Source organism: Pelodiscus sinensis, chromosome 11 (genome assembly GCF_049634645.1).
Source record: "Pelodiscus sinensis isolate JC-2024 chromosome 11, ASM4963464v1, whole genome shotgun sequence".
In the NCBI taxonomy this organism is placed as follows: Eukaryota; Metazoa; Chordata; order Testudines; family Trionychidae; genus Pelodiscus; species Pelodiscus sinensis.
Genome location: NC_134721.1, coordinates 29,177,979 through 30,331,411, shown reverse-complemented (window position 1 = coordinate 30,331,411; position 1,153,433 = coordinate 29,177,979). Strand labels below are relative to the sequence as shown.

General features: G+C 40.9%; 6 protein-coding genes and 4 long non-coding RNA genes across 21 annotated transcripts; 4 read left to right on the top strand and 6 right to left on the bottom strand.

Annotated features, from left to right (window-relative positions):
* Positions 1–10,097: 10,097 nt before the first annotated feature.
* Positions 10,098–46,962, bottom strand: CHDH (choline dehydrogenase). 4 transcript variants are annotated; one of them, XM_075938908.1, is made up of 9 exons: positions 46,792–46,962; positions 43,944–44,011; positions 30,565–31,394; positions 28,886–29,037; positions 24,659–24,788; positions 13,641–13,775; positions 12,213–12,355; positions 11,433–11,535; positions 10,295–10,739 (listed from the first exon to the last, which is right to left on the bottom strand). In XM_075938908.1, exons 3-9 carry the CDS (start codon positions 31,322–31,324, stop codon positions 10,321–10,323), a joined length of 1,842 nt encoding a protein of 613 aa, XP_075795023.1. In that variant the 5' UTR covers positions 31,325–31,394; positions 43,944–44,011; positions 46,792–46,962; the 3' UTR covers positions 10,295–10,320. The 4 variants fall into 4 exon arrangements, with proteins under 4 accessions (XP_075795024.1, XP_075795023.1, XP_075795022.1 ...); XM_075938907.1 differs by lacking the exons at positions 43,944–44,011; positions 46,792–46,962 and adding exons at positions 36,461–36,528; positions 36,883–36,960; XM_075938909.1 differs by lacking the exons at positions 10,295–10,739; positions 43,944–44,011; positions 46,792–46,962 and adding exons at positions 10,098–10,294; positions 36,883–37,022.
* IL17RB (interleukin 17 receptor B) lies at positions 37,078–70,550 on the top strand. Of its 4 annotated transcripts, XM_006129739.4 has the most exons (12): positions 44,682–44,884; positions 48,052–48,076; positions 49,052–49,192; positions 51,839–51,966; positions 53,450–53,576; positions 56,694–56,741; positions 59,783–59,934; positions 60,736–60,801; positions 62,485–62,563; positions 63,569–63,676; positions 65,398–65,621; positions 70,379–70,550. In XM_006129739.4, the coding sequence occupies exons 1-12, from the start codon at positions 44,813–44,815 to the stop codon at positions 70,382–70,384; spliced, it is 1,176 nt and encodes a 391-aa protein (XP_006129801.3). In that variant the 5' UTR covers positions 44,682–44,812; the 3' UTR covers positions 70,385–70,550. The 4 variants fall into 4 exon arrangements, with proteins under 4 accessions (XP_075795028.1, XP_006129801.3, XP_075795026.1 ...); XM_075938913.1 differs by lacking the exons at positions 44,682–44,884; positions 70,379–70,550 and adding an exon at positions 37,078–37,199 and having other exon boundaries at positions 65,398–66,093; XM_075938911.1 differs by lacking the exon at positions 70,379–70,550 and having other exon boundaries at positions 65,398–66,093.
* Positions 70,551–70,563: 13 nt separating this feature from the next.
* Positions 70,564–91,907, bottom strand: ACTR8 (actin related protein 8). The gene is made up of 13 exons (XM_014576842.2): positions 91,647–91,907; positions 90,149–90,319; positions 85,884–85,994; positions 85,543–85,647; positions 84,225–84,398; positions 83,122–83,215; positions 78,778–78,910; positions 77,401–77,554; positions 76,621–76,716; positions 75,635–75,775; positions 74,076–74,340; positions 73,595–73,758; positions 70,564–72,993 (listed from the first exon to the last, which is right to left on the bottom strand). Exons 1-13 carry the CDS (start codon positions 91,767–91,769, stop codon positions 72,850–72,852), a joined length of 1,875 nt encoding a protein of 624 aa, XP_014432328.2. The 5' UTR covers positions 91,770–91,907; the 3' UTR covers positions 70,564–72,849.
* Positions 91,908–96,062: 4,155 nt separating this feature from the next.
* On the bottom strand, positions 96,063–99,269 carry SELENOK (selenoprotein K). Of its 2 annotated transcripts, none has more exons than XM_006129740.4 (4): positions 98,914–99,269; positions 97,999–98,089; positions 96,952–97,032; positions 96,063–96,156 (listed from the first exon to the last, which is right to left on the bottom strand). In XM_006129740.4, the coding sequence occupies exons 1-4, from the start codon at positions 98,930–98,932 to the stop codon at positions 96,063–96,065; spliced, it is 285 nt and encodes a 94-aa protein (XP_006129802.2). In that variant the 5' UTR covers positions 98,933–99,269. The 2 variants fall into 2 exon arrangements, with proteins under 2 accessions (XP_006129802.2, XP_075795020.1); XM_075938905.1 differs by having other exon boundaries at positions 96,072–96,156.
* Positions 99,270–102,447: 3,178 nt separating this feature from the next.
* On the top strand, positions 102,448–145,483 carry LOC142831019 (uncharacterized). Its single transcript, XR_012906608.1, has 3 exons — positions 102,448–102,742; positions 143,275–143,402; positions 145,382–145,483. It is a non-coding gene; the product is annotated as an uncharacterized LOC142831019 (long non-coding RNA).
* On the top strand, positions 107,333–112,219 carry LOC142831018 (uncharacterized). Its single transcript, XR_012906607.1, has 3 exons — positions 107,333–107,540; positions 107,857–107,918; positions 112,024–112,219. It is a non-coding gene; the product is annotated as an uncharacterized LOC142831018 (long non-coding RNA).
* A 146,499-nt stretch (positions 145,484–291,982) lies between the features above and the next one.
* Positions 291,983–300,648, bottom strand: LOC102448425 (uncharacterized). The gene is made up of 3 exons (XR_332520.4): positions 300,512–300,648; positions 297,924–298,047; positions 291,983–293,763 (listed from the first exon to the last, which is right to left on the bottom strand). It is a non-coding gene; the product is annotated as an uncharacterized LOC102448425 (long non-coding RNA).
* An 889-nt stretch (positions 300,649–301,537) lies between these two features.
* CACNA2D3 (calcium voltage-gated channel auxiliary subunit alpha2delta 3) lies at positions 301,538–1,056,794 on the top strand. 3 transcript variants are annotated; one of them, XM_075938900.1, is made up of 38 exons: positions 301,538–301,781; positions 302,408–302,489; positions 466,707–466,823; positions 544,719–544,778; positions 599,243–599,405; positions 623,152–623,283; positions 625,686–625,746; positions 625,829–625,979; positions 639,264–639,338; positions 673,741–673,830; positions 684,477–684,590; positions 795,793–795,871; positions 803,801–803,934; positions 848,467–848,484; positions 866,113–866,184; positions 867,023–867,103; positions 873,025–873,099; positions 892,223–892,306; positions 903,913–903,984; positions 904,234–904,295; positions 905,591–905,658; positions 908,326–908,371; positions 908,517–908,614; positions 909,817–909,910; positions 913,140–913,235; positions 923,440–923,561; positions 923,921–924,001; positions 987,157–987,218; positions 988,465–988,509; positions 994,730–994,792; positions 999,018–999,088; positions 1,012,559–1,012,634; positions 1,017,493–1,017,545; positions 1,019,132–1,019,187; positions 1,023,944–1,024,055; positions 1,052,758–1,052,873; positions 1,055,461–1,055,540; positions 1,056,264–1,056,794. In XM_075938900.1, exons 1-38 carry the CDS (start codon positions 301,669–301,671, stop codon positions 1,056,354–1,056,356), a joined length of 3,267 nt encoding a protein of 1,088 aa, XP_075795015.1. In that variant the 5' UTR covers positions 301,538–301,668; the 3' UTR covers positions 1,056,357–1,056,794. The 3 variants fall into 3 exon arrangements, 2 of the variants coding, with proteins under 2 accessions (XP_075795015.1, XP_075795016.1); XR_001368709.3 differs by lacking the exons at positions 1,023,944–1,024,055; positions 1,052,758–1,052,873; positions 1,055,461–1,055,540; positions 1,056,264–1,056,794 and adding an exon at positions 1,011,001–1,011,046; XM_075938901.1 differs by lacking the exons at positions 1,012,559–1,012,634; positions 1,017,493–1,017,545; positions 1,019,132–1,019,187; ... (2 more) ...; positions 1,055,461–1,055,540; positions 1,056,264–1,056,794 and adding an exon at positions 1,011,001–1,012,550.
* LRTM1 (leucine rich repeat transmembrane protein 1) lies at positions 923,496–950,603 on the bottom strand. 3 transcript variants are annotated; one of them, XM_075938902.1, is made up of 4 exons: positions 950,120–950,603; positions 947,990–948,586; positions 942,318–942,550; positions 923,541–923,751 (listed from the first exon to the last, which is right to left on the bottom strand). In XM_075938902.1, exons 1-4 carry the CDS (start codon positions 950,124–950,126, stop codon positions 923,707–923,709), a joined length of 882 nt encoding a protein of 293 aa, XP_075795017.1. In that variant the 5' UTR covers positions 950,127–950,603; the 3' UTR covers positions 923,541–923,706. The 3 variants fall into 3 exon arrangements, with proteins under 3 accessions (XP_075795018.1, XP_075795017.1, XP_006129803.1); XM_075938903.1 differs by lacking the exon at positions 942,318–942,550 and having other exon boundaries at positions 923,496–923,751; XM_006129741.4 differs by lacking the exon at positions 923,541–923,751 and having other exon boundaries at positions 939,687–942,550.
* On the bottom strand, positions 979,024–1,027,026 carry LOC142830934 (uncharacterized). Its single transcript, XR_012906496.1, has 3 exons — positions 1,026,815–1,027,026; positions 1,024,251–1,024,351; positions 979,024–979,173 (listed from the first exon to the last, which is right to left on the bottom strand). It is a non-coding gene; the product is annotated as an uncharacterized LOC142830934 (long non-coding RNA).
* Positions 1,056,795–1,153,433: the final 96,639 nt, after the last annotated feature.

Sequence of the window (1,153,433 nt, the reverse complement as noted above, 5' to 3'; positions counted from 1 at the left end):
AGGATTTAAGTGTTTGTAAGTGAGAACAGGCAGAGCAAAGTAGATTATAAGTTAAAAATAACAAAAAATGCTTAGCTAATTGTGAAACTAAAACATCAGTACAAACTTATTAAACTCACCCTAAAATTGTTCTTATTCCAGCTAAGCCTCCAAACCAGAGAAGTCTCCATTTTCCTGGAGGATATAACAACGAGAATTCCTGTGGCACCTTAGGCTGCATCTAGACTGCACGCCTTTTTCGACAGAGGCTTTTTCGACAGTATCTTTCGAAAAAGCCTCTGTTGAAAAAGAGTCTAGATTAAATTATGCAGATCGAAAAAATTGATCCGCTTTTTCGAAAAAGAGCATCCAGACTGCTAGACGCTCTGTCAAAAAAATAAGGCACCTGGAAGTGCTTCTGGCAGGGTATGGGGGCAGACTATTTCCAGGTGCTGCTGCACGCCATTTACAGAGACATGTGCTTAAATGGATCCCCCTGGACAGCTGTAGCTCTGCTCCTGCTTCTGGCTTGCCTACCTCCTAGAGGGAAAGCAATGCTGCTACAGTTCTTGCTCTGGTTGCCCTGCTTCCTCGGACACCACAGCAATTTATTTGCAGGGTTTTTTCCTGCTTTTCACGGTGTTATTGGCCTGAGCTGCCCCATGGCAGGCGATGGCCCCACACTGCCATACTGCAGCTTCTGCTGCATCTGCATGACTGTCATGAATCTCCTGTCCCATATGAACCTGGACCACACTGAAGAGACCCTCCTCTGGAATGCAGGAGTTCTGTCCTTGCCCCCAAACTTTTTTGGGGACAGGCAGATTTGGAGGCACGAGACGAGTTCAGACTAGTGGGACGAGCTTGTCATGCAGCTCTGGGATGACAAACACTGGCTCCGCAACTTCTGGATGCAAAAGGACACATTCGTGAGCTATGTACCTGGCTCGCCCCTGCTCTGGAACACCAGGACACCCACCTGTGGCCCACCATCCCCCTGCAGAAGTGGGTCACAATCATCCTGTGGAAGCTGGCCACCCCTGACAGCTACCACTCCGTAGAACACCAGTTTGGTGTGGGGAGGTCTACCATTGGGTCCGTCTTGAGGGAGGTAAGTCACTTTCGGGGGACAGGCCCTGCTGAATGAGGGGGTGAGAAAGAGGGACTGTCAGGCAAGGGCAAGAGGAAGTGGGGGGTGGAGTGGCACTTGAAGGCCACTCCTCAGCCACCCCTGCACTGACAAGGGACGGGGCAGTTTGGGGAGGGGGGAGGGTTCTCCTCCCAAGCTCTTAGGTAACCTGACTCCTTGGTTTCTATTTGTCTTGTGCTGCAGGTGGTGAGGACCATCAATGCGGAGCTGCTGAAGTGGCTCATCTGTCTCGGGGACCTGGACATCATTGCCAGGTTTGCCACCCTTGGCTTCCTGAACTGCAGAAGAGCCCTCGATGGGACACACATCGCAATCTGCACACTGCCCCATCGAGCAGCCCAGTTTATAAACAGGAATGGCTACTATCCCGTGGTGCTGCCGGCCCTCGTCGACCACCGGAGACACTTTATAGACATTTGTGTCGGGTGGTCAGGACAGGCATATGATAACCACATATTTCGTAACTCCTACCTGTACCACAGGTTACAGGCAGGAACATTTTTTCCCCAGCAGCACCTTGCGCTTGGGGACATGCAGATGCCAGTGTGCATAGTGGCTGACGTGGCCTACCTCCGATGCCATGGCTCATGAAGTCCTACTCCAGCCACCTGGATGCGAACAAGGAGCTTTTCAACACACATCTTAGCCAGGCTCTCATCCAGGTGGAATGTGCCTTCGGCTGTCTGAAAGGGAGGTTCCGTTGCCTCCTCACACACCTGGGCTGTGTCTAGACTACATGGCTCTATCGACGGAGCCATGTAGATGAGGGTTGTAGGCAAAGGGAAATGAAGTGGCGATTTAAATAATCGCCGCTTCATTTAAATTTACATGGCTGCTGCGCGGAGCCGACAAACAGCTGATCAGCTGTTTGTCCACTCAGCGTGCTAGTCTGGACACGCCCTGCCGACATCAAAGCCCTTTGTTGGCAGCCCCGTTATTCCTCGGGGGATGAGATTTACCAGGGCTGCCGACAAAGGGCTTTGATGTCGGTAGGGGAGCATCCAGACTAGCACGCTGAGCTGACAAACAGCTGATCAGCTGTTTGTCAGCTTAGTGCGGCAGCCATGTAAATTTAAATGAAGCCGCGATTATTTTAATCGCAGCTTCATTTCCCTTTTTCGAATACACAGATCTACATGCCTCCATCGAGGGAGGCATGTAGTTTAGATGTACCCCTGGAGTTGGGCGAACACAACATCCCGGAGGTGGTGGCCGCATGTTGTGCCCTCCATAACTTGGTGGAGAGGAAAGGGGAGGCCTTCCTGCCGGGGTGGGGGACAGGTGCTGATGATGAGGAGAGACAATTTCAGCAATCCCGAATGGCTGCCATCTGCCAGGCTCACTAGGCTGGTGTCCAAATCCAAGAGGCTCTAAGGGAGAGATTCTCAGAAGGAGCCTACTGACTCTCCCAAGGGCCCCCCCATGGGAGGTTTGGCGTGGCCCACTCTACCTTTCCCCTCCACAACCCTCACTCTCTTCCTACTAAGATGACAGACCCAGTTTTCTTTGTAAACAGAATTTTTTTTCATTAGAAACACTAGGGCTGTTTGTGTTTGAAAGTAGGAATAAGGGATCTTCCGGAAAAGGGCTTATTTTCCGGAGAATCGTGTCTACACTGGCGCTCTTCTCCGGCAAAAACCCCGAGCCGGAAAAAAGCAGCAGCCATGTAAATGCAAATACCGTGGGGGATATTTAAATCCCCCGCGGATTTGCAATTCCGAAGTGTCTCATTAGCATCCCTTTTCCGGAAAGGGATGCCAATGTAGACACAGCCGAGCAGTACAGAGCAGGTGCGAACTATGTATAAAACACCTTTCTCTTCTTACTGTTCAACTGTTTATAAACAAAATAAATCTGTCAGTCAAAAATAAAGATTTTTGTTACATAACTGAAATGTTCTTTAACTGGGGTGGTAGAGGACTCAAAACCTAGAGGGGGACTCAAGTAGGCCACTGCTTCTCTGATTGCAGGGTCCTGCCACCTTCCTGAATCTTGGCATTGCCACAGCCTTGAGATCGGGTGGAGTGAGAGCCAGTCCTAGCCTGGGCAAGAGGGGGGGCAATCGTTGGGCTTAGGAGTAGGAGGGGCTAGAGGAGCAGGGGCCTGACATACAGAAGGAGTGGTACCCGTGACAGGGGCAGGCAAACAGAGGACCTCCCGCATTGTGGCACAGATTGAAGTGTGCTGCTGGACCAGCTCATCCAGCAACCTGGTGCACCACTTGGTCTCTGCCTTCGTCCTCTGCTGGAGGGTCCAGTTCAGGTCCTGCAGGGCCACTACGTGTTCCTCTAGCAGGTCCATGTAGACCTGCCAGTGCCTATGGGTGCCACGGGACCAGGATGGAGGTGGGGTAGGTGTGGTGCTCCCCTGTTGGGTGGAGAGTCTGGCTGTGGAGGAAAAGAGGAGGAGACAATCAATGTCTGTGTGCACCCCTGCTGTCACCGAGAGCATGCAGTGGCTGTCAGGGGCTCTCCTTTGTACAGGAGACTCAGGGGTGTTATACGTGACACTGCATGTGAGTTGGGCAGCGGCCTGAAAGCTTCACAGGGGCCCCACAGTGGCAATGGGACTAGATGGCCCCCCACACTGTCAACCCCACCCGTGTGTCGTGACCCCTCCACGCACTCACCTGATGTTCCCGCCCCGATGTCCATGGATGCCTGGGAGGCCTCTGGAGTCTGGAGGACCGGCTCCTGGGAGAGGGTCCCTGCTGCCTCCTCTTCCTCCTCCTGGTGCAGCTCTCCCGCCTCTCCTGCCTTGTCTTCCTCCCTCAAGGGTCGGTCCACGATATGGTGGGGTAACTCGGACTCCACCACATACAGTGGAGTTTGGGCTTCCCCACAGCCCAGGATCTGCTCCAACTCCTGGTAGCAAGGGCAGTTCTTTGGGGCTGCCCCAGAGCAAGAGCTGTGGTCCTGGGCCTTGGCATATCCCTGCTGCAGCTCCTTGACCCTCACTTGTGCCATTGTGCGGGGGTGATGTCCTTTGGTGGTCAGTCCCTGGGCCAGGCGCTCATAGATGTCGCATTCCTGCGGCGTGTCTGCAGGGCTTCTTCCTGAGACCAGAGTTCCAGCAGGTTTTTTATTTCTGGCCCTGACTAGGCTGGTGCCCGCCTTCTGGTGCCCCTGGGTGGGTCCTCCTCTGTGCCGAGAAGGGCCAGAGGGGCCTTGAGGCTGGGACGTGGTTAGCACAACAGGCACAGGTGTTCTGGCTAGCTGCCGGACAGCAAGGCCTGTCTGGGTGCCTGTGCCTTTAACAGGCTGCGGCCAGGAACCACAGAGGTGCTCTACATGTAAAGGCTAGACTGTCCACCAGGGCTTCTTCCTGGAGGCCTTTTTATCCCCGGACAGAACTGGCTCCCTGCACACCTTTTTTCGACAGATCTGTCAAAAAAGGCGTTCTTCCTTGTAAAATGAGGTTTACTGCTGTCGACAAAACCGCCACATTCTGTCTATTTACTGTCGACAGAACATGGTGAAAGTCTAGACGCAGGTATAGTTTTTTTTTTTTTTCAAAAAAAGGCCAGGTTTTTTTTTTTTTTTTTTTCGAAAAAACCCTGTAGTCTAGACACACCCTTATAGACTAATGGATTTTTTGAAGCATAAGCTTTCATGGGCAAAGACCCACTTCCTCAGATGCATGTAGTGAAAATTCCAGAGGCAGGTATAAATATACAGGCCTAAGAAGAGAGTACCAATCAAGAGTAAGGTTAGAGATGACAAGGTCAATTCAGTCAGGGAGGATGAGGCCCACTTCTAGCAGCTGCTGTGGAGGTGTGAACACCAAGAGAGGAGAAACTGCTTTTGTAGTTAGCTAGCCCTTCTCAGTCTTTGTTTAATCCTAAACTGATAGTATCAAATTTGCAGATGCATTATAGCTCTGCAGTTTCTCTTTGAAGTATGTTCTTGAAGTTTTTTTGTTGCAGGATGGCTACTTTTAAATCTGCTACTGTGTGTCCAGTGAGATTGAAGTGTTCTCCTACAGGTTTTTGTGTATTGCCATTCCTGATATCTGATTTGTGTCTATTTATTCTTTTACGTAGGGTCTGTCCAGTTTGGACAATGTATATGGTAGAGAGGCATTACTGGCACATGATTGCATATATTACATTGGTAGATGCGCAGGTGAATGAGCCCATAATGGTATGGCTGATGTGGTTAGGTCCTGTGATGGTGTCGTTGGTGTAGATGTGTGGGCAGAGTTCGCACCAAGGTATATGGTAGGGACTGGTTCCAGAGTTGGAGTTACTGTGGTGTGATGTATAGTTGCTGGTGAGAATTTGCTTCAGGTTGGTGGGTTGTCTGTGGGCGAGAACTGGCCTACCTCCCAAGCTTGTATTCCATCTACATGTGGGATGCTGATGTAGAGAGCCTCTACATCCATGCATCACTACATGCATCTGACTAAGTGGGTCTTTGCCCAGGAAAGCTTATGCTCCAATAAATCTGTTAAGTCTATAAGGTGCCACAGGACTTCTCATTGTTCTCGCAGATTCAGACTAACACGGCTACCCCTCTGATACTGGAGTATATAGTTGTCCTCCAGGGTGTGCCATGCCAGCGAAAGACAAAAAAAAAAGCTCCTAGCTTCCTATTGTGTTATAGATACCACCTTTCTCTGAGCAAGTACTTGGTCTGCCCCTACCAGTAGGGGTGGACATGTAATTTCCTAAGACCAAGCACTGCTAAGACTTAAAGGACAAAAGAGGGGCTGTGTCTACACTGGGCCACTTATTCCGGAAAATCAGCCGCTTTTCCGGAATAAGCTGCGAGCTGTCTACACTGGCCCTTGAATTTCCGGAAAAGCAACGATGCTCTACTGTACAAAATCAGCCGCTATTCCGGAAAAACTATTCTGCTCCCGCTCGGGCATAAGTCCTTATTCCAGAACACTGTTCCGGAAAAGGGCCAGTGTAGACAGCCCAGTAGTCTTTTCCGGAAAAAAGCCCCAATCGCGAAAATGGCGATCGGGGCTCTTTTCCGGAAAAGCGCGTCTACATTGGCCACAGACGCTTTTCCAGAAAAAGGGCTTTTCCGGAAAAGCAGCCTGCCAATGTAGACGCTCCTTTTCCGGAAAAACTGAAAACGGAATAGTATTCCGTTTTAAGCATTTCCGGAAATTCATGCCAGTGTAGACACAGCCAGGGTGTTTATAGTTGGTCATTTAGACATTGAAGGCAACACCCTTGATGGCTTCCATTTGCACATTTAAACCTATAAAGCAACTTTACACACAAGAACAATACCTACACCAAAATAAGATATACAGACCAGCGGATTAAGACATTAAGGCTGTGTCTACACTGGGCCACTTATTCTGGAAAATCAGCCGCTTTTCCGGAATAAGCTGTGAGCTGTCTACACTGGCCGCTTGCTCTTCCAGAAAAGCAATGATGATCTAATGTAAAATCGTCATTGTTTTTCTGGAAAAACTATGCTGCTCCCGTTCGGGCAAAAGTCCTTTTCCAGAAAAACTGTTCCAGAAAAGGGACAGTGTAGACAGCACAGTAGTCTTTTCCGCAAAAAATCCGATTGTCATTTTCGCAATCGGGGCTTTTTTGCGGAAAAGCGCGTCTACATTGGCCCGGACGCTTTTCCGGAAAAAGTGCTTTTCCAGAAAAGCATCCTGCCAATGTAGACACGCTTTTCCAGAAATACTTATAATGGAAAAACTGTTCCATTTTAAGCATTTCCGGAAAAAGGGTGCCAGTGTAGACGTAGCCTTCGGGTATGTCTACACAGCAGGGCAAAACTCGAATTAAGCCATGCAACTTCAGCTACGTCAATTGTATAGCTTAAGTCGAAATAGCTTAATTCACTTTTGGTGCTGTCTACACAGCAGGAAGTCAATGGAAGAACACTCTTCCTTCAATTTCCCTTATTCCTCATGAAATGAGGGTTACAGGAGTGGCAGTAAGAAATTCTCCAGCTCGCCATTATTTTGAAATAATGGCTTGCAGTGTAGACAAGCTCTTTGTTATTTTGGAATAATGTCAGTTATTCCGAAATAATGCTGCTGTGTAGACATGCCCTAAGATTGATAGGTTACATGAGGCAATTTGTCCCAAGCATCTTTGAGTTACGTATATTTGTGTCCATAAGTCCATTTAATAAAGCATGGGGATGGGTCTGTCACAACAAGTGTTTAAAGAGATGAAGAAAAAATACACTTGATGAAATGCCCATTCAAAAAAAATTTACCAAAATTAACTTCATAAAAATAACACTGTATTTTTGAAAAATATAATCATTTTCCTTTTATTTTCCAAAAAACAAAATTGAGTTAAAGAGCCAAACAATGTAAATCTGCTAGTTCTGAATATTTGTGCATAAATATAATCTACCAGGAAACTCGACCAATATCTGAGACATTTACTGCCAAGGAAATTATGATAATATCATTAGCAAGATTCAACTGATGGCTTAAATCAGACAACAAAAAGAATGAACAATGCCTAAATAGCATAAAGTAACAAATGCTGCCATGTTTAATGACAAAGTTCCTAGCTCAAGAAGTCTTTTTGTTGTAACTAATTGCTTTAGCACGTGGAAGGCTCTTAAAGCAGGATTCATCCACTTATTTTGGAGTGTCCACAAATTGCATAACACATTGTTTTAGTGATCTTGAAGACACACCCATCCCTCCTCGTAACACTGAAACAAATACGGTCATGCAAATTTAGGCCCCACCCATCCAACCTCTATTCTGCTATGTAATTTATAGGCAGTCCCTGTAAAGGAAAATTTGCAAGTAGAGGCGGCTGACAATGTTACTCAAATATCTACCATCAAAAAGAAGTCATTTATCATAAGAAAAGTCAGAGCCAGATTCTCTGTATCAGCTAAGCTGTGCACAGAGTAAACAAGAATAGTAAAGTGGCCTTAATGTATTTTTGTAGTCTCCCACTGTTGGCACGTCTAAGCATTAGCCAGACTCCAGTGCATGTGACACCAACAGCTCCCAGCAGCTAATAAAGAAGCCTAGGATCAACCTGAAGCTGTGGACTACCTAACCAGGAATACAACAGAAGCAGCGAGGTGGTGACACAGGAGCTGCTTACTATGACTCTGTACCGCCCTCACAGGCAAAATTCTCATTGGCTGACACACTGCCTTGAAGGCTGCTTTGTACCAAAGGAATGCCACAAAGCAGTCCTGCATTCTGGACACAAAAGCCTAAATCAATAAAACCACTAGAACAGCTTGAAAATGAAAATACTCAGAGGGATAGCTGTGTAAGTCTGTAACTTTAAAAACGAGTAGTCCTGTGACACCTTATATATATATATATATATATATATATATATATATAGTATCATGAGCTTTTGTGGGCAAAACCCACTTCTTCAGATGAGCTGGAGTGGGGGGGAGGAAGGGAAACAAAAATTTAGAACAGAAAAAGAAGGGAGGAAAAAAAAGCACCTGTCAATTGTAGTGCCGGTGGTAATGAGGCTAATTAAGTGGGCTGGAATGTCTCATACTTAGCTTGGGAGGTAAATGAGGTGTTATGTGTATGGAAGACTGCTATTATAATGGAACATCTAGTTAAGGTCTTTGTTCAAGCCCAGGGAAACCATGTCAAATTTGTATATGAAGGTCAATTCCACACTCTCTCACTGTAATTGTCTTGTGAAATTCCTTTGTAGAAGAATGGCTACTTTTAAATCCATGATTGTGTGCCCAGGCAAATTAAAATGTTCCCCTACAGATTTATGTGTGTTACCATTTCTGATATCTGATTTGTGTCCATTTATCCTTTGTTGTACAGAATGTCCAGTCTGGCTAATGTATATGGCAGAAGGGACTTGCTAGCACTTGATGGCATATATCATGTTAGAGGCTGTGCAGTTGAATGAGCTCCTGATGTTGTGGATTATGTGGTTAGGTTCTGTGTTGGTGTCACTTTAATAGATCTGCGGCCAGTGTTGGCAACATGGTTTATTGCAGGGGTAGGTTCCTGGGTGAATGTGTCTGAGGTGTGATGTGTGGCTGCTGGAAGGAAATACTGTAAGTATGAAAGACTGCTTTTGTGATGTGCTTGTGAGGTGAGAATGTGCTTTTGCGCAAGAAGTTTTTGTGGAAGATCTCTTCTGCAAAAAGCTTCCTGCACAAAAACTCTGCAGTGTAGACAAAGCCAAGATGTATTTATTCTTACAGTAAATGAGCCACAATATTCAAATTTAATTGACAAGTATCTATCTGATATGGCATAAGATTTCTTAAATCAGAGGGCAGGTAACTTTTTAGTAAGAATGTTTACGCTATAAAAATGATCCAGACCTTAAAGTTTGTTTCACCATTTAAAGCAATGGAGTCTCCTTTCACGACCCCCTTAAATATACAGTAGTGAAACAAGACGTTTCCATTTTGCATTACAGAACCAAAACAAATGACGTTAATAACTGACTTTTATTAAGTTAAATGCAAAGAACATGGAGAGTTTAAGTTAGCATTATATAAATTTTAAATAATCAGCTACTTCTGTTTTTATAGAGACTATTTAAGGCAATGTGTATATCAAATATAGATATCCTTTAAATTTGATTATACCACTACACAAATACTATTCATTTGCATTTAAGTTTAAAACTCAACTTCTGATTTAATGTGCATGTTCACAATATTGGGCCCTGATCCTCCAAAAACTTTCACAGTTGCTTAACTTTTTACACAATGCAGAATAGAAGATTCTGCTGAAGAACATCTTGCTTATTAACTGTTGTCAAGGACAACCGTGCACACAGTGAATACTAAGTGAAATTCAACATAAGACCCTTATTTCACTTGCCAGGATTGTGGTTCCATTGAGGCCTCTGACAACATCTCTATTAACCACTTGAGGGCCCAATCACAGAAGCAGTTTTATTGTCCCATGAAAAGTAGCAAACATCAACTTCTACCATTCCACATTCAGCCACAGAGGTCCTGAACTCTTTGCTGGCTCACATGATTGCTTCTTGTTTCTGTAAGGCAGAAATGATCCTCTTCAGCATACACTTCAAACTACATCACAAGTCACCCACAGTTACTGCAAACAACTTGATTTTTTTTAAAGGAGACTATTACAATCTTAATATCAAAGATAGTGAATTAATACCTACATGCAATTTTTGTAGCAATACATTTATTCTCTTGGCAAAGTCCCATGTAAGATTTCCATACTCACCTGGAAAATAAGCGTTGGCATTTTGTTCATTGCTGAGTTTCCAAGCTTTGAGGTTTATATACAGGAACATTTTTCTCACAAAGTGATGGGAGCCCCTTGATTATATCAGCAGCTTTTTCTGCTATCATGATAGTTGGAGCATTCAAATTCCCACTGACCACACTGGGCATTATTGAGGCATCTACAACTCTCAAATTTTCAACTCCAATTACTTTGGTCTGAGGATCAACCACAGCAGTGGTATCAGATGGCTGCCCCATTTTACAGGTACAAGAAGGATGATAAGCACTATCAGCCTTTTGTCTTATGAAAGCATCTATTTCTTTTTCAGACTGTACATGACTTCCTGGCTGAATTTCAGGACCACAGAATTTTTCAAAAGCTTTCTGAGCAAAAATCTCTCTGGATATTTTGACACATTGACGGAATTCCCACACATCTCTTTCTGTACAGAGAGGAAACAAAGACTGTAAATACACATACCGGCTAGAAATACTTTCTTGTGCATAATTCAAACAAACAGAATCATAATAGTGCTAGTTCAGGAGAGTGTGCTATACGAAGAAAAGGAAAGAGTAGTAAAATTAAAGGGGAAAGAAGTGTATATTTAATTTAAAAGATCTGAAATTGCTACCGAAAGAGAAAACAATGGAACATTTTTCAAAGTTATATTTATACTAGGAAAAATTATCACTTGTCCTATGCACCTGTACAGAAGAATGGCATAAATAAAAATGATACCTTCCTTATTCCTGGGTATGGGCTATGTGATCATCATATAAGTGGGGGGAGGCAAGCAAGGTGTATAGTAGCCTTTACTCCCTGTCCAGCACAGGTGAGTACGGGGTGAATTGGAAGGGGCAGGGAACAGACACTTGACCATCCCACTTAGATTGTAAGTTCTTTGCAGAAGGGACTTTTTGCTCAGTATTTGTACCTACCAAAATAGCATCCTGTCATTAACTAGGGCTCCTCTGAACTATCACAACATAAATAGAAAAAAATAATACTAGTACAATTAAGCCAGTGTGAATTGGGGGGTAATTTGCTACTGAGATGGGCAGGTAGCAAATCACTTCTCTATGGATCAAGGGGGAAGGAACTGAATGAAACCAGCTCAATAAAGATATAATCTTACCAGTTGACAAGTAATTTGGTTCAATGACCACATGATCCCTTGGATCTGTACTTTTCAGCTTTAACCAGCCCACACTTGTGCTCCTCATAGATCCAACATGAACCTGCAATGGCCCCAACACACTACATGACAAAATTCCATCTAGATACAGTCCATTGAAATTTTTTAAAAGATGGACTTTTATAAATTATCCACATACAAAATATAAAAAATGGATACTGAAAAGGAGAGCCAGAAAATGAACATTTTTTTCTTGTGTTTTTTGGTTATATACACTGCACAGGAAAAAAACTACTTAGCACAACAAGCAAATATTATTTCAGTTTAGCAGTAGCTGATAGATGATCAAATTACTATTATCATGAAGTAAAAACCAGCCAAATAAAACAGATGTACACAATGACAGTTTCACAGTATGAACTAGACTTTTGAATTAATATGTAATGGAGATCCAACAAAGAGATAAACCGTAAAGGAGTTATAATATTTTGTTTTCCTTTTAATGCAGAACTTGATCATATACTACTGATGACAGTGACATAGGATCAGGCCCATAACCCCTAAAAGCACATATTACATATTTTTCCAAAAAATATAAATTATTCTGGCACCAGAAACAAATACACTCTAAATATTTTTGCAATGTAGAGAGTTAAGTTTGTTCAGTATTATGCAAAAGATCTCTGTAACAATTAGTGTACTTGTATTAATATTTCCAATAAATTATAAATTTCCTTGTTAATTCAAGACATTGCTAATTTGTGTCCTTGAATCACTGACCTGGTAAGCTTCCAGTTTGGAAGCAACACGTCCATGATCAATCACCTGGGAAGGAAGAAAATGAAACTGAATATCTGGGTGAAGAACATCTGGCTGACTTCTAACAAACCCACCAGACTCTAAGTGGGCAGTAGCTCCATCCCCTAGAGATCAAGAAAGAAAGAAAGATTCTAAAATATTCAAAAGGGAAGAAAATGTGGTTTTAAAAAAAAAATCCTAGCGTCAACACCATTTTACCATGCCCAATATACCTTTCCACTTGTGCAATGCACATAATTAATCAAAAACAGCGAAACTGAAAGAGATACAAACTCACATGCAATTAATTTAACATGTGCAATGCACATTGTTTTCATCATGTATAATTTTTCAAGGTAAAAAAGCCCAAGATGTCTCTAGCTTCCTAAATATTCTCCATTTACTTTGGCTAAAATGGGATGTTAAGGTTTAATTACTATAAGGGGCAGTGCACTGTTAAAATGATTCTGAAGCAGCTTAGGAGGGAAACTGTCACTGAGAGTGCCTGATGGACGAGGGTGGGAATAAGCTATGGCAGCTTCATACCCACTGCAGTGCATACTCTCAGACGTACCAGGTCCTTAGAAGGGACAGAGCAAGATCTACCCACTCCTTTTGCCTTTACACACACCTGCATACTCCTACCCCTTTCACACTGCTGCATAACATGCCTTTAAATCTCTCTGCCACCACACTAGATAAGTTGCAATCCATTCTTCTGCAAATAATTACTTGCAGTGATGTGAAAAATATGTGCGCAATAGCATAGCACAGTGTATTGGGCCAAATGCTTTGCTGTGACATCATGCTAAGATGGTAAAAGTGTATGGAGGTAGTTGAGAAAACTCTTTAAAATTCATTCTTGAATATATAACTTAGGGACAGGGGTACTATAACACAGGAGAATGCATTATATCTGGACAATGCAAGTACAAGTAAGTTTGAATGCTTCTGGAAAATGCAGTGAGATAATTATCTTTTATGGAGTTACACCAAGGATGAATTTGGTTTGGTATATTTGTTTTACAAGTAGCTTTTCTCAGTGGCCAACAGATTTAAGTATGAAACATAACTCAGTATGATAGGCACAAATGCACACATTTAGTAGCATGCAAACATTTCCTGCCTGAACTTAAGGGCAGGGAAAGACATGCTGCAAAAATGCATCTCAACCTCGTTTGTTATAATAAACATTGCATTTATTAAAATAAATTGTAATTTGGAAAAAATCTAATTAAAGCCAAGAAAACTGCACAGTTTGTCCCATTTGAACCCCCTTTTAAAAAAATCTCTAATTTTGCAGAATTGATAAAAAGCTTCATCAGAAAGACACTGTGGGATTCTGATATATATATGTCAGTTAAAAGCTAATTTGGTAATCTAGTGGGAGAGTTTCCCTTTTTTTCATACCTGTAAACTTCCAAAGCCATTCTAAGCCAATCTTTGCCATGTTAATGGGATTTTGTGCTTTGTAGAGAGTAACAGGTTTGGTGCATTTCTGTTGTATGTACACTTCTAAATGATCTTGAAGATTCTGGCCTACCCCTGATACAAAAGAACACAGGAAATTAAATATAGGCAACCTGTAAATGTTATATTCAAGCAGGTACATTTTTCTGTATAAACTACCCTGAATGGAAACTGAAACAAGCTTTTACAAAGGCAGTGACATCAAACAACATGGATCCTGGGCCTAGTTCAGCCCATTTAGGCAACCAGCAGACATTATCAATTTGGTCATTACTGTACCCTACCTACACACACTCACATCATATATAATGTTGTTTATTTTAAGATGAGACATACTGTGGAGCTGTGAAGTAGTGCCATTAACATAGAAATGGGAATAAACAGTGACACCATTAACACATTAAAATGATCACTTTGAAATATGTGCATTTCTTTCTGTTAGTTTAACGGCTATGTATTATTTCAGGACATAAAATGTAATTTCTTTATGACCTCGGCGCATCACAAGAACAATCTAAAGGGTTCAACAAAAATCTAAAAATGTGTAGTTATCACTGAAATTTAGTAACTGGGGTAACATTTCTAATCAACAACATCTTGTTCATCATTATGATCTTTGTTGAGAGTGTGTGGGTTACCACAGTCCTCTTTGCCTGAGTACATACAGGCTACATCTACACTGGCATGATTTTCCGGAAATGCTTTTAACAGAAAAGTTTTCTGTTAAAGCATTTTCGGAAAAGCGTGTCTAGATTAGCAGGACGCTTTTCCGGAAAAGCACTTTTTCCGGAAAAGCGTCCATGCCAATCTAGACGCGCTTTTCCGCAAAAAAGCCCTGATTGTCATTTTCGCGATCGGGGCTTTTTTGCAGAAAACACTACTGTGCTGTCTACACTGGCCCTTTTCTGGAACAGTTTTCCGGAAAAAGACTTTTGCCCGAACAGGAGCAGCATAGTTTTTCCGGAAAAGCACTGGTGATTTTACATTAGATCGTCAGTGCTTTTCCGGAAATTCAAGCGGCCAGTGTAGACAGCTGGCAAGTTTTTCCGGAAAAGCGGCTGATTTTCCAGAATAACTTGCCAGTGTAGACACAGCCACACAGTTCTGTGCAGGGAAGATTGTTCTAACTATAGACACAGTTGATTCTGCTGTGATCCCTACAGATACAGGTTCAAATAAGGTCTTCTAGAAACTCAGATGTTACTGGCCTTCGAAGAATCCAGGAAGTATTTCATCATCTACATTTTTATATCCATGTTGCAATGGTGATCCGGTATCTAGTTACCTATCTAGAAAGATATAAGAATCTTTCTTTGACAAGTTGCTCTTTTGACATGATCTTCAAAACTATCCTTACATGGTGGGAGCTTGGTCAGTGAATTGTCCTTTTTGATGGCTAGATTAAATTACAAAAAATGCTAATCCTTAAATGGTTCCATTTCTCTCTCACTCTGGTCATACACCAGCGCTACCAACTTCCTTGCTGCAGAAATTTCAGCTTATCTATCACTCTCTCCTAATTTGGCAAAATCTGAGGGCATATCTATACTACAGCAAATGATCAAAGCTGCTGCTGTCGATCTTCCAGGTTTCAAATTAGTAGGTCTAGTTAAGACAGCCAATTCAAACTGAGAAGGTTGACGCCGGTAGCCCTGCTTCCAGGACAAGTAAGGGAAGTTGAAGTGAGAACTATCTCCCTTCGACTTCCTGCAGTATAGACAGCACCAAAAGTCGAGTTAAGGTACTTTGACTTCAGCTATACAATTCATGTACAGAAGGCCCCCAACTTGCGATGCAATTCATTCCAGAGGAAACTTTGCAAGTTGGGGGCATCGTAACTCGAACCCATATTTATGTTAGGCGCTGTGCACCATGGTAAATGAGGGCTGAGTACATAAGTCAGGGGTTTCTGGCCCCTTCCGCATTTACAAAAATGGTTGTAAATGCGGGGGGTCGGAACTCAGGCAGTCGCGTCTAGGGAGCCTTCTGTAGTTGAAGTTGCATATCTTAATTCAACCTTGTTTCATAGGCTGTGTCTACACTGCACCCCTTTTCCGGAAAAGGGATGCAGATGAGACAAGTCGGAATTGCAAATGAAGCGGGGGATTTAAATATCCCCCGCTTCATTTGTATAAACATGGCTGCCGCTTTTTTCCGGCTCGGGGCTTTGCCGGAAAAAAGGACCAGTCTAGACAGGGATCTTTCAGAAAATAAAGCCTTTTCCGAAAGGTCCCTTATTCCTGATTTTAAGAAGAATAAGGGACCTTTAGGAAAAGGCTTTATTTTCCGAAAGATCCCAGTCTAGACTGGCGCTTTTTTCCGGCAAAGCCCCGAACCAGAAAAAAGCAGCAGCCATGTTTATACAAATGAAGTGGGGGATATTTAAATCCCCGCTTCATTTGCAATTCCGACTTGTCTCATCTGCATCCCTTTTCCGGAAAAGGGGTGCAGTGTAGACACAGCCACAGTGTACATATACCCTGAAGCAGTAAGATCTTTTTTTGACATGAAACACATTTTTTCCTCGCTATCAAACAAGAATGACACTAAGTTACATCCTATTAATATGTATACAGCAGGAAATATGTTGCAGAAGTCAGGAGTGAGTCCACCATAAATTATGCACACATAGGTATGATGCACCATTTGTCACTTGTGTTGGTAATGTTGCCTGTTTCAATCTGTTTGTTATCAGTGTTCCACTTTTGGAAAGTAGTGAACAGCAAGTACCAAATTCTTTACATCAGTTAACCTATTCCTATAGTTTCTTTGAAACCAAGAGACCAAAAAGCTTTACTGGAACATACAATTTCCTGTTGAGTACTATACAAGTCTTAGGCAGTGTTCCCACTAAGCTGTGCTTCACAGGTGATTAAGAAACTCAGGGCTCAGTGCACGAAGCTGACTGACTGGTTGGGGCAGATTAATCACCTGTGCTGCAAACTTAGAGGAACATTGGTCTTGGGCTTCTTCAACATCTTTACTTCTTCCATTGATGATGGACTTTGCTACTTCAGCCTCAGCAAGGAGTATTTGTGTTGGGAGTGCTCCTACACATGCAGGTATAGTTTTAACCATATATACACAAAGGAATTTTACAAATGAATGCTTGTTGGATGCCATGTTTAGAAACTACTTCCACAGAAATACAGGACATCCACCAATCACCTGGTGTTTCCTGCATCCAACTTTAAATCCTGTCTGATGGTGTCTTTCTGCAGTTTTCACAAAATTACTGTTCTCATTATTTGTCAAAGACTTTGATTACAGAATTAGCTTTGTAAAATCCTTTTAGGATATGCCTCAAGTACTCAGAAGCCAATTCACTGAAAGTGTGAAATTCATTTCAGCCATCATTTGTATGAAAACTTCAGGGGGTAGCTGAGTTAGTCTGTACAGAAAAAAAAAAACAACAAATGGGCTCGTAGCACTTACATAAGAACATAAGAACGGCCATACTGGGTCAGACCAAAGGTCCATCTAGCCCAGTATCCTGTCTACCGACAGTGGCCAGCACCAGGTGCCCCAAAGAGGGTGGACCGAAGACAATGATCAAGCGATTTGTCTCCTGCCATCCCTCTCCAGCCTCTGACAAACAGAGGCCAAGAACACCATTTTATCCCCTGGCTAATAGCCTTTTATGGACCTAACCTCCATGAATTTATCCAGCTTCTCTTTAAACTCTATTATAGTCCTAGCCTTCACAGCCTCCTCTGACAAGGAGTTCCACAGGTTGACAACACGCTGTGTGAAGAAGAACTTCCTTTTATTAGTTTTAAACCTGCTACCCATTAATTTCATATGGTGTCCTCTAGTTCTTCTATTACGGGAACTAATAAATAACTTTTCTTTATCAGCCCTCTCCACACCACTCATGATTTTATAGACCTCTATCATATCCCCCCTCAGTCTCTTTTCTAAACTGAAAAGTCCCGGTCTCTTTAGCCTCTCCTCATATGGGACCCGTTCCAAACCCCTAATCATTTTAGTTGCCCTTTTCTGAACCCTTTCCAAGGCCAAAATATCTTTTTTGAGGTGAGGAGACCACATCTGTACACAGTATTCAAGATGTGGGCGTACCATAGTTTTATACAGGGGCAGTAAGATATTCTGGGTCTTATTTTCTATCCCTTTCCTAATAATTCCTAGCATCCTATTTGCCTTTTTGACCGCCGCTGCACTCTGTGTGGAAGTTTTCAGAGAACTGTCCACGATAACTCCAAGATCTCTTTCCTGATTTGTCGTAGCCAAATTAGCCCCCATCATACTGTTTGTATAGTTGGGGTTATTTTTCCCGATGTGCATTACTTTACATTTATCCACATTAAATTTCATTTGCCATTTTGTTGCCCAATCACTCAGTTTGGTGAGATCTTCTTGGAGTCCCTCACAGTCTGCTTCTGTCTTGACTATCCTAAACAGTTTGGTATCATCCGCAAACTTTACTACCTCACTGCTTACCCCTTTCTCCAGCTCATTTATGAATAAGTTGAAAAGGATTGGTCCCAGGACTGACCCTTGGGGTACACCACTAGTTACCCCTCTCCACTCTGAAAATTTACCATTTATTCCTACCCTTTGTTTCCTGTCTTTTAACCAGTTCTCAATCCAAGAAAGGACCTTCCCTCTTATCCCACGGCCATGTAATTTACACAAGAGCCTTTGGTGAGGGACCTTGTCAAAGGCTTTCTGAAAATCCAAGTATACTATATCTACTGGATCCCCCTTGTCCGCATGTTTGTTAACCCCTTCAAAGAACTCTAACAGATTAGTAAGACAGGATTTCCCTTTACAGAAACCATGTTGACTTTTGTCCAACAAATTATGTTCTTCTACATGCTTCACAATTTTATTCTTTACTATTGTTTCGACTAATTTGCCCGGTACTGAAGTTAGACTTACCGGTCTGTAATTGCCAGGATCGCCTCTAGAGCCCTTTTTAAATATTGGTGTCACGTTGGCTACCTTCCAGTCATTAGGTACGGAAGCCTATTTAAAGGATAGGTTACAAACCACAGATAATAGCTCAGCAATTTCCCATTTAAGTTCTTTTAGAACCCTTGGATGAATGACATCCGGTCCCGGAGATTTGTTAACATTAAGTTTTTCTATTTGTTCCAAAACCTCCTCTAATGACTCTTTAATCCGGGACAGTTCCTCAGATTCATCACCCACAAAGGACGGTGCAGATTCAGGAATCTCCCCAACGTCCTCAGCCATGAAGACTGAAGCAAAGAAATCATTTAGTTTCTCCGCAATGGCTTTATCGTCCTTGATTGCTCCTTTTATAGCTCGATCATCTAGGGGACCCACAGGCTTTTTAGCAGGCTTCCTGCTTCTAATGTACTTAAAAACATTTTGTTATTTCTTTGAGTTTTTGGCTAGCTGTTCCTCAAAATCTTTTTTTGCTTATCTTATTACATTTTTACACTTGATTTGACAGTGTTTATGTTCCTTTCTATTTATCTCACTAGGATTGGACTTCCACTTCTTAAAAGATACCTTTTTGTCCCTCTTTGCTTCTTTTACATGGTGGTTAAGCCATGATGACTCTTTTTTAGGTCTCTTGCTATGTTTTTTAATTTGGGGTATACATTTAAGTTGGGCCTCTATTATGGTGTCTTTAAAAAGTTTCCATGCAGCTTTCAGGGATTTGGCTCTAGTCACTGTGCCTTTTAATTTCTGTTTAACTAACCTCCTCATTTTTGCATAATTCCCCTTTTTGAAATTAAATGCCAGGGTGCTGGACTGCTGAGGTGTTCTTCCCACCACAGGAATGTTGAATGTTATTATATTATGGTCACTATTCCCAAGCGGTCCTGTAACGGTTTTATCCTGGACCTGATCCTGCACTCCACTCAGGACTAAATCGAGAATTGCCTCTCCCCTTGTGGGTTCCTGCACTAGCTGCTCCAAGAAGCAGTCATTTAAGCCATTGAGAAATTTTATCTCCGCTTCTCTTCCTGAGGTGACATGTATCCAGTCAATATGGGGGTAATTAAAATCCCCCATTATTATAGAGTTCTCTATTTTGGTAGCCTCTCTAATCTCCCTCAGCATTTCTATGTCAGTATCGCTGTCCTGGTCAGGTGGTTGGTAATATATCCCTACTGCTAATTTCTTATTATTGGAGCATGGAATTTCTATCCATAGCGATTCTATGGAACTTGTTGATTCACTTAATATTTTTATTTCATTTGATTCTACATTATCTTTCACATACAGTGCCACTCCGCCACCCACCCGGCCTGCTCTATCCTTACTTTATATTTTATATCCCGGTATGATTGTGTCCCACAGATTTTTCTCATTCCACCAGGTTTCAGTGATGCCTATTATGTCTATCTCCTCATTTAATACGAGGTACTCTAGTTCACCTATCTTATTAGTCAGACTCCTAGCATTTGTGTACAAGCACTTTAAAAATTTGCCACTGGTTATTTGTCTGCCCTTCCCTGATGCATTGGATTCCTTTGTATGCGGTTGTTTGTCAGCTCTGGCCAATGGTTTGCCCTCTCACCCTCCTTTCTTTCCGACTACAGCTTAGAGAATCTCTATCAACGGATTCTCCTCTAAGAGAAGTCTCTCTCCGATTTACGTGCATCTCCGCACCAATCGGCTTTCCCCATCTCTTAGTTTAAAAACTGCTCTACGGCCTTATTAATGTTTAGTGCCAGCAGTCTGGTTCCACCCTGATTTAGGTGGAGCCCATCCTTCCTGTATAGGCTCCCCCTCTCCCAAAAGTGTCCCCAGTTCCTAATAAATCTAAAACCCTCTTCCCTACACCATCGTCTCATCCATGCATTGAGACTCTGAAGCTCTGCCTGCCTACCTGGCCCTGCGCGTGGAACTGGAAGCATTTCCGAGAACGCCACCATAGAGGTCCTGGATTTCAGTCTCTTTCCTAGCAGCCTAAATTTGGCCTCCAGGACATCTCTCCTACCCTTCCTTACGTCATTGGTACCTACATGTACCACGACCACTGGCTCCTCCCCAGCACTACACATAAGTCTATCTAGATGCCTCGAGAGATCCGCAACCTTTGCACCAGGCAGGCAAGTGACCATACTGTTCTCCTGGTCGTCACAAACCCAACTATCTATGTTTCTAACGATCGAATCACCCACTACTAACACCTGCCTCTTCCTAGCTGGCATTCCCTCCCCATCAGAGGTATCCTCAGTGCAAGAGGATACCGCAACATCCTCTGGGAGGAGGGTCCCAACTATGGGATGGTTTCCCTCTGCTCCCATTAAATGCTCTGTTCCCTTGAGACTTTCATCCCCCTTAAGAACACTGGGGCTCTCAGACTGGAGGTGGGACAGTACTACAGTGTCCTGGAAAGTCTCATCAACATAGCTCTCTACCTCCCTTAGCTCCTCCAGTGCAGCCACCCTGTCCTCAAAAGCCCAAACTCGGTCTCTGAGGGTCAGGAGCTCCTTGCAACGGGTGCACACATACACCACCCGCCCACAAGGCAGGTAATCTTACATGTTACACTTGACGCAATAAACAGGATAGCCCCCACTCTGCTGCTGGGCTTCTGTCTCCATGTTTGTAATGAATAAGTTTAAGTACAAACTGGGATTCTTTTTAAACTTCTGGAGTATAGATTATTCTAAGAGTTGTGTCCTTCTTTAAAACCTAAGTCACTAGTGCCCTCTAAACTCCCCCTCTCCAAACTCTCCTGTTACCTGTTCCTGGTCGCGCTCTCCCTGGTCGCTGAGTCACAGGCTTATATAGCTCTGGTAGACCCTCCCACTGACTGAGGCTCAGCCAATTAACAGAGGCTTCTAGATTTCAAACCTTTTAGAAGCTCCTTCAAACAAACAAACAAACAAACAAACCAAACAAACAAACAAACAAACCAGACAAACACAAGCTCAGCACACTGCAAATAACTCCCCCACACACAAACACACACTCCAGACAGCCACTTACCACACACAAACACACACTCCAGACAGTCACTTACCACAAGGGTCCCGTTTTTATTCCTCTTACCTGGAGAACTCCCTCTCCAAACTCTCCTGTTACCTGTTCCTGGTAACAAAACATGTAGATGGTATCATGAGCTTTCGTGGGCACAGATGACTCTGGTTATCTGAAGAGTGGGCTGTGCCCACGAAAGCTCATGATACCATCTACGTTTTGTTAGTCTATAAAGTGCTACGAGCCCATTTGTTATCATTTGTATGAGCAGCCATGGCATCTCTGAAATATCCTGATTCTTTGTTGCATGCTTTTAGCTCATGGATCTTTTCAGATTGAACTTCCAGGTGATGCCCTAATGCAGCTTGGTCTGTTCTTTCGTTTAGTCCATCAGTATGGAAGACGAATATAGGCATATGTCCTACTGGATGACTAAGAACTGTTTCCTCTGAAACATATTTCCATCTTGATTAAGATAGAGCTCTTCAGAAAACAATTTGTGGACTGATAGCTGCTGTGATCATCGCTCCCTGGGTCCATCTAACAAGGGCTGGCTTCTTTTTTGCAATCCTACAGTCCCACTACTGACCTTTGACAGTTTTCCCTGTTCCCATCTCACTCCAAATTCCATTGAAAAGAACCAGAAGTCTTATAGCAAATTCTCTCCAGAGTCAAAAGCGGGATATACTATTTCAGGGAAATATATCTAAAACATAGATTGATATCTATCTGATATAGTCGGGTCTGTTTGCAATACAGAAGCATGGAAGCATGACATGCTCTGCCATGTTGATGTTTCCAATCATGCACTCACTCTCCATGGACATTTAAATTTAGTGTGAGTACCTCCTCCCTGCTCACACAATTTAACGAGTAAAGTTTCAGAGCACTCAGGACCTCTAATTCTAGAGCTAAGCCATGTAGAGTAAATCTGTACAACTAAGCGCCCACAGTTGGCCCACCTTCCCTGACTGGGCTTGAGCTAAAGGGCTGTTTATTTGTGGTGTTGTCATTTGGGGTTGGGCTGGAGTCTGAGCTTTGAGATCTGAGAAAAGGGAAGAGCCTCTGAGCTCAGCTCCAGCCCGAGCCCAAATGTCTACACCACCAGGCCTATACAAAGTAGGAATGTTAAATTTTGATTATTCAGCTAATCGAGTAGTTGATAGAATTTCCATCAACTACTGGATTAGTCAATAAGGGGGAGCCACGCCTCATCATTTAAATGTAGTAAGAGCCACCTGTGGCTCTTATTACATTTCAAAGGCAAAAGAGCAGCTGGGAACTGCAGCCCTTCAGCCTTTTAAATGTAGCAAGAGTCCCGCTATATTTCAAAAGCGGAAGCGCCACAGAGAACATGGGGCGAGTGGGGGACTCAACTGGGGGATCCCGCTCGCCCTGTGTTCCCACTGTGGCACTTCAGCCTTTGAAATGTACAAGAGCCCCACTGAAGTGGCTGCAGGGAGCACATTTCAAAAGCAGAAGTGCAGCAGCTGGAGCCGGCATGAGCATAGACTGTTTCAGTCCCTGCTCGTGCTGTTTCCCCATTGTGCCACCCACAGAAAGACAGTGCTAGGGGGGAATCTGGCTTTTAAGCTGGCTTCCCCTAGCACCAGCTTCTGCACCCCCCCTTGCTGCCTCTCTCTAATAGAGGCAGCAAGGGGAGAGGAGTGACTAGTAGAGTAACTACTTGACTATCCAATAAGTTTATGCTTATTGAATAGTCGACTAGTCACTTACATCTCTAGTAGGAATAAGAAAAAGTGAGACTCTGGCTCAGTTCATTGTTGAATAGCAAAGAGGCAGGAGCTAACTGTCTGCCTGACAGAGGAAGGGGTACTAGCTTGCCATCCTAGGCAGCCACCAGGGAGTAAGTACTGTCTCCCTGAATGAGAGCGTGTAGGAGACCTAGGAGTCTCTGGCAACTGAGGTGACTGAAGTATAAGAGACACTATGGGGTTTGTTCCCACCAAACATATAGCTGCCTAATCCAAAGGAGGCTGGAACCCTGGTAAGGTACCACTCAAGGTCCATGAAGGGGTGCTACTGGAAGAAAGACACTGCAGTGAATAGGACTACAGGGACCAAACTAAAGGGATAGTCAGGAAGAAGTAGTCCAGGGCAGTGAATTTAGGTCACCTCCTGAGATAGTCCCCTATTCAGGGGTTGTCATTTGGTAGATTTAATCAATAAATACAATTAACATATTTAACTTACACAGTACAAAATGTTGTCAGGGTCATGTTAGTTTTCCTGGGAATGTGCAAAAAGTGACATTGTGTTTCTCAATGTGGGTAACATTATTTCACCTCATCTGCGGGCTTCTGACACCAGTTGGCAGTTCTCCATCATATCTTATTTAAATGTACAAAAAGTAAAAGTACATATGATGTAGGTATTTGTAGGGTGGGTTCATTAAATTCCAAAAATATGGCCCTTTTGTGGATAATACAGAATGCAAGGAAAAAAACTCCACAGTGTGTTGACTCTTAAACCTACCCATTGAGTAACATTTTCAAGTAATTGAAATATACAATTGTGTGTTTACTTTGCATGAGCACGAATAGGAAAATGGCACATGCAAATAGCCATATAAATGAATGGCAGAAATTTTTAGCTCAAAGTTTAGTTACTGCCTAAGGTCCATGTTCTACCCACCAGCTTTTTATAAAACTCTCATTACTATTAGTAGCCAATCTACAGTGGATCAAAAAAATGAATAACTAATTTAAAATGATCAGTGAAACATATACCCTCTTCACTTTAAAATAAGTTATCTACTGGAATAGTTCAGCAAGGAATGGCTATCGGACACCATTACACGGAGAAGTGCACTATATAAAAGAGATTTGTCTAACTTCCATTAAAGTCAATGGGAGTCTTCCCATTGACTATGGGGGAATTTGATTCGAGTTCATAAAGCCAGATCTAAAGGTCACAGAAGTTGTTAGGAGTCATTTCAATTATTTCAAAAGGGCTTTGGATCAGACCATTAACGAGGTGAAATACAAAACCAATAAAAAGATTACCAGGAAGGTGACAAACAACAGGGATCCCTAATTTTTTGAGGTCATCTGCATTTCCAACCCCAGACAACATAAGCAGTTGTGGGGAATTTATGGCACCTCCACATAAAATCACTTCCTTACTGGCAAGAGCCTGAAAATTAAAAATAAATTTTAAAGATTATTACAGGCTTGATTTTAGAGTACAACCCATATTTCAAAGAGCTTTTTTAAGAGGTGCTATTTCTTTGGAATCATGCCAGCTGTTTCTGACCAACTTCTTGTCTCAAACACATGAGGCTCTCATTAAAGTCTATAAAAAGGGAAATAAGAACAATCCAGGAAACTACAGACCAGTCAATTTAACTTCTGTGCCAGGAAAGATAACAGAGCAAGTAATTAAGAAATTAATCTTCATATATCAGAAGATGTAAACAACAAATCATGTCGAACCAATCTGATGGCTTTCTTTGATAGGATAACAAGTCTTGTAGATAAGGGAGAAGCGGTGGACGTGGTATACTTAGACTTTAGTAAGGCATTTGATATAGTCTTTCACAATCTTCTTATCAAACTAGGGAAATACATCTTAAATGGGGCTACTATAAGGTAGGTGCATAACTGGCTGGATAACTGTTCTCAGAGAGTAGTTATTAATGGTTCACAATCATGCTGAAAGGGCATAACAAGTGGGATTCCGCAGGGGTGTTTTTGGATTGGTTCTGTTCAATATCTTCATCAACGATTTAGCTATTAGCATAGAGAGTATGCTTACTAAGTTTGCAGATGATACCAACCTGGGAGAGCTTGCAACTGCTTTGGAGTATAGGGACATAATTCAAAAGGATCTGGACAAACTAGAGCAATGGTCTGAGCTAAATAGGATGAAGTTTAATAAGGACAAATGCAAAGTACTCCACTTAGGAACAATCCGTTTCACACATACAGAATGGGAAGCAACTGTCTAGGAAGGAGTACTGCAGAAAGGGATCTAGGGTTCATAATGGACCACAAGCTAAATAGGAGTCATCAGTGTGACACCGTTGCAAAAAAAGCAAACTTGATTCTGGGGTGCATTAACAGGAGTGTTGTGAGCAAGACATGAGAAGTCATTCTTCTGCTCTACTCTGCACTGATTAGGCCTCAATTGGAGTATTGTGTCCAGTTCTGGGCACCACATTTCAAGAAAGAAGTGGAGAAATTGGAGAAGATCCAGAGAAGAGCAACAAGAATAACTAAAGATCAGGAACAAAATACAGGACTATGTAGCACTTGAAAGACTAACAAGATGGTTTATTAGATGATGAGCTTTCGTGGGCCAGACCCACTTCCTCAGATCAAATAGTGGAAGAAAATAGTCACAACCATATATACCAAAGGATACAATTAAAAAAAATGAACACCTATGAAAAGGACAAATCACATTTCAGAACAGAAGGGGGATGCGGGGGGGGGGGGGGGGGGGGAAGGAAGGAAGGAAGGTAAATGCCTGTGAGTTAATGATATTAGAGGTGGGGAAGGGTAGATGTCTGTGAGCTAATGGTATTAGAGGTAATAATTGGGGAAGCTATCTTTTCCCCCAATTATCACCTCTAATACCATTAACTCACAGACATCTACCCTTCCCCACCTCTAATATCATTAACTCACAGGCATTTACCTTCCTTCCTCCCCCCCCCCCCCCCCCCGCATCCCCCTTCTGTTCTGAAATGTGATTTGTCCTTTTCATAGGTGTTCATTTTTTTTTAATTGTATCCTTTGGTATATATGGTTGTGACTATTTTCTTCCACTATTTGATCTGAGGAAGTGGGTCTGGCCCACGAAAGCTCATCATCTAATAAACCATCTTGTTAGTCTTTAAAGTGCTACATAGTCCTGTATTTTGTTTCAGCTACACCAGACTAACACGGCTACATTTCTATCACTAAAGATCAGGAGAACATGAGCTGAGGGAACACTGAAACAGTTGGGCTGGTTTAGTTTGGAAAGGAGAAGTCTGAGGGGGGACATGATAGCAGTGTTCAAGTATCTAAAAGGGTTTCACAAGGAGAGAGAAAAAATTGTTCTCCTTGGCCTCTGATTATAGGACAAGAAGCAATGGGCTTAAACTGCAGCAAGAGAGGTTTAGGTTGGATATTAGGAAAAACTTCCTAACTGTCAGGGTGTTTAAAGACAGGAATAAATTGCCTAGGGAAATTGTGGAATTTCCATCTCTAGAGATATTTAAGAGTAGGTTGGATGGACATCTATCAGGGTGGTCTAGATGGTGCTTGGTCCTGCCGTGAGGGCAGGGGACAGGACTTGATGACCTCTCAAGGTCCCTTTCAGTTCTAGTATTCTATGAAAGTCAAAGACAATTAAGCAACTTTTGCCCTGCATTACTAATGGAAAGCATCACTTTAATTCCATTAGAAAAGAATAGACATGTATATCAAAAAACAATTTTTTAAAATGATCTTTTACATATAGCAGGTAGTCAGTCACCCAATACACTCTGCAAATACCACAAGTGGGTGTAATGAACTTCAGTGAACTCAAACTGTCAAGATTTGTGCTCTCCTCTCTGGTTTATTATTATTACATCATTTCTAATTTGTTATTAGAACTTTAAAATATTTTAATACATCTTAGGTAATTACATACAGGCAGTCCCCAGGTTACATGGATCCGACTTACATCGGATCCCTACTTACAAACGGGGTGAGGCAATCCCGCACTAGCTGCTTCCCCCCAGCAGACCAGGGAGACGCGAAGCTAGCGCCCCCCCCCCCCCGCAGCAAACCAAGGAGACGCGGAGCAGCTTTTCTCAGCAGACACCTCAGCTTGAGAATAAAGGACTGAGGGAAGTGAGGTGTGGGAGAATAAAACTGAGCTCTGGAGAAATGTTTGGCTAGAGTATCCCTTACAATATGTACCAGTTCTGACTTACATACAAATTCAACTTAAGAACAAACCTACAGTCCCTATCTTGTACGTAACCCGGGGACTGCCTGTAGTTACAAATGCAATAATATTCAGAAGGGAAGATTAAGGGTTTGTCTACTTGGTGTGAGGTAATGCGATCTCTAAAAGAGTGATTTCTAATTGCACTAATATGTTGTGTATTAACTGGTCTGTGTATAACTTGCTTGTGTGCATTAACACAATGCTATCTGAGACAATACTATATTAAAGCACACCAAAGAACCTTTAATATGCACTAGCAGGATTTATTCAGACCAAATAATGCACAATATATTAGTCCACTTTAGAAATCACAACCTCCTGGAGCACATTACCTCACTGGAAGTAGGTAAGTCTTCACTGAAAGTACTGCTTTTCTTTTGACAGGTATTGAACTGAGAGCCTTGGAAATTGAAGTTCTCTGTTTATCCACGGAAAAACTAAGAATTAATGGTAGTTACTCATTGCTTTGCTAATATTCCTCAAACCTGACCTAATGTCAAAGGTCAATGTCAAAGGCCCGAATACCATTCCATTCTTGGCCTATGTGCTGAAACTACCCATGCATGTCCCTCTGGTTGTGACGATTTCTGTGATATGGATACCACATCAGTGGAAGTTGGAGTGAAATCACAAACCCACTTGACACAGGTCACCATATAGCAATAAGACAATTAGGGTATGCCTATTTTGCAGTGGGGAATGTACAGTACATTCAGTAAAATACCCAGTATGCTGTAACTGTGCATAACTATAGGGTAGGTTCCAATTTCAAATCTCAAGCATAACCTTTCCCTTTCTACACTCATCCATTTCCTTTTTCAGCACAGAGAAAATACTGATGCCTGAAACGATACAAGGGAAATATTGTATTCCTTAACATAATTATCTAACAAATAATCATATTCTTGAAATGGAATAGTGTTTTTGAGCTATAGTATTATATTTGAAAAGTGTAATTTTTTGTACAAAGGATGTTTTAATCTTGGTAAAGCTTACAATGGTGCGACTGTGCTGCTGTAGCCACATCATTATAAGAAATCTCTGTGGAAAAATAAAGCCACTTCTAAAAGGTGGGGCAGGCAGTAGCTTCACTGCGAGTAGCATGTCTCCCAATGATGAAGCACTGTCCACATCAATGCTTTTCGTTGCAAAAACTTTTGTCATTCGACAGGTGTTTTTTCACATCCCTGAGCAACAAAAGTTTTAGGGATGAAGGTGCCTGTCTAGACATAGCCTTAGTTTTTATTTTAAATAAGGTTTATTTTTCTTTCCATTATTTCAGGAAGAGAAATAAAAATGCTTACCTTTTTCTTTTGTCCATTTTTTACATACTCAACACCTATGGCTTTTGTTCCTTGAAACAAAATTTTTGTTACAAGTGTTCTATCTTCTGCAGATAAATTTGGGCGTGTTATGGCAGGGTGAAGGTAAGCACTAGCTGTGCTCCATCTTTGACCTACAAAAATACAGGTTTTCATTTAACATCTGCAAGCATCAAATAGTTCATCCCCCTTCATCTTCAAGATATTTTCTTGTCTTTTTTTCTCATACAGGAATAAGAGAAAGGTGGCACATTTACAGTTCAGAAGAAACAAATTAAAGACTAAAGGAATGAATGCGAACAGATGATAGCAGCATTATGAAATCTCCTCTTCTTTCTAAAGACTTCTATTTTGAAGTCAATGAAAATACTGTCATTGAATTCAATGCAAAATGGATTTATGTATCACTCTTGTATGTAAAGTTAGAGATATGGAGTATAGAATGGTTTATCATTTTAAGCGTGCAAATGAAAGCCATCAAGGGTGTTTCTCTCAATGTTTGGGTGGTCACCTGTAAACAGCCTCATTTGTCCTTTAAGACTAAGCAATGGTTGGTCTTAGGAAGTCATGTGACACCCCCGTCCCAACTGGTAGGGTCTGATCAGGTAATTTTCCATGGAAGGGGAGAATGTGAAACAAAGAATTCCCACCTAAAAAAGGATGGCTATTTAAGATACAAAGTTTTTCAGTCCCTTAGTCATTGGCTAGCACAGTGGTCCCCAACCTTTAGAGGCTGCCAGGCGCAAGGGGGCGTGGCCGTTCGCCTGCTGGGTGCCAAAGGGCGGGGACACATGCATGCCCAGGGCCGGCGCCCCCCCCGCAAGCGCCCCGCCCCCTGCAAGCGCCCGGGGCGCGAGCGGCCAATTCGCGGCGCTCCTGGGGCCGGTGTCCGGCTCCGGCTCCATGCATGCACCACGTGCCCGGGGCCAGGCCAGCCCCGAACACTTGGCGGGCGCACACAAATGGCCCCGCGGGCACCATGTTGGGGATCACTGGGCTAGCATGTCACTCCCAAGAAAATGAACCAGAGACCCCAGGGTGAAAAGGATCTTCTCTGGTTTGGAGGCTTAGCTGAAATAAGAACAGTTTTAGAGTAAGTTTGTTCTGAGTTTTTAGTGTTAGAAGTAGCTATGCATTTTCTATTTTAAATTTGTAATCTACTTTGCTCTACCTGTTTTCACTTGCAACCACTTAAATCCTACTGCTTGTACTTAATAAAATCACTGTTATTTACTATAAAACCCAGTGTAAATAATTGTTACTGGAGGGAGCAATCAGTGAGTACATCCTCCTTTCATTACTAAAGGGGACTTACCTGAATAATATATTTGGGGTTCTGACCACTTTTGGGGAATGGTTTCCCTGGAAGTTGGTCCCAAAACTGCATTCTCCTTGGATCTGAAGAGAATCACTGTCTGTATTTCCCCTTGGGGGAGCAGTGATCTCAGCTCTGTGCCTTGGCTTGGGGAGACCAGGAGATTTAGCCCAGCAGAACAGGGCAAAGCCCCAAAGAGCGAGGTGAGTGCCAGTGGCTTTGTCAGCACACTGGGAAGCACCCACAAGGGGTTTTCTGCGACTGCACCCCATCACAGGATTGACCCTTAAATACCCATTATAAGTTAGATACCTATTCGCTCCTAAAGTAACTCCTTAAGATTTACCTTTGTGTATAGTCATATCCATCCAGCCAAATCCCTCTTGTTGGTAACCATTCATGTCATCTGTGAAAGGATAGCCAGCTTGCTGGGCTGCATCCAGGAATGCATGATGAAGAGGGTGGTTTGTCTTTCCCCTTGACACATGCAATGGTCCAGTCCCACCTCTGTATAGATTAGGGCCCAGCTCATGAGTCTGTGCCTTCTTAAAATAAGGGAGGCAAAAATCATAGTCCCATCCCAAGGCACCTTCTCTATGCCATCGATTGTAGTCTTCTGCATGCCCCCGAATGTATACCATAGCATTGAGAGATGAGGAGCCACCCCACACCCTACCTCTGGGCCAGTACATAATTCGATTATCCATATGCTTTTGTGGTGTTGTGTGGTAATGCCAATTATATTTGTCATCACAAAGATTATAGGTTAATGCAGCAGGCATATGAACCTTCCACATTAATCTTTTACTACCTAAAAGGGTGTCTTTTGGGCCTGCTTCCAAAAGTAAAATGGTACTAAGAGGGTCTTCACTCAATCGGCTACCTAATACACACCCTGCTGATCCAGCTCCAACAATGATATAACTATAAGATTCTGCATTTTCAGAGCTAAGTTTAGAAAAGGTATGTGAAGATTTTAACTGTTGTCCACTGTAGGACAATAAACTTTTGAATATGGGTGTTTTAAATGTAAATCCTGCTACTTTGTGAATTGAATTGACATAAGGACCATAATATTTTTTAACTCCTTTGATCAAATGAAACATCCTTTCTTATATACGCCTTCTCTTTTTCAGAGCTTCTTGTTCCATACAATGCAATATCAAATATCTTGTCCTAGAAAAGGAAAAAGATCTTAATTGTGTTGCATATAGTTCAACCATCATAAAGGACTCAACATGTGACCTAAAATTCTGGTGCATCATTTTAAAAGAAAGCTGACAATCCACATCAATTATATGGCAATCCATAAGGATAACTGCAGTGCACAGGTACAGAGAAGCAATTTGCTAAAGCTCACACAACTAGGAAATGGCTGAATCTAGAACAGAATGCAGGTGTCTTCATTTCCAGTCTCCTGCCCAGTCCATGTAAATATATATACACACACACACACTATCTATCTATACATATATACACACACACACACACACACACACACACACAGGCTACGTCTACATTGGAATGATTTTGCACAAATACTTTTTAACGCAAGAGTTCTTGCGTTTAGAGTATTTGCTCAAGAGAGCATCTACACTGGGCATGGATGCTGTTGCGCAAAAGCACATCTCTTGCGGAAAGGCACGTGCCAGTGTAGATGCTCTCTTGCACAAATACTCTAAACGCAAGAACTCTTGCGTTAAAAAGTATTTGCGCAAAATCATTCCAATGTAGACGTAGCCTGTGTGTGTGTGTATGTATATATATATATATATATATATATATATATATATATATATATATATATATGTATATTAGTATTTGGAGTTAGAGTATTTGCACAAGAGAGCGTCTGGACTGGCATGCGCCTTTGTGCAAGAGATGTGCTTTTGTGCAACAGCATCAATGCCCAGTGTAGATGCTCTCTTGCACAAGAAAGCTTCAATGGCCATTTTAACCATCGGGCTTTCTTGCACAAGAAATTCATGTTGCCTGTCTACACTGGCCTTGTGCGCAAGAACAGTTGCGCAAGAGGGCTTATTCCTGAGCAGGAGCGTCAGAGTTCTTGCACAAGAAGCACTGATTTCACACATTAGAACATCAGTGTTCTTGCGCAAGAACTTACGGCCAGTGTAGACGGGCAGCAAGTTTTTGCGCAAAAGCATCTGCTTTTGCACAAAATCATGCCAGTGTAGACATAGCCACATATAATGTATCCCTAGTATTTAATAGGAGTCCAAAGTCCACAGGAAGATAGACCTGCTCTTGCAGATGTTACAAGACAGGCTGGAATAGCTACAGAGAATAGGGAGGTTTGGCGAGAAACAGCAGGCCATAATCTCCTTTATTCACACCAGCTTTAGATCAATGTAATGCCATTATTTCCAGTATTGCAAATTCAAAAAGTTCGGAAGTCACGAGAATAATAAAATTGTGGGTGTTTTTTCTTTGCCTAATCATATTCTCCATCTCAGAATTTAAAAAAGTACTAAATATTGTGAGACTCATGATAAAGAGTGAGAGTTGGCAAAACTGTACATCAGATTTACACTAATATAATCAATTTACAGGTATAACAATGCAATCTGTTCAGCTGCCAAAGACACTAACAATCTATAGTTCCTTGAGACAGTTCTTCTAATAGAGTTGGATTGCAACTGTGTGCAATATATTTGAGGAGACATTGTGGCAGTCTCTTAAGACAGGGTGTTGTAACACCATGCTGACAATACAGACGTGACTTGTACATCTGTTACAGGAGTAAATACTTGGAGAATGGAAGATTCTGAGAGATGTTTTCTCCAAGCAGGATATAGGATGGAAATAGGTCAGCTGATCAAATATGTGACCGCCTGCTGGGCACTATTTAAAAGAATGTATGAGTGTGATTTTGAGAAAGATGAGGACTGAGGTAAGCTTGTTGAAGCAGATGGCCTGGAGTAGCAGGAAAAGGTATGTAGGAGGAAAGGGTATGGTTTGTCCTAGCCTAGCCTGTACGAAGTGGAACAAGCTTCTACTATCAATGCTTTGTATTACTATGACCTCTTTTGCATCTTCTGTTTATTAATAAAATTAAATTTGAGGAAAGATGTGAAACTGAAATTGAAAGTTTGGGCTTTATGTTGACTATTGTGGCTGGTGAATCTTCCCCCATCTTATGTATGTAATTAGGATAGTCTCTAACACAGATTTGTGAGGAATCTCTCTAGTCATGGGTGACCAAAGACTCCTCAGGGAAAATTTTAATCTCTATTCCAAGTTCCTGGGGAGGCTAAAACCCAATGCAATCTTCCAGAATCATTTAGTTGTAGATGATGATTTATGTTTTCTAGACAACAAGACAAAAGATGGAGCTTGAGGTCTAACCCTAACCAGAGAGAATCCTGTTCAACGCCTCAAAACTTGTGATTTCTGAGACTATCATGCCAACTTGAAATGGATACACAAATACCTCCTGAGAAACTAACTGCAGCTCATAACATACTATTTGGCTGCGTCTAGACTGGCATGATTTTGCAGAAATACTTTTAACGGAAAAACTTTTCCGTTAAAAGTATTTCTGCAAAAGCGCATCTAGATTGGCACAGATGCTTTTGCGCAAAAAGTGCTTTTGCACAAAAACATCCGTGGCCAGTCTATACGCGATTTTGCGCAAGAAAGCCCCGATTGCCATTTTAGCCATCAGGGCTTTTTTGCGCAAAATAGTTCTTCCTTGTCTACACTGGCCCTCTTGCGCAAGTATTCTTGCGCAAGAGGGCTTTTTCCCGAGCAGGAGCGGGAAAGTATTTGCGCAAGAAGCACTGATTTTTTACATTACAAAGTCAGTGCTCTTGTGCAAATTCAAGCGTCTAGTGTAGACAGCTGGCAAGTTTTTGCGCAAAAGCGGCCACTTTAGCGCAAAATCTTGCCAATCTAGATGCACCCTTTTTGTATAACCTGCTCTCAGATGGTAGTAAGGGGTCAAAATCATTTAAGTAAGTTTTATGCCTCATGTGATTGGGGGGGGGGGGAGTGTTTGTAGTGGGATTAAATCTGTTTTAATTAAGTGCTCAAGGAACCAACAAATATCTGTTACTTAGAGATGGAGCAGAACTGTTCTCCTTTTCTAAGGGGATGTTTTTGGGCAGAGATAATTAAAGATGATGTCTGAATACAAAAAGTGGTCTCTGGTACAGGTTTCACTAATAGTTTTAGAGAATTTAAATACTAACATTTCATGGGCTTGTTTGTTTCGCTTTCTGTATTGAAACTAGACCTGCTTTCTTTAAGATATTGCAACTGCAAATTTGCTAAATAAGGGATAGTCACTGTTGGAAATCCCTGCTGAGAGACAATGAGCCATGACACCAGAAAGTTCAAGTTAAAAGTGAGATAGCAACTTAAAGACTGAGTCCAAGGCATTCAAATGAATCTGAGTATTGGTGTACGCATTGGAAAAGTCACATTAACCTTAATCTAAATCCAGTGTATACCGTTCTCTTTGAGGGATTAACAGGATAAAAGCAAACAGAATGCCGAATTCCTAGTTCTGTTTGTGCATGTTTGGGAGGTGACCCAAAAATACCTGTATCAAACTATATAGTACAGACATACTGAGATCTTTATTATTATTGCTAAAAATAAATTCCTTCAATATTTGCCAGGGTCAGAAGAAGGTTGTTATTGGTAAGTATGTAAAGTTCACCTATTTTCAGTGAGGACCGGTAGAACACAGTTATTGTTTTCCTGTGACTTTTCTCTAAAATATCATAGTTTAGTTTACCTAGATGTTTATCTTCCATCTCGTAATGTTCCCATTAATAGTAATGATATTTAGTTGTTAATTCTCTGCAAGAGGTATGATTTCAAAGAAAAACATATGGACTTGCCTTTCTTTTTCAGTTCCAATGCTAAGGCTATGTCTACACTATAGGGCTACGTCTACACTGGCATGATTTTCCGAAAATGCTTTTAACGGAAAAGTTTTCCGTTAAAAGCATTTTCGGAAAAATCGCATCTAGATTGGCAGGATGCTTTTCCACAAAAGCACTTTTTGCGGAAAAGCGTCCGTGGCCAATCTAGACGCGATTTTCCGCAAAAAAGCCCCAATTGCCATTTTCGCGATCGGGGCTTTTTTGCGGAAAACAGTACTATGCTGTCTACACTGGCCCTTTTGTGCAAAAGTCTTTCGGAAAAAGACTTTTGCCCAAACGGGAGCAGCATAGTATTTCCGGAAAAGCACTGATGATTTTACATGAGATTGTCAGTGCTTTTCTGGAAATTCAAGCGGCCAGTGTAGACAGCTGGCAAGTTTTTCTTTGCGGAAAAACTTGCCAGTCTAGACACAGCCTAGAGTTTTTGTGGGAAAGTGGCCGTTTTGTGGAAAAATGACTGTTTTTCCACAAAAACTCAGTGTGCACACCTCAAGAGCATTTTTGCGCAAGTAAATCTAAAGATCAGAGAGGTTTATGTGCAATTGGTAATCCTCATTTTACGAGGAAGAACGCCTTTTTGCACAAGAGCTCTTGCGCAAAAAGGCGTGTGTGGACAGGGAAGAGAGATTTTTTGCATAAGCAGAGGGAAGAGGAAAAAGCACAGATGCCCTGGTGGCCATTCTGTCCATAGCAATCACTGCTTACTTGAGAGAGAGCATCCAGGAAGTCTGGACACTCTCTTTTGCAAAAGTGCATTGGTTTTTTGATGCACTTTTGCAATGTAGATGCTCTTTAGCGCAAGAAGTTTTTGTGGAAGATCTCTTCTGACAAAAACTTCTTGCGCAAAAAGCCTGCAGTCTACACTTAGCCTAAGGGTAAGACACTAAGCACAACTAAATTAATGTTTATGGAAGTGTCAGATAATTTTCTCTGCAATTTTGCTAGTAAATGAAGTTCACTTGTTTAAGGAAATATGCCAGGGTCCTTTCATGTAAAAGTGTCAGCAGTATTAAGAAGTTAGTGTTCAACCTTACCCACCCAGCCAGGGCCCACAAGCAAGTGACAAGAGCAGTAGAGAAACCTTTTAATATAACACGTGGGCCAGACTGCCAACTACACAGGAGGGAACTAAGAGTGCTGCAGCAACCCCGGGTTTAAAGTGTTTTCCATTATAATCGGGGTTTGTTGTTTTATTCAATGGCTTTAGCAGTCCCACTATACAAATCGTTTCTGCGCCTGGCCCATTTGCTTTCACAGGGAGCCTTTGCCTTCAGCCTCCATGAGCTACCGCTACCAGACGGTCCGTTAGTATAAACGCCTGTACGTTACCTGACGCTGCAGCCCCTCCGCAGGAGTTCCAGGGGGAGGTACAAAGCGAGGGGGCGGAGGGACAGCTCCTGTGGGGCCGGGAGGGAAGGAGCTAAAAGCGGGAAGGGTCTGGCCACGCCGCTGCCCCGCGGCAGGTGGAACTCAAAGAAGCGCCTCCGCCGGCGCGGCTCGACTGGGCTCGGCCAAAGGCTCCGGGCTGTTACGAGCCGCGCCAAAGGGCGGTTGGGGAATGAACCTGAGGGAATCCCTCCTCCCCCTCGGTCCCCAGCCGAGCCTTTCAGCACCTAGCTCGCGGCCGAGGTGGGGTTTGTGTGAGGCGAGGCGAGCCCAGCCCAGGGACTGCCGCGCCGCCTTGCCTGCCCCAAGCTACCTCCGCGGCACATGGCTCCCCCTCAGGCCCCCCACATCCCAAGCGCACTCACAGGGCTGCGAGCCCGGCTCCACAGCGCCACGGCCCCGCTCGACACCGCAGCTTTCTAGCCCCCCGCCGGAGAGCGAAAAGCAGCAGACTGGCCCTTGGACCATCCAAAGGGCAGCTAGAGACAAGGGGGCGGGCTCCCGAAGGGGCCCCGGCTGGGACAGGGTTGGCCCTGCTCGCGGGGGCATGTGCCGGGGCTGGACGTGCTCGTACAAGCCGCAGTCAGAGCAGCTGCACTTCGGGGGGCTTGAGTTTCAGCAGGGCGGGCTCTGCGGCTGAGCTTCAGGAGCGAAATACGGACTCGGGGCCTGGCACTTGCTGGTGAGCAAGGCTAGAACACATGTACACCCCCACCGCAGGTTAACCGTTTAGTCATTTACATCCCTAGAAGGGACATGAAATCCCTTTTAATTGGTTAACCAGTTAAATATTATGTTTAATCCTACCCACCTATCCCCGGTTAACCAATTAAATGGGATTTGATATCCCTAGACTGTAGACACCTATGTTCATTAAAAACACTCTTAAATAAAGACCTAACGTTATATTTGAGTATATTAAATGTATATGTACGTTAAGGTTAAATTCTGCTCCCCAATATTCATGTGAGACCTTAAATCTCTGTGACTGAGCCAATTTTGAGCCTTAGAAGTTTTTCTTAAATACTGGGGAGAACATCTGCATGTAAAAACAAGTATGCTTTAAGCAAACAGGAGAGTGGTGATCTTACAACTGTTTCTCTGCGATCTTTAGTTGCAGCCCTGGGAGAGAGTGGAATGAGGGGGGAGGGACGGCATCCGTGCTGAAGAAGGGGGCAGTATACTAGCTTGGCTGTCTATATTTCTTAGCAACTAGGTTGTATGCATGGCTCTATTGCTTTCCCTGACAAAGTATTAGTTTTCAGCTTAAATGTAATAGGGATGTAAAAATGCATTAAAAAAAAAGATAACTGTAACTACTAAAAATCTTAGCAGTTACATGGTTAAATGCGCTGCAAGGCTTAGCTTTATACTGCAGAGGCCAGCAGGGGTTCCAGCCCCATATTCAAGGAGGCTCCCCTGCAGGCTCTGCAGCGGGCTCCTGTGGAGCCACAGCACGTAGCCTGCAGTGAGGAGGGTGAGGAGTAGACAGCCGGAGTAGCCTTTGCCTGCAGTGGGCCCCACGGGGCTGGAGCAGCACCCCTGTCCAGGGTTAACCTTTTACATCCCTAATATGTAGAGCTCTACCAAATTCATAATCCATTTTGGTCAATTTCACAGTCATAGGATTTTTAAAGCCCTATGACTTCAGATATTTAAATCTGAAATTTTATGGTGGTGTAATTGTACAGGCCTGACCAATAAATAAACAGTGTGTGGGAGGAGGGAGGGAGAGAGTCACAAGGTTATAGTATGGAAGATTGCGGCACTGCTACCCTACGCAGCTGTTGGTAGTAGCATTGCCTTCAGAGTTTGGCAGCTGGAGAGCAGCGGCTGCTGGTCAGGAATCCAGCTCTGAAGACAGAACTAGAACCAGCAGCTGCGTAGAACTAACAGTGGCAAAGTATGTTACTAGTACCACCTTTACTTCTGCCTGCAGAGCAGGGCCTCGGGTCAGCAGCCATCACTCTGGCCACCCAGCTCTGAAAGTAGAGTACAGAAGTAAGCATATCACGAGGTATGGCATTATCACCCTTAGTTCTGTACTGTTGCTGGCAGGATGCTGCCTTGAACTGGGCACGTGGCCAACATTACAACCAGCACTCTTCAGTTGCCCAGCTCTCAAGGCAGCAATGCAGAAGTAAAGGTGGCAATACTGTGATCCTCCTAAAATAACCTTGTGAGCCCTTTGCAACTCATTCTTGGGTCAGGACCCCCAATTTGAGAAACACTAGTCTCCCCCATTAAATTTGTATAATATAGGGTATAAGCACATAAAAGGCAAGATTTCAAGGGAGAATACCATATTTCATGATATGTGATGCATTTTGCATTGCTGTCAATTTGGAAGGGCCCTAGTTTTATGGCTGAAATCTTGTGTTTATGAACATGGTACTCCAGAAGATAAAGTTCGAGGAGTTACCATTGTATTAGGCTGCAAAATCCACCTGAACATGGAGTTTAGGAAAGTGAAACTATAATTTGTCTTCCTTCTCTGTTCTCCCAAGCAGCATGACTTAGTAGTCATAAATGTTAGCAGGATTTTGTATCCTGGTGATCAGGTGATCTGCTGTTACATAAAAGATATGGATAATTGTGTATTTTTTAGCAGTTGAAGTGAGGACTGACTGATTTTTCTCATACATGAGTTTTATATTGTTATAACTAAGTTGACTTCAGTGGAGATACCACTTATTTTACAGCCACATGGAAAAAAAATCAGGATTTGAATGTATTATAGAAACTAATTCCTTACTTTGATCCCTGATGAAAATCCTTTAGGAAGGCTTACTTTTAAGCAATGTCAAAAATATTTAAAAATATGCTCTACAAATGTCAAGTGTATTACAAAAACAAATTCCTGGTCATTGTGAGATTAAAGTTTTCAATTCCACCATAGTTAAAAACAACAAGTAGTCCTGTAGCAACACTATATACAAGGATCATGAGCTTTCGTGGCAAAACCTACTTCCTCAGATGAGCATAGTAGAGCAAAAAGGAGGGAGACCCTCACAATTTATAACAGAAAAAGAAGGGGGGAGTACATGTCAGTTGTACTGCTAGTGCTAATGAATCTAATTGAGTGGACTGGAAGTGTCCCATACTAGCTTTGATGTCAATTGGGTGTTGAAAGTAAGGAAAACAGGTTTTATAATGGCCCATCCAGTTCAGGTCTTTCTTCAAGTCATGAGAGAGAGTGTCAAATTTGCATATGAAGGCTAGTTCCTTTCTCCCTCTCTCTGTAATTGGTTTTTGAAATTCCTTTGTAGCAGAATGGCTATTTTAAATCCATTAATGAGTGCCCAGGTTGGTTAAAATGTTCTACAAGTTTTTGTATATTACCATTTCTGATATGACTTCTGCCCATTTATCCTTTGGGATAGAGACTGTCCAGTTGTAACAGCTATGACTGGTGATGGTGAGCATGTAAAGCTGATCATTTAGAAAAGGGGTGGGGAATCTTTTTTGGGTCAGGGACCACTGACAGAAAAAAAAAAAGTCAGGCACAGAGCCACACACAAGTGAGAAGCAAAAACACCACCACCCAAACAAAAAACCCTCACTAGTAGTCCTGATCCTTGCACACCAGAGCCTGTGGGGGCCCATATGGTTCCCAGATGGTTTAACCAAAAACAACAAACACCCCTCCCCCCAAAAAAAAACAGGGAAAAAATTCTGCTGGGGGGGGGGAAGGAGGGGATACCAAAGTGGTGGTTGGGAAAAAAAAAAGACCCAAGAGTTAAGCAAGAATAAATAAATAAATACAATAAAACAGCATTAAAACAACATGGCCCCTTTAAGTGTGCACAGAGTCAGAATAGGGCTAGGAAGAGTAGAGGTTGAGCATTAAGACCCAGGAAGGCATTGCTTCCCCTTGCTCAGGTCTTTAGGCTTTTTGCCAGCAGCCATCTTGTTTTCTGGGTTGACCAAGAAGGGAGCTTCCCTGAGGAACCAGGTAAGCAGAGGGTCCAGGAGGAGTGGGGCTGGGCCTGGGCCTGGCCCTGGGGACTGGGCTCAGTTGCCAAGTGTCTGGTATTTTTGCCTCCTGGCAACATTTTAGTTGTCTGGTATTTTCAGAATTTTACCAGACAGGAGGCAAAAATACCGGACTGTCCAGGTCAATACTGGACACCTGGCAACCCTAGGGGCCCATCCCTGATTTAGATTAAAAGCAGGGAATAAGCTAAATGTAAGGGGACTTAGCCCCTTACTAAAACTCAGTGGGAGTTTTTGGTTGGCCAACTCCCAGTATCAAAAGGGTAAGGGTCCATGAGAAATCAGAGCCCTGAGACTGACAGATCCCAGGGACAATGAGAAGAAGCCAACACTGCAGGTCAGCCTGATTGACAGGCTGGACAGGAAAATAGGGGAATTAGAAGGCCAGGTCCCGCCCTGTGTGTGTGCTGGGATTTTCTGGGTCTGAGTCAAAGTGGGAGAGAGCTAAGACGACTAGCAAGGGATCCAGGCTGTACAGAGGAGTAGTCTGCAGTGACAGAGCCAGACACACAGCCCAAGGAGTAAAAGCTGCGCTGAGAGGCAGACCTACAGTGACCAGAGCCAAAGGGGTCAGAGGAGCAACCCTAGGAGCTGGAGGCTGGCAAAGCAACATAGTCTGCAGCTGGGTGTGGTGAGCAGCTGGGACCAGCAAAGGGGGGGGAAAGGCTTTGGGCAGAGAGACACCACCAGCCAAGAGGCCCTGCAGGCCAGACTTGGAGAGGGATTGTAACTCTGACTAGGAGAGGGGTCCTGCCACCTAGAGCCTGAAGTCATGTGTTCACTGCCAGAGCAAGTGTGTCCATCCTGCAGCCTCCCGGGCAGCACAGCCAAGGCCTGAGAGAGAGCCCTATAAGGAACAGACTGTGAACTATCCTTACACTCTGCAAACTGCTGTTTGTGATGTCCCCATGCTATAGAGCAGGGCTATGTGTTCTCTTTTAACCTTTCATTTTTTCCTTATTCTTTTTAATCAGTTGCTGTTTTAATAAATTGTATTTGCTTTGAACTGTATGTAATGACCACTGGGTCAAGAAAGCATCAAGTGTGAAGACAGCACCCCAGAGTGGGGATGCCCTAGCCCCTGCCCTAAGTGACTACAAGGTCTGGGATTAAGCCCCAGAAAACCTGGGCCCAGCCTTGTTAGGATTTCGAGGTCTCTGCTACTCAGGAGAGTGGAAGGGTTGTCCTCAGGGTCAGGGAGACCTTTGGGTAAAAGAGTGGGAGCGGGGACTCATATCCTTTCGCTGGTCCATTTCTCCTGGGTAGTATAGAAGCCAGGAAAGTTCCCCACAATTGCAGGACCATTTCCCCCTCCCCCCCCTTACATAAAGATGAGTCAGTCAGATGTTTGTGTTTGTTCTGTTGAAGCTAATGAGAAATTGAGGGAATATTTCTTGTTTGCTGCCTATAGCCCCTGGTTAATTTGCTTTCTGTTCAGTGGGATGTTATAGGTGATATAGGTTGTTGTGTGTTTTGTTGTTGTTGAACTTTAGTTTCTAATTGAGAAAAAACAAAGTATTTCATTTACAGACTTCTGCTGTGTATGTGTATTATTTTACATTAACATTTTGTAATAGTGCCAAAACTTGTGATTCCACTGACTTCAACAAAGTTATGTCAATTTATATCACCTGAGGATTTGCTTCTCAGAGTACATTTGATTCTAATTTTCCATCACTACAGAGGAATAATAGCTATTGATGTTAGTAGTAGTTTATTTTTAATCCCTGCAGAACAGACTACTCTCTCATGTTCCCACAGGACATCATAAGTTGATGTGTTGTTGAACAATAAGTAACTTATCGCTGACATATTCAGGATAAGTAGATTTAATTATTAATAGTGAATTACTGTAAGTATGGAACAGAATCAAGATGTACTGTAATGTCACAGTAGACTGATCAACTATAATCTGTTGAGCAGTTCTAAAACTGCGGCTATGTCTGGTGATCTTGTGCCAGAAGTATGCAAATGAGGCTAATCATGGAATATTGCTGAGCCTCATTTGCATATCTAATGAGCCGCCATTTTTTAGAAGAGGCGCTTGCGCCAGAAGGAGCTGTCTAGAGTGCCGCTTCTTGTGCAAGAAAAACCCTCTTGCACAAGACTGTTATTACTGAAAATAATCAGCGTAACGTCATTGTGCAAGAGGGTTTTTCTTACACAAGAAGGGGCACTGTAGACAGCTTCTTCTGGCGCAAGAGCCTCTTCTGCAAAAATGGCGGCTCATTATATATGCAAATGAGGCTTGGCGATATTCTACGCTTAGCCTCATTTGCATACTTCTGGTGCAAGATCGCACTAGTGTAGACATAGCCTGCATGTATTGTATGTCTGGAACAATCACATCGATAGGGCATATACTAAAAATTTACTATAAAGTGTGAGTTTGTTGGTTTTTTATTTAAAATGTCAAGTGTAACAAGAGAAGATATTATGGAGGCATTATACAATCAGAACAAAATGCCAGGTCCTTTCCTAAAGCTTTTTTTAATAACATTAGACATTTTTGACAGTGTGCTCTATTTTACTGGAGGCATGGACAGATAACCTGAAGACCATCAAGAGAATGACATGCAAAAGACAAGATTAAAATTTGAACAATTAAGGGGAAAAAAATGCCATTTAGACTGAATTATTTGTTGTTTTCATTAATATTTAACTTAAACTCCAGAAAAAGACTTAGATTCTAACACCTTTGCCCCTTTACATTTTTTTAATAGCTAGCTAAAAAAATCTAGTTAAGAAGTCAACTACAGGGAAAAATAGGACTTGATCTTTCTGATATTGCTAGTATAAAATAACACGAAAAGTTAACTTTGCAAAAACTTATACATTGTAAATGAGCAAATATAGTTTCAAACTTTTTTTTTTTTGCTGATCACCTTTAACAGTAATTAGTCTGAATAGCACAATCTAGCCTAGCAGACTCTCCTCAAGTTAGGTTCCCTAGTAGATTTATAGAAGTACCATGCATTCTTAGGGTACATCTACACAGCAGGGCCAAAATCAAATTAAGCTAAGTCAAAATAAGCTTAACTCGGCTTTTGGCTTTGTCTACACAGCAGGAAATTGGAGGAAGAACACTATTCCTTAGACTTCCCTTACACGTAAAATGAGGGTTACCATGAGTTGCAATCGTATTTTAGGACTACTTCTACAACTCTTAAAATGCTTGCGGAATATAACAAGAACACTTAACCAGGACTTCCTCCTTTTAGTTTTTAGTGGAATGTCTCCAGAAACCATGGGAACAAACTGTCTTTTTGGCAGGGTTTCAGTTTTACTCACACAGCCTCTCAGTTACTAGTAGAAAACATATTTTACAGTATCTGTCTGTAACACATTCTCTCCTTTCTCCTCTCCCACGGTCACACAGAACAGTCTTTTATAAACTTCCCATGCAAAAGAGGAGAACAGAACGCAGTACCTTCCCAAACTAGTATGGGGTCATTTTAGCAGAAGTGTCTCTTCAGTCTTTCACAGTCATAGGTGTAACTGTAAGTAAGCCAAACATGCAAATAAAACATTCTAGCACTGAACATAGTACTCAGAATTAAATACATCTCTATTTCTTCTAGTCCAAATTCTCTTGCATACTTACCTCAATTGACAGGAAGAAATTTGAGCATAAAATCTGCTGAGTTATTATATAGTTCACACTATACCCTTTTTCTGGAGGGCATTGCTCATTTCCAGCAAGTGCATCTTTAAGCTATGGGCAAGTACTGTATATGCCTCCTTAAAGGTAAGGGGCATGTTAGCCATCTTTCATTCATACTTAATGAAAGCATTATTAAATGGCCCTTTGACCATTCAACTCCACTGCTGTCCATGGTAAGTGGCTCTAAAATCCAGAAAATGAGGCATGCAAAGAGTTAAAGCTGAAAACAGTGAGATATTCTGTTTCATTGATTACATTGTCTTAGCCAATGTATAAGTCTTACCCAGAACGGGAGGGATCATGCTGCTTAGCTAGACACAGTGGAAAAATTCCAGGAGGTATACCTGTCCCTGTGCATTGAAAGCAACTTCTCTGTGTATGTCTGTCTGTATGTATTGGCTTTGAGCCAAAGCTCCTTAGGGTTTTTTTAACTGTGGTGTTTTCAGACTCGCTGACAAACCAAATCTGGGGAAGTGGGAGGGGAAAGCTTAGAGTTATATACTGGTTGTGAGGGAGGCGGATGGGACTCTACACCCTTAGCACCTAGTGCAAGCTTTCAGTGATTTGTAGTGAGCAGGCTCCCAAGAAGAGCAGAGGAGGATTTCAGCCAAGGTGCATTGTCCCTGCAAGTGGAGATGACTCTGGCAGCAAGTGTCCTGCTGAGCTTGGTGCTGAGTAGCTGTGGTTCCTGGGGACAAGACTGGCTGGTAATGTACTAGAAGGGAGGATAATCCACCCCTCTTCCACTTATTTCCCATCAAATGGAGTTGAAGAGCTTTTCACTTCAATCTGAGGATACAAAAGAGGGCTGATCACTGTTCACCAGAAAGAGAGGGGTGTCAGCGTGGGTGGTGACAGCTGTGTCACCTTCCTCAGACTGAGTGGGACACTACCTTGAGTCTGCTACCAGTTCCTATTAATCATTATATTTGGTTCCTTAAATTAATGGGGACGGGTGATGTCGTTTGCTTTCCCAAGAATGGTTGTTGGTATTCATGGAAAATAGAGGAGGAAGAATGATCAGAGAGGATATGATGTATGTATGATAGGCATGAGAGCAGGCTGTGCTCTTGCTCTGTAATTTCTGATTGCCAAGTCATTCCCAAAATAAATCAGTATCAATTTGTCATAATACCCAGCATTGTAAAGAAAGAAGGTGAATTTTTCTAAGGGCAAGTTAAGATCTGTTTCCCAAATCGTTATGAAGATCAGGTACTGCATTTTTCAGCCTAAGGGTTGTCCCATTATTGATCAAGTATTTAAGGCAGCACTTGTTTGCTTGTCATTTTGTCTCTTGGGCCTATGTATATAATATGATAGATGTTCTAAGTATAAATTAAATAAACCTAATGCCCTACTTTGCAAAGTCTTTTTGGATTACTGACTCTGGATCTTAGTAAAATCTGAATCTCCCTGCACCCCGTAAATTGTTTGTATTCAGGTCTCCAAATCGTCCTATCAAAAAAAAAAAAAAAGCTAATTAGTAGCTTATGCAGCTCACTTTCTTCAATCACTGCTTTTCACATTGGTCATAATCCTCTCATTTTCACCTGGTGCTCCTCCTTGTCTATTGACTCATGATCTCACTCCAATGTAAATTATCTATTCCTTATATGGTTTGTACCATGTCTGGTGTAATGAGACTACAGTGTTTAAGTGGGACTGCAATGCCAGTAAAAATTGAAGTGTAGGAATTGCCATATTGGATCAGACACATGGTTCATCTAGTCCAGTATTCTAATTCCAAAAATGGACAGTATGAGACGTTTCAATCAGTATCATAGCAGTAAGCATAATATACCCACTATGAAGGTGTTACACAGCTGGGGGGGGGGGACTTTGTCCAGGGTAGAGTGGGGGTGTCCATCTAACCCCTATCACACCTGCTGTTGCCCCTTTTCTCCCTTAGCCAATGCCTCTAATCTCTCACACCCAAGTCTGAGTACTCATGTCCTCTAGCCCCTGAGTGTCTATATGACACCCCTATTGACAAGGCAGCCCAATTCAGTATTCCCAATGTGACCCAATGGCTAAAGTCTATACCTCACCCTTATTAGCGGGTCAGCACAAGTCCATAGTCATAATACAACCCAACGGTCAAAGTCTGTAAATTGCCCCAGTTATCAGGGCAGCACAGTTCAATAGTCTCAACATGACCCAATGGCCAAGATATATAACTCACCCCTATGGGTATGTATGTCTACACCAGCTCGTTAATTTGAGCTAGGTAGGCAAATCAGGCAACCCGAGGTGCAAATGAAGCCCAGGATTTAAATATCCCAGGCTTTATTTGCATGTTTCCGTCCGGCCACCATTTTTAAATCCCCCTTAGTTCGAACAAACTGCCCATGGCTACACGCAGCAGTTTAAAGTTAATCCAAACTAAGGAGTACAAGTCCACAGTCCTAGTACAACCCAATTGTCAAAGTCTGTTTTAAGAGGTATAAAAAGGGGAAAGTTTTACATCCCTTGGCCGGGACAAGGGGAGTTGGTCCAGGCCATCCCACTCCACTGGGTCCCAGCCCAGGGCCCTATTAGTGGCTCGCTCTAGCTACTGAGTTAGCAGGAAAATTTCTGCCGCAACATGCTGACTCTACAATGGCGGCTCACTCACCCTGTGGCTGTCGCCATTTGAGTTGCTTCCTGCTTCCATTGTCTCTGTGCACTGATGGCTCTCCATCTCCCCTCCTTCTGGGATCTGGTTATTCCCACCTGCTTCTGAATCCTGCATGGTTTCTAGCTGTGTTGGGTCACCAACCTTCAAGGTAGCATCTTGGCATTTGAGCCATCACTGGGCCTTTCAAGGTGCTGGACAGTCACATCTTTTCCTTCCAGCTGCCAGCCCCAACTGAGCAGAGCTGCTCTCTTTTATAGTAATGCAGCTCAAGCATGCCCAGTAGGGCATGGGGGTGTGGCCTCCTCTGCTCTCAAGACAGGGTTAACCCCATCCTGTTAAGTGTGGGGAGAGTATGCCACATCACAGAAGTTCTCACCTAACCCTCAGCCTCATAGTTATAGAGACTGGATTAAACCCTAAAGCATGAGGATTTTTATCCCTTCCAATACTTATTTTAAAGTATTAACTACTACAATAGCTGCTCTTATTGCACCGAAACCCCCTAAACATCTAAGTACAACAGTACCTCAAAAACCTAGCTCCAGCTAATCATCATCCCCTGAATTCTACTAGATAGATAGGTGGCAGGTTCTTTGGTACTGGCTGGCTATATGGGTGTTGGTAGTGTTTTCATTCAGACTCTGCATTGGTCTATTCAACCCCCATGTTAAAAAGTGTCAATTTGAAGTGAAAACATTTTTGTTAGCAGATAGCATTTCCTATTTATTATTAGGATCTTCTCCTGTGGGACAGTGCTGGTAAACTGGAAGATAATCTGTCATGTCCAGGTGTCATTAATCATAGGATGTCATCATAGCACTACAATTGCTATTAGTAGGACATGTAAAATGTAGAATGAAAAAGAAAAAAAAAGCCAAAATGGCTCTCACTTTTTACAATAGCCCATCTCCATTTGGCAAACTAGCAAACATTGACCAGAGTATTTGTAGAATTAGAATATTGTAGAAATGATTGTAACAATGACTTAAAGGTGTACTGCTGTCACTTTCTGAGGGAAATACACACATTAAATAGTAATTAAATGGCGAATTGAAGCCAATGGAAGCCAGGAGGCTCCGTGGATACACATTCTTTAGGTAAAGAAAGTGGCATAGGCCTGCTAGCGGCTTTCCCAAAGCTGGCTGTGGAACAATTTGAGAAACACTGTGTTAAAATACAGGAAATTTCTATCTTTCGAGTAGATTTGTCTGCATTGAGTTCATTTTATTTTAATGCTGGTTTTCTTCTTTCTTACAGTCTATTACATGTGGTTTTGAAACTGGTATGTATGAATAAAATAGATCTCTTTACACTGTTAAAAGAGATATCTAACTAAAAATAGCTGTCTGTGACCCTCAGTAAAACTCTCAGTAACTGATATGTACTCTGTAGAATGTGTTGTATCACGTTGCCTGATGAGGTGAGCCTTGCGTCTGCCACTTTGGTATTAATGAGCCTTTTTTTTTTTTTAACCATTTTCTCTCTCTAACTCTCTCTGATACACTGTTTCCAGTAGGTTGGATTTTATCTGTCTCTCTACTCCCTTTCTCTGTCTAGTACTTGCCTTCCTTCCAAACTATCTCTCACTTGATTGTTGGTCCAATATGCTGACACGGTATGGGTGGTTTCAGTCACTACAACAGTAGAGAAGAAAGCTCTATATCTTTATTAATTCATTGCAGAACTTCTGATCTATTATAGGAGATATTGAGTATTGTTCTAGCTCAACATATTGTCTCAAGAGTAGTATTAGTTTAAAGCCTTAGGATATCTCATTTGTGTTGGTGGCATTGGGAGGATAACACCCCCTCCATTTTTTGGATCTTGCTCAATTTCTTGATAAAAAACCTGTTTTATGCTAAATATGGTTAAATGTCCATATTAATACAGGAAAGAGACTGCAAATGTCATCAGCATGCATAATTTCCAAACGTAAGCTCAAACCAGCTTTACTTGATCATAAGATATCCTATCTGATTTGAAATTTCACAGCATAAGAATGTGTCATTTAGTCACATGAGAACAATCAGAGTCTTTGAAATAAAGGGTTAGTACCAGAAACAGAATCTTCTGGGTACATGGGAAAGAAGTGGTTTTCCTTTTAATACATTCTTTTTTCTGAAGTACAAATTATGACTGTTTTCAAGAGTAGATGAAAAATACCGGTAAAATTCACAGACTGATTGACAGATATAGAATGAATTTAAATACTCAGTAGATGTTCTACTTATAACTTTTATCTACCCATCTTTGTAAGGTCCTGCCCGTGAATTGAGAAAGTGGCACAATCTAACACCAGCAGATCTTCATAATCTCAGTGCCCAGTTAGTCGAAACAGAAGTGGAGACATACTTCAGATCCTATCTTATAAATATCAGTTGGAGCCTCAGCATAGATGGTAGGTGTGTCACCCAAGTGCATAAGACTATACTCTGCAAAATTACCATGTGAATGTATTCCTCATGAGACATGTTGCATGAACAGCCCTGAACACTGATGTCTTCAAAGCACACAATGGAAACAGTGGCAGTGAAAACTTCTTTATGCTGCTCTGCCATCTTGCCTCCATATTGACCTAGCAGAACCTCTTTTAAGAGCAAGTCTGCCTACATGCCCAGTTTTAACACTTGGCTTCTCCATAGAAACTGCCAAAGCTGGTGAATTTTCTCATGTCAAATGAAAAAATGGGACACCTGTCAAATGGGAAGTGGTGTGAGATCATCAGCTTGTGGTAATTCCAGTTAATCTCTTGGGGTATGTCTACACTGTCACCCTAGTTCGAACTAGGGTGGTTAATGTGGGCAACCGAAGTTGCAAATGAAGCCCGGGATTTGAATTTCCTGGGCTTCATTTGCATCTTGCCGGGTGCCGCCATTTTTAAATGTCCGCTAGTTCGGACTCCATTCCACGAGGAGTAACAGTAGTTCGGAGTAGGAAGCCTAATCCGAACTACCTAGTCTGTGCTGCGTGTAGCCGCGGGCACGGAGTCCGAACTAGCGGACATTTAAAAATGGTGGCGCCCAGCAAGATGCAAATGAAGCCCAGGAAATTCAAATCCCGGGCTTCATTTGCAACTTCGGTTGCCTACATTAACCACCCTAGTTTGAACTAGGGTGGTAGTGTAAACATACCCTTGTAGACATGCTTTCTGACCAACAAACTACAATGTTAAAAGTCACTGTTGTTGGTTTCTTTTAAAATTCCTCTCCAGCCCCCACATATGATTTTTTTCTTAAACAATGGTACTTGAATTATGTGGTCAAAAAGATTGTGCACAGTGGTTCTCCAACTGTGAGTCAGGACCCCATTTTAATAAAGTCACTAGAGCCTGCATTAGACTTGCTAGTGCATCTGCCTGGGGCAGCGGGGTTCATGCTCTGCTCCAGCCTGACTCTGCCTGGGGTCATAAAGTAATTTTTGTTGTCAAAAGGGAGCTATGGTGCAATGAAGTTGAAAACCACTATCTAACATTTAATCATTGCTGTGATCTTTGTCCTGGCAATTCCTAGAACATACTAGTGCACACAAAATCAAAGGATAATCATGACTGTACAACTGTAATAGAAATACAGTTTTAGCAATCAGATATTGCTTTGTACTAAAAATAAACCTCAGTATTTTAAACATTTTTTTTCATTTATAAGCGTCAGTGTAGGAGCTGATGTGCCACTATCAGAGATTTTGCCTTTTTAAATCCAACTGGATCCAGACTTTGTTTTAAGCCTTTCCCTCTTATAACCATGTACAGAAAAAATTGCATAAACAGACTTCTGGGGTATGGGGTGTGGAATATTAACTGCTTTCACAGTTCTGAATGCATCATTGGGGTTAATGCAGCTAGTATATTCCTGCCACAAATTGTTTGTTAACTGAGTTTGTAACTTGTTAGTGATATAGTTAGCTCTAATATTCATTAGCTTTAATATACACAGAACTTAGTTAATAAAGTTAGTAATCACAGCAGCTAATCATGTGACATCTTAGGCATAATGGCTTATGATAGCTTATAGTTGTTTTTCTTTAACCAGTTCACAACATCCTTTTTTGTTGTCTATGGAGTAGGGATGTTAAGAACTAGTCGACTATCCAAGAAGCAAACGTTTATTGGATAGTCGACAGGATAGTCAACTAGTCACTCCCCCCACCACCTTCCTGCCTCTTTCAGAGAGAGGCAGCAAGCGTGGAGGAAGAGGTGGGTACTTCAAAGCGGCAGCCCGGGATCAGCTGTGTTGCACTGCCTCTTTGAAACACTGCCACAGCGTTTCAAAGTGGCAGCAACACGTGGAGCCCATTTTGAAATGCTGGGTGCAGCCCAGGATCAGCTGGGGAGTACCCAGCTGATCCTGGGCTCTGCACGGCACTTCCCACTTGTCCCAGGCTCCATGCAACATTCCAACTTTGAAATGCACAAGAGCCTCCACTGGGACTCTTGTACATTTCAAAGGTGGAATGCGGAAGTGCTTATCAACTAGTTGATGGAAATTCCTAGTATGGAGAACCCACCTAATCATACATATGTATGACCATTTCTCCTTCCTCACAGCTTTTAGATAAAAGGCTATCCCCGAGGATATTATCTCATATATTGCTACTGATGCTCTAACCTAGCCATGGCATTCTGGGATAGGTGCATAGATTTTCCCAGTGTGCATTGCTACAGATAAAGTTAGTATTGCAGCTATAAATGCATACATATGACTGAGCTGTGAAAAGCGATTTGCTATGGACTTAACTTAGTCATGTTGGTTTTAACTTGATCAGATAAGCCTGGGATGAATTAGTTATTCAGAAACATGATGATAGCTAGGAACAGGGTTTATACTGTAAATAGGGTCAAAGCCTTGGAGTATCATAAACTAATTAGAGCAATGATATTTATAAGGTTATTCCAGGAGCTATTGCATACCTGTAGTTTTTTTCTGTTTAATACTGCACAGGGTCTATTTTACTTGTTATGTATGAGCAGCAAAGATCTATGCAGATGCTTATATTAGTGAATATCAATTTATTTCTGTGAATACCAATTATGCTTCTTTACTTCCAGCCAGCATCAAAGTACTGACAGCCACAAAGATCTGTGTGATGAGTAAAGGAACTAGAGAGCATTTTGAGTGTATTCGGTGCAATTACACAGAGAAGTTTCAAAGTCAAACCACGTTTGGACATAGAAGAGTAAGAGTGGGGTTTTTTTAAGTGAATATTTTGTCATTTGTTGCTGTTAAGAGAGTAGGAAAGTATCATTTAAAATTTAAGGCCAGATCATTCGTCTGTTCCACAGTTAATAAATAGAGGTCTGGGGAAGAATGAACTGTAAATTAGACTCGTTCAGAAAAATTAATAAAACAGGGTTGTAGCAGTACAAACTTGCATTTTTTTTTCAGACACTGGAAGAGGGCAAAGTTGTGCAGAGGATCTGACTGCTTTAACTATGGCAGCATGTCTCCCTAAGAAGTTCTTGCTCCCACTCTGCCCCTATATGGTACAGAGGGTCAGCCAATGTGAAGGCATGTCTACACTACAGAGGGCTTTTTTCAGAAAAACAGCCATTTTTCCGAAATAACTTGAGTTACATCCACACTGCAATTGTGTTCTTCTGAAAGTAAATCGAAAGAACAGAGTGGTTTTTCCAGTGTTGGTAATCCTCATTCTACAAGGAAGAAACCTTTTTCCGAAAGAGCTCTTTCAGAAAAAGGCAGGTGTGGACAGGGAAGAGGGAGTTCTCCTTCGAGTGGTCCCCGTGGGTGCTCCACTCTGGGTGCTGGTGCGTCCTCGCGCCGGCGACCGGAGACTTTTTCTAGCTGTTTCTGCCGTGGCGCGCAGGCGCCGTGGCGCCCTCTAGTGTCATTGGGACTGAAGGGCGCCTGCGCGCGCGCGGCTCCTCAGTTCCTTCTCTACCGTCCTCGGCAGCAGACGGAGCCCTCTCTTTGCCACTTCTGTGGGAAGAGAACAGTTAAATTCGTCGTTTTACCCCCTAGTTACCTCATCATCCAAGTTTTCAAACCCCCCCCCCCAACTAGTTTAAAAAAAAATTCTTTTTTCTTGTTGCGGTTCGCCGCTTGTTCCCCATCCCTTCATGCCCGGCTCTCCGGGCTTCAAATGCTGCGAGACATGTCGGGATGCCATGCCGGCGTCCGACAGACATTCCGCTTGTTCTTCTATCAGGCATAAACTGATATTGGAAAAGACACTTAAATGATTTTTTATATCAGAATCTTAGGAATCAAACAAGTTTATAATTAATGGAGATTACTTATCTCCTAGAGCTGGAAGGGACCTTGAAAGGTCATCAAGTCCAGCCCCCTGCGCCTTTACAGCAGGACCAAATACCATCCCTGACAAATTTTTGCCCCAAATCTGTAAATGGCCTCCACAAGGATTGAACTCACAACCCTGGGTTTAGCAGGCCAATGCTCAAACCACTGAGCTATCCCTCTGCCCTGATGGTATCCCTCACAGCAGTGTTATCTCAAAGATTCTATGCACCTTAAATTTCCAGTTTTCATTGTTTCAATGTACATCTCTCTCAGTATTCAATTATTTGAGAGGAAAATTCTCTTTTCAATAATGCCAGCATAGCTCACAGAGTTCACTGAGATTACTAAGCATAAAGAAAAATTTGGGCCTCAAAACTGCTATTTTCATTGTTTTATTTTAGTGGCAGTTCCACTACATTGGATTCCCTGTAGAACCAGATATGTTTTATTTGATCAGTGCTTACAATCTCCCCCCCGCGAATATATATGAGGATTCTCCATCAAAATCAATCATGTTAACTTCACCAGGTAATTTACCAGTGTCTACTTAACCTGGTTCATATCTCATGTATGATTCTTTCCAGACTTTATTGCACAGGTTGTTTTGAAAATCAACAAAAACTTACTTTTATGTTCAGGCAAATTGCATAATAAAGATGTAGATGCAGGGATAATTAATTCAGCTTTGAAAATACATCCTCAGTTACTTTTCCCTTCAAATTCTTTCTTTTTTCCTTCTTTCCTTCTTTCCTTCCTTCCTTCTAGTAACAGATAATGTCAGGTTTTTAAAGCAGAAAACTGTTGGCTTTGTAGATTTTTTGTTTTTTTTATAATGTCATATCTGTACCTACCTTTATTCTTTTAGTTCTTAATAAATGAAAGTTATATTAAGCTTTTTCTGAAAATAGGCTAAGTGCTTCAGAAAGAGGGGCCAGATGGCTCCTGTGATCTGGGTGACCCTTCCCTGATTATCAACTTTGGGAAATGAGCAGAGGGGTAGTGGCAGAGGACCCAGCTGGCTTGGAGCAGCCTTCGCCTGTGGTATGACGGGCAGGGGGCTGCTCAAGCTGAGCCCACTGCACTCTTGGCTGGGGAAGAAGAACAGTCCAAGTCTACTGTGCCACAGACCAGGGAGCTGCTCTGGTCGGTTTGGGTTCAGCCAGAGCAACCCCCGACAGTTAACCGGAAAGCATTCCAGAAAGACCTCAAGTTTTTTTGGTTTGGGTTAATAAATTGTCACCACGATATTTTATCTTAAGAGAAACGTATGTCTGCAGCGTGGTTACCTGCATATAGGAGCAGAGCTGCCAATCTATTTTTTATCTGACACAGGGAAGATGGATTAGAACACTTCCAAAATGGGAACTAAATGAGATAAGAATGCTGTTCATGGAGGTGCCTAGGGGTATGTCTACATTACAAAGTTAATTCGAACTAACTTTAATAGGGGCTACATATACAAACCGCTAGTTCGAATTTAAATCGAACTAGCGGAGCGCTTAATTCAAACTAGGTAAACCTCATTCTACAAGGAGTAACGCCTAGTTCGAAGTAAGTAGTTCGAATTAAGGGCTGTGTAGCCACTTAATTCGAACTAGTTGGAGGATAGCCCTTCCCAGGTTGCCCTGGTGGCCACTGTGGGCCAAACCAGGGAAACTCTTCTGCCCCCCTCCTGGCCCCGGAGCCCTTAAAGGGCCACGGTCTGGCTACAGTGCTTGTGCCAGTTGCAAGCCTGCCAGCACCCAGCCAGCAGACCCAGCACCTGGCACGGCAAGAGCCAGCCATCCGCTTCCACCCAGCCCTCCACCTCTTCCCAGGACCAGGAGCCTGCCCGGGGCCGCAAGAGGCGGGCGCCCGCCTGGTCTACTGTGGAGATCGTAGACCTCATCGAGGTTTGGGGGGAGGCCTCCAACGTCCACGATCTCTACACTAGGCACAGGAATGCAGCCGTCTAGGGCAGGATAGCTGCCAGCCTGGCCACCAAAGGCCACATACAAATCCAGGAGTAGGTTTGCATGAAAATCAAGTTGGTCCAGTGAGACCCCCGACCCTGAGCCCTGAGCTTAGAACATAAGAACATAAGAATGGCCGTACTGGGTCAGATCAAAGGTTCATCTAGCCCAGTAGCCTGTCTGCCGTCAGCGGCCAACACCAGGTACCCCGGAGGGGATGGACCGAAGAAAATGACCAAGCAATTTGTCCCGTGCCATCCATCTCCAGCCTTCCACAAACAGAGGCCAGGGATATCATTCCTACCCCCTGGCTAATAGCACTCCATGAACCCAACCTCCATGAATTTATCTGACTTCTCTTTAAACTCTGTTATAGTTCTAGCCTTCACAGCCTCCTGTGGCAAGGAGTTCCACAAGTTGACTATGTGCTGTGTGAAGAAGACCTTTCACTTATTAGTTTTAAACCTGCTGCCCATTAATTTCATTTGGTGTCCTCTAGTCCTTATATTATGGGAACTAATGAAGAACTTTTCTTTATCCGCACTCTCCTCACCACTTGTGATTTTATAGACCTCTATCATATCCCCCCTCAGTCTCCTGTTTTCTAAGCTGAAAAGTCCCAGTCTCTTTAGCCTCTCTTCATATGGGACCTGTTCCAAACCCCTAATCATTTTAGTTGCCCTTTTCTGAATCCTTTCCAAGGTCAAAATATCTTTTTTGTGGTGAGGAGACCACATCTGTACACAGTACTGAAGATATGGCATACCATAGTTTTATACTTCCCCTCCTCCTTCTTCCCCTGGCTTCCCACTTCCAGCTCTCTCCTCCCAGGTTTCCCCCTCTCCTCTCCCACCCTCTCTCTTCCCCTCTCCCACCTCCTTTTCCCAGTCTCCCCAGAGGTTAATTCCCCCCCCCCCAGTTTTGTTAAATAAAGAGAGTTTCTTTATTTTTTACATCAGGAAGGGGGGCTAGAGAGGGGCAAGTGGAAGGAGGTGAGGGAGGAATGGGGCACGAGCCCCCGATGGGGAGGACTGGGGTGGCTCTGCGGGCTCCTCGGGGTGGAAGCTCTTCTGCAGGGCCTCCTAGATCCTGACAGCCCCCTGATTGACCCCCCCCCCAGATAGCAACCTGCAGCAAGTGCAGCCGCGCTGATGGCCGAGTGCTGTGATGTACTGAGTGTGGGCACTCAGGGCACGCCAAGACAGGACTGCCTTGCTGTCCCTCATTGAGTTAGACAAGCAAGTGGGGAACCCTGAGAACTGTCTGTCCGGGGTGGGGGTCGGATCCCTTTAAGCACAGCCCTCAGCTAGCCTGAGGCAGCAGCTCCACACTCTTAAGTCCTAACCTGATGCCCTGCCGGCACTGGTTCCGGCCAGCCTTAACTTTGGTTCAGGTCCACTCAATGTGGACATGCTATTTTGAATTAGCAAAACGCTAATTCGAATTAGTTTTTAGGTCTAGATGCACTAATTCGAATTAGCTTAGTTCGAATTAACTAATTCGAATTAAGTTAGTTTGAATTAGTGCTGTAGTGTAGACATACCCTCGGAAAGCAAGTTATTCCAGTTGCGATAGCTATAGTTTGTTGGTGAGAAACAACTTCATATGTGTATGTGATAGACTTCAGTGGAAATATATAAATGCAGAGATAATATACTTGCTAAAATATATACAAATACATTTAAATCTACAGGTTGTAAAGATAATGTAATGAAATACAGCAGAAATTGCATAGAAGTGGGTAAGTGCAATAGACGTACCCTGGATTTATTTTCACAAATGTTGCAACATGGACAACCTTGATTCTTATTTTCTAACTTTAAAAGTTTTTAAAATACTGAAAAGGGGGTTGGACACCTTGTGGCCAATTTCAGTCCAAGGATATGTATAGGTAGTTGCAAATGAGAAAGAAATAAACCTGCTCATAACTCTACAAGATTATATTTATCTATACCTTGAATAGGCCACAAAGGCCTCTGTCCTTTGAGACTAATTAAATGAATCTAATTAAATAAAAATAGTCCCATACAAATGTGCACATATTGACATCAAACTATCTTGTTTTCTGTAGTTTTGGCAAACAGCCACCTTTATGGACAATCTTTGCAATAGCAGTATGTTGATATCTGATCTCTTGTGTGTGATATCAAATCTGATTTATGTATCAACCTCAATCCCAGATGTGGAATGTGGATTGAAAGCAACAACTGTTAAATAGGATGCAGAGACCTAAATCTGAATCTTGCTTCTTATATCAAATTTGAATTCCCCTGAAATCAAAAGTTTGAGAACCCTGCAAAATTCCTAAGGTATCAGTAGTCTGTACAGAGAGGATATTTCCATACTTCCCAGTTTGAGGCTATGTCTAGACTACATCCTTCTTTCGAAAGAGGGATGTAAATTAGACAGATTGAAATTGCAAATGAAGCCAGGATTTGAATTTCCTGTCCTTCATTTGCATTATGGCAGCCGCACGTTCTTTTGAAAATGGGTATTTCAAAAGAAAAACTGCTGTCTAGACGTGGTTCTTTCGGGGGAAAAACTTTTTTTGAAAGATCCTGTACTCCTCAAAAAATGAGGTTTACAGGATCTTTCGAAAAAGGGGTTTTTTTTTTTTTTTTTTGGAAAGAACCGCATCTAGACAGCAATTTCACGTTCGAAATACAGGCAGTCCCCGAGTTACGCGGATCCGACTTACGTTGGATCTGCAGTTATGAACGGGGCCCTCTCCCTGGTCTCCAGCAGACCAGGGAGAGGAAGCAAAGCGGCGGAACACGCGAGCAGTGGACAGCCCAGACGCGTCTGGGCTGTCCACTGCCCGCGTGCTCCGTGGCTTTGCTCTGCTTTGCTCCCCGTCCCCCTGGACGCATCTGGGCTGTCCGCTGCCCACGTGCTCCGTGGCTTTGCTCTGCTTTGCTCCCCGTCCCCCTGGTCTGCAGACCAGGGGGACGGGGAGCAAAGCGGCGGAACACGCGGGCAGCGGGCAGCCCAGACGCGTCTGGGCTGTCCGCTGCCCGCGTGCTCCACGGCTTTGCTCTGCTTTGCTCCCCGTCCCCCTGGTCTGCAGACCAGTGGGACGGGGAGCAAAGCAGAGCAAAGCCGCGGAGCCCGAGGGCAGCAGGACAGCCACGGCGCGTCTGGGCTGTCCCGCTGCCCCCGTGCTCCGCGGCTTTGCTCTGGACGCCTATGGTACAGCAGCTGGGGCGCTGCCAGTTGGTCCCATAGCGCTGCTCTGGGCGCTACTGGACCAACCTGGCAGCACCCCAGCTGCTCTTCCCCAGCCCAGACGTGTCCTGATTCAGCCACTGCTGGTCAGTTTCAGCTGCGGCTGAATCAGGACGCCTGGGGCAGAGCAGCTTGGGTGCTGCTGGGTTGGTCCAGTGGTGGCGCTACTGGACCAACCCAGCAGCACCCCAGCTGCTCTGCCCCAGGCGTCCCCAAGTCAGCCGCTGCTGAAACTGACCAGTGGCTGACTACAGGAAGCCCCTGCCCCGGGCTTCCTGGAATCAGCCGCTGATCAGTTTCAGCAGCGGCTGAATCTGGACGCCAGTTCCGACTTACATACAGATTCAACTTAAGAACAAACCTACAGTCCCTATCTTGTACGTAACCCGGGGACTGCCTGTATCTATTTTTGAAAGAATGTGCAGCCACCATTATGCAAATGAAGCACAGGAAATTAAAATTGCGGCTTCATTTGCAATTTCGATCTGTCTAATTTACATCCCTCTATCAAAAGAGGGATGTAGTCTAGACATGCCCTAATATACAATGGGATTGAGTGATTATTTTGGCATGTTCTTATGAACTGGTAGAGTTAGTCCAGTTACCATTGGACAGGTGCCCAGATTGCTAAAAGCTCCTGTGAGAAGGCAAAGAAACTCCTTGCATAATCTGACTGGGAGGACTTAGAGGCTAAAAAGCTTTTCTGAATTTGTGCGAGTATTAGATGTGCAGAACATTCTTGACATTTTCATTGTAAAATACCAGTGCCTGAACTCAGCCAACAGCTGCAACATTGCTACTTTGACTAACAACTGTTTTGACCAGTCCCTCTGAGGCCCCTTCTTCCCCCTTCCTCCCCAACACTTCAGCAGAGAGGCCACAAGTAAAGTGTGTGGAGTTAAGCCTTTTTTTCCCCTCACTTGTACAGATTGTCTCTGCTAGGCAGGATTAGGACAGTTTGGGGCAATTGTTTTGCCATTGCCCATGCTGTCCAAACATGCAGCCAGTCTCCAGCTGTCAGTCTGGCCCCTTTCATGAGCAGTATATTCACAGGCTACATCTACACTACAGAGTTTTTGCACAAAAACTCGCAGAGCATCCATACCTCAGGCATGTTTTTGCACAAATAAAACAAAAGAACAGAGGGGTTTTTCCAGTGTAGTTATTCCTCCTTCTTCAAGGAATAACTCCTTTTTGTGCAAGAGTTCTTGCTCAAAAAGGTGTGTGTGGACGGGCAACAGGGTTTTTTTTGCGCAAAAACAGGAGAGAAGAAAAAACACAGGTGCCTTCGTGGCCATTCTGTGAATAGCTATCAGTGCTTTCTTTCGAGAGAGCATCCTTGCAGTGTGGATGCTCTCTTATGCAAAAGTGTATCGCTTTTTTGATGCACTTTTGCAGTGTGGACGCACTCTTGCACAATAAGTTTTTGCGGAAGATCTCTTCCGCAAAAAGCTTCTTGTGCAAGAAACCTGTAGTGTAGACATAGCCATGATGTAACTTCTTTCAGCCTGTAGCCAGTTATTAAGAATTTTGAAGTGTATTCTTTACAACCCACAGGAAGTCTGTGGAATCCAAATATAACTGTATGTAAAATAGTGGCAGAAGTAGAAGTGAATTTTACAACAAGTAGCCTTGGGACCAAATATGCCATACTTCTCCAGGAGTGTGAGGAATGTGATGTATCAGCTGAAATGGACTTGATGACAAAGGTATTTTTCTTGTACATGTAACAGTTTATATTAAAACATATACATGCTCTCATAGATAGCAAAAAATGGCAAATTTCTTTTATATTCTCCTCTCCTTTAAGACAATTTACACTATAACCCATTTTACCAAATTAGCAGGGAACATATTTTTTTCAGAAAAATTAGAGGAATGGGCCAGCAGGCCATGAAAAATCTATGTGCTGGGTTCTAGATAAATGACAGACTATTTTTAAGAAGAGTTGTAATCCAATAAGTATGGCTCTTTTTCCCAAGAAGGTAGAAATTTGTTCTTTGTGCTTCAGGCAATAAGAAAACTAGGTAAAATCCCAGAGCCTGAGTATTTGTGTTCTCCTAATTTGGACAGTTTAGCCAACAGTCTGCAGCACACACTGACCAAAAAATTTCTTCTCATGGTGCTATATCATAGTTTTACCCATATATTTTGAAGATTTAAAAAATACTTTGGTTTGTACTATTTTCAGATTGGGAGCATTCTAGGGGAAAAATGGAATGGTACACTGTAAAATGTTAATATGGTACTGTAGGTAGTTTAAATAAGCTTTAGTTACCTAAACTCAAAGCTACCTGAAACACAGTAGCTTGAAAAAATTTCTTACAGTAGACAAGGTCAGATTTTAAAATGATACAGTAATCACTTAAAACGACAGATGTATAGTATATTTAACAGTGTCAGATCATCAGTACTTTAAATGTATTTTCAGTTTTTACACAGTTTTAAAATTATTCCTTTGTGTAAAGCATTTACTTCAACTTTTTTCCTGCGGTTTCTATCTGCATTAGATCAATGAAACTAGAACTTCTGTTAGAATACCAGTGAGTGATCAAAGCAACAATCTTTCTGTACAGGTAAAATTCAATTTAGAGTGAATATGAAATAGAAAAAGCATTTCCTTTAAAATGAATGAAATGTATACAAATACTACATTGTTTCTGATTAATGTCCAGTAAATCTGTGTGTAATGCTATGTAGCTCTTGATTTCAAGTTAAGGACATTAAAGAAACAAAGATTAAGTTAAGTTAAGTTAAATAAACAAAGTTAAGGACATACATCATTGGACACAAGTTTTATTTCTACTAATTGTGATTAAATAAACAGACACTATAGTGCTTAAGACAAAGCACTACAATGCTTAAGACAAATGTGTGTAATATATTTACACTTGAGGTATTGGTGTAATTGGTTTTTTTTAAAGATCAACACTCATTGGTGGATCATTGCGACAGAACTGTTTTCAGATTCTCACCTATAGGGGATCCATGTGAAGACCTGAATGAGGGAATAACTATAGGTTGAACCTATCTAGTCTGGCACCCTCGGGACCTGACTGGTGCTGAACCAGAGCAGCTGCTGGACCCCAGGAGGTCAATATTGTCTAGCAGCATTATCAACACTTTCACTACTTACTGGGCTCTTAGAAGACATTTAGGGGTAAATTAGAGCTAAATAACAGCACAGAACACCGAGAGCCAGGACTGATGGCTGTAAAGAAACTTTATGGGACCGCAGGAAAGTAGGCCATGCCCTTGATAAGTGGACAGCCAGCTAATTAAAATCATGCCAGATCAGAGAATGCCAGACTAGAGTGGTTCAACTGTAAAACAAACATAAATCTATAATCCAATGTATTCTATTTCCTTAAAATTGCCTCACTGCACAGAAAAGATAAGCATATAAACTCGTAAATGTATTATTTGGAGTTCATATTTATTCCTAAAAACATCATCAAATTACTGGATTCTAAATTGGTTCACTTAAGATTGGAATTATATATTCTTGTTCTGTATGCACAGCGGTAGCTGTAGGATAAGAAGTTGTACCATAGAAACCAATGGAGGTTTTCCCATTAATTTCAGTATGGGCTCAAAATGTGGTGACAAACTATTGATACCCAAACTGAGGAGGATATATGACTTTATAGCAGCCAAATTTCAGTTAATAAAGCCTACACTGAACTCAACTCCAGTAAGTCTCAAATACATTTCCCAGTTATAGAAACACCACAGAATATAGAAAAGCCTTGAGTCTTACGAAGTATAGCTTCATAAAGAGGATATGTTAATATTGTATTTTGCCTTTTAGTCTGAGAAGACACAGGCTCTTTAGTCCTGTTATCACTGTGCATTATTTAAATGGACACGAGCAGTTTAAGCCCCAAATCTAATTTTATTGAAATTACTAATATGAAAAGAAGTTGGTCAATGAAACTCATTCTAAAACTTTTAATTTAAACAAATTTATTATTTAACATTCCCCATTAGTGTTTGCAACCGAGGCATTGCAGTAGCATGGTCATGCACGAGATAAACCAGCAGAATAAACAATGAAAACAAAATTTCTCTTTAAGTTTCAAATAACTTACTAATAAGGAACATAATTTTTAAGTTTATGTGTTTTCGCGTGATAAAATCTCTATAAGAAACTCAGTAGTTGGAATAGAAGGGCTAAGCAGGATGAAAGAAACATGAAGGAATAAAGCTGTGTTTGTCTGCATATTACACTTTTCCTTAAACTTTTCTTTCTTCTTCAGATAATTCCTTATTTTCCCAAATGTGGCACTGATTGTCCAAGGCGCAAGGGAACCCTAACAGAGTGTGTTCAAAACCAAGGTAATGATTAGTTAAGCATTTATCTTCAGATTTGTTTCAGTGTTCAAAAGAGATGAAATAAGTATGATAGCTTGTTCTGTTTCTCACTATGTTCACTGAGCTACCATTGTGTCTCTTACACTTTCAAGTCTAAAACAATTACTCTTTGGGGAAAAAAAAGATTTGAATTTCAGAGCCTTCTTTAACAGATCCTTCTCTAGGACTCCACCTTGACCTGATAGAAAAGCTTCTGTGTTCCAATGCCCCTTACGGCTGTGGTGGCAGCAGTTTTAATTCCTGGTAGGGCCTCCTAAACTGGACAGGTGAAAGTATAGAAGACAAGATGGATACCAAGCTACTGGTCTGCCAGGCTGGAGATTTAGCAATAGGCCAACAGTCTATCCTTGTGGGAGGAAAAAAGTTATTGAAACATAACAAGATTGCTGTTTGGCAGAATGTCATGATAGACCAGGATAGGAAAAACTTGTTCGTACCCTGAGTAACATCTGGCAGCATAAAAAGGATTAAAATTAAGGATAAATAGATGATGATCACTCTAGGACCATATACTGTACCTTTGATAGTTCCTCCTTTCATTATCCTTCCAGAATATTTGTTTTCGTGGTAAATACATTGATTATTTCAACTCTATCAATTAAAAGCCAGTTAACAACTATGAGTGGTAACAAAACAGGGAGGTGAGAATGGTCCATGGAATGTCAGTGTGCTGGGAGGAGGGAGTATTTTCCAGTGTCTGGCAGGGATGTGAAAGAAAACTTATGGGTTAAGGATGGGAACGGAGATAGCATCTGCTGCTGTATAAAGAACACTGTGTCTCAAGTTCCTCAGTGTTAACATTTCTGCATAACCTCTGTGGCAAAGTCATACTTCAGCACAATTTCTCTTCTATGTTTACAGCCTGGAAATGCTCAGTTCAGTTGTTAAGTAACCAGAAGCCTTTTTTTTCTTTCAAGTTGATTATTCAAAAGGCTTCTTATTTAAAATGGACAGTTCTCTCTCTTTTAGGAACCATCACAATTAATTCAGCTGGAAGATACGTATTTTACATCCTTGCTGCTTTATGTGTAATTCTGTGTGTGGTTACTGCTGTAGTATGTTTCAGAAGGATCAATGGTAAGACCTTTATTCATACTTTTGAAAAAGCTGAACTTGAATGTTCTCTGATCTTTGCCTCAACCTCCTTTTAGTGAACCAGATAATTTAAAAAGTGTTGCAATGCATTTATATATCATATTTTTTAATATCACAACATGCAAGCATTACTTTACCCTTATTTAGGAAACTCTTAGCCCTCTCTTCACTTATATGTCCATTTCAGGGTAAATGTTCAATCTATAAATATTTATATTTAAAAAAACTATAGTTGAAAAAAATCCATACATTTAGCCTTCGCGTATCGGTTAATGTTCAGTTACACACAGGCTTCTGGTACATGTGGGGAGCCAGTGCACCAGCTCGTGGGGAGCCAACTGCCGCCCTGCTTGTAACCATGTAACCACTGAAATTTTCAGAAGTTACATGGTTACTTAATTATCCATGCTTTGTAACATCCCTAATGCCTATAGAGGAGATAGAAGAATGGCAAGATGGAAAAAAAAGGCTCATGTTTTAGGTGCCAACCAGTAGAAAAGTCTCAGATGACATTATTTGTAAGAAACCCTGCCCCACGCAATGTCCATATAGAACTAAGAGAACCTTAGAGGACCACACTAGAGCACACCAGTGATTTCTCTAGTTCATCTAAAACAATGCCTAGTACTTGATGCTTGACCCCCAGGACCACAGAGTAGGGCAACCCTTTGAATACTTCCACCCACTTCCAGGCACAGTTTCCCTGGATCTGCAGGGGTTGTTCATGGGGGTTCTTCCCTCCTCTGGGTCTCTGATGGTCCCTCTGCTTATTGATTTGACCATGGCTTTTAATATGCCAGGCCGATGGCATTGCATCCAGACTCACATGCTATCTGGGAGGTCCTGCACAAATTGCTCAAGGATCACTTGGTCCATAATCTGCCCCAGCATTTGGGTATCAGGCCTCAACCACCATGGGGGAACATGTCTCCCATCCACTGAGCCACCCAAAACATTTGTATTTCTCAGATGAAAGCCCCAATTGATGCAAGATGGCTGCCTTCACATCATAGTTTCTAGCCTGAGCATCCCTCAGGGCCATATGTGCCACTTGTGCGTCCCTTGCAAGATATGGGGTTAGCTGCAGGGCCCAAGTAGTCCTGCCCCACCCAGTACCACATACTCAAAGGTGCCCAGAAAAGCATTGGGATCATTGCCAAGTGCCATTTTACAGAGGCAGATCACCAGAGTGCCATCACTCCCCCACCCTGCATACCCAGGCTCCCCACCCCCATCTCCTGCGGGACTCACCAGTTTCTGAAAGAGTTGCTGCTGCATCAGAGTCTAGTCTTTAATTAAGGCCCCTAAACGTCCATTGTTGCTCAGCTTGCCAAGCCAGTAGAGCCTGCCTTTCCTACTGGTGGGACTGCTGAAAGGCTTGCCACATCTGCTGCATCTCTCCTGGCTGTTAAGTCAGCCACTGCAGAGTGCTCTCCATTTCCTGCTCACCAACCTGTACCGCAGCCAGTCCTGGACAAATCCCCATGTGTAACAGAGCACATGGCCAAACCCCCTTCCTGAGGCCTACTTGTCTACCCACATAAGGCTCAGCCAGACTTCAGTGCCGTGCAACACCTGTGGCTTTATTGACCTAAGCGTGCCCCACAACTAGTATCAAACTACTGTTGACTTTGTTTGATGTTAAAAATGTTTAAATTCAATACAGTGTGTTTATATATATATATATATTTTTTTAACAACAGATACAAAGCAAATGTTCTTCCTTCGTACAGCGTTACAACAACCTGTTAAAGTACTAGTTGTATATCCAAAAGAAATATGTTTTCATCATACTGTCCTGGTTTTTGCTGATTTTCTTCACAAGTGTTGTCAAAGTGATGTTATTATTGATATGTGGCAGAAAAGGAGAATTGCTGAACAGGGCCCAGTACAATGGCTTGCTTTTCAGAAAGAAGTTGCAGACAAGGTAATTTTCCTCGTTTCAAGCTATACCAATTCTGAGTGTGATGCTGTTTGCCACAAAAGCATAGGAAACCACAAAGATAACTCAGAGTGTATGTTCACTCTTGCATTTAACCTCTTCTGCAGTGATATGAAAAATATGTCTTCGCTGCACAAATACATGCTGGTTTCTTTCAGTGAAATAAATTCAAAAGAAACTTTCCCAAGTGCTCTGAATAGCTGTGCAAAATACTGTCTTATGAAGGACATTGACATCTTTTGTAGAGATCTTTCTTGTTCACATAGGTAGGCAAATGGCACAAATAAAAAATTAGTTTATGACTGGAGACATAGCACCAGCTGTTATTAGGGATGTTATATAGCAATTAATTGAATAGTCATGTAACCGCACAAAATATTATCGATTACATGACTTTTGGATAGTCCCTGGAGGCAGGGCCAGCAGCAAGTGTGCTCCTGGCCCAATCCCAGGGAGTCCCCTGTCTCTGCACTGCTGCCTCGGCTGATACAGAGGCAGCAGCATGGGGTGGCAGGTGGGAGCCAATCCCTGTTTAAAAGCTTGCTCTGATACAGAGGAACCAAAGGGGGCAAGTGTGCATAGTTGAGAAGATTAACTGATAAGCCAAGGATTATTGGTTAATCATTTACTCAACTACACATTGATATCCCTAAAATGTACACAAACTGAGAAATACAATATAAGGAATACAAGGTCTCAGCAGCAGTGGAATACAATTCTGTAAGACATCCGAGGGTTTTACAATCAGTTTCTTCTCCACAATTAATTCTGGTTGACACAAGCTTTACTTTCAGCCTCTTCCCTGCTTTATTGCAGAATCAGGGAAAAAATCAGTTAAAAGAAACAGAAGTTAAAAGATAAGACAGGAGAGGTTTATTGTAAACTCCTTTATGTAATTAGGAAGAAATATTTAAAGTAAGGCTTTCAAGTAATTAAAAAAATTATTTGCATGATTCATCATGCTATTTAACAATAATAGAATGCCATTTATTTTAAATATTTTTGGCTGTTTTCTACATTTTCAAATACATTCATAAAATCATAGACTCCTAGAACTGGAAGGGATCTCAAGAGGTCATCAAGTCCAGTTCCCTGCCTAACGGCAGGACTAAGCACTGTGTAGATCAGTGGCTCCCAGCCTTTTTTATGCCACGGACCGGCAAACCTATTTACAAACTTTTGGCGGACTGGCAATAGTTTATTTATATAGTTGCATATTCATAATACAAATAACGAATATGCAGTTGTGCAAATAAAATGTTACCGTCCGTATACCCTGAACCCAGTCCCTTGCTCCCCAGTGCCTAACACCCTTTGATCCCCACCCCTACAGCCCATGCCAATAGGCCCTGGCCCTGTGACCCCCACCACACCCTAACCCAACATCCCCATCCCCGCACACTTCAGAGTGAGGCTGCCCCTTCTAGAGAGTGTGGTCCATGACTGCCATGTGAGGAGGGAGAGTGGCCCTCCTCCTTCACACTGCCTCCCTCCCCAAGCACGACTCCCCAAACGTGAAGGGGGAGGAAGGGGAGATGTGTTACCTGCTCTGCTTCAGCCATCATGGCTGCCGGAGCTGAGCTGCACAGACAGCTGGCTTGAGCTCTGACAGCCATGATGGTCTGGCAGCCAGTTGTTCACAGACCAGACTGGCAACTGGGAACTGCTGATCTAGATCAGTGTTTCTCAACCAGTGGTATGAGTACCCTTAGGGGTACTCGAGAGAAGTCTGGGGGGAGGGGGGGTACATCAACTCAACTGAAATTTGGAGAAAACTGATTTTTTTTTGAGTTTTACAGCGCTTTATTGTTTTTGTACTTTTTATACCCAAACATTTCATCACCCACCTGGCTCTGATTAAGTTGTTTAAACAAACGTGTTGCCATGGTAGAAAAAAAAAGTTGTGTCTGAAAACTGTAGGTACTGTGGGTACTTATACACTTTTTTTAAAGGGGTACTTTATTAAAAAAAAAAAAAAAGTTGAGAAATACTGGTCTAGATCATCCCTGATAGATGTCTATCGAACTTGATCTTAAATATCTCCAGTACTGGAGATTCCACAACATCCCTAGGCAATTTATTCTGGCATTTAACCACCCTGACAGTTAGGAAGTTTATCCTAATGTCCAACCTTAACCTCCCTTGCTGCAATTTAAGCCCATTGCTTCTTGCCCAATCATCAGAGGCCAAGGAAAACAATGTTTCTCCCTCCTCCCACTAACACCCCTTTAGATACTTGAAAACTGATATAATGTCCCCTCTTTTCCAAACTAAATAAGCTCGGTTCTTTCAGTCTTCCTTCATAGCTCATATTTTATAGAACTTTAATAATTTTGTTGCTCTTCTCTGGACCTTCTCTAGTTTTTCCACGTTTCTTGAAATGCGGTGCCCAAAACTGGACACAATACTAATCAGTGCAGAGTAGGAGCAGAAGAATGACTTCTCCTGTCTTGCTCACAACACTCTCGTTAATGCATCCCAGAACCGTGTTTGCTTTTTTCGCAACAGTTTCACACTGATGACTCATTTAACTTGTGGGCACTATGACCCCTATATACTTTTCTGCAGTACTCTTTCCTAGACAATCACTTCCCATTCTGTATGTGTGAAATTGATTGTTCCTTCCTAAGTAAGTGGAATACTCTGCATTTGTTCTCATTCAACTTCATCCTACTTACCTCAGACCATTTCTCTAGTTTGTCCAGATCATTTTGAATTATGACCCTAGCCTCCAAAGCACTTGCAACCCTTCCCAGGTTTCAATTTAAACTACAATATAGAATACAAAGTATACAGTGCTTGCTTTATTTTTATTTTGGTAACAAGTATTTGCTTTGTAAAAAAAATATTTTCAGTTCCTCATACAAGTGCAGTGGTGCAATCTCTTTATCATGAAAATTGAACTTACAAATGTAAAATGTAACAAAAACCCCTATATTCAAAAATAAAACCATGTAAAACTTTAAGTCTGCAAGTCCACTCGATCCTACTTTTTGTTCAGCCAATCACTGACAGACAAATTTGGTTACAATTTGCAGGAGATAATGCTACCTACTTCTTCTTTACAATGTCACCTGAAAGTGAGAACAGACATTTACATGGTGCTGCTGTAACCATGATAGATGCTATATGTTCCTTCATGCTTCAACCACCATTCCAGAAGACATGCTTCCATGCTGATGAGGTTCTGCTTGATAACCATCCAAACAGAGCAGACTGACACATGTTCATTTTCATCATCTTTATCAGATGCCATCAGCAGAAGGTTGATGTTCTTTTTTTGGTGGTTCAAGTTCTGTAGTTTCTGCATCAGCATGCTCCACGCCTTGTTTCTCTCAGATTTTGGAAGGCACTTTAAATTTTAAACCCTGGGTTGAGTGCTGTAATCATTTTTAGAAATCTCAAATTGGTACCTTTTTGTGTTTTGTCAAATCTGCTGTGAAGGCATTCTTAAAATGAGTATGTATTGGGGGATGCCTCCAAGACTGCTATTACATGAAATATATCACAGAACGTGGGTTAAACACAGTAGGAGACATACAGTTCTCTTTCAAGAAGCTTGGTCACAAATTTAATTAACACTTTTTTTTAAAACTAGCATCATCAGCATGGAAGCATGACCATGAATGGTGGCTGAAGCATGAAGGGGCATACGAATGTTTAGCACATCAGGCAGCAAACACTACAATGCTAGCTACAAAAGTGCCATATGCAGGGCTCGACAAACTGCGGCAAAATCCACCTGGCAGATCCGCACTGTGCATGCGCGCACCACCAGTGAATGGGGCGACCGGCTGAAATCTACCTGCCACGGGCGAGTAGATAAACAGATTTGTCAAGCCCTGGCCATACGAATGCCTGTTCTCACTTTCAGGTGATAAGTTAAATAAGAACCAGGCAGTACTATCTCCCATCAAAGTAAACAAACCCTGTTTGCCTTCGTGATTAGCAGAACAAGAAGTAGGACCGACTGGACTTGTAGGTTCTAAAATTTTACATTTTTTTGGTTTTGAGTGCAGTTATGTAACCAAAAAAAAAAACCTAACTACATTTGTAGTGTTACACTTTCATGATAAAGATATTGTACTACAGGACTTGTACGAGGTGAACTGAAAAGAAATAGTATTTCTTATTTTCACAGAGCACATATTAGTAATCAAAATAAATAAATGAGCACTGTATCCTTTTTCTTGTTGTAATTGAAATCAATATTGAAAATATAAAAAACTTCACAATATTTAATACATTTCAGTTGATATTCTATTGTTTAACAGTGTGATTAATCATGAATTTTTTTAAATTACAATATTTTTGAGTTACTCATGAGTTGACTGATTAGTTGACAGCACTAATTTAAAATTAAACATTTAATGTAAAGCTAATTTTTAGAATTGAGGAGAACGGTATAGAATTAAAGATGATTATCAGTTTGATATGGAATTGTTATCATAATATGTTTGGAAAACAAACAAAAGATTTAAAAAACGGTCCATACTTTGGGGCATGCTTTGATGATCTTATCTTTAAAATTTATTCTAAGAAAGGAAAAAAGTAGGTAAATTAAAACATGAGAGGAAAATATCTTGAATAACTTTCTGATGAGAAGAAACTTATTTTCTGTGTTTCACAAGATGGGGTAAATTTATTCTTTGCATATATGTAGCATATTATACTCCTATGGCAAATTTGTGTTCAAATAAGTTTGGTATTGTAACTAATGACTTAATACATTTATATAATAGTTATAGCAGTTCCTTCCTGGTGTTTGAATCAACTACTAAGTAACCTGAGTGTATTTAAGAATCAACACTTGTTTTCCACCCTGACTGAATTCAAGAAGGAAACCATGGGATAGGTCACTAACACCAAAGTTTGGATCATGAAATCATCTGCCCCATATGCAAGTCAGTTGACACGGATAACCATGTGGAATTAGGAAATGTTTATTGGACAAATTTGATTTGAAGACTACCAAATCTCTATAAATATGTATGTTTTCTGTAATACAGATCGGCTACCACATTTAAAAAAATAATTGTTTTATACAGTGAGTATATACATTTATTTATGTTACAGCAAAACTAGCAACAATATTTAATTTGGACAGACATAGATACCATATTGGGTATTCCTTGGTTGCTTACAGTATTCGGGAAGGCAAAAGGTTAGGGACAGACCATCGTCAGCTGCCTGCAACAGTAGTACAGGAATGGCACGCTGATATTGCTCACTGAGATTATACCGTTTAAACATAAATACATTTTTTTCAGAGAATTTTCAGTGACAGGAAAATTAGCTCCTAAAAAGAACTAATCTCTCTATATACATAATTTTTTTTCCGGTGGGGTGACTGAGTGATGTCATTACATCACAGCTTCCACAGGCTGGGAGGCACAGGCATGGGCAGGTAAAGCCCAGCCCTGCCCAGGCCCCATCCCTGGAGCCATGCCCCACCCACTGCAAGCCTGGCCTTCTCTGGCGGCCACGTGGAGAGCCAGGGCTGATGTGCTGCAGCCTCAGCCTTCTCTGGCTGCCCGCAGGCAGAACCAGGCCTGGCAAGCCGCAGCCTCAGTCTTCCCTGACTGCCAGGGGCAGAGCTGGGCCTGGAGCGCTGTGGCCTTGGCCTTCCCCAGCTACAGAGGGCAAAGCCGGGCCTGCAGCGGCCACAGCCAGGGGGGCAAGGAAAAACTGGGGCTAGTGCAGCTGCAGCCCCTCCCCAGAAAGAGTCAGCGTTGCCTACCCCCAAAGAGAAGAGGGTTGGCGAATGTAGCTAGCAGACGGCGCAGTCCCTTAATTTTCTTTTATTAATAAAGTAGATACTTCTTCAATAGTTACTAAAATGGTGGGAGGTATCCTACGTTATATATGTTTATAGTAGACTCTAGAGTAAACTGCAATCACAGGCAGAGTGGGATAAGCTACAATAGACTAAGCGTTAGCAATGTAGGAGTGGTCTGGTCATGTTCCCCCATAACGCTGAATATTTCCATCACATAACTGTGGGATGGGATTAACAGTAGCAGGGTAGTACCACTGGACATAAACTAGATTTCCAAATTGCCTCTTCAGACTACATTATATCACTTTCCACAGTTTGTGTATGCATAATTAAGCAAAAAAGCCAGTGGATAGCAATGAGAAGGCGTTCAGCTTCATGGTCTTCTCCATCCTTCTGTGTAAAGGCTGCCTGTCAAAAGTGAGCTCTTGCTGCCTATACTGTGATAACACTGAACATTCATGTACTGGCTCAGATGCAGCACTGGGAAGATTTTTAAAGGGAACGGGGAGAAGATTTGGATTTTGACAAGACTATCTAACTGAAAATATACAGGAAAAAAAGCCCTATAGAAAAAGTTCTCTCTTTAAAATTAGTATTCATTCTCAAAGAAAACACACCACAAGGAAGAGTGGCTGTACACTGCTACTCATTTTAGTGTTACTAAACATTTAACGGGATAATGAAAGTTGTATCTGTGTATTTAGTTCCTTTCTTTAATTTACATTTGTCCAATTAAAGCTTTTGTAACTACCAAACACGTGTGTATATGTATATGGACAAAAACTTTAATTACATGGATTCTTTTCTAAAGAACAAAGAAAATGTGAGAACTAGTATTGCATTAAATAAAATTCATGAAGATCATACAGAAGGAAAAAGTTGTGTTAAGGTACTTAATTTTGCTTTTTCACCAAGTTCTGGTCTTAAAGGTTTTCTATCTTTAAGAAGTCATATTTATTACATTTTAAATCAGTCCTATCACGAGGCATAGCAATTTTACTTTCAAAGCCTCCAGGTCCAGACTTTCTGCTTCTTGAGTTAAACCAAATCACTCTGTATGTTACTGATTTACAAATGCCACTTTAGTATTTTATACATAGTTATTCAATTACGTACAGCTTTAAGTTTAACTTATGACCTATAATTGTTTATAATGTATTTGGATAAAGCAGGAGCCACCTTTATGCACAAAAGTTGGTATGTAAAAAACCAAAAACTGGCATTCTTAATGATGCCCATGCATTTTAGGCACTTAATTCCATTATGACTCAGTAGGATTCTGTCATCTAAATCAGGCTCACCTTAAAAAAAATGTCAGCCAAAACCTAGCACATTTAAAGAGTCTGAAGCCACAAACAGGGGAAATGAGCCTGATTTGGACAGTTTTGAAAAATAATATTCAGTTAATTGAGATTCCACTGTAATCTCATTAGATTACCACACAAATGCAGCTCTCTCACGTAACATCCGGACACCAAAGCGTTGCCATTCTCGCTGATATATCCATAGTTCCTGGGTTGTATCCAAGCAGGCCAAAACTGCACCCCCTTTCCATGCAATCAAGCGTGGATCCATATCCTACAATTAAGAACAAGGATTTTATAAAAACTCCAGACTTGATTTTCAAAGATGCTCAACATGGCAGCACCCATTTAATTAAATGACAGTTCATTCAGCACCTTTGAAAATCAGCCCAACAATTTCCCCCAAAGTTTGTGTGTGATAAACCTAAGTATTTCCCTCACGTTTATTTTATTAAGGAACTTTGAAGTCACTAATTTCATCATGTGTCAACTTTTTACTCTTTCTAGTAAAAATTATTTAAAAAGGGAATAATTTTTGGCTTTTTTTAAGTTTGGCTTTAAAAGTTTAGACGATTAATGCCAAATATTATTTACACTCAGTACTATGCATCCTCTTATATTTCTCACCCTTCCTTCTTTGTAACGCTAACTCAAGTTATTGACAAGGAGAAAGGATGAGTTATCTTTTTACCACATTCCTTATGTCCACTATAAGTGTCTTTTCCTAAAAGTAACTTTACTAGATGTTAGTTAAGTAGTACTTCTATAAGGCATGTAATGGAACTATGACAGCACTGAAACAATAAATTTTTAAACCTTTAGATTCCAAACAGTTAAATACAGTAGTTCATAATTCAGCTTCATTAACATCATACCTTAGGTCTTGTAATGACTTCTACATTTTCAACAACTCTTCTGAAAGAAGGAGGCATTTTATTGAGAATTCGGTGCTGAAGAAATTCTTGAGCTTTATGAAACATCAGACCTCCTCCCACTACTAGGATAGAACTATACATCTTCTTTTTGGTATCATCAGATGCTGGAATGATATGATATATACAAAAACTGAGTACAACCTAAATTTGGATTATAAAGAAGTGTGTAAAAATCAAATTAATTAGGACTACTGAAAGTTATTATAAAAGCAACCACTTACAGCATGAAGATAGTTAATGAAAATGGGCTTTCACGAAATACTAGAGATGAGAGACAGTATAACAACTTTATTTTCTAAACAACAAAGCTAAAGGAAACAACTCTAGTTTCTGTAAGGTAATGAAAGATGTTGGAAATTGGTATGAATCTGGACTGATTGACTGGGATCTAATTACAGGATTATGCAAATATAGTTCTTACCACAGCAATCAATACTATGAAGAATGGCTTTGTCAAGGCCTAGTGCTTTGCCTTCAAACTGAGATATAGCGGTTTTCCTGGACATGTGTGCTGCTAGGGGTTCTTCAGACTCATTTCCAGCTATTAGACAATCACTCTGAGATGATCCCAGTTCCACTTCTTGAGGATACATCCTCTCTGAAATGTCTGAGGACTGGCCACGCAAGTCTCCCTCATATCCACCAGGCTTGGACATGGACTTCCTATCAGCTGTAGCTTTCGCAGACTTAAAAAACAAAAAAAAGAAGGTAAATTAACTTTATTAATTAAAAAAATTCATTTCAAATCCTTGCAGATTGCTTTTGGCACAGGACCAATGCTCCAAAGACTCACTTAATAAATAATATAGCACTAATTTTACTTTTGCTTAACAAAAAGAACTTTTGAATGTTGCATTTTCACTCCATACAAGTATTATTCCAAGCCACAACTTTAAAAAAAAAAATTTCAAGTTCAACAAACATCTGAATGAGTATCATAGCATAAAGTCATAATATAGTTTCCACAAATATAGAAGTTTTATCTATGGGCTCGTTTACTCATAGTTAAAGCAATACAGCAATACAACCCCTTACTGTGGGCATAGTTATACTTGTATAAGAGGTGCTTATATTAGTGTAGGTAAGCCACCTTCTTCAGAGGCAGCAGCTAGATCGACAGGAGAATTCATCCATTGACCAAACACTATCTATCTGGGGCCTAATTAAACTAACAGCAGAATCCCTTCTGTTAGAATAGATAGCTGCAGGACTACAGTATAGACATTATGCCACCATAATGTAGACAAGCTATTATTCTCATTACATTTTCTAAACTCATATAGTTTGAATAGTACAAAACCTGTGTAGAGTTGCCGTAAAACAATACAAAATCCTATATATCTGCCTGTTATAAATCTGTAAATTTTTTATCCCATATAAGTTTAACAATAGTTACAGGACTTGTGTACATTTTTATTACCATTATTAAGTAATATTTATGAAGCGCTCCAAGTACTGTATAATTTCAATTATTTGTAATTCACTGTAAACAGGTTTTTAGTAAGTCATTGTGAAAAATAAATAAATGGGAGATTTCATTTACTACAAAAAATATTTGTTGAATGTTTCTACTACTCAAATCAAGAGTGACATTTAGCACATAATTACAAAACTAACCTTTTTTTATTATTATTACAAAGCATGTTAAAAGTATTGCCCTTCAGATGAAATGTAAAGTTAGAGATCCTGACTAGGTGAAGTCGATAAAAAATACCACGGCAATTTTTGCAAGACTGCGAGCTTCCATGTTCTGGCTAAATTCTAAGACGGGCAATTAAATTTTGGTCCATTTTGCTGCCTCCATAGTTTTTAGTGGACAACTTATTCTTTCCTGCCTAAAACCTGTTTCTGTAATTCTTTGGACATAGAACAGAAGCCATCTCTCAACTGCTTTTCAATGGTAATGAAACACAACATGGAGCAATTATCTTAACTTTGGGGTAAATGGTAGTTTTCTATGAAAACTAACAATGAACACACCTGCTCTTGTTTACTCTGGGTAGCTAACAAATAATGTTCATCATGAGGATCCTCTGGGTCACCTTGTGATCTGTGTTGCAAAGATGTCATTTTCTGCCCTACAATTCCAAACGTTGCTGGATAAAACAGAGCCATTGGAGCCTATGTAGTAAAAGATGGAAAAGTGTTAATACAATGTTCTGTATAAACAAATACTTTTCAAGTTTGATGTTTGTTAAACAAATATTCTTTTTTTAAAAAAAAAGCCTAATTTTATTGGATTTACAATTAAGAAGTATCTCATGCCTTAGAATCAACAGAATACTACTTTTTACAAATAACCTTTTAATAGGGAGAAGTATCTGAGTTTTGTTTTAAACTGAGTTGTAAACCATTATAAAAACACACACATGAACATATTTTATATATTTTAAATGTGACATCAGACTGTTATCAAGTGTTCATTAGCATAAGTGTGTTAGAAAAAGTCACAGTAGTGAGAGATGAAAAAACCTGATAGATCAGCATTCAAGTGTAGAATGTAGGTACCTAGATAGGAGGAGATGTCAGACATTTAATTGCTATTATACTTCATCTTAGCCACAACCCAGAGAGGTAATGAGGTGGTCACCAATGATATGGATACACCTATCTACAGCAAATTGATTTTAACAGCATTTTATAGGGAACATCCACTATAGGGAACATCCACTAAGCTATGATACAGAAAGAGGCAGCTTAGTAAAGCATTCCATGGAGTGGTGGGCAATGGGGCATATGCTGTGGGAGGATAGTGATAGACATGCAGCCTCCATATGTTATTGCCAGATGCTGGGAATGGGAGACAAGGGATGGATCACTTGATTACCTGTTCCATTCATTCCCTCTGAAGCACCGGGTATTGGGCCGTGTCAGAAGACAGAATAGTGGGCTAGATGGACCACTGGTCTGACCCAATATGGTTGTTCTTAAGTATTTATTATTGCACACACACATTTTGAATGTACCTGTAGTTTTTCATCTCCTAATCGGAACTGGTATAATAAGGCTGGAGAGTCTGGATGGCGAATCTGGAACTCATGGTCTTGCAGTCCAGAAATATCCTATTTTAACAGAATATACCAACAAAGATGTTCAATTCTGTACAGTCTTTTAAAAGTTTTTATCTCAAAGCTTTTTACTTGAATGCATCAAGACAAAAAATAATGAAACAACAAAATATTGAAGTTAATCGAAGAAATTTCAAAAGGTTTCTGCAGTCATCTCTGAAGAACAAGTAAACATCAACATACATTCATGTTTTAAGTACAGGCCAAACTGTAAAAAAAGCAATGTAGTGTGTGTTATGAGTCATTCCTCTAAATTATAAAGTGGCTACACCAACCCCTCTTCTTTTCAAAGGAAAATCTCTGCTGGTGTTTTTCATCCCAGGAAAAAGATGTGCAGTTGAAAGTGTTTTAAATATTTGTTGACTATTTAAATGTTAAAACGGCAAACACCTTTTGAGCTGTATAAGTATAAATATTTTGTATTTATATGCAGGCATTCATGTAATAACTGCCTGATATGCAGGAATAGTAAAATGTTTTATGCACAAACATAGTAAGGTAATTTGATGCTACAATTGGATAATAATGTTAGAAGGCTTTTATCTATATATTAATGAGGAATGAATAATTCATTACTAATAATTTGCAAGCAAATCCTCTCCCAAAAAAGAAAGATAATAATCATTCCAAAAACTGTCATGTAGAATCAACAACTTAAGCATAAGAATTTTTCCCCACCTGGTCTAAATGACAAAATGTCTCTTTTAAGTGCTGAAGGAGTAAGCAGTCCATTTTATTAGTTAACTGACAATCCTTGTAAGGAAATCCAGCTCGCTGCATAAGCCAGTAAAAACATCTTGATACATCAGACCCTCCATACGCAAGACACAACCTAAAACAAAGAGAAAGAGACAGATGAACATTATTCATATTGCCCAGATAACATGTATCAGCCTAAAAAGGAACATGTACGATATTGTGCTCATGATGTTCATGTCGTTTGCCTGGCCCATAGAGATTGCTCCTGCTCTCTTTACAGCAGTAAAAACACTCTAATATAGATAATATGGCATATGCGCCTGTTGTGAAAATCATAAGTATTAAACCAAAAAACAATCAGTTACATTCATAAGATGTTGTTCTTATGTATAAAAACAAGTAGTGTATGATAAAATATTTCTAAATGGAAATTCTGTGTAAGCTGTGCAGCTATTTTCTGAGCCCCGCACAGTGTCTTAGCTGACTGGCGGGGGGAGGGGCACCTCACTAAGCAGCAGCTTCAAATGGAGCTGTGTGCACTTGAAATGAAGGAGCTCTCGGAACAGGTAAGGAGGTCTCTTTCACTTGTTCTTGTATTGCATGGATCCTAAACACTCCCCAGAGAAACTGTATAAGCCTTAGTGAATGCATTTTACTCTCCCTTCCTGTGTCAGTAAATATTATATTAGTCATGCTCTCCTTTCAAATACTATTTCTAGTTGACTCATAGATTTGTTTAGCATTTTAAAGCTGAGCTATGTGTGGATAATATGCATTTTGGTGTGTTTACTAGTTATAGTTGTTAGAAAGGATGATGATACATGCACTCCAGTGTAGTGTTAATTTTCTTTATGTAATTTCATATTAAATATCATAAGTATTACTCCTCGTTAACTATCCCTTGTGTTAATATTTTCTTTCACCCTTATGGACTGTAGTATATATATATATAGTGCTTTTTTTGTTTAAAAAAAAAAAAAAAAAAAGGTGCCAGTACTCTTTAAGACCCAGCTGTCAGCCATTTTCAGTACAGAGGTGCTGATACTCTCTGTTCTTTCCAGGTAAGTTCTGACTGGAGGTGCCTGCATACTGGGTAGTACCATCACAAAAAAAGGAGAGACAGAGAGAGACAGAGAGTGTGTGTGTGTGTGTGTGTATAAACACACACGGTTTTTGTTTGAATTGATGGTGCACATGCACACACTACCTTAACATTGGTGTTGCACATAAAAAATTTTAACCCATCCAAAAGAAAATTCAACTCACTCAAAGGACAGAAAATATTAGAAGGAACACTGATACCTACCCCACCAGCATTAGCGATTTTTGTAATAATTTTGCTCAAAGAAAAATTACCGGGTGTTACGATGTGAAACGCCATCCTCTACACAGCAAACACTTGTCTTCTGATCCCCTACATCTACTATACATGCACTACTTAAGCCACTTCCAAAAGTAGCACAGACAGACTCCTGATGGACCACTATACCTAAAAAAAAAAAAAAAAAAAAGAGGAAGATTAAGTCTGGTTTTAAACCAAGCTCCAGACATTTAAATAAATAGATATTTTTTAAAATTTACTATACAAAAACTAAATAACACTGAGGTCCTAATGCTTAATTAAAAGTTTAAATTGTGCAAAAATAGTCACATTGCCAGGAAAAGTTTTCACCTTCCCACTGGTAAAGAGATCTTTTAAGCCTTTATCTTAGAAGAAATAACTTAAGGGTGAAGTAGAAATCTATATTGAAAGTTTCCTTGCTTTTATGGGTTTAGGGAAGTATCAAGACCTAATTGTAATGGGTATTAACAGGCTTCAATTACTAGTAGCAGGCTATGATACTTTGGGGTTCAACAAAGACCAGTAGGGAGTCATGTCACTGAATGCCCTGCAATTCTGAGTGTCTTAAGTACTATGCTGCTGTGGTTCACAGCCCTGCACCAACCCAGTTACTTTTTGCAGGGTGAGCCCAACATTTCCTGTGCGCCAAATTTCCCCACCCAGTTGTGCCTATTTCTCCTGGAACGCTCATAGAAGTTAAGTTTTCTACTTTAAAAAAGAAAGTAAACAGCAGCTCATTTAATTATTTTTGAGAAACTTATTTTAATCAAAGCACTGCACTGATTTCTAGTAAAACATTTGCTAACAAATACCCATAAGTTTAAGTGATATCAAATAGAAGGAATAAGGATAGAAATGGTTACAAACAAATGTAAAAAAAAAATAAAAATCAGGAACTTAAAATCTTTGCCTAAGCTGTTTTCTCACCTATACTCAGATCCCAGAGACTTCAGCCCTCTTAGCTGAAAGATCCAAAATTCTATGATTTCATAAACTCTGGTCCCTATAGTTTCTCAAGTGATAGATGCTCTCTGTCCTTGCTTATATCTTCCAAAATTCAGTTACCTTGCTTCAGAGACAAGAAGCCATGCTGGAGTCCAGCTTGCTGTGTCCATGAGAAAGCAGTTAATTTTTCTCATTGTGATAAATTAAAAAGCTATCTAACCCACTTGCTAGTTTGATGGCTATGTTTATCTTATATGTAAATGTACCTTCATTGTCCCTTCCGGACAATCTGACTAGTAAGACACACAAATATGTATTTCTTTATTAAAGGCTGACTAGGTTTATGCAGTGCTTGCTAAAGACATTAGAATATAATTTTAACACATGTGTAACTCTTGTAACCAGCATATAACCAGCATGCATATGATCCTAAATATGACACCTTTTAAGACACTGATTACGACAGAAATGAATTGGGTACACTGAATATGTTAAGGCCTGACACAGGCTAATGGGTCTCTGTCACCAAGGGAAGGCATTTTTCTCACGTTTGATTTTAATACAGTCATTTCCGTTAAAGTTTTGAATAAGTTATTTAAATGGATAAGCAAGATTTGATACCATGCTTTGACATTTCCCCTACAACCCACTTTCAACGTTCACAAACACTTGCTTCATGTATATACCAAAGACATGCACTTTCCTTTAAAGAGTACCAAAGAAAGATTCTCTTCAAATCCTGTTCTTCTAAACACTAAAGGAAGACAATTGCTCATTTTAGGCAAATAGTTTGTAGAACAATAAATAAAGAATAACTGAAATGTAAATCTTTTAAATAGATGACACTGGACATTTAGAAGTTACATTCAGTAATTAGTTTAGCTTAGCACCGAGTTAATGTTTAGGAATAGCACCCTCCAATGGAGATGCTGATAATATTTTAAAAGTCCAATCTTTCATACTTGTGCACCTTCCCATACTCTGTTTAATCTGGCAGATTTAGCCAAACAAAAATTAAAAATGGAGGCTTTAATTTTTTATACATTGTCATCAAACAGGCTTAAAGGAACAGGAAGAGAGTTTGGAGGAATTGAAACAATGTCTTTTTCAGCCTCTTGCATTTTGATACTTTTTCCTTTATTCACAGCAATGTGGACATATGTCTTTATAGTCAAAGAAATAAATTTTTAAACTTTTAATTTAAATTTTTAATGAGTATTTTCCTCATCAGTGTAATCCTAAGAGTAAGACTATCCAACCAAAAGCTGCAGGTATGAGTTAAGACACCTGCAAAGTGATGAAGGGGCCTAATTGTCTAGCTCACCTTAAAAAGCAGTAGCAAATTTTATTAATATATGTAAATAAAAGATGCTCTCTCTTCTGCTGGTGACTCTTCCCACCTACTTAAATCTTTCCAACAGAACATCTCTTCCTTTTGTCATATGAATTTTCTTTTGTCAGATATAGAAAAGGCTAAGCAAGTTCACACTACTGGTGTCCAGCAAGGAAGAGGAAACTGTCGCTATGAGAATGCTCAGGAATAATAGACAATAAAGGATATTAAACATAAAAGGCATACAAGGATATATATGATCTAATGCAGGTGCAGGGTTAAAATTCTCTTGCATTTTGAGAGCCCAACAATAGGGACTCCATGCTGGCCACCCTTCGTCTCCCTCCTTTTCTCGTTTTGGTGGGAAATCCTACAGACACGCGATCAAAGTCTGCCTGGTAACAACAGGATACTTAAGGGCTGCCTCTGGCTTTGCCCTGGGCGCTGCCCATCTTTGTAGCAGAGTGCAGGGTCATTTAGATGGGTACGTCATGGTCCACGCTTGTTAGGTTTGGGGTTGAGAGGGGCACACTCGCATGCGAGGAGTGACATTCATGGTCACTCCTTCCTGATCAGGACTTACTTGCACCCACAACGACGCAGGGAGAAGGGGCTCATAAGGTATTAGGCCAAACGGATCCAGACAGAACAGGATTCTGCTGTTCAATCCTGCTGCAATTCCAGACGAGTTAGACCAAGTCTGAAATCCAGTGCCAGGCGCTGCTGTGAGGTCCTCAAGCTGCGGGAGATGGTAATGTCCGCGTGACCCTCCTCCGGTCATCTGGGTCCTTACTCTGTGCTTACCCGAGTCGAAGTCAAGCTTGTTTATTTTGTTCCTGTTGTGGGTCCTATACAATTCCTGTTTATACTTACCTTGTTTACTGTTAATAAATCCTTGTTAGTTTACCTTTTCCATTGTCCTAGTCCTCGGGGAAGGCCTAATACCTCCTAACGACAGACGTGGGTTTGGGGACGGACCTGACAGCCAGCTTAGTTTAAAATCATTATTTTCCTGGCTAACACGGGGGTTCTGAAATTGTGGTTTGGGATCTCAAAATAGGTTGCAACCCCATTTTAATGGGGTCGCTAAGGGTAGTATTGGCCCTGGGCTCCAGAAAATTTCAAGCTCAAGTCCCACTGGCCAGGGCTATGGTTACATGCCTTGGCCTTCAGCTTGGCCTCTCCCTGCCAGGGGCACCAGGGCACAAGTGGGTTGGTCTTCAGTTCCCCCTCTTGGGGTCAGGTAGTAAAATTTGTTGTCAGAAGGGGGTCATTGCACAATGACATTTGAGAACTGCTGCTCTAATAGCTTGCAGTTAACATATTAAATGATTAAATAGGGTTAATTATTGTATAACTTATTTATTTCCACTTTTTAAGCTTCTCTTTTAATTTTTCAAACCCATTTAAGAGCTTTACATGTCTAACACAAAAGTGGACTTTCTGGCTACATTTCCCTATTTTCTTTTAAAAGATGGAATTTTCAAACTAGAGAAAAAACATAGAAGAGCAAACAATTCAACAATTCAAAATGCAATGTACTCTGTAAGTATTTTTTTTTAAATCTCCTGCTTTGAGTCTAAATATTTAGGCCATCCAAATACTACTTTGCTATGCTGCATCAGTAAAAAGGAGAACAGCAGCACTTTGCATTTATATAGATCCTATATTTCAAACCTTGAAGGATCTCAACATTCTTTGCACTGACATTTCAACCATCACTAGTCTTCAGATATCAGCTTGTTACCATGCAAGAAATCCCATTTCAAGGTCTGCTTTATGATTTACTTTGTGTAGGTTGGAGGGAGCATGCCTCACCTGAACTGATCTTTTGGCAAGTAAACAAAGAGCATGGATAACTTGCCATAATCATAGTTTATAACTTGCCATAATCATGGTAGTTAGCTCTGCCAAGGAGACAAGAGTTGCAATAGTGACTGGCAAGAGGCTAGGGTAACCACTCTCAGAATAAAAAGTACCACTCTCAGAATAAAAGGTAGCACTGGCTTAGAAATCAGATGCTTCTAAAAATACTTACACTATACAAACTAATATTAAATGATCACTCATTCACTTTTACCTGAAAAGCCCATCTTCATTAGGATCATATGTACCAGTTCTTTCACGTGTTGTTTATTATAGATGTCTGGAATTAGTAAAATGCACCTGTAATACTGAAGACAAAAGCAAATTAAGTGTATCTTTCAAATCAAATTACAGTTCAAAGCAATTCCTTTGTGTGTGCTAGAATGCTAGATGCCCCATGGTATGCTACTGATAGAATAGGGATGTAAAGACACTAAGAAGCTGAACTGGAAAAAGAGTACTGTGTGGAGAAAAACCCAAATCCATTTACTTTCACCATTTAAAAATTAAGTTCAATGTGTTATCAAATGTCTGTATTTTACAGGAGCTTACAAAATGTTTAAAGACATTTCATGCTATAGATGTTGCAGACACAAGAAAAGCCCCTTGTTCAATAAGGAAAATAAACAAGTTTAGCATGAGTGTGTTGTTGGTGATCTGTGATGTGTAGGAGGTCAGAGGAGATAATCTGGTGACCCCTTCCGACCTCAGACTATCTCCACACTGCATCACCCCACTTAAAAAATGAGGAGTACAGGATCTGTCGAAAAAGCTCCCTGCTGTCGGCATAACCGCGGCTACACAGCACTTTCACTTTAGAAATGGCGTGTGATCGGCACAGCGCTGGAACGTGAGTATGCCAATGAAGCCCAGGATATTTAAATCCCGGGCTCATTTGCACTTTCAAAGTGCTTTATCTGCATCCCTCTGCCGAGAGAGGGATGCAGTCTGGAGGTAGCCTCAATGACTCTAGATCTCAGTCCCTTAAAAACTCTATCCAACCTATGAACACGGAACAATGAAGTTGAATTTTCAAAGATGATCTAACTTAAAGTTTCAGTACTGAATGCTGCCCTCAGATAAGAGCACAAAACTCCAAGTAAAGTCCATGGGAGCTATGCATGTTGGGGGACAGAATTTACTGGAAGACTGAGAGGGAACACAGTCAGCGGCAGGAGTAACATAACTTAGGTGGCTCTTCAGTTGACACTCACTGTAACCCTCTGGACAATGCAAGACAAACTTAAATAAGAGTCTTCAGATGTGGGTATAGTACAAACTTACTCAGCTGAGTAGAAAGTCACTAGTAGAGCTCACCTTTAAATCTTTCAGTGGTATTTCTAAGTATTTCTGTATTACATGCGACCAGATAATTTCAAGATCTGCTAGTACTGCAGTAAGGGAGCCACCAGGTCCTGAGTGAAGGTTTAATTGTCCTCTTCGAATAGGCCAATGAATATTATAACAGTCTAAAGGATTAACATACAACGCCTGAAGATAAATAAGAAAGAAAGGTTGAACATTAACAATTTTCTCTGTTCATTAGCAGATACAATAGTTTGCACACACACAATGCACAACGTGGCCCTGATCCAGGGTTAAGGATCCTACAAAACTACTGCAATACAAATAATATTTTTAAAAAAGTAACCTTTTTGCAAATGGAAATTAAAGACCATTCTAAATACAGCAAGGAGAGCATAAATGGACAATCTAATAAAGAATAGGGGAAAAATGGGTATGTAGTTCAAGATCTGAAACTAGAAACCACCTGAATAAGCATACCACTAGAAATATACCCATGGAGAGTTGGATAACCTAATTCAAGCATTAAACTATATTAGAGAGAAAAACATTGCACAAAAACATTGTGAAGCATTTAAGTAATCAATGTATCAATTATGTATTATAATTATGTGCTGATTTGGTCATTGACTTCTTGTCTCTTATGTAAACTATATACAGTTTGACAGAATCAACGAAAAAATGCTAATTTGCACACTAGCTGAGGATCTGACCTATAGTTTTTATTAATAACTAACTTAAAAATGGCTGGTATTAATCACGAAATGGGGGGAGGGGAGCGGAAAAAAGGTAGAAAAAGGATTTTTAAAAGAACAGTTTATTCTAACAACAAATAAGCACTTTTTCCAGGTGAGGGAATTTTCATGTTCTACTAAATGGTCATGTAGTCTCTTCAGGAGGATTTCCCCCTCCTAGCTAGAGATTTCGTTATCATCTACTGTTTAGTATAATGACAAGTATCAGAGGGGTAACCATGTTAAGTCTATACGGTGCCACAGGACTTCTCGTTGTTTATACAGATTCAGACTAACAGATTTATTGGAGCATAAGCTTTCATGGGCAAAGACCCATTTTGACAGATGCATGTAGTAATATATGCCATCATGCGCCAGCAATGCCCCTCTGCCATATATGTTGGCCAAACTGGATAGTTTGCCCACAAAAGCTTATGCACCAATAAATCTGTCAGTCTATAAGGAGCCACAGGACTTCTCATTGTTTGTTTAGTATAACTTACCTTTTGATACATATTATATCAAACTGTGAATTTAAATATTTGCATAAATGGACAATACTAGCACCTTGTTTCAAAGGGAAAGTGAATTCCTACCTCTTCTCCTACCAGATACTCAGGATGAAGGGATGTATTTGTCCATTTGTTACCAGAGCTGTGATCTAGAATAGCCGGTCGCATCTGTCTGTTATATGATCGAGCCTGTAATGTAAATTAAGTCATGCATTACTAGGAAATAGTTTGCCAAGCCTCTTTTATGCACAAGTAGAAAAATATACTGAAGTCCCATTCTCAGGCTGCACTTTCTCTTCTGTATGGCCAACACACACCTGTTGCTTACTGCTGCATGAACTACTTTCATTTTACCCTTCAGAAGATATAAAATTGAACTGCTATATATAACAGAACAATTTAACAAACTATTATGAATGAGTTACCTGATCAGGTGACACCGGTATACGCCTTGCACCATTTGACATCTTTTTGGACCATATTGCTTGGTCCACCATTTTAAGGCCATTTTGTCTTTGCTCAGTACTTTCAGGTTTCTAAACAAAACAAAACAAAAATACAAATACATAGAGCATTTTATGCTCTCTTCAAATACTGAAGCTTACAGTGAAATATGTGCAATTCCTACAGCAATTAAATGAGAAGAGATTATGACAATTCAAGTACAATGAATGTACACCTTAAGCAAACTTCTGTTTCACAAGCCTAAGCACATAACTGGAGTCAAATGGAGTCTTTCCATTAACTTTAACAGATACTGGACTCGGTGGCCTATTAAATTCCACCAATATAAAATGACAAAAGTAACATGCTGTTCAGAAAATAAAATTTAAAAATATTTAAGATGCAAGATGCTAATTTGGTGAATTGATTTACATTAAATTCTTGAATTATAAATATTGTGTACATTTGAATTATTTAAACTTAATTCACTTGTTTAATCATATTGTTAGAAGAGATCATATTGACTAATAGCTTATAAATATTTCTGAAAGTTTGTGTGTGTGCGTGCGTGCGTTTGTTTGTTCCGAAAAATCTCCGAAACAGTAAGAGCTAGAAACACCAAATTTTGCACGGATACTACTGATTTCCTAACTTAAATAACTGGATTGGTTATATCTCAAAATCGGTTCCCCCAGTTCCGCTAGAGCCCCAATTGGGCCCACTGATAATTCCGAAAGATCTCGAAACGGTAAGAGCTAGAAACACCAAATTTTGAATGGACAGTATTGATTTCCTAACTTCAATAACTGGATTGGTTAGATCTCGAAATTGGTTCCCCCAGAGCCCCAATTGGGCCCACTGATAATTAGCTTTTAGTAGCACCTGATCATAGGCATGTGCTGAACTCTTCTGTTAAGCATGTCACATAAACTGAAACTATGAGATCCTAGAGGATAAAGCATGTGGGCACCTGCAGCACCATCAAGGGAAAGCCTATGGGGGAGACGCTGCAGTGGGGCAGAGAATCAGCAATCTCCCCTATACTAGGACACCAGGACAGAACCAAATGTGGCCGATGCTGGCTGGGGTCTAGCCTTGCTAACTGTGGCTGGGAGAAGCCTCCAGCTATCACAGCCCCTCAACATCTTCACGCACTCAGTCTCCAACTGAACCCCTTCTGGAAATTAAAGTTGCTTCCCTCCCTCCACATCCAAACGAGCCATCCCACCACTTGCCCTCCTTTGGGCTGCGTGCGTTCTCCTGGCAGGGCTGTGCGTGTGTTATCAGCAAGTACCACAGGCATTATGCACTTTACAGGATCAGCTCACAGTACAAAGAGGAGGTGGGTAGGAAGACATGGTTTTGAGCATCGTGGAGCCTGAGGAGGACACGATACACTCAGAACAGCCTATTCTCATTAGAACAGGTACATTCAGGTGCTGCATGTTCTGATCATCTAGATATCACTAACTGCACCTGGTCTGAAGGTCTTTCACTTTGTCTGATCAATGCAATAGGTCCAGCTGCAGATAGGAAGTCCATTCAGGTTTCCCCATGGAGCGTGCACTGAAGGCACTCAGGGAGTGGCTACTTGGGGAGCAGTGATTTGCTGCTGCAGCAGAGCCCAGGAGACATCCCTTCAGGGCTTCTGGCAAGGAGGCTGCAGGCATTGGTTTGCATAGAGTCTTTAAGAGAAGATGGGCTTTCCCGATATGTGGAGATTGAGAAAAGAGGCTCTATGGGATTTGTCATTTTGTAAGCACATCACTAACTACGTTAATTTCTTAAAGTAATATATCAGAGAAAAGTATTTCAGATAAAATACGCTATGTTAATGTCATTGACGTAGTTCATTCATCATACCTTTTACTATATTTTCCCCGAGCAACACTAGGTATTTCTGCTAGTATTAAATAAATTACAAACGTCACTTGGAATCACAAAATCATAGGGACTGGAAAGGACTTTGAGGGGTAATCTAGTCCAGTCTCCTGCACACTCAGCAGGACGAAGTATTATCAGACCAAGGGTTTTCAAACTCTGGGTCACCACCAGCTGGCTGTGAGATGCTTTGTTTACCTGCGTCTCCGCAGATACGGACGATCACAGACCTCATTGGCTGTGTATCACCATTCCTGGCCAATAGGTGATGATGCGGGAAGCTATGTTGGGACCAGGACCTGGGTATGCGACTGAGAGCTGCCTGCCTCAATGCTGGAGTCTGGGTTGCCGCCGCCGAGGCAACAGTGCCATCCCTGGGGCCAAGGATGTCACTTAGGGCATGTCTACAGTAGGAAATTATTTTAAAATAACTTATTTTGAAATAATAACTCCCAAAATAACTACTTTGAAATAGTATCAGAGGGGTAGCTGTGTTAGTCTGATTCTGCAAAAGCGGCAAGGAGTCCTGTGGCACCTTATAGACTAACTGAAGTGTAGGAGCATAAGCTTTCGTGGGCAAAGACCCACTTCGTCAGATGCATGCATCTGACTAAGTGGGTCTTTGCCCACGAAAGCTTATGCTCCTACACTTCAGTTAGTCTATAAGGTGCCACAGGACTCCTCGCCTATTTTGAAATAGCGTGTCCACACTACAGGGAATCCTTAAAATTAGTTTGAGGCAGGCTCCCTTAATATGGATGCGCTACCTCGACTTAGAGCCCCAGGAAACACTGGGAAGTAATTACTTTGAACGACTCTGGGGAGTAGTTATTTTGAAACAGCAGCAGTGGAGCATCCATACTACCATTATTTCAAAATAACTATTTTGAAATAAGCATTATTCTTGTGGAAAGCAGGAGTTATTATTTAAAAAAACAAAAAAAACAAAAACCCCCACCACCAAAAAAGAAAACACAGACTTGCTAATGTGGATGCTCTGCTTGTTATTTTGAAATAAGAGAGTTATTTCAAAATAACTCCCTAGTGTAGACCAGGACTTAGTTGGTTAACCAGTTGAGCATTAGGTTAACCTAACATTTAACCAATTAACTGATTAGTCGGGGGGTTGCGTGCCTAATTCCATGCCTAATGGCCATTCCCAAAACATGAACCTAATGTGCAATGGGAGAAAATAGGAAGATCAGTTAAAGAGTTGCACTTAGGGTACGTCTAGACTACATGTCTCTGTCGCCAGAGGCATGTAGATTAGACTACCAGACATAGTAAAATGAAGCATCGATTTAAATAATCACCGCTTCATTTTAATTTACATGGCTGCCGCGCTGAGCCGACAAACAGCTGATCAGCTGTTTGTCGGCTCAGCGCGATAGTCTGGACGCACAGGTGTCGACATCAAAGGTATTTGTCGACCACCCAGGTAAACCTCATCCCAGGAGGCTGTTTGTCGGCTCAGCGCGGCAGCCATGTAAATTTAAATGAAGCGGCAATTATTTAAATCGCCGCTTCATTTCACTATGTCTGGTAGCCTAATCTACATGCCTCTGGCGACAGAGGCATGTAGTCTAGACGTACCCTTAGAGTCTTTCATTTAGGGTGCGTCTAGACTGGCAAGATTTTGCGCAAAAACGTGCCAGCTGTCTACACTGGCCACTTGAATTTGCGCAAGAGCACTGACTTTGTAATGTACAAAATCAGTGCTTCTTGTGCAAATACTTTCATGCTCCCTCTCGGGAAAAAGCCCTCTTGCACAAGAATACTTGTGCAAGAGGGCCAGTGTAGACAGGGAAGAACTGTTTTGCGCAAAAAAGGCCCGATGGCTAAAATGGCGATCGGGGCTTTCTTGCGCAAAATCATGTCTAGACCGGCCACGGATGCTTTTACGCAAAAGCAAATCTTTTGTGCAAAGGCACTTGCCAATCTAGATGCGCTTGTGCGGAAATACTTTTAATGGAAAAACTTTTCCGTTAAAAGTATTTCCGCAAAATCATGCCAGTCTAGACGCAGACTTAATGTGTTAAGTACAAGTAGAGGTCTGCAAATAACATAAACCATGCAATCCTGGTAAGCTCAGTAGAGTACAAACAGTAACCTTGATTACCATGACTACCAGTACTAACAAGTTCAATTAAATGCCTATTTCATGTTATGCTTTCTTTGTTGTTTAGTCACAATTTTTATGGATTTTTTCTTTCACTTTGCTGATTCAGTTTCAAACAATCATACTATGGTGTTTCTTCAGAAGGTGTGTTTGAGTTTAACATTAGGGAAAATGTCAAGCCTGTAATTCACAACCAAAAATAAATGAAAACAAAATTGGAAATAGTCAATTTTAGATGGCACTTACATTGAGTCCATCTCTTAAGAGCCAACTGTCTTTGTATACAGGCTGTCCTTGATATTTCTGTCTTCTTGCTATGATGTGAGGAGTACTAACAGGAAGTGTATCGGTGGCTCTCCCAATTCTAAGAGTTGTTGATCCAGGATGTATCACAACAATGAAGTTGCTTTGTATTTGCTGGAAATATACAGTAGCATATTATACACGTCAATAAAAGCAGTCAATTTCTGCTGATAATTGCCAAATATCTTCCTGAATTTAAAGTCACTTCTCCTTGAGATACCACCCTCTACAAAAAAAATGCTAATAAATGTACAAAATAAATAAGGTTCTAGTAAATTCACAGCCATGAAAAACATGTCAAGGACAGTGAAATCTGGTCTTTTGTGTACTTACCTTATATAATGCAGATTTCACAGGAGACACAAGCTTTTCTCAAACTTGGGGTCCCAACCCAAGACGGAATTGCAAGGTTACTGTAGGGGAGTTGTGGTATTTCCATCCTTACTTCCACACTGCCTTTAGAGCTGGGTGGCCAGACAGTGATGTTGCTGGCCTAGGCTCTGCAGGCAGTTGGAATGTGAATGGCTAACTGGTTCTTAGGAGCAGCCCCCTGCCCATAACCTGACACGGGTGGAGGATGGTTCTGGTCCTGCTGGGCCCCCAAGCAGGTTCCCCAGCACACCCCACATGGCTGGGGCCAGGACAGCCAGCCCCTATGGCTGGCAACTGGGGCCAGAAGTCGGCAGCAAGCCCCACGAAAGGCTAGAGGTGAGAGCCCTGTGGGCTGGGAACTCTCCTGAGCAACCACACAAGCACACAGCTTACAGGGAACACCCTGCGAGGCAGGTGGAATGAGCTATATGAAAGGAGAGGGGGCTGGAGAAGGAACTTGCCTCCGAAAGGGAGAGGAGGCTGATGAGTTAAGGAGAGCAGGCTAAGGGAAGTGGGGGGAACCTGCCTTCCCAAGTGAAAAGGAGCTGGGGTAAACAAAAGGAAAGTGAGCCACTTGCAGTGGTTCCTGTAAGCTGTACACTTGAGTGGCAGCTCAGGAGACATTGAAATGCCACCCAGCTGATCAGAAGAGCACCCACAGCCAGGTGGTTGTTTCTACTGGTGGTAAACATTCGCACCTGCCTTGGTGCACAGACAAAATTTACTCTGCACATGGATGGGGAAAAAAATCCAGCACAGATGGAAAACGGTAGGGGGAGCATCGGTGACTTGCACCCGACAGAGAGGGGGTGAGGAGTCCTGTCTCTGTGCCCGTAACTCAACTGTACTCCACACGTGGAGGGGGAAAGTCAGGCACGGACGGAAACGGCTGGCGGGACCATTGGTGACTTGCACCCCTGACGGGGCGGGGGCAGAGGAACTAACGAGGCGAGTGGGATAAGGGAGAGGGCAACTGCACCCCGGGCGGGGCGGGGGGAGGAGGGGCCCCGAGCGGGCTGCGGGGGAGCTGCGACGGGTCGGGCGGTGTCACCCTCCCGCCGGGCCTCACCTCCTGCAGGGACTCGGGCACGGCGGCGGGGACGATGGGCCGCTTGGCTCCGCGCTGCTCCCGCTCCTTGTCCCGCTCCCGGTCTTTGCCGTTCTCGGCGTCGCCTTTCTCCGCCTGGGTCATGGCCGCCGCCTCGGGACCCCGTCACGTGCCCGCCGGCCGCGCGACCCCAAACCCTGAGATGCGCGCGGGCCCTGCCAGTCCACCGGCCGACCGGCAGCGCGCCCGGCGTGCGCAGCCTCCAGCCCCTCCCCGCGTTCGTAGGATTGGGCAGGGCAGGCCTGTCGCTGTGCTCTAGCTGCAGCTTAGGCTGCGGCGCACATACAGCGCGGGCGGGGCTCAGTCTGCTCCTAGGAACCTGCTGCCCCCTTCTTTTCTAGAGCTGTCACAATTGCAGCACCGCTGGTTAAGCCTTCACCTCCCTCCCTCGGGCCCCCCCGCGTCATAATTTTGCCAGGTTTGACTGTTCTGAGAACATCGCCAGTGAAAAGGGAGATGCAGAAGTGGCCACTGCCACATCCCTATCCACCACCTGTCCGAGCCTGGCAGCATTGACCTCTAAGTGTCTATGAAGGGCTTACAGTCATAGTTCTGAACCCCAGGAAGGGCTGGTTTTGCCATACAACTATCGCTTCATAAACAATGAATTTATACTCTTCTAACGTTCTGTTCTTACAATAATTAAACTGCCTCAGGCTCTTAGAAAAAAGTTGAAATCAGCAAACAATGGCACAATATTACATAAAGCATTTGATCTGATTTGACGTGTACTTCAATGTGTCTTAACTGTAAGCACATTAGTCCCTTTGAAGTCAACAGAAACACTCACATGTTGAACCAGGGAAAATTAACAGGATGGTCGATATACTCAGAGAATAAAGGTGAAAGAGGTGAAATTGGAAGAACAAAATTTAAAAATAAAGTAGGAGTTCTTTTTCCTCAGTATCTTCTTGCCTGTTTTGACTGTCAAGAATAAACTTTTTCATGTTTGAACAGCACTAAATACAATGGAGCTCCCACCCGAGTAGCATTTTAAAATGGGAATGTCAAAATGCACTACTGTAGCAGGGTTCACCGGACCAGTTTGTGCCCTGTATATTCCCACCTGCCCACTGACTAGCCCTGTAGACAAGCCTTCAGTAAAACTCTAGGGCTGTGTCTAGACTGCATCCCTTTTCTGTAAAAGGGATGCAAATTAGACACATCACAATTGCAAATGAAGTGGGGATTTAAATCCCCCCCGCTTCATTTGCATAAACATGGCTGCCACTTTTTTCTGGCTCGGAGCTTTGCCGGAAAAAAGCGCCAGTCTAGACTCGGATATTTAGGAAAATAAAGCCTTTTCCGAAAGATCCCTTATTCCTCTTAAAAAAATGCTTTTGCGGAAAAGGAATGCAGTCTCGACACAGCCAAGATGTTGAGCCCATCATAGGCATTTGAACAGTGTTTCTTAAACTGTGTTCCGTGGCACACCAGTGTGCCATGAGGCAGTCAGAGGTGTGCCACGGAGAAAAACAGAATTCAAAATGACCACCCTTAAAGGGGCAGGCAAAATTTTCTCTCTCAATAACTTTCCCCCCAACCCTTTTTTCCCCCCTCAATAACTCCCCCCCCCTCCAACAAAAATCCTTGGTGTTCCTCATTAAAAAAAATATATTGTTTGGTGTTCCTTAGTCTGAAAGTTTAAGAAACACTGCATTAGAAGATGCTCTTAGAGGATGAATACTCTGGCCTGGCCAGTTACTAGGCATGAACAGGTGGCTTTTTTGACATGTGAAAAGGAAATTGTATAAAAAGTTGCATGATAAAAGGCCTCAAAAACAGTAAAAGGTTGGAAAAAAAAAAGGGTAACATTTTTAAAATTACATAATGAATTTTGCAGAACCATAAGAAATTGAAAAGAAAATGCTATCAACTTCTATTACGATAGAATATTATATAGGAAATATGACAAGAAATGCCCCTTCATAAAGTTTGCTCCTTGTGTGATCTTGTATACCAAATGTTAAAAAGTGTAGTCTGAAAAGATTTTTTCTTGGTCATGGAAGTACTTATATTATCAACAGAATTGTTTTAATGGTTCTTATTAACCAAAGATGAAACGAGTCAATGGTTTGCAAAGCCAAATATATTTACTTATTACTTTGTCACTACAATAAAATATTCACAAGCTATACAAAAAGGCTTTGAAACAGACAGTAAAACATGTGCATTTAATAACACTGCACTTCAGTTACACTGGATCCTGGAAGAAGGAATTCCCAGCACAACTTCATTATCTGCTTAATTGCAGAGCAGTTTCCATTAGACATACACATTCACAGTATTCAGACTCATTTGGTCCACCATCTAATGCTTATTCCCTTCAGTCATGCAAATGTGTAAGTCCAGTTGCCTGCCATAAGAAGCAGGCATTTACCTACAAATAAATGATAAAAATAAGTTTTTGCATTTATACTACATAAAACAGCCATTTTAAAGAAAGAAAATAGCAATTCATAGAAATACAGACTAAATTAGTGTTGCATAGATCCTTTTAAAATATAGCCACCATTTTTGAGTTATGCCAAAAATATTCAAGTTATCTACATCTTATACATTTAATATACTTCATTATGCTGCGATACAAAAGAACTGTTGTTCACTTCTCCTCTTGTTGAAGCAGAAAGAAATCCCAAAATAGTAACAAAATGAAATGAAAAAAAGTTTATTTAGTTTTGTCTATGTACTAAAGGGTCTAAAAAAAAAAGGAAAATGCAGTTTTAAGACAAACATTTACTGTTTTTAGAACCAATTAAAAGGATGTTCATGTTTTAAAATTGGTCATTCATAAATTCAACATAAATTAGCAAAAAGCCATTCAAAATTTTTATATATGATAAAAGGAAAAGAAAATTCTCATTCTTTAAATTTGATTACTGTTGAAAGTCTTCTATTTACTACGTGCAGATATATAGTAATCCTCAGATAAAAACAGCACTAAAAGTTCTTTACTCTTACAAATTCTACCATGATTTTTTAAATGTCTTTAAAAAAAAGTAATATTTTAATTCTGGAGAAGTTTCATTGTCCAATTATTTTAAAATACCATAATATAAATGTATAGATACAGGATTAGATTTGAAAAACAGCAGCAAGATTAATTTGATTCACAAATGTTTGTAAATGTCATACTGAATAAAGGTGCCATTTTTAGCTATAGGATCATACAACAGGTTTGGAATAAAATTATATTAAGCCTTTAAATTACTACTTCTAACTATTTTGTTAAGCTATATTATAACTATGTTGTACAAACTTATATGGCAATGTAATTGTAATAAAAACATTACAAGATACAGAGACAATGCAGGGTTTTTATTCACATTAAAGAAAAGAGTTTTAACTACCCAGTCAGAATTAGGGATGTAAAATTTCAATTATTTGGCTAATTGAATAGTTGATGCAGTTTGCATCAACTATTCGATTAGTTGATAAGGGTGCCTCTGCCTCTGAAGCGTAGCAGCAGCCCACTTCAAAGGCAAAGGCAAAAGCACTGCGGGGAGCACAGGGTGAGTCCCCTGCTGGCCCCATGCTCCCAGCAGCGTTTCAAAGCGGCAGCACTGCATGGAGCCTAGGATTGATGGGGGAAGCCCTGCTGCCCCCGGGCTGCATGTGGCATTTCAAAGCAGCAGCACCACATGGAGCCTGGGGTCTGGACCCAGGCTCTATGTGGCATGGCTGCTTTGAAGCAACCTCTACGCTTTTCCCCTACTTGCTGCTGCTTTCTGACAGAGGCAGCAAGGGGGGGGGAGCAACTAGCAAACTAGCGTGTCAACTATCCGATAAGCATTTGCTTATCAGACAGTTCTAATCATTCACATCCATAGCCAGAACATCTTTTAAGCAATGTGGCCACCCAAACTGTTAAAAACATTTTAGCTGGAAATTAAATTAAGTTTACATACTCCTTTCTAAAACCACTAAAAGCCAGAGGTTTGACAGAATAGGTATTGTACAGACAGCAGGAGTGGGAAACTTCCCTAAATGCCACACTAATGTGTTTCATCCCTGATATGGTCATACAACTTCAATTGGGCAACAGAGACTAAACTCTCCTCTCATCACTACATCTTCTATCCCTTTGCTGAGACAGCCTATAAAGTTTGCAATCCATGGTAAATGTTGTGGTCGTGACGTGAACTAGTCACTTGTCCAAATGGATACAGATGAAATGCGCATGATCTCCTTTTCATGCTATCATGTAATTTTCTGATTCCCTTAAGTTCTCTCGTTTATTTTTGATAATCCTTGCAAAAGCAGAGTAAAATTGCCCACTATTCTTCTATCATTATGAATTCTACCTGTAAGTTTAATTCTTAAAATACTTCCATTGCTTTTGAAGTAAGTTCTAAGTGTGATGTAACAAATTTTAAGTCACCTTCCTCATCCTCCTCCAGCCATGGGTGGTGGACTGGGACCACCACCGTGATTTATCCGACCCATTCTACGGCGAGGATTTCCTGGAGGCCTAGTTAGAGAGAGTGGGGGAAAACAGCAGTAAATATTGTCCATTACTATGCAACTCTGGCAATGGTCTTCATCTGGTTCAAATATGTTGTTCCTAAGCTCTCCATTATAATAGCTTGCCCCTTTTTTTTGTCCTGTAGATGTCTGGCTGATAAAAACAAAGCCAAATTGACCCCTTCCATGTGAAAAGCTGCAGGAGGAAATTTTTGACAAGAAAAAGCTCTACAAGAATGCCCTGGTGAAGACTGCTCCAAATTACTCCTTCCCCTCAGAAGTAAAGTTGCCCTCAAATTAACAGATACCAGGTGATGTATAATAGGCTAGGACCATGAAGAGATCCCAAGACACAGACTGCTTACAGATCCAGACTCTTCATAGTCTCCAAAAAATGGCATATATAGGAAGGTTTCTATCTTCATATTTGTGGGCACCCAGGTCCTCCATTCCACTTGGTAATGAGAGGTTATCTACGTGTAAGCTAAATGTCTGATACATGATATTATAAGCGAGATTTCAGCCAAATAAAATCAAGAAAAATGTAGTATACCTTCCATTACGTACACTTGGAAAATGCTTTTAAATATGAATTAGGATTTGTATTCTTTCATTTTAGGCTATGCAACAGATTAAGAGAGTGAGGGTCCTGTATTATAGAAACTTACATGTCTTAAATTTCTTGGTATGACTTCTCAATTTGTTTTTTAAAGTAAAACATTACAACTCTAATCAGTTTATGCTAAAACATTCTCCTCATATTTAAAAAATATAAACATATGAAGTTGAAGAAAAGCAATACCCTCTGCCATCATCATATCTTGAGTTTGAGGAAGATGTATAGCCTCTCCTTCTCAAATTTGGCTGAACAATGCTCTGGAAGCTAAAATAAAAGAAACAAGAGTGATAGGAGTTGAATGCTAGAAATTAACTGTTTTCCAGAAATGCTGAAATATATGTCAAAACACTGGATGCAAAAGCAACAGTTGTTCAATAATGGAAGCACTATACAGTTAGCACCAGAAAGGATACTTGGGATAATACTAACATGTATTTGGGTATAAGCTGCAGCCCAAGAAAGCCTGTGCCCAAATACATTTGTTAGCCTTTGAGGTGCCACTGGACTCCTCATTGTTTTTGCTGAAACAGACTAACATGAACACCCCTCTGAAACTTGGATAATACTATTTTTCAAGTTACTTGTTACTTCTGAATTTCCAATCTCCTCTTATTCTTCTATTTCTAACTACTTGCTAGAAGCTACTGACTGGGGCATTGCTGCCGCAGGCTTACTTGATATGGATATTTGACTGAGTACTTAGAAATAAAGTCCACCAAAATATACAACCCTTTTTTAGGGTGCATCTGATGAAGTGGGTCTTTGCCCACAAAAGCTCATGCTCCAATAAATCCATTAGTCCATAAGGTGCCACAGGACTTCTCGTTGTTTATGCAGATTCAGACTAACTCAGCTACCCCCTGATACTTGTCACCCCTTTTTTAGCTATCTTAAGAATTAGAAGGAAGTAAGCATGACTAGAATGATAACTATTTATTTGATATGTGCTACAATATATTAAAATTCAGCTATAACAACTTAGAACCAGTTTTCCCCCAGCTTTTTAGATTCAGACAGATTTTTTTTAAAAAGACAGCCAATCTTCTGCATGAAATGGAACAGAAGACCTAAAATGTGCCTGGGCTACTACCGTGGACATCAACAACGAAGGAGCAACACTACAATACTTCTTTGTAAAATATATACTTTTTGTGTTTGTTTCCTCACGGCAAACAAATTGTTGCTACATTTGGTAACTTGACAATATTTAAGCATTACATGAATACTTACAATAAAACCACAAAATCTGCTATTCCCCAGAAGAAATCTGTTATAAATGACAAACTCCAAGGAGCCCGACTTTGGGTATCCAACACTTGTCCTATAACATATAGGATATAGTAAATACATATTTTTCCATTTTGCATACAATACAATGGAACTTATTCATATTGCTGATTGGCATATTAATGTATCAGCTACCAATAATATTTAAAACTAGAAACAGCAAATATCACAAACAGCGACTTGGCAAATATCAGGGAGAAACTACATTTTACAAATATTGCCACTAACAAGTTTCTTTTCCTATAGTCACATTACACCTTTGTAGAAATAAAACAGCAAAAGCTGATTCACTTATACAAAGGTGAAACACCTTCCTCAAAACTGCACTGCACACAAGGTAAATTAACAATGAAGAACAGTTTTGTTTCTGTGTTTCATATATGAAATACTTTGACTTAGAAAACCACTATTTGCTATCAAAATACATTTACCTAAAATGCTACAGGTTGAACCTCCCTGGTCCTGGACCCCTCGGAACCAGTCACCAGGGGCACAGCACCAAATCTGCAGTTACTTGTGTTGCTTCTGGCTTCCAGTTATAGTTCCCCCCCCCCTTAGTTCACTGACAATTGACCTTTTGCTGGCCCCTTCCAGTGCGAGCCAGGGTTAGCCAGGCAGCAGTCCGGTCCGTACAGACCCTTCCCCCATGCTTCGACGTGACGGAAAGGGGCAGGGCTGCGGGCGGGTCCCGCTCCCCTAGAAGCGATCACCGCTGCTTTGGCCCAGGGTGAAGCCCGCTGCACACAGGATGAAGTTTCCCCCCGCCCCGCCCAACTCCTTGGACTCTCCCGGCTTCCCATCCCTTCACCCTCCCCTCCGAGTCTCTGTCTCTCTCTCCATCCCGCGCCGCCGCCTCACCATTCGAAATGTAAACCATCGCCGTCCCTCCGCGCACCGCTGTCGTGTCCCAACTCCTGACTTCCGGGCAGAACTTGTTCCTGTGTGGCTACTGCGCGTGCGCCAGAGAAGCTAGCATGCGCAGTCGCTCTCGCTGAAGGCACTGCCCTGACCAAAACAAACAGGGGTGGCGGTTAAAGGGGGCGGGGCAGACGAGGAGGATCCTCAAGGGGGAGGAGGGCACACGGGCTGGCGTAGGTAGGGGGTGCCCCAAGCTGTGTGCAGAGGAGGGAGCGTTGAAGGCTAGAGGATGAGAAGGGAGAAAAGCCCAGGTTAGGGCGGGGTAGAAGCCAGAGAGAAAGATTCCTGTATTGATGGGCGAAGTGGAGCGGGAGGGGGCAGAGTCTGGTGTTTGTGGCTAAGCCCACCTCCCACTGTGACGGAAACAGGTGCCCAATACTTAGCTAAGGCATCACCTGAATGATGCACTGAGCAGCCAGAGGAACTGTAATCGTTGTTCCCCATAATCTTTTCCATACATCTGCAGAATAATTATTGTGTGTGCCAAGGCATATGTAAATGTGTACTATTAATATAAACACAAATCTAGCTGTGGGTGTTCTACTAGTCAGCTGGGTGGCACAAGCACAGGGGAACATTGAGTGGGATTCAGTGAAATAATATACCTATGCACCTTTTTAAACATTTTCATAATTATTGTACTTCAGGTGTTGTAAAGAATTCCTTGTCCATAAGTGTTGGTGTCATTTGCCTGTGTACAGCATCATTGCAGCTCACAAACTAATTTTATCTGCTGTTGAATGATGCTTCATTACTTGTATTCCATACTACATGCAATTTTGCTCCTAAGTGGTATTTTTATTACTCTTACTGTCCTTAGCATGTGATTATTTACCTTGGTTAACAGCGCACATGGATGTCAGTGTGTTATATCATTTATGTCTTGAATTTGCTGTTAGCTAATCAATTACACCTCAAAATGTTTATAACTTTCTATCTTCTTATGATTTTGCAATTTACAGTTTTTATTTAAAAAATTATATTTTTTTTCTGTGGAATAAGTTTCTTTGTCATCACATGACTTGAGTTACATAATTTCCTAGGGTGTTACCATGACCTTTTTCATTCCCATTGCTCCAACAGTGATGACTGCTTTTATTCACTTTTATTTTTCTTCTCCCTCCAGCAGTGCAATACTTTTTTTTTCACATCACCACTTATGTTGACACCTTACTTCCCAAATATTCACTATGAAAGGCACAGTAACAAGAGTGGCTTGCCCCGTGGGCTGGAAAGCCTGAGGCTCAGCAAACCTGATTACAGAATGATTCCACCTGAGGGGACTCAGACATATAGTTTACAGAGGGAAGAAAGCTGATACAGTAATGGGAATACAAGTTAGGCTTAACTAGGGATAAAGCTCAGCTGGGGGAAAGAAATGTTGAGCGAGAGAAGCGAACAAAAAGTTCAGTTGGTAAAGAAGAGCTCTTTAGGTAGGGAAATCAGGGAAAGTTCCTGCCCAAATAGGGAAGAGATTAAGAAAAAACTGTTCAAGCAGCAAAGTCTGGAAGAGACCCTGAATAAGCAGAGATACATTTTCCTCTGTAAGAGCCTCTCTGGGAAGTAGGTCAGGGAAAACTGTAGCCCCAGTAAAAGACACACAGCTAGCTGTTTAGCATAGGGTCCTATGTTAGAACCCAGACTAGATGGTGGAACTTCTCCTGCACTCAGGGGCTATGTCTACACTCGTGGCTTCTTGTGCGAGAAATATGCAAATGAATCATGGAATATTGCTGTGCCTCATGTAAGGTAGAAATGTAATATGCAAATAATTAAATGTAAATGCAAAATGTTTGATGTAAACCCAATGTGTGTCACCCTGTACAGTATAGAACTGATGTTATTGATAGACATATATAGACCAATCCACTCATTTGTAAAGTTTGTAACCTTGAAAATATGTAAAGTTTTACAATGTCCCAAAATGGAGTCTGAAACTCCATTTTGAGTTTAGAACGTTCCTGGTAGCATCCATTTGAGTAGTGCATGCTGTCATGTCCACAGGTAGCAGTTAGAGTTTAAAACCAGCAACTCACCTGCCTGTCAGAATTAGAATAACTTATGAATATTCATTAGCATCTTCCATCAACCAATCAATTTGAACCATGCTATGATAGCATTTCTATCGACCAATCATTTTAAAAGTAGAACAGTCATGAATATTCATGAGCCCTGAGTATAAAAGCTTCTGCTACGCAGCAGTTACCTGTTGCGTCGGGGCGTCAGGCTTAGAGATGGGTCTTAGGTGAAGAGAGAGAGAGAGAGAGAGAGAGAGCAAGGTTCTAGATACTCTTGTCCTAGGTCTAGTATGAGTGAGGTCCTGTAAAGGTTATTTTTCGGAGAAGCTGACGAAAGGTTATGCTTCCTCCAATTCAGTAAATTTAAGTCTTAGAGTTAGGCTGACGGAAGGTCAGACCTCTACATTAGGTAGCTTAGGTAGTATAATATCTAGATAGGTTAGTTTTCGTCGAGCCTGTATGTCAGGTCGCGTTGGTCAACGCATGTCAGCCGTCATCGAGTTTGTACGTCGGGCACATCGGGTTTAGATAAGGTTTTTCCTTTTAGAGTAAGATTAGGATAGTTAAGGTATAGAGTCTAGCATCCATCGCCTGATCCAGCCGCACCGAAGTGCGGAGAAGGGATCGTGAGGACCAGAAGACTTAGTGGAAGACGAATCTACCGTCATCGCTCTCTACTCACACTTTGAGGGATCACCTTGGTTGTTCCTCCCTGACGGCTTTCAATTAGCCCAAAGGTTGTAGGTGGCCAAGCACCGGATCAGCCGACGAGGGACACCTGGCAGGTCCTCCACAAAGGCTTCCAATTAGCCCTAGGGTTGTAGGTCACCAGCGCCCATCAATCGTCTCCGTCACCGTAGACTCTGTAGTAGGTATAGGGGCCTGGAGGGACTGCCCCCTCATCTGTTCATTCGAGGTATTGTTTTGTTAAATTGTTCGTCTTTAATAATATAGTCTTGTGGTTGTCAGTTACAATACACGTCTCCAGTTTTTATTTACGCGTCCTATAAATCTAAGATTGGCACTCCCGGTGATCACATACGGATTTGAGGGTCACTACCTTATATACCATCCCTTGTGGATGAGCCGAGTTATTAGATAACTCTCGGGAAAGTTGTCCTTAAGACATCCTTCCTAATTCTGTCAAAGAGATACCGTAACACTCATTGGCATACTCAATGAGCTGCCATTTTTGCAGAAGAGGCTCTTGCGCCAGAAGGAGCTGGCTACACTGCCCCTTCTTGTGCAAGAAAAACCCTCTTGCGCAATGCCGCTATGCCAATTATTTTCAGGCATTGTGCAAGAGGGTTTTTCTTGCACAAGAAGGGGCAGTGTAGACAGCTCCTTCTGATGTAAGAGCCTCTTCTGTAAAAATGGCAGCTCATTAGGAATGTAAATGAGGCTCGGCAATATTCCACTCAGCCTCATTTGCATATTTCTCGCACAAGAAGCCGCGAGTGTAGACATAGCCAAGGAGAGGAGTATACAAGCCCACCCCAAGAGTTATTGCCCCCTAACAAGAGGTATAGGGACTGAGTTGAAGACTGGGTGAGGAATTCCAGAGAGAGGCAAAGGATTTTTGTTTGTATTTAAATATGCTTTTGGGGACTTTCAATCTGGACAGCTGTGAACCCAGAAGGAGTGGATTTAGGAGGGTGACTTGGTTGAAGGGCAAGGTCACTGGAAGTGGAAGAGCGACCACAAGCAGAGAGAGGTGCTATGCCAGCCTGAAGATGAGTGGGTGCCTAGTGGTGAGTTGACTTGGTTACAAAAACTACATTATCTTAGTTGAAATTTCTCCTGGTGATAAACTTTGGTTTATGTATATGTGTGTGTATGAAGTTAGGCACTTGTGGTTTTTTTTTTCTGGATAACTTATTTTATAAGTTGATTGTACAAAAGTGATACCTCTACCAAAGAATCCTTCTATCTTAAATGTTACGACAGGTTGGACCTCTCTTGCCCAGGCCCGAATAGGGATTTCAGGACCAGTGAAGGTTCCTCCCAACATGGCTCATGGTGTCCTTCTGCCTGCCCTGCCCTGGCTGCCTCCGGGGATAGAGCTCTGTAACTGGAGCTTTGTGGCTGGGGCTGGAGCTCTTCAGTGGCTGGAGCTCTTCCGCGGCTGCCACTGTTGTCCCCAAGCTCCACTGCTGGGGCTAGGGTTGCCAGGTGTCCAGTATTGAACTGGACAGTCTGATATTTTCATCTTCTGTCCGGTAAAAATATTCAGAAAATATTGGACACCTAAAATGTCTGGTATTTTCTGATTTTTTTTTCCCTAGTCAGGAGGAAAAATCCTGGGTGCTTACTGGGCTCCGCAGGGGAGCTGTCTGGCCCGGTACAAGGAGGCAAGATGGCAGACGGCAGCCTGTTAGGGCTGAAAAGCCTCAAAGGTGTTTCTTAAAGGGGCCATGCTGTTTTTTAATTTTTTTATTTGTTTAACAACTCTCAGGGTCCTTTTTTTTTTTTTTTTGGTATTTTTTCAGAAACCATCTGGCAACCCTAGCTGGGTCCAGAGTTCCACAGGTGCTGCTGCTGGGTCCTTGCTACCACTTGGCTGCAGGAGCCAGAGCTCCCTGCCGTGCTGCCCATCCCTCCATGTCCTGCCCCCTGGTTGAGTCTCCACACCCCCTTTGCCACTCCTGGCCCGAGGTCCAACCTCCCTATACCTGGGCTCTGTGGTCCAGGAACATTTGTGGTCCAGTAGCTGGACTAGAGAGTCCTGCTCAAGGGAGGTATAACCTGTACATACTTGTTACTACAAACACTATGTATTTGGTTTTCCAGTTATCACGTAAGTTTGTTTTCCCTTGATTTAAAAAAACCAAAACCAAACCTGTTTTAATGAATTACCTTTTACTGCAAACTCTTAAGCATGTGCTGCTTCACTTGAAAAATTATGATAGTAATAAACTATTTAATGATTACAGTCTGTAATGTTTAAAGGAACCCATACTATAACTTGAAACTGGATAATGAATAGCTATTACAATGAAAGTATATGTTAATTAGTTAAAATTATATATTTACACTTTATATCTCCCTTATGTACTAAGAAAACATAAAACATAAGATTCTTGAGAATTGGGAAGTTTTTTTTTTATACTTTGCGTATTGTTTCAGCATGAAGGCATTTTGGATAAATTTGATTTAACAAAACTGTTAAATAACAAGAATAAAATCAGCACATACCTGTACATAATACTGACCTCATAAGGACTACACACTGTTGAAGACTTGGGCGTGTGATTAAGCATTTGTTAAACATGGGCATGTAGAAGGGTATGAAGTTGTATGTAATACAGGGCATAACTAATCACATCACATATGCCTATGACATGCACTTCATATATGCTATAGTATGAATGACAATTTAAAGAGAGTGACGATGTGTGAGGCAATATGTTCTATTAGGTCAATTGTTGTTGGAAAAGATCAGCTTTGAGCTTATACAAAGCTCCTGTTCTGGACTGGAACGGTACTCAGTCCCACAGCTATATACTAGTGGAACAGATTGCTTAGCATAACATGTTCACCTTGAATCATCACTTTCAATATAATACTTGTTATGCGCAACAATCTGTTCAGTCTTGTATCTAGTTGTGACACTGGGGCATAGTCTACACTGCATAGATCAAGGAAAGGAAGTTTACATCAACTTAGCTGTGCATGTGTCTGTATTTAAATTTGTTTTTCCACTGCTGTAAGCACTCTATTACACTAGCATAATAACACCACTTTCCTGAGGACAGGCCTACAAGTATAGGGCAAGGTTGATTTGGCCTCCAGGTCCTGTTATTGCCCAACACAACAGCAGGTGGAGCTACAAACCCAATTTAACTACCTGCTGTACCTAAGCTACTCAAGGACATAGAGCCAGTTTCCCAAGTCCCCTGGACTTTAATAAAATAAATCAAGGTTTCAGTAATAAGGGAAAAATTGCAAAAGGTTAAGAGATCAATATATATGTCCATAGGTCAGTTTCATAGCATAGATGAGGGAGCTGATTTGTAAAGGTCTTTTTGGAATCAACTTAAAAGATTATAGTCCAATAGGCAGTTCATGTGCAGAGTTTAAGTTATTTCATTAGAATTCCAGGATAATCAATTCAGAGAAAAACTGGAGACCTTAGTCTTACATATTAGACCTTCTCTGTTAAAGTATAAGAAGACCTGATATGTCAGGATCAGGCCTGGAGCTTTCCTTTATAGTTCTCTGGTAAACCGATAAGTCTCTTATCAGCAGGACCTTGCCTGTTGAATAATAGGCTGGGCAGATTGTTGCTTTGCATCTAATTGTCTTTTTCCCATGCACTGCTGAATGCTACTAATTTACTTTTACATAAACTAGTCAGTCAAACCATCAAGGCAGTTCACAGTTGGTTTACTTTATGGAATTGCATTTTTTGATGATTAGGACATTACACCACAAATCTCACCTAAATAATAATACAGTGCTTCAAATCTGTCCACCATGGCTTGCAAAGTGCCTGAAATCAAAGACTGTTATGTCAAGAAGTGATTAATGGCCTACCCACATGCATGACAGTGACTCTTCTGGTGAATTTCCTGGCTCCTGATTTGATTCCCAACTGACTGGTAGGAGGGTGACCTTGCAGGTTTCCAAAGTGACATTTATCACAATCAGTGTAGCTCTCATTTTGGTATCCCTGTGGTGAAGGGCTGGCATGTTTACAGTGTACAATCCAGAAATGTGGCCTTGTGTATCAAAAAGTTCTGTAGCCACTTTTCATAATCCCAGAGCTGCATTACTGTGTGATTCCTACCAATCAATACCTGTTTCTCAGGGCCAGAAGTAAGGCTTCATCTGCAGCTGCTGTGAGAATGACACCAACAATCTTGAATTTGTCATGTCCCACAGCAATCTATCCCCAAGCAATCATCATGTTGCCTGTCCATTTGGTAGTTCTTGTAGCTCTGCAAATACTCCAGGACTGTGTCCCTTGTGTTTGCAAGGCTCATGAAAATAGTGAAGACCCATCAGAGATTGATGGATGGCAAGGAGGTTGTACAGATTTGTGGGATTTTGCAGCGGGGGGAGGGAGAGCAGGGGAGGAGAGGAGGGAGGTCTAAATGGTCAGATGGAGAGACAGCTACAAACTGAAAAATTGATCCCCATGCTCCCAGTCACTCTGCCAAACTCTTTTCAGCCCCACCGTGCATAGCCAAAACTTTCTTAAAGACAGTACACTGGCTTAGGGTGAGTTGCGTCAGTAGTGCATGTACTCACCAGTAATACTTCTGTTAATGCAGAGAACCATGGATAGGTCTCCCATTGTGCAAGGAACCAAATATGCATGTTCACAAGTGGAATATTAGCAGTGGTGGCTATGTGCTGAATATCTTGAGTCAACATAAATTTGTAGAATATATATGGTCTGAGTACCTTTCATTGTCCCAGATGAGAAATCGACCCCTGTGTAAAATTGTCTCTAACGTAAGTCAGTACAACCTCACCTGATTTAACTCTCTCATAGCCTGGGACTAACATGGTTACAACATTGCATACACTTTTATATATGAATTTGAGCCCATTGTAAAAGCATTTCAAAACGAAATAAAGCATTAGCAATCACCGAGAGCAAAAATGAGAGAAGCTTTTACACGCATTTATAAAGTGAAATATTTTACAATTCTTGTAAATGTGAGATCATCTTCCAAGAAACCAGAAAACACCACAGTAGGAATTAAAAAAAAATTGCAACAGAGGAAACAGGACGCTCACAACTGTAAGCAACTCATTTAAAAATATTCAATGACAAATTTTGACTATATATATATTTGATACATTTTTAAACAAATTAGTAGTCAATCTGTCAACTGCTGGGTGAGGAGTGGTGATGAAGCTTGGTGGGATAGACAATAAGAAGTTCTGATGGAAATGGTTTCTGGTACTTACAGCACTCTTTGTTTCTGCTCTCCCAGTATCTGTGTGTCTGCCTTGTGTGGCTGCTCCCGCCCTTCCTCACAAAGGAAAGCAGATACTGGGGAGATGCCATTGGCAGAGCACTCCAAGTATGTGTTGTCACCATGCTGATGTAATTCATGTCATCCAAACCCTATGGATTTTTCAGTCTGTTTCCTTAATGAGGAAAATGCAGAGATCCAAAGTTGGTCACTTGGTATAGTGACATGAGATAAGTGAGAAGCTATTTTGAAAATAGGAGTGTGAGGAATAATTTGGCTGGGCAGCTATCTTGGTGGAGGTAATAAAGACCTGAAGTGGCTCACCTGGCATTTTGAAATTCATCAGCTGTGCTGTGGCTACCTTAGCTTTGGGCTAATGGGAGATCTGTGATGCCAGTGATTGCTGTGCAGGCATTGAATTGGTTCTGTGGTAGCCTAGAGAGGGCTCTGGTGGCTGAGGCTTTTTCCTGATGGTTTTGTGATTTTTATTTTTATAGCTATGTAAAATAACTTGATGCTATTGAGACTTTTCCTTCTTTCTCTGCCATTCATTCTGTATAAGGGCTTGTATAATTCAGTTTCCTGTCAACAGATAAATTGAACATCAGTACATGACTGTGTAGGTGGAGAACTGATTTACTCTACCTTTACCTTCTTTGAAAGTAACTAAGCACAACTAGTTCTGGGATTTTTACATGTATCATGATTTAATAAGGACAGAAAATTATACCTGATAACGTAGCATTGTTATTGGGGGATGGGGGTGGGCTTGTAGAATGTCATACAAATTTGTATTTGATTGGAAACTACACAACTTTCCAATCAAATATTTCTGCAATGTGGCCTGCATTATAGCAGCTTTGCCACATCTTGAAGAGGAATTGAAAGCCTCTGTAACTTATTATTTAAACATCAGACATATCTCCTTTTCATAGAGCTGTGGATTTGTCCAATATAGAAGAGATGGTGTGATAGACTGAAATGACAACATACCAAGGTCAGTTTTTGTCTTGAACACACAGGAAAAATTGCTGAGACCTATATTTTGACACTTATTTTGTGTATATACATATTAATTTGTATGTAGCATTTGGAGAAGGCCTTGTAAATCCCTGTGAAAATAACAATAGCGGTTGGATGCTGCTGGAACCATCAATGTTACAAAATTCAGAAGGAGATGAGCTTCATTCTCCTCCCTGCTCCCTAATCATACCTTAGCTATACTGGCAAAGACAAAAAAGTTTGCTTCTGGAAAAGTCTCTTGTGTACGAAGGAAGTAAAACTCTATCCTGTACAACAGGAAACTCTAGCAGTGTAAGTTCTCTGTTGGTGCATGTCTACACAGCAGCGTTATTTTGGAATAACGTTAGTTATTCCAAAATAATGTAGTACGTGTCTACACAGCAAGCCTGATATTTCAAAATACATTTGAAATAATAGGTTTCTTACTCCAACTTCTGTGAACCTCATTGTATGAGGAGTAAGGAAAGTTGGGGAGGGATGGGGGGGAAGAGTGCTCTATTTTGAAATAAGTGCTGTGTAGATGTCCCCAAAGTTGAAATAAGCTATTTTGACTTAAGCTATGCAATTGCTTATTTCAAGTTTAGCCCTGCTGCGTAGACGTGTCCATGGACTTTAGGGTGGTGCAGTAGAATTTTTGGTAGCTGAGCTTATTAACTTTTTTTTTTAAAGTAAGTTTCAGTTTCTGGGTATTTGGTAAATCGTACAGGGATATTCTCATATGAATCGCATAGGCTAAGATATTGGGAAAGATTTCATTTTTTTGACCAAAAGAAAAGAAAACCTGTTCTGTTATAATGGTTCTGGTTATTGCCTAAAAGTAGGATGAAAGTGCTTTTTGCTTTACTTTACTTATTTTTTTTCCTGAGTGGCAGAGAGGTCCTGTGTCAGTGTCACTGATTCTTATGTATATTCAATATAACCTGAAGTTGGGAGCTGCAAAGGAACTGTATCTTGTACATACAGGGGATAGACTCCTATAGCTAACAAGTCTTAGTCAATTTCTAATTACTGTGCTCCTCTACTGACACAGTAGCTTGGAGCGTGGGGTTTGATGGTATAAAAAATGTCTAACATGAAATGAAGCATCACTTTGGGAAGAAAGGGCTTGATTCTCAAAACGACCTTGCGTGTTGTGATGCTGAGCATCACAATGCCTACTCTAAGTGTCACAGAAACAGCACCGTAATTCACAAAGCCTGATTTCGATGGCTGGGCCCCTGAGCATTGAATGGGGGATAGGTGCTTGTGACATTATTCAGGTTACAATCTGAACTGTTGAACAGCTACGTACCCTCAATTCTCCTATTTGGGGTGCCTTTTGCACTGCTTCACTGTGAAAGCAGCCAATCCTGGTCTGCTTCCACACAGTCGCCACCATGTAAATTACCCCCAGCTATACTGTATGAGAACTATAGCTAGTGACCCATCTACCCATGGATTATATTACAGACCAACACGAGCAAATTCCCAATCACAGAAAACTGTGTGACTTGAACTATCTTGTACCTTCCTGGAGTAGGCAAGCTCATTGTCCACTATTTTATCAATAGGAAACAATATGCACAAATCTTGTTATCCCAAATGAAGTTCCCAAATACACTAGATCAGGTAAAACAATAGAAAAAATTAACTACAGAAAGATTTTAAGCGATTACAAGAAATAAGACATAAAAGTCAGAATTGGTTATAAAGAAATAAAAGGTAAAATGTGAACTAATATCTAGCCTAATAAGCTAAGTGAACTTAGAGCAGTGTTTCTCAAAGTGGGCTGCGCGCCCTATCTGAAAAAGCTGCTAACGGGCCGCTCCAGTTTGTTTACTTACCAGCTCCACCATTTGCAGCCAAGGGGAGCTGCAGGAAGTGGACCGGAGTGGCCCATTAGCAGCTTTCTCAGAGTGGGCCTGTGGTCCACTTTGAGAAACACTGACTTAGAGCAAAATCTCTCTCTTGCCATATGATCTGCAATCTTACTGGTTGGATGCCTTTCAGCCAGGTCCTCCTCCTCCCCCCTCTGCAGTCCAATCCTCCTTCCTTGTACTGCAGGCATTGTGGATGTTGTGGGCAAAGAGAAAGGGAGGAGGATTGATTTGTGTCCTTCTTACAGTTATTTTCCTCTATGAAAATCATCTCCAGCTGAGGTTCAAGAGACAAAGTCTATTTACACAGGAATCTCAAGCTGTTTCATTGCCAAGATGTAAATTTCTTGCTTACACTCTTCCTGCCAAATAATGGCTGTTTAACCAAATGATAGTCCTGGCTGAGATGTTGGCTAGCCTTTTGTCTCTAGGAAACTAGTTGGAAGCGGTTTCCCCAGACTTGGAACATGCTTTTTATAGTAGAATTTTATAACTCAAAATACAACGTTGCCACACATTTTACCAGGACAATCAGCAAATTACGAGTTTTAAATTATACTTAATATTTTATATTTAATTCAGAATTTAATACAGTCTTTAAAAGTGGTGAACATAGGAATAGAGACTGTCATAGACCACTAAGGCCTTAGGGTGCCTTAGTGGTCTAGACGCAGTTCTTTCTAAAAGAAAAGCCTTTCTTGAAAGATCCTGTACTCAAAAAATGAGGTTTACAGGATCTTTCAAAAAAGGCTTTTCTTTTCGAAAAAACTGCGTCTAGACTGCGGCTTCACTTTCAAAATAGTGTTTTTTGAAAAAAACTCCATGATGCAATTATGCAAATGAAGCACGGGAAATTCAAATCCTGGCTTCATTTGCAATTTCGATATGTCTAATTTACATCCCTCTTTTGAAAGAGGGATGTAGTCTAGACGTAGCCTTAGACTACACTTCCCAAAAGCCAGCATGCAAGCTGGGGAGCCACCATCCTAGCCAATGAGAGGTGCCAATCCTTTCTTGGAAATAGGTCTCTAAGTCCAGGCTTAGTAGGGACTTCTAACAGTGATTCACAGCTGGGAGTCCCTCTCTTGAAGTCAGACAACTTCAGTGCCTACAGCATTTCTAGAATAAATTAAAGGTTCTGTCTCACACGACATAAAATGGACGGGGGAGGAAGCGCCACCTGATTAGCTTACTCATTGGAGCACTTATATGGGAGATCTGGATTCATTTCTCCCATCCCCTTTTCTGCCAGAGGGAGAGAAAAGATTTGAACACTATGTCTGAGTAATTTAACCTGCACAAAGAGATACTCTGATTTGGGATTTCCCCAGTGTCTCTTGTTTGGAGCTTTTCCATTATGTATAAATAGTCTTTAGTCATAGGAGCAGGTGGAGTGTGTCTTAGAGCTCTCACCTCCCAGGTGTGTGCCTAAACATCATAGCTACAGTCATTCGGTTTCTCTCCCTGGCCCACTAACTCTAAGGCTACGTCTACACTGGCCCCTTTTCCGCAAGGGGCATGGTAATTTTTGAGATCGTAATAGGGAAATCCGCGGGGGATTTAAATATCCCCCGCGGCATTTAAATAAAAATGTCCGCCGCTTTTTTCCGGCTTTTAGAAAAGCCGGAAAAGAGCGTCTACACTGGCCAGATCCTCCGGAAAAAAGCCCTTATTCAAAGTAGGAATAAGAGATCCTCCAGAAAAGGGCTTTTTTCCGGAGGATCTGGCCAGTGTAGATGCTCTTTTCCGGCTTTTCTAAAAGCCGGAAAAAGTGGCGGACATTTTTATTTAAATGCCGCGGGGGATATTTAAATCCCCCGCGGATTTCCCTATTACGATCTCAAAAATTACCATGCCCCTTCCGGAAAAGGGGCCAATGTAGACGAGCCCCAAGTGTTTATTCACAGTAATAAAGCTTTAAGAGGACAAATTGAGGGAGCCACACATTAATATTCCATAACTTAATAGTTAGAGCACTATTGAGAGAAGTGAGGATTTGAACAGGACCCTTTCTCCCTTGGAGGCACAAGGGGAATTGAAGCTGAGTCTCCCACATTCCTGATCGAGTGTTCTACTCTTAAGCTAAATGTTATAAGTTAAAGTGGCAGTACCACTTCTGGCCAGATTTTGGATGGGACCCAATCTGGTAGATAGCCTATGAGTTTGCTTACAAGGCCAGGGCTAGCACTCAAGATAGGCCTCCGCTTTTCTATTTTCCTCCAGCTTGTGAATCACCGTGGAACGTAGATGGCGGTAAGCATCCTGATGCCTAGAGTGAAGCAATAATGCGTATGCCCAAGAGAAGAAACTTTACCTATGGAACTTTTATTCTGAGAGAGTTATGACTCTTGCAAGCTTGGGTGGGAGCTTTGTGGATCACAGTGGAATCCAGAGTTAGGACTTAAATGCATCAACCCAGACTTCAGTATCTTTGTGACTCCATCCTAAATGAATGTGGGCGGGAGGAGGGGGGGGCTTCTTGTGTATTCTTAGAAGAATAATTGATTTCTACCTTTCATGGGGAGGGCAGCGAGGGGAGTTCCTGGTAAATTATGACTTCCAAATAATTTCAGTGTAAAACATTTTTTGTAAATCCTATGTGTAAATCCAGTGTAAAATTTCTTGTATTTAAACTGTTTCTCTGGATAAAGAGAAAACTGAACTAGAAATAGCATGATCTTTTATTGAGACAATATTTGAAGAAAATAGAGAAATGTCTATGCTTCAGTTGATTGTTTAAAATTGTACTTACGGTACTTTGAACAGCCACCAGATGGCAGCATAAGTATGAAAACAATACAGTATTGCTACAGTTTACATACCCTGCAAGTTTCTACCACAGGACAACTGTAGGTTTTTTTTTTAATAGTTCATGAAAATCCTTTGACTTTAGTGTATTGTTATTTTTACTTCCTATTATCTTTGTCTTATTGTTCAATTTAAAAAATGTTAAACCCCCAAAGCATGGTGAATATGAAATAAAAAATAGAATTAGGAAGCAGGGTAAGCCACAGTGTACTCATACTGATACATCTGGGTAACTGCTGTGTGTTGGAGAAGAAACTGTTGAATGACTGGCTTATTTTGTATATGAGCTAGGGGTTTAGTTGGAGGGAAAGGTTTATTGGCTCTAGAAATGCCTTTTCGGTTGACAGCTTTTATACTCTGGAATTTTTTAATTGCGGATATCCCAGCTGTTCTTCAAGTAGAGATATCTGCCAGTGTATGGAAAAACTTGTCGTTTAACTTCGTCATTGGTACAGCTGGTGATCCTGCAATACAGGAAAAAACTGGAGGGGGAAAGTCCAACCAGTATATAGACAGTCACAACTTAAATTGGGTACCAAAATAGGTTAGAGGGTCTGGACTGAAGGGACTTCCTGAAAGTCACACAGCATTGTGACCGCAAAAACTTAGAATGAAGGCCCTGCTGGTGCTAAGGTCTGTGCATAATCTTTGAGACAACACCGACTTGCATTGTGTAGATCAGGCCTGGGCAAAATACAACCTGAGGGCTGGATCCAGCCCGCTAAGCCACTGGATCTAGCCTGTGGAGGCAGTAGGGAATCCCAGACATGCCCCCCTGCTTGTCCCACATGCCATGGAGAAACATGGTTGCCAGGCTCCATTTCTGTTTCAAAACTGGAAGGGAGAGGGGAAGCTTCAGGAGCTGCCCAGAAACCAACTAATGGGAGCTGCTTGTTTGTATAACAGGCAGCCAAGAAGAACCATGCCACCCCCCCGCCATTATTCACTGAAGCACATGGGCAGGCAGGCTGGCTGCAAAATATTTTAAACTCCCCAAGCCTTAGCTCTGTAGGCCCCGGTCCCCTCTCCCAGGGACCTCAGTCCGACCTCCCGGGCCGTGGGGTGTGGCTGTCTCCCGTCTCCCTCACGCGCCTTCCACGCCCGTTGGGGTTGTAATATGGCGTGAGCCGGGAGGGTTAGGGGAACCTGGGCCCACCCTCTCCATTGGGTCCCAGCCTGGGACCCTAAGGGTTTGGGTACTGATCCCTCACCCTGCTGACGGGGTTCCAACCCACAGCGCGTCAGCCCATGGGCGCCAAAAGGGCCCTGTCCTGGGCTGCTTCCTAGCCGGCCCTGTGTCTGCGACCCCCGTGTCTGAGCCGCCGGTCCTCACCTCCTCGTCCACCGTACCGGGGTCTCTGGTCCTGCGTCCCTCCAGAGTTCCGTCCGTCTGGTTCTACCGGGGGGTGGGGAGGGATCGTCTCGTGGGCGTCCCTCCCCTGGCCTTGGCTGGCGGCCTCCTTTTAAACTTCCCGCTGGAGGTTACGTTGGCGCTCCTGCCCCTGGCGTCACTGACGTCTGCGTGTCGGGACGCAGGGGGAGGAGTTGCGTCCCAACGTCCTCTGCTGGGGCCATACACGCCCAGCTCGACCTGCTGCCCGTCCTGGCTCCCTGTAGCCGCAGAGCCCTGCTCCCGGCGGCGTTCGGTGGGCGGGCCCTTCTGGCGGCGCGCCGGTGAGGCAGGCCCCCTCGGGCGCTCTGCTGGGGCAGGGGCCGCTGCCCGCCCCATTCTAGTGCGGGCCGCCACCGGCCCGTCACAATAGGTCACGACCCAAACCCCTGCACTCCAGTTCCCTGCCCTAGGTCACAAATGCCTCCTTCACCCAAACTCCCTCCTAGACTCCAGTCTTCCTCCTACACCTCAGTTCCTTACTCCAAGCTCCCCTCTGCACCCAACCTCCATCCCAGACTCTGCATCTCCTCTATTAATATCATGGAAGAGTATGGCCCTCGACCACTTTCCAAAATCTTGGAGTTGTCCCCCGTCAAATTATTTCCCATCTCTGGTGTAGATGATTTGAAGTTTAAACCCATTCTTGAAAACTACAAATATGTATTTATATGATGGCAATGTCTTTGAGTATCTGCAATAGGGGATCCTGATTTATCATGTACCTGAAGAAAGTGGGGTGGGAAGCACTAAAGAAGAATTAATTTATACATTTTTTTCCTTCCCTGTCTTCAAAATCCACTTTTGGATAATTTTTGTTACTTTTAGTAAAACTGATGTCAAAATTGGTGGAAGATTGTGTTTATTGTTTTTGTGTAGTTATTTGCATTTAAAAAATCCTAATAATTTTAAAGCTAGCCCCTAGGTACCCATCAGCATTTCATGTGTTTTTATAGTATTTGATATTAAAAATTATGTAATTTCTTAAAGAAACTCCAATATTTATAGTAATTTAAAAAGGAATAGCAAGACGAACTGTGAATTGAAAGAACATTTGAAGGATGTGATGTTGATGTTGTGCTGCCAAGAAATTACTACTGTGTACTAGCTGCAGATGATAGTGTGAATGGAACATATTTAATGATTATTCCACTATAGGTCTAGTCCAATTTGCATCTGCTTAAGTTCTGGCTATTAAATATAATAATAATCAAGTAGATATCAGTACCTAAAGACTGTGAAAAGGCATACTTACCCAATGAGAGTAAGTGGCAAAACAAGCACAGAAGTGCTGTCACTAGTTGAAATACCATTTATAATAATTGGTATCTAAATAGATCTGCCTTTTTTTTTTACTAGCAAAGGCTCTCCCCCTTGGAATGAATGTGTTCACTATGGGCCTCATTAGGAAAACTGGATATACAACTATCTATTAGAGCCACATTTTGTTGTTTCTGTGTCCGACAGGTTTTCCTCTTTAGAAAAATAAGCTACTTGTTTTTATAGAGGGGAGGGAACCACCTACCACATACTGAGGAACTGTAGAAATGCTTGGTTGAGGGAACAGATTAGCTTCTATGAGTATGTCTACACAGCAGGGCAAAAGTAGAATTAATATATGCAATTGGCTACGTCGATTGCGTTGCTGAAGTTGAAATAACTTAATTTGGCTTCTGGCGCTGTCTATACAGCAGGAAGTTGAAGGAAGAACACTCTTCCTTCAATTTCCCTTGCTCCTCATGAAATGAGGGTTACAGGAATTGGAGTAAGAAGTCCTCCATCTCAACATTATTCCAGAATAATGGCTTGCTATGTAGATGGGCATTTTATTATTTCAAAATAACATCAGTTATTCCAAAATAACACTGCTGTGTAGACATACCCTATGAGTCCTAAAGGGAACAGGTCTATATGACCAAGTAAATCTGAATCTGGTGCATGAGAAGAACAGCTGGAAGTAGGGATTTTGTGACAGTGCATTACATTTTGTCATTTACCTTTGTTTTGCTGCCTGCATTGAATGCCTTGCGGAACCTAGTCAGTGAAAGGACTTTTGTTGATTTCAGTGGGCTTTAGAGCATACCCAATGCTTTCTGGGCTAGCTGGGATGGGTATATAAGGCTATAATAGGGCAGGAGGTTTGGTTTTAGGGAGACAGACTGGCATTCCAAGATCTAAGAGATGTATGGAAGAATAACATTTAAGGGTTGCTTTAAATTGGAATAATGTCTTCTACTTTCTAATTTTGGCTAAGCTTATTCTTATTTTTGTTGTTAAACCAGGCTGCAGTTCGATTGGTGTCCTGTATGCTTTCATAAATGGTTTAACATAGATGTTGTGAGCCTCACCCTGCCCCATGTGGAACTGTTTTCAGCCGTGATGCCCTGGAGCCTCATAGAGCCTCTGTGGGTTAGGTGAGATGTCATTCTGCTGTCAAATAGAAATATATATGTGCAATTTAAGTTTAGTCTTTCAGTATAACAAATACTTCACTAAGGAACAGTAGCAAATTCTTCTTAAAATCTGTCCCCAGTACTACATAACTAATTTGAAACACAGTTGTTTCTTCATTAAAATGTAATTGACTGGGATATAGATAGTGTTGCGTTTTCTCATCTATTTAAGGATAGCAATAACAAGATTAATGTAAACTTGAGGATTAGCCCCTGCTGCCATAGCAAAGGCTACAAGAGGGAAGCCATTAGTACTAGGACAATCTGTGACATCTGGGCTTCAGCTTCTTTTTGCTGAATTTCCTTTAGCTACTCCTAGCTTAGAAATCTAGTTCAAAAATAGCATACGGGATATCTGTTAAATCCAATGAAACCAGGTCAATTGCATTTCACTTTTGGTGAGATAAGTGGTGAAGAGACCACTGGAGCATTCTGATGTTTTTATTAAAAACTCATGACTTAGTTGGTACAGTTTACTGAGAAATCATTATTGTAATCAAATTTGTTATGTAAGAATTTGAAATCACAGTTGCTATTTGCATGATCTATATTCATAACTTTGCAGGGAAAAATGTAATTTGTGCAGCTGTAACCATGCATATACAGTCATCTACAGATTCAGCTAAGCATATCTGTTCATGCTGTGTACATTAACACTTTTGCACAAGAAACTGCATGAATGGATTCAATTTGCGGTGTGGGGAAATCTGGTTTTAGATGCTTGGCAGCTACCGGTTATAGCAGGGTTAGGCAATAAAAAAACAGCATCCTATCAGGATTACTCCCTGGTGGGTTGCCGCCACTCTGTTTACCTGTGCCTCTGCAGGTATTACAGTCACAGCTCTCATTGGCCACAAATTGAGGGTTGTGGCCAATGCAAGCAGCGGGAAGTGGTGCTGACCAGGATGCCACTTCTCGCTGCTTGCATTGGCCGCAAATGGTGATTTGTGGCCAACAGTAGCTGCGATCATCCAATACTAGTGGAGGCTCAGGTAAACATGAAGGCAGAGCCCACCAGTGATTAGCCCTGCAGACTCGATCTGGCCCGTGAGCTGAAATTTGCCCACTTCTAGGTTATAGGCACGTCACAAACAAGTAAATACAAAGAATGATTCCCTGGGAAGTCACTTAATTTTTCTTATTTGCAAATGCTTTTGCCCATCTGTGTTCTAGTTAAAATTCATGAGTGCTTTAGCATTGATTTTAGTGGGAAAAGGGTTATTCCAGCACCAGTTTTTGGTAATCCCACTTTCTGTTTTTCCAAGATTTTTGCATGGAGACTTGCCTTTCTTAGTTGGCTGTGTAACTACAAAGTATTGAAATCAACCAGTGACAGAAGTAGGAATGAGAACCAAGGGCTAGAGCCACCAAAGGATATAGGGGCATAAATCCAACATTAGTAAGAGCATCTGAGATCCATCTTGATAGCCTGGTGGGGTGGGTTTTCATCAAATCTCACTCTGGCCTAATGACTGCTCATTGAAGAAGCACTATAGAATAACACAGAGATGATGAGCAAATTGTCATTATGAATGATGGTGAGGTGCTATTATGACTGACACACTACGCTAGTGGTTAAGGTACTCACTTATGAATTTGAGTTTCCTGCCTCATGTCTCTGCTCCAATTACTATTTTAATTTACAAAAGGTGGCAAAGCTTCAACAAAGAAACTGAGAGAGGTCTTTACATCAAAATATCTCATAGCCCAGTAGTTTCAGCATGCTTCTGAGAAGTAGGAGACCTGTATTTAACTTCATTCCCTACTTCAGGAAGAATGGGGAACTGAACCTGGACCTCACATGTCTCACATAAGCACCCTAACCATGGATATAGAAATTAGAGTGAAGGCTACATCGCCCTCACCCTCTGGCCATTTTGGGAATCTAGGCCTTTTAAAGGGAATAAAAAAGTCCAGTTGGGGCCAAATGAAACACAATCTGTTTTGTTGGTTTTGAGTTTATGAACAAATCTCTTTGAATTGGGCATTTCTGTGGCAGGCAAAATTTAAAAAAATGTAAAAAATCTGTTGTCCAGCCTGCTCTAACTTAAAAAAGCAGAAGGTGAATAAAAGTAAATGCCACAGAGCTGTCAGTTTTCTCCTCCTAGTTCAGGTGGGGTAGAAGGGGCAGAATGCAACAGGCACAAAGGGAGTCTTATGTCTGCCTGCAATATCTTGGATGGGGTAGGTTTAGTACATGCTGCGTGTGCTGCTGTGTCAAGTATAGATCTGCCATCTCTAACACTATATCCCTGGAGCTCTGGAGTTACTGGGAGGGTGATTGCTTCAGTCTGCTACAGGTGCAGTCTCAAAACACTCTCAGGGAAGATTATCATCTCACGATCAAACTGCAATTTTGTATGTTTCAATGCAAATTGTTCATGTGCTTAAAAATCTGGGAGATGTAAAATCTTGGCAAAGGTGAAAGGTAAAATTTTTAAGAAAAAAATTCACTAGTTTTTCCCATCTGTTATTACATCTCCAGGGGCTCAGATGCCAAGGTGGTGAGCATGCAATAGAAATACCTGCATAAAGATAGATTAGTTGTGCAAACTCAAAATTTGTGAATTAAAAATACTGAGATAAATCTGCATAGTTCCACTAGTGTCTAAACCAGAACACTTAAACATCTACCATATTGCTTTGTACAGTATTTCCTTAAATACAATAACCAGCCTACAGATAGATACCTTTCAACATTCTAGCTTTTTGCAAACATTCTATCTTCATGCAGGGTTTGGGTGTCCGGCAGACTGTTTTTGAGAAGAAACTTTTACAAAAATTACATGTATAGAGTGATGCAGGTTCCAAGAAAGATTACTTTCCCTTACTCAGTAGAAGGAATGTTTTAACTTCTCATTGCTCTGAGAGCAATTACTTCTCTTCCATACTAATACCAACCCTTGCAACAAACCCCGGTGCCAGCTTTGTCCACATATTTACTCTGCTAACACCATTATTGGACCTAACCATGCCTATTACAAGATCAAGAACACATATTCCTGTTCATCCAGAAATATAGTTTGTCATCATGTGCCTAAAGTGTCCGTCTGCTATGTACTTTGGACAAACTTCTCAGACACTTCACCAAAGAATCAATGCACACAAAACAGACATCAGACTGTCTCATAGAGAGAAAGCTGTTGCTTGCCATTTCAGCCAGACTGACCATTCTCTCAATAACCTTAAAACATGCATATTGCTTCAGAGAGATTTTAACTCCAGACTTCAAAGAGAAGCTTCAGAATTGTCATTCATGCTTAAATTTGACACTTTATGTATGGGTCTCAACAAAGATGCTAATTATCTCACCCATTACAAAGATAGCTTCCCCAATTATCACCCCTAATATCATTACCTCACAGACACTAACCTTTCCCCCTCACCCGCACTCTGTTCAAAATTTGATTTGTCAATTTTATATGTGTTCACTTTTTTTTTATTGTATCACTTTGGTATATATGATTGTGCCAATTTTCTTCCACAAATTGATCTGAGGAAGTGGGTCTGGCCCACGAAAGCTCATCACCTAATAAACCATCTTGTTAGTCTTTAAAGTGCTGCATAGTTCTGTCTTTTGTTTCAGCTAGACCAGACTAACATGGCTGCATCTCTATCACACTTCTCTTCCACAGGCAGAAAGGGATAGACATCTTGCTAACTACTACATCTCAACTAACATACTAAAGTGAAATGCTCATAACAAGGCTTATACAGCACGTCGATCCTGCCTAGTTGTCAAAATAAAGTAGTCCACTGGCCCTAGCTCTCTGTATAGGGTTCAATTTAATCCCAAAAGACCACATAGGGACTTAGCTTTCAATCCCAGCTCTACTACAGTGTTTGTAAAATGGGCATAATTACTGAATAATGCTTACCTACTGGCTTCACAGAAGTTCTGGAGGAAAACATTAATTAGCTTTTTATAAATATTAACTATACTCCTCTTCTGAGGGTCTCTAATACTTACATAAAGTGAAGAAAGCAAACTCCAAATCCCACAGATCTCTGGTATCAGTCTGTAGCATCAAGTATCCTACAAGGATCCAAGGCTCACCATGTATTAATAAAAGCACATATAGGTCAGAGTTATCAACCTAGTGGGCCTTTCTGAAAATTTGTCTTGAGATCATTATCCACTTCTTACTACTGATACCTTCCGTTTTTGTGGCTATTTCCCCCCCTGTGTAGAATTCTTAGGTATTTTAATTCCCTTCTCTCAAATAATAGCTAATGCCAAACTCATTGAGTCCACTGATTTGTTTCAAAAGATTTTCACTTATCTTTTGCGAGAGATACATTCAGTTCTAAGCTCTCTAAGGGGATTAATTCCATTGTATTTCCCAGTGGGGGGACAGACCAGAATTGTTATAGATCCTTGGATTCCATTAACATAATACTTCACAAGGACCTCAAGTTCTCTCCTCTTGAAGATGTAGTAAAAGCTGAGGTAGATTGCAAAGGTCAAGATGGTACCAGAGCATCTGGTGATGCACTAGATGTTTTGTAAGGCTTGGGGGCCCAAAGAGTCAAAGGTTTTTACATGATCCAGTCCCTATGCTTCATTAAATTGTGTTTCAAGTAGGTTTGGTGTTTGGAATACAGAGACCTTAGCCTACTTAGTACCATGGCAAACACATTATTGAAACATTTTATTAAAGATAGAAAAAAAGAAGTTAAATCCTCTGGAATGGGAAGTATCAGGGCTTTCATTTCAACACCTGCAGAGAGTCTTTAGGAGGAAAAATCCTCTTTGATAGTCTTAGACAGCAAAACTGTCCTTGCTAGGGAAAAGAGAAAGTTACTTGAGCTGCTCTGTTGCTGCTGCTGTTAAAGTCCAATTCTGCTTCCTTGATGATAAAACAAAGTTAACACCCACAAAAGTGGAAGGAAAAAAAGACCCCAACATTGAAAAAGCAGCTTTTGTCTCCAGTATTGATTTTCATTTGCAATATGATAAAAAAATAAAATAAAAAAGCCACAGGACAAGCACATTCTTATCAGCCACTATGAGACCTGGTAAAATTACACTTGTAACAGCACTGGGCTTTTGAATACATTGGTTTTTTTTAGTTGTCTCCCTCATCGCATGGGAGAAGGGGGTGAAAAAGACCCAGAGGAGTAGTGCCTTGGATTTGGCTGACTTGGTTGAAGTAGTGATGACATATGTGTCCCTCTTTTTGGCTTGGTCCAGATCAGTAAACTTTTTCAGTATAAGATAGATAAAAGAGAGATGGGAATGAAGGAGATTGTAGGGTAGCAGCTACGATGATGATGATGTTTGCTCTGTTTGCCAGTTTTTCTCTCTCGAGCTCTTCTAATCAGGACCACAAAAGGGACGTTTGAGTGCAACAATTCTTCTTGTTTTGAAAACCACTGAGGCCTAATATGATCGATTTTGGTTCATTAACTTTTCTTTGGTCACACACTATTACAAGGATGATACTAACACAGTCCTTCAATTGTATCAGTAGGGCTCTCAGTTTGAAAAAATTAAGTCTTTGTCTCCCTTTTTATATCTTTTCTCATTGTTATACGGTACTGTGACATTCTGTGAATTTACATTCTCTTGTTACAATTGAACTTATGACTCAGTCAAATTTGTAGTCCCAGTTAGGAATGGCTATGTTAGAAAAGTAGTGTTTAGTGTGTGGATATTTCTTATTAGTCTAAATGTAATATGGAAAATATAGACTGTAAAATTGCCAAGGTCCTAAGGTTAAATATAGTCTTGGATAACTTTCCTTACTGCTTTGGAAAATTATCAGGAGAGGGCAGATGGTCCAAATTTGAAGGAAAGAAAGCAATAGAAATTGCCACGTTTCTCATAATACTATAGAACCTTTTCTCTTAACAGTCTCATTCCTGTATCAACATAAGACAGGTAACATTATTCAAAACTATATGGCCTCAGCACTGACCAGCTACATTCTGGTTTGCTGCTTTCACCTTGAGACACACCAAGGTTTGGAGAGCCAGGTCCAATCCCATTGAAATCAATGTATGTCTTTCCATTGACTTCAGGTGGTGTTGGATCAGGACCAAAGAGAGCAATTAAGCTACAGAACGTGAATATCTTAGGGAAATCCATCTTTGATTCAGAACATATGTTTCAATAATAAAACCCAGATCTATGTTTCTAAAGTTCGGTGCTATAATCCACGGGTTTTTAACATTGTAACAAGATTGTCTTACTGGGCGTATGGTCAGTGTTGTCTGCATTTAGTTTAAATAGGTAGGCTTATGCCACACTGTTCTTAAATGTGAAATGTGACAGTGCTACTCCTCTGTTTGAAGAGCAATGCTATCAGCTATGCTAGTAAAGGGACGGCTGTTGTGCTGACTATATGGCGATGCAGACTTCCAAAAAACATGTCACAATGGTAGTATTGCACTGGAAAGTCCTAATGTGATTTATGAGCTAATAGGTAAGTATTGTATTTGGTGTCAGCCTTATTATTTATTAGTTTCCAAATTGCCAAAGATGACAGAACCTAGGTCAGTTCTCTTCTGCAGTCAGTGAAGAATAATCAATCTAGTGGAGAGTTTCATCTAATTTTTAAAAGGGAAGAATGGAAAGGGCAAAGAGGTGCCCCACTTGGTGTTAGTTACTTAAAACTATAGAAGATTTAGAAATAGTTTGTATTCTAAAGTGTGAACATACATCAAGTTACTGTGATATGGAAAAGTTAACCAATATATTTGCAAAACTGAATTTAGGGACCAAATATCTGATGTATATAAGCAGTAGCTTTGCTTTTTATTATAACATTCATTTGGGCTATGTCTACACTACAGAGTTTTTCCGGGATACCAGAGTATGCCGGAAAAACTCTTCCGCATCCAGGGAATGCATCCACATTTTGGATCTGTTTCTGAAAAAGCAGGTGCGTTCTTTCAGCAGTCCTCTGTTCCTCATTTTATGAGGAATAAGGGCTCCTCCAGAAGATGAAGTTTTTCCCACATTTGGCCCTGGGTAGACAGACCAAACATCGAAAAAGCCTGTTCTGAGAAAAGAATTGGAAAAAGGTATGCAAATTGCGAACTGCAACTTGTGTACCTTTTTCCTGAAAAAGAACTGCAATGTAGACATAGCTTTGGAGATATAGTACATATAACCCACCCCAAAAAGTCATTGCAAAGCCTTCATTGACAAAGCAGCTCTATCCAGGTTAAAATACTGACTTTCATATGTTTCTGTAGTCTATTTTAAGATCAACCATGGCTGAATTTACTAGTGAATAGTTGGTGACTGTCAACTACAGACAGCTTTCTTACTCTAACAATAACTATGGTATTGATCATTGATAGAGTAGAACATACTGCTGTGACTAACAATGTGGTTAGCCAATGCTGGGCATCAGAACTACTCCATCATGTGTCCTCTGAAGAAATGTTCATTGTAAATGTGTGGATAGTTGATATGTTAGAAGAGTGTATTAGGAAGATTGGTTTCTCCTGAGCCTTTCACTTAATGCTTTATCTCTGCTTACCTTTCTCTAATATTCTTTTCTCTTGATGGCTTTGAACCACCTCTTGTCACAAAATTTCCACAGGCACAATAAGTTGATATTACAGAGATTATACAACATTTAAAGTAAATCCTTTAGATCTGCATTTCTTTGATCATAATTCCCCCTTCTCATTAATTGTCTAATTAAGCTAACATTGCACTCCTAATAATTACTATCAGCTGGATATTTTCATGCAACTGAAGCTACTTCTTTTAAAATATCTGCTTTGCATAGAAAGTTGTACTTTTTCCTCCAGTTGCACAGCCATACAATTTATTTTATGGGTAACCTGGGTAGACTAAACACTTTTGGCAAAAGCAGTTTCCTTAATAAGATTAATCAATTACATTTTTTTCTCTGCCACATAGTCAGAGATGTAGAGCATATCTTTCCACCTGGATTCTTCATTTCATGTGAAAAGCTAGAATAAAAAGGGACAAGATGGGATTACAAACCTCTGTTTCTTCCCATAAACTCTTCCTGTTTCTGCAGATGGTACCTTTGACAATGGAACTCTCTAAATAGGCTCAATTGTTAATCCACTGTCAGAAAAGAAACTTAACATTACAGTGTCGTTTTCTCTTAGACAGTAGTGACTTGGTAATAACGAGATTGTCACTTCCATAGTTACTGGCTCACTGATTCCATATCAAATGCGCTTCCATTTGCAAATGAAAAACAATGAGTCTTATTTGCCCTACTAACACTTCCTTGTACTTTTCAGTCAACTTGGGTTCATCCTGTGAAAATATAACATTAGTAGAGCTGGGCAAACTTTTTTTGTTTAAAATGTTTCAGTGAAACATGCAGATTCAGATACCAAAATATTTTGCAAACTATTCATGTCAGTATTGCCAAATTAGTTTAAAAAAACAAACGAACCCTAAACAAGTAAAATTGAAACATTTTGTTCTGACACTCTTTTGGAAAAAATGTTTAGTTTTCTGTGGGGGAAGGGAGGCAGAGGGTTCAAATTGTCCTCTTCTACTATGAAAACAAACATTTAAAAATGCTTGAAATCTAACCAAAATATTTTATTTTGGGGTCAAACGACTTTTTTTGTTTTAAATTTAAAACAATTATTTTAAAATAAATATTTTAATAGCTGAAGACTGTTTCACTGAAACAATTTTTTCTCTTGGACTAGCAAGATAACAGGAATCAATTTATCTGCACAACTATAATCATCATTTGGAAACAGATGTTCTGCAAATTATGACCTTAGCTATACCTCTGCAAACCCCATTGCCTTCAAAATTGTCAATGACCTCTGTGTAAAAAATAATACGCATTGTGAGAAATAAGGAATAGAGGGAGAAATAGTAGAGGGTAGAATAAGTGGAAAAGCAACAGGAAAAACAAGAAAAGATAGAAAAGGGGGAGAGATGAAATGGGGCTTTTCCTCAGCAAATGGTTATTTACATATAATAGGTGTAAACTACTTCTGTCCCGCTAATGCTGTGGTTGGCTGGGGGGGGGGGGGGCGGTCTCTTATTTATGCTAAATCATTTTATTCTGGGTCTCCAAAGGTCAGCTATTTTTTTTTTAAGATAAATGTCTGGGCACATAAACCCTCAGTTGGTGGAATTGTAAGTGTAAGCAACTGCAAACAAAGGTTATGTCTGCACTACAAAATTAAGTTATTTTTATTGAATTTGACTTTGACTTTCTGGTTTAACAAATGTGGTTTTTAAATGTCCCTATTAGGTGGCTGTGGTTGGTGGAGGGGATGCTGTAGCTAGCTATCTCACAGTTCCTGCAGCATATTGGAATTCTGGATTAGCATCCCAATGCTTCATGGGATGAAAACATTGTTGCAGTAGTTATAGGTGGTGTGGTTGTCTAAACTCCTTTATTTTCATGCAGCATTGTTGTGTATCCTTGGGATAGCCCTTATTCACCATGCCCTGTGAAGTTTTGGCATAGATATCAGCATTTCTTTTGCTGGTTTGGAGCTCTGTGTGCACTTACTCTTCCCCACACAGAGCAATCAAATCCACTGCCTCCTGACTAGAAACTTGAAAAGGATCCAGAGGTGAGTGAGAAACACTTCATGCTAAAGGCGTTTGTGATCCTGGATATACTCAGCTATGCTGGTGAGCTGTCCACACTGATCAAACAGGAACTGAACATTCAGAAGTTCTTGAGGTTTTTCCTGCTCACTTGGCTGGAGTATTGGAGTTCAAAGTGCTTGCCAGAGCCCTCATAACAGAGGACTGTGGATCATCCTATCATCCAGTACTTCCAAATTTCAATACACAGTGTTTACTCTGCCCTTAATTTGAGGCATGAATGTCGTCTTGGATTTTATTCCACTAATTCAGGTAGAATACGGGGGTTGATTTTAAAAGCCTTAAAGGTCACTGGGAGGGCCTGGGCATAGGGTTGCCAGATGATTGAAACAAAAATACCCCCCAAAAATGGGAAAAAAATTCTGTTGAAGAGGGGGAAAAAAGAAGGGGAGACCAAAGTTGTTGAGCAAAAAAAAGGGGGGGGGGACTCCAAGTAAGCGCAAAAAAAAATTTAAAATAAAACAGCATGTCCCCTTTAAGAGCTAATGCAGGGATAGCCGCATGTGGCTCGCGAGCTGCGAGTTAGCCACGGCTGCTTTGGAGGATAAAGCTAAAAATCAGAATGATGTTGATAAAGAGAAAAGTAGGGCTATAGACAACAAAATTAAATTCAATAAAAACAAATGTGAGGTGCTACAGTTAGGGAAGAAAAAAAAATGAACAAATACTGAAAGGGGAGCTCAATGGGTTGGGAGCAGCACAGCTGAGAGAGGATCTGGGAGCCGTGTGAGGTCCAACTTCAACATGAGTCAGCAATGGGATGCTTTTTCCAAAAAAAGCAAATGCATTTACAGGCGGAATTAACAGAATGGTAGCACACGTGATGGAAGGTGATAGTACTGATTTACTCAGCACTAATTAAGCTTCAACTGGAGTGTTATTTCCAATTTTGGTCACCGAATGTATAGAAAAGAGATAGAGAAAGTGGGAAGGATCCAGAGGTGAGTACCAAAGATAATCAACGGGATGGAATGCATACCATCTGAGCAAAGGCTGTAAAAATGAGGTATGTTAATTTGGAACAGAGGTGATTAAGGAGGAACATGATAGTGGTCTTCAAATACTTGGAAGGCTGCCATAAAAAAAGATGGAGAAAAGATTTTCTGTTTTGTCACAGAGGGCAGGGTGAGAAGCAATGAGTTCAAATTACAACATAGTAGATCTAGATTAACTCTCAAGGAAAAACCTCCTAACTGTAAGGACTTTGAAACTGACAGCCTCGAAGGTTGTGGAAGCTTCTCCACTGGGAGTTTACAAAAGCAGGCTGGATAGCCTTCTGTCTTGGAAGATTTAGCCACAACAAATCCTGCATTTTGGCAGAAGGGTTAAACTAGTCCAGTGTTTCTCAAAGTGGATTGCAGGCCCACTTTGAGAGAGCTGCTAATGGTCTGCTCCGGTTTGTTTACTTAATGGCTCCGCAGCCATGGAGCCTCACGGCTCCCATTGGTTCTGGTTCACAGTTTGCAGCCAAGGGGAGCTGTGGGAAGTGGCATAGTCTGGGCCGCTGCTTCTCATGGCTTCCCATGGCTGCAAACAGTGAACTAGAGCCATTGGGAACCGTGAGGCTCCATGTCTGCAGAGCTGTTAAGTAAACAAACTGGAGCAGCCCATTAGCAGTTCTCTGGGTGGGCCTGTGGCTCACTTGGAGAAACACTGGACTAGATGACCCTGGCAGTTCCTTCTAACCCTATTATTCTAAGGAGTGATCAATGTATGCCATTTTCTCTGGCAATGAGGAAGATCTAGTGAGAGAAAGTACCTGTTTGGACTAAGAATATAGCTAAGAGTATTGTATTTCAATGATACTCTTAGTCCAGACGGAGTGACTGAGGGCCCATGTGCACACAGACATTTATCCCTATAGCCTTTCTAAACTAAAAATCACACTGTCACTAAGGAAGCTGATAATGTAATTAAAGTTATAAACTAACTTCTGAGAATAAAGATGATCAAACCTTAATCAATTTAGGTGTCCTGAGAAGACAAACCTGTGAATCTTTTACTTTCATTGGCTGTTTACCAGCAGATGCAGCAGCATCTACTAATATGAAAAAGTAAAATTTTGTTCTCATACTACACAATGTATAATTACTTAAAACTTTTAAAATATAAATATAGATTGAGAGTGCAGTTTTCCTCTGCCCATGTAAAGATTCTTCCCTGCTGGCTATTTGGGGGTATGTTTACACTACAGTAGACAATAAGATTGCATCATGGCATATTTACGCTAGCTGTAATCTAGATAGCGTGGCTATATATAGCAAGAAAAATAAGATTACTCAGGCATCAGTGCAAACTGTAGAAGCACCTGCGGGTCCTAAGGAAATATCAATGTTACTAACCCAGGGATGGGCAAGATACCTCTTGCAGGCTAGATCTGGCCTGCCAAGCCACTGGATCCAGCCTGCGGATGCCCCTCCCGGGACCCTCAGGTGCGCAGCAGCTGCTGTTTTAAATGCAGGCTGTTCCATGGGACTCTCTACTCTGGAGGGAAAGCTTGGGTCATCTCCCCGCCCCGAGCCCAATTCTCAGCTCCTATTGGTCAGATACAACCGGAAGTGACCCCAGGAACTGAGAGATTGGCCTAGGGGATGGGGGCAGTGCAAGCCTCTTCTCCCTCCCCCTTCCCCCCCCCCTCCCTCCCAGAGCTGAGAGCTACATAGAGGGAGCAGGCTGTATTTTCAATGCTCTGGGGCTGCGGGAGGCAGGGAGCCCAGCCTGCCTTGGGGGTGCTGCAGGGCTGCTGGCCAGAAGATGCTTAAGTAAAGGCCTCCCAGCCAAAGCCTGCCTCTGGAACCCTACCCCTCCTACACCCCAACTCCCTCCCCCAAGTCACCTTCCAAACCATCCGTACACACTCCTGCCCCAGTCACAACTCCCTCCCAGATCCTGTATTCCCTCCTACAGTCGTCCCCCCCCCCAGGCCAGAATCCTCTTCTGCACCCCCACTCCCTCCCTAACCCTACACCCTAATCCTCTGACCCAGGTCACAATACCCTCCTGCACCCAAACCCCCTCTCAGACCCTACACCATCTCCTAAATCCCAGTCCCTTACCCTGTGCACCCTTCTGCACCCAACCTCCATCCTAGACCCTGCATCTCCTCCACAGAAAATTGCAACCCTGACCACTTTCCAAAATCTTGGAGTGGACCCCCACCAAAAATTATTGCCAACCCCTGTACTAACCCATCCGGAAGCCCATGTGTAAGCGGGGGAATGGTCCCACTATTGTGGGGAACTTTCCTGGCTTCTATACACCCCGGTGAAATGAACCAGCGAAAGGATCTGAGTCCCCGCTCCCACTTCCTTTACCCCACGGCTCCCTGATCCTGAGGGCTCCCCCTCCACTCTCCTGAGTAGCAGAGCCCTTGAAACCCCAACAAGGCTGGGCCCAGGTTTCCTGGGGCTTAATCCCTGACCTTGTAGTCACTAGGGGCAGGAGTTAGGGTGTCCCCACTCCGAGGTGCTCTCTTTACACTGCCGGCCTTCTTGGCCCAGTGACCACTTCATAAGGTTCAAAGCAAATACAATTTATTAAACAACAACGGATTAAAGAGAAAAGAATAAGAAAAAAATGAGAATGGTTAAATGAGAACACACAGCTCTGCTCTGTAGCACAGGGACATCAAAACAGCAGCCTGCAGAGTATAAGGACAGTCCACAGTCTCTTTCTTAGAGGCCCTGGATATGCTGCAGGGGGGGCTACAGGCTGGACACGCTAGCTCTGGTAGTGACCACACAGTCTCAAGCTCGAAGTGGCCAGACCCCTTTCCCAGTCCAGAGCCTTTCCCCACACTTTGCTGGTCCCAGGTGCTCACCACATCCAGCTGCAGGCTGTGCTGCTTGGCCAGTTCCAGCTCCTTGTGTTGCTTCTCTGTTCCTTTTGGCTCTGAGCACTGCCAGTCTGCTGCTCAACACAGGGTCTGCTCTCCTTGAGTTGTGTATGCCTGGCTCTGCAGCTGCAAAAACTGCCCCTCAGCACAGCTTGCACTCCTCTTAGCAGTGTCTCAGCTCTCTGTTCCTTTTGCAGGACTTCTTCATACAGCTTGCACTGCTCTTTTCAGCTCTCTGTCTTTTGCAGGACCTCTTCTGCACACAGCTTGTTCTGCTCTTTCAGCTCCCTGTTTGCTCAGAGAGAGCCAGAACAATCCCCACTTACAACCTGTCAGTCAGGCTGAGCTGGAGTGTTGACTGCTTTCCATTGTCTCTTGGGTCTGTCAGTCTCATGAACCCTTCCCCTTCTGAAGCTGGTAAACCAAAAAACTCCCACAGAGTTTTAGTAAGGGGTAACAGTCCCCTTACACATGCCACCATACATTCAATGCTATTTTAGCCATGCTACCTAGATTAATACAACAGCAGCCCCTGCTACAATCATACCTCCAATTGCAATGGAAGCAGACCTTGAGACACAGGAAGAAGCCTTTGTAGGGTGGGCTTCACTGAGCTGGATCTTAAGGCAGGGACTTGATTTTCTTTTTCTGCTTATGCAATTTCTTGAGGAAAAGAATTTGCTGTCAGTAACTGTTTTCTGCTGAGTCATTCCACCAGCTTAAAGACAACTCAAAATACAGAAATGGTTTATAGCAAACATACAAACATAAAATGGAGAATGGGAGAGGCCCTGAAAAATGATGATCTGCAAGCAGCGTAAGTTCTGCAGGGTCAGGGCATGCCAGGAGATTGGGGAACCCTGTAATATTTTGAAACTAGGCACTGATTATGAAGCACTTGAGTTCTGCAGACACCCTGACAAAAGACCACACATGGTGAATTTCATCTTGATTTTGCTTTTGAGAATTCATAAGTGGAAGAATTAAAACTGAGTTTATAATTAAATATATAGGTTATAACCTCCTTTCCGCTCTTTCTGCATAATTTTGAGCTTTAATGTTGTGCCGCAAACTGTTAAAGCACCCTAGGGAACTTTCAGTGCACACCATCAGGGTTCTCATGAACCAATTAACCCACAACATATTAGTGCACTCTAGATATCACACCCCAGCAGTGCATTACCTTGCCATGTTGACAAGCCCTCAAATGCAATTTCCAGGTGAATTTCATAGATTTTTTTTTTTTGTGTGGGGAGGGGGATTACAGTTTGAGTTATACTTGTGGCATTTATTTCTTATTGGTAGAGGAAATTTCAGCTTGTCATGACCTTCAGTTTTCTGTAGGACAAATTATAAAGATCTGTCCTTCCGCTATTTCTTTGACTCAGTGCCCATACATTTCAAGACACTGTTGTTGTACTAAGGTAAAATCTCAGTGTACAAGTGGTTCCTGTTCGAATGGCATTGCTTTTTGAGTTTAAAAATAAACTCCTAGGCATTTTATGTTAGCAGGATACAAAACTTGAAAATGTGATCTAAGATTTGAGACTAGGAATGTAATGGCTATGCCTTTCAATTTAGCTGAAGGCAAATCAATAGAAATGGCAATATGCAGGGATTAAAGTTCTTTCTTAATTGTGTGGTATACCTACTATTTCCTTGCAGAAATCGCATGCCACTTCTTACAAATATCTAGACAGTTTCCTAATCTCAAAACTTTCCAAAATGAATTTATGTGCCCCCGTTGGTAGGTGCTCAACTTGAAACACTATGGGCCTGACTTAGAAATGCTAAATATCCTTGGCTCATGCTGAAGTTAATGAGAATTGTATGCTCTTAGCATCTCTGACTTTGAGGTCCAAAGCATCTTAAGCGTGGGTATCCCAAGCCAGGTGACACTGAAAATTAGTTACTTTTTTGAAAACTCTTCTCATAGTGTGTAAATCTCCATAAGCTATCTTTTAAATGCAGGTAATCGTACAGCAGTTGGGTTTTCTCAGACGCATTTCTAAACAGGGTAAGGAAATCTGCTTTCATGCTCAGTGAAGGACTAAAGTACCCCACAGATCCTTTAATTCTGGGCAGGCTTTGCTGAATTTTTATGAGTGATGAAAATGATCCTGCTGTGCTGCTCACTCCTTTGAGTGAGGGGGGGAGAAGTGGGGAGACTCTATGTATGTCCACAGTTGTTCAGGAAGATCACTTCTCTTGTTATGCTCCTTCCTGTTCCACTGATGTACATCTTGTGTGCTCAATGAATCTTTGATCAGAGAGTAGAACTTAGAGGAAAGTTGAATAAACTTGAACAATTAACGTAATGCACCTATAACTTGAACAGATGTCTGCCCGCATATCCATATATAAAAATCTCGTTTTGGCTGGGACTGTCATCCAGATTTTCAAAATTAGCTCTAAGTGGTGACAGTCCTGGTCCATGTACTCGGTAGTATTCCCAGCTATTTTTTTAGTTAGTGGTAGTCAGTAATTCGGGGCAACAGTTTATTTCCTAGTTTTGCTGTCTTGTTTATTATTTCTGGGCTCTCCTGATAAGTGAGATTCTTCTTCGATTGATTGCTTATGTGCATTCCAGTAAGGTGTGTGCGCGCAGCATGCATGCGTCATCAGAAATTTTTCCCTCAGCAGTACCCTTAGGGCCAGCAGGGAGCCCCCTGGAGTGGCACTGGTATATCGGCCCATATATACCCCTGCTAGCCCCCCCAATCACTCAGTTCTTTCTTACCGCTGTGACTGTCATTGGAACAACCCTCAGCTCATCTAGCGATAGTTGTCTTCAGTATTGTTCTTTGTTTCTTCAGTTAGCTTAAGTACCTGCAGTTAAGTTAAAGACTCTTTTGTTGTTTATTGTTTTCATTGCTGTTCCCCGCCGCGGTGCGCCATGCGCCTGTGGCAGGGCATGCCCGGCCCGCAAGGCTTTAAGTCCTGCAAAAAGTGCCATAAGCCTATGCCCCTCATCCTATCAGACAACACGACAGAGGTGGCATATATAAACAAGCAAGGCAGGGCCCGTTCCCCTCGCCTGTGCTTGGAGGTGATCCACCTGTGGGAACTTTGTATTGTGCTGGATATCCACCTGATGGCCTCATACCTTCCGGGCTCCCAAAACAACATGGAGGACAAACTGAGTAGGTCTTTTGCAGGACATGAATGGTGTTTGAGGGGGGATGTAGCCCAATCCATCTTCCGGGCATGGGGGGTCTCCTCATCTGGACCTCTTCGCCACAGGGCAGAACAGGAAGTGCCACTGATTCTGTTCCCTTATGGGACAGGGACAGGGCTCACTGGGAGATGCTCTCCTTCTCCCCAGGCCGCAGGGCCTACTGTACGCTTTCTCACCATTCCCGCTAATCCACAAGGTCTGACTCAGGGTCCGGGAGTTCAGGGCATCCCTGATTTTAATCGCCCTGGGATGGCCCAGGCAGCACTGGTTCTCAACCCTCCTCAACTTGTCATGCGAGAGACCCATGGCCCTTCCGCTGCTCCCGGACCTGATTACTCAGGACTCGGACAGGCTCTGCCACCCGGACCTGCACTCGCTGCATTTGACAGTGTAGGAGCTCTGTGGGTAACGGCTGAGAAACTTCAGTGCTCGGAATGGGTCCAGGAAGTCCTCCTGGGTAGCAGGAAGCCCTCCACTAGGACCATATACTTGGCTAAGTGGAAACAGTTCTATATCTGGGCTGTCCAGAAGGGGGCACACCCAAGGCAAGCTGTGATCTCCTTGATCCTGGATTGCCTATTAGACCTCAGGCTCCAGGACCTCTCTTCCTCCGCCATCAAGGTTCACTTGGTGGCCATTTTGGCCTTCCACCCGGGGGAAGGAGGAAAAACTGTTTGCTAACCCAATGGTCAACAGGTTTCTGAAAGGGTTTGACAGTCTCTACCCACACATCTGCCAGCCTGTCCCCCAATGGGATTGAAACCTGGTCCTTTCCAAAATTATGGGACCCCAGTTTGAACCTTTAGCGACGTGTTCCCTTTTATACCTGTCTTATAAGGTATCTCTCCTGGTGGCACTCACATCTGCCAGGCGGGTATCCTAACTCAGGGCGCTCACCTTGGATCCCCCCTACACAGTGTTTTTCAGTGACAAGTTTAGGCTCTGCCCCCACCCAGCTTTTCTGCCCAAGGTGGTGTCTTCTTTCCACACCTCCCAGGATATTTTCCTGCTGGTCTTTTACCCCAAGCTGCACGCGTCTGGGAAAGAACAGGCTTTACACACTCTAGATGTGCGCAGGGCATTAGCTTTTTACTTAGACAGTACAAAACCATTCAGGAAGTCACCACAACTCTTTGTGGCCGTCGCAGAACGGGCGAGGAGTCAACCCCTGTCCTCCCAGCAGATGTCCTTCTGCATAACCGCTTGTATCAAGGAGTGCTATGCCCTAGTGGGGTTACCGGCTCCACCCCTGAGAGTGCACTCCATGAGAGCTGTGGCAGTCTTCACTGCTTTCATGGTGCAGGTTTCCATCCTGGACATCTGCAGAGCCGTGACATGGTCTTTTATCTATATCTTTGCCAATCACTATGCGCTAACGCATCAAGCCAGGGAAGACGTTGTCCTGGGCAGGGCAGTCCTCCACTCCTCTGTAGCTTCAACATCTGGCCCTTCTCCATAGGTTCTGTTTTGGAGTCACCTAATTGGAATGCATATGAACAATCACTCAAAGAAGAAAGAACAGTTACTTACCTCATAACTGTGATTCTTCGAGATGTGTTGCTCATGTCCATTCCAAATCCCCGCCTGCTGCCCTTTCTCTGGAGTATTCCGGTAAGAAGGAACTGAGTGGGTGAGGGGATCAGCAGGAGTATATATGGGCAGATATACCGGCACCACTTCAGGGGGCTCCCCGCTGGCCCTAAGGGTATTGCTGAGGGAAGAACTTCCGACGATGCGTGCACACTGCATGCACACCTAATTGGAATGGACATGAGCAAAACATCTCGAAGAATCACAGTTACGAGGTAAGTAACTGTTCTATCCAAAGTGGAAGACAACCAGGGAAATATATCAGAGTCCTTACCCGACAGACAGTATATCCTGCACTTCATTTACATCTTCTTCTTGGCACAGCAATATCAATAATTAGCGTCAATATTAGTAACCTCATAGTTGCCAAATCTTATTTAATTTGTGGCACAGTTCCTCATATTAAAAATTATTTTGCAGGGACAATCTCTGTCAAGACATATATTTTATACTAAATATGTGAATGTTACATAAGGATCAAGACACTCAGCCTTTCCCTCTTAATGCTGCACTGAGGCTGATGAGGGAGAATTAGGGTGACCCACTGATGCTAAGTCCTTGAGAACATAGAATCCCTGTTCTCTACTCCGGAGTGGGGAACCTAATGCCCGGGGGCCAAATGCGGTCCCCGGCTTCCCTGAATCCAGCCCCAAAGCTTGGGGCACCCCTCCAGCACTGGGGAGTAGGGATGTTAAACTGCAGTTATCTGACTAATCAGGTAGTCGATACAATTTGTTCTTCGTCGGTAGTGTCCCCATGGGTGCTCCACTTGAGGTGTCGGGCTTGTCCCAGTGCCACAAACCAGAGAATCTTCATTAGCAGTAGCCCTGCCGGACTGCTCATGTACCCCTGCTGCCTCGCGCCATTCGTGCCCTTCAGCTGAGTGTAGTCCAGCCCCGTCAGTTCCTTTCCAACCGTCTGTGACCGCAGACGGAGTTAGAACACGCTCCCTCTCTGCTCTGAGGAGAACGGAAGATTAGTTGTAGAATCATAATTTGTTAATTCTTAGTTCATTAGTTATTAATTGTTGTTATTACTCGTTATAGTTATATACTTGGTTTCAAAGGTTTGTCATAGCCGGGGGTAGTAGTGGGGTAAGCTCCGACTATCTATAAAATGCTCCCATAGTGTATGTCTCCAATAGCCTCTGACAACCAAAGTCCAGCTCCTGGCCTTCACGTGTGGCTTAGTTTTCTAAGTCTGGCGAAACTGTTTGCACTGACAGGAGAAGGGGCGAAGGCGGGTGACTGGCACCTGAAAACCAGTTGCTTCAGGCAGGTGGGGCTCGTTAGCCTGGGAAGGCTGCCCACCTAGGAGAAGGGAACTCTGAATTAAAACCTCTGCTGCCTTGTGGCGATACCTAGTTATGGGAAAGGCTTTGGGAGTAAACCCTGAGGATAAATCCGGAGATGGAGCTCCTAAGGCAGTTTGAGGTTGTACTCAACCTCACTCTGGCAGCTCCTGCGGCGACATTGGTGCCAAGCTATATTGGCTTTTGCCTTTCCCTTGGATTACATCAGTGGCGTGGAAAGGGGGATCTTGCTGCTGGGCATCAGCCGGTTCTCAACTTACTTGCCCAGGCCTGCGCCCTGGAGAGGACACTCCGGCATCGCTTTCTGAATGGTGACACAACATGGGAAGAAGCAGTTACCGGGATTAAGCCACTGCACTTGATTGGCGTAGAGTGAGGCGCCAGGGGTTGCTTCCGATGGTGGGATAGGTCTTCGGATCTCATTGGGCAGCTACTGCCCGCCTCAAGTTGGGCAGCCTCCAGCTAAATAGGTGCTGCCTCGCCACGGTCCACTTGCTCCACTGGGTGTGTGGGGCTTAGGGAATCTCCAACAGGTGGATTGTTAACCTTACACCAGGCAAAACAAACAAGCGACAAAGTAATCCAGCCTTCAGGCTGGGCACATGGAATGTAAGGACCATGATTCCAGGCCTTACAGAAGACCTACAGAACGTTAGTAACCCCCGGAAGACAGCAGTCATTAATAACAAGCTGAGAAGACTGCGGATGGACATTGTGGCCCTCCAGGAAACAAAGCTGTCATCCTCTGGATGTCTCCAGGAGAAGGATTTTTCCTTTTTCTGGCATGGGAAGCCTCTAGAAGAGACCAGGGAACATGGTGTTGGCTTCGCAATTAGAAACAACCTAGTTGGCTCAGTCATACCACCAAATGTGGGAACTGAGAGAATGCTGAAAATCCAGCTTCAAACTGTTGATTCTTGGTTCAGTAAAATGGTGGGAGTCCCAGAGGTTTAAGGCCAAATACCCAGTGAAAACACCGAATGATGGCAAGAAAACAAGTTTTAACAAAGAAGGAATGATTTATTAAACTGAACAACTTAAAATGAGCAATTACCCAATATTTGCTATCAAACAATTAAACCACAACAATTTTTAAAACTCTAAGTTACAGCTAGGTCAAATATATACACATTTCAAAAACTGTTTCTTTAAACACACTGACAATAACAAAGGTAAAAGTTATAACGGAATCTGTCTCTTTTAAACCACTTAACAAACAGTGAGGGTAAATTAAATACTTATGAACTCAGCAACAACAACACAAAGATATACAAGGAATCGGAGCATGCTTGAGATTCGTACACCCCTTTTTAGATTACCCCTTTTTAGATTCGGTGGGTAGGAGGCAGCCTTTGGGTGATCAGTCCTAAGCCAGACTCAGATTCTGTCTTCCAATATTCGGGAGTCCTCCCCGAGCTTAGGGCTGAGGGGTTTTTATGTTATTGCCTATTACCATATTTGGTATTGTTTGGTATTGCTCTGGGAGTGGCATGGGTGTGGTCAGGGTGCGGTGTGATGCCCATATATGGTATTGAGTGCTGGACTCTGGCAAGCTCCATTTTATTGGCAGATAAGCCTTGTTGCTATCCATGTGACGTGAGGTTGCTGAGGTAGATCTCGGCTATGTGCGAGAGGCCTGGCCGAGAGAACCTATACTTGACACAAATGTCAGTGGGCATGGCCAACATCTTCAGCATCTATGTGCCTACCATGAGGTCTATATCCCCAAGGTCCTCAAACCCTCAGGGTATTCACGTCACTATGGGGCAACAAGGGGCTATTCTCCAAGATGTTCACCAGATTCATACCATCACGGGTGATACTGTGACCGTTATTATCATGACCACCCATGCTCACTCAGTAGATGCTACGCGATCATGATCTCCGCGTTGCAGTCACTGGGCTTCTCCACATCACCCACCTCTAGGCCCCCTCCCTTCTGCAGCTCTGCCAACTCCTGCAGAGAACACAATCTCAGTCCCTAGTCACGAAGAGCAGGGTGACAACCACACTCCTCACCAGGAGCAACAGCGCTCAGATTCCCCTGCCGACCAATCATTATCGTTACCTGATGACGCAGTTTTCCTAGGGGAATCTTCTCTGACAGAGGACCATAAAAAATTTCAGGAGCTCTTTAGGAGAGTTGCCCAATCTCAGGACGTCCAAACTACAGATGTGCAGAAAAAACAACACCGTTTGCTGAAGAACTTGCAACCTTCCCAAAAATCATAGCTAGCACTCCCCTTTGACGAGCCATATTGGAGATTGCCAATGACATCTGGCAGACTCCAGCAGCCACTTTACCAACCAATAAACGATCAGATAAGAAGTATTTCATAAGCCAGAAGGGTATGGAATTCTTGTTTACTCACCCCCAACCCAATTCCCTTGTCATGGACGCTGCACAACAGAAGTCAAAGACAACACAAGGCAGAACCAAGGAGACTAAGTGACAAGGAGACCAAGTGTCTGGACATCTTAGGCAGAAAAATGTATTCTGCCACCTCAACCTTGAGAATGTCCAATTATGTGGCTTTCTTCGCGAATCATGATTTTGACAACTATTCAAAGTTAGTCCCTCTTTTGGACCATTTACCGGACTCCAAATGACAAATTCTGAAGGCGGTAATGCAGGAAGGCTACACGGCAGCCTGAACAGCATTGCAGATTGCACTTGACATGGCCGATGTGGTGGCACGAACCACAGCTACAGCCGTGGTTATGCGTCTTGGTTGCATCTGGCCACCGTCCCGAAAGACTTAGAAGCCGAGGTTGAAGACCTACCATTTGATCACCAGCTGCTCTTTGCTCAAACTACAGATCAGGTGTTTCATTCAGGCAAAGACTCCCGCACGACTTTGAGAACTCTGGGGATGTATACACCTCCGTACAGACGCAGGAGATATATGCCCTCAAACAAACAGAGGCCTTTCTCTTACCCTGCATGATCCAGGCCGTACGATCAACAGGCCAAGACAACGCCCGCAAAAACAGCAACAACAAACTAACAAAGCACTAGTCTTGGATACTCTGACTTGCCCCCCTCCCCCTTCTAACCTCTTGTGACGTGCGACCTATGAATGCTCACGATTAAGGTGGCGTTCCTGATTCAGCATGGCGAGTGAGTGAATTAGCGGCTCTCTCTGCCGATCCACCGTACACATTATTCACTGAGCATGGTGTAGTGCTTCATGTTCATCCTCCCTTTCTACCGAAGGTGAATTCCATTTTTCATATAAACGAACCCATAAACCTGCCGACATTCTACCCGAAACTGCATTCCACGGTGGAAGAATCACGGTTGCACACACTGGACACCAGACGAGCAGTAGCCTTTTACCTTGACAGACCATGTGGTTTCAGGAAGTCTCAGTGCCTTTTCCTATCTACAGCTAAGCGTTCAAAAGGCCAACAGCTCTCTGTACAATGCATTTTGAACTTGATCGTTTCTTGCATCACACGATGTTACGCCCTCCGTAATAGATCTCTACGAAAGCAAACTCATGGCCATTCCACTAGAGGCATGGCCACATCCACAGCTTACCTTATAGACGTGTTGTTGCAGGACATATGTCGTACAGCAACTTGGTCGTCTGCTCTTACCTTCACTAGACATTATGCCCTTGTGAAAATATTGAAGAGCGATTCTGCAGTGGCCCAAGCAGTTCTGCTCACAATGCAGAGACCATAAGTCCGAAGCACACATATAGCATTGGACCACTGCTACGTACTCACCTCGAGTGGAGCACCTACAGGGACACTACTCGACGAAAAAGAGAGAGTTACTCACCTTGTGCAATAATGTCTGTTCTTCGAGATGTGTGTCCCTGTGGGTTCTCCACATCCCACCTTCCTCCCTGCTTCAGAGCTTCTGTCTTTCTCTTTTCAGACACTTTCAGTTGGGAGGAACTGATGGGGCTGGACCGTGCTTAGCTGAAGGGCGTGAACGGTGCAATGCAGCAGGCACTCATGCGTGATCCGGCAGGGTTGCTGCTAATGAAAATTCTCCAGTTTGTGGCGCCGGAACGATCCCGACACATCGAGTGGAGCTCTCATGGAGACACACATCTCGAAGAACAGATGTTACTGCACAAGGGCGTAACTCTCTCTATTGACTACACAATTAGTTAATCAGGCCGGCTCTGCAGAGCCACAGTGGGGATAGCTCCAGGATCTGGCTTGAGCTGGGACTGAGCAATCCCAGCTCATGCTGGCCCCAGGAGCCACCTGTGCTGTGGCTCTGTACTTTAAATGTAGTAAGAGCTTCCAGGATCTTATTACATTTTAAATGCAGAGGCGCCATGTCCCAGACCAGTGCAAGCTGGGACTGTTTGATCCTGGCTTGTGGACGGGGGCTTCTGCGCCCCTGATAACGGTACTGCGAGGTGGCACTGGAGAGCCGGTGATAGGGGAACTAGCTTTTAAGCTGGCTCCTCCTAGCACCAGCTCTAGTTTCCTCCCCGCTGCTTCTCATAGAGGCAACAAGGTGGGGGGGGGGGGGGGGGGGAGAGGAGAAGTGAATAGTCAGTACTCCAGTTGAGTACCTGATAAGCTTATGCTAGTCAACTAGTCACTAACATCCCTATTGGGGAGCCTGTGCTGGTGCTCAAGGTCTCTCTCCCCTCCCCCCCATTCTTCCACAGGACTGGATCATACAAAAATCTCTTAGGCTGGGCTCCTCAAAGTTCTGGTGTGAGGGGGAATGTGGAAAATGTCTTTGTCCTTCTCAGTCAGGGGCTACTTCAGTGCTTCTCACTTGTGTGTGGTCCCTGACTGATTTTAACATGGGTCTGGGGCCCCCAACCCAAAAAGGTTCTGCACTTTTGCTGTACTCTGGGGGGGAAGGAAGAGTGAGAAAACTCAGACTTGAATGAAGGGAGACGAGACGGCCTGCTGTCTTTCCCTAAAGATGGTAAAGTGGCAGGGGAAGCCAGGCATACTGGATACCATCTGTTTTATGAAGGTATCAGGTTACTTTTGTCTTCATCCCAAAGAGGCAGTTGTAGACATAGTGGAAATCATTTGGGGTTGGTGGCACTGTGTGGAGGGAGAGGATCATGAGGCTTCGGTGCAGCGGGAGGGGTTGTCTCCATAGGTTTGACTAAGCGTTTTTGTTTACACATAGTTATCCAAACCCTAAGCCTTATAAAACTTAAGTAATCTCACTGGAAAAAAATAAAGCTCACCAGAGCAAAAACAGAATCTTTTTGTGGTAAGGAAACACTAGGTCCCAGACCCCAGCTCTTGTGGAAAACTGTGTCTTGGGGAAAAAATGACATTTTGGAAACTTGCAATGGACAGAAAACATGCTGGTAATGGAATATCTTTAGGTTCTAGTTTCCAAGAGAGTATAAAAAAATCAATAAGAAAAAAGACTTCTTTAACATCTAATCTAATTCCTTGACCTTGGCTTTTTGACTTGTTGCTCATGCGCTATTCAACACAGTGATAATTTATAATGCAGACTCTTGGGAATGTTTTGCAACATTGCACAGTGCTTCATGTCCTGTTACACATGAACACACGGAGTCTACTCTCGTCAGGAAACAAACTTTGGAAGCCAGAAATAGTGGCAAAGATAGTGAAACAAATCAAACATCAAGCCAAATATCACTAGTAGAGCAGTACTAAAGAAGTGTCAAAACTCAGACAGAACATCCAGTAAATGTACAACTTGCACCTAATGAATGACAAGACAGCAAGAACATAAATGCTGTACAGTCCCAATATTGTATCTGATAGTACAATGATAGCTGTACTGCTTTAAAGGTGGTTTAAGACTAAAGGAACCAAAGAACAATAATGCTCAAGGGAGAACCCAGATTAGTCACATTACAGAACTTCAGATACAGCAGAAACTGAGTTCAGTGGCTGCAGGGCCAGGCTTCTTATTTTTGGTTTTAACAAGTTAAGTCTTTTCCCAAAAATGGTTTTGAAATGTATTTATTTCAGAAGTCTAAAACTCAAGACACAAGAGTCCCTGTGGCACGGAGAGGGAGGGTGGAGGAAGGGACAGGGCATGTCATACTCATCTCCAAGCCCCATCCTTTGCTGCATGAACACTCACTTTGCTTCTCTGCAGCTCCCACCATTGCAGTGAGTGTGAGGGCCTCAACCCCTGGTAATCCACCTCACTTTATGCCCCCCCTGGTAATCCCTGATGTCATGTCTCTCAGGGAAGGAGGTTCAGTGGGGTGGGACTGTGGCAGGAAGGGTGGGGTTTGGGTGACCAATACATATATGTACAAATATATTAGAAGTAAGAAGATGACCAAGGACAGGGTAGGCCCACTGGTTTTTTTAATTTTTTAATTTTTTTTGTTTAAAAAATCTCAGGGTCCTTTTGTTGAACCAAAAAAAAAAAACCCTAACAACTTTGGTCTCCCCCTTTTTTTTTTCTCGACAGAATTTTTTCCCTGGTGGTTTTATTTTAGGGGGGGAGGTGTTCGGTATTATTGGTTAGACCATCTGGCAACCCTAAAAACCATGACCTATGAGAGAAAACTGAAAGAACTGAGTTTTAGTTTGGTAAAGAGAAGTCGGCGAGGGGATATCATAGCAACTTTCAAGTACCTAAAAGAATCTTACAAGGACGAGAGAGAGAAATTGTTCTCCTAGGCCTCTGATAGCACAAGAAGCAATGTGCTTAAATTGCAGCGAGGGAGATTTAGCCTGAGCATAAGGAAAATACTTCTTAACTATCAGGGTGGTTAAAAACTGGAATAAATTGTTTGGGGGGGGGGGGCGAGGGTTGTAGAATCTATCATTAGAGATATTTAAGAGCATGATAGATAGACATCTGTCAGGGATGATTTAGATAGCGCTTAGTCCTTCTGTGAGGGCAGGGGATTGGACTTGATGATCTCTCGAAATCCCTTCCATTTCTAGTAGTGTGTGATTCTATGGCTCCCCTTCCTGTGGGCTGCAAGGACTACAGGGCTGGATTGCAAAAATGCTTGGGCTGTAGATGGCCCAAAGGCTGTGAGTTTGAAATTGCTATTTATTTGAAGCTGAGACAAGCTACATTTCAGCCCATAGCATTTTTTTTTATCATTTGGTTTATGAATTCCTGTAAAAGGGGGTTTTATGTAAATGCTGACAGACCTTTAACTGTGGAAACACAAATATACCATTTAATAAACCTTGATTAAAGAGAGACTTGCTTACAAAGCCTCCTTTGGCACGGAACATAAGTATAGCACTAGAAATGAGTTTACTGTGGTCACAAATATACTACCAACAATTTTAAATTTTTCTTCTCATATTGAACCAAATATGTATATACATGTGTGTGAAAGCTTTTTTTGTTTTTTTCCCTATAGGTAAGAATACACTTCTGTAAGAATTCAAGTAAACATCAGTTCAAATTCCTTGCCAAGGAAATCAAAATAGTCCCAAATGCTGATCAAAATAAAGCCAGATGCATTCAAATTTTGTGAATGACTCACTGGTAAGGACACTGAATGAAGGCATTCATTTTAAACATGTGTTCTATCAAAGCAGTCCTATCCTATTCCCCCAGTAAATGTGTTCTAAAGGAAGCTGTAGTATACCTCAATTAATATTTCAACCTTTTCATCTTTTTCAATAGCAGATACTTTGTAAGTTAAAAATACTAAGTAGCATTGTTTAATGACAGTTCTGCATAGAATTGAGTAAGATTCTATTCTGTCCACAGCAGAATTCAAAAAGGCTTATTGAAGTCTAACATTCCTCTTAGAATTTAAAGGGTGAAAAAAGTGATGGGCCGGAAAAAAGCGGCGGACATTTTTATTTAAATGCCGTGGGGGATATTTAAATCCCCCGCGGATTTCCCTATTACGACCTGTAAAATTAGCATGCCCCTTTCGGAAAAGGGGCCAGTGTAGACGTAGCCAGTAAGTTTTGCTGGAAATGCCACCTAGTGAATGCAGGCTAAAATTTAGAAAGTTCTTTTAAACATGTATGTGGTGAAATGAATGGTCTGAACTGTTTTCTGATGACTGAATGACTGACTGTAGGTCCACCTTTAGTTTTCTACGGGCTTATTGGCCTGGAATGACTTTATCTATCTTGTTGTGTTCCCTCTCATAGGCTTTCACTTATATAGCATAAGAGCAATGGTTTAGATCAGTGTTTCTTAAACTGTGCTCTGTGGCACACTGGTGTGCCACGAGGCAGTCAGAGGTGTGTTGCAGAAAACAACAGAATTCAAAATGGCCACCCTTAAAGGGACAGGGAACCTTTTTTTTTTGCTCAATAACTCCCCCCACCGACTCTTCCCACCCAACTTTTTTTTTTGCTCAACAAAAAATCCTTGATGTTCCTCATAAAAAAAATTGTTTGATGTTGCTCAGTCTTAAAAAGTTTAAGAAACACTGATTTAGATCATGTAAGCAGAAAAGTTCTATTAATGTCTAAATATTGTTATGCAGATATATTCAAGAAGGTGCTTTTAGTAATAAGGGTAGTGTTAAAAATAATGACTTACATTTGAAAGCTTTTGAGGGCAGATGACTCAATCTCACTTCTACTTCAGTTTACTTGCCATCAGATCCAATGAGCTAATCTGGCCATGCCCTTCTTTGTCATACCTGCCCAATATGCCATGGAATAGAGTTGCTATAAACTGGTCCTTAACCTCTGTGTAAACATGAATATTCATTTTCTAAAAAAACAAATTTCCTGGTTTTGAACTGGAGAAAAATGTGTCTTCCAGTGTAAAGCAAATAAGATGAAAAATGGTCATTCCCTGTTTCCCCAAGGGTCTGCAGTAAAATAATGGCTGAAATTTAGCTGATACTTGGTATGGACAGAAGTCTACGGTCCGAGTTTAGTAAAGCACTTAAACATATAAATAATCTTATCCCTATTCAAAGTATTTGTCTTAATTCAGGAATGTATCTCTAGTCAGAGACACACTTAGGGCAGGTCTATACTTATTAGGCAATCAGAGCTGTCGATCGCTCTCTTGTCAACTCCACTACTCCACCAGAATGAGAAGTGAAAGGGAGGTCGATGGGAGAGTTTTTCTCTTTGACCCCCTACAATGGAGACCCAGTGGCAACTTGACCTAAGGTACATCGACTACAGCTACGCTTTTCACGTAGCTGGAGTTATGTACCTTAGGTCTGTAGTGAAGACCTGCCCTTAGACACATACCTAACCTGAATCATGCATTTAAGTCCATTAACTGAGCTGAATAGTGTTGATTAAGCTTACTTATCTGTCATGTTGTCAGAAGGGTTTGGTTGAGCCTGTGTATGGACAGGACTGAGCTAGAGTTAAAAGTTAAACACAAATGACTTATATCCTCGCTAGAGTAAAGAGTTTTTACTTTTTTTCAATGCTCATTGTAACATGTTATGGCTGCATGCAGATACATTAGACTAAACCCTCTTATGATTGAACAGAAATCACATTTAAACTTCTTACACAATTCTTTTATAGTGTACATAAGACCAAAAATAGCTGAAGAAATTTTGAAGAAAAACTCCAACCGACCAGCCCTCTGCCTCCCATCCAGTCTTTGTATAGAAACTGAGAACACAGTATTTCAGACTAAAGGTGAAAATTTGAGTAAAAACAGTGTGAAATAATTGGAAGTGTTTTGCAGCCTTACCTATAGTATGGTGCCATTCACCCATTTTTATTAAACTTAAATGTTCGAGATTTTGAGCAAGTCCTTAAAGCTGTGATAAAAAAGTATTGTGAAAAAATTAATCTTGGCCAAACTGCTGTCTAGAAAAATATAAAACAGTTAGAAATTTTATAGAAGTCAGTTTTGTGGCTTATGACATCAGGATTTCCATAACTCCCCCTTGAAAGGGTTAGCTTACATTTTTATGTCTACTAGAATGTGAAATAATGGCGGTTTTAAAAAATATTTTTCTCTACCCTCTGCAGTCCAAATTCCAGGCTATGAACATACATCTTTTTTTTCTTCTCTTGGTTTCTGTCTGCTGGCTAAAATGAATTCCATGATGTGACACTGTCAGCTAGATTTGCACTTTCATGTATTTGCTCAAAAGGCAGCGTACTTTTGATGTTGTTCTACTTATGTCTCATCAAAGGTTTTGTGGCAGCTGCATTTTATGGTTCTCTGCAAAACCACCTGCAAAACATCCGTCGTCTGAAAGTGATATTCTTAAGAGTGTCTCACAGACTCTGATTTGCAGGTTGGTGAATGCTGCTAAATTGAAAACGGCCTTATTTGAAAGGAAATGGATGCCGTCAATCCTTTAAGAATATCAAAAGCTACAGTACAAACAGCTCACAAAATATAATGGGTGTCTAGAGAACCAGCTGTAAAGCTGCAATGCTAGTGTAATCTGTTGAATTTTAGTCATGCACAATAAGCCTTTGCATATTTTCTGTAAAATGATTTTATTCTGAATGCCTATTTGAACATTTTACTGGATGTGTGATTACCTGCACTGACTGAAACAGAGAGGACCTGTATTTCATGGAATTGTGGTAAAATACTCCTCTTAAATCCTTTGTTCTGTCAGGCCACCAAAGAGAAAAATGGATACATTCGAATTTAAATCTGTCTGGCTTTTTCAGACTTGCACAAATTAAAATTTATATACCAGAAACATTTTGGTGCTTTTGAATAGAGCTCAGAAAAATCAGGAAGCCCTATACTTTTCTTATTTAGTGTTATCAGGGACTGATCCCTGCCTCTACAAGATGGGTGGAGTTGTGGAGAGAGCTCCACCTGTACTTGCCCCATGTCAGTGACTCCTGTCTTACAAGGCTTGGCCCAGTTCCCTGCTCCTGCAATCGTGATCTGGAACATGGGATGACAATGCTACTCGTGTTTGGCAAGGCCATCCCTCTGTGTCATGAAGGCAGGAGTGGAAGAGGGGCTGGCTGGGCCAAATTTGAATGGGTGTTTATGTATCCTCATGTGCCAGGTCATTGTGCTGCTTACTGATTCAGGGAGGTTAAGTGGAGTATGGGGTTTTCCATTGTATGTTTTAATCTTCGTGTGTTCTATTGTGCAGTTTTTTGAATTTGTGAAAAACATGAGGCTGTACTAAATGACTTTAGTGGACCAGTGCTGACTTATGCAGATCAGATTCTAGCACCAAACCTGCTCCTCATTGTCATGTGCTTGAGCTATTCATGGAGGTTTACTTGGGAAATGGTACAGTTGGTAGCATTAATTGGTGTATTGTATCCCCGTGTTTTGTGCTGAGTGCTAAATCTCAGTGCACCTCTTTAATCCCTTTGCACAAAGACAAATTTTACTCCATTTGAGGCATTACCTATGTCTAGAATGGGAAATAATGTTACACAGAATGCCCCGTGGTCAGTCAAGTTTATTTTATTTAGTTTAACAGCAACATTATTTTGAACGGTACCATGCCATTGCCAGAGGGTGGGATCACACTGAGTAATTGGCTACATAAGTCCTTTTGACAGTTTGCTGGAGATCATTTGAGGTGGAATTTGGTTCCTCTTCTCAAGGTAATACAGTTCTGATAAGCTCTTCCTAACTATTATTAAACTTCTAACTTGCTGCCAGATTCCAAATGTGCAATTGTGATCTTCCTCCTTCTACCAGTTACTTTCTTAATTCTTCACCAATGATTGTCCAGTCTTAAAATGCTGTCTGTCCCTTTAGATTTTTTTAGCAATTGTTTTGTTAGGTTTGAGGAAGTGTTTTGTTGTCAGATCTCAGTCCAGGATCTTAAAATGTCTTCTGGAAACAACCAGATCCCATCGTTCAGGGGCATTTCTGTTGACAATTTTATTATTTCAAAAAATGGATCATGAGGTACTTTCAATTTTGAAAATCTTCAAGGAAATTTAATTAACCTAACCTTTGAAAGATGACTCTCATGAGGCTATGGCTTCACTGCCATTTTTTTGCGGAAGAAGATATGCAAATCACGCTCACATTTGCATATCTTCTGATTCTTTTTGCAGAAGAGGTTTCACCGATTAAAAAGCCCCGTGTAGATGGGGCCATTTTTCAGAAAAAACCCCTCTTTTGCAAGTTCCCTTATTCTTCAAAAATTGAGGCTTACAGGATCTTGCAAAACAGAGGTTTTTTTCCGACAAATGGCCCCGTCTACACGATGCTTTTTATTGGCAAAACCTCTTCCGCGAAAAGAATTGGAAGAAGAGATGCAAATGCAAGTGTGATCTTCATATCCTCTTGTGCAAAAAAAAATGGTAGTGTAGCTGTAGCCTCAATCTTCACTGCATTAAATAGTGGTAAGGGTCATGTAAAGAACTATTTACAGTATTTTAGACCTACTTTTTGTGAGTCTCGTGACATTTCACATTTCGTTTTGAGTTGGGAAGCAAAAGAGAACTATGGAACTATATCAAAGTTAGGAGCACTTCTATTTCTGATTCTCTTTGGAGATTGAATTGAAATGATCAGGTCACTCAAATAAAGCATGATTAGCTGATTAGTCCTCTTGTTCTTCCCTTGCTATGGACAGCATTTTTTATTTTTAGGTCAACCATTTTAATTTAGTACTGTGTGGACTTAGAAAATAGGACAAGTTTTTGGTAGTTGTCGTCCCTTCAGTTGTTCAAGACAGTAGTTGTGTGAATGGATTTGTACAGATGATGATTCCAACCTTTTCTTCAAATATCTCTGCAAATTCTGGTGGTGACAATGAATTACATTTGTTTTTGGGACTTCCCTTTTGTCCTTCAGCACCCACGTATTTTGCAGAGTAGAAGGACATTTCACTTAAGTGTACAGAGATTATCCTCCTTAAATAACTAGTATTGAAATAGTGAAGTAAAATGAAGATCAACATATGAATTCGAAACTCCCTTATGTTCCATAAAAAGTTACTAGGTCAAGCAGGTCCTTAGCAGCCCAAGCTAGGTGTATGATAAAGAAAAAGTAAACTAATATGAGCCTATGTGTTGGTTAAGTAACAATTAGCAGAAGCCCAGAACCAGTAACTGCTTCTGCAGACTGGCTCTGTCTCTCTATAAAGGGTAGAATCTCCAAGAACTTTCATTGCTATGGCTGTATTTAGAGATTTGCTAATATTTTTGGGATATGCACAAGTATCTTTAAGAGTAAGAAAAAGCCCCTTGTTAATTAAAATGGGGATCAGGGGAAATGCAAATGGAAACGAGGAAGTTTAGAAACATACTAGAAAGACCATAACCCATTGTAAATGCTGTTGTCAAAAATGTTTTTTGGTCAAAAGTAACTTTTTGGCAGGAAATGTTCATTTCAGTAGAAATGTGTCATTTTCCACCAGAACTTGAAAACTGAGGGGAAAACCACTATTCCCCTCCTTTTTTTCCAAGTGGTTTGGGGAAAGTTAACCAGCCATTTTTTTGCCCCTATGAAACAAAATGGCGTTTTTCATGGGAAAAAAATAAAAATAATTTAGTAGTATTTTTCGTGAGAGACTTTTTCAGTCAGTTCACTTTAGTTTGTTGTACATTCCTATCAATCATTTCCAAAGGTGCACATGCATTAATTTTAGAGTGACAAAGTAGAAGTAGTAATATATTTTACTGCACCAACTTAATTTTGTGATGCAGACCATTCATTTATTCTATTCTTCTATATATTTGAGAGTTTGTCAGTGAGCATGCAAACAAGCCTGTCTATTCATATGTCTGTTTGTTCAAGAACTCCTAAAGAGTAAGAGCTAGGACTATCAAATTTGGTATGCAGCTTCCTCTTAGAACTTTAAATAGGGTAAGGGTTTGGTTATGTGTGTGTGAGGGGGAGGCTGAGGCTCCCTCCCACCCCCGATGTGTACAGGGATACATAATATCATACAGAATCTCCAGGCAGGTGAAAGAAGTTGTCTGGAGTTCACCATCTGGGACTTCCCCATTCCTAAGTCTCCCATCCTTCCAGGCATCCTTTAGGGAGGCTAACCCCTCTTTTGTACAGAAACATTGCTGGCTGTTCACCTTTGTCAGGGAGTGAGGGGAAAACACACCGTTTGCACCATTCTTCAATTTGGCTGTGGGGGGACCGATGGTCCTGCCCCAGCCAGGGGACATGCACTCTTCCTTCACTCTCCCAGCTGTGCTTATTGGAGCTGCAGTGGCCCTGGAGATGTACTTCTCACCTGACTCCAAGCTGCTGTGGTGAGAGAGGGCTAGGGTAGTCCTCTCTTCTCAGAAAAGCCTGCATACTGCCTCCTCTCTGGCCCAGAGTAATGATGTAAATTAAGAAAAAACAAATATTGAGTTAAGGACCCAAGCAATGCTGGGTAAATCTCTTAGCAATTAGATACATCACAGGTAGCCATTGCCTGCTACAGGTAGCCGTTGCCTACAGAGGCCCTGCCACTCCCAATTAGGGCCTAGGGGCATGGGGAGAGTGCAAAGTTTCCTCCACCCTGCCCCCAACCTGCATGGAGTGCATGGCACTTAGAAGCGCTGCACTCTCCTGCCAGGATAGGAGGAGGCTTTGCGTGCTCCCCTTCCCCCAGGCTCTGATTGGCCTGGGGGCAGGGGAGCACGGGAAGTCATCTCCCACCACCAGGGGCATGGGTGCTTAGTGGGAAGGGGGAGCAAAGGGGCTCCCCCACGCCCAAACCAGTCATGGTCTGCGGGTGGGAAAGCCCGGAAGCATCCTGGCCCCGCCCCTTCTGTTTGAGACCCCACCCCTTCTGGTGTGGCCCAGGCAAAAATTTATTGTCCACCCTGGTCTACTATCTCCTGGGTATATGTAATAGATTCTCACTTCTGAGCTGGTTCTTTTGCATTGCTCAAGTGGTGGAAAGGAGCCAGATTCTGGCTGAAACAGGCCATTTGAGAGTTCCCCTCAGAGAGGGGAGTTCTCAGCTGGCCTAAAGGAAGACAGAAGTGATTACTTCCCAGAACACTTCCATTGCCCTGACATGAGGGGTAAGGCAGAGCTCTGCTCCACTGATTCTCAGCTTATGTATGTTCCTGTTGGGTTTGTGTGTTGCCATGCCACAGCTGAGGTTGGTAGGGTCATAGTCCGCTCCCTCATGGTATAACTTCCCTGTGCTGAGCAGACCTCAGAAGCAGGAAGGCATACAGCACAGGAAAACTTGGCTTTCGCTCTCACCTCCTTGTTTTGTGAATAGCAGTTGTTGATTTACAAACAAACATTCTTAATTGTGAAAAGTCTCTGTGGAGGCATTAGAGTTTAAATAGATTCTTACTGTATTTTTTGTTTTTGTTTGTTCATCTGTACAAATATTTGCATTCAGTGTGTATTCATGGGACAGACTGAAATTGCTAACAACTGCCATGAAAGATGTTTGGAAATAAACTCTTATTTAAAACTTTTGAAATTTTAAAATAAAAATGCCCTCTTTTCTTACCTCTCTTTAAACCAGTCCTATTATTTTTGTACATAATAAAGGTTTTTCTCTGAAATGCCCCTGCTGCCAGTCCCTCAGGTTGTATAGCATGCACATTTTTCCAGTTAAATCACTTATCTCTACAGTATGGAAGATATTAAAGAAAAAGGAATAAAAGCAGAACAATATAATTCAAAATGCTGCCTTTGTCTCAAAATGTAGAACTGGTAAAAGCTGTGAAGATTTTTAAAAGTTTAAAGTAGAATCATATGTCAAGTTTAAATGCTCAATTGAAAATGGTCTTCTATCTATTTTTAGGGTAAACAAACATGTGAACTATAATGTGGCAAAGAAATTGCTTTGAGAGGTTTTTACTTACCAGCAGTTAGGTAGCATTGTATAAATTAGTTCCCAGCTTTTGTGCTACTTAATTTTTTTCCACTAGGTGTCTCCACAGTACATAGCACAAAAAAGAAGACAATTTTCTGAGAAAATGCCCATGGAAGCATATTGAGTGAAGAGGAAATGTGTGATTATTATGTACTATTTAATGCTATTCAGGACTAAATTATACATTATGCACTCACCTAATAAAACCTTACTTAAAGATCTTGGACCTTAGGAAACCTTAAAAAACAACAAATAGTCTAGTAGCACCTTAAAGACTAACAAAACGTGTAGATGGTATCATGAGCTTTTGTGGGTACAACCCACTTCTTTAGATTTAGCCACAGACAAAAGCAGTTTCTCAACTCTTGGTATTCACACCTCCACATCAGCTGCTAGAAGTGGGCTTCATACTCCCTGACTGAATTGACCTTGTTATCTCTAACCTTACTCTTCAGTGACACTCTTTTCTCATGCCTGTATATTTATACCTGCCTCTGGAATTTCCACTATGTGCATCTGACAACGTGGGTCTTTGCCTACAAAAGCTTATGCTTCAATATATCTGTTAAGTCTATAAGGTGCCACAGGACTTCTTGTTCTTCTTGCAGATTCAGACTAGCACGGCTAACCCTTTGATACTTATCTACATATTTTGTTAGTCTTTAAGGTGCTACTAGACTATTTGTTTACGTTTTTCCTGTTACAGACTAACTCGGTTACTCCTCTGAAGCTTAGGAAACCTGACAGTTATCTGTATCCATTTTCTGGTTGGGACATAGTGAGTTCAGAATTGCTTGCTGTTGCATCAAGCCCAAAATGATATATTTCAAGAATCATCGAGGAGTTCCTACTCCAGTGTTGTCAAAGTAAAAGTAGACACTCTATAAAAGTGAACAATTTGAAAAGTCCCACTCTCTTTTTGCCCTCTGTGTCTCAACTACAGAGCCCTGTTTCAGACCTCCTGTTTTGAATTAAAAAACAAGTTTTAAAAAACCCATTGATTGCCATCATTTCTTTTGCTCTTGGTTGGAGCTCTTGGTTTATTTCACTTCTATTTCACAGTGTCATTTAAGTGATAATAAATATAGTTAAAATGAATAACTACCACTTATCCCTGGAATCCATTCCTCTCAGCTATTGGTTTCAGCCATATTTCATTTAGGGAGGTTGTGTATTCCCTATCTCTTCATGGACGATTGAGATGCTAAAGGAGCACTTAAAGATAAGATCATTGCAAAGAGACTAAATGAATTCTTGCTTCTGTCTCCACAGCTGAGGATGCTAGGGAGATTTCAAAACCTGAGCCATTCTTTTTGAGTGACAAATCTGAGGAATTGTCCCAGATTGAGGTGCCATTAGAGGAGGTTTTGGAACAAATTGATAAACTTAACAGTAAAAAGTCACTGGGACCAGATGGCATTCACCCAAGAGTTCTGAGAGAATTCAAATGTGAAATTATGGAATTATTAACTGTGGTTTGTAACCTAGCCTTTAAATCAGCTTCTTTACCTAATGACTGGAAGATACCTAATGTGACCTCAGTATTTGAAAGGGGCTCTAGAAGTGATCCTGGCAATTATAGATCGGTAAGTCTAATGTCAGCACTGGACAAATTAGTTGAAACTATAGTTAATAATAGAATTGTCAGATACATAGATGAACATAATTTGTTGGGGGGAAAGTCAACATGGTTTCTACTAATCTGCAAGAGTTTTTTGAGGGGTGTCAACAAACATGTAGACAAGGGGGATTCAGTGGATATAGTGTACTTAGATTTGCAGAAAACCTTTGACAAGGTCTCTTGCCAAAGACTCTTAAGTAAAGTAAGTTGTCATGGGATAAGAGGGAACGTCCTCTCATGGATTGATAACTAGTTAAAAGACAGGACACAAAGGGCATAGGAATAAATGGTAAGTTTTCAGAATGGAGAGAGGTAATTAGTGGTGTCCCCCAAGGGTCCGTACTGGGACCAATCCTATTCAACCTATTTATAAATGATCTGGAGAATGGGATAAACAGTGAAGTGACAAAATGTGCAGATGATACCAAACTGCTCAAGATAGTTAACACCAAAGCAGACTGTGAAGAGCTTCAAAAAGATCTCACCAAACTAAATGATTGGGCAACAAAATGGCAAATGAAATATAATGTTGATAAATGTAAAGTAATGCACGTTGGAAAAAATAATCCCAACTATACAGACAATATGATGGGGACTAATTTAGCTACAACTACTCAAGAGAGACGTTGGAGTCGTGGATAGTTCTCTAAAAACATTCCCTCAATGTGCAGTGTCAGTCAAAAAAAGTAAACAATGTTAGGAATCATTAGAAAAGAATAGAGAATAAGATAAAGAATATCTTATTGCCTCTATATAAAATCATGGTACTCTCATATCTTGAATACTGCTTACAGATGTGGTAGTCTCATCTTAAAGATATATTGGCGTTGGAAAAGATTCAGAAAAGGGCAACAAAAATTATTAAGGATTTGTAATGGGTCCCATATAAAGAGAGTAAAATGATTGGGACTTTTCATCTTTGAAAAGAAGAGACTAAGGGGGGGGAAGAGGATATGATAGAGGTATATAAAATCATAACTGCTGTGGAAAAACTGAATAAGGAAAAGCATTTACTTCTTTCAATAACTTAAGAACTAGGAGCTTCAGGGGGTAGCCGAGTTAGTCTGTTATGGGGGGAGGGGGGAACCCACAGCAAGCAAATGGTCTGGTAGCACTTTATAGACTAACAAAACATGTGGCTGTATCGTGAGCTTTCATGGGCACAGCCCACTTCTTCAGATGACCGGAGTTATGATTAGAGGATAAGGAAACTTGAAATAAATAGAAGGGAAGTGGGGAGGGGGAAAGAAAGATGTTCTCTCACCCATCCCCCTACCTCTATGCATAAAGTATCAGGAGAAAGGGTGCTAAACTTGAGTAGATAAAGATCAAAATCAGTGGATGGATAAGGCAGGAAGGATACCATTCAGAAAGTAGTTAGCACCTTCATTGATAACAGTTCCACCACCCCATATCTTGATTAATTCCATAATTAATTGAATTGAATTTGCATATGTATTGTAATTCCAAGCTTTCCTTGTGGATTTGGTTTGAGGAACTGGCCTGTGACAAGACCGCCACCTTCAGATCTGTGAGGTTATGGTTAGGTAAACAGAAATGTTCTGCCACTGGCTTCTGAGTATTTTCTTTACATATATCCGATTTGTGTCCATTGATTCTTTCACGAAGGGTGTGTCTAGACTACATGCCTCCTTCGACGGAGGCATGTAGATTAGCCAGATCGGAAGAGGGAAATGAAGCCGCGATTAAAATAATCGCGGCTTCATTTAAATTTAAATGGCTGCCCCGATCTGCCGATCAGCTGTTTGTCGGCAGATCGGGGGAGTCTGGACGCGATGCCCCGACAAAGAAGCCTTTCTTCATCGACACAGGTAAGCCTGGTTTCACGAGGCTTACCTGTGTCGATGAAGAAAGGCTTCTTTGTCGGGGCATCGCGTCCAGACTCCCCCGATCTGCCGACAAACAGCTGATCGGCAGATCGGGGCAGCCATTTAAATTTAAATGAAGCCGCGATTATTTTAATCGCGGCTTCATTTCCCTCTTCCGATCTGGCTAATCTACATGCCTCCGTCGAAGGAGGCATGTAGTCTAGACACACCCGTAGAGAACGTCCAGTGTGACCAATATATATAGTAGAGGGGCACTGTTTGCATTTGATGGTGTAGATCAAATTACTAGATGAGCAGTCAAATGACCCATTGATTTTGTGGCTAGTGTTGTTTGCTCCAGTGATGAATTTGTCAGTGTAGATATGTGGGCAGTTGGCATCTTTTTTGGTTGCAGGGCTGGGTTCCTGGAGGCTTATGATGTGGTTGTGTGGCATGGTTATCAGAAAGAATACGTTTCAGGTTAGGGGGTTGTCTGTAAGCAAGAATAGGTTTTTCTCCAAAGGCCTCTGAGAGTGAGAGATCATTTTCCAGGATGTGTTGTAGATTGTGTATGATGCGTTGGAGGGGTCTGAGTTGTGGACTTTAATTAACAACAAGAGGAGTTCTGTTATTTTCTCTTTTGGGTCTGTCTTGAAGTAGTTCATGTCTGGGTACTTTTTTGGCTTTGTCAATTTGTTTTTTCCCTTCCCCAGGTGGGTATCTCAGATTTATGAATGCTCTGTAAAGATCGTGTAGGTGATTGTCTCTGTCTGTGGGGTCGGAGCAAATCCGGTTGTATCGTAGGGCTTGGCTATATACAATCGACTGGAAAATGTGTCTGGGATGGGAGCTGGAAGCATGAAGGTAAGTGTAGTGGTCTGTGGGTTTACGATATAGGGTGGTTGAAAGTTGTCCATTATTTAACTTTACTGTAGTGTCCAGGAAGTGGATTTCTCTTGTGGACTGGTCCAGGCTGAGGTTGATAGTGGGGTGGAAGTTGTTGAAATCCTTGTGGAATTCTTCAAGAGTCTCTTTACCATTTGTCCATATGACGAAGATGTCATCGATGTAGCGTCAGTAAAGAAGGGGTGTTTGGAGGCGAGAGCTGAGGAAACATTGTACAAGGTTAGCCATAAAAATGTTAGCATATTGTGGTGCCATGCGTGTGCCCATAGCTGTGCCGCTGATTTGGTGATAGAAATTGTTTCTGAATTGGAAGTAGTTGTGGGTGAGGACACAATCGCAGAGCTCTGTAATCAGGTGTGCAGTGTTGTTATCGGGGATGGTGTTCCTGATGGCCTGTAATCTGTATTTGTGTGGAATGTTGGTGTATAGGGCTTCTACATCCATGGTAGCCAGAATGGTATTTTCAGGGAGATTACTGATGTTTTGGAGTTTCCTCAGGAAGTCAGTGGTATTGCAGAGGTAGCTGGGACGTTGGTGGCTTAGGGTCTGAGGAGGGAGTCGATATAGCCAGAAAATCCTGCGGTGAGTGTGCCAATGCTGGAGATGATGGGTCATCCAGGATTACCAGGTTTGTGTATTTTGGGTAGTAGATAAAAGGTTCCTGGTCGGGGATTAGGAAGGGTGTTATTGTAGATTTAGTCCTGAGTTGCGTCAGGCAGTTTCATGAGCAGTTTTTTCATGTTTTTTTGGTATTCCTTAGTAGGGTCACAGGAGAGAGGCCTGTAGAATCTGGTATTGGTGAGTTGTCTGTTCGCTTCCTGTTTATAATCTGTCCTGTTCATGATGACTACAGCACCTAGGGGTCACCAGATGAAATGAATAGAAAGCAGGCTTAAGACAAAGAAAAACTTCCTTTTGTTTACACAGCACATGGTTGGCCCATGGAATTTCTTGCCAGAGGATGTTGTGAAGACCAGGACTTTAACAGGGTTAAAAAAGGAACTAGATAAATTCATGGAGGTTGGGTCCATTGATGGCTATTAGCCAGGATGGGTAGCAATAGTGTCCTAGCCTCTATTTGTTAGAGGCTGGAAATAGATGACAGGAGAGGGATCACTTGATGATTCCCTGTTCTGTTCACTTCCTCTGGGGCATCTGGTATTGTCCACTGTTTGGGGACAGGATACTGGGCTAGGTGGACCTTTGGTCTGAACCCATTATGACCATTTTTGTGTTCTTACATTCTTATGTTTTCAGATCAAGAGCGGATACCATTCTGGAAAATAATGCTTTAGTCAAACAGAACTTACATTGCTCAATACAAGGGAAACAGTGAATTTCTATGGCCTTCTGTATAAAGGATTTCAGACCAGAGGCATGCTGATCTTAATATCTACAAATCCATCTCCACTCCTACTTCCAACACAGATCCTAGCATCATCAATGCTTTCACATCCAATTAGGAGATTTAATAGAGGAAACCTAATCTTGAAAGATTTCCTGTTTTCTTCAAGGTAAGAGCTACTTTTGCTGTGACTTGATCCTCAAAAGGGAACTTGAGGGAAGTTCTTCATAGGGATTTCCTTTTCTTTCATTGACATACATGCTCACATAAAATCATACTTATGTTAATAGATGACCTGTTCAAAGCCACTGTAGCAATTAGTCTTTGTGCATTATGCTGAATCACCTAGGTAAATTCAAAATTCAATCTATAGGAATAAATAAAACAGAAATGTGGCTGTAGACAATAATGGATTAAGCTAACACTTTTAAAAACTGGCAATATATTCATAGAATCATAGAACAATATAACTGGAAGGGACCTTGAGAGTTGATCGAGTCCAGTCTCCTGCTCTCATGGTAGGACCCAGTACTGTTTAGACCATTCCAGATAGATGTTTATCTAAGCTGCTCTTAAATATCTCCAAAGATGGAGATTCCACAACATCTCTAGGCAACTTATTCGATATCGATCATTGCAACTTATTTTTCAACTGCCTCTCCAGTTTCACCTTTTTGTTTGACTCCATCATGAGCCTACTCCTTAAATGAATTGGGAATGAACCAGGTTACAGCTGGGTAATAATAGTGATGATATTCTCTTTGATCTTTAGAGGAAGTCTCCCTGAGTGCTGGTAAACTGAATGAATCTTGCTTTGGATATCCAAAACATGAACCTTGTTTTCCTGGAAAACCAGAGAGTCTTTTCAAATCAGCAGCATGTACATGATTAACTTCTTGGCTCCTGGCCTTACTTGAGAATGTTATCAATTGTTTTTGTCTACTTTGATATTCTCAGCCTTTGTAAGAGTATTCACCCGGGAAGATTATTGATTATGTGGCTGTCTCCCTCCTCTAAGGGTGGTGCATTATCTCTCTTCTGGACTTTCTCATCTTCTTTTCAGTGACAAGCACAACCTACCACCTTTAAATGCCCTCTGAGGTTCTGCCACCTTCCTTGCTCTCCTTTCCTGCATCCCTAACCTCTCCCCCAAAACTGATAAAACCAATGTGTAGATTATGTTGCTGTATTAGAAACACAATGGAATTGACTAGAATTGTTTTTGCATTTTTAATTTATGGATTTTAATTATTATTGTAAAGATGACAAGAGACAAAATTATTTGTCCAGCTGTCACTCAGCTATTGAGTATTTTGGTTGTCCTTCCTCTGTGTCACCAAGGCTAGCAAGTGATATGATTTCCTTTTAAGTTTTCATTACATGGATGGAAAAGACTCTTCACCCTTTGCTCCATCAGTATTCCTAGAAGAAAATGTAGCTTTCATCTTAGCACACTTATCATTCTTCCCACAGAGTACACAGTACGTTCTTTAAACATACACTCATAGTCACAAGAGACAGTAGTCAACGCACAATTGGTGGTGCCATTAGGACTGCGAGGGAAACCTTCAATGACTGGATCACAAAACATTATTTTCTCTACATGCCATGAATTGGCATGTGTGAGCATAATTGGTAGTTTTAGTATAATCTGCACCTGTGCCCTTTATATGAGACAAGCTGTGGTGTCTAATTGCTATATAGATATATCCATATTGAGCTCTGACCTGTTGGGCAAAACATTTAGTACTAGCATCATATTTGCTTCCTAGCTGTTTTGCTGTTGTGCCTTTCCACTTCAATTTTTAAAGGTGATGGACACCACAATTGTGCACATCTACCTGCAAATGACAAACCTCCCTATTTAATTCTTCATATTTTAAATTTTATGCCTGACATTTGGAATAGTTGAAATGGCACCATAATTAAAAATGTTTAAAGCAGACGGTACTTCACTCACTGTATAGTCTCCCTGCAAACTCTCTCGCTTCTCTTTATCATCACTCCAAATGTGTCTTTATATCCTTTTATGAATCTGTTACTCTTTTGGGTAGGACATGAGCAGGAACAAATGGACAGCTGACTGAATTAACAAAAAAACAAAACCCTGCCATTTATACACTCAACATTTCTGGCAATATTTATTTACATTTGCATTCACCAATAAATACTCTTCCTCCAACACCCAAATTCATCTGGGTTTCTTGTGAGGTAGAATTTGAAGAAACATAGCAGTGAATATATGGACAAGATAAAATGTAGCCATTTTGAAGTATTTTCCCATATTAGTTGCACTATCTTTAAAAGTCAGAGTATTTATATAACACCTCTTGCTCAAGAACTTCGTGAGACATTTTTGTAAGTCTTATACCTCACAGAATTGTTGCAAACTTCATTCCCATTTTAAAGATAGGTAAGTTAGTCACAAAGCAATTAAATTATTTCTCACAGTGAGTCAGAGGAGAAAAAAGAATAGATAACAGGAATCCAGACTAAATACTGATCCACACTAACACGCAGTTAAAGTTTTGACATTTAATATAATGAAATGGGAAAGAGAGAAGTTAAATTTATTCATTTCCAGAACTTATTCTGGTAAGTTTTTTAACATGAATAATATATGACCCTCTTGTAGTTTGAGGCCCTGTCCTTTTGCTTCCATGAAAATTAGACTAATTTACTGAATATGAATATCACTGTAAAGATTGAGTTATCTTAGCAAGCTCTGCAGGTTCATGGATATGCTATTAAATTATACATCTTCTACCAAACTTAAGTAAACATTTCATTAAAAAACCCACCAATTTTGCAAGGAGGTTGATTTATTGTTAAGAATTGATGGTGTTCTTGGCTTAGTGTAAAACACAGAATACTAGTCCCTGGCTTTAAGGAGTTTAGTCTAGGAGACTTATTTGGACAACCTTAGTCCAGCCTGTACTTTTCAGTACATTGGGCTACCTATGTTCTCCATGCTTGCTTATTAGCTGCCATGCCATGTGATCTATGTCTTCCCATTTCAAATTAAATTTTTCTATATAGTTGATAATTGTATGTTTGCAAGTCATCCTAGGTCTACCTCTCTTTCTTGTTGGATTTTCTGGTTTCCAACAGAGAGCCATAATTGGTAGTTGGTTACAGTCATTTGTAACCCGTGCTCTAGTCATTGATGTCTTCTCTTACAAATTATTTGTGATAGAAACCTCACGTTAGCCATTTTTTTACCTCAACATTCATTTTTCTTTCATCATAGCTTACTCGTAAGCACTTATGACGAAACACTACTATTTTCTGACCATCTGTTTTTTTAAGTTGCCAGGTTTCACTGTGATAAGTTGCTATGGCTATAGTGACTGCTAAGTAGACACTTAGTTTTGTATGTAAAGATACAATATTAAGTTTCCAAATGTTCCTAAGTTTAGCGAAGCCTGCATTTGCTCTGTGGATCTTTATTCTTATTTCCTCAGCACATGTGCCATCTTAGCTGATTGTGCTTCCAAGGTATATGAATTGATCTATCCTCTCTAGCTCTTCATCATCAATTTTGATGTTTACATCCATATCTCCAGTTAGCATGGTTTTACATTTCTTTACATTGAAGGAAATTTGCAATCAGAACACGTACCATGTTGTGATAAGAAAGGGCTTTATTTTTTTCCCTTCAGATGCTACTGAATACAGTTTCAGATGGTATATTGATATTGCATTTGGAAAGTACTATCTTGACTTTTGGGAAATAATGTCTGTGACCAGGGTTCCCAGGGGAACCAATTGAGGTTACTTAGTCAGGGTCAAACTGCAAAAAATGGGGCAGGTAACCCATTAAACTGGTGTTTATTTCAATAGTTAGATTTACCAAGTCAGCAGAAAACAGCTATTGTAGTACCTTCCCTCGAAGCCAAATACAAAGTTCTCTTAAAACAGGGGTGGAAGACCGCTTTTGGGTTGGGGGCACTGACTTGCAGAAAAATCAGTCAGGGGCTGCATAAATGAGAATCGGGGTGACTGGAGCACCAGTGCAGGCTCCCCGATGCTGGAGGGGTGGAGGGGCCCGAGCCCTAGGAGCTGGAATCAGGCAAGCTGGGGGCCGCATCTTGCCCGTAGGCCTTAGGTTCCCCACTCCTGCCTTAAAGCAGCCCAGCCTTAGGTCTCTACCCAGACATTCAAGTCAAATATGATGAAGATCACTAAAGGTCTTATTCCTCATATTAGAAAGTTCTACCGATCCCAAAGAATTGGACACATTATCATCTAGGTTAATGAATATTTCAGATCTTACCCCAGATACACGCTTATATCCAATTCTTACTAAATGAACTAAAATTTATTTTAAAAAGCGAGAGAACGTTGGTTAAAAGGGATCAGCTCATAGATATAAATACAGTTCTGAGATCAGATGCATAGGGTATGTCTACATTTGCTCCCTAGTTTGAGCTAGGGATGCAAATGTAGCTGACCGAAATTGCTAATGAAGCAAGAAGTACGCTCCGGGACATGTTACTCCTCATTTTTTGAGGAGTAATGTTAGTTCGAACCAAGAGGTTTGATTCGAACTAACGCATCCTGGAGCGCAATTCCTGGTTCGAATCAGCTGTTGAGCGGAATAACGCGTGGGTGAGATTATGCTATTGAACTGCGGGATATTTAAATCTCCACTTCATTAGCAATTTCAGTCAGCTACATTTGCATCCTTAGCTCGAACTAGGAAGCAAGTGTAGACGTACCCATACAGAGGTTTTGAGCTTTACAAAAATAGTCAATAGGTTATAGTCCAATCTCCATATTCAGGGTGAATCCAGATGAGACTGGCGATCTCAGTCTTATGACTTAAAGCTTTCCCTGATAAAGCATCAAGCAGATCTGAGAGAAAAAGGAGCAGGTCCCAAGGGTCTTTATGTAGTCCCAGGATTCTTTTGACAGTTCAGAGTTTTTAGTTTAGGCAAACAATAGGCAATCCTGGAAACTTATTTTCTAAGCATCACCGGTAACTAACTACACAGATTAACATAAAACAATTGCCTGTCATTCACAGATGATTTGCCATATACTTCAAAGAGAGATGAATACAGTATAGATAGGAACCATTTGATTACATTAACCTCTAACAATATACATGCACAAATACCAACATCTACCAAAATATTTTTTAGGGTTGAATGTGGCTCATTTATTTCTGCAAGCTGCTTATCCCTTTCTGGCCACATGTCACAATGTCCATCTAACTTTATAGCTTAACTGTCAGAGAAACCAATCCTGATTCACTGAGAGTATGTCTAGACGACATTTTTTTCTTGAAAAAACTGCCCTTTTTTCGAAAAAATTTCATCTGCGTCCACACTGCAATCATGTTCTTTTGAAATTAAATCAAAAGAATGCACAGGTTTTTTCAAAATTGATAGACCTCAAATTATGAGGAAGAACACCTTTTTCGAAAGAGCTCTTTCGAAAAAAAGTGTGTGAGGACACAGAATGGGGATATTTTTCGAAAGAAAAAGCAATTAAAAAAAAGCACAGGTGCCCTGGTGGCCATTCTGTGAATAGCAGTCAGGGCTTTCGAGAGAGCGTCCATGCAGTCTGGACACGCTCTTTCGAAAAAGCAGATCGCTTTTTTGATCCAGTTTTGAGCTGTGGATACTCTCTTTCGAAAGAAGCTTGCAGTCTAGATGTACTCTAAGCGAAATTTCCTTTTCTTTACTTGCCTGTAGCTTCATGTCCTTCTGAGTCCTATAGAAGAAGAGGAGATTTTTTTCACTGTAATGTCATCCACCCCTAATGCCATACATCTAAAAACTGGCTATCAAAAATGATTCCAAGACTGAAATGCATATACTTTGGGAGAGCTCTGGTTTTCACATCAGAAGACAAACTCTTAGGAAATGTTAGGTACTGTTGAAGTCCACTGCTCTTAGAGATATGCTTTGATTTATTATACTGGTTATTGAAAGTCAGATCTACACTACAGACTTATATCAGTATAACTACATCATTCGAGGTGTGAAAAATCCACAACCAAATGATATAGTTATACTGATGTAACCTCAAGTGTACACAGTACTATTTAAATGGGAGAGCTTCTCTTATTGACATAGGTAATGTTAGAGTTAAAAGAGGCTTGGGCAATCACTGCCATGATGATGGGGTACAGCATGGGCAGGCACTGTCCCTATTGATTTATAGATGTGTTTTCCTCCTTTCCTGCTTGCTTGGAATAGATAAGCACATAGCTGTACCAAGGATATAACTTAATGAATGCTCTCTGTGTTAACATTGCTATCTTCCTACTCCAGTTATGCATTCCTGTTCTCTTTGAAGTATACATTAAGGGTCACGTCTCCTTTGCCCCTTGTAAGTTGCTGATTTAAGGAGTTTTGTGATGTGAGAACTGCTTACATCAACTTAAAACGGTGGGTATGATTATATTCATCATATGGTTATCACATTATATGGGTGTTCGCGTTGCTAAATTAGGACTTAAAGAGTGATGTAATTGATAAGTGTATTTACATACTATCTAAAATAAAAAAGTGTACCTGTGGTTAATTTGTTGCTCACTCAGTTCCCAGGGTTTGGATGGGAGGTGTCTGAGGCAGAATGTGTATCTGCAATAAGGGAGCTGCCCCTGAACCTCATCTGCCTCAGGGTCACCTGTTCTTTTCTAATAGGTAACTCCTCTTACAGAGGAGGATCAACTACCTCAAAAGAAGATCTTCCATCAGAGTAGCAGCAGCTCCACTAAAGTGTTACAGCCCCAAACTTACTAACATCTTATTTTTAATGCCTGCATCATGATCACAATTAATTCAACCAACATAGTTCTAATCTTTGCCCTGCTTTCCATTTTAAGTGCAGGTGTTCTTTAGCAAATCATTTACTTACAGACATGCGTTACAGACAGATAACTCCAGAAATGGCCTTATCCAAAACCAAGGTTTTGGTTGGAGCTAGTGATACTTGCTTTCCAGACCAATCCCACGAGCCAAATACACAGAGAAGGGTTGGAACTTAACTTCATTTACAAGTTTAATCTTATGCAAATGGTATGAACAGGGATATCGGCTGGCTCTCACACTACCTTCCACATCCTAATGACTTCTTGTAACTATTTGAACTATCTACTCGCTGTCTCTCTCTTCCCCCCCCGCCTTTTTTCTCTTTTTTTTTTCTTTTCCCCCCTCTTTTTTTTCCTCTCCCTGCCTCCCTTTATTTATTTTTGGATCTGGACTTCTAAGACGCCAGTCATCTGAAGAAGGGGGTTGTACCCATGAAAGCTCATGATAGCATCTACTTGTTTTGTTAGTCTTTAAGGTACTGCTAGACTATTCATTATTTAAGTTTTTCTAGTTACAGACTAACTTGGCTACCCCTCTGAAGCTATTGAATGTATAGTTGACATTGACACAACTTCCTAAAATAACTGATCAGCTGATGTGAAGCCTAAACTTATTCCTAATGAGGCCATCTGTGTAAAAAAATCACAAAGTACTGTAAAATACAGGTACTGCAAAGAGCTAGTTCAAAACATTACCTTGCAAAAATGACTTCAGTTTTATTAAAAAAATTTGAGATGAAGATGTTCTAAGTGATACTGAGGTCCTGTTAGAAGTTATAGTTTTAAATCGTGTAACATTACTGCATTACTTTTTGAGTGGCTTCTCCCCTACATGTGTTTTAATGTATTTCTGAATTCTTTAAGTTCCCATAGTTGTCTTGTTGTAAGCAATTGGTGCATCAGATTGCTTTCAGAAATCAATGCATTTTTAAAAAGCTGAATAAATTTGGCTGTTAGTTTTTACTTGTCTCCATTTGCTTCTTCCTTATGTTTCAGCTTTATCAGCTTGCAGTATAAACTGTTGGGGAAGGTTGGATTGCAACTGCAGCAAGTTCTGGTACAGTTGCTGCAGGTTAGTCAGCATTTTTATTCATGGTTGTCATTGCACAGCAGTAAAAGTGCTGCACCATTCTATAATGTCCTACATATTAAATAATTATACAAAATTTACATGGAAGGTGTACACTGAAAAAGATTCTAAAATATAGGCTTTTTTACCTCCTTTACGTAGTGCTTAATACATCTATAGTCAATTCAAATGCCGATGGGTTCTACTCCTGCCTTTCAGATTGCAGTTGCTAGTATATGTAGCTGAGACTACTCTTCTAATAGCTCTCATTTTGTGGGAACATTATTTCTTAAGTGACTTTTGGTTGTTTTTTTCCTACTGGGCTCTAAAAGTGATCAGACAGGCAAATTCTGATTTTTCTTCAGTGGGGTAGTCCCTGGCACTGGGACCATCAATGAAAATGCCTTGGCTCTGACTCTCAGCTACACTGTAGTCTCTTTTCACCATGCCTGCAATGAAAAGTGACATTAAAGCCAAACTAATGGGCCAGAGGAGAATCAGTCCAACATTGGATGGTCCTCTGTAGATATGGACCTCCGAAGCCAGTATGGAAGCGTTACACATCTGCTATTCCTGCCTACATGTAGGACTGCTGATAGTCCTCATGGTCATCTGATTTATACTGGGAGACCAGCCGAGTGCACAGCCTACACTCACAGACCTGCCAAGTTTCACACATTAAGTATTGTGTACATATACAATATGTTAATTGGTGGTTCATGGTCTATGAAAACGTATTTTATATGCACTTATATAGTCGGAGGAGAAGAAGCTCCATAGACTTTGTGAGGGGGGTGGGAAAGCTGGCTTCAGGCTGAGAAGGGAGGTCCTGGCAGTTCCTGCTTGATTCTGGGCTGCTCTATTTCTACATGTGTGTAAAAATACACATGGGGCAGACACCCACAATATTCCATTGTGCCCTTTGAATGGCACTGGACCCCACTACTACTCTAGTTCTGCTATCCCTGAAACTTACATTACGCAGAGGATCTTCATCAATTCCAAGCCCAGAAGGGATTATTGTGACTATCTTGTCTAGGTTATATAACATAGGACTTCCCCAAATCCCTTTTTAATTAAAGCAGATCTCTTTTTTTAAACAAGGAATCCAATACTGATTTAAAAATTAACAGTAATAAAGAATCTATGCAACCTTTGGTAAATTTTTCCAATAGTTAGTTACCCTCATTGCTATAAGTTTGTGCCTTATATATTGTTTTCAGTCAATGTGTTGGGAACAAAATATATTTATTGGCATATTCTTGTCCCTTTACTTAATTTTGTATAGGTTTTCACCAAACAAATTAAACAGTTTTCACTGACATAAAAATTCCGTATTAACTTCATTCATCTGTTATTTTGAAGTAAAATACACCCCAGCGGGGAGTGCTCCTCATTCCACTATAAAGGATTGAGGGGACATAGAGAACAATGGATATAAAGATATTGGCATGAAATTGGTAGGGGAGTTATAAAATTTAATAGTTATAGGAAATGTTTTATAAATTATTTACTTTTAAATAACATCATAAACTTGAACATAACTGAGAGTTACTGAGCTTTAGAGCATATCATGGCTTTTACACTTACTGAGGAATAAATATCCTTTCAAAGTCTGAATGAATACAGCTTAACTGCTCCTGTGAGGGGAAGATAGATTCAACTACAGCCAAAAAAAAAAAAAAAAAAAGAGCAGCAGTCAGTGAGATAAATATTGTGTAGGAAAAGCAGGTTTTGTATACAGCCTTTTTAACTTAAAAGATTTCATTTTTCAAAAGTATTTTCACAGATGTAGGGCAGGAGTTATCAACCTCTTTCTTTGAGGCTCTTCAACATGCTATAAAATCTCCACAGCCCACTTGTGCCACAGCAATTGTTTTTCTGCATAACCAATAGATTAAAATCCAGGGATGGCACTGAAGAGTAGCAGCAGGACAATTGCTGGGGGCCCCACAAAGCTGAGTTGCTTGGGGTTTGGCTTCATCCCTAAGGGTATGTCTACACTACAGCGCTAATTCGAACTAACTTAGTTCGAATTAGTTAATTCGAACTAAGCTAATTCGAACTAGCGCATCTAGAACTAAAAACTAGTTGGAATTAGCGATTTGCTAATTCAAACTAGCGCGTCCACACTGATTGGACGCAGGGGGGCTTTTAAGGGCAGCTGAAACTGGTTCTGGCAGGGCATCAGGTCAGTAGTTGCTTTGTGTGGCTGCTGTCTGAGGCTATCTGAGGCTCGAGTTTAAAGGGACCCCCCTGGACAGCCGGTTCTCAGCTTTTCCTGCTTGCTTGCCAACCTCGCCGAGGGACAGCAAAGCGTTGGTCTCTGTGCCCGTCTGTGTCGGTGCTTCCCTTCGGGGGGGCCGCCGCAGGTGGCAACATGGAACCACAGCTCGCCCTGCACCTTCTGGTGCACTTTCTGGACTTGCTGCTGCAAGCCTGCCACCAATGGCTCGAGGCTGCCTGGCACCTCCTGGTGCATGTCAGCCCCCTGCCTCTCTGCCTGGCCGCCCTGGGGGCCGTGGAGGAGCCGCGGCGGCGCCCCGGCACCGGCGTGCCCTGCCGCGTCTGGACACCAGCACCGATTGGTGGGACCGCATCGTCCTGGAGCGCTGGGAGGACCGACAGTGGACCCAGAACTTCAGGATGAGGAGGGACACCTTCCTGGAGCTCTGCGAGTGGCTCGCCCCTGCCCTGCGCAGAAGGGACACTCGCATGAGACCCGCCATCCCCCTCCAGAAGCGGGTGGCCATCGCCCTCTGGAAGCTCTCCACGCCGGACAGCTACCGATCCGTCGGGAACCAGTTCGGCGTGGGGAGATCCACCGTCGGAGTGGTGCTCGTGCAGGTATGGCACTCGTCGGCCACCGAGCCGGGGGGAGGAGGGCTGCGAGGAGGGGATAGGCCGCCCCAGGGACAAAGGGGGGGGCGGGAGGAGGCGAAAGCACCCCGCACCGGAGGGGTCGGTCTGTCCCGGCCGTACTACACGCTGCCAGGGGGGTTGCTTCTGGGAGTGGGGCGCGGGGCACTGCCAGGGCACAAACGCTCCCAGCCACCCGGGCGCCCCACTGATTGGCGCTTTGCTGTGTCTCTCTCCGCAGGTAGTCAAGGCCATCAACCGGGTGCTGCTCCGCAGGGTGGTCCGCCTCACCGACCCGGACGCCGTCATCCGGGGGTTCGGCGCTCGTCTTCCCCAACTGCGGTGGGGCCATCGACGGGACGCACATCCCCATCCGTGCCCCGGAACACCAGGTGTCCCATTACGTGAACCGCAAGGGGTACTTCTCCGTGATCCTGCAGGCTGTGTGTGACCACCGGGGACAGTTCACGGACATTAATGCGGGCTGGTCCGGCAAAGCACACGACGCCCGGGTGTACTGCAACTCCTCCGTGTGCCAGCGGCTGCAGGCCGGGACCTTCTCCCCAACCGCCACATCAGGGTTGGGGATGTGGACATGCCTGTGTGCCTGGTGGGGGATGCCACTTACCCACTGCAGCCGTGGCTGATGAAGCCCTATACAGGGCAATTCAATCCCTCCCGCCAGGCCTCCAATGCCAGGCTGACCAGGGCCCGCATCGTGGTGGAGGGGGCCTTCGGGCGACTGAAAGCCCACTTTCGATGCCTCCTCACCCGTCTGGACCTGGCCGAGCACAACATCCCTCCCGTGGTGGCAGCATGTTGTGTGCTCCACAATTTGTGTGAGCGAAAGGGGGAGGCTTTCCTGCCAGCCTGGATGGCTGAGGCTGACCGCATGGCTGGATGCTACGGTCAGCCCCGCACCGCTGCCATCCGGGAAGCCCAGCGGGGGGCCGTCCGGATCTGGGAAGCCCTGCGGGAGAGCTTCCTGGTGGAGGAGGAGGACTGACCTCTCCCTTGCATGCCCCACTGGGGCCTTCTTCCACCCTACCCCCCTTCCCCTTTCCCCTCCCTACCTACTGTAAAATAAAGACACCTGTTTTTCAAACAAAAACGTATGTTTATTTCACATAACTGGGGTGGGGGAAGGGAGGAATGAGGGTGGGAGAGGGGAGGGGGAAACCTGGGACGAGGGAGCTGGAAGGGGAGGGGAGGGAAGGGAGGAAGGGAAAGGAAAGCTCAGGGGTGGGAGTCCGGCTGCCTCTCCCGTCTCACCACACTGCAGGTCCGGGGGCGTCGGTGGGAAATGGTTGTGGAGGGGGGGGGCAGAAGGGACGGGGGGTGTGGAGGAAGCAGGAGCGGGAGCAGGAGGGGGAGCAGGGGGTGCAGGAGGAGCAGGGGGAGCAGCAGGAGGAGCAGGGGGAGCAGGAGCAGGAGGAAATGGGAAGCGGTCGAGCAGGCTCTGGAGGTGGCCTCGCAGGGCACGGCCCTGCTCCTCCAGGGGCTCCAAACTCCTCCGGTGCAGCCTCAGGTCCTCCTGGACCCAGTGGTCCTGGGTGCGGAGCTGGTGATCCAGGAACCGGAGGTGCCACCTCTGGTAGTCCTCCTCATTCCTGGCTCCCCTGCTTGCCCGGGCACGGGCAGCTGCTGCAGGCGGTGTGGTGCGCCCTGCAGGCCCAGGTGCTGCAGCTGTGGTGCAACAAGACCAGCGGTCAATTACCCCGGGGCCCAGATGTGTGAAACCCAGCTCCCCTCTGCAAGGCCAGGGCCCCTGCAGGATCCCCAGCTGCTGCTCCGTGGTGGGCAAGGCCCAGGCGCACGGTCCCGGGGCTCTCTCTCGCCCCAGCCCCCCATACACATAAGGGGAGCACGATGGTACTCACAGGTGGACGCCTCCCTGGCCTCGGACGACACAGGCGAGTGGCTCTGTGGGGTGCCTCGGGGGTCCCGGGTCCTGGGCAGGCTGGCGGCAGGCTCCTGGCTCTCAGAGCCCTACTCCTCCTCCTCCGTCTCCTGAAGCAGGCCCTCTGCTCCGGGGTCTATCATGTCCCGGGGGGCAGGGACGGCATGAGCCCCCAGGAGGCGGTCCAGGGCGTGGAAGTGGGTGCAGGCCTCCAGGTCGGCCCCTGGCTGGCAGGCCTGGGAGTAGGACTGCCGCAGGTCTCTAATCTTGTAGCGTACCTGCTCCTGGCTGCGCTGGTGGCCCCTGACAGCCAGGCTGTCAGCCATGCGGCTGTAGACGGCCGCGTTCCTGTGGCTAGTGCAGAGATCGTGGACATTGGAGGCTTTCCCCCAAACCTCGATGAGGTCCACGATCTCCGCACTTGACCAAGCGCCCGCCTTTTGCACCCCCGGGCAGGCTCCTGGGAGCCGCCAGGCTGGTCCTGGGGAGCACTGGAGGGCTGGGTGTCCTCGGGTGGCTGGCTCATGGTGTGGCAGGTGCAGGGTGTGCTGGCACGGGTGCTGGCAGCCTTGCAACTGGCACAAACTGTGTAGCCAGCCCGTGGCCCTTTAAGGGCTCCGGGGCCGGGAGGGGGGCAATAGAGTTTCCCTGGTGTTGGCCAGAGTGGCCACCAGGGAAACCTGGGAAGCATTAGCCTCCCACTAGTTCGAATTAAGGGTCTACACAGCCCTTAATTCGAACTAGCTAGTTCGAACTAGGCTTAATCCTCGTAAAATGAGGTTTACCTAGTTCGAACTAAGCGCTCCGTTAAGTTCGAACTAACGGAGCGCTAGTGTAGCGCCTATGAAAGTTAGTTCGAACTAACTTTGTAGTGTAGACATACCCTAAGTGACAGAGCTTGGGGAGATGGGCTACAGCTTCAGCGATGGGTGGTGGGACTCAGGTTTCTACCTTGAGCCCCAGTGAGTCTAATGCCAGTCCTCCTGTCTGTTTTATTTTGGCAGAACCTGCTCATGTCCTCCCAAATGGGAAGTGGGCCCCTGGCTGAGAGCTAATGGTTTAGAGGAGTTTGTGTGTGTGTATGTATGTATGTACAGGGGCACCAGCAGCCTTCATGGGTCCGTGGACAAGGTGTGAGGGGGCAGCTCCGTGCTCCCAAAGGATATGGGGCCTCAGGTGGAAGGGACAGGTCCAGGGAAACCAACTCTCTGCATCATCCAGAGCATGGTGTGCACACCCCTCCTCGCCCTCAGAGCCACATGGATCATGCATCAAGAGTCTGGGTAGAGGCGGTAGCTGGGAAGACAGGGTCCCTTTGAATGGCCGGGCCCCAGGGCAACTGCCCCTTTTGCTTCTCCCCTTTCAGCAGGCCAGTGTAGGTATTAGAGACAACTAATATTTGTTTTTTATTGATAATTCAGTATCATTTGCCCCTCTTTATGAGAAGAAAAAATGTGCAATGCTAGTACAGAAGTAATACTATATAGATGTGTAAGAATTACTTTATTGATCTGGAAACAAACAAGTATTGGTTTGTACTAGAGTATCTCAGATATCACAATTTATGATATGAGTAAAAGATTTACCTGGCATTACTTGGGTCTTTAACTCAAATAAATTTCACTTTTCTTCATTTCAATCATTGTTTTGGGGTGGGGCTGAAACCGAGGGTTTCAGTGTGCCCTTTCTCACCACAGCAGCTTGGGGCAAGGTGAGCACAGCCAGGGCAAAGGTGCATGTCTCATGGCTTGGGGACGGACAGTCAAACAGACACACAAGGTGTGTCTAAACAGCACCCTTTGGTCGGAATAAGCTACGTTTTGTGCTACGCAAATTGCATAGCTTATTCCGAGCTTATTTTGAAATTTGGTGCTATGTATGATGCCAAATTTCAAAATAAGGCACTATTCTGACAAATCCCGTAACCCTTGTGGAACGAAGATTACAGGGATGCCGGAATAGTGCACCTGCTATTTTGGGAAATAGTGGACGTGTTTAAAGATGTGGCGTTGCTATTTTGGGAAACTTCTGGTATAGTTGTCCCTTTCTCCACCCTACCCCCTGTTAGCACAATGGTGTTATAGCTGTCCCAGTCTCCATCTGTGGCTCTTTGTCCCCTCTTTCCCCGCCATCATAATCATTTGACAGTATAATTCCCTCCTACCAGACTACTCCCTTTTCATTTTATGAGGACAAATCAAATTCCAGCTGCATCCCATTGTCCTGGCACAATTAACCCCTTACCTTGCTTTAAATTATGATAAGAGGAAGCTGCATACCAAATATGGTGGTCCTAGTTCTTACCGTTTAAAAGTTCTCAGACAGGCAAACACACATTACTAAAATACATAGTAAGAAGAGGATGTCATGTGCTGTCATTGAGTTGAAATGTGTAGAAAATCTGGGATCAAATCTGTCCATAAGAATTAGGTTATATCAGTGAACAGGAAACAAACCTGCTTTTTCAAACCATACCTTTGGTGAATGGACATGGGGAATGAGGACAAGTATCTCCAGGGAAAAGCATGTTGTTCTCTAACTATATCCCTTTGCCATTTTGTGTCAGTAGAAGAAGGTTGTACAGCAAAAAGTAGATAGACAACTTATTGTAATAGAATTTCAAATTGTATCAAAATATCTACAGGTTTATTGTCAAAACTTTATAAAGCCTTGAGAGCTGATTGTACAAAAGAAAGAAGGCTACATGAAAAAAAGATGTTGGGCGTGTGATAGGATTTGAACAATAGATGAGCTAGGAGAAAAGAATGGATTGCTAGCTCTGCTACTGTGTGTCAAAATAATAGAAAATGGAATAATTGGGATGGATATAGAGCTTGTTGCTACTTCTGCTATTCCAAGTCTAGCCCAAGGTAGACACCTGTTTGCCGGACTACCCTACAAGAAGTGAGATGGCAATTTCAGCTCAGTTTCTTAGAAGGCAGGTGTCCAAATTGCCTACCAATGTCCACTTCAAAATGTGCACACTTACAGGTCACCTTAGCAAAAACACGAAATACTAATTAGGCATGGAGACTGAATTACCCTACGATAGGCACATCCAGATGAGGACTAAGGCACACTGGCAAATTAATGTGGAAGCTTGTACTGAGGCATCCCTGTATTGCACTGGTTTTGTAATGGGAAAGAATTGTACTTTGCAGCACTGTCACTAAAACACTTTTAACAACATCTAAATCGCCTATTATAAAAATGTGCATTTTATGCTGATGATGAGATGTAGAATGTATACTCATAAAAATAAAAACTGCTTGTTTATTATACTTGGTGGGTTTGCTACTTTATGGTATTTTGAAGACTTTCTCTATTTTTATTACTGTTCACTTACATACATGTCCTTACTATGAACTGTAGCAGTGTTCCTTTTTAAAAATCAGTTGTAAATATCTATTAGCCAGAATGCAAAATAGTATAAAAAGCCAGAGTGCAAAGCAGTTGTAAATCTCTCAAAGTGGTGTCATCTGTATGTTGGCAAAATCTGTCTGACCTACATTCACTAAACCTACAGAAAAATCAACATTTATTTGACTTTGGAGATGATTATTGCAACAGACAGACAGATGAAAGGATAGTAAGGCTAGTGCTAAATGGGTTGATGGAGGAAGGTGAGATTTTGCTAAGAAAACTTTGGAAGGGTCACAAAGCAATATGGTGAAGTAATTTTCTTTGTCATTTTGAGATTAATCAGGAACGTTGTGGATTGTCACAGCTTTATGTCCTAGCTGTGCAGTGATTACAATTTTGTTCTGAGTGATACACTTTTTTGTGTGCCTGGAAGCAGTTATTGCATGTATGGTAGCACACCCCTGTGCAGAATACCTTTGCATTACTTTGTATTTGCCTTCACACTTATTGAAAACCAGGTTTCTATTTATTCTTGCATTTATGCTTTCATATGTATTTTTAAGTAGATGCATTTCAGTTCTTTTGTTGCTTGTGAACAGTGAGAGAATGGAAAAACTTGAAAAACAACGAATGGTCTAGCAGCACTTTAAAGACTAACAAAACATGTGGCTGGTATCATGAGCTTTTGTTGGTACACCCCACTTTTCAAAACATGTAGATGGTATCATGAGCTTTCGTTGGTACACCCCACTTCTTCAGATCTGAAGTGGGTTGTACCAACGAAAGCTCATGATACCATCCACATGTTTTGTTAGTCTTTAAGGTGCTGCTAGACTATTCATTGTTTTTCAAGTTTTTCCAGTTACAGACTATCTCGGCTACCCTTCCGAAGTAGTGAGAGAATGGTTTATCTTGCAAATATCAACTGCCCATCTTTTACAAAAGACTTGCTTCTGACCTTGTTAGATTGCAAATCATTTGTTCACTAATTAGTCCATCTGTCAACTGTTCATTTTCAAGTGACTTATCTTTACTATATTTTGTAAATAGCCTTCTTCTTTGAGCAGCATCCCGTGGGTGCTCCACTGTAGGTGTCGGGCTTGTCCTGGCGCCACAGATTGGAGATTTTTCAGCTGTAGTCCACCGGACCGCACATTGGCAATGCACGTCTCATGCCTTTTGTGCCATTTCTGTGTGTGTGGTCTGGCTCCTGCCAGTTCCTCCTGACCATCCTTGGCCACAGATGGAGTGAACGCTCTCTCCCTGTTTTCTGTCAGGAATTGAGAGAGAAAAATCATTAGTTCTTAGTTTGATAGTTATTAGTTGTTACAGTTGTAGTTAGTTTAGTAGGTAGTTCATCTAGCTTTAGCGTCTTTTACATTTTTTTAAAATAATAGTCGTATTTGTACTCTACTTAGCTCTCTGCCTTAGCAGAAAGCAGAAGACCCTCTGGCCGAGCCATGCCTGGCTCCCCTGGTTTTAAAAGGTGTGGTACATGCCACAAGCCTATGCCCACTTCTGACGGGCACTCACTATGAATATGGTGCCTCGGAGGGGGATATATCCCACAAAAATGTCTCCATTGTTCAAAACTTACTGCGAGAGCCAGAAGAGACAGGGAGATGAGGCTAAAAATGCTACTATTCGATAAAGCATTACAGCCCTCAGTTACTGATTCCTCCTGACCATCAGAGGCGACCGGAGCCGTACCTAAGATCACCCATACAAAGAAGAGGCCTTTTCCCTCGCGTCTGTTGCCCCCGATTCGCATCAGCACAGGGGATAAACCAGGCACATTGGGCATGGCTACCACGCGCCGACCCAACAGACAAAAGCACGTCAAAAATACCTCAGCAACACCATCCAAGGAATTGGCACCAAAAACTGCTGCTGTGACTCACCTGGCACTGACTCCTGAACCAGCTCCGATATCGGCACCAGTGCCGATGACCATGTCCGCACTGAGAGCGTCTCCCCCAGCAACAGTTACTCCAGCGCCGGCAGCACATCCAGCACCAGCAATACAACCAGCACCGGCAATACAACCAGCACTAGGGCGTCACCAAGCGTTGGTGCCGGACGCAACACGGTTGGCACTGCTCATTGCTGACATCTAGATCACACAAAACCATGCAACCATGAGCAACACCACCTCTGACGCCAACAACATTGCCGGAACAGTCACTGGCATCAGCGAAAGTGCGCCAAAAATCGCGCAAGCTACCAACACCTTCACCCAGTTCAGAACATATTGAGTTCTCTTCGGAGCCACCTTCTCCATTTTCAGCTCGATCTTGTCTGTCTGAGCATTCTGTCAGACACCACACCATGAGGAGGAGCTACTATTCACCGTCGTATGCTTCACCTCACTATCGTCGGCATCGAGATTTGCCACCTTCTTTGAGGCACTCCAGAGACAGGTTGCAATCACCCAGAACTCCTACAATTTCTACCTATTACAGGTGCCACGACTCTCATAGGGGTAGTTACTCCCCCAGATACTCTCCACCTCGCGCACATCATTATGACAGACACAGATATTACTAATATCTACCACAGACCTTGCTCGTACTCTCCACAGTGTGACACTATAAGATCTCCCTCCTCTCAACAACCTCCCGTTTCAGGCAATGGGGCAAATTTTCCAGTTCAGCTGGGAACAAGACCTCCCACTTCAACTGGAATTGCCCCTCCCCCATAGTTGGAACCAGAAGAGGGTCAACTGTTGGAACACAAGAAGCCACAAGGGTACTCACCTACAAATATCTTGTCTTCGTCACCAGATGATGCAATCTTTTCCAGTAACGCATCTCCCATTAACAATATTTGACTGTTCCAAGATTTGTTCAGGAGTGTTGCTGAGAGCCAACATGTGCAACTCTCCGAGGTCCAACAAAAGCAACATCGTTAGTTAAGGAATCTGCAACCATTCCAAAGATCAAAAGTCGCCCTCCCACTCGATGACGCAATCTTAGAAATAGTGGATGATATATGACAGACACTGGCTGTGACCTCCACTACAAATAAGAAAGAGGACAAAAAATACTTCATTCCCACTAAAGGCATGGAGTTCCTTTTTTCGCATCCACAACTGAATTCTCTGGTTGTGGATGCAGCGCAACAGAGGGCTAAAACTCCTCAGTACAAGGCAGGCAATGCTGACAGGGAAGGCGAACGCCTAGATCTCTTCTGATGGAAGGTCTATTCATCTGCCACATTAATATTAAGAATGGCTAATTATACCGTGCTTCTGGCCAATCAGAATTTTGATAATTATTCTAAATTGGTCCCACTTCCAGAACATCTGCCAGACAATAAGTGCAACGTAGTCAAGGCAATAGTGCAGGAAGGGTACATAGCTTTTTGAACAGCCCTCCACATAACCCTTGATACCACAGATACTGAGGACCGAACCACTGCCACATCAGTGATCATACGCAGAACATCATGGCTCCAACAAGCGGTAGTTCCGAAACACCTCCTGTCAAAAGTCAAGGACCTCCCCTTTGACAGGCAGAGTCTTTTCATGGGAAAGACCGACCAAGTCCTCCATTCTGTTGGCAATAACTTCAGCACGAAGGCTTGGCGAATTATCCACCCTCTCGGCAACGCCACCTTATACAGTGTTCACCCGCCACGCAGTAATACTTTGCCCCCAACCATCATTTCTACCAGAAGTCAATTCAGAGTTCCATGTAAACAAACCCATAGTTCTTCCCACATTCTCCTCTAAGCCACACTCCTCAGCACAACATGCATGACTCCACATCTTGGATGTCTGCTGAGCATTGGCTTTCTACATTGACAGGACACGGAGTTTTCAAAAATCTCAGACTCTCCTTGTATCCACCGCATAACGCTCCAAAGGCCACCCTTTGTTGGCTCAGTGTTTATCCAAACTCATGGTCACTTGTATCACACGGTGTTACTCACTGCAAGACAGGCCACTTCCACATGCTTTGAGAACCCACTCAACAAGAGCAATGGCAACATCAACCGCCTTTCTCAAGGGAGTTCCCCTACAAGATATTTGTCGTGCAGCGACTTGGTCTTCCAGCTTCACTTTTGCTAAACACTACGCTATTCCGAACATTCTGATGACTGATGCAGTAGTGGCCTTTGCCATTCTTTCCACGGCAGCAAGGCAATAATTCCGAATCCCGCCTCCTTTAAGTAGGCTACTGCTGTGAACTCACCTACAGTGGAGTACCCACGGGACATGCATCTCGAAGAACCATCGTTACTGCACAAGGTGAGTAATTTTCTGACCTGGCAACTAATTTTTAAAGAGCGAAGGAGCACAGTGTCAAGCTTTTCTCCACAATCTTGAGGACCAGAAATGGAGGCTATGATCACACTAGAGAGCTTATAGCCATTCAGCTGCAGCATTGTAAACTCTCATTAGTATAGCTCAGGGGTGGACAATAATTTTTGGTGGTGGGGGACACTCCAAAATTTTGGAAAGTGGTCAAGGACTGAACTTTTCTGTGGAGGAGATGCGGGGTCTAGGATAGAAGTTGTGCAGGAGAGCGCACGAGGTATGGAACTGGGCCGCAGGAGACAGTGTGAAGTCTGAGAGGGAGTTTCGATGAAGGAGAGGGTTGTGACCTTGGTCAGGGGATTAGCGTGTAGGGTCTGAGAGGAAGTGGGGTGCAGGAGAGGATTCTGGCATAGGAGAGAGATGTGGGAGGAGGTATAGGGTCTTTGTACATGTGAGTATTAGAAAAATAGCACTAATGATTTGAAGGAGAAGTTTGATGTATAGAATTTTTAACAGCGTTCATAGTATATTTATGTAGTTTTTTATTTTGCTGCAGGTTTATATGTGAAGATTTTGCTTTTGTGTTTAAAGCCAAATATATTTACATTTTGTGGTACAGGTAGTTGTAAAACTGCAATGTTTTTAATAAGGTGAAGTTTGCTCCCCCATTGCAATCAGGCTGCCCTCTGCAGTGTCCAGGGCCTATCCTCATCATTTGCTTTTGATTCATAGATGCTTCTGGGAGTGCAGCAAGGAAGTAGTCTCTGTAGAGAGGAGAGGATCGTTGCTCCTTTTCCCACCCCTCATCCCACACACATGTGTAAGGGACATGCTCTCTGACCATGTAAATTGTGCTGTTTGTGTATGGAAATGTGACATTTGTGGCTGGAGGTGTCGAAAACGAGGGTTAATTCAAAATAAGTTTTCTATCTGTGGAATATATGATATATTTCATCACTTTGCTTCTGCTTCCTCACACTGCCTATGCTCAGTGTTATGGATGTGACTCCAGCTATCTCTGGGTCACTTTGTATGTACTTAAGTTTACTGTGTGTCCAGTTCTGATGGTCCTATTCAGAGAACACATCATGCCAATTAATCTACTGGACAGAAAACAGAACACTGTAGCAAAGGTAAAGGAGCATTATACGAAGGTGGGGGGCAGCAACAATCAATCTCCATTTAAAACACAGCATCAAACAGATAGGCCAACATTTGTCCTCTAATTTCAAATGCTAATTATGACTTTTTAAATTGCAAAAGGACTATAATCCAGTAGTGCAATCTAACGTTACTTTGCATATCTCTGCATAGCATATGAAATGAAAGTCATTGCACACATTGGCATATAGTAAATTTTCATGAATTATCATGTCACCCAGACTGTAGCAAAGCAGAACCTACATGGCATACCACAACTGAAAGGCCAGTATATGAGAAGCCCTTACTTCACCAAGAAGCATGGCAGATGCCAGGAAATACTGCAGTCCCTTCTCGTATTTTGTATAAGCCATTTCCATGCAGTTGTGCTCTGTTAAATGTGATATTTTGAAACAATCAGACAAAATGATTATTATCCCTATTAAATTTATGATTCTTGGCAAAAAACCTCAACATTTGTGAGTCATTATAATCTAACCATTGCTTTTAGTACTGTATATTTTCCAAGGAATGTCAGAAATCCACATGATATCCTGAGTGCCAGATTTTGTATTTGGATCTCTGATATAGATGAATAATGGGCAAAAGTTCATGAGGTGTGAAACTGCATATAGATAGCTCCTCGCCAGTTATGCACATGAGGAGTGTAAATGATTCCTTCCAAGGTCAGTTCAATTTATGTTCTTCGACTATACTCTCATATGTCACTATATTTAGTGACTAAGCATTTTCTTAATCTTTATTTACTGCAAAACCATGCCACTTCTTAAAGAACCTGCATTAAAATGCAGTGGATGTAGAGATTCATGCTACTTGAAAGATAGTATAATATTAGATTAATTTAAAAATAACTGTTAGCTATCATCATCGTCTTAATTTCCTACACATTTTGGAAGTATATAGTAGGTATTTGGACTCTAAAACTACTTAAAATAATAGAGGTCTATGGCATATACCAATGCTGATTTTTCAGTTCTCATAAATTTACTAACCCAGGCATTAATTTGACTTATCTATCCATTAATATAATAACAAATATAATGAAAAATACATTTGATTCATCTGTCCAAAAAAATCACATGGATAAATTGCCTTAAATTTTACAAGGTTGCACTAAAGAAAGTGGAATAATTTCATTGTCAGTATGTAAAACTCTAGAATACTCTTTCCTGAGCAAGGGTTAGACACTGTGGACAGGCAGGGTAGGGAAGTTTTATGTTTATAACCTGTTTGGGTCTGTATTTCACTATATTTGAAAACTACCAGAATTCTAAAAACATAAAGTTAATGTTTTTCCTTTCTTTTTCCTTTGGCTGGTTATATGTTGAGAAAATGGGTGTGGGTTTTTCTGTTGATATTTAGGAATCTTTCAACTGAAGTTTTTAATGTTAAGGCTTCTGAGGAGGGATGGGCCTTAAATTGTGAGCTGGAGGTTGGGAGTCCATTGTGAAAATAACAGCTTGCAAATGAGTTCCATAATTGTGAGCCTGCTGCTGAAAATCCCCTGCGTATACATGTTTCACCTTTGACAATGTCAAGTCTGACATGCCCAAGCTTTGCACTATTGTCAAGTCACAGTCACAGAGAGGCAGGCTCATAAGTAATTGAAACTCATTCTGTTTAGGGCCTTGAAGATTAAGAATAAGACTTTATATTGGTCCAGCATTGCCCTAGTAACCATTGTAATGCATGGAACTGCCAAATGAGGTGTCTTGATGAGTGGCTGCATGTTGTGCCATCAGGAATTTCTTCAAGGCAGTCAGTTTCAATTCTAGGTAGAGCACATTACATTAAGTTGAGCATGACGGTGGTGAACATTGTCTGACCTTATGTTAGTCAGATATTCATCTGCTAGACTGCCATGTCTGAGTCTGTACAGTCCCCAGAATAAAGGGATGTTGATGCTCAATGCAACCTCTAGATACCATCTATATAGGATTTATAGGATAAATATAATAATAAAAATGTGCAGCTTCTATGCCATTGAGTGTCCAGGAGTGTATGGAGGTGGTCACTCCCCCCCCCCCCCAGACTGTACACCTTATTGATGATCAAAGAACAAATTCTTTCAACTGATAAGAGGTTTTTCACAGTATCCCCACCTCACCTTACATTCTTTGTCATTGCCTAGATTTACGAGTTTCGTGACTAAACAGAGGACTGGATTAACAAGTGTTACTGATCTGGCATATTCCATGAGTCCTAAATTCACTTAAATGAAAAGGTAAAGTTCCATATATACTAATCCTGAATTTTCAGAAGTGACTAAGTCCTATTTTGAAAAGCCTCTTACATTCTTAAATTCAATGGGACGTAGGCTCTTAAATCAATTAGCTGCTTTAGAAAATTTTGCCTGCAATTTTTTTCTCACTTCCCCTCTTTATAAATGGGGATGTAATACTATTTACCTACTCCACAAAATTGTTGTGAAGGCAAATTCATAATTGTGAACTGTGTTTATAGCCATTTGGTAAATAGACCACAATAAAATACTAGGGTGATGATGAACAGGAAAATTTCCAGATAGTGGCAAAAAACAAATTCCAAAACCTACTTGCAAAGAGGGGGAATCAGTTAGGACACAGTGAACTCACCAATAGAGAGATCTGAAAGCGGACAGCGAAATCAGCTCCACCTTGGCTCAATTGTGAGAAATCTCAGGTAGGCATGACATGCTTGAGAGGCATAGCTAATGAGGGTGAGTCCAAGTAGAAAGAGGAACAAACAGAAAGCAAGACAGCAGAAAAGCTTGGGACTTGAAAAAGAAACTTTCTGCCATTTCTCAAAGCCACTTAGAGCTTCCTGGAGTACAGGAAGGAAGATGTTTATTGATTCTGCTTTTTGTTGATTTTAATTAAACCACCGCTGTGCAGGTCAAGGACTGATCCAGGCCATTTGAGCTAGGATTTGGCCCAAGCTGGTAGATGTGGTCACTGACAGGAATATACCACATATTGAAAAAGAAAAGCATATGTTTCTAATTACCTTATTTGTAAAATTACTTTATATTGTGTACATCTCTCATATGAGATTCAGAATTATATCTTCTATCACCCTGGCTTTCTCAAAGACTGATATTTAAGTATTTTCTATTCAAAGTGATGGTACATAATGAGCATCTTACACACACAATTGTTAATGATAGATTCTTTTTATTTTGATTTTTGATTTTTTAAAACTGCCTGGCTGTCACTTGTACTACCAATCCATGATTTGATTAAAGAGCTAATAATAGAAACATTCACAAGAGTGGCATGCATGGAATACTCAATAAATATTCCAAATCCTAAAGAATCAGGATAACATTCATTATACGTACATGTGGCAGTTTGAAAGCAATTCTAGTTTTGTGGCTACTTGCAGGTTTACTTAAACTTGATTATAAATTACTCTAGTTGTGTTTAAAATATTAGCAGACAAAGCACTAATATACATATTAACAGCATCTAGTTTAAGCATTTATAAAGCACTGATCATTGAAGTATCGATGTTTGTGCTAGTTAAAACTGTGCCCTGAATTCTGCTCTCAGAGACTCTTGTTGATTCTATGGTTGTGTTATGTATGGACTTATAACTGAACTATACACTTTGTTTTGTATTGACTTTCTGGACATAAAAATATTATGTTTCTGATCATGTGTTTTAAAATGTAAATATATCTGTCCCAAACTAGATGTAAAGCCTTGGGTAACTTTATGGGGGGGATTCACTGAGACACAAGAGAAAGTCAAATGATTGGAGTATAACTAGCAATTCAGGGAGAGACTACTCCTGCATACAAGTAGGCATTTTAAAAAAGTCATCTTAATTTAAGATTTGTAAATCAACCTTGGGGTATGTCTAGACTACATGGCTCTGTCGCCAGAGCCATGTAGATTAGTTTACTAGACATACCCAAATGAAGCGGCGATTTAAATAATCACCGCTTCATTTAAATTAAAATGGCTGCCGCACTGAGCTGATCACCTGTTTGTCAGCTCAGCACGCGAGACTGGGCGCTCCGCGGTCAACATCAAAGGCATTTGTCGACCACCCCGTTATGCCTCGTGGGATGAGGTTTACCGGGGTGTTCGACAAATACCATTAATGTCGACCGCAGAGTGTCAGACTAGCGTGCTGAGCCGACAAACAGCGGATCGGCTCAGCACAGCAGCCATTTTAATTTAAATGAAGCGGCGATTATTTAAATCGCCGCTTCATTTGGGTATGTCTAGTAAACTAATCTAGGAAGTACTGGTTTCCAATAAAGGTGAAAACATGTAATACTAGAATTACCCATTAAAACTCTCTACTCACTAAGTACTGTTTTTAAAAAAACTAGTAAAAACAAGTAGTCCTGTGGCACCTGTGCATATATATATATATATATATATATATATATATATATATATATATATATATATATCTATATATATATATATCTATATATATCTATATATATATACACACACACTCTAGTATCATGGGATTTCGTGGGCAAAACCCACTTCTTTAGACAACTCAATGTCATCTCATCTGGGAGAAGATGCTCCAGGTGCCCAGTTTGTACTATGCAACAAAATATTATCTAACAGTTGTTTAGTATCTGCTAAATTGTGAAGACATTTTGAAACAAACCATTCAGCATACAAAGATGAAGACATTAGTTTTTTTAAGCAGAAGCTTGAATTGTTTGAAAAAAGTAAACTCTTCAAGTCAAAAATTGCCAAATCTGATAATGAAATGCAACAGAGGCGTCTTACAAAGTTAGCTATTGTATATCACTCACTGGAGAAGCACACGCTATTGGGAAATTACTCATAAAACCATGTGCAAAAGATATTGGAATGTTTATGTTGGATCAGGAGTCTTGTCAAAAAGTTGATGCTGAGCCACTATCAAACAATACTGTCACACATCGTAGTCACGATCTTGCTGCTATCATCAAGAAGGAGCTTATTTTTCTGCTGCATTTATGTGATGCATATTCATTACAATTAGATGAGTCCACCGATGTTGCAGGCCTTGCAGTTTTGCTTGTATTTGTCTGTTATGATTTTAATAGTTCTATTGAAGAAGACTTACTTTTATGTGAATTTTTGCAAACCAGTACAACTGGTGAGAATATATTCAGTTGTATTGATAACTTTGTGAAAACACAGGAAATAAGCTGGGGAAAAATGTGTTGATGAGTGCAGTGATGACACCAAACAAATGGTAGGAACAGTGGCTGGCACTGTAACACAAATAAAAAATGTAGTACCAAACTGCACCAGCAGTCATTTCATTCTTCACAGACATGCCCTGGTAGTTAAGAATATTTCTCCCTCTCTTAATAATGTGTTGAACGAAGCAGTACAGATTATTAATTATATAAAAACTCGACCATTAAAATCAAGACTATTCAAAATTATGTGTGAAGATATGGGTAGTCAGTGCACAGCCCTGCTTCTACATACAGAAGTCAAGTGGCTATCGCGAGGCAAAGTGCAGGTTAGATTATTTGAGTTGTATCATGAGCTCTCCGCATATTTGATGGATAACAAATTCCAACTGTCTGATTGTTTAACAAACTTTTTATGGTTATCGAGAGTTGCATATCTTGCAGACATCTTTACAAAACTAAATGAAGTAAATCTGTTGCTGCAAGGAAAGAATGTAAATATTTTTAATGCGAAAGATAACGTTTTGCCATTGTCACGGAAGCTACAGTAGGACAAAATAATTTTGATTGTTTACCAACCCTAAATGATTTCCTTGAAGAAAATGAATGCAAACTTGATGAAGATATTCACAGCGACATTGCAGATCATCTCTATGATTTATACACAAACATCATTATGTATTTTCCAACCATAAATGACAACAATAACTAGATTCGAAATCCATTAAGTTTAACAAAAAAGCCAGTTTTTCTACACAAGATTATGAAAACTTAATAGAAATCGCTTCAGATGGCCAATTAATACAAAAATTTAAAGAAGTTTCTCTGATTACATTTTGGGGTGACATGTCAAAATCAAGAATATTCATCTTTATCAAGACATGCAATCGTCAGTTGTTACCCTTTGCCAGCACATACTTGTGTGAAACTGGGTTCTCGAACTATGCAGCAACAAAAACGAAATACAGAAATTGACTGAATACTGTGCCAGATATGAGAATCCAACTTTCTAGTATTAAACCAAATATAAAAAAGAATTTTGCAAGAAAAGAAGAAAAACCATTCTTCACATTGAAAATTGCCAATATAATTAATATTATTTTTTAGTTTCATTTTTGTACTCATTTAATGTGATTTTTGTTTTAAAATATGTTGAAGTAAAATGAATGGTGATCTCATGACTGTATTTAGCATCTTATTACTACTGATTGTGGTGTACTGGAAGCCTATGTGTTTGGGTAGTTGTGTTTTTGTTTTTTTTTTTTTTGCTCGACAAACTTTTCCCCTGGCTATAGGGGTTCCTTGAAATCCTTCCAAGTTTCAAAGGGTTCTGTGGGCAAAGTTGGGAAACACTGATCTACACAAAATGACTTTGTACACAAAATGACTTTGCCTGGTTAACGACGGGCTTCACCTGCTTGTTTACTGTATTCAACTTCATTTTTTTCAGGAAGTAATTACTGATATAATAAGGTGTTCATGCTCTAGCATATGGTGCAATCATATACCATGTATTTTGTTGTAAGTTTATAAACTATTAGCATTTTCTTAAAAAGGGTCCACAGCTGACCAGCATCTTCTGACTATCTATTTGCCTTTTAAATGCATTTAAATTATATAAGCATAATAATGGCTAATATGTAGAACAGTTAAAAAAATTAGGGAAAAAAGCATTTTTTGTAGAACTAACATGAACTTCAAATATGTAAGTGCAGAGACTGCTGCTTAACCACAAATAAGTTCTGTCAGTTTCAGCTTTTATCTTGGATGTTCCTGAAGGAATCTGGATTTACATAATGCGAATGTTCATGAGCCATCTCATTACAATTTTAGAAATTTTAGGAGCTGAATAATAGACCCTGCTTTACTTTCAAGTTGCACTACTTACACATACTTTACTTAATGATATATTTTTGCTACATATAGAAGCTTTATTTGTATTAATTTTCCTGTGTGTCAGTTTGTGTTTTCAGTAGAATTTGAAAAGAGGAATAAGACAAAATCATTATGAAATTATGAGCATTGTAATATCATGCAAAGTATAAGCAACTGCAGCTTCTAAAGTCCTTTCTAATTGGGCACATATGAAGAGATGAACATTGCACAGCACTGAATTCTAAGTAATTGGAAATAATTCCAGATTAACCAACACTTGAAAATAAAATAAAATCTCATCTGGATTGCATAGTGGGATTAACTGGAGTTACAAATCACCTTTAAAACATGTTTGAAATTCAGAGGGCTTGTGGCATCGTGGCAGAAGTACACATATTTTTCTTTTCCAGCTATACAAGTCTTAAATAATGAAACATGAGCCAAATGAGTTGGATTAAATGATGACTTCTGAAATGTAAAATGTGTGTAATAAAACAATATAATTTGTAAGGGCTTTGTGTAAATAGCTTTTTTTCTTCCTCGTCCTTCCAAAAAAACAGTGTTAAAACAGATCAGCTCCATCAGGAGAGCAATGATTAATGCCTCTAAGGCAGTGGTTCCCAATCTTTTTTTATTTTGTGGACCAGCAAACTCATTCACAAACTTTTGGTGGACCAGCAACATTCTATTTGCATATTCATTATGCAAATAAGGAGTCCCCCATACCAGCTCCCAACCCTGGATGCCCCAGTGCCCCCCAGTATCAGCCCCCTGCCTTTTAGAACCCCCACCCTTTACAGCTCCTCAATATTAGCCCAGCTCCCAGAGCCCCCCAGTATTAGCTTTGCCCCCAGAACCTCCCAGTGCCAGTCCCCTGCCTCTTGGAGCCTTCCACCTCAAGAGTCCCTCAGCATTAGCCCCACTCCAGGAGCCCCCAGTGCCTGTCCTGTAACCCTCACCTAGCCCTCAGCTGCCTCCCACCCACCAGCTGAGTACTGCTTCCCTAGTTGCAGCTGCTCTAAGGCTGTTCTGCCAGGCTCCATGCAGCCCTCCTGCCACTCAGTGGACTGCTCTTCCACGTCCTGGAGGAGACCTCTATCTGGTGCTAATTGGCTGAGAGGTGGGACAGAACTCGCCTCTCCCAACAGCTGCGGCAGGAGGGGAGGCGCTGGGCAGTGTATTCCAGTCCTGACCCCCAGAGCTGCTGCGGCCTGGCACCGGACCACAGACTGGCAGTTGGGAACCGCTGCTCTAAGGTGGTTTTCCATTTCAATGAAATTCTCACAAAATAAAGACTATCTTTTACTCATGTCCCTCCCTTGCCTCACGAGCTTGCTTCTGATAGCCTCTTTCTTCTTTTTCTTTTTCTTTTACTTTTATGTCCTCTTCAAGGAGAGAGGCCTATGAACATAAGAACGGCCGAACTGGGTCAGACCAAAGGTCCATCTAGCCCAGTATCTAGTCTGCTGACAGTGGCCAGCACCAAGTGCCCCAGAGAGGGTGGACCGAAGACAATAATCAAGCGATTTGTCTCCTGCCATCCCTCTCCAGCCTCTGACAAACAGAGGCCAAGGACACCATTTTATCCCCTGGCTAATAGCCTCCATGAAATTATCTAGCTTCTCTTTAAACTCTATTATAGTCCTAGCCTTCACAGCCTCCTCTGGCAAGGAGTTCCACAGGTTGACTACACGCTGTGTGAAGAAGAACTTTCTTTTATTAGTTTTAAACCTGCTACCCATTAATTTCATTTGGTGTCCTCTCGTTCTTCTATTTAGGGAACTATGAAGACTTTTGTGCCACATCTCCGCTTGCCACTCTGTTGATGCTCTGGCAATTAATCTTCTGGGGTTTGATTTAGTGGGTCTAATAAAGACTCACTAAATCAAATAATGTGGGCACCCCCGTCAGTGTCGGTACTCCTCACTATCACTCCTGTCGACCTCCTACTATAGAGATGGAGCCAACCTTGACTTAAGGTACTTCGACTACAGCTTTAAATAGTTGCATACCTCAAGCTGACCTTCCTGGTGTAGTGAAGACCTGGCCTCAGGTAACTTTCTAATAAGTGGGAAGGAGGAATACTTATTTACAAGTCCCATCCTCTCCACCGCTACCACCATCACCACACCGATATTGGAAACCACTCTGTTAACATGATCTTATTTTGGAGAAGACCTCTCCCCTGCAGTTCAAGTTTCTCATCGATGTTATTAATCTTCATTCTTTTCTTGCCTAGATGTCTAAGAAATTTTAAAATCAGACTTTCTTCCTTTAAATGCCAGTAGAAAATTGACAGAAATCACACCAATAACTTATCTGTATTGATGAAAAAAAAAATTCCAGAAGTATTTTGAAAAGGAGGCTTTTTTCCATTTCTTGATTTGCATTATGTATTTCACACCAGAGAACATTTTTAATACAAAGTCACATATGCTAAAAATAGGGAGATTTATAGTGGAAGCATTGACATGAACCTTAATTGTTGCATTGCTAAGATGATGGCATAATTACAGTATTCCCAAGCTATTTACTTCTACAAATTTCTACATTCCCATGTGAAGAAGAGAGCCATTTTCTGACACACTGATGAATTATTTTTTTCAGACTTGTGTTTAAAAAAATCTAATACTTGGCCTACGCCTAAAACTTAGGTAAACCTAGCAATAATACTCAAGGCTATGGTAAAATTTCTTCTATTGAGCTACCTGTTGCCTCTTGGGATCGATTTGCTACCATGACAGGGAGAAAAAACCCTTCTGTCACTATAGTAAGTGTCCATGCTATGGTTGTATAGCTGAAGCTGTGCTCCTGTAGCACTTGGAGTATACATAGCATGTGAATCTGGAAAGAAGATGAGTGTGGGGTTTTTTTTCTTTTAATTAATCTGCTTCTTCATATATTAGGGGCCCCTTGAGAATGGAGTACTTTTAAAATATCATGAGTAAATTAAGCTGACAATTCAGGTACTATATAGCACACTTAACATAAGTCATAAAGGCTATGTCTAGACTGCAGGCTTCTTTCGAAAGATGCTCTTTCGAAAGCATCTTTCGAAAGATCGCGTCTAGACTGCAGGCGGATCTTTTGAAAGAAAAATCTGCTTTTTTGAAAGAGAGCACCCAGCGAGTCTGGATGCTCTCTTTCGAAGACAGCCTCTTTACATTGAAGAACGCCTTCCTTCGAAAGAGGAGCTTTCGAAGGAAGGCGTTCTTCCTCGTGAAACGAGGTTTACCGCCATCGAAAGAAAAGCCGCGTTCTTTCGAAATAATTTCGAAAGAACGCGGCTTGAGTCTGGACGCAGGGGAAGTTTTTTCGGGAAAAGGCTACTTTTCCCGAAAAAACCCCTGAGTCTGGACACGGCCTAAGAAATTAAATTTCTAAATTATACAGTTCTTTATCAAAACATTAAATGAATCTCCTAAACTCTGAGTCATTCCCATAATCCATTCAAGACCTTAGGTAGCAAAGTGAGAGTGCACTTCCTGAAGGTGGCATAAAAGACTAACTGGTGATGGGGGCATGGAAAAACCTGTTTTCTCCAGTTTCATTGTATTTTAAAAATACCACAGTTAAGTCTGTACCTGTTGAGGGGAAAACCTTGAACATATGGCCATGATTAATGTAACCATGCAGTGATGTCTTCTTGAGTCTGTCAAGAGCATGAAACAATAGCTCTGAGAGATGAACTGGTCCATTTATTCCAAGGGAGCTAACTAAAATGCTAGTGATTTGAACACAACAGTTAATATTCATAATTAAAATATGTAACTGATTGCAATATAACCCTTCCTGTCCTTTTTCTCTGATGAAAATCCTTGCAATCTATTCTGAATGACAACTCATTTTGTGCAGGCCTTTAACACCTTACTGTAGAGCTGAGGAGGGATTCAGTTGTCACATTCCCCCAATAGGAGGGCTCTGTTCCCAAAAGTTTTGGAAGCAATGTCTTCATGTGATGCACCACCTCATTTGCTAGTACTACTCAGTGCGTTCCTTGTGTTTAAAAAAAGACCACATTCTGTTTTCACAAGAACAGAGGAAAAATGGTGTTTGGTTTTATTTGGTTCTAGCAGGTGAGGCCCATCATTGACTGGGAAAAGTCCTTTTGTATAGATTACATCTACAGGAAAGTTCAAGAAATTAAATATATGTAATAGAATTTTTTATTAATGTGCTTGCAAAAGAAAAGTTGTAAATTTGTAGGATTTCAACTTCACGCATTATTCATTTTATGGAATAATTACTATACATTACGAATTTCTGATTCAAATTTACTAAGCTTCCATTACTCTTTCCATAACTAATTTGAATTATTTTGTGATTTGTAAGAGTAAACATTTTCTTTGCACTAAAATGATAGTTGAATAGGTGATTGATTTTAATTTTGTTAGCAAATATTTTTATGAACTCTAATCATAAGTTATGACTTTTTTCCAATGAAAAACAAAAATAACTATTTAAACCTTTCACCCATCATATTCCAGTGTAAAAGTAGTGCATTCACCTAATTTACATGGCAGGGTTGTTTATGTAAAATTTGGTGTCTGTAGGTAGTCATGAAGTATGATTTTTTTTGCACAAACAAATCCACAAATGAACACTCTTCAAAATATATAGAAGATGCACAAGTTATCTAATCTTGGTGTAATGTTAGTAATCATTTCCCCTGTAACTGGGAAATTTAGGAAGTCCAGTACAGCCAGGCATTGGAGTGGGAATATCAATTCTGCACATTTCAGACCGTAGTCTATTCTTCACTCTGTGTTCATTCACGTTTACTAAAATCCCAGTTAGTGTCATGTGCTTTCATATTTGGATGGAATTATTTTTTGGGTGTCTTGCAGTGCAGCCTGCATCTCTGACACATAAATGATTCATTACACTGCCTGATCTTTGTATCTGTAGTTTTTTACTTCGCTTTTTTCCCCAAAATATATACTAGCAGTATGCACTTTCCCAGAATATGGCCAATTTCAGCAGTATGGCTCTGTGGAGGTGTGCTCTAAAGGTACCTTCTGAGGCTGCCCTAGGAACAGAAAGGGATAATTTAAAGCAATAAATAGTTCAGTAATATGTATTGAGTGAATATTCTTGAAAATGTATCTAGACTTTGCAAATATGTCTTCAGTCTGGTTTAAATAAAAATTCTGTAGAATTTTATATAGCTTTCTAGTGGCATTAGTAATTATGTTAAAAAAGACGGGGTGGGATTCTTCTCTTTTATTCCAGTTTCATGAATTTACTCCGAATTACATGAAGAAAGGACAATCAAACTTAATATAATAAGAGATAAACATTAGTGGTATGATGGGCTCTGTCATGAGGTTAAATGTAATTGTTGTCATTTAAAAAGGAATTAGTTTTTTTCTGTAGTTTCCTGCAATGTTAAGAATTTATTTCAAGGTTTTTTAGTATTGACTTATGTCAAATTGTAAGTATTTATCAGGCCTGGCATTAGGGCAAGATGAGTAAAGCAGTTGCCTTGGACCCCGTGCCTTCAGAGCCCCATGCTTCCTGGCCTGCCCTCACAGCTGCTCGCTCACTGCCCTGGCTTGGAGCCACCCAGCCACATGGTGCAGCCAACCTCAGCATACCACCTTGGGCCCTGCAAACTCTTTGGCCGGGCCTGGTATTTATTAAAAATAAAACTTATTTCTTTGCAAATCTGAGTCTGTTACCATACGTTAGCTCTTAAGAACGGATTGTGTGCAGTACTTACACATAAGAAGGGCTTCCTCCTCTTGCAATTTCTGCAGGTTGCCCTTGTGGCGCTGCAGGAACAGCACCCCCAGCTCATTGTGGGGCACATTCTCTCCTCTCTCCACGTGCTGTTCATGCAGCACGACCCCTTCTGCCCTTTTCTGTACACCATGCACTGCACTTCTACTGACTGGACACCAGTTCTGACTGGTGGGACCGATTGTCATGGAGCAGTGGGACAACCATCAGTAGTTCTAGAGTTTCCACATGCAGAACAACACCTTCATGGAGATATGTGAGTGGCTCGCCCCTGCCCTCAGGCAACGGGACACGCACATGCGACCTGCCATCCCCCTCCAGAAGCGGGTCACTCTTGCTATCTGGAAGCTCACCACTCCGGACAGCTACCGCTCTATCGGGAACCAGTTTGGCATGGGGAGATCGACGGTCAGGGCCCTGGTCATAAAGGTATAGTGCTTTCATGCTTTTGTCCCCAGAGGGTGGTGAACTGCTGGAATGGGGTTCCCTAGGGAACGAGGAGGAAGTGGTGGAGGCTCCCTCTCTGGAAAGGTTTTCAGTTCTGCCATCATAAAGCCCTGATTGGGGGGTGGGGGTGACAGGGTAAGTAGCAGTTGCTTCTGGTATGTCCGGGGGGTGGGGTTGGCCTCAGGGACCTTCCAAGGGCCCTGGAAACCCTCTGATTCTCTGTTTGTCATCTTCTACAGGTGGTGAGGGCCATGAATACCATCTTGCTGTGCTGGCTCGTCGTCCTGAGCAACATGGACCCCATCATCACTAGCTTTGCTGCCGTGGGCTTCCCCAACTGTGGAGCAGCCATTGACGGCACTCACATCTTCATCCAGGCCCCCGACCACCTGGCCTCCGAATACATCAGCTGCAAGGGGTACTTTTCAGTCATGCTGCAGGCCCTCATTGACCATTGAGGCTACTTCATGGACAATGTTGGATGGTCAGTGAAGGTGCACGACACCTACATATTCTGCAACTCCAGCCTCTACGAGCAGATACACATCAGCAGTTTTTTCCCTGACTGAACCATGAGGGTCGGGTCCATGGACATGCTGATGTGCATCATGTGGCACTCAGCCTACCCTCTGCTCCCCTGGCTTATGAAGCCCTACACGGGACACCTGGAACAAAGCAAGAAACATTTCAATGCCAGGCTCAGCAGGGCCCACATGGTTGTGAAGGGTGCCTTTGGCCATCTGAAAGGGAGGTTCTGCCACCTCCTTGCTCGCCTCGACCTCGGCAAGCGGAACATCCCCCATCTGGTTGCGGCCTGTTGTGTCCCGAACAATATATATGAGAACAAGAGGAAGATATTCCTGCCAGGGTGGGGGGCAGAGGTTGAGCAGTTGGCCAGGGCCTTTGAACAGCCATTCATGGCTGCCATCTGGCAGGTTCATCAGGGGGCTGTGCACATCCGAGAGGCCCTGAGGGAGAGTTTCACACAAGGACCCCAGTGACACTGTCTCCTGGGTCTTCCCACAAGGGGTCTGTGCAGTGCCCCTCTATGCCTTTGCTCCCTCACCCCTCCTTTCTCCTGCCCTGTCTTCCCACTTCCCCTATTGATACAATAAAGCAGACCTTTTGTTTTTGAAACAAGGAGCTCTGTTTTTGGTTTCATTGGGGGTAAATGTAACTGGGGAAAGAACCTGGGAGGGGATGGAAGGGGAAGGAAGAGGGAGGAGGGGAAGGAGAGTCTCTGGGATTGGACTGGGAGTGGCGCCTGCCTTTGGTGGTCCCACCACCTCATGTGTGGGGCCCTCAGTGGCTGTGGGGGAGCAGGGAGAGAAGCCGGAGGGACAGGAGCTGGGGCAAGACCAGCCAGCAGGCAGTCAACTGCACCAGTATAAGCCGCACACATGATCCAGGCCTGCTGCAAGACTCCTGCCAGGAGGTGCGGCACAGCTCCATATCCGCCTCCACGGATTGCTGCAGGGCATGCAGGACGGTGATGTGCTCCCGCTCCAGGTCCTCATGGGCTCGTCTGCAGCAGTGGCTCCCATGAGGTCAGGAGGCTGGTGCAGGAGGTGTTGCAGGCACCTCACTCGCAGCTAGTCCAGCTGTAAAGAACAAAGAGAAGGATAGTCACCCCAGTAGACCGGGTGCATAAAATCTAGCCCTCATCTCAGAGGTGTCACCAAAAGGTCTCGGGTCAGATGAAGGTGATGTGTTGGAGCAAGGCCATTGGTGGCCTAGACAGTGGGCCCCTTTCTGCAGGGGCACAGATGTCCCTGGGGGAGCCTCGATACCCCCATGTCCCAGGGACACATAGGAATGAGAAAGTACTGACCAGGCTAGGAGACTGTGGGCAGGAGCGGGGGCAACGGGGAAGCTCAGCTTCCCTTTGTGTAATGCACACATTGGGACCGGCAGTAGTGGTGTTCTGTAGGGAGAGGACTTGTATCCCTGCCCTCTGGAGGAGTGAGGAGAGGGGAAGTGTGTGTGAGTGGCAGATGCTAGTTACTGGGGAGGGTGCTACTGGGGTCCCCTCCATTTCCTTCCCCTCCCAGCAGGCTCCCCTAGCAGAGACTCGGTGTCCTCTGCCTCTCTGTGCTTGCCCAGGAGCGGATGCTGCCCCGAGTGTGAAGCACTGTTGTGGTTGTGTGTGTGTTCAGGACCCCAGCCTTCTTAGTGGTGGCTTGTGGTGGGAAGGTGTCCCACCACAGGGTCGGGACTAAAGCAGGCCTGTGCAGGAATCCCGTGAGCAGGAGCACAAAGGTCCTCTATGGCAGCCACCTGGGGCAGAGTGCTCTGGATTGGTGCTCCATGTGCACAGGGTGTTGTGTGATGCCCAGGCTGATAAGGCTGAGTGAGGAGCATGCCACCTGCTGCCTCTCCCTGGGTGTGTCTAGGGACAGTTTTGGAGCTCACCTGATGGGCCTTCCCCTGCATCGTCTGATTCCTGGATGCCATCCGGGGAGTGTGGTACCAGCTCCAAGGGCAGGGTGAGAGCCTGGCTGGTGCACATCGTGGACCCCGTGGCCTGCTCCTCCTCCTCAGCTGCAGGCTTGTCCTCCGAGAAGGTGTCAGTGGGCGTCTCCCATCCAGAGTCCACAACTGGGAGGGAAGGGACTGACCCCCCCTCCCAGAATGCGGCGGAGCTGGTTGTAATGCTGGCAGGTTTGCGGTGCTGCCCCTGTGTGGGAGCTGTGCTCCCTGGCCCTAGTATAGGCCTGCCTGAGCTCTTTCACCTTCAACCACCTGGCCATAGATATTGGCGTTGCTGCGGCTGGTGCAGAAATCCTGGAGGTTTGCCTCCCCTCCCCAGATCTCAATGTGATCCAGGATTTCCACACCAAACCAGGATGGTGCTCGCCTCTTATGCCCTGGGCAGCTGTGCTGGCAGCTGTGGGGGGCTCATGTGCAGTGCTGGGGTCTGCCATGGCAGCATGGTTGGCAGATCTGGGTGCTGCTGTGGGGCACAGTATGAACTGTGCCTGCTGTGTGCTACACACTGTTTCCACTGAGGCTGCACTTTTAAAACCTGCAGGGGAAAGGGAACTATAGAGTCCTGATGGGTGCGCACAGAGTGGCCAGCAGGGCACCCGTAGGAAGCTCTGAAAGCCAGTTCTTTTGAAATCTCCACAACTGCACTGTCTACATGCATCCTATTTCAAAATAACTATTTGGGAATAGGTGTTATTTCTTATAAAATGAGGGTTACAGATTTTGGAATAAGTCACCTTAGTTTGAAATAATGGGCTTGCTCCGTAGATGCTCACTTTATTTTGAAATAACACTGCTGTGTAGATGTGCCCTAGGGAACTGTCTTTCTCTCTGCAGGTATTCATATACTGATGTCGCTACAATTTGGTTAACCCGCTGTTTAGAGCATAAGTATTTTACAGCATCAGCTCCTCAAAATATAATTTTCTTACACTGAAACAAAATGCGTAAGTGGCAAAAGAGCAGAATATTACCAGTACTATGGCACAAGTTCCATCAAGTCCTGATGTTTGTAGTAAAATGTTTGCACACATTAATATATACATACAATTTTATACCACATACCGTTAGACTATTATGTTGATAGTAATTTGTTTATGGTTTTTATTTTAGAATTGTATTAGTGTAATAGCATATCTTCCTCAGTGGACTCCATGCAAAAATATTTTGATCATGTCAAGTATACTATGCTGAGACATTTATATTTGAAGTGTGAGGGCTTACTTGCAAGCTATTTGGCCGATGAGGGCAGCAGCATATTAATCTTTGTTTCCTTGCTCCCATCTGCTGCCATAGTATATAGTGGTAGGGCATTTTTATCTGATTTCATAGCTACCTAAAGTTTCATACACTAAAGCAGCCAAGAAAGTGCTTAGAGCATGTATGTAGTTATATCAAAAGGAAAGCCACTGTTCTGCTATCTGTAGAACACATTGATCATGACTGCATGTGAGAATGTTATGTATTTGTAGAATATTTAAAATACATGCAGCATTGAGGTTTATATTTAGGCTAGGTTTTTTTTAAGAGCTAAAAATATCTGTTGGATTTCAGTAAATATCTGGGCCAAGACTTTCAAAGCTGGATGCATAAAGTCAAACTTCTAAGTCTAATGTTTAAGCACCTAAATATAAGTGGCCTGACTTTTAGAATTGCCAAATACCCATAAATCATACTGCAATATTGGGTCCTGCAGGTGTTCAGCACATTTGAAAACCAGGTTACTTATATTTAGGTGCTTAATAAGTATGTAGAAGTTTGACTCTAGGCACCCAAGATTGGAAAATCTTAGTCCTTGGTTTTAAGTCAATAGCACACATGTCAGTGGCTATTTGCCTCTTTGCTTAATATTTAGGGACACGTAGACTGAAACTGAGCTAAGTTGCATAAAGGATATGTCAACTTGAAGTAATATTGACCATTGCAGTTCATTTTCAACAGTATCCATTTATGTGATAGGGGCTTTAATTGTGGAAAAACACAGAGTAATTTTTTTTCAAAAGCGCTTAAATGACTTGAAAGCCTAAATCCCATTAACTTCAATTATTCTTATTACATCTATCTAAAGTGTTTATCCTTGTGGGCTCAGTGTTTAGTTCTAGAAATAAAATGTTAAGATCTGACTTTTTAGATCGTGTCAAGGATTTTGGAGTTGAAGAAGATGTTATATCAAGAAAATCCTTCCTAGGTTTCAGAGTTAGCCTAGTGAATGGTGAAATTGAAGTTTAAGGGTTTAGTGAATGTTCTATGAATGTGAATTTGTTAAAAGACAATAATTGTGGCCCTGGACTTTGAGGGATTTGTCATTCAAGAATTTTATCTAATTCTTATTTTTTAAATCAGTTATACTTGTGGCCTTCACAATATTCCGATCAACAAGTTGCATTCATGTGAAGTACTTCCTTATGTTGGTTTTAAACCTGCTGCCTATTAATTTCATCATGCTCTTGTGTATCAGAGCTTCATGTGATATTCAAAATTTTTGTGTCCCATGACATTATATTTTCTGTCTTATATTTTCTATCTTTTTTCTAACATTTTGCTAACTTTTTTGACTCCTGCTCTACATTGAGAAGGTATTTTCAGACAGTTATCCACAATGACTCCAAAAAGTTTGAGTTAAATTAAACTATATAATTTTGTGTGTATAGTTGAGGTTATGTTTTCCACTGCACCTTAATTTGCACTTAAGGACATTGAATTTCATCTGTCACTTTTGTTGCTCAGCCACCCAGTTCCGTGAGATTGCTTTGCAACTCTTCATGGTCCTCTTTGGAGTTGTATCATATGCAAATTTGCCACATCATTGCCATTTGTACCAGATCATTTATGAATTAATTGAACTACACAGGCCCTAGTACAAATCCTTGAGATGCCTCCTCTATTTATCTCTTTTTATTGTGAAAACTGACCATTTAGTTTTCTATCTTTTAACCAGCTATAGGGGAGGAACTTCCCTCTTATCCCATGACTGTTCATCCATAATTATTTCCATCACTAGTAAGATTCAGTACCACTATTTAAGGAGCCTCTTTTAACTGGGCACCCAGCATTGAAGGCTAGATTGTAAACTCCCTACTCTCACTGTTGAACAGTAATTTGCATAAGTTGTCCTGTTATCTTTAGTGTTTCTACTGTCAGTGCATACCAGTGCAGAAAGGGATTCACAGTCTGGTCCTCACAAGGCATTTTTTAATCAAAGTGTATGATTCTAGAGTGATACTCATTGCCTGAGCATATGCAGAAGGCTCCATTAGAAGCAGAAACAGAATGAACTCTTTCTGGAAAGAAACATCTCTTCTGTCACTTTCCTGAGGACCTGTGAAGATGAAGTTATACTTTGAAAGGTGTATTCAACAAAGGAATAGTTTATTACATTCATGTTTGAAATTCTTTAACGTTCTATTAATCCATCCACATGTTAGTGGATGGATACATATTTCTGTTTGTAATTATATTAAATACAACACAGGCAGTGAAATCTTGCCAAGTGGCAGAGAGAATTTTTTAGAAAATGGAGGTCCTTTGCATGAGTAATCTATGTAGATGAATGTGTAATGAAAATTAATTGTATGAGAGGCAGTTTCCTCTTGGGGAGTAGTTATTTCCTTCTATAAACCTACAGTATATGGACAAGTTTATTTTGTTTTTTCACTAGTTATTTTATTATTGTAATCATCTTTCCTGGATGTGTGTTTTTTAATTGGTGATTATTTATCTTAAAATGTTGCTCTGCCTTACGGGGATGTTAAATTTTGTTTAATCATCTAATCAAGTTGTTGATGGAATTTCCATCGACTACTCAAGTAGTCAATAATGGGGAAAACTAAGGAGCTAACCCTGCTGCAGCTGTGCCTTCTAATGTAGTAAGAGCTGCTTTGCTTTTATTATATTTAAGAGGCAATGTTATGCTTAAAAGAAGCACATAGGATCCTTTTCAGGGGGATAAGGCAACACACCATATTTATTGACAATATAACAAAGTAGCATATGCATTTACACCCACACACCCCCGTTGATGGAATAGAGTAGTTACTAATCTGTTGCTTGGCCCAACCTATTGGCCAGATAGCTCAGGTGCAAGGTAGGAGCCGGGTTCATGTCAGTCCGAACTGATGCTCCGAATCATACAAGACGCCCCATCCCTTATAGGATTTTCCTTCCATGCAAGTCTATGCATTTTGCCTCGTTAGGCCTTAGTCAGTCATTGAGCATCACAATCAATCTTCCTACGAGGTGCTTATTGGGAAGAAGTTGTTCTCACAGTCAGCTGATATCCGTATGCTGCCAACCCCTCGGGGGTGTTGTCTTTCCGGCAAAAGTTGTGATTGGTTCCCTATCCAGGGGTGCTTGCCTCTAGCTTCAGGGTTCATCTGTCTGCCTAGGTAGTCTGCATCTTCAGTGTGCTTTGATTATTATTTGGTGCTTCTGAGTCTCTGGCCCCTCCTCTGACCATTTGAGCATGCAGTGGCCTCCACACTAATCTCTCCTAAAACATTCTCTCTCTCGGTCACACAAACAATACATTTACACAATTGCAGCATAGAACAAAGGGTACTTCTAGTCAAAGTTACAAAGTCTTTCAACATTAAACTTCTTTCTATCTACTACGAGGCCTTACTAACATCACTATGTATTACAGTATTCCATCCCTTTACTTTAACATGCTAACATCAAGGGGTATGTCTACATTTCATTCCTCTCAAGAGAGAGGAATGCTAATGCAGACACCCAAAATTGCAAATGAAACGGGGATTTAAATATCCCGTGCTTCATTTGCATAATCGCATTGTGGCGCTATTTCGAAATAGCGCTATTTCAAGAGAAAAAATGGGGTTATTTCAAGATAAAACCCTTCCCTTGAAATAACCCTTACTCCTCAAAAAATGCCTGTCAGAGTTAGAGATGTGAAGGTTTAACCAGTTATCTGGTGAGCCTCACCCTTAACAGATGAGGTTTACTGATTAAGGTTAACCAATAGAGCTGGAGTAGCTCCACATCTGTAGTGGGCTCCAGTCCTGCAAGGGGATCACCATGGACGGGCTGCTCCAGCGCAGCCTCTGCCTGTGGGGTACCCTGGCTTACCACAGGAAGGGGCTGATCCAGCAGCCCTGCCGGAGCAACCTCTATCTGTGGCAGGCCCAGGTGCCCCACAGGCAGGGACTGCTCTAGAATCCTGTCCAGTGTGGCTCCTGTCTGCTGTGATTGCGGGGAGGGGGAGAGGGAAAGCTACTCTGGCCGGGCTGGAGCAACCTCTGCTTGCATTGGGGGGTGGGAGAAGGGTGTTCCTGCCCAGTAGTGGGTGGAGGGGCCGCTTCTTTAATTGGTTAAACAATGTGTTCAGCCGGCTAGCCAATTAAATGAGATTTTACATCCCTAATCAGAGATGGCCTAGATTTATTGCTTTTACTTCAGCACAGAGGGCTGCATTTAATAATGATCTCTCAAGGTCCATTTCAGCCCTAGGTTTCTATGATTCTATGATATTTTGTGCAATCACTTCCTGGAATCTGCAAATCATTCTTAGAAATGTTCATTCTGAAGTGTTAATCCTAACATCCTCTGTCACATTTTGCTCCTCCTGTCACTTAAATGTAGACAAGGAAATTAGAATGTCAAACGCATCCATCTGTTCCTCTAATCCAGGCGTGGGGAACCGAAGGCCCGGAGGCTAGATGCGGCCCTCGGCTTGCCTGTATCTGGCCCTTGAGGCTCAGGGTTCCCTCACAGTACTGAGGAGACAACACTGGCACTCCAGCCCCCTGCTGGCTCATCATGGGTCTGGAGCTTACAAAATCTACTAGCTTGGACCCCACTAGGTTCTGGTGTGCGAGGGAAATGTGGGGAGTGTCTTTTTCCTTCTCAGTTAAGGGTCACACAGTGAGAATGTTTTGGAGTTTTTTTTGCTTCTCACTTGTGTGTGGCCCCTGACTGATTTTTCTGTGGGTCAGCAGCCCCTGACCCAAAAAATATTCCCCACCCCTGCTCTAATCCCATCCTTTCTCACTTCATGACCTCACTCATTTTCATTCTCACCTGGAACTAATCGCAACTGTACAAATTCAGGAATTTTCACAATTACTTAAATATTTTTGTGATAGTGTTTAGATGCCTCAACAAGCTTGGACCCCATTGTGCTAGGCACAGTGCACATATAGAGCATGAAAGTCTGTGTCACAAAAAAATGCAGTCTAGAAGACAAGACAAAGCCGGTGCAGTAATTATAACTATGTACCTACCCACCCATTATCAGGCTATAATTTGCTGATGGCAATATGGAAGAAGTGAGATTTGAAAAAGGACTTGCATGAGGATAGGTTGATAGATTTATGGATTTTGAATAGGAATTCTTATAATTCAAAAGGGAGCATGGGAAAATGCTTACCTGTGAATCAGACAATCAGCCAGGCATCATTCATAGAATCATAGAATACTAGGACTGAAAGGGACCTCGAGAGATCATCGAGTCCAGTCCCCTGCCTTCATGGCAGGACCAAATACTGTCTATACCATCTGTGATAGACATTTATCTAACTTATTCTTAAATATCTCCAGAGATGGAGATTCCACTACCATCCTGGGCTATTTATTCCAGTGTTTAACCACCCCGACAGTTAGGAACTTTTTCCTAATGTCCAACCTAAACCTCTCTTGCTGCAGTTTAAGCCCATTGCTTCTTGTTCTATCCTCAGAAGCCAAGATGAACAAGTTTTCTCCCTCCTCCTTATGACACCCTTTTAGATACCTGAAAACTGCTATCCTGTCCTCCCTCAATCTTCTCTTTTCTAAACTAAACAAACCCAATTCTTTCAGCCTTCCTTCATAGGTCATGTTCTGTAGACCTTTAATCATTCTTGTTGCTCTTCTCTGGACCTTCTCCAATTTCTCCACATCTTTCTTGAAATGTGGTGCCCAGAACTGGACATAATACTCCAACTGAGGCCTAACCAGCGCAGAGTAGAGCAGAAGAATGACTGCTAGTGTCTTGCTCACAACACACCTGTTAATGCATCCCAGAATCATGTTTGCTTTTTTTGCAACAGCATCACACTGCTGAGTCATATTCAGCTTGTGGTCCACTAGATCCCTTTCTGATGTACTCCTTCCTAAACAGTCGCTTCCCATTCTGTATGTGTGATAGAGTGGGGGTAAAAGCCAACCATGTGTTAGCATTAGCGTGAATAGGTAGGATGGACTAGCTTTCAGAAGAATTTTGAAAGTAAGGGTAAAGAGCCGGTACAAGTCAGTAAAGTCAATGGAACTACTCCCATTTACACCTACCGAGGATGTGGTTCAAAAAGTTTGAGAAACTTACAGGCCAGAGAGGAAGGGATCACCGTAGTCAGAACAGAAAATGATCATAGATTGGACAAGAGTTTTGGCAGCATGGGCAGTGTTAGATGCTGAAGGTATTGTTGAGGAAGAAACAGCAACATTTAGATATGGCCTGGAAGTGATTCAAAAGAGGGCCAAGTTAAAAACCCAGCCAAGAGTATGGGCCTGAGCAATAAGGAAGATGGTAGCAGGTCTCCGATGCAGGTGGCGGGGGAGGGAGCAAAGAGGAAAACTGCTCTGAAGTGAGGCAATTCAAATGGATCTGGGGCTCTGGTCTCTGCCACTGCTATGTGGTGGTGGCAGAGCCTGGAAACCTGGGCCCTTTAAATTGCTGCTGGAGCACCACATGCTGTGCTCCAAAACTCTGGGTGGTGAATTCCAGATGGTGATGAAGACCGGGGGGGCTGCCCCCAGCCCTTCACCATCTGCCCATGGCCCACCCCTTCTAGGAGTGCAGATCTGGGCCTCCCTATTTTGCTCAGGGGCCTGGCAAGATGTAGCCAGACAGGAACCCCCCTGTAACATCCATCTTTGCTTGCCTGGAGCATGCAGGGCACACAGAGCAGTAAAAGCCTTGAACAGGAGGCCCAGGATATGCAGGCTGCTGTGACTGTGAATGGCTGTAAACAGAGATTTGCCAATTGCTGACCAAAAGGCTGCAGAGGAATGCTCTTGACTAAAATTCCATATTGATACGAACACACAGCCGTCCGCGGGGGGAGGAATTTCTCGCCCAGTAAAAAAATGTTTAGTACTCACAATTTAGTTATCTCTCTTGCAAGTGTAAATTAAGTTGAAACTTGCTTGTAAGAACTGGCACCACAAAACGGACCAGTACAATTTGGCATCTTATAAGAAAAAGGATACGGGCCCCCAGGGGTATAAAGATGGGTCCAGCAGCACATTTACTCTGAGCGTCAATCTACCATCTATCTGCTGGTCAGGTTTGGTGTTTGTCCTTCCGAGGTTCCACGGGGATGCCCACCTCGTATTCGTCTTTCCTAGGAATTGAGAAACTGGCCCTGGCTTGACCCGCTGGAGTCGAGAGGCACAGAAAGGGGTAAAAATTGTACCTGGATGTGGTCCTTTGTCTTAAGTGTACACATAAACTTAGAGCTCTTTAAAAATTAAGCTGTCACTTGGTACCATTATTTCTATTTTCTATCTTCATTTTCTTTGTAACCATTTTTAAAATCTATATTTGCTAGCAGTTAAGAAATAAAGCAATAGCCATTGTAACCATATAATTTATAAGCTTCTTTAATAAACCTGTAACTGTTTAAGCTTTAACCTGACTCCTTCAGTTGCTGTAACAAAACCAAGCACAATTTAAAAAAAACTTCAACTGGTCATAGAAAACAGGTATAGGAGAAGCTTGGGCGTTTGGATCGTGTCACTCCCAGGTGACAGATCCGTTGGGCATCTCTCAGTCTTCCCTAGACTGCCCGTTGCGAAGAAATCCTGTATCCTAGCAGCTAAAATCTAAGGTGTAATAAGCTCTTCCTATAAACAGGGGTGTCTGTCAGCCTGTTGGCTGCCCTCTGCGACCAGTCCTAGCAGTAAAGTCATGGACGTTAAACCCTTTTCTCGGTAACATACACACACACACTGCCCTAACTGTCGGCTAACACAAGGCTGTCAGCTCCACAGAATGGTAGTATCGTCTGCTGAGACAGATGAAGGATGGAGAGTGTGGGGCCTGTGAGAGAGACAGGAAGGATGGAGAGTGTGGGGCCTGAGAGAGAGGAATAGGAACTCTTATTTTGGCCATCCTAAGCTTCAGTGGTTGGCTAGACCTACATGAGGAGAGGTCGTAAAATGGCTTAACTTTCTTCCTTCTGTCCAAGCCAAAGGGTACATTTGTGAGTTGGCCAAAGATTAAGACTAGCTAGAAATAGGCTTGAGCTTGTGCCTCTATAGCCCAGACCAGTGCTTTAACTACAAGACTACTTAGCTGTCTACCTACCTTTCCTCAAATTTCAAATTGAAAGCATACATCTCCACACAATTCCATTTTTGAAAAAAAATCATACCTCAGGGAAGATATTTAGTGTGAGTAAACTGGCATATAGAAGGAAATACATGACATCTGAGGGTCTGGACAAGTTCAATATAAATATATGAAGCCTTTCATATATATATTGTTGCTTCAAATTAATTTATCAATCAAGATTTATAGTAGCTACTGTTTATTGTTTAGTATAAGAACAAAGAGAAGCAGGGAGCTGCTGGAAACTTTTCCCCCTGTCTCCCTGCTGCCAGAGTCTTTCACTGAAGCGGGGAAAGTGTCCGGTAGCAGGGAGACAGGAGAGGTGCTGCTTTGGCAAACAGAACACTGTGAGGGTATGTACTCATAGGGTTCAGGCATGTCTTACTCGCCTAAGTAGTGCCTCACATCTACACTCATTTATATCCATGCTAAGGGAATGTGTAGTTACATGCCGCCATAAGGAATGTGCAGTGTAAACATACCCTTTAGTGTATATGTACTGCAATAGCGGCAGTGTGTGCTGTTAGAAATGGTTGAATTTCTTCTGCATATCCCAAGCTGTTGTGCATGGGTCTTTTGGCATAGACTTGTGTTTTGCTGCCTAGCAACATCTTGGATAGTATGGATTACCATCCTCAACTCTTTTTTTTTTGCTTTCCTTTTTTGCAAAGATTCATCTGCTCACGCTCTGTCCATATACAGTGCAGCTGCTTGCATTTCAACCATTATTTTCACTTACTTCATTGGTGTGGATGGTAGAACTCTTTTTGCACAGCTCTATCATGTGGTTTCTTGACTGAAATTTTGTGGGTTGTGCTCCACTTTTTACCTGAAAGGTTGATTGGATGTCTGAACTTTTATACACTTATCTGTGCTGGCCTGAACTTCCAAAACCTTTTGAGGTTTACTTTTCGTTAAATAGAAATATTTTCTTTATATTTAGTCTAAGGTCATGTCTACACTAGGAAATTATTTTGAAATAACTAAAATCAACCTAACACCCAGTTTAACAAAATTGAAATAGCGTGTCTCCACTGTAGGGAAGCATTGAAATTAGTTGGAGTTATTCCAAAATAGCATGTCCACACTGATTGGAACCTGCCTTGGATTTAGAGCCCCTGGAAACACTTTGGGGGAGGGCACAAGAAGGGCAGATCCTTCCTGTGGCTGCTTGGTCAGGCAAGCTGTGGGGCATGCTTTCGGGCTCTTCTCTAAAGCCACTTCTCACACACCATCCTTCCACTGCCTCCTCCACTCACAGGACACTCACAGCATGGAGCCAGTGCTGCTGCAAAGCACTGCTATGTTCACAGGCCTCGTGCTGTGCTTCATGGTGCAGTACTACGGTGCTATCCAGCAGGACGAGGACCAGGACCTACAGAACCAACTCCAGCATGAATCGCAGGCCCTGCTCATCCATGTCCTAGCTGCTATGCATGCCCCTCAATCTCCTGGATATCGCAGAACACTGTTCCTGGTGGCAGGAGATGAGCTCGGACCAGTGAGACCACACGATCATGCCGGGATGGGACGACCAGCAATGGCTACAGAACTTCTGCATGCGGAAGGCCACCTTCCTCAAGTTCTGTGAGTGGCTCACCCCTGTCCTCAGGCAACAGGAAACCCACATGTGATCCTCCATCTCTGTGCAGAAGCACGTGGCCATCACTCTATTGAAGCTCGCCACACTGGACAGCTACCGCTCTGTTGGGAACCGGTTCGGCATGTGGAAATCCACAGTCGAGACCCTGCTCATACAAGTAGTGAAGGCCATCAGCCACATGCTGCTATGGAGGTCATCACTCTGGGGAACATAGACAGCATTGTGGATGGCTTTGCTGCCATGGGCTTCCTCAACTGCATGTGCATAGAAGGCATGCACATCCCCATCCTGACCACCCGACCTCAGATTTCATCAACAGAAAGGGGTACTTCTCCATGGTGCTGCAGGCCCTCATCTATCACAAGGGATGCTTCACTGACATCAACATTGGACGGTCAGTAAAGGTGCATGATGTCCGCATCTTCGGAACTCCTGCCTATTCTGAAAGATGGACGCAGACACTTTTTTCACACCAGCACTTCTTTTCCTTGCACCATCAGTGTTGGGGAGGTGGATATGCCCATCGTCATCTTGGGTGACAGCCTACCCCTTGCTCCCTTGGCTCATGAAGACCTACCTAGGCAGCCTGAACCCATGCAAGGAGCCACATGGTTGTTGAATGTGTGTTCAGCCATTTAAAGAAGAGGTTCAGGAGTCTCTTCACCCATCTGGACCTCAGCAAGTGCAACATCCCCTTCATGGTGGTGGCTTGCGGTGTGCACCCCAACCTATGTGAGAGCAAGGGAGAGTCTTTTCTGCCAGAGTGTGGGGGGGTACGTCTACACTACAGCGCTAGTTCGAACTAACTTAGTTCGAATTAGTTAATTCGAACTAAGCTAGTTCGAACTAACGCATCTAGAACTAAAAACTAGTTCGAATTAGCGTTTTGCTAGTTCGAACTAGTAAGTCCACATTGAGTGGACTCTGAACAGGGCTTAAGGATGGCCGGAAGCAGTGCCGGCAGGGCATAAAAGGAGGACTTAGAGCATGGAGATGCTGTCTCAGGCTAGCCGAGGGCTGCGCTTAAAGGGTCCCGACCCCCACCCCGGACACACAGTTCTCAGGGGTGCCCCGCTTGCAAAGAAGTTCTGGCTTGGAGTGCCCTGAGTGCCCACACTGGGCACATCACACCACTCGGCCATCAGCCCGGCTGCACTTGCCGCAGGCTGCCATCTGGGGAGAGGGAGTAATTGGGGGGCTGCAGGAGAGCTTCCACCCCCAGAAGCCCGCAGAGCCACCCCAGTCCTCCCCATCGGGGGCTCGTACCCCATTCCTCCCTCACCTCCTTCCACTTACCCTTCCCTAGCCCCCCTTCTTATTGATGTACAAAATAAAGATAACGTTTCTTCCAACATTGACTCTGTCTTTATTGAAAAAAACTGGGGGAGACTGGGAAAAGGAGGTGGGAGAGGGGAAGAGAAAGGCTGGGAGAGGGGAGGGCAACTAACATGATCAGGGGTTGGGAACAGGTCCCAGATGAAGAAAGGCTACAGAGACTGGGACTGTTCAGCTTAGAAAAGAGGAGACGGAGAGGGGACAGGATAGAGGTCTCTAAAAGCAGGGGTTGGGTGGAGAGGGTGCATTCAGAAAAGTTCTTCCTGAGTTCCCATAAAGAAGGACTAGAGGACACCAAAGGAAAGGAATGGGTAGCAGGCTTGAAACTAGTAAGAGAAAGTTGTTGTTCTTGACAAAGCAAATAGTTAACCTGTGGAACTCCTTGCTGCAGGAGGCTGTGAAGGCTACAACTAGAACAGAGTTTAAAGGGAAGTGAGATCAAGTCATGGAGGTTGGGTCCATGGAGTCCTATTAGCCAGAGGGTAGGAGTGGTGTCCCTGCCCAAAGTTTGTGGAAGGCTGGAGAGGGATGGCACGAGACAAATGGCTTGGTCACTGTCTTCGGTCCATCCCCTCCAGGGTCCCTAGGGTTGGCCGCTGTCGGCAGACAGGCTACTGGGCTAGATGGACCTTTGGTCTGACCCAGGACGGCCATTGTAAGCTCAGGGCTCAGTGTCAGGGGTCTCAGTGGACCCCCTTGATTTTCATGCACACCTGGTCCTGGGTGGCCAGGCTGGCAGCTCTCCTGCCCTAGCCGGCCACTTTCCTGTGCCTAGTGCGGAGATCGTGGACGAGGTCCACGATGTCCGCACTAGCCCAGGAAGGTGCCCGCCTCTTGCGGTCCAGGGCAAGCTCCCGGGAGCCGCCAGCCTGGTCCCGGCAAGAGGGGGTGGGCTGGGGGGCATCGGGTGGGTGGCTCTGTGCCGTGCCAGGTGCAGGGTCTGCTAGCTGGGTGCTGGCAGGCTTGCACCTGGCACGGGCACCGTAGCCAGCCCGTGCCCCTTTAAGGGGTCCGGGGCCGGGAGGGGGGCATAGAGTTTCCCTGGTGTTGGCCAGAGTGGCCACCAGGGAAACCTGGGGAGGGCTAGCCTCCCACTAGTTCGAACTAAAGGGCTACACAGCCCTTAGTTCGAACTAGCTAGTTCGAACTAGGCGTTAGTCCTCGTAAAATGAGGTTTACCTAGTTCGAACTAAGCGCTCCGCTAGTTCGATTCAAATTCGAACTAGCGGAGCGCTAGTGTAGCACCTATTAAAGTTAGTTCGAACTAACGTCCGTTAGTTCGAACTAACTTTGTAGTGTAGACATACCCGGGGGGGGGGGCGGTTCTGAGGCTGAATGGCTGGCCAGGGAATCTGAGCAGCCAGACATCAGTGCCATAAGGAGAACACATCAAGAGGCTGTGTTCACCAGGGAGGCCTTTAGGGAGAGTTTCTTCCAAGGCCAGTTGTGAAACTCTCCCCCATGCCTCTTCTCATGGGGCCCCTGCATTCCCTCTGTGTGCCTTTTCTTCTCCACCTCTCGCTTCCCCTGCCCTCCCTTCCCACCTCTCCCTTCAGCTGCTTCTGTTCAAAGGGCTTATGCCTGCCAGGCAGCTGCCAGACAGCAGGTTAGCAGTGGGGGTCAGGAGCTGCAAGCCCTGTTATATCAAATCTAAGCCTCTACCCCAGACAACTCTGGGAGGAGGCTAGCCCCCATCACCCTTCCCTCTGCTCTAGGTCTCTTCCAGTGGCTAGAAGTCAAGAGGCAGGGACCCCAGTCCAAGCAAAGCTTCTGGTAGGGTAGCTCTCAACCCCTCCCCTTCCCCCCAAGGCCCTGCACCTTCCCGGTCAGCCTGCAGCCATTTCTGAGCATGTAGCAACCTGTGCCTCTAGCACATTGGCAGAGACATGCAATCCCTTTCAGCTGTTTCTGTTTAAAGGGGTCTCGTGTTCCATGCAGCTGCTAGGCAATATGTTGCCTAACAGGCACAAGGAATGCTCCAGCCCTTTAAATAGAAACACTTAAAAGGGCTCACAGCTCCTCACGCCTGAGACACGAGCCTTTTCAACTGTTTCTATTTAAAGAGCTTGTGTCTTCCTTGCGGCTGCTAGGCAAGGTGGGGGGAAGACATGAGCCCTTTAAATAGAAGCAATTAGAAGGACTTGCACCCGTCTCCAAGGCATTGCACTGGGGGAAGGGCCTGGAACTACTTCGCAGGCCGGATCAAAGCCCTAGGCGGGCCGGATCCAGCCCAGTGAGAGGCTTTTCCCCACCCCAGTCTAAGAGGAGCTATCAAAGTGATGAGCAAGACACCAGCCAGAAGAGGGCACCCTGCTGAGAGTCAGAGCTAATATCTGGTGTGACCAGCTGGAGGTGCTGTGACAGTGAACTGACCCCACTCTAGGTGGCATGTGACCATCAGAGATCTGCAGTTGGGTGAGTTGAGCTCTGATGAACAGTAAAGGGGCATCTACGCAATTGGGTTACAGACTGTCATTCTGCCTTTAAATATAAAGAGCAAAGAATGTGTCTGTTCATAAACTTTGGTGCAGTATAAAGTGTCTGTGTTACTAAATGTAAATACTGAATGCATAGGATGAAATTTAACTCAATGTCTGAGAGAGGTAATGCAGATAGTGATACCAATAGATGAGTTGCCTGATAGCTACTTTCTTAATCGCTTGTAACTTGACCAAACTTAAAAGATTCAGGTATGAAATTTTCCATACTGATCATTTGCCACATGTTAATGTTTTGTTGGGTGAGTTGAACTCTGATGAACAGCAAAGTTCAACAATAGTTCAGTTGTTTCTGAGATTAAGGTAAGAAATGTTTTATCCATGTTAAGACATCCGCTGTTGTTGTTTTGGCAAAGCTTTAGTTCTGTCATGCTTTGGAGCAGGGGCTTCTTCTTTGAGTGATATCCTCAGGCGTGCTCTTTTCTAGGTGCTGGTGCATTCTTGTGCCAACGATTGGAGTTCTTTTCTAGCAGTGCCACACCGCACATCTGTAGTGGTGTCTCCTCATGCGTTAGTATCTATTAGTTGTGCATGTGGCGCGGCACCTCAGGTCCTTCTCTACTGTCCCTGACAGCAGATCGAACTCCTCCGCAGTCACCCTTCTCTGACCTAAAACATCAAAAAAATTAAAATTCCTCAGTTTTCATCATTCTCTAAGGTTTTGAATCCTTCTTCCTAGTTTTTTCATTTAATTTTTAAAAAGTACCCATCACCGCCATATCCAAGACAATGGCCTCCATGGGATGCATGGTCAGTGCACAGGAGTCGTCATATAGCACAGTGGTCCCCAACATGGTGCCCACAGGCACCATGGCACCCGCTGGGGCATTTATGTGCACCCGCCTAATGACCAGGGCCAGCCTGAGCCATTCTTGTGCCCCGGGCACCCAGCGTATGCGCGGCCCCCACCCCGGGCGCCCGGCGCATGCATGGTGCTGCCCCCATGTGTGCGGTGCATGCACAGCCCCCGCCCAGGGAGTGCAGCACATGCGCAGCCCCGCCCCCGCCTGGCCCGGCAGCCCTAAAAGGTTGGGGACCATTGATATAGCATCTTTGACTCCAGCAAAAAGATCTGCCAAGTACCCGCCACTCCAAGCTCACGACACTGCACCACATTTTCCAGAACAACAACACTCAGAGGAGGAAGACCCCTTGTCTGAGGAGGAGACAAGATCCCCTCCCCACAACTAGTACTCATCACCTGATGAGGCCATAATTCTTACCACTGCAACTCCTACAGAAGATATAAAGCAATTCCAGGAGTTGTTTAAATGAGTGGCCAATGTGCAGGAGCTAGACTTAAAAGAAGTGGAAGAAAAGCAACATATGCTTCTCTGTATCCTTCAGCCCTCTACATCATCAAAAAAAAGCCCTCCCTATGGATGAAGCCATTCTCGAGCCCACTACTACGATCTGGCAGACATCTGCTTCTATCATGCCTACTCATAAGAGGGCAGACAGAAAATACCTGTCAAGGGGATGGACTTTCTTTTTGCACATCCCCTCCAAAATCCCTAGCAGAGGACTCAGTCCATTACAGAGCCAAATATCCTCAATTCAGGTCAACCCCTCAGGACACGGACCCTAAACAGCTCAACATACTTGGCAGAAAGATCTGCTCCTCTGCCATCCTACAACTGCAGGTAGCCAACTATTCGTCACTCCTTGCTGACTATGATTATACTAACTATTCAGAGTTACAAGACCTCTCACATTACGTCCCAGAATAGAAGAGGCCTCAACTTCAGGGCATAATTCAAGAGGGCCACACCATCGCCCTCCAAAGGCACATTATATCAAGACACCCAGAACATGACCAACAAAACTATCTATCTTCTACTCAGCCTTGGATTTCATATCAACTACCAGAAATCCATGCTATGGCCCACATAGACTCTCGAGTGTATAGGTGCTTGACTAGATTCAGTAACAGCCAAGGCAACACTACACGAACACAGATTTGACTTCCTCTCTACTCTCATGCAGTCAGTACTAGCTTTGTCAGTCACAACAGTATGCAGCTATCTTCAAATCCTTGGTCACATGGCAGCCACAACATATGTGGTAAGACTAGCCAGATACCATCTGAGATGCCTCCAATCATGGCTGGCCACTGTTTGTGTCCCTCTAGGGACTCTCTACACAAGAACATGAGCATACCACACACGTCCTGACCTCACTACAATGGTGGATTCAACCTCACAATATGCTGGAGGGTATTCCCTTTCAACAGCTTTCCCCTATGGTCACCATAATGACAGATGCTTCCCTTATGGGATGGGGAGCACATCTGGACTCTCATACAGTACAGGGCAAGTGGTCCTATCACAAAAAATCACGTCATATCTATCTCCTGGAATTAAGAGCCGCATGGTATGCATGCCTCCATTTTTTTCCATACATCAAAAACAAAGCCATCTGCACCCCAACAGACACTTTATACATGGACTACATCAATCATCAGGGAGGAACATGAACCAAATCCCTCCACACAGAAGTGATGGAATTGGTGCTTATGGCACCAGATTAGTCCCACAGCAACATACCAACCAGAAGTTCTCAGTGTTACAGCGAACAACGTCAGCTGCCTGTTTTCAGATTAGCACAAGTGGGAAATAAACACAACAGCCTTTCAGGAAGTATTCACCAAATGGAGCCAATCCAACATAGACCTTTTTGAGACGCAATTGGAAGTGTCACCTGTTTTGCTCCAGGACAGCCCTGGGGATCTCTAGAGGACAGGTTTCTTCTGAAATGGGAAACTGCACTGCTGTGTGCGTTCCCACTATTCCCTTTGATCCATCGAGTAATCACGAAAATCAGACAAGACTGAACACGGGTTATATTAGTAACACCATCATGGTCCAGACAGACCTGGTTTCCTTACCTGCAATGATTGGCGCGCTCTCCTCTTCATGCATTCCTTCCATGTCACAATCATCTGTCTCAGCATCACGGCAGGACCCTCAGTTCAGGCCCAGTCATACTTCATCTCAAGTCCTGGCCCCTTCCTGGCTCCATGATGCCGAAACGTTCTGCTCTGACAGAATAAAGAAAATACTAATCAGTAGTCAACGGCATTCTACCAGAAAAACCTGCACCGATAAATGGAAAAGATTCTCTGAGTGGGTATGGGGAAAAACACAAAATCCCACCACCACACCTCTAACAATCATACTGGACTACCTCCTTGAACTACAGGAATCAGGACTCTCTTTTAGTTCAATAAAGGTTCACGCTGCTGTAATTGCCACACTTCACAAACCAATGGATGGGATCTCGCTCTTCTCACATCCCATGGGCAAACAATTCTTAATGGGACTCCAAAACATGTTTCCCACAGTGAAACCACCTATTCCCCTATTAGACCTCAGTTACGTCCTTAAGAGTCTCAAAAAGCCATCTTTTGAACCACTCCCCACCTGTTCATGGCTACATCTCTAGATGGTGTCCTTTCTCATAGTCATCACTTCCAGCAGATGAGTAGGAGAAATAGCAGTTTCGATGGCAGATCTCCCCTTACACAATCTTCAGTAAAGACACAAGGTAGCACTCAGACCTCACCCAAAATTCCACCTGAAAGTCCCTACACATTTCCATATTAATGAACTGATCCACTTACCTTCATTTTGTCCAAAGCCGTACAATGACATGATCCAAGCAGCTTTACATACCCTCAATGTACAATGAGCCTTTTATCTGAACAGGACCAAGTCCTGGAGGAAGTCCACAAGACTCTTTTGCCTAACACTTGAAAGGACAAAAGCTGTCTCCTCCCACAGGATACTAAAATGGGTCTCCTCTTCCATCCATGCTTGTTACACCATCCATAACAACCAACTGCCACCTGTTATTGCAGCTCACTCCACCAAAGCAGTGGCTTCCACCACAGCCTTCCTGAACAATGACCTACTAGAAGACATCTACAGAGCAGCAACCTGATCCTCCAAACACACATTTGCCAAACACTATACCCTGACTTCTGGCCTAATTCAGACAGCATCAGTGGGCCAGGCGGTTCTATCTACAGTCTCCAGGGCAAGACTCCAAAACTCACCTCCACAAGATGGACACTGATCTTCAGGCATCTAGAGTGGAGCACCCATGGGGACATCACTTGAAGAAGAGAATTATTCATCTTTTGCTGTACTGGGAGTTCTTCGAGATGTGTCCCCCCATGGTGCTCCACTACCCTCCTTCCTCCCCTACTTTGGCGCCTCTTTGGTTCATATCTAAGGTAGAGAAGGAATGGAGGCATGGTGCACACAACTAATGGACACTAATAGCACAAGAAGATGCCACTGTGCATGCACAGTGTGTCAGAGCACTTCTAAAAAAGATCTCAGATCGCAGGCATAAGAATACATCAGCACCTACAGGGATACACATCTTGAAGAACTCTCATTACTGCCGAAATCTGGCCACGTTAAAAGCCTTTGAAAAACTGCAGTTCACACACGCTCAGTAGAGATTTGTTAGTGTCTGACAGCTAAATTCTCAGAAGAATCTTTGTGCACTGAGCACACTCCAGCCTCTGTATGCTGCTCCCAGCTCTAGGTGGCTGCTGAGGCACCAGGTTTGGGAACTGAGAACAGGGATGCTGTCTTATGGTCTCAGTGCTGCTGCTGGCACCTAATCCATGGGGAAGGCTCCTTACTTGAATGCAAGAGGGAACAAGAAATTGACTTCAGGTAGTGACAGTAAAGGAAAGAGACTTGGATAAGATACCTGGATGTGAAGGAATGACTGAGGGTAATAGCTGACAGAAGAGGTAAGGGGGAAATACTGGGACGTGAGTGGTGGGGAAGAGACTACCTGGGTAAAGGAGCAGGTGTGAGGGGAGGAAAACAGAGTTAAGTGGGAAGGCAAGACAGAGCTAGGATAGGATCATCCTGGAGAGGGATGGTGCCATGTTTGGGGGGAACAGGATGGTATGGCTGCACCTGGATTGCCTAAATTGTGCCACTGATGTAACAACCCCCATCATGCTTTTCAAGCCTGCAGAACTGCTACAAATCAGCTACGATTTCTCTGTAAAGCTCTAAAGCACAGTTTTTTCATGTGACAAAACAACACTTCCCCCCCTACTCTCATTCTCAGAATTAGCTGAACCTTTATTTTGCTGAAATTGCAGGGGAGGAGGGTTATCGAAGTTGGAGCCAGGATGTGGCACGGGAAACTTCAGCCTGAGCTACTGAATTTTGACAAAACTATAAGCAACTGAAAACAGAGTCTGATCATTCAAATGTCAGGCAACCTTAACTATAGGGTTTGATATATTTTTCATTCCTAGGAAATTGCTTGCATTGTGCCAGTTGTTCCTCTTGCCTTCAGAGCTAATGCAGACTGTCTGACATCACAGCAAGGATACCCATTCACTCTTCTTTCTCAGCAATGCTAGTATAGCTCAGCTCTGCTCCCTGACTAATATTTCTCCTGTGAGAAGATGTACAGTATTTTAAAAATTGACTTATTACTTTTGGGGGGAGGGTCTTTCTCTTTCAAAGCCATCTTCCAGAATAGGAGAGGAAAGGACAAAAGGTGAGAGAAGACAAATGCTGGAATAATGTTTACTGTGCCTACGATCAGAACTGTACTAGCTCAGATTGGGAAAGAAGATAATGGCTGCAGGTGAGAGGGAGAGGTTTTTTGGGATAGGGTCATTTCAAGCTCTTCTGTTTGTAACCCCATTTACAGTAAGACCTTTTAGGGAGTACAGGCTGCTTAGAGACAAATTCCTATCAAACACAAATTATTTTACTTCAGCCCCATGAAGAGACCACAATGAGAAGAGCAAAAGTTAGGAAAATCTGATATTCTGATTTTTTTTCCCAATAACAGCTTTCTGCTCTCCCCATCCATTAAAGAAAAGCATTACAGGAAATAGCTATGGTGAATAATAACATGAGAAAGGTAGAAGGCTTATATAAGGAGTAATGCACTTCCTTCTTCCCCCATGCTGGTAATATTTATGTAGAGCAGAGAAGATGAAATTTAAAAAAATAATAAAAAGGAAAGTTCTGGATATCAGTGTGAAGCAACATGTGTGATTAAAAATACATTGATTGACAATGTGGAAAGACATTAATGGATGTTTTAAGCCTAATAGATACTGGAGGGATTCACATACTATAACTCAGAGATTTGGAGAAAATCTGACTGATTTAACTTTTATGACAGAATCATTTGAAACAAATGACATTTCAAATGTGAAAAAAGAGAAAAACAGATGTCAGTGTTAGCCACTGAGTGTATATGCAGTCTGCAAGGAATTAAAATACTTTCTCCAAAATGTATCTCAAGCATGGGCAGTGAAGAGTGTTGAATGTAGAATCAGAAATTGAGAATGTGAACCCAGAGTTTCATATTCTGTGTTTTTATAAAGACTTTTAATCACTCAACTGAGGTTGTGCTGTAGATCTTCATTGTTGAGCTAAATATTGCAAAGACTGTAATATAAGTGTTGATGTAAAGTTAATTACAAGCAGCACCACATCTGATTAAACATTACAATTAAATCATTTTTGACTAGAAACTGATTGTTAAATATCAGAACACAAGTATATTTAAAGACTAGATACACTTTCCCATCACTGTTTTAGAGGAGTCTGGGTACTGTTTGACTGGACTAGGAATAGACAGATAACTACAATAGCAAACCATATAAGAAAAATTATGGAGATTTTTGACAGCAATACTATTGGCTGATAGTTTTTCATAATTAACTGTAAACTCTGGTCAAAAACAGTGTACAGATGCAATCTTTGTATAATGTACCTTATGTGCTCCTAGTGTTTTTCAAAGGACTCTAAACAAGGAAAAGGAATGACTATCCCAGTAATCAATACAGCACTGGATGTGAAGGCGTCTGTTGTCTATGAATTGGTAGTGTTTCAATTTCCAAATGGTACATATTGAACAGATTTGATTGTGAGTTAACCAAAGAATTCAACATGAAACTCTGTATTCTAATCTGAAAATGTGATAATAAATGTCGTGTAATTAAATGTCTAAAATAAGAATGAGTTGTTTTAAAGCAATATTGCCATCTCAACATATCTGGTTTGAATATTTCACGTAAACAGATAATTAACTTCATTTGTCACATGGATAAATACATTTTAAGTGAGTATCTGTACAGTAGTACAACAAATTGCTAAAGTAATCAAATATTTTTTCCTGAATTATAAAATATATACGTTGTGTCCCTAGAAATATGGATCAAAGGTAAACATGAATCTGATGTTCACTTCCAAGCCCTCAGTTTGACACAATTAAAAATGAGCTGTAACCTGCACAGTAAGGAGCTCCATAATTAGGATAGCAGGAGTCCCTGTCTAGTATGGAGATACTTCAGCTAAGAAATGGGGACCGGGTCTGGAATTTTGGGGAATCTTACAGGTCAAGCTTGATATGCATTGGCAAAGCTACCTGGCAGAATTGGCATACTTTTTACTTATGCTAGGCCAGATTTATGCAGTAACACAGATATCTTATATCTGTATTCAGGTACTGCTAGAACCAGAGCAGCCTTGAGGTTTTCCTAAATTGTGCCACTTCTACATGGAGCACAGAATTGCTTGAAATTTCAGATTCATTTTCTTTTTAGTGTTCAATTTCATTGTCTCAAAGGAGCAACTCAGAAATAGCATGGTATAGATAGCATGGTATAGTTACCAGACTAGGACTAAATTAAGAGAATGTTAAAGTTGCATAGTTACTGAGGATTCAAAGATAGACAGTGATCAACCTAAGTGGTAGCATCTGTTTTCTTGATTGGAGTAGCAAGTCAGTTTCTGAGAACTCCTCATAAGAACAGAGCTAGTGATGACAAAACTGCTAAAAATAGAAGTAAACACATTAGATCTTTCCAGTAGGCTTCCTCTCATAATACTGATTTACACTCAGGACAGTGGGCCAAATCCAGCTTCCCTTATCAGATTACAAACATTGTGCTTTGCTATCTAAGAGATGATATTATCTCCACAAGAAATGCTCCATTGTAGTCAAGGAGAGCAAGATTTGAGTTGAAGTGTAAGTTAATATTAGTCAAAAAACATTTTACAATGCTGGTCCAAAATGCATTCCTGCAGCTGCATCTGAAATTTAAGTCAGTGGGACTCACATAAGTGTAATGATCTACAGTAATTTAGATATTTAGCTATCATTTGATGCTGAAGACTCGTAGTTATATATTAATATGTGTCAGTTACTTCATGAATGTGACTGATCAAATATAACATAATTCTGGGCTTTAATTGTCACTTTTGAAAATCCGATAAAGTAAATGGTCAAATCTCCTTTTGATTTCTTTGTTAAAAAACAAGTTACTCTTTTGAAGGCCTGGTGAATGCCATCATATGTAGGGTATATGAAACTGCTCGTCTGATGGACTTCAAATTGCTGAGGCTTTACTTTGTGCACAGTGCTAACCCATGAATGTTAAGGTCAATATGGTTTTCTTACTTCAGGGAAGTGATTAGTATAAATTTGATAACCGAAACTTTGCTCCAACTGTATCTATAGAGAGACTTCTGCCATTGCACAATGTGTAAGGCCATCAGGTTTGGTGAAATGTGTGTAGCTTTAATTATGACTTTAAAAGAGTTCCTAAATGCTAATTATATAATCTAATGTACAAAAAAATTTAAAGAGTGGGTTTCTTTTTTCAAATCTGACAAAATAAATATTTTTTAAGATAAACCTGTTTTGCCTAACCAAGCAGGGGAAAACAAGGTTGTTTTTTTAAATGGGATTCTTACTTAACTAAGGAATGTGGGCTTGAGTATAGTATTTAAAATTCATTTGCTGTTTTCTCTTGTCCTCTACCTGTTTTGCAAAGGGCTTGTTGACTTCACTGTTTTATTTTTTTATTATTTCCTTTTTAGACTGAAAAAAACTCAGCTATTTGCAGTGAAATAGAACAAGGTCAATTTAAATCAGGAAATCAGTCTTTTAGCAGTCAAACTGAAAAAGAGACTCTGGGTGTTGGCAGGACTTCAGTTACCTTTTGCAGGGAAGATTCAATAACTCCCTACACCTAAATTTAGAAGTATGTACTACTTTGAGAAATTAGCAGCAAGGAAACTAGGCATTCTTGCAGAGTGCTCTAACAAAATTACAGCACAGTGCTTTCTCAAGGTCAAATGTTTCCTTTTATTGCTGCCTAACTTGAAATATTTCTAAAATCCTGTTCATGGAAGCGGTGTGCAAGAGTGAAATCACTTCAGTCCTACTGGGACCATCTTGGAGTGAAGTTAGAAGGATAAATCAGTGAGCAAAAACCTCACAAAGAACATCTATAGATCTTTATAATGGCTTTTTAAATCTGGTTCAGCTACTAATTATCAGACTAGGTAAGACAAGAACTTGAACATTGCAAATATTTATTGACAAACTGGGTTTTTTAAGAGCCTCACTTGCTACCAGTTTTCTTATAACTTCAAAAGGCCTTATGCCCTGAGATGTGCTAATGCAGCACTCATTGACTTCAGTGGTTGTTGTTAAATACAGAATTTAGACAAATGGCTAGCATCCACATTCAGCCTTTGGATCAGGGGCCATGTCTTCCTTTGTGTTTGTACAACATCTAGGAAATTGGGAATTGGATTTTGTCTGGACCTCTGGATTCTACTGTAATATAAAATTAAATAGTAAAAGTGAAAATTTATTCTTGCATAGTTTTTTTTCTCCCAGGGACTTGAATATACTTTAACTATTAAACTAAATAATGCTCACAACAGTTCTAGAAGTCTATATGTAAATGTAGGCATGAAGATTTCAGGAGCCTGCATTTTCAGAAGCGATCACCTATACTCCACAATGATTTCATTTGAGGTTACAAGTGCTCAGCAAAAGATGTCTGACCATGCAAATAATTAAAAAATGGGATCTCCCCTGCATGTACTTTAGATTGCTGAATGCCTAGTTTTCCTTATTTGGTAATTGCTCTGGGACTCTGGTGGGAGATAGGCACCAGATGCCCAGAATGAGACTGCAGCATGCATACCAAAAAGGCAAAAACTTAGTAGTTGAATGGATTACGTTTTTGCGGGGTTAGGTGGCAGCCCAGTAAAAATTTTGTGCATTGTAGTATCACCTGAAAATGAGACTTCAGATCTTAAGTATCTTTGTGGATCACACCCTAACTAACTTGCCTATGGTTAAACAGCAGGATCCAAATCCCAGTCACTTTACTGTCTTAGGGTACGTCTAAACTACATGGCTCCGTCGACGGAGCCATGTAGATTTGTTGTTTTGGCAAAGTCAAATGAAGCCGCGATTTAAATGATCGCGGCTTCATTTAAATTTACATGGCTGCCGCGCTGAGCCGACAAACAGCTGATCAACTGTTTGTCTGCTCAGCGCGCTAGTCTGGACGCTCCCCTCCGACATCAAAGCCCTTTGTCGGCAGCCCCAGTAAACCTCATCCCACGAGGAATAATGGGGCTGCCGACAAAGGGCTTTGATGTCGGCAGGGGAGTGTCCAGACTAGCGCGCTGAGCGGACAAACAGTTGATCAGCTGTTTGTCGGCTCAGCACAGCAGCCATGTAAATTTAAATGAAGCCGTGATCATTTAAATCATGGCTTCATTTGACTTTGCCTATGTGTCTAATCTACATGCCTCTGACGACAGAGGCATGTAGTCTAGACACAGCCGTAGACATTAGGCAAGCAGGATTGATTCAGTCAGTGACACAGAATCTAGGAATCTTGGAAACAGAACCTAGGATTCGCAGTGTTCAAGACCTGGGTTGAAACACTAATCATCTATTCCTTCCAATACTTCTTAGGGTCAGAATTCTTTTTAAATGATTGGATTTAAATTGCAATTTCTGATAATGAAGTTGCCTGTATTTAAGAAGCAGACTGGACTGACTGCTGTTCAATCAGATGCAATATTTTCCTTTCCTAGCATAATAGGTTTCAGAAAGATGCTGTGCAGTCACTTCTTCTTGCCTATGGGAATTTTAGCAGAAATAGATGTACATACTCATATGCATGCTATTTACTGACTTTTTCCAATATATACTAGAGTGGCTGTGTCTACACTGGCACCCTTTTCTGTAAAAGGGATGCTAATGAGACACTTCGGAATTGCAAATTCCGCAGGGGATTTAAATATCCCCCGCGGCATTTGCATGAACATGGCTGCCGCTTTTTTCCAGCTCGGGGTTTTGCCGGACAAAAGCGCCAGTCTAGACGGGATCTTGCGGAAAATAAGCCCTTTTCCGGAAGATCCCTTATTCCTGCCTTTCAAGTAGGAATAAGGGATCTTGCAGAAAAGGGCTTATTTTCTGCAAGATCCCGTCTAGACTGCGCTTTTCTCCGGCAAAACCCCGGGCCGGAAAAAAGCGGCAGCCATGTTCATGCAAATGCCGCGGGGGATATTTAAATCCCCCGTGGAATTTGCAATTCCAAAGTGTCTCATTAGCATCCCTTTTACGGAAAAGGGTGCCAGTGTAAACACAGCCCCTATGTATATGATCTCTCTCTCTCTAAAAATAAAAACACATTCTTCCTCTTAAAATCTTGCCATTAGCTACAACCACATGGATAGAAATTTCTGAGCCTACCTGACACTCAATAATAAACAATGCTTTGCCCTTTTATAGCAACTTCCTTTTAAGGCTATCAAAATATTTCATAAACATGAATTAATGTAGCTTCATGGCACTGATGCAGACTCACATAGAAGTAAAAGATGGAAGACACTAATACAATATGAAAAGACTATGGAAAATACAAACACCCCATTCAGAAAAAGGCTAAAGCAGAGCAAAAAGAACACAAATTGACTACTCCTGAAAGCATCTAAATGGAAAAGGCATTATTAATAGATTTCTGGCCTCTTTCCCACACACACTAATTCATTTAAAGTAATGTGAGAGAGACAAGGTAGATATTTTTCATGAGACCAACTTCGATTCCTGGAAAGTATAAGCTATTGAGCTTTTGAAGGTAAAGTTTGAAAGCTTGTATCCTCCACCAACAGAAGTTGGTCCCATAAAAGAGGGTTGGTCCCTCATTCATTTTGTCTCTCTTATATCCAGGGACCGGCACAGCTATAACAGCACTGCAAATTTGACCTTTTGTCAAACATATTAGCAATTATTGCATTAGTCACATGAAAAGGAAAGAAAACCGAAAGTGTGCTGCACATTGTAGGGAAGAAAGTTCATGCTGTCTGTGATGGGGAAGCTGATCCCCGCACTCAACCCAGCCGGGCGGCTAGCGCTGATGGCTGGGGCAGGCTGAGCGCAGCCGTAGCGGGGACACGACAGCCCGACGAACGGGCGCAGGCGATCCGCGGCAATCCGCTGGGGCCCGCGGGCGGAGGGAACACCGCAGCTGCAGCGGGCAGCCCAGAACTACTGGCCGGCAAAGTGGCCAGCCGGCAGGATCCCAGGCGGGAGGGCAGCAGGACCCAGAAGGGGCCACCTGGCACGGCGAGCGTGGGAGGGTGGAGCACCACCCGGGAAGCCCAAAAGGGCGAGTTTGGGAGCCGGGAGGGGGGAGGAGAGCAGGAGCTGGCTGTGCGCTCCAACCCCGCAGGTGGAACCAAGGCAGACGGAGGACAGAAGGAGCCCCGAGCAGGGAGCGCCCGGGACGGCACCACTGACCCCGGCGGGAGGCTCGGCGCAGGCGGGCGGAGTACGGCGGCCACAAGCAACCCACCCGGACGGGCCCGGCGCCGGCTGGTAACGCGCCCAGCAGGCAGGCAAAGGCCGGGGGTGCGATCAAAGCCCTGATACGCCGAATGTGCGGCGGGACTTTAAGGGGATAGACTTGGAGAAGCGGGGTGCCATAGGAGGGGCACCATACGGACCTCGCCACACTGGTGGAGAATGTGGGTATAAGGGGGGGGGTTCCGCGATGAACCCGTTAAAAAAAAAAAGAGAAAAAAAAGGGTGTGTAGATAAGGGGAAGGTGAGGTTTAGCAGGGGCACAAGGGGGGCCAGAGGATGGAGATAGGGAAGCTGCTGGAATGGCTGGCGGAGAACCAGCAGCAACAGCAGCAGACCCAACTGCTGCAACAGTTGACCGAGCAACAGCAGCTGGTACGGGAGTTGGTGGAGCAACAGCAAAAGCGGGGGGGCGGGGCAGCAGGGGCGCCGGGGGAGGGCGCCGGGGGCTCAGCCCTGGCCTTGCCACTGAGGCTAGTAAAAATGACAGCGGGGGATGATCCAGAGGCTTTCTTAATTACTTTTGAAAGGGTCGCCACGGCCGCCCGGTGGCCCGAAGAGCACTGGGCAACCTTGCGGGTGCCCTACCTTACGGGGCCAGCACAATGGGCATACAGGGGGTTGTCCGCAAGGGACGCGTTGCATTACCGGAAGGTCAAGGAAGCCATTTTAGACCAGGCCGGTATCACCCCAGAGGCCCATAGACAACAGTTTAGAGTGCAGCGATACCAACCGGGCGAACGGCCGAGGGCCGTAGTACAGCGGCTTAGGGAGGCCGCCACCCAGTTGCTCGACCCGGAACGTAAGACCGCAGGGCAGGTGGTAGACATGATTGTTTTAGATCAATTTCTACAGATCCTGCCGCCTGACAGCCGGGTCTGGGTCCGGCGGCACCAACCCACAACGCTGGGGGAGGCCACTGCGATCCTCGAGAACTACATGGCCGCGGAAGGAGAAGAAAACAGCCCAAAAGGCGCCAAGGCACTGGGATGAGCTCCAGCGGCCACAGGTAGAGCGAGACCAACACGGGGACGGGGGACGTGGTCAGCTCCCCCCATCCCCTGGGGGCGATGGGGAGAAGGGGCCGGGCAGACGCCGTCACCAAGCCCGGAAGACGCCACCGGCGGCCCACCAACCGAGACACCTGCACGACCACCTGAGCCTGGGAAACGGGGGGCCTGCTTTGAATGCGGCCAGGAAGGACACTTCCGTAGAGACTGCCCATTCATGGACTGTTCTTATGGCCGCGTACGGGCCACCCCAAGACCACCGCCGCGCTCCAACCTGCCCCGGGTGACGGTCCAGGTAAGCGTGGATGGGCGATCGGCCTGGGCGTTAGTAGACAGTGGGTGCAACCAAATGCTGGTTAGACGGGGACTGGTGGCATCGGCGAGGGACCGGGGGCCTCCGGTGGCAGTGCAGTGTATCCACGGGGAGGTAAGACACTACCCCACCCAAGTGGTGACCATCCGAGAAGGGCCGCGGCAGGCTCGGTGCCGGGTGGCAGTGGCCCTGCAATTGGCATACCCCATGATTCTGGGGCGGGACTAGCTGGGGTTCTGGGACTTGATGGCCCGGTGGGGGGCGACACCACGGGCTGATGAGCGCCGAAGACACTCGGGCCCCGAGTGCCAGCCAGAGGCACACGGAGGCTCAGGCCGCCGAGACCTAGCCCACCCCGGAGGGCAGGAGTGAAGTGGGAGCAGAACCGGACTTCCTACGTGAACAGCGAGAGGACCCCTCACTGAAGCACGCGTGGGAACAGGCCAGCGAGGACCCCGATGCCGGCAGGACGAAACCAGCAGGCCCACGGTTCGAGGTAAGGGCCGACCATTTGTATTGGGTCGCCGCCCGGCCAAGGGAGCTGGGGGAGACGTGCCAGCTGTTGGTGCCAGCACGATTTCGGTGGCGGGTGTTGGACCTGGCTCATGCCAGCCCGTGGGCTGGCCATTTGGGGGCGGAGAAGACCCTGCAAAGGATCCTCCAGCGCTTTTATTGGCCCGGGATATATAAAGAGGCCAAAGACTTTTGTGAGTCCTGCCCGGACTGCCAGAAGGCGGGGGGGAGGAGGGGGGAGAGCGCCTAAAGCCCTTTGCCGGTAATAGACACTCCCTTTGAACGGGTCGCGCTGGACATAGTGGGGCCTTTAGAGCGGTCCATTAAGGGCAACCAGTATATCTTAGTCATCGTGGACTATGCTACCCGCTATCCGGAGGCCATCCCCCTATGTAGCACTAAGGCGCCGGTCCTAGCAGCCGAAATGGTGAAGGTCTTCGCGAGGGCGGGGATCCCCCGAGAGGTTCTGACAGACCAGGGGACAAACGTGTCCGGCCGGGTCATGACGGAGTTGTGCAAGCTATTGGGGGTGAAAAAGTTGTGAACCACAGTCTACCACCCCCAAACCGACGTGTTGGTAGAGCGGTTCAACCGCACCCTGAAATCAATGCTCCGAAAGTTCATGGGGTTGGACCCCAGGGACTGGGACCTGTTTCTGCCGGCCCTCTTATTCGCCGTACGGGAGGTTCCGCAAGCCTCTACAGGGTTCTTGCCCTTTGAGCTCTTATATGAGTGGCAACCCCGGGGCATCCTCGATTTGGTGAAGGAAGACTGGGAAGAGCAGGGCTCGCGGGTGCGGGGGACGATCCCGTATATACTCAACCTGCAGAGAAGGCTTAAGGTGGTGGGAGAGCTCACCAGAGAAAACCTAAAGCAGGCCCAGGAGAAGCAGGCCAGGTGCTACAATCGGGGAGCGAGGAGCCGCACCTTCACCCCCGGGGATCGGGTGCTACTCCTGTTACTGATGGCTGAGTCCAAGCTGATGGCCCGATGGCAGGGCCCTTATGAGGTCGTCCAGCAAGTGGGCCCCATGGACTACGAGATCCGACTGACCGACAAATGGAAGAGCACCCAGCTGTACCACGTGAACCTACTAAAGAAATAGACAGCACCTGAGAGCATGTTAGCAACCATCCAACCGATGGAGCCCGAGCTGGGACCCTGGGGAAGGGACCTGGCCCAGCCGGGGACTGGGGCCACCTTCGGCGAGACCCTGTCAAACACACAGAAGGGGGATATCCGGGCGCTCCTCCAAGAATTCAAAGAGGTCATGTCGGCACAGCCAGGGCGGACCCCGGCGGCATGCCACCACATCCAGACCATGCCAGGGGTCAAGATACGGGAGGCCCTCCGACCCCTACCAAGGAAATTGTGGGAGCCGGTGCGGGAGGAGGTGCAGAAGATGCTTCAGATGGGGGTAATACAGGAGTCGCGGAGTGGCTGGCACAGCCCCATCATACTGGTCCCCAAGCATGACGGGACGCTCCGCTTTTGTATCGACTTTAGGAAGATCAACACGGTATCCAAATTCGATGCATATCCTATGCCACGAGCCGAGGAGCTGGGACAAGGCTGGGACAAGCCCGGTACCTGTCTACAATCGACCTCACAAAAGGGTACTGGCAGATACCACTCATACCTGCCTCCCAAGAGAAGACAGCCTTTGCCACCCCCTTCGGCCTGTACCACTTCCTGACCATGCCCTTCGGCCTGAATGGGGCTGCGGCCACCTTCCAACGGCTGATGGATCGTCTCCTCCGTGAGCACCAGAGGTACGCAGCAGCCTACATCGACGACGTGGTCATTTATAGCACTTCCTGGCAAGAACATTTGCAACATGTAAGAGTGGTCCTAGGAGCGCTGCGAGAGGCCCAGCTAACAGCCAACCCTAGTAAATGCGTCTTCGGAAGGACGGAGGTCACCTACCTGGGGTATGTCGTGGGAGGGGGCAGACTAAAGCCCCAGGTCGATAAAGTCGAGGCAGTACGAGACTACCAGACCCCACGAACAAAGAAGCAAGTGCGCCAGTTCCTGGGGCTCACCGGCTACTACAAGCGGTTCATCCCCCACTTCTCCACGATAGCAGAGCCACTGACGGAGGTAAGGAAAAACGGATACCCCCAGAGAGTGCACTGGACAATGCAGTGCGAAGATGCCTTCCAGCAACTAAAACGACACCTCACGCAAGCACCGCTACTGACGCAACCCGACTTCTCAAAGACGTTCATACTACAGACAGACGCCTCGAATGTAGGAGTAGGAGCGGTGCTGGCCCAAGAATACGCAGATGGCGAGCACCCAATTTTGTACCTGAACCGCAAGCTGTTGCCCCACGAGAAGGCCTACTCCACGATAGAAAAGGAGGCACTAGCCGTCCGGTGGGCGGTGGAAGCCTTGTGGTACTATTTATTAGGGAGCCCGTTTCTGCTAGTGACGGACCATGCACCATTGAAATGGATGCACAATATGCAGGAGGCGAACCCCCGCATTATGAGGTGGTACTTGTTCTTACAGCAATACAAATTTAGCATAATACATAAGGCAGGGCGAGCACACACGAATGCAGACTTCCTATCACGGTGTGCAGAGCCAGAAGAGGGGGAGAAGTGTGACGCGGAGGCCACTCCTCGCTGGGATGGGGAAGCCGATCCCCGCACTCAACCCAGCCGGGCGGCTAGCGCTGACGGCTGGGGCAGGCTGAGCGCAGCCGTAGCGGGGACCCGACAGCCCGACGAACGGGCGCCAGTGATCCGCGGCGATCCGCTGGGGCCCGCAGGTGGAGGGAACACTGCAGCTGCAGCGGGCAGCCCAGAACTACTGGCCGGCGGAGCGGCCGGCCGGCGGGATCCCAGGCGGGAGGGCGGTAGGACCCAGGAGGGGCAACCCGACATGGCGAGCGTGGGAGGGTGGAGCACCACCCGGGAAGCCCAAAAGGGCGAGTTTGGGAGCCGGGAGGGGGGAGGAGAGCAGGAGCTGGCTGTGCACTCCAGCCCCGCAAGTGGAACCGAGGCAGACAGAGGACAGAAGGAGCCCCGAGCAGCAAGCGCCCGGGACGGCACCACTGACCCCGGTGGGAGGCTCGGCACAGGCGGGTGGAGTACGGCGGCCACAAGCAACCCACCCGGACAGGCCCGGCGCCGGCTGGTAACACGCCTGGGAGGCAGGCAGAGGCTGGGGGCGCAACCACAGCCCTGATACCCCGAACGTGCAGCGGGACTTTAAGGGGATAGACTTGGAGAAGCGGGGTGCCGTAGGGGGGGCACCATACGGACCTCGCCACACTGTCTTACTCCCATTCAAGTCAATGGTAAATCTCCTTTTAACCTGAATGGGAGTAAGGATAGATAATTAGGATTTGATCTCTCTGCACAGACTGCTAGGATGTTCTTCCATAAAGGAGAATATAGCGGACATTAGTTAGAGGGAATTAATATGTCCTTAGCACCAATTGAAGCCAATTAGAATTGAAGGCCCTATAAGACCAGCAAATGCTGAGACTCTTAATATTGATCTATTGTAGGATTTAGACTTGAGGATAAATGGCAGTCTTAGTTTTGAGAAAATCCAGAATATCCAACTGTCTTTATTTGAATTTTAGGCAAGATTACCCCTTTTGATTTTTATTTAGAGGAATTATATCAAGCACTCAGGTTCCTTTGTCCATGGCACCATCTTCTGCTACTGGAATGAATTGCCCAGTGACCACTCACACTTAGGCACAGGACAAGTCTTTTGAATAGCTAAATCAACAACGCAGGAATTTGCTAGTATCTCTTTAAGAGTGGAATCTAAGGGTACATCTAGACTACATGCCTCTGTCACCAGAGGGATGTAGATTAGGCTACCAGACATAGTAAAATGAAGCAGCGATTTAAATAATCGCTGCTTCATTTAAATTTACATGGCTGCCGTGCTGAGCCGACAAACAGCTGATTAGCTGTTTGTCGGCTCAGCGCGATAGTCTGGACGCGCGGGTGTCAACATCAAAGGCATTTGTCGACCACCTAGGTATACCTCATCCCAGGAGGCTTACCTGGGTGGTCGACAAATACCTTTGATGTCGACACCCGCGCGTCCAGACTATCGCGCTGAGCCGACAATCAGCTGATCAGCTGTTTGTCGGCTCAGCGCGGCAGCCATGTAAATTTAAATGAAGCCGCAATTATTTAAATCGCCGCTTCATTTTACTATGTCTGGTAGCCTAATCTACATGCCTCTGGTGACAGAGGCATGTAGTCTAGACGTACCCTCAGGATTGAGCCCAAGTCCAGTGATTTCAGTCAGCTTTGGATCAGGACTCTTAAGAATAACTTGTTTTTCAGGTGGAAAAATACTGAAAAAGCAAAGCCACCCCCAACCACCTTCTGTCTCTCAAAAATTAGATTAGGACAAGGGTCTTGAATTTTCTATTATAAAAATACGTTAAAAGTGTGCCACATTTCTTCTATGCATATATTTATATATATGGGAGCATATATTTATGCATACACAAGAAATGTGTATGCATAAAGACAGTGGGGCTGACAGACTTGCCAGGCCCCTGGGCAAGATGGGGGTGGGGTGGGTGGGCTGGCTCTGTGCTTCCATGAGGGGTAGGGCCTTAATGGAAGGGGCAGGGTTGCATAGCATCCAGCCCTTGTGCCACCTGGAGCATGCCACGGACCCTGAGCAGCTCTCAGAGCTTCCCAGAGCACACCGTCCAGTGCTCCAGCAGTGAAATAAAGAGCCCAGGGCTCCAGCCACTGCCACTACCACAGTAGCATTGGCCGTGGGTGACAGCGTTGGGCCCTTTTGAATTGCTGGGACTCTGGGGCAGTTGCCTCCTTTGCCTTCCCTATCAGTAGGCCTGCACAAAGGAATGTAATAAAAATGGCTACACTGGGCATGCAGCAAGATGGCAACTGGGAAAAACGATACAACATTCAAATGGACATTGTATTCTGTTTCCTCTCCACACAGCCACTGCCAGGTTGCTCAGTCAAAAGCACTCTTCAAAACATATCTTCCTTTTCAGATCGGTTGAGGTAAGAGGGTGTCTTTTTTAGATGCTCAGTTTTCTTTGCAAGCATTTGTGTACATAAAGCTTTTGACAGAAGAAGCTTATGCAAAGTCTACTGAAGTGTACTTCAATACTTTTTGAATCACATAGACTGACTCAAAACCTATTGAAGTTGACTTCAGTAGACTTTGAATCAAATCCTTATTGCAATGAAGTCAAACTTTATTAACCAACATTCCTTTGTAGTTACCTCTGTGTTTTGGATATAGTGCTTTTCTTGCTTACAACATTTTTTTTATTACAAAATTGTGTTTAGTTTAGTGCTGGTGAAACTGCTGCTCTGCCTATACAGCACAATCAATGACAATGCAAGTTTTCCACAACCTGCCTCATTATGGCTGTGCTTGAAGGGACCCCCTTGTTTTGTGGGTTCTTTGCTGGGAATGCCTATGTGACAGGGCGCCTGCCCTGCACTGGCCCTTTAAGACCAGGACTCAGACCCTGAGCCAGGGCGGGAATAGAGGGACCAGCTGAAGCTGTTGGGCTAATGTGAGCCCAGCTGTCAGCTACACAGAAAAGCCCGGTTGGCTTGGAAAAGCCCAGCTGAAGCCATTAGGGCGAGTGAGAGCCCAGCTGCCAGCTATAAATAGGGAAGCACAGTTTGCTTAGGGGAGAGCCAGTGAAGGACTAACTGCAGAGAAAGCAGGAGCTCCTAGGAGGGAGACAAGCTGGGGATAGCCAGCAAGGGCTGGGAGAGGACCAGCCAAGACTCCCTCTGGCTAGGGGCCGGAGGCGGAGCACAATGCAGATTAGGTAAGCAGGGCAGTTGAGACAACCCCAACATCAGTGATGAGCAACCCATACAGACTGTAACTTGCCCTGAGACGGGCTAGATGAGGACAGTCAGGGGGCACTGAGGCACAGTAGGGGGCTTGCACCCTGACAGATGGTGGTGAATGGGGGCATTGTAACCCCACCCTGAGAGGAAAAGGGGCTATTGTGAGCCAGTGGTGGTCGGTAGGCCACAGGACTAGAATGGGGAGTTGGGGGGGAAAAAATGAATAGGTATTGGAGGGTCTGGGAGGCTCTACAGGCTCAGCCCAGGAAAAGGGGGAGCCGGCCACTACAAAGGTGTGACCCTGGACTCCATAGTAAACCAGGTTCCAAGAGTGGGGAGCAAGGGCCAAGGCCGAAAACTTGTTGTGCCTGTGGGCACAGGGTACACTTGAAGAGGGAGTGCCCTTACGGGGTGGGAGCCAGGAGGCCCTACCCAGCTGAGAGGGACAAAGGGAGAGCATCCCCTGTGGAGGCAGCAGGGGAGGCATGGACTTGTTGGGCCTGTGGAGAGCCCGGCCACATAAGGAGGGGGTGCCCAAAGAGGACCTGGGGCGCCCCAGCTAACACAGGGGGATGGTTGAAGCGGCTAAGCGCATGGAAGAAGCCGTGGGACCACTGGCCCTTGATGTTAAGTGGAACCAGAGGGCGAACCGGAAGTGGTGTAGACCCGGGTGAAAACAAGGAGCAAGGGCGCTCAGATTGGAGTCCCCCCCCAGAGGGCTTACGGGCCGGAACCAGTACGCCTTCAAGCAGGCGACGCCCATACAGAGAGTGCGTAAGGTCCGCAGCCATCACCTGGCCAACGGGCGAGACCTCAGGATAGGACAAAGATCACCCTGCAGGTAAGGCTAATGGGAAGGCCAGTGACCGCCCTGGTGGTTCAGGGTGCAGCCAGACAAACGAACAGAGCTGGTCCCAGAGTGGGAGGTGGCCGGGGGAGACATCTCTATGCAGTGCATACATGGAGATGTCAGAGCCTACCACACCGGGTGGGTTCGTCTGTCAGATGGGGTAAACGAGGTGATCTGCCGGGTAGCGTTAGCCCCAAAACTGGTATACCCGGTACTACTGAGCCGGGAGTGGCCGGGGTTCAGACGCATCCTGCATTGACTGGGATGCGCAGGGGCAACCGCCACCAGCTGGGGTGGAGAACTCGAAAAGGGGCACATCCCGAGGGCCAGGGGAGGAGCCTGAACCGGAGAAAACCCTCACTTCAGAGGAAGTAGGAAGGGAAAAGGATTTCCAAAGAGACCAGCAAGAAGATCCCTCCTTAACCCATGCCTGGGAACAAGCGGCCGGAGAGACTGGGAACCCCGCGGAACCCCGACCAACCCCGCGATTCGAGGTAAGAGCCGACCGATTATATCGGATCGCGCAGACGGCTGAAGGGCAGACGGAGGTTAGCCAGTTGTTGGTCCCGGCAAGATACCGAAGGCGGGTATTAGACCTTGCGCATGCTAATCCCTTGGCAGGACATTTGGGGCGCGAAAAAACCCTGCAGCACATAACACAAAGATTCTTTTGGCCAGGGATTTATAAGGAGGTCCGAGACTTTTGTGAGCCCTGCCCTGAGTGCCAGAGGACTGGTCAGGGAGGGGTGCCAAAAGCCTCTTTAGTTCCCCTTCCCATGATAGAGGTACCATTCGACCGGGTGGCTTTAGATCTAGTAGGACCCCTGGAGAGGTCCCGAAGAGGACACCAATATATACTTGTTATAATTGACTGCGCCACCCGATACCCCGAGGCCGTCCCCCTCAAGAATACGACAGCGTCAACGCTGGCACAGGAATTGGTGCAAGTATTCTCCCGGGTGGGAATCCCAAGGGAGATATTAACGGACCAAGGGACCAATTCAGGGGGCCGGTTCAGGAAGAGCTGCAACGGATGTTGCAAATGGGGGTGATCAGGGAATCAAGAAGCGAGTGGCACAGCCCCATCGTTTTGGTGCCTAAGCCTGATGACACAACATGCTTTTGCATAGACTTCTGGAAAGTCAATGCAATTTAGCGATTTGATGCGTACTCTATGCCCAGAGTAAATGAACTACTGGAATGGTTGGGTAAAGCCCAGTACATCTCGACACTCGACCTCACTAAAGGGTATCGGCAGATTCCCTTGACGCCAGCCTCTGAGGAAAAGACCGCGTTCGCCACACCATTTGGCCTGTTCCAGTTCACCACAAGGCCTTTTGGATTGAACGGGGCGGCAGCGACATTCCAGAAGCTGATGGACAAGATATTACACAAACATCGTGAGTATCCTGCTGCATATATTGATGACATTGTCATTTATAGTGAAACCTGACGGCGGTCCTCGGAGCCCTGACCGATGCCAAGCTCACGGCTAACCCCAGTAAGTGCCACTTTGGACAAAGGGAAGTGTCCTATTTAGGTTATGTGGTGGGACGGGGAAGGATAAAACCTCAGGCGGACAAGGTAGAAGTCCTAAGAAAGTATAAGGCTCCCACCACAAAAAGGCAAGTCCGCCAGTTTCTGGGCCTAGCCAGTTACTACCGACGACTTATATCCGAGTTTGCCTCGATCACGGCACCCTTGATGGACTTGACCCAAAACATACAACCCCAAAAGGTCCAGTGGCACGCACGGTGCGAGAAAGCGTTCCAAGCGTTAAAGCACCGATTGACGCAGACACCGGTTCTTCATCAACCGGATTTTACAAAACCATTTATAGTGCAGACGGACGCGTCAGACAGAGGTCTAGGAGCCGTCCTCTCGCAGGAGCAGGAAGGGGAGGAACACCCAATCCTATATTTAAGCAGGAAATTACTACCGCGGGAGCAACAGTATGCCACGATCGAGAAGGAGGCCCTGGCAGCTAAGTGGGCAATAGAGACACTACGCTACTGTCTGCTAGGGGGAACCTTCACATTAATAACAGACCATGCACCATTACGGTGGATTCAGACAATGAAGGAGACCAATCCTTGGATCATGAGGTGGTATTTAGCCTTACAGCCTTATAAAATTGAGGTCTGTCACAGGCCGGGGAGAGCCCATGACAACGCAGATTTTTTTCTCTAGGTCCCTAGCCACTAACGAGATGGTGGAAGGGGATGGAATCCTGAAAAGGGGGTTGAGTGATGGGGCATTGTTGTCCCACACTGACATGGGCGGGGTGACCCTCTGGGGAGCACGCCCGCCGACCCGCCAACGTTGCGGCGCATGCTCAGAGGCAGCGAGGGCAAACCTAAAGGTAGCCAAGGCCTTGAGGGGAAACCAGACCCCGAGGGAAGGGATAAGAGAGGCCCGGCTGGGGGCCAGCTGAGGAAGGGAAGCCCGAGCCGAAGGGGAAGGTGTGTGACAGGGTGCCTGCCCTGCACTGGCCCTTTAAGACCAGGACTCAGACCCTGAGCCAGGGCGGGAATAGAGGGACCAGCTGAAGCTGTTGGGCTAATGTGAGCCCAGCTGTCAGCTACACAGAAAAGCCCGGTTGGCTTGGAAAAGCCCAGCTGAAGCCATTAGGGCGAGTGAGAGCCCCGCTGCCAGCTATAAATAGGGAAGCACCGTTTGCTTAGGGGGGAGCCAGTGAAGGGCTGACTGTGGAGGAAGCAGGAGCTCCTAGGAGGGAGACGAGCTGGGGATAGCCAGCAAGGGCTGGGAGAGGACAGGCCAAGACTCCCCCTGGCTAGGGGTCGGAGGCAAGGCCCTGGGTTCGGAGGCGGATCACAATGCAGACTAGGTAAGCAGGGCAGTTGAGACAACCCCAACGTCAGTGATGAGCAACCCATACAGACTGTAACGTGTCCTGACGCGGGCTAGATGACAGTCAGGGGGCACTGAGGCACGGTAGGGGGCTTGCACCCTGACAGCCTACAACAGAGATGTTCTAAAGTATGTGGCTCAGAGGGTCAATACCATAATCTTCAGAACTTTGATAGTTTGGTGGCTTCAGCCCTGTGGGGAACAGGGTTTCAGAGCTTCAACCCCATAGAAGGTGCCTGCTTGGGTTCAGTGTATTAATCTGATTCCTGCTGAAGCTCCGAGCCCATCAGGCATACCCTATGGGGCTGAAGCCCCATAACCTCTCCTCCCCAATGGGTATAAGCCAAAGGGGATACATGGAGGAGCATGTGGGGCTCATAGATCCTCCAATGTTTAACCAAAGTTTGCTGGCCCCAGTTAGTGACATGGTACCATTGAGCATAGCACCTACTGGAGCCGGAAAGCTGGGAGTTGCAGCCCTGGGAAATGGCAATGGCAAACTACTGGAAGTTGCAAGGAAACCCACTGCTTTTGCTGCTGCCTTCCCCCACTGAGCTAAATCATTGACTCTTCCCTGAAGCTCCCAACTGTTGACTGCTGCATCTCCAGATGGATCTAACTAACACATAGGAGCTGCAGAGATGAACCACTTAAGGTAAGAGTGCCTGGGGTGGCATGACTCAAGCTGTTGGGGGACCTTTTAAATTGTAGTCCTCTCCCCCCCGCTCTCAGCAGACACCAGTTGTGTCTGGCAGAAACCCTTAGCCCCAGGGTGGGAAATTAGCAGCTCACAAACCAGACACAGTTTTCCAGAGGTGCCCCCAGTTTAGCCACCAGTCACTTCATTTATCTGCGAGTATGCAGATACAGCCACTTGGGGCTACTTATTGCCCTCCTATGCATTAGCCCCACCACTCTGCTGCAGGGCAGAAGCCCTTACCTCCCCCCACAGGTGGTAGGTAAAGAATGGGAGAGGTTGATCTGGGGGGGTACAGCAAACTGCACTGTAATTGTAAAAAAGACGCATGCAACCATACATATCCCAGCCTACAAAGTTGCTAATTAGTATAAAATGTAGTAGTAGCCTTCATGGTGGACACTTACCTTGAGGATTTGGGTGAGTTGTTGTGTAGGTTACTGAAAAACCACAAAGTGGGGACAACTCTGAGTCACTGCTAATCTGGGTTTGACTTGAACTACAAACCTGTTTGTAATCCATTTAACTGGACCACTTCTCATTCTGGGTGCCTAATTATGTTAACTCTTAAAACTTGCTGATTTCGACTTTTTTGTTCTCTGTATCTTACCAGCATATAAACTGTAAAACAATAAAATATATTTTAAGGTGGGTTCTATAGTTTTAAATATTCACATAATTAAATTAGGCATAACAAGTGCTGGTAAAATGTCATTTAATTTTTATTTGGAGGTGGAAGGGAATCTTAGGGTAAAGTAATTCTGAGGGCAAGTTGAAACATTCAGCTGTGTAATAATGAGTTACTAGTAACTCCTGATGTTTCAAGCTTTGTTTTAATGATTCTAGGAGTGCTGCCTGGAAGATTGAAACTTTTTTTTCAGTGAGGGTTAAGACGGGCATGACTAGAAGCATACTTTGTGTGTCTTTCCTGCAAGGCTTGCATCTTGCTAGGTCTAAAAAAAAAATTGGAGTCAACCTTTACATTTCTTTCATATCAGAACCACAGAACATGATCAAACAGTTCTGCTATAATGAAAACAACACTTTCTATACAAGAAGAAAAGCTTATTTTAATGCTGTAATAAAATTAGTGTCAGGTGAGGCTATGCCTGCTACCATAATGAGTAGATGATGCTCCCTGCAGCTCATCTAACTCACTGGCTATGGATAGCCTGGGGAAAGTATAAGGCTAAGGGAGCAATCCCTGACAGAATAGCCCCACTAACTTGTGGGTGAATTCAGAAAAATGCAAGGTTATAAGAGTAAACTCAGAAAATCAGGAGTGGAACCCCAAAGGCAGCCAGGCAGTTAGCAGCTGATCAGGTACCAGAATTATTGGTCCTTCTTCTCCTCTGGTGATGCTGAGAGGGAGGTCCTGATTCATAGGCAACTTGGGGCCTCATATCTGCCCAGGCTTGTGCCCTTGAAGTACTCTGGCTTCATCTCAATCATCAACATTACACGGTAATTTTCACAGTTGTCATAAAACAACTGAGGGTACGTCTAAACTACAACGTTAATTCGAACTAACTTAGTTCGAATTAGTTAATTCGAACTAATGGATCCAGACTAAAAAACTAGTTCAAATTAGCGTTTTGCTAATTCTAACTAGCACGTCCACATTAAGTGGACCCTGAAGCGGGCTTAAGGATGGCCGGAAGCAGTGCCGGCAGGGCATCAGAGGAGGACTTAGAGCGTGGAGATGCTGCCTCAGGCTAGCCCAGGGCTGCGCTTAAAGGGACCAGACCCCTACCCCGGACAGACGGTTCTCAGGGGTGCCCCGCTTGCAAAGCAGTCCTGGCTTGGAGTGCCCGGACTGCCCACACTGGGCACATCACACCACTCGGCCATAAGCCCGGCTGCACTTGCTGCAGGCTGCCATCTGGGGAGAGGGGACAAGTGGGGGGCTGCAGGAGAGCTTCCACCCCCAGAAGCCCGCAGAGCCAGCCCAGTCCTCCCCATCGGGGGCTCATACCCCATTCCTCCCTCACCTCCTTCTACTTACTCTTCCCTAGCCCCTCTTCTTGATGTACAAAATAAAGATAACGTGTGGTCAAAACTAGCAACTCTCTTTATTTAACAAAACTCGGGGAAACTGGGAAAAGGAGGTGGGAGAGAGGGTGGGAGAGGGGAGGGGGAAAACTGGGGGGGGAGCTGAAAGGGGGAAGCAAGGGAAAGGAGGGGGTGGGGAAACTCAAGGATCGGGGTGGGGGTCTCGCCGGGCCAACCGCCTCCCAGCACGGTGAGAGAGGGGGCCTCGGCGTCCCCAGAGGGATGGGGTGGAGGGTGTGGAGGGTGAGGTGGACATTGAGGAAGAGGTTGTGGGGGTTGAGGAGGAAGAGGTGGGAGGAGAGACAGCAGTTGGGGGGGCAGCAGGTGCAGGACCAGCACGGGGCACCATGCTCTGCAGCAGGAGCTGCAGCTGCGTACTCAGCCCTCGAACCTCACCTCAGCCAACAGCTCATGGCGGACCTGCAGGTCTTCCCACATCCAGGCCTGCAGTGTGCGGTGCACGGCTCGCAGGGCCCCCAGGTGCTGGTCCCGGTACTCCTGCTCCATGCTGGCGGTCCGGAGCAGGCCGCGGATGTGGGAGCATGTCCCGGGCGGGGTGGTGCGCCCTGCACGAGCAGCTGGTGCAGCTGTAGAGAAAGAAGAGAAGTGGTCAGTTCTCCCTGGGGACGCAGAGGATGATGCCCAGCCCCTCCCCAACCCTGCAACGTGAGGGTGACCATGTCCTGCACCGTCACAGCCGCTGTGCTTGTACAGAGGCCATGGTCAGGATGTCTGGCTCTCCCCGGGACTGGGAGCTGCCCCAAGACCGCACCCATGTCCCTGTGCCATGTATAGTGTGGCCGGGGTGGTGGGGGAGAGGTGGAGATGTCCCCTGCCTCCGTGTAGAGGGGACATGTGAAGGGAAATCATCTTGCTGGGTCCTGCCCCGGGGTCGGGAGCATGTCAGGTCTCTTTGCACAAGCATGTGCCTATTGGGCAATGGCCCCTGGGTGTCACGCAGCTGGAGCCACCTGCCCAAGGGTGGCATGGCACGTGCTTGCACGTGCACAGGTGTCTGCGTGATCTGTGGTCTCCCTCCCACCTTCCTCCTCCCCAAACTACTTAATTCAAACTACTTACCCGGTACGGTCTCCCTGGATGACCCTGCTGGAACAGCTGGTGGTGGCCCCTCCGGTGCGCCCAGGTCAGGGCCCTCTGGTCCCGGCTCACTGTCCCCAGGGCTGGCATGGACCGCCCCTCCCCCCAAGAGTTGGTGGAGGGCAGGGAAGTAGGGGCAGGTGTCATCCCCTGCAGCGGCGCTGCCCCTTGTGGCCCTGGCATACCCCTGCTGCAGCTGTTTCAGCTTATTTCGCACCTGCTCTTGGGTGCGCCTTTGTCCCTTGCGGGCCATGGCGGCTGCTATGCGGCCGTAGACAGCCACGTTCCTCCTCCTAGTGCGGAGATCTTGGAGATTGGGGGCCTGCCCCCAAATCTCAATGAGGTCCATGACCTCCGCACTAGTCCAGGGGGCCGCGCGCCATCTATGGCCCCTGGCTGGCCCCTGGGTGCTCAGGGACTGGGCAGGGGACGGCTCACTGCCACTGGCTGCCTGGCTCATGGTGGGGCCACTGGCTCAGGGGTAGACACTGCTGGCAGGGCTGTCTGACTCCAGTGCCGTCTGGCCAGAGACTACCCCTTTAAGGGCCCGGGGCTGGGGGAGAGGAGAAGAGTTTTCCTGGTTGTGCCCAGAGAGGCCACCAGGGGGAACCTGGGAAGGGCTAGCCTCCCACTAGTTCGAATTAAGGGTCTACACAGCCCTTAATTCGAACTAGTAAGTTCGAACTAGGCTTAATCCTCGTAAAATGAGGTTTACCTAGTTCGAACTAAGCGCTCCGTTAGTTCGAATTAAGTTCGAACTAACTGAGCGCTAGTGTAGCACCTATGAAAGTGAGTTCGAACTAACTTTGTAGTGTAGACATACCCTGAGTGAATTCTTTACCTCCCAGGGGTGCTTACCCGTGGTCTCTTGAAACTGAAGGAAGACTATTAGTAATCAGAATAGAATCACAAAGACTTTAGGTCTGAAGTTAGGCTCTTAAATCCATACTTAGGCATTTGATGAAGTAGCCTCACTTGCTAATTTGTGCTGAGCACCCAAACTTTTTATTCAAGTTCATGGTAGATGAGAGCACACAGCACCTTTGAAATTCAGTCCAGTTGAATTGGTGCTTAAATATGGAATTCAATATCCAAATACAGGTACCCCATCTAGAAAATTTTAGCCTAAACACCCGTTACTTATGTCCTTTTTTAGTTTATAGGATGTCAATCCATACATTTTTAAGCATCCTGGAGACAATTTAAAAATGCATCCTAATTTCAGAACCAGTGAGTCAGGCAACTTAACTCAAATAATGTTTATTACACCAGCCAAGAGACATGACAATTGTGCTAGGCACTGTACAAAGATAGTAATAGTCAGTCCTTGCCCTGAACTCAAGAGCTTTCAGTTTAGATCAGGGTTCTCAAACTTCATTGCATCATGACGCTCTTCTGACAACAAAAAATACTTTGTGAGCCCAGGTAGGAGGATTGAAGTCTGAGCCTTCCAGAGCCCCACTGTCTTAGGCATGGGCCTGAGCCTCATCACTCTGGGCAGAGGGGCCCAAGACTGAAACTCAAAGGGTGCAGTCCCAGGCAGGGGACCTGTAACCAAAGTCCCACCACCTGGGGCTGATGCACTCTGGCTTTGGCTTCAGCCCTGGGCAGTGGAGCCCCAGGTTCCAGCAAGTATACAGCAGCCCTGGCAATCTCATTCAAATGGCATCACAATCCACTTTGGGGACCTGATCCACAATATGAGAACTGCTGGTTTAGATAGACAAGATAGGCACAAGGCAGAGGAAAATGAGGTAACATATAAGAAGAACTGAACAACATGAATGCAGCAAAATATTAGTTTGATAAATATTTTTAGAGGAGTGGAAAGAATTTAACTGAAACACCTGAATGGAAAGTGAAGGAATGTTGATGGAAGGGGATGGGTGGACAGGCAGGGCAGAAAGGAAGAGGGTAAGAGGATGAAAAGGAAAGACTGAGGTGGATGGAACAAAATGCCAGGCCACAGAAGAGAGAGAATGCCAAGCAAAACCCAGGAAAATGCACTGACATCAGTATTCCAAGGACTCTGCATAAGCCAAGTTGGCAGCTATTACTACCAGCTTGAGTTCTGGCTGTTTTCCCCCAAGCCCATATAACAGGGAGGGGACTCCCTGGGTCCTAGTGCTGCCCAAGGTCAGTGTCCCATCTGTACATTTCTGAGTCTTGTGAGGAGGGAGAGTGACATTGGCTATATCCTGATTTAATCCCTTCTCTCCCAGAGGAGCAGTCCCTGCCTAAATTGTCAAACCCCTTTCCAACTTAAACAGTTTCCACCCATTTTCAAATATCTGTGTTTGTGTGTAGGGAGATAGCACATCAGATTTGGGCTTCAGGCACAATAGAAAGCTGTTTTTGGGTGAGGATGGGAAGGTGGGAGAGCAAAACTTCCAGAACTCGGACACAGATAGCAGCCTGCCAGCCATATTCTCGTTCTTATGTCAACAGAGCTCGCATGCTTCTGGTGGTATAGTGCTATGAAAGAGACAGTGTCTCTGGTATGTAGATTTTAAGTAATTTAGGTCTTTAAAGGTCAAAGCAAAAACTTTAATTTTACTGCTTCAAGGGGTAGCTGAGTTAGTCTGTTACAGAAAAAACAACAAATGGTCTATACTTTATAGACTAACAAAACATGTAGATGGGATCATGATCTTTCATGGGCACAGCCCACTTCTTCAGATGACCGGAGTTATGAGTAAGGATATGAAAACTCAAAATAGTTGCAGAGCCTTTGGCCATTATCTTTGAAAACTTGTGGAGATTGGGAGACATCCCGGATGATTGGAAAAAGGCAAATGTAGTACCCATCTTTAAAAAAGGGAAGGAGGACAATTCAGGGAACCACAGACCAGTCAGCCTTACCTCAGTCCCTAGAAAAATCATGGTGGGAATCCTCAAGAAATCCATTTTGAAGCACTTGGAAGAAGGGAATGTGATCAGGAATAGTCAACATGGATTCAAAGGGCAAGTCATGCTTGACCCAATCTGATGAGCTTCTATGATGAAATAACTGACTCTCTGGACATGGGGAAGTCAGTGATGTGATAGACCTTGACTTTAGCAAAGTTTTTGATACAGTCTCCCACAATATTCTTGTCAGCAAGTTAAGAAAGTATGGGTTGGATAAATGGACTATAAGGTGGATAGAAAGCTGGCTAGACTGTCGGGTCCAATGGGTAGTGATATGGCTCAATGTCAGGTTGGCGATTGGTTTCTAACGGAATGCCCCAAGGATCAGTTCTAGAACCAGTTTTGTTCAACATTAATGACCTGGATGAGGGGATGGATTGCACCCTCAGCACATTTGCAGATGACACTAAGCTAGGGGGAGAGGTAGATACGCTGGAGGTCAGAGATAGGGTCCAGAGAGACCTAGACAGATTAGAGGATTGGGCCAAAAGAAATCTGATGATGTTCAACAAGGACAAGTATAGAGCCCTGCACATGAGACGGAAGAATCCCAAGCATTGTTACAGGCTGGGCACCAACTGGCTAGGTAGCAGTGCAGCTGAAAAGGACCTGGGGATTACAGTGGATGAGAAGCTGGATATGAGTCAACAGTGTGCCCTTGTAGCCAAGAAGGCTAATGGCAATGCTCCTCCTAATGCACCCTAATTAGGAGGAACATTGCCAGCAGATTCAGAGAAGTGATTATTCCCCTTTATTCGGCTCTGGTGAGGCCACATCTGGAGTATTGTGTCCAGTTCTGCCCCTCCCCCCCCCCACTACAGAAAGGATGTCAACGCATTCAAGAGGATCCAGTGAAGGGCGGCCAAAATGATTAGGGACTGGAGCACATGGCCTACGAGTAGAGGCTGAGGGATTTGGGCTTATTTAGTGCAGAAGAGAAGTGAGAGAGGTTTTGATAGCAGCCTTCAACTTCCTGAAGGGAGGTTTCAAAGAGGATAGAGAGAAGCTGTTCTCTGTAGTGACGGATGGCAGAACAAGGAGCAATCGTCTCTAGTTACAGTGGGGGAGGTCCAGGCTGGATATTAGGAAAAATTATTTCATTAGAAGGGTGGTGAAGTACTGGAATGGGTTACCTAGGGAGATGGTGGAATTTCTATCCCTAGAGGTTTTTAATTCTCAGCTTGTCAAAGCCCCGAATGGGATGATTTAGTTGGGGTTGGTCCTGCTTTGGGCAGAGAGCTGGACTTGATGACCTCCTAAGGTCTCTTCCAGCCCTATGATTCTAGGAACCTCTCAAAAGAAATTATATACAAATTCCCCTCACTTCCTTGTTGTCTGTTTCCACTCTATTTACTTAATATTTTGTCCCTTCTTTCATTTCCCTTTTCTCTTTTAATATACATTTTAAAAAGTTTTTCATAGTTTATCATTAGTTTTTATCTAGTCTGTAGTAGTAATTTAATATTCTTTGAGTTTGCCATTGGTCATAGAACAAGGGCAGACACATTTCTGATATAAATTTTATAACTTTGTTTGGTTTCATAAATCTTAAAAAATTTCTTGTAAAACAAAAAAATCCATGTTGTAATTTCTAATGGATACCCATACATACACTGTGTGTGAGTGTTTTTGTTTTCTTTGTTTTGAGAGAGTCTCCAGTAGCAATTATTAATGTGACATAAGCTGTAATTATGATAAACTTTTTGGGACAAGTCCTCAGATGTCTATTCTGTCATTCCTTTGAGTTGATTTAGTGGATTTCAGTTTTCTGGTGTTAGCGATACTAGCAGAAATTTAAGTATTGCATTGCAAATCTTGTGTTTTATGCTTGTATTTTCAGGTATTAAAACTATTGGAATATCTTTCTACTTTTGGTGGTGGCTTTCCATGAAAAGGATTGTTAATCAGTGCTATTTGCAGTGGTACTGCTGTATCAATCACCTTGTCCTAGTAGAAACAGCTTTCTCTATTTACTATCTAGTACCAAAAAAATATGCAGTGTAGACATAGTTTTCCATGAAGCTATGTGCAAAATGAGATGCGTTCTGGCTCTGCCATTATCTCACACAGCAGAAATCCCTGAGGTCTCTCTAGTCTATTCATTAGCTTTAAGACTACTCATCACAAAATTCTGTGTAGTCAGTGCACACAATGGTGATGCACATTAGTAAAACATGCACTTTGTATTTCTTATTTTTTTTAAAGTATAACAGTGTTTTACAGTAAAGGCTCCAAAACACTGCAGAACAGTTATTCCACATTGTACTTTTTAGGAACATGTTTGTAGTACTTAAAACAAAATGTACCTGTCAAAGTATTTTTGATACTTTTGTCCAAAATGGACCAAACCTGAATTTTTATATTTTAGCAAGTTTAAAATGTTGCATAATGCCTTATCATGGTTTCAGCCGAATCCAGCCAGGAATGTGTTCTCTTGGTATTGCTAACTCAGAGACAAACTGGAAGAAAGACTTCTTGCAAGAATTCTAGCTTTCTCTTGAAATTTCAAATCTGATTATTCCTTTATTTGTGTAGCAGCATCTCACCTTGGTAAAAGTCAAACAAAGTGATATTTTTCAGAGGCGAAGCCACGTTAGTCTGTAGCTACAAAAACAATGAGGAGTCTTGTGGCGTTAACAGATTTTGGGGGGGGCATAAGCTTTTGTGGGTAAAAACTATCTGATGAAGGGATTTTACCCACAAAAGCTTACAGCCAAATAAATTTCTTAGTCTTCAGGAGCCACAGGACTCGTTTTGGAAGGAGATATTGTTCACTAGAAGCTGTGTTGTTTTCAGAAGAGCTGCTGATAGTGAGAACACTTTGCACTCGGGTAGTGCAAGATTGACCATTGAGTCTAGATAAGGCATCAAACTTTAGTTCTAAGTAAAGCATGTATAAAAGGAAGGCTATAATGAAATATGCAAACTTGAGGGTATTACTTGGTACTTCTTACAACAGAGAGCTAATTATTTCTCTAATTCACTCTGGTCTATAACCTTTGAATGCTCTAGAAGGGCCAACTGTCACTAGTTTTTACCTATAACAAAGAGTTCCTCTAAATAGGCCACAGGCCCACTTTGGGAAAGCTGCTGGTGGACACGTGGCTCTTTGTTTACCTAAAGGGTCTGTAGCCATGGGGCCTCATGTCTCCCATTGGTTCCAGTCCCATATCCCCAGGCTGCTGCTTCCCATGGCTGCCCTTGTGTGGAAACAGCAAACCGGAGCCAATGGGAACCATGAAGCTTTGTGACTATGGACTCTTTAGGTGTAAAAAGTGGCATAGCCCCGCTAGCAGCTTTCCCGAAGTGGGCCCATGGCCCACTTTGAGAAACACTGCTATAGCATTATCTTCCTATTTTCCTATTAGTCAGTTATTGACTAATCATGCATAATAATTTGTGGGCATTTTTGTTCTGCCAAATGGACGATATTTGAAAACCAATGAGATTTTGAAATCTTGACTGTCATCAAAGAAGTCTGTGAAGTCAAAGCATAATTTAAAGTGTGTTTTTGTTCATGCTGGACAAGTCTAGACCACAGCCAGGTTCTGAATTTCAGTAGAGGTGGATCAGAATTAATTTATGACACAACCCCATTTTTCTTTTTACACTTATGGCATTTTAAGAGGGAAAATAATCTTTTTGTTTTAGTACAGTAAAACCTGTGTTATCCAGCATGCTCGGGCATTAGAGCATTCTGGTTATGTAAAAATTCCGGTTATCTGAGGGTCCCATCAACCTAGGAAAAACCAATGGACAATAATAGTAAAACTCAAGTTTTTAATATTGGTAGTTTTGTAGTGTGAGGCAGTTGGTCTCACATTTTTATTTTGAGTTAAAGATGATTAGTACTTCTTAAATAAAAAATTGAGCCAGTCAAGGTAAACCAAGCCAGACCTGTGTGCCTGAGGCTGTGACAATATTGTGGCTGGGGGTAATGCTGGTTAACAAAGTTTTCTGGTTAACAGAGTGCCAGATAATAAAGATTTCACTGTACTTCAGAAATCTTTGAAGACAAAGTTAAGATCAGCTTGAGACTGGAATTCAAATAACACTTCTGAACTATTTGAGGATCATTGATTTTATTTATCTCACAAAAAGGAGCCTTCAATTTCATTGGGTAGCAGCCTCGGATGCCAACATTGTGTAGTCAACATACAACCATGTTTGCCTTCCACATTTCTTACGCAGTCTTGAGGAAATGGATATGCAGACAAGCTCTTTTCCGTATACCTTATGTTCATTATTTGAAACATACATTGCTACCTAAGTCTGAATATATCAGCTTCTGGCCTCTCAAATGACTCTTGCATGAATGTAAAGTTCTTTCAGGAGCCAGTTTTCTACCCGTCAAATGACATCTTTTCTCTTACATTAGAAAGGGAGTTTTCTGAGCTTGTATAGTTCTGGTTGACATCCTTGCATTTCTTTTTCTTTTAACAAAGAGAAGAAGGAGTTTTCATTTTTTTGTATGTTTTATAACTTCTTATTTTGTTTTTCTTTCGCAGCCTGATGCTTAACTACAATCTTCCTATAATTAGTACCCCTTTTTGCCGATAAAATGGTAATATGCCCTTTGGCATATGCATTACTTTCATAATGGGTTTGAATCATACTTCCTATTTTCCTTTGTTGCATCACACATTGTTGAATTTATTAATACCCTAACGCTTCTGTCTTCCTTAGTAAAAGCACTTTGAGATACCTTTAGATCATAGATAGCACTTTTCATTGTATTATGATCGGTGCTATTTTGTGGAGCCTCTGTACAAGTTACTGCATTTGTTTTATTTGTTGTAGTCAAATACACAACTTTAAATTGACTTTGAGTACGTAATTGGACTTAGTTTGAACATAATTCAAGTTTTGAACCATTTTTCTCTAAAATTATATAATTAATCTTACATCTTGGATGAATGTTGCATGGGATAATCAGGGTTCTGTATGTGACTAATGGGGCTTTGGATTATGGAGATCATTAAAACTCCATAAAATTATAATTTTAGTATCATGTGTACCATTATTTAATATGTTTTAGTCTCTTTAAGGTTTTCTTAGTATAATTATGTTACATTATCACAATTAGAAGTAAGAAGTAGAACTAATTGATAGTCAGGTTTATTTAGAGCTTTGTCTTGAGTTAACTTAACTCTTTAATGCTGGGCATTGAGGGTACCATTTCAAGAGGGTAGGAGGGGCAGCAGCCATGTACTCCAGGATGCGGCTTGCTTTTTATCCCGTTTCCCGGAGGGGCAGCAGCCATGCACTCCAGGATGCGGCTTGCTTTTTATCCCGTTTCCCGGAGTATCAGGAAGTCAGGGGAAAGTACTCGCATTCTGTGCATGTCTCTCACACCTGACTAGTGAGATCCCTTGGCCAGCAAGATGTGAGAGGCATGCATGGAATGTAAGTACTTTCCCCTCACTCTCTAATACTCTGACAAACGGGTTGAAAAGCAAGCTGCGTTCCAGAGCACAGGGCTGCTGCCTTCCCCTCACCCTCCTGAACTTGCATGTCAGATCCAAAATTATTTGCTAAATCTTTGTTCAGTCTGCTTGCAGATGGACTCAAAAAGGGGCCTTGCTTCTTTCTTTGGGAGATTATTCTTCCATTTATTCCATAATTTATTAGTAGCTGGCAGCATGGGTAATGGAATTTGGACTGAAGGCCCTTGAAAGTCCTGGATTTTGGAGACACAAAACTATCCCATTGGTGGGCTGGTGGAAGGAAGAGTTTCAGAGGATGACAATAACAGGGAAGTAAAACAATTGTTATACCTGAACAAGGCAGAGAGGTCAAGCTCACCATTGCTTTATGTCTTCCGACAGTCCTAGAGGTCCTGTGGAACTATTGGTCCCCAAAGTAGAACAAAACAGCAGTGATATCATGACACTCTCCTTGCATCTGTGAATATATCTGATGAAGGCTGTGTTTGGAGAGGAAAGCAACCAGGGACAATACTGATCTCTATGTATGCAACAATAGTAACGGGAAAAAACTTGTATTTTGAGGTCTCCTGTAGAGTGACTCCTCAGGGAGAATTACATTTGAACACACCTATTACAAAAAGTAGCTGTAATCTAACAATGTACAGCGAGAACATAATGCAGCCTATAAGAAAATGTAAACTCATAGTAACTAATCTAGGAAAGAACAGACAGACAATTGATATTTGTGGTGGAGGATGATCAGCATGCAGAAGGCCTGATCAGGATCGCATATCAAAAATTATATAGCTGCAATGCAAGAAGCTAAAGGAAGAATCTCGGGGGCAATGGAGACAATTTTAATAGCCTATGAAAATGTTTACAAAGGCAATGGTTCCTTAAAGGAAAGCTGTACCTGAAAGTAGAACTCAGTAAATCACAAAAGTAGTATCATGAGGGAATTCCAGTGACCTGGCCTCTAATATACAAGTGTCTCAAAAGTCTGCAGAGTGGAGTATAAATAGTATGTATAAAGACCCATAAAATCTAGGTGAGTAGCACGGCCGTGGCAAAGAAGCCATCAGACAAATTACGTATTTGCATAGATTCAAAACCACTGAACCAGACATTGAAAGGATGGCACTATACACTGCTCACAATTGTTGATAGCCTGCCAGAATTCTTCAAAGCCAGAATCTTTACAGTCTGTGATGTGAGGAATGGGTTTTGGCATGTAAGCCTGTATAAAGAGCCCAGATGACAACCCATGCAACACCATTTGGTTGCCACAGATGGCTGTGCATGGCAATGAGCATAGACCCAACACCAGAGGTGTTCCAGGGGCAACTCACCCAAATGCTAGAAGGATTGCGTGAGGTAAAAATAATTCCAGGTATCTTCATTGTAGGTGAAGGGAATAATGAAATGTAAGCTGAATGAAATCATAACAGAAAACCACAAGCTTTTCTACAGCGGTGTGGGAAGAAGGTTACAGTCATCCCCCGAAAAATAGGACTGTAACAGCATGAGGTGATATATGTTGCACATATGTTTCCAGCAGAGGGCTTGAAAACAGATCCCAATAAGATCAAGGCAGTCAGAGATATGCTAACTTGAGGAGATGTAAAAGGGGTATAACACTTCATGGAAATAATACATTTTCTGCCAAAGTTCTGTCCACGCCTGGCTGCAATAGCGGGAACCCCATATATCAGCTCCCAATGCAAGATGTAATGTATGACCGGGCAGTTCCCCATCAGCAATCATTTGATATGTAGGTACTTTCAAATACCTAAAAGGGTATTGCACGGAGGAGGGAGAAAAAACTTTCTCCTTGACCTCTGATGGTCTTAAATTGCAGCAAGGGAGGATTAGGTTGAACATTAGGAAAAACTTCCTAAATGTCAGAGTTGTTAAAAACTGGAATACATTTCCTAGGGAGGTTGTGGAATCTTCATCACTGGAGATATTTAAGAGCAGGTTAGATAAACATCTATCAGGGATTATCTTGGTCCTCCCATGAGGGCAGGGGACTGGACTTGGTGACCCCTCGAGGTCCCGTCCAGTTCTAGTATTCTATGTTTTTATAAGTTGCAAATCTGACCAGGAAAAATGATGGAAGCAGACTTACTTACCTTAATGGCAAAATAGTAATTTATTACAGTGGATTAGTCTTCAAATTTCTGGCTAGCCAGTGTCCTGCCTGATGCAAGAAGCAATTCAGTGATTGGCAAACTGACAGCCCACTTTGCCAGATATGGCTTTCCATACATTATATTCACAAACCATGGACCCAGTTTGCCTCCAAATTAAAGGAATTTGCTCACAAATAGAAGCTTGACCAGCAGACCCATAGAATAATTGTAAGGTGAAATTGGCTGCAAAACTGACTACAAAGCTGTTCCAGAATGGGTTTTCTTGTGGTTCAGATCCCTTGTTAGTATTTTTGTCTCAAAGGCGTACTCAATCCCCAAAATACTAAAACATTCCAGCACAGGCACTAATGGGAAGAAAGTCCCAAACACTCATACCACTGAAAGGAGATCTTTTTCAGACAGAAGTATAGAGCTACCTCTGAGAAGAGATGGCCAACAATCAGTGAAAGCAGTCATTAGAGCACAGGTCACTCAAGAACATACCAGCAAGTTGTTTTCAAATGATGCCTCACCAGGCATGCCTTGTAAAAGATTATTACAATAGTGTGTGAATACAGAGAGGTGTTCCATCACAGAGTATAGTGTTTAACTGTTCTCCATATCTACCAAAGGACAAGAAATAATTGGATTGATTTCCCAGAAATGATACTCAGATTCAATTTTAGATTCTACTCCCCCCCCTTAATTATAAAGATAGTTAAGCACTGGTACAGATTACATTAGGAGGTTGTGGAATAACCATCACTGACTATTTTTCTAGGTATCCTTAATCCTGCCTCAGTGAGGAGAAATAGATTAAATGATCTTTTGATGTCCTTTTTTGAGGTTTCTGAGATTCCATTAATGTTTTTTTCCAGAAATATTTGGTTGATTGCAGAGGCCTAAAAGCGTCCTACATGGCAGCATCTTTTGCAGAGCAAAACCATTTATTTCTAGAATTAGACTTTACTCTGTTCCAGACTCGTGGATGTTTTTTTGACAAACTCTTTGAAAGATTTATCTGGTTCTCTTTTCTAAAGACAAACACCAGTGCTGGTGATTTTGCAAATGCTAGTAAACTCCAGGTGTTATTGACATGGCAATTATGAAACAGTGTGACACGGGGGCTTGAATAGCTGCCTGTTTGAAGAAGCATAGTGAACCATGTTCTTACAGAAAGAATTTGTTATTTAAAGTAAAGAATAGAGTATTGTAACTTCACACAGTATCCAGTATTTTAAAAAATGCCATGGTAATAGTGCCATTTACTTGACTTTTCCTATAGCATTTAACATAATGGAGAAGGATTATGCTTTTCCAGGTGCAGAAACTACCTGCTTGTTTTAGTCTATCACTTCCCATTTTCTTCTGCCTAGAAAGCATCCTTAAATCTTTCTTTTAAGTAATTTGTTTTTGGCTATGCACAGCTAAAAAGATTTTTTTTTTCCGGAAATGCCAGGAAAATAAAAGGGGGTCAAAAGGAGGGTGCTAGACCACAGTATTTCTGGAAAAGAAGAAAATAGGTTACAAAATGTCTTTTTAAAATTGAAATGCTTGCAGATTAAGCTGTGACTGACTTATATGGAAGGCCATGCTTTAGTCTGGCAAACTGTATTATAAAATCATCTGCTTATCACAATCATAGTCATTTGGTTTTGTTTTTCCCACACAGTAATTAATTTCCTGGAGAATTTGGACATAATTAGTTTTCCATTTATTTACACTGCATCCATATGCCTCTATAAAATAAGTTGTTACTTTGCAAAATTATTAATGGCTTCAGAAACTTTAAAAGATTTCTAAGAGCATTTTGAGCTACAGTATAACAGTTTTATTTTCTGAAAAATATGCACAGGGAAACATTTTAATTAGGTGATTTAAAAAATTCTGAGACTACATAAAATGTGAGTTTAAAACATTCTGAACTCGATATTTTCAAGTTCTAGGAATGTATTATTTCTAGGATTGAAGGTAGAAATGGGGGATAGCAGCTGAAAAGTAGATGTGCCAACTGGCTATGCAAATGCTGTTGAATTGAGACTGCTGAGTTGCTGGACCAATATAAAGTGTAAAGATGTAGTACGCAAGCTGATATTAGTACAGCTGAGAGCCAGCAACAATGGCTGTGCTGCAGAGTCAAGTGGAGAAGAAGCTTGATTTACTGTGATTGAATTACTGGGCCAGAAAGTGAAGACTGAGTGTTTTTCAGCCAGCAGAAGCTAACTAAAGATTTTTGGTCACAAAGAAAGGATTTGGTGTAAATCTCTGAATTGACTTCTACGCCCAGAGGCAGCCAGGAGATTCCTGATTTCTTAGAACTACTTCAGTGGTAACAAGTCTCCTGTATTTGATAACAGCTGAGTTAGTCTTAGTCATTAAAGTGAAGCAATATGGCTTGAATTAAAAATCAAGGTATATCTCTAAATAAATGCATGTTGGAATTCTTAGAAGACAAGCAATGGAATGTAAGAATAATTTAAAAATAAAGCATGGCTTCCATAAACTACAAGGCTCAGTTATTCTTAGCAATGCACTGTGGATATTTTCCCTGACATGGTAGTATTTCTTTACCTCTGCCCCCCAGACAAGAGCAAAACATGGTGCAATTACTTGACCTTCCTGGAGTTTTCTAAAGTTTTTTGTCATTGGTTAATATTAGAAAATATGCCAAATCTCCATGTGCTAAATAAGTGCGCAGCTGAAGTGGGGCGGAGGGGAGGGGCTCTTCAAAATTATTTACCATATGTGATTAAGGAGACTGGAGCTAGACAACAGGGATGCTGAAAGCCTAGTACAAGAACCAAGTATTGAAATGATGGCAATGCAAATAAGCTATCCAACTTTGCAGATGTTCCTGAATTGGAAGGAACAACAAATACTGAGCAAGGCAGATAGACACAGGAATTTTTAGTTCATAAGTACCATGTGTGAAGTGGACTGCTTGTTTGGCACAAACACAATAGCAGCTGTTGAAAATGTCTGTGGTATTATGGCATCATCACAATTTACCATAGTTTCTCTACTTAACATATGAAACTGATTTGCATTAACAAATTATAACCATAATTTACATAATTACTAGTTATTACAATACATGATCCCCAAATTAATGCAATACCCATAAATTATTTTGCTGCTATTAACCTGCAGTAGTACTGCTTAAACTCTTACAGTAGAACAGGGAAACTTTCATTGTGGTGTTGAAAGGGACACTATTCTGCTCAGGCTGAATTGCAATGTATATAATGGAAGGGAGGGTAAATTTTTCATATTTGTGTGAACAGCAACTACCCAGGCAAAGAACTGTAGAAGAAATTTAATGTGTTACATTTTCTAACTTGTGCATCTACCCTTTTCATCTTCTTACAGTACCATTCAGCATCCTGAATCTCCCACTCCTTAAAATCACCAAATGACCAGTTGAATAGAAAGTTGCTGACATGCTCTTGAATCAAGCTTATGAGAGATTTCCTCTGCTAACAAAGTTGGAGCATTTAAGACTAATTTTTTTTTGCCAGTAACTTATAAATGGATTTAAATATTGCCACAATTTTATTCCAAGTATGTCATATAAAATGTTGGTGCCACAATAGCTGCAAATGCAAGGTAGCTGTAATGCCGAGAGGACAAAATAATTTGAATCAAATTCTCTTTTTGGTTATAATGGTTGGACTAAGGAAAGAGAATAAAATTTCACTCGGAAATGTTAGAGTAGCTCTTTTATGATTCAATTTCTAGGCAAGATTGCATAGAAATTGACATACTTAATCAGAACAGAGGTTCAACTAATTGAGCACCTTCTCTGTGACAGTGGCTGAACACCAGATCCTTCAGAGCAATGTGCTAGAAGCTTTATGGACAACTATGTAATAACCACGTAGGAAATGTTTCTTCCTGCCACATGCAGTTAGCTGGCTTATGCCTTGAGGCTTCAGTGTTTTATCTCCTCATGCCATGTAATTGTCCAAGTTCCTATTATTTATTTATATGTCTAATTAAAGTGATATTAAACATTTCATTGACAGTTAAAGAGCATACTTCAGTTCCTTTAAGTTCACCTGGAAGAGGAAATACTTAAACCTTTTAAAAATAGTTTCACGTACAATAATGCTTCCACAGGGTTTTACAGCAATACCTAATATACCCATTTAGCCCAAGGGCATCTCTATTTGGGATGACTTTGAGAGTCTCCAAAATGTTCTTACTGAAATAAGGTGTTCAGCCTCTACAACTATGGTAGATCCTTAACATTCTGAAATGAAGATTAAAAGGACATATTTATCTAAATTTTCCCTTTCCAATGGAAAATGTTCCCAAAGCATAGTGTGTATATTAATTTACGTGATTAAATGTATGGAAATTTTGACACTTCCTTTAGCAGTTTATTTCACAGTCCCTTGTCTGTCCTTCACAACAATTATCCTGATGATCAGCTTAAATTTTCTTTTGCTTAATTTCTTTCCCTTGTTCCTCGTAATACCCACTGGAACACTTGGATGCTTCCTTGCTCAGTTTAATACTTACGCCCTTCCAATATCGCAAAAATAAATCCCTCCAATTCCTTTACTCACTTCCACTGGTCTCTGAATTTCTTCCAATTTGTTCATTTGTTTCTGATATTGAGGTACCCTAAACTGAATTCTGTAGCTTATATGTTAACTCAGGGGTGTATTGCAAAGGGTTATCTCCTCCCTGTTCCATCGTGTGACACTGCCTGTGCAGTTTAAAATCACCAAATTGCACTGCAAACTCTTACCCAATTTGTTTTCTACTGTCACCACCTACATCGCTCTTAAAATTACTGTTTTTAAAATTCCTCACTTCTGTGGAATAATTTCTTGGTTTAGATGCTCTTACTTGGCTGAAGTAACTTGTGTTTTTCCTAGTTACCACATTGTCTTGCCCATATTTATTTCTGACTTTTCCAAGTTCCTTTCTATTTCTGTGTCCTCACTGGTTTATGCAATACCTTCCAATTCAGTGTCCTCTGAAATTTTAGAGTATGATTTTATTTTGAAAAGTGCTTATACAAAAATCATACCTTCTTACTCATCAAATCAGCTTCTAAGTATCCTGCCACTTGTTAAGCTAGATACTTGCCCTTGCAAATCTAGACTATTGTCATAAAAGCTATCAACCTGGTCTGATAAGATGAACATAGGAATTAGTGCATTGGGCAGATAAGCAGTCAGTGCAGTACTGTAGACTGCCTCTGGTAGTGAAGCATATCAGATGCTTCAGAAGAAAATGCAAGAAAAGCTACAGTATTTGATTACAGAATAAAGCAATTTTTAGTAGACATTAACTCCTAACTTCCCATTAGTTCGCAGTTGGCTTACGCACTGAAGCATGAAGATGTTAGTTCTTTGGTTTTGGTTGCAATTCTTATTATTGTAACTCTGGATGTTCTCCTGAGTGACATAAATGTCCAGGACTCTCATACCTTACCTATTAAGGGAGCTGAATTCACTGCTTCACTTCAGAGATAAGACTGTACCATTAATTGCTGTCTCTTATCCATTAGGACTACAAGTATGAGATTGCAAAGGTTGTCTTTCCCCAAGGAAAAGGTGAGATGGAAGACCATGATTTCAAAAAATTAAACGTAATCTATCCATTGTGATGAAGGGAGTGAAATCCTGCAAAACTCCATTGACTGTATTGGGGCCCAATTTCATCCCACAATTGTATTTGAAAATACTGGGCTATGAAGATACATCAGATAAATTTGGCTCATTGTATATACAGAAAGTGAAGAATGAAGAATTGGACTCCTGCCTGGTTTTGTGCAATAACTGTTTCCAATTTTCCCACTCCCCTTCCTTCATCTGTCTGAAAATAAACTCTGCAAACTAGAAAAGAAGACTTTTTTCAGGATACAGTGCAACTGAACTCCAAGTTTGGTTTTTTTCCCAGTATAACAAAGGGGTTATACTAATAGATGTTTTGGTTAGTGCCCTCTTTTTAATCAGAACACCAAATTGATTGAATGGAAAATTTTGATCCATGTTGTTAGGTGCTATTATTTTACAAACAATACATAATAAACCATTATGCATAACCTTACAAATCTGGCAAATAGTCCCATATGAAAACATTTGTTTGAATTTTCTGTTTTTCATTCTTAAATAGATTAGGAATGAGAGGTTTTTTTTTCTGCTGCAAATGAAGCAAAGGTTTTTTATGTGGCTTAGAATACTTAAAATCACTACTTTATCATATTTTCACACTATCCTTTGTCCAATATTAAAATATTACATACAAGAAATCTGCACTGAAAGGCATAGTAAGAGTACAATCATGACTCATTTAGCTTTGTCAAATAGTACAGATTGTCAGTGACTATTAAATTTCCTGGTGCCTACTGCTTTGGTTAGTGCCTGATTTCTTTGCATTATCAGAGGTCAGGGGGAACAAGAGAAGGATGCGGGGATGGGTGGCTAAAATGGGGATATTTTATTGCCCAATAATGCAGTGTGTTTCTTAATTCAGACCATTTTATACTTTTCTTCACCCTTTCTTACACAATATTTTGAATTCCCACCAGAGACAAGAACCATAGTAACAAGTGTTTAGCTTCACAGTGCTTCTGAGGTTATCATTAATGGAGTTATTTTGATCTATTTATTTTCATGGTAGCCTTAAGCTGTAACCACAAATGCCTTTTCTAAGTTCCCTGATTTTTCCACTTGAACTCTTGTCTTAGATTTCCTACATTTTTGATGAGCTGATGCTGCTGTCAAAGTTTCTAAATGTATCCTGGGCACATTAAAATATAGTAAGTGCTGCTTTTCAAGTGGGAGTGGGGACAGCAAGGCCCATAAACAAACTGTCAAGAGCATTGCTTTGAGACATATGCCTGTTGTAGGATTAGAATTATGTAACCTTGGAATGCCAATCTGAATTTAGAAAGACTCTTAATTTAGAAGAAGAGGAAACAAGGGAAAAGGCTCCTTGACTGATTGGGTGGACTGACATAATATTTTGTTTCATTTGCTAGAAAGGTCAACATGAAAGGAGGGAAACTTACATGTGGGTTTTTAGAGTAACATACTTTCCGTGACTATTGTTAAACATGTGTAATGGTACCAAGTCAATCACAATATACAACCATTGAACAAGATTTGCCTATATTCCACAAAAATGTCTGAAGAGGATTACAAAGTATTAGCAAATTAATAATAGTATGTTGTTTATTTAACATTTATCCCAGGTAAATAACTACTTCACTATTTAACTTTTTTTTTTTTTAGAGAACAAGGTTTTTTTTCAAAGAACTATACCCAGTTCCGAGTTGAGTGGGTATTTTTAACTTGCATATCTACAAAGGAATTCTCAGAGGTATGACTTACTAATAAATTAAATTTTTTCAGGGAAGCATTTCTGGTCTGCAGCTCTTTTCCATATTTTTCACTATGAACATTTAAAATTCTTGCTTTTCTTTATCTACATAAGTCTCATGCTATTATTTCTGTTCTCTGCCTGGATGACTTGGGTCATTATGGGTTAACTAGGTGATAACTGAATTTCTTACTTGAGTGTTTTAGAATTTAAGAATTCAAATGGTTGGTTTATGATGATTCAGAATTTCCTTTCAGGTAATACTTGAGCATATATGAGCTTCTGTTTTGTCTCTGAGCATTCATATTTCTTAAGATTTTTCCCTAGAATATTCCTGAAAGCTAGCAGAAAGGAAATGGAACGCCAGTAAAAGCAAGTTCATTTAAAAATTCAAACGAGTATTTATGGAAAATGTATTTGCAGTGTTCATGAACATATATTTTAAGAGTATTTTCTTTATTGTAAATTTGTAGTAAATAATTTAGCTAGCTGCAATACTTCTCTGTACGTATGCCTAATCCAGATGCTGACTAGCAAATTTCAATTTCTGAATTTAATTGGGACACCAAATATAAAACCATGGTCATGGGAACTGTCCTGTTGAGCCAGATCAGTGATCCAATTTACCCAGTTTCCTGACCGTGACAGCAGTCAGTACCAGCTCCTTCAGAGAACAGTGCTTAAAAAAAAATCCATAGTAGACACTTAAGGACTAACCTTCACATTCAGAAAGTGTTTCCTAGGACTTGTGATGGTAAGGTAAGAAAATATCAGCTTCCTTATTCTTAGGGTACTTTCCTTGAGAGTTTGGAATGAAATCTGTCTCATCCGACCTATACTTTTCCTTGCTTATTGCATCTGTCCTTGAAGAAAAAGTAGAGCTTAAGTTCTAACATGAAATAATGGAATTTATAAGGTATGCACTTCTCCAGTTACAATAAATACTTCCTTTTGTCCCGGTGCAGGCTATTTTTAAATGCTTGCCATTGTATAATCAGTAAAATTCAGATGAAAGCTAATATATGAGATCACAAGCCAGATCTTCAACAGTACCTTAGAGGAAGGTCATATTAACATTTAGCAGTGATTGACTGTAATTGATATTTTACTTTTCACTGGAATTCAGCCCTCACATTGTGTACCTGATTAATATAAGGATCTTTGTATACAATGCAACAGCTAATTCATTTAAATTGAACTCAGTTATATATTTATGCACCCAAAAGCCACTGAGCATTGGTACATAGATGTCACTTCAAATGTAATATGCAACAATTTGTTTGAATGTGTATTGCTGCCATTTAAAACTCTGCTTCAGGTGTACAATGATATTAGTGAAGGCAATTTGTATGGTTTTGGAACCAAAATTAACTTTAGTGCATGTTCCTTTTCTTATGTAACCTGTTGTGATAGTGAATTGGATAGTGCTACAGGTTTAGCCAGTCAGTGGAAGATACTGACAGGTGTCTTTCAAGGGAATAAGCTCACATTCATTTCTCATTGACTAGCTCACTGATGCATTAAGTGCCTAATTGTAGATGCTTTTGAAAATCCCAGTAGGTGCCAGTCTTTAGACACCTAAATACATTTGGAAATGTGTCCCAAGACAGCTAGTTAAAATGAAATCACCATTCCATTTGCCAGTGTGAATACAGGTCATATTGCATAACACTGTTTGATCATGCAGTTTATTTTCTGTTGCAAGGACTTCACATGGATTATAACATGGTACAATTTTAAGTTGCTTCTTTACTTTTTAAATTCACAAATATAAAAAAAGTGTTTCAGCATGAGCAAGCTTTCCTTTTCACATTTATTAATCGCTTACAAAAAGCAACTCTCACATTCTCTCTAATTTCTCATTCAAAACTTGTGACCTTTTGGGCCACCTAAAACTTGGAAAATTCAGTCCTTGTGCTTTGGATTACAAAAGTAGACATCTTAGATTCACAGGTTTCTTTACACTGCGGTACTCCTTTGTGAGATTACTTTGTGCAGTTGTCTTCAGAGATGGAAGGCTGAAGCTTTCCAAAACGGATTTTAATCATACAAGTTTTATTTGAAATGAGAGAGAAAGTTTAAACAAAAATAATTTCCCTTAATCTAAGTATTTTACACTGTTCCAAGTTAAGTTATAAACTGAGCAGAGCCCCTACATACATAAACATTAAGTGTGATGGTGTTTTTAATTCAAGTGCCTCATCAGAAATGAAATGCAGGACAATGTAGCACTTTAAAGACTAACAAGATGGTTTATTAGATGATGAGCTTTCGTGGGCCAGACCCACTTCCTCAGATCAAATAGTGGAAGAAAATAGTCACAACCATATATACCAAAGGATACAATTTAAAAAAATGAACACATATGAAAAGGACAAATCACATTTCAGAACAGGAGAGGGATGCGGGGGGGGGAGGGAGGAAGGAAGGTAAGTGTCTTTGAATTGATGATGTTAGAGGTGGGGAGAGTGGGATGTTTGTGAGTTAATGGTATTAGAGGTGATAATTGGGGAAGCTATCTTGGTAATGGGTAAGATAGTTTGAGTGTTTGTTCATTCCTTTTTGGAGGGTGTCAAATTTTAACATGAATGACAGTTCAGAGGATTCCCTTTCAAGTGCAGATGTGAAAGGTCTTTGTAGCAGAATGCAGGTGGTTAAGTCATTGAGAGAGTGTCCTCTGGATGAGAGAGTGGATGCGCAGAAATATAATCTATGCTATCATGTGCCGAAAGTGTCCGTCTGCTATGTACATTGGACAAACATCTCAGACACTTCGCCAAAGGATTAATGCCCACAAAACAGATATCAGACAAGATCACAAAGAAAAAACAGTTTCTTGCCATTTTAACCAGAAAGGACACTGTCTCAACGACCCTACTATAACAGAAGACACTGTTAACCTAGTGACCACCTCTCAAGGGAGTGGATTTACTGTTATGACAGGAAAAAGCATTTCTGTTGCTGTACCAAGGGTCTAAACTACAATGATACAAAGGCAGAATATAGCTCCACTGCTGTACTGCTTTATCTCTGCCTCATCCTTTAAAGAGAAGGGTCCTTCGAGATAGGATCAGGTAAGAATCCTTTGTGAATGTTATGTAGTTCTTTTCTAGAAAGACTACGTTCCACCATAGAAGCCCTCTTAGCATGTTGCATTTTAATGGCTACACACATCATATGGTCTGGGTAGGTTTTGTTAGTTAATATGCCTGTCTCCTTATGATGCGGTGAACTAAGCCCAGCTGCCCACTGCTGGAGACCTCAGTTGCTAGCAGAGTGTAGACCCTTGGTACAACAGTGCTCTAAGTGGCCTAGAGTAGTTTCAGGGAAGCAGCTAATGAGGGACACTGCAAGGAGCAGCCAACCAGGACCCCACAGGCTCACATAAAATGAGCCAGATTCTGTTGTTTGCTGCCTGGCATTGGAGTAGTGAAGATTAAGGCCACGTCTCCACTTTCTGAAGTATTGACAGTCTAGTGATTGACCTTCTGGGGTTTGATTTAGCAAATTCAGTAAAGGCCTGAAAAATCAAATGCTGAGGTTGCCCCTATTGGCACCAGTACTCCTGGCTGTCATGAGGAGTAAGGGAAGTTGACAGGAGTGTTTCTCCCACTGTGGAGATGATGCCAACCTCAGCCTTAGATACATTGCCTCAAACTACGTTATTTACGTAGCTGGAGTTGTGTACCTTAAGCTGGTCTTCTCCCACAGTGTAGACCTCCGGCCTAAGTTCCTGGTTGGGTGACAGAGGAAGTAATAGGACCATGGACAGCTCAGTTGCGAGCAGGCATGGGGGAGGAGGGAGAAGGAGAAGGGCTAAGTAAGGACTGAGCCAGAAGAGGACTATAGGAAGACCGCCTCTCCAGGCAAGCTCTGGGGGTGCACCGCCATACCAGGGCTGAGAGTATTTAAAGACTGAAGCTGGGGGAGAGAGGGCTGCAGCAATACCGACTGAGGGGTACTGAGAGAGTCCTTGGTGGACCATATACTCCTGAATGGCTCTGTTCTGTTTCACATACGGACTGTTCAAGAGACTCTGCCAGAGAACTGAGTCACTGCAAACCCACCTGAGAAACCACTGACAGAGCTCACCACAAACAGCAAATGCAGGAACATGCACTCTAATATGGGGCGCTTGTGGGTGGTGGGTGACACCCCATCATGCTCATTTACTCTTTGTAGACAGCAGTAGAATGGGATCATGAATGAGGATTAGAAGGATGCATAAGTCAGACATCTAAAACTGATCTGACAAAATAGTTACTTATTGGGGATTTATCACAAAAAGCAACCATCTTTGTTTATAAGTGGACAGGGAGCTGCAAACAGGGGAGTTTAAGAGGAAAAGCAAGAAAATCCTGCTGCTGAACAGGCTATCGGGCAAGTGTACTAGCTTTTGGTGTGAGTGAATTTGCTTGACTGTTTGAATTTTGAATCTGATTTCAGGTGACTCAGTTTCAGTTACTGTGGCAGTTGGGATTGTGTGTCTGGGAGTGTTTGATCCTTTGTTCCCTTGGTTGCTTTTGATCAGCCTCAGGATTAACCTTCCCCTGTATGACTAATGAGGGGGTAGGCCTGACCTAGGTGAGCAGGTTTTAAAAGCTGGAGGCAGAATGAGCAGGGGGGTGAAGCGGACAAGGGGCTGCAGACAGGGGAGTTTAAGAAGGAGAGCAAGAGGGAGGCCTACTTTGGTCAGGAAGACCTTCAACATCTGTGCCAGCACTGCTTCTGTCTCCTCCGCCTGCACCTGTAGCCAGAAAGACCGCCTGACCATGGATGCCTCTATACAGATCCTGGTGTGGTTTTGCAGGGACTGTGGCTTTCAATTCCCACTTACTGAAATCCAGGCTGGAGAGACCATTCAATGTGAAAGGTGCCTGCTGGTGGAATCTCCCAGGAAGCAAGTGGGAGAGCTACAGGAGGAAGTGGCTAGGCTGAAGGACATCCAAATTCATGAACAATTCCTGGACAGTTTTCATGTTGAGACAGCTGAGGTAGCTGTCCCACTACACAAGACTGCTTATACACCACTGGTGGAGGAGGAGATGGCTCAGGGCAGAGACTAGCAGCTGGTTGCTTCTGGCAGCAGGCCGTGCTCCACCCCTGCTGACTGGGTTGACCATTATCTCTTTCAGTTTGCCAAGCTGTTTATAACAGTGCAGGAAGGTTAGATTTTATTCAAGCCAGACTAAACCTAGACAGATCTCTCTTTGCTTTCTATGTCAGAGGAAATAATCACCGGAGCATAAAAGGCACATGTTAAATTGCACACCTGAGTTTGTCAGAGAGTGCGTGCATGAATTGCAAAAGCTATAAGCCATCAACATCCAAAACAAAAACAAAGTAAATTAACACATGCAAATAACAACATGCAACCACTTCTTTTCTACTTACACCGATACCATTATGGACCCAGAGCTTAAGCCCTCAATGGCCAATAGTGGGATGTATTTTTGTTTGTTTGTTTTAATTTCTTTTCTTGAGACAGGAAGAGAAAAAAATCCCCCATCAATCTAGACTTATAAAAAAAGCAGCTATTGGTAGAAAATGCCTTTGTGGGGAAGCTGCCATGGACTATCTACTACCATCTTATAGCCTAGAACATTCATTATGAGCTGTTCAATCACTTTTCACTTGTTTTGGTTAGCTGTCCAGCTATTATACTGTCACCCTTTTTATTTTGCTTTTTTAAAAAAGTTAGAAATAAAGTTAACATTTACATGAGGTCATACTGTAATTCCAATGAAGAAATAGCCACTCAGTAGTGGAACACAGCTATAGTAAAAGCAGTAAAAATGCATTACAAATACTATCCCAGTAGAAAAAATAACCAATTCCCAGAGCTATGAAATGTAAATAGATTTAAATATTTTTGAAAGATTAATAGCACATGTCAAGTTGTTATCAATACAAATACTCTTTATTTTTCATATTTATTTTATTTATATATGACAACAGGGATTTGAAATAATTATATGTATAGGTGGTGTTTAAAAGCAGAACATGAGAATGGAAGTATTCCTTAATTTGTATCTCAGACAGTGGTTCTCAATTGCAGTGCTATGATATGCCATTAGTAATACCTCATGCCGTGATAATGAAACACTGGGCTCCCAGAAGAGGCAGGTGGACTAAAAATGTGAATGCTTACATCTTGCAGGAATCTGCAAGCTGGAAACTGTAACAATTTTATATTTATATATTGGGGCTTCAGAAAGGGAAATTGGTCTTAATCCACATAATATTTTATGCTAGAACAAAAGCAACAGCATGCAATTATATGATCTGATAAAGTATACATGCTATAGCTTTTTGCACATCTCCATTATATTGTCTGTCACCAGCTTATAATGGCCTTACTTTATGCCACTAACTAGATTTTTCTTTGTCTGTAAAATTTTCAGTAAAAGCAGAGTTTGTGTTTTCTTGCCAGGAGGCGAGAGAAATGGGATAGGCACTTTGTTCCTTACTAGCAAATATTCTAATGGCACATTGAGAAGAGAAGAAATTGAGGGTGGCTGTATTGGTTGACTGGGCAAGGATTAGTGTTATTGATAGGATATTCAAGTTTTCATACTGAAATAAGGTGGAATTTTGAGATAGGACAAGAACATCTTTGCATTATTTTCAATAGGTTTGCCATGTACAATATTAAACACGGTAATTTTGATGATTTCTTTTCATGCAAAGAAAATCACTCTTGGTCACACAATGAAGGTCCATGGCTCACCTTTAAACATTAGACTTAGAACTTGATCATTCAGAGAGCCCTCGGGGGAGTAAGTATAAATAAAACATGTCCTTTTCACACAGTGCAAAGCTATAATTTGCCAAATACATTGTAATTATTTCTAGTTAATTATCTTTATGCTGCATTTTGCACGCCAAAGTTAGACCACTTTACATTCACAATTGCAGGGAAAAATAAGACTAATTCCTTAGATGATACAAATTTCAAAGCTGAGATTTTGACAAGAGCTAACCTGCTGCCCTTCAGATTCATAAAAATGGTACCTAGAGTAGGACTGACAATTACATTGCACTGTGGTGCCAGGTCTAAAAAAGTCCCATTTAAACTGCTTAGAAAGCTCTTTGCATCAATGTTTTGAAAAGATCCTCTATTAAAGGACATGTCATTTCTCATTGCTTTTCAAGTTTTTTTAAGTTTTAATGTCATTTGGGTTTCTGTGCTCTGTGCAGGCTTGAGTAGTTTGTATTGGGTGCTGTCAACTTAATACAGTGTGAACTTAATACAGTGGTGGTAATTTAGCTTAGGTGTATGCAGGAAAGCAATGTATGTATTCCTTCTTGCACCAACTCTGCATTTTGAACAGCAATAAAGAAACTTTCCTATGTGTGTGTGTATATGTATTATGGAATACTGTGTAGGTCATAGATACAGGTTCTTTATTGAGCAAAGTACCTTTTTACTAGTGCCTGCCAATGTTTTGGAGGAGGCAGTTTCGATTCCGTAACTTTTCAAATAGAAGCCAGAGGACTTGCTCCCCCATATGGCCCTATAAAAAGAGGTTAAACCTTTTCCTCATTTTGTTATGCAAAAAGGTGATACTTTTGGAACAGGCAAAGTGCGCATGGAGAGCTACAAAGACTAGCTCCTGGTTTTATTTTTAAAAAATCCCCTTTGTTTGGCTCGATATTTTTTTTATTTTCTTTTTGTTATGATGTGAAGTCTGTGATGAATGAACAGTGCATCAATATAGTAAGAATTAGTTTAGTAGTTTGTGTTGCTATGTGAATTTTGTATTATGTTTGTGAAGAGAGTGATTTACATTTGTGATTTGTTTTCCCATTATTTTTTCATTAAAAGAATACAACTGATTTTTGAAAGTATTTCAATTTTTGGTGGAGAGGATGATCTTTATGTGGGCCAAAGAGTGATATTTGGGGGAAATGGGGTGTCCTTTGGGTATTTTCTGCATAGCCCATGAGAAATCTTAACAACCTGTTAGTTTGAAAACCCAGAACACAATTTTTTCATCAGTAGCTACAGAACACCAATAAATTGAACTAGGGCAAGGTGAGGGGCAGCTCAAAAACAATAACAGAGAATTCAGAAAAGTTCAGGAGTGCTTTCAAAAATGTGAGATTCAGCTCTGAAAGGAGTATATCAGCTTAGAAGAAAGATAAATCTGTAGAATCAATATATCAGGAATAATGAATGTGAAGCATCTAGATTGCAGACTAGACAATGAAGAATTTAAGTACTGTGTGGGAAAGGCACAAAGGAACTTCAGGCTGAAAGAACAATTGGGCAATCAAAGAGTAAAATAACCTAGCTATGCAAAAATGGTGACTATAGAGGCAATCAGGAAGGATCATCAGAACAAAGAGGTAAGACTTGTATATACTATGTTAGATGGAAAATGTAAAGAAATGAATGTGGGGAGTGGACTAAGTGAAAGGATAGAGATAAATAGAAAATAATGCAGAAATTTAGGGGCTTAAAACTAGCAGGGGTAAACAAAGACACATTTGCTCATTCTGGCTCTTGTAAACTTCCTAGAAATATCATGTAGCTGGAGCACCAATTTTAGATATTGTTCATCCATGCCTAAAGAGCTCACCATTTTTGTTTGCATACTTTAGTGTTGCAACATTTCTAATAGCACAAAACCAAACATCCCTGTCCTGTTTTCTGCCCTACCTCTATCCCAGGGTCATGCCCTCTAGCTCCATCTCCCTTCTTCCTGTCACTTGCTTTCCCCTACCCTCACTCTTTCACCTGGCTGGGTCAGGAGTGCGGTGTGGGAAAGGGTTTGTGGTCCTAGCAGTGCTTACCAGAGCTCCCAGGAAAGGGCTGCCAGGTCACTGCGGTCCCTAGGTACAAGGAAACTCTGTGCTGCCCTCATGTCCACAGGCGGGGGGGGGGGGGGGGATGTTGGTCATGATTCCTGGCCAATGGGAGCTGCAGGGCTGCCACTTGAGGCGGGGCAGTGCATGAAGCCTCCCATGCCTAGATGTTGCAGGGGTCTGCCAGCTGCTTCTGGGGAACCAGGCAGGTAGGGAGTCTGCCCTAGTCCTGAGTTCCCACTGTGCTGCTGACTAGACTTTTAAATACCCGGTAAGTAGTGCTGACCAGAGCCTCGAGGATCCCTTTTTGAGTGAGCATTCCAGTAAAAAACTGGACACCTCACAATCTTATTGGTAAATGCACCTGGCTACCTTCATCTTGCCACCATAAACTGATATATCTATTGTGAATTTTTCCCGATTTGTAGTCACTTTGAAGTGGTCACTGATTTTATAATTTCTAATGAGCATCCTGTGAGTTTACTAACAGAATTAATGTCACACTTTAAGATGACCCAAACAGGATTTCTTCCATCAATATTCAGCGTGTAACTGAGCGACAGTGGACTGCAAGGTCTAATTTAGATTGTATCTTCCTTGAGGCAAGGTGCTATCACTTTTATTTTTCTGTAAAGTTCTATACATGCTTTTGGTGCTATATAAATCATAAAGGAAAGAGTGGCAGTCACCAGTAGGGTGGAAGGGCAGAAATCCAAACAGATGAGTATTTTACAAGCATGTATGGACAAAACAGTAATAGGAAACATTGGGGATGGTTCACAAGAAGTAAAATTTGAAAATGTCTTGTCACTGTAAACTAAGTGCTGTCCTACCAAAATATGGAACTGTGCATGCCACGAAAAGGTCTGTCTGAGAAGGCAAGCAGCAGATGGGGTGTACATTGCGGGGGGGGGGGGGGGTGGGGGGGAGGGTGTGTGTGTAAAAGAAGGGTAGATAAACATCCTGGTGGCCAGGTGATCCTGTGTTTTGACTTAGTGGATTTCTTTCTTGTAAACATGACAGCAGAAATAGGCCTTGATGAAGGGGGTGAAGGTGGAGAAGGTAGTAATTTTACTGATTACAGGTAAAGCATGCCAAGCATGGAGGAAGGCATAGAAACAGTTATTCCAGTAGTAGGCTGACAGGAGGTGAAGGGGGGGAAAGGTAGTGAAGCTGAAAATCACTATTAAAAAAGAGGAAGAACCTAATAACTTTGTTTATGTTGCAAAAAACAGACTACTGGTGCTATGTTCTTGCAGGTTTCCCCCAGAATGAATGTTTCTTCAATTGAAAACTTAGAGAGAGGGAAACTTTAATATTTTCTCTTAATTTGCCCCATTGTGGCTGTTATTCACTGGCATATTACATGTGAACATTAACTATCTTTTTGTATATCTGGCCCCCTTCCTTTCCAGCTGGCCTCTTTCTCCCACTGTGGCAGGTCTCTGGTTGAAATTAGTAGGTTGTTTTTTAGGTTAATCTCAGTCTAGAATTCCCTTGATTGTCAGGATGAGACATGTGCTACAGACTTGCCACCAATTTAAGTGATAGTTTTTTTTGTCAAAGTGAAGGTTTACCAGCTTGCTCCTCAGAGAGACACATTTGATTCACCACCCCAGGCATACAATCATTACCAGTATTACTGTTTGCCACTTTACAATTTAATTAACGCAGAGTCACCAAGCTTTTTTTAACTAGCCTAAGGCTTCAGCTAGAACAAAACATGCTAAATATGCACCCCCAATTCCACCTGCTGATGCTGAGACAACACATCCACCTGTAATTTCATTCTGTGTGATGTTTACATGCAGTCCTATGTCCACACACATGGTGGGCCTCCATGACTATGTGGCAGACGCGTTAAACTATACAGTTATGGAAAAGGTTAATGGAATTTAATATGGATGAAACCAAACAGTTTTTACAGAACTTATTCTTCAATAGAGTTTAATAGAGAATGATATTGTTTGTAAACAGTTGTTGACCTGTAGAAGTCAAAAGCTAGGATATAATTCTTCATTCAATTACATGGGAATATATTGTAAACAGACATTTCTCTGTTGGTTATCTTCTCCATAGAGGTAGAGGACACCAGCATTATCTAGACAGCCCAGAAAGATTTCAGTAATGTTATTTTTACTGATCCGTTTAAATTGCATTTATGCAAATGTGCCATAATAGGGGCAGATAGGTGAACATCAGCACAGCGATTGTTGGCATTCTTCCAGGGCTGTCTTTACAGTGTGTTAATCTCCTCAAAACAGTGGAACTGAGGTGACTGAACTGGCATTTATGGAAGCTCTTCCTCCTAAAAACATGTCTGTCAGTGATGATTAAATACAGCAAAGTCATGGAGTAATGAGATGGGGAGCAGTGTTCTTGCAGTGAGACTCATGAGGAGAGATGCGATGGGGCCCATCCAGTAATAGTTGAGAGAACAAGTTGCTAAATATATACCACCTTGCTGGTTTTGTTCTCCATGTGGTGATAAATAACAAAGAGATAGTGATGTCTAGTGGATTTGAGCCTGGGTACAGGGGAGCATGGAGCAAAAATGGCAGTGTTCTGATCCTGACCCTTGTGCTGTATTTTTTAGGGCCAGTGACCTAATTTCTGTGTCTATCAGTGTCCACGTCTATAAAAGGGGAATAATACTCATATGTGAGTTTTAATTATTTATAGTACTTGATTGGAAAGTTAAAGTGCTATGCAAGGGCAAAGAATTATTTTTATTTTTCTGGGTGACTATCCCATTGTTTGAAGGTAATAATGTACCTTTACTTTTCAGTAGTGCTTCCAGCCATGGTTTATTAAAGTTTTCTAATACTGGAAAAAATTGTTATTGTGCAGAGTATGTGGAAGAGATACAAAAAGAGTATGAAGTTTTATAAAAGGTATTACAATGGTAACTTGTATTCTTTTCCTCTCTGATGTGACATGACATTTGTGTATATATGCTGTGTTGTAACTGAAAGATGTTATTCACAGTATCGAAGACAATGGCAGTAAGGATCCTTAATCCTTCATTTTTATGGGGATAGCTTTATATTTTTTCTTTGGAATGTGGAAACTATTACATGAACAATGTGAGACTTTCATTTTGCTTTAAGATATATTAATGTTTAAACTTTTTTTACTAAATTGAAACAAGATATTTTGTTTGGGTACAATGGATGGTGTCACCATGTGTATTTCTCATGTTCGGTTGGCGTTTAGAGCTCATCTCTTCTTTAGCCTTTACCCCATAGGGCCACACTACTAATGCCAAGATAGCTTAGTGCTTGGCTGAGATGAAGAACTGGTTGAACTCTATCTGCTGAAGACAGGAGTCCCACTGTTGTGAAGAGGAAAGCACTTGGAAGAGTTTTCACTGATTTGTACAGTATTTGTAAAATTGAACTAGTCAAAAAGAAGCTAATTTGGCGGTTCCTGAATTCCCCAGTATTCTCATAGAGCATTAATCATGGATGGATTGCTATCTCCAGGTGACTAGGAGACTTTTTCCCATCCTGATGGACAGTGGGCTGGTCTCAGTTCCACACACCTTTGACACTTCCTATCTGCACTGTAGCAATGCAACATTCCTGATATCTTGAATTTAGAGCATTCTGAGCAGAAGCTGTATATTATGACTGTCAAGAGTCTGGGACAGTGTGCTTACAAATGTGTACTTTCTGTGGCCACATTTCTGCAGGAATAGTCTCCTTTCCATTTGAACCATATGGAGATAGTGCGGTGGAGTGAGAGGACATGTGCTTAGGCAAGTAGACTACTACTAAAATAACTGTTAATACTCTAGGGCTGTGTCTACACTGGCATGAATTTCTGGAAATGCTTAAAACGGAATACTATTCCGTTTTCAGTTTTTCTGGAAAAGGAGCATCTACATTGGCAGGCTGCTTTTCCAGAAAAGTCCCTTTTCCGGAAAAGCGTCTGTGGCCAATGTAGACGCGCTTTTCCGGAAAAGACTACTGGGCTGTCTACACTGGCCCTTTTCTGGAACAGTGTTCCGGAATAAGGACTTATGCCCGAGCGGGAGCAGAATAGTTTTTCCGGAATAGCGGCTGATTTTGTACAGGAGAGTATCATTGCTTTTCCGGAAATTCAAGGGCCAGTATAGACAGCTCACAGCTTATTCCGGAAAAGCGGCTGATTTTCTGGAATAAGTGGCCCAGTGTAGACACAGCCTAGCAGTATAAACAATGGAGAGGAAACGGCACGCTTTGACAATCCAGTGAAGGTGTTTTTTTAACCTTAAAAATCCATTTTAAAATTGTGGCATACATTCAGCAAATAGTGATTTTGGAAGTATGACAGGTCACCCCAATTCATTCTCTTCAGAAGAGAAGTTGGAAACAACATGTCTTAGCAGACTGTAGTTAAAATCTTGCTGGATACCTTTGCATCAGTTGGTAGATTTATAGAAGGGAGGAGAGCCCCCAAGAAGCTTGGGCTGCTGCAATTAAGCAGTCAGAATAAATAAAATGTCTGTAATGGCAATGATAATGAGCCTAACTGTAATTGGCAGCATGCATCTGGTTCACCAATGGTGAGGTAAGTTTAAAATAGCCAGCGGGAGAGGAGCAAGAGGTAGAAGCTGGGACTGGCTGACAGGGGATGAATAGAGCAATTTATTGACTTATCCTTCTTGCTATTTTTTTCTGAAGCATCTGGCACTGGCTGCCTTTGGAAGAGACGATGCTGGGCTATACCAACCATTGGTCTTACCTAGTATAGCTGTTCTTATGCAGCTATTAACAAATGGCTGGAGGGGTGAGCCTCTCCTGTCCCTGGTATTTCCTCTTGATTCCTCCGTCTGTGCACCCTTTCCTTCTGGTCCCTGGGAACTCTTCCCCAATCCATTTGAAGACTGGATAACCATAACCTATGTTGGACTAGATAAAGTGGAATGGAGTTATTTGCTGATCATTCCTACAAAAAAGCAATTCCTATCCAAGTTCCTACACAGACAAAGGCTTGGATAACTGAGGTCAGCAAAGAGAGCAAGATCCAAAGCTGCTTTGTCCAAGAAAGTCCTTGACTTTTGAGTTGAGGGCTATCATATCAGAGTTGAAAAAGGTCTTGTCTGGCTAGAAAACATCAGAAGATTGAGTCTGGAGGTATTCTTTTAGCAGTTTGGAAACAGACAAAATGTGTTTTTCTTGGTGCTTATAATAAAATATTTCATGGGACAAAACTGTAAATAGTTACCGTAGTGACTAACCCATCAATGGGAGGGGCGGGGAGGGAGGAATTTTTACCTTACAGCATTTCCACAAACAGGACAGTAAGTCCAGAGAGCTTTATACTATCTTGTAGTGAAGCTACTGTGAGCACACAAGCCTCATGTGGTAAATTGACATGCTATGACTCAGCAGCTTCCATTTTTATTTTCCATTTTCAAACTGAATGGGGATGATGGTGAAATGGAGAAATGTCCTTTAATTTACCTTCCTAGTAAACACTATCTGCGCTGGTACAAGAGGCTAAGGAGGGGCCTGTCATTCTGCCCATTTTAAAAGAGAGAGTGAGCCAAAGTCTGCTGACTTCCATTCTGTGCAGTGCCATTGACACAATGGGGATTGCATGCAGTAAAGGTTAGGCTGGATTCTTCCCTAATGTGGATAAGTGTAAAGTAATGCACATTGGAAAAAATAACCCCAACTATACATATAATATGATGGGGGCTAATTTAGCTACAACTAATCACGAAAGAGATCTTGGAGTTATCGTGGATAGTTCTCTGAAAACGTCCATGCAGTGTGCAGCAGCAGTCAAAAAAGCAAACAGGATGCTAGGAATTATTAAAAAAGGGATAGAAAATAAGAAAAAGAATATCTTACTGCCCCTATATAAAACTATAGTACGCCCACATCTTGAATACTGCATACAGATGTGGTCTCCTCACTTCAAAAAGATATTTTAGCATTAGAAAAGGTTCAGAAAAGAGCAACTAAAATGATTAGGAGTTTGGAACAGGTCCCATATGAGGAGAGGCTAAAGAGACTGGGACTTTTCAGTTTAGAAAAGAGGAGACTGAGGGGGGATATGATAGAGGTATATAAAATCATGAGTGGTATGGAGAGGGTGAATAAAGTAAAGTTATTTACTTGTTCCCATAATAAAAGAACTACAGGACACCAAATGAAATTAATGGATAGCAGGTTTAAACTAATAAAAGAAAGTTCTTCTTCACATAGCACGTAGTCAACCTGTGGAACTCCTTGCCAGAGGAGGCTGTGAAGGCTAGGACTATAACAGAGTTTAAAAAAGAGCTAGATAAATTCATGGAGGTTAGGTCCATAAAAGGCTATTAGCCAGGGGGTAAGGAACGGTGCCCCTGGCCTCTATTTGTCAAGGCTGGAGATGGATGGCAGGAGACAAATTGCTTGATCATTGTCTTTGGTCCACCTCCTCTTGGGCACCTTGAACTGGCCACTGTCGGCAGACAGGATTCAGGGCTAGATGGACCATTGGTCTGACCCAGTATGGCCATTCTTATGTTCTTATGTGTAATCTTCAGTAAGCCACATATTCATTCAGCATCTCCATAGTTTCATCTGTAAATTCGGCATTACTCTTGACTATTACATAGCATGGTATGAAGCTAATTTAATAGGTTTAATAGTATTTGAGAATATCAAACACAAGTGGGTGGAAGAGGTACAAAACACTATTGGCAGGTCTACACTACAGGGCAATGTCAATCTTAAGCACACAACTCTAGCTGCATGAATAGTATACCTGGAGTTGATGCACCTTAGGTCAAGTTGTCACAGAGTCTCCATGGTGGGGGGGCGGGGCAATGGGAGAAACTTCCATTGACTTCTCTTTCACTTCTCATTTCCATTGACTCTCTCTTTCTAATAGACAAAAGAGTGATCAGTGGTTGATTTAGGATCAATCGCCACAGCACCCATCTCCTGATAAGTGTAGACCTGCCCTATATGAGTAGGACAGCTGGAGTAACACTTGAAAGGACAGTTCCTGCCCTAGCCAGGTGCCGAGGTGGATTGAAGTTGTATCCAGGAATTTATTTCTGAAGAAGGGGCTTCAAGATTTGTTGTCACTGCCAGAAAGTTAAAATAGTTGAGACTATGCTGAAATATATCACAGGGTGAAAAGTGATTGATTAAGAAGGGGAAGGAAGGTGACTGGAGTAATGGCATTGCAGTATGAAGACAATACAGCTGCTATGAAGAAGTGTGCATGCAGCCACATCTGCATCTGGTTCTAAAGGTAGATTCTACCTGGGTACTTGAATGAGCAAGGGAGTTGAGGAGAGAAGGGCTTGTTATGAAGAAGCAAAAGAAGGCTGTGGAGAAAAAAAAAGAGTTCACGTGTCTAAAGAGTGCTACATCATGCAGATATAGTCAGGATAATGTTGCCATTTTAAAAGTATGAAAAATAATAGATATGCTGAAGAGAAAACTTAGTTTCCACTAAATGGAATTAAGAAAGTGTTAGGAATGGGTCAAAATCTTTCCCAATCTACGCACTCCTGAGCATTGCTGCTTTGTCCTATCTGTAGACTTCGCTGGCTATTTAATTTTTCCTGGGGGTAGGGGAAAGGGGAGTGTTTCTCCAGCTGGATCAGACTGCTCTGCTAAACATGGCCATATTGTGGGAAACCAAATGAAATGGCTTCTGCTGAGTCTCCTTGTGTGTGTTGGGGGAGGGATAAACTCAAGAACACTGGAGAAATCTCATCTGATCTACCCCATGCAGTCTTCCCAATTGAACTCTGCTTGAACTCTGAATTCACCAGCACTGATCCCAAATAAAGCAAAAATGTGCATATCCAGCTTTGACAAAATGTTTGCAGGCACAACAGAAATCTGAACAAACCACTGCTGGTTTACAAACGAAGGTCAAACTCGCAGGCTGATTTTGGGTGTTCTTTGATGTTCGTTTTGAACAGTGGAAGTATCCTAATAAAAGGTTTACACAGCTTTACTAAGACTATAAATTTTGACCAGAATAAGATGAGCAGGGTTTTTTTTTTCAGCTGTCAAGTTTTCATTAAAATTTAAAATACATGTGCAGGTTTGTGCTGTCAGCAAGAAAAATGCTTTCCCACGTGGGATTCAAACTCAGGATCTGGTGATCTGAGATGGCAGGCCATGACCACCTAGTATTGGGATCCTTGTTACATAATAAAAGTGCCTATGAGAGAGTTAAAATTATTGCTGAAATGAAGGACATTTGTGGTGCACCTGTGATGAAGAGGGTATTTCCTTTAATACTTTTATGAATTTTAGGCATGCCTCAGTTTCCCTCTACATATGGTATTGCTAACCAGTGGGTGCCAAAGGATTAATTTAACACTGCTCTTGGAACATCACAGGAGATAAAAGGTATGTCAACTTTTTGTGTGGGGAGTGAATGAACAGTATCATTAAAGATCTGGCTGATAGTGGCCCAATTTACAATGGATCCAGCAAGAGAGAGAGATGCCCCAAAGACGTAGCTTTCAAGACCTAATACCAGGAATCCCCAGAAGTCAGGACTTGTGAACCCAGCTGAAACCAGGTAACTAGAAAAAGGTGATTCTTTTTGGAGGGACTAGGAGCCTGGAGTGGGGAGAGAAAGGGGGAAACAGGGAGAGAGCAAAAGATAGAATCCATCACAGCTTACCTGGCCCATGATGGCTCTGGTTTGGCCAAAGTAGCCTATAGTGTAACTTGTGTTAACTTAAGGAGTTGAAGGTTCTCTAGCCAGGTGACTAATAAATGGTTACCTTATTTTACAAACATACCAATGTCACTGTGAGTTTGGCTTGGCTAGGTTCACTGCAAGGAGCCACAGATATAGAGGGGAAAATTAATGCTGATGCAGATGGTCCAGTCTTGGAGGCCATAGGCCTGCCTCTGTGGAATGGTGTGGGTCCTTGGGGTCCAACACACTAAAGGGGCCACTCCCAGGGTATATCTAGACTACATGCCTCTGTCGCCAGAGGCATGTAAATTAGACTACCTGACATAGTCAATGAGGCCAGGATTTAAATATCCTCGGCTTCATTAAAATAAAAATGGTCGCCACGCTCTGCTGGCTCAGCTGTTCGTCGGCACAGTGCTGCAGTCGAGACGCGGATCGGTCGACAGGGAATGCCTTTGTCAACCGCTCTTGTAAACCTATTTAAATCCCGGCTTCATTGACTATGTTGGGTAGCTTAATTTACATGCCTCTGGCCACAGAGGCATGTGGTCTAGACAAGACATACCCCCAGAGTCCCAGGAGACTGGTGACAGGCTGGGATATGGGCTGGATCTTGTTACTCTGACACAATCTTTTTTGCATGTAGAGTAATTGGGGATCTCCCTGCCTACAACAAATCTCTCCCTAACATCTTGCTGCATCTTGGCAGTTCTGGCAGAACTGTAGGTTCCACAACTGCTTTACTTCAATGAACTGGAAATGTCGTCATATGGGACAGAATTAGTATTAACTTATGATTGACTGGTTATTTCACTAGGTGACTTACTGTGTATGTTAGTGCAGACCAGATAGGTTTCACTATACAGGCAGTCCCCGAGTTACGCGGATCAGACTTATGTCGGATCCGCAGTTACGAAAGGGGGATTTTCTTGCCCCGGAGGACTGGAGTGGCGGGACGCCTGGTCCCGCCGCCCGCCTCCTCCGGGGCGAGAAAAGCTGCTCCCTGTCTCCCTGGTCAGTGGGGGGAGCCAGCAGACCAGGGAGATGGGGAGCAAAGCGGCGGAGGACCCGGGCCGGACCCGCGGCGCTGATCTGGAAGCGCCACGGTCTGGCCCGGGTCCTCCGCCGCTTTGCTCCACGTCTCCCTGGTCTGCTGGGGGGGGGGGGGGACGCAGCTAGTGCCCCCCCCAGCAGACCAGGGAGACGTGGAGCAAAGCCCGGGGCCTGTGGTAGAGCAGGTGGGACGTTGCCGGTTGGTCCCGCAGCACCGCTCCTTGGCGCTACTGGACAAACCCGGCAGTACCCCAGCTGCTCTGCCCCAGGAGTCCTGATTCAGCTGCTGCTGATCAGTTTCAGCAGTGGCTGAATCAGGACGCCTGGGGCAGAGCAGCTGGGGTGCTGCTGGGTTGGTCCAGTAGCACCGAGGAGCGGCCGCGCTACTGGACCAACCCAGCAGCACCCCAGCTGCTCTGCCCCAGGCGTCCCCAAGTCAGCCGCTGCTGAAACTGACCAGCGGCTGACTACAGGAAGCCCGAGGCAGAGTTGCTCTGCCCCAGGCTTCCTGGAATCAGCTGCTGATCAGTTTCAGCAGCAGCTGACTTGGGGACGTCTGGGGTTCTTAAGTTGAATCTGTATGTAAGTCAGAACTGGTGTCCAGATTCAGCCGCTGTTGAAACTGATTAGTTTCAGGAGCGGCTGAATCTGGATGCCAGTTCCGACTTACATACAGATTCAACTTAAGAATAAACCTACAGTCCCTATCTTGTACGTAACCCGGGGACTGCCTGTACAACAATAGGTCCATTCTTCCCTAGGTAAATATCATATGGTTAATTGCAATTTATTATATGCTGCAGTATGTTAACATGAGGATTTTACCTATTGTTAATACACTTTGCAGAATACAGTTTTCTCCTACATAGCAAATTATTTTTAAAATACACAAAAGGGGATATGTCTGGAAGTGAGCTTTTGAATCTGGAAATATAGTACTTTTTGTTCTGCTTTTCCCTGTATTAGGGAGATCATTCCCAAGTTTTAGAAGCTTTGCCACTTAATACTTGTGGGGGAGAACCTTTTCTTCAGTAGCTCCTATTTTACTCAAGCAGCTCAGCACTGCAGTAGAAAAACTTATGAGTCACTGAAAGGAGTCAGTGCACATAGAAATGCTGATTCAGTAGTGGTGATAGACCAAAGAATGAAATGCAGCAGTATTTGATATAACGGATATTATATTTAAAAATAAGGAAAGAGAAAGAGGGAGGTGAAAACAGAGCAAAAATATATTCTAGGCAGAAGGAAACAAGCTAAAAGGAAAGAGAGGAGGGTTAAGAAGATGAGATAGAAGAAGGAAAAAAAATCCAAAAGACTTTAGGCACAGCAATTATCTATACAGGCAGTCCCCGGGTTACATGGATCCGACTTACATCAGATCCCTACTTACAAACGGGGTGAGGCAACCCCACACTAGCTGCTTCCCCCCAGCAGACCAGGGAGACGCGAAGCGGCTTTTCTCAGCAGACACCTCAGCTTGAGAATAAAGGACTGAGGGAAGTGAGGTGTGGGAGAATAAAACTGAGCTCTGGAGAAATGTTTGGCTAGAGTTTCCCCTACAATATGTACCAGTTCCGACTTACATACAAATTCAATTTAAGAACAAACCTACAGTCCCTATCTTGTACCTAACCCGGGGACTGCCTGTAGTAGTACCAGAGAATGTCTGCCCTAAACCTAGGAGACCTCCTATTATATCTTTAAGTCTAGAAGCTCTAGTTCAGTTTTTGTTGTAATTTGATACCCTTGTGTATTTTTACATATTTTTAGTACTCTTACAGGGATCTAAAGAAGTAACTATAACCACAGAAGTGCACCAAGATATGTCAAATATTTCAAGGTGGTCCTATGGAATAGGAAATACTTAACATAGAAACAATGGAGAACTAGAAAAGATATTACTGCTTAAGTCTAGATTTTTTTTTGACTGGCACTGTTTTTAAATCTAAACTTCTAATATGTAATTATTGCTTTTTTGATTCTCCATGTAAAAAATTATAAAAAAAATGTTTAAAATGGCATATGCTAGAATTGTCTCTTCAGGCTGCAGTCTTTTCATAAAGCCTTTCAGCCTGGATAACAGGGTAGCACACTGTTTCTCTCTGGACACTTTAAAAAAAAAGCAGGAGAATGGGCTTTCATTACTCCTGCCTTTTTCAGCTATACAGATATTGGGTGGTATATTTGTTCCTTGTGTTCTTTGTGTTCTCAGAAAATATTGCTGAAGTCATATTTGTGAATCCAGTGAAAAGGAAGGTTACATGGCATCTGCAAAGTCAGATTTTTTTGTGGGTCATACTACTTAATGCAAACCTATCTAGAGAGCACAAAGAGGTTTCTATCCTCCCTCCCCTTTTTTTAAACAGTGTAAAATACTGGCATTAAAAAGGAAGCTTTTGTGTTTACTGCTAAACCTAAGTTCATGTAACAGCATGCTGGAGAAAAGGAAAGCTGTAATGAGAATAATCTTGAGAACTAAGTTTAAAAAAAAAAACCCTATTCAAGTCTATTAATGAATGAGAGGAAAAGCCAAATAACACAGCTGCTTTATGTAATGGCCAGCCTGTCTTCAAACAACTCGGCTGTGAAACGATGCAAGCCTTGAGATTATTGCTCTTCCCTGATGGCAATTCGTATTCCAGAGGAGTGTGAGTTTGCTACTGTAGCTCAGACTCAGATGGGGGGAAGGTGAGGCGAGGGCAGGGGGAGGGAGAGGAGGGTGGTGGTATTGTGGATGATTGTGAGCTAGGAAAGACAATGCTAAATGTTCCTTTAAATATACAGGTCACTATGGCATTTTTAAAAATCCCTGTGCACTTCATCAACCATTTTTTAAAATGTAAAATATCCATTCTCTTGGTAATACAAGTGAGGTGAGAGGGCCAGAAAGATACATGTAGTCTTCAACTACTGTAGTTCCCTGATCTTACATGTTTTTGATGCAGCAACTGCTGCTCTGAGAATTGCTGCTCAGAAGGGTTTTCGGGTATAGAAGGCTCCTATTCCTTGACACAGTGTTCTATTAGCAGACAGAGTCCAGCATAATATGAAAGATATGTGCAGTTTACAGACACAAATGGATTGTATTGACTATATCCATTAGTAGTTTATATGCCGGATATATCTCAACTTCATCCACTACTGGTTTAAATGCTGGCTCACTTATTCCATTGTTAATGGCTTTTTGTTCCCCGTGGTATTGGAACATCAAAGTGATTTTCCTTTCTTTAAAAGCTAGGGCAGTTCAGTGTTGCCCCACAGAAAGATACCCAAATACACATTTCATAACATGGGCATTGTATTTTAGCTATCAAATGTCATGTCATCCCTGACCTGTGTGGCTATTCAAAACAGGCAGTGGAGGGCAAAGATATTTATAGTCAATAAGGTGGTATCCTCCTCTTGAGCTCCATACTGCTCTCTAGACACACATGTTGCTAGATGACATGATCTTGCCCTATTAAGCAATTAATTATACTATGGATTGAACCTCTCTAGTCTGACACTCTTTGGTCCGGCAACATCTGTGGGCCAACATGATTTTAGTGAGCTGGATGTTCACTAAACTTGTCATGGGTGTGGCCAAGTTTCCCTCAGTCTCATAAAGTTTGTTTACAGCCACCAGTCCTGGCTCTCAGTGTTCTGTGCTCTTATTTAGCTCTAATTTACCCCTAAATGTCTTCTAAGAGCCCAATAAGCAGCAGAAGTGTTGGTAATGCTGCTACACAATATTGACCTCTTGTGGTCCGGCAAATTGTCTGGTTCGGCACCAGTCAGGTCCCGAAGGTGCCAGAATAAAACGGTTTACCTTGTAATAATATTAATTTATGGTATAGTGCTTTTCATGCAAGGCTCTTGAAAACTAATGGTAGTTAGTCAAACTTCACAACATTACTGAGTGCTAGGTATTATTGGTGTTATGCCCATTTTATTTAAATTACCTCTTTAGCAAGAAGTGCCCTCAATTAACTGCACCCTGGGTTAAATTAACTGAGTCAGCAGACTGAGAATTTTATTAGCTCTAGGTATTGTTATTATCAAGTTAACAGGGAGCACATGAAATATAATTACTTGTAATGAAATGTGGTTTTCATCCTCTCATCCTATGCTTTGATTGGCTATTATAAATCCCTTTTCTCTGATTGGCTATCTGTCGACCTCAGAATTCCTGAGTTCTGTCCACAATATACATGGCCCTTTCAAATTTTTAATTCTTCCCCATATCTTTACCTCATTTAACCATGATATTACTTAGCAAGGGCGGGGAGGAATAAATGCTCTTCACTCATAGGGGAAACCTTATTCTCCCCCTTCCTAATAAGGATAGTTCCTGGGGGGGGGGGGGGGGGAGGGAAGGATTGAATTTTGTGTCTGGTGTAGGAGGGAAAGGGTTAGATGTTGATGTATCACCTGTTTGTTGGGTGAGTCTGTGGCTTTGGCACTGAGAGGAGTAGCCAGTTATTATGCAGGTATTTATTTGTTTAATCCTGATGTTTTTGAGAAATAATAATACTTTGATTATGCAAATAAGATCCCCCCAAACCAATGAGAATAGATGTGCCTGCATACCTAAACATTAACTGTAGCTAGCAATCAGTAAATCTGTAAAGACTGTCCACAGGTTGACTAGGTATGATAATTCTGCATAAAACAAGGCAGAAAAGTGACGAGTTACCAACACCATATAAGAAGTTGGGGCTGAGATGGCAGTAATAAAAACCAAAACTGGTACCCAGTCCTCTCCTGAGGTATGGCTTTCATTAGCTCTTCCCTTTACTCTGAAATTGATGGGTTATTTCACTAGGCTAGCCGGCTCTAAATGGAGTCTTTACAGAGACCTAGCAGTTAATGCCCATGTGATCCTGATCTGAACTCAGTTATAATCAATGGCTGAGTTGTAGAAAGATAAGGCAAACCTACATAGAAAGGGAGGCGAAGTCAGTGATGGAGAAAGCATAAAGAGTTCCTAGTCTCTGGAAAGAGCCTGATGAAGAATTGGAGAGAACTAGAGGGCAAAGTTCAAGATCTTGCGGGAGACATTGAGAAAGGGCATGTAACAAGCATGTTGGTCCATGGGGAATGCTGCCAGAGTCCTCAGGATGGAGGCAGTGGGACACCCTGGTTGGAACGAATATCCTAGTAGAAGGTCTTGAGAGCCATTGATTAGCTGATGGAGTAAAGGGGGAACTCTGCAGTTTCCAGGAGCAGAGATGAAGAGTTGTTGCCCGATGTTTAGCTGGTTATTTGGATTTCCATTGCCCTGGAAGGGAACTAAACTGAAAGGTGACCTGGATAGCAGGATTGGGGGGGGGAGGGGGGGGAGAGGGAGGGGAATAGGCTACAGATGCCTGACTGAGACAGGCCACAACAGGATCTAAGAAAAGGGTCTACAGCAAATGCTAGACACTGACTCCTTGCAGCACCATGCTCTGACAGCAGAAGGAACTATAGTGGTGAGTGCAGATTGCTCACACATCAGTATTTTGGAACAGCTTCTCCTTTCTCCTCAGGGATCCAGGGGCTTGGCATTTGCACTCAGTGTCTCTTCACTGTGCCTGATACACAGGGACGTAATTCCTTGAGAAATCAATGATACTGCTACAAACTTGAAAGGACTGTAGAGCCCAGCACAAAGGGGCAATAAATAAACCTCATCCAAGTAATGATGCACCAAAAACAATAGCATAACGGGGGGGGGGGGGGATATTTACTGGGAACAGGAAAATAAGCTTTGTGGAAAGGAAGGGGTTGAAGTTAACTAATAAGCAACCACATTTTAAAAATAGTCATTTCCCCACCTCCCAATATTGAAATAATATTCAAACTTTTCCAATCCCCGCTTCTTCCTTTCACTTTCCCAAGCTGGATGGCATGTCTGATGCTGCATGACCCAAGACAGAGTGTTGCACTTCTGTGCTTTTGGATGGCAATGAACAGGAATCTGGAGACTTGGGTGCTGACCCTGATCTGCTTGAATATGTCAGTTCACCTCTGTGCCTCTTTAATCTCCTACCTCTGTCTGCCTTATCTGTTCAGATTATAAATTATTTGGGGCAGGGACTGCTTCTCATTATGTGTCTATAAGGGACTCTCACAGTGGGATCCAAATCTTGGTTGAGGTCTTTAGGCACTGCTGTAATACGAATAATCATTGTCAATACTTGCTTAAATAAACATTGATTACATTGTTGCATGCCTCAATAAATATATTTTAAAAATTGGTTTACATTTTTCCTGGCAGCACAAGAATTCCCATAATATTCTTGCCAGTAAGTTAAGGAAGTATGGATTGGATAAATGGACTGTAAGATGACTAGAAAGCTGGCTAGACTGCCGGGCCCAACGGGTAGTGATTAACGGCTCCATATCAGGTTGGTGGTCGGTTTCTAGCAGAATGCCCCAAGGATCGGTTCTAGAGCCGGTTTTGTTCAACATCTTTATTAATGACCTGGATGAGAGGATGGATTGCACCCTCAACAAGTTTGAGGATGATACTAAGCTAGAGGGAGAGGTAGATTTGTTGGAGAGCAGGGATAGAGTCCAGAGTGACCTATATAGATTAGAGGATTGGGCCAAAAGAAATCTGATGAGGTTCAACAAGGACAAGTGCAGAGTCCTGCACTTGGGACAGAAGAATCCCAAGCATTGTTACAGGCTGGGGACTGACTGGCTAAGTAGCAGTTCTGCAGAAAAGGACCTGGGGATTACAGTGGATGAAAAACTGGATATGAGTCAACAGTGTGCCCTTGTAGCCAAGAAGGCTAATGGCATATTAGATTGCATTAGGAGGCGCATTGTGATTATTCCCCTTTATTCGGCTCTGGTGAGGCCACATCTGGAGTATTGTGTCCAGTTCTGGGCCCCCCCACTATAGAAAGGATGTGGATGCATTGAAGAGGGTCCAGTGGAAGGCAACCAAAATGATTAGGGGGCTGCAGCACATGACCTATGAGGAAAGCCTGAGGGATTTAGATTTGTTTAGTCTGCAGAAGAGAAGAGTGAGGGGGGATTTGATAGCAGCCTTCAACTTCCTGAAGGGAGGTTCCAAAGAGGATGGAGAGAGGCTTTTCACTGTACTGATGGATAGCAGAGCAAGAAGCAATGGTCTCAAGTTACAGTGGGGGAGGTCTAGGTTGGATATTAGGGAAAAACTATTTCACTAGGAGGGTGGTGAAGTACTGGAATGGATTTCCTAGGGATGTGGTGGAATCTGCATCCTTAGAGGTTTTTAAGTCTCGTCTTGGCAAAGCTCTGGTTGGGTTGATTTAGTTGGGATTGTTCCTGCTATGGGCAGGGGGCTGGACTTGACCTCCTGAGGTCTCTTCCAGCACTATGATTCTATGGGCCAGGACCCCATCATGCTAGGTGCTGTACAAACACAGATAAAAAACAGCTCCTGCCCCAAAGAACTAACAATAACTATTAATGTATGTTAACTTGGAATTTAATGTAATTAAATTATTACAGTGACTTTTTGTTCATTGTCTTGGCCTAAGAATACTGCAGCTCAAGCTATATTTGCAGGTGAACACCAGTTTAGTACTTCACTAATGTTGTAGAGTTTGTATGTGAAGTGACTGCTCGCTTGGGAGTGCGTGTGTGTGAGAGAGAAAGGCGGGGAGTGGAGCACACTTTGCGGCATGTTTTATGCGTAATTTTTGATTTCTCTTATGCTGGAATGTCTGTTTAGTATGGTGGGGAAGATGAAGTAATTCTTCATCGTTTTCTCATCCATTTTACTGAATGACCTTTTAAATCCTCTTCATGGACCTTTAAAAGGTTAATTTAGTTTGGTTAACAATACAAAGGAAAGTATTGGACTGTTTCGTAGATTCAGACTAGAAGGGACCAAGAGGTTATCTATTCTGATCTTCTCATCAAATGTTACCATTCACCCTATATTGAGCCCAATAACTTATTTTACTAAAGTACATCTTCCAGAAAGTCATCAAGTACTTTTATATTCACTGTTGTGCGTACAAAACCAGCATGCCAAACAAACATATATTTCACACAACTATCTGTATAAGTAACTATTAGTAGTTACTAATTTAATAAAAATACCAGTCTACTTAAGCAAATGAATTTACGTAAAGGTGACTTACCTAACAGAAGTAGGTAAGTTCTATTAGATTTTTCACAGAAATTCCTGTGACGCTGGCAGACCAGGTGCTATCCCTTGCTAAGACACTAAGCCTAAACTGAGCATTGTATGTTAGGTCAGCTCACCTGTATGTTAGTATTGTTCAAGATCGGTGTTAGATTTGTGAGAATGAGTTTTAGTGTTTAGACAAAATAAAATGCTTGTAAGTTGCAGCATGCATTACTCTTTTTTGTAATGGCTATACCCCATGATATTAAGCAATATGTAAGTTTGATTTTTTAATAATTGTCAGAATGCCTGCTCTGAAACTTGAGAACTCAGGCAGAAGGAGTGGTTCCCACAAGAAGGACTATAAAAATTAAATGGGCCATTGTAGAACATTGGGATTCTAAGACTTTGCTAATTGCCTCTGTACAGGCTGTGTGCAAAAGGGCTTGTCCCATCAGTTTGAATTCTGGAAGGAAGAAATAAATTTAGCTGACATGATTTTTTCCTCTTTCTCTTTGTTGTTTGGACTGTATCAGAAGTTAGGAAGCAAAAGCAGAGATCTGAGCATTCATTTGGGTTAGGCCTAAAAGACATTTTGTGCTGACAGATTGTAACTGTCATCTTTTTTGGACCCATAGACTGTAACTCATTTGTGTGTGTGTGTGTGTGTGTGTGTGTGTGTGTGTGTGTGTGTGTGTGTATTGCCTGCTTTAACATGCAAATAACTATTTCATTTAATTTCTCGTAGTTCATAAATCCTTAGTTTACTGTAGGCTTGCCTATAAGTGTGTGTTTCTGGTATGAGAACTGAGGTTGACCTGAGGAAAGTGATTGGTCAGCTGGAGCTGGAAGCAACCTGAATCTTGGTAATATTTGGTGTATTATAACCAACTATCACTAAATTCAGATTGTCTGGGTGGCAAGATAGATGAGAATGCCCAAGGGATCTGCCTTTGACTCCACAGTATGACTGTTATAGTACTTCAGGAGTTCTCATTTGTTACTGGGTTGGTGAAATCTAACCAGTTGAGGGTGTCTGCTCTTCTTTTTGAAAGTCTGGTCTAAGGCTAGCATCCATGGCTGTGAACCATTCCAGACAGCATGATGATATCATCTATCTTCTGCATCAGAATACTACTATAGATTTGTTAACATAAAGTTTTAGTGAGGGCATTAGCTTTCTGAAATTATCATACTCCTGAGTGATACTTCATTTTTAACTATTTTAAACTATTTTTCTTATTTAAACTATAAGTAATGTTGTGTTGAGCTGGAAATTTAAAGGATCTGTTTAAAATCTTAAATTTCTTGAAATAGATCAGGTAGCTTCCTAGAGCTTCTGGCAAGGAGGAGAATTTAAAACAGGGAAATTAGAATAAGAATCCATAGAACAGCAACTCCCTAGACAGAAATAAAACCAGAGGGATTAGTGTTGCATTGAGGAGCAGGTCAGTGTTGTCTGATCAATGGCTGGTGTTAATAGGTACTCTGTGTGGTGACCTTGCAGCGTTGCCACTTCAGTATTACTGGTGAGTATCATATATGTGCATCTCTGCCATTGATATACAAGAGTCCACTGTAAAACAGTTCAAGTTTTGGAATCTGGCTGAATTCCAGAATAAAGAAAGAAGAATAAAGTGTGTTTCTAGGTGAATGAATATGTAATAAAGCAGGGAGGTGCAGATAGAATTTAAGTGTTTGTAATTAACAGAAATTATCCACTTCTTATCGGTAGCCTTTACTTTTTAGTCTTACAAAGTTGATGATGTAATTTGGGAACTCTCTGCCTCAGTTATTTGAAACGTTTGCCATTGATTTTTTTTTTAATTGCAGTAAGGCTCCAGCTAACTATTATGCCACTGACCTGCTCATGACCCAGTTCATCCCTCTACATGGATAAGCCAACTCCAATGGGGAACTTCATAAGATTTATTCTGCTGTGGGCGTGGAATTTTCCCCATGTTTCTCAGAGAATGTGTAATGGTTCCTTCCAAGAGAACTTGTCAATTCTGATGTAAGCCTCAGGGAATCTGTCAGAAGCCAGGGCTGTGAGCATGAAAACCCTGTGTCTCTGCACTGCCTCCAATCTCTTTGTAGCTCAACCCTAACATCCTCTGTCATCTGAACTCTGTGGCTTCTCTTGCAGCAGCTGTTTCCCAAACCTGTTTAAAAAGGACACCTCAGCTTTCACCTCTGAAAAATTTTCCTGGTATTCCCCCAGCTTCTGTAGTTAGGTTACTGTGAGCAAAGGACACCTCCTTCAGCCAGTACTCCTGCTTACATGCATGTTTCTAGCCTCGTGAAGGGCTTATGTCAGTAGAAATGTGATCTTGCTGGGCTGCTGAACCTTCTTCCATGTAACCCCACTGGGAATCTCATATTTGTTATCTCCTCCCATGTTTATAATACTTTAGCAATGTTTTCTTAGCCGACCAAAGCAGTGATTAGAAGCATTCTTGGAGTTTAAATTTAAATTATTAATTATCCATTTTCTCTCATCTTTATTATATCATGCAAGTCTAATATAATGCCTTTCGTATTTAAATGAAAACATTAGGTAACCGAGGGTATTGTTCATGGACAGTGGAATTGCAGAAACATGACCTAGGGTAGCCTCTGGCCTGTGGTGTGTTAAAATACTATAAGACTTGGGAAAGGGGTACACAGGACGCTCACTGGCTTCTCTCCAGAGCAGAGATTTAACTAAATCAATATAGAAACCAATTAATTTGAATCAGTGCTAACTCTTTTAATTCAGTTAGTCAGGATTTGACTTAAGAGGTAGCACTGTTTTAACTAAATGGTTTCCAATTTAGTTAAATTGATGCAACATTTGTGTGTATTCAAGGCTTTAGGAGAAAAAATCATTATTTGTAAAGTAAGATAGAAGGTGGATGAGGTAAAATTTTTTATTGGACCAGTTGCTGATGGTGGATGGGACATACTTTTGAGCTTCACATAGCTCTACCTCTGATTTGGAGAATGTAATTTGTAAGGTAAAAGAGTTTGTGGCAGTACTGTATTTTCTAGTTCCAAACATTCCAAAATCATATGTCACATGCCACAAAGAAATTGACCTTGGCTTGAAAATCGTATGTTGTGCCCTGCAAAACTGCAGATATCTACTTTATGTCCTCAGACATCCACATCTGTGGATGTAGATATTTGTGAACCATTTTTGCAGCTCATGTATGGCTGGGGGCAGTGGTGCAGACAGCCTCCACAGACCCCTGGGTAAGCTGGGGTAGGTGGGGTGGGATGAGGGGCAGCCAGCCCTCAGCGCCTCCTGGAGCACAGTGCTGGCCCCCTTTTCCCCGAGCCCTCAGAGCTGTGCAGAGCATGCAGCGTGGCACTTCTGCAGTGATTTAAAGGGCCCGGGGCACTGGCTGTCACACCTGCCATAGTAGCAGTGGTAGTGGCCGGGAGCCCTGGGCCTCTTTGATCACCAGGCCCCATAGTGATTGCCTCCTCCCCATAATCAGTGGGCCTGGATGGGATCTAAATTTTATATGTAAATCTCTGCAAATTTGTGTATATCCATCTTATATCTATGGATAATTTCAGATCAGATACAGATTAAGCATGTTAATATCAAGTAATTTACTAGTTGAGTAGTCAATGGAATTTCCACTTTTGCAGCTAACGTATGGGGCTCTTGTACATTTCAAAGGAGGAATGCGGAACTCCATGTGCAGCCCAGGGCCAGCAGGAAGTCCCACTGACTCCAGGCTGCATGGTGCCAGCTTTGAAATGTACAAGAGTCCCCAGCGGGGGCTCTTGTGCATTTCAAAGCAGAAGCGCTCTCATGGAGCGCGGGGTCAGTGGGGGACTTAGAGTCCCCCACTGACCCCGGGCTCCATGCCGTGCTGCCCCTTTGAAATGCCACACGGAGCCCGGGGTCAGCTGGGAACTCCCTAGCTGGGAACTCCCCAGCTGACCCCAGGTTCTGCACAGCGTTTCCCCAAAACCCAGAATCAGATGGGGAGTCCCCAGCTGACCCCGGGCTCCACACAGATGCTGCAGTGGCATTTCAAATCAGCAGTACTGCACAGCTCATCCTGAGCTCAGCTGTGTGGTGCTGTCCCTTTGAAATACCGCCTCTGCGTTTCAAAGCAGTGCCACATGGAGCTGACTATGGGCTCCATGCAGCGCTGCCCCTTTGAAACACCGGGGCCACGCATGCTGCGGCACCTTTTCAAAAGGGCAGCATCGCATGGAGCCCGGGTTCAGTTCCGTGTGGTGCTGCTTTGAAATGCTGAGCCGGCATTTCAATGGGGCAGTGCTGTATGGAGCATGGGTACAGGCTCCAGGCAGTGCTGCCACTTTGGAGTACTCCCTCTTCCCCCGCCCCCTTTGCTGCCTCTATTTGATAGAGGTAATAAGTTGGGGTGGGAAATCGATTAATCAACTCGACTATCCAATAAGAATTTGTTCTAATCATAAGCTAAAATATACTTGGAGGAGGTTCTTTTTATTTGACATTTTGGCTTTGAGCCTACTGCATACTCACTTCATATTTCTGAGCTCTTCTCCACAATCATGAGGGCTAGAAACTTTGACTTAAAAAATGAGAGCTGAGCTCCTCATTCAAGCTCTTGATTCCAGTAGCAGAGACTTCAAGAAATATGCCAAATATTGTGAATCTCATTATAAAATCACAAGAGTGAGCAACACTGAAAATAAAGAAGCTGTACATATAGAACCCTGCGATACTGTTTTTTTACAAAAGCTTTTTTTTTTCAAGCTAGCAACAGTTACTTAAATAAGAGGAGAATGAAAACTGAGTTACAAGGGAGAAGAGATGTTTTTTGCTGAGATTTGAAACCAGTATAAATGGAGAGCTGGTGAAGCAGAGGACAATTGTTCCCTGTGATGGGCTGTAAACAGAAAGCTTTTAGTTCAATAATGGTGAAATTGTGGGCAATGGCAAAGAATTAAGGCAGTGCTAGATGAACAGAAGGAACTGGAAGGGGTTTTAGAGAATCTGTCTGAAATCAGCTGAAGTGTGTCTATAAACAAGCAAGGTATTTTTGAACTGTATCCTGAAATGAAAAGAAGGCAATAGATTTGTTTGAGGAGGAATTTGGCACAGATGAAGGTTTCAGAAGAGGTACGGTACTACCATTGAAAAGCTGGATTCTTCAAGTCTTAAAACATAATGTTGGGAGATTCAGAATGTTTCTTATGCTTAGAATTAGGACATGTGTGATATCTGTAGTAACATTTCTTTATTAACTTTTAATGCTTTGTAGTAAAAAGTTCAAGCAGTGCCAAATTAAACAACATGTTTAGCAGAGATGTTAAAATGCATTTATTTTGGTAAACATGTAACTGTTGAAATTTTCTCTTGGGAAATTTCCCACAGGAGGTTTAGGTTGGACATAAGGAAAAACTTCCTAACTCTCAGGGTGGGCAAGCCGTGGAATAAATCGTCTAGGGAGGCTGCAGAATCTTCATCTGTCAGGGCTCTTCCTCACTCTGGCACTCTGAGTGCAGAAGATGGGAGTCCACAAGAGATCTTAAATACCTTGCCTCTATAGGCTCTGCTTACAAAACCTCCCCAAGAGTCAGAGATTCACTGATTTTTGGGAGGTAGCTGCCACCATCAAGTGATTTAAATCCTGAAAACAGAAAGAAACATTTTAATTCCTTCCCCAGAGGTACCCCAAGGCCTTTTGCCACAAGAGAGCTTGAAAAAAGAAACAACAACAACAAAAACACAGCAAACAAACTGTTGCTCTGATAGCTGACCTTTCAGGCTAGCAGGGATATGCAGACAGGACAAAAGAATCAAATCATCACCTTAAAAAGGGTGATTTTATTAGCAAAACAATATATATCCTTAATAAAGCATACTTAGTAGCTATGTGTTAGAGAACAACTGAAAACAGTTTAAAATGCAGAGTACATAGTCTTTCTAGGTACATCTTAGATAGTGAACGGGAGTGGGGAGAGAGAGAGAGCACGTGGATTTTGCACAGAGAAGCTTAACCAAATAACCAAAACCAAAAAAAATACCTTGATTGTGACTAAATATACTTTTTCCCTTTATTTACTCATGATCCAGTCCACTCCCACACCCAATATATCTTGTAGGCATGGTGATTCTGATTACTGCATATTGCTCCCTCCAGCCCTTAACGTAGAAGTCACACAAAGGAAGAGCAGATCAGGTATCTATATACAATTCATATTTCAGTACTGTATCCCACTGTTTCTTCCGGCCCCGTGCCAACACCCTTGCTAGCTACCTGAGTTTAACCCTTTAGTCACCGAGTGCTGGGCAGCACTCCTCCTATCCATCACACCATCATTGGAACTTTTTAAGAGCAGGTTAGACAAACACCTGACAGGAATTGTCTTGATGGTGCTTTGTCCTGCCATGTGTGAAGAGGACTGGACTTGATGACCTCTTGAGGTTCCTACCAGTTTTATGACTCTGATAACCATTTGAATCAAATACCATTTTGTACCCAGCTTCCAAACTTAAGGTATCAGCACCTTATTTTTACTGATTGGAGAAACAGGTTGTACTTCCCTGGTCCAGCACCATTGGGACCTGAGAGATCTTGAACAAGAGAATTTGTCAGATCAGGGGAGGTCTCTTGTTACTGGCTCCCAAGCCCATCGGCTGCTGCTGGCAGGCTCCCCCAGCAGCAGTGTTTCTGCTAAGATTTTCCATCCTTGAGTGGGTTGAATTTTCTTTTGGGTGAGTTAAAATTTCGTAAGTGCAACACCAACATTGAGGTAGTGTGCGGATGTGCACCCACCAGTACAAACAAAAACTGTAGTTATAAACATATATTTTAAATAGTCCATAGGTGTTGAAGAAAATATATTAAAATGAGACATAATTAATGTTTATGATTATTTAATATGAAATAAAATAAAAAGAAAATTAACACTACCCTTGGCTGAAGAAGTAGGTTGTGTTCACGAAAGCTCATAATAGTATTTATATATTTTTGTAGCCTAAGGTGCTACAGGACCATTGTTGGTTTTTAAGGTTTTTTTTAATTATAGACTAACACGGCCACCCCTCTGAGACCTGAGAGTACATGTGTCATCATCCTTTCTAACAGACAGATATATATTTCAAAGATCTTGCAAATAAGATCCTACAAAATTAGCATCACACCTAGTACTTGCTTCTTCTGACTCATACGAGGTAGAACTCTACTACATAGCAAAGATCTTGCCTTAATGCAGTACAGTTTATCATGTATTAATTAGTAACACAGGATTTAAAAAATCATTAAGATCAGAATTTTAGATATGTACAACACTCAAAATTCTGCAAAAAGAATATTTTTCTTTCTTACCTTAAGCCATTAATGCCTATGTAAACTTTGTTTGAAATGTAATCATGCAAATGTCCTGGCACACATACCCCATACAGCCAGCTTCCCCTCAAGTCCTTTCCAAGGGAACTCTTATGGTACTAAAAAGAATTCCCGCTCTGCCTTCCCCACCACTGCTACACTGCCTAAGATAAAATCTACAGAACAAATTTACCAGAGGCTTCAGCTTGCACTATTCCTAAGGAAACACATAGCTTCACAATCATCTGAAGAAGTGAGTTGTGCCCATGAAGGCTCATGATACTATCTACATTTTTTGTTAGTCTCAAAGGTGCTGCAGGACTATTTGTTGTTTAAGTTTATTCTATTAGCGCATGTCTACACTACCACCCTAGTTCGAACTAGGGTGGTTAATGTAGTCAATCGAAGTTGCAAATGAAGCCCGGGATTTAAATATCCCGGGCTTCATTTGCATCTTGCCGGGCGCCGCCATTTTTAAATCCCCCGTAGTTCGGACTCCGTGCCTGCGGCTACACGTGGCACGGAGTAGGTAGTTCGAATTAGGCTTTCTAATTCGAACTACCGTTATACCTCATTCCAATTAGAAAGCCTAATTCGAACTACCTACTCCGTGCCGTGTGTAGCCGCGGGCACGGAGTCCGAACTACCGGGGATTTAAAAATGGCGGCGCCCGGCAAGATGCAAACGAAGCCCGGGATATTTAAATCCCGGGCTTCATTTGCAACTTTGATTGACTACATTAACCACCCTAGTTCGAACTAGGGTGGTAGTGTAGACATACCCTTACAGACTAACCCCTCTGAAACTTTTGAATCATCTTACTCTTTTATCCAAAATCTTGCATTTCACCTCTCACAATGTCTCCTCACAACATGGGGTTCTTTCCCTTCCTCCCCAAAATCCTTACTAAATGTCTTGATTTGACCAGAAAACCATCACCCCTCCCCCGCTCCAACCCACATGCAGCCTGTACACATGTAGACTATGGCTGTCCTGTTTCCTACAGCCAGGGAGGGAAACTTTCTAATCATGGAACTCAGAGTTAAAGGGTGGGGTGGGGGCTAAAGTGATCAGAGAGTTGGCTGAAACTGGGGCAGTTTTAGTGACAGGGTGGGGAGTGATAGGGCAGGGAGAAGTTTGATCTTGCTTTCACTGGAGGAGATACTGACCTGCTTCTGGGGTGAAAGTATGAAAGCATGGAGGAGGGGGAAGAGACCAGTGCAAATTGGAGAGAGCAGAAATAATATAGGAGGCAGAGAAGCAAAAAGGCTTGGCAACTGTCCTTCTCTGACTGGGCATCAGGGGAATGGATACAGGGGAAAACAAGGGATCTGCACCCAGCCAATTCCCCAATGGGAGGCTAGGGGAGAAGCAGGAAGGGGGAGAAAAGCAGAGAAGTTGACCCAGTCTGGCAAGGCCTGTAACTTACCCAGCTTTTCCCACATGGCCGGTGACAGGCAATGAAGCACCAATCCTTCCTCCTCTTCAGCTGGCATGATCTGTGTTGCATTAACACCCCCCAGCTACTACAGACCCACCAGGGGATGGGGGAAGAGGACCCGAGTAAAGGCTAGAGCCAGTATTGCAGGCGGCAGCAGCAGTTGCTGTTGCTGCTGCCACTTCTGCTCCTCCACAGCAAGAGAGTGAATGCACCCCCCCCCCCCACTTCCCCAGCCGAGCAACTGAGCTCCCTGCTTGCACAGGGAGCTCTGAACCCCTGTGTGGGGCTCAGAAAAGGGCTGTGCGACTGTGTGGGTGTGCATCTTATAGGGAATGTTGTCCAGCAAGGCATCCTGCCACACCCTCCCCCACCTCCAATCTGGCTGGTATGCATGGCCAACTGCTGCTGGCTTCCTAGGCAGCAGAGGCTCTGGCTCCTGTTATGGGGTTCTGACCCTGTAGTTGCTGTTGGCCTCTGGCCCTGTGCTCCAAGGGAATGCTGCAGGGCTCTGGCCCCAACCCCAAGCTCCAGGGGGCTCCTGCAGGACTCTGGCCCTAACCCCATGCTCCAGGAAGCTGCTGGTGGACTTTGGTCCCATGCTGCCATGGGGCTCTGGCTGCAGCCCCAAGCTCCCGGCACTAAACTCTGCATTGACCCATGCTGCCAAGGGTCTCTGGCCCAGCCCCACTCTGCTGCAGATTGCTAGATGCTGCCGTGGGGTTCTGGCTCTGGTCTTGTGCTGGTTTTCAGGTCTTGCACTGCCCCCAGCCAGGCTGCTGACCCTATTGCCCTGGCCCTGGATGGCCCTCCTGTGCTTAGGCTCCCTGCTCTCTAGTTCTGGAGCATCAAAGGCCCTGCTGGATGACAGATGTTGCTGGAACAGAGGGTGTTGGTTTTTGGAGATATAACCTGTACTAGTAAAGTATTTTCTGGGACTCATATGAAACAGACATTATTATGGTTGATTATCAGATGACTGTTGGGATGGTAATCTGAAAATTCTGCATTCCTGATTCTTTTTTTTGTATTTATTTTTGCAGGGCCAGCCCACAACATTTTGGCACCTGAGGCAGGGAGCTCAAATGATGCCCCCATGCCACCTTTTCTCCTGGCTGCCTGTTATGTCTCTTGTGCCTTCCTTCCTCCAGCACAGTACGCCACCATCTCTGAGCATCTAGAGCAGAGAGAATACCTATGCACGAGCAGCAGACACAATTTTCTACAATATGGGTCCTAGTGGCGCCCCCTCACAGTCTGGCACCTGAGGCGGCCGCCTCAGTTCGCCTCATGGTTATGCCAGCCCTGTATTTTTTATTACATGCTGTAGCCTGTGCCTATAACTAGACTTAATACAAGATGGCATTCATGATTCCCTGGTGGTTTCATAGCTCAAGTAAAATGACTGTTAGGTCCTGAATTTGTTTGCCTGATTGCTTAAAAATTGAGTGATCCATTTAAAAAGTAATGGGCATAGTGGTCTGACAGAAGTGTATCCTGCAATATTAGTGTCACTGGAGTGGTTAACAGTATATAATGTAGAAAGACATGCTTTGACAAATACTTTATGTAAACCTAAATACACTCAAATGGTATTTTCTTTTTTATTTTAAATGTATCTTTAAACAAACATTAAAACTCAAAATACTGTATTCAAATCTCCAATAAGTAAATCATGAGTGCTTAGCAATTCCATGTCATGCAAGCTGCCATTTATTGTGCAGGTTGTAGGGATTCGTAGCATTGTATGCTACAGTCATAATACTAAACTACATGTTGTGGCTGTTTTCTAGTCATTCCATTCCAGTATCAGATGTTCTGTGTGATGTCAAAAGTGGGTCAACCATTTTTGAGCAAATCTTCCATCAAGATTACTACCATTCTATGGCCTCACCATGTGAGATGCTGAGTCTATCACGCCTTCTGAATCCTAAGAAAATGTTCTATATGAAGGGATCTATGGAAATAGATTAATTCCTACCTTCCAGGCAATAGGTGTCTACTGTAAACCAGATCATATGGTGATCTAAGACTGCAAAATATTAGCACAAACAGCCCTTGAATATGGTCTGGTAGGAGGGGAAAATTACTGGTTTGTATGAGGCAAAATAATCTTTAATATTCTTGCTTGACAAAAAAATTTATATAAAGTTATTTTTATTTATAATAGCGTTTCAAGATGTAATCGATGAGTCAACCCACCTCTATTCAAGATAGATGCCAAGTAAATTTTATAGGCTGGATTTGAAAGATTCCATAGTGTATCTGCTATTTCCTAATATTATTAAAAATATCCTATAGATCTGTTTGCCACCCTTTGCCTAACTTAGTTTCACAGTTGGAGATGATGGCTTATGATGGGGTATATGATAGCATAGGAATAGTCCATCTAAAAATAAAGTACTGCAGTGTTCTGCTAGCTGGTTATCACACTATTGCTCCCAGTAGTGGTACTATAATGATTTTGGGCTATCACCGTTTGTTGGAGTTTTCATTATGTTGATTTTGGATACCAATATGACCAAATACTTAAGAAAATCTAATATCCTGAATTTAAGCCACTGACTTTATTTTTTGTTCTTGAACTGATGCTACTGTATATTGATTTAGTAGAAAACTTTACTCTTCTTTGCTTGTTTCCTTGCATGTATCTTTTTCCTGTGCAATTCTGTGATGATTTCTCTGTGGCTTTTAGGATCAGACAGCGTTCATGATTAGGGCTGCTGGTTTGTCACAGTGCAGAAAAAGTTCCAGTGTTGTGATTTCTTGGTTTTACCCATGACTTCTGTTTGCCGTGATTTCCTGCGGAGCCTACACCCTAGTGCAGAAGAAAGGCCTGGAGTGGGGGATTGGAGAGCAAGCCTGCCCCATACTCTGGAGCTTGACTTCTGTGTTCTGAGTTCCTTGCTCTGGGCACTGTGACCTGGTGCACAGGGATGCAGTGCTAATCACTGAAATATGGTTTAGTGTCCTCCCATCAGGAGGGTTGTCCGATCCAAACCTAGCATTGCTACAACTCCATGCTCTAGTTTACAGTATCTGGAGAGGGAACCCAGTCTTAGCCCCACAGGACACAGGCACTACTGCTGTCCAAGCCCAGGGTGTGTGTGAGGTGAGGATTGTTGTCTGCCCCCCCCCCCCCACCACTTCCCTCAACCTTCCATGTGGTGCTGCGGAAGATGTTCCATATCTCTCACTTGCAGTTAATGGGTTTTTTAAATTTTTGTCAATAAGGCTTCCCTCCTACTAAAATTGGTTGCAATTAAATTCAGATTTTTAGATGAGCATAATCCCCATTGCTGAATTTCTATGTTCTTGGTATCATAAATGTTTTGTTGTAATGCATCCCAAATCTGAAATGATTCGAATAATCTTTCAAGTCCACATCTTGGAGGATAGTCATTTGAAGGGAAAGCAGAGGAATTTGCATGGCTCAGATTCATCATCTGAAACAAATTATGCAAGGTTAGTGATTTGATTTTTGTAATCTACAGACAATCCTAGATTCATCATTTAAATGCTTTATCACCTTTGCTCTTCATTTTTTATCATCAGTGTCACACTGTAGCCTCTTTTCTTTTTTGTCACACTATTCAGTTCATTGTGTTATTTCTCAGTTATGATTTCTCATTTTAGTTACTAGCTTCTATGTTCAAATATTTTGAGCGTAATGAAAACATTAACGTGTACGACGTAACACTAGCCTTAGGTGTAAAAGATAATTCATTTGCTGCTGGAAGAGTTCATTTTCTAGCCTGACACTCAAAAGAAACAAAAAAGCAGTCTTTTCAATAGTTGAAAATTTAAAATAAATTAAGCCTATGTGAAATGGAACTAACAGACTAGAGCTACAGTGGACTGCTTAAATTGGATTTGGTTAGCTATAAACATCATTATCTTAAAGCGTTCTAGCTTGCCCAGGCAGCATGAGCTCTCATAGGCTGGGATGTGATAATGCTCTGCTCTTTTACATTTTAACTCCATGCAGAGATGCTAAAGCCAGCAGCTGAACACAGTCTTTGTGCAAGCTAAATTAACTATGCATTCCTTGGGGTTTTAGGGCAAACTGTGAGGTTTATTTTGGGTTGAAATATGCCAAAGATAAAATGTATTCAAAATACTGACCTGATGATATATTTTGAAGGGGTTTTGCTCTTCTATATAGTTTTTTTAATGCCATTGTTCACAAGCAATGGTTACAAACATAGCTTGCATCTATACTAAGAATATTCTTGTGAATTAAAATTTTTATATCTATATTGACTTAAAACCAATAAAACTACGGAAAAGTAACATTACATAGATTTAGACATAATGGGTGTATTTTTAGAATTGAATTCTCCAAAAACAATTATAAGATTTATAGCATATTGTAAAGTCTAAAAGGCACTAACTCATGCACACTATGCAGTATTGTATTCACTAAATCCTACGAGTAGTGTTACTTGACCTCAATCTTTGTCTTAAGTGGGTTGGGATCCATCAATAATTAGCTTTTTCACACCAATAAAATACTTAGTTTCATACACTAGGGACCTTCATAAAATTCCAAAAATACATGTGCATATGTTAGGTATGCCACAAAATAGTCTATGTAGACATACACACAAATGCACTTAGACATGCCAGTTCATTTGAAACCATTAAAAGCTTATGCCAGATAAAACCAATCCAAAGATTTGTAAAGTATTATTTTATCAATCTTTCTACCACTGGTGTGTTTCCAAATAATAATACTTAACATTTTATTGTGCCTTTCATGTCAGGGTCTTAAACTGCTTTATGAGGCTTAGATATGACCTTTATCATATCCTTCTCATTCACTTTTTTCCATTTTACATGTGTAAACATGTGAAAGAAGAAAGAGAATGGAAAAATGAAAGTCACTAAATGTTAAAGGCAAGAAAGACATTTCAATACAGTGCACCATAAATGCGGTGTTGTATAAAGGAACCCTGTCCCTTCATTTTCTTCTGCTTCACACTTCTTTCCTCCCATTTCTTATTTAAGGGGTCACTCTGGGGCTATATACGTTTCAGAGAAGAAAAAAATGGGAGAATTTATTTTTATAAAATGAAAGGAGCATTACACAGGACACACCTATTTTAGAATTATAATCTCTCTCTTCAGCTTCCCAGAAAAATGCTACGAAGAGAGAATGTTAGCTGCCGTGCAGTCCACCTAGGACATATCTTTTCATAACTTTGCAGTATACGTATCTTCTAACTCTTATGAAATACAGGCAAATAAAATGAACTCTTGTGGATTTTTTGGAAATAATTTCAGGTTGCTGTAGCTTGCACTTTTTTGCGAAGTGTTTTTGGCCAGTTTAGTCTTTTGCATTTACTTTCTTATCTCTGTAGGGCTCACTGTTGAGAGGATGTGACAGAAAAAAGAAATACAATAAACATTTGTGTTAATTACTTCATTTTCCTCCTACTCCCCACCCCTGTTCCATATGCTTCCCTAGTGCCTCTCTTAATTGTTTTCTTTGGTCTCAAAACCATATCTTCCATCAAAGATCTCAAAGTATGTTGCAAAGCTGAAAATGGCTCTTTTCTTTTCTCTCCATCCCACTCCTTTACATGGGCAAATATATTTGAAAGGAGAGGGGGAAGGACATTGGAATTGCTTCTATAGTTCCTTACTTTACCTCTTTGCCAAAATAGACCTTTAGTCTACTACTCTTCTACTCAAGCTTATATTGTTTTTCTCATGCTGCCCTTATGAACTATCTTCCATTTCTTGCTCACCAAGTATACTCTCTCAGTTCCTTCCTTAATATGTTGCTCTTTTGTGAAGCCTTTCAATGTTCATCTTCTCTCTGACCTTTTGAACAACCATGTGACGTATCACATATTTTAGGTAAATTTCAACCTCTTGGGTGTGAGAGAGTAGGAAGTCTCTTTCATGTGTTTGTAAACCACTGTCTACTCTTTTTCTTGATCATCTATTAATGAGTAAAAGATTAGATGACTTTGCATCCTTAGAATAGGAGATGGGGAAATCCCCAAGTTATTGGACAGCCTTTAGCTCAGTGTGGGTAATACTTGAGACTATCATGTATTGAAAGCAGACTAGTTTCAAGGCTCTGAGAAAGGATCTTCATTTTTATAGCTCACAATGTACTAATATTTGCTTCTGAGATTCCAAGGTAGTTATATACTATATATTTTAGAAATGTTGTCTGTGTGTCCATCCATCTGAGAACTCTCCCTAAATGGTAAGTGCTAGGACCACCACATTTGGTAGGCAGCTTCCTCTTATCATAACTTAACACAAGGTAAGGGTTTGGTTGTGCCAGGACAACGGGATGTGTCTGGAATTTGATTGTTTCTCATAAAAGGGAAAGGGAATGGCCTGGTAGGAGGGACAGTTATACTGTAGAATGACCACAAGGGGCAGCAAGGGGCCAGAGATGGGAACTTGGACAGCAATAACTCCATTGGGCCAGCAGGGGCCAGAGGTGGAATAAATGACAGCTGTTTACTACATATATTTCAGATAAGTTGTTTTTTTGTGTGTCCATTTGTCTGTGTCTCTGTCCATCCCCCAGCCGGGGAACATGCACCCTTCCCCTGGCTGTGCCCACTGCAGGGGCCCTGGATAGGCACTTCTCACCTGGCCCTAGGATGTGGTAGTGAGAGAAGGTGGGGTTGTCCTTTCTCCTCATGGCAGCCTACATATTGAATCCTTCATCCCCAGAACAATGATTTTAAATGAAAGAAAGCAAAACTTATTTGAGTTAAGGACCCTAGCAATGCCAGGTAAATCTTCTAGTAGAATATAAATATGATACAAATTTTGTCACCTTGCATCACTGTATATTTTCTAGAGGCAGCTGGCACTTCTGAAGGCTTCTCTGAGAGTCAGAGGTTTGGTCACCATCTGCCTGGGTATGTTATGGCTATACATATTTGATCCCAACTGCTTGCCAGCATGTCACAAGTATCACCCTTTGTTTGCCCAGCCTGGTTACTCCTTGCAGTCTGACCTTAATATACTTCTTGTCCTGAATTCACCTTAAAATCATGCTATTGCAGGGACTAATGCTCACAAAGGAAGTGATAGGTTTTTTTTTGTCTTTACAGAGATAATAAAAAACTGTCACCTGTTATGTTAGCTTTCTAAAAGCACACTCTTTACTGAACTTACTCAGTAGTGATGGTTTATAATAAAATTAAAACATGTTTATTTACAAAAGAACATGGATTAATTGATACCAAATAGAAGGGATAAAGGTAGGAAATGGATGGCAGGTCACAACCAATAGTGGCCCCACCCACCGTTGGGCTAGGTTACCTGCTCATGTGGCTTCTCTCCAGGCCCCATTATGCTTTGCCTTCCCTGCACTCTGAGGCTGGAGTCTGGTGCTGCCCACTCTCCTCATGGTTCTCAGGGGCTGTGTGGGCTGGCTTTGGTGGGGGGCTCGGGGCCAGTGGCCCTACACTGGGTGGGGCAGGCTCTGGGTGGTGGAAGGGGCGTGGGGGATGTCACACACTGCCCATGAAGGTAGAAATGGCTAAACAAATACAAGTGGAAGTAAATACAAAGAGTAAACTTAATCTGCAAGTTACTGTCTTTTGTTCAGGATGGTTTCTCTCACCTACGGTCTCCATTCCAGTTTTGAAGGATAAAGATGGAGTCTCTTTCTGTTTCTTATATCCCCAAAGGGAGGTCTGTGTGACAAGTCAAGAAGGCCCCCTGGGGATTTGGTCTTCTGTGTATGTCTATGGGAAGCAAGAGTTCTGTTAATTTTCTGTCTTTGTCTCTCATATTCAGGATCAGGATAACCCCTGACAGTCTGGCACAATGGCTATGTTGACTGCTAATATGTAAAGTGAGGTAAGCCCATATTCCTTTGTTTAGGGTAGACCTGTTTATCACCTTTACCTAGAATAGGTAAGTATGTCCTAGTAAAACCATACAGAAGGAATCCATAACTTCACATATGTAAAAAGATGCATTTTACAATAATATTAAAAAGCAGCATATTGCTAATGTCACATAAGGTACCACATAGGCATATTTGGTACAAATGCTATCGCAATAGTGTATGAATATAACTTCAACATTTAAGAAGTTAAAAGTTGATAGTCATGCATCTTTTTTAAATTTCAGGTGACTTCATCTGCTGTCTCATTTCAGTCTTTCACTATGTTCTGCTAAATTGGGAACCACAACATGGTGCCATCCATTTTTTGATATTTCCACCTCAGGATTATTTTAAATGACTTGGTTTAATATAAAACCAGAATAAGATTCTTCCTTTCCATTTACCACCTACAGCTTTCATTTTACATACAACAATCAATGTAAAAACAAATCAACATTCCACAATAACCTTTGGTAGACAACTTATCTTTCCTCTTCTTCCCCACCCTATAGACATTATGTATCATCAATTTAGGGAAAAAAAGTATTTCTGGTTTGTGTTGCACTTTCATTGCTATTATAATTTCCATGTCATGGTATTATGATGTTGAAGCTGGATGTGCTGAATTCAGTGATTCCCATGTCTTGAATAGGAGGAGTACTCAGGATAGGATACTACATCTGTATGTCTATTTGTTTAATAATGTATTTACAGTTGCTTATGAAGACGATGTATGTGTTAAACAGAATTAAATGCAGGTTTTCAATCCATTATTGCATGGTAAAAAAGTTGCAAAAAGCTTGTACAAACATTCTAGAGTACATAAGTGACTAAGATATTAAAGTATCTGATGAAGTGGGTCTTTGCCCACAAAAGCTTATGCTCCCATAAATCTGTTAGTCTATAAGGTGCCACAGGACTCCTTCCTGCTTTTAAGATATTAAAATATTTTATAGTTTAGTAATAGAACATAGATATAGACTAGTGACAAAAACAAATGGGTAATTTCTATATTGTTTAAATCTTTATTGTGTGGGGGAGGAGGAGAAGTAGTTTTTTCCCATGTTATAACTGTACAAATATTCAACTATGTACACTGTACACACAATCAAATGTGAATAGGAGGTGGTATAAAATAAAAGAAATGTTAAATTAAAAAAAACCATAGCGTCAAGACTTAAGTAATTTGATGATACTGTAAGCTTCTATCATATTACCTGGTGATGTTTTCACATATATTTTATGTTGCAATTTTAGAAATATCCAAACATTGGCAAATATATACTTTAAATATTATCTGGCTTGTGTCTTGAAAGCACTGATGCATTAAAAACATTTAAACCTTAAAAACTATTTTCCTGACATAAAATTTAAAGATTGTGTAACAAACATAGGAGAAGCATCTGTGCCATTCTTCAGTGTGATATTGTAGTGAAAAGGTTTTGCTGTTTATAGGACATGTTCAAAAGGGTGTATAATTCATTATACATGGTTAGTCATCCATACATGTTTTTACATTTTGCCTGTAGGTAGGTTGAGCACCTGGTGATATGGTAATACATTTAAACCATTTCTTACAGAGTGCTTACTGGGTTACATAGATTTTAAGCTTGCAGACCAAAGGAGCCCTCAGTTCCCAAAGTCATAAGGGTTATCCAAGTTCACAAAATAAAAACTGGTATTTCTTTTCCAAACCAAAGATATGGGCAATATACTTCCCATATGGAAATGAGTAGTGGTTAATGAAAGCTAAACTCCAAGCTTTCCCAATAACTATATAAATTGCCTTAGAATATTTTTTCCTTAAATCTTCAGGGCTTTTTTTCTGAGATTTGGTCATTTGATTCAACAGCACTTACATTTTGGCCAGGACATCCGTTGTATGGCAATCAGGCAGTGGAAGGGGATGGTACTCTGTACGGCAAGCTGTTCAGCACACTTGTAAAAGTTAATGTGAAAGCAAAGTACCGGTGCTGTGTATGAAATCTCAAGGGAGGAAATGCTACACAAGAAAAGTACACTGTGTACAAAGGAATATAGGCTAATTAGACATTAATTCCAACTGCCGAGCTAGGTAAACTAGAATCCCAGCTCCTGTGCATTAGTGTCTCAGTAGCGGGTCTCTCTAGCACAGTGTAAGGATGACTCAGCCCATGCTCAGATCATCTTTAATTCCTGGCATGCTTATTTACGTTAAAGTTCAAACGCTATTTTAAGTCTTTAGCTTTGGGAGATGGAGGGTAAGAACAAGCGAAGGCGGGAGAAGGGAGGGGGGAAGAGAAGCAAGCGGGGGGAGGTTAAAACACACCAAAAACTACCTGAATGAATCCTTCCTGCTCCCTCTGTGGCTCCTTGTGAATCTTATGCCCACTTCACTAAGGGGATTCCTTCACAAAAGCACAGATTAATAATTCATTGATGCTCTCCAGTGCCCGAGCCCGCATTGATTTACTTATGCTGCATTTCCTTTCATTCATAAGCCTTTCCCTGTGCTGGTCTCTCGGAGAGCGCCTCGCTGCAGCGCTCAGACAGGGAGGAAGCCGCAGCCGCGCTCAAGGGCATGCGACACTCCACTCGGGTCCATGTGCGCGCCTGACCTCAGCCCGGGGACTGGCTCTGCCGAGGCGCCTCTGTGCCAGCCTCGCCTCCCGTCCTCGCGCCGACTCTGCAGCCGGGATGCTCAGCGGCGTTCGGCGCGAAGGGCTGAGCTCCCGCCATCAATCTCCTCTGCGGGGCGGGCGACAGATGCTTGTCATGCAGCAGTGCACCGCCTGAATTGGCCGGGGCCCCGGCGGGTGTGCGCGGCCCCCTCCCACTCCTGCCAGCCCTGCCCAGCGGAGTCCCTCGGGCAAGGCGCGCTGCTCTTTCCAGCCGCCCCCCGAAAGCTCTGGGTCCCACTTTGAGCACCTCCAGACTTTGCCGGACCCCGGCACTTTGCCCTTGGTCCCTGCCTCTCTCACTCAAAGACTGCTCCCCTCACCCCGGGTATTGGCTGTCTCGCCCGGAGCCGGAGGCTGGAGCGTGCCGGCGAGGGAGAAGGAGAACTCGAGGCAGCTTCCCATCCATAAAGTGAGCAGTAATTGCAAGGAGGCAGCCTCCCCGCTCGGAATCAATAGAGGCTGCTCCTTCGCTGCTAAGGGCACTTTGGAGAAGCAGCAGGGCACTGAAGTAACTCGGCTCACTGCTGACTGCGGAGTTGTAAAGAACTACATGCAAGTGGCTGCAGCAGGGCTGGAAAACGCGTCGCTGTTACCAAGGACACAATAGTTTTTAAAGTCGTTAGCGCTTTTCCCCCTCCGATCCTCTCCTTCCATTATCCAGAGAGGGCCACTCCCGGGAGGGATGAGGATGGAGCTGTGATATCTTTCCCCTCTCCAGCGTTGCTTTGGAGGAGAGTGGGGGAGCAAGCGGTTCTGCTGTTCAGCTCAGCTGTGCTCGAATTTCCCCCAAGTCTTCTCAGGCTCCGAGAGAAACCATGATTTTGAACCTACTCCGGGCTTTTTGGGGGTTCTTCTTTATCTTCTGGACAGCTTTTAACACCGCCTTCGTGGATGTGGTCGGATCGGAGCAGCAGATCCCCTTGTCGGTGTAAGTGTTTGCATGGTTTGGCTCTCTGGCCACGCTGCAGGAGTGGAAACTTGGAGCCCTGGTGCCCAAGTTTTTGTTGTTGTTTGTTGCAGATATTTGACTGATCCGAGCATTTTATTCCGTTACCAGGTCTGTGTGAAGTCCAGTGTCATGATTAACTCACTGCTGCTTGATTTTTATTTTAGGGGAGGGTGTGCGGGGGATAAACATGTATAGACGCTAAAGTTAAAAGCCTTTATGTATGGGGCATTTACTCATTCTTATATGCGGATTTCAGGTCCAATGCTATCCTATTTCATCTTCCTTCTTGCAGCCAGTTAGTACCTTCCAGATTATGCAAAATCCTGTCTCTTTACAAATCCGTTTGTTTGTTTATTTGTAAGTGCAGTTAAAGCAACTTTAAATCCAAGGCCTTACCTTGGTCTGAACTACATGTTCCTTCAGCTTGTACTTGTGAATAGCTCCTCTTTTCTTTTGGGGTGGTGTTATTTCTTAACAGTGCTTTTTAACACAACATTGCTTAGATTCTTGAGGGTGCAGTTGAGGCTGTCATGCTCTGTTTGTTTGTTGCCTACTGTAACATGTGTATTACATTTCTTCCTGTCTTTTTTCCCCTGCCCCCACAGTGTAAAGCTCTGGGCCTCTGCTTTTGGAGGGGAAATCAAATCCATCGCAGCTAAATACTCAGGTTCTCAGCTTCTGCAGAAGGTAAGGATCTCTCTAGTTGTAGCAAGAAATGGTTTTAGTACAGAAAATGGAGGCAGATTTAGTTTTCTAAACAAACAGGCGAGCAGCACATCCTTTGGTTAGAAGGCTTTTTGCTCTGCATATAGTTCCTAGGCCCTGCTGTCTCCTTGCTGCGCTGACTGGCGACTTCCTGATTAACTGGTTATTTTTAATGGGTTTCAGGTCCAAAGAATATTACTTACTAGTGAAGTGCACAGTGAAGCCTAGAAGCTATTTTGTCATCTTGTTACTCTCTGAGGATGATGATGGTGTTGTTGTTTCAGCATGGAAACAGCTGCTTCTCTGAAAAACTTCATGCAAGGAGCAGAATTAGAGCATTTTTTTATCATTCTTTGCATCTTATGTTGCATGCCGTTGACTGTATTAGGGAAAGAAGACTGCACCATTGTTTATCATCTCTGCTGTTTTTGCAATCCCATTATTCCCCAATCATCTCTACCCAGTGCTGGGATGTATTACATCATTACAGATAAGGGGAATGAATGTGGTTATCTTTTTGCTCAGCTGCACAGCTGGGTAATAACCTAGTGAAGTAATGCAAAAACTTGAGAAATTGGTTTGTCTACATCATTCTGACAAATAATGAGAATGCAGAATTGATTATTAGACTTTAATATAAAGTTGCACTGTTAAATTAGAATAGGTGCATCTTTTAATAAAAGTTTCTTATTGGGAACTTGTTTTAGAGTGGTTGATGAATAAAAAATTGAGAGAAGTTGAAAGACATCACTATTGCAGTTCTGCAGCATTTAAATATGATCCTCAAAGCCTGGTATTAAAATCCAGTAATTTCCAGTATGTGAATGCCAACTCTTTTCAAATAGGACTTTAATCCAAAGTAGCACTTTATGAATGTTGTGTGGTAATGAACTACTCATATTGTTATAGTGCACATTATGAAAGTATTTATATCCTTCAGAAATTATGCAACAGGCAGTACATTGGGTATTCAAACAAAACAGCTTGTGCTAAAATTAAAATTGCAGCAATATCTTATTGTTAAAGGTATGTTAGATTGCTTAGTGTATAAGGAATTGATGCTTTCAATATTGTGGTTCCCAGTATTGCAAGAATTGAGTTTCATTCAATTAAAAATATAGCTCCTAAGCACAAAAGTATTTGGTGTCTTAGTGCTTCTCAAGGCCTTTATATTAACTGGATGTAGTATTTTGGTGTACAGTTATTTTAATCTAACCTTTGAGACACTGCATTCATTGTAGTCCTACTTTATATTTTATACTTACTGTAAACACTTCTTTATATAGTTTGTGTCATCATGTTTTCTATGCAAATAGTGTTGTATTCAGAAAACACAATAATCTTATCTTTTTGAACTGCTGACCAGGATCTAATCAAAACATATTCCATGTTTTGGAAACGATCTAATATTGTTCAAATGGTTTAATTTTTAATTGAGCACCACCCAATATGTAGTTTTATTTAATATGCTCTTATTTATCTTTGACCACAAGTGTGAACTTCTGCACACATCCATATGATTTTAAAAGTTTATCTACTGAAGATACACTGCCTAATGTTTGACTGCAAAATTCAGAACACTTTTTGATTCCCAAAGCTATTAAGACCACAGAGTCAGTATAGATCCTTAGTCATTCTTCTCTTCTTAATTTTGATACTGATAGGACCACCTCTGAAATAATGTATTTTCCTTTGTTTTGCCTCTAAAGTAGTAAGATTTTATTCTGTTGGTTATGCTGTAGGTTATTGGAAGCTATCTCTATATTCATTTTACCTTTGTATCAGCATCCTTTCCAATTCACCAGCAAATCTTGTTTTGTGTTTTTTACTGCTTGACTGTTGTTGGTTTATTCCTTGATATTTTTAATTTCTTGCCTTTTTGCCTTTATTCTGGTATTTCATAATATGATTGGTATTTAGGGTTGTATGGCAGACAGTAGGATTTTATTCCCTCCCCCCCCTGCATTTTGGTAGTCATAATTGCATTTTAATTTTATTTTAAATTTCGCTTTGGACTTATTCTCTAAAGCTTTGTATTTCTCTACATTGATGGTAGTGAATGAGCCTGGGTGGTAGAATATTTTGCAAGTACTCTTCTGTAAAGTTTATATTTCAGTTTTCTTCAGTTTAACTGTGCTAATGAACACATATCAAGTTTGAAAATTTAAACTTATGAATGTAAAACATTTTCATTACACATAAGTCAGCAGTGGAGTAAATCACAAGATTTAACAACATGACAATACATCAGTGTCCTAAGCATTAACATTTTCCCAGCATCCAACCATTTAAGAATTCATTCTAACAAAATTGGGTTTCAAGAGTTAGTACATTTTTAAATAAAATTGCAGGATTACGTTAATTGTTCATCATATTATCTGAGGATTAAACAATATGTTTTATTTAAGAATTATAAAATATCAGCAGATGGAGTTATAAAGCACTCTACCTGATTGGTATAGATTGCTACATTACAAAGTATTTCGAAGTCTTTCAAAATGAAAAATTAATATGAAAGGTTATTCAATTCATTTGGTCTTAATGTGGACTAAGCAAAGTTCTTTCAGAGGAATATATTTAGACTATATTTAGAATGCTTCTTGACTATACATGACAACTTGCTAAATACAAATTTTAATATGGAAGTTAAATAGATTAATTTCTAAAGCAAAACTTCCCAAAGTTTATAATTAATAGCAATGTTTTAAAAATATTTACTTTAAGCATTAATTTTTTGAATTTTTGATCGCAACTTATATAGATGTTTACATAGAAGTGGATATTCATCACTCTGAAGCAATCTCTGTATAAATAAATATATAACTAAGTTGAAATATCTTTAGATGGGGCATGTCAGCATTTTGTTATATTGTCTATAGCCCGATATATTGTTCTGTTATAAAAATATGGGACATATGATGATTTCCTCAAGAATGTTTATATATGTTTAACTTGCAGAATTCAAGACTGGCTGCTTTTGAATCAAATTACCATTTTTATAAATACAGTTGATATTTATACTGCATTATCTCTAAAGAAAAGTAACACTAACGGGTATTCCGAACACTGAACAGAGAAAACAGAACAATAGTGTTGCTTGCATGTTTCTAACTTAGGAAGGTTTTACAATTGTCACGTAGATTTGGCACTATAAAATAAACTATCCACATACTGCTGCAGAGACATGCATACTCTTCTGCTAGTTAGCAGATACTGCTAGGTCCTAGATTTCCATTCAAATTAATTAACTGTCCTGTGTGATATGTGCTACCATGTAACTGTTTGGGAGGAGAGGGCGGGGGAGGAAACTGTTGTTTACTTATACTTTAAAAAAACATTAGATTTGCTTTTCATCTTTACATGCTGTTAAAAGTCATATCCCCATAATATTACAATTATGGCTAATTAGAACTGCAATAGGTATGCTAGCACAGTCTGCTGAAATAGTCAGAATTTTTACATGCAGAAATCAAATTGGGATTTAAATATAGTGGAAATGTTTATTTAACCTGCTGTAATAGGAATTCTGAAAGAGCTTTGGAAACACTGCTGTTCACATTCTAAAGTTCATAGTACTAAAGGCTTCCAATTTAATTCTGTAGCAACAGAATGGTGGTAATGAAACACAGGTGATGCACCTTCCTTTAATGTTAAAAATAATTGGGGTTTATGCAGTAAAGTTCTTCAAGCTCCTGTAGAGTGGCTGGCTCTTTAGCCTGGTTACACTTTCTCAGGTTTCTATTGGGGACTCACTTTTTCATACGGATCACACTGGCATTCCTTTCTTGAGGCTAGAATTGACAATATTCCATTTAATCGATATAGGAGCAATATAAAAATCAGCCATTTATTTATCAAGACTTGCTATTTTCCTAAATACAAGTTTATCCAAAGATTTATTTATCTTATGGAAGCTGTTTAACTGAACCTTGCCTGTTACTTAACTGCCTATTAGCCGAAATGCTAACAGTGTATGTTGTATGACTGTGTCGACCCCTTATTTCCAGTACTTCTGTATACTGGAACCTCCCAAATCACTGAATTTTCTCAAAGCATTTTTTAAATTAACATAATATTCCTATTTTTAAAATTAAAAATTGCATTTTGTTTTCCTGAATAGATTTGGTTCTGTGTCTTGACAGCTTCTTACAAGTGTGGAAATGTCAATACAACATTATAATAACAGGGTGATTTAGATCAATTAGCATTCACGTGGTGCATCTGACTCATGCAGTACATCTATCTTTAGTTTTTAAATGCATAATGGTGACAAAGTTCACTATATATTGATTCAGAGAAATTTAGTCCAATCATCTTGACATTAATTGCATTTCTTTCACCCCCTCAACAAGCTCGCTTTTTAAAAACCTTGCTTTTTTTATTATTATTTAATTTTAATTCGAGTACTGTGAATACTGTTGTCTGTATTTGGGTAAAGGTCCAGTAATATGATTGATGTTAGTGCAAATTAAAACAAAGGCATAAATGGTTGTCTTTCTGGACTTCTAAATGTTATGCCAGTTTTGATTAATAATTTTGATTTTGCAATGAAACAATATTGAATTTACTTATAAGTGAATTAATATCAAAATAATGTTAGGCATAAATAAGCTTGTGATTTTAAAAGAAGGTAAATTTTATTAATAATAGAACATCAACACTCAGAGTAAGTTAATTATATCACTTTAAGTTTATGTGCAACAAAATTTCTGGTTCTCTCATACAACTAAATAAAAATTGTCATGATAAAATGATAGATACTTGTGAGGATGTAAAACACTTTTATCCTAGAGTTTTGCTTAAGTCATTTTGAGAAATTGCCTTTTTTTTCTATGCATCACTTGATATTCCATCTCTTTTTAATCTGCACATTTATTTGAGGCACATACCCCAGAAAGCTACTCTCCACACCAAACTGATTACCATGCATTTAATGAGCTTGTATATTACATGGAGACATAAAAGTGAATTTCCTTGAAGGATGCTTTTTGTTTCTCTTTCCTCAAGAAAAGAACAAAACACAGAGATGCTTATGTTGTATCAATTTGCAGTCTACTGCATTGAAGAAGCTGTAGCACAACGTAAAAATTTTCTGAAAAGGTCCTTATTTAATGTCTATTATGGATCTAGTTGCAATATATGGATATACTCTCTCACTTTTCATAGCTCAGTGTTTTTTCCTCCGACAGATAGAGGATTCTCTTCCCCTTTTTGAGGTGAAAACCTGGTTCCATTGAAGTCAGTGGCAAAACTCTCATTACCTTTAACGGAGCCACCATTACACCCTGAGTGTCTAGCCTCCTTAACCGACAGCACTGGAATGTGAATCATAGTGTAATGTTTGTAATGATCTACCATATAGTCTATTTTTGTCGGTGTCTCAATAGAGATTTTAACACCTTTTTTTAACTTAAAAGAAAATGTCATTTCAAGCCATACTGCATTCATTGCTTATTCACATCAGTGCTGTCTGCATCTGTATGGGTTTTGCAACACAAAATGATCTCATTTCTTTTATTATTAAAGGTGAAAGTGTTCTGTTGCTGTTATACTAGGGAAATTTGAGATGGTTTCAGTAAGTTTACAAGTACATGCATTGTACTTTCAACAGTGTCTTTTTAATATGGAAATTTTTGAGTGGACAATCCAACTGGAAAACATTAGCTCTCAAAAGGAAATGAATGCTAATTTCCTCACTTAATGCATTTATGGTTGTTTGTTTTCACATCCTGTATTGGAAAATGCTAGCATTTCAAGGTTAAAAGAGCCAGTCTCCATGCAAATTACTTTGATGGTGATGACAGGTAGAGCCATGAACAGATGCCACATTGTAATAGTGATTCACTTTTAAGCAACTGCTAATCAATACTCTACACTTCTAAATGTCATTACCATTCTATAGGGTATGACACTTTGAAATAATAAATGGTTAACATATGGTAGAACACAGACATTATGTACTGATAGAAAGAACTATACTCCAGGTTGCTATAGAAATTTCCCCAAAAGGCCTGAATAAAATGTCAAGATTGCTACTATATGCACTTATAAGGCCCCATCAACACAGTAGCTGTGTGAGCACTTTACGCAGTTTATATATAATATTTTTCCAAAATATAGTGGCTATTTTCTCTGACCCATTTTTAGCAGCGAGCCACATACTCTGAAAAGACCAAGTACAATGCATTTCAGTCTAAATGCCAGGTGGGCAGTTGGTAGAAAACCTGAGCCAAAAGATGCATCTTACTTTGTGTTTTAAGAGCTCCCAGGACCAGGATCAATTTTCGGAAGGAATAGACTTAGAAACAAAAGGCCCCTCTGTAAACAGCCTGTCCCCGGATCTCAGTGACCCATTTTCGGGTGGACAGAGAGTGCATTGCTTCTGAGTGCAGGTGACATGACACTGCATGAGCAAAGAGATACTTTTTAACATAGCTGACATCTACCTCTGGACCAGGGTTCTCAATCTTTTTCTTTCTGAAAATTCTACACACTATAAAAATTCCACTTCCCACCTGTGTCACAATTGTTTTTCTGCATATAAAATCCAGGGGCTAGCAAGCAGGGCAATTGCCTGGGCCCCATGCTACAGGGCCCCTGCAAAGCTACGCTGTTGACGCTTCAGCTTCAGCCCTGAGTGGTGGAGCCCTGGTCTTCAGCCCCATGCAGTGGTGCTTCAGTTTTCTGCAATGTGCCTCAGAAAGTGTAAGGCTGGCCCTGCTTGACGGAACCTCTGAAGCTTGTTTGTGGTCCCCAAAGGGGCCCTGGCCCCAGGTTTAGAACCATCGATCTAGACCACCCAAGATGGTATTGATAGCAGCTAGCATCTCAAATTTAGATCCAGTGCAGTGAGTTGGCATCAGGTGCAGGCTTTAGAACACAGGTATGACATGATCTCGTAAATCTGTCCTGCATAAGAGGCAGGTAACTGTATGTTGTACTAGATGGAATATGCAAGTATCTTTTTATTTAGCGCTAGGAACATGAGACATAAGGATTTTGTAACAGTGAAGAGTCTACATGCATGTGTGCCCAAGGTCTTGTTGACACTTTCAGTGGCCTTCTTTGTACTCTGCAGTGAAAGGCAGGCCAACAGGGGAGGGGGGGGATCATAGGAAGCAATTGCTCCAGGGTCTGGTGATTCAAAGGGGATGAGAGCTCCCAGCTGCTGCAACTACTTCTGTGGTAATGGCCAGAACCCCAGGCTCCTTTGAATTGCTGCTGGAGCTCTAGAGCACGGCTCTTCCTGGCTCTGAGGGCTGCAGGGGAAGGCGCATCATGGTCTGGGCAGTGTTAAGGGCTGACTGCCTTAAGCCTTGTTCCTTCTATCTGAGGCCCCAGCCCTTCCTGGGGCACAGAGCCATTTGCCTCCATCATTACCCCCCACAGTGGCTGTTGGCCTCGCTGGTGGCATGTAGGCAATGTGCCTCAGGGTTCTGGCATCTGTCTACTCTACTTGCTTTAGTAGTGTATCATCACCATCTCTCCAGTTTGAGTTCTATGCTAGCTGGGCATGCAGTGTCTATATTTGCTGCTGCAAGTATAGACCCACTCTTACTTGAAGTCCAACTATCTCATGTTGCTAACCTAAGAGAGTCTACCTTCTTCAGGCGCCTCCAGAACATTCCCATGTCAGAGTATATTCCTCTCCAGAACTCCCTCCCCCAAGAGTGTAATTTTTAAACCCCATCAGATTTCCTTAGTCACTGGTATCTGGCAAGAATCATCAAACTGAATAGCCTGGCATTGTCCCTCGTGAATAATTGCTAATAGGTGAATATCTGAAATCATTCTTCCCCTTCCTGCCTCTATTCTAGACTAGTGGCTCCCAACCTTTTTTATACCGTGGACCGGCAAAATCATTAAAAAATGTTTGGTGGACCGACACTGAAACACTCATATTCATTATGGTAATTAATTTATTTGCATATTTGCATATTTATCATGGTAATTAATTTTAAGCAGTCATGTGTTATTTTACATTGCATCTGTGCACACACAATACATGCCATTGTAACGGATGTATTTTTATTATTATTCCACTCTCCAAAAGTAGTATTCAAGAATTGCAAAACAACCAAAAATATGGACAGTGCTTTTTTGTAAATAAAACCCATAAAATTAATGACAGCACAGGGATGGGGCGGTGGGATCTTAACTCTCATGTCAGCAGCATTCAACCAGGGAAAAAAGTAAAACTGCGGCATGCATATATGCATAAATGAGTGACAGCTTTGTGGATCCCGGGCCGACAGGGCTGAAGTAGTCATGTAGACTTTATCAGAGGTATAAAGATGGTGAATTCTTGAATTGTAATGCCAAAATAATAAGGAGCTCTTCAAATATACAAAATGCAGATGTTGAGATAATAAACATAAATGTATAGTGCATGTCAAAATCAAGGAAGTGACTTTTTTGATTCCTTGAGCCCTGATTTCCCTTGCTTCCTATGCATGAGAAGACCCCAAGAAGAATAAAGTGCCCAGGGCTCAGCGCCGCCGGGTGGTGGCAGGTCCCTGCGCATGCACACTGTCTGGGGGCAGCTGGAAGCCAGGAGAAGGCTCCTACTGAGCAGGGAGGGACATGGGAGCCACCCAGTAGTGCCAGTGCGGCCGGGAGGAGAATGGGCTTGCAGGGTAGCTGGTTCATGGCCTGGGGGTGTCTGGGAGCTTCTCTGCCACAGCTGTCTTCCATGCACTCTGGCCCTGGCTGCCGGAGCAGCCGCCCTCAACACGGTGTTGGCCCCAGCCACTGGAGCAGTTGCCCTCCACGTGACCTCCCCCCCCCCCCAGGTAAGCTGCGTAGCGACTGCCAGAGCTGTAACTGGGGCTATGGTGAGGCTGCCCCAGTAGGGACAGCTTCACCACAGCCCCAGCTCCAGGCTCAGCACACCCAGCTGCCAGCCACCCCACTCATCCTGCTGCTGCATGGGGAAGTGTGCAGGAAAACCCATTGGGCAGGACTCATTAGCAGCTGGGGGCATGTCCTGGCAGTGTGCCATGGCCCAGCAGGCAGGGGTTCGCAGCCCACCACCAGTCCATGGACTGGTAGTCAGGAACTACTGTTCTAGACAAATCCACATTATGTTGAACCAATGTATTCAGACAGTGAATGCTAGCCCAGTAATCAGACCTATGCGCAGTATTGTTGAACATTGAAGTGTCCTGTAATAATTTTATCACATTAGTTTAGGCATCATTAATTTGTTAATCTACTCCATAATCCGTTACTTTGAAATAGAAGTTTATCACCTTCCTTGTTTTTTTAAATTTGCTTTCTTCTGGTTCTTACTGTAATTTTCACTTAAGTTTCTCTATTTCTGTCAGAGGATTCTCCTTACTTTAAAACAGTCTCTTCTGAGACTTTGTTTACAATGATAAGTTTAAAGCACAACCACAGCAGTACTGTAATACAGCAGTGTGGTTAGGGGCGCCAGGTTTAGGAGAAAGCTCTCCCAGCGCCATAGCTAAACCACCTCCACAAGGTGAAAGTAGCTATCAGCTCTGGGAGCCTGTTCACAGTGGCACTTTATGGCAATGTAAGTTGCTGTGCTAGGGGTAGGGATTCACACTAAGGATGTTAAATATCGGTTAATTTACTAGTCGAGTAATTGATCGAATTTCCATTGACTACTTGACTAGTCGATAGGCACTTCCGCATTCCTCCTTTGAAATGTATAAGAAACCCTACTGGGGCTCTTGTACATTTCAAAGGAGGAATGCGGAACTCCGCGTGCAGCCCAGGGCTAGCAGGAAGTCCTACTCACTCAGGGCTGCATGCAGGCGTGCTAGCTTTGAAATGCACAAGAGTCCCCAGTGGGGCTCTTGTGCATTTCAAAGCAGAAGTGCCCTCATGAAGCTTGGGGTTAGCAGGTGACTCAGAGTCCCCTGCTGACTCCGGTCTCCATGTTGTGCTGCCGATTTGAAATGCCATGTGGAGCCCGGGATCAGCCAAGGACTCCCCAGCTGATCCCAGGCTCTGTGCGACATTTCAGTGGAACCCAGGATCAGCTGGGAACTCCCTGGCTGACTGCGGGTTCCATGGGGAATTTCCTCAGAACCCGGGTTCAGCTGGAGACTCCCCAGCTGATCCTGGGTTCCGTGGAAATGCCGCTCGGAACGTGATGCTGCTGCTTTGAAACCAGGATCAGCTGAGCTCAGCGTTTCAAAGTGGCAGCACTGCACGTCTGATACCTGGATCAGCTCTGTGGTGCTGCCGCTTTGAAGTACCCCTCTTCCCGTTCCCCCTCCCCTTGCTGCCTCTATCTGATAGAGGCAGCGCGGGGGAGGGGGCGAATGATTGACTAGTCGACATTTGCTTATCATATAGTGGACTAGTTAACTAGTCCTTAATATCCTTAGTTCACACCCCTGTAAGAGAACGTTATGGTGCAGTAAGGTGACAGTGTAGACAAGCCCTGAGGCTGATGCCAATTGTTTTGCAAAGATCAGCTTGCAGGCCAAGAGGTATTTAGAAAGAGGGTGAGTATCACCTTATCTCTAGAACAAGATTAATGACCCATCCCTTCCATTATTCCTGTGTCCCACAGCAAACCACACAACAGTGTTACTAATCTAATGAGCTACCTTGGGCATATGATTTTTTTAAGCAGTCTGTGTGGATAATTCTATCTTTCTACATGTGATGATTCTAAAGCACTTAGAATCGTATCGCCTACTCTTTATCTCAGAGGGGAACATGATTTTATATGTGGTTGGAAAAGATGTTTTTCTTTTTGAATAAATTCTTCCCTTTGGCAGAAGGTTTCTTATGTTTCATAAAAAGGGTTTCCTTTAATGTAGCTCCAGAACAGTGAGTTTGGCAGAGTCCCCTGAAGTATATGTAGATAGTGGGGTACATGCCATGTGAGTACGTTTTCTAAAATGTCTGAATAGCTTCTACGCTGATTAGTAATCTTCAGATTATCCTGATGAATATGAAAACCAATTAGAATCTAAGTTATACTCAGGATTTGTGTGTGCTTTCAATACTAACAGTTAGGCAACCTGATTCTGAAAAAACTTGTATCACCTGCCTGACTCCACTGATTCACTTTCATGACAAAACTCTGGCTGAAACTTCTTAAGATGGTTATTTTTTTTCATTTCTGTTCTATAGTGGGAACTAGAGCTGTTAGAAGAAAAAGCTGTTCTGGTGATATTTCAATTTAGTTGCAAAGATGACATACAATAGTTTCCTGTGTTTTATACAGAAAAATATCCAAAATAAATCTGATATTCCAGTTGTGCCGCATTTTTTTTACTCAATACCTTTTGGCAAAATTTTTGAAGTCATAGTTATTTTATGGTATTTGTTCTTCTAAATATAGAAAACTTGATTTTTCCTTTAACTTAGTTAAGCTTTGTGAACAGACCATTAATTTTTGAATACATTTGTCAAAGCATTAGCCAGATTTTAAATAAATTAAAAAGAGAATACAGATGCTGATTCAATTGCACATTAATATATTCTGCACTTGCATCAAGGCACAAAGGAAAATGAGAACTCTTTCTTCTGCCATTCTTCTTTGTTTCCCCTGATACGTTTTGTCCTTGTTTACCTTGCTACCCTTTGTGTGTGTGCCTACTGTCTCTTAATAATTTTTAACAGTCTGCATTAGCTTTCTGATACTGACTGCTCCATGCATGGTGTCTTGTTTTGTTAGAACATCGCTGCAAACCCATTTGGAGGCGTTGCTCTTTAAATGTTAACTTAGATAGTTTTAGTAGATTATTCTAGGAATTATTATGGGGTTGTAGAGACGTTGGTGAAAGCCTTATGTTTTTACGGTTTCAGAATGGTTGTACAGATTTATGGAATATGGAGCATGCCACATGAATGAACTTTCAGTTGGTTCCTTGTGCAAGGGCACAGAAGTCACAAATTAGAGTATTATCAGGAACAGCAGTAATGCGAGGCTCATTTCCTCGCTACTGGCATTGATGTGGGCACAGCAGGAAATGAGGACAGTACATGGATGGATTTTAAGTAGCAGGCCACAACTTTTATTAAACTGTAACAGGCGGAAGGAAGAAAGGACCTTATCTTTCTGTCTCCTATACTGTAGTAGACCACGTATTTAATTGGTTCCATTGTGGGTGTTACAAGGCTCCTACTATATTTCCTGTAACTCAGGGTAGACTATCTTCAGCCTACTCCCAGAACCAGTGTTCCCTGTAAACTGGTGCTTGTCAGGCTACTCAGGAGAGATTCAAATGCTGCTTAGCAGAGCGCCCCCAGAGCGTTTTGGTTTCCATGGATGGTGCATATTCACACACAATGTTTTTCTGCACTTGGAGGGAACAGATTAGAGGGCACATTGCCCAGGACTGCAGCTCACCCTGACTCTTCCTACCCGTGTGAGTGGTACAGAGGGTGAAGGAGGGTAGGGATTTTGCATGAGCTCAAAACCTATTAGCAAAATCTCAAGTATTTTACCTATATTAACCATTCATTTTATCCTTTTAATGGCATTAATTGCAATTTTAATTGTGGTGGTCAAAACCAACCACAAGTTGTGATTAGTTTACAAATCCACTAGGCTATTTCTGTTAGCAGTAGTAAGAGCATTTGTACTTAACGCACTGTGGCTTGAAGGTATGGATGCCAAAGTGTAGTTGACTACACGATTAACCAATAATCCTTATCGACTACAAGCACCCCCCTCACACACACACACATACACACTGCTTCTGTATTAGAGGCAGCAAGCGGAGGATGGGGGTGAGGCGGGAGTGGTGCCTGTGGGGAACCAGCTTTTAAGATGGCTCCCCATGAGCACTGGATCCCGCAGAGCTGCCTGCTACCCCCTCCCCCCTGCACTGCTGCCTCTGATGGAGAGGCAGCAGCACAGAGGGTGAGGGGGGCACGCGGGAGCTAGTACATGTGGGAATCCAGCTTTGAAGCCAGCTCCCTGTGCATATTGACTCTCACGAGCTGCCTTCCCTGCCCTCTCCCCCATGCTACTGCCTCTTGATCAGAGGCAGTAGCACGGTGCAGGGGGGAAGGGAAGGCCACCATGGAGTAGCCTCTGTCTGCTGCGGGTCCAGGCTTGCTGAGGATTGAGGCTGTTCTGTGGGATGTGGGCGAAGCTCTTATCCATGGAGAGCTTAGATCTCCTGCGGACAGGGGCTGGTGCCACCTTTGCTGCTCCCTCTGAATCAGAGGCAGCTGCATGGTGTGGTAGGCAGGAGCCAATCTGCACAGGGAGCCAGTTTTTAAATAGGATTTTAAATCGGCATCCATCATGAGCCAACTCTCACCTGCCACTCTACTCTGCTGTCTCTGATATATAGGCAGCAGTGCAGGGGGCTTCCCAGCGCCACCCTACCAACCCCGCCATTGTTGTTCATAATATTAAAGTATCTGTCAAGTGTTATGTGAAGTTCACCAAGATGCAATAAGATTTCCGCCAAAATCACATATTATCAATGTTTCCATTGAATTTATCAAAACAAATTGTAAAACTGGTTTGAGATCCAGATTTTTATAATTTATTTCAAAACTATTAAACCCTTCTGGATTACCCTGGCACATTCTAATGTATTAACCCCTAAAACTGTAACATAATTTAATGGAAAAGTGTTTTAAAGATGGCTTTTTATTTACTTAGCTTTTTCTCCTTTTTATATTAAATATTTATTGAGAGACCATTATTCTTCCCAGGTCTGCATAATTTAGTGTTTTCACCTGTGGGGACCCTGTTTAGTATGTTAGCATTATGTTTGTCTAAATATTTGGGTCAGTGAAAGTGAAGTCTACAAGGTAGCCTTCAGAGGAAAAAAATATGTAAAAGTTGACAGGTGCCTGTGAGTAAAATTAAGGAGGGGGTGGGCATGAGAAGTTATATATAGAAAATATTATTCTCTGTATGGTGATCACACAGTCAAAAGAGATAATTTATTATCTAATTAGGAATGAGACAATTTGTTTTGCCTGGTTGAAGTATGAGAATTTGTAAACTTAACTGAAAGTTAAATGTTAGTGGTTTGGGTCTTGGAGGAAAGGAGCAGAGAAAGAATCCAGTGGAAAAATAATCCAGCAGAGCAAAGAATGGGAAATGAGAGAGAAATGCAGAGGGATGGTGTACAGTAGAGCAGGAACAAGAAAAACAGTTATTAAAAGCGTAGTATTTTATTGAATTATGCTTAGAACTCCCCATTGTATTTTGCTCTGTACTCACACAGAAACTGACACACAGATTTCTAGAAAAGGATCTATAAATGGTGAGGGAGAAGAGATGGAAAAACACATCTATGGAAGAAATATAGTCTAGATAGTACCTTCTTGTGCCATCCACTTTTGTGAAATCATTTATTTTTTCAATAAATAAGACTTCACTTTAGCTAGAAAGGATCACTCACTTCCTCTCTCTCTTTCTTTCTGGCTATGTCTACACTTCAGAGCTTTTCCGGGATACCGGAGGTAAAGCAGATGCATTTTTTGGCATCCCTGTAAACTCGTTTTACGAGGAAGAGGGGATGTTCTAAAAGAGTGTTTTTTTCCTGACATTTGGCCCCCATGTAGATGGGCCAAATGTCAGAAAAGCCTCTTTCGGGAAAAAAAGCAGAAAAAGCTACGCGAATTGTGGTTCGCAATTTGCGTATCTTTTTCTGACTTTTCTTTATAGTGTAGACATATTCTCCCTTTCTCCCTGCATGTGTGTGAGTTCAAACTCTCTCTCTCTCTCTCAATGTAATTTTCTAAACCTGTAAGTGGGTTCACCCATCCCTTCAGTCAATCATTTTACAAACAGGGTATGGGAGGAATGAAATGGTGAAAAACTCCTTGCAAACAAAATGCTGCAAGCACATTTAATAGTAGTTAGAATTATTTATTTTATAATACTTTATAAACTAAAAACACAATGAAATTATTTTAATTTCTTTTCACGTATGGTTAATTGTTATATAAAATAATTTATTTCTTCAAGGCAGTGAGAAGCTTTATTTAGAAGGCTGAATTCATGCTTTTGTTATTCTTGTAGTAACTGATAAATTCTCTCTGTGTCTTGTTACACTTGTATATTTCTGGTAATATGTTTTCTTTTTTAATGGGATCACCTTTTTTAGGCACTATTTAAGCATGTAGTGAGAGAGTTCCTGACTTGGAGAGCTGGTTATCTACCTAGATAGCAGAAATAAAGTGAAGGAGATTTTCACACTCCGAATTAATTCCCAACTGACTGGTAGCTGGTTAGTGTTGCAAACTTCCACAGGGCATTGTTTCTCCACTGTCAGAACAGTTCTCATTTTAGTATTCTTGAGCTTCAGGGTGGGGAAAGCATTCTGAAAATTTCGATGAAAGTGGCCTTATGCTTGTGAAAGTTTTGCTGCCACTGCTGATTGTCGCATATCTGCATAACTATGTAGTCCCACCAGTCTGTGCTTGTCTGAGGGCACCACAGCAGACATTTGACTGTGTCTACAGGACTGAATGTTGGCAGCATTTTGCCAATCGCTCAACTCAAGGGCTTCATAGAAGAGTAAGTTCGTGATATCCCAAGATTCTTCCTCATTCCGGCAGACACTGGATATGCTCTGGATGTGCTCCAGGAAGTACTCCGTGGGCAACTCTCGTACATTTCAAAGGGAGAGGTGCAACAATCAGACCCTGCCTGAGTGGGGACTGCTTTGGTTCCCACTCGTGCCGTTTCCCCTGCTGTGCCTCTGTCTCCCCTTCCCCCCTGGCAGAGATGGGTGCTGGGGAAATGGCTTTTAAGCCAGCTCACCCCAGCACTGGTTCCTGCTCCTCCCCTCTTGGTGCCTCTGATATAGAGGCAGCAAGGGTGGAGGAAGAGACCAGTTGAGTAGTGACTCAAGTAACCAAGAAGCCTAGACTTATCAAGTAGTTGACTAGTCACTTACGTGCCTAACGGGGTGTGGGTCCCTAGACATGTTCTGTAGTGCTGCTACCCCAGATATATTTCATCATTATTTTACCAGTTTTTCATAAACTATGATTGCAAAGTGAAATCCTCTTGAGTATTAATGTGTATTTTTCTGTCCTATTTTTGCACAGAGAATTCAGGGAGATGCCATAACTCACCTTTGCTTTTACTTTAAAATTGTACTGTGATTTGTAAAGCTTAATGGAAGTTTGAAATATGAAGTGAGTAAGCAGGCTCTTTGTTACAATGCATCTCTAACATATCTCTTATATTGTGCTTTGTTGAGGCAGAAACTGGAAATACCGTAAACGGCACAGTATGTGTAGGAGGTAATAAATCTGTTGGGTGCAGATAGTCCGTGGCTTCAAGTCATAACATAAAGCTTTACTCCTAGCCTCCTCCTAGTTTCCATTACCAGTGAAAATGTCTTTTAATGCAATATGATAGCATCATGTACAAACAGTGGTCATAGATTTTTCACTGCTGTCATAAAATGATAGTCATTTGGCTTCAAGGATGGTGCAGGTGAAGTACGAATATTCTCGCTTTTCATCTTTGGTTGCTGGTGGCTATAGAAGAATCTCATCTGTTGCAAATCTGAGCAGAGTAATCCACTACAAGACAGACTTGCATTCACATAGAACATAGACTTTCTCTTTAAGAAAACTAGCCACTAATTAAACCTTATTAAGGGACTTGACGAGCAATCTAGCAATGTATTCAGTGATCTGATATTAAAATACTATGCAGAGTCAGTAGGGGAGGACATTCACACTGTAAGAGTCTGACTAAAGTTTGAAAATGTCTTTGGATGCCACAGTAAAAAGTACTTTCAAATAGCAGATTGGAGAAGTAATTAGCATGTAGTTGTAGTTCTCTGCTTTAAGAGAGCAGACTGGTTGTTTCTTTTTCCTTGTGACAGTATATTTAAAACTAGGTTCCAGTTCCAGTTCCAATAGGCACTTAAAACTGAAGAGCGCATGTAATAGCAGACTGAGAAAGCCAACCCACAAATCATACCTGTGCAGCACTGAAGTTACTTAAACACAGCATTTAATAAAGAAAATAAAAAAGATAGCTAGGTGAAATGAGGAATAAGCAACAGAGGCAAAGAAAAGACAAATGAACTGCATGGCAGAGAAAGGACCCCTGTGTTCCAATGACATAAACCAAAAGGAGTTTTGTAGTTCAGGAAACCAACATGCTGCTCTTAAGACCTGGTAACTTCTGCTGAGAGAACCATTTCTTAAGGGGAAAATCTATACGGAAGCAGCAAGAGAGGCTTGTTTGACTGAAAGCCTATAATGTAAATGGGGAATTACTATTTTGGGGAAGCAAGTCAGTGTCAGGACAGGAAACAGTGAAAACTAATATAGCACCTAGAATGATGGCATAATAAAGACTAGGACCTGTGAGAAAGCTGGTCAGATCCCTGAGAAAGTATGGCTATGTCTAGACTGCAAGCTTCTTTCGGAAGAAACATTTTTCAGAAGAGATCTTCCAAAAATAACTTCTTCTAAAAGAGAAAGTCCACACACAAAAGCACATTGAAAAAATAGCGTCCACACTGAATGGACGCTATCTCGCATTTAAGCTGTGATTATTATGGATGGAGTGGCCACCAGGGAACCTGTGCTTTTTCCTCTTTCCTCTTCTTTTGAAAGAACTTCCTCTTCTCCGTCCACACACACCTTTTTTCGAAAGAGCTCTTTCAGAAAAAGGCTTTTTCCTTGTAGAAATAGGATTACCAATGCTGGAAAAACCCCTCTGTTCTTTTGATTTTCTTTCGGAAGAACATGGTTGCAGTGTGGAAGTAACTCAGGTTTTGTCAGACATATACCCTATTAGGAGAGATGAAGAGACAGTAGTGCTGCACCAGTGAAATCCAGGCAACCAAGAGAAAGAGCGATTGTGTTGGCAATTAATCTGAAAACCCAGAGATTGGAAAACCTAGAGCAGAGGCTGTCTGCTGACAAGCACAGTTAATTTCCAACCCAAGTCAGAGATTAAAACCCCATTTCAAATTCTGATACCAAAGCCTGCAAAAGATACAAAAAAAACCCCTTGCTGTCTTCAAATGAAGGTCCACATTTATCTTTTATCTAGATGGGTGTAATTCCCAGGGATATCAAATTTATGTTAGCAAAAGCATGAAAATAAAAAGACTACATAGCAAGGGAATGTTTTTCTCTTTATAGGTAACTGCTTCTTACATTTTTTGTGTGAAGTACTGAAACAGCTGGGAGGTAAATATGGTGAGTGAAAGGACCTAAGAGCGAATCAGTATATCAGATGAGTGTAGTCTTTTTGCCATCTGAAAATGATCTTTGAAAATTTTAGCTTCTTAATGTCTTTCTTCATATGTCTGAAAATAATTTGTGATAGAACTTCAGACTACAGGATGTTCACAAAAAGGTAAATTCAGCTAATCATTTTATGTTGTTCATTATTTATAGCAGTAAAATGGTCACCTGAGATGTATTATATTGTTTCTGTTCTTGATTGGCATGTCTAAAGCAGGAGAAATACCAAATAATTACTCTTAAATGCTTGTTTTTGTGGTGAATTCTGCCAGTTTCCCAAATGTGCATGCAAACAAAAAATTGTATGAGCTCATGAAGCGAGAATAAAAAGTAGCACCTGAACAAAGCATTGCACATGCTGTTTTGTAGCATTCTCCTACCTTCAGTAATTAACTGACACCTAAAAAGCAGAACTCCATCCTTTCATTCACCCGTGTGTTTCCTGAATCACTAGTTTATCACACATGGTACCAGTGTTAGCTTGGAAACTTGTTATACATTTAGGGAGACAGGTAAGTGAAGTTGTAATTTATCCAGACATTTGGGCTGTGTCTACACTGGGCCACTTATTCCGGAAAATCAGCCGCTTTTCCGGAATAAGCTGCGAGCTGTCTACACTGGCCCTTGAATTTCCGGAAAAGCAATGATGCTCTACTGTACAAAATCAGCTGCGATTCTGGAAAAACTATTCTGCTCCCGCTCGGGCATAAGTCCTTATTCCGGAACACTGTTCCAGAAAAGGGCCAGTGTAGACAGCTCAGTAGTCTTTTCGGAAAAAAGCCCCAATCGCAAAAATGGCGATCGGGACTCTTTTCCGGAAAAGCGCGTCTACATTGGCCACAGATGCTTTTCCGGAAAAGGGCTTTTCTGGAAAAGCAGCCTGCCAATGTAGACGCTCCTTTTCCGGAAAAACTGAAAACGGAATAGTATTCTGTTGTAAGCAGTTCCGGAAATTCATGCCAGTGTAGACACAGCCCTGAAGTTTAAATGCTAAGAGAGCTTGATCAGAGAGTCCTTTATTCTTTAAAATTCTGGTGAACAAGTGTGGGGATTAGCTATAGCCATAACTTGTGCTATATTCCTGTCCTAGCTACAAACAGAGCAAAGGGGGCACCTGCTCTAGGGCCCAGCAATTTAAAAGGGCCTGAGGTTCTGGCCACTACTCACAAGGTTGCAGCAGTGGCCAGAGCCGTGGTCCCTTTAAATCGCCACGGGAGCCCTGCGTAGTGTGCTATGGATGGTGCTGAAGGGCTGGCTTGGGGAGGCTCACCCCACCCCAGCCCCTTCTGCCTGAGGCCCACACCTGTCACCACACCTCTGATCCAGGCTGTAACAATCATTAATACAGGTTCCATCCTGAGAAGTGGTTACTTTGGTTGCATTTTTACTCTACCACAATAGCCAACAGATTCACACAGCAGTTGGGTTTTTCTGATATTTTTAATTTTAGAAGGTGTCTGCAGTACACATTTCTTTGTGGCTTATTTATTTTTGTAAATTGCATAGCCATATTTATTAAAAATTAGATAGCAGAAACTGTGCGGGAGATATTCACACTGAATTTTTATCTGCACATTCCTTGTATCAGTTAAACAAATACTGCAGAGCACCAGTGAAAACCTTACTTAAGATGTTGTAATGCAGACATTGCCCATCTGGGCATGAATTGTTTGTCTGCTGCTATCCTCATCTTTCTAGAACTTGGGAAAGAAAGAGCAGCCCTGCTGTGCTAAACATGCTATTATGATATCTTGTTATTGAACTTAACAGCAAATAAAATAATTCTAGCAGTAGCTCAAGGTGGATGCCAGGGTTTACTATAATAATTACATCTGATTAGGCATATGATAGTGTACATGTTTAAATGGTTAACCGATGAGCCTGGCCTCATTGGTTAACCTTCACAATTACATGCAAGGCGCCTCCCCCCCCAAGGACGCACTACTGCCTGCATATCACAGACAGCAGCATGGAGGGGAACTGCCTTCCCCCTGCATGTAAACATGTAACTGCTAAAAATTTCAGCAGTTATACGTTTACCAAAAACAAATGCATTTTAATGTCTCTACCTGTAACATTGGTTTCTTAAAGGTGATTTAAATTTCTATAATAAGGATAAAGTTTGTCTGCCAGGAGACAGAGCTTTCTCAGGGACCAGCCTAAGTCTGTGGAATGAATTTTCACAGGAACTATGGACTCTCTCTCTCTGTATCACTTTCTGTGCTATATATGCGGTGAGGAGTCCTGTGGCACCTTATAGACTAACTGAAATGTTGGAGCATAAGACGAAGATTCATGCATCTGACGAAGTGGGTCTTTGCCCACGAAAGCTTATGCTCCAACACTTCAGTTAGTCTATAAGGTGCCACAGGACTCCTCGCCGCTTTCGCAGATTCAGACTAACACGGCTACCCCTCTGATACTTGTGCTCTATATAGTATTATTAAAAAAACGTGAAAGCAAAATACATTGCTGCACATGCTTCTTCCCTTGGGGAGAGAATCAGAAAACAAACGAGTGACAGATGGGTAGTCACATTGCTTAACGCATTCACATACTACAGTGATGAACGCAGCATAAGAACCTTATACAGAAAAGCCTTGAGAAACTACTCAGTACTTCAAAATAACTTTAAATTCAGAACATTTCACATTTAAATAGCAGTTAAAATAATAGAGATTACTACAAGAGGATTTAATGGGTCTTTTCTAGTCCAGTGTGTGGTTTGGTCCTTAAATCTAGTGTCACAATTTTTTTATCTCTATAAACTTCCTTAGAAAAAGCATCTTCCCCATAAAATTTCTCACATGTAACTCCCTTTCCAGAAGAGTCTGAGAAGTTATGATTATTCCATGTTTTGAACATTGTTCTTGTCAGCTCAGACCATTTTTAGTCATAATATAAAAACCTCTGATATATTTTGCATGCTAAATATCAATCAGAAATTGAGCACAGTAATATTTTTACTAAGTTAGCGTAAATAATTTTAGTTACCTAAATCAAAATGTTAAGGTATTAATGGAACTTTCACAAAAAGCAAAAAATTGCGGGTCATGAAATGGAACAGAATAAACCACAAGTATTTTTTATTAAATGTCATTTTTCATCGATTGTGCAAACATTTAGACTTTCATTGAATACATGAATAAATAAATGTCTAGATATTATTATTACAAAATTAACCTTTGAAATGTAAACTAATAGCTAATTCCCTGATCCTACAGTTTGATCTGTATAGATGGATCTTACTACAGGAATGTGGCGTCAGGAAAGTGAATTTATCTTGGAGATATCTTAACTGTAAGTTTATTTAGCTTTGTTTTTTTACTAAAGAGTCACATTAGAGACAATACAGATGGACCTAGACCTAAGGCCTAGCTCTGAGCTGCTTCTTCCATCTCCTATCTGGATTTCTATCTTAATGTGGACTCAAAAACTAAAAATAGAAACTTGGAGCTGAAGGAGAAAGATGAAAAAGTGTAGAATATGGACTTATATGAGTGCAATAGTGCACAGACTTTCCCATTGATTAGAAAATACTAAGGTGTTTCTGAGGCTTACAGTGTTTTAGCATGCGTATAATTTTATATGGAGAAGATGAAAGAAGCATTATGAAGCCCAGAAAAGGCTTCAGGCCTTTCTCTTTCTTCAAGACAGAAAAGGTATCTTGGTTGAATTTTGTGTATTTGCACAATACCTGTCTGGTCTTGTATAAATGATCATTATACACTTAAAATCAAAACACGGCTAAATTAATTATATTAGACTATAGAAAACTGGAAACTCTTCCTGGAGGAACATTTCTCCTGAGCATGCTTTGGAGTGGTTGCTTCAGTTTTTTTATTTTTATCTGTTACTGAAGCATTGCCTACAGTAGAAGCCATGTACTTAAAATAGCACACCACAAAGCCATTATTATGTACCTCAAGTAGCATCTATGAACACTTAGATGCTGTGTATAAGAATGCAATACTCATATTATCTTCTTGTTTGGTAAACAATTTAGAAGAGAAACATACTAAAATCCAAAAATGAAAACAAAAGCTGACTGAAGTAAATGTCTTTCACTGGGCCATGGAACTAATGAGTCTTGGCTATGGCAGACCTCAACGAAAACAATTTCAAAAAGAGGAAACAAGTATGAATGTAAAATGAAGCGTTAAATTTCAGTGATTGCATTATAGACAGACATCAGGACAGATATCATCATAAATATCAAAACCTCTGTCTTCACAATCTTACTGGGACAGTTTCAGAAGTGTCTTGTGCCTCTGAATATCTAAAGTTGGGTAAATGCTATAAGATAAAAAAGAGGTTTGGAGCTTTTTGTTTGGTTGTTTTTTAAATTCGACTATGTAAACCAAATATGACTCAATTCTGACTGTCTCATTAGACTTTCCTGTAGTCCCTTTGTTGCATCCAAACTCCAGGTAAACATTTTTGTAAAGTTTTTGAAATGTTTGGGTATTAATTTTCCTTCTAGTTTCTGGCTGGAACTGGAAATGACAGCATGCTGTAGGAGAGGCCAATTTCATTTCTGCTGTGGACTGGGACTGTAGTTTGCTGAAAAGCTCATGGGAAAGCCTTTTCTCATGAAATTTCCCACCTAATTCATGGTTTGGGTTGTTTGAGTTGAATCAGATAAACACAAATCTTTAGCTATATATAAACTTAACCCAAACTCTACAACTTTTGTGGTTCACCCAGTATTCTGTGATACACTGGAAGCTGACTTGCTACAATTGTCTGAAAATGTGTGAAAGATGCAATGTAATGTTTGTTTTTTAACTTCTGAAAAATACTGGTTAATTTTTCCACTGTATGTCTGTTGGAAGGATAGCTATTACATACAGTAGATCTGAGATATTCCAGTCTTAGCCAGCCTATGCCCCGGGATCTGCTTTCAGTGCCAAAATATTGTAAACAAAAATGACCCCAGAATGAAGTGTGGAAAAACAACAATCAAACTCCATGAGAACTTCCTGCAGCTCAAAAATGTTCAGAGGAGTGAAAACCACGACAAGTGTAAATTTTAAAGAAATTTCAATAGTTCATTCGAATACGGTATGAAATATTCTAGAGATTAGTCGTGTAAAGGAAAAAGAGAATGTTAGCAGTTTGAACTTTTCTTTGATATCTTCCCCACTCAGATGCATGTCAGTATCAACATATATGACTGAATGGAAAAAAATGTCTGTCTCTTGAACAGCTTTTCCTGTATATTTGAAAATTAGTCTCTAGAACACATTTTTGGATTTTGAAAGTCTCTCTCTCTCTCTCTCCCTCATACATGTCTGTCATGGACTCACAGGTCATGCCCATACTTGGCAGAACCCCTCTTCTCAGGGAGTCCACTCCAGTGTGTCAGCCCCTTTCTCTTGCGGGGTGTCCCTTCTGCCTCCGGAACAGCACTTCTCAGGGCCTTCAGCATGCCTGTCTCTGCCATGAGCCCCCTCAGGATGTCTACTCTCTCTGGACCCCCGGGGCCTCCATTCCCAGAGAGAATAGTGCAACCCTGTTCTCCAGACCAGAACAACTCAGCCAGCGCAAAATAGTAAAGTTTATCGAGCCTTGAATGCAGCAAAGGATCTCTCAGAACTGTAGGCCTCACCTCCCTGCAGCCAGGTGTGCTCTGCCTGCTCTCTCACAGTCCCAGTCAGAAGCCCCCTTCTTCCAGCTGAGCCTCCAATATCCCCTACAGCTGCCCCTCCTCTGTCCATTGTCTTCTATCCAGGTAAACAGTCACTTGGGCCCCTCTCTTCTCCACAGTTCCTCTCCTCCAGCAATTGTTCTCCCCTAGCTGGAACCAGCTGGGCAGGTCATTGGGGCCTCTCTCCGCAGTCCAGAACTGTCTGTGCTATCTGAGCTGGGTCTCCCAGTCACCAGTTGCTGGAGTCTCCAGTTTTGTGCTGTTCCCTGTACCAACAAACTCCCTCTCCCCTTACCACAGTAAGCCAGGAACACCCAGGGACACCGAGTGCCCTCCCTCTGCATGCAGCCCCCCCTTTGAACTCCTCTTCAATTGTGACACTTCCTCCCAGTGTCTGTCTATAATGTCTGTTTATGCATAGCTTGCAGCTCTCTGCTTTGCTTCTTCCACAACAAAGTCTGTTTATCCTGCATGTCTCCTAATCAGCTAATACCATGTGGGGGAGGGGACTGACAGCTTGAGGGGAAGAGGTGGGGCCAAGAGCAGCTGGCCCTCAGCACTGCCCAGAGCATGCTGCATACCCCCAGCCCTTAGTGCTGCCTAGATCAGGCTCTATTAGTACAGTGTTTCTCAAACTGTGCTGAGACTCCACGAGACATCTTCAGGGGCTCTGCAAGTTTGACAAACTGGACACGTCGATAGGTACAACACATATAATCAGTGGACCGCTGGGGCTCCGCATAAATTTTTATGTATGTAAAGGGCTCCGGAGCCCAAAAAGTTTGAGAACTGCTGTACTAGTAAATCTTGGAGCCTCTGACAGGTGATCCTGAATATTTGGCCAGGAAGCTATCAAGCGCTGGCACTTCAGTTGCCCCTCCACCCACTGGCATGTTGCTCCTGCCCTCTGCCTTGGAGCTGCCCCTGGGAGCCTCCTGCTTGCTCTGCAGGGTGTGGGAAGGAGAAGAGGGGGGTCTCTGTCAGGAGATCCCTTCTCCCCCCACTTCTGTACCCTATGTCCACACAGAGAGAAGGGGATGGCAATGTAAATCTCTGTCACTCACACACAATATGTGTGTCTCTGTTATTCTCACAAACACACACTGTCCTTCACTCTAATCTCCTGACCCAACACATACATGGGGGGCTGTTGGTACTTCTTTTACTGCTTGCAAAGTGTGTTAGTTTTGGTTTTTTACTCATCTGTGCATTTCATACAAGTTCATTTCTCTCTTATGCTTAAATTTAAGTCCTTGAGTAGCGAGTTCTAAAACTCCTAACCTGTTGTGGCTTGAGTGATTATCCCTGTGGTAATTGTTGCTCCTGGAAGTGGTTGGCATGTCCCTGCAGCCTCTGAGAAAGGCAAGGCAGGCGGGGGTCTCCACATGCTGTCCTTGCCTGCAGCCATCACTCCTGAAGCTCCCATTGATCAATAACAGGGAACCATAGCCAGTGGAAGCTGTGAGCTCAGTGCCTGTAGATGAGGGGCAGCACATGGCACCATGGAGCCATTGCTGTACATGCCAGCTGTTTTCAGGAGTGGTGAGTGCCAGGGCAGGAGTAAGTTTGCCTTAACTCTACTGCTCCACCATCTGGAAGCTGTCTCAGTCAAATGGTGCTCAGCCAGAGCCAGCTTCCCCAACCCCTGTCCCGTCCCTGAACCTCCTCCTGCACCCAACCTCCTGCCCCAGATGTGAGTCCTTCTGCACCCAAACTCCTTCCCAGAGATTGCACTCTGAAGCCCCTTCTGGACCCTAATCTAAGCCCAGAGCCTCTCCCACACTCCAAACCCCTTGGCCCAAGACCAGAGCCTGCACCCCAAACCTCTACCCCAGCCTGATGAAAGTGAGTGAAGATGGGGGAGGAAGAGGGATGGAGTGAGCAGGGGGAGGCCTCGGAGAAGGGGTGGAGCAGGAGCAGGGACTCAAAGAAGGGGCAGGAAGGAAGTGGGGCAAGGGTATTTGGTTTTGAGGTAGATCTTACATTGCACTTAGATTGAAAAAGTGATCTTATGGTTAAAAAGGTTGGAGACCTCTGGCCTAGAGCATGCCAGGCAGTGATTTAAAGGGCTTGGGGCTCCAACTGCCACCACTGCTACTACAACAGCAGTTGGAGCCCTGAGCCCCTTTGAATTGCCGGGCCTTATGGCAACTGACCCCTTTCTCCTCTCTTCATTAGTGGGCCTGATAGTATAAGGTAAATTATTGAATTGTCAGAGTCTAGGAGGCATAGGGCCTGATTGGGGACCCCTTACTTGCTTTGATATCAGTGAGGCTAATTGTCTGGGCTGCAGCTCATTATGTGAGTAAGGGCTTCTCAGTCAGGCCAGTAGTGATTTTGTAACTCTGTGAAGAGGTCCTATGGCCAATGTGTTTATAACAAAGCCTGTGTACTTTGGAGTCAAAACTCCTACTTCATTAATAGCAAAGAAATTAACACTAATACAGCTTAAAAGTTGAGCTCAAGTTTTGTCTCTGGGCATAGCATAGCGGCTGCTAGGATTCCTATGCTACTTCTGGACTACACAAAACATCCCCCAGATTCTTCCTCTTTAAAAAAGACAGTTGCAGAAACTTTAAAACCACCCAAAGCTATTTTTGTTACAAAATGGCCAATATTTCAGCCATGTCTCATAACAAGCCACTTCTTTTAGTGAATTAGCAGAACCCATTTAACCTTTTCTGAGCAAGATTAAAACCAGCTAACTGGGTGGGAATTTTAAAATACACTGCTACATGATCCCTTCTGTACCAGAGCCAGGCAGAGAACACTCCTACTTTCCTTTCTTTTGTATAACCTCTTTAGGATTCAACTCTCAATGTGCATCTACACAGCAACATTGAAATAACCAGCATTATTTCGAAATAAGTTAGTCTGTGTCTACACACCAGGCAGTTTTTCGAAATAATGTTGAAATCCTGTCAAGCTGGAGGACTTCTTACTGCGACTCCTGTACCTCTGATTGTACGAGGAGTAAGGAAAGTCAGAGGAAAAGTGCTCTATTTTGAAATAAGTGCTGTGTAGATGCTCCCAATTTCTAAATAAGCTATTTCAAAATAAGATATGCAATTGACGTGGCTCAATTCGCATAGCTTATTTCGAGTTAAGCCCTGCTGTGTAGATGCACCTGCAGTGATCTCTGTAGTTCCCACACGCTTGCCATCTGTGATTTTGTCCTGCTGTATAGCCTTGACTCTGATTCTTAGGGCTTATCTAGACTACCGGGAACAGTCGAAAGAGGATATGCAAATTCTGTGGGAATTTGCATACCGTCTTCCGATCACACTTTCAAAAGCAGAGCTTTCGAAAGTGAAAGTAGTTCAGACATGGCTTTTTTTGAGAAACCTCCTCCCCCCTTGTCGAAAAACCGCGTAAACCTCAGGCCGAAAAAGCCATGTCTACACTAGAGCTTTCAAAAGTGAAATAGGAAGAAAGTGAAATCGACTGTTCCCGATGGTCTAGATAAGCCCTTAATCTCCAGCTCATGAAGCTCATCTGAGGAAATTATATATATGTATGTCCAGGGCTTGACAAACTGCATCGAGAGCTACTCGCCAGCCCTGCACTGTGCATGTGCCAGACTGGCACTGCGCATGTATGCAGCGCTGGTGAATGGGGTGCACAGTGCGACCGGCTGAAATCTACTCGCCACGGGTGAATAGGAACAGCGGTTTGTCGAGCCCTGTATATGTTAGTCTCTAAGGTGCCAGAGGACTACTTGTTCTCAATCTTCAGGTTTGGGGAGTGGCCCAAAATTGACCTAGGCTGCTGTTATAGTAATGAGCAGGGCAACAAATGGGCTATCCCTGGATGTCTACCAAAGTCTGGGCTCACCATGAGTCCAGTAAGGTGAACACCAGTCTTACTACTTTTTGTATAGCAAAGCAATAGTGACACCTCTCTCAAACTGCTCACTATACTTTTTTATGTTATCCCCATCCAGTCAAGGAAGTCGTGTTTTGTGGCTTTGTAATAAGTAGAGAATCTTCAACCAGGGCATGCCTTGAAGCTTTTGCGTCTTTTGTCATAAAAGAGTTAAATGGACAGTGGGAAGTCCTCCTGCTGAATAATAGTGGTTTAATGGTTGAAGGAAACCTCTGGATTGCCATCCAGTCCTGTTCCAGGCAGAGGAGCACTGTGCAAAAACAAACAAAAAAAACCCCCTCCTTTTACTTTTTGTGCTTTGATTTTGGCAAAGGGATGGAAAAGTAAGATAAAATTCAGTAGGAACCCTGACTTGAGCTTGGCTGCTCTTATGTTTGTCTCTTGGGACTTCTCAACCCACAGCCTCAATTCTCTATACACTTATGTTAACATGAAGTATGAGTGACCTGCCTCAATGAGTCAGCAGAACCTCTTAACTTTTTCCCAGCAAGGTGTTTCTCTTTTGTCTTCCAATGCCTTTAAGAGAACTGGGTTTCCACCAGTGTCTGCCATTTATTTTAGTCCTGTCATGGTCTGTTCTGAGTGTCGTGTTGATGAATTTGACTTTTTAATCTTTTGCATAATATTTAGGTAGGTAGCCCTCTTTCTCCCCCATTTTGTGTGGTGTCCATATTATTACTTGTCATGGAAGTTGGTAGTAGTCCTTAAAACATGTCCTAAATATGTGCATTGTCATCAGTCTCCCATATTTGATGCCTTAGATTGGTTTGATCTATGCAGAATTTCTGACATTGCAATGGTCTCTGAAGATCTTCTATAGGCATTTACCTTGGAATGAATTAATCTCCTTGTCAATTTCTGCTGTAGATTTCCATGACTCTGCTCTGTAAAGGAGGACAGAGATGAGATGGGTGTTAAATTCATATTTTGTCAGTGTGAATCATGTTACTTTACCAATTTTTTTTCAAGTTTGACAGTTATTTGATGCTTTTGATATTTGTTACTTGACAGTTTTTGTGGTGTTTTCATTATTATACACCTCATTCCTTAGATAAAATGATTTACTTCCTTTAGTTTCTTTAATGGTTACTCTTTGTACACTGATATTCATGTATTTTGGCTTCCACTTGTTGATGAATAAATAAGCTTGTTTTAAGGTATCTGACAAAAGCTGGGTCTTTTCTTCCGATTACATGATGCATTGAATTAAGCAGCATAATGTCATCAGCAGTCATTAGTTGTACTTTCTCATTTGTCCATAAATTCCTTGGTTGTCTTCTGTGGTTACTTTCCTTGTGAGGTAGACAGTTACCAGCACAAGCAATAGCAATAGAAATGTAGCCGTGTTAGTCTGGGGTAGTTGAAGCAAAATGCAGGACAATGTAGCACTTTAAAGACTAACAAGATGGTTTATTAGATGATGAGCTTTCGTGGGCCAGACCCACTTCCTCAGATCAAATAGTGGAAGAAAGTAGTCACAACCATATATACCAAAGGATACAATTTAAAAAAATGAACAAATATGAAAAGGACAAATCACATTGCAGAACAGAAGGAGGATGCGGGGGGGTGGGAAGGGGGAGGAAGGAAGGTAAGTGTCTGTGAATTGCTGATATTAAAGGTAGGGAGAGTGGGATGTTTGTGAGTTAATGGTATTACAGGTGATAATTGGGGAAACTGTCTTGATAATGGGTGAGAAAGTTCAAAGACTTGTTAAGTCCTTGTCCGTAAGTGTCGAATTTTAACATGAATGACAGTTCAGAGGATTCCCTTTCAAGTGCAGATGTAAAAGGTCTTTGTAGCAGAATGCAGGTGGCTAAGTCATTTAGAGAGTGTCCTTTCTGGTTAAAGTGGCAAGAAACTGTTTTCTCTTTGTGATCTTGTCTAATATCTGTTTTGTGGGCATTAATCCTTTGGCGAAGTGTCTGAGATGTTTGTCCAATGTACATAGCAGACGGACACTTTCGGCACATGATAGCGTAGATTATATTTCTGGATGCGCAGGAATATGTGTTCTTGATCTTATAACTCACTTGGTTAGGTCCAATAATGGTATCAGCAGAATGAATATGTGGACAAAGCTGGCAACGGGGTTTGTTGCAAGGGAAGGTACCAGGGTTGGTATTAGTGTGGTATGTCCTGTGGTGGTTGGTAAGAATCATCTTGAGGTTAGGTGGTTGTCTATAGGAGACTATGGGTCTGTCTCCCAGAGCCTCTTTGAGTATGGTATCCTGTTCCAATATAGGCTGTAGTTTCTTGATAATGTGTTGGACAGGTTTAAGTTGGGGGTTGTAGGTGATGACAAGTGGTGTTCTATTGTTGGTTTTCTTGGGTCTGTCTTGAAGTAGATGGTTTCTAGGTATTCGTCTGGCTCTTTCAATTTGCTTTTTTGTTTCTCTGGGTGGGTAGTTGAGATTTATAAATGCTTGGTAGAGATCCTGAAGCTTCTGGTCTCTGTCAGTGGGGTTAGAGCAGATGCGGTTGTATCGAAGGGCTTGGCTATAGACGATGGATCGTGTGGTGTGTTCTGGATGGGAGCTGGATGCATGTAGGTAACTGTATGAGTCAGTGGGTTTTCTGTAGAGAGTGGTGTCTAATTTTCCATTGTTGATTTGTACGGTGGTGTCCAGGAAGTGGATCTCTCGTGTAGAATGGTCCAGGCTGAGGTTGATGGTGGGGTGTAGGTTGTTGAAATCTCTGTGGAATATCTCCAGTGTTTCTTGGCCATGTGTCCAGATCATAAAGATGTCATCGATGTACCGTAGGTAGAGGAGGGGTGAAAGGGGACGGGAGTTGAGGAAACGTTGTTCTAGGTCAGCCATAAAGATGTTAGCATACTGTGGGGCCATGCGTGTACCCATGGCTGTGCCGCTGATCTGGAGGTATAAGTTGTTCTCAAACCGGAAATAATTGTGGGTGAGAACAAAGTTACATAGGTCTGCTATCAGGTTGGCAGTAGTGTCCTCTGGGATAGTGTTTCTAATTGCTTGTAATCCGTCTTCATGTGGGATGTTGGTATATAGAGCTTCTACATCCATGGTGGCAAGGATGGTATTATTGGGGAGGTTATCGATGTTTTGTAATTTCCTTAGGAAGTCAGTAGTGTCTCGGAGATAGCTGGGGGTATTGGTTACGAAGGGTTTGAGAAGAGTGTCTACATAGCTGGATAGACCAGTAGTGAGCGTGCCAATACCAGAGATGATGGGACGTCCGGGGTGCCCAGGTTTATGGATCTTGGGAAGTAGATAGAACAATCCTGGTCGGGGGTCAGAAGGTGATTCTGTGAGGATTTGTTCCCGAGTAGCTGTGGGGAGGCTTTTAAGGAGACAGTGTAGTTTCTTTTGGTAGTCCAAGGTGGGATCAGAGGGGAGAGGTTTGTAAAATGTGGTGTTCGAGAGTTGTCTGGTTGCCTCCTGGTTATAGTCGGCCTTATTCATAATGACCACAGCACCCCCTTTGTCAGCTGGTTTGATTACAATGTCCAGGTTGTTTTTGAGACTCTGGATGGCATGGTGTTCAGCGCGGCTAAGATTGTGTGTCGCTTGTTGTCGTTTGTGAATAATGTCAGTCTGTGCGTTGTTGCGGAAGCTGTGTATATAGAAATCCAGATTGTAATTCCGACCGTCAGGGGGAGTCCATATAGAATTATTTTTCCTTTGGTGTTGGTAGGGGGGATCTGGTAGGTCAGATTGATGTTCAGTGGTGGTTTGGAAATATTCTCGGAGACGGAGGCGGCGAAAAAAAGCCTCAAGGTCACCACAAAATTGTATCCAGTTTGTGGGGGACGTGGGGCAGAAAGAGAGACCCCGGGACAAGACAGACTCTTCTGCTGGATTGAGTTTGTAGCTGGAGAGGTTAACAATATTATCCGGTGGGTTGAGGCAGTTGCTGTTGTAGCCAGTGGTATGGAGCAGGTTAGAAAATTTATTGTCTTTTCTTTGTTGTAGGGAATAGAAGTGTGTATAGTAGATTTCTTGTCTGGTGGAACAAAAGTCTTGCAAGGTGTCAGTCGGTGTGGATGTTTGTCTTGAGATGAGACGATCTAAGTTAGAAATGTCATTCTTGATGGTTTTCTGTTTCTTGTATAAAATACTTATCAGGTGGTTTCTTAATTTCTTGGATAGTGTGAGGCAGAGTCTTTCACTGTACTCAGTGAAGCAATAGCAGTGACTTCTTTCTCTTACTCCTCTTGTCTCTGCTAATGCAGCAGGATCTGCACTTGCTAACAAGGTTGATGTTTCAAGAAAACACTTACCAGTCCATTATAATAAAGTACCAGAAAAAAAGCCTCATTTAGTAGACTTCTCTTAGCTTGACACATTTCCTACTCTTCATTTTATGCCAAACTCCTCCACAGAAAATATGAGAATTCCTAGCTTAACATTAGACAGGACTATGCAGCACTTTAAAGACTAACAAGATGGTTTATTAGGTGATGAGCTCACCTAATAAACCATCTTGTTAGTCTTTAAAGTGCTGTATAGTCCTGTCTTTTGTTTCAGCAAGACCAGACTAACACGGCTGCATCTCTATTACTAGCTTAACATTAACACTGTATCAGTGTAAAACTACATTGCTCCCTAAAGGTGTGTCTACACTGCACCATAGCTTGAAATAAGATATGCAGTTTGAGCTACACAAATTGCATATGTTATTTCTATCTTAATTTTGTAATTTGGCGCTGTCTACAGAAACATGCTTTACTCCTCATGGAATAAGGCTTACAGGGATGTCGAAATAGCAAGCCCGTTATATTTTGAAATAATGGGCTTGCTGTGAAGACATGGGATAGCTATTTCAGGATACTCTGGTATCCCAAAATAGTGTTGCAGTGTAGATGTACCCCAAGATATTATTTTTTGTGAAATTTATTTTCAATTAGATTTATTTTTTTCTTTGCTTCACAATAGTAAGGGATTTCTGTAGTATTTTATAGTTTATGCTCTGGCTGTGCTATGGGATTTTATTGTTGCATTTGCCATTTTTTGTCACAGGATGGCAGCATGAGTAAGATGCTAAGAACCTGGCATCTTTGTTGACATGTTCTAAAGATTTTTGTAGTGATAGCTTGTTGCACTGTTGTGCTTTCAGGTGAGGGATCAGACATCATTTTAAATCCTGAAGGCTGTGATTTTTTGTTTCCAAGACACTTGCATGGCTTATGTAAACTGAATGGTAGAAGTCATGACGGGAACAAGTGAAAAACTTCCTTTCAAATGAAAGATAAGAATTCTTGTCTGTTCCAGATTTGTAGGCAGTGTAAGTCTGGTTTTCATAGGCAAGTTTTTAAATTCTCAGATTTTAACAGTCGTTCACACAGATGTTCGTTTTCGGCAGGCTAGGTGGGATCTGAGTGTGCTCCTATGAGATCTGTTTGCAACTAAGGTTTTGTGTCTGTTTCACAAAACTGATTTAAGATAAGTCTGGATCTCAATATCCCTGAAAGTTCAGAAAGCTTAGATACAGATTGGAATTTGTGTCTCAGCTTGGAATGTGTGCGTATTATCTGGGTCGTATGGTGCAGATTTTACTAGTGGAGAACTCCCAGGAAGATCAGGATAAGTACTTCAGGGCTGGACTGCAGCATACCTGTAGGAACCTGTAGCATACCAAGGGCAGATGCAGTGACTGCACCTGCAAAATGCACCTGTTGGAAAAAAACAGCCTTTGTTGCCCATAAGCAGCACCCAACTGAAGAAGCACTAATTTCTGGCATAAAATTGCTGGTTTTGCAGATGAAAATGTATGTTTTTGTTGATGCAAAGATTATAGATTTATTTTGCTGGAAGATGAGAACCATCTGTTACTCTGACCTTTGAAAACATAGAATACAAAAAGACTAGAGAATAAGCTCAGGAAGTAGATGACTCAGAATCCTTTTCCCCTCTTGTTAGCATTTTCAATAGTTTAGTCAATTATTACCTAAAGATACAGTTCCAGTTTGTAATGGTTCTAGGACAGTGACATGGCCTTCCTCTGACCTGGAAGAGGAAGGACCCTCTAAGATCCCTTGATGGGTGGGTCCAACCTCATCTAGCCCTGCCCACAGGAAGCTGGAAGGTGGGGCATAAGAGCTCAGAGCTCAGTTAGAGCCAGGTGGCTGACCAGGCCAGATACCCAGCTTCTGCTCTTGCCGCGATGGGCCCAGTTATGCTGCAGGAGCTGGTCCGTGAGGGGAGCCAGTTTAAAAAACAGCTCCCCTCATGGGACTTGGCACCAGCTGGAACTGAGCTGGGCTACCTGTCCACCCAGATCCTAGTATACTTTAAATGCAGAGCTGCAGCGGTGGTACGTCCCAGACCCAGCACGAACCAAAACTGAGCTGGGCTGCCTGCCCAGCTGGCTCCTAATACACTTTAAATGCAGAGATACAGCAGGGGTAGATCCCAGATCTGTTGCAAGACATGACTGAGCTAGGCTGCTAAAAAATTTACTGGCGGAAGGGGCAGAGAGGGAGAATGCATGTAATCTGTAGCATTAACCTATAAGCTTTTGCGTATTGGTTAATTGGTTAATCGGCTACACTATTACATCCCTATACTATTCCAATGTTAGGGAGAATGTAAAGGAAATACTTTTCTTTACCTCCTCATTCTGAGAACAATCAGTACAGACTGTGGCAAGGATGGGCAATAAGTAGTCCACGGGCTGGATGCAGTTTTCCCACTGATCCAAGGGTGCAGCTGTATCCAAGCAGCAACTCTCCATGTGGATATTAGATTGTATTAGGTCATGTTATCTAACCCAGGACCTTGAAGCCCCTGTGGGCATCCACACTCACCCCATTTGAGCTGTGTCTTCCTCCAGCATTTCTCAACAACATACCTCTTATTGAGATGTACGAAGCCACAGCTTGGGCATCGCACCATATATTTGCCAAACATTATGACATTATCCAAGATGCCAGAGCAGACATATTAGTAGGTCTCACTGTGCAGTCTGTTTCTACCAATTACATACCTCCAAAGTTCCCTTTTCCCATACAGGAGCTGCTTTACAGTCACCTACAGTGGAGAACCCAAAGGGACATCCCTGAAGAAGAAGGTTTCTCATTTTGTGCAGTAACTGAGGTTCTTCTAAATGTGTGTCCCTTTGAGTGCTCCACTACCCACCCTCTTCTCCTCTACCTTGCAGTGTGACTTTCATTTCTCTACAGTAGAGAAGGAACCAAACCATGGGATTCGCGCCCACCAAACAGATTCCGATGCTACTGCAAGGCATCCACTGCACACATGCATCCCAGTCAGGTTCTGCTACTGAAGATCTCTGATCAACAGCGTGGGGACATGCCAACACCTAGATTGGTGCACAGACTTGCTGTTATAAAGACCATTAAGGAGAAGATCTGGGTAAAAAATAAACCAGATCTGCCATAAAAAATAAACATCAAAGCCACTGATGTCTTTGTTCAGTTTCATGCCTCTGACCAGCTATTTATATTTTGGGGATTTTCTAGGCATTTCTAGAAGCACCAGAATTCTTCTCTTTTTCTCTCCAACTCTGCAGCAAACCGAACCTTGTGCTGAAAAGAGCTGCATGTTGCTTCCTCCAGATCCTATCAGTGGTATTCTTGAGTCAGCTAGAGAAGACACTGATGAGCAATATGAAGCTGGTCTAGTCACCATTAAGGACCTCAGTAGACTTCCTTTGCTGTACTTTCAACTGCCAGTAATTTTTAGAGGGCTTAGGTATACTGATTTACATTTACAAATTCTATTAACTTGCCCATTTTATTCTTTGAGTGGTTCATGTCCATCCTATTCATTTCCTGTGTATTGAATGTTGTTGCAATTTTAATTAGTTTTATGTTCTTGGTAGTAGTATATTTGTATTCACAAAAACATGGGAACAATTTCATCTATTGATGCCATACAATATGCCTATTGAATGTAAAAATAGCATTTGAATATATCTCCCAACCATTGTTAGTTCTCTTCACATGATAATGTGCCACCTTAGTCTGTGAACCTTTAAACAACATGAATCTAGGAACTTCAGAGACCTGCACTTTTCATTAGCAGAAGCCAGAACTGAAGTTAGTTTTTGCAGCTTTGAACTATTTATGCCAGGCTCCAACTCCAGAGGGCACCCATGGGGAAAAAAATAGTTGTTGCTCAGCACTCACTAGCAGGCCCTGCTGATCGATCAGCTCTCCCGTCCCCTCCCCCCACATGCCGCCTGCTTTCTATGGATCAGCTGTTCAGTGGTGTGCAGGAGGCACTACAAGGGAAGGAAGAGGAGAAAGGGCAGAGTGCTTGAGGGGAGGACAGGGACGAGAAGAGACATCTTAGAAAGATAGCGCCACTGCCAGGAAGCCTTTACATTGTAAGTGTGAGCATAATAAAAATGTGTACACCTACAGTTTTCAGAGGCATTCATTCTGGGTTGAAAGACTGGAAACTACAGTTGACCACCGGGAAACTCATTCCATCCCCAGTGACAGTATTGTGGGAGAAAGGAAAAGCAGAGAGAAATATAAGCTGATTTTGAAAATGATGTAAAAATGCCTTTAAGCACTTATTTCATTGACCAGGTTTAGGTGACTGTGTCCCTCCTTCAACAGCAGTGGGTAGGACTATTGGAAAGGCGCAAGTGGGGAAACAAAGGTGGTGGCAATGGATAGTCTACTATTCTAGACCAATTAATAACACTGTTTAAAAACCTCAAACTACTTGAAATCCCACTTAGGATGTGGCTACACAGTAGGGCTTAACTCGAAATAAGGTATGCAAATTGAGCTCCATCAATTGCATAGCTTATTTCGAAATTGGAAGTGTCTACACAGCACTTATTTTAAAATACAGCACTCTTGCTCTGACTTCTCTTACTTCTTGTATAATGAAAGTTAGGGGAATCGGAGTAAGAAGTCATCTAGCTTGACGGTATTTCGACATTATTTTGAAATAACTGCTTGCTTTGTAGGTGCTAGTTATTTAGAAATAAAGTTGCTGTGTGGACGTACCCTTATTTTGTATATTTAAGAATGTGTCCTTCCACACCAATGAATTTGTTCAGAAGTAGAGAAGTGATTTAGCAGTGAGGGAGGGAGTGCAGCATCTCTGCCTAACTTGTGCTCATTCTCCTGTAGGTCTCAGTGTAGTGCAGGGGAGGGCAAAAGGGCCTCAGGGGGACCAGATCTGACCCACCAAGTGAGTTGATCTGGCTCATGTAGGCCCTGCTGCTTCCCCTGCCCCCAGACCAAACAGAGCCTGGGGGCGGGGAAGTGCGCAAAGTCTTCTCCTGCCCTGCGAGGAGACTTCTAAGCTCCACACACTCCTTGCAGGATGGGGGCAGGGTGGGAGGAGACTTTGCATGCTCCCCTTACCCCCAGGTCAATCAGGGCTGGGGGTGGGCAGAGCATGTAAAGTCTCCTCCCACCTTGCTAGGGGCTCAGCACTTAAAGTCAACCACAAGCTACTGCTCAGCTGGTGGCTGACTTTAAGTGTGGCCCTTCCTTGCAGGGTGGGGTCAGGGAATGAAAGACTTCAGGTGTTCCCCTTTCCCAGGCCCTGGTTGACCTGGTGATAGCAGGGGGGAGCCTGTGAAGTCTCCTCCCACCGCCAGGGGCACAGGTACCTAGAAAGAACTGCCAGGTGTTTAAAACAGCTGGAGGTTCTTTCTGGGGGAGAGGCAAAGACTTTGTGCGCTCCCCCACCTCCAGACCAATCAGGGTCTGTGGGTGGGGAAGCACAGAAGTGTGCGGCCCCGCCCCTTTTGCCTGAGGTCCTGCCCTTTCTGGGGTGGCTCAGGGCCACTTCAAAAATTTCTGAAGTGGCCTCAGTCAAAAATTATTGCCCACCCCTGGAATAGTGTCATAGATGACCTTAAATGCCTTGATGGTATTTTTATCACTATTCACTAGTGTTCTACTGCAAGAATGGAGCTCCTTTTTGGCCTAGTTCTCTTTCGCATAGGCATGTTCTCTTCCCACTGATGTAAAGGGTATGCACATGTTTATCTGAGTGCTGTTTTTACTCCTTTTGCACTTATGTAGTTGCTTATAGTATGGTCTCCTTTTCTAAGATGTCACCAAAGTCCACTATAAAAAAACAACCACCACCAACAGAATGTTAGAAGCGAAGAGAAGTCAACATGGCCTTATGTTATTGATAGAAATAGCTAGAATTCTCTAACATGTATTATAGAGGGAGAAATAGCTGAAATGCCGTGTTCTTAGCACATTATCATTTGCTATTTAATCTGTCACTTTTTAAAGGAAATAAGCATATGGGAAATTCTGTAATGCAGAGTTTTTAAAATGATTGTCCATAGTAATTTAGGACCAATAAGATCAATTTGACTAATACAGAAATATTTTTTACTTTATGAAATGGAGCCAAAAGGAATTAACATATAAATACAAAATAGGAGAGGTGAACTTTGTAGGAAAGATGAATTAAGTGGATAAGTATCGAATCTTGTCATACAGCTTTTGATACAGGTGAGATGTCAAACTGCTCTTTTCTTTTTTTTTAATAATGCATTTCATCGTTCAGCTAGCTGATGGTTGTGAAACTTGTTGCTCAAGGGGGTTAGTCTTTCAGTTACAGTGGGTGTTCAGTCTTTGATGAAAGCAATAAAAACAGCAGTGTTCTACTTGAAAACAAACAACTTTTGTATTTCAGCCACCTGCTACTGGCAATTTTTGTACGTACACACAAAGACATTTAAAAGTACATGTTCTACCTACCAAACTTCAGAAAGTAACAACATATTTGCAAAGAAAATTATCAACTTAAAACTGGGACTACAGCATTTTCATATTGATTGATGTGGTGAATTATTTCCCTGTTTTTGCCTTCTCTGTAATTTTGTAGCATCTGAGGCAAGTGGTGTGGCCATAGCATATACAGACTGTAGTGCTGGGATTCTACATTAGTAATGTAATTCTCTGGGGGGAACATGCCAACCTGACTTTTCTGGTGTGACTTGGCTTACTGATTCTTTGGTCTTTTGTTTGTCTCTACTGCCATGTGCTTTGTACGTTTTTGCAAAGCCTGTCATCAAATAACGCATTCTAGAGGTCATGCCCGCCGAGGGTGGGACGGGGGGACAGGGGGGACAAAGAAGGCACGTTGTCTCCCATCTGGAGTAAGGGCCCAGCAATTCAGTTGGTCCCCCTGCTAGAGGCTGCTTTATTTTCACCTTTTGTGGTGAGACACTTGATCCTGGAATATTTGAAATCCTATTTTATTGATTCTCCTCAGAAGCATAATGGAAGATACATTGACAGTAAAAGGGTTCTTGGTGAACCACGATAAAAACATATGTGTCAGTACGTACTTTATTTAGATGGTCACAAGCACTGGTGAGAAGGGGAATTGTTTCTTCTCAACATTCAGGGAGGAATATATTGCTGAGTGGAGGACAGACATCCCTTGTTGGGCTCAAAAGATGGAGGAGAGAAAAGAGCACAGTGGGGCACACTCAGGAACACAAACTATAAGCAGACATAATGCAGAGAATGGGCAGGAAAAAGGACCCAGGAAAAAAAGGGATGAGGGAAGACAGAATTGAAATCTGTGGAGAAATGGGTTTGTGGGCTGTACAGACATGAATGTCGATGTATGGTCATGCACATGCATATACAGATAGATACACGCTACTCAGAGATGCATGTAAGGCACAATGGTGGGGAGTGGCTTTTGGTAGGAGTAAATGAGTAGAATTTGTCTGTAGAACCTCCTGATTTTTGAGCGAAAGATGCTTCCTCTACTTACTCGTTCCCCTGCAGAATGTATGATCTCAGCAAAATTTATCCACACCTATAAGCAATACAGTGCCATGGCTGTAGGATCAAGCAGAGCTATGTTACTCATCTCAGGGCTGACCCATGACGATGAATAAGGGAGGGGAGTGTACTTCCCCTTCTGAAATGCTGTAGCAGTTGCCAGGCAGCTGTGTGTTTTCTGTGCTCTGCGATATTCTAGCTCTTCTCCATCTTCATTCTTCCTCTCCCCCACAAGTGCACCTTGTAATTTTAAAAGCCTGTAGCTGAAGTGAGCAGGATGCTTTGTGGCATTTCACTTGTTTCCAGTGCTGTACAATTTTATTTATGTTTTAATTGAGAGAACAGAAAATGAATTAACTGAAGAACAAAGATTACAGAAGCTCATATTTTTTAGTGGAATTTACATACAGACTGAATTATAAGAGAACGTATATGAAAATCATTGCAATGATGCCACCCCAGTTATCTTTCCAGTTATAGCTGAACCTGTAAAGAAAAAGAGATGCCTTTTGTATATCCTTAAATAAAGTATGTCATAATTAATGATATCCAAAATATTTTTAATTAAATAAAAAAACTACTCAAAGCTAAGTTTATTCACATCTTATTACAAACTTGAATATACAACCATTTCTGCAAAAAAGTGCCCATGGGAACTGTGTGTTTGTGTGTATATGACACTTTGTGCTACTGTGTCTCAAAGTATGCATACAGAAAAATATGAGAGGTGCTACAGAAAAATATTTGAGTTGCAAAATCAGTCAGAATAGGTTTGTTGTTCTAATTTTAGTCAAACGTGGAAATTGTTACCTCAAATTATTACTAATGTTCAGTTGGATGCCTGTCTTCTCAAATAGGAGTTGATGGAAGAAAATAATTGTGTAGTTTTGTTTGTGAAATCTGTTTTAAAATAGCTCTTAGTATCTGGTGGATTTTGGTTTTTTTTGGTGTTTTCTATAATACTGGATTTTGGATTTATGTATGAAACTTTAAATTACCATAACAAAACCAATATTGGAAGAAATAAGTGATTTAAATATAGCTGAAGATAGTGTCCAACACAAGGCAGATGAATTCAGACACACTACATAGGGCATCAGACTTGGAACGATTGCTAGTGTTAAGCTGTCTGTGGACTGACAAGTAGTACGTTTGCCAACTGCTAGATAGAGGGGTTGCTATGCAGAAGAAAATGCAAATTCTATGCATAAATACATGCAGTGCTGACCATCTTTTATTTCATACTGGCAATATATTTTAAAGGGCAAGAGCAAGGTTGAAAATGTCACTTTGTTCGGTGTGCCTGGTGGTCTTGAAGACCATTGCCAGGATTCTTTTATTATGTTCATTCATCCATGCATCCTGCTGAGGACTACAGCACTAAATTATAGTGCCCCAGACTGAAAACCATTAATCTTAAGCAAGTAACTTATTACAGGTTATTAGCTGTTCACCTTGAAACCTGTGAATGGAAACAAAAATTATCCTAATGTCCAGTGCTGTATATTACTAGAAAAAAGCAGTTGCTAAATTCAGAAAGTTTTGTATTTTTTCAGTTGTTTGACATTAGATGTTACCTGTGCAGTTACGTAGGTCAGTAATATACTGACATTTTATAGAAGTGATTTTAGGAAAGATGTTCTTGCTCTCTCTTTATCCATTCCTGATATCCTTTGGTGCTCTAAGTCACACTCTTTATTGAAAGATGGGGAGGAGAGAAGGTGGGGTTGTCAGCTTCATTGCAATCCTGTGTATAGGAATCTGGAGTCTGAAAAGCTTTCTGAATTTGTCAGACTATTTTATGGAAAAAAGAATAATCTGTGCCATGCTTTAGCATATCTCCAAGAAGAATTCAACAATATTTTTGATCTGCAAAAGTATAAAATAGCATTATTTACCATTGGATAAATAAATTTAGTTGATGTACATCAGTATGTTTTCCTTAATCCAAGGCATCAGGAGGGCTTTTGTGATAAACATGTTCATGTATTAGTAGAGGGAGCTCGCCCCAGGGGAACTGTCTTTCAAATAATCCTTTTTCCCCCACCGGAATAACTACATAAGGGAGTGGAAACTGCAGTTAGAATTCTGATTCTTCTATTGGATGAGGGAGGCAGGATTGCTTCTAAACCTGTGGGCCGCTGAAGGTAAGGAGCTTCGCTTGCATCCTTTGCACTACTGCTTTCCCTCTTCCGTGATTCCTTGCTCTGGCAGGAATCTATGAAACCGAAGAACTGAAAATCAGGACTACTTAGCTAAGGCATAACAGCAGCTGCTAGAGTTTGTATATGCGGACTCCTGCCATGTGATGGGTATATAACCTTTCGTAACAATGACCAATGGAGTCAGGAAATAAAGATACTTAAAATACTATTGAGCACTAGTTAAAAGTTCATATTATTGAACAATTGTATAAGAGAGCCTCATATTTGAATGTATAAAGACGATAGTCATTGTGGTTAAACCTTCAGATGATGGTTAGGATATCCTAATAGTCTGGGTCACTTTGGAAAAACTTAAAAAATAACAAATAGACTAGTAAAAGACAAATTGTTGTTTTTAAAGTTTTCCTGTTACAGACTAACTCCGCTACCCCTCTGAAGCTTTTGGGTCGCTTTGGTTAAGCCACATGAAACCTAATTTTCCAAAGAGCTCAGGGCTGGACTGTCAAGTTCATATTTGGAGCTAGACTTTCAAACTTCAGCTCCTGTTTAGAAACGTAAGAGCAGATTAGATTTTCAATAGCCTCAGCGCCCATTGTGCTCCAAACATAGTGAGTTCTTTTGAAAAGCTGTCTGGTTTATCTAAATAGGAGCTGAACTCTTGAAAACCTGATCTTTCATTTCTGTATGCTCTGGTTTCAGCATCTATAAAATTGGGTATTTAGCCATGGGATGTTGTTGAAAACATTTGAGTCTTACATGGAAGTGTCACAAGGTGCAGTCAAAAACACCCCTTTGTATTGTTCCCCGGTGTGCTGATCATGCCACTGACACCCCCCACCACCCTGTCCTGCTGGGCCAGTTCCCCTAGACAAGGCAAGGGTTGGGGTTACCACCTCCCCAAAAAGCAATGCAGACACTGAGTGCTTAATCTCTGGGAGGGTGCAGTTTTAGGGCACAGCACCCAGGAAACCAACCCCCAGAAGGAAAAAAACCCAAATAAATCCATCTTTCTTCATGTAAAAGTTTTACACAGTGAAACTTTTTTATCATCCAGGTAAAACCCCTTTATTAATGAAAGACGAATATGCACACTGGTTCTCTCCACACACACCCCTTCCTCGGTAATAGTTATTTACACTGGGCTCAATAGTAAAATAAAAGTGCTTTTATTGAGTACAAACAGTAGGACTAAAGTGATTGAGAGTTAAAACAGACAGATCCGAATAAGTTGTAGAATTAAAATGAAAAGAAAATGCATAGCTAGTTCTCATACACTAAAACTTATTACAAACTTCCCCTAAAACCTAGTCTTATTTTTGGCAAGCCTTCAAGTCAAAGATGATCTTTCTTCTCTGACTTGGGTCCCTAGCTCTCCTTTTGGGTGTGTCATGCCAGCCAAAGACAAAAGGACTGATAGCTTCCCATTATTTAAATAAACTTTTCCTGGTGGGGGGAATTTTTTGTTCTACATCTCCCTTTTCATGAAAAATTACCTGGTCAGTCTGGCATTCTAGTACAAAGTGGTATGGTCACATGTCTTCCTAGTACCAACCACTGCTTAGACTTAAAGGAGAAAGAAGGCTGTTTACAAATTGGTAAGTTTATCACCCAGTTGTTAAGGCTTGCAGGGGAGAAGGCATTAGTAACGGTGCTCATTAGCACATTTAAAACTATAAACAGTTTCATACTTCATATTTTTAATTTTACATACAAAAATGATACATGCACCAAAATAGGATATATTGATTCAGAAGACTGTAACATTAAAATTGATAGGTTACTTGAGGTATTTTGACCAAAACATCCCTGAGTTATGCATATTTATATCGATAAGCCAATTTCAGAAAGCATGGGGGAAACTGTAATGGGAAGATGCTATAGAAGTGCCAACTATAATTATCCTTATACACAGTGTATCTTAGTCTCAGAAAGGGATTCAGTTCAAAAATAGTCTGTCAGCACCAGTTGCTGTTACTGAGACAGTATCATAAAGCTTCTGTTAATTCAGAGTGGTTTTCACAATTTTAAATTAGGTTTTTGATTCACTTTTAGTTGTTGGAGCCAGAGGCAGCCTTATTAGCTTGCTTTTTAGTAAATAATCTGGTGGAATAAAGAACACAACACTTTCTTTCATATTATAAAATCTATTTGCTTGTTTTGTATTTAGGAGCATTCCTAAGAATTTCTGATCACTAAAACCCCACCTAACACCAGCCTATGCAGAGAGGACCCTCTCTCATTTTCCTAAAGCAAAAGTTCTCAATCTGAAAGTTGCAGCTTTCCTGCTCTTTCAATATTTCCAAATAGGAGGCAGAGCCTGGTTAGATCCTGGTGAGATGGGATGGACGTCCTGTAGTAGTCCTGATTTGGAAAAGCTGAAGAACCACGGCCCTAAATCAGTGAACAAAAACGAAGCAGTCCTGTTTAGAAATTTGCCCAACTGTGTTCTGGCATGAAATCACTACTAATTCTTAATTTTATAGAACCACACATACTTCCAATCTATGTTTTAGAGATCAGGTTTAATTTGCTACCTGTTCTTTAGAAAGAAGGTAGGTCTATGGCACTAAAATGAATATTGCTTTAAGGAATATCTTCTCATTCTCTCTTCCATAGGACAGTATACACTGTTGTTTGTTTTTGTGTTTCAGTATGCAGGGCATTTTAAAGAAAACTCACATAAACACACACATCTTGCAGAATTTCTATATAAGAAATAGTGAAGAATTGCTATATGTTTCTACTAAGTGTATAATACATTAGCATCTGCTGAGTATGAACATTTCATTTTCTAATTTGTTGCTAAAACAGTTACTTTAATGTTTCTGGACTAATTGCATTAAAACGTTTTCTTTAAAATTCAGCCTAACTTTAGCGACTGATAAGATTAGTCCAGAGCAAACTTCCCTTTAAGCTGAGCAACCGCTCAGCTATGTTCTAAGCACCATGCAGAGGTTCAAAGCTCCCCACCCAGTCAGGGAGATCAGCTGATTGGAAGAGACAGGCCTGAATAAATAGCAGCTAAATGCTGCCTGCCTTGTGATTGAAATGGAAGACAATCAGACAAGATAAGGCTGGGAGGATGGAGTGGGAGTGTAATTAACTGGCTTGGGGAAAAGTTCCATCTGCTGGAGGAGAGGGGAGAGCAGAGTCAAAAACCCATCAGTCTTTTCAATCTTCCTGGGCTGGGAACGAGAGGTCAAGGGACTGACTGCATGGGGTAGATAGGGGAAAGAGGGAGTGATTGAGTGCTGGCATCTGTGCAGTGAGGTGGAGTCAGGGGGCAGTTGTTTCTGGTGTCTGATTCACTGCAGTCCCCTCTGTAAGGCTGGTTTGGAAGGAGGGGAGGAAAGCCTGGTGTGCCTGTGTGTTTGTGCTAGGAGGATAATTGCATGATTACATTTCAAATAAAGTTTGCATATAGGTGTTAATGGATTAAGATAAGAAAAAAAAGATTATTTTAACACTTTCAGAGCGGTAGCTGTGTTAGTCTGTAGCTGAAAAAATATTTTAAAACAGTGAATAGTCTAAGGTGCTGCTGGACTATTTGTTGTTGTTTTTTAATTCTTTCAACATAATTTGTTTAAGGGTGGAAGATATCCAATACTCTGGTCTTAATGATTTTTTTAAAAAATCCTGTGTTCCTAATTAAGACATGGTAAATTGTGTTGCATTAAGGCCAGATCTTTGGTATCTGATAGAGTTCTGGGCTTAATGAGTTAGAAGTAGCTACTACTATGTGTGATGCTAGTTGTTTTGTAGGATGAAACCTTATTTGCAAGCTCTTTGAAATATGCAAATGTCTACAGACCATGCATTAATTTGTTCTGGGGTTTCTACTCTTCCTCCATTGGAAAAAGGCTAATTCCCTAACTTCATACAGCATCTTTGTAGTCACTAAGGGTACCTCACAGGTATCTTGTTTTGATATATTTTATTCTACACATATGCACTGCTTAAAATATACATGTATATGGTGTGTGGATAGGTGTAATGTTTTGTTTGTGTGTGTGTATATATATATAGATATATAAATATAATATTTTGCTTGTATCGGTGGTATACATCGATACGCTACCTCAGTATTGGCGGGCCACATAAGAAGATTCAACCTGGCCAAGGATAGAAAATATTAGAGGGAACACTGGTCCAGTGACTTGCTTGTATGGGCAGATTTATATTTCAGCAGTGCTGTCATTTATTTTAACTTGTGGTTTAACCACATTACAGCATTTCAAGACATTTTTTACAAGATCTGTCCAGATCATTTACTTCCCTCATGCAGGTTAAATTGAATATTTTATTTTAAACCTTTGTTTCTCTATTATTGGCTGATTTGAAAGTGCCACTTCTGAGCTTGGTAAATGATTTGAAAGACTAACTTTGAGGAGTTGAGGGAGAAATAGTGTACATATGAAGGTTTTTTTAAAAATAGTAAAAATATACACAGCGGTTTGGGTTCAGTGTTTAAAACCAATATATCTGAATAAAAATAAAAATTAAATATTTTCTCTCAAATAATCAAATACTAGCTGTATTTAAAATTAACCTCAGAAGTGACTTGTCTCTTTGTTACAAAACTGTAGCCTTAGTTATATTTGGTTATATTTGTCCTGATTTTCTGTTTCTCTTACAAATGAGACAATGTTCTTTTAAAACAAGTTCTTTTTAGTACTTAGATTTATTAAATTTATCTGATTTTTGCATCACTGGTGCTCTAATATGGATGCCCCAGATGGATTGTACTGTATAGAAAAATGATCCCTGTCTCATGAGGTAGTCGTATTTCTTAAGTTTTTGAAAGTATCTCACTCAAGTAATATACAATATGTATATCTGTGAGAAGTGAATATTTATCTTTTTTGAGAGGTCAAGTAGCCCTTAGCATTTGAAAATGATTATTTCAGGGCCAGTACTTCTGTTTCTGTGCAATTTGAAAAGCAACAAAGTGATAAAAATTGGACAGAGAAGGTGATTGTACACTGGGAACCTGCAAGTCTTTTGTAGTAGAAGCTGTAGTGTAGATGTTTTGAATGTCAGGAAAGCACCTGTGTACTGTCTGCATTATAGTTGTCACCTTTGCTGTCTTTGCCCTGGTCTGCACTAGGGAGTTATTTTGAAATAACTCTCCTTATTTTGAAATAACAAGTGGAGCATCCATGCTACCAAGGCTGTTATTTTGAAATAACAGGATGGTTATTTCGAAAAAATAACCCCTGATTTCCATGAGGAATAATGCTTATTTTGAAATAATTATTTCAAAACAGCAGCAATAAGGATGTTTCACTTCTGCTATTTTGAAATAACTTTTCCCAGAATCATTCAAAGTAATTACTCCCCAGTGCTTCCTGGGGTTCTAAGTTGTGGTAGCACGTCCACATTAAGGGAGCCTATCTCGGACTAATTTTGAGGCTTTCCTGTAGTGTGGACATGCTATTTCAAAATTATTTTGGGAGTTGTTATTTTGAAATAAGTTATTTTGAATAATTTCCTCGTGTCAACATGCCCTGGAATTTTATGGGTCTGAATTTTCAGTGGACTCTCTCAGAGAGCATAAAAATCAAGGAAAGTATCAGCTGTATGGCACATTTGCACCTATCATGGTAATAGATCTTGGTGAGGGATCAAGGGAGTGTTTGGCCACACCAGGACTCAATCAAACAGCAGGTAGTGCGTTTTCTTGGTGTCTCATTGAAAATGTTGATGCTAAATCCTGCGAAAATGAATGTTTCTCATCTCATTAACAACTGTGTCTTTGTACTCCACAATTCACAGAGGGTTGTATAGGATGCTGGCATGGAAGAAACAACAGCACGGATCCTTACAGAGCCATGAGTTCAGGGATAAAGAACGGAGGAAGGGAAAGTGCTCAGGGAAAGTGCCCATGTAATTAGGTGCCCATGTAATTAGGATGGACTCTGTATGCAGATGCCCAAGATCTGCTGGATTGGTTTCCTCCAGGAATCCAAGTTTGTCTGAGTTTCTTTGCCTATATGTTGTTTGCAAATAAAGACCTCGTCCCTACAAACATCCCCCTTTTGAGAGAATGCAGTGGTAACTTGAGTTAAAACTCAGCATTCTTCTCTTCTGTTTCTTCTCTTCTGCCATTTCAGTGGGGGAGTTAGAGTTTAATTTGTAAATACCATGATCATCTGTCACCTAAAATAATTAGGAATGGCTTACACAGAAAGAGAGTTATTTCTTAGGTGTCTGGCTGATGATTCTTTTCTGCAAGCTAAAGGTCTAATAATAATTGCCATTTTTCGAATTGGAAAGGCATTTTCCCCCATGTCAGGAAAATTAGCACATAACTTGGAGATTTCTCACCTTCCTGTGCAATGTGGGACACAGGTCACTTGCTGGTTGGAATTAGAGTAAATGGTGGGTTCCCTGTAACTTGACATCTTTAAAACAAGTTTTCAGAACTTCAGTAATTCACTGTGAGTTATGTGGGTGTGAGTTGTTGAGGTTCTAAGGCCTGTGCTGGGCCAGCGATTATATAAGATTATCTTCTGGCCTGAATGTCTATGGAAACATACATTTCCTGGATAAGAGAAAAATATTTTGTGTAGGCATTTCCAGTGATGAAGATGGCTGGCAACTTATGGACCATTTATTACAAGAAAGAACTCTATTTGTTTAGAAGAGTGCTTGGATCCTGTTTTTGAGTCACCAGGTGTGGAATCTGCACAGTAGTTATGCATTCAAACTGAGCACCTGTATCCTGTCTTAGAAACTGTTTTGAGCTTTGCACATTTTGACTTAGAATGTAAATAAAATCTGAGGGAAACATTATTTTCCTTCTCATATACAGCCATCAGCGTAAGCATCCCAGTGAAGACTGTGTGGGTGCTGCTGCTTATACATCACTGATGAATAAAGAGAGTGTTAGGTAGAGATGATTTTGGGATTCTGTCCATAAAATCCAGAACACTTGCAGTTTATTGTTCCAGGTGTTTAATATGAACGTTAGAAATGAAAAGGGCACTTTTTCCTTTGGAAAACCTAGATTAAAATGTCAATAAAACATAAGATGTAAAAGCCCTGAGGGGGCAAATGTTTACCAATTATTTTCCATGCTTAAGTTATATTTTAAGAAAAAAGTGGCTTTAAATAGCTGCCAACCCTTTACTTATTAAGTCAGCCTGTCAAGGAAATGTTTCCTCTTTTTAGTCTCATAAAGTCAGCCTGTCAAGGAAATGTTTCCTCTTTTTAGTCTCATAAATGTGGAATTTCCTTTCCCTAAAAAGAACCCGGGGCTCAGGCACATATTGAACAGTTTTCAATTCTGCACCTGTGTATGTTTCTTTTGACTGAGGGATGTTTGAGGAACACCCCAGGGAGATACCAGAACTCTGTCTAGTCTCTGAATGGTCCAAAATATCTGACTTCAAAGTGGACACACGTTTATGTTTAAAATAGGGATTTCAGTTCATTTTTAGAGGGATTAAAATGTATTAGTTTTATTTTTCCTCTCCCTCTGAGCCATACGCTTGTGCTATACATCATAGTAACAATAGAGCCTGGCCTTATGGGCAGAGATACAAAAACTGTCCCAATGAATTTTTTAAAAACTCTGAAATATCCCCAAAATAGTACAGGTTGAACCTCCAGGATCCAGTGCCCTTGGGACCTGACCAGTCAGGTACCAGGGAATTTGTCGGATCACATGAGGTCAAGGCTCGTCCCTCTACACGTGGCTGCCAGCTTGCTGGGACTCCACTCCCAGTCTCTGGCCCACTGTGGGCCTCCACTTCTCTGGGGGGTGGGGAGGTGCCTCTGTTTTTCATGTAAAGATTAGGATAGTTGGGTATAAAACTTTTATCAGCATGAGTTTTGAATGACTGGCATAACTGACTCATGCATACTGTCCTTGGCAATCACAGACTTTTGTAAATATTTACCCATAAGGCTGCTTATATGATTTGTAAGTATTAGGCATATATTTAACTTTTAATGTGGTGTGATGATGGTGCTTTCTACAAATCTCAATGAGGTATAAATTCATATATTAAATGAATCGATTGCTGATTTTCCATTTTTTAAAAATAACAGCAATAAACAGCATTTGGCTTTGTCTATACTACAAGCTTTTTGCAGCCGAGAGTATACTAATGACGGACTCATTAGCATGAGTCACGATGTCATTAGCATATTTTCTGCCAATGCTTTTTGCGTAAGGGGTTTTCGCGCAAAAAGAATCAGTGTAGCTGCTTCCGTTCTGCGCAAAAAAAACCTTTTGTGCAAGATCCTTATTCAGAGTGTCCGGTATGTGTTGCTACATCCTGCAGTGGAAGGAATAAATAAGGAAAAGTTATTTACTTGGTCCTGTAACACAAGAACTAGGGGTCACCAAATGAAATTAACAGGTAGCAAGTTTAAAACATATAAAAGGAAATATTTCTTCACACAACTCACAGTCAACCTGTGTAACTCTTTGCCAGAGGATATTGTGAAACCCAGGATTTTAACAAGGTTAAAAAAAGAGCTAGATAAATTCATGGAGGAGCCCATCAATGGCTAATAACCAAGATGGGCAGGAATGGTGTCCTTAACCTTTGCTTGCCAAAAGCTGGGAGTGGGAAACTTGACGATTACCTGTTCTGTTCATTCCCTCTGGGGCACCTGGCATTGGCCACTGTTGGAAGACAGGATACTGGGCTAGATGGACCTTTGGTCTGGCTCAGTATGGCCATTCTTATGTTCTTATGTAGTGACAAACAGATTTTACTCATACTCATGTGTAGTAAACTAGCAGTGAAAGGCTCTGGTGGGGAAAAAGCTCCAGCAGCAGTACACAACACTGCACTGTAGTGAGGGAAGCACTACAGAGAGGAAGTTTAGGGTATGTACTCTAAGGTTCTGGAAAGTCTGTATGCTACTCGCCTAAGTAGTGTCTTACAATCTATGCTGCTGTTTATATAGGTGGTAGCTGGGAGGGGAGAGCCTGTTCTACATACCACTATAAATGTCAACATAGTCAATAAATAACTTCAAATAGATGTTTACATTTAGTGCTCTCATATTGAAAGCAGACGGTGGCCTCAGTTGAGTACCTTTTAGTTTTTACACTCACAAAAGTTCATTTGGCCTTTGTCATGCGATTTATAAGCTTGTTCGTACAGTGGGAGAATTGTGGTCTTATCCAGTGATCTGATGGTTTCAAACTACTTGATTTATTCTGAGATTAGTGTAACCATGAATATTACTTTGGAAAAATGACAAATATTGCAATAATTTATTTATTGGCATACACTTTAAAGCTTGAAGTATTGTTTTATGTACATAAAATATACTGCTTCTGCAGGGACATATTATTATTTAATGCAGTTCTGATGAATTTAGACTTTGATAATAGCCTTCTAGATAAATTGGTCTTTATGTTTATCATAAGTAAAAAGGTTCTGTGCGTATAGGAATCTTACTTTTTTTGTTGTTGGAATAAATTATTTAGAAGTAAGGAAGGTCTGTTGGGTCTTGAGTTTGCAGAATTGCAGTTTCAAAGTGCTTTCTGTGTACTAAAGTATCAAAGGCAGGCATCTGGAAATATAAATGAGTGGCTGGTTAATAAATGTGAGCATTTATCTATTCAACTCTTTTCAGTAGGCAGGGGAGTCAAACAGGAAGAAAAGATTTATTTCATACTTTGCTTAGCTAACATGATCATTAATACCGTACAATAAATAGTTGTCATAATCAAAGAATATGGTCAACAGTTTGTGGTCGGGGAGCAAACGATCATCACACATCACAGTGCTGAACTCCAGCTCATGCCCTGATTTATCAGGAAAAATAAGGATACATTTGTCAGGTTTCCCCCTGACCACAGTGGGGTCTTTTATGTCATAACTGGAGGCTGAATATGTCTCTTATGTCACCCTTTTGCTACCTTCACAAATGCCCTAAATGAGGTCTTGACTCCTCAGTTCCATGGGCTGGCTGTCTTTTTTCAGGGTGATAAATTACCAATGACAGCATTCCCATGGCCATCATGAATGTGTATGGGTTAGCAATACTCTTAAGAAAGTTTACCTTGCCTTTTGTAATTTTCATTTGGTGGTTTACTTAAAGCATCCCTGTACTTCCACTCTTCTTTCCAAAATCTGGTAACACTGTTTACTACAGTTTGGTTGCCAACATAAACCAGTGTTGAAAGATACGTATTTGAATTGGCAATGTGTAAATTATTTACAGAGGAGATTATGGTTGCTTTGGCTCTCTCATGGGAGGAAGCTGGAGGTATGAGGGGTGCAGGACTCACAGTAGGACCTTGCAGATGTATGTGTGTGTGGGGGGGTACGAGAGTGAGGATTGGAGAGTGAGGAGGGGATCAAGGGCATTTTCTCTCCCCACATCTCCCTCCCCCTCATCTTCAGGGGTCTTTTTTCTCCCCCCCGGCCCTTGCCCCCTTGGCTCTAAGGGGCCTCTTTTCTACTCCAACACTCTCCTGGTCACCAGAGGCCTTTTTGCTTTCCCTTGACTCTCCAGCTGTTGTGGGCCTTTTCTCTCCCTCATTCCCTCCCCCTAGGCCACCAGGGCCTTTTTTCTCCTCTCCGGTGTCACAGCCAAGGACTGGGATGGGGGAAAGTGAGAAAGTATTTGTAGCACCAGGGCTACTTACTCGGTGTGCTGGCAGGCAAGATGGTGGTGTCCCAGCCCTGCTGGTCACTGCCTTGGTGGTACAGTTGTCTCCAGTAGACATTCTGCAAGATAGCTCTCCCCTGCAGGCTCACTTCCCCCAGTAGCCACTGTCATATTATGTCCCACCAAACGGCAGACCCTCTCTTGGCATGTCATGGAAAATGGTCTTTTTTCTGGAGCTTCCAGGCACAAGTAACCCCGACTTAGCTTTAAGTTAGGAGAAGAGGAAGTTGTATTCCAAATTTGATGGCTGTAGTGCTTACCGTTTAGAAGGAATTTTTGAACAACTGGGCTTGTAGACAGACATACAGACGAACAGACGCACTCTAAAATTATATATATATATATATATATATATATATATATATATATATATATATATATATATATATATATATATAGACATGTCCTCTTATATAAGCCTTGGCTCTTGGACACTCATGCTTGTCATTCGGCAATCTCAGGAGATTAAAGTGCAGGGAGATCTTTCTTCTGAACCCTTTCACATTTTCGCAAAGATCCAGGTTTGATCTGAGGTGAAATTTGGACCATTTCTTATTTTATCTGAAGTATAGGTGGAGTCATAATAAAGCTGTGGCAGAGTCCCCACTCAGGCCCCTGGTCTGGGACACCTTCTGGTCCACAAATCAGCCAGACATGCTTCTGGTGCAGTCACCCATGCTTTTATTGTTAGTTTCCACCACCTTCTATGTACAGAGCTTATAATCAATTCAGCCAGTTTCTCCATCTGCCTGGGAGCACACTCAGCCACACCCTAGGGGGTGTGTCTAGACTACACCTCTCTGTCTACAGAGAGATGTAGATTAGGCACATCAAAATTGCTAATGAAGCAGGGATTTAAATAAACATGGCCGCCACTTTTTTTCAAAACGGAGGTTTTTTTTAAAAAAAGGCAGTCTAGATGTGGATCTGTTTAAAAAAAAAAAAAAACAACCCTTTTTCAACAGATCCTGTAAACCATTTTTTGAGGACTACAGGATCTATTGAAAAAGGGTTTATTTTTGACAGATCCGCATCTAGACTGCTGTTTTTTCAAAACAACTCCATTTCGAAAAAAAGCAGCAGCCATGCTTATGCTAATGAAGCACGGGATATTTAAATCCCTGCTTCGTTAGCAATTTCAGTGTGCTTGATTTGCGTCCCTCTGTTAACAAAGGGATGCAGTCTAGACGTACCCCTTTGCCCCCATCCTGGCTTCCTTCCTCTGCCTTATATAGCCCTCGGCTCATGAAACAGCTAGCACACTGAAATTGCTAACGAAGCAGGGATTTAAATATCCCGTGCTTCATTAGCATAAGCATGGCTGCTGCTTTTTTTAATAGCCCTTCAGGCCTGGGCTTGCTCAGCTGTGTGCCATCAGCCTCGTTAGCCAGGCTACAGTGGCAGAGCTCTGGCTTAGCCAGAGGTCTGTCATAAAAGCCCTGGATTCAGACAGCATTTCTTGGGTAATTTAATAATTTTACATGCTGAATAATATTTTACCATGGTCTGTACTTTGTGGAAGTTTAGATTTGGATTTGAGTTTCACATCTTGGAACTATTTCTAATTTGTACCAATATTTCTATCCCGACTCCATACTGTGTTATATCTCATCATAGGCCATTGTAACATTCTTAAATTCTGCAAGGAACTGTGTGTCAACATGGTAAGACTAAATTTGTAGAATATACTATGTAATTGGAAAGAATGTGTGTAGTTTAAGGTTCTTATCTTTCAAAGGAATCCACCCATAGAATAGCTGTTGAGATCCAGTGTAAGGGGATCCCTTTGCATGACACAGACTTCTATTAATTTTTCAAATCTATATAATATGCATTTACTGTCTGATCTGAACCCAGCATTCTCATAAGTAAATTAAATTACAGGATGCGGAACATCGTTCTTACCCTTGCATTCAGTGCAGAACCCAAGGCAGTTAAGCTGAAGCTATTGGTTACAAAGATGAATATTTAAAAACATTATGATACAAAATTTGAAATTACAGGTCAAAATACAGTATATTAGAAATAATTTACTGTCACTTTTCAGTATTCTATGACGTGCCAGTGCAGTGGAATGTTGGGACTGGGAGGTTGCTTTTCAGACAGGTACATATAGTGCATTTGCATGCACATTTCCATAAGTGAGATATGATTCAATGCCAAGTTGTTATGGAAACTGAAATAGGCTCAGACATCTGAGGGATAGTGTGCTTATAATAATTAGAGATCACGGTTGAGCAAACTTCAGTAGAAACAATTAATCTTATGTAAAGTACAGGTAATTTAGTCAGATGTGGCATAGTGTTTTAGAAATCTTATCTCCACATGCTATGTGTGTTTGAAGATGGAAGAAGCTGCAGGGGTTAGTCAGTCCTCTGTAGGGCTCATTCCTTCTAAGTGTTACCTTTTGCTTAATAGGGTTTTCCCCTTAAAATATTGGTTATATACTGACAGAGCTTTCAGTGTTTGGCTGAAAATAATAGAGCTTCACTGAAGCAAGCATCTATGAACAGTTTTTTTTTAATAAAATATATGCTTAAAATATCCCCAAATTGCAATTTTTTTTTAAGGATTGAAAATTGCTTGCGGGTGGAGGAAGCTGACTATAAGTATTTCTTATAAGTGCTGTTAGCTCAACTTTGGGACTTTTGAGACATCTTGATATAGTTCCAAAATAAAAATATATATTAAGTTGATATTAAAAAAATTGACTTCAAATAAATAGTGAACAGTGACTTTAAATAGACAGTAAATTGTCTAGCATTGGTGAACCAACCTCCATTTTTTCCTCAAACAAACCCTCTGAATTTTCTGTTAAAGACATTTGGTTACTTTTTCTCTTCTGATCAGTTTTTTTCTATTATATCTTCACTTCCTGATTTAAGAAAACAAAGAGGATATACGTGTGGTAGAATAGTCTAGAGCAGGACATGTCAGTGTGTTTTTACAAAATTTCCCACTTATTTCATGATGTCTATAACTTTTAGTTGAAGCAAACAATACACTTTTAACTTTTGCTCACCATGCCAAAACCCTGGACTGTAGTTTAATCTAAGAGTCAGAATACTGGATGCACACTTGGCTGTTTACGCATATAAGTTGAGAATTCTTTCATTTGCTGGCTGCTAGCATTTAATACAAAACAAAACCCCACTGCCACCAAAAACTGTTTTTAAGTTTGTGTTTTGAAATCCTTATTGCCTTTTCACATATCCAATATATTCCCAATGGAAATAGAAACAGGATCTAATAGCTGAGTTAGTTTCAGGTGCTGGGATCTGCTGTACTTCAATTCCACAGATTAGTAAGGTTTTTCAAAAGGTAGCTTAAGCCATCTGACTTTATTTCTGTCCTCTTTAGGGGAATTCTGGCAAGTTCATTCTGTTACATCCTAACTGATACAAGAAGGAAAACTCAATATGTCTCAATCTGCTTGTTGATTCCCACCCCACCACAAATCTTCCGCTATTTATTGTCTATATCAAGCTGTCTGAAGAAAGCCCCAAATTGATCTAATGGAAAAAAATATAAAGTGCATCATTGCATCTTATATTTAAAACATGATGGTTTGATTTTTATTTTAGTAAGATGTTCTTTAATACAAAACTTATTTGAGTTGCATGTTTCAGGCATTACATAGTTAATTATACTAACACATATATTCTGCTGTGCACTGTATATGGCAAGTGCACACCTGATATGGAGAGGTGATCTACTTTTATGCAGCTGGTTTCTTCTTGGCATTTATACAGTGTATGTGGGAAAGGAAATAAAACAGTCATTGATCTTTTACTACAAATTACACTAGATTATTTATTTCATAATAGCTATGTCCTCAAGTAATTTTCCACAGCACTGTGGATTATGTTGACAAAATTTGAGTTATATTGGCATGTCACAATAAAACAATTTGTTAGAATCTACCTATTTGGAAAAGTTGAGGAAACTTAATTTATTAACAGAGAAATCAATTCACACTTGAGCTGTGTGCAAATAACATTGTGTTTGATTCAGACTTACAAAACTGGAAATGCAGGTTAGGACTGAAACTCACTGTGTTTAAACATAATTACTGTCATGTGCTATGTGTATTGTATGTTGGCACATTATGGTGAATTCTGAATGAAGTATAATTTACATTTTCAATGCCTTGGATTAGGTTTCCATCAGATGCTTGCTTACCATTTATTATCTGAGGGATTTTGTTTTAATTATAAACAAAGAAGCTAAATATAAATGTGTGAGTTGACACGATGAGGCTTTGGAGTGCTCACTCATTCATCATCCTTCATATACCAATGTTGGTGCATGGTTGAAACTGGCCTGTTCCATTCCCCTCTGTCATTTGCTGCTATTTCTTTCTGCTCTAAGGTGTTGAAAATGACTGTTGTGCTCTTCTTGTGAAGGGCTGTTCTTAAGGTTTCTCTTGGGCACTGTGATTTCCTAACACTTGTGTTGCAGAGTGTATTTTGGCATCTGCCATATGTGCTCTAAATATGTCCAGCACTTCCTTTATATTGTGGTGGAAACAAGATGCTAACAGATTCCTCTGATTTCTTCAGTGGTGATAAAGTCTTTCTAACCAACCTCTCAGAATCTTTCATAGACTCTTATTTTTGAAGGATCTAGTTTTCTAACACTCTGGTACATCTCCAGCTCTTGCAGCTGTATTAGCAATGAATTTAATTCTGAATTATTCTCAGTGCTGTGTATGTATTATTTTCATCTATTGTTGAGTTCAGTATATGCTGTGGGTGCCTTTATCCTTGATCTGTTTGGACTTTTATCAGTGTAATTTATACTCTGTTTTGTAAATATGCTTCTGTATAGGGTATAAAAGGTTACAGTAAACTTTCAATAATCCAGCATCTTTAGGACCCAGGGGGTGCCAGATTATCAAATATGCTGGACTATCAGAAGGGGGGCTATGAGGGGGTCTCGGGTGGGGTGGGGGGATTGGGAGGGCGGTGCTACGGGACCAACCTGGCAGCACCCCAGCTACTCTGCCCCAGGCGTCCCCAAGTCAGCTGCTGCTGAAACTGACCAGCGGCTGACTCGGGGAAGCCCGGGCAGAGCAGCATCAATTGTCCAGCTGCCTGGAGCACTTCTGGGTTCCAGGTGGTGCCGGACTATCAGGAGTGCCAGACCACTGGATGCCGGACAACTGGAGTTTTACTGTATTTACCTAGTTAGACATGAGTTGCTTCTGCAGATTTATCACCTGACCTGTAGCTAAAATGGCAAAGCTAGACACAGATGTAATTAATAATTTTAAAATAACTCTAATAATAGACATAGTTTTCCACCTTTTTTCTTTATTAATTGTGAACAGAATTAAATGGGCTTGAAACTGGCCATAACTGACATTTACAATACTTTATACCATGCTTATTATGTAAGAGACTCTAGCTGTAGTATCATTAATCAAGCTGTCAGGTACAACATGAAGGACCTATTTTTGTAAAATAAGGAGGAACTTTATAAAGAAAGTGAACCCCTGTGATGAATAGACAATGGACACCAATTACTCTGATGCTATTAATCATTATATCCATATTTAGCTTGGGCTGTGGGACTGTAAAGTTAAATAAACTTCTGTTAGAAGGAAATGCATACACTTTATTCACTTTCACATGTAGTTCACACAATTGTTTTAAAATCCATAGGTTTTATTTTTTTTAAAAGCATTGAAAAAACTGCAATCAATGAGCACTATAGAGTTAATTTACGTGAAAATACTTTATAACAGATTATTATAATCTGCCTGCTTGTTCTGTTTTTGATTCAGTCCTATCACTGAATTCCCAAATATATACTAATAGCAGAGAATAAAGTACTGTAAGACAAACATTCCTTTTCCTATATTCTTTTAATACTTTCCTTTCTTTTCTGGTTTGTGTTAGATGAAAGGAAAGAGTAGAAGTGAGAGGTGGGATATGTGTTAACTGATCTATCTACACAAATCTTGACCATGTATGTATATACATAGTGATGATTTTATCTTTAATTTCCCTTTTTTGTTAAAACTCAATAAATACTCCATTATTGAAACTGTTTTTAGTCTTGGTACATACCAGGTAGATTTTTCCTTTGCAAATTTGTCTCCTGTTTTAGTGTGGGGCTATTTAGGATGCTTTTTCTTCAAATGCATTTAATAGAGCGTTGCAAACAATTCTATTTTCTGATTTGGATATTTATAGAATCATAGAACACTAGAACTGGAAGGGACCTCGAAAGATCATTGAGCACAGTCTGCTGCCCCCATGGCAGGACCCAGTACCATGTAGACCATCCCTAATAGATGTCTATCTAACCTGCTCTTAAATATCTCCAGAGATGGAGATTCCACAACCTCCCTTGGCAACTTATTCCAGTGTTTAACCACCCTGAAAGTTAGGATGTTTTTTCTAATGTCCACTGTAAACCTCCCTTGCTGCAGCTTAAGCCCATTGCTTCTTGTCCTATCCTCAGAGGCCAAGGAGAACAATTTTTCTCCCTCCTCCTTGTGACACCCTTTTAAATACCTGAAAACCACTATCATGTCCCCTCTCAGTCTTCTCCTTTACAAACTAAACAAGCCCAGTTCTTTCAGTCTTCCTTCATAGGTCATGTTCTCTTGACCTTTAATCATTTTTGTTGCTCTTCTCTGGACCTTCTCCAATTTCTCCACTTCTTTCTTGACATGTGGTGCCCAGAACTGGACACAATACTCCATTTGAGGCCTAATCAGCGCAGAGTAGAGCGGAAGAATGACTTCTCGTGTCTTGCTCACAACATACCTGTTAATGGATCCCAGAATCAAGTTTTTTTTTTTTTTTTTTTTTTTTTTTTTTTTTGCAACAGCCTCAAGCTGTTGACTCATATTTAGCTTGTGGTCCACTATGACCCCTAGATCCCTTTCTGCAGTACTCCTTCCTAGACTATCGCTTCCCATTCTGTATATGTGAGACTGATTGTTCCTTCCTAAGTGGAGTACTTTGTGTTTGTCCTTATTAAACTTCATCCTATTTACCTCAGACCATTTCTCTAGTTTGTCCAGATCCTTTTGAATTATGACCCTATCCTCCAAAGCACTTGCAGTCCCTCCCAGCTTGGTATCATCTGCAAACTTAATAACTGTACTCTCTATGCCAATATCTAAATAGTTGATGAAGATACTGAACAGAACAGATCCCTGTGAAACTCTACTTGTTATGCCCTTCCAGCAGGATTGTGAACCATTAATAACTATTCTCCGAGAAAGATTATCCAACCAGTTATGTACCGACCTTATAGTAGCCCCATCTAAGTTGCATTTGCCTTGTTTATTGATAAGAATATCATGCAAGACTGTATCAAATGCATTGCTAAAGTCTAGTTATACCTCGTCCACTGCTTCTCCCTTTTTCACCAGACTCGTTATCCTATCAAAGAAAGCTGCCCCATCTAAGTTGCATTTGCCTTGTTTATTGATAAGAATATCATGCAAGACTGTATCAAATGCATTGCTAAAGTCTAGTTATACCTCGTCCACTGCTTCTCCCTTTTTCACCAGACTCGTTATCCTATCAAAGAAAGCTATCAGATTGGTTTCACATGATTTGTTCTTTACAAATCCATGCTGGCTGTTACCTATCAGCTTAGTATTTTCCAGATGTTTGCAGATGAATTCCTTAATTACTTGCTCCATTATCTTTTCTGGCACATAAGTGAAACTGACTAGTCTGTAGTTTCCTGAGTTGTTCTTATTTCTCTCTTTAGAGATAGGCACTATATTTTCCCTTTTCAGTTTTCTGGAATCTCTCCTGTCTTCCATGATTTTTCAAAAATGATAGTTAAAGGCTCAGATACCTTCTCTATCAGCTCCTTGAGTATTCTCGGATTCATATCATCAGGCCCTGGTGACTTGCCAGCATCTAACTTTTCTAGGTGATTTTTAACTTCTTGTTTAGACCATAAAATAAAAAAAACCTACCCCCTTCCCACTAGCATTCACTATATAAGGCATTCCTTCACCATCAGACTTCTTGGTGAAGACCGAGACAAAGAAGTCATTAAGCACCTCTGTCATTTCCAAGTTTCCTGTTGTTTCTTCCTCCTCACTGAGCTGTGGGCCTACCCTGTAGATGGTCTTCCTCTTGCTTGTAATATATTTATAGAATGTGTTCTTGTTTCTCTTTGTGTGTAGCTAGTTTGACCTCGTTTTGTGCCTTTACCTTTCTAATCTTGCCTCTGAATGCCTGTATCGTTTGCTTATATTCATCCTTTGTAATTTGTCCTACTTTCCACTTTTTATATGACTCCTTTTTTATTTTTAGATCATGCAAGATCTCCTGGTTAAGCCAAGGTGGTCTTCTGCCATACTTTCTATCTTTTCTACGCATCAGAATAGCTTGCTTTTGGGCCCTTAATGTCCCTTGGAAAAACTGCCAACTCTCTTCAGTTGTTTTTCCCCTTAGTCTTGCTTTCCATGGGACCTTACCTACGAACTCTCTGGCTACGTCTACACTGGCCCCTTTTCCGGAAGGGGCATGTAAATTTCACCAGTCGTCGTAGGGAAATCCGCGGGGGATTTAAATATCCCCCGCGGCATTTAAATAAAAATGTCCGCCGCTTTTTTCCGGCTTTTAAAAAAGCCGGAAAAGAGCGTCTACACTGGCCCCGATCCTCCGGAAAAAGTGCCCTTTTCCGGAGGGTCTTATTCCTACTTCAAAGGGTCTTATTCCTACTTTGAAGTAGGAATAAGACCCTCCGGAAAAGGGCACTTTTTCCGGAGGATCGGGGCCAGTGTAGACGCTCTTTTCCGGCTTTTTTAAAAGCCGGAAAAAAGCGGCGGACATTTTTATTTAAATGCCGCGGGGGATATTTAAATCCCCCGCGGATTTCCCTACGACGACTGGTGAAATTTACATGCCCCTTCCGGAAAAGGGGCTAGTGTAGACGTAGCCTCTGAGCTTACCAAAATCTGCCTTCCTGAAATCTATTGTCTCTTTTGCTGTTCTCCTTTCTACCATTTCTTAGAATCATGAACTCTATGATTTCTTCAAATCTTTTATGGTTTTTTCAAATATTGGTGCCACTGATTGCAGTTGCCGGTCTTAATCAGGTATTTGTTGAAAACCTGTATACAGTATAGATCTGTGACAGTACAATTTGTATTCTTTTATTCGTGTTTTTTTAATAATGTCTTTAATTTTTAGTTGGAAATTATGTAAGTATAAACAATTTTATGCTACATCTATATGGCACCATCATCTCAAATGATCCCAGAATACAGATAGCACCGCTGCAATGCAGTCACTCTTGTATAAGGCATCAACTAATCTAAATACAATAATAGATTTACAGAAGTGTAGGGCTGGAAGGGACATCAAGATGTTACTTAGTCCATATTCCCATGCTGAGGCAAATATACTTAGATCATCCCAGACAAGTATTTGTTTAACCTGTTCTGAAAAAGTCCAGTCCTGGGCATTCCACAACTTCCCTTTTGCCTATTCTGTTATTTAACTATTCTTATAGTTAGAACATTTTCCCTACTGTCTAACCTGAAACTTCTTTGCTGAAAACTAAATTGATTAATTCTTGCCCTATTCTTGGTAGACATGGAGAAAAATTGAGCATCATCCTCTGAATAACAACCTATTACATAGGATCATAGAACATAAATGAAGACTATTGTGTCCCCCCTTGTTCATCTTTTCCCAAGACTAGATGTATCCAATTTTTTAAATTTGGAGTAAAAGTTTTCCTTGGGGCAGGTTTTCTAAATCTTTGTAATTTTTGCAGCTCTTCTTTGGACTCCATCTCCATTTTATCCAAAACTTTTTAAAGTATTGTACCTCTTCCATGATAATTTAATCTAGATCACATTTCACATGTTTGCTTATGAGAATGTCATGGGGGACAATGTTAAACGCTTCACCGCAATCAAGATTGATGCCTATTACTTCCCAATATTCACTAGGCAAGTAACCTTGCCAAAGAAGAAAATTAGGTTGGTTGGGCATAATATGACTTGACTTAATGTTGGCTATTACTTATTACCTTGGCTGTTATCTTCTAGGTACTTACAAATTAAATATTTAATAGGTTGTTCCAGTATCTAGTTGTTACTAGATAAATTCATGGAGATGAGGTCAATCAGTGGAATGGTGTCCCTGGCCTCTGTTTGACAGAGGCTGGAAATGGATCACAGCAGAGGGATCACATGATGATTACCTGTTCAGTTCACTCCCTCTGGGGCATCTGGCATTGGCCACTGTCAGAAGACAGGATATTGGGTTAGATGGACCTTTGGTCTGACCCAGTATGACCGTTCTTAAGTTCTTAGTATTTTTCCAGGTACCAAAGTTAGGCTGAATAATGTATAATTTCCCAGGTTCTCTATGTTCCCCATTTTAAATTAAGATAGACTGCCCTTTCTCCAGTCTTTTGGTACCTCACCCATATTCCATGAGATCTGAAAAATAATTGCTAATGGTTCCAAGATTTCTTCAGTAGGTTCCTTAAATAACCTTGGGAGAACTTAGTCGGATTTGTTGACTTGAATATATCTAATTTATTATCTGCTTTTTCCTTATTCCAGCTTGTGTTCCTTTCCTCTTGTTAGTATTATCTTAAGCACCCAATCACAGTTCTCTTTTTTTAGAGAAGACTGAAACAAAATCAGTGTTAGAATACCTCAACCTTTTTGGTGTTCTGTGTTATTAGTTCTCCTTCCCTGCTAAATTATGGACTAATGCTTCCCTTCATTTCTCATGCTCCTACTGTATTCATAGAACCCCTTATAGCCTTTTATATCCTTTGTTATAGATGAATCACTTTGTAACTTATCCTTTCTGAATTTGTCTCTACATGCTTGTTGTACTTTTGTACTCATCCTTATGAATTTGTCTATGTTTCCAGTTTTTGCAAGACTCCTTTCTTGCTTTTCAGGTCATTAAAGAGCTTCTGAAGCAGCCAGTTTGGTGTTGTATTGTTCTTCCTTTCTTTCTTTCCATTGTATCAGGATAGTTTGCTGTTTTGTCTTTAATATTTTCTCTTTCAGAAAGTGCTCCCTCCCCTGAACTTTTTTCCTTTAGTTTTTCTTCCCACGGGATGTTAACTACTAGTTCTGAGTTTATAAAAGTCTGGGGTTTTTAGAGTTGACTTGTCCTTATTCTGCTGCTCTCATTCCTTCCTTTCCTTAAAGTTGTTATCTTCCATGTTGTCTTCCAACTTCAAATTCACAACTAGGTCACCCTGTTACTCAGAATGAGATCTAAAATGGATACATCCCTGGGAGCATCCTGTGATGGGTTCAGTCACAGAGATCCCCTTGAGACCAGTGTTCCCTCTAAGCTGCAGGGTAGTACAGCTTCACAGGTGATTACACAGTCCTGCCTAGTCAGTCTGTGCCCTGCAGGGAGCCCTGAGACACTGATTGGGGCTGGTTAATCACCTGTGAAGCTGTGATGCCAGGCAGCTTAGTGGGAATGCTACTTGAAACTGTCACTTGATGTGCTGAAAATAACCCTGAGCCTATGTACTAGCCCTTTTGGGTGCCCCACTACCTTGGCTTGCGGAGCCAGAACCTCTAGTTCCCTCCTCCCCCAGCAGTGGTGTAGAATTGGGGTCACAGCCCACAGCAGAGCAACATAGACACTGTGATCCATTCAGTTCTGGGAAGGCTCAGTCACAGGGACTTGATGCAGCACCCAGGCGCACAGCCCCAGTGGGACCAAAACCCCAGATAAATCCATCTCACTATGCATAAAGTTTATACAGAGTTAGCTTATAAGTTGTTCACCCCCTTTATCAGTGAAAGAGAGAGATGCACAGCTATTGTTCTCCCAGGTAGCAATTATTTACACTGGGTTTAATAACCCAGTGATTTTATTAAGTATGAAAAATAGAATTTAAGTGATTGCAAGTGATAGCAGACAGATCAAAATAAGTTACTAAGCAAAATAAAACAAAACATGCCATCTAAACTGGATACATTAAGAGAATACTTTAAAAGAAATGGTTACAAACCATTATTTCTCATCCTAGTTCTTTTTTCAGGTAAAGCCCTTCTCAGGCAGAGGTGTCCTTTCTGTCCTGGGGAAAGCAGTTCTTCTTCACTGTCCTTAGAATTCTTTTGTTTCAAGATACTTTCATGTATACTCTTGAGGTGGGAAGTCAGTTGTAAAGTCAGCTGAAGAGAATCATTGCTTACTTCCCTTTCGTTATATAGAATTTCCCTAGGTCAAGAAGTCTTTGTTCAATTTCCCACACCCATGTGAAAAAGTACAAAATCCAAGCTGGATCCCAGCACCAGACGGCACTGTCACATGTCTTTGTAGGACAAACCAGAGTCCAGGCTTAAAGAAAAAAGATTATTCACAGATCATTGTCCCAAATACTGTGCTATTAAGTTCCTTAAGTACATCTAATGGCCTTCACTTAGTATGTCTAGATCAGGTTTATGCTTCAAAATCAGGAATGATACATGCATACAAACATTTTAGATCTTATATCCGCTTGAATTAAGATTTTTTTGAGGTGCTCATGTGGCCATGAATTCAACTCCCATAATAAATCATTAATTTGCATTTTCCTAGTGCTATCCTGAACTCCCACAAACCAACTCTAGAGAGTTAAAAATATAGGGAAATTAAGTTAATTTCTGTTAATCTTCTCCATCTCAGATTTCTATTTATTATCCTAGTGTAAGTATTTGATTAAGGAGAGGCCTAAATCAAAAGTCTGGAGCCCAACTCCCTTGAGCTTTGCTACTTAGTCCTCTCTGTTATTGCAGAGAGAGGACTGTGTTCTGGGTCTGAAACTCCAAGGTTTAATTTTACCCTGATGACCATTGATCTATAGTTAGATATCTTTTATTTTCCCCCTGCTCAGTACTTTTGCTGGTCTTTTCAAATGATGACTTAAGTCTTAAGAAGTTCTCAGGAGTTATTTTTATTTCTTGTGCTACAGTAAGCAAATGGTGCCATCTGATTGTTAGTCTGCAGAGAAGAAACTGATCACAAGAGGCCACTTTCCAACCAATCATCCACAGAACATTGAGCTACTGCTGAGCAAACCCTAGTCAGAATTAATTGCTAAAATTATATAATTACAGCTGCTCTGACTGAGCCTAGACTACAACATCTGTTCCAGCCTCAACTGCTTCTATTCCTGCTTTGAAAATAAAATAATTCAGAATAACCCAACTCCAGCACTGCTACCTAAGTGCAGTGATTCTTATCCTGGTATACGTAGGGTTGACAAGCTCACAAACCATAAAGGAGAATGAATGCTCATCCATTTTCCAGTATTATCAGCCCCAAGCATGTAAAAAAATCATGAGTCCGGTCCTCCAATATTAGATTGGATTAAAAATCACAAAATTAAAAAATTATTAAAGTTGCGATTTTTTTATTATGATTTGGCTTACGTATGTATAGTTAACACTTTTTAAAGTTTACTCTGCCACCGCAAAGGCTAGAAATTTATGTATGTGTTTATTTTGAAATGAAAGCTAAAATTGTAATGTAATAAGATGTCTCCCAGGACTGGGCATGTAAGAAAAACTTCAAATCAGTGGCGGATATAGGGCAAGGCGAGCGGGGCGGCTGCCCCGGACCCCTGCTTCAAGAAGCCCCGTGCATGCGCCGTGTTGTCACTGTGCATGCGCGTGGTGCCACCGTGTATGTGCCGTGTCAAAGGTGGGGCCCCGTGAAATTGTACAGCCCTGGGCCCCGCAAAATACTCATCTGCCCCTGCTTCAAAACTTGCAGTAAAATTATGAGAGCTGGCAGCACTACTCTCCTGTGGTGACTCTGGTGGTTTCAGGGCATAGTTTGTAGTAAACCTAATTTATTGTCCAACAACATTTTATAAAACTCAGATACATCACACTTATAAACATCCTGCTGATAAGGAAAAGTTAGTGTTCCAAACTGTGAAGTATCTGATCTAAATATTTCACAAACTTTTCTTTCCTAAGTTTCATTTTCTTTTTCTAACAGGTCTAGTAATTATTTATTTAAAGCTCTAGTTACCTAATTTGTTTCTGTAACAGTTATTACCATATATGAATGAAAGTCTTGAATTTTTGCAGCTCCTGGATTCACAAACTTAATAAAAATGTGTAATAACTCCAGAAGCTTGGATTAAGTACTGCCTTTACCTAAAACAGCCAGAAAGAATGCAAGAGCTTCCCATTTCATGCAAAATATCAGCTACGATTCTCAGCATGTGATGTATAATTTCATGTAATGCTCTATGTTGTTAAAGGAACCCTTTGTTATATTTTTCTTTAAACTTATAATAAATGTTGACAATATTTCTAACTCTTCCTTCTTTCTGCACTTTGTGGAACAAGGACATAAAATTAGATTTCGGAGTAAGTGAAATCAAACAAAACTTCATTTAATAATTAGTCTTTTCCACAGTGTCAGTCTTCAGGGTTCTGATTGTCAGTGTTATACCACATGAAAAAGTATTTGACTGACTTAATCATAAATGCACTTCTTTTTTAGCAGTGTTTGCAGATGTGTGAAAATGTATTGCAGATATTAGCCCTGATGATTTTATGCACTAACACAATTCATTAAGCTTTATAAAATTTAGCTAAGTCTTAACAAATTTTCTTGCTTATGATATCTTTTCAGAGGACTCTGCATATTCAACTGTTTAATTATTATTTCAACCTGCCTGGGTAGACTACATTTTCCCATACACATTGAGCCTGACGCTGTAGCCATTCTATACATAAAACCTCTACTAACACAAGCTGTGGGTGGAGTGACTTGCCTTTGGCAAGTACAGGCAGTCCCCGGGTTACGTACAAGATAGGGACTGTAGGTTTGTTCTTAAGTTGAATCTGTATGTAAGTCGGAACTGGCGTCCATATTCAGCCGCTGCTGAAACTGATCAGTTTCAACAGCGGCTGAATCTGGACGCCAGTTCTGACTTACATACAGATTCAACTTAAGAACCCCAGGCATCCCCAAGTCAGCTGCTGCTGAAACTGATCAGCGGCTGATTCCGGGACGCCTGGGGCAGAGCAGTGGCTGAATCAGGACGCCTGGGGCAGAGCAACTGGGGTGCTGCCGGGTTGGTCCAGTAGCGCCCAGAGCGGCGCTACGGGACCAACCGGCAGCGCCCCAGCTGCTGTACCACAGGCGTCCGGAGCAAAGCCGCGGAGCACGGGGGCAGCGGGACAGCCCAGACGCGCCGTGGCTGTCCTGCTGCCCTCGGGCTCCGCGGCTTTGCTCCCCGTCCCCCTGGTCTGGAGACCAGGGAGACGGGGAGCAAAGCAGAGCAAAGCCGCGGAGCCCGAGGGCAGCGGACAGCCCAGACGCGTCACTTTGCTTCCTCTCCCTGGTCTGCTGGAGACCAGGGAGAGGGCCCCGTTCATAACTGCGGATCCGACTTAAGTCGGATCTGCGTAACTCGGGGACTGCCTGTATATATGGCGTACTGTATGATGGTTAATTTTAATTGCTGACTTTGACTAATATTGAATTAATGTACTACTCAAGAAACATTTCACCCAAGTGTGAGTTTAATTCAGGTTTGGTCAATATGAAGCATAACTTGTATTTTTGGGATATATGTGGACTCCAAAACTCAGGGATGGCCATCAGGATACCTTCATCTGTCTATTCTTTTGGGAGCTTATGGGGTGGAAGACAGGAAGGTGGGTCATAGTGGCCCTTATTTTTTAATATTAGCAGGGTTAAGCAACACTTCTTGGATTCTGGTGCCATACTGGGTCAGACCAAAGGTCCATTCAGCCCAGTATCCTGTCTGCTGACAGTGGCCAATGCCAGGTTTCCCAGAGGGAGTGAACCGAACAGGTAATGATCAAGCGATCTCTCTCCTGCCATCCATCTCCACTCTCTGACAAACAGAGGCTAGGGACACCATTCCTTACCCATCTCGCTAATAGCCATTAATGGACTTAACCTCCATGAATTTATCCAGTTCTCTTTTAAACCCTGTTATAGTCCTAGCCTTCACAACCTCCTCAGGCAAGGAGTTCCATAGGTTGACCATGCACTGTGTGAAGAAGAACTTCCTTTTATTTGTTTTAAACCTGCTGCCCATTAATTTCATTTGGTGGCCCCTAGTTCTTATATCAGGGGAACAAGTAAATAACTTTTCCTTATTCACTTTCTCCACACCACTCATGATTTTATAGACTTCTATCATGTCCCCCCTTACTCTCCTCTTTTCCAAGCTGAAAAGTCCTAGTATCTTTAATCTCTCCTCATATGAGACCCATTCCAAACCCCTAATCATGTTAGTTGACCGTCTCTGAACTTTTTCTAGTGCCAGTATATCTTTTTTGAGATGAGGAGACCACACCTGTATGCAATAAACAATATGTGAGCGCACCATGGATTTATATAAGGGCAATAAGATATTCATCTTATTCTGTCTAATCCCACTGACAGAGACCAGAAGCTTCAGGATCTCTACCAAGCATTTATAAATCTCAACTACCCACCCAGAGAAATAAAAAAGCAAATTGAAAGAGCCAGACGAATACCTAGAAACCATCTACTTTAAGACGGACCCAAGAAAACCAACAATAGAACACCACTTGTCATCACCTACAACCCCCAACTTAAACCTGTCCAACACATTATCAATAAACTACAGCCTATATTGGAACAGGATACCATACTCAAAGAGGCTCTTGGAGACAGACCCATAGTCTCCTATAGACAACCACCTAACCTCAAGATGATTCTTACCAACCACCACAGGACATACCACACTAATACCAACCCTGGTACCTTCCCTTGCAACAAACCCCGTTGCCAGCTTTGTCCACATATTCATTCTGCTGATACCATTATTGGACCTAACCAAGTGAGTTATAAGATCAAGAACACATATTCCTGCGCATCCAGAAATATAATCTATGCTATCATGTGCCGAAAGTGTCCGTCTGCTATGTACATTGGACAAACATCTCAGACACTTCGCCAAAGGATTAATGCCCACAAAACAGATATCAGACAAGATCACAAAGAGAAAACAGTTTCTTGCCATTTTAACCAGAAAGGACACTCTCTCAATGACTTAACCACCTGCATTCTGCTACAAAGACCTTTTACATCTGCACTTGAAAGGGAATCCTCTGAACTGTCATTCATGTTAAAATTCGACACTTTCCAACAAGGACTTAACAAACATTTGAACTATCTCACCCATTACCAAGACAGTTTCCCCAATTATCACCTCTAATACCATTAACTCACAAACATCCCACTCTCCCTACCTCTAATATCATCAATTCACAGACACTTACCTTCCTTCCTCCCCCCCCTGCATCCCCCTCGTGTTCTGCAATGTGATTTGTCCTTTTCATATTTGTTCATTTTTTTTAATTGTATCCTTTGGTATATATGGTTGTGACTACTTTCTTCCACTATTTGATCTGAGGAAATGGGTCTGGCCCACGAAAGCTCATCATCTAATAAACCATCTTGTTAGTCTTTAAAGTGCTACATTGTCCTGCATTTTGCTCCTAATTTCTTGTTTGCTTTTTTGACTGGAAACATGATTCTCACATGAGCCTTAAAGAGTCTCACAGGTGTTATACAAAAATGCTTTTTTTTTCATACATTTTTGTTTCAGTTCTGTTTAGGCATTTTCTTACAGTCCCTAATACAGACACTAGAAATATTGAAACAGATCTCCAAAACTATAAGAAAAGATGCCTTTAAAAGTCAAGCATTTGTCAATGTCCATTGCAATTTTAAACTGTCCTTATTTACTTAAGGGAAATATTGGGAGAGAAACAAATGCTCATATTAAATTCTGCTGAGGTGAAATTGTATTTATTGAACTACAGCTCCCAAAATACTTTGCATGTTATTCATGAGCTGTTAATCACAGAAGATTTTCTAGGAGATCTTGGAGAAAATGAAATAGGTGTTGCCATTTCGATGACAGGTGACAAAAGGAACAAATGAGCATAAAATGTAGCTTGATTGAGAACTGAATTAGTTTAAATACTTGTTAGAATCAAACCTGTTTTTAATCATGTATGTATTCTAAGACTGGGAGGCAAGTGTATAGATCTATATCTAATACATGCAGGCATGTCTAGTACAGTAAAGAATAGAGAAGAAATCTAAACAAGGTTAAACAAGTATATTGTAAAAAATGTTAGTCAGATTCTATTGAATCTGCTTCAGTTGCATTCTTCACTCTACTCCATCGTATAATCAACATAATTCTCTCTGGAATTCTCAAGAACATCTAATTTGTGTAAATTTCTGTTAGAACATTTAATTCAAATAATGGAAAGTGAGATTATACAAGAAATCATGTTCTTTGGTTTGACGTAGTTAATTAAGTTATGTAAAATTATGTATTATATTTATTTCAGAATATATTAACAAGGTCTTAGGCATACAGATGTATACCATTAAAATGCATTTTCACTATTAAAATTCATATAGTAAGATAAAGTAATGGACTTCTGGAGGGCTCAGCTAAAACTATTTTGATTACTAACCTGAGAGTTTAGAAACGATATTTTTGATAGCTGTGAGGTTAGATTTCTTAGTGACTACTTGTTTTTAAAGTTACAAACTAACACAGCCACCCCTCTGAGATTCTGTTAATGAAGTCATTCTTTTTCTTACACATAGAAGGAATCTTCCATTCTGGGATTTTAATGGTGAGTAAAAGCAGAGGATTCCTTTGGCTTGGGAAGACATACTTGCAATAAGTTTGAATTGTCTATTGTGGGGGAAAAAACCTGTAAATTATAACTACACTAAGAAAGTGCATGCTTAAAAAATGAAAACAATTTTTTTGGGCAGAGTTACAATAGCATTTTTTGGTGATAGTGGGAGAATTATGTAAATAGATTTATAAAACAGTGGTAGTAAAACCATCTGAATCTGGGCTCTGCAAGCACTTTCACTGTTGCAACAATCCGGGCATGTCTACACTAGGAAATTATTTCAAAATAACTTATTTGGAAATAACTCCAAAAATAACTATTTTGGAAGAGTGTGTCCACGCTACAGGGAAGCCTCAAAATTAGTCCAAGGCAGGCTCCCTTAATGTAGATGTGCTACCTTGACTTAGAGCCTCAGGAAGCACTGGGGAGTAATTACTTTGAATGGCACTGGGGAGTAGTTATTTTGAAATAGCAGCAGTGGAGCATTTCAAGCTATTTCAAAATAAGTGTTATTCCTCGTGGAAAGCAGGAGTTATTATTTTGAAATAATCAGCCTAGTCTTTCAAAAAATCAGGCTTGGTAGTGTGGACGTGCTGCTTGTTGTTTTGAAATAAGGGCAGTTATTTTGAAATAACTCCCTAATGTAGACCAAGACTCAGTGAAACTGCGCTGTTTGTAGTGCGATGATGGGTGATATCTTTAAAAGTGCTAGCAAGACAAGGCTTTTGAAATGTTAATTTGCACTTATGCAAATTCACCTGTCAGTGGCACATTGAACATGGAAGACCCAACTCTTTTTATAGAGTGGTTCCTATGGTTTCGGAGGTATGCTTTGTCGGTTTATAAATTATGAATATTTATGCTATACAGAATCCTCATCTGAGTTGCACTTTATACAATTTTTGCTTAATTTCACACTAAAAGATGTCATTAATAAGCATTGCCTAGGTAGATGTCTTTATTGGCAATCATTTTATGCATGCACACAAGAGCTGTCCTGATTTACAAAACCATGAACACAGATGGGTTCCTATTGCTCTTTAATAGTTACTGTAGAAAATGGCATACAGTATATGCTTAATTCATTATTTACTGACAATAAATTCCAGACATGCTTATAGTAAATGATACCTTTTGAATTATTTATGAGAACCACTGATAAATGTTTTTTTCTTCTTTCATTCTTTGTGTTAGCATAAAAGCTATTGTATAGTTGTTGGTAAACACTTTTGGAAAATATAGTAAAGGTGTATAAATTCAGTAGTCCTGTAAAATAGATCTGTTATTCACTTAGAACAGTCTAGTCTTACAAATACACTTCTGCATGTTTTTAGTTTCAGCCTTCTGAAGTCTCAAGAGTAATATTTTATCAACTAGCATTCCCTGTGGTTGTCTTACTGCCAGGTGAACTTTTGTGTGTAAAGGGAACTGGAATAGATTTACTTTCTTATAGTATCTTTTTTTCTGATAGTTTCCTCTGTTGCAAGGCTACAAAAGATGGAGAATGATACTGTACCCAAGAACTTAACATGTGGCCTAAGTTATATGGAGCGTAACATTTTTATGAAGTAAAAAGTGTTCTCAACTTTCATTAAGTAATTAGAAGATAATGGGTATCTCAGCACAGTGCAGGATTGGAACTGGAGTGAGGTATTCTACTAGTTTTCTGTTCACTGTCACGGTGACTATACAATTATTCTCTTGGATTAAACAATACATTTCCTGTGTTTCTCCCCCGCTTTAATGGCTTTCATTTTGTGTATGTTCCTGTTTGTATTTTGAGACTAGTGTGTTCTAAGCTGCTGCCATTCCCAAACATAAAATGAACAGAATCTGTTTGAGGTCAGAGTGACTTTTCAATAATGAGCTTGCTGACCATTTGGATTTACAAACATTTTGTGTTTTTTTTAAATCATTTAAAAACAATTATTTTCAAAATTCTGTGCTAATTTGTGATTTAAAATTTTTTCATTGCCCCTTTTAAAAGAACACAACCACTTGCATAATAAGATTCTAAGCATTCTAAAAATCTGATTCTGTATTTATCTTTTCTTGTATCTATTTGAGCCAAGATGGAGAGTAAAAGTAGACTGGTGTGTTTGTATTTGATTGGACATAACTTTTAAATCTGGTATCAATCCTTGCAATGGCTACATCAGTATTTGCTTAAAATATATACTGTCTGTTATTCTTCATACAATGAGGTTTACCAGTTATTTCAAGAGAAGGGTTTTCTCTCAAAATAACATGGTTACACAGGGCATTTAATTTCGAAATAGCATGATTTCAAAATAGCGCCTGAACGCAACTATGCTAATGAAATGCAGGATATTTAAATCCCGGTTTCATTTATTATTTCGAATGCCTATATTTGCATCCCTATTTCAAAATAGGGTGCAAGGGTAGACATACCCTCCTTCTCTCTGCCTCCTTTCTTCCCTCCAGACAACAGCAAGGTATAAAGTACGAGTTCAAAAATATTTTTACATATACTTGCAGTTTTGAAGTGTTTTCACACATACTAATTTCTAAATATTATGCAACACTTACAGGAACCAACATACATTTTTTAATGGGTTGAGGTTTTTAGAGTCTTGTGATATGCACAGAATTTACAGTGAAGTATTACATATATTGAATTTTGAAAGATTAAAGAAAGACTTCCTCTTTGCTATTTTATGGGGGAATAATTTTTCTTCCCAGTGTAATGGATGCATGAAAAGGGAGTTAATAATTTTGAGACAAACCTTAGCTGTATAATTACCCCTGAAGAGATTCTGCAAGTGATGTTAGTGTTAAGATAGTTGAGTTAAATTTTGATCATTCACGTCTATATATGCAAACAAAACAGCTAATGAGGATACAAATATACCTTTTTCTATCCTTTGAATTGAAAACTGAAAAATGTAGTGATTCTTCCATTACAGGAATTGAAATACCTTAAGCTCTGTGAGACTATAGTGGCTTAGTTTCTCGGTGTGCACATGCTCAGATGGCACTCTTCTGTTCCTCCAAATGTGATGCTAGAAGAGCTGGTTGAGAAACCGCTGAACAATTAATATATTGCTTTTATACCTTGCCAGTAGGTGAAATGGAAAAGAATGGGCAGTGATTCATCCATGTGTATTCACATCACTAGGCCTCGTCAGGTTTGTTCACTCTGTCATCTTTTGATAAACTAGAAGTTGGGGGTTGTTGAATTGGGGGGTGCAATTTCTAAAGAGAATGGTTATGAAACCGTAATGCATCTGAAATGAAAACTCACACTAGCTATTTTAGAAGGCATTTTTCACTGAGGGTGTGTCTACACAGCAAAGTTATTTCGGAATAATGGCCGTTATTCCAAAATAACTATATGAGCATCTATACAGCAATTCCACTATTTTGAAATAATTTCAAAATAACGGATGGCTTATTCCAATTTCTGTAAACCTCATTCTATGAAGAATAACGCCTATTCCAAAATAGCTGTTTCAAAATAAGGCACGTGTAGATTCTCCACCTCTGCTATTTTGAAATAGACCCTTACCTAGGCCATTCTAAGTTATTCTTCCTGGGGCTGTAAATGGAGATAGCACGTCTACATTAGGGAAGCCTGCCTCAGTCAAATTTTGAGGCTTCCTTGCAGTGTAGATGTGCTATTTTGAAATAAGCTATTTTGGAATAGCTTATTCCAAAATGACTGTGCAGTGTAGATGTTGCCTGAATGAGCTAAAAACAAATTATCCCATTGTCATATTTTCATTACATTGATGAAAAACATTGCGTTTCACTACTTTATTTTCAATCACATGAAATTGTCTGTGATGGGAGATATATTTAAAATTCAGTCTCAAATGATTGAATGGCATAGTATCATTCATTTATGCCATTTGTTCAGGTGTTTGAGTATCAAGAGTTTGTGTGAAACTTTAATTTCTACTATATTGTATTAATGCAACTGTTATTGTGCAATATTATGCTGAGAAGTTGGACTGTGGGAGGGTTAGGTTTTTTTTAAATTTACTAATGACCTTTGCCTGTGGCTACTTTTTTTTTAATCAAGTGAAGTGCTGTGTGCATCGTTCCCTGTGCAAAAGACAGATGCACTGAGCAGCCCTGCCTGCATGATTCTAAAAATATTCTCTCTGTACAGGCATTTCAGCTACTGCTTTTGAAATAGGCCTTCCAAAATGTTTTTTATGCTGAAAATGTGTGAAAATGACATTGTTGCTTCCTTTATTTTCTTCACTTGGCAGCCTGTCAAACTCCTCCTGGAGTCTAAAGGTCAGTCTGGAAGGGCTCTTTCTGGTTCATGGTTCATTACCACTAATGAGGACTCTGTAGCTGGAATTTCATTAACAGTTCGGTTAATGACACATGAATCAGAGTGGAATACAAATATTTCTTCCATAACTAACTGAAAATAAAAAGCAGTCAGCATTTTCTTTTGTACATGAATGATCAGATATGACTTTGAATATACAGAGGCTTAGATTAGAAGGCGTCATATACATGTGATTAACTTTGTGACAATAACCACAGTTTATGGGGATAGTCCAACTGCTCACATCTCTTTATAGTATTGGCATGCTGTCTGGAACACATTTTAAAAAGAAGGGTACCAAGACATTGCTATGTTTTGATCTTTGAGGGTCAAATCTACTAGAACAGTGTTTCCGAACAGTGTTTCAGTGCTTCTCGCGGCTCCCCTTGGCTGCAAAGGATGAAATGGAGCCAATGGGAGCCGCGAGGCTCTGTGACCATGGCACTGGTAAATAAACAAACTAGGGTGGCCAATTAATGTGTTTCTGAGAGTGATTCCATGGAACACTTTCAGAAACACTGTACTAGAAGGTATAAGTGATTATAAGTCTCTTTAGATTTTCTTGTAAGCTATCAAATCAAATTAAGTGTTGTTCTGCATATTCTGTGATAGCCCGCAGTTCTCTGTCAGATAATTAATCATTTATCTAGAAAAAAATTACAAAATTTAAAATTGTACTTTTCCTGGAAAATTATATAAATATATATAATTAACTGAAGTAATAGACCCAAAAGGCCTGGTGATTTAAAAATACAACTACCACCTAGTAGTGAGTCGATTACAGTAGCTTTTGTAAACTAAACAACCATCAATATCTTTGGTTCTAGACAAATACTAATTTATCCCACATGCTTAATTTGCACTTTAACAGCAGCACCGTTACAAAGGACAAAAAGCAAACTGAACGTGTCATGTGTTGGAGATCCTCGAGACAAATGATAGCTGCTGCAGTGAAGGAAAAAGGAAAAGAAAATTGGATAGATCTATGTGCAGTGTGATATTTCTGCTGCTTATAGAAACCAAGTTAATCATTGGTTGGTTTGTCTGTCTCCTTTGCTCTCCACTTTTTAAATAGGAGCTGCATCCTGAAATGATCTGAGATACTGAGCATCTCTTGCATAATGATTGGAAGTTAGCAATATAGGATTGTCCTTCAGTTAAAAGCATGCAGTGTTAATGGATTGAGCTAGGAATATTAATATCTTTATGAAAAATGTCATACATTAGTGACATAACATTTATATTGATATTTACCAACTTGGGTTAAAGCTTTTCTTCACCACTACATCAATAATGCAGTTAAAATTCAGTAATTTTCTCCTTGGTAGCAGTTTACTGTGCTTTAATGGATGTGTTGATAAGCGTCTGCCTGAAGAAGGTAACAGCCTATTTCCTGTTCTGTTCCCATGGCCATAATCACAGATGTGTTTGTTTACTTGCATCGGAATTGTTGCTGAATGAAGAAGATGACTGTGACATGCTTCTAAAAGTAAAAAGCATATTTTTTTCTGTGTACTGAATTTAGGTATTGGCTATTTAACTAGCAGTGATATTCGTTATAACACTACAACTGCAGATGACAATACAAAATTGTCAATGTTCCCCAGTGAGGGAGGAAGAAAGGCATAATAGCATTAGAACAGAAATAATGATGACACTGAATGGGAATACATATTTAGTTTTGAATAGTTCAACATGACACTTTTATGGTTATCCATGTTTATATTTGCTTTGGGTCAGTGTAAAATTAAGAATATGAGGAAAATGCATTATTTTAGACCAGTAGTGAGCAAATACCAGCCCATAGACTGGATCCAGTTAGCTGTTGGCAGGCCACTGCCACTGTATTTACTAGTGTCTCCACAGATACAGGGGCTTTCAGCTTCTATTGGCTGCGGATTGTCATTCCTAGTCAATGGGCACTGTGGGAAGCGGTGTCCCAGTCTGTGTTTTATTTTCCTGGATCAGAGTCTCTTGGGTGAACTGCTGCTGTCTTATTGCCCACCCCTGTTTTAAGTCCTTCCTAGCAACTTGATTTGACCCATTTTATAGGAGGTAGGCACAGGCAGGTTTAGTCCTTGCAATGGTCATCATAATACCTGACATCTTTCAGCCATCTTCCTAGCTGCAATTGTGGTGACTTTATATATAATAAAAATTCAAGGAATGTCACCCTGTATGTCACTTTGAAAACTAAAATGTCAGTGTAGTCACTGTGAAGCAATGGAAGGGTACGTCTAGACTGCAAGGCTATTTCAGGATACTAGAGGTATGCTGAAATAGCTACCCCGCATCCAAGGAATGCATCTGCTATTTCCAAATAATTTTCAAAATAACAGGAGCACTATTTTGGCATCTCTGTAAACCTTGTTCCACGAGGAATAAGAGATGTCTCAAAATAGTGCTTTATTTCAAAACTTGGCGCTGTGTAGATGCACCTAATTTCGAAATAACTATTGCTTAGCGCAAATTCCGTATCTTATTTCGATTTTAGGGTGCAGTCTAGATGTACCCAAAATGGCTACAAACACAGCTGGAGAATCTCTTTTTATTCAGAATACAGTACAGTCCTGTTTTTTGAATAGCCAGTGGAAAAGCCAAAATTTCATATAGCTGGGCACTGAGATACATGGAAGTGCATTGTGCTCCAGTTCCATTATATGTAGCCGTATGTTAATCATCTGCTAATAATTTCGCAGTTATCCTCTACATGCCTGTTAACATTAATCGATATCTTTGTTCTTTTAATACCTAGAGAAAAAATGTAATTGAATTCATTAAAACATCAATATTGTATTAAAATTATGTGGTTTTAATAAACTTAATAAAGATGTATTTACTGTTTAATCAATTGCAAAGCACAAGTAATGAAAGAACAAAGCTGTTGAGGGCTAACAGTGCTAAAAGGCTAACTGAGAAGTTATTAGTGTGCGACTGGTTGAAACATTCTTTTTCAATTTTATTGCTAACTTCAAAAACAGCACCCTGCACCTGGCCCAGTCCCAGTACCCCAAGCAGTCACCTGGGGTGCCTAACCTTTAATCTGACCCTAATGACGTGAAAAATTCATGCCCCTAGTGCTGCTGCTACACTGACTTAATTTCCAGTGTGGACAGCACTATGTCGATAGGAGGGCTTCTCCAATCAACATAGCTCCTGCCTCTTGAAGATATTGATTAACCACATAAATGAGAGAAGCTCAGGAGCATCTTCACTGAAGTGGTACAGCAACATGACTGCATCAATGCTGCTGTGCCACTGTAGCATTTTAAGTATAGACCTGCCTTTAGTCATATGTGAAGCCACTTTATATTAGTGGATTTATTTAATGAGTAACTGTTGCAGAATTGGGCCTGAGATTTGGGAACAAATGGCCTGTTCTTGCTTTCATTGAACTTAATAGGAAATTGGCTTGATCTAAAATGGGAGTTGAATTAGCTGTTTACATATGAATATGTATTCAATTCCCATTTATTTAATATGGTAAATTTGGTCCTAAATATTGACTTATGGTTTTGGAAAACTCAAAATAATCAGTGAATCAGTAAGTATAAAATAGTGCCACTGAGTCATTTTGGTGGTGTTCAAATATTTCTTACAAGTACTGCATTTTCCATCTCTCTCTTCCTCAGATTTAGTATTACCGAGACAACAGTTTGTTTTAACGCAACAGTCTAGCAACATGTAATCATTACTTAACTTTCTGCTTTGTCATTGTAAAAGCCATCTTGCCTCTGTCCCATGCACATGATCAATTTTTAGAGTCAAAGAATAAAGGCAAATATTTATTTCCAAAGTTAGCTGAATGTGACAATGGGTAGATGTTACTCCTACTGTATTCACTTAGAAAATGCTCTTTGATTTCAGTAGTTCAAATATGTTTGTTTTTGTAAGTGAGGAAGTCCATCTTTGTCTAAGAAGTGACCCTTGCAGTGTTAAAGTCCAGTAATAATTTTTATAGAATTTTCCTTTTTATAATTCTGTTCTATTAGTTCTTGTTTTCATGAAAACAGTATTAAAATACCTAATGAGATTCACAGTCTATAATTAATTTTGATAATTATGGATCTTAGAATAATTCCAATAGTTTATATCGTTTGAAATATTATTTAGTTTATTTAATATGCAGTTCAGCTATACCACTTTCATTTAAAATAAAATGTGGGCTAGATTTTTCATAATTAAATGCTGCTCTTTAGAATAATGTCAACAATTTAATTTAATGAGCAAAAGGGGATTAGGATGAAGCATAATAGCTTTCTCCTCTATGCAATAGACCTTCAATACTGTTGTTGCCTAGTTCAAAATACGGATTGGACCTCCCTGGTCCTGCACCCTTGGGATCTGACTGGTTCTACATGAGGGATTTTTCCCAGATCAGAGGAGGTAATCTCTGGTCTCCCTGCTGCTATCCAACCCTGCTATGCTCCCCTCTCCCTCTTGGCTTCCTGATTGTCTCTGCAGCCCAGCTGAGTTACTTGCTGGCTCCCCTCCTCCCCCCATTCCATAGCCCAGCTGAGCCCTGCATTTCCCTTGGCTGCAAATGGCAAACCAGAGCCAATGGAAGCCATGAGGCTCTGTGGCTGAGAAGCTGGTAAATAAACACACCAGAGTGGCCAGTTAGCAGGTTTCTCAGAGTGGTTTCGTGGACTACTTTGAGAAACACTGGAATAGAGTTAATTATCCCATGTGTATTGATAGTTCTTAACTCTTTTTCAACTGAACTTTCTTTTGGTTTAAAGCAATAAATTTGAACAGAAATCAGTATGCGCTTGAAAATGAGCTTAGTCCCAATCAAAATATTTGAAATTACAACTGTCATACACATATTTAAAGTAATGTCTGGCTATTGGATATATTTTATTGGTACGTGATACCATATCATTTTGTTTAGCAGTGGGACTAAAGTTAATCTTCATATCCAGTCTTCTCCAAACCAACCAAGGCCCCAAGTCTGTAATGATTGCGTGTAAGTGGACTGCTGTATCTGTGCCATGATTCATTGAACTCATGGGATGCTGCACAGGAATGGAAGTGCATCTCTATGCAATCAGTTGCAGGTTTGGGACTTAGACTGTAAAATAGTATTTAATTTTCAAAAGACCTATAGCCAATTTATTTGTAATTTTTCACCGTTGGCTTGTATTTTGGCAAATTGTATCAGCTCAACACTTCACTTGTGTTTTTTCTTTAAACAAACAAGCAACCAAACCCTGAATATAATCAACACTCTTGTTCTGAAGAAGTCAGGGTGGCTATCCATACAGTGTGCATGAAGCAAACTTACAAAAGCAAGGAAATAAAAAAAATGAAACCATTGGAGCTGTGAATGGTTAATTGGTTAACTGGTGGGGGTTGGAGCATGAAAGTGTAACAGTGACACGTAGGGATCTAAGCATGCCACGGGCAGTGATACACTAGCCCGGCTGGAGTAGAACCTGTCCACAGTAGGAAGGCTGCTCCAGCCTGGCCCTGTGGAGGGCTGCTCTAGATCAGGTGGGCTGGAGTGTACCCTCCTTTAATCGGTTAATGAGTTAAACATACAGTTTAATTGGTTAACAAATTAAACAGGATTTTACATCCCTAGTAACTACAGTAACTTCCACTCCTCATACACAAGCGTGCCTTCTGTTATCTCAACTATGATACGCCAGACATTATTTACCAAAACTTTAACTCTGCTCTGACCCATTTTCATCCTCATGGACGCTCTCTTTATCAGCGTTCCTCCCTTCCTCATATGGTGTTAGTGAATGTATGCATTTTTAGTTAGTTATGTTGCGAAAAGGCAGTTTAACCATCTTCCTGCACATAACAATTTATTAAAGAGAATGAGAGAGATGGAGTTAAGGCTGCAGTGCATATCCGTGGTGCACAGCAATTGTAATAGTAAGTATGTGCTTGTGGATTGAGGAGTACAGGGCGTGTACATTCATCTGAAGAAGTGCTTCCAAAAGCTCAAATACCACCTACATGTTTTGTTAGTCTGTAAGCTGCTGCAAGACTACAGAAAATCCCTGAGATGTGACCGCCTTAGTTGTGACCCTCCTGCACTTACAACCATTTTTGTAAGTGCAGAAGGGGCCAACCCCCCCCCCGACTTATGTCTTTGGCCTGCATTAACGATGGTGCACGACGCCTATCATAAATGAGGGTTCGAGTTATGACACCCCTGACTTGCAACGCTTCCCCAGGAACCCATCATGTCGCAAGTCGAGGGCCGCCTGTATTTGTTGTTTTTTAAGATTTCCCAGTTACATCCTAACTTGGCCACCCCTCTGAAGCTAGGCTACATACTGTTAGCCTTGCTTTTGTGGATTTATTTAATTTCCTAGAAGCTTTAATGCTTGGCCCAGTAGGAGGCAAAGTACAACTGGAGAATATCCATATCCATCATCATCTGAATTCTTTAATATTTGTTGGATAAAATTTGACAGAAAAGCATATCTTCTCATAATGGTGTCTGTGCGCCCAGGCCTCTCCCTTCACCCCAATCAGTCAAGCTTCTATGCACCTGTCCACTTTCTATTAATGAAAACTAGTTATGCAGCCCTCTCTTCTAATGAGACATTTCAGTCTATAGAGAAATACTGCTCAGACCTAGGTACAGTACTGCTGCAAAGAAGATTGAGTTTAGAGAGCCTTCACAAGTGCAGAAATATAAATATAATAGCTGTAAGAAAAAGGGGAGTTTGAGTGGAGTACCTTTGTTGTGCAGGGGCATTTGGAGCAGCTGCAGAGACCAAAGATCATCCTCCATTTGAGACGTGGGTTCTGAACTGCGGAAAGCTGCAGAGTACAACCAACGCCAAGCTCTCTTACAGCAATTTAACGTTTATGTAAAATTATGTTAAATACAAAAAACCCAAACCCAACTTATCAGACAGTGAAGGGTACCTAAGGGAAAAGTGAACCTCTGCTGTGTGCATTGGACAGGAATAACAGATACCTGTCAACCACACCAACCCACCAAATGTCAGGACGGAGAGGGGTGGAAAACTTAAATCTTAGATTAAGTTCCAGCATAAGTGGTTGACCAGAAAAGACTAGCCTAGCACCCCAGGCTGATAATCAACAATGGAAAACAAGAGGAGGTGAATTCCACAGCTGGGGAGAGATTTCATGAGTGATCTGCTTTCAATTCTGAAGAGTTCACATCTTGGGCAGTTGAATCAGGAATACTTAGCTGATTCCAACCACTGTAATTGCATGGGATGTGTGCTTTGTATCTTTTCCCTTAGACAATAACCATTTTTCCTTAGTCTGAACAGTAATTGAGAACACGTGTTCTAAACTGTGGCTCTGTACCATGCAACTCTGCTCTTATGCTCTGTCTTTATTATTTCAATGTGGCTGGTTATGCAGGCACAAAGGGAGTATGACCCCTAAAATGATAGAATAGTTTAAATGTACAATGTATTTACTTTTTTCATTAATTTACTGTGAGGACAGGATAAAACTGCTCTTAGTTAAACCCGTTATTCCCAGCTACTATAAACCAGTTCTTTTTAGGAACAGTCTCATGTATAGCAGATAGCATCGCACTGGGAACTCTCTAGTCTAGCGCCCTTGGAACCTGATGAGTGATAAACCAGAGAATTTGCTGAGGCATGGGGGGAGGGAGGAGAGGGTTAATGTTGTAGTGAGTGGGTCTCTATTTCACTGAGGCAAATACATGGAACGATGCTTGCAATTCTGCTGCTTCTGATTGTATTGATACACCCTATATAAGCCTAGCCAAGGTTTATCAGCTCTCTTCATAACAAAGTGTTAGTGTTGTTACACAGATTTATTGTATTGGCACAAGGAAATAAGTAGATAAAGTATAAAAACAATGCTTACACTTAGTGGCATTACCAACATGCCCACTACTTACTGGGCTCTTAGAAGACATTTAGGGGTAAATTAGAGCTATATAACAGCACAGAGCATGGAGAGCCAGGATTGGCGGCTGTAAACATACATTGCAGGATTGCAAGAAACTTGGCCACACACTTGATAAGTGGATGTACAATTAACTAAAATAATGCTGGAACATGGATGTTGGCAGACCAGAGAGTGCTGGACTAGACAGGTTCAACCTTTATAACAAAAACATTTTATTTTCAGTTAAACCAATTAGTACAACCTACTTCCTAAAAATAATCTGAAATAGTGAAAGCAGCTATACATTGACTTTGAACCAGCAAACTGACATAAAGGCAAAGATATGAATATGGACATTTCTGTGTTTATATCTACGAAAGTCCTATTAGATACTTCTATTCTTGTTTACTTAGAGTGTCCATGGTTCCAAAAAGAACCATGCTAAATTTCATACAGACAGTGGATTCCAGCTGCCTCGAGGGGGATGGAGGGAGAAGGATTTTTGAGGATTTCTAAAATGTTAAAGAACTGTTGAGATTGGCACTAAAACTTATTTTTCAGAAAAAAACCTAACAACCAGAGGAGTTAGAATAAAAACACTTTTACAGCAGACTGCATGCTGAGACATTTGTCTGTCTTCCCAAAAGTGCTGGAATGGCTACATAGTTTCTGCTACATTTAGACAATTGAAAAGGGTTACAGTTTTATTCTGAAATACTATTTCCCTCCGAAATTTATCTCCTTTGGAAAGATTGTTTATTATCTTAAAGGTGCCAAATGAATTCATACACAACAGATCAAAACCCAATAATTTAAGAATCCTGCCAGGTCCATGCCACATGAGGAAACAGACATCTTTGAAAAGATATTTTGAAGACATTTTGTTCTGTGGTTGGTGGTCTGATTCTGGTAGAGATTAGCTTTGTAGCATATGCTCCCTGGCATTCCAGGAGTACTTTAAAACCTCTTCCCATCTGACTGTATGAAAGCCATTGCAAATATTTAGCCTCATTAAGCTTGTTTTTTTAGAGAACAGGAAACACAATAGAAGTGTTAGATACATGTGTGAGAGATTAACCTGACATCATATTGCCTCAATATAATTTCCCTTTAGAAAAAAAAGGGAAGAGTACTGTGTTAGGGAATGTGTGCTAAAATAGTTTTAGCTTTAAAAATTAGTCATGAGGTGTGTTAATTAAGCTAATTGTCATAAGTTGTGTGCAATAATCCACCTATAAACTGCTGCCTAGAAGGACTCCATCGAAGTTAAATGATGTAACTTGCCTTCCTTTTTAAAGCATAAATTGAGTCAATTGTCAGAATCCTAAAAACTGCAATAGATAATGACTGGGACCTATATTGAGTTGGATAGTCTGCTTTAGGATTGCATATATATCAATATTACCAATAATTAATGAAATTTGTTCAACATTTATCCAAATGTAAAGCATGTACGTATGCAAGGAATTATGATGGTCTGCAAAAAATTAAGTCAAATTTTAGTTCACTATAAAATCTAATGTCAATGTGAAGCTATATAAATGGATTATTTTCAGAAAAGACTGAATTCTCGAGAAAGACCAATTAATATGCAAATTACCTTCACACCTTAGCATACCCAAAAAAGAACTCTGTATTATTTATTGATTGACACCTGTATAGGATCAAAGGAACATCTACATTGCTGAGAGGAGAAGGGAATATTTATAATTTTAGGGAAAATAAGGGATTTCATTAAACAAGATATAGGATAAAAAAGACCTTCCTTGTTACCCCTTAGTTCTTGAATTGCATTATTTTGAAATGGTAGAATTGAAATAATATAAATAAGAGTTTCACCATTTTAGCTATATCAGTAAAAGGTACCAATAAAATCACAACTCTAACTAAAATAGTTGAAATCAGCTGAAAATAATGTGCATAGATAGCCTGAAATTACTTTGACTATGAAGACTCATTGAAAGTAAATGAAAGTTTGGCTTCTAAGTCACTTACATGCTTTAAAAATGGGAATTAGATTCCTAAATCATTTAGGCATTCCTATAAAACCCATGATGTACAATGACTCTTACTACTGGGAAAAGGAAATAAACAGAACTGGGTTACAGATTGAGAGGTTGACTTCTGAGGGTATGTCTACACTGCAGCATTTTTCTGGAAAAAAGATACTTACGTCCACACTGCTATTGCGTTCTTTTGACAGAAAGTTGAAAGACAGAAAGTTGAAAGACCGAAGGGGTTTTTCAGACAGCGGTAAACCTCTTTCTAAGAGGAAGAAGCCTTTTTCCGAAAAAGCTTTTTTGGAAAAAGGCATGTGTGGACGCGGAAAAGCGTGGTTTTTTGAAAGAAGAGACCTCCAGGAAATAATACAGTTGCCCTGGTGGCCACTCCGTACAAAGTAATCAGAACTCTATAGTTCCTGTCTCCTGCCACCTCTTAAAGCTGCAGGAACCCGGCACAAGCCTTGTGGTAGGAAGCCAGGCCTGGGAACTGCACCCCACCACGCAGCTCTCCCTGCCAACCACATTGTGAGCTATGGCCCAGCCACAAGTCCCCCGAAACCCTTCTGGCCTTCACAGAGAGCTCCCACCAGGGCTTCCAGGACCCAGCCAGGAGCATCAAATGCCATGCGCCATTGTGGTCTGGGGTGGAGATCCGCTGTGCAGGCTACACATGGCTTTGATCCCGGGACCTCCCCATTCTCTAGCCTGAGGACAGTTGGTCGCAGCTCATGAGGAGGGCACGGCCTCAGGGACAGTGTCTGCATGGATGACTGACTGCCTCTCCATCTTTATTCTCCACAGCTGGACCAGCTATTGAAGAGGGGTGATCACCTCCAGCCGAGGTAGTCACCTGACCCTGGGGGGCGGGGGGGCTGGCACAAGCGCACGAGGCTCCAAGAGGCTCTCATGAGGCAGCACGTGGGCATCCTGTGTGACATGCAGCAGACCTTGGCCCAAAAGGTCCAGGATGATGCCGAGTGGTGGAAATGCATGCGGGACCAGCTTGTGCAGCAGGGTGAAAACGTGTGCCACCATCCAGGAAATCATGGCACACCCAGCTCCTGCCCCCTGCCCTTGTCCCTCAAGCCGTGCCTCCTGCCATACCTGAACCCACTCCAGCCCCCCACCTGCCGCTCCCCCCTGCCCGTTGTCCCAGGGCCCTCCCAACCCCAAGTTCGACGAGGACCTGAGGTGGCACTTACAGCCACACCGTGCGCCACTCTCAACCCTGAGCCCCCCTCCCTCCTCCGTCCAGGTTCTCAGCCCCCCCCCCCTTCTTCTCGCATCCAGGTTCTCAACCCCCCTCCTTGCCAGTTTCTTTTATTATAAAAAATATATACAAAGTTTGTTTTGTTCAACATGAAACAGGTGTGTTTATTCATAGTACACGGGAGGGGGAAAGGTATAGTGGAGCAAGGCACAGGCCCCTAGTGGGGAGGTCCTGTAGAGAGTTACTGGGGTCCTTGAGAGAAACTCTCCCTCAAGACCTCTGGGATACACACCCCCACCTGATGGGCCTGGCGGATGGCAGCTGTGCACAGCTGCTCAGACGCCCTCCCTTCCTGGCCAGCCTCTTCCCCCACCTCAGTAAGAAGGCCTCCCCTTTCCTCTCCACAATGTTGTGGAGGACATAACATGCAGAGACCACCTCGGGGATGTTGTGCTTCCAAACATCACGGTGGGTCAGGAGACACCTGAACCTTGCCTTGGGGAGCATTCCACTTGTATTTGGGCCTGGCTGAGATGGGCATTGAATTGGTCCCTTCTGGGGTCCAGGTGGCCAGTGTACGGCTTCATAAGCCATGGCATGAGGGGGTAGGCACGACCCACATGATGCACAGTGGCATCTGCTTGTCCCCAACCCCAAAATCACGCTGGGGAAGAATGTGCCAGCCTCCAGCTTCTACCAGAAGGTGGAGTTTCTGAAAATGCAGGCGTGTTGTGTCCTGCCTGACCACACGATGAAAATGTCAGTAAAATGTCTGTGGTGGTCAACCAAGCCCTGCAGTACCATTGAGAAATAGCTCTTGCAATGTATGTATTGGGCTGCTTGATGATGTGGTGCGTGGATTGGGATGTAGGTTCCATCAATTGCCCCCCCCCACAGTTGGCGGCAAATTCTGCAATGACGATTGGGTGCAGGTCTCCTAGGTGGATTTCCCTGTGGAGCAGGATCGAGTTGATGGCCCTCACAATCTGCAGAAGGAGACAGAAAAACACACAAAACAGAGAATGAGAGGAAGTGCCTGAGCCCTTGGGAGGTGCCCGCTCCCCTCCCCTCTCCTGCACCCCAAACACTCCAGGAACCCCCCCCAAGAGGCCACCCCCCCAGCAGCAGAGCTGTGTGAGCGCGGGATGGCACAAATCCCTGACGATGGGGCTTCCCTCCCACCCCCAGCCCACCTTGCACTCCCCTCACCCCGCTTTCCTTAGGGACCCCCCCTTTCCAGGACTCCCCTCCGCCCCCCATGCAGGGACTGCAGCCCGAGAGTGCCTTACTTCCATGAGGAGGGCCCCAATGGTGGACTTCCCCATGCCAAACTGGTTGCCCACTGACCAGTAGTTGCCTGGGGTGGTGAGCATCCAGACGATGATGGTGACCCGTTTCTCCAGGCAGGCCGCAGGTGGGTGTCATGTTGATGGAGGGCAGAGGCGAGCCAGGCACACAGCTCCATAGAGGTGGTCTTCAGAAGTTTTGGAGCCACTGCTGATGATCCCGCCACTACATCACCAGCTGGTCCCACCAGTCGGAACTGATGTTCAGCCTCAAGAACCATCTCTTCACTGGGGGCTGTTGCAAGGGCATTGCTTCCGCACACAGGAAGAGGGTCTCAATGATGAGCTCATTGTCGAACTTGTGCAGGGCCGTGAAGGCAGCCTGTATAAACTGCTGCAGAAACTGCATCATGGCCATGTGGGGCCATTGTATGCCCAGGGGCAGCTCTGACTCCATGTCACTAAGAATGCTGTGGCATCCAAAAAATCTGGGCAACCAAAGCATGCACTGCAAGAGCTTTGCTGTCCCTTGGAGAAGTAGGCAAGCATGCAGAAGAAGCAGAGAAACAACTGTCCAGGGAGGTCACTTTGAGCACGCGTCTCAGCTAGCCTTACGCAACAGCTCTTGGACGCAACTGTTGACCTAATGCCCTGCCTGAATTGGTTCTGGGTGGCCTTATATGCGAGATAGTGTCTACTCTGATTGGACACTATCTTTTGAAAAAGCAGATTGTTTTTTTGATGAGCTTTTGCAGTGTTGACGCGCTCTTTCAAAAGATGTTTTTTCGGAAGATCTCTTCTGGAAAAACTTCTTCTGAAAGAAACCTGCAGTCTAGACATAGCCTGGGTTGCTGCAATGCATAGACAGACCTAGAATTATGCAGCTGCTATAGGGAACTAGCTACTTCTAGTTCTCTACAGAGTTGTACAGGAAACATTCCAGCTTAGTTTAAGAAATACTAGAATTATTCCTTGCCCAAGGTAAAGTAATATGGCAAGATCCTCTTCTACACAGACAAGCCTTCAAGGCCAGGCAGAGACTTTGATGGATGAACAGAAAGACAGGGGCTCTAAAATTTCATTTATGCTGGTCTCTGCATAGATTAGCGCATGGGCCTTGCCAAAAGAGATACTGCTGGAAACATGGGTCTCTTGGAGCTATGTTGATTTACGTGCTTTGGGACTGTCCCATAATACAATCCTTTTGGTTCGAGGTAGGTAGAAAGATTAATATGATGATTGATACCTCTGTAAAAATGTTGGGATATGACCCATTGTTTTGGAAACTCTCCCTCATGAGATTTTGATTTTCTAGAGCAGTGCTTATAGCCAAATTGTGTTTAGCTGGAAGAGCAGATGGCCTGCAAGGATAACAGAAGTTTTCTTCTGAGACTTGGATGATCTGCAGCTAAAGAGCAGGTAATGTTTGGGAGAAGACAGACAGTGGACAAATTTGAAAAGATTTGGTCTAGTGTTTTAGAAACCTTTGATTAATTTCTAGTGGATGGAAACTCAGATGTTGCTCTCCTTTCATTTCCCTGACTTCTTGCCTTTCCTACATTCGCATTCCCTTACTTTTTTTGTCTCTGTCTTTTTTTCCTGTTCTCCCTTAATTTTTTGGGATAAATAGAAGTAAATGAAAAGATGGAAGAGTGTTACTTGCCTGGTTTATCTGTACCATATATGAAGGTTTTGATTTAATTAGGAAAGTCTGGGTGCAGACTTAGGGCACATCTAAACTACAAAGATTTTTCGAAAGAGGATGTGCACATTCCGCAGGAATTTGCATATCTTCTTCCGATTGCATTTTCGAAAGAGGATCTTTCGAAAATGAAACTAGTCTGGAGGCAGTTTTTTCGGAAAAACCCTTTTTAGAGAAAAACCGAGTAAACCTCCTTTTTTAAGGAAGAATGTTTTTTTCGAAAAAGGGTTTTTTTTGTCGTTTTTTTAAAGAAAAAACTGTGTCTAGACTACTTTCATTTTTGAAAGATCCTCTTTCCAAAATGTGATCGGAAGAATATATGCAAATTCCCATGGAATATGTATATCCTCTTTCGAAAAATCTTTGTAGTTTAGACATGCCCTTTGATGTAAGTCTGTGTTTTGTACTGTAGATTTATTTAAAATAATTTTGTTGTTAATATGCTCTTGGCATAATTCACTGTGATCTATTCTCAGACAAAAGATCTATTTTTGATTCTGTGGTCTTAGGCAACTCAATTCACCTATTTATTCCTCTCCTTCCCGGCTATTAAAAGAGGATAACGAAACTTAATTGCTTTGTAAATGGCTTTGATATTTATGAGTGAAAAATGCTTTCTGAAAGTAAAATAAGAAAATAGAGGTGTAGGCCATTAATTTACAACTGAGAAGCACATGGTAGTACTAAGTTTGTTACATAAAGGGCGAAGCAGTCAATAAAGGATGAACCTCCACCTTCTGCTTTGATACATAAATTCTTTTCTAAGTGATACCCAATTATCACTGGAAAAACATCAGGCATTTAAACTGTTAGTATAAAATGACAACTGACTAACTGAGGTGGACTCATTTGCTTGTGTCTTTAGACCAAGAAGTTATTTTTCCAATCTGCGGACTAGGGTAGACAGAAAATTGTAATCTATGTTAAAGAAGGAGATGCAGAATGAAGGGGGAGACAGCTTACAGTTTGAAAGATTTTTTTTCATTTTTGAGTATCAGAAAATTTAATCTTGATGGAGAATATCAGTAATAGGACAATTGGAGAGAGGATATTCAAAATTATTATACGTTATTTGGCTAAACTATGTTGTGACTCTTCTGTAAATGAAACAGGAAGTCGATTTACACCTCAGATTACACTAGAGGCAGCAATATAAAATATTGTATATGGTTCCTAATGTTATTGGGCATTTTAATTACATCAAGGAATTACAAAAAGAAAACAGGTATAAAATGTTTTTTTTTCTTCTCAAGTACTTTCCAACAAACTGTAGTTTTTAATGTGACACAGAAAATGAGGAGGATGATGATGATGATAATAAAGTGGATGGTGTTTGTTTGCTTCTTGCCCATTAAAGATTATGTTAGGTCTTGTTTTGTGCTTGTTCCCCTTGCCTTACAAGAAGTGATTCAATAATGCCAAAGTTTGCCACGTAATGTATTTGAATAGTATTCAACTACACACAATAGCTTGTTGAATATTTTGTATTTAAAATATTATGTGACAAATATTTTCACTGTTGTTATATAGAGATATTTAGTGTATGAAACAGTAAAATCATAAGAAGAAAGATAGTCATTTGAATTATAATGAAGTGGTGTATAATTCACAGTACATTAATTTTTAGCCATGGGATCATATAATGAGTATTATTCTACAAGGCTAAAAGTTAATGTTGTGAGCAACTCCCCTCAAGTGCTTTGTGATTTGCATATTCTTTCACCATATTATCTGTTTTGGAGTTTGACCCTGAGTACCCAAATATCTTTCGTTTAAAAGGCGACCTTTGCCTTTGTCATTAAATGAGACATTTTCTTTCACTTTTTTTTATGCAGTGGCACCTCTATCAGACTGTCGTTCTGGCGATCAGTTGGATACATCTGCATTTAAGAAGTAGAATTATCTTTTGTGCTACTTTCTGTAATAAAATAAGGCCAGATTCTCATCTGCACAAGGGTAGTTCTTTGTGGTTCCACCAATGAAAGCTATCAGGTGAATTCTCACAAGGCATAGGGCCAAGATGGAGGCTTCTGATAGCTGCCCATAGTGGAACAAAGCCATCTTTGTCACCTTGCATGATCTTGAGTTTTGTCAAGCACTGCGTGTCTGGAGCCAAGAACTGAAGTTTACTAATGGGAACTGTTAGTAACATATAGGTTGACTCTTTGCATACATAACTCCCAGAGATGCATAATTCTCACAGGAATTATATGGAATGGTTAAGGTCAGCTCCAGAAGAAATAATCCTCATGCAAAACAAGTGAACAAGGAAGAGGCTCCCTGAAGCAATTTAATATGGACTCCATATTTGTATTTGTGGAGGATTAAGATCTGTCTTCATGAGGATTTGTAATGATTAAAAGTGCTATTTATAGGACAGTAACAATGTTGTGATGTTGGTATAGCTTTATAACAGAATTGCTGAGGTTCTTTAGTAATACAAGAACATTAGTATAAATACAGATTTTAAAAATAACTTTATTTAGGTTACAAAGTTAGGCACTCAAAGGTTTTGAAATGCTTGATTTATAGTCGCCAATGCAATGTTAATTGAGTCCTATGTTCTGAATGATGCCAGGATACTGTGGGAAAAGTAACATGTCTTCATATAGATAAAGAGCACATCATATGGCATACATATAAGGTCCAAAATAAATGTGCGCCTGTAAATTTGGCTCTTTCCTGGCTTTTGAATGCTTGCAACCTAAATAATGGTCTTTAATCATAGAATTCTAGAACTGGAAGGGACCTTGAGAGATCATCAAGTCCAGTCTCCTGCCCTCATGGCAGGACTGAGAACCATCTAGATCGGAGTGGGCAAAAGCCACTCAGTGGGCTGGATCCAGCCTGCCTAGGGCTTTGATCTGCCTCTGAGGCAGTTCCAAACCCCACGCCCTAGCACAGGGGTTGTCATCCTCCGGCATGCATGCTACCTATGACACTCAAGACAATTTTCAGCAACATGTGGGAGGGAGCTCAGTCTTGCTCCTCCTCCCCCGGACACCCACTGGGGAACACTCCCTCCTCCCTGCAGCATGTTAGGCTGTGCTGGGAGGAGGCAGCCTTGGGGCTGAGGCTCCTCAGTGGTGCCTTGGCCAGAACTGGAGATGCTGTTGCTGCAGCCACATGGTCCAGGGCTGACCCTGGAGGCTGAAGGTGCTGTTGCTGCAGCCATGCAATCTGGGACTTGCCCCAGAAGTGCCGCTGCGCAGCCATGTAGTCTGGGGTCAACCCGGGACCGCGTGTAAGTGGCACTGGCAGCGGCACCTTCCGCCTCCAGGACTGTCCCTGGACCATGTGGGCTTCAGCAGCAGGGCCTCCAAGGCCGGCCCCAGACCACAGTGGTAGCAGGGTCGCTGGGGCAGCCCCAGACTGTGTCAACAGTGACAGCGGGTCCTCCGGAGCTGGGCCTGGACCATGTGGTTGCTGGCAGTGGGGCTTCCCTTAAAGGTGGCCAGTACAGTGTGGCTGCAGCCATTGCTGCAAGGGGGCATGAAGTCAGGTAAGGTTGGCCCTCATGCCCAGATTCCCCCAATCCAATCCTTTCACTTTCCTCCCTCCCTCCCTCCCTCCCTAAGACCTGGCACCCCCAGCTTCTTCTAACACCCTCTCTTGTACCTTCACCCTCTCTCCTGGCCAGACACTGCACCCTGCACCTTCATCCACATTGCTCCTTGACCCTCTCTCCCAGGGCCAGCCCACAACATTTTGGCACCTGAGGCGGGGAACTCAAATGATGCCCCCATTCACCCTCGCTTTTGCCAAAACTTTGAAAGGTCTCAATTCTGCCTTCTTCCTGTTCTACTCCTTTCATGGCACTCCACCATCTCTGTGCATCTAGAGCAGAGAGAATACATATGCACCAGCAGCAGACACAATTTTCTACACTCTGGGTCCTAGTGGCGCCCCCACCTCCCCCCCAGAGTCTGGTACCTGAGGCGGCCACCTCAGTTTGCCTCATGGTAAGGCCAGCCTTGCTCTCTCCTGGCCACACACTGCACACTCACTTCCTCTGGCTAAGCAAAGCTCCCGGTAAGGTAGCTCTGAACCCTGCCCCTTCTGCCTGAGGCCCCGCCCTTTCCTCCCAAGGCCCTGCCCCTTCCAGGTTGGCCCTCAGCCATTTCTGAAATTTTTGAAGAGGCCCCCTTTCAAAAATTATTGCCCACCTCTTGTCTAGTTCATCCCTGATAGATGTCTATTCAGTGTGCTCTTAAATATCTCCAGTGATGAGGATTCCACAACCTCCTTAGGCAATTTATTCCAGCATTTAACCACCCTGACAGGATGTTTTTTCTAATGTCCAACCTAAACCTCTCTTGCTGCAGTGTAAGCTCATTGCTTCTTGTCCTATCATCAGAGGCCAAGGAGAACAATATTTCTCCTTCCTCCTTGTAACACCCTTTTAGATACTTGAAAACTGTTATTGTATCCCCTCTCAATTTTCTCTTTTTTAAACTAAACAAGCCCAGTTCTTTTAGTCTTCCATCAGGTCACGTTTTCTAGACCTTTAATCATTTTTGTTGCTTTTCTCTGGATTTCTCCAGATTTCTCCACATCTTTCTTGAAATGTGATGCCCGGTTCTGGACACAATACTTTAACTGAGGCCTAATCAGTATAAAGAAGAGCAGAAGAATTACTTTTCATGTCTTGCTCACAACACTCCTATTAATGCATCCCAGAACCATGTTTGCTTTCATTGCAACAGCATTACATTGTTAGCTCATATTTAGCTTGTGGTCCACTCTGACCCCTAGTTCCCTTTCCGCAGTACTCCTTCCTAGACAGTTGCTTCCCATTCCATATGTGTGAAACTGATTGTTCCTTCCAAAGTGGAGTACTTTGCATTTGTCCTTATTAAACTTCATTTTATTTACCTCAGATCATTTCTCCAGTTTGTCCAGATCCTTTTGAATTATGACCCTGTCCTCCAAAGCACTTGCAACCCCTCCCAGCTTTGCATCATCTGCAGACTTACTAAGCGTACTCTCTAATGCCAATATCTCAATAGTTGATGAAGATATTGAACAGAACTGGTCCTAAAACAGACCCCTGCGGAACCCCATTTGTTAGGCCCTTCCAGAATGACTGTGAAAGCATTAATAACTATTCTCTGAGAATGGTTATCCAGCCAATTTTACACCCACCTTATAGTAGCCCCATCTAGGTTGTATTTCTCTACTTTATTGATAAGAAGGTTATGAGAGACCATATGTAGTTAAGTATCAGAGGGGTAGCTGTGTTAGTCTGGATCTGCAAAAGCGACAAGGAGTCCTGTGGCACCTTACAGACTAACAGATGTATTGGAGCATAAGCTATCATGGGCATCTGACGAAGTGGGTCGTTGCCCATGAAAGCTTATGCTCCAATACATCTGTTAGTCTATAAGGTGCCCCAGGACTCCTTGTTGCTTTTGCATATGTAGTTAAATGGTTAAATGTAGTTATTTATCTTACTACTTATTTATTGTTAAAGGAAAACATAAACACAAATTCTATCATACAAAACAATTTGCCTGATTATAAGTGGGATTGGAACCCTCCACAGACTTGTGCACTTTAGCTACAGATTTAACATTTGCTGCTAGCAGGAGTATAGACTGCAAGATCCAGGTCATGGTGCAGAGGGGTAAGAGATGGGAAAGAGAATGGAGAGGAAGGACCTAGCCTAGCTCTCTTCCCTCCCCATTGTGCCGTTAGGGGAGTTCCTGTCCCTAGTAGTGTCCCCATAGTGGGTGGAAGGGCTGCTGAAGTCATGTGCTCGGTCTGGGAAATGATTGGTTGGGGAGGCTGAATTATTTCTCACTTCCCCCCTCCCCCCCAGTGCTGAGACCTGAGAAAGTTCTGTTCCTTGTGCTCCCCACAGTGGGTGGGTGAGGAATCGGTTGCTGTGGCCCAGTGTTTCAACTGGACAGGAAGTTATTTATGTGGTGAATGGAGCTCGACACCAAGGTTTGTTCCATGCTCTCATTTCTAAAGGTTTCCGTCTCATGTGGTGACCCAGAGGGGAATAAAGGCCATTGGCACCATGAACTGGGTCCAGCAACAAGACCCCTGACTGGCTGTCCTCCTGCTTCTGACCCTGCTACAGCTGCTCTAGCAGCTCTCAGCTGTTCCCAGCCCAACGTGTAGTGTAGTGGTGCTAATGCTAGCTCAGCTTGAGGATTTTCATGTTATTGTTTTGTCAGTCTGCCAAAATGTTTCTGACAAATGCAAGCGAGAAAAGGGAAATTGTTTAAAAGAAGAAAAAAAATCCCACTTTCTCTAAACAAAAACTGAAAGAATTTCATAGGGCAAAGAAATAGCATTTTGTACTCTGAGGGCATCCCCCTGCCAAATATCAGAGGCTTGTTGCAAATAACAGAAGTGCGAGATGTTCACTCATAGAAAAAGGTCAGAATATTTTATATTGGAAGGCATTAAGCAATCTAATTATAGGGATTGCTACTAGTTCCTATGATAGAAACACCACTATTAGAAACACAAATTTAAAAGCAATAACTGTTTAAAAAAATGCTGATTTTTGTCCTCATACACAATGCTGTTAAGTTAATTATTTAATATTTGTGTATTGTGGTATCCTCTAGAGTTCCCAATCAGGGATTGGCACCCCATTGTGCAAGACACTGTACACACATACCAGAAAGACAACTTCTCCTCCTAAAAGCTTGCAATCTGAGTATGTGGTGAGAGAGAAGAGCTGAATACCACAGTCAGGACCATCCTTAGGATTTTTAGGACCTTATACAGTATTATTACACTGGTGCCCCTGTGCAAGATGGCAACCAGGGGGTATAATGATTTTTTAGTGACAACATACTAATGACGAGGAGTCCTGTGGCATCTTATAGACTAACAGATTTATTGGAGCATAAGCGTAAGGTACAATAGGACTCCTCGTTGCTTTTGCAGATTCAGAATAACACGGCTACCCCTTTGATACTTAACATACTAATGAAATATTTTTAAAACAAATGTTAAATTAAGGTCCTGTAGACTGACGCAGTAAATTCAGAAACTGACAGTATATACCTGGGATTGGCAAATGACTATTGAATGGCTTCATTACTACTTGATTGGTTATTTCACAAGTTCTGATAACAGGTCTGGCGGGCTTTTTCACTTTTAAGTTAACTATATCCTCTTGGAAGGAAGGAGAGCCACAGAACAGCATATTTTGTGTAAAGGTAAGGAAGGCTCTGACCACAAGAGAGTCATGAGAGCACTGGCTAGCAATGAAATGGTTATGATTAGTGAAATAAGCAGTGGTCATAGCACACCAGCTGCTTAGCTAACATGAAGCAAAGTTTGAAGTGGATTAGATATTAATGAGTTTAGCTTCTCTGATTTGCTATCCTAAAGCTTATAAGTCAACTTTATTACTTTTTAAGCTGGATAAATTAGAAAGGATTTTATGGCTGAAGTGATGTTGTGCGTATCTTGGAAACTGCCTAGAAAACATGCTGAGTTTTGGCTGGTGAGAATAAACCAAAATACTTTTTCATCCATTCATTCTAAAATAATGGAATTCTGTGTTTCAGCAGATTTAATCTGCTATTGTTTTTGGGGGGGTTGTTTTGGGAGAGGGGTTTCGATGGTTAGGACAATGATCTATAATAGAACTGGAGTAACTTAATATGGAAATGTAGACTCATATGCAGTGAAACAACCTGTTCAAAAATAGGTCCTATGTATTGAAAGGGGGGCAGGGAGGAAATTAATTTACTGTGAGTGAGCTTGACTTTTGCAGTTTCTCTTGTGGCAGTTTCCTGTAGTTAGAATGATTCTTACAAATGCATGTGGAATAATACATGGTTGGTGTAGTGAGGCGGAGTGGCTGCCCATTGACATGAAGGGAGAGGAGCCCCTCCTGGAGCCCTGGTGGGCAGAGCCCAGCCCCATACAGGCACCCTGACTAGAAATTAGGAGGCGGAGATAGAGCTATTAAAAGACAGCTCAGGAGCCAGGTCAAGCACTAGCCGCCAGAGGAGCCAAATTCCTGCCTGTGCTCCCAAGCTGGGACACGGATGTGGACCTAAAAGAGTCTGAGGATTGACCAGGCCTACAGACAGATGCTGATCTGGAGGAACTGCCAACTCTGCCAGAGGCTCCAGCCCCCAGTGTCCCAAAGGACATGCTCTGGAGCCAGGTGTGCCTGGAGTGGGAGTCTGGAAGTATCCCAGGGACAGCTGACTTTAGTCTGTCTCACTCACAGACTGTGATTCAGTCAGCATGTTGCGGGTTGCATCGCTGCTTACTCAATGACAGATGAAGCTTCTACTGTTAGGGCCTGGGGACTGGGCTGGGACACAGTGGAGTGGGTGGGCCTGCGTCCCCCCACCACCAAACCTGTGAGTGGCAGTGTCTCTCTCCCACCCATCATTCTAGGCCAACCACCTGTGCGTGTTGACTCCCTGCACAAGCTAGGAGACTTTGGCTGCTTATTTGTGGCCTCACCGTAAGCCAGGACCTGGGACTAGTGACTTTGGCTTGGCCCAACCTTTGGCTTGAACCCTCTGTCCCCCGACTACAGTCAACTGTTCTGCATGAGGGTTCGGTGTATTTATTGTTGGCTCAGCCCAATCATAGGCCTGAGCCCCTGAACTGTTGCGTCCAGCTTGGCAGAAGGGCTGGGCTTACTGACTGTGGCGTTCCCTGACCATAGGCCAGAGCCCCCAACTAGTGGTGCAGCTGCTTTTGTGGAAAAACTTGCCAGCTGTCTACACTGGCTGCTTGAATTTCCACAAAAACACTGACAATCTCATGTAAGAAATCAGTGCTTCTTGCGGAAATACTAAGCTGCTCCCATTCGGGCAAAAGTCCTTTTGCGCAAAAGGGCCAGTGTAGACAGCTCAGATTTGTCTTGCGCAAAAAAGCCCCGATCGCGAAAATGGCGATTGGGGCTTTTTTGCGCAAAAGCGTGCCTAGATTGGCATGGACGCTTTTCCGCAAAAAATGTTTTTGCGGAAAAGCATCCGTGCCAAGCTAGACGCTCTTTTCCGCAAATGCTTTTAACGAAAAACTTTTCCGTTAAAAGCATTTGCGGAAAATCATGCCAGTCTAGACGTAGCCCTGGTGTGTTACAATGTGGTCAGTCCTCACAACCTGTGCCCAAACTGATCTAACCCCCAACATGCAAACACCCGTTTGCCATCTCTTGCAAAATAGAAAGTCATTCAAATACTGATTATAGATATATGGAGGCATATAATTCTGTCTCACTGTGGACTACTGTTATGTTGTAAACTGCATGCCTTATGGCCCATGATGTCCACTGTTTATAGACCTGCAAGCAAGGTTTGTCTGTTGTGCTCACCCTTACCAGTAATGAAATCTGTCTACCTTTTTGGGGACTGCAGTTGGAAGATTGCTGCTCTAAAATAGCAGTGGTGGTTACTGAATATATCCAGATGATTTTCAGAAGTTTTGCTAACCACCCGCAGGCTAAAATATTGTACATGGCTTCATTGGGTCTGCTTGCATTGCATTGCAGCAGCAATCCCATAACAAATAAACTAGGAGCAATTTTTGTGTCCTCTTCCATGTCCATAAGTAACCATATGTTTAATATATTCCTGAATTTATACATAATAATTTTTCTTGCCTTTGCCTTTTAAAGCATCTTTACATTATGTAGAACATTTTTTGTCTATGATATACAGATGAAAAATATAATTAAAATCACATTTTTCATAACTGATAAAATGTAGCTTAATTCTAGCTGCAGCAACCTCAAGTTGCCGTTTGTGTGAATAACAGCTCCCTAATATGAAAGAGATGCATTAAAACTTGTGAGAAATAAATCTAGATTCTCTGAGTGATGGAATTTCATACAGAGAGAGGTGTCAAAAGTAATATGAATATTTGCTTTTTAAGTGAATCTGCTATAACATATGCAGTATTTATAATTTTACTTTTAATTTTAAATTATCTAAGTGTTGATGTACATATTTGCAGTTTATTATGAGTTGGAAGTACTGGAGCTGGGTGAAAAGTTCTCAAGTAATTCAGCATTTTTTTGCATTAACAAACTGAATATGAACATTTTCATTTTTATTTCTTTATAATTGCTCAAAGTAGCTTATGGAACCTTCACCAGCAATACACTTGGGTTGTCTTTGACTATTTATATTTACCATCATATTAGAACTCAGCATCAGACTGTGCTTATTCTCATCCAAGGCCTCCATTCAGGAAAGCGCTTAGTCATGTTGTTAACTCTACCGCTCAGGAGTGCTTTTCTTGATGAGGGCAAAGTCCTTATGTGAGCCAGATTCTCAGAGAGGCAACACAGCAACCTGCCTGTGTCTCATTAAAAGGTGACCTAGAGTTGGGTATCATTCATGCTCATCTTCCCCAATAGCTTCACATATACCTCCATCAGTGCTGATCAATAGAATGTGCTTAAGTCCACCCTTGTCAGGACTGCACTTTGAGCATGTTCTGACTTTAAGCATGTGCTGTGGCTAATGGATGTGTTTCTGGATTTAGGCTTCAGAAATAATTGGACATGCCACAGACTAGAATGAAACTGAAAGTGACCAAGGATATTTGAGGATTGCAGTGAATATCAATTTCCTCACAATTATCTTCCCCAAAAAGTGAAGATTAAGGACACGGTAAAAATTTATGTGGAGCTTATGATGGTCATTTATCATGTGGTTCTGATTAATTTTCCATAATTTCATAAGTGCTATTTTCCATATTTGCTGGGCACCACCATTTCAAGAAAGATGTGTAGAAATTGAAGAGGGTCCAGAGAAGAGCAACACAAATGGTTAAAGATCTAGAAAAGATCATCCAAATTTAATGCCTCTTGGGATGTCTCCAGTCAATGGCAATGCTGAAGAAGATTGCAGATGTGAAACACCCCCAACAAAACTGTTAAGTCTGACTAAAAAAAATAAAATTGTTAATCTGAGGCTAAAGGTGGGAGAGAAGGAGAAACACGTGATAATACATCCCTCTAGTGTTAATTCCAACATGGGATGCTCAGCTTCAGCTGTTATGAATAAACAAGTGAGTTGAAACTTAGCTTTACATTTCAAATTCTAGTACGGTAGACTTATAAGAATGCAGATGCTGCCCAAATATATATTCACCTACGTAAATATATACACATGCATGCAGGGTGGAGCTATTGAGAATGTCTCAATTACCATCAACTTCTTTTTTTTAAATGCAGAAAACCTGCTACCATAATTGAGACATGTCCATTGGAGAACATTATCATTTGTATTTTATACTGAATACTTGCCACAGTATATCTTAGCTTTAATTATAGCGACACTGAAAAATTCCAGTTGTCTTGCATGTTAGAATTTCTGAGTACTTGGATAATGTGAGTAGTTCTAATTTTCATGTATTCATGTTTTTCTTAATTTAGCCTCCTGAAAACATCCATTTTGGATTTTTCTCATTTCTGGTTGACCTTGATGTAAGATTTTTGAAACAAGAGCAGGGAAAATATTCTTACACGTTTGACAGTTTGATATTCTGCTGTGCTAAGTCTTTAACCTTTTATCACTGTTCACCTCAACATAAGTGCTGCTAGTCCGTGCCCAGCTTACAGTACAGTAATTTGCTCTGGTTATTTGCAGAAGAGTGCAGTCAAGTGTCCCTGAGAGTTGATAGTTGTCGTGCCAGCAGGTTTCTCATCCCTCAGTATTACTTATTGTAGGCCTCAGTAAAAATGTGTCCATTTTAATTCTTGCTGTCTATAAGGATGTATGTTTTGTTATAATCAGAAATTTGTTATGCATTTGGAGCACCAGAAAAGCAGGTACTTTCAGCTATTTGTTTTCTTATGATGCTGTGTAGGTTTCTTCTGCACGTTATATGTTGTCCATTGGTTAGCATTTCAACCAAATTGGCATGTGACATAAATGGACATGATTCTGTTGGTTTTAGTGTAATTGTACCCTATTTAAATAGTACTGAATTAGATCAACTATGTATTTCATGAGAGCAGAAAAACCAGAACAAATATTATCTGAATGTAACAATACAGGATTATTTGTAATGTTTGTTGCAGTCATGTTTGTCCTGAGATATGAGAGTCACCCCTGCACCTACTCCTGTACCTCTGCCACAGGTCACAACCCCATCCCAGATCCTACATCCCCTCCTGTACCCCAGTTTCCTATCCCAAGCCCCATTCTGTACCCAACCTCCATCCCAGACCCTGCACCTCCTTCATTAGGGTATAATAGAAGAGTGCAGCCCTTGACCATTTATCAAATTCTTGGCCCCCCCCTTTCAAAAATTATTGCCCATCCCTGCCATATCTGATTTCTCAATGTTTGTCTTCGAAAGAAACCTGCACGCTTTGAAAGTCAAGCGTGGGAACTTACATTTACCATGGATTCAGCAGACAATATAACAATTTGTATCATGCCCCACTGCCCACTTTAAATGATCTTTCGCAATGTGTAATTTCCACTCCAACCCATCTGATGAAGTTGGTTTTACCCACAAAAGCTCATATAATATATTTGTTAGTCTGTAAGGTTACACTGCTCGTTGTTTTTAAAGTTACAGACTAACACAGCTACCCCTCTGAGAATCTCCTATACAAGGTTAAACAAGGGGGGAAAAACCTCCTCAGAGGTTAAATAATGTTTGTTTCTTTTTTGGGAGACAGAGAAATACAAAAGTAGGACAAGAAGGAACTTCATTGGGTTATCTAGTCCACTCCCCAGCAATGAATCAGGACTATTTATGTAGACCAGGGGAACAGTGAATCATGGTCAAAAGGAGCTGCGAGTGGCTGTACTCGTGGACGCTTGGTTAATAAGGCATCCGGTGGCCCATCAAGGCTAATCCTGGTGAACCACATTTGGCCTGTGGGCCATTTATTGCCCACCCCTTATCTGGACCATCCTGGGGAAGTGTTTGTCCATGCTGTTCTTAAAAACCTCCAATGATGGAAATTCCACATCTTTCCCACGTAATTCGTTTCAGTGCTTAACTACCCTTACAGTTAGGAAGTTTTTCCTAATGTCTAAACTAAAATCTCTTTTACTGCAATTTAACCCTATTACTACTTGCCCTCTTCTCTGTGGTTAGGAAGAACAATTCATCCCCCTCCTCTTTATAACAACCTTTTACATATATGAAAATCATTATCAAATTTTTTTCCTTTTCAGACTAAACAAACCTATTTTTTAAATTTTCCTCATAGGGTGTGTGTCTAACCTGTTGGTCGATACCTGGTTGGTCGATACCTTTATTTCAGACCTATTAACAAACTCCAATTCAGGGAAGGGGGTGCCACTTGACCTCCCTGTGGCTTTTCATCTATCAGTCAAGCAGAGAGGCCTCTGCATAAAGAGTAGAGATCTTAGGAAAAATGCAACAAAGACTCCATAAATAACAGTAAGAATGTACTCTCAGATTGCACGTCCAGTGTAGGGATCAAGTTTTGGTGACCACAATGCAACTACATGGTTGCTACTGAAGTAGGGGATGGGTGGGGGAATTTAATGTTGAAGGCCCGGAGCAGACAGTGTGTGGAGTTGTGACCATCCCTTCCTTCATTGCTGTTGAGCAGCAAGTCAGAGATTGGAAAAGAAGTAGATGATTTTATGCTATTCCTACCCCACTGAGAGGGTTAATTGAAGCTGCAGATGCTTGTGTTGTATGAATAGGCAAATAAGCAGAAATATCTGTGAGCAGCTATTTTTGTTTGCAAAATCATAATTTCTTTGCATGTAGATAGAGTATGCATATGACTTGCATGTAGTTTGTAAACCTTAGACTCTCCCAAGGTGTTTGTTGCAAAATGTAATAGACTGAAACGTGGTGACAATGAGATAATCTTTGAACATTATTTAGAAATTCTTTGTACTTGGAACTGGTAGAAATTAACAAAAAGAAAAAGCTATTGCTGGAGGATCTCATTTGGTTTATGTCGCTGTTTTCAAATATTTGTCTCAGAAGAGTGACTCCCTCTGCCACATCTATGTGTGCCTATGTGTTGACAGCTTGTGATCTGATGTTGCAATAAAAACTTGCAGTAATTAAGCATATCAGAAAAGGCCTCAACTTTGTTTACAACTTATAGTTTATCTACCTAAAATATACACAGTATTTCAATAGAAAATAAATGTGACATTTATATCTAATTATATCTACCTAGATATTAGATTTTTAAACCTTTTTTTAAAAATACATTTTATTTCCTTTTCTTTTCAAATGGTACAATATGGAAGCAAAACAGAAGAATTCACATTTTACTCTTTCTCAGGCTTGCCAGGCAAATGTCATTTGTTATGTTTGAGTACATTTTCCTGTCAATTTTATATTGAAATAAAGTGCACATACATCAAGAAACCTTATCTGCTCCCTAAAATCCCTCCCCCCAAAATGCACTTTTCCTACCAATTACTCTCCAGCCTTGCTTTTTATTATTGTTTGGCATCCACACTGTGCCATATTTTTGAAAGACAGAAATTTGGGGTACAGATCACAGCTGGAGGATTCTCTGCATCTTGGGGTCTTCAAATGATTTGAAGGCTTCAATATCTGAGATATAGGTGAGAGGATTATTCTAGGAGGGGTGGGTGAGATTCTGTGGCCTGCACTGTGCAGGGGGTCAGACTAGATGATCATAATGGTCCCTTCTGACCTTAAAGTCTATGAGTCTATGAATTTAAAATTCCCCCTTCCAAAGAATTTGTAAATGTAAAAAACAACATACAGCTCATGAATAGGGCATAAGCTCTATTTGTTAAGTTAAGATGTGTCTCAAGTTTGCCGAAGGTTGTGAAGCATTTCTCCATCACCTGCCTCTTTGTATGAGGAAGTCTCATCTGTGCGTGCTGTGAATCAGTTCCCTGAAGCCACCGGCCTCTGGCAACACAAGCACTGCCTTCCAGGACTCCACAGGCATTGCTTTCTTTGTCCAGCTCCAGCCTCAGTCACTGAAAAGTGGGAATTTGAAGCAAGCAGGAGAGAGTTTGGGGGCGTAGGACAGGCAGGGCCACACTAGGCTGTTTGATGTGCATCTCAAGATAGAGTCCACCCTCTCCTTCTGTACGCCTCTTTCTGTTGTTTTCCTCTTTCTGAAGATTTCAGCTATTCATTAACATTTGATTCGGTTTTGTGAATGAAGGCCTATTGTGAACAATACAATGCTTAATTTACATATGAACACAGTAGATAAAACATTTATTGTCTGAAAGAAAATGTACGATTCATCTTTACTGGTGACCACTCTCAAGACCTTAAAACATATTTTTCAGCATGTATATGTAACTCCTTACACAGTACTCATTTATGCATTTGGCAATGGTGTTGATGCCCAATGGGATATAGACTTTCATTAGAAATCTCAAGTAAGTGAACTACAATGTAAATTCCAGCCCCAGAGGATTCCTGTGAGCTTTATGCCCTCTGCCAGTTGGCTTCCAGAGGTCCCTGGTTCTTATAATGTGTTTTGATTATTAGGGCTGCAATGGAAATGAACACCATTATGGAGCTACGGTTTAAATAGCTTTCTGAAGCTTTGAGGGAGGAGGCAGTGAAAATGTGACAGACTAGAAAAGGGGAACGTTTTCCAGGTATTGGAACATGGTCCCAAGACATAAGCGAGTGAAGGACATGATGAGTCGTCATTCATCTCAAAATCTAATTTATTTCATATTAAAATATAAATTATATTAAGGAAGTTAAAGTGAATAAGCTTAGGAGTTACCAAGATGCCGTAGTAGACATAACTTAGTAATCATTTAGTTTTATTCTGCTTCCTTTCCTCCTTTTGTCTTTATTTTGGCTTTTTAAAGTGCTAGATGTTTTGGGGCCTGTATGTCTGCAAAGGATCATGCCACAAGCATCACTATATAAATAATATGGGGCTCTATATTTTCTGAGAAAATAGTGTAAAAATGATGCGAAGTGGGAGTTGGCCAATTTTCTAAGAACTATGGTTAAATTACGGTATTTTGTATTGTACTGTGTTGACCAAAAGCTTCCCTGGGATGCCTTTGCCTATCTGTGAAGGAACCCTTTGAAGCAGGATGGATTGATTTTAATCAAAGTGATGTAAATCATTGATTTAAATCATTATTTAAATCACCAAAAATCAATCACTGATTTAAATCAAGTTTACCACTAATACTTCACATTTCTTCAAACAGTGGTGCTTATCTGATAACTAATTGTTAATTACCACTCAGTGCAGCATTGTACAACATTTAAGAGGGTATACTTTCTGTAATATTTTGTAGATAACTTGATTTTTATTAATTCAGGAAACAGTAAATTCTCATTACCTGTGACAAGCAGTTCATTAGGAACAGTAAGAACTAAAAACACAATAACATTTATTTTTAATAAATTAAATCTTAAATGTTAAATAAATCTTTCACATTTGGAATTACAGTAGACTCCTAAGATGCTGGCTGTATTCTGTCAATACACTCTCTTTAATTTTGAAATGTTATTAACTCTAATAGACATGTCCTCAGACAGTGTCCTTAAAACTTCCACAGCTAGCTGTCATTTTCCCTATTCCCACTGTTATTTTGATGCAGATCTGATTCCAACTTATCAAAAAAACCTAAGACTGCTTGTACTTAGAGTGCACTTAATTTTAGAGTAAGCCTCATTGAAAATTAGTATAGGATGGGGTTCCTTTAGGAACGCTTGAGTTATCCTGAAATAAAATAGGGAATAGACTCACCATTATGGCCTGTGACTATGATGTTCCAAAATAAGAGGCATGTATTATGTTATAGAAAATGACCCTCAGTGGCAACTGGCAACTCTAGATTTCTCTTACTGTAACTGTCTTTACTGTATACTTGGGTGATAGATTTTAAGGTAGTTAACTAATTAAATTAACTATAAAGATTAGGTAAGCAATTTTTTTTTAAAACTAATAACACCCAACATAGCAAACAGCTTGGGAATTTGTTAAATCACACTTACACTGAAAGGCATATAGAGGGTCTTGAAGAATGATGCATTGCGAAGTTCATCCACATTGCTCTTCAGACATATCCACCTCTTCTCCCAATAAGCAGTTTTCCTTAATGAAGATTTATACAGCTCCCTGCCTGTGTTGTGGCACAGTGGGCCCACAGACAGACGGGGCTGTTCCAAGGTTAACTTGTTAACGTTACGATTTAACTGGTTAACGTTTTAAATGAAAATTAACATCCCTAACTTGAATAAGTTCCGAAACAGCATTTTTCTTATTTTTCCTATTTGTAAACTTTGATTATGTTCAGTGAAAAAAATCTTTTCATCAGCTTTTCTGTGTAGAGTGAAACTGACATTTTTTGAGGAAAAATCTAAACATTCCAGTTTACTCTTAGCTGCCTATTTCATAAATATTCTTTAGTGGCATAATTTTCATGCAGTTTTTGTTATAGATTTTGATGTTTCTTCAGAAGAATACTTAGTATTGTCACTAAAATAAAATACAATAGTGACCATTAAAAATATTTATCAACAGTTGCTACTCAGTTGTATCTGAAATGTCACATTTATTGCTTAATTTTAATCCTTGTTATTTACAAGGATGTTGACAGTGATATCTCTTATTGCTTAATTAGACAGTATACCTAGCTTTTTAAAATACAATGGTTGCCATAATTTTCTAATAGGTAAAATTAGCAAATAACTGTGGCATCTCAGTTGCTATTATTTTTTAAATGCTGCTAGATATTAGCTTTTGAATGGGTGCTACTTTGTATCATAAGATGGGAAATAAAATACCTTTGAGAGAGTGAGGATATTGTTAGTAACACAAAGTTAACTGGTGCATAAATCTCAGATTTGTAAAAGTGGAAGGGATGGGACCTAACAACTTTATGTAAGTGGCTTTAGCTGAGTAGTATAAATATCCAATAAAAATGTATGTTACAATTTATACTGATAGCATAATTTGTGGAAGCTTATAAATTGAGAGTCTGACCCAAAGCCCACAGAAATCAACAGAAAGGCTCCTATTTCTTCCATGGGCTTTAGAACATGTCTTCTATTAGCTGATTCAGACTCATTATTTCCACCAGTGGTAAAATAAATGGGGTTGTCATTCAAAATAGAAGTCTTTGCTCACCTTGCAAAATTTATTTCATTTTACCTTAAACTTCCAATATAGCTGCAAAATCTTGACTACTGATAATTCCAGTGTTAAAAACTTCATCAATCCCAAAGACACCTTTCTGGGGATAAGTAAGTAGAGGAACTGTTAGTTCTATTAAAACTGACCACACAGAAACCAGAATTTATATAGGCAGTTTACAATGGATGCCTCTTTTAATTTAACATTTTTAGTTTTTGATCTATTTAGCTGTCCACGCATTCATGCCATACTCATTGACAATGTATCAAAGATTATTTCTGTCTTTGCAATATTTCTAATAATTTTTTTTTTACTAATTCTTAGGAATGCTGCAAATTCTGAGTTGTGTCTCCATTTATCTAAGGAAAAAATGTCACATTTTAAGGTCAACCACTGCACAGGGTTCTGGGAAATCTATTATAGAAGAGAACATTTACTGCTACAGTAAATGCCAAATTAATTACATCGATGGTACATGAATACCAAAAGAAAGTGAGCAAAATTAATGCTATTTCAGCAAATACCAAAGGAAATATTGACAATAATGCTAATGTATTATGCAAAAGTTTCTTTATGTAAAACAATACAATACTATCTCTCACTGAGCTTAACAGTAGTTTAATTTATAATTTAATATAGATATAAAATTATATTGCTGATAAAAATGTATCAGATTTGTTGTTTTCTCAGTAAGATATGAAAACATGGCCTAGATGATTTGTAGTTGAATATTATAATTTAAGTAAGAGGAAAGGCAGAGCTCATGTTAGTTAGGAAGGCACCATGAAGATGTCTTCTAGAGTTTATAATGAAGCATTAGTAGCTGGAGCTTTCTCATCAATTATCTGTAATCTAGTGAATGACACTCACATGAAAATTTCACATTAGTGGCATTATGCTTTCTGTTGTTCACTTCTCAACCTTAATGCATTCCACCCTGCTTGTCACAGAGTACTGCAAGAGCAGCCACTGTAAAATGAGCTGTCTACACCCAGAATGCATTTTCTCACCCAGAAACAATGTAATAAGAAATATAATTAGATTTCTCTGATTTTTAGCTGAGCACAATATAATTATTTAAGGAGTTTTTCACATTTTTTGCAGATGTTAGCACTTTATAAATTTGCATTGGAATTTTACTTCAACCACTAAGACTGACTTTCAAGCAACAATAAGCAGGGTATAGTTAACCACCGAAGCAGAAATCTAGAGTCAATGAGTAATTATTAAGAGCTTTCCAGAATATTAGCTGTTTCAGTTGCTGCAGTGATGGAATAGTCCATTAGACATTTCTGTTTCTGGCAACTCCTGAGAATTGATTCTGATACGAAACAGCCAGCCATTTTGATCAATACTGTAATTACTCTTATTGATGGATTGTTTTACAATGGTAGTCATCATAGCAATATGTCTGTTCAGGAGGTATCAAGAATGTCCACTGCATGCAGTAATGCACCACAAATATCTGATTCAAATCAACACACTATTGAGGCTGGTATGACAACCGTGAAATTAATTGTTCCACTTCATGTAAGACCTGCATTCTTCTTTTGAGAGAGTAATTTGTTGCTGTGTGTAGCCTGAGAACAGTACAGGCTCGGTGCTGTGTTAGGTGTGTGGTTTGGGGTTTGGGTTTGTTGGTCTTTTGTCTTATTCTTCACAACCAACTGTTCTTTCATTCTAAATAAACAAAACAACTTTTTCAGTCCTAAAAGATGATCCAGTCAGATTCCATAGTCTTTTTCTCTTGGGGTGTGGAGGGATGTGTCTTTCTCAATAACAGAAAAAATGTATGACTCCAAGCAAATGAAACATTTAAACTTTCAGGATGGATAAAAAATACTGAGTCGAGAAAATCCAAATTTTCTTTCACACACACACACACACACACACACACACACACACACACACACACACACACACACACACACCCTATATAAAATATATAATAGCAGGGTAGTCACAGTGTGGAACCAGAAGTGTAGTCCAAGCATCATTTGTAGTACAGAAATACTTATACAAGTACATGGATGTTTAAACTAAAACTTGTAATCTGCAAATTGCTTGGTAGTGCTGACATAGGGTATGTCTACACTACCCCGCTAGTTCGAACTAGCGGGGGTAATGTAGTCATCCGCAGTTGCAAATGAAGCCCAGGATTTGAATTTCCCGGGCTTCATTTGCATGAAGCTGGCCGGCGCCATTTTTAAATGCCGGCTAGTTCGAACCCCGTGCCGCGCGGCTACACGCGGCACGGAGTAGCTAGTTCGGATTAGGCTTCTAATCCGAACTAGCTGTACTCCTCGTGGAACGTGGAATGAGGACTACAGCTAGTTCGGATTAGGAATCCTAATCCGAACTAGCTACTCCGTGCCGCGTGTAGCCGCGCGGCACGGGGTTCGAACTAGCCGGCATTTAAAAATGGCACTGGCTGGCTTCATGCAAATGAAGCCCGGGAAATTCAAATCCCGGGCTTCATTTGCAACTGCGGATGACTACATTACCCCCGCTAGTTCGAACTAGCGGGGTAGTGTAGACATACCCATAGTAAGTTGCACAATATCACATTAGTCCCTTCTCTCCTTCCTTCCTTCCTTCTATTCAGATTTCAGATCTGGTCAGATAGTCTGGAGATTATTCCAAATACTAACCAGGTTTTGTTTGAGTTCAAAGAATTTAAATTTACTTAGTTTTTTTAAGTAATCGTCTGCCAAGTGTCTACTTTATCAGACCCAGACCCTCCAGCCATAATGTGGGTGGACTCAGATTTATTTGTAGTCTTTAGTAGCATGCTTAACGCACCATTGTAAAAATTAAAAATGGTCCCTTTCTGGTTTTTCCTGCTGCTTTCAGCAAATCTCAAGGGAGAAACTTCAATGACCAATGAAGTTTTTGTAAGTACTACAGTACATTTTTAAAAGAAGATAGTAGCACAACTATATATGAGTGACTTTGTTTGAATGCTGCAAGATCCAATGTGATTCTTCAGACTAACACAAAACAAATACATTGCTTTAGCAAAGCAAACTTGTAGCCCTCTAGTCAAGTATCCTGTCTCTGATAGTGCATGCCAGACTTTGCTGGCAGTTGGTAGGCAAAGGTCCTAAGAACTAAAATCACCATAAAAACCTGACTGTAAAGAGAGCTTTGTCCTAGTAAGTTGGTTGGTTCATGCCTTGAAGCATGAAGGTTTGTAGCCCTTCTAATTTGTAAATATTCTATCAAAAGAAACTCTGTTCTCATTATTCATATTTTCTATTACTTCTGAGCTCTTGGCCTCAGTGAGTTCCATAATTTAGGGATGAGGTATTTAAAATACTATTAAAATGAAATTTTGTTTTTTCTGTTTCTAGGAATATCCTTCTTTTATTGCATTGAAAGAGTATAAGTAGGGGTGCCTGATTTGCTTTCTGTAATATATAGAAATGACAGGCGTATATAATACAGTATTTGTATACTTCTCTCATGTCCCTCCAAGCTCTGTAGTTCTATTTTTCCAGTCTTTCCTCATCCTGAAGCAATCTATGAACTTCCTCTACTTCTACATTTTACTGTTTGAAATAAGGCGACAATAACTGAGCAGACTATTCTAGCTAGGACATCTCATTAATTTAATAATGAAAATATTGAAATTTAGAAAATTATAAATGTTAGAAAAACTTGATTCTTCTGTTTCATCTTTTCTGCAGCCTAGAAGTTAATTTTTTTACATAATATTGAAGAGTACTTTCAGTGACTTATCTCAGTGACTTCCAGGTCTCTTTTCCAGAGAAACTGAGGCTTTAATGTACCCAATCAGCTGTTCCTTTCCCTTCCTGCATGTCAAAGCCTCTGTTCACAAGGAGCAAGTGGAGGCATTGGAGCCTCAGTTTAGTGTCTAACAATGTGTACAAATAGTTGAGATTATAACAGGGGTGGCCAACTCATTACAGACGGAGAGCCAAAATAGTGGTGGATACAGCGCAAATAGCTGAGGGAAAAAAGTTGTTGAGGGGGGAAAAAAAAAGCCCTGGCCACCGCAAAGCAGGCATTGCCCTTTTAAGGTGATCATTTTGAAGGCAGCAATTTTGAAGTCTGCCTGGGATGCCGTGACTCTGTCTCTGTCTCTTTCAGACAGAAATACACTACCCCTTTCCGAGCTGCAGGTGCAGGAGCTGCAATTTTTTCTTTGAAGAGCTGCATGAGGCTCACAAGCCGTGGGTTGCCACCCCGGATTATAATATGCATTACTTGGTCAGCACTGAATTGCATATGCCATTGATTTGCCCATTTACCAATGTTATGTCCTTCTACAGTTCTCTACCTTTAGTAGTCCTGGTTAACGTAAATAATTGTGACCTGTAGGCACAGGTAACTTTTTGGAACTCACTTTTCAATATCACTTAATTCTGCACTGCTTAGACTTGGCTCTACTAGAAGAATAGATTATATATACCAAAGGGGAGGTTCTTGAAGGCAGGAGCTGTCTTTTTTGTTTTTTGGTTCTCTGTTTGAGCAACTTCTGGCACAATGAGATCTTAATCCATTAATGGGGCTTCTAGACTTCTCTGTAATGAAAATAATATGTTTTGGTTTCTCTTAGACAGGAAATCACAGGACATTCTACACTGGGGAGTTATTTCAAAATAACGAGAGCATCCACACTACAAAATAACGGGGTTGTTATTTCCAAATAATAGCTACTGCTTGTGAAGAGGAATAATCCTTATTTTGAAATAAATAGCATTAGTGTGGACACTCAGCTGCTGTTATTTCAAAATAATTGGCCTCCAGATGCCTCTCAAAATTGCCCTTTGGTACTCTGGCCACACATGACAACTCCACTGCTCCCTTTCTCCTGCAGTTTAAAGCTGCAGGCAGAAGGGAAATGGATTGTGATACCACACCAGCCCTGCCAGCCCCATGCCACATAGCAGCCTTCAGAGGAGCCATGTCTGACCCCAGTGCTCCCTCTGCCCCCCTCCCCTTGACTGTCAGCATGTCTGTAGTCACCTCGGAAACTTCTGGCCAGGGATAAAATTGGGCACTGGCCTGGACTGGTGCAGAGATCTTAGATCTCTCATTGAGGTCTGGGGTAAGGAGACTAACATCCAGGATCTCCGTACCAAAAAGCAAAATGCCAAGGTGTACAGCCAGATGACCAAGAAGGAGCACAGCCGCACCCCGTACCAGGTATGAATGAAAATGAAAGAACTCCGACAGTTATGTACCAGGGCCAGGGAGGACAGTGCACCCTCTGGGGGAGCACATGACATATGCTGCTATTAAGAGCAGCTGGATGTGATTCTAGGAGGGGACTGGTTCACAAGGTTCCTGCACAGGCCTTTCTTAGGGTACGTCTAGACTACATGCCTCTGTCGCCAGAGGCATGTAGATTAGGCTACCCGACAGAGTAAAATGAAGCGGCGATTTAAATAATCGCCGCTTCATTTAAATTTACATGGCTGCCGCTTTGAGCCGACAAATAGCTGATCAGCTGTTTGTCGGCTCAGCGCGATAGTCTGGACGCTCCCCTGCCGACATCAAAGGGAGCTGTCGACAACCCAGGTATGCCTCCTGGGATGAGGATGAGGCATACCTGGGATGAGGCATACCTGGGTTGTCGACAGCTCCCTTTGATGTCGGCAGGGGAGCGTCCAGACTATCGCGCTGAGCCGACAAACAGCTGATCAGCTGTTTGTCGGCTCAAAGCGGCAGCCATGTAAATTTAAATGAAGCGGCGATTATTTAAATCGCCGCTTCATTTTACTCTGTCGGGTAGCCTAATCTACATGCCTCTGGCGACAGAGGCATGTAGTCTAGACGTACCCTTCCTCAGGATTCCATGGTGGAACATCTTCCCCTGATAAGCTTCCACCAAGGAGGCTGGGGTCATGGAAACACACAGCAGTGCCGCACATGGCCCAGGCTCATGCCCACACTCTCGGATAGTATCCGCTCCCGGTCAATCATGGTGATGAGGAGGAGATTGGGAACCTGCTGGAGGGAGAAAGAGGAGGGGACCCCAGTAGCACTCTATCCCTGGAAAGCACAGCCCCAACCAAGGATCTCTCCATGCTGAACTGGTTCCCAACAGAGCAGTAGCTGTCTGGCGTGGCGAGCTTCCATAGTGTGATGGCATTGTGCTTCTGTAGGGGGATGACGGATCGCAGGAGGCTGTCCTGGCATCTGAGGGCAGGAGTGAGCCACTCGCACAGCTCCAGGAAGGTGGCCTTCCGAATGCGGAAATGTGGAGCCACTGCTGGTCATCCCACCGCTGCATGACGATATAGTCCCACCAGACAGAACTGGTCTCCCTCCACCCTCCAGGGAAGCAGCATTGCATGGTGTACAGGGGAGGTTGGAGGAGAATTTGGTGCACGAGGAGCGTCAAAGGCCTAGGTCAAGAGGGCCCCCTCTCCGGACTGTTCATCATTCTCCTGCAGCATCCTGTGGGCAGTCTGCATGAACTGCATGAGGTGTAGCACACAGCCCATGAGCCTGCTGCTGCTTTGCAGCAGCTCTGGTTCCATGATAAGAATGCTATGGCGTCTGTAAGGGAAACCAGAGCACCCAGTGTGAGTTTGGGGTCTCTCAAAGGAGTAGTCAGTGGAGAAGAATGTGGCTGTAGAGAGGAGCCCCTTTAAGCACAAGTCTCAGCTAGCCTCAGGAAGCAGCTACATGAAGCGATTGCTCTCTTGATGCTCTCCCTGGAATGCTTCTGGGGGGCTTTAAATGCGATTCAGGTTCCAATCAGTGTGGATGTGCTATTTTGATATAATTGTCTGCAATGTTGATGATGCCTTGTAGTGTGGATGCAGTTTCAAAATAGTTATTTTGCAGTTATTATTTCGAAATAACTTATGTTGAAATAATTTCCCTGTGTAGACATAGCCACATGGAAAAACAAAATAGTATCTGTGAGATTTACAGACTCAAGATGTTTAGCTAGACTTTGAATACATTTATAGAACAGGGGAAATATCTAATATTTATTTACTACTTTTTGCATGCCATGCCAATATTATGCTTGCCTTTCCAGTTAATGTTCAGCACTTGGGCAATGTTCTGAATAGCATTTCCTCCCTCTTTTTTTGTCCATCAGTGTTAGAGATTTCTGTAGCATCAAGGATTGATAAAGAAAAATTATCTAACAAAGTGATTGGGAAGGTTAATACTTTTAACTGACAGTGCCTCCATATATACTGAAAAGACTTTCTGCCCAACTGAGAAAGTGTTTGCAAAATATTCACTGACTGCTTGCCTGATATACCCTAGATGATACCCTGGTAGTTTAAAATAAATCATGTGTGGAAAATGGGAACTGGAGTTAAAATGAATCGATGGGGTATATATAAGATTTATTGAATGTGAGTCCAGATTGTTCTCTGAACTCCACTGTATGCAGTTGCAATGACTAGTCTAAATTGTTTAGTTTTGTGATGAATATACTGAAAGCCAAGTATCAAGTATACTATGGTTGTATGGGTACAGCTGAAAGCAGAATTTGGGTCTTTTTGTTTAGAAAAAATTCCACCTTCTTTGCTGCCACAGCTCTCAGCCTTTGATGGTAAACCAGTCTATTGAAATATAGCTCATTTGCATGGGTCCCATGACGCTAACAGTAATCTGTTCACCATAATAATAGTCACTCAACAGAAGAGCTTTTTAAAGTGATTTTATGATGAGCATAATATGCATACATCATAAAAGAGGTGTCTAAAATGCATAATTAAAAGTCCATTTAATTAAAACAAATTATTTCAGATTATTTTTTGGAATTGCACTAAAGGATGGTTTTTAAGAAAACATATTTTCAGAGCTATTCAGTTTACATATCTTCTTCTGACCACTATTAAAATTCCTTATGCAAAGGCTTTAAGTCAATGATGAGCAATCAGTAACAATGAGTGGGTCGCATGAGGGCCCTTCTTCACCTCAGTGGGCCACAGCAGCCTGGGGTTCCACCTCAGGCCCACAGACCCCCCTGTCCGTCCCACCTCCCCCCCCCCCATGCACCTCTCACACACTGGGGCACCAGAGTTCTGCACTTCCTCCTCTTTCCCCTCCCTCACAGTACTTTCAGTGTGCCACGAATCTCCTAATTAGCGCTCCAACCCTGCTCTTCCTCCTCCTTCCCAAAGCTGGAATGCTGCAAGCATGTTGATTTGCAGTGTTCTATTTCTGGGAGGGTGAGGGAGGAGCGTGGTGGAGCTCCCGTGGGCCATATTCAGCTTGTGGGCTGCAGTTTGCCCACCACTACTTTAAGTTATTGAGCATGTCAGCAGATTGTGGGAATTAAGCAAAAAGTTTTTAGAACTGGATGACATAGTTTTGTTCAATAAGCTCTGCTATTAAGAAATATGGGGTATATTGTGTTGCATAAAATAATTCAAACCACTCCCAAAACCCATGTGAAACTCACTTACTCAAACTGAACCTATGTTGCTTGAAAGTTTTACTGGATCAGTTTATTGTTCTGACATGAGAATGTGACAAAACTGACTGAACTTTCTTTTAACAACATATGTTGTAATCTGAAGCTCAAGATGTAATGCAGGCATGGGTCATATGTGAATCCAAACCAAGCAAAGTAGTTCCACAAACATCTGTAAAGTAAAACCATACCAAGTTTTGTATAACTCCAGAGACACCTGGTTTTGGCTTCTATTCCATTTCCTAAGGCCTTGCTATGGCAAGTCCTGGCGGATATTTGTTTGGATGGACTATTTTGAGTTTAACTCATCATAAAACCGACGTGAAAAGAATGAGTAGTCCATATAATAAAGCCCACCATCATGAAAGCCCATAATTGGCATCTTTGTTACTGATTTACTTGGGGGCCATGGTTTCAGTGAGTATGGAAATACAACTATCTGCTCATTCCTATAGTTATTTTCTCTAGATTATCACTGAGATGCACATGAATGAGATGCACATACATTTTCTCCTAAAAAAAAAAAATCCTAAAAATCCTCTGGATTCTGTATGTTTCTATAAATAAGCAGGGGTTCAGAGTAGGGTTGCCAGGTGTCCGGTATTCAACCAGACAGTCCATTTTTTGTGCCCTCTGTCCAGTAAAAAATTTCAGAAAATACTGGACATGTGCAATGTCTGGTATTTTCTGCTTTTCCGGCTGGGCGCCCCAACGGAAACGTGGCAGGGGCTGAGGGAGTGGCATCTGACACACTAAATGTGCTTCCAGTTATTTTTCTGTCAATATCTACATGTTTACAGTTGCTTAATATTGCTGATGTCTGTCAGCATTAAATGCATGATATTAATTAAAATGAAGAGATTTCATGAAATGTCTGTCATCAATTTTACTAGAAGTAAAACTAGAAGAAAACTTGCCAGCATTTTACAACATTATATGCTGTTCCTGGGAGCCAGGGATTTTGACTGCCATAATGAGGTGACAGAGGAAGGTATTAAATAGTATTAAGAGGAAGGTATTAAATAGTATTAAGAAATAGTAAATGTTGATATTTTTGTGTAAAAAATAGATGTTTATCATACAATTTGATGTCTTTCCCCCTTCTATTGTATGTAATAATCTTCTGTTACTTTTCTTTGCCCCGGGGGAGGAGGGATGTCTGCCTTTATCCATTTCTTCATGCCTATGTATGTCCAGTTGTTTTTCATAGTTCGCTGCAATAAATTCAGTATAACTCATTGCGTGACATTTATCTTGAATTCATCATTGGACAACAAATGCAAACAAGCTTTTTTTCTTAGAGATGGATCATGCCAAAGGTAACAGAAAATGATCAAAGTGTCTCTTGCTCAGGTAATATACTGTCCTACTATTCGCTGACTATCTAAAATATAGCAGATTTTCTATTGATCAGTCTGTATCTTTATTACCATAATTTTATCTGCTTTGTTGCTGTTTCTGAATATGATCAGTGATCACACAAGTTTTATTTTATCTGCTGCATAAGAGGTAGTATACCCTGTGTCTCTTATAGTTTGCTATTGGAATCATTACACCTTGGTATACATGGCACAATAATAGGAATGTTGGACCTGTGCTACGTATGTTGTTGTTGTACTAAAGATACAAATAATGGGCACTTATGTAGCCAGCTTCATCCCAGGCAAAAATTTACAAAGTGCTGAACAAATTCCCACTCTTTTAGTTTCAATGATCCCTTTCCATTTCTAAATGGCTACAAGAAAAAGTTAGTTTCTGTAAGGAAACTGTCAGTACTTAAAATTATTGGAGATGTGGTTCATGGACTTCTTACTGATCCAGAAGTGTTGAAATAAAATTTTCAAAACAAAATGTTTTGATTTTGTTCAACCCAGGGACTCTAGGGGGTGTGTCTACAACAATAATGCTAGTTATTTTAAAATAACATAGTCCGTGTCTACACAGCAGGCAGTTATTTCGAAATAATGTCGAAATACTGTCAAGATGGAGGACTTTTTATTCTGATTCCTGTAACCCTCATTGTACAAGGAGTAAGGGAAGTCGGAGAAAGAATGCTCTGTTTCAAAATAAATGCTATGTAGATGCTCTGAATTTTGAAATAAGCTATTGAAAATAAGCTATGCACTTGACATAGCTCAATTTGCATAGCTTATTTCAAGTTAAGCCCTGCTGTGTAGATGGACCCTAGTGGTTTCCATTTTCAGTTCAGTTTTCTGTGCATCAGTATCAGGCAGAGTGGCAGGGGAATACAAGACTGATGCACAGACAAACAGAATGAAAAGGAATAAATACCACCCTCAGGACTAAGAAGGGAAATGATGGAGGTAGGACTGAGTGTGGGAAAGGGGAAATAGATGTTACTCCCCACACCACATTGGAAACAGGAGGCTCTTGAGTGACAGTAGGGCAGCAAGGTTTGGGATTAATCTAAAGAACACTAAGGAGACCTAAGGTAGAGTCTTTCCTCAGCAGCGTCTTTCTACTTTTCCCCTGCCATGACCATCTGCTGGTTTCCTGGCACAGAATGCATTCCTGGTGAAGCATGTATCTGTTTATATGGATAAATAATAGCTTCTCCACATTCTCTGAGCTTGTCAGAGACTGTATTGCAAGCTATGTACACTAAGAAAGTATACTGAGTAAATTCTTAAGGGTGGGCAGGAGAGGTGGGGGAGGGAGACAGACAGTTGTTTCAACAGACCTTAAGCCTATCCCCATAAGAAAAGCGAGAGCATAATCACTGACTAATAGTAGTTGGACTTGGATGGACTGTGTAAAGACCCAACATTAATATACTGAATGAACTCTCTCTGAATCTCTGTCAAGGATCTATTACTTAGGTGTTGTGTCTCCCTACTTCCTAGTTAGAACAATAATTAGGGAGCAAATACATCTAGAGATCTGTATATAATAGGCAATTGAATTCATTGATTACAGCTGCAGTGAGCTGCAGGCATATACCATAACATTTCCTCTTCTTGTCTACTGTATTTCTCCACTTTTGTAGCATAGTCTTTAGGCAGAAGCTAATCCTTGCCAATAACTGTTGATATCCAGGGGAGGTAGATGCCTTCTTATTAGCAGTATGTAGTTGGAAGGTGTAATTCCATTGCAAATTGCACAAATGTGTGCAGAAATGGTGAGCTCACCTATGTTTCAATCCAGTTTTTTTTAATTGGTCACTTTAGGGCTACGTTTAGACTGGCCCCTTCTCCGGAATAGTCATGCAAAGCAGGTAAGTCAGAATAGGGAAATCCGCAGGGGATTTAAATATCCCCTGCGGGATTTAAATAAACATGTCCGCCGCTTTTTTTCCGGCTTGGGGAAAAGCCGGAAAAAAGCATCTAGACTGGCGCGATCCTCCGGAATAAAGTAGGAATAAGAAATCCTCCGGAAAAGGGCTTTATTCCGGAGGATCGCGCCAGTCTAGAGGCTTTTTTCCGGCTTTTCCCCAAGCCGGAAAAAAAGCGGCGGACATGTTTATTTAAATCCCCCGCGGATTTCCCTATTCTGACTTACCTGCTTTGCATGACTATTCCGGAGAAGGGGACAGTCTAGACGTAGCCTAGGAGTGTAAGGGATTGTACTCTAAAAGGGTACAGTGATCTGGGTTAGCATTCTCACAGTATTTAGAGGAGTGGCACTGAATTTACAACTATTCAGTTTAAGGAAGTAATGTTAATTTACTAGACAAAGAGTAAATATATAGTTGTTTTAGACCTGGGCTTCTGTGTGCTCCCATCTTATCTCTAACAAAACCTTAACTAAAAGAGCTCTCCTGCCCAACTTGGCCTTTGTTTAAAAAAGAACTAAAATATTCCTATTCATTAAAAAAAACCAGTTTACCTCACATCTGCCTTCTGCAACTATTTGGCCACCTAGCTATTGTATAGCATTACCCAAAAGCCATGTGCATATATTCAAAATTCATGCCACCATTCTGGGTATTGGATGCTGAAGCTTTTAAGGGAGTCTCCAATGTCTGGAGCTCTAAATGCAAGTATTAGCTTTCCATTTACTGGACATCATTACTTCATAAACAAATATAAAATTCACAAACAAGATAAGGTACTTTAAACAATAAGTGAATCATTGTATTATACACCAGTCCTCTATAAATGACATAATGTTCATTTTATTATCACTTTTATTTATTTATTCTCCCTAGGGAAAAATAAAAAATACTAATTCCTCCTAAGCTCAAATATACCCCTTAAAGATAAAAAAAATAATTTAAACATCCTTTTCACAAAATGAACTCCCCATACGATATATCCTCTTGTGTCGTAAAAGAATTTCTGCACACACCAAAAAAGCAAAAGCCTACTAATTAACAAAAACAAACATCTCTCGATTCATTCATTCATTCAAACCTGCATCTTTGACACTTATTTGAAACTACATGGATTTCTTGTGGAACTGCTTTTATCAGATGTTATACTTTAAAGAGCTGAATGTTCTTAGCCGTTTCTTGACTAGAAACAATATTTTCTGGAAATCATCTGGACCCATGAAAAGGAAGCTCTTGAAGAATTCTACCAGGATTTCAACAATTTTCACCATAACATCAGTCTAAGAGATCCACTCCACTCAAGAGATCCCCTTTTTGGACGCTACAGTGCAAATGAGTTATGGTTACATAAACCAGAAACCTATACCAGAAACCTACTGACTGCTGTACGTACTTCCATGCCTCCAGCTTTCATCATGAACACATCAAATGATCCATTGTCTGCAGCGAAGCCCTAAGATACAACCACATTTGCCCTAATCACTCAGACAGAGACAAACACCCACAGGATCTCTGTCAATTGTTCTAAAACTACAATACCCACCTGGGGAAGTGAAGAAACAGATTGACAGAACCTGATGGTATCCAGAAGTCACCTACAACTGGACAGACCCAACAAAGAAAGCAACAGAATGCCACTGGCCATTGCCTGCAGCCCCCCAACTAAAACCTCTCCAACACATCATCAAGGATCTACAACCTATCTTAGATGATGATTCCTTGCTCTCATAGGCCTTGGGAAGCAGGCCACTCCTCATTCAGACAGCCCTCTAACCTGAAACACATCCTCATTACCAATCACACACCAGAAATACTAACCCAGGAACAAATCCCTGCAACAAACCCTATTGCCAACTCTGTCCATACATCTGTCCTAATTACACCATTATAGGATCTAACCACATCAGCTATACCATCAAAGGCTTATTCATTTGCACATCTACTAATGTGATATATACCATCAAGTGCCAGCAATGCCTCTCTACCATGTACATTGGACAAACTGGATTGTCTATGCAACCAAATAAATGGGCACAAATTAGACATCAAGAATGGTAACATGAATAAATCAGTGGGAGAACATTTTAACCTCACAGTTACAGACTTGAAAGTTTCTATCCTCCAGCAAAAAATCTTCAAAACCAGGCTGCAACAGGTAACTGTTGAGCTGGAATTCATATGCAAATTTGACACCGTCAGAATGGGTCTGAAAAGAGATTAGGAGTAACTCGATCATTACTATAAGTAATTTTCTACCTTATGTATTCTCACCTTCTTATCCACATCCAACCTGATTGAATTAGCTGTGATGTAACACTCCCATCTCTGTACCCCTGTGATCTGTTTCTTTTTCTTTCTCTTCATGCATCTGATGAAGCGAGTTGCAACTTATGAAAGCTTATGCCATAATAAAATTGTTAGTCTTGTAAGGTGCCACCAGACTGCTTGTTATTTTCTGGAAAGAGTGTAAAAATTTGTTTCTCTCTTCTTGTGCTTTTTAGTATTGTAACTCATCTCCTTAAATATGCTTTAAGCCAGGAATCTGAATGCTACAACGCAGAAGGAAAAACAGGTAATTTAATGGGGGGTGTGGTGATTAAATTGAAGCTATTGTAAGTAGACAGATTATATCATCATTCAGTCTTGTTAAAGATCTGAGGCCAAATTCTACCCTCATTATGTATTTTGAATCACAGCTTCACCATTTAACTGGCCTATAGAACCATCAGGAAATCTCCCAGAATGTCAAAAAAATGGCCAGTATCAATTGAAAGATGCCTATCTGTTTGAGTTTAGCCTAGAAAGAGGATTTTAAGGCCATTTCTTTCTTTCTCCTCTTGGTTAATTTTTTTTCTTTCCTTCTCTTCTCAGACATATTTGGAATAGCCTATTAGCCACCTAACATTGAAGTGCAGGCATGCTGGAGAGCATCATAATAGAATGGCGGTTTAGTGTGCCACTAACTATATAAGTGAGAAGTCACTAGCCTAAAGATATTTCAGGGGACAGAGAGATTTCTCTGTGAGCCACCGAGTGATGTATCTCAATAGCAGGCTGCTTCTAGGAACAAGCAGCTTTTCCTGAAGTGTGCAGATGAGTCTATTCAGCCGTGAGACATTTCAGAGTGGTAGCCATGTTACTCAGTTTCAGCAAAAACAACAAGGAGTCTGGTGACACCTTAAAGACTAACAAATTTATTCTTTCACTTCATGCATCTCATGAAGTGAGCTGCAGCTCACAAAAAGCTTATGCCCTAATAAATGTGTTAGTCTTTAAGGTGCCACCAGCCTCCTCCCTGTTTCAGCTGTGAGAGTTGCTGACAGAGCCACAGGTGTAAGAAACTTTTTTTTAAAGAGCTAAGTCTGCTGCTAAATGAATTAAATATAACAAAAGGCTGCGCAAACTTATCTCTCTCAAGGCCCTTTCTGGCGAAGCTTGGAGCTAAATTCCATTGACTTTGGTGGAGTGTCACAAGTATGTAACTGAAGGCAGGATCTGATCCTTTGGTCTTTGAGGTCTAAAAAGTTTTAATGAGTTTTTGATTTATTCTTGTTAATGGTCTCTGAGCTGAAAATAATAGGACAGAAGGTCTCTGCATAGCAATGGACACTAATATTTAAAAATAATGATTTGGGGTAATTTCATAAAACCCACCGCACCCCTTTTTCCTTTTGTAATAGAAACTGTTGAGTCCTATTCCATGATATGGACAATTAACTTTGGAAATATGAGAAAAATATAAATAAAGAGGATGTAGAAATGAGTCTGGTTATTTTACTTTGAAAAGTGGTCACCATGCATATGCAGCAACATTGATTCCAAGAAAAATTTCCTAGTGTATATTTATGGAGAGAGCATGAGAGCCAAGCTGGCATGGTAAAATGTAATGGCTTCTCTCAGTCTATTGGTGATCCACATATCAAATGCAGAATAAACAATAGGCAGCTGTGAATCATGGGACTAGAGTTTCATCAAAGAGGTGGCCGTATGCTTAAAGATATAATGGGAGAATGACCCTGAAAAAAATTAATCTCTGTAGTCTTCACTCAGGCAAAACTCCCAGTGAGCACAACAGGAGATTTGCCTGAATGAGGATTGCAGGATTAAGTCCTGAACTGGAACATCTTGTCCATCAGTCATTTCTGTGATGGGGATTCAGTATGCTACTCAGGAAAAATGAAACTTCTAAAAAGGTAGGTTTAATAGGAGCTTGCAACTGTATCAGAAACATTACATTGTTCAGTTGAGTTCAGAACAGGTGAGGGCTGTTGATCAGGTGAAAGCTCCATATTTGAAAATATATTTTGTTCACTATTTGCAGCAAATGAAAACTTTAAATATTGTGAATGCACAAGAAATCAGTTCGTGTTCTTATCATCTCTCAGTATAGTACTAGAATACAGGGTGACTGCAGCAAGACAGTGAACCTCTGAATATTTTCAGTCTTTACATCAGCCAAAAGATTGCTGAGAAGAGATCTAAACCACTGTTATGAACTTTTCATAATTGTATGTAAATGTATTACATGCTGTTTTGTGAATTCTAGATTTTTAATCTTCCAAATTTTATTTCCAATATTTTGAAATATTTATTTCATGCTACCTGTACATTCTCTGCAGTTCACAAAAACATTCCTGGAGTTTTCACTCATCTGACTAATCTTTACCTATGTCTGAGTCCCACTGATGTTAGTATGACAATTCAAATGAGAAAAGGTTTACAAGATTGTGTCATGTGTTAGTATGATGTTGTGTTTTGGTTTGCGTGGGGAAAAATGTGAAAGTGATTCATTGAAATCATATATACATCTGATTATGTCAGTCTTGCAAAACATCTACTCATCCATACATCTCCAACAAGTAATTTTTTTCTGGATAATTAAAATATCTTTTTTATTATTAGCATCATAACTAAGAATAAGATTTTGTGCCAGTGCTGGTAAATTTTCGTGACACTTTTTCAAAGCTACTGATTGCAATATATTAATAGTTTCTGTATACTTTTAATAATATTGTATACACTGTATTTCTAAGGCAGCATTTTTAAACTTTCAGCAAAAAAATTCCTATATTTACCAGTCTGCTAATATTCATAGCATATGTGCAGCCTATCTATATACCTGTCTTGTGTTTTTGTTTAGTTTTTTCTTCCAAGAAATGTGATAAAAGTCAGGTGCGTGTTTCTAAGAGGAATCTTGTTGGAGGAAAATGTACATAGAGTTTGTTTAGACTTCTTTCCATATTGTTTTTGGACTGGAAGAATATGACACGAGAAAATTGCTTATGCAGTTAGATTTTGTTTTTTCTCAGTACGATGGATTCCATACTTGGCTTTTGGAGGAAAAAACTGATGATTTATGCAGGCACAGAGTGGTTCATGGATATTGTGTATGTGAGTACATACTATATACAAATGAAACGCAGGCAACCATAATACATGCAGTTGGGAATCACAGACCCATAATTTCACCCACTAGTGCTGCTGACATAAACCTCAAGAATGAAGCTTGAGTAGTTTGTGATATCCTGTCAGCAGAACCCCAAAGTGGAATTACAATTCCATAATTTCAAATTGTGTGTTTTTTCTACATACCATTAAATACATGGCTCTCCTTTCCTTTTTCACATCATATTAGCCCATTCCTTTCCTCCATCTTCATGCTTAAAATGACGCCATCTCATTCCCTTTTACTTTTCCAGCTGTCTCTTTTCATATACTATCAATCTCTTTTGTTTCCAGTGTTCAAACTACTGCAGGAGAAATCCAAGATCAGAGAAACCACTATATATAACTGGGCATCTTAGTCCTGTGTTCTTGAAAATCAAGAGTGGGATGTCTCCCCAGCCAGTTCATTGTGGCACTGTTAATTTATGAGCTTGATGTCACTTACAAATTATATGTCTTTTTAAGGTATGGTTTGCTTGATTGAGTGTAATCCATGTAGAGAGATGAGAGAGTCTTGGTGTGACTTTCATTGTATGTGTTAATTAAACATTTGAAGGTTTTGTGGTTTTATACCTGAGTGCAATTAAGTAAAAATTTTGAAAATACTAATGCTAAACTAACCATCTTTTGAAGGTCTATGCCTGTCTTATTGAGGTATTGATTTAATTATCTAAAATTAATACTTCTTCATTTGAAAACATTCAGTTTTTTGATTTGTGAGTTTCATTGATCAAAATGTTATAGATTTTTTTTAATTGGTCCCAAAATATGTTATGATAGTGACAGAAGCTTTGACTGAGTTTTGAGGCAGGTAGTTACTATCTATTTGGGAAGTGGATAACTAGTTTTAGAATTGCATAACAGATTGTGTTCACACTTTTCATGGTAGATGAGCACTAAAAGGATTGTTTAATTTGCCTAAATATATCAAGGTATCCTGAAATCACCGTCATTTTATTTTCTCTGCTGTTACAAATCTCAGTTGTGTGCTGCATTTGCAAACTTTGAACAATATCTTTTGTTCTGTACATGTAACATTTTCATAGGAATTCTTTCTAGTTTCAATGAAAAGATTGAATCTGAAATGCACAATATTTTAAATAAAGAAATATAAATATTACCTTTAAGTTTTGGTCAATTTTAAAATGAGCTTTACACAGTTATCTAGCCTAATTGTTAAACACCAGAAATGATTAATCAGAGCTCTTTCTAGATGTAGCATATGTATGATGTACATATTGCAGAGAGAGAAGTAGTTAGGTTGGAATTGCTATTATAATTTACTATTTGTGTTACAGTACTGCCTAAAGTCCCTAACTGAGATTGGGAAGCTATTGTGCTAGGTACCGCATATGCCCATAGTAAAAGATAGTCACCTTCCAAAGATCTTGCAGCCTTAGCGTCTAGTTCTGCAGTTGATAGCATGTGGACAGACTAGTGTGGCTCACAGAGCCCCACTAAAGCAGTTACAGAGTTAATACAGAAGAACGCATAATGTCCCATTGCTTGAGATATACAAAAATAATTTTGAAAAGTGGTAAAGCAGTATTCTGTTGGAGACAGCTCTTTGGTGCTTGGGGGACCAAATACAATGAATGTCCTAATAGAAATTATATTTGAAAAATGTTCTATGATTTAATAAGGAAATGGAAACAGTATGGTCTTTACTGTAGGGTGATTGGAGTCGAGATCTGGGCTGTTACATACTATTGATTCACTATGTGGCTATGACAGAATAACTTAACTTCCTGTTGGTCTCATTTCTTGTATCTTTAAAATGTCTCTGATCCTAGTGTGTGGTATTTTGAGGTAATTCGAATAAATATGCTATGTGCAAAGACAGAGAATTAATATGTATGCATTTTAACCAGCCACCCCAAAAATCTGCCTTCACTCACTGAAATATTTCATGGGGGTTATTTTGGAGGGAGGAACAACAAAAGAATGGGAAGGCAGTTTCCCAAAGGTATCAGATTAAGCTAGAAATATTGTAATGATGCTTTTCACTGATTATTTTTGTCCAAAAGATCTCAAAGCATGATATGAGTTAATCTTCAAAACACTCCCATGAGATGAAGAGTTATTGTGTCCATTATTATAAGTGCAGAAATGGGGATATAGACCAGTTAACTCAATCACAGTAAGTCTGTGGGATGGGAGAGAATACACATCTGTTGGTCTTCCTATTCATATTTTCCTCTTGTGACACTTTCTCGTTGTACTTTCAAAAGAAGAACCACAGAAGAAAATACTTCTTAAAACAGAAGAATCAAAATTTCTTAAGGAGAATACCAACATTGTATGTGTATTACATAAAAGGTCTTTGAATAGAAAACAGCTTTGCTTTTGTTGTAAGGATAGTTGAACCAGAGTTGTATTAAATGAATTCACTGATAACTTCAAAACATCATGCCTTTCCTGCCCAGGTACAATAATATGCTGCAATATGTAAATATTATTTAGAAGGATAGACTGGAGAGAGAATTCCAGAGAAAGCCAAAGACAACCAATAGTCAGAAATTGTCTGCTTGTTAGTGAAAGTATTATTTGGGAACAAAGGTTTTTCTGAGGATTATAAATCCAGTGTACCTAATTAAAGTAATGAAAGATGGGGATTTCTGAAGAAATAACAGTAGGATATCCAGGAGCATTCACATAGGGGGACATTAGATTCCTGTCAGTTGTGCTGTTGTGTGTTTTGGCACATCTGTGCTTGTCATCCTACAGTAATAAGAGGCTTTTTTGAGTCACGCTTGGGCATGCCACATGCTGTCCCTGTGGGGTTTTTTTCCCACAGGATCACCTGAACCAGATGAAAAGGAAAAAGTAGGCTATCACGTGTCTCCTTTGTGGGTTTTTAATGGATAACTAAAATGATAGAACATATGTGACATTGTTAGCTGGTAATTATGTAATAAACAATTTACATTTTAAGTTAGTCATGTTTCAGAAGTATCCGGGCTGGGTAGGCTAGTTCTATTTTGACAGCAGATTATATCTGATGAGATCATCAACCCAGAGATCAGAAGGTTTAAATGATTCCAAAAAGGTTAACTTATGAATATATATTAAATGGAATAATTTAATATGCTATAGAAAAGTTACCTTGTTAGGACAAAGTTTTTAAATATTGAGGACAAGAAGATGAACATAGTACATCCAGACATATTTTACTCTTGTTAATTTTTTTGCTCTTGTGTTATTTTTTGGTACTTGTGCTTCTTAGAATGTTATAGTGGCATGCACGCTTCAATATCATATAAGCTGATTCAAACATCAACTTTTACTTGATACTTAGTTTAATAAAAGTAGGTTAATTGTGAAAATGGGTAACTTCAAGAACAGACTTTCAGGAGTTGTACATCTAACACTTTCACTTTCATTCTCTTTTCTACAAGGAGAATGTACATATGATGCCCTGAGATTACATTCATTTTTATGCTATAAGGATTTAAAAAAAAACACACAGTATTGACAGAGAGCTGCAGTGCCTATAGGAATCAAATTCACATTTCTTTAACATACACTGTTTTTGGAAAGTGATCTAATTCCCAGGTATGATTTTGTTTCTGATTTACAAGGCATTGAGGATGAAGAGATTGGCAGCATCTTCAGACTTAGACTTTTCAAATCTTCAGTTGTAACAGAAAAATAATGAAGAATGAGCCAAGTGCTGATTACTGGTTTTCAATAATTTAAAAAACTCAAAACTAAAGCCCAACTGTTATGTGTTCCCCTTGTGGGGTTCGAGTCTTCCCCACTCCCCTCTGTTCCCAAATACCAGTTTACGCTTTTGTGCCCAGTGGCGGTTTCACGGTTTGTTTTATTTTTATATTATGCGGGTCACCCCCCGCCAGCTCTTTCCTCCAGCAGGGCTGCTGCTGTAGGGAGCCAGAGGGAAGACAGCTTCTTGGATGATGGTGGAGGAAAGAGCTGGGAGTTCTGCTCCTTTTCCCACCGGCAACTCTTCTGGCTATTGTACTACCTCCAGGTAATGTGGGATGGATCATGGGCAGGGGAAGGGGGGAGCATGGGGGCCCCATACTGAGGGTGGGGCAGAGTCACATGTGGGTCATGTGGGGATATGTGCCCCCCCCTTAGCTGTGTCTCCCGACCTCCTCTGCCCCCATATTACAATAAGAATTTGAATTTCCTTGCACCACTGCCTGTGTATGAATCAGGAAACATGGGCAAGCTTTGGCTATTGCTTGTTGCTTCTGCTTCTTGCAGGTGACCTTTTCCATTGTCAAAAAACACATGTAACAGTTGTCTGTATGGCAGATATACAAAGTTGCCAGACTCACTTTGCACACAAAAGACTAAATCCTGGCCCAGTTTGCATAGCCCTGAAGGAGAATAAGGGAGTGTGATGCATCCCATTTCACCCCTGCATGGCCACAATATAAGGCAAGACATAACATCTGGTGAATACCTTGTTCTTTACAAACCCTAAGCAGGCTCCATTCCCTCAACATGCCAGTTAACATACCTGTGCTGCCACCGCCAAAGATTTTTGCTACATCGGGAACAAACCTTCTTGAATCTAGACAGTGCTTCCCCCTCTCAGCAAGGGGTGAACCTGGAAGGCAGAATGTGACTCTGATGAGAGATAGTGCACCTCCCAGTCTATTTCTGAGAATGTACATTGATGGCACTCTGGGCAAAGCTATTTCAAAGGTTTTACAAGTTGTCAGTTAACTTCTTTGCTGGAATGAGTATGGAACACAATACAGGTGTTTGCATCTGACTCTTGTGACTGCATTTCATATAAGACATTCTTTCAAGGTGGATCCTGGTGTCAATACAAAGCTACAAAACCCTATCATAGTTTGGATGGAAAAAAGGCATGTTGGGCATATTACTATCTCACAGGTTCTCTGGTTATTTTAACCTTTTAGCCTAAATATGGAAGGTTGGCCATTTTATTTTGGGACTGGAACCAGAGTTTTCATCTGATAATCTATCTAATTCATCCCAACAAGCAACTGAATGTGCCAACAGAAATTATCTTCAATATGGCATAAAATCTGAAAATAAAAATAGTACTAATACAAAAAATCCCACCATAGTAACCTTTGTATATAATTATAAATATACACAGTTTTAGAATCAAATTCCTACACACACATTAAAAGGTTATCTTATTTAAAATCTTGAATAGACTTATAATAGAGACTACAATGATAAATATAAAATAGATTTTTCACTTTGAGGGAAAAATGTACTTAGAGCAACCTAAACAAAAAAGACCTGTGAACTGTTTTCATTTTGTTTTACAAACCCTTTATTTATTTATTTTTAAATGTGGATGCTCCTCTTTTGAAGCCTTGACGATATCTTGTATCTTTTAGTATTGGCTATTATGCATTCAGGCGCCTCAGGAACAAAGAAATGACAGAGTAATAGATGGCCTGGGTTTAACTAAGTAGGTGATGGTACAGATGAGGCCTGATAAGCTTAACACTTCATCTCTGTGCTGCCACTGTGGGTTGCAAGGAGATTAGAACTGTCTTACTGTGAGGAGGGCAAGCTCCACAAATTCACTCATACATGGCAGTTCTATAATGAGGTGATACTTCATTCCTTAAACTACTGAACTAGAACTGCACAAACAGATGTACGCCTCTAGCAGTCTTGTGTATGCTGCACATGCTCGGCTGTGCCTCCAAATGCAAACAGAATGTCCGGTTGCTACAATTACATTTTATTGAAGAACATGGTTTTCTGCAGATCTGCATTAATATGAAACAAATTGTGTTTTGTGGAATCAAAGCAAGTTTCCAAATGAAGCTCAGAATGTTTACAAGTGGGAATCTGAGAAGCACTTGCATATAATTTTTTCTCCATGTTAAAAATAACTGATCTAGTATTGGAGCCGACTGGGTTTCCGCCATGTCCTGTCATGCTGACCGATTGACACATGCCACACAAAATGAAGATTTGACTCCAGATTACAAATCTTTAATGCAGTCTTTGGAGAAACTCAAGCTAAGTTTGCAAGTCATTAAATTTGTTGAGTTTGATGACATTGACGTTGGCAGCATTCTGTAAGCACATGGCTGTCCGAAGTAACTGCAAAGGCCCTGATTCACAGGGTACTTAAGCACTTACATAACTAAGCATGCAAGTTATTCTGTTTACCCCAATAGGAATGCTCACATGATTACGTGTTTTGCTGATTTGAGATGTGGGTTTAGCTAACCAGGGCTGTCACTAAGCTGCTTTGTTTTTAGCAGAGAGGAGTTATTGATTGATCAAACAGTATCCAGTGATTTGGTGTGGATTTTTTGTTTTATGTTCAGAAATTATTAGTAAAATGTAGGTGTAGGTGTCTTTGTATAATTTTTTTGAGCAAAGAAAAATAGTGGCATATGATGATGTTTGCTCTACGCTATAACAGGGAAAATTTTCGGATTAAATGTATAATTTAAAGAGCTATTCACTGAACATCATTATTGAAATTGTAAACCTTTAATTGTAGCAACTTCAATTCTTAAACTTCCTGTCCTCTAAAAACTAGTTTTTTGTGTTCAAACACAGTGAATATTAACAGATTCTATTCTTAAAAAATAACTGCTTTCTCTCTTGGAGCCAGAAAAATGTGGCATGTAGCTGACCTGCCATTTTGCCTAGTTGCTTGTACATACAGGTTTCAGTCCCACAAGATGCTGAGTACCTTCTAGGAGATGTTAGGCCATCAAACTCACATTAATTTCAATGGTTGATGGTGCTGTCATCAGATCCATTACAGTTAAGCTTATATCTTTCTATTCAGTACTATAACATATTTCATTAACTACTGAAGATTAAAAAAATCGATGCAGAAACATCATTTTTAAGAGTTAATGTTCCGTATTATAAAACATTGATGAAATACAGCAAATGTATGATAATATTTATATATGTCTCTATACGTACTCAGTTTTAAAACAGGAACAGTTGTGTTGCAAAAACGTGCTACAGGAATTAAACTACCTAAGGATATGCCTACACAGCAACATTATTTTGAAGTAACTAAGTCTGTGTCTACACAGTAGGCAGGTATTTCGAAATAATGTCAAAATACTGTCAAGCTGGAGGACTTCTTACTCCAACTCCTGTAACCCTCATTATATGAGGAGAAAGGAAAATCAGAGGAAGAGTGCTCCATTTCAAAATAAGTGCTATGTAGATGCTCCCAATTTCAAAATAAGCTTTTTTGAAATAAGCTACGCAATTGATGTAGCTCAAATTGCATATCTTATTTCGAGTTAAGCCCTGCTGTGTAGACACACCCTGAGTGAAGTTGAAAGAGGATATTTTCTAAGAGCACAAAAATTCTAAATGTTTATAAATTATAATCCAAATGCCATTGAGAATCTTACATGTCTCATGCCACATACTTCTGCTCTTAATGCATGTGGTATTTTATGTATATGTGTGTGAAGTCTCAATAATAATTTTGTAAAAGTGCTATAAACAAACAAAAATATATTGTGACTACTTATCCAAATACATTCTCTTTCTAATTCAAGGAGGAAAAAACACAAAATGAATTACTGTTAGCCTGAAGGAGAGCAAACTGCTCTCTTTGGGACTTTATAGTATTGATTTGATTATTATTAGTGGTTTCTATTCCCTCCTCATGTAGATTGTTGTACCTTTAATTCATAGTTACATTATTATTAGTAGTGGTTTATTGACCAAGCAAAACAAAGCTGTTTCCAGCTACTTCCTACTGCAAAGGCTCCATAATTTTTTTCTGATAAATGCAGAGCTTTATAAGTTCTATTCATGGCTGTATGTGCTATAGACTGAGATGAAATACACTTGGACCTCTGGCAATTTTGGGAAATAGGCTATGCTGGATTATGGAATTTCCTGGTAGATGGGTATTCTCCATAATGAAGGTTTATGAGGGTTGGTGAGCAGGTCTGAGAGAGCCTCCAGCTCAGTGCTTCACTGTACTGCCATTTCCTCAGCTGGGCGAGGCGGGAGGCAATGCACAAAACTGCTTCCACCTCCCCGGCCAACGTCTGAACCACAGTTGTTCCCAGATCATGGAAACCCAGATTACGGAGGTTCAAGATTACTGATCAGGAATAGTTAACATGGATTTATGAAGGGCAAGTCGTGCCTGACCAATCTGATTAGCTTCTAATCTGATATGGCTCTGTGGCTATGGGAAAGTCAATGGATGTGATATACCTTGACTTTAGCAAAGCTTTTGATACGGCCTCCCAGAATTTTCTTGCCAGCAAGTTAAGGGAGTATGGATTGGATAAATGGACTGTAAAATGGATAGAAAGCTGATTAAACTGTTGGGCCCAACAGGTAGTGATCAATGGCTCGATGTCAGGTTGGTGGTCGGTTTCTAGCGGAGTGCTCCTAGGATCAGTTCTAGGACCAGATTTGTTCAACATCTTTATTAAATGACCTGGATGAGGGGCTGGATTGCACCCTCAGCAAGTTTGCAGATCACACTAAGCTAGGGGGAGAGGTAGATACGCTGGAGGGCAGGGATAGGGTCCAGAATGACCTAGACAGATTAGAGGATTGGGCCAAAGAAATCTGATGAGGGTTCAATAAGGACAAGTATAGAGTCCTGCACTTGGGACAGAAGAATCCCAAGCATTGTTACAGGCTGGGGACCGACTGGCTAAGTAGCGGTTCTGCAGAGAAGGACCTGGGGATTACAGTGGATAAGAAGCTGGATATGAGTCAACAGTGCGCTCTCTAGCCAAGAAGGCGAATGGCATATTAGGTTGCATTAGGAGGAGTGTTGCCAGCAGATCTAGAGAAGTGATTATTCCTCTTTATTTGGCTCTGGTGAGGCCACATCTGGAGTATTGTGTCCAGTGCCGGACTGAGCCATAGTTGCGCCCCGGGAAGTGGGTGCGCGGCGCATGCGCGGCCCTGCCCCCCGGTGTGCAGTGCCCCTTACTACTTCAATCAGGTGCCCCTCATAGGTTGGCACCCCAGCTAGCCCCCCTTAATCCGGCCCTGATTGTGCCCAGTTCTGGGGCCCCCACTATAGAAAGGATGTGGACGCATTGGAGAGGGTCCAGCGGAGGGTGACCAAAATGATTAGGGGGCTGGAGTGCATGACCTATGAGGAGTGACTGAGGGATTTGGGTCTGTTTAGTCTTCAGAAGAGAAGAGTGAGAGGGGATTTGATAGCAGCCTTCAACTTCCTGAAGGGAGGTTCCAAAGAGCATAGAGAGAGGCTGTTCACAGTAGTGACGGATGGCAGAACAAGGAGCAATGGTCTCAAGTTACAGTGGGAGAGGTGTAGGTTGGATATTAGGAAAAGCTTTTTCACTAGGAGGGTGGTGAAGCACTGGAATGGGTTACCTAGGGAGGTGGTGGAATCTCCATCTCTAGAGATTTTTAAGTCCCAGCTTGACAAAGCCCTGGCTGAGTTGTTTTAGTTGGGATTGGTCCTGCCTTGGGCAGGGGGCTGGACTTGATGACCTCCCAAGGTCTGTTCCAGCTCTATGTTTCTATAGTTTGTTTCTGTACTAAATGCTGACAGTCAAGGATGTTACTATGTTTGCAGTTAATTTGTCAGTAAGGTAAAGTCAGGTGATCCTGGTGTAATCCGTTCTTGGGTTTCTGGGACTGCAGGAATGAAAAAAAAAAAGTGGCTTTAAGAGCCTCCATATTTGTACAAGTAAGCTACACTGAAGTATCCCTATGGATGTGTTAGAGATAACTAACATGGCTTACTTTGTAGAACATAAAGCCAAATTTGTTTAATTTTTTAAAAGACCTGACTAAAGGTTATTTCAGTTAACAGAAGTTTTCCCAAGATGAGCTCTACAATACAATATGAGTTGAGAGCCGTATGCACTTAACAATTGGAGAATAAATCTTGTTAAAGTGTTGTTTCCCATAAGCTTAGTTGCATGTGTTTTAAGTCTCAGAAACAAGGTTGGGAAGAAGGTTTTTCTCCACTGCAGAGTTTTTGCCAAACAATGTGTTCACTGTTTATGTTGATGGATCGTAATACCTGTTGATAATATAGTGTGTATGTGTTGTGGTGCAAAGGCCATCATGCTGTAATCTACCATGTAGGTTATTCATCAGATTTTCCCAGAAAACTATAACAAGAGCTACAACTTGAATAACGAGCTCTGGCTGTTTTCTTTGTGCATAGGTCATTTCCTTAATGAGGTTTCAAGCTCCATCTCCTTCATTTTTAACTACAAGGGAGAGAGAAAAAACAGTGTTGAAGGGGAAAAATGTGTTGAGAATCCAGAATGGGAAAATATTTCTACCACCACAACCAACAAAAAGCACCATGTAACTATGTGGTCCAAACAGGAATCTTTAATTAGATGTGTGATCTAACCTATTATTTTGTATATTGTTCTTTAAGGGCATATATTAAATATTGGCTTGAATATAGCATTGTCAGTCAGGTGTCCTGGTTTCTATTCTTGACATGAGCAGCAGTTTGTTACTTTGGATATGTGATACCACAATTTTGATAGCAGTATGGATTAAATTCTTTAAACCTCAACTCTCTTTAACCTGCTAAATCCCAATTTAGCCATCTAACAATGGCCTGATTTTTTGTTCAAAGTGCTGTGAACCACAATTTGCTTCATTGGGATTTTCAGGTGGATGGCTTTTCTGAACATAAAGTCATTTTGTATTCAGGTGCCTAAATATGGATTTAGGAGTCTAGGTACTCAAGATCAAATATTGTGAGCATGCACTTTCCATAATAGTTATAGGAGCCATTTTTCAGAAGCTTGTCTCAAAAAAAATATATATCAGCGGTGAAAACTTTTATCCGAAGTGGCAGAGGAAAAAGTCACATCTACATAGTACAAGAGAGATAGTCAATACTGTGTTCTTAAGAAGTAAGCAGCGAAATAAGAATAATGTAAGAGTGAATGATGAAGGCCTGCACTATGTAGAATTAAAATTCAGAGGAATATTATTCAGGCAGACAACTGTTAACAACCGTGAACAGGGTATGAATTGATGGAACACATCACCTCTTCTGATTTATAGTTACTGTTAACTATTATAAACTAGTCACTTTTATCTCATCTCATGAAGAGGTTTGCGATGAGCCAATATTTGCTTTTGTAATGCTTCAGATTATAAAGATATGTAGTGATATAAATAATGACTATTTTTATCCACCAAGAATACTCCAGTTTCTTTATATTGTTCAGTTTATTTTATCACTGTTCTGAAGGAGGCATGTAGGAAGTTAGTTATGGCTGATCCAGTTAGGTGGGAATGAAAATAAGGATTATATGATAAAACTATACTGAAGTACTGAGTCTCAATACAATAGGCAGAACAGTTTGACAGAGTTGGAACAATAGGGAGACAGACAGACATAATAATGAGAGGGAGGGTAATGTGATAGACATGACAAAGAAAAGCTGATTGAAAGAATTAGTGTGTGGATATATCCTATGACCTTCCCACAGCAAGTTATCACTTCTGAACTTCATAGTTTCCTGTTGACATAGATGGTGTCTAGGTAGAGAAGGCAGAAGTGATTTGGCATGGAAAATAAAACCTCTGCAGTACCTCCCTCCAACTGAGGATTTAATGAAAAAATAACTACTCATGACTCTCTTATGCAGTGCAAAAGCTGCATTCCAAGGAGGGGATGAGCAAGCTGTCTTGCAGACTTCTGTGGGGATTAAGTTGCACCTATTACGCCTTCAGAATGATGGAAGCTCCCAACATACATCCTTCCTTTTGGAAATATCATTTAGAAATGTTGTTTAATAGCATTTATTTGAAAATATCCTTTAGTACCCTTCTCTAGTTCTCCAAGTGCATCCCCTTTCAGATGGCAGGCATGTCTCTCTGAGATGGCATTTTGCACTCAAATTACTCTGAGTGGGTCTATGCAGTACAACCTTCCTGACTGCCACTGCTGTTCCCTAGCAAATCCAGCAGGGGGTGGACCCTGCCAGAATTCTCCTTCAGGAGGCTGTGATTGGTAATAATATGGAGTGACCCAGAACCAGTATCTCCACAACCAGGTCTGATTTATTTGCCCAGATGGACAATGGTTTATGACCTTTTCATAACCACATTAAGGAAACACAACCCAGATGTAGCTACTGTTAGATGGGTGCATAACTACAGGTTTGACCTCCCTTGGGACTGACCAGTCCCAGATGATGGATTTTGCTGAACCAGGGCAGCCCTGCCACCTCTGTGCGCACGAGGCTCCAGAAGCAGTGCCCAGCAGCCCCACCACCTCCACGCACCTATTCCTTCTGCTACTCTGGGCAGCCCTGCTGCCTTTGCGCACCGGGCTCCTGCTGCCCTATTGGGCAGCACCACTACTATGTGTGGGGCTCACACTGCCCTGCTAGGAAACCTGACTGCCAAGCACTTGCTCCCAGGTGTTAGTTCTCCACCAGGACTCTTTGGTCCTGGAATATTCATGGTCTTGCTGGACCATTCATGTCGCTGGACCAGAGAGTCTGGTTAAGAGCGTTTCAACATAGTTGAAAACCATTCTCAGAGACTAGTTATCTGTGATTCATAGTCAAGTTAGAAGGACATATCAAGTGGGGTCCTTCTAGGTTTTGTACCTGGGTCCAGTTCTGTTTAATATCTTCATCTGTGATTTAGATAATGGCATAGAGATTATGCTTACAAAAGTTGGGGACAATACACGGGTAGGAGGGGTTACAAGTGTTTTGGAGAACATGATTAAAATTCAAAATGATGTGGACAAACTGGAAAAATGTTCTGAAGAAAATAGCATGAAATCCATTAAGGATGAATTTGAAGTATTCAGTTTAAGGAGTAATCAGATACACAGATGCAAAATGAGAAATGACTGCCTAAAAAGCAGACTGTGTAAAGAGAACTGGGGGAGGAGGAATCAAAGTGGACCACTAAGTAAATATGAGTAAACCATGTAAAATGTTTGCAAAAAAGCAAACATGATCCTGGGCTGCATTAGCCAGAATGTTGTAAGAAAGACAGGAGAAGTAATTCTTCTGCTCTGCTCCTTGCTGATCAAGCCTCAGTTTTGAGCCTAGTCTAATGGTTTTCAGCACCAAATTTCAGGAAAGGTGGACAAAATGGAGAATGTCCAGAGAAGAGCAACAAAAATGAACTTTGTTTCTGCCTCTCAAGGAGATGGGTTACCTATTCCAACAGGGGACCCTTTCCTGTTGACTCAGGTAGTGTCTGAAATAGTGCAGTGGGCATTTCTTCACAACTCTCTGGGATGCGATCCTGAAACCGTTCTCTCACTGGGTCTCTGCATTATAACCTCCCTGGCTCAATGGTGTTCCCTAGCAAGCCCATTTGTAGCATTTTAAGTGTAGACAAGCCCTGGATCTCTGTCAGCTTGCTGCTGAGCTGACTCTTTCTTTCTTTCTTTCTTTCTTTCTTTCTTTCTTTCTTTCTTTCTTTCTTTCTTTCTTTCTTTCTTTCTTTCTTTCTTTCTTTCTTTCTTTCTTTCTTTCTTTCTTTCTTTCTTTCTTTCTTTCTTTCTTTCTTTCTTTCTTTCTTTCTTTCTTTCTTTCTTTCTTTCGCCGTGTCCAGACTCAGGGGTTCTTTCGAAAAAAGTAGCCTTTTTTCGAAAGAACTTCCCCTGCGTCCAGACTCAAGCCGCGTTCTTTCGAAATTATTTCGAAAGAACGCGGCTTTTCTTTCAATGGCGGTAAACCTCAATTTACGAGGAAGAACGTCTTCTTTCGAAAGTTCCTCTTTCGAAAGAAGGCGTTCTTCAATGTAAAGAGGCCGTCTTCGAAAGAGAGCATCCAGACTCGCTGGGTGCTCTCTTTCGAAAAAGCGGATTTCTCTTTCGAAAGAAGCCTGCAGTCTAGACATAGCCTTTCTCTCTTTCTCTTTCTCTCTTTCTCTTTCTCTTTGCTTGCTTGCTAAGGGCACCACTCTAATTCTAAAGAATCCTTGGATCTCAGTCTTAGGCTTGGGAAGAGAAAAAACATCCTAATGAGTGATGCCAGCCAGTTAGCTTCATCTCCAAATTGATAGCCTTAGTCATTGTTGTCTTAAGTCATTTGAAGTGGGGTCTGAGAAGCTGTCTTTTCTGTATCATTGTTTACCCTTTCTGAATTCTTTACAGAAACCTTTGATTTAATTCCTTGCATTTGGTCAGGTAGCATTATAAAATTAGTCATGGAAACGAAGTCATACTTAATATTCCTAAGGGATAATACAGACGTTTTCTCAGTTTGTCACAGATGTACTCATACATTTGTTCAATAAGTACTTTCTGCGAAATAATGGTAGTTCATTTGCAAGAATAATAGATATTCATAGAAGTTTCTAACGTAGTGCCAGTTTAGTCTTTGATAGTGCTAAATGGCAATTTAAAATTCTTTTTTAAATTTAAGCAGAACTGCAGAATTAATATTGGCCTGTGTTTAAAAACTTTTCCTAAAAATTTTCGGTAATTAACCCTCAGAAGAAACTAGTGAAGGTATTTTGGAAACATCTCCTATCCTAGTAGCCGTAGATTTGACATACTGCTTCCTTGTTTTCCCTCTTCTTTTTTTTAAAGGATATATCATTGAATTTATTATTGGTAGAAGGTGCCAGGCTGACAGTTTCAGAAAGCAAACCCCATATTTATCTGTTGTGCAGGAACTTCACTGTCAGGTGCAGTGTAAGTTTCCTCATTTATTCTTGTTATTTTGTTTCCACCCCGACCTGCAATGAACATGTTAAGTGATGTAAAGAGTATTTTTGGGGAGTGAAGTATCCTTTGATTCCAGTCTCTGATTATCAAGAATTGTGTCAGCTGCTTATGGTAGTTTTGAGACTTGATCTGGGAATGAAATGAACCAGTTACCTCCCAGTTGTTCCTTATAAAACTATGAACCACACTTTTGAAGTGATACGGTCCTTTATACATTTCCTTGAATTATCCCATGGATTTTATCTAAGATAGGAAGGATGGATATATCCAAATTTGAAGTTTCTTGGCCAAGCCATTTTGAGATATGATAAATGGACAAACCTTCAGAAAAATGTCTCATGCATGATTTATACTATATTTGTTTATATTGATATCTTGAAAGCATCTCTCAGATTACCTCAAAATGTGAAGGAGGAAAAATATTTGGCCCTAAACCACACTTGTTAAACTAGAGGTGGAAATGAATTAATGAAGAAGTTAAGAGTTTGTCCAAAATCATAACTGAAATGTATGATGCTTCCCAGCTTTGGAGAGAGGGAGCTATCTCCTTTCATTGTAGGTTTTCAGCAGCAGATGTATATAAAATTTGAGACCTAAGGGAAAAAAGGATTAATAAAATTGATATTGTTGAATGTAGAAAGAGTAAATTAACAAATCATGGTTATTTATTTTAAAACGATTAGAATTCACTTCATTTTTCAGTCTCTGAACACTGATTCTCTCAGGTGCTGCACTTTTTCTGTACTCATTGTTAAAAGGGATTGTACATTTTTACATTCATAAATTGTTGAAACTTAGTTGGATTTATACGGATAAGAGAGTGAAAATAGAAAAGTTTTCTCTCTTTAAAAGTTACTCCTATTTGATTTAGGTATATGATGGAAGGTTTGTCTAATTTTTCCCCTAATTTCACATTTTATATTCTGATTGTAAAGCGTTATTAACTTCATTTCAAATAATGCTGCTTTTACCCCCTTTTTTCTGCATAGTTGAAAACTGTAGTGTCTTCACCATTCTGAAAAAGTGGAATAACTCTGCCATAAAATTTAAACTCTGGCTCCAATTTTCAAAAGGGCTTCTTGAAGTCTTTTTTGTCCACATTTTAGTTTTAGGAAGTAATTACAAGAACAATTTTGTGAGTAACAATGAAATCAAAGTAGACCTTATGAGGTGTTCAAAGTGTGTAGGTACTATAAAATGGTGTTTGCACAATTATGTGCAAGCTCAAAATCTGAGGCTACCTCTGGAAGTAGAACTCCATGAATACATTAGAATGACTAATTCAGTTTGGCTTGCAGCCTGAGGCATAACCACTGACCAAATACCAGAACCCGACAGTACACTGAGGGAATGTTTACACTACAGCATTATTTCGAAATATCTCACTTTATTTTGAAATAACAAGGTGAACATCCACACAGCAAGCATTATTTTGAAATAATGGGCTTCTTATTCCAAAGTAATAAGCCCTCATTTTGAAATTGGGTGAGTGTGGATGGTGGTGCTGTGCTTATTTCAAAATAATTAGCTGCCAGGGCTTCTCACAGCTGCCCTGGTGGCCACTCTGTCCACACTACTCAAAACTCTATAGTTTCCCTCCCTCTGCAGCCTTTAAAGGTTCAGCTACAGGGGAGACTGCTTGTGTCACAGTGCAGACCCTGCCAGCCTTGTGCCACACTGCAGAATCAATTTGTACAGCAATGGCTGACCCCAGCTCTCCCACCAAGCCCCCCAGGGCTGCTAGCAAGCCAGCAGCCAGCTCTCAAGCCATTGGCCAGAGGCAGAAGAAGAGGGCCCCTTCCTGGTCTGGTGCAGATATCCTGGATTTCTTTGAGGTCTGGGGAGAGGAGGCTAAGCTCCAGGATCTCTGCACCAGGTGCAAGAATATGTTGTGTACAACTGGATGTCTGTCAGCCAGGGCCAGAAGGGCCACCTGCGCAACCAGGATCAGGTGCGCACGAAAGTCAAAGAACTCAGGCAGGCCAAGGCCAGGGAATGGAATTCCCCCTCAGAGGTGGCACCCCAGTTATGCTGCTACTTTGATCAGCTGCACCACATCCTGGAAGGAGGGTCTGTCCCTTTCTCTCCCCATTATAGACTCTGGCCTGGCGACACCCATCGTGAACCTCCCAGAGGGTGGGGCTGTGGGCAAGGAGGAGGAGGCCAGCCAGGACATGATGCCCGCCAGCCAGGAGGTCATCATGTCCTTGGAGCTGGTACTCTACTCTCAGGATATCTCCCAGGGTTTGGTCAAAGCTGGGGAAGGCCCATCAATTGAGTTCCATTACTTTCTCTGACATGTTTTGGGGGACATATCAGGTGACGAGGGCAGGGCTTGGTGAAGGCAGGACTGGAAAACCTCCAGGGAAGAAGATTCCTCCACCTCCTTCTCTAGGGAATCTTGTTCCAGTGCTTCATCACCTTTGTGGGACAATAGTAAGAGTAATAGTAATACCTGCATGAGCATGGCCCTGACAGTCGATCTCCCCATGCTGAACTGGTTCCTGATGGAGCAGTAGCTGTTTGGCATGGTGAGCTTCCAAATTGTGATGGCGACTTGCTTTGTAGGGGGATGGCTAGTCGCATGTGGGTGTCCCATTGCATGAGGGCAGGGGCGAGCCACTCGCACAGCTCCAGATAGGTGTCTTTGCACACGCGGAAGTTCTGGGGCCACCGCTGGTCATCCCACCACACCATAATGATCTAGTCCCACCAGTCGGAACTGGTGGCCTGGCACCAGAAGCTGCAGTGCAGCGGAGGGTGGGAAGGGCTGTGATGCATGAGAAGTATGTGGGGTGGGGTGAGGAGGTGTCCCAGAGTGAGCAACTGGTTCTGGTTCTGCAGTGCCATGTGGGCAGCCTGCATTAACTATGCCAGGAGGTGCAGCCTGAGATCTAAGAGCCAGTGAGTGCTTTGCCGCAGGTCCGGCTCCATGGCAGAAGTGCTGTGGCATCTGTAAGGGCAACTAGAGCACACACTGAGAAGCGTTTGCTGTCCCTCAAGGAGGTAGGCAAAGATGACAAGTTTGAGACTCGACTGTCACGAGTCTCAGATAGCCTTAGGCAACAGCTACAGGAAGGGACTGTTGTCATGATGCCCTGCCTGGAGTAGGGATGTTAAATGTCAGCTAATTGAATAGCCGAGTAACCTCACAAATTCTTATCGATTAGTTGACTATTTTGTAGTCCCCAGAGGCGGGGCTAGCAGCCAATGAGTTTTGGCCCCACTCCAGAGGAGCCCCCTGCCACTCTGTGCTGCTGCCTCTGTATCAGAGGCAATAGCACAAAATGCCAGGCGGGAGCTGATCTGCGAGAGGAGCTAGTTTAAAACACAGCTCCCCTCATGGGACCCGGCGCCAGCTGGAACTGAGCTGGGCTGCCTGCCCACCCAGCTCCTAATACACTTTAAATGCCAAGCTGCAGGGGGGTAGGTCCCAGATCCAGCATGAGCCAAGACTGAGCCAGGCTTCCTGCCTGCCTGGCTCCTAATACACTTTAAATGCAGAGATGCAGAAGCGGTAGGTCCCAGACCTGTTGCAAGACAAGACTGAGCGGAGCTGTTGGCTAGCCTGCTAAAAAATTTACTGGCAAGGAAGGACAGGGAAATGCGTGTAGTCTATTGCATTTACCTATAAGCTTTTGCTTATCGGTTAATCAGTTAATCGACTACACTATTACATCCCTAGGCTGGAGTGCTTCTGGGGCCCTTAAGTGGGATTCAGGCTCAGGCTCCAGTCAACGTAGAGGCATTATTTCGACATATTTCTGTGCTATTTTGATAGGGATTTGTAGTGTGGACGTGCTATTTCAAAATAGCTATTTCAAGAGTTATTATTTCGAAGTAGCTTATTTCAAAGTAAGTATGCAGTGTAGACATACCCTAAGGCTTTGTCTACACTATAGGGTTTCTGTGCAAGAAGCTTTTTGCGGAAGAGATCTTCTTCAAAATCTTCTTGCACAAAAGGGCATCCACACCGCAAAAGCGATGTGCTTTTGTGCAAGAGATCATCCACACTGCATGGACACTGTTGCACAAGAAAGTTCTGATTGCCATTCACAGAATGGGCATCAGAGCACTATGCTTTTTGTGATAGACCCTTTTTGCGCAAGAACCCCCTGTTGAGCATCCACGCACACCTTTTTGCGCAAGAACTCTTGCTCAAAAGGGAGTTAAATCTTGTAGAAGGAAGTATACCTGCACCGCAAAAAGCCCTCTGTTCTGTCGATTGTAGATTTTCTTGTGCAAAAACACGCTTGAGGTGTGGATGCTCCGTGGGTTTTTGTGCATTTGCACCAAAACCCTGTAGAGTAGACATAGCCTAAGAGATTGTGCATTCTTCACTTGTGAGATCTGTGAGGATGTGAAGAAATCCAGCTTGGTTGTACTAGTTTTCTTTTTCTGCAGGAAGGACCTGAGATTCTAATGACAACAAACATATAGTTAAGATTCTTCAGGGGGTAGCCGAGTTAGTTTGTACAGGATAAACTTAAAAAAACAACAAATGGTGTGGTAGCAATTTATAGACTAACAAAACATGTTATATGCACAGAAAAGCTCATGATACCATCTACATGTTTTGTTAGTCTATAAAGTGTTGCCCCATTATTTGTTGTTTTATATAGTTAAGATGTCATGCTTAAGAAAATGATCACCTCGCATTTTTTGTCCCCTCCTACCATCAGGATACATACTACACTATTTCCTACTTAAGGAACTGAATTTAGGATTTTGCACAGATCTAGTCTTGAATCTGCTTCTCTCAGTAGGGTATGACTGATGCTTCTGAGAAAGGGATGAGTACCCGTAATGCAACATACAAAGTTTTAGATAGTCTTTTCCAAGATGGAGTGATCATCCGATACCCCAAGGCATGATTACTCTTATTGTCGCTTGTAGATTAATTATTTTAAAAGGCAGTACCTTTTCAGTCATCCAGATGCAGAAGCCCATCTCAATCTGCTTCTTTCTGACTGATGGAAGAATAAAAAGCTGCAGTGAGATCATAAGCTGCATATCAACACCTGACAAATCTTCTAGTCGGGAGATAGCTAGGAGTGTGTTGGCTTGTTTCCCTTCCTTTTCACTAGTCAGTTGCCTACTATTTCAGTTTGGCAGCAAGAACCTTACTTCTGCATAGGAGTAATTCACAGGAAATTAGTGGAATCGGTAGTGAAGAGAAGGTACTACCCCACATGAGTAAGATTTTCACAATGGCCGTAAGGTTTAGGACAGAGTAGTTGAACTCTTGAACCACTCGTTCCAGGATGCCTAAGTGAAATCAGGACACGAGTTTGAAAAGAAAAATGGAGACCAGATGAAGGAGTCTAATGGAAGCTATTGAAATTTTGCTTGGAACTCTTTCTCCTCCTGCAGAGCCTGTGAATTCCTGATCTTTTTGAAACCAAATGGGATACCTGCAAGCACCACACACAAAGGCTGAGAATGAGGTTGGGTGGCAATCTGCCAGAGCACGTTTTCTCCTATGACTATGAAACTGTAAACTCTGAGTGGGCGAGTGGATTTGTTGAGCGCTGTAGTATAACCAAACTCTGTTAAGTGCGAAAGCCCTAACAACCTGCTTGTGAGAGTGTGGGGGAAGAACAAGGGAGGTTACCGAAAAATGTAATCATGAGCAGGAGCATCCCAGATTGCTGGCTCCTTGGTGAAAAGAGAATTAAAATATCCCCCCCCCCCCCTTTTGGGGGCGGGCAGCCTAATTCAGTATTTGAAATATTGAAATAATGTAAAAAGGAGGACCAGTTTCTGAGTCCTATGCACACCTACCATCATCCCTATTTGATTTTAGAAGGAATGTGGTGACTCAGATATTCACAGTGTGGATCCAGGGTTCCCCCTTATTGCAGATAGGAAGTACTCAGTGCCACCTGGTGCAGATTATGCTCCTCTCCACAGTAACTCAGCTACTCTGGCTCAGAGTCAGAATGAAGACGCTCCCTATTCTACTACCCTTGATATGACTGTCTGTGTAGAGGCCTACAGGGAGATACCTTCTGCAAATACATACTGCAGGTCACAGTTGTGTGGTAAGATGTACCAGGTACTCTGGTAGTACAGTGATAAGTACAGTTTAAGAACCTATGCAGAAGAGAGTACCAAATCACTACCTTTTAGTTTCAGGGCCATGATTGAAATTCTGGTCAAGTTATTGCTTTATTGAGTTGATTTTATAGCACTTAGAACACAGAAAATTAGAAGAGTGGGCGAGATATAAATATCTTTGGCAAGATTAAATGCATTGGGCATATAATGCACAAAACGAGCAAGAATATGTAATAACTTTCCTGCCTCAGTCCACTCAAGAAGCTTCCAGGGATAGCTGGTCTTTGCCTGCAGAGTGCCAAGTAAAGCTCTACGTAATTAATAATAATGAGCAACAAATATATCCCTGTTCTGCATTTTAAATGCAGATGCCTATTATGAGTCGACTAAATGAGAAGGCTAGGAAATAATTGTGGTATCTGAGCTAGCAGTCTTGCAACAGTTAAATGTGACAAGATAGCTTAGAGAGTCCTGATGTCATTTAATAAAATGAATATAATAACTCCTTTGAGGATAGGAAACGAGTGTACTGTCAAACTGATCAGTACTGATGGATTTCATAGTGCCAAGAAGCCCAGCAAAGGCTAATAGGAATGTGTAATGTGCTGTAACACCAACTCCCAGTTATCAAGGAATTTTTATTGTCAAGGTGAGGAACATCCATGTTTAGAGGAAAAAATTCTTGACTCATTTTTCTTTGTGGAACTGGTTAACGTTAGTGATGTTATATGTGGCTTAGTAGACAGGATGTTGTATGAGGAGCCTGGGAAATGGGGTTCTCTTCCCAATTCTGCCATGATCCATTGTGTGACATTGGACAAGTCACTGCATCTATCTGTTCCTCATTTTCCCTATGTGTAATTGGGATTATGGCAGTTAACTTCCTTTGTAAACCATTTTAAGACATGGTCTGGAAGAATACCATTGAGAAAATGTTAAAAGTCTCTCATCACTTGGACTGAGGTAGAGATGGACATAGAAGACAGACTCATTGAGAGTCTGGGTTTGGTTAAAAGGGGCAAAAAAAAAATAAGGGTGATGTTATGCTAGGGGTCTACTACAGATCACCTACCCAGGCAGAAGAAGTGGACGAGGCTTTTTTAAACAACTAACAAAATCATCCAAAGCACAGGATTTGGTGGTGATGGGGGATTTCAATTATCCAGACATCTGTTGGGAAACTAACACAGCAGGGCACAGACTATCCAATAAGTTCTTGGATTGCATTGGAGACAATTTTTTATTTCAGAAGGTTGAGAAAGCTACTGGGGGGAAGCTGCTCTTGATTTGATTTTAACAAACAGTGAGGAACTGGTTGAAAATTTGAAAGTGGAAGGCAGTTAGGGTATGTCTACACTACCCCGCTAGTTCGAACTAGCGGGGTAATGTATGCATACCGCACTTGCTAATGAAGCCCGGGATTTGAATTTCCCGGGCTTCATTAGCATAAGCGGGGAGCCGCCATTTTTAAATCCCTGCTGCTTCGAACCCCGTGTAGCGCGGCTACACGGGGCTCGAACTAGGTAGTTCGGACTAGGGTCCTATTCCGAACTACCGGTACTCCTCGTGAAACGAGGTGTACCAGTAGTTCGGAATAGGCACCCTAGTCCGAACTACCTAGTTCGAGCCCCGTGTAGCCGCGCTACACGGGGTTCGAAGCAGCGGGGATTTAAAAATGGCGGCTCCCCGCTTATGCTAATGAAGCCCGGGAAATTCAAATCCCGGGCTTCATTAGCAAGTGCGGTATGCATACATTACCCTCCTAGTTCGAACTAGGAGGGTAGTGTAGACATACCCTTAGAGTGAAAGTGATCATGAAATCAGAGTGTTCATGATTCTAAAGAATGGTAGAAGGGAGAACAGCAAAATAGAGACAAAGGATTTCAAGAAGGCAGATTTTAGTAAACTCAGAGGATATGTCTACACTAGCCCCCTAGTTTGAACTAGGGAGGCTAATGTAGGCATTCGAAGTTGCAAATGAAGCCCGGGATTTAAATATCCCAGGCTTTATTTGCATCTTCCCATCCGGGCGCCATTTTTAAATCCTCTTAGTCCGAACTAACTGCCCGCAGCTACACGCAGCAGTCAAACGTTAACTTGAACTAAGTCCTTAGTTCGAGTTAACTGTTACACCTCATTCAACGATCCCGGGCTTCATTTGCAACTTCAAATGCCTACATTAGCCACCCTAGTTCGAACTAGGGGGCTAGTGTAGACATACCCAGAGAACTGATAGATAAGGTTCTATGGGAAGCAAGACTAAGAGGAAAAACAACTGAAGACAGTTGGCAATTTTTAAAGGGACATTTTTTAAGTGCTCAAAAGCAAGCTATTCTGCTGTGTAGGAAAGATAGATCACCATGGATCAACCAGGAGATCTTATATGATCTAAAAATAAAAAAGGAGTCATATGAAAAGTGGAAACTAGGTCAAATTACAAAGGATGAATATAAGCAAACAACACAGGTATGCAGGAGCAAGATTAGAAAGGCAAAGGCACAAAAAGAGCTCAAACTAGCTAGAGACATAAAGGGTAACAAGAAGAAGTTCTACAAGTATATTAGAAGCAAATGGAAGACCATGGACAGGGTTGGGTCAGTGAGGGAGGAGAAACTTGGAAATGGTAGAGGTGCTCAATGGCTTCTTTGTTTCAGTTTTTGTCAAGAAAATGGATGGTGACGGGATGCCTAACCTAGTGAATGCTGGTGGAAATGGAGTAGATTTAGAAGTTAAAATAAAAAAAGAACAAGCTAAAAGTTACTAGAAAAGTTAGATGCTTGCAAGTCATCAGGGCCTGATGAAATGCATTGTAGAATACTCAAGGAGCTGATAGAGGAGGTATCTGAGCCTCTAGCTATCATCTTTGGAAAATCATGGGAGACGAGAGATTTCAGAAAACTGGAAAAGGGCAAATATAGTGCCCATCTATAGAAAGGGAAATAAGAACAAACCTGGAAACTACAGACTAGTCAGCTTAACTTCTGTGCCAGGAAAGATAATGGAGCAAGTAATTAAGGAATTTGTCTGCAAGCATCTGGAAGAAAACAAGGTGATAGGTAGCTGCCAGCATGGATTTGTATAGAACAAATCATGTCAAACCATGATAGGTTATGAAGCCTTGTGGATAAGGGAGAAGCAGTGGACATGGTATACCTAGATGGGTATGTCTGCACTACCACCCTAATTCGAACTAGGGTGGTAATGTAGGGAACCGGAGTTGCAAATGAAGCCCGGGATTTGAATTTCCCGGGCTTCATTTGCATCTTGCCGGGCGCCGCCATTTTTAAATGTCCGCTGGGTAGTTCGGACGAGGAGTAACGGTAGTTCGGAATAGGAAGCCTAGTCCGAACTACCTAGTCTGTGCCGCGTGTAGCCGCGCAGCACGGAGTCCGCACTAGTGGACATTTAAAAATGGCGGCGCCCGGCAAGATGCAAATGAAGCCCGGGAATTTCAAATCCCGGGCTTCATTTGCAACTCCGGTTTGCCTACATTACCACCCTAGTTTGAACTAGGGTGGTAGTGTAGACATACCTGATTTTAGTAAGGCAGTTGATACAGTTTTGCATGACCTTTTTACCAATAAACTAGGGAAATACAACCTAGATGGTGCTACTATAAGGTGGGTGCATAACTGGCTGGATAACCATTCTCAAGAAATAGTTATTAATGATTCACAATCATGCTAGAAGGGCATAACAACTGGGGTTTCTCAGGGGTCTGTTTTGGGACTGGTTCTGTTGATCAACAATTTAGATACTGACATAGAGAGTACGCTTATTAAGTTTGCAGATGCTACCAACCTGTGAAGGGTTGCAAGTGCTTTGGAGGATAAGGTCATTCAAAATGACAATCTAGAGAAATGGTCTGAGGTAAACAGGATGAAGTTTAATAAGGACAAATGCAAAGTACTCCACTTAGGAAGGAATAATCTGTTTCACACGAACAGAATGGGAGGCAACAGTCTAGGAAGGAGTACTGCAGAAAGGGATCTAGGGGTCATAGTGGACCACAAGCTAAATATGAGTCAACAGTGTGAGGCTGTTACAAAAAACACAAACATGATTCCGGGATGCATTAGCAGGAATATTGTGAGCAAGACATAAAGAGTCTTTCTTCCACTCTACTCCGTGCTGATTAGGCCTCAGCTGGAGTATTGTGTCCATTTCTGGGCACCACATTTCAAGAAAGATGTGGAGAAATTGGAGAAGTCTCAGAGAAGAGCAACAAAAATGATTATACGTCAAGAAAACATGACTTATGAGGGAAGACTGAAAGAAGTGGGCTTATTTAGTTTAGAAAAGAGAAGACTGAGAGGGGACATGATAGCAGTCTTCAAGTATCTAAAAGGGTGTTATGAGGCGGAGGCAGAAAAATGGTTTTCCTTGGCCTCTGTGGATAGGACAAGAAGCAACGGGTTTAAATTACAGCAAAGAAGGTTTAGGGTTGGACATTAGGAAACATTTCCTAACTGTCAGGGTGGGTTAAATGCTGGAATAAATTGCCTATGGGGATTGTGGAAGCTCCATCACTGGAGATATGTAAGAGGAGGTTAGACAGACACCTGTCAGGGATGATCTAGACAGCACTTGGTCCTGCTGTGAGGGTGGGGGACTGGGTTCGATGACCTTTCAAAGTCCCTTCCAGTTCGAGGATTCTATAATCTCTGAAATGCAGATAATAAAATTGGTGTGTTGGCCTCTAGAATGTTAGAACTCTGTGTAATTTCTAGGGACATAAACTGAATGGCTACGTCTAGACTACATCCCTTTTTCGGAAAAGGGATGTAAATTAGACGTATCACAATTGCTAATGAAGCGGGGATTTAAATCTCCCACGCTTTTTTCCAGCACGGAGCTTTGCTGGAGAAAAGCGCCAGTCTAGACACTGATCTTTTGGAAAATAAAGCCTTTTCCGAAAGATCCCTTAGCCCTCTTGAAATAAGGGATAAGGGATCTTTCAGAAAAGGCTTTATTTTCCGAAAGATCAGCATCTAGACTGGCGCTTTTCTCCAGCAAAGCTCCGTGCTGGAAAAAAGCGTCAGCCATTTTTATGCTAATGAAGCGTGGGAGATTTAAATCCCCGCTTCATTAGCAATTGCGATACGTCTAATTTACATCCCTTTTGCGAAAAAGGGATGTAGTCTAGACGTAGCCAATCAGTTTGAACTATTTTTTTTCATTTTAAAACAGTATAATGTTTGCAAAATATTTTGATAATTTGGCCACGTCAAGAGAGATTTAGTACTATTGGTAATATTTCAGTAAAAAGTAGTATCTTATTCTGCATGGAGTACCCTTGATTTCAGTGGGACTACTTTTATTACAGTCTATTCAATGTGTGCAAAGATAATACTGTCTGGTCCATTGTAATTAAAGGATCATGTCTCAGGCTGTTCTGATTTTTAACCCCTCCCTGTTGCAAAGCAGTGGAGAGTAAAATAGAGTGGTAAAATCATAGTATAATCATCATAAATCACATTTATTTTATTTTTTTGTGATGGAACCAAGTATTAGCATGGAAAAATCCTTTAAATATCAGCAGTATGAAAAAAAATCAATGGAAGTTTTATTTGTAGAATTGCAAGTGGGGTCATTCGCACGGACACAGGTGAATGGGTCAGCAGGAAAAAAGATCAAATGTTTTCCTAACCTATGAAATGTATAGTATTTTCTCAGCATAGTGATGTTCTGTGGACTCTGCAGCAGTAGTTTTCAAACTACGGGTTGCAACCCAGTACTGGATTGCGGAATATGAGGCAGGGGGCTCAGGTGACCAGTGGGGGTCCTAAGGCAGGCTATCTTCCTGTCCTGGCTCTGCAGACTATGCTGTGCCCCAGAAGCAGCCGGCAACAGCCCAGCTCCTAGGTGGGGAGTTGGGAAGTCTGTGCAGGTCTCTACGTACTGCCCCTGCCCTGAGCAGTAGCTCTGCACTCCCATTGTCTGGGAACCTGCTGCTGGCTGCTTTTGGGGCACAGCATAGTCTGTGGTACCAGGAGAGGCAAGAAACCTTAACATCGCTGATTGAGAGCTGCTTAAGGTAAGTCCCTCATGTCACAGTCCTGACAGCTCCAAAGCTGGAGTCTCCTCCTACACGCTAAAGCCCTCATCCTCAGCTCCACTCAGGAGCTCACACTCTAGTCCAGGGCTACTCAACACGTGGCCCATGGGCCGCATGTGGCCCGCAGACCATTTGTTTGCAGCCCTCAATACGGTCTGGGTTTACATAGGGCTCAGCATGCGGCCCATGGGTGAGATCCTTTGAACATGGTCTCCACTGGTAACACTCTCCACAACAGCGAGTCAATATAGGAGTTGATATGTGTTTTAGTAGTTAAATTCGTGGACTGTCATTGCTCATTAAAAGTGCTGTCACATGGGTGGAAACTTGGTAAATATTGCATTTTATTAATATCAGCAGAACTGAGTTAAATAGGGCCTGCATGTTGTGCAGTGTTGCCTTAATCTTTGTATTCATGCCCTTCAGTGTGAAAGAAACTATTTGCATATATTTGTATATATATTTGCATGTATATACAACCATACTTAAGTTGCAGCCCTGGCATGTGTTTTAAGTATCACTGTGGGCCCCAGGGCTTCCAAAGTTGAGAATCCCTTCTCTAGTCAAATTATGTTGGGTCGTGGACATCCATGATTTTCTTTAATTGGATTATGAAAACAAAAGTTTGAAAACCACTGCTCTGGGGATCTTATGTAAGTAACTTGAACTTAAAGGTAGCCCTTTTTGATAATTTTTGTGGCTTAGTGGTTAAAAATTCATTGAGTCTGCTCTCAGTTTTCTAACGCTGACATTGCTTTTGCCTCTGTAACTAAAGGAATCACACTAACAGCTGCAAATTTTATTAGCTTGAAGCTCATTATGATCTAGAAGAGACTCATTCATTGATTACATTCGATTGTCAGGATATCCAGAATTAAAAAATACTTCAGATAAGCCAATTAACTTGTGTGGCACTTCAAACCAGTATCTCTGTGCCAAAGGGGGATCACTGATAGTGCTTCTGTAGCAGATGATCTGAACTGAGTTTATAGTGTTTAGGAAAAAATATACTGTGTAGTTCAGCCTGTCTAGTGAATAATTCACTGCTGCAGATTAAAAGGTAGCAATATCTTGACTTCTAGTGACAAAAGCTCTGTTTAATTACAGTAAACTTCCGATAATCCGGCACCTTTAGGACCCAGGGGGTGCCGGATTATCAGATATGCCGGACTATCAGAAGGGTGGGCTATGAGGGGTCTGGAGTGGGGTAGGAGGGGATGCCACCCCAGATTCCTCATAGCCCCCCCTTACCATAGTCCGGCTCTGCCCCAGGCATCCCTGATTCAGCCGCTGTTGGTCATTTTCAGCAGCAGCTGAATCGGGAATGCCTGCAAGAGAGCAGCTGGGGTGCTGCCGGGTTGGTCCCACAGCGCCAAAGGACGGCGCTGCGGGACCAACCCGGCAGGACCCCAGCTGCTCTGCCCCAGGGGTCCCCGATTCAGCCGCTGCTGAAACAGATCAGCGGCTGATTCCAGGAAGCCCGGGGCAGAGCTGCTCTGCCCGGTGCTTCCTGGAACCAGCCCCTGATCTGTTTCAGCAGCGCTGACTTGGGGACCCCTGGGGCAGAGCAGCTGCGGTCCTGCCGGGTTGGTCCCGCAGCGCCGAGGGACGGCGTTACGAGACCAACCCCACAGCACCCCAGCTACTCTGCCCCAGGCGTCCGGATTCAGCCTGCTGGTGAAACTGACGCTGCTGGTCAGTTTCAGCAGTGGCTGAATCCCAACGCCTGGGGCAGAGCAGCTGGGGTGCTGCGGGGTTGGTCCCTTAGTGCCACCCCTCGGCGCTGCGGGACCAACCCGGCAGGACCCCAGCTGCTCTGCCCCAGGGGTCCCCAAGTCAGCCGCTGCTGAAACAGATCAGGGGCTGGTTCCAGGAAGCACCGGGCAGAGCAGCTCTGCCCCGGGCTTCCTGGAATCAGCCTCTGATCTGTTTCAGCAGCGGCTGAATCGGGGACCCCTGGGGCAGAGCAGCTGGGGTCCTGCTGGGTTGGTCCCTCAGTGCCGTCCTTTGGCGCTGTGGGACCAACCCGGCAGCACTCCAGCTGCTCTGCCCCAGGCGTCCCCAAGAGCAGCAGGAGTGCTGCCAGGTTGGTCCCGCAGCCCCTAGGGGCAGCGCTACGAGACCAACCCAGCAGCACCCCAGCTGCTCCGCTCCTGGCTTCTCCGATTCAGCTGCTGGTCAGTTTCAGCAGCAGCTGAATGGGGGAAGCCTGTCCGGCTGCCCCAGCACTTCCGGGTTCCTGATGGTGCCGGACCATCAGGAGTCCCGGAGCATTGGATGCCGGACTAATGGAGTTTTATTGTATAAATAAGAATGTTTGGGTCGGATTCAGCTCTGAGGCCTGGTTGGAATTTTACTTTGCTTTATGTTACACTACTTAGTGTTTTATCTTGCTAGAGACCATCTGTACTAGGATGAAGTTATTCTTAAGAACCTGCTAACTCATTTGGTCAAATTTTAATCCATGTCTAACTTCATTGATATCAAAGAAGTTATATCAACTATTGAGTTGTGTATTTCAGTATTTCCCAAAACTTCAAAATCTGTAGTTATTATTGTTCTTAAAATCTATTTGTTTCTTATGCCCTCCAGCCTATCCACTTATATAGCAAATTAATTTTAGCTGTCTATCTTTCATGTTAACATAGTGTCAATTTCTGCATGTATTAAATTGTCAAAGAAAAAATGGACAACAGCCAGCCATGGGAAAAATCTCATAAAGATGCTTTGCCAGTGTGAGAGGAAAGGAGTTCGATCATTTTGAATATTCAGGTATAGTTCTGATGTTCTGAGTTCATGAAATTTCTGACAGGTCATGCTGCCCTTTTGCTGAGTAATTTTCTAGTCCAGTAGTATGTAACAAGCATGAACTAGATCTGTGAAGCTGTCCAGGCTATGTCTGCTGTCCCAGCATGGGTTTTGGATAATATCAGTGCACAAAAGACTATGAGAGGGAGAAACATTGTAATCAGTATCACTTTGGTTACTACTCCCTGTTGCTTCTCTGCTGCAATTCCAGGTATTGCATGCAGCATGAATTTGTATGTGTGCAATGAAATGGAAAATGGAAATTTAGTCTGAAATCTACACCTAGTTCAGGACAAGTGGAGGCTCGTCCGTCCTCAAGGCTGCTAAAATGTTGTAACCCCCCTCTTCACGAGTCTCTGAATCTGCTTTTCATTTCTTATGTCTAGAAACACCATTTGTCACAAATTGTGTCAGCACATATATTGTTTAGTTGTTTGTCTAATTCCTCGCCACAGTCAATATGCTGTTACTGGTTTTTGAGAACTTGCAGCCTAATCTGAGGTTCTGACACATTCTTCTCTAATAATTGCTAGTCTGTATTAGGTTTGTTAAATTGAAGATGTAGGATGAAATATTGCCCCCATAGAAGTCAGTGTGAAAATTCTCTAGGCCCAGGATTTCAACCAAGATTTTTAGCAGAAACTTTCAGAGACATGCAGCCAAAAGTAGTTTAGTAGATGACTGTTGCAGATTAACATATGTAGCTCCTACCCCCATGCTTGGCACCGGTTATTGAATTGCTGCTTCTTAAGGGAGAGATTGCTTGTGCTCACACAAATTCTCTGAACTTCAGATTAAATCACTTCCTTTATAGTAATGACTGAGAGAATTCCAGACAGTACAGCTAAATCCTAGGGTAGAATTAGTGTTACCAGATGGTTTCAACAAAAATACCGGACACAGTTGACATTACATCACAATCTACATTACATCTTATTTAGAAAATACGGGACATTTATATTTTCTCATTTATATTGTCTCAATTTGTCTCCCAAACAGAAAGCTCAAATACTGGACTGTCCGGTTCAAAATCAGACACCTGGCAACCCTAGGTAGAATAGATCTCTGGTAGGCCAAAAATACACAGATATCAGATTCTAGGCCGGTGTGTGGTACGATGTAATAGAACTCTGATCTTTAAGAGGTGGGATGTCTTGCCTTGCAAAACTGAAATTTAAGTATTATCAGTCTTACATATTTTAGCCTATAAATCAGTTTTTTTTCTAGTAACAACTGACAAAATATAGATAATTAGAGAATTGTCCAGAGGGCCTTTGACAGAAATATGCTTATCTGAGAAAGAAAGAGAGAGAGAAGGTCTTGGGTTTTATTTGAAACCAACATATGATGTGTGAGGAAAAATATCACAGAATAATGCTGTTCCAACTAATTGGAGGTATTTTAAGAATATTAAAGATTAGGAGGCCAATTCCTGCTGTAGTCTGATAAACAGAGACAGAGAAGAGAATGTTTGAGGCTTTTAATGATATTTTAAAGGGGTTCACAGGGAATTGAAGAACATACAGTAATGCATGCTCTAACCCTGGGAAACTGAGTAAAAATAGTATGTTCATAGGACTGAAGACATGGGGAACCAGAGGAAATACAACATGGCTTTAGTCATGGGAGTGTGTCTGGGACAGGAAACCTAATCTCTGTGAAACTTGAACTATATCATGAAAAGTTTTCTTAAATTTTCACTATTCCAATTATGGGTATTCAGGATCAAATACGTACCAACCATAAGAAGCTTAAATATATTGTTGAAAAGATACAATATTTTCTTGATTGTCCATTGACATCATAAGCCATATACAGAGCAATAAACATTAGAAAGTTTTTCCTATTATTCAATCTACTTTTCTTGTAGCTTTGAAGGAGGTAAATTTTAAATGTACCAGAGTGATGGAGGGTATTTTTTATTTCGTGGTATGTCTTTTATTTGAGGCATATTCAACTTTTCAGATAACAATGAGTTCATGCTCTAGTGACAATGAATTCCTGCTCATAATTAATGTTGCTACTAGATCAAAAAGTCTGATGGGTTCTGTCTTCTGAGAACATCTTCACACTCACGGAATTCAGAGATCAGTCAAGTCATGCTAGCCTTCTCATCTTCTTTCTATAATTTTATGTTAAACTTGCAAAAGTGTAGCAATTCAGATTTGAATGTTTCAACAATTTCAGTCATAGGTTTATATAAAAGTGTATAAGATAAAATTATACATGCTTGCGGCTCATAAGTAAGGCTGTGAAAAACTGATTGTTTTTGTTTGATATCTACCCTAAGTTGGAAAATATTAGTTTAGAACTGATGCAAGAAGAAAACTTATCAGCTTGATTCAGCAAAACATAATAAAATAAAGAAAAAATTGTTTTGGGTTGATCATAGCATTTTAATCTACCTGGAACAAAAATGTTTCATTTTTGAGATAGAGATGAAAGCAACTAATTGACTAATCAACTATCCGATAAGCATAAGCTTATCAGATAGTTGAGTAGTGATTCGATTAGTTGCTTCCCCCCTTTCCCCTAGCTGCCTGTATCAGCAGGATCTGGTTCTGGGGGGAGCAGGAGCCGGTGCTGGGGGAAGCTGACTTAAAAGCCGTCTCCCCCAGCACTGTCTCCATGAGGGGGACAAGGGGTGCAGCAGGGAAACGGCATGAGCTGGGACTGAAGCAGTCCCCTGCTCCCGCTGGTTCCTACTGCAACCGCTTCAGCCTTTGAAATGTACAAAATCCCTATAGGGCTCTTGTACATTTCAAAGGCTGAAGCCGCTGCAGTGGGAACCAGTGTGAGCAAAGGACTGCTTGAATCCCTCTGTCCCCGTCCTCTCTCTGATAGGAAACAATGGGGGGAACAGCAATGGGAGGAACAGGAGCCAGTGCTGGGGGGAACCGGGATGCTACCTGCTTCCTTCTTGCTGCCTCTATTAGAGGAGGGAATAGGGGAGGCTGCTGCGAATCAGCTCCTGTCTGCAGGAGTCCCAGTGGAGGAGCCCTGGCTGCCACAAACAGGGGCTGGTGCCAGAGGGCATGGATAGGGGCAACCCCTGCCCAGAGCTAGCCCTGGCCTCTGTGAAAAGAGGTGGCTCTGGCACCAGCCCCTGTTTGCGGCGCACAGGGCTGTCGGCAATAAATAAGGGCTACTGGACTCAGCACAAGCCAGGACCCAGCAGTCCTGGCTCATGCTGATCACTGCACCTCTGCATTTTAAATGTAGTAAGAAAAATGCAGAGCCACAGCACGGGTGGCTTCCAGAGCCAGCATGAGCCGCGACTACGCAGTCCCAGCTCGAGCTTGCTCTTGGAGCTACCGCTGCTGCGGCTCTGCAGAGCAATCCTATCGACTAATAGTATATTCAATACAAATTGTATTGACTATATGATTAGCCTGATAACTGCATTCAACATCCTTATTTTGCCTTTAATTTTTAAAATAAAATTGAAGTAACTTCTGAAACAAAAATATTTTAGAATAAAGTCAAAATGTTTCATTTTTGGAAATATGAGAGGTAATAGAGATAAAGATGAATGTGTGTACATACAACAATTCCTCTGTCACTACTGAAAAAATAATCTTATTTTGACTAATATTCTTTCCAGAGCTATCTTGCTATGAGAGGGTATTTTTCTGTTGCCTTGACCACCCATCCTTCCTATTATTTGACACTCCATTAACAATTATTTGAATTGTACAGACCACGTCCAACCTCAGCTTTGTGTAGGATGATTTCTGGTACATTATTTCTAGATGTTCAGTTATGCAAGTCTTAAAAAATGACCCAAATATATGAACAACATTAAAAGTTTTGACAGTGAAGAAGTGTTTTTCTTTTCCTCGTGCTTGTGTGAAATGATCTGGTTAAATAGAAGCTGCAGAAACAATACATTTTTTGTGTTTGTTTTCTCAAATGATAAATGCTCTTTGCTGTGTGGAGGATTTCATACTGAATGTTGATTTCTCTAACAGAATCAGAGTTTCAAATATTTCTTGTAATGTAGGAAATCAAAAGTTGCTTGGACTATTTCTACTCAATCTTCTTGACAACTTGAAATCCACTTACCAGAGGAAGTGTTCAGCTGTGACCTTAACCTTTCATGAAATGGTGTGTGACTCCCAGGCATTTACTTACTGCTAAGTTATTGAGACTGTTTTCCTTCTTCTGTAATGTAAATGTATCCTTGCTACGTTTAGAAAGAATATTTGTAAGAACATTGCAATATCTTATGAACTAAAGCAAATTATAGAACATTAGAAAACCTAATGATTTAAAAATATTATGTTCAGTGACACCAAATATAGTCACAGAGTGCATTGAGAGTAGCTGAATGAGGTGTTGCTTTTAGGAGCCACCCAGAGCTGTAGCATATGAGGTTTTTTGTTTTGTTTTGTTTTGTTTGTTTGTAGAATAGCAGGACAGTCGAAATCATAAGCCCTGCTTCCTGTCCCTAACCCTTCTAATTATTGTGGTTTGCTTTGTTGCAGTTTTGATGTGACAGCCACTGTTTTTTTTTTCAAGATTGCATCAGAATGGAAGAAATAATCATATTTTGTGTGAAATCCATTTCAAATAAATAAATCAGCCAGTGCAACTATACAGACAATGATGGAAGTCTGTGGTTCAGACTGTCTCTTGTGGAAGGAGGAAAATCTGTTTATAAATGTTACAATCACTTAAGTTTTATTGTTCTTCACATCTTTTTCATAGTTCAAACTTTCTGTTTTAATAGTTACCATAAAGTTAATAAATTGCTTTTTGATACTATCTATGATCCAGGTTGCATGCATAATGAGCATTATAGAAGAATCTCACAGATGTGTACAAATGAAACATGGAATTCTTCCCATTAGACACAGTCACAAGGGTTCAAGGATACTAAAACCAGCTGGTGTTATGTCCAATCACAAAAAATCTCCATCTTTTGAATCTTCTGTCTTCAGCAGCAAAAGTAATATAAGAAGTACTTTTACGGCAATGAAACTTCTAATGCAGAATATATATTAAATGAATAACTTATCAGCCATGATCCTACAAATGAAGTAAACACTTCTAATTTGTTTGAAATACTGTTCTAAATTGAAGCAAATATTCAGAGGTTTCCAACAGTCAGCTACGCATGTATCATCATACAAGATGTCAGATCTTTTCAATGAAAACTTAAATACTATCCTCAATTTGCTTCAAGTCTTTCTATATCTTGAAATATATGAATGTATAAAGGAGAGGGGATGTATGGGTTACCATACCCCTAAGGACAGCTGATCAGGCACAGGAGCTCTTATCTGGTATTTCTCTTTTTTGGTTTCGGTGCTTTTCAATGGTCTGGGTTATTTGTTATTATCTAGTAGTGCCTCCACCTGACTGATTAAGATAGGGAGGTACAGTAGGGTTCCTGACTATGTAGTTTAACCCTGTCCTAGTATTGACCCAAATCACTAACCTGATATGGCACACACATAAATTTCTGACCAACAATCAGTGTATATTCATTTACAAAGAGAAATATAGAGGGGAAACAGAAGATGGATTTGGAGTGGTTATATCAATAACTCTATACAACCTCCAAGTAACACAACTCCCAGAGTAAACTGCCCTGGCTTCATGATTCTAGTTTATTTCACACTCGTGGGATCCATAGTATGGAGAAACTACGTATCTTAATGAAGCATTGCAGGTGTGAAGATGCTTGTGTGTGGTGAGGTGATGAAGGTGCCGGTTTGCCCATTCTATTCTATGCAGCAGTAATAGGTGTTACAGTGGGAATAAACCTCCACGGAGTAGGGTGACTTATTGGTGTTTTCTAGAGCACTTGTCTTCTCCCAGAATAGTTTGCCAACCCTCTTTCAGGGCAAATAAGTAACATCATTGCAATGGGAGACAGCCAGGGCAGTGTCAGTTCTCAGGCAGGAGAAGGCAGGCAGGGAGCACCTGCACATCCCTCAGGCAGAAATGTCCTCTCCTCATCTTCCCTCTAATTGGCTTAGGGTACGTTTACACTGCACTTCATTTCGAAATAAGCTATTCCAGAATAGTTATTCTGAAATAGCTTATTCCGCAATAGCATGTCTACACTGCAGGGAAACCTCAAAATTAGTCCAAGGCAGGCTTCCCTAATGTAGACATGCTATCTCAATTTAGAGCCCCGGGAGGCACTGGGGAGGAATAATTTAGAATGGTCCTAGGAAGGGGCTATTTTGAAATAGCAGCGGTGGAGTATCTACACATGCCTTATTTTGAAATAGCTATTTCGGAATAGGTGTTTTTCCTCGTAGAATGAGGTTTACAGATTTCGGAATAAGCCGTCTGTTATTTCGGAATTATTTTTAAATAACGGAATAACTGTGAAGATGCTCACATTGTTATTTCAAAATAACGCTAGTTATCTCGAAATAATGGTGTAGTGTAGACGAACCTTCAGTCAGCCTTCTAGCCTTCTATTTCCCGAGGTTCTCCCAATTGCCCTTGTTGAGGGGAGCACACTGCGGTGTTCCTTGTCTCTCATCTACAATAAACTTGGCTCCCTTTTTCATCAGAGCCATTAACCTGGGCTGAAAAATGTTTTTTAAAAAGGAAAGTAACATGTATGAACAGACATTGTTGTAAAATTGTACACTTACTTTACACATACTTATTTGCATTTTCTCCATGTAAAGGAGAGCCTAAATCATCCACTTACTTTTTAATAGCCTGTACATAAATCTTTTTAAAGATCACTGATCACTCAAAATAGAGATTTGTAGAAAGAGCTTCTCACAACAGACTGATGGAATGTATCTCATAATACTGGGAGTGATGAGAAAAATTTGATATATTAGAGCTTCACCAGTCAGTTTCCACAAAGAATAATTTTCTGGTTTTCTTCACTTAATGGAATTCATTGATCTAACCTGGTTATGACCTGAAAACAATCTCTTCGAGCATTGCCTTTAGGAAGACTTTTCAGGAACTCAAAGGTCAATTGTTAAGAAAACACTTGTACTAGAATCGGAGATGTTTAAACACTGATCATGCAGTCTGAAATAAGCATTCCAGGGAATTGCCTCTCTAAGGGCTAACCTATTGATACAATAGGCACAGTGGTTCAAAGCAGACATGGTTTTATCAAAAAGTATCACTGAGGGAAGCAGGCATCTTTTAATGAAATCAGTTCATAGAAAAGGTTTTTCAGCATACTACTACTTAGCACAATTAATATATTTTACCCAGTAGTGTATAGCTGCCTACTGTTCCAAATTGCTCTGATCAGTAGAAATGAAGTAGTTGCTGTGCATGGATAACAAGCTACTTTATGCTCATTTAATCAAAGTGGTAGAAGAACACAACACTGGGATTAGTTAACAATGTAAAATGGCATAAATACCCTTGGGAGAAAGTAACCTAAATTCTGCTTGCTCTGTTAATATGCCAGATTAAAAAAATAAAAGCAACATCAAAATTCAGGCTAGTTAAAATGAAGCTTTTCAGAGGTATTTAGAGTTTAATTAATAGACTCATTTTGAAAAGTCGATTAGAGCAAAATTGCAAAACAGTAAGTGTTTAGTAAGTAATTGCTCCTGAAGTGGCAATGTTAGAGGAAATCAGAAGTTCCTAGTGCACAACCAGTATAAGATCCACCCCCCACTCTTCTAGTCAGCAGGAAGCCTAGTGTTCTCTGAAATCTTTCCCCCTGTGCTATGACTGTATGGTGGAATCCTTAAAAGGAGAATACACAAGGACTTTTCTTCCGGACAGCTGAACAAGGATATTGGATACTGTGTTGACCAGTGGTGAATGCTTTTTTATTTAAGAGAATACTCTACCCTGGAGGATTGTGTCATCTTATGTTGCAGTGACTGGGGAGTGCTGCAGTACTGAAAATGGTGAAACATGTGGCTAGGTCCCCGATTCAGCAAAGCACTTAAGCATATGTTTAAGTCAGTGGGACTTAAGCACTTAAGAGCATTGCTGAATGAGGGCAGCAAGAAGCATGTGCCATGTTTATTGTTCATTTTATGGCCTGCTGGTCAAAACTGAAAATATCAAATTTGAGCTGTGATGCTTAGCTTTGTAAGTCACATGATAGTACTTCTATTTCCTGCATCAGTGAGCATAACTTTTACAATGAGATTTCCTGGAAGAATTTGCTTCCTGTGAGTGGGCCTGTGAATGTCAAATGGGACTATTCATATGAGTAAAGTTGTGCTCATGCTTAAATATTTGCAGGATCAGGGCATTTATTTGCTAATTTTCAAACATCTTAACTTTTACTGGTAGCGCCTGAGCTTAAGACTGGTGGATGGTGCATAGCATAGTATAAAGATTTTTAAAAAACCCAATTTGTAGTGGAATGTACCCACAAACCAAATATATTGCCTTTCTTTACTTTGAATGTGAGCTCCTTAGAGGAGGGACTTTGTTTCTTATTTGTCTCTGTAATATGATCTAATATTAAAACAATAATATATTCAACAGTAAGTGTGCTTTATAGTTCCCATATAAAAACGTATTTCTCATTAGTATTTATTTTTAAAGTGTCCCACCATGCTTTTCACATGTCTTTGATAAGTAGCTGTGTATTCTATTACTGTAATTCCTATGCATCCTTCCCAGTATGAAACCTGCTGCTTAGCAGCATTTTCCTTCCTATTTTAAATGAACTTTGTTGGTTAACTCTTCAGAGAAGAAACTTCACATTATTTATCTATTCATGGAGGCTGTTGCTGCTACTACTACTACTACTGTTATTACTTAATAATAATAATAATTAATCATGCTCCTGTTCCTAAAGTATGGAATTGGCCTGTATAATTTGATATGTTATTTTCTATTAGTAGATATTTTCATCCATCTACAGAATTTAATAGAGAATTTTATCTCTGCTCTAGAATAATTAAATATAAATTGCAACACGTGAAAAAGATATTATTTGTGATGTTAAATTTGATGGTTTCATCCCTAATTACATGCTATGTAACAAACTCTTGCCATAACGGGAATTTTGCCAATTACTTTGTTCACTGTTAGCAAGAGTAAGCCTTTAAAGAAGGGAGTCAGATTACCAAACCATAGCCTGATTATGGAAACTTTTAAGGCTTAGTGTGTAGTCTATAACGGGATTATTTATGGTGGGTAGGAACACACTATCATCTCTAGGACTGATCCGAAAGAAAATACAGTTTGTGTTTCTGTAATATCTTTGATATGTAGAAAAGAACAAAAGGCGTCTAGAAATAAATGGTTGAAGTCCTTTTTGGGATGTACCTATTAGGCTAGGTCTACCCTATAGCTTTTTCCGATTGCTTTTCCGGAAGAGGCTTTTCCGCCATTTGGCCCAGTATAGATAGGGCCAAATGGCAGAAAAGCCTCCTCTTTTGGAGGAGCCCTTATCCCTCATAGAACAAGGAATATAGGGCTCCATGAAACAGCAAAAAAAAGCGGAAGAGCAAATGTGTTTCTTGGACGCGTTGGAGTTTTTCTGGGATACCTCTGGTATCCCGGAAAACCCCTGCAGTGTGCACGTACTCTAACTGTCTATTTCTTATTTGAGCTATCAAGAGTTGTTTGTGCAGATGTGTATTTAAAAGAGAAGAGACCACAAGATTTATCCTCATTTGTTGCTGTGAAAGAGCACTTTGATGTTTAGGGGTGGCCAATGCATGCACATAAAGTTAAGCACATACTTAGATTTTTTTTAAAAAATCAGGACCTAAGAAGAGGTAGATTATTAAAATTCTATTTCATTTTAGTTGAAGGAGGTTAGCTCTGGAGATCTAAAACTACAGGGGACTAAGGCCATATCACTAGTATAAAATAAGATCTTTTTATTTATACTGTTTGCTGTTATGTATGTTTGAACAGATGTGTGTTAGTTCTGGTTTCTTTCCTCACAGTGGAAGGGATAAATACTTTTTATTCTCTTCTTTCACCACTGACATTCTGGATCTATTAGCTCCATCTCTGTATTAGTGTTTTTGCTTTATCTAGTCTCAAGCACCCAACTGAACACTAATGAAATGTACAGAAGCCAGAGAAAATAGAGTATGCATCCAATTACAAGTTGTCACACTTTCAACTGTTCCACCGGCTGACGTCCTTTTACAATTCTACTTTCTTGCAGAAATACAAAGAATATGAAAAAGATGTTTCAGTAGAAGAAATTGATGGCCTTCAGCTTGTGAAAAAGCTAGCAAAAAGTATGGAAGAAATGTTTCATAAAAAGTCTGAAGCTGTACGGGTAAGTAGCAGATAATTTTGCTTTAATATTTTGTGCAGTTCCTTGCATACCTTACTGAGTGATTGCAGTCATTACTTCCAGGCTGTCTGGAATGTTTACAGAAATTTTCACCAGGTGATATATAAGCTTTTCCCAAGCACTATTATTTTCCCTGAATAGCACTTCCCTACCCACAATCTAGACTAAAAGCATCTTGGCTAGTGGGCATCACACAGCTGTAACTACATTTGAAATACAGACACATAGTCAATATTAATAACTTCAGATACAAAAATGCATCCATGCAAATAGGATAATGTTATTCAGCAAATCATAACTTTTTCAATGACATCTTACATGAGCCATCTTGCACAAAATGCAACATAATTCTGTTATCACATCATAATATCATTGTGAAGAATATGGGGTGCAGTGTCAAAACATGCATGTCTTGTTTTCCTTAATCTTTAAGAAAAAAAGTTTGCAAAACCAAAGTTGGAAGCGGTATTATTATTAAAAATCCACTTACTTCTGTTTTCAAGATAATAGCTTTACTGGAATCAGTTATATAGCATGTAGCCATCTTGGATATTTTGAGGTGCCTTGTAGAGGAATGAATAAGATGCTTATTCCTGACTGGAAGATTTACCTGGTGTTGCTTGGGTCCTTAACTCAATCAATTTTGGGTTTTTTTTGTTGGAAATAAAATGAAAGTGTACAGACTTCATTTGAATCATTGCTCTGGGCAGAGGCTGGGGATGAGGGGTTCAGTCTACAGGCTGTCACAGAGAGAGAGGACTACCCCAGCCCTTTCTTACTGTAGCTTGATTCAGGTGAGAAGTGCCTCTCCATGGCTGCTGCAGCTGGCACAGATGGGGGAGAGGTGCATGTTCCCCAGCTAGGACAGGTCCAAGTTCATCTGCCCCCTGTGCTATCCAGCCAGAGTGATAAATGCAGCAAATGTGCACTTTCCCCTCACTCCCTTATGAAAAGGAACAGCCAGCAATGTTTCTATACAAATGTTGGGGCAGTCCAGGATGGGTGGGGGGAAGTGGGGAGCTCTCCCAACCAACCTCTTTTGCCTGCTTGTTATTTTTGTCTCTGTATTGTTTTGAGAATCAGTCCCATTCCAGATACATCCCATTTTCCTGGCAGAACAAACCTTTACCTTGCTTGAAGTTATGAAAAGAGGAATCTGTGTACCAAATTTGGTGGTCCTAGCCTTTACTGTTTAGGAGGAGTTTTTGAACAAATGGACAGACAGACAAACTCTTTGAAATACATAGTAGACAAGGCTTAGTGACTGAGTGCTATGTTATTGAGGTCATAATAATACAGTGGTTTCCAACCTTTTTAATCACAAGATCACTTTTTCAATTTAAGTGCAATGTAAAATCTACTTCAAACCCAAAAACCCTTGCCCCACTTCCTTCCTGCTTCTTCTTTGAGGCCTTGCCCCTGCTCCACTCCTTCTGAGGCCTCAGTCTGCTCACTCCATCCCCCTTTTTCTTCCATCCTCACTCACTTTCACCAGACTGGGGGAGGAGGTTGGAGTTCAGGCTCTGGTCTTGGGTCAAGGAGTTTAAAGTGTGGGAGAGGCTCTGGGCTTAGCCCAGGGCATGGTATTGGGATCTGGGAGGGACTTCAGAGTGCAAGCTCTAGGAAGGAGTTTGGGTGCAGGGGGACTCACATCTGGGGTAGGAGGCTGGGTGTAAGAGGAGGTTAAGGGCTGGGACAAGGGTTCAAGAAGCAGGCTCTGGCTGGGCAATGTTTAACTGAGATGGCTTCCGGGTGGTGGAGCAGTGGGGTTAAGGAAGGCTTACACCTGTCCTGTCCCTGCACTGCTCCTGAAAGCAGCTGTCATGTACAACAATGGCTCCGTGTACTGCCCCTCATCCACAGGCACAAAGTCCACAGTTTCTACTGGCCATGGTTCCCCATTACTGATCAATGGGAGCTGTGGGAGTGATATCTGCAGGCAAGGACAGCATGTGGAGACCCCCCCCCCCCCCCCGCTCTGCCTCTTTCAGGGGCTGCTGGGACATGCCAGCCACATCCAGGAACAGCAGTTGTCCTAGGGATAATTACTCTAGCCACAACAGGTTAGGCATTTTAGAACTCACTACTCAATGAATTAAATGTAAGCCTAAAAGCCAAATGAAAATTATGAAATGCACAGACCTGTCAAAAACCTAAAATAACACACGTTGCAAGCAGTAAAAGAAGTCACAACAACCCTGCCCCCACATGTATGTGTTGGGTCAGGAGATGCGAGTGAAGAACAGTGTATGTTTGTGAGAAGGACAGACACACACACAGTGTGCGAGAGTGACAGAGATTTGCATTGCCATGCTCCCTCCATCCCCTTCTCTCTGTGTGGAGATAGGGTACAGAAATGGAGGGAGGAGCTACACGCTGAAATCAGCATCCCCCTTCTTCTCCCTTTCACACCCTGCACAGCAAGCAGGAGGTTCTCGTGGGGGCAACTCCAAGGCAGAGGGCAAGAGCAGCATGACAGTGGGTGGAGGAGCAACTGAAGTGCCAGTGCTTGATATCTTCCTGCCCAAACCAGTCAGTATCACCTGTCAGAGGCTCCAAGATCTACTGGTAGATCCCAATCTACTGGTTGGTGACCAAATACATTTATAATGTGAAGGATTGCAATTTGTCAGTTATGCTTCTTGAAAAGGCTCTGAAATTCTTGGATACAATGTTAGTTCTACACAACTTTTATCATGTGCAGCAAATTTACAGTTAGCTCATCTTCTCTATGCTTCCACTTTAGACAAGGATCATGCTGCATTAAACTGGCCCTGGAATAATGTTTTTAATGTAAATATTTCAGGTTTCTATTTTATTTAGATTATAAAGGAACGGGTAAAAGAAAAACCTATCATATCATAGAATCATAGAATCATAGATTAATAGGACTGGAAGGGACCTCGAGAGGTCATCGAGTCCAGCCCCCCGCCCTCAAGGCAGGACCAAGCTCCGTCTACACCATCCCTGACAGATGTCTATCTAATCTGTTCTTAAATATCTCCAGAGAGGGAGATTCCACCACCTCCCTTGGCAATTTATTCCAATATTTGACCACCCTGACAGTTAGGAATTTTTTCCTAATGTCCAATCTAAACCTCCCCTGCTGCACTTTAAGCCCATTACTCCTTGTCCTGTCCTCAGAAACCAAGAGGAACAAATTTTCGCCTTCCTCCTTGTGACACCCTTTTAGATATTTGAAAACCGCTATCATGTCCCCCCTTAATCTTCTTTTTTCCAAACTAAACAAGCCCAGTTCATGAAGCCTGGCTTCATAGATCATGTTCTCTAAACCTTTAATCATTCTTGTCGCTCTTCTCTGTACCCTTTCCAATTTCTCCACATCTTTCTTGAAATGTGGTGCCCAGAACTGGACACAGTACTCCAGCTGAGGCCTAACTAGTGCAGAGTAGAGCGGCAGAATGACTTCACGAGTTTTGCTTACAACACACCTGTTGATACAACCTAGAATCATATTTGCTTTTTTTGCAACAGCATCACACTGTTGACTCATATTCAACTTGTGGTCCACTATGACCCCTAGATCCCTTTCCGCCATGCTCCTTCCTAGACAGTCGCTTCCCATCTTGTATGTATGGAACTGATTGTTCCTTCCTAAGTGGAGCACTTTGCATTTCTCTTTATTAAATCTCATCCTGTTTACCTCTGACCATTTCTCTAACTTGCTAAGGTCATTTTGAATTATGTCCCTATCCTCCAAAGAAGTTGCAACCCCACCCAGTTTGGTATCATCTGCAAACTTAATAAGCGTACTCTCTATCCCAATATCTACATCATTGATGAAGATATTGAACAGTACGGGTCCCAAAACAGACCCTTGAGGAACTCCACTTGTTATCCCTTTCCAGCAGGATTTAGAACCGTTAACAACAACTCTCTGACTACGGTTATCCAGCCAATTATGCACCCACCTTATCGTGGCCCTATCTAAGTTATATTTGCCTAGTTTATCAATAAGAATATCATGCGAGACCGTATCAAATGCCTTACTAAAGTCTAGTTATATGACATCCACCGCTTCTCCCTTATCCACAAGGCTCGTTATCTTATCAAAGAAAGCTATCAGATTAGTTTGGCATGACTTGTTCTTCACAAACCCATGCTGACTATTCCCTATCACTTTATTACCTTCCAAGTGTTTGCATATGATTTCCTTAATTACCTGCTCCATTATCTTCCCTGGGACAGACGTTAAACTGACCGGTCTGTAGTTTCCTGGGTTGTTCTTATTCCCCTTTTTATAGATGGGCACAATATTTGCCCTTTTCCAGTCTTCTGGAATCTCCCCTGTCTGCCATGATTTTTCAAAGATCATAGCTAAAGGCTCAGATACCTCCTCTATCAGCTCCTTGAGTATCCTGGGATGCATTTCATCAGGACCTGGTGACTTGCTGACATCTAACTTTCCTAAGTGATTTTTAACTTGTTCTTTGTGTATCCTATCTTCTAAACTTACCCTCTCTCTGCTTGTATTCACTACGTTGGGCACACCTCCAGACTTCTCGGTGAAGACCGAAACAAAGAAGTCATTGAGCATCTCCGCCATTTCCAAGTTCCCTGTTACTGCTTCTCCCTCCTCACTAAGCAGTGGGCCTACCCTGTCCTTGGTCTTCCTCTTGCTTTTAATGTATTTATAAAAGGTCTTCTTGTTTCCCTTTATGCCTGTAGCTAGTTTGATCTCATTTTGTGCCTTTGCCTTTCTAATCTTGCCCCTGCATTCCCGTGTTGCTTGCCTATATTCATCCTTTGTTAGTTGTCCTAGTTTCCATTTTTTATATGACTCCTTTTTTATTTTGAGATCGTCCAAGCTGGTCTTTTGCCATATTTTCTATCTTTCCTACACAGCGGAATTGTTTGCTTTTGGGCCCTTAACAACGTCCCTTTGAAATACTTCCAACTCTCCTCAGTTGTTTTTCCCTTCAGTCTTGCTTCCCATGGGACCTTACCTACAAGTTCTCTGAGCTTATCAAAATCTGCCTTCCTGAAATCCATTACCTCAATTGTGCTGGTCTCCCTTCTACCTTTCCTTAAGATCATGAACTCTATTATTTCGTGATCACTGTCCCCTATACTGTCTTCCACTTTCAAGTTCTCAACTAGTTCCTCCCTATTTGTTAAAACCAAATCCAGAACAGCTTCTCCTCTGGTAGCTTTTTCAACCTTCTGAAACAGAAAGTTGTCTCCAATGCAGTCCAGAAACTTATTGGATAGCCTGTGCCTCGCTGTGTTAGTTTCCCAACATATGTCTGGATAGTTGAAGTCCCCCATCACCACCAAATCTTGGGCTTTGGATAGTTTTGTTAATTGTTTAAAAAAGGCCTCATCCACCTCTTCCACCTGGCTAGGTGGCCTGTAGTAGACTCCTAGCATGATATCACCCTCGTTTTTTACCCCTTTTAGCTTAACCCAGAGACTCTCTACACAGCTATCTCCTACGTTCATCTCCACTTCAGTCCAAGTGTGTACATTTTTAATATACAAGGCAACCCCTCCTCCCTTTTTTCCCTGTCTGTCCTTCCTGAGCAAGTCGTACCCTTCCATACCTATGTCAAAGCTCAAAACTGATTCTAAAACCTAAATTTCAAAATTATATCCAAAATATTTACATTCATTTTTAGAGCTCAGATGCTCAAAATCCAGTAAATCCCCAAATAATGTAAATGCTGCACAAATTTCCCTTATAAAATGTAATTTGGACATCTATGAACAGGGTTCATAATCCAAATATTCATAAAATGTTTCTGCTCTAATGATACCACAATTTTATACAGTCCTAATTACTGATTGAATTAACTGCAAGCAGTCATCTCTGCCAAAAATCTACATTTTGATTGAAATAGTATTTCAAGTGACTAGCACATAATAATTATTTCAAACAGCATATTTTTAGCATTTAACAGAAATAACGATTGGAGGCGGTCATCATTCAGAAAACTCCAGTAATGCAGACTGCTTAATCTGTGGAATAAGGTTCTGATACAACTTGAAAATACAGAAATAGAGTAATGTAAAGTCCTTCAAAAAATTTTTAAACCCATCGACTTGTTCTCAGCTACTAATCATTTTTGAACATTTTTCCTCCTTTTATATTCTGGCTTGATTTTATCTTTCTTTCTCATCTCTTTTCATAGTGATTAGTTGATTCGGTGTGATTTTTATCATACTCATCCACTACTTCAATTACTGTTCAGTATGCAATTATCCTATCACAGAAAATCCTATTTTCATGCTGTCAGAGGTGTAAAGTAAATGGGAAACCAAAAGTGCTAAATCTTTTGTCATCTACTTGTTGATGTATGTGTTCATAGGTAACATTCCTTACTATACTGACAAATTACAAATAATTCTAGATCTAGATAACATTAATCTACGGCTGCTAAAGTTAAGGATGTTCTCATTAACTAATATCCCTGATGATTAATGCAATAGTTGGTAGTTGGGTAAATATTTTAGTAATTTTGTTGTAAACATTGTCATGTAATGCTCAAGTTGAAGTAAAACTAAGAGGTACTGATACAGTGCTGCTAATTTAAAATTGTCTCTATGATAGTGAAGAGCACGTTCTAGTGCAGTGGTTCTCAGCCTTTTTAGACTACTCTATTTCTTTCAGGAGTCTGATTTGTCTTGCAATCCTCAAAATTTCACTACACTCAAAAGCTACTTGTTTGCAAAATCAGAAATAAAATTACAGAACGTGTTACTGCATACTATTACTGAAAAGTGGCTTACTTTTTTATTTTTAACATTTAGTTATAAAACAAATCCTTTGAATATAAATATTGAATTACATTTCAGTGTATATTATATAGAACAGTATAAGCAAGTCCTTGTCTGTATGAAATTGTAGTTTGTACTGACTTCTGTAGTGCTTTTTCTATAGACTGTTGCAAAACTAGGAGAATAGCTAGATGAATTAACATCCCCTAGAAGACCTTTGCATACCCCCAGAAGCATGTGTACCCTTAGTTGAGAACCACTATTCTAGTGTTTCTCAAAAAGCCATCTACAATCAGACTGGGAAAAAAATCTTATTGCATATGAAAATGAGATAAAGAGATAAATATACTGGGCAAGTCAGTAAGGGTATGTCTACACTACAGTGTTATTTCGAAATATCGTATTTCGAAATAGTTATTTTGAATTAGCTTATTTCGAAATAACGTGTCTATACACAAAATGCATTTCGAAATAGCATTTTGCTATTTTGAAATAGCACATCCACACTGAGTGGACTCTGAATGGCATTTAAGGCTAGCCAGAACCAGTTCCGGCAGTTGAGGTCTGTGCTTAAAGGGACGCCCCCCGAACAGCCAGTTCTCAGGTTTCCCTGCTTGTCTATCTTGATCAGGGACAGCAAAGCATTTAGTCTCTGTGTGCTCTAGTTGCCCTCACTCGGGACACCACAACACTCTGCAACATGGAGCCGGAGCTGCCCCTGGGCACTCTGGTGCTTCTCTTGGATGCATTGCTGCGTGCCTGGCTGCACTTTCTGCAGGCTGCCATCTGGGAGGTCCATCGGGGGGCTATCAGTATCCAGGAGGCCCTGCGGGAGAGCTTCCACTCTGAGGAGCACTAAGAGCCTCCCTGGTCTGCCCCATGGGGGACTTGAGCCTCATTCCTCCCTCACGTCTTTCCACTCAACCCTCCCTAACCCCTCTTCCTGATGTCAAATAAAATACAAGTATTTTCATGAACACAAACTCTCTTTATTTAACAAAACTGCGGGGGGGAAGGAGGGAATGAAACTCTGGTGAGACTGGGGAAAGGAGGCAGGAAAGGGGAGAAGAGAGGGTGGGAGAGGGGAGGGGGAAACCTGGGAGGAGGGAGCTGGAAGAGGGAAGCAAAGGGAAGAAGGGGAAGGGGAAGCTCAGAGCTCAGGGTTGGGGGTCTCTCCGGACCAACTTAATTGTCATGCTAACCTGCTCCTGGGTTTGCATGTGGCCTTTGGTGGCCAGGCTGGCAGCTATCCTGCCGTAGATGGCCGCGTTCCTCCGTCTAGTGCAGAGATCATGGACATTGAGTGCATTCCCCCCCCCCCCCCAAACCTGAATAAGGTCCATGATCTCTTCTCTGGATCAAGAAGGCACCCGCCTTCTCTGGGCCCTGGCAGGCTCCTGGGAGTTGGCAGACAGCTCCTGGGGAGCAGTGGAGGGCTGGCTGCCAGTGGCTTGCTGGCTCATGTTTTTGAGCCATTGCGTCAGGGGCAGTGACTGCTGGCTCTGGGGTGGCAGGCTTGGAGCTGGCACAGGCACTGTGGCCTGAGTCAATCCCTTTAAGGGCTCCGGGGGGAGTGGAGTGGAGTGTTCTTGGTTGAGGCTGGAGTGGCCACCAGGGCACCCTGGGAAGGCTGGAGGCTCCCTTTTTCGAAATAAGTGTCTACACTGCATTTATTTTGAAATAGCTATTTCACATTTGGTGTTATTCCTCTTGGAATGAGGTTTACCAAATTCGAAATAAGCACTCTGCTATTTCAAAATTAATTTCAAAATAGCGGTTTGGCTGTGTAGACGCTAGGAAAGTTATTTCAAAATAAGGGCTGTTATTTCGAAATAACTTTGCTGTGTAGACGTACCCATAGGCTATGTCTACACTGGCACCTTTTTCCGGAAATGCTTAAAACGGAATACTATTCTGTTTTCAGTTTTTCCGGAAAAGGAGCGTCTACATTGGCCCCGGAGTTATCGTCGTAACGAAGCGCTTTTCCGGAAAAGCGTGTCTACATTGGCGGCGTGCTTTTCTGGAAAAGCAGAAGCCTGGAGCCATTTTGAAGAGGGCAAAGGCCACCAGACCTTTCCGGGGGTGGGGCCAGAGCGCCGTTCAGACACGTGGTTAAAGGGGAGCCATTGGTCTCCTGCTCTCGTGCCTTGGGGCCTCTGCCAGGGACTGACACACTTGGCAGGGTCTGTGGGTGCCCTCTGACTTTTGGGGACACCACCCTTTGGCCCCCAACTGCTTTTGCCTGCGGTTTTTTTTTCTGCCCTGCTCTGTCTGCTATGGAGCCACGGGTGGCCATGTGCCTGGTCGGGCCCCTGTTGGGGCTGTACAGGTGGCTGCAGCTCCTGCTGCAGGGCGGTGCCATGCTGTTCATGGACCAGGAGGCAGAGATCGCCTTGGACTCCCTCACCAGGGAGGCCCTGGCAACCGTGTGGCATCAGCACCCGATCGTAGACCAGCCCATCTGGAGTTTGGACATCAGCACCGACTGGTGGGACTGGGTGGTCCTCGGACGATGGGACGACTACCAGTGGATCCAGAATTTCCAAATGAGAAAGCGGACCTTCCTGCAGCTGTGCACCTGGCTCACCCCCGCGCTGCAGAGAGCCACCACCCGGCTGCGGATCGCACTCTGGAATCTGGCCACACCGGACAGCTACCGCTCAGTGGCCCAGCAGTTCGGGGTGGGAAGATCAACCGTTGGAGTGATCGTCATGGAGGTAAGTCCCAGGGGGAGAGGGGTGGGGGAAGGGTGCTGCACTCCAGGCCCAGGGACAGCCAAGACTCCCAGCTGGGTCGCCCAGGGGTTTGGGCCGCCCCTCCCTTGCACAGGCCCAGTGGGGGGGGGGCGTGCGGCGAGGGGGGCCCTGTGTGTGTGTGTGTGTGTGTGTGTGTGAGGACAGAGGGAATCAAGGGGGGGGAGGCCCAAGGGAGCGCACACTCACCCCTGCCATATGTGATGTGTTCCCTTCTGTTTCTCTGCACCCTTCTGCAGGTCGTCCACGCCATTAACGATGTCCTGATCCCGCGAATCATCCGCCTGTGCGACGTGGATGATACCATGGCCGGCTTCGCTGCCCTCGGGTTCCCCAACTGCGGGGGAGCCCTGGATGCCACCCACATCCCCATCCGGGCCCCGGAGCATTGAGCGGCCCATTTCATGAACCGAAAGGGGTACTGCTCCATCGTTCTGCAGGCCCTCGTGGACCACCGGGGCCGCTTCCTGGACATTTACAGGGGCTGGTCCGGCTGGGCACATGACGCCCGCACCCTCTGGAACTCTGGACTGTATCGCAGGTTGGAGGCGGGCACCTACTTCCCTCGGCGGGACTTGACTGTCGGGGATGTGCCTATGCCCATCTGCGTCATCGGGGACGCGGCCTACCCCCTGCTGCCCTGGCTAATGCGGCCCTACACGGGGCAGCCGGACCAGAACCGGGCCCGGTTCAACGACCGCCTCAACCGGGCCCGAAACCCAGTGGAGCTCGTCTTCGGACATTTAAAGGCTCGCTTCCGTTGCTTGCTCACCCGTCTCGAGATGGGTGAGCAGAATGCAACGGAGGACCTGGCCGCTTGCTGCATGCTCCACAACACTGTGGAGCACAGTGGGGAGGCCTTCCTCCCTGCATGGGTGGCAGCCGAGGCACAGACCTGGGAACAGCCCGACACAGCTGCCGTCCGCCAGGTGCGCCAGGATGCGGTGCGCATCAGAGAGGCCCTGGTGGACATGTTTGCCCAAGCCCCGTAGTAGGGTTGCCTTGGTCTCCCCAGACTACTCCCGTCCGTTCTCTACCCTTCCCCACCCCCTTCCCTTAGCTCCCCCGCAATTGTAAAGCGTCGGGTCAAAGCATGTTGGCCGTCATCGAGTCTGTTCGTCGGGTGCGTCAGGCTTAGTTAGGGTTTTTCTTTTTAGCTTAGGCTAGGGTTTAGGCCACCATCGCCTGTCCCAAACAACAGCCACAAGGATGCTGGGTTCGTGTGGAAGGCTGAAGTCAGTGTATCTGATTCCAGTCATCTTCCGTCGAGGGATCTCCTGGCTATTCCTCTCCTGAGGCCCGGAAGGACCAAAGGATTGAGGTGGCCAGCAACACCACAGTCGTCCTCCCTGCGCCTAGAACTATGTTTAATTATCTGTTGTGTGCATCTTGTAACCGTTCTTGCTAGTTTGTTATCTATGTAAATATAGTTTGTGGTTTACATTTTACTGAAAAGTGTCAGCATTTATTTCTGCGCACAAACCACTGACCACTTACGAAGCCCCCCCCCCCCCCCCCCAGAGATAGAGTACAGATTTCGTTCTCCACAGTTTGCCACCATGTTAAATTTAAGTGGCTACTTGGAATCTCACATCATTTTGTACACTACCTAGAGTTACACAATACCCAACACAGGAATGAACAGCAAAATAGAGAACTGTTTATTTACAAGGGGGGAGGGAGGGAGAGACCTTCAACTGGGACAGGAAGGGGGGGGGAAGACCTTCAACTGGGACAGGAAGAGGGGGGGAGACCTTCAACTGGGACAGGAAGGGGGGGCAGTTACTGGGACGGGCGGCCCCTGCGAGCGCTCCTCCGGGGTCCAGCCTGCCCACGCTGGGCAGACCGCGTCGGGGCAGGCTGCACGCGGAGGTGGCCAGGGGCAGGGGCAGGAACAGGGGCAGGGGCAGGGGTAGGGGCAAGGGCAGGAACAGGGGCAGGAGCTGGGATAGGAGGAGGAGCAGGAACAGGGGCAGGCGCTGGGATGGGAGGGGGCACGAGCTGTGCTATGGGAGGGATGGCGGGGGCCTGGGCTCCGCCCATGCCATAGTGAATGGCATGCACAATATGTGCTGTCAGCGTGTCCATTGTGGTGCGCATCCCGCGGCATTCGTCCAGGAAGGCAGCGCAGCCGTCCTGCCGCCACTGCAGGTCCCCCTGCACCCGCTCCGCGATGGAGGCCTGGATTGCCTCCACGGTGTTGATGTGCCGGCGAAGCAGCTGGTCCCTCTAGCGGAGACTGTGCCTCCGGGGTTGGCCTGCTGGGGGTGCCGCTGCTGCCGCAGTGGAGGGTCTGGTGCTGGGTCCCGCTGCAGGGAAGAGAAGAAAGGATGGGTCAGTCAGGCAGGCTGTCCACTGTCCCCACACCGCATGCCTCCACCCCTGAGCCCAGGTGACCCCACAGTAGTGTGGCTTGGGCCCACTCGGTTCCCCTCCTGCCCCCATGTTGTATGTTTGCAAGGAGGACCGTCCCTGGAGTAGGGTCCCCCCTCCAGTACTGTAAGCACCGGTCAGTATCATGGCTCCGTGGAGGGTGGGAGGGTGCTTGTGCTGCGTTCACTTGTGGAACTCCCTGCCGGTGGAGACTGAAAAGCTTTGGTCTAATCACTGGTGTTAGACAGGGAGCGAGATGCATCCCCACGCAGTGCCTGGGAGCACATCTGGCAGAGGCGGTCTGGGCTCTCAGATCCCCTCGCGTGGGATATCTCCTGGACGGAGCCAGAAGAGTGACTGGGTGAGGGGATGTTCCATTTTTGCAGCAACACTCAGGGGCCCTTCCCCCTCCCACTATCCCTCCTGCAAGCCCGGTAGCCCAGGGACAGGTGTGGCCACAGTGGGCACTTCCCTCGGGGAGGCAGCCAAGGCACCGGGAGCAGGATGGGGCCCGGCGTTTCCGGCCCCTGGCGGCTTCCTTCCCTGTGGGTGCAGGTGGCTCACCACCCGCAGCTGCCATGCTGGGCTCAGAGGTGGCTCTTGGGCAGCACAGTGCCACGTGCCAGAGCTCAAGCTGCACGCTCTCCGGCAGGCTCCTGCCACGGGCACCCAGCAGCCTCCGAGCTCTTTAAGAGCTCGGGTTACCAGGAAGTCCGGGGCTCCTACGGGGTCTCACGCTGTCCAAAGCACTTTTTTCCATTTCTTCTGCTTTTCCGGAAAAGCTGTCTACACTGGCCCTTTTCCGGAAAAGCTGTCTACACTGGCCCTTTTCCGGAAAAGCTTTTCCGGAATAAGGACTTATGCCCGAGCGGGAACAGCGTAGGGTTTCCGGAATAGCGGCTGATTTTGTACAGTACAGCGTCGTTGCTTTTCCGGAAATTCAAGGGGCCAGTGTAGACAGCTCGCAGCTTATTCCGGAAAAGCAGCTGATTTTCCGGAATAAGTGGCCCAGTGTAGACACAGCCTAAAAGTTTAATTTTTCTAGTCAAGCCAATGGAGGTTGTGTAGTAATTTCTAAAGCTTTGCAAGTTTTACTCCTGGGGGAATTTTGCACCAAAATAGTAAAAATCCTGTGCACTGTATTTTAAAATTCCTCACATTTTATTTGTCAAAATAACACTATTTAATCATATGCATTTCAATTATTTTGGTAATACATTTAAAATTACTTATCAGTTGCTGTGCCTGTTACAGTACAGAGACACACAGAAATTTCTTCAGGAGTAAACCGTTTAAGAAACCCCTACGACAAACCAGCTCCTGTTTCTCTGCCCCTCTGGTGCCCAAGAGCCCAGCAGATTGGCCAGACACCTACAACCCTCTCACCCCTGAGCCCAGCAGCCGGGTACCCAGACACTTGCACTCTGTAACTCTGAGGGCCCAGGGATTCAGATGGAGAAAAGAGCCTAATGCTGAGTCCCAGACTTGTATGGAATTTCCTGAAGATCGCTTCCTTTCTTCTGGGCATGCTGGGAACTGTAGCTGCTGGGAAAAGTCTATCTTCCCTCACCAACCCCAAGGCAATGTCTTCTATTTGCATGCTGGACTCTGTTGGGTCCAATGCCCCCTCCTGGCAATCAGCAGTTATGCAGGCTGTTTCTATTGCACGGGAGGAAAATTCTGCACAGAACATTAATTTCTGCACAAATTCTGCATTGCACTGTGGCACAGGATTTCACCAGGAGTAAAATTTAGCAGTAGCTCCTGCTGCAGCTGCAGGACACAGTTTAATTCAATTGTAATAAAAGGAATATGAATAGTAAGTTATAGGCTGGCAGCAGTGCAAAGGGAGACAGGGAATGTCTCAACCTCAGGCCTCTTTTGATGCTCAAACTCCAAGCTAAAGATCAGGTCTGACCAGCCCATTTCTTCCCACATTTTCCACTCTTGCAATGTTCGGCTATCTTGCACTGATTTATCAAATTATGGCAAAAATGCAGCCAGTTGGCCAAATTTAATGCTTTTGTCAGAAGCTCTCAAACTGTGGTGCCTGTCCCTGTGGAAGAACATGGATGAATGTTGGAAGGTGCATGGCATGAGCCTCAGCCAGCTGCCATAGGGAAGAGCAGGGAGGAAGAGCTGGCACAGCTCTGTGCCTAGTGGCCTACCTTTTGGACCTATGACTGAGGTTGTGGGTCCAGTCATGGCCCTAGTTGTGGCCCCAGCCTTGGCCCCCTTTCCTCTGCATCCCCCTCCTGGAGCTGCAACTTCAGTCCTAGGCTTATTGGGGGTATTGATGGGACAAAGGGTGTAAAAAGTTTAGGGACCACTGGCTTATGTCCACTATCTGGATATGTCTACACTGCCACCCTAGTTCGAACTAGGGTGGCTAATCTAGGCATTCGAAGTTGCAAATGAAGCCCGGGACTTAAATATCCCGGGCTTCATTTGCATCTTGCCATGCGCCGCCATTTTTAAATCCCCCTTAGTGCGGACTCCGTGCCCGCGGCTACACGCGGCACGGAGTAGGTAGTTCAAATTAGGCTCTCTAATTCGAACTACCGTTACTCCTCGTGGAACGAGGTGTACCGGTAGTTCGAATTAGAGAGCCTAATTCAAACTACCTACTCCGTGCCGCGTGTAGCCGCGGGCACGGAGTCCGCACTAAGGGGGATTTAAAAATGGCGGCACCCGGCAAGATGCAAATGAAGCCCGGGATATTTAAGTCCCGAGCTTCATTTGCAACTTCGAATGCCTAGATTAGCCACCCTAGTTCGAACTAGGGTGGCAGTGTAGACATACCCTCATTCTCCGCTATTTTACAGTGTTGCTTTACCTGCCTATCCTTGACTTTTAGTGATTATGTACAAAAGAAATGTATTTGAGCAACCTTAATTTAAATTTAAGCAAGGATTTGTGTGTGTGTGTGTGTGTGTGGGACTCATAATGCTTTTACACATTCAGTCACATAAACAATTTTCATTTAAGCAGTTGGAGAGAACAGAACATCATTATTGAGTTGCAAGCTATCTTATACAGTAGCAAATCTGAAAGCAAAAGAAAGGCAGGGGGCAAAACTATGTTTTTGCTGCCATTATTTTTCCTGGTTATGGGTAATAGAAAAAGAACAAACAAACAGAGTATATATACAGAGTATATGTGAAGGGCAGTGTATACAATGCCATAAAGTTAACTTTATTATTAAGGTGTATGCCACAAGCTTTTACTAAAACTTGGGATATATCATTAAATACCTTTCAGTATTAAAGTTCATCTGTAAGAAAACAGAATTCTATCAAAGTGATTCTTGATTTATATTGATAAGATGAGAAATCAAATATTGAGGATTTTTTTGCTTCAAAATAAATATCCTGGACTTAGAAGAAAATATGTTAAATAAAATGACTTTTATTAAGTTTTTTCCCCTGTGTACAGCTACATGGTGTTCATAGCAGAACTGATTCCCATTATAGTTGTACTGTGAAAAGTAATTGCTGTAGTACAGTAATTCAATTTTTGTGCATTTACGCATCAGTAAACCGATGGGGTTTATCTAGAGAAACCTGGGACTTTAAAGCTTTCTATCACAAAATTCCACATGCATAGACACATTTTCCAAGGAGTAAAATATCAGCATTTGCATTTAATAAACATTTACAATAGAGTATGGATTTTTCCACAGTTGATTTTTACATCAATCTTGAAAACTGCTAAGAGATACTGTTAGGATGATTTTGTTTTTATATGCTTATAGCATATGAGATGTGTGTATGCATATGAATATAGTATAAATATAGTATAAACATACTGAGTAGCTCCAAAGAAAATAACAGTAAAATAGTGCTCAAGTTATAAATGTTTATTATAAAGAGGAACTTGAATATCTTGGTAATAAATGTAGAATAAATGTTGGTGGATGAATCGGTGGACAAGCAGACTGTGGTAAAGAGTCCAATGCTGCTGTAGTTCATAACTGAAGGAACTACTATATTTATCCATAGGCTTTTTTTTTTTACAGAGTATGCCCTGAGCCAATTTGTTTGATAAAACTCAAGAAATAATTCACATTAAATAACTTATTTCAGTGAATTTAGCCTTTATGTAAAAATTATCCCCAAGCAGCTTACAATTTTCTTGAATATAATTTAATATTTGAATAATTTTGGTCTGTAAATTGTTGGCAAGCACTTTAAGAGTATTCACTATTCTAAATACAAATATATTTGACTGGTCACAGAAGATGTTGGTTTTTTTTCCTGATTCAATTAGGGTAGTTTTTAGATCAGGCCTCTATGTTCATGCTTCAGTTTACAATTTTCCTCCTGCCGTTCGTATGAATTTGCTGTGTATTAAGTGTTTTTGAGAAATTATCATAGCTCTGTTAATTCATTGGGCTGCATTTCAGTTTGTCTTCCTCACCTGCTTCACCCTCAGCAACAGTAGTTGACACATTCCATCCCTTGTTGACAATTGGAGAAAGAGGCTTGTGAAGGATATGTGGCAGGGGGTTTGTAGGTGAGAGGGGTGACAAGTCTCTAGGGCTACATCTACACTGGCCCCTTTTCCGGAAGGGGCATGTAAATTTCACCTATCGTAGTAGGGAAATCCGCGGGGGATTTAAATATCCCCCGCGGCATTTAAATAAAAATGTCCGCCGCTTTTTTCCGGCTTTTAAAAAAGCCGGAAAAGAGCGTCTACACTGGCCCCGATCCTCCGGAAAAAGCGCCCTTTTCCGGAGGCTCTTATTCCTACTTCATTGTACTTCAAAGTAGGAATAAGAGCCTCCGGAAAAGGGTGCTTTTTCCGGAGGATCGGGGCCAGTGTAGACGCTCTTTTCCGGCTTTTTTAAAAGCCGGAAAAAAGCGGCGGACATTTTTATTTAAATGCCGCGGGGGATATTTAAATCCCCCGCGGATTTCCCTACTACGATAGGTGAAATTTACATGCCCCTTCCGGAAAAGGGGCCAGTGTAGACGAGCCCTAGTTGTCCAAGCATCACTATCTCTCTCTGAGCCCATTGGAGTTGATAAGAGGACATGAGCCTACTCTCAAGTAGAATGGATGGGTAACTCTACTCATGGAAGGAATTGGAGAGCCTGTGGAATCCAGTTAAAGATTGGAGATGAGATGATTTATTTGGGATTGGTCCTGCTTTGGACGGGGGGCGGGGGGGCTAGACTTGGTGACCTCCTGAGGTCTCTTCCAACCCTATGATTCTTTGAGAAGATGGGAACCTTGTGGTGAAGCAGATTTGAGGAATGTGGTGAGACTGTTTTGGAGACTATGCAAATTGTAGGGGAGATGGAAAAATGAAAGGGAAGAATATTATGGTGATAGAAGGAAAGAATATGTGAGGATAGTAGGAGAGAAAAGCACGAGATAAATGGGGAAAAAAAGAAAACAGCTAAAAAATAAAATCCTTATTACATATCTTTGTTAGTAAATTTAATGAAAATCGTTTAGATGTTTTTTTATGATTTCCCTGACAGATGTTATATATCTGTTTAATTTTGACTGAAAGGGATGTTTGGTCTTAAAATAGATGTCAATTTACTTTTGGTTCTGTGGATACATGACTGGAATTGTTTGTGTTGTGTCCATTTTCATTTGTAATTCTGTGTGGTATCTTTCATTTGTTTTTGTCCTTTTTGTTTTCAGGGCAATTTAGACATCTCTTTAGTGTGAATATTGTATGACTGTAATTTGAAGTATGATCAGTATCTTTCACCTGCCGCTACATGAACTTGTTATGGATACATAATTGAGTGCCGTTTCAGTTTCTTGAGTCTAGCCATGAGTTTTTGATCACATATATCCCATCGAAGAGTGCTATATCAACCCCCTTAAGTGTTACAACACATTCCAATTGGCTAGGGTTGGTCATTTGCCTGCAATTCTATGCTCCCTGAATGCTACTAAATCATCTCTGCCTCGGATTACTTTTTGTCCCATGGCTCTCAATGGTAGTTTTAAAATGAGCAAATCAAATTACTCCAGGTTGCCCAACATTTTTTAAAATAGTAATATACAAGAGCTTTAACCTCCTCTCTGCAAATTGTTCTGTTTTCTATGATGCTGTTATAGATTTTTTTTTCAGTTCTAATCAAGACCACCATTTTTAAAATTGTGATACTACTCTGGAAAGTGGGCTGCGTAAAAATGTCTACTGTTGCTTAAAGATATTAGGATTGAGTGTGCTCAGTAAGTAAATGGAAAGGTTCATTCATATAACTTCAAGCCCCTCAGGGCTCTGAAAGTTAAAATGAGTTCTTTCTTGCTGATGCACAGACCAGTAATAGAAAAGGATCTATGGGTAAATTGCACAGATGTATATGAAGGCAAAATTTATTCCTCTTACTTATATCTGTGAATCCCCATTGTCTTTGGTAGGCTTGCACAAGGGTGGCCAAGGGCAGATTTTGCTGCTCTGTGGATCTTGTTAACAATTCTATTGGGCTACGTCTACACTGGCCCCTCTTCCGGAAGGGGCATGTAAATTTCACGAGTCGTCGTAGGGAAATCCGCGGGGGATTTAAATATCCCCCGCGGCATTTAAATAAAAATGTCCGCCGCTTTTTTCCGGCTTTTAAAAAAGCCGGAAAAGCGCGTCTAGACTGGCCCCGATCCTCCGGAAAAAGTGCCCTTTTCCGGAGGCTCTTATTCTTACTTTGAAGGGCACTTTTTCCGGAGGATCGGGGCCAGTCTAGACGCTCTTTTCCGGCTTTTTTAAAAGCCGGAAAAAAGTGGCGGACATTTTTATTTAAATGCCGCGGGGGATATTTAAATCCCCCGCGCATTCCCCTACGACGACTCGTGAAATTTACATGCCCCTTCCGGAAGAGGGGCCAGTGTAGACGTAGCCTTTGATGTTTGAGCCAGAATAGAACCTAACTATTTTCTTAACAGAAGTCTTGGCTATATGTGGCTAGTAGGATTAAAAAGTAATACAAACATTTTTTAGTTGCTAAAGCAGATATGACTCTAAATAGAGTAGATCTGATGAGTAAGAAGGTGCCATTTTAACATTGTTAGTTTTCTGATCAAAACAAAATAGAAAACTAGTACTGTGGTGGTGGTGTTTTTGGAATGCTCAGTATCACACAAAACGATTTTGAACATTGGGTACACTATGTATTCATAATCCCGGGCAGAAGCTAGAAAGCTTGATTTTATACATAATTCATGTTATCATATTGAATTTGCATTTGACTTATATGGATAGGAGTGTTTAGTGAATCTACCAGTTATCCCTCTTACATATAAGATGGGACATCTAGCATGGTGTCTGCCTCCTAGAAATACTGAAGAGGAGTGTGATGAAAGGACACCAATCCTTCCCCTAAATAAAATGGGAGTGTGTGTGGGAGTGTCTGGTTTATCCCAACAGCTACTCAGCTTCCTCTAGTTCACACAGACTTATATATAAAATGACCAATTTAATATTCATCAACTTAGCATTATCAGGTGTCTTTGCGTATGAATTTGAGTCTTTTTCAGCTGCGACCAGTTAAAACTACTGTGTATAATCTATAAAGTGGGAAATCTTCCAAAAGACTCTCTGAAACTAAATTATTATGTACAAATGAGATCTTTTAAAATTCGTATTGTGAGGGAAGAGTGGAAGATTAAGCTTATGCCCAAAATGAAATGTCACTTCTAATCACATCTTCCATGCCCAATATATATTTTATTACATCCTATTTTTTATTCTGTTTCAAATTATTTCCTGTTTTTTTGGTCAAGGCTGGATTGGAAACAGCATCCTTGAGAAGAAAAGATCATTCATGCTTCATTGCTGTCTAAAATTACAATATACAATACAAAAAGAAAGTCTTGAATCTGAATATTAATTACACCTTAGCAAACTTCCTATGTCCATGTGTATAATAAACACACTATCAGTGAATTAATTATATGCCCTGATTCAGGTAATTTGCCCTTCCAGAATTAGAACAGGGAAGTGTGAACATCAGTATGCCTTATATAAGATGTTGTTGCATTTAGATAGTTAGCAAAGATAAAATGGTACCATGCAACATGTGCTATTTTGATCTTATTTTTTAAATATTTAAGACAGTATTTTTAATAATCAGACTAGATGACTAAATAATGCTATTAAATTAATACAACTGCTGGAGGAATAAATCGTAAATGGGTTGGAGGTGGAAGGAAATTATGGTGAATCAATGTAATGCCACTATAAATAGTTCCAAATGACAGAATAAATACATAATGAATAAAAAAGAGATGGTATAATTGTATTAATTAGTGCCAACAAATTAATGGTTTTCAGCAATATTTTTGTATGCACATTTAATATATTTTAACTCTAATTGTTTCTGGTTGCTTTTGATATAATTGAATTTTTATTTGCAATTTGACCAATTTCCCATACAGAAGTGAAAAATCTTTGTTCTAAAAAGAATTTACTCCTTTATTTACATTTGGTGAATTAGGACATATTGGGGAAATGAAAAAAATGGTTAGTAATTTACTGACAATTTATGATGCAGTTAGCAGTGTGCTACACAATCCTTGATAACTGTCCCTTCAGCATCTTCATTTGAAGAAGTGGGATGTGCCCGTGAAAACTCATGATACCAATCTATATATTTTTTTTAGTCTCTAAGGTGCTGCAAGACTCTTTGTTATTTTTTCAAATTTTTCCAGTTACAGACTAACACGGCTACCCCTCTGAAACTTTTGTACCTTAAGCAATATTTAAAAACACTGCAAATATTTTTCTTGTTTAGTGCCGATGGGCTGTTTAATGCTTTTTCCAACTATGGAAAAATAAAGTCCTCATTCTTATAAAGTGCTGGGCAGTCCACTAAGTTGCATTTGTTTCTTAATTTACTTGGGATACATTTTTCTTTGATGTTTGGAATTGTGGTTCATTTAGCTTCCCACCAATTATGTGTATGTGTTGGCTTACATTTCAGAGTTACACATAAGAAATGAACACAAAAATGAAGAGGAAACAATTGAAAAGGGATACTTTCACTTTCCAAACTACTGTTGTAATGCAACATCTACAACAATAGAAATTAGGGGGCTTTATAAATTACTGTAGTTCCAAGAAAACAATAGTTTGTATTTCAGTGCAGTCATCTCTTAGAATGATTCATGAGCATTAACAAATGTTTCTTGATACCCTAGAGAGAAGTTTTCTTTGCCAATCCAAAATGTTTGGAAATCATGAGTCAGGACCACAAAATCATGCAGATTTTTTAAAATAATGAACTTGGGTTTCTCTTTATTTGGTCTGGTGCTGAGCCTTTAGGATGCATGCAGTACATGTTTCAAGCTTTTTTCAGTAACTTTCAGGGAAAATTACCTTTTTAAAAGCCAGAAACTTACCTTTTTAAAAGCAATTCAAATGAGATTTTTATATAATCAGCTAATTCCAAAATCTGAGGCTTTAAGAAAAACAACAAATATTGCAAGAGTCATGACAGAATCGTGAGAGTTAGCAATACTGATGGCCTGTCCTCAGAAGCTGATATAGGTATGTTAGACCCTGTCTGTATCTGCCTGAAAGAGAAAATCCCTGTTCCCTAGCATTCTCTGTCTGTTCCCATTTATGTTACTTTCTCTCTAGAGGAGATAGGTTTGTCTGAACCTTTGCTTGGCACCCAGAAACCTCACTCTGGGATAGATTTGTTTCATTTAGTAACTGAGGGTATGTCTACACTACCCTCCTAGTTCGAACTAGGAGGGTAATGTATGCATACCGCACTTGCTAATGAAGCCCGGGATTTGAATTTCCCGGGCTTCATTAGCATAAGCGGGGAGCCGCCATTTTTAAATCCCCGCTGCTTCGAACCCCGTGTAGCGCGGCTACACGGGGCTCGAACTAGGTAGTTCGGACTAGGGTGCCTATTCCGAACTACCTAGTTCGAGCCCCGTGTAGCCCCGCTACACGGGGTTCGAAGCAGCGGGGATTTAAAAATGGCGGCTCCCCGCTTATGCTAATGAAGCCCGGGAAATTCAAATCCCGGGCTTCATTAGCAAGTGCGGTATGCATACATTACCCCGCTAGTTCGAACTAGCGGGGTAGTGTAGACATACCCTGAGGCATTATGAGACTGCTGCCAATCACCATTATACAGAGATGTGGAGATACTTCCTGCTCCCCGTGGGCTTTTCGAGAGTGGATTGGGCAAGAATCTGCCTCATCCATGCATCCATTGGGATGTGTGAGAGCTCCTTGGAACCAGAGTGTGCTGCTATTGTGCCTAGTCCTTTGCCGAGGACACATGGGTGTGGGAATTGGTTCCTTATACCCTTCCTTTTTGTTCCCTCTGGACATCAAGGACTATCTGACTCCTTCTTGGTATGTACAGTCTGAGCTTAATCTGTCAACCCTTGCTCATATGAAAGATCCTTACTTGTACTTGTAGTCCCATTAAAGTTGATTAACTTTGTACAATACAATGTCCTGAGTGACAGTTGGGTAATTTAAGAGTACTGGTCGATCTTTGTCTAACTCAGGTGTCTCAGGGAGCCGTATTATCATGGATCACAAAAGGCTGTTCTTTGGACAGATTAAAAAGTTTTATTGAGCGAATGTTTACAAATTAAAAGCCAAATAAGTTGTACAAGATTAAATAAAGCATAGGCAATCCGCGGCTCAAAGGTGGGTTCCAGCAATAATGAGCACTGTACATTGTTTACAAGTAGTCAAGCTAACCTGCCCTGTCCCGGATACAAGTGAGGAAGTAATTAAACTTTAGTCCATACACAACCCCTGGGGTGCCACCCATAAAATAGAATAGTGTCTCTTAGTATAGTCCATATAGCAATGGGTCGAGTTCGCCCCACTGGGGGGATCAGTGCATAGTCCATTAAGTCTTGTGGAGGAAGAAGGGGAAAAGAAAAAAAATCAAGCTCAGTCCATCAGGTAATGGAAGTCAGTGCTTCCTCTGACCTGGTCCCTTGTTGTTCTCAGTCATGTCCCTCATCTGTTGTCCATTGTACTTCAGTCTTGCCTGCAGTTGGTCGATGTCCTGGTGATGGTCTCCTCTGGCACCTGAGGGGGAAACACAGCCTTGGGGGAAAGAAGGGGCTGTGTCCCTCCTCAGTGGGTGACCAAGTAAGGCTCTTTTAAAAGCAGAGTCCATAGTCCATCAGGGAAGGTGATAAGAGTCTTCCCTGACTGTGTCCCATGGCGGTCATCTGTTGTGTCTCCGTCACGGACTCAGTAGGTCGGTGTCTCGTTGGCGGTCTGTTCTGGCACCTGTGGAGGGAAGCAAAGCCTTAGTTGTGGCCCCAGCTGAGTTCTTCAAGTAAATTTCTTTAAGGAAAGAGTCCATAGTTTGTCAGGGAAGGCACTAGTAGTGATCCCTGACCTTGTCCCTCGTCAAAGTCTTTCAATTTGGCCAGAGTCCCTCATGGTCCACCTGGTCCCTCGTCGTCATGTTCCTCATCAGACGTATACCCAGAAACCTCCTGCTACGGGACAAGCCCAAGAAAGAAACCAACAGAACACTACTGGCCATCACCTATAATCCTCAGCTATAACCTCTCCAACGCATCAGTAGTGATCTACAATCCATCCTGGACAATGATCCCTCGCTTTCACAGGCCTTGGGAGGCAGGCCAGTCCTTGCCCACAGACAACCTCCCAACCTGAAGCATATTCTCACCAGCAATTACACACCGCTCCATAATAACTCTAACTCAGGAACCAATCCATGCAACAAACCTCGGTGCCAACTCTGCCCACATATATACACCAGCAACACCATCACAGGACCTAACCAGATCAGCCACACCATTACGGGTTCATTCACCTGCACATCTACTAACGTAATATATGCCATCATGTGCCAACAATGCCCCACTGCTATATACATCGGCCAAACTGGACAGTCCCTATGTAAAAGAATCAATGGACCCAAATCAGATATTAGGAATGGCAACATACAAAAACCTGTAGGGGAACACTTCAATCTCCCTGGACACACAATTGCAGATCTAAAGGTAGCCATCCTGCAGCAAAAAAACTTCAGGACCAGACTTCAAAGAGAAACTGCTGAGCTACAGTTCATCTTCAAGTTTGACACAATCAACTCAGGATTAAACAAAGACTGTGAATGACTTGCTAACTACAAAAGCAACTTCTCCTCTCTTGGAATTCACACCTCCAGATCAGCTACTAGAAGTGGGCCTCATCCTCCCTGATTGGATCCACCTCGTCATCTCCAGCCTGATTCTGGCCTGCATATTTATACCTGCCTCTGGAAATTTCCACTACATGCATCTGACGAAGTGGGTCTTTGCCCACGAAAGCTTATGCTCCAACACTTCAGTTAGTCTATAAGGTGCCACAGGACTACTTGCCGATGTTCTTCATCAGTTGTCCATTGTCCCTCTGTCTCGGCTGCAGTCAGTCGGAGTCCTGGTGATGGTCTCCTCTGGCACCTGAGGGGGAAACAGCCTCGGGGGGGAGAGAAGTGGTTGAGATCCCGGCAGTATCCCTCCTCGGTGAGTGACCAAGTAAAGTTCATCAGAAGCAGACACTAGTGACCAAGTAAAGTTATTTAAGAATAGAGTCCATAGTCTGTGAGGGAAGGTGCTAGAAGCGATCTCTGACTGTATCCCTTGTCAGAGTCTTTCAAGTCAGCCGGAGTCCCCCAAGGTCCAATAATACACTTGATCTTAGCCAAAAGTCCAGACAATCTCTCTTTTCTTTCTCACACTCAGTGAACTTCATAAGATAGCAGGAAAAATAATATTCCAAACTGCGGGAAGGTTGTGCTCATGCTTCATAGTCATTTATCCATGATGGTTAAGAATGCATTCATCCTAAGCACTTTGAATCAGTGGAAATTAGTTAAATGAATATTCCCCCTTCATAGCAATCTTACTTTGTAATTTTTAAGCAGTAGCCTGTAATTGTGAAAATCTAATAAGTGTTTATTTTTCTGTGTTGGAAACTGGCTATTATTTCATATCAACAGTCTTAGGAAATGTTGGGTATGTACATACCTGGATTTTATGAGTTATATACATAATCTCTTCTAGTCAGTCTCTTAACAGCAATATATTATAATTTACACATTTTCATTGCTGCAGATGTATAATTCTCATTAATGCTAATGGAAGCTGCTTGAACACAATGAATATCCACCTAAAATATAAACATCAGAAAACAGCCAGTATTTTGATTGTCCCAAATTAAAAAGAAAAAAAAGAGAAGTCTAAACTGTGTTAAGGAAGCGGCGAGGAGTCCTGTGGCACCTTATAGACTAACTGAAGTGTTGGAGCATAAGCTTTCGTGGGCAAAGACCCACTTCATCAGATGCATGTGTTAAGGAAATTCTTCAATATCTGTAGCAAGCTCAAATCTACTATATATTTTAGAGTTTGTGTGTCTGTGTGTCCATCCATCTGTCTGTGAATCCATTTGTTCAAGAACTCCTTCTAAACTGTAAGAGCCAGGATCACCAACTTTCATATGGAGCTTCCTCTTATCATAACTTAAAGCAAGGACAGGGTTTGGTTGTGCCAGGACAATGGGATGTGCATGGAATGTGATTGTTTTGCATGAAAAGGAAAGGAAGGGATGTAATAGCAGGGACCGTTATCACAAATGACCACAGGCGGGCAGCAAACACAGGGGATAATTATACTCACAAATAACCACGGGGAGGAAGGAGGCAGCAAGTACCCCAGCCATGGGGAAAAGTCGTTGGCCAGCAGTATGGCCACTGCCATCCTAGCCTGCCCAGTTGAGCAGCTGCTGGCCAGTATGCTGCCCTGGGCTACATGACTTCTGCTGCCCCACGTCAGATCTGTACCTGTGTAATAACGGGTAAGTCCTATAGTATAGAATAACATTTACATAAGTAGGAGGGAAAAGAGAGCAGAGACTTGAGAGAGGAAAACTAAATGCTTTTGCAGTTAGAAATGATTATTCAGGATTCATCTCCAATAATGTAAAATATGTGAAAAATGCTTAAAGCTGCTGCATAAAATGTATAACACTTATCTCCACAACCAGGCAGAGAAAAATCAAACTAACCACCTCACAAAATAAGTAATTTGTCAAACTTCAGTGCAGAAATGTGTAACATTAAGCCTTCATCATCTACAACATAAAAAAAGCTCTGCCCACAGCAGGAGGGAAAACAATGAGGGAGTCACGTTTAAGAAGAATTAACAAGAAGAAATTATCCCCATGTATCCTGCTTTTTTATCACAGTTTAGAGCATTAGCATATTTTATTATTTCCCATTAACATAACTGATTTTAACAAAGATGCTCATGTTGCCTTGCTAGTGTTCATTTGTGTGATTTATACTAACTACTCGAAATGTTTGCATTTTTAAAGCTAATATTTAATCCCAGAATTTTTTATCCCCAGAAAGCTTTCACACAGCTTTCACCTGTACATTTTTCCAGTTTCGATTTTTATATCCTCTTCTAAAGACACATTGTTGAAGTTGACATTAGGAATTTATTACAATTATTCCTAATTTTTATCAATGTTGGCATTTAAATCAAGTGACAGCAGCATTTCGTGTTTCATCAAAAAATGGACTTAACTGGGTGTTGTTTTTGCAAAATCGTAACAGTTGGGTTTTGGTTGAGGAAAAACAAACCAGGATTATTTGGATGCTGATCCTGTTTCTTCTGAGCTGTAGTTTGTGAAGTTTCAATAAAAGTTTTCAGTGTTTTACTTTAGTATTACAGGTCGAACCTCCCTGATCTGGCACCCTTGGTACCTGAGGGTCCCAAACCATGAAAGATAAAGGGAGGTCAAGGCTCCATACCCAGCTATATGTTCTGCTCCCAATTGGAGCTGCGCTTCCTACTGCCTTGCCCCTCTGTCTCCAGCCCCCTACCGTGCCAGCCCTGGCCCAGGCTGCATCCCCCACCGTGCCTCCAGCGCTGGCGCAGGCTACATGCCCAGCTGCTGACCCCACTGACTCCATCACTGGTGGGGCTGAGCTCCTGGTGCCATCCCTGGATAAGGCTATGCTCTTCACCACACCGGCCCCACAGAGACTGGGCTCCTCACCACCAGCCCAGCCCCAGCTGCGCTTCTGAACCTGTCCACCTGGGGCTCTCTGGTCCAGCAATATTCATGGTCCTACCAAACCATGTATTTTGCTGGACCAGAACATCCCAGATTTTAGTGGTTCAACCTGTAGGGTAATAGAAAGATGCTTGGAAATGGGAGTGTTTCACGGTACTTTGCAAACTGTGGTTTTGTTTGCTGGACAAATTTGGATCCAGGACTATTAAATTTTAGTTTGAACCCCTACAGTTTGAAGTGGTGAAAGCCACCAGAGAAATGCCTATAGATTTGGCTTTTTTAAAATTTTAAATTACATGGGTATAGTCATTAGTTCTTTGCACATTTAAATACGTCACTTATATAGACTCATAGTAAGTTGCATTTGTTGTCTAATGTTGTTTTTGGAATAACAACATTTTTGTTTTTTGACACACACTGTGTATTACATATATATTTAGAAATCTTAATCTGAAAGAGAAAAGGTTGTGGATGGGTGTTCTCTTTTTCAGCAGTATTCCTCTTGAGCTTGCTCCCCTTTCTCCCTTGACACCAATAACTTTGTCTTTCAGGCCATGTTTCAGGGCCTCGTTTCTTCTCCCTGACTGCAGGGAGTTGGGGAGACTAGGGAGTGGTCATAGGGAGACTCTGGTGGTGGGCTTTTTAAATGATCTGTGCTGCTTGTGGGTCAGGGTTATCTGGAAGCAACAGCTAGAAACTGTTCATTTTGGAATGTGCATGTATAAAAGTTTGTCAAGGGTGCCTTAAGTTTTGGGTGGGTGCTCCTTGATTTGCAATAGTGTAAATCAGTATAATAATTAGTTGCATTCTAGAGTTGGGTCTGTTTTGCATGTTTATTTTTAGTATCTATAATATTTGTAGATAATCATGTAGCTTTGCACATCTGGAAACTGGAAGCAAAGAGTCAGATGACAAGTGTGTGATTATAAAACAATTAGTAATGACTATAATGAACTAGAAATAGATATGAGGTACAAAATAGTGTTTGGGTGTCTTAAAGCCAGGATTTCAGATCAGGCCCAGGTCTGTTTAAAACTGGACCAATTATTATTTGTTCTTATTGTGACAGACTGATGGCAAAGCCAGAGCTCTGCCACTACAGCCTGGCTGAAAAGGCTAATTACAGCCAGCTGAGCAAGCCCAGGCCTGAGGGGCTAATGGAAGCAGCTGTGGGCCTTATTAGCCAGAAGGCTATATATGGTAGCCAGAGAGGCAGTGAAATAGGAGGATCCAGAGTGTGGCTGAGCCTGTGCCCCTGCGGAGAAGGTAGCTGCTGGGAAAACAAAGCTTTGTAAATAGAAGGTGGTGAGAAGTTGGCACAAACAACAAAAAGATATTGGTGATGGCATAAGAGGGTCTCCTGGTTATTTGTGGCTGAAGAAGGGGTCCCAGGGCAAGAGACCTGGGCAATGATCTTGCCACATTATACAGTAATCTATAAAGCATGTTGGGGCACTTTTGCATAAGAGGTACTATAATTGTAACTTGTCATTAATCGTGTGGAGGATTTCCCCTATTTTTGCTCCCTATGTGTACTCCAGCTACTTCCATGGGACATGTTGAGTCACTTGTACTGGCCTTCATTGCCAGTGTGTCATAACTATACAGTGATTTGACACCTCAGAGCGGGGAAAATAATCCATTCATTATCTTCACTCCCAGCCTTCTTTGCTCTATTTCACTGCAGTTTGATTAGATGGGAAGATATATGCATAATCCAGAATAATTTCAATGTCTTGGTTCAAAACCCACTGCTGCTGAAAGGGGCTGCCCTGCGGCCCAGTGATTTAACAGGGCCTGGGGGTCCTGGCTGCTGGCACCACTAACTCGGCCACAGCAGCAGCCGCAGCCAGCTAGCCCCCAGCCTTGCCTCTTCCACCTGAGGGTCTGTCCCTTCTGTGGGCCCAGAGCCACTCCCCCTGGCCTCTTCCGGGCCCGGTGAAGTCTGTTCTCAGCTCTGTCAGCAGTTCTTTATTCTGTCATAATGTCCCCATCAGTACTGTATGTGCACTCTGAAAATATATAGTGGAAGCTGTTAGAGTTCAATTTTCAATAATAAGATACTGAGATATAACAAGCTTTCCTTATATTTTTATATACTTGCTGATTCCAACCAATTTCATTTTCTCCCTCCATACAGAAGTCTGTTGATAATTATATTTATCTAATAATAGATCATATTTATATTTACGGAGCATTTGCCTAATACTTTTAGAAATAAACAAACATAACAAGGTTTTAAAAGTTTTTCTCCCTTTTTTCCTAAATAGCAAATTTGTTAAGATTGAGAGACCAAATGGACTCTAGTAATGTGTTTTAATGTGTTCTGTCTAGCGAATCTTTCGAGGCAACCTCACACAGGAGTTGATGCAGCTCTCTGCAGTGACAAGGTGTGACAGACGGCTGGCTAAGCCAGAGCTCTGCCACTATAGCCTGGCTAAAGAGGCTGAGGGGAAACAGCTGAATAAGCCCAGGCTGAAGGGCTATTAGACTCAGCTGTGGGCCTCACTAGCAGAAGAAGGAAGCCAGGAGAGGGCAGGAAGCCAGGGTGTGGCTGAGTGGGCTCCCAGGTAGAGGGAAGAGCTGGCTGACTTGTAAACTTTGTACATAGAAGATGGTGAGAACTGACAATAAAAGCATGGGTGACTGCACCAGAAGTGTTTCTGGCTGATTTGTGGACCAGCAGGTATCCGAGACCAAAGGGCCTGAGTGGGAACTCTGCCACACATGGGGTTTGAGATATTTGTGATTTTGAGTAAATCACAAGTGCAGAATTATGAAGACTGTCCTAGTGCCACATGAAAGAGTCTTCTGGGGAGACTGAAGCAGATTGAAATGGAGGTGAACTGCTCCCTCATCCTAGAGAAATAGCAAAAGGGGAAACCTTTCATATAGTTGCCCAGTGGTGGATTTAGAGGTAATGGGGCCCTATGCTCAGCTTCCTGTTTTGGGGCTCCTTCTGGGGACCCTGCCAAGAAAAAGAACATTCACTCTTCCTGCTCCTCCCATTTTTCATTCTTTTTTTTCATCCTCCTTCTGTATTATAAGTAATACAAAGTAAATGAAAATAAAGTGAGGTGACTTGATTGTTTTTGTAGTCTTAACTTTTTTTTTCAGAGACCACTAGAAAATTGCTGAAGGCCTCGCGTGGGCCACTTAATAATTTTCCAAATATTGTTTGTACCATTAGCTAGCTATTGAAAAGCGATTTGGATAAGAACACTTTGTAAAAAAAAGAAAAAAAAGACTTCATCTCCATGGCTGCAGAGGACGGCTTGAGGTATCCCAGTGGCCTTGTGATGTGGGCAGAGACCCACATGTTCTACCTAAAGATGGGGGAGGGGATACAGTTCCATCAACCACTTAAGTCCCCTCTTCTCCCGCCCTCGTGGCGGCCAGCAGTGCGAACATGGACTGGAAGGCTTCAGAGGAGCACAGGGTAGCTGCAAAGCCAGTGGCTGGGGAGAAACAGCGCTTTCCCACTTCAAAGTGCAAGTTTTCTCTGGCTGGCTGTGCGGCTGTTCCATGCTCCTCTGAAGCCTTCCAGCCTGTGTTTGTGCTGCTCGCCACCTCCTGGCAGCTATCCTGAGACTGCAGCCTGCAGGTGGGCCTCCCTGCTCTCTTGCCCCCCCCCCCCCACCCCCAGTCCTCTCTGCAGAGGCACTGCCCCACCTGCAAAGCTGGGCTGCCCTCCCAGAGGGGCCCTGTGCCAGGGCATCATATGTTTCATTGTAAATCCGCCTCTGTATTTGCCCCTGCTATATTTTATCTTTCTTCATTAACTCTTTCTTGTAGCAGAAAAATGTCCATTTTAAAACTTCCTTTCTAGCACTTCTAAATAAAACCTTATGTTTAACAGCCATTAAAAGAGATGTTACTGTAATAAAATAGTCTAGATTATGCTGTAATGTGATACTGACATACTGAGCTTGCTTCTCTTATGATGTCTTGTCTGGCAAGTACATAGAGAGTCCATGTTTTATATTTGCCTACCTAATTTATGGTGTTCTCTTTCTGGGGTTTTTAGATGACTGCCTACCAGTTTAAGGCAATTGCTAAATTACGCACCCACATACAGAACTGTCTGTCCTTATGTAGATGTCCAAATATGTTGTTAGGGACACAATGTAGTTGTTGAGTCCTAATCCTGACTATCAAGATGCCTCTTTGCTACTAATGTAACCCGTTGATCAGTGTTAGTCATATTTTTGCTAATCCATGGAAGATGTAAGTCACTTAGATTTCCAGCTACAGAGAGCATTTAAGCAGGAGTTTCTACAGCTTGAATTCTGGAGGTAGAAACATGAGTCTCTACAAACTGGAGCTAAAGAGCCAACTTCAGTTGTTGGAGCTGTACTAGATTCCCATTCTGTATGGATCAGGCATAGCCTGGAGTGCATAACACATACATCTATAGGACAGAGGAATGCCCATCCCACACATATGAGGCCATGGCAGTTTGAATCCCAGACAAGCCTTAGCATTTGAGAGACTCTCCATGTTGGCCAAAAGCAGACTGAAGCAGGGTTCTCCAGGGCTTAATGCATGAGACCCTGCAGGTAGAGGTAAATAACCAGGCTCTTTGGAGCTGAAGTCTGTAACAGATCCTCATTCTGTGTGGGTCAGGGGCAATGGAGGAAGTGACACACACTGAGCAATCATCCGGTGAGGCATTGTTTCTTCAATTGTCAGCTCAGTTATATCAGATGATTATGAAAATATTCTTTATGCTATCCGTGTAGTAGCTTAATCTCTTCGTTAATATAATATCATGTCTGCCGTCCTCAATGAAATGTATCTTTATTTTACTTTTGTATGATGGTGTGTCATTGGCTGATATTGGTTGGGCCAGCATGTGGATTACATGGTGCCAAATGATTAACGTCTATTAAGGGTTAATAAACAAAAGGAAAAAAATAGTTTGTTATAACATCCTCTGAAGCAGAAACTGGGACTTCAGCATTCTGGGCTACCCAGACGTCTTTCCTGAAGCTGTGATGCCTCTGAGAAGGTGCTTTTTTAAACGAGCCAGTCTGTCTGATCCAGGTTGTACTATTCCACCTCTTAGCAGGCCATAAGTCTGTAAAGCCAAAGTTTTACAAGGCTTTAAAGCTAATACATTTCATTAGTAGAATAGACCATGTCAACAATGCCCTGTTAAGTTGTAATTTTGGGTGTAGAAGAAAAATGTTTTGCTGGGCGAACAAGTTTCAGACAAGCCCCTGTTCCTTTGGGTGTTCTCCCTCCTGCATATATAGGGGAGGGGACTTTAAACATTATTAACTTGGTTGCATTGTTGTAGCCATCCCAGGAAATGTTTGGGGTAGCCAAAAGCCTGAATATTTATTTGCCTGTGCTACATAACAAACGGATTATAGATCATGGGCTTTTATAGGCAGGGTTTGTGAATAAGTCCAGGGGAGTCATTTTGTGTGGCTATATAATGGGTAACCGGATCCCCAGGTTTTTTTTCGTGTTGTAGCATTAAGGTCACAGTACAGAAAAATAATAGAAATGTAGCCATGTTAGTCTGGTGTAGCTGAAGCAAAATACAGGACTATGTAGCACTTTAAAGACTAATAAGATGGTTTATTAGATGATGAGCTTTCGTGGGCCAGACCCACTTCCTCAGATCAGTACAGAAAAAGGCTGAGAAACTCTTCTGTTTAGAGTGCGTTTTGGTGAATTTTGCAAAACGAGTGAATTTTGTTTGAGTAATGAGTTACATGTGAAATGTTTGTTTGGAATTTTATGCATGTTTTTAAAATATAGACTAATTACCAAGTTTTAGTAAAATAAGTAAACACATGATTTTACCAGTTGCTAAAAAAATCTAGATATTTTTATTTTAAATAGTTTTGGAGAGTGTGGGCTGGAGATGAGTAAGGGAGTGTAAACTGATGCAGTCCTTTTACTTTTAAGATTTTATTCATTAGCTACTTTTATTCTGTAGCATTGTTTTCTAGAGCAAGCCACTGAAATGAATTGGCTTATTTTAAGTAGCATCCTGCTGTCAGTTGCACAAAACATGATTATATAACATCAACTGAAGTACATATTTCAAAAATAAATTATACTGGAGAGAGCAAAGAGCTTAATCACAGAGTACATTTTATAGTTTATTTTACAGTCTATATGAATAGATAAAACTAAATATTCTTCTAGAGGCGTTAGGATGTATTCTCTTGGATCAAGCACATTTTTCTGTGCTTTAAGTGAGTGCATCATATCTCGAATGATCGCTTTTAGCAGTGATGTGTAACTACTCCCTCAGGACAAATAGTACCAGCAAATCACAGTCAAAATGGTGCTAGTGGGAAAAAGTAAACAGTTTCAAACCTGTACTATAAATTGTAGTTTTAGTGATAATTCTGCGTTTTATTGTGAAGGTTGAATTACAGCAATCACTGACGTACAAAGCACTTCAGTAAGGTTATATTGTTGTTCCCTCTGTAGCTACGGTGGTTGTTTCAGAAGGATAAAATATTGCAATGAGAACAAAAAGGAAAATGAATTGCTATGTACCTGTGTATGTGTATTACTACTTTCCCCAGACTTGTTTGGAAACACAATAATTTCTACAGAATCATATAAACATTGCACTTAAAAGAGATTTCACATACTTTCACTTCATTCTTCCAACATTTATCTTGTTTATATTCACAACAGGCTAACAAGCACACAGAAGATAATGCTAAGTTCTGATTAATGGCAAGAATACCAGCTTGCTAATGTCCCTCCATCTAAAGATTTCTAATGTCCTAGAAAAATAACATGTATAACATTTAATTCATCAGACTTTGTGTCTGATAATCTAATCCGTTGCACTTAACTGTTGTTTGTTTGGTCTGTGATGCTAACGATGTGAACTCATGTGTTGAGATCAACAGGGTTGCCAGGTGTCCAGTGTTGGCCCGGACAGTCTGGTATTTGCAGCCTCTGTTGGTAAAAAAAAGAAACAACAACCCAGAAAATACCGGACAGGTAAAATGTCCAGTATTTTCTGTTTTTCTCAGACAGAAAGTCGCTTGGGACATTCTTCCCCTCCTGTGTCTGGTGTGGAAATGGGGATTTAAAGGCCCAGTGACTCTTTTTTTGTGTGTGAGGTTTCGGTTTTTTTGTTCAACAACTTTGTTCCCCCTGTTTGTTTTGTTTTTGTTTTTTTTCTCAACCAATATACTCCCCGCCATGTTCGGTATTTTTTGTGAAAGTATCTGGCAACCATAGAGATCAAATGGTTCTGAATACATGAAAATACATGTGGCTTTTCAGATGCTGTTGTTTCATGTTGGAGAAAGTCTCTGTTCTCTAAATGGGAAATATTTTGATGTCAAGGAAAACCAAAACTTCACAACAAAGGCTGCACATGGAAAGAAACGAGTGAGGGATAAAGCTTCATAACATGACTTAAACCACAGTGAGCCTACCCAGTAGTGCAGGAACGCTTCCTTTCCTAGCAAAACCAGTAGGAAGGGTCTTACAGCTATTGGTTATTTTCTGTGACTCCACAGAAGAGAGAGAGTTACTTAACAGGAGATGCAGCATTAATTTTCTGATTGTTCTGTAAAATTATCTGCCACAGTGTTTTGTGCTGTTTCTCCTCCAGGCTCCAAAAGCTTTTTCTGTGGCCCAAAAGCTGCCTGATATTTGGCTGTGAAAGAGAGGCAGCCTTAAGTGACCTGTCTAAACACTTTTTCCCCTGTAGTAACCCATAGTGACATTTTCCCCAGTTTTACAATCCTCCCTACTATGTGAGGATAGGGAATTTGTGGACAACAGTATCTTGTCCTGGACAATGATCCCTCACTTTCATAGGCCTTGGGAGGCAGGCCAGTCCTTGTCCACAGACAACCTCCCAACCTGAAGCAAATTCTCACCAGCAACTATACACCGCACCACAGTAACTCTTAAATCAGGAAGCAATCCCTGCAACAAACCTTGGTGCCAACTTTGCCCACATATCTACACCAGCGACACCATTACAGGACCTAACCAGATCAGCCACACCATTATGGGTTCAATCACCTGCACATCTATCAATGTAATATACACCATCATGTGCCAACAATGCCCCTCTGCTATATATATCGGCCAAAGTGGACAGTCCCTATATAAAAGAATAAATGGACACAAATCAGATATCAGGAATGGTAATATACAAAAGCCTGTAGGAGAACACTTCAATCTCCCTGGATACACAGTAGCAGATTTAAAGGTAGCCATCCGGCAGCAAAAAACTTCAAGAACAGACTTCAAAGAGAAACTGCTGAGCTACAGTTCATCTGCAAATTTAACACTATCAGTTAAGGATTAAACAAAGACTGCGAATGGCTAGCCAAGTACAAAAGCAGTTTCTCCTCTCTTGGTGTTCACACCTCCACATCAGCTGCCAGAAGTGGGCCTCATCCTCCCTGACTGAATTGACCTTGTTCTCTCTAGCCTTACTTTTGTTTGTACTCTTTTCATATGCCTGTATATTTATACCCGCCTCTGGAATTTCCACTACATGCATCTGATGAAGTGGGTCTTTGCCCACAAAAGCTTATGCTCCAATAAATCTGTTAGTCTATAAGGTGCCACAGGACTCCTCATCACTTTTGCAGATTCAGACTGACACAGCTATCTCTCTGAAACTAAAAATGGTACTAATTATTGTAAGTAATGGTTCAAATATTACTTTGAACTTGTATGGAGCTTTCCACATAACAAATTCAAAACATTTGACAGACATTGATGAATTAAGCTTCATCATAATATTATCAGATAGGTGGATGAAATTGTCCCTGTTTTCAGTAGGAAAATTAACACAGAGAGTTTGACCAGGCCAAGATCACATAGGAGAAGACTATTATGCCTAGAGTAAAATTAAGGTAAACTAATGTGTAGTTCTTTGCTTTAATCACAAGACCATCCCTACCCAAATTGTATGGCCTGTTAGATGAAGTACTTACTCCATGAGCAAGAACTATTCAGATACTATTTCTTGAAAAACCGACACTAACATACAGCAGTGATAAAGAAATGGGCATTCTGTATTTAAAACTGTTGGCAATTTTCATGATAGCTTACAATTTTAGTATTTCATTTTCCATATAGCCTTCCATTGTGTTTGGAACTCAGGTTACCATGACAACAGATGAGTGTAGAAAATCCATTATCCCCTAACTTCTCCTTTGCGGTAAGATTTTTTTTTTTAAAGATTCTATTTAAAAGCTACTTAATTTTAGTGATTAAATATCACTAAATACTGTTTGGAGTAAATATTTGTTCAAACACTCTAAGTGACAATACTCCTGTCTTGAAATCTATTATATATTAGAGTTTGTCTGTCTGGTTGTACAAGAACTCCTCCTAAACTGTTAGAGCTAGGACCACCAAATTTGGTATACGGCTTTCTCTTATCATCATAAAGCAAGGTAAGGATTTCATTGCATCAGAAAAATGGGCTGTACCTGGAATGCCTCATAAAACCATTCAGAAAACAGAGAGAATCGCCAAACAGGTGAAAGGGGCTGGCTGGGAGTGCTCTCCATCTGGGACCGCCCTAGTCCTGAGCCTACCACCCCCCCAGGCTCCCTTTCCTTCCCAATTCACATGGAAACATTGCTGGCTGTTCCCCTTCATAAGAGAGCAAGGGGAAAGCTCACAATATACTGCATTCGTCACTCTGGCTCTCTCACAGGGAGCAGACAAACTTGGATCTGCCCCAGACAGAGGATAAGCATCCCTACCACGGCCTTGCTTGCTGGAACTGCAGTGGCCATGGGGAGGTGCTTCTTATCTGGCCCCAAGCTGCAGCAGGGAGAGAGGGCAGGGTAGTCTTCTCTCCCTGGGGCAGCCTGCATACTTGAGCCCTTCATCCCATGCTCCAGCCAAGAGTAATGATTTAAATGAACCATGTACATTTTCATTTTATTTTCCAAAAATAAAAAATGAATTAAGTTAAGGACCTGAGCAATGCTGGGTAAATCTTCTAGATGTTTGAATACAGGTGAAAATTGATTAAGCCCTTAGTTTTGAGGTTATTCACATTTTGACAAGGAATTTGTCAGAAGTGTATAAACATGGAAACAAATTACCTATTTATAAATTAATTTTAATGCTTATACTCTTGTTAAAGTCACTAGGGGCTCTAGTTTGTTGTTGTTTGTTTAACTTTGACTCTGTGTCCATTATGGTTATCACTCTGGAAATATATTGTTGGTCCACCTGCTTTGGAAATGTTCCTCTTAAATAATGGCTAATAAATGATGCATGAGAAAAAGGTTAAGTCCTTTCCACCTGAAATGAAATAAAATGCTTCTGTGTTGTGCCTGACATAGGAGAGAGCTGAAAAATGGGAAGGTTCTTACCTGGAACCTATTGGGAATTGGTTTATGACCTGAATTATGATATTTAAACACTTTTTTATTGTAACTTGCATATTCCTTCAAATGTGACTTGCCATCAGTACAAATTATTACCTCAATCAGCAAAGCAAGTAAATCTAATGTTAGGAGTGAATTGTAGGCATACCTGCACACATTAAATAGTCTTCCTATAGATGTGCCTATTTAAAATAATGTCTTCTGTTTAAAAATAACCCACTCATTTATCATAGGACAAGAAAAATATAAAGGCCTGTGTCTACTTCACTAGATTCTCTCTCTTGTAATGTTCAAGTGTTGTGAGGTCTCTTCTTTCCTTAATGCATACACATAATTCCCACCAAAGATACCTGGATTTATAGAGGAACAGCTAGTGGAGAACAAGTTTTGTGTGAATTTTGTTGTATTTTTTACATTCTCTCTCTCTCACTATGCATGATGTCTGTTATAGGACTGCCTGCACCTCTGTTCCTTCCCTGGTGTCTGAGTGGACACCCTCCGCCCTCCTCCATACTCTTTGTTCATGTCTATTACCTGATGGCTGGTAGGTCCAATCAAAATGTGCTAAAGATTGAGGTTCTAAAATTGAGGCCTCCCTGCAAAATGCAACACTGGAAAATTTATCTTTTTTTTAACAATTCACAAATAAAACTAGACTTAGTATGAAAAAGGCTTTTGAAAACCAAAGTTTAAAGAAAATAAAGAAATGCTAACGTTAAAGCATGCGTCCCAGCCCTCCCAGCCCCCAGATAAATTAAGGGGGCATGGCAGCAGTGGGCAAAGCAGGCTAGTGAGTGAGCCACATGAGTGGCCCTTCATCTTAGTGGGCCACAATATTGTCATAATCAAGACGGCCTCCCAGGATAGGCTAGTTTTGTTAATTGTACTTGCGTACCTTGTATTTGCAGGGTGTGCCAACTGAACCATAGCAGTGCTTTGGTTGGATGCAGAGGGAGTTCAGTGTTGTGTGAAATCAGCACGCACCTCATATGTTCACTCAATGTACATGCATGTCACTTTAGTAATACTGGTAGGGAAAAAAACCTATGTGGATGGAAACCAGCAGAATCTAGCAATTCTGTGCATGAATAACAGTGATCAAAACATCTCATGGGAAACCCTTTTGGGCTACAGGTTGCCCACCTCTGGGTTATGATATACAGATACTAAATATGATGTTGAAATATAAACGATGAATTACTAAACAGTATGATTAAGCTTTGTCACATGTAATGATTTATATGTATGGATACTGACTGAGTATAGGTAAGGAAACATTTGGGCCAACATTTTGCTGACGTAAGTGTGGTTTTGCCAATTCTTCTTTTACACAGAATTTTTGATGTTGCTAATAGAACAAAGGTAACATCTTGTATGGGAAGTTTTGAAGTTAAAACAAACCTGTACAACAAGGATCTTTGGAAGACCAGGAAACAGGGTGACACACAATACACAACATAAAAACTGCCTGGGTAGCACACAAAAAATCGTGTGTAAATGTGATTAAAATAACCCAGACATGCATGCACATGCTTCAAAGGGCTTCTGTGCTAAAGTTGATTGGAGAAAAATTACAAGTAACGGAGGCTCAAATCGCCTGGCCAGAAACTGAAGGCATGGGCCTGAATGACAGAGAAAAGGCTCCAGAGGAGGCAGCAGCCATCTGAAGTATAGCACGAGAATTCAGTGCTCTGGAATGTGGTAACCTAGTCCTTTACCTATTCGCTGTGGTTATTGTTTGGCATAAATATTTGTTCAAACACTATAAGTGACAACATTTCTATCTGAGATTGTATAATTAAATAAACAGAAGGGCTGCATCTAGACTGGCGCTCTCTTGCACACATACTTTTAACGCAAGAGTTCTTCCTGTCCCTGTCTACACTGCCCTCTTGCGCAAGAACACTTACGCAAGAGGGCTTTTTCCCAAGTGGGAGCGTCAGAGTTCTTGCGCAAGAACACTGATGATCTTACACTAGATTGTCAGTGTTCTTGCGCAAGAACTTACGCCCAGTTTAGACAGCTGGCAAGATTTTGCGCAAAATCTGGCCAATGTAGACACAGCCAAGAGGTAATAATCAAATGATCCTTGTCTTGTCACACATTCCCAGCTTGTGACAAGAGAAGCTAGGGGACCGCATCCTTACCAATTCTCGCTAGTGATGGTGATCACTTGTTGCCTATTATGATCATCTTCCATGGGAGTTGTGGACCCTCAGGTGGCTGGTAAGGCCGATCCGTGAACCACAAGTTTTGTTACAGTGAGGACAGATGTTTCTAGGTACAGTAGGAGGCTGTTGGCCATGACTAGAAGCCAGTCTCCCCTTCCTCCTGCACCTCTTCTCCTCCTCAGGTTGTTGGCAGGCAAATCAAAATGCAGGGAGCCATTGCATAGGACTTGTCTTCATTTTGAGCGATCATGGGCGAGTGTCTCCCACGTGTCAACATTAATGTTGCACTTCTTCAAGTTATGCTTTCAGAAGTCCTTAACACATCTGTTTCACTGCCACATTAAGATATCCCTGTTTCAGCTGAGAAAACAGGACCTATTTTGGGATGCAATGGTCTGTCATCTGAACAACATGAAGTTGCTGACAAATGATCGCTGTCTCAATCCTGATAATTTTTGCCTCTTCCAGAACACTAAAGTTAGCACACATGTCTTCCCATTTGATCTTCAAGATCTTGCAGAGGCAGTTCTGGGGATACCTCTCGAGGACTTTTAAGTATGTCTGTAGGTTGTTCAGGTTTCAGACCCATACAATATTGTTGGAAGAATGATGGCTTGATAGATAAGAAGTTTGGTATCTGTTCGAATGTCGTGATCTTCAGAAACCCTGTGTCATAAATGAGCAAAGGCAGCACTGGCACATCTCAGATGATGATGGATTTCTACATCAATATTTGCCTTGGATAGGAACATAAAAATGGCTATACTGGGTCAGACCAAAGGTCCATCTAGCCCAGTATCCTGTCTGCCAGCAGTGGCCAATGCCAGAGGGAGTGAACACAACAGGTAATCATCATGTGATCCCTTTCCAGTCATGTATTTCCAGTCAGAGAGGCTAAGGACACCATTCCTACCCATCCTGGCTAGTAGCACTGATGGACCTAAACTCCATGAACTTATCTAGCTCTTTTTTGAACTCTGTTAAAGTCCTAGTGGTGAAAGATAACTTCCAAGGTAGAGAAAATTATTGTCATTCTCCAGTGCCTCTCCATTTATTTTAATAGATGGGGTATATGGTACCTCATTTGGAGAGGGCTGATGGAGCAATTTGGTCTTCTTGATGTTGAGAGTGAGACCAGGACATGCATAAGCATCAGTGAGCACATTCAAGATAGTCTGAAGATCTTTTTCAGAGTGGGCAAAACTGCATTGTCATCAGCATACTCAAGTTCCACGATAGATGTGGTGGAAATCTTACTCTTAGCTTTCAGCCTGCCAAGCGTAAACAGCTTTCCATCCATTCTGTAGATGATTTAAATGCCAGATGGGTACTCCCCAGCAATTAGGTAGAAACTGATGGCAATAAAGACCACTAAGATGATACAGCCATGTGTGACTCCTGTTCGTTCCTGTTCACTCTGGGAGCCAGTGCTGCTCAGAACAGTCGCTTTCATGTTGTCATGAAGCAACTTTAGGAACTGATGTATTTATCAGGATATCCAATCTTCAAAAGTAGTCAAAAGGGCTTGGCGATTTACTGAGTCAAAGGCTTTAGTTAGACCAATACAAGCCATGTACAGTGGTCGGTTTTGCTCCCAACACTTTTCTTGCAGCTGCTGTGCAATGAAGATCATATCTGCTGTTTCGTGCCATGGTCGAAAGCCACTCTGTGACTCCAGTAAAATACCTTTTGACGGGCAGAAGATGGCTTGCAAGGATCCCTTGTCAGAACTTTTCCTGCAACAGTAAGGAGAGATATACCATGATAGTTTCCACAGTCCACCCTATCCCCTTTCTTAAAAAGGGTTATAATCATGGTATCTCTTGTTTCACTGAGTGTATCTTCCTTTATCAAGATTTTAAGGATAAGCTGTCTAAGCTGACTAATTAACTCTGGTCTATCGTCGTTGAAGTGGGGATCCCATCTGGGCGTCCTGCTTGTAGCCATTTAATGGACCTATCCTCTTTGAATTTACTTTGTTCTTATTGCAACCTTTTTATATAGTTGGGCCTTTTCACCATCCCCTGGCAAACAGTTCCACAGGTTGACCATGATTAAGTAATTTCTTTTGTTTGTTTTAAGTCTGTGCTGCCTATAAATTTCTTTGGTTGAGCTTGTTGTGTTATATTAGTGAAGTAGTAAATAAAACTTCCTGATTCCATTTTTCCACACCATCATGATTTTCTAGACCGATAACGTATCCTCCTCACCGTTTAGTCATTTATTTTCCAAGCTGAAAAGTACAAGTCTTTTTCATCTCTCCTCATATGGAAGCTGTTTCTTACTCCTAATCATTTCTGTTGCTTTCTCTATGCCTTTTCCAAATCCAATATATCTTCTAAAGATGGGACTACCACATATGCATGCAGTGTTCAAGATATGGGCATGCCATGACTTTATATAGAGGCAATATTATATTTTGTCTTATCTATTTCTTTCCTAATGATTCTCAATATTCGGTTAGATTTTAGTGTGCCACGGCTCTTTGAGCAGATGTTTTCGGAGAACTATCCACAATGATTGCAAGATCTCTTAAGAGCTATTTTTAGAACCCATCATTTTTGTACATATAGTTGGGATTATATTTTTCTATGTGCATTATTTTGTATTTATCAACACTGAATTCTGTCTTCCTTTGTGTTTTCCAGTTCCACAGCTTTGTGAGATTCCTTTGTAACTCTTTGCAGTCCACTTTGGGCTTAACTATTTTGAGTAATATTGTATCCAGTTACTTGATTGGCAAGCCTTTTGTTATCTTAAATCACCTTGCCTCCCTCTGTTTATAAACAAACTCCCTGCCCCCAAAGGTGAAGCAGCCAAACTCTTGCAGTTAAGACCTGCCTCTGGAGCAACAGCATATGCTTTAAGCAAACCTCAAATATGAAATCCAGGGGGCCTCAAACTTTACAGGAGGCTACACATCCACTTATCCCCCTCTTAAATGGCACCATTGTTTAAAATAGTCTAGCTATTTTTACAGTAATCAAAATGCACATGATCTGGTACATATAATTCATTTAATATAGAAGATTATTTGATCCCATAAGCAGGAGCGTCTTTTCTTAGATGGATTAAAGTATTACTCTCACTTGATTCATTTAAGCAATTTCTGTACAAGAACATATCACCTTTGTCATACTTTCCATTTCTCTCTGAGTTTATGTAACCTGTTTTAGCAGTCTTCTCTGATACTCTCCTTGGAAGAAATACTCAGTTGTCAGAAATATACCTCATTGTTCCATTTCTCTTCCAAAAAAATATGCTGCAATTTACAAAAAGGCGATCACTGTTTGTTCCCTCTCCCACAGATAAGTATGTAATGCATAGTGTTTGGAATGTCATATTTTGTGTAGCCAGCAATAGTAGCTCTACAGCAAGAGATTGGTGGCTAACTCAAATAGTACTTCTACTGGAGGAATTGCATTGTTCTGTAATGGAAACACTGACTTGGAACTCTGAAGCTGTTTTTGTTTTCTGAATGCCAGAAAAATCTGGTTTTTAGTCTATTACAAAACTGTAGTGCTAGATGTAGGTTTGATTTTTATTGGAGCCCTAGGAAATTAGGAAATTCATAGGGGAGAGGGAGGCTGTTTTTGCTAACGCTGGGTTCTTTCAGCATTCACATTCTCATCATGAAAATGTGTCCTATTCTATGGGAGGGAGGTAGCTTTTTAACTGAATTCTGATGCAAAGAATTCATTCTCTCTGTTCTATCAATGCCATCTGTCACTCTTTCTTCTCACATCCTTTAAAGGCCTAGTTGACTCCTTGCCAGACTTTTGGATTCTTATCTTTTTAAAGAACTTCTTGCTGTTTGTTTCATTGCACTCCTTTAATTTTGAACTAACTTTTTCTTTATCCTTCTTTCCTGATCTTTTGAATCTTTCATAAACTGTTTTCTTCTTATTAGGCTTAAATCTCTACTTCATCCACATTGCTATTTTTTCCTCTGTCATTTCTCCTTCCGCTAGTTCTCTCCTTATGATTTGCCTCAGTTTGTCACGTAGTTTAATCAAAATGTTTTGTTTTATTTTTTTGGTCCAGACTTCGTTTTTGCTTTTCCACTCTGTCAGATCATTTTCTTTGCCATTCCAAACTGCATTTTGTGCTTAGTTTAGAATACATCATCTCTTTACTGTGAGTTTGTGTGTCGGTTCAGCCATATAGATCTATTGAGAGAAGACCTGCTTCTATCATTTCAAGGTGTCTGCATATCTTTGAAGAACTGAAAATGAGGGCAGCATGAGCAAATGTTTCTGTAAGAAATAGGGTAACGTAGGATACAGGATCAGCAAAGCTGTATCTCTTCAATAGTCAATGCAATCGTAAGGTAATTATCTTTTATATGTAAAGTACAGAGTCGCTCAATTCTGGGGGGCTGACAGACTTGCCGGGTCCCTAGGCAAAGTGGTGAGGTAGGCAGCTATGCACTTCTGCGAGGTTAGGGCCTCAGAGAGAAGGAGCAGGACCTTGGGTAGTGAGCCCTCAGCACTGCCCACAATGTGCCATGCCACAGTCCTGCCTTCCCCAGCCCTAGCACTGCCCAGTGCTCCAGAGTCAATTTAAAAGGTCTGGGGCAACTGCCCCCAATCAGTGGGGCTGGCTCAATTAGATGTCTATGAAAACTGAAACAGCGCTATGGTATTATCAAAGTACTTCAATAATTTAACTATTGTGCTGCCCTCAGAAGAGCATCCTTGTCAATTAATTGCTTTGTGCACCAAGGAATAATTATAGTATACTAGAGTTTGATGGATACTTCCTAATTCTGGATAAGATTGAAAAAAATGTTCCATTTTTATTTACTAATGGCAAGCACAAGTGCTAACTTGGTCTAACTGTTAATCCTATAAATGACATACATAAAAACAGAATGGAAGGAGCAAAATACCATGTGATGCCTTTACATGCACACTAGATACTACTGGCTGCAGGACAAAGCAAAGGAGGAGGAGGCTGTTTTAAAGCCAGGGAAGAGACAGAACCTTATATGTTTTAAATAAGGCAATAATGCAGTATACTGGGTGTAATATATTCCATTGTTTAAAAATGTTTCATGTGCAAAAATGTAATCTGAGCATTCTGTTAGTTCCCAATCTGACGGCATGTGCGCTGTACTACTAGTATTCTAGCCGTGTGCAGTGCTGTCACCATAAAAATCCATTGGGGAGATGTGTTATACAATGCCAGAAATTTAAAATATCAACTGTTCTGTGGAAGATTGCCTTCTAAAATTGAGTCCCTGTATAAAAAGACCCTTCTTACTTGCAGGGCAAGTGGAATTTTAAGCCCTTCAGGCTGTACAATGTGATCTGCAAGACTGCATTCTCATACTGTCAAAATGACCAGTTCAAATTACAATACCCTATATCTTCCATTATAAAAATGGCAACAAGAGAAATCAGCAGTGCTGGGGGCTGGATTAGATGACCTCTAAAGGTCTCTCCTAGCTCTACATGTCTGATTCCAGGATGTGTAACACAGTCCTCAAGATCCGTTCCACAGTGGAAAGGTTTAAATTCCACATGGCAACATACTAGATTTCTCCTCATAAAGTGAAGACCTAAGACCATTATATTAGTCTGTTATGCTATAGATTACAAATAAGACACCATGCCATGTCCTGGAATCTGAGCCTTAATATAGCAGTGTTCTCATAAAGAACCAGCTCTCCCTGGCTTTGTTTTGGTAGCTTGGTCCGGGGAGAGACTCCTCTCTCCACTTATGCAGCCCTGGATAGCTTCTGGGTAGCCATGGAGCTTACAGGGAACATAGGTTTCAGTGTGTTCTTAATGGAGACCTAGAGTCCCAACCATAGGTGGCAAGAATAAGTAGTCGGGAGACTATGCTTCCCCTCGCACAGCTGCTCCTGACCCACCACTGAATGTGGGGGCTATAGTGGCCCTGTCTGAACTTCCCCACTTCCTGACCCTGCTCTTCCCTTTTCCTGAGGCCTCTCTATCTGCATCCCTCCTCTCCTCTGCTCCATCCCCCCTCTCTGGAAGTCCCTGCCACTTGCCGAGTACATCCCTATTCTCTTTCAACCTCCCCCTCCTACAACTCTCTGCTTCCCTTATCTCCTCCACTCTCCTCCCCTGCAAGATACCCCACCTGCTGCTCATATCTCTGCAGGCACTAGGGCCTTGTGGGGATATGTGGTGAATGAGAGGAGGGACGCCGTGAGTGATGGGGGCCTCATGAGGAGGAGGAAAGAAGAAATGAGGTGAGTGGTGGCAGGGGGTGAGACTTTAGGAATGTTAAAATGGTGTGTAATTAAATACCTGTGTAGCTGCTGAAAATTTCTGGAATTACATGTGGAGCAGCAGTTGGCTCACTGGGAACCAGTGTGTGATGGGAGCTGGTTTTATGCCTGCACATACCAGCTCCTGACTGCTACCCTGCACTGCTGCCTCTTTATCATGTGTATGATTGGTTGTTTACAAACACAATGGATGTCTATTTTAGAATTAATGATGTTGTAGACCAGGATTTTTCAAAGATGTGTGCGCCTAAAGTTAGGCTCCTAAATCTGTATATGTCAGTTATTTAAGTGGCTTTGTTTTTCCAGTCTTCCAAAACACAACAACTATTTGCAGTGACTTTATTGGGTGTTGTATGTGAAGACCTATTTGAAGTCAAGCCATTTACTTAGGCACTTAAATGTGGATTTAAGAGCCTGGTTAAACATTCATTTTGAAAATATAATCTGTAATTACCTGGTTGTTGAGTACATTTACAACTGTCCTCTACTGGAGAGAATCAGAATTGCTTAATTATGCCTCATTCTTTGACACACAAAGGAAATTATTTTTTAGTTTGAATAGGGCTTGTGCTTGGAAAATGGCTCTGTTGCTGTGAACATAAGTAATCATGGTGGGAAATGCAGTGATAACTGTAAAGTTTTTGTTGGTTGTCTGTTATAATCATATTGCAATATGCATGCAACATGAATCACTTACCAAGAGTACAGTATAGCTGATCTCATTATCACATCTCTCTGAGTTGACTTTCTGATAGTACTTAAAGTTGACAAACTTATATATATATATAAAGGATCTGCATGGTAGTGGAAAGGTTTCTACAAGATACAAATGGACAAACACAAACCTGGTTTGCTTATCCTGTCCATGGCTCATGGAATTGGGACAGTGGCTGGTCAAATAGTTGTTACAGAATAATAGGCATAATTCATCACAATGGTGACCTCAGTTTGCTGCCACCAGTTCTAATTTAACTGCTTCCAGATGCCAGTCAGATTTCATGCACTCCTTCAGCAACTTTCTCTAAATAGATAGGTGACAGGCTGAATAGTTGGAGCCACAAACAGTTTCATGAAAGGTCTCCCAAGCATTAAAACAGTATAGGAATGTGGAAAAAGTAAGGACCCTTGGTGCAGATAGCAAGATAAGACTCAGATTGATCTCTTGGTTTTTTATTGTCTTCCAGTAATATTATGAACAATTTAAATGATTCTGTATATTGATACAATATCTTCAGCCACATTAAGAACACTTGAGGATTCAGTTTCTAAAGATCATTAATTACTCTTACAGAACAGTTCCTGTACCATTATTCAGCCTAAAGCTGTATTTGAACTCATGTAAGTCATCCATCCATCCACATTTAAACTGAAAGAAATCATTTTGAAAGAACATTAAGATTGCAAAGTCAAGCACTCAACATTTAAAAAAAATCTTCAACTTTAGTTTACTTTCTTGTGGATATGTATTTTGATTGCATTATTAAACCATTTTTTTATGCGGAAATATATTGATTCCCCAAGTGTTTTGTACCTTTAGCTGCACAGCACGGACAATTTACCACTTGATCTAATGGAGTAAATGGTAGCAGTACTCGACTGTTACCCACTGTGAGGTTGAGTTGCCACACAGTTTTCCCAGTGGTTTTTATAGCAACTTTGTTGACAGCAGAGGAAATGTAGTAGAGACCAAGGACTCTTGGCTCAGTTCCAGTTTCTGTAGGGGAATGTAATCTAAGTAACTATCAACACATTTACCTGTTGCTGCTAGCCTGTCTCTGTCCTCATCCCAGACCTTTCCTCTTTGTTTCCATCCAACTCTCCATCTCTACTCTGGCTTCTGCTCTCCCTCTGCTCCTGTCAAACTCTCCCAGTCCTTGTCCCCTTTCCTTTCTGCTCTTCAGCTCTAATTCAAAAAGCCTCCCCATTCCTCCCACTGGCTCTCATTTCTTCTCTGCTCCCTCAACCCCATTTCTCAACTCTGTTTATTCCATTGATTCTGCTTGTACATCAATAGGAGAACTGAGAGCACAGAAAAAACAATCTTTCTGCTCTCTGTTATATATCTAATGCCCTCTGGCAGCTCAGTGGAGCAATTCCAGCAAAAATCCTGCTCAGCTTCTACAGCTGCAGGTTCTGGGGATGGTGCACAGACTCGCAAGAGTAAAATATCAGGACACAATGGCGGGAGGGAAGTGGCCAGCAAGGTGTGACAGCCACAGGCACATAGTCCAACAAGGTCCATGGGTGAGGAACATGCCCAGCTCTAGAGAGTTGCGAGGGGGCATACGGCTCTTGCTGCAGTCCCCGCCACAAGCCATGGAGCAGGTCCCAGCTCTAGCTGCTGGCTGAATCTGTGGAGCAGAGACACACGATTCCATATTTTCAGATCTTGGTTGCAGCTACAGCCCTAGAAGCGATCAATGATGGTGGGCCAACAGTTTTGCCTTCAGCACCAGCTTGAGCTGCTGGGCAGTGGGGGCCAGTTAGAGGTCACTAGGAAGTGGGGGAGATTTGTGTATGTCAGCGTACTAGGGAATGGGAGGTTCTATGTGGTGTTCTGGGCACTTGTAGTCGGACTGTGGGGGAATGCAGGGCAGTTGTAGTAGTGGGCAGGCTGCTGTTTGTTTATGGGAGACACTGGGAGTAGTGTGTCTCGGAGGTGCAGGGTGAGTGTGGGGGGATTTGTGGTATGCAATGGGTCTGTCCCCAACAGGAAGGGGCAGGGCAAACTGGTAGTACAGGCCAGGCAGAACAATATGCATATGGCCATGAATGCCACATTACTCCATAGCCAGCCACCCTTTCACGTGCTCCTAGCCTCCTCACATGAGGGCAGACAGAATAGGAACGGGGTCCCTGTGGCTCCAGAGAAGTGGCCAGCCAGTTTCTCTGACATCCAGGGTCAGAGATGGCCGGAGGACTCTGCGCTACCCATGACTTCAGGCCTCACGCCCGCACTTCCCTCCGCCATGGTTTCCAGCCAATGAGAACTGTAGAGCTGATGCTGGTGCCAGGTGCAGCATGCAGAGACCCTCCCCCCACCTTGCTCACTCTCCCATGTAAGAGCTGGCTGCTCCTGCTGGCTGCTTTTCTGGAGCTGTGTGGATCCAGGTATGAACAGGAGCTTCCCTTCTAGGGGGACTAGTTCAGCCTCAGCCAACCCTACAATAGCAGGACAAATGGCATCCCAACGTAATTGGTTGAGACACAGGACAAACAGCTAAATATCAGGTCAGTCCAGTTATTATTGAGGTGTCTGGTCACCCTAGATTGACTTGTAGGAGCTGTGAACAGAGGCAGTGTGCTCATTGTTAATGGAATCTTCAGAGAATGTATCTCCCAAACCACGTCTCTACTGAGCATTAAAAAATGGTGGGTTTTTATTTTTAGATTTATGATTTGATTAGTCGTGGGTGGATTTTAATGGGTCTGGGAAAAGTCCCTGTCCTGATATGAACAAGCCTCTTCTCAGTAAAATTTCAAATTCCTTAAGCATGGCGATACTAAATATTTCTCAACAAATCTATTGTAAGAATATAAGATGGGACAAGCCACATTAGTTGAAACTTTCCGAAAAATGAGCCTGAAGCCTACCCTACCCAGATGTTTAAAGATGAATTAAATGAGAAGCAACTGGAAATAGGGTCTTATAATTGAAAGTGCTCTGCAACTTCTTTTTATACACACACTTATACTCTCAGCTAGGATAAGAATCTTGAGCCTTTACTTTAGTGTATTTGGATTATATAATCAGAAACATCCACAAAGGTTTTAGATGTTAAAAGTGTCACCTGTTCAGTACAAAGTGGAAGTAAAACAATCTTATGAACGTAGAACAATTTAATTGTAAAGAAAAGTTCACAAAAAATAAATTCCAGTTTGTACTGATACAACATCTCTGTGTCTTGGAGGGGTAGCTGTCTTAGTCTGCAACTTTAAAAATGGGTAGTCCTGTGGCACCTTAGAGACTAACAAAAAATATATAAGATCATGAGCTTTTGCGGATCAGACCACTTCATCAGATGAGTAGCAGTGGAAATAACAAAATCCAAGATATATAGCAAAATAAGTACCTATCAATTGTAGAACCCGTGTTAATGAAGCTAATTAAGTGAGCTGGATGTGTTCAATTTGTACCTTTAGATGTGAAAATACAGATGTCAAAGGCAGGGGAAATTGGCTTTGTGGTGCTGTACCAAGGTAACTGTCAAATGTGTAGATTAATTCCAGTTCAGCAGCCTCTCTCTGTAACTGGGTGGTGAAATTCCTTTGAGGAAGAATGGGTACTTTTAAATCCATGATTGAGTGACCACATAAGTTACAATGATCCCCTACAGGTTTATGTGTGTTAGCATTCCTGCTCTCTGAGTTGTGTCCATTTATCCTTTGTCTCAGAGACTGTCTGGTTTGGCCAATGCACGTGGCAGAAAGGCACTTCAGGCTCTTGATGGCATATATCACATTAGAGGATGTGCACTTGTATGAGCCGCTGATGTTATCGCTTATGTGGTTATGTCCTGTGATGGTGTCACTTGTACAGATGTGTGGACAGAGTTTGCCACAGGGTTTGTTGCAGGGGTAGGTTACTGTGTAAGTGTATCCTGAGGTGTGACGTGTGGCTGCTGGAAAGTATTTGCTTCTGATTGGGTGATTGTCTGTAGGCAAGGGCCTGTCTCCGAAGCTTATGAGAGTGAGGGATGTTTTCTAAGATAAGGTTGTCGATTGTCAATGATGCACTGAGGGCTATAGGTAATAACCAGTGGTCATCTCTAAATTAAAGTCTCTCTAGATGAAATTCCTACAGTATCTACATTCACTGTCATTGGTTTATTCTGGTGTAAAACAGTCTATAAAAATCTAATAAGCACAGAAAACTCTAATATGTTGTTTTGGCACAGTAATTGCATAATAGCAATAAAATAACAGATACTGAATCATTCTTTATACTAGACTAAAATAAATAAAAAATCAAATCAAACACCCTTGATTTGTATTTGAAAAATTGTTTAAAGTTTTTATTCTCTCAATTCACTTTTTATAGACCTCATGATCTCTTTTAGAACATTTCACAAAGTATCAAATATCTGGTTAAAAGCTGTTAAGCCACTATTCTTTACTTTTCATTTTATTGAGAACGTTAAAATCTTTGAGCCAAAATTATTGCTCAGGTCAGTACAAAGACACTGCTGACACTGTATTTCATACTTAATGAATCTTTATGGGCATCAAGGTCTAACCTTGGCACTGCTTACTAAATCATAAATTGGCAGTGTCTGAGTGTGTGCACCGCTATTCTAGCAAAAGCCAAAGGAAATAAAGCTGGCTGGTTATGGTTATGGTCTTTTATATAAAATGGTGCGTGTCTATGGGGGGAAGATTTGCTGAAGAAAAAATATCCTCACTCTATTAATGCAGACAATATTAACCCCAAATTGTGTTAAACTGGGCTATCTCTATGAAGTTTTCATGCAATTTTGAGCGTTACTGACTTAATTATATAATTTTATATATCCTTTTACCTGAGGGTCTCCAAGCACTTAAACGTCAATGTGAAAACCAATATGTTCATTTTATAGATGCGTAAACTGAGATGAAGTGACTTGTCCATGATAATGCAATGCCAAGTCCTATGTTTTCATCAATAGCCTCAAATCTCCACATTCCTTTATCCGGAGTCTTATAGGCAGGAAGGTGCCTCCATAGCTCTTTTGTGTCTTGATGGAGTTCCAGGTATGCATTTACCACTTCTGTTCCCTTCCCCCTCTGTTCTAAATGGCTTATTTGAAGGCAATTTTGATCTGTTCAATTACACGTCAGTGTCTGCAAATCACTTGGTGTCAGAATTTGTTCTTGTAGATCCAAGAGTCAGGGATCATTCTTTATTCTTGATGTATGGGTGGCTCTTATGTGCTGATTGTCTGCGTTGTTCAATGACTGATAGTTTTTCCTAGAAACCTGCTGCTGGCAATTGTTATGAGATTGCAAATTGGTTCCCAAGCAATGCTAAGATGTTTGCACATTTTCAGGGAATCCATATATTGTCCTGGGAAAAGACCTAATATGCCTCTATACCTATATAGATTTGCACACATCTCAGGACATACTTGACATTGTGGGTGTTTCTACAGCTGTGTAGAATATTCTGAGAGAGAATCATTGTCAGCTATATACAGAGGCTCTGAGCGCCCCCATGGGCCCCTGAATGAGGTGTGGGGCTGTCTCCTGCTACTTGTTAAAATTCTGCGCTCAAATTTAAGGATAAACTGGGATGATATGTTTTCTCTTTATTGTCAGAGTGTTCATTCCATTAAACACTGTTAAATTGCACGTGGAGGGTGATGACTATATTCATAGCTCATAAAATACTTCTGAAGATAAATCCTTTTTGAATAGACCGAATTACATTGAATTATATAAATTATCAGAAAAGGCTACCAACACCCACTCAGAGCACACATGATCATTGTGGCATCAACAAATTCTATATAGATTTCAGAAACAAAGACTAAATATTTCCAGTAAGCATAACTTAAGTTTATCTGCCATGTGATGCTACCTCCTTTCTTGGTTATGAAACATTAGTATTGCTTGAATGGATAAATTGATATGTTCTTTGCCCCTCATTTTGGGAAGCCCACCTACCCTGGGATGTGAGGTTCATGTTAAAATATTGATAATAAATCAGTTTTTGGTATCTCTTGATGTTCCATGAACCTCAGTGAATTTATTGTTCATTACAAAATGTGCTCCCCTTTTGAAGATATGTTACAAAATTACCACAGCATTTTGTTTGAGACAATTTGATATTTAACATTGTTTCATTGCTTCCTTAGTAATTCCTCCCACCCTTCTCCAATACTTTCTGTATGTATCCATCTGTGGTCTCATATCTACTGCTTAGATTGTAAGCTCTTTGATGCAGGGACCGTTCTTGTGTTGTACTGCACCTGGCACAGTGAGGTACTGCCTCATGAACAGGGCTCTTAGATGCTACAATTATATACATAATAAATAATGCAGTGGTGGTGTTCTAATGAAACAGAACCAGCACAAAGGTGCGTTACTTCCCTATTATTGAAATTTCACCATAAATGTGAGTACGTCAGTTTGCTCTGAAATAAGAAAAAAAAGATGGATAGATGGGACTGTATAAGACTCAGAACCTTTTTAGGAAAATACTGTTTTCATTTTCAAGCATGTCTGCATTTCTTGATTCCAGCAGAGAGCAGAAGTAACAAAATCCTGTAAAAGAGAGATGAGATTTTTCTCTCACTAATGACACAACTAGAACCAAAAGGAATCATAATTCTCATCAGACTTTCTCTTCATGGAATTTTCAACCTGAGTTTGCAGACCTGAGAGTTTTTGAGGTGTGGTTTTTACCTTCTCATTTGATATAGATTTTCCCTTCTCTAGTAAAATGAAGACTGATATGTAATCCACAACACACAAGGTATATGAGACAGTTTTCATTTTCTGTATTAATTTTAGCATTATCACAAACATTAACAATTCAGTCACTTTCTTGTTATTCATTAATGCTTTTTTCTACTAGCAAGGTCAGCAGTCATAGTTTCAAATATTTCCTCCATGCCAGGACAGAAGTGACAAGACATAAATAAAGACTATTTGTCCTGTGATATCTGGCTCTTTTGTATTGCAAGTGTCATAAGTAATTCTGTTGATGATTTTGGAGTTACCTCTGGGTCTGTCAGAAGTATGCGCCTGTCTGAACTCTGTTGCTTTCCTGAACACAATTTCGTCTTTGCTAATTGTTGATTCTGGCAAGCTGGTACACTTTGAGGCTTGGACTGTGGGGAGAATTAAGTTTCTATGTAGATTTTTTTTTTTAAGACCATGTGTGGGTGTACAGTGTGGGATAAATTTACAAAGTTATTAGAAGCAAAAATGCATGCATCAGCTGCATGTGTTAAAAACCTACAGCTATAGGTATGAATTGGCATTAGCAAGAACAAATCACATACCAGTGAATCTGCAGCTTCATTGTTATAGGATCAGACTTCTAATGTGATGGTTCTTCTTCAAGACAAAAGTATTCAATAAATATTCTGTTTTGTATTTTGGGAGAAAACAAATATAATTTTAGGTCTCAAAATTTTCCATTTCACTGGGGTCTTAGGATGTTAAACAGAACTACTAACATTAGATATTTTAAAATCAGCAAATCTAGATATCTTTCATCCAAGAATTTTAATAGATCTGGCTTGAAGGGTTTGCCAGTCTGTGAATTTCAGTAAATCTTGGAACATTATGGAAGTCCTAGAAGACTGGAAAAAAGCTAAATTTATGCACATATTTTAAATGGGTAAATAAGATACCCAGGTAATTAGAGGCCTTTTAATTTGATATTGATCCCAGCCAAGATAATGGAGTGACTGATATGGGACTTGATTAATAAAAAATTAAAGGAGGCTAATTCTCCATCACTGATAATTTTTAAGTCAAGATTGGATGTTTTTCTAAAATATATGCTCTAGGAATTATTGTGGGGAAGTTCTGTGGTCTGTGTTATACAGGAGGTCTGACTAGACCAGAGTGGGCAATAAAATGGCAGCGGTTCACAGGGCTTAGCCCCTGGTGGGCTGCTGCTGCTATATTTACCTGCACCTCCACAGGCACAGGCGATGGCAGCTCCTGTTGGCCACAGATCACTGTTTCCAGCCAATGAGAGAAGCAGGAAGCAGTGCAGACTGGGCCACCATTTTACGCAGCTCCCATTGGCCCTAAGCCAACAGGAGCTAGAAGTGCCCATACTTTTGGAGGCACAGGTAAATATGGCAGAGGGGGCCCACCAGGGCTAACTCTCATGGACCACCCTCAGGCTGATGTTTGCCTACCCCTTTCACTAGATGATCATAGTAGTCCCTTCTGGCCTTGGAATCTATGAGTCTATTAATATGATTGGGTGAAGTCTTAATCAGTTGATGGTTCAGGTGTGCCAGCAGGGAATCATTTCTACTTTTGTATGGAAAGGTTCTTGCTTCTACAAATGGTCATATGTTCAATTTCTGCTGATTCCCCTGTATAGATAGTAATACACCCAAAGAGAAGTTCTGGGCTTGATGCAAAAATTACTGGATTGAGGTTCTATGGTCTGATTAAAATATCATAATGCTTCTGTCTGGCTTTAAAGTCAGTGATTTGCAGATGCTTTTCATGAATAAATGTTTATTTCCCCAAATACCAGGTGGTGTGCCTGTGCTTTGTGTGGCTTGCATAGTGAAAGGTATCTTGAGAATTTTAGTCTCTATATAAATGACAAACCAAAAAGTCTGTGTTAAAAGAGTTGTACTAGAGTTGCAAAGTCAAGCACTCAAAAGTTAGGAAATACAAGATGTTACTCAGGAAACACTGGGAGGCTTGGATTGATGAGAAGGAATGAAAAGGCACAGATTTATCAATACCACTTTTTGAGAAAGGTGAGTCTTTAATTCCTGGGTCATAGCACAATGCACTAGTGGATTTTGTTTGGAAAAAAGAGCAAGGACATATTTGTTCTGTCAATCTGGATGTTCAGTCTGTGTGGCATGTGAAGTGAGACTCTGGAGAGATTGCTTATAGTGGATGGACTATTACAGCAAACCCTTAGACAGTTGTTTTGAGAATAACACAAAGTACAGAGAGCAATTTTTTAACATCTGGAGAATGTGGCTAAATCTGAAAGGATTTTCACAGAGATGGCAAAAGGCACCTCTTTGATCCCAGAGCTATTGCTTTTCTTCCAAATTTCATGCTGCAAACAAATGATGAATTAAAAATCTTCAGAGCATGTTTGAAAACAATTGTGTAGGAGGGACTGTTATCCAGACTACCACTCCTCCCATAATTAGACATTTGAGATGGTAAATCTGTGATTCTTCAGGATTTTAGTAACAAGGGATAAATCTTAATCAAATATCCAAATCCTAAAGATCTTTGAACTGCAGGGAACACCACTAACCAAACTATGGATATGTCTATCCTTCAAGAAAAAGGGACTTGGGGTCCAGGTCTAAAAATAGTCATCTAAATATATGGGTTTTGGCTGGAGCCAGGGTTCTCAAACCCATTTAGAGGAGGGGAGGATCGCAGTGCCCAGGTTCCAGCTGAAACCCACATGTCTTCACTGCCACTTTCAGCCCAGCAGCCACGTCTCAGTCAATGTACAGATTTGGTGCCATGGTGTTTGCAGTGTTGACATATCCAAGGATCTGTAATTTACAAATGGATCTAAACAAAGAACTGAATCAGAATTCTACCCAAATTTGGAGTACTTAATATCCAGATCTGGTTCTGAAATGAGCCATTAATAATTGTAACTTAATTATTAACTCACCATCAAAATATTTTAGTAATTTATTCAAAGATTACCAATTCTTGAATATAATTTCTCATAATCATTTACAATAATGTATTTTTCTCTTTCCATATGTCTGGTGATCCAGAAAGGTTAAGAAATCTGTTTTGCACATATATAATGCTCTTCTGTGTTTATGATTTTGAAACGAGCTCTTTAAAATATTTACATATAGTTCTATGAAGATACAAAGTATACATAATCAAATAAAACACTTCCTAATTTTAAATATGGCAGAATTACAATATATGGTAATTACATTACAATTTGAAGAGGAAAGTTTGTTGTAAAGAGTACTAATATACAAGTTATAAACACGACGAAGAGTCCTGTGGCACCTTAGTTATAAACAGTTAAGGCAGAAAACAGGTAGAAAAATAGCTGTAAAATCTGTTATGTGAACTGAGGTATATAAAGAAAGGACTCCTATAATGAATTTAAGCCAGGTTGGGAGTACAAAGGTTAGACACAGCATCAGAAAAACTGAGATATACAATTTGCAAAGTTTTTAATTTTGATACATGAACACGAGTTGAATGTAGCAACAGCTAAGCAAAAGCATTTAAAGTTCCAGTTTGAGGTTAGGAAAGACGTTTTTCTATACATCATTAGCAATGTAATTGCTGAAAGCAATTAACTATCTTATGCAGCTAAAATGCTTTTTATATCCATTTAAATTGTTCTTTTTAATGGTCTTGAATGTGAAACACAAGACTATTCATTCTGGAAAAAGAGTGTGTACTTCTGCTCATCTACATGTGTAAAAATAAGACATTGAAGTTTAATTCCTTACTTTCCAAGACAAAATATCATTTTGTGAAGCAGAAAAGATTGGGCTTTGGCTCAATATTGAGTGAAAGTGACTGTACTGTGAAGGTGACTAAAGAACACATTATTTCTCCTTTACGATGTTACCAGTCATTGTCATGGTGGTTTATTATTAGCACAGAGTGTGATGCATTTTCATTGTATCCTAATGAAATGGTTAACATAAAGGAAGGCTATAAAGAGGCAAGTAGTGTATAATACATATGCTTGCTCACTCCTATGGGAATATTCATTCTTTTTTTTTTTCAATGTCCAAACTGGCAAATCCTGGCTCTGATAAATGGGTTCCATGTAAGCACAAAGATCCTGCATGGGATATGTAGGATTTGGGCCTTTTTTGCTATTGGCAGGGTATGGGGCTCAAGGAAGTCAGGAGAAAAGTTATGTCTGAAGCAAGTACAGAGGTGATTAATAATTAGAACAGAAGCCAGAGATAGTTTTGTACTCCATTGGAAATTCTCTTTCTTTGGTTTTGTTACATTCCTAAGTACTGCAGCTACATTTTAAAAAGAAAGGCAAAGTTTATTTATTACAAAAAAATTAACTTAAGCAGTTTTGAAGATTATCCTTGAGGTGACCTGATGGAATCTGGATGCAGATACTTGGACTATTAGCATTTAGGGTTCAGGTGTTTTTGTTTTATCAGAACCATACAAGGGTCTCTGGGATTTGTAGTTCCAGTGATGTTAGCTGCTGGGATTGGACTGTGCTGGTCCCTGTGGTCATAGCTGTTGGGATGGGGTTGCGTCAGCTGCTACTTTGCAGGAGACATAAACATTTGAAAGAGCAGTAACCTAAACTTGTGGCCCCTTTCAGTTAGGCAATGAAGTAGAGGGAATCCTGTAATTTAAAATGATCATTTTCAGGAGTTTGGATTTTGAACTAAAACTTTGGAGATAGATCCAGACTGATCAGTTGGGATCTGACCATGTTCAGGGGCATTTCTGTTTGGACTCTGCTCTTCTAGTGATTTTTCTTATGAGGACTACTTTAAGATGTTGCAGCAGGTCCCTTACGATCAGTAAAGCAGAAGCAAAAGACAAATGAGTGGAAAATAACCACCTTGACTTAAGAATTTACATGATAGTCATCCACTAAAATGATTACATGCCAAAACAGATGCCAGTGGGTATATATTTGGAGTTATGGTTGTGCTAATATGCTATGAAAATGTTGTTTGATACAGTACATAGAGAATGGCTGTGAAGTATATTTATGGGCTTAGGAGCTGTTCTCCAACCAGCATAATTTGTAACGTAGTACAACATGATTGGATTCAGTGCCACTTTTAGATCAAAGTATTATAATAAACTTAAGACCTTCAGTAAGAGCTGCGTTCTTCTCCATGTTGTTGCCTCACTCCTGCATTTGAGAAAGATGGAGCAGCTGAAATAACTGTTGAACTAGCAATAAAGGAGACAGTCCTATCTGCAGACAAAATTTTGCTGATGTAGCATTGGTAGCTCATGGCTTCTCAGGAAATGTATAGGCTACGTCTACACTACGCGCTATGCCGGAAGAGGCAAGGCATAAGGATCTTGCGCAAAAAGGGGGTTTAGTGCAAAACAGAAACATCTGCACTGCTTGTTTTTGTGCAAAAACCCCTTGCGCAAAAACAGATAGGAAGAGATTATGCAAATGAAGCATGAGAAATGGGAATTTGTGCTTCATTTGCATTGCCTCTTCTGGCAAAGCACGTAGTGTAGACAGAGCCACAGTGTTTTTATTTTCCATTTAGAAGTTAGTATTTCTGTGGTTTGAAAACAGATTGTGCTGAAACTTGGCCTGTAGGTTTTCATCTTGCAGGGGATATTTTTTTTGTGCAAAAATAGTTTCAACACTATCAGGCTGCAATTATTGAACTGGCAAAATAAAGAGATTTAGCTTTTTTTTCCCTCCCACAGGATTTTTGCCAAGATACAGAAAAAAAACCTGGCTTAATTAAAAGAAAATATGTAGGCAGCTTAAACTCTTTTGGTGTAATAAGATATAAAACACCCAATAAACTTAACTTTGAATAAAAGTTACTGTATCTGATCAATGGGTGCATTGCTAAAGATTTTTTTGTTTTGTTTTTGTTTTTTGGTTTTTTTCATGCTGCTTAGCTATTTTGACGGTGGATGGAATTTCTGATGAAGTGAATGACATAAGTTTGATTTAATTTAATAGAATTTGAACTAGCACAAATGTCTTAGCAGTACAGTAGATTTTTCTTCATGTACATCTCATGCTTTTTAAGAGAGGACGTTTTACAGCATCTAATGCAGTAGTGTTGAAACACAAAAGTTAAGTGAATGATGGAATAATATACTCAGCTCTGATACAGTGTTTTTCATCAGTTTCAGGTCTGATATAGTGCTTTTTGTCAGTAGATCTCAAAGGGATCTACAAATGAGTTAAATATAGTTCTCAGTTTTACATATTGGAGTGAAGAGTAACTGTTATAGGTTTAATAGTGTAACCAACCTAAAGGTACGCTTTCAATATGTTTAACTGAGAAGATCTTTGGTATATATTTTAATGGAAATACTACTTTCAAAAATAAACACCAGTTGAAAACAAATTAAAATAACTTTAAGAATCTGAATGAGCTGCAAAAATATGAGGCTATTCAGTGTTAAGACTCCCAAAAGTAACTTTGCTTCATCCCCATTTGTCTAAGTATTATACCTGAAAGTTACAAGTAATTCTTCCTTCTCCTGGTTCACTACAGAAAGAAGCAAAATGCAGGACAATGTAGCACTTTAAAGACTAACAAGATGGTTTATTAGATGATGAGCTTTCGTGGGCCAGACCCACTTCCTCAGATCAAATAGTGGAAGAAAGTAGTCACAACCATATATACCAAAGGATACAATTAAAAAAAATGAACAAATATGAAAAGGACAAATCACATTGCAGAACAGAAGGGGGATGCGGGGGGGTGGGAAGGAAGGTAAGTGTCTGTGAATTGCTGATATTAAAGGTAGGGAGAGTGGGATGTTTGTGAGTTAATGGTATTACAGGTGATAATTGGGGAAACTGTCTTGGTAATGGGTGAGAAAGTTCAAAGTCTTGTTATATTTCTGGATGCGCAGGAATATGTGTTCTTGATCTTATAACTTACTTGGTTAGGTCCAATAATGGTATCAGCAGAATGAATATGTGGACAAAGCTGGCAACGGGGTTTGTTGCATCGTCTATAGCCAAGCCCTTCGATACAACCGCATCTGCTCTAACCCCACTGACAGAGACCAGAAGCTTCAGGATCTCTACCAAGCATTTATAAATCTCAACTACCCACCCAGAGAAATAAAAAATGGTATTCTGCTGATACCATTATTGGACCTAACCAAGTAAGTTATAAGATCAAGAACACATATTCCTGCGCATCCAGAAATATAATCTATTCTATCATGTGCCGAAAGTGTCCGTCTGCTATGTACATTGGACAAACATCTCAGACACTTCGCCAAAGGATTAATGCCCACAAAACAGATATCAGACAAGATCACAAAGAGAAAACAGTTTCTTGCCACTTTAACCAGAAAGGACACTCTCTAAATGACTTAGCCACCTGCATTCTGCTACAAAGACCTTTTACATCTGCACTTGAAAGGGAATCCTCTGAACTGTCATTCATGTTAAAATTCGACACTTATCACCAAGGACTTAACAAGACTTTGAACTTTCTCACCCATTACCAAGACAGTTTCCCCAATTATCACCTGTAATACCATTAACTCACAAACATCCCACTCTCCCTACCTTTAATATCAGCAATTCACAGACACTTACCTTCCTTCCCACCCCCCCGCATCCCCCTTCTGTTCTGCAATGTGATTTGTCCTTTTCATATTTGTTCATTTTTTTTAATTGTATCCTTTGGTATATATGGTTGTGACTACTTTCTTCCACTATTTGATCTGAGGAAGTGGGTCTGGCCCACGAAAGCTCATCATCTAATAAACCATCTTGTTAGTCTTTAAAGTGCTACATTGTCCTGCATTTTGCTTCAACTACCCCAGACTAACACGGCTACATTTCTATCACTATTCTACAGAAAGAAGGGAAGCCCTTTTTCTAGGGAGAAAACAGGAGGACAGGATATAAAGATACTATACTCTGACTGGCAGATCATAGCCTTGAAGAAAGTGTGCCTTACTAGCATGTGGCATACCCATCATTCCTAAAAGGAATCATAGAATTATAGAACACTAGAATTGGAAGGGACCTCGAGAGGTCATCGAGTCCAGTCCCCTGCCCTCATGGCAGGACCAAGCACCATCTCTAGACCATCCCTGATACATGTCTGTCAGGCTTGTGGGCAGGAAATACTAGCGCAGTACATACTATATTTCTGCTCATAAAAATAAGTAATATGATGCGGCAGCAGGTTCAAATCATAGCAAGTTAAATCACCAATTTTAATTATGATTTAAATTGACAAACAGGAAACATTTATTTAAATAATCAATTTTAGACATACTTTGCACTTGCAAGTTTTAGCTGTTTTCCTAAATAAAGGTTCATTGTCATTGATTAGTATCCATTGCAAACATGATTTACAAGTAATGGTAGCTTTTACACTAAATTAGTTGTTTGTTTTTTGCTAACTATAATAATACATTATATTTATACACGTTTATTTAGGCAATTATGGAGCTTAATCTAAATTGGCTCTTATTCTGTACATTTTTATTATGGTAGAACTTGGTAAATGAGGCATTTCTCATTTCTAGATGTTAATTACATTTTTTATTTATGGTTTCTCTTAAGTTTTATTGGGCTAAAAATTAAATTGAAAATGCTGAGAAATATTATTTTAAAATGACATTTTTATTAAAAAGAACTATCTTAAGAGTGCTAGATCTATAGCCTACTTAGTGCACTAAGGAAGTATTAAATGTAGTTCATGAATTGGACTGATTTCTAGTTACCATGTCCTTCAAGATTTTAAAGTTAATAGACCTTGTTCTCACAATTAGATTTTTATTCATCGATGGGAAGAAGAAAACAAGCTTTCCTTCTTTTTCAAATCCCAATTGGTTTCTGAAACTTGAATGAACTAGTCATTGGACTGAACTCATATAATACGTTTGAAATGAACAAAATGTTTTCTCTGCACCTGCAGATGAGGCTATTGCTGTCAGTCAAAAGCTGGTGTAGCATTTATCAACTGTTTCTCCAGTGGACTGACTTTCTTTCAAACTTGGCAATAAATGTGTATGGATTACAGTAAGATTATACCTTAACATAGGCTGTCATAATTTCAGATAGTTTTATTTTTTTAAATAATAAAAATGTATTCAATTTAAATTAAAACAAATGTGATTGTTTTACTTTTGTTAAATAATTGATTTTTATCCACTGTGTGGCCGCCTACCTTGAGCCAACCTGTCCTACTCTGCCAGATGGATAGCTGGAAGTACCACATTCTACCAACCTTCATTTTCCTTCATAGTTGCATGGGTAGAAGCAGAATGTCACTGAAGTTAATTAAAGCCAATGAAATTATATATTGAATGAAATTATTCCCTTCATTTTAACATGGAATATGGTCATAATGAAAGTGAGGATAGTTATTTATCTGACAGTTATATAGTTCATAATCAGTGATGATATTCCATTGATATCTTTGGTAGATGTAGGCCTTACATATATACACTTGCAAAGATTGAGGATGTAATATACACATGTACAAATATTACTTATGCATAATTCATTTGAATTTCAAAGAGGTCATTTTAATAAAAACATATCAAATATATTTTTTCAATTTCACTTTTTTTGTGAGCAAAGTGATTTGTTTTATTTTATACTATGACAGTAAGCAACATATTCCTTATAAGTTATGTTAAAATTCATATTTTTATTTCAACTGTAAAATGAGAATTATGATTAGAATGTGGTCCCTTTGTTCATGTCCATTATGACACAGTCTTTATGTATTGTGACAGACACAGACCAGCTGGCTGCTGCACTCTAATGGAAGGCAGATATTGCTGCTCTGGGTAAACTATTTCCTCTTCCCTGAGTAACCAGGCCAGAACCTAGTGAGCACAACAGGACAGGCCCCTCCGGCCAATTAAGAGTTTGCCAGAAGTAGCAGGCTAATCAGAGCACCTGTCGCCCATTAAGGCCTACTGGGTTTTGTTTAAAAGGTCTCCCTGCAGGGAGGGCAAGAGCCCAAGGTTGGAGAGTTAAGAGGTACTCTGGTTGACACTAAGGGCTGCACGGAAGGCAGAGCTGGAGAGGAGTAGGAGTGATTTGCTCAGGTACGGGAGGAAAGGTACTGGGAGGGATCGTTTGGGGAAGTGGCCCAGGGAAGAAGCTGTCAGATTGGGAATAGAGGAAACCCTGTCTGATGTCACTACCTTAGGGTCCTTCGGTCAGAATCTGGGGTATTGTGTGGTCTTAGGTTCCCCCCAACCCTTCCCACGCCATTAGAGTCTGCCCCTGAGAGAGGAGACAAGTACTATGGAAGGGTTTTACCCCAAACTGTGAACTAGACTATTATAAAGATTGCTCAGTTGGCTGTGACTCTTGCCTCTGTAAAGGAAAAGAGGCCGTGTAGAAGGTCACAGTGAGCCTCTGAGGCAAACATTATCTGCCAGAAGCACAGGACCTAGGGGCATGGCTAGCGCTTTGCCTCAGTACGCAATCAGATACTGTTTTTCCTATGGGATAGAAAGACTCCCTGTTCTCAGTTCTGGTGCCAGGACCTAGCATGGCCTGCAAATAGCCCAGAGATGTAATTGCAGAGAAAGTCCTGCTTAGCTTCATGTTGGAGCATGGTTATGACATGCATAATTTTAAGGAAGTTAGTTGCTGAAATTTAAAAAAAGTCTCTTGTAAGAAGATATGAACTAATTTTTCAAAGGCTTGTAATTTGGCAGGTAGGGGTTTGTGTTTTGTCATCCTGTACACAAAAACTATCCCTACTCAATTTCAAGTTCTAGCTGCAAAGCATGGGGGGCAACATGATGAAGCATATGGAGTACCATGCAACATAAATAGATGCAAGATAGGGCATCTTGGAAGGAACAGTTTAAACTATGTTTAAACTGACTCAAAGTAACATCTCACAAAAATGATCTAGGCATTTTTGTAAACAACTGACTAAAGAAATCCATTTGGGTGATGGCAGGGATTAAGAACAAATAAGATATGTAAACTGTGTTAAGGCGGGGACAGAAAATAACAAGGAACATATTATAATAATATTATACAGACAGACTGTCCCTTAAATCAATATCTTGGAAACTGTAATGTTTTGATCACCGCTTTTGATCAGTTTTGATCACCCCTTCTCTTTAGTGCTTCAGGATCAAATAAAGGGTAAAAGAAAGCATTGGATACTTTTGGGAATGAGAAAAGTATAATGTAGCAGTCACATTAGTTAACCTGAAAATTATTGGAACTATAATTTCTCAAAGCTTAGAGTATAAATTGATTAGGGTGAAGAAAAATATACTGCCCCAATATACAAAATAATGCAGCACAGTTGATCGGATTCATTATGATTTGATATGCATACTACTCTACAGCATTAGGTATGAGAAGGATGCTGAACTTGATGGACCTTTGTCCTGTCATAGTATGTCCAGCACTGTCTTAGCCTTTAGGGTGAGCCTGGTCAACAGTGTTTGCTCTTTGCACCAGCTCAAGTAAATCATATCCACTGAATGCTTTATTTTTTGGGTCTGACTGAAATCAGGGATGTTTCATGTAGATAGTAGTTGTGTAACATACTACGCAGAGCCCTTGTGGCCTTCCTATGTGAGTCAGAACTAATTTTCTATATAAAATGGAGAGCAGTATCCTAAAGAAGTTTCACTTTTCAGGGTCTCCACAGACCCTGTTTTAAATGATTTTGTGGGAGGGCTGAATAAGTTAAGCATTGGAAAAATTGCAAAATAGTTCTGTAGAAGTGAGTCTTAAAAGATCTTTTTAAAAAATATATGTTAACATGCTTAATATTGCAGATTTCCATGTCTTGCCTCAGACCACTAGCAAGTTAATTTTGAATGTTTCTGTCTTAAAATGTCAGACACTTGACATTGATTTGTTGTTGGGTTTTTCTGGGTGGGCAAAAGATTTCAATCTGGAAAGTAAAATGAGAAAATAAACTATGTAAGATATTTGTTTTCTTTTGGATTTAAAAATATGTGTAATGTTAATGACACAAGAAAGGGAAAGGAAGAAGTTGAGCTTTTTTAAAGTCTAATCTCATGATTACTATTAGCTATACTAGTATACTCTAAGATTAATTTGGCCCAGAAAGAACTTTTCTTTTCCTGTTATTGAAGAGGCTCAGGTCTACCTCATACTTTCTGTGTCTGAAGCCTGTTACACGAAAATTTCTCAACCTATTGTATCTTGCTATTATACTTGATATGCTAATGATCTGGTCTCTGTCTACGTACAGAGTTAAGGATTTTGTGATCTGTAAGAGGATCGTAGAAATATTTTGGCACAATGCAAGAGAACAAGGCATCAAATAGGGTTAACTGTTCTTTGCTGCATGTCTCCAGGGTACGCAAGAGAGAGCCTCACATCACAGTGTGTAATAATAAGGGCTTTTATTTTACAGATGGGTATGATCCAGTATTTTTTGTTCAAACATCACTAAAATGTGTGGGGGACTTGAGGAGGTCAAAATCCAGGTCTGAATTTTGTAGCTTCATTTCATTTCTATTTGCGGGAAGAACACATTCACTGTTTATGTTGGAAGGCAAGGGCATGCCCTCTTCTTGGTGCCTTTGAAAGTTACACCACATAGTTGGGTATCTAAATCCTGATTATGAAAAAGCTCTCACTGAAATAGGTGCTAATACCTCTTTATTAATTAATGTGAATTTGAAGATGCTGGGGCATAATAAAAGTCCATCAGAATTCTGACATAGACTTTCCCTAAATAACAATCCTCTAATTTTGGATTTTTGTTTCTCTGGTGGGGTTTTTGTGTGTGTGTTTTTTTTGTAAGCTACATAGATATTGGCAGCATCCTTAGAATATTCCAACTGGAACAGGAAAATATCACTTTTAATAAAAATTCTCATTTAGGGCCTAATCTAGTGAATCTTTACATTGATTTCAGTGGATTTTGGCTCAAACCCTATATTTATTGACAAACACTGTATTGTATTTATCTACTGCCCACCAAAGGGAAATGGGAATTCCTAAATTCTAATCAATGTTCCCTCTAAGCTGTGCACTTGGGTGGCTACCCAGGAGAAATTGAAATGCTGCCCAGCTGATTAGAAAAGCATGCACAATGCCCAGAGCCAGCAGCATGTGTTTCTACTGGTGGTGCACATTTACATGTGTCAGTGCACATAATAAAATGTACTGCACCTATGGATGGAAAAAATAGAGGGAACGCTAGTTCTAATACAGATTTTGAAACTGTAGTGCAAATATTTTAGGATCACGGTTTTTTAGTATTTATTACTAGAAAAAATGATATACAGTTCACCTCAACAGTCTCTGAAACTAGTGGTCATTGGTCTTTCCATTTCTTTATTGTGCCTTTTATTGTAATGGAAGACATAATTAATGAGGGTTGTTTTCTATGTAGTGTATTTTGTACCATCTATGGATAAGAGGTAATTGGTGATAGCACTCTTTGAAGAGTTCAAAATAAGTTATCTAAAACTGTTCTTTTCCCCTTAATTTGGTGATTATTTTCCCAGGAGCCATGACAACTGTTTAATTAGTATTGAATGAATTTAAGTTTTTAGTTGTCTTAGAAGAATCCAGATGAAATGAAAATAATCACATTCCCTGCAGCAGAAATGAGAGTCAGTGGAAAAAATAATATTGTCTATTTAAAATATTTTTATTTCAACATTATTTATTTAGGTTTTTCATGACATTTGTTATAAATCACTTTGTAATTCAGTGACTTAATCTAAAATGTGAGGTAGTTGCTAAAGGAGCATAAAAGATTCTAATTAAAAGCCAAGTCAAATAAAACTCTTTTTAAGAGACATGTAAATTGCCTAGCAGATTTACATATTCTAGTAGCCAGTGGATGAGAAATGTCATGGTCTAATGACATGACACAAAAACACAAAATTATCCCTTCTGGAAACAAATAAACAAAAAATCATCTATTGTTTTCAGTGGAATGGGTCCTGATTTTCACAAGGTAAAATTGAATGCAGGGCCTGCATGCTTGCATCCAGCAATTTGTATAAGCACACCAACCTACCGTTCTCATACCTGTCAAGTCAGGTTTTTATTGCTGACACCTGGTTCAGATTGGTAAATATATAAAACTGTAATGCATTTGAGGGCTGCATAATACAATGAGCTTTAGCTCTTACACAGAGCAAATGATGATAATGAAAGAAAGCATAAACAGTTGAGGACTAGAAGCAAAGGCTTAGCTTTATCTTTTCTCCCTTCTTCTCGTCTCTTCCTTTGAGAGAGTTCCCTCAACTGTGCAGTTCGGAGAAGCAAACTAGGGGGATACAGAAGGGTGTAGAACAGTGGCTGTTTAGCATGCTCTCCCATTCTTTTTGGTCTGCAGCCAACTACAGGGTAACTGAGGGCTAGAGCTCCATGAAGGATCTGGGGACCTCCTGAAAGAGGGTGGGGAGCACATGCCTCTCAGGAACCCCCAACATTTCCAATACTTGGAGCCCCCATGGCATCATGATGCTTGCGGAAGTCATTCTCCCAATGTGAGGTAGTCAACAGTGCAGGGTACTCAGCTTCATCATTTCTAGTACATTTTCTCCCCAGAGAGTCCAAGAGTTGTCAGATATTTTAGGCCATGCTCCTTGCCCTCATATGAAAGTTGTGATCACTTTGTGACCTGACAATGCCAGACGGGAAACTAATTAGCTCAATTGGCCTGCTCGGCACCAGTGAGGCACACCTACAAGCCTTTTTCTGGCTGGGGGAGAGGAGTTTAAAAGGAGAAAACCTACCAGAGGAAAGGCTGGTGAACAGCAATAGGACTGCCCTGCTTCAGACACCCTTGGTGAGAGGAAGCTATCAATCAACCTTACTACTACGTAAACTGCATGACCCAGCCTCAGAGCAGCTCAGTCTGCTAGGAGGGGCTGTGTTAGCCGGTGGCCGGGGCAGTGAGTGGTCTGTGAGCCCTATTACACGCCTGAGTCTTGAACTGCTAGAACAGGGTCCCTTTACAGCGGGCATCCAAGGGAGGCTGACAGGTGCCCCGAGGGTTTGCCCCGTGGAGGTGGAACAACCCAATACTGTGTTTACCCCTGACTGGCTGTGATCCTTTTAATTGTGTCTGGTTCTGTTACAGCAACAGGAGGAGTCAGGTTAAAGCTTAAACTGTTACTATTTTATTGTTACAAGGCAAGCTTAGCTGTTAAATGTTACTGCTGTGTTACAGATAACACAGCCACTACTAAAGGACAAGACAGAAATTACAATAAAAGTCACTTACAGGTACCATGAAACCCTTTTCGTTCTCTGAGCTCTTATTAAATGCATGTAAAATAGACACCCAGCAGGTATAGTCTCACCCCTGCGATCCTTACTCCGGCAAAACCAGTTCCTCTCAATCCCAATGGGAAGCAGTCAGTACGAGACTAAGGCATCCTTAAAGTCTCGGGGGTCCAAGACCGCCTGACCAGCAGGTGTGTGGGTGGATCTCCAATGAGAGTGGGGCACAGGGCCCTACTTTATACCCCTGTGGTCACGTAAACGCTTCTCTTGTCATTAAAATGCCAATTAAGTTGGAACGTCTTTGTGATGCCCATTCCCGCAGGGGGTCCGAAGCTTAATTTGCACCTGTGAGGTGGTGGTAACTAAATCATTAGGGCTGGACATTCTTTTTCTGATGGGGTGACAGATTCCTCTTCTGGGACGGTGTGTGTAGGCGTAATAATACTGGTACCAGCCATAGGTAGCCCAAGGCTCCCGGACCGCCTGCTGGCCCAATTGTCGCTGTTCTCTGGTTTCTGTCTAGCATCCAGGGCCATTGTTATACCAGCACCTCTAGAGGCCCTGGAGCCCTTGAAGACAGAGTTTCGCTCCCAAGGATTCTCTCTCCCAAGGATGTCAGAGGGAGGAACGGGGAGAGAGAGAAAGAGAGGGGGGAGGGGGCTTTCTGTCTGGCTACAGGCTGGAGGTAGATTCCATTTAGTCTAAGCACCACGGATGACCCAAGAAGTCCACTTGAATTCCTAGTCACTCTTAATTGTTTTTCCATGGGCTTCCCTCTCCAATAGGAAAGGAAAGAAGGTAGAGGACTTCCTTTTGTTTGCGCCAAGAACGCCTTTGGGTATCTACCAGGAGGTGAGGTATAATTTCAAAAAGATGGTATAAGGACCTGTAGCAGGGGCTGGAGGAGACTTGAGGGGACCTTTGCTGCACCTCTCCCGCCCCCCCGTCCCCCGCACTTCCTCTTCAATGGACAGGGTGAAGTTTCCAGTGGACTTTGATAGGTGACCACATTTGATGTAATCACATCTGACAAAGTAGCCACCCCAAACTCAAGCTAATAAAACCCTTATAAGATTCTATTATATATGGTATGCCACATAATTTGCAGATTTTGTTTTAAATGTATTATTTAAAAGTTTAGGCTGAGATTTTGAAAGCTGTCTAGGTAATCTGGATGCTTGATTCCCATTAATTTTATCTATAACAAATGTAGTCTATCTTTTCTTTGTCACATTTTATTTTGTATTTTAGAAAAGCATAAAGAAATAAAATCACAAAAAGGTAATAGAAATATTAATAAATACATTACCATAATTATGAGTTACTCAGTACATTTGCAGTATAAGGTATTTATCAACTTGGCTAAATAGTCTTTGCTTGCCTCTCTTGGGAACCTGCAGGTGTTAAATTAGCTACATGATTATTCTGCTATTATTCTTTGAATAGAGTTAGCAATATATTAAGAATCAAGAGGATAATAAGAAAAATTGGAATACGCTATGAAGTTCAAGAAGTGTGTTCCCTAGATCATAGCAAGATCTCTAGGCAGGCATGCAAAATTCAGTGAAAATTAGATGCAATATTGTATGTTGTTTTTCTTTTTCTTTTTGAACATAGGGAGCTGTCAATAAATGTATTTTAGATAACAAAAGTAAGAGCTGAAGATATAGTGATCTAAGAGACATTAAGAAATCATAAGATATAAGAATTTCTCCATAAAAATCCTCACTGTATTTGGGCTCATTAACTTTACAAAATAAAGCAGACACTTTTGTCCGCTCTGCTATGTAATTTTTGGATCTCTGAAAATTCACAGATGTTAGGTCTGACATAGTTACCAGGAAAAATTAGAAAATATTGAGTATTGAGAATACTCTGCACAACCCATAGGTGTAGAGATACCCACGTCATTGAGAACTAGAGTGGTTCTGCTGGTGAGAGTGGTCAATATTTGAGCAAGTTTCATGGAGGGTACCGTCATTTGTTTGCCACAGAACTGAGCTCTTCAGCAGCTCCTGAAGTGATGTCCTAATGAGAAAGCTGTGGTGCACCAGAGAAGGAGGAAACACAGGATGGGTGGTTATGTATGGATATGGACTTAGGAGTTGCCTGAGGGTTGAAGCAGAACCTGAGCTAATATCTGGGAACTGGTGATGATGGCACAGAAAACACTTATAATGGTAGAAAGACTTTTCTGCCTTACTAAAAGACTTCTTCCTTAGGGACAACTGTAGGGCAGAACCCGACAGTTCTGCTTTCATGTTGACATCCAAGGTTTGTTTCAGTATAAAAACAACACTTTGGAAGGGTCTAATAAAAAGTTACCTATATAAGTTTTGTATAGGCATTATTGCCCCCTGGTGCTGTTAATGCTAAATTCACAGTACCATTTATTACATATTTTTCTGGTGCATGGCTGATAGATTTGTATAAAATCAGCTTGAAAACAAGAAAATATGCAAGATAGTAAGTGAATAAACCTCTTATTCACGCATCATAATAACTTTAGATTCTATTATTTAAGCCTTTCTGTAGGTTGAATTCAAGGTCTTAGTCATAAAAGAGAGCATCATCCTAGACAACAAGATAACACATAAAGGCATTTGTATTATACTGTCAAGACACTGAAATGCCCTTTCAAAGAATCCAAACCTAAACCAGACACACTGTGTAAATCTATTTAATTAAGTGGATTTATCAGTCTTTACATCTAAATGATGTGTAATTACTGGGACGCTTGTTTAATTAGGTTAATTTTCACAGGGCATTTTTTGATTCCAGTGTTGCTTCATGTTTTTAAATAGAATATGTTTTAAGATTGGGTGTGTAGAACAGGTGTATTTATTTAGTGATTGCTAGGTTTTATTGGGTGGCATGCAGGGGGATCACAATGGCAACTGTAGGTTAATAATGTACAGCATTCCAGGTCTATATTCTTGAAGGTTAGTTTACATTAGGACATACAAATATGATTAGAGAGTGCACTGTGAGGCATTGTGAATATAGAATGAGATTGTTCTTGTCTTGTGGAGTACAGATGCTGCACTCAGCTGGTGAATTGCATGCCACTGTGGCACAGGGTTCGTATGTCTACGTGCGCTGCTCCTACTGTGAAGTCCTGAGAGTAGTGCAAGGAGACATACTTCTACCCCAGGGCTTCAGAGCATATTTCCTCTAATGAAAATGTCTTGGTGTTTATTCCAAGTATGTCTTTATTAACCATTAGGTGAAAATTACTAATCATTCCAAATACTTAGAAATCATTCTTAGGTAAAGTATTTTGCCATGAAAATATTTTAAAATGGGGCTTTAACATAAAAATGTTGCAATGCTACATATGGTTTTTATATTCTTGTCCTCGTGTTCCTTTGGGTACTTTTATGAAAAATGATTTATTTTGAATATAATTTGTTATGATTTAATCTGCATAGATTTAGTAATGTGTCATTATGTGGTATTACCTCATAACTAGTTTACCTTTTCCACATCTCTCCCTAGATTTCCTGATCTCCTTTATCTTAGTACAGAGAAATATTAAAATAAATGCATTCGGTAGAATAATACTGAATATGCACTGTATGTGTGTATGTATTACATTCTTTGTACAAAGCTTTTGTCATCTTGTTGTCTCAGGGGAACAGCCCATCTTTCCAACAACGAGAGGAGATCCCTTGTGTGGGGGACCCCTTGTGTGGAGCAGTGCCAAACATGCCATGGGCCATATTTTTAATAATAATAATCTTAATCGTTATATATATTTAAAAGTAGGAGGTACCAACCAATTAGTGATCTTTATTTTGATGTTTCCTTTCCTTAGTTTCTTCATCATTACCACAAGAACATGAGGTTGGTAATTTCTCATCTATAGAGAGAAATTTTACTTAAGTTTATTTCACTGGAGAGAAAAAATTTAATTTAGGAACATTGGTGTCAATACAAACTATATAAAAAACCCTATGAATTACAGTTTTATAGCCTCTAGATCTAGATAATGAGTTTCAAGTATTGGGTTCTTCATGATATACTGGAATAATTTCTGTGCCACTGAACTAGTAAATGCGTCAATGTGGAAAGGGGGGAGAAAAGCTTGATGTCTGCCCTTTAACCTCAACTTCACTTGTATGAATAAGTCTGACCTGCTTTCCGGTCCAGTGCCTGTGTTTAATTAAACATACCCATCATAGTCATGGTCTTCTATACTGTACACTCAAAGGGAAACTTCCAAACAAGCAATTTATAGTCCAGTTTTGGTTTTAAAAAAAAGGCAGGGATACACTCTTACTTGTATGTATTGTCAAGCCTTTTGTTTGGCCCTCAATGTTTTTTTTCTTTTTCTTTGATAAAAGGCTAAATTATTTAAACTGGTTTTAGCTTTTTGCTAGGGTGATAGAGCAGAGTGTGAGCAATAATTAATTTTTAAAACATGCTACAGTTGGTGTGGGGTTAGACCATTCAAATACATATTTATTCTGTGGTATTTTTGTTTTACGCGCGCGCACACACACACACACACGATTTGTAGATTGAAATAGCCACCATGTATACAGAAAAGATTTGTAGATTGCAATAGCCACCATGAATGTTAAGATGGGTTTTTAATAGTATAAAAATAGATATTGTGTATAAGAGTATCTCAGCTAACTAAATGTCATGGAGAATCTCTGAGTTACAAGCAACGAGCGTTATGAATCATAGAATACTAGGACTGAAAGGGACCTCAAGAGGTCATCGAGTCCAGTCCCCTACCCCCATGGCAGAACCAAATACTGTCTAGACCATCCCTGATACATATTTATCTAACCTACTCTTAAATATCTCCAGAGATGGAGATTCCACAACCTCCCTGGGCAATTTATTCCAGTGGTTGACTACCCTGACAGTTAGGAACTTTTTCCTAATGTCCAACCTAAATCTCCCTTGCTGCAGTTTAAGCCCATTACTTCTTGTTCTATCCCCAGAGGCCAAAATGAACAAGTTTTCTCCCTCCCCTTTTAGATTCCTGAAAACGGCTATCATGTCCCCTCTGTCTTCTCTTTTCTAAACTAAACAAACCCAGTTCTTTCAGCCTTCCTTCATAGGTCATGTTCCCTAGACCTTTAATCATTCTTGTTGCTCTTCTCTGGACCCTCTCCAATTTCTCCACATCTTTCTTGAAATGCGGTGCCCAGAACTGGACACAACTCCAACTGAGGCCTAACCAGCGCAGAGTAGAGTGGAAGAATGACTTCTCATGTCTTGCTCACAACACACCTGTTAATGCATCCCAGAATCATGTTTGCTTTTTTTTTTTTGCAACAGCATCACACTGCTGACTCATATGCAGCTTGCTTTCCACTATAACCCCTAGATTCCTTTCTGCTGTACTCCTTCCTAGACAGTCACTTCCCAGTCTGTATGTGTGAAACTGATTGTTCCTTCCTAAGTGGAGCACTTTACATTTGTCTTTATTAAACTTCATCCTGTTTACCTCAGATCATTTCTCCAATTTGTCCAGATAATTTTGAATTATGACCCTATCCTCCAGAGCATTCGCAACCTCTCCCAGCTTGGTATCATCTGCAAACTTAATAAGCGTACTTTCTATGCCAATGTCTAAATTGTTGATGAAGATATTGAAGAGAGCCTGTCCCAAAACAGACCCCTGCAGTACCTCACTTGTTATACCTTTCCAGCCAGTTATGCACCCACCTAATTGAAGCCCCATCTAAGTTGTATTTGCCTAGATTGTTGATAAGAATATCATGCGAGACCGTATCAAACACCTTACTAAAGTCTAGGTATACCACATCCATCGCTTCTCCCTTAGCCACAAGATTCGTTATCCTATCAAAGAAAGCTATCAGATTGATTTGACATGATTTATTCTTTACAAATCCATGCTGGCTGTTCCCTATCACCTTGCCACCTTCCAAGTGTTTACAGATGATTTCATTAATTACTTGCTCCATTATCTTCCCTGGTACAGAAGTAAAACTAACTGGTCTGTAGTTTCCTGGGTTGTTGTTATTTCCCTTTTTATAAATGGGCACTATATTTGCCCTTTTCCAGTCTTCTGGAATCTCTCCTGTCTCCCATGATTTTCCAAAGATGATAGCTAGAGGCTCAGATACCTCCTCTGTCAGCTCCTTGACTATTCTAGGATGCATTTCGTCAGGCCCTGGTGACTTGCAGGCCTCTAACTTTTCTAGGTGATTTTTAACTTGTTCTTTTTTTATTTTACCTTTGAAACCTTTCCCCCTTCTCACTAGCATTCACTGTTTTAGGCATTCCTTCAGATTTCTTGATGAAGACCGAAACAAAGAAGTCATTAAGCATCTCTGCCATTTCCAAGTTTTCTGTTACTGTTTCTCCCTCCTTACTGAGTAGTAGTCCTATCCTGTCCTTTGTCCTCTTCTTGCTTCTAATGTATTTATAAAAATTCTTCTTGTTTCCCTTTATTCCCGTAGCTAGTTTGAGCTCATTTTTTTCCTTTGCCTTTCTAATCTTGCCCCTGCATTCCTGTGTTGTTTGCCTATATTAATTCTTTGTAATTTGTCCTACTTTCCATTTTTTATATGACTCCTTTTTATTTTTAGATCATGCAAGATCTCCTGGTTAAACCAAGGTGGTCTTTTGCCATATTTTCTATCTTTCTGACGCAGCAGAATAGCTCGCTTTTGGGCCCTTAACAAAAAACTTTGAAAAACTACCTTTGAAAAACTACCAACTCTCCTCAGTTGTTTTCCCCCTCAGTCTTGATTCCCATGGGACCTTACCTATCAGCTCTCTGAGCTTACCAAAATCCGCCTTCCTGAAATCCATTGTCTCTATTTTGCTGTTCTCCCTTCTACCCTTCCTTAGAATTGTGACCTCTATGATTTCATGATCACTTTCACCCAAGCTGCCTTCCACTTTCAAATTCTCAACCAGTTCCTCCCTATTTGTTAGGATCAAATCTAGAACAGCTTCCCCCCAGTAACTTTTTCAACCTTCTGAAATAAAAAGTTGTCTCCAATGTAGTCCAAGAACTTATTGGATAGTCTGTGCCCCGCTGTGTTATTTTCCCAACATATATCTGGATAGTTGAAGTCCCCCATCACCACCAAATCTTGGGCTTTGGATGATATTGTTAGTTGTTTAAAAAAAGCCCCATTCACTTCTTCCACCTGGGTAGGTGGCCTGTAGTAGACTCCTAGTATGATATCACACTTGTTTTTAACCCCTTTTAGCCTAACCCAGAGACTCTCAACACTTGAACTGACCAGTCAACCCCACACCGCCTTTGTCAGCAGAAGAAGCAATAAATAAATACAAATTTTAAGAACAAAATACAGCATAGTAATCAGTGTTCCCTCTAAAATGAGTGGCAGTAGAGCTTTACAGGTGATTAATCAGCCCTGCCCAGTCAGAGGCTCAGGGCTCCTGCACGGAGCTGACTGATTGGGCAGGGATGATTAATCACCTGTGAAGTTGTGCTGCCATGCACCTTAGAGGGAACACTGGTAGTAACCTGTTAAATGTAAACTACTAAGAAAAGGAAAAGTTTTTTTAAAAAGAATTAATAAGGTAAGGAAACCTTACCTTACCATTTTTGCGCTTGTTTCATTTAAATTAAGGAGGAGCATTTTTCTTCTGCCTAGCAAAGTTTCAAAGTTGTATAAAGTCAATGTTCAGTGGTAAGTTTTTGAAAGAATAACCAAATCATTCTACTCTTCCCAAGGTATTGTAACAAAATACAGGACTATGTAGCACTAACAAGATGGTTTATTAGATGATGAGCTTTCGAGGGCCAGACCCACTTCCTCAGATCAAATAGTGGAAGAAAATAGTCACAACCATATATACCAAAGGATACATTTAAAAAAAATGAACACATATGAAAAGGACAAATCACATTTCAGAACAGAAGGGTGATGGAGGGGGTGGGGGAAAGAAAGGTAAATGTCTGTGAGTTAACGATATTAGAGGTGGGGAAAGGTCTGTGAGCTAATGGTATTAGAGGTGATAATTGGGGAAGCTATCTTTGTAATGGGTAAGGTAGTTGGTGTCTTTGTTCAACCCCCTGCGGAGAGTGTCGAATTTTAGCATGAATGACAGTTCAGAGGATTCCCTTTCAAGTGCAGATTTGAAAGTCTTCTGGAGTAGGATGCATGTAGGTCGTCGAGACAGTGTCCTTTCTGGTTGAAATGGCAAGAAACTGTTTTTTCTTTATGATCCTGTCTAATTTCTGTTTTGTGGGCATTGATCCTTTGGCGAAGTGTCTGAGACGTTTGTCCAATGTACATAGCAGACGGACATTTTCGGCACATGATAGCACAAATTATATTTCTGGATGCGCAGGAATATGTATTCTTGATCTTATAACTCACTTGGTTAGACCCAATAATGGTATCAGCAGAGTGAATATGTGGACAAAGCTGGCAACGGGGTTTGTTGCAAGGGAAAGTACCAGGGTTGGTATTACTGTGATATGTCCCACAAGGTATTGTAAGTCTGAGTTTCCACTGTATCTAAGATTCTTACACTTGGAGTATGATGTTTAATTACCTTTCTTGTCACTTATATAAAAAGTTTATTGTTGATCATGAAATTATCCAGTCCTTTATCTGGAAGGATTTAGAATAATAATTAAAAAATCAGGCACATGTCTGTTTAACAAGAATATTCAAAATTACAATAGCATAAAAACTAAAATACATTTATGGAAGGAATATCATGTTTTTTATGGAGCAAAATGTCTGGTTCGAACACTTACATGTTGCGTTTTTGAGTAAGAATAAAGAATTACATTTAGTAGTGTCTATATTTGGTAAAATCTCAATACGGAAGCATTATTCACAAGGAAGCTAAAAACGGAATTTTTAACATCATTAAGAGGAAAAAATATATATATTTTTTCTCCTTTTTAAGAGTGATGGTATTTGAGAAGAGTCCATATACTAGGAGTATACATTGAAATTAATTGTTTTAATAGGAAATTTTGTGTTCATTCTCCAAAAAGAGCATTATACCTACTACATGCTAGAAGAATAAAAATTAATTTCTAGTTTTTAAATCCCTTATGTTTTAACCATTCTCCAGAATCCCATTTTAATTTCAGTTGTTTATAATCAACGATAACTTCTGCATCTTTTTGTGGGGGAAGGGAAAGGAAAGCTTTCAAATTACATGTAGGACGAGATTGAAAAGAGTTCAACTCTTCTTCACCAAATTAGCAGCCATATTTTCAAAATGGTTTATCACATTGGTGTTGTGTCCTCTAAAAAGCTTGCTGTTTAAGTGTCATAAAGGGCGCTGTTGGGTGCTAAAAACTTGAAAGATTGGGCCCTTACTTTCATGTTAATGACAGATGAGCTCATTTGAAAATCAGGAATTGCTGATACTGACCACTTGAAGCATCTGGTGTTAAACTCTTTAAAGAATCTGACTCAGTGTCTTTTTATATAATTGAAGCACCATTTTACATGGTGACAATGAGTTATCCATTTCACTAGTAATTGTTTTAAATAATTTTGGAAGCACCCCTAGGATTTAACGATATCCGTTCATGCCAGCAATGTACTTATTGTTTTCTCCTTTTTTTTAAAGCGTCTTGTTGAAGCTGCAGAGGATGCTCACTTGAAACATGAATTTGATGCTGATTTACAGGTAATTAGTAATTGTTTTTCTTTAAAAAAAAATTACCATTAGAACATATTATAAAGGATTATACAGAATAGCTTTGTGTTTTTACTCCAAGGACTACTGTGGAAAGCCAACCATGTGAGTAATAGAGGGATACTTATTACAGAAAATGGAATTAATGGAAATTGGCTCAGTATATTGAGAAGTTAAGTACTCATGTTTGCATGTTGGGAGACCTAGCTGGTGGATTTTACCCTTTTAGAGGTTTCATTTAAATTCCCTTCATGATTACTTAAGTCAAGATTTTTAAACACAGTAATTAGCAACATGTTTCATAGTTGCAAAGTAGTGGGAAGAAATTGCTCTTTGGAGAGTTGAATTTGCAAATGGGCTGGAAATCTATAGGGATGGGATTAGAGTGGCATTGGACTGTGCAAATGGTTTGTGTTTGGATCAATGACTAGTGCAGAAAAGTCTTTTTGACACAGAGTATTCTACCGTCATTGTATCAAAATGGAGTCTTTTTCAGTGTACTGAAGTGAGACTACAAGAAAAGGGAAAAAATGGGAAATATGATAAAAAAATATCGAAAAAGCTTTAAGAAAACAAGGCAAAGCATATAAGATTACAAATCTATCAGACGATAAAATAATAGGAGATAGCATAATAATAAAGTATGTATTGTACCAATACTTCAACATTTAAATTAGTAAATATTTTTCTGTCTGTTATGAATTTCTGTTCCCTTGCCATGTTAGGCAAAACTATTATTTAGATTGGTTTCACTATGTAGATTGTCTTGTAACATTTTCTATGGAAATTCATCAAGAGTCTGTCTGTCTTAATGTTGAGCAGTAAACATAAAATAAATAGATTTAAGGAAAGGGGAGGAAGAGCACACTCTTCTCCATTCTTAGAATCATCACTCTAAGTTCTGTTTTCAGAGCTTACCATCATTATTTTCTAGTCATAACAAAATATCTTTTTATATTAAAAATCTGGTGTGGAATAGTTGATTCCCTATGAAATAAGGCATTAAATCTGTCATAGGAAGTGAATTTCAAGAGTGACCTATTTAGAGTTAAGGAAAAGGAAGGTGGGTTAGAAAGCTTTGAAATTAAGATAAAAATGTTGACATTAGAAGTAGTGATTCTTCATAATTGTATTAGTGTTTTATCTGTCTGGATTTAGATTGCCTAGACTTCTACTGAATTCCCATGGAAAGCTTACTGCATTTCTTTTTCTGAACTTCTTGCCTAGAAGACGTTCCATCTGTTGTCTAAATAAATCAGGAGCACATTTATGGATGACTGTTTTAAATGTGTATGGTAAAGCCTCTTCACTGAGAATGGTTCTCACTTTGACAAAGTCCTTCATTTGTTGAGGCTTTGAGGACATTAACACTTTTAGGAAGCCAGTTAAAAGCCATTTGTGTCAGCAGCCTTAACAGGACAATCTGTGTAGTGCTCTGTTGTTTATTACTGCCATGGTCCATTAAAACTAATCAATTGTTAATCTTAGTTTCAATGACCCCTCTGCAACCCTTACTAGGAGATTGTTGTTGTTTATCAAAAATCTCATACCACCATCTGCTCAATATAAAATCAGAATGATTTGATTGTGTCCATTCAAGTTGAAGGGACAGAAATCTTTCAGTAATTTTGCTGGGGAAAAGGAATTTGCAAAGCTTCTTATGCCTTACCCCAAATATGGGCGATAATGTGAAGGGAGTTTAAATCAACAGTAAGCTACACAGCACCATCCTACACTCTTCATCTGATCCGCATTGCTCTTGAAAATTCAAAAGCATATAAAGAAACTATTTTGGTATTTTTTATTGGTCCAGAATCCTTATCTATGCTTTGATGACAGTATAGGCAGTCTTCTATCACTTCATAAGAATGCTGTAAAGGCAATATACAGTTATATTAATATTTGTATTGTTTGTAGAAAAATACCAGGTTAGGGAAATCACAGCTGGAAGATTTCTTTTTATCTCTCTGGAATTCTCTTTGGTCTCTTTGGGTCAACTTCAGTTCATTATGGGTTTTATTCTTAATAACTTTATTGGTTTTATCCTTAGTTATCTTATAAGAATTTTAATAAATACTATAGTACCTTATAATAATCTAAGCATTTAAATGTTTGCATCTGTCAAAGTTAACAACAAAAACACCTGCGGTAAGAGATATAAATAAAAGTGCCCATTATGTGAAAGAAATAAATCAAACTAGGTAATATGATTGTCTAACTCACCAGCATCAAATACTGCATGTTTGATTAATGGCAGTGATGTTCCTCAGGCATATTTGAATTTAAAGCTTTAACTGGCTGAATTTGGCCTTGAGAAGTTCTTTGTTTTAACAGAAAAGTGAACCAAGGAGCTGTAGTTGTAGCAATTTGGGGGCAGATGAACTTCTAAAATCTATTTGCTTGCACTTGGAGATTGGGCATCTAACTGCACTTAATGTATTTGAAAAGCTCTATCAGTCATATGTGCAAATATTTGAGGATTTCCCAATTGTATTAATAAGTGAGCTTCTTAAATTATTTTTCATTTATACACATACTGCCACCAAGTGAAAAACCACATAAGGTAGAACTTCCACAGATTATATACAAAGGTGTGGTGGGAAATCAAAAATAGCAAGAGATGATTGGAGAATAGGAAGTACTTGGCCCAGTGTACAATTTCCTCCTGTTTTCCAATACGATATTCTAGTATTGCTGCCATGGAAGTTGATGGACATTTTGCTAGTGACTCTAGTGGAAGCTGCTGGGTCTTAGCATCTTTGAAAATCAAGCCACTAAATATTGGGCATAAGTGCGGATTTAGGAGCTTTATCTGAGGTGCGTTTTTGAAAATTTCAACCTAAATGTATGTCTGACAGAGGTAAAAATAATTTTTTGGTTTGGAACCAAAGAAAGAATAGGAATTTAGCCATAAAGGCAACTGAACTAAAATGTCTTAGTGGAACAGAAATTGATCCCTCTCCTCCTGCAATCTCCTTACCCATTTGGGAGTTTCCAATATTTATAAAAAGTGTCTATTTCATAGCACTCGAACGGTGATACAAGCTTCTCCACGAACTGCTCTGCCATTGAGCCTCCACCCTGACTGGAGCGACCATCTGTAGGTCAGAGGATAGTTTAGTCTCTGTGGCCCATTCATCCTCTGTCTCTCAGCTGAGGCTGCCAACTAGGGATCAAATTGTGATGTGGATGCCTATCCATAAGGACCTGGCCCAACCTGTACTTTAAAACTTAAGTCAGCCTTGCTATGTCACTCAGAAGTGTGAAAAATTCACACCTCTGAGAGACATAGTTAAGTTGACCTAAGCCTGATATAGACTTCACTAGACAGATAGAAGAATTCTTATGTCAACCTAGTTACAGAGACTTGATGGGGTAGATCAACAATAGTGATGGCAAAAACTGTTCCGTCACCATAGTAGATGTCTAAACTATTGTGCTGCAATACCATAGCTGTGCTATTGTAATATTTGTGGAATAAACAGTCCCTGAGAGTGAAGTGATTGCATGAGAGGGGCCAAAAGGGGATTTGAATAAATAGTCTTTTAGACTGATGACGTTATCAGTGTCCAAAGGTTCTGCAGGTTCCTACAGCATCTTCTGCTGGCTTGATTCTCTGGCTATCTCTACCCTGAAGTTAATTTTTTTCCTGGGAACAAATTGCTGAGGAAAGGGACGATACTGCATAGCCCTTGATAACAAATGCATAATGATATTTTATTGATGCATTTATATTGCCTTTTTAGGTATTTAGTTATAATTTAAAGTAATAGACTGTAGCAACTTAGATACGTTACTGGAAAATAATAGGATGAAAGATAATTGGGAGTAACTACAGTACACCATCTTGTTAAATACGTATTCAAACCAGATACATTTTTTTAATATCAATGTACTTGAAAAGTCTATTTACACATTCATTATCTCAATAATTTTGAATTGATGCACTCAGTGACTAGATTTTACAATCCATTAGTGTTAATATTTTATTAGATGTCAGAAATAAACCCACAACATTAAAGTCTGATCTTGAGAAGTCTTGATCATCTACAATTCACACAGGAACTGCAAGTACTCACCATTTCACAGGATAAACTGTAGAATGCCTTTCTGAAAAATGGGTTCTTCAAACAGCAATGTGAGGTCCTGTGTCTATTGTATCTCACTGATTCCTTATCAACTGTGCTGCTTACTCTTCAAAATCAAAAAGATATTTTTCTAAATGCCAGATCTCCAAGTCTGTCAGCTACATCTATATTGCACCATTAACCTCCAGTCACACAGTGAGGCAGCAGAAGTGTTACCATGGCCTACAGAATTTTCATTATCAACAGATGATGGTAGAGAAACCCAGGATGGATTATCAGAGCTAATCTAAATATTGAGCAAAATGGATATGCAATCGGAGAGAGACAATAAATGTAGAACTTCACAAAATCACTTTTAAAAAAGCGATTTGCACTTTAAGGATGGTGATGATAAAGGAGAAGAGACAATAAAGGCTGCATTTCTATTTCTCCAGATAATGAGCTGTCTGTACTTTGAGTCATAAGATACACCTTCGGAGCTGTTTTTAATTATCACAATGTTAAGAAAAATATTGTGTTGTAATTTTTTTCTGTTACACTGTTTTACAAACCTGCCTTGCTTGTAACAAAAGATTGAATTGTGCAGGCCTTAATTCAGTAAAATTTCTGTTGACTTCATATGCAGGGCTTCTTAGTTTGTCTCCCAATTGCTTTTATATTAGAGCTGCAGCAAAGTGACATCCAGATTTAAGCTCTGAAGAACAAACCTTTCAATCATTGAGCTTATTCACTGTTTCCTCTGCTTCTTGGAGCTGTAAGGAGGAATGAAAAAAAAAAAATGGCCTCTAAGCTATCAACTAAGTAGTGAATTTCAAACTGCTACTAGCTGAAAATTCTCCAGTTACTCAACACATAAATAACCTTCAGAGTGAAATCCTTACATCACATTCACAGTGCATGCCTGAGAGGGCTTATGTATCAGAGAGAGCATGCAGAGACATGGGACTATGGAATAATTTTGGATGCTGTTCCAAGATTTTATATCTGATTTTTATATCTACAACAGCTGACTACAAAAAGAGATTTTTATGAGGCAAACATAAATAAAGCACAATTAGTTATTTCCTAGAAGGAATTACTTTGTTCTCCACTAGCTTTTCAGCGCTGTATTTTTTTTAAATCAAGGTTGATTATCAGTCAGACTTCCCTCTTCTCTCCTTTTTTAAATTTACATTCCATTGAGTTTCTAATAATAATCAATTTCAGGAATACAAACAACTTTAATCCAAAGCATTTTACCAGAGTGATTTTATTTATAGTAATATTTATATTCATCATCTCCCTTTCACAAAATGTGGGTTTAACTTTATAGAGAGATACAGCAATGCAGATATTTCAGTGCATTGTCTCACAGCCAGGGATGCAGTGCAGTGTTCTTCACAAAGACAGCAACAGGTGCTCTGCCATTATGTTGTTTGTTCTTGACTACCATGAAGTTTTGCTCTTTATGAAGCTCCTACAGCACGGTACTTTCTGCACACTTGGTTCAAGTGCTATCTTGTCAGCACAAGGCTACAGCTGCAATGTACTGCCAGAAATACTTTGCTTCTCTTTTGTGTGTATGTGTGGTGTGGCACTATTGCTGGGGGAGAGGATGAACTAGATAATTATGATAGATACCACAAAGGATGGTTTGGTGTTTCAGTATAAAACTTGTCATTGGTTTCAGAGATATCAATGTTAGTCTGTTTCAGCAAAAACAAGGAATCTGGTGGCACCCTAAAAGTGTTAGTTTTTAAGGTGCCACTGGATGCTGTGTTGTTTTTGTTTTAACTTACAATTGGTACATAATAGAGGATGTGTTCATTTATCTTTTGATCTTTGTTCTTTTCAGATGTATCTTATAATGCACTTATGCATTTCATTATGCATCCAGATTTACATACATCTAATGCAAATATAGTGCTATTGCCTTGTAATATTTACTGTAAATTATTTGTAGAAAAGCTGAATCCTGAGATTTTTTTATAGAATTGTGTGATACCGCAATTAATTTAGTCATCTTAAAATGGTTCCTCCTGCTTTTGTTATGTTCCTCATTGCAAGTGCTAGCTACACCTTTTAAGGGTCTGCTGTTTGTATTTTTGTCTTGGAAGGTTGCCTTGGGATGTTTTGTATTGTTACCGGTCCTCAACATTAAAATGTCATGAGTTAGTCCCCCAAAATCATGACATTTTAAGTAAAATATTATATATTTGCCTTCTGGTGTTTCAACTTCTAGGGTACATTCAGTTATATTTTCACACTGTTTATCCACAGCCATAAGGATGAGAAATTTATTTTTTAAAGACATATAAGCTGAGATTCCCATATGTTCACATTAATTCAGCAGTTGCACACCAATTAGTAAAACACCAATTGTTGTTATTAGACTCTTGATAAAATTATGAGTTGGCAACATTGAATCCTGTCTCGAAAGAGGTGCCTCGCAAAACTATATAATTTCTTACAGGTCAGATGAACACTTACGTGTACAAACGATTTGGCATTGTTGAGACATCAGGATAATGCTGTACATAACAGGACTGCTGCTTACTGTGAGCACCCCATCCTCTCTCCAGGTCCCCTTGCAGGCATCCTGTCCCTGTTAGGCCTCTTCTGCAGGCCTCTTAAGAACTCCCAGGCTTTCTCTGGTTAACAGTCCCTCTGCCTGGGACTCATCTAATACCAGAACCAGTTTAAAACAACTCATCCCAACAAGATAAATGAAAAAGTCCATACTTAACTTTGGCGTTTTCTCTCACACCAACACTCTTCTTTTATCCCTGTCTGATCTCCCACCTCCTGTCTGTCTCTTGCTGGGTCTGCTGTCGAGTCCTAAATACAGTCATCATCTTCAGCTCCTCCCAAGAGCTTTTAGCTCACTGGGCTTTACCTTCTGAATTCCCTGGTATCATGGTGCAAGTATAAGTTATCTTTTGATTTTTGTTACTGTCAAATGTACCTTACAATGAACTTAAGTATTTCATTATAAAACCTACAACTTATGCAAATACAGTGCTATTTGCCTGGTAATAATTGCTGTAAATTATTTACAGAAATGCTGAATCATGGGGCTGCTTATAGAATCAATTGTGCGATACAGAAATTAATTCTGTCATCAGTCATGCAGCATCCACCAGCATAGCTTCGAACTGCCTGAGTTTTTCCCTTCTGCTTTTTATGGGGAATTGTTTAATTCCCCTCAAGTGGACCTCGTTCCATGATCAGTTTCCAGCCCATGGGGCAAATCACCCTGTTATGCTGAACAAGAAGGAACTACTCATATCAAGCTGAAAGGGCCCCTTTTTCCATTAGCAATACTAAAATAGGCACTGTGCTAAAATTTGCTTTAACATGGTAATCTTGGTGCTTTTTAAACTGCATTTGCAGAATACTGATGTGACCAAATGCTAAAATGAGATTGCAAGTTACATTATGATTCACATGATCTTAGATTGCAGGCCAAAATTAATGACATTTCCTGCATTCCAAATGGCTAGTTACTTCCAGCAGTGCAGAATATCCTCAGCCAAGATGGCCACCATTCCTTACAGTCTCTACACATTGAAATGTGTCTCCAGTAGAAATAGCCATCACCTCACATGCTTTTCATTGTATTTAAATCTCATAATTGCTCACATAATTGTTTAAAACACAACTAAAACACTGTGTTCATTATTTCAAGTTTCAGATACAACTTGGTTTAGAGTTGTGTTTTGTTTCTAATAGCATTATCTGCATGTTGAGCTTCCTTGAGGCAGAACGAGCCCATTTTGGTACTGAAGTTAATTAAACCTGATCATTGTTTAAAATTTATCTGGGATCAGGTAGGTTATTTTGCCTCGCCTTTTATTTTCACACATTGCAGCCCTCCAAGAATGTGGAAATTATTATGGATATTATTATGACCTGCATTGTACAACTGATGGCTGGGGGGCTGCCTGATAGTTTAAGTAAATAAAGTTGTATTCTAAATAACCCATGCCTATTGCCAGCCAAATTGAAAATTTCACAGTGCTCATGTGCCTCCCAAAATGTTATTTGTTACATATTTATAAGAAAAAAATACAACCAGAATTACAGTAGAATGAATTTGATGTAATGTTTTAATTGAAATCTGAAATATAAATATACAAGAGTAACTCACTTGTGGCTACAGTTCTACATTAAATTCAGACATTAAAAGAAATGAGAAATCTGTCTTAATGTAGCTCAATCTGCATGTCACATCAATAGTATGTGTGCGTATGTTTCCAAATTGCGCATATCAGAGGTATTAGTAAACATTTCTGTGTATATCAGCAAACATGAGAGGCTGCTGCTGGCTAATCATTCTTGGCAACTTGTGTATATTTTCCAGCATGGAAGACTCCACTTCCAGTTCAGGCAAATAATATTCTAACCCAAGGGTCATGACTTTCCATCTGTTTGTACAGTGCCTTGCACAATAGGACCTAATCCTGCTTGGCTCTGTGACCAGTGCTTAATTTATCCTAGCGTTTGTCAGGCATGAGCCCTGTCTAGTCTTGACAGTTCATAATCCTGGCACTTTGGGGCTTACTGTACTAGTAATAAATGTAAAAAAAATTGCTTGCACCCCAACAACCTCTTTGATTACAATTTAAGCACTGTTTGTGGCTCTAATCCTGCAAAATCCTGTAAACACATGGACAGTCTCATTGTGTGCAATAATATTGATTGATGATGAAGGTAAACATTTTAAAAAGCACAAAGATGAGTTAGATTTTCAATAGTTCCCCCGAGAGCCTTTGGAAATTTCTCTCCTGAGACTGTATTGTTTTATTTGTTTCAAATACTCTTCAGCGTAAATTGTAACAGCTCTTAGAAGTATGATGATTAATTTTCTCCTCTACAGATTATAGTTTCTAGATCTTATGCTACCACTAATTATGTTGTTGATATGAAAAGATGGGGAATGGGAGGGAGAGAGAAGAGAAGCAAAAATAGTAGATGTTTACAAAGGGCCTGATTCTGAGAGGTGTTGAACTTCTACCTCTCCCATGAACTTTATCGTTCAGGGTCAGGACTCAGTAGTGGAGACAAAGAGGCTTATTTGCACATTTACCAAATTTAGAAATTAAGGCAGTCAATAATAAAAGTGGTCCAAGGGTCCTGTATAACAAGTTTCTCATTACACAGTGTTACAAACCAATGGATGTCAGAATTTGACCATTTTATATTTACAAATTAGCTTATTTATAATAAATCTTCATGGCTTAGTAGTAAATGTCACAAAGTATATTTTGTAGGTAGTGTTGTTGTAGCTCGTTTGGTCCCAGGAGAGTAGAGAGAGAAGGTGAGTGAGGTTGAACCTCTCTGGCCCCGCAGCCTCAGAGCATGACCAGTGCCGAACAGGAGAATTTGCCAAACCACAGGAGGTCAATGTTGTTGTGAGTGGTCTCTTTTTCTTTTAATTTTTCTGAGGTGAATAATTGGAATAATGCTTGCCATGTTGCTTATAAATGTACTGATACACCTTGTATAAGCCTATGCCTAGGCAAGGTTTATCTGCTCTCTTCATAACAAAGTGTTAGTGTTGTTACACAATTTTACTGTATTGGCACAAAGAAATAAGTAGATTAAGCATAAAAATCATGCTTGCGCTTAGTCTGGGAAATAAAGCTTTGTCTACACTATACAGCTTTTAATGACAAGGTTGTGTCGACACAGCCCTGTTTCTAAAATCAGTGTGTGTAAATGCTGTCTGTCGATACTTTTGCCTCCAAAATACTTCTAGCCTCCATAAATGATCATTCACGGTGAAGTGGCCGATCATCACTCTCTATCTGACACAGAAGCAGGTCCAGTGAAATATTTTGTTAAAACAATGGTGTATCAGTGATATCTGACTTCTCTACAGCACTGATGATACCATCAATATTTAGGTGGGAGTTGTTAGGTTTGTGAAGTTGTGAGGTGATAATTAGGGAGGTTCTGCTGAACAAAGATAATGATCAATAGATAGTGGGGGAGAGATCACTTTTTAAACAAAGACACCAGTCCGTCTTCAGTCCTGGCTGGTTGTGCTGGTTTTACACATGATTCGCTTTTGCTCTAATCCAAAATTAATACTAACAGTAGCAGGAGTAGCAGCATGAGATGCACAATGTGCAATCTCTATAGCTTTTAGAAGGCTTCCATACATCTGTATGTACTGTATTCCTAAGCTTTATATGGTCTCCGGGTTTTTTTTTTTCTTGTCTTCTTTCTCTATTTTTTCTTGTTGTGGTGGAAGAAATTGTGAAAGGAAATAATTTGATGCTATATGGATATATCTAAGAGATGTAAATGGACTGATTATTTTCTTAGTTAACTTGGTATAAATGAGGAGTAAATCTCAGGCAGTCAGAAAAGGAACACTAGTGTAAATCTGGTGTTGGTGATAATTAGGCACAGAATTTAGATGATAGATCATTTTCTTCTGTGCCATTTTATGTATCTTCTCTTGTGGGCAAGACTAAAGCTGGTTTCTTTTATTGATAAAGGATTCCTGCAGCGTTCAATTCTTTTGTAAGCAAAAAGGGATGTTTCTCATGGTCACATTGGCTGTTATATGCAGCTACGCTCTTGTCTAAACCCTGTCTATGAATCATTGCATTTCCAGATAAGCCTGGACATTACCTTTTGAATTCAGCAGGCTTTACATTATGGTCGGTCTGTCTAAATGAACTCCAGTAGGACCACATAAAACTATACACTACTTTGTGAACTAGGATTATAATGTCATAAACAGTGACATCATTGTATACGCATGTACACATATAATAATGATTATGGCAAATACAAGCTTAGATGCTGTCTGGAAAATGCATATTCCAGGTCCAGATTTGTTATGAACTTTCATATTCTACATATGGAATATAACAACAAAGAGTTTTTCTATTTTGACTTCTAGATGAATGAAATGAGGTCAGGAAATCTGTTAAAGTTTGTCTCATAAAAAAATGTTCTTAACCAGACTACCTTGTTTTAAAAGTAGTTCCTTTTGTTACCTGCACATTTAAATAGATTGAATTTCCTGATGGTTGTGTCTCTGACGGAAAGCATTAACAGATTTCTGTAATTGATTATAGTTTAATGATGCATAATGGCAAGGTCTGTTTTCCATTACTATTACCCTAGATGTTGAGCTAAAACTCTGCCTTGATACTAGAATGTGTATTGATGTACCGAGGTGTATTGATTAAGAAACATTTTACCAACATAACTGGCTTATGTTAACTAAAAACATGTCTCCCTGATTTTGATCATTCATGCTGTATTTTTAGCTTCATAGAATCTTAGACAACTACAGCTGGGAATAAACTGGCTTTTTTGTTGTTGTTTTATTTTAAACATTGTTCTTTCTAACCATGGTCTTTCAACTAATTGCCTACAAGAAACTTAACAGCTGATGTGCTGAGACCACTGTTTAGCACGGTGACCAATATTGTCTCGTTGTTTCCTTGTGCTCCACATCTGTCTGTATTCAACTGTTGCCTCTTATCCTAAACATAAAATTTATCAAAATTATCAGGTAGCGTGTAGCAAGCTGGATCATAAATGTACTGCACTTCAGCAGGCAGCACACTGACTACCTCTGTGCACTAAAAGGGCATGTCTATATTGGAGAGTTACTGCAAAATAACTCCTTATTTCAAAATAACAAGGCAAGTGTCCACACTACCAAGCCTGTTGTTTCAAAATAATAACTCCTTCTTGTGAAGAGGAATAATGCTTATTTAGAAATTGTTGTTTTGAAATAGCATTAGTATGGACACTCAGCTGCTGTTATTTTGAAATAGTTGGCCTCCAGAGGCCTCTCATAGCTTCCCTTGTGGCCACTCTGGCCACACAGCTAACAACTCCGGCTGCATGCAGAAGAGAAAAAACTTGTGGCACCACACCAGCCCTGCCACTCCGTGCCACATAGTGCCCTCCTTTTGTGGGGCCATGGAAGACCCCAGCAGTCTCTCTGAGCCCCCCATGGCTGCCAGCAGCCCCAGGTCAGGGCAGAAATAGGCACTAGCCTGGACTGAGGTGGAGATCCTGGATCTCATCGAGATCGGGGGCGAGGAGCCGAATATCCAGGATCTCTGCACTAAGAGTTAAATGCCGAAGTCTACAGCAGAATGGTCACCAGCCTAGCCCAGAAGGGCACAGCCGCTCTCTGGACCAGGCGCGAATGAAAATAAAAAACTCCGTCAGTCATACACCAAGGCCAGGGAGGAAAGTTCCTGCTCTGGGGTGGAACCGCATGCATGCCGCTACTATGAGCATCTGTATGTCATCCTGGGGGAGGGAGGAGGAGAGGGCAGTTACCTCCCTCACCCTTGTCATAGCCTCTGGACAGGACACACCCATTGTAAGTCTCCCCAAGGGCGGGGTTGTAGGGGAGGATGACAAGGAGGAGAAGGAGCAGGCCAGCCTGGATACCATGCCCTCCAGCCAGGAGGTTATCATCTGCCTGGAACTGGTTCCCCGCTCCGAGGATGTTTCCCAGGGCTTGGACGAACCTAGGGCAGGCAGTTCAGGTGAGTTCTGTCACTTTCCCTATACACACACAGGGGCAGGCAGCAGGCGGTGAGGCATTGCATGTTCCTTGCTTGGCCTTCTTGGCCTGGGGCTCTCACAACAGCTTGTGCACATGGAGCACCAAGTCTGGAGCACTCGGCTCCATGATGCAGTCACATTCCCTTGCTCCTTCTCACAAGGTTCCTGGAGAGGCCGGCTCTTCTCTCAACTCCCTGGTGGGACACCTTTGCATAACAAGTCATCACTAAGGAGGCTGGGGTCATGGAAACACACAGCACTGCTGCACAAGGCACAGGATCATGCCCGCACTCTTGGGCAGCATCCACTCCCTGTCAAGCTTGGTGATGTGATGGAGACTGAGCTCCTGCATGGGGAATCTGCTGGGAGAAGGAAGAGGAAGGGACCTCATTACCACTCTCTCTGGCAAGTAGTGTTTACTGCTTAGATACCCCTCCTAACTCCCTCCCCCCCCCCCCCTCCTCCAGTGAGCAGGGATAGAAGTAGTCTGTGGGACTCCACCACTGCCAGACCCGGCGTGTCCAGGACACAGTTGGAAGCTGAGCTGCGCCATCCCCCCATTCCTGCCTGCAGGCTCCTGGCCTGGCCAGTACATTCCCATGCCTGCTTATCCCCGGGATGTAGGAGTGGTGAGGCTCCCCTGGGATGTCCGTGCCTCTGCTGGAATGTGCCCACTGTTTCAGCAATAGATGGCCTTCCTCAAAGCACATCGCCATCGTCGGAACCAAGACCTTGGTGTTGGCTCAGATATTAGGGCTAAGTTTCCTGCACACTGTCTCCTCGGATGACTGACCTTGTCACTTGTCTTCACAGCTGAGCCAGCTGCGAGTGTGGTGCATCCACCACCTCCCATGCTATCCTCCCAACCCTGCAAGATCTGCAGGTGGAAGCAAGCTCATGAGGACAAGGTGCGGGAATACCTGGACTGACTCCATTCCCTCAGTTTGAGCTTTGATGAGGACCACCAAGAGCGTTAAGCTGACTGCAATCTGAGGAAGACCATGTGGGAGCAGCTCTCCTGCCAGCACGAAGCCATGTGCTCCTCTGTAACATCCATCATTGAGTGCATGGGCACATGTATGGAATAGTCCACCAGTCACCTCTCTACCCCCGCAACTCCCAACTCCCAGCATGCTCCCCACCCCCACCTCTCTGGCCTCTCCTCCTAGCCTCCCAAGAGCCACCAGGGCCCATGAACATGTGGTGGTGGGACCTCTCAGGCAGTCGAAACCTCCTGAGATATCTGAGGAAGGCGCCAGCACCGTTCCTGAGCCCCCTTCCTATTTTATCCCCACTCCCGGTTCTTTTCCCAGTCCCTCCCCCTGTTGTATATTCCCCTAATAAAAAATGACAGTTGGGGATTTTTTTCAAATAAAAAGGCTTTTTTATTTGGTCTGCAGGGGAAGTAGAGGTGTGGGAAGAAAGGCACATGGGGCAATGTAGAAGCTCCCTGTGGGGAGATCCTAGGGAAAGACTCACAGGTGGCCTTAGCTGAAACTCGGTCAAGGATTCCCAGATGAGCACAGCTCTTTTAAGTACTCACTAAATGGCAGCAGTGCCCGGCTGCTCATAAGCCCTGGCAAGCTGCTCAGCCTCTGCCTTGAACCCTGGCAGGAAAGTCTCCCCCTAGCTCTCACAGATGTTGTGGAGTACACAGCAGACTGCCACCATCTGGGGGATGTTTCAGCTGCCAAGGTCCATGCAGATAAAGAGACTCCTGAACCTCCCTTTGAGGCAGCCAAAGGCACACTCCACCACCATGAGGCATCTGCTGAGCCTGGTTTTCAAGTGTTCTTTGGTGGGGTCCAGGAAGCCCATGTAGGGCTTCATCTGCCAGGAGAGCAAGGGATAGGCTGTGTTGCCCAGGATGAACATTACATTGAGGTCCCCAACCCTGATGATGTAGTCGGGGAAAAAAGTCCCAGTGTCCATCCTCTAGAAGAGCTTTAAATTCTGGAAAAAGTGAGGTGCTTTCCCTGACCATCTGATGTAAATATCCATGAAGCAGCCCTTGTGGTCCTTGAGTGCCTGCAGCACCATCAAAAAGTACCCATTCCTATTGATATATTTGGAGGCACAGTGCTTGGAGCCACAGTGGGGATGTGGGTGCTGTCATTTGCCCTTCCTGCAGTTGGGGAAGCCCATGGAGCAAAGCTAGCAACAATGGGGTCAACAGTGCCCAGGGTGATGACCCTCCACAGCATGATGACCTTGACCCCCTATAGAATCACAGGAAGAGACATCAGGAGGTCGAGTCCAACCCCCTTCCCACAGCAAGACCAACCCCAACTAAATCATCCCAGGCAGGGCTTTACCAAGTCAGGACTGAAAAACTTCTAGGGATGAAGATTCAGCCACCTCTCTGGGGAACCCATTCCAGTCCTTCACCACCCTCCTAGTAAAATGGTAAAAGTGTCAAACCTGTATGAGCATGGCCCCTGCTGTGGATCTCCTCATGCCAAAATGAATTTCAACAGAGTGGTAGCTGTCCAGTGTGGCGAGCTTCCAGCGCGTGATGGTGACGCACTTCTGGAGGGGAATAGTGGGTCGCAGATGGTTATCCTGTCACCTGAGGGCAGGGCCGAGCCATTCGCACAGCTTCAGGAAGGTGGCCTTGCGCACGCACAAGTTCTGGAGCCATTCTGGTCATCACACTGCTGCAAGAGGATGCGGTCTTGCCAGTTGGAACTTGGTCTCAGTGCCGCGGAAGCGGCATTGCATAGTGTGCAGAGGATGAAAGGGGATTTGATGCATGAGGAGTGCCAGGGCTTGGGTGAAGGGGTCTTCCAGTCCAGCCTGGTCATCTTGGTCCTGAAGCACCACATGGACAGGGTGGAAGGTGTCAGTCCCCGTAATACACGAGGTTCGAAGGGATGCCGGAAAGGATGAGACCCCAACTGGGGGTTTTAAAAAGCACAAACTGATTTTATTTTGATGGCGCCAGACAATCATCAGAACAGAAATTGAACAGATTGCCAGACAACACAAAACAATTCCCTGAGGCTTTTCTAAATCACAATAATTCCCAATAACTGCCCAGGGGTTAGGAACAGTTGAATTAACACTGGTATTGTCCATAGGTCTGATTATTTACACAACTTTATACAAGGAAACAGTAAAAACCCTAAACCACAACTATTTATAAACTAACTTAGTAACTTTTTAGCCACTGTCACTTGACAAGCAATAAGGACAACTAAAAAATCAATTAGGATAGGGATGATGGCGGGCGAGTGGGGGGGTTATACCAGTTCTGGAGACAGCAGGAACACAAGTACCGGTCACATGCTCATAAACTATCTCCACTCGGGTCGACCAACTCGGAGTACACTCAGTAAGACTCGAGAGCGGGGGGTGCAAGGCATCTGGGTGATCAGGCCAGGCGTTCACTCGATGCGAATCCCCAGTGAGAGAGGGGCTGCCTGCCTGCCTGTTTTATTGCCTGTGAACTTATCAACCCATAGGTTGGTTTTTGCTGCAGTGGGTGGAGTAGCAGGCCTGAGCACAAGTCAGCCCATTGGCTGATCTTTCACTGCAATGGGTGGAGCGAGCAGGGGAAGATTATTAATTTACATGCCCTTATATGGAAAACACTCCACCTCACAGACAGAGCCCCCTATACCAGCCTTAGAGGTATTACAGGCTATGGCTCCCTGCGACGGGCAGCCATTGTTGTAGTTCTGACTCGGACAGAAGGCAGCAGGAGGCCCAAGAGCCTGTCATTGCTTTGCAGCAGCTCCAGCTCCATGTTGGAAGTACTGTGGCATCCGCAAGGGCAACCAGAGCATGTGGCATGAGTTTGCTGTTTCTCGAGGGGGTAGTCAGTGAAGAAGTGGCATGTGAGACGCAGCTGTAGAGAGAAGCCCCTTTAAGCATAAGTCTCAGCTAGCCTCAGGAAGCAGCTCCAGGAAGTGACTGCTCTCTCGATGCCCTCTGTGGAGTGCTTCAAATGTGACTCAAGCTCCAATGAGTGTGGATGTGCTATTTTGAAATAATTCTGTGCTATTTTGATGGTGCCTTGTGGTGTGTATGTGCTATTTTGAAATAGCTTATTTTGAAATAATTTGCAAGTGTAGACATACCCAAAGTTCCCTACTGTGCTATGATGTTCTATGGTTTCAACCTTAGGTGCAGAGATCAGGTTTTTTGTTCTGTGTTTGTATAGCACCCAGCACAATGGTGTCCCGGTTTATGATTGGGGATTCTAGGCAATACCATAGTGAAAATAAATGATAAGAAGAATGCTCGTCAGCTAAACTACTGAATTTAAACAAAAAAAAATCTTGGAACAATTCAAGTCTGTTTGAAAATATACTAAGCACAAGTACACTTGAATATATAAGGATTTGAATTTTGCTGACTTTTGTATGTTAGGCCTAAATGAAAAATACTGCAGTCTTAGTTTTCTTAATTGTGCAGGTGAATCTGGAAGGTAATGCAGCTGTTTTCTTTTGAATAGTCATACTACTAATATAGGAAAAGTAAAAGAACATCATATTAAAATTACATAAAAGAGATGAACTATATTTGAAGTCCTGTACTTTGACTTGGGTTTCAAAATATTCTGGCTGCACTTTTACTTTATTAAGAATGAGATTCTTTAAATCATTCAGATATGACAATTATTTGCAATAATTTAATTTTCAATTTTTATGGAATAATTAATTAGCTTCACTAAGTTAAATAATTTCAGCAAATAGAACTTTACAACTATATATTACTGCCATGTCAATATTTGTAAGACTATATTGTCTATACTTGATGGGAGTTTTAAAATATTTTAAACAATATCTTTGTTTATATCCACATTACTATTTAAATTTCAGCCCTGCTTTTCAGTGTTTGAATATGAGTGTAATAATTTAGCATAAGACATTAATTAAAATTCACAGCTTCCTGTCACAATGTTCTTAACTGCTGATATAAATAACAGGGCTTTCAGCATTCACTGACTATCAATGTTATCATATAGTCATAAATACTAGCACCAATTAACATGTAGCTTTTGATTATAGATATTTACGTGCAGCGACTATAATAGAAATGATGTTAATATCATGGGGAAGAATAACTTAAAATGAATATGTGAATTGTAAACAGAAAGTCAAATTAAGTTACTTAATAACTTTAAGTAGCTTTTTTGGTATGAATGCACTGTTATCTAAATTATACTTAGAAAATATACAGTATTTTTAAAAATAAAGATTTCCTGCTTCTCGGATTGAAGAGAGAACCTCTGCCTTGGTGATGTATATTCTGTATCAAAGATTAGAAACTGGTCCTCTGAGTTTCCATATACAAAAGAAGTAAAAGGAAACTGTAGTTTCTACTGCAATATTTATATTAAAATAATTTCCTCCAGAACTTAGTACACAATAATGATCTTTTCCTGGCTACATAATGTCATTTATGTATATCTAAATTGTATCTTTCACCAATTGCTGATTAGTTTCCCCAATTTCCAAAATATGTGTGAATGCACAGCCCTGCTATACCCTCTCTACAATTTACAGACAAATATTTCCCCACATGATGTTCAGGAAATACAGGTGATAGCTACCCCAGTAGATTATCTCCCATCTTAAGGAATTTCCAAAACTAATAAGGAATTTTCAATTGTTTTTAAAGTAAGAAAACTAAATGTATCCCTTAGAAAGCATAATTTTGAAAAATATCATGAAACATAATATTCCTGATGAATACAATGGCAATGGGCACAGTCAGATAATTACTCATTTAACTCACTACTATTTAACCTCTAACTGTTCTCTTTCAGTAGTATGACAGTGGACACCAAAACTGAGTGTATGCAAAAGGTATTGACTAATGTGCATATTAAACATTTTCTGAGACAGTGTATGCAATCTTTTTTTGCCAAATTTTTCTAAGCAAGTTAACAGTTTTTTTCATCTAGTCACATCTAGCTGTATACACTAATAACACAGAGGTAAACAGTGACTAAAATATTACCTAGTTATTTATTCCTTAGAAAGTTAACCTTTTCAGATTTTGCTAGCAAGGCAGTTGCCAGATACCCAATTATAATCCAAATGTTTGTATACTGTAGAAAATCAGGTCTGGAACATATCCTAGCTGTTCAATGGGGAAAAGTACCGTAACATTACTAGCCACTAGATGCCACTCTTGTTTCACACCAATACAACTCGGGGAGTATTTGTGATTGTTAAATAAAAATAAATAAAAGCAAAATAATAAAAAATTTAAAAACCTTTAAAGATTTCAATTTAAGGATATAATCATCTAGAATTTTTTTCATTTAAGTTACAATACACCCAATTTAAAATATTTCTTTACTCCCCAATAATTGTTTTCACTTTATTCATAAATAATTTAAAACTGGTCCAAAATTAGGTCTAGTTGCAGACTTTTAGCTTATCTATATCACATTATATCTCATTTTTATCTTTGGGTAGAACTTGCATAATTTCAGCTTTCTGATCTATTTCATATACATTTATATTGCAGTAATTTCGTAGTGTAGTTATACTCCATTTTCCATAGTTCTATGAAGTAAGCTATCTTTTATCTATTTATGGGGAAGACTTTATGGAAAATTCCAAAGAACTTTTTTATTTTCTTTCAAATTAGTGTTTTTCTATATGCTCATGTTTTGCCAGTAGCAAGTACCTTAGTTAAGGCTGCATAGTGTTTCCATTCTAAACCCCTCATGTGTTTTCAGACACATTACAGCACTGGAAAATTCATGTTTTTCAGGCTGATGCTTTCAAGGGTAGGTCTCTGATAAAGGCCCAATTTGTTTAGAGAGTTTGTGCAAAAATAGTTGAGCCATTTAACAAAGTATATAGTTAAAAAAATTTCCCATTATAAACAAAATTGGAAATGTTGAAATTTTTGTAATGGTATTGAAATAATTATAGTGCAGAAATTAATGGATAAAATAGATTAAATTTGGTATGGAAATAGCCCTCCCTACTTTGTTTTAGTGAAAATTGCCTTGATTTGACCAAATTCTAAGCCTTTGGATACAGCACTCTGAATATGAAAGCCGAGATTCTTTGACGTGTCCTGGTGCATCTTTATGTTGTTCGCGCATATAAGGGCTGTAAAGACACCACAAATGGACACAGGATAATTCCTCTGGCAAAGACGTGGTTAGGGCTACTGAAAGTGACCCTCCTCTGCCCCTCTCACAAACCCAGAATGTCCTCTACTTCAGGGAAAAGGAGAGGTTGCTCTGTTCTACATGCCATTGTGAAGGTTCTCATCTGCTCTTAGGCAGAGAGGTGACCCCAAGCAGCCCTCAGGAGGCTGCTGTGAATTAGAGTATATCCTGGGCTTTTCTGCTTTACACTAGGAGCTGCACTGACCCTCAAACCACCCAGAATCCAGGTAGCACGAAGGTAATTTAAAGCCACTTGCAGCACCCCATCTCTACCCAGTGAGCTGTGCCTTCTGGTTTGCACCTGCCAGGGACATAGCACTGAACAGGACTTGAGCAGTACCGTTTCTGCTTCTTTATCTTAAACTTACAAAGGGCCTCCTCCAACTTCCACTCAAGTGCCGATGGGAGTCTTTCCATAGACTTCAGTGGGAATAGGATTAAGCCTAAAGTAGCAAAATATTTTGACATTATGGAATTTATTTTAGAAATGCTCCCTAGGAAACTAAAGCAAGAAAGCAACCTATCAAAAAAATAAAAAACAATAACCCCCCCCCCCAAAAACCCCACCACATCATCCTGTTGTTCAGAGAGTATTAATGTTGAATAACATACATTTTACTACAACCTTAAATCCACTTATAAACTATCTTCTAATATTATGATCTATTCATTGTTTCCTAGTCAGAGTCCATGAAAGTAATGCACATGAAAATGGCCACAGTAAACCAGTCTTACACAGCCTACTGCAGATAAAGTTTAACAACCTTGTGTGAGGATGAAAAAGTACAAACATAGCTGAATATGTAAAGAGGGCCATATATGTTTGCTTAATATTAAGATACCTTTTCTCTTGAATTACCTGAAGTGCCTGTTTGTTGAAAAGAAAATTTATAGTATGTGTCAGCTGAAAGAGCCCTTGTCCTGTAATTGTGTCCTCAGAGGGAGTTCCCTGCATCTCTACTGACTTCAACATGGCCCAGTAGCTCCACACAGGGAAATGCAACCAAAGGGTACAAATTTGGCAGTAAATATAATGACAGAAAAGAATGAAAAATATTCTCAAATACTTCATTTGTTTAAGGTTGTAGAAAAAGTGTGTGTTTTAATATTACATAAGAATTAGTGATTATATAATTAAAGAATGCATCATCATGTAGACAGACTTGACAATGCACGTGGATCTTTAACTTTATAATCCTCCTACCAATGACTAACAATTGTGCAACCTTAAATGTTCCTTCAGTGTCATTTTTTAATAGAATGGTCTGTCTTAAGTGTCTATATTGAATACTCAATGCATTATACATGTAGGGAAGAGTACAGTCAATGACTGTGTTCATTCTTTAGTGACCAGAGTCTGCAGTTCTGCAACTTTTTGTAATCATTAACAAATGTGACCTCTCTATTTACATACATTTAGTGTGGGCCCCCGCAAAAAACCTCTGGCAGATGATACAGGTTTTTACCCCAATTAACAAGTTTTCCTGGTCAAGTATTGTTAATTCAGAATGTTCTCAAATTTAAAAGGAGGACATCATAAAGGAATTAAAGTATAATCAAATAATACATATAAAACTATTGGCAGAAAATATGCCATAAATGTAATCTTGTACATAACTGTGCACAGTATTTTTTACAAAGTGGAAAGGATAGGAAATTCCACCCCTGTGCTTTCTCTCTAAGCAGATGTTAGGCTTTGTTAATAAAAAGAGGTGTTTATGCTGTCATAATTAAATACATGTAACTCACAAAAACATTAATGTCAGGTAAATGAGGACTAAAAAATATAGCTGAAGATGAAAAACAGCCATACTTTAATGTTAGAGGCCTTTTAATGTTAAGAATCAGGTTTAATTTGTTTATGATTGAAGAGAACAACTTTTTCATACTACAACAAGTAGTCCTGTGGCACTGTAGAAACTAACCAAAATATATACACTCGTGAGCTTTAGTGGATATAATGAAATCTGATGAAGTGGATTTTACCCACAAAAGCTCATGATTCTATATATTTTGGTTAGTCTCTAAGGGGACGTCTACACAGCAGGTCAAAAGTCGAATTAAGCTACTTCAGTTGCGTAGCTGAAGTTGAAATAACTTAATTCAGCTTTTGGTGCTGTCTACACATCAGGAAGTTGAAGGAAGAACATTTTTCCTGTTTTTATAACATTTCTTACTTAATTGACAAACACAAATAAGAGTGATAAAATAACTTTGTGTGAGAGAAATAAGAAAGTGAGTGAAGGAGGAAAGATGCATGTAACCATAGAGAATGATATTTGGGATGAGCTAGGCAACCTGTTAAATGTTGTTAAATGATATGATTAAATAAAGGATGACCAAAATATGGATGGTAAATAGCATGACAGTGAAAATAGAACATACATTACTTCAGCCAGAGGGGAAGAAAGCCAGGTCCTGTAATTGTGTTCTGGCTCTATGTTCAGATTTTCAGAGAGACATATATGCATATGCTTGATTGCAGTCTGGGTAGAGCAAGGGGAAGGAAATCCATGGTGCTCTATTTCAGTTCTTTCTGTTTTCCCCACAGTTTGCATTAATCACATTTAATACTGATTATATATTTGCTACATACCAAATTCCTCTGTAAACTGTGGAAAAATGTGAAGACATATCCAAGCCTGGGGCAAGTTTGACAATGAGTGTGTATATGTGAATTTGTAATTGTTTGCCATTCATCATATTCAAATCCAGTTGCTCTCAGAAGATTTACTCATGTACTTTAATGGTTACTACACTTCCAGGAAAGTAGCTGGGCACAAAGTATGTCTGAAATGTTGATGTGTAATATAAATAAAAAAAATGAGATCCATTGTTTCAGTGATTCACAGCATTTCATGCTTTCAAGAGAGTGTTGACACAGGTCAGTTAACCCCTGTGACTCATGACGCTGCCTGGGTTACCTGCTTAGTGGAAAATGTAATAATTTACATAGCAACTTCCTTTTCATTCGTGCAAATGGAAATATCCACATCACTGCTATAACTAGTTTACCAATAGAGTTCTCTACATTTTCCTTTAAAAATTCTCAAGATAGCTTAACAGTCATTAAATAACCATAACAGCCAGGACATCTGCCTAGTCTTTAGTATATTGACTGCTGAATTAATCATCGGGGGAGGTGCTGGGTTGATCAGCTTCCCTGTCACCTCCAGGTCAAATAGACGGATTTGCACAGATGTTGAGAGGCAGCCATATAAGTGTTTGGTTGCTGCTAAAACAAGAGCTATCTGCTGACCTTTTGGGTAAGAGGAGTACTTTAACAGATGATTCAGAGGAAACATGCTGTTTATGCTGTGCAATCTCCTATGAGGCAGAGAATGAGGATTTCTTCTGAAGTGCTGTTTAGTTAAAATGATGATGTGACATGGACTTTTTTACAGTCTCTCGCACAATGGAATACTGATGTTGCTTGAGTGTTCCAGGTGCCACAATAATACTAATCTACTATATATTTGAAAGAATTTGTCTGTCTCTGAGCAAGCGAGCAAATCTCTGTCCGTCCATCTGTTTGTTCAAGATTTGTTCTAAAGGGTAAGAGCTGGGAACACCACATTTGGTATGCAGCTTCCTCTTACAGCAGGGATGCTTCCCCTGTGCCCCAGTTTCTACAGAGACACATAGAATTACATAGAAAAAAGACAGAATCATCAGGCAGGTGAAAGGAGCTGGCTGGGGGTGCATCCTTCCATTCAGGACTGCCCCAGCCCCAAGCCTCCTCCCTCACCCCCGGGCTGAAGCTCCCACCCTCCCCAGTTTTTATAGGGACTTTGCTGGCTGTTCCCCTTCATCAGGGAACAAGGCAAAAGAGCACAGTTTGCTCCATTTCTCAATCTAGCTGGGGAGTGGAGGGTGCAAATGAACCTGGATGTGCCCCACCTGGGGGACATGTACTCCTCCCCTGGCTCTGCCTGCTGCAGTTGGAATTGCACTGGCCATGGAGAGGTGCTTCTCATCTGGCCCCAAGCTGCTGTGGTAAGAAAGGGCTGGGGCAGCCCTCTGTCCCTGAGGCAGCCTGCATGCTGAACCAGACCTACCACAGAGGAATCATAGAACACTAGAACTGGAAGGTACCCTGAAAGGTCATTAAGTCCAGTCCCCTGCCCTTACAGCAGGACCAATCTCCATCTAGATCAGGGATGGGAAAACTTTTTTGCATCGGGGACCACTGACCCACAGAAAAATCATTTGGGTGCTGCACACCAGTGAGAAGCTGGAGAGGGGTATGGAGTGCCAGCATGGGCCCCTAATGCTGGGGGCAGCTTTGAACCTCAGGGGCTGGGTCCAGGCAAGCTGGGGGCTGCAACTAGCTCCCAGGCCTTAGCTTCACCACCCCGATCTAGATCATTCTTGAGAGCTGTTTATCTAATGTGCTCTTAAAAATCCCCAGTGATGCAGATTCCACAATCTCCCTGGGCAATTAATTCCAGTGCTTAACCACCCTGACAGGAAGTTTTTCCTAATGTCCAACCTAGGAATGTAAGTGACTAGTCGGCCGTGCAATAAGCACAAGATTATCAGATAGTCAACTTAGTCCCTCAACTAGACGCTGCTCTCCCCCATGCTGCCTCTATCAGCTGCCTCTATTGGAGGCAGCAGGAGCCAGTGCTGGGGGGAGCCAGCTTAAAAGACCCTGCCGGCTCTTAATACATTTTAAAATAAAAACCTGGGGGGGGGGGGGAGATGAAACTCTGGTGTGACTGGAGAAAGGAAGCGTGAGAGGGGAGAAGAGAGGGTGGAAGAGGGGAAGGGGAAACCTTGGAGGAGGAAGCTGGAAGGGGGAAGCAAGGGGAAAAAGGGGGAGGGGAAGTTCAGGGTTGGGGTCTTGCTCGACCAACTTGATCGTCATGCAAACCTGCTCCTGGGTTCGCATGGGGACCCGGCACAAGCTAGGATAGCTGATTCCCAGCTCATTCCAGGTCCTCCCCCCCCACACATACACTGCTCTTAAGCCTTTTAAAAGTATTAAGAGCATGCCGGATATTTTCCTTAATGTCAGTTTAATCAACTAGGCTGGATTAGGGATGTTATATTTTGTTGAATCAACTAATTGATTAGTCAATGGATTTTCAGATAGTTTAATTGACTGGTTGGTTAGTTGATTAAACTGGCTGAAAATCCATCAACTAGTCGAGCTGCCATGGCTAACATTATAAGGTCAGAATTTCCTTTCTTTCTTTTACAAACTATCACAAACTTGCCACTGCCATTTGTCATGTGTGTGCTCAGCCTTGCCAAATTCTTTTTTTTACAGCTCAGCACAACAAAACTTTCAAACCTAAGGAGAAAGTTAATGTGCACTGTATGCACTGTTCTGCAGTTTCTTCAGATACAGTAAAAGTAACCAAAGATGATTTAGAGGGTCTGCTGCTGTTGCCCATGGTGCTGTTGTTTCTCTTAGTCCTTCCACTTCTCTGCAAAAAAATGAAATGACTCTTGCCAGCATAAAAAACTTGATACCCTTGAAAAATACAAAGCATCCATTGTCTCCTGCTGTTCCTTTAAGGAAAATGGTGAAACACCATTACTGTTGTGAAATCAAAATATTTTCAGCAAGTTTTCTTTATGGCAATATTGTACTTGTGCCTTCCTAATTCAAGCCACAAGAAAGCTTCCACCTCTTTTTTTGAAAATGAGCAAAAATTTTGCTTGGGATTCAGAGGTGAAGGTTGAGAGTGATAGTGGTCGTATTTTAGCATTGTGAACCTTTGACTTGTAGTTAATAGCGGTGCCTCAAGATCTGAGTCTGTGGGGAGATTACTATAAAGTATCATTTATCTTATTTTATCCTGCTCTGTCAGTTTTGGCTGCTGGCTACTTAGTGCCAGCTCTGTTCAGTACTCTAGAGATCCATTCATGTCAGTTTCCTGTATTAGGTTTGAGAAGATGATCTACTAGAAAAAATCAGGGAGAGATTATATTTCTATTGTCTCTTCTTATCCTTCAGCAAGGCAGATGAATATCAAATGCCAGCTGTGATGAAGTATGTGCATGCTGCCACTGAATAGGCTGAGAGAGTTAACCATAGAGGGAAAGAGGATAGACAGCTGGCTTTTGAGAATTTGCCTGAATAGGTACTGAAGAGGGCAGAGCCCTCCTCTTGGGACCAGCTAATAGGGAGTTATAAAGGTAAGTCCTGATCTGTTGGCAAGAGGAAAAAGAAAAATTGTTTGATGAAGAAAGGGATGCAGAAACAAGGGATTCATTCAGGAAAAGAACTGGTGAACTAATTTCTTTGAAGCCTATGTAGAGCAGTACAGGGGTGACTATATTCTGAGAGACAGAAACTTTTACCTTTTGGTTGGATTTGTCTGATCAAGAAAGCCACACCTTATAGAATTCCTATGAAACATGTCTAGGAAATAGCCCAATTATCTAGCTGTATGCTTTGAACTGGACATGCACAAAACTTTGTGGGTTGTGTCAGTCTCAAAGGGCCAGCACCTCTGTTTTCTTCTTTTAAAATATCTCTTAAAAACAGAAGAGATGTTTTGTACTTTGTCTGCTAAATATTTTATAAAAGCCCAGGAACTATTATATGTCTCTGCAGCAGAATAACTAGCAGGTTACAGGCCTTGACAAAGTCATAACATCTGGCCATGCATTCACACTATCAATTGTGTTCCAGCTAAAAGTTGGATTCAGAACATTCAGTTAAACTTTACTCCCTCCTTCCACCCTGTAAATTTTCAGGGTCTCTCTGTATCAAGTGTTAACTCTTCAATTGTACACGCATTGTATGTTAGCTATTACTCTATGTCATGTCAGTGCTATCTCATTCAAGTCAATGGATATGCATTAGTGTAACTGAGAACCAAGTTTGTCCTACTGAGTGTGCTTCATTTCTTTATTGGGTGCTCATCACCAATTGAATCCAAGATTCTAACAAATATGCATATCAATTAACAAAGTAATTAGAATGTATAGAGATTATACATAAATGAAGACATTATTGGTCAGAAAATAATCTCATATGAATACTAAATCTTCAGGTAATAAATGCCTTTCTAAATAAAAGTCTGAATTAGAGAGATAAATTAACTTCACTAAAAAGAAATTCCAGGAAATGTCAGTTTCAGGATGACACACACAAGGCATACTTAAGACTGCATTCATACAATCAGTATCTAAATGTTTGTTGACATAATAACATGATTCCTAATATTTCCACTATAAATGTATATGTGATATTAGGATTTGAATGATATCCACTGGCATAATCCCTTTTTGATTTTTTATTATATAGTTTTTGTTACAAAAATTCAAAAGGAAAAGTCTGGTTTATGTGTCTGTGTTTGTTTAAAAACAAATCATTAAATTGTAAAGATATATATTATGTTTCAGGGCTTCTTCATGATATGATGTATGCATTGTTGTTAAGATCTCATTTTGGCCTAATCACTGCACATGTAATTATGGTGTAATTGCTAATGACAAGTGATTGCATAATAAAGTGCTTTAATGGAAATTTATTTAGGAGGGAGGACTTGCTTACATCTTTTTTTCTGGCAGTCCAAGGATAGTGTAATCATATCTAGTGCAATTTTACCCTTGGAATCTATATACGGCAAGTCTCTATGTAGCAAACTTATATCTGGGAAGCCTCATAGATTGTTCATTACCTTAAATAGCCTCTTTGAATAAGCCCTATATTCAAAGAGTATGTTGTTTCAGTGGCTAAATGGCTTACTGGGGTTTGCAGATGCCTTGTTTTCTAGGAAAGGATATTTATACAATTCAATTATGATAGAGCCAGTGGTATTGCATGCCACCATCATCACACATTTGGGTTCAAGTAATCACAGCAGTGAGATGCATGAAATGTATTAATTAGCCATTAAAAGAGTCATTTAAAAACAGTCAAATAAGATGAATTGATTTTTGAATGTATATGTACTAACTATGGTAACAAACTTAACAGTAACAAATACAGAACTCTATTTGGTGGGTGTTTTTGGTCCAAGAGTGTGTTTTATTAGAGTGCTCCACTGATTTTTTTCTGTAATTAGTATTTAAAGATCATTCAGAATCTTCTTGTAAATGTATTAGCAAATTTGCATAATATTTTTTCTTTTAGTTTGTTTCCAATAATGAAATCACAAAGAGTGAATGTTACATCCCAATATGTTTACAGGATATAATGACCAGAACATATAGTAATAGGTGAGAAAAAAGATGTGTACGGGTATGTGTAGGGTACATCTATACTACATTTCTCTTTTGAAAGAGGAATGCAAATGAGGGAAATCGAAAATGCAAATGAAGCGCTGATTTACAAATCTCATGGTTCATTTGCATAATCTCTTCCGATCACTGTTTCGGAAGAGATTTTTTTGGAAAAAAAAAGCAGTCTAGACATGATTCTTTCGGGAAAAAAAACCCTTTTTCAAAAGAACCCTTCTTCCTTAAAAAATGAGGTGTTCAGAGTTGTTTCGAAAAACGTGGTTCTTTTGAAAAAAACCCATCTGAACTGCTTTCACTTTTGAAAAAGCGATCAGAATAAGATATGCAAATTAGCACCAAATTTGCATATCTCCTTTCGGAAAAAGAACGTAGACAAGATGTCCCCTATATGTCTTTAAAATGTCATTACCACTATCTCTGGTATGGTAACTTGAGGAGCAGGATTGTTTGTACACATCTGGTAGAAATAAGCAGCTCTTTGCTTTACTAGATGAACATTTCTAGCTGATTTGTGACTGAATGATACTGAATTTGCTCTCTTTTCTTGTTGTTTTCAATGTATTCTTTGCCAAAGAAATGAAAACTAGTTTGGAGTGTTTGACTGGGAAACTGCAAAATATTTTCCAATCTTGTTTAAATGTCAGAAAGTCCAAAAGCATCAGTGTGTGTGATCTTTCTTGTTGGCATGTCTGTGAAGAAAAAGTAAGAGAATCATCTACCTCATGAATTTGGGCTTCCATTTACCTTTTTCAACTTCGTGGATTTCCTGCAGGCATTATTATTGTGTCCCTTGGAAATAGTGAAGATGAATGCAGGTTAATTTGAACAAGTGAAATTAAATTAAACTCTATGGACTGCTCTGTTCATGCAGCTAAGTTGATTCCTGCCCAGTTCAACCATTCCCCATTTTCCTGGTGTCCTGTGAATACCAGCCCCTCCTTGAAACATGGGCCTTCTCACTGTAGTTCCACTGATCATGATACCTCTTCCCTATATTATGAATGTGTGATATAAAAAGTAAAAGCAAATAATTGATGCCCAGATCTCCAGTCTATATTCCTTTGACCAGAGATTGCTAGCTTATAGCTTAGGTGAAGTCTCATCTTACCACAGATTCATCTGGTTACATGATCCTTGAGATATTTTGGTATCCTCAGTTGGCAACCACAACAGATATGACCTCACATTTTTCTTGTCACCTGCTGTCTCTTGAGTGTCTCTCTGAAATCTCCTCCCTCCCTGTAGGGTTGGCCTCCATATGGTTCCCGGTCTCTGTGTTCTGCTCTCTGTGGGCTCTCTTTGGGAGCACCAAAAATGCTAACAAGGAATCTGAACCAGAAGAAATAGCCTTGTATACCAAACGCCTTACCATTACCCTAGGGAGATGCTGGGGAGGAGGTGTGGTGGTCAAATTCTTTTAAAATTCTCCCTAGGCAAATTGGGGTCTGTTGTTAGTGAATTCAGTGGTCATAACACAATGTCTTGCAAAGAGGGCATTCAGTTTGCCAGTTATTGATTTGCTTCTTGTATCAGGAGAGCATTGACCTCGCAAAAATCTGTGAGTAGAGGTCTAATGTATGGCACCTCACACTGTAGGAGTTAGTTTTTTCTAAGTTAAGGGTTTATTCTCTTGTCCCTGCTTCCCATATGAAAGCTTGTGGTTTTCTGTCATGTTCATTCAGCTTCTGTATCGTGCAATGAAGCTATCACCTTACTCTCACCTGATGTAGTCCTTCCTGTGCTTGAATGAGTCTTCTCTGGAGCACCTCTGCTGCTCTTATGCTTATCTGCATGCACAGCCATTATTAGCTGCCAAATGGTGTTGCAAAGATTGTCATTATAGTAGGCTATTTATCCAGGCTTGTGTACTGAAACCCATTCCTCACATCACAGACGATAATGATTCTGGCTCTGGAGAAAGATGTCAGCTCTGGCAAAGATGTCAGGAATTGTGGCTAGTCAGCAGTGGATAGCTTTAGGTATGAGCAGATACAGAATTTGAATGATGGTTTCTTTTCCACTACCATGTTGCTTATCTAGACTGATGCTATTATACCCCTGCTCTTCAGACCTCAGAGCTTTTTGTGTACTGAATTACATAGTGCTACTGCAGTTTTTCTTGTGAAATACACACACACATACGCAGGATCCACTGTGGGGATTACTTCCAGCCACAGCTTTCCTTGAAGGGACCCATTGCTTTTGAAAACATCCTGATTTACTGATATAGTTGTCTCCAGTTGAGTCCATGAGATTCCCTCTTTGCGTTTTGCAGGGCAGCTATACATTTTTGATAGTGCACCCTGATCAGATCCATGGTTATATTCTCAAATTGTGGTTTGTGATGCTCATCATTAACTATCCCAGGCTTGGCTTGTAGCATCTATTTTCCCCCCAAGTTCATTATTATGAGGTCACATTTTCTTACTGTCTGCATTATACTTTCATTGTACATTATTGGAGTGTGCCTGCTCTTTGCAATGGCCATGATTGAATCAAATTCACCCGCAAGTAATCACATTGCAATAGGCTTTCCTATTCACTGAAATCACATGTGGTATTCCTCTTTTGCCATTGGTGCATGAATAGAGGTTGGTATTGGCCCTTGTTGCTTTCCTGCATGACTGACTGCTCTCAGACTTAAGGAGAGAGTCATAATATCATCATCACCTTTTGACATTCCTCTTCATATATAAGTTTGATTTACTCTTTCTGAGATTTTCTCTGCTTGTGTATGTCCTGCTAAAGTGGTTCATCTTCCCATGTCCTTGCAATGCTGTCCTGGTGCAGGGCACTTTTCATGCCCCATTCATGCTGTCTCCCATTATATCCACATATCACTAATGGGTTTGAAACCCTGGTCACCTGCTCTCCTTTGCTGTTGTCTCACTGCATGTATTTCTAAGGGTGTTGTGCCATCCTTTCTCTTGAGGCTGCCTCTGCATGTCCCAGGGTAAAGCATCTGGCTAATATGGGATTGGCACTATCAACTTCTAAAGTGATTCCTTCTGGAACACAAGGTGTCACAGACTGTTCTGTCTTGAATGAGGGAGACTGTGAAGTCTTCACAATTGCATGTAGTAGTAACTGTGCATAGGGCGGTAACCCAGGCGATATGTCCCCTCTTCTTCACGCTGATCTTTAGTGACAAATTTGTCTTATCTTGCAGATTTGTTTTGCTTTGTGTGCTCCTAGGACTATTGTGATGCAATAGCTCAGTCTGCCAGCTGCTGCACGTCAGACAATTCGCAGTTCAGATGCTGCTGCCCTGTTTCATTCGCAGAGTGAAACTGAATGCAGGTTAAGTTGAACAAGTGAAATTGTATTAAATTCTGTGGAATGCCATTTCTATGTGGCTGACTTGTTTCTAGCCTAATTCCCTGTGTTCTCTGTTCCACCCGTGTTCCATTAATTCTATTTTCTTCTGGGAACATGGACGCTCTGAGTCCAGGTCTGCAGGTCATGATATACTTAGGAAATCCTGCTTCTTAGAATGTCTGGTTCTTCTTCAAATGATGTCCCTGTGGGTGCTCCACTGTTGGTGTCAGGTCATCGCAGCACAGCAGGTCAACCCCTCCTCAGTTTCTTTGCTACCACCCTTGCTTGCAGATGGAGCTCAGCTTCTCTCCTCAGCATTTCTAGTCAGAGTAGAAAAAATAGTTATAGTTAGTTCTCTCATTTCTTGATTCACTTAAGTAGTTCTTGCTCTGATCTTTTTTAAAAAAGCGACAACAAATGGGAATAAGGGTCTGGGCCGCAGCCCTTCCCTTTGGACTACTCTCCACTCGTTTTTCTTAATTAACTTCATTCCGAAATTCTTCTTTACTACCAACCTTCCCCCCCAAATAAGCTTGGGCATAGATGAGGAACTGAGGCGGGTTAGGCTGCACATGTGAGGCACAAAGGCACGAATGCCACAAGGGGCCTACTGCGCATGTGCGACCAACCAGCTACTGCTATGCAAAACTCTGATCTGTGGTGCTGGGATGTCCTGACACCAACATTGGAACATCTGTGGAGACAAACATCTCGAAGAACTCTCGTTACTGCACAAGGTGAGTAACTTCTCTTTCTTCAGACTCATACTTTTCAACCAACATCACCTTTCTTAAATTGTATGTAAACATAATGAGAATTGCTGGATAATGGACTGACAATTAATAAAACTACAAATTATTCAGTCAAACAGATTTTGTTTTCAGATTAGAATTTCATGCCTCTGATGAGGATGAATAGGACCATCTTTCCTGAAAGTGGTGTTCAGTTTTAATTCACAAAAGGTGAAAATTCAACACAAATTCCTTCAGGAATATGAATAATGCTAATGTGTTCTGAAAACCTACACTAGGGCTTCTGTTGTGTTGATAAAGGCTTAAAACCTGATATGGTCTGACCATAACACAGAAACTAAGATCAAAGTCATAATGAATGCTTGCATTGAATAATTAAACCAGTAAATTCTTCCATAAGTATTGAAGATTCTAATTTAGTAGATTTTTTTTTTTTACATAGAAGGGATATCAGGACAGAGTATAGCCTATTTTTATTACTTTATTCTGACGTTAATTTTATAGAAGCTACCCTTGTGTTGCTGCTGTTATTTTTTTTGTTGGCTTGACTATTTGTTACTTAAAATAGTTCAGACTTGGAGACATAAAGTTAATACCCATTTTACATGGTATGATGTTAGGCATCAGTATTCATTTATTTTAATATAAGACTATCGTTTACTTGTTTAAATCAGTGATTATTTATGCTTTGTTAACACACACACTCGCTCTCTCTTTCTCTCTGTTTTACCCAACATTGCTCTGGTCCTTAATTTGATTATTTTTTGTATTGTGGAAAATAAAATGTAAATGTACATGCTTCATTTAAATCATTGATCTAGGATGGGGCTGGGGATGCGGGGTTTGGTATGCAGGCTGTCTTGGGGAAAGAGGACTGCCATAGCCCTCTCTCACCACAGCAACTTAGGGCTAGGTGAGAAGCACTTCTCCATGGCCGCTGCAGCCCCAGTGGACACAGCTAAAGGAGGAGTGCATATCTCCTGACTGGGGCAGGTCCAGGTTTTTCTGCCCCCTGTACTCCCAGCCAGAGTGAGGAATGCAGAAAACTGAATGTTTTCCCCTCTCTCCTGGACAAAGGGGAACAGCCAACAATGTCCCAGTGTGAACTGAGGGTGTGAGCTTCACCCCCATCCTCCAGGACCTCCTTAAACGTGTGTGTGGGGTAGGAGGCTTGGGGCTGTAGCAGTCCTGGACAGGGTAAAGCCAGTCAATTTCATCTGCCTGATGATTCTGTCTCTTTACTGTATGGTTTTAAGAGAAGCAGCCCCATTCCAGGCACATCTCATTTTTCTGGCACAATGAAACCCTTGCCTTGCTTTAAGTTATGATAAGTGGAAGCTTTATACCAAATTTGGTGGTCCCAGTTCTTGTCATTTAGGAGGAGTTCTTGAACAAAGAGACAGAAAAACTCTCTCAAATATTTAGTAGATTATAACTATACTTTGAACCTGTAAAATCTATACTGGTTCAACTCAGCCAAATATTTATGGGGATTTTGAGACTGTTCTGATCAACTGTTTTGTGTAGGTCTGTGCATGTTTCCATTTGGTGGAGTTCAGATTTATTGATCAAGGGAAAAAAACAACAACAAAGGTGCTGTTCTGTAAAACTGACATGTATTAAAGTTTATTTCCGTATTTTAACAATAAAGTCAACATGATTCAGTGCAAGCGTGATATAAGAAAGAATCAAAGATAATGTACTCACAATTCAAAAATTCCCAGTGGGATATAATTAAAAAAGAAGAATGCAGGCAGTGTTTTGAATAACTCTTTAAAACTGTAAGTCATCCTGATAATTAAAATGTCTTGTCAAGCTTCTGGATTTTTATATGAAGATGGAATCTTTGCGAATTGCCTGGTATGTTTGCATGTGTTTAAAAGCTGAAAAAACCCGTATTAGGTTTAAAGTTTCTGTTTTGTGGAAATCATTATTTGATTCCACGTATTTTTAAATTATTATCACTTTATTTTATTACACAAATCTTGAAACAATTTGTAAATGAATAGAGCATTTATGAATAAAAGAGACACAGTTGTTTCTTTTCTGCAGAAACTCTGTGGTCCCGGAGACATATGTTTCTTTTATTAAATTAACTCATCAGCATGGTCATGTTATTCCAACTTCAGACGTAGCTGACCAGATTGGTATATTACATGAGAGAGTCATAAATCTGTTGAAGAGGATTTGTGTATGTTCGTTTGCTCAAATTCTCATCTCTTATTTTACTTTCAAATAAACTCAATAAGGTTGAATGCTCTCTCTATTTATGTTTTGGGTTTGGTTAATAATATTAATTTAACATGCTGTTTAAAAGTAGGAACAGACAACTCCAATCCCTCCCAAAACAAAATGTTTCAACTCATATTGTTGAGTGCCATTACAAATCATGGTTTGTTCACCTTTTTCAGTATTAATCATGGTTTTGTTTATTGAGTTTGGAAAGAAGAAACTAGTATAATGTTTGATTAATTGTTCAGAGTTGCAGTTTATATTTAGAGTGTTGCAGATTGCAGCCTCTGGCTCACCTGTTTCTGTTTTGTGAGGGAATAGTAATTAGAGGCCTATTTCTGCAATACACTATGCATAAATGGTCTGTTACGCCTGTGCATCGCCATTTGAAGTCACTGGGTATGATTACACTGCAGTGTAAAAACTTCATAGGGTAGCAGAGTTAGTTTATAACTAGAAAAAACTAGAAAAACAACGAATAGTGTAATAGCACCTTAAAGACTAACAAAACATGTAGATGGCATCATGAGCTTTCGTGGGCATAACCCTCTTCTTGAGATGACTGGAGTATTAAAAGTCCAGTAAGACAGGATTTGAATTCAAACTCATGCCTAACCCTTCTTTTATCTGCACACAGATTGTACTTATCAAGAACTTGGAGCCAGGGTGCCAAAGGGGTGGACGGTCCAAGCCTGAGTTGAGCAGGGACCTAGGGATCAAATGCTTTTGCTTTTCAGGGTAGTTGCAACCCTTCATGCTCTGAAAATCTGGCAAATGTATCGCCTAATCTCTTGGGCTGACTTCATTCTCTGGGCAGTCAAGTTTGGTGTTTAGTCATCTTTTCCCACACGGCACTATGAACAAAGAGCTAGAATGGATAAATTTGGGGAAGGCGGTAGGAAGTCTAGGTTGTGGGTGAATTATATTCTAGTGGAAAATGTTCTTGTTTTTATTAAATTAAAAACTCATTTTTTTATTTTCAGCAATTTTTTATGAAAGTTTCATTTAGTTAAAGAAGAGTTTTGAACTTCTTACTATTCATGAACAGAACTGATTGGGAATTTTGTATTGACTTGCTTTTGGCAGGAAATACTGTTTTTCTTGAAATTGAAACATTGATTATTCCCACACAAGGGCTTTACAATAAAAAAAAAGTTTTGAAAAAATTAATTTTAGAATATTTTTGTTAGTTTTTATTTTTAGAGTTCTATGAGACTTCAGTAGTGCAAGTGCAATATATGCACTAGTAGTACTGACATAATAGTTCAAATAGTCTATTAATTGTATTTTACGTTTAAAACCACTAAGGGCAACTGCTAATTAGTACTCACTAGGGATGTTAAATTGAGTTTAATCAACTAATCGACTAATCAATGGACTTTCCATCGATTAGTCTATAACCATGATCTCCAACCTTTTTACACCCAAGATCACTTTTTAAGTGACAGACCAAGCCAAGATCTACCACCCCGCCCCTTCCTTGAAGCTCCGCCCCTTCCTAGAAGCCCCGCCCTCTCTATTCTCTTCCTCTCCATCACTTGCTATCCCCAATCCTTATACTGCTGCTTTTAAAAAAAAATCTTCTGTATAAAGAGGTTTTTCCATCATTTGGCCTGTCGAGACTGGACCAAATGTCAGAAAAAAAACCCCTTCTTTTGGAAGCCCCCTTATTCCTTGTGGAAAGAGGAATATAGGGGTGACCGAAAGAGCATGTTTGTTCTTCCACTTAAAAAAGCGGAAGAACAAATGCATCCCTGGATGTGGAAGAGTTTTTCTGGGATATCTCCAGAATCCTGAAAAACTCCCTCGCTGGGTTGAGACAGGATGTGTGGTCTCTGGGGTGGGAAAGAGGGATTTGGGTGTGGGAAGGGGTGAGAAGTGCAAGCTCTGGGAGGAAATCTGGATGCAGTAGGAGGTGGAGAAGGGGACACTGGCTCGGGGAGGGGGCTCCAGGCCGGGCAGTGTTGGGGTACTAAGCAAGCCACAGGCTTGTGGATGTAAGGGTACAGGAATTTGGGTTGGAGTATGTGAGAGGCTCAGGGCAGGGGGTTCCAGTGTTTGATATGCTCAGATATACGGTCTGGGGAAGGGGGAATGCAGGAGTGGTTGTGGCAGTGTGCCCTTGTAGCCAAGAATGCTAATGGCATATTACATTGCATTAAGAGGAGCATTGCCAGCAGATCCAGAGATGTCATTATTCCCCTTTGTTCGGCTTTGGTGAGGCCACATCTGGAGTATTGTGTCCAGTTCTGGGCCCCCCACTACAAAAAGGATGTGGACGCATTGGAGAGGGTCCAGCGGAGGGTGACCAAAATGATTAGGGGGCTGGAACATATGATTTATGAGGAGAGGCTGAGGGAGTTAGGTCTGTTTAGTTGGCAGAAGCGAAGAGTGAGGGGGGATTTGATAGCAGCCTTCAGCTTCCTGAAGGGAGGTTCAAAAGAGGATGGAGAGACGCTGTTCTCAGTAGTGACAGATGGCAGAACAATGAGCAATGGTCTCAAGTTGTGGCGGGAGGGGTCCAGGTTGGATATTAGGAAAAACTATTTCACTAGGAGGGTGGTGAAGCACTGGAATGGGTTACCTGCGGAAGTAGTGGCGTCTCCATCCCTAGAGGTGTTTAAGTCTTGGCTTGACAAAGCCCCTAGCCAAGTTGATTTAATTGGGATTTGTCCTGCCTAGAGCAGGGGCTGGACTTGATGACCTTCTGAGGTCTCTTCCAGCTCTGTGGTTCTATGATTCTATGGCCATATGGGGGCTTGACCCCAATTGGGGGTTTGTTGACCACGCTTCATTCTTAAATAAAATACTATGTTAAACACAAAAATTTTCTGCATTGTCTTTATTTATGAGACTGGCAGGGAACCTGCCTTGAGTCAGAGGTCACTGACACATACAAAAGTCATTCGGGAGCAGGGGACACAGTACTGGGGAAGGGTGCTAGTGGGTTCTGGGGCAGGAACAGGGTAACAGTGTGGACAGTGGACAGGGGGCAGGGTGCCAGAAGGACAGGTTTCTGCAGCAGGGGACAGGGTGCTGGTGGGGGGGACAGGTTTCTGCAGAGGGGAGCAGGGGGATAGGTTTCTGTAGTGGTGAAGGCAGGGGGACAGGTTTCTGCAGTAGGGGACAGGGTGCCAGAGGGAACTGGTTTCTGCAGGGGGGGCAGGTTTCTGCAGCGGGGTGGAGAGGCAAGGGAGAGGGAACAGGGGGGCAGGAGGGTGGGGGACAGGTTTGGGGAAGGGGAGAGGGAACAAGGTTCGGGGGCAGGGAGTCCCCTACACCAGCCACAGAGGGAAGCCTCCGTCCCGTGCTCCCTCCGGGCTGACCACAGGACAGCCGGGCTGGAGCGAAGAGAAGCGGCTTCTCTTCACTCCAGCCTGGCTGTCCTGCACTCAGCCCAGGGAGGCTGCACCTAGCTTCAGCTGTGCTGGAGCAAGCTTTCGGGGCTGAGCGCAGGCAGCCAGGCTGGAGCGAAGAGAAGTGGCTGCCTGGCCAGCTGGCTGTGGCGTTCAGCCCGGACGAGGCTGCCCCGCACTCCAGCTGATCGGGAGGCTTCTCCTTTGCGCCTGCCCACGTGGAGTGTGGGGCACGCTGGCTGAGCGCCATGGCCAGCTGAAGAAGCCGCCCGATCAGCTGGAGCGCGGGGCAGCCTCCTCCGGGCTGAACGCCACAGCCAGCTGGCCGGGGTGTTTCAGCCCTCCCGACCTCCCAGCTCCCCCCATTCTGCGCAGCTACTCACCTGTGTTGTTGCTCAGTGAATAGCTGCTCCTCAAATGAGGAAATAAAATGTAAATGTACTGCGCAGGCACGCAGTTCAGAGAGGACTCAAGAGTGACTCTAGAGCCCCTGAGATCGACCGATAGATCGCGATCTACAAGTTGGTGACCACGAGTCTATAAGTAGGGGAAACTGTGGAGCTGTGGCACTTCCTTTTTAAATGTATTAAGCTGCTCTTGATACATTTTAAAAAGCAGAAGTGTGGTGGGGGTGACCAGACACAAGCCAGGACAGCTGAACCCCATCTCGCACCTGGTCCCTCCTACTTTACTTTAGCCTTTTAAATGTATTAAGAGACTGGTGGTTCTTAATACATTTAAAAAGCACAGAAGCAGCAGGGAAGACCAGGCGCAAGCTGGGAATCAGCTTATTCTTGGCTTGAACCCTGTCCCCGCTACACCTCTGCCTCCTTTGCCCCCTGCAGAGATGGTGCTGGGGGAAAAGCCTGCTCCTCCCTTTGCTGCCTCTCTCTGATAGAGGCAATAAGGAAAGGGAAGCAACTAGTTGAGTTACTAGTCAACTATCTGATAAGCATATGCTTATTGGATAGTCGATGAGTCAACTAATCACTTACATCCCTACTACTCACTGAAATATTTATCTTCTTTTCTAGATTAGTATCACCTGTTTGTGGTGGTTCCTTGCAACATGTTTCAGCTATTATGTCATATGATATATGTATATTATGCACTATAACAACTGGCATGCCATAAAATAATGCAAAAAGCATATAAAAATGAAAAGCTAAATTTCAACATTGTTAAAGAAAATTGTCTGAAATTGAATTGTTTTGGAAATTTTGCGACATGGGAGATATCAGAAATATCTGTTCTGTGTTTAAATTTCAAAATTTAAAATTTCAAAATGTCAAAATTTTCCACAAACCGGAAAGTCAGATTTTGACCAGCTCTATTAATAAATCTTGGCTCTTCCCAGCCAGGCTGTCCTACTAGGCAGCATTTAGTTTAGCTGTGCTTTGTACTATCACCTACTGCTCTAGTTCTATCTTAAGTATCAGAGGGGTAGCCGTGTTAGTCTGAATCTGCAAAAGCGACGAGGAGTCCTGTGGCACCTTATAGACTAACTGAAGTGTAGGAGCATAAGCTTTCGTGGGCAAAGACCCACGATGCATCTGACGAAGTGGGTCTTTGCCCACGAAAGCTTATGCTCCTACACTTCAGTTAGTCTATAAGGTGCCACAGGACTCCTCGTCGCTTTTGTAGTTCTATCTTAGTGCCTCATCCTAAAGCTCTAGTCTTAATATAATTTGTGTTTATTCACAAATAGCTGCTTTAGTTTTGTGTAATTCATCAATAGCTGCTTTAGTTTTGTGTAATTAATTTTTGGACATAATACAAACATACAGCCGGTCCCCGAGTTGTGAATGGCCGATTTATAACCGTTCACAGTTACAACTAAAGCGGTCGTAAATGGCGGACCCCGAGTTACAATCTGTGCTTACAAACAGCGTGGTTGCGTGTAACTCAATGGGGTCCGACTTACGAATGAACCGAGTTATGATCAATTGCTTGGTCCGTAACCAGTTTGTAAGTCGGGAAGAGGCTGTACAGATTTTTAGCTGTAGCTAGATATGAGTTATGCTGTGACAAACTAATATTATCCTAGTGTTTGCTAACTTTATATGTCTGGCTTTTATTGAAAAAAGCCTTGCCTCATTCAGATGTTGAGATGGATGAGGCAGGGTCATGTAATGGCAATATGTCACAGGGCACCTGGAAGTTAAATCTTGCATTATTCATCTTTTATAACCATAGGTCCCTGTATGCAGTTTGGTGTAGAAGTGAACACTTGTGCAGTGTCCCATTGATTTAATTTTAAAGTCTTTCAACTTACTTCAAAATCTTATTTTTTTAATTGTTGTATAACAGATTTTTAAAACCATAACTTCTTTGTTACGTCTTGCAGGTCAGTAATCTGTTGTCCCTGGAACAGATGCAGAGACTTTTAGGAAATAATATTACATTTATTTTACTTAAACTATGCTTTTTGTTCCCACTTCTGTAGAAATTACCTATGCTGATATTTTTTTCTTAGTTTCTAAGGTGAAATGGACAGCAGATTCAAAGGAAAGAGGAGCATGCTTATAGCTCTGGGTGATAGTGTAAGTCGAGATGAACAGGAGATGGAGTAGTTTTACATAAGGAGCTTTGTGAATATTTAAAGATTATTAGAAAAATTGTAATAGGTCATCCCTGATATAGGTCCCATCAATTTTGGATTTGTGCAAAGTGGTGTCCCAAATCCTGTGATTTGAAACCCATCGAATCCAGCAGTCAAAGTTAAGAGATCCCGGAGTCTCCTTTGGTGAAAGGTTTGACTGAGTAGATAAAATTTTCAAAAACATCTAAGTGACTTACAGTCTTAAGTCCAATTAATTTTTCAAGACTTGTCAACACCATAGAATATTTGCTGGAATAGCTAAACTCACTGGCTCATATTCCATCATGTGCTCCCAATGCCCCTCTGCCATGTACATCGGACAAACCAGACTGTCTGTACACAACAGAATAAATGAATATAAATGAGACATCAAGAATGATAATATACAAAAACCAATGGGAGAACATTTTATCCTCTGTGGACACTAGTTACAGACTTGAAAGTTGCCATCTTCAAGCAAAAAAACTTCAAAAACAGGCTGCAATGTGAAACTGCTGAGCTGGAATCCATATGTAAATTTGACACTATCAAAATGGGTCTGAATAGGGACTGGGAATGGCTCTCTTATTACAACAAGTAATTTTCCACTTTAGGGCTATGTCTAGACTGGCATGATTTTCCGGAAATGCTTTTAACGGAAAAGTTTTCTGTTAAAAGCATTTTCAGAAAAGAGCATCTAGATTGGCACGGACGCTTTTCCGCAAAAGCACTTTTTGCGGAAAAGCGTCCATGGCCAATCTAGACGCGCTTTTGCGCAAAAAAGCTCCGATCGCCATTTTCGCGATTAGGGCTTTTTTGCACAAAACAAATCTCAGCTGTCTACACTGTCCCTTTTGCGCAAAAGGGACTTTTGCCCGAATGGGTGCAGCATAGTATTTCCGCAAAAAGCACTGATTTCTTACAGTAGGAAGTCAGTGCTTTTGTGGAAATTCAAGCGGCCAGTGTAGACAGCTGGCAAGTTTTTCTGGAAAAGCGGCTGATTTTCCAGAAAAACTGGCCAGTCTAGACACAGCCTAGGTGTTCTCACCTTCTTATCCGCATACACCCTGACTGAATTAGCTCTTATGTAACACTGCCATCTCTGTATCCCTACTGTTTCTTTTTCTTTCTCTTCATTCATCTAATAAAATGAGTTACAACTCATGAAAGGTTATCCCATAATAAAATGTTTAGTCTTTAAGGTGCCACCAGACTCTTTCTTGTAAGTTGACAGGTATTTTTCTGATGACTTACCTGTACCACTTCCTTGGAAGACATTAGCTAAGCAGATGAAGCCCTCTTTTGTCACTACAGTTGCATCAGTGTCAGAGGCACAGCATAGTTATGTATGCTAGGGGTTGGAGGTTTTGGGGGTTTGTTTTGTGTCAGAGACCAAGACCTGTATGTTTTTTGAAAAGTTTCTCCATATGAAAGAAACACTGGAAATTGCTAAGACTTGTAGAATAAGAGGGTAAGAATATATTAATGGGGATGCTTCAAATGGTATTTGATAAAGCTTTTACATGTAAGAAAGAGAGATTTTTAGCCCCAGTTCTGGAAAGCCTGAAGCCTATGCACTAGAAGTAGCCCTATTGATCTCAGTGGAAGTACTTACAGTACTTGGAGATAAGTAGATATAAAATGTTTGCAGGATTGGGGCCCTAAATGTTGGCATTTTTGCTCCTTTTCATGTAATTTATTGTGAATGAACATCCATGCAAAGTCTTCCTTAATTAAATCAGTTGCAAAAAATTCAGATTTAAAAAATAAATAAAGATTAACTATTCAGTGCATGTATCTGGAAATATCTGTCTGGATACTTCATATTCTATGTAGTGTTGAATAATGGAAGAGAAATTGGGAGTTGTCTCAGGGGAATGTCTTTTCATTGATGTGAGGGCAGAATAAAGCTATGTGGAATGTTCTGATTTCTCTTTTCTGGGAGGTTATGAATTCCTTTCTCTCCAGTTCACTTTGTATGTTTGCATCTCTTTGTACTGTGGATCTTTTTGCTTACACATTCAAGTTCAAATGAAAACTCACTGATGTTCACTTGATTTTTAAGCCAGGTCCATGAAAACTCTGTGTTTCACATGGTTTCCATCAAATAATAAATTGGCCTGAGTTTGCTCTGAACTGCATCTAGATATTCTTGAAACTTGGCACAAGTTCTCAGCCCCTGTGAATTTGTGTAATAAACATTGTGCACATGCCTTCTGATCTACTCCATACTAATAGGGTATTCATTTTAATATGACAATGAAATATGGTACAGTGGTTCTTTTCTTGTGCTGTGAAAATAATATCCATAGTCTCTTGCGGAAAAATATGGTTCAGTGTGGAGTTAGAAAATCTGGTTCCACCCTATACTTGCTGTACAACATCGTGCCTTTGTTTCTCTTATCTGTAAAATAAGGGACACTGTTTCCTGCTTCACAGAGGTCATGTGAACCTTATTTCAATTGTGTTTGCAAAATGCTTTGAGATCCTCAAAGGGAAGGTGCTAGGGAAGCATGAAGTGAAAATATTTGTTTTCTTCCTCTTGCTGAAGGGTTCTTTTTAAGGATAAAGTAATAGGCTTAGGGCAGATTCTCTGAAACATTTGGTTTAAATGAAGGCCAATAAAATGTTCATGTTTATTAAAAAAAGAAAAAAGGAAACCTCTTCTGTTCATGTTCCTGTATTGCATTTGCTGTAGGCAGTAACACTGAAATTTTCTAGATTGCCCAGGTCTCAGATTTTCAAAAGACATTTAGGAGCTTAGCCTGACTCTGTCTACCCTGTAATTAAACACCTACAGCTGACCTGTGATGGCTGACTTGAGCTTACAGGCAGGCAGGGGCAGAGAGGGGGCAAAGGAGGTGATTTCCCCAGGACCCAGAGATTGGTGATGGTAGTAGATGGAGTTGCAGGCTCTTTAAATTGCTGATGGAGCATCAGGCTACATGTTCCAGGCAGTGCCAAGGGCTGGAGGGAGTGCACTGTGCCCAGGACAGTGCTGAGGACTGACTGCCCTTGGCTCTTCCCCTTCTGCCCTTAGCCCTGCCCCTTTCAGGAGGCTGTTGATTCTGCTGCTTGCAGGTCTTGGGCTAAGGAACTGTTTAATTGCAGTGTAGATGTTCAGACTGAGATGGGAGTCCAGGCTCTAGGATCCTACAAGGTCTGAGAGTTCTGGGTGTAGCCCAAGCCCGAATGTCTACACCTTAATTAAACAGCTCCTTAGCCTGAGCCTAAGTCAGCTGGCACAGTACAGCCCCAGGTATCTATAGGGTTGCCAGGTGTCTGGTATTGAACCGGACAGTCCGGTATTTTCACCACCTGTCTGGTAAAAAAAAAAAATTCAGAAAATACCGGACACCTAAAATGTCCGGTACTTTCTGATTTTTTCCCGGCCAGGAGGCCGAAAATCTTGGGCTGTTCAGCTCAATATGGAGGCAGCCTAGCAACCTTAGTGCTTACCGGGATCTGCAGGGGAGCTGTCCAGAGTGGCGCAGGGAGGCATGATCGTGGGTGGCCGCCAGCAGGGGCCACAATGCTTTTGCTTTTTTTTTTCCCCTTCTTTTTCCTTAACAACTCTCTGATTCCTTTTTTGTTGTTGTTGCTGCTGTTCGGTATTTTTTCTGAAATCATCTGGCAACCCTAGTATCCAGTTGCAGGGCAGACACACCTTGAGTCTTCTAAGTGTCTTTTGAAAATGGGACATAGGCACTTTTGAAAAATTTTGACCTTTATTAAATGTAAACCCAAAGTTTTGGGATTTAGGGCTGTGAGTGAAATCACTCAGAAGGAAGGAAACCCTCAAAGGGAGAATTATTCCAGAAATGCTTTTCTCAACTATTCACTTTGCACAGCCCATTTTGAACCAACAGAGCCACAGTTACTTAGGTGTCCACACATGTGGGCTACGTCTACACTGGCCCCTTTTCCGAAAGGGGCATGCTAATTTTCAATTTCAGAATAGGGAAATCCGCGGGGGATTTAAATATCCCCCGCGGGATTTAAATAAAGATGTCCGCCGCTTTTTTCCGGCTTGGGGATAAGCCGGAAAAGAGCGTCTAGACTGGCCCGATCCTCCGGAATAAAGCCCTATTCCGGAGGATCTCTTATTCCTCCTTTGAAGTAGGAATAAGAGATCCTCCGGAATAGGGCTTTATTCCGGAGGATCGGGCCAGTCTAGACGCTCTTTTCCGGCTTATCCCCAAGCCGGAAAAAAGCGGCGGACATCTTTATTTAAATCCCGCGGGGGATATTTAAATCCCCCGCGGATTTCCCTATTCTGAAATTGAAAATTAGCATGCCCCTTTCGGAAAAGGGGCCAGTGTAGACATAGCCATGTTGGGAATCTGTGGGTAAGTCTATGCTTCCAGTGGAGATAGACACGTTAAAAATAACAGTATAATGAGGTAGCAGAAGTGGCAGCTTGGGGTAGACCCACCCTCTTTCTTGTGTACTGGGGCAACCAGACTGAATCACTTCCTGCCTGTGTTATCTGTACCCCGGGTACAATGCTATTGTTACCATGTTAACGCAAGCAGAGCTAGTATGTCTATCATACCCAGTGTCTAACTGTACACAGTAGACTTAAGGGATACAATCCTAGCCTGTTGACATTGCTGGGAGTTTTGCCATTGACTTAATAGGACCAGGATTTTACCAAAGAATTTGACAGCACGAGTCAGCACGCACTCTACAAGTAATCATATCTACAAATGAAGCTCTTCCCCCTGCTTTCTTTAAATCAAGCATGAACCCTAGTCCTCATTAAGACCTACTGTATTTCTATGCCAAACTTCAAAACTTTTGCCATTTGTGGGGAAGGATGGGTTTTTTTTAAAAAAAGTAACTGCAGATCTGAAATGACTTTGTGAGTTTTCTGCCAAAAGACTCTTTCTGTCATTAGGACCTGGCTTTGAAAGTTTCCAGACAAAAGGTGGGTGGTTTTGAAAGTGACTGGTGGGGGGAGGGGATGAATTTATAATTGAAAATATAATTGAAAATATTTTTTTCATTCTTAACTGTAGTGGGTGCTTTAAAATAACCACCATAATAACTGCTTAGCACTTTTACATTTTTAGGGCATTTAACAAACATTAATCAGTTAATCCTTCCAACACCTCTGAGAGCCAGGCAAGTATTATCAGTTTCCTTGCTATAATTGATGCTGTGCTACAATAAATGATTATTTATTTATCCTATTTAAATGGAGCTGTAATGAGGCAATTATGCCAGAAAGTCCATGGATAATCTAGAAAAGAAAATTGTAATTTCATGTCTGATTGCAAAGAAGACTATATCAACCACAATTGCAAGAATCCTGGTAACATTGTTATGCTGGCTCAGTTAAGAGAAAGCCAGATTGAGAGTGACATTTCAGCCCTCCATAGCATCAAGGTTGTTTCTTGAGATGAAGCAAAAACAAACAAACAAACAAACAACAACAAAAATCCACTAATGAAACTTGCAGTGGGCAGCATTACAGTAAAGCTTCCAAAACCTCTTGGGGAGCAAAAGTAAGGGTTAATGGATGTATCTTTCAGTAAAAGAACTAAGCTATCTTACATTTAAAAGTTTTTAAAATTATTTTTTGTTGTTGAATTAGACAATTAACTTCTGTGTCCTCCCAAACTTGTTTTCTAGCCATGAGGGTATGTACTTGAGCAAAAGTGCTCTAATAATGTGAGTAAGGATTGGACAGCAGTAACTGTTCAGTATTGAACAGCTGTTAGAAGGCTTTTTAGAGTTTAGAGGCTTGTGTTCTCTCAGGGTATGTCTACACTGCAGCGTTTTTTCTGGGAAAAAAAATCCATTTTTCTGACAAAACCTGTGTTACGTCCACACTGCAATCATGTTCTTTCGAAAATAAACTGAAAGAACAGAGGGTTTTTCTGACATTGGTAAACCTCTTTCTATGAGGAAGAAGCCTTTTAAAGGCGTGTGTGGATGGGGAAGAAGGAGTTTTTTCGAAAGAAGAGGATAGAGGAAAAAGCCCAGGTGCCCTGGTGGCCACTCCATCCATAGTAAACACAGCTTAAATGTTCTGGAGAAGTTCATCCAGGTTTTCCTTTTTCCAAACCTCACCTTTGGTGACAGATTTTTGTGGGGTTCCCTTTTTTTTTTAAATTGCTCTTTATGCCTCTTCTCTCTCCTGTCACCTACTAATTTTTATTTTCTGCTTTTCTTTCCTTCTGCAGTGCTTTTTAGTTCTCTCTGAGAATCTGGTGATTGAGTCTCAACATAAATAACATTAGATTTCACTTCTTTAGGATTTCCTAGAGGCCTCTGGCAAGAGTTACTGTGACTCTGGAAGAAATGTTTTATCTTTGTAGTGTAATTGCTGAATATTATGTTAAGAATATGTATGTTAAGTATATTTCCTTTGATAATGACATGTTCTCTTTTTTCGATTAATCTTATCTATTGGCCATTTTTTGATTCCCATAAAGAGTGAACAGTATAGATTTATGTGGAACTCTGCTGTACCTTTAGAGTACTAAATTTACAGTAAATATTTTAATAAATTGTCTTTGAGACTAGGTTAGTAATTAGCCTACTTTTTAGCATTTGGATTTTGGGACATATCTTGAATATGTAAATTCTTTTGAAGAGTTTCCAGCAAATGTGGAAAAGTGGGGACAATTTAGTTTTGAGGATCAGAGTCTAAGTATATTGTAAAGTTATGGAAATGTTTTATGTTTCTATGTATCCTTCTCTGCTGGAGTCACAAATGGAATTTCTAAAAATAGCAGTACACTGGGGGAAAATGCAGTTGGTCATAATATTTTCCACCACTTCATGATCATGATGTATAATGGTAAGAAACATAGTGCTGAGTATATCATTATGTAACCTGAAGATAGTTGGCTGATCATCTGAGATTTTATGCCTTGTTTTGGAAAGTTTTTGGCAAACACAGGAAGGACGCTGGGTACAAAGTGTCAGGCAGGAGTGAAAAGCTTTGCCTTGGCCAGCTACCAATGAATGCATGAAAGGTCACAGATAGATATCCTAATCATATGGATTTGAGTGCACATTATATCTTCTGTCATTTTTACATAATGTAGACTCTTTTCTCAAGAGAAGGCATAGTAATATGTAAAACCATCTTATCAAATATTATTCTGTAAGCAGCATAATAGTATCAGTTGGTTAGTTGCAGTTACTTTGTGAAAGTATGTAGGTATGTATGTAGGAAGGCAACAAACCAAGCCCAAATATATTTGAATGGATCTGAAGTAGTGTATTGCTGTAAAAATGTGTAAATGCATGTAAACAGCCTGTTTGTTAAGATATGTGAAACTACTGCATGAAACTACTCTCAGCATTCTGCTGTTTTTTCTTCTTGCAATCTACCACTTGCTAGATCCCCTCTCTTGCACACTGTTTATTAACTCCCCTTACAATATGTTCATGGTGACTTCATTGATTTAGTTACTCCCCTTTTGGGGAAGCCAGTATACATTTGTGACTGATCATTCTGCTTAAAGAGTGCCCTTCAGGAATAATGCACACTCCATTTCAAGCATATTGGTAAAACAGTTTTATGTTCCCAGTATTATAATGCCTCTGCAGTCATGCAACAACTACATGGGAGTGGAAATGATGGTAATTACTACTTATTTGCAATACTAATACATCTGTCTCCTGTAACTAATTGGAATCACTACTGTAATTCTCCATCCCTCCCCCCCACATGTGATATATTTAGGTTTTCGCAGTCCTGATGACCTATAATATATATTTTCACTGTACTTAATGAAAAAACACATGATCTATCTTCAGAAGTCATGTCACATTAATTTAACTAGAAACAAAGTTGTTCTCTTTTTCATTCATATTATTCTGCAATAATGTTATTTGACAGTTTTATTTTAAAATAAGACCTCAGTCAATTGTATTTAGTTTTATATTGCAACTTAAACAGGAGTACTTTGAATGTAAGTGAAAACTGGGTCAAAATGAATTAATAAAATATTTTTCTTTTTAAATAAAATGTAAATATTTATATTTCAAAAAGTAAATATTGTTTTCAAAATATTTATACATATTTTATGATGAACCTCTTAAAGCATCTCAAGATTTCTGTTTACATTTTTTTATTTTTTCAGTGTAAATAATCAAAAGAATGGCATTTATCTGTAATAATTCTTTAATTGCAGTACTGTAGCACTACACTTAGACTACTTTTTATTGTGTGTCTAGCTCTGTTATGTCTAATTTTCAGCTAGGTTCCTACTGGAGTCAGTGGAACTATTCACGTGCTTAAATAGAGTACACATGTAAGTACCTTGCTCTGAATAGAAGTGTGTACCCTAGAAGTTTTCCCATGGTCTTGGGCCAGTACTACTTCCGGGTAGGGGAAAAAAACCTTTTTTTTCTTGGTGGTGGTTTTTACATCCCGCAAGTCATGCATTTTTCTCCAAAATTCAGCCTACTTGCAGTTCATCATTGGCCCTGGTAGCTGTCCAGAGAGATGGTTCAACACACATCAACCTCCGTGGCAGGAATTTGTCACAAACATTTGTATTTAAACAGACTTCAAAAATAAAGCACATTGTAGTTCAAGCTTTCTTGTCAGAACCAGCCTCGGCATATTGAATAAACCTGCAAACCAGTTTCTGCAGCTCGCAACCCCACCCATCCATAATAGGTTTATTTTTTATCATTGTTGCAACCACTGCATATAGGTCTAGCCTGAAGATTTTGGAACTGCTAGTGATATAATTCTTCGGAATGAACCCCAAATTCAGTGGAGTCACTTTATAAAAAAATGTGCATGGCTATGAAGGACTTGTAGGATCCTCACAGCTCTTTCTATCTCTCCCAAGTTGCTGAGGATTTGCCAGAGGTAACACTTTATTCATCATATGGTGAGAGGGCATAAATAATTGTTTAAGTTCTCGATCTGCATGTTACAGTTTGAACCTCTCAGTTGCAGGACTCTCTGGTCTGGCAATAGCTGTTGTTGGATCAGAGAGCCCCTGGACCATAGAGAATGGCTGAGAATGGGGGCTGGCTGGGAATCCAGCAACAGAGGGACCAGCAGCTGGGAGTCCAGCCAGGGTTGGCAGCAGAGCTGGGTCAGTGACTGGGGGGGGGGGGGGGCGCAGCCAGTAGTGGCACCAGGTTGGGAGCCCACCCAGTGGCCAGGGAGCAGGGAGCCCAGCTGGTGCCCCAGTGGCCAAGGCTGCTGTTAGGGTTGGCAGATGTGAAGGGAACATGGGAGATAGGGGGCAGCAAACAGGAGGGAGGGCAAGCATCCAGAAGGCTGGCAGCCCCCAGGAGAGCCCAGAAGCCATCAGCAGATGGGCCAGAACTGAATTTCCCTGATCTGGCAAACTCCCTCATTTGGGACTTGTCAGGTCATAGAATCTTAGGGCTGGAAGAGACCTCAGGAGATCATCATGTCCAGCCCCCTGCCCAAAGCAGGACCAGACCAACTAAATCATCCCAGCCAGGGCTTTGTTAAGCTAGGACTTACAAACCTCCAGGGATAGAGATTCTACCACCTCCCTAGGTAATTCATTCCAGTACTTTACCACTCTCCTAGTGAAATAGCTTTTCCTAATATCCAATCTAGAGCTATCCCACTGTAACTTGAGACCATTGCTCTTTGATCTGCCTTTCATCACTACTGAGAACAGACTCGCTTCTATTCTCTTTGGAACCTCCCTTCAGAAAGTCGAAGGCTGCTATCAAATCCCCCCCCCAATCTTTTCTTTTGCAGACTAAACAATCCCAAATCCCTCGGCCTCTCCTCAGAGGTCATGTGCTCCAGCTCCCTAATTATTTTGGTTGCCCTCTGCTGGATCCTTTCCAATGCATCCATGTCCCTTCTCTAGTGGGGGGGGGGAGGGGGCCCAGAACTGGACACAGTACTCCAGATGTGGCCTCACCAGTACCAAATAAAGGGGAATAATAACTTATCTAGATCTGCTGGCAATGCTCCTCCAAATGCACCCTAATATGCCATTAGCCTTTTTGGCTATAAGGGCACGCTGTTGACTCATATCCAGCTTCTCATCCACTGTAATCCCCAGATCTTTTTCTGTTGAACTGCTACTTAGTCAATCGGTCTCCAGCTTGTAACAATGCTTGGGATTCTTCCGCCCCGAGTGCAGGACTCTGAACTCGTCCTTGTGGAACCTCATCAGATTTCTTTTAGCCCAATCCTCTAATTTGTCTAGGTCACTCTGGACCCTATCCCTGCCCTCCAATATATCTACCTCTCCCCCTAGCTTAGTGTCATCCACAAATTTGCTGAGGGTGCAATCCAGCCCCTCATCCAGGTCATTAATACAGATGTTGAACAAAAGTGGCGCTAGAACTGATCCTTGGGGCACTCCACTTGAAACCGACTGCCAACCAGATTGTGCCGGACCAGGGAAACTCAACCTGTACAAAGATGGCAGTGGTGTATAATGTGCAAAATATATTTGTTTATACAAGAGCAGACACAAATGCAGTGGAATGTTAACGTTCTTGTACATGTCTTTAGGGATATCTCTGTAATAAAGTATATGAATGGACTTTCTTGTAACGACTTTGCTTTGGTTTGCCATTCACTGTGCATATCTCTTTACACACAAGGTTCGAACAGTTTCACTGTCTGGTCATATCACAGTCAGTCTCCCAGTAGTCCTAACCCAAATAATCATTTTGCTGTTAGACTAATATGTTTTTGGTGTGTCACATTGTGCACTGTGGGAGCTCACCTTGTTAAGGTTACATCAGAGGTTGACAAGATTAAACTGAAGTCATTTTCTCTTACAGCTTAACAGCTAGAGTATCTGTATTGTCAGCAAATAAGACTTTATCCCCTTTCCCTAGGGCATTATCTTGAATGTAGTGTCAGAGTGCCAGATGGATTTACTTCACTATTTTTAATCCAATTTTTATTTTTAATTTTCCTCTACCGCCTTTCAGCTGTCACAGGCAATATTTTCCTGGGAAACTATAGCAGATGTCCACAAAAGGAATGACTGTACAACAGCCCTTCCTTGATGCCAGTCTCTTCCTAACCTCAGTACTAACCATTTCAAGTACAGAGGTCAGAGGTTTACCTGATGTTTGTTCTCCATGGCATGATTTTTAAGAAACAAACAAAATTATTTTTGTTCTTTCAACATGACATGGAAAAAGTTTAGGGGAGGTGTTATTAGAGTCTATTGTTTTGTTATTAGTTATAGACTTCAATGCCTTTGGGATAATTGATGGATGAACATGCATTTCAATTGGTTTTACTTGTTTACATAATCAGATTATTCCATCAACTTTTCCACAAATTGTAAGACATGAACCATAGTCTCAGGCCTAAAAAGTCAATTAATTAAACAAAAACCTGTTAATTGCAAAATTAAAAGTATTTTTATTAAAGTCTTAACAATTTTTAATACCTACCAAGCCTGGCAATTTAACATTTCAGAGGAACATAATGAAGGACGATGTCTACAGATTAATCCCTTTGGGAAAGGAATAACCAAATTAATAAGGAAAAAAAAAGGAGAGTGTGTCAGCAATATGCTTTTGTTTCCATACTGTTTATATCTTTCTGTTTCAAGAACTTAGTATTAAAAACAGGAAGACATTGTATCTTCCTCTTAAAAGATATAATATTTAAATATATTGTGGTTGAATTTTGATATACATGTTTATGAAAATCTACTGTAAAAGCGATGAAAAGTTCCATTATCAATGACCATGAAATAGTCATGCACAACTTGCTATCGTCTGAGATCCATTAATGTTTAGTAATGTAAAGAGTACTAGTGTCTCTTCTCTTCCACCTATATTCTCCTGCAGCCTCTGTGATGGGAAAATTCTGTGTGGGTCAGAAAAGGAAAAAGAATCATCAGTGACTTTAAGGAGTGCTCTTTCCTTGTTTCCTTCCTTCCTTTTTGAATGCTCAGCCTTACTGTGGGCTGGCGGTGGGAGGGGGGGGGGAAGTGTTGGTAAATTGCTACAACATAAACCTGTTGTCTTTCACTCCCCAAGGGAGGTTTTATAAAGCCTTCTCCTTTTCCATGGTGGCATTCTGCACCCTAATGAATAGCTCTCCTCTTGGGTTAAAAGTAGGGGACCAAGTTTTGGAGACCTGCTGTTTGGCATCATGCTGGTTATCTTTCCCAGTCTGGGAAGGAATTTTTCCTCACCACTTCATTGGCCTTAAATAAGAAGCTGTCAGTATTATCTCTTGTAAGGGTAAACCAACATTTTTGTCATAGTGAATGGCTGAATAAAAAGAGGCATCAAGTGGACCTATAGGTTCTAAAGTTTTACCTAGTTTTGTTTTTGAGTGCAGTTATGTAACAAAAAAAAAATCTACATTTGTAAGTTTCGCTTTCATGAGAAGGAGATTGCTTTATGGTATTTGTATGAGACTAATTGAAAAATACTATTCATTTAGTTTATCATTTTGCAGAAAAGGTTGGACCTCCATGGTCCGACACACTCAAGAACTGAGTGGTCTGGAACCAGAGAGTTTGCCAAACCAGAGAAGGTCAGTACTACTCTGCTAGCCCTTGGCCCTGCTCCCGGGCTTCTCTCTGGACACTGGAGCTCCCAGGGCTGGGAAACCCTGCCCTGCTGCTGGCCCCACTAGCGTGAGCTCAGCTGAGCTCCCAGAGCCTGGGCTCCCCACCCTGCTTCCCACCAAACTGCCATCAGAGGGAGTCCCCAGGGTTTTGGGCCAAAGCAGCCTGTCCACCACCAGACCCGCTGCTGCTAGAGGTTCTCTGAAGTGCCCTGCCAGGATTGCCCAACCACTGCGAGTTCTGCTGCTGAACCACAGATGTGGCCAAATAGAGAGTCCTGTATTTGAGAGGTTCAACCTGTACAAATATTTGTAATAAAATAATAAAAATCTGTCCTGTGTGCTTTGTATTCTCTCTTGTAATTGAAATCAATAGATTTAAAAATGTAGAAAAACATTTAAAAGTAATACATTTCAATTGGTAATCTTGTTTAACAGTGCAACTAACTGAGATTAATCACAATTAATTTTATCACAATTAATTGTATGTGTTAATTGCATGACTTAACTGTGATTAATCTACAGCCCTAAAATGACTCTTTTGAAAACATTTAAAGCTTTCAGGTACCCATCATGTATCATTTATCTGTTTCTTTGCTCATCATTTTACCTTCATAAATATAATGAAGAAATCCTATACAATTAATTTCCACGGTATTGGGTATCTGGTCTCTACATGTGCTGTTGTTATTTATGATCATGTACTTAGTTATAACAATGACTGTGATTCAACTTCATGAGCTTCTTCAAAGATATTACGCTCGGACCTTTTACAGTTAGTAAACGTTTGAAAAACTTTTTAGTTTTCAAAGGTTGAAAGATTAAAAAGGGTTATGTATTGCTTCTTGTTGCCTAAAGAGTTTGATAGAATCCTTGTTTGAGAGAGGTCTCTCTCTCTCTCTCTCTCTCTCTCTTTCTTTTTCATATCCACACTCTTGTGCAACTCCCAATCAATCATTTTATCTAAATTGCTTTTGCTTATCTTGTTAAGCTCTATTCAGAAGAAGCCAAATATCATTTAGGTGTCTTTACACATACAGATGATAATTTATTTCTCCAGAATAAGTCAAATCTAGATTTATATTACTGTCAAAGTTGAAGTTGGATTGTGTGAATCCTTTTGTAATATGTATTTGTGATGTTCAGCATGAAGCAGATAACTCCTTTTCTTTAAGAAATGGCAGTCAATCCAAATTATGGTTGAAGTACTATAAAAACCTAGGAGAAACATGCTATAGGATTCTTCTGTCATCAATTTTAGCCAATTCATTTTAACATAGTTTGTGGAGTCAAAAAGCTTTAAGTTCACCAAGCTATAAGATCACCCCTAACTGTAGTTTTCAAATTGGAAATAATTAAGCTAAAAGGAAGATTTTTGCCAGTATATAATTGTGCCACAAATGGCTTAAGCTGGGAAAACTTTGTGTTAAAATGGTCCTCCTGTTGTGTACAATGGTTTTGGACTGACCTTAGCATTTAGCTTTGAGGGATGTGCATTCATAGATATAAAATTGTTTTCAGAAGGATGTGCACAAGTGCTTGTTTGGTTAAATGAATCTGTGAACTCCTAAGAACGTGCATTGTTTTATATCATGTTCTTCTGCTGTAGGTGAAAGCATATGTAATAAATATTACATAGGTGAATGCATGGATGAAAATGTAAGAACATTCGTTGTTCAAGTCATATAATAACTACTTGTGAATTTTGGTTGCAGTATGAATACTTCAATGCTGTTCTCATCAATGAACGAGATGAAGAAGGAAATTTTTTAGAACTGGGGAAAGAGTTCATTCTAGTGCCAAATGACCACTTCAATAACTTGCCTGTGAACATCAGCCTGAGTGATGTCCAAGTACCAACCAACATGTACAACAAAGGTTAGCTAATATATTTTTTTCTCTCAACATTTCTCAAGCTAAAGATGTGAGGCAACCTGTTATTAGTAAATAGATATATTTGATAAACTAATTCTGTATTTTTTTAAGTTAAGTTACTCTCAATCTTCAGATGAGATAATGCCATAAAAGCTACAGGTCTGAAGATAAATTTCTTTTCTCTATGGAAACATGCATGGTAACCCAGCATAATCAACACTTTGCATATGTCATTTGCTGCAAACTTACGTAGAACAAATGACTTTCCATAGTTTCCAGATCAGTTATACAAGCCTTAAATTGTCATTCATTAGATAGGCTCTCTGTTTGCTATGAGCCTAAGTGCACCTTTTAAACATGACACAGAGAGTAAAACTATTAAGCTGGTAGGAGAACTCTTAACAGTTTAACACTGGCTGCCACTACCTCTTAGGTAACATGTACAGCAAATTAATTTTAATAACTTATCATACGTGATTCTGAGTGGTATACTTGACATGTAGTGCATTATGTATATGCTTAACAAACACCTGGTCTAACTAACTCAAAGTGCATTGAGCCTGAAAACAGGGGTCATAAACTGTACTCATGACAGCTTGTTTTCATTTTCCCTTTGGAATTTCTTGTTGTCCAGTCATCAGAATTCGGTCTGTCTGCTTATTAGAATTATAGAGCAACAATCAGTTTAATTTTCTGAGCTATACCAATGATGAAATGTATTAAGTTATAGCACACAAGTTTATGAGCTGCAGTCCTTGGGGTACTTGTCAATGATCCATGGAGAGCTGACTGGTCACATGATGCTGGCTTCTCTTTTAAACTGTTAAAAGACATCTAAAAATGCATTAAATACTTTCCAAATGCTGCAGTTCCATGTCAGTAATTGCGGTAATTGACTCAAGGGTGTTGTGTAATCGTAAATGAAAAGGCAGATAGTCCAAACAATTTGGACTGAGAGGAGAATGAATCATGAGACAACCTTTCTTCTAAGATGTGATTCACTATGGAGAAGCTTGAGAACTCAGAAATTGTAGAGAAATGTTTAAATTTGGGATTACAAAAAAACAAAGCTTCATGGTAAATATGTGAGACGATTAAAATAGAATATTTTAAGGAGATTTAGAAAATGCTTCTAAAGCTATCAAATAATTTTGGTTTTTAAAAGAGCTAATATTTTTCAAATTGTACCTCTCTAAGGGTGTGTCTACACAGCAGGGCTTAACTTGAAATAAGGTACACAAATTGAGCTACATCAATTGCGTACCTTATTTCGAAATAGCTTATTTAGAAATTGGGAGCGTCTACACAGCACTTATTTCAAAATAGAGCACTCTTCCTCTGACTTCCCTTACTCCTCATACAATCAGGGTTACAGAAGTCGGAGTAAGAAGTCCTCCAGCTTGACAGTATTTCAACATTATTTTGAAATATCTGCCTGCTGTGTACACATGGACTAACTTATTTCGAAATAACGCTAATTATTTCAAAATAATGTTGCTGCGTAGATGTACCCTAAATGAACTCATTTCCGACTTTCTATATTCATATTGATTCCTCATTAAAATAAAATCAGAAAGGAAAAATATATTGCGATGGCTGCAAAGGGCTTTAGACATGCTAAATTAGTCTTATTTTGTAGCAAGAAGTTAAGTGGCTGAGCAAGTGAGATGGTCAGATTTTATTAAAATGTGAGGACCTCCTTCTTATCCATTATTATACTTTACTGTACAGAACTACTTTTCTGACCCTAATGAACTACATATTGAATCCTACATCAACTGCGCTGTCAAATCTTGTTTTGGCTGCTAATCCAGGATTTGCCTGTAGAGAAATATGAGGGAACTACATGATGATGATTCCTGTCTCCACTTTTCCTAATTTAAACCAGACAAAATGATCACTTTGTGCAGCTGCAGAGGAAAATTATTTCTATCTTTCTAATTTTTCTAACTGGTGAAATCTGGATTATTGTGGATATTTTCCTGAAACACAGACACACAGATTCATTGTGGACATTCAACAAAGAGAGGTGATCCGTACACTGTACATTTTTTGGCAGACCATTCTTGTATTTATCTATTGTGATGGTCTGGTGTCCGATAGCTTAATCAAACTGTTGGCATAAGGCATGGACACTAGGATAGTTATTGGTTGACAGCAAGGCACTTGCAGAACAGAGAATGTCTTTTTGTGCAGCTGTGTATTGTATCTCATTTTGTTGTATTTGTAGGGGGTAAGCAAAATCACACATGAAATCATGACTCAAGCCCCAGTAATAAGACTTACTTAAAAATCATAAGACGTTAAAAATAATACATTTTGCAACTTCTTAAAATATTTGCCCTTTGGTGTTTGTGCCTAAATGGTATTTCTACACTGCAATTAAAATCCCATGGCTGCTGTGTGGCAGGTGACTCAGGCTAAGAGGCTGTTTAATTGTGGTCTAGATGTTTCGGCTTGTGGTACAGTCTGAGCTCTGAGGCCCTCCCACCTCACAGGGATTTACACCCTGGGCTCCAGTCCAAGCCTCTATGTGTACACTGCAATTAAACAATCCCTTAGTCTGAGCCCTGCAGAACTGAGTCAGCTGGCCCCAGCCAGCTGCAGGTGTCTAAATGCAGTGTAGACACACCCCTAGAATTCATATTTTCAAGCTTTTGTCTGTAACCATGAGGGCTAGAAATTTACTTGCGGGAGGGGGAAAACAATGAGATTTCACATAATTCCATGAATTCCAGAGCTGGGAGAGCAAATATCAGGAGATTGGTTGTAAAGCCTGGAGAGAAGCCAGCATTGAATGTCACAGATATTAGTTCAGAATGCAATGTCCAATCATGTGGCATTTAGTCACCTGACCCAGCTGCCAGCCAAAGCTGTGAAGCAGGGTTCAGGAATATATGTTTGTGTCTCAGACTCCTACCACATAGTTTACTCCTGGGAGAATTGTGTGCCAGTGTGTTAGTGCAGAATTAGTGTCCTTCACAAAGTCCCCTCCCCCGCAGAATAATTGATTCTGAGTTGGAGGCAAAGGGTAGCTACAGGAGGTGAATACTTGTATACCCTTTGCCCACCAGGGGCTGATGTTGCACCAGAAGAGCAGGCAACTGCCTCACGAATTGGAACTAAAGTTACATACTTAGTTACAAGAAGTTTGATGAAATAACGAAATAGATCCTACAGTTGGGAAGAATAATTTTTCTTAGCAAAAGAAAGCAGGTAGGCATAGCTAAGTTGATTTAAGTTAATGGGCGATTTTCTTTTGTACTCGTTTGCAGTTGAATATATGTAATCTTGTCTCACTGAGTTTTACAATCTAGCAATATTTCCTAGAGGACCAAATTTCATCCAATTAGCACAGTTGGCAATGGAATGAAATGTGCTCTATAAAGCTGCAGAACTTAGTTATCTAAAAAGCTGTTTTGCTGTGTGTTAAATATACTTACAATAAGAAATCGGAGTGAGGAGGTGTCCAAACCTACTTAGTATCAGAACACAGATTTCAAAATTCTGATTGCTCTGTTCACTGTGTGACTATTTATTTGTGCCAATATTCATATTGTAGAACAATCTATCTCAAGTGTAAGGAGTGCTTTAATGCAATGATACTTTAAAGCACAGTGTTATGAATCTATAACCATCACTCTGCTATTAGTTTCAGACAGGATTTCATTATATCTAGTGTTCCCTGTAAGATTTCTTACCCATGATCAGAGTGAGTTTTGTCTTGTGCACCAATAGTGAAGTCGTGCACTTGTTTGGATGTGCGTCACTGTGGCATCCACTAGTGGTGCTGCTCCCCAAGAGATTCTCCCAGGTAGCACCCCCCACCTCTTGAAGAGAAGGTGAGATGTGCCCTTCTCTTCTCCCCCCCCCCCCCCAGGAGTGCTGCTCCGTGGGTAGCTTGTATGCAGGGCAGGGGCTACTACTCACGAGGCTGCTCTGAGTCCCCACCTGGGACAGAGGGAAGCTGTTGCCAGTGCCCAGGGTTTGCAGGAGGTGAGGTGCTGGAGGAAGGGGCAGTGACATGTGGGGAGCAGGGGGCTCTGAGGTGCAAAGGAGAGGTGTGGGAGGGGGGAACAGAGGTATGGGGGCCCCAGCCCCATGAGCAGCCATACCACAGCCTGGCTCCAGCTTTGGGCAGTCACCACACAGCCAGCCAAGGGAGCACTGAGGAAGGCACTTTGCAGCCCTGAACACAGCTTCAGCCCTGGGGAAGGGCTGGGACTGGAGCTGGGACAGGGCCCCATCACGCATCCCAGGCCCTCCAAGCAGGCCCTCTGAGTCTGTCCTTGGCCCCCCGAGCAGGCCCCCAGCCCCTCAAGCAAGCCTTCGGCTCCCTGAGCAGGCCATTGGCTCACTGAGCAGGTCCTCCCAAGCAGGCCCTGGCCGCTCTATCATGCGACAGGTCCTGGCGGCAACCCCCGCCATATGGCAGGTGCTGGCCCAGGCTGTTTTAGCAGGCCCCAGCCCCCTCCCCCCTGGCCACACATCTGGTCCCAGCGCTCACTGCTGGAGCAGGCCCCATCCTCTTCCCATGCAGCCTCAGCTACCCCCAGTACCCTCCCTCAGGCCTCCCTCCTCCAGTGGCCTCTCCACCACACCACCTAAGCTGGCCCTGGCCCGGAGCAGCCACCTGCAGTACGACTCACCTTCCATCAGGAAGGTGAGAGCTGCTGCGTGGCTCTGCAAAGTAGTGGGGCAGGTAGAGAATTGTTTGTGTGTGGCCATGCAGGCACACACCTTAGCAGGAACTATGATTATATCCCTTGATAATATTTTTTTAAATGCATGCATGCAGCCCGTTTTAGTGTGTGCTATGTATCATCCTCAGTGCTCAGTCCACAGAGGATGTAAGGCCTCTGTTCAGCAAAGTACATTCGTTTAACTTTAACAGAATGTTTGGTTGCGTTGATGTTAAGTTCAGCATCAGTGCAACCAAACATTTAGACGTCACCACTGCTGCTTCAGTAGGGATGACTAAGAGGACAGACATTTCCCATGTAAAACAAGGCAGGGGGAGGACCACCTTCTGTTAGTAAAGGAGACGAGCTAGTGAGCTTAAAAAGGGTATGACTACACTGCAACAAAAGACCTGCAGCATGGCTGCAGCTGGGTCTGTTCAGCTGTATTGGGCTCACAGGGATCAGGTTGGAGGTGCGGAAGCTATAAAATAAAAAGTGTAGACATTTGGGCTCAGGATAGAGCTTGGACTCAGATCCTGTGTAGGGGAGAGCATCTTAGAGCCCAGGCTCCAGCTGGAACTCATATGTTTACACGGCTATTTTTAGTCCTGCTGCCCAAGTCTCACAGATTTGAGTCAACTGACCAGGACTCTGAGACTGCGCCTTGTTTTTTTTATCTCAGTGTAGACACACATAAAGAGAGATTCTTCAGTTGTGTAAGGTTGAATCTTAACTTTTTCACTAACAGAAACTGGTCCAATAAACTATATTAATGTGCCTACTTGGTCTCTCTCATAACCTGGAGTCAAAACGGCTACTGCAAACAATTTCACATGTGCCCTTTTGAAAGTGGCATACTTGTGGTGATGAGTGAAACACCCAGTGTTCCACATACACATTGGATTCCCATGCACATTGACTCAGTTTGGGAGCTTTCTTCTTGGATCTCCTATAAGGAACTTTGACCATTCACATTAATTTGAAATGAAAAAGTCAGCTATCACTGTTGGCCCAGGTTAATTTTTCAGCAAAATGTGAAGAAAATTGGTCAAACTGCTCCTGAGTTTCCATCAATAAAAGGGACCTGACTTGAAATTTTGATCAGTGTGAAGGTGAGCAGAATATATCATCTTACACATAGTAACACTGTAATGCCTTCATGTACGGTGAAATCTATTCTAATGGCCATCTCCAGGAAATGACTTTCTGATTTAAATGGCCACTTAAAGTGTCACCATGCATTTCTACTTGTTGCTTTACACACATTAAATAACTAGTTCTTTGGTATGAGCTACTGACCATCCCATCCAGATATGGTGCATTCCATTGCATTGGTAAAGTTTGCTCTGTAAACATGTTAGTTTCAATTACTGATTTTAATGGAACATTGTCCAAGTAAAGCAGAAAATATAAAACTCAGTAAAGCTGGGAATTTACTCTACAATTTGGCTTTATAATACAGATCTGTGTTTTGATCTTCATTTTTATCAATTATAAAAACTATGCACTTTTTAGCACACTGTTTACAGAGATGTCTTTAAATGTTGAGACATCAGAATTTTTCAGACTTAATAGATTTCTTCTTTTATTTGTCTTCTACAATATTCTCTGATATTAACTAAGACTACCAGTGTATGTGAGTGATATTGCTTTCCCTTTTTCAGATCACATAAGACAAGCTTCAGAGGATATTGTGCAATTTGAAAAAAAAAATCCTTCTGGATCACAAATCTTTCAATTTTTAAAAAAATAACAGATGATAAAGTCTGTTTACTGGCAGCCAAGGTATTGGCAGTGTTATCCAAGTGGTAACAAAAAACAAAAACAAAAAACAACCATCCAAACAAGCACCTAGGCTTTCATACCCAAAAATAATCCAAATTTTGCTTTACTTCAGTTTCTCAGAATACATTTGTGCATTGAGTTCATCCATCATTGAAAGAAGAAATTGGGAAAAGTAGTTCACTAATGCTTCCTAATTTGAGTAGTAGTGTTTTATAATTTTGCTTTTTAATTTAGCACATGTTTATTCTGAAGATAGTCAACTCTTATGGTCAGGTCTTGTCATAAATTGTATAGTTACCTGTACCTTTGTGACCTATGTAAGTAATGAATATTCTTCAGATTTTGCCCTTTGTCACAGCTCTAATTTCACTTGCCTCCTAGTTTCTAAAATATGTGCTATCTATATGCTAAAAGGTAAGAGGCATGGGATATAAATTTAATCATTCATTTTCCATCTTCTACTTTTTTTTTGCAGGTCGGGGGTGGGGAGGTGTAGGCGATACATGGTAACTCCCAAAATTAATTTGTGGTAGTTAATGTAATAAGGACAAAATATAACTTGTTTCCTATGCTAGTTTTATGCATACAATAGAATCTTTCTTTAAATTTTTTTAAGCATGAATGTTGTGCATGTTTTGAATGTGGAGCTAGACAGTTCATTAGAAAATGTGTTGATGAATGATCTTCAAAGTGTACATGTAAGCTTAGTCTTATATAGAAGAACTATGAATGTGGTATCTCTGAAATATACTGAGAGTGTCACCGATTACAAATCATAATTTTAGAGAAAATAATATGATGGTACTGTTGGGTTACAAAATGGCATGTCATTACAACTATATTTAGATAGGTTTTTCAGATATTTGGACATCAGATTTGGGCACCTGAATTCCGTAGGAGCCTTTGAATATCCCAAAACTAGCATTAGCAAAGGTAAAATACTCTGTTTTCTAAACTTACTGGTAGTAAAAATAATCCAGGGGAATCCATTGACACCAATCTTATTCTCCCTGCAAACATAAATATTAGTGAGTCTCACTGGAAGAGGTGCTCTCTATCAGAGTAACAATCAGATATGAATTATGGAACAGAGTAACTCACCAGAATTATCAGAATTTATTGATGAAAAATAAAAGGTTATCATTTGAAGCCCTTAATAATTACAAGTTAAAATATAGCAAGTCTCTGAATGTCAGGGTAACCATTTTTAATGGGAAAGAAGTATTTGAGAGCACAACTAAAACCACCCCCCTTGCTGTTGCAGCCTCAGTGGTGAGCAGGGTTTTTTTCAGCGCCAACAGTAAAATCCTTTTTACAATTGTTTCCTGATCGTTCTCCTGTCTTCATGGCCACCCAGCTTCTTTTTTGTGGGCTTGGTGAGGGAGGGAGAGAGGACTACTTGGCTTTCTGACTGGATAGAAGGCTGCAAGGGAAGATCGGTGGCTCTTGCACACCTAAAATAAGGGGTCTTTCCCCTCTCTGTAGTGCTGTCTGCACCTGAGAAAACAGCACCTTCCCTCTTTGCAGCCTCAGCATTAGAATAGGGGCCAGGCATTGAGCCTTGCTATGGGTATTATGCTTGCAGCCATTTTAGAGCTGAGAAGGAAATTTTTCTATGCTCCTTCTCTGCAATTCAGGGACTCAGTAGGTAGCGTAGATTGTAAAATTCATGTCATTGCGAATTGGGTCAAGTGCCCTGTGCAGATAATGCATCAGCAGGTGAGCTGGCTCCCTGATAACACCCAACATGGAAGCAGAGTGAGCAGAGTATGATAAGGTGTCTCCTAAGGAAGGCGAGGAATGGTGTGGGCACTTATAATGTCATGAAAAATGAGGAGACACCCTTTCCCCAGATGCCTTACTCTAGAATGAGGGAAAGGTGAAGGGAACAAGTAAGAGATATAGCTGGGGTGAGGCTGAGGGTAGCCCTCCTTCAGATGGTATGGATTACAGAAGTAAGGAAGACCTGCATTTATCAAGCTATTGCTGGATAGTTACCCAGATGTGATAACTAAATAAAGTTGCTGGATAGTTAAAAAAACACATTCTGGAGTCTTCTCTTTTTTCCAGTGGCATCCAGAAGAATTCATAACACTGATCAAAAGAGGAAAATAATCCAGTTTGGTTTGTTTAACCATCCAGCATTTACCGAGTCCAGGGAATTGCTCTACTGCCTTAAGGAAGATGCACAATGACGCCATATTGTAGCAATTTAGTGCAGTTCTAATTTTTCTTTAAATAAATCCCTCTTTGATGTAGAGGCTGTTTTGAGCTTTTACAGGGTGTAGGAAGCGATTTTTATCTCTGCTTTCCATAACTATGGAGTATTTTTCTATGATGGATGGTACAGTCCATGAATACTTCCAAGAATTTCTGTCACCAGGAGATATGGTTTATGTCAACTCAACTGACAAACATAAGACAAACAATATGTTGCTGAGAGTCTGAAGCTGTGCTGTCAGTTTTTTTAACAACTGTGTGGCTTATGGAGGTAATATAAAATGTTCAATAGTGTGGAGAAAAAAAATCAGAAGTCCTGATTAATTACAGACAATCAAACAGTAACCAATCAAACTGTAATAGCTAATATAGTGGTATCCTTCTGAGACTAGTTACATACCATTGACTGGAAACTTAGCAACAATCTTTCTGTTGTAAATTTGACTTATCACTGTGAAGAGAAAAGATTCAGAACTGCTGATTAATTACAGCCAATCAAACTATACCAGCTAATACAGTAGTATTCTCTTGAGACTAGTTACATACCATCGATTGGGATCTTATTTAAATAGTTACAGCCTTTCTGTTGCAAGTTTGACTCAATTACAATAATAACTTCCTATTATATATTTATATAAAATATTTGTGAAAATGTTTTGAAAGAGTCCATTTGCCAGACTCAAACTTAAATAAGTTACAGGACCAAGTAAATTAAAAATGTTCTTCGTTTTTTGAATGAGTTGTAATTTAATTTATTTTTTGTCTAGGGTGTGCTGGTTTCCATGAGGAAATACCATATCTGATATTCTTTCAACACTTTATTCTTAGCCAACTTGGTCTGGCCATTAATATAAGCTTAAGATGCTCTTTTATAGGAATGGGCTTTCATTTCTACCTTCCAGACTGCGGGGTGCAACATAATTGTTTATATAACAGCCATACTTTTTGCCTTTCCACTTGTCTCTGCCATCGTGTATCATTTGCAGGATGTTAAAAGTACACTATAATTTGACTTAAACCAGTTTCTATCTTCTGAACATTTCTGTGAAATTGACAGTCAATTTTATATTCCCCTTCTTCAATATTCTTTCCCTGGGCTGTGTGTTATCTTTATCTCTTGTGGATGTTTCCTGTTTTTACTCATGATCAACCATAAAAACCATTGAACACCATAAAAACATGAAAATGGTGAGGAAATTACATTGCCTGCAGCAATTCTGAAGTTGATTATTTTAGTAATAAAAATATCAGACAAACTCTGCTTTCTTCTCCATATGCATGTACTGCTTCTATTATGATTAATAGGAGTTATTTATATGCACTACATAAGGATACAGAAATAGAACAATGAAAGTTGTTACCTTTTGAACTCTGAATTGTGGCATATGTGAAATGAATTGATGGTTCAGTTGAGTTCTTTTGCATCCACACCACAAATTAGGAAAGGGCATGTTGTTGTGCGATGCATGAGATTAACTAATGGAGCAGAATACAAAAGACAATAATTTGGATACTGCAGAATTACAAGATACTGTGTAGACAGATAGTCACTTTGAAGTTAAGTCTCTCAGTCTTACCTAACTTCGCTTCTGTTTGTTACAGGACATGCACATTTCTGTAAGACCCATGATTTATCACTTCACTTCTTTCAGCATCAGAAACTTGACAATTGTAGAATGCAAACTTGGATTTTCAGAATCAGATATAAGTTTTCCCTTGAACTATTTATAATCCAGGAAGAGAATATTACCTATGTCAAATGGCATTTCCATAACTTGGAGATCAATGCCATGCTAAAAGATGCATTTATTCACTACAAATTGATAAATGCAAGCCGGAATCAAAACTTCTGCTTGCTTGGAAAAAAAAAAACTTCTGAGTGTAATAGAGCCTTCTCAAAAAGATATTAAAATGTGATGAACCACAGCCATTTTTGATTAAGTAAGTTTTTTCAATTTGCCACTTAAAAGAAGCCATGAATATTGTTCAGTCATACTTTCTATCAACTCTTTCCAAGTGGCTGTCAAAGCAAAATTATCTATTTTCTAGAATATTAGAAAAACCCCCTTAAAAATCATTTTCCAAGCGGTACACAGAGATTATAATCTACAACTGGAAGATATGTAAAAACCTCTTCCTGCAAAGTGTGAAATTGAGAAATAAAATCTTGTCTGTCACTGTAATATGTAATTTGTTAACTCCATGCTTGATAATCCTTCCTGGACGTGCTGTTGAAAATTTGACATGGTCATATCTATTTTTAATAATCCCCATCAAGTACTGTCTTTATGTCCACTAGATTTATATGTTGAAATCTCTCATCTTGAATTCTCTCTTTAGATTATAAACTCTTTTAGACAGATTCTTTGCCTTCTTTCTTTTGGGGCAATGCCTCTCACACTTTGGACATGTCTACACAGCAGGGCTAAAGTCCAACTAAGCTATGCAACTTCATCTACATCAATTGTGTATTTTAAATCAAAGTACCTTAACTCGGCTTTTGGTGCTGTCTACACAGCAGAATGTCAAAGGAAGAACACTCTTCCTTCAACTTCCTTTACTCCTCGTGAAATGAGGGTGGCCATGAGTCAGAGTAAGAATTCTTCCAGCTCGACTTTATTTTGAAATAAAGGCTTGTAGTGTAGACACACACTGTGTTATTTTGGAATAATGTCAGTTATTCCGAAATAATGCTGCAATGTAGCTGTATTCTTTGAGTGCTGCCAGGAGCAAATTAATAGTAATACCTAACCTGTAAAAGTAATGCAGACAGTTGCAGCAAAGTACAACCAATAGAAATGTTTAACTTGATTCACTGATAGAAATAAAAATTACAGATGTTATATGTACAAAGTGAAGAATCTATAAACTTCCTCCACTTTCCTTGCAAAATACCTGATACTTAGACATATATGTTGATGTAGTCTTATGGGAATTGCAAAACATAATTACTATATCATGAACAGGACCCCAGTTTGATGAGTTAACTAAAAATGTACTCTGTGTCTGAGCTTTTCTTGCTATAGCACCGGTACAGAGATATTCTTCTTTTGCTCATCTCTCTGAAAGTAATCAAGTCTCAGTCATCCTTCATGTAGATGTTGGTAAATTGGAATCTCCATTGGCCAGTCAGCAGTAAACTGTTGGTTGGCACATTCATGGGGCAATTGGGCACTCGGGCCTTCAACTCGGTATGCAAAGGTGTGTCTGAAATCATTTCTGCTAACCAGAGTGAACAAGAAAGCAAAAGCACACCCTAATACCTCTGTATCCAATATCCTCTGCATATACCAACAGGTGGAAGTGCGTGATAGATTAAGGGAGACACTGGTCAAGAAATTGTATGCAACTTAGCTGGGGAAGGCCAAGTTAATGCTTTCTGTATTTCTTTGCTGTTTATTTTTGCCTCCTTAACAATACAGTACCAACTATTGTTTTCTAGGTCCAGGATATTCAAAGTGTCTTGTTCATAAGAGATTCTGGTATCCACTTTGCCAGTCCAATTTTACAGGGTTTTGTTTTATTTTGTTTTGGCTCTTTGTTGGTGGTGTTCTTGATTATTGCAGCCAGCCAAATGGGCACCTCTGTGCGGTTTGTCTGTCTCTTCAAAATCCAAGCACAGGTCCAAACAGGAAGTGCAGGTTGGCATGTTCACACTTTCACATAAAAACTTTCTTTTTAAAGGCAGATTATTTGGTCTTATTAGACATACTAGTAGCTCTTCTGTCTGATTCAAGAGAACAGTGTTCTGTGTAACACTGCTATTTCCAATCACTTTCACCAGGCCTTCAGTTCTAATTCCATGCAACTCTGGTCCGCTGTGTCATATAATGATCTCCTTGTCCAGAGTTTCCTGGCTTTATCAGTTTCAGTCTGTGCTCGGATAAAGATGTGTGTAATTGCTGGTGTTGGATTTCCCATGTTAAAACATTTCCGTCTTTCATCCCTTAAGAAAAGACCTTCCTTATCCCAACAGATTTATTCAAGATCACAGAGTTTCCTATCATCCCACATTTATTTCTTTTAATTCGTACAGGCTATTGCACAAAGTTGCATAGAATTCTTCGCTTGTTACATCTGGCTTTGCTCAAATCCTGTATGTCAGACCCTGTTCCCAGTCTTTCTTAAGGTCACTGCTTTATTCTTGCAAATGGCTTTAGCTTCACTGTTTTTTATTCTCTGTACTGAAGCAGTGTCATTAGGATTTAGGAAATGTTGCCGTCCATCACTCAAGGTGTGCTTTATCTTTCCTATCTCTGTCTCATCTACATGTTTTTAGTATATCCTATCACCATAGCAACTGGATGTCAAATATGAGCTAAGTAGTTACATGATTTTTTTTTCTGTAAAAGCCCGTGCTCTATTGCACTTCTTGATTCAGCTATTCTTATTTAGTTACATAGGGCTGGAGTCTGACTTTTGGCACAGCCTTGAGAAAAGACTATATTCTCTACTTCAGGCATAACCTCTAGAGTCATTTTGATCTAGGGAAACACCTTAATGGTAATTCTTCCCTTGCCGCCTCCTTGCTCTCATATTGGGGGACACTTACCACTGGCCTGTACTATCAGTGGATTCCCAGCAACCCTACTTGCTTCTATATTTACTCTGGTCACTTAGTAGCTATTCTGGAGCTATATCCCATTCATGCACCTGGTCGGGCAGCCCCAAGTGGCACCCTTTACAATAGGGCGCCCCGGGCGGTAGCCCGGTCAGCCCATAGCTTGGCTGTCGAGACAGACATTCTGAGTAAGACTCTAGCTTTTGATGTATTTTTTAAAAAATTTCCATGGACAGTGTTTCTGGGTTTATAATAGTTGGCCAAATGTTGCCCTCCGTTACACCCATGAGACCCCACTGTCTTCAATGAAAGTTACACTAGTATAATTGATAGCTGAATTTGCCCCTCTTTGGTCTGACATTCAGTTCTGAAATTGTTCATTTTAAATGTTAGGCATAGTCTACAGGAACAATTAAACAAAACCCAAGAGAAATATGCGAGGAATAGGGCACAACATTGTAAGTGATCACAAGACAAGATTAAGAGTTGGGGGGATGCGGCCTTACTGGGCTCACAAAGTTATACTTCTAGCTAAGAAATCACGTGTGTAAGCCATCTGCGCCTTTCTTGATTGCAACACCAACAAAAATTAATTATGATAATGTATCCATAAAATGGATTGTAGTTTAAATGCTGTTAGTCCTATTCATTTGAGTAGTTCCATTTGCTTCAGTGGTGAATAAACAAACAAGATTTGGGCCTTTTATTGATTTAAAGATGAGAAAAAAAAAACAAATCAATTCCCCATGCAATTCACAGAAGAAACAGACATAAAATAAAAAACAAACTCATGACTGTGTAGTTATGTAGAAGTTTTTGACTGGATTAAAAATAAAGATTTTTCTAGTCACCATTTCCCCTTCTGAATCTCCCTTCTTAGGTGGTAAATGATATAATATCTCTGTGTTTGACACCCATCAGGTTTGGATATCCCCAGACATTTGCTTTAATGGATGTATGGCAAATCTAACAATTGTAGCTTTTGTTTACAGTGAAGAGGAAAAGATCAATATTCACAGAAAATTAAATACACACTTATTCTATGTATTTTCTTATGTTTTTCCTATTATTTTAGAATATAGTAATTATTTGCCTCTCCATCTTGCTACATAATACAGACCTCACTTTGATTTTTCTTGAATCTGTGTGGTGTGAAAGAACAACCGAGACAGGAATGTGTCTGAAAGAGAGACAGAAAACATGGTCTTGTGGTCTAGTATTAGTACAGTTGGCTAGAATATAAAGCATTTAAGAATACTGTTTGTTTGAAAACCTACAGAGTCATTTTTATACTATCTGGTTTTTGTTTATCTGAGTTTCCTCTTTATGGCTTTTATTTGCCACATTTCAAAAGGAGCAGCTAGTATTTTAAAACTGATATTTCTGAGTTTCAGTTTATTCATCCCAAGATGCACTTGTGCATCTGTATTGTGGTTCTATATGTTTTATTAGTCATAGAGGATTTTAAGCAGCTGCACACTTTCCTATGTGAAAAGCCTACTCTAACCATATTTCAGTCTAGCAGAACTTCTATTGAAGGCAGTGGGAGCTTTGCCTAGGTAAGAAGCGCTGAATAGGGCCAATAAAGAAGCACCCTAGCTATTGGCAGCTTATGGGGCCAGTGAATTGTGGAAATAAAATAGAGTGATTTGTCACAGTCAACAGTCTGAGGATGGTGCCTCTCTGATCTGTGTCTCACCCAGCTTCACACATTCACACTTGTGTTGGTACATTCTTGTGTGTATTGGTAGAGGGTTGGTATTAGATTCTAGTCCTATATGATCCTCATACATTTTGGCAAAAGGAAGAAAAAAACTTTAAGGTTCCAACGTACTGTACAGTATTCACATCATCCTACATTTACAGTACACGTGATGTTTTTCTACTGAATAATTTAACAGAAATGATCAGGCTCTTACTTTTTAGTGGATTTTTTTCTTTTTAAGTGTAGTTGCTTGTGTTGCTTTTAAAACAATTACAGAAAAGATTGTACACAGGTTTGTCCTTGAGCACTTTCTGTGAGCTTAGCTTTTATTTCCAAGGTTGCATCTTATCATGGTTGTATATCACTTGGACAGCAGCTGAGCTATGTATGTTGTACATTAAATATTTTATGGCACGGTTGATTTCATTTAGTAGCACTGATGCTTCTTTCACTATTATTTGAAGTGTGTTCTACTAGCTTCCTGTACTGTTTGTCAAGCTCCTTTTTCCTCCAATGCCACCAGCATAGATTTAGATTTCCTGGTCAATGACAGATGCAGTTCCATCCAGTTTGCTTGGAAACATCTTTAAGATGTCCTGTATGTCAGAACTGACCCGTTGTATTTTTTTCTTTGAATCTGGATTTGATGCACTTATGCTGGGCTCCTTTTCTTTCAGCTCATTGGTTATTGTGAACTGGTGTCTGGAGAGTTGCATTAGTCATTGTCTTCTGCATTGTTTGTGTGTCTGCCTCAATCAGACCTTGACCTTCCAGAGTTCTGTGGTGATGTATTTTCTTAAAAGCATCTACCTATCTTTAAGTATTGTTATCTTTCTATTAGTATAGAGACATATGTTCTATATTTCTCAGAAAATATGAAACTGGGCTGTTGCCTGAAGTAGTCTTACCTTATGATGTGATCCTACTACATCTGAAAAGCTAAACAGGGTTAAAGAAGTCAGCAGTTGAATGGGAGACCTCCAGCGTACCTCCAAGTGTTGCAGGAAGTGTTCTTTATAATTCATTAAGTGGAAAGCTTTTCTCTGACTCAGTGTCCCAGCACTGTGTTAGAGAGAACTTTACAGCTGGAAATGGTGTCTTTTGAATGAGAAATAACACTGAGATCCAGACCACCTTGATAATTTTAAAATTCCATAAACTTTTCATAAAAATCAGCACACTCTGTATGGTAATTCATTTCTAAATGTCTTACTACCCTCTGTTTTCAATTAGATATGATATTCACCACTTCCTATCTTAAATTGTTGACTGCTAGCATGCCGTATTAAATATCTTCTGTGTTCCATCCCAGAGATAAACTACACCCCCGTCTAGAGTAAGTGATATCTTTTACCTATCTTGCAGAGGTGTTGAAACTTCATACACATTTGTAAAGCACTTGAGATCCTCAGAGAAAAGATGCATTGTATGTGCACACAGTTACCCAAGAATGTATCAATTAATTTTATTTCAGAATACTTAGAATAGTTCAAGATTTTCTGAGATTAGGAGAAAATTTTATTTTAATGACATTACAGCCTCTGAGGCTGGGCGTAACTTTACTACATCACAGTGGCATAGTCGAGGATTTCTTAGTTATTTTTTGTACAGTGCTCCGAAGATACAAAGCACTATTGTATGCACTAACTAGAATAATCATCATTCTACAGGTTTTACCACTGCAGTCTAGCACTCTCTGATCCAGCAACATCCATGGTCTAGCATGATTGTGGTTAGCTGGATGTCCACTTACTATAGATATGTCCAAGTTCCCTGCAGTCCCATAAAGTTTGTTTATCGCCACTAGTCCTGGCTCTCAGTGTTCCGTGCTGTTATTTAGCTCTAATTTACCCCTAAATGTCTTCTAAGAGCCCAGTAAGCAGTGGAAATGTTGGTGATGCTGCTAGACAGTATTGACCACCTGTAGTTTAGCAAATTCTCTGTTTCAACACTGGTCTGGTCCTGAGGGTGCTGGACTAGAGGGGATCAACCTGTATAGAAGTATGTTACTTATTTCTCTGTGCACGTGAATTTCTTGTGAACCATGTGTATAAAATGCTTCTTATTCCAGTCCATTCTGTGCATTCCATTTGGCTTCAGCATGCACATGTTGCTTGTCTTTGCTGAGACTTCAGCCCTTCTTCTTAGGGTCAATAATATCTGGCACACCAGCTTAATTGCTACATGCATTTATACTGTTCCTTGGCAATTATATTTCAGATTCCTGTCAATGTACTTGTTTGCCTTGGGGCTGAGTTTATATTAAATATCAATAAAAAAAAACCTGACAGCAAGCTACACAAATGGAAATGGAACAAAATCATACATATCTGCAAGCCAGCCAGACTAGGAGATGGGAGAATAAAGGAATGTTTTAAGTTTATTTTAGAGGTTATTGTTAGGAAGCATCTTTGCAAAACAAAAATAGGATCTGTGTTTAAAGTATTGTGAAAGAAGATCTTTACATTTATTGTTTCTGAGTTTGCCTTGCAGCATCATGCTAATGATATCTTTGTTTACATAGAACTTTTCACCCTCCAAATATGCAAAAGAATCTTGTTATCCAATATTGAAATGCAGCTATTTTGGGGGATGCAACAGCATATGGCATCAATCACAACAGGATAGGAAGAAGAGGCAATTTTGGCAGAATATAATAATCAGAATTAGAGTTTGGTTACCACAGCAGGCTTCTCATATCGACCATTAGAATATGTGTCATAAGTAGATCTCACGTGTAGTTTGGGTGGTGCACATGCAAAATTGGTCCAAATTCCAATAAATGCACAGCAGCTAGATTGAGATGTGGGTGCCTCTAGTTCGAGCAAAATGCGCTAGCTGTGGAAAATTCAAAAGCTCCAGTTATAAGCGATAGATCTGTATTGAGGGTGGTGCATCGTCATGCCATCAGGAGTACTGTGAGGGCATTAGGTCCACAGCACAACTCCTGGAGAAATCAGCACGAGGGGAGCATGCTTATAGCTCTTACCTTTTGCCCTTTCCCCATCCCCTTATCAGTTGCTAGCACTGACAAGACTACTATGCTCTATGAAATGCAAAAAATGGATTGAGGGGCATAGTGTTTCTGTTCCTTGACTATCACTAGAAGGGCTGAAAGAGCCTGGCCTAATACATTGCAAAGCAAGACTGGCTGATGTATAAAGTATCACATTCAGAAACTCTGAGTATTGCTAACAGTATAACCAATGTAATATGAGTACAACAAGCAGGAAGGCAGTAAATCCTCTCAGCAATTTCCAAGGAGCTGATTGTCTTTTAATGGGCATGGTGGATTTTTTAAAATGTGTCTCTTATTTAAAATGCTCTGCTTAATGCATCTTTCTATTTCTGATTATTTTGGGGGTCACTGGATTAATGCTTTTAAGTGATCAGTGTTCAGAAGGATTGTGATTTATTGATATTTATGTAATGCAGAAAATGTGCTAAAACATACATGTGTAGGTAAAATTTTCCCTGTTGCATCAGAATTTCCTGGTTTGTGGTATAGATATAGATATATACACACATTAAAGTAATTATTTATTGTTAGCTCCTCCTTAAGCAATCTTTACTGACAAGCATGGATATTTCAATATGTCTTAACTTACAAAAAATCACTTTTCCCTGATACTTGCTGTCTTCAGTGTTGTTTATTGTAAAATTTTTCAAATACAGGTTGCGCTTCTGAAAAACAGTAATCTCTGGTCTGGCAGCATCCGTAATCTGGATGGATCAGAGATTCCCGAAGCCTAATTGGCAGGCGGGCCAGCAGCCTGGCCAGAGCTAGGGCCAGAAGGGATGGAGGAGCCCCACAGTGGTGCCAGGGCCAGGGACTGGGGAACCCTGGAAGCCCACAACAGCACGGCGCCAGGGGGGGCGGGCGGCAGGGTGGGGCGGGGCTGGGCTGGGCTGGGCTGGGGAATCCAGCACAGGGCCGGCAGCCATAGAAGCCCAGGTGTCCACAGCAGCTCAAAGTAGGGGGCCGGAGAAGCCTGGCTGCCTACGGCAGCCCCCGGCAGTCCAGAGCCAGCGAACCCCAACAGCCAGTGGCAGTGCGGGGTTGGGGACTGGAGAAGCTCAGCTGCCCATGGCAGCGCAGGGCTGGGGAAATACAGCTGCACACAGCAACACGGGCCAGGGCTAGAGAACCCTGGTTGCCAAAAGCAGCCTGAGGCCACGGCCAGTGGCAGCAGAGTTGGGAGAGGGCAAGGGGGCTGGCTGGCACGGGGCCTGTGGCAGGGGACACCTCCCCTGGTCCAGCAAATTCTGTTGTTCAGGGCTGGTCAGGTCCCCACCGTGCCGGACTAGGGAGGTCCAACCTGTAGTTATTCTCAGGGTTTCCATACTTTACGTTGAACCTCTCTGGTCCAGTGACATCTGTGGTCCGACATGATTTTTAGTTTCCTGAATGTCAGCTTATTGGTGGAGTGGCTGCCCTGAAAAGTTTGTTTATAGCTGCCAGTCCTGGCTTTCAGTGTTCTGTGCTGTTATTTATCTATGATTTATCTCTACATGTCTTCTCAGCGCCCAGCATAAGCATATTGTTATGCTTTATCTACTGATATCCTTGTGCCAATATAGTAAAATGTTGTTATTAAGAGAGCTGATAAGCCTTGGCGAGGCATAGGCTTTTATAGTGTGTATCAGTCCAGTCATATTAAGCAGCATTGCAAGCATTATTCCATTTATTCACCTCAGCAAAATAAAAATAAGAAGAGACCCGCACACTACAATTCTGATATCCCATGTTTCAGCAAATTCTCTGGTTTGGCATTGGTTACGTCCTGAGTGTGCTGGACTAGAGAGGTTCAAGCTCTATAACACTGAACCTTTTCGCCTCGTTAACTTGTCCGGTGGCCAGAAAATGGCTTCCTGTGTGTGGAGCCTGAGCTCATATGGACTCCAAATGAAGTTGTGTTGAGTTATTTTACTGGACTGAGTGGTGGTGTGATGTGGAACCTTTGGGACAGGGTGGAGACAAACAATAAGATGTGGGGTCTCTGAGGCATGGACAATAAAAGAAATCTTGTGAACCATTGAGATTGTATGATATCATATTTTTGGCATGAAATCCTGGATGTAAATTGTGGAGAAGCCCCAGAATGCCTTTAAAATTAAAAGTCATAAACAACACTGAGGTGCAACACCAGATTGGTATTAGTTCTTGCTGTTGAAGGAAGGATCATGAACGGGCTCAGGTGCCAAGTTGAGCGCAGGTGCTTTGTATGCCTTCTGAAGAGGAGATCTCCCTTACAGTGATCTGAGAAAAGGAAATAAACCCTAAAGTACCTGGAAAAAAATTTTGTATTTCAAGGGAGATTTGCACTGCTGACCACCTTAGCTATACTACTGCTGCAATGAATCATTGAATCAGCTGTGTGGTTTAATAGTAGTCTGGTTCCTTCAACAGAGCCAGTATGGTTACAGTGGAACTAGAATCATGATATACAAACTAGTGTTCGACTATATGGCAGAGTGAGAACATGTCTGAGATTTTAACATGTCACTATTGTCATCTAGTCACTAAAAGTAGCATTAGGACTGAACACAAGGTTTGCTTTCTTGTTAGATTAGACTCATATTTTTACAAATTAATGTTTTATTTTTGTAGGTTAGAGTGAGGCAAGAATGATCCTGAATTTCAGGTCACAGTGTTTCAGGGAAACTTACTGGAGTAAGTGTATACTAGCAAACACCTGAGGTTTTCTGCAGTTCACAGTAGTGACCTTTAGGCAACACCAAAATTGTATAGTGACATGGGTTTACTTTCATATAGTAGATTTGTTGGCGTGAGTTCAAATTTCTGTTTGGTATATCTCTAGTTTGACAGGTTTTTATATATATATAAAATAAATTCATTTCCTAGGACTAAATTTAACTGCACTAGACATGTTTTTAAAACAAAATCTGCTTTGTTGAGCTTAGTTTTTCAACAGCCCATCTATATAAACCTAAATATTTAGATGAATGCAGAGTTCAAAGATGTGTAACTGAGACATTTCCATTTTTCCCCTGGTGTTTTTCTTTGATGAATGTAAGGATAGAAAACAATTCACCTTTTTTCCACTCCATTAAAATCACATTCTAAGCAATCTTCTGAAATCAATGCAGAGTGCCATTATTTTACAAGTCTGTGGAAGCATTATTTGAAATACTTGATGTATGTGCTGCTTTTAAAAAAAAATTACAGCTCTGATTTAAGTTAGCTTTGTTTTTCTAGTGGAAATGTTATTTCAAAGACTTGAACAAGTTGTGTGTGTTCATGCTTTTAAAAAATACTACAACTGAGATTTTAAGTTAGCTTTCTTTTTGAAACTGTTGCTTTTAGGTGCAGGTTTTATTGATAATACAGAGCATCTTTCTTTAACATGTTGCATTTCACAATCACAATTAATATCTAGGGCAAAAACCTTGACTTCCAAGATAATCAATTTTGCTTTGTCATTTTTATAACAAATAACCACTTGATTACATACAAATATACTAGGGTACCTTAGATGTCACTATATTGTATTAAAAGAAAAAAGCATCATAGAAATAATTGGTTTTCACATGTAGAGTTTTAGTATGTTTTCATATACTATGCTGTTTCTTGGAATAAAAAATCAAGTAAAACACAAATTAGACTCCATTGTACTAAAAAACCAACAACTGTTATTCAGAGGGTCTTCCTCTAAAAAAATTAGCAAAGAAAAGAGTGTTGATGTGTGAGAGTACGTTATAGGTCACAATGTGGTGAGATAGACTTTTGTTATCCCCACAAAAAAACGTTTAATACACAGTTAAAATGATCATTGTAATTGCAAAACATATTCATACAGGACATCATGAAAAATCCTGAGCCTTGATTACATTATGGGTTAAGATAATGAATAATCTACAGGTTGGACTCTCTGGACCAGAACCCTCAGGACCTGACTGGTCCCAGAGGAGGGATTTTGCTGGTCCAGGGGAGGTCATATTTGGTCCCCCTGCTACTGCTCCTCCCCCCCCCCCCCCCAGCTCTGAACTGGTCACCGGTCTCTCAGCTGGCTCACCACCCCCTGCTGCCTCCTCCACTGGTTCCTGTGCCCCCTCCCCTGCTAAGCCAGGAAGCCCAGCTCCAGCCCATCTCCCAGTGTGCTGGGCTCCCTACCCTACCCCAGACCAGGCAGCCCCGCTCCTGTGTGCTGGACGACAGCCCTTCCGGGCAGCCCAGCTGTAGGGAACTGGCCAACCTATCTGCAGAGAGGCCAGCCACCAGCCCTCCACTAGGAAACTCTTGTCCTGGAACATCTGTGGTCCTTCTGAACCATGGATGTTGCCAGACCAGAAAGTCCTGGTTTACAGAGCGTCAGCCTGTATGTAACACTCTTAGGCTATGTCTACACTGGCATGATCTTGAGCCAGAGCTATGAAAATGGGGCTAGGCATGGAATATGCCAGAGGAGGCTGTGAAGGCTAAGACTATAATAGAGTTTAAAGAGAAGCTGGATAAATTCATGGAGGTTAGGTCCATAAAAGGCTATTAGCCAGGGGATAAAATGGTGTCCTTGGCCTCTGTTTGTCAGAGACTGGAGAGGGATGGCAGGAGACAAATCGCTTGATCATTGTCTTCGGTCCACCCTCTCTGGGGCACCTGGTGCTGGCCACTGTCGGTAGACAGGATACTGGGTTAGATGGACCTTTGGTCTGACCCAGTACGGCCGTTCTTATGTTCTAATATTCCTGAACCTCATTTGCATATCTAATGAGCCGCCATTTTGCGCAAAAGGCTCTTGCGCAAGAAGGAGCTGTCTACACTACCCCTTCTTGCACAAGAAAAACCCTCTTGCGCAATGCTGTTACGCTGATTATTTTCAGGCATAACGGCATTGCGCAAGAGGGTTTTTCTTGTGCAAAAAGGGACAGTGTAGACAGCTCCTTCTTGCACAAGAGCCTCTTCCGCAAAAATGGCAGCTCATTAGATATGCAAATTAGGCTCAGCAATATTCCACGCTTAGCCTCATTTGCATGACTCTGGCGCAAGATCGCACCAGTGTAGACATAGCCTTACAGTACACTCATTCATTAAAAGTGATGTGATCATTCCTGTTGTGTTATAATTAGCAGTTTTACTCTCACCTATAAAATATATTATGGAATGCTTTCAATATATACATCACTACTCTGTGTATCATCTGCATCTATGTATATATTTCTACTAAGTAAAATACATAAATCCTGTTGAAATCGTTTTTAAATAGACTACAACAGCTTCAAAGCACCTTCATTCAGAAATGTAGCATCAGAGACAAAAAATAATCATATCATGACTTTCTGCCACTTTATCCAATATTTACATTATCATGTTGCATTAATACATGCTAATATTGTATCACTGTGACTTAAAACCATTGTCTGTTTATGGTGTATCATGTCATTGCACCCATCTTTCCAAGTCCTATTAGATCTTAGAAGGCTAGCTTGATTGGGAAGTTCATTTCCCTCTCACCCTTCTTTCTTGCCTACTGAAGGAAGGTTTCTCTCTCTTTGGAGCAGATGTGTTTAGTGTCTCAGCTCCTGAATGCTGAGAATGAAGGATGGGAAAATTGTTCTCAGAGGCCCATACACATCAAGGTAATTGGTACAGAGATTCAAAAAGTCCTGGAGAATTATTCACTTAAACTCAGGACTTCACAGGAGCCACCCATAGAGTACACTTGACTTATGAGATACAAATTGCAGTCCAATGGTTTTAGATACTAAATCAGCCAATGATGATATGGTCCAGAGAATTCTATCAACTCACCATCACTTTTTTTTCATTTTTTTCAGATCCAGCAATTGTAAATGGAGTCTTTTGGTCAGAATCCTTAAACAAGGTGTTTGTTGATAACTTTGACCGTGATCCTTCTCTCATATGGCAGTATTTTGGAAGTGCAAAAGGATTTTTTAGACAGTATCCAGGTAAGCATTCTAATTAAATTAAAATGAAGAGATTTCCGTGAAAAATGTAGTGTTACAGGTGCTAATTTTTACAAGCACTCACAGATTAGTATGTATTAATTAAGAGTTTTCAAGGAAGAGCTGTTCTGATAAAAGCAAGAGCTATGATTATTTATCCTCTTCCCCCCCAATTAATATTTGTAATTGTGAAAAAATTGGGAATTATTCAATGGCAAATATACTGTCACTTGCTTTTGTACAGGTACCCAATTTTGGTTTGACAGGTAGTGCAAAACCCTGTAGTATCTTTGTGGGAACATATTGTAATAAGTGTGTGTGTCACTCTGGGGCAGAGTTTGAGTGTATGCAAAAATAGTGGACTGTCTGGGTCAATACTGGACCCCTGGCATCCCTACTCCAACTGTGATTTAAAGGACCCAGGTCTCCAGCTGCTACTTTGGCAGCATCCAGAGCCTTGGGCCCCTTTGAATCACTGGGCCCCTGGGCAACTGGGCCCTCATTAGGATGGGCCTGGGTGAGACATCACTGGTTCTGGCAAACGCCGTATATTTATGCATGCTAGCACACGCATAACAAATGGGGGTGGGGAGCGCTGCGGAATTAATAGGTATACTCATGATTCTTGGTAAGAACAGGAAAATCCTTGGGGCATTTTTCTGCATAGTGCTGTATCATATGAGATATTATTTAATTCTGCTGGATTTGAATTTTTAATAAAAGGGACATTTTAATTTTGCTTGGGAATTATGAAAAGGTGGCTTGAGGGAGAAGTTATACCAACATGGCAAGTGTAGAAATAGAACTTGGCTAACAGTAATGTAAAAAGCGTAATTTTGGAGTAGTAGAGCTATTTCATAGTCTTGGTGAAAGTAAAAGTAATTACTACACATCTTTCTTTTTATGCTACATTAAATTAGCATTTTCCTTGCTGCTAATTTCCTCATTCATATGACACAAATGGAGCCTCTCCCAGGTTCTGTGGGACTCATTTGTCCCTGGCCTGAAATAAACATGGGACACAATAAAGCAGAATACTAGAAATCATGTTCGTCTTCCTATATAAGATGACATGGGTTCAAACACCTTCTCAATTGGTTAATAGAAAGGAGAATTGCCATTGCTCTAAGGCATGAAAAATGTCACTAAGTTTCAAGGCACTAAAAATATGTAGGGGTGTCCAGGGATATTTCTGTGTCTCTGGCTATCTTTCTACGTGAAAACAATTACATGAGGCACAAAAAATAAGTAATGTCTTAACCTGAAGTAGTATGAGAAGATAAAATAAGACAATTCACCTTTGAGATAATTCAGATAGTATTCTGCTTAGATATTCTGCTCTGTCCACAGATGCTGTATTTTCTCGTCACTCATTCCTTGTTTTTATTTTGCACTTTCTTGGTATTTTCTGTTGAATGCCATCTGATTTTTCTCAAAGGATTGTTTTAAATATACATTGATTAATACTCATTTAACTCCAACAGAATACAGTGGACTGGCTTTTACATAGTGCTCTGCCCTTACATAGCACGAGATCCTGTTCCATTTAATGTCAATGCCAAAGCTCCCATTAACTTCCCTAATTCAAGCTCAGACCCGAAGTAAAACTGGTTAATTGGTTAGCGGCTGTTTTCTTGAGCCTAAAATCTTCAATGTTGTACATACGTCTATGTGGTTGGCAGGCGACTAACACATCTCTCTCTAGGCTTTTTTAAATTATAATTTCGGCATTAGGATTGTTCACATAGTAATAGTGGAAATACTAGCATGGTTATTTTAAGATCTTTTAATGTGGTAGGGATTGAATACAAGCCCAGAAGTATCTTGATTTAAAAACAGGGAGCAACTGGACTGTCTGTATCCTTTTTTTTTAAAGGTACTACTAAACTTTCTCTGACCCATGGGTCAGAGACATTACCTCATCACAGTCAAGGGGTCTGTGGCAAAATGTCTGAAACACAACCAGTGCGTGATGCTGTCAAGCATGACACTCCTTGGCAAGTTCAGCTCTGGTAGTAAGATGGGTGGGGAAATGAACTTGATTAGCATCATCACACTTTTGCCAACAGCCATGCCTAAGCATAGCAAGGCTCTGGCAACATTCTTTACTGTGATGAATAGAACAGTGGTGAAGAGGTCCTCACCCTGCAGTGGGCTGAAATGTAACGAATGGGGGTGGGGAAAGATGATTGTGTTTCTCATGGTCCTGTTTTGTTAAAGTAATTTGCCCAGCGTTAGCTACCAGAGGGACCAGCAACTTCTATAGTTCTTTGTATGTGACATTTAAGCATGCCTGCTCAATCAGTAACATATTATAAAAATTTAAATACTACATTCAGCAGTAGCAGAGACACATATATGAACATTCTGATATACTGTAATCTAATCTTTTTTTTTAAATACAGGAATTAAATGGGAACCAGATGAAAATGGAGTTATTGCATTTGACTGCAGAAATCGAAAATGGTAGGTAACTATCAACCACCAATGTAATTTTATGAAATATAAAAACATATAAGATCAGTCTGCAATTTGCCTTTTGATCTAGGTACATACAGGCCGCTACTTCTCCAAAAGATGTGGTCATTTTAGTTGATGTCAGTGGCAGCATGAAAGGACTCCGTCTGACAATTGCTAAGCAAACAGTATCATCTATTTTGGATACCCTTGGAGATGATGATTTTTTCAACATAATTGCTGTGAGTTTCTCTGTATTTTTCTTCCCTTCCTTTTCTCATTAATTGTTTTGTGTTGTATTTGTTGTTATGTTCTACATCGGGGATGGGCAAAATCAGGCCTGAGGGCCAGATCCAGCCTGCTAAGCATTTCTTTCTGGCCCGCCCAACTCATTATCAGAACATGCATACTTATAGCTGGCAGCGTGTATTTAGCTGCTCCTCATCCCCATTTGTATCTTTCTACAGCTAAGCTGCCTCCCAGGATTCACCTGCTAGCTATGCAGAGCAGGTGAAGAGGAGATGAGAGGAGAGGAGAGGGTAGTGCTGAAGTCAGAGTGTCTCCTTACTCCTGTACCTCATCTTGGCAGAGCAGGGGTTGGGGGTGAGAGACACAGCAGAGTTTCTCTAATCTGAAGCATGGATGGTAAGTGCCTGTCTTAAGAGGTAGTGCACTGCTTCTAGGATTTCAGTGCTCTCTCTCCCTCTCTCACATTCTTCCCCACACACCTAATCTCTGCAGAGTGTGGGAAAGGGGAGACTACAGAGCAGGAGAGCTTTCCCTGTCTCAGAGACAGTGCATAGTTTCTCTTAGAAACTTACTCAGCAGCAGCCAGTACACACACTCTGTGTCACTCATGCACACCCAGTTTGTGCCACGCTGTCTCTATGACACACACACAGAGTCTCTGTCACACACACACGGCCACACGCTTTCCCATCTGTGTGCTACAGAATCTGTCTCATACTGAGTCTTTCTCACTCAGGGTATGTCTACACTACCCCGCTAGTTCGAACTAGCGGGGTAATGTATGCATACCGCACTTGCTAATGAAGCCCGGGATTTGAATTTCCCGGGCTTCATTAGCATAAGCGGGGAGCCGCCATTTTTAAATCCCCGCTGCTTCGAACCCTGTGCAGCGCGGCTACACGGGGCTCGAACTAGGTAGTTCGGACTAGGTTCCTATTCCGAACCACCGTTACTCCTCGTGAAATGAGGTGTACCGGTAGTTCGGAATAGGCACCCTAGTCCGAACTACCTAGTTCGAGCCCCGTGTAGCCGCGCTGCACAGGGTTCGAAGCAGCGGGGATTTAAAAATGGCGGCTCCCCGCTTATGCTAATGAAGCCCGGGAAATTCAAATCCCGGGCTTCATTAGCAAGTGCGGTATGCATACATTACCTCGCTAGTTCGAACTAGCGGGGTAGTGTAGACATACCCTCACATACTCTTTCTGTCTCTTTCTGTCTCACATACTCTTTCTGTCCAAAATTAATGTAGTGGCACTCCTGCAAAAATTATTGCCCACCCGTTCTCCATCCTGCTATGTACATGACTAAATTGAATTTCCAGGACAGGTGACAAAGACTACACTGAACCTAAGTAATTGGACAGATTGGATTTCTTCCAAACCAGCTTTATTCCTTGATTTCACTTAACATTGAAAATTCTGTGGACATATTCCTTCTTTGATCCCAACACATGGCTACTTTCTGCATCAGATGGCAGTGTTTTCTGTATGTCATTCTGGGAGTTACAGTAATGAGTGCCATAATAACCTATTGTGATTGTCTGACTTTATGCAGCATTTTTATGCATTCTGTATGTGCAGCTTCCCATCTGCTCACCCCCAGAGATGCATTGTTCTCTGTTGTTCTCCATAGTAGAGTGCAAGATAAGGAAAGCTTTGCACATCAAAATCAGTTGCAATAGGCTGGTGGTGTCTTAGCCCTTAGTTAAGACTGCAACATGCATCCAGTTTGCAAAGATACTCTCTGGCTTTGTTTGGAGATATGAAGGATGGTGTTTAGCTCCCCAATCAATTGAGTTCCAGAACTGCTGGATGCATAAGAAGAAAAATCATGAAACAAGTAAATCAACAGGGGGAAGTCACTTGCACTTTGTCATTTTGATCTGTGTGTTACCAGTTGGAGTCTTGTTTCACGTATAGTCCTAATCACCATTCTTTTTCTGTACTTTGAAAGCAACATGAAAATAATGGCAAGTATGACAATTCATATCACTCACCACCAACATTCTTTAATGTAAAATTAGATGTGAAATTTTAATTCTGTAAAATTAGATGTGAAAATTAGTATGTGATATTTACCTCTGAGTAACTATAGTATATGTATGTGAGGATGTACATTTGCTTTGCAGTATATCCTATTGAAATTCCAGATCACTTTCTGATATGATCTCATGATATGACATTGTTTTGCAAGGAAGAGAATGGGTGCAGCAAAGTTGAGCTGATGAGATGCTTTGTCAGTGTTATAAAAGATGATACATTAAATCATTAATAGCTCTCATTATTTCTGTGTGATGTGGCAGTTAATTTTCCACAGCACAGTACCGCTTTTAATTACAGCCTAATTCTACAGTCCTTAAACACAAGGGCTACGTCTAGACTGCAAGCTTCTTTCGAAAGAGGCTTTTGAAAAAGAGCGCTTAGACTACAACTAGTACTTTCGAAAAAGCAAGCCGCTTTTTCAAAAGAGAGCACCCAGGCAGTCTGGATGCTCTCTTTCAAAAAAGCAGTTTGCATTACATAGCACCTTTTTTTGAAAGAGCTCTTTCGAAAAAAGGCGTTCTTCCTTGTAAAACAAGGTTTTCTGTGGTCGAAAAAACTGCTGCATTCTTTCGATTTACTTTTGAAAGAATGCAAAAGTGACGAGGAGTCCTGTGGCACCTTATAGACTAACTGAAGTGTAGGAGCATAAGCTTTCGTGGGCAAAGACCCACTTTCGTCTTTGCCCACGAAAGCTTATGCTCCTACACTTCAGTTAGTCTATAAGGTGCCACAGGACTCCTCGTCGCTTTTGCAGATTCAGACTAACACGGCTACCCCTCTGATTTTTGAAAGAATGCAGCAGCAGTATAGACACAGAGGACGTTTTTTCAAAAAAAAACCTGTAGTCTAGACACACCCAGGGAGAGTAAGGGGCAGAGGAACAGGCCCTAAAAGTTGGCAGCCTTTTCATCTTATCTATTTGACAGTCCATCGTTTATAGTCTAAACATGTTCCTTTTGATAGCTTTAGAAATGCTTGGTGGGTTTTTTTTTCAAACTGTTTAATTTCATATATGTTGAAGAAGTTATTATTTGGGCACAAGCACGTGCACTTTATGGACAAGTTGGACCTCTCTAATCCAGGACTCTCTGTTCCTGGACCAGAGATCCCTGGCAGCCTGGATCGTGATGACTGGTGGCAGGAGGGCCAGTGGCTGGGAGCCCGGCCAGGGGAGAGTGCAGCTAGGCCAGCAGCATGGGAGGGCAGGCAGCAAGGGGGGACCAGCAGCCAACAGAAGAGCCCAGTAACTAGGCGAGAGCCCTGAAGCTGGCAGCAGAGGGGCCACTGTTGACCTCCCCTGGTCCAGAAAACTCCCTGGTTTGGGTCCAGTCAGGTACCAAGAGTGCTGGAACAGGGAGGTCTAACCTGTAGTGCAAAATGTCCCCAGTAAGATGCAGCTCTCTTGTGTGTAAAATAGCTAAATAGGCCCTAAATATCCAAGCACTTATTCTGTTTTAACAGATAAAAGGCAGGTAGTTCAGAATATCTTTCTTATTAATCTTTAAATACTCATTACATAATTAACAGAAATTCACAGAAGAGGAAGGCATAATTATATTCTGTATGAGAAAGGTTTATTGTTCTTCAACAAAACTGTGAACAACCTAAATAATCTAAATAAGAGTCTGAGAGGCAAAAATGTATCAACAAAAGTTTTAAGATATTTAAAGAGCCATATTTAGTGGGTAATCATGATGCTTATCAGTAGTTCTGTCAGTTATTGTAAACGATTCAGGAAGAAAATTAAGTGTCTTTCATTAAAAGAATCTTCTTAAAGGAATAATCCAGTAGACCTGCCTACTTAGAAAAATGTGTAAAACCTAGTGACGTTACAAGAAAGCTACGGTAATGAACCTCATTTTAATACAATAACTATACAGTCACAAGTTGCTTAATTTATTAAAGGAACTATATACTTATTCGTTTATAATTCTGTATGCATGGTTTAATATAGTAACTCCAAAGATATTTACGCCCTGTCTTCACTATGTGGAAGATTGATGCTGCCAAGATTGATCTTCCAGAGTTTGATTTAGCGAATCTAACTCAGAGGGTGCCCCCGCCGGCATCTGGTGCTCTTACTCTTGCAAGGAGTAAGGGAAGCCAACAGGAGTATTTGCTCCCATTGGCCTCCCACTGTGGGGATGCTGCCTAGTTCGTGACCCGTGTAGCCGTGCTGCACGGGGTTCGAACCAGCGGGGTTTTAAAAATGGTGGCTCATGCAAATGAAGCCCGGGAAATTCAAATCCCGGGCTTCATTTGCAAGTGCGGTATGCCTACATTACCCTCCTAGTTCGAACTAGGAGGGTAGTGTAGACATACCCTAGAAGAGTTACAGTCTGTATAAAACAAGAAACAGCAGGTGGTCCATGGGGGAGTATAAGGATACAGTGAGAGAATATTGGTCAGCATGATTGGCAGTGGTATCTCCATACCTCTGTTGCTTAACTGTGTTTTTGAAAGAGAAAAGAAGAATTCTAAGGAGGGCTGTGAAGAAGGATAATACAGTAGTTTTTCAGATGCTTATTGGGAGCTCCTTCCTAGCAAGAGGGGAGGGAGAAAATATGGGAGAAAACCCAATGGTGCTCAGTAGTGAAAGAGAATTGATATGTTGGGGGGCGGAGGATAGGCTGTGAAAGTGATGACACACAGTTTATATTTGATGCAACTGAGAAGGCGGGAACCAATGGAGGCTGCAAAAAGAGGGCAAGAAAAAATTATCTTTAAAGTAGTATTTTGAATGGATATGAGTAGGGTAACATGACAATATCAAGTCCAGAGAAAAGAAAGTTGCAGTATTTGAGATGAAAGATTATGAGAGGCTGGATAACATTTATAACAATGTGGATGGATAGGAAAGTCTATGTCTTTAAGGGTGCATCTACACTGTGCTGTTATTTTAGAATAATGGCCATTACTCTGGAAAAACAATACTAGCGTCTACACAGCAATTGCATTATTTCGAAAGAAAGAAAATTGAAATAACAGAGGGCTTTTTCTGATGGTAAACCTCATTCCATGAGAAATAACGCCTCTTCTGAAAAAGCTTTTTCAGAATTGGATGTGTGTGGATGCTCCACGGCTGCTTTGTCGAAAGAGCTCCTCACCAGGGCCATTCTAAGTTATTCTTCCCCAGTGCCTCCTGGGGCTGTAAATCGAGATAGCGTGTCCACATTAGGGAAGCCTGCCTTGGACTAATTTTGGAGCTTCCCTGTAGCGTGGATACTCTATTTTGAAATAAGCTATTCCGGAAGTTATCAGATGCCATGGTGGAGGCCAGCCAACAGAGACTTGCCAGGGAAGTAACCAGCCCAGAGGAAGCAGGTGGGGAAGATGCTGGCAATCGGGTAGGAGATAGTCCAGGGCGGGAACCCTGTGAACTCAGTATATTTCAGGGAGATTCCCCACTGAGCCAATGGTGGGATGTGCCCACCACTGACGGGGCCCTGGGCTGGGACCAGGTGGTAAGGGAGGGTCCTCCTACTGCACCCCATTAACCCCCAAAGGGGTGCTACATCTGGACTACTGATTCTGGTCAGTAGGCCTTACTGCCCTGCAGTACAGAGCGTTTGTTACTGACTTGGCTGTTGGGCCATTTTGCCCCACTGATGGGGGCTGTGACTGACATGGGGACAGTAACAATGGAGTGGAGTGCCCCAGATAGGGCCTGAGAGACTTAATGCCCTGTCTCGGTGGGGACAGGGCTTACCACTCAGTAATAGAGGGGTTAAAGAGGGGAACAGATGAGAAACATTTATGTCTCTGATAGGAGAAAATGGAGAGAGTTGCAAGAGGTGAAGAAAGAAGGGAAAGTGAGGCAATGGGAGAGGGGAGATCATGTATTTTATCTATGTTCTTTTGGAAGAAATCAGCAAAAACTTATGTTGAGAGAGAACTGGAGACAGGAGGAGGGGAAGGTTTGAGGACTAAGTCAAAGAAAACAAAGAGGTGCCTGGGATTAAGAGGGCATTGGATTCAAGTCACCTGAAGAAGTAGAACTGCTTAGGTAGGAAGATGGTAGAACTGGAAGGGGAGAGAATGCATTTGTAGTAGAGGAAATCAGTTTGGTCACAGGATTTCTACCAATGCATTAACATCAGAGCAGGAAGAGAGAATAAGATACTGCGGGGTTGTCAGGAATCTCAGTTGACAGGATAACTCTTGCGATGGAAGAGGGACAAAAGGGTAAAGTGGAGGAGAGTAAACTATGGAGAGAATCAGCAACTACATGAGTATAAGAAAGTAAGAGAAGGAAGGAGAGGATATGGAGCTGATGAAGGGCTAAAGCTTAACTAAAAGGGTATTATGTTTACTATACATGAATACCATTAAACATTCAGTTAACAATTGAAGTATGCAGGATAGGATAGTGAAAATATTTCTGTAGACAGGGTATCTATATGATTTATATGCCCTTTTCATCCTTTGCTAAATTATTTTCTAAATATATCTGTGTATATAGAACACAAAAGAATCCAATGCGGGCTTCTCCAGACAATAAACATAAAAAGATAATGTTAAAAATCATTTTCACTTTCATGAGTAGGTTATTGCAAAAGCTATCCAAAATTGATGGACTAGATGATTGAATTACAAAAGAACTGTTGAAATATGAGCTTGATTTTGTGCAGTCTAAGTTAAAATTTAAGGTCAGATCATCAGTGCATGAACAGAGATGTCTACAACAACAAGAGAACAGACATATTTTTTCAATTTGCTTTGAAGTATAACTCTAAGTCATGCATTAAATTAACAATATTATCATAAAAACCAGAGTGCTAATTCTGTCCAATGCTGAAATTTGAAAAATGCTTTTCAGAGGCCTAAGCCATACATTAAATGAACAAAATATTAGCTGGGATGAGATTGTTAAATCAATTTAAATGCCTCAGCCAAATGATTTTTAGCAAAGTTGATTAGAGAAGATCATTATTGTCGAGTTCAAGGCACAGCAATAAGACCCCCGGTTTTTAATGTGCAGAAATTTCATTATAACCATATCAAGAGAGTTTGTTGTGGTTGTTCAGAATTTCATCTTTTGAAGCCCTTATATTCATTCAGAATAGATGAAGGGTGAAATTTGCTTCAGCCTGATTGAATAAATCAGGCTTTGTGCCATTGAAGTGTAGATGTTTGATTTTTCACCTCTTCAGCCAAGCCTCAGTTAGCATGTAGAGTTGTAATATGTTTGCTCCTGCCTATGGGCTTGTTACAGATGCTACAGGTTTGTGCAACTTGTACAGAATGGTGGGACTAGAACAGGCAGTTCTTGAATTTAATTGCATCATGATCATCTTCTGAAAACCAAAATTACTACATGATCAGATAGTGCTTCTGCCCTTCCTGGAGGGAGGGCGGAAGACCAAGCCCACCCAATCCCTGCCAGCTGAGTGTGGGGGCCAAAACTGAAGCCCAAGGGATTCTGCCCTGGGTCAGGGCATGGAAACGTAGTACTGGGTGATGGGGTGTGGGTTTGAGCTCCAGACTAGTGGGCCCCAGGACCAACAACAGATTTGGCAAACCATTAAAATGGGGTTGTGACCCACTTTGCAGTTTAAGACCTCGTGGGCTAGAGGAACCATATAAATACATAATTGGAGTGACCTCCCCTGGTTTCAGCCTATTGTTATGCTTTGTTCAGGGATCGTTGCACAGCTCTAATCTGGGAGTAAATAGAGTGGGAGCCCTCATCTTGGCCCAGATCCACAGAGGTGGATTTCATTGTCTCACTCTGTAGATTTTGTTTTAGGTCTCTTCAGGGAGGAAATTGGAAATTAAGCAAATGAAAGCTGCTTCCTTACCTCTGCTGGCCACCCAGCTCAAGTCTTATTTTCAAACATTAGTAGTATGTGATCATACAGTGTAACAATGCATAAACATTACAAGAGACCTGTTTCTTGCCTCAGTTTCCACAAAAAGGAGGTGTTGATGCAGTGGGATATACCAGATTATATGTCTCTGTCTATGAATAAATGGTTCTGGTTAGATTCAGTTGTTGATCAGCTGCTCATCCATTTTACTTTGTTCCAGAAATGCCAAAAATGTAATTTGGGTTTGAACAAGTTGGGAAAGGATGATGCAAGGAAAATTTTGTGTAATATATCAGATTTTAGGTGAAGCGGAGACAAGAAACACTAGTGGCTAGACTCAGAGTATATGGATGTGGGAATATGAATGAAGAGAATATGTTGAATGCATAATTGCAACTCAAGACTACTCAAAGCTTTCACCAGAGAAGTTACTCTTTTCCCTTTAGATAATTAATGTTGTGGTAGGGTAAGTAAAAGTTAAGAGATAACACAATTTTACATTGAATGGAGGATATCTGGATTTTCAATATCCTTGCTTAATTCATTATAGAGTTGTGGAGTTCATCAGCTAAGACTGGTAAAGTAGACACTACTAAGTCAGTTGATGCAAGAGCCCTTTAAAAGTGCCGGGACAACTGCCTCCTTGGTCCCCCTGGCAGTAGGCCTGCCCCTGACTCTCAGTACATGTCTCTGTTAGGCTGCAGCCATTGACCACTCATCCCCTTCTCCCACCAAGGTCTCAGTAGAGTATTTCTTTTAACAAATCAGTATCCTGTGAACTCCAGATTGTCTGCTGTGGCAAGCAATCCTGTCACTAGTTAGTGTTGGGTCTCTGGAGTCTCTCTTCATGGCTATAAACCTGGTTGAAGTCTTTGAAGTGATGCTCCTAATCAATTATATTGCTTTACTTTTTCTGCTTGGTTTCTTTAACAACCCCGTTTTATCTAACTATGCATTCAGGTGGAGTAATGTTACAGGTCCTCAATTTTGGGCTATTTTAGACTGATAGGGAGAGCAGATTCCTGAATCCTGGGGCACTCCCTCTCACTGATATTGAAGAAAATTCAGATCATGCTCTTCTGCTGTCTGTAAGTTTGGAAATAGGGCATAAGGAGCTAGGCAGGATCTTCCACTTAGGGCTCTGTGTGTGATACCTGAAACTCCACCTGTAGTCCAACAGGAAGGCAGACCAGATCTGTGAGCCTGATGTCATGCACTCCAACAAGCAGCCACCTTGAATGAGCAGGTGGCTGTACACAGCACCATTTTCAGTCTGTAAATGGTATTAAGGTGTTCCTTCCTCCTCCTGCCTAATCTTCCAACAGTGTAATCTTGAGGTGATGACAACCTGGGTGACATTAACAAGTCCCATGTATAAAAGAAATGGTTACAACTTCCTAGCTGAGCGGGATGTGATCCCCTAGTGGCTGTTGAGTATCTAAAGTTCATTCTAAGACAGTGATCAGTGACAGATACGTTCTCTCAAAGTAGCTGATTTTGCTCAACCATCTTCTCCAGCTGCTTTCCCCAATCCATTTTCATTATCTGTCGTGTTTGACCATGATGTGTGGCATTTTAATGTGTTACATAGGGATCTCTGTTGTAAAAGCATAAAAAAGGCCCTGACCATGCATACAGTGTTCACCTATATTATTGAGAATTATAGAGCCCTTTACCAGAAATTGTCAAGTGTACTGAACATATTACCATACTGAAGATTGCACTCAAATTACAGATTAAATCATGAGGCTAGTTTGTTATCTGATTGGACAGCTGACATAGACACCTGTATTCTGGAACAAAGTATTTTTATGTGGAGGACAGCTGATACTTTGGGTTTCCTGTAGGTTGTTTTAGGCTTGAAGGAGAGAGGGGGTTCACCGTTACAATTAATTTGCTTCATGAAAGCAAAATTGTGTATCTAGTTTTGCACCTAATACGTGTTTTTCAGCACATGATTATACAAGTTAACCAAACCCACAGGAATATCACATGTAAGTTGCCCCTGGCAGCAAATATCAAAGTTCAAATGGTCCAGAGCAACACAACTCTACAACAGTGTTAATAATGAATTATGCAGTATATTTATAGTTAACTGATACTTTAATATGCACACAACTGTTTCTGAACAGCACAGGAAGAAGGGCTACATAACAGTGTTTTTATTTTACACTGATTACTAGCTAACACCATTACATAAAATATTTGATTCACAATTTAGGACAATCCAATTTCTTTGTCATACCATACATACAATTGCTTTAAATACTTTTATGCTAAAGCAGTCAAGGTAAATTAGAAGCCACAGACTCAAATAGTACCACTAACAATTTGGCAGGGATTCAAAAGAGTGAATTGTCTATGCCTTATGCACATAATGACAATGAGAATGTTTTAGCTATGCACTCTCTGTGCAACCTTGATGCTAGAGTGAACATTCTTAATCATATTCATACCCTTCTGGAAAGGAAGTCCCATCTGTAAATTTGTACTGCTAAGGCACTGAAAGCATAACCTTTGTGACATTGTGGGCCTCTTTTGTACCGCACAGTTGCGGAAAATGGAGCCCTAGAGAGGATCTGAGGAGCCTGGCAAGCACACAAGAGGCAATCTGAATGGTATACATGATTACTGGATATCTGGGATGACTGGAGTAATTCAAAATAGTACTGAAAAGGGACCCTGCAGAATTCCAACAGACAGAAATTAGGCTGCATAGGATGTAATTTGTTATAAAGGAGGAAACTGATAAATTTGCCTGATAGTGCCAAGAGACATGGAAAGAAATCAGTGCTACTATTGTAGCAATTGGAAATTATCCATTTGCTCATGTGGATGAGATCCTGGAAACAAAAGTCATGATTAAAATATGATGGGTGAATTCTATTGTTATTGTTGAATGGCTAAGTTTGGACTGTCCACTTGGCTCTATACAAGACATCCATAAAGGCAGGCTATTGTCATTTATTTCTAAGACCTTGAACTTGCAGTTCCACAAGAGTTTGCCCACATAGCTCAAACTGTAGAATCAGGTTTAAAAGTAGGACATATAGTGATGAAAGGACATGCTCCAAAACCCAAAGTGAAAAAAATAGTGACTTTGAATTTATTTTCTCTGTGCAGTAATTTCTAAGGTTTTCTCGGTGGTAGTCCTTAGAATGGATTGGTATGATTGCATTAAAATAGTTAGATTTGTATACATACTTGCTACAGAATACAGCATCACTGACTAGGTAATGCATGCCATTGATACAATAAACCAATTACTCTTACTCATTTTGAATGCTGCCTATATCCACTGCAGTTAGTGAGCAGAGTTACTTTAGAGTTACACTACTGTGTAACTGACAACAGAATTTGGCACAATGCCTCCAGAATAGTTTGGCACTGATCAAATTAAATACCCTGCCCCATTCTCTAATAATCATGTAATTAATGAATGAATGTTGGAGAGCACTGCAGTGTCCACATGAATGATGATGACAGATGTCCAAGAAGGCGAAGACTGCCGGGAGTGTATGGTTAGACAGAATGTGAGAAAAAGGAGCTTGAGTAAAGCTAAAGAGAATAGAGAATAAATCCAGAGTCCCAGTCAGATATGGACAATGCTGACTCGTAAAGAGAGAAGAACATTGTGTTAGCAGCATTTTTACAAAGAATCATTGCAAGATGCTTTTTTTTCCTCATTGAGATGGGGAGAGGAGGAGTGAGTACTTACATTAATCATATACAAGGATTTATCTGAATATTTTTGGCTGAACTTGTCCGGTTTCATTGGCTGTCTCGGTTATTCTACTGATTTACTTGGTAGCTGTTGGGTGAAACCAAGCAGAACTGGAGCATAAAGGCCTCAAATTCATATTTTGTCTTGTCATACCTCTGTGACCTCTGTGGTACAATAGACAGGAAAGGAAGAACAAGGGTAGCAGTCATACTATGACACTAATAACCAGATGTTAAAAGGTATTTGGAGAATCTCTGGTTGCAAGACCTAAGGCTCAAATAGATGGTTAGGACCCTAAATACCTTTGAGACTGAGTCTAAAGCTACGTCTACACTGTAGCCTTCTTGAGGAAAAGCTTATGCAAATGAAGCTCTGCGTGGAATGTGCACAAAACCCCCCTCTTGCACAAGAGCCGTTATTCCTCAAAAAAGAATGGAGAAGAACGGCTCTTGTGCAAGAGAGGGGTTTTGCGCAAAAAGGATCCGTCTACACTGCTCTTTTTTGCGCAAAAGCCTCTTGTGCAAAAACGGCTACTCATTAATTATGCAAATGAAGCACAGCGATATTCCACGCAGAACTTCATTTGCATAAGCTTTTCCATAAGAAGGCTACAGTGTAGACGTAGCCCAGGTGACTTAGAGAGCTAAGCTCTATTTTCAAATTTGGGGCACACATGTCTTAATAGAAGTCAATAGGACTTACTATCCTCAATGCTTAATCCACTTCTGAAAATGGGACTTAGGTCACATCTGCACTACAGAATTAAGTCGACTGAACTCTCACTGGCATACAGATGATACAATAATTACATCACTTGTGTATGTTTACACTTTGCTTTGTAGTGGCAGTACATGTCCTCACCAGGAGCACTTGTATCACTGTGTAGACCTAACTACATTGACTTTGACTCTGCCACACTAGGAAGTGGCGGTATTAAGCTGGCAATATGGGGCAGTTACATCAGTGGAAACAAAATTTAAGTGTTGACACTTCCATTGTTAGATTGATATAAGCTGCTTTCTGTATTCCTAGCTCTGTAGAGTAGACCAGATTTTAGCTACCTATGTCACCCAGGCCTCACAATAATGTGCAGAGCAACACCAAATATCTTTTAAACTCTGGGCCCAAGCGACTGAACCTAGTTTTACAAAGACTTCAAATTTCTGATTACTTTCAAACATTTCTAGAATGGATTCAGATTCATAGAGCTTTGGCTCAGTTCTACAACACTAACCCCCGCCCCCCCAAATGTGTCATGCCTTGACTCAAGTATCTGTCAGTGTTTGCTCAAAATGAAGCAGAGGATTGGGAGTTAAGACTGGAACTGTATCAGCATTGAATTCTTAATACTATCCAGATTCCAACCTGGGAGGTTTTTCTGTCAGCTAGTCTTTCCAAGATTAAGAACTTTTGCATTATTGGCTATAGTGTGGTTTATTTAACTCTGTAGAGTACTGTAGAGTACTCACTGAACCTACCTGCATTCTGGCATTTAATCAAGTAGGTCCTCCCTTTTAAAAATTCCATCCTTTGAAATACTCTAAGAACAATGTGAAGGAAAAAAAATCCTATGCCCAATTTTTAAATGAATTGCATTCTATTGTTTTTGCTTTATATGCATGTTTTACTGTAGCTCTAGATCTTAAATTAAATCTTTCAAAGTCTTTAATTCAATTTTCCATCTTCCCACTCCCCCCACAGTATAATGAAGAACTTCACTATGTAGAACCGTGTCTGAATGGAACATTAGTGCAAGCAGACAGAGCCAACAAAGAGGTAAGGAATGAGAGCAACAAAGCAAAAAGGATATAGGATGTGATGCATATCACTGTATTGTAATGATCTTTTTTAATAAACCAGATCACATTATGAGAACTTACTAAATTAATTATTCTTGTCCTATTTTAAAAAGTCTGTTGTATAACTCAGTACGTAAGAAAAAATGTTCATTTACTTTGACCATATAAGATTATTTCAATAACAAATAATTTCAATAGAAATTGCAGGATTTTAATAAAGCTTAGTCGCTTTATTTCTCAAATCACAGCGTACTCATTTAAATTGCTTTAAATTAAAATTGTGTCTCTGTTCCTAAAAGTTACATAGAATCAGATTCCATATTTATGCACAAAAGAGGAATGTTAAGACAAAAAACTTTAAACAAATGAAAGCATTGTAGTTTTTCCATGTAACACTGAAGTTTCAGATTTATGTGCCAGGTTGTCAAAATTATAATAATGTTGTTCTTAAAAGTTCTCAAAACAGTGTTCAAATTTCAAACTTAATCCTTCAGTCAATTCTCAGGAAACATTTATTTTGACTCCAGTAAAAGTTTTATTTGAATAAAGAATGTGGGATCAGACACTGTATAGGATATTTTTCCTTCCCTCTAAATGTGGTCATTCCAAACCAGCAAAGCTATAGAATAATTCTTGGTGAATAAAGGTAAAAAGATTATGCCATTTGAAATTACGGGGTTTTTTGTAGACAGGATGGTCAAAAGGAGCAAAGCAATGGAAAACAGCCTGCAGCAAGTAAAATTAAGTCAGGCTAAATGTTACAAAGAGTGAAGGGTGGGGCAGATTGCAAACAGTCAGGTGATGGAAGATCTATCTCAATAGTGTTCATGTCTGTATTAATTTGTGTAATATGTGCTTTTTGCATGCAATAAAAATTGTCTAAAACTATTTTTATGAGCTACACTGTAACTTTTCTTTCTCATTAAGGCCTTTTTGATATCCATAGAAATTCAGCTATTATTTCATTGATCATAATTTTTAATGAAAGAAAATATTTAACATTCTAGCCAAATATTTTCAAACTTTCTTGTAGATTTAGTAATCAGAGATGGATTCAAAAGTGTTATTACACCTGTTAAATTCAAGGAATTAAGACTTTGTAAAAGGAAATGAATCAGAGCTGCAGTAAAGAAGAGTAGTCCTGTAGCACCTTAGGGCACATCTACAAAGCAGGGCTAAAGCGGAAATAAACTACACAATTTGAGCTATGTCAATTGCGTCGCTTTAGTTGAAATAGCTTATTTCAGCTTTTGACACTGTGTACACAGCAGGAAGTCCAAGAAAGTGCACTCTTCCACCAACTTCCCTTATTCATAAAATGAGGGTTACAGGAGTAAGAAGTCCTCCAGATCAACATTATTTTGACATTATGTTGAAATTATTGCTTGTAGCATAGACGTGGACTGTGTTATTTTGGAATAATGTCAGTTATTCCGAAACAACACTGCTGTGTGTAGATGTACCCTTAGGCTGCATCTAGATTGGCATGATTTTCTGGAAATGCTTTTAACGGAAATGTTTTCCGTTAAAAGCATTTTCGGAACAGAGCATCTAGATTGGCACGGACGCTTTTCCGCAAAAGCACTTATTGTGGAAAAGCATCCATGCCAATCTAGACACACTTTTGCGCAAAAAAAGCCCCGATTGCCATTTTTGCAATAGCGGCTTTTTTGCGGAAAACAAATCTGAGCTGTCTACACTGGCCCTTTTGCGTAAAAGCTTTGCGCAAAAGGGACTTTTGCCTGAACGGGAGCAGAATAGTATTTCCGCAAGAAGCACTGATTTCTTACAGTAGGAAGTCAGTGCTTTTGTGGAAATTCAAGCGGCCAGTGTAGACAGCTGGCAAGTTTTTCCAGAAAAGCGGCTGATAGACTAACAGCCTTAGAAACTAACAATTATCAATCTAGATATAGATATAGTATCATGAGCTTTTGTGGGCAAAACCCACTTCCTCTGATGAGTGGAGAAAAAAGGGGGAACCTCCCAATTTACAAAAGAAAAAGAATGGAGAGGGGGAGAAAAAAATACCTGTCAATTTTTGTGCCAGTGTTAATGAGGCTAATTGAGTGGGCTGTAAGCATCCCACACTGCAATATTTAGACAAGATGATGAGTGATTGAGTGCCTCCAGGCTGTCCTTAGGATTTATGGGGTCCTGTGCAATATTATTAAACTAGTGTCTAATGCCTAATGGCAGCCATAGGGGTGGGGAAAGGATGAATTTTCAGAGGTGTGATTTTATAATTTTCAGCAACAAATTAATAAAATATTTTAAAAATGAATTTTAAACTAAGGTCCTGTAAACTAACACAGTACGTTTGGAAACTGATAGTATATACCTAAGGTTGGCAAATGCTTTTTAAGTGGCTTCATTGCCGTTTGAATGGCTCTTTTAAAGGATCAATGTTCTGCTAATAGGTACGGCAGGCTTTTTCACTTAAGTTAACTAGTTCCTCTGGGGAGGAAGCAGAGCCATGGAACATAGATCAGAAGAGGCAGGTGGGTGAACATTTAGTCCCATTGGTACCCCAAATTTTTGGGTGCCCTAGGCATATGGGTAAGGATGGCTCTGAATGCCTCCAGCTTGGTGATGGACGGACATGGCACCCTTGGGACATAGGAAGGATAAGGGGGGCCCAGAATGTAGAGAGGTTGAGGGACTCTCCCAATGGCTCAGTCTTAACCCTTGGGACAAAGGAACTTGATTTTAAGAAAGTACTGAGCAGCCATCCTCTGAAAACTCAGACTCCTTTAAGGTACCTGATGTTGGGCATCCAAAATCACTAATCGTGTCTGAAATCTTGGCCTATACCTCTTGGATTGTTGTTCCAAGTTTCTCATAAGATACTACGTGACATGTGGAGGAGGGATAGCTCAGTGGTTTGAGCATTGGCCTGCTAAACTCTGGGTTGTGAGTTCAATCCTTGCGGAAGCAATTTGGGCCAAAAATGTCAAGGATGGTACTTGGTCCTGCTATGAAGGCAGAGGACTGGACTCAATGACCTTTCAGGTCCCTTCCAGTTCTAGGTGATAGGCAGTCTCCATTCCAGTAGTGTTTCAAGCCAGTTGGTAAATACACCCTTGTTGCTTATGTTCAAATTAATATAGATTAAAATGAGTTTAAATAGCATGTTTTTTTTCTATGTGGTAATATTAGTTTAGTGTATGTTTCTCAATATAAGTGTTACACCAGGAAAATTGAAACCTAGTAAGATCATTTTTATGATAATATAGAAGAGCAAAAATGGTATAGTAAACCATTCAGATCTTTCCAATCATTATCCTTATATTTGCCCCAGATATTCCCTGTCCCTTGGATATCAGAAAATGTGGAGAGAGAAAAAGAGAACTAGAGAACTAACTAAAACTAAGCAGAGCTGAACCTTTCAAAAGGAAATTAAAACCAATAGTAAACTATTTTTAGTCCTATAAAAGAAAAGCAAACAAGGGGGCCACTAAGTAGTTAGGGGAGACATTTAAAGATCATCTAGATATGGGCCAAGACCTAAATGAATATTTTGCTTCTGATTTTAACAAGAGTAAGGGGGAGCTTGGGGCAGCTGCAATGTGGCTAATGGGAATGAGGCCATAGAAGTAGAAATTGCCAATCTGAGGTGGAAGCCAAATTTAGCAGAATGGGACCAAATCTGGGGGTCCCGGTAATCTCCAGCCAAAAATATTAAAGGATTTTGCACATTAAATTGCAAGCCCAATGGTAAGAATTTTTAAAGAATTCACAAACTTGAGGGTCACACCCAATGACTGGAAAATTGCAAAAATAGTACTTTTATTTCAGAAAGAGAAACATTATTCAGGAAATGACAACCCTATTTGTTTAACCTCACTTGTATGCAAGGTCTTAGAACAAATTTTGAAAGAGTGTAGTTAAGGACATAGAGATAAAGAAAAATAGTGTCTCTGTTCCCAATAAAAGAAAGGGATGAAATTTAATAATGCAAAATCATTCTTTTACAAACATGTTATTTTCTTCTAAACTGGTGATTTACCAGTTGGAAGCAGGAGAGGAAGCAAAAGACTTGAGTGGTTTTGGTCAGTCACCACCAATGTGATGCAGCCATGAAAGACTATTGAAATCCTAGGATCTATCAGGCAAGGAATTTCCAGTAAAGAACAGGAAGTGTTATGACCATTAAGGTGCTGGTGAGACCTCATCAGGAATACTGTGTGCTATTCTGGTCTCCTATGTTTAAGGAAGAAACTGGAACAGGTATGGAGAGGGTCTATTACAGGGGTGGGCAATAGTATGGAGCTAGTTTGCCACGGTTAGACCCTGGTGGGTCGCCGACACTACATTTATCTGTACGGCCACAGATACTGGTGATCATTGAGCGTGGATCACTGGTCAATGAGAGTGATGGGAAGCGGTGTGGATTAGGACACAATTTAGTCTATTTGGAAATGTATATTGAGTATCTCATTTGTCTAGTATGTTTTAAGTATTTTAAAGCTATTATGCTTGTATTTTGGTATCTGTAGCTTTTGTATTTAGGAGTAGGGGACATTTCTTTGAAGGAATACAGAGCTGTAATGGAGTATCAAGTTTTGTATATGCATGTAAAATACATACCAAACTGAAGCAAAATTATTTATCCCACAGACAATTTTTGTTTTCAGAAAAAGTGCCTTTCAGTCTGCATAACCTATTTTGCTGTCTTGCTACAGTAACTGGTAATGGTTGTTTGAAAGCAAAGAGTTTGCAGAAATTGTTGCACAGAAATGGCTGGTTGGAAAAATACAGCAGGAAATTGGGCATGTCTGCCTGGTGGGTTCATTCTAATATTTCTGCTGTCACTTCTTTGCCATGTAACCTAATTATTAAGTGGATTATATGACCAATGAAAACGGAGGGGGGGAAAATCACCTGCCTTGTGACACTAGTTAATATGTAATACATTACACAAAATAGGTAAAATTTTCAGAAGTACTTAAGCCTAAGTACCATTCCAAATCTAAGTACCATTTCAAAAGCATGAGCATCAAAAAATGAGGAGTAACGTTAGTTCGAACCAAGGGGTTTGGTCCAAACTAACACATCCTGGCGTGCGCTTCCTGGTTCGAATCAGCTGTGATTCGAACTAGCGCAGGAGCGAGATCATGCTAATGAAGCACGGAATATTTAAATCCCTGCTTCATTGACTATTTTGAATGCCTGCATTTGCATCCCTAGTTCGAACTAGGGTGCAAGTGCAGACATACCCTAGAAACCCTAGTCCTTGCATCCCAAGCAATTAGGTACTCATGTAAATATTACTTAATATTAAATATATCTGGTTTTGTATTTTGTAGTGTGTTCTATGCATATAGTTTCACTGCTCATTTTGATACTAGATTTGTTTATAGCAATACTGTTACCAAAAGAAGTTCTAGTGTACTCAATTAGTGTTAAACTAATGGGCTGAATTAATCAGAAATTCATTTGCAACAAAACATTTGGCCAGCCCAGTTTGTGATTTGTTCATGAAGTGATCCTGATTTGTACTAATATATTTGCTATTCAAAAGTTATTGCAAATAGTTTGGATGAACAATTTTTAGTCAGTTATTCACAAAATGTTCACTTATTTGATTCATATGGGACTGGTTGTTAAATATTCAGACTATTTTCTCAACATTCAGTCAGCTCCAGAATGGAATTAGGAGGCACAAAGAATTCTTTTTGCTATCACCTGAGAGAGTTTGCAGGCAGAGGAGAATTTTTTAAGACTGAAAGAAGAAAAGTAACAGATCAGGCAAATGCCCCTCTGTAATTAGCAAATGCAGAGGGACAAAAGCTATGCATCAATATTTTCTGATATTCAGCATATCTAAACTAGCAGCTACTAGATTTGGCTAAAACCCTACATAAACAGTGGTTATGAATATCCTTTTGATTTTCAAATAGCTGTTTGGTTTGATCATGTTCACAACTGTATTTACTTGCACATGAAAAGCTAGCTCTCTCCTAAATTCAACAAAAAGGTATCTTTCAGTGAAAGCAAATAATCAAACTATAGCTTATTTTTTCTACAAAGACTCTTCTGGCTTTCTTAGCAAATACAACTATCAGTTTCTTATCTAGCAAACTGCCTTTTTAATATTTGACTAGAGTCAGTACTTTATAAGCCTTATTTCCCCTTTGAAAAATCAAACTCTGCCTTTTTGTAGCTCAGCCACATTTGAAAGACTCTAAAAGTAGCTACAAAGCCTACTTTGGTTTGTCTAAAAAGAGTCAGCTGTTGTTTGTCTTTCTGGCAAATAGAATTGCCTTTTAAAGTACCTGATTGTAGCTGAAAAGCCCAGGCCCAAACTCTCTTTCATAGACCTCAGAGGAGAGCTCTGACAACACTTTGAATCTAAGGTTCAGCACCAGGTATGCTCAACAGAGCAGGCCCGTCTTCTCCCTTCTCATAAGGTATTATTGCTTGCCTGGCTCACATCTCCTAAGCCCAAAGTCATCCTTTTTACTGGCATCACAGTCTTGTAGAGAATAGGTGTGAGTTTGTGCACCAGTATGTTTGAATTCTCATGTGAAAATGCATAAATGTTAAACTCATGCACCATAACATTTAAATAGTTTGGCCTTTGCTGAAAGTTTAACATACTGCATTTATGAAAGAATTTTAATAAAGTACCATCACCACTGCCTCTGCAGCTTTCACTGCTACTTAGAAGTGTTTGTGTATCCTGATATAAAAAGTAGAGCTATTATCAAAGTGATTCAACTTCAAACAGGTCTGTCCATGCAAAAGAAGTTACATGCTTATGGTTAACATTTTACACAGTAATGTGGGTATATATGGTCCTTTTCAGAGAAATCACACCTGTGAATATATTCCAATATATCTGAGGCTAGGATTTTCTTCAAAGGCCCTAAGAGAATAAGTTCCCAGTTCCCACTGAAAGTCAGTGTGTGGTGGGTACCCAACATCATAAGCCAACTTTGAAAGTTTCAGCATGAATGAACATGTTTTGCCCTGACGTTAAATAATTATTTAAAAATAGTTAACGTGGTAGGTAAGATACCTATTTTTTTATTTCAGAAGGTGGGGAAAACTATGAGGTGTAGGGAATGCTGTTCTAGATTTGAATTTAACAAATAGAGAGGTTGAGAATTTGAAAGTGGAAAGCAACTTGGGTAAAAGTGATCATGAAATGATAGTGTTCATGATTCTAAGGAATGGTAGAAGGGAGAACAGCAAAATAAAGACAGTGGATTTCAAGAAGGAAGACTTTAGCTTGTAAGTAAAGTCCCATGGGAATCAAGTCTACGAGGAAAAACAATTGAGGACAGTCGGTAATTTTTCAAAGGGCCATTATTAGGGGCAAAAGAGCGTACTATTCTACTGCATAGAAAAGATAGGAAGAATGGCAAGAGACTGCATTGGCTTAACCAGGAAATCTTGAACCATCTAAAAATCAAAAAGGAGTTTTATAAAAAGTAGAAATTAGATCAAAGTACAAAGGATGAATATAAACAAATAACACAAGTACGTGGGGCAAAATTAGAAAGACAAAGGCACAAAATAAGCTCAATCTAGCTAAAGACATAATGGGTAACAAGAAAACATTCTACAAATACATTGGAAGCAAGAGGAAGACCAAGGGCAGCGTAGGCCCGTTCCCTCAGTGAAAAAGGGAAAAAACAGTAACAGAAATGTGTAAATGGCAGAAATGTGTAAATTAACAACTTCTTTGTATCAGTTTTCACCATGGTGATTAGATGCCTAAAATAGTGACTGCTGGAGAAAGGGAGGCAGGTTGAGAAATTTAAAATAGGAAAAGAACAAGTTAAAATTACTTTGAAAAGTTAGATTTCTTCAAGTCAGCAGTACCTGATGAAATGCATCCTAGAATACTCAAAGAGCTGAATGAAAGGTATCTAAATCATTAGCTGTCATCTTTGAAAAGTCATGGAAGGTTGGAGAGATCCCAGAAAAAGGGCAAATATAGTGACCATCTATAAAAAGGGAAATAAGGATGGTCCATGAAACTACAAACCAGTCAGGTTAACTTCTATGCCAAGAAAGATAATGGAGGCATACTGTGCTAATTTCTGAGCTAATTTCTGAGCAGTTCTAAAATGTCTGTGTAATGATGTTTTTCTATATTTCTTGCCTGTAGATCTGACCCAAAATACATAAGTCAACAAGAATCTTTCCATTAATTTCCCTGGACTTTGGCTCAGTCCCTATGAAGGTTTTTTGTGAGTGTGTGGATATATTCAAAATATGCAGCATTGAGTCTGATAACTGTTAGACAATTCACAAAGTGTTTTGCATCACATAGGCACATGAACTAAATATATCATGCTGAATTAGATAGCTGTCACAGCTTATTGGGTCTTTGTCTTCATCTAGTATAAGCATGTAAGCAGCATTATTGACAATGACATTTCTGTGCCTGAAAGTGTTTAGGCAGATACACTGGTTAACATGTTAGAGCTACTTAAAAATAATACGATATTCTGTTCTTAGTTCCTGTGAAAAGTGAAAAGTAATTGTTGATGTATTGTACAGGCATATTAAAAGGACTTAAATGTATTATGTCCCCTTTATCTGAGCTTTATTCTTTAGGGTGGGTTTTCCAGAAGGTAAATAATAAATAAGGAGAATGTGGCTTTAGCTGGCAAAAAAGGTTGTATAGTTATTCTCCCAAAACCTTGAATTTCCTATTTAACATGCCCAAATTGATTCACAATGGGATTCAGCCAAATATAAATTATGTTGCAGTATATCCCAGAGAGCAAAATATTAAATCACACTTAGTTATTTTGAATAGTAAAATACCACTTATAATAGTTTGAGCATCATTTGGGTGGCATAAAAACTTTTTGATCAATTAAATTGAGTCTGAAATTAAGTAATATAGGGATATGTGGTAATCTGCATTTTGATCAACTGAAGAAATATGGATAGTGCTAGTGTAGGATTGATTCCAGACATTACATCTGGGCAGTATTTCTGAATCTTGAATTCTTGGTCTAGGACAGTAGTTCTCAAAGTATGGTCCTTAAACCACTAGTGGTTCATGACTTTCTGCGGCCTTGGAGCTCGCCTTCCAACCCCCTGCAGCAAGGAGCCTGCACTGATGCTCTAGCTCTGCAGTTCCCCTCTGTGTGTGGGGGAGAGAGGGTATGACACGAACCTCATGGACCAGATCTAACTTGTGGGGGAAGACAGCGGCTCCATGCACTGTCACTGCCCCCTCCTCCAGGCTGGGGCAATGGCAGGGCAGGGAACTGCTAGCCTGAAGGTTTTTCCTGTTGCTCCCATTGGCCGGAATCATGACTGGGAGTCCAGGAGGCACAGAGCCCCCCATTTCCTTCATACCCAGACATTACACCCCATTCCTCTCAAGCCCCCCTACTGCTGAGACCCCTCACCCCACCCCACTCTGCACCATCCCTCCCACCCAGATATCCCATCCCACTCCTGCACTCTCCCTCCTTTCTGGGCCTCCCACGTTCTTCACATTCCTGTATCCTTCCTCCCTCCCTCCCAGACCTCTTTCCTCCACCCACAGTCCATTTCTGCACTCTACCTCCTACCCAGACCTCCCCACCCCTCACTCCCAGCCTGCTTTTGTACCCTGCCTCCTGTCCAGACCCTGAATTCCCACCCCCTCCAGCATCCATTTTGTCATCATGGGTGATTGACTGATCAGCCACAGAAAGGTCTGCATTGAGTGAGTGTGTGTGTGTGTGTGCGGGGGGGGGGGGGGGGACGGGGACGGGGGGACATGGGCCAAAAACTTTCAGAACTGCTGGTCTAGGGCTATCACAGCTTTCACATGGCTCATGGTACATCTGCAATAAAATGATCAGTATGAATGGCAGCAACTTTATCTCTGTTCTCTCCATTTCACATAGTAAGCAATAAGAACATAACGTAAGAACAGCCATACTGGGTCAGACCAAAGATCCATCTAGCCCAGTATCCTGTCTGCTTATAGTGGCCAATACCAGATGCCCCAGAGGGAGGGATCACAACAGGTAATCCTCACATGATCCCCTTCCCGTCATCCACCTCCAGAGAAACAGAGGCTAGGGATACCATTTCTACCTATCCTGGCTAATAGCCATTGATGGACCTAACCTCCATGAATCTATCTAGCTCTTTTTTTGAACCCTGTTAAAGTTCTAGCCTTCACTGCATCCTCTGGCAAGGAGTTCCATAGGTTGACTGTGTGCTGAGTGAAGAAAAACTTCCTTTTGTTGATGTATTGTACAACCATATTAAAAGGACTTAGATATATTATGTCCCTTTTATCTGAGCCTTATTCTTTAGTGTGGGTTTTCTGTTACATTCTGTTACTTTATATTTCACAATGAGAAACTTATTTTTAGATAAATATTATCAATATTGATTCCCAGAGGAATAAATGCACACTGGTATGTGCGTGAATTGTTTGTAAATACTGCAAAAGTTTGATTTGAATAATGAAATATAAACTCGTTCAAAATGGTCATAGCTTACTCTTTTTTCTTAGGGTAGTATGTACAGGCCTAACCGAGCCACTTAGGAATATATTTTCAGAATAAATATTTTCTGTTTCTTCTGTCCATGTGACTATAGGCTCCTCTAGAAAAATTTTATTACTTAACAGAGTTCTACAACCCAGTGGGTGTTGAAACTCACTGAGGCATACTGTTGTTGCTGCTTTTAAATTTATTTTAGAGGTAGAGGCTTATGGAGAGATTGGAGTATGGCGATTGCTCCCCCTCCTGCCATGAGCAAAAGCCCGGGGTAGTTGGAACTGGGATGTTAATAAGGAATAGTAATTCCAAGTGGGTGAAAATGAAATCAGGGAAATGGGCTGTGTTGATAAACAAATGCAGCTTATTTTAACAATCTTTAATGCTACAAGAAATCAAACACATTGCAGTTGAAAAATGAGCATCCTGTGTCACCTTAGAGATGAATACATATAATATAGCATGAGATTTTGTGGGTAAAAACCCACTTCATCACAAAAATTAGAGATTTATTTGGCCCCTTATCTAGAAATTTCAGTATCAGACTCTTTTTTTTTTTCTTCATGGATTTCAATACAGGCAGTCCCCGAGTTACGCGGATCCGACTTATGTCGGATCCGCAGTTACGAACGGGGCCCTTCCTCTCCCTGGTCTCCAGCAGACCAGGGAGAGGAAGCAAAACGGCGGAACACGCGCAGCCAGCTGACAGCCCAGACGCATCTGGGCTGTCAGCTGGCCGCGTGCTCCGCTCTGCTCCCCCTCCCCCTGGTCTACAGACCAGGGGGAGGGGGAGCAGAGCAGAGCTGTGGAACACGCGGCCAGCTGACAGCCCAGACGTGTCTGGGCTGTCAGCTGGCCACGTGTTCCGCCGCTCTGCTCTGCTCTGCTCTGCTCCCCCTCCCCCTCCCCCTGGTCTGCAGACCAGGGGGAGCAGAGCAGAGCAAAGCCGCGGAGCCCGAGGGCAGCAGGATAGCCACGGCGCGTCTGGGCTGTCCTGCTGCCCGCGTGTTCCGCCGCTTTGCTCCCCGTCCCCCTGGTCTGCAGACTAGGGGGAGGGGGAGCAAAGCAGAGCAAAGCCATGGAGCCCGAGGGCAGCAGGATAGCCACGGCGCGTCTGGGCTGTCCCACTGCCCCCATGCTCCGTGGCTTTGCTCCGGACGCCTGTGGTACAGCAGCTGGGGCGCTGCCGGTTGGTCCCGTAGCGCCGCTCTGGGCGCCACTGGACCAACCCAGCAGCACCCCAGCTGCTCTGCCCCAGGTGTCCCCAAGTCAGCAGCTGCTGAAAATGACCAGTGGCTGACTACAGGAAGCCCCTGCCCCGGGCTTCCTGGAATCAGCCGCTGATCAGTTTCAGCAGCAGCTGACTTGGGGATGCCTGAGGTTCTTAAGTTGAATCTGTATGTAAGTCAGAACTGGCGTCCAGATTCAGCCACTGTTGAAACTGATCAGTTTCAGCAGCAGCTGAATCTGGACGCCAGTTCCGACTTACATACAGATTCAACTTAAGAACAAACCTACAGTCCCTATCTTGTACGTAACCCGGGGACTGCCTGTACTGTGTCTTTTCTTTGGTGAGTTCTTGCACTGAGTTTCACCTTTCCTTCATCAAAAAAATCACATAACCCTACTCCTCCATTACATGGGAATCTTTTTTCAATATTGGGGTATGTCTACACTGCAGAGGTTTTTTTTTTTTTCTGAAAAATGGCTCTTTTTTCCGAAAAAACTTCACTTACATCCACATTGCAATTGCGTTCTTTCGAGAAAAAAATCAAAAGAACATAGGGGTTTTTCTGATATTGGTAAACCTCTTTCTATGAGGAAGAAACCTTTTTCTGAGGATACATCTAGACTACAGGCTTTTGTCGACAGAAGTTTTGTCAACAGTATCTGTTGACAAAGCTTCTATTGACAAAGAGCGTCTAGACTACATCCAGTTCTGTCAACAAAGCAAACCGCTTTGTTGACATGAGAGTGTAGAGGCAAAGCACAGTGTCGATGCAATAACGCCTTCTGTCGACAGAACTCTGTCGACAAAAGGCGTTATTCCTTGTAGAATGAGGTTTACTGCCGTCGACAAAACTGCAGAGTTCTGTTGACGTTATGTCGACAGAACTCAGCGGCAGTGTAGATGCAGGTATAGTTTTGTCGACAAAAGTCTACTTTTGTCGACAAAACCCTGTAGTCTAGACACACCCTGGAAGAGCTCTTTCAGAAAAAGGCATGTGTGGACAGGGAAGAGTGAGTTCTTTCGAAAGAAGAGGAAAGAGGAAAAAGCACAGGTGGCCACTCCGTCCATAGTAATCATAGCTTAAATTCAAGGTACCGTCCATTCAGTGTGGACACTATTTTTCGAAAAAGCATATTGCGTTTTTTCAGAAAATCTCTTCCAGAAAAGCTTCGTCTGAAAGAAGCCTGCAGTCTAGACATAGCCTAGGAGAATAGCTGTTTTCCTTACTATCTCTTCCTTCAAAGTATCAGCTCTTCTATCTCACGTAAATACACACCTCTTCTATTATAACAGTTAAATATCTATAGTTAGGAAAATAATACTGAGACGTAGCAAAAAAAAATGTTCATACTGACACACATGGTATTAAGGGTGTTCCCCACTCTGGCAATTCAAGTACCAAAAGTGGGGGCCTGCAAAAAACTTTAAAATACCTTGCCACTAACGGCTTCTACTTAAAAACTCCCCAAGGTCATGGATTCCTGGCCTTAAATTGGTACTACTGCCATCACCCAAATGCAAAAACCCCTTTGAGAACCCAGGATGACTCAATTGGGAATTTCTTCCTGTGTGGTGCCCTCAATCTCTTTACTCCTTCTGGAGAAAGCTTTACAAATAAACCCTGTAATTTTTTCTGAATAGCTGACTTTGCAGTCTTAGGCACATGCACACAGAATCTCTTGTCTTCAAGGATAAAGTAATAAGCTCATGGTCTTAAAAAGATGATGTTTATTAACAAAAAAGATAACATACTTAGTGAAACATTACTTGGTTGCTAGGCCTTACAGAGCATTGAAAAAAAGGAAGATTAAAACAGAGAGATGTGCTTCCTTTGGATTGAGTTTGGAAAGTTACAGTAAGGGGTTGTACATGTGCTCATCACAGAGAAGTCCAACAAACCCCAAAATAGAGAGAATAACCTGATCACATCTGATTAAACATTCTCTGTTCCACTCACATATCTGTCCTTCCCTTGGCGTGGATGTTGTTGGATGTTCCATGCCTGGCTCCCTGGCTTAATTCATGTTGCCCAGCTCTTCTCAGGTCACACAAAGACTGGAACAGAAAGGCACATGCTTCCAATTCAAAAACCCACACTTTGTTTTCATTGTCTCTCTTGGCTTCCTGCCAACTTACTTCCTGCTTTCCTAGTATTTCTGGAGACTCTCTAGGACCCTCACTCTATGGTTTTAACGCTTACAGGCAGTGTAGTTAACTGAATAGCTGGAATGTCCAAAAAGTGGTGGTATCCCTTCCCTTCATCATACATGGGCCAACATGTTTTTATTAAGTGTGCTATTGCAAAATATTTGTACTAAGATTGTCCATTGAAGTGAGAGAACTAGTAGTAAGAATGGTTGTGGTAACTGAAGAAACATTCAGTTTTCCCATTAAATGTTCCATAAACTCTCTGCTCTTTTTCAATGAAAGCTCTGTGGACACTGCAATAGATATTATAAGCTTGCAAGACAAAGTAGCAGTAGACGCTTTTTTGTGATAACAACTCTCTCTCCAGTGCCTCTTTATACTCAGATCATTACTTAGTTAGAAATTAGGTTTAATTTCAAGCAATTTCTCAAAAAGCAATTGTTTTAAAGTTACTGATTTTTTTTGAAAAGTCTAGATTTTTTTCTAGATATGCCAAATGCTATCATTTATAAATTTCTTCCAAATTTAGGCTTTCTTTCACTTTGCCCTCATAATTATGTCATCTTTGGCAATTGCAGCTGTTCCGTCCTCTTGTATAAATTCAGAGCCGAATACACGTTGTTTTGGTTTAATGATATACACTCTGATAAACAAGTGACAGTCTCCATAGTGGGCCACATTTTGTTTATGAGGATGCTTGTACAATTAATCTGCAGGCTATTCAGTGGCCTGATTACTTACTATAACGTCAAATGCTAATTAATATGTATGTTATGAAATACTGTAGCATTAAACCTTTCAGTAATTTGTTATTGCTTACTGCTTATTTTAGCTACATTTGGCAAAAGACACAATTTTAATTTTTCAAAAATAATTAAAATCAATAAGGAAACTGAAAAGCTATGAATATAGACTGCTATTTTCCTATGGTATCAAAACAGCAGTCTTGGCTACATTAGAAAAAATTGTCAGCAAAGGATAAGATTTTAAGCCATCTCATAAAGCTCTTGTCAATGAATGCTACTCATTTGATTTACAGAATGTACACTAAATACATTCAATGTTAAAATCTAAGTTTTTTTAATTACACCAATTTTAACTCACATTAGTTTCTACATTTGCAAACTCTTACATGGTTTTTTATCATAGAAAATACAGTCAGTGGTTGCCATCATAAAGACAATATTTACCTAGCATAACACTTAGTTCTGTTCTTTTCCTTTGTATTCAGATTTTTATACAGCATTCATGAGCCTAGCCTCTGAGATAGTAGTTATATCCAAGTCTAGATTTTGAGTGAAAATGTGCTATATTAGATATTACTAGGTGAAAAATGTTTTAGTAGTGATGACTAGAGAGAGTACAGAATTAGTATTGAAAACCTAGAGTGTATAATACAACAATGTAGAGTACATTTACATACAAAGCAGCATATAGTTTGCAATTACTATGTCATAGTTATTTCGTATGTGCATACAAAGTATAATATATTGTAGGGGAACTTTATATATAAACCATGCCCATCACCATGATATCTAAATGCCAATACTGAAGGTAACTAAAGCTAACTTTATTAAGTAATTCTTTTCTGATTCTTGCTATCTGAAACCTTGCTAATTTAATGTGGATATATCACAAGTGGGACAGATAAGCAAGCTTAGCAGAAGCAGAAAGAAATAATTACTTCACAGGTTTGAATGGGCTTTCGTTAGAATTTTACAATAGTAGAGAAAAATAGCTCTTTCAATAACTTAAGCATAAATTGTTTTCACGGGATCAATACCCAAGCTGCATGTGTCTTCAAGGTAGTAATTGTATTTTCCTCTATGAATAGAATGTTCAGATGGCGTCTTTCTATTTTAGAAAGTCACTTAAGTTACTAAATGTTGTTCATTCTGCTGCTGAAAGCTTTCTTTTAATCTCAGAAAATTGGAATGTCCACAAGAGGGATATGCCAGCCATATTTAAGTATGCTTTGTTTATAGTAAGCATAAAGGAGCAAATATTGTTTCTAGTCAGTGCTTGATCCTGCTGTGAGGGCAGGGGACTAGACTTGATGAACTGTCAAGGTCCCTTCCAGTTTTAGTTTTCTATGATTCTATGGAGAGCCACAGTATGTGAGGTAAAAAATGGTCAGGGATTGTAGTGAAAAGATTTACTTCTAGGCCACTGTTACTGCTACAGCATTAGGGTTGCTATACCCCGTGCAACTAGTGTGCTGTCTGTGGGGCTGGGTGAATGATCTGTGGAATCACAAAATCCCATATGATTGGCCATTTTCTTCTTTGTTTGCAGTAGTTTGCAAGAAATCACCATCATGCCTAATGCCATGGTTCCCAAGAGGTATTAATGTCCTACACAGGCTGTCAGTGTCCTGCCCCTCATGGCAGAACTGTCCCAGTTCGAATGTGTGCAGAACCTTTCACACCTGCAGACAGTGACACAGTTTAGCCCAAAGTACTTAATGATTCGTCTTTCTCTTGCACTTGAATTTGTTCATTTTGATTTACATTATGCTTTATTTCTCAAGTAGCATAAGAGATTCTGATCATATGACCTTAAGATGCCAAGGCTCTTCATGCTCAATATTGATTAATATGAGTGTTAATAACATTGTTACAGATAACCATGAGTCAATGCCTACTTTTCAGCTCATAAATGAAATACCTAATTAAATGTAAGGAGTCGAAATTAAAGATTCTGGATCTGCTTGTGGATATATAATTGTGGGATTTGGCCCTGAATTTCTGCTGCTCTGTTTGGAGTTTGATCCTGTTCCTATTTAAGGCACTGTCTACCCCCTATTCACTTAAAGGGGAATAGGACCACAGTCTTAAACAAGATCTTAACAGGCTGTTAAGACTGAGTATATAAACAGTAATATAAGGTTAAAAAATCATAGTGAGGCTGTAGTTATCCCTACAACAAGTATTACAAGCCAAGAAATTTCAGTGTTAGAGTAAAATCTAGAAGAAGTCCAAACATGTTAAGGTATGGAAATGTAGTTAAATCTCTCAGAAATGTACCTCAATGTTCGTGGTTGCAAATGAGAGGAAATAACTTTATAAAGACTTAATTGTGATGGGGTGGCACCTGCCATTTGTAAGCTCCCTTTCTAGTTGGGTGTGTCTGGTCTTTAAACCAGTCCAGCCACAGGGCTTCCTTCTTAGAGACACGTAGGGTTGCCAGATGGTTGACACAAAAATACTGACACTCCCCCCCCCCCCCCAAAAAATAAAAACCTGGAAAAAATTCTGTTGAAGGGAAAAAAAGGGAGGGAGACCAAAGTTGTTGAGGAAAAAAAAGAAGACTTCAAAAATTCTACCCTGCCCCCAAATCCAAAATTTAAAATAAAACAGCATTTTAAGAGTGAGTACAGGGATAGAAACGGGGAGTGGTTGAGCACTAAGACCCAGGGGAAAGCAATTCTTCCCCTAGGTCTTTTGGCTGGCAGCCATTTTGTGCTGGCAGCTTTGGGGAACCAGGTAAGCATGGGGACTGGGGTCAGAGGGCTGGAGGTGTCGGGGGCTGGGGCGGGTTTGGGTTGGGGGTGGGAGGAGGCCGGACACTGAGTATTTGTAGGGTTGCCAGTTGCCCAACATTTTCTCCTCCTGGCTGGGGAGAAATTCAGAAAATACTGGACATTTTAGGTGTCCGGTATTCTCTGAATTTTTTTACTGGACAGGAGCCGAAAATACTGACCTGTCCAGGTGACACCTGGCAACCCTAGCAGACACGGTGTTCCCCCACTGCCAGTTAGGAGCTCCCTCAATGCTTCTCTAGTCCCTGATAGCAAATTGTTTTTGGCTCAGTCCTAGCAGAGAGCCAGGAGCTTCTATTTCCCTCTGCCACCCACTTAACTGTCCATGATCCTGCAGTTTTTCCAGTCAAGCATGTAGAAATTCTTTCTCCAAGAAACTGTTACTCTTTTCCACAGCTCCTTTTACGTGGCCCTCCTGGGCCCTGATCGGTTGCTTCTCCTGCAGCCACTCTAGCAAGCTTGGAGGATGTCCATACTGCTCCTTTCCTGGGATCAGTGTGGCAGAACATTGAGGCTTCTAGCAGGGAGTCTTTTGGCCTAGTCCACCTGGTCACACTCAAGTATTCCCTTCTTCCCCTCTTTCTCCCCTCCCCCCGTCAATTAGGACAATAAAAGGATAATCATAGATTGCTAAATTTCTTAAGGGCCCATTTTAACATTAGTTTTAACTCAAGCTAATTAAGATTTTCTTTTACATTCTCAGAAAAATAATTCGGTGTTTATTGTAAGTGCTATAATTTTATGTGGGGGAGGGATACACTGTATTCTTCATGTATCAGAGGGGTAGCCGTGTTAGTCTGAATCTGCAAAAGCGGCGAGGAGTCCTGTGGCACCTTATAGACTAACTGAAGTGTAGGAGCATAAGCTTTCGTGGGCAAAGACCCACTTCGTCAGATGCATGGGACGAAGTGGGTCTTTGCCCACGAAAGCTTATGCTCCTACACTTCAGTTAGTCTATAAGGTGCCACAGGACTCCTTGCCGCTTTTGTATTCTTCATGTGGAACAGTGAGGTCAACATGCCCGCTTTAAGTGTAAAACTCAGCTCAGACTTACCGATCAAGCAGCAACCATTGTCTCCATATTTTGGTTGTATCTGATCTTCATGTAAATTGTGTAGCATTTGGTATTTGTTCAGTACCCGAAGTCTGAGGTCTGTTTTTTCATACTCAGCACATTCCAATTACAATGAGCCTTTTAGAAATGGGTGACAAGTTAGCTACATTATTATTGTTTTATACGACACTTGGGCCTGAGTTAAGTCTTAACTCACGCCTGATTCTTATTGTCGTTCTTGATACTTACATGCATTGATGGTTAGAAAAAGCAGTCAGAACAAAGGGGGGGGGGGGCTGAGTTATCCTTCTACCCCACTGACTTCTCATCTGATTTATTTTGTTCGTAAATTCAGTTGTGTTTGATTTATTAGTAATGTTTTCAGCATGATAACTGACATAGACTGTGATCATTATCAGTAAGTTTGTAAGTCATGGACATGAATTCTGAGACATAAATCATGCCTTTAACTGTGTATGTCTACACAGCAGATCTGTGCACAGGCTTGAATCCAACTTCCATGTGTAGCAGGATCAGAAAAAACATGCAAGTGCGGGTTTCAGAGCTGGCCAGCAAACTGAAAACATAATTGAGATCTGTGCTGAGCTTCTAGTACTTGTACTACACTGCTGTTTCTCCTATGAATACCTGTCATAACTGGAGCCAAGAGTTGTCTAGGGAATATGACCCCGTGCACACCCCAGAGTACACTAGGCAGTCTCCTATTGAGCAACATTCCTCCATGAATATTTTCTGCATATACTAGAGTGATGGGGGACATACAAAACACTGAGTAAATGTATGTCCAGTGTGGTGGTGTCTGCATTTTTAGGTAGCGGTAAACTATTTGCTAAGTATTGTGGAATGTTATTAAAGAATTGTCAGGAAATGAGTGGACAGGAGTAGGCAGTGGAGGGAGACTCCACTTCCATGTTCCTAATATTCTAACCAGGACTTTCCCCTTGACCACTGAATAAGGTGGGGAACCAGGAAGCCAGTGGTTATTCTGAGAATCACCACGTGGTCCTGGCCTGCTACAGTGATATCAAATTAATATAATCCAGACCTGGCTATAAAAATCTGACAAAATAAAAGAAATACCTCTAACATTAAATCCCAAGTAAGAAACTCTAGTATGGCATATTTAGAAATTATATTGATTTTAATTAACTATTTTTGCAGAATTTAATTTATGCACAGTTGTATGAGTAGCTCTGTTGACCTAATTGCATCTTTGATTTCTGACAGTGTACTATACAGCTGATAAAAACTCTTTTGCTTTAAGAAACAAGTTTGAATCAAGTCAGAGATTTTATAAATGTACTTACCATTTCAGATATGATAGTGAAATGTAAAATATGTGAAATGTTGTTTACACACATGCCAGATACTGCATTAAGACACAAAGCAGACCACTCTAGTGTACTGGGTGAGTCCCAGGATACTAGAGCGACAAGGTGAGTGAGACAGTATTCTTTATTAGTCCAGTTTCTGTAGGTGAAAGAGACAAGCTTTCAAATTTACAGGGAGCTCTTGATCTTGGAAGGGTACTCAGTGTCACAGCTAAGTGCAAGTGTGGAACAGATATGGAGATAATTCATGCTGCAAGAGATCATTCAAAATGAAATGGGGAGCTAACATCTCTAAAGTTCAAAAGCTTCAGACGGGTAGCCGAATTAGTTTATAACAGGAAAAACTTTAAAAAAAACATATAGACTTAAAAGATGTAACAAAGACTAACAAAACAGGTAGATGATATCATGTGTTCACGAAAGCTCATGATACCATGTACATATTTTGTTAGTCTTTAAGGTGCTAGTAGTCTATTTGTTGTTTTTCTAAGTTTTGCCTCTAAAACTGTAGGTTCAAAGGGGAACAGTAAGTTTCAGATTATTGTAATGAGCCACAAATCCAGTGTCTATCAAAACCTTGATTTTTGGTGTCTAGCAAAGTTATTAACTTAAGCTTGAAGGTCTGTCTTTTGAAGGTATTCAGGTTTTATGTGAGGATGAGGTCAGAGTTGGAGCAATCACTTTGTAAAAAATGTTTGCCCTTGTTTTTGTTTTTTCTCCTTTTTTGGGAAAATTCATTTGAGAGGATAGTGATTGTCTCATTGCACCCAAATAGTTTTGTTTTGGGGCACTTAGTGTTCTGTATAAGGCGGACTGCATCTTGAGAGAGGTATGAATAGGACCCATGGATCTTGAAAAGTGTGTAATCTAGCATTCCTGCTTTGATTTGTAAGTATTTAAATGGTTCACAGTGCATGATTTAGTTTTGAAATATTCACAGTTTACACATGACATGGCAAAAATGGAGAAGTAACAAAATGTAATAGCTGGCTAGCTTAACCTTCTTTTCTAAATTCTTTCAGTCATATTGAAGGAGTTTCCCTCAAAGCTCTTGAACTGAGCTGTTCATTTTCAGAAGTTAAGTACAAATATTAAGAGAGAGGCATAATCATTGGTTTCAAAATGTATACTTTCCATAATGTGCAAAATTGGATTTACATCTAATTTATCACCAGGGTCAAACCTGTAATTATTGCTACAGGTGATATAAAAACAGGTTGAAATGAATCTTTGTTCCTAAATATGGTATAGTAATGGCATATATATAAAATTTGCATAGTTCCAAGATAATTTATAATTTGGCTTTGGCATTAAACAGCTGCTACCTTGAAAGGTATCAATTTGCTATATACAAATGAAAAAAGTGGGAAATAGTTCAGACACTATTCTGTCACCGTCTGCACTTTCTCCACAAAATTACAAACATGTGGGATTGCATATTTTAATACCAGTTTTCTTGGGCCAAAAGGTTTTTTCATCTTTGAGAAATTCCATATTGCAATTTACCTAGCCCTTAGGAATGAGATGACAATCTGATTTAATGTAACTCCAGATTTAAAGTTACAGTATCACAATATACATTCTTCCTGGATAGGCACTATGTATGTATTGAGGACATTTCCCTATAAATGTTTCCAGATGAAATGAAATTTATAGCACATCTTATAGATGCACAGATAGGCATAGTAAATAAATCTAAATAGAAAGCTAACCTTGTGTAAGTTAAAATGGCAGAAATCGACAGAGTTTAGTGTGTGTGTGAGTGCTTTCAATAAGCTTTCATTTTCTTTGTGTAATTATCCGAAATTAAACCATCAGAAAAATGATGCAGCAACTAAGCTGTTTGGCATTGCCACTGAGAGACTGGGAAACAAGAACTGTACATATGTCATTTTGTTTAAGCAAATGGCTGTGACTTTTTAAAATATGTGATCCAGACATATTGCAATGTGCGCAAAGCAGCAGTAAAACAAATAAAAATATCCTACTGCAGTTACCTTTGGTTTCATTTGGTAGCCACAACTAGACCCCAACAAGCCCCAAACTACTGAGATTCAGACCCGTTTCTCTCAGCCTACTCCTTCCCTATACAAATAATGTAGTGTAAGAAGCAATGCTTTATATCTGGACATATTTAAAATACCTCTCCTTTTCTGTATACCCTCATTCTGGTGCCACAAACTGGGCCGTGGGCAATGAGGTCTAGTTGTTCGAATGGGAGCCAGTAACGAGAGCCAAGGAGTCAGAACTGGAATGAGGAACTGAAGCCAGGGATCAGAGCCAAAGTCACAGTGAGGAAGCCAGTAGGGGAACAGGACTGAACTGAGGCTGGCGACTAGGCTGGCACAAGAGCAGTCACTGCTGTGGGCATAAACATGGAATAGTCTAAGATCAGCTGTTACAGTTGCTGGATTTCAAAACAGCCCTGCTGACTTACTCAGCTGGTCAGGGGACTGGCCAGTCAAGCAACACTGCTGTGGCTCAGCTGCGCTCACAGGCGGCATAGAGACTGAGCAGGTGCAGTGCAACTCCTCTTTCCTGACATTTGATTACTCATAGTCCAGTGGTTGGGTTTGGAATAAATTGTAGTCTCCCCACTCCCCACAGTGCAGCACGACTGCAAACGTTACCTCCCCAAGACACACAAGTGATTTCAGAGGCAGGCAACCTGTGGCTCACGGGCTGCAAGTGATCCACTTGGGCCTGCAGACATATGGACTGCCCCCCCTTCCTCATGCTGCTTTTGAGCACTGGGACACCAGAGCCCCGCACTTCATTCTCCTCCTTTTCCCTCCCAATACTTGCAAAGCACCATGAATCCACTGATTTGCGCTCCATCCCTGCTTCTCCCCATCCCTCCCAGAGCTGGATGCTGCAAATCAGCTGCTGTGAATCAGAAACAGAGTGAAAATCAGAGGATTTATGGTGCTCCGAAAGTGCTTGGAGGAGTAGGAAGTGTGGCGCTCCAGTGCACGAGAAGCACTTGGAGGAGAGGTAGATAAGGGGTCTAAATCTTCATTGGAGAAATGAATGCTTGTGTCACTAAATAATATGTGAGTGACCCACCCTGTGACATATTAATGAACTTCATGATTCCACTATATACAGACTGATCTTGGCTTTTTTCCTGGTGCAGTCATCCCAGCTGATCTGGCAGCTCTCTGCCAAATACATCTTAGAAACGTTTATAGTTATGTAAGTTGAGAGCATGGGAACAGCTGCAGTCTCTCTGAACCCTGATTAGGTTGGTACCAAGATTGTTCTTCAGGTGACACAGATGAGGCCCCTAGGGACATTTCTATACTAGGAAGTTATTTGAAAATAGCTAAATTCTAAATAACTCCTGAAATAACAAAATTGAAATAGCATTTCCCCACTATGGGGTAGCCTCAAAATTAGTCCAAGGCTGGCTTCATTAATGCAGACGTGTTACCATCCTGATGCGTAGCAAGAGAGGCAAACATGGTAGGAAACTGGATTGGCTTAGAGGGGAAATCCTTGGTGAACTTAAGCACAAAAAGGAAGCTTACAAAAAGTGGAAGCTTGGACAGGTAACCAGGGAAGGGTATAAATGTATAGCTCGGGAATGCTGGGGGGTTATCAGGAAGGCGAAAGCGCAATTGGAATTGTGACTGGCAAAGGATGTGAAGGATAAGAAGAAATGTTTCTACAGGCATGCTAACAAGACGAAGGTGATCAGAGAGGGTGTGAAGCCCCTATTAGATGAAGGAGGTAACCTAGTGACAGATGATGTGGGGAAAGCTGAAGTACTCAATGCTTTCTTTGCCTCTGTATTCATGGACAAGGTTGGCTCCCGGACTAATGCTCTAAGTGATGCAAGATGGGATGAAGATGGACAGCCCTTGGTGGGTAAAGAACAGGTTAGGAATTATTTAGAAAAGCTAAACGTACACAAATCCATGGGTCTGGACTTAATGCATCCGAGGGTACTGAGGGAGTTGGCAAATGTCATTGAGGAGCTTTTGGCAATTATCTTTGAAAAGTCGTGGAGGTTGGGAAAGATCCCAGATGATTGGAAAAGGGCAAATGTAGTGCCCCTCTTCAAAAAAGGGAAGAAGAATCCAGGGAACTGTAGGCTGGTCAGTCTTACCTCAGTTCCTGGAAAAATCATGGAAGGGATCCTTAAGGAATCCATTTTGAGGCACTTGGAAGAGAGGAAAGTGATCAGGAATAGTCAGCATGGATTCACAAAGGGCAAGTTGTGCCTGACCAATCTGATTATCTTCTATGGTGAGGTAACTATCTCTGTGGACATGGGACAGTCAATGGATGTGATATACCTTGACTTTAGCAAGGCTTTTGATATGGTCTCCCACAATATTCTTGCCAGCAAGTTAAGGGAATGTGGCATGGATAAATGGATGGTAAGATGGATAGAAAGATGGCTAGAAGGTTGGGCCCAGCAGGTAGTGATCAACAGCTCGATGTCAGGATGGTAGTCGGTTTCTAGCGGAGTGCCCCAAGGCTCAGTTCTAGGACTGGTTTTGTTCAATATCTTTATTAATGACCTGGATGAGGGGATGGATTGCATCCTCAGCAGGTTTGCAGATGACACTAAGCTACGGGGAGAGGTAGATACGCTTGAGGGCAGAGATAAGGTCCAGAGTGACTTAGACAAATTGAAGAATTGGGTAACAAAAAATCGGATGAGGTTCAACAAGGACAAGTGCAGAGATCTGCACTTGGGACGGAAGAATCCCAAGCATTGTTACAGGCTGGGACCAACCAGCTAAGTAGTAGTTCTACAGAAAAGGACCTGGGGGTTACAGTGGATGAGAAGCTGGATATGAGTCAACAGTGTGCCCTTGTAGCCAAGAAGGCTGATGGCATATTAGGTTGCATTAAGAGGAGCATTGCCAGCAGATCCAGTGATGTCATTATTCCCCTTTATTCAGCACTGGTGAGGCTACATCTGGAGTATTGTGTCCACTTCTGGGCCCCCCACTACAAAATGGATGTGGGCGCATTGGAGAGGGTCCAGCGGAGGGCAACCAAAATAATTAGGGGGCTGGAGCATAGGACCTATGAGGAGAGGCTGAGGGAGTTGGGTCTGTTTAGTCTGCAGAAGTGAAGAGTGAGGGAGGATTTGATAGCAGCCTTCAACTTCCTGAAGGGAGGTTCCAAAGAAGATGGGAAAATGCTATTCTGAGTAGTGACAGATGTCAGAACAAGGAGCAATGGTCTCAAGTTGTGGTGGCAGAGGTCCAGGTTGAATATTAGGAAAAACTATTTCACTAGGAGAGTGGTAAAGCACTGGAATGGGTTACCTAGGGAAATAGTGGAGTCTCCATCCCCAGAGGTGTTTGTCTCGGCTTGACAAAGCCCTGGCTGGGTTGATTTAATTGGGATTGGTCCTGCCTAGAGCAGGGCGCTGGACTTGATGACCTTCTGAGGTCTCTTCCGTGGTTCTATGATTCTATACCTCAACTTAGAGGTCTAGGAAGCACTGGGGAGTAATTACTTTAAATTACTCCGGGGAGTAATTATTTTAAAATAACATCCACACTAATGCTATTTCAAAATAATTATTTTGAAATAAATGTTATTCCCCCTAGGAAAGCTGGTGTACAGATTTTAAAGTTAACTAGTCCATTATTTTGAAATAACAGGCTTAGTAGTGTGGATGCTCCATTTATTATTTCAGAATAACTCTGTAGTGTAGACCAGGACTAGGGAACAAAATATCAGCATAATGCTTTTCTAGCATAGTTGCACAAACACCCTTGCAAAATTCCACTGTGATTCACTAGTTTCACCTGTGAACACAGGGATGGCCAATGGGAGCTGCAAGTGGCTGCACCTCTGGATGTGCAGGTAAATAAAGTTTCTGGTGACCCACCAGTGGCGAACCTTGAAAAACCATTTCTGGCCTGTAACATTATTAAAAGACAAAAGAGAACAAAATGTTCTTGATCATTAACCCTTCGAGAAAGTCCTTGATCATGGACCTTTGTTTAACTTAATTATTTTAAATGATAAAAATAATAAATCAAAATTTAAAGGAAGAGGGGAAAGAAGTGGCAGAAAGATGACTTCATAGCTCATTTTCACAAGAACCTGCAACCTCTAGACAATGAAATCATAGATTCATAGAACACTAGAATTGGAAGGGACTTTGAAAAGTCATCAAGTCCAGTCCTCTGCACTCACGGCAGGACCAAGAGCTGTCTAGATCATCCCTTATAGATGTCTATCCAACCTGCTCTTAAATATTACCAGTGATGAAGATTCCACAACCTCCCTAGGCAATTTATTCCGGTATTTAATCACCCTGACAGGAAGTTTTTCCTAATGTCCAACCTAAACCTTCCTTACTGCAATTTAAGTCTATTGCTTCTAGTTCAATCCTCAGATACTAAAGAGAACATTTTTTCTTCCTCCTCCTTGTAATACCCTTTTAGATACTTGAAAACAGCTATCCCCTCTTAGTCTTCTCTTCTAAACAAGCCCAATTCTTTCAGTTTTCCCTCATATGTCATATTTTCTAGAACTTTAATAATTTTTTGTTGCTCTTCTCTGGACCTTCTCCAATTTCACCACATCTTTCTTGAAATGTTGTGCCCAGAATTGGACACAGTACTCCAACTGAGGCCTAATCAGCGCAGAATAGAGCAGAAGAATGGCATCTCATGTCTTGCTCACAACACTACTGTTAATGCCTCCCGGGATCATGTTTACTTTTTTTACAACAGTCACACTGTTGACTCATATTTAGCTTGTGGTCCACTATGACCCGTAAAACCCTTTCAGCAGTACTCCTTTCTAGACGATCACTTCCTATTCTGTATGTGCTCTGCCCAATTAGATCCTCTTTAATCTATTGCTCACTCATATGGAACAATGTTAGTTTTTTACTGGGACCGTAGACTAGGATATCAAAACAACTAGGAAAGCTTTGCATTAGTAAACCCCGACCACTTATTGGGGTAATTACTTGTTATTGGGGTACCGTAATTTTAATAACATTTTTTTGACTTTTCCTGCCTTAGTGTAGGGGAACTCCCTTATTCTTCAGACACATATGCTTTGTACTTAAGAGAGGAAACAAGAACATTTCCTCTGATGTTAAAACCAGTAAATTATTTTCTTATTTTCTTTATGACTTGGAGGCTGGGATGGAGCCAAGAGATCCACTGTCCAGCTTCCTTGGGCTGTACAAAATCATCTTTGCCAACCTTGTGTCATTGTTGGGTCTGCTGGTTAGAAATTTTCCTCAAAATAAGATTTTTACATTTGAGAACTTTTTAAACAAAGTCGCTATGTGAAGAGGTCTAGGCCAAGGCATATGTACCAATGAAGCCCTCGGAGTGACACATGGGCCTTGTCCTGTCCCTCATTATTCAATTTTTCTGAAATTCTTCTTGCCCTTCATTTTTCCAACTAGTTTTAAATTGAGACATGGAAAGAGTCTCAGCTGAATGCATCCACATCCCTTTATCATAATGAAGTCACAACTTCCCTTGTATGTATTATGCGCCTATAATTTTGTAATCAGACATCAAGGCCTGATTGTCATAATTGTGTGACTAATTTGCATTCAGAATTGCCAAGGTTATGCATACAAATTAGATATTTGAGTCTGCTAGTAGACATTGCACATCATGGTAATTGCATATGGAAATTAGGTTTATAATTGCATACAATTGTTTGTGTACACAGTTGTACATCTGCACAGATATCCCGTTCAGTGTCCAGGAATTCTCATATTACTGTGCAAATGCTCCAGTTCTATGGTGATGGGTACTAAAAAGCCAATAGAGAGGTGAGAGAGACATTTTCACTGGTTCCTTATGCTACTATCTATGAAAAGAAAATAGTATTTAAAAATAAGAAGGTGCAAAGGCTGTTTTAATGGTTAAGAGCAAGTGACTCCAGCATTGTATTCTGGGTTCTGTCTGACCTTAAACAAGTTGTTTAAAGGGAGACTTTAAACTTGCAATCATACTTCTAGTTGAAAATGGGTATCTACTATATATTTGAGAGAATTTGTTCATCCATCTGTCCATCTGTCTGTTCAAGAATGCTTCCTAAACAGTAAGAGCTGGTACCACCAAATTTCACATGCAGCTTCCCCTTATTATAACTTAAAGCAAGGTAAGGGACTGGTTATTCCAGGACAGTGGGATGTGCCTGGAATGGGATTTCTTCTGATAAAATGGAAAGGGAGGGCTCTGGTAGCAGGGACAGTTATACTGTACATTGACTACAGGGGGGCAGCAAAGAGTCAGAGATGGAGAACCAGGACCATTATAACCCCACTGGGGCAGAAGGGGGCAGGAGTGGAGTAAGAGACAGCTATCTACAACATATTTGTCTGCTAGTGTGTCTGTCTGTTTTCCACCCCAGTCAGGAGACATGCATCCCTCCCCTGACTGTGACCATGGGATCTGCAACAGCCATGAAAAGGTGCTTCTCACCTGGGCCCAATCTGCTGTGGTAAGAGAGTGCTGGGGTAGTTCTCTCTTCCCAGGGCAGCTTGCATACTGAACCCCTCATCTCCAGCTTCATCCTAGAGCAATGATCTAAATGAAGAAAAAATAATGAAGGCCCCGAGCCATGCTGGGTAAATCTTCTAGTATTGTATGTTGTCATAGGAGAAAGTCTGTGCATACTTAGGTTCTCCTAACATTTTCATTATGAAAAATTTTTGCAACCTTTTTTAGGAAGCTGCAACACTGCATAATTTGCAACAACTACTAGAAATTTGGCAGAGTGTGCTTTCCGTCTATAGATGTGTCCCATCCGCAGTCACACGCCTCCTTAGACCTAGTACATGCCCCAAGCAGCCAATTTTCCACTCTAAGGGCAGGTTATGTTCCAGAAGTGCCTCACTTCTAGCAGGGATGGGTTGGGGGGGAGATAAACCATGGATGGATTATTCTTGATTTCTATCCCCTGCACCTACCACACAGTACCAGTGGCCCAGTTTTCTCTCTACAATAGTGGCCTATTTCTGCTGATATCTAATGTAGTTTAGTCCCTTAGATCAAATGGTAGAAATGTATACTGTTGACTAGGAAATTCAGCTAAGAAATCAAAAATGTATAGTAAAACAAAATGATTTAGCTTATAAAGTCAAGCACCTGCAAGTTGGGGAATGCCAGATCTACAACTGCCACTGAAACCTGAATTCTACTGTCTTATGCACATGCATTATTACAAAGCCTAGTTGGTTACATTCTCTTTTTTTTTTCAAGTTGGTGTCTTTAAACACATAGACCCTTAAATATAAATCAGTTCAATGTAATACTTATGTGAGTTGCAAGGAGCTCTTTAGGTATGCACTGAAATGTATTGAAACATATAACATAGGTACAAAGTATTTTACTTTACTTTCTTCCAGATGTGGCTCTAAGTTAAAATGCTGGCATTCTTGCATCCAAAATTAGCTGCTTTTTTGAAAATGCAATTCCTGTAGTATTCCTCCATTTGTGAAAGGAGTTGCAAAAATATGCTCTAATCTAGTATATAGTTGTAGATGACTGGAAATCTGAAAGGGAAAAACTGAATGTCTGGAGCTTTGTTTTTTCAGTTCTTAAAAACAATAATCAGCATAGGCCTGATTCACTGAACGATGCCATATGTCATCAGTAGTCTCACTGAAGTCATTTGGACTGTTCATGGAACATAGTACCACTCATTGTCGTTGTGGGTATTGGAATCTGGCTTTTTATAAAGACCAATAGACACAATAATATATCTTGAATGTTTTAAAACAAACCTACTCTCAACTAGACATACACTAACAGCTTGAGAAAACTATTCTTAGTTCCTCCATTGAAAAGACTTTTCACTTCATTTGGCATAACTCTAGTTAGTGCAGCAGAACCATGAAATCCAGTATGACAAAGATGTGCATTAAAGAAACAATAATTTAAGTATTGTTGACTAAATTTTCTAGTGGATGGATAAACATACTGTTGAAGTGTTATTGACATTCTCAAACAACAAAGAACAGATTGAAAACCAATGAAGTATAGAGACTACAAAGCACATTTTAAAAAAAACCCAACCCTTAATTAATTCAATCTTTTTTGCAGAATCACCTAGTAGCATCTGCTCACTATGAGGCCAGAAGCAGAAAACATAGGTTCATTAAAATTCATAGTGCATAAAATCCACTGTCAACATTTTACCATTTTGTATAGCAAAGAAATGTCAACATCATATTTATATGGATTTCAAATGTGTGTTTTTCAGCACATATATGATGAGAGAAAACACTTCTGATAGATTATATACATTGATTCTAGATTAGACATTATGCTATTTACTGAGAATTTTAAGTAATCTGTTTCTTTCTACTACACATTCATATGTGATAACATACATACCTCATCAGAAAGTTTTAACAATATCCATGAAACAATCTGAAATGTGTGGAGCTTTTGCAAACTATTGTGAAGCATTCTTTTATAGCAAAATTCTTTGTTAGCTTACGAAATGTTTGTAGAATAGCATTCAGTTTCAAAGGAGAAAAAATTAATAGGGATGCTTAATTGCTTAATAAATCAGCTGGATTAAAATAAAAGATAAAAGGCCAGAAAATTGACCCTCCTTTAGAAAGTTATGGCCAGCTTCTGAGAGATTTTACCAGACTGGGGCTTATGAGGTAGCTATGACAACTGCATGCTACCCTATCTGTCATGTCTCAGAGAGGGGCCATGCTTGCTAAAACTTGATGCAATTTTGACAAAAGATGGATTTATGACAAAATCAAAAATGTCACAGAAATTTTTAATTTTGGTTTGAATTTGACATTTTTCAAAACAATCTGAAAAGCAATTTTTTAAAGTAATCCTTTTCATGACATTAGACTAGGATCTATCTCTATTGAACCTAATTGGAATCTTGACTTCACTGGGCTTTGGATCAGCCCTACAGGCAGTTTGTAGTAACCATGAAAATGTTCTGAATTATGCTAAGAATAAAGAATGAACCCCAGAATTGAGAAACTGCCATTATCGTGCTCCGACCTCCTGCTACCCTGATATGCTTAACATACACAGTTTGCGGTTGAAAAGCTGGCAGCGTAGTTTGCTGTCAACATTAGCTTACATTTCCAAGTATTTTAAAATTTGTATATTGATACAGTACAAAAAGGTTCAGTGCATGTATTGAATGTTTGAACATCGTATTCACCTCCTTTTTTACTATTTTAAAAATGTGGGTGCAATACATTAAAGATCACTGGTAGTTTAAAGCTTTAATTAGAAATATAATTGTGTTTTGTTTGACTTCATATAAGTAGTGTTTTGAAAATACAGGATTTGTTAAGTTAAAATTGTTGATTGATCATAGGGACATATAAGTGTTCCCCTACAAGATCAGATATCTGTCTAGTTAGGTCTTTGCTTTCTAATTGTAGAAATATCATAAGATGATATGCACTGTAAAGGGTTTCCCCAAACCATGGTGTCCCTCTCCAGTCTCCCCTAATCCTGAATTTTAGATTGTTTTTGTTCACATTATTAATTTATATCTATGTAGCTAGTAGGAAAGAATTTCATTATAATTATCATTATCTTCACTGTACAGTTATTAGTTTAAATTAACTGCCTGGTAGTGGAGGCAAAAGCACCATTCCATTATCTAGGCTGTTCTGGGTTTTATGTTGTCAGTTCTTATTTAGATAAACAAGACTTTGCCTTTTGGCTATTCAAACTATTGAGCGGTGTGAGCCACATTTAGAAGGTCACTATGAACATTAAACTACCCTAATTGTTTTGGAAAACCAGCCTGTTTGTGGCAACAATGTATGCTTCAAAACTGCCTGGAGCTCTGATGTAAATTTTTTAACTCTAATGTACTAGAGTTTAACAAAATAGAAAGTATTCTGGCATCCAATAAACTATAATAACTTTTTATTTTATCCAAAAAACTGTTTAGGAGAATTTTTTATAATAGGTTATATTACAGACAACTTATTTTGATAAAGTAGCATGGTTCATGACACTGTATGTGTCAGTTTAGATGTCAGTCTTGCCATTGTAAGCCTGGCAGATTTTGTTTCTTGATCTGAAAGCATTGCTTTGAGAGAGAAAAATCCAGTGAATTAGTTGTTTGGTTATAAAAATGTGATCATTCCATGGCTGGTAATTTATAGTTTCTCTCAGAAGTTGCCAACAGTTTTTAACGTTCAATAGTTCTGGAACTTTTGGCCTTATTATAGTGTTATACTATTGCTGAATGCAATAGTCATGAAAGGGGACAAAGTTTTGACAGTTGAGATGTGTTTAGTTATTAAACAAATATTATAGCACAGTATAACAACATCTATCAGAGATAATCTAGATGGTGCTTTGTTCTGCTGTGCGGGCAGAGGACTGGCCTAGATGATCTCTCAAGGTCCCTTACAGTTCTAGTATTCTGTGATTCTATGGTAGTGGCAGTAAAACTCTATGGCTATGTCTAGACTGCAAGCCTCTTTCGAAATAGGCTCTTTCGAAAGATACTTTCGAAAGAGCCTCTTTTGAAAGAGAGCGTCTAGACTGCACGTTGAACTTTCGAAAAAGCGGCTTGCTTTTTCGAAAGAAAGCATCCAGTGAGTCTGGATGCTCTCTTTCGAAGAAGCCCTATTTACATTGAAGAACGCCTTCTTTCGAAAGAGGAACTTTCGAAAGAAGGCGTTCTTCCTCGTGAAATGAGGTTTACCGCCATCGAAAGAAAAGCCGCCTTCTTTCGATTTAATTTCGAAAGAACGTGGCTTGAGTCTGGACGCAGGGGAAGTTTTTTCGGAAAAAGGCTACTTTTCCCGAAAAAAACCCTGAGTCTGGACACAGCCTATGAGAGTAAATTTACACCACATGGGAAGGACTTGTGAAAATTCTATACACAATTCAAGTCCCACTTACAATGTCAAAACAGAGTTTAAATGGAATGTAGAAAATTAATAGATTTGAAGCTAGCCTTCTAAACAGGGATGAATTTGATTATATAAGTATGTCTCATCCCAGTATAGAGGAATATTTTTATCAGCCATTAGTAATACTGGAGTTGGTTTAAAAGCCTTGGAAGCAGATATGTTAAGGCTGAAGAAGTGTGAAATCCCCCTAAAAGGAAAAACACAACAAAACATTGAAAATTGGTCACAAAATGTATTCATGATAAAAAAAAATCCTCTGAAGTCTATGATACCCATCACAGAATTACTGCCCCAGCATCCCAAAAAAAGAATAAATTTTGCTAATGAATTAATGGGCATAGTCATTTTGGCTGAAATAATATGGAGGAACCTGGAGAATGAGATCAAACAGAAAACAAATGTATAGTCTATGAAAAACTTTAAAAAAAAACCAATGTTCCTATAGTACCTTACAGCAGTGTTTCTCAAACTGTGCTCCACGAGACATCTCCAGGGGCTCCGTGAGGTTGACAAACTGGAAACATCGATAAGTACAACACATACAATCAGTGAATCACTGGGGCTCCGCATAAGTACAACACATACAATCAGCGGACCGCTGGAGCGCCGCATAAATTTTTACGCATATTAAGGGCTCCGGAGTCCCAAAAGTTTGAGAACCGCTGCCTTAGAGACTAACAAAAATATATAAATATTATCATGAGCTTTCATGGGCACAACACACTTCCTGTCTATGGTTCAAGATCATCCTTTAAATTCTCCCTAACACCTTACTGCAGAAGTGAGAAACATCTACCAAGTCCTTTCACCCACAGCAATTGATTTATATACTTTATGTTTAAAATTCTGGAGACTCTCGTTTAAAATAAAATGGAATGGAAAGAACACTAAAATTCTTCTTGGAGCCTGGAATCTGGTTAACATGGGGCTTGTGAGAACTCACACATGCTCCCTCCAATTTATAAAGCATCCTTTCCTAATTTTCCTTTCCCTCTGTTATTCTCTGTTACTTACTAATTTCAATCAGTGCTGGGTTTGGTGAACTGAAAATAGCTTGAGCACTGGGCAGTTTTGCTGCTACTTTAATAATGTAGCATTTTATTGAAGTCATATCCATACTTACACAAATTAGATTAATAACACACATTTCTAATGTGTGCATTAATCTTGGACATCTAATTTTTCTTGTGTCATAACACAAATGTTTGCATTTGATTAAAAGAACTGAGACTATCAAATAACAGAACATGTCTACCTGCCTCCTCACATATATCTAATCCACCTGCCTTTTACTCCCTTCCCAAAGTTATTGCTAATTTTGGTTCTTATTGCGGATTCTATAAGATGTGGATTTTCTTCTTGCTTTAATTATTTTAGTTGGAATATCTACTGGGAATGTGTTGGGCTCCCTCTGCCTCAATAGGCTGAAAATTGGATGTTATAAATTGTTGAGAATAGATTCAATGTTGACAGCTGGCTGTCCAGTGATTCAGGATTGTGATTTGGATATTTATGAAAAAAATAATTGAATAGGTGAATAAAAAAATTGTTCCATTTATTGCAGATTTACTTTAATCTTTAATAAATGGTATATAGGTTTATTAAAATATCCATAAATCCTCAGTCAGTGACCTCTATAAAAGCACTGAATTTCTGAGAATATTGCATTTACAACCTGTGTTATTCATGTTTCAGCACTTCAGGGAGCACCTCAACAAGCTTTTTGCAAAAGGAATTGGAATGCTGGATATAGCTTTAAATGAGGCTTTCAACATTCTCAGTGATGTAAGTTTGCACGTTTCTTTAAGCATCGATGCTCCTCCCCTCCATTATGTTAATGGCTAAAAATTCACTTTCATTTTAATAACTGGCTAATAAATCATGACAGGCTCCTGCTCAAAATCTCCCCTACATAAAATGATGATGATAATAAAGGTGCTTTGTGAGCTAATGTACAATGTATTACTTGAGACATTTTACACACTCATACACACACTCACACACACGCACAAATCAAATTATTTAAGGGCTGTTCATTCACATTAGACTACTCTAGATCTTGAAGTACTCTATTAAATATGAGTTTTTCTCTTAATTTTTTTGGTAACGGTTGATGTCATGATATTAGTCTATATTTGACAAATATTTCAGGAACATACAGAGTTACTAGAAATCAACCAATGATTGTCACTGCTTTTAGTTTTAGCACAATGATTAATATGTCTTAGCTACTTTTGTACAAAGCTGGCTATCTGAAGAGTTTTTATAACTTATCATTTCTGTCTTCCCTTACTCAAAGAGAGAAAAATGCAAAATTATGTTAATTTCTGTCTAGACATAGAAACAGTTTGGAAACAGTTCAGAGATATAATAATATTATTATATTTCACTTATTTGCCAAAACATGAGGTCAGCTTTTGATTTCTGATACATTCCTGTGAATAATGTCTAAGAAATGTCATTCATTTGAATCTGCACACAATAATGGGGACAACCCATGCAGATCAACTAGTTTATTTTACCACCACTGCCATAAAAAAGTCATGTTGAATTTTTTGAAATAATATCTGCTAGAAAATAGAAAGGAATGTTTTAATTGAAATCAGTCCTATTGTCTTTGCCTGAGATGTTTTCCCACATGTTGAATATCAGAATGAGTGATTATTGTGTTGTGATTTCATGTGTTCTCGTTCACAATGATCTTTTCTTGGTAATTCCTGGCAAATCTGAAATGCATTATCATGCTATATTTTCCAACAGAGAACAACTCTAGCAGTATTTTCATTCAACTGACTGCATGCTTCTCTGAGAATTTTTTAGATAGAATAAGCAAATAGAAGGTGGTGAGAATGAGTGAGAATAAAAGAGAAATGATTGCACCAATTAGAATGGTGTCAGTTACTCTAGATTTAAAGCCATTGGTTACAATTTTTATTAAAATAAGTCTATTAGTTTGTGGGAACCCTGTGACCATGATTAACAGTAGTAGTGGAAGTTTCAGGTCAAAAGCCCAGGCCAGCTAATGGGATTGTAACATCTTTCTATGCAACAGTCAGGACAAGCTCCAGGGGGACAGCGCTCTTATCTTTCTACAGCTAATCATAAGCAATTACCTCTGTCAGCAAGATCCCAATACGGATGAGCACTTGAAAAATTATAAATTACATTATCACAAAACTATAGTAAGGTCTATCAAGCAAGGCAGGAGTACCAAATGTAATCATGGAAGGCAAAACTTGCATAGACTGAACTTGAAGGGGGTAAGGTAAAGGTGACTATATGCCATCTTTATTGTCCAAAGCCCTGGGGCTGGCAGTGTTACTCTGAGGTGGAATACCAGCATCAAGGTATCACTGGTACCTAGTGGTACAGCCCACTTATCCTTTTACCCAGGAACAGCACTTATACCAAGGGCAAGTTTCTTAACAATAAGGTTATTCTAAAATGCCACTACATGAAACCCCTCTCTGTAAATTCTCTTAGAGGCTACTTTTTCCTAGTGAGTCTTGTAGAAGAATGGATACTGGCAAATGCATGATTGAGTGTAATTTAATTGATATAGCTTCTTAAAAGAGTCTGTAAGAGAGGAGCTTATCATGGTTTATAAATACTTCAGAGGGAGCAGATTTTTGATAGGAGATGGCTCTTTAATCCTGCAGACAAAGGTATATCCAGTGGCAGGAAGCTGAAGCAAATATATTCCACTGCCCTATTTACCTAGACAATGAGGGACTAATTCCCTGATGCAGAACATGCCAAACATGATAATACAAATAGCTGCATGAAGTACTGAGCAACTCTAAAATCCCCAATGTGGACATCGAATATAAAATTAGAAACTTGTTGTACTACAGTAACTATCAGCAATACTATGCACAAAACACATCCTACATTACCCCTCCACATCTACATAGGTTGGGGAAAAAATTACAAATTGATCAAAAAAACTGAGCTCCTAGGTGTTTGTATTAAAATGTGTAAGTGTCACAGGGTGATTAGTTCTAGCTCCCTCTGAGGCAGGGCTTTGGGCTTTTCAGGCCTCTTGAAGCATGCTCCATCCCATGAGTGTCTCAGTTTTTAGGGCCCAGGTCTTCTCACTCAGTCCGGCCTAGCGACCATAATCAATAAAACATCTCCTTCAGAAAGGGTAGTGAGGCCCCGCCGACAGAGTCAGTAGTTGTACCCTTACCTCTGAGTGGTGAGGCCTAAAGGCCAGAGTCAGTTCTTACTCCCTCCCTTCCCTTAACATAATGACGCTGAGCAGCCAGAGTCAATAGCAAGCCCGCTGTTTGCAGGGCATTTAGGCCGAGCAGCCAGAGTCAATAGCAAGCCCACTGTTTGCAGGGCATTTAGGCCAAGCAGCCAGAGTCAATAGTGACAATGTAGCACTCTCTTTAGGGTTAATGGAGGTGGGTCGGGGACCTGGGCCCACCCTCTCCACCGGGTCCCAGCCCCGGACCCTGTCAGTGGTAATTGTGTCCCACCACTGGCTCAGCAGGGAATCTGCCCAAAACATGCTGAGCTCTCGGGGAACTAACTCCCCTCTCTGGGCTACTTCCTACCAATTCCTTTCCCATTTCCACTGGGCTGAGGACTTCTCTGGCTATTCCCTGCTGACTGACCTCCATGGCACGGTCCATCGGCAGCTCTTCCTCCAGAGCTCTGGCATCAGCTTCTTCCTCTGCAGCAGTCAGCCCTGACTGAGCAGCTCCCCTGGCCTTGATACAGATCCTCCACCTGGAGCATGCCCAGCAGGTTTGTGGGGTGGGGCTCTCTCATCCAGGTAGCCCTGGTTAACTCTTTCAGGCCCAGAGTGGTGTTAGTACACCTTATCACAGTAAGATACTTAGATAATATGGCAATGAGTGCAGTATAAAGCCTAGTTAAAAACCTAGGCACACAAATACATAGTCGTAAGAATCAGGTGAAATCATGTCCCACTGAACTGTAACCAGGGTGAGAATGAATCTTTGAGAAGGCAGTCATGAAACGTGCAATGTGTGCCTTCAGATTTGACCAATGTAAAGTAATGTCTTCATTTACAATATAAAAATGAAGCCAATATCTTTATACATTTTTACTTTACATATTTACTAGTGGTCTGTGCCCCGTGCTCACTATGTTCACCAATCCCCCTCTCTATGGCAGCTTTTGCAACAGAGAGCATGAGTGCATGATGGTGTCATTCTGTCATTCTGCAGGACTTTATATATATATATATATATATATATATATATGGAGAGAACATAGAAATACATCTGCTTCATGCATATACTCTCTTACAAGTGTGCTTTTAAACAGTTTTGTCCAGAAGGATGCTACTTAATGTTCCTTTAGAAGGATACTTTAAACTATTTTCCACTTCATCTACTGTATGTGACCTTTAAATGGTAGAAATCTCTTCTCGTACATTACAAGTTAGTTGAGGGTGTCTCTCTCACACAAAAGCTATTTATCACACAAATAGGCTATTGAGATTCTGGCTTGGTTTTTAGGATTGTACAGAGGTTACAGTAATTAAACTCAGTTAATTTTGTCTCGCAATTATCTGCATTTCAGTTTCAGAATTTGCCTAGTTTGTTAATACTAATGTCTCTGAGGCTGAAGTTGCTGATACTAATGTCTTTGAAAAGCGTATTTAAATCCACTTCCACGTTCTTTCCAACCATTGATTTATGCAGTATTCATTAGTTGCTGCAAGAATACCGAAGTACTTGGTATGGTAGTTAGCACCTACTATATCATGTGACAACTGCAATTATCTCTTTTGGTGATGAATGCGATCTTTGCAGTGATTACCTTTTTTAAAAAAAATCATAGCCAATTAAATAAAATTCTGTGACATTTCAAAGACTTAATCACAACCAAATGCTCTAAATGTCAGGATGCATTGAAATTTTCACTTCTAACTGATGAATCACTGAGTTAATTGTAGTTCATCATAAGGCCCTTGTCATTGTTATTATTATGGAAAACATTTTCATCACTCTTGCTATTCAATAAAAAATAAAGTTCTAGACAAATGTGAAGAGATATTACTCATCAAAGCATTTGAATTTAATCACATTCTTCAAAATATTCAAACAGCAAATTACCATGGAGAATAATGTGGCTCCAGACAGAGTATAGTAATATTTTAAAATAAATATATAAAGACATTCCACCTTCAGCATTCATCAGTCTTTAGATAATCTAAAACACTTTTCCCCTTTTTTTCCCCTTCATTTATTTAAGATAATTTAAAAGAGCAGTCCATTTGAAGAATCCTCCTTTTTACAAAGTAACGTTATGATATAGAAACATGTTATATGTCTAAGGACATCATAGTGAAAGGAATGCCACCTTTCCTTTCTCACTCAGGCTGTCTCTATACCACTGAGAAAAGTCGGGAAAAAGATACGCAAATTGCAAACCACCATTTGCATATCTCTTTCCTCTTTTTTTCCCCAAAGAAGCTTTTCTGAAATTTGGCCTGTCTACATGAGGCCAATTTTCAGAGAAAATGCCTTTTTCGGAACATCCCTTATTCCTCTCACTGAAAGGAATACAAGGATGCTGAAAAAAATATGTCCGCTTTTTCAGAAACTGTTCTGAAAAAATGGATGTGTTCCTAGGATGCAGAAGAGCTTTTCCGGGATACCGGAGATATCCCAGAAAGGCTCTGCAATCTAGACATAGCCCCATAGACTGGTTTGGATTGGGGAAATAGCACAAGTTAGAAACTTAAAATTTCAACTACAAAAGGGCTGAAATACAAGATGCCATAGCTATTTACAGCAATTTTGGAAGAACTGTGGTTAAAGTTCAGTACTTCAGTGACGTGGGCCTGATCCAAAACTTGATGAAGTAAATAGAAAGTTTCCCAAACAGGGACATCCCATTTACTCAGTACCTCTGACTCTATTGCTTCATCAACTTACTAACAACTCACCTGTAAACATTTGATAGAAAAAGAAATTCCATCTGTTTGGTAGCTAAAACACAAGCTACAAGCCTTCATAGGTTTCATGCTGGAGACTCTAAGTATCCTTCCTTTGAGTATGGAGAAAAGAGTAATGGAGATTTATTTGGGGCAAATGCAATTGCAAATAGAGAATAGTACCTATGTTTACAATCAGAACCACTTTGGAAGATAGACAAAGTGTCTGTGAGACCAGTTCATTCAGAGATTTGTGTAATGCACGTGATACTATCTCTCTGCTGTGCAAGAGGGTACAGCAAGAGTGGCTGCTTGTTTATCCTGTGTTGGGAGTACCTACATACTTGTGGCTGCCTTTCAGTAACTTTGTCCCCAGATCTCACCCATGGACTGCTCTGTGATGTATGAGTCCCCTTGAAGTGAAGAATGTTTTTGAACATCAGCAACTTTATTAATTGTTGTTGTTGTTATCCCTCAGTATTACAGCATTAAGATGTTTGTTTTTTACACAAATAGCCTTCACAACATACACCATGTTAACATATATAAAGGAGAAAGCATTCTAAAATTTACCCTGAGTTACCAGTAAATCCTGACCATGAAGCGACTCAAAAGGTTTAAGAAATCAGGAGCTTTTTTTGGACACTTTGTAGAATTCCTGCATGTTAGATGCTCAGATGCATTCATTGTCCTTTGACTTTCCTTAAAACTCTTGCTGTGACTACAAGCATAATCTTCTGGAGGTCGCTATCCATGCTGTCTTGCACTTCTAGCATGTCCTTGAGCTGCTCATTCACACACTTAGGGATCAATCAGTGCTCCAGTAATCACTGTGATTGTTCATGTTCTTTTAAGAAGCATTCTGCTTTGTGGCAGCATTCCTCTTACTTCCCTGCCTAATTTTTTGGCTGCTCATATCTTTCTTGTCTTCCTTCCTGCAACAACTATCTTCAGCCTGTTTGTCTGCAGCATTCAGTCTGTGAAATTTGCTGGCTCCCATAAAATCTTAGCGTCTTCATTGTCTAGAGGGCTTTCAATTCATTGGTTGTAATTTTGATGGTTCATTTAAATGAGGGACTCCACAGAGACTCCAATGTCGACCGTTGGCAACTTCATTGTGTTTGTTATATATTCTCTCCCAGCCAGGCTCCTGCAGGGGCTCAGCATATGCTCCACCATCTCTTCCAGAACGTATTCTACAGTTTGGGGAGGAGCTTTGACCATCAGTTTTGTTTCAGTCATTATCAATATGTGGTCTCATAGTTTCTGTTTCTCTTTAAAGTCATTTGTCTACAAGCTATTAGTTTGTTCATCTTCAGTCACTAATGGATACAGTCCTTCACCACCACTATCTCTGCATTGATTTCTGTATACATCTTTTGAGTCTTTCTTACTTTCCCTTTTCTTCTATATTTTCTGGGCGGGGAGACATACTTGACCATTGCTTGTTCCTGCAACCAGATGATCTATTACTCTGACTGACTCCTCATTGATTTTGGTATTATGAACTTCATTGTCAGTTGCTTGCTCCACAGATAGCAAAGCTTTTTCTCCATCATGTAGTCAGAGGTACATCCTGTCCATGTCTTGTCCTTTTCGGCCTCACATGATCTTTGTCCCTTTTGTGTATACTGTTCTAATTTTTGTTCAGGAAGCAGAATCTAGTGTAATCAAGAATTGCCATTAAGAACTTTCCACATAGTTGGTAACCATGTGATTGGGATCACAGCGCCCTCCTTCCTTTTTTGGTGAGAGGCAGCATGCGGATGATGTCACCATCCATCTTGGATACCCATTCTCAAACATGTATTAAGTTGTTAAAGTAAATAATCATGGAGAGTTGTTAGGCATTTCAGGCAGAATCCATGATTCCTAGCGGGTCTGGGTGCATTCTGATTTTTCATTCTTCTCAGAACATCATGAATTCCTTTTTTTTTAAACATTCCCTTTGTATTCGTTTGTTGCGTGGTTTTTACATTTTTCTCTTATTTTTTTTAATACAACACATCAGAAAACAGATTTACCTTCTCAGACTAGATTTCCTTCCATTAGAACTGATATCTTACACATTATTTATTGGCTCTCTTTTTTCCTGTTCTACTTTCAATGTCGGTATGATCAAAGAATCTCTTAGGAGATCTTGTGAAGAGTCTGTTCTCTTGACACTGACAGCTTTGTGCTGAATATCTTTCACGCCTCTGACTTAGTGATCAGTTTCTATTTGCATTGTTCCTGCACATCTCTCACATCCCTTTCACTCAGCTCATATTTCATCTGCAGGGCCATTTGCTTCTGTTTTCTCTTCAAATGATTTTTTAAAAATTCATTTGGTAGGCTGATATCCCGATGTAACAGCTGAATATTTTAGTTTAACCTTTGTTTTCTCGGAGTTTCTTGAATGTGGGCAAGTTTCCATTGATTCAAATCCTCAGCTGAGTTGATGTGTCATGGGTGAGCTTCCTACTATTGCTGTAGCATAAATTATATCATCCTACTAATTTATATGCTTTGGTTTTACAGCCTCCTTGAGAGCTTCATCCAGTGTTTGTGCTATAGCCTATACCTATATCATTGTATCTACCAACATATTTGCATGTGGAGTTATCACCACTACTCTCCCTTTTTGGGCTCTTGCTTTCCATTTTCATTAATTCTCCCCCTTCAAATAAAGCTTTTTGGTTGTCCTGTGAGTGCATCTTTTTCCATGTTGTTGTTTCTATTCTTCCAGTATTGGAGCATTCATTTACTTCCACTTCTGTCTTCCAATTATGTGCTATTTGGTATCTCATCACTTCTTGATTTGCACTCACAATGAGTCCATTTCACTCTTTTGTCAGCACCGATTTCCCATTTTCTTGGTGGTAGGCTCCCTGCCAAATGCGTACTGGATTCAGACTCAAGAGATCTGAGTTCTGTTCCTGGCTCAACCACCGACTTTCTTTATAACCATGGGAAAATGACTTAATTTATCTGAGTTTGTGCCATGGTTCTTCATCTATAAAATGTGAATGATTGCTTCCTAACTCATACCAATTGACACATTGTGTAATATTTGTGAGGCACTTAGGGTATGTCTACACTAGAAAGTTAGTTCGAACTAACGGACGTTAGTTCGAACTAACTTTCCTATGCGCTACACTAGCGCTTCGCTAGTTCGAATTTGAATCGAACTAGCGGAGCGCTTAGTTCGAACTAGGTAAACCTCATTTTACGAGGACTAACGCCTAGTTCGAACTAGCTAGTTCGAACTAAGGGCTGTGTAGCCCTTTAGTTCGAACTAGTGGGAGGCTAGCCCTCCCCAGGTTTCCCTGGTGGCCACTCTGGCCAACACCAGGGAAACTCTATGCCCCCCTCCCGGCCCCGGACCCCTTAAAGGGGCACGGGCTGGCTACGGTGCCCGTGCCAGGTGCAAGCCTGCCAGCACCCAGCTAGCAGACCCTGCACCTGGCACGGCACAGAGCCACCCACCCGATGCCCCCCAGCCCACCCCCTCTTGCCGGGACCAGGCTGGCGGCTCCCGGGAGCTTGCCCTGGACCGCAAGAGGCGGGCACCTTCCTGGGCTAGTGCGGACATCGTGGACCTCGTCCACGATCTCCGCACTAGGCACAGGAAAGTGGCCGTCTAGGGCAGGAGAGCTGCCAGCCTGGCCACCCAGGAGCAGGTGTGCATGAAAATCAAGGGGGTCCACTGAGACCCCCGACCCTGAGCCCTGAGCTTACAATGGCCGTCCTGGGTCAGACCAAAGGTCCATCTAGCCCAGTAGCCTGTCTGCCAACAGTGGCCAACCCTAGGGACCCTGGAGGGGATGGACCGAAGACAATGACCAAGCCATTTGTCTCGTGCCATCCCTCTCCAGCCTTCCACAAACTTTGGGCAGGGACACCACTCCTACCCTCTGGCTAATAGGACTCCATGGACCCAACCTCCATGACTTGATCTCACTTCCCTTTCAACTCTGTTCTAGTTCTAGCCTTCACAGCCTCCTGCAGCAAGGAGTTCCACAGGTTAACTATTTGCTTTGTCAACAACAACAACAACTTTCTCTTACTAGTTTCAAGCCTGCTACCCATTCCTTTCCTTTGGTGTCCTCTAGTCCTTCTTTATGGGAACTCAGGAAGAACTTTTCTGAATGCACCCTCTCCACCCAACCCCTGCTTTTAGAGACCTCTATCCTGTCCCCCCTCCGTCTCCTCTTTTCTAAGCTGAACAGTCCCAGTCTCTGTAGCCTCTCTTCATCTGGGACCTGTTCCCAACCCCTGATCATGTTAGTTGCCCTCCCCTCTCCCAGCCTTTCTCTTCCCCTCTCCCACCTCCTTTTCCCAGTCTCCCCCAGTTTTTTTCAATAAAGACAGAGTCAATGTTGGAAGAAACGTTATCTTTATTTTGTACATCAAGAAGAAGGGGGGCTAGGGAAGGGCAAGTGGAAGGAGGTGAGGGAGGAATGGGGTACGAGCCCCCGATGGGGAGGACTGGGCTGGCTCTGCGGGCTTCTGGGGGTGGAAGCTCTCCTGCAGCCCCCCAATTACTCCCTCTCCCCAGATGGCAGCCTGCGGCAAGTGCAGCCGGGCTGATGGCCGAGTGGTGTGATGTGCCCAGTGTGGGCACTCAGGGCACTCCAAGCCAGAACTTCTTTGCAAGCGGGGCACCCCTTAGAACTGTGTGTCCGGGGTGGGGGTCGGGACCCTTTAAGCGCAGCCCTCGGCTAGCCTGAGACAGTATCTCCATGCTCTAAGTCCTCCTTTTATGCCCTGCCGGCACTGCTTCCGGCCATCATTAAGCCCTGTTCAGAGTCCACTCAATGTGGACTTACTAGTTCGAACTAGCAAAACGCTAGTTCGAACTAGTTTTTAGTTCTAGATGCGTTAGTTCGAACTAGCTTAGTTCGAATTAACTAATTCGAACTAAGTTAGTTCGAACTAGCGCTGTAGTGTAGACGTACCCTTAGATACTATAGTATCATACTGTAGTATTTGGATAATAGGAGAGGAAACAGTTATTATGAGGTATCCACTAGGGCTTGTATGATAAATTCAAAGATATACATATATAAATACTAAAATTTCCTCCAAATAACAACTTGATGGGAAAGATTCCTTAAGAAGCCCAGTCTTCCCTTGAGTAGCTTATTGTAGTATGCAAACAAACCAAACAAAAATCCACACCTCTCAGACATTCCACAGTACACAATAGGAGGATTTGGTTCTGTTAGGACTTTTGATTTGCTTGGTTGTTTTGTATTGTTCTGTTTTTGCAGAATGCTGTGTTTTGTGAATATGTATCTTCTAATAGATCAGGGTGTTTATTCCACCCTCAGTGGATACCCAAGAATAAACTGTACCTACTGTATTATACAGATACCTAAGTATAGTACAATAAATTAATGCCATATATAATAAAAGATTAAAAAATGATAGGAAGGTTTGTTTTGCCTATGTTTTTGGGTGCAATAGAGCTTCTCTGCGGATTCTACACTCTTAAATCTGCTACTTAAATGACTGTTTCCTTTCACAGTTCAATCACACTGGGCAAGGGAGTATTTGCAGCCAGGCCATAATGCTGATCACTGATGGTGCTGTGGACACATATGATACAATATTTGCAAAGTATAATTGGCCAGACAGGAAGGTAAGTACAGTATGGAAAACCTGAATGATTGCTGTCCATTATAAATGAGTGTTTAATGAAAAGTTCCCTAATAGTCTTTCTAATGATTTACTTAGAGAGATGAATGTTTCCTTAATGACCAAAAAAAATACCAACATGACATTCTCTAGGGATCAAGGTGACCTTTCACTGCATTAATGACCTTTTCAGAATAACAACATGGCAAGGAAATCATTGTCTCTGGGGTATGTTTGGGGATTATATAATATTTCCCCAAAGAGAAATCATTAAAAATGGAAATGTTATCTTAGTTTTTTTCTGAAATACTTATAAATAATACAGTTATACAATGCTGCTTTTAGGAATGAGAGAAGATGTGTGTTGTAGCTCATATTGGGCACGTGACATTCTATAGAGGTAAAATAGTAAACAATATAGCCTTTAATTGTATTTTTGTGTGTGAAAGAGGGGGAGACAGAGTTAGCAATTGAGAGTAGGTGTAGTTAAAATATCTATTTTGCTCTATACATGTTTATGAGGAAATTTGGCCAAACAAGCATAACTAGCTTGTCAATTAATATGTTCTTGGTACTGGATGCTACAAGAATCTCTTTTTCAACTAGGAACTGCAAGAATTTTATATACATTGGATTCCTGAGTTAAGTAGTTTTCTTTTCTCCTGAGGTTTGTTTTTTAGCTTTCCTGTGAACAACCATGTTTTAAGGAGGATTTTATATGTCAGTCTTTGTTGTAGTGCTATGTAACTGTTTTCTGTGAGCACAGTCTGATACTAGCTATTAGTACTGTTGATTAATATGGAAATGAATCCTGGGGTTTCAACCGTGTATGGATTAGTGCCTAACATATTTGATTATTCTTTGGTGTGTGAATTTGTCAAGTTTCTTTCACTTAATAAATTTCATTTATTGTCTAAACTAATTTTCCTTTTGACACGAACAAAACTTTGCACAGTAAAAAATTGGAGAGTGAGAGAAAATGGAAGATTATGTGACTATCTTACTGTTTCTGTTCTACGCATAGTGTTAGAAATGTTATGCAAATTACTGTCATTTTATGTAGGGAAAGATGACACACATCTTTGCCATTTCCCACTGGCTAAAAGCTTTTGATTCAGGGAGTAACCATTAGTGACTATAATAGCATTGGAAGTCCTATTCCCTTCTACAGAAACGTGTCTGACTCTTTTTTTAACTCCCCCCTTCATAGAGAAAAAAGTTCATCACTTTTCTGCCTTTGAGAGGCATGGCATCTGTTTGAAACTGCAGACATGAATTTTCATTTGCATATTATAGGGAGAAAAGTAACATTGTTGAGGAGCTAATCCTTGCTCAGTGGAAATAAATGAAAAAGACAATTTTTGGCCCTAGTCACCTTTGCTGCTTTACGTGGCAATGTCCTTATGTCAGAATTTGTATGAGTATTCCTCATAATTGGAGGGTCGCATCTTATTTTTCACCTAAGCTGAAATGTAACCAAAATATTTTATACTAGCAGAAATACTCGGCATCGCCCAGGGAAAATATAGTAAAAGGTGTGATGGATGAACTATATCAATTACATTAACATAGAATATTTATTGGAAATACTTTTTTCTGATATATTACTTTAAGAAATTAACATAGCTAGTGATGTGCTTACAAAGTGAGAAATCCAATCCCCACAAATCAGGAAGGCCCATCTTCCCTTAAAGACTCTATGCAACCCAGTCCCTACAGCCTCCTTGCCAGAAACCCTGACAAATGGAGGGGATGTCTCCTGGGCTCTGCAGCAGCAGCAAATCACTGCTCTCCAAGCTGCCACTCCCCAAGTGCCTTCAGTGCACACTCCATGGGGCAACCTGAATAGATTTCCTAGTGGCAGCTAGACCTGTTGCATTGATCAGACAAAGTGAAAGACCTTCATACCAGGTGCAATTAGTGATATCTAGATGATCAGAACATGCAGCACCTGAGCGTACCTGTTCTAATAAGAATACCATGTCCTCCTCAGGCTCCACAGTGCTCAAAACCTTGTCCTCCTACTCACCACCTCCTTTGTATTGTGAACTGAATCCTGCAAAGTGCATAATGCCTGTGGCACTTGCTGATAACGCACACAGCCCTGCCAGGAGAACGCACGCAGCCCAAAGGAGGGCAAGTGGTGGGATGGCTCATTTAGGTGTGGGGGGCGGGAAGCAACTTTAATTTCCAGAAGGGGTTCAGTTGGAGCCCGGCTGTGTGAAGATGTTGATGTTTAACTGTCTTAAATCATAGGGTTAGGGCTAAATCTCTGTTAAGCTTTTTCATGAGAAACGGGAGAGGCCATCAGGACCCTCTTTCCTGCCTACTTTTTTTTCAACTGCCAGCAGTGTCCCTCTGCCATGTATGTTGGCCAAACTGGACAGTCTGTGCACCAAAGGGTAAATGGACACAAGTCAGAGATCAGAAATGGTAGTACACAAAAACCTGTACGAGAACATTTTAACCTACCTAGGCACTTATAAATGGATTTTAAAATAGCCATTCTTAAACAAAGGCATTTCAAAAAACAACTACAGAGGGAGTCTGAAGAACTGGCATTCATATGAAAATTTGACACGAACTCTCATGGCTTGAACAAAGGCCTAAACTGGACTATTGTAAAACCTGCTTTCCTTACATTCAACATCCAATTGACATCAAAAGCTCAGTATGGAACACCTCCAGCCCACTCAATGAACCTCATTGGCATCAGCACTGCAGTTGACAGGTACTCCCCCCCCTCCCCTTTTCTGTTATAAATAGTGTGGGGTCCCCCACCTTTTGTCTCCCCTTTGCTTATCTGAAGAAGTGGGTTTTGCCTGCAAATGCTCACGATACTATATGCATTTTTGTGAGTCTCTAAGGTGCTACCGGACTACTGATTTTTTTTTTAAGGTTACAGACTAACATGACTACCCCTCTGAGGCTTTCCTGCCTATATAAGCAATGTGGGAGGTTCTCTCATAACAGTCAAGAAAGCTGGTTAACCTTGCAAACCCTTCAGCTACATTCTCAAACAGCCTTTATGTGCTGAAGGAGTATATCTGGGCCACTGATAACTAGCACAGTTTCTGCATGTGAGGATGCACTTTACAAATGTGCTTGAGAGAATTTTCTTCTTCCTAATCGCTCACAAGGTCCAGAATTGGTAGGATTCCTGTAGCAGAGAACACATTGCTCTTGGGTATTAATTTTTCAATAATATTAAATGGGGCCCATTTTCCAAAATGTTGCATGTTCACTAGACCAGGTTGGACATCTGCTGACAAAATTTCTGAAGGAAAAATGTTCCAGTTTGTTGAAAGTGGAACATTGTACAGAAATGTCTCCTTTGAAAAAATATCCTTTCTAAGGGAAAATTGGGAAAAAATGAAAACATTCAGTATTTTCACCATTTTTTAAACTGACTATTCCCATTTTCCAAATCAGTATGACTTTTCATTACAATTTGTCAAATTTGTATTGCAAAAATAAACAAGCTGAGGTCTGCTCAGAATTTGATTGACCAAAACTGCAATTTTGTAAATTTTTGTTTTGTAGGAAATTAAAAAAATGTTTTGATTTTCTATGTCCCAGCATGGAAAAATTGTCAAATTCCCTCAAACTAAAAAATGCAGGTTGTAGTGTGTGTGTAGGCTTTGCATGTATGTTGCTTAGAACATGTTGCTTAAGAATAGTGCCACCACACATTTTGTCATCAATATGAAAACCTTGTCTGTGCTGATGTACCAGATCACTAAATTCATCTTGATATTTTGTAATGTATATGTTTAGATTGAGCTGAAATTTTTCCCCTTTTCTTTCTTTTCTACTTTCTACTTCTCTTGCATCTTTCCTAGCATCTACGTACTACTAGAAGGTTTACCGGTATTGCTCAGGTCCTTCACGACAGAGGGCAGAGGGTTGGGGGCTCAGGGCAGGTGCTAGTGGGTGCATGAGTTAGGGTTGGGGGTTGGGAGGTGTTGGAGGGTTCAGGGCAGAGGACATGTGATGCAGCAGTCAGGGAAGGGGGTGAGGAGCTGAGGGCAGGGTATAGTGGGGGTGCAGGAGTCAGGGCAGAGGGTGAGGGGCTCAGGGCAGGTGGTGGGGGCATCCAGTGGCTGCTCCCTGGGGCTGGCTGGTGTGGAGGAGACCGCGCTGCTCAGCTCACTGGCAGTGTTGCTTCCCGGGCAGGGGGCCACGCTGTCTAACCTGCTGGTGGTGTTGCTCCCCAGGGTTGTAGGATCTGTGCTTCCCTGGTCCACCAGTGGCATTGCTCCCCGGCGCTAGCCCAGGTCTATCAGTGTGATAGAGTGCACTTGCTTGCTGCTTCCCTATGGTCATAGGGTGCACTTGCTTGCTGCTCCTCTGTGGTCATTTTGCAGTATAATTGTCCCTGCTATCAAAGCCCTCCCTTTCTATTTGATAGTGATAGAAATGTAGCTATGTTAGTCTGGTGTAGCTGAAGCAAAATACAGGACTATGTAGCACTTTAAAGACTAACAAGATGGTTTATTAGATGATGAGCTTTCGTGGGCCAGACCTACTTCCTCAGATCAAATAGTGGAAGAAAATAGTCACAACCATATATACCAAAGGATACATATATACCAAAGGATACAATTCATATGTGTTCTTTTTTTAAATTGTATCCTTTGGTATATATGGTTGTGACTATTTTCTTCCACTGTTTGATCTGAGGAAGTGGGTCTGGCCCACGAAAGCTCATCATCTAATAAACCATCTTGTTAGTCTTTCAAGTGCTACATAGTCCTGCATTTTCCATTTGATGAGAGAGAGTCACATTCCATTCCACACTCATCCCATTATCCGTGTACAACCAAATCTTGACCTTGCTTTAAGTTACGATCAGAGGAAGCTGCATACCAAGTTTGGTGGTCCTAACTCTTACCATTTAGGGGGAGTTCTTGAACAGACTCACAGATGGATAGACAAAGTCTCTCAAATATACAGTAAATTTGTCACTTATACAGGCAGTCCCCGGGTTACATGGATCCGACTTACATCGGATCCCTACTTACAAACGGGATGAGGCAACCCCGCACTAGCTGCTTCCCCCCAGCAGACCAGGGAGACGCGGAGCGGCTTTTCTCAGCAGACACCTCAGCTTGAGAATAAAGAACTGAGGGAAGTGAGGTGTGGGAGAATAAAATTGAGCTCTGGAGAAATGTTTGGCTAGAGTTTCCCCTACAATATGTACCAGTTCCGACTTACATACAAATTCAACTTAAGAACAAACCTACAGTCCCTATCTTGTATGTAACCCGGGGTCTGCCTGTATCCTGTGGTGTACATTAATGGGCCCAAAGAAAATACTTATGGCCCTAATTCAGAATGGTACTCACACATATGTCTGCTTTAATTACCTTGTTGAATAAGAGCTATTTATTTTTTTCTTACACCAATAGTATAAAATAGTGATAATATGCTATATTTATATCTTGTCACACGTGGAGAGGGACATATTCAATAAACAAAGCTGATAAACTTCTTCAGAGGATCCTTTGCTAATTTTTTCTTGTGTCAATAAAAAATCTCTTTTTTAAAAAACGAGAATGAAAACCCGCTTTTGTCAGATACATTTTCACTGCTACTCCTTTATTTTCAAACTATACGTCTCCATGCCTTAGGCAAAAGGTAATTTCCTTTTAGATCTGTGTAATTGTTGATAAGAGCACTGTATTCATAATCATCACAGAAAACATCCCAGTGGATAATTGGTTGAAAATCTGCTTCTTACTGATAATACTTTAAGTAAAAGTAAAGAAATTCTGCTGGATAATATTCAGAACCACTGAATGCTCTGGTTCTAACTAATCCATGAGAGCAGCTGGCATGAAATCAATATTGTTCATTTGGAGAGGCTAGGCTAGTTTTGTGCATCGTCTAAAGAATTATTACCTTGGAAAAGCTTTTTCTAAACTAGCTTTTGGACTGCTCCTAGTCATGCAAATATTTCCCCCTGTTTTGTTTTATTCAAAACCCACAACACTCATAAAACAAAAACAAAAAATCCTATCCACCTAAAAATATTTAGATACATTTTTCCTGCTTAATGTGTACATCAGGTAGATGTTATTTAAATAATATACCGTGTTTTGTTTGAATGACTGTCTATGCAGTTGTCTGTATTTATTTAATTTTTTAAATAATTCTGAATGAAATATTAACACTTTTAAAAGCTGGAACCTCATATTATAAATGAATTTTCCACTAACTTATGTAGTTTTTTTCATTTTCATACAAACTACCTCCACTGTTCTCGGGTTCAACCAACTTCATTACAAGAGATCTTAACGGCATACTAGCCAAAAACCGCAAAAGTATCCAGCTCCACTGACTTTTTAATATATTGATACAGAAGAACAGCTTTCCAACATGCAACTAAAATTATTCTTTAAAAGGATAGTCTTTTATTTGCCAAAAGCAGCGCCTTGAATGGTCCTGTTCCAAAATATATCTGGTTTGATTCCCAAGGATAACTTTTGTAGACTATCAGAACCACTAAGTGAAGTAGACACATGCCTTTGTTTTCTGTCTTTTCTCTTGCTTATATTAAAATATATGGTAGGAAATTATGGCCCTTAATCAACAGCGTGCAGTAGGACAACTTAAAATATGTAAAAAAAATCATATGGAAAACTGTTTTTCAAGGAAATAGAAAAAAATCCTCAGGTTTACCTCAGCAAGCCACTGGCAACAATAGCTCTCTGTTCATAAATGTATAATCCCAGTGCCTTTCTTTCAGCAAGAATTCAAAGCAGCTTTCCCTGAGATGAAACATAGCAACAAGATAATTTTATTAATGTGCCATGGCATTTCCAATGACCATGTATGGTCAGTTGATCCCGCCTCTGAAAGTCAGGATTTCTTGAAGCATCGTAACCTCTAATATCATGCTGAGTATTGACTGAATACTAGTAACTCAAAGCCAAAAGTACAACAACCTTAAAGTATCTCTGGCCCCATTGTTGTTTTTGCTGAAACAGACTCATGTGATTACTTTTCAGTATCCTTAATGAATGATACATTTAAAAGATTTTTGAAATGATAATGATAAAAGTTAAGAAGAGGGTAACGAGTGAGAGTATGGCTAGACTGTGGAGAAATCCCCAAAGGTATCCCGAAAAAATGCCGCAGCATCCAGGGAATGCGTTTGCTCTTCCGTGGTGGTTTTGTTTTTTTGTTTTTTGGCAGAAGAGCAAACATGCTACTTCGGAAGCCCCTGCATTCCTCATTCTATGAGGAAAAAGGGGGCTTTCAAAAGAGAGATTTTTCCCAACATTTGACCTGGTGTATTTATCTTAGAGTGTGTCTATACTGCACAGTAGCTTGAAATAAGATGCGCAATTTGAACTATGCAAATTGTGTATCTTATTTCCATCTTATTTCAAAATAGCTTATTTAGTAATATGGTGCTGTCTACATAGTGCCAAATTTTGAAATAACCTGCTATTCCGAAATATCCCTTACTCCTCATGGAGACATTGGAATAGTGAGCCCGAAATAACAGGCTTGCTGTGAAGACGTGGGATAGCTATTTTAGGATACTTCGGTATCCCAAAATAGCATTGCAGTGTAGTCATAGCCTAATTGTTTAGTCACTCTTCCCCACTTATCCTCTTTCTGTCTGTCCATGTGTCTGCCTGTATTTAGGATCTTATGTAGCCCTTCTTATTGTATCTAAGATTCTCAAAAATGGTGTTGGTTTCAGGTTTTTTGTTTTTCATTGAACCAGTGTTCATTTTGGTTTATGTTCTCTGGCACAGTCTTTGAGAAAGCATTTAAGCACATGCTTAAAGTCCCATTGAAATCAATGGAATGCTTAAATGCTTTCCTGAATCAAAGTCTGTATTAGGTTTGAATATCATCTTCTTGGCTCACTGTTTGTCAGGTTACTTCATTTTCCACATGCATTGGGACTGTACTCGCAAGAAGCCAGAAGGATCAAATAATTTTTATTTTCTGGACCATCTCTGTTTCAAAGGCTTCATTTGGTGATATTTTAGCATATTCAGTGTCTGGAAAGGGAAAAGAAAGCATTAAATTCACTAAAAAGCATTTCCCATAGGCCTGTTATCTAATCTCTAACCTGTGTTTATAGTGGAATGTGTAGTTTTAAAGCATTGCATACGATGGTTGATGTGGTAATCCCACTTTCTTCATTTTTGCATATGTGTTCTCAATTTCTTAAAACTTACTCTAGTAAAGTTCAAGGATCCTGCTTCACCTTGGCTGGTGCAGCAAGGGGGAACCAAAACTCTGTCTAGTTTGTCCTCTCCTACAGGAATCCTGCTGTCCAGGCTAGGAAATTTCCTATCAGGATTGAGATGAGAGGAAAGATGGAAATACCATGGAGCATTTTTGCTGTTCTTCTATAGAAGGGTTTCCCAATTTATAGGTCGGGACCCAAATATGGGTTGCCATTACATTTCAAAAGGTTTGCCAGGTGTCTCCCCAGGTGGCTCTAAAGGAGACATTCACACATTTTTAGAATTGCCCTGGGTCACCAAGTCTTCCTGAATTGTCAAAATGGGTCCCCATCTGGAAAAGGTTGGGAACCACTGTTGTCTAGAGTGGAAGCAAAGTGCTTCGACCTGCTGGGTGCTAGATAATTTGTGGCCTAGATGCTCCTGTTTTTCTGTAGACCACAATCTATTGGAGATGTAGTACATGGGTTGACACACTAGCTGTCTATCTTGCTCCCATTGGTCTTGAGTGTTCTGTGCAAATTCTGCCTTCACATTTGTTTGGAAAGGAAATATTTTCTCTATGCTTTTTCCTTCCTTGCGAATCATTGCAACTATGGTTTTAGAAGACAGACATTATTTTTGTTAGCAATCATTTAAATACTATAAGAATCAGGAAATACTGTCATGGTATCTTTATTTCTTTTTTCACAGGACTGTCCATGATGATAACACATTTATCAGCAATTATTGGCTAAAGTATTGTATGGACAGAATTTAAAAACAAATATTTAATTATCACTTGATTTTTACTTTGAAACTATAAGCATTTATGTACCAACTTCTGCAGCTGTTTCACGTGGCAAGGAACATTTCTGCAGCTTTGTAGATATTCATGCAATACTTAAAATTAACAAGTAACTCAAGGATTAATTACCCTGAAACTTTCTGGGTTTTAGATTTCACGATAATACACCACATTAGCAGACAGGAGTAACCAGATAATTACTCCTTAATTACGTGGCACTTAAAAGGACATGTTATGGGATCGATTGTTATAGTGCAGTCATTGATATGAGGTGTTATGCTTTGTTAAAATGATTTGTTATGCTAGTGATAAAGCTTTTTCCTTTAACATAAGAACATTATAATGGCTATACGGTGACAGAAAAATGGCTCATTTAACCCAGGCTATGTCTACATTATGGGGGTTTTCTGAAATATATCTTGGAAAAACTCCACTGTGTCCAGGCAACGCTTCTGCTCTTCCACTTTTTTTTGTGGAAGAGCATGTGCACTCTTTCGGAAACCTTGTCTTCCTTCTCCCACAAGGAAGAAGTGTTCTTCCAAAAGAGGAGGCTTTTCCAGAACTTGGCCCAGGGTAGATGGGCCAAATTTCAGATAATCCTCTTCTGAAAAAGCTATTGGAAAAATGTATGCAAATTGTGCAGCGCAATTTGCATACCTTTTTCCAATAGATCATTGTAGTGTAGACATAGCCCCAGTATCCTGTCTTATGTCAGTGGCTGGTGCCAGATGCCTCAGAAAGAGTGAACAAAACATGGCAATTATCAAGTGAATGTATCTCTTGTCTTCCAGTCCCAACTTCTGGCTTTAACAGTCTAAAATGTTATATATACCAAATGAATATATATAATAACTGCTTTTTCATAATTACTAAAACAAACCAAAACTATGCAGTAAGCAATACAGCTTACCAAAAATTAGTACATGTTAAATGCTGGACATGAATGAATAGCTGTGTAGTTTTAAACATTTAGTCCCATAGAATACCTTTGGAATTCTTTCATAATATGCTCTTTTCTGACCCTGCTTTTCACAAGGGTAAACTGAAGTGTTGAACATATTTTAATTTAATTTGTCTGCAAATAACCTTAAGGACAAAAGTAAAATAAAGAGGGCAATCTGACAAGCCAAGGGAAAATGAAGAGTTTCATCATGGTATAATAGTGATGACAATTTATCTATTTCCTCAGCTGCAAGGGTATAAAGCATTTTGTAGAATTTTAACCACCAAATCTCCTTAATTTAGAAATATGCTGACATTGCAAACATGGAACATTAGTACAGCAAATTGAATGTCCTGACTGTGCTATTGTCTGGATGTTATTGAATCGATTTTCTTCTTTTAAAAAGGCTGAAGTACTTCAAAGGCAATTGTTATTACGATTGTGCGCACGGTGTATTTTTTATTAGTTATCTCAAGAACAAAAGGAAAAGCACCATACATTTTGTAGATCTTTGTAAGCTACAACATAACTTAACTTGATTATCTGTCTTTGGAGGCCTCTCTGTGGTCAGATAAAAGATTGTGTGGTAAGGGCAAACAAAAGCTCTTTGTGATAAAGGAAGGCTACTGATCATAGAAATGTGTGTCTCTGTTTTTTGGGGTTTCTTTCCGTCCCCCCTTACAACTTTTAAAATACTGTTTAAAAGTCACATTCAAGAAGCATATTGGTGTGTGAAAGATTTCATCTTATTTGTCCCGTATGTACTAAAAAAAGCAGAAGCTGTCTACTTTTCCCAACATTATTGCTATTATTTGTATTGCCATAGCACATAGAAGCCTTAGTCATGGACCTAACACAAACACCCCACACTAGATCCTGAGCAGACACAGAAAGAAAGACAGATTGTAAGGTCTTTTGCGGACAGGAGCAATGTATAAGACAATAGATGGACACAGACACTGAAGTATGAAGAAGCAGTGAAACAATATTGTGCAACGGGATAGACAGTGGTTTCAAAAGTGGTTTTTTGTTTGTTAAAAATAGTGATGTCTGAAAATCAGACATTCACAGCTGTATTCTCTAATTCAGAATTCCTAGATGCTAATGATTTCTATTCCCTGATTTTAATTTGCAACAAATAGCCCCTCTCATCACTGAAAAGGGCGGAGGGAAGGGGAAGGGCCAGGGAAGGAATTTTATTAAGATAGGGGTAATCAAACCTCATCCTTTATGAGGTAAATGGATTGCCACAGGAAGGACTACTTTCCCTCATGGGAAGAATTATGAATTTGGCCAGTCACGTATTGGCTGATGCTTCCTGAATGCTTCACAAATTTTTGTGTGGATAATCATTTATACAAATTAAATTATATACCAAACATGCCTTTATTCTTTGTAAATGTTTATAATCCAATCAGGGAGGAGAAACAATATGATATTACCTAGGGAACAAACCCAATAGGGCTAATAATTAGTGAATAGTCAAACTCATGGTTTGAAATGTATTTGCCCTAACTATTTGGCACTACTTATGAGTAGCAAACACATCTGAAGAAAATCAGAATACATTTGCTAATAAAAAAAAATGGCTCAATTTATCATATCAGTGTTTCCTAATTTTATTCGGCCACAGAACTCTTTTAAACTCAAAAGAATTTTGCGGAACCCCTAATAACTGTCTAATATATGGAGCTGAAAAAGTAGAGCACAAATAAGTAAGGATCATAATAAACAAATGCTAAACAAGGTCATGAGATCAACATTTAGTTTAATTGCACATATTTAAAAACAAAAATCACATATATTATTATTTTTTTAATCATAAATTGTTGTTGTAATGGAATTTTCTTGCAGAACCCTTATTTTCACTTTGTAGAATCCCGGGGTTCCGCGGAACACCATTTGGGAAACACTGGTATAGTGCCCAGCATTGAGCGGCAGGCAATCAGACCTAGCTGATGGAGCAGGAATCAGAGACCAAGGGTCAAAACAGAGGCAGCCAGGAATCAGAGCAGAAGGTCAGAACTGTCATCAGAGCTCATGTGCCTGAGGCAATCATCACTCTAGAGACAGAGCTGACCATAAGCAACAGAATATCTGCAGTCAGGGAAGGCAGGAATAGAGCTGGATCGAAGGCAGGAGCAAGACTGGGGCAGATCTGGAAAAAGATGAAGAACCAGGCAAAAAAGAAAGAACACGGCAAGGGCTGTCTCGCAGCAGTTTAGAGGTCTGCCTTATTACTTCCTGAATGCCTTCCATGCATAAATAATGAGCCTGGACCAACTGGATGTCCTGGAAGTGCTCCCAATCTAGTCTTCTGTGGTCAGGACTTCCTGTGGTGTCTAGTCTCCTGGCATTTATAGCACATTGATCACGGCAGCCAGGTGGCAGTATTAGAGTGTCAGTCATCCAGAGCCCTGCTGGCCAGGGGTCTAGCCCACTGGATCCTTACACCAGTAATTCCTCTTTAATGATGAGTGTTTTAGCAAATGTACTCATTTCATTTTGGAAAATGTGCCCAGCCTAAGACCTCTATTCTAGAAATAGCGGTTTTGTGGTGAATGATGTCATCCATCTATGGAAATAATGCGATCATTTATTTATTGTAGTCCTTCAAAAGCACGATAAAATTGTTTTTAGTCACTGTGGTAAAAGCTGAACACTGCTGCAGTTATACTGAAAGCCAGGGCATAGTTCACAGTCTGTTTATTTTTAATTACTTTTGCTTACAGCGTATGTATCTTCTGACATATTGTACAATAGTAACTTAAAAGCTCTGCGCAGTATCCTGAGTGAAGAGAGCCACACCATGCATATTGTTAATCCTTCACTACAGTACAAAAAAAATCTAGAAATTCATATTAGCCATGCTTAGTCAACTAGATCTTGTTGTATAAACATGGCAGTATTTAAAATAGTATTTTAATGTATGAGTTATGAAGTGAAAGCAGTTGAATGGTTTCACATTAAAGGAAGCATTTTCATAAATCACCCATTTAAAAAAAAAACTTCTGAAATTGTCTGAATTCATATGGGGCTAGAGTGACACCTTACCGTCTGACCTGATCAAAGGACAGAATCAGTGTTTTCCTGGACAGGGTGAAGCAAACGGCAGTGGCACTAACTGGTCTCTTGCATGTTCCTCTGAAGAAACCTGTTCTAGTTGAACTACAGGTCTGGTGTGGCAAAGTAATTCTTATGCCTCACAAGTGACTGTAACATAATTAGTCAAAATATGATTGCCTTGTTCCTGTTTTTTGTAAATTCAATTTAGATGTTAGAGTATATTTCAGCCTAATTTGGATATCTCTATGTTCCTTGCTTAAGTTGGAACTTTTGCATGAATGAGGATCACAGAATTGACACACCTGTTTATATATAGTGCTGGCAGAATTAATATGAAAAGTTTAGGCATATTATTTTCAAAGTTTGAAAGTTACATTTTTAGATATTTAAATTACATTTAGAAGTTGGCATTTTGATGTCTAAATACTAAATAAAAAGAGAAACATCTTGTGACACACAAGAATTGTGATGCCACATCAGACCAATAGGAAAAAGAACAGAAAATTCAGGGTTTGGTACAGTATACCTCAAATTCTTTTATTATCTTATCATGTAGGTATTGCATGGTATTTCTTGCTTATATTATTCATACCTAGCAAATACTGCTAGTAAAAAGCATAAACGGGCAATGAAGTTTAATTTTTACACAGATTATTAGTAGTAGCCTGAGGAGACCCTGACTATGTAATACACTACACTGTTGTGTATTGAGTAGTCATCAGTTGTGTATACAGGATTACAATATATAATACACCTCTTAAAACCGCTGATATGGAAAGCACTTAAATATGTGAGAAATCCTGCCCTTGTTCAATAAAATATTAAAACCCACTGGAATCATACATATAAAATCAATGGGACTTAAGCACACTTAGGCTGTGTCTACATTGGCAAGATTTTGCGCGAAAGCAACCGCTTTTGCGCAAAATCTTGCCACCTTTCTACACTGACCATGAGAACTTGCACAAGAACACTGACGTTCTAATGTAGGAAATCAGTGCTTCTTGCACAAATACTCTGATGCTCCTGCTCAGGGATAAGCCCTCTTGAGCAACTGTTCTTGCTCAAGAGGCCAGTGTAGGCAGGCAATGTTAATTTCTTGAGCAAGAAAGCCCGATAGCTAAAAAGCACATCTCTTGCGCAAAGGCACATGCCACTGTAGACGCTCTCTTGCGCAAATACTTTAACGCAAAAACTCTTGCGTTAAAAGTATTTGCGCAAAATCATGCAGTGTAGACGTACGTAGCTATAGTGCCTTTACTGAATTGAGGACTGAGTGCATATTGCCTTAAATGACCACTATTTGAAACTCTGCAGTAGGACACAAACTAGGTGATTATAAATTATAACTTTGTTCTGTATTTTATATAATTTGCACTTTTATTTCACTTTATTGGTAGAGAAATTACCATTATGTCCTATTAGCTGACATGAGAGCCAGTTGTCTTTACTCTCAGACTTTTGGAAAATTTGATTATCACTGTTGACTTAATTATTGTGCCCAGCTCTTGACCAAAAATAGTTGCTAAAAAATGATAAAACCTGCAGTTCTCCAGAAGAGTTTCAAATGCAAGAGTGATTTTTGTCATCATTATAAAATCTTCTCTGCTACCCTTAATTTAATTGTTTCTATAAAACTAAAACTGACATGAAGATATTTATACATGATAAAATATGTTCTTTTTCTGTAGGATAAAACTCATGCATATTCTTCCCTAACGCTGCGTCTAGACTGGCAAGATTTTGTGAAAAGCAAGTGCTTTTGTGCAAAAACTTGCCAGCTGTCTACACTGGCCGCTTGATTTTGCGCAAGAGCACTGACATTCTACTATCTGAAATCAGTGCTTCTTGCGCAAATGCTTTGACGTTCCCGTTCGGACAAAAGCCCTTTTGCGCAAATACTTTTGCACAAAAGGGCCAGTGTAGACAGGTAGCTAAGACGTTTTGTGCAAAAGCAGGCTAAATGGAAAAAAGCCCTAGTGGATGCTCGGAGGCTTCGTAGCCACAATCAACTCTCGGACTTCCTGGTAACCCGAGCCTCCTTAAAGCAGACGCAGGCTGCTGAGGTCACAAGGCAGGAGCCATTTTCAGACCTCTGGCCACAGCTCTGCCATGTGGCCCCTGCCGTCCAGCAGACACTTCCCCAAGCACGATGGCAGCCACCCACACCCCCAGCACAGGAGGTCCCCAGGGCCAGAAAAAGAAGGGCCCCATCCTGGTCCCCAGGGGAGCTGGAAGCCCTCCTGGACCTCTGGCAGGAGGAGGAAGCCCTGCACGAGACCCGCTCCCGGCACCGCAAGGCCAACAATTTTTCCCGCATGGCCCAGGTGCTCGCCCAGCAGGGCCATCCAGCCCGGACCCTGGAGCAAGTCCTGGCTAAAGTAAAAGAACTGCGCCTGGGCTATGTGCGGGCCAGTGAGGGCCAGGGGGCAGGAGCCAACACCTGCCCTCATTACCAACAGCTCCACACAATCCTGGACCAGCCAGCACCAGAGGCACCAGATGTCCCGGTGGACAGCAGCACGCAGTACCCCTTCCTGTTCATGAAATGGGCTGCTCGATGCTCTGGGGCCCAGACGGGGATGTGGGTTGCATCCAGGGCTCCTCCACAGTTGGGGAACCCAAGGGCAGCGAAGCCAGCCAGCGTAGCGCCCACGTCACGCAGGCGGATCACTCTTGGGAGCAGGACATCGTTGATGGCTTGGACGACCTGCAGAAGGGTACAGAGAAACACAGGGTAACACATCACATAAGGCAGGAGTGAGTGTGCGCTCCCTTGGCGCCCCCCTCCCGTGATTCCCTCTGTCCTCACACACACACACACACATGCACACACACACCACAGCCCCCTCGCCCTACGGCCTCCTCTCCCACCAGCAGGCCTGTGCAAGGGAGGGACGGCCCAAATGCCTGGGTGACCCAGCCTGGAGTCTTGGCTGTCCCTGGGCATGGAGTGCAGCACCCTACCCCCACCCCACTCCTTTGGGACTTACCTCCATGATGATGACACCGACGGTGGATCTGCCCACCCCGAACTGGTGTGCCACCAATCGGTAGCTGTCCGGGGTGGTCAGCTTTCAGACTGCGATGGTGACCCTCTTGTTGACGGGGATGGGTGCCTGCAGCCAGGTGGTGGCTCTCTGGAGCGCAGGGGCGAGCCAGGCCCACAGCTCCAGGAATGTCCACTTTCGCATGTGGAAGTTCCAGAGCCATTGCTGGTCGTCCCATTGCCCCAGGGCCAGCCGGTCCCACCAGTCTGGACTGGTGTCCAGTCTCCACAGTGGCCTCTCCACCCTGGGGTGGGGATGCCACAGGGACGCCATGGCCTCCCTGGTGTGGGAGTCCGAAGTGGTCTGCGCCTCCTGGTCCTGGAACAGGAGGGCACCAGCCTGAGCACCAGCTGCAGGCACTCCAAAATGGCCGGCAGGGGCCAGAGCAGGGACTTGGCCACCCCTGGCTCCATGGCAGACAAAACAAGGCAAAAAAAAAAAAACAGGCAAAAGCACTAGGTGGCAAAAGGCAGTGGTGTCCAAAAGGCAGAGGGCAACCACCAAAACCGCTACAGCTGTCAGTCTGTACAAGAGGTACTAAAGCACGGAGCAGGAGAGAAACAGCTGTCCAGGGAGATCCCTTTAAGCACGTGTCTCAAAGGAGCTCCAGCCCCCGCCCCCGGAAAGGGCTGGTGCCCTTTTGCCCTCTGCAAAATGGTTCCGGGCTTCCGCTTTTGCAGAAAAGCATGCTGCCAATGTAGATGCGCTTTTGCACAAAAGCGCATCGTTATAACGATAACTCTGTGCCAGTCTAGATGCACTTTTGCGCAAATACTTTTAACGGAAAAACTTTTCTGTTAAAAATATTTGCACAAAATCATGCCAGTATAGACGCAGCCTTAGATTCTAAACTCGGTGTCAGAGGTTTCCCCTGAGGTGCTGTTGAAGCTTTCTCCTGGGTTGTAAAATACAAGTTGAATTCATTTTGTTGTTGGATGCTCCACAATGCAGCAGTCTTTCTTGGTTTGTCTTACTTCCTTAGGGATTCATATCTTGAAAAAAACTATACAGATCATGAATCACTTGGGACTCACTGGAGAGTGTATTGTACTGCATTGTAATTATACAGTATGTCTCTCACTGGCTGCTGTTCAACACGCCATTATAAAAATAGAAGCAACCATGAAAACACACATTTATACGAACTTCAGAATATTTTACTCAATAAAACAGGTCAAGTTCACAACAGAACTAACACAATAGGAAACTTACAACCTTTTCCAAGTGTCTGAACTTTAATCTTTCTAATTTATTTTGTTAGCTATAAAAACTAAATAATTAATTATACTGGAAATTAGCTCTCAAGATAATGCATTTCTGTAATAAAAAGAATTTCACATGTAGTGCCAGAGACTTAAACTTACATTAGATCTTATCCTAGACCAGTGTTTCCCAATTTATTTGGCCACGGCATCCTTTTAAACTCCAAAGAATTTTGCGGAACCCCTAATAACAGTCTTATATATGGAGCTGAAAAAGTAGACCGCAAGTAACTAAGGATAATAATAAACAAGGTCATGAGATCAACATTTAGTTCAATTGCACATATTTAAAAACAAAAATCACATTTAATATGTACAAAAAATAAAGCTCAAAAACTAATATGCATTACACTGGCAGTTTTCAATGTGGAGAGTAGATTTTCTTCTTTTCTTGTCAAATTCTTTTTATATTTGGTTTAATACTGGAAAGTTGGAGTTGCATATCTGGTGTGGCATTCAATAGATTTCTGTATTTTATTTTTGTTGCTGCGTAATTCAAGAACACAGTTTCGCACAATTGTGTGCTGGTGAAGGGTAATAACTAATGAATTGTTAACTTGATAAAGCTGAATATTCTTTACATAAGCCATTCCAAAATGTAATCAGAGAAACTTCTTTAAATTTTTGTATTTATTGGTCGCCTGAAGCAATTTCGATCAGGTTTTCATAATCTCGTGTAGAAAAAACAACTGACTTTTCTGTTCTACTTAATGGATTTCAAATCCAGTTATTGTTGTCATTTATGGTTGGAAAATACTTCTTGATGTTCATGAAGATGATCTGCAGTGTCCTGTGAATATCTTTATCAAGTTCACGTTTGTTTTCTTCAAGGAAATTATTCAGGGTTGGGCAACAATCCAAATTATTTTGTCCTACAGATGAGATCACACCACTGACTGACTGCATGCGCAGCGCTGAGTAGTGACATTATCGTCCCCACTCTCTGGCTAAGCTGGCATTACACAGGGACACTTATCATGGCAAACATAAATGAAAATTGTTTTCAATAAAATTAATAAATGCTTAAATATTAATTATGTTGTAATCATAAAATGTTATTGTAATGGGATTTGCTCTCAGAAAATTATTTTCACTTTGCGGAACCTCGGGGTTCCGCGGAACACCATTTGAGAAACACTGTCCTAGACCATAACAATAGTAAAGCAGGTGTCACAAGTGAAGACATCTGGATCAAATGGAGTTCTAGAGGAGATCTATGAGCTGGCCATACTTCAAGGCACCTCACATGGGTCTTCTGCATTACCTGGCAGCAAGAGTCAGTGCCACAGGACATGAAGGATATCAACATCAACCTTGCCATCTCTGCAAACGTAAGGGTAATAGAGCAAACTCTCATAATTGCCACATCATTTTCTTGTTCTCTGTTGATGGGAAAATCTTCCATGGATCACATGGAATGGAATTAACACCTATCTTGTAGAAACCATCCTCCTATAATCTGTGCATATTTTAGTTTAGGAAGGGCCCAATTGACATGATCTTCACAGCCTGCCCTCTTTAAGAAAAGTGTCTTGAGCTAAACAGTGGTCAATATAGAGAATCACAGGACTGGAAGATGCAGGACAATTTCTATCACTAGGACTGGAAGAGACCTTGAAATGTCTTCTAGTCAAAAACTGCTTTTGCTGTATTTTAAGTTGATTGTTTCTTGTGCTATTCTCAAAGATTAACAAGAACATTTTTCCTCTTCTTTGTTACATTTTATGTTCTTGAAAACTATTATGTCATCCTCATTCTTCTTCAGATTAAACAAATTTCATTTTTTCAGTCTTCCATCATAAGTTATGTTTTCTAGACCTTTAATTATTTTTGTTGTCCTTCTCTGGATTTTCTCCAGTTTGTCCAAATCTTTCCTGGAATGTGTCTTACAGAACTCCAATTCAGGCCTAATCAATGGAGTGGAGCAGAAGAATTACTTATCATGTCTTGCTTACAGCACTCTTGCTAATGCCTTCCAAAATGATGTTAGGGATTTTTTTTTTTTTTTTTTTTGCGACAGTGTTACTCTTGACTCTGATTTGTCTTATGAATTTGCTATGGCCCATAGATCCCTTTCCTCAGTATTCTTTTGTACAAAGTCATCCTCTACTTTGTATGTGTGCAACTGATTGTACCTACATAAATGAAGTACTTTATCCTTACTGAATTTCCTCTAATTTCATATCATTTCTCAATTTGTCTAGATAATTTTTGAATGTTAATCCTATTCTTCAAAGCACTTGCAACCCTTCCCAACTTGGTATCATCTGCAGATATTATAAGTGTACTCTCTATGCCGTTATCTCAATCATTGAGGAAGATATTGAACACAACTGATCCCTATAGGACCTCACTCAAGATATCTTTCCAGCTTTACTATGAACCACTGATAACTACTCTCTGGGCATGGTTTTCCACTAGTTATGCATCCACCTTATGGTAGCTCAACCTAGGTTGTATTTCCCTAATTAGTTTATGAGAATGCCATGCAAGACACTATGAAAAGCCTTCCTAAAGTCAAGATATACCACAAGAGGCTATTGAGCTTTAATCCTATTGGAAGTTATAAAGAGCCTAAACTTTTAAGATTATTTATGGCAAAATATTTTGACAAAAGGTGCTAAATTTCTGAAACTCATAACTCATAACACAATGGATATACTTGTAAATTCACAAAAAATCATTATGTACTCCAAGAAAATTTACTCTAAATTTGGTATGATAAGTTCTTCATATCTCATTGAGGGCCTTAACGGCAAAAATCAAAAGAACCTTAAATATGATGGAATTGCGAGCTGCTCTTCCATGATGGTGGTGATTATTGGACATGTATTTTTCATTAGCACCAAATCATAGTAATAATACTATCCTTTTAATTAACCATTTTTAGTACAGGAGAAAGAAGCACTGCAGAAGTCAGGAGCCATTGTGCTCATTCTTGTAGACTTTGTTTCTTCCCTGAGGTAAAGAGAAGAGAGAGAAACAATAGAGACAACTGTTAATCTGTCTTTGTTCTGAAGGATAATTTGAGGGTTAACCCCAGCCATTCTTTTTCATCTATTTCCTCTATAAAAATTCCAAAAGTATAGAAGCAAATCTGTGCATAAGCATTATGGGGGGTGCAGGATGAAAAGGAAGTAAGAACGGGCTCATCAGATTTTTCCATAGCACAAAAGTATGACAAATCAAAGTGCATGGAATGCTGGCTATTGAAAAGTGTACAGTGAATTACCCATCTGCACAGACTTGGAAGAAAACATTTCCAAGCTATTGTCTGATGTTGCCATTTTTAATATGGTCTCCAACACACTGATTATAAAATTAATGGCTGCAGTTGACCTTCTCCCCGCTTTATGGAATGCTTTGTATTCACACAGATGTGAAACACTCTCCAAATAATGGATGATATGTTAGACACAGCACATTACTTCAGTCCGTCAGTTTTGACCTGATCAGCTTCCACAGATTAAGCATTAACAACAAATAAAGACCTAACTATTCTAAAAGTGACTACATTGTAGTTATGTTTGGCACTTTTAACCACCATTTAAAAAAAAAAAAGAACCAGAGAAATTCCCAGATGATATATCTGCTCAGGCGGGCTGACAGCTTCTGCGGGGCCCCCAGGCTAGATGTGTGGTGGCTTTTTGTTCCTTTCGTCCCCCTTCAGTAGGCCTGTATCGCCTCTATTACCCTTATCTTCAGAGATGAAATTAACAAGACACAGAATGAAAATAACTAAATGCATTTATTACTTACAGTCTTCCTGTAAAAACTCAATGGCTGATTTCTTCTTAAATGTCTTTATCCTGCCTGCTGGAATTTCTGTGATAGAAATTGGTGAATATGGTGAATGTTTATTGCTAGCAATTGCTTAAATGTTGAAATGATTCTGCTTTGGTCAAGATTATACCTCTTTCCATCAAATATTCATGTAATCAAGTTTTATTGGCACAAAAATTCATGGAAGACAAATTTCATCGTTATACATGCAAATACGGCCGTAGCTGAATAGATTTCCATGTATTCCTCCACCTTAGAAGTCCTTTTTAAATGTGGTGGCAGGGTGCAGCTACAAGTTTATGCCTCTCCAGCAGTCTGTTAGAGAATTTGAATAGGGCAAATAATAGCGCACAGCTAATGAGTGAATAGCCATGACTTCTGTTTTTCCCTCCAAAGAATATGGGGCTGACCTCCACATATGCCCCATGATGTGGAGCCAACACCCTCCCGTGCCCCGCCCGTGCCTTCCCAGAGAAGAATAATTTGGGATTCCACATAAAAAAACACAGGGTGTTTACCATCCCCATCTTGCCACTATCTTATTTTTTCCACTGAAGTGGCAATAGGGGCCTTATATTTCACTTTCCCCCTGAGATTTTCAAGCACTTGAGAAACATCAATTCATACTGAGCTCTAAAGGTCAGATTCAGCCATGCTTATTCATGGTGAGAGGTACATTATTTCTCCAATCGTCCCAATGAGACTTGCCAGCAAGAATAAGGGTGATAGAATTGAGGTTATAGATGATACTAATAGAAGTTTAGCATACTTAGTTGTTATAACTACTAATATGATTGCTATTATAGCTATTGTTTATTTATGCTTACATTCTTTAAGACAATCAAATATAGACATTCAAATATGTACAAAAAGAGCACGTGAAAACTGTGAGTATAAAAGTTTTAGTATCATGTTTAATAATACTGAGTTTCTGGCAAAAAGATACTGGCTGTCTAATTGCATTTTTTATATGGCACTCCATTTTGCAACCAGTTGTTTTAATTATACTGATTGATCTATATGCTCCCTAAAAGGTAGACCAATACAGATGAGTCAAACATGTGAGACTGCCTTTATGAACTGACATTCTTAGTATAATTTCAACCACAAAAATGCGTTTGGCTCTATATTTGAAGCCGTGTGTGAGGGAGGGTGAGAACGACCCATTAGATCAATATGATCAGTCTTCTTTTTTTATATGGATGTCCCAAGTTTATGCCCAGTTGTCTTGAAAAGTGGAGCTCAAAATGAATTCTCAGATCAGCTGTTTGCCCTGGTTAGATTAATAATAGAGAATAACAAATATAATTAACTTGTGTAATTTTTAGCTTAGCCCTCAGGGCTGTGGAGAAGAGCTTGAAAACATGAGCTATAAACACACAAACATAAGAAGTCAAATAAAAAGTACCCACATTCATTATTTAATGAACACATTTTATTATGGAGGTGGGGGGAGGCCTGTGGTTGGCAATACTGCCCTGCTGCCACTGCCACTTTGGTGGCAGAGGGCAGGCCAAGAGGGCACCGTATCCTGGTGTGTTTAGGACTCTAGAACACCTTTAGAGAGCCCTGCCCCACCTTCCTTTCTTGTGTAAAGACTGGGTAGGGTTGGTATTTGAACTATTCCCTCTCAGTTTATGGGGATTGCACAGTTCCCCAAAGCATGTGGGGAGGGATGGAATCAAGAGTTGTGAGGTGGCTGTCCATGCAACAGGCTGTATCTTATGAAGGAGTGTAGCAGTATGCATGACACCCCTGTGCACCCAAGGACTTTGAAAAGCCATGTGTCTTCTTAGAGCTGAGTGCCCACCAATATTGATTCTGTGGCATCATTACCCCAAAGGCCCTCAGTGCAGGACATAATTTATCATTTGAAAACTAGAACTGGTATGTTCTGACTTAATTATCTCTCATGAAGGAAAAAATATATTTTTAAGTTTATTTTTAGCTCTAGCAAAGTGAACTCTTTCTTTTTATATCTAGAGCAAATTGGTAATTTTCTCTGTGGCTACACTAAACTGTATTGACTCTATATTGCACATCTAGGAAACCTATATTTTCATTTTTTTATCAGTGCATGACATTTTAAAAACAAAATTTCTCTTGTTTTCTTTTAATAGCCACTAAAAGTGCACATAAAGTCATACAGAGAAAGAAAAGTAGTAACTATTTAAGTATTCTAAGTTAACAACTTTCTTCTCATATCTATTTAAAGCCACTTGTTACAAATGAATATTGAATCTTTAGTAATAAACTATATAAAAATGCATAAAATAAGCAATGCAGAGATTTGTGATTAAACAGTCTGTTTTCATAATTAATAAGCCAAAGATGAAATAACACCTGGCTTAGCTATATTTAAGCTAAACTATACTTAAATTCATGACATTTTAAATGAGAGAATGTGTAATAGGCGTAAGGGAATAGTAACAGCAAGCAAGCCATGTACATATGTGAAAAACACTCCTAATTAACTGTTTTTCCCTACCAGCATATGGGATTAGATTTACCAACAGAAAGTGGCTCAACAAAATACAAATGTCTTTGAGCTACTTTCTTTCTCTTTCAGAGTGATTTATTAATGGGTTGTTGAGTGGCAAAAGAACCTGGCCTTCGTGCCCACATTAATATTTAATCAAGTGCTAACAGCACTAAAATATCTATAAGACCCAGAACTGCCTACAGGAGCTCTGCCGGTATAAATTGTACCTGATCTCTGAGGGACAAAGGATTATTAAATTAAAGATGTGGGCAAGTTACCATGCTGTCATAAGCAGATATACTCATACTTTTAATTTGCTTAATTAAGCTTACCGCTGTTTTCAGAGGTTTAATTTTCAGATGTAAAAAAAAGTGTTGCTAATTCAGTCTGGCTATGTGAATGCTCAGACTGAGCTAAATTGTTTCCTTTTTTTTCTTGCATGAAAAAATTAGCTTAACTTTTTAAATTTTGGAAAGGTATATATTTTAAGTCTTCCAAAACAAAATTTAGTGTCTGCCCTTCTGTAAGAGAAAAACAACTTTGCTTAATACTACTATACAATGTTAACAATGGCATCTAATAATTTCAGAAATAGTGTAAGACCTCTACAGTAAATGAACAGTAATTTATTTAAACAAGATTTCAGTAAGGAGTTTTTGTACACTGTCTCATGGTAAATATGTAAATTATCTTTTCTTGTGAATTAAGATAAGCATTATGGTTATACTCTATAGGATGGGTTAATGATGTAAGGTACACAAACATTGAATTTCACATATTCCTTTTGAACGACTTTACCTCTCAGCAGGTAAGATTTGACTCCTCTGGGTCAGGAACTTGGTTTTTGTTTTCAGCTCTGCCTGAAGTGACCTTGTACAAGCTCTCATTTATCTTCTCTGTTAAATTAGTGAATGATAGATATCCCTCATGGTATGAAACTTTGTTCAATAATAAAGATTGTGTGAAGGGCACTTAGCTGTTAAGAGTCAACAGTGGAAGAGCTGGGACTGGAACACATCATTGAGCTTGCAGTGTAGTGCATCTTCCACAAGGGCTGTAGGGTATTGTTAGGGGAGACGTGTGCTTTCCATTTTGCTTCTCCAAAATTGTGTGACGGCTGGAGCTTTTTGCGTCATCTGCAATAGGAGGCAAAAATCACATTACTCATGATAAAATTCACAAAAGTGGCAATGCTGTATAAGGGCAAATTTTGTTTAACTTAGATTGATGTAAATCCAGAGTAACTAGTTCAGGAGATTGACACTAAATTTAACATCGATGGCCCTTCTTAATTCATTTCCACAGATGTAGCCTCTGTAAGTCTATTGTAGCTATAGGCAAGACATGCAAAATATCTTTTTTTTTTTAATTGTGTATCCAAAGCCACAGAAAAAATCTGGAACTAGCTTTCCTCTCACTAGCTCTATTATGTACCAACAGAGTACATAATTTTCTATATTTTGCTTTGTTAGGTAAATTGAACACACTTTTTGTCTGAAGCTGTGGTATAAGGCATTTCAGAATTTTTGGCCCTCTGTTTCTAATCTTGCAGTATATAGGTGAGACAGATATTTGGATGCTCTTTGATTATTCATGTTGTTTCTGGATCTATCACTGATGTAACATAAATGGGGTGTATATTTCACATTTGGGTCTGACCAGGTAACAGTGCTTACTCAACTAAAGAGAGAAAGATGAGGTCCTTTGTAATAGTTGCTTAGAAATTTACGTTTTTAGGATCATCAAGAGACAAAGCTAGAGTGCATTAAACACCTGTGGCTGGCCTACGTCACATGACTCAGGCTTACAGAGCTTGGGCTGTAGGATTATAAAAATTACAATGTAGATGTTCTTGAACATGCTGGATTCTTTACTCTGTGACCCTACAAGGTGAGCAGGAAGCAGAGCCTGCGCTCCAGCCGAAACACAAACATCTACACTATTAGTCTTTGCCCTACAGCCCCAGTCTGCCACACCTATGTCAGTTGACTCAGGATAGTCACTGCTGTGGTACAAGTCTTTTATTCCTGTGTAGCTGCATTCTTAGTGGCTCAGAATAGCTCTTGTGCTGAGCGCTCAAAGCAGTTGAAGCACGTGGGAAACGGACCGAGGCCTTGTCTGCACTTGAAATTTGTACTGGAATAACTAATTTGCTTAGGGAGTGTGTTTTTTTTTTTTTTAACTGAAACAATGATGGTCATTCATGGCCTTGTGGGGGCACGGTTATAATGATCTAAAGATGCTGTCACAGCAGTATAACATATTCACTTTCCTGTACTAGAATAAGCTATACTATTATAAGCACTCTTTCACTGGAATAACTGCTAGTATTCTAGGGGCAGCTCTACTGGTACAGTAAAAGTGGTACTTTTTATGTATATAGAAAACTACGGAGGGAATGTCTGCATGGCTGCTAGGAGCAAGTGTCTCAGCTCAGGTAGACATGTTTGGCCTAGTGGGGCTTGCAGTAGTACATTAAAAATAGACGTGTGAACATTTCTGTCCGAGCAGGCTCAGGCTGGCCACCAAGCTCACACCCACCCTACGCTGGTGTTTGAGCTTCGATGACTAGCCTGATCTTTCACCAGCGCCACAGTGTCCACAGAGCTATGAGTCCCAGTGGCATGAACTTATCTACCTAGGCTGGGAGGCTCACCCGCAGCTGCTGTGTAGACATACCCTCAGAAACCAAAGACACAGAGTAGGATTTGGGCTGGGTAGAATGTAAGTACAAAACCCCATAGGGTGATCTAAACCCCTGTACAGGTGTAGCATAATAGGAGCTATTAGACAAAATCTTAGTTTTGTTTTTTCTAGTTTTTTCCTTGGTTCATTTGAATTGCAACCTTAAAACAAATTGAAATCCATTTTAAATAATGTAATTCTTTTAAGGGAAAGGAATTTACTTATAGCCGTTATATTGCATTCTTCTCTAATTTTCATCTGAACTGCACATTACAAAGAGATAGAGTTAAAATTTTACATACATGACCATTGGTCATTTTATCTCTTGATACTTGATACATTTTACACTTTTTTCCCCCCAGAAGAACTACTACTACAATACATGCTGCTGGCATGATTTTTCTGTGATGGTCCTGGCACAAGCTGTTAATAAATTAGGCACACAGCCTCTTGATGGCAGTGTATTTCCTTCTTGAGTACATGGGCTTTACAGAACATTTATGTCTCGTTATAACCAATACAGAAGTTTATGCCCTAATAAATCGGGGCGGAGGGAGGGTTGCAGAGATGGTCTTGACAGTAATGAATCTTTCTGTTGCCATTTCCACTTCACAGAAACAAATAATGAAGCAAAACTGCCCCATCTGGCCACTCAGTAAGAGTCAAATCGCTGTGGGATGATATTTTCTCAAGCGTGACAAAGGTCATTGTGTACAGCAGGAGTGAGTGATAGTAGGTTGGGTTGTGAGTGACAGTGTAAAATGAAGCCATTTATGAGCTTTTATCATTATAATTACATTTATTAGCCGTGCTACCAGGTTCCACGTCCCCTCGGGGCAATGTGTTCTTGCATCCAAAGCTCCCTTATCTGATTTCTGTAGATTATTTTGAGAGCTATTGGTTAGTTACTTTGCAGAAGTTGATATAAGCGGTTCAATCAAATATTAAGACACTATCATTAGAAACTCTTTTCCACTTACTTTCATATTTGGTTACTTGATATAAAGAGGAATTTTTATTAGATTGCTCTGAGTTATTTTTAACAATCAAAAACTGGCAGAAGATGCTTTATCCTAGTTATAGATGAATGGAATAAATAGGTTTATTCGATGTGGAAGCACTTTAGGAACATATGGTGGAAATACAAGATATGTCAGACTAGATTGAACCAATGCTCTGTCAAGCCTGGTATCTGGCTTCTGGCAGTATGTGGACACATCCTGGAGTCTGCTTGTGTTGTCATATTATTCATTTGTTAATGAAGTCAGGCAAAACCTATGATCCGATGCTTCTGAGGTCTCTAGTTCATCTCTCCACAGGCCCACCTTGTAGGTCTTCCCTGCTGCTTACTCAAGATGCTTTTGCTACAACAGCATCACTCTAAAACCTATTGTTCTCCCCCCCCCCCCCCCCAGATTTTATATTGGTGGTTGGTATAGCAGGGTGAGGCTGGCTTCAGCCCTTGGAAGACCATTTACTCTTGTTGTGCTGGTTTAGTGTGGGCTTTGTCCACCTCAGTTTTTTATGTCTGCTGCAGAAAAGGATGCAGAAATAGACATGGGGTTGTGGGAAATATTCCCCCCAGACTCAAGCTGATGCCCTGAATTATGGTGATTGAATACCCTGATGTCATTTCAATGAGTGTTTGTGACCCCATGTACCCATGAATGTTTTAAAATGCTCTGATTCTATAGATCCCTCTCTGGATACTTCTAGTCAGCATACTGGCATGTTTTAGGTATCTGTGTGTTGTGAAGACCTGGTTTTGAAACTCTGACTGCAGCACCACAGCCAATCTCACATAGCTAGCAGCTTTGATTACTACTAGCTAAGTGACCCTAACATACTCCTAGTCCAGAATTTCCTGAATAAAGTATGACCTCAAATGTTCAACCTTCTCCTGGAACATTCCCAAGAGTAATAAAGTCTGTTGCTCCTTTAAAGAGGCATTGCAGTGTTAATAATCCCTCCAAGACAAACACAGTACTGCACTGTTTTAGAAGAAAAGTAAAACAAGTTCATTGACAAAAAGAGAGAGGTTTTAAGTGAGTTCAGGTACGAGAGAGAAAAACAAAATGGTTACAAACATATACAAGTAAATGCACTTTCAAGTGTCTAATATTTGCTTAAAAAACTACTGCCTTGGTTCAGGGTAAGTCTCTTACAAAGCATTTTCTTTCCAGTGATTGCTTAGTTTCTTTCCATCAAGAGCTTCCAGGCAAGTACAAAATGCTGGTTTCCTTTGTTTTCTGGGTGAAAGATTTTGTTAAGTGGGTGTCTCACCTATGTTAGGTTCCAAGAGACTTCAGTTCTCTTATCTTTTTCAGCTTGCCACAGCTCTGGCTTTTGTGTATGGCTAGTGATGGATGCCAAGGTGGCTTATTTTTTTCTTATTCTTCCCAAATCCAGTGTTTTGTCCCCAGATTCAGGGTGACCTCAAGCTGTTCTACCCTTCCAGTGGACTTCCCTTTCTGCTGCTGATTTATATGTAAATGTGTTTCCATTGTTTTTGGTCAGACCTGGCTTAATTTAATTGGAGAGAGAGAAAACTGCCTTCCCTCCTGTGTGCAAGGAAACCTGTTTATCAACTCCACCATCATGACCTGGTTTAAACATCTTTTAGTAATAGATTTTAAAGCATAATATCAAGTATCCATAACTCTTCAATACTTAAATTTTACAATGATATTAATAATCTGTCATTAATAACTTTTATAAAAGTCTTTATTTGATACTTTTTTATAACACAGTAGGACTGTATGTAATCTGTTGATTCAGCTACTTATCATTTGAGAGTCAGACCCCTGGTCTTTATAGTTAAGTGGCTATGTCTTTCACTCACCATTGCTGGCTTTAATTACCATTTATGTAAATTTGCCTTCATTGTCTTTGCCTGATGACCAGGCTCATCTGATAAACAATTACATAGTCCTTTGTTTAAGGCAATCAGTGCTTATCTTTACTTGCTAAATGCATTTTAAAAATATAATTCTAGTACAGGCAGTCCCCGGGTTACATGGATTCGACTTACATCGGATCCCTACTTACAAACGGGGTGAGGCAACCCCGCACTAGCTGCTTCCCCCCAGCAGACCAGGGAGACGCGAAGCTAGCACCCCCCCCCAACAGACCAGGGAGACGCAGAGTGGCTTTTCTCAGCAGACACCTCAGATTGAGAATAAAGGACTGAGGGAAGTGAGGTGTGGGAGAATAAAACTGAGCTCTGGAGAAATGTTTGGCTAGAGTTTCCCCTACAATATGTACCAGTTCTGACTTACATACAAATTCAACTTAAGAACAAACCTACAGTCCCTAACTTGTACGTAACCCGGGGACTGCCTGTACATATTTATAAGTCATTATACACAGTACACAATTCATATATGTTGTACATATATTGATGATCACTGAGTTATTAGTTTTCCAATGACATTGTACCTTCCAACTTTTAGATATAGATTGTTAAAGAATTTGTTAGGAAATATGTCAGGCTTGACAAGAGCTGCTGGTACAGAGTACCAAACAACAGATAGGCCTCTGTGTCATACATTATCCTAGCACATATCTGTGCAAGGACTTTTTCACCTGCTGCAGAAAAAATCAGGACTGATATTTCTTATTTTAATTTTTCATTTTTTACTGTCTCACCTACATTATCTCCTTTTCCTTTCTTTTCAAAAGTATTGCCTTCCTTGAGAAATAAAATTATAAAGATTGATTTTATAATATTAAAAAACAGCGACCAGCTATCATTCCTAATTATGTCTCTTGGTGTGATTGCTGAGACTAATAGCAAAGCAGTCTTTCTTTCTTTCTTTCTTTCTTTCTTTCTTTCTTTCTTTCTTTCTTTCTTTCTTTCTTTCTTTCTTTCTTTCTTTCTTTCTTTCTTTCTTTCTTTCTTCTCACATTTAAAAAATGCCCATATTCTATCAGTATGGCCATTTCTATCATGTTCCAATAGTTTTATAATTGTATGTCATAAGAACATAAGAATGGCCATACTGAGTTAGATCAAAGGTCCATCTAGCTTGGTATTCTGTCTTCCAACAGTGGCTAATGTAATCCCTTTCCTGTCATCCATTTCCAGTCTTTGACAAACAGAGGCTAGGTTCACCATTCCTACCCATCCTCACTAAAAGCCATTGAGAGACCTATCTTCAATGAATTTTATCTTTTTTTGAAACTTGTTAAATTCCTGGCCTTCACAACATCCTCTGGCAAGGAGTTCCACAGGTTGACTATGTACAGCGTGATGAAAAACTTCCTTTTGTTTGTTTTAAACCTGCTACCTATTAATTTCACTTGGTGACCCCTAGTTTTAATACTATGGGAACAAGTAAATATTTTTCCTTATTCACTTCTTCAACATCAGTCATGATTTTATAGACCTCCATCATATCCCTCTTTAGTCTCCTGTTTTCTAAGCTGAAAAGTCCAAGTCTTTTTATTCTCTCTTCATATGGGACCCATTCCAAATCCCTAATCATTTTTGTTGCCCTTTTCTGAACCTTTCCCAGTGCCAATAAGGTTTTTTTTAGATGAGGCGACTACATCTGTACTCAGTATTCAAGATGTGGGTGTTCCATGGTTTTATATAGAGGCAATAAAATATTTTCTCTCTCATTTTCTATTCCTTTTTTAATGATTCCTAACATTCTGTTTGCTTTTTTGACTGCTGCTGCACAATGACTGGATGTTTTCAAAGAACTATCCACAATGACTCTGAGATCTATTTCTTGAATAGTTATAGCTAAATTAGTCTCCATCATATTGTATGTATAGTTCAGATTATTTTTTCCAATATGTATTACTTTACATTTATCAACATTAAATTTCATTTGCCATTGTGTTGCCCAGTCACTTAGTTTGGTGGCATCTTTTTGGAGCGCTTCACAATCTGCTTTGGTTTCAACTATCTTGAGCAGTTTAGTATCATCTGCAGATTTTGCCAACTCACTGTTTACCCCTTTCTCCAGATCATTTATAAATAGGTTGAATAGGACTGGTCCCAGTACAGACCCTTGGGGGACACCACTAGTTATCTCCCTCCATTCTGAAAACTCACTGTTTATTCCTATCCTTTGTTTCCTGTCTTTTAACCAGTTATGAATCCATGAGAGGACCTTGCCTTTCATCCCATGACAACTAACTTTCCTTATGAGCCTTTGGTGAGAGACCTTGTCAAAAGCTTTCTGGAAATCTAAGTACACTATATCCACTGGATCCCCCTTATCCACATGCTTCTTGACCCCTCCACAAAGAACTCTATAGATTAGTAAGGCATGATTTCCCCAACAAATTATGTTCATCTATGGTATGTCTAGACTACATGCCTCTGTCGCCAGAAGCATGTAAATTAGACTACCCGACATAGTCAATAAAGATAGGATTTAACTATCCCCGGCTTCATTAAAATAAAAACAGCCGCTGTGCTGTGCTGGCTCAGCTGATTGTCGGCACAGCGCGGCAGTCAAGACGCGGATCGGTCGAGAGGGAACACCTTTGTCGACCGCTCCCTTATGCCTCATAAAACGAGTTTTACAGGAGCGGTCGACAAATGCTTCCCCTGTCAACCGATCTGCATCTTGACTGCTGCGCTGTGCCGATGATCAGCTGGGCTGGCACAGTGTGGCGGCCATTTTTATTTTAATGAAGCCGAGGATATTTAAATCCCGTCTTCATTGACTATGTTGGATAGTCTAATTTACATACTTCGCGCGACAGAGGCATGTAGTCTAGACATACCCTATGTGTCTGACAATTTTATTCTTTACTATAGTTTCAACTAATTTGCCAGGTACTGACGTTAGACTGACTGGTCTGTAATTGCCAGAATCATCTCTAGAGCCCTTTTTAAATATTGGCGTCACATTAGCTATCTTCCAGTCATTAGGTATGGAAGGTGATTTAAAGGATAGGTTACAAACCACAGTTAATAGTATGCTGTCTGGTCCAAGTGACTTGTTACTGTTAAGTTTATCAATTTGTTGCAAAACCTCCTCTAATGATACCTAAATGTGGGATAATTCTTCAGAATTACCTAAAGAATGGCTCAGGTTTGGGACTCTCCCTAACATACTCTACAGCCTGGACTGAGGGTCCAGCAGCTTTTAGCTCAAGCAGTAGAGGCTCTTATACTAAGCTTCAGAGGTCCCAGGTTCAAATCCGTCCGGTGGCGGTTACACCAGGACAATGGGATGTGCCTGAAATGTGTTTTTCATAACACAGAAAGGGAGGGGACTGCTACCAGGGACAGTTATATAGTAAAATAAACACAGGGGCAGAGCAAGAGGCCAGAGATGGGGACTAGGACAGCTATAACACCATTGGAGCAGCAGGGGTCAGGATAGAGGTAAGGTTCACGTGTTGGTGCTGCGCATGGTTAACCCATCCTTCCCACTCTATCCTCCATCCCCACAGCTGGAGCCCAAACTTCTTCCTCCATCCTCAGCTGCAACCCAGACAGCTCAGAGTAGAGAGGTGAGGTCCCAGCACCTACAGCCCCTGTGTGGCCACATCATATCCAGACTGTAGCCCCAAATCTTGAGCAGCCAGGAAGAGAGCCCCCCCCAGTGCTCCAAGAAGCTCTAGGGAGCCACCAGCCAGGCAGTGTAGCCCCTACCACCCTAGGAGAGCCACCAGCATGGCCCCCACTGCCCTAGCTAACCCTCAGGAGCCACTGCAAGGGCACCTTGGTGGCCACACTCCCAGCCCCAAGCCGCACTCCAATCCACTGCCCTGAGTCCCCCACACCTTCCAAACCCCTGCCCTGACTCCTACACCCCCTCCACCTTGCCCTGGCTGCTGTGGTGAGAGAGGGTGGGGGGTAGTCCTCTCTCCCCAGGGCAGACTGAATAATGAACCCTTCATCCACAGCCCCACACCAGAGCAATGACTTAAGTGAAGAAAAACAAAAAGTAATTATGTTAAGCAATGCTGGGTAAATCTTCTAGTGACATAATAATGGCCAAGAAAGAAAGCAATTTAAGATCATGCTTACTGTATGAATCTAGTTTTCATATACCAAACATAATCATATACTAGTGACTTGCCTGGCCATGATATTGTATCATGAGACCAGTTATGCAGTGTTGTCCTCTGTGAAATGATTTCATTTCCATCATAGAGAAAAGTTAACAGTATGGAATGGTTTATGAGCTGTAGAGTATCTTTGTAAAGTCAGTTGGACTTTCATTTGGTTGTTTCAATTATCATTTCAAAGCAAGCTATAAAGAAGAGAAAAGAAGAACAACCTTACCACTTGCTGTGAGCTATTTGTTCTCTAGCTTTGACCAAAATGTTGCCCTTTTATTGATTGCAGTTCTGAGAGTCATGCTTCTGCAGAAGCAAATATGTGCTCATTTGCTCTGAAAAAATGATATTGGTGCCCTAACGAAATGCATTTCCTCACCCACAGCATGTGGTTAATTACAGCTATTAAACGTCAACTTCCAAAAAATACTTTTAATCAAAGTAATTCTCCCTTTTATCCCATTTCATCCTATATTTATATCCCATGCTATATGCATTGGTTAACTGATCTGAACCTTCTTTTGAAAATCACTGACCCAGGGGAAACAAAAAATTAAACTTTTTTTTTTGCATTTATTTCAGGTACAGTCTTAAAGTTACTAACTGAATCATAGAGACTGATTTTACAGCATTAGAAACTTGTTGGAAGATCCTGTTTTTTGCCCAGTGTAGCAGGTTCAAGGGATTCTGCTTGTTTAGATAAATTCTTTGTCATTTGGTTGATTGTCTGATCACAATATTCATATTATTTGATGTTTCCTCACACTACTCAAACATAAATTTGAATATTCACAAGATCTGTTGTTACTTTACCAATGAATTTTAGTCATTTCAGATAGATATACAGAATGGATATTCAGAATAATCTCTGCTATGGAATTAGATATTGCATCATGGAGTCTCTAAATTGAGTGATTTGGGGAGAATAAATGAAAATGTACAGGGAGCAGGACAAATGAATTTACAGTATAATTAAAACAAAGCGACAATTGATCTCCTTAATAGAGACCAGACAAAAAAAAGTCTTTAAATAAAAGTGTAGAGAATAAAACTATGGTGATAAAGTCCATGGTTTATCCCTTAATCAAAATTACTAGTAATAACAGAATCATTTGCAGTTGTAGATTCCCAAACATCCAGAGTACCCAATACAACAATATGATAATCAGGTCAGCAAATTATTGTTTGTATGAATTAACTCCATCATTTACTTAGACATTGCTCTTCATGGATCTGCCTGGTATGTGAATAGGTGCATGCGTATTGTGCCCATTTCTAAAGAAATATCAGTTGAGAAAGCTTTCTTATCATTTTTATTTTAAAGTGATGTTTAAGGAAGGACGGATGCTGAGATTCAAAAGGGAAAATAGCAAACAAAGAAATGAAGGTGGTTTTGGACACTAGATGGTGTGGTAAATATGGAGAAAAAGGATTCGGTATAAATGCATGGCTCAAGCCCAAGTATTTTAATCCTTTTTTACTGTCTGTCTATGTAGATTACATCTTTTTATCATTTGTAAATTCTTGAATGAATTAAATGTATGACAAAAACATGGTTTGGCAACAATAAAAAATGGAAATTGAAGCCATGTCACCATATGGTGCTGTTAACAGGGTAGAGGTTCATACAAGCAACGTGATATAGACCATGGGCCTAATGCTGCTCCCACTTGAGTTTATAGCCAGACTGCCCTTCCTGCCAGTGGGGCCTGTACCATGCCTGTCTTCTTCCTTTTTCCATTTATAAATTCAGAACAATTAGAATACTGAAATTTAAAAAGAGAAGGAAAGTAAATTTCTGAAACAAATGCATCATCTTTGAAAAAGAAACAGTAGTGGTGGAATTTCTTTTAGAGTATAATATCTTTAGTATGGAGTGCTTTTCAGGTGTAATTTATGCCTCTTAGCTGCTGCACATTATATTATTAAGTGGTTTTGAAAGTGATATTTATCAACTGTTAAGGTTAATGCACTCCAAGTTTACTTAAGAAAGTTTCACATTCAACTGTTGGATTGGGCTGTTGTATGCTATACTTCTGAAAAACAAAATAGAATCCACCAGGGGTTCTGTCTAGAAATGTATTTTTAGTTAACCTTATGAGTTCCAAAGCACTGATGCTTTCTGTTGTTCTAGGAATGGCTACCTATGCGGTCTTATTTGCTTACAAAAAAGATAGTGTAGTATATTTTTGGTGTAATTGTAGGTTTCTTTGTAGATGTTTCTGTTACTTTGGGGGGGGGGGGGGTTTACGTATATTTTTAAAGGTTTGGAAAAGCCACAGTCTCCCATTCTGTTTAATACCACAACAATCTTGTTCCACTTTATTGTAGTAAGTATGGCAAATATATTCTTTTGAAGTTAGAGTATATGTCTACTCTTTGGAAACTAGCTCTTTTTGTTGCTGTTGATATTTGTAATCAGTATCTCTTCAGGTTAGTAATGGAATTGTGTTTTGCTGAAATGTTACATTGATGCATCTAAATATGATTTGCTCTTGCTAAATATGTTGTCTTGCATAGTAATAGCCAACAGGCTATCTAGGGACTTAGAAACCATATATATTTATAAGTTTTAATAAAGTTCTGATCTTGCTGATTTAGATTTCATCATATTGTCAGCTCTAGAGCTAGAGTTAGTGTGATGAATGCAATTCAGGGGCAGTCATTCCCAAAATTCTAGGATTCCTTGACACACAACTATGACATAAACTCAATACAGGCAGTCCCCGAGTTACGCGGATCCGACTTATGTCGGATCCGCACTTACGAACGGGGCCCTCTCCCTGGTCTCCAGCAGACCAGGGAGAGGAAGCAAAGCAGCGGAACACGCGGGCAGCGGGCAGCCCAGACGCATCTGGGCTGTCCGCCGCCCGCGTGCTCCGGGGCTTTGCTCCCCGTCCCCCTGATAGGGGGACGGGGAGTGAAGAAGAGCAAAGCCGCGGAGCACGCGGGCGGCGGACAGCCCAGACGCGTCTGGGCTGCCCGCCGCCCTTTGCTCCCCGTCCCCCTGGTCTGCAGACCAGGGGGATGGGGAGCAAAGCAGAGCAAAGCTGCGGAGCCCAAGGGCAGCAGGACAGCCACGGCGCATCTGGGCTGTCCCGCTGCCCCCGTGCTCCGCGGCTTTGCTCCAGGCGCCTCTGGTACAGCAGCTAGGGCGCTGCTGGTTGGTCCCGTAGCAGCACCCCAGCTGCTTTGCCCCAGGCGTCCTGATTCAGCCACTGCTGGTCAGTTTCAGCAGTGGCTGAATCAGGACGCCTGGGGCAGAGCAGCTTGGGTGCTGCTGGGTTGGTCCAGCGGCGGCGCTACTAGACCAAACCAGCAGCACCCCAGCTGCACTGCCCCAGGCGTCCCCAAGTCAGCCGCTGCTGAAACTGACCAGTGGCTGACTACAGGAAGCCCCTGCCCGGGGCTTCCTGGAATCAGCCGCTGATCAGTTTCAGCAGCGGCTGACTTGGGGATGCCTGGGATTCTTAAGTTGAATCTGTATGTAAGTCAGAACTGGCGTCCAGATTCAGCCACTGTTGAAACTGATCAGTTTCAGCAGCAGCTGAATCTGGACGCCAGTTCCGACTTACATAAAGATTCAACTTAAGAACAAACCTATAGTCCCTATCTTGTACGTAACCCGGGGACTGCCTGTACTTTATTTGGTAAACTATATAGATTTCTTACCTGTCCAGTTCAATTTTTAATCAAAATCAAAAACCTTTTAAAATCAGTACTCAGAAGACATGAATGGTGTCTTATCAAGATTAGAAGAAATTGTCTCAGGCATCTTAAAATCTAAATTAGCCGTATTTTGCTAAGACTCTGTCTTACGAGGTTTTTTGTGAAGTACTTCATGTCACTATAATGATAATATGCGGCACAATGAGATCTTTTCTATTCAGCAAGGTGTGTTGTGTAGGGAACATGTGCAGAAACCTGTGAAATCATAAAATGGAGAGTGTCAACAATAGCAATATACTGTTCTTAACAATTCCGTTGTTTATTGCATGTCTGCCACAGGTGGTGAATATACTGATCAGCACTCTTTTTTGAAAGGCTCGCTGCAGTTTTCAACTTGAGAGAGGGGGGTGGTGCTTAACTGCCACGGGCTTGCAAACAAGTGCCTGGAGCTCACATCAAATATTGCTAACTTTGGGGTGAGGGTGGGGATTGTTAGGGTTAAAGGTAGTCAATTATCAGCAGGTATCAAGGTCACAGTTTGGAAGCAGTTGAGAACTATGCTAGGGACTCCTTCACAGGGACTGGGTAAAATACTAAAAAAAAAAAATATTCTCAATAATTTAAGACCCAATACTTGTGCATTTAAAACTCCCACTAAAGTTAAGTGACTGTGTTCTGTACTGCACAAAGTACGATATTGATGATGATAGATAATAATAATGATAAAAATAGGCCTTGGGGGTAAATCCTGTTGTCACTGTCATGGCAGTTGAACCAGTGCAGTTGCACTGCTCAAAGATGCCACAGAATTTGGGGAGGGGCATGAAGTTGGAGTGTGCTCCTTATAATGCACAGAGTACAGTTCCACAGGGGTTTCCTGACTGCATTTTAGTATGCAAGGATCAGGGGGCTATATAAATCCTTCCTACCCTACTTGAATAAGAGATGTATTAGGGACATCAGGACTAAAACTGCTTTCTAAGGGTGCAGTTTAACCATGAAAGCTCATTATACTATGTATATTATATATTTGTTAGTCTCTAAGGTACAACAGGAGTACATGTGTTTTTTTTAAAGTTACAGATGAACATGGCTACCTGTGGAGACTTTTGTGTGCCAGACAGGAGCAATTCTAACGCTGTTGTAGGACCTTGGGGCAGGATGCCTTTGCCCTGTTCCTTGAATCTCCCCAGTACACTGCTCAGCCCTTTGGATTGGATGCTGGTTCCTATTGTTGCTTTTTAATAAATAAACAAATAAGTTAAATTTTAGACAATTGGTCACACTCAAAATATTTCTCCTTTATAAATATTACCGTCAGTCAGTCATCCTGACCAAAGAATGACATAATTATGGTTCCTTTCCTTCTGTTCATCAGAAAGTTTCTGCCAGTGTAGGTTGTCTAGAACTCTTAAAAGATCCATTTATCCCTGAAAGCAGAGGGCTTAAATGTGCTCAGTTTGGACGAAATGTCATTTTGGAGGATATAATTTTGTATATGTCCAGGATATGGCCCCTTGATAGTCAGCCAGAGTGTAGCATTTCACAAATATCAGCATCTCTGAAAGGACAAAGCATAAAAAGATTATCCCCAAGGATTACTTAAGTGGCTAAAAGTGCTGAGAGAAAGTCTTACTGTTAGATGTGAGGTCATAATTCTAAACATATGCATGTTAGCACTTGTACCAGAAAATGAGCAAATACATTCCCTGTTTGGCATAGAGTATTAAAACTTTAATTGTCTTTCATTTGTAGTCCATTCATGAACCATTTTACCACAAATTATGCACCTGCATGGGACAAATGCTGCTTAACTGATGCCTCCCCCCCCTGTAAAAACACCATTTGAAATGAAAACCGGTCTGAATACTGTGTTGATTTAATAAATTCATCAAAAATGTATTAAAACAGAAGAAAAATGTATTGAAAAGTTGTTCCTTTTAGATGAATTGAAATCACTCACCAGTGCAATCCTACCCCTGTTAGCTTTCTGAATGCAGAAGGGTTCGAAGTTAAGCCTATGCCTGTGCTTTATCATGCTGTGGACTACAGGGTGTTAACTGCAGATGGGACTTCCAAATAGTTCTATGTTATTACAAAGGAGGTGCTATTAAGTTCATGCTAGCAGCATCCACCAAGCACTTAGTGTGTAATACTTCAGTGCACTCGGCAATTTATACCCTTGTAGTCTCACAAAGTAGACAAGCCCCAAGGGTATGTCTTCACTGTAGAGTTAACCCATTTTCTTACCCTTGTTTTAGCCCAAATCTTTCCTATCATTCATATGCACAAATATATTACTCAGGCTTGGAGGTGCTTTACCTGTCTAAAGTTCCAGCTTTGCTTTAACTTGACTAGAACCCAGTCACTTTCAGTGGGGATTTGAGTTCTGATAGACCTCTGATGCCTTTCCTCAGTTCCTTCTGAAAGCCATGCACAACTGACTGAAAAGTAACCGTAGAGCTTCTCAGCACAAAGAAACGTGATATGTCCCCAGTGAGGTTACAGTAAGGTGGGTAGGGCTTTGTGGTGGAGATGTTCACACCCAGGGTACACTAATTTATGTGCTCAGACCCATGTGCCAGTGACCAGGGCTACGTCTTCAGTGAAGATATATGCTAAAAGATATGCTGAACATAACATAGAACCACTACCTACACCGATGTATATGGATTTTACAGACCAAAATTTGCACATAGCAACTATTGGAGTTAGGCGCTTACAGTGTGAGAAAAAGAATGCAGAAATATTCTAGTTCTGGTTCTTATGTTAAACAAATTCAAATATAAACTGTTGGATGTAAAAAGGATTTTTAATTTAATATTTTTATCAGATTTCTTTATCAACAATAAGACCATTAACCCCTAAGGAATGTCCTTAAAATGGTTGGTAATTCAAATACCACTTCACTTGTCTTCACAGGATCATGGTTTCAGTGTGCAATTAGAAGCAAAGACACACAAATTTTTTTAAAAAATCAACTGCATTTTAAATTTGCCATGTTGAGCACATGGACTATGCATATAATTTGAGTATAGTATTTTGATAACAGTTACATAAATGCGTGTATACATAGTTGCACACTGGCCAGCACCTTTTGTATTTTAAAATACATTTTTCTCTGTGATCTCCTTTGTAAGTTTCCTGTAACAGCTTTCAAACAACCAGAAGTTTAAATGTACCATACTTAGGAACTGGAAATAAAATTTGTAGCAAATGAGAAGATAATTTTAATAATGCTAAGACCAAATTGTTGTTAAATTGAAATACAATTGAAATTGAAGTCCTTAGTTGAAGGGACTCATTTTTCTAGCTTGCAGGAGCTCTGTTCCCTTGTGCCTGTTTATTGATGGATGCCAGAGATGGCTTCTGTCCTTGCTTATGTCTTCCAAAGTTCAATGTTTCAAGAGACAGGATGTCCCCGTGCTATTTCCCCCTTCCTGTCATCTTCCTGTGCCCCTGCTGATTTCTGGGTAAATGGAGATTCCATTGGTTTTGGTCACAGGTTGCTTAATTTTATGGGAGACAGGTTGATACCTTTGCCTCTCTGGGGAAAAGTATTTTTCTCCTTGTTTGGTCACAAACCGGAAAGCCTAATTTTAGTGAGTATGCATAGTTCTTTATATAGTGTTAATACATACAGCTCACAATGAGACTAATCAACTGTGTGTGGCAGACTTTCATAAAGGCCTCACACTTTATACATTTATAAGACAATAATATTGTATACAGTGAGCGGATTTAATTGTTTGTCATGTGCAGTTCAGCCCATGTCTTTATAGACCAATAAACCTTTGCTGTGCATTCTTTGAAAAGTAAAACCCAAACCAAGCTTCTGTCTCCTGCTGGGTAATAGATGCCTTGCTGTCTCCTTTTCTACGAATTAGCTTGATAGCCCTTTTTACTGCTTATATGCAAATGTGCAAAGCCACATTCCTTTTCTAAATCAGACTGTGCTTATTACTAGCCATACATATTTAAGCATCGAATTCTAGTACATACTACTAACTTGTATGCATGCTGTGCATACACAGGCCTGCCAACGGAAGGGGCAAAAGGGACAACTGTCCTGGAGCCTGGCAAATGAAAAAGGCAGCGGCTGCTGGCAGATATCTCTGCTTCTATGGCAGTGGCCGGGGCCCCAGGCCCTTTAAATCACCTCCAGAACCGTGGGTGGCGCACTCTGGGTAGTACTAAGGGCTGGCTGGGGAGAGCGCAGCGTTGTCTGGGCAGTGCTGAGGGCTGGCTGCCCCAGTCCTGCCCCTTCTGCCTAATGCTCTGCCCCTTCCAGGAGTGCAGAGCCACCCCCCACACACACACACATACACCTTAACCAGGGGCCAAGCAATTCTCCTGCCTCCTTACTCCCCGTTCATTCATCATGTAAAAATATTTTTGATCAGTAAGTTACTAGTTTTCCAGCAATATTCTGCATGTCACCTTTTAGATACAGATTAAGACAACCATGTGTTGGGTGGAGTGAGTAAATTGGGTCTGATAAGAGACGCTCATACAGACTAATGAACTACCAATGGGCCTCCATGTTACATAGCTCTTCTAAAATGGTTAAAAATGAATCTTTTGCTTTTATGTCTACTAAGGATTCAAACACCATCTTTCTTCTCTCTTTTGTTCAATGCACGCTGTGTGATGGGAACGTAGATGATCATGTGGATATATGTAAGCAGATTTGGGCAACCTTCATGTATTTTCTTGAAGGGTGAAATATAAATTTGAGTTTCGGTCTTTGGCTCCAAAATAAAATATTTAGTATCTGACTAATTATATATTAGTGAATCAGACATAGATAAAATGCTTCTATTATAAATGTGTGTGTGAAGTTTGATTTATATTGTTTTATAATTTTCCCTTTTTTACTACATAATTTCTTCCTGTTTTTGTATTATGTTTTTTGTCGTGGTTGGTTGGGAAGAGGGTGGTTTCTGTTTGATTTTGAAGCCTTTAAATGCAAGCGAAAAGTTAAAAGGCAACAATGAGTCTTTAAATAAGTGCAAGATCAAATGTGTTCTTTAGTAATTGAATTTGTATAGAATGGCGAACAGAAGGCAAACAGAGCTCTGCGCTGGAGCCCATTTTTGCTGTTCTGGTGGTGGGAATGGGTTGCAAAGGAGATGAAAACAATGTCCGCAGAATCCGTCTGCCACAGAGAGGTTTCCCTGCTTAACACAAAGCCAGAGTTTATGCCTTTGCTGTATGCCAGTCCATCCTTGCAGCGCTCAGTGTAGGAAGTGTATTGTGCATAAGACAGAGAAGGGGGAGAAGGAGGTATAGCTGGAATACAGTGTACTCCAGTTTAGTGTCCCAAAAAGGCAGTGCCTCCTAGAGCAAGGGTTTTCAAATTCCGGGTTGTGGCTTGTAAGAGAAAGTTGCTAGATGATTTGTTTACCTGTGCCTCTGTGGGAACGGGAGATCACAGCTCCCATTGGCCATGGATCACCATTCCCAGCCAATCGGAGTTGCAGAAAGCGGTGTGGATAAGGACACTGCTTCCTGCAGGTCCCATTGGCTGGGAACAGTGATCAGAAGCCTAGAGGAGCTGCGATTGGTTATCTGCACTTCCACAGGTACAGGCAAAGTGTCTTGTGGCCAGCTAATGGCTTGCCCTTACATTCCACAACTCAGAGTTTGAAAACCCCTCTCGTAGAGCATCTCTAAGTTCTACAAAAGACAGGACTATGCAGCACTTTAAAGACTAACAAGATGGTTTATTAGGTGATAAGCTTTCATGGGCCAGACCCACTTCCTCAGATCAACGGCTACATCTCTATTACTAAGCTGTACAGTGATTTGAGGATCCCCAGTATGGGCCAGAATTTGGAGATTTATTTTTAGCTTAAAGCTTAGGAAAGCAGCACTGCAGAGTCTGGCCCAGCACTGCTCAGTTTATTGCCCTGAACGTATCACTTGTGATTATCTTCCTTTGGGCAGGTGGCATTTGTGTGCCTTCAGTGAAAGCAGCTTCAGGCCTTCAAAGATTGGGTACAGGCTCTTGAGATGAGAGTGGCTGAAGTGGAGGAGCTAAGGGAGACAGACAATCAAGGTGTTAAAACTGCACTCAAGGAACACAAGGCCATTGAAGAGAAACTAAATGAATACTTTGCATTTGTCTTCATGGATGAGGCTATGAGAGAGATTTGTGTGAAATTCTGTTTGTGAGAAAAATCTGAGGAAGTGTCCCAGAGTGAGATACTTGAGAGGGTTTTGTAACAAACTGATAAATTAAGCAATATCAGGTCATGAGAAGATCATATTCACCCAAGCGTTCTGAAGGAACTCAGATATGAAAGTATAGTACTCACTATAATTTCATATCTGTGCAGTGGTATGTAAACTATTGTTTAAATTGGCATCTGTATCAGATGACTGGATAATTAAAGTAATGCTGACTTTTAAGAGGCTTCAGAGGTGATCTTTGTAATTACAGGTCAGTAGGCCAAACTTCAGTATTGGGCATATTTGTGGAAACTATAGTAAAGAACAGATTATCATACACATGGATAAACATGATTTGGAGAAGAGTCACCTTAGAAAGCATAATCCCAATTTATCCATACAGAATGATAGGATCTAAAATAGCTTTTACCCCCCAAGAAAGCAATCCTGAAGTCATTATGGATACTTCTCTAAGCAGATGTTTTCAATGTATGGCAGCAGTTTAAAAAAAAAAAAAGGTATTAGGACCCATTCAGAAATGGATTGATAAGAGGACAAAAATATCAGAATGCCTCCATATAAATCTATGCACACCCATACCTTGAATACTGTGAGCAGCTCTGATTGCTCCATCTCTTAAAATGACATATTAGAAATGGAAGAAGTACAGAGAAGGGCAGCAAAAATAGTAGGGGTTAATAAAAGATATTCATGGTATGGAGGCAGTGAATCAGACTACGTCTACACTGCACCTCTCTTGTGCAAAAGCCTATGCGAATGAAAAATGAGGAAGAATGGCTTTTGCGCAAGAGGGTTTTTTTTGGCTCTTGTGCAAAAACGGCCCCTAATTAATTATGCAAATGAAGTATGGCAATATGGTAATCTGCACTTCATTTGCATAGGCTTTTGCACAAGAGAGGTGCAGTGTAGACATAGCCAGAGAGTGCTATTCACCCAATGACACTAGTAGGAAGCAGGTTTAAAAGAAATATAAGCAAATACTTCATCATACTGCATACAATCATCCTATGGAACTCACTGCCAGGGGATTTGTGAACCTGACTGCCAGAAGCTGGGACTGGATGACTGATGACTCAATAAATTTTCCCATATGAAATCTTAGGAAAAATAATTATAGTAATCTCTAGCTCAGGAGATTTTTTCAGCTAACATTAAAATTGGAAAGTACTAATTTATAGCAGATTTATGTCTTTACTTTAGTATATAAATAGTTTATTTAAAATTCCAGTCACAGTAAGATGTTCATGTTCAACCTTTGAATAGATTTCCTATTGTACAACTCCCAAAAGTTTTTTGAATAGATTGTAACCTGTAAGTGTGCTTAGCTCACCTTTATTTAATTTGATATTGAATCATTGATTTATCACTACAGGTTGAACCTATCTAGTCCAGCTCCCTCCGGACCTGACCGGTGCCGAACCAGGGAATTTGCCAAACTACAGAAGATCAATATTGTCTAGTGGCATTACTAACACTTCGATTGCTTACTGAGCTCTTAAAAGACATTTAGGGAAAAATTAGAGCTAAATAAAAACACAGAACACTGAGAGCCAGGACTGTAAATACTATAGGTTACTGCAGGCTGTAAATAACTTTATGGGACCACAGGAAACTTGGTTACACCCATGATAAGTAGATACCATGCTACCTAAATTCATGCTGGACCACAGATGTTGCCAGACCAGAGAGTGCCAGATTAGAGGTTCAACCTGTAGTTAAAATGGAAAAAAGCCTTGAAGACATCTGCTTTAAAACCTGAAAAATCTGGGAGGGCAGAGAAGGAGTTGCAAAGCACAGGGCCTGGCTTCTTCCGGTGTATGCTCCAGTCTGGAATGTTGCTGGAGGATAGACCTCAGGACTACAAAAATCCAGCCTGTGGTACTTATGGAAGTACCATATGTGTGCCTCTTTTGAGGTTAATACGGGAACCCATGCCAGCCATGGGAGTAGTTTGAATATTGTGCCCCCTCCTATTGCCACCACCCCCTGCTTTCTCTGGAGCTCTGATTTGCCTGTGTCTCTCTCAGATAGGGGCATGATGGTGCTTCTGTCCTAGCGCCTGTCACCATCATCTTCTGTGTGTGCTGGGTCCATTTCTGGGCCATTGGTGAGTGCCTGCGGGGACACAGGGCCAGGGAGTGGTGGTAGGAGGGTGGGGAGGGAGGGAAGAGGCTTTACCAAAAGAGTCGGGTGGGAATCTGTCACAGAACCAGCACACATTCTATCCAGCTCTGGCAAAATTATTACTTCTAGGGCAAACAAAATAGCCAAATCTGGATACCAGTACTTTAACTTGTATAGTATCTTCCATTGAGGGGCTTCAGATTTTTGATGCACTATGTTCCATACTGTACTAAAAATCAAAGAAATCCAGTTTTTTTTCTTTGATGTCTTTTTCTGTACGGGGTTGCAACCAAGTTATTTCCTTATACTCAGTCTAGTGACACAGGCCAATGAATTTTTTTACATTTAAGGGGTTGCAAAAGCATTGGAGGAAGCTCAACACACAATGTTGTAGGTTTCTCCCTCCCCAAGCTCTCCCTCAAGAATTTTAAATTCTCTTCTTAGCAGGCTATGATGGAAAGAATAGGCTAAGACAGGATGTTGTCCATCGGCTGCAGCTCTAGCAGTTCAATCCATCATGAAAGTACTTCACATTTGAATACTTTCGAGTTTCATTCCAAAAACGTAAAGCTAAATAAACCTGAACTTAGTCCTTATTTTCTGACCAACTCAAACTTCTTTCCCACTTCTTTCATAACTTTGCCACAGCTTGGAGTTATTGTGGATAGTTCTCTGAAAACTTCCACGCAGTGTGCAGCAGCGGTCAAAAAGGCAAATAAGATGTTAGGAATTATTAAGAAAGGGATAGAAAATAAGACATAGAATATCTTACTGCCCCTGTATAAAACTATGGTATGCCCAAAACTGTGTACAGATGTGGTCTCCTCACCTCAAAAAAGATATTTTGGCCTTGGAAAAGGTTCAGACAAGGGCAACTAAAATAATTAGGGGTTTGGAACAGGTCCCATATGAAGAGAGATTAAAGCGACTGGGACTTTTCAGTTTAGAAAAGAAGAGACTTAAGGGGGGGATATGATAGAGGTATATAAAATCATGAGTGATGTGGAGAGGGTGAATAAAGAAAAGTTATTTATTAGTTCCCATAATAGAAGAATTAGAGGACACCAAATGAAATTAATGCGTAGCAGGTTTAAAACTTCTTCACACAGCACGTAGTAAACCTGAAGAACCCCTTGCCAGAGGAGGCTGTGAAGGCTAGGACTATAACAGAGTTTAAAGAGAAGCTAGATAATTTCATGGAGGTTAGGTCCATAAAAAGCTATTAGCCAGGGGATAGAAATGGTGTCCCTGCCCTCTGTTTGTCAGAGACTGGAGAAGGATGGCAGAAGACAAATCGCTTGATCATTGTCTTTGGTCCACCCCCTCTGTGGCACCTGGTGCTGGCCACTGTTGGCAGACAGGCTTCTGGGCTAGTTGGACCTTTGGTCTGACCCAGTACGGCCATTCTTATGTTCTTATGTTCAGCTAACGCTGGAGGGAAAATTGTTTGCAGAATGGAGGGTAGTGAGAGTAGAATAAATGTATTAATGTTATGTAAATATGTATATAGGTAAATCTTTGATGGCTTCAATAATTTTTTTGCAATGCGTAATTCATACTTAGGCCTTTCCTCCCATTAGCCTTAGACCCCTCGTAACTTTAATCCATCCCTGACAGGAGTTAGGGCGACCAAAGAGAAAGCAAAGAACTGAGGATACAAAATAAAAAGAGAAATGAAGGTAGATGACAAAGAAAATTGGGAGCACAGAGTAAAATGAAAGATCTGAGCAGCCCTGGAAGTGTGGGAGCCCTGAGATTGTAGGTATTAAGATAAACAAACAAATAAATAGAAGTTTTTGTGTTTTCCCCTATTAAATGCGAATAAGACAAGAACCTCTGCTACCACTGCATTCTCCAGATTTTTTTTAAATAGGATCCTAGCAAACGGGAATTGTGGAGGCTGTGTTTGGGATTGGGACATTGCACAGAGCCCCTGTAGCTGCACCGCCATTTAGAAGCCAGAGGGAAATGCTGGCTACTTCTGGAACCTGCAGGGAGCCTGCTTTATCCTTCTGCACTGTTGACTGGACATTTAGCAGCCTGGTCAGCAGTGCTGGCCAGATTCACCAAGAACCTCTTTCAACTGGGCATTCGGGTAGAAAACCAGATGACTGGCAACCCTAATTTGGAGTGGTTGCTGTTGGTTGCTGTATGATTTACAAAAGTCCCATATGTAAATGTATGGGTAAAAGAAATGAGAAGGTAAGAAAGTGTGATAAGGTCTAGCTTTACCATAAGATAAGTATATTATGATTGCAATTGGAATTGCTCTGAAACAGTAAGTTTACGTGCTTGCCAGGCACTCTTAAAATTCTATGTTAAAAATTGGATTTTTATGTAGAAAAATGTAATGAGAGCCTATTTAAATGTTTCTAACTTTGTGTAACTTCATTTACTGAATACTAAAGGCAAAAAGTTTTCCTCATAAGGTGAACAGATTTTAACAGTAACTCAAGAAGCAAAATTGTGGCAAAATTGTGAAGTATTAGTCATTTTGAACCAGATAGTCTGAGTTCTAACCGTAGTTCTTCCCAGGAGTTTGGAAAACTGATGTATATGGTCTGATCTTTTCCCCTTTTAAGTAATTGTAAACATGACACATTCAGGTTTTGTGCTTGTCTTTGAAGAATATCCACCTCAAATTTGTTAATTGTATGAGTTAATATTTTTTCCTGTCAGTCTTTCATGGGGTGTTCCCAGGCAAACATTAATGGTTTATCTTGGGCCAGAAAGGGCCAATTAAACTGATATGTTACTCCTGGAGGGCAGCCAGGGATTGATAAGAACTAAAGGAAGATGAAGCCCAGCATAGGGAGGACCTGGACTAGTGTGATTAAGCCAGGAAGTGACAGCAAAAAAGAAAGCTTGAAGGGAAGGGAGTTGGCCAGGGACACAGAGGAGGTGAGGAGTACATTAAATCCAGGGGTCCTGTCCTGGATTAGGAATTCTTACAAGAGAGCTAAAGAGATGCTCCTATGGAGAGTGGACACCTTTACACAGGTCTGCAAACACACCTTGTAATTTTAGACCAGCATGATTCTTTCTTCACAAGTACTATATTTTGCCACTGGCATTTAGGATTGTGTCTAACTCCCATTGTAATCAATGGAATGAATGTAATTGATTTCAATGGGAGTTGGATTAGACTCATAGTCAATAGTTTTGTTGATGCATAATCCAGAACAGTATACCACTCATGCTCTCCTCCAGTATTAATAGGAGAAAAATCCGTAAAAACTCAGAAAAACAAAGGGAGAAGGTTTGCTGAGAAAGAAGCTATCATTTTTGCGGAGCTGTTTTTCTGGTCATAAATTTGAAATTGATCTGGGACCAGGTTCTATTGTCCACCAAATGACCAGCGATTTGTATTGTGGATTCCACCAGCATAGTGCTGTGTAGAGGTGGCTCCACATGCTCGTCTGAATGAAACTTCACATCCTGTAGCTGGGGATGTGTTGTGTGTAGGAAAGGGCATGTCAGAAGAGGACAGGATGTTATGAAGAGTATAAGGCAGAGCATGGCTCCTTTGTATCCTTTTCGTAACTAGCATGGAACTTCCCGTCACTGTTGACAGTCAAAGCTGCTGAGAATCATAGTTACTATCAGCTTCCCGCTACTGTTCCCAGGCTTCTTTCACTTACAATGGAATATCAAGCCCTTAATGTCTGTTTCGTGAGCTGTAAAATGGAGATACTACTTATCTAACTCCAGGGACTCATCAAAGGATAATTAATACCTATTTGTGAAGCACTTTGAACATGCAAAACATTACATAACTCCTAAAGGATGTATTCTCTTCTATAGTGAAGTTGCTTTACATCCTGCTGATGGCAGAATCTGTCCTTATAGCTGGCTTCATCTTCCCCATGAAATTATCCGTGTCCCCTGGTGTCGTCGAGCTGTAATAGCACCTTTCCCTTCCTTTCAGATGTAACAGAGAAAAGAGGATTTAGTGAGGAAGGAGGGATTGTGGCCAGGAGAAATCTGTGTCACAACCATCCTTGTTTGAAGGTTTAGATGCTTGTATCATTTGCAAGTGCTATAAGTTATGGCATCCCTTAGACTGCTCTTTCTATGCATTGAGGGACTAATCCTGTCCAGGGATGCAGCAGAAATTAAAGCCACCTTTGCACATACATACTGACCTGCATACTCTGAAGATCAGCTGCATCTCAAGATCTGACCTTCTGAAGCTTCATTTGTTAACTTAAACCTAGATTTTAAAAGCCAATAAAATAGATAATTTGACAGATTTGAAGGATTTAACAATATTTGAAAACATTTTCACCATTTTTATGTGTGCGTGTGTGTGAGAGAGACAGAGAAATTTCACAACATTTTTCATTCCCATTGCAAAAATTTTACAAAGCAAATAGCAGAGGTTTGCCAAAACCAACTTTAACTGAAGAATAACAGCCATGCAACATATCGCTTAAAGGCCCAGTAAGTCATCACAAGAAGTGCCTTTGGGTCATTGTCCTGAATACCTCTTTTAATATAAATCGTTTGGCATTACATTCTGTGCTTTTTTGTAGGTGACCTTATTCTTTTTGCCTTGTTCACCTCTTATTTCAAGAGAATGAACAGCACAGACGTTAATAATTTTTCATGCATTCCAAAGGAGCTGGGGGCGGAGAGAGGGAGGGAGGGAGATTTGTGGCCAGTTATTTCTCAGCATATATGAACTATCTTCAGTGCATTCAAGTCACACATTTTAATGGATACCAAAATATTGCTGGAGGGGGCAAAGCAAAAGGAAAGATATTTTACATTTAAATTGTAGCAGCTGATTGTGTTCCAGAGCCAAATAATTTTATAGTCTCAGACAGTACGTTTGTTAGCTAGTGGGCAAGAGTAAATTTGGACTTAAACTGTTGTTCTCATTCATTTGTATTCCTCATGTCATGTTGTTGATTTTGTTAATTAAACAACAGTTCACTTAATATTAACCAGTGTAGTATATTCTAATGTACCATATTTATACAGATGTATTGTATCATCTGCTGTGTCATTCTCATATTCCATTTGATTACCTTGTTAAGAAACAGTTACATACACAGTAAAGGCTGTGTTATCTGGCTCTGTACCAGCCAGAGAGTTATATAAACAAGCGTTTCTGTTCTTCATAGAAAGTTTGGTTTATTGTCCAGTAGGGATGGAAAATCCCGGTTAATCAGTTAACCAGTTAAACATTAACTTAACCTAACATATAATTGATTAACCGACTAAGTGGGATGTCACTGCTCCAGGCCCCCAGTGTGCAGGGCTCCTGATCCCAACCCCATGCTCCCAGCCCCTGTACTAGGACTGGAGCTGGTTCTGCAGGCTCCCTGCCCCACGATGGGGCTGGGGCTGCTGCTGGTTCTCAGCACCAATACTGGAGCTCGGGTGGGCTGCCAGGGCTGGAGAAGCCCTTTGCTTGCAGCAGGTCATAGACAGGGAGCTGTTCGTGGGGAACCTGTTAATTGTCACTCAGTAAGCATCACCCGATAAGGGGATGCTTACCTGGTAACTGGTTATCCAGTTACCCCTTCACATCCTTATTGTTCAGAGAATTTGGGGGAGGGGATTGAGGCATGGGAAGTGACCCGGGGGGACTCACCTTGGGCATTCCCAGCAAGCAGCAACCTGTCCCTGCTGCTCCTAAGTGGAGGCATGGCAAGCTGCTCTGTGCACTTGCCTCTGCCTGCAAGCAGTGCTCCCACTGTTCCCATTGGCCATGGTTCCTGGCTAATGGGAGCGACAGAGCACTCAGTGCAGGTTGGGGCATCATGCAATGCTGCCTGCCTCACCTCTGCCTAGGAGCAGCAGGAATAAGTTGCTGCTTGCGGGGACTACTTGAGGTGAGCCCCATATGGATCCAGCACCCTGAGCCCTCTCTGACACCCAAACTGTTTCCCTGTTAGTTAACTGTCCTTTTTTACTTACCAGCACTTCCCAATCCCTTCCCTCCAACATGTGAGGTAAAACAACTTTTACTATATAATAGATCATGGTATATTTGACCTCTCATTAACTCTAAATGGGAATTGATCTACATATCAATTGCTGTGTGACAAGAGTTGAAGGTAAAAACAAGCTAAATGTTTCTTTGGTATCTGAAGCTCAACAGATGTCGCTATGTGGGGAATACCTACATTATTTGGGATAGCTCATTCAAGCTAAAATCTCTGAGGGGAGAGTTTAAAACTTGACACACAGGAAATTTTGTTGTCAGGATGAGTCACAATTCCTTTTTCCTGTGAAGATTTTTAAGGGAACTTTCTATAAGACAACAAGAAATAGAATGCAGCACAGGATGTCTGGTTTCATACATTTTTAATTCACTGTGTTAGTAGGTCTGCTTGCAAAAAAAAGTTGATTTAACAAAAGACTATAGAGAAATGTTTAGAATTCTGATTAGAATTCTTTTTTAGAGTTCATTTTTATACATATAGTTCCTTTAGACTTTGAAAATACACAAACTAAAGCATGACAAGCAATAGAAAAGTGAGGAATTTCAAAACAAAACAAAACAATCAAATCCTGTCTCTTGCTTGCAGGCATTCATAAAGAGAAGAAAAAAATACTTCATTTACAGAGAATACTTTAAAAACAAACATGATGAGGGGAAATCTGAGGATAAGATGAAGTAGCCACCCCCCAAAAAATGTTAACTTTATTAAAAAGGCCAAAAAAAGTTTTTCCTTACAGAACACATTCTATTCTCAGTTAATACTACTCACAATCCAGAAAATGCCTAATAAAATCAATAAGGATATTCAAGATTTCAGAAATTGAGAAAAGAATCTTGCCTGACATCAGTGGTATCAAACTATTGGGCACACCCCATTAGGGCAGGCTCAAAGGAATGTGCAGGGGGAAGGGAGGGAGCACCACCAACAGCACTCTAGCCCTGCCCCCTGCAGCAAGTCTGGTGGGCCCAACCTCAGTTCTGCTTGTGGCAAGAATCCTGATCATGGTCCTCGTTGAAGTGCAAGTGTTAGCCCTGGCCCCCAGGTCCTGGCCCTGACTGTGAGGACAGTTCCTCCAGATGGAGGTGGGGAGGGAGGTTTGTAACCAAAGAAGTTTGGGAACCACTAACTTACATGAACAAACTTCTATATATATACTAGTACATGAGAGAGGCAATTTAACAATAGTTGTCACCATCAAAGCATAAGTACTCATCCATACTTATAGTTGGGAACCTGCAATCAGTGGAGTTCCACTAGCATTTGATTAGAGTAATGTACTGGCTAATCAGACCCTAAGCTTGTAATTAAGAAGGCTATAACTTGTACCACTGTATTTGAATATACATATTCAAAGGAGTTCATGTTTGGTAAATGCTTCCTGTGACAGGGTGGAACTCACCACTCTAGCACCTCCTGCCGGCTGTCATGGAAATTTGTTCTTCTTGCCAATGTGCCCTCTTCTGCTGATGCTTCACCACTATCACTTCTGCTGTGGGAGCCCATCACACCCTGAACTTCAGTGTTCTATTCAATGACACAGCTCTCCAGCTGTGCTGTACTCTGTGCCCCTACCTTCTGAGGGAATGTCATCATCGCTAAGTCCAGCAACTTTCTGAGTCGCAAATGGAGGCAGGTGGGAGGAACTATGCCTGCCCACTACTCTGGGTCCAGGCTTAAGGACTGTAGATGATCACTCCTTTTGGCTCCCCTTCTGACTTCTCAGTAGATTGCCAAGTGACCCCAGCATCCTCTTTGCTCTTGCCTCAGGGCCTCAACCTACAAATCCCTACAGCCTTCCAGGAGCTGCCTTTAGCTCCCAGGGTCTCTGCCTGCAAGCATTGTCTGGTCTAAGGTGCTGGTTGCTTTCACTCTGAAGGCAGTCATTTCACCTCCCTCCTCGAGCTCCAGGAAATGAGCAAGGCTCCTCTGCTCTGCATCTCTTCTACAGACAGTCCAGCCCTGATTAGCTGCTCCTCACAACTCCTCTTTGACTACTTCCTGTGCTATTAACCTCTTCCCAGGGCTCTATTGGACACATACTTTGAGCCCAGTATGGGGCAGGTGCCCCATCACACTCGCATTTCTAATTTGGGACCTCTGCCTAATGAAAACAAATACAAATATGCACATCCAATATTCCCAGTTGTTTCTTATTTGGAGAAGGAGCATACCCATTGATGGGCCTGAGTTGGCTATGGCACCCAGGCCGACCCCCCTCCCGCCCACTCAGTGAGCCAGCCAGGGAAAAGGACTAGGGCTTACCTCACCTCACCTGGAGAGCCAGCTGGCGCACCGGTGCTTACTCTGCTATGCCTTGGTGCACTGGCAGGGAAGCGGGGTTGGGGCTTGCTTGGATTCACTGTGGCGCTCCATTTGGGGAGTGGGGTCAGGGCTTGCTCCCCTCTGTCCCAGCGCTCCAGTCAGAGAATGAGGTTGGGATTTGCCCTACTCTGCCCTGGCACACTGGCCGGGGAGCAGGGCTGGAAATGTCTCAGCTACCATCTGGAGCAGGGCTGGGCCTTGCTCCTCTTTGTCCCAGTGCACCAGCTGGGAATCAGGGCTGAGACTTGCTCTGCTCTGGTCAGGAGCTCTGATTGGGGAGTGGGGCTGGGGCTTACCCCCCATCCTATCTGTCCCGCCCCCCCCCCCCCCCCCCGTTTTTGCCTACCCATCCGAAGTCAGAGCCCACCCAAGTGGGCCCTTCTGGCTTTACCACTGATGATTTGGTGGAGGCATGTTGGTGTTTCTTGGGAAATATCATCATAGATGGCCTTTAGTCTTCACTTGAGAGATTTGTTTATAGTGTGGCAAACAGTACAAGAGTTGTACATGAGTGATGCTGATGTCTTCTCAAGAACATTTGATTCTAAGTAGTGTTAATCAGCAATTTTGAGTGACCACTGGTTAGTTTGAGGTACCACCCCCTGTGTGTATTTTTAGGCTGGGAGGCTCAGAAAACTAACGTGAGCTAGTAGTTGCAGTGGTTACTGTTGAAGGGCTATATTTTCCCATTTTTTTCTACAGTAGTAATAGCAATTATTTCATATGACAATTTAGGATGTCACTTCCTGTCAAATAATTTTTTGTTTCATTTTATTCTTCATTAGTTCATTAGGTTAGTTATATCCAATACCAACATGTATGTCATTTGGCTCACCCTTGTCTTTTCCCCATATCTCCTACCTCAGTATATATACATTCACTTAGAAGAGCAGCAGATTTGAAAGTTTAAAGTCTTCAACTTTTAGTAGGAATATTTAAAGTTAAAAAATAAAATGGAATTTTGATTCTGAGTGTCATCCCAACTGGCTTACTTATGTCCTTTTTGAATGAATATCAAAGTGGATTGAATGAATTATGTGCTGAGCACTAGTGAGGGTTTGTATATCTTTTCTACAGTTAGCTTGGAGGCCCAGAAGAGGGAGGTCTGGCTGTGGGGCAGGAGCACTTTATGGGGCACTGGCGACTCAGCCAGGAGCCCAGAGCGTGTGTGTGTGGTGGGGAGGATGGATGGCATGGCGGGGAGTTCTGGCCCCACCAGAACTCCCTGGCCCCAGCGGTTGGGAAGCTTTAGCCTGGCTGTGGAGCTGTGAAGCTCTGGCTGTGGTGCTTCAGCCCTGGCAGCAGCAGGATTGTGGAGAGCCCTTGGGGGCTTAAAGCAGCAGTGGGAGCAGGCTGGAGCCCTAGCCCGGTAGTAGCACAGCTACAAGGGGAGAGATCTTCCCTGGTCTGGCAAATCTCCTCGTTTGGGACCAGTCAGGTCCAGATCTCTTGAGTCCCAGTCCCAATGTTCTATCCACTGGGTCACATTGCTTCCCAAGATATGTGTGTCATAGGAATACAGTCCATTTGAAGTAATGTATGAGTTAGTGTAAAAATATATCATTTTAAAGATATATAATAAAAAGGGAAAATCAGTGCAGAATGCAGTACAACTATGTGAATAAATATTTATATGAAGAACAATTTGCACCTTCTCTATCAGCTTCCTGTGGCATGAACACTGTAAGGCAGGCATGTCCAAAGTCCGGCCCACGGGCCAATTGTGGCCCGTGTTCCGGTTTAATACGGCCCCACAGGTAATTTGGCAATATCTATCTTTTATGGCCCCCAATGAATCCATATGTATTGAGATGAATACATTGTAAAATCTCAGTTAATGTCAGTTGGTCTAAATCAGTTATAAATATATTTGGACACAACATGTATACTTGGTGTTATGTTCCTGTTCATATTTTTTTAACTTAAAAGTTGACAGACAACCTTTATTACCAATAATATGTAATGAACTTTACAATGTTCCTGACATATATTTCAGCTTCCTGGATTTTTTTTTCATCTGGCCTTCAGATATGAAAGGCAGAGTGATTTAACACCTGTTTAGATTTGTCATCCATGTGACGAAATGAATAGTATGCCGTTTGCAATAAACTTTGCATAAAATAGTTAATTTGCATTAATGGTTCAAAGAATGTCAGGCAAAATGGTCGGCCCTCACGCATGTTCACTTCATCAAATCTGGCCCTCTTTGAAAAAAGTTTGGACACCCCTGCTAAGGGTACATCTACACTGTTGTGCTACTTTGGGATACTGAAAGTATCCCAAAATAGCAGAACCACGTCTTTAAACGCACCCGCTATTTCCCAAAGTAGCGTACGGGCTATTCTAGTGTCCCTGTAATCCTCATTCCACGAGAGTTAAGAGATTTGTTGGAATAGTGACTTATTTTGTGTAAACAGTACCAAATTTCAAAATAAGCCCTTTCGTTCTAGACTCAGAATAAGCTATGCAATTTGCATGGTGCAAATTGCATAGCTTATTCTGACAGAGGAGTGCTGTCTAGACGCACCGTAATTGAGTATTTCTTTCCCCCTTTTTTCCTTCTTCTTTCCATCCCCTATTTATTTTGCAACTGGACCTTTATTAACTCCATTCATCTGAAGAAGTGGGCTGTGCCCATGAAAACTCATGATACCATCTACATATTTTGTTACTCTTTAAAGTGCTGCTAGACTATTCATTGTTTTTTAAGTGTTTCTAGTTACAGACTAACACAGCTACCCCCGCTGAAGTTTTTAAATATTATTTTGATGTTATTTAGTATTGTCATGCATAATGTATGGCCTCAGTCCTACAATTAACTAGGTAGGCAAATCCCTGCACCCTTGAGGATTCCTGTTATTCCGAAACAACTATGCAAGCATCTATACAGCAAGTATTTCAAAATAATTTCAAAATAATGGATGGCTTATTCTGACTTCTGTAAACTTTATTCTACAAAGAATAATGCCTGTTCCGAAATAGCTATTTCAAAATAAGGCATGTGTAAACACTCCACTTCTGCTATTTCGAAATAGCCCCTCACCCGGGCCATTCTAAGTTATTCCTCCTGGCGCTCTAAATCAAGATAGCACATCTACATTGGGGAATCCTGTGTTAGACTAATGTTAGGCTTCCCTGCAATGTAGATATTCTATTTTGAAATAAGCCCTTTTGGAATAGCTATTCCAGAATAGCTTATTCCAAAATAACTGTGCAGTGTAGATGTAGCCTTAGGCTCTGTGGTTCAGGCCTGGGGTGATTCTGCAACTTTACTTTGGCTCCTAATTCAACATTTGCAGAATTATCCCAGGATGAGTGGTTTTGCTGTTCTCTGTCAATCTTGGACGAGTTCTAAGATTGGCATCTAACTCTTCTTGTATTCTTTTATGGGCCTGCATGCACACATAGGGTACGACTGCACAGCAGCATTATTTTGGAATAACTGATGTTATTCCAAAATAACACAGTGCATCTCTACACTACAAGCCTTTATTTCAAAATAATGTTGAGCTGGAGGACTTCTTACTCCAAGTCATGGTAACCTTCATTTCACAAGGAGTAAGGGAAGTCAAAGGAAGAGTATTAATGTTCTTCCTACAACTTCCTGCTGTGTAGACATTGCCAAAAGCCGAATTAAGCTGTGTTGATTTAAGCTACCAAATTGATGTAGCTGAAGTTGCGTAGCTTAGTTTGACTTTAACACTGCTGTGTAGACACACCCATATTGATCCCATGACTTGCTTATCACCTCCCACTACATGTTGAATCAGTACTCCCAACTTCCATTAACCTCAATGTGCAACTCCAATTAGCAGATATCAAATTTGGATTCAGAGAGCTGGACAGAGTAGTGGTTACTAACTCAGACCCATTGTAATGTGATAGATCGGTAGAGTGAAATTAACATGCTCATTATAAATCTGTTTCCTATTTTAGAAAACTGGAGGCCACCTTATTTCTGATGAAGCCTTTTACTAGAGTCTCTAGAGATCACAAATACAGCAGCCTCTTTCTCTTTTTAATCTTGATTTCTAAAAGGCTGGTATTTTTTACTTGTGCAAGCAATTTTCTAGAAACATCAATTCACAGTAATTGTGGGGAAGAAATATTGTAAAAAAGGCCCAGAGCCCATGCTTTGAGAAAGCTACAATAGTAACACCAGTGCAAATGTAGCAAGAAAAGATTACTGAAGCAAACTCAAAGGATGGGAGTTGAAATTGCAGTTTTGTATTGAGCAGAGAGAAAAAAGATTTTTTTTTCTGAACAAAAGGTGTTTAGAAGAACTGGATAATTTTTAAAACTGGGTCTTTTCCACATTAAATGTAGTCTGACAGCTGCATTTAAAATGCTGAGCTAGTATGTTTCTTAACCATTTATTAACTTGTACCGCATCTATAATCTTCCTCTAAGAAAAAAACATAACATTGTTTATTTCTTTGCCTGATGGGTATATGCAGTTGATATATTATTTCTCCAGAAAAAAATTAATGAATCTTTATAATCCTTACTTTTTGCAACCTATTCTGCAAACTTACTTCCATGAAAATTTCTTGTGAGTGTTTCACACTCATGACATAGTTCAATGACTGGAAATTACAGGCCAGCAGCAACCAGGTCAGCAGCAACCAGCCAGCAGCAATTACAGGCCAGGTTCAGTATCGAGGGGTTCCTTTCCACTAATCCAACACAGAACCAGCTTGAGCCACAACCCATCTGGGAAATCCACCTTCTCTGGGCACCTCTGAGAGGCAGTGCTTCCCCACTCTCGAGCACAGAGTCTGGGTGTAGGAAAAAAATGAATAAAAGGGACATTGGAATAGTGAACCCATTCTATTTCAAAATAACAGATGTGCTCAAAAAATGCAAAATAGCTATTTCAGGATACTTGTAGTATTCCGAAATAGCGCTGCAGTGTAGACGTAGCCCAACTGAGGACTAACAATGCACCAAAAAGAGTGGTAATATAATCTCTTATGACTTGCATGACATTCAGTTGTATTAAATGGGGCTTTTTGCAACTGCATTGAACTGTTGACTCGTGGAGATTGTGATCCACCCCAATCACTGCCACGCCAGTTATCCACTATTGTGTATTTGTGCATTTGTGTTTTCTCCATGTAGAATAGCACCTTATATTTGCTTTTGTTGAATTTCATTTTGTTGCCTGTAGCCCCGTTTTCTAATTTATTAAGATCCCTTTGAATTTTAGCTGTATCCTCTGCTATGTTTGTGATACCCTTCCCAGCTTTGTGTCATCTGCATATTTGAACAGTATGCTCTTTATTCCTGCATTCAGGTAATTATGTTAAATAGGATCAGATGTTAAATAAGATCAGACCCAGAAAAGATTGCTGTGAAACCCTACTCAAGACCTCTTTTCAGTCTTACATCATTCCATTAATAGTTGTAGTTTGCAGTTGTGTAACCAGTTATGTATCCCCTTATAGGTAGTTCCACTGGGCCCACATTTCTCCCACTTACTTATCAGAATATAATGTGGTCCTGCATCAAAAGCCTTGCTATAGTCCAGGTATAGCATTTCTACTCTGCATTCCTCTTATCCATCAAACTAGGGGTGGGCAATAATTTTTGAACGGTTGTGAGCTGTCCCAGAAGGGGCGTGGCCTCAGATGGAAGGGGTGAGCCTTAAACAGCAGTAAGTAAAAGGGCTCGTACCTCACCTGCAGGTCCCAGGCATCACATTATCCGGAGACAGGAGCTGCGAGCCCTTTCAATTCCTGCTATTTGAAGGGCTCGCAGCTCCCGGCCTCGCTGCTAGCATATTGCCGGGGAGCCAGGGACATGTGAGCCCTTTTAAGTGCTTCTATATAAAGGGCTCGTGCCTTCCCTCAGACTGTTGCCTTTAAATAGCAGCAGTTGAAAGGGCTGGTATGTCCCTGGCTCCCAGGCAACAGGCTAGTATGGGGATGGAGCTGTGAGCCCTTTCAGTTGCTTCTGCCTGCCAGATAGCTGCCAGGCAATGCAGCTGCCCGGGAGGCGCGAGCCCTTTAAATAGAAAAAGTTAAAAGGGCTCGCAGTTCCAGTGCCACTAGAATGTTGCCTGGCAGCTGAAGACACATGAGCCCTTTCAACTGCTTCTGTTTAAAGGACTCGCACGTTCCCCACGGCTGCTAAGCAACGTGTTGCATGACAGGTACAGGGAAGGTGCGAGCCCTTTTAATAGAAGCACTTGAAAGAGCTCGCACGGCTCTGGCTCCCAGACAGTGTGCAAGGGGCAGGGCCTAGAACAGCTGAACGGGCTGGTTCAAAGCCCTAGGAGGCCAGATTTGCCCACCCCGACATCAAACCAATAACCTGTCCAAGAAGGAAATCAAGCTATGGCTGCTAGTGATTATCCCGCCATCCTCCAGGTGTTCTCAATCCTCAACATTTGTTTGGTTTATCATACAAGAAACAAGAAGGTTCATTTGAGAACTTAATTTAATTAAACTCTATCATTCCATAAAAATGTTTTAAAATGATTGTATAAGTTGGTTAATTCAGGAGCTGAGTAGAATCGCAGAATTAATGCAGTTATTGTGCTAATCACTTTGGAATCCATCTCAAAGGTGATATCGTCTTTTGGACGTTTTAGATGCAGTATTTCCAACACTCCTCCTTTATACATACATACCTTGGGGTTTTCTGCCACTGTAGTTTTTAAGCTCCCTTTGGATATTATGGGTCAGATTTTCAAAAAAGCACATGTTAAATGCTGAACTTTATTTAAATTTTGCCCCGTGTAGTTGCCTAAATTGGGCTTAAGATCTCCTGAAAATCTGGTGTCATATTAGGACATTGAATCAGGTTTGTTATAGGGTTAATCTGTCCATGCAAATATTTACTGGAAACAGAGTGGACTTGTCCCACTCTGGATAAATTAATAGTTAAAAGGTTATTTGTCTGCTTATGTTTCCATGCTCTCCCTTTAATGCAAACGTGAATAAAATGTTGTCTGGCTTGCTCAATGATCAAGTCAGCTTTCCAGGCTCAGAACAATAGCTTGAAAAGATATTTCACTTGCTTGAAGTGAACAGCTGCAGTAGCCTGATAATAGGAAAATCAGTGACTTAACAAATGGCATTTGTAACTGCCATGGTGGATCTGCAAATAGTAGATAGTCTCTAAGGGTATGTCTACACTACAGCACTAATTCGAAATAACTTAGTTCGAATTAGTTAATTCGAACTAAGCTAATTCGAATTAATGCATCCAGACTAAAAAACTAGTTCGAATTAGCGTTTTGCTAATTCGAACTAGCATGTCCACACAGAGTTGACCCTGAACCGGGGTTAAGGATGGCCGGAAGCCGTGCCGGCAGGGCATCAGATGAGGACTTAGAGCGTGGAGCTGCTGTCTCAGGCTAGCCGAGGGCTGTGCTTAAAGGGACCTGACCCCTACCCCGGACAGACAGTTCTCAGGGGTGCCCAGCTTGCAAAGCAGTCCTGGCTTGGATTGCCCGGAGTATCCACACTGGGCACATCACAGCACTCGGCCATCAGACCGGCTGCACTTGCCACAGGCTGCCATCTGGGGTGAGGGGGCAATTGGGGAGGCTGCAGGAGAGCTTCCACCCCCAGAAGCCCGCAGAGCCAGCCCAGTCCTCCCCATCGGGGGCTCGTACCCCATTCCTCCCTCACCTCCTTCCACTTACCCCTCCCTAGCCCCCCTTTCTGATGTACAAAATAAAGGACAATTGTGTTCAAAAATAGAATCTCTCTTTATTGAACAAAACTGGGGGAGACTGGGAAAAGGTGGTGGGAGAGGGGAAGAGAGAGGGTGGGAGAGGGGAGGTCAACTACAATGATGAGGGGTTTGGAACAGGTCCCATATGAAGAGAGGCTAAAGAGACTGGGACTTTTCAGCTTAGAAAAGAGGAGATGGAGGGGGGATATGATAGAGGTCTATAAAAGCACGAGTGGAGTGGAGAGGGTGCATACAGAAAAGTTCTTCATTAGTTCCCATAATAGAAGGACTAGAGGACACCAAAGGAAAGGAATGGGTAGCAGGTTTCAAACTAACAACAGAAAGTTCTTCTTCACAAAGCAAATAGTCAACCTGTGGAACTCCTTGCTGTAGGAGGCTGTGAAGGCTAGAACTAGAACAGAGTTTAAAGAGAAGTGAGATCAAGTCATGGAGGTTGGGTCCATGGAGTGGTATTAGCCAGGGGGTAGGAGTGGTGTCCCTGCCCGAAGTTTGTGGAAGGCTGGAGAGGGATGGCACGAGACAAATGGCTTGGTCACTGTCTTTGGTCCATCCCCTCCAGGGTCCCTAGGGTTCGGCAGACAGGCTACTGGGCTAGATGGACCTTTGGTCTGACCCAGTACGGCCATTCTAAGCTCAGGGCTCAGGTTCGGGGGTCTCAGTGGACCACCTTGATTTTTATGCAAACCTGCTCCTGGGTGGCCAGGCTGGCAGCTCTCCTGCCCTTGACGGCCACTTTCCTGTGCCTAGTGCGGAGGTCGTGGACGAGGTCCACGATGTCTGCACTGGACCAGGCGGGTGCCCGCCTCTTGCGGTCCTGGGCAAGCTCCCGGGAGCCTCCAGCCTGGTTCCGGGAAGAGGGGGAGGGCTGGGGGGCATCGGGTGGCTGGCTTGAGCCGTGCCAGGTGCAGGGTCTGCTGGCTGGGTGCTGGCAGGCTTGCACCTGGCACGGGCACCGTAGCCAGCCCGTGCCCCTTTAAGGGGGCCGGGGCTGGGAGGGGAGCAATAGAGTTTCCCTGGTGTTGGCCAGAGTGGCCACCAGGGAAAGCTGGGGAGGGCTAGCCTCCCACTAGTTCGAATTAAGGGGCTACACACCCCTTAATTCGAACTAGTAAGTTCGAACTAGGCTTAGTCCTCGTGGAATGAGGTTTACCTAGTTCGAACTAAGCGCTCCGCTAGTTCGAATTAAGTTCGAACTAGCGGAGCGCTAGTGTAGCGCCTATCAAAGTTAATTCGAACTAACGTCCGTTAGTTCGAATTAACTTTGTAGCGTAGACATACCCTAAGGGGTATGTTTATAGTAAGTGGTACAGTTTAATAGTATAGTGTAGGGCAATGCTTGGAGTCTTTGACCTATGTCCCTGCTTTCAATCCCTGGTTGAGTTTACCTTCTAGTCCTCTACTCAATTTTATCTTTTTTGTTTGTGCGGTTAATTCAGTTTTCAGAGTTACATCAAGTAACTTAAGAACATAAGAATGGCTATGCTGGGTCAGACCAATTGTTCTAGCCCAGTATCCTGTCTGTGACAGTGGCCTGTGCCAAGTGCTTGAAAGGGCAAACAGGGCAATTTTGAGTGATCCATCTTCTGCTGTCTTGTCTCAGCTTTTGGCAGTTGACGGTTTAGAAACATGGAGTTGTGTCCCTGACCACCTTGGCAAATAGCCATTGATGGATGTGTTGTCCATGAATTTATCTAATGCTTTTAGTTTAACACAACTATAGTTTAAAAAATGTGTTTCTGTGACGCTGATTTAGCTCTAGCTCAGGTTTGCAGTTACTGAAAGTTGTTACCATCTTGTGGCTGTTGCAGGAGTATGTGTTTGAAGTGTTATATGAAGTGAATGGATGATCAGATCAGTTCCCAGTGGGCAGGTACCTGCATCATAGATAATTACCTCATGATAAGCAATATTCAATAGCTTTGTTAGCATTCTCAGGCCTGGCCTATTCTACAAAATTAGGTAAACATCTGTCTGTTTGTATTGACCTGTTTGTATAGGTCTCTACACTGAAATTAGTCTCTGGCTGAAATAAGTGCCCTGTTATGGAAACACAATAAAACCATCTGCTGAAATGGCACATGGCTATGGTCCACCTCCTGGGGTTGATACCATGCAAGTTTAGCTACAGTATAACTGGTGTCAACAATAACAGTCATCTAGGAGCTGTCCCACAGTGCTCCATTCCTTGTAACAGTGACCACTCCGGTCACAAGTGTGAACTCCACTGCCCATGGGTAAGAGAGACCAGATTCTACTTTATCCTTCTCTGTGAATTTTTTGAAATGCCTATTCCTGAATGCCTGTCTTGGTGAGCATGCTTGCAGCTCTCCGTTGGAGCACAACAGTTGATCTGGAAGTGAGCCACAGATCTGCTTTTAAAAAAAGCTGCATGTCATACTTGAGGGGGTGACCTCACCATCACCCCACAGACCACTCTGGGTATCTTAAAGGAGCCTGAGACAGAGACCCTTGCCATGAACAGTATGAAGTAGAGAGTCATGACTCTCTGGCCATGTTACAGGCCAGACCTATTTGAGCCTCCACTGCAGTCTGGATGGTCCCTCCAGCAGAGTATGGATGACCCTGATGAAGGGGAAGGGACCTTGGGTAAGTGTGAGTATGCATTTTCCCTTTTATTTATGTGTATGAGGATATACGTGTCATCCTGAGATATCTCCTGGAAATACTTTGCCATCCTCTCCCAAAGGTTTCTAGGAATGTCTGCTTTACTTCCTCCTAAATGATAGGACCCTTTCTTATATCACTCTGTGATGACTTCTGCTGGTACCATTTTAGTAAACATCTCAGGCAATTTGGGATGCCAGTAGTAGCTATGTTCTCTATGTCTTTGTTACTCTCAAGAGTGAGAGCGCCCCTAAAACCACACTGGCTGTTGAAAACATACAACAGTGTTCTGAGCCATTTTGCCCTGGATTCATACCAATGGAATAGGGACAGAAACTTTATTGTATCTCGCAATTGAATTTCCTTTCTCCTCTTACCCCTAGCAGGCCATATGCATCATGGATAGGACTGGAGATCAATTCTATGCAGAGGTGCTCCAAAGCTGAAGTGTCAATAAGTATGGCTTATTAAAAGTTTTTAAGATAGCAAAGGAACTTTTGATACTTTTCTTTTCTGTTGCAACTGTAAATCCAATGATACATCTGTCTGTTTTTATCAGCAGCTCTGGCTGTTGTGACCCTGAGGGACGCCCCTCCATGCCCACAGACTGCCTGACCCTGAGGAGAAGAAAAACAAAGACTAGGGAGGACACGTTCAGTAAAATCCTGCAAGCCAGTGTGGTATTAGACTGGGAACAAAGGGTCCGGAGGGCCAGCATGGTAAACGTGCTTAGGGCAGATGGCATGGAGGAAAAAAAAGAGCAGATGGAAGAAAGGTGCAGAAAAAAGAGAAGGAAATGCACTAGGACATAATGGGTCTTCTCAGGCAGAAAACACAAATGCTTCAGAGCTTAGTTGCCTTACAGGTTAAAAAATCCCATACTCTCCACCCTTTGTAGTTCTTGGAGAATGTTCCTAGAATCATAGAACACTAGAACTGGAAGGATGGAGTGTATCCTTACCCCTTAACCACTTTATGCCACAGAACAGTAAGGAAAAACACAGTTTTACATTCGCTGACCTGTGAGAACCACAATTGGTCCATATATAGCCAGGATGAACTACATTTGTGCACTAACATGGAAAGAAATGTTTCCTGCCTTTCCAATATTAAAATTATATTTAATTAATATAAACTTAAAGTTTATAGTGTATTTCCTATGGTTTGCACTTTGATTTTTTGCATTGTTTTTGCTACTAGGTAAATCTCTGTTGATGGAGAATATAGCACTTTGCAGAAAACATAGTGATACTCCAGGCATACAGTACTTGTAAAATTATAATAAGCACCACATAGATGGAGAAAATCCCACGGCATGCTGAGATACTAACTCATTATGCATTGCCCTTTGTGTTGGCATTAGTACTCCAGCTGTGTACACACAGTGCTTTCACAAGCAATCAAGTATACGCAGCACAAGCAACATAATACTTCTGCAGCTATGTACCAACGAAACTTGTGTCAACCAAAGTTTGTAGTGTAGAATTGGCTTCAGCCTCTCGCTGCTAAAAAAAAGATTTCCCCGGTGAGGCACATTGAGAAAGCAGTGAGTGGAAATTTTTATTGCTGCTAGGCATGATGGATCTCTTGTCTTGAGATCTGCAAGCCCTAAATGAATAATTATATATTTTACTTGAAACCTGTTTCTGATCCATTCCTGGAATACATATCCAACGATCATATGAATCATTGGCAGTGAGGCATTCTGTCTGCTCTTAATGTCTCTTCTTGTCTGGTAGGTAGAACAGACAAAGTACTTTCCCAACCAGAAAACTGTGAACATTACTCAGCCCTGCTCCTAAGTCCTAAGATAATGGGACACACTCCTCCCCACATCTCCTTGTTCTTTTTGCTATTCTGTTTTCCCTCTTGACTTTGAGATGATTCCTTACTTCAGAATGAAGGTGCCAGTAGAGGTCCAAATCATTATTAGAGTGAGATATTTGTTGAATTTAATACTATATGAGACTCTGTGGCTCTCTTGGTTACACCGGTGTAACTCCCAATGGGGCCTAGGATTTTCAACATTTCTGCCAACTTTCAATAATTATTTTATTGAGACAGATTGACAGAGCCAGACGTGTACCCAGAAGCCTCCTGCTACGGGACAAGCCCAAGAAAGAAACCAACAGAACACCACTGGCCATCACCTACAGTCCCCAGCTAAAACCTCTCCAACGCATCATTAGTGATCTTCAGCCCATCCTGGACAATGATCCCTCGCTCTCACAGGCCTTGGGAGGTAGGCCGGTCCTTGCCCACAGACAACCCGCCAACCTGAAGCATATTCTCACCAGCAACTACACACCGCACCATAATAACTCGAACTCAGGAACCAATCCTTGCAACAAACCTCGGTGCCAACTCTGCCCACATATATACACCAGCAACACCATCACAGGACCTAACCAGATCAGCCATACTGTCACTGGTACATTCTCCTGCACATCCACCAGCGTAATATATGCCATCATGTGCCAACAATGCACCACTGCTATATACATCGGCCAAACAGGACAGTCCCTACGTAAAAGAATCAATGGACACAAATCTGATATTAGGAATGGCAACATACAAAAACCTGTAGGGGAACACTTCAATCTTCCTGGACACACAATTGCAGATCTAAAAGTAGCCATCCTGCAGCAAAAAAACTTCAGGACCAGACTTCAAAGAGAAACTGCTGAGCTACAGTTCATCTTTAAGTTTGACACAATCAACTCTGGATTAAACAAAGACTGTGAATGGCTTGCTAACTACAAAAGCAGCTTCTATTCTCTTGGAATTCACACCTCCAGATCAGCTGCTAGAAGTGGGCCTCATCCTCCTTGATTGGATCCACCTGGTCATCTCCAGCCTGATCCTGGCCTGCATATTTATTCCTGCCTCTGGAAATTTCCACTACATGCATCTGACGAAGTGGGTCTTTGCCCACGAAAGCTTATGCTCCTACACTTCAGTTAGTCTATAAGGTGCCACAGGACTCCGCATCGCTTTTGCAGATTCAGACTAACACGGCTACCCCTCTAATAATTATTTTATGTTCTTCAAGTTCTGATATTTTTACAATCAATATTAGAGCATGCCATCGCTACACACAGGATCAACAGGCAACAATTGATCCAGCGGGGGTTGATTTATTGCATCTAGCATAGACATGATGAATTGACCACCAAGTTCTCTTCTGTTAACTCCGGTACTCTTCCACAACGGGAAGAGTAAGTGGAATCGACAGGAGTGTCAGCTGTCGACTTACTGAGGTGAAGACACTGTAATAAGCAGACCTAGATATGTTGACTTAGTTACATTATTCAGCTAAAGTTGCATAACTTAGTTCAATGGCCCTCAATAGTGTAGACAAGGCCTGAGTCAGCATCAAAGTGAATACTTCCTACTTCTTAAAATTTGCATCTAAACACAAAGGCGGCCCAAGAGCAGTCTTCCCTTCTGTAGCCCGACACTTTTTCAGTTCTCCCCTCTAACTAATTTACAGTAAATCACCACACATCACTTCAGTTCAATCTGAGTTGGTGCCAGTGAACTGTGAAAATTCTAGCAGGCAGGAATCAAGAGGAGACAGGCATGTATTTGATGTTCAATGAAGGAACACCTTTTAATGCTGTCTAGCTATTAGTGACAAACTCCCCAGTCAACATTCTGCATTTCATGTGCAGCCCTGAGCCCGCCAACTGTCATGATATTGATTGGATCATTTCCCCCAGCTACTGTAAACCCTATAATGTTGTTCCTTATCTATTTTCTGCTTCTGTTTTTTTGATCACGTTATAAAAAGCTGCAAACAGTCCAGATTGGGATTTTATGGTCTGCTGCCCTGTTGTACAATTTATGGATTTTTTTCCGGTAGAAAGAACCTTTGTAAATGGCTGTAATCTAAGAAATACAAATATCCTGTATGAAAATAAAGCCATTGTAATAAGTGAAAATAGGTCAATGCGCTACTCTGATAATGAATGTGGCTAACACAGACCGTCAAAAAAAGCAGACAAAGCAAATTTCTCAAACCAAATGTAAGAGATTCAGTCACTTTTGCTTGGTGTATTACACTCCAGTTCTGCACACCTTTGGCTCTTTGAAGGAGGGAGACAACAGGGAGAAGTTCCCTGATGTAGTCATTGATGGACAGTTTTGGCTAAGGGGAACTTTATCCAGAAACGCCTGTAAACTTTAAGCTCTTGGTTAAATAAATAGCCTTTTTTAAAAAAGCTGCTTTTTTTTCCCAGTAGACCCCTAAAGTAATTTTTGTGTCCTTGCTGTGTAAGACATTGTACTGCAGATTTGTTACAATGAAAAACACCATAAGAGTAAATTTTCTTAAAATAATACCTTTGTACCGTGATAGAAACCGAGTTTTCTGATTTTTAATCTGTAGAACATAGACATATTAATACTTCCTATGTAACTGGCAACTATTAGTCACTTATAAGACAATGAAATGCAGGGGTCATACATGGTAGTAATCGGGGAACAATAGTTTTAAGGCAAGTCAACTTTTAAGGTTGGACATAGAACTTGTAGTCAACGTTAGTGAAAGCTATCTCTATAATATTTTTTGTTTCGCCAACTAACGGGAAATTGCTTCTTTTTCTAGGCTTGAGAGGACTACATTTGAAACTTGTTTTGACTTATTTTATCTTCCACATGAATTTATATAAATGCATCTATATAAATAAGTATTGGTCTTATTTAGCAAATATTTTTGTGATGGGCTGGGTCATAAACATGCCCTTGATACAGTCACCTGAGGGGCTGATCATATGAGCACGGAGCCTGCTTACCTGCCTTCTGGGGCTCCCAATTACCCTGTCCCATTGGGCTAAAACCTCTAGTCTCCCCCAGCAAAGGCACAGACACTGAGAGCGGCACAGACACTGAGAGCAGCTCAGTTCTGGGAAGGCTCAGTCACAGGGACTTGACACAGTACATAGATGCACAGCCCAAATAAGACCAGAATCCCAGATAAATCTGTCTTACAGAACAAGATCATAAGTTATTCACTCTCTTTTTCAGCTGTTGTCCCCCCGAGGTAACAATTATTTACACTGGGTATAATAATAAGCAAAAATGATGTTATTAAATATAAAAAGTAGGATTTAAGTGGTTGCAAGTGTCAAGACAGGTCAAAGTTACTAAGCTAAATAAAACAAAATGTGTCAACTAAACTTAATACTCTAAGACATTTGTTACCTGCAATTTATTACCCTAACAATAGTTTTAATTATCTTTTCTCACAAGCTAGGTAGCCTCCTAGGTTGGGCTCGATCCTTCCCCCTGTTTAGTTTTAAATGTTTCCAGCAGTCATCTGGGTGATAAGCAAGGAGTGTCATGGTATGTGGCTACTGCCAACTCCTGCTATTATTTGGTTCCTGGCCTATGAATAGATTTTGCCAAAAGCAGAAATTCTTTGTGCTCAGCTTCAACCCTTTCACATCCCCATGGAAAAATACCACTTCTAAAATGGGTTCCAGCATTAGGTGACTTGACTGCATGTCTTTGGAGGACCAACCGTAGTCCAGGCTTACAGGAAAAACAAGACTATTTACAAATCATTGTCTTGAGTACCAGATCATTACGTTTTTTGCGTTCTAAATGGCTTTCACTCGCACACCTAGATATATAAACAGGTTTCAACTTCCTATTTCTATCTTCAAATAAAGGAATGATACATGCACACAAATAAAATATGCACATTCAGGGTGTTACGAGTTCTCCAGTGATAGGTTAGATGCCACATTTTGAAAAAAGTATATTTGAGTAAGGCATATACATATTCAAGAAAATGTTGCTGAAGCCAGAGCTGTGCCTGAGAAGCAGTAAGAGGAAAGAGAAGCGGTAACAGGAAACTTGGAAATGGTGGAGATGCTCAATGACTTCTTTGTTTCAGTCATCACTGAGAAGTCAGGAGGTGTGCCTAACGTAGTGAATACAAGCAGAGAGAGGGTAAGTTTAGAAGATAGGATACACAAAGAACAAGTTAAAAATCACTTAGGAAAGTTAGATGTCAGCAAGTCACCAGGTCCTGATGAAATGCATCACAGGATACTCAAGGAGCTGATAGAGGAGGTATCTGAGCCTTTAGCTATGATCTTTGAAAAATCATGGAAGACAGGGGAGATTCCAGAAGACTGGAAAAGGGCAAATATTGTGCCCATCTATAAAAAGGGAAATAAGAACAACCCAGGAAACTACAGACCGGTCAGTTTAACGTCTGTCCCAGGGAAGATAATGGAGCAGGTAATTAAGGAAATCATATGCAAACACTTGGAAGGTAATAAAGTGATAGGGAATAGTCAGCATGGGTTTGTGAAGAACAAGTCATGCCAAACTAATCTGATAGCTTTCTTTGATAGGATAACGAGCCTTGTGGATAAGGGAGAAGCGGTGGATGTCATATACCTAGACTTTAGTAAGGCATTTGATACGGTCTCGCATGATATTCTTATTGATAAACTAGGCAAATATAACTTAGATAGGGCCACGATAAGGTGGGTGCATAATTGGCTGGATAACCATAGTCAGAGAGTTGTTGTTAACGGTGCTAAATCCTGCTGGAAAGGGATAACAAGTGGAGTTCCGCAAGGGTCTGTTTTGGGACCCGTACTGTTCAATATCTTCATCAATGATGTAGATATTGGGATAGAGAGTACGCTTATTAAGTTTGCAGATGATACCAAACTGGGTGGGGTTGCGACTTCTTTGAAGGATAGGGACATAATTCAAAATGACCTTAGCAAGTTAGAGAAATGGTCAGAGGTAAACAGGATGAAGTTTAATAAAGAGAAATGCAAAGTGCTCCACTTAGGAAGGAACAATCAGTTCCATACATACAAGATGGGTCATAGTGGACCACAAGTTGAATATGAGTCAACAGTGTGATGCTGCTGCAAAAAAAGCAAATATGATTCTAGGTTGTATCAACAGGTGTGTTGTAAGCAAAACTCGTGAAGTCATTCTGCTGCTCTACTCTGCACTAGTTAGGCCTCAGCTGGAGTACTGTGTCCAGTTCTGGGCGCCACATTTCAAGAAAGATGTGGAGAAATTGGAAAGGGTACAGAGAAGAGCGACAAGAATGATTAAAGGTTTAGAGAACATGACCTATGAAGCCAGGTTTCATGAACTGGGCTTGTTTAGTTTGGAAAAAAGAAGATTAAGGGGGGACATGATAGCGGTTTTCAAATATCTAAAAGGGTGTCACAAGGAGGAAGGAGAAAATTTGTTCCTCTTGGTTTCTGAGGACAGGACAAGGAGTAATGGGCTTAAAGTGCAGCAAGGGAGGTTTAGATTGGACTTAAGAAAAAATTCCTAACTGTCAGGGTGGTCAAATATTGGAATAAATTGCCAAGGGAGGTGGTGGAATCTCCCTCTCTGGAGATATTTAAGAACAGGTTAGATAGACATCTGTCAGGGATGGTGTAGACAGAGCTTGGTCCTGCCTTGAGGGCGGGGGGCTGGATTCGATGACCTCTCGAGGTCCCTTCCAGTCCTATGATTCTATGATAGGTACTCAGGATTTGACTTGCATGTTGTTTGGCTCTTTGTGGGGCACCGAGGTCAGGAGAGACTGGAGCAAAAGCATTGTGAGGCACCCAAGATTGCAGAGCAGGGGTGGCACAGCCCTCTCGCTGGTTGGGATTGCCCCCTGGTGTCTTATCTGTATAGTGAAAAGGATGTGAAATGTATTACTAGATAGTACACTCCTTCAAGACTTCCTACAGCATATTTGTACCCTGTGTCTGTAATATTGACCATGATAGAAAAATTTCCATAAATGTAAATAAAGGTAGCATTTTGAGTGATCTTTTGTCGTCATGATTAAATTCATTCTCTATTCATATACGATGTGTTTGCATTTACTCTGCTCTCCTGCTTAAAGCACACACTGGTTATTGCAGTCCAAAATGAGCAGTGTAGACATCTCCATTGATGACCACCATTGTGCATTTTGCTCCTGAAATCTCTTTTAGGTTTAAAATACTATAAGTATTTTTTAAAAATCATGATCCAAAAGGGGAATTATTAGAATATTATTCCTGCCTTGTTTCAGGGCCAAGAGTCAGGGGGCTGCTTAGGCTCCCTGCAGTTTTGCATATCTTAGCTCCTTTAAACTGAAGAATCAATAAACCCATCACATTTCCATTTTCAGAGTCTCTGTCTTGATAAGTCCATTTTATTTAAATGATTTGTAATCTCCTTGGATATCTGAAGGATCTGTCCTGTTATAAAATTAATTATATGTCCTTTTGGATGCAGATATAGCCAATGTTTTCAATTTATGTGCTAATAAAATATGGACATTTGAATTCAGAGATAGATAGCTTTAAGGTTTAGATTAGTGGCCACTTGGTGCTGGGTTTTCTACAACAACTAGAGACAAAAATGACAGAAAATGAGCAAAAATAAACCTGTCATTGAATGGATGAAATTGTACAAAACCCCTTTCATTGGAGCATTTGGGATTATTGCCAACATGGACTTTTGGATGTTTATAATAGGGCATGTGTTGATTGAGGAGAGGAGCATGAAAGTTGGAGTTTTAACACTGTTATACCTCCAAACTATGCCAAGGTATGCAAAAAAGTGGGGAGTGCTATTTGGAGAGGCACAGATCAATTAAATCATTTAGCACAGGATGCTTTTAAATGTATATATGTAATTTAAAACATAACTTAATCCCCTTTCTTTCAGGGGGTTCTGGAATTTTTATCCACCCACTGAATTCTTCATAGGGGAGCAAAATTTTACAACTTTCAAAGGCGATCAGCAATTTATTTTTTGCATTGGAAGTGTTGATTTGGCTCTTTAAAATTTGTTCATAGGAAGATATGCACAAGAGGACAAGGGATGGCTTTTCTTTCAGTTTCGCTTCAAACTCAGTTTAATTCTTATTCACTCAAACTGATTTTGAATCTTTTCATTGAAAATAAAAGATTGTGGCAAGATTTTATGTTTGGACCCTAATCTGAAGTAGAAATCACAAATATACCTTTCACATTCTAAACCGAGACCCCTAAAGAAATCTTAAACATCAAAAAGAAGCTGTCCCCAGTAAGAAAAAAGGCTATCGAACTTAATAGAACAAAAGACCTCCAGAGAATCTCTGTTCTTTTCAGTGTCCTCTCTATCCTTGACAAACGAAAGGATTCCCCTGTGTCAGAGTATTTCACTGATCCTCACTCAAGATGCGAACTTGAAGTAAAAATTCAGTTTTCATTTTGTGTGTGAAATATGTACATGTTTCTATGTTAAAAATCAAAGCACTGGGGCTTATTCTTGTTTGGACCTTTACTGCAGAATGTAAGATGACTATGTTTAGTAAGGGGAGATGCAATAGTCTAGATGGGAACTGACTGTCTGAACTAGTAGTCAGATTTTTACACACTCCAATCTAGAAGATTTAAAATAAAATTGGACATAGAAAAATGCATGTGAAAAAATATTCAGGTTTTTTTTCTTTACGTGGCCAATAGTGTTTGACTTTTTACATTTTTGATTTGTGTCTTTCAGGAGTCCAGAATGTCTTTTTAGAATTATAATATCTGGTCTGAATTATATTTTTAAAAGAGTTTGTTTGAGATCTCAGTGTGTTTCTGAATATTTGTCCATTCCATTGAGAATTAGGCATATTATACTGTAGTCATTTTTTCCTATTTAGGGCTTCATCTTGCAAAGTAACGCAGCCAAACAGTTGAGCATATGGATAGACCTCTTGACTGTTTGCTAACTGATGAATGCTGACATAGAGGGGTGGAATCACCAGAGGGAATGCTGAAACAGTGGTTAGCAAGGTAAGAGGAGTATCAGGAAAGCACAAAGTCACAGAAGCCTAAAAGATGAGAGAAAATGTAGGTCAAGTAAATGAACAGAGAAGTTACCCCCTGGACATGATTGGGGTTTGTGGCTTTTTTTGTTTGTTTTTGTTGTTTTTTGTTGGGTTGGTTTGTTTTTTTTCTTGGGTATGCAGAAGCAAGATTGAATGGCGTAAGAAAGATAATATGTGTAGCTATCCTGCTCCTAGATTTTGGAGATTAAAAAGATGAGCTATAAGGAAAGGAGCGCAGGGTAATGGATGATTTTCATGATACAAGACAAGTATATTAAAATACAAGACAAGGAGCTAAATTCTGTTTTGTTCCACAGCTGAAAATCTAGAGTAACTTCTCTGACTTCACTTTGGCCCAGTAAACTGCTAGCTGGCAATGGCAGAAAATTGCCATATGGAGGTAAAAAAATCGTGTAAATCTGTACATTAAACGGTTAATAAATCAAAAGGATATGGCAGGAAATGAGTTCTGTAATAATTCACACTAACGCAAAAGATGGAGTGTCACAAAATCTAGGCATAAATTATTATATAATTCAGACCCTCAAGTGCTTTTTCCCCCTCTGTTGTTATCATTTAAAAATTGCTTCAAATATAATTACAACTTAAAATTGTTGCCTGCAGAATTGGAGCAGCTGCATTTTAGAGTGACATTTATTATAATATAACAATAATTATTATTTTGGAAGCATTTAGGGTGCATGAAAGTGGAGGGATAATAGGTTTGAGCCAAGTGTAACACGGACAAGTGTTGTACAAATTTTCTTACACTGTAATGTTAGCTAATGCATCTTCGTTCTGATAGCAATGTACTGCTCTTAGTCATGGTCTTCTTTTGAGGAGAGGTAGGTAAACTGTGGGTCTTTCATGACTTTGTTTTACAGTTGTGTATTGTCCATTGTAATGGACATAAAAGCATAGAGTAAGAAAAGTCACCTGACCCAAAAGGTTCAATTTAAACTAATAATGAAACAGTACCATACATTCATAGAATACTGCAACTGGAAGGGACCTTGAGAAGTCATCAAGTCCAGTCCCCTGCCCTCACGGCAGGCCCAAGCACCATCTAGATCATTCCTGATAGATGTCTGCTCTTAAATACCAAACTGCTCTTAAATATCTCTCCTGATGGAGTTTCCATAACCTCTCTAGGCTTATTTCAGAGTTTAACCACTTATTTCAGAGTTTAACCACTCTGACAGGAATATTTTCCTAAATGTCCAGCCTAAACCTCCCTTCCTGCAATTTAAGACCATTGCTTCTTGTCCTATCATCAGACACCAAGGAGAACAATTTTTCTTCCTCCTCCTTGTAACCCCTTTTAGATACTTGAAAACCGCTATCATGTCCTCTCTCAGTCTTTGCTTTTCCAAACTAACCAAGCCCAATTCCTTCAGCTTTGCCTCATAGCTCATATTTTAATCATTTTTGGTGCTCATGTCTAGCCCTTTTCCAATTTCTCCACATTTTTCTTGAAATGTGGTGCCCAGAACTAGACACAATACTCCAACTGAAGCCTAACGAGCGCAGAGTAGAGCGGAAGAAAGACTCCTCATGTCTTGCTCCAGACACTTCTGTTAATGCATCCCAGAATCATGCTGCTGAGTCTCATTTAGCTTGTGGTCCACCATGACCCCTAAATCCCTTTCAGCAGTACTCCTTCCTAGATAGTCACTTCCCATTCTGTAGGTGTGAAACAGATTGTTCCTTCCTAATGGAGTACTTTGTATTTGTCCTTATTAAACTTCATCCTATTTACCTCAGACCATTTCTCTAGCTTGTCCAGATACTTTTGAATTATGACTCTATCCTCCAGAGTAGTTACAACCCCTCCCAGCATGGTGGTATCTGCAAACTTAATTAGTGTACTCTCTCTGCCACCATCTAAATCATTGATGTAGATATTAAACAGAACAGTCCCAAAACAGACCCCTGTGGAACCCCAATTCTTATGCTCTTCCAGAATGACCATGAACCATTAATAAGTACTCTCTGAGAATGGTTATTTAGCCAGTTATGCACCCACCTTCTAGTAGCCCCATCTAAATTGTATTTGCCTAGTTTATTGATAAGACGGTCATGTGAGATCATATCAAATACCTTACTAAAGTCTAGGTAGACCATGTCCACCGCTTCTCCCTCATCTACAAGACTTGTTATCCTGTCAAAGAAAGTTATCAGATTGGTTTAACATGATTTGTTCTTTAAAAATCCATGCTTGCTGCTACCTATCACATTATTTTCTTCCAGATGTTTGCAGTTGAATTCCTTAATTACCTGCTCCATTATCTTCCCTGGCACAAAAGTTAACGTGACTGGTCTGTAGTTTCCAGGGATGTTCTTATTTCCCTTAGATGGGCACTATATTTACCCTTTTCCAGATTTCTGGAATCTCTCCCAGCTTCCGTGATTTTTCAGAGATGATAGCTAAAGGCTCAGATACCTCCTCTATCAGCTCCTTGAGTATTCTAGAATGCGTTTCATCAGGCCCTGGAGATTTGAAGACATGTAACTTTTCTAAGTAATTGTAGCTTGGTTTTTTTTTTAAATCTTCTAAACCTGCCCCATTTCCACTAGCATTCACTGTGTTAGGCATCCATCCCATCTTCCTGGTGAAGACAGAGATAAAGAAGTCATTAAGCTCCTCTGCCATTTCCATGTTTTCTATTTTTGTTTCTCTCTCTTCACTGAGCAATGGGCCTACCCTGTCCTTGGTCTTCTTCTTGCTTCTAATACATCTATGGAATGTCTTCTTGTTACCCTTTATGTCTCTAGCTAGATTGAGCTCGTTTTGTGCCTTTGCCTTTCTGATCTTGCCCCTGCACAGTTGTCTTGTTGGCTATATTCATCCTTTGTAATTTGACCTAGTTTCTACTTTTTATATGACTCCTTTTTTATTTTTAGATTATATAAGATCTCCTGGTTGATCCAAGGTGGTCTCCTGCCATACTTCCCTATGTAGTGGAATAGTTTGCCAACTCTGACCACACATCTGTACAAGTAATATCATCAAGGACCTAGCCACATAAACCACCACATCAGAGGCTCATTTAACTGCACATCCACTAATGTGATCTATGCCATCAAGTGCCAGCAATGCGTCTCTGCCATGTGTATTGACCAAACTGGACAGTCTCTATGACAGTGGTGGGCAATAATTTTTGACTGGGGGCCACTTCAGAAATTTTTGAAGTGGCCCAGACCACCCAGAAGGGGCAGGGCCTCAGGCAGAAGGGGCAGGGCCACGACACTTCTGTGCTTCCCCACCCACAGACCCTGATTGGTCTGGGGATGGGGGAATGGCAAAGTCTTTGCCCCTCCACATCACCCCAGTCCGGGTCTGGGTAGAGGGAACACATGAAGTCTGAGCAGCAGCTGGCGGTTGACTTTAAGTGCTGAGCCCCTTCAGAGTGGGAGGATATTTCATGTGCTCCCCCCCACCTCTAAGCCCTGAATGGCCTGGGGATGAGGGAAGCATGTCAAGTCTCCTCCTACCCTGCTCCCATCCTTCAAGGAGTATGTGGTGCTTAGAAGCGCCGCGACCCTCGCCAGGTGGGAGAAGACTTTGCACGCTTCCCTCTACCCCCAGGCCAATCAGGTGCAAAGTCTCCTCCCACTTTGCAAGCAGTGCGCGGCGCACGCACACACCTCGCACGGCAGGAGAAGACTTTGCATGCTTCCCCCAGTCCTTTGCTCTAAACTGTGCAGGTGTTGGGTTCTTCTATCTACTGATGGGAATATCAGCAGTGAAGATGGAGACAGTGACAAAGAAAGAAGAGATTTCATTTTTTTTCTTGCAAATATTTCAGAAGGGTATTCTTCAATATTAAAGCTACATGCATTTCATTTAGCGTGTTTCTGCAGATTGTACCTTATTACATGTAAACAGATGAAAGATAATGTTCAACTTACTTTAAAATAGTATTTCACTTCGGGTGCATCTACACAGCAGGGCTTAACTCAAAATCAGCTATGCAAATTGAGCTACATCAATTGCATAGCTTATTTTGAAATTGAAATTGGGAGCATCTACGCAGCACTTATTTTGAAATAGAGCACTCTTTCTCTGACTTCCCTTATTCCTCATACAATGAGGGTTGCAGGAGTTGGAGTAAGAAGTCCTCCAGCTTGATAGTATTTCGGCATTAGTTCGAAATAACTGCCTGCTATGTAGACGCAGACTAAATTATTTTGAAATAACACTAGTTATTTCAAAATAATGTTGCTGTGTAGACATATCCTTAGGCTACGTCTTCACTACGAGATCTTCTGGCAGAAAATATGCTAACGAGCCTCTCCAGGGCATGCATAAGGATTTTGCACAAAACGGGTTTTTTGTGCCAAAAAAAGGCCACACTGCTTTATTTTGCACAAAAACTCCTTGCACAAAAAGGAAGAGCAGAAAATATGCTAATGAAATTGTGAATCTCTCATTAGCATATTTTTCTGCCTGAAGATCTCACAGTGAAGACGTAGCCTTATAGTAAATCAATGAGACTATTCCTGAAATATGCAGAATAGTCTTTGGGCGAAATCAGCAAAAGTTCAGGTTATCTCTTAGTTTTCCTGACCCTTATTATAACACGGACTATGTGTTCTGCCTCAAAATCATCACTGGCAAAATATCAAATAGTTTGCAAAAGAAAAAGCAAAATGATAAATTTGTTCTTTCCTTCCTGTGTCTTTCCCCAACTCAGCATTTCTTTCCACTTTCTATATATGCTGGTAGCTGGCAAAAGAGGGTATAGGTGACTTTATTCACTTTAGCAGGAAAGTATTCCGTACCCCAAATGCATTTGAAGTCTACCACATCAACTGGAGTGACAGTTGAAAACAGATAGGTAGTCAGTGCAAGCAAAGACTTAGTAGTTTTCCTTGCCCTCTGCTGGCCATTTACTCTTTCCCTGAATGCCACCTTCTTCTTCTTCTTCCATGCTGACTTATTGGTCTGTGAAGAGGGAGGATTGCTCTTTGTGACTGTGTGACCTTGCTGGGATTACAGTGCCCCCTTTCTCTGTCTACCCTATATAGGGTTGCCAACTTGGTAATATTTAAAAATTGGACACTCCAGCAGGAGTGCTGGAACCTCCCCTGCCTTGTCTCTTGCCCTGAGATCCTGTCCCTGTCTATATCTCTTCCCCTTTCCACCTGTCACTTGCTGCTTTTCCACTCCCATGCCCTAGTGCCTCAGCCAGGAGGGACTTGCATGTAGAGCTGGGGCTAGGAGCTGCAGCTAAGTAGGCAGGAGCTGGTGATTACTGTGCTTCCCTGTCTCCCTTTCTTGTAGTAGTCAGACTTTGAGTGTCTAGATCTGACAAGACACTGACGGGTCCCTTTTCAACTGGACATTCCTGTCCTGGCTGCCCTACCCCATCTCATTTAGTAACTTCTCTATCCTAATATGTTAAGGTATGTCTACACTACCCCGCTAGTTCGAACTAGCGGGGTAATGTAGGCATACCGCACTTGCAAATGAAGCCCGGGATTTGAATTTCCCGGGCTTCATTTGCATAAGCCGGGCGCCGCCATTTTTAAATCCCGGCTAGTTCGAACCCTGTGCCGCGCGCTACACGCGGCACGGAGTAGCTAGTTTGGATTAGGCTTCTAATCCGAACTAGCTGTACTCCTCATTCCACGAGGAGTACAGCTAGTTCAGATTAGAAGCCTAATCCGTACTAGCTACTCCATGCCGCGTGTAGCCGCGCGGCACAGGGTTCGAACTAGCCGGGATTTAAAAATGGCGGCGCCCGGCTTATGCAAATGAAGCCCGGGAAATTCAAATCCTGGGCTTCATTTGCAAGTGCGGTATGCCTACATTACCCTCCTAGTTCGAATTAGGAGGGTAGTGTAGACATACCCTTACATATTGGACCTCCCTTTTCATTTTATTTCCAAGACCTGTATTTATGCCAGTCTCAATCACTTTTAAAACAAAAATCCACTTTTCTTCTCTGTTTATAATGTATAACTATAGAGACCTTGTGTGTGTTCATGTTGTCTCTCTTTTTCTCACTCTCATGGCAGTAATTATTCTAAAGCTTCCTTCGATCAAAAGCTTCAGTGATATCCGTCTTATATTTTGTCTAATAAAAAACTATGATGTTATTTGTTCTATGATAAATGAGACTGTTTTTTTAATGTACTAATTGACATGGCATGCTTGCCTATAGCACAATCTGTATTTCATTTCCATGACAGTTTGAGCTTCCAAAACAAAATTGTCACTGCAGTTTATTTGCTTTTGTTTGTACTCTGATTCACTGAAAACTCCTCTTTTCTTTGCATTGCCCTAGCTTGCCTCAGCTCTCAGAAATGTTTTCTTCCCATATTTTAGATTAAACTTTCCCACATCGCCTTAATTCTCCCTTACCTAGGGTTATCATATTTTAAATTCACAAATAGAGGACACTGCCAAGGGGGAGCTGGAGCAGGGGGAGGAAAACCGATTGTAATCCCACAATTCACCTTTTTCTTCTATTGTTCTATTTCTGATTTTTTTTATCCTTTTTCACTTTGCTACTCTCATCTATTCTTCCTCTGTTCCTTTTACTTTTTCACACTTTTACTGTCTTCCCTTTCCCATTGCTTTTTTCTTTTCTTTTTTTCAATTTCCTTATTTTCTATTATATTTGTTCTACTCTTTTCCACATTTCTTTTTTGCTTTCCTTGATAGCATGGCAGTGTTGTAGAGTCCTCGAGTAATTAATTTGGGTGGCAAAGGCAACAATCTTACCTACTAAATTAGAGCCTCTGGAGACAAGTAGATTGTGTGGGAATTTTGGTTATGGCTCATCTGTAATGATCAGTTTGAATTCATTTTATTAAGGAAATCACACAAGAGATGATCTACCTGTAGTTTTGAGTCTCAGATGTTCAGATACTGAGTCTCTTTTTCATTCAGGTAGTATTGCTTTTATCATTAGCTTGTCATCCTGAAATAAAAATAAATTTTTGTTATATTTTGCGTGTGGATTAAATATTTTGTAAGAAATGATAATATAGGTTGAACCTCTTTAGTCCATCACCCTTGGGACCTGACCGGTGCCAAACCAGAGAATTTGTTGAACAATGAGAGTCCAATATTGTCAAGCAGCATTACCAACACTTCCACTGCTTACTGGGCTCTTAGAAGACATTTAGGGGTAAATTGGAGCTAAATAACAGGACAGAACACTGAGAGCCTGTAAACACTGGTGGCTGTAAACAAACTTCATGGGACTGCGGGGAACTTGGCCACACCCATGATAAATGAACATCTGGCTGACTAAAATCATGCTGGACCACAGATGTTACCTCAGAGAGTGCCAAACTAGAGAGCTTCAACATGTAATATACTACTATTGTGCGTACTGATAAAAAGGATGTCAGTTTTCTTCCATACCACCAGCAACAAGGCCAGTAGTTCTTATCCTTCCTAGAACATAAATGTGAATTCCATCTGACTTTTACTTCATTGGTTGGCTCATCATTCACAGACTTACTACTGATGAAATGCATTATGTATAATTATGGAGAGAAGGGACAGTAGTTTTCTGAAAATATTTTCTCTACGTAGTTTTTGTCATTATAGTTTGTGAATCTACAAAAGAACTCCATTTTTTCTTTGTGTTTAGGCTCACAGGGTAGAAAGGAGCACCACACATCCGGTATAAAACTCCTGAAGAGTGTTAGGGCTCTGATTCACTGACATTATTTTAAACCTTGTAACTGGTGTACTCATGCAGGCAAGAGAAAAGTCAGAAAAAGATGCTTTTGAATAGACTCAATTATTCTCTCAGAAACTGTGCCATAAGGAAGAACGTGTATGATGATGTTATGAGTCAAAGACATTTCAAAGTAACCTGGTAACCCAAGTTGCTTAAGGAGCTTTGCCACAGAGAAAAAAAAATCTTTCATTTTCTTTTAACTTTTGAGTTCTGCATTTCACCACTTTTCTTTTCAATTGCATTTTTTAATCATTGTCAAATGTAAGCATGTTAATGCTCAAATGTCCTCAGTTTGTTTTCCAGTTCTTGTTCTTCCCATGTTCTTCTGAAAGGAGGAAGAAGTCCTTTGTTTAGGCTACATGTTTTAGAACTGAAGAGTGTTTATAGAATACTCATCTGTTTCCTCTATGCATGAGGCATTCAATGACATCACTACATACTTCTTTGTAATTTGGAGAGTCTAAAACTACATTGCAAATGAAGGGGAGAGCAAACAGAGCATGTTTTGATAATTAACCACAGAGTATGGGTTATGTCTTATAATTCCCATAAACTTTTTTTTATAATCCCAAGCTTAGACAATGAACCTCGCCAAACTTCTCTTTTGTGTTTAGTGGCTGGAGTTATTTTGCTTACAGTCCTTGCAAATATCAGCCTTGGAACAAATAACCCACAATGTTGGTGAACCACTGATGTTAATGTTTAATAAATCTTGAAATACTGGGAAGATTCAGGAGGATGGATAAAATACTAATATTGTGCCAATATTTAAACAAGGTACATGGGCTAGAACAGGTAACTATAGGTTGCCATGTGCAAGATCATCAAATTATTGGTTCCCAGTACAGACAGTACAGAGTTGAAGGCTGATAGTAGTACTGTAATACCAATCAACATGGCTTAATGGATAACAGGGCTTATCAAGCAAACATGATTTTTTTGAGATTACAATCTTAGTTGACAAAAGGTGTGTCTAACATAATATAGTATATAAAACAACAAATAGTCTAGTAGCACTTTAAAGACTAACAAAACATGTAGATGGTATCATACTCAAGTCATCTGAAGAATTGGGTTTTGCCCACAAAAGCTCATGATACCATCTATGTGTTTTGTTGGTCTTTCAAGTGCTAGACTATTAGTTGTTTTTTAAGTTTTTCCTGTTATACACTAACTTGGCTACCCCTCTGATAATCTATTTAGACTTGTGTAGTGTAATTGATTTAGGACTGCCTGACATCCAATTGATTTTTAATAGTGAACATTTTAATATTGTAGATGTTAAAGAGATTTAAAAACTGGCAAACTGGTAGATTGCAAAACCTAATTGTTAATTGTAGTATTTCTAGTCCACTCTCAGAGGGATCCAGTGGGTGGTTCAATATTTTTATCAGCGATTTAGAATAAAATACAAAATAACTGCTGGTAAAGTTTGCCGATGATATAAAGAGTAGTGGTTATGGTAAATGATGCCCTGCCAGGTATACAGCACAATATGTACTGCCTGGTAATGAAAGAAATGTAGGTCAGACAACATGGGAGGCTGCATACTGGAAAGCACTGGCTTTGAAAAGGATTGAGGGGTCATGGTGGCTACCAAACTGAATATGAATTCCCAGTGTGATGTTGGGCTAAAGATCTTTGGATGTATAAATGGGGGAATATCACATAGAAGTTGATATTATCTCTGTCACAAAGGGAAGGATAAACCTAATTTCTATCCTGCGTCTGGACCTAGGAGATAACAAAGGAACTCTATATATCCCTCTGTAGCATATGAGGCTTGCAGAGATATAAAGTGGTTTATTCATCCCCAGAAGATGTTCTCAGCACCACGCAGATAAATACAACCAGAAACAACGGTACTAACCAGGTGTGAATTGTTGCATACTTTTCGGGAGGAGGGGGGAGGTTATCTCTCTCCTCATCTTTTTGGGTCAGATTCACAAAGGTATTAGATGCCAGTGGGAGTTATGCACCTCAGTGCCTTTGTGACTTCCCCCCTTCATGCCTATAGCATATGTTGGGCATCTCCATTCTCAGGTTCTGACACAGGCCCTATCTGTCATAGAATCATAGAATACTAGGACTGGAAGGGACCTCAAGAGGTCATCGAGTCCAGTCCCCTGCCCTCATGGCAGTGCTGTCATGATCAGTGCTGTGTGGAATGAGTTTAGTGAGCCTCTTCGAGAATATAACCAATATATCATGGGCAGGACTATTGTACCATTCTTTCTGGTGTAACAGAGTGGTAGCAAGTCCCTCCCATATTAGCCCAGGTGACATATCCTAGGCATAAGGCTGCATACCAAACTGTTCTAAGGTGGATGACATTGGAGGTACAATTGTGGAATGCTGAATTGCCTCAAAATTGCCCATACAATTCCAACTTTGAAAAGGGGAACTGAGTTCTGAGAACTGTTTAGAAAGAATAGTGACAAACTCTTTGCAGAGCGATAACTTTAGAAATACAGGTATCTCGGTTTGTTCTTGGGTATTGTTGAGTTAGCTGAGCTAAGTGGCTGTTCAGTGATATAAGTTTTAGGGAAATAGTCATATTGTCCTTCTCTTTGTGAAAAATAAGGATAGGAGTCTGACAATTTTAAATTTCTTTTGGAGAAGTGTCTGTATCTGGGAAATCTGTTGACCCAAAGATGCCAACTTAACACAACAATGTCCTTACCCAGCTCCTGAAGAAGCAAATTCAATTTTCGAGAGATTCTAATTATTCTGGAATTGACCTCAAAACAATTATGTTTCACTTCAACTTTGAAGTTTGTTTTCATACTGTATTAGAACAGGGGATGTATATTGGTACCTAGGGCACTGGGCTGGGGAGTGGATGACCTAGGTTCAAGTCACTGCTGAGTGATTTAATGTGGTGTTTTTTCATTCAAAATCCCTCTGAATCAGGTATAACAGAGTCCTGAACCTGGATGAATGCAGAATATCAGAGTGCTCTAAAACTCACAGAAAGAGCTAGATAGAGCTCATCAGAACACATTCAATGAAATGAAAAAAAAATGTTTCGCTCAGCCAAGAAGTTATGGCCTTGATGCAAAAGCTACTGAGCGAAATTACATATGGCTCTATTATGAAAGAGGCCGCCAGACTAGATAATTGCAATAGTCCTTCTGGCCTTAAATCTGTGGATCTATGAGTCAGTCTGTCACGAAGGGTTTGGAGAAGAGTTGGTGTCTGAGGACATATGGTCTTTTGTTCTTTACGGATAGTAAGTAGTATCTTCAATTTTGTGAAAGTGAAGCAGTAGCTAGTATAGCAGGGATGATGGGGAACCTCAGACCCGGGGACCACATTTGGCCCCAGGCTTGCCTAGATCTGGTCCCCAAGGCTCAAGGCCTCCCCCTCAGCATTGGGGAGCCCTCATTGGTGCTCTAGATCCTCTGCTGTCCCATTGTGGGTCTGGAGCACACAAAATCAACTAGGCTGGGCTTTCCTAGGCTCTGGTGGGGGGGGGCAATATGGGGAGTGTCTTTCTCGGGGGCCACATCAGTGAGGGTTTATTTGTTTGTTTTCTTCTTGTGTGTGGCCACAGACTGACTTATTTGTGGGTTAGTGGGTCCCAACCTATAAAAGTTTCCCCACCTCTGTAGTATACGTTAAAGAAGCAAAGTTCATATGCCTCTACAAAACTGTGTACAGCTCCAGGAGAACTTCTACTTCCAGGAAGATAACACATAACTAGCTGTCTTCCAAATTATATTTTCAAGTACCTGACATTTGTCAATCAACTTTCTCCTTTGAAATGTGAATTGAAATGCTGTGATTTCTCAAAATTTTGAGGATAGGATTAGGCAAACGATTTTTTAGATACTTTGAACACATTAGACTTTCATGTCCAGACTGTAAACTGTAACCTTCTGTGACCTGGCCTTGTGAAAGAGTTAAACAAAGTGGTACACACTGTTTTGCTATCTTCAGGCATTTTTCTGTGTTTATGGACTCAGTTATTTTAATGTAAATAGGCACCTCAACAGCTGTGTCCCTGTAAGCATGTTTTATTTAGCAGCTGGGTTAAACACGTCACTTGGCAGTCATGGATTTTCAATTCTTCCTTGTGCCAAGAGGGCAGCTGGAATAATTTGAGTGCTCATTAATTTGAGAGAAATATGAGCTGAGTAAGTCAGACAACATGAGTCTTCTATATAGTGTTGTACAAGGATAAGCGGATCAGGATAGAAGCAATTTGCCCTGTCCCAAGGGGACCATCAGTTTTTAATAAGCAGGTTATGAAAATTCTATTTCTTTGCAGTTTGAAGAACCTAATTAAAGTCTGTAATTTCTCTCATATAACCAGAGTGGGTGAAAGTTAACATTGGGCCTCCAGAGTCTTTTCATATTCATTTACATACAGAATCAGGTAATAGTTTGTAACTAGCTAGAACAGTGTATTAAATATTTAGTCTGACTTAATTTAACTATGAGAGCACATGGATGCTGTAGGGATACAGAAAATGATAAAGGAGAGTTGCATTTAATTTTTAATCAAAGATAAATTTAAAGGCAGTCTAATTATTTTAGTGCTGACTGGGGTAGCCTGACAGCCTAAGCAGCAATTGCTTCTAGTTGGCTGAAATGTCAAGATAAAGAAAGATGATGTCTATTTAATTTCATCGCTGTAATGTTTTCAGGGTTCATACCATTCATGGTGTGTGTGTATATGCTTCATATAAAGAACTGAATGAGCTTCAACATAATAGTGTTTATTTCTGTATAGTCCAGGGCATTAGAGATATTTAAAATCACATTTATTCTTTCATCCACTGATGGAGTAATTTCCTAGAGATTTTGCTAAATAGAAGTGTGGCTTTCTGGTTAAGGAGACTTTGATTACTCACAGTTACACATGCCTGACAGTAAGTAGACATTTCTAGCAGGCTTTGTCAAATAGTGGCTGCATTCCAATCAGTGAAGAATCTGTGTTTGCAAACTTACACTTTGGCTGAGTCTTCATGCCGGACCCTGGCAGTCCACTCTGCCAAGTATGCTAAAGACAAGGCTACTGCTGGCCAAGCAAGTAAGAGATGTGCTAGGTTTCCAGCTGGAAATTACTCTTACATCCATCAGACATCAATATTAATAGCTCGATAAGTGTGAATAAATCTCCTTCGAGTACCAACAGAAATGATATGATATTCTGTCTTTGTTGTAACACTTAATGAGTTTTTGTTCATAATCTATTACAAACATTTTAAAAAATTGTATTAAAATGAATAAGGACATTTTAGAGTTTCTTGAGTATATAACTATTCTTTTCCTCAAAGAAAGGATTTTAATTGTATTTTGTTATTCTTACAATTCTCATATTTTAACCTTGATAAACACACTCATCACACAATGCATATCATATCACCACTGAGCCTTTTTATTGTTTTCACTTTGTAGGGCCTGTTCCTGTGCCCAGGGCCAGCCCAAGCCATTCGTGTGCCCCGGGAGCATGGCACTGCCCCTGGGAGTGCGGCGCATGCGTGGCCCTGCCCCTGTGCACCCGGCGCATGCGCGGCCCCCACCACTGGGCACCCAGTGCATGCGTGGCAGTTCTGCGCGGTGCCCCCTACAATGGGGCGCCCCGGGCAGTAGCCCGGTCAGCCCATAGCTTGGGCTGGCTTTGCCTGTGCCTCCTCTTTCCCCCAGTTAAGTCACTGGCTCAACCTATGTGATATGTTTATGCCTTATCTGGGAGCAAGCCCCACAGCTCATATAGACAGGTTTGCACTAGTGTGGGTCAAACTAATGCATTAAAAATAGCAGTCCTGTGGTACCTTAAAGACTAACAAATATATATAGCTTCAGGGGGTAACCAAGTTAGTCTGCACAGGATAAACTTAAAAAACAACAAATGGTCTGGTAGGTCTTTATAGACTAAGAAAACATGTATTTGTAGATGGTATCATGAGCTTTTGTGGGCATAGCCCACTTCTTCAGATGACAGGAGATTTTTTTGCATAATTTCCAGTTGAAAACGTAGCATATCTCTTACTAGTTTGGCCAGCAGTCGCCTGGTCTTTAGCATACTTGGCAGAGTGGACTGCCAGGGTCCAGCATGAAGACTCACCCAAAGTGTAAGTTTGAAAATATATATCTAGTATCATGAGCTTTCATTGGCAAAGTTCACTTCATCAGATTAGCTGGAGGTTATTTTTCTCCAGCTCATCTGATGAAGTGGGTTTCGTACAAATACGTAGAATGTTGACCCTCTCTAGTCCAGAACTCTCTGGTCCAGAAACATCTTTCATCCCAAAGTTTCATGGATGTTTACAGCCACCAGTTCTAGCTTTCAGTGGTCTGTGCTGTTAGTTAGCTCTATTTTACCGCTTAATGTCTTATATCAGCTCAGTAATCAGAGGAAGCATTGATAATGCTGCTAGACAATATTGACCTCCCATGGTCTGCAAAATTCTCTGGTTCAGAACTGGACAGATCCCTAGGGTGCTGAACTAGAGAGGGTCAAGAGATGGATGTAAGACACTTTTTAAAAAATAGCAGTGTAAATGTTGCAGTATCAGCAAATGCTTGGGCTTGCCTCCTGGCTTGGACCCAGGGGATCACGTGGGTGTCAGCTTAAATAACTCTCTTCATCCTTCACAAGTGTTACAATCTCCACACTACTATTTTTAATGCACCATCTTGAGCTGAGCTAGTGAGAGTCTGACTACACTGGTTGGGAGGCTTGGTCCTTGCTTGAGTGTAGACATGCTGGTGTAGATTTCAATGACTCATCAACCATTAGGCACAAATGTTCACCGTATGTAGAATGTGTTGTAGATGCAGAGCCTTCATTCCGCAGTCGCATTTTCACCAGCTGTATGGTGTATATTTATGGTTCTTTGACAGTACTTTTGATTTGGAGAGGAGGTCACTATAGTTATAATCTGGTTTTTTTTGGTTTTGCTTCAATGATATTGCTCCCCTCACCCCCACACATACACTCCTGGTGAGGCCTATAGAGTATGGAATAATAACTTCCATCAATTATATAAATGATACCTTGTGAACTTCCATTATTGCATAATGAATGTGCTACACAAATAGAGAAGCAGAGAGTCGTGGTTTATTAGAACCTGCTTGACAAGCAGGAAAGTGCAGGAGGACTTTATAAATAGTCTCCTTTGCCAATGTTCTTTTGCAGTCCAGTGACCCCCTCAATCACTCCATATGAGAAGTCACCATTTTGAGGGCTAGTGACTTCTATGAAATTGTGCCTAGAATGCTGAAGTAGTATTTTTCAAAGCTCCGTGGGGATCTGGAGGCCTGATTTGTAATCATATCAAATGAGGATCCCCACTTGGAAAACTGCAGTCTTTACCTACATATATGCTACAGATATTTCAGTATAGGGGTAGTCTCTCATTGAATCTCTTCCTAGCCAATATTCTCCCGACTTTCAGTGAGCTGCCTCAGTTTTTTGTATAAACTCAGTACTGAAGCTCTTGTCTTGCCTTCATCCCACCTACTCCCTTCATCTGAGCTAAAATGGCCCCTATAGAAGCAGAGTCTCTTGCTCCAGTAGCAAAAAGGCAGTAGACCTAAATCAAGAAGACTACAGTGCTTCAAAATAGAAAATAAATGGTGATAAAGGCAAAGATTAAACTAAACAAAGAGAGTAAAAAAGTGGAGCCAATGAGATGGAAAATTAGTGGAGAACAAAAGTCAAACAAAAGCTACATTAACCTCAAAATAGCTCAAACTCTTAGGCTATGTCTACACTGGCAGCTTCTTGTGCAAGAACAGCCATTCTTCCACAAAAACTTGCCGGCTGTCTACACTGCTTGAGCATTCTTCCAGAAGTAAATTTACAGTTCAGCGTTGTAAAACAGGGCTTCTTCCAGAAGAATTATTCCTTTCCCCACAAGGAATAAGCCCTCTTGTGCAAGAGCTCTTCCAGAAGAGGCCAGTGTAGATAGGCAATATGAATTTCTTGCGCAAAGAAGCCCTATGGTTAAAATGGTCATCAGAGCTTTCTTGCGCAAGAGAGCGTCTACACTGCCGTGGATGCTCTTGCGCAAAAGCACATGCCAGTGTAGACGCTCTCTTGTGGAAGAGTTTTTGCACAAGAACTCTTCCACAAAAGAGTTCTTGCTCAAGAAGCTGACAGTGTAGACGCAACCTTATAGTCTCTAGGCCTAGACCAGGGGTAGAGAACCTTTTCTGCATTGGAGGCCACTGACCTGCTAGCAAGTAGATTTTGTGTGCTTCAGCCCTACAGTGGGATAGTGGGGTAGGAAGGATGATGGAGTGCCAGTGCAGGCTCCTCAATGCTGGGGGCGAGGGAGTCCCGAGCTCAGGGGCCAGTCTGGGTAAGCTGGGGGCCACAAGTTCTGCACTCCTGGGCTAGACAGTCTTCAGAGTCCTGGCCCATGACACTGTACCTTTAATCTCATATTTCCTCAACAGCATTATTTGGATGCTAGAAACTCCCTTGCAGATAGGTAGAAAATCAGTGATAAAATGTCCAAATATCACCTTATAGTGTTACATTGGTTTCCCAGTTGCCAATTTTTACAAAACAGTTTATGACTACAATAATCTCCTCAAAATCAGCTGTTATGGACGATAATAACAGGTTGTCAGAGTATTAACCACCCTTGACTTCACTTTGGGTTATTACATAACAAAAGAATGAACTGGTGGCTAGGCTGCCAGGTGTATTAAATTATATGATGAATTATATAGGATTCCGTGATGAGGATTAGTGTCCAAAAAGACTATGTTGAGATTGCCAAACTCATTATTTGACGGGACTATAGACTGGACAAAATCCCGTGGGGTGAAAGACCAATGTTTTATCCATTATGTCATCCCCTTAATCTGTGTCTGGACCACGCACAGTGAAATGTACTGTGTATGTGTTACCATTGTTCTGTATTACATCCTGTAACTATGGAATATCAGGGGTAAACGGGGAAGTTGATAGTATTGGGCTAGTCAGCATTCATCCTGATCTGGTTTTATGAACTAATGAAAAACAATCGTTATACAAGAAAACTAAGTGGTGTCATAGTAGGGTTTGTATGAGTTTGCCGCTGTTACAGCAGCTTCAGCTAGACTGACTGTTTTTATGTTAGTTTCTGCTCTAATCCTTTATCTCTCCCTCCAAAGATTTATAATATAATTCAAACATACTAATTTGGTTAAGCTGATGCTTTGCACATACGGAACAAAATGTAAAATAAGCTTATACTTACACTTGAGCAAATCTGTTGACTCTTTTCAAGTGATAGGAATAACAATAATTAGAGCAGGTTGAATTATTCATGATTAATACTGTTAGTTGGAAATGTTAGCTCCCTTTCTTGTTTGCAGATCTGTGAACTAGTCCTGATATCTGGTAATGTATTTATTTGGTAGAAGAGTTCACTAAACAGTGTTTATGAAAAAAATTTATTCTGTGGGTTTTTCATAAATTTTCTGCAGTTTGCTATATATTACATTTATTGTTGATGGGTCAGCTAAGTCACATTTTATTGTTTCCACTTCTTAGTTAAGTAAATGGAAGCTATTTAAACAGAATAACGAATGACAAAAGCAAAGCTAATAATTAATCAATTGATCCCGGTACATATTTTCTGAAGACCTCCCTTTTCTTATGTGGTAGAGGGCTCTTGCTTTTGAGATGAAGGACAAAGTTCTAATCTTGATTTGTTAAATAGTCCATCATTCCTCTTAATTGTCACAGTTCAGAATAACTGATTTCAGATCTAATAGCTCACTTCCCATGGGGATTGGATTGAGGAGCTTTATGTCAATGGAAAGAAGAGTTTCCTAATCTAGTGAAGGATACACCATTTGTTTCTGGATCCAGTAAATTGTAAGATATTGGATTTTAAAATTGTGGTGGTGGTTACCCAAAACCTATTTTACATATGTGTGGAAATTTTAAGAACATATAATTTTCTTCTCCATTTGTACCCTATAATGTTGGACTTACTGTAGTAGGGCTGAGTTTACATGCAAAAGGATACCAAAACTAGAATTAATTAAAAAAAAAAAACCTCTGGAAAATATTTCTAAGATAATTCGGTAAAAATATATGGTGTACACAGTGCATGATAGTACAGTATAAAGATTTTATTGGCACTTGATCTATAGATCTATCTAAAATATTTATAGCACATTTAATCCAGTGCCTCAAAGTAATTTATAAAGGTGGGAGAAATATTATAGCTTTGGCTGGAAGAGAAAGCTTTGTGAAAATTCCAAATTGGTTTCTGTTATAATCTCTGGTTTTCAGATAATCATAACTTTGTGAAAAGTGGTCTCTTTGGAATGAAGTTTTTCAGGCTTGGTCTCAGTCCAAAGGTTTCATATTTGGAAAATTTCTTGGAAATTTCATTGTCAATTTTTTCAGTTTGGCAGTACGAAACCTAACAGTTGAATAATTAAGATTAGAAATAGGGAATACAAAATTACAGTTTCAATGGGTACTGTCATTTTAGCCACATTTTTCATTTTGTCTGTTCTGTGCTATAGGATTAGTGATACAAATGGAAATACATTAAAACTATGCAGAAAAAAAAAGACAGGAATAGAAAATACTACATTACATATGGCTGTAGAAATCTTTTGTACTCTTTTTATGAACTGTTCATCCTGAATGTTGTGGTGATAAAGTTTTTCTTTAATCATTGCAACAACGCCTCTGTATAGCTTTCAAAATGGTCACTATAATAGGAAAGGGACTATTCCCTGCATCCTCATAATTGACATGGATTCAGGGCACACAGTGGGAGAAAGCAAGCTCTCCCAATATTAGGGTATCATAGCTGTCTTTTCTCCTGCCAAGTCAGACAGCTCTTCAACTACCAAAACAATGCTTGGTTTGGGTTGTTATTTTCTTACATAAGAACATAAGAACGGCTGTACTGGGACAGACCAAAGGTCCATCTAGCCCAGTAGCCTGTCTGCTGACAGTGGCCAGCACCAGGTGCCCCAGAGGGGGTGGACCAAAGACAATGATCAAGCAATTTGTCTCATGCCATCCCTCTCTAGCCTCTGACAAACAGAGGCCAGGGACACCATAATTTAAGAATAATTTACGTTGCTGTGTAGTTTTTCCAAAAGGTTAACAATGCTGAATTCAGTTATGTGGTTTTTTTGTTAACTTTTGACATCTCCGTGAATTTCATAGTTCATTAGAGTTTTCTGAACCAAGTCCTTAATTACCTTAATGATTAGACCCAACTCCTCCTTGTGGGAGAGCATGTCAAGGTGTATGGTCTTCATTACACCAGGGTGTGAGCTCAGCCTCAGTTTTACCTCTCCTTGGACATGTTTTTAAGGAACAAAGAGAGAGGTGTACATCTGTGGGAAAACAGAGCTCAACACTTGGGCCCTGAAACTGGAGGATCCCAGGCTGGGCAGTGTTGTGTTATTCCTACTGTCATTGAGTATAGTACCTGTCAAAGTCAGACAGGAATCACAGATTTGTCAGACCGCTCTGTTTATTAGCAAAGCCGCTCTGCTAAATGCACCCAGAAAATGTGAGTACCATACAAGGTTCAAACTCCTTGGCTGTGTCTACACTGGGCCACTTATTCCGGAAAAGCAGCCGCTTTTCTGGAATAACTTGCAAGCTGTCTACACTGGCTGCTTGCTTTTCCGGAAAAGCAATGACGATCTACTGTACGAAATCAGCCGCTTTTCCGGAAAAGCTTTGCCGCTCCCATTTGGGCAAAAGCCCTTTTTCCGGAAAAACTCTTCCGGAAAAGGGCCAGTATAGACAGCTTTTCTGAAAAAGCAGAAGAAACGGAAAAAAGCGCTTTGGACGCCTGGAGACCCCGTAGGAGCCCTGGACTTCCTGGTAACCCGAGCGCTTAAAGAGCACGCAGGCTGCTGGGTGCACGTGGCAGGAGCGTGCCTCAGACCCTGCAGCCTGAGCTCTGCCACGGCACCCCCGTGCTGCCCAGCCACATCTCTCAGCAGCAATGGCAGCTCCAGCTGGTGAGCCCCCTGCACCCTCAGTGGAGGAGGCCCCCAGGGGCTGCAAAAGGCGGGCTCCATCCTGGACCCCCAGGGAGCTGGAGACCCTCCTGCACCTCTGGCAGGAGGAGGAGGGTCTCCACGACATACAGTCCCGGTGCCGCAATGTGGACATTTTCTCCCGCATGGCCGAGGCTCTGGCCCAACAAGGTCACCCTGCCTGGAACTGTGAACAAGTCCGGGCAAAGGTAAAGGAGCTTCAGCTGGGGTACATCCGGGCCAGCGAGGGCAGGGGGGCAGGACCAGACCCTGCCCCCACTACGACCGGCTCCATGCCATACTCGGGCAGCCAGCCCCGCAACCCCCGGAGGTGCCCGTGGACAGCTGCCAGCGCCCCCCCCATCATCTGACCCAGCGAGGCGGAGGAGGGAGAGGATAGTGGCGGCGCGTCAGGAGAGGAGGCCAGCCAGCAGGCCCCCTCCAGCAGCTCCTCCGAGGCCGGGGAAGAATCCACTGGTGAGTCTTTGCAGTTTGCACTACAAGGGTGGGCGGGGGGAGCCAGGTGCCCGGAGTGGGGAGGGGGAGAGCATGTCACTCAGGCCTTGTGAGCTGCACGCTGCGTAGCATTAGGCAGCAAGCAGCACGTGCAACCACGTGCAGCCTGGTGACCGAGCGGCACGTGGCCGCGGCAGGCAGATGCAGGGTACGCCTGGGACCGTGCTGTTCACACACATTCGGCGGGACCAGGGGAAAGGGTGGATGCTGGCTGGAACCGGCCAGGGCCCCAGGGACTCAGCCCAGAGCCCGCACCTCCGCCAAGGGTGCAGCACGGAGAACGGCACACTGTCCCATGCTTGGCTGTGAGGCACAGCCAACTGCTCTTGGGTACACCGCAGCATCACAGTCCTGTGACCGTGGCCCCCACTGAGCCCCTCGCCTGCTCCCGGTGCCTTGGCTGGCTCCCCGAGGGGAGTCCCTACTGTGGCCACACATGTCCCTGGGCTGCCGGGCTTGTGGAAGGGATAGTGAGAGGGAGAAGGGCCCCTGAATTTTGCTGCAAGGATGGGACACTCCCCCTTCCCCCAGTCACTCTTCTGGTTCCGTCCAGGAGATATCCCACGCGATGGGATCTGAGAGCCCAGACCATCTCTGCCAGATGTGCTCCCAGGCACTGTGTGGGGATGCATCTCATTCCCTGTCAAACACTAGTGATTAGCCCAAAGCTTTTCACAGTCTCCACCGGCAGGGAGTTCCACAGGTGAACGCAACACAAGCACCCTCCCGCCCTCCACGGGGCCAGGACACAGACCGGTGCTCACAATACTGGAGGGAGGACCCTACTCCAGGGGCGGTCCTCCTTGCAAACATACAACACGGGGGGCAAGGGGGTACCGAGTGGGCCCAAGCCACACAACTGTGGGGTCACCTGGGCTCAGGGGCGGAGGGCATGAGGTGTGGGGACAGTGGACGGCCTGCCTGACTGACCCATCCTTTCCTCTCTTCCCTGCAGCGGGACCGAGCACAAGACCCCCCAGTCTGGCAGCAGCGGCACCCCCAGCTGGCCAACCCCGGAGGCGCAGGCTCCGACAGCGGGACCAGCTGCTTCGCCGCCATGTCATCGCGGTGGAGGCAATTTGGGCCTCCATTCGCGAGTGCGTGCAGGGGGACCTGCAGTGGCGGCAGGAGGGCTGGGGTGCCTTCCTGGCAGAGTGCCAAAGGATGGGCGACTCCATGGCCATCTTCACGACACACTTTGTTCACGCCGTGCACTATGGCATGGCCATACCCCATGCCGCCGCCATCCCTCCCGTAGCACAGCCCATACCCCCTCCTGCCCCTGAAATGGCCCCTGCTCCTATCCCAGCTCCTGCCCCCATAATGGCCCCTGCTCCTATGGCCCAAGCTCCTGCCCCTGCCGCCAATGCTCCTATGGCCCCAGCTCCTGCCCCTGCCGCCCATGCTCATATGCCCCCAGCTCCTGCCACCCCTGCTCATATGCCCCCAGCTCCTGCCCGCCTGCCCCGCATGTGCAGGTCCGCCCCCGAAGGAGCGCTCGCAGGGGCCACCCATCCCAGTAGCTCCCCCCTGTCCCAGTTGAAGGTCTCCCCCTCTCCCCCTTGTAAATAAAAAGTTCTATGTTTCAGTTGATTCTTGTGTTGGTTATTGTGTTACTCTAGTAACTGTAAGAAATGATTTGAGATGCCAATTAGCCACCTAAATTTAAAAGGGTTACAAACTGTGGACACCAAATTCTTTATTTTAGAAAAGCCGGAAAAAAGCGGCGGACATCTTTATTTAAATGCCGCGGGGGATATTTAAATCCCCTGCGGATTTCCCTATTATGACCTGTGAAATTAACATGCCCCTTTCGGAAAAGGGGCCAGTGTAGACGAGCCCCTAATGTTTCCTTTTCCTGTTACCCCATACCCACCTGGCTAGCACTCTGATCTGCACACCTACAAACAACATTAACATACTTTTCTCCTTCCTGGTCAGAGACAAACAGTATTCCTTCAACTTATTCAATTATTACAGCATAATTCATCTTTCTCTTACAGTATAATTCTTTCTACTTTCACATACCTTATTATCTGATTATTTAAAACTATTAACTGATATTGGCTGTAGAGCCATCCAAGCCATTTTAGGGTCTTTCACGTGTCAAGAAAATAATTCTGCTGCAAAAATATTGTCTGGATCCAGTATGTAGTTGCAGGAATCAGAAAATATGAGGGCATATGTAAACACAAACCTTTAAAAAAAAGCATCTGAAAGCAGAAGGCAGAAAAAAATTATAAAGTAGAGGGAGGGCATTTCCTGATACTTAAATTCAGAAGAGTTAATAACAAAGATAAAGGCTGCTTTATAACTAACTTTTAAAACATTATTTTCTTTAATAAAAATAGAGGGAATGGACCATGAATAAATATATATAGTAAATTAATTGGTAAATCAGCAAAGACAGAAGTTGTTTCTAAAATAGAAGTAATAACATTATAGCATAAAAATTAATATTAGCAAAACAGCATAAGAACAGATTAATCCTGACAAACATAACTAGTAAGTAGAATGTGGTAGTTTTTCAAGTATACTGCTGCCCCTTAATAAACTTACTTTTTGTTGTATTTCTGTTGATTTCATATAGTTTGTCTCCTGACTATTTGGATATCTTGGTAGACTTTCTGGGGTAGGAGGGGAATATCCCTCTAGGATAAAAACAGGCTATATTCTTAGTGGGAAATGTTACTGATTTTCAGGGTGCACATGAAAGTTTTGTTGGCATATTTGGTTCCTTTCCTTTCCCCCTTATGCTTTGTCATTATTCCTCCCCCCTTCCAGTTCCTCCCATATAATCTGTGTCTCATGTTCAGAAAGAGTGAACAAGCCCTCATTCTTTGGCTTGCGAAGTATTTCTGAATGGATCTCTGCAGGTTGTGCTGGCATAGGACCAGTTCCTTTAAGCAGATTATTAATCACTTAGCTCCAACTTTTAATCAGAGATAAGTACACACACTCATTTTTATAAACAGAATGCTGTGAGTGTAACAATTGTTTTATTAAACACAATGATCAAGTATACGTTAAGCATTGCAGGGGAAGGAGTATCAATGGAAAAAAAACCTGATACTGCTTCTCTATGTCTGTCTTGAAGATGGGTTTGTGTTATGCCTTGCAGATTGTAGTCTTCTGTGTAGTACAAATGGTTTGGTTTACTTAGTCACAATCCAAAGGGTCAGGTTACAAATATGAGTACTTTCAAAGAGGCTTGAAGAAAAAGCAGCCCCCCACCCCACCCCACCCCACCCTCATCCATGACTCGATTGGAATTCAGACCCTTATAGAAATTCCTTTATGAAACTTAGATTTCAGTAATATAAATTAACTAGGGGGCAGCGCTCCCCTGCTCACAAAGATTCCCAATCCCCCTCTCTGGGGGTAGGCAGCCCCAGCTTTCCCTCTGGCTGCTGGGGAGGGCCAAGCCAAGGCGTGGCAGCCCTGGCTTACCCTGGCTCTCTGCCTGCAGCCACTGGACCTCCCCCGAGGCCAGGTCAGCCCTGGCTCTCCACCCCCTCTGGCCACCAGGGGCTTGGGCCAGGCCGAGGCTGCAGCAGACTCAGCTCTCTCCCTCTGGTCGCCAGGGGTTGGGCTGGGCTGAGGCTGGCCCGGCTCTTTCCCTCTGGCCCAGCCATCGGGGGGGTTGGGCTGTGCCAAGTGTTGCCGACAAGAGTAAGTCTCAGGTCCGACACTAGGTTCTCTAAGTACAAAAACATGATGCACAAGTATCTGTCAAACACAAGCAGTTTATTTCCTGACAGTTTTCAGCTGTGCCCCTTACCTAAAAGAACAACATGATAGGAAAAGGGGATTCTTACATCCCTTCTGCAAGCTGGGAACCCCGTTTCAGCTGCGGATGAGGCGGAAGGTCATTTAGGCTTCCAAAGCACCAGTACCAGAATCAATCAGTGAGGTCCAAATTGCTATGCTGTGGTGCAGCTTTAAATACAGTGTCTCTTACCTTGTTTTGCAGTTTGGAAATTTGCAGGGGTTACTTATTACTTGCTGATGTATGGCTCAGCTGTTAACTATCGATTTGGTACTACTTATCCTTTGACCTTGTTTACTTGATCAGTACATTTGGGTAAACAAGATTGTTATGTGTTCTGGCTCTTATCTATAACTTGTTTTTGCTACACTGGCACCATTGCTTATCTTAAATGGCTTATGTTCCTAGAGGCTTGCTTCTGGCTCATCAGATATAGCGGAAGCAGGGAATGCATGTCTTATACTTGTTACAAAGTTCTTCCATAATTTAACCCCTACACCAAGGAAGACCTGGTTTTCTCCCTGACTACCAGGAGAGGCCGGGCCTATGCTGCACCAGGTCTGGCTTCCCCCCCCCAGGTGCTGGGGAAGGCCCAGCCCCAAGATCTCCCTGCCTCTTCTCTCCCCCAGCTGGCTCCTTCCCCTCCCCCTTTACTTCTCTCCACCCCCACCTGCTCTTTATATCCCCATCTCCCCAGCTGCTGTGGGGTTGAGCCAGGCTGCTGTAGGGGAATGCATGTCTTACCGCCCTTATACTTGGCACGTACAAAGTTCTTCCACAATTATCCCCTACACCAAGGAAGACCTAGCTCTCTTTCCAGCTGCTAGGAGGAGCTGGGCCGAGGCTCCTGTTCCCCTGCCCCCAGGGAGTGTACAAGGCTGCTCCAGCTCCAGCTCTTCCCCCCTGCTCCCAGCTACGAAGCTGCCCCAGCCCTGAGGCCACCCCAGCTCTTGTCCCCCCATCCTTACCCCTCCATTCCTGGCTCTTTCCCCCTTTCTCCTGCTGCCAGAGCGGGGGGCCAGAGTAAGGTCATGCCTGGCTCTCCCCTCCTACTGCTGGGGAGCCTCTCTGGGGCCTCACAGGCCCTGTACTCTTCCCCCTGGCTGTCAAGGGTCGGGGGAGTTCTCGGGGGCCTCTCTGGGCCCATGCTTTCCTCCCCAGCCACCGGGGGATAGAGGGAGCCTCTCCAGGGCCTCACTGGGCCCATGATCTTCACCCCAGCCACCAAACACCAGGGAGGGAAAGGGGAGGAGGAAGGGAGGGGCTGTGGGATGCAGAGTGACGTGATGATGTCACTCTGTTGTCCCATTGGAAAAGTTTTTTTTAAGTATCTAGAGAGAGAGAGATTGTATATGGACTTTGGTCCCACTGTCTCTTGGTGTACTTGAAAAAGAGTTTGCAAGTATCTTGAATATTTTTGTCATACTAATATTTTCTTAGCTGTTGATCCAATGCATATTGAAGCATCTTGATCAATTCAACTTCGAGACAACTGTCATTTTTTGGCAAGTCAGAGAGGATATTTTATTTTGCTGGAGATGTCCATGAAATAGCATGCAGCTGCAAGAAAAGATCTTCCCTACACTGTCAGCGGCAAGAAGTAGTTCCCTTTCCCTTCTGGCAGCTTTAATTTAAGTATCTGAAAATATTATTTTACCAGCTGTTTAGCATCAAGAAAACCCTTCAGGTTTGCAGAATGATGAGCCTTGCAGAGTTAGTTGTGGGGGGGGGGATGCACCTTTCATCGACTTCCATGACTAACAGTTACAATTATCCTAGATCAGCTCATCTTGTTTATGATCCAGAGGAGCAAATCCCCATTCACCGTTCCTGGTTCTCTCACCAGTATTCTGTGTGAAGTATTAAAAGTGAATACAGTTCAGTGGCTGCTGGTTGTACACAATGCGCACAATGGGTCCTTTTCATTGTTTGATTTCTGTAATATTCATCAGCCTTGGATAAACCTATTAACAGGATATTTCTGATTGTGATTACACATTAATTAAAGACTCTGGTGATCCATATGTGAATAAGAGGCTTTGCAATCTCAGTTATGATCTATTTTAAAGCAAACTGAAAGAAGTGCAAGGGGTTGGAAGAACAGCGGGCAAAGGAAATAGGTTTTTAAAATAATAACAAATACAATCAATTAAATATCTGCATTCTCTACTGGCAATCTAATTAACCATTCCTTAATCACCAGGGTGCATGTTTTGTGTGGACTACTTAACTTGGTAATTTAATACACGAACACAAGTTTCTTTGTCCAGGCACTTGAAGCAGGGTTACCAACACAAACATGTCATGACAGTGGTCCACATGTTTTTTGCTTTTATCTCACAAGCCCACTACCAGAGGCTAGTGTTCTGGAACACAATTATTAATCTCAATCACAATAAAAAAGCAAATATATATTTTATATAGGCCATATATAGAATCTGGCCTGTATAAAATGAATTGTTGGAATTAGTCCAATTCTTAGAAGGCATGCAATCATACCACAGTTTCAGTTCATCAGAACTCATGTTAGCAATTTCATCAGATAGGTTGGTTGCTGAATGGAGAGTGTTTGCCCCCTGGAGGTGATCCATCTATGTATGAACTGACACATAATAGTGGGGCAGTGTTAGGAAGTTTCTACAGCTGCTGTGGAAAGATAAAGGATGTTACTCTCCAATGCTGCTATCAGGCATCCAACATCTAAAAACACTTAAAAAAGAAAGTTAGCCACAAGCTCTATTATAGATCCTACCCTTCAGGGTCTGGAACATTAATTTAGAGCTTTCTTTCCCAACATATGTTAACACTGTAGCACTGCATAACAGAAATCATAGTTCAGGGCATGCCAATAGGAATTGCAGGCAGTGCAGAAATAGCAAATGTGGTCTTGAAAGTGAAATATTTGGCATTTTTAATAAAAATATCTTTGCAGCCAGTGATTCTGACATCTCTAAAATGTTTAAAGTTGCAAACAGCGATTATAACAATTGAAAATTAGTATTTCTGCCTGTGAATATTTCCTTCATCCACAGAGGACAATCTTTGTGAGGTCTAAGTCTGAAAATTAGAAATGTTTCGTTTTTGGCTTTTGTCCTAAACATCTGAGTCTCATATCTGTTTAGTACCAGACAACGTAATAATACAACACATATGGAACAGATTATGTAAAACAGACACCTTATTCAATTTATCACTTTTCAGAGTATATCTACTACTCAGTTATTCCACTAAATACTGTACCCTGAAGAAGATATGGTGGTCACGATTATGATTTTGTATTTTCAAGCATTTACTTTATAGTTGTATCTGAGATAAGAAAATTAACTCCTATTTTTAACATCTAATCCCCCAAATTTTCAAAAGTGTCTCTATGTCCCATTTTCAAAACAGATTTAGGCACGTAGTAATGCACATCTCACTGAAAGGCAATGAGACTTAGGCTTTTATGGGCCTCAGGGCTTGGCCAAATATAAAAGTTACACTGTTTTAACTTTAGGCCATATGTTCACTACGTGGAAAGTTGAATTAATATACACAACTCCAGCTACTTAAATTAGATAGTTGGAGTCAACATACCTTAATTTGGGTTTCTGCATGATCTCCATAGCAGGAGGCTTCCCTTACTCCTCGCAAGGGACAGGAATACTGGCGCTGATGGGGGTGTCCTTGAGTTTGATTTAGTACATTTTTACTAGACATGCTAAATTGAACTCTGGAAGACATGTGAATGGTGAAAACATGGCTTTATATAGCCAAGCTAATGCACCCACTTGTGTGTGCCATCATATAGGTATAGAGTTACTTTTTCTGGGCAAAGCCAGTCCTGTATGGGAATCAGTGGCGGCCAGTCAATACAGGCGAATTAGGCGGTCACCTAGGGCGCCAGTTGCCGGCAGCTCATCTAGGGCTGCTCCTGATGGGAATTAAGATATGTTTTGCCAGTTTAAGGCACCATCATACTGGTTTAACTATGCCCACAGTAGAGGCTGCATTGTATAGGTAGAAGTATTAACTATTATTAAAATATCATCCATAGCCCAATCAAAGTAGTTACACCAGTTTAAGAACTATGTGAAGACCAGGCCTTAAGTCATTTTTGAAAATGGGATGTAAGGTGTTAGTCATTTAGGCCCTTTGGAAAGTTTTAGCCCTAAATCTATAAGTCTATATGCCTGTGTATACCTAACACATAACTATACTCTGTACATCTACACTGCCTAGTCTTGCGTAATAACATATGCAAAGGAGGCACAATGATGAATATTGCCACATTTCGTTTACATACTTAATGAGCCGCCATGATTTGCACAGGGGGCTTTTGTGCAAGAAGGAGCAGTATAGACTGCTCCTTCTTACGCAAAATCCCCTTGCTCAAAATGGCAGCTCATTAAATATGCAAATGAGGTGCAGCGTTATTCATCACCACACCTCACTTGCATATGTTCTTGCACAAGACTGGGCAGTGGAGACATAGCCTCTGAGAAAATAAAAAAAAACCTGTGGCAAACAGTGGCTTTTGTATTCAATAGCTGGTCACCAATTGTAACTTCCCACTGAAAGTTCATAATATATAAAATGTAAAGCACTGGTTTCAGTGAAATGATCAGACAAACTTTTAGAAGTGGCAGATTGTAAAAATTATTTATCTTCCTACTTGAATTTCAAAGCTGATCCTAAAAAGCAAGGAGAAATATAGAGGTCTGTATATATATACATCTAGTTCCACACCTTTAAAACCAATATAAAATACTTTCTCTTGTACTACAGCTAATCTTTTTTCCCCTCTTATACGCTTATTTTCATTGATCCTGAATATGAATCAGTACAGTAATAGCTATTTTAAAATGATAGGTTATCTTATTTTTAATTTTTATAAAAGGTAAGTAGACATTATATTTTTCTTTTTCTTTTATAGTTCATGGCTAAGGTTCATAAACATATTTGATATACTTTTATAATCCATAGCCCTAAAGGGGGAAATACTGCAGTCATTAAGTTAAGGAAGGTTAGCATTGTTTAAAAGAGGGCTGTGATTTTGTGAGGTTTTTTGTTTTGTTTCAAAGTAGATACCAAACAATTAGCACTGCCTATACCGATGCGTAAAAATATTTTCCAGAAACATTGCTTACATCACATAAAATGTGTGTATAAACCACTTTCAGGGAGAAATCATTAACATCCTTGGAGTAACAGCATATGGCAGTCCATTTCTCATGATGATCAATGATAACTATTTGTTGAAATTTTTATTACTTGTAGCTTTAATGCAGTTTTGTTGCTGCTTTAGCATCATACCATATTGGCCTTTCTCTCCTTTAGATAAGGCTGGACTTCTTTTATTAGGAACACAGTTGTAGTTTGATTATTTGTAGATTAAAGGAGACCATTAAAGATAAATCTCTCCAATTGATTCAGTCTCCACATAGACTATAAGATAGCACTGTTTTCAGGAAGATAAATAGAGACAGTGAATTATGTTGCCTTTTTGGGGTAAACTTCTGATTGTATTGTTTCATTTGTGGTCAGAGATTAAAGGTTGTGTTTACTAATATTTTAGCTAACCATCAAAAAGCATGGAAATAATAAATGTATGTACAGTGGCATTTTCTTCACAAATTAATAAGAACATATTTACTACATCACTAATGCAATGCACAACAGTCAGTATATATTTTTAAAAATACATATTTTTAACAAAATTACACAAAAAGTAAATGATGATTACATTTTCTGTGTTTAATTTTAGAATGATTGGGAACATATTTGGGACAGATTTTGCACTTGAGCATAGGTGATTCCCATTGAGCTAGGTAAAGGAACCTGAGAGCAAAATTTGGTCTGAAAAAGTATTTATGCTGACTAAAGGACTGGATTTAAAGAAAAGAGAGAACTTCTGCCTCAAATGATGGTAGTCTACAAATCATTTTTGACACACTGCAAGTGAGCAGGAATAGTTAATTGAAAATTCAGAGGAATTTTATTGTTCAGTATATGTTTAAATTGTAAAAAAATTTGACTAGAAGATTTTGAAAGTTCTTTACATCTGGATATTCCTTTGATCTCATTAGTTTCTCTGATTATTTAAAAGAATCCACATTGTGAGTTCACAACCAACGTTAACTAATGAGTATGACAGGCTAAAGCAAAGAAGCCTTTCTTTTGTCTGATTCTAATATTCTGTCTGTGGGAAAGTTTGTTGCACAGTGATATTCCAATAAAGTTGTCATTCCTGATACTGATGAAAGCAGGATTTGCTTTTCTATTGAATTTAAACTTACGTATATAATATGCAGCTTAGAATGTTCCCTATGTTCACAAATAATATAGGAACTATATTTGTTACTTCAAAACATGTTATATTCCTGTGTTTAATTAAAATATCTTCTTTCTTAAGAATCTTCAAGACATAAAGAGACAATTAAGGCCATTAGAAAATGAGACATGTTTTGAATCTACCATCAAACTTAGCAAGCTTTTGGCTTTTCCCTCAATCCTTGTAGAATAATTTTTCTGCTGCTCTAGAGAGGGAAAAAGAGATCCAAAGAGACTCTTTCTAATTTCAGGTATTTGTTTAGTCAGGCTTTGAGCAACGTTTTTTTAATGAATAATTTTGGAGATATGTTATTTTCTTAGCGTTCAACGCTTTTACTCTTCAATCCTCTAATTGCAGGGCAAGTGTGTTATGTATATATTTTACTGCCTATCCATCCACCCACCTATCCAGGAGAATATAATATTATAGAATGATATCACTCTTGCAGATTTCCATTGACTTAGAGGGCAGAATATTACTAGGAGTTTCAAGAAGCATGTGATTTTTAGAAATTAGCTTTTTCTTAAGTACTAGTCAATTAGCTCATCATAAGATGGGATTTTCAGGTCTCTTCCACGTTGGTCTTCTCTCCTGGGCCTCCGGTCTCTCGCTCTGTCTCTCTCACTCTCTCTCACCTCCTCTTACTGCCTCCCCCCTCTCTCTCAGCTCTCCTCCGCCTTCTGCCTCTGTCTCCGTCTCTCCCTTTCTCTTCTCCTCCTCCTCCTGCCTCTCACTCTCTCTCCGCTCTTCTCTCTCTCCATCGGGAATGCACGCTCGTCCAGGCCCCACCCTCTGGGCATGTACGTCACCGCCCTGAACATCCTACCACGGCGCTTGGCTGACTTCTGTGTCGCTCAGCCGGGCCGCTGCGCGGCAGCAAGCAGCACAAACGGCCTCTCTCTCTCTTCTCCTCCTACTGCCTCTCCCTCTCCCTCTCTCTCACTCTCATCCACCTCCTGCCTCTCTCTCTTTCTCTTCTCCCCCTCCCGCCTCTCACTCTGTGTTTTTCTTCTCCTCCTCCTGCTGCATCTCTTTCACTCTCTCTCTCCCTGTCCTCCGCCTCCTCCCCACCTCCTCCGTTCGCCTCTCTGTCTCCTCTGTGTCTGCTCCGCTTTCCTCCTTTTGAATCCGGCACCCTTTCCTGACGTCAGAGATGCATGCTCATCCAGGCCCCGCCCCCTAGCTGTTCCCTCTGGGCGGCACTGTTGCCTCCCTCTGTGGCACTCGGCTGACTTCTGCGCCACTCAGCTGGGCTGCCGCGCAGGGGCATGCATGAGGAACGTGGACCCCGAACAGCCGCTTGCACCGCTTGTTCCCACACAGACGCCCGGCTGAGTGGCACAGAAGTCATCCGAGCACCACGGCTGGAGGCAACAGCACCACCCAGAGGGAACAGCCAGCATTTCAGCATTACAGAGTCACAGACATTGGGCTACTATTTTCTTAAGTATGTCTCACATGATACTCATTTAAATAGAATTAAAACATACTATATTTATAGGGAAAAACTGGCATTCATTTGGATTCTAAAAGCATGTCTAAAATCTCAGCACACTTTAGGTTAAAAAATAATTCTTTTTGCCATCATCGTGAAATAATTTTATTATGCTTCCTCTTGGTTAAAATCTGAAAATGCTGAACAATTTCATTTCTGGGTATTAAATTGGTTTTGAAACATCCAAATATTACACAGAAGTACCTAACACCTTTTTAAACTCTAAAGGTCTGTCTCATCCTCTCACTATTTTTAGTATTGAAGGTCCTTTGAGCCTACCGGGATTTAGTAACTTCTTGCAAAAAACAAGGAGACTGCTTAATTTCTTATCTTTCCACATAAATATATCTCTATGTCCTTTATTCAGGCATGTACTTCCCTTTCCTTTCTCACTGTATCCACTCTCTGATGCCTCTATCCTCTTGGAATTCATGGCCTTACTGACGCAAATTTAACTTCATCTCAAAATACGGTCCACAACAAAAAGTCTCAGGGAGAAGATCTGTCTTTACCTGTTATTTTCAAACATTAAACATTTTTAAGTTGAGATGTGATGTTCTAAAGGACTGCTTTTTATAGGGGGGAAAAAGAAAACAGGAAAAATGTGCCCAAGTCCTAGAAAGTATGTTCAGAGATTTAAGTACCAAACATGAAATACAATTATTGTACTTAGATGCTTTTTTCATCTCAAAGATACTTTAAGAACACATCTTGGAAAAATACTTTATTTTCAAAGTGTATGTGTTCATCTGGTTTTTCTGGGTTGCATCAGGCTAGTGTAGTAGGATCACAGAAGTTAGAGATAAAAGAGATATCTATTAATTAAATCAAGTCCACTGGCCTGAAAAAGCAAAATGTAGCTTTTCAATAGAACTCATATCACATATGAAATTGACACTGTATTTGATCTTAGTCAAAAAGCAAAGAAGCAGTAATAATGTCAAAAAAAAGAGCAATATTACCTCCTAATGGCATGCCATGTACTTTAATGTTGTGTGTCAGACAAATCTGACAAGTGTAACATGGTGACAAGAAATGAAAGAAGCATTCTCTAAATAGCTAAGAGGAGACTGAAATTTGTGAGATGGTGCACAATCTTTTTTACTTTTGGAAGACTGCGTTCAAAATACCAGAGTTTTTGATCTCACCCCTAATTTCCTTTTGTTCTTGTCACAAAACAACCATGAAATTTGATAATGGTGGTTTCTGTTTAAGAAAGGAATTGAAGAGCAGGAATACTGCAGGTTGAAATGAAAACGCTATAGCAAAAGCTGTTAGTGATCTACCCAGGTCGTAAGTACAAAATTCAATACAAAAAGTCTGGAAGCATAATAAACAGCAGCTGAAGGGGAACTAACAAGGAGAAAGCTTTTCATCAAAAGAGGTATCTTAAATTTAAATTTTTGAGATGGCTAATTAACGGTTCTATAAACTGGTTTTACTGAAGTCAGTGGGAAAACTCCTATTGACTACAAAGGTGTAGGACCAGGGTTTAAATTCTATTGTATACTCATCTCTGTGGGAATGTCCTGAGTGTAGCTCTGCTAAAGAGATGGTCTTTTTGCTTTGGAATTACTTAGTAATACATATCTATTTGAAGCAATGGGCTTTTTGAGGTAAAGATTTTGAATGTGTTCCCTACTGTACTGTGTTAATGGCTTTACGGATTGGGAGCCACTTAGTTGATTCTTGGTTTTTGTTTTTATTTTTTTAAGAATCTGCCATCAGAAAATACTAACATCTGCTTGTCAAAAATCTGCTTAAAGGAAAAAAATCTCCTGCAGTATGTTTTACCTGATAATTATTACTTGAAATCTGTGGCAGTTTTTTCTAGTAATAGAAACCAGCATTTAGCATGGTTTCATGTTTCTTATTAAAATACCTATTTAACAGTAATAAGAAGTATTATATGACATTGTATAATTATTCTATATTTGTAATCTCCAAAAAATCTGTCTAAGTCTGAATTTGATGGCTTGATAAGAGCTATGGCAAGCAGTTTACAAGTGAGAAACTAACTAAAGAAGGTTCTGTAGAATCTCTGCCAAGAAAAAGAAACAGGTGTTCTAGTGTTCTCTTTCCTGTTGGGATTTTGTCATGGTTCAAGGGGAAAATACTCTAGTCCAGTGGTCACCAACCAGTAGATTGGGATCTACAAGTAGATTTTAGAGTCTCTGACAGATGATCCTGACAGATTTGGCCAAGGGGCTATCAAGTGCAGGCACTTCGGCTGCCCCTCCCCCCATTCCTGCTCTCTGCCTTGGAGCTGCCCCTCAGGAGCCTCCTGCTTGCTTTGCAGGGCAGGGGAAGGAGAGGAGGATGCTGATGTCAAGGTGCCTCTTCTCCCACTCTGTATCCTATCCCCATAGAGCAGAGAAGGGTCACAACAGGGCTTGGGAGAGAGTTGCTGGCTGCTTTTGGGAGTGGCGCAGGGCCAGGGCTAGGGTGATCTTGCCTTAGCCCGACTGTACCACCACCCAGGAACCATCTGAGGTGAACCAGCTGGAGCCCACATCCCAAAACCCTACCCCTTGTCCTACATCCCTAGCCCAGACCACCCCTGCATCCAAATGCCCTCTCAGAGCCTGCACCTAGAACCTCCCTCCTGCACCCCAACTGCCTGCTGCTCAGAGCCCCTCTCACATTCCAAATCCCTTAATCCAAGGCCAGAGACTGCCCCCACCAACCCGCTGCCGGAGCCTAGTGAAAGGGAGGGAGGAAGGATGGAGCAAGCAGAGGCGGAGCCTTGGAGAGGGGGCACAAAGGAAGTGGGGCAAGGGTATTTGAGATTCAGGGAGATCTTGGATTGCACTTAAATTCAAAAAGTGGTTGCAAGCATAAAAAGGTTGGAGACTCCTCCTGGTCTAGTCATTAAGGTAAGGAAGGAAGTGAGCTCTGATTAGTCATTTTCTGGGTACATTTTCTTCTTCCCTGAAGATATTCTCTAAATTTAGTGACGCCAGGACTGTCTTGCTGGCATCCCAAAGACCGGAGATAGGAGGAATGAAGAATGAAGAGTTTGATAAAAGCATCCTGTGCTTATGTTCAGGCAAAAGAGCAGTATCCATCTCTGGTACAAAAAATGGTAGTGGGTAGGAAAGAGAATGAATTCTTTTTAAGAGGCGGGGGATTGTGAAGTGGAGATTAGGTGTCCCTGGCCATCCTTGGTCACTTCAGGGGGTTCATCAGAAACCCAAATCAGGTGAGTTTTGGGAAGTTTCACCTGTTTTGGTGCTTAGCATAAAAGTTTCATGCTGCACTAACAATAATGTACCTAGGTTCTGGAGCATTCTCAGACTTCATGAACATCTGTAATAAACTTCTTATATTTGCATTTCAAAAGCCATTAGAGAAGTACAAAGAATTACAAAATAAAATACATCAGATGCTAGAAATTGGAGAGTAAAATTCAAAGAAAAATATTGTTTCCAAAGGGGAAGTCTTGGGACTCTGGAGAGCTTAGATCAGTTCCCAGTTCTGGCATGTCTTCTTGCATGACTGCATTGAAGTCACTTAGCCCCTCTCTGTGTCAACAGGATAACCCTTCATGCTTTAGTGGTGTTTTGTAAGGATAAATTCATTAATGTCTGTGAGGCCTTTAGCTAGTAAGATAACAGAAGTCATTTAAGTATCTATATTAAATAAATAGGAATTTAGAGAGAAGAGTTTGAGTGACGAGGTTTGAAGAGAGGGAATCATTTCATTGACTTGTTTTACTTTATTATGTAGCGCCCCCTTTCCTCCTGGTTACCTTCTTTAAAGTCAATCTCCTTACAGATTTTGATGGATAGGTCTGGGTTCTTCTGGATCCTGCCACCCATTCAACTTTATTTTTTCTGAAGGATTTGGCGGTGCCTCCACCCCCTCACTCCTTCCTGGCAGGGTCACCAAGGCAGCTTGGGAGGAAAATTCTAGCCCAGGGTAATCTCCGTGTATTTGCCAGATAGTTGGAGACTCCCAGAAAATAACACAAACACACCATAATAAACACAATTATATTAAACAGGAGACAAATATAAAAGAACAGGGTAAAACACTATTTTTAGGGTCACTGGAGCACAGCAACTGTAAGATCAGTGTCCCATTGGTACGCGTACTTTGTTGGGGCCCATGATGACTTTTGACCACAAAATTCTTCTCTGCAGTGGTTTAGCAGTAGGGCTGACTAGGTCCAGTACAGTCCAAAGGATTCACATATGGGAGAAGGCAATAAATCCCACCACAGGTTTAATATGCAGCAGGTAATAAAATCCCCAAACAAATTGGTGCACTCACACACTCCATGAATGAGCCTCAGGTTTAGAGATGACTCAGTCACTGCAGAGGGGCTGCTCTCTTCTCGCATGGATCCTCTTCAGGCAGGAATCAGGCTGCTTCGGTCCCAGAATTTCCCCTCACCGCGAAGGGGTGCAGGGCTCAAGGTGCAGACCACACAACTGCACCAAAATTCAAACTATAACCTCCTAACCCAGTATTCAGACCCACACAGCAGCCCTGAACTAGCAAATAGAGCAGAGCTGACCATGCCGTGATCGGTCTCACCCAGGGAGCTGGAGAGCCAACTCAGCCTGGCTGGGGAAGCCTCCCAGCAAACTCCACAAACTGGGAATCAACAGTGGAAACATAAAACCCAGCTGAGGGATCCTGCCTTAAGGTCCCTAGAGCTAGTTCTCAGGGGGAACCCTGCAATCAGGCCTGGGGCTTACTAGATCCCACACAACAGTCCTCCCCTTGCCCTGGCTGGCTCCAGACTTCTCTTCACAATGGCCTCTCCTTCCCCCTCCTGAACTCCCTGGGAGGGGCATCTCACTCCCTACGGGTTGCCGGGCAGACTCTGACGCTGGTAGGAAGGGGGAGCCAAGGCAAACTCAGAGTACCTCTCCCTGAGCTGCCAGCAGACAAAGCCCAGGGAATCTAAGTAATCTCCTTGGTGGTTACAATTATACACTAGGGGGCTGCAACCTCCTCACGATGTTCGCCAACCCGCCTCTTTCTGGCCACTTTTGTGGCTAGAGAGCCTAATGATGTCATTCCCTCAAACGTCAGGAAGTCTTATATATATATATGGAGATTTAAATGGCAGCTGTTTGAGGCTGCTCAAAAATTGAAATGATAGTAGTCTCAGTGAGATGTATAAGTGGGCAGATTTCAGGAGCGTGGTCAAAGCAATTTGTCACATGACTCTGCAATTCTTCACCTGTATATCATCAGTATTATGAGTATAGGTACTTCGGTGTATACATTGTTTTTGAAAGACAGAGACAAAATAGAACAAGTTTTTTCAAGTTCCTACATCTATAACACTGATGTATTTAATTATTAAAATACAACCCCAAGTCCAGAGCAGCCTCCTAAATTCACAACTGCACAACAGACATTTCAAACATGTGACTTCATATCATGAACCCAATAGTTTAAACTTGTTCTATTTTATCTTTACTTATGGCTTTGATTAAATGCCAGGTATTAAAAACATCCACATTGATAAGCCACTTTGTTAAAACAGAACAAAGACACACACTGTGTCATAAATATCTTATTAGCAGAGATTTTTAAATCAGCAATCCTTTAGAACTTTCTGATGTGTTTTACACATGTGAACTTCACATATGTAAAATAGATAATCTGTGTATGTATTAAGCATGATACTGTAGTAAAAAAGTGAATTAATACCTATTGTACTTTCAGGTTCGCATGTTTACCTATCTGATTGGAAGAGAGGCAGCTTTTGCTGATAACCTCAAGTGGATGGCCTGTGCTAACAAAGGTTGGTTTACCTTCTTGAATGGGAAATCATATGCAAGGTATCATGCAAAACTTTGTACATGTTTTCAGTCTTGCTACATATTTTTGCCAACAGTTTAAAGTGAATTGTTTGGAGGGTATTATTTTTGTTTTTCAGGAAGAGAACAGGATAATTTATGAAAACAAATCTATAATATATAGACTTAAAAATATACCCCAATTAATATACATTTTTGGTAATAAAAATGCACCTAAAACATTTCATAGGGTATGTCTACACTACCCTCCTAGTTCGAACTAGGAGGGTAATGTATGCATACCGCACTTGCTAATGAAGCCCGGGATTTGAATTTCCCGGGCTTCATTAGCATAAGCGGGGAGCCGCCATTTTTAAATCCCCGCTGCTTCGAACCCCGTGTAGCGCGGCTACACGGGGCTCGAACTAGGTAGTTCGGACTAGGGTGCCTATTCCGAACTACCGGTACACCTCGTTTCACGAGGAGTAACGGTAGTTCGGAATAGGACCCTAGTCCGAACTACCTAGTTCGAGCCCCGTGTAGCCGCGCTACACGGGGTTCGAAGCAGCGGGGATTTAAAAATGGCGGCTCCCCGCTTATGCTAATGAAGCCTGGGAAATTCAAATCCCGGGCTTCATTAGCAAGTGCGGTATGCATACATTACCCCGCTAGTTCGAACTAGCGGGGTAGTGTAGACATACCCATAGATATGATTTCCAATTTCTGCTTTGTTCATTGAAGGTTAATTTCAATTTAAAATCTCTTTTGCTATTACTATTATTTTATTGGTATTAGGATAGTAAAGAGGACTCCAACTGATATCAGAGTTGCATTACGCTAGGCACTGTACAAACCACATGGTAAATCACATCCCTCCTCTGAAGAACTTAGATTCTAAATAGGAAAGACAGATTTTTGTCTTCTGAGGAGAAATACATTAGAAGTGTTGAGATACTGTAGTAATGGTGATCATAAAAGTACATACGAGAGAGAAACTATGAATAATACAGAGACAAGGTGCACACAGCTCAGCGTAAGTTCAAGAGCTTGACTCTCTCACCCACAGACATTGATCCAATAGAAAGATTACCTCACTCACCTTGTATCTCCAATAAGCTGAGACCAACATGGCTACAGCTTTGCATATTATAAATAATAATTTAGAAATCACTGATTAAGTCATTTTTTCCTTATCTGTGTTCTTGAAAAAAACTCCTTGTTTGTTTTTTCTTTGTGCTTCATCACATTATGACGACCCACATCAGGCACTATTCACATAGATATCATTGCTTTAACCACTGTTGTGTCCATCTGATGGAAATTACTCAGTTTGAAGTAGTCTCTTAATCAGCTAATATTACACCATAATTTAGTTTTAGACATTGTATAGGAATCCTTTGAAGCATATTTTTGAAGATAATTTAATCAGCCAAATTCTTTAGCTTGGTAGACAGTACAGTTCTGTAGCTTCATAAAGATCTAAGCATAGCAACTCAGAAATTATGGCAAAGCAATAGGAGCTGCCTGACGAGTTCATCTGGTACATGTCAGTCTCATTGCTGATGAAGGGAACATGCATATCTTTGTTCTTCACCATCACGAGCAACACATACAGTAAACTTCCCCTTCATTTTGTTTTTATAAACTCGTATGGAAGAATTTTAGGTTTTGTTTTTTGTAAACCATAGGTGGGTCAAATGTAGTTCTTTCTTACACCTGGATAGCTCTGGATAAACTCTACTGAAGCTAAAGTAAAATGAGAGCAGAATCTGACCCATAAGTGTTGAATGGTTTGTTTTAATTATTATTGCCTCTAGAGACTAGCCTCAGATTGCATCAGTTTTATGACTTAAACACTGTTATTATGTAGGACATGGGTCTTCCATCTCTGATCTGTAATTCATTTCATATAGTTTAGGATCTGACACCATAAGAAGCGGAACAACCATCTTGAGCTCAGGTTACATGAGATTCAGAACTTTCCCTCTGGCTCAGCCAAATTCTATAGCAAAAAGACATATTACAGCTCAGGGAGAAGAGAGACCTAGTAAAGCCAATCTGCAGATTGGCTGAATGACTGCACTGCAGTTTACTTCTTGCATGGGTGGGCCAAAGAGTGTTGTTGTTACTGAGGTCAATGGCCCTAAAATCAATTTTCCTTGCAGTGATTTTCCCCTTGGAAGCACAGCATAGATGAAGGCTGTTTGCAAGGTTTCCAGCTGACTGCATTGTGGACAGCAAAATCCTTTCTTTCAAAAAGGATCACTAGGGAAATTCATACAACCTTGGAAAAGTTCTTCTGGAATCTAATGGCAAAACCATTAGACACCCACCACCTTCTCCCCCCTCCCGCTACCATTTCTCTGCTACATTTTGTGCATAAATAGAGCATATCTTTGGGGAGTGTGGGCTTAATGAGGCTAAGCAGCAAACCATTTTAAACACATGAAAAGAATCAAGATCCCAAAGCCCCAGTTGAATGGTTTATGAAATTTACAATTATTTTCTCCGTTATTCTGTAAGCAAATGCACATGAAGTAAATGGAGATTTAACAGGATCTTAACATGAACAATGGTAAAATTTCCCAGTGCTTCAACATGCCAAGTTTTAAAGTATGCAGCCACTGTATTTCCCTCAACAGTCACTTTCAACTGAAAGTCAGGCCAGCAGTAAAAATTTGATAGGCCACAAAATTTTGGTTACTTACAAAAGTGACAGTATGAAACAAATATGATAACAGTCTGTTGGTTTTAATAATTTGACAGCCTCACTTTTGAATGTTTGTTGTTAGTGTGGTTGACCCTTTTCAAAACACGTAGTAGGACAAAAAAGGGGATTCATCTCTGCACCAGCAGAACCTGGTGAGGGGACAAAGGAAGAGAGGCTTACGCCTTCCCATTTTGTGTTTATGGGGGCCTAGCCCTGAGGGCTTCCTCACCTTGTGCCTCAGTGACAACATTTCCGGGCCTGTTGTATTATTAAGGAGGCATAGGAAGCACCAGCTACATCTTCTCCCTCAAATAGCATCATCCCAACACCTCCTAAACTATGGCATAGAGCCATGTTCTTCACTTTGTTGGGAAGCCCCTTTTTAGGGGGATCAGGGGGGGATACTCTGCTTGAAAGCATTACTGATTCAGTACAGTGAGGAGTACTATCCTTAGTCCCTGTCCAAAGATATTGGATTCTAATCTTGAACTACTTACAAGAACACTGCCTCCATGTTGCTCCATAACCTGAAATTGGGAAGCATTATTATTATCAAATGTACAGTGCTGTTGAAAATAGTTTGTCATTCTGACCTGTTTGAGGGTTAATGCTACTGGTGGTCATTTGGCTGAAAATCACTATTGTCATAAGAAAATGTTACTATGGAAAGGAAATCCAATTTCAGAGAATAATCATTTAACCAATTTATATTCAATAATTGACCAAATTATTTTATGAAACTTCATGCTTCATAAAAGTGGCACATAATTCCTGTAAGGGTTTTTATAACTTAAAAATTAATATTTATGAGTGTAAAGGAATCTTATATGATATGACTTACGTACCAAAGAGCCAGAAGAGAGTTAAAACATAGGTTTGTTTGGTATAATGTGCATAGGCTTAGCAGCCATACTCAATGACTTAAGTGCATAACTGTTTATTTTCTGATTAAATCTCACTGTTTAAAGAAGGACTGAAATCTCCTGAATAACAGAGGTTCCTATAGCAGATGAGTGTGTGATTCAGTTGCAGTTTGATTTGTGTGACATGTGATACAAATAATCAGACAGGCTAAATGCACAGAAAAAGTGCAATATAAAGCAATGTTGCCTCCCCAAATTCTTAGCTCAAGTATAATAATTTAAAAGGGAGAAAATGCAAAAATAAATATTTAAAGAAGTATGCAACAATTTTGGAGAGTTCCATCACTCAGGCTGTGGCAACTCATTATACTTTATTATAATGAAGCTAAAGTTCAGGGGAAACTACCATGTTTAGGAAGCAAGTAAATAAATCAGTGCTACCTGGAAAGAATGAGCCAAAAGTTCATAATAGGCAGAAAATTCTAGTATTAATTATAATTTCATGGAAATTACAAACTGATTGTAGGCTTTAAGCTGAGCCACAAAGTCTAAAAACACATTAAAAGAGAGACTAAACAAAAACCTACAGTTCAAACTCAAACCCAGCTTTGAGAATAGCACAAAGGAAAATAAAGAGAATGTATATGATTACAGCTATGACTCCATTCCTCAGGTACTTCCTATTATCAATCAAAAATTACATTTGTTAACAATAAGTTTCACAAAAATCATTTTAAAATAGGCTTTTTAAAGGTGAATAATTTTAATAAGCTAGGCCAAGGTGATTAAATGCATTTGATTAAACACACTTTTTCTCCTCAACTTTCCACTGTATAGCCATCTACATCACTGGCGTATGTCAGGAAAATTATGTTGGTTATGCTGTTTTGTTCAAATCCTTTGTAATATCATGTGCTGTTCCAACAAGAAATGAAGCACTTCACATGAGCCATGGTGCCTAGATACCATGGTAATGGGAATCTTGGAAATGTCAAGTGTGTGATGCATGTGTGTGCCTCTTTGGGAGCGAATACTGTATATTCGTATGACTTATGGAAGAGGAAATAAATTTTTAACTGGATATCTCTATTTCCTTTAAAATAGATTTTGGCTATACCAACACATAACCCTTTGTTATATGAAAAATAAGGTTAACAGGAAGATTGTAACTCTGAGAACTATAGATAGTAATCTGCTTCTAGTTTTATTAATTGTTCTACAATCAACTGTATAATATACTTTTAAAGTTTGAACTGTATGGAGGCAGAGATGGTGATGTGTTGCTTGTTAGCACAACTAAGGCCCAATAGGAATTACCTAGAAATAATACATTGGAGTAATAATCTCACATACACTATAGAAAACAAAGCATTAAGAAACATTCAGGGAAGTCCTATAACATAATACATTATACATTGACGATCACAGGACCCATATAGCACAAGTAGCCATTTTGGAATAATAACTCAAGGTCATGTGGAAATCGCTAATAAAAAGCATGACTAAACCATGCTCTTGAAGGTTTAATCAAGAAAGCAATTGCAAAATTTAAAAGGGGGATGTATGTAGGAAGGATTTATGCAGGGGGGACATATTCCCTATTTTAACTCCTACCCATCCAGGAACCTTAGAAATGGCAGCACATTTTTAAAAGGGTTTGATTGTTCCTTAGTATTATTTAGTTTTGCTTTTGGTGGTTTTGTCCTCAGTTACAAATGACACACTGGTCTTAAAAGAAGGAGATGAAGGTAAAGTAAGTTAATTTATTCGTGAGTTAGTGTCCCTGGCTAAATTTCCATAAATAGCTACAGAGGAGTAGCCAGTTGGTCTATAACAGGAATAACTTAAAAAACAACAAATAGTCTAGTAGCACCTTAAACCCAGAGGGCTGTGCCCACGAAAGCTCATGATACCATCTACATGTTTTGTTAGTCTTTAAGGTACAACTAGACTGTTTGTTGTTTTTTAAGTTTTTCATAAATAACTAGTGAGCTTGAGTGTCCAACCTGAGATACTGTAAAGGTGTTGAGCACTGCCCCTTTTAAGATGTCTAAAGGTGTACTCTCAAAAATTAAGGTACTTTAAAGTCACCTTTGAAAATATAGGCTATCATTTGAAAACTGATAATACTACTTACTTACAATTGTACAGTGCTTGGAGTCCTTAATGGCCTTATAAACCAAAGTTTTGGTGGGGTTTATTTATGTACTGAATTCCATACCTCAGTAGTTTATATAGATAAGTAATTAGATTTTGAGTATTACTGACTTTTACTCAGTATAAAAGGGCTACATAATGAAATACGTGTTAGTGTTGACAGGAAGGGAAAGCCCACATTTTGACTTCAGAGATCCTGTAGCCACAAAAATTGAGAGGTCAGCATGTCAGAAAAGCTAATATACATATTAGCTTTTCCCCAAAGTATTCTAAATCAATGACTCGTGAAATAACAGTAACTTTTCTTTCTCTCCCCATTTATACAAAATGTAGTATTCCCAAGAACACATTTCTCAATTAAGATTGAGTTGGTCGTTAAGCTGCTAGGCTGCAAAAGTTCCAAAAACCTAGACAAAAATACCTTCTTTAACACAAAGTTTAAGGCTGAGAGTTTGTTTCAGTAAGTTAATATTCTTATAGAATATTGTAATTAGTTAATAAAATGTTAAACCAAACTCCCCAAACCATAAAACATCACGAAACACAGAGTTAAAGTTAAATTATATAAGCTCAAATATTTGGAAGAGTGAGGATTTGTAGATAAGGTAACCAAATTAAGTGTCCCGTCCATTTTTGATAGTTGAGTAGTAATGGTTTGGTCACTGGGCCACTGGGGTCCATGCCCAGTGGTCCTGGCCAACTGGTGACACTGGAAAAATGGACTCTTCCCCCCAACCCTGACCCTCTCCACCTGCCCGGGGCTGCAGCCAGAGATCAGAGTCGGGTCACAGACGCTTGCCCCGCTCCGCCCACCCGCCTAATGCTCTAGCTAGTGAGTGGGGTCAGGGTATGATGACTTGCCTCATTCTGCCTACCCCCGCACCAGGAAGTCGGGCAAGGCAGCCTCCAAATCCCTAGCCTGCTCCGTGGTGTAGTGCTGATTTCCCTATACTGACTTACCTTCTTTGCATCCCTTTTCCAGAATTTGGGGCCAGTGTAGACGTAGCCATGCAGTAGTTTGGGTAGGACTATGTAATTGTTCCAGGCCTTTGTCATATTTGCATGAATGACAGGGAATAAAGCTGGTGACAGTGTAGATGGCTACAGCTTCCCTCAGTTCACTGCTGCTAGAGTACTGCCTTTAGGAGATTTACATTTCAAGGTTTAACAAAGCTGTTATTACTTACCCAAGTGATTCTGATTCTATTCCCATTGGTCCCTGCCATTTGCTAAGAATGTGTTATAGTATCAGGAGTTTATTCACATTACATACCACCCAGGATAGAGAAAGTGGACAGATCTGGAGTGGACTCAAATACCACTGCTATTTTTCCCCATTTTTGTCCCAATTAAGTTCTGTAAACTGACACCTGAAACGAGATGAGTTTTACATGCTTTGGAATAATGTTGTAAGGAGTAAATACCATTCTAATTTTTATAAAGTGTTTACTGTGGGAAAAAAAATCCCATAACTTCTACTTCATCATGAAACAGCAAAGCTCTCCTGGAACCAAACACTTAGGACAAGCTGTGCAGTGGTGTATAATAGTCTCCGTAACTGAGACCTCCAGGGCTGACAGGTTGTTTCACATATTTCTACATTCGCAAATTAGTACTGGACAAGGCTGCTGCTTATTAAATACAGTCCTTTTGCATTTCTCCTTTGGAGATAATTAAACAGAAAACACAGCAGACATAACTTGCATCATATTTATTGTAGGCTACGTCTGCACTGGCAGCTTCTTGCGCAAAAACTCTTTTGCGGAAGAGTTCTTGTGCAAAAACTCTTCCAGAAGAGAGCGTCTACACTGGCATGTGCTTTTGCACAAGAGATGTGCTTTTGCGCAAGAGCATCCATACAAGTATAGACTCTCTGTTGCTCAAGAACGCTCTGATGGCCATTTTAGCCATAGGGCTTTCTTGCGCAAGAAATTCATGTTGCCTGTCTACACTGGCCTCTTGTGCAAGAACAGTTGCACAAGAGGGCTTATTCCTGAGCGGGAGCATCTTAGTTCTTGAGCAAGAAGCCCTGATTTTATACATTAGAACGTCAGTTTACTTGCACAAGAACACACGGCCAGTGTAGACAGGCAGCAAGTTTTTGCGCAAGAGCGGCCGCTTTGGTGCAAGATCGTGCCAGTGTAGACACAGCCTTGGAGTCTTCCTTAATACCATCTTAACTTGGAATCTCTGTATTTTCACAGGGTTTTTTACTCAGATCTCTACATTAGCTGACGTGCAAGAGAACGTCATGGAATATCTCCATGTTCTTAGCCGACCAAAGGTTATTGATCAAGAGCATGATGTCGTATGGACTGAAGCATATATCGACAGCACTGTAAGTCTGCATGACAAAGCATTTAAAATACATGCTCACAGCAGAAGCTGAGAAACCTACTATATTGTTTAACAGTACTAGTTGTTCTTCTTTCCACCCTTTGTTTGTCACTAGATGGGGGTTAAGTTTTACAAAGTTTGAATGAACAAATTCCAGTATATCAATTTCTAGGTGCTTATGAGTGAATCTGCCGTCACTGTTGCCTTTATGATCATAAAACGTGCAGTTTTAACATAAAGATTCACAACTTGGAATAATCATTTTTTCCAAACACCTTTAGATGAATGTACATTTAACTACAAGCTACATTAAATGAAAATTCTGTAATAGTCATTAATATATTTACAAAGGTAGGCCAATTACAAGGTGACTATTGATAAGTTTTGAATTGAAGAATGTTGAAAATGTTGTATATATTACATATTAAAATAGGACAAATCTTTTTTTTGTTCTGGTTGGTAGATGACTTGGCTACATTGCTGATGTATCATTTTCAGGTTCAGCACTTGAGAAATATTAAATTTAATGCATGTTTTCTTTTTCTTTTTTTTTGCAATAATTATTAATTGACCTACCATATTTTAGCCAGTTGTGTCTGACCCAGCTTGCTTAAGCTTTTTTTCCCCCTTTCTTTTCCTCATTTACTTAATTCGGAGTAAGATATTGTTATAGTAAATGTTCTTAATTTAATGTGAAATGCTTACAAATATTGGTTCTGATGAGTGGAAACTGTAAATCAGCAGCTGTAAAGATGTTAAATTATTGTAACCGTTCTTCAACCCTCATGAGAACTGGGCAAACTGAGAAAACCCTATCAGGTGAGCTTAATCCACTCTCCTCTTTTTTAAGGAAGTAGCAGAGGGGAAGCTTGAAACTTCTAAAAATGTCCCAAAAAAATAGTTGATGCTATTTTATTTTGGTTTCAGGTTAAGTCTTATATGTGAATTGTGATCTTGGATAGACTAATATAAAAAAATGAACATGGATAGTTACCAAAATAGACTTACTTGCAAATGTTGTTTTGAATGTAATCAACTTATTTCCTGTTTTACCACAGTAACACGGTAGATAGAGCATGATTAATTGGCACTCCTCCTCCTTCTTTTCTTCACTGAAATATTAGGGTGAGAGAACTTGAAAAGTATCTACACATTTTGCATAGTTGTGTACCTTAAGCCGATCTTCCTGATCTAGTGTAGACCAAGCCTCAGAGCCCAGCATATCTTCCCTCCGTAAGTGTGCGGCAGTCAGCGGGTCTGGGTCTATGACAGCAACTCGGAAGGCAGCACAGAAGTAAGAGTGGTGATACTGTGAATCCACTACAATAGGCTTGCAACCCTCTTTTGGGTCAGGACTCCCCAGTTGGAGAAATGCTGTATACTTATAGAACTGTACGGGGTAAAAGTACACAAAAGATCAGATTTCATGGGGAAAACCAGATTTCATGGAGAGACTAGATTTCATGCCTTGAGACACAATTTTCATGGCTGCAAATTTGGTAGATTAGTTAAAATACAGATTGTCAACATATTTCAAAATATACAAAGTAAATAGCCTTAAGTCTAATGTTAATATATTTTCAAGCAGCATTTTTATGTTTTTGCCTATGTGTAAATTTAGATTATTGCTGGAAATATTTTTTTCCATTTGTTTGTGTATATGGAAAAATGGATGTTTACTGTCACTTCTAGATATTAATCTAATCCTTCCAAATCCACTTCTATTGCTTATAATCCTAGGTAAATACAGCATGAGGGAGTAAATGCTATGCATACTAGAACAGTAGGATGAGCTTAGATAGCAGTCTGGAGGAGAAATCAGGAGAACAAAAACAGTTATATTCTTGAATAAAGCTACTATTTTAATCCAAATTAATGCTGATTTATATCAATCAAAATAAAACATTGTAAAGCTTTGCTTTCTGTGCTCTTCTCCCACCCCAGACTGATTAATTTAATTATCGGTTATTTCTAATTTGGGAAGTCGAAAGGGCCCCATTGTGCCTGGTGCTGTAGGGTAAATCCCTTTTCTTTTCTAATCAGAAGTGAGACTATTCAGAAAGAGGATAAATGGAGAAAACCATAAATCAAACCCTGGGGAAATAGTGCAGAAGAAGCCTTGTAGAAGATACCCCTATTCTCAGAACTAGATGTCTGTGAAAGTCCTAGGACCATGTCCTCAACCTTGCTATTGATGCATCAACTTCCATGGGAGCTGTGGATGCTTAGCTTTTGAAACAGAGCCACTTGCAAATGACTCTGTGAGTGCATGTGCCTAATTTTAGGCAACCAAGTGTAATATTATGCCCTCAAGTATAGAGATACTTGAGGGTGGAAGTTTGTGATATTGTGAATGAATGTGTGATGGATAGGAGGAGTGCTGAGCAGCACCTGGGGACTAAAGGGTTAAACTCAGGTAGCTAGTGGGGGTATTAGCAAAAAGCCAGAAAAGCCAATGGGAAAGACTGTTGAAATTTGAATTGTATGTAGATACTTAGCTGCTTCTTCCTTTGTGTGAGTTCTAAGTTAAGGGCTGGAGGAAGCAACATGCGGTAATCAGAACTACCGTGCCTCCAAGGAATTTGGGTATGGAAGTGGACTGGACCATGACAGGCTTTTGAGTAAATAAGGCAAAAATATATATTTAGTCGCGATCAGAATATTTTTCTCTGTGTAAAATCCATGTGCTCTTTCTCCCTCCTGCACTCACTATATAAGCTGAAACTAGAGATACTATGTTCACTGTGTTTTAATTTGTTCTTCTCAATTGCTCTGTAACACCTAGCAACCAGGTATGCTTTATTAAGAATTTCTTTTTGAGTTTTGTTAATAAAATATATATTTTTAAAGCAATGATTTAATTCTTGTGTCCTGGAAGGTAACAGGTCTGCGTGTGTACTTGCCTCGCCTGAGAGGTCAGCTATCAAAGACTTCTGTGTTTTCTTCTGTTTCTTTTTTCAGACTCTCCTATGGCAGAAGAGCTTGGGGATACCCCTGGGGAAGGAATTCAAGTATTCCTTCCTGGGTTTTTTTCCAGGGTTCTTTAAAAATCACTTGATGGTGGAAGCCTGTCTTCCAGAGCCAGTGCATTGTGACACAGGGGAGGTTTTTGTAAGCAGAGCCTATAAAGGCAAGGTATTTAAGGTCTTTTGCGGGCCCCCACCTTCTACATTCACAGTGCCAGAGTGGGGAAAAACCCTGACAGAGTGGCTTTCAAAGGAGGATATAGACCTCCTAAAGAGTGTGTAGAATCACTGTCATTGTTGGGTTTTAAGAACTGTTTAGACAAACTCTTTTCTGCCTTCCCTTTCAAAGGCTCTGCCATTGTTTGCTCCAACTCTGCACCATTTGTCACTTGCTCTCCCCCACCTTCACTCACTTTTGGTGGGCTAGGGCAGGGTATAGGAGTGTAACGAATCTGGGTGAGGACTCCGGGCGGGGGTGGGGGAGAGGGGTTTTGGGTATGGGAAAAGGCTCAGGTCTGGGTCATAGGCTTATGAAGTTTGTGGCGTTTCAGGCTCCAGGGGGGAATTTGACTGTGGAAGCAGACCCTGGGCTGAGGGCTGGAGTGTGTGGGAGGGGTGAGGACTCTGGCTGGAGGGTGGGCTCTGAGGTGGAGCTGGGAGTGATGGGTTAGAGGGTTCCAGAATGGACTCTGTGCTGGGGCAGGAAGTTGGAGTTCAGAAGATGGTTTTGGGTCTGGCAGTGCTTTCCATGGCTTCTGGAAGTGGCCACCAGATCCTTGTAGCCCATAGGCACATGGTCAGCCAGGGAGGCTCCACATGCTAGCCTTGTACCCACAGTCACCAACCCTACAGCTCCCATTGGTCACAGTTCCTGGCCAGTAGGAGCTGTGGAGCTGGCATTCAGGCAGAGGCAGTGTGCAGAGCCTCACTTGCTGCCTATGCACTTGTGAGCTCCAGAGACCTGGTGCTCATTTCCTGGAGTTACACAGAAACAGAGCAGGTAGGGAGCCTGCCTTAGCTTGGGGACAAGGAGAAGTTGAGGGAGAAGGGAAGGATTTGATCTGTGGGGCCTATGTAGCCCCTGGAACTCCACAGACCCCAGTATGAGAAACACTGATCTGGGTATACTTAATCTTGCCTCAAACTGGGGCCAGGAGCATTGACTGGATAGCCTTTGAAGTCCCTTCCAGATGTAAATTTTGATGATTCTATGTTCAGCTACAGCTGGTCAGTGCAAGTGGTAATGGCTTGGGAAAGGGGATGTGATTAGGCATCCTGACACCCCAGTGGTACCATGCTGAAGGAATGGCCCTTTGAGGCCATATGTAATTAGATATACTGACCAGTCCTTACATTTGGAATGAAACCAGGCACACACTGGGCAGCAAAAAAATTGAGAGGAACAAAGATGGCTAACTGTGCTATGAAAGCTAGTCCAGGACTGGTGCTTCAGTTTTCACTTCGTTAATATTTGCAAGTGAGACTTTGTGGATTTAACAGAGGGTGAAATTTGGCCAATCAAGGCCACTTTCTGTTTTTATGATGAACATTTTCTCTCATACAAATATGAGAGTGAAATATTCTGCTGGCAATTTCCCCACTGTAAAAGCTGTTCAGATAATTGTTTCACACTGTTCAAATCAGAATAGAAGCCACTTTCTTATGGTAAATTTATAGTCCATTGACACTGCTGTCAACCATCATTGTTCCTCAGATCCCTCTGCTAAGGGAAGAACTCTCTGTACCAATGATTCTAGCTTGATGTAATATGAGGTATATTGAGAAAATGTTTGAAAATATGTAAATATATGTTCCATCTTCTTTCTGGTTCAACAGAAAGACTTGCAAGAGATAGGTTAGTCAGGCCGAGATTCATAAAACAGAAGCAATGATATAACACTATATATATACACTATAGTATATGTCCTCTGTGAAATTAAAGAGGGCTTTTCATTTTCATAAACATTTATAATTTGTGTCATTGATTGTTAATCACTTTAATGGGCCTTTTTTGAGGCTTGTGATGAGGCAAATGACCAGTAACTTAAAAACTTGTTTTAGCACAGTTCTAGCACAATTTATTTTGCAATTCTAGTCGTATCACTGGAACAAAGGAACATTGTTTTGAACAATACATATCAGATCGTGAAATGGGTGGGTGGGGAGTAATACTATTCACCTGTGCTTTGCTCACAAGTCAGGCTCAATCTACAGATGAAGGTTCATACAGTCTACATGCCAAAATGAGATACCACTCTCAGGAGCTTATGCAGCTCTTCATGATAAAATTCTTTCTCCTCTTTCACCAGTAGAAAAGTTAAGTGTTGACAGTGGGTACATCTACACTGCATGGCTATTTAAGGATACTGGAGGTATCTCAAAATAGCTACCCTGCATCTACACAAGCCACCCGTTATTTTAAAATATTTTTTGAAATAACAGGCGTGCTGTTTCGCTATCCCAGTAAAAACCTCCTTTCACAAAGGTTAAGGGATGGCTTGAAATAGCACGTTATTTCAAAATTTGGTGCTGTGTAGATTTGCACTGTGAGTTTAGGGTGCTATGTACACTCACCAATTTAGAATAACTACAGGATTAAGGCCACAATGAGATCAATAGGGCAGTTTAACTCTTTCAAGCTATAGATTCAGACTATATGCAAGCACAGGCAGACATTACTACACTGGTAGCAGTCAGCTCACATTGTGATTTCTTCTTTTTATATACATAAAGGTGAAGATTGTTTTTAATGACATTGTAGAGTCTGCAGAACATGATGGCAGCCTTTGGAAAAAAGGAACTAACTTAAGTTACCACCAGCAAGCTTAATTTGACCTCTGTATGACAAGGGTTTTGTACTCTCTATATCAGGGATTCTGAAACTTCATTGTACAGAGACCCTCTTCTGACAGCAAAGTTACTACATGGCCTCAGGAGGGGCTGCAGCCCAAGCATTGTCACCCCCCAGTCGAGATGGACCTCTGGCTTCAACTTCAGCCCTGCATGGTCCCAGCAAATCTAATGCTGGCCCCGCTGACCCCATTAAAATGGGGTCATGACCCACAGTTTGAGAACAACTGCTTTAAGTTCTTCTACAGTGTTGCCTTCTTTCACATCTTTTCTACCTCTTCTCAGTGAAACAAAGAGCTATAATGTATAGGTCAAACTAATCACTGGCATGAAATTGATTTATGCTCTTTCATTGTGTTTGTCCTGCTGGTGGGCTCATATGATGCCTTTGGGTAGCCTGGTTCAGCACCTCATTCCCCCAAGAGTAGCCAGATTTGGGAGGGGGGAACCCAATCATCTGTAGTTTAGGACTGAACATAACTAAGAACAAAAAGTTGTGTTCTGCAACTGACATTTGTGAAGTGTCTACACCAATGGTGGGCAAACTCTGACTCATGGGCCACACGTGTCCCATCAAAGTAATCTGTTGGTGGGCCACAAGACATTTTGTTGACATTGTCTGCAGGCATGGCCCCCTCACAGCTCCCAGTGGCCACAGTTCACCGCTACTGACCAATAGGAGCTGTGGGAAAAGGTGGACTATAAAGACCTGCAACACATGGCAGGCACAGGTTGCCTATTGCTGGTCTACACTGAAAGTTACAGTTATTTGATACGTTTGAATTCATAATCAGTTGATTATGTTCATCATCTGTTCATAATCAACTGATTCATACTCAGTTGAATTAACTGGAGTGTTGTGATCAAGACACAAGGACTCATTCTTCTGCTCTACTCTGCACTGATTAGGCCTCATTTGGAGTATTGTGTCCAGTCTGGGTACCGCATTTCAGGCAAGATGTGGAGAAATTGGAGAAGGCCCAGAAAAGAGCAACAAAAATGATTAAAGGTCTAGAAAACATGACCTATGAGGAAGACTTGAAAGAATTGGCTTGTTTAGTTTAGAAAAGAGAAGGCTGAGAGGGAACATGATAGAATCTAAAAGGGTATCTAAAAGTATCTGAAAGGGTGTTATAAGGTGGAGGGAGAGAAATTGTTCTCCTTGGCCTCTGAGGATAGGACAAGAAGCAATGGCCTTAAACTGCAGCACGGGTGGTTTAGGTTGGATATTAGGAAAAATCTTCTTAACTGTCAGGGTGGTTAAACACTGGAATAAATGACCTTGGGAGGTTGTGTAATCTCCATCACTGGAGATATTTAAGAGTAGGTTAGACAGAAACCAGTCAGAGATGATCTAGACAGTGCTTGATGCTGCCATGAGGGCAGGGGACTGGATTTGATGACCTCTTGAGGTCCCTTCCAGTTCTAGGATTCTCTGATTCTATGATTTGTGGTAGATGTTCACTGAATATTCAAAACTCATCAAATCCTCAGAACTATTTTTTCTGGCTCTCTGCAGACTCCAGCAGGCATTATAATCAGTTCATATTTTCAAGGTTATCTCTGCAACAATCAGGCTTGAAACACAATTTAAAAAAATAGAAGCTGAGGTTCTGGAGTACAAGTCTAAGGCAAAGGGTTGTTCCACAACCCCAGAAATGCAAAATACATGAGGCCCTACACAGATACTGCATATGTTACGTCTAAAGTTTCATTAAATCTTTCCTTTCCAAGAAAAATAAAGTTGAGGCTTTATTAGCTGCTTGCTATTCAGTTTCTTTTGCACTCATTGCATGAGGGAGCTTTTATGAAAGAATAAAAATTAAATCTTACCCTCTTTCATCTTGATTCTATTCCCAGAGACATCATCAGATACCTTTTCTGGCATGAGTTAATTGTGCTATTATCTTAAGTGGGTGTACTTAGTATTTTTTCATTGTAAAAGGTGCCCAGCACCTGTAGTTTGAAAGTTGGCTATGTATTTCAGTATGGCATCCCACTAAAATGTTTCATATCAAGTGTGGAAAAATCTTATGTCATCACAGCAAATAAATATTAGGAGTATCTTCATTAGTGTATGTCAGTAAATATCACTTATAAATATCTATGAAAAGAGAATTTAAACACAACCAATAGATGATGAAAATTGATTTCATGCCCATTTTTTTATTTTGGTCCCACTCTTTTTTGCAAAGGCCTCTGCTATTATTCTGTTGTACTTACTTTTACAGGTGTAGCTTTCTTACACAGCCATATCTCATTCCTGCCCCTCCAGTGATTCTGTGATTCCGTGATGAACTGGTGCATGGCTGATTTTAGAGGATGGGACCAACTCAGCCCTCCATTATTTTCTTAGGGAATAAATTCCTTTACAATCCAATCTTCCTGATAACAATCTTCTAGAACTAGGTACTCCCATCTTCACCGTCTCCCTGGCCCCTGAGACAACTCTTACTAACCTTTGTTACCATAAGGAGAGGGTCTTTATTCCTTGTTCTCTATCTTCTGGACCCTCTGGGTGTTTAAGGTGCACCAGATAGTTATTTCCCTATCTTGAACAATACTCCCTGTTGCTCTAATACAAATTATCTTAGTGTCAAGTGAAACACACCCTTCCCCACTCCCAGGTCAGAGAGCCATTATCCCAGATTGTCATTCAGAAATGTCCATGAAAATTGCACCAGCTCACTGCAAGTGAATTTGGTTCTAGATCCTAATTTTAATGGATTAGCTTTTGGATTTATTCAGCAGGATTTAAATCCCTGGAGATTCTTCATACACCTTGACAATTTATCAGATATTAATCTCCTTGATTTCAAGGTGGAGCGGACTCCCCATTCATGGATCTGACTTTCCATAAGGTGGATGAGTGTTCTGTGAGGAGATAGGGTGGGGTTTGGAGAATGTCTATTGTCTACCCTCCATCCTAGATACATTTATCTGGAAAAGATTATACAGCTCTGTCCTGCACTACCTTTTCATTTAATCTCTGCCAAATATAGCACCCCTAAGACAGGTCCCTGGGAATGACATTCCATTGAAGTAACACTGCTAGGAGACGCAGCCTGTATCGAGCTACAGGCCCTTTTCTCCACCTCTTGCAGTTCATCAGGGCTTTAACAGGCTTGGGGAAGGGCCCCGTGATGTTTACACTGGCAAGGCAACACACACACACCAAACAAATGGGGGGGGTGCACTTGCCATTCTCTCCTGATGAGATGTTGTAGGGGTACCTCTCAGCGAATCGTCGTAGCAATTCCCATGCAACCCACCCCCAAAAAACCCAAAAGAAAACCTGCCCCAGAGCTTCTGAGAACTCTTGGGCCCAAAATTTCAAATCTCCATTATTAAACATTCTGGTTTTCCACTCAGCTGTTCTAATCCGTTAGCTTTACTGCTGTATCCAGAGTGAACAAATGTACTGCTAATGGCATTAATAGTGTTAAATCCAATAAGATTGTGTGTATCAATTGACAAAATATAATGAATGCTCAAGATTGCAAAGGTATACACCACTTCAATTAATAGAATTCATGCACACTCATTATCTTTTAGGTTCAGCTCAAAAGAACATTAATGTTCCGTTTTGTAAGCTAATGCACGACTTGAATTACTTATGCTTTGCAGTTTGGGTGCTAATCAGTGCAAGGAATGCTGTGCCACTTAACAGAGAGCTTACAGCTCCAGATCACACAGAACAGGCACTAGGGCAGCATGGCCCAAAAAACAAACTGAGAACCTTGAAAAGAAAATAGGGGCATGTCAGGGAAAACAAAATCTGCTGTGAACTAATGGGAATATGGCCATTTAAAATAAGAATTGTGCAATTTCCCAGCAGATGTGCACAAAATATACAATTTCCAAGGCATGTAAACAAATGCATACATTATGCACATATTGTGCTTGTATATGTACACACACACACACACACACACACACACACACACACACACTTTCAGCTCTTGACGTGAACCCCTTTATGTTTAATAAATTACATGTTTGCTTTTGCTTTAGTGCTGGTGCTGGAAGTTATGCTATTAGGAGTATTTTCAGTGATGGCATTAGCCACAGAATATTATTGAAAGATCTAATTACTGGTTATCAGAGCTGCTAGCAACAAAAGGTTGTAAGGAGATGGCAATATTTCTGTTAATGAGTTAACACTTTTCATGTGTATCACTGCATGTACAATATGTGCACAGTAAAATACCACAGATCAAAAAGATGCTCCAAACATCAAACCAAAACAAAAAAGCAAAACAAAACCCTGCACTTTAAAAGGAACATGACATTTCCTGCTGGGGATATGGAACATGGAATGCCATCTGTATTATACGGCACTGAGAAAACTGATTATGGTTGGACCTCTATTTCATAGCAGATGGGTTCATTAAATTTAATAGCCTCCAGAGACTTTAGAAACAGTGTTAAAAACATGTGGAACATGCTGTGACACTTCACTTCTCACCCCACAGTCATTATAACCCTGGCACAAACTATAAATATTACAGTATTTTATTTCCATTGAAACAGATTACTATTATAATTATATTTGTTAGTGTACAGTTACTTAAAAAATGCAGAATGCAAATTGTATTTGACAGTATGATAGGCAATAGTCTCTGTATACCAGCAGCTTAATTTGTCATGTTTTTTTGAGGCAACATGGCAAAGATGATTTTAAGGAGGGATGTGGAGAAAGATAATGAAGTAGTTTTGCATTCTTTTATGAGGAGTTCCTCCCAGGTGTGAGTGCCATCATGGGAGAAAAAGCACAAACGTACTTATTCCAATTTTTCAAATGCTGGCATTCATGTGTACTGTGCTCCCACAGTAACATTGCTAGTCCATTGTTGTGTGATTGACATGCTATTATGAAAGTATTTTGGCTGTCCCAGCATTGCTCAGCTGCATTATCATTTCCTATTGGCACTACTGAAATTTCAATGTGGAGTCATTCACAAAACACATTGTGTGATTAAATTTTGTATCTAGGAAATTGTCAGATTCAGGTGTTAGCTGAACAGATTAATCTTTTACTGTCTTTGTACATCCAAAGAAAATGATCTTTAAAAACATTATGTTGAGACTTTGTCGTGCGTTTACAGGGTTTTCTCTTACTTTACACATTTTTCTAGCCTGTGCTGTCCTTATTTTATATAGGGAATTATAGTCATTCCCTATATGAGGCGATGATAGATAGCATCCTAAAAATAATTCAAAGAAGTACAAATGTCTGAAACTCTGTCTGCTGAACTTTCTCCCACCAGTTACTCTATATAAATTGCAGAGAGCAGTTCTCATGTTGATTTTGATTTACTATCTATCCATGCCAAAGGGGTGCCAGTCTTATTTTCAGACTTCTGCATGCTAGAGATACAGCAACTGGGGACTTTTCCAAATGCAGCCTGCCAATGGCGTGTAGTGCCTTTAGGTGTGTGAACAGAGAATTCTTTATCTTTTTCATTTTGAGTTTTACACAGAATTGTTGTTCTTGTCGTTTTACAGAATTGAAAATTAAAAGGTGAAAGATCACTAAGCCAAGAGAGAGATTGTTTTTAGATCCTCTCTCCTCCCCCGTTATGTTGGATCAAATACTGTGTGAAAAATATGTCCTTACCCCCCAAAAAATACTATTTAAATGCCTTTGCAACTGATATCTGTTTGAAACTAAGAAGATCACAGACAGATGTTCATACTGAAGTTGAGTTGATTATAAAGAAATTGCAATTACTCTGTCAGATATATACGATTTTTCATACTTCATTTTCTCATAAAGGATTATTTAGGGTAAAATGATAATGCTGGAAGGCAACAAATTTAATGCAATATACAAATTCCAAATTTGACCATATATATCTTCTTTTATGACATTTCAAAAGAAAGAGAAGAGAAGATAAAATATACATTATCAGGACTACTGAAGTAAAAAGCTGAAATAAAAATAAAAGCTTGTTAAATTATCAGTGCCATTTTGAATTTTGCTGCAGTGGCAGAATGAAATGCATAAAACAGAGGAAGAGAAAACAGAAAGAGAGGCAGTTTTTTTGGTAGTTATTGAGTTTGGGTGAGTTAGTTATTAATAGTTCTTTTCTTTCTACTTTGTCAGAACATTCTGTAAAGAAAAACATTACATAGGCAATATTATATACATCTGAAAATTACAACTGGTCAAATAACTCATTGTGAACATAAATAATATATACTGTATTCTGAACATTAGCAGCTGATCAAGAAATAATTATTCAGACATATATCTTTTCATTATTAACTATGTGTTGGTATATGTATATAAACTTCATTGTGTATAAGTGCAGTTAAACAGTCTGTACCTGGAGAGAGGGTTTGGTTTGGTTTGGGGTTCTTTTTTGTGACAAGCTTCCAGCTGATGATGCTGATTCTGTGAGTTGACCTACTGCCTCCCCATTGTGTGGTGTCAAGTCAGGTCTTCCGGAGGCATAATTTCCTTTAATTGTCCTGCCACTGTTGCATCCAGTTGAACAAATTCAGTGAAGTAGGTGCCCTACTGGTCTCTGAATAACTGTGGGGTGCTGAGAAAATATTAAAAGCAGTTGAAAAAGTAGCTTGTATTAGCTGATTTATTGCCATGTATATAAATCTTTCCAGAAGGGAAAGTCCAGGAGTGCTTTTCTTTTAGGTGCAATATTGAAATGTGGGTTAGACACGCTTTGAGAATTGGTCAAATATTCTATTCTAGTGGAACTGGGATATTGGACAAATGATGAGTATGCATGTTTGAACATTCTGTGGGACACATGATCACTTCTGGAATATTGTTAATCAGGTTGGATTATTGCAGTGGTCTCTGTGGATAATTCCATAATTGCACACCACTTGGAAGCAGCAGTAGAGATTATATAGCAACTGCTCCCACAAACTGTACTAGCTTCCAGTCTACTTCAGGTGCAATTCAAGGTGTTGATATACTGCATAGTTTAGAACTGGATCATTTAAGACTCCCTTTCCCTCTTTAAACCACCATATTTAGGGCCCTACCAAATCCATGGCCCTGAAAAATGCATCACAGCTCATGAAATCTGGTCTTTTGTGAGTTTTTATTGTATACTCAAAAAAGGTTTTCATGGAGGAGAGCGGAGTTTCTCAAATTGGGAATTGTAGAGAGGGTTTTTTAATGGCGGGGGGGGGACACTTTCATTTTTGCACTGCCTTCAGAGATGAGGGATAGCTGTTGGCCAGGTGCCGAGCTCTGAAAGCAGCTCCCCACCAGCAGCCTCATAGAAGTAAGGATGGCAATATCATACCATTTAACACTTCCTTTTGCGCTGCTGTTTTCAGAGCTGGGTGACAGGAGAGTGGTGGCTGCCAACTGAGGGCCCAGCTCTGCAGGCAACTTTGCTGAAGTACAGTTAGTGATACCATACCATTCCTTCCTTATTTCTGTGCTGCTGCTGGCAGCAGCTCTGCTTTCAGAGCTGGATTCCTGGTCAGAAGGCACTGTTGTCCAGCTGTCCTGCTCTGAATGCAGCACCGCTACTTTCAGCAGCACAGAAGTAAGGGTAGCAGTAATGCAATCCCCCCACAATAACTTAAAGCCTCCCATAACTCTCTTTTGGGTTGGGACTCCTAAAATTACAACACTGTGAAATTTTAGATTTAAATAGCTAAAATCATTCAATTCGTTATTTTTTAATTCCCATGACCATGAAATTGATCAAAATGGACAATTTCTTGGGGCCCTAGCTATAGAAGTTAACCTCAACTGAAATACATCCTGAATAATCCATCAGTTTAAACAGCTGTAGCTTGAGGCAGGGCGTTCCAAGCTGAGAATCCTGGCTGTGAAACTCACTTCTGTTTGCTGGTCCAACAGGAGAGACCATTTACTCAGACCAAAAATTTCAAACAGTAGTAGCAGCTCATATTAATGGGAGTTGCAGGAGCTCAGCATCACGAGAAACTATTGGCAGAATTTGATTTTGACAGTATTTATAATTTTCACAGCTAGCATCAGTGTTTATTTTTAAGCATTGTTTCTATTTTTAGACATTTACATTTTCAAAGCTGTATGAAATTGTCTGTGGTGGGAGGAATCAGACAATAATTATTTAACCACAGCACTGTCTCACATTTTGAAAGTGGGATTTTATTAAACTGTCAAGCATCGTTTTTCATTCTTTTGCCTAACTGAAATTTCTGTTACTATCAATGTAAATATTTTTTCTATGCATGTTTGTGTATGGGGAAGTTGATGTTTATCCACATTTGCTGATAAAAAAATTAATCCTTCCAAGATTATTTATAAGAACTCTTAATATGGACTTAAATTCTGAACGTAGAATAATCCAAATCTAATATCTTCCTGGATTTCCCCCTGTTCCAGGAGCAACGGTGGAATTGCTGGGCCCCTGGGCAAGGGGAGGGTGGCCCTGCAGGGTGAGCCTCAGGCAGAAGGGGCAGGGCTGGGGTAGTCAGCCCTCAGCTCCACACAGATAGCATTACACTCCTCCAGCCAGTGCTTAGCGCCACATGGACCACGCTGCACTGGTCTCCAGAGGCAATTTAAAGATCAGGTATAACTGCCTCCTTCTCCCCTCCCCAGCCAGCAGGCCTACCCTGTGCAATAGTATATTATTGCATTCATTGGGTCTTTCTGGTATAAATGATCTCAATTTAAAACATTGGCATTACACTGATGTAGAACCAGAGTGAAACTAGGATCAGCCCCCTCATATTTTAAATCTTAGTTTTCAGTTTTGAATTCTGCTGCTGTTGATTGACACCACAATTTTAATGATCTGTTTTCTGAGTTGAGACCTTCACCTGAATTTAAGAGAGTAAGTATTATAGTTAGCAACAAATTTTCTTAATGTGACAAGAATGTTTAATTCCTCCTCCAGCCCAACTCCTCTTTCTATATTATAGTCCATTTTGAGTCCTTGGTTTCAAGTGAAAACAGATGTACACTGACATTTTAAGAACTATGAAATTGTTGAGCCTTGTTTAACCCATTTGTCATTGGCTAATGTAACTTGTACATATGATGACTATACTTCTCCACTATGGTCAGGGTACTTCTAATGATGTCCATAAACATGAGCAACTGGGTGCAACTCTGACGACCTCAGCATTTCACAATCTTTTTCTTGTGAGATGTCAAGGTGAAAGACGGAAGTTCCTAAGATAAATGTCTTGAACATCTGGGTGGCTCAATAAGGGAGGCAGTAGCAGATAAAGAAACGGTTGCCTTAGGCCACGACATTTTTATCATGTGTTAGAGAACTGGAGAGCACAAGCATTTCACTAAACTTTAATAAATCTAGCATTTGAAATTAATTTAGGTTATACATTTAAAAAAAAATAATATTAACTTTGTCAGTAAAGCAAAAAATCACAAACACTGTCAATCAGATCAGAAGGTTTCTTACTGCTAGTAAGCTTTGATCGACTAGCCTTGAGTTGTGCACAGTAAAAACAAAGTGCTTCTTCCAAAATAAAAAAGTGAAATGAGAAATATAGCTCTTACAGCAAAGTGAATTAATTTTTATACAGTCTGCTGAAGTTAGCTTGCAATGTGAAGCATCCATAAAAAGCTCCATGACCTTTTTGATAAAAGTATAGCTGTAAAATGTGGGTGTAAAACTGGACAGCTGAAATGCATTAGCTACATAATTATTAAGGGTTGTAGGCAAACTAGGCACACACTGTTCCTCACAACAAAAGCTAATGAACAGAAAAAGCTTTGATGGCACCATGTTATCAGCTGATGTTGCAGCCAGTAATATGTGCCATAACCTCGCTTTTCCAAATTACATTTTAAAATTTGGTGTGATGAAAGAGGAGGAAAAAAGAGAACCCATGTTAAATTACAGATTTGTTGAACCCAGGGGCTATGTCTAGACTGCAGGCTTCTTTTGGAAGAAGCTTTTCCAGAAGAGATCTTCCAGAAAACCTTCTTTCAAAAGAGAGCTTTTCCACACAGCAAAAGTGCATCGAAAAAACTATCTGCTTTTTTTGAAAGATAAAACATCGATTGGACGCTATCTCACATTTAAGTTGTGATTATTATGGACGGAGTTTCCCTCGGGGCACCTGTGCTTTTTCCTGGAGGTCTCTTCTTTTGGGGAAAAACCCCTCTTCCCTGTTCACACGCGCTTTTTTCAGAAAGAGCTCTTTCGGAAAAAGGCTTTTTACTTGTAGAAAGAGGTTTACCTCTGTCAGAAAAACCCCTGCATTCTTTCGACTTTCTATCAAAAGAATGCAATTGCAATGTGGATGTTTTTTCAGCAAAACTCTGCAGTATAGACATACCCAGAGAGATTTCAGAACAGTATAAGCTAAAGGCTCCTTAAAATTCATATTTTAGATTCTTGTATTTTACAGTAATTTTAAAAATAATGCTTGTAACATTTATTTGCCTTCTGCTGCTGCACATCACTGTTAGCTGTTAGTCAGGTACTGTGCTCATACGCACAAACCTGAAGTGTACCTGGGCAGATGCTGATTCTACATCTGACCTGATGGTCACCTCTGCATTAGAGAGTTCACTCATATCCAGGCCCACTGACAGCAATTCTGGCCCCCGTGCACATAGGCCATGCCCGCATGGATGTGGTCTGCCTGCATTGAGGAGCTTTTATGCCTGCATTGGCTGGTGCCCAGCAAGCTGCCGCATAGCCAGGGCTTCCAGATGCCCACCCAGCAGTGTTGTCAACTGTCTGATTATGCAAACTCAACAACTCTTGCCTCAATCCCTGCCCTGCCCCTTCCCTCAAGGCCCTACCCTCCCTTGCTCTCTGCCCGCCAACTCACTATCACCAGACTGGGGCAGGGAGTTTGTGTGCAGGATGGGGTGGGGATCAGGCTCTTGGAGGAAGCTTAGGTGCAGGCTCTAGGCTGGGGCAGGGATTTGGGTGTGGGCTCTGGGCTAGGGCAGAGAGCATGGTGCAGGAAGGGTTGAGGGGAGCAGCGCTTACCTCAGGCAGCTCCCGAAAGCAACCGGCATGCTCCTTTTGCAGTAGCTGCTGGGCGAGAGGGGGGTCACAGGGTCTTTATGAGCCACTGCCTGCATCCACCATCCCCTCAGCTTCCATTGGATGCTGTTCCTGAACAGTGGGAGCTGTGGAGTCATCTTTCAGGGTAGGGGAAGCACACAGAGACCCCCTGCACTCCATAGAGGGTCAGCTGCTTTATGGAGCAGTGTGGAGCAAGGGCTTTGCCCTCCTCCCCATCAACAGGCCTTGTCATTTCACTAGGCTATTTCCAAAATATGCTTTTGAAGTGTTGTTGAAGAAATTCTCAAATGCTTGCATAAATCAACAAGACATGTTTGGAGGGGTTTAGCAAAGGGTGGATCTTTCCTGGCAGCCTAGAAAAAGACACCTTTACTTCTACATCCCAATGCATAGCTCTGTGATTAGAGGAGACATGGAATTTGTGTACTTGTTCCTTCCCTACTTACAGACATCCCTTCACCTTCACTCAGTCCTTTATAAAGGAACACAGGTGGTTCTTTGTGTGTGTGCCCTTTCATGGCCACAATGGAAGAGGGAGGGACAAGATGTCTACATTTCTTAGATGAGATAAAAGAAGAAGAAAGTCTAATTTATATCTTGCTGTGGTTTAAAAGGTGAATTCTTATCAGTTGTACAGCTGTCCCAGTGCTTTTTTGTTTTGTTTTGATAGGTTAGGGTTTCAACATCAATGGAAATGTCAGGTCAGTATAGTAAAGAAAGCTACCTAGAACCATTTATAGTCTCTTATTTAGTAGTTGTACCCAAATTGCCTTTACTGTCAGCTCTTAGTGTAGTTCTTAGTAGTTTGTTACAATATATGTTAATTAATTTTTGTAAAATAAAATTCTGCCAATAGTTATTTTGTTACCTTTTTTCTCTGAACCTTAATCCCCATTATTTTTAGATGTATTATCAACTCAAATTGCAGTTAGAGTATATTATAGCTACTTCATTCTCTCTCTGATGTACTGTGCCATTCAGAGCAGTTCTGAGCTAGCAGCTTGCTGGCCTGTCCTTCAAGGTACTGTACAGTGGCAAAATGCAATATCCAGAGAGTGTCTCTCACTCAGTAATGACAAACAGAAGGGGAAAAAATCCAACATAAAACATGATGCAGTGTCACGAAACAGATGGAAAATCTCCAACAAAATCTGTAGTTTGGGTTTCGTGTATATATGAGGGACAACTTGATTTTAATTTAAAGATTATCAATACTTTCTCTCTGTAATAAAGACACATTTTAGTTTGGGGTTTTGTTTTTTCGTGTTACTCTTTTTTGGATGGTAAACATCCCATGGCACTTTTATATGAATATGATTTTTCCCTGATGTCATTGGCCAAATTTCCCTTTCCATTGTGCTGCTCTGTGATTCAGGTTCCCCATCTGTAAAATGGGAATAATGATACCGACCATCTTATTTAAGTGCTTTGAGATCTGTTGTGAGATAATACTGTTTAAGAGCTAGGTATTAATATTATTCAGGGCAGATTGGTGACATTTTAGCGTACTTTCCTTAACAGGTTTTTTGTAACCATGGTGCATCGCTGTGACATCTACTATAGGCAAAGTCATATCTCTCTTATGTATAAAACTATAGCACAGTATTTTATGTATTTGGATTGATAAATGAACAAGAAGTGCCTATCAAATACTCTGCATCTCTTACAAATAATTAAAAACTCATAATAAATCCATGTAATCTATTGGAAAAGGGAACGGGTGGCAACCCCACAGAATGCAATAAAAGAATACCATAAAGCACAAATGAAGGGAAAAAAGTGACAAAAGAATGATGATTTTCTGCCTGATAGAGTAAAAAAAAAAAAAAAAAAAAAAAAACCCACACCCCGAATTAAACATTTTTTTTATAATTTCCTGATATCTTTAATATCCAGCATTATATCATCTGGGAATCTCACAAAAATTAAATACAATACATTCTCTAGACACTTTCCTCAGGGTGGCAGGGACCAAAAATTATATTAATCTAGAGTCTATATGACTCAGGAATCAGTAGTATTTATATGATCCATTGTCTCACTAAGACTAACACAGAGTATCTTATGTTAATGATATCATATAATTTTAGGGTGTTTCTAATATTTTTCTTCCCCCAGCTTATTATACAGGCCATATCTTATTAACTTCTAGAAATATAAATATATGTAAATCAATTTATGCCATAGGCTGGAATCAAAAGTTTCAGTTAATTAATGTGTTATAATTAATTAATCTCTAACCCAAGCAGGTTGTGGAATATTTGATGATTTGCTGGACTAGAAACACTTTTGTGGACCATTGGAATGCTTTTAGACCCAGCACTGGTTCTGAACCAGTGATCAAAAAAGGAAACATTTCAACCCCCCAAGTAGTAAATAAAAAACCCTCCCATGAGACCATGCACCACCAAAATAATTTCCTAATTGGAGCACCTATAGTCTGGCTTAGTGCTTAAGTGGTACAGTGGGAGTACTGAACCCAAACTTAGAAAAATAAAACATCACTGATGGTGACTGTCTACTGGGAGTGACCTGTTCTCCATCCACGTAAGTATAATCCTAGACCTCTGGTTTAGTGACATGGAGAAGCAATCTTTAAAGTACAGTAAAAGCTGTTATCCAACATTCAATTAACTGGAAAGCTCAATTAGCTGGCATTTCTGATATCTATCAATATTGATCTTCAGTCCAGTAATCAGGACTAGTATATTACCCAGCGTGGAGTTCAGTAGCATATTATGCACTCTACTTTTATACCAAAGAGGCAGAAGACAAGTCAGCAAGCTAACGTCAAGAATGTATTCAAAAAAGAAGATTCCAGGTTGTGTCATAAGGTTATTACAGATTCAACCCAATTTCCTACACTTTCTACATCTGCAATGATAATTGATGTTCATGATGATGACCCTGGGACACTGCAAGACCCCAAAGTGCCTTCTAAATGATTAAAGAAAGACTAAATTATGTTCAATATAGTTTTAGTGTTGATTTTTAATTATCTGGGTGTATGCCGGGCACTACTCATTGTGATATGTAGTGTCATAAGATAACCAGCTGTATAGAACATTTTACCTATATATACCTAAGTGCTTCAAGAAACCAACCACACTTCAGTGCAGTGCTATGACTGGATTGGTTAGTGGTATTGTTGAGTGTACAGGCAGTCCCCAGCTTACGTACAAGATAGGGACTATAGGTTTGTTCTTAAGTTGAATTTGTACGTAAGTCGGAACTGGCTCCAGATTCAGCTGCTGCTGCTGAAATTGACCAGGGGCTGACTACAGGAAACCTGAGGCAGAGTTGCTCTGCCCCCAGCTTCCTGGAATCAGCCACTGATCAGTTTCAACAGCGGCTGAATCTGGAGCCTGGGTCAGAGAACAGCTGGGGTGCTGCCAGGTAGGTCACCCCCGGGACCAAACCGGCAGCACCCCAGTTGCTCTACCCCAGGTGTCCACAACAGAAGCAGACCAGGGAGACCCGGAGCAAAGCCGCGGGGGCGGGCGGGGTCATGCGCCTCCAAGGCTTTGCTCCGGGTGTCCCTGGTCCGCTGGGGGGGGGGGGTCCACAGCAGAACAGGGACACCCAGAGCAAAGCCGCAGAGGCGCGGGACCCTGCCGCCTCCAAGGCTTTGCTCGGGGTGTCCCTGGTCTGCTGGGGACCCCTCCCAGCGGACCAGGGACACCCGGAGCAAAGCCTTGGAGGCGGCGGGGTCCCGCGCCTCTGCGGCTTTGCTCCGGAGCAAAGCCTTGGAGGCGTGGGACCGTGCTGCCTCCAAGGCTTTGCTCGGGGTGTCCCTGGTCTGCTGGGGACCCCTCCCAGCAGACCAGGGATGCCCCGAGCAGACCAGGGACACCCTGAGAAAAGCCTTGGGGGCGCAGGACCCCGCCGCCTCTGCGGCTTTGCTCGGGGTGTCCCTGGTCTGCTGGGGACCCCCCCTCCCAGCAGACCAGGGACACCCGGAGCAAAGCCGCGAGGGCAGGCGGGGTCCTGCGCCTCCAAGGCTTTGCTCAGGGTGTCCCTGGTCTGCTCGGGGGGGGGGGGGTCCCCAGCAGACCAGGGACACCCAGAGCAAAGCCGCAGAGGCGGCGGGGTCCCGCGCCGCCGCCTCTGCGGCTTTGCTCGGGACCCCGCCGCCTCTGCGGCTTTGCTCGGGGTGTCCCTGGTCTGCTGGGGATCCCCCCCCCAGCAGACCAGGGACACCCGGAGCAGCTTTTCTTGCCCTGGAGGACGCAGTGGCAGGACCACTGCGCGTCTGGGTGGTCCCGCCACCCATGAGATCTGGGGCGAGAAAAGCCCCATTCGTAAGTGCGGATCCGACATAAGTCAGATCCGCGTAAGTTGGGGACTGCCTGTACTATTTTGTATTTTATTCTTTTTATTGAATTCTGATTCTTTGAAATGGAATTGGTATTCCATTGCTAAAGTATAACTTTCCGTTACTCAGAAAATTCTCTTAACTAGCAACCCTCATTCCCCCAGTGTGCCAGAAAATAGGCTTTTACTATAGTTCATTCCTAGGCACTTTGTTACTTTTTACCTGGACAATTTTCAACAACTTAAATTGTAACCTAAAGGAAATAGGCATATAGTTGGAATACAAAGCACACTCCCAAAAGTCCTTTCAACCAATAAGCATTCTGATAACTCATTCTAAGGTAAGTCTTTGAATGATCTCCATGGATAGCCTTAATAAAACAAACCTTGACAAAAACTGTATTTACCTATATCTATTATAGAGGTGTCTGTCTATGAGTCTGTCTGTCTGCTCAAAAACTTCTACTAAATGGTAAGAGGTAGGGCCATCAAATTTGGTATGCAACTTCCTCTTATCCAAACTTAAAGCAAGTTCAGTGATGGTTGTGCCAGGAAAATGGGATGTGTCTGAAATGGGATTGTTCTCCATAACATGGAAAGGAAGGGTGCCCTCCACAGTGTTCCCTCACTCCTGCATGCCCACCCCCTACTCTGACTCCCCACCCTTTGCCGTAACTCCAGCACCTACTCACTCCCTGCCCTAAGCCCCCTACACCGATACGCGTGCCCTGACTTCTGAACCCCCAACCCCTGTCCCATAGTCCCTGCCCTGACTCCTGCACCTCCCAGACTCTGCACCTGCTAAACCTGACTCCTCCATTTCCACCTCCTGCCATGAGACACATTGAGTCCCCTGCCCTGAGCCCCCCAGGTCCTGCCCGAGTTCTTGCACCCCAATCTCTGCCCTGAACCCCCCCCCCCACCAAATACTATACTCTCTGCCCTAAACCCCCAATGCCCCTCTGAGACCCTCCTCCCACACTCAAACCTCTTCCCTGATTTTTGCAGCCCCACTCTGTACCCTGAGTCCCCCTGCCCCACACCAAACCCTGTGCTCTGAACCTCCCAGGCCCTGCCCTCCAGCATACTCTACACTACGCCTTGAGCCCCTTGCTCTAATCCCAGCATCTCCATCTCCTGCCCTGAGCCCACCCAATCCCTGCCTGACTCCTGCACCCCCCAATCCCTGCCCTGAAGTCCCCCACTTAACCCTCTGCTCTGAATCCTGCACTCCCATCCCCTGCCCTGACTCCTGCATCCCACACCCACTGCCCCGAGAGCCTCCCACAAACATACCTAACCTCCTTCCCTGAATCCTGTATCCCTTACCCCCTGCCCTGAGCCCCCACTAGGATCCAGGCAAAGCCCACTAAAATCCTCTAGTTACCACGTAAAACAGCATGAAGCTGTAACATGATAAAGTACTAATATACTTAATACGTGAGTGTTTTTTTTGATGTAGTTTATTATTGAAATGCAATTACACTAACTCCATAAAAGATGCCAGAATCAAAACTTACAACCCCCCTTTCAACATCCCATCGTGACAACTCCCTAATAATTTGAAAATGCTTTTCTTAATTATTCTCTCTTCGATTGTCACTCTAGATTGCAAGCCATGGTGTGGTATTACTATAATAGATGCAGTTTTCTCTTTTCAAATTCACCTGGGGGGCTGAATTCTAGTGCAAAACCCTCTGCAAATGGAACACATACTCCACAGAGAACCTACATAAATAGAGCCCTCTGCAAATACAAATTGATACCCAGGAATGCAGCTATCCGTGCATACAGATAAATCAGTATCTACAGAACCACAGGCCTGTCCTGGGAACCTCACTGGTGAAAGAAGGAGGACATGGAACTTCTGCTCCAGGAGCCAGTGCCATATGCTGGCAGCTACACCACCCCACACTGCTCACTGGGGTGGGCTCCATGCTCACTGGCGTGCCCCTAGGCAGGAGAGACAGCCAGCTGCATGGAGTGGAAAGAGGTGAGGCTGCGGGCTGTAAACACAGAACGAAGGAGCTGCTTGTGTGGGGTGCTGGCTCCTGGCAGTGGCAACTCCATGGTCTTATCTTCTCACCATTCTGATTTCTGGGAGAGCCCTGGGAACATAAACAGAATAGAAACAAATAAAGGGCTTTGCCTTTCTTGCCATATTTGTTGTTGTTACTTTTGCATTTTCGGTTCCTTGTTTTAGACTTGCTAGCTAGTAAGTCTGTTTCTGTGAAACGTGATTTTGTATGCTTGTTACACTGCTTTGCTCTCCCCCACCCAGGAGGCTGGGGCTGTGTGAAAAGCCTCTGGCAGCCACATTTGAGAAACATTTAACTCTGACAGGTATATCTAGGTATACTTGGTCTTTCCTCAGCTCAGGGAGAGGATGGACTTAAATTATCTTGGGAGGTCCCTTCCAGCCTATATTTTTATGATTCTTTATAATTAAATGACTAATAGCTACCAAAGCAGTAACTTCTGTTGTCATTTAGCTGGTGAAAATCCAAAGTTACTTAAATGAACTCAATCTTGTTTATACTGATGTAAAGGAATACATAATTTTGCTCATACTGTGTGGAATTATTCTTATCAAATGCATCAGCTCTTTTCTTTCAGCATTTAGTCTTGTAGCTTCACTGTAAAATTAACATAAGTGATGTTAAAAAGGAAAATTAATTATTGATTAATGTAACTCTTAACTAAACTGTGCATTTAAAGTAATCACTCTGGGTAATGTAAATAAAATCTTTTATGTAAACAGTTCACACTCATTAGAAGGAGAAAACTGTTAGTTTATGTAATTAAACAGACATTACTGCTAGTTTAGGTTTCTTTTTATTTTAGTTCTAGTGTAAGACAGAGGACAGTGATCAGATACAGAGAGGTGTGACTTTATTAACCAGATTAAAAATGTAGTATTATTTTGTTGTTCTTTTTTAAAGAATAAATCCATTATTTAAAAATAAAACCCTGCATGTTCCTTTGTCCCTAATTACTATATTTAAAATTCAGACTCTAATACATTTGATTTAAAACATTTATGTACTAGAGAGTAGTACAACATATTCAAATGTACAAGCTATGTTTATTACAATTAAATTGTTATAAAACATGTTATCTTTTTGTTATTTCAAACTATGACTTTGGTTTCTTTGTTGTTCCTTTCATTTTTCTTTTGGCTCTTTTTACTAGAGCTTCTCTTCTATTAATTCCCATTTATCTTGTGTGGCGACGCTCTGGCTGTTCCCTATGGGTCTCATGCTACTGGCAGATAGTGTTAGTCTCAGAGGCTCACTGTGGCCCTCAAAGCAGCCTCTATCTCTTTACTAGAGGCAGGAGCCATAGCCTACTGAGCTTCTAGCAAGCTCTAATTTGACGGATGCCTGCCTGATTATGCTACACTTAGGCTTGGCCTTTTTTTACTCGGGGAAGAGAAAGCTGTTTATCCAAGCCCCAGTAGGTCTTCCCTCCATTAGTGTTCAGGAGACAGCTGGTCTGGGTCTGTTGCACACCCTCCCCAAGCCCCTGCTCAACACCCAGGGTTGGGCAATTTGGGACATTAAGCAGTGCAGACATGACAGGCCATCAACATTGCCATGATGGCTTCCTGCCCTGTGTTGCACATGGAACTGGAATGGTTGAAGGGACACAAACCACCCAGTCACTCTTGTTTCCTTTTCCTTGTTCCACTGCATCCATTGGAGGAGGGCATGGCCCATGATGAGACAAATCTGTGCCCAAATAGGTAGTACCGCAGCGCTTCCTTGCCCCATTTTACAGTGAGGTATTCTCTCTCAACCACGGCATATTTACGTTCCCTCGGGAAGAGTTCCTGCTGAGATAAAATACGGGATGCTGTTCTTCCCCAACTATTTGTGATAGAACTATGTCCAACCCAACCATGAATGCATCTCTCTTCGGGATGAACTCTTCAGAGAAACACTGGGTTGCTGCAGAGGGCAGTCTGTAAATCCATGAACACCTTCTCCACTGTGTTGGACCACTTAACCAGGTCCAGACCACGAGCCTTCACCAATGGTGTGAGGGGGCTTGCTCGTGTGGAAAAATCGGGAATGAGCCATCAATACTACCCTATAAGCCCAGGAATGCTCGAAACTGATTCTTATGGTTTGGACGGAGCTGTTTTCGGATGGCGTCTAATTTATTTAACTGCGGATTCACCAGCCCTCTCCTCACTACATATCCGAGATACTTGGCCCCTGTGATGCCCATAACATATTTGGCAGGGTACGTTGTAAAGCTAGTTTCTCTAAAAGTATCCAAGACAGCCTCTACCTTCTTCAGGTGGGTTTCCCAGTGAGGGGCATGGATGATCATGTCATCTAGGTAGGCAGCCATGTACTTGGCATGGGGGCATAGTAGCTTATCCATTAGTTGCTGAAAAGTAGCTGAGGCCCCATTGAGTCCAAAAGAGAGGACTGTATACTGAAATAGCTCTTCCAGTGTCAAGAACACCATCTTCTTGGCGTTTTTGGCTGGGAAATTTGCCAGTATACCTTCATCGGGTCTAGGGTTGTTAAGTATCGGCCATCACCCAGACGGTTCACTAGCTGGTCTGTGCGAGGGATGGAATACATGTCAAACCAGGATATCTCATTTAGCTGCCAGAAATCGGTACAGAATCTTGTGGTACGATCCGGTTTGGGCACCAGCATTGCATGGCTGGACCACTGACCATGGAACTCCTTGATGATGCCCATCTTCAGCACTTTTTCCACTTCTGCTTTTATTTCTTCGCTTTTGGCAGCTGGCACCTTGTAGGACCTCATTGTCACTCTGGTCCAGGGTTTGGTAATTATGTGGTGAAACGCCTGTGTTGTTTGACCTGGATATGCCAAGAACGCATCGGAGATCCAGTGGATCATCTCAGTGACCTCCTTCTTCTGGTCTACTGTTAAATCAGGAACTATCTTTACTTGTCTGTTGGGGCTGAGCTCCCTTGGACAGTGGTATAAGCTTCCCACTCTTGCCAGGGCTTTAAAAGGTTGATGTGGCATATCTGTTCTTGTTTTTGGTGTCCAGGTTACTGTGCTTTATAATTTACTTCCCCTATGATTTGATTACCTTGTAAGGACCCTGCCACTGGGCCAACAGTTTACTCTCTACTTTGGGGACAAGCAGCATTGCTTAAGCCCCAGGCTGGAACTGCCAAATCTTTGCCTGTTGGTTGTACTATGCTCGCTGTCCTCTTGGGCCTCTTTGTTTTCTTATCATGGGGGTGACCTGGGCTCTCTCATCCTTCATTTGCAATATATGTTCCACTATATTTCTCTCCTCATTTGATTCTTCTTCCCAGATATCTTTCACTATGTCTAAGATACCCCAAGAGTTGCATCCATACCATAATTCAAAGGGAGAGAATCGAGTGGAAACTTGAGGGACCTCACAAATGGCAAGCAAGGGATAGAGTATTAGCTTGTCCCAATCCTTCCCATCTTTGTCGTCTACCTTTCTGATCATGGCCTTAATCTTAATCTTTCAACTAGGCCATTGGTCTGTGGGTGGTAAATGGAGGTTCATAAAGTCTGGACATGGAGCTGGGAACACAGCTCCTTCATTAACTTAGACGTTAATAGGGTCCCCAGATCAGTGAGGATTTCTTTAGATAGCCATACTCGGAAAAAGATTGCCATCAGTTCTTTGGCAATAGGCTTGGACACTGTATTTCATAAGGTGACGGTGATATAATCCAGTACCATAAGAATGTAATGGTGTCCTCAAGCCATTTTTTCTAATGGCCCCACCAACTCCATGGTGATCCATTCAAACAGAACATTGATGATCAGCAGAGGAACCAATGGGGCCAAAGGATGTATAATTGACAGTCAGGGCAGGAGGCACAATATTTCCAGACATCTTTATATATCCCAGCCAGAAAAATCAGCACAGGATTCTTGCCTGGATTTTTTCCACCCCCAGATGTCCTCCAGAAAAGTGGCTGTGGGCAAGATTTAGAATTGCCCCCGGATGTTTTCAGGGTACTAGGAACTGGTATACCTCTTGCATTTGTAGGTGTACAACCCTGTATAGTAGGTCCTCTTTTGTTATGGAGTATGGACGTGGCCCCAGGGTTTTTCCTGTGATGGGTACACCATCTATCTTGGCCACTTCTTTCCTAGCATTCTGGTAGCTGGGTCTTCCACCTGATCCTGTCTAAAAGTCACCCTCCCAGGAGGTATGAGCTCAAACTCCAAGGGCTCTACACTTGTTCTTTTAGTTGGACCTATAGGGCTGGGTTCAGAACTGTCTTTAGGACTCTCTGCCATCTCGGGGTCTTCTCCATCCTGCATCTCAGGGTCCTCTCCCACTGCAGACCATGTTTGTCTGCCTATACAGGTGGTCCTTTGGACCTACATCAAGATTCAAGTGTCTAAAGCTTTGGCTGCCCTTCTTTGTTTTTTAGTCTTCCTATCCCTTTTGGGGGTGGGGAACAATTCCTGTGATATCTCTGCAAATGTAGGGAGAGAACACTTTTCAAGGTGAGACTCCCCTAGTTCAGAGTGCCGCTTTGGTTCTTGCCCCTCTTGGGAAAGCAGACTGCTAAACACGGAAAGTCCCTCCCAATAAGTACAGGATATGGAAGGTGGGGAACCACTCCTGCTTGTACACTGGTGATTTTTCCCTTCACTTCTCTCTTTATAGCTTTGCTGGGGTAGTAGCCAACAGTCTTATAAACACAGGTGACCTCTGTGTGTTTGGCTTGTTTTAGCCGGCAAGGCTTCACTAACTTCCCCCAAATCAGGGTGATAACACTCCTGGAATCTATAAATGCCGCCTTTTCTACCCCATGTACCTTCACCAGCCTGATATGCTTAGGACAGGTGGGTTTTAATTTTATTGGCAGAAAGAAGGGTAATGGCTGCTTGAAGGACCCTCTCTTTGGAGGGGGAGAGACCAGTTGGGAATTGAAAGACATAATTTCAGCTAGTGGGGGAACTGGTACGGCTCAGGTAAAACCTTACTTCTCCAGCCTAAACCCCTCTCCCACCTGGATTAGTAGCTGCCACCTACTGGCAACTGGGACTACTATTTTTGTCCTATTGTGGGCTTTGAACTAGTTGTCTTTTTGTAGGACTTGAGAAGAATTTTAGCCTCACTACCAAATTGGCTAGGGTGGCATTAGGGATAAACGCTTAACCAGTTAAACAATTAAAATAATATCTAACTGTTGGTAGGCTGGTGCAGAGCGGCTGGGGATTGGGTACCACTAGGGTTGCAGTTCTGCTGGGTCTTTGGGGCTGAGGTCCTACCTGCCAGGCATGGCAGGGGATACTCCATGCTAGTTTGTCTGTCCTAGATGTGGCTGGGGCCACTCTGGAGCAGCTGTGGGCTGTTTCTAGCCCACAACACACAGGTCTCCAGGATTCTGCCTGCCAGTCCAGCCCATTCTGGCATAGCTGTGATCAGGGTCTCACCTGCCTGCTGGGGACTCCTGTCCTGGCACATGACCCGATTTGTCAAGGGCTGGGCTCTGGCACGGTGGTGGCCAGAGCCATGCCTGACTGTTGCGCAAAGAAGATATATCCCTGTCTCTTTTCCTGACACAGCTGGGGTCAAGCTGGCCAGCCTGATGCAGATGAGATGGAGTTCTGCTGGTTGGCCTGATGCAGCTGGGGCTGTTCTGGTCTGGTGCAGCTGGTCATCCACTCGGGTTTGGACAAGGTCCAGTTAACTGGTTACATGGTAAACATTACAATAAATCTAATACGTACTGAGTAATGGGTTAAACAGTAAACTTTTTACATCCCTAGATGCATGAGAATTTTTTTGCCTTGCCCATAGCAGCTCAGAGACCCTGTGTGATAGGTCAAGAAGTAATGTTCAAGATATCACAGTTTAGCAAGTGGCGGGTGTTCTATGCAGATACTAACTCCATATGGCATCTGCTTCCTTGATACACTGGAATTGGAATTTGTTTTAGGGAAGATATCCTTTAAAGAAGCAGGGGAGTGGTTTTGGGGCTCCTAACATCTGATAGTGTGTGGATAAATGGATGGGCAGTGGGGTCTCAGCAACAGGCTGGGGACCAGCTGTGAAGGGGTGCTGAGCTGATGGCTGCCCTTCCCCAGGTGGAAACTATTAAGGGAGGAATCATGAACGGAGCTGTATGAATTATTGCCAGATAGTTCCCAGATGAGTTAATAAAGTTGCAGCCTAATTAAACCACATCCCTTGCATCTTTCCTTTCCATGTGTCTGGGACAGTATCCCTGCAGTTTCCAGCAGTAACACATTACTTTCCACACTGACGTTGTTCATCATATTTTACCCCAAAGAATCCATAGTTCACCTCCTCTGAGACTGGCTGGGGTCTGACCTCCCTACCATCTTGATTTTTTTTTCTTTTTTCAGACAGCCCTTTTGTTTTTCATATTCAGGAAATACAATAAGGAATTTACTCTTTGGACTGTATTACATAAATTAATGCTATATTGAAATGACATATGTTGAACTTTTGCTAAGGCCATCATTGTGAGAAATTAACAAGAAATTGTTTAGATTATTTTAGTAATCGTTGGGAGTCAGCCTGAAAACAGATGTGAAAACTTGGAGAGATTTAGAATTTTCTTTGACCAAAAGGACAGAACATAGTGAAATGTGACAAAATAATTGGTATAACGTGCTTTAAAGAAGACCCTTGAAGCACTGACAGTTGCCTGTTTTATAGCTTTTCTTCTCCACAGCTCCAATTCAGAAAAGCATCCTTATTCAAGACAGCACTTAACTTCTTTATTGTCTAAAATAGGACTTAAGCAAAATCTCAGTTAGTGTTTAAATGCTTCTGTGAATCCAGATACTTAAAGGGGATAGAACATCTTAAATCAAGGACTAAGATTTATGTATTTCTGCTGGTGTCATTAAATCAGTTACTTACCCTGTATGTCATTGTATTTCAGTGCTGCTTCCCAAGCAGAATATCTGATACAGGTGTCCAGTGTCAATTGCTACTAGTCTAAACTGTGACTTTTACAGCATAAGCTTGTCATAATATAGTCAATCTTCAGACATAATCCCAGCTGCATATGAATTTCCCAGAGAGAAAATGTAGAGTCAAATGAAGTAAAAATCTTAAATGAACCAAAATGTTACATAGGATCTCTACCGGTAGTAATTCCATGCTCTAATAGTAAGACTATAGCAGTCAGGATATACTATCGACGACCTGACCAGGATAGTGATAGTGACTATGAAATACTAAGGGAGATTAGAGAGGCTATCAAAATAAAAAAAAACCTCAATAATAGTGGGGGATTTTAACTATCCCCACATTGACTGGGTACACATCACCTCAGGACAGGATGCAGAGATACCATTTCTTGATACCTTAAATGAATGTTTCTTGGAGTAGCTGGTTTTGGAACCCAGAAGGGGAGAGGCAGTTCTTGATTTAGTCCTAAGTGGAGTGCAGGATCTCGTCCAAAGGGTAAACATAACTGGACCTCTTGGAAAGAGTGACCACAATGCCATAAAATTTAATATCCCTGTGATGGGGGAAAGCCTCAGCAGCCCAACACTGTGGCATTTAATTTCAGAAGGGGGAACTACGCAAAAATGAGGAGGTTATTTAAACAGAAATTAAAAGGCACAATGAAAAAAGTTAAATCCCTGCAAGCTGCATGGAAACTTTTCAAGGGCATCATAATAGAAGCCCAACTTAATTGCAGAGAAACGAAATGAATTCTTTGCTTTGGTCTTCATGTCTGAGAATGTTAGGGAGATTCCAAAACCTGAGCCATTCTTTTTAGGTGACAAATCTGAGGAATTGTCCCAGATTGAGGTGTCATTAGAGGAGGTTTTGGAACAAATTGATAAACTTAACAGTAACAAGTCATCGGGACCAGATGGCATTCACCCAAGAGTTCTGAAAGAATCCAAATGTGAAATTGTGGAACTATTAACTGTGTTTTGTAACCTATTATTTGAATCAGCTTCTGAATCTAATGACTGGAAGTTAGCTAACGTGATACTGATATTTTAAAAAGGCTCTAGATCTGATCCTGGCAATTACAGACCAGTAAGTCTAACGTCAATACAGGTAAATTAGTTGAAACTATAGTAAAGAATAAAATTGTCAGACACAGATGAACATAATTTGTTAGGGAAAAGTCAACATGGTTTCTGTAAAGGGAAATCATGCCTTACTAATCCACTAGAGTTCTTCGAGAGGGTCAACAAACATGTGGACAAGGGGAATCCAGTAGATATAGTGTACTTACATTTCCAGATAGTCTTTGACAAGGTCCGTCACCAAATGCGCTTAAGTAAAGTAAGTTATCATGGGATAAGAGGGAAGGTCCTCTCATGGGTTGATAAATGGTTAAAAGACAGGAAACAAAGAGTAGGAATAAATGATACGTTTTCAGAATGGAGAGAGGTAACTAGTGGGGTTCCCTAAGGGTTTGTCCTGGAGTCGATCTTATTCAACCTAATTATAATTAATCTAGAGAAAGGGGTAAACAGTGAGTGAAGATACTAAACTGCTCAAGATAATTGAGACCAAAGCAGACTCTGAGGAGCTTCAAAAATATTTCACAAAGTGAAGTGATTGGGCAACAAAATGGCAAATGAAAAAGAGTAGTAAATATAAAGTAATGAAAATTGGAAAAATAATCTGAACTATACATACAATATGATGTGGATTAATTTAGCTGTAACTAGTCAAGAGAGATGTGGCCACGTCATCTCAAAAAAGATATATTGGCATTAGGAAAGATCCAGAAAAGGGCAGCAAAACTGAATAGGGGTTTGGAACGGGTCCCATATGAAGATAGATTAAAGAGACTTGGACTTTTCATCTTAGAAAAGAGGAAATTAAGGGGAGATATGACTGGAATGGGGTGACAGGAAAGGGATTGCGTAAAGATTCCTTGTTATGTTCACTTCCTCAAGGGCATCTGGCATTGGCCACTGACGGAAGACAGAATGGACTGACGGGGCTAGATGGACCTTTGGTCTTACCCAGTATGACCGTTGTTAGGTTCTTAGAGAAATGCATTCTTAGGTGCTAACCATTAAGTAATAAATTGTTTACGTAGGCTCCAATTCAGCAAGCCAGTTAAACACTTGGAACAAATAAGTCCCTCAAGTTAGTAAGACTTTAAGCACAGTCCTAAAGTTATGTATGTTCTTTGTTGCTTGTCTGACGAGGGATGTGCTTCTGAAATGGCTTTTTACGGTGCAGAAACTGAAGTGTTAATTCATCTACCATTTACTTACATATACAGTAGAACTCAGCAAAGACTAGGTAGTTCGGACTAGGCTTCCTATTCCGAACTACCGTGAAACAAGGAGTAACGGTAGTTCGGAATAGGAAGCCTAGTCCGAACTATCTAGTCCGTGCCACGTGTAGCCGCGCGGCACGGAGTCCGCACTAGCGGACATTTAAAAATGGCGGCGCCCGGTGAGATGCAAATGAAGCCCGGGAAATTCAAATCCTGGGCTTCATTTGCAACTCCGGTTGCCTACATTACCACCCTAGTTCAAACTAGGGTGGTAGTGTAGACATACCCTGATAGTTTAACAAAATAGTGATTGTAAAATACTGATATTTTTCTGTCTCTTCAGTGACAAAACTTAGATTTTTGGGGGGGTCTCCAGCAGTCTTCCCTCTAAACTGTGCGGTAGCACAGCTTCACAGGTGATTAATCAGCCCCTCCCAATCAGTCAGCTCTGAGCCTTGAGCCTCTGACTGAGTGGAGCTGATTAATCACCTTTGAACCTGGGCTGCCCTGTAGTTTAGAGGAAACAGTGGTCTCCAGATGATTGTGAGCTTAGTTTGGGTAAATTTAGGAGTACTCCTTCTGTATGGTTCCTGCAATGGAAGCCTGATTTTGGGTTCCACGGGTCTGATACCCAAAAAGTACTGTGTTGTTTTAGCAGCTTTTCCTTTCAAATGGCTTAAGTTCTTTGTTTAATATTGTTCGATTTACTTTATTTACAATACTTGTATTACTGCAACATCTAAGAACCAAAGTTATGAATCCGAAAACCATTATGCCAGATGCTGTAAAAACACAGAACAATGTATAGTAGACAGAATGCTGAATCCTGTGAAAACTTTTCAGAGAAATTGACACGTGTTGTCTTAGGTATTTAATCATATTTTCGCTGCTTACTCCCTACATAATGAATCATTGTAATCCAAAATGTATACATTGTACACCAATCTTCATCTTTAATGCAGCTGTAAAAATCCTGGCTCAGATAATTGCAGGCTAACTGGATGTGCTCATGGATGAACTGGTTCACAAACATCAGACCAGAATTGTGAATAGCCATCATGGTTTGGACAACATGAGAAAGTTGTGGGATTGCTCTGGTTGAAGCATCAACAACATTTAATAATATCTCTCAGTGATGAGAAGGCCTTTCAGTAAGTAGAGTGAGACTTTAATTAGTATACAGTGAATTATGACCATTTACCATGGGTTCATATAATCAATATTACAACTCAAAAGAGGAACAAGACGTAGATGCTTCCTATAACTCCTTTTAAAATTCAGACTCGTTTTAGGACTGCTGGCATGTTGAATCAGGTTAGTTCTCCACTCAGGTCACTAAAATTGGAGAAGTGGAAAACAATGTTTCTTTATATGTAGAATATAACCTGCTCTTCTTTTCCAAACCAGCCCACTGTGTTCCATATGTACTTTAGGTAATTATGGAAAAATGTCTAGAGAACAAATCAATATGTCAAAATAATTAACAACGGGTTTTGGAACAGATCCTCAGCAAATAGAGAAAACAATTACCATATGCCCTTTGTCTACAGTTATGGACATCTTTAAATACTAAGAAAATCATCTCTTTTTTAGTAGTATTCCTGTTTCATGTAAATTATCTCCCTCAGAAAATGAACAACTGTATCAGGCATTAGAAAGTTCCTGTTATTAGTTTGCTGAAGAAAATGAATGCGATAAAAATATTATTCTTCCTAATATTATCTATCTTGCAACTATTCCCCATATCTCCTATCAACCAATTTCACAGTTACCTTGAAAAGCTTAGTATTTTTGTCACTCACTTCTATTTGGGAAGATGGGACCCTTAGGTTAAAATGGTGTGTATCCTTTTAAACCTTAAAGTGGTGGAAGAATTTTTACTAGCCCTCCTTACTACAAAAAACGGAATTGCTGGCATAGTCCACCAAGCCAGGGCCATTGGATTCAACTGGAGATTAAGCCTCTAAATGCACAGCATTTATAATGTGAACCACTGAATATCATCACATTTAACCCAGATCAATTTAGTTGGCCGTCCTTTTGCAGGTTTAGCCTTTAAAATCTGGAAAAGAATAAAAGGTAAAAATGCCAGTTTTTTGGAATCCATCTCACCTTTCAGCACTGACAGAAGATAAATTCAGGTAAATAAAGAAAGCCCATTCAATTATTAGATTCACCAGTATGGTGTTATGGGTGTTGCTTCATGTTTTGCAATCTATTATTTATTGAAAGCATGACAAAATAAATGTTTGCACCCATAATCACCTGAGTACAATTTACAAACATCACCTAATCATTTACAGAAATGCAGGGTAGGCATCCAGTTGGAATATATTTCTCGGTAAAATGCAGTTATCAATTTGGCTGTTATTCTTCTGAGTGGTCATCTTTGTCACTTGTGGCTATATTGTAAAATTATATTCTTTGCGGGGAATTTCTTTTTTAAAAAATTAATATTTTAATTAACAAAGTTCAACCTATCTTTACATTCTGACAGTTATAGCCAATTAGACTATTGCCCATAAGTGGAAAACATGGCTATTAGTGAAAAAAACAAACCAACCAAAACTCACTCCTACAGTTTCTGATTTAGTTCAATCTCCAGGGAATGTAGAGGTTCCAGAAAAACTATTTCACAGCCAGGTAGAATAGAACTGTTTTAAAGATGCTAGACCATAGTCTCTCTTAATTTGTTCTTTGTGAAGATATTTACACTTTGTAGAATAATGTAGTAAATGGAGGCTTATAATTTGTGGTAGTTTCACATTCACCTTATGGAATCTTTGGTTACTGTGAACTTGACCCTTCTTCTTTTTTCGGGATGCTGAAGACAGTTATAGAGATTAATTATTTGCTGTAATTTTACGTTCACCTTGCACAGTCTCTGGTTTTTGTGAAATTGCACCCTCTTCTTTTTTTCAAAATGCAGAAGAAAGTTATGTTTTGCTTCCCACTTGTGTGTGGCCCCCAACTGGTTTTTCTATGGGTCAGCGGCTCCAACCCAAAAAAGGCTCCCCGCCTCTGCTATAAATTGTACACAACCTGAAAAGAATACATAAGTGTAAAGCTAGCTCTGATTGCATTGCAGGGTCTGCAAGGACTAGATTGCAAAGGAGTTTGATAAGAGGAGGTGAGGTTACCGGAACTTGAAACAAATTAGCCCCTTAAATGGAGATTTGAGCTTGACAAACTCAAATCCGCCTCCCTTCCTCCTCTTTCCTCTTCCCCAGAAACCTTTCTTTTCCCCTCTCAGACTGACTCACTAACTCCAGTAAGTCTAATATTCCCCATTCCCAGACACACCCCACAGTAAAGGTGACTGTGGCTTGTTTGAGAAGGAGAATTAGAGAGGCTGGCTTGAGAAGCCTGAGGTCTCTAGCTTATCAGGCCTGGCATAGGAACAGCTGGTGCAGCTGGCCCTATGCACCTTAGAGCAGGGTTGTTCAACACCTGGGTCATGACTCAAGACTGGGTTGCTGGAATGCATCATAGAGTCCCGGTGCTGTCTGGGTTCACTCCCAACTCTGAGTGTTGTTCCTTTCTGTATGGGGTCCCAGTAACACTCAGGTCTGGTCCTACTACCCAGCCAGCATGATGATGTGGGGGCAGCCAGGCCAAATTTGAGTGAGTGGCACTGTGCAACTTCATGTACATGCAGCACCACTCGCTCAAATTTGACTTGCTTGGGCTCAAGCTGAGCAGGGAGCAGGGAGCCTATGACTCTACTGACTCCAGTCTTTCTCCATAGCTGTGTCTCCTGTATGGGGTCAAACAGTCCCACTGGTGGGAGTGCTGGGACAATACAGCCGCTCAGCTGGGAAAAGCTGCCAGCGTGGGGCACTGTTTCCTGGGAGCAGCAGCAACACATTCTTCCCCTTTGGCTGCTGTTTCCCAGAAGCAGAGGCTTGTGGATCAGAAGATACTGATTTCTTTCCACAGATAAATTGGACTCTCTCTCTCTCTGTCTCTCTCTCTCTCTATATAGATAGATAGATAGATAGATGATGTGCATCTGTCTGTCTGTGAATCCATTTGTTCAAGAATTCCTCTTTAATGGAAAGAGCGAGAGCCACTAAATTCGGTATGCAGCTTCCTCTTCTCCTAACTTTAAGTAAGGTCAAGATTTGGTTGTGCCAGGACAGTTGGAAGCACTGGGGAAAATACTATATTCCTTAATATGTAAAGGGAGGGGCTGCTGTTCAGAGAGACATGATATGAGAGTGTCTACCTGAGGCAGCCATATCACCAAGGGAATGGCCAGCAGGTTTGGGGGAGAAAAAATGACCCCTGGTGGTGGGGGAGAGGGGACTGAAGGGACAAAAAAAAGCTTGTGGCAACTGGGGTGGGAGGAGCAAAAAGCGCCCAGGTGGCCAGGAGTGAAGCTGGACGGAGAAAAATTACTCCTGGAGGCTGGGAAGGCCTGGAGGGAGAGAAAACATCCCTGGCAGCCAAGAGGATCTGGGGAGAGGCAAAAGGTCTGTGCCAGATGGTACCTAACATCCTGAGCTTCTGCTTCCCCCCCATGCCCCACACACACACCAGCCCCTTGCCCTGGAGGACCTGGGCCACATTGGGTAACTCCGGTAGTAGGTAAAAATAGGATATACTTTATTTATGTACAGATAGGAGTAAGTGTTCCCTAATTTCACATTGGAAGAAATGTAAAATGAGGGTTTTAAAAAAATTTTAATGGTTATTTTATTTTTTATTTTATTTATCAGTTAAATAGTGCTAATATGATTTAAAAGGCAATGAGAGCAACTAGCAAAGAGAAGGCATACAAAATATTCTGATGATACTGCTCTTTGAAGGGAAATCTCTGCGGAGCTTTTGCAATGCACAGGGACATGTCTGTGATAGTCATTTATTTGAAGGCCAGAAGGGATTGTTGCAATGTCCCCAAAATAATTCCTAAACTATATTGTCACGAACAAAACATCCAATCTTGATTTATAAGTGGCCAGTAATGGAGAATGTACTACAATATTTGGTACATTGTTCCAATAGTTAATTACTCCCACTGTTAAACATTTATGCCTTATGTACCCCAGAAAAGTTGTGGGGTGACAGTTTCTTTATTCAGCTGGACTCCTATTAAACAGCAACCTTGGACAAAGCAGAAACAGTTCAATTTTTGCCATAGTTCTTTTTTGTTTCTCTCAGGTATTTTTCTTATCTTTCATAAATTTCAGTCTTGTGACACTGTGATCTTACAGCATTATGGACCTATAAATGAATCTATACTATTCAATAGGTTCCTGAAAGTCTGATTTCTTTGGGGGGCGGATTTCTTTGGAAGAGGAAGGCACTTGTTAAAAAATGTTTTACACTTTATTTTCTTTGCACTCCCCATTGTTTTCAATACTTTCTAAGATGATTTACAAGATGAACCGTTTCTCTACACTTTTATCACACTTTGATTTTTATTCTTATTTTCTTTCTTGTCGTTCTGGTGGATGATTGTTTTGTGCACTAGCACGATCAGTGATGCTCACTGAATATCAGAAATAGAAGGCAAACCCACATAAGCCTGGGCAGCAGTTATCTCTGAAAACTCTTAATTACTGTTATCTATAGCTGGAGCACCAACAAAGGAAGCATGAACCAATGTTTTAGAGTGGTTTCAACTAATCAGGGGCTATTGTTTTTTAACAATATTTCTCTTGTCGTAAAGTGTTGGAAAATCTTTATTTAAACAAATGTATATTATAATCTCTAGGTTATTTCTTAATTACTCTAAAGCAAATACAAATTTTGACCTACAGTATTTTAATGTTAATATGTTGGCTGTAATATTAAATTTAGAAAAAATGATTTAAGCTGGCAATACGCAACAAATACTTTTGGAAAAATACTTGACCAAGGAAGTGATGTAGTCTAAACATTAACACATGTTTGCAATGTTCAGGATTAATAATATTAATATTTATGCTCAAAATAGATAAAGATAATAATAAAGTGGATAATTTCCCCAATCTATTATGTTTTAAATATGTCTATATGCTAATGAGTATGCTGGTATTGCCAACATTTACGTATTTTGTAAGGTTTTTACAAGTTAACTCTTGCTAATAACGTCTTTATCACAAGAGTAGATTTTATGTGGTTGCATGGCAGGACCTTGTGATAATTAACTCTAAAATAATCTTAAAAATCCAATTTTATTTTCATCACACATTCTCTTAATTCAATCTCTGATGATCTTTCAGCTTCAAAGTCAATGAGAGTGTAACTATTCCCTTTGCACTTCACTCAGCACTGGCAATGAAAATAGATTAGTCAATTTCACCTTTTATAGTCTCTGGTTAACCAAGTATATCATCTCTACAGTCAATAAAATGTGTGACTTCATGCAATAATGGTAAAATATTTGAATTGCAAATATTATAAAGAAATAGTCAAATCAAAATGTTAAAAAACTGAAACTTTAAAAAATTACATAAATATATTGTTAGTGATGTTAGGGGATTTTAATGCCTTTTACCCATAACACTTACATGTTTTACCTAACTTGTGTTATTGTAGGAGACAAGCTTTTGGGCTTCACAATGTTATTCCTTTGGTCTGGAGAAAATAAACAGAGTGTCTGAGCTAAATACAAGATGGGACATATTCTTAAGCATTAGGGTTTCTCACATACTGTGAGTGACTACTTACAATGAAGTGGGCAATTAAGGGTTAGTAGGCACCAGGGTGTATTGCAAATTGCTGTAATGAGCATAAAATCAGCATCTCCATTAAATTCCTGGTTTTTTTTAGTGTCCAACAGAGTTTTGAATTTAAGTTCCCAGCCTTGTCTTCTGAACGAATTGTGCAAATTTCCTTTGAGAATGAGGGCTGAGCAGGAAATTATCTGATGATGGTAAGGCAGGTGATGAATTGTGATTGCTGCTTCTGACTGGCTAAAATTTTGCAGCACATATGTTTGAAGGTGTGTTTACTACACTATTCAACCCAGTCTTATTGTTTTTGTCTCATTCACTTGTTACTTCTTGTCTTTAGACTGTAAGCTCCTTGAAGGCAGGGACTTTCATTTACTGTATGCTTATATAGCACAGTACTGTTCAGTTTTGGTTGTGTTTCTGGAACTACTGCAGTACAGATGTTCAATGCTACTTGTGGGTATGTCTACACTACAAAGTTAATTCGAGCTAACAGACGTTAGTTCGAATTAACTGTGATAGCCGCTACACTAGCGCTCCGCTAGTTCGAACTTAATTCGAACTAGCGGAGTGCTTAGTTCGAACTAGGTGAACCTCATTCCACGAGGACTAAGCCTAGTTCGAACTTACTAGTTTGAATTAAGTGGTGTGTAGCCCCTTAATTCGAACTAGTGGGAGGCTAGCCCTTCCCAGCTTTCCCTGGTGGCCACTCTGGCCAACACCAGGGAAACTCTATTGCCCCCCTCCCGGCCCCGGACCCCTTAAAGGGGCACAGGCTGGCTACGGTGCCCGTGCCAGGTGCAAGCCTGCCAGCACCCAGCTAGCAGACCCTGCACCTGGCACGGCTCGAGCCAGCCACCCGATGGCCCCCAGCCCTCCTCCTCTTCCTGGGACCAGGCTGTCGGCTCCCGGGAGCTTGCCCAGGACCGCAAGAGACGGGCACCCACCTGGTCTAGTGCGGACATCGTGGACCTTGTCCACGACCTCTGCACTAGGCACAGGAAAGTGGCCGTCTAGGGCAGGAGAGCTGCCAGCCTGGCCATCCAGGAGCAGGTGTGCATGAAAATCAAGGTGGTCCACTGAGACCCCCCGGACCCTGAGCTTACAATGGCCGTCCTGGGTCAGACCAAAGGTCCATCTAGCCCAGTAGCCTGTCTGCCGACAGCGGCCAACCCTAGAGACCCTGGAGGGGATGGACCGAAGAAAGTGACCAAGCCATTTGTCTCATGCCATCCCTCTCCAGCCTTCCACAAACTTTGGGCAGGGACACCACTCCTACCCCCTGGCTAATACCACTCCATGGACCCAACCACCATGACTTGATCTCACTTCTCTTTAAATTCTGTTCTAGTTCTAGCCTTCACAGCCTCCTGCAGCAAGGAGTTCCACAGGTTGACTCTTTGCTTTGTGAAGAACAACTTTCTGTTACTAGTTTGAAGCCTGCTACCTATTCCTTTCCTTTGGTGTCCTCTAGTCCTTCTATTATGGGAACTAATGAAGAACTTTTCTTTATGCACCCTCTCCACCCCACTCATGCTTTTATAGTCCTCTATCCTATCCCCCCTCAGTCTCCTCTTTTCTAAACTGAAAAGTCCCAGTCCCTTTAGCCTCTCTTCATATGGGACCTGTTCCAAACCTCTGATCATTTTAGTTGCCCTCCCCTCTCCCACCCTCTCTCTTCCCCTCTCCCACCTCCTTTTCCCAGTCTCCCCCAGTTTTGTTCAATAAAGACAGATTCTATTTTTGAACACAATTGTCCTTTATTTTGTACATCAGGAAGGGGGGCTAGGGAGGGGTAAGTGGAAGGAGGTGAGGGAGGAATGGGGTACGAGCTCCCGATGGGGAGAACTGGGGTGGCTCTGCGGGCTTCTGGGGGTGGAACCTCTCCTGCAGCCCCCCCGATTGCCTCCTCTCCCCAGATGGCAGCCTGCGGCAAGTGCAGCCAGTCTGATGGCCGAGTGCTGTGATGTGCCCAGTTCGGGTACTCCGGGCAATCCAAGCCAGAACTGCTTTGCAAGCGGGGCACCCCTGAGAACAGTCTGTCCGGAGTGGGGGTCGGGTCCCTTTAAGCACAGCCCTCGGCTAGCCTGAGGCAGCAGCTCCACGCTCTAAGTCCTCATCTGATGCCCTGCTGGCACTGCTTCCGGCCATCGTTAACCCTGGTTCAGGGTCCACTTAATGTGGACATGCTAGTTTTAATTAGCAAAACGCTAATTCGAACTAGTTTTTTAGTCTGGATGCATTAGTTCAAATTAGCTTAGTTCGAATTAACTAATTCGAACTAAGTTAGTTCGAATTAGCGCTGTAGTGTAGATATACCCTATGTTACAAATGTAATTTATCAATTTTTAAGAATAACTAGATAATAAGGATGTTAAGTATCGGGTAATAGATAGACCGAATTTCAGAGCCCAGTATCAGGCTCCCCATGGCATTTCAAAGCATCAGTGCGCTTGGAGCCTGGGATCAACTGGGGAGTGCCCAGCTCACCCTGGGATCCACGCAGTGCTGCCACTTTGAAATGCCGCAGGGAGTCTGCATTTCAAAGTGGTGAGCTGGAGTCCGCAGCTGATCCCGGGCCCTATGTGGGATTTCAAAGTGGATGGAGTCTGGGGTCAACTGGGGAGTCCACAGCTGATCCCAGCCTCCACACTGTGCTGCTGCTTTGAAATTTGTGAGGTGCCTGACACCAGGCTCCCCGTGGCATTCAAAGTGGCAGCATTGCACAGAGCCCGTGGTCAGCTGGGGAGTCCCCAGCTGATCCCAGGCTCCAAGTGGTACTGCCACTTTGAAGTACTCCCCTCTTCTCCACTCCCTTGCTGCCTCTATTTAATAGAGACAACAAGAGGGAGGGGAAGTGACTAGTCGACTAGTCCTTCACATCTCTAGTAGGTAAAACCTGTTATGGCTCCAGATGCATTGTGGTCTCTTGCATTTCAGCAATAGCTCTTTGTGTAAACTTTATTTGATAACATCATACTTCAAGAATTTGAAAGAAAATATTAAAGACACCACTACACTGTGCTATCCCTTGGAAAAACCCACTTGGTTCCCAGTAAACTTCATGAGATCAACCTTTTGGAGTTTGTTCCAATGAGTGGGGCTGACTACCAGTGGCTGGGAGCTCTGAACCCCTTTGACTCTCCAGGCAAGGGTGTAGTTTCTGGAGGGCAGCAGCCGTGTACGCTGGGACCCAGCTTGCTTTTCATCCCATTCTCTGGACTGTCAGGGAGTGAGGAGAGAGTACTTACATTCGTTGCATGCCTCTCACATCTGGCTGGTGAAGGTGAGCTCACTAGCCAGGTGTGAGAGGCATGCACAGACTGCAAGTACTTTCTCCTCACTCCCTGATAGTCCGGGGAATGGGATGAAAAGTAAGCTATGTCCTGACGCTCACGCCTGCTGCCCCCTCCCCCACTCTCTGACATTCTGCCCTTGTCTCCAAGCCCCTAGGCAATTGCTCTCTTTGCCTCTTGCCTTGTTGGTGGGCCTGGTTCCAATAATTATTACTTCTGTTGAGTCTTCTTCACAGTTAGCCAATGGCATAATGACTTGTGAGGAAGCTATGCTGGCAAGCAAGAGAAAGGAAGGCCTTTCATTTCTGAATGAGAGTATGTGTGTGCTGCAAACCCCTGCACCAGGGTCAGCTGATTGGGGCTCATATTGCTGTTTGTTTGCAGTTTCGAGTTTGAGACTTGGGCCTCTACCTCAAGCCTGAACTTTTACACAGCCCCATAAAAAGACAGCCCCATAGCCTAAACCATATGTGCTTGTGTCAGGTGACCCAGGCCATGTCTGGTGTTTAATTGCTGTGTAAACATACACAGAGAGGCTAGTTTCCTTACAGAAGTCACAGGATCCATGGGGCTAGGAGCAGCGTTCCCCAACTTCCACAGATTTGGACCCAAAGTCAGTTATCCAACAGCATATTTAACTCTTGCACAAAAGATCTGCAGGGTTCAGAGGAAAGCATACTTCAGAATGAAGCTGCTACCTACTCTTCCTCTTCTACTTTTAGCAATCCCAAGACAATGGAGTTGGGGGAGGAGCAGAGAGGTTTCTCTAGGAGTTGTGTTTTGTTAATAATAATAGATTCATTTTCCTGAAAGGTGTTAGACATGGCAAGTTCTGAAGTATTGTGATTATCTGTATACATTGAATGTATGGTATGTAGTGAGAGAACCATATTAGAAAGTCCTTCAAAATTTATTTTGGAGTGTTACATGAGAAAATGATGACATTGAAAACAGATAGAAATAGATGCTGCTTTTAAGATCAGATCTGAGAGAAGACAATTTATGGTAGATGCAAGTAGAATAGAAACTGCTCCAATATGCTTTTGAGAGTCAAGAAAAGATCATGTTGTTTATTATAACTGCTTTTTTTTCCACTGTGTGATCAAACCACAGGAATCAGAAGTATACAATGGGTTTTACACAGAGACATGCAGTTGTTAGAATCTGCAATAACAGGTCAGATCAGAGATCAAGTACTGTTAGGAAAAGTATTTGTTTCCTATGGCTTTCCAGAAAGGATAATGTCACAGCATATATGGTGGACATATTTAGAAATAAATGACAGTCAATCCACACAGCTTGTCTTCAAGGTAATGTGTGTGTATATATATATATATATATATATATATATATATATATATATATATATATATATATATATATATATATGTTTTTCTGATGGGATGAGGACATTAGTAACGGAAATTAGTTTATACATAATTTCCACAATGAAATAACTGAATATCTACAAAGAGGATTTCTACCTTAATTAGAACCCTTTTGTTATTTCGTTTTAAACATGGCCTGAATTTACAAAGAACAACTCTGTGATATGTATATACATACATTCATCAATACACATAGTATTTTTATGTTTCTATGCATGGATACATATATACACATACTATATAGTCAGGTATATATCCAAAGAGACACATTTTTATAAGCACATGATATACTTATCATTTTACTGTAACTTCTTATTATTCAGCTATTGTTTCTCATTACATATATCATGGATATTGAAATTCAAGTGTGATAAGCCCATCTTATTTTGCATTCACCATACTAAGTGCACAATAAAGAACAGGTTCAGTCCTTCATAAAACCAGAAAAATTAAATTTAAAACTACAACTTTCCTCATGATGAATTATATTTGTGTGCAGGAAGATGGAACTGTACAATTCAAGTGTGATACCATATCTATTGGGAAAACAGTCCTTCTCCAAGCACTGTGGTATTTTAACAAGTTGCATGGTGCTTGTCATACCTAATTGAGAAGCTGTCAAATCATAACCCTTCTGTTAATGTAGTCCCATGTTTATACAGTAAGAGGGATTTCTTGGCATTATAAATTTGGTTTTAGTAGTTGCTTTCCTTTGTTCTCTTTCTTTTTATTACTTTTATGATTTTATTAATAAACTAGTTGTCACATTTCAAGCTAATTTAACATATAATGATTGCTTGTTCTGTTTTGTTGTTTTCCAGCTCCCTCAGGCACAAAAGGTAAACTATTTTCAATCAAATCTTAATCATTCAAAGAAATCACCAACTCTTCATTTTTCCACAGTGTTGTGAATATGGGGCAGTGGCGATCAGTGAAATGATTCATCATGTCAATGCTCTAGTAGTGGAATGGAGCAGCAAGTGGAATCAAAGCTGTGCATTGTGAACAGCTGAGCCACCTGCTGAGAGCTGCAATTCAAACACAATGTAACAGCTAATTGAACAAAATGGACAAGCAGTGGCCTGCTACTTGAGCACAACAAGGGAGCCATTTTGTCATCCATTTGAAAATTATAGGCAAACATCAAATTGACATGATTGGCCCAAGTAAACCATCCATGGACCCTTGCATTCTCTGGTGGAAGAGCAATGAAACCCATGGTATGGCCTTGTCTTTCACTGGTCCCCATTGTGTTGTCCATTAAAAAACCTCTTGATACATCCAACATAATTTGTCCAAATAGCTTTCATATAGTGTGCTCTTGCTCTTGTACAGCTTCCGCTTTGATATGGTATGATACCAGAGTCCCTATTACATCTCAAGATATCACAATGATTGTGATGAAAACATATCACTTGATGCCTGTTGCATCATTCTTGTATAGTTCACAAATATAATCAAAACTTCAATACAATAATCACAAAATTTAGGGTATGATTTTGTGGTTTACATGCAATGTTATAAAATCAATGAGTTTAACAGGCTTACCTTGAACTTACAATATTCCCAATTCTTCTAGTTCATAAACCACTTGCAGTATGAATAGGTACTAAGTATTATTGTTACTTATAATCTTAGGTGAAGATATGAATCCAGTTCTAAGTAAGAGATAGAAGACAAATGCTCTTTTGAATGAAAAGTTTGTTCAGATTGAATGCACACCTAGAAGCCTGCAGATCTTTAAAAGATTGTTTAATAATTTGAACTTTTCATTATGATACTATATAAATTTGAGATCTTTATTCAGGGATCTCAGCAAATCACAATTCCAACTCCAGAGGTAACATGCTGTCATGTGACACTGGGTTACATCCACAATCTGTTTTTAAGCTCAGACAGTAATGGCAGAGTGCACAGTGGGAATGTAGTGTGATACATAGTGAAAAATAGGAAATACATCATTTTTAAAACTGATGGTTTAATGCCTCCTGAATAAGTGGTAGGCAGGAGACTGCCTAACTTTTCAGCTAGAGTACAGCCTTTTTGTTTACTCCCATTTGTCTAAGAGTGTCAGTGAAATGTTTCTCTAACAATTTGAACACAGAAGAAAGAGAGGGGTTACAAAAGCTGCTTCATAAATACATATCCCCTTCAAGATTCTAAAAAAGTTTGGCAGATTGTGTCTTGTGATTTCTGGTCATGTGTCCTGATGTGCTACAATGTTGAAATATCAAATAATGTTCCACCACAAATTACTATTGTTCCAGGTCAGTAAAAATTACTCCCAGCTTCCATACAAGACCTCAAAACCCATTTTTCAATGTGTTACCCCTAAACCAGATTATTGCAGAATTAAAGCCATATGCACTTTTTTGCTAGACTGTGCCTTACTTATAGGGGAAGGGGGCAGGGAAGAGGACAGTTACAAATAATCCATGAGGGCTTTTGATATTTCACCTACCAGGTAATAATATGGTATTTTTAAATTATAGCTTGGTTAATTTTAGAAAGATTATAGGTTTTGCTACAAGATTTACTTGTCCGTCATTCCGTATTGGCTGTATAACCTGTGGTGGTCCTTACCAGCTCCCAAAATTAGGCTTTATGTTCCTGATTTGCATAGTAACATTATACCAGTCTTGCTCACAGTAGCATGCTTCTTTCTTCAGCCTCCAAATTCACCGGATTCCAATCTCTTGGACCTTTTGCTGCTCTCCTGCAGCGCACTGTGCTTAAAGGCAACATTGTTACTCAAAATGTATCTTTGTGGCTGCTTCTCCCCAAGCCTGTAAGTTCATCTACCGGCTGAACCTCAGCAGATTTCTCTGGTACCCCCGTCCTAATTTATTATGATGCCAAATCTTGTCAGTCTAGAGCTACAAAGGATTGCCCATTAGTATTTCTCACTCTTACCCGCAGCTTGCTGCAGATTTGTATCAAGCAATACAAAGTTGCTTGTTGGTTAAAGTAAGTTATTATGTGAAATTTCAGATGTAAATCAGGCTTCGTGGGTAACTAATTTGAGTGTTTTCTTTTCTCATGACATGCAATATAAGAAAATGTTTAACATCCAGAAATTTGTTTCAGCCAATCAAATCTTGGTGAGCACTTTCCATATCAGGGAAGCCCTTGCTGTTTGCGGGGTGAAGGGGAGCAGTACAGGACTGATGCACATCTTTATGAATGTCTTTGTTACTAGTGCACATGTTCTCTCATATGATGTCTGAACTTTGTTGTTTTTTTGGAATCTGTGTCTCCTCTGTGAATGTTTTCTCTATAAACATTTCAAACAGTCACCTCTCTATAAACATGCTTACTGTAATCTTTTGAAGATCTAAAATACAAATGTACCAACCAAGTTTACCTTTAGTATTTTAGACCTATCATAAGTCTTTTGTCAACTTTATAAAATCTTTTGAGGTTTTTTTGAATGTCACAACTATGGACAAAGTAAGTGTTTAGTCATTGTTCTATAGCCATTAGCTATCCACCGAGAAGCTTGTTCCATTTTAGTTTGTAGGAATGAAATACAAATCAAAACCTATTGTGTAAATTACTGTGAAATCCAATATGGAACTAATAATTGTAAATTCAAAACTGGACTGGAGGTGATGTGAAGTGGGTGCAGTTTAAGTCAGCTATTTATTGTACCTTGGTCTTTAGGAAAAACCATAAAAGTCTTGTAAATTGACAAAGGAAAATGTCACAAATATGGTAGTAAACTTAATTTAGTAATGGTTCTGTTTTTAATATTAGCCCACAAAAATGAGAGTGGCAAGAACGATCAATCAGCAAACACCCCAAAGAGCTGTGCAAATAATAATTTAAAATACATCTGAAATTTAATCATTTTGCCAAATTTCACTTGTTTTCCATTATGACTTTGAAAACATTCTTGGGCCAAATGTTTGTGTGGAGGGAAATGTCATTTTTCTGAAATATGAAGTTAAAGTAAACCACAGCTTTGAACCAGTTTTGAATGGCAATTGATTCACTTGTGCTTCATAGAATAGCAAAAAACTATTCTTGTTTAATGGCCCAACTGGGTCCTTTGTTTCCTGTTAGAAATAGTTTTACTTGCTTTCTTGAACAAACACAGCAGGATTCAAGATCTACTGTCCTACTCCTGCTGTGATATTTTGTTCTACTTAACTTGTATGAAGAGGCAGAAGTGTATAAATTAGACACAAAAATTGAGGTAGATAGTTATAAGAACACATAAGGGTATTTTAAAAATCATCTGGGGTTTTTAAATCTATTTTTAGTTAAAGAATTCATATCTCCTGCAAATGTTTTTTTTTAAATGTGGTGATGTTTGTTTCCCAGAATTCCTGACAGTTTTCTTTTTTCTTTTTGTGTTATCCTTTAACTTGTGTAAGTAGAATTTTGCCCTCTTTTATCTTGATGCTATCATGTTTCAGCAATTTTGGAGTGTCATTTATCATTCCTCGCCTCATTTACCTTTTTATACTTTGAAGTGTTGAAACTGTCACTGGGAATAGAAAGTTGAAATTTTGCAACGCTGCTATTTTCACTTAAATGAACGACTAGCAATTTTAGCAGTTTTATTAAACTTATACAATTAAATTGAATCAAATTAAGTACAAAAGAATCATTCAGTAAATATTTATATTTGACCTTGGTTTATTGTTACTTTGATTTCCTCTTTTTTCTAATTCTGCATGGAGGTTAATGGTTTTCCCTTTTATTATCTCATATCTATAGAAGGTGCCCTAGTGGCTCTGTAGTAAGGCTACATCGAGATCTGTAATTAAAATTGTTGAATGAAGATTAAATTGTTGAAAGTAGTCTTTAAATTTACCACACATTCTTCAGGGGATTATTAGTTTTCAGTAATATTGTGTGGCCAGTGATTTACTAACATTGTCTAAATATTAGACATTTTTAACATTCTCTCCATAGATCCTATCACTAAAGGACCACAGCCTCTCCAAACTTCACACACAGAGATTTCTCTAATGTCTCTGGTCACAGTTTAAATGTAAACACAAAAGAGCTATTGCTCTTTTCCATAATAGCTTATATAGTACAACAAACAAGCCAATGGTGCCATCACATTTCACAAGCTATTTCTGTTCTCCAGCCTGTAGCAGTAGATCAGTGCAGCATGCTCAGGCAAGATAATCAAGGAGGCAGGCTAAGCCATAAGAGGATATGGAAGAGAGGTTGATACAGGGCTGTGCAGAGTTGTCAGGGACAGAAGTGAGGCTACAGATGTGAGGGAAGGGTGAGATGAACGAAGGGCAACTCAAGGTTAGGGATGAAGGAAAATTGAGTGCGGCATCAGAATTTAAATGTCTCCCATGGGGTTACTGGCAGGTATGCCTGGATACTGATGTAGTACCATTTGGGGAGATCTCCATCATCCCCATGGTCATGTTCCCATGTTTTCCTCACATCGTCACCTAGCCATAAGGGGGTTCATCAGAGCAGAACTTCTCTTTTTTTCACTCTAAGATGCCTTATCACAAGCTCCACATCTTCCCACATATACTGGTCAGGTTCTCATATGCTGCTCCCTGTACTTCCCAACTCACTCCCATGCCCCCTGTGGAAGCCTGCTTCCACTATAGCCCATTCCTGTTATCCTATCCCCAGTGTTCTGTTCCTATTTTACTTTTGGTCTATATCACATTCATATCCAGTTTTACAGCTTTAACTCCAACTTCATACTTTCTCCTCTGGAAATGAGATACTTTGATACACACATGCTTATAGATAATTTCATGTAATCTTGAAGTCAGAGCTCAAGTTGCATGTTTCATTGTCCATGTAAGAAACTGAGTGGAGACATTGTGTTTTCTTATATGTTTCAATTAAAAATAATGTTCTTGTAGAGCACCTGAGCTATTGTATAGCACGTTTGGGTAATAATCCGTGTGGATCCATGTTGGTCTGAAAGTGAATCTTCATTTACTGAATTTTTAGTTGTGTGAAAATGATACCCTCACAATTGTTAATTTAACCAAGTTTTTCTTTGTATGAGATGCATATTAGTGCATGCATATTGTTCATCTTCAGTGTAAGACTCTCCATTAGAAAACTATACCAACTGATACATAAATACTCCAATAGACTTCTTCCACAATAAAAGTGAACTTCAGTTGTAAGCAGGTATTCCTCTCAAACCTATTGAAGACTGTGCTTCTAGGAATGGTGTTGTATAAAAACAAGAGAGACGTTGCCTGATAATGACCTTAAGCATCTTTTTAATTATAGCAATTATTGCAAGAGATAGTCTTTTTAGTCCTATTGTAAAAAGCTCCAATGAGTGGGAAATAAAGCTGGATAGGAGCAGCATAGTACTAGTTAACTTCTAAACTATATTATCTTTTGGTTTGGGCTTTCTGGATGCATTCAGTAAGTCATTTTAACAGAGAACAGATTTTTTTTTAATTTAAAGTGTAATAACTCATATAAATAAGTGCAGGTAAAATGTTCCCCAAAAATCAAAACTATTGAAAAAAGTGGGTGGAAAATATTCTGAAAATAATGATGTAACTTATGGTTTCCCGAAAAACAAATTACAAGTTCAGAAAAATACTAAATGAAGAGAAATACAGCTGTAAGGTCTGATTTCTGACTCTTCTGAGGCCTAATTATACTTTATTTATTTATTTATTTTAAAGCAGGATTACCCCTTCAAAGATTCTTTTGTTTAAATTATTTGTGTATTGTTTACTTCATATTCTTTTAATTAATAATAATTAGGAAATGTACATGTCTTGTGAAATATAAAAATACTCCTTCATAATAGCAGTTAAAATGAAACAGTACTAAGTATTCCTTTTGAAAAACAAGGGAACATCTGAAAAAAATCTGGACTTTGTTATTGTCCTTAACTTAATTGTTCTTGCATCCCAAAGACAGGCATGCCATTCTGTATTTCTAGCAGACAGGCTGCAGATTTATTATAACTGTTACACAAAACACATTAACGAGAATAATATGGTATCTGCAATAACTATGAACAGTGGTAGTTTTAGGTCAGAAGTTGGGGCAAAATAAGTTAGCTATACATATATAAGGAAAATGTACAGATTCTGGAGCAAGGATCATTCCTGAACTCCTGATACTGTGTTGGAGACTCCTGATGGAAATTGGGCCAGGGAACCTGTGACATTTGCGAGTCCACCCAGACCAATAATGGGTTCTATCATCTACTGCCCTGTAATTTTGGGTGGCCTTTATGCTATCTGGCTTGCTCTGCAGAGCCTAACACTCTGACCTCCACCCCTACATCCCATGCCCTTTGACTCTTTGACCTGTGACCCCACAGCCCTTGCCAACACCCACTTGCCCCATGACCCCACCATGCTCTCACCCAATACCCCTTTACCCTTTGACGCCACCCCGCCCCTGCAGTCCCCAGTCCTCCTGCTCTGACTCTTGCCACTGCCTCAGTCCCAGCACTGCCACTAGGCAAAATCATCTGCCATGGCTTCTGGAGCTGAAGCCAGCTGCTGTGTGGTTGTGCTGCTGCAAACAACCGGTTTCAGCTCCAGCAGCCACTGTGGCTCGGTAGCCAGCGGTTCACAGCCTGGCACTAGTCCATGGATCCATGGTTGGGAACCGCTACGATACACTATTTACTTAAGGCCACAGCTTCAAGGCCTTGAGTAACTCCCCCTCACCACCAAAAAAATGCCACCATAAATATATGAATTAGAATAACCTAGGAAAATCCATCTACCACTTGTAAATAATTTGTATGTATAAGTGATAAAATACCTTTTAAAAACCCAAGATCCACATAAAATACTGGATCCACATAAAATACAGATAAATATATTTCTGCAGTAGCCTTTTTAAAATTATTCTGCTTACCAACTGTCATGCAAACTAGTCTAGCTATTATGACACTAAAAGGTTCCTGAACTAGTTGATCTATTGTAAAACCACCAAATTTTTATTTGTGTTTTAGGAGTAAGTGTAGCAAACCAATATAGGAAAAAAATGCTCATCTTCACCCAGAATTTAAAAACAAACCTCGAAGAATCTATTTTCTTATTATACCCCAGTATAATTCTTAGTTTTAGTCACAAACTGAAACACCCAGAGTAAAGCAAGTAGTGTGGTACAATGTACCTGACTCAAAACCAAGAAATTATGGATTTCTTATGAAATATCCATTTTTAGACATGAGGGAGATTAAGATAAACATCTGAATGTTTTGGACAGAGGAAGTCCTTCCACTCTTTGAGGTTTGTCTATCACTACTTAAAAGTAAAATTTGGATCTCTTTTCCCTGTCAACTGTTTCCATGATACGTGGACCATCTTTGTCTAGGTATGTGCACATTTTCTTTATTCATTGTCTTACTAAATCAAAATTCCTACCAACTCTACCTACACAGGATTTAAATGAGGAGTAATCCTTTTATCCACTCAAGTATTATCAAATGACTACATACCAGAATGCCTCACAGTTGCTAACATAATCGGCCACTGTAACAGAGAGGTAAGACTCGTTTTTTGGCCTGCTTTTAGCAAATGTTAGAACACTCCTTTAAGTTGCAGATATTTGGCTGGCTCATTGAAGCAGATGTGATTTTTTTCACTTTCCCTCTTATTAAGTGAGATGGGAATGGCCTACTGGGAGGAGAGAAATAATGGAGTTGAGGGAGATCCTGGATGAAAACCAGGTTTGAGGAAGAAAGTGTGATTTGTTGTTGCTTTTGAATTACTAATACTGCAGAACCTTAGGTAAAATTTTGTTACTAACCTCAGGCCTGTGTGTTCTGTTGAGGTTGAAGTAGGAACGAAGTCCATTTGCATGTAATACCAAAACAGGAAAACTGAAGTATTCCTGGAATAGCTGGCAGAACAGCAGCGGACATAGCAGCAAACTCAAGACTCCAATCCTACCACATAGGTCAAAAAAGATGCTCATTCAGTTGATAAGCAAATCCTCTTATTGTGCTGTCCCCATAGAAAGCTGTGATGCAGGGAGAAAAACTTGTTTGTGCATCCTCTCCAACTATTGAGAAAGATGTAGTATACCAGAGTGTCACGGGGCGTGCCCGCACGATACCAACCTCACAATTCAATGTCCCTTACTCAGGGGAAATACGGCCCTACAGGCCAAGTCCAAAAATTCAGTGCCCCTTTTCCAAGGGAAATACGATCCTGCAGGCCTAGTCCAAAAGTTCATTATTTCTTTTCCAGGAGGAATATGACCCACCGGCTTAGTCCACAAGTTCAGTTCCCCTGCTTCAGGGGAAATATGGCCCACAGTCCTAGCCCAAAAGTTCAGTGCCCCTTTTCCAGGAGAAATATGGCCAACAAGCCTAGTCCCAAAAGTCCAGTGTGCCTTTTCCAGGGGGAATATGGCCCACAGGCCTAGTCCAAAAGTTCAGTGGCCTAGAGGCCTGAGTAGCTGGTGTGCTCTCCCTGGCTGTTGGAGAGCTGACCACCAGTTGGAGTGAGTGTAGGGGGACCCGGGTCCTCCCACTCCAGCGGGTCCCAACCCAGGGCCCTGTTGGCAGTGCTGACTGCACTGCCAGCTCAGGGGAAGTCCACCCGCAACACACTGAGCTCCCAGTAGGGTATTCCTCTGCCCTGGGCCACTTCGTACTGTCTTTGGAGGGGGTTCAGTCCCCGGATTGTGCAAGGTGTACCTGGACCTTGAGGCTGTCCTCCAGTCACGGGGTAGTCTCTGGGGTTGCCGCAGTGGCACCTGTGATGGGGTCTGTGGCTCCAGAGAGAGCTGCGACTGGGACGACTGCTCGGTTTGTTCCTCTGGCGGCGGCTGCAGCTGGGTCTGCTGCTAGGGTTGCTGTTCGGAGGAAGACTGCATCAATCAGGCTGGCTCAGGAGCTCCAGCTTGAATTCCCTCTCTGCTTGCAGCCCCTCCTGACTGAGTTGGCCTCAGGCCTTTTATACAATCCCCACGCCAGGAGCATGCCCAGTTGTCTGAAAGGGGCAGGACTTTCTCTGCCCATAAGCCTTTCATCCCCCTCTCTTTAGTGTGGGGTATATCTACCCCATCACACAGAGTTTATAAGCTCCAGGATACCCAGCAGATGTACTTTGGCCATGCTGCTATGTGGGAGAATGGTACTCAGCCTACTGAATTGCTGCATATTAATGGGAGAGCTTATTCAGAACCAAACCACAGCTACTGAGACCAAAGCCAGTCAAGTCAGATAGCCTTTGGCAGTAATGGGCAACTTGCAGTCTGCAGGCCGCATGAATCCCATCAGGGTAATTTGCAGTCTGGGAGACATTTTGCTGATGTTGACTCTCTACAGGCATTGCCCCCCACAGCTCCCAGTTCCAGGACAATGGGAGCTGCAGGAAGTGGTGGCCAGGATGTCCCTGCAACCTCTTTGCCTGCAAGCGCCACTCCCACAGCTCCCATTGGCCTGGAATGGAAAACCGCTGGGAGCTGTGCAGGTGGAGGGGCAGTGCCTGTGGCCAGTCAGTGTCAGCAAAATGCCTTATGACCCGCAATCAGATTAACCTGATGGGCCGCCTGGTCTATAAAGAGTTTCAGATATATCCCTTGATTTATGTCTTAATGTCAGGGAACAGTCAGGCCCATTCTAACAGAGTATGTGCTTTTTACCCTACCTAGGCCCTTGAGTTCTTTGGAATAACTAGGCAAAGGGAGTCAGGTATCAGAGGGGTAGCTGTGTTAGTCTGAATCTGCGATGAGGAGTCCTGTGGCACCTTATAGACTAACATGCATCTGACAGAGTGGGTCTTTGCCCACGAAAGCTTATGCGCCAATAAATCTGTTAGTCTATAAGATGCCACAGGACTCCTTGTCACTTTAGGCACAGGGAGGAACTATAGGTTAAATGTTGTTTTTCATTCACACTATTTCAAGGCCTGTGCTGTGAGAACAGAGATGGGATTAAGTTTGCTCACACGCCTCTCTCTTCCTTTAAAATAAAATCCTATGGGATATTTGAAATGCCTTGATTTTTCTGTCCATTAATTTCTCTGTTAAGTAGGTGTGTATGCATGAAACATAGGGAGTTTTCTAAATTATTATTGGAGACACCAAGTAGGGTGCAGATGTTGCTATCCTTAATCAAAATAAATATGCCACAGAGACGTTTTGCTTTCTTTTAGTATTGTCTAAAGCTCATGGTAGTGGATCAAAAGGAGACTACAAACTTTGGGTCATTCCCAGAAATATCATCCAACATTTTCCTTATTATATTCCATGGTTACTGAATAAAACAGTCACATGTTCTGGCAGATAAAGCAGCTTCTCAAATAAAACTTCCTAATCCAGTTCTTAGCATTAAAAAACCACTGTTTTTTCAAACACTTCCATTTGACCGATGCCAACATGTAAGGCTGCCCTGTGGAGTCAGCTCTCTGGATAGGTCTAGACTCTTGCGATTTTGCGGAAAAAGCTTTTTCCACTTTTTTTTTTTTTTTGGAAGAGGCTTTTCCGCCATTTGGCTCCATTTAGACGGGGCCAAATGCTGGAAAAGCCTCCTTTTTTGGCAGAGCAGGGTGCCTCATGAAACAAGGTATACAGGGCTCCCCAAAAGAGTGCATTTGGTCTTCCACGAAAAAAGTGGAAAAACAAACCAGAGGTATCCTGCAAAAACCCTGTAGTCTAGACGTAGGCTACGTGTTTACAAATAAAATGTTGAAATTTGCTGTTTTTTAAGCTTAGTTTTTAATACTAATAGAGAAACTACTGATTATTTTAACAGTAAGGATGTTCTTTAGTTACACTATTGTGCAACTTAGCATAAAGCGCATGATCCCAAATATTCATAGACTTTAAAAATATTACCTTACTTTTTAGTACTTTACTAGGAATATGTCTCTCTGCATCCATTTGCCATTCTTTCCCTTTAAAATTCCTCATATTCTTCAGGTAAGAAGGTTGTTGTTGTTTTTAATTGAGGCAAACTTTGTTATTCTCTGGATTTTGGGCTGCAGGTGAGAAAATATTCTGCAGAGATACAGGGTTTAAAGGGCAGAACTCCTTTTTAGAGCCATATTTCATACAAACAGAGAATTATCCTGGATCATAGAAGATGCAGATGGCTTAATGCACTTACATGGAGCCAGCTGAAGGTCATGCTGCATATGGGCACAAAAGTCTGTCAATAAGCTACACATGGCATGATCCAGGGACCAAATATATGTAAATTTTTCTTACCCTCTTTCAAGGAAGTCATTTGATCTCTATAACACCTCAAGAATGAGCAGAGCAGAGAATCTATTCCTTTCATTATTTTTATGTTACTTGTTAGTATGATATTTTCATTTGACCTACAACTTCAGGAAAGCAATACTCACTTAAAGGATCTCTAAATCACAATGATCCAGTAATTATTGTTCCCTTGGCTAATTATTAATTGAGTCCAATATTAACTAAACTCACTGACAATGTCTTTAAAATAACTCTTGAATTTCCAGCTTTTGTGTATATTGGTTTTCTTCTATTTTTTTCTCCAGAATCAAGTAAATTAGAAATAGGGATGGAGTTCACATCCATCTCTGGAGCTAGTGAATACATTCTTTGGAAATGGAAGAGAATTCTGAAAAGTTATTAACTCTTACCTAAAACACAGTTAACTGCTGCATAGATGCCTTCACCATGTGCTAGAGTTGAAGAAATATTATTCAGTGGTAGTTTGTCACCTTACATTTGCACTATTCCTTGAAACAAAAAAGTGTGCTGGAATTTCCAAAAGAATAGTTAGATGTCTAATCCCTAGGTAAGGTCAGTTGGATTTGAGTACGAAAAGTCCAGAGGCCCTTTTTAAAATTCCAGCTACCCTCAGGGAACATCTACAAAAGTTAACTTTTTTTTTTTTTTTTTTTACATTCTTCAACTAGCTTTACTCATTACATGAATGAGTCTGAAGTTTGATGTATTGTCTCTATTTCTGCTCCTTTTACTACCAAAGTGTGGGCTCTCTTAGCATGTCAGACCCGGCTGATTTTCCTACAATGTGAACTGTTCAAAAGTGCTTGAATTATGCTTGTTTTGTTGCTTAATTTTATAGCAAAAAAACTGCATTGCAAAATATTTTTGAAAAACACATCAATGCGCATATCTTTCTCAGCTCACATCTGTCTCTGTATGTTCTAGCATTTAAGCTTGCCAGTGGAATTTGGTACTTTATTCATTGTCAACTATTTTTATTTTCTTATTTTTTGTGATGTATCTAGTTGAAGGAAATCAATACCTAGTCATTCATATACTGCCATATAATAGGAGATAAAAATAAGCATAACACAGAAGTTTTCGAATGGTGGGGCGCATTCCCCTAACGGGGAGTGGAGGAAATTCAGTGGGGTGAGTAGCAATGCTAGGCAGTTTAAGCCAGTAGTGTGTGAAAGGGCCTGAGCCATCACTCATCAGTTAATTTAATTAAAGTTGCAAGTAATGTAATTAAAGTCATGTGAAGGTCTCTGTTAGGTTTATGAGTAGCATCCTTTTGTCCTTTGGGTTTGGGAGTGGAGATGCAACCAAAAATTATAAGTCAATGGGAGGGCTCAGCTCAAAAAGTTTGCAAACCACTGTCATAATGACATCAGGGAAACTAAGATTAAGAAACAGATTGCAGCATGGTCCTGAGTATCTAGACTCCAAATTCTTAAAAGGATTAATTCAGGATTGAAAAATGAGTATAGTTGAACTAACAGAGAAAGTTCAGGGAGGTGCAGGGCCTGCTTGGAGATGGAAGCCATGATGAAAAGAAAGTGTTTTAATATCTGATCATTTGGATTGAGGTTCTAAGTTTTTGGTGGGCATAGGCCCTGTTTTCTCTGCTTTGTAAATAAAGTTTGGTCAATGAACAACATTTTACATTACCTTTTTAATGGCCTGGCCATGCATACAATGAAAGAAAATGTGGGTTTGCATTTCTCTAAACGTGCAAATCTCAGTAGTCCCAAACCAAGTGGGATTTATTATAATAGACACATACATTGAATTAGCACATTTAGATAAATATAACATTACAAAATACGGTAATGGGCAGTATGTATTACTTTGGGTAGGCAATATGTGTGTGTGTGCGCATGCACACACACACACACACACACACACACACAGATTCATTTGCACACACACACACACACACACACACACACACACACACACACACACACACACACGGATTCATTTCCAAGGTGCTCCATGGTACAGTTTGGACCACTCTAGTCTGGAACTATCTGTTTTGGCAACATCCATGGTCTGGAATGATTTTAGTTAGCCTGATGTCCGATTATCATGGGTCTGGCTAAAGCAGTAGAAGTTTGGTAATGCTGCTAGACAATATTGATCTCCTGTGGTTTGGCAAATTCTCTGGTTGGCACTGGTCAGGTCCTGAGGGTGCCGAGTTAGAGAGAGTCAAACTCCATAGAACTGAAAATTGCATTAGTCGATAAATGCCTTTCAATATATTGTCTATAATAATTTAAATAATTTTTCTCCTTTATATTTTTGAATAAGCTGCCATTTATTGTTTGCATGGAAACATATTGTATCATATGGTATAGTAAAAAAGCACATTTGCCCATATTTCAGTTTGTTTCTCACATGACACGTCTTAGGAATTGAAATTTCTTCAGAAATCCCAAAGAAAGGACAGCTGTGTAGTTTTGTAATGGAAGTTTACATGCTTGATTTATTTATTGCCATGCATGCATAGCTTATTTCTGAACATGGGACATGTTGAAGAAGTTGGAAGTTGTCAGTTTTTGTCTATACCATCGGAAAATGATTTTGAAAATTTGAGCAACTACGTATCTATTAGCAATGATACTGTAGTCTTTGAGTTTTTAAACAAATAACATTTCATTAAAGATATAACTACATTTTGGTTTAAGAGTTGGCGCTCTCTGAATTCTTACATTTGTGACACAGGAAGATATTTTACCCATGAAATTCTAATTAAGTATTTGCTCCCTTTTACAGTAGAACATAAAGAATCCTAGCTTGTTTTTTTAGATAACAGTGATGTACATTGGTTCCAGTTATGATAAATGTAGGACAAAGTTTAGTTTAATGATTGGTAAAAGGATACATTATTCATTTTTAATTCTCACCAAATTTGTTCAAACAATAATTGTTTTTCAGCAGTCACCATATAGTACTATATTTTTAATATGAAATGAGCTTAAAAGATTTAATATTCATGGAAAATTCCTAGATCATGGCTTACTTTGTAGTTTACTTACCTGTTTGTGTGTTAATTGTCTCACAATGGATGCTTATGGAAATACCCAGTGACTACCATTCTACTATTTCAAAGTATTTCCACTAAAACATCATTGCCCAGGGAATGACCCAAGCAAAACTCCTCACAATCGAATTAATTTTCTGAAACATTCTCATTTAATACAAAGAAATAATATTTAATTAAAAATAATTAATGAAGGGTGAAATGTGGTCTTTACAGGAAATGATTGTAGTTGATGTCTTTGATCCAGTCATTTCATGACCCAAAGATTATGGCAGTGGTCAGCTGTCCATCTGAAACCATCTTCCCACCCAGTCCTGAGCAGTAAATCTGAATCATAAGCCCAAGCTATTAACCTCATAAAAAGGTTACAGCAACTACTAGGAAACCCGCAGCAATCTCTGCCAGTGGATATCACCAGTACGGGACATTGATTGTCCCTGTGCTTCCATAGTAAATTCTTGATGTTAGTGATCCCTTTCCCCAAAGCTTGCAGCCAAACTCTGCTCTGATTTTTGTCTTACCCCACTATAAAGGTGGCAAAACCCACCAGATATCAGTTGCATAGTTGTCATCCCACCAAGCAAATTGTTCTCACCTATCCCTTAAGGCTGAATTGGATGTCCATAATAAAAATGTTCTAATGGATGCCTGACAAATACACAAAGTCAGAGCTGAGTAGCCCTGGGCAATCATCTAAAATCTCCAAGATGTCACCCCATAATCAGTGGAATGCTTTTTCATGTCTTGATTTACATTTGTTCTGGCCTTGTTTATTGTGATGCCCAAGAGGCTTTCCTCCATACCCACCATTTCTGCATGCTAGAACAGTGTTGGGCAACCTGTAGCCTGAGGGCCATACGCAGCCCATCGATGCTCTATATGTGGCCTGTGAGACATTTCGTTTACTGTTGCCCAGACACAGCGTTGCAAAATTATGCTGGTTTTCTTCCATGTTGTTTTTTTTCCCTACCGGAATTACTAAAGTGACACATGTACAACAAGGACATGTGAAGTGAGGCGAGTGCTGATTGCACATAACATTGACTGTGAGAACCGTGTGCTCCCTTTGCATCCAATCAAAGTACTGCCATGGTTCAGTTGGCATGCTCCGCAAATTCTATGTATGCAAGTGCAGTTAACAAAACTACCCTATCCTTGGAGACCGTCCTGGTTACGACAATCTTGCGGCCCACTGAGATGGAGGAGGGCTACTCAGGCAGCCCACTCACTAGCCTAAGTTGCCCATTGCTGTGCTAAACCATACTACTCTAGCTAAGGAGAATACATTCTTAGACTGGTACAATCACAGTTGATTCTGGCTACCATCCCAGATTCCGCTCCTCCCCACTTTATCTACTTAAATCATTGCTGATCAATAGGACAAGGATCACATTAGGTGCTGGTAAGCATCTCTAAAAAAACAGACCATGTGGTGATCCCTTCTCCACATTCTTCTGTATCTCCCATCTGATACGAACCTTCTCAGTCATGAAACCTATTTGCATTCCCATTGACTAGCTGGCAGCTCTGAGTATGCAGAGGATAATTCTGTGTCCCATGATATAGGTCTGTTTGGGAGAGTGGAGGCCATACAACTCACTGGAAATGAAAAGAACTTAAATGTTAAAGAGCTCAACAGTCAAATATATTAGTTCCTAATGTACCTCTTTAAATGACCTGGCCACCAATGACTGTGACGTCTACATTCTGAAAATCTGAGCAGGCAATAGTCATGGCAGCTCCTATAAGAAAAGGATTGTGCTCAAAAGATACTGGGTGTGCAAACTAAAATGTGCCAACATTCTCCAAAATTTGGCCCTGATCTGAAATTTAGTTAGAGGATGTGTCCTGATAGAGCAGGGGTGGGCAATAAAGAAGCGGCAGTTCACCAGAGTTAGTTCCTGGTGGGCCATTGCTGCTATATTTACCTGCACCTCTGCAGGCACTGGCAATTGCAGCTCCCATTGGCTGGAAATGGCGATCTGCGGCCAACAGGAACTGTGATCCCCCATACCTGCAGAGGAGCAGGTAAATATGGCGGTGTGGGGACCCACCAGAGACTAACTCTGGCAGACCAGATCCAGCCCCTGGACTAACATTTGCCCTCCCCTGCAATACAGTAGTAGCAATGTGGGGATTGGATGGAGGTTTTGTATGTAGTTCACACAACTGCAATGGGGTATGCAGCTACCCCAAGAGTTTCCTCTGAGTGATCAGCTTCCTTACTCCCTCCTTTTAGAAAATTATATGGACAGCTCAGTCTGTCTGGGCCCCACAGACAAACCTTAAGTCCTCATTGTACTTGAAAGGTTGATGCCCTTGACAGCTGGGATAATTTTACCTAATTTAAATCCACCCCCCCCCCAAAAAAAAACAACGCTGCATTGAAAGGCTGCTTTAAATAGTAACTTGTACTTCCTTTTATATGAGAATGAGCAAGTGCCTAAAAATCTTCAGGGTGTCAAGAGTGGTGTCAGTCCATTCTGAGGAATCGCTGTCATTTATGCCTGCCCTTCCTTCCTTCCCCCCTGCCCATGTCATTTGTCTTGTAACCAAGATGCTGTGAAAAGGGAAAAATGGTAAGGTGCAAAGACACAATTTTCCAAGTAATCCCACTCTCCTTTGGTCAATGATGATAAATTGTTTCATGGGTTCATCCTGAATAGGCCAAAATTAAGGAGGCCTGGTCTCTCCCTAAATTGAAGAAACATGTTAAAATCTGAGATACAGAACCAGCCAGTGTTTGATGCCACCAACTGGTCCAACAAACTTAAACCTGCTGGATATAAAGGCACCAAAAGGGGTTCCTGGAATCCTGACTGGCATTGTTCCACTACTGCTATGCAAGCTGATGAGAATTCTGAGTCTGAACCTAAGACAAATTGACTCAACCCATTATCTTAGTCTGAGGCAATCATGGCAGATCTGCCAATGGGAAAGAGGAAGAAAAGAGAACTCCACCTGCTTAGCTAGTGCACATACTGCTTCTCCAGCCCTCATTTTAGCCCCCTGGTATCTCTCTTCAGAGACACAGCAGAGGTACCCTGGACAGCTAACCCTCCTGACTGGCAAAGTTCATGTGCAGTGTGCCTATGTGGCAAAGATGGTTTGGGGCTGGGCTAAACTGAAATTTTAGAGTTGCAAAACTCATTTACGTGAAATGCATGACCTCATTTAAAAAGAAGAAAATGTATTTGGGTGCTTCTATAATTATGATTTAACCATGGACTGAAGTAGCTTACTGGTAATGTCTTTTTCTTTTCTAATATAGCTTGCTGATGATCAGGGATTGGTTTTGATGACCACTGTTGCCATGCCAGTGTTTAGTAAGCAAAATGAGACTGTAAGTACTCAAACCGTGTTTCTACCATGTGATACTTTGGTGTCTGCTACAAAATGTAATAACTTGCTGAACTTTTTATTATTATTTATTTCGCCACTTGAACCTATTGCTATAATAAATTAAACAGATAATGTATTTATGCACAAATAAAATGCAGAAACTGCAGTTCTCAAAATAAAAGGTTAACGGTGTTATGGTGAAGACAAAGTCCTAGATGCTGAATTTGATACTGTGGTATTAGTCCCATGTGTCTCATTACTTAGACATTAGCTTTGTTATAGCAAATAATTTATATACATTTTCTCATCCTGTCTAACTTGCTTATTTCAGATCCAGCACATTATCAATGGTCATATAGGTGGTTTGAATAGCTGTATTTTACAGACTTGTTATTTTAACATCTTACCATATTATTAAAGATAATTACATTTATTTCTCCCATAATGTTTAATTTTTCTCTCTTGGGTATCAGATGGCAGTGAAAATTGGACAGGAAGAAGAAAAGGCACATTTTTATCTGTAGCATTTCATCTTAAAACTGCTTCACAGGTAGAAGAATTTAATTGAGGGAGACCTTCCTTATCTGCTGAAACTTTACATACTTCCTAGATTTCATTTTCAGGCTAAGAAAAAGAGGCCAACTGCTGAGAGTGTGGTGTTGTGTGTGGCCAGCCAGATTAGCTGCATCCTCCTATTAACTTTTTAAGTAGTTGGCAGATTAGGTTACGATCTTTACTCCTCAGTACAATTTTTACAGTATGAAAATAATTATTGATGGCATGTGTTGTTTCAACAGTGATTGTTTGTTCTTCTGAGTGGTCTGCATTTTCTTTTTCAGCGATCCAAGGGGATTCTTCTAGGAGTAGTGGGCACAGATGTTCCAGTTAAAGAACTTCTAAAGGCCATTCCAAAATATAAGGTAATTTTCACATGATTACATGGTCAGTATATTTAGAATACAGGATTGAATTAACAATAATATTTTAGATGTATTTTTGGAAGATATGCAGCACCTAATTTACATATCCAAGTTAGTGAGCGAATCAGAAATGGGATCCCAGGGACATATGCTGTATACACTTCTACTCGTCAGTCCTTAGTAACTCCATTAAGACTAACTGACCAGAGAAGTCCTAACTCTCTTAAACCCTCACCAATCAGGTCCAGATTTCTATTAGTCAGTGTGCAACATTCTGGCTTTTGTATGATTTCATAGTGCCCTCTATCAGGATATAATGTTAATTAGATATAGTGTTCATTATTGCTGCCTTTAATAAACTAATTGTCAAAATGCCATGCTACATAATATGACATACGTAAACTAACCAGATAATGACACTGGAGGACTGCATATCCTTGTAAATGGAAGCCAGACAAAGATGTGCACAGTTCATCTTTAACTTTCCTTTCATAATTCCCTTCTCCTCAGAACTCCTTGACCTGAAATCTCCTGTGTCCTTGTGTTATCTGGTTGGGGCATGGCTCCTCCCCATCTGGGTCTGAGGGCATTATCTCTGCTTTACTATATCCTACTCATGTGCTGGTCAGTAGGAATCAGTAGGACAATTGGTGTATTGCGTTTTGGGTCTCTGGTTGGGACCATACCTCAAACACAGTCAGTTAGCCCAGGCCCTGGACTGGGATTGGGCAGCAAAGAGTTCAGGAGCTCAGGCCTATGCTCAGGTCAAGCATTTAAATAGTTAATGTACCCAGGCCCTAACTCAGGGCAGGGCAGCAAAGAAGTTAGGTCTCCTATCTCTGGTGGAGAGCCGAGAAGTGCAGGCATTTTCCCTAGGAAAATGGCCAAAGCAGACAGTCTCTGCACCAAAGGATAAATGGACACAAATCAGACATCAAGAAAGGTAACATATATAAAACTGTAGGAGAACACTTCAACATCCTTGGACATTGAGTAATGGATTTAAAAGTAGCCATCGTTCTGCAAAAAAACTTCAAAATTGGATTACAAATGGAAAAAACAAAACTGCAATTCATTTGCAAATTCAGTACAATCCAATTAGGACTGAATAAGGATATAGACTGGTTATCTCACTAAAAGGGAATTTCCCCTCTCTTGGTTTTCACATCTCCTCATCAGCTGCTATGAGTGAGTCACATCCACTCTGACTTAATTGGCTTCATTAACACAGGTTTTATACTTGATAAGTAAACTTCCTTCTTTTCTTGTATATATACCTCTGTCTCTGTAATTTCCACTTCAATTCATCTGATGAAGCGAGTTTTATCCACAAAAGCTTATGCCATAACAAATCTGTTTTTCTCTAATGTGCGACAGGACTCCTCATTTTTCTCAAATATTTAGTTTTCCAGATTTGTAGATGACACTTTAAAAAGTACTATGAATAAAATCAACCAAGCAAAATAAACTTGGCAATCATGAATCATTTGTAGCTTGGTAAAAATAACTTATTGATGAATGAAAAAGTGGTGCTACTTTTTATATAGGCTTGATCCAATATTTTATTATTTCACTAGAAATATTATTTGGTCCTTAACTCAAATAATTTTTTTTTCTTCATTTAAATAATTGCTCTGGGGTGGAACAGAGGATATGGGGTTCAATATTCAGGCTACTCTGGGGAGAGAGGACATCTTCAGTCCTCTCTCACCACAGCAGCTTGGAACCAGGTCAGAAGTGCCTGTCCATGGCTGCTGCAGCAGGCATAGCCAGCAGAGGTGTGCATGACCCCTGGCTGGGGAACAGACAGACACAAATAGACAAACTCTGTGAAATATATAATAGCTGGCGGTCCCTTACTCCACCTCTGACCCCTGTTGCCACAGTGGGATCATATTTATCCCAGTCCCCATCTCTGGTCCCTTGCTGCCCCCTGTGTTTGTTATACTGTATAATTGTCCCTGCTAGCAGAGCCTCTCCTTTCTGTTTTATGAGAAAAAAAATCACATTCCCAGAACATCCCCATTGTTCTGGCACAACCAAATCCTTACCTTGCTTCAAGTTATGATGAGACAAAGCTGCATACCAAATTTGGTGGACCTAGCTCTTATTGTTTTGGAGGAGTTCTTGAACAGAGACACAGACAGCTGAACAGACAGTCAGACTCTCTCAGATATATACTAGACTAAATTATAATCTATGTTATAAGTAACACATGAACATTAATATAATGGTTTCAACATAATTGCTAATAGAAGATTTTTGGTAGCTCAATACCCAAATATTTTGATACCATAAGTCTCTGTTTGAGAGAGGCCCACAATGTGAATACCAGAAATACTGTAGGTATCAGTTAAGTTGTATTGAGATTATTCAGCACCTTCTCACTTATCTGATTCTCAACCATGCTACCAGGGTCTCAGACGATCACTTAAATCCATTTTTCTAGTGGGAAAGCAGACATTATTTGATTAGGAGACCATTCTAGTAAGGCACCAAGCTAGAGAACCTCAGATACCAACTTCAACAGTTAATTTCATTATAACTAAATAGTAGGTGCTGCATCCCATTTTCACTACACTTGCCAACACCCCTCTCTCTGGCCACTTTTGCTGAGAGACAGTAGCAATTATGGAACATAAATGGTTTGCTAATGATACAACAAGATGACATTTATGGGAGCTCAGGAAATGATGAGGCATAATCTATACTTGGAATATATTACAGTATATCTATGTGTCTCAGAGGTATGAAAAATCCACATCCAGTGTAGCCAGGTCAGTATAAGAAATCCTAGCTACCGCCTCTTGGGAAGGTAGATTACTTACACTGATGGGGGAAGCCCTCCTACAGCTTAGGTCGTGTCTGCACTTAAGTGTTACAGTGTGGCAGTGGCTATAATATAGCTGTGCCACTGTAGTGCTTTAAGTGTAAATATGCCCTGAGACAATATTGGTCCACATGATAGGCATTTAGTGTTTTTAGGCATCACAAGAAAGAAGAGTATTGAGGGGCGTTTTGAAGGATGGTAGCAAGGTAGCTTTGCTGAAATTTATGGAGAGTTCGTCCCAAGCACAAGAGGCAGCATGAGAGAATGCACAACAGTGCTTGTTTAAAGTTGACAAAAATGGACTGTAGAGGCTGATGGCATGGACTGATCAGAAGCAGGAAATGACATCTCAGTAGTGAATAAGAAGTGAGAGGTGAGTGGGGGATAGACCCTGAACCTGGTGGACATTCAAATAAAAGACGAGTAGCTTTTGTCTGTTACAGTAGGGAAGAGGAAGCTAATGGAGGCACACAAAGAGGAATCATGGGGTAAAAATAATGATCTAGGAAAAGTATCTTTGCAACCGCATTCTGAATAGATATGAGTGGAGCAACGTTATACTTACCAAGACTCAAGAGAAGGATGTTGTAGTACTTGAGATCAAGAGAACCTGGATGAGAGTTTTAGCTATATGGCTGAATACAAAAAACCATACCTTAGCAATATTACATAGAAAGAACCTGAAAGAGTTTATCATAGCTTGGAGATAAACCATGAGTAGTCTTGTTGCCTCTGACAAAATGGGATTTTGCCCGTGGAACCTTATGCGCAAATGAATCTGTTAGTCTTTAAGTTACCACAGGACTTCTCGTTGTTTTTGTGGATACCGACTAATACAGCCACCCCTCTGATAGCTTGGCTGTAAGGACCTAAGAAGGTCTGAGTTCCCTTACTACTTGTGAAATGAGGGTTACAGAAGTTGGAGTAACGAGCTCATTATTTCAAAATTATTTTGAAATAATGGGCTTGCTGTGTAGATGTGCACTCTATTTTGAAATAACATGAGTTATTTGAAAACAAGTGTGCAGTATAGACATGGTCTTAGACTGAATGAAATGGCCTTTAGACAGTGAGAGATGTACAATAACAAAGAGCTGTTAACAGCAGTCCTTACTCAGACAAAGCTTGAATTTTTTTTTCAGTGGGGACTTGTCCTGAATGAAGACAGTGGAGTGTGATTCATTAATATTTCATTCTTACATGTCACTTTTCAGTGGTCACACAGTTTCCTCCCTTTTGAAATAATCTATCAGTTTAAGAGAGAGTCCCAATATTTCTAATGTATAATATTAGTGGCAGCAGCACTGTCTCTGAAAACAGAAGAAACATTTTAAATGCAAACGTACAACTTCAAGCACTGCACAAACCATGACAAAGAGCCACATTTGAAGGCACAGAGCACTTCAAACAAATAAATATTGTTTCTAGGATGTATTCCACCCACATTTATTTCATTACCCAACTTTAATTGTTTAGATGTTTTTCTGCTTTTATTTGCCACATAGATAATTATACTTGAGATCTGATATTTAGCCAGATGCAAGTTCACATACCAAAGGTAAAATATGTCCAAAATTGTTTTCTTTTTCTTTTACAAAGAGATGTTAAAAGCCTACCACATTTTATTACTCTTTAGTAGAGCTTATTGCTGTTGCTAATTAATGAAGTAACTTTCTCTCTAAATAGAGAAAGAATATGAGTTGAATACGTATCTGATAATTCTGAGCAAAATACAATATAAATCTCAATCAGATAGGAGATCTCTCTGATCTAGCTATAGTAACACCGTGAGTTTTATCTTTCAAGTTAATTACAGAAATCTTCAGACTAGCCTTTCTAGTTATCTCTGTCAGAAGTGGCTCTACTTTTGACTTGTTAACATATCTATCCAGATCATTTTGTACTAGGATCCCATTCAACAAAACATTTATGTATGTGCATTGTTGAAGATGGATCATTTGCTGAAACAGGGCTGTAATGTGGCATAGTAGTTTTTATAAAATGTAGTCTAATAACAAGAAATATAAGCTAATTGACAAACCAGGGCACTTCTAGTTTAGAAGGCACTGAAGTGTATATAAGTATTTAAACACAAGCGCATTCTTTTATTATATGACACATAGGATAATTTTACAGAAAAATGTTATGTTACAGTGTTTCAAAACTAAAATAATTCAGAGGAAAAGATAATGATTGATATCTAAATCTATATGCAAATCTTTATGGGAGAAAAATTCCGGTATGCATAGCACCTTTAGAAAGATACTGTTTCAGTGTCAAGTTTATGCAGAGGGATGTCTTAATGACCATATCATTGATTTGAAAGTACATTTATTATAGTCGGTGGTTGCAGCCAACTGTGTAATTGGAATATTGTCAATTGGTAGGATTGTTATTTAAATAAATGCAGTGCTAACTTTGATCACTTTTTACTTGTGGGCCTAATGAAACATTTCATTGCTCTCAGATGAGTTTCCACAGTCTTGTTAAGTCCAAAAATGTAAATTACATGAATTTCTGCATTTGAATTAACCCCTGTCCTGTGTATACAAAAGTAAACGTGAAATAATTTGGAAATGAAGTAGAATCAAGACTGTTCTATGTAAATATCACTGATAATAGGCCACTTCTTGTTCAGCTTACTCATGGGAGCTGTCCCATTGACTTCAATGGTTCCATTGATGTAATGCACCCATTTCACAAATAAGAAGGCAGAACCTGGCCCACACCCCCGGTGTATTTGTGAGTTTACTAAATTCCAATAATTCTTCATATGTTAGCACATAGTGTATTACATCACAATTCTTATGGTTTTCTTTATAATCAATTTTTTAAAGTTCACATCAAGTACATAAGAATAAGTATCCAAGATAGCAAAATATGTGTGACATTTTAAAATTGTGCTGTTTACCAAGTTCACAAAATATCAAGGATTGGCTCTTTGCATTAATTTTAATGAAATATTGCATTGAGATATGAGTTATGAATGCCAAGTGTAAGCCATACATGACTAAATATTTGGCTGCTTTTTTGTTTCAGAATTCACTGAAGACCAAGTTAATTAATGCTCCTTTTGGATTTATTCTTACAGTTAGGTATTCATGGATATGCTTTTGCGATTACAAACAATGGATACATTTTGACTCATCCAGAGCTCCGACCATTGGTAAGAAAGCTATTTGTTGACCTATTTTATTCATTTATGGTTATTATATTTACTCGATGTATGAAGAATATGTTTTTTAATTAAGATCAAAATATAATATTCCATGCCTATAAGAAGTTCCACTTTTAACTTAGGGTTAAGTATAAATGCGTAGTGTATTTTACAGTGTAATAGAAACCAATGTTAACACAAATAATTCCATGGTACATAAATATACAAGTTAGTCTGTAAAAGGTACAGACCTCTATTACTGCTAAACGGCAAAGCCAAAAATTGCTATAATTATGTGCATTTTACGCTAAAATGGAATGCTCTATTACTATGTAATACCCCCTATTTGTCATTTTAAAGTAGGTTCCAATTTAAAATATGTACAGAATTTTCAAAAACTCCTCCACATTTTATGGTAAAATAGGGCCCCATGGGATGTTTAGTAAAAGAGTAGCAACAAAGTTCACCTTTATTTCCTATGTCATCTTGTTTGCATTAATCAAAATAAGTAAAATAGAAGTGCCCATTATGCAAATGTTTATCGACATAACACCCTGGAGAACAGCTTCATTCCTGATTGCAGCATTGTTTAGGAACAGGGCATACAAGTGTTCATCACCATCAACCTTTAGAAAAGCACTGGTATTAATGAACTCACTCTTGTACACATGTGGATGCCATATGTATTTCTCAAGTAGGTACTTAGGGTAATATCTGATTTCAACAATATTTTAGCAGAAAACAGCAATATTAATTGGATGGCTAATTTCATATATAAATAAATTAGAATTATTGAAAAGTATGATTTATGAAGTCATTAGCACATCCTGCATTTTCAGTCAGCGCTAACATTTTGTCTGTCTAACATTTGGTTTAGAAATTACACACTCAATTAACATTTGTATTTAAGTTGATTGTTTCCTTATTTATTATTTAACTGGGGGAAAGCAAATGAAAAGATCAACACTGGAACTTCCATGGGTGAATGCAATGGCTTATTTCTTAGCAGCTTTTGTGTAAAGATGGAGAACTAAGCAAGGAACAAGCTGCCCATTATAGTATCTTTAAAGGCAAGCTAACAAAGGTTACTCATTACAATTTTTTTCTACAGTAAAGAGGATTTATCTTTCTGTTAAAAGTACCTTGTGTTTCTGCATTGAGAAATTTGCCACAGAAATGCAGAAAAAAGGACTATAGCAGCAGAGTAGTATTTGGCAAATTACAGACCAAGAAACAATAAGTTCCTTGCAAATTAACCCGCTTCATTTCTTAGCATACAAACATGGAACTACTAGATCCCAACTTCTAGTATCACATCCCTGCTCCTGGGCAGCCACACATTTGAACACACATAGTTCAGTCACCCTAAAAGCTTGCCCTAAGAGATTGTTTACCATCCCACATTCCATTGGCTCACCTCCATCATTGTGAGTTTATATCTTCACTTAATCATTGAAATTAGTACCTCTGCCTTCAAAACATGTCAAGACTGGGAAAAGAGAAGCCGCCACCCTCTCTTCTGCCTCCATTAATTCAGTTTATCCATATACAAAATACTGACTTCTGAATCAACATCTAACCACTCCATGTGTTGTTCAAATTTGCACTGTATCTGTGGCAAGATAGAGTGTATATACCTGTAACAGGCTGCTAGCTAGAAAGCACGAGCCAGACTCTGTCATGCCAGCTCCAGCAGGACAGGGTAATTGAAGCTAGCTGAGGAAGCCCACACCTGACGAGTAAATGGGGAACAGCCATGGATCTCATTAACCATAGGGATATATAAGGCTGACAGGAAGTAAGAAAGCAGAGAGAGGAAAGGGAAGAGTCAGGGAGTGAAAAGCTGTGCTCCCCAGCTAGCTAGAGAAGCTAGCAGTCCCTGACCCTCTGTACATAGAAGGTAGCAGGAACTGACACTGACAATAAAGGGCAGGGGTGATTGCTCCAAGGGAGAGCTCTTTGGCTGGTTTGTGGGCACAAAAGGAGCCAAAGGTCAAGACGCCCAAGTGTGAACCCTGTGACATGTCATGGGGGTTTGTCTGGGGCCTTATTATCCTGGCAGACAAAGCAACAGCAAAACCTGCGAGACTTTGAATGAACACAGCAGCATGCAGCAGCAACTCCAGGAATAAGTGGTGAGTCGCATGGGAGGGGATGGCACCTGTCCGCCAGACATAGCACTCTGTAAAATGGGCCTGGCAGATGCTTTCCTAGAGACATTCAAGGGAGTAGCCATGGACACCAGAAGGGGGAAGAGAAACCTGGGGCCTATGCTTGGCTCCATACCTAGGAGGAGAGGCTCAAACGGCCCATCTGACCTTGAGCAGTGAATAGGCCCAGAACTATGAGCCGGTGAGGGCAGCCGTTTTAGACTGGGTGGACCTGTTGGATATATTTGGCAAAAGATTTGAGCAGCCTGATGGATGGAGGCGGTGCAGTCCAAGGTATTTACCTAGAGGCTAGTGGACTGGGCAACTCACTGCCTGAGGCCCAATCCACAATAGTGGGAGAAATAATGTACACCCTTGTCCTTGAACAATTTTTGTATGCTCTTTCTGAAAATATCTGCATGAGGGTGGATCAGACACCACCAGCCTGACATGGTGGATGCAGCAGTCAAGTTAACAGAAGAGTATAAGGAGGCAGATGTTATTGAGAGGGAGGACCAAAGAGTTGGGTAGGAAAGTGGGGGAAACCCCACCTGGGAAAGGACCAGAGAGGAAGGGCACAGATGATTACACCAAAGGTTTGTGGGCACAAAAGGGAACAAAATTTGAGGCACCCATACACAAACCCTATCACAATATCCTGTATATAAACATGGGAATTGCTATAGTGCGTCAGTACCACGGTCCATGTAGTCCAGCATCTTGTCTCCAACAGTTTGCAGCACTAGATAATCCAAAGAAAGGTACAAGAAACCTTCCAGTGGGCAAAAATCTTAAATATCTCATCTTAAACCCTAGTAGATCTGGCAATTTTCTTAATTTCTGAGGCATAAGATTTTATATGTTCCAAGATTTTGTTAGTATTAGCTATTTCAACTTTGAATATTCTTCCAAACCATTTCATTCATTGTCTAATCCTTTTTAAATTTTATAGGCCTACATGGCCTCCTGTGACAATAAGTTACACAATATAATTACACCTTATGTGGGAAGAAATATTTCTTTTACCAGTGTTCATTCGTCACCTTTTAAATTTAAATTAATACCATTTTAATCCTCATTATGAGACAGAGGAAACAGCCCCTGATCAACTTTCCCTATGTCATTAGTTATTTTATATACTTTAATCAAACCTTCTCATGTTTGACTATGTGCTAAATTAAACAATTTCATTTTTTCAATCTCTCTTCAGATGAGAGCTTTCGATCTTCCTACTCATTCTTGTTGCCCTTCACTGAATCTCTTCTAATTCTACAGTGTCTGTTTTGATGACGCAGTGGCTAATATTCCAGATTAGGCTATCCCATTGATTTGCAATATGGCATTATTGTTTTTTCTTTATTGTTCCTCATACCAATCCTAATCCATTTTTATATTTTGATTGCTTTTTGTACGGCAAAATCTTTATTGAGCTGTTCACAGATTTTACCAGGCATCTTTTCTGTGTTGATATCATTGTTTTAGATCCTTGTCAGATGTAAGGTGTAATTCCATTTTTCTCATCCAATGTGCATTATCTCACACTTACCAACATCAAATGTCATCTACCATCATGTTGCCCATTCACCTAGCTTAGTTAGATCTGCCTGAAGTACTTTAGTCATATATGGACATCACTAACCCAAATAACTTTGTCTCACCTACCTCAGTGCTCACCCATTTTCCAGATTACTAATAAATACATTAAACAGCACTGCTGCGTCTAGACTGGAAAAACTTGCCAGCTATCTACGCTGGCCACTTGAATTTCCGCAAGAACACTGACGATCTCATGTAAGATTGTCAGTGTTCTTGTGGAAATACTATGCTGCTCCCGTTCGGGCAAAAGCCCTCTTACACAAATGCTTTTGCGCAAGAGGGCCAGTGTAAACAACGCGGTATTGTTTTGCACAAAAAAGCCCCAATGGCGAAAATGGCGAAAAAGGGCTTTCTTGCGCAAAACCGCGTCTAGATTGGCACGGACGCTTTTCCTCAAAAAGTGCTTTTGCGGAAAAGCATCCATGCCAATCTAGACGCTCTTTTCAACAAATGCTTTTAACGGAAAAACTTTTCCGTTAAAAGCATTTGCAGAAAATCATGCCAGTCTAGATGTAGCCCACCAGACATAGTCTGGACCCATGATGGTCCCTGCTGTTCACAAAGTTGAAAACTATTCCCATGGTTTTGTTCCCTGATTCTTAGCCAGTTTTTGATCCATGACAAAATTTCACTTCAGTGTTGGTTTTTTGGTTTAAATTCTTTATTTTTAAAATGTTGCAGGATTTGAGCATGTGAACTTTGCCTAGGAGGCAGCTTTAACATGTGCAACTAACACTTAATTGGTTTCATTACCCATGGCTGCATTAAAGGGTTCATAGTTTGATATATGTGAATTGGTCTTTAAGCATTGTCTGCAATGTATTTTGTATAAACAGGGTTTCCTCTGTAGTGTTCCCGTATGTCTTCATTTTCCACCTGTTTTTAGTTAACAAACCTTATTAACTGAGGAAGTTGCAATAACATGTTTGAATTTAACCAGGAATGCTGCTACAGTGATAAAGCACAGATCTTGTTCCTCACTATTGGAGTTGAACTGATAGAATTTCACACACACATGTAATGATGAACCAAAGAATTCTGTTCTACCCTATAAGAGATTTGTATACTTTACTATTGTGGTCCAACTTCTCTCTCTTTCTCTAGAAATCAGCCAAATAAGAGTGGTTAGGTTGGACGGCAGTCAGAGAAGTTGATTTTTTTTTTAAATTCAAACAATTTGCAACCATCAAGTTGTACACGTAGCTGATCTACATAACCGCATGATCTTATTATTGTCTATGTCCTCCCTCCTCCCATTTCCTCCCTTTGTTTATTACTCTTGTCGAATATATGTTTCAAATTACACCATAAGCTCTTTGAGGCAGCGAGTGCATTTTTCTTTGTGTATGTATAGCACTTAGTATAAAAGGGCAATGAACCTCACTGGGACTTCTAGGCAACACTGCAATACAGGCAGTAATAATGGTGATCTAGCACATGTTGTAGACTGATGGTGAAATCTTGGCCCTATTGAAATAAAGGGAAAAACTCCCAGGATTTTCTTGACATGCTTCTATAGTGTGAAACAACTATGCATATAGAGTGTTGTCAATTGTACCACATTCCATGGCACCCTGGCAGATTTTTTTCATTTTTGGACATGAGAACATCACAATAGAAAACCTTTCAGGGATTCTTTAATGAACTTCTTTCAGCATTACATCTTCTCCCTACTGACCTTTTCTAGTATAGGGATCTCACTGAAGCCAGGGAGTGGATGCGGTGAAAGCCATGAATCTACTGACGTGGTATAAGACTCAGCTGTCTTGGGCTATGTCTAGAGTGCAGCACTATTTCAGGATACCAGAGATATCCCGAAGTAGCTATTCTACGTCTTTTGAACCAGTACGTTATTTCAAAATAGATTTAGAAATAATGAGCTCACTATTCCAATGTCCCTGTAATCCTCATTCCATGAGGATTAAGGGACATTTTGGAATAGTGCTCTATTTTGAAATTTGGCACTGTGTAGGCAGCGCCAAATTTTGAAATAAGCTATTTCGAAATTAGATCGAAATAAGATACACAATTTGTGTAGCTCAAATTGCGTATCTGATTTTGACTTACGGGTGAAGCATGGATGTACCCTTGATGTCACCATGTCCTCACACCCTCAACTTAACACCACACTGAAGATGATAACATCCTGGGGGTGGAGATAGTGTGAGAATAGTGACCTACATCCCACTTGTCTTTGTTTCCAATTTTCTTTAGGGCTTTTCTACATCATGAATAATGTACTCTAGTATTTCTAAAGCACACTAACATTCTGAGCATTAATTGGTCTATGTAGGCTCCCTAACGGTTCCTTAGTTCTCTTTAACCAAGTATAGCAGGGAACCTTTAATGCAATGTCAATGTGCAGTACATTAGTATGCTTTAGAAGTCACATCCCCATAGTCTGCATTACCTTGCCCTGTAGACAAATATTGTGTCACCATATCAGTCCACATCTTCTTTGGAACTTTACTGAGGAAAGGTAAAGATGTCAGTGGAAATCCTTATAGCAAAAGAGCCCATGGAAGAAGAATCACTAAGGAAAAAAATTAAAAAAAGAAAATATGTGCACATACATAAATGGAATGGATACATAAACTGGAAAGGAGGAAACAAAAGAGAAAACAAAAGGAAGAAAATTTTGTAGGGTAAATACTTGTATTAAATCAATTTAGATGCCTGTATTTTCTACATCTGTAATTTTAGAGGAAAGAAAAAAATAAGGCACTTACTAGATATTTAAACATTTCTATTACATTTGTGTTATTTATTTTCTGCTGTGGGCAGAATAATTTATAATTGATCTGGAATAATTCATATTCTTCTCTTATCTTTAGAGGGGGTGGGTTGAATCATGGATATGCCTTGTATTGGAAATTTTCACATATCCATTTTGGAACTCATCACATAGCAGTATTTCCACTCTCTTTGTGTATTGAGGTGAATATTTTGTTGAGGATCTGATTCATTTCTTGATACCCAGCTTTATATGAAGGATACAGCACTGGCTCCTTTAATTAAAAAAAAAATCTCTAAACAAGGAGGATGTGAGGAGAGATGTTCCTGTTTGATAAGCTTCACCACCCTCTCTAGATAGCCATAACTTCATTCTGGGTTCTTAAAGAAACACCTGAAGAACATTTGTTGTCCTGTGTAATGCATCTAGTGGTTTATATTTGTATATTTTAAAGTTCCCCCAAAGAATTTTAAAATATGCACACACATAACCCCCTTCCTTCTGCAAATTACTGACTTCAAACACTGTACTATAAATTATATATTATCCATTCTTATACAGTAGATTTTTAAGGAACTATAAATTTATTTACAAGGAATTATAAATTAAATTCAGCAACAGAGCTTAATGTAAATTAGACTGGTAAATGGTGCTACCCACCTTATGTAGTTAAGTATTTTGTTATAGGAGAAATGAATATATTACCATCAACAGCACTCTCTCTACTGTACATCTTGGGTGTATTTATCTCATTAGCTATACAATCTTCTTTCTTTCTTTCTAAAATTGAATTGTTGGGAAGTGTGCCTGAAAGCTGTCAGTTGCGGTGAGCTCAATTCAATACCATATAGTCAGTCTATCTTCTTTCAGTTTTTGGAAGAATCTTTTTAAAAATCTGCACCCTATAAACACTGTCTATTGACAAGCTTTCCTTGACTGCACTGGGGCTTGCGATGATGTGGTGATGGTTGAACTGGGCTATTATGGACATAATTTTTTTAATGAGAATATAACAATTATTATCAGTCAAATCCAGGTCCCATTAAACCCCGGGAGGAGGGGGGAAAGGGAACTCCCATTAGCTTCATGGCAATCAAGAGTGTGACATGCATGCAGGACTGGAATTAAATAGTTAACAAAGGATATTAGCTAAAATTTCGACATAATTTGAGGTTACCTCCAAGTATACAAGCTGGATTCAGACTGGTTTAGATTATCATTAGTTTTGTCTGAGATGATGTAATGCTACTATACTCATAGACTCCTGAGTGGTTAAGTCCAATGAGCCATATCTGTTAAGTTCTGGAATGACATGGGAAAGAGAGGCATACTATTTCTTGAGAAACTCCCTTTGTGGGTGCCTGAAAACACAGACAGGCTAGCAACAGCTGTTTTTTAGGGGGGAAGGGAGCATTCAAATATGTAAGAATTTTAACTTAATCTTTTGCCATTCTGAATGGAGCCTCGCTAGCTACAATTCTTGTACTGATTGGGCATGATGGATTTATATTTTGCTAACTGTTCTTTGTTGTTCTTTGTGATGGTGATTTTCTCTTTATTTTCTATGATTTGTTGAATGAACTTAGCTTTCATTTAACGTAATTGGAGTTTTTTGTGTGGACTATGAGTGGTAACAATCACTGCTGGGCACCCAGCAGGGAAAGAAACTGATTTGTGACCCCACGAAGGTCAAAGCAGGTTTTAATCAGGAAAGTGCTCACCTGCATTTTCTAAAGCAGTGCTGCTAGGATGTTTTCACAGACCATTGTGGTCATGCAGGAGAGCTGACTGAACTATTCCAGGAGGACTGTACCTATGCTTCATTACATTTCTGTCCCAAATGGTTTAATAACTGATTGGAATAGTTCCATCGTAGCTCTACCTTTTTTCTTTTTTCCCCCTATCTCACTTCTCTTTAGTCCATCTCTTATTGTTCACTCTTTTCCTGTGATGAATACTGTTTCTCTTTGGTTACATTGGTTGTCATTAGCTCTGTCACACTAAACCAGTGCATGGCCAGTGTACCCACACTCAGAATAGGAGGAGACATTGCCTAAGAAAAGGGGAATATAGTAGAGGAGCAATGTAACTTAACAATAGATTTTCTAATCTTCTGCTCTACTGAGAATGTGCCTGTATGTAGTGTTAAAATTCAGCATCTTGTTGCTAGTTTTTTAGTTCTATTTTCTATTCATTTCATAATGATTGGTTTTCTGAGCACTGAGTCAGAAAAATGCACTTTCTAGTTCCTCTGTGGTTATAAACCAGTGATGAATTGAGGAAGAACTGCCAGTAGGTGGCAGCCTAGCACTGCCAAGTTCAGTATTTTTGCAATGTGGGCTTCATGGGCGCTGGAAATAGGCAGTGCCAGGTCTTCCCTTATTTGAAACAGAGATTAATGTAACTTTAAATCATTCCTGATTTTAGTATGTTACATTTATGTAAAAGAGAGAAGGCTAAAAGTGATATTTAATATATTTCCCTTGCTGTCAAAATACTGTATTGGAATGCAGAAATAAATATCTACTGATTTTTTTTTTAAATAGGGAAAAAGAAAAAAAATATGTTTCTTTTTTCTGATATATTTGAGAACAGTTTTTTACTGTAGTATGAAAAAATAAAAAGTGAGTGCTTCTATGCTGAGAGAAAAATGTCCCTATTAAAAAAAAACAATCGTAATGGTTCAAGACCCTAGAGCTACAGTAGTGAGTTTGCAGTGTTATTAATTAATATGGTAGAATACTATTATATGTTTACAAGAACTTCATAAATTTTGCAAAGAAAAACAAATAGCATTCTGAATAAAAACTAAAGGGGAAACCAAATTTGCAAGCTGCAAGTTGAGTCATAGTTACAGGAAAATCAAGATATTACTGTACTCTGTATGCAGTCTTGTATACTATCAAATGTTTCTTGCAAACATAGTAATATGCTGTCTAGCCTCTCTCTCCTCCTGAAATTTACTTCTTTCATACCTCTTTCTGCCACTAATCTCTGTTCTGGTCTGAAAAGGACAAAATATAAAAAACCAATACCATAAAAAGCAACCATATGAAACTAAAAAAATTGTATCATCTGCTTTCCTTAGCAAATAGCATTCATTCTTTTCTTGGCTTTCTTTCCTTTCCATTTGTTTGTTCTTGGATCATTCTTCTTTGATGTAAATTTCAAGCTTCTCCAGGCTGGAACAGAGTCTACACTTCTTACCCACTGACAGGATGAGCAAAGAGGGCAATTACCTCTGGGACTGGTGATTAGAAGCCCCAGAAGTGCCATACAGCACACTCCATGTGCCTTTCAGGGCTCCTTGGGGAGTGGGAGGGATCAGTGTTGCTCTCCTGGTGGTGTCCAGGGCTGGCTGCTGCAGCCCCTTCCCTTCTGCCCATGGCCTCACCATTTCCAAGAGCACAAAGTGGACACATACCTTGTCCAGGGGCCCAGCAAGTCTGTTAGCCCCCCCTCCCTCTGCTACTATTAATGTTTCATTATTTATTTATATTCCACTAGTGCTAGGCACTGTACAAATACACAGCAAAAAGATGGCCCCTGCTCTGTGTCTATAGAATTCATGTACATCGTGATATTTGATATATATGTTCATATTTAATATAGAAGGTGCTATTCACAGACAGTTGGAAGCTTTATTGAGTGAAGTTTAAACTCTTCCCCTCACAGAACTGATGTATGGTTTTACAAACATTGCACAGCTTTATTTCACTTTGTGGATGCAATAATCCCTCATATATGAGTGGAAGAGAGAGACCCCAAAGGTAAAGAGGAAAAGTGATAAAGAGGAAAAGTGATTTTGGAGTCTTCTAATTGAAAGTGCCATATATATATAGAGAGAGAGAGAGAGAGAGAGAGAGCCTTACTAACTATTGATGGGGATAACTCTCTAAATCTGATATAGACCTATTGAACTCATTGAATTTTGTTGAGCTTTATTTGTGTAAATGAGATCAGAAGCAGATCTTATAGTTTGTTTTTTAATCTGGGTATCTCTATAAGATCACTGCTATCTTCCAAATTTCATTTATAGATCTTTATTTTTTTAGTGAGTGCAGTTACTTTGCATAACATTTGTTTTACTTCTGTTAAATTATTCACTGTTTCATATTTGTATGAACCGAGGAATTATTGGTTTGACAATAAATTTGATTTTGTTCCTTTTATTTGGGATTTTCAAGTCAGTTTCTATTGGCTTACCATAGTCCTTATGCAATTTTGAAAAGTACACACCTGAGAGAAATTTTCTATCCCATTTACACTTGCGATGCCTTTATATTGTTATTTCTTTATTGCTATTCTGTTAGAACCATCATTGTGCTAGGCACTGTCCACACACAGATGCAGTACTAATCCTGAAGAGTTTATGGTCTAAAAAGACAAGCAACCTACTAAGGGCTGGAGAGAGAACTATAATTGAATAATATCCATTTGTTATATTAATTAAAATACACACAACTGATATACATATACTTATTAATATACATATACCCGATTACCCCTCAGCCTAGCCCTTACTGGTTAGGCAGTTTTTATAGTGTCACAGGAAAAGTGGTTCTTGATAAGAAAATGGAGGGGTTATAGTGAAATTCAGGAAGGTAGTTTAATTTGTAGTAAATAAAGTTACTCTGGGATTATACCTGTTTAACAATCTATTCTGTCTACATTAGAGATTTGTACTGCCACCCTTGAGCACAGTATCTGAGCACCTTCTACAGAAATTCAATCACTAATAGTGAAATCCCTAATGGACTGCATAGAATCTCTGCCACTTTTCCCTTTTAATTGACATCAGCATCATTCTAGGCTATTATTCTCAAAACAGATTGTTCTTTCTGGGATGGAATACATTAACAAAATTTCCTTTGAGGGAGGAGAGCCTTTTAATTTCTGTTTTTCACAGATGACCAAATACAATATTGAGTTGAGAAGACATCTTTTTCTGTCTTTTTATTTTTTGTTAAGTTTGCGATCATGAAAGTGTCCTGGTTTATAGATAAATCCTATATAATCCATGATGAGTTAGAATTTAAGTAATGCTGCACTAGAGTTTCAACGTCTTGCTCCATTTTGACTAAGGATTTTATAACATGTCTAAGTTTAAATCAAACTGTTCTATCCTCATGGGAAAACTGAAACCCATTCTTAGCTGTAGCTCAGGAATGCTAGCAATGATGGTATTTGGAATGGTCATACAAAATAATGTTTTCTATCATTGCAATATGTAGTCTAACTGATAAATTGCTTTCCTCAAAATGGGACACATCTTTATATAATTTATTTTAAAGATCAGTCCTAATAGAAGAAGGTATATACAGGAAACAAAGTCTATGCATGTACTATAAAACCCTCACCTAAATATGTTGGCAGTTTGGCTACCACAGTAAGTCAGTGAGTTTAAATTAAAACATTAAATGCCATGATATATCGTGTATAGCTAAAAGACCTATGTATTTAAAAATTGCTAAATCAGTTTTAAGCTTTTCAGAGCTGTAAATTCTGGGAAAATTTGTTTCTCCAAATATAGAAAAACAGAGAAATCCAAGTCTCAGAGGAAACATTAATGCTCCACTTAAGCAGTGTTAGCCTTTCATAAGCAGCAAATCTCATTCCTCTCTGGGGAGTCCTGCCTGGAACGTAAGATAACCTATACTTACCCTTGCTTTATTCAGAGAGTCCGTAAAACTCTACAGCTGCAGCTGACAGCAGAATATTTAAATGATTTGAACAGTGTAAATGCCTCGTGTTCATTTAAATAACTGAAAAATTCAATCACTTGAATGCCAATGATTATTCCTATTGGAGTTTACATATTTAAAAAAGACAAGAGTGTCTGAGTCCCTGTGAGAGCATTAAATTGCTATCTAATTAGCAGTTCTAAATTACATATATTTAAAAGATAATTAAAGGTTTGCAGGCTGCTCGAATAACTGGTTGTACATATAAATGAATCACTGAAAATTTGTTAGTAATATGCAAAGGTTTCTTTTATGCTTTGCTTTCAGCTTTGAAGTTAGGTACAACCAAGCTCATGGGTTTAAGTCTGGTAGTGTTAAGATAAAGGCAGATGTTTTTAATTATTTCAACTGAAACCAAGAATAATTATAAGCAGCTGTCAATTTTACATAATCCCAAATATGATCCTGAGAATGCAAATAAAACTGTAAACCTGGGGGGAGGAGGTTTCAGTGAAATGAATCAAATACATGTCACTTTACTAATCAAGTGTAATCCTGCTCAATTGTGATCTAAAATGATGTACTATTCACCCAGTCTTGGTAGGCATGTGACATGAAGCTGTGTTCTGTTTCTTTGGTTCCACCTTCCTCTGTTCTATTTCCATATCATCACTTTAGACGTTTTGCACTATTTGTAAAACACACACATATGTGTATCTTAGAGTATGCAGAATTCTTGAAACAAAGGATGGTATGAAAATTATTTGGTTCTATTACTTGGACAGAGGAATCTTACTGTATAGAGCACATCTATTTCCCCCTAGTATTTCCTTGCTTGAAAAATGAAGGTTATATATTTCGTGCCCTCCCTTCTGCTCCCTCTACAGACATGCCATTTAAAGCAACATGGACACCCTTGTCATTTTTTGCAATATAGCTGGAAATTTTACAGTATGACAGTTTCTCACTGCCAGCTGGCATGAATGATCAATCAAAAATAACTGGTCTTTGTTGCCAACCATAACCTAAGAACTTCTGGATTAAAGTCTTAAATAATAGACTTTGTGTGAGTCTTTCTTTGAAAAGGACAATTCTTTTTCACTTGTAAGAAAGTAAAGAAGTCGTGTTTTCTCAATTTTAATTGTAGGAGTTTTCTTTCACAAGCACTTTTTATGACTGGACATCTCCAAGTGCTCTTCAAATCCAGCGTCCAGCTGAGCTCAGTGAAAAATCTTTCAAAGTCACAAAATAAATGCAGGTCACAGAACCTAGGAACTATAGGAGTCAAATCAGGAACATATAGCTAGGAGGAAATACAAATAAAATAAATGCTGTAAAGGCCAAACAGGAGAGATTTAAATGGAGAAGGTATGCAACTTCACACTAACATCCCAAGGCAGAGTGTTTCAGAAAATTGAAGTGCATATTAACTGAATGATCAGTCCTCTTGCATGGCTTAATGTAGATGGAAGGAACAGGAATGTATGTTTTCAGAAGCAGGGTTTAAAATCCCTCTTCAAACAATACCCCTCAATTCTTCTCCTCCTTAATAATTACTATGTTCACCATTTGCAGAACTGTTTTCTCTAGGTTATTTTATGTTTGTCCTGTCTTATGTAGGCACTTCAGGACAGGAAAATGATCTCATCTATGAACCAAATGCTGAGAAACTTTCATTGTCACTTATTTTCAGTCCCTGCTTGGAAGAACTACCATTAAAATTTGCCATTAGGTGGAGAGAAGGGGAACTCAAGGCGTCTCCACTTACTTTTATGGCCCATGCAAGAGCCTTCCACAGTGCCTTTATTTAGGTGAAGTAAAGGAAGTAGTTCTAAATAAAGCCCTAGTACGAACTACCTGTTAAACCTCATTCCAGGATATTTAAATCCCAGGCTTGATTTGCAACTTCAAATGCCTACATTAGCCTCTCTTGTTCGAACTAGGGAGCTAGTGTAGACATACCCTAAGAGAGTAAGCCTGCAATGACTTGGCTTATGATAAGCCTTTTGTGTAGCTGGAGTTGTGTACTTTAAGCTGACCTTCCTAGTCTAATGTAGAGTAGGCCTAAGTGTATAAAGACAACAGTCATGATACATTTTTCAATTAGTAAATTTATTTCTTTTCACGATTGCTAGCTTTCATGACAGAATTCTTTAGCAAGGCAGACATTTTTTCTGCCTCTGTAGTCCTTGGAATTTGGTCACAAAATACATTTTTTTGCTACAGTTATTTTTCCATTAGGGATTCCTTGCAATATACTGGACCATCAGAGGATACTGTGTCAGTAGTTTACTCTCCTCCTCTACTACCCATTATCCAGATGGAGCATGTATCTACTAAGTTTTCATCATCTTAGACTTGAGATTTGTAGTTGTTAAGATGCCGCTTACTCCCTCATGAATCACATTGCTACACTGTGACTTTATAATTGCATGGCAAGTCATGTTAAATGCAGATGTTGCCTAACCCATAGGGGATTGCTCAGAGGAAAAAAATTAAAGCATAGAATTTAATAAGAGCACATATAAAGAGTTTTATATAGGGCAGCGAAAGAAGTGACTTAAGTCTTCAAGCAGAACACCTCACACATTGTTCATGAATCATCAAGTACTAGAACAGTTTGGTCATACTTCAAATAAAAGACACTGATTAAGATAAAGGTCACACTCATTACCAAAGGAAGTGGTTACCTATTTTATTCAAAAAACAAAAAAACTGAGTTCTAGTGAGAGAGGTTTTTAATTTAAAAGGTGATTAAGAAGAAGTATGGTGTGCTATTAATTTTTTTCCCTTTAATTGCAGATTATAGTCTTCATTTTGAACTAAATGTCATCTCCACACATTTTGCAGTGTCTAAAACTGGATTAACAGCACCCAGTTTAAATCTGGCTCTTTCTTGCATGCTTTGAAAGCAAACTAATGTGGTAGAATTTCTAGTTTCCACGTGTCTATTTTATTAATTTGTTACAGTGTATTACAGAATGAATAATCTTGCAAATGGGTTTGACTCCAGCCATCAATCAGTACTTGTATATTTCAGCAGACAGTGTCAGACACAAATGTAAAGATAGGCTAAATTTAGTAGGATAAGAAAATATATGGATAAATTACATTTTGCAAAGAGATTTTAAAAGAGGTAAATTGACCCCAAGCATTTCTTGCAGTATGTTAAAGCTATGCATAGAGTGATGCTAAATACTAAAATTGAAAACGACCTAGAACAGAGTAGGCAGTTTTGTGAAATTCTAAATATACTAAAGAGTATTATTAGCTGTTCTATAATTAGCCTATCCATCTTCCTGTATTATCCCCAATCCTGCAGATACTTACTATACTTCCTCATACAATAGTCAGATTAGGAAAGTTACACACTTGCACAGGTATTTCCTGGATGGAGTCATTCAGGTCATATCCTTGCTCTAAGAGAGTCAGTGAAAGTTTTTGCATTTTGTCTAGCATAATTATTGTAATATCTAAGGATTCCCCATATCTGCATAGCAACAAGAAATGTATGAGTAACTGATAATTTAGGTGACCAAATCAAAGAATATATAAAAGCTATTCTTTCCACGTTACCCTAACACCAAATTTTTTGAATTTTTTGGTGAAGATGGTGAAAAAGTGAATTTTGAGTCAGATGAAATGTTGTATTAGAAATGTAATGAAATGTTTCATTTCATTTCCAAGTTGTTTAGTTTTTAACATTTTTAATACAATTGAAGTAAAATTCAAAATAATAGGTTCCTTTCTAAAATGTCACAGCAAACTGTTTAAACTCTTTCAGAATTCTGAGGTTCCTTTTGCAACCGAGGGTATGTCTAGACTGCAGGCTTCTTTCGGAAGAAGCTTTTCCGGAAGAGATCTTCAAAAAAAACTTACTCCAAAAGAGAGCATCTACACAGCAAAAGCGCATAGAAAAAGCAATCTGCTTTTTTGAAAGAGAGCGTCCACACTGAATGGACACTATCTCACATTTCAGCTGTGATTACTATGGATGGAGTGGCCACCAGGGCACCCGTGCTTTTTCCTCTTTCCTCTTCTTTTGAAAGAACTCCCTCTTCCCCATCCACACACGCCTTTTTCCAAAAGAGCTCTTTCGGAAAAAGGCTTCTCCATTGTAGAAAGAAGTTTACCAATGTCGGGAAAGCCCCTCTGTTCTTTCAGTTTTTTTCCGAAAGAATGCAATTTCAGTGTGGATATAAGTGAAGTTTTTTAGGAAAAATGGCCATTTTTCAAAAAAACCTCTGCAGTGTAAATATATCCTGAAAGAATTTGGTGACTTCTTCAGAAATTAGCAAAATGCTTGGACGAAATCTGCATTTAGTTCAAAATGTTTGCCCTGCTCTTATCTTGAGTTCCCTTTTAGACCTCAGAAAATTTTCTCTCTTCTTCCTTTTGTGGCAATCAGAAACTTTTTTTTTAGATGTACACTTTTGTTTCTACCGGTGAATTCTGAATTTTTGAACACTTGTCTTTTGACTAATAACAAGTCCCACTCTGCTTAAGTTCACTATATTGCTCATACTTTGTATATGTGTGCTCTCTAGACTCTTTTCCCATCTCCCTTTGATTGCATGTCACTTAAATGAAACATATGAAACCCATAGGGCTGGTATGAAAAAAGTCCATATTATATATGATATAGTTGGGTTGCCTCATATTTGACAGCACAGCTCTATCTTCGGATACATGAACACAGCTTCATTTGTTTTCAGTAAGAGTTCTCACATGTGTGAGAACAGAAAAAAAAAACCAGAAATTCTGAAATGTATGTAAGACTTTGTATACAAGTAGGTTTAGTCCATATCAGAGATGTTACGTTTTAGTTTGCCTTAGGGTATTATACAGTGCATCAGCAGATAGTGCATAAGTTCCCTAGTGCACACTGATGTAATACTGTTGGAAAGCGGACTATATTAACTTATACTAGGGAATTTCTGTTGTGCACCAGCAGCATCCGCATAGGCCAGTTAGTGTGTAAAACATTTGTGCTGATCAGTTACACCCCTCTGGTGCAGATAAGACCTTAAATAAGGATATCCTTATGTCAGCAACCGTTCAGGAGTTATTCCATGTTTGCTACACCCAAATTATCCCACCTCATGTCTAACTATGTAATATTAACTCTCAGGATTTAACAGTCTGTCTGCACATAATTTTTGTCCTGATTTAACTAAGTTAATTTAAAAATAATAATGATTGAGGTAAATTGGTGCAACCTCATAAAGTAGTCACAGTTATACCCATATAAGATGTTTTGATATTATTATAGCGTGCTTTGAAATCCCTGAACAAACACTTTTCTCTTGGTATAACTGCATCCACGTTAGGGGATTACAAACTGAATGTAAAACTGTGCCACAACCAAACCCTACTTGTGAAGTGACTTTAGACTAAGGCTTTCAACAGAGGACCTGGCAAATGTTTGTCTTACTCAAAAAGAGTAATGAGAATGGATTCAGGAAATAATAAGATGTTGTCCTCTCTAAAGTAGTGCCTATGGGAATGATTGGAAGAGTCAAATCACTCTGAGCAAAAATAAAAAGGAAGAGCAGCATTGTGACCAGAGTTTACAATACCACCCCCTCTTCAAAATCTCTGTTTTAAATAGAGTCTGACAACTGATCCCCTGGAAGAAATATGCAGCTTCTCCAGAAGGAATTACTTCTCTGGCATCTCCATTTTCTATATTATTGCGATACTACAAAATGACCATGCATTCAATATCCAGTTCCTTTAATTTAGACTAAAACTCATGAGAATAGAAGTCAGTTTTAATCTTGAAGAAGGAAGCCATCTCCCCTGAAGATTAGCACCACAAAAGTTTTTTGAAAGTTCCTGCCTGTGAAGTCTTGTGTGGAGGAGGGGGCAACATTCCAAATCTGCAAAGTTACAAACTTGATTCCAGAAATGTCCAAGATTTCTGAGTATCTCTGACCACTCTTAGTAGAAAGATTTCTGGGTATTTTTCTTTTTAGCCATAAAAGGATAAAAGGCCTAGAAAATGAGTCATCAACATTTTAAAGCGCACTAACATTGTCACCAAAATGTATGTTTCAAATATGTTCCCATCAATTCACTTAAAACCATGTGGATTAATTTATCCACTTAAAGAGCTGAGAAAATCCCATGTAAAACACTCACTATTGCTCCATGCCTCAAGATGTTCTTAAACAAGTGGGGTTGCTAATTACTGATGTTCAGCAGAGGGCAGAATTTCCTACGTTATAAACACCCCATTTGTCATTAAAGATGTTTACTTAAAATGTGAGATTTACAGAGTAACAATGGCTGTAGTGATAAAAACAATAACTTGCCATTATTAGTATATTGCTTTCTTTCTCCCATTAAATCATTGATAAAATGTAATATCAGCAAATATTAACACCAAGCTTCCCAAGACTCTCAGCTTATCTTGTTTAAAGAGAAACGTGTAAACATTTTGTTGATAAGACTAGGGGAAATATAACTTCCTGTCTGCCTAAAAGCTAGTTTGGGACACTTAGTATAAACTTTGAGATCAAGGCCTTATGCAGTTTCCATGTGGCTACTAATGAAGGGAAGGTATAATTGCTGGGTTGATTATAGAATGAGGCAAAGAGAACAAACTAATGTATTAGTAGTATTACTTTTTCCACATTTCTAAAAGGGTTCTGACAGAGTCATGTGCAGAAAGGACAATTCTGTTTAAAGGAAAGAAATGCATTTTAACACAGGAATCTCATATATATATATATATATATGTATATATGTATATATATATATATATCAGCAGGTTTTTCAGCTCACAGAACCTGTTTGAGCATCGTAGTGCTGCACATTATGCTAATTAAATAACACTGAAAATGTACATTGCATCTAACCAATATTCACCTAGCAACTGTAAATCATTTGGCATTGGATCTTTGTGCACATAAAACATAGTATGCGTAATGTTTACTTAAAAAAAAATTTTTTTTGCATGCTAGTATGAAGAAGGAAAAAAGCGAAGAAAACCCAACTACAGCAGTGTTGATCTTTCTGAGGTTGAGTGGGAAGACAGAGATGATGTGGTAAGTGATTTGTTTTAAGGCCCTGTCAGAAGACATTGTTGTACCCCACTACTGTACCTGATAGCTGTTCAAGTACCACTTACCTGCTCCAGAGATGGTAGTCTTTTTTTTACTTAATTTAGAATTTTATTTACCCTCCTGTTTTGTATTAATTCTTTCTTTCACATAGGTATATTTCTCCCTCTCTTTGTATTGCCTATCTTGTTCCATGCATCCCATTACAAACCTAAGTGGCACTGTGCTGGTCATCAGGAATCAGTACATCCCGTTATCAAATCTAACTGAGAAATCTGGACCAGATTTTACTGCTCTACCTCTTGGGAGGTGTTCTCTTGACTCCTACAAACAAAACTAACTTAAAAAACCAACAAAAACAGATGCCAGAGGCTGTGCTCAGATCACAGAAGCTAGAATTGAGCCCCTATCAATGATTTAATCCTAAAACCTAATTTCAGATTTGAAGAACATCATACAAGTCATTTCCTTCTGTCCTTACCTGATGCTATGTACAATATCTCTCCAAACATTACCAATATTTCTCTATCCATTCTGTAGTTTAGCTTGGGTATATCTACACTGCACCATAGTTTGAAATAAGATACACAATTTGATCTACACAAATAACATATCTTATTTCGATGTTATTTTGAAATAGCTTATTTTGAAATTTGGCACTATTTACTCAGCACTTATTTCAAACTAAATCAGTATTCTAAAACATCCCTTTCTCCTCGTAGAAGGAGGTTTACAGCGATGTCGGAATAGTGAGCCTATTGTATTTCGAAATAGCGGGTGTGTTCAAAAGATGCAGAATACCTCCAGTATCCCAAAATAGTGCTGCAGTGTAGACATAGCCTTTCTGTACCATTCTTGGTTACCTTGCAGGCTTAGTTTTTTTCTGCAATACTGTATCAAAAGCTTTCCTTATGTGTATGTCTATGGTTTAACCTTTGCATGGTCCTTCTGTTACTTCCTCAATAAATCTGATTTGTTAGGCATGGTTTGTTTTGCGTGAATCCATGCTGACTGTCCTTAATTAAATCGTAACTTTCCAGGTGCTCCCCTTTTTGTCCCTGTTACTTAGTTTTTCTCATCATTTCCCCATTGCCATAGATCTTTCCTAGATCCCTTCTCAAATATCAGTAGCTTCTCTTGAGTCCTTCAAACTTCTGGTTTCTAGAGAGGTTTTGAATGCACCCACTGAAGAGTCTCATATTTATTTTGTCTTGCACTTCAAAAATCTGGAATGAATCACATACCCCGTCTCAGGACTTTTGTCAGACTTCGGATGTACTAATTTTTTATCCCTTTTCTGACAAAAGTCTATATTCTCTTTTCTTGGTTGCAAAATATATCAAGTTTCTGCCACTGCCCATCCCCTCCTTTTCTGAATAATGATAATTCATACATGTTTAGCAATATCTTGCTTTCCTGTTGATAGTTTGCATTGGCTATCAAAAGCCTATACTGTCTCCATATTTGAGTTTTCATGCTGACTTTATGTGAAACTTATTTCTTACATCACCTGGTGTATTCTCCTTTGCCTTCAATATGTAGATTTCCTCTTCATGTTTTCATAGTATCAAAATGTTGTGTAATCTTAAATACTTCATGTTTTCTACCTTGACTTTTTTTTTCTTCTTCTTCATTAAATATCATCATACCTAATTTATCTACAGTGAACTGTTTTAAAAATGTATTCCTAATGTACAAGTTTTGTTAGTAGAATGCACGTGCATCCTTTAGACCTTCATGAATTTGTCTTTTTTTTACTATTTTCCTTTTGTCTTTTATTCCTTTTTGATTCCACCCAGTATTTCCTGCATCATTCTATAATTTCTTCTTCTTGGTTTACCAAGGGGCTGTGCCCCCTGCTTGTTACACTTGCCAACCCCCCCTCTGTCCACCACAGCCGGATAATGGCCCTCCCCTCCTACCCATGCAGCAGGAGGAGGGGGCTGCCACCAGCCCTTCCTACAGCCAAATCGGAGCTGGACAGGCAGCCTGCCCCAGGATTGGGGCCAGGGACAGGATGCTCTGGCCAAATGGGGGCTGTGCCCTGATTGTGTAGAGTGTCTGGCTGGGGAGAGGGGACAGGATTAGGAGAGGGTGCAGAAACAGGCTGGGAGCAGGGTATCTGGCCAGCGGGGAGGGAGCAGGATTGGTCTGGGTACAGGGTGTCTGGCTGGGGAAAAAGGGGTAGAGGCAGGGGATGGTGCAGGGTCTCGATAGGGAGGAAGTGCGTGAGGCCCTGTGGGTGCAGGGTCTCGGCATGAGGGGCTGGGGAAGTACTTACTTGTTTTGCATGGCATGACCCCCATGGGCACTGCAGCGGAGGCTTTTGCATAGTACTTCACCCAGCAGAGTGCAATATCAATATATCAACAAAACAAAGGTGTGGGGCCGTGGGAGGGGGGGGAGTAAGAAAGGATCTTCATTTTATCATCATTTTTACGAGGTGGAAGATGGATATGGTTTTTTATATGTTAATTTTAGGGCTTTTGTAAAACCCTACAGGGTTGGGTTTTTTCTCTTGTGGAACTCAAGCTAGTCACTTCTTTTGGAGATATGGTTCTCTTTAAATTCCAATTTAAGGAGTTAAGCTTTAGGTTAATTAGTTTCTGGATGTTTGGGGGAGTGTCAGAAGGGAATTGTCTTTTTTTTCAAGGTGAAATACTTAACTGTGTAAGGAATATTCCTTATAATCTTATACCTTTGAGTAAGATCAGAAATGTGCTGCCAACCATCATGGAGACGCACTCAATGTGCTAATTCTTGGTAGGAAGTTGCATTGTTGCTTCTCTCGTTAGGTAATTAGGGGCTAACCTTAACTATCACTCATGCTTGTGACCATTTTCTTCCCCTTTGAAAAACAGATGCCATGAGTTAGGAAGACCTCACCTGAGTGGTATTCTTTTTTAATCAACAATACAGTAATGTAGGCTATCAGCCATGCCCTGGGCAGTACTGCCAGTTCTGCTCCCCTTTAACGTCCATGGGAACCTTTCCCTTCACTTTACTGAGCACTAGACATCACATGGTATTGAGTGCGGAGGAAGATTTGAGGTGAAAGACGAGCTGGTTTTGTGTCATTGGGAGCAGAGGGTTGGAACAGTGCTTATCACCCTGTTTATAGCTTTGAGATGCTTAGAAGTCATTATCACCACCAAAGGCTATTTTCTTGCTATTTTGGGGCCTGATTGCTCAGTCCAGAGAATTTTACATGAGTAAAACACTGCTGAGAACTATTCCATCAAGCGCGTCCCTACGCTGCCATCCCCAGCTGGGGGAGAATGAAAGGAGACAACAGCATGTGCACGTCCCCGCAAGTCAAATCTGGTGCACAGCCTCGGGGCATTCTCCCCTCCTGCCACAGGAACACAGCACTGGTGCTCTAATCTTGCGGGGGGCATGAAGCTGGAGCACCAGCGGCTGAGCTATGGGATCTGGAGCCTAGCTGCAGGAGCCCAGGAGCAAGCAACGGAGCAGGGAACTGAAGCCTCTTTCTGCCGGAGCCTGGAGCGTAGCAAGGAGCTGCTACTGCACCTTAACTGTCCTGTGGGGGAGCAAGGAGTTAGCAGAGAGTTTAATTTCCTCATTTGTGTTCTCTCTTTAATTGCAATAAGTTTCACACAACTCAGTTAGCGGTGTGCTTGTTTTGTTCAATATGAAAGGATTTCAATTCAAAGGGATTTTACCCAGTGGAACTTAGCTTGGAATCAAGGTTCCCTCTAAGTTTTTCTATCTACGGGCAAAATAAATTTTATGTGCACTACCAATAGAAACACATGCTGTCCACTGTGAGCAGCTGTGGACACTCTACTAATCAACTAGGTGACATCTGAATCTCCACTGGGCGGCCTCCCAAGCGCTCAGCTTACAGGGAACACTGCTTGGAATTCGGGTTTTGTCTGAATATATAACAAAGCCACCGCATTTCAAGATAAAACTGGCAGATGTTCCTCTATGGATCCAATTTTGGGTAGTTCTGTGAGACCCAGGAGACTTGTCATGTGACCAGCAGTCACCAAAATTTCCTTATAAAACCAAACCAAAATCTGTTTTGTGTCTGTCCAGAGACAGCAAAGAGTTTTATTTCAATTTTTGATTAAAAGTTCATGGGGCCCAAAAAAGGTTTGGACTAAACTCGGCTAGTTTTCATTTTTTAATGTTTGAACCTTGAAACAAGCAGATTTTCCCATGGTTTCAGGTTTCGAAAAAACCTAATAGTTTTCATAGTACTACTAATAGATTAAATTGAGCAATAATCTTGTGGATCAGGTCCAGGTTGGCTCCCAACATGTAATAGTAAAAACTAGATGAAAAGCAAGATGAATTAGGTTTGAGGAATACAGCATATGTGACAGGAAATACATGGGCCTGGTACAGTAGCTTTGGACTACTCATCATAACCATCCTGCATCGTATGTGGGTAGGTTGTTTGTCAGGCTGGCCAGAAGAACAGAGTGATTCTTGATGGCTTGGGGAGCGGAAGAGATGAAGTGAAACAGCTGGAAAAGGGGTCAGCTTGGTGACTGACTCATCACCCAGGAATGTCAAATGTTAAAATGTCAGCAGGCTCCCCTCTTATTCATGGAGCAGAATCGGCAGCACCCCTCTCTTCTCCCTCCCCCATTCTGGTGGCAAATATATCAGGTTATTGGCTATATCTGCTGTGGGCATTACACCGGCCACCCTTTTGAGGAGGACTGGGAAGGATTTTTTCCCCTTTCCACCATATTGGCCCAGGTGCAGTTGGAATATTTTACCCTTCCTTCAGGTGGATACTATTCATGTAGAACAGGATAGGTGGTAGGCCATAAGTCACAACTCATTATTTAAGTGTATAGAGGATATTCAGTGCAGATATTCCATGAAAGAAGCCATACAATATTGGATAAATGGCTTGGGCAAAGAACTTGAGAGGTGCTTGGAAACTGAGCAAGCTGGAGGTCATTGAAGACTCCTATGATCAGAATGGCAGGAAGGGATCTGGGTGGAAAATGGTGGGTGAGCTAATAAAGGCACACACCACCTTTGCTCCTGATTAATTATGGGATAAAGCCAGGGAGGATTACCTGCACGGTACATGTTATCTGCTGGGTAGTTCCAGATATCTAATAATAAAGTTACAGCCTGATTAAACCCATATCAAATGTCTCCTCTCCTTCCAGCATAGCCAGACAACCACAGTCTTGGATACTCGTACATAATATATATACATCATAGTAACTCCCTTAAAGGGTTAAATTGAGCAGATTGCAGAATCATTACAATTTATCATCACATACTTAAGTAAATGAATCTCCTTCAAAAGTAATTGCATCAACAGATACCCATTTTGTACAAAAGGGGTGTACAAATATACTAATAAATCATTAGTCACCAAATATTTTCTGAAAAGACAGTATGTGAAATATTGTGAAAAAATGTAATAAACTTCCAAATGCTGGCCTAATGCTTTGGCAGCGCCACCTGTGACTGGAAATGTTCTTGCAGATGTCTCAATATGTGAAAATGCAAAGTGAAACGTATACTTTTATAGACATTTTTGAAACTAACGCCAAAACTGCTATAATTTTATTATGTAATGGAAGAAGGGTGTGTTTTGTGTGTGATATGAATATACACCCCACATATATAAGAGTTACAAATACACAGAAGGATAGAAATATCAAGAAAAGGGGCAGAGGAAGAGCAGTTCAAAATAAGAAAGCACATGAGGAAGGATTCAGAACTAGAGATAAAGGGAATTTTAAGGTTTGGGAGGACTTGATCAAAGTAGTGACCAATTCCAATTTTTATTTAACCTGTCCAATGTCCAAGGAATAGTCAGAAAACTTTGAAATGCATTGATTTGTATTATTTAGGGTTTTTTTAAGGAAATTATTTGTCATTCTCCCAAGAGAGAAAATGTATCTCTTTCTTGGTAATAGTAAGAGTCACTGTGGCTGCTGGGTATTTCATTGGGAAAGGCAATATGCTGCTCAGAAGACCTAGGTTTGATGCTCTTGTTTCTCCCTGTGCCCGACCAATGAGGTGGTGTTTGCTCAAGTTCAAGAAAAACTAAAGAATTAGCTTATTCATACAGCTGCTTGTAATCATGTAGCATATTACTGGCATATTTGACTCCCACAAAACACTTCTGTTGAAGTTGTGTAAAAGAATTTCTTACTAGTTACCACTTTGACTTAATGATTTCACAGTTTTCCAAGCGCATTAAATGATCTCATACTTTAGCATTGAGATTGTGTTGGGGGAGAGACATCATAATACCTGGTTCTTATATAGTGTTTTAGCAGCTCTCTAAGCATTTCCCAATATTTAATATATTTATCTTCCCCCAAATCCCTGTGAATAGATTTGTAGATGGTAGACTGAGATGTGGAGAAGCTAAGTGACTTACCTAGATTCAAACTGGAAGTGTGTGGTAGAACAGGTATTTCAACCTTCGTCTCCCAAGTCCTAGGCTAATACTCTAACCACTGGACCTTCCTTCATCTCTCAATAGAACAGGAAGACACATAATAAAAGGTATATTTTGTAATGCTATATATATATATATATTAGTAGACAGCTGTTAACTGAAACAGAGCTTGTTCTGCTCCAAGCTTTGCCTTTGGTGCAGGGATTTGTTTATAAACAGAGGGAGGCAGGTGATTAAGAGAACAAAAGGCTAGTAATTCCATTAATTGAAGGATCCTTAGATGATCATGAAAACATTGCTAGGCATTCCACTTAAGAGACAAGGATAAAAAGGTGGGAATAAATACTGGTGTGCTCAGAGGTCTGTACTGGGACCAGTGCTGTTCAACTTATTCCTAAATTATCTTAAAAAGGGGGTAAACAGTGAGATGGCACTCAAGAAAGAGTTCTTGGAATCATTGTGGATAGTTCCTTGAAGACATCTTGAAAATGTCAATGGCAATCTAAAAAGCTAACTGAATATTGGGAATCATTAGAAAAGGAATAAATAATAAGACATAAAATATATTACCTTTATATGAAGTCATGGTATGCTGACATCTTGAATATTACATGAAGATCTGGTCACCTCATCTAAACAAATACATATATGCTGGATTTGGAAGAGGAACAGAGAAGGGCAACAGAAATGATTAGGGATGAGAAACAGTTTCCAGATTAGGAGAGGTTAAAAAGGCTGGGACTTTTCAACCTGGTGTAGGAGGGGTGATACTAAAAGGTGTAGGAGGGGGGATATGTTAGAGTTCTAGAAAATCATGAATGGTATGGAAAATAGAATAAGGAAGAGTTATTTACTCTTTCGCTAACATAACACTGGGGCTACGTCTAGACTGGCATGATTTTCCGCAAATGCTTTTAATGGAAAAGTTTTCCGTTAAAAGCATTTGTGGAAAAGCGTGTCTAGATTGGCACGGATGCTTTTCTGCAAAAAAGCCCCGATCGCCATTTTTGCGATCGGGGCTTTTTTGCGCAAAACAAATCTGAGCTGTCTACACTGGCCCTTTTGCGCAAAAGCTTTGCGCAAAAGGACTTTTGCCCGAACGGGAGCAGCATAGAATTTCTGCAAGAAGCACTGATTTCAGACAGTAGGAAGTCAGTGTTCTTGCGGAAATTCAAGTGGCCAGTGTAGACAGCTGGCAAGTTTTTCCGCAAAAGCAGCTGCTTTTGCGGAAAAACTTGCCAATCTAGACACAGCCCACAAGGTCACCCAATTAATTTTAAAGGCAGCAGATTTAAAACAAACAAAATACATTATTTCTTCATGGCCAACCTGTGAAACTCTTTGCCAGGGGATGATGGAAAAGACCAAACTATAACAGAGCTCCAATAAGAATGTCATAAGTTCAAGGAGGATAGGTCCACTAATAGCTACTAGCCAGGATGAGCAGTGATGGTGTCCCTAGCCTGTTTACCAGAAGCTGGGAATGGGGGATGGAGATGGATCACATGATGATTGCCTGTTCTGTTCATTCTTTCTGAAGCATCTAGAATTGACCATTATTAGAAGACAGGATACTGGGCTAGATGGACCATTGGTCTGACCCAATATGGCCATCCTGATGTTCTTATATAGGCCATCCTGATGTTCTTGCTGTAATCCAATAGGCCCTCGCTTCCCTCCCAGAGCTGAAAGAGCACCCAGGAGTTCTGATAGTGTCTTTCTCTTTCCACAGACTTAGCTATGAAGTAAAAATATACATTATATTTTTAAGCCTAACCAGTGTCCCTTAAGTGATTTACCATTAGATATCATTATATGTTAGTATTAGAGATGAATGAGTCTAATAGTTATTGAATCTTCTTTCTTTTACACAGGAATTAGATACAGTGCTCTACCAGCTAATTGCTAAATTATCTGTAAAAAAACTCTAGAATTTTCAAATGTCTTTGTAGCTCCTGGAAAAAGATGGCGTGTGTATGTGAGAGAGATGGTGGACAGGGTTCCCCCCCCCCTTCCTTTCCCCACACACACACCATTTTCTGCTTGGCTTGAACTGAGCATACTCAGGGTATGTCTACCCTACAGAGTTTTTTCCGGAAAAGCGGCCATTTTTCTAAAAATCTTCAATAACGTCCTCACTGCAATTGAAAGAAAATCAAAAGAACAGAGATTTTTTCCTGGCATTGGTAATCCTTTTTCTACGAGGAAGAGGCCTTTTTCTAAAAGAGCTCTTTCGGAAAAAGGCATGCGTGGATGGGAAAGAGGGGTTTTTTTCCGAAAGAGGCAGCCTCCAGGAAAAAGCACAGGTGCCCTGGTGGCCATTCCGTCTGTAGTAATCACAGTTTAAATGCGAGATAGCGTCCAATCAATGTGGACACTATTTTTGGAAAAAGCAGATCACTTTTTCGATGTGCTTTTGCAGTGTGGACGCTCCCTTTCAGAAGATTTTTTGGAAAATCTCTTCTGGAAAAACTTCCGAAAGAAGCCTGCAGTCTAGACGTAGCCTCAGTAACACTGCTGAAGCTGCTGTCCTCAGTCTGCCCCTTCCATGCCCTCACTGTGCTTCCCCACTATTGTGGCATGTACTGATCCTCCCGCCCCCACCCCTCTCCACACAAATCTGAAAAGACAACCCTGCCTGTGGCCTAACGAGGAGAGGGTAGCAAAGCTGAATTTAGTATTTCAGTAGCTACAAGCAAACAGATTTGGTGGAGGTATTTTTTCATTAATTATTTTCCCGAGTTACAAGAGTCACTATTTTGATCTTATTGACACAGCATTAGGAATAGAAATCCTTACCATATTTTCTTGGAATAAAGGAAATATGGTTCTTTCCAATGATGTTTTGGAATTTCATGATGGCAAAGACAAGAATAGTTGCAATCTGGAAATGGAACTTTTCTTTTAATTAACTTACTTAAAATTCTTTTACTATAAAGTGTGTGTGTGTGTATTTTGGGAATGGGGGAGTTTGAATTATGTTTTCAGTGTCTATTCCCATCTAAGTTTGTACTTGTGTTTTATACTCAAGAACAGAGATGACACTGCAGAAGAGCTAAGAAACCAGGTTATAAATCCAAGAAGTGTACTTGCAGAAAGCAAATAAATAAAGACAAGTAAAATGCTAAATGCCATATGCAGACTTGATCATAAACGCTGCTAGAGTTTTGAAGACCCTATTAGTAAATCTGTGACTTGCCTGAGGTTTGTGGGAGGAATGGGCCCTAGATAACTGCAGGCACCATGAAGGGGGGAAAATGAAAAACATGTTAAAGATAAATGGAACAGTTCTTTAAATGTTAGAAAGTAGATTGTTAATTAAGACCAGGTCTCCAAGTCCAAAACCACAAAAGCTAAAATGGGAAAATACTTCCAGAATTGCCTATTATGTATTGTTAGAAAACTACAGTAAAATATATGCTTTATTTTATACATGCCTCCAGCTAAAAATTATTCTTTTACACTCACTAACAGGAAAGTAAGAATGTGAACTCAAATCTATACAGCCTCGAATTACATTTAAAGAGCACAAACACTGCAGTTTTTGATAGGCCAGTCATGCTCAACTTCTTTTCATAAAAATAAAAATAGATATTTCACTGACAAGATTTGGCAGCCTCTGATCACTTTAACAAACTAGAAAAGCCTGAATAGCACCTTGATAGGACCATATTTGCAAATGTTCATTGAAATCTGTCCCCATTGCCAAATCTGTCATATATGCCACTGATGAAGAAAAGGGATGGATGTTACTATAACACTATGTTCAGTATTGTTTCCAAATATTGTAAATAGCCATGATTTAAGAGAGGTTGAAATGCTCATTTCATAACATGCTTCTGCATGAATTTATTTTATTGTTCCTTACAGAACATATTTTAGTGTAAGAACTGTTTTGCCACATAAAATATAATACTATATCTGAAAATATGGTACCTAATCTGCAGAGTGAGCAAGAATAAAGAAGTAATTAGTGGGAATCTATAATGAAAATTAAGTTTTTGAAGTATTTATAACAAATATTGTTACTGTATTCAACAAAAATATCTACAAGCATGACAGTATGTTAACTTAAAATATATCATAAATATACCTTTCTGAAGTTCTCTGGGTCTGTGCCATTAATTAAAAAATAACAAGCTAAGGAAGTGGGATTCTCCTAATTTTAAACCAGAAAATAACCAAATACAACTTCGCCTTGAATCATCCCTTAGAATATATGCCAGCTATTTATGCCAAATTATCTATCTATTTGACCTTGTATTTAGCCATGACACTGCTGAGTATCTTTCCCAGACCTGAGAAAGAGCTCCGTGTAGCTTGAAAGCTTGTCTCGCTCACCAATATAATTTGGTGCAATAAATTATATTATCTCACCTACTATCCTGGGATTGACACGGCTATGACACTGCATACAAATACAAAATATACACCCAGAAAATACCAGTGTTACTCCCAAATAGCAGCTCTCACCATATTTTCCCCTTGACAAAAATCTGTGTAAGTAGATAAGTTCAAAATTTTGGAGCTAATGGCCTATTTCAAATAAATGGGTAGAAAATTACAAAGCTAAGGGCTCCTCAAACAAGTGCCTTGTTATTGGTTCCTCTTTTACATTGAGGGGGCTCTAACCTACACAGTCAAAAATGCTGCAACAGCATGGTACCTCAAGAAGGCATTCTTAAGCCATTTAGGACTTTATAGGTAAAAATCTATACTGTAAACTCTACACAGACTCCATGAGGCAGCCAGAACAGATCACAGGTCATTGCTGTTGGGTGTTCCTGGTAAGCCACCCTGTTTACCATGTGGACTGTCCCATTCTGTGCCTGTTTCTCAGTTGATTTAAGGTGTTGCCTAATGTAGCACACCAAATAGAAGTTGAAAGCAAAATGAAATAGCTGTAGTTATTCTTTAGTTATTCTTTAGTTATTCTATTGCCATTGTGTGGCTTGTTGACATAACCGAATCACAGATTATCCTCCCTCTCCCCTCCACTAAACTGGCTTATCATAACACCTCTAACAGACACACTTATTGGCAGTGCAGCGGTAATTACTGAAAAACTGTGTTCTAACCATAAGAAAACCAAGAAAAGCTGTGACCAAATGAAAATATTTGGGAACTTTGGGATGTGAAAATTACTAGGAAAGTGACAAAAATGTGTCTTTCATTTCAGCTTCGAAATGCAATGGTGAATCGGAAAACGGGGAAATTTTCAATGGAAGTGAAGAAGACAGTGGACAAAGGGGTACAATCTATAACATTATTTTCCTGCTAAATGTAAAGCAAGTAGATGTTTAAATAATCTTTGAAGATTATTCAGAAACTATATATTTCACTAAGATCATTTTTCTCCTGCTTTAATAATCTTGAGCCACTCATGTACCTTGTACATCATTATTAACCTTATCACAAACTAACCATTTACTCTTTTACAAATTACTCATAGCAAACTAACCTTGTTTTCTTTTCTCTGACTTTCTTGTTCTGAATCTAGAAACGGGTATTGGTGATGACAAATGACTACTATTATACAGACATCAAGGGTACTCCTTTCAGGTAGAGCTGACCATAATAAATGGACATTTCATCAGATTCATTGTACTTGCATTTGTACAAACCTAGTGAGCTTATTAAAAGCTCATCAGTAAGAACTCACAATAAAATATTCCTGGACAATGCAGAAAAGAGGCTTTCCAGCATTCCTTTCAGCTTTTCCAGGGATGGAAAGTTTGTGCAAGCTCACATAGGCAAACTCACTGTGTTTGTCATGGCTTACGTTTCATTAAAAAAATATTCAGTTGAGGTTTACATTGAACTAGAGGTTTTTGCAAGTACTCAGAGAGCTATAAATACTATAATCCATTTAACTAACTACATATTGAGTCCCATTTTGACTTTTTTCCACAACAGAAATGCAATATAAATGGAGGTAGTATTTCACTTCCCATCTGAGGTTTTTATATTTTGTTTCTCTGAACTATCTTCAGTGTATTTGTACAACTAAAACTGAATAAGCCAACCATATTATTTTGGCATGTGTTTGGCAAAAATGGCAAGGAATCACTAACTGAATGCCCAAATTGAATTAGAAATAATCAATAACAGTATATTTACTGTACCCTATGTTCAAAGAGGGAAGTTAATACAGTAATTGCAGAACTCTACTGAAATACTCCTGTGAGCCTGGCCACCTTTCTCATGAATATGACTGTCATGATATCGAAGAGGGGAAGGGACGTTTAAGGTTTCCTCACATGCACCTCGTCATTCCTGAACCATCAAGTGTAGCATGGTAGATTGCCTTAAAAAAACAGATTACTTAATTTTTTCAAAACTTTAAGTGGAGCTCAATAAAGTCAACAAAGAAAATATAAACATAGGCGAAAATGTGAGCAACAGAAAAATTACATTGAGAATTTCTTCCTAACACCATTACCATGTTCTGATTTTTTTTTCCTTTCACCATCTCCATTGGCTCACACTCTTTGTAAAAGGGTTAATTTCTCAATTGCTTAGTCTGATTTGCAGTCGTCTTGAGAACTTGGATGAAGAATGAGCATGCTGGGTGAATAGTTATTTGCTTAGAGGGTCGTATTTGTTCATTTGCCAAAGAAGGAATGGTTTGCTGCACCTCTGTGCACACATACATACAGCCAATTGCTGCTGGCACATCAAACCCCAAATGACATTCAAGTAGTTACTTGAACAATAAATATAATCAGTGGTGTTTTGGAAACAGTTTTAAAAATTGTGCACAGTATATGAACTAGAATTGTTAGTGAGACATAATAGTTCTCAGTCACTGCTTTTTGTGCCACAGATTTCAAGGTCTGCTTTATTTCTCTGCACAGTTTAGGTGTGGCTCTCTCTAGAGGACATGGCAAATATTTCTTCAGAGGCAACGTAACTATAGAAGAAGGTAAGATACCATTTACCCTTCTGTGACACTTACACAATAGTTTATTGTTGATCTTTAGTGGGCCTAAAGTTTGTGCATCTCTCAAGTGCAGATTCCCTAGGGGGATTAGAACATTTCTGATATTCTTGACATTTAAACATTTTAATATGAGATGTAGTCAAAATGTGCTTATGAATATTCTTTTCTGGAAGTCTCCCATTCTGAAGAATTAATCAAAGGCTTGTGTTTGCTGTTAATAATCCTTACAGAAGAAACTTTATGCTAATTTCTGAATCAATATAATGGATGCATTTAAAGCAGCGTTTTGCTAGGCACAAACTACATCATAGTAAGTCCTATCACCACACAATTTGTAGCCAGTCTATATTAATCAGTTTAGAACAGACTGCTTTTGGTTTTGATGTTTTGCTTGCTTTTTATTAGCTAAACTAAAAGAAAAGAATACTTTTTTCTGGAGTTTAAATTTTTGATAAATGCATTAGTGAACTGCACAAAAGAATTAAAATGGGGACCAAACTGTTTTCCTGCAAGGATAAATTGGGTGAGCAGCGTCAGCTGTGTGGAGATGAGGTCAGGTATGGCAGTGTGTGGAACTGGACCTGTATGGAATAACAGTGTATAATGGCTGCAGCTGTATGATGGTCATTCACAATGGAGGAGCCTTGTGCTGAGAGAGTGCAGAGAGAATTTACACTGATGGCTCCAAATACTTAGTGTTGTATGAAAAAAAAGGGTAAAAAAAGGAATGTTTGCTGCTTAGGGTTCAGGCTTGCAGAAAAAAACACTGAAGAGAGCTGAATTCAATTCCTAGCTGAGCCGCAGACTTTCTCTGAGACCCCAGACAAATCTGTTCATTTTTGTGGGTATAATTGCCTGTCTATAGATTGTGGACAATAATTCTTCCTTGCCTCACAGAGTAGTTGTGAAAGTAAAGAAATGAATGTTTTAAGGGACACAGATACCATAAGAGCACCAAGAAAGAGAGTGAGAGCATAGTGTGAACATTATACTTTTTCACTGAGCTGTTCCCAACACACCTCTGGCATTCATCCAGTGCCACATCTCAGCATGCGTGTTTGACATTTGCTCTTGGATGTCTCATAATTAAGGCTAATATTTTGTCATGGATATATTTTAAATAAAAATCACAGGCAATACAGAAAAATTCACAGAAGCCCATGACCTGTTTATGGCTTTTACTAAAAATACCCCTGACAAAATGAGGAGATCAACTGTGGGCTCCCCACACCACGTACAGAAGTTGGGCAACTGTGTGGATTGCTCTGAGTTCTGCATCACCATTCTCCCTCGTCCCCCATCATGGGGGCTTGAAGCTTCAAGGTACCTTAACTTGCCTCTGGTGGCTTGGAACTCCAAGGGGCCCCACTGGCGATTGGTGGTTTACAGCTCCGTCTGTACCCCCCACCTCCTGTGGCAGCTGGAAGCTTCAGAATTTGCCCACTGCTTGCAGTGATTCAGGGTTTCTGGCCCCCTTGCAGGCACAAACAGCTCAGAGTTGCGGGTCTCCCTTGCCATCCTCAGGAATTGCAGGGGGTGGGGAATCCTGCAGCTTATGAGTCTCACTGAGGATGGTAATATTGTCCAGATGGATGAATAAGGCTACAATTTTTTTCATGAAATTAGTGGAAGTCAAGAATCCTGCATCTGCTGTCGCATCAGATTCAAGCTGTTTGTCCCCACTTTCAAAACTCTGTTTAACTCTTTCCTTCCCTACTTAGCCAAGTTTTTCTCACTTTGCACAACAATTCTTCCTCTTTCACTTAGCTAATGTTCCTACCCTCATCTGTCTGTTTCAGCTTCTTGCATAAACAGCTGCAATCCCCCCTTTTTTGTATTTCACCTTATCAATATAATGAACGTTCTGAGCTCATTGCAAGGCTTTTGCCATATATATATTTAAGTTCTCTTAGATTCATTTCTGCCATGCTTCCTGTAGTTCATCTTGTTTATCTGTGTATTAAGTAAAAAAGAAAGGAACACAAAAGTCAGTTTCTGGTGCCTTCTAATCAGTTCTTTCTTTCTTTCATTTTGCTGTAGCCCATGGGAACAATATGTCTACGTTTTCTGATATGAGATCAAAAGTTTTAAAATTCCCGAAATTCAAATGTACGGGTGCTATATAATTAATAATAGAATATTGATTTACAGGCATCTATAATAAGTGTTATTACAGTAAGTTAGACCCCTTCCAGAATCTTCTGCAAACTCCTATTCATATTCTTGAGAGCATTGCATCCTTTTGTTTAAAAAAGCTACTATCATTTCTGAAAAAAAGTCCAGATTATGTTGTAACATAAAGGGCTGTATTAAAATAGCGGGAGCACAGAAATTCAAAGTTGTCTGGTATTGTATTGCACCCCTTTTTGCTGAGGTTTTCTTCAGATCTTCATATATATAATATGAGCTTAAATATCCATGCACAAATAAAACGATTTTATACCTGGCATTTCATCCTTAACTCGCATTTGCGTGGCTCTTGCCAGGTTGTTGGACCTTGAAATATATGTAAACATGGTTTACTGTGATTTATTATGCTTTGGTAATAATACCCCTTCCAAGAAGGAAAAGTGTGCTATGAAGTGTATGTAAATACCCATCTGTTACCTAGACTGCTTCCTATATAACGTATGATTATTCCTGTTTCAGGTTTGCATGATTTAGAACACCCTGATGTATCTTTGGCAGATGAATGGTAAGTCTTAAACAAAGCATGAAATTGGTGCCTATTACCCTTCCTTGTCTGATATTGTTTGTGCTTACTGTGCCGAGCTCTTCACATTCAAAGACAAAGAGAGATCATGCATATAAATATTTACATTGTACCATTATGTTCTCAGGTCATATTGCAACACTGACTTGCATCCTGAGCACCATCAAATGACTCAGTTAGAAGCTATTAAACTCTATCTCATGGGAAAAGAGCCATTGCTTCAATGTGAGTATGTTAAATATTTTATAGTGATAAATTTGATAAATGTTCCTAATCTAAACAATGATTGCACTTTTATTTTACATAATAATCACTTCTAATGCTATGGTGGTTTGGACAGGTATAGTTAACTGACATCATCTTGCAAATTCCATATTTACTTGAGAGTACAAGACAACCTATAAGTGCAGTACTTGTATGCACTGTTAATTAGATATTTCACACTAGGCAGCCATGTTATCTTGTGTCATGGTCTCCTCAGATCTTATTTATTAAGGATGATTGGGCTGAGATGGTACTTGGGGGAACTTTCTAGAGAAAATACCACGTGATTCAGGAAGTAGTGTTCGTGAATTTTTAGGGATGTGGCACTTTTCCCGAAGAATTAGAAGAAAGCCAAGTCTCCAATCCTGTAGAAGAGGGGCAGGTCATCCTTTGGATGAAATGTAAACATGAGACCTGGAACTCTTGTGATCATTGATCAATACACACACAGTAAAATGATACAGAGATGGATTTAAGTAGCAGGCTGTAACTTTATTAACTTAATGTGGGGATGGGCTTTCTCTGCCCTCTTTCCTTAGTTCCAGGCATTTAAGTGGATCCAATGAAAGGTGACAGGATTCTTACCATAAAACTCGTAACTTTCTCTCCCCAGAAAAGGGGAGAGAGGGTTTCTACTGAGGGACTTTGGTCTGTGAAGATTTCAAGTCTCCCCATTTTCCATAGGTCCACAATCCACCAATGAAATTCCACACGTCTTACTTCTGGAAGCTGACCCTTTTAGTAGATTTGGGTGGGTCATTGTAATATGCTTGATAGTTTGTTTTGCAAGAGATGGGAACCTGCACAAATGCTAGCATGAGAAATTGCATTGTATTACCTAAATGCTTGTGTCACTTCAAATGAATAAGTTATTCCTCACTTTCTAATCTAACATTGTTGCTGGTGCCATTATAAAGGCTGCCAGTTTCACATGAACACAAAGCACAAGGAAGAATTTTGATGATGGTAGAAAAGATGTAACTTCCATCTTTACATATTTAGTTGTAAATATGTGAAGATTCCATAAACATAAAATCTATGAAAAATACTTTGAATATAAACAAGTAACATTTGTGTGTGGTTCATCTAAAATATTTTGATTTGACACTTTTTTCCCCATACATATAATATATTTTTGCTGTTGATTTAATACATTTTAATAGGTGATAAAGAATTGATACAAGAAGTTCTGTTTGATGCAGTTGTGAGTGCACCAATAGAAGCATATTGGACAAGTCTAGCTCTAAATAAATCAGAGTAAGTAAATAAATACAGTTGTACATTTTAGTATAATAATAAATTATACTCTAGCACATGTAGTGAAATATGATTATGAAATATGATTGAAAAATATCTAAAAAATTAAGATATTTTTACCCAGACACTGTGTAGATGGGAGCATTATAAATATACCAAAATAAATTATCAGATGCTGAAAAAATGTGGCTGATTATTCCTCTTCCAAAGAAAATTTTGAATCAGTTTTGTGAGTTCATGTTTTTCAAGCATTTGGAAACTGTAAAGAGAATGAAAAGCAAATGTAAAACATTTAAGCTTATATATTCACGTAAGGCCAATTTGGAACAGAATAGTCACTTAAGTTTTATAACTTGTGTCATCTTGGTTAGTGTTTGAGATTATACAGTCTTTAACAATACAAAACATCATATGAAAATAACAATATAGGAACTGAATATACAACACTGTATTTGGAATTATTCTCAAGAAAATATTGAAACATTTCTAAAAATGAATATATCTGTGAAATTCGTATTTTGTTTGAGAGAAGGGTATGTACATAACATTGAAAAATTAGTAACATACATTATTTACTAAAACTTTCTAGGCATAAGTCTATGATATGAAAGCATATAGATTTTTACAATTTTTCCAAACCAGATTGAACTAAATACTCTACTGTTCAGTAGATTAGCTATTCCTTTATTTGAGCTTTTACACTACATATGATACACTTAAGCTATAGTATTATGCGGAGAAATATGATATATATTGAGAAAATAGGTAATTTGATTACGAAGGCCTATGTGTGCTATCATTGTAGAAAGAGAATTTTGGAGACTTTCCAGATGAGATTTTGTTAAGTTTGTTCTTTTCTGTGTTGTATGAAAAGGCCTGTTATTGTAAAGCCACATATAATACAGTGAGGTAATTAGTTGAGGTTGGTTTGTAATTACTTAGGATTGTGATTTTTCCATCTCCATTTATAGGAGATTCACAGAGTAACTGTGGGTGAAAAGAGAAAATACCATTGAAATATATTTTTGTTTAAGTCAAATATTTTAAAAAGATCAAAAGTTAGTTTAGAAATACACATAAAAATCCAACCTCAAAAAGTGTTTTATTTTTTCTACCTATAAAATTAATTGTGCTTATATTGTCCACTGAACTGATAGCCAACTATGGTAAAATCTAGTTCTTCATACTAGGGGCTACTCAGTCTGTGCTGATGAGATAAGAAATTATTTCCTTTGGCTATCATTTGATGTTAATATACCCTAAGGTTTGAGGGTGAAATTCTCACAGCAAAATATTGTCTTTTAGATTCCTCCAGCACAATGGAACTACAGGTATTCCATTTCATGCATAGAAGACAACTTCAGTGTGTGTACAGCGAGACTCTTACCCCCTTTTATATCCCTTCTGCCACTACAGACACAGGCCATTGTGGAGGGATAAGAGATTGGAGATTGACAGCCAAAGGGGCAAAAGATATAATTGGTTTTGTGTTAATATGAACATGGTGGCTACAAATCCTCACAGATGACCATAGAATTGTAGAACAGAAAGGGACCTTGAGAGGTCACCTGCACTCATGGCAGAACTAAGTATTATATAGACAATGCAAGTGTTTGTCTAAACCAGGGGTCTCCAAACTTTTCAGCCCGAGGGCCGCATTAACTATCAAACAGCAGTTCGGGGGCCGACTACACACTTGAGGTCCAAATAAAAAACAATCAAAACATGGATGTTGTTTTTAATTATTTATTTAATATTATTTTATTCAGTTATTATTTAATAACACATTGATACACTACACATGAACACCTGTATTAGTGTGAATGGTGAAATTGTTTCCTAGATGCCAAAATAGCAGACATTTCTGGCTTTAGATTTGTTGTCCCTAACATCAACAGTGACCTGAGATTATCATCGGACAAGTTTGTTCTCAAATTGTTCTTCACGTATTTCATTCTTGAAAATGTTTGTTCACACAGGTATGTTGTTCCAAAGATTGAAAGGTACCTTGATGCAAAAGTTTTGACATTAGGAAAGTCTTCCTTGGGCAAAAACTGGTAAAAACCCACCAGTCCTATTTTGAACTTGTCCCTAAGGAGGTCATTTGCTTGCAACTCAATTTCCGTAATTTTTTTTCCGTAGACAAAAAGGTCTCCACGGGCCGGATGAGAGGGCCTCGCGGGCCGCATCCGGCCCGCGGGCCGTAGTTTGGAGACCCCTGGTCTAAACTGTTCATAAAAATATTTAATGATGGAGATTCCACAACCTCAGTAGGCAATTTATTCCACTGTTTAACCACCCTAACAGTTAGAAAGCTTTTCCTAATATCCAACCTATACCACCCTTGCTAAAATTGCTTCTTGTTCTGTCCTCAGAGGTTAAGGAGAATATTTTTTCTCCCTCCTCGTAATAACCTTCTATGTTCTTGTAAACTGTTACCATGTCTTTGTGAGATCCCACTCAATCTATCCTTCCACCTTGACAGTAAACCACTGATACCTACTCTTTAGGAATGGTTTACCAACCAGTTATGCACCCTTATCATAGCTCCATCTCGGTTGTAGTTCCCTAGTTTTTTTTTATAAGACGGTCAGGTGAAACAGTATCAAAATGCATACTAAAATCAAGATAGATCAGATACTTTTTCCCTGTCCACAGGGTTTATCATCATGTCAGAGAAAGTGATTAAGTTGGTTTGACATGCTTTATTCTTGACAAATCCATGCTGACTTTTACTTACCACTTTATTATCTTCTAGGTGTTTGCAAATTAATTGCTTAATTATTTGGTCCATTATCTTTTTGGGTGCTGAAGTTAAGCTGACTGGTCTCTAATTCCCTGGGCTCTCTGTATTTCCCTTTTTTATAATTGGGGACTATATGTGAGGTAGTGGACGAGCAGTGTTTGTAGTCCTTATCCCAGTATACGACCAGAATGAGTGACATTGAGGAGCTATGCCTATCATTACCCCAAGCCCTTTCCTCCCCAAATTCCCATGTAATTCCACCACATAAATAAACAGATTTATGAATAAACAGATTACTTGAAGAGACCAAATAACTTTTCAAAGCAATCGGTATGTGAAGGTCAGCATTCATTTATCTTTAAAAATGAACATGACTTTAAATAAATTTAAAAATAAGACTGAGTTCAAAAATGCTCTTTCACTGCCTTTATCTCTTTACTGTTTAGAAATGTTTATCTTTTCTTGTGTTTTGCTGTATTTCAGGAATTCTGACAAGGGAGTAGAAGTTGCTTTTCTTGGAACCCGGACGGGTCTATCTCGTATCAACCTGTTTGTGGGACCAGAGCAACTTACTAATCAGTAAGTCACATGACTCTGCTGGAGGGACAGATGGGGGAAGCAAGAAAAAAATCAGGAGCTATGCTCTTTTTTTCTTTCCCCCAAATTTCACATAGACAAAATTAAAAACAGAATAAACAAGCACAGTTTTTGTAGTGTTGTTTAGATTTTTCTATAATGTTTGGAACTAAATCTAACCCTATTTTACACCTGTATATCAGCTGTAATAGGGGTCCTCCTTCAGTTGATTTCTTCGGTGCAAAAATAAGAAGATATTTTATTGCAGAACGTAGGAGAAATCATGCAATATTTTTCTGAAGCCTACCTCAGAAAAAACTTCAATTTTCCTTTTTCTGTCATGCTTTTGACTCACAAAATGACAGATATGCATTATGTAGTTTGTAACATATGTAAGGATACTTAAGTTTGAAGAGTTGTATATAGGTTTAGCACTGTTATATCTCACTGTAGAAAGAAAAACAGTTTTCCTGAAGAAGTAGGTTGTACCCATGAAAGCTCATGATACCATCTACATATTTTGTTAGTCTTTAAGGTACTACTAGACTATTTGTTGTTTTTTTAAGTTTTCCTGCTACAGATTAACTCAGCTGCCTCTCTGAACTTTTCTACCAATTATGCTAAGCTTAATATAGGCAAAAAGATCATGTTGAATACTAGGAGGAACAATTTATTTGTATATATTGTGACAAAGCTCCTCTGGAAACTCAGTGGATCCTGCACTTCCTGGTGGATTTGCTTGCCTCAAAGGCTCACAGCAGCCCACAATTTTAGGCACCATGCCTAGGGCTTTAGTTTGCTGTTTGTTGAGCTCTTTTCATCATCGGTCAGTGTATGGTAAAATGGAAAATAAATGCCACAGTCCTTTTCCCCAAGTGGAAATGGATGGGGAAGTGAGTGTTGGGGTGGAACCCAGGCCTACCCTCTACTCCAGGTTCCCGCCTAGGACCCTGTAATAGTCGCTGCCTGTGTGAGCTCCCAACACCTGCTATAAGACAGCTCCAAGACCACTGGGATACTTCCCCACACCTTCCCTATTACCTTCCTTCTCTTCAGTTTGTCCTCTAGGTTATGTCTAGATTACAGGGTTTTGTAGACAGAAGTTTGTCAACAGATACTGTCGACAAAGCTTCTGTCGACAAAAAGCGTCTAGACTACATCCAGTTCTGTCGACAAAGCAAGCCGCTTTGTCGACATAACAGTGTGGACGCAAAGGACAGTGTAGATGCAATAATGCCTTCTATCGACAGAACTCTGTCGACAAAAGGCATTATTCCTCGTAGAATGAGGTTTACATACATCGACAAAACTGCTGAGTTTTGTCGACGTTATGTCGACATAACTCAAAGGCAGTGTGGATGCAGGTATAGTTTTGTCGACAAAAGTCCACTTTTGTCGACAAAACCCTGTAGTCTCGACACACCCTTAGTGTTCGGTTGTTGTCTCCTTTTCTCCTACTCTCAGGCACTTTCCTCTATCCTCTCAGCTGCATAGACACCCACAACCTCAGGTAAAGCTTATTTTACAGCCAGTCTGAACTGGTTTTCTTAATTACCCCAGGTGTGCTAATTAGCTGACTCTGCAGACCTGGTCAATTAGCCTCAGGTGTCCTACTGCCCCTGACTGCCTCTGCTGGTTCTAAACCAGCCCCTCCTTGTTACTCTGGGAACAGAGATCCCTTCATTTTGAGGCTTATATATATCCCCTCTACTACTTTTGTAGAGCCTTCTGCTCTGAACCTGTCACATATCCGCCCCCTCCCTGCTCAACACCCTGGGGTTGGGCAACTTGGGTCATGTTCACCTTTGTCCAGTTTCACTCCCAGTGGGACCACATGTACCTTTCAAGACATCATCTTTCTCGGGCTCTCTCCTCTAGCATTCAGCCAACTCCATTCTGGGACCACCACTTGGTGGCCATGATGGCCTCTCTTTCTTCAGAGGGGCTGGGGCCAGCCTACTGGCTGGAGGATGTGTGCTTTGTAGCATCCTTCCAGGAGTTCTGGCTGGCCTGGTAAGGTATGCTAATTAGCCTAGGCTGTGATGGGATGTAGGGAAGGTACATGCACAGCTCTTCTGCTGTGACTACACTCGGCGGGGCCAGCCAGTGGTGGGATGTAGTGATAGAGCAGATGGAATGGAAGATTTTAGAGCTTGAGAAGTGTCTGGACACCAGCCCTGGAAATCCATCCTTCTGTGGAATATATCAGGAGAAGTGGGAGGAGCTCTAGGCCCTTGATGATCTTTGGGCCCAGGGCACCTTTGTTTGTTCTTGTTCTTGTTCAGATCCCACTTCTTCCATACCCTGAAGAAAAAGAGGGGGGAGGGCTAAAAAGCACAAAGTCTGTCTTTAGGCAGGGGATGGCATCCCCCCTCACGGATCTGATGGAGATGAGCCTTCTAGACCTCCCTTTTCTCCCGAGATCCGACCAATGTGCTCTAGAAGGGGTACATCTATGATCTGAGGAATTGGCATCCCATCTCGCTCTTCAGCATGGACTATAAAATCATCACTAAAGCCATCTCACTGAGGCTGTGGTCAGTGTGCATCCAGATCAGCCCTACACCATCCTGGGCCATGCCATCTTTGATAATCATTATCTGGTCTGGGATCTCATGGAGCTTGGATGTTGGAATGGTCTGGCTTTCGCCCTCCTGTCCTTAGATCTGAAGAAGGCATTTGACTGGATAGACCATGGGTATCTCCCTGGCACTCTGCAGACCTTCAGGTTCAGCCCCCACTTTGTGGGATTTCTCCAGGTGCTATATGCTTCTGTGGAGTGCTTGGTGAAGCTCAACTGGACCCCAGCAGCACCAGTCAGCTTTGGGTAGGAAGTGCATCAAGGCTGTCCTCTCTCAGGTCAGCTGTATACTCTGGCCATTGAGCCCTTCCTCCATCTTCTTCGCAAGAGGTTGACGGGATTGGTGCTCTATGAGCTGGAGATGTGGCTGGTCCTGTCAGCGTACGCCGACAACGTGTTCCTCGTGGTTTAGAACCCAGGTAACCTGGCATGGGTGGAGGCCTGTCAAGCTGTCTACTCAGCGGCCTCCTCTGCCTGGGTCAACTGAGTCAAGAGCTCTGGCCTGGTGGTCAAGGCCAAGTGGCAGGCAAGCTCCCTCCCACCCGCACTTCAGGCCATCTGATGGAGCCCAGGCCTGCAGCTCTGTCTTGGTGTTTTTCTTTCTGCCACACATTTCTCCCTGCTGGAGAACTGACAAGGTTTGGAGTTCAGAGTAGCTGAGCTGTTGTGGAAATGGACAGGACTGCTTAAGTGTGTCTCCCCATGTGAGAGGGTGCTGGTGCTTAACAAGGTGGTTCTGTCCATGCTCTAGCACTGTCTCAACACCCTGGTCTTGACCCCAGGTTTCCTGGCTCAGATCCCACAGCTGATACTGCAGTTCCTCTGGCTAGGACTGCATTGGTTCTCTGCAGGGGTTCTCCATCTTCCCCTAGAGGAGGGAGGGCAGGGCCTGACATGTTTGAGCATGCAGGTCCATGTCCTCCACCTCCAGGCTTTGCAGAGGCTCCCATATGATGCAGGTAGTCCAGCGTGGAGCATGTTAGCACACACTTTCCTTCGCTGCTTCCAAGAGCTCCAATATGACCAGCAGTTCCTTTACTTGAGAGGTCATCTGGCAACGAATTCCTTGGGGGCCACTGGGAGGGAAGACCTCCTCGCAGAGCCCCTCTTACACAATCCCTGTATTCATGTGCAGGTGGCAGAGTCTACCTTGGTGCACCAGAGGTTGGTCCTGACAGAAGTCACCGGGATCAGAGATCTCCTGGACTATGACTGGGGAGACTGGGTGGATCCTCCGGCGCTTGCCCCCAACACATGGGGCTCTCCACCCTTTGTACTCCCTGGTGCATACTTCAGGAGGTGAGTGATACTTTGCTACCCGTTGCTTGGATTTACCTCGACTGGCTCCTGCAAGAGGGCGCACCCCTTTCACCCCTCTCACCTGACCCTCCTAATCTCTCCATTGCCCCCCCGGCCTCACATGCCTTCCTAACCATCTTCATCTCCTGAGCTGACTGCACGCATTGCAGCCGGTCTCCTTTTGAACTACGCCAAAAAGTCATCTGTACACACTCATGCTTCACAGCTTTCACTTCCCCGCTCTCATGTCCCGCCCAGATAACAAATGGCCGGGCCTCTTATAGAGGGTGGGGAACCCCAGTGGGCCAGTCTTTACTCTACCTTGGTTCCGCTACCCACTGAGGATACCAGGTGGAGAATCCTCCATGGTGCTATGAGTATGGGCATGTACTTGGCACAATTCACCCCTGTTCCTGACACTTGCCCCTTCTGTGGTGTGAAGGAGACATTGGCGCACGTCTGTCTTGAGGGCACCAGATTACAGCCCCTCTTTCAGCTCTTCCTGAACCTCTTGTTGAGGTTCTGGCTGCACTCCCCTCACCTATTAATTTACGCGCACCCTATCTGTGAACCCACAAAGACGTAGGACCTGCTCCTCAACTTTCTCCTGGTTTTTGGCCATTTACAAGACCAGGGAGCAGAGATTGGCTGAGGGAGGGGCCTGCGACTGTGGGACCTATTTCCACTCTCATATCTGTTCATGCATCTGGGCAGAGTTCCACAGGGCATAATCCACTGGCTCCCTCAAGGAGAATGGACACTGTCTAGGGTTAACTGCTAAGTATCTCCATCCAGCTCCCACTTTTAGCCTTTGACCTCCACACCCATCCTTGTTTTCTCTTCATTTGTCACCTGTAATCATGTGATGTTTCAGGTTCTGTGGATCCTGCCCATAGGCTGGGGGAAGGTCCTTTAGATGTGTGTAGGCTTATGTCCGCCCACCTCCTGTACTCCAATAGACGGACCTTTCACGATATGTTGGACTATTTTCTAAATAACTTAGTGTCTGTAACAAAAAACAGGACTATGCTGTGTGATTGCTTTATACTTTGAATAAATGCAAAACTTAGTACGTAGGAGTACTATGATGGTTTGGGGTGAAGCAATGTTGTTTAGAGCTTAGTGCAGGGCATTAGAGTCAGGAAACACTTGTTCTACACCCCCATTGAGATTCTCTGAGGAAGGCTGCCATAAATAGTTCCAGTACATATTCAAGTCAAAGGGAGTCTTCCATTTATTAATGAATGTTGGATCAGACCCAAATCCATAAAGGGACTTAGGGTGATTCAATGCTGAGACTTGTAGCACCTAACTTTTAGGTGCCTAGTCACCTAGTGAAATGCATAGGCTGTAAGTAAGGGGCCCAGGTTAATTAATGAGGGCGTTAGGCACCGAAGAATGGGATTTACAAAAGCGGGCACTATAGGGAGGGAGCTGCCTTAAATAGCCAATATCATGTACCAAGAAAAAGGGTATGTCTTAAGCTGTACCCTTCTTAGGGTGTTTGATGTTACATCTGGGCAGAAGGAAGGTGACTTTCTCTGCTTGGGATCCATAGCCATAAACCCTTTCCTGGAGTCAGGCCCCTAAGCTGTTTATTGTAAGAACCGTGACAGCAAACTTCATTGCTCCCAAAATGGTGTGACAGAGGAAAAGGAGGAGAGGAAAGGCAGGAGCCTCTCCTATAATATTTACCATACTGGATTTGGAGATATTCCGGTGTAGGTCTCTCTCAATCTCTTCTCTCTGCACTGGACCAGAGAATGAATGAGTCCAGTTGTTAGAGCACTGATCTGAGAGGTGGGAAATCCATGGTCAAATTCCTTCTCATTATCAAGGTCTTCCATGTCCTAGATGAATTCCCTAACCATTGAGCTAATGCTTATAAAGGAGTTCTCTTTCTCTTCCTGACTGTTTTGCGTGTAGTTAGGTGCATACTGAGCATAACTACTGGATTGGGCCCTCCAGGCAAGCAAAGCGAGGCAGTGTTTAATTTGACCTGGTTTGAGGATTGTTGCTGGAACTTGGGCATAAGATAGACACTAGGCAGGACTAGAGCAGCAGTGCCCATGCCCAGAGGCAGAAATGGAGGCACCTCAAGGATTAAACAGTGGAAATGTAGATCCTCAGGGATTTTAAGCATCTTCAGGGTTAGGCAGTAGCTTAGTAGAGTTTCAAGTATCAGTGTCACCTAAATTTTGGACTGGGGTACCCAAAGCAGGAGTTAGCACTTAATTCTTTTTTGAGATCTGGGGATAAGTGCAAAGGCATTGAAACAATATGTTAGTACTATTCACATCATTACATGAAAGAGAGAGAGAAAAAAGAGAGATGCAGTAACTTGAGATTTAGCATGGGACAGAAGTTTATATTTTCAGGCTTAGATTTCATAAAGTAAAACCACACAGCATTATCTAGTAGCAGTAAATTTTCCGCTATCTGTGTACATATTTCTATTCTAATACTGTACAATAACCACAATGACCAATAAAGAAAAAAAAACCCTGAGGGTGTATCTTTGACATTTACTTTTATTTACTTAGCTTTCAGTCTTGTTCCCGCTGAAGACCATAGCAAAATTCCTATTGACTTTAGTAATAGCAGGAGAATGTTCTTAATTTTTACCTATTCCAATATATTCCATCATATTAGCAAATCATGTAGATAGTGTAACTATTTTTATGCTCTGTGCAGTATCCACAATGAATACCTCAACTCTTTTAATAGAGCCAATAATATATAATCTAATTCTGAAAAGAACAACAGAGCAATGTGTTCAGCATTGTGTAGGAATAAATACTTGTCTTCTAAATAAATATTTGTCACCATTAAACTGCAAAGACAACAGTGAAAATACATTAAAAACTGACTAGTTTGCTTATGAAACAGTTTAAGAAAGAAGGTAATCATTTTACCTTCCGAGGACACCTTTACCCATTTTTAAGGACCTATTTTTAAGGAATTGCAATATGCAAGTGCAAATATGTGTGGAACATACTGATTTCAGTGCCAGAAAATGTTACACAGGAATTTTTGAAAGTATGAAGCAAAATGCAGGACTATGTAGCACTTTAAAGACTAACAAGATGGTTTATTAGATGATGAGCTTTCGTGGGCCAGACCTACTTCCTCAGATCAAATAGTGGAAGAAAATAGTCACAACCATATATATCAAAGGATACAATTAAAAAAAATGAACACATATGAAAAGGACAAATCACATTTCAGAACAGAAGGGTGATGGAGGGGGTGGGGGAAGGAAGGTAAGTGTCTGTGAGTTAATGATATTAGAGGTGGGGAAAGGTAGATATCTGAGAGCTAATGGTATTAGAGATGATAATTGGGGAAGCTATCTTGGTAATGGGTAAGGTAGTTGGGGTCTTTGTTCAATCCCCCCCCGGAGAGTGTCGAATTTTAGCATGAATGACAGTTCAGAGGATTCCCTTTCAAGTGCAAATGTAAAAGGTCTTTGTAGCAGAATGCAGGTAATTAAGTCATTGAGACAGTGTCCTTTCTGGTTGAAATTGCAAGAAATTGTTTTTTCTTTGTGTTCCTGTCTGATATCTGTTTTGTGGGCATTAATCCTTTGGCAAAGTGTCAGAGACGTTTGTCCAATGTACATAGCAGACGGACACTTTCGGCACATGATAGCATAAATTATATTTCTGGATGCGCAGGAATATCTGTTCTTGATCTTATAACTCACTTGGTTAGGTCCAATAATGGTATCAGCAGAATGAATATGTGGACAAAGCTGGCAACGGGGTTTGTTGCAAGGGAAGGTACCAGGGTTGGTATTAGTGTGGTATGTCCTGTGGTTGTTGGTAAGAATCATCTTGAGGTTAGGTGGTTGTTTATAGGAGACTATGGTACAAATCAACAATGGAAAATTAGACACCACTCTCTACAGAAAACCCACTGACTCATACAGGATGTGTCTAGACTACAGAGTTTTGTCGACAAAAGTGGACTTTTGTTGACAAAACTATACCTGCGTCTACACTACCGCTGAGTTCTGTCGACATAACGTCGACAGAACTCAGCAGTTTTGTCGACACTGGTAAACCTCATTTTACAAGGCATAACGCCTTCTGTCGAAAGAGTTCTGTCGACAGAAGGTGTTATTGCATGTAGGGTTGTGTCTAGACTACAGGGTTTTGTCGACAAAGCAGTTTGCTTTGTCGACAGAACTGAATGTAGTTTAGACGCTCTTTGTCGACAGAAGCTTTGTCGACAGTATCTGTCGACAAAACTTCTGTCGACAAAACCCTGTAGTCTAGACGTACCCACAGTTACCTACATGCTTCCAGCTCCCATCCAGAACACACCATACGCTCCATCGTCTATAGCCAAGCCCTTCGATACAACCGCATCTGCTCTACTCCCACTGACAGAGACCAGAAGCTTCAGGATCTCTACCAAGCATTTATAAATCTCAACTACCCACCCGGAGAAATAAAAAAGCAAATTGAAAGAGCCAGACGAATACCTAGAAACCATCTACTTCAAGACAGACCCAAGAAAACCAACAATAGAACACCACTTGTCATCACCTACAACCCCCAACTTAAACCTGTCCAACACATTATCAATAAACTACAGCCTTCACTGGAACAGGATACCATACTTCAAGAGGCTCTGGGAGACAGACCCATAGTCTCCTATAAACAACCACCTAACCTCAAGATGATTCTTACCAACAACCACAGGACATACCACACTAATACCAACCCTGGTACCTTCCCTTGCAACAAACCCCGTTGCAAGCTTTGTCCACATATTCATTCTGCTGATACCATTATTGGACCTAACCAAGTGAGTTACAAGATCAAGAACACATATTCCTGTGCATCCAAAAATATAATTTATGCTATCATGTGCCGAAAGTGTCCGTCTGCTATGTACATTGGACAAACGTCTCTGACACTTTGCCAAAGGATTAATGCCCACAAAACAGATATCAGACAGGATCACAAAGAAAAAACAATTTCTTGCCCTTTCAACCAGAAAGGACACTGTCTCAACGACTTAACTACCTGCATTCTGCTACAAAGACCTTTTACATCTGCACTTGAAAGGGAATCCTCATTCATGCTAAAATTCGACGCTCTCCGGGGGGATTGAACAAAGAACCCAACTACCTTGCCTATTGCAAAGATAGCTTCCCCAATTATCACCTCTAATACCATTAGCTCACAGACACTTACCTTCCCTCCCCCCCCCCTTCATCCTCCTTCTGTTCTGAAATGTGATTTGTCCTTTTCATATGTGTTCATTTTTTAAAATTGTATCCTTTGGTATATATGGTTGTGACTATTTTCTTCCACTATTTGATCTGAGGAAGTGGGTCTGGCCCACGAAAGCTCATCATCTAATAAACCATCTTGTTAGTCTTTAAAGTGCTACATAGTCCTGCATTTTGCTTCAGCTACACCAGACTAACACGGCTACATTTCTATTACTTTTGAAAGTATGTGTTTCTTGAAAGAGAGTTCTCTAAAACAAAATTCCTCTAGTACACTAACTATTGCAAGAGGCTGTGTGTATTGCAAATGCTAAGAGTGTATGCATGTGCCTTGTGCAAGGTAATCTCCTTCTTAAATACTTATGATGATTAAGAATTTTCTGCATGGTATTAATCTGAATACACAATAATGCTGAGTGAGAGATTTGTTAACTGGAATCAGTGGCCTTGCAGCTTATGTTGCTCTTGACCTCATCCAGCATACTGGAAGCAAAATGCATGGAGAAGATAGTTGCACTTTTGCTCATAAGACCCCTCTCTTCCACCTTAGGCACCTTCCTCTGACATCCTTTTTCAGGAAGAATGTAGCCAAGTTCATTTTTCACCACTCCCACTATGTCTTCCTGGGATGGAATGGATTAATTGTGTTGGCCTAATTCAAGACTTGAGCTTGGATTGCTTGAAACAGTGGCCTTCACTCATTACAACTCCTCTTCCATCACATGCAGCTAGTTTAAAAAGTAAAATATTATTTCAACAAGGTGCTAGAAAGAAATTTCTGAATAGTACAATTTTCCATAGTACTAGTTCTTTGGCTGTGTTTTTTACCCCTTGCCCACCCTTCTCAGCTTGTACATTGCTGGGTTACTCAAGTTGTTGTCTGAGTAGATACAATAAGTATATCAAGAATTATTCAGTGATTTAGTTAACTCTTTTACTGCAAAAAATGATATAAAAAAGAACTCAAAAGAGAAGTCCATTTTCTTTAAAGGCTTAGATGCTGTTTTGTTTTGTCTTTAAAGCTTGAAATATTTTTGTGGTATACAAAAAGCAGCATTTTTCTTTCTTTCTTCTGTTTCAAGAGACTTCCTGACAGCTGAAGACAAAGAGAATATTTTTAATGCTGATCATTTCCCGCTTTGGTACAGAAGAGCCGCTGAGCAGATACCTGGCAGCTTTGTCTATTCAATCCCATTTAGCACAGGTCTGTAATTTTGTCATATTTTAAATATTCCTAACACTGGGAAGATCCCACATACATAGTTGGATTCAGGAGAGGGTTTTTTTAAAATGAGACTTATCTTCTGAAATCTTCTCTGGAATATTCACCAAGTTCACCAAACCTGTAATCAGGCAGAGGGGGGAAATCTGATGCGTGTCTTCCTGTGTTGTACCTGTTTTGTGGATAATTACAGGTTGTAATTGAATGTCAGATCAGCACTTTTCCTGAGCATTACATTCATATAAATACGTGATATTTTTTTCAAACTAAAAATCTACAGCTGAACTTGCTTATGCTGCCAACTTGTTCTGATCTGAATAACTTTTTTTTACACCTTGTAGAAACAGCAAACAAAAGCAATGTGGTGACAGCTAGTACTGCCATTCAACTTTTAGATGACAGAAAATCTCCAGTGGTTGCAGGTAAAATTGTTTGTTTATTCCTATATGAAAGCTGTGTGTGAATTACATACTTTCTCAGACTGTTCTGACTTAGTGGAGTTTTCATGCAGAAAAGCAATTTGAATGAAAATATCCCCGAAGTGGGATAGAATGCTTTAAAGCGTAGGTCTTTGCTGGCCTCCTCCCTCTAAGAGCTTAGGTCTGTATTCATTGGACTTCAAAGTCCCCCTGTAAACTGCTGTATGACATAGCAGTAATATCATAGCACAATCAGCAAAGATTTTTCAGTACTCCTAGGAGCAAGTGTTCATGGTTATAAACCCTGAATGAGTTTATCTTAAGCAAAAAAAAAAAAAAAAAAAAAAAAAACACTAGTTATATAGTGACATTCAACATATTCTTCAGAATTTAGAAAGCACTGTCAATAGTAAGTGACCCAGAACTCAATCTATTCCACTGAACAAAGAGAAGGTTAAAGAATGACTTGATGAGTATCTAGAAATATGGGGAACAGAAATTTGGTAATAGAGGGTTCTTCTGTCTACCAAAGGTCTAACAGGATTAAATGCCTAAAGTTGAAGTCAAAAAAATTCAGACTAGAAATAAGTCACACATTTTTAACAGTAAGGGTAATTATCTATTGGAAAAACTTACCAAGGGTTGTAGATTCACTATTACTGGAATTAATAAAATCAAGTTTGAATGTTTTTCTTTTAAAAGTTAAGCTTTAGTTCAGGCACAGATATTGGATGTGATGCAGGAATTAATAAAGGTCATATAGCTGATGTTATGTGACAGGTCAGAATAGGTGATCATCATAATGGTTCCTTTGGTCCATAAAATCTGTGAATTTAGGTGAGAAACTCTGACTCCCCACAAGCATTTTCCTTTATGCATCCTCACCTGTGCATTTCAGAAAGGAGAAGGGAAAGGACCTCAACATTAACTTTTTTTCCTAAGGAGTTAGTGATGCCCCTCCATATTGTCAGACTAGCCTTGAAGTCAACTAGCTTTTTGGGTTCACAAAGGAAACAAAATTAGACTACAAGGCTGGAGAGTATCGAAATATGATGTTGATATGCGTTTAACAGCATAGTAGTGCTTCTGTACTAAAGTTAGAGTAAGGTTTTTTTTTTATCTAATGTAGAGATTAAACCTCTTAGTTTTGTCTGAAGAATAAAAGGTACCTTCTCCAAATATACAAGTAAAAACTGGATTTTCTATGGATTTTCAGTTGTCTCTTATTTGGTTTGAGTTCAAATTATCTTAAATTTTTCTGAACTCTTTTACTAACAAATGCCTGGTATGTTATCACTGACATACTCAGTATAGTTAAACTTCAATATCAGCTACCTTCAAGTCCACAATTCAAGAAATTAGGTTGTAGGTGAAGCAAAGTTGATGCAACATTTTTTTTCCTGCATTTACCATTCTATTCCCATTTTTTCTCAAATGGCCACTATTTCCCATCATTTACAACAGATCCGACACTACACAAACGATGGATACTACTAATACACTCAGTAAAGGTGACCACTACTTTACTGTCTGAGTTGAAAGCACAGGCTGCATTCTAGAATCTGATACCCATTTCACTAGAGCATTCTGCGGCTATATTTAGCAACCTTCAAGTCTGCCAGTGTAGGACATGAAAATATTTGGAATGTTCATGGAAATTGGAACTCCCTGTACTTGTTGCATGTTGTGTTGTTATTATCAGCTTAAATGGTTTTCTACTATAAATCCTTTTTTAACAATATTTTCATACTATCAATCAAATACACCAGTTTCTTTTCAAAAGAAAAGAAAATTATATTGGAAAATTATATCGGTAATTAGCAGTATTTAAATCCAGCCCCTTTATATCTCATACCTCTTTCACTTAAGCATCAGAAATAGTTTCTGCTTTTCTATGGAGCAGCTTCTAGAGGGGAAAGAAACACTCACTTTGCAAGCAGGTAACACAGCACTAGAGTGGAGAGAGTGAGGAATACAACATTTTATTCCCATCTTTGGCAGAGTGTAATCCAGCGGTTATAACTTAGCATGTACCCAAGGACATAGATTTGGCAGGTTCTTTCTGAGAGGCGGTGTGGCTGATTTGAGAGGTTGGGGTTGCCATATTAAATATATAGGCTCTGTTCACAGCTCTGTTAGTAGTGACTTATGCATATTTTGATTACCTCCTTTGTAAAATAGGGCTATTGGTTTTTGACAGCTTTCTAAGCAAGGGGGATAAGGTATTAAGGATGGTGAAATGCAGACAACACTTCATCACTTCACCATACTGCAGGGGTACTGGAACAATTTTTATAATGGGAATGCTGAATGCCACTAAACCAAACTGTAAATCCTGTTTGTAATGGAAACCACTTCACATCAGAAGGTGCTGCAGGCCCCCCACACTCCTTGTTTCGGTGCCTATGTAAACAATGGTGTTTTGAAGAGCTGAGATTTTAATTTTTGATAGGGATCTCCTTCTCTCTCTCCACCAACTGAGAGTCTAAATCAATTAATATGACGTCTAATTGAGAACTATACTTGTTATGTTGAGGTAAGTTTGCCCCTCAGCAAGATCATAGAATCATAGACTACTAGGACTGGAAGGGACCTCAAGAGGTCATCGAGTCCAGTCCCCTGCCCCCATGGCAGGACCAAATACTGTCTAGACCATGATGGTTACCTCTTGGTTCTTGCTTCAAGTGGAATTGAGGGCTCTTGGAAAGAGGGATGCTGTCTGTGCTGTGAACCTCATCTCAGTCAAAGAGCAGCATCTGGAGGTTCCCAAATGAAAGAACTTTTGAGATCCAGTGTTAGTTTGCTTTCTGGCCTCTGCTTTATATGCTATAGCTTTGATGGAGGCTCCTCCACCCTGAGGAATTGTGGTGGGCCCAGTGGAGAAGATGTGGCCATACACAAGCTGATCTCACCACAGGAATGCAGAAACCATTGAGCTGTAGTTGGAGAGGGTAGAAATAAAACTAATTTCTCTCTCCCTCTACACACACACATAATTAGCTCACCCTGCCCCTCTCTACCCTTTTGGCGATCTTTTCTGTCCCACTGGAGGGAAAGTTAGGGGAACATCCCTACCTACTCCAAACCAACCTATATTTATCATATTAGGAAATTACATAAACAAACAAAAAGTAGTTTAATGGGATTCAAGCGGGTTAAGTGAGTCTTATCCCCAGCATACAATCCCTGAAAAGTAAAGGGCATGCCATTGCAAATAATGGGACATCTTTGAACTGTTCCTTAAAACTCAGCATATCCCCACTGATAAAAAAAATTCCAGTGTGTCACAGGAAAGGTGCTCTTCTGCCCTGAGTTGATGAGAATATACACAACTCATTGTTCTCCTTCACAACGTAAGAGAAAATCTTAATTATAATCTCATCATTCTCTTACAAAAACATATGAGAACAATTAACTTGTGCAAAAATGTCAAACCGGATAATAGCTAATGTTGTTGCAGATATAATTAAGGTTTTTCATTGTACTGGGAGGGATACTGAAGTGTCATGTAATAATATGTTCCTTTTTAAGGTGGAGACAAAATTAAGTTCCTTGTGAAAGCACAAAGAACAGTTCTTCTTGCCTCACTCATTCATTTTCTTAGTTTCCCCTGCTTCTTCAACAACTACTTTGCATAGAAGTATCCATCAGACAGTAACAGAAGTTCAGAGAGACAACAATTATATGAATTATTCTATTTATACTTCAGCTACAGAGCATAAACGGACGTTATCAATTCTATTTCCACATGGAACAAGTTATAGTACAACTATCCTATGTCCAGAGTAGCTTTAGTTCTTAGTATGCTGAGAGCTGCTACTTACTTTAAAAATAAATAAAAAGGTAGGAAGTGGAGAAGCAGAGGATGACTGGAAATTGTGATTTCACTGTACAACTTAGAGATTTTTCAAAGAATTGTCAATTATATGTTTAAAAGCATCTCTGGGACATAAAGGTCCAGATTTTTAAAAGCATTCAGGCAATATACAACAGTGGTACAACACCTGTCTGTTTTCTTTTCATTTCATATTCAAAAGTGAATTAGTTTCCTATGTCCCGTTGACTTTCAATGAAACTTTGACTCCTAAATCACTGTTTGGCATTGTTGCAATGAGCAGAGCAATGTCTTGAAAAATCTGGCCTAAAATCAGGTTCTAAGTCATTATTTAAAATGGGCTCCTAAGTAATTTATGGTAATATTTTAAAAATCACTTTTATCTAAAGTTGTAATTCTGCCAAAACTCCACTTTCTAGGTTTTTTTTTTAAATAAATACTCTTTATTCCCAATAACTCAGTAGATTACAGCACACTGGTGCTGAAACACCCCTTAAGTTTAAAATCACTGTATTCATTACGTAGGTATTGACTGAAAATAAAGCTGCACCAGGTCATTTTTGTTTGCAAACACCCTAAAATAGTAAGGTATTTTTAAATTAAAAATGTATTTAAATATGAATATTAATGGAGAATATTATTTAAATCTGACCGTGGGGGAGAAATTAAATTCTTGCTGTCATGTATGCAACCCCCTCTGTTCTGTTTGCATTTTTTCTCTTTTTGTTTTCATCTTTTGTAGAAGATAATCACTGGCAATAGGCCCCTTATCTATACTAACTTATTTGGTTCTGTGCTGACAATGTCATGTTCCACATGGAGGAATCATAATCCAATAATAATGGCAGGAGATCTTCAAAATCAATGACTCTGTAGGGTTAAAATTGTTGGCAACACTGCAGAATTTTGTGTGCTGCCGCTGCTTTACCATCTGTACCTCCTCTGTTCAGTCCAAAGTGAGACTACATTTACTTGACTAGAGAAAAACATAAGACACTTCTAAATTCCTTCTTCTCCAACTGACATATAATTACGTTAACAACTTAAATGAATGCAAATTTGAGTAGAGGGTTATCTGTGTATGTTTAGAAATACACTGGTATATTTATTGGGTTTGTGTATACTTTGAAAGCTTAATTTATTTGCAGCAGAGAGATGAATAATAAACCTGAAAAATGTGTATACTGGGCATAGTTAAAATGCAGTTTTGCTCAGAAGAGATATGTCTTGGTGTGCCACCTAATATTTCCTCTGTGGTTTCTATATTGAGTTTACATTTTAAAAAGCATGTTTTTTTAAATTGCCAGTGCAGCCAGGTCAACCTGTGGGTTTTTTATTGTTGTTTTTCTTCCATTGAGATGAGGGAAATTTGGATGTGAATTTTGATTTTTGATGGCAATGCAGCTGATTAGCAATGACGCCATTTAGGACTGAGCTTCTCTTCTGCAGCTTGTGTGAATGGTAGCAACTATGTGATTTTTATGGTGAACTACTACAAATTTAACTATTGTACTCTTGTGTTATTCTCTGGTGTGGTTAAATAGCAAAATGATTGACAGCTAATTCCATATGTTTGTCCTTTGACAGAGGCATGACTTTAATGTTCTTTGACATTGAGAAATAAAGAGTGGAGATAATACTGTAATGGTTGGCCCAGACCAGTTGCTCATAAAGAGTAAGAAAGCCCAGGCCCAGTTCTCTCCACTGACCATCGAGCTAGAGACAATGAAAGAATTCTGATTTGATCCCTTCATTCACCCCACCCCTGTATATAGGTTATGGCCCAAAGGCCATGGTATAACCTCGTCCTTACATTACATAGCACCTTTCATTCTGAATGGTCCCCAAGCACTTCACAACCATTATGCAAAAGAACTCCACTGAACTCGAACCACGTTTGGGATGGAGAGCAAGAGTTAATAAATGCACATCACACTGCACAATGGCAGAGAATTTTGGTAAAGAATAGTAAGCCAAATGTCTTTCCTTACAAAAACTGTCAAGGGATATTGAATATTACCACAGACAAGACAGTGCTTAGATTTTAATAGTGATAGAGATGTAGCCGTGTTAGTCTGGTGTAGCTGAAACAAAATGCAGGACTATGTAGCACTTTAAAGACTAACAAGATGGTTTATTAGATGATGAGCTTTCGTGGGCCAGACCCACTTCCTCAGATCAAATAATGGAAGAAAATAGTCACAACCATGCCTTAGATTTTAAGGCATCAGCCAAAAGACCCATAAGCAAGTGGTTGAATTGCATAGTGCTCAGTGCAACTATGTCAGAAAGATGAAGAACTGAGCAGAACGGGTCAGAATCTTGCAACATGTCAAACTTGAGGCTTAGCCTACTCTCCTTCCTCTAAAGCTTCTGGGGTACAAGTTTTCCTGTTTCTTGTTTTCCTTTTACTGTGTGAGATCAGGTACATTCTAGAATATTTCAACTAATTTAGTCTGAGGGGTAGTGTTAGTTAGTATCTGCAAAAACAACAAGGAGTCCTGTGGCATCTTATAGACTAACAGGTTGGTGGTAGTCTATAATTTACAAACCTATCTAATCCTATTTGCTCTGTAGAGAGGAGTATGCAAATAAACATTAACAGTGACTTTTACATGTATATTTATGTCTAGCATTGGAGGATATGCAAAAGCAATATGATACTTGCTAATAGGAGACACTTCAAATTCTAGGAATGATTGTTGAGTATCTTTGTATTGCATCTTAATAAATACCGATTCTGTCATTTGAAGAAGACCTTTCTATGTAAGTTTAAACAGTCAATATATAAAAAGATTATACAGCTTTGAAAATCTAGTGGGTTTCTCATTACCATGTTCCATTTCAGAATGCAAAGTTTTCAGTAGAAGAATAGTTTATAATTATTAGATGAACTAGCTTTTAAGTACAACAGTGCTTTCCCCCCTCTAATGTCATAACTGAGGGCTCATCTGTTCCACCAAAAGTAGAAAGCACTTGTGTCACTTATTGGTGAAAATATGAAATTGCATATATCTTGTTACTTTGCATACTACCAAAGGATGGCATGGTCAGGGAGGAAGGTCTAATGGGGCAAATATCTGGTAGCTTTGTTCTGTTGCTGGTAGCTTTGTTCTGAGATGTAATTTTAAATAGATACTGTTTTGCTATTTATATTTGAATGTCAACATTAATCACCGTATCACATGCAAAGCAGAACATGGGCACTGTGTGCAGTCAAAATTTCCTGCTATCACTACATTGCTGTTTTAAGTCAGATTAATATGTTCACAAACTCATTTTAAAAGCATCAGAAGCCTTATTTATCAGGTAAGAATTTTAGTCTCTGAATACAATCAAGCCCTGATTAAGGCATGTCCAGTTAACTGAAACTCAGGAATGGTAAATGGGGGGATGGATAAGATCTGGAAAAGCAAAGCGATTAGCTTAGGAATGAAGCTAAGCATCTTGAAAACGTGTGAGACATGGGTGATGACAAAAGTTTCAAAGAGAAAGATATTGGCATTTGAGAGGAGTTGTTATAGAAAGATCCTGGGTGTGTCTACACTGGGCCACTTATTCCGGAAAATCAGCCACTTTTCCAGAATAAGCTGCGAGCTGTCTACACTGGCCCTTGAATTTCCGGAATAGCAACGATGCTCTACTGTACAAAATCAGCCACTATTCTGGAAACACTATTCTGCTCCCGCTCGGGCATAAGTCCGTATTCCGGAAAAGCTGAAAACGGAATAGTACTCCTTTTTAAGCATTTCCGGAAATTCATGCCAGTGTAGACGTAGCCCCTGAGAATAGGATGGATGCAGAAGGTCACCAGCAAGGAATTATATAGGAAGATACAACCAAAAGAGAACCTACTGCAGAAGGTTATACAGTGGAAGCTACATTCAGTCATATCTGCAGAATGAATGACGAGCAAAAAGCCAAGACGTTGGTATTCGGCATAATGGACGGTTCAAATAAGAGAGGCAGACCCCACAGAGAATGGGTAGATGATGTAGTAGATTGGTGTGGTGCTAGTCTACAGAAACTAAGCCACTCTACATTAGACAGGGAAAGATGAAAGGAAATAGTGAGGGATGCATCGGACACCAACAGGTTGTGCCCACGAAAGCTCATGATATCATCTACATATTTTGTTAATCTTTAAAGTGCTACCAGACTATTTGTTGTTTTTTAAGTTTATCCTGTACAACTCGGCTACTCCCTGAAGCTTTTCAAAACAGTAATACTATTCATGTAGCAAGTTACTACTCTGCTTCAGTAAAGATGACAAAATCTGGCCCAAATCTTTAGATGCTGCAAATATTTTCCTGCTCAAAGCGGCAGAAGTTGAAGAAAACAGAAAGGGCAGATGCTTTTTACCTGGTGCAGATCTGATTAAATTTCCTTACACAGTTTATTATCTTTCTATAGGTATGTGGTATTTAAAGTTCCAAGGAATCTGAGGTATCACATAATAACAAGTCATATTGAGCAGGTGCATTTAACTTTATAGTAGTTGGTGTCAGAGTACAAGGACACAATGAGTATTGAGTTGCTCACTATTCTTTGCCATGTGAATAAAAATAGACAAAAGTTTTGAGAAACCAGAAACATTACTCTATAGTGTCAATACTGAAGTGCACAAGTAAAAGTCATATGATCTTTGACATCTATTTTTATATGTCCTTTTTATATTTGTCCACTGATACCTAGTGGTGATGATCGAAATACATTTTCCAATGAAAGATTTTATGCAAATGAATGTGCTGTACCTGTTTTACTAGAATTAGGGGAATCCATTAGTGCCATTTATTTATATTAAAATTATAGATTTTTACAATATTTTGGAACTGTTTGAATATACATTTTCTTGTTAAGAATATAAAAGTTTAAAAGGATCAAGCCATTTATAAATTAAAAATAGGAGAATTAATCAAATTTCCTAGCAAAGGTAGCCTAGCAACAGCTCTTTTTTCTGACAATTTCATTGTGTATTCCCTATCTCTCTACAACATTATATTATGCAAACGTATAATATGGTTTTCACTCCTTTAAATAAATAATTGCTTATAAAAACTGAACAAGAACATTTCGCCTTTCAAATATATAACTTTTCAGAGAGGAAGTTTTATTAAATTAGAAGAGAGGAAAAGATAGATAAATAAAACAGACTACTATTCAAAAATCTCAAAAGATCAGCTCATAAACGTGCTCCAACATTTTATATGTAAACCTTTGTTGGTCAGTACTTTTCCTCTTAGTCTCTGAGGGCTTATCTAGACTACGCGGAACAGTCAAAAGAGGATATGCAAATTCCGCAGAGCTTTTGAAAGTGAAAGTAGTTTAGACGCGGCTTTTTCAGTAAACCTCCCCTTTGTCGAAAAGCTGCTCTTCCTCAAAAAATGAGGTTTACATGGCTTTTTGACAAAGGGGGTTCACCAAAAAAGCCGCGTCTAAACGACTTTCACTTTCGAAAGTTCTGCTTTTGAAAGTGCGATCGGAAGAAGATTTGCAAATTCCCGCAGAATTTGCATATCCTCTTTAGACTGTTCTGCATAGTTTAGATAAGCCCCTAGTCTGACACCTTGGCTATGTCTACAGTGCATTGTAGTTCAAAATAAGATATGCAATTTGAGCCATGCAAATTGCATATCTTATTTTGGTCTCATTTCAAAATAGCTTATTTCAGAATTTGGCACTGTCTACACTGTGCCAAATTTTGAAATAACCCACTATTCCAAAATGTCCCTTACTCGTCATGTATGAGGTTTACAGGAACATTGGAATAGTGAGCCTGAAATAATGGGCTTGCTGTTAAGTCATGGGATAACTATTTTGGGATACTCCGTTATCCCGAGATAGCATTGCAGTGTAAATGTAGCCCTTCAGACCTCTACTTTCAGTGCTAAATCACTGTTTTCTATATTTTAATCCTAAACTACTACACTTTGGATGCATCTACACTGCACCATTATTTCAAAATAACACGTTATTTCGAAATAACAATGCAGGCATCTACACAGCCATTCCATTATTTCAAAATAATGGATGGCTTATTCCGAAATATGTAAACCTATTCTGTCTGTTCCGAAATAGCTATTTTGAAATAAGGCATGTGTAGACACTCCACTGCTGCTATTTCAAAATGGCACCTCACCAGGCCATTCTAAGTTATTCTTCCCTAGTGCCTCCTGGGGCTCTAAATCGAAATAGCACTTTGCATTAGAGAAGCCTGCCCCAAACTAATTTTGAGGCTTCCCTGCAGTGTAGATGTGCTATTCGATATAAGTTATTTTGGAATAACTATTCTGGAATAGCTTATTTCAAAGTAAGAGTGCAGTGTAGACATACCCTTTGTGTTGCTAGTTAGCCAGAGGTACCCGAGTCTACCAGAACTCATGACAGGTCATGTTCTTTGCTTGATTCTTTCATAGACCTCCCAGCCTCACCGTATTCCTTTGCCCATCTTCTATTTTCACCTCACTTCACACAAATTGATAAATACTCACTATTTTCTAAGTCATTAAAATGGTGCAAAAGTGAAGAAAGCCAATTAAAGGATACTAAAACTCCTTAGAGAATTGGAATGACTCCACCTAGTAGATGTTGGTCTGTTGGCCAGATCTCCACAATCATAGATAGTTAAGGAGGAGGTGGCAGCAGCTGTGTTTCAAACTTGGAACACACTATGATTTTGGGTGTCTCTGTTTTGGGATATTCAGGTGCCTGATTTTCAGAGAATACTCACTCTGAAACTTATGCACCTTTCAGGTGTCACAGGCTGTGTACTCAAAAATGGAGGCACTCAAAATCATGAATCACTTTTGAGAGTCGCAGTCTTTACTGTGCTAGTCATATGTATATTCAAGATGCCTAAATTGGCACATATCTGAGGATATGTCAACTGTCCAAGTCAATCTAAGACTCTTGACTAAATAGACTTCAGCTAAATGAGGTTCAACTGTATTGCCATATGGGAATATTCCGGGTTACCTGTTAGTATTTAACTACCCCTTATTAGCTTTGTGAAGGATGGTTGTAGTGGTTTAAGAATTAGTACTATAGACTCAGACATTTAGTATTAGTACTATAGACTCAGACATTTTAAAGCTTTAGGTTCAGATTTTTAAAAGTGTGTACCCAGTGTGGAATGTGCATACAACTGTTGTGCATACGCTTTAGAAGTTTTGCAAATGAAAAATCTCAGCATGCACAAATGTGAGCCATTGACTTCAACAGGTTAACACACTGTAACTACCAATTACCTTTAGGAACTAAGTACATTGTAAATGCCTCCCAGATGGCCATTCCATTGTACTATGATATATTAGGTTAACGTATTAGATAGAATTAAAGCATCAAATAATTGTTTATAAACTATTGTGTACTGTTAAGGTTACCTGCTGTTTTGCCTGCTACTACTTTGAATGTGACTACAACCATGCAAAGCACTTAAAAGGTATAGGTCCATCTATAAAAAGTAGTCTCTTAGTAGTAGGGTTTAAGAGAAAATGAATGTGACATTACACTGAAACACCATCCAGATGTTCTAGGTTTTCTAAGATATATGCTTTCCTCATTAGTCAAGAGAGTGATTTACTTACGCCAGTGTGCAAGCCGCTGAACTTTCTAATCAGCAGTAATGCTGAGGAAATCCCTTGCATTGTCCCTGCATGCTTTCGTGGAAAATACAATTAGTTTATATTTTGCCAAAGGATCTAATAGATTTTGCATATTCTTTTTACATTCATAAATCTCATATTGAGATGTATAATAATGACTTCAGTAAAAAAGCAGAATGTACATTCAGTATTCAAGACATTTGCATATGCACACAGTTCACTTCACCTTTTAGAAATGATGCTTTTACCAGACAACACAATTCTTATAAAATAAAATAAATTAATGGAGATTGCCAATCTCCTAGAACTGGAAGGGATCTTGAAGGTCATTGAGTCCAGTCCCCTGCCTTCACAGCAGGACCAAGTACCATCCCTGACAATTTTTGCCCCAAATCCCTAAATGGCCTCTGCAAGGATTGAATTCACAACCCTGGGTTTAGCAGGCCAGTGCTCAAACCACTGAGCTATCCCTCCCTCCTAATTCTTGGAGGGATATGTCTCTGTTAAAATAATCATAATTTCTGAGCATAAATATCACAGCTGCCTAATCCTCTATTTCATTCTTTAGCACTCATCACTTGAATGTAAGTGCTGCTCAGGTAGCCTAGGTCTACATTAGATGAGGTAGGTTGGCTTAACATACACCATCCAGTTACACAAAATGTGTAGTGACAGACCCAGCCTAGCTGTCTGTTGCTCACTGTTGGAGAGAATACATGCTGGAGCTTGAGTGTACAACTTTCTCTTTCCCAAGTAAAAAAAGGCCAAGCCTAAGTTCAGCATAATCAGACAGGCACCTGGGGTCAAATAGAACTTCCTAGAAGCTACAGGCTGATTGGTTACCTGCAGCCAATTAAGGCCTGTGGTGCCGTTTTAAAAGGGCTCCCCTCAGGCAAGGAAAGGGGAAGGAATAGAGTGAAGGATAGGAAGGAGGAAGTGCTGTGTGGGTCTGAGTGGAGGACTGGTGAGCAAGTACTAAAGGAAAGGTACTGGGAGGGATTATGTGGGGAATTGGCCCAGGGAAAAGCTGTCAGGTTGAGAGAGGCCATAATCTTGTCTGTTGCTACTGTGCTACTGCCTTAGGGTCCCTGAGCCAGTATCTGGAGTAGTGGGCAGGCCTGGGTTCCCCCAAACTCCCTACAACATCTCAGCCTTGAGAAGGGAGATAGGGATTTTACCCCAAACCTATGAATTAGCCTTTGATGAGTATGGCTCAGTAGGCTGTGGATCCTGCCCCTAGTAGAAACACAGGCAGTGTGGTGCACCATAGTGAGCCTCTGAGGCTAACACTATCTACCAGTGGTGTGAGTCCCATGGGGGATAGCTGGAGCTTTCCCACAACTGGTGTCAAGAGTGGGATTGTTCAACAGTGCTGTGGATGAAAGAGGGTGGGGACAAAAAACAAACAAAAAAGGTGCACTAGGGTGTTGGTTTTTATTCTCCTTCTTAATTGGGTTAGAGGCTCTCACAATGGAGGACTTAGTGAAAGCACTGGTACAGGCCATGGAAGCCCAACAAATGTCCTCCTGGGTAAATCGAATGCTAGAAGATTGATCTCCAGAGAGTTGATCTTCTCTATAGTGTAGACATTCCCATAGAGTAGAGCTGTATGCTGATATGCATAGTGAACGTTGAGGAGGATTTTGCTCCTTACTCCGGTAAGTTGGGTTAGGCTGTTCTTTTTGAGAAATGTAGCTAAAGTGGGAAAGTTTAGCAGATGTGTGGGTCTAGTAGTGTTCTCTAAAAGCAGATGCCAGCAGTGTTTTGCCAAGGACATTGCTGCCAACCAAATAATTCCTTGATTACATTACATGGCACAGAGTCTGGACTGGTTTTCTGAAATTAAGATAGTCCTGCACTGGTTTGAATTTTAGGTAATTTGTTGTTTCTCTACAATTATGTGGATTGTAAATAAATTCATTCTACACAAAAAACTGTGGATTAGCTAGTTCATCCCTTTCCATGGTAAACCTTTTACTTAAAAAAAATCCACAGGATTTGCAGATTCTCCTCCCCTCCTTGGAGCAGGACTGGCAGTCCTGTGGAAGTAACTCAGCTTGCAGTATCCACAAAGGCAAGAACTCCGTAGAAAACTCTACCCCAAATCTGTGGATCCTTCTCTTATCATGCAGGGCTGACCACAGGCTCAGCCCTTGTTGATAATATGCTCTAGTCATGTACATTGCTGTCAATGAAACATCTGTCCCTTCCCCCGTGATGGGTCAATTCCACATCCAGTTGATTGATGTTTCTGGCTGCCTTACCAGGGAATTATGTTTCACTTAACACAAAAGCAGGATGTACCAAGATTCTTGTGTGAATGACATTTCAAGCCCTATTTTGCAGACCAAAGAGGTTCAGATAAGCATACTTATTCAATGCTGATCTAAAGAGAGCTTTTGTCACCTGGTCATTGGCAAATATGGGTATGTCTACACTACCCCGCTAGTTCGAACTAGTGGGGTAATGTAGGCATACCGCAATTGCAAATGAAGCCCGGGATTTGAATTTCCCGGGCTACATTTGCATAAGCGGGGCGTCGCCATTTTTAAATCCCCGCTCGTTCGAACTCCGTGCCGTGCGGCTACACGCGGCACGAACTAGGTAGTTCTAACTAGGCTATGCAAATGAAGCCTGGGAAATTCAAATCCCGGGCTTCATTTGCAATTGCGGTATGCTTACATTACCCTGTTAGTTCGAACTAGCGGGGTAGTGTAGACATACCCTATGAGATTCTTATTAGGCAAAAATTAGTGTCTTATTTTGTTAATGATGCAAATGATAGATACACTGTGTATGAAGTAATTAAGCTGCCTTTCTGGAAATTCAAGAAGGGGCATCCTCTCTCTGATTGGAAATGAGATCACTTGGGAGAAATGAAGATTTTTATTATCCTTCTGCAAATGTTGGTATGGAAAGACTTCCATATGGCACTCATTACTTATGTTTCTCTTCATCTGTATAACCATTAATGGGCTTTTTTTCTGTAGAGAATACAGTGAAATCAGTGTAGTTTTATCTTCTATTCTACATTGGGAAGAAATTTGAAAGAAGGACCGCTTTCTTCGTGTCAATTTTCCATGTATTGATTCTGAAAATAAAGTGACAAAGTAGCTCCTGTTTGAAAGATAAGAATACAGGCAGTCCCCGGGTTACGTACAAGATAGGGACTGTAGGTTTGTTCTTAAGTTGAATGTCTATGTAAGTCGGAACTGGCGTCCAGATTCAGCCGCTGCTGAAACTGATCAGTTTCAACAGCGGCTGAATCTGGACGCCAGTTCTGACTTACATACAGATTCAACTTAAGAACCCCAGGCATCCCCAAGTCAGCTGCTGCTGAAACTGATCAGCGGCTGATTCCAGAAAGCCCGGGGCAGGGGCTTCCTGTAGTCAGCCACTGGTCAGTTTCAGCAGCGGCTGACTTGGGAACGCTTGGGGCAGAGCAGCTGGGGTGCTGCTGGGTTGGTCCAGTAGCGCCACCACTCCTCGGCGCTACTGGACCAACCCAGCAGCACCCCAGCTGCTCTGCCCCAGGTGTCCTGATTCAGCCGCTGCTGAAACTGATCAGCAGCAGCTGAATCAGGACTCCTGGGGCAGAGCAGCTGGGGTGCTGCCAGGTTGGTCCAGTAGTGCCAAGGAGCGGTGCTGCGGGACCAACCGGCAGCGCCCCACCTGCTCTACCACAGGCCCCGGGCTTTGCTCCACGTCTCCCTGGTCTGCTGGGGGGAGGCACTAGCTGCGCCCCCCCCCCCCAGCAGACCAGGGACACGGGGAGCAAAGCTGCAGCGGCGGCAGGGTGCCGCGCCTCTGAGTCTTTGCTCTGGCAAAGCCGGGGAGGCGCGGGACCCTGCCGCCGCTGCCGCTTTGCTCCCGGTGCCTCTGGTCTGCTGGGGACCGTCTCCAGCATACCAGGGACACCGGGAGCAAAGCCGCAGTGGCGGCGGAGTCCCGCGCCTCCCCGGCTTTGCCAGAGCAAAGCCTCAGAGGCGCAGGACCCCTCCGCCTCCCCGGCTTTGCTCCAGGAGTCCCTGGTCTGCTGGAGATGGTCCCCAGCAGGCCAGGGGCACCCGGAGCAGCTTTTCTCGTCCCGGAGGTCGAGGTGGCGGGACCGCTGCACTCTGGGCGGTCCCGCTGCCTGCGAGCTCCGGGGCGAGAGAGCCCCGTTCATAAGTGCGGATCCGACGTAAGTCGGATCCGCGTAACTCGGGGACTGCCTGTAGTACAATCCATTTTTTAGCTCTCTTTCTAAAAAAAGTGGCAGACAAGCTATCCTGATATTCTGAGGACTAAAGGGGCTCTTCCAGAGTGTAGAGGTGGGAGGGAACTATGTTTATAGAAATACTCTGTATTGCATTGTTGAAACTGATTATCAGTTACCTTTATGGACAAAATAAATCTGTGCAAATAATTCATTTCAGCAGCAGATGTCCATAGTTTTACAAATAATGGACATTTTGTAGGGAAACCCTGGATTCAGCCATACAAAACAAGCAGCTAAAAATAATCTGTCAGGCGTTTGAAAATTATCCCTTATGAACTGCAGTGGTTGTGAAAGATAATTTGTGGTTCTCACAGAATACTTAGCAAATTGTGTCTTTCATCTGAATTTTATTTTTACAGTTAAACATTACATTTTTCTTATTGCAAAATTGTAAGTTTGCATTTGTTAATTTAAATGATTGGCTCTATACTTTTCTCTATTGAAAGTCTGCTGACATTTAAAATGTTAGTAAACATTATCATCTTAAATGGCTGTTTGTGGCAACCATGGGCTGAATTTATAAATCTCTACAATTTTTTCAAAACATAATGTGATGTTTCTGCATTTTGAACATACAGCCTGTTAGAATGTATGTGACACATTTAGTATGGATTGACCTGCTCTAGTCACACAAAAGAATGCATTAATGGAAGTAAGAATGATCTGGCTTTATGGCAGAATTTCACATGGAAATGCCCAAAGCAACTTAAAAGCTCCCTAATAAAGATATTTAAAAATCATTTTATGTCTTTTTTGCTGCTTTAGGAAGAGGGTGTAAGTGTTTTTGGTAGGTTGGTATGAGTTTTGTAAGGGCTGAGCACTGCAGAGGCTCTGCTTCCTTTTTTTAACTTTAAAAATATCAAGAATTTCATGTCTGGTCTCTCTTTGCAGGATAACCTCTTGGAAATCTGAGGGTATTTGTACTTTAAAGTGCCACTTTTGAGTCCTAGGTTACTGGGATCACTGTCTGTGAAATCCTGGCTCCACTGAAATCAATTGGAGCTTTAAAACATTTCAGCTTTACATCTGCATTCTGATTGCATGGGTGCCGTGTGTGTGTAAATGTGTAAAAGGCCTTTGACTGTGGTTTGGCACTCAGGCTTTTGATTTAGTGCACTGATGGTAACATTCTATCCAATACCCTTGTATTACTACCCTAGTTAAGAAGAGCTTCCTTTTTTGTTGCAAAATGCTAATTCTGAAAATGAAATCCAGGCTAGAAAATGTAGATGTACCTATTATAATAATCTAATACTAGATTTAAATGGTGCAGTGAGCTCCCTAATCAAATATTTTGTGAAAAATGTTTCTGCAGTTTAAGGATATCCTTTCCCTTCTGGTGTTGAGGATTTTGTGGCTGCAACTTCCTCTTACAGCAAACTTTCTGCTGCTGGAACACTCTGCTAGGTTAGACTCTCTGGGGAATCTAACCAGCCATCAGAAAAAAAATGAGACTATGCAAACACACAATTATATTAATTTCAGTACCAAATCCATTGTTATTCCTGTTATGAATGTTGCCAAATTGAAGTTTTACGAATTAAGATAATGAGAAGTCTCTGTGGTGGTTATGTGTATTAGTCTTTTGTTGAGGAATAAAGGGTAGCTTCTATGTGTATATTTTGTTATATTTTATCAATGCCCTTTCTCAAATTCTTGTTTCATAATGCTGTGATGCAACCTTTCTCTTCTATCTTGCCCCATCATCCCCACACCTGTTTACTGTTCCCCAAGTAAGAGAACGATGTTTCTTTCTTTGGATATGGCCTAGACCTGAATTGCTATAGTTAATTATGGATTTTACATCTTAAAAACTACGTGGTGGATGCTACATTAAGATGTTTAACTAGTCAAGAAGGTTGAATAGGGGAAAATGTGCTTGCAGATTATTTGTTTAGAAAAATTGCTGGGTCATTTACTTGGAGTGAACATTTTGGCCAATTCTACTACTATGTAGCATGGCCTGTACTTAAAGGTTATTGTGGCATGTTCATTAGGTATGTATTAGGCAAGGTTTACCAAGACATTTAAAATTGCTTTGTTTTTTCCATTCGAGAAATCTCACTTGTGATATCTAGTGACTGTCTCTAATTGCAATATATTGAATTAATGTTACACAAGGGAATAGTTGATGTTGAACAGAAAATTTTAAAGTGGTACCATAAAGATTTAATTAATCTCAAACTCACGTCCTCAGGTAATACTTCAGAATGTATGCATGCACAAAAAAATATTTATTTCATCTGATTAACCTCTCAACATCAATCATTTCCCAGGAATGAATTTCTATTTTACAAAAACTTTTTTAATGTGGAAAAAGCAAATACAGGAGTAACAAGTAAATCAGTCCTATTTGACACTAAGCTTCTGACTGAAATGAGGAGTCTTACTTGAGTGAAACCAAAGGTCAAAAGTAACTTAAGCCAAGGAACTATCAAATGGCTCTTTTTCCTCAGAACTCCCCTGCTCTGTTACTGGGGCCAAGTTTTCTCTGTGGTATTTAGCAGTAATTGCAGCGTAGGCACAACCATACACAGCAGCTGCCAACATCATTAGACATACAATTCCACAGACAACTCCAGTTATCACTACGGTGGCAATTGCATGACGCAAACTAACCGGCTTTGGCTTTGGTTTAGGTTCACAGTCTGAATGGCTACTCTCTTCATTTTCATTGTGCTGAGCATGCTTCAGAGAACTTCTGTGCTCAGAGTTATGGTGATGAATATTAGCTGGATGAACATGAGTAGCTGTAGGTGGGCATGCCCCATACATCTCATAAGGAACTTTGAGGAGGTCCTTTCCCTTCCGATTTTCTGGTGTTGAGCATATAATGCCGTCACTTATTCCTCCTGAAAAGAATATATTAAAGTCTTGAGCTCTTTGACTTTCTGAATTTTCTGTATGTAAAAACTCAGAGAAGCCCAGTGGAATTTATAAACAGCTGCATTTTTCTACTTTGAAAAGAATTTATAGGCACATATTATTTTGCGTATGTTTCCAGTTAGTTAAAGACTAAGGTTATAACACTTTTATATACTTAAATAAGCAATTACTTGTAGCCAGTAATTCATTAGAAGTAAACTTACCTCTACTTTTTTCAGCATTTATAGTAAAACCACCCATCGCCTGCCCAATAGAATAAAAATAGGCAGAAATAAAGCCATAATTGAAAACAAAGACATATTGTTACCATTACTTTTGTATAAATATAAATGGAAAAAATGTCTCTTTGGTAAACATTTCCTGTTAGAATTCACAGAAATATTCCATGAAGTAGTGATGGTTCTAACACTGTGCTACCCCTTTGCCATGATGAAAATTGTGAAAATAAAAAATTCTGTATGCTCTGATTTTTTTCTGAATAGTTTATCAAAGCATAATACCATTCATATTATATGCAAAAACCAATATTTTCCATACAAAGGTTAGAAAAGTATAAGTTATATTTTCTCATTTCAAACTTGTGCATATGGCATATGCTGTGGATTTTATTATAGACCCATAGATTTTAAGGCCAGCAGGGACCATTATGATTGCAGGCCACAGAACCTCATCCACCCACTCTTATAATAGACTTATAACCTCTGGCTGAGTTACTGAATTCCTCAATTCGTGATTTAAAGCCTTTAAATTATAGAGAATCCACCATTTAGACTAGTTTAAACTTGCAAGTGACCCGTGCTCCATGCAACCTTGAGGACTGGTGAACTTGGTGTGTGGGGGAGGGGGAGGGTGAAGCAGGGGTGGAGGATCAGTCTCTAGCATATGTTTCAAAACTCATCTTCTTTCCCACCCCACGTATTAAGGTCCATAGCTACTGGCTATGGATAGAGCCATTGCATGTTTTTATGTTTCTATAATTCAAAAGTAACTAAAGTCAGCTGAAATTTTCCCTCCCTCCACCTTTTCTCTGTGGCCAGGCATGGAGATTTTAATCTTAAAAAGACTTTGTCTTAGAAGAGAGTGAATTAAGATGGGCCCAAACCAAATATCTAAGGCCACACCTTCCAAGATGAATCATAGCCTAGGAGCTGAAGTCCTAGTCTGTAACAGGTCAGATCAAAAGCCTTGCTCCAAAGATGTCCAAACATGCACTTCTTTAGTGTGGATATGGCTAATGATCCAAATTGTGCAGCTCTTAATCCTCCATAGTTGAGTGCCTGAGAAGGGTGTGTTGGAATGGAGAATTAGAATGGTACTTTGACTAAAGCCTTTTCTATAATTAACCATATGCAACAAGAATCAATTGCTTGAGTTGCATTCAGTTCAAGAAATATTTTATTCATCTTCAAGTGATGGTCTCTAGCTATATTCTGCTGAGGTTTGTATGTATGTGCCTGGAGCCAGAGCTTTTCAAAATTGTGATGCCTGTTGGTTAGTACAAGTCACACAAGCATAATTTTAGAGAAATATTAGCGTATAGAATATCCAGACTTCTTCCAACACTGGTTGTGAAAATGGGTTTGTATGTTGTATTTCACTTTTTTTTGGTCATTTGTGCGAATTCGTGTAAAGCAAAGGTGAGGCAAGGGGGGGAAATCACTGAATTGACAAACAATGGCTGTGTTTCTGAAATAAACTAAAGGAGCTGTGTGACTGGCACGGTAATTAAGATAATCTGATATGCTTATCTTGGATCATTACTTTCTTTTGCAAAATATAACAAAAGTCTGAAAGAAATGACTTAATATTTTAGCAGTCCAGAAAGTATTATTACCTTAGCCCCAGGAGAGAGAGCTCTTAGGAGTCTAATTATTTAGTTAAATTACAGAAACACTCTATCAACTCAGCCCATTAAATATTTTAATAAGCTCCACATATCACTACTGGCTTAAAAGACCAGTTTAATTTTACTGATTATTTTCTATAACTAATACCACCTTCCACCTGTTACCTAGTGGTACTGGGCATTTTCTAATTACTGTATTGATGGAATTAAATGTATATGCTCTAACATAAATCCAGCGGACCAGATCTTTATCTGTCCCGGTGCTGCTTCTGACACTGATGGCTGTGTGGGTGCTATTATACCAATCCTGCAGCTCCCCACTCCTAGATGTCCTGGGAGTTGTGCCTTCAGCACAATTTAGAACAGCCTCAAGACCACTTTAAGTTGTGCCCAGCTTCAGTGGTTAACTTGTGCTGGGGATTCCCCTTATGATAAACACCTCCTTCAGTTATACTATAAATGCTACTTTCTACCTGCGCTGAGCATGGCGAGCAATTGGCCCAATGATTTGGTGGTCCTAATGAAATAAGGCCACAGCATTAAATGAGAGATACCGTAGAAAGAAATGTCTCTTCTCTTGGTGGTAATCCTGAAATAAAAATACAATTTTGAGGTGAGTGTGTGTTTGTGTAGTTTAGTGATTACCTATGGAAACTCTGTTTGTCAGTGGGTAACTGGATGGTTCTTAAAATTTGGAGACCTGACTATTTGTTACCAATTCACTAAGGGTGTGTCTATACTACATGGCTCAGTCAATGATCGGCACAGCGTGGCGGCCATTTTGATTTAAATGACGTGGTGATTATTTAAATCGCTGCTTCATTTCTCTTTTTTGAGTAAATTAATCTACATGGCTCCGTCGACGGAGCCATGTAGTTTAGACATACCCTAATAGAAAATACAGATTGTTGGTTACATACATTTAATTTTAACAAGGAAGTGTGCATAGAACTTTCAACATTTCTAGTAACCAAAGTTTAACATTTTATGTTATTCTTGCTAGTTTTAAAGTTATTCTCGCACACATTCACTTTTAAAAATAATTAATTAGAAGGTAAAATAAGGAGTGAAGATTAGTTCCACAGTAATTCTTCTGTTTGTTGAAGGAATAAAGCTATTCTATTTAGGCACAGCAAAGGGCAATCTGTGTTAGGTTATAACATCTCAGGTTTCCTTTCATTCTCATCTCTTCAGCCTTCTACTCTTCTGTGCGCAATCCAAATCTCATCTTTAAGATTCTTGCCCATATGAGTGAAAGCAGTGAATGGATACTGAATAGCAATTGTGTTAGAGTACAAACGTAAGACACAGAGTATTATCACGTGGGCTGTTGCATTGTACAATGCCAATATATTGACCTATATACATGTAACCCAGAGGCACAGAGGCCACTGGTAAGGGAGAGTAAAATCTCCCTTACAGCTTTAGCTGAGAGCCAGTTGCCTTTTCGCTTGTTCTGTAGAGGCATATGGCTTTAGCTCCTAAGGCAGCAGGTTCAATCTATCCTGCTTATGAACTGGTTTTGTTGGCTTTGCGAGCCCCCTCTTGTAAAACTGATGAACCCAGGCCCTCAGCAGGAGGAAATGAATGAGAGACCTTAGAGGCTAAAGTCATGTGCCTCTACAGCATAAGCTAAAAGCCAATGGTCTCTCAGCTAAGGCCACATAGCTGACTTCAATCTCCCTTGTCAGTGGTCTCAATGCGTTCAGGTTACATACAGATAGGAAACCAAGGAAAAATGTATATCACATTCAAGCATCAACATTTATTTGAGAAAAATTAGGATTATCTTTTTCTTTTGATTTCTCAAAGGCTGACAAGCTCCTGCAGCTATCAGTGCCAGGTCTTCCTTTAATGTTAAATACCTGTCACTGCCTACCCTGAATATAAAACAGATAAAATTAAAAAACCTTAAATGTTTTAGAATTATAAATGGTTTTTTTCTTTCATCTAATCATCTTGGATTCTAAAGCTGCTCAGAACAAAGCATTGCAATGCCATGGAAAAGCAAAGAGAGAGAGAACTTCTGACTTGCAGAAAAGCAGAGTTAAGGCTTAGTCTCCTTTTAAATAGAATAATGAAGAGATTTATAAATGGAAGAACATAAATGCAGGTGGAAATATGGCCAAATAACTGTGCTGCTTTTAATCTACATATAAATTGCATTTTTCTTTACTGTGGCATTGTGTATTTCTGTATTATACGTTTTAACTTAGTGATCAGGGCACTCAAGTTCAGGTCCCAAGTTCAGGTCCCTACTTCAATCAATATTTATATAAATGGAGATGGCTTTAGCAGGAGACACTGAGGGTACGTCTAAACTACATGCCTCTGTCGGCAGAGGCATGTAGATTTGTTTGTTCAGCAAAGGTAAATGAAGCCGCGATTTAAATGATCGCGGCTTCATTTACATTTACATGGCTGCTGCGCTGAGCCGACAAAGAGCTGATCAGCTGTTTGTCGGCTCGCCACTAGTCTGGACGTTCCCCCTGTCGACATCAAAGCCCTTTGTCGGCAGCCCCGGTAAACCTCATTCCACGAGGAATAACGGGGCTGCCGACAAAGGGCTTTGATGTCGACAGGGGGAACGTCCAGACTAGCGGCGAGCCGACAAACAGCTTGATCAGCTGTTTGTCGGCTCAGTGCGGCAGTCATGTAAATGTAAATGAAGCCGCGATCATTTAAATCGCGGCTTCATTTGCCTTTGCTGATCTGTCTAATCTACATGCCTCTGCCGACAGAGGCATGTAGTCTAGACACAGCCTGAGAGAGACCTGATGGGCACTTACCAGTGCCAGGTTCAAACCCCTTCTCCAAAGTGGGGATTTGAACCTGGCTCCTACATGCCAGGTGAGAGCTCAAAGCACAGGTCTAAAAATAGTATAGCACAATAACAGTTACCTCAACCTCCTCGTAGTCTATTTTTTTAATCGAGTCTTTTTTGAAAAAGCTTGGAGATAAAGTTTTTGTTAAACTACATGGTATGTTTGATTCACCAATATATTTTTTAAAAAAATGGTAATTGATTCAACCCAATTTGAGTTTTTTATGTTCTTGAACTTCCAGGATTCTGAAAAATCAGTTATTTATTGAGCTGTAGTCCAGAGCAGAGATTCAATTGTGTTCCTAGGTGTTTTCTGACATCAGAGCCATAGTGGTTAGAAGAGGCAGGCACAGCAATGGGGGAGGGGAGCAACTGTCCCTGGGCTCGGTGGTTCATAGGGACTTGGGGTTTCAGCTGTAGCTGCAGCAGCAGTGGTGACTGGAGCCAGAGGCCATTTAAATTGCTACCACAATGCTGTACTGTTCACTCTATGAGGGTCTTTGGGCTGCCTGGGGAGGCAGGGTGCACCTTGCAGCACGCACCAGTCAGTGCTGTGGTGGGAGCGCAGCTGCCCTTGTCCCTGCCCTGCTGCCCGAGGCCATGTCTCTTCTGGAGCACAGAACTGCCCCCCACCTTACCCCAGGATCTTGCATGGCTGCCAGCTCCCCTGAGGACAAGTCAAGTATATATTAGATCAATTTCTTACTATTTTATCTACTGGAGAAAATTACTTACCTCTGTATAAAAAGCTTTCCAACCACAGTTTAAGGCCAATGACATGACAAGTGCATTGCCAGGGATTATTCTTGAAAAGAACAACTTTCAGGTTTGGAAGGGATTCCAGCAGAATTCTGTCCAGTTTCTGAAGCTTGTTATACTTAACCGACAATAAAGTTATGTTTCCTGTATTATTTCCTAGAGTTTCAGGCAAATTTAATATATTGTTGAATGACAGGTCCAGTTCTTTTAATTGAGGGAGCGAACTGAAAGTCTTGTTGTCTAAGTAGCGAATCAGGTTCTTGGTTAGGTTTAGAACCTGTATGTATTGTAGTCCCTGGAAAGCACCCGATGACAAATTTGAAAGAGAATTATTTGACAAGTCTACAATTTTGAGCAAAGGGGTTTCACTGAATGCATTTTGATTGATTCTCCAAATCTGGTTATTCTGCAACTGTAATATCAGAGTTTCAGGAGGTAAGCGTGAGGGAATTTCAACAAGTCCTTGATTCCTGCAATCCACTGTCTTTGAAGCTTGATGGCATAGGCAGTTTTCTGGGCATCCACATACCATATGCAATAGTACAATAATACTTGAAACCAAAAAGAGGTCACCTGTACAAGAAGTAAAAAGTGGTGAAACTAATTTATAAGTGGTGTATTTCGGTAATATGCACACTGATGGTATAGCCAAAGATGTACATTTTGAAATGGACAGGAATGCACATTTGTTTCACAGTACATCAGAATAGTATAAATAAGCTCTAGATAACATTTTTCAAACTTCATCTAATGTAGACGAAAACAATTTTTCTGTACTTTTAAAGTAAGCTACTATTCATCTTACATGTAAATAACTTTTAGAAAGCTTAACCATTGGCCCCTTGCCATAAAAATATGATGAATTTCTAGCACTGCATACCCATAGGAAAGAAACACTTCCATAGAGTTCCCAAAATATTAAATTGTAGTATTTATATTTCTATGGTGATCATGATTCCAAGGTTGTATGTTAAAGGTGCAAGCACAGTTCCTGGTTAATCACTTTTTTGGTTATATGTTGCACCTTGAGGAATTAAACTTTTGTTCTTTTAGAGAAAAACATAACTTTCAAAGGGCTCACTACAGAGAATTTAATAGAAGTTTCCAGTAAGTCTGATTCCTTTAAGGTCTGTTCTTTAAAATATCCACCCATGTTTACGCTTCTTAATTGAAGTGCCCTTATCTGAATGTTAGCTGTACTTTCCAAATAGTTGAACATTTATCCATTAAGCAAACATTTGTCAAGTAGAGTTGTTAAAATGATAAATCAGGTCACACGGGTATTCAATAATATTTAATATTTAAAATTATTATCTACTCCCATGGCTTCTGACAGGGATAAACTTGGCTTTGACTGAAATAATAATGTGTTGTGCCTGACATATGTGGTAAACACTATTCTTTTAAAAACATCAATGCTGCCTAAAGCTATGTTAATGTGCATATGATGGAATAATAAAGATACATGGGAGAGTCTTGGATGTTGATCCCATATAAATTATTTTGGCTAAGGAGAATCAGAGCAGTAGAGTGATAAATCTTTTTTAATATTGTCTTTGAAGAGCATCAAATCATTAATATTCTCTGTTCAAAATAGAAAATGCTTCTCATCCATTGATATTTTAAAAGCCTTGGCAAGTAAAAGGTACACTACATATTGACTTTTTTAAAAAAATGAATAGTCCTATAGTTACAGACTAACACTGCTACCCCCTGAGACTTTTATACATATTGACTTGTAGAGCTCAAATATTGATTAGTAACAGGGGAAAATATCCTAAAAAAACAGAAGAACATTACAGAATTAAACGCATTAAATCTGTAATGAAAGGTTTGGATTTCTGATACTAAAGTTTACCTTGCAAACCACTTATTAATTAAAACTCGAAAGGAAATGTAGTTGAAATTTTTGCTACAATGCCTGAATTCTGTGTTCATTCTGTATCATCATGGTATTTTGCAACAGTTATCTTCAGAAACAAGAAAAACAGCTTAAACAATAATTTCCACTGTAAAGTTAAAAATAAACACTGGTTGGCAAAGACAATATTTCTTTACAAAGCAATATTCTTTCACTATAGGATTAAAAAGTAAATTGCAGCTCACCTTTCATGATTGTCCGCACGTCCTGCTTATGGAAGGAATAGTCCAATTTGAAGTGAGGTTCTGGACTATGAACCAACTTGGTTCCTTTTATACCTTCATTTTAGAAAGTTTTAAAAGGAACTCAATTAATTGTTCTAGTGAGTAACTCCATCAGCTTTGGTTGTTATTGCATTCATTTATTTCCTCTACATACACTCTTTTACAATTTTATTTATTTATTTATTTTTTACTGTCCAGCTCAGAGTTTTTCTCTGTCTTTATTATTTAGTCCACAGGCCATGCAAAGAGTGTCTGTCAACTCAAACTGGACAGCTGTAGCATACAAATCATGACCTGATAGCCTATCCTTTTCTATAATTTAATCTGCTTCAAATCCATCACAAAAAATAAATCTGCCTTTTAAAAATCCAGTGTTGTTTCTGAATTCTGTGGGATTGTTAGCCATGCTGTGTCAATTCCTCAAGATCAGATGACTCTGAACATGGATTCTGGTTTTCCTGTGTTGCTATTGGAGGCAATGGAGTGTGTAATATTACTAGGAATAGGCGTGTGTGTTGATGACATGGTTTTGACAGTGCACTTGTTTACTCCTCTGGAGCTTATTCTTCTGACATCCATAGGGATTAGCTGTGCTGACAGGATTTTGTTGCATGGGAACACAAAGCTGGTGCCTTCTTCAGTGAGAATAGCAAACATATATATGTGGATACTATAAATATTGGACTGCTTTTTTTCCAAAAATGCTTTGAGATTTTAAGTGACATTTGATTGAAAAGTCATATTTCACATGGTCATATGTTGACGAATCCGACAGTTAACTTTTTAAAAAATAAAATAGCACTTTAGCATTTACAAAAGCAAAAGGGTTAATGGCCTGTGACTGCCATATAATTAAAGTTGTAATAAGGTATTCAAAGGAAATCTAGTATAATGAGTTCTTTAAGGTCACATGCTTACTTGTATGCATCTATTAATTTTGTCATAAAGAAGGGCCTGGAAATTACCATCAAAAAATTTAAAATCTCTAGAAATGCTGACCTTACAAGGGACAGTATTAGGGCCAAATTTTTCCTTTGGATACACATTAACAGCTTTTAATGAACTCAGCTATGAGTCTTATTTCTGAAACTATGGGATGATGCAGAATGAGCTTCAGCTTGATTTTTTGCTAGGTAATTTCAGTAGCTTGAGTTTCCAGGAAATTGAAAGCCAAATTCTCCTTTTGCATTATTTATACAAAAATGTATATACTACATTTTAAAGCTCTGTCTTCTCTGGTTAATCTTACATAAATATAAGTGGGATTTCCCCCTTGAAGGAAGCACAGCAATCCACTCCCGCACTTCTTCCCACAGCCTCTAATACAGCGTCGGGCAAAATATGATCCACAGGCCAGATCCATCCTGCCATGCCACTGAATCTGGCCTGTGAGAACCTCAGCTGGCTCTCTCCCTGCCCTGCCCTTACTTGGCACTCAGTAAAGCCATCTGCGGGGCCATGTTAATTTCTGAATGCTGAGAGCCCATGGGAGGCGGGGGGAGCAAGAGGCTTCTCATACTGCTCCCACCCCCAGTAGCTCCCACTAGCCAGAAACTGGCCAATAATAGCTGCCTGTTTGCATGACGGGCAGCATTTAGAAGCACCCCTCCTCTTCCAGGCTCACAGCATTCACAGTAGCAAACATGCGCCCCTCCCTGAGCTTGTACAGGGTGTGGAAGGGACCCTGGCTAAGGAACCTGCTGGGATGCTGGCTGGAGCCTCCGAGGTAAGGTCTCCCTGTTACCCGCACAAATTTCTCTATCCCTTCCACAGTTTAGGGACACACACATTTACCCAATTCCTAGTGCTCAAGGTGCAACCCTGTTAATTTACACACCCACCCTTACCCAATTCCTAGAGCTCAGAGCATAACTTCCTGCGTGTTTGCAGGATCTTTTGCCACTGAAAGAGCCTTAGACAGTAATATTCTTATTCTCTATTTATTGATAATTCCCAAGCAAGCAGAATACACATGGTAAGCACACAGTATCTTGCTCATCAATCCTGTTAAAGGCAGGCAGACTTCCCCTGTTGGCCAGGCAAGGTCAGTCTCTCTGGATCTTAGCTGCTGCACATCACGGTTGTGCAGAGGAATTCTGACAGCTCTGGTCTTAGGCTGTGTCTTGGAGGTGAGTTCTTCCAGGTCTTCCTTCCTTTTTTTGGCGTTTCTTTCTTTCTTTCTTTCTTTCTTTCTTTCTTTCTTTCTTTCTTTCTTTCTTTCTTTCTTTCTTTCTTTCTTTCTTTCTTTCTTTCTTTCTTTCTTTCTTTCTTTCTTTCTTTCTTTCTTTCTTTCTTTCTTTCTTTCTTTCTTTCTTTCTTTCTTTCTTTCTTTCTTTCCTCTTCTTGCTTTTCCCCTTTTCCTTCTATCCTTTTGCTAGCTTGTCTCCTTCTTGGACCCCTGTTTATATAGTGAAACTTGAGTCCTGCTTAGCTATACCATAACCAATTATTTTAGTATAATTTTACTAACCAATCATAACATACTGTAACAGAATTACCTAACCAATCATAGCCCACCACTTTAGTTGATTTACAGCTAGCAAAATTAATTATACAGCAGACAGAAACAGTTACAAACCAGACAGAGATCACACAAACAATAGGAAAGTGAGGACAATAATCATAGAATGCGGATTCCACAACCTCAACTATTGGTAAACAGTTTCTGGCCAGATGAAATGTTGTTAATTGAGTTTTCTCAACCTGCCTTGGTATCTGTTTCTTTATCTGGTGACAGTGGGTGCAGTTAGGACAGGATCCCCTTCTCACAGCCTGGTGTGACACTATTTTAATGCAATTTAGATGGAATGTGAGTGGGTGACTCCAGGCTTTACAGCTAATGGCTCCTGCTTTTCAGTCTGGCTGCAGAAGAAGGCTTTAGTTTAGGCCTTCTAATATGGCTACAGAAAAAACATATTGTTACATCCCAGCTGGAGTCTGCCTCTGACACGACAGCCCCTTCCTCCCTCAACTCTCTTCACCCCTAGCCTATGTAACTCAACCTTCTGCACCTCTACCCCAGCCCCCATACATATTCCCAGACACTGCATCCCCTCCTACACTCCTGCTCAGGTCACAACCACCTCCAAGACTTTCCACCCCAATCCGTGGTCCCTGATCACGTGCAAATCCCTGCAACCCCTCCTGCACTCCTGCCCCAGGTCACAACTCCCTCCTAGTCCCTCCTTCCTCTTACACCCTTCCCCCAGGTCAGAATCCTCTCCTGCACCCATACCCCTCCAAGTCCATGCACCCCAATCCCTTGTCCCAGGTCAAAACCCAAACCCCTGCACCCCTACCTCAGATCACACTTCTCTTCTGCACCCCAGTCCACTGCCCCAGGACACAATCCCCTGTGTTTGGCCTCTACTGCTATTAGGATATCCAAAAGCACCCCAGTCCAACATTTCATACATTTCATGAATCTGCCATCGATTCCAGTAAGAGTTGCCTAGACCTGTGCAAGGGTAGAATTTGGCCCAGAGTTTAGAGAGGAGAATTCACAATGCAGATTGATTTCCAGTGTGGATTTTTTACAGTTTTCCCCACACTGACACAAATCATGGCAACTTACAGATGTGGTAATTAAATAGAAACTCTTCCAGCAGCATGTAATGTGATATATGCCAGCAATTCCCCTCTGCTATGTATATTGACCAAACTGGATAGTTTCTACGACAAAGGATAAATGGACACAAGTCACATATCAGAAATGGTTGTATGCAAAAAGCTGTAGAACAGAGGTGGGCAAAAGGGTCTCCACAGGCTGGATGCGGCTCGCCATTCGGAGGCCCACGTGAAGCCTCCTCCCACCCTGCCAACGTGCTGCTCGCAGGGTGGGGTCAGAGTGGAGAAGGCTTCATGCGCTCCCCCACCCCCAAGCCTTTATTGGCCTGGGAGCAGAGGAGCGTGTGAAGCCTCCTCCCGTCGTGTAATGAACAGCATCGTGCGTGGCTCGCAGGGCGGGGGAGAGCGTGGAGGAGGCTTCGCATGCGCCCCCACTCCCAGGCCAACCCTGACCCTGCCCTGCGGGGAGGAGGCATCCCGCGCTCCCTCGCCTCCAGGCCCTGATTGGCCTGGGGGTGGGAGAGCGTGCCAAGCCTCTTCCAGGGTATGGGTGCCTAGTGGGAAGGGGGGAAAGAGGCTCCCCCACCTCCAGACCAATCATGGTCTGGGGAGAGGGGTAGTCCTTCCCCTTCCTGTTTAGGCCTTGCCCCTTTCAGGGTGGCTTGGGGCTACTTCAAAAATTTTTGAAGTGGCCCCTGGAGAAAAATTATTGCCCACCCCTACTGTAGAAGAACATTTTAACCCACCTAGACACTCATTAATTGATTTAAAAGTAATCATTATTAAACAAAGGAATTTCAAAAACCAACTACAAAAACCAGCTACAGAGAGAGAGTGTGGAATTGGCCTTCATATGCAAATTCAACTCTCTTTCTATCACTTCAACAAAGACATGAACTGGATGAGCCGTTATAAAACTTGCTTTTCTTGTGTTCAACACTCAATTGACATCAAAAACTATGTATGGGATACTTCCATCCCACTCATCTAGCCTCATTAGCACCGGCATTACAACTGACAGGTACTTCCCCCCCCCCCCCGCCCCTTATTCTGTTATAAATTGAGTGGATCCACCCTTTTCTTACCACTCTGCTCGCCTGGGAAAGAGGATTTTGCCCACGACTGCTCATTATTTAGATATATATTTTGTTAGTCTCTGAAGTGCTATAGGACTACACATTTTTTAAAGTTACAGATGAACATGGCTACCTCTCTGAGACTGTTCAGGGAAGGTGAGGAAAAATGGAAAAATTGTGAGAACTGCATAATATTTTGTTACTATCTTGAAATACTTTGTTGAGCTGTATCTGACACCAGTCAAAAAACCAAAGGAAAGCTGAATAGTTCTGAACATGTAGAGCAACTGACCCTCTGTAAAGTAATCATGACTTTTCGTCCAGAGAACAGTATGGTTACTGCTGCAGATGACAGACTGTATAGTTTCTCACACTCTTGATGAATGACATATCATGTTGGTTGGAGATGAAAGACTTACAGTGAAAAAGAATCCTATGAACGTGAGTCACAGTAGCATTTCAGTGCTCTGACTTTCCAACTCTGTTTTGTGTTAAAAGGCCCTGAGATGTGTCCTTTATATTAATACCAATCTATATAAAATGTTAGAAGCTTCCAAACCTTAGTGCTGTAAAGTATTGCTACCTGCCCCTCCCTCTGCAAATGCATGCACAAATGGATGTGAATGTTATGCTTAACAGTGACTAATTTAAATTTGGATTGCCCAATGTGTAAATGAGTCTGTCATAAGCCACTGTGACTCTCACTGATGATACTTTCAGCAGCCCCTCAAGCAACAAGTGTTCTACCTCTCTGATCATTCTGTTTTGCTGTTTGAAGCTACAGCAATTGGGAAGGCCATTGCCTTAAGTGTTGTCTCATTGCCATTCATGCAATAGAGGACATTCCTCTATCCTTGACATAGCCCATCCCTTAAATCAGTGACAACTTGACATTAGGCCCCCTCTAGCAACTCCTGAGTTTAAGGGCATTGAAATTCTTTATGTTGTTGTTGTTTCCTGCTATGTAAATTTCCCCACAGGTTTTAATGAAGTTTTATGTAGGGTAATGAATACAATTTTGTATACGTGCATGCGTGTGTGCATATGTGTTTGTCTAAAAGAAGGCTTGCTTTCCAGGTATATTTCCTGAGCTCTTGTGTCACTTTCTGTGAACTAACAGAAGCTGTAAAGAATGCCTCTCAGCTGGATCTCTTAGTCCGGGTAATCCTTTGCAGCTAGAATTGTGTTATTTTTAGCACTCAACAAATTGAAAAGATGTTCACAGGGCAAGGTCATTGAAAGTTAAGCACCATGTGAGATTCATTTCCAACAATAACACAGGGTTTGTTTTATGTTCTCTGCATTGTGATATAAGAAGCTATTGCTTTTTTTCAGTCAAACCTGCATGCTTTGGAAACCTATGATTAAATCTGTTAATTCATCTTTCAGGTATGTGTGGGTGTTTTCTTCCTTATAGAGAAAACACTGAAGATATGCATTTGTAAATAGAATATTGCCACCTTGTAATACATATCCTACTCCTGTTTGTTAATAGTAATGCTTTGGATATGCATGAGACCAGCTCTTCTTCCAGCAGAAAAGGACAATTCCTGGTTAGGAAAAGTCTGATGTGGTAAAAATTATAATACTGACACAAGCAGAGATTTGCCTGAAACATCAATCATGATGCACATGATGTTTTCCATCACAAATGTGAAGGCAGCTCACTAAACTAACATGTTCTATCCCTACTGCCCAATAGTGGAGGCCCCCCTACCGATAATTCTGCTAATGATTAGATCATTGGTAGGTAACCTTCAGCTTGTATGCCGCACAGGTCTCTTCCGGGTGAGCCACAGATGGGCCATAGGCAGGCTGTTTACTTGAATCTGCAGGTATGGTCACTCTCAGCTCTGATTGGCTAGGAACAGTGAACTGTGGCCAATGGGATCTATGGGTGGCCATACCTGCAGATGCAAGGTAAACTGTCTGGTGGCCTGCCAGAAGCTTATCCTGATGAATTGCGTGCAGGCCACAGGTTGCCTACGTCTGAATTAGAAGATAGTTTGTCACAGTTGCCAAAACCAGTTGATTGTATCATATTAGAAGGAGCAATATGCATGAGAATGGTTCTATTTACAGAGAAATACCGTGAATGTAAAGAGAATCTGGCAATAGGAAAATAATTTTAAGATAATTTTGAAGATAAACAAATGTATCAAATATTTTTAAGCTACCACATTTTATTTCTAATACATTTTTATATCAACTATAGAAAGGCATCGTTACATATGAAATTTGCTCATAAACCAAGTTATACAGTACTTCCTGGACATTTGATTCCTATACCTTTCTTCTGTTTTAGATGTGGAATTGGTTAAAACCTCAACAGTTTTTTAACATAGGAATTGTGTGAACTTTAGATTTCCATTCTGCTGCTGGCTAATTTTAGACTAGTTAAATGAATAATCTTGTCTTGGAAATCTCTGATGCAAATCAAAGCAATGCAGTCTCTTCTTCATATTGGGCTCATGGAAAAAACCCATAAATAATATTGAAACAGCCCACCCATCACCTCTTACAAAATAAGCAAGATATTGCTTCAAAAAATATAATGCTGTATCATGAGAACCTCTCTGTCTTTCCTGGCCATGGGCCACATTCTAATACAAGAGGGTGAGAGAGTACAAGAAGCTCTTTCAGCTTCTGGGTCTAATGAGAATCCTTACACTCAAAGAATGTGAGCACTCCACAAGGCGGGCAAGTACTAGGGAAAGAGCCTTCACACATACTTCATTCCCAGCTATCTACCAGTAGAGATGGCCAATCATAGTAGAAATCTCTGTGAATCACTGTTGTGACCTAGGAAACTCTTGACACCAACAGAAAGAAGGCACGGGAGTGGATAGGATTTTGTAAGGCATCCCAGTGTCAATTATATGAATAATAATTTATTGAAGGGTGCCATGTGACATCTCTGCTGAAAGTTAGTAACACAGTGGCCATCATAACGGTTATAAAATATATGTAAGGACATTTAAGAAATTATGTACCTACACGGGACATTATGTTGTTAAGGTATGTGAGTTAAAGCTCCTTCCCAGGAGATGGCAGATATGTTCTTTTTGGACAGCAGGAGATAATTATCTTCTGTCTGGTTATATGCAAATGGAGTATTTTATATTTCACAGCAAAGTACCCTTCTACATACTAAGCCCCCATCTCATCAAGATAAAGAAATTAAAATGAGATCGCAAAATCTCCAGAAAGGAACACAAAGTAGAAAACAGTCCTGTTTATGAACAACGGTCAGTTTTGATATATCTGGGGTGTCAAAGGAACACTTTGGTGCCTTTCATATATGAAGTAAGCTGGTAGTGGGCTTGCTTCATGATCAGAGGATGACAGCCAAATCTAAGAAGCTAGAAGGATTTTGGGTTACCTTTTGCTTTTGTGACACAATAATGTGCTGTTAGATAAGTTTTGGCTGCAGAGTACATATTAGGATTATATGCAACCCTTTGTTTCCAGTATTTCTGCTTTCTGTCATTTGAATCGCTGTTCTTCTTTATTAAACTTATCCCTGCTTTCTCTGTGAACGCATCTAAGTGTTGTGTGTTAAGCAGAAGTGTGTTCTACAGTAAAACTGGCAAACAGTGGGGTATTGTTTGTTTGGGAACAAAAAACCTGGAATTCTATGAGTGTTCAGTGGATCGTGGGCTGGGCATTCCATAGAAAGAGTCAGCAGACCTGGAAGTTGGCATGTTCCTGTCATTAACCTGCAGAAGACAGCAGAGTCCCATGAGCTGAGAGAGAAATGCTTGTGCTGCCTGTGTTTGGTGGTATCAGGGATCTGACTCAGGTTGGGAGCACAGACAGAGCTTCCTCCTGGTAAGAACAACTGTTAGTGAGGTGTCCTACAACCAGGAGTTTCCCTGGGAAACATCACAACTTGGCATGAGGCACACTTTATTCCTAAACTGCTAACCAAGCTCCTTTTTGGGGGCTAGACAGGATGGGTAGGAATGGTGTCCCTAACCTCTGTTTGTCTGGAAATGGGTGACAGGGGAGGGATCACGTGAGGATTACCTGTTGTGTTCCCTTCTTCTGGGGCATCTGGTATTGGCCACTGTCGGCAGACAGGATGCTGGGCTAGATGGACCGTTCTTATATGAGGATTTTTGTCTGCCTGTACAATCTGGCTGGAAAGGTGGAAGCTCCTGACTGCCTGGGCTGGGGGATGAGGAGAGTGGTACCAGTTAAGGATGGAGAAAGTCCAACCTTGCCAATGCCCTTGATTGGTTACTGCACAGCTTAATGGAGACAAAGTAAGGGTGTGTCTAGACTACAGAGTTTTGTCAACAGAAGTGGACTTTTGTTGACAAAACTATACCTGCGTCTACACTACCGCCGAGTTCTGACGACATAACGTTGAGAGAACTCGGTAGTTTTGTCGATGGCAGTAAACCTCATTCAGAAGGAATAACACCTTTTGTCGACAGAGTTCTTTCGACAGAAGGCGTTATTGCATCTACACTGACCTTTATGTCTACACTCTCATGTCGACAAAGCAGCTTGCTTTGTCGACAGAACTGGATGTAGTCTAGATGCTCTTTGTTGACAAAAGCTTTGTTGACAGTATCTGTCACCAAAGCCTCTGTCGACAAAAGCCTGTAATCTAGACATACCCTGAGATACTGTTTGAGAGGCAATTCCTGCCTCTTTCTGGCAGCAGTTATAATTTGTTTGGTTTTAACCCTTCAGAGGACTGAAACAAAAGCTTTTATTTATATAATCCATCGCCACTTCAGGCCAATAACTAACCCATGGATTACAGGAATTATGGAAAATTTTCCCCGATGAGCAGTTTATTCCATAATTACTGTTTATGCAGATTTTTTTTTCACTTTCCACTGATGCGTCTGGAAGTAGCCATTGTCTGAGACAGGAGCAGCCATTTGCCTATTGGATCAGTTATTTGCCCTGGAAGTTTTCAGTTTTCTTTTTTTACCTGGATGAGATAAAGAATGAATCCACTAGGAAACTCAGTTTGTATTTTGTTTATATGTAACAATTTTGGCTGAGAGTCTTTTATAAAGCTGATTTGTGACGCTCATCCCTTTCCTTAAAATTCCAGCAGGGGTTTGGAATAAGCAAGTCCTGGGGCATGTAGGTGTGGAACAGGCTTTTATGGTCTGGCTCATATATAAGCACCCCTGTACAGCGAGCCTAGTCTTTTTGATAGAAGGTTTGGTTTAGGGGGATGCAAGGCCTTTAGAGTCAATCATGACCTCAGGGAATAGCAGTGCTGGGTTACCTTACACTTAATTACAAGTTAGATAAATTTGCAGACAGCGGCCTTTAAATCAAATTTCATGTGTCTGTATACTTATTGGTGCCGTCACAAGTAGCAGCGGTAAAATAGGCCTCAATTTTCAATCAATTGCCAACTTACAACAATAAGCTGTTTTGTGTGTGCTGTACATCTTTGCAGATATAGATAAAATGTATGTCAGATAAGTATGATTAAAGTTAATTAGTGAGTTCATATTGCTGCTACAGTAAATAGAAACAGATGTTACTTGACATAAAAGTAATAGAAACAAAGGGATCAAGAAAACGGGAATTGGAAAAGCATGTCTGAGATCAAGTACAGGATTTACATATTGTTTTATTTAGATATTTTAGATCACTTTTGTCCCAGATTGAAAATTATAAATTGAGATCAATTTCATTTTCACTCATGATTGTTTACTCCAGATCCATGAAACAAGAAGCTGTTTTGTCAGCTTTTTTGTGTGTGTTTTTAATTGTTTTTATTGCAATATTTAATTAGAAAATTCATTTTTATTTAGTCACAGTTCACCATGAAGTTACTTCTAAAACAAATTTAGGAAACAGTATTTTCTAATACCATAGAAAATTACTTTTCTGTGAGTTTCAGATGCATATTTTAATACAGAATCTGTAATCAAAATTGGAAGAGGTTTTCTAAAGTTGGCTTCTTTAGCTGTATGTAAAACATACTCAGTATATAATGAGTTAGTAAAATAAAACACATTGAAACTTAGCTGCACATCTCCAATTCTGCTACAGAATAGCATTTATCACTTCCTTAGTTCCTCTACCATTTTTGAGGGAAAGTGTCCACATGAAAAATTTAGATAAATTGATAGATGCCTGTTTGAACTATAGGCTTTTAGGGTTGTCAGATGGTTTCAACAAAAATACCAGACACACTTGACATTACATCACAATCTACATTACATCTTATTTAGAAAATATCAGACATTTATATTTTCTCATTTATATTTTCTCAATTTGTTTCCCGAACAGAAAGCTCAAATACTGGACTGTCCGGTTCAAAACTGGACACCTTGCAACCCTATAGTCTTTATGGATTCATAATAGAGGTTTCTCTCATTAACTTAATACCTGTGTAAATAAAACAGTTGCATGAACAACAGTGTGTGTGGATGTCAATGGGATTTTAGCTGCACTATTTCTGGTTCATTTTTTTGAAATTTCCATTCAAATCAATGGAAGTCTTCCTAATGATGTAGGCAGGGTCCTGAGCATTCTGACCCGAATCCAGCAGAGCACTTGTTCGATCATATATTTAAACATCTAACACATGCTTAAATAATCTATTGGATTAAGGACAGATTGCTAAGTAGCAGAGATGTTCAAAAGTCAGAATTCCCATTCTGCAGGCATTTCTGAGAAACAACCCACTGTGTTTCAGATCAAAAGATACTGATACTTTTGATATTGTTCACAGAAGAGAAAATCCCTCCTAAATTCCTTTTGAAATAAACAAAACGTTTTATTTAAACATTTTTTAAACAAAGTTGAGCATGGTAGCCCAATCTCCGTAGCTCTAAGAGTTTCTAGCCTCCTGGCTTCTTGTCAGCAATAGTGGAATGACAAAGAGAAAGCAGCCTTGGATCCTGGGAACCTTGTTCCCAGCTCTGCTGCAGGGAGTTAGGAAATCCTGACCCAAGCAATGCATCTCAGGGCTTCCAGGATCCCTGCTGTCGGGCCAGGGAGTTGAGGCTTCCAGATGCCTAGAAGCTCCAGGATGAGACTGTTCTAGCGTTGTGGTCACTGGAAGTCCTAGAATCCCCTACAACCCAACAGACGAGCTGTCAGGAAACCATTGTAAATGTGCCCGTTTCATCAAAAGTCCACTATAACTGACACAATTTAGCAAAATGATCTGTTTTTGACAAAGCACCGTATGTAGGAGGAAGCTATTTTGTCAATTCAAACCAATTCTACTCAGTTTAGATCATTTTTCTGTTTCTTTTTCTGTAAGGAATTAGAATTTGAATACGGTAATTCTAGAAGGTGTTAAAGATGTTATATACCACAGCATATAAACTACGCATTAGCACATATTAGATAATGCCAGACAATAATCCTTTTCATCATTGTTTTATATGCATTATGCAGCAGTCATCATCAGAAAGTTTATGCCAGAAGAATAGCTGGATAGAAACTGGAACATTGCTATTGATTACTTATGGTACCATTTCACAAATGGATTTAAGGGTATTCCATATGATTCCAGTGAATAAAAATGAGATTGGTACCTGTGTTTGCTGCTACTGTTCTCTATTTCAGTAGCAAATATGTTTTACAGAGAGGTCCATGGAGGCTGCTGTTCCTGTTCCCTATTTTTCTTTGACATTCTGTGTGTTCTACCTTAGAATAATGAAAATTACTACTTTAGGATCACTTTCATCATAACTGCCTTTGACCTTCAGATTCACTGCCAAGTTATTCCTGTTGGTCAGAGTCAAGGTTAAAATAATGGTCCCTGTGGTTGGTTACACTATTTTTTTTTAAACAAAAAGTTATTTCCAATACATTCCAAGAACTTATTGGACATTTTGTGTTTTTCTGTATTTCTTTCCCGTTAGATGTCTGCATAATTAAGTTTCCACCATTACCGCTAGGTCTTGGATTTTGGATATTTCTGTGGTTTTCTCTGGAAAGGCCTCATCTACCTCCTCTAATCTATACTAGTCTACCCTATGATGATGATCTATAGGGCTGTGTCTAGACTGCAGGGTTTTTTCGAAAAAAGTAGCCTTGTTTGTGATTGTAAAAAAATGAAAAGAAAAGTAAGAGGATTGCAACTTTTGGGACTCCATTTCAGTGTTCACTTTAAATGAGGATAATGCTTCCTAACTGTCATAATGCTGAGATGCCCTTACTAGTCGTTTGTTCTGTTGTAAAATGTCTGCAAGCTTTTACTGTAGATTCTATTTTACTGTCCCTGCAGATGCTGCTACTGTGTTTGAAAGATGAACTTTCTGGTTCAGGCAGATACATTAGTTGAGAGGATAGCAAACTTATATCAGCGGATTGAGTGCCTGTAGGTGACCATAAAGAAAAATTCTGTATAAACTGGGTAGATCACATTCTCTTTCTTGAGTGTTTATGCCTGACTTCTACTTCTTAAAACATGCAGGTGAAAGATATTAATTTATTCTATCAGATATGAATTGAGTGCCTCATTTTAATTTTTCACTTCTGTGTTAATGCTAGTTAATTTTGGGCATGATCTCAAAGGCCCCTGATATAGTAGGTTCTATTTCAATCACATGTCTGTAACACTCTTTGCCAACAGAGAGAATATTTTATATGGTTTATTTGCTTTTACTTCCTCCTATAGTATATAATTTTCAAATGTAATGAAAGGGCTGATTTGTGACTCATATTTTCTCCAAGAACTTTCTAATCTATTCAGTTTCCAAAAAGGTGGTGTATGGCTCAGAGTTCATCTTCTCTCATCTCTATAGTTTTATCAGAAAAAATATTTTCTAATTGACAGGGTTGATCACAAACATCCCCTTGAGACAGCCACTTGATGTGTCGATCATCTGAGTTTGCCTATCTCCCTCTGGGGTGCCCCTACACCCAGTCCTGCTGAGCCAGAACCTCTGGTCTCCCCCAGCAATGGTACAGAGTTGGGGTCACAGCCCGTACTAGATCAACTTGAAAATTTGAGATCAACTCAGCTCTGAAAAGACTCAAAGGGATTTGAAACAGCACCTAGGTGTACAGTCCCATTGGGACCAGAACCTCATATAAAACCATATTACTCTGCATAAATTTTACACATAGTAAGCTCATAAGTTTTTCGCTCCCTTCATTAGTGAAAGAGAGATATGCACAACTGTTGCCCCTCCATCCTCAAGTAGCAATTATTTACAATGGGTTTATTAATAAACAAAAGTGATTTTATTAAGTATAAAAAGTAGGATGTAAGTGGTTGTAAATGATAGCAGACTGGTCAAAGTAAGTGCAGTATGTTGATCTATACTGCACTGACTACAGTGAAAGACTCTGCCTCACACTATCCAAGAAATTAAGAAACCACCTGATAAGTATTTTATACAAGAAACAGAAAACCATCAAGAATGACATTTCTAACTTAGATCATCTCATCTCAAGACAAACATCCACACCGACTGACACCTTGCAAGACTTTTGTTCCACCAGACAAGAAATCTACTATACACACTTCTATTCCCTACAACAAAGAAAAGACAATAAATTTTCTAACCTGCTCCATACCACTGGCTACAACAGCAACTACCTCAACCCACCAGATAATATTGTTAACCTCTCCAGCTACAAACTCAATCCAGCAGAAGAGTCTGTCTTGTCCCGGGGTCTCTCTTTCTGCCCCATGTCCACCACAATTTTGTGGTGACCTTGAGGCTTTTTTTCGCCGCCTCCGTCTCCGAGAATATTTCCAAACCACCACTGAACATCAATCTGACCTACCAGATCCCCCCTATCAACACCAAAGGAAAAATACTTCTATAACGACTGAAAGTGGTCAAAGTAAGTTACTAAGCAAAATAAAACTAAATATGCCCGCTAAGCTTAATACACTGAGGGTATGTCTACACTACCCCGCTAGTTCGAACTAGCGGGGTAATGTATACATACCGCACTTGCTAATGAAGCCCGGGATTTGAATTTCCCGGGCTTCATTAGCATAAGCGGGGAGCCGCCATTTTTAAATCCCCGCTGCTTCGAACCCCGTGCAGCGCGGCTACACGGTGCTCGAACTAGGTAGTTGGGACTAGGTTCCTATTCCGAACTACCGATACTCCTCGTGAAACGAGGTGTACCGGTAGTTCGGAATAGGCACCCTAGTCCGAACTACCTAGTTTGAGCCCCGTGTAGCCGCGCTGCACGGGGTTCGAAGCAGCGGGGATTTAAAAATGGCGGCTCCCCGCTTATGCTAATGAAGCCCGGGAAATTCAAATCCCGGGCTTCATTAGCAAGTGCGGTATGCATACATTACCCTCCTAGTTCGAACTAGGAGGGTAGTGTAGACATACCCTAAGAGAAGTTGTTATAAATAATACCCCTGCCCCCCCCCATTCTTATTGCAGGTAATGTTCTTCTCTGGCCAGAAACATCTTTTTTGACCTGGCTCCAGCAGTTACTCTCTACTCCTGTTGTTACTATCCTTTTCTTTCCAGGTATTTTCATGTATCCACTTGGGGTGAAGAGTCAGTCTGTAAAGCCAGCTGAAGACAATCATTATTTACTTCCCTTTTCTTATACAGAATATCCCTAGGGTAGGAAACCTTTTTTCAATTCCTCAACCCTGTGGAAAAGTACCATATACAGGATGGATTGCAGCACATTTGCAGAGAGACCATTCCCTCCCACACTCAATTGTCTCTTGCAAATGGGCTATTGGCTCTGTAGTTGGCTTCTTCATTGTTGTTCCCAATGGAACATTGATAATAAATTCTTAATTTCAGATACAGAAATGGTACGTGCATACAAATAGAATAATCCCCTGAATGTATATGCAATCTTTCCAGTGATATAGGTTACATGCAATATTTTGCATAAAGCATATTAGAGTTTGTCATATTCATATTCAACAGCCTGCTTCCATAAAAAAAATATGGGGTGCAACATCACACTGAGGACCATATTACAGGTTTCTGTGATACTGAAAGTATTGGGGTGAGGGGAAGCTACTGCTTTTAGAGTAGGAGAGTTATGCAACACGTGCACATTCTTTAGGCTTAGATGTATTTTTTTTATTGGTAAACTAGCAGACTTATCCAGCATTGCCTGGGTCCTTTAGGGCAGGGTCTTGGGGATGTGGGGTGTGTGTGCCAAAAGCTGGGGATGAAGGGATGTGAGAGTAATGGTTGGTGAGTGAGGAGGGGCTCAGGCCAGGAGGGGAGGCCTATTCTCGCCTGCCCCATCAGGTTCCCCCAGCCCACCAGGAGCCAGTTCTCTGCCCTCAGGCTCCAGTTGCTGGGAGCCCATTCTCCCCTTCAGGCCTCCCCAGCAACCAGGTGCCTGTTCTCTCCTCCCCACTGCCCAAGTCTCCCCAGCCGCCAGGGTCCTTCCCCCCAACCCTCCAAATGCTGTGGCCAAGAGCACGGACAGGGGGAAAGGTTTGGACTAGGGAAGCTACTTACTCTGTATGCTGGCTGGCAAGATAGGGGAGCCCTAACACTGCTAGCCACTCCCTTGGTGGAATGGCTGCCCCCAGTGCATACTCTGCAAAATAGTTCTCCCCTGCTGCCTCTAGTGGCCACTTTCATATCACATCCCTCCTAGCAGCAGCCCTTCCCTTTGGTTGTTATGGAAAACAGTCCTTTTTCCAGGGCATCTGGTTATCCTGGCAAAACCAAACCCTGACCTTGCATAGGGTAAGAGGAAGCTGAATACCAAATTTGGAGGCCTTCGCTCTTACCATTAAGGAGAAGTTCTTGAACAAATGGAGTTGCCGACAGACACACAGACAGACGCACTCTAAAAATATATAGATGAAAGGATTATATATATAGATTTCACTATACACACACGTACACAAACCAGAGAAAAATATCATTTCCACTGATGATAAATTAAATTTACAGATAGGCAAAGAAAAATGCGGCTTGCAAACTTAATAGAGCTTAATTTATGGATATTTTCCTTGTATGCTTTGACGTGATGGGCGGTGATTATTGTAGGCAATGCCTTCCCAAACTGCATCACCTGGCCCCACATCTGCTCCACCGCAGTTCCCCAGACCTCCTCCCCCAGGCGGCTGTTGTGATGCCAGAGCTCGGGCAGGCGGGCTGGGGGGGGACACTTGTCCGCCAGGCACTGGGACCACTCTGGGGCTGGTGGCTTGGTTGCGAGGAGGGGAACCTTGCTAGTCAGGGATGCAGTGAGTGCGGCCCTAGTCTTCTCATCCATGCCTGCTAAATGGCTCTCCACAGCTTCAGGGCTGGGTCAGGCTACCACCTTGCTACTCACCAGCTCTCTGGGGGACCGAAGCAGGCTTCAGCCACGTTGTCCCTGAAACTCCAGGGCAGGCTGGGGATGCACTGCCTGCTGGAGCTCCAGAGTTTCAGGGCTTGCTGCAGCCTCACCATCTGCCAGCTTTCCTGAACTCCAGGGCTGGGCTCCAGTGGGAGAGGATGGGGTGAAGTGGGGGGTTCTTAACTGAACCATCACTATCTCATCTCTAAGGCAGTTATTGCTGCTAAGTGGACTCCAGAGTATTTCAGGTAAATAGAGTTAATTTCTACAGCATAATGTTCCACTTTGTAATTTATCTGAAAACAATTGTCCAGATTTTATAAACTAAAAATGAAATCTGTGCGGGGTAGTGCCTAAGCCTGGGTACTTAGAGATGCTTTACAGCCTGAAAACACTCAGAGAAAATATTGGGCCTAATTCTGCTCCAAGTGAAATCATTAGGCAAGCTCCTATTGAACCCAGAAGCAGCATGAATAAGTGGTCAGTTTGCACTCTTTCACGGTATTCACAACATTTCTCATTGCAAATGAGGGGTCCCTCTGATTTTCTGATTAGGAAATGTTGAGCAAACAGGAAAGCTAAAGCTTTGAATCCCTGGGCCTTGAGTAAGGATCCTGATTCTTCATGAGAATGGCTGTGCCCATCTTAGAGGTGCTGGATTGAGCCAACAGGGAGATGGCCACCCCTGAGGTCCTGGTTGGAGGGAGGGTCTGTCTTCTGACACCAGAGCCTCCTTTTCATCCATGACAAACACATATATGAATCATGTGTAAGCAGGGGCAGGATGGAGCTATGTCCCAGCCTCTCCAAGGCACCCTCTATCCAGTTGAAGAGTAGAGGAAGTTGACTGATTCTCCTTCTCTTCTCCCCCACAAAAAATTCTCACTTTTTAACCATTCCTGGGCATGCAGTGGTCATTCTTGCTTCTGAAAGTTTTCCTGCTCTACAAATGGTACATTTATCAAACGTCAGTGTCTGAGCATTGCAGAGCCAGTTTTTGGGATGTCACTAAGATAGATGTTAAATAATGATGGAGCCCTGAGAGAGACTGTTATTCAGTGTTCTGGGTCTACTAATGCTATTATTGAGGTGCACATGAAACCGGCGGACATCAAGCATTGCTGTCAATAGTCAAAGTGTCGGCCGGCACTGAATCAATCTTGATAGTTTGCATAGTAGTCCCTTGCACCACACTGTGTCATATGCAGCTTACAGATCGACAAGAGCTATGCCAGTCTTCATTTTTGCCTGGTAGCCAGCTTCAATTGTGGTTGTAAGGAACAGCACCCGGTCACATGTACTTCGGCCTGGCCTAAAACCAGCCTGACCTTTTAATAACCCAGCCTTTTTGGTGGCAGACAAACAAACCAACAGTGCTTGCTCTATAACTTTGCTGGTAGAAGAAAGGAGTGCTATTTTTCTGTTGCTTGAGGCACTATCCAGTGGTTTTCCATTCTTAAGAATTGCAATCATCTTTGCTTGCTTCCCTTCTGTAGGGAGGCAGCTTGTTTGGTGGATAGACATGAAGAGTGCAGCCAGCCAGTTCCTCCCCTTCATTCCTATGTTCTTCAGAAACTAAGGGAATATTCTTTGTAACCGCTAATGCTATTTTAATTTCTTCTTCTGTGTATGGAGCAGAGAAAACACTGGATTCTGGATATCGCTGGAAGTTCTAGGTTTACTCCCTTTCAATCTCTCGCCTGCTGTCTTTGTCTGGTGACATCTTTGATGTTCTGAGGAGATGGGAAGCAATTTGGTTGGCAGTTACTGCTGGTGGTCATAGCTTTGGTGGCACAGCTGCTTCCAGATGATGAAGCAGGGCCCATGTTTTCCTACTGGAATGTGTGAAGTTCAGTCCCTCCACTGTTTCCTTCCATCTCTCCAGGTGCTCTTCCATCTATTTTAAGAGTGCTGTGGCTTGCTCAACAACACCGGTCTTTTCATATTGCTTTAGTAGTTCTTCTGTAGTGGATGACCAGCAAGGTATATACTCTTTGTGAAAACCACGTGAGATTTTTCTTTGCTGCTTTCTTGATAAGTCCCATAAAACACAGATAGTTTTTGGGAGATGGCTCTATCCAATAGATGCAATTTTCGACTGCCTTTCTGAAACCTTCCCAGTTAGCCCTGCAGAAGTTCCATCGTGGTCTTGGAAGTGCTTTGATGACAGTGATTTCCAGGCCAATTCGGTGAAGTGTAGGGCGATGTTGACTATGTGGGAATGGCTCAAGCACTGTATTTGTAGTAGCAAGCGGTAGTCCTTGGTGATCATTGGTGACAAAGGACAGGACTGGGTTATGCATTGTGTTCCAGCGTGCAGAGAGGAACGTCGCAGGCTGTTTGGAATCGAAGAGCAGCTCTACATCTGCTGTTGATGCCCAATTTGTCAGCTCTTCACCTGCCCTGTCGTTGGTACAGTAACCCCAATCGATATGGTGGCTATCGAGTGCTGGGTGGATCAGACTAGGAAGTGCTGGGTTTGGCCATTCTGAATGAGGTGGTTTGTATACATTTGTGATTGTGAGTGCTCCAATCTGAATGGTTGCAAACGCCGTTCCTCTTGTTTCTTTATATTCCCTTTCACATATGATGGTTGCGTTCTTAATGCCACTTCTGACATAGGTGGTGATGCCATGTTTAGCCGCATCAATGCTTGCTATGAAGTCATAACCGGTGATCTTAAAGCGAGAGTCATCTTCACAGTGGGCTTCCTAGAGAAGTACAACATCGATATGATGCTCTTTCAGAGATCTGGCAAGGTAGTTACGCTTACTGCATGATAGACCTTCAACATTGAGCTGGTAGACACTGAGTGAAGGGCCAATTTTCTTAAATCTTTGACTCTAAGATGGGCGTTGAATGAACCAGGAGGATGAGTGTTTGTTGTTCGGTGACTAGTCACTAACATTAGTTATGTCAGTTGGATAGTGCTAATAGCACAAGTCCAAGAAACATGTAACAGTGGCACCATGGGAAGGCTGTCATCATGCTACTAAACTGGCTCTGCAATGTTTATGTGCGCAGATGATCTCGCACTGGCTGCGCAATTGCAATCTTTCAAAACTGTTAGCCAGTTGCTAACATCCGACCTATTGACCATATCCAACTACCTACAGAAATGCAGCTCAAACCGAACCCAGACAAAACTGTGGTCACAGCTTTTCATCTAGACAACCATAATGCCACTGCAAAACTTGATGTTGCTTTCTGTGGAAAAAAGATTGTTTACAAGCCTCATCTCAAATACCTAGGCGTAACACTTGACCGTACGCTCTCCTTCCGACGCCATCTGGAACAAACAAAGGAGAAACTAAAGCCAAGGATCAGCCTTCTAAGAAAACTCGCTGCAACTTGGGGAGCTGGAGCATGCACCTTCACGACCTCAAAAATAGCCCTGATGTATTCTGTTGCTGAATATTGCTCTCTTGTGTGGTCAGAAAGAACGCACACAAAGCTAGTTGACACTCAACTGAATAGTTCCATGTGACTGATAATGGGAACTTTAAAGCCCATTGCCATAGAATGGTTACCGCCGCTGGCAAACATTGCCCCACGAAGCATTTGTCAACAGGAGCAGGAATACATACTATACCAACGTATGAACCACAGCATTCAACCTCTTCCCATCCAGAAATACTTTCATCAGCCACCAACATCGCGTCTGAAATCCTGAAAGCCTCACTGGCAAAGAGCGAAGGAAGTCACGGCCAATGTCAAGGAACGATGGCGAGTTCAATGGCAGCAAGTAGATGTTCCAAAGAAACATCTTGTGTTGGATCCCACCACTGAGTAGAAAGGCATTGATCTTCCCTGGAGACTGTGGTGTTGTTTCCTAAACCGGCTTACGACTGGTCAGGGCAGGTGCGGTTATCTATTGTGTAAGTGGAATTTGTTGCCATCTCCACTTTGTAATTGTGGCAGTCCGCAAACTATGCATCACATTGTGGATATCCTTCATTGAGCCAGTGAATTTTCGCGTTGGGCATTCTGCAACAATCTAATCAGCATTGCTGTTCACTGGCTGTAGATCTTGGATGTCCAACTTTGACAAAGAAATATAGCATTGAACATGACATTCAAAAGAAGAAGTGTCTGAGCTTGTTGCAGTGCCCAGTTCACCTTTTGAGGTTAAGAAGGAATTTTACCCTTTCTGTTAACATTGGCAAGGTGCCCAGTGGGTTTTTTCATTGTCCTTAGAGCATCCTGAATGATTACGCATAAAAACAGGAGGTAGCAAACATCCACAAAAGAAGTGAGGTAAGTAATCAATATCAATAAATAATTATTTCTGATTGGTATCCAATGCCAATGAGAGATTTGGGGGCAAGCGTCCTAGGTATTTCTAGATGTGAGCCCTAGGGGACAGAGGTGGACACTGTTAGACTGTGCAGTAAGGAAAAGCTTCTCATACTGAACTACACCCAGTATTGACAAACTCAAGCATTAAAAAGCACGAATTAGGCCCCAGAAATCATGATTGGGTTAAAAATTGTAAGATATGGAGATCGAGATGCTAGTTCTGCGTTTTGAGCCTTTAGGGTTCACATTTTCAAGGTTTTCCTTGCAGTCATGAGAGCTTACTTTCCCTCCTCCCCTCCTCATTTAATGAAAGCTAAGATTCTCATGAAAAAACATTGTTCTAGGAAATGGGACTTAAAACACACACACTAGTTATCACAGTGTTCCTGATAAAGAAGGGTGAGGGTAGATTTCAGTATTGGGGTTAAGCTAATAGACCTAACCCTCATTCTTGAATTGCATAGCATAAGGTTAGACCAGGCTACATTTAGGCCACATCTTAACTCCAGGGGAGATCAACAATGTTGCAATCAGTCTTCCAGAGTTAGATTTAGTGAGTCTAGTTAAGACTCGCTAAATCAAACTCGGAGGATGCTCTGCCAACGGCCAGTACTCCTGCTCTTGCCATAAGTAAGGGAAGCCAATGGTACTGTTTGCTCCCATCAGCCCTCCACTGAGGGGAAACCTCCAAGCTTGGCTTAAGGTAAGACAACTCCAGCTACGAATTCTACATAGCTGGAGTTGTGTACCTTAAGAGGAGCTGCTGGGTCTAGTGTAGATCTGTCCTTAGTTAATATCTTTGAGTTTATGGGAGAGTGATCAGCTTCATAGTTCTTTACTACTAAACTTAATAAAATTGCAGCATGCAACATTCTCTTACCTTTTTCTGTTCTCCAGTGTCTCTTGATCAGTCAGACCCTAGATAGAAATTCTTTGGTGGAAGCAGTAATTTCTGTAAAGTTGGGGGCGAGGGGAGGTGAGTTGCTCAAATCTTCTGTATTTCTATTTGATTCTGTTCTGAAATCTGATTATCACACTCCATTTTCTTTATTTTGAATATTGACTGAAAGCCATTTTTCCTGCTTCAATTTAAATATAAAAATATTTTCTTTGCAAAGAGGATCAAAGAGAAAATACTGTTTAGTGAAATATTAGATTATATTAAACATACCAAGCTCATCAAAATGACAACTATCTTTAAAACACCCTGATGAGGGCATCCAAACATTTCTGTGTTTTATCACTATTCTCAATAGAGGACTTAAAAAAAAAAAAAAAAAAAAAAAAAAAAAAAGGAAGTGTGAATAGACTGTGTCTTTAAACAAATGCAGTCTACTTCCCTGAAGAACAGTATTCTTTACTGTATTAAAAAACAGCTCACTCCACTCAAGTTACTGCCATAGTACTAATGTTGTTAAACTATTCCTTGCTGATTTTTTTAATTAAGCTTCCACCAGTATTTCAGACTTACAGATATATCATAGTTCTTTTGGCCATATTTTTTTTATTCCAACGAGTGGACCATCTAGAGTCAGTAAAATTTCCACCCTGTGATTTTACAAAGTTCTGAGCACTTTAAAATATTCTTGCTCTAGACTACTTCCGTTAGTTGTAGACTGTAAATTAAAAGTTGACGTGTTTGCTTTCTTGAAATTCTTATTTTCAATCAATATGTATTTTAAAAGAAAATTATCTCCATATTTTCTTGCTTCAGTTGAAGTCTGAAGGGACAATCCATGCCATGTCCTGAATTTTAAAGGTTTGGCTCCTGCCATATTTTTCTCACGTGGATAGTGCTTGCTTATGCAAGTTGTCCAATTGACTGGAGATTGAACAAATGTTCCAGGACTGGGTCCTAATGTACATTTTAATAACATATTGTTGAAAATGCTTGCCTTGTTTGCACTTTCTTTCATAGAGCTCAAAGTCCTTTGCAAAGCAAGTGAAACAGTTTCCCCATTTGGGGAGACACTTATGAGGCAAAGAGACTTGCTCCAATTTACATAGGTAAAGGGAAGAGCCAGAAATGAAAAATCATGTCTCCTTATGTCCAGTCTACTGTTTTAACCATCAGACCACCCTGGCTTCATAAGCATGTGTTCTCCGGTAGAAATTTTTCAGAAATCCAGATGCCGTGGGATAGTTTTCTTACATATGAAGTCTACAAGACAAGACTAATTTTGTCATTTAATAAAGGATTAAATTTTATGGATTTAAGAACAGTTAACACATTTTAAGTTTGATAAGAATTGGCAATGCTGATGTTTCCTGTTCTTCAGTGACTAAAATGACTCGAACTCTGGACTCCGGAAGGTTTTCCACAAAAAAGAACTTCTGTAAATGTTTCTCCTGGTAATGCAATTAGGAAATATTGGCCTCAGTTAATGTAACTTAAACAAAACATGTTGTCCTCATCAAACTAGTTCAACTTGTTAAACAGGCATAGCCTTGTCTAAAAAGATAAAAAACCAGAGGCATATTGTGTTCCCATGGAAACTCTGTTAAAATACTGATTTGTGGATATGATCATAATCAGTCCCATAATCTAATATGAGTGAATTAAATGAAAAAGAATCTCAGCTATGAAGTCAGCACCCTATAAGCATATCCTTACATATGCAGAAATCATATGTGTCTTCGAAGCAGAGTTCCTTATAGACACCATTTTCTAACTACTTGTTGGCTCAAGCAAAGAGTTTTGAATGTAATCCTCCTATTTTTTTCATCTACTCTCATTTTACCAATTTTGTATTATAAAAATGATTTAAGAGCGCAGTACAAAATAAATACCTAAAAATGTTCTACTGATGTCAGTTAATATTTTTTTGTATCTTTAATGTGCTTGTTTTATTATATTTCCTTTGTTTTTAATGTAACAGAAGAAAACTAGTGTTCAGTGGTATACAGCTTATTTTCAGTTCATTTTTTCTCATGCTAATAAGTTCCAGTTATTATGGAGAAAAAAACACAGACATGAGGTTTAGTTAATATTGGTAAAGCATTGTCACATCTATGTTTGAAAGGGACCAAGAAATGCAAAGTGTTCTCCATATCCATTATTAGGATTAAAGATATGCACAAAAATGTTAATAAAATTAACATTTTAGAAAATAATGCAAGAGTGGGCAAAATGAGGATTTTTTTCACAAATGCCTAAGTGATTTAATAGTCTAAACTGATGGCCACATTTTCAAAATATTTGGGTGCCTAAAGATATAGATAAACATCTCATGGGAAAATGCTGAGGCCAATATTTTTAAAGGGATTTTAACTCCTAGGTGCCTGAATCCCTTTGAAAATGAGATTTAGGCTCCTAATTGAGTTAGGCATCGCAACACTTAGTGCAGTAATGTCTGTAATTGATATCTCAAGAAGCAATAAACACACAAACAACAGATCTTTTGTGAAAGAATCACCTTTTTTCTTTAAGTAGATAAAATGAGTTAGAAAGAGAGAATAATAAAAAATAAAAATCCCTGCATTTCAGTAGAGGAAAATCCAGTGTTTGTTTAATAACTTCTTGTTTCAGCAAGGCTTAAACCTACAGTTCAGAGTACTTTAGGATACCTGGCTCTCAGCCATGGTAGTAAGTACCTTATGCTTACATTGAACAAACATGTTACTCTGTTCTTCTCCATGTACAGACTAAAAACCCCCCTGCATTTTCTGTGCAAACATGAAACAAAGAAGTGGATAACAGGCTGGTAAAGCTGCTTTTTCAGCAAATGCCATTTATGGAGCCTGCTCATTACTGTCCATGTCCTTTGCATTTATTATCTCCTAGTAAAAATAGTTAAGAGGTACAAAAATTAAGCCACAGATTTTTTTTTTAAGTACATGCACATTTTTGCTTAATCCAAAGTTGCGTACACAAAGTTCATCACATGATCAGGAAATGCATGCAAAGGAACGAATCCCCAATGGATGCACCAGCTCTTTTATGCATACACTCTTCTAAAAGAACTCCTAAATCTGTGATTATCATAACGTAGTTAAACTAATTCATGTTGTCAAATAAAAAAAATGCAAGACCAAACTGTTCTTTACCATTCTAGCAAATAGCTATTTAACGTAAAAAAATGTTTAGCAGGGAGATAAGTTCTACATTACTCAAGCGTTAATAAGTTATGATCATGTAATTGATTCTTTTAGTAGAAAATACAATACAATAGAATAGAACTTGACTTTATAATATCACTTATATTCATGGTAACCTGAAACAATGTACAATGTAATAGAATAGTACAGAGACTGTGTAGAGGAACATGGCAACTATTATCTGTTCAGTAGTAGATCGGACATATACTTTTGAATGTTGGTTTCAGGTGATGCTAAATACAAAGATTTTGGCCTAAATACATGGAGGTTTTCTGTACTGTTGGTCTTCCAAGGGCCTAGCACAAGATGCATACACCCATTGTGCTAGATAGAGTATTGTTACCTGCCTGTGGTCCAATATAATTCTGGAACCAACAGAGTGCAGCAGAAATTGAATTTCCTAACTGTTCTCATCTATTCCTTGCTTAGAATGCTGCTCATTTGCCTCATTTCCTTGCTTCCCAGTCTCACAAACAGATGAAAGAGATGAGGTCACTGAACCATAGAGAAGTTGCAAGTAGGAATGACAGAAGCAGCAAAGTTGTGTTCCAAAGGGAGAAGTGGGAGAGAGAAGAGTGACCTAGTTATCTATGAGAGAAATCTGGGATTTCTGCTCCAACCCTGGGGAAGCTGCTGGTAAGCAGTACACCCACTAATTATTTCATGTAGGGTTCCACAAAACTTAGCACAGGTCTTGGCTAGTTTCTTATTGCTTTAAAAGAGTAGAATGGACTCTGTATGTATAAGTCACCAGAAAGAGAAGGATCTTTTCTTTAGTAGCATCTAAATGGTGCCATCTCCAACAGTGAATCTGAACATGTGTACAATTGATTGCCATTGAACTTGCTTGAGTATGAGGTAGGGATATAAGTGACCAGTCGACTATCTGATAAACATATGCTTATCGGATAGTTGACTTAACTAATCACTCCCCCCCCCCCCCTTGCTGCCTCTACCATAGAGAGGCAGCAAGGGGTGGGAGCAGGAGCCAGTGCTGTTGTCAGGATTGTGCATGAGCCTAAGTTCTAGCATTAAAACTTGAATTAGGGAATGGATCAACTTATTTGGAAATAAGAACCAGTGAAACTGCACCCATTTCTGTAATCCATCTTTCTTGAGATTATGGAATGTGTAGATCAGAGATTTTTTCAACCCAGTTGATAGCCAGGACTGGAACTAGAGGAAGGAAGTGGTTGCAAGAAGGATTGTTCTTGCTGCATTTCAGACAAGGCTCACTATGGAAGAGTCTCATGAGAGAATGGAGTCACAAACTTGAAGGGTTCAGATAAGGATCACAGCTTGTGGCTGTTTGTTGGAACACTAAACCTCTTGAGATACACAAATTAGAAACTTGAAACCACAAACCACGACCCTTTGGCCCAGAGGTGAAAGGAATACCAACTAAGCCACACTAATAACTAGTAAGATTAAAACCTTAATTGTGACAAATGGAGTTAATGGAATTTTTAAGTACATGACATTTCAGGATGTGTCCATTAAGATTTATAAATGTGTTATTCTTTTGTTCTAATATGAGATGTGTATGAATATTGTCAAAAGTGAAAGATCAAACTCTATAAAACTGTAAAATGGTTAGAGAGATATTAAAAAAATATATTTCTTTTAGCCCCGATAGAGCAAGTTTTCTGTCTTTACGTATTTCCTCTATCATCAGTGTGAAGAAATATCCTTCAGAATAGCTACCTTCTAGGAAGGTGCTGGAAGAAGGATTCCCAGGGGCGCATAGTAATTCTTGTAATAATTCTGTCCACAGAACAGTTTTCATGCCTGATGGAGTTTGCCTCCTCTCTGGATAGTTCTATATCATTCTTGACACTCATAAAAGTACTAACAGAGGACACCTTTATGCCTGTGAAATGGACCACATTGCATTAGGTGTCAGGTGTTTTCTAAAGATATTCAGGAATATTTTGCAGTCACCAGATGCATTTTCATCCCATCCTCTGTCCTGCCTTCAAATTATCCAGAAAACAATGCTGCATTGTAGTATCAATGCACTGATAATATTTTTGGGGGACAGTTATCTTTCCATTAAGGTAAGTTTAAGTTGCTATCTCCCTCCTTTGCTATCAGAGAGCTTTTTTATGTTGAAATGGGAAAACAGCAAATGGATTTCCAAGTGCCTCCCCTGAGCCTCACCCTTCATACAGAAGGCTTATCACAGGGTAGAGGAGAACATTTTTTGTAGGAGTCTTTTGTTAAAAGATTGGCAGCATATCAATTGTTACCTTGTAAACTTTGAAATATAGCATAACTGCCAAAATGGTAATGTACAGATACCTGTTTTCTTCCAAAAGTCTTACTGAAGCTTTCTTGAAATACAGTTATTTTCAGTCAGCAGTATCTATATATTTTCATGTATTCACTCAATTTATTTCCTTTTCATGTTTCTTCCTGCTGCTGCTTCATTAGTTGTCCAGAAGGAAGACGTGTGTCAGGGAGTCAGAGAGGGTCTGGTTTGTGGTGGTATTCACAGACTGAGCTCCACAATTCAGATTGTCAAGGCTTGGCTGCAAACCAAGCCCTTTTAGCTTTCCCTGGTGGTTTGAGTTTCAATGAACTTAGGCCTCCAAGGATCATCATTCTATTCCCCTTTCTGCGCCATCTCCCATCAAGCGCTCATGCTCTCCTTCCTTTCTGCTTTTCATTGGCCTTCAGGAGATGCTATTGCCACTGCCTCCTTTCTGTCTTTGAAGTTCCCAGCCAGAACAACTGACTGCACCACTAATTCCAAGTATTTTCTGGGACTAGGGGCGGCAGGTTTGCTAAAAGCAATGTAGAGAACTTCATCTCTCCACTATCACCACTCATGAGCATTAACTCTTTTATACATGGCATCTTTCATCCTGGTCTTGAGCAACCTGTGCTTTTAGCACCCTAAAGCTGTGGTGGCATCGTTAATTAAATTTGCAACTTCACATATGTGAACAGTTTTGTCAAATATTTGTGCCTATAACAGTAAAATAAGTGTATCAATAGTACTAATGAGAACCCCAAAATATTTTAACCAGAAACCATTTCAACATGTGTGTATGCACATAATAATTTTATATTTATAAACGTGCTTTTTGTATTTTGTTTATTTATAGGTTAACAGTAGATATAGCTTATGGATAAAATAAGCACTCCATAGCTCAGGTTGAGGCAAGAGATGTGTGTGTCTGTATTTGTCTGTGTATGCACCCAGATACTATTTTGTTTTGATATTTAGATTTGTTCTATACATAACTATAACTATAGCTATACACACACACACACACACACACACACACACACACACACACACACACTTTCCTCATATACAAATAATTTTTATAGTGGGAGTGAAGCATCCCCAACATGCTATTCCAGCACCTATGGATTAGACAACTAAATTACTCCCCAGTCTCTCAGAAAAACTATTTGTTAAATTGAATGTGTCAGGCATGAAAAAATCAATATCCCTTTGGTGGAAAGAAGGGAAACAGGGCCCTGGCTATTCCATGACATTCACCTTCTAATGGTATCCTCAGGAGAGGAGATGGGATCAGAGCAAGAGATACCAACCTCCACATTTTTTGAACCCAAACTGCTGTGTAAAACTTTACTTCCATCTCTACTAGTCTCTGAACCTCCATATGAGCGGCTGGCTTTTTCATGATGTTTTGTAGACAATCCCTGGACTTCCCATTGGATGCTTCCCTGCACAGCTTCACAGTAAATCTGCTGAAGAGACTCTGGCAGTTAGTACAGCTTTAAATTTAAAGTACTGTTAATTCCAATGTGAATATCCCACAATAAAAATTATTTTTGGCTTTGCCACTTTTGTGCCACGCTCCCCCTCAAAAAACGTATGGCCCTGCCTGGCTTGTAGAAGGCATTGGGATGCCTTTCATAGAACTGCTCAGTCTGGCTGCTTTCACTTGTTTTACAGGAGGAAGTTGACCCTATATTTTCAGTGTAGGAATTCCTGAAATTTCACCATATACCAGTCCATAGAGAAGAGGTTATTTGCTGATGAAACAGCTACAGTGTTACAATATTTTCCTAATTTGGCCATAAATTTACTATTTGCGTTTGCTGACCATGATTTCAAATACAGGTTTTACCCATATGTGAGAAATGCTGGTCCACTGAGACCTTGTTTTCTCTCTCTTTTGATACACATGTCCCTCATCACTGTACTGTTTGAACACTTCCTCACCAACAATGTATTTTATCCTTTCAACAGCCCTGCAAGATAGGAAAGCGTTACTCACAGATGGAAAGCTGAAACACAGGGCAGATAAATTGACTTGTCCATGGTCACACAGGAAGTCTGTGACTGAAACAGGAATTGAGCCAAGTCTTGAGTGTTAGTTCAGTACCTTATCAATCAAACCATTTTGTATTACACTTCCTTTTAAGATCATTAGCCATCCCAATTGTTCACACTTGCTACCTGGTCACTCTGTATATACCTTTTGAAACTTAAAAGCAGTGTGGAATTCCAATGTAATTGAAAAAGGAAAGAATCCCAGTGACCGCAGTGAAGAATTGAACTTTCTGATGATATTACAAACTGATGTACCTGTACTGGCAAATATACACACTCAATCAAATCCATTAGCAAATGAAAGTGAAGCAAAATGTTGCATGTAATTGCATTGCAAATGGCAAGTAACTAAATATTTTGGATGAACAGCCTATGTGAGTTCTGAGTGATTAATCACATCTAGTATTTTGCAGTTTGATCCTGTAAACCACCACATTAGCCCTTATGTTCTCATATTTGTGCTTTAAAATGACTATCAAGATTATGATTCACAGTTGAAAATGCAGAATAGCAACTGCTTTCTTGAAACTGAGTTTTGAGCTGAAGGTCCCTACCATCTGTTATTTCATAGCTTGTGCACTGAGGAAACTATGCAGCTTTGTCAAAAGAAAACAAACTGAAGTTAATATTGCCTCTTGTCCTTAGTTGTTTTCAAAGGCTATTTATTGGCTTTGCTTTGTTAATTTGGTGGTAAGGTGACTGAAAATTCCTGTTTCATATGGTATCAAATATTTGGATGTTTAAAGTTCAATATAGTATTGAGCTGAAACTAAGGCTTTATATTTGTGGGATAGTGGAGGATGAACATTTAGATCCAGGTAACTTTCTGGGTAGAAGTTCTCCACCATATTCAGCATAAGTATAAAATGGTATTAGATGAGAGTGGTAGTAAATAATTACCACTGTTGTATATAAGTGCACAAGATACAGATCAATGATTCTCTTATGGTCTTCTGCATTTTAGGTCTTCTGTAAAGTGATGCACAATATAGATTTGTGCAAACTAGTAATGTAGATTTGCTCAACTGGCATAAATTACAGTAAATTACATTAATGCAAGCCTTGTTGTACACCAGTGCCTCACAATCACACTAGAGATTTACACTGGTCCAATACAAAATTCACAGTACGGACAAACTACCCCTTTACTTTTAGCTTCACCTGTTTGTAACTGATAAATGCCATTAATCCCTTTTAATGTTTTGCTCTGTCATATGAATCATGTAGAGAAGTAGTATTCAACTTTCAACAGTTGGTAACAGGACAGCATCACATGATATCACCAACATGGCACCCATCTCTCAGAATCCCTCTCGATTACAGCCTGTGTATGGTGTATTGGGGCCACAAAGCAATGTTCAGTTGGGTTCCTAAGAACTTGTAGCAACAGCCACCTTGCTAACAGATTTTGTTCTTTATTTTTCTCAAGTAGAGTGTAGTGGACATAGTTTGGACAGGAGTGTAATGAACCCCACAGAGAGTACTACCCAATGTGGTTTCTTTAACTTCATCTATCTTTTAATTGTGTATTTGGTAGAGAAGGAAAAGCAGGACAAAATCTCGTCTTTCCTATTATTTAAATGTTCAGTGCTGTAGCCACTGCTGACACAATGGTGTACCCTCAGTGGCATTTCATTTGAAAACATTGAGCTGGCCGGACAACAGCTGCAACTTCCCTATAACAGGGTTTTCTCTATAAGCCTGAAGAGATTCTTATGAGGAGGAAACTCACCACAGTGGATTAATTTTTATCTTGTCTTGGTTTTACCCTTTTATCCTGTTTTGAAGATTAAGACTCAACTTTATTATTGATAAGACGACTATAGTAATAGGCTGCATCTGGACTGGCAAGATTTTGTGCAAAAGTGGCCGTTTTTGCACAAAATCTTGCCACCTGTCTAGACTGGCCGCGAGTATTTGCGCAAGAACACTGACTTTGTACTGTACAAAATCAGTGGTTCTTGCGCAAATACTCCGATGCTCCCGCTCAGGGATAAGCCCTATTACGCAAGTATTCTTGCGCAAGAGGACCAGTGTAGACAGACAAGTTGATTTTTTGCACAAGAAAGCCCGATGGCTAAAATGGCCAGCGGAGCTTTCTTGTGCAAGAGAGCGTCTACACTGGCGCGGATGCTTTTGCGCAAAAGCATCCGTGCCAGTATAGACGCTCTCTTGTGCAAATACTTTTAACGGAAAAACTTTTCCGTTAAAAGTATTTGCGCAAAATCATACCAGTCTAGATGCAGCTGTAAGGTGTGAGATACATGGCTCCTTCTCCCTCCATGATGATGACTTACCCAGAATGCTACATTCCACTGGAACAATGAAACTGTTCAATGAGTGGTGTCGACAGAACTTTCTTAGGAGTTATGGAACTCATTCTCACCAGATAAAAGATTACTTTTACTTTGCCTCATTTAGAGGTCTCAATCCACAAAAAAAGTAGCCATTGAATTCATCAGAACAACTTATGCTTAAAGCTAAGTATGTGCTTAAGTACCTTCCTGGATCAAAGAATAAATACAAGAAATTCATTTGTTCAACTTCTCTTATATCTAAATTTTAAAACATTAGAAAATGATCATAAAATTTATTAGGGCATTCATATACTTACATATTTCACTGACTAAAATGTTTGAAACATCAGCAATTTAGAAAAGCTTTCACTTGCACTGCCCTGCCCCTTTGTTAAAGTACTTAGAAAAGCAGCATTTATTTAAAAGTAATTTTGATTCTGGTAAACCATTTTAATATAAGTGTAATAAATATATAAGTGCAATTCATAATAGAGCAAAATGTTCCTCTGTGATAACATGTTACAAACACCCAAGTTCCATAGTAAACCTTTGTAGATGAGTATTAAATATACAGCCTATAACCTTGCTTAAATCAAAGATGAATTTATACTGACTATATCCTAATGCCCAGTATAAATTACTTACCACATGAGAGAGAATTTGAAACTGAGATAATTATGACATAGCTCATCTGTAAAACATTTCATGTGCATATTTGAATGAACTGTACAATGCAATGTTGGAATATAAAGACCATTGAAATCCTGGGACTAATTTCAGCAAAACTTAGAACGTGCTCTCTTTATGAAGATGAGAGAAGGCAGGCAGCTGCAGTTTTGTTTTTATTGGTGTCAGCTCTATGAATTTCAATGCTTTCTTGGACAGACTATGGGTGGAAAGGATCAGAAAAAAGTTCTGGGCCTGCTATCACTCATGTAAAACTCCCATGATTTGCAGTGGGAGTTTCGCTTGTGTGAAGACTGTAGGGTTGGGGTTATACCTTCGCTGGTGTTCTATCCCTTTTTAAACACTGTTCAGATCATTTAACTATTTGGCTATTAGTAGAGCTGCAATATTAATCTCTAAGGCACAATATTATTTAGGAAAGTAAAAGAGAAATGTAACATATTTTAGTCTGATCTGGTTGAGATTGTAGGATGTTAAAAGTGGCAACGTTTTAAATATCACGCCTAACAGAGTACATACTTCCCTTGTGAAGTATTCCCCCAAGAAAAGCTTTGTAATCATTCTAATACTTGTTTTTAAATAACAAAGTGCTACATGACATATTTCTGTGGTGAAAGACAAGAAGAGAAAACACAGCTCCCATTAACACTTTATGGTGAAAGCAGCAACGGGAGTTTTCTTTGAAGCGAGTATACCCTAATATGACATTTTAATCCTATCCTTTTTTATTGTTTATATGCTGGTTTTTGCAATGTTATTAGGAAGTCTACATAGTGTTTTATATGTTTTTTGAGTGAATAACTTCTTAGCATTCATTTTTTTCTGACATGGAGAGCTTTGAACAGTCACCTGTATGTAAAGTATAATAAATGGCAATTATGAATGTTTCCTACATTTCAAATTATAATTATTTGACTGAACTCATGTTCAAAAGAATTAACAATGCTAGTGAATGGAATAATAATTTTCTTTTTAACCCCTGAGGTTATGCTAAAGCAATTTTGCAGTCTTTTTATGAGGAAATATATATTCCCTGAGCTTTTCAAGAGCACTGAAACAAGCGCGGTATGTTTTTGGTCAGATTTTTTATGCTTTAAGAACAATCAGATATTCTTGAAAAAGATTTTAGAACCAATACATTTTTTCTGGGCTATCTGTAGTCCTTTAACCTTTCAGAAGAAAATATCTGAACTCTAGGCTACTTTCTATTTAATTCGGTATTCTTTTAAGAAAGGCAGCATTATCATCTAATAGTTAGAGCAAGCATCTTGGAGTCAAGGGACCTGTATTTTATTCTGAATTCTGCCAGTGACTGTGTGAATGCTCTCATTCATCTTACTTGTTTAATTTTTGCCAACAGTAAAATGAGGATAATAATATTTAATCACTTTTGTGAAGTGCTTTGAGATCCTTTGATATTAGGTGTTCTTTAATAACTGTAGGCTGTAAAATCTATTACTACATATAAAGGAGTCAAGGACAGATTATCAAAAATACTTAAGCAACTAAAGATGCAGTTTGGTGCCTAATGGGACATTATAGGGGTGCTGATTTTTCTTAGGACACTATTGAATATTGCATGTACACTAAAGAGAGACAATTTTTTTTCTACACCGATCCCAGAATGCTCAAGTAGCTGATCTAGGAAGTATCTGAGCCTTTAGCTATCCTCTTTGAAAAGTCATGGAAGTTGGGAGAAATACCAGAAGACTTGAAAAGAGCAAATATAGTGCCCATCTATAAAAAGGGAAATAAGAACAACTCAGGAAACTACAGACCAGTTGGTTTAACTTCTGTGCCAGGGAAGATAATGGTGCAAGTAATTAGGGATTTATTCTGCAAATATATGGAAGATAATAAGGCAATAGGTAACAGTCAGCATGGATTTGTAAAGAACAAATCATGTCAAACCAATCTGATAGCTTGCTTTGATAGGATAACAAGTTTTGTGGATAAAGGACAAGTGGTGGATGTGGTATACCTAAACTTTAGTAAAGCATTTAATATGGTCTCACATGACCTTCTTATCAATAAACTAGGGAAATACAACCTAGATGGGGCAACTATAAGGTGGGTGCATAACTGGCTGTGTAACCATTCTCAGAGAGTAATTAACAGTTCATGATCATGCTGAATGGGAATAACAAGTGGGGTTCTGCAGAAGTCTGTTTTGGGACCGGTTCTGTTCAGTATCTTAAGTAATGATTTAGATAATTGCATAGAGAGTGCACTTATTAAGTTTGCAGATGATACCATGCTGGGAGGGGTTACAAGTGCTTTGCAGGTTAGGGTCATAATTCAAAAGGATCTGGACAAACTAGAGAAATCGTTTGAGGTAAATAGGATGAAGTTTAATAAGGGCAAATGCAAAGTACTCCACTTATGAAGGAATATTCCTTTTCACACATACAGAATGCGAAGAGACTATCTAGGAAGGAGTACTGTAGAAAGGGATCTAGGGGTTATAGTGGACCACAAGCTAAATATGAGTCAACACTTGCAAAAAAAAGCAAGCATGATTCTTGGATGCATTAACAGGAGTGTTGTGAGCAAGTCATGAGAAGTCATTCTTCTGCTCTCCTCTGCACTGTTTAGACCTCAGTTGGAGTGTTGTGTCTGGTTCTGGGTACCACATTTCAAGAAAGATGTGGAGAAATTGGAGAAGGTCTGGAGAAGAGCAACACTAATGATTAAAGGTCTAGAAAACATGACCTGTGAGGGAAGACTGAAAGAATTAGGCTTGTTTAGTTTAGAAGAGAGAAGACTGAGAAGGGACATGATAGCAATTGTCCAGTATCTAAAAGGATGTTACAAGGAAGAGGGAGAAAAATTGTTCTCCTTGGCCTCTGATGATAAGATAAGAAGCAATGGGCTTAAATCATAGCATGCGAAGTTTAGTTCGGAAAAATTTTGTAATGATCAGGGTGGTTAAACACCACATTAAAAAGCCAAGGAAGGTTGTGAAATCTCCATCACTGGAGATATTTAAGAGCAGGTTGGATAGACATCTATCAGGGATCATCTAGACAGTGCTTAGTTCTGCTGTGGGAACAGGGGACTGGACTTGATGATCTCTCAAGGTGCCTTCCATTTACAGTATTCTACGAATCTATGATTCTGTGAATACAATATGAAAATGTTCCTCTCTTGTTAATTTTACATCTCGTTGTAGCAGTGTATTTTGAGTTTCATATCACATCCATTTTTATATTTGGTAATACAGTATGAAATATGCTTATGATTTCATCTTCAATATGTTTGTGAAAACAAATACAAATTGAAGAAGATATTACGGAAGAGTGAAAATATGATTAGAAGCAGTCCATACCATGGATCCTAGAGAAAAAATGAATGAATGAAGTTTCCTTAGAATTTCCAAAACAGTTTTGATTTTATTTTGTTTTGTTTTCTATAATGCATGGTAGTGAAGTTTATGGAATCCTTGCATGGTCATCAAGGCTACAAGAACTGCAGCCTTGGCCCCTGCATATCAGCCAGACTAGCATAAGGAACCATAGGGAACACCACTCCAGTGCAAAAGGATTCTGTAAAATGTAGCAGACACAGAAGGAGCCAGATTGCAGGGCAGATGAATCCATTCACCACTGAAGGGATGTTGAACTGAAATGGGCATGCAACATATGGAATCCCTAAATCTTTTAGTCATGTAATTTCTGACATTTTCTTCAAAATCGTAACTGTTTTAAAATGGAGATATTAATAATATCTTCCCAAATGCATACAAGCTTTTAATTTTAATGATTTAGTAAACCATTTTGAAAATTGTTCATAACATGTTACCATTGGTAACCTCATCAGGAGTCTTGAAATCCACTAACCAACAATATTTTAAATTAGACACACTCATTTTACCTCATTCCTTTTACTCCACCATGTGCTTACTTTCACAGGATTAACACAAATATCTGTAGGTCAAATATCCATAGATGGCCTTTCTGCCACCTTTCACTTCAGAACACAGCAGGGTTCTGCTGTAATGTAGAATTCCACAGCAGTTAAATTTTAGCTATCCCCCTGGCCTGTCAGCAGTGAATGAATATTTTTTTTCTGGCATGCAACAGAGTTGGATTATTGAGTTATGTGACCAGTCTAAAAAAAGAGAATTGCCATAGCTTTGGTGCTCGCTTTTCAGTTCTTTTATTTTAGCTGTAAAGAGCATACCATTTTACTAACTTCTGATTTATGCTTCCTACTGGGTTGTGTCCTTAGTATCTTGATTTCTTAAGCAAAATAAATCTGGTTTAATATCTGACCATGTGGACATCTGAAATTTAATGACTGGGGTATTTTTCCAAGTAGGTTTCACCAGCATTCTCCCCCATGAATCACTTGAAATAACCATGTAAAATATTTTAATACCTCAGTTTCATTTATAATTTGTACCAGCTGTAGGTATCCAGATGAAACTTGAATTTTTCCAGCGGAAGTTTTGGACTGCCAGCAGACAGGTAAGCACCAATTAGATACTTTTTATGTAGATGAGACCAAAGCAACTCTCTTATTGTACAGGTGGTGATAGTCTAGGTATATTTAGTGAAGGCAGGTCCAAGATTCCCTATGAATATTTATAAGCTATTTTAATTTACTCTTCAATTCCTTGTAACCCAGAAGAGTGATCCTGAGTACACGTGCATGAACACAGAACCTCCCAAAATCTAGGCTCCCTAAGTATCACCTTCAGATCCACAAGCAATTATCCTGAGGATACTTTCAATTAAAAAAGGGACATGAAAAATATGAATTATGTGACCCATCAATCCCATGTAGTGAATTAAGGCAAGGGTAGGGTATCCTTCTAACATGTTGGCACAGCTTACCTATATCATGGGTTACAATTCAAAGGAAAGAGTAGCTTCCATGGGGCTGCTACTCCATTCCACAACAGCTGATCAGGGAATGGATGGAGGCTTGAGTCCATTGACCCTCATGTACCTGTTAGTACAGCTGCTATAGAGGGAGAAATAAACTGTGTCAGGTAAAGGTCTTTTACAGATTGAGTCCCTCTTGGAGGAAAAGGGAAAGCAACGACCAAATTTGTGTGACTAGGTCACGATTTGGTTTCTAGTCTCTCTTGGGATGGCACAATTATGCCCGCTTTTAATGGGCTTCTGATATTTCTAGACTCTAGCCTTAAGTGACCTGAAGTAAGAGCTAGGTACTAACTTTGTCCAGTGAACCATTTTTGGCTGGTTTATTTTTTTTTAATAAACAAGAGTCTGTGTATAAAATGTGTATTTATTTAACAGAATACTCTCTTCCAGTTTTAGAGGGATCAGGAGATTATTACATTACCAGTTTGAGAATACATTGAAATGTACTGTTTCTGAGAATAATTATCTCTTAAGTATTCTGTGAAATATGGGCTCAGTATTACAAACCTGACTCTCACAATATCCCTACTGAAGTCCCAATGGAGTCTTGCCAACAGAAGGCCCTGTATCTTTAGAGAGTCAGCAGCAAAGATTAGAACAGGCAGAAGAAATTGACACAGCATGAATTAACCCTCTTGATGCAGATGTTGTCATAATAAGTTCGAGGAATTAATGTAACCTGCTTTTGTGGTCTCTTCTAGATAAATTATTGTCATTTATTACATGTTTCTTTATCATTTTTAAAACACTAGTTCAGACAACCACCAGAATAAAAAAGAAAAAAAATGATATAAACTGTATATCCTATTGGTCTCCCCTGCAGTGTGCATCTCTTGATGGAAGATGTTCTATAAGCTGTGATGATGAAGTAAGTATTTTACAGACTTTTTCTCATCTTATATCTCCATTTAGTTTTTAGTATGGCAGCTTCATCTGAGGTAAGGCAGTGGACTTCATGAGGTCAGTGTGGAAATGATAAAAAGCTGTTCAGAGATTTCCTTGTACCCATGTACTGTTCATCTTAAAACACAGACACGCCCCTGATATATGCCACAGAATAAGAAATTAATGTTGCTTTCATTAAAGGAATATTTTACATAATAAATTCCTTATTATCTGGAGATTTTACCACTTGATAATATTTATATACATTAAAACTGAAAATTTTCATTGGAAACATTCATTAAGCACAAAACTATACTAGAACTGTTGCCCTGTGTGTGCATGTATCCTTTCGACAGTAAAGTTTCTTGAAATTATGCTTTGTTTGATATATCACCAATCTGAGTCATAGTGCTTGTCACAGAGTGACTGGCCTCTTTAAGGAGGAGCACGGCAAGTGAACCTGTGATGGATCAGCAGGCCCCAATTAGGTTTGTAAAAGGATACCTGGAGCTAGAGAGAGAGAAACCCGGGGAGAGGGAGAACTTAAATATGACAAAAAGCAAGAGGAAGTTGAAGTTCCCTGGAAGGAGAGGCAGTGGGAAACTGCGAGGAAGAAAGGGCCTCCAAGGAGAAGCTGTTGCATGATAATGCTCAGTGAACAGAACATGGAAGATTTCTGCAGAAAGGATGGAGAGATAATGGGCGAGGGGGAGCAAGGAAATCCCTGGGACCTATAGACCCAGGTTGTGCTGAGCTTTTGCTACTTTCTGCCTAAGTTTGAAAATCATAACTGCTGGAACCTACATAACTGCCACTCTGTGTAGCAGTGGGTCATTTGTGAGCTGGAAAGTAGTCAGTTTATTACAGTGTTGTATAAATAATTAACAATAATAGTTAAACTTAGTATTCTACAATATTTCCTGTGGTATAAATTTAAGTTGGGCCTTCACTGGGAACTGCCAATTCAAATCTCCCTCCCCCCTAAGAATAATGTAAGTTATCCAAAGAAGGGCCAGCCAGGTGTGTTTGAACAGTGCTTTGAAACATATGCAATATTAAGATGGACATTCAATTCAGGCTTGTGAAAAAACAACAACAATATTTTCATTTGGAACTAGACATTTTTTGAAATTAATTTGCAAACAGTTTACGATGTCTGACAATAATTCTGGCAAGCCCAGTTCTGGGATTCTACCCAGCATTCCCAACATAGTTTGACATTCAGAACATTTTGAACAGATGTTTTATTGAAAAAACAGCCAAGACCCAGGTATAGTGATACTACTTTTTAAATGTGTGGTAGTTCCACAGGGGATTGAAACCACAGAAACTATCCTGGAAACAGAATTTAAAATTCCAGCAGTAATTGTAAGAATGGAGCATGGCAACTTCTTCAGCATATCAAATTAGTAACTCATTACAGCAAACTACAATGCATTTCCAAGCACTAAATAGTAGAGCTGATTGGCAAAGGACAATTCAATTTCATGGCAGCTGTCATGGTTTCTGCATTTAGTTTTGTTCTGCTTTGGATTGAAACCAAAACTTTGGAATGTTTTTGCAAAAATGGAATTGTGTTGAAAAGTCAATTTTCAAACCAAGACCTGAGATTTTCAATGCAGGAGGGATAACATGTCTTGGTAACTAGACATGGACTTGGGATGTGGAAGTCCCAGCTTCAAGAATGTTACTTAGACTATAGATTTTTTTTAAATCACACTCTGAAAGAAGCAGAATAGGGATGAATGTGGGTCTCCTACATTCCAGGGCAGTACCCTAACCACCAGGCTGTGGAGTGTGAGACAATCTCTCCCCTTACCCACCTTTTCTCCTGACAACTTCATTAGCACCAATACACCTCTGCAAAACATTTCAACTTAACAATCTATTTTGATGAAATTTCATTTTCTTGAAAATGTTCCAACTTGTTCCAATTATTAATGAATTCACCAAATAGAGGCTTAAGAGGCAGCACTAAAGAAAAACAAATATTAGCAGTCAGACAAATCTCTGAAGTTCATCTGTTTTCCCCTCTAGTTAAATACCTGCTAATACAGGCAGTCTTTACTATTGCTCTGGCAATCAGCTGTGGAAAGGCCAGTGATTATCCTGAACCCCGGAAATGTCCATGTACTCTAATGTGCCTTTTTTGTCTCTCTCTTTAGAGACCTATGACTCCTTCCTTTGAAGCTTGCATCCTCCTTTTTTATTTTTTAACCTTTGGAAAAAAAGGTTCTTTTCAACTATCAATTTAAAAATACACCCTCTCCCAAAAGACTTTGATTTCATGCTAAGGCAGCCATAGCCATCCTCTTTCCTATATCTGTTTCCATGCTGTCATTTGCATTTTAGTCCGTTTTAATTAGGGCTTAGTCAGGTCACAGCCTCTTCCCCTAAAATGTGATCTGGCTCCCAATACAAAACATAAGCTTTGTAGAATTGTTAATGGACATTTCCCAGCCTTGCTCCACTAAAGTTAGTTTTGTTGCTGCCTGATGTGGACTTAATGGACAAGCTTTACTTTGGATCCCCTCCAACAGCCTTTAAATATTCCTATCATTGGGGTTCCAGTTACATCCAAGTGATCTGTGTAGGGTTAAAGCGCTACGTGGAATCTCCTTACTATTTAGCTCAAGCCATCGGATGGTGGAAAATCCAGAGTGAGTGGAGGTGATTGCCTTTCTTGTGGCCGTCCTAGTGATGGTAACAGTACTGGCATATATTTTCTTATATACAGGCAGTCCCCGGGTTACATGGATCCGACTTACATCGGATCCCTACTTACAAACGGGGTGAGGTAACCTTGCACTATCTGCTTCCCCCCAGCAGACCAGGGAGTCGCGAAGCTAGCGTCCCCCCCCCCCCCTCCGCAGACCAGGGAGACGCAGAGTGGCTTTTCTCAGCAGACACCTCATCTTGAGAATAAAGGCCTGAGGGAAGTGAGGTGTGGGAGAATAAAACTGAGCTCTGGAGAAATGTTTGGCTAGAGTTTCCCCTACAATATGTACCAGTTCCGACTTACATACAAATTCAACTTAAGAACAAACCTACAGTCCCTATCTTGTACGTAACCCAGGGACTGCCTGTATAGCAGCTGCGATGATATATAACTTTTTGTCAAAGCAAGTCTTTTAATAAATCACAAAGTATTCCATCAATTGCTATACTGGAGAAAGGAAGCAGATTTGTAAAAAACAAACACTTACTTTCTCCCCTCTATCAAATGTTATAAGTCACAGATTGCCTCGATGCCCCTGACTGTCCTGCTCTCAATGGCAGGCAGACATCTGCCAAACAGTTTTTACTTATTAGTGAGCAGCAGCTAAAACCCAGCTAAGAAGGGAGGACATTTTATGGCAAACCTTGTTGCACAGTGAGCATGAGATGAACAAGTTGGTGAGTTTTGTACTTTGCTTTTAATAGCTCTGATGGCATGCCACTCATGCAGTTAAACAGAAATTTCATTTTCTTTGGGGGTGAGGGGTGGCCATGAATTTGTTAAACTGTAATTTTCATAAGAGTTGTGAGTTGTGGTATGTGCTAATCTGTATTACATTCCATGACAGTTAATAGAATTGTATGCTGGAGCTCTGCAAAATACTCAGATCTTGAAATCACTCTAGAGTAATCTAGATTTAGGTGCCGGTCAGATACATTCTCAAGCCTCAGCCCACATTCTTGCTAGATTTATTCTGGATGTCATACCTGCTCCCTTTTTACAAGGCCAAGGACTGTGTGCATAGGGGGTGTTCCCCTTCATGTCTGAAGTTTATTGAACTTGAATTTTTTCAGAAATGTTTAAAAATGTCATGCTGGTGCACTGGACAAGTAAATACCTCCAACTGTCTTTTGCCAATGCTGTAATTAATTGCAAAATCTTTCCTGGATTTCTTGTTATATGGAGAAGGCTATTATGGCAAGTGAAAGAAAGGTGAATTCACTCCTGTATGTGCAGTGTTGTCCTCCATGGAATAGTTAGATGGGCCCAACAGATTAACAAAATCCCAGATATAAATCCTTTCTCTGACTGCTTTGTTGTGGATCCAATGCTTTGTAGATTGTCTGCAAGTCCAAATATTGAGTATGTTTTGGATACCCACTGTCTTCCTCTGCACTCTGACTGCTTTTATTGCTGGATCAGTGGGCAACATTGCTGGAATGGATCCATGAGAGTCTCCACATAGCTCGTGTTCCAGGTTAAATTCTTGGAGTTGAGAAAGACAGACCAATCAGCATCATTGCACACCAGCTGGCCAATGGCTGACAAAGATCCTAAACAGTGGAGGAACTCCCCAATATCCCCCATCAAGTGTCTCCTTTTGTTGATGAGGCTGTCTCTCTTCACCAGCCTAATCAACTTCTCCCAGCCATCGAGGTGTGTGGGCCTCCTGTTGATTCAGCCCTGCATTCACCAGCACTGAATTTGCATACTCTATGTTGACACCCTCATTCAGTGGTTATACTCGGGGAGAGTAGCTTTAGGGTGGAATTTTTGAAACTGCTCCATATTGTCCTACCTTAGCTTCCATTAAGGTTAATAGGAGTCTCATTCTCTTACTCATATTTGCAACCATCCATGAATTGCAGCAACTTAATAGCTCCTGGCCTCCCAAACAGGCCATGAGCTATATCTGCAGCACAAGCCAGGCAGGATACCCAATCCTAGCTTTGGCAGTTAGGATGGGACTTCTGAAACGGAGCTGCAAGAGACCACATCAATCCCAGTTCCATCATCAAAGCAAACACATGGTATCTGTGTTGTGGATGAGCAAAACTGGTTGGAGAAATAGCCTCATCAAACTTTGGCACATTTCTTAGAAACAATCTGGAAACGGACATTTCTGCAAAGTTGATATTTCGGTAGGAAGGTTTTCACTGCCAGCACTTGACCAGAATCCAAAGTGTCAAAATACAATATGAAAGACAACACAACATTCTCACAATATTTCCAGCCTGGGCCAGAAGGTTAAGGCAATTTAGATAACCTTTAAATATTTGTTTAAAAGCATTTGCTTATCTGAACTGAACCTCCAAGCAGAGAGAGAGAGAGTGTGTGTGATCTTTTTCTTCCTTGTTGTCCTGGGTAAGAGCTGCTTCTTCTGTAATAGTGTAACAGCTCTGAATCAATGGCCACAGCATATATCTTGTGAAGAAGTCTGTGGGCCTGATCATGAAGTCTTTACTCAGGCAAAACTCCCACTGAAGATAGGATAGCAGTCTCAGGCTCTGTATTTAGCTGCTTTCACTTACCAAATTGATTTCTTGGGTTGTTGCTTTACAGCGCAGAACACCTTTTATTCCTGGCTACATCTGACCTATTTATGGTTAAAAAAGGAAGACTTTGGATTAAGAGCTAATCCATGAAATGTACTATGTTGGGAGTGATCATGAACTTTTTAATGTAAATTTCACAGTGTAAAGAACAGTATTTTGCCGAGTTAGGCCTAGAGTAAAGATATGTTACAAATAGTGTGTTGAGATAGGTACCTGAAATAGTAATAAAGAAGGTTTTGATTAAACCTTGAATTTAAATTCAGTAGAGCAGTAATTATAACTTAGTATCAAATCATTCACTTGAGGTAAAAATACTGTGGAGGCAGCAATGATTAGAGTTTACCTTGCTTTATGCAATTTATAAGTATGACCTACCTAAAGCTAACATTCCTACCCCTGAGTCCAGGTCCCAATTAAAAACACACTTTGAAAACCTTTAGGAGACCTATGGGGCCTCTTTTACAGAAGCCTTTACCCCCTCTCATTCTACGAACAAATTAAAAAATATTACCTGGTCCCCTGTTGGTCCTCCAAGCTGACACTATGTTTTCATTAATACATCATTAGGGTAATGACATTGTGCTGATGTTGCTTTCGAAACAGAGCACAAACGATGAGGAGAACCAGGGCTGTACGTCTTTTGTATTCTTTATTACAGGGAAATATTTTTTAAAATGCATTATAGAAATTTCGATTTTTTAATATTTTCAATTCAAGTTCTTGATTTTGGGCATTTGAGCATGAAGTAAATACTTAAGATACCTTAAATATGTCTCAACTGCATGTTGGTTCACTAATAATTTATTTGAGCATTTACAATTACATAAGGACCAAATGTTTATCTCTTTAGAAGCTCTTAACATTACTTAATAAAATCAGTGACATGTTTTAAAAATAAGGCTTGAAACTGTGGCTTTATTATTTTGTAGGCAATTAACTGCTACCTCATAGATAACAATGGATTTATTTTAGTATCTGAAGACTACAGACAGGTAAGTGGCAAGTTTTTCTTAACTAGTGAATATCGGACATTAGACAAGGTTTAGTTTGTTTCATTTTTGTTTGTTAAACATGGTCTCATTATTGAAACTTGAAGACAATGATCCTCATTTAAGGAATTAGTAGCATGAAATTTAAAGCTCCCTCCTTCAAAGAATGTAACTTTCCTTTGAGAGGACCTCAAAGAATTTCTAGAGCACAGTGGAGTGCTCTAAACTTATAAAATTCAAATTATAGAACTCTTTGCTGCAGAAGTGTTGGTTCCTCTTGAAGAATTTTTATCTTGAGGAAGATGGTTCCACGTGAAGTTTTTACCTCAGACTTGTAATCATGAAATCCTACACTCTAAATCTGTTGGTTCCTGAATTTCTGGTTTCTGAACTAGATTGCTGTCATTGAAGGTACAAGATTTAAACTTGGCATTCAGCACCACAATAAAGAGGAATGGGGTAAAATCAGGATTACACCAGATATTATTCAAAACATTAGATTGTGGTGACTATGGACAGATGATTGGAAAATGGAGCACTAATGCTCTATCTCTGCAGGCCTTACTCAGGAAACACTCCACATCAACTTTTGCAGGAAATTTTCATGAGCAGCAGCAGCAGGTACTGCATGGAGCAAAAATGTCCAATACAGGCTTTCATTTTTGTGTTGAACTCTGTGGAGTTGTGATCTGAAATTCCCCATACTTCTGGCTAGATCTCATCTGAATTAAATCTGATGTAGTTAAGTAGGTTTAATGGGATGTAGAACCTTAAATTCTTTCAAAGTCAGTTTTCCTCAATCTGACTGTCCCCCCTCACAAAAAAAGAATCATATTTAGCTGAGCAGACTGGTTAGTTTCATGACTGCAATTCAATAGTGGGCAGCAATGAAACTGACAAGAATCATGTTAATTCAATCAACAGCTTCCAGCACTCTTGGCACGGTTGCAGTCTCTATATGCTTAGTGCCTTAGAATCAGAGACCCCAGGGCTTCCACATTTCTGTGCCAGCAGACTACCCAAACCGTTCAAAGTCAGCTGGCCTAGCATTCTGGAAGCTCTGGGGTGCCAACTCTGAGGCAATCATGCAAGAGGCTGCCCTGGAGCCAGGCAGGTTAGATAGCAGGAAATTAGACAGGTTTTAATGGAGAACCTTTCTAGCAGGCAGATTTTTTGAAACCTCCTTTGTTATATTGGATTCATTGAAATCAACAAGTTTCTGCAATCTTTTTCTCTTTTGACGGATCAGTGTTTTTCTGTGGGAAAAATGTTTGGAAAACTTCCAACCAGCTCTACTTCCTAACTTATTCTGACTGGATCACAAGCCAAGCACTCCCACAGGAGAATCAAGAGCACAGATGCAGAAATTGACTTTGATCCTCCCCCACAAAGGAGGCAAGGCTGATGTTCAGTGCTAGGAATGGGTGTAATGAACAAGACAATTAAGGGTCCACCATCCTGTCACTTTTCCCGATACTGGAAGGACAGGAATGAGCCTGAGAAGAGGCAGTCATTGAGTGGGCTGTGGGCAGGTTTGCAGTGTCCTCAGAAGAACTGCTTTAGGGGAGCAAAGCGAGGCATTTCTGCTGTGGCAGAACGAGTGCCATTCAGCTTGCTCATTTTCAAGGCAGGGGCACTGTAGAGATCCTCTCCTATGTGGCAGCAGATAGATTCATGCACAGCAGCATCTAAGGGCAGTGGTGAAACACTGGCAGGGCAGGAAGAAGACTCAGCAGATTGAGGGGGCCATTTAGGCCTCTAAACTCAGAAGTGAGAAGAGGACTGACCTTCTCGGTGCCCTCTGGCACTCCTTCACATCCTTTACACTCAAGTAAGGGCATAAACATTCAGCTTCCTGGACCATCTTTCCTTTACCAATGGGCTGATTTCTTTAAGCTCTTCCAATCCCTCTCTCTTGCAGTCCTGCGGCCACCAGCAAACCTTTCTTGTCCTTTTCTTACCAACTTGTTCCTACTGAAACAGCCTCTCCTCTCTTCCCTAATCCCATTCTGGATCCCACAGTAAACACAAATAGAAACAGAAAAGAACTACTTGTAACTTGACATTTGCTAGCCTGATCCCTTGCTTGTGTGTCATAGCCCTTGCCCTGCAACTCTCCGTCCTGTTGATTTAAATAATTTGCTCTTCAGGATGTGGTCTGTATCTGCCCATGTGTTTGTACAGCAGCCAGCAAATGGGGCCCATATCCTGCCCAGGGCTCAGATAGCACTAGTGAAGACATCACTATTGGCAAGAGCCATGGACCTTCATTCAGCCCTTGCTGCAACTTCCCAGACCTGTGTTTTATTCCCTCCCCACTAGTTGATGGGATGAGAGGTTTGCTGGCTCCTATTTCTGTCATGCCCAGCACTCTTTTGTCCCATAATCCTGCCTCTATTGTGCATGAGGAAGAGGGGCACTATTGTTTATTCTAATATCTGGGATTCTCCTTTTCTGTTACTATTCTGTTTTTGCTTCAGAAGTAGCTAGAGTAACTCCAAGGGTATGTCTATGCTGCATGCTTTTTTCTAAATAAGCCATTCTGGAATAGTTAAACTATTCTTCATCTACACTGCAGAGAAGTTTAAAATTAATTCAAGGCGGTCTTCCCTAATTCTCAATTTAAAGCCCCAGGATGCAATGGGGAGGAATAACTTAGCCCCTCACCAGGGCCATTCCATTTCAAAATAGCAGCAGTGGAGCGTCTACACACACCTTATTTCAAAATAGCTCGTAGAATGAGGTTTATGGATTTTGGAATAATCCATCCATTATTTCAAAATTATTCCAAAATAAAGGAATGTCTGTGTAGACACTTGCACTGTTATTTCGAAATAACACTAGTTATCTCGAAATAATGGTGCTGTGTAGATGCCCTGCCTCACACATGGGTGATACATTTCTTTACTTGATCTAAACTAAGCCATTCAAATGTTATAAAACCCATAAACTGGTAAACATTACGGATTTCTGTGAGGAAAAAACTAATTTTTAAAAATGTACAAAGAGTATTTTGAGTGAGAGTTGTCCTTTAAAAGCCTGAATGCCACTGCCACATGACTTGATAAATAAGATTTGCTCCTCTGTTATACCAGCATTTCCTGGTCTGTGTTTGTTTGAAGCTGTCTATTTTCCTGTCTTACAATTAGGATAATTCTTCATCCAGTGGTATTGAAACTGGTGCATTCAGTCACATAACATAAAACTGTTCTTCTTGTCCTTAGTAGGCCTATACACTCACATGTTTTGAAAAATGTCCCAGGTTTCCCCTCAGTGAAAAAGGCAATACTTGCACTTTAGACAGGAATGCCTCTTGGCTAGGTCTGTAACTTTTCTGTCTGCAAACTCCCATGTGTATAGTTGAGGTCAAGTAAGTTACTTGCAATGAAAACTAGGGTTTTAGTATTCATGTCTTTTTCCTCCCTTCCCCCAATTCTGGGATTTTCTCCTTTTAACTGTGCAGAGATCATGCCCACTCCTTCTGTGAATTGAGGCCCTGAAATAAAAATGCCAGGTCCACACAAAATAGACACTGTCCGGCACATGCATGAATCTTTATTATTCCGTATGACTAGCTGTCAGGTCCAGGCCTAATGGATAATGGGGTCTCTTCCAGGTTGTATATCAAATTCATAATAGGAATGTTTGTTTTCTCATCAGAGATTTGTCTTCATTATTCCACATCTTTTCATTTACTGAACAAAGGCAAAATGATCATTCATCAGGATGAGTGGTTTTAAGCAGGAAATGACTCTGAATGGGGTGAAAATTTATAGGATTGGTGAAATGTAATGTTCCAGCTCCATAAACAGGTCATGCAGGAATTATAAACAATGCTTTTTATGGCCATTTAGGAAATCCTTTCAAAACCAGTTTATATTTTTATGGAGTAGCATTTTAATCACAAGGGTTTGTGATCAGATTAGTTGTGTTTTCTTTACAAGCTTGAGATATGGGTGGTTTTTATTTCTGACATTAAATGTTATATAATGTACCTCAATCTATTGTATAAACTCTCCCATCTGTTCAGGGGTTTACTCTGTAATCCCCATAACTTGTCATGACTGGTAAGTCCTTTTCAATTTTTATGTAGCAATAGCTCTGAAAATCTATCTATGTAACTGTCAAAGCCACTCTTGTCAGATCTGAGGATATGTGAGTTTAAATTGTATCCACTCTTGTTGTGCATTTATCTCCACTTCTGGTCATTTATGTTCTTCCCCCTCAGACTGGGAACTTTTTTGGTGAGATCGAGGGGGCTGTGATGAACAAATTGCTAACAATGGGCTCCTTTAAAAGGTAAGAATTTTACAACCCTCTCTCTTAAAAAAAGGTTTGTATAAATAAAGTAAAATAAAACCAAGGTCAAATAAAACAAGCCTAAAGTTGACTGAGTGGCTGGATTCTGCTTATGTTCATGTTCCAGGTGATCTGAGTGTAATTTGATGCCACATGCATGGAGTATTACAAGTCTTGGAGACTTGGTCTACAATGAGTTTCCTGTTAACACAGTATAGCTTATTGACGTACGATACTGAAGACTCTGAGTCCAGTCCTGTTCCCACTGACTTCAGTGGGAGGAGAATTGGGCGCTATATACTGCAGTTTTTAAACAGATTTCTAAAGAAAGTCACAGAGGAAATAGAAAGCCATTTAACCTGCATTGAATCTGGAGGTTCTCTTCTTTAGAAAAGACAAACCAGAGAAGACAAAAGAGTCAGAGATAAAAAGGAAGTAGTTACTTCTCATTGATTTATTTTCACTCACATTTACCATCTCAGCCTTCCAAAATTGTCATGAAAATTGATGAGGCCAGGCAAAAATCTACTTACTGGGTCTTATCAACATCATAATGAAAAACAAATGCTTTTTAGGTGCCCATCAAAATAAATTATTCACTCCAAGGAAGCGGGCAAGTAGAATTTTGCAAGGACATATTAACCTTGTCTCCCTAAGTCAGTACTAGATTCTACCTGGTTTTACACAGCTCTGAATAGCCTCCCTCCATCCCTTCTCCCTTGGAACCAAGCCAATGTTCCCAATCCCTACTAACCAGTAAAACTGGCAAGCTGTACAGAGTGGGGAGAGGAGTATGCTGCACCCCTTAAAATGACTTGGGAATTTGTGGTTCCCTTGTGCACGAGTAAGCTCATTTTCTTAGGATATATTTGCACTGCAGACAGGAAGGATCATTGCAGCATGTGTTGACATACCCCAGCTAGGTCGATAAAAGTTAGCTCAAGTAACAGTAGCGCTGAAACTAAGTAGCAGGGATAGTGACTGCTTGAATCTGTACCTAGAGTTCTGGGCATGTGGAGCTAGCCCACACTGCTATTCATCCTGCTGCGGTGTCATAGCTGTTTGACTCAAGTTCGCTTTGATTTTAAAGCGAACTTGGTTTGTCTGTAGTAGCTGCAGTCACACCTACTGTAGTCATATTCTTAGAGGCAGTATGCTTCCTGTGCTCCTGTTAGGTTGTACGGTGATGCATCATGCACAATACAGGGTTATCCCAAAATGACAAGATCTAGCACTCACTGAATAGTCCCAAATCCTAGTTTTCTTCTGCTGGCAAAGGAAGTGTGATTTGTTTACTGTTATATTTTTAACAGTTGCTATCAAATGAAGTCAGTTAATTCCTATTTACAAAATGGGTTCTGGAACAGAAGGGCAAGAAGCAATCCATTTTATTTAATTCACACTAAAAATCGGCATTCAACCCAAAGGATAATGCTTCACCTCCATCCCTTTGCTTTTCTCCTACCAAGCAGAATATTGGCATTTTAAATAGGTGATCAACCCAAACTTCAGTGATGCGGAGTTCTATGCTTGACATAAATGAAGTGAAGGGCTCCATCTAGAGTACAACTATAGCCACCTTGGAACGACTAATTGGTTCATGTTTATCTATGAAGTAACTATAAAGGATGAAACCAATATCAAATGCACTAACTAAGGGTATCTCTTCACTTCATTCCTCTCTCTTGAGAGGAATGCAAATGCAGATACACAAAATTGCAAATGAAGCGGGGATTTAAATATCCCGTGCTTCATTTGCATAATCGCGTTATGGCACTATTTCGAAAATAGCGCTATTGTGAAGGAAAAAAAGTGTTATTTTGAGATGAAACCCTTCCCTCAAAATAACCCTTACTCCCGATTCATTTGTTGCCAGTGAATTTAAAAAATGGGTTAGACTCAAATGGGCATAATTGCAGTAAGGGGGCCACCTGCTCTGCCTGCGGGATAGCAGATAGCACAGTGTAGCAGAAAGTAAACTCACTTTCCTTGGGGTGTACAAGGCTTTAAAAAATAATCCTCCCACCAAAATGGAATGGAAACCTTTCTTGGGTTTGTAATGAACATTAATCAGACATGTGTTCCTTGTTAAAGGTTATTGTTTTCTCATTTTGCTTTTACCTTAATGTATTTTTATTTCAAATCCAGAGTGGGGGAGAAGCATGTAAGGGCTTGGAGGGCAATTCTTCATTCTGGGCACAGCATAGCATAGCATAGCAGTTGTCTTAAATATTATGTACATATTTCCTATTATTACAGTTATTATGGAGATCAGATTAGAGAGAAGGCTAACCTGTCACTATATTCTTTGGAGTTTTTCTCTGATGATTTCCAGAGCCATCCTCTTTTCCAATTTTCTGCGTATACGTTGTCTACTTTCCAGCAGTTGTGTGTGCTATAAAAACTGTCATCTGAGCTATTTGTGTTCCTCAGTGGTTTAGCTGGCAAAGTGCAGGTTTCCATGATGCCTGGACCTGCCCTGTAAAACACAAAAGGCCTGTATTGGCACCCCTGTGAAATGGGAGCCCTAAAGTTCCACTTGAACCTCGGTGCTGAGTGGCAGTACAGATTCCACCACTACTGATTCATGCTAATTATCACATTAAGGGCCCAATCCTGTAAAGGGATGAGATGACCTCTTGTGATATGCTGAGTTCCCTCAACTTCCACTCACTTCTGTTGGGATAAAGAGAGCACTCAGAACTTCTCATGATCACACTGGAAGAATTGGGCAAAGGGGTATTATTTCCCTAAGTCTAGGTTTATTTCATCCTGTAGCTGGGTATTTCCAACATCTATCCATTTGTTGGTTGGTTGTATTTTAACGTGAAACTTCAAGTGAAACTAAAAATTCTTTTTCTTAGTGCACTTTTCTTAGTGCACTTCTTAGTAGTGAATATTATGTTCAGGAAAATATACAGTCTTTTTCTTACACAAATTTTCTGTAATGTCATGGTCTGTTGATTAGTACGTCCTTCGTTATCAAATCATTGTCTACTATATATCCTGTATAATGCACAGTTCAGTATTAAAATACTGTTTAAATACATTATCAATTAAATAACGATGTACATATGAAAGGAACCTAATTGAGATCAATCCTAAAACTGCAGCTTCTATAGGTACTGAAACTATTATAATGAAAAACTGCTTCTCAATTAAAAAGATTTGCTATGAAACTCAATAAACTAGCTTTTGCAATAGTCACACCACACGGTTTGTATGGGAATAGTATGATAATTTGTTTGTTGAAAGAAAAATGTAGCATAGAACTCTAAAGAGAAAATAAAAGTCTACAGAAAAGGGATCCAAAAATTAATATGTTTATATAAAGGATGAACTGAGTAAAAATGGGAGAGAAAGCCAAAGATATAATCTACCAAAAATCCCCCCTAAATTCTTCAGTAGGATCTAAAAATAAGCAGGTTTTAAAGGCAAATATGACAGCAGTATCCTCTCCTCTTGACAGTTCTGTTTCCATCAGGCATTCTCCTGGCCCCTGCAGAAGGACATCTACTTCGGTATTTAATCATGTTATCAGGACCAAACTGGTGGACACCTGGATTCCAGCTTTCCCAGATGCTAAGGCTCACTCTAACAATTTCTTGTTGCTCTGAGAGCTCCTCTTGCTGCTCGCCTTCCTCTGCTTCTTTCATTTATCTTTCCTTATGTGCTTCCTAGTGAATAATGCATGCTCTCTGTGCTCTTAAAGTATGTTACATTCCAAGCCCCTTACCATTCTCTCTCTCTTTCGCACACACCCACACAAATATTCTCTCTCTTTTGATTGGTTTATAAATTAAGTTTAATGGAGTTCTCCAAACCTTAGACATGTTTTGCTTCCTGGACATAATACTAACTCTGCTATGAAATGGCGAAAGCTTTGCAAAGCAACATGCAAAATAGCAAAGCATTTTTGAGCCACATACTTGAAAAATAATTAGTAATAGTGGAACACAAGTAGGTCACCTCACTCCATTTCAGACATAAGTCTTCCAAAGAAGCATATTCACCTGTTCACCACAGGACGTTTTATAACATGGAACCTCTCTGACTGTGACGTTGACTGTTAATTACAGGAACTGGGAATCCTTTAGGGTACGTCTACACTACAGTGTTAATTCGAGTTAACTTAATTTGAAATAGTTAATTTGAATTAAGCTAATTTGAATTAACGCATCTACACACAAAACTTATTTCGAAATAGCATTTTGCTATTTTGAAATAGCACGTCCACACTGAGTGGACCCTGAACCGAAGTTCAGGCTAGCCAGAACCAATGTCGGCAGGGCATCAGGTTAGTACTTAGTGTGTGGGGCTGCTGCCTGAGGCTAACTGAGCTCCGTGCTTAAAGGGACCCTATCCCCACCCCGGACAGACAGTTCTCAGAGTTCCCCGCTTGCTTGTCTACCTCGATGAGACACCACAGCACTCGGCCACGTGGTGCCAGAGCTGCCCCTGGGCATGCCGGTGCGTCTCGTGGGGTCATTGCCATCAGCCCAGCTTCACTTGCTGCAGGCTGCCATCCAGGGAGTTCATCGGGGGGCTGTCAGGATCCAGGAGGCCCTGCGGGAGAGCGTCCACCCCGAGGAGCCCTCAGAGCCACCCCGGTCCTCCCCACCGGGAGCTTGTGCCTCATTCCTCCCTCACGTCCTTCCACTTACCCCTGCCTAGCTCCCCTTCCTGATGTCAAACAAAAGACATGTATGTTCAAAAATAGAACTGGGTTCATTGAACAAAACTGGGGGGGGGTGAACCTTTGGGGAGACTGGGAAAAGGAGGTGGGAGAGGGGAAGAGAGAGAGTGGGAGGGGGAGGGAGAAACCTTGGGGGAGGGAGCAGGAAGGGCAAAGCAAAGGGGAGGGGAAGCTCAGGGCCTCTCCAGAGTAGGGGAGGTCTCACCAGACCAACTTGATTTTAATGCAAACCTGCTCCTGGGTTCACATGTAGCCTTTGGTGGCCAGGCTGGCAGCTATCCTGCCATAGATGGCCGCATTCCTCTGTCTAGTGTGGAGATCATGGAAATTGGGGGCATCCCCCCCCCAAACCTGAATAAGGTCCATGATCTCCACCCTGGACCAGGAAGATGCCCACCTTCTCCAGCCCCTGTCAGGCTCCTGGGAGCTGGCAGAATGCTCCTGGGGAGTGGTGGAAGGCTGGCTGCCAGTGGCTTGCTGGCTCATGTTTTGGGGCCACTGGGTCAGGGGCCCCGGTGGCCACTGCTGGCTCTGGGCTGGCAGGCTTGGAGCTGGCACAGGCACAGTGGCCAGGGTCTACCCCTTTAATGGCTCCAGGCCTGGAGGAGAGGAGAGTAAGTTTTCCTGGTTGTGCCCAGAGTGGCCACCAGGGCTCCCTGAGTAGGGCTACAGATCCCCTATTTCAAATTAAGTGTCTACACAGCACTTAATTCGAAATAGCTATTTCTAATTTGGCGTTACTACTCGTAGAATAAGTTTACCAAATTCAAATTAAGCGCTCTGCTATTTCGAATTAATCTCAAAATAGCGGTTTGCATGTATAGATGCTATTAAAGTTAATTCAAAATAATGGCTGTTATTTCAAATTAACTTTGCAGTATAGACATACCCGTAGAGAATGTGTTAAAAGATAAATGTTATATTTGGAAGTCTTGTTTTCTTTAATTTAGTTTTTAGCTTCCCACTGAATAAATTGATTGATGGATTGATTTGGTAAAGACCTTTTTAAGCAGCAATTTTTGTATCAGCACTTTGGAAGAGACTAGTGATGTGGGCAAAGAGGCAGTCAGAGGAGTTGAATGCAGCTGTTTTCACCTGTACAAATGTTTTCTTGGTCCAGAGAAAAATAGTCCTTTTTACTGATATATTTAATTGCTGCAATCTCCAGCACTGCAATATTCTGCTCCCAATGAGCATGTCAATGAAAATCTCAGATTGAATTTGGACAGGATCAGACTCTACATATACCCTAAAAGTATGTCTTAAAATACGACAAAATTAATGCAGTGAGGTGCACAGTTGAGGGCAGGGAGGGTTTTTGTTTTGTTAACAAAAATCCCTTGCAGAAGAGGCCTCATTCCTAATCAGCACATGTTCACTAGGCATTAAAGATAGATCAGTTTCCGTGTCTTACCTAATGATGTTGCCAGAAAGAGCAACCCTGCTCTAACTGTTTGAATTTGTATTTCATGACCTGTGCTCCTGTCACTTTTTCATGGCTCTGGGGCATGCTCTCTGCCTTTCCAACACAACAGCTAAGATTCGCTGGCTCATAACTGAATTTGAGCATGGTTTAGACTTCAACTCGGAGTGAATTTTACTACCACTTTCATCCAGTATGTTAAGATATTCAGGAATATCTTTACCCAAATATAAGGCCCCAACCATGTGGGCTGAGTAAAAGAGTCCTTGTTCTGCATGCTATAAATAAATGTTGAGTTGTAGCCTTTGTAAATGTTATGCTTTGCAGCATCTTGGCAATTAGAAGCAGTTAAAAGCTAGTTCAACTCTTCTCCTACGGCACAGCCAAAGACATGTGCTGACAACTTATTTTTGTCAAAGGCATAATTTATTTTCATTTTAAATGAATTTAGTAGTGATGAAAGGTGCTGGATTGACAAGGCTGGAGACTATAATAATCAGTTTGTCTGTCCTTACACTGTCCTGCCAGTGACATATAGGGCCACCTGTAGATATGAGAGGATGGTTCACTTTCCATACTCATTAAATCCTGGCCCTTCTGCTGAGAATTCCAGGTAGAATGCCAACTGTGTTTGAGGAAGTGGACATTTGTCCATTAGTATGGGATTGAGACCCACCAATTGATTTCAGATAGGCCACTGATTCAGTCACTGTCTATCTTGTTCAGTCACTGTCTATCTTGGTGGGATTTCAACTTGCAGCCTAGAGGTTGAATTGCATGTCCCCACCTGAGTGAGTCAGTCCCCTAACTGTAATAATTTCAGAACATTTTTTTACGATGTATGGTGCACGTTTCATCATATGGCTGAAAAATAATTTGTTGAAAAGTACCATAGTATTGTCCACTGACCCTTGGGAATCTGAGTATGCAGTACATGCATTCATTATGGGATTTTGATATTAAAAGGAGCCTTGGAGCCACAAGTATTAAGCTAAAAGACAACTCAGGGTCAGAATTTTTTTTTTTGGTTTGCTAAATTTGGAAGATGATTATGTTAATTATTCACTTTGGTACAGAGCTACTTTCATTGACAATTTCCCTGCTTCCCTTTGTTGCCCTTTCTCCTTTCTTACAGAATCGGGACTTGCACAACTTACAAGACACAGCATATTAAACTTGTTATTCATATAAATTCATATAAATTCTATATATCACAAAAATATCTTTGCTACTATAGTTATACATAAGACTATTTGACATTCATAAGTAGAAATAAAAAACATGCCGAAGATCTAGCATAAAGTAATTCTGTACATTTGTTAGTATAACCTGTGTTGCAGAATGTGATAGCATGTATATCCCCTGCACTGGTTCTGAAGTGGTTAAAGGACAGATCTGGGCCCTGAAAAACAACCTAGCCACACCTGCAAAGATGGAGATGGATCTTCAAAGGAAGCCAGACCACTCAGAAAGAGGCTGACAACGTAGAGAGAAAAACACACCATGGGAGGTCCTAAGAAGGGATTCTGCTGCAGCTCTTCTAGGAAAAGGGGAGCCTATCTGGTAGGCCTATACAGCTGAATGGTGCAGTTGATAGCTTTTCTTCAGCACCTGTTGCTACAGATGGCAAAGCCTGAACTATAGAATGGGGGAGGGAAGGTAGGACAAGGCCCAGAGAGGGCAACTGTATGGCACTCTTAGGTATCTGGCCTTCGGGTGATCCTCCCTGGGCCCTGGATGCAGGCCTGTAGAGGGAAGGATCTAGGCTCCCCTCCCAAGCACTCTCTGCATGAAGGAGAAACTTACTCCCTAACCATGAGGTGATGCTTCCATCACGTGTCAACCATGACTACTTGGTGGAGAATGTGAGCATTCATTCTTGGTTTGCTGTAAGACCTGAAGGAGGAGAAGAACTAGAAGGGAAGAAAAAAAAAAGAGGTGGAGAGGAAAAAGAAAAATGATCCTCAAAAAATGTTTTGAAGTAGCCGATGGACTTCCAACATGATAACAGCAGCAGAACCAAGTATTCCAACATATGACAATAACAGCAATAATTAACAATAACAGCTAATCCAGGAACAGATGACACAACAGCAAGAAGAGCAACAAAGCTTGCTTCAATAGGTGATGGCAATTTTACAACCTCAGGGATCAAGCACAAACATGGAAGCTTGTATCTTGAGCCCCACCACAGTTACAAATCTTCTGTAGGGAAAACAGGGCCAGAAGTTGACTCCAAAGCTTTCTGAGTCACATTCAAGAGGGTCTTCACAATAGCTTGATGGCATCTGAATATAGGGCTACTTTGCTGTCACAGTATCGTACTAGACCTGCTGTATGCAGAAACCTTGAAGCCACAGAAGCCCAAGACTATACAAAGATATCAAGACAGCCATCTAAGACTCCTTCACTATCATGGCAGAAACTCATCAATGGTGCTTCTGTTAGGAAAGATGTCCCTCAGGGACTCCGTCATGAACAGTGACCAAGAGCCTTAAGGAACACTGTTGGCAGTGACTCCTGCCCTACAAATGGACAGGAGGACAAGTGGCTGAACAAGTGGTATTGGAAAAATGTATGCATGGGTGAGAGTGGGTGCTACAACATTGGCCTGAGATATTGGCTGAAATTTTTCTTAGTATCTGCAGGCCTGACAGTGAGCTACTGAAGGCCAAAGATGCTCATCCTGCTGGAGCAATGATGACAGATCTTCAGGACTGCTGAGGGGGGCAACCATTGGGGAACTGTATGCCAGGTCTGCACCACTCTTCCCCCCTTCCCCCCAGCCTATCCATGGCTACAACAAAGCCCTGGAAGACTGTTTCCAATGGGAGGAAATGGTGAGAGGAGGGACTAGTTCTGAAGAAAGACCCACCACAAGAATCCCATCTCACCTGTGCAGTCAGAGTTCTTAAAAAAAATCCTCTCCATTTGGATTTGCTTTTTTGTGCTGGCAGCAGGTAATTTCTGCTGTGATTGCACCTTCGTATGAACATCAAACACTGGGCTAGAAAAAAAAGAGACTGGGCCAGGAATCTTATCCCTGTGTGCATCAACGGTGTTGAGGTTGCATCCCTAATAGAGGGGGTGCAGCCAAATGTTGGTCTGAGAGTTAAGAGGACCCAGAAATAACCTGGGAGAAGCCATCTGCCTCTAGTGTATGCATAGCAATATAGGCCTATATCCTACAAGGGAGGCACAGCTCACTATAGGAAGTCACATAGGAATGGTACAGGCAAGCATGGCACTGACACTGGCCTACCTAGTGATTTTGGGCCAGGACGGGGGATGTTGGGGAGAAATCATAAAATTGTAGTGCGACAGAACTCTAAAGGGGAATAATAGCTTCAAGGGTAGGATCCCCAAACAACAGAAAGATAATAGGGATCAGAGAGAAAAGAGGATCCCTTAAATTGTTAAATATTTAATTTAACCAGATTTTTTACTCAACTGCAAGTACATCGTTAAGAGCAATACTTGAATTTTATGATATCAGGAAACTGACTATAAAAAGGTTTCACCAAAATGGATTTGTCCCCCAAGTTTATCTAAAACAGAGATGCACCTTTAGCTGTTGACAATTTATTTTCCATTAATTAATATAGTCTGTGTCTGTCGCATATCAGATTTTGAAAGCAACTGTTCTATGGACTTCAGTGATGATGATAAAGTATGGAAATGTGGGCAGTTAACAGCACAGTGATGTCATAAAGACTCAGGCATGTTATCTCTGGCAAGAATAAACTACTGATGCTAAGAACACATCAGGCTTGGGTTGGGAAAAATAGATGGTCTTAAATTTAGATCAGAGGGAAAGCTGGCAATTATCATGTTCTTTAACTATGAGCAGCTGAACAGGATACATGTAGCCACAAACTTTTCAAACAGCAACACAATCACTTCAAATAGGGAAATAATAGACGTCTTTCTTTTTGCAACATTTCGTTAAATCTGTCTAAATATCAAGGGAAAGAATTATTTTATAACATCTTAGAATCACATTAGCATTAAAATAATGCTATAAGATATGAACTCTACACAGAAGCATTACAGAATCTTGGACCATGACTTTGGCTATTCATACTATAGTAGTGTTTGCAAGTAATAGCACTAGAAGTCTTCCGCCACTTTGAAGTGCAGAAAATCTTAGAGCTCTAACATGTTCTCAAGAATAAAAGTGAGCTGGCATTTGAATTTGTGAATGCTGTTGAATGCCTTTGTATTGAACTTTAATATCTGTTTATACTAACATTGAACAAAAATCCTGAATTATTTTAACATGTCACAGTGTTCAAATTTCATTCTAAAATGGGCATTGTCCTGTGGCCATTCACATTTCCTGCAATCTTCACATTGACTTTTGTTGGTATAGAATCATATCTTATAAGGATGTCTGCAGTCATACTTTTGCTTATGTGATCTGCACATTTTTTGTTGATGTTGTCTTTGGAAAGATGCAGGTTTTCAGTAGCTCTGAAATAGACCCTTTGAAAAGCAGCATAACACTTAACATAATGTATGGCAGGATTTAATAGTCATTGTTAAATAGCACATACTGTAACAACATCAATACTTCCTTCGCAAAAGCAGAATTTATTCCAGGCCTTTATTGGAAAATCTGTGTCTGTCGTGCAGCTTTCCTTAAGAGTGGTTCAATTTTTTTTCCACCTGGATACGTTGTTTCTGTTTTGTAAGTGACTTTCCTATACTTTCCGTCTATAACCGGAATCTTCTCTCAGGAAATACTTTGATATATTTAGAAAAAACTATAAACACATTGCAATATCATGCACATATGGATTTGTGGAGCTCCAGCCCAGAAATAGCAATTTTGCTATATACTCACCATGATTTTTAAATTTTCTGTTATAATTTTCTCTGTGTGCCTTAAAGATAAGACTTCATGCTTTTCAGTAAAGTAAAATTTGAATTTAACTGCATGTTTTAACTGAGGTGTTATAAACAGTAAGAGCAACCTTAAATTATTCCAAAATAGTACAAGCCTCAAGAATGAGCCTATATAACCAAGGTTTATACAGTTAAATTTTGTATTTAAAATTTACTTTAGTTTCAATTCATATTACAATCTTTTATTAATCTTCATCAATGAAAGTTTAGTAAAGAAACTACACACAAAATTTCATTTACACAATCATAATATTTACAAGTGTTGATATTAATAAGAAACTTTTCAAGACATCTGCCAATATTTAAAACTGGAGTCTGAATTATAATTATAACAGATGTTTTTAAGTGGTACCTAATTAATATAATTCCATTAAAACTTTTATGCAGGATAAAGCAATCTGCAGATTAACAGATCTCTTATATCATCTACTACCAGCTTCATCTGCTATGATTGCCCTTTTCATGTATCATGTTTGCAGTACTCTTATTCATTATATTCAAATATACCATGAAAGGACTGAAAATTGAACACTACTTTGCTCCATAAGAACAGATAATGGGGATGGGAGAATGTGGGCATTTAAACTCAGTAGACCTCTTTGGCTATTCTGCTTAGAACAAATAAATCTTGTAAGCAGCTCTTCTCTGTGTGCTTACCACATGCTCATACCAGTGGGGTGGATAAGAGCAGTGCAGTTCTTAGATACAGAGCAGTGACACACAGGAGATGGAGAGACTTGGAAAGTATAACAAGTTCATTATCAGGGTCTGCATTCTGACCATGGCTAGCGGGGAGGAGGGGGAAAGCTGGAAGAAGTGGTGTATTTCTGCATGCCACAAGGGCAGCACAACTTACACCATGTACTGCTCTGTTTGTCTTGGCAGATCTGTGTGCGCGGATCTGGCTGTGGGCGTGATTCTGCCAAATATGGTCAGTGTTTAACCTACACCCATGTATAGGGTATGCATTTTGTCTACCATTTGCCTCCTTCTGCTAGGTCAGTACTGCCCTGGCTTCCTTGCCATTTACTGGACATAAGAATTAGCAAGTGAGATAGTGTAACGTAACACATACCAAATGTTTAGCTGAAACTGCAGGATCCAAACCACCAAGTCAAAAAATTTATCTGACAGAAAGAAATATACCATGCAACTAATATTTAATATTTAGATGATTCTTTAAACCCTTGTAATGACAGCTCTGGTCACACATTTAGATTAACCCAACTATATATAGCATAACAACATGGACTGCAACATTTTGTACTTTAGATTGCAAACACTTCATGTAGATGGCACAGAATGCCTCCTAGTGACCTTAAAAGCATGTCATTAACTGACTCTTTGGCTTTGACATGTCTCTGTGGCATCCTTTCCATGGCCTAATCCCAGAGTGTCACATGCTTTTAATTTCACTCAGAGGCATGCCAAATGTTACACAACACTGCAGTCCCCTTTCACGCTTTTATAAGCATTCACATCCACTTTTGTTCTCTTGTACTTCTGATGATGAAACCGTTAAGTGAATGTTTAATTTATATTAATAAATTTTGTTAATTTGTACTTGTAATGTCTTATTAAATGAAGATTAAAAGCAATATTTCATCTGACAGATGTTAAAAGCGATCTATGTGGATGGGTGTAATTGATTCATTGGACGCAGTTTTACAGGAATTGTCACAATTCCACACGTCTCTGAATGCTGTACTTCACATTCATTTCTCAGTTATGTAAAAAATGGGCACAATAACGAATAGACAGGGAGCTTCCTATTGACTATGCATCTGAGGAGGTTTCTATCAGTTGTTTATTACAGCAAGTACTATACTTTTTGAATATTTTGCGTTCCTAAAAAGTAGCACAGTTGCACTCAAGCTGGTTGAAACATCAAAATAGATCGCATACTGAATTTCAACCTCCCACTTCTTAGGAAGCCACAACCCTTGGTGGGGATAAGTGATACATGGGCTCTCTAGGTGTGAGGAAATGTCTGCCTTCACTTTTCAGGGCGCAAGAGTACTGTGGCACAAGTAGCCCCTCAAATGCATAGGTTATTTTCCCTTCTGGACCTAATGTGAAGATCTCAGTTCAGAATGAAAATCTAATTGTTTACACATTGTGTTCAATGTACAGTCTCCTTTCTCTTGCATTGTGTATCGCACCATCTGTTATACTGTATGTGTACCCTTCCCTATTTTCTCTTCTTCCCACTATGCCGTCGTTTTGTCCCACAGCCTGATAAAAAAAAATCCTTAAGGTTTTATAGTGTTTCTTGCCTTTATACTCCTTTGTCTGGAATGTATTTTAATGACCCTGCTTCCCTCTTCCCCCTTTTAAATTTTATTTTGCTGCCTACTTTGTGGGCAGGCCCTGTTGTATTTCACCATTTGATTCCGGTGTGTTTTCTTCTTCTAGTCAAGCAGTTTTCTGTTCTTCTCTGTAGAATTACACTTTATGACTACCAGGCCATGTGTAGAACAAACAAAGAGAGTAGCGACAGTGCCCATAGCTTACTGGACGTAAGTATAGTTAACATTATGAGCACCCTTCCATAAAATCACCAAGAAAATTGTTGCAAATATATCATGTAATATTTTGATTGCAGATATCACAAGTCTATTATCGCTATCTGGAACTATTAAAGTTCTTACATTTATCGTACCATTCCACCCCATATGAACGATGGTTCTGTATTAAAAAATTCACTGTTAAGTATATGTAGGATCAAACCTTTATATGGTAGCTTTTTCCACTAGCACCACTAATGCTAAGGGTCTGTCAGTATGTTATTTGTGCCATTATGAACACCTACTCTCATAACTTCCTAAATTAACTATAAATGTTTGCTTTAGGCAAAGATCTGGATGTTTAAAATATATAATTTGTTAAAAAGGGGTTTGGGAGGTTTTAATTATAGGGTGGTTGGTTTTGTTAAAGCCTGCAAGTTAGTGTTTTCTGCACCTTGTTTTGCACTTCTGCAGTAAACTGAACAACAGATTGATTTTTCTGAAGTGGAATTCCACTGACCACTCTAACCATGTTCCTGTAACTAGTTCTGCATACAGACTCCTGTGCCTTTGAGAAGCTGAGCAGTCAAATGCTCCATTGGAGCAGATCCCTAGTCATTGAAGGATCAGAGTAGCAATTAATAATTTTAGGGTGCTTTATAATACAAACTATTCATATTAAATCAGATGTAAATAGTTAAATTATCTATTTTATATTACAAAATTGTTTTAATTAAATTTGTTAGTATTTAGCATGAAAAAACCATATATAAGGGCTGCCACAAAATAATTCCCAAACTGAAGGGACCTATTCACTGATTTCATGAATTCTAGAAAAAGTTATTGCACAGGTTTTTTTTAGATTTTACTGAGTACAGATACACATGCTAAACCTAATAGTTCTGTCTGCATAATTTCTTAAATTGCTGAGTAAATATATAATATTATGGTAATTTTGCAATATCAGTATATAACTTTTATGGCTTCTTGAATAGACATGCCCATTTTACAACATTTTCATTTTTGTATTTGTATGATCCCACATATTTTTAAATACCTGAAGATATGGAATTACCCTACACATCAGCCTACAACATTTCTAAGCAATGTCCTGACCTTAGAAACACTTATTATCATATTAGGAATATATAGCGCTATATAAATTAGTGTTTTCAGAATCAAGTTGTAAACTGTCTGCTAAATGCTATAACGTGTTTTGACTCAGATTGGCAAGAAAGATGTAAAAATCTCTTTAAAGTAATAGTAATAGGGAAACATCAAAAATATTTGGGGGCGGGGGGAGGATGTGAGAGGTCAGTTCAGTCTGGATCAGCATGCCAGAATGTGGAGTTATACTGTTTCTCTTTGGTATGCAAAAATTATGTCTCAAAAGCAGGCCTTTTTACAAGACATATTCATTACTCCCTATTTCTGGTCACACTGGGCATATTGGAAGAAAATCCTTTCTTGGAAAATTGTGCCATATACTAAGACATGTGGTGAACATTTTCTATCAAATATAGCCATTTTTTTTTGGACTCTCAGAAGGGATTTGCATCAGTTACGCTTTAAAGGATGGGCAAAGCTTATTTTGTCACTGCTGAAGTGGTAATTGCTATGATTGTAATAAAAGCATAAATACAATTTATACTGAAAAATTAGGGCTGTATTTTTAAAAGCAGCATATTCGTGTCTTGGCCTACAGCTTTGCACATATGACTCTTATTTTATTAGGCACCTTACAGTACAATTCGCACATAAACATACAGTTCATGTTCAGATATGTGCTAAATTCCTACCTACGAATTACATGTGGGCAGTTTCAAGTCCAGGCAAGACCAGTCTTGAGGCCTTTTTGAAAGTTTAGGGCTGTATAGTCTAAATAGTGTAGAAGCAGAACACTAGTATTACAATATGCACAAGTCTTAAAGAGACAGTGTTCCACCACATAATTCCCTAAAAGGAGCGACTCTACAAAACAGGAGTGGGAGCACAGTCAGGATTTATAGAATACACCTATAGACCATAGAATCAAAATAATAATGGTTAGAAATGGACAAGAAACATATAGATCACCTAGTCTATCTCTCTGACAATGTGGAATTATTCCTACAGTAAATTTAGTTGTTTTAAAAGTCTCACGTGATGAGATTTCTGGCCCTTCCCTTAGGGGGCTATTTCTTCCACAGCCAAATAGATCTCATAATAAAGATTTTTTTCCTGGTTTTCAGATTAATTTTGCTTTATTTTAATTTCACCCACTAACTTTAAATGATACCTTAATGAGCCACACTAATAAAGAAATATTACAAGGAGACCTATACAAGAATAAGGGCCACCCAGATGGATCCCTTTGCAAAATCATAACATTAAAGTATTCCTCTTCCTCTTTCGTGCTAGCATCTTTCAGATGCATCAGCAGTCGGTATAGCTGTGTTTTTTTTAAATGTCAGAACAAGTTTTCGATCAGAAAATGCAGTTCAGTTAAATCAAAGATTTCATGGAAATGCGTCAATTGCTATGAAATTTTCAAAAGGAAAATATCTAAATGAATAACTTTGCCTTTCTGGTTTCATTTTCACTATATAGAAAAATTCCAATAGCATCAAAATATCTGAATTCAGAACTTTTAAAATAATGTTCTGGTAATATTGGAACATTTCAATTCATGTATTTATTTTATATTAAAATACTGAATTTTGTGATTCAACATTATAGAAAAAATATCATTTTTTTCAGAATAAAATATTTTCAGATTATTTGGGGGGTAAGAGAGAAGCTATGGAATCAAACAATTCTTGAAATGTCTGAATTTCCCACTGAATGGAAATTTTATTTTCTGACTAGATCTGGTAGAGAGTTATCATATCCCCTTTAGTCATCACTTATCTATTTAGTTCATTTTTTCCAATAAATCAGTCCACAGTTCAAGATCATGTTGATGTCAGGTTATTTTTAAAGTCCTTGCTAGTTCTGCATCACTTCAGTAGCTCATTCTAGCAATGACGGCAGATACACTATACTGCAGTTGACCAGCCATGTGTCAAAACCCCCTCTGTAGTCTCTGAAAGCTTCAGTTGGGAAGTTACTGCTGCTCAAAGCTGCAATAAGTCATATAAATTGTATCTTAAATTCCCCTTCCCTGAGAGAGGAAATGCTGTATATAGCATCCTCTGTATGATTAGGGTTGTTCTGTTTCTCTCTGCACAGCATATGCCTAGGGGAGAACATAACCCCAAGCTCTTAAAAAATGGCATTGTTTAGTTAAACATCCTCCTCACTTGCCAGAAATCAGAAATAAAACAGTTTAAGATGACATTCCATTCTTTTTCCATTGTGCGTAGGTATTCCAGATGTTACTCCAATGGGAACCTTAATATGGTGCTGATTCAGCAAGGTTCTTAAGCATATGCATGACTTCAAGCATCCAAGTATTTTCATTATAGTCAATGGGACTACATATATTCTCAAAGTTATGCACATGCTAAATACCTTGATACTCTAGCATTTCAAAGAGGAACTCAAAACATCTAAGAGTACTGAAAGATTTGTGCACAAATATATGAGAGGATAGTCTTCTGTATTTCAAATTTTGGGAAGCTAACTATTCTGCATGGAAAAAACTAGTAGTTCTTTAGCACACGGGGTATGTCAACAAAGCAGTGTTATTTCGGAATAGCTAATATTATTCCAAAATAACATAGTCTGGGTCTACACCAAAAGCAATTATTTCAACGGAATGTCAAAGTCATGTTGAGCTGGAGAACTTCTTACTCTGACTCCTGTAACCCTCATTTTATGAGGAGAAAGGGAAATTGGAGGAAGAGTGGCCTTTCTTGGATTTCCTGCTGTGTACACAGTGCCAAAAGCTGAAATAAGCTATTGCGATTTAAGCTATGCAATTGACTGACCTAGCTCAAGGTGCATAGCTTATTTCGGCTTCAGCCCTGCTGTGTAGACATGCCCTCAGAAGCTAACAAATATATATATCATCAGCTTTTCTGGGCAAAACCCACTTCCTCAGTTAATCTGAGTGGGTATTGCTCACAAATACTCATGATACTACATATACAGAGAGAGACACACAGAAAGAATGTCTCTAGGGTGCTCAAGGACTACTCGATTTTTTTAGAAGTTACAGATTAATACAGCTACCCCTCTGAGACTTTTATTCTGCATTACCGTAAAATGAATATTTTTATTATTATTTTATGTCAAATATTGAAAATGTATAAAACATGATAAACCATGATTACAAAGTATCAATTTACTTAATTCAAAATAATTTAAGTATTAGCTTAATTTATTTCCCACAAAATATAGGAAAATAATAAATATTTTAACACTCTATATATTCCCTAGTGCTGAGCTTTCAGAAAGGCACAGATGACTTCACATAGCGAAAGTAAATTCAAGCTGTGTCAGTTTTCCTACCACAATTACAATGAAGGGCTATGAGGTGAGGAATCAAGATTTAAGTTGTGAAGGCAACTCAGTGAATTACAGTTTGAAAACACTTAAGCAGTCTATCAGTACTACTCCCCCCATATTAGCCTAGGAAATAGTAGCCCCTAGAGGTAAAATATTTAAGTATCATTTGCAGAAGTTCCTTGTTTCTCAATGATAACTCTTGCATTGGATCATGTTTGTTTTACTTGTAAAGCACATTTCATGACAGCGTAGTTTGAATGTTTTAAAATGTTGCCATTGAGATACAGTATCTTACTTTTTAATCTCCTAGATAAAGTTCTGCTACTTTTCGACATGATACCCATATGTTTCAAATATTATTGTCTTTATATAAAGCCTTCAGTTAAGGGACAAATACTATATGCTTTACCTTTTTATTAAATAAGTTGCTTCTCTCCAGCCTTATAATGCCTTCTTTGCTGCAGTAAAATGGATAATGACTGAACTTGTCGTGTAAGTAAATTTTGTCAAGAATTCAAAGAATATTTATACTTTGTACTATATACTGAATTTTTAAAATTATTAATTCAATAACATTTTTTCTTTAGTATTAAATTTCTTACATAAGTCTTACAACATTTATAAATAATTTCAACTTTTAAAAAGTTATTCATGGTTGTCACTTATATCCTTATGTCTTTGCTTAGCAGTCTAACAGCTTGCAGTACGCAAATCAAATTTATTATTGTGGTTACTGTTAAATTTAACATGAATGTCTGGCTGGTTTTAGTGCTGCTTGGGTGGGCTGTAGTCAAGAGAACAAACTGTCTTAGTGATTCATTGTGTTATTTCATGATTTCATAAAATATTCTATAAATTGGATCTCTTCAAACGTATGCCAGTCAAGGTGTGTTCGTCACATGTTATTTAATTATTGACTTTATCTAATTGCCACAATTAAATGAGCATAGAGGATGCAAAAGAGGGCATGATTTTTGAGAGAAATTGCACCTATTGCCTAAAAAAAACCATGAGAAAGAATCCCACAAAAGAAAGGAGAATTTTAAAATATCTAGTCACTTAGTATATCCTAACCTGTGTATTTTATTATTATACTTTTCAGACAGCTCAAATGCAGCATTAATTTAATTTTGCCATAAATAGGAAGCAATCTTTTCTCATAATGTTTTTGTTTTAATTGAAAAATACGAGCTTTTGTAAAAGACAGCTTGAAGTACTATCTTGGGAGTTCTAATTAAATGGCAGGTAGCATTCTGCAGAATTGAATCTTAAATGCATCTCTCCAAGTAAATATCAGAAAAAAATTATTTTACAAATTAAATTTTGTTGCTGGTTGTAACAATATTAAAAAAAATGCAATAATCCCATTTCTCCCCTTTTGAATTTTTTAATTCATAGTCTTTTGTCCATTAAAGTTAGCTTTGCATTTTGGATTCATATTAATTACATTTATAATAAAAGCTGATACATTTCAGTTGACTTTTTAATAGTAGACATACAGTGTATTTTCATGGGGTTGTGTATTTTCTCTCTCTCTTAACAAACAAAAACTAGTTAACCACCTGTTAATCAAGTCTGTTCTCAACAAAAAGTAAAATATTTTATTATTTATGATCCTGGAATAAGTATAAGAAAGTATTTCATTTGTATTTCTGTGTCATGGCCAGGAAAGTTCTTACCATATGGCTTTTTACTAGAAAATCAAAATATTCTCTATGGTGAAGAATACCTATAAATAATGGTCAACTGTAAAATTGCTGTAGCTACCATGAATGGGCAATATTAATGAGCTTTCCCATGTAAAAGCTCTTGATTATAAAATAATATACCTACAATATCTTGATAGTGTTAATTTCAGAATAAATTTTCACTGGCAAGATAAAGGCTAATGAAAATATAACAATAGCAAAAGATAACTCAGGGGTTATGCTAGCAGCTTGAACTTCAGTTTCTTGTTTATTTTTGTTTGAAATAGGATTAATGGCATTACAGTACTGACAGTTTAAAGATGGAAAAAAGATCTAATATTTTGAAAATTCTTTGTGTAATAATATGAAACACTTTGATAATTTCTTTAGGTTCCTGGTGGAATTTAATTTGTGCAGTTGGTGGCACTCAGATTTAACAGCAAAAGGTACGTGTAAATTGTGATTATGGCCCTAATATAAACATTCTAGATTTGCTTTCACTTTTAGTATTAAAAAATACTTGCGGTGTTTTATAAAATCTATTAATATTGCTAATAGTAAATATTGTCTGTCATGTCAATATTATATTTTTTCAGCCCTTGGGATAGTTTGGAATTCAGTTATTTTATATATGCCTATGTATATTTTAAAGCTGCAGTGAAATTATAGCATATTAGCATAAATGCAACATTTAAAATGCAGGTGACATGTAAATAACATTGAAGATGATTTTATGGAAATGATTGTTAACAGAAAACTGAATACAGCGAAACAAAATGAATTTTCCTGTTCTATATTTTTGCTATTCTACATTCAAAAACAAAAAAAAAATTCCTGCTTCAAGCATCATCATTAGTCTCATTCTGTTTATAGCACATATTGTATAAAGCTGGTAAAAAATTCTGATTGAATGTTTTTTCTGTTGGAAAATACTATTTAATCAAAATTAAGACATTGTGTGGGAATATGTCAGTTTGACAATTTCATGTAGGAGGAAGAAGCATTTTGATAAGGTCTAAATATTCTATTTTGACCTTGTCAGAACAGAGTGCTTTGATTTTTTGCTGTTTCAAAGTGATTTTATCTTAAATTTTAGTTTATTTTTGAAATTAATAGACTATGAAACTGTTAACAAAGTTGAAGCAAATGTTGAGATTTTATGGATCCAGAAATTTAAAAAAAAATCATCATTTGTGTTTCATGGGAACTTGCCATTTATCATCTTCTTAGTCGAAATGAAAACAGATTTCAGAATCTCAGAATTTCCTGCAGAAATGAAAATTCCAAATATTGATCTACACGTATTTTTAAATGATTTTTGATACTTTAGAATTACTCTGTAATTAGTAAAAATTACTCTGTAATTAGTAAAAATAATGTTATTAAACTGCTTATTGCAATCAGTAATTTTTGTCACTATACCACTTAAAAACATTCTCTATTCTAAGCACAATTTAAGACAGGGAGTGCACATGTACCCTTAAGTTTTCATTCACCTTTTGCATTTCCTTGATCTTGGCTTGACTCTGTTGTCCTCCCTTCCTAATATCCAGGAGCCTAGAGGTTCAGGCACTCACCTAGGATGAGGGAAGACTTGGGTGACCTTCCCTCATCCTAGGAGATGTATGCCCTTTCCATCAGACTATAGCGTATTCTGTCGTGAATCTCTCTCAGTCCCACCTATTGAAGCTGTTCCATTTTGTATAAATAATTAAATCGTCATTAGCACAGGCATGTCATCTTGAATTATTCTAGCTGGGTGGCCTAATCACCAGACCAAAGTGCTTCACTTTCTCTGGCCCAATAACTAATCAAGCATTTTATATGAAATTGAACAGCTTCAGCATGTGACCCTGGAAGACCCAGGTTACCCTATAGCTTGGTGGTAAAGGTGCTTCCCTAGAAGCAGGAAGACCTGAATTCAAGTAGTAGCTTTCCAGCAGGAATTCAAACTTGACTCTCAGAAATCCCAAGTGAGTGCCCTATCCATTGGTATTTGTGGGGCTACCATCACCTGCTCTGGTTTTGTGGATCTAAGCCTTTGCTTTCATTATTAAAAAGTTTTAAAATGCTCAGAAAACAAATGTTTTATTCATTCTGAAATAAAACTTGTGTCCATCTGCCTTTTGATTCACCAAAAAGTCTGAAATTTCATTTTTGGTTTGGGTTGAATAGATTTTTTTGAGGGGTGGAGTCCAGAAAACAAAATGATCAGTTATTTACCCATCTTTAGTCCTGATGCAATCTATCCAAATGGTGCAAACCTCACATATGAAAAGATGGCCTTTATAATTAGTTCCTCTATTGGTAAATGTTTATGGAAATAAATTCCTACTTTGGTTTGTAGGTCTGCTTTAGGTACCAAACACCATTGATATTATCCACTTGCAATTTTCTTTTTTCCCTTAATTTTTTTACCATTACTTTACCAAATAAAGACAGTGTGAATGAGGGACATTCATTCATATTTTAGTTGAAAATGACATAAGTAATTATACATTTCATCTGCTCACTTGCTTTAATTAATGGAAGTATAGAAATGACCCCCTCATTCTGCTAATTGAAAAGCTATCATTTTTATCTAGCTAGCTTACCTAATTAAAATTTGGTGAACTGGCAGTCATTTGGAAATTTGGCTTGCATTACCAAAGAAATGTATTCAGAAAAGCAAAAGTTGAGATTTGTTCTTATTTGGATGCAGCATCTCTCACAGTCCTACTGAGATCTTGTCTACTTTTACGGGGAGATTGGCAGTGTAGGGACTTATCTCCTGTGAGTCAATTTAGTGGATCTAGTAACAAAGAGGAACTCCCATCAATCCCCCACGGTGGAGACATGGTAACTCAAACTAAGGCATGTCGACTCCAGCTATGCTATTCATAGTTGCTTACCTTAGTTCGACATTGCCCCTTCTGCAATGTTGAAGAGTTACAGTGATCCTGAATATATCTCACTAAATTAAAACCAAACAACTCTTGCAGTAGCAAAAAAATTGCTTTATTTTTCTTAACAATGTCTCATAGATCATAGTGATTTTCAGTCCCTGCAAGAGTAAAATTCCTTGCTGACTAAAATATGACAAGTATATTTTTCTCATTACTATGGACATCCAAACACTAGTTAAATTGTCAACTGTATGGAAGGAGAAATATGTCCTGCCTTCAGCATGAAGTCCAATAAGCTCTCACACACTTACAGATTAGACAAGGGAGATGGCTTCCTAAATCTTGAGCCCCTTAATCTCAAGATCAGAGAGATCTGAAACTTTTCATTCCATGGCAGCCTCTTCATAACCTAGGACTGTTGATACACTGGGGCCCCAGAATCATAAGTGGGGATCACACCACACTGGACAACAGGTATTTACCGTTCCAAATGGAGAGAACCTGAAGGAAAGATGGTGGTGCAGTTTCTTGCCAGTTAACCTCATCTAGGTGGCCAGACTGAGTAAAATAGTCCCTGAGTCAGGCAAACCCCTAAAATGTAAGATTATTGCTAGATTTCTATGCAGATACAACATTGGTATGTGCATCTGCAAAAATGATCTGTGCACATCCACATCTGCAGATGCCCTCAGATATAAAGCAGATATCTGCAAATTTGCAGAGTTCTAGGGTATGTCTACATTACAGAGTTTTGTTGGAAAAGCTGCCATTTTTCCGACAAAACTTGAGGAATGTCCACACTGCAAGTGCGTTCTTCTGCAAGAAAATTGAAAGAACAGAGGGGTTTTTCCGGCATTGGTAATCCTCATTCTAGGAGGAAGAAGCGTTTTTGTGAAAGAGCTCTTTCACAAAAAGGCGTGTGTGGACGGGGAAGAGCGAGTTCTTTCAGAAGGAGAGGAAAGAGGAAAAAGCACAGGTGGCCTGGTGGCTATTCCATCCATAGCAATCACAGCTTACATGTGAAAGAGCGTCCATTCAGTCTGGATGCTCTCTTTCGAAAAAGCAGATCGCTTTTTCGATGCACTTTGGCAGTGTGGACGCGCTGTTTCAGAAGAAGTTTTTTTCAGAAGGTCTCTTCGGGGAAAAAAGCTTTTTCTGAAAGAAGGCTGTAGTCTAAACGTAGCCTACTAGATATAAAATTTCTGTCCGTATCCACAAAAATGAGCCATGGGTGTGGATACCCATAGATATAAAGTAGGTATCTATGGATTTGCTGAGCTCTAGTGATTCCCCTACCCCTCCCAGTAAGAGATTGCCCTCCACTCATGCCCCTCACTTGATGCAGCCAATCTTGAGCTCCCAGATTTTCTCAAACTAATCTTCAGTAGGTTAACATTGGCTCTAAAGCTGTCTTGAGTGGAGAAACTCTGGAGTCCATGAGCCTATTCTGTGTACTCTGTCTTTGCAGAGTTGATAGCCAGTTTTCCCACATGGCAATTAGTTAAAGATAGATCAAATGATTGTGTTTCCATATGTGAACTGGAAAATATAGTCCAATGAATGAGTCACTAGAAGAGTAACGAGACCTACATTCTACTCCCAGCTCTGTCACTGTCCTGTGCTTTGACCAGGAACAAGTCACATCACTGCTCTGTGCCTCAATTGCCCCATTTATAAAATGGGAATAGTGACATTTACCCTCCCTTGAAAAGCACTTTGAGGGATCTATGGATGAAAAATGCTGTGGAAAATTAAGTATTATTATGTTAAAGAGGGGGGAAGCGACAGAAAATACAGACCCAAAAACTAAGCATCACTTCTTGGCAAGATTGAATTTGTTTTTTCTTTGTGAGTTCTGAGGCAATGCAAAGTCTTCAAGCTCACCTTCCGCAGAAATGATATAGTGACTTTAATTGAATGTCTAGTACCTTAATTAGGGGTACTCAGCAAATATATTTAAATACAATTGTTAAGGAGAATGAGAAGTTAGATGTGCACACTTGAAACAGAAAAGCAGCAGTTAGTTTATCTTGAATCTATCCACAATGTGAAAATAAAGTATTGTCATAAATGATAACTAGCTTGGCTGAGGGTGACTCATTATGTCTTACAAACTTATGTTTCCCAGACAAAAGGGTCTTGTTAATTTAAAAAAAAAAAAAAAAGCAATATGCACTGCCTAGAAAATATCACAGGGTGGCAGAAGCTGAGTAACATTTACATTCACTGTAAGCTGTTTGGTACAGTAGCTCACATTGTTGAGAACGTTGTGTGTTGTTCTTCCCAAGTAACATTAAGATATTTTATATGCCTATAGCCCAGAGATTGAAACAAACCCTAGAGCCTTGTGATACTGAATATCCAGCTTTTGTTTCTGAACGCACTATAAAGGAGACCATGGGGAACATTGCTTGTGATGACTGTTTCAAGTAAGCACTTTCAATTTTTTATACAATGGTTTTGACAAACCAGTTCAACTGAGTTATGTTGAAGGGTATGCAGTTCTAGCTTTTACATTATGTTTTGTCTAACCATCAATGACTGGATGCCTTTTCTCATGGTAGTGTAGCCGTCATGCAAACATTTAATGTTCTGAAATTAAAGCAAGGAATATTGTACTGTACCAAAAAATGCTGGGTAGATCCAGGCTTCTTTTGACTGAAGAAGTTCTTTGCAGTGGTATAAGTTTTATGTCAATGATTGGAGACCAGACTTTTGGAAGATCCTAAACAAGGGAGAATTATTTACTGATTTAAGTACAAATGAAAGGTTAAGGCAGTTAGTTGTCCTGCAAGCAAAAACAAGTTAGGAATTTCACCGGCATTTGATGTAGTGGTATCTGTTTGCTCTGCTTGACTTTCCAACCCTCTCTCCCCATATTGGAGTTGTTAAACTGAAAAGCATGAGAGAGGAATAAAGATGTTTTCCCAAGCTTTAGTGAAGGGGAGCTGAACTGGCAATGGACAAGTCTGGCACACATTAGACATCCCTCAGTCACTAATACTATTTCTATAGTAGAGTAATAGTTCTATAGTAGAGTAGTTCTTCACAGGGTTAAAAGACCTTCTCAGGCTCCAAAGTAATATGTTAATTGCATTCGGTGTTTCTCTAAATTGATGCAACTGTAATAAGAAATGTCACTAATCAATATAAATACAGCATTGTTTAGTTATTGCAAATGATACCTATTTTGTATACTTAATGATAGCTTCTGTTTTCTAATTAACTTTTCTGATTCTGAGAGATCATTATCACAAAACACATTAATATTTACAATAGTATCCCTTTTAACACAGAAATATCAAGAAGAATTAGAGCAATCAAACCCCTACTTTCTTTGATTTATTTGGTTCAGACAGAAACTGTTACAGCTTTCCTCCTCCATCCCAAACCAATATGCAACTAAGTAACTAAGAACCCTAGCCTAACTGAAATCAGGGGGTGCTTTGTAGGATTTCACTCTGAACATTTATTTCAACCCATTTCAATATACATGCTTTGTAATAAGATGAGCATCTTACAAAAAAAAAACCCTTCCTAATCTGACAAAGGATGAAGCAGATACAGCAATGTGGCCAGCATAATGTTGGAGCTAGCAAATAAAATGTTAGGTTTGATTCACACACTCATTGTGGAGGTCAGCCAGATAGTATGCCAGAATTATCCACACTTTAACATATATAAGGACAAATTAACAACTTGTCAGAAGCTTAAGAGAAATTTTTAATTTACAAAAGATTTCAGCATCACACAATTTTAGTACAAAGATGGAAATTGCAAGTCTTGGGACTTAATATTTTCTATTTTGATCTGAGCACAGACCATGAGCACAGACCACTTGGCTCAAGATACCTGATCTCATGGTGGAATCTTTATCTCTGGGCTATACCTGCCTATTAAGGATGACAACTGCTAAGGGCTATATTGTAGAACTTGAGGATGAAGGGTGCATTTTGGTCACCCCAAAGCTTTTGGAAGATTTAAAAAGAGCTGAAAATAAATATTCATTTCTAGTTCACTTCTGGTTATCTTAGTTATAAGGAACTATTGCAGTTGTGGAAGAGCAATTCTTTTTATAAGCTTCAGGGGGTAGCCAAGTTAGTCTGTAACAGGAAAAACTTAAAATACAAGAAATAGTCTAGTAGCACCTTAAAGACTAACAAAACATGTACATGGTATCGTGAGCTTTTGTGGGCACAACCCACTTGTCCTGTCATGATACCATCTACATGTTTTGTTAGTCATTAAGATGCTACTAGACTATTTGTTATTTTTTTTAAGTTTTTATTTTTATAAGGTTTTTGGTGACAGAAGTAGTCTTACTTTATAAACTAATCCCGCAGAACATTTTTATTGTAACGATAGGTCTAACTGCATGAAAAGTACTAACTCAAGAAATAAAAGCCATTACATTTCCACATTTCAAACACCACTTACTGTTATAATGCTATATCATGCCTGATGCCAACAATGTAAAATTAAAATGGTATTACTTTATTAGCATTGCTCAAAGGATATTCCTAACACATTATTTTATCACATACATTTTGTTTAAATTTGCAAAAAGGCTTGATTCCATTCAAAGAGATTAATTTTACAAGAGCAGATTTCAGGCTATGTAGGTAATTTCAGGGCAAAGGGAGTAACTTTCAAAAATAACATAATTCTGCAAGACTTGGACAGCAATGAGTTGGAAACTGAGTTCAGTGAAAATTATAGTATTTTAAAAATAATGTGCTAAGATGATTTTCGTAGAAAAACATTTTATGTTCCACAGTGGAACAAAACAAAACAAAACAAAAAACCACCACAACCAAATCTATGTCAGTAACCAACTGATCTCAAGGCAGCCATTATTTTTCTCCACAAGCCATGGCAAACTGTAGTGAAATAATCCCAAAGAATTGTTAGATTCTCATGGGAACACACTTTGTTATGCAGTTTACCCACTAACTGTCATTAGTAATCTACAAAGTGCATCTGAGATTGTAGACTGCATTGGTTAACAAATGTTTTGCTATAATTCAAGCAGCTTTCCCACAGAACAGCAAAGGAATTTGACCCGAAGTCTTTCGTGTGCCTACATCTTATGACCCATTTCTCAGTTTCATGGTATCAGTACAGTAAATACTTTTACAGCAAAGTTTATTGCTTAATAGTTTTAATTTAAGAGTAGTGTCTCACTTACTTCAAGAAAGGGTCCAATATTACACGGTGCTGATTGTCCTCATTCTACTGCCTTCAGTGGGACTTGAGGGTTCACATTGCTTCCTTTATTAGGCACTAAGGGTTGAATCCAGCTCCCACAGAGTCAATGGGAGATATTTCATTGGTTCTAATGTGAGCTGGATCAGGCCCTAAATGAGTGTATTTATTTTACACATTGACAGTATACCTATCGAGCAGGGTAAATACTGAAAAAGTTATTTGCAAATATTCAGTTGAATATACATCACAAATTTATTCCAATGGTATTCCCAACTCTGTTTAATTGTCACGTGAGTCACGTGAATAGTTTTTGGTTTCAAGGACATTAAGGGAAAGTGAAAATGCCATAGCTATTTACGCAAGAATTCGATTTGGTATTGCAACTGTTACACTGCAAGAAGATTTGCACCACAAGTGACTCATTTAAGCCTTTTTCTGGTTTTATAAATGTTTTGGTCAACCTGTCAGTGAAATGAAGCAATATTATTTGACTTACAAAAACAATCACTTAGCACAAATACTAACTTATGAAAACAGCATACTCAAAGCAAAAATCAAATAGCTATTCCTGCATGTTGTAATGTGCTCTCAACTTTTAGGGCTTGATACACTACAGAGAAGAGCGAGGACTAGTGCGTCTAGTGAAAACATACTAATTTGAACTGTGAGAGGGTACTCCCGTCAGCTCCAGTAGTCCTGCTCCTCAGGAGGAGTAAGGGAAGTTGACAGGGGCATGTGCTCCTGTCGGCCTCCCACTGTGTGGCTCGTGCCAAAACACTATTTAAGATACTTCAACTCAAGCTACATAATTAATGTAGCTGGAGTTGCATATCTTAAGTCGACTTTCCTCTTTAGTGTAGACCAGCCTTATTAACTCACCAGGGTCCTTAGTACCTTGCACGATTGAGTCCAAATGAATAGTTACCAATCCAGTTTAAAGGCTATAATTGGGTTATATAAAATTTTCAAATAAACTTGAATGATAGGCACATGAATTAAAATCAAAGTGCTGGTGTATATGATATAATGTAAAGGTCTATATAAAATAATAACCTGGTCATCCATAAATAACTCGCCTAATGCAGTGGGCTTGTTTAAAAGTCCATTTATGTCAGTGAAAAGATGTCTATTGACTTCAATGGACTTTGGATCAGATACTAAATATGTGTATTTATATATAATATAATTTAGTATGTGTAAACTTGTTATAAAAGAAATGTTCTTCAGGACAATTTTCAGTTTTAAAAATGTTTTAAAAATATAGGTTTTATTGAGAAAGTAGGAGCCTAAAAGAAAACAAAAATTAACATAAGAATGTCATTAGGGTCAGGGTTTGGCTGCCTTAACCAATAATTTTTTGACATTCAATATTCCACTGATTATTACATTAATCTGTTATTGTAACAGCAATCAAAAACAAGTCAGCCCATATTTTCTGGGCATTTGAGATTGTCAACAAGAGTACATGAAACATTTTCATATTTTCCAGTAAGCTATTTCTTTCTTATACAAACATGCGCACGCACACACATACCGTGTTGTGTTTCAAATGACAGACTGTTAAATGTTCCACTGAATAAGAAGCAGCTGCAGTATTGGAAATTGTTGTTTAAAAGAAATATTGATTTATCAGTGGTAGGCAGCACGCTTCCCTCTGAGTCAGAAATGCACTGTGTCCAAAACCCTGAGCACGGTTTTTAAGGGGCACTATGCTGTTTGGGGGTGAGATTAAACTGAGATGCAGAGACTTAATAAGCAACTCACAACCCTATTCACAAAAATATGGTGTTACCTCAATTGCATAACCAAATTCTATTTTATATTCTGTCCACCCAAATTCGACATGAGTTTCAGTTGACTACAATATTATTTTTTGGCTTCTGCTATGTTCTTCGCCTACATCACATGGGGATTGTGAGGCTTAATTGATGTTTATATAACGCTTTGAACTACTTGGATGAAAGGTCCCTTAAAGTGCAAAGTGTTTATTATTATAACTTAGAGAGGAAGATAACATTTATGGTGCTAGAATTTAATAAACATGCCAGTATCAAACTTTTCCAGTATACCCCTGCTGATAAAGTGGTGTCCTTTCTAATCTAATTATTTTGTAGGCATTTTGTATTAAAATTCTGCTAATTTTGTTAGCTTCATTTAGAGATATAGCATTCATTTTGGTATAAATTCAGCGACTTTTGAAAAGGGAGAGATCTCCTATTCTAGTATGTGTAGCAAATACTTCTTCTTGTTATTATCTAGGCATTTGATTTGCGTCATATTTTCAAAATTACGTGTATGCATTTACTGTGACAGAGTAGACAAATGCAACCATTTGAAACCACAGCTTCCAAATTTGCACATGTAATTGTGGTAAATTGTGTAAGCAATTAGGAGTCAGTCACATGCATGCTAATTTGAAAAACAGGCCCTTACCCTACTTTGTCAGATACTGTTATGACACATTGGACTTGGCTACAAGTCAAGGGCCTGGGCTGCCTCCTGTTGATTTGTAAGATAAGGGAACAAATAATTAAGGAATCCATTTGCAAACATCTGAAAGATAAAAAGGTGATAAGTATGGATTCGTCAAATATTAATCATGTCAAACCCACCTAATAGCTTACTTTGACAGGGAAACAAGCCTTGTGGATGGGGGAAAACAGAAGAGATGGTAAATATTGACTTCAGTAAGGTTTTTAATACTTTCTTGCATAACCATCTCATAAACAAATTAGAGAAATGCAATCTAGATGCAGCTACTTTAAGATGGGTGCAAAATTGTTTGGAATAAACATTCCTGGAGAATAATTTTTCAGTGGTTTACAGTCATGCTGGCAGAGAATAATGAGTGGGGTTCTGCAAGGATCAGTTTTGGGTCTGATTCTGTTCATTATCTTCATCAGTGATTTGAATAATGACATATGACGTTTACAGATGATACCAAGTTGGGAGAGTTTGCAAGTACTTTGGACAATAGGATTAAAACTCAAAATGATCTGGACAAACTGGAGAAATGGTCTGAAGTGAATAGGATGATAAAGATAAATGCAAAGTATTCCATTTAGGAACGAGCTATCAGTTTCACATATACAAAATGGGAAAGAGTACTACTGAAAGGAGCGAGGGGTCATTGGTGACCACAAGTTAAATATGAGTCAACAATGTAACACAGTTACAAGAAAAGTGAACATCTTTTGTGTGTTAACAGTAGTGTGGTAAGCAAGACATGAGAAATATTTTGTCCTACTCTACACTGATGAGGCCTCAACTGGAGTACTGTGTCCAGTTTTGGATGCCACGTTTCAGGAAAGATATGGACAAATTGAAGGAAGTCCAGAGAAGAGCAACAAAAATGATCAATGATCTAGAAAACATAACCAGTGAGGCAATATTGAAAAAATGGGGCTTGCTTAATCTGGAAAAGAGAAGACTCAGAAGGAACATGATAACCTTTTTTCAAAAACAGAAAGTGTTGTTACAAGGAGGGAGAAAAATTGTTCTCCTTCACCTCTCATGATAGGACAAAAAGTGATGGACCCAAAGTGAAACAAAGGAAGTTTAGGTTGCACATTAGAAAAAACATCTTGTTAGGGTGATTAAGCACTGGACTAAATTGCCTAGGGAGGTTGTGGAATTTCCATCATTGTAGGTTTTTAAGAGCAGGTTAGACAAACACCTGTCATGGATGGTCTTAGATAATGCTTGGTCCTGTTAGGAGTTTGAAGACTTGACTAGATGACCTCTCAAGGTCTCTTCCAGTCCTACATTCTATCATTCTATGAAAGGTAGAACTTCCATGAATTTCAGCTGCAGCAGGATTTGGTCCTAGAGACTAACGGCATGGTGGCAAACTCTTGAGGAAATATTCCCATTGCAATTGTGATTTTGGGGGCATAAGGTTGATGAGGTAGAGAAATGTAAATAAAAGCAAACTTTTTTTTTTCTGTTTTTCACCAGGAAACCAGATAAATGTGTCTGTACCATTCCAATTTCAGGAAAGCACTTCAGCGTGTGTTTGACTTCAATAGTACTTAAGCACAAGTATTTTCTTGAATAGGGATGTGTTTTTTAATTGTTTGCTTTTTATGGAAGATGAAACTTCCCTGTTTTACTACATGCACAATTACTATTAACATTGATAGGAGAGACTGAATGATATAAGAGCTATGTTGTATATATGCCCCACCTAACATGTGAGTAAACTAACCCCTGCATAGGCTTCTAGTGCACACCGCTATGTTTCATGTCATAAGGAAAGAAATACACAGCTATCCAACTTGAGAATCACCAGAGTCAAGTCAAGTGTTTAGTTGTTGTTATTGGTTTTAAGGGATAGTATTTTTTGCTGCTTTTTACAAATAGGAATAGTTAGATGACATTGGAATTCTATTTAATTTAGGGATCACACTGAGTGCTTTTGCAACTTTTTAATAGAAATGTTAAGATTTGTTCATGAAATGTGCTAATTTAGCAGTGATAAAAGACACAACTTAGATTCAGATTTTACTCAGTGTAAGTAGTACAATTTATAGGCATTATAAATTTAATGATTTTTGAAACCACTCAATTTTGAGACTTAACATAATTTGTTAAATACTTCTGCATTTTTATATGATGGAAGCTTACCAAACTGTTGCGCTTAATCTTGCTTCAAATATTTAAATCAATATGCAGTTTAGTTTTCCATGGAATAAATAATAATTTGCCTTTTGAGATGGAATTAGTTTACTTCTTCATAATCAGCTGGCGACATAAAACAAGAAAAACACGAAGGCCCAATTTTTTTTGCTGTTGAAGCAATTCATTAATATATGAGGAATCCCCATGGATTCCAGGAGTGGGTTTGATGGTAAAATAGCTCTTCAGAAGTAGTTTTGCTTCTTATTAATTTTACCATATTCATCTTAAAGGATCATAGGCAAAAGAAACCATTCCTTATAGATGATGTTACGTTGTAGGCTTTATATAGTTGCTTTTTTCAGCAGACATGCCAAATATACTCTAGTGTGTGGGTATATCTGACAGACAAATGAATGGCTTTGACCTGTGTTGAAGCTGAGAAGGAAATGTGCTATACCCACATTTCTCACTGGTTGCAGTGGAAATGATAAAAAATAGGCTAATCACCTTTAACACTCATTGATTTGAATTAACATTGACTTTTCAGGGGGAGTTCAGAGTTTTGCACACTTCCTTAGGAGTTCATTGTGGAGATGTAGGGGTCAGATTTCATTTACATTAAACCCCTTGACACTGACTGGGCAGCAGAGCAATGTAAAATGGCCTTAGTGTAAATGAGAACCCAACTTGAGATCCTGTAAAAAGGGAAATCAGTGGATTGCTAATGGGTTTGTGTATAATTTTGTATTTGTTTATTTTAAACTTGCCAATTGAAACAATAGTATATAAATCAGGGTAATACTGAGTTAGGATATGTCTACACTTGCACCCTAGTTCAAACTAGGGATGCAAATGCAGGCATTCGAAATAGTGAAGCGGAGATTTAAATGAAAAAATGAGGAGTAACGTTAGTTCGAACCAAGGAGTTTGGTTCGAACAAATGTGTCCCGGCGCTCACTTCCTGGTTCGGATCAGCTGTGATTCAAACTAGTGCGCCGGTAAGATCATACTAATGAAGCCTGGGATATTTAAATCCCTGCTTCATTGACTATTTCGAATGCCTGCATTTGCATCCCTAGTTCGAAGTAGGGTGCAAGTGTAGACATACCCTTATAGAATAAAAATATATTTTCTAATTCAAATACCAATTCTGTTTTTAAGATGGAACTAATAACTCTTAAGGTTACACTATACTTTGTCGTTGTTGGATTCTTTTGAGGAGGGTGGGGTATTTTTGTTATTTCATTAAATTTTTATTTTAAAAACAGCAGGTAGGGGATAAAATCTGTATATCAGTGATATTTTTAAAAATTGCTAATGGAGAAAATATAATGACTATTTTCCTCTAGTATTTCTCAAAATAGTCTGTGAAACCACTTTGAGAAACATGCTAACTGGCCGTGCTGGTTTGTTTACTTACTGGTGACACAGCCACAAAGCCTCGTAGATCCCATTCGCTCTGGTTTGCCGTTTGCAGCCAAGAGGAGCCATTTCCCACGGCTCCCCTTGGCTGCAAAAGGTGAACCGGAGCCAATGGGAGCCGCAAGGCTCTGTGGCCATGGCACTAGTAAGTAAACAAACTGACACGGCCAGTTAGCATGTTTCTCAAAGTGGTTTTGCAGACCCTGTAGAGAAACACTGGTCCTATGTATATTTAGTGAATCACGGGAGTTTATCCAGTGTGCCATAAATAAAGCCCACTGACCAAAAACTCTCTGCAGTAGGAATAATCTGTGATTTTAGACCCTAAAGAGGAGATAAGAATGCTGTCCTCTAGCACAATGATTTCCAGAATCAAATCTGCCTCGTAGTCATTGCCCATGCAGAACCCTCTTAGATGTTTGCAGGTGTTTTGTATGCGTAGGACCTGCACGATAATAGGAAAGTTCTTAAGAAAGCTTGGCTGAATTAGATTTTTTAAATATTTTTGATAGATAATGTCAGTGTTTCTTTTTAGGATTTCTTAAATTTCTTAAATCATTTACATTTTCAGAGTTGTCGAAAATTGTAAGTTGGTATGATTCTGAGAGAGTCAGACAGTAAATATTTAATTATTATAGACTTTGAGAGTCAAAAAGTTAAAGTTTTATAATTGTTAAAACAAAAGTTGTCAACATCATGTATGAAAATAGGCAAAGAAAAGATCCTTAAGTCAAACAAGTAAGTTATGAAGCACCATTTTTCTTAGCCTATCTGTAAATTTTGATGATTTCAATGGAAATATAATATTTTTGTTTCTCTGTGTGTGTGGTGAAATGAACATACACAATATTCCCAAGATCATCATTAAGTCCACCCAAAATGGAATTTCAAACTGATTCCATACGGAAATTTTTTCTGATTCTCTCCTTACAAAGTGAATAAAATTATTCAATCTAAATGACAAAAACTGTTTATTACACATCTTTGTATTTACTGTATATCATTAACCAAGCCTCCTTCAATTGTACAGTGAGATAATTTCCTTTTCTTTCCAAAAGCAACAGAGATGATAATATTTGTCATGTAGGTGGAACTTAAAGAACTTTTGAAGTAATATGAAATAAGGAAGCAGCACATATATAAATTACCAGACAGTGTATACTTACTTTCCGTTTATTAGCATCACACTCCCATGGACAGTTTCCAACCTGTATTTAAAAAAAAAATTGAAAGATTCCAACAGAAAGCATTTTGGAACTTCTTTATTTGTGTGTTAGGTTCAGTATCATAATAGCTGTTTAACTTTACAATATATTACCTAAAAGATAGCATTTCATTTTCCTTCTGTTTTTGTATTTTCTTAATTCATGTTTGTCTCCTTGGTCACAGTCTGCCAAGGGACTTCTGGATCATGTTAAGACATCTCTTTGTCACTTGTTCAGATAATATATCTAAGATTGCCTATTGAGTTGTCAAAGCCATACAAATCTGTGTTTGTTAGCTGTGATTCTTCTTCCATTTGCTTAGCTTGAAAAGCTAGTGAATTAAATAAGCCCTGTGGGTCAGAGAGAAACTGCTTGAAACACTATATACTTAATGTTTAAATAAAATGTCTGACCATGACAATTTATTTTGTGAACTTAAAAAGGAAATTCCTTTCTTAATGCACTATTTCTTTGTGTGACTGGGAAATTTTTCTTATTAGCATGTGCCTAAGCACCTCTTGTGTGTTGTCAAGGTTACCAGTGTGCTGCATGGAAGGTGTCCTACATCTTGTCTTATATTACAGTACAGAGATGTAAAAGACATTTTAATGAAAATACCTCAGCAATAATAATAATTGAACAAACTCCATTTAATTCTGTCATTTGGAACATGTGGACTGATCCATCCCATATAAAGAGGACACTAGTTGTAGGTTTGTTACATGCTTAAAAACTAAGCACATTGCTAATAACTTTGCAGTAGTAGAGTCTGAGTGTGTGTCTCTTTAGTGCTCAAGCAACTTTACCTATTATGTCTGAAATACTGATTACCTGTTCACTTACTTGCATGAATAATATGTACTAACACATCTCACAGAATTAAAAGGGTATATGGTTGGGAGTTTAAATTGGTTGGATGTCTATAGCCATGCTCCTAAGGAAGAAGGAGGTAGGTTATGAGAGAGTGGAAATATAGAGGATCCTCAATTTGTGAACAGGCTTCCCATCTTGATTCCCATTCCCAATCCTACTCCATCCAATGAAACATTTACTCCTAAGGGAGTTCTGTCCTACTGTGCAATGTAGAATTTGCACAGAATTAATGTTCTGTGCGGAATTTAATTTTTTGCCCTGGAGTTTGTATTGCAGAGCTGTTGGTCACCACAAGAGGCTGCAAATACAGGACGCTGCTTGCAAATACAGGACTCTGCCAGGGGTTGGAGGAAGCTGGAAGTTTCCAGGCAACTGCAATTCCTAGCACATTCTAAAGGAAGGAGGCAGTACGCAGGAAAATTTGTACAAACCCAAGATCCAGCATCAAGCTGTTTCTCTCTTTGCAACCCTAGGCTCTGGAGGACTGAAGGGGGATTTTGGTATCTGAGACTGGAGCAGAGTTTTCCCCCAAGGTGTGCCCATCTGGCATGTGTAACACACACCGACTGAGGCACGCTATAGAAGCATAACAGAGAAACTGAACTAGGTTGTTATAAGGAATTCTTTAATTCTCTGGTCTGTGGGGAACCTTTATTGTTGTCCATACTCTGATAGGCATACTTGCTGACAGGTATTTTCAAACACATTACCAAAGTAATTGAATTGGGTATGATTATATTGCATTATTTTGACAGACAATGCAGAATTTTCCAAAATTTAAAAATAATGTGCCCAGATTTCTTTTTCCTGCAGAATTCCCCTAGAAGTAAGTATTTAGGGCCAAATCCTTCCAAGCAGAACTTTTTGAGAATTAGGAAGTGTCACATTAGTAAGGATTTACAAGATTCAGACTGGTGAAGTCCACCAACATGGGGGCAAAAGGGGCAGTTGCACAAGGCATGGCAATTCAAAAGGGGTTGGGGATCCTGGTCGCTGTCACTACTACTACAGGCGCAGCAGTGGCCAAAGCCCTGGGCCCTTTAAATCATTGCTGGAGTACTGTGCCGTATCCTCTGAGCGGTTCTCAGGGCTCCTGGGGAAGGGACTCGGTGCAATGTGCTCCAGTTGATGCACTTCTCCCCCTTCTATCCAAACTGCTCCACCCCTTCTGGGAGCATAGAACGGGGCCCCCTCAACTTGCCCAGCATCCCAGCAAGGCTGTCAGCACCCCTGAGATTGGTTTATACATATCTTTCCATTTAGAATGATGACACAGAATGGAAGAGCCAGCAAAAATAAAGCAAGGAGGAGGAAATTGCCTTGGGGTTGTCCTTGAAGATATCTGTGTCCAACTGTTCCACTACGAGGGCAAAGTTTATCCCTCACAGAACTGGCCACTTGACCCCTCCCTAAATTTTGCAAATCCCAGTGGCATTATGTTGGCTTTGTGCTCCGTTCGTTTTGGCACTAAAGTCCATTGGCATGGCCATTGGCTTTTTTGTGCTCTCCTCCTGGGTGATCTCCATAAAGATTCTATCTTCCTGCTCAGGAAAACAGGGATACTTTGGAGGTGACTGATAATATATAGTGCATGGGAGGAGTGTGATCTGTATGCAGAATGTCCCATCTGTCCTCTGATCATGGGTGCACAATGAAGCCGATTGTTCCTAGTAAAAAGCAAATACACCATACCTTAAAACATTAAACATTTTCAACAATATCATTCATAATAATTGATTGATAGGGATAGCTTACATACTATGAGGATGGTTTTTAAATGGTAGGCCTTTTCAAATGTTGCACGCATGTCATAATATTTTCCGTTAATTAGTAATATATATTAAAGGTTGTTTGGATTAAGAAAATTGATTTAAAACTAGAAAATGTTCCAGTGAACTTTTAAAGTCAGCCATTGTTATGAACAGTCCTTAGGGTTAAGAAGAGGTTTCTTTCAGTTAATAATAAATCATTGCAGTGAGTTAGTATAGTCTGATTGATTTAATGCAAAAGTGGTCCGTGCATCTACATTTTCATGATTTCTGCATTATAAAGGAAGTAAGTTTTATAAACACTTGGTAGCCTTTAGCTAAGAAAAACAATTTCATTCTTAAACTTGACAGCTGTGCAGGACAAATCATTTTGTAAATTTAAAGAACCTACAGGTTTGTCTGGATGCAATATGGTTTACAATATTCTTAATAATCATTATTTCTTGCTTGCTTTCTTTCACTCAGTGAATAGTTCACCTAGCAATTTTGGTCTTTTCAAGCTTCTGATGTTGTACTGATGGATTTAGCTTCTTTCTCTGAAGTTCTATGCAATGTCTAGGTCTTCCTTCTTTTTCTCTTTCCATCTGGTGTCTGTGTTATCCCTTGATGTGGAAGTCATGTTGGTGGCATGCTTAAATTATGTCCTAAATATATATAGCTTTAAAGTGGAGTGTTCCATTTAGAATTTCTTCTGTTGTAATAAACTATTTTCAGTGGACTCTGAAAATCTTCCACAGGCATTACTTTGGAATGAGTTTAACTTCTTATCAGTTGCTGTTGTGGATTTGCATGCCTCTAGTCCGTAGAGGACAGAGATGATGCCATAGTTAAAAAAATGTATTTTTGTAACAATGCCAATCATGCTACTTTTCCAGATCTGTTCACATTTCTGAAAGTTGTTTGCTGCTTTTGATATTCATTGTTTGACATCTGGCATGATGCCACCACCATAGCACATTTTGCTCCCCAGATAAGAAGGATTTATTTCTTCTAATGTTTCTCTGTCAACTCAGCTGGTTGCTTTTGAAATATTGATAGCCATGTATTTTGTCTTCCCATGGTTGATGAACATATGAACTTGTTTTGCCATGTCTGCCAAAAGATGGGTTGTTTTGTTTTCATTAACCATTGTGTGGAATGGAGCAGGGCAACATCATCAGCAAAAACAAGGTCACTCACTTGTACTTTATCATTTGTCTATAACAATTCCTCAATTGCCTTCTGTGGCTATTTTCCTGATTACAAAGAAGATGTCCTTCTGCAGCTTGGAAGAGGTTAGAGGAAATTATCCCACCTCCTGTAATTCCAAAGTGATGCCCAATACTTAGGAAGAAATTGCTGCCATGGGGAGGTCTTCCTATATTTGTCCACTATGGCCCTGTATAGACATTGCCTGTCGGAACAGGGGCAGGAGAGACTCCAAGCGGCCCCTGCTCCAGATAAATCCCTAGGGTTAGGGGATGTTGACCACTCAGCACCTGTCCCCCAAATGACTAATGGGTGCCAAAGACTCCAAGGTATGGAAGAACCATCTATTGTTCCTCAGCGCCTGTCTCCTTCCCTCACTACTGGGGCTGTCTTCTTTCACAGCCAGCCTCATCTGGTTCCTTCACCTGTTGAAATGTCTAAATGGTATCTCTCTCACTCAATCTAAGCGCCTCATCCTGCAGTCTGGTATGAATGGGGGAATGCATATGCCCTTAGAGACCCGCTGAAGCCTGTGGGACTCTGCATTGTAGGAGTTCACCTGCCTGATTCACACTGCAGAATCAGGCCTCAGAACTGTCCTTTTTTGTATCAGTACCACATGGGGTTTTTTTTCATCTAGTTTAAAAGTGCAAGCACTCCAAAATGTTGCTGTTGGCATATGTCCTACATTTTACATATGGTATTAAAATATTCCATTCTCTATTTCATATTTTATTTAAAAATCCTAAACAACCTAATTTATGCTCGCAATATACACATTTCATTCATTTAAAAATGGATAAGTGAGAGAAACATGGGTTGGAAAGATAGCCAGTAAGCCTGGAAAACACATGATGTGAGTTGGAAACCAGGACAACGGATATCTACAGTTTAGTTGAATGGGTATAGTTTGTTCCAGACCATTAAGGTTGGATATATGCAACTGTCAGTTATGTTGTGAGTAACAGCTATTTGAGTGTAGATTGTACAAAAGTTTCCATTTACCGTACCCTGATGTATGTGTGTGGTGAGTTTGGGGTTTTTTTTAACTTAAGACAAAAATAGGAGAGATCAAAACTTGACAGATCTGAAATAAAATTCCAAAGTAATGACTAAAAATCTTAGCCACTAGGTCAGAGGTGGGAAAGATACAGCCTGTGAGCTGGATCTAGACTGCCAAGGCCTTTAATCCAGCCCACCCTTGTCCACGGAGCAGCGCTGCTCAAAGTGGCTAGCTGTTCCCTGTGGCTTTCTGCGCTGGGCTGAGGGGAAGTCTTTGCACGCTGCCTCCATCCCCTACAAAATCTCTCAGCTCCCAGTGGCTGGTTTCCAGCCAATAGCTCTCTATTGGTTTCCAGCCAATAGGAGCCGAGAGATTTTGCTGAGCAGTGCACAAAGACTCCCCCATAGCACATGGAGCCATGTGGAGTGATCTAGGGCCTAGAAGCCTGCCCGAGAGTGCTGCTGGCCAGGAGCTTCTTAGATAAGCACATCCTAACCAAAGCCTGCCTCTGGCACCCCAGCCCCTCCTGCACCCTAGCTCCCTCTTAGATGCTGCACCCCTTCCCTAGGTCAAAATCTTCTCCTGCACCCATACCCCCTCCTTGACCCTGGACCTCAATCTTCTGCCCCAAGTCACAACCCCTCCTTTATCCAGACTCCCTCTCAGACCTCCAACTTTCTCCAGCACCCCAGTCTCCTACCCCAAACTCTCTTCTGCACCCAATCTTCATCACAGACCCCACATCCTCTCCAGAGAAAAGTGTGGCCGAAATCTTGGAGTGACCCCGCCATAAAAATTATTGCCCATCCCTGCACTAGGTGCTTGAAGTTAGCAATGTAACTTCATATTTAAATACCTAGAAAAATAGCCTGCTTTTTCAGAGGTGCCAAAGAAGCAGAACTCTCAGTAAAGTTAATGAGAGCTCTTGGTACTGAGCACCTCTGAAATTCAGGCCACTTTCTCAGAAACCCTAATATGCATTTTAGTTGCTCATAGCAGATAAAGAAGTTTAAATATTTGGGCCTTAATGTTTTTTTTTGGGAGGGTGGGGATGGACCCAAATACCCTATACTCTTTGCAAATTTCATTATTCCCCATAATAGCATAGCTAACTAGAAAGAAAGACTTGGGAACTGGCCTTCATGAGTAAATTTGACATGTTTACCCAAGAACTAAACAAAGATATTAATCGGGATGAGCAGTTATATTCAACACCGAAATGGCATTAAATGCTAGAGTATTGGACACTTACAGCCCACTCTATTAGCTTCATTTTGCATGGACAGTATAATTGACCAGGGGTAGGGGGGAATTTCCTCCTCTCTCCCCTCTTTTTCTGCTTTAAATTTTGGGGTTTCTGTGCCCCTCTGTGCCTCTTGCTCCACTCACCTGAAGAAGTGGGTTGTGCCCATGAAAGCTCATGATACCATCTGCATTTTTTGTTGGTCTCTAAGATGCTACGGGACTATTTGTGGTTTACGTTTTTTCTATATTTTGTGTTAGTCTCCAAGGTGCTACAGGACCACTCATTTTTTATTTTTTTAATTACAGACTAATACGGCTACCCCTCTTGAGACCGTATAGCAGAGTTTGCATACATGACCCAGAACAACTATAGTGTGTTGGGAGGCAATACACCTGCACAACGTTCCCACAGTCACAACTTGGGTCTAGGTGGATGCAGTGGCATTGGGACAGTTTTTGTAGTGGGAAAACTGGAAGCCAATGAACCCAACTGTGAACCCTATATATGATGGAAACCACTTCATGCCCCCTGAGTTCCGGCTCCCTGGGGTGTATATGCGCCTATCTTCATTGTAGCACTGAGCATTAATGTCAAACAGTTTTTACAATAATTATAGATGGAGACAAAATGAAAACCAGACATCTGGAAATTAGTTTGTTCTTAAATCAAACTTCACATCCATGAACATGAGATTAAATACAAATCTGTGCAGACGTTTTAAATATTTATGGAATTTAAACCCCATATAACCCATGTGTTCATTGCTACCACATATTCTACTGTACAGCATCTGTTATCATTAGCACAGAATAGCATAATGAAATCCACTTTTAAAAAGTTCTAGAAGGTAACAGTTGCTTGTAAAATACCCCTAAAAAGCTGGTGTGATTTGAAAAGGAATGCTTTAAACAGCAATATTCCTGTGTTGCACAAAAAGGGAATTCACATTACTTTCAGCCAGTAGATTTGCAGAATTTTATTTAAATTAGTCTAATGTATTCCAAAGCTGCTAATATGCTCAGATGCCCTCCGAATCCCACACAAAATATCTTCTACTCCAGACAATGATTATAGGAAGGATACAACTATCTGTAAGTTCACGTATGTTCTCTAAATACTTCCCTTTCCCATGAATGTTCACAAAGACTCATAGTCATCATTCAGCTAGGTTCCTTAAACACTTTGTATCCCCCATACATACCCCGCCAGAGCTGGGAGGGAGCGGTGACTTGGAAGCAGCAGGACAGCTGCTCTATATTTGTATCTCCCTTCTCCTTGCAGGGAATTTTTAAAGCTGTTTGGAATTGTATTACTACTCCTGTAGGCTTTATATACCTCATTGTTGGAAGAGGTCATATGGCACTGGTATTGTCCACCAGCTAATGGCAGCATGGTTGTAAGCCATGAGAAGCCCGGAAAGAATGAGGAGAGAAAGTATTTATGTGCATTTAACCAGGAGTGTGTGTGGTATGGAACCAGGGATTCCTGAGACTGTTGAGCCTGGGTGGTCTACTCTGACCCTGTCCTCTGTTCCAGGGGTGCAACTAGGGGCTATGCAGGACATGCCACACATGCAGGCCCATGGCCACAGGAGCCCCAGATTTAGAAGTGAAAGTAAGCTGGTACGGCACTCTGGCAAGAAGAAGCCAGTGGGCCGGTATACTCAGCTGCAGCGGCTCCCAGCCAGGATCCTGAGGCTCTCCTGCAGGCTGCCTGGCTAAGAAGCAGGCAGCCAGGCAAATGAAAGGGGTTGGCTGGGGTGGGAGAGGGATGCACCTCCCCCCACCCTCATCTGGGCTGTCCCAGCTCCTAGACCCCCCCCCCCCTTCCAATACCCTTTAGGGAATGTGGGGAGGGCTGCAGTCGCTTGTACCTGGAACTCTGCTGCTTTTCCTTCCCCCCGGCTATAGGGAGAGAGGGGAAGTGTGTAGCCTGTGTGCCTTCCTCTGGCTGCAGGCTGCCCTGGGGAGGGGCAGAGGAGTACTTCACACAATCTGCACACTTCCCCTGCTCCAGGATCGTCAGAGGAAGAGGAAGAGCAGCAGTGACTTTGCAAGTGCAGCTGCAGCCCCTGCCCTCCCAAAATGGTGCCTTTGCCCCCTGCACTCACCCTACACCCCTCACCACTTGCTTTGACTCCCCTTGCCTGTCCCCTGCCCTGATTCCTGCATCCCCCAAATACCCTTTCCCTGAGCTCCCCCAGCCCGAACCACCTGCTCTTATTCCTGAACCCCCCCCAAGCCCTCTGCCCTGAGGCCCCCCCATATCCTCAGCTCTCTGCCCTGATCTCTCTACCTGTAGCCCCTTGACCTGATTCCTGTACTCCCCACATCTCCTTTGCTTTGTTCATGCCAATGTCTGGACATTTTCAGTCCCATACCAAGTGTGCTGTGTTGGACATGTAGTTTCCATTAACTACCTGGGTTTATTCGTGGATATGTGTTTTTCTCCAGTGGCTTTTTCAATAGTAGGAAACTTGGAGCCTCTGAGTTTTGTATGCATTATACATAAGATGCTATAAAAGAACAAACTGAAATGGATTATGTTGCCTGCATGTAAATGCAAACTGTTTATTAATAATATTGATTTCCCTTTAGCCTGAGATGTTTTATTTAAACAGAAAGTAAATAACTTAAAGGTTCTATTATCTTAGCTGGATTGAATACACTTCCCTTGCGTATTTGATTTCCATTGAGCTCAGTAGTTCCATGTTTGAGCTCAAAGTGTTTTGGGGAAGGAAAGCTGAAGCCTGTTAGCAATATTGAATAAAGCTCACACTGATCATGGCCCATGTCTTAGTCCCTTGTGACTTGAGATAAATTACAAGACAATGAAAAGAAGCAGAATCAGAGGACACTGCATGATTGGCACACACTGCATGTTTGTCATTCCCAAGGAACTAACCCTGAATTCTGACTGCATAACACAGCAGCTTCATAGCTATAGGTGCAAAAAAAAAAAAAAAAAAAATAGAGCCAAATTCTGCCTTGTTACACATGTGCCCGTTTTCCTAAATGGAATGTTTGTGGATGTAACAGAGGCAAATTTTTGTCCATATTAAGCTCTTTGGGACAGGACATGAGCTTTATTTTATATTTTGTAAAGCCCCTTATGACATTTATTGTGATTCCAAGTAGCCACTATCTCTGTAGTTTTCAAATTCTTCAGAAGTGAGTAAATTAGCATTAGAAATGATATCCATAGATTAAATCACACATAGACATTTATTGGTGGTAAACAATATGATTAAAACTTTACACACGCTTGAAATAAAGTTTAGCATATCTCTTGAAAGTCTTAACATTCAGCTATTAATAGATCCATGGTCATAGTTCAGATATCTGCCACAGCTTCATAGTTGACGATCCTACCAAGTTTTATGCTATCTTAAAAGGTTCAGAAGACATGGCTCATAGTGAAGTTAGCTGGATTTCCCCAGCTCTCTTCCCACCACGCACCCACACCATATTGAAACTTTGAAGAATGAAGTAAAATTATTAACTTATTAAAAATATGGCTTATTAAGATGCCCTCAAAGCAATACATTATAAAAAATCATTACATGCAAAACTGTTTGAAATAGATTTTTTTTTCAGTTTGATTCCACTTTTGAAAAAGCATTCATTTTCATGGAAGCTTTTACCAAAATATATGCATTTTGTGAGCAAAAATTTGCCTATTTCCCAAGCAAAATATGGGCCCATGTTTTTAGCAAAGAAAGCTTTTTTTTTTTTAACCAAAATGGCTTAAAAAGAAAAAATCAGTGCTTGATTCTGTGAATCAAAATAGTAAATTTCATGTGGTTCTACCTTTAATCCTGATTTGCTCTTAGGCTAAAGCAAGAAAATAGTTTAGATTTTCTTTTCTCTTGTTCTCCCCCCCTTCCTCCCATTTCCTTTTCAAGTGCTTACCGTCTTCTTTCCCCACCTTTTCTTGTAAAAGCAGAGTGAAGATACACTTCCTGTACAAAGCTCAATTGAGCTCTGGATCTACACTGTAAATAAACCAAACCAGTTCCACAGTGGATGAAAGATGGATAGAATGATTAATAAGCTTCTTATTGGCTCAACGTATAACAAGGACCATGGGAGTTTATGATGTTTTATGTATGGAGAAGTATGCAAGGCTCTCTGTGTGCTATCCCTATCAAAACTAATATTCACTTGTCTTGGTTAGCAATTGATGAGGATGAGGTTGATGATTCTGTTGTAAAGCGAAAGTCTGAAACCAAAAGATTTACATTACTACACTTAAAAAAGAGCCTTTGCTCTTTAAACATAAAACATTCTCCATAAATATTAACCATAGATGATCTTTTTTATTGTTAAACTAGTAAAAATGCAATAAAACCTTTAATCCATCACTAATATTTGGCTCCCAAATTGCTGGTGACACAATTGACAGCCTAACCCAGCAGGTTACTGAGAAATAATCATTGAAATCTAGACTTTGGTGACTCTCTGAGGAGCCCTCTTGAAAGCTGACACCATTTTTGTTACTTTGTCAGCAACTTTCTGTATTTTCTTCTGCATTGAAGATATTTTTGTTGGAGATTTTTTCCCGTCACAACAAAAGCTTGGCATACACTGGAAAACGTTTTGGTTGACTATTTCAGATTTTAAATTACTTTACTCTAATTGTGTACCTTTTTGTGTTCTCAGATCAAGATATTGAGAGTCACTGGCTTGAACATGCAATCAAAGTGAATTTCAAAGTTGCATGAGCATGTAACCATGGAAACAGAATTTTAAACTTGAACACAAGTATTAATTTTAGGAGTGCCTGCATGTTTACACAGTTTGAGGGTAAAAATTATACCACGTGTCTTGCAGCTGGAATAAAGAATATCTTTAGAAAATGTGTTTAAGATCATTCCTTTGTGGTTAAAAAGTCCCACAAAATCCATGAAATGGGTTTGAATAGCATCAATTTAAAAAAAAAATCTGCTAGTGAATGATCCACAAGTAGAAAAGCAGGCTAAATTGGTCAAACAGAAGTATTATTCCCAAATTACTCACTCAAATTTTCTCAACCGATGTTCCTCACCTGGATCTGATGAACACATACTAACCTTTTGCAAATGGCTGGTGAAGACAAACATTAAGCATTGCAGCTTCATTTCAGGATTAGGTCTGAGAATTGTGGGGGAGAAAATTTGTGTTTTGAAGCGCGCGCACACACACACACACATATAAACAAGTGGGTAAAGTAAGATAAATAAAAGTTTATACTACTAAACTGAAAACTTCTATCTTTATTTTCTACAAGTCTATATTGGATTAATTTTACTGTATGTAATAGACAACATGTATTAGAGTTTCCTCAGGGAAAAAATATTTTAGGAGCTTCAGGAATGCACGCTTAAGTAGTGCACTGGCTGTTTTTATTATAGGAATCTGTCTCCAGATATGCCCCATATGGGGGAAAAAATAGATTCAGAAGCTTCAGAGGGGTAGCCGAGTTAGTATGTAACAGGAAAAACTTAAAAAGCAACAAATAGTCTAGTAGCACCTTAAAGATGACCGGAGTATAATAAGTCCAGATCCAAGAATAAATGCTTCCCTTATTTCCCTATCATCTGAAGAAGTAGGTTTTGCCCACAAAAGCCCATGTTACCATCTACATGTTTTTTTAGTCTTTAAGGTGATAATAGACTATTTGTTGTTTTATAAGTTTTTCCTATTTAGATTCAGGACATTGAAGTAATTGAGATGTTCACACATGTTTAAAGTAGGACTTTCATGTGATTAAGAAGCATAATCGTGATCAATTGCATTATTAAAAAATTAAACATGATTAATCTCACAATAAATCATGCTGTTAAATAACACTAGAATACCATTTATTTGAATATATTTGGATGCATTCTACATTTCCAAATACACTGATTTCAATTAGAGCACAGAATACAAAGTATACAGTGCTCACTTTATATATATTTTTATTACAACTATTTGCATTGTAAAAAATAAAATAGTCTTTTTCAATTCCCCCATTACAAGTACTATAGTGCAATCTCTTTATCACTCAAGTTCAACTTACAAATGTAGAATTATGCACAAAAATAACTGCATTCAAAAATAAAACAATGTAAAACTTTAGCACCTGAGGGTCCCCTCAGTCCTGCTTCTTGTTCAGACAATTTCTCAGACAAACAAGTTCGTTTACATTTGCAGGGGATTAACAGGCATTCACACAGCACCGTTGTAGTTGTCCTCAGCCAAGTGTGCTTAAGGAGCTTTACCTGAAGGAGGAGGGGTTCTGATGTGGGGCCCAAGCAGGGGTCAGGCCCTTTGCACTCACCGCAGGAGCTGGAGCTACCTGGCCACCTGCTCAACCCTGCCACCCATCTCCCAGCCCTTTGTGCTCCACTTCCCCATGGCAGCAGGAGGTATGAAGCAGAGTACTTTGGTCCAGCCCGCTCCCCAGAGCCCTTCATCGCTCAGAGGGATCAGGCCGGAGCTGCACCTCAGTTTCTACTTATCATTACAGTGAATCATAGAATCATAGAATCATAGAATAATAGGACTGGAAGGGACCTCGAGAGGTCATCGAGTCCAGCCCCCCACCCTCAAGGCAGGATCAAGCTCCGTCTACACCATCCCTGACAGATGTCTATCTAACCTGTTCTTAAATATCTCCAGAGAGGGAGATTCCACCACCTCCCTTGGCAATTTATTCCAATATTTGACCACCCTGACAGTTAGGAATTTTTTCCTAATGTCCAATCTAAACCTCCCCTGCTGCACTTTAAGCCCATTACTCCTTGTCCTGTCCTCAGAAACCAAGAGGAACAAATTGTCTCCTTCCTCCTTGTGACACCCTTTTAGATATTTGAAAACCGCTATCATGTCCCCCCTTAATCTTCTTTTTTCCAAACTAAACAAGCCCAGTTCATGAAGCCTGGCTTCATAGGTCATGTTCTCTAAACCTTTAATCATTCTTGTCGCTCTTCTCTGTACCCTTTCCAATTTCTCCACATCTTTCTTGAAATGTGGCGCCCAGAACTGGACACAGTACTCCAGCTGAGGCCTAACTAGTGCAGAATAGAGCGGCAGAATGACTTCACGAGTTTTGCTTACAACACACCTGTTGATACAACCTAGAATCATATTTGCTTTTTTTGCAACAGCATCACACTGTTGACTCATATTCAACTTGTGGTCCACTATGACCCCTAGATCCCTTTCCGCCATGCTCCTTCCTAGACAGTCGCTTCCCATCTTGTATGTATGGAACTGATTGTTCCTTCCTAAGTGGAGCACTTTGCATTTCTCTTTATTAAACCTCATCCTGTTTACCTCTGACCATTTCTCTAACTTGCTAAGGTCATTTTGAATTATGTCCCTATCCTCCAAAGAAGTCGCAACCCCACCCAGTTTGGTATCATCTGCAAACTTAATAAGAGTACTCTCTATCCCAATATCTACATCATTGATGAAGATATTGAATAGTACGGGTCCCAAAACAGACCCTTGAGGAACTCCACTTGTTATCCCTCTCCAGCAGGATTTAGAACCGTTAACAACAACTCTCTGACTACGGTTATCCAGCCAATTATGCACCCACCTTATCGTGGCCCTATCTAAGTTATATTTGCCTAGTTTATCAATAAGAATATCATGTGAGACCGTATCAAATGCCTTACTAAAGTCTAGGTATATGACATCCACCGCTTCTCCCTTATCCACAAGAAGTGGCACACAGTGGGCTGGGAGATGAGCAGTGGGCAGAGCAGGCTGCTGGGCTGCCCCGTCTCCTGCAGCCATGGTCAGTGCAACGGGGGATGACCCTTGCTGCCATCCCATACCAGCCCCCCCAAGGTAATAGCCCAGCTCACATCACTTGTTAAGGGGACTTTGGGAAAGGGATTCAATGGGATAGGAAGATACGGAGCAGGGTCAGGGCTTTAGGAACGAGGTGGAGTGGGGCAGGGTGGAGACTGGAGCCAGGTGGGGCTCGTAGCAGGGAGATGGTCTTGGACCACATGCCTGGGGAACCGTGGGTGGTGGACTGTTCTGTCCATGCTGATGACTTATGCTGCTCAATAATGATCCAAAATGGTGTGATTCATTTTCAACATCTGTGTCAGATGCCACCAGTAGAAAGTTGATTTTCTTTTCTGTTGGTTCGGGTTCTGTAGTTTCAGTATCGGAGTGTTGCTCTTTTAAGACTTCTGAAAGTATGTCTCTCCCCCCCCCCCCCAGCTCCTTTTCCCTCTCAGATGTTGGAAGGTACTTCAGATTCTTAAAATCTTGGTCAAGTGGTGTGTTTTGTCAGATCTGAAGTGAAAGTGTTCTTAAAACAAACAACATGTATCGGGTCATACAACATGAATTATATGGCAGAATGTAGGTAAAACAGAGCAGGAGACTTACAGTTCTCTCCCAAGGAGTTTAGGCACAAATTTAATTAATGCATTATTTTTTAATGACCATCATCAGCATGGAAGCATACCTTCTAGCATGATGACTGAAACATGAAGGGTCATAACAAATATTTAGCATATATGGCACATAAATACCTTGCAATGCTGGCTACAAAAGTGCCACAAGAATGCCTATTCTTGCTTTCAGGTGATATTGTGAATTAAAAGCAGGCATCATTATCTCCCATAAATACAACAAATGTGTTTGTCTTAGTCATTGACTGAATAAGAAGTAAGACTGAGTGAACTTGAAGGATTTAAAGTTTACACAGTTTTGTTTCTGAGTGCAGTTACGTAACAAAAAAATCCACATTTGTAAGTTGCACTTTCATGATAAAGAGATTGCACTAAAATACTTGCATGAGATGAACTGACAAATATTATTTCTTGTTTTTCATTTTTACAGTGCAAACATTTGTAATAAATAAGAGCAAAGTGAGCACTTGTATTCTGTATTGTAATAAAATCAATATATTTGAAGGTGTAGAGAAACATCCAAAATGTTTAATAAATTTCAGTTGTTCTTTTATTAATGTGCTGAAGGAGCAAAGCTTCATTTAAATGCACCCTTTGAGTGGTGCAAATAGTCCAGCTGTGCGATATTGAGAGGTGGTTGTCACTTGCCAATTGTTGTGGAACAAGCTAGTTAGGCTGTGAGGTGCAGCAATAGGTAAAGAAGTTTTCACTTTGCTTAGGTTTATTCCTTTGGAGGAATAGATACATCTTTGGAGTTAGGTGCCACAGTGCCAAGCACCATAAAAACACCTATGAATGATAAGTCTTAGAGAGGTAGCCTGGTTAGTCTGAATCTGAAAAAAACAATGAGGAGTCCTGTGGCACCTTAGAGGCTAACATATTTATTAGGGCATAATCTTTCTTGAGTTAAACCCACTTCATCAGATGAATTGGATTGAGGGTTTTACCCACGAAAGCTTATGCCCTAAGAAATCTGTTAGTCTCTAAGGTGCCACAGGACTCCCCATTGTTTCTACGAAAGACAGACATGCATCCTATTTTACTACGGAGTTATCACATCATTCACCATTGAGAGCAGGCACTGGACTGAAGGGAATCAGATCATCGTGTTGTCAATGGGAGTAGTGTGACAGACTAACCTAATTCTTGGAACCTTGTAAATATATGCCACCCAGTTTCCTTTAGTTCAGTAATATACATGAATATTCCAAATTACCAGGCCCAGCAGTATTCCTAAGCAAAGCTAAGTGGGAAATGTGTTTCTCATCCACAAAAGTTTTTTGAGTTTTCAAAATGTTTCCCATTGTACATTGGGACAAAATGCGGGCGGTTGGGGGAGTGTGGCAGACAGACACATACAGCAAAATAGCAAATAACTTGGAGGTTAGGGATGGGAGACTGAGGTTCAAGTCCCTACTCTTCTTGATTCACAGAAGGGGCTTGCATCTGGGTCTCCCAGGTGGTTTGCTTAACTACTAGGCTATTGGCTATTTTGGCATGGTTTTCTGGTTTTGACTAGAAAAATCCATCGTGCACTTTAGGAACCTTTCTTAACAAAATCTTAGACAAAGGCAGCATGGTCCTGTGAAATATTTCAGTTTCTAAAAATTGTCATTTTCCAACAAAAATATTAATTTCAAAAAATTCCCAACCAGGTCTGTTTTGAGGGTCTTTCATTCCTAACCATCCTTACAGCTTCTGACTTTCTAGAGGAGCAACCCATGTTGAAGTCTACTTAGCATTATGGCTACCAGGTGCAGGCTTACTTTTCCCTTAAAGCACCTCCTGTTTTGTTTCCACAAGGCAAAGTCACAGGAGAAGTTAAGGAATTGTTTCTTAAAGAAGGCATATTCTCTACTGCAGTTATTATAACACCCCAGCAGAGGAAGAAATAAACGGCAAATATGTCCACCTTTCATGCAATGTCAACTTAAAGCCCCAACTGCCCTTGATGTAAGATGTGTTTTTCCCCTCAGGTCTAAGTGTCCCTAGGAGGGCTTCAAAATGGGGGCAGTCTACAAAAGAAGTTTGAGATTAAGGAGGAGGCCTCAAGTTGGACAAAGGAGTGGCAACCCTCCAAAAATAGTTGTGCAAATGAACAGTAATGATATCAACACTTTTGAGTATCTGCTTTCAGATTTTACAAATATATCAATATAACTTCCAAAATGTATAGGACTGGGTTGTTTCAATTCCTAGGATGGATAAACTGAAATTGCATTTTCCCTCTTTTGGGATTTGATTTATTTATAACTTTCTGAGATATTCATGCATATAAAATTTTGCTGTTATTTTCTGTGAAAGAATTTTCCTCCTTTCCTTTTATTGGCCCCATTTCTTCCACACACACAAAGCCACAGATGCTCCATTACAATGATGTCAGCCTTGCTACATGCTCCAGCTGTTTAGGTGCATTTATAAAGTTCAGCCCTGTACATTATGCCATAAATGTATATTTCGTGTATAAACATAAAACTAACATACTGCAGATCTCTCTAAGTGTAACTTTAATGGAGGTTCGGTGAGTTTTAAAAATATTTAAAAGTATTTAATCTTTCCGTTGGCAATATTTTTATAGCAGGTTTTCCAATTATTCTTTTCTCAAGCTAGGTTCAAAGATATTTTTTTCCCCCTGTATTTCATCTTCTGTGATTTTTGGAAAAGCCGGGAGTTTTTTTAGTAAGACAATATGTATTTTAAATAGAGACGTCTGAGTGGAAATATGCTTCTGTCCACATGTTTTGACGTCCAAGCCCTCATTAGCTTCATGCGCGCTCCCCAGTTTACCCTGCCGAGAAACCTCATTTCTGGATGTGCCAACTTTCAAATAGGTTGCATGTTGCAAGATGTTGTTACAGTGACATGGTGTATAAATAGTGACATGGGTCAATTAAACCTGGGACCAAACTATAAGGGTCTTTCCTTGTGTCCTGAATTTCAGAATAGGGGGTGAATTGGGACCATTAAGCACGGCCTTCAGAAGGGTCATTATGGTACAGCCCAGCCCTGTTACCTCAGATTAGCTTACAGTGTACAATTTGTATCATCCTGCTACCCAAAAGTTCTGCCTCTACCTTCTCCCTCAGTGGAGGCACATGGAGGGTGAGACACAGTGCCCATTGAAATCATTAGACTGCTTTTGGCTTTAGTGAGACTCATGCTAAGAAGGAGCATTCACTACACTCCCTTGAGTGTCATGTTTCTTATATTTACTAGCAGTGTTACTTTGTTCCTCTGTCTGAATTCCATGTATATCTTGCCATAATTTAACTGAGGTGCTGCATATCCAGTAGGTTTGCTAATTGATTACAAAATACACCTCCTGCGTCACAAATGTTTGAGGCATACTCTTGGTTCCATTGGCTTGGCAATCTAATGACTCTCAGTAGGACAAGATGTCTGCTAACTGGGATCCTGTTCCTTAGTTCATGCTGTTTAATGCAAGATCAGTGGTGAGTAAAACCACCCATAATTTTAAGGCCATGCAGTCCTTGGCTTTGAATATATATTGGCAGACCTTGCTTAGCACAGTAATTATGCAGGATCCTGGGCATTTAGTACCTACTCGATGCATTCAATAGGAAATATATAATCCAGGATTCAGTTTGGAGCAAAAATTCAAAAGCAAAAAATAAATCCACAAATTATATCAAAATACACCTGATTCCTGTAATCCTAAGGGTGGGTGATAACCAGGAGCACAAATCCCATTGTAGTATGGTCAGGCCTTCCTTACTGATGAATTTTGTTCCAGCCTATTTAATATTAGAGCAGAACTCACTATGTAGGGGCAATGTTTAATTTGTAATGAAAGAGGTGCTGGGGCTCAAGCGAAGCCCAGCCAGAGCTGGTGGCAGCAGGGCCAGCATGGCGGGGAGCACAGCCCCAGCTAGGGCTAGGAGGGGATCCCAGTGGCCAGGTCTGGGAGTGGAGACCAATGGCCAGAACTGGTGCCCCAGATGGACTGACAGCTGGGAGGGGAGCCTTGACCTCTCCTGTTCTGGCAAACTCCCTGGTTCGGGACTGCTCAAGTCCTAAGGGTGCTGGAACAGGGAGGTCCAACCTATATTTATTGACCTGTGCTTGTTGTATCTAGTTGTTTCTTGTTTGTTTGTTCTATTGACAAATTAAAATACCCTAAACAAAAACCTGTTGCTAACAAACCTGGTAATTACTGGTTCTTAAATTTACAGGTCCTTTGTCATCCAGCAAATCCCAAGCAGTAATCTCTTCATGGTGGTGGTAGATAATGAATGCAACTGCGAGTCTATCTTGCCAATTACCATGGAACCCATCGAAATAAGGTATATCCTTTATATTGAAGATTATAACAGGAAAACTCAACGTGTAAATATTGCAAAATTGCTTACCTTTACCTTGTATGTGCCTTTAAAAATTCTACTTCGTGTGATTTAGGAGCCTAACAGGCAGATTCTCAGCCAGTGTAAATTGTCATGGCCCCAGTAACATCAAGCCAGCTGAGGATCTGCTCCTTAGTCTTATTTTCCAAAGTGACTTAGGCATTTAAGAGTCTAAATCCCTTGGAAAGTCATTGAAAATTGTCACCTCCCTTACTTAAGAGCTTTTGTAAGACCCTCTCTGCCTATTTAGGCACATAAACATCTTTCTAAATCTGGGGCTAAGTGCTTACATTGCTTCAGAAAATAGGACATAGACTCCTAAATCTTTGGTGCTTTAGAAAATTCTACCCATACTGCCAAAGATAACCTTTTAAAAATGGGCACCTCCTTTATTATAATGTCACAAATACTCTTTTTCTTAACTTGGTATGTTAGGGCTGGATTGCTACACTGAAAGGTATCACTTTGTCTTCTGAAAATATAAAAATTGATTCTGTAAATTGACAATTTAAGTTGTAGTCACGTGGTCACCAACCGATAGATTACGATCTACCAGTCGATCGCAGGGGCTCTGTGAGTCGATCTTTGGCTCCTTCTGGACAGCGTGCCTGCGCACAACTAATTTTGAATTGGCACTCTTTGCAGAGCAGCTGCTCATGGAGCAGCAACACAGGTGAGTAGCTGTGGTGGAATCTGTTAGGTAGGGAGGGCTGAAACACTCCGGCCAGCTGGCTGTGGGGGAGGAGGCTGCACTGCGCTCCAGCTAATCAGGCTGCTTTCCCTCTGTTCCAGCCCACGTGCACCCCGGGCTGAGCGCCATGGCCAGTCAGCCACTCCTCTTTGCTCCAGCCTAGCTTCACCATGCTCAGTCCTGGGAGGCTGTTCCTCACTCCAGCTGGGCTGGAGCCAAGAGGAAGGGCTTCCAGATCAGCAGGAGCACGACGCAGCCTCCCCAGGCTGAGCACAGGGCAGTTGGGCTGGAGCAAAGAGGAGCAGCTGCCTGGCCAGCTGACCATGGTGTTCAGTCCAGGTGCACCCTTCTCTGTGGGAGGGGGGAGTCGGGGCGTCCCTGCTTTGCGGAGTCGGGGAAAGGAGTCCTGGGACGAGGCGGGTGCATGGGACTCTCTGCTCCCACTGGCACCCTGTCCACTGCTGCAGAACCCTGCCTCTTGCCCCAACCCCAGAACCCTGTCCCTTGCCCCCACTAACACTCTTTCCCAGTACCACATGCCCTGCTCCCACCATCACAGTTGGGGCCACATTAGTGAGGCTTGGGAGGGTGGGGGTTTGGAGGCGGGTTTTTTTTTGTATCTCCCTTGTGTGGCCCCAACTGACCTTTCTGTGGGTCAGTGACCCTTCTCATAAATGAAGACAATGCAGAAACTTTTTGTGTTTGACACTGTCTTTTATTTAAAAATGAAACCTGGTCAACAAACCCCCAATTGGGGCCAAGTCCCCATCTGGCCACAGCATTATAACATTCCTGCACCCCCCAGACTCTAGATCTGAGCATATCATACATTGGAACCCCTTACCCTGAGCCCCTCACATACTCGAACCCAAATCCTGCACCCTCGCATCCACAAGCCTGTGTCTTGCTTAGTAGCCCAACCCTCCATCTGATCCCAACACTCCCCAGCCTGGAGCCCCCTCCCAGAGCCAGCGTCCCCTTCTCCACCTCCACCTACATCCAAATTTCCTCCCAGAGCTTGCACCTCTCACCCCTTCTCACACCCAAATCCCGCATTCCTACCCCAGAGCCCACACATCCTGTCTCAACCCAGTGAGGGTGCAGCTAGACTGCAGGAGTTTTTCCAGGATTCCAGAGATATCCCAGAAAAACTTTTCCGCATCCAGGGATGCGTTTGTTCTTCCGTTTTTTTAGTGGAAGAGCAACATGCTCTTTCGGTAACCCCTATATTCCTCGTTACACGAGGAATAAGGGGACTGCCAAAAGAAGGGGTTTTTCTGACAATTGGTCCAATCTAGACAGGCCAAATGTTGGAAAAACCTCTTCCTACAGAAGAATCCAGGAAAAAAAGTGGCAGTGTAGAGTGTATAAGGACGGAGGATAGCAAGTGATGTTTTAGGAGGAGAATAGAGAGGGCAGGGTTTCAAGAGGGGGTGGAGTTTCAGGGGGAGGAGTGGGGCAGTAGATCTTCGCTTGTTCTGTCATTTAAAAAGTGATCTTGAGTGTAAAAAGATTGGAGACCTCTGTTGTAGTCTAAATACAGCTTGTTTTATTGCCATACTAGAGGTAGGGATGTGTTTTTTCTCATAAATGGTAATTCACCAAAAAGAATCTGCAGAATATTTTTATTTCTGAATGATAGAGCATTTGGCCATGTTAAGTGCCGATGGGAACAGCATTGCCAAGAACAATAGAATTATGTCCCACTTCTTTTGTTGATTGGTTGGATTTTGGAGGAGTGGGACTGGGAAGGGATGGCTGCATGGATTTCAGAACAATACAAGCAAACTTTAAATATTTAAATGCAGCAATTATACAATCTCTCCTTAACCACTGTGAACATAATGAATCCCTTAAATGTGAGCGCTTAAAATCTCAGAAGATTAGAAGACGTCCAGAATCTTGTCATGGATTTCATCCAGAAGTAAGTTTTTATACTGCTTTTTTTCCTCTCCATGGTAAATATATTTTTCTAGGGTAGTTATTTAGAAAACTGTCTTCTAGTGTGACAAGCAATTAAATATTTAGGATATTCTGAACATGGTAGTAAAGGGAAGTTGCTACATGATTGCAAGCAATGCAGACTTTGTCTAGGGGACTTGTACTTCAATTTACAATTAAGTGCTATTTTTGTACATCATGGCATAACATGTAAGAGAACCATGATCTAAGCACAGAATTGGCAGCCAGGAACTTCTGAGATCTTATTCTGGATCTAATACTGACTGCAAGATTCCTTTCTGAAACCAAGCTACTTGGCCATGAGAACAGGTTTTGGTCTATATTAATCAATGATATCAGCATTTCTAGTGTCATACTGATAATTATGTAAATTGCTGATTTGTTTAGCTGGGACTCCAACACCGTGCTTTTAGGAATAACACTTTGCAAAAGTGCTACATACATTACGCACTTAAATATCCACTTTGCTGAGACATGGAAGGGAAATGACTTGCCCAAAGTCACCTAGCAGGCCAGTGACAGAGCCGAGAATAGCTTCTTTATCATCTTTATTTTTCTGTGCTTTGATTATACAAATTTTACTTATTGAATTTACTGTCTATTGCACGTATGCTTGGACAAATATCCCTGAGTCTCCATGAATTTTAATGCTTTTGTCTTAATTCTTCTTTGTTCTTTTCTTTAGGAAAATGCAAGAGAATGTGGGGGTGTTCTAGGCCTTACTGCTAAACCTATTTTTGTTCTTCTTCCACTGCTTTTGGCAATTTTCTCAAGGTGACATTGACTGATGTGTTTACTTGGCATGCTAAATACATGGATAAACTGTGAACTGAGAAATGGTGCAACATAGAAGACAAGAAATATAGTCAAAACATCAGCATTTCATAATTTTAAACTGTTGATGAGATAAACTCTTAAAGATATGTTGAAAAAGGTTTATCTTTTTACTTTGCAAGCCATGCAAATGTGAATTTGCCATATGATAGTCAAAATTCATCAAAAAAGGACTTTAATAGTTATACACAGGTGTCCATTACTTTCTGCTTTGTCCCATTGAAACCAATTTAAAACTATGTACTTTTTAAATAAAGTATATTAAAACCATAATTTCATTGTGTATTTTTTAAATATAGCAACTAAACATATTTCCTGAGCCAGTAATTGAGATATTATAAAAAAAATAAGGGGAGATTTCATATGTGTAGGCTTTGTTAAATTATTTCTGACGTAATGGGAAGATACAGGAAGGGTGTAACGCCTGTTTTAATAAGCAAATCATTAGATGTGAGCATGTCCTTAAATTTAAGTATGTGCTTCAGTTATTTCGCTGAACTGAGATAAAGACAGTGTTCTCTGGTAATGATTTACAGTGAAAATGGAGCTTTTTAAACATAGATGTAAAGTAGGGACCAAAACCCATTTAAAGTCTCTCTGTTCATTTCAACAGGGTTTGGATCTAGCTCTGGCAACACAGGTTGGACCTCTCTAGTACGGCATTCTCAGATCTGATTGATCCCAAACCAGAGAATTTATTGAACCACAGATGGTCACTTTTGTCTAGTTGCATTACCGAGATTTCCACTGATTATTGGGCTCTTAACAAACATTTAGGGGCAAATTAGAGCTAAGTAACAGCACAGAACACTGAGAGCCAGGACTGGTGACTATAAACAAACTTTATGGTAATGCAGGAAACTTGACCACACCCATGATAAATAAACATCTGTCTAACTAAAATCATATCAGACCACGGATATTACCGAACCAGAGAGTGCCAAACTAGAGAGGTTCAACCAGTATACATCCCAAGTGGCAGAATTCAATATTTAACACGTTTTGAAATATATGAAAGCAGCTCGCATGTAACTGACATAAGAGGAGATGATAATGACAGTACATTAGCATTTACATTCTGCTTCACAGCTTCATAATGCTTTTTACATATATTAACTGTAAGGTCAAATTCCTTCTGGTGAAATGGAGAAATTATGACTTGCCCAAGTTGTGCAGTGAGTCAGGATTCTTTTGTCCTAGTACTTTGTTTATTCCTCCTTTAGAATAACTCTACCTCAAACCTATAAATGGAAAACAGATTTAGGGGGACAAAAAGCTTACCCAAGACTTGGATATCTTTGCATGCCTTACTCAGAAACGTACCAGGCTGGATTTCCAGTTGGGCACAGTAGGTACATACCTAGGAGTGCCTTACCTCTCAAACTGTGTACAACACTAAGGTCAGCTGTAGGGGAGGGAATGCTTAAAATGCTGTCTAGAGGTGCATAAGGTGTAAACCCACCCCTGAAAACATATTGTAATGATTCAGATTGAGTCTTCATTCAGGCACTGGAGCCCAGAGTAAACGCTGCTTATTATGGTGAGACTACAGTCGAAATGTTAAAACTGTGTATCATTTGGTAGCAGAGGGAAGCCGGCAGTAAGTATACTTAAAAATTTAGAGCTTTTTCTAGATAAAAGGAGAAGCTTATAAATCCATGAAGTATTAGCAACTTGACCCTTGCAATTTACTAGCAACATTTTGATTGTAAACATGATGGCTGAAGAGCTTGATCTTGGAAAGACAAGAACAGGAATTTAAAGCATAATTGGTCTTTGGAGCTTTCTGCATAAATACAAGGAATCCTATTAAGGAAATAACATAATAAAACATGACCAGTAAAAATACACTATATTAGCTTTACAATTAAATACCGTGGTTCTAAATCTGGTGATAGAATTTCTCACTAGGAAATAAAGAAAGCCATCTTCCCTCGGAACAAATACTGAATTGAATGTAATGTCTGTCTTTTGCTGATAAGAAGAGAGGTTGAGTGTGGGAGAAAAAGGTTGTCTCTCAAATGATACAACCAAGTCAATGGCTTGAAAAACTAAACTTGTACTTGATGGTTGTGGTTAGTTACTTCTAATGTGATAAGAATTGAAATGAAATCCTCATTTCAGGCAGTTTTTTTCTGTAAATGGAAAGGAAGGCAGGAATATTTCTAATTCATATTTTTGTGTTTAATCCTAGCTGATGCCAGTAATGGTTAATGCTATTACAAAGAAAAGATTTTCTTAAGAAATGAACTAAATGAGCAAATTGGTTTCCTGCTGAACCAATGTGAACATTCCTAATAATAATTCATTGTTAATTATGGAAAGTAGCAGGTTAGTTTCATATTCAGGAAAGTGTGCAAGAAATAAGAAAGATTAAAATATGGGCATGTTAAATGAGTATTGCTCAGAAGGAGGAGAGATCTCACTTTATTTTTCTGAGCTTCAGGGGACAGGTGAGTTAGTCTGTGCATGATAAGCCTAAAAACAACAAATAGTCTGGTAGCACTTTAAAGACTAACAAAACATGTAGATGATATCATGAGCTTTCGTGAAGAAGTGGGCTGTGCCCACGAAAGCTCATGATACCATCTACATGTTTTGTTAGTCATTAAAGTGCTACCAGACTATTTGTTGTTTTTTAAGTTCATTTTTCTGAGTTAGGGTGTGTCTAGACTACTGAGTTTTGTCGACAAAAGTGGACTTTTGTCGACAAAACTATACCAGCGTCTACACTACCGCTGAGTTCTGTCGACATAACATCGACAGAACTCAGCAGTTTTGTTGACGCTGGTAAACCTCATTTTACGAGGCATAACGTCTTTGTCGACAGAGTTCTGTCGACAAAAAGGGTAGTCTGGACGCAGGGTTCCTTTTGTCAACAGAAGGAGACCTTCAGGGAAGCCCCCTGCTGGAGAGTCCTTCTTTAGGAAAAACCTCTTCTTGGTCCTGTCTGTAGCCATGTTTTAAAGGCACAGACATCCCTGGCAGGCATTGTGGCAGGAAGCTGGCCACAGAGAGATCCTGTCAGCCCAGAGTTCTCCCAGCGTAACCTGCACGTGGCCATGTGTGCAGCTCCAGCGCCACGAGGCCCCCAAGGACCTTCGAGGGAGCCATCTCGGGTGCCCTCTGCTGAAAAAAAGAGAGCCCCAGCGTGGTCAGGGACAGAGGTCCTGACACTGTTAGAACTGTGGGGGGAGGAGGAAGCAGTCCAGGCCCTGCACACCTGGCGCAGGAATGCAAACATCTATGGCCGCATGGCTCAGGGACTGGCCGATAAAGGGCACCATCCCAGGACACTCCAGCAAGTCTGGGCAAAAGTAAAAGAACTTCGCCAGGGGTACATGAAGGCCCAAGAGCAGAGCTCGGCGTCAGGTGTGGCCCCAGTGCACTGCACCTATTATGAGGAACTGGACCGCATCCTGGGAGGCCAGGAACCAATGTCTGCATCAGTGCTTGTGCAGACAGGCTTGCACACACTGGTGCAGCATAGCCGGCAGGAGGCCCCCAGGGAAGATGTCGAGGAGGAGTAGGAGGAGGCACAGGAGCAGACAGAGGACACCCTGACCCTGAGTCTGCAGCCTGTCCCAGAGACAGAGGAAGCCTCGCAGGTACCGTCCGACGCTGAAGAAGGAACTTCAGGTGAGTGCAGGCAGGGTCACAGACACAGAACAGGGAAGGTGGAAGCAGAGAGGATGCAGAGCAGTGTTCACATCTTGGTCCTCCCTCCTGGACAGCTTGCATCTCTCTGTGCATGTACAAGCAGGCGGGCAGGTGGTGGGTATGTGGGTGGGGGGGCATGGGAGACCCAAGGTGCAGCAGGCCCCTGTCCTACTATGGCTGCACACATATCTGGCCTGGACAGCCACAGTGGAGGGCGGGAGGATCTAGGGGGTGGAGGTGGACATTGTCCTAGCCACAACGGGTCCCCTGTGCAGCTGAGGCGGCTGGCAAGGCCAGACGTGGCCTACCAGTAACAACATTCCCATCCCTTGTTGTATGGACTTGTGTGTGAATTGCTAACACTGATCGGTTCTCCCTCTTCTTCTCCACAGCTGGACCTGCTGCTGCTGTCCGCCACGCAACCCCTGTGCCACCACCCACCCGGTCCCACAGCACCCACAGGCATTGGAGGACCTATAATGACCTCCTAAAGCGTCATGTGGAGGCCATGGAGAAAATGGAGAGGACCGTGGCCAACATGCAAGAGACTATGGCTGAAAGAGCGAGGGAGGAGGCTCGGTGGCATACTCGCCTGCTGCAGGACTTCCTCCCAGAGTGGAGCACTATGTGTGCCACCGTCCGGGAGTCCCTGGCTGTGCCAGGTCCTCTCCCCCTGGGGATTCCTCCTGCCCATCCAGCTCCAGCCCCCTCTGACTCCCCATCCTCCCCCTCAGCCCCCTCTGACCCCCCTTCTTCTCCCTCCGCCCCTGCCACCCCTTCCTCTCCCTCAGCCCCTGCCACCCCTCCAGCCCTGCCCCTCCCCCCCACTGCTAGAGCAGAGTCATTGTCAGCCCCCACTCGAGCCCGAGGACGGCTGGGTCCACGGACCAGGGGTGGCAAAGCCTTGCGGCCCAGGCAAGGCCGCCATTACCCGTAAGGTGTCTGCCCTCCCTCCCTCCCTCCCTCCCTCACTCCATGTTGGAAATCCCTCCTCCCTCCCTCCCACTTCCTCCCTCCCTGTTGGAAATCCCTCCTTCCTCCTTCCCTCCCTCACTCCGTATTGGAAATCCCTCCTCCCTCACTCCATGTTGGAAATCCCTCCTCCCTCCCTCCCTCTCTCCCTCCCTCCAGGTTGAAATCCCCCCTACTACCTCAGTTATAAACACATGTTATTAGTTAAAAAAAGAACTTTATTTTTCACTGTTGTTGAACAATTCTATTTTGTATAACAGATCTAATTTCTTACGTTACTCCTTTATAAACATATTTTTGAAGTTTAACATGGTGTGTGCACCTTAACTGTTCAGAGGCTGATGCAGGGATGGATTGTGGGAGGGAAGGTTTTGGGATGGGGGGGGGAAGGCCCACAGACCCCATTGGGGATACCTTGGGGAGTCATAGGGCTCCAGCTGAGAAGCGCTCACGCAGAGCCTCCCGGAGCCTCCTGATGGGCTTGGCGAATGGCAGCTGTCCGAGGCTGCGCAAACCGCCTGCCCTCCAATTCAGCCATTGGCCCCCAACCTGGGAGGAAGGCCTCCCCTTTGCTCTCCACCAGGTTGTGGAGGATGCAACATGCTGCCACCACCTCTGGAATATTGTGTTCCCCCATGTCAAGGCGAGTAAGCAGACACCTAAACCTTCCCTTCAACCGGCCAAATGCACATTCTACCTGTAAACGGGCGCGTGTCAGGTGCGCATTAAACACTTCCTTGCTCGGGGTCAGATGCCCTGTGTATGGCTTCATAAGCCAGGGCATGAGGGGGTACGCCGCATCGGCTACAGTGCAGACTGGCATCTCTACGTCCCCAATAGCAGAGGTTCGCTGGGGGAAGAAGGTTCCTGTCTGCAGCCTTTTGTACAGGTGTGAATTGCAGAAGATCCAAGCATCATGTGCCCAGCCGGACCATCCCACACACAGGTCCGTAAATAGTCCACAGTGGTCAACCAGGGCCTGCAGCACAATGGAAAAGTACCCTTTCCTGTTGATATACCGGGCGGCTCGATGGGGTGGTGCACGGATGGGAATGTGCGTTCCATCGAGCGCTCCTCCACAGTTTGGGAATCCCAGCCCTGCAAAACCAGCCATGATTGTGTCTAGGTCTTCGAGGTGGACAATCCGATTCAGCAGCTCTGAGTTGATGGCCCTCACCACCTGCAAAAATAGACACATACAAACACACACAGATTATGAAGTAAGAGGGGTTGCCTAAGTCCTTTGGCGACCCCCCCCCCAGTGATTGCTCCCAGTAGTATGATGGTGTAAGGCACAGGAGCCCTCCACCACCTCCCCTCCATTGCCCCCCACCCACCCTTTTTTGGTTACAGTCCCCTTACGGACTGCCCTCCCCCCATCCCCAAGGGACTTACCTCCATCAACACAGCACCAACAGTTGATCTCCCCACACCAAACTGGTGTCCCACTGACCGGTAGCTATCAGGAGTGGCCAGCTTCCAGAGGGCAATAGCTACTCTCTTCTCCAGCGGGATGGCAGGGCGCAGGTGGGTGTCCTCTCATTGCAGCGTGGGGGCAAGCCAGTTGCAAAGCTCTAGGAAGGTGGACTTCCGCATCCTAAAGTTTTGGAGCCAAGCCTGATCATCCCACTGCTCCATTACGAGCCGGTCCCACCAGTCCGTATTTGTTTCCCTCCTCCAACATCGCCTGTCTGGGAAAAAGTTCGGAGGCAGGAACAGTGCTGCTGCATCCTGAAGGAGTGGCTCCAGTCTGGGCTCAGGTTCCGGACCAGGCATTAACAGCATGATCATCTCATGCAGTTGCAGCAGCATTTGAAGCACCGTGGAGTGGGGCCAGCGCCTGCCCAGGGGAAACTCTCGCTCCATGGTAAACGAAGGTTAGGAAAAACCTTCCCAAAAAAACCCCACACTGCTGTGCTGTGCCAGGAAGCAGGGCACTCCACACAGGCACTGCAGAACCTTTGCTATCCCTCTAGGCAGCTGCAGCAGCAGAGCAAGGGCTAGTCGGGGGGTGCCCCTTTTAGCATGCATCGCTGCAAAGTGCAGGCAGCAGCACCAGGAAGTACATGCTGCCCCTGTGACTTGGCAAAGCAGTTCCGGGTACTTTCTTCTGTCGACAGAGCGTCCTGCAGTCTGGACGTTCTCTGTCGACAAAGCAAAAAGTTTTGTCTATAGTTTTGTCTATTGCTTCAGTAGTCTAGACGCGCTTTGTCTACAGAAGTTTTGTCGACAGATTCTGTCGACAAAACTTCTGTCGACAAAACCCTGTAGTCTAGACATACCCTTAGTCAAAATGTTAAAGATCTAATTCATTAATGTGTAGCACACCACTTACTATGCAGAAAAGCATAATCCAAAGAAAAGAACTGCTGGGTATAAAGTGATGTTTCATCCAAGATGTATGCTAGTGATATTTTTTAAATGTTCCATAAGCTCCTGTCGAACTTGGTTATTTTCTGGTGTGGGGTTTATCTAGTTCTACTATGTTGAGGTTTGGCAATGCAGTTTCTCATTACTTATTTCAGAACTGAGGTTCCCCAATTGATATTCTTCATATAAAATGCTCTGTAGAAACATATTCTATATTCCGCACATCTTTCCTGGGAGCATGGCACAGCTGAGGGCAGATTGAAGTTATACTGTATGGTCCTTAACGGCATGAATCTACTGGCCCTTAAACCGTGAGCAGACATTCCAAGATGCTAAAGAGGAGCTGGACTGAAACCTGATAACATGTTGTAGGTCTCAAGGAATGGAAGTAATTCCATCTTCCCCTCTCCTCCCCCCCACCCCCAGTCCTGTGTTCTTTGCTCCTCCTAACACCACACACAAACATCAATCTTGTGAAGGAGTAAATTTAACTTATGCTGGGGAAAGTGTTGGTCTTTTAGCAGTGCCAGTCTCAGTATGCCTTACTGCTGTCAATGGGAATGCACACTAGAAAATATGTTTAAAAAGACTATGATATTATGGTGGTGGATGTTGTCTGAACAACTGGATAAAATCCAGGGTATAAAATCCAGAGTATAAACATTGATCTTCATACAACTTGCCATACCCCAGTTAAATCAATACAAGGAAATATGTGTATGCACATTTATATATACAGATGCAAACCGAGAAACTGTATATATATTTAATAAACAGGAAACTCAGCCATAACTCTACATTTTTATCATCCTGAATCCTGAGGCTAGATCCAAATACAACCATGATAACATCACTATATGTTTCCTCATGGTAATAGGCATAGCTGCAGGATTCTGCTGCTGCTATTTTTCTTGGTAATGGCATTGATTTCAGACTTATTAACCCCAGCTGCCTATTTTTCCTTTAATCTTGATACAGAGAAAAATACTGTGGGGCTCAGGATCAGACTTGGACACACCATTTTCTATTAGCTTGTGTGGGAAAATAGTCTGCTTGTAGTTGTCACGGCTACAAACACTCCTTTAAAATGGTATACGCCATAGCCCAAGGGGGATTCTACAGCTGAGCCATCTCCTTTTGTTGTTTCCGTGACACTGAGACAGCCCAATCCACTGCCAGGGCCAATTCTGCTATATATCTGTTAGGCAAAACAGGTGGTTGCCCAGGGCAGGAAGATATTAAAGGCTGCATTGATTGTTTCATTGTGTAAGTGACTACAAGGGACATTTTTTATTTGTCTGGTAGTGAATTCCCTAGAACAAGGCACTGGCCTTTTGAGCCCTTTGGTTTCAGAGGACAAGGGGGAAGCTTGTGTTGGAGACACTGGGTGAAAGCAGTTCTCGTGGTTGCCATTTCTCTCAACTTCTTTCAGGTCTCCCTGTGCTGTTTACACTTTGCCCTTTTCTGTCCCTTTGAAATGGGAACCATGGGAATTGCATGAGCCTCGTCTCCATTGTCCACTCGTTCTCCTCCCTTAAGAAAGACACGTAAAAAAGCTGCTCCCCAAAAAATACTTTACAAAGCATCCTCCCCCTCTAACTCTGTGAAAATATTAGGTGGCTGGCCTTCATTTTTCTTGCTTAATTATTCTGTTTCCTAAATCTTCCTCCTAAGGCACCTGTTTGAATACCACCTTTTGCCCTAGTTTTTACCATTGAGGCTGACTGTTCTGGCCATGCTGGTGAAATTCAGGCCACAAATAGGGAATTATTCTTTGACCTTCACTTTCTAATACTCTGCTATGCTCACACTTATTTTGGTCCAGAGAAATTAACGTATTATAGTGAAAAGATATACTTTCCTTAGGTGAAGATTAATTGAACGTTCACCCGTGGAAGGTGTGAGGATTTTCTGATACCCATAAAACTGCTGACAAGTCTAATATCCCTACAGCTATACTAGCAACGTTACAACTAGGCACCTTCATCAAATGGGTGACTCTTCAAGTGGTTCAGAATTCTAGTGGTTCAAATAAACACCTCAAAAATCGTATACCTAGCAAAGGAATATCTGAATTGTCAACAAAAGCACTCTCTCCCCAACAAGCCCAACTCCTCTGTATTATTTATGAGTGAGACCTTGGGCATCTCTCTCTTCCTAAATCAGGTCTGCTTGGTTCATTCTAAAAGGGTATTTGTGACAATCAAGCATAGGATCTGAACTCCAAACAGCAAGAGAAAAAACTGTATCTGGGGATACCTTTCAGAAGAATCTATTTCAGTGGTTTACTGGACTACAAAAAGAAGGGGTGATAAATGGGGGGACATGGTATAGAATCTTCTGATTCAATGAACATTGGACCTCTTTCCTAGGCTGTGTCCAGACTCAGGGGTTTTTTCGGGAAAAGTAGCCTTTTTCCGAAAAAACTTCACCTGTGTTTAGACTGCAGCCACGTTCTTTCGAAATTAAATCGAAAGAACGCGGCTTTTCTTTCGACGGCGGTAAACCTCATTTCACGAGGAAGAACGCCTTCTTTCGAAAGTGCTTCTTTCGAAAGAAGGCGTTCTTGAATGTAAATAGGGCTTCTTCGAAAGAGAGCATCCAGACTCACTGAGTGCTTTCTTTCGAAAAAGCGGCTTGCTCTTTCGAAAGTTCCGCGTGCAGTGTAGACGCTCTCTTTCGAAAGAGGGTCTTTCGAAAGTATCTTTCGAAAGAGCCTCTTTCGAAAGAGGCTTGCAGTCTAGACATAGCCCTAGAGGGCTGGAAAGCTGGTGGTTTGCTCTAAGCAAGAAACCATGTTAAGCAAAGACATATCTTGCTAGAATCACATTTTAGGCAATAAAAAGTGTGTTATTTTTGTAATCCTTTATGATGGATTTTATTTTTGCTTGGTATCCTTTACATCTGTGTTCTTTTATTAATAACCTTATTCTTCATTTCCCTGTAAACCATCTCCATGCTGTGTATTGAAGTAAAGTCTGTGTCTAAAGTGAGCTAACAAGCTGGTGTGTGTTCTGGTTCTTTGGGGACAGCGATCTCAAAAAGTTCTGCGAGTGGCAAGTGAGAGGTCTGGACACTGCAAAGAGATGTATTTGAGGTACTTGGGAAATGGGATTCACTGTTTTTTATTTGCTATGAAAGGATAAAACTGGCAAAGTCTCAGGGAGCTTGCCAGTGAAATGGACAGACTTGTGTGGCAGAGAGCTGATTCACAGTGCAGCAAAGCTCTCTCTTGTTAGGGCACAGAGGTAACACATTGGGTTCCAGTGCTGGATTCCCATAGGAGAGCATCACAGTTTTGTTAGTCCTGGCCGGGGACAAGAAGTTTAGAACAAAATTTGCATAGATAATAGAACTAATTGACAACCTTCATTGATAAATACATGAGATTGTGAATTTAGAATCAATTTGAACTGATGTGTACCTGTTATCAAACGTGGCACTATTTAATCTGGAATTTATGGCTGGGATTTTTGAAAGCATTCAGCATTGGCCTAGCTTCCATTTAAAATAGTAATAAATCTCCCGTTGACTTTAATGGAGAAACAGATTTAGGTCAATAAGTACTTTTAAAAATTTCCCCATTAATAGTTTCATTTCAAGAACTATAGAAATGCATGTTAAGGAAAGTTACTGGTAGTTTTATTACAGCTCAAGAAACAATTCTTATTGGCAGTATTTCTCAGAACCGTTAACAGTAAAAATTAGACCCAAACTCAGTGGTAGTCAGATTTGAAAGGATTAATTAGATTATTAGCTTTAAGGATTTGTATGTGTTCTCTACAATATGAGTGCTGCTTGAAACTAAAATGGAGGGGGGGGAGGCATAGTATATTGAAACCCTAAAGTCCTTTACTTCTGATGCAGGCTAAATGTTCAACTACTGAGTTTTCATTTACTGTGTTTAATTTAAGAAAGTTATTCAATATGGAGATTAACATAATTGTTTGAGATTGGTAGTTGAATTTTGAAAATGCTGAGACTTGGTCTATACATGCAGTTATATCAGCATAGGTGCATTGTTTGAGGTGTGAAAAAACCACACTCCAACCAACCTAGATATGCTGCCATACCCACCTCCTCCCCACCCCCATAGATGCCTGTATGTCTATGGAGGAGTACCTCCATCAACCTAGCTAATGTCATTTGCAGAAGTGATAGCCCACAGACAGAAAAAAACCCTTTCTTTTGGTGTAAGAAACTCTGCTGAGATGATTATACTGGATAGATATATTGGTGTATATCTGTAGTATAGTCACATGCCAAATCAACACCAAAAATTAGGTCTATTGAGCACAATTAGACTATTGAGGTCTATCGTGGGGTGTGAGAGAAAGACAGTAATGCAGTTAAGTTGACCTAACCCCCATGTAGACAGTACTAGGTGTACTGCCACTCTGGGAGGTAGATTAAATACAATTATGAGGAGAGAAACCTTCCTATCACAATTAGTAAAAAATTAAATGGACTAGGAAGATAAACAACCCAAAGGTGATTTTATAGACTATCTTATTCCTTAACATAATTAATTAAAGACTCTTTTTTTTTGCTTTAAATGAAAGTGATTCAGAATTTCCACAGTCACATGAGCGTGCCACAGAATACAGAGCCTTTCATATGGAGGTTAGACCAATTTGCTTATAGAGCCTTGATTATCTGTTACTGAATTCTTTATCAAAGGGATTTAAGGAGCTGACAGCTAGCATGGCCTCCTTACAATCAAGCTCAAAAGCTGGGATCTTTCCTTCCAGATGTGATTTTGAACTGCACTTGTGTGCTAAAAGCAGCTGAGCCAGACTGAACCTTAACACCAGGAGTTCACATGGCTAATTGCACGGTTTGTTTGACTAACGTGGGATTTAGTTTGTAGCTTTAAAATAATGAGTATATCACTTAAATGACAAAAGGAAGGTCAGATTTCAGTGAACAGTAAGAAATGAACTCATTTTTTTTAAGCCTCTTGCAGAAAGTGTTAACTGGCTAATAGAAAACAACTATAGGTTGATCCTTCGGACCTGAGCAGCCTTGAATGAAAGAGTTTGTCAGACCAGGGAAGGGTCATTTCTGGCTCTAATGACACCAGTCCCCCAGTCTTGGCCCAGCCGCCAGCCTCCCCGCTGGTTTCCCCCCACTGCTCTGTCAGTCCCACCAGGTTTCCCGTCCCCGCTGGGCAGCCCTTCTGCCATGTGCCAGGCTTGCTGCTGGCAGCCCACTTCCCCGCCAGCCTGCAGGGCTCCCAGCCACCAGCTGTCCACTGGGACTCTGGTTCTGGAACATTTGTGGTCCTGCTGCACTATGGATTTTGCCAGATCAGAGAGTGCCAGTTTAGATGACAGGCTTCTAATGAAGTGGGTCTTTGCCCACGAAAGCTTATGCTCCAAACACTTCTGTTAGTCTATAAGGTGCCACAGGACTCCTCGCCGCTTTTTTAGTTTAGAAAGGTTCATCCTGGAGTTGGAATAGTGGAAGTAATGATGAATGCTTTTGGCACATATGCAGATGGCTCCTGAAATGCAAGGAAATGTTGGTTTCATTTCTTCTCTTTAGTGGTATATTGGAAATGGTCAGATTAGATTTTACTGGAAAATAAAAGTTTCAATTGCATAGTATGTCACAAGAAAAAATGGTAAAATAAAGTGGTTTTACTATTTAAAAGTACACAGCTGGAGTTCTGGATCTTCTAACACTACCTCTGAGACATGAATGTGATCACTACTACAGTCGGGATAGGACCCCAAGTTCCTGTCAATATTTTATTATCAGTTGTAGTTAATGAAGCTGTTTTAGGTGCATCCGTTTCCATGTCTGCAGATGTGAGTGGAAAAAAAAACTGGTTAGTCTGTTTTCAAACTTCAAGTGGGACAAACCTAGACGGAGTAACAATTAACTTGTAAGTTTATCATCTCTTACGTTCGTTGAAAAGCAGTGCACAAAGACTACTGATAATGACCCTTGTGAAGGCTTGTGAATTCTCATGGTAGGATCTTTGTCATGTTCAGAAAGATGTTTTACATTAAAGGATTCCTTTTTGTTTTGTTCTGGAATCTTTAGAAGTCTGAGGCCAGAATTTTACAAGAACACCTAAGAAATCTACCCTCCGGCAAAGTGTTAAGAAAGAATATTCTGAGTTAAGCATAAAACCTGATGCTAATGTTATATTTAACTGTGCATGAGTATAACTACCTTAAGGCCTATTCAATTAATATGCTCTAGGTCCATTAGTAGTGCTGTAGATACAGATCTCTTTACCAAGATAAAAACTCCGTGAGATACAGGAAGGTCAAGAATCGTTATTTTCCACTGATAAAACCTTTGCTGGCAACAAAAAACCTCAGGAACTTATAAAAGTGTTTGTTTTATAGGAACTTAGAAAGTCCATTTTAAAACCATGAAATCCTTCTGACATATGGCAATCATTATGTCTTTGCATCTGTCTATCTTAAAAGTTTTTTTGTTTTTTAACAAAATGAAAGTATTTAGAAGCCTTACATTTAACATATTTTGCAATAATTATTTAAGGACTACTTAACAGTAAACAGTGATCTTAAACAGCCTCACTAAGCATATAAATGATCTACAATTCCTCATGCACCAAAGATTGTCTCATATTTTCAGCTTGGCATTTGGGACCTCTAGGCGATACTGTTTCTTATTAGGAGAAGGCATGAATTTCTTAACTGTGTTTCACTTGAGAGAGAAGGTTTTATCCTTCATGGCACAAAAGTTGGAAAGCTATCCTGCCCCTTCCTCTCCAAACTTAGCAATCCTCTCTTTGTTAGGATCTGACAGATTTAAGATTAGTATAGACAGGATACCCTAAGGAAAGATTAAAGTGCCATATGAGGAAAAGGAAAAGCACCCTCTCCCCAACTGACTTTAAACGTTATATGCAGGAAGTGGACTACCTTGTAACACAGCAGGACTGGAAAGGGAGGAACGTGACCTCTTGAAAGGGGAGAATGGCATCACATTTTTCTTTCCTTTCTGTGGTAACCATCAGTAGAAGTATCTGTGTCATATTCTTGGAAATATCCCCTCACCAGTGTTTTTTGATGTAGGCCTTCCTGGAAAAACTCTCCCATGCCCATGCAGAGGAAATTAAAAGGCATGGGGGTCCCATTTTTCTAGATGACAGAAAGAGGGAGAGGAAAAATATTTTTGTCTAAAATATCACTTTCATGATTTCTGTATAAAAGCAGCTTTCAAGATCAGAGATACAAATACGTGCATATGCAATGTGATAGACTCACCCAGATAAAAAGAGAATTGAGAATACAATTTAATTTACAACAAGGAACCCATCTTTTGAGAGGATTCAGTTATTATCCAAGAATGGGTTCATTAATATAGACATACACGTAACCATGTACATGAGGAGTTGGGCAGACAGGGAATTAATACAAAGATGCATTTAAAAAAATTAGAAAAAAAGAGAAAAAAGTGACATGAGACCAACACAAATGAGTGAACCTGCTGAACTAGGATTGTTGCCTGTTTATTGGAGGAATTCCTCAGTATTATCCTCTGCAGAAAGAGAGGTACAGAGATGTTAGGATGTCCGTCCTGTGATGTACTGACTTCCCATTCAAATTGTAGAGTTGAGGGTGTTCCAAACTTTGCAGAGTTGATCTGTAAATAAATTGCCCGTAAGTGCAAAATGGCTCAAACATCACAGCTCAGTGACCATGTCACCCCATCAGTTGTGCATACATAACTCAAAATGAAGTTTGTGAAAATTATGTGCACAACTTGTGATGTTCTGGCCTTGTGAATTCTGTTCTTTCCCAGTCCTCTGCTCTACCAATGAACTATGTTGTCAGGCAGCATGGCAAACTGACTCTGACAAACTGTGCATCAAATGTATATACAACAAAAATAGAAATAGGATCTTTTATCTGTCACAAATGCAGGTCCCTTTCCAATCAAAGCATTTTTGTGAATTCACTGTGCTTTAGCTCAGGCTGTATAAGATGAAGTTGGTGTCCTTTATCAAGGATAAGTTATTTTTGGAACAAACTTTTTGATAAAAGGCTGGTTGGAGTCCTGAGGTTTTAACATGTTATATCTGGGGCATGCTCACAAAACCTTTCCGTTTCTTGAAAAGTGACATCTTGAAAGTTGTCTTGAAGTACTAGCTGAAAAATATGCTTCATAAAGGAAGGGAACTTTAAATTTCATCAAAAGCTTCAGTTGCAATATGCTCTCCAGGCTTCTTGGCATGTTTATCTCTGAGACTGGGGGAAACATGATCATTTCTATTGCCTACATTTTATTCTGCTTGAAATTTACATCTGACACACATGACTAAATAGGTGCTCCTTGATAAGGCAATTCCTTATAGACCAGTTCTTATTTTTTCTTTGCAATTATTTTTTTAAGATTAAAGTATCTTCAAGAGTATAAAATACTTCTGTTTCTTATTGTGTACAGACACTGAGGAAAATACAAGCATAACTATAAAGAGGAGAAAGAGCAAGGAAATGGATGAAAAGATGACATATTCTTCCGTTCTATTGCTCAGAGATTTCCATGGCCCACATCTGTTTCTCCACAGTTTTATCATGACACATCTTTTCTGATACAGCTTATAGGACTTCATATCCTTTTAAATTCCTCCATTTTGATTTCTATCTCTCTTCCCATAAATTTTCAAAAACCAGGTAGCATCAAGGTCTAAGATAATAATGGCCTTAGTTAGTCTTTTCAGTGTCTTAACATTGGCTATCATTAGACCTAAAAGAATCAGTTTCACAGGTCTGTGGGGTAGGTTTGAATTCTGAAAAATTAATGATGTAGGGTTTGCTGTTTAGTCATTCTGTTAATGATAAGCAGAATGTCATCTTTGAATGTCCTTACTTTCTGGTTCTGATTACAGCCTCTTGACCCTACTCCATACATATGGACTTGGGCATAATTTATGGACTATCATGGGCCATGTTTATTACCAACTGGTCTCTCCAGGGGCAATATAACCCTTTCACCATCCCCTGGTCCAATCTTCAACTGAGAATGTAAATCCTAAGCTTCTGTCCATTCCATGTGAATTTTTAATGTAGGGCACTTTTCTATACCCTTTAGGACAAATTTTCCCACACTTTTTTATATCGCTGCTCCCTAAATAGTTAGGCCTCCTCTAAAATGTTAAAAAAAATGGGTTGGAGAGAAGGGGTGTTAGCAAAGATCCGTCCTTAGGGGACATATTTATTCAGTTATGTTTATTTTTTGACTGAGATTTTCAAAGGAGTTGGGCAGCCAAAATACCATTGGCTTTCCAAACAATTCGGGCCCTTAACCCCCTTAGGCTCCTTTGGAAATTCCAGCCTTTGATCCCTTGTATTTTAATGGTACTGTTTAATATTGTATTTGACTATGCCCCACCCAAAGCACCTTGGCATGAGCACTATAAACAGTTTACTTTTCATGGTGCAAGTTAAAAAGTGTGTTTTTAATCCACTGAGAGGAATGGCTTCATGATTTATCTTATACGTTGGGTTCAGTACCAAAAGAGACCATCTACTAAGTAACTGCATGTAGTCTTTTAGGTCCTAGTTTTGAAAAGTTTTGAACAAAAGAGAAGCATTCTTTTTTTTTCTCCTGTTTTCTCTGGCTTTGATGAAATTATCAAATTTGGGGAACTATAGTATTTAGAAAGAACACATGGGCCTGATCCTCCATTTTATTGAAGTTAGTGAAAAATATTTGGTATCTGCAGAATGCAGGGATGGTCCCTTAGTATTTTCAAGGTTGTATGCAGCTTATACCCATGTTTTACTTAGAAACATATCTTGAAAATGTGCTGCTTTTTAAAATTTGAATACATTGGGCTAATTTCCTCCAAGACTCCAAAGACTTCAGTGATTTTAGCTCATGAGCTATAACAATAGTGCTAGGGATATTCTTTAAGCATCCCTCAATGTTGATTTTTTTCTTCTTTGCATCTCTGCAAACCTAATAAAATTATCATTATCACAGAGGTCCGAGAATCTGATTGTTCTTTTTTTAAACCAGTTGTCCCAAGATAATATTTGACCTTTTACCTTTCCTAAGGAATTTCCCTATACGTCTTCTCCAAAAAATTTCCTTAGATGTTCCTCTGTGGACTTCATTCTGTGTTTCTCAGGAATGAAATATGATTGGATTAGAAAGGAGTAAATCTGTCTGAGTTTTTGGGAGAAGAGGTCCTGGATTTCCAGTTAGAAATATGTCATTCTATCTTCATCAATGCCAAGTTTTCTACCCTCATTCAATGTGGAACTGGTTTGCACCTGGTGGAAAAACATTTGCTTTAACTCTGAGTTTTTAAATTTAAATAATGCAAGTCAACTGAATGAATGAGTGAAAAAATCAGCAAAAGGTTTTGAACAGAACTCTTGAAGCATTTCAAATCAACTGATTGTAATGCTGACTAAGCAGAATTCTGTATAGATGTCACCTATTGAGTTCTACTTGATCTGAAGGAATAAAGAGAAAAGTCAATAACTAGAGCTAAGTAAATAATTCAAAGCAAATACATATTAATTTTAAATTTCCATATTGAAATTGTGAACAGCTTATATTCTTACTTGTATTTGTTATTCAATAAGTACTAGTTTTACTCTTAGTTTTAGTTGTCTTTAGAGATGCCAGTTCTTCAATATTCACTTAAAAACCTTCCTTACAGTAAATTTGTTCAGTAAAATATACAGGGAGAGAAGGAGGATGTAAAAAGGAAAACAATTTAAGAGTTCGGATGAATGTTCACTAAAAATTTTTAATAATGAAAAAGCTCTAAAAAGGTTCAACTTGTATGTAGCTCTGTTATCAATTACAAAAAGTTAGCTGTTTGCATCTTTCTTCCAGTATAATTGACTTTTCTGTATAGTGCCTTTTATTCAGTGATCCATATAAAAATCACCCTTATGGCAGGGTTGGGTAATAAATGACCCATGGTCTGAGTGTGGTTCACTAGAGTTAGCCCCTGATGGGCCACTGGATGCTTTATCTACCTGTGCGTCTGCAGTTATGCAAACTTGTAGCTCCTGTTGGCCGCAGTTCACAGTTCCAAACAATGGGACCTGTGGGAAGCACGGCAGGCCAGGTCTCTGCTTCCACAGCTCCCGCTAGCTGGAAACAGCAAAACCACAGCCAATGGGAGCTGCAAGTGGCTGTACCTGTGGACATTCAGGTAAATAAAGTGTCTGGCAGCCCACCAGAAGCTAAACCTGGTGAACTGCATCCAGCCCACAGGCCATTTATTACTACCCAGTAATAATAGCCACAAGACAAAAATATCTAAAACCTTGCTTTAGAAATAGATGTACCATCTGCCTATTGGAACAAAAAAGAGAGAGAGTTCTCCATCCCAGGATCACAGAACTTAATATGTCATATCAGCATGCACACAAAGAGAATGTGGAATTTCATTAACTTCAATAAAAATGAAAGAAACATCAAAAGTTTACTGAAGTTTACTCAGATCATTTTTTAAACTCTCTAAAATAACTAGCTTGTTTGCTCGCCTCTTTCCCCCATCCTTTGGCTTATACAAACAACTCTAGGTCTTGACCTACCTTGGATTGGTCAGTTATGGGTTGAAGACATGAATGAAAATACAGATGCTTCAAGAAACATTGCAGTTAAATCAGTAGATGGAACATTTTTAAATCTGTAGATGGAACACTTCTCTTTGAGTCAAACACAGAAACAAAGTCCCCGCTATCATCCTTGGAGATCATGGAATCATAGAATCATAGAATAATAGGACTGGAAGGGACCTCAAGAGGTCATCGAGTTCAGCCCCCCGCCCTCAAGGCAGGACCAAGCTCCACCTACACCATCCTTGACAGATGTCTATCTAACCTGTTCTTAAATATCTCCAGAGAGGGAGATTCCAACACCTCCCTTGGCAATTTATTCCAATATTTGACCACCCTGACAGTTAGGAATTTTTTCCTAATGTCCAATCTAAACCTCCCCTGCTGCACTTTAAGCCCATTACTCCTTGTCCTGTCCTCAGAAACCAAGAGGAACAAATTTTCTCCTTCCTCCTTGTGACACCCTTTTAGATATTTGAAAACCGCTATCATGTCCCCCCTTAATCTTCTTTTTTCCAAACTAAACAAGCCCAGTTCATGAAGCCTGGCTTCATAGGTCATGTTCTCTAGATCTTTAATCATTCTTGTCGCTCTTCTCTGTAACCTTTCCAATTTCTCCACATCTTTCTTGAAATGTGGCGCCCAGAACTGGACACAGTACTCCAGCTGAGGCCTAACTAGTGCAGAGTAGAGCGGCAGAATGACTTCACGAGTTTTGCTTACAACACACCTGTTGATACAACCTAGAATCATATTTGCTTTTTTTGCAACAGCATCACACTGTTGACTCATATTCAACTTGTGGTCCACTATGACCCCCTAGATCCCTTTCTGCCATGCTCCTTCCTAGACAGTCGCTTCCCATCTTGTATGTATGGAACTGATTGTTCCTTCCTAAGTGGAGCACTTTGCATTTCTCTTTATTAAACCTCATCCTGTTTACCTCTGACCATTTCTCTAACTTGCTAAGGTCATTTTGAATTATGTCCCTATCCTCCAAAAAAGTCGCAACCCCACCCAGTTTGGTATCATCTGCAAACTTAATAAGCGTACTCTCTATCCCAATATCTACATCATTGATGAAGATATTGAACAGTACGGGTCCCAAAACAGACCCTTGAGGAACTCCACTTGTTATCCCTTTCCAGCAGGATTTAGAACCGTTAACAACAACTCTCTGACTATGGTTATCCAGCCAATTATGCACCCACCTTATCGTGGCCCTATCTAAGTTATATTTGCATAGTTTATCAATAAGAATATCATGCGAGACCGTATCAAATGCCTTACTAAAGTCTAGGTATATGACATCCACCGCTTCTCCCTTATCCACAAGGCTCGTTATCTTATCAAAGAAAGCTATCAGATTAGTTTGGCATGACTTGTTCTTCACAAACCCATGCTGGCTATTCCCTATCACTTTATTACCTTCCAAGTGTTTGCATAGGATTTCCTTAATTACCTGCTCCATTATCTTCCCTGGGACAGACGTTAAACTGACCAGTCTATAGTTTCCTGGGTTGTTCTTATTCCCCTTTTTATAGATGGGCACAATATTTGCCCTTTTCCAGTCTTCTGGAATCTCCCCTGTCTGCGATGATTTTTCAAAGATCATAGCTAAAGGCTCAGATACCTCCTCTATCAGCTCCTTGAGTATCCTGGGATGCATTTCATCAGGACCTGGTGACTTGCTGACATCTAACTTTCCTAAGTGATTTTTAACTTGTTCTTTGTGTATCCTATCTTCTAAACTTACCCTCTCTCTGCTTGTATTCACTACGTTAGGCACACCTCCAGACTTCTCGGTGAAGACCGAAACAAAGAAGTCATTGAGCATCTCCGCCATTTCCAAGTTTCCTGTTACTGCTTCTCCCTCCTCACTAAGCAGTGGGCCTACCCTGTCCTTGGTCTTCCTCTTGCTTTTAATGTATTTATAAAAGGTCTTCTTGTTTCCCTTTATGCCGGTAGCTAGTTTGATCTCATTTTGTGCCTTTGCCTTTCTAATCTTGCCCCTGCATTCCCGTGTTGCTTACCTATATTCATCCTTTGTTAGTTGTCCTAGTTTCCATTTTTTATATGACTCCTTTTTTATTTTGAGATCATGCAAGATCTCCTTGTTAAGCCAAGCTGGTCTTTTGCCATATTTTCTATCTTTCCTACACAGCGGAATTGTTTGCTTTTGGGCCCTTAACAACGTCCCTTTGAAATACTTCCAACTCTCCTCAGTTGTTTTTCCCTTCAGTCTTGCTTCCCATGGGACCTTACCTACAAGTTCTCTGAGCTTATCAAAATCTGCCTTCCTGAAATCCATTACCTCAATTGTGCTGGTCTCCCTTCTACCTTTCCTTAAGATCATGTTATCATTTAGATGAGAAGTAACTGTGAGTTCTTGGTCACATGTGGTCACTGAAAGGTGGCACTTATCACAAGGGCCATTGTTAGCTTTGGCATCTTAACGCTACATTTCCGCCTAGAAGATTAGTTGCTACTGGCCTACCTACATTTCCCATGTAATTTCAAGCAGCTACATTTTTCTCACTCCCTGTGCTTTTCTGAGTGTTCCCAAAAAGTTGTGTAGGACAATTGCTCCTTCTTCTCCCTTAAGGACACTATTGTGTACAATGCCACAGAGACTACCTCTGGTCTCCGATCCTCTTCAACATGTACACAGGGCTGCTAGGAAAGCTGGTCTACAGGGGAAAGTTACCAGAATAGCCATGGTTGTATAATTATAACATCTTACCTATGCAGGTCTAACTCCCCAAGAGGACACTTATCCCAGAATGAGGGTGCTTTTTTCAGCTATAGGCTATGACTATATCACTGGGGTCCAACTACAGAGCTGCAGCACCATGGGGTACATGCTTTCCACATTGACAAAAAGGGGTTTTTCCATCAAAGGGTTTTACCTCCCCGACTGGTGGTAGCTAGGTTGACAGAAGAATTCTTTTCTATCATCTATACCTGAACTGAATGACTCTTTCAGATGCAGATTATGGCCATTTGTTATGTTGAGACCAGACTGCTGCATTGCGCTCAGCAATTTTAGAAGGTTTTTATATTTTTTTTAATTTTGAAAAAACTGTTTCATTACCATGACCAATCAGAAGTCATGGTATTATATGTGGAAAAGATGCTAGATGACATGCATATTTGTAAATCTCCACTTCTGCCTTTCAAAGGTTGGTCTTCAACATCTAAACAGTACTGAAAAGAATCATAATACCAACAAAACAGAGAAAATAAATGGAGCTTTGCAACTCCCAGAAAAAAAACAGAAGAAATTAATGAACCATCAAATCGTTAAACACATTCAAAGGAGAAAAGTCTTGTAATCAAATCTCAGGTGACAGATTCAATAATTAATTAATTGGATAAATCTGATTACAGCAGCAATTAATAAAGCTTGCTGACATTATATGGAGTTGATAAATCTGGCCTCAATCTTTACCTGTTCTCCTTCAATTCAAAAATATGACAAACACGGTGATCAGTCTTGTTAGGCTTGTTGAATGATAGCGATTGATGCTATTATTTTAAATTCTCCCCTTCTCTTTCTCTCTCTTTCTGTTTCTAGCCTGAAAATCTTTGTGACTTGCAAATGATAAGTATTTTGGAGTATAATTGCATTTATTTCACTGCCGTTGCAACTAAGCATAACCACACTATTTTCATTAAGGTGGAAGCAATGCCTCAAATTAAGACACTTTATTTTAGAACACCATTGTCAGATATTTCTAATTTTGCCACATTTTTATTTTTTCTTGCAGGTATCTATGCCCTAGACCCTGGAATCCTCACATTATCAAAATCCCCATTGGCGGGCAGAGCAGTCAGTGCTATAGTTTGTAAAACGTTCCAGGTTTGTTTGGGAAGAGAGGGACTATACATTTCAGTTATTATATTCAGAGTGATTTGAAATATTCCTGCTCAGGCTTTTGACACATCGAGACAGAATTTGTTGACCCAAAATGAGACTGTGAGGGAGTGGAGAAAGCAGGGCCAGCATCACAGCAGTTAAAAAAAGCCTTTAGGCCCAGCTAGCCCCATTCCACTTTACTGCAGCCAATGCCAGGCCTGGAGGGAAGAGAAAAGGAAGGAGCCTGGCTCAGTTTGTGGCTGACTAACAAGGAGGCAGGAGCCCGGTTCTGCAGTGTAAGGGCACGAACCAAAGCCTGTCCTCTTGGCAGCCATAGGAGCAAGTAAGTATCCACTCCTCTGAGAAAAGGGAGGGACTAAGAAGCCCCAACTAAAGGGAATCTGGACTCCTGGGGTCATACCCCAAATTTAAGGACTGGACCAGGAAGTGGTTCAGAGTTCCTTGGTCAGGAAAATCAGAGGCGGGGGAGGGGGGCAGTACCTACATGTCTCCTTTTCGTCAGCTTACTCCATGATCTAACCACTAGGCTACACAGCTGCCAAGGACCCAGCAACAGAGGCATATGTGAAAGCAATAGCAAGTAGTTTTAATTATGTTATTTCTAGGCTCTTGAGCTTGGAGAACTTTTGGGGGAAATGTAGGTTCCCATGCTGTTTTTTCCCCAAGTTCTTGCAGCTCTAATAATATGCTTTGAAGTGAAAGCAAAATATGGAAACTTAGTTAATTTGTGCCTACTTCCTTAGCTCTGTATAGTACATTGACTGATTCCTGAATTTGTTTGGTGATTCTGATGAGTGGCCAATGGACTATAACACACACGGTATAGTTGAACTTTTTATTCCTTGTTTAATTCTGAAAAACAATTACAGTATCTTACAGAGAAGCTGCTGTAGCCTTTTTAACCTCAAAAGTGTTTATTCCATTGTTTTGCATTTTTGCAATTATCTTTCAGCCTTTCTTCTGAAAATAAGTAATTTGTTCATGTTGTCAAGCAAAAATGACAAATAAACTTTGATGGAAGTGGAGTGCTTAGAATGCAAATAATATTGCCAGGCATTGCATGACAGTTAACTGCATGGTAGAGGTAGTAGTCACAATTGTTCAGAAAGTTTTAAAAAAGCTTTAGTTTGAGTAATATGCAGCCTGTGTCTCCTATAATTCTACAGCAGGACCCCGACTTATGAACGAGTTATGTACCAAACTGTAGGTCGTAACTCGATCTGTTCGTAAGTCGGATTATATTCACTTACATACAGCCGCGCTGTTCGTAAGTGCGGATTTCGTTTGTAACTCGTGTACTGGCTGTATAGGACGCTGGTCGTAAATATGAATGGTCGTAAGTCAATGCATTTGTAACTCGGGGACTGGCTGTACTATGCTTGAGGCTGTTCTGTGCTCTGGAGTGTCCAGAGATTGTTCAGAGCTTGTAGGACAGACAGCTCCAGTTGCCCCTTCTCTTTCCTTTCCTTCACAGCAGCACACAATGGTGGTTTGCTTCTTTTCCATCCATTTTCTTATAACTTTCTTGTGTTGAAAAGTCTCAGAGGGGTAGCTGTGTTTGTCTGTACGTGCAAAAACAATGAGGAGTCCTGTGGCACCTTAGAGACTAAGGGTATGTCTACACTACAGTGTTATTTTGAAATATCTTATTTTGAAATAACGCATTTACACACAAAATGCATTTCGAAATAGCATTTTGCTGTTTTGAAATAGCACGTCCATACTGAGTGGACTCTGAATCGCATTTAAGGCTGGCCAGAACTACTTCCAGCAGGGCACTAGGTCAGTACTTACTGCATGGGGTTGCTGCCTGAGGCTATCTGAGGTCTGTGCTTAAAGGAACCCCCCTGGACAGCTAGTTCTTAGGTTTCCCTGCTTGCTTGTGTACCTCGATGAGGGACAGCAAAGCATTTTGTCTCTGAATGCTCTGGTTGCCCTCACTTGGGACACCATAGCATTCTGCAACATGGAGCCAGAGCTGCCCCGGGCACTCTGGTGCTTCTCTTGGACGCGTTGCTGCAAGCTTGGCTGCACTGTCTGCAGGCTGCCATCCGGGAGGTCCATCGGAGAGCTGTCAGTATCCAGGAGGCCCTGTGGGAGAGCTTCCACCCTGAGGAGCTCTAAGAGCCTCCCTGGTCTGCCCCACTGGGGGCTTGTGCCTCATTCCTCCCTCACGTCCTTCCACTTACCCCTCCCTACCCCCCCTTCCTGGTGTAAAATAAAATACACATATTTTCATGAACACAAACTCTCTTTATTTAACAAAACTGGGGGGGAGGAGATGAAACTCTGGTGAGACTGGGGAAAGGAGGCGGGAAAGGGGAGAATAAAGGGTGAGAGGGGAAGGGGGAAACCTGGGAGGAGGGAGCTGGAAAGGGGAAGCAAGGGGAAGAAAGGAGAGAGGAAGCTCAGGGTTGGGGGTCTCGCCGGGCCAACTTGATTGTCATACAAACCTGCTCCTGGGTTCACATGTGGCCTTTGGTGGCCAGGCTGGCAGCTATCCTGCCATAGATGGCCGGGTTCCTCCATCTAGTGCGAGATCATGGACGTTGGGGCATCCCCCCCAAACCTGAATAGGTCCATGATCTTCACCCTGGAGCAGGAAGGCGCCCGCCTTCTCTGAGCCCTGGCAGGCTCCTGGGAGCTGGCAGACAGCTCCTGGGGAGCAGTGGAGGGCTGGCTGCCAGTGGCTTGCTGGCTCATCTTTAGGGGCCACTGGGTCAAGGGCAGTGACTACTGGCTCTGGGCTGGCAGGCTTGGAGCTGGCACAGGCACTGTGGCCAGAGTCTACCCCTTTAAGGGCTCCAGGGAGGGGGGGGAGAGAGAGAAGTGTTCTTTGTTGAAGCTGGAGTGGCCACCAAGACACCCTGGTAAGGCTGGAGGCCCCCTATTTCGAAATAAGTGTCTACACAGCACTTATTTCAAAATAGCTATTTCGAATTTGGCATTATTCCTCATGGAATGAGGTTTACACCAAATTCGAAATAAGCATTCCGCTATTTTGAATGTATTTTGAAATAGCGGTTTGGTGGTGTAGACACTAGGAAATGTGGAAGAAAACATTGTCCTCACTCTGAGTTTGCAAGCAACAGGTAGCCAGAGGCAGTTCTATTACGAGCTGCAGCAAGGGAAAACTGGTTCGGATGGGGGGGAAGCCCCTCTCCCCTCCGAGGCAGATCTTTGAATACAAGCAATTATGAAGCAGTTTATATACTGTCTATTAGATATAATAACAATAACAATTAGTCTCCTTCCCATTACAAACACCAATGGCTAACAGTTATTTAGTTCCACCCAGATGCTCCTTATCTCAAGGTCCCTGCCAGAGTCAGCATTCTATCCTTATTTCCGAATGGAGGCGAGAGGCGAAGGCAGCATCTAATTACAGATCTCGCATTGTCAGGCCACAGACTTAGCCTGACTCTTGCTCTCTTGTTAACAAGACCAAGATGGCTGCACACAAATTCCCTTATTCCCTTTTCCTGCCTCCACAGAAAGTTATTTCGAAATAAGGGCTGTTATTTTGAAATAATGTTGCTGTGTAGACATACCGTAAGAGATATATTAGGGCATATGCTTTTGTGGGTAAAACCCACTTCATCAGATGAATTGGAGTGGAAGTTACAGAGGCAGGTGTATTTACAAGAGCAACACAAGAAAGAAGTTGCTTATGTAAATGAGGCCAATCAAGTCAGGGTGGAAGTGACTCACCCACAGCACCCAATGTGGAGATGTGACTATCAAGAGGTGGGAAGTGGCCTCTGCAGTGCAGCAACCAGGTAAGATCTTTATTCAGTCCCAAATTGACTATATATAATTTGCAAATGAACTCAAGTTTGGCTGTCTCCCTTTGTAACTGGGTCCTGAAATTCTTCGGTAGAAGAATGGCCACCTTCAAATACATCACTGAATGTCCAAGGTGGTCAAAGTATTCCCACACAGATTCATGTATGCTACCTTTCCTGATGCTTGATCTATGTTCATCCATCCCTTGGCACAGAGACCGTCCAGCCCAGCTAACACAGAAAAAATCCAGAAGGTACTTGTGCTCTGACTCAGCGTCTTCCTCCTTCTCTACTAAGGAAGGACAGCTTTTGGGCTCTGAAGGTGAGCAGAACTCTGGAAAAATAGACCAAACATTTCCCCCTCACAAATTTGAGGTGGTGTCTATAATTCAGATCTAAATTGAGCAGGCTCCTGAGGACAAGCCTCAGCATAAATACCTCCCTACAGAATCCTGTCTGAAGGCTGCAATTCCTCTTCAATCCTCCTTTGAAGACCCAAGTAGAGGAAAGTTGAAAATCCCACGTATTAATAGACACGACCTTAGATTTTATTTATTGCAAGAGCTAAAAATTCTACTACTGAGGTTCCAGATATGCATGCCATAGTAGTATCCTTAGCAAGAGGTATTGTTATTGGGTATGAAGGGGAATTCTTTCCTGAGGATTCCCCAGACAGAACAGAGGAGGCAATCCTTTTAAAGCATTTTTAGGCATCCTTAGCCACTCTTGGAGCATATCGCACAGTTATGTCCTTTATGCGTGCTTTAGTACCCTAAGAGGAAGACTGTGGGGCCCTGAAGGGTAGGATCACACATATTTCAGTTCCATTCCCAATTAAATTTCTCTGGTAACAGCGTTTGTGGCAGATGCTTCAATGAGCATACTGAGTATTCATATAGGGCCAACAGGGTGTCCATTCTGACAATAAGCATATGTCTTTGGCCAGAACTGATTCTTGGAAGCAGAATCTACCACTTCTCAAAAGAATGGTTTCAATTGACCACTTACCAGTGAGCAAGATACCAAACAGAGACACTGCCTTCAGTTACTGGCTTCACTCCATGCCATCTTCATCCAGTCCCCTTCTCTACCAATACCACCAACATAAACTGATCCAGAACAAATTCTCCTATCTCCTGGATATAGAAGCTATGGAGGGAGTTCCTTCAGAAGAAAAATTCTCAGGATTCTGCTCCATCATCTTTATTCATAGAAGCACACAGAAAAATTCCTTAATCTTGTCTAGATTTACCCATCACTCAATGGGCTCCAGAAAACCTAAGATCCTCCCTCTAACTTGTTCAAATGCCCAAATCAACCGTAACTCAGTGACTTTAGCTACTTGGCTTCCTGGTGCCATACATAGGTATCACCTGTTACGTGATTTGATATATTTTAGATCCAAAGGAAACCAGGACACTCCAGAGAAGCTTAACCACATTCTAATTTATTGCAAGCTTTAAGCAATTAATATAGTTGTTCGTTTTATAAGCCTTAAAAACAATTACTACACAATTTAAACTGTAAACACTGTAAATTTTGAAAGCAATTAGTACAATACAAAAGAATAAAAAAGAAATTAATAGAAGGTTTATTATAATACAATATTTAAGCCTAGTTCACTTACACTTCACTCATATGCCACCTACAGTACCAGGCAGAAGGTCCGTGGTTCCTTTGATTTCCATGCTTTGGGACACCATGTACTGCCATACCTGGTGTGAAGGATTTTTTACTTCTAGTTACAATGAGCAGGACCTGTGGGTCAATCTAGCTCACTACCTCCCATCAATTCTTAGTATGCCCATTTTATAGCAAAGTGAGACTTGGTCGTTCTAATAATATCTACCAATTAACTACATATTGTATAAGATACCTATTATACTCTTATTTGGAGTACATCCTGCTACTTGGGATGTTTCAAAATGATATGCTTAGTTAACAGTTCTATGGCTGTCTCTTTTTGCTTATCTGAAATGAAACATGCCAGTTCCAGTCTACTCCCAATTTTCTTGGCATGATCACACTGTACTACGCTAGATACACGTGATTGTGCAAAAACATTCCTGCCACTCAAAGCCCCAGCCTTGCTTGCACGCTAAATGCACCAGATTTGAGTGAGGCCTGGGTTTTCCTTGGTTAGAGATCAGTACTTCGGATAAAGCAGACATCATTGTTTTGGTTAAGACAGGGCTGTGTAGGCTACCCTGCACTCACCTCATGAGCTAAATCCCACATTGGGGTCTCCAGGCTTTCCTTCTCAAAGTATGGGATCACACCAGAGAAAAAATGAAAGATCAGGTGATGATCCCAAATGATATTTGGTTCTCTAGCATAGTGAAGAGCCCCCGGGAACATCCACAAGGGCTTTCCCATATGTCTTCCAGACACATCTGGAGCTAGGTTGGGAAACAATCCGGAGTGCCTGGAGCCTCAAAGAGAGGAAACACATCATCAGTTTCCTGATACCATTACAGAACTATCTACAGGGAAATCATGTCCTGTCCTGTTCTGTCGGGGAGAAAGACAATACAACCACAGTTGCATACATAAACAAACCAGGAGGAACAAGTAGCATAACTCCACATGCAGAAGGAGGTAATGAAATGGGCAGAAATGATCCTCCCTTTCCCAATGGTGATATACATAAAGAAGAGCTGACTCAGAAAGCAGATTGTCTCAGAAGATGCTCAATTAACAACCTGGAATGGTGTCAGAACCAAGAAGACTTCAATGTGAGCCAAAAGACATTTGTTGCCCCCAACAGTTGATCTGCTTGCAAGTTGCAAACACACCAAATGAGTGAAATTGTTCACCAGAGAAGTGAATTTCAAATCTGTGAGAATAGAATTCCTATTCTACAGGTGGCTACAAGGCCAGCTCTGTGTGTTCCCATCTTTCCCTCTCAGGAAGAAAGTAATCCAAAAGATAAAATGGGGACAATAAAAAGTGATTGTGATTACTCCAAACTCAGTGAGGAGCCATTGATTTTCTGATCTGGTAGAACTGAAACTGGAATCACCATTACAGCTACCACACAGTCATCCTTTTCCAAAGCCCTTTTCTCCATCCAGTTGACAGACTGGCTATTGAAAGGGAAGTATTAACAACCTCAAGCCTTTCTTCTGAAGTCAACAAGAGAGTATTTACAATGAAATGATTTTCCTCCATCTGTCTATAGTGCGAGGAGCACAATTCTAATTCAAGAGCTTCTGGAAGTCTAGCTGTCGTGGACTTTCTCCAGTAAGGTGTGGATAAGCATCTTCAGCCTAGCATCATAACACACAATGTGTCTGACATTAGTAGCATTCTATTTGCAAGTTACTTGGTCTCTGTGGTGCAGAATCCCTGGGTAGCCACATTTCTCAGATCAGTCAGAATGGCAACCAGACCATTCTTCCCTAGCTGAAGACCTTAACCACTCATCTTTTTAAGCTTTTGACTTCTGTGTATGCATTTTATTTCTCCATCAAAATCTGTTTTCTGGTCACCATCATGTTTACTATACAAGCTTCAGTGCTGGTAGCCGTGTCTACACAGGGACCTTACTGCATGCTTTATGACAAGGTCTCAGTAGTTTCGGTAACCGGGTTTGATTCTTTAAAGGATTTGAAACCACAGACAGAGGAATACTTCTTTTTAGGGTCAAACAAAGATTATTTATTTTTTCTATTTACTTTACAATTAATTTTCCATTTAAATCAATTCACTATTTTTGATTCTTTTAAGACAATATAATATACAAAGAAAAAGTAGAAAAACAGTACAGTAAAAAAACAAGAAATAACTTCTCCTACAGATATACGCTCCTGATTTACCTTTAAACAATTTATGGAATTAACAATTATATAATACTCACGTTAAGAAAGATAGAAGCATTGCTTAGATTCAGGAGATATTATTTTCTTTATGCTTTTCCTTTCTTTGGATTTTTCGTTGCAACTTATGACCGGTATTCGTTCCCCTTTCGGAGCTTATTTGTTCCCCTTTCGGAGCTTATGTATGGCAGCGAGATTCAGCGCCAGGGAGGGAGCCCTGGTTGATCAGACCTGGCTTTTTGGATTCGCAACCCGTCCGCTCGTGGTCTGTTTCAGCCAACCTTATATACCCTGTTTCGGTATTTTGGTACTCCTCCACTCGCCTGACAATTGCTGACGTTAGATTTTTGTTGTCTCATTCTGCCCTTACAAAAAACTTTCGTCTGCTCCATTTGGGGTAATCAGCACTTTGTTGCATACTGCTGTCTGAGTTACTTACTTCCCTAAAAACGGGGTTATTGTTGGTCAACCAATCAAATTTTGTTTTTATTTTTATCTCCTGTATCTGACAATGCTGCCTTTCCTTTCCACTTACAATTAAACTGGTGCTCATTTGACATATTCTGGGTAGGCCTCAACACATCCCTTTCACAAGTAGGAATTCTGGAGTCATTTCTTGTCAAGTTGAATTCTCCTTTTCTTACATTCGTGGAGATTTTCCTTCCTTCTTTCTCTTCATAACTACAGCTCTCACCAAGAAGTTGTAGCACGCAACCCGTATAACATTCTGTCTAACCCTCTCCCTCCACGCCCCCCCCCCAAAGATATGCCTCTTCATACATTATGTATTCTCTATCTAGAATGAGATTATCTCTCCCCATTGGTTTTATCATCCTACCTCTTGTGGTTTTTTTTATAGGAGTCAGCTAAGCCCCTCAGTACTAGTCAGTGGGGAAGATGAAAGTGCTGTATTTCCAAGATCGTTGGGGGTTCTCTTGGACTCCAAACACACACACAAACACACACACACACACACACACACACACACACACACACACACACACACACACACACACACACACAACTTGGTAGGCAAAACACTGCCTCGATCTTTCTTAAAATGTCTTTCTATGCAGCTATTCCACCATCAGATTGTTTTTATTTTGAGGCAGCTAATATGATATTAATCTCAGCATTGTTTTATCAAAGGGAGTCCAAAATTCACTAAAAAGGTCGGGGGGGGGGGCCTGTGAGACCCCAAATCACATTTGCGTCATGTAGCACTATGGTTCTCCAACAAACTGAGCTTCTTTGAAGATAACACTGTCAGGCTATGTCTAGACTGCAAGCCTCTTTCGAAAGAGGCTCTTTCGAAAGATACTTTCGAAAGAGCCTCTTTCGAAAGAGAGCGTCTAGACTGCACGTTGAACTTTCGAAAAAGCGGCTTGCTTTTTCGAAAGAAAGCATCCAGTGAGTCTGGATGCTCTCTTTCGAAGAAGCCCTATTTACATTCAAGAACGCCTTCTTTCGAAAGAGGAACTTTCGAAAGAAGGCGTTCTTCCTCGTAAATTGAGGTTTACCACCATCGAAAGAAAAGCCGCGTTCTTTCGATTTAATTTCGAAAGAACGCGGCTGCAGTCTAGACGCAGGTGAGGTTTTTTCGAAAAAAGGCTACTTTTTTCGAAAAAAACCCTGAGTCTGGACACAGCCTCAGAGTCTGAAAAGGCAGGCTTATGTTGTTGCTCTTCAGACTGGGAGGTCAACAGTCAATGTTTGATCACCAGTTTGATTACTTTAATCCTGCTTTCCTACTTAACAGGGTGGAACATGTGATGGTTGCTATTGTCAATCCCCAATTTGTGGCTATGAAGCTGAATCAGACCATGTGAATCATCATAGGAGTGTAGTAAGAAGAAGCCTGAAGCATAAGCCCATGGATCTCAGGCCTGGTGTAGGGCCTGAGGAATAGGTAAAAGTAGTCAAGACTTTACTAATATAAAGCAAAGTTGAGCTGTGAGCATAAGTCAGGCCCTGCTCACAGAATCTGGCAAGAACAGGGCTGATATTGCAGAAACACATGCACACCCATGAGGTGCTAGGCACAAAGTGTAAATACATTCCAGAAGAGTGGAACCAAAACACCTCATTAGGAAACATCTTGGTCCCAACACACTCTCCACAGATAACTGGAGCATACTGATCCAGGTCTAGTATAGGATTGAGTATGATGGATAGTAATGTTTTGATTGAACCATCATGTACAAGATAGTGGGAGGTATCTAGGTACGTTAGAGGGTGGCACTCTGTTTTTATCTCTATATCAAAATGTGTCTTAGAGCAGCTGTCTTTGTCTGGCCCGAGGGACAGTGGAAAGTCCTGCCACCAACTGAGCTGGCCTGTTACAATGGGCATACAGGTGTCAGTGTCTGGTAGAATCTGCTGGATACGAGGACCTTGATTCACTGACAATAAATCTGGCCTTGCACCTTCACATGTTATCTGATTTTGTAGTCCTGAAGGGTTCTCTCAGAGTCTGCTGTACTGCCTATCTGTACGGAGCTGGGGCACCACACAGAGGGTGCACACACATGCTGCGGAATGGTTATCATCATTTGACAGAGCAAGATACATCTCAGGACACAACAGTGCTGACTTCTAACCAAAGCAAGCTTTCAGATCAATGCCTATACTGTGGCTTTCTGCATTAGCAAACCTCAAACCTCCAGCTATTCATCAAGATATAACCATAGCCCAAAACTTAAACACCTTGAAGACTACCATTTGGCATTGTGACGGCCTTGCCCCCCCCTTCCTATCCGGGAGAAAGGGGGATGGGGGGATAGGCGTCCGCCACGTCTAGACCTATCCGCGTCGTCCCCGTCTTGGGACGCCAGGTGCCCCGTAAGTGAGGTCCTCTAGCCGTTCAGTGTTAAGTGCTCCTCCTCCGGCACGTTCTCCCAAGCGGAGGGGGGAAATGGGGGGCCCGGGCCCGCCCTCACTCATGGGCCCCGGCCCAGGGCCCTAAGGACTCCAACTGACTACCAGTCTGGGTCTGGCTGACAGGGGTGTGCCCCTAAACGCATCAGCCCACAGGCTTCCTCACCGCCCTGCCCTGGGCCACTTCCTTTTCTCCCCTCGGTGGTCCTTACCCCAGCGGCGGTGCGTCTCAGAGGGGCGACAGATCGGGGAGTGTCACGGTCCTTCCGGGCGAGTCCCGTCTCTCCGTCCTGCTGCTCTCCCTCCCCCCCTGCTTGTGTTGCCCAGCGGTTTTTGATGCTCCCGGCGGGCCGGCCCCCCGGTGGTCGTCCTGCCCCCCGCCCTGGTTGGGGCCATTGATTGGCCTTTCGGCCCATCCGGGCTGGCCCCCGCACCTATCCGGCGGCGGCCCGGCGGTCGCCCAGCTGAGCCGCGTTTTTGCTCAGCTGGTCCGCGGGGCTGCCCCGCCAAGCCGCACCTCCGCTCAGCTGAGCTGCGGCGTCTCGGCTCAGCTGAGCTGTGGCGTTTCTGCTGAGCCGCGGCTTGGGAGCAGCCGGCGCACAGCCGGTATCTGCTCCGCGGCTTTTCTGTGCAGAGTCCCTGTCTCTCAGGGTATGTCTACACTACCCTCCTAGTTCGAACTAGCGGGGTAATGTAGACATACCGCACTTGCAAATGAAGCCCGGGATTTGAATTTCCCGGGCTTCATTTGCATAAGCGGGGAGCCGCCATTTTTAAATCCCCGCTTGTTCGAACCCCGTGTAGCGCGGCTACACGGGGCTTGAACTAGGTAGTTCGGACTAGGTTCCACGAGGTGTACCGGTAGTTCGGAATAGGAACCTAGTCCAAACTACCTAGTTCGAGCCCCGTGTAACCGCGCTACACGGGGTTCGAACAAGCGGGGATTTAAAAATGGCGGCTCCCCGCTTATGCAAATGAAGCCCAGAAATTCAAATCCCGGGCTTCATTTGCAAGTGCAGTATGCCTACATTACCCCGCTAGTTCGAACTAGCAGGGTAGTGTAGACATACCCTCAGTGCGGGGCTTTGCTGCCCCATCACAGGCATATTGTGAATGACACACTCCAATAATACCTGAAATGGTGAAAACCATTATAGCAGGGGTCTCAAACTCCTGGCCCATGGGCCATCCTCGGCCAGAGCAATTGCTCATTTCAGCCCGGGAGTCCTGTCCTTTCCTACCACTACCCTGCCCTCTCACCTGATGGCATTTCATCCCCCAAGAATGCAGCTCTGGGGATTACCGAGACACATGTGGGGTGACAGCGGTGCCCCATATTCACCATGGTGGCAGGAACTATGGCAATGGGGAGGGGGAGAGTGCAGAGTGGTGGCAGGAAGGGGTGGGGCATGGGGAATGGGAATAGACAGCCCCACTATCCTGGATCACTGGGACTCCTGAGCCAGGTTGCACAACTGCTCTGACCAGAGATTGTCTGCAAGTCAGGAGTTTGAGACCTCTGCCCTATAGACTTCATGTGATGACCTCAAGTCTCTGGATCTGGCCAGGCAATGGCCCTATCCACCATTCCAAACATGTATAATATAGGGATGTGAATGGTTAACCAGTAAGCATCACCCTTAATGATGCTTACTAGTGAAGGTTAACCAGTGGGGGCTTCTCCAGTCTCATAGGGCCCACCGCAGGTCGGGGGAGGGCACTCCAGCCCAGCCGATCAGCCCCCACCAGCAGCGGCAGGGAGGTGCTCCAGCCTGTTCACCCCACTTATCATTTAATCAGTTAACTAATTTAACAGAATTGTACATCCCTACTGTATTATCACTGATGTAACAAACCACCCTCCAGAACCAAAATGAAAATGTTAATTTCCACTTGAAATGTCATTTCATTTTGAATTTTGTTTTAAATAAAAACTAAGTAAAATAATCAATATTTTATATTGAAATATTGATTTGAAACAATGTTCATTTCATCTTAAAATGTTGGCTTTTTGATGCTCAAAATCAAAATGAAATGAGTTTTTAAGTTGAAATAGCACAACTTTTTTGTTTTTTGAATAGGTATGAAACTTCTCAAGGGACAAGTGAATTTTTCAGCTGAAAATTTTTGAGTACAGATTTTTGTTGTGCAATGTTGTTGTTTGAAATGTCTCACAGTGGAAAAAAATGAAGTTTTTCGGATCTGCTCTTGGGATAATTAAGAGATTGGTGTGCTTGAGCAAAGTGATGTAATTCACATATACCAGAGAATTAAAAACAGAAAAATATGAAAGCAAGACAGGTTTTCCCAAGAAATTTACCGAGCCAGCTGCCTGTCATTTTACTAATTCAGAATAATCATCCACCAGCATAAAGCCAGCCCTTAGCACTGCAGGATCCTCATTAATTTCCTAAAGTCAATGTGGTTCAGGCCCTGATCCAACAAGCACTAAAGAACATGGTTAACTTTAAGAGTGAGTAGCCCTGTTGCTGTCAGTGAAACTACTAATATGCTAAAAGTTAAGCATGTACATAAACACATTGTTGGATCATGGCCCAACTTCCCAGGGGAGTCTGTTCTCCATAAGCACAGTGCTTTACAAACCAAGTTTTACAGGAATTATGTACACAATGTGTTCTAGAGCTGTGTTCAGTGATGAATGTATTATTTGTTTTGAAATGTGTGTTCATTTTTGGATGTTTTGTTCCACCACACAGATTTGAAGACAAATAAACATGAGTGTGAGCCAAGTGAGAGACCCTCCTCCTACATGAAAGCTATTCAAAGCCCGAGCATCCTCAGTTAGAAAAATAAACAAAAGGGCATGATATGAGAACGGGCCTGATCTGTAACAAGCATTGACTTATGTAGTTTTATTTATTTTTTCACGTGTGTAACCAAACACTATCTAGACAGACCCCACGGTAAATTATATTAATACATCAGCTTTAAACATCTGCTCACCCCATGTGAGTCAGCGCAAACAAACGAATCCCCATCAAACCTAACAGCCCTAGGATGTCTCTCCCTTAAATAACCCTCTCCCCAAATGCCTGGGGAAATGGCTGAGCCATGCCACAAGCAAGGGATCAAGTTCCAGAGTTGAGGGCTCTCCACCCACAAGACAAACAGGTATGGGAGAGTCTGCTGCATCATATAACCCAGCTGATTTCAAATAACAGGTTAAAACAAAAAGGCCCACCAGCCGTCTCCCAGCACGCAGGACCCAAGCAATGAAGATAAAATGCAAACACCTTATGAACTGCATTTGTGAGTCTGCAATATAATCTATGGCAGCATCATAGCACTCTGGTTGAACACAGCTTCCTAGGTTTGAAATATGGTGTCTGCTATAGAGGTGAAGAATGGTTGCTGAGTGTTTGTCTTTATTTTTTATGCAGCAGCTGGAGGCTGTAGGTTAATAATGTGTGAAAGGAAGTGGTATAAATGCTATTTGCTATAGCAGAGTTTCTCAGTCTTTGAGGTACCAGGGACCGGCTTGCTGTCTTCTTCTACTGTGTCTGAGATATCTCAGGGTATGTCTACACTACAGCACTAATTCGAACTAATTTAGTTCGAATTAGTTAATTCGAACTAAGCTAATTCAAATTAGCGCATCTAGACTTAAAAAAGTAGTTCAAATTAGCGTTTTGCTAATTCGAACTAGCGCATCCACACCGATTGGACGCTGGGGCGCACTTAAGGGCAGCTGAAACCGGTTCCAGCATGGCATCAGGTCAGTAGTTGCTTTGTGTGGCTGCTGTCTGAGGCTATCTGAGGCTCGTGCTTAAAGGGACCCCCCGGACAGCTGGTTCTCAGCTTTTCCGCTTGCTTGCCTACCTCGCTGAGGGACAGCAAAGCGTTTTTCTCTATGCCTGTCTGTGTCGGTGGTTCCCTTTGGGGACGCCGCCACAGTTGGCAACATGGAGCCAGAGCTCGCCCTGGGCTTTCTGGTGCAGTTTTTGGACTTGCTGCTGCAAGCCTGCCAGTAATAGCTGGAGGCTGCCTTGCACCACCTGGTGCACGTCAGCCCCCTGCCTCTCCCCCTGGCCTCCCCGGGGGTCATGGAGGAGTGGCAGCAGCGCCCGGACGCCAGCGTGCCCCGCCGCATCTGACATCTGGACACCAGCAGCGACTGGTGGGACCGCATCGTCCTAGAGCACTGGGAAGACAGACAGTGGACCCAGAACTTCAGGATGAAGAGGGACACATTCCTGGAGCTCTGTGAGTGGCTCGCCCCTGCTCTGCGGTGACGGGACACTCGCATGAGGCCAGCCATCGCCCTCTGAAAGCTCTCCACGCCGGACAGCTACCGATCCATCGGGAACCAGTTCGGCATGGGGAGATCCACCATTGGAGCAGTGCTCATACAGGTACAGCACCCACCGGCCACTGGGCCGGAGAGGGAGGGCGGCTGCAAGGAGGGGATGGGCCGCCCCAGGGAAAACGAGGGGGGAGGAGGAGAAAGTGCCCCACACCGGAGGGTTCGGTCTGTCCCAGCCGTACTACATGCCGCCCGCGGGGGTTGCTTCCGGGAGTGGGCTGCGGGGCAGTGCCAGGGAATGAACAGTCCCAGCCACCCGGGCGCCCCAGTGATTCGCGGTTTGCTGTGCCCCTCTGCAGGTGGTCAAGGCCATCAACCGGGTGCTGCTCCACAGGGTGGTCCACCTCGCCTACCCGGACGCCATCATCCGGGGGTTCGGCACCCTCAGCTTCCCCAACTGCAGGGGGGCCATCGATGGGACGCACATCCCCATCCGTGCCCCGGAACACCGGGCCTCCCAGTACGTAAACCGAAAGGGGTACTTCTCCGTGCTCCTGCAGGCCGTGTGTGACCACCAGGGCCAGTTCACGGACATTAATGTGGGCTGGTCCGGCAAGGCACATGATGCACGGGTGTACTGGAACTCCTCCGTGTGCCAGAGGCTGCAGGCCGGGACCTTCTTCCCCAACCGCCACATCAGGGTCGGGAACGTGGACGTGCCCATGTGCCTGGTGGGGGATGTGGCCTACCCCCTACAGCCCTGGCTCATGAAGCCATACACGGGGCACCTCAACCCCTCCCGCCAGGCCTTCAATGCCAGGCTCACTGGGGCCCGCATCGTGGTGGAGGGTGACTTCAGACGATTGAAAGCACGATTTAGGTGCCTCCTCTACTGCCTCGACCTCGCTGAGCACAATATCCCTCCCATGGTGGCAGCATGTTGCGTGCTGCACAATTTGTGTGAGCGAAAGGGGGAAGCTTTCCTGCCAGCCTGGATGGCTGAGGCTGAGCGCATGGCTGGCCACTAAGCTCAGCCCTGCACCGCCACCATCCGGGAAGCCCAGCGGGGGGCCGTCCGGATCTGGGAAGCCCTGCGGGAGAACTTCCAGGTGGAGGAGGAGGACTGAACTCTCCCTGCATGCCCCACTGGGGCCTTCTTCCACCCTCCCTCCCTTACCCTCCCTAACCTCCCTTCCTAATGTCAAATAAAGACATCTGATTTGCAAACAAAAATCTCTTTTTATTGTACATAACTTGGGTGGGGGGAGAGAGGAGTGAGGGTGGGAGAGGGGAGGGAAAACCTGGGAGGAGGGAGCTGGAAAGGGGTGGAAGGGGAGGAAGGGAAGGGAAAGCTCAAGCTTGGGGGTCCTGCTGGCTCTCCTGTCTCGCAACACTGCAGGTGCGGGTGTATCGGGGGGGAGTGGGTGTGGAGGGTGGGGCAGGAGGGACGGGGGGTGCGGAGGAAGCGGGAGGGGGAGCAGGAGTGGGAGGAGGAGCAAGAGCTGGGGCGGTCGCAGGGGTCCGAGCAGGAGGAGGCAGGAACCTGTCCACCAGGGTCTGGAGGTGACCTCTGAGGGCACGGCTCTGCTCCTCCAGCACCTCCAAACTGCGCTGCTGCAGCCGCAGCCACAGCCGCAGGTCCTCCCAGACCCAGTGGTCCTGGGTGCGGATCTGGTGCTCCAGGAGCCGCAGGTGCCGCCGCTGGTAGTCCTCCTGGTTCCTGGCATGCCTGCTGGCCTGGGTGCGGGTGGCTGTTGCAGGTGGGGTGGTGCGCCCTGCAGTCCCAGGTGCTGTAGCTGTGGTGAAACAAGAGCAGTGGTCAGTTCTCCCTGGGGACAAGGTAGGTGAAACCCAGCACCCTGCTGCAAGTCCAGGACCTCTGCATGACACCCAGCTGCTGCTCCATGGTGGGCAAGGCCCAGGCGCATGGTCCCTGGGCTCCCTCTCCCCCCACCCTCCCATACACATAAAGGGAGCATGATGGCACTCAGATGTGGAGCCCTCCCCGGCCTTGGACGACACAGATGATGTGCTCTGTGGGATGCCTCGGGGGTCCTGGGTCCTGGGCAGGCTCCCTGCAGGCTCCTGGCTCTTGGCATCCTCCTGTTCCTCCTCCTCCGTGTCCGGGACGGGTCCCTCTGCTCCAGGGTTGATCACCACCCGGGGGGCATGAACCAGGACGCAGTCCAGGGACTCAAAGTGGGGGCATGCCTCCGGGTTGGCCCCTGGCTGGCATGCCCTGGAGTAAGACTGCTGCAGGTCTTTGATTTTACAGCGGACCTGCTCCCGGGTCCGCATGTGGCCTCTGGCAGCCAGGCTGGCAGCCATGCAGCTGTAGACGGCTGCATTCCTGTGGCTAGTGCGGAGATCGTGGACGTTGGAGGCCTCCCCCCAAACCTCAATGAGGTCCACGATCTCTGCACTTGACCAGGCAGGCGCCCACCTCTTGCAGCCCTGGGCAGGCTCCTGGGAGCTGCCAGCCTGGTCCTGGGAAGAGGCGGGGGGCTGGGTGGCAGCGGGTGGCTGGCTCATCATGTGCCGGGAGGGGGGCAGAAGAGTTTCCCTGGTTTAGCCAGAGTGGCCACCAGGGCAAGCTGGGAAGGGCTAGCCTCCCACTAGTTCGAATTAAGTGGCTACACAGCCCTTAATTCGAACTACTTAATTCGAACTAGGCGTTAGTCCTCGTAGAATGAAGTTTACCTAGTTCGAATTAAGTGCTCCGCTGGTTCGAATTAAATTCGAACTAGCAGTTTGCCTGTGTAGCACCTATTAAAGTTAATTCGAACTAACGTCTGTTAGTTTGAATTAACTTTGTAGTGTAGACATACCCTCAGGGAGTAATGCCAATCCACTGACCAGTCATTGAGAAACACTGTCTTCTAAAGGTCTGGGGCACCTAGCTGCTGCCGTTGCTATGGCAGCAATGGCAGCAGCTACAGCGGTGGGCCTTTTAAATTGCTGCTGAAGTGGCAGCTCAATGGAGTTGGGGGGGATGTCATGCTCTGGGCAGCAAAGAGGGCTGGCTGCCTCCACCCTGCCCCTTCCACCTGAGGTCCTTGACCCTTCCGGGAGCACGGAGTCACCGTGGGGCCCAGCATAGCTATTGGCTCCCCTGACTGTGCTAGAGGACTAAAACTAATGAACGAATATACCATTGTGTCTCAGGAATGAGTCAGACATCAATGTAAACTAGTAAACGCTGATAGGCAGCAGCAGCAGCAAAGATATTTTGTTCCATAAAGAAATAAACAAAGATTGAGGTTCATCATCGTTCCAATGCCCTGTAGCATACCTAATCTCGGCCAAATTCTGGTCAGCTATAAATCCATGGCAAAGTAACAGCCAACAGGAATAGATGCTAAAAGCTTAAATGGTTTGTGGGCCCTTGACAAGTGAGTGAATTTCACCCACCATGTCCAGTAAGATGGAAGCGGAAGAATGAAGCAAGATAGAAGAATGGATGAGGCATTACAGTGTTAAGCTTTAAACAACAACAAGAACAAAACCCTAATGTAACCTAGACTGCTCTTTGGAACTATGCTGCACACATGACTATATCATGACTGCATGGTTGATAAATGAGTGAAATGAGCAGCTGAAAATTTTAGATGGAAAAGTCTAGCCCATCTTGGATGAGGGAGTGGCTATATTGGCAGCCCTCCCCCATCTTAGGAGGATGTCTGACTATACCACCGGGAACAGACAACCTTTGGGGTCCTGGGAAGCGCTGGGAAAGGTCAGGCTCAGCTGCTTTAGAGCTTTCCCACCCCCACTCTTGGGTGGGGGAAGAGCAGGAGAGAAATGAGAGGTTTCTCCATCTCTTCCTGCTGCCATTGGCTAGGCTGAGCTGGGAATGGAGAGCGGATTGGTGTTCTTGGGTATAGAAAGCATGTAACACCCATCTTGCCGCTGTTGCTATCCTGTTCTATAACCTTCTATAGTCCCCCAAAAGAGGGAGAGCTAAATTGAGGCAGGTAAGAAAAAGAAATATCCAAGTTAAATAAGTTGTGGTGATGGCCTTATGAGCACAGAAAATGATAAAAAACACCTCATTGGACAAACTAAAATTGTGTGCTTTCTAAAGTATGATGTGTACAGACACTTATTGGCACAATTGCTGTATAGTAATGACTCATTTAAACCATGAAAACAGACAGACTTTTTTTCTGGATGTGTTGTAGTGGATAAATCTCAAGTGATTAATGAGTTACTGGTGAATATGTATAGACCCAACTGATTACTCTGCATGGCTTTCATTCGCTGTATGAACACAGCCATTTAGTTGGAAAGGCCTCAGAATGCGAAAAACTTAAACACATAAAAAAGTCACACTTTGTGTACCTGTAGTAAACATACATAAAGGAAGACATCCACCACATGTTTAAACCACATACAGATGGATATACGCACATACATATGCATATAGTGAGAAACAAAAGTAAGTGAAAATAGTGCTTATTCATAGATATTCTGTTGCATCTTTTTAAAAGGATTATGCTAGAAAGAGAGAGCGAGAGAAAGAGCGAGATCATTGTATATTAACAAAACCAATTTAAGTAGATCAGAATTTCAGACTTCACTTTGGTCACAGAAAGCACAAATACTCAACAAGGATTAATGGGAGAACTAGACCATGAAAGCCAAAAAATAGGGTCTGAAAATAAACTTGATTAAGAAGATAATGCTCAAGACATACAAAGGAAGACTGATTAGCATAGATGGGAACATCGGGGAACAAGCAGAAGAATAAATCTAACATAGACAGCTGCTCAGATCAGATTGGAGCATATTTAAAAGATGAAAGACAACATAAGGAGCAATTTCTCATTTAGACTGCAGAGGAAGGCCTCCAACTGATGTATTCCTTCTAAATGGCTTCTGGCCAAGACACAAAGCTCCATCCACAAGAAAATGTGGTAGTAGGTTTGCTTTTATCCTGAGAATCTTTAGAAAGACTATGACAGGAATTCCATTGTGAGAAAGGAACATAAACTGATGAATAAAACAAAACTAAATCAACAATTATATTTTAAAGGCAGAAAGATTAAGCAGAATTTAAAAGGATAAATATGAGAATATGACAGGTAGCTCACATATATGTCTGGTACGTGCCCACTCCATCTCACAATGATTTTTGGAGGCAAAAATTTTATACTGATTTTTAAGAGCAAGTGCCTCACCTAATGTACATTGATGTAGTGCACGGTAAACAGCTGTACCCATTCACTGTTATTAAATATTTATAATATGGTAATACCCAAACGTTCCTGATGGAATTGGAGCTCCACTGTACTGAGCACAGTACAAACACAAACGGTGTCTCTATACTGCACCCTAAACTCAAAATAAGATGCACAATTTGTGCTAATACATATTGCATATCTTATTTCAAAACTGTTTTGAAATTTGGCACGTCTACACAATTCCAAATTTCAAAATAACATGCTATTTTGAGCCATCTCTTATCCCTCATGCAACGAGGTTTACTGGGATGGTGAAATAGCACACTTGTCAATACACGGCTCGTGTAGATGTGGGGTAGCTATTTTGCGATAACTCCAGTATCCCGAAATAGACGTGCAGTGTAGATGTCTCCAAAGAGACAATTTTGCTCTGAAAGGATACAGTCTAAAGATACCCTATACAATCAAATGAATTTGGTGAAGAATTTTTACAGTTTTGTTAATTACACACATTGCAGAGCTTGTTTTTGTTTTCTTAATTGAGTGAAGCAGCGGGAGGAAGGAATTGCATAGAAAGAGTCTGAAGAAGGTTAGTGATAGTTGGCAACCCTGATTTACTCAAAATGAGGACTGTCTGTCTCTCTCTCTCTCTCTCTCTCGCTCTTTTTTTTTTTTTTTTTTGGTTCCCAGAAGAATATCTGAGGAGGTGTTAGGCCTTATATGGCCAACACTCTAATGTGATTCCTATAAGCACTACTTCCTGATTACCCCAATTCCTGGACTGAAATTAAAATACAATGGCCTCAACATGTCTCACAGTGCTCAGTAGTAGGGTATTTTGTGTCAGGCACAGGCAATCAAGGGCTGATGCTATTTTTGTGCTGACTCCTCTCTAATCACTCAACACATTCTACCATAAAAAAATAATGATAGACTACATTGCCAGGGCAGAAAAATCAACAAAGTATGCAAGGAAATATGAAAAGAAATAAAATTCAAAATATGTCTGGAAGAGAGATATAACGGACCAAAGAAACCCCAATAAAGGCAAGTTCTAAAACCTTGGCAACCTCTCTTCCTGTCTCTGTGTTTTGGTTTATGTTCAATTTGTATGTCCAAATTGAGGAAATATAAAGAAGTCCGTTTTCTTGACACATTCAGCTCCCGTTTCCCAATTTAATCAGGTCTGAACATAATATCAGATCAAATGGTTGGATATTATTAGGAAATTTAGAATGGAGAAAGTTTTACATTACACTTGCATGGTGTCAAGTATCAGAGGGGTAGCCGTGTTAGTCTGAATCTGCAAAAGCGACGAGGAGTCCTGTGGCACCTTATAGACTAACTGAAGTGTAGGAGCATAAGCTTTCGTGGGCAAAGACCCACTTCGTCAGATGCATGCATCTGACGAAGTGGGTCTTTGCCCACGAAAGCTTATGCTCCTACACTTCAGTTAGTCTATAAGGTGCCACAGGACTCCTCATCGCTTTTACATTACACTTGCGAATGAGACTGACAACTTTCTGAAGGTTATGTATGCTGGTTTCCATTAAAACAAACAAACAACTTATCAAAAATGTCTACATTGCTGTATCTGCAATAGCAAATTATTAAGTTCACATTAAAAACTCTAGCAAACCCTACATCCCATTAACTTCAACAATGCAGGATTTAACCTTATGGGCTTAACATTTTTATTTAAAGACATAAGAAAACATTGCTGTGCAGTCCCAAGTCATAAGTAATAAAGAGTCCAATCCAAAACATGTTAACATCAGTGAAAAGACGTATTTCAGTGAGCTTTGGCTGAGAACTGAAATTGTGACACACAAATATAGTCTACTTATTGCCCTCTCTTTCCTCAAACGTAAATGCTGTCATTGTTTTTGTTTTGCTATTTTTAATGTCTAAAAACACACTGGGGAAATTGTAGAACAAAGTATTGTTTTAGTTTAATAACATCTTAGAACTTCTAGAAAGGCTAAGCTTCTGATTGGATCATATACTGCATTATTCAGCAATGCTGTATAAGAAGCCCCGTTACCTTTTGGAATGAGTTGGGTTTCTGTAAACAGGTAACAGGGAAGTTAAATGCTACATTAATGCTTCAAATTGTAAAGCTCTTATTATTATTCTTTTACTTAGGCATATTAATAGAATTTCTGAAGTCAAAACTTAATATAAACTATACAAGGGGATATTATCTGACAGGTCTTTACAAATTAATATAGTGCATATATTTGAAATGGGGATTACTATTATAATTATTAATAGACATTTCTATTTCATAAGCTTCGTTGGGTTACATTAAAATATGTAAAAGGGAAAAAATCTGTGTGGCTTCACAAGCTGTGTAGGAGGTCCACATTAAATCAACATGAAAGCTTTTACATTTTTTATACATGTTGACATTGTGTAAGCTTTTACAACTAATATATCAGATTGTTTTACATTAAAAATCAGAATCCAAAGCACATAGTTACGTTGCAGTTTTCAAATAATGGAGAAATTTTTCTCCAAATTCAGCAAATTTGCACATACCGGCTGGACCAGATTAACATAAAACGATTGTGTTTCATTTTAGATTCTTTGCATGCCCAAAGCTGCCATTGATTTCAGTGGGTGTTTTGGGTGCTCAAGCAAATCCTACTCCCATCAGGCATTTAACTATGCTCTTAATTGTGATCATCTGACAACTCATATTGACCTCTATGGGAGTACAGACGTGCTGAAAGTTAATTGTGTTCTTCAGTGCTTTGCTAGATCAGAGCTGGAATGCCTGAATGATTCCCAGCCTATGTAATTTACTGATACAGATATATAATAAACTATTATACCACAAGTCTTTCTGTGAATTTGAAAAGCATATGATTTTCAGTCTCAGACAACCAATTCTTCATTTAGCTTCTGTGGAGTGTTAGTGGGAGGCTTGAAAGTTCTTTGGGGCTTTTTGATGTGTGTTTATGCAGCACCTTTCACAGAGGGTCTTGGCATCTACTCCTACATGCTATGGCAACAATAATAATAATAATAATTAATTAATAATTAATACCAATTAATCTATATTTTAAAATGTATTAAACTTGAATCTTTATGTAGAGTTGCCCTTGTAAAATGAGCTTCCAGAGAGACTATCCTTGCAATAATTGTGAGGAAATGTTATGTTTCCATTTTATTTTATAAATTAAATAGTAATACCGTACTTTTTTACTTTAAACAATTAATTCTAATTGTATGGTTTGTTTTCATAAGTTGCACTTACTTTTAAAAATGGTTAAATTCATACTCTATAACTTTCTGAACAAATTGGGAAAAAGTTCCAAAGATTGGATGAGTAAACCATTATATTCCGTTTCCTAACTGGCAATAATATACAGACTACAGAAATAATCATTTTTGTTTCAAATTACTTCTTATAATGTTTAATGTGTGGCTATCTTGTTCAGTTAACATCTTTTCAACTTGGCTTCGAATAATTATTGAAATCCAACCTACTGTAAAATACAGGCAAAAGTATCTCAGCAAAAGTCTAACAGAAATATACAAACTAAGTCTAAGCTAAAAAGCAAATAAGATAATTTACTGAAAGTTGCAAAGCTAACACTATAGAGTGTTTTCCCAAAATTCAACAAAGGCTTCTCATATGATAAGTCACTGAAAACTGTCTAGTTTATTTTAAGGATTTTTCTGTATGCTCCATCGCAGAAGATGAATCAAACCTCATTCATACACGCTCTTTGGTTTTTAAATCATACTTCATAGTTCTCTGGTTCTGGTCCCTCTAAGATGATGTAGTTTAATCTATATGCAGCTGCCATCATTTGTCAAGCATCACAGAGTTGCTAGAATGCAAGTAAGTATGCAGTTATTTTAAATATGCTTATTGAATAATAAATAATAATTACTCGTTAATAATTAATTAATAATTAATACTTCATTAATAAGCTGTCATATTGACTCATTTAGTTTAGTAAAGGGAAAACATCACAAAATTCAGAAGTCTGGTTTGGATGCTAATCTGAATATTATTTGCTAATTTATTAAAGTGTTCATATCAAATCTTGAAACTGTTCGAACAAGCTGAAATGGCTGTTGCTTTCATAAACCTCAAACTATGATGATGAAAAGTTCACAAGCATATACTTCCATGAGGTAACACGGTGAATGAGTTCAGAAGGATAGTCACTGTTGCATAGGTTCAGGATTAACTAATCTCTATTTTGGCAGCCTCTAGTGCAGCAATGGCCCACCTACGCTAGTGAGTGGGCCGCACAAGGGGCCCTCCTTCATCTCAGTTGGCTAGAAGATTGTTGAAACCAAGGGTACGTCTAGATTACTGGCTTTTGTCGACAGAAGTTTTGTCGACAGATACTGTCGACAAAGCTTCTGTCGACAAAGAGCATCTAGACTACATTCAGTTCTGTCGACAAAGCAAGGTGCTTTGTCGACATGGCAGTGTAGACGCAAAGGACAGTTTAGATGCAATAACGCCTTCTGTCGACAACTCTGTTGACAAAAGGCGTTATTCCTCGTAAAATGAGGTTTACCAGCGTCGACAAAACTGCTGAGTTCTGTCGACGTTATGTCGACAGAACTCAGCAGTAGTGTAGATGCAGGTTTAGTTTTGTCGACAAAAGTGGACTTTTGTCGACAAAACCCTGTAGTCTAGACACACCCCAGGACAGTCTCCCAGGATAGGGTAGTTTTGCTACTTGTGCTTGCATACCTAGAATGTGTGGGGTGTGCTGACTGAACCGTGGCAGTATTTTGAGTGGATGCATGGCTCTCACATCAATGTTGTGTGCAATCAGCATGCACCTAATTTCACACACCCTTGCTTTAAATGTATGTCACCAGTAGGAAAAAAACTCAACTATGCAGATGGAAACAAGCAGAATCTGGCAACCCTGCATGTGGTTGTGAGTAAACAATATGTCTTGAGGGCTACACAGAGCAGCAGTGGGCCATGTGCAGCCCTTGGGCTGTAGTTGTCCACCACTGCTAGAGATTTACAGAAAAAATATTTTGAAATATGGCCCTTACATGCTAACACAATGTTGCTAGGGAACTCATAATTAATTCTAGCATACTATGTTGCTAGGTAACCCTTCCTAAAGTCTAGCACCGTGTATCTATGGTTACTGAACATCTCTGATCTGTGTCCAGGTCTTTACCTAAATAGCTGCACCAGGGAGTGGGATGTTTTGGGCCCCTGGTTCTCTACTAAGTTTCTATTTGTCTTCAGCTCCCATGCACCTCCACACCTTTTACGAATCGAGGGAGAAAAATCCAGACCACACAATCCTATAAAAAGGGGGAGACATCCAGACCACATAGCCCTATAAAAAGTCTTTTAGAAGGAAAATGACTGCCTGATACCCCCTAAAGTTTGAGGAGGGGGCCACCCAGTACTAGCATAGAGCAAAGGGTAAAGAATAGAACATCACTAAAGATGTCAAAGGTAAGGCAGAACAAAGAGCTCAGCTGCTTAAAGTTAAGCATATGCTTATGTGCTTTGTTGAATAAGTGCATTACCTTTACAAAGGGAGAGATTTATAGTATTCTGAATGTTTATTTTCCTTGTTTTCTCTTCTGGGGTCAAATGTATTTTAGATTATAAAGAATCTAATGAATGTTTTTCTCCCTTACTTCATCTAAACATTTTTTTAAAAGGAAGCCTGTTAATTAAAAAAAATTGTAACAAATATAGGCGAAAATATTTAACATGTAAGATTATCACCTGGTCTAGGTGTTTCATATGTTCAGTACAGTTTGTCAAAGAAAAAGCAATGGGCTAATATTCTGATGCCTAGAGTGTATCTTGTTATGCAAAATTACCCTAAGACACTACCTATGCCCAAATAAAAAAACAACAACAGTGAAGTAAAAAAGAAATAGTGTATATAAAATAGCAACAACATATGATACCAATTATGTCACAGCCAAAAATAATACTTTTTGGCATACTGTGTTCAAACTACATACTCTTAGTGTTGCTTAGAAATAGGCAGTTTACTATGTACACTTGGAAATATTTCTATTTAAGAACTATTAGTAAAATATTTTGGAATTACATGTTTGAGCATGTGGAGTGAGTTACCACTCACAATTATGTGAACTACTGTATTGCAGAACTACATCAGCTTCCCTGCAGCTAATGAACCATATCATTAATTACAGACATTCAAAATAAAATTTATCCCAAGACAAGCCAAATATTTACAATAAATAGTAGGGTCAAGAAGTACAAAGTAGCCATTTCATTCTAAACTAATTGTGTTTAAGTTTTCCCTCATTCTTCTCAAATTTAAGTTGAATCAGATTAACTTGATTTTATATGTCAAATCTGACAGCTATATTTGTTCCCCCAATGAGAATTCTCTCAAAGGCAATGATCGCTCAGTGACTACCAACAAAAGTGTGAAGTATTTTAAAGAAGTGTTTATTATACTCATGGCTTGCTCTCTCTCTGTGATCTTATTGGATATAACTAAGAAATTACATTTTGAAATGTTTCCCTTTGACTTACTAGGAAAATGACCTTACTTTTTAAACAAAGCATTATTATATTGGGGAAAAGAAGCCACAGTTGCACAGTTGATATGCGAAGAGGCTCATCACCCCAGAAGAGAGCTGAATCTGTCCAAAATACAGTCGTTTCCCAGAGCTCTCAAAGGAAGCTTGAAGAAGATGGAATGTCTAAACCTTGAAGAAGATGGAGTGTCTGCCCAGCTTCTCTGCAGGCCATGACAGAAGGAAAAAGGATCTATTAGTCCTGTCCATTCCTTCTCACTCTCTTTGTCTAGGCTAGAACCAAGAAGCACAACTAATCCTTTAAGTCTTTGTGCAAGGACTGCCATTGTGTCCTACTGACTTCAATGGGAGTGGTAAGCAGTGCACTCAGCACTTTGCATGGTTACGCCTCTTATTATCTTGTTAAGCTGTGGCATATCATAGGGCCAGATCCCAGAACATCAGGGAAGGAGGCCATCATTCTTAAGTTTGATTCGATATGTTGGGATGGAGGGTATCCAAGAAATGCGTGTAAGTGCATTAGACAAAGACGAAATGGATGCCAAATGAAGTCTTACTTTCCACGAATATTAATGGCTGCTGCTGTCAAAAAGCCATAGTATCTGTTATGTGCACAGAAAAGTAAGCCTGCTATATAGAGCAAATGTCCACTTCCTTTTGTTATGTTTCACAGCATAAACATAGAGAAGTTCAATAAAAAATGTAAACTACTGTTGCTGGAAGGTTGTAGGATACTACTGCATTATTTCCTGAAATTCAGATTCGCAGCACACAAAAACCCAGAGACAGAGAATGATGACTGCTCCATAAAACAGGATAGGAAAATCCACCCTACCTTACTCTAGCTGGCTGCCTGGTGACTGCTGCTAGATCTGGGTCACATACCTCCCTACAGGAATTCTTTGCTCCCCCTCCCTCCCCAGGGCAAAACCATGAGCATTTAAAGCGGCAGGTTACAATTTCAGTACAGTACACTTCCTCAGTATAAGTAATGATACTCCAGATTTCTTTCTCAATATGATTTGGTCTAGAGTCACAGGGGGGCACCATTTGGTCTCCATTTGAATGTGAAATTATTCTTTTTCTTCTAAATAATGGAAGACAACTCTCCCATACCAATTTTGCTATGGATCTCACTATCTAAGACATAGATGGATGCCCTGCACAGCATGCTGAGTGTGCCACTGTTCACTCGCTCTTCAGATCTGTTATTTGACTGTTTATACGGAAGGTGGTTTCAACAGAAAAAAGTGCACATCATTGTTAAGAGGTACATGTTTTCCCTTGTTACGCCCACTGTATGGCCCTTTTCATGCCACTGGACTGATCACTGAAGAACAGACTATATGATATACACTTGTGTACGTTTCAGGTGAGAACAGATTATGTGATTATTGATAGAGGTACCTGGCAGATTGCTTGTTTCAGCATAGAGAGAGACTTTGCATTGACATCAACAAGCTTTGGATCAGGCCCTTTGGAGCCTTCCATTGGGCACTCAGGTTTGAAAATACAAGAAGTCATTGTTTTTAAACAGCAGAAAGATGCGAAAACAATCTAATTACCTGTAAAATTTGTGTTAAAAATATTGCTTGTGAAATATTTTGCTTGTTCATGTCCCACGTTTAGTTTTTTTATTTTATTTTTCCAATTTGCACTGACTGAAGATCAGGCCTGCGAAGTTTGAGATCTTCTCTTGATGCATCACAATGAATTGTCTTAATCATATCATGTTACATCATCTATGCTTATTTAATACTTTATACATACAGCACAATTTGGCACTCCATCTTCCCTCCTTTTCCCTCTGAAAACCACACTGCTACCTCTCCAAAAGCCAGACATACATTTAGACAGATATGCTGAACAGATGGATACCAAGCAAGTGATTTCCCCAATGAAAATAACCACATAAAAGCTCCTCAAACTTCCTCTCCTACAAATGTAACTTTTTAGTGGTTGGGATGATGGAGATAATCGAAGCAGATAACCATCCAATCTAAATTTATTGCAGAGCATAAAAGCAGCCATAATGATTAAATATTGCTATGATCAAGAAATCAGAAAATATCCAAGTTTACCAGGGATGCAAATGATTTTCTTTTAGTTCCCATTATATTCATGTCCATTTTACCAAAGTAAAAAGGAAAGAAGCCAGGGTGAAAGGGAATGACTTAAGTCAGCTTTGCTGGATTATGGGAAAGTTGCTAACATTCATGTAAGAATCTGCAACTACCTTCAAAATATGTCATGGAGAAGAAGAGGCTGTGTTTAATTAAGTGGAAGTATCACCCACAAATGCAAGTATTTGTAATGTGAAAAAATTACAAATCTTTCATTCATTAGTCTTGGGATTGATTACGTGGTAACTTTAAAGTGACAACTTTTACAGCTGTATTATGCATTAGTGGTGAAATCCTGGCTCCACTGAAATCAGTGACAAATTCCTTTGAGCCAAGATTTCACCATATATCTCGGTTTTCTCTCCTTCTTACTAGATAACTGTAGTGTGAAATAACTGGCAATTTTTTTCCGCATAAATCCTTCCTTACTTCCAGCAGCTCTTTGGCAATTGCTGTCAGTTCACTTGCATTGTTGGCTTGACAGAGTTTCCATACACCTGATATTTTTGTGTATTGTTTTCCTATTTTGTTTTCTTGATGCTGCCTCTAGTTGTTTAGCTTACTCTTTTAAAACTTTTGCTTGTCCAATCTTTGTGATTTCTTTGCTGCTTTGCACAGTGTGTTTCCTACTTCAGTTTCCTCAACATTCTTCTGTTGTTTACACTTTTCCTGAAATGCTCTTGTTTTGTTGCTGGTCCAGATTTTTCTTGTTTGCTTACATCTTCCAATTGCTTCCCTCCCCATATGTTTTGCATCACTTCTTTCAAAATTTCACATCTAGTCTGTACGTGAGAGTTCTTCATCACCACAAATTAATCACCCAAAATGTCCTCCAAGCCCCACTTTGTAGGCCCCTTCTCAAAGTTATTCTTTAGCCTATCAAGATCCAAATTTGGGTTTCATTGTTCCAGTCTGTTAAAGTCCAAATAACAACTTTAATCTTTCCCATTGGTAGTTCACAATAACTGTCACAGCTGGAACTTTTAATTACTTTCATGTCCAACGGTGACACTCATTGATAATAATGTGGTCAGTCTGGTTTTTGGTTTGACCAGCTGGTAAATTCCATATCATGTTGATTCTCATCTTCTGATCTGAGTGGGAAAAATATGTTTTTACAACTTCTGTTATCACAACACAACTATGGGAGGCTGAGGTAGATTATTCTCTGGCACATTTGCTAAATATGTTCTGATTCCAGAGTTGTCTTTTTTAAACTGGCAATGACAAGAGGCCTGTAAAAGCCACAGCTTGATTTTCAGATCCAGAGGGAGCTTGAACAGATACCATTTAGGATAAATATTGTATGACTTGTTGACTGATCATATTTGTTCTGGAAGCTATTGAGAGAGAATAAACAGAACCCTGCGTTACCATTTTTAGAGAGTTGCTTTTCAGAGAACAGCTTCACCACACTTTATTTGAGATTACATCAAGAATCAATTTGTGATACTTCCATGAAATTCAAGATGGTGGGAACTAGCAAAACCTACCAAACATTGCCAGAAGGATTGTATATTGCTTCTTTACTGCTTCAATATGCCAGTTGTTTTTGCAGCTATGTGCAAATCCAGATCTGCCATGTGACTTCATGATGGGAGCTAAAGATGTGTGTCAAATGACAAAACCATGATACTTACTAAGACTAAGGATTTAAGTAACAGGCAATGGTTGAGGAAATGAGGGTTGTTCTCACTAGGAAAGAGGAGACTTTGTGGTGATCTAATTGATGTTTTTCAGTATATGAAGAGGACGGCTAAAATTGATCTGGACAAACTTTTCCCACTGGCAAAAACACAAAAACAAGATGACATAATGCAAGGACTAGAAAATTAAGAGCAGATAGGAATTTAACACAAAACTACTGTATTCTACCCAAAGGGAAATTCACATATTGAAAAGATTACAAAGAAGGACCAGGAGAGCTGGCAAAATCAATTTGTTCAAGAGATAGTTAAAGAAACTGCAGGCAGAGATGATTGGGCATGGGGAAAAACAGTACTCTGAAAATGAGGGCAAGGGAAAAGTGCTCCTATAGCTTTCATGCACCTAGAATTTCTTAGGCCTTTAAAAAGCAGTCTGGGAAACATGGAAGCAGGAATTTGAGTACTGAGATATTTCGACTGGCTGGTGAACTCTGAGATACCGACACCAAAATACATGTGTAACTATTTTCAGATGACAGGATTTCCCCAAACTTCCCCTGAAATTTAAATATAAAACCAGTAAGATGACGCAACTCCTCTATAAAGCAGTCAAAATAAAATTCTAGCTCCATTTAAATCAAGGGAAAAACTCTCATACGTTGGAGACACGAAGGGTATGTCTATACAGCCTGACCTGGGCCTGCTGACTTGGGCTCTTGCGGCTTGGATTAAAGGTTGGTTAATTATGACGTAGCTTTCTGGTCTTGGGCTGCAACCCAGGCTGTATAGTCCTACAAGGTGGGAGGATTCCAGAGCTCAGGCTGCAGTCCATGCCTGGTATACACTATCATCAAACAGCCCCCTAAGTCCTAAGCACTTTACAAAAGCCACCCACAAGTGTGTGATTGCTGTGTAGACATATTCTGAAGTGTATCAATTAACGTTAGTACCGTTTCCTCCCATCTCTTCATTCAGGACATACTTACATGAGCCTGCCAGCCCAAAAGCCATTAGTAGTATCCACAGGCCACAAGATTTTGGCTTAACATTAGCGAAAAAAATACCTGTACTGTCCTAGAATAGATACATTTGACTTGAGGTCCAGGATGAGAAGTATTGCTTTTTGTTTGTATCCCAACTTCTTGCTTCAGGAAGATGAAATGTTTGCCTAGATCCCTACTTTTCCCTTTAGAGAGAGATCAAATTTTCAATCATTACAGCTGTCTTTTGATAGACGTTTAAACTGTTAGACTATAGGTTTCTCATCATTGCCAGAAAAGCTGCTTTCAGAAGGTAATAGCTGGAAATAAGTTCTAGCTGTGTCATCAGAACTCTGTCTATTTTTGGGATATTATTAATATAATTGGCCTCTGAACTTGAATGACGTTTATAGGGTGATTATGACAAAGCGTATATTCTACGTTTTCCTCTATCACTTTGACTAAACTTGCTAGATATTAGGGGCTAGATTTGGAAAAGTTTTTAGGTGTCTAAAGATGCCGAGAGGCCTCACGTAGGATTTACAAAAGCACCTAAATAGGTTAGGCAGCTAAGTCCCATTGACGCCAGTGACACTTAAAGATATACACATGCTTGAGTATTTTGCTGGATCAGGGCTTAAGGCCCACATCCACAATGATACTTAGGGTCTTAACCCCAGTTTTAAGTGTCTAAATCCTGTTTGTAGGAATCACAGTGTATCACAAAACTGCAGCTTGGATGCCACCTAAATTAATAGATGCCTAAGCTCACTTGGCACCTAAGATTTTTGCAGAAAAATCTGTTCTCAACTATAGCATCATTCTTGCTCATTTTGGGCCCAATTAATATTTAATTATTCAGTTATTTAATGAAAATGGAATACCCTTTAGTAGGCATGATTGAGGGAGACCCACAGCTGAATATGCTGTAGTCCAGTGGTTAGGACACTGACCTGAGGGGGGTTCAGTATTCAGGATGCCCCAGGGAGAGAGGACAACTCCAGTCCTCTCTCACCACAGCAGCTTGGGGCCAACTGAGAAGCAGTTGTCCATTGCCACTGAAGCTGCAGTGTGCACAGTCAGGGGAGGGATGCATGTCCCCTGGCTGGGAGACACACAGACAAACTCTCCAAAATATATAGTAGATAGTTGCCCTTTCTCCACTCCTGCCCCCTACTGGCACAATGAGGTTATAGCTGTCCCAGTCCCCATCTCTGGCCCCTTCCTGCCCCTATGTGGTCATTCTGCAGTATAACTGTCCTTCCTATCAGGCCATTCATTTTCCCTTTTATGAGAAACAACTGAATCCCGGGCTTATCCCATTGTCTTGACACAACCAAACTCTTACCTTGCTTTAAGTATGGTAAGAGGAAGCTGCATACCAAATTTGGATAGCCTAGCTCTTACCATTTAAGAGGAGTTATTGAATAAATGGACAGACAGATGCACATTTCTAAAATATGTTCTAAGATTGCATTTTTATAGCAAGGTGGCCTTAAGTTCAGTTTTCCACATTAGCTTTAAAAAAAGGCTGAAAGTTTTAGGACTTTTTTTTGCAACTGCTGCAAAAGAATATCATGCTACTTTCACTATCACTAGTAGCTTCAGGGGGTAGCCAAGTTAGTCTGTACAGGATAAACTTGAAAAACAACAAATAGTCTGGTAGCACTTTAAAGACTACTGTAGACTAGCTCTACACCAATCTATAGTCTCTCTCCGAGTTACGAACAAGTTACGGACCAAACACTTGGCCGTAACTCAAGCTGTTCGTAACTCGGACACACGACTGTGAGTTACACACGACTGTGCTGTTCGTAAGCATGGATTGCGTTCGTAACTCGGGGACCGCCTTTACGACCACTCCATGGGAGCTTTGGTCGTAAGTGCGCACGGTCGTAACTCGACCAATCACAACTCGGGGAGCGGCTGTATTACATTATTTACCCATTCTCTGTGGGGATCTGCCTCTCCTATTCTGACCATCCATTATGCCAAATACCAAGGTCTTAACTTTTTGCTCATTGTTCATTCTGCAGATATGCCTGGATAGCTGTAACTTCCATTGTATAACCTTCTGCAGTAGGATCTCTTTCAGCTGTATCTTCCTATATAATTCCTCATTGGTGACCTTCTGCATCTATCCTATTCTCAGGATCTTTCTATAACAACTCCTCTTGAACGCCAATATCCTTCTCTTCGAATCTTTCATTATGTCCCATGTCTCACATCTGTACAACATGCTGCTAAATACACACATTTTCAAGATGCTCAGCTTCGTTCCTAAGCTAATTGCTTTACTTTTCCAGATCTTATCCATTGCCTTCAAACTCACTCTTGCTTTCGCTGTTCTAGTTGCTATTTCCTTCTTACAGTCTAGATCATATGTCATGTTGCTCCCCAAAATACGTGACCTTCTCTATGTTCTCTAGTTCGATCCCATCTACACTGATCTTCCTTCCTATTTCCTTATTTTCAAATACCGATTGTATGCTTTGCTTTAATTTCCTTCTCTTTGTATATTTTTTTGATCAAAAGATTTTTTTATTATCTAATCTGAAGTGCACTTCACAATCCAGTTGCTGAAGTATTTTAAAGATCTGAGGTTTTAGTTCTGTTTTTTTTAATCTCACCATGTTGTTCCTCATTATTTACTGCTCTTTGAGATTGAGTTTAGTTGAAAGCTTGAAAATCTTACTTTCAGTACCAACATCCAAGTAGTTTCTATAAATAAAAGAGCTGGAGTCACTTAAAATAATTTAAGACTCCCCCACATAATGTTAAATTGAAAGGTCTGTAGTTTTCTGGTATTAATCTATGATTTTATTTTAAATAATAGTATTGTGTTGCTACTTTTTTAGTCTTCTGGATCGCTCCTTCAATGCATAAGGTTATACAAATAAATGATAAACCCAAGGAATACTAAAGTTTCTCCAACTTCTGCTTACTTTCATTAATTCTTTGGATACGTTGTTATACATTGTTTTGTTTCAGACTTTATCAACTGGAAAAACCTTTAGCCCTTATATAACTAATATAATTGTTCCTGAATATATCTTAATTCTTAAGAAAAGGCAGATTTTTAACAGCTAGACAATGTGCCTACAGTCTTGATAATGCAGATGCTCTGTTTATAAATTTGATTCCAGGGGAATTATTATGAAGTAATGCCCTAGTGTAGACCTGGGCATAGTGTTCTCCCTTCTCTGGCCAACAACACATTCTATAACTTAAGAAAGACTGTTTTTTTATATGGCAATTAAAAAGAAATGCTATTTTTGAATAATGTTAAAGCTAAGCTGTCAAACCACAGAAGCCAAGGCATTCAAATTTAAGGTTAACAATCCGCATAACTCATACCATTGACTTTTCTTTTTCACAGAAGCAATAATTATAGGTGGTGTATCAGGAGCTCTGTGACTTTTGTTTGTTTGTGTAGTAATTTTAACATGACTGAAACAAAAATGTTAAATACCCTTTTATTTGGAGGATTCATTGCAATGTTTCATTTGAAATTTGACAGTATTAACCCAAATCTAAATATTGCAACAAAATGTAATATCTTAATATATCTTTTATTTGTGAACTTTGTATCAGACCTGTACAAACACTCAGGGCACGTCTACACTGCCCGCAACTTTCAAAAGAAGATAAGCAAATTCAGTGCGAATTTGCATATCTTCTTCCAATCCCATTTTCAGAAGAGTTTTTTTGAAAAAAAAAAAAGCAGTCTAGATGCAGTTCTTTCAAAAAAACACACCCCTTTTTCAAAAGAATCTTGAACAGCTCATTTTTTTAGGAAGAAGTGTTCTTTCAAAAAAATGGGGGGGGGGGGTCGAAAGAACAGCATCTAGCGTGCTTTTTTTAAAAAAAAAAAAACTCTTCCAAAAACGGGATCGGAAGAAGATATGCAAATTAGCATTGCATTTGCATATCTTCTTTCAAAAACCATGGGCAGTCTAGACGTGCCTTCAGAGAAACTATATATCTGCTTTTTCCAATCCTCTTTATATAGCCCAGAAAAAAAATCTACTTGGAATCTTAGTCCATATGCTTGTGCAAATGTTGTTCTCCCCCCAGAAGTGTCTCTTTGGGAAGGAGGTTGTGCTGAGCAGTTGGTAAGCAGAGCCATCATTCTACTTACTGAAGTACCAGCCAACTGATTAGTATACTGCACCAATTAAAGACCTGTAGCAGATTTTCCCACCACCTTCATCCTGCAAATCTGAGCAAGGAGTTTGGGGACACTTGGTGTATCTTAAGGTACAGTTCTTCGCACTGCTCCTCCTTGGGACTATGGCTTTATGCCACAATTTAGCAAAAAATACTAGTTTCTCCAGAGAACGTAGTACACAGGGATCCACTCTCCTTATAGAAACAGAGTCTATTAATGATATATTTAATGAATTACTGACAGAAATGGCAAAGTTATACATTGATTCTCATTCTTTATTCTTGCTGCACAGTTTATCCTTAGTGCAACAATAATCAAAATTCCCGGTATCAAAATACATGTAACTGAAGGGAGGAGTGAAAAAATCAACCAAGTGAATTTTGGTTCTTAACATAATTAGCAATTAATGTATCCCATATGTGGACTTGTACTTAATCATCTCCAGGTCAGGGAAGTCAATGGCTTCTAAGTGGTTTGGTGTTCCGGTGAGACTGATATTCACAGGACTCTTTTTTTTTTAAGCGTCTCATGTTGGCCTGATGCTCCACAGTACCAATTACTAGGAGGAGAAGCAGGACTGGCACCAGACCAAATGGCACCTCAGGCAGAAGCTCCTTTTGTGCCGCCTCCATTTGTTAAACTTTTGAATACCTTATTTTATTGCATTTGTAGCCAGTTTCATGACTTTGATACATGATTTGCATTCACGGTTTATCCCTGTCATAAGATGAATAATTTGCATGGTAGGCTTTGTAAATCTGTATTTATTCATACCATATATAAGCAAATAAATAAATTCATTTCCATTAAGCCTATAGAAACTTTTTTTAATGTTAAGAATAACTGAAATGTACTAACATCAAGAAATTAAACTGTGCATCAACTTTAAGTAGGCTAGAATGAAATAGTGTAACATTAGGTGACAGCCTTAGAAGTTTACCCTAGTCCTTTAGATCAAAAGGTCGCTTTTCTCAACTTTGCTCTGGAGAACAGAAGCAGTGTCAGAGACAAAGATTGGCCAATTTAAGGGCTAAAATAGCAAGCAATGTCAATATCTCATTGGCTACCATTGATTGAAGATATGTTCTGACGCACTTTGGCTTCAAAAAGCTTCACTCACCATGTGTGACTGTAACTGGCAGCATAAGCAGAATCATCAAAACTATCCAAAAATAAGAAAAGTGTCCTTCAGCTTGACATTATTAATTACTAAGGTCACACAACATCCTTCCCCATCTTTTCGTGATGCTTCATTTCTCCAAACCATTTTTGATACACACTCAAGTAGTGTCAATGAGCTAATGTATTTGCTAATGTAATGAGCTAATTGTATAGGCAGATCTGAACCTGGGACCTCTGGAGCTTAGTGCATGAACCTCTACAACTGGAGCTAAAAGCCAGCTGGTTCTCAGCTAAGGCGGTAGAGTAAACTCATTCTCTCATTATAAGTGATCTAACTTCCACTACCTGGGACAGAGAACCCAGTAGGAGTGTGGGTTCTTAAACAAAAAACTCCCTCTTGATTTTTTCTTGTGAGCTTCATCTCAGCTCAGCCCTCATAAGCAAACTGTCTCTTCTGATGAATACAAGTTCCTTGAATTCAACTCTTATATTTTCTGTAATTTCTTTCATAGCACTGATGGCGTCTTCAAAGATGTTGTCTCTGCAGGCCACAATGAAATCAAGGCAGCTTCTCATCAAAGCAGTAGCAGCTGTGATGTCCATTGACTGAATTTGTAATGCCAGGCTTACAACATTTACTTGGACAGGATCGCATGCCAAACCACAAATGAGACCAGAAATTTGATGTCAGTGGCTCCTTTGCCAGGCTTTGTGCCTCATGTTGGATTCCGGCCTCAGCTTTACTCATCTGTGCCAATTCAATCAGGGCATTGTAAACCTCAGTCACTTGGTATCTCCCTGGCCATAAGCTGTCAATGCAACTGTCACAATGAGTATCACATAGTGGCTTCACAGTCAGATTTATAACATTGTTCATGATGGTTCTCTATCTGAAAATAGGATGTATATCCTTTGCAGTACTCCAAAGAGAGACACTGAATCTGAAGATGACTGCACAGCCAGTTTGAGAGAGTGACAGCCACAAGGTACAAAAAAAGGCATCTTTTCACTACAACTAATGTTAAGAGTGCAGTTCATTATTATAGTGGTGGGCCTTTGCTGAATGCATTAATATGGTATCAAGCATATTCCTTGCCATAAAGCTAATCAATGCATTTTGAATTATTTTGCTGCTGTGATTGTTCACAGCTTCTTCATCAACTACTCCTATGTCGGTGCGCATGCTTGACATCATTGCATTTCTCAAGGAGCTACACCAAACTGTAGAAATTACCAATATGTTCAGTGAATATTTTATCCAATGAGCCCCAGAAAGCTAAATTATTCTTTGTGAAAAACAGAGTCATTGAGCTCAGAGGCTTAGCATGTCCTTCCAGTGTTGGGTTTCTCCATTAATAATGCATTGTTTTTCTGTGTTTATGCATTTATCCAGCTTGAGCTGTCTCCATACAATTGGAGTAAGTCATGGAATGGCTTGGTGACTTTCCATGTAGCTTTAAAGCAACCAGATATGCCAGTGACTGCACCCAGAAAGCGCAAGCCTCCTTTGGGCATTCTTGTCAAATAGTCTTCAACAAAAGCAGAACACTGTCAGTTTATTTTCAGTAAACAAAGTAATACTGATTCAGTTCCTCACCATTCTTGAGCACTCTTTCGCAGTGCAACTGAGAAGCGTTACTTCTGTTCATTTACTGGAAATGTCATATTCTTGATTTTGTCCAGCCCATTCAAAAATGTATAGCAGCAATATCAGCAGAGTTTAAGATTGCTGGTCATAAAGCAGGATTTAATGTATTGCTTTGTGGTGTGCAATTTTTCTCACTGATGTTTCTGTCATCATGCAAAGCTGATTCTTCTGTACCATTTCTCTCCTGTTCATGGAAACCAGATTTTTCTTTGTAATTATACTCCGTTTCATGTGAGCTACATTCTTTTTTATCATCACTTTCCTTTATGCTGGCAGAGAAATTGAATGATTCTCCATCACTTTCCTCACATTTCCATTCCTTATCTTCAGATAAATCTGCTAATTTCTTAATAACAGAACTTCAATCATTTGTGCTTCACGTCTCATTGTCTTGTGCACTGGGATGATCACTTCTGCCTTGTCTGGGGTGCTGGGATTGGGGATGCTGTTTTTGTTATTAGCAATAACAGGGAAAAAGAAATGTTTGAAGTAAAGTGTTCCAGGTATTCCATACATGAATTTGTTTTTCAATAACCTCTTAGAATATTTTTGGACTAGGAATGGTGGAACCTACAGCCTGCAGGCTAGATCCAGCTCCTGGCTTGCTTTGATCCACCTTATGTGGCTCAGGACTATGCCCCCTCCACTGTGCTGGCTCCCCGCTGCTGAAGAGGCAGCCCTGAGTTTCACATGCCAGATCAAGGCAAGCTGCTGTCTGCATCTGGCCCATGGGCTCTGCCTGGCAGGGAGAGGAAGTGACTCTGCACTGGTGTCCACACAATCCCAGCCCCCCAGTTGCCTGGCTCATCTGCCTCTAAAGCAGGTCCTCAAGAGAACCGACAGTATATCCACATACATACTGTGTGGTGCAGTAACAAAGTGTCTTTTTTTCTGGTAAAGTCTCCATTTCATCCTGAGATACATCATTTGCTCTCAGTTCCCTATATTGAGATTTCCTTCCAGCTCAACACTAGAAGGAGAGCGGCATAATCATTTGACAACAGCTTAGACTGAGGTAATCATTTTCTAATTTGGAACCAGATAGTGAAGGATTTTCTCAAGCTGTGTAATTTTTATTGCCACTTACATGGGATTCCACCAAAACAGAAAGATGAGTATGAGAGAAGATAGATTTTTTCTGATGGGTTTGGAACCAATTAATGGTAAGAGTACATTGTACTTCTCAATTCCATAGGACTTGAGAGGAGCTGGTGGAAGTACCAGAAAAAACAAAAGAAGAAAGAGAAAAGGTGTGTTTGATTCTGTGTATTCTTCCTCTCAGTCCATCATAAGGCATTAGATTTTAAAAAATAAATACGTTAAGTGTCTCAGAACATGCTGGTCCTTTTTAAGAATGGGTGATTCTAACCTAGGGAATACTGAGGCTCAGTCCTTTTAGGAGATGGAATACCGGGGGAGATAATCTGGAGGGCCTCTGGGATTTGTAGTCCCAAAGATTAGATGAACTGTATCAGCCAAATTACATACAAAGCTTCTTGAGCTATTCAACATCCAACAGTTTGTTCCCACAGCATTACACAATTAGGGCCCAATCTTACAATTTGTCATTGGTGGGCAAATATTCTTTGGCTTTGAGGGGGGTCTGTGTGAGCATAGAAGTCCACCAGCATGGAGTCCATTGTAGGGCTGATGTCTTAGCTTCTTACGTACTTCAGTTGTGGATCAGAACAAGAAACTGAGTTATTATAATAGCAATTTACAGTAGACTATGATAGGAAAATTCATGTTGGAAATTATGCCATTGGAATATTAGGTACTTAACAAATACAAGGAATGCAAATTTGATAGCATAAGTCCTTCTGTTTCTAGCCTTACTTTTGAATAAATTAATGATTACAAAGTACTATGAAAAAAAAAAGTTTCCTCTAGAAAACAACGTGGCATAATTCTGCTCTCACATCAGTTTTCCACAATCCCATTGCATTTCAATGGAGTGAAAATCAGAAAAGAATGAAGATCCCTGACTTAGAGTGGGACATTGCGATGTTTTCAATCTGTAAAATATTGTACTTTTTTTTATAAGGTTAACATGATTTTAGGAAAATCAAGAAATATGAAGGTTGCAATGTCCTGGAGATGGCATGTTAACTGTTGGCATCAGAGGGTATGTCTGCTCTACAGGACAAAGTCTAATTAAGATACGCAACTTCAGCTATGATAATTGTGTAGCTAAAGTCAAAGTAGTTTAACTCAGCATTTGTCACTGTTTTTACATCAGGAAGTCAAAGGAAGAACATTCTTCCTTCTACTTCCGTTACTCCAATGAAAGCAGGGTTACTGGCATTGACAGGAGTGCCTCTCTCACTTCGAATTAGTTGTCTTAGCTAGACCGCTAATTCGAACCCTCGAAGATCGACAGCAGCAGCTTCAATCTTCTGCTGTAGCGTAGACATACAAATGGTCATGGGTCATTTGAAGCCTCAAGTTGTGTACCAAAGAATAAACGAGGAAATCACAAGACATAATTTCACGACTTCTGAGATTATCTTTCCAGAGACTGGCTAATTGTGGTGGTACAGTGCTGTTCGCTCTCTGTCTGACTTCACATTTAGTCTGATTTGCTTTCTTTGGCTTTCTTGACTATTAAATTCATACTGGCAGAGCCACTTTGACTTAGTGAGACATCTGTTTCCTGAATCTGCTCTTTGCTGTTGTACTTCCAGAGTGCTATTGCACAGTTTCTTCCTCCTGTTTGCTGACTGTATTTGCCTATAGCACTGTGCCAAGGTAAGTTATAATCTTGCCATTGTTCATTATGTTATTACTATGGTAGCAAATAGTTATGTAGCCAGCATCTGCTTCAAGCTGAGTGTTTTGCCTAAGTAAAGGCAGCAAGGGTACAAGTATTTTTTTCCTAATTTTTTTAAATTGCTTTCAGATACAAGCTATCTTTGAAATGGGGCATCCAGATCTCAACCCTACCTGTACTCCCCCACAGAAAGTCCATTGACATTAAGCATTTTAGTCTGTTGCTAGAGAACTGTGATATTTTAACTCTCTGCAGCAATTTTCTAATTTAATATGCTCTGCAGTGTCCACTTTTCCAGTTTTATATGTCCTCTAGTCAGAGCCAGCCCAAGCTATGGGCTGACCGGGCTACCGCCTGGGGCACCCCATTGTAGGGGGTGCTGCGTGGGGCTGCCGGACTGGGCAGGGGTGGGGCCATGCATGTGCTGGGCACCTGAGGATGGGCCGCGCATGCGCTGCCCTCCCGAGGGCAGCGTTGCGCTCCCGGGGTCCAGGGTGCATTAATGGCTTGGGCTGGCCCTGCCTCTAGTATCTAGAATGTTCTTCAGTGTCCAGAATTTGTTTTAGTTATTTGCCATTTTTAGCAAGACTGGCACTTTTCATCTGCTGTAATTCTTCTCTCTCATATGTAGATTGCTTAGCTTTAAAGAGTCAAATCACCTCCCACACAAAATAACTTGAGGGAAGAGGTTTGTCTCCACAGGGTTTAGGGTGATAATGCTTCAGAGGCTGATGAGCCCCACGCATTCCCAACAGAAACAAAATACATCCTCAGATCTGGGGGTCAGGAGCCTGAGGCTGTAGAGGATTGATTTATAGCTTGTGTAATTTCTGCTCCAGATAATATTTATCATTGTTTGATGTATTATTAATTAAACAAAAGTACTTTAAAGCATTATAATACTTGCATACTATAACTGGTCATACCAGAGTTGATAATATTTTGGCAGGAGTAGCAGCTTCTCCCCTATGCTTTTGGAAACATATTTTCACTGAATGGCTTCCCTAAAAGTTAAATGAACTTTTTAAAACATTCATATTTCCATTCACCAAATATTTTCACTCTATAACTTTTGTATCAGATTGTTGGGAAACAACAAAATGAAAAAAAAGAAAAGAAAAGAGAAACACTTTCCATGAGAACATACAGTGAGCATTTCTTATGTAACATGCTCCATTGACCCTTCCTCCCCTTAAAAATAATAACTGACCCTGATGACAGGTAAGCCTCAGAAATGGGAAGATGCAGTTCAGAGCTAATAAAGTCACAACAGTTGCACATACCACAATGTATTTTGTTTGGTTTCAGTTTTGGTCCAAAGTTTAAACAGTTTTTTGTACAGATTGATATGTTCATGTTTCATAAATACTTATATTGTAGGTTGTACATATATGTTAGAAGCAGTTCCCAGGACTAAAGATCTTGAAAACACTGAAAAGCAAAAGTATAAATATATAATCTGCTTAATTTGTGGATAAAATTAATAATCCTGTACTTGGTTTCATAACAATCCTGCATATACAATTCCCAATTTTGGGGATATGATCATTTGTACAACTGTTTCTGAGTATTCAGAGTTCTACAATGAACCTTCAAATTAGAGAAAACAAGAATGAATTAAACGTTCTGCAAGTAGCACTGGATTAATATGCTTGGTGACTTCAATAGCTTTATTATAATTTTATTTAATCTTTTCTGTCAATGTAGCATGCAACACTTGTCTGCTAGGGAATTGATACATTTTATATGATGTAAATTTTATTAGTTTTGTACATAATCTAATATATAAAGGAGAATGTTTGTATGTTTGTGCTCTACTAATTTGGACACTATAAGACCTACTACAAACAAACTTTCCATTGGATAACCTTTCCTCCAGGAGAAGGGTTTAAGGTACTGTGGGAGGGAAGAGATGAGAGAGCGACGCCTCTCCCCGGGCCTGCACGGAGCTTGGCAGGGTGGGGAGAAGCGGCTTCCCCGCCATTGCTGGAAGCATATGGAGGCCCCTCTTCAATACTGTGATTGGCTCGGGGCCCAGCGGCTGACCAATGGGCAGGTGGGTTGCTGCCAAACCTCGCTGTAGGTGGAGGGGGTGGGAGTGGTGTTACTGCTCAGCTGCCACTTTGAAAAAATGTCCAGAAGGAGAAGCATTGGGGAACCAGAAGTGAGAGCAGGGTAGGTGGGGAGAGGGAATGAATGCAGGGGGGATGGACCATTGGGGATGAATGGGGGGTAGGGCAGGATTGGGGGGGCTGCATCATTGGGGGGGTGGGCTGGTCCAGGAGGGCTGAACCATTGGGAGTGAGTGGGGGGAGGGCAGGATTGGGGAGGTTGGATTGTTGGTGGGCAGGCTGGTCCGGGGGAGCTGGACCGTTGGTAGCGATTGGGGGGAGGGCAGGATTGTGGGAGGATGAAGGAAGTGGGGCTGGATAATCCTGCAGGGAGTGAGTGAGAAATAAATCCCATGGCGGGGGAGGGTCTCCTTTGAGGGGCACTGGCCCAAGGGGCAGCACTGGATGATGCTGGGTGGGTGAGAAATTAATCCAAGGCCGGGGGAGAGCCCTCAAATCTGGGCACTGGTCCTGGGTTTGATACTGCATGATCCTGGTGGGGAGGGAGTGAGAGATGCAGTCTGTGGGAGGGGCAGCTGGTCAAGGGGATGGTGCTGAAGGAGGGACTATAGAGGTGCCATCAGGCTCAGGTAGTTGACTCATAGTTTCATCAAAAAAGATGGGAGAAGAACTTGAGGTGTCACTTTGAAATCACACAGATTCAATAGGGCCAGCCCCGTTGATTGAGGCATCCCTATACTCAGCTCTTGGATGAAAATTTGCAGACCCAACATGCCTATCCCCTACTTCCTTACCAAAAAACCATTAGCTTCTACAAGTATAATTCGCAAAAATACCATCTGATAGGAAGCAAAAAATTTCATTATTGAAGAGGGGCCTCCGTATGCTTCCAGTAATGGTGGGGAAACAAGCCATGGTGATTTGGGGGCTTTCCCTTCCACTGTGCTTTTAATGGTTCCAAGACGCATGACATGGGAAGAAAACAGAGACATAGTTTCTATTGTGACTTTTGTATCTAAGTTTGCCAAGTCAAATAGCTCTGATTCTCACCATTGCAATGCCTCTTTTTTGAGTCAGAGATTTTGCTTTATGCAGTAGTAGAAAAGCATGGGGGTCTGCCATAATGGTCAGATGTCAGGCACTGGCAGCTGTGGTATAGCTGGAGGCTGTCAGGACCAGCTTCTGCTTTCCTAAATTTTGTTCCTCCGGTTTCCCAGGCAATGCTGGATAAGTCCAGCTAGTCTTATATATACTGTGAATTGGAAGGGGGGTATTCTAAGTTGTTCAGCACCAAGTAATTTTCTCCATAATGACTAAAATTTTATAAACTAGGCCTGGTCTACACTAGGGTCTTAGTCCAAAATGACACCCCCCGCTCCCTCCAGGCCAAATTTCTAAGCGATGCATCCATACTACCAAGCCCATTATTCTGGAATAAGGGGCCACAGATTTTGAACTCTGTAGTCTTGCTCTTCATGAGGAATAATGCCATTCCTTGTAAGTCCAAAATAACATTAGTGTGGATTCTCTGGTGCTGTCAATTCAAAAGAAATAGCCTCCCGCAGCTCCCCAGAGCGCTTCCTTGAGCTCTGAGTCTGAGGTAGCGCATCCACATTAACGGAGCCTGCCGCAGACTACGTTCAATTCTTCCCCATACTGAGGACATGGACATTTAAATTGGTAAAATCGGGTGCCCAGAAGTCGAATTTAGTAAATTCAAAATAATCTCCTCGGGTAGACATGGTCCTAGAGAAACAAGAAATGGTAGGGCCAAATCCTAATATTTGTCTCTTAATGCCAAATCTGAGATGTAACTCCCACTATTTTAGTAGTAGCACCTTCATTTCATGAATATGCAATCTGCTTAATGCATATTCAGTACGGATGTAAAATTGCTTTTGATGTCTTTAAGAATAATTCTCAGATATCTTTAAAGACAGAGTTTTAACTCTTTCTTGTTTTATTCAGCTCATTTTCTGAAATATCCCTTTAGTTCTATTAATAGCAGTTGAAATTCTGTTCCAATGACTCAAAACACATGTATTTCCTATATAAACATCTTTCATCCCTTAAAAGTCTTTTATAAACTTAAAAGAATCTTAAAGAGATAGACTTTACATTTAAATGGTCATCAATGAAGGTATTGTTTTTTTGTTTGTTTGTTTTTTGGTTGTTGGGTTTTTTTGCTAATACTTGAAGAGGTTCTCCTTGTTTTCCTAAGTTTGGTAAGAAATTGTTTAATCATTGTCAGAAAACTAATTAGTTTCCCAAATATTAAAACTATTTTATACTGATAGCATCTTACATTAATAAACTTTTATAGTATCAAATGATCCTGCTTTATTTGTACTAAAGACATCTTGCTATATATGTAACAGCAGTACCAGGAAGTTTCTATATAAAAGTTTGCATTTGAATTTTAAGTATTTGTAAATATACACTTTAATTTAGTTTACACCATCTTAAGCATTTGAGAAACAACAAAAGTTTTCACTTTTAAGTGGAAATACGAGTTGGAAGTCTTCTGTAAAGCATTGTCCTACCCTAAAAGTTGTTAGAATTTAAAGAATGAAGACTTCAGATTGTTTCAGAAATAAATAAATCAGGATATCTTTACTGTCCTTTGTGTCTGTTTAAAAATAGTGGTGGGGGGAAGGAGGTTAAGAAGAAGGTTAACTACGGCCCACTTTTGTAACTTACTTTATAGAAACTGATAGCACAACCTGAAACATAGTTCCTTTCAGATCTTGGAAAGAGCACCGTTGCACTCTCTCACACGAACCAGGTCTCTTGATCAAACATAAATATCCCAAGAAGTGTGTTTCTTGTGATAAAGATCGTACCTATACTAGAACTTGTCATGACTTTGAGTTTCTATTTCATGGGAAATATTAACATTTCAAAACTTGTTTTTATTCCAGATTGGAATTAAAACAAATATTTTCAAATTTTCCAACACAATGAAAATTGCAACAAAAAAATTTGGAAACTTTTCAATTTGGAAACATTCAAAAATTCTATTTATATATTTTATTTTATTTTTCTGCTTTTCCATTTGTATATTTTTATTATTTTAACATTATTTTTGTGATGTGATAGCTGTGTTACTTACAGTGACATGCCATTATGCACTACTATGACTGAAACATCTAATAATAGACAAAATAATCTATTTTTAATTTGATTTTATTGTTTATAACCATTAAAGACAGCTTCTCCTTTGTACTGATTGAAACATCTTATTTTCTAGATCAAAGTGTGTCATACTTGTCTGATAAGGAAGTAGTTTGACACTTCTGGAATGTCTACATAGGCAGTCCCCGGGTTACATACAATATAGGGACTATAGGTTTGTTCTTAAGTTGAATTTGTATGTAAGTCGGAACTGGCTCCAGATTCAGCTGCTGCCACTGAAACTGACCAGGGGCTGACTACAGGAAGCCAGAGGCAGAGTTGCTCTGCCCCCAGCTTCCTGGAATCAGCCTGATCAGTTTCAACAGCTGCTGAATCTGAAGCCTGGGACAGAACAGCTGGGGCGCTGCCCGGTAGGTTCCCACAGGACCAACCTGGCAACACCCCAGCTGCTCTACCCGAGGCGTCCCGCAACAAAAGCCTGGTCTGCTGGGGGGGGAGGGGCGCACTAGCTGCGCCCCCTCCCGCCCAGCAGACCAGGGAGACCCGAGCAAAGCCGCCCAGGTGGCGGGACCCCCGCCGCCTGGGCGGCTTTGCTCCTGTCCCCCTGGTCTGCTGGGGGGGTCCAGCGGCTTTGCTGGACCCCCCCCTCCAGCAGACCAGGGAGACTGGGAGAAGCTTTTCTCGCCCCGGAGGACACGGGTGGCAACCCGCCGCCTGTGAGCTCCGGGGCGAGAAAAGCCCCGTTCGTAAGTGCAGATCTGCGTAAGTTGGGGACTGCCTGTACTGTAACCAAAACTTAATGGCACTGAGTCTCACAGACTGGTGCATTTGCCGGGTTCAGGCTGCGGCACTAAAAATAGCAATTTGGGCTTTGGCTCCAGCATCAGGTAGAATGTCTATATTGCAATTTTATAGTCCATAGTCTCAGCCCCACAAGACAATATCAACTGACCTGGGCTAGTTGTAGTCATGCCACAGCTCTTTTGTTGTAGTGTAAATATACCCTCACACACTTTTAATAACAACATAAACTAACTGTCAGTGTACTAGTTACAGGGACAGTTTTTAGCATTTTTGTGTTAGCATTTTTTCTAGGATAGTTTGTTAGACGTTACTTTACTTGATATAAAGAATTTTAAGCTTTTTCTTTAACTTTTTATTAAAATATTTAGTAATATAAAAAGGCTTCCCCATGTGACAGTAGCCACTGGTGTCATGAGACAGGGATATTAATTTTTTGGGGCCATATAAGCTGACTGGGGCCAGGAGACATAGACTAGTCTCTTATTGAATTTCTTCATCGCAATTTTATTACACATCACAATTTCAGTCTTCTGAAGAGCTCTGTAATAAAAAGGTAGATGGTATTGAAGATAACCCAGCATGGAGACACATTATTACATAGCGACAAGCTGTGTAGAACTGACTACTAGAGAGTTTATCAAAGCAGTATTCCTCGCCATCCTGAGTGCATTATTGCTACTCCATAAAATTTTGACTTCAAAGAAAGGGACTCAAGGTTCCATTGCATACTAAGTAAAGGGGACCTCTGGCCATTTCTTGGACAATAATTCAATAGTTTTCTGTATATCATTTTGCTGAAAACAAAAAGGCTGACTCCTACCTATGGTATCCTCTGGACAAAGTTGTCTTTGTTTTGAGTTGGTACAAAGAATTATATTACTAATTGGCCATAAATATTTCAACAGCTGTAATGAAAATATTAGTTCCAATAGACTATAATGTTGTCTGTTTACAAATGCTGTAATCACTTCTCAAAGTGTATGTGCAAATTTCCCATCAACCATAATAGTGGAGGTTGGATAGGCCGTTTTAATCTGCGCAGTACGGAGTGGTTTCACATTGTTTGATGAAGACAGAAGATGCTGTTCTGTCTGCAATAACACTGCTATGTCATTAGTTTATAAATGTACAGCAATATGCAAAATGCTTTTAGTAATCCAAACAGAAATCCTAAATCAGATTAACTTTATTGTCCGGTCAACATGGGGTTCCTATGACATCTAAGCTGTTGGCAAGATACTGATTTGGAAACATTCAGATCAGATGGAGAAAGGGTGGTGCATAAGGGCCTTGTTGCAGCTACTCCCTCCCTCACGTTGCCTCCCATGTGCTTGTTGGAGTGCTAAGCAGGAGCAGGTTCTACATGCTGCATTAAGAATCTGGCTAGTACTTGTTCCTTGTACATTCCACTCACCTGCTTTGCACTCTCATGACTAGGCTGGCCCTGATACATTTTAGGAGAGATGATTTGAGGAGGTTAGGCACAAACCTTTAGGAAAACTAAAGAGAAAGGGCATGGGTAAATTTCTCTAACGGTGAGCTCTATGACACTGTGCAATCACTTGCAATGGAGCAATTTAATGTCCTTTAACTTTATCCATTTACAAGTGACTGAACTACAGGATAATACATTCCATAGAACAAGCAGGTCCAGGTGTGAACGAGATGACCTTTTACCTGTAGTTGATTTTATCCTGTCAGATACTGATTTCCCCTGTATAAATGAATATCCAGTAACAATGGGATTTAGTTGAATTTCCTAAGCTAAGTGGGACTCCACCATTGATTTTAAAGAGGCTGGAGATTTTGTGGCCTGTAGTTGAACTTTTGTTCATTTTATGGTTAGGGACAATTTACTTGCAGCCTAATCTGTTAACCTCAGATTTATCTGTTCTAGATGTGAATCTGCCTGGCTTTTTTTTTTTAAGAACTTTACTATACACACCATGACATAAATGTTTTCTCTTTTTTAGAATGACAATCCATGTTGCCCATAACAACAATGGCATTTCCCTGATCTGTATTTATAGTCCAAATGTTTTTAAATTGAAGAATTTAATTTCATTTTGGGAGCAAGTGGGTTTTGTGGTAAATATAATTAAAACTCTAGAACATTTAGTTCTAGCAGACTTTCATGGAGCCAGGGGTATATATCTGTTAACTATAGCCTGGCTGTTGTTTCTACTGTCTATTCTTCACACAGGAACTAAGATTGTTTCATAACAAAATTGCCCATTTTAAAGTGTACCTGTTGTTTCATAAAACACTTGTTTTGAGGAAGATCCATTAGCCATCTCCATTTTATGATTGCTACTGTCACAGGTCAGCCTATGGAATTTGTTTTAGGTGTGTCTGTTTGCAATTGATAAAGTGTATGGATTGTCTAACTATATCAAAAGAAGGACAAGAGACATTTGACATGGGGTTTAATTAGACCATAATTTTATTTTTAGGTCTCTGGGACTACCCAGCAATTAAAAGTGTACAGTTCAGGTAACCACCTGTTTACTTTGTAATTACCCAAGGGGCTTCAGTATGCTACCTGTAAAAGGAAGGCTTCAGGCACAGGGTTGCCCCCTTTTAAATCCTGAATTCCAAAGGGATGAGTCAGCAACCACACAGAGCCTTTTTCAGCAATTTTCATATCCCACCCCTTTCCAGCCATAAAGCACTGTTCTCTTAATTTGGCTTGACAGCCAAATGCCTTCCCTTTCTCCCTCACTGCTTAAAGCTGCAGGACAGTCAATTTCAGCAGTGAAGTTTCATTTTATTTAAAATGCTGAAGCAACAGATCATGTTTTAAATTTCACAGGGTTTTAAAAATATGCTAATATAGTGCTTACTGCTGAAGTTCAAAAGAGCATTTTGAAGTATAAGAAGGTCTTACTGGTCTTAAGATACATTACTAACTTTAAAACCACTAACTGCCCCTGAGAGCAATGAGTCTAACATTGTAAAATGTGTGGAAAGTTGACAATGTCTTTGATATAGCAGAATATTCCAGCTAATACTTCTTTACTTGAGAAGTATCTATTCATTTTAAAGGTTGCAAGTGCATTGCTGCATCTCTGTAAGTCTGATAGCCATGGAAAGACAACAAAGATCTGTTTCTTATTGTGCATAAAAGAGGATACTCTGGGAATTGTTGAATAACTCCACAGTATGTTCTAAATCAGTTTTATGGATGATATGGGACATGTCATCTCTGTTGCATCTGTATATAGTAACTTTGTGGATGACTTCTGTATATTGCAATGTGCATCTTTTTTTTCAGATAGGAAGCATAGATTTTTAAAAGCCTGGGAAATTGGCAAACTCCAGGATTTTCAAAACTAAGTTTTGGAAATCAATGTAAGGAGTCTAATTTAAGAAAAGAACCTTCTTCTGCATTAAAAGAGTAACACTACTCTGTTTGTTAATGCCTAAATATCTTTATCATTTAAACTCTTCAGGTTTCAGTCTCATAATGAATAATATGCAGAGCTGCCACAGACTGGTTTATTCTCCAGCAAAGGTCAGAACAGTTGGCCAGCCAGGAGAGACAAACTTTTATTACATTTTGGTGTTTGGATTTACGTAGTTCTGTGTGTATTCTTTTATGCTTGCAACTAGAAATGGGCAAACCCTTGCAGATCAAGATCCAAACTCACTCTCACTCTGACAGAGGCCAACATGAGGGTCTCAATTAGCTATAATCTGCAAAACAATGAAAATCAGACCTAATGCAGTCTTTACACCAGTGGATTATGTAAGAATTAAAGAAGTTAGTGTTTACACTTGGCAGCTGATGCCCTTAGTTTGAGATTGAATACCTAATGACACATCCCATTGCTTGCAGTGAGTCTATTGCCACACATGTAGTCAGTTGCAGGATTGTGGCCATAATCATTATCCAGTGGATGCACAATACATGAACACTAGTCACAAGCCCAGTCTTCACCACTCTTGGGTGAGGACAATCAGGCTTGCCTTTGCAGAGTGTTATGGAGCAAATCAGTGACCATTCTTTGGTGGATCAGGTGATTCTGTTTCTATCTGAGAAAAGCCATTGGAAGTCCACAGTGAATACTTTGTCTAATTGTGCTTGTGATATTCTATAAAACACATGAACACAGCCTTCTGGTAAAGCTAGTACCAGAAGGCTTACTTGAGGAAATATTTGCTCCACAGAATGGAGTGGAATAATGTTCAGACTTTACTAATTAACTGTAAATGTCCTCTTTACCAAAAAAAAAAAACCAAGTAGAGCAGTCAAGCAGAGAAACAACGGGACAAAAAGAGAGAGAAAAAGAAGAGCCTTATATGTATTGCTGTACAGCTGGATATTGTCATAGACAACCAGAGATCAGATCAGCTGCAATCCATTTTGACATACATTTTTAAATACAAAAGGGACAGTCAAGTGACAGACAATGCCAAGAAGTGATTGACCATAACTGAAGAAACTTCCTGTACTAGTTTACAAATTTCACTGCCATATCATTAACCAGTGTCACGGTCAATCTAATTTGTTTTTAATCTGAAATAGGTATTAAGATTATACTGCAGTGGACCCCTTTCTCATAGTCTTAATCTAAGACCAAAGAGACCATCTCTGGAATATCCCAATTATTCTTAAGAAGGGGTTCTCAAACTTCAATGCACTGTGATCCCCCATTCTGACAATAAAGTTGCTACATCATTTGTGTGGTGGGAGGGGTCAGAGCCCACGTCCTGCCAACCTCGGTGGGTGGAAAGGAGACTGTAGCTCAAACCCTGCTGCCCTAATTGGGTGGAGGGGGAGAAGGGACTGCAGCCTGAGCCTCACTGCTTCAGGTGGGGAGTGGAGCTCAGGCTTCAGCTTCAGCAATGGGTCCCAGCAAGTTTAATGCTGGTCCTGGCGACCCCATTAAAATGATGCTGTGACCTGCAGGCTGAGAACTACTGCACTATAGATAGTTTTGGTTTAAGGTTACCCAACAGTAAGACTTAAGTCATATTTTTACCTCAAAAATTCTACCACCAGACACAGGTCATCAAATCTATCCCTGGTTGTTCCATGATATAACTGAAACAATGACAGCATAATTCACAGAAAAAGAATGGTCTTATGGTTATGCAACAGGCTGGAACTCAAATAATCTGGGTTCATTTCTCAGCTCTGCCTCACACTTCCTATATTGCCAGGGGCAAGTTACTTAATCTCTCCATGTATTAGTTCCTTATCTGTAAACCCCATCCTGTTCTGCAGGAGGATTTCCTTGACTGAAAAATGAATTGCATTGAATATCACTGAGTTCCTGTACAAAGGCATTTCCTGTGGTAGAGGAGCTGGAATTGCATGGGTCTAAGAAAAGTAGGAGGGCTGACAGACTTGCCGGTGTAGACCGGGCCTTAGAGTAACAACCTCATTATAAAATGTGTGACAGAAGCAAAATTAGATGTCTGATCTAAAATGAGGAATGGGTATATATATCTCATTCCCTCTGTTTGGGGAGGATACAGAGAAGGTAAGGTTTCCTATTTAGACCTTGTATGTGCCATACTGAGAGATTAGGCAAAAGACAATGGCATCTTTCTTCAAAATACAAGGCTACAGTTAGCTACCAGTTTGTAGAACCATGAAGGTTAGAGAGAATTACAGGTTGACACTCCGTAATCTGTACTTCCCTAGTCTGGCAGCACCCCTGGTCTGGCATTGTCGGGGTGACCCTGTGGGGCTAGGAGTATTGCCAGATTAGGGCAGTCAGAGCTCAGTGTTCCAGGCAGCAGTAGGGCTGCCGGGGAGAGCCTCTGTCAGCAGTGGGGCCACTGAGAAGAGTGCAGTGGTTCAGGTGGTAGCAGGGCCACTGGGAAGCTCCCCTGGTGGCAGCGAGGCCATGAGGTGAAACATGGTGCTCTAGGCAGCAGTGGGACCACTAGGGAGAGCCCCTTGCAGCAGCAGGGCTGCCGGACACAGTGCAAAGCTCTGGGCAGCAGCAGGACTGCTAGGGAGAACCCCTAGTGGCAGTAGAGCTGCCAGGAGGAATGCAGAGTCCTCTCCAAGTGGCAGCAGAGCTGAGGAGCAAAAGCAGAGCCCTGGGTGGCCAAAGAGCTGCCGGGGTGGGGAGGAGGGAGAGCAGGGCCCCAGGCAGAAGCAGGGTGGCCAGGAGGAAAAGTGGAGAAACCCCAATACATTTACCTTGCCTAGTCTGGCAAATTTCCTGGTCCTGGACCAGTCGTGTCCGAAAGGTGCCAGACCAGGGAGGCCCAACCTGTACTTTAAAATTCTATATAACAGTGTGAGCAATAATAAAGCAGAAACAAAATGACCAAGCAGTTGGACTCAAGATTATATTGAAGATGACAGGTCAACACAAATCAATTTGATTCCAAATTTTCTCCTTTGCATAAATCAGGCTCCCTGCACAATCAGCATCTTCACTTTTTGCAGCAGCACTATGGATCCCTTTCAGATATATCCACCCGACTACCTACTTTGTGACCTCTTTCCACACAGAACAGCCTGATGCAAAGAAATTAAAGAGTAATGACAATCCCACCACTCGATCCAATTTGTGGCAAGCTAAAAGCAGTTCTGACTTGTTCATTGACATAACTGAAGATTTGTAATGATTATATCCACATTCATATTTCTCCAATATTCACTGTTTTACATCTAGGATGTTGGGTTGGCTGATTATAGATGTAACTGATTACTCATGAAATACAGATCTGAATCCAATCTTCCCTGAAGTTTGAGATGTTCAGTTCCAAGGTTTAGATCTGATCCCATCTCTAATTGCTGCTTCGTCTGACAACTAATTAGTGAAAAGTAACTGTATTGTTCCACTGGAATGAACAAAATTGTTTTGTGGGGTAAGAGAATAGTATTTTCTTACAGCTGCTTCCACAATTTACTATATGCCTGGTTCCTCAACCTTCCTCAGAAAGAAAATGCAACTTGTACAATGTGGAAGATGGTTAGTATTTAGTTCACTAAAAAGAAGACCAGAATGATTGATCAAGTTATCAGTTTTACAGTGTATACCAACTTTTTTCACAGTTTTAGTTCTGTATATGTGAGTCAGTCCAATGAGAGTTACTCTCTGGTTTAAGATGTCATCAGAAAATCTTGATGCATTTGGTGACAGCCAATTCTTAGTTGCCTATCACATATATCTGTATATCTCTATACTTACTTATACATAGATACAGTGGTATATGGGATTAATATATTTTATGTTTGTATAAACACACTCCTAATACTGTGCTTCTCCCAACCAGCTGTCTATAAATCTAGACCTCCAGAGATACCTTATAATGACTTAAACATTATACCAAAAGAGAAATTCCAAGGGGACATGATCAGGATATAATAATGGGCCAATGTCAAAAAGGATTTATGGTTATTATTCATATGACTCAACCATATGCTCCAGCTACTGCTGTAATCTTGCTAGCCTTGGTCTGACATCTGTAGTGATAATGAGTAAAATTGCATTACACCACACACACAAAAAATCAAGACACTTAAAAAATAACTAGAAGGCTGCCAGGAGAAACATTGACCTTCTCTGTGAGGTCAAGAGATGGTTTTAAAATATGCTGGATGCTCCTGACAAAGTTGAAGCAATCTGTGGGTCTGGCAACCAGCTGTTCTAACATTATTAGGGAAGAAATGGTATATAATAGAGTTGCTAAACCATATGTATTTATCACTGTAGTTAAATATCGAGCATGATCCTACCACGTTGATTACAAAAAACCCCAAAGCTACCTGTTTTGTTTAGTAAGTTAGGAAAAGTAGTATGTGTATTGAATTATGCAGAGTGAGATTGTGAGCTGTGGCAAACTCTGTGAATGTGTCTGAAATAACTCAGTATGGTTTTTAGTTGCTGATATTGTGTATTGCTCAGTTAAAAAACACTTACTCATATGTTCTTAATTATCTACCGTGACATGTAACCACAGAAGTTTCCAGGGTGCCAGAGAGAAAAGCAGAAGTTTCCCCTTCTCGGTAGCTCTGAGGCTGCTCTTCCTTGTTTGTTCATAAGCAGTACTTAGCTTTTCTAAATACTTCTGGCTACTCTGTAGATGGAGGTGCAGGTTAGAACATAGGTTGCAATAATATATCAACATTTAGAGTTAACTGGCATCTCTAGCCTAAAAAAAAAAAATAACAGAAACATGATTCCTGCTGTTTGGATGTGCATATATTGAGAATTAATTAACCCATAGTTATGGGACTAAAAATAATTTTGCATAAAACACATATAACAAGATGGACTTTTCTGTTTTGTTTTCCTCTTTTTACTCCACTAAGTTTCCAAGATCAATTACAACACAAGTAACTGAATTATAAAAGAAGAGGACTTTGTCACTTCTTGCTAAGGAAGAGAAGGAAGTTGAGGGTAGTTTGATATCAGGTTTCCTCAACTTGTATTGATGTTTAATGGAAGGATAAGGGACAGAAAGCAAAGAGAGGTGGATGTATAACACGGGATAAAGACACTGTCACAAACTAGCAGGGTTGCTACAAAATCAAAACCAAACCTAGCAGTGAAGGACAAATATTCTGGGCAGTGTCAGTCAGTCAACTAATGTGTGTATCAGCACATCAGTGAGGAAATCCCCCTAGAGCTCCATGGGAGGTTTTGCTTTGATCCTAACAGCACCTGCCAATCTGCTGACACTTTCAGTTATAGGATTTACAGTCAAAAGGGGGGAGACAGTGGTTCACCTGGGATTGTAACAGTTTACTCTAAAGGCAAATATCTACTGCATTAATTCAAAGAGCAGGGTGAGCAACTGGCAGCAGGTGGGTGGCCATGAGATGGTAAGCAAGAAGTAAGGGGGCAGAATGGAGGAGTGATTCAAACTGACGCTGAATTGCAAGTGAAGCTGTTCTGCTTGCCAGATGGAACTGTATATAAAATTGCTGTGAAGTACCCACTTCACCAATTATTAGTAGCAGTACAAGTTCTCTATCCCTTTCTCTCTGTAACTGCCCCAGTGAAGAATTTAGTATTAATGTTGAATGTTCTCAGGTCTACTCACACTAAATTCAAACTCTTCTCTTTGCCTGCTACAGTCCTTTCTTTAGTCAGCCACCTGACATCCTCCATCTACCTTCTTTATTTTTAATTATTTTGAGTTATTGGATGTTGCTGTCTGATGTCAGGGTTCTTTCTTTGCTTTAATCTATTCTAATTTCTATATAATTCTTTCCCTCCACCCCTCTGGAGCAATCAAAGTGTTTTATTTAACAAGCCCATCAACTAAAACAAAGTCTGCATTCTTGAATTCTAAGTCACACATAAACTATAAAGATGCTGTTTGTTCAACGTTGACAGAAGCAGTCGTCTGTCCTAATTTCCCTTCTTTGTATGTTTTTATTAGAGCTGTGAGAGCATGCAAAAACCCACTGGGGAGACAAGCTCGCTAGATTGGGTTGTGTGTGTGTTTTTAAAAACACTCTATCATCAGTCTTCGCTCAGAAGACTGAGATACTGTCTCTTATACTGAGAAGGAAATACAAATTGTTGCTTGTGACACCTCTAATACCTGGACAGCTGTCTCTGGAAAAGCCCCATACACATATATCCACAGAATATGGTGGACAAGGTGGTCTTCAAGGAATGGTCTTTGAGAAATTTCATTCTTCTCTCAGATGATCTTTTCCTGCTTACTCATAGCAAGAAAATTACAGGGCTGGAACCCAGGGAAACATAGGTTTAGGCTCTGATGTCTGTTATTTTAGCCTGGGTAGAGATACAAACAGAGAATTGCTATTCATGAGCTGGAAAAGCACGTATTTTCCCCCCATTACTCACCAGTGTGGGTCAACTCTCACCTGCAGAAATCACTTTGAAAACAGAGATGTGAGTTAAGTCTCAATGATCCTTCAAGCCTAGTGTCTCTGCTGTGATAGCCAAGCAGTTTGCCAAACTAGTACCAAAAATAGGGTGGCTACTGTGTGGGCCCTATTTGGGAGGCTTTGTGCAGTGTTGCTCTCTCAAGTGCCTGGCTCATATTAGAGCAGTCTCAGTGCGGCTATAACTTTTATTGGTAGAAAACAGTCCTGAGATGCTGGAGTGCATTACTCTCCAGCCATGTCCCCAGCTGTCCCCATAACTCCCTCTGTGCCAGGAGCGGCTGAGGTGGGGCTGGGAATGCTGGTCTCTTCTGACATGGGAGTGGATGCTTTAAGGCAGCCTTACATTTCCTTTTTGCCTGTAGTGGGTTGAGGCTCTGGACTTAAATGACTAATACAAATTCAAATGCAGTTAGACTAATATAGTTGTAAAAGCAAAAACATAAAACAACTCCATGCCCAGAATGAGTTCAGGTAAGTATTTGAAAATGTAGAACTCATTGTTAAAATCATGTAACCTGAACCTGTAGCTCCCCATTAATCCATAGACTGTAACACGTTCTGTGCATTTTTGTTTTCTCATTCCTCCTCCCCCCCCCCCCCGTGTTTTTAACCACACTGAATGCTGGCGGCTGAGTCTGTCCTGATACGGAGCCCCAGCATAGCTCCGGACTGAATGCATTCTCGCACATGATGTTCTAATCACGGATACCTTGTGATCTATTTCACTTACTGCAGCCTTGTTCTGTGTGTCTGTTCTCTATTTAGAAAGGTTAGCTATGGAAAGGGGTTTGATTATTTTGCAGGATGTCATTTGCTTGCGCCTTACACATACTGTTTTTCTCTCTTTTACCTGAAAGAGAAAATATCAAACATTGCAAATTCCCAGATGGACTGTCTGGAATTTAGCCTTTAAAAAAAAAGTCTCCATTCTAGCAGCAGACCAGATTCCAGCAGCAATTTCTTGAAATGTGAGCACAAGGCTATGGAGAAAACATTGTGGGGTGAGTGTGCATGGGGTGGGCTGGAAAAGGAGAGTAAAGGGTTGTTTTGTTTTTATTTGTTTTATACATTGTTGTTTACACATCACAGGAGCAGTATTTGATAGTGCTCAAGGCAGCGATTATTAATAGTATCAAGCCAGACACTTTCTGCTACAGTTTGGTCAATGTCTTAAATTTGCGTTTAAACTTTTAAAACAGCACTTAGTATGGTATTAGGCATTTGAGAGGCCACCTAGAAAGACAAAGTCCAGGAATTGAGGAGCTTCCATTCTTGTTTCAGATGTGACAAGTCAGCAAGAGTTAAGAAGGGGATGAGTGAAAAAGGACAAGGCATACATCAATAATCCTCAGCTGAGACATGAGCACTTCTACATGGCTCACTCAATATTTGTAGTTCTTTTTAATTAATAATAATAATGACTGAGTGAGCTGTTGTTGCCATCCTGAAAGCAGTGTATCTACTGGAAGGATTTCAATAAAGAGTTTCATTGCTTTGAGGAGCAGAATTAGGAAGGAATTGATATATAGTGAGGTACCATAGTTAGAGGCATGGATGCAGTTTTAGGGTACTGAGGGTGACCTTAGAGGTACGGGGAAAGGAGTAACAGCAGCTGCTGGAATCAGTGGCAAGTGACCACTGCCATGTGACAAGAGTAGATAAGGGTGATGAGTCACACAATGGATTTCATGCAACTATTAGAATGTTGATCTGCACTGCAGTGTGGCATTTAAACTTGATGTGGTGGGTAAGGACGTGACATTTAAATTTGACGAAGTGAGGGATCTGGTGACTGTGCAGAGACTCAAAGAGGTCATGCCTGAGATGAAGTAACTGATGGGGAAGATTATTTTATTAGCTGCATTTTGGCATACTAGGTCTGGAAACTTGGCCTAATTAGTTGGGATGTTTTTTTAAAATATGTATACTTTGCTATGCAGAGAAAAAAATATCTAATGAATAATTTGGTCCAGATGGCCTCTGGAGGAAAAAAAAGAGATGCAATGGCATACAAACAGCATATTTTCATTTGGCACCCATTTGTCATTTTTCTTGGTATCAATACTTGCACTTGGCTGTGACATTGGAAATTGGTCTTAATCAATGTACAATTAAATACTTAGTACAAACACCACAGGCTGGCTTTTAGGAAACAATTTCCTCTTTGCTTTCTTCACTTTGGACAGCTTGGGCCAAACTCCAAAAGATGCTGAACTGGAAATGAAAGCTCTCACGTTTGATCTGGGGATAGTCTCTTGAAGGGATCATGTGGCACTACCAAAGTGTTTGCTTGGAGATGTAAATAAGTGACTTCTTTCCATAGATGATGGACAAAAGAAAAACAGAGGAGGAGGGAGAGAGATTAGAACATAATGACTTCCTTCCACTTCCAGTTCAAGGCACTGTGCATAACTGAATATATGACCATGTCAAATGTTCCTGAGCTAGATCCTCCTCTGGTGCAAATCAGCATAGCTATACTGAAATCATTGGCACTACACTCACTGAGGAGCTTGCTACCTGACTTTTGCTGAAGTCTGTTGGAAAGAACAGGTCATGATACATTGTATATTACCCATTTGCAAACTACTTTGTGCACACAGGTACCAGAGCAGAAATGATTTAGTTTTGCAAAAGGTGATGAAAAAGGCTCATCTCTAGATAGACAGACACACAGACAGACAGATAGATAAACCCATTCCTGTGGAAAGGATCAGCTGGCTGTTTGTGGCCTGTCTCTGCTCATAATAGCATTGCTAATACTATAAAAATCTATAATCCAGTCATGTGGTATCCAAAAATCAAACCAAAAATAATTTCTTTCCCAATAGTCACAATGAGAGAATAATCACTGCCACTTTTGTATCACAGGGATTTCATATCTTTCAACAGACTTTTCTATCATTCTTGCAGTAGTGGTTTGTGTAATGAACTAGGTCCCATAAGTAAAAACATAAGTAGAGTAGGTGAACTTCGTACATACTGGTATAAAATAACAAATCAAGCATTGCATCAACCCAATAGCAGACTTACTGAGCGCAGAGGGAGGCAGGCAAAATAAATTAAACAGGTAGTGATATCTCCTGTATTCCCCAGTATCTCAGAATCCCTGAAATGCTGCATGCCTTTTTTATGGTGATGATTTTCATTGCTCTCTTCTGGATCTAAAACTATACAAACAAAAAACTAGAATCTGTGATTTTGAGCTAATTAGTTGTAATTTGACTTAAGTGCTGCCATAAATCTATTAATTAATTGGATGGGTAATTTCATCATAAACTTGATGTCATGTAAAGCAGAGATTCATTATTTGCAACAGTATTTTTCAAACTGTGGTGTTCTTTATGGTTTTTTTCCCACTGTGCTCCTTAATTTCATCTTCCTGTCATTTTGGCATTGATATACACTGCCATGTTAAAGATCACAACAGAACAAGTAGTTATAAATAGAAGTACTTGGATTATAGTTTAGGCTGAATTTATTAGGAATATTTTCCAGTGAAATACACTGATGAAATAATATTCATATATCCCAATACTAATTATATATTCACTATAGAAAAAACAATCAGAAGCCAAAAGGGGTGGTTGCTGGTAGTAACACAGACATAGGCAGTGTCAACATTTGGGGAGAGATTCTGCTCATTGTTGTAACAGTAAACAAGAAGTAATGACTCTTGCCTCAATAGAATTGATCCTTATTTATTTCTATGGAACTGAAAATGCAGTTTCTCCATGTAAGTTCTAATAAAACGTTAACCTACCTTTAACTGCTAATGGTTCAAGTTAACTTCAATAGGAACCTACTTCTGAGAGTAAATAGGCCGACACTGATTGTTTTACCTTGAAAGATATTTCATTTTTAACAAGTTGGCATGTCTTTTCAATGTTATTTCTATAATAATGCCTTTCCATAAGAATAATTACTGAGACACAGTAATGAGGATATGCCGAGGAAGAAATTTGGGCCAGTGAACTTAGAACATAGTGTATATATGTAATTCATATAGGCAGAAGCACAGTTGTACATGCATATTTGACTCAAAATGTACTTGTTTTAGAGTCTTATGCTTCCTTACATCATCATTAGTGCCTTCAGTTAGAAAAAGTAACAACACTACTATTACTTCCTACACATGACACAGGTTTAATTTCGAAAGAGATCTGGGATATTGGTTGGACAATTCAATAGACTGCAGTATTTATTCTCTTGTGATTGCAAACATACCTACCCTCTCATCACATATAAAGAAATATTTTAATAGGTGCTTGGAAGAATATGTAACCCAATTACAAGAAAATACTGCTTTGTAATTTTTTGCAGCGAAGAAGCAAAACATCAATTATCGTCATCAGCCAGTGGTTTGCAAAATTTTGCATTGACAAAGATCTTGGTATGAAGAGGGGAATACATTGTATTTTGGCTATACTAACTCTTTAATATAGTTTTTCAGTTAATATATCTTTGTTAGTCTAAATATGTCTCTGTTTTCCAGGAAAAATAAGAGTGCCCTCTGGTGGTCAATTTAACACTTGTAAATTCTCATGTTTCTTACAATATGAAAAGTTGGTAAACTATAGGTTAATGGGTTTCCCTTACAGTCAATTTGATGAGCAAAAATCCTCATATGGTTTTATCTTTATTTTGTAAAAACATATATTCTCTCTCAGCATCAGATGGCTCATTATATTTTCATCACAAGAAATTTTTAATATTCATTTTTATTTATTATTGCTCTGTAGTTAATGAAAATGTCCAAATGATCCATTTGAGTAGTGCTTATTCTTGTGAGAAGATACAGTAAGCCTGATTTATATAATGCAAAAGTCCTTTCACAACTGGCATGCCAGAAATTTACATTTACATCCATTTTTGGGCACCTTTACACTTAGAGCAATATAGCGAGTGTATTAATAGCATTTTATGTACAATATTTATTAATAAACAGCAATACAGGAGCAAATTATAATTATATCTATGGGCTTCAGTAGTAGTATTCAGTGAGTAAGGGCAACACGTGGAGGTCAGTTGCAGGACTGGGACACATAACATAACATAAGGAATTAAACTTCTTGTGCCATGAACTTCTCATAAGGATAGGTTACATGTATAAGGATTCATCACTCAGACTTGTGTGCATTCACATTGCATATTACTAGAATAGCTGGTTTTGCTATGATCCCAGTACAGTTTTCTGGCTATCCCTTGATTACACACACTTCCAGAATACACGGTTTAGGGAATACAATTTTTGCATGTGAGGCCTCTGCCACATGGTAATTTTCAAAAATTTTCAGCGAAGTCCATTTCCATCGTATCATAACTCAAAATTGGCTAACTCAGGTTTTTTTGATTACTGAAAAAGATTCTAACCACCGTTTATTTCAGCAAACAAAAACAAAACCCTTGCGAATAGCACAATTTTAGTCTCATTCTCCCTTTTCAGCCTACAACGTCCTTTTTGCAGCAACTTTCATCAGATTTCTCAGGTCTCTCTTTCCTCCTCCACTATCTCTTCTTTCCCCTCAAATTGTAAATTTCTCCTCCCACAAAATCTCATTGTTTCTCTCTCCACATCCCCCATACTCATTTCTGCACAGATTATCTTTTTTTCCTATCCTCAAATCTCTTTTTTGCCCCTCACTCTCTCTAAGTATATCTTCTTACCCCAAGAATCATTCAGGGTCTAGATGGTCCTTGGTCCTGCCATGAGTGCAGGGGGCTAGAGTCGATGACCTCTCAAGGTTCCTTTCAGATCTATTATTCTGATTATTCTTTCTCAATGTTAAAAAAATCAGTCACTCTTTGTATCCTTTCTTCCTCAAAATCCTTTTATCACCCAGAAATTCCTGCCTTTTCCTGTCTTTCCCCAAGACTTTCCACTATTCCTACTCCCTGAAGAGAGAAGAATGACCAGCAGTTGTCCATTATTTCTGTCTTCTCTCCAGAGAGAAGAGCCAGCAGGTACAATGCCATCAGGTTGGCTGAGACTGGAAGACCACAGTGGTAAAGTTAACCCTTGTGCAAAGGACCGGGGGAATGGCCTCAATATAGAGGGTTTTAGGGGTACTCCTCTGAGCACCTGTTGGTATTGCAATATTTCTGCCTGCTTAATCTCAGGTAATGAGATAGATAAGCCAGGCGATAGAATACTAATTGGGGACCCTGTGGCCTGCTGCTTAAAACCCCGCTGCCTGGCTTTCATTACTAGTTAAGTGGAAGCAGTGTGTGACAACATCCCTGAGGAGAGCGTTGCTTGGAAACCCCTGCATTGATTTTCATTCTCTGTAGTTTGTTGTACTGCTTTAGTTAGAGAAAGAGCCCAAACCTCCTGAGTCCAGTTCAGCGAAGTTAGTAGTTTGGAGTGAGATATGGCCCTACCACTGTACAATGCCATTTCATTTTCTATGCATTATGCTTTTCTGAAAGCGGCAGCATCTGATGTTTTAAACTGATCTTTGTGCATTACCCTTTTCAATGCTACACTCTGCATTGTTTGCTAGTTTGATTTATCTTTACTGTCTACCAAGAAGTTACAAGTACTATGTCTTCTCAAGAAACAAACACAACAGACAAAAGTCAAACAAAAAATGAAGCAAAGCACATTTTCCTGGATTTTTTGTTAGGACTTAAAATAACATGGAGTTAAAATGGAAAAAATAGGTGCTTTGGAGCATAACATCCTAAAATGCTAATGTCAGTGACACAGTGGTGCACTGAGTAAATATAGAAAGGATTTATTATGAAGTCCTTTAGTGTGGTTGGCACTAACGGCAAATTGCTGAGCAACATCATATCACCAAAATCCAGGAAACAACACAAACATTGAACCATGGTCTTTTCAATGACAATAATGAGAGAAGCTTTGGTATTGGTTGGCATCACCACAAAGGGCACATGTTGGCATGTTCAAGAATGTAAATGATAGATCTGCTGCTTGAAGTTTATAATTATTTAATCAAACCCAGACTGCAGAACCTGGAGGGATAGTGTGTAGCCTGAGAGAGAGAGAAAGAAAAGAAAAGAAATCCATATTTTGCAGATGATGGCATGTATCAGTCACTGGAGCGTGCCTAGCAACACTCTTGTGATTGGTACAGTTTTTGTGGGTGATCATTACTGTCTGCTACATCACAATATTCGTAAATGTTCTTGCAGAAAACAAATTGCTGACAATCTCTTAGGTGCTGATGGAAGTCAGATCAGCTATTTCCATTTCCTTTCAAAGAAGAATACAAAAATACAGATCAGAGCAGGAAATAACTCATCTGATCAACTATTTCTACACTAAATGTGTACACACACATGTGCTCACAAATGTTTTTCATCTCACATTTCATATTTAGCTGATTACTATGAAATGTTTTTGAACTCTTCTTTTGTTTTCATATACTAAAAATATGATAATGAACATGCCATTTTCAGAAATAAATCTCTCAACACTATGTTCTGGCTTGTAACACATTGAGTAGCAGAAGTTGGGTATGTTTGCAGCCTAGACTTTACTCTCCGACTCAACTTTCAATGTAGTCCAAGCCTGATGGAAAACGAAAAAAAAAAAAAAAAACCTCTTTCAAAAGCAGTAATTGTGTGTTTCAGGGAGAAGAGAACAAATTACTAAATTAAATTAGCATCACATTTCATTCCTCCTTCCTAGGAGATTCAGGAATTTACAGAAGGTACTTTCTTACATTCTGATGTTAATTTCAGTGTTCAAAGTCTTCATAAAAGACCAGAGAAATTATACATAGTTAGATGATGTCATAATGAAATATTTAAAACAAAAATTATAATAAAGAATGAAATGCTTTAGGTGGAGATAGTAACCTATGGTTATAACATTTAAAAAGAGAAAAATGTGTTCTTTTAAAAGGATTAAATGTTATTAATCCCTTTATTCTATCTCCTGTGACTTAAGAAATATGTGCATAAAAGTTGTTTCTGTAATATCCCTGAGATCTGTTGTCTTTCTCTCTCTCTTTAGCCAAAAATATTTGCTGTAGGGTATTTCTAGGCATACAGAGTGTAAGCCAGATGCTGCTGAAATCAGTGGAAATTTTGCTATTGACTGCAGTCACGCCAATAATTCCTCAAGAAGGTCTAAACTAGGAGTGACAAAGCTAATGATGTCATATCTTTTATTGGACAAACTTCTGTTGGAGAAAGAGACAAGTTTTTGCACTACACAGACCTGAGGAAGAACTCTCGGTAGCTTGTCAAGTTCATCAACAGGAATTGCCCCAAAACAAAACAAAATAAAACAAAACAAAACAAAGATCTTTCTATATAACCTGTAACCAACGTGCCTATAAGGCTACGTTTACACTTCAACGCTTCTTCTGGATACCGGAGTATCCCAAAAGAGCTATCCCGCATCTTCACAACAAGCCCATTATTTCAAAATATAATGGGTTCACTATTCTGAAATCCCTGTAAACCTCATTCCACAAGGGTGTATGGGATGATTTGGAATAGTAGGTTATTTCAAAATTTCGCCCTGTGTAGACAGCACCAGATTATGAAATAAGCTATTTTGAAATACAATTGAAATAAGATATTTGAGCTATGGCTCAGTATAGATGCACCCTAAGACTGTGTCCAGACTCAGGGTTTTTTTCAGAAAAAGTAGCCTTTTTCCGAAAAAACTTCACCTGCGTCTAGACTGCAGCCGCGTTCTTTCGAAATTAAATTGAAAGAACGCGGCTTTTCTTTCGACGGCGGTAAACCTCATTTCACGAGGAAGAACGCCTTCTTTCGAAAGTTCCTCTTTCGAAAGAAGGCGTTCTTCAATGTAAATAGGGCTTCTTCGAAAGAGAGCATCCAGACTCACTGGATGCTTTCTTTCGAAAAAGCAAGCCGCTTTTTCGAAAGTTCAACGTGCAGTCTAGACGCTCTCTTTCGAAAGAGGCTCTTTCGAAAGTATCTTTCGAAAGAGGCTCTTTCGAAAGAGGCTTGCAGTCTAGACATAGCCTAACAGTACAGCACATTAGGGGTGCATCTATACTGCACCCATAGCTCGAAATAAGCGACACAATTTGAGCTACACAAATTGCATAGCTTATTTTGAGTCAATTTCAAAATAGCTTATGTTGAAATTTGGCACCGTCTACACAGCACTTATTTTGAAATAAATCACTATTACGAAACGTCCCTTACTCCTCATGGAATGAGGTTTACAAGGATATTGGAATAGCAACCCCATTATATTTCGAAATAATGGGCGCCCTCAAAAGATGTGGAATAGGAATTTTGCAATACCTCCGGTATCCTGAAATAGTGCTGCACTGTAGATGTAGTGTAGGAATGCTTGATCATAGTCTGTTTGTGACATGAAAAGAACAGACTGTTTCCCTAGTGACCACTTCTCATCCCAGAAACCTTTGTATTTCTATCTGAGATTATTAATTATTTTCCAGCTCCAGAGAAGAGACTGCAAAATACCATGAGACCTGGACTGTGAAATCCTCTATATATGGGTACTCCTCTGCACCCACATAGACACACATTCATATCTTTGGCAATGAATAGCAGGATTAGGGACTAATTTTATTTAATTTTCTTTAGTTCATTATGCCATGAACGATGACATTGTGGATAAAACAAAATCATGCAACGTGGCGGCAATATTCAGCGTGTACACAGAGGATAATTTCATTAAAAACACCAAAGTATAATTTAGACACATTGTGCAGTTTATGAACTTCAGGTTTCTAATACATTTTGAATTATTAATACTCCATATTGCCAACTACAACAGTCAAAATGGAATAAAATTCTGTTTGGACCTTGTTCCTTACTGTATATGCAATATTGCACATAATTTCGATTTCTGAATGATTTCTGTCTAATAATTCAAGACAGGAAGATTACAAGAAAACATTTTTAATTTTCATTAAATGAGATGGAAATATAACCCTATAGAATATGGGCAATATTACAAAAATATGCTAAGGTCACACAAATCTATAAAAGTGCAAAAGTCTTGTATGTTTGTATAGAAGTTGGTCTTATTTATATTTATTCAAGAATTGCATACATATTTGAGATATATATGCCACCCACAAATTTGAGAAATAATATGCATTATGGATGGGTATGGCAAAAATGTATTTTTATTTTTTATAATTCTGAAGGATAATATCAATGTTAATTTTAATCAATTTTTAATGTTATCCATTTCAGTTTTCACAGTTGCAAGAAACTATATTGGCAGTTAGACAATAATGAATAAGAGATTTTGAGATTCAAGAAATTAAAACTTTAGCACCACTAAAACATAAAAATTGTCAAAATCATATGTACAATATAATTATTATATCAAGCTCTCATAAGCTCTTGGGAAGCATTTTTCTTACTTTATAAATTTTGATTATGATCAATATAATTTGTTTTGGTTTGTGTGCATATGGTGAAATCAGTGTTTACTGAAATTTTCTAAGGAAAATCTAATCCTTCTGAGTCTAGTAATTAGTTTTACTGAATATATTTTAAATGATTCATATTTGGAAGACTCTCTTTTCAGACAGAGGGACAGAAACATTTTTTATAAATGAGAGTTTGGATGCCAAACCATAATTTCATTTATATAATCTGTGTATGGAAACAAGAACAATATTGGCAGAATAAATTCAACTGGTGAGCCTCATAATGAAAAATATGTTGATTACCTTTGTGATGTTTATTTTGCAAAGTTACAGATATTTTTAAACACCTTTAAAATAATTATGAGTCTAAAAGTTGAGCACATTTTAACATTTTTACGAAAAATTATGCTGCTTTATGTAAATGTAAATAATGTGAAATCATGTTAATATAGTAATGAAAGCTAATGCTGACCTTTTCCTCTTAAGTCTGTTTTCTTGTTTCTTTTCCGTTCATGCTACATGAACTTTACACTTGAATTTCCTGGCTTTTGTCAGTTTTTCAGCACTCAAACCTCTTACACAGTTAACATTTTCTGGGCTTGATGGGTTGTTTTTTTTCTTAATCAGAATAACAATCTTCTCTTTTACCTCTACTTTTAAAGCCTCATGCAATGTTAGCATGTTTTAGATAAGATTTATGAATAAATAAAGATGTGAGTTAGTTTTACAGGTTAGAGGCATGTGGCTTTCTTTCTTTCTTTCTTTCTTTCTTTCTTTCTTTCTTTCTTTCTTTCTTTCTTTCTTTCTTTCTTTCTTTCTTTCTTTCTTTCTTTCTTTCTTTCTTTCTTTCTTTCTTTCTTTCTTTCTTTCTTCAGTCTCAGTTTGTATTGTAAAGGCTAACTCATTGATTTATCTGAAATGGGAAGAGAAGTTCTATAAATTCTAATATTAGTCAAATGGAATACATAACAATTGTTTGTTTGTCTGTTTGCCAGTGTTGCAAGTAGTATCATTTTCTACTAAAGGTGATCAGAGAGGGTGTGGGGCCCCTACTGGATGAAGGAGGTAACCTAGTGACAGATGATGTGGGGAAAGCTGAAGTACTCAATGCTTTCTTTGCCTCTGTCTTCACAGACAAGGTCAGCTCCCAGACTAATGCACTAAGTGACGCAAGATGGGATGAAGATGGACAGACCTTGGTGGGTAAAGAACAGGTTAGGAACTATTTAGAAAAGCTAAATGTACACAAATCTATGGGTCCAGACTTAATGCATCCGAGGGTACTGAGAAAGTTGGCAAATGTCATTGAGGAGCCTTTGGCCGTTATCTTTGAAAAGTCATAGAGATCGGGAAAGATCCCAGATGATTGAAAAATGGCAAATGTAGTGCCCATCTTCAAAAAAGGGAAGGCTGATCCAGGGAACTATAGGCCAGTCAGTCTTACCTCGGTCCCTGGAAAAATCATGGAAGGGATCCTTAAGGAATCAATTTTGGAACACTTGGAAGAGGGGAAAGTGATCAAGACTAGTCAACATGGATTCACAAAGGGCAAGTCGTGCCTGACCAATCTGATTAGCTTCTATGATGAGGTAACTGGCTGTGTAGACATGGGAAAGTCAGTGGATGTGATATACCTTGACTTTAGCAAGGCTTTTGATACTGTCTCCCACAATATTCCTGCCAGCAAGTTAAAGTAATGTGGATTGGATAAATGGATGGTAAGATGGATAGAAAGCTGGCTAGAAGGTCGGGTCCAGCAGACAGTGATCAACAGCTCGATGTCAGAATGGTGGTTGGTTTCTAGCGGAGTGCCCCAAGGTTCGGTTCTAGGACTGGTTTTGTTCAATATCTTTATTAATGACCTGGATGAGAGGATGGATTGCACCCTCAACAAGTTTGCAGGTGAAACGATGATATGGGGAGAGGTAGATACACTGGAGGGCAGAGATAGGGTCCAGAGTGACTTAGACAAATTGGAGGATTGGGCCACAAGAAATCTGATGAGGTTCAACAAGGATAAGTGCAGAGTCCTGCACATGAGACGGAAGAATCCCAAGCATTGTTACAGGCTGGGGACCAACCAGACAAGTAGTAGTTCTGCAGAAAAGGACCTGGGGGTTACAGTGGATGAGAATCTGGATATGAGTCAACAGTGTGCCCTTGTAGCCAAGAAGGCTAATGGCATATTAGGTTGCATTAGGAGGAGCATTGCCAGCAGATCCAGAGATGTGATTATTCCCCTTTATTCGGCTCTGGTGATGCCACATCTGGAGTATTGTGTCCAGTTCTGGGCCCTCCACCACAAAAAGGATGTGGATGCATTGGAGAGGGTCCAGAGGAGGGCAACCAAAATGATTAGGGGGCTGGAGCATATGACCTATGAGGAGAAGCTGAGGGAGTTGGGTCTTCTTAGTCTGCAGAAGCGAAGAGTGAGGGGGGATTTGATAGCAGCCTTCAACTTCCTGAAGGGAGGTTCCAAAGAGGCTGGAGAAAGGCTGTTCTCAGTAGTGACGGATAGCAGAACAAGGAGCAATGGTCTCAAGTTGTGGTGGGAGAGGTCCAGTTTGGATATTAGGAAAAACTATTTTACTAGGAGAGTGGTGAAGCACTGGAATGGGTTACCTAGGGAAGTAGTGGAGTCTCCATCCCTAGAGATTTTTAAATCTCAGCTTGACAAAGCCCTGGCTGGGTTGATTTAGTTGGGATTGGTCCTGCCTAGGGCAGGGGGCTGGACTTGATAACCTCCTGAGGTCTCTTCCAGCTTTATGGTTCTATGATTCTATGATTTTCTGCAAAAATGTTCCTTGTTCCAGTGAATTCTTTAGCTCCTTGCTTTTCTTTGGGACCTAATTTTTTATTTATGCCAACCCATTATTCTAGTATACTGATCACACAGAAACTCTGGATCTTTGGGAGATCTTTCATTGATTTCAATGAACACTAAATCAGGCCCTGAGTGAAGAGGCAGGGCCTGAATTGGTGTATGTCAATTTAGCTCCACTGAAGTCAGTGGAGCTACACTGATTTACACCAGTTGAGGGTCTACCTCGGATTATTTTATATGTGCTCTTTGAGTGCCAGCTCATTGTCAAACCACATAAAATGTTTCAATGTGAGGTCTATTTTAAATAAATATTGAAAACTGTAATACATTCATTCAAAATAATTAAATAAGGGTAAAATTCTGCCCTCAGATATGTAGTTGAAACTCCAGTGGACTTTTCTTGGAATTGTATATGATTATTAGAGGATAGACTATAACTCAGATATCTATCTGAGGCTATGTCTACACTACGAACTTTTTGTGGAAGATGCATTGCAAATGAATTGCTCTCTAGCATTTTCTCACGCTTCATTTGCATAATCTCTTCTGATCCATTTTGCACAACAGGTTTTTGTGCAAAAACAAGTGTGGACATGTCTGTTTTGCACAAAAACCCCTTTTTGCGCAAGATCCTTATATCTCTATTTTATAGGCAGTATAGACATAGCCTATCTATCTATCTATCTATCTATCTATCTATCTATCTATCTATCTATCTATCTATCTATCTGATGTCTGTCTGTCTATCTATCTATCTATCTATCTGATGTCTGTCTGTGTGTCTGTTTGCGAGTCCATTTGTTCAAGAATTCCTATGAAGCGGTAAGTGCTAGGGCGACCAAATTTGGTAATCAGCTTCCTCATCTCTTAACTTAAAGAAGTCAGGGTTTGGTTGTGCCAGGACAACCAGGAGCCCTGGGAAAATAACTGTTTTCCATAACATGCAAAGGGAGGGTCTGCTGTTCGGAGGGAGGCAATATGAGAGTGGCCAATTGTGCCAGCGAGCCTACTAGGGAGAGCTATCCTGAAGCTGCTCACTGGGGCAGCTGTACCATCAAAGGAATGGCCAGCAAGCAAGATGGCTCCCCTTTCCCAAACACTTTTTCCCTTTCCAGCCCTTGGATGCAGCACTGGGGGAAAGGGGAGAGAAAAAAGGCCCCTGGTAGCCAGGGGTGCTAGGTGGTCAAAGAAAGTTTGTACCAGATAGCATGCCCCCACCCTGAGCCCCTCCTCACTCTCAAACCCTCACTCCTGCTCCCTTAGTCCTTAGCTTCCTGCATGCCCTCCTGCACATCTCAAAAGCCCTGCCCTGACTCTTACACCCCCCACACTGCAAGCCCCCTGCCCTGAAGGACCCAGGCAATGCCAGGTAAGTCTGTTGGTAAAAATATATTTGAAGAGATGCCCCAAGGTTGTCAAACCAATATTTTCCACCCTTAACTGTCCAAATCTTATCTGCACACTGTAATACAATTCAAGCTACAATTGCATACCTGGGCTCACCATATAAAAACAAATTTACAGGTTCCATAGTGAGAAAGGAACCCAGGTAACAGAATTATTCTATTGCTACAGTATTGCTGGATCACAAGAATTGGGGAAAGAAATCCAGCAAAAGAAAAGGTGATATAGCTGCTGGATGTGACTGGAACTCAGTCATAAATGCACATGTACAAAGTACACTTGTTATATCAACTACATATAGACTGGCCAGCAGCTATGTCCAGTTTTGTGCTTAGTATGTTGTGTAGGGCTGTAAGCAACTAGTTGACTACCTGATAAGCATATGCAGCTGATAAGATGGCAGCTCTTAATACATTTAAAAAGCAGAGGCACAGTGTCTGGGATTGGGTGCAGCCGGGAGTCAGCTGATTCCTGGTTCGCACACGGTCCCCCAGCTACGTGGCTGCTGGTGGCTCTTTACACATTTAAAAGGCAGAGCCACAGTGGGGTTAACTCCCTAGGCCAGGCGCTAACCCTGCTGTGGCTCTGCAGTTTCCCCCTGTGACGGGGCTAACCTGCCCCACACTGAGCAGGAGGGAGAGGAGCCCGTTTATTGGGTAGAACACGCCCCTCCCCCGCAACCCTACTGGGCATGCTCGAAGTGCAGCCTCACTAGAAAAGGCTGCCGGGCTGCTCAGTTGGGGCAGACCGCTGGGGAGGAAGGAGCTCCGGCCCAAGCTGCAGGCCTGCCGCCGGACCGGCTGCCAGACTCAGAGCCGGAGGGACCGCCGCTATTTCTATTACCATCCCTGGGGCGAGCACGCCCCCAACGCTGACACCGGGGGGTCGCCCGCCCCACTGCAGGGGACACCCCCTGTGCTGCCGCTCCAGAGACGGGACCAGCTGATGTTGCCGCCGCAAGCCCAGCATCGCCAGGTGGGACCTCCGTCGGCCACAAGGCTGGGGTAGGAAGCAACCCAGGGCAAGGGGCAGGGAAAGCCCCGGTGGGCTCAGCACGTTTTGGGGAGTACCCCCCCCCCCCCCCGCTGAGCCAGTGGTGGGAACCACCCACCACCATTAGGGCCCTGGGTTGGGGTCCGGTGGAGAGGGAGGGCCCGGACCCCCCTACCCCAACCCCTCAGGGCGTGGACTAGTCCTCAGGGCCTGCTGTGATTGCTGGACTAGGCCTCAGGGCCCATTCCGGAGGCTGGACTAGGCCTCAGAGCCTGCGGCGATTGCTGGACTAGGCCTCAGGGCCCGTTGAGGCTACTAGATTAGGCCTCCAGGCCGGTTGCTAGTGCTTTAATTTCGGGGAGAAGGGAACGGGGCGGGGAGGAGCCCCGCCACACCCCCCTTATCAATTAATCGAGTTGTCGATGGAAATTCTATCAACTGCTTGATTAGCTGGTTAAACACAATTTAACATCCCTAATGTTGTGTGTGTGTGTGAATATCATACTCTCAAGTCAGTTTACACACACATTTCTTATTTTCCTTGTCTCTCAAAAACTAATATATTTGAATTTCTTCCTAGGAATCAGAAAGGCCACACATTTTCCTCCTGTATTACCAAGACAAGTCAGCTAAATGTGTTAGCAGCCTGTCTTTTGGAAATGAAGAAAATGTAAGATATACGCACAGATACAGCATATTCCTAAGTCATCTGTTGATAGGGAATCCTATTTTTAGCCACATATATTTGGTCTCATCAGCGTGTAGAAAGTCTGCATCCATTATATGCTTGTAGAATCTACCACTTCGTCACAGTCTCAGGCAAATGAAAGAAGTAAAGGGCTAGCTGCCATACAACAGCGAATAGTTTCCACTTTGGACATAGTACAATGTTGCTTCAGTTTGTGCTGCTGCAACTTCAGTCATACAATCAGCACCTCTAAATATCTGTCTTCAACTTTTCCCTTAGGAAACCGTAATTCATTCTTTGAAGAAACAATGAGGAGTCCTGCAGCACCAGGGCATATGCTTTTGTGGGTAAAATCTATTTCATCAGATGAATTTGAGTGGAAGTTACAGAAGCAGAGGTAGATATAAGGAAAAAGTTGTTCATGTTAATTAAGCTAATCAAGACAGGGTAGAAGTGAGAGAGGGCAAATTGCCTTTGTAATGTGTTAACCAATGGAGATCCTTTTTTAGTCCTAAACTAATATTGAAATTACAAATTAATCCCATTTCAACTGTCTCCCTTTGTAATAGGTTTTTGAAATTCTTTTGTAGGAGCATGGCTACTTTTGAATCCTTTACTGAATGTCCAGGGAGGCCAAAGTATTCCCCCAGGGGTATATATGTGTTACTCTTCCTGATGTCTGATTTGTGTTATTCCTTGAAGAGTTATGATTGGCAGAGTGGCTCATGTGAGATAACAGGGGGGAAATTGCCAATATATTTGTACTACTGGAACACATTTGTATAGAATTCTATTTGTAATGAATGCAAACCAGTGTTCCCTTTAAGCACCGCACAGCTTCACAGGTGATTAATCAGCCCCACCCAGTCAGTCAGCTCCTTGCAGGGAGCCCTGAGCCTCTGAATGGGCAGGTTTGATTAATCAACTGTGAAGCTGTGCTGCCATGCAGCTTAGAGGGAACAGTAGTGCAAACCCATATGTTTGTGCATATCATATAACTTTGTATGTTTACAGCATCTTTAGAATCATAGAATCATATGGCTGGAAAAGATCTAAGGAGGTCATCGAGTTCACACCCTGCCCAAAACAGGACCAATCACAACATCTTTAATGTTGATAAATGCAAAGTAATACGTATTGGAAAACCTAATCCCAACTATACGGATAAAATGATGAGGACTGGGACATTAGGAATAGTTCTCTGAAAACATCCTCTCAATGTGCAGCAGCAGTCAAAAATGCAAACAGAATGTTAGGAATAATTTCAAAGGGTCTGGAGAATGAGACAGAGAATATCTTATTGCCTCAGTATAAATCTATGGTACGCTCACATCTTGAATACTGCATGCAGATGTGGTTGCCTCATCTCAAAAAAGATACCTTGGCATTCGAAAAAGTTGAGAAAAGAGCAACAAAAATGTTCAGGGGTTTTGAATGGCTGCATATGAGGAGAGGTTAATAAAACTGGGATTTTTCAGAGGCGTACAGATAGTTCGGAATGGCTTGCTACACGCGGCACGGGG

Bases quoted from the DNA above. Each gene is read 5' to 3' on its own strand.
- CHDH (XM_075938908.1), bottom strand. From the start codon at position 31,324: ATGTTTCATTTGATCAAAGGAGTTAAAAAATATTATGGTCCTTATGTC. The intron at 29,038-30,564 runs GTAAATCTTAAG...GTATTTTTGTAG, and splicing joins GGATATGACTATACACAAAG to GTCAAAGATGGAGCACAGCT. The intron at 13,776-24,658 runs GTAATCTTTTTA...CTTTTGTATCAG, and splicing joins TGTTGTTTGTCACCTTCCTG to GGGTAGGCCAGAATCTTCAA.
- IL17RB (XM_075938911.1), top strand. From the start codon at position 44,813: ATGACTCTGGCAGCAAGTGTCCTGCTGAGCTTGGTGCTGAGTAGCTGT. The intron at 48,077-49,051 runs GTATGTATGAAT...CATCTTTGTAAG, and splicing joins TACATGTGGTTTTGAAACTG to GTCCTGCCCGTGAATTGAGA. The intron at 53,577-56,693 runs GTAATTTACCAG...TTAAATCTACAG, and splicing joins AATCATGTTAACTTCACCAG to GTTGTAAAGATAATGTAATG.
- ACTR8 (XM_014576842.2), bottom strand. From the start codon at position 91,769: ATGACCCAGGCGGAGAAAGGCGACGCCGAGAACGGCAAAGACCGGGAG. The intron at 84,399-85,542 runs GTAGGAATTCAC...ATTTATCTTCAG, and splicing joins AGTATCTGGTAGGAGAAGAG to GCGTTGTATGTTAATCCTTT. The intron at 78,911-83,121 runs GTAAAAGTGAAT...TTTTTTTTTTAG, and splicing joins AATGAAGATGGGCTTTTCAG to GTATAGTGGTCCATCAGGAG.
- SELENOK (XM_075938905.1), bottom strand. The intron at 97,033-97,998 runs GTAAGTATTCAT...CTTTTATTTTAG, and splicing joins GCAGATTTTGTGGTTTTATT to CTTCCAGAGCATTGTTCAGC. The intron at 96,157-96,951 runs GTATTGCTTTTC...CTCTCTAACTAG, and splicing joins AGATATGATGATGGCAGAGG to GCCTCCAGGAAATCCTCGCC.
- CACNA2D3 (XM_075938900.1), top strand. From the start codon at position 301,669: ATGATTTTGAACCTACTCCGGGCTTTTTGGGGGTTCTTCTTTATCTTC. The intron at 301,782-302,407 runs GTAAGTGTTTGC...CTGCCCCCACAG, and splicing joins CAGCAGATCCCCTTGTCGGT to TGTAAAGCTCTGGGCCTCTG. The intron at 908,372-908,516 runs GTAAGTCTTAAA...TTATGTTCTCAG, and splicing joins GTATCTTTGGCAGATGAATG to GTCATATTGCAACACTGACT.
- LRTM1 (XM_006129741.4), bottom strand. The intron at 942,551-947,989 runs GTAAGTAATTTT...TATTCTTTTCAG, and splicing joins GGAAAGCTTTTTATACAGAG to GAGGAATAAGTGACGGCATT.